We start from the raw sequence: 1,075,319 nt of genomic DNA on the forward strand, positions 1-1,075,319 counted from the left end.
ACAACATTTATACTTTTACACCTGTGCCTTTCATTACGAATGAAATAATTAGATGTTAAGCCACCTGTATGGATTTTTCCCAACTCAAATGACATCAGGGTTCAATTATACAGAGATCTGAATTCAACAAATTGGAAGAGAGTAAAAACAGCTTAAGCAGGTGGTTTAGGATACATGTTTTTGTAGTTAACAGCTTTTCTATGCAGCCTTACTTCCACTAAGCTTTTCACCTGCTCTCTCAGTGCAGTGCTTTCATGTTTTTTTAAATACTTGCATGCTGTGGTCTCTGTAGGATCAACGAACGATTTCTATAAAAATAAAAAACTTTTGTCAATATTGTTTTCTGAAATCTCTGTGGGTAGCTCTGTGTCGGAAGCAAAAGTATAAAACACATATTACTGTTTCTTGCACAACAGAAGTATAGTGGAAGTTTTATTAATTATTTTAGACAATCGTGGGTTTTTTAATTGCACGCCACACTGGTTGTGATTGATGCTAGTGCTCCTGATACACTGCCCTCTAGCGAAATAAATTCATCTGTTAAAGGAGTCACTGGTGTCTAGGGGCTAGACTTGTAGATTGGGAGACTGAACTTGAAGAGGCCTGGACTAATTAATCATTTTATGTTCATTGGGGTCCCAATTCAGGATACACCTAAGCACCTTCTTAAGTTCACCCTTAAAGTTAAGTCCTACTGAAGTCAATGGAAACTAAGCACATACTTAAATGTTTTCTTGAGCAAGGATGCATCTCTATATTAGGGCCTAAGATAAATCAGAAACAATGTTTAGAAGTATAAAAATGGGAGGGGAATCTAAAGAATAAGATGTTTACCCTAAGGATGAACCACTCAATAATCAGACATAGGGCAAACTGCAGTACGTACTGTCCTCTTCATTTCACCACATGCCAGTAAGATTAGCATGACTTTGTGTAAATAATGATATCATCATCTCAAATGTAAGAACATGTTACTGAACAAAGAATTTCTCTTTTAGGAAGGGATTTTATTACTGACCTATTTGAAACCTTTGTTTATGTGAGCAGAGGTTTGTCTGGTAAGTAAAAGATTATAACATTTCAAAAATAAATTCCAGCAGGAAACAAAAGGGAGAAAAAACATCAGAAAGATGTTTAGGAGAACGTTATTAAAATTATAATAACGTTTCATTTTATAACTTCTACTTAGTATATCTGTCATGAATAGGGGAGGCAGTCTGTATAGCTGTTAAACCACAAGACTGGGAATCAGGAATCCTGGGGTTTGAGTGTTGGCTCTGCAAATGATTCACTACAGTGAAATTCACCTCAGTGCTAAGAATTGAGATCTGAAGTAGGACTTAAATGACTCTTGGACCTTTGATGGCCCTCTGCACAGGGGAGAATTTCACCCTATGTGACTTCAGGACAATTACGTATGTCTGTTTAAATGAGGAATTAATGTCTGTAAAGTTCTTTTAATTTATATAGCATATTTTTTCAGCTCTCAAAGTTATTATTATAGGTTTCTTTGATGTTTCTTCATTATTTTGTCAGAATACTCTGTGAAAGATAATAGGTAAACAAAAGTAAACTAGGGTGGAAAACACACACACAATATCCCACTTCCCCTTCCCCCAAAGCGCTGCTTGTGTTTTTAATGCCCCCCCGGCCCCGCACCCTCCAAAAATCTTCATAATGGAAAAGATAAACACTAGGTATTAGTATCCTGAGATATGGAGCAAACAAAAACCCTGAATGAAAACAATGGTCCAAATTCATCACTGGCATAATTTGTAGATATCAGCTATGAACCCTCTTTGGAATTAGGCATTTAAGGAATTTTTTGTAAGAAGCCAGGATGGTGGAGAGGAAGGAGGAGGAGGACCTCCTGCATAACTTTTTGTCAGGGATCTGTCACATCCTACATAAAGAGTCACTGGGTGCAAAGAGAGAGGGAAAACACATTAGCATCTGAATAACTCTAAAGCCTAGTGGTAAGAGCATTGTCTCAGGATGTTGGAGATGCAGAAGTCCAATCCTTCTGCTCCAACGTGGAACAGCTTCAACAGGAGCGATTGAGGGTGCCCCACATCAGAGTAGCCAATGACCCAGGGGTTAGGGCTTTCACCTGAGAATTGACAGATCCCTCCCCCTCTTGTGGAGAGGTAATGTGACACACTGAATAACCTAACCACTGGGATAAATGTTATGAGGGAGGTTCTCTTCCCCACTCCCCAGGTGTTCTGTGTGAACCTCTGAGCATGTCTATTAGATATTATGCAGCCAAAGCTTATCTTCATGAGTTTGTGAATTGCTCTGGGGCTCAGGCAGTGGACAGGCCACTGGATACCTGGAGTGAGGCAGCACTGTGCATACCCTGAGTCAGGGTCGGTGCAAGGAAGTTTCGCGCCCTAGGTGAAACTTCCACCTTGCCCTCTCCCCCCTACCTGCCCTGCAGCAGCTCCCCACTCCCCTCTGCCCTAAGGTGCCCCCCCCCGGCAGCAGCTCCTCCCCCCAGGGAGCTGTGCGGCAGCTCCCCACCCCAGCTCACCTCTGCTCCGCCTCCTCCCCGAGCACGCCGCCCCTGCTCTAATTCTCTTCCCCTTCCAGGCTTGCCGCACCAAACAGTTGATTGGCGCGGCAAGCCTGGGAGGCGGGAGAAGTGGAGCAGCGACGGCGTGCTCGGGGAGGGGGCTGAGCAGAGGTGAACTGGGGTGGGGAGCTGCTGCACGGCTCCCCGGGCCGGGGGGGTGGGGAGCTGCCGCCGTGGGGGGGGGAGGCTGCCTGAGGGCAGTGTGGGGGGAGTTGCAGCAGGGTTCCCCACCCCAGCTCACCTCTGCTATGCACCCTCCCTGAGCACACCGCCCTGCCAGCAATGACAATAATTGCATGGAGCGGCCGCTGTGCTGGGAGAGGGAGTCTGAGCCGCATGTGTCAGCACACCGCCGGCAGCCCAGGCCAGGAACACTGTAAAAAAAAAATTGGGGGCACCGCTTTTGGGCGCCCCCAAATCTTGGCACCCTAGGCAACTGCCTAGTTTGCCTTAATGGTAGCACTGGCCCTGCCCTGAGGCAGAAACATAGGCACCCAGGGAAATTTTTACTGCAAAAAGGTAGGTGCCTAGTGAGTTCAGGTGCCTTCAGGGTTCAGCAGGATTTTCATGAATTGGAGCCTAAAACTGGGACTTAAATGCCTAAACCCAGATTTTGGTGCCTAAATACCTTTGTGAATCTATATCGCTGATATCATAATGATGAGTGCCCCTATAAAACAATAGCATCAAACAGATGCCAAAACCAGGGGATAACTTGGAAGAAGGACTATAGAAGAAAGTTACAAGAGTACGCATGGTAAAGTATGCAATCCCACTGCAAATCCACACACACACACACACACACACACACACACACACTTTACAATTGTGCTTTCCTCATAGTTACTAATTTTTAACACTGACCAAATGCCAAAACCACTGAGTTACTTTACCACTTACACCCATTTTCTGACCATACCGTCTGAACATCCAGGGTGGCTTTGATTTAAATCAAGTTGCCTTAAATCATGATTTAAATCACTATTCAGGAAGACTCGATTTAATCATGGTTTTCTACATAAAACTGCATTCTTGTTGGTTGTTATAACCTTAATACATATTCTTGACAACTCAGAGATAGATGTATGTTTCATTTTTAGAAAGTACACACTATATATTTTTAAACAGTGATTTATTTTGAAAACTTTTCAGATTTGTTTTACAGCTCTATCAGAAAATGAATGATTTTTTTAGTTATTTCATTTACCAAAGGTAATTGAAGCAGATATTTATGCAGGCATTGGAAGGTGAACTGTCTTCAATTCAACAGGTTAATCATTAATATTTGGAGGATTTTCTTGCCATGCTGTATTAGGAGGAGACCATCACCAGATAGACATTTAAATTGTTTTATTTAACTAAAACAATGTTAAGTATTCTGGATATTTTTCTTCAACAGCAAACATATAATATTTTAACGAAACAAGTATATTTCCCTCGCTTCTCACATTTATCTCCAGACTGCTTCTCCTTGGCCATATCTATTCCGCCCCCAACAATCTTCTAGTCATGGAACTTTTTGAAACTTTGCACTTTTAGAGAGTGGTAAGGGATTGACTCTGTGTACACAAATTTGCAGAGGGACAATACGGTTGAGGTCTGTTATTTCTCACCTCTATATATTATTTATTTATTTATTTAAAAACATTTTTGCTGTTAACAAACATGTTACCTCTGGAGACACAAATCCACAGTTTGAGAACTGCAAAACTAAGCATCTCTGACGGTATATTCTAGACTGAGCATTGCGTCCCATTGGGTAGATAGAAAGATTAACCTAAATAATCTATACAGAAGCCTGTGGAATCACATAAGATTGGGTCCCTAATCCATGAACTATTGGAACTCATTTACAAAACTTTTCTTAAACATTACATGAATATATTGTCTCATACTATAGAATTAGAATTTATAATCCCTATTCCATGGTGAGATATCTTTGAGCTATGAAGTATCTTAATTAAAACTATCCTTAGATAGGTTTTTTCCCCTTAAAAACATTTTATAGAAAAAAATCCAATTTAATAAAAAATCCAATTTGATGTTTTTAAAAAAGTCATTGATTTTTATCCACCCTGACTTATGCTACCATTAACACCACTGCTCAATTGAGCCCAATATGCATTGACTTTTGTACTCTCACCAAATTATCTTGACGGCTCAAATACCACTTATATTACAGTGCAACATAGTTCAATTATGTTAAATTCTTGACCAATGCTTATTGAGGCATTTCAGATACATGTCTCATTTTACAATGGTATCTTGCATGCTTTTGGTGCTAATAAAAATAAGATATACAATGAAATGCTACCAGCATGCTGCTGAAATTTTGCTGCTGCAGAAATGTATTTCCCTGGGTTCTGATTTAATCTATAACTGTAGTAACCTAGCTCACAATTGGCTCATTTCTCATTGTAACCACTGGATTATTCGTCATAGGCTGCTATGAATGACCTTATAACCAAGTGGGTGAAAACAGTTTAATTTATTACTTGGTAAAACATCGAGGTCCATGCCCTCCTATGTGGAAACCCCCTTACCATTTTCCATGTGAAACTGAAATCCAGTTCTAAGTGGTCTGAAGACGGCTAACTTAAGTGCACTTCCCCCTTCAGGAATTGGCTGCTGCTTCCTCTAAGTCAGAAGGATCCTCTTTCCTCACTTTGCAGCAAGTGGTTTCCTGCGACCCTGGCCTTAATCAGTGGGAACTGTATCTTCCTGATGCTTAAAGCTCTGCAAGGGGAAAGAGCGTTTCAAGCTCAGAGGTGAAATTTACCTCTAAAAGGCAGTGTCACACCACGCCAATTTCCTGTGCCTTGATATGGCCCCATTGGTCACTGAATTAAGCAAGCCCCAATGCAACAGACATTATTGGCAATAGCCCTTTGAGATGAAACTGAACTCATTTCAGTAACATTAAAGCAATATAGGGAAAAGGCTGCATTTCTATGTGAGTGCATGTCACAGGACATTAAAGCTGCCTTCACATTTAATAAAGTACTGCTTCCACACATCCTAGGAGAGGCAGTCACAGTGATTTGGGCTCAGAAGGCAAACAAAGCAAAACAGTGATTTGGAGGGGAAAGATTTCTCCTGCAACACTTCCAGGTATCCCAGACTCCTGAGCCCCTCTCACCTTTGTGAACTTCAACTCTAAGCCAGCCTGTAAGGCACTGGAAGGAAAGTGACTTGTCACAGCACTTGTGTGTGTTTGGAAGGATTAAAGAGTATCAATGGAGCCAATGGCAATTCACACCAGCTGAGGCTCTATTACTTGGATGCAGGAGTCTAGAGGTGCACGCAGTTTCTTTGGTTTAATGGCTGAGCTGCAAGCACCTGAAAAAGACACTGGGAGTTAAAGCTAGCCAGCAGAAGCTACTTTCACACATTACTCTCCAGATGAGGGGAGAGAGTGCTAGCAAGCACCTCCATCTCTCAGAAAGGAGTAGGGGGGTTTAGCCTTCTCCTACTCAGGCCTTCTTGAATGTTCTCTTCAAGTAGGGCGATGATTTCTGATCCCCCCATAGATGGGAAGTATATAGAATGCATTTTGTTTGTGGCAACAGGACTTACGTTTTTTTATATATATATAGAACAAACACAGGTAGTGAAAGCAAATGCATGTATTTGGGGAAAAAGATGATTCTCTCCTCCACATTGAGAGCACCCACAACTTAGGATTTATGGTTTCCAGGTCAATTGAATTGAGAGAAACGGAATAGAGAACGCCACCATTCATAGAGCCTCCTCACTCTTATTTAACCAACTCTGGACCTCTTCCTATGCAGAGCTTTAAGAAAAGGAGACATCTCAGTTTATATGCATATCATTGTTTCTGACAAGTGTACATCCATTTGGGACATCATGTTGTAGAGTTAACAAGCTATTAATGTGATTTAAGCTTGCTTTTATTTGGGTCTTCATTTAGACCACAGGTAGGGAGAAATTTATCAGTAAATGCCAGTCGTGGTGTTTTGTTTTTTTTAAAGTTATTTATTTCACTTCCACATGGACAATTCATAGACTTAGGAAGATATAAAACCAGTGTGTACAAGATGTGTCACAATAGCAGACTAGAGATCATGCAGCACCTTTAGAAAAATTAAAATTCTGGAATATGTACAGTTAAGTGCCACATTGAGTATTTACAACACAGTAATTTACTGCAATTAGTCACTGAAAGTTTCTTAAAGAAACAAGCCTCATACTCCAGCTTTAGGAAGGGGAAATAGAGTACTTAGTGTAACCTCCGAATCGGTACATCCTTAGAGATGAGCTGCCAAAACAAACAATGCACTGCCCAGAAACCCTCTCCAAAGTCCATCCTATGTAGTGAGGAGTGGTGTTCAATGTCTTTGGCAAGTATGCAGTCTGGAAGAGTTGGTAGTTGCATAATCTCTTTGTAGCCGACAGGACAGACCTTCTCCACAGTAGCATCGCTGAAAGATCTCCAGGCCATGAGAGCCTTTCCTTCGGTGTTTGGTGCATACTTGGCCTTCCTTAAGGACAGGTTTACAGATCTTGGACCAGAAGTGACGTGCACAACACAATCCAGCAGCACAGTCAGAAGAGCGGAGGCAGGTGGTACTTTCCTGACCTTTGAAAGAAGAAAGTGATTAAAAGCCTGTGGTAAATTGTCTGACTGCAGCAGAGTCAAACAGCAGAGACTTGAACAAGCAATTGCAGTATAAGAGGCAGACTTTGTCTAGGGCTTGTCAGAAAATAGTTGGGGGTCGGGAAGAGCCACAGACTAGCAGCTGGATGGCTGCATTTAGCCTCAGTGCTGTCTCCGGTGCTATTTCAGGCAGACACCTCAGGCTGTGCCTTAGTTAAAAGGCCTTTTACACATGGGTTTAGTACACTGCAGGAATAGGGGGAAGCCTAAGCAAGGTTTGAGGCTAACCCACCCCCCACTAGTTACACTTGCTACTGTAGGAGCCACCAGGCCCCCTTACCTTTCAGGTGGTGCGACTGGGAAGGGGATGTGGTCCTTTTGGGATGCAAGTCCGGGATTCCATGGTCAGGACTGAAGCTCTCAATGATGGTCTCCTCCATCTCCCCGGGGAGAAAGTGACCTTGCTCAGATGGCACACAGATCCCTGAGAGGGGGAAGGGGCAGGAGTCAGCACAGCCTGGGTAACAGCAGGGCCCGGCTTGAGGCTGCTACATAAGCAGGTGCGCAGCTATGGGGCAGGCGGGTGGTCCCCGCAGTGGCGCAGACACACGGCCCTTGGGACCCATGTGAGTCTAGCTATTGCACCTGCAGCCAGGCCGGGCCGGGGCAGCCACCCCAAACAGCGCGGCACGGCCCCGCACCCCGCCCCGCCGCTCACCGTTATTGCAGTAGTTGCCCGGGCAGCACATGGCGTGGCGCAGGCAGCGCTTCCGGCGTTTCCTGCAGGCGAGGCAGAGCGGGACTGCGGGGCCGGCTCCGCGCGGGGCGCTGGAGCAGAACTCGTCCGGGGCGCAGTCCTCGTCCTCCGAGCAGGTGTAAGGCTGCAAGGGAGACACAGCGCCAGTGAGGCGGGGGGTGGGCTCGCCGCGCGGGGGGCAGAGGAGCCCCGCTCACGGGGAGGTCACATACCTGGTGGGTCTCGACGGCCTGGTGCTTGTTGCCCCCCTCCAGCAGGAGGGAGTCTGCGGGCGCGGCACTGACGGAGGAGCCCCCCAGCCCGGCGCCCCCGCCTGGCAGCAGGTTCTTGATGGCGTTGGAGTTGAGGAGGCTGGGGCCGAACCCGGCACTCGACGCCGACACCGCCCAGGGGCAGCAGCACAGAGCGGCCGCCAGCGCCACGCAAAGACGGGCCGCGCCCAGCAGCATCTTCCAAGCGGCAGCGAGCTGAAGCCAAGGGGTCAGATCCGCCCCGCCCGAGGTGAGGGACCCGCGCAGTAGCTGTACTCCTGGTGGGCTGGGGACCACAAGCCCTAGGTGGCGCAGGGAGATGTTCCGCACAGCTACTCGCTACTGGTAACTACCTGCCTGGCTGTTGCTGCCTTTATACTCCCGGGGGCCGGTTCGTGGTCCCGCCCCTACGGGGTGGGGGGAGGGCGCCACAGGCAAAGATGGGATTTCAAAGAGAGCCGGGGGGTTGCGCTGCTGCCCCCCACAAAGCCTCCCTCATTGGCCGAGCCCCAAGAGCGGGGTTTCGCAATCGCCGCCGTGGCAATTATCGATGAATCCCCAGGCAGCTGCTGCCGCTTCCACAAGTCTCTTTGCGGCTGCGAGCTCCGAGCAGCGTCTCCCGCTGAGCTGCGGGCACCAGGGGCTGCCTGTTATGTGGGAATCGCGTACACTTCGTGACTTAATTAAATCCCTCCTTTTGAACCATGTTGTCACACAGCGCCGAGCCCCCCCCCCCCTCCGGGCCGCTGCGTGTCGCCTGTGCCCAGTGTCAGCTGCCCAATCAACGTTACTAGTCACCCCAATGTGGACTTTTGTGTATTCGGGGGGGAAGCCGAACATTACTCGGCTCTGTTAGGTGTCATTAGGGCATTTAACGAGGCACAATCGTTTCCCCGGAGGGTGCTGTTTGAGTTGCCGTTTTTCACTGTAAATAATCTTCTTTGAACAAAACAAAACACACCCAATCTCCACATCAAACGACGCGTAAGAATGGAGGGCACGCTTTCTAATTACCCTTTGATGGGATATTTAGAGGGAGCCTGGCATCTGTTAGTTGCAAATTAGCGCAAGGATGGGTTATCTTGTACAAATGTAGGAAGAGGAGGTAGAGTCCGAAGCTGTCTAGTCCCCCTATAAAGCGGCGTATTTTAACTTTATTCAACTGCTTTCCTCAACTGGCAGCATTTGCCCCCTCCGGGGAACGGGAGACGCTGGTTAAACATACAACGGAGATCAAAGGCCAGTGCAGCGCCAAGCTGCCGAAAACCGTTTGCCAAAGTAAGTATCTGGTCGAAGCCCCCTAAAGCAAATCTAGGTTGATTAGCACGTAGTGATAAGGCGCGGCTGCCGGTCCTTTTAACAGGCGTTTAGGCACTGGGTAGCACTAATAGTTCATCACTTGGTGACACATAAATTAAAGGGTTATTCTGACTCCAGAGTGCAAAGGGACGAAGTTACAAAATAAGCCTTTGCTGTAAAGAGGTGCCTTAGCATCCCTCATGGGGACGGAGCGACTTGACTATTAGCGCTCCCGTGCTCCCCCCGCTCTAGTTGGATGTTAGATAGCCGCAGCAGCAAGTGTTTGTATATTGTTACTACCATTTGGCCAGGATTTCATAACAATGGTTCTTGAGCGAGCCTGCCTCGCCCCCTCTGGTTTTGGGGGGCGTTGCGCATTTAAGAGGCCTGGACTGTGAGGTTTCCACCTGCCAGGCAGGCTCTGAGCTACCAAAGAAGCCCCGTTCCGCTCTTAATGGGCTAGTAGTGCTGTTTGGTGCTTTAAAAACACGTTGCATCATCCCACTGTGGCATATGCAAGCGATGGTCTGGATTTGTAGCCTTTACTCGCACATTGACTTCAAAGGAACTGTTCAGTGCTCTAGGGTTACTAGTGTAATTAGAGGCAGGATCGGGCCTTGTAGTGTGAGATTAAACTTTCCAGGCAAGCTTATCTCGGCTAATAGGAAATAAACAAAGGCTTGGCATAGCACATTAGGGCTTTGCTATGAGGAAGAAAATCTGTTTGAACAGGGGAGCATGTCTGACGCACACTTTTTTTGCAAGTGTTGTAGCTGTGTGGACCCCAGGCTATTAGCGAGACAAGGTGGGTGAGGTAGTATCTTTCATTGGACCAACAGGGTGTAAGAGACAAGTTTTGGCGCATACGCAGGGCGCTGCTTCAGCTCTGGGTTTTGGTGTCTAACTGCCTATGCTGCACGGTTAAGTATTCTTTTATAATGGCGCACCTAGGGAAACCAGGGTGCCGAGGTCTGAAAAGATGTCTCCCCTCTGTATGGTAAGGTGGGCTCCCACTACAGGACTCAGTTAATGTACACTATTGGCTGCTTTGTTACTCAGCATTGATAGCTGAGCCCCTTTGCTTTAGTAGGAACTTTTAAGGCCTCAAACAGTAGAATCAATTCCCAAGAACACACAGAGTTATCACTTTATTCTCAGAATCATTTATTCCCGGCCCTGGCTGCGCGCTCTCATCCCTTAAAAGGTGGGATTCCCGCCTCTCTGCTCTCATTTAGCGCAGCGCTTCCCTGGGGCCACCCTGCGGCACTTCCCATAAGACTCCCAGCCCTGTGCTTCTGCAGAGCTGTAACAGTTGGCTCCAAATCAAGCCAGTCCGCCCCTTGGTTACCTACAAGCAGAGCCAGCCGCTCGGGCTGCCCTGCCCAGGACGTGCACCAGAAGAGGCGCGCTGGCTACTTAGGAGCCCTGGAAGCGAGCGGGCTGCGCTGCACAGGCTCTGGCCATGGGCTTGGACTTCAGTAACTTGCCCGGCTAATCTCCCCACCCCCGCGCTTCATTAATACGGAACGGTGCCGGCCTGCACGTTGCGCAGCGCCGCAGGGTCGGTGCCGTACCAGCCTGCACGTTACACACAGACTAGAGCAGCCTCCTTCCCCCATGGCGCGGTGTCCGGTGCGATTGGGCACGTGGCAGTGCCCTCCCTCCCCCCACGTGTAGGGCTGGTTCGCAGCCCTCTGGGCCCCGCGGGCTGGGGCTGCAGGGCACCCGGCTTGCCTGGCTTCCCGCACAACGCGGCGTCCGGCGCACTGGCTCGGCAGCTGATAGGGCTCAGCGCTGTCTCTGGGGCCGGGACTGTGTTTGCTCAGCGTGCCAAGCGAGGCTTGCTGAGGGCTCGCTTTGATAAGCGGAGATCAAAGGCGCCGGGGACCCCAGGTCTTAATCAACTGAGCCTCGATGGCGAGGCCCCAAACAGTCCGTTTGCTCGGGCTTTGCGCAGCCACTCTGCTCAGCACAGCCTCGGGGCAGCATCTGCCTGGCCGCAAATCTATTCACACGGCAGTGCGTGCTGTTGGCTTGCAGTGTCAGTCTCCGGCCGGCCAAATAGACCCACAGCCCTCTGCCTGTATGAGACGGGATGGGGCGGATTGGCTTGAAGCGTTTCCTGGGGACTTGCAGGGCACTGTCTGGCAGGGGACAGTGAAAAGTAACGATCTCAGCGCCCTCCTGTGGTCGTTCAGCGTCAGCTTGCAAAACACCTGCAAAACACTTGGCAGGGTCGGATTAATCTTCTGTGGGCCCTGCGCCAAACATATTTGTGGGCTCCCATGTAGTGAGCATGATGGTGCCATGGTACTGCTGGGATGGGGATGAAAACATTTATTCAAAAACTAAGATATTTGAAGCCATGGTTGATTGAGACCTCTATTCAGCCCATAGAGAACAAAGTGGGCAATCATCAGTATACCCAGAATATTCTTGATTTTTGGTTTACTTGTGTGGGAGGAGTTGTTTGTCTTTTTTGTTTAAACACTCAGGGCCTGCTTGGGGACCCGAACACAAATGTTCATTTAGCACAGTTATGAGCCATATAAAACTCGGATGTAGCAGTCAGTGGAGTTGCACCTGCATCTCCACCTCACCCCTACCACCTAAAGTGATGTTTCACAAATACATTTTTTGAAAGCTGGATTTTCTACTTTGATATAGTAATGTTTAAATATTAAAAAGAAAAGTTTCTTTAGCCTATTTCTCCCTTTGCCTCACCATCCCTCATGACTTTAAGCGAAACAGTGAAGTTACTGGGCTGGAGTGTGGGAAGGAAAATTGCTGGTGCCTGTCTTTTGCAGGGAGAAAGGGCCAGACAGACAGACAGGTACACATGCACTTACAACAGGGCTCGGTAACGTTCGGCATGCGGCTTGCCAGGGTAAGCACCCTGGTGGGCTGGGCCAGTTTATTTACCTGCTGACGCGGCAGGTTCGGGCAATTGCGGCCCCCACTGGCCGCGGTTCGCTGTCCCAGGCCAATGGGGGCGGTGAGAAGCGGCGCGGGCGAGCAATGTGCTGGCCGCGGCTTCCTGCCGCCCCCATTGGCCCGGGACGGCGAACTGCGGCCAGTGGGGGCCGCGATCAGCTGAACCTGCCGCGTCAGCAGGTAAATAAACTGGCCCGGCCCACCAGGGTGCTTACCCTGGCAAGCCGCATGACAAAGGTTGCCGACCCCTGATTTACAATCTACCAACATAATCTAGCCTCAAGCCCCCACCCCAACCTTCACATCTGGCCCTCTCCCCTGCCTCCTACTGTCCTCTCACACACAATTAGCCCCCACCTTCACACAAAGGCTCTCCTCAATCACCCTGCTATTGCCCACCCCCCACACACTTTCAGCCCAGGGCTGTCACCCTCCCTTCTACTACCCCCCCCCCGAGCCAACCCCACCTTCAACTCAGACTCCCCTCCCTCTGCCCCTTCCACACCCAACCCCCACCTTCACACCTTACTTCTCCTACCCCCTCCCCAAGGAGTCACCGCTGGCTCTCCCTTCACACTTGCCCCACAACTGCCCCTTCCCCCCAAACTGCTCTCTACCACTCCCCGGAGTGCAGGGGAGAAGTTTCTGGGCATTCTCACTGGCAGGGGGTGGTGGCAGCCAACCCCACTGTCACTGCCCCCCTGGCCTTGAGAGCCACAGAGAACCAGCCTCTCCCACGCTGCCCCCAGTGGTGGCCAGGGACACACACACGGGCTGAAGCTGCAAGGTCAAGACGGTTCCCAGGAGCCCACGGCCGGGCATCAGGGTTGCTGGGAGGGGGGAGGGGGGCGCATGGTGAGAGTCACAGCACTGCTGCCACCCTAGGCAAGCGGGGGAGACTCGGAGGCGGGGGGGGGGGGCTGAGCCAGGAGCCCCTACCCCATGGGTAGGGTGGCGCAGCAGGATCAGTGCCCCAGCACTGGGAACCCTCTCCCTGCACCATTTCCCCCTTTTTTTTGGTCCATTCCCTGCCACTCGCTTCAACTGGGGCAGCTCACAGGATGGCGCTGGGCATTATGGGACTACTAGTGTAGCTGGCAGCGCGGGTCCAAGGGCCTCGGTGGAAGGCACGTGAACTACAACTCTGAGCACACCTTTCAGCACATTGCTTGGCTGTGGCCAGGGCTGAATTAACCCTTTGTGGGCCTCCAAGTAGTCATTATGGACCCCTTCCAAATGTGGGCCTGGCGCCACTGGCGCTATTGTAAACCCGGTACTGACACTAGAAGCATCTCCACTCTAAAATTTGAGTATTAGCTCACTAAACAACAATACACCTTGAAAGTATTTGAAACAACAGGAGGCAGGATCTTAAATTGTTAGGCATTTCCAATAGAGGGAGGAGTGAGGACAAAATAATGTAGCTAAATCTGATAATTTTGTAGGGGAAGCCTAGCAGACAGTTATAACAAGCTAGTCAGCTGAAACTATCATCAGCATGACAATGGTTTTGAAAGTAAACTGAGGCAAAAAAATACTGCGACTGGTTACCTGGGACCCTCTTTGTGTGGCTCTTGTCCAGTTGCTGGAGGTTAGGCATTCTCTAATGAGTTGGGATTGAGAGTTACTAAGTAACAAGGAGACTTTATTACCATAATTCATTCAAGTGGCAGAGAAAGAATCCACTATGGAACTTGAGAACCATAAGGGCTGGGGCTATTAGGGATTTATATACTTACTGTTTGATGCTATAATCCATAAACTCTGTCTTGAGGATAGCAGCAATAATGTTCTGGATCTAGTAATTGTGTGCGCCATTCCTCAGAACAGTACTGCACACGGTTTCTCCTGACACTAATGTACAGTGACTTGGGGATAGTACATAACTTTGCAGAGTATCTCCAGAGATGTGAAGGCTCAGGACCCTTGGTACACAGGAGGTTTTTCATAAGCTTCATATGATGATAACTTTCATGAGGGAAAAAGGAGGAGCTAGATAGTGAAAAACCACTTTCTATAATTATTCTTCATGGGATAGTTGTCTCCCCTATCCAGAGTGAATTTCTCTCTGAGATCCCTTTTCCCCCTTATCAGCAGGCAGATTGTAGAAGAGAGTGGAAAAGTGTTTGCATTTGGGTGATTAACTGATAGCATTTAATTTGTGTGAATATAAGAGAATAGATTTTCTTACTGAGAATTTATTTTGCTTCTGAAACTTGAACTTGAAAAACCATTCAATAACATTGCTCAAGAGTGGCATTGTTGCTATAATGTAAGTCTCTTAGGGCTTGACTCCACTCCTATTCAAGTCGACTGCAAAACTCCTTTTGTTTTCATCTGAAGCTGGATTGGGCTTTATTATGGGAATCACTCCAAGCTATAAATAGGAGTGACATCTTTAATGTGATGCAGGCAGACGTCTGTTAAAACAGAATGATATATCACAATGGTGGTGGCATAAAATGCATTAGTGGATGTGGGTGGGGGGCTCCAGCAGGTATTAATTTTCCTTCCACCTGGCCAATTTACTTAATTCGTTCTGATTCCTTTGAACAGACTTTCTGTATTAACAGGGAGTGCAGTTTATTCATTTCCTTTTCTAAGGTTAGATAAAAATATCATTAAACTATCATCAGCATGAAAATGGTATTAAAAGATGGTTTTGAAAGTAAAATTAGGTTAAAAAAATACTGCAACTATACCATCTTCATCAAAGCTTTGCAGATCATAAATGCTAATTCCCTTAAGGCTTGGGTGTTTACTTCAGAAGATACAACCCTTTAATTAGAACTATAGTATTGACCACCCACATACAGTGTTATTGATACTCTTGTTACCTTGTGCGGGTATTGTCAGATCTTGTAAGTAAAGCAGGATCAGGCCAGGTCAGTAATTGGATGGGCATCCTTCAAAGAACACATCAGGTGTTGCAGGAAGTGGTGTAGGCAAGACACTTCTCTTTGAGTCAGTGATGAAACATTGTTGGAGCATGGTGTTTTATGTATTGTGCCGCTGTTTTTCAGATGAGATGTGAAACCATGATCCTTACATTTGTATAGTCAATAGAGAACCCAGGATTTCATGTTATTTTTAGCATAGAATAGCTAACATCACCTCTGGCCAAAATCTGATTCCGGTAATTATGTGATGACACTAAATTATCTTTGTAATTTTCAGCTGAATTCATCTTTACTTCATGTCCTAAACTGTTGCTGTAAAGCAGCTGTTGCATTCTATGTCAGATGTGGCTGCATATCAGTAGTGCATGAAGTGATCCCTGTATGCAGTATCTCTTTTCTAGCTTATAGGACTGTTGGGGTACTTCATTAATTTTGTAAATCACTTGGAGCTACTTAGATAAAAATGTCCCTATTTGAAAGGCTCTGTCTAAAAACTGCAACATTTGTAGTAACCAGATCCTGAAAATCAGTCATGATATTTTCTCAGTATCTCCCCATATATCAAATTTCAAGGTGGGCGTACCTTACTGGGGGGCTCAAGGATAGCTTCTCTTATTTGGATTTTTATTTCACTTCTTCAGTATTTGCTGCAAAGCATTAAGAATATGCTTGACTTTTATTTCAGTGGGATTTACACAGATGCGTAAATGATTTGCTCAATAGGGAAGGGCAGCTATTGTACACATTGAGCTTTTAGCACATGGACCCTAATCTTGCTATTTTGCAAGAACCACATTTACTACTGAGATGATGAGATCAGGCAGTAACTCCTCATATTCTGAGCACAGTGGCATTGGAGCAATTTATATAGTAGGGGTACTGAAAGCCATTGAACAAAACATCCTGTATATGATGGGAACAACTGATGATGATGATGCACCCCCAAAACCTCTAGTTCCAGCACCCCTGCCTCAGCATTACAAAACTCATGTGGCATTCTAATTACAAAGCTGAGACCTACATTACAGCGTAGTCTGTGGGTAGGTTTGAAGTAATCCACATTTTCCTGGCATATTGTCCATGGCTGATGAGTCACTATCTCTAGACATGTATCTTAAGGGATAGCCATAACAGACTACTTTTTGTTTTATCGTCATCAATCTATTTTCATTTTCATAGAACATATACTATTTATGGCCAAACAGTATCCTTTGGGATTTAGTTTACTTCTTTTGGAAGTATATTTGTTTTCAGTATGTATGTAACATATATATTTATGTAGACAGAGAGACACATATATTAGAGGTTGTAAAAGAGGTATGCCATCTAACATACCTGTGATATTCAAATGAAACATCACACTTCAGTCACCATGGACATCTCACCTCTTCAGCATAGTCACCTTTTATCTATTTTAGATGAGGATATGGCTGCATTAATGCTTTAAGAGTAATCAATCTAGAAGTACTTTCTAACAATTGTTAGATCATGTGTCAGCACGTATCATCATACAATATAATAAAATATGATTAGATTCTGATTTGAACTACAACTTGTACAAAACTAGAAATCTGACATTGCAGAACACATCAAAACAATGTTCAAAAGTAATTATTTTTATTTCAACTCTATAAAGTATACAACAGGCACTCAGCAATTACAGCTGCAGGGAAAATACAGAGCAAAACAAAAGCAGTTAAGTTTATGAAAAAAAGTTCTTAAATCTACATCAAAAGAGTGCAACTGGTCAATGACCATTTGATGACAGACATCGTATTTTGACAAACAAAAAACTCTTTCATGTAGAATCCATTGTAAGAAGAAAACCAAAGAATTATAGCCATAAGAATACAAAAGAAACAACCAGTGTAAAAACAGCATACATTGGAATAAGTATGGTAGGCAACTCTGAATGAAATTTCCCTTTGCTAGTAAAGCCTGAAACATTTGAGAAATTGTCAAAGTCTCAGTGCTATGTCTGTTTATGTAGTAGACAGTTATGGAAGAAGAGAACTAATAACATACTTTCAATATTTAGCTTTCTAGGTGTGTTGAGAGCTTGCCTCAGAAATGATTTGCATATACAAGAGCTCATATAAAGCACTGATCCTGTTTTGTTGAGTGGTGCAACAAGATATTTCTTTTGTAGTCATTGGTTTCACGTGGAGATGTGATTTTTGTTTGGTGTAAATTACAGTTAATTGCTAATCATTTGTCTGTGTGGAACATTTGTAATGGAGTTTATAAAATATGATATGTTAGAACTTTACTGCACTATAGTTTTTTAAATCTGCACAGCTTAGCAAAACAGGAATACCTGTATACAGACTGATAGTATGTCATATATTAATTTGACCTGCACGTACATTTATACATTTCACAGAAATGACGCTGTATCTCATTAACAGATTCACAGCTCTGGTACATTTAACAGAAATAAGAGAACAACTTCATCATTTCTGTAATTCATCAATATTATATAATAAAGGCTTATAAATTGTTAGCAGAAAGAACTGTAAAACGCAGCAAGCTAAGAAAGGACAACATTTTGAGGTGTGTTTGTCTTTGTCATGCAGCATAACACCAAATTTGTATTTTTATAGGATGCCATGAATTTAAGGCACTTGCAACAATGCCAAATAGCTAGATCATGTTCTAAACTATGGAACAGATGAATAAGAGTACAGTTGACAAAGTTCAATAATACTGACAATTATGACATTAATTCAAGTCTACTTTGATCTAAAACATTACATTACAAATAAGAAAAATGAAGTAATAATGCCATGGAACTCCAAATAAAAAGTTATATGAGTACCACAAAATATCAACACGAAAATATCTATTTACATAAATATTTGCTTATGGTCCTATTGTTAAATAAGAGTTTAATGAATAATGCAGCAGTATAATGAGCTACAGATCATCTGTATCTTATGAACCCGATGCTAACACACTTGTTTTAAATATGGTAGCTGATTTCTCCTTATGTAAATACATCATCTTTCCATATATGATAAAGTAGGCATAAAGAAAAAATGAGAAGTGGAAATATTGAGGCAATCAATTTATGTGAATGTATATATGTAAATCAAATATATTAATTATAAATGAAGGGGTTATTCATATACATATGATAATTTAAGTTATTTAAAATATATGTGGTAAAGAAAATGAAAGTTGAATGAAGATTTATATCAAAATAAATTTGTATTAATACACTGCATGCCATAGGATTCGGATATTATTGTATGTGGCACAGGGACAAAACTGATAGGAACAAACAAAAGTAATTGATAACAAGCTCATTTTGAAACATTCTTCCTGTAATGTTTTCAGTTCACCCAAAAAATATTGTGATGCTCTTTTCTCTTGGCAATTCTTCAGTTTTTTGTAACTGATAGTTGAATCCCAAGTACTCATGCCATAATAACTATTTAGAATTGAGACAGATGATAAACTCTTGTTCTTCATGTTCTTATGTATAACAAGAAAGTCAGTTAACAAATTAAACAAGTTTCACTGTCCAATGTAGCCACATCACTCCATGTCAGACAATGGGGGTGGAGGGATCCAGCTTTAATGCAGAAATAAGGTGAATTCCTTTTTTTTTTTTTTTTTTTTTTTTTTTTTTTAACTAAGATGACTATGAGACTGTTTTAGCCCTAGTATCTAGTGTCTGCTTTCAGACAGTATTTTAAATCCCTAAGTTAAATGTTTAAAATTAAGTATATGGTATACTTGTTGTATACAAGTAGTTCCTGGTAGATGTAATTATTATTATTTTTATGATTGCTTCAAAGTGTACAAATCTTAATGCAATGCCACACATGATTAATGAAGAGCAGAAGTAATTTGCAGTTTTGTTGTGCTGCTGATATTGCCTCATCCTACTATATGTAACTGTGAAATAAATGAAATAGATTAGTTAAAGGGAACTGTGGTAAGTCAGGCTTTCTAGTCTGCTGGCAAATTGTGGACATGATGTTGGTATATTCATTATTCTACTTATTTGACAATGTTATCTTTAAAATGCTCTATTAAACCAATGTCCTTATGAATATGAAAAGCTGCTAAAATGTATTCATGGTAGGCATTCTATTATTGATAAATCCCCTACTATTTGCCTCTCCTGTATTTAAGGGTAAAGACAAAAATGCCACAAAATCTTAACTAGGGGCCTACTCCTGTTGAAGTCAGTAGTGAAACTTTTGTTGATTTCAATGGGATAAGCTCAGATCCTAGTTTCCCATGCTTTGAAAAATCATGTATGCCATTAATATGCTAATGTACAGTGGTCACCACAAAAAACTTAACATCTGCTAACTGTTACTGCACAGTTATTTAGGATTACCATAGTCTTCCCATAAATTTAGAACAGGAGATACCCATAATAACCGTGTGATACCAAATGTGGGAAATGTTGATCTTTTAATGGCTTTATATAAAAATGCGTTGGAGCACAACAAATTAAGTCACATATTTTGACTCTATATAACATGGTATAATCAGATGTGGCATCATATGCTGCTCGAATTAATATAATGGGGCCCTGGTAAAATCTACTGCAAGTTCTGAAAACTAGTGCCTCTTATAAGTGTGAGGGGGTAAACTTACATTCAATCTAACACATCTCTGATTAGTTGGCAAATAAGGTTTGATTTTTTTTTCTCACATCATTGTAAATCAGGAATGACTCCACTGATGTCCTGGAGTTACAGTGATGTAAAAGCAGTTGAAGTAAGTGAGAAAAGAATTCAGGCCTATAGTATCCTTTTCCCCTCTCTTTTTTATAGCAGTTTGTGCTGTAGTTGTTGCAGCGCCTCAGGATAGTAGCCGTTGCAGCACCTCAGGATAATCACTGAAGTGTCTGTGTACTGCAAATATATGTGCCAGCAGATCTCACACAAATACAGTAGACCTGTGTTGCTTTCACATTAGTTTTCCATTTATGTGGATCCCATCAGAATCCCATCCATTATTCCAGGCAGAGTATTAGGATTCATTGTTATAATACTGTGTTTTAACCGAAAACATTGGTTTATTTACATTTTGAAATATAGTGATAAAAAATACAGCCAGGTCATCTGCAAACTGCCTCGGTACTGATATATTTTTAAAGAAGCAGGAAAAGTAAGAATACTATGATGGCTCCCAAATACTGCAGAGTGAAAGCAGGGAAGATGCAAATATGGAGACTTAAAGGATTCTCTGTTTTTAGAGCATCACTAAAGATGATGTCTCTTGCTACATATCTCTGAACTGCTTATTGACTGCTGAACATTTATATTCACAGATGAAAGACGTACATAGCACCTATACAGTATGTTATGGGTCTGAGATTTTCCTCCTTGGGTTCTAAAAGCTAAGGGTTATTTTAAGATCAGTCTTTATTTCTAATAATTAATAAGACCAGTTGGTTGTTGTCATTCTATTTCTAGGACCGTTATTTAAGCACAGTTTTTTTAAATATGTAGAATGAATAATTATGATTTTTTCATGCAAATATTTATTGTACCAAAAGAAAAATAAAGATGTTAGTTACATCATGTTCTCAGTTGTATGCGAAAACCGACCCATACCTGCCTTAACAGTTCTCAACAGAATCTGTAGCAGTTGTGCTTTTGTTGTATCAGTTTAAAAAATCTGTCAGAAAGAAAAAGGAAAGGTAACATTCAGTCTTGTCATGAATACTGCTTGAAAAAAAGACAACTTTTAGCACTGCTTTGACATGAACTCATTGACCTATAGTTTTGTGGTCCTCCTTTGTATTCACACTGGCCTGTAGTAAAAGACCCTACAAACTCACTCTGAAGTGTGGGAGTACCCCACATTCTGTACCATAGATAACTATAGTACATAATAAGTTACTATTTGATCCTACTGATAATTCTAGCTGTAAAATACTGGCTTTAAGAGTATCTTACACTATTATCTTTCAAATTATAATTAGAGCATAGCAAGATAATTGCAGTGATAGAAAACATATTTCTTTACTGGTGAAAAGGCTTGCTTCAGGACCACCATGTCAACTGCTATTATAAGTTCAAACATAAAACATGTGAAGAGCACTATTGTCATCTAAGCAATAAGTCCTAATGCCACTGTAGTTACTGTAGCAGCATCAATCAAGGCATCATGGTGACCCCGAGCACTAATCCTCCCCAATTCCTTCAGTTTTGCTGGCAGCCATGTCTCAGGAAGCTGTCTTCAGCAAGGCAGAAGCAGGTAAGAGAAATACATTAAAAGTCTATATCCCATCCTGAGTTGTCATCAGGTGGCGGTTCATCATTGTCCTCAGGGAAACTGTCGAAATTGCTTGTGTCCGTCGGAGATGCAACCTATCAAATGAACAGTTAATGTGTTTGCATCAGTTGCTTTTGATTTTAAGAAAATCTCTATTTCGGACCTTTAGAAAGACCATTTTTCCTGTCTCAAAACAATGCTCTTTCAACATCATTCACAAACCTAAAACATTTTATCTGTGGAAAAGCTCACTAGTTAAATATGACTAGTAAAAGCTTTCAAAGAAAAGGGAGAGCAAATACATTTGTCCCTTGGCAATATTGTCAATGCTAGGGTATTTATTTAGGTTTTCTAAAAAAATGTATAACAAAAATTAAAAAATGACTATGCTGATCTTTGTGTGCATTTGATGTAATTAAAAAACTATGGTTGTGCAAAAAAATCCAGTGGTTTCCTCAGATCAAGAAAATAACCAAAGATGTAACATCAAATAAGATCCCCCAGAGTACTTCATCACACCCATAAAATCAAAGCATATCAACAGTGTCCAACCACGCCCACAAATACATTATTATCATTCTCTTCCCATACAAAAAATCTAGTGTAAAAAAGATGGACCTTGCAGCATGCCTTGTATGCCAACAGACAGGACAATTTTAAACCACAGAGGGGGTGAACTATAAAGCTCAGGGCCCACCAAAGAAGTTCACAATGACAGCTCCCCTTCTTTTATAGGAAAGGAGAGCCATTTTAAGTATCTCAACTGATGCAATTGAGGTGGTATGGCATGGGGAGAGGGGTTGTCTCTTAATAGGGGGCAGGTTCCAAGCTATTTCTAAAGCAAAGCCAATATTTGTACTCTGCCTGGAAAATAAGAGGTAGCCAATACAGATCCCAGGACACTGTGCTCCCAAAAGATGGATTGCTAAGCAGCCTGCTACATTTTGCACCAGCATCAATTTCCAGGTTGATTTAAAGTTAGGGTTGCCAACCTCCAGGATTAGCCTGGAGTTTCCAGGAATTAAAGATCAATCTTTAATTACAGATTATGTCATGCAAAGAAACCTCCAGGAATACATCCAACCAATACTGGCAACCCTATTTGAAGTGTAGCATCTGGAGGGTGCATTGACACAATCTAAGGACTACAACATAAGGCAGTGTTTCCCAAACTTGAGATGCCGCTTGTGTAGGGAAAGCACCTGGCGGGCGGGGCCGGTTTGTTTACTTGTTGCGTCCGCGGTTCGCTCCAGGCCAATGGGAGCTGCTGGCAGCGGCGGCCAGTATATCCCTCGGCCTGCGCTGCTTGCAGCAGCTCTCATTGGCCACACCACTTCAGCTGCTGGAAAGAACATTTCATTACAGGGCCTCCTGATGAAGACTCAGCCACAAGACAAAATTTATTTGACGTTAATAAAAGAAAATCTGTCGTAAGTGATCTATTTTTTTTTTACTGGTCTTTGGCAAGTATCTTCAGACAAGTTTTGCTGCATGCTACTATTACCTTTACTAAGGTGTAGGCATACTGGAACTTTACACAAATGACACAAAGCAAACTATTCCTGATTGACCGGCAAGGACAGAAGTAAGAAGTGTACTTACACTTGGTACTATAGGAGGTGTCAGTGTACCTTTTCTTAACCCTTCCCAGTTAAAGCCCTCAAACCATCTAGAAAGGGGATAATGTTAGGACAAATCAAGATATTAGATATACAGCTGAAATATCACTGTAACACACAAAACAGATTTTTAATTTCTGTAGGCACTTTCTTCTGATTTATAGTTGTCATTTTTCTGTTGACTTTATGAAATACATTTTTGAAGTTTTTCTTTATTCAGACTGAAATATGTGCAGAAATCTCATGGTTATATAAAGGGTGGTGTAAGTTACACATGATTTGAAAATTGCACTAAGAGACATCCTCCTGACTGCTAAGGATGTGACCTAGCCAGTCTTCACTACAGGTGTCCTGACAGCTTCTTCTTATCTCCTGCAAGGTCTTTGTGGGTCCCACACTCCCAAGGTTCTTTATTCAGATCCTCTGAGCCAGACTGTAGCTCAGGCTGCAGGCCTGCACAGATTATAAGGGAAAGTAGCACAGCACTGCCCCCATGCCTTTATGTGGCCTCCACAGACCTTGGGTCAGGTTGCATAGGAGTAAGGGGTTGCTCAAACAGTTAAGCAGAGAGTGGATAGAGTCTTGGCTCCACCACCAGAAATACTGGCCAGCACAGCTAAACCGATTGGGGATGAGGTGGGGGAGAACAGTCTATGGGGCTACCCTCCTGGAGCACGGAGGAAGCAGTGAAAGATTCACACCACGTCCACAGGGCAGAGTGGAAAAGCAAAATCTTTCCCTCCAATAGGTGCTGGGCACTCCATGCTCTGTTTTACCTGTTATTTATATGTCAGACTGCACCCATCACTGAACTACTGAAACCAAGAAGAGCAAGTGAAGTATCAATCAGAGGCTCTATACTATCAGTGCCAATGGAATAGGATCAACAGGAAGTACAGTCTTAACCCCGGGGCAGAGGCACAGTTAAAAAGCAAAAGATGACTGGAAACTGGTGGCATATACAAGGGGGTTAAAAATAAATTGATGGTGACTTAATTTTCCATATTGCAAAATGCCATTTGGATGCAAATTTAAGTAAAAAACGCTCTTTCACTCAACATACCACCCTATATGCCACGTAAGGAAGGATAAAATAGACTCCAAAATATGAAAAGACTGCTGACATATGGTAATGTAAAATAACCTAACATCCAAAGAACAAGTTAGAAGAGAACTGTTATGAAAAGTGTTTTGTGTCTGAAATGAAAAATTTTTCCATATGAAAGTAATTGATAGTTGTAAAACACACTTACTTGTGCTTTTGGATATCTTTTACTCCGTTTTTCAAGTTCCCTAATCTTTCTGATGGATTGTCCCTATAAAGAGAGTGACAGAGTTGTTTAATAATGTTTTTTCAGAAGGACTTATTTCTTTACTCATAAGATAAAGGTTATTGTATTTAAAGTATTTACCTGCATAGTTTTTTAATTAAATTAGCAGCATTTTTGGCAATCTTCTTTGGAAATTCAATCATGTCAATCCCCCTTAATATGATGTTATAGGTCTTCATGGGATCTGGGCCTGAGAAAGGTGGACTTTAGGAAGTGGGAGGAGGGGGGAAAGTGAAAGTTAAAGGTCTGTCTTTAAAAAATAAATCTCATACCATCCTATTATATAACAAATCAGAGGAGATAAATTACAGAAGTGATAATATTTCTCATCCTGTGCTCTCAGGAAAATTGAAAGTCTGGACTATTAACATTTTATTTTATATCCTTTAGGAAGTTCTCCAGGATGCTTCCTTCCATCTCCAAAATCCATGCCATGGTAATCCTTTCTACGGCCAAGGAGTTCTGGGCATGGTTTTGTCTGGACTTCATCAATGTTGCTCCAAGGGTTGGCCAGGAGAGGGCATTAACGAGCGATTTAAGGCAGGCCTTCTTCTGAATGGGCTAAACGTTTTGTTTCAGCCATGATCCCATGACCTGCCAACCTAAGAAGCAAGGGGCTGGACTCAGTCCTGATTTCAGGTCCCCTGTTTCCTGATTTACTTTTGTACTAGACTTATTATATAATCGCTTTTCAAACAGCCCTGGATAGAGGATGGAATAAACTCTCTCGTTTAAAAGCACAAATACATGTCAGAGTACAGAGATAGGTGAACAAAATGCCCTTAAATATGGATGGTACAGGTTGCTCACTTTGGGCTAGATTGTGACTTGGATGACAAACCCATACAAGAGAATGAGAAATCCCCTCTTACACCTTAATGCAGGTTACCCAGGTCTTGGGGTCAGGTGCATAGGAGTAAGTGGGGTTAACTCACTTGCTTCCTCCCTACCAGAAGCAAGTGGAGAAGGGGCGAGAAAAAGTTAGACCACTTGCTCAATAGCCAGAATAGCTGAGCCAGCACAGTGTGAGAAGTAATTTACTGCTGGCTTATTACCCCCAAGAACAAGAAAGAAGCTGTGACTCCCTGCTGTGTCTCGCTGAGTGACAATATTTCCCAAGGTTAGTGCAGTTTACGTACCACGTAGGGCTGTGCCTAAAGTCACAATCTAGCCCTGTCTCGTGGGGGAAATTCATCCAACACCAGTGGCAGATTCAGACCCATCTTGACAGTTAAATTTTCACTATCCTACAGAAAAAAAGCATTTTATAGAGCTAGCAAACGGAAGTGTTGTACAATCTATATTCTCAAAGAGTCTTTTCTAACTTATTTGCACATCTTTAGACTATTATGCATGATAAATTTGGACAAGTATCAATATAACAAACAATATCCATCCTATTTTGGAACTTTATGAAGAAAAGGGCATAATGAAGCTATTGTGTATTTTTGATAAATATAACAAAGCTATGGTGAGGACAGTCCAGGGCCCTATGATCCTTGGTGTCTTTCTGTGTAGCTGGGGAGCTGAGTGTATAGCCAGTGTGTTTGTCACTGTGTGGATCCTCTGGATAAAATCATTGCATAGAAGGTGAACATGGTCAGCAGATAGTTCTACAGCCCCTGATGATGATGATATGATTATGCGCCTTCCAACCCCCATGGATAGCCCAGGTGGAAAGTCCATTACTTGAGCTTTGTGCAGCAGACCAGGATTTGTCCCTTAAATATTATTTGATTGCAGTTTTGTGAAATAAACGAAGAGCTTCAATTCAATAATAAATACAAATAAATCAGTAAATTGGAAAAATGGTAACACTCCCCTAATGTCTAAAAAAGTTTCTAATAGATGTAGTTTTTAATTGGTAATTATGAGAGATAATTGCAGAGGCTAAGAGTTATGTGGAATGCAGAATTAATACACATTATTTAAGGGAAGATTAGGGTTTGATATGTTGAAAGAAATATTTTATCAGTATATTCAAACACAGGATGACATTTTCAGCACAAATTATGCATCACATAAAAATGAATGACTATAATTTATAATTGAACAACAGACCGCATATGGTTTGGAAAGGTAGAAGAAATTGCAGAATTTTGTTCAAAAGCTAGTACAAATCTGAAAGATTTTGTGTGTTTTGAAATTATTTAATACAGAGGTTTTTGTAAATTAATTTTGAAGTTACATTAAACAGCAATCAAAGAAATATATGGGAATAGTATTTTCAGTAGCAAGACCTTGAGTAATGAGACATTGTACACAAATTTCTGTACCTTCAGCAAGAGTAGTTTATAAGACTAAATGTATGTATTCCTCTGATGTACAGTCATCTAGGGATATTTAAAATACTTAATATTTAAAAATTGTAAACGTAATATTGTGAAATATGTAGTTCTGCTTAGATTTTTAAGTTATTGTATATTTAAGGTGTGAATATTTTTATAGGACATGTGTTATGTAAGAAAATATCAATGTATTTAAAAATGAATATGTTCTGTATAAAAGTTCAGTGACCAAAAGTAAGATTCAAATTTGTTATATTGCTTTGAATTTAAAGTTTTACATGAGGACTGAAAAAGAAACTTGGATAGGCTTAATTTGGAGTGAGCAAGAATAAGGGTAGACCTGATAGATATATTCCCTGTAACGAATGGTCTAGTTAAGATGAAACAATTGCTAGTTGCTTCTTGTCTATAATGCTATATCTAGAGCAGGGGTCGGCAACATTCGGCACGCGGCTCGCCAGGGTTTGCACCATGGCGGGCCGGGCCAGTTTTATTTACCTGCTGACGCGGCAGGTTCGGCCGATCGCGGCCCCCACTGGCCGCGGTTCGCCGTCCCGGGCCAATGAGGGTGGCGAGAAGTGGCGCGGGCGAGCGATGTGCTGGCCGCGGCTTCTTGCCGCCCCCATTTGCCCGGGACGGCGAACCACGGCCAGTGGGGGCCGCGATCGGCCGAACCTGCCGCGTCAGCAGGTAAATAAAACTGGGCCGGCCCGCCAGGGTGCTTACCCTGGCGAGCCGCGTGCCGAACGTTGCCGACCTCTGGTTTAGAGCATTGAAAAGTGACAGGTAACAAAATTTAGAACTGACATGGAAATATATGTTTACATAAAGTATGTGTGAAATTCAGTTTCAAAAATTGGTTCAAATAGCTTTGTGATATTTTAAAGGGACCTACATTGGTGGACAAATAAGTGCAACATAGATAACAATGTTAAAGGATACCCTTAATGTGAGTGCAAGAACACTATGTAGGCTAGTGGGGATTTAACACACAGACTGAGGGTGGTATGTGATTCTAAGATGCCATATTAGTTCAAAACTGGTGCCATGGGAAAGTGATCTTCATGCTTCCTGCATATTATGAGTATTTTCCAACCTCACTGGCCATGTATAAGGCTACAATTTTGTCACAGAATCTGTGACTTCCAAAGAACTCCATGACTTCAGCCTGGGGCAGGTTCCTGCCATGTATCTCAAACCCCTCCTGAACAACTAAGGAGCATCACTGAACTCTAAACATAGGTTGCGCTTGATGATTTGATGCCTCAGTGCGGACACACTCAGCTCCCTTGGCATTGCTGCCTTGTGTGCTGGAGAGCTGAGACAGCAGTGCCAGGGGCGCCCTTCAAGCACTGATGCCTTGAGAAATGCTTAATGAGTACAGGCAAGAGGTGACAACCTTCATGTGTCATTTTGTTGTGAACTGTTGCCTATAATAGGAAAAAACTGAAGATGCTGTACCACGTTGGGTTTGCCCACTCTTTCAGATGCTGCTAACTTCCACTGCCCTAGCACCTCACTGGCTGAATTGCAAACCTCTCTCCTCACCCCCAGCAAATTTAGCTCCACCTTTCTCATTAGGAATTCTGAGGAAAAATAAGGGTAGAGTATAGCCATGATGTCGGTATAGATTTGGGAGGGATAGCTCAGTGGTTTGAGCATTAGCCTGCTAAACCCGGGGTTGTGAGTTCAATTCTTGAGGGGGGGCACTTAAGGATCTGGGGAAAAATCAGTACATGGTCCTGCTAGTGAAGGCAGAGGCTGGACTTGATGACCTTTCAGGGTTCCTTCCAGCTCTATGAGATAGGTATATCTCCATATATAAAAATGCCAGTGGAGGACAAAGGCGAATACAGCAGGCTCTCCAATATTGCATCCTGCCAGCTCTGAAAAGATGCAGTTTTTTTTTAGCAACAAGTGTTGATGGGGTGTATTTTCAGTTCTGAGTGCCCATAGGGCTTAGAAATTGTACCGTTTAAAGTGGAGTCTGGGTACGCCTTTTTAATTATCTTATTTATAGATTTTAATGGAAACTTAATTTTGACCATTTGTCATAGTTCATGGACTTTACTCTCGAGAATCTCTGATGGTAATACTGACTTGGTACCTAGCTTGTTGAGTCTGTTCTGCATCTTCTATCCCAAACATGATTCATTGCTGTTGTTTTTAATAAGTTTTTTTAGATCCTTTAGGGAACTCTGTGTAAATGGGAACATTCTAATAAATTTCTGAATAATGGAAATATTAGTAACTTTTTATGTATAAAACAGATACTAAAGTAAACATTTTTAAACTTGTTCAAATGATTCTGCAGAATACACTAGATAACTATAACTGGGCTATACCTATATATCTGCAAATTCTCAAGCTATTACCTGCTTGAGACTCTCATTTGAAAAAGCTGCATTATTTCAGTGTTAATGGCTCAACTCTCCGTGTGTGTAACTCCTATTGACAGCGGTAGGCAAAGGAGGAGTAGTGTATGACCCACACAATATGAAATATTAAAGCTTGTGTATTATAACTTTTCTGGCGCTCGCTGTCCTTCATGCCACCAATGAGCTGTTCTCAGCGAGGAATGGAAGTAACATTAGCTGTTGACTCAGAGTAGCTAAGAAACACAAATTGCTGGGCATCCCTGTGTCCCGGCCCATAGGAGGAAGTTAGCTTTAAGGGACAGGGATCAGACAGGGCCAGAGCTGGGTATAATTTTACATGTGTTTCATGATAAAGTTGTAAACTGCCTAGTGACGAAATTCCTTGTCATTTGAGAGCTCTGCATGAAAGCAGGCTGTAATGAAACAGGAAAAGTAATAATGATTAGGTTTAACAGTAAAGTTTTCAGACTGTTGTAGGTCATCATCACAGATGCCAGCTCTGAGTCTTCCAGTGTTCTAATCAAAGTGACAAAGGCAGAAATATTCTGTAATTTGCTGATCTATTTTTATCAGCAGTTCCAGTTGCAATGCCCATACCTGCCAGTCAAGAGTTCATACATTAAGATTCCCAGTGACCAGTAGTCTGCTGAAATGTCATGACCTTTGTTCAGGATGATCTCTGGGGCTACATACTCTGGAGTTCCACAAAAAGTCCATGTTTTTTTTCCAAATCCTATTTTCTTTGCAAATCCAAAATCGACCTGTGAAAAGAAAGGAATTCCATCAATGCAGAAAAATAAAGGGCATTTCAGTGATGTGTTCTGTTCTTCTCAGAGTGAAGCAAAGCAGAAATAAAGGTTTCCTCATGGGAATATTATCATAAACGAGAGCATGCTAGGTTGTTACAAAATAAAACACAACCACAGTGTGACATTTTTCCTGAGTTAGCCTTCATAGTGTAAACTCAAGTGCTTTTCTTGAGGTAAGAAGAGAGAGTGACAAACATCTCTTGGTAGTTAGTGGTTACTAGATCTGTTCTAATAAATTCTTGCAGCAATTTCTGCCCTATTTAAGTGATGTTGGACATTTGCACATGGCTCACATTTTTTCCCTCTTTTAATACCAAACTCCTGTCTGAGTAATGAACTATTCATGTCAGTTTACTAAGGCCAGATCAAAGGATAAGCACCAGTTCAGAACAGCATGAACAGGTCCTGTCCTGCAGTCTGCTTGCTCTCCTTTTCCTTTGGTAACTCATGCTATCTGAACAATTCCCAAGAACTACAATGTAGGCAGAGCAAACAATGACAAAAATATTATCTCTCTTGGCCATATTTTTTCCCCTTGATTAACACATGGAACCACATCAATTGGGATTTGATCCGAGGCTGCCAATGGAGCATAGTTCTATGCTTTGAAAATGACAATATCCAGGGAGACCCTGAGGTTTCACTTTAACTCAATAGAAAGAGCGGTACAGTAAAAGAGTTTGTCACCCAGCTAGGAGATGGCAGTTATTTGGGCTTTTATAACAACCCACAGAGTGTCACTGCAGGAAAGCATAAATCTAGAGCAGCCCCAGCAAATGTTATATTTTAGACGAGGGACCAAAATGGCATACAGCCACCTGTTGCATCCCGAATTCTGCCAAGCTAAACTCAGAATTGGGCCTTTGTGCTTTTAACTGCTGCTCAGCACCTAGAGAATTTTGATAGGTACAGCTGGAGATAAATCTAAATAAATTAACAAATAAATATAAGCAGACTAGAATTCATCTTTTTGTATTACTGGGTTGAATGATGGGTGCTGAGCAGCAGCTGCCTATGGAGACTTCCTAAATTCCATTTATATCTATGAGGTTTTCTCTATAAATCTTGTGAGCATCTTTCTGTACACATCTATTCCACCCCCGACACAAGCCATTTAACTCCTAGCTACACCTCTGGCATGCTATTTGTGGCAGGGAGATACAGGGGTGGGAGAATGGCCCTGCACCACTTGGGAATATCCCTGATTTACGCTGGAATCCTCAGAAGAGAGTTTTCCAGCTTAATGCCAGAGCTGGTTTATGGAGGCCATGGTGAAACCCAGAATCAGGGCCACAAAATTTAACCCAAAACACACTAAAATGCAGTAAAAACAACCCCATACCATAGCTCTTAAATTTTCTGCTACACTCAGAACAAGCTTCACTTAATAAATCCCCTTCCCTGGAAAAAGCCCAGGAAAATAGGTGAGTCTTGCAGTGTGTTAAGAAGATTACCAAGTCCAGACACAGTTGGATGAAGGACATTAATTTCTAATGTAAGGACTCCTGTCAGAGAATGTTCTGCCATCTGTCCCCTCCTATTTACAGTAGGGAGTTCAAGCAACTCTGGTGATTGCTACTGCCACGGTATCAGATTGGGAGTCTAAGTGAATTGCCTATGTCCAGTTTTGCAAACATTTTGTGTTCCTGGATGCTATTTGCTTGGTTGACCTATAACCTGAACACACCCTTATTTTAGTAGGTTTAGAATATTTTAGTAATGCTACTATGCAGGTGTTTGCATATCATGTTCTCGGTTCAAATCAATAATTTCTGACTAAAATAAAAGATTTTTAAAGTACATATAAATATTCTCTGCAGCATTTTATGCTTACACTTTGCCTGGGTAGGGATTAAGGTTTGTGGGTGGGGTGGGGTGGGGTGGGGGAGCCTAACTGAGGAAGGAAAAGTTTTCTGGATCCTCATTCTTCTAGCAACTTGTCCATGAAGGGACATAATTCAGTCCTTAATATTTAGTATTCATGTGCACATGTCTAATGGCTGATACTTTTCAGAGAGCCAGTCAGATCTTTACAGCCGAGCTTCTGCTTTTGCAGGAGCAAATAATGGTATTTGACTATTTAATTTCCTGGTTTGCAGGTGAAATCAGGTAATTAAAATGCCTAAATGGCTATTATTTATGCCCACTAACTAAATTATGAGCACAAAAATGAAGGTCAACTTTACAAATCTGGGTTACCTTTCCCCTGCATGTTAGTTGCCCAACATTGTTAAGCAAATCTATATGAAACCTAATACACATTGCTACATTTTGATTATGTAGAATTTCTCTAATGACCATTGTAAAGATTTCAAAAAGGGAATAACAAGATCAGGTAACACAGATATCTAAGAATCTGGCACTAGTGCAATTGTTTTACTTGCCTCTCAGATCACTTAGGGCCTGATCCTGCAATCACTTTCAAACATGCTTAACATTAGGCATATGAGTGGCTATACTAAATTCAAAGCAACAGTCTAAGGGCATTACTTGAAATCAAGTGAATACTCCTGTACCAAAAGCACATGCGTAAGTGCTTGTAGGATTGAGGCCTTCATCTAGAAGTTTAGGCTTAAAAATATTAAAATATAACTAAATAGGAAAAGACTCTTATTACAGCAACATTCTGTATTAGCTACATTTTAGCAGGACAAGCCTGAGGATTAAAAACAATTAATGAGAGTAATCATTTCTTGAAATAACAAAATGTGATTAATATCTCCATAAAACAAATAATTTTTTTTAAACAAGCAAAGCAACTTGTTCACATCAGGCATTAGTAGCCTGCAAAAATTTGGCACCAGTAGGCTGTAAAAAATAAAAGCGATTAATGAGTGTCAGCCAAATAAAATATTGAAACATCTATTGTAAACGTCTATTTTTGCCCCTGTATGCATCAACATGGTTAGATGGATTTTTCCTAGTTCTCGTCTCTAAATAATTTGCTCTGGGACTGCAACTCTTAATGCTAAGTTTCAGACAGAAGTACTATTTTGTGGGTGAGTTATAAACTCCTTAGAGTAGGAGTTTCTGATGGAGACTTAACTCTAGTGTAGTAAACATGGCACTGTAGTATTTTTTTGCTGCACAGAAAAAAAAACATTGTAAGCACTCACCAGTTTGGCATAACCTCGGTGATCTAGAATGAGGTTTTCTGGCTTGAGGTCCCTATAAATTATTCCTTTGGAATGCAGATAGGCAAAAGCTTCCACTACACATGCTGTATAAAATCTGGTCGTAGAATCTTCAAATGAACCTCTATATAAAAGAAAATGGAAAAAGGTCTGGGGGCCATTTAAAATATTTGCATTTAATGTTGTATATTTGGTTGTACTATTATTGCACGTCACTATGATTACAGCAATGAAATAAAGTTTAATAAGAATTAACCTCTGCTATGTAGATCATATAGATTTACTACTCTAGATTTTAAGGCCTCAATCTTGCAAGATGCTAAGTACTCTGGCCCATTCCAGCAAAGTTCTTAAACATATGCATAGTCCCACTTACTTCACCTTGAAGGATCAAGCCCTAAAACATAATGATAGTTCAAAACAATTTCGCTATGAACCATATTTTTCAAAAAGTTTTGTCTGTAACTACCTCAAGGACTTGTGGCATCAAGACAGTAAGTTTCACATATTTTATGATCTTACTCTAGCCACTCCTTAGCTGCCAGAAGGAAACATACTGTGAAATAGCTGTATAGATATGATACAATCATGTTTCTCTCTTTGTCTGTTTAATTTGTTGAAAGTTTATAGCTTTGAGATAAATAAGGAAAGCTTCTTTGTTCAAGTTGTGCTTATGTTTTATTCAGGTGGGAAAAGAGAAGATCTCAATATCTCAAATTAATCACAGGAATACCAACTATCCAGTTGTAGGTTAGCTATTTACTCTTTAGCTGCCAAACTAGTCTTCTATATTAACAATTAGGGAGACTTGGATTGCCAACCCTCCAGGATTGGCCTGGAGTCTCCCAGAATCGGCATCAATTTCCCGGTAACTATTGAAAGCAATCCAGGAGATTTTAACAGGATATTTTAAGAAAATGACATTATGTCATGTTCGGTAAAAAAGATCCTGGAATAGCTTCAGTCAGAGTTAGCAACCCTTAGGGAGACCCACTTACCTTCTCCTACTAAAAGCCATTTCTTATCTACTCACTTTACTTGATCTAATCAATACAATACATACACAGTTTGGAAGCCCTCTGCTAATTGGAAAATAGCCATTAGCAAACTCATTTCTGTTTGGTTTCCATTCATGAGGATAGCATTTTACCCACTAGTTGAATTCACATGAAGCATTGTTTTAAACCAAAGTTCCAAACTTAACACAAATATTGTTAAATTATACACAATTATGAAATAAATATGAAGTCATAACAAAAAAGAATGATATTTAATTCAAAGAAAAATTTGTATAATACATCTTTCATATTTACGTAATATATAAGTTTTGAACTAAATCTATTAAAATGGATCAAAGACTAATGTTAGATACTGTTCAAGACTGAGACAAAAATAAAAAGCTATTATTTGGAATTTGAAGTGTTAATTTCAAATTTAAAGAAGTGAATCACTTCCCACTCTTTTGGAATGAATATATAGTTACTTGAAATCATAATTAGATTTTGACAACAGAATTGTTTGAGCTCTACTAACTGAAACTAAAATAAATATGCTTCTAAGCTAGATGGCAGTAGAAACCACAATTCAAAGAGCAAAAGAATGAAAGAATTGATCAGACTTCTGAAAAAAAAATTAAAAAGAATAAATCCAGACACCGGTTAGCTTTGGAATTGTAATGCTTTTTAAATATATTGAGAGCAGGCAGATTTTTAGAAGAAGCAGAATATAAAAAATAATGAAAGTAACTTCTTAGAGATAATTAAAATATCAGTTTGATATTTGTTTTAGGCTCCATTTTCCTTTCATGTTTAAATTGCCTGTTTACTCTGAGGACAACATTCAATTTACAAATTTAATCATATCTATTACATTTCTAATTGTGTGCTTATATTTATAGAGTGTTTGTGTACAGTTTATCACATGGTTATCTCCCCTCATATGTAATATATATATTACACCCAAAAAGCTAAGATAAAAAAACGTTATTAAAGTTACAAAGTCAAGGAACCAAAAGTTAGGAAATGCTAGAATTAAAGTTGCCTGAGCAGCTTGTGTTTTCCTCATTGTTCATTGGTCCATGCCTTACTGACTACCCACTTTTCAAATCCTGATCCGATGAGAGAATTATTAATTCCTGCATGGGCTTTTCTATGGCACTCATCACTACGTGTCTGAGATGCTTCAAAAACATTTAGGAATTTATCTTTTCACAACCCCTGTGGAGTAAGGGACTATTATCCCCATTTTACAAATGAGGAACTGAGACACAGACGGAGGGAACCAAAAAGGCTATGTCTACACTTCAGGTAAACACCTGCAGCTGGCCCTTGTAAGCTGACTTGGGCTTCGGGTGCTTTGGGCACGGAGCTGTAAAATTGTGGTGCAGATGTTCGCTTGGGCTGGAGTCTGGGCTCTCGGACCCTCTCGCGGGTCCCAGAGCTCAGGCTCCAGTCTGAGGCCAAACACCTACACCTCAGTTAAATAGCTCTTTAGCCTGAGCCCCATGAGCCCTAGTCAGTTGGCACAGGCCAGCCACGAGTTTTTAATTGCAGTGTACACATACCCCTAAAGGGAGGCAGCAACATACGTTATCAGAGGCTGAAATATAGGTGGCACATAGGGAACTTTTACTCTGAAAACTTAGGTGCTGAGTGAGTTTAGGTGACTATGGGGTTCAGCAGGAGTTTTGTGAATCACGGTGGAGCCAAAACTGAGACTTAGGCACCTAAACTTGATTAGGTCTCAGGTTTAGGTGCCTAAGTAGCTTTGTGGATTTGGGCCAGACACACTAAGGTTAAAAGTATCCAATAACTTAGATTAGGGCACTCCTCTGCTATGTGAGAGACCCACCTTCAAACTCCAGCTTCACATCAGGGAAGGGAAATTGAACCCAGGTCTCCCACATCCCCTAAGTGAGTGCGCTCACTGTCTAAAGGTTATAGGGGAGGCTACTGCCTCCTCTTGTTTGCTTCCTCCGTCTGTCTCCCTTACCCATTCCCCCTCCCAAAATGTTTTGGGTGAAAGTCCATTCTGAATACACTCCCTGCAATTTAGGACTCTATAAATCAGATCCTCTCCCCTGGCTCTGTTCCCTTTTTATGGATCCTAAGAGGCTCAGGTTAAGTGGAAGGGTCTGGAAGGGGGCATGGTAAGGTGGCAGAGGATAATCCTCAGCTGGTGGAGTGATCACTGTCCTAGTTAGTGTAATTTAGAGCAGCCTTTAGGTTACTCCAAGTTATGACAGAGGCCACTTTAGTCCCTGGTCATCTCCAGGATAGCGGGGGTGGGAGGGGAGGGAACAAGACTTTCTCCACCTTTTCTGTGTCCTGTGCCAAGCACAGCTTGGTGATACTCAGGGATCTCGCCTTTAATGTATGTTAGAGATTGTCTGCTAGGAATAAAGATATACAATATTACAGTTCACACTGACATATAATTTTCTCTTTCAGATATAAGGTTTCTAAAATTTCTTACCTGTCCCTGAGAATTGTCCAAAGCTCTCCACCTAGACAGGCTTCCATCAACATGTATAAATATTTGCTGTCCTTGAATGTCCTGTATAGTCTATTATTTGCAAACAAGAAAATGCAATAAAAGTTAAAGCATTCTTTTTGGTAAAAGGTATTCCTGTGATACTTCACACTCCTTATTAACCATGAATATCACTCACTGTCTTCATTCTGTTGTATCATACTTGAAATGTTTCAGCAGAACAGATGCAGTATTTTAGTGTTGAAGTATTATAAGAGGATGATGTTGCTACTTTGGGAACTAAATTTAGGGCATGACATTTCTAACTACTTAGCCTGACGTTGCTGCTTTCCAAGATCACTTGAAAGAGAGGCAAGACAATATGTACCCCATTTCTTGTAATGAGTAGATCATTTATCCTTCAAAGAGTCAATATATAGATCTGAAGCCTTCCTTTCATTTAATAATTTCAAAAGAATGCCCCTTAATTTTGGTTCATGTAAGAATTTAATACAATTTGCTGTTACATTTCATAGACCTTATAAAAATATCAAAAGATGCTTGTTTCCTCATCCAGGATGATTGAATATGTGGGAAAATCTGCCTAATGAAATAGATGGGGCAATGTAACATGTATTCAGCATGTACTGTATGTCAGGCTTGACCTAGATTCTATGGGAAAACATTCCTTTCTATACATTTCTGCAACATTCTTGTGAAGCAGACTGGAAATTGTGTACCAGCTTCAGATAAATTAAATAAATGGAGTTTATTTATTTAATTAAATATGGAAATAATACAAGGAATTCTAAATGGTTGCATATCTCATTTGTTATTAAACTAAATTAATTTTACTTTACCCATATATTTTTCATTTTAAAGGTGTGGAAGAGCTTTGTACTGACAACATGCAGCTGAATTGCAGACTCTTTCTGGGAGGAAGCTGTACATTTTGGCAGATGGATAGAGGACCGTTGGGGTTTTTGACTCCTGGGAAGTTAAAGTCTGGGAGACAGTTTGGGTTTGTTGGATAAGTACATTAGCTCCCAGTGTTGACATTTAAACCACCATCATTAGATTTCAGAGTTACCATAGCACTGAGGCGAACTATTCTCAGAGCTATTGTTATGTCTGTGAGAGTTATCATTTCAGGCTCTCTGCAGAAAGAAGCACACTTTGCTATGTCTGTTTACACTCAGATCTCACATTTGGAAGGTTTTCTTTGCAACCACATCATATAGAACATTATTTTAAAAAATCTCAAAAGGTTTGATTCTGGAACATAATTCTTCAGCAACGAGTGGATTCTGTAGTATATTCTGTGACTGTGCAATTACACTCATGCACAGGGCTCTGTATGTCTTAAGCATTATGGGCATTATTAATCTCAGGTGACTACAATGAAAACAGAAGGTGTTGCAGAATTGAGCAGTTCAAAGTAAATAACATACTTTGTTATACCTCTCAAGGAGCTGTTGTGTGACATATGCCATGAGACAGGGATAGACTAGCTGGATGCTTGATTGATCATGATGCAAGTTGTTTAGTGCATTAGTCTTTTATTTTTCGAGGCATTTGGTTAAATACTAGCTTAAGTAACATCGAAATGTGTTGGTCTCAACATAGTCCCTATCGGACATTACATCACGAAATTGGGCAGAGTTTGTCTTTGGTCGATGTTTGTACAGCGCACAGCACAATGTCACTTAGTTTTTTTTTATTACTATTGTTATCGTTATTACCCTATCACATATTTTGGAATAACTATTCATCTTTTCACCTCTACTGGAAAAGTCTGAGGCTTATGATCCAGGTCAGGGCTAAGGAGCACTTGCTGAGCTGTTTGAGGAAGCTTGCAAAGTCTGCCTGAGTCAATGTAACTTGTCTCTTGCTTCCGAGAGTGCCAATAGCCACAGAAAAAACAGTTAAAAACTGTAAATGCTCCTCTACTTGTGAAACATTAGTCTTGATTCACTATAGCTAAAACGTACCATGTGTGGTCACAAAAGATTAAAAGAAAGAAAAATGAACCCATCTTTTAGATCCTCACTTAAATACTGGTAAATTTTGCACCTTATTTTGACACTTATTAGGCTTCAGTACAAACTTGTATAGTCAGTCAAAATTAGAGTAATTTAGTTAACTACTTATTATGGTTAAGATCTGTGGAAAGGCTCCAGCAGTGGGATAATATATTGCTAAAAAAAGCAATGTAAATCGGAGGCATGACTTGGGCAAGTAGAAAGCCATGGAGGGCATGTACTTGGGCATGTCTTTACTTGCCTGAGTCATGCGTCACCAGCTACTCTGATATTTATACCCATGCTGGGGGGAGAGGTTGGAAGGGGGGCTACTGAGTATATACTCTACATGCCACCATAAGAAGTATGTAGCATAAACCTACCTAAACAGTTTCTGATCAATTTTAACATCTCTAGGTTTACCCATCCTTATAGCAGCCTTTCAAATGGTTCATTACATGAACAGCCTTATTTTAGTGCTTTCTTTTCCAGTATTCTGCATAGACCTGAAGATAAGATACTGGAAAGTATTTCTGTTTATCTTACATAAACATTAAATACACACAAAAAAGAAGGAAAAAAAGTTGATTAGTATATATTTAATTAGCTATTGAGGTTAATGGTACTAGTCATGTAAAAGTTTGCAGGATCAGGCTCCTAATCTTGAGAATATGTTCTCTTTCAATTATGTTAAAATGTCCTTTATGTTTTAGTGGTTATGTTCTGCTAACTCTGTTATATAATGGCACCTTCCATTACATTAGTATATTGATTCAGACAGTGGGTAGCACATTAAAAACTTTAGAAAATATTTTGTATCCTGTAATAGTCTACAAGGAGTACTTGCAATTTCAGTGCTATCTCAAATCTAGATAACTGAGGCATTTTTGTGGATCAAATATGAAAGAAAAGCGAAGTGTAAAGATAATTGAAGCATTACAAGGTGCCACCTTGTTTACTTCATACAGTAACTGTTGTGGCAAATTAATCAAGCATGAGGTTGAAATAAACATATTACAAAGGCAATAACAGATGGTCCTTCAATCCCCAATAAAAGGTATACATATACAATTTTCATTTCAAGCCTGTGTAATTTAATGCTCATGTAAGATAAGATACTAGAAAACATTTCTCTTTGTCTGACGTCTAACGTAGAGTACAGGAAACTAAATCACTACTCTTCAAAAATATACAGATAACTCCCTGGCAAAGTTATTGTTCCATTTCATCTCAATTCTAGAAGAGAGTATTTGCTATTCTTATAGGTTTAAATCCAGGCACAGAGAAATCTTTTGTGTGTAGGTCTCCTTCCTCCAGAGTGAAAGTAAGGCTCAGCAGCCCCCTGTTCCCTCTTCTTTTAAACCTCACAGAGGCCCCTCTGCCATCCAAGGTCTGCACAGAGGTAGGAAATGAGACTAGACAGCCAGGGAGAAGCGAGTATGTTAGGGACACATCATCTCTGCTCCAGCTCTGTGGAGTTCACCTGGGTAAATAATAAAGCTCCATGGTATATTTTCTGCTGAGCCCCCATCTCCAGTGGAATTGAGCTGCAAGGGAGTGGGAGTTCTGCCAAAGGCCAGAGCTGGTGCAAAGGCACAGAGCTTCCCCATGAATCAGAGTATCTGCCAGGTTTCTGATGGGTGTTACAGCATATTTTGCTGGGGAGGAGACACCCCCAGCTGAGTGATGTGTGTGTGGGGGAAATCTCTGTAAGGGTGTCCTCCTGGAGAGTTCATCCCCCACAGACCTGTGTATGGATTTTACCAGAGAGAGAATGATTTGGGCGATAGTTTACTTAATTTACCGAATTTGCTAAATAATATTGCCAATACCTTTGCAATATTTATTGAATGTCAGATTTTTCAACTATCCAAGACTCTTACAATAATCTTGAATATATAAGGAAGCATCTCACCATCCTGTTTTCCCTGCAAATATTCACAATTTTAAGGGATGCTCAGTGTCAGATAATGTAAGTGTGATTATGGTTAGAAAAGTGACTATAGCCTCTTGTTACACATCTGTTTATCTTTCTGATCAACATTTGGTGTTACCGCTTTTTACTCTTGGAGAGCCAATAAAGCTAAAGAATAATGAGCTAGATTCTGTTTTGGCATGCACATAATCAAAATATTTGCTGAATATTGTTGACTCTCTACTACTGTTGTTGTTGCATGATCCAGAAAGACTACAGCTTGACTTCCAGAATCTAGGTTGAGTTTTCAGGGCTGAGAGTTAAAAATATTGAGCAGATTTGTCAACTCATTGAGAGACAATAAACATGGAACACTATGGTGCCATATTTGCAGAGTCCCTTGACTGAGATGAACTGCGATTAAAAGGTGTTTTACCTATAGTGCTTGTGGGACAATTCATGATCAATTCCATAACACACTGCAATTTTATAAGAAACAATAACCAGACTGGAACGTTCTCAACTTGAAATGAGTTTATAAAGTGTAGTGACAGTACCTCACAATGAAGTCTGAGTGAGCCCCCTGCATTATCTGCTTCTCTGAGCGTATGTGCTCCTGCTGTCTTGTGTCCACTATGTGACGTTTCTTCAGTATCTTCATTGCAAATGTTTTGGATTCTTCACTTTTCAACTGGACCTTGAATAAAAGTGGCAAATATATTAGTTAGAAGCAGTGCCCGTAACTCCCTAACAATCTGGAATTTTGGATGAATTTAGCTCCTTCCAAAAATGTTAGATCTTTTGGAGAATAGAAAGTTTATTTCATAGGGGGATATAAACATAATTAAACAAACTGAAATAAAAATGAACCTAATTCTTAGAGCACTCAAGATGACTGTTCTTGTCTTCAGTATTCTGCAATCTCAAAGGGACTGACAAATTGACTTTTCTTCAGTTCCTCCACCTACCACAAATATGCTGTCCCCTTCTCTTACCTTCTTAACAATCTCCAGCCTCATCCCTTCCTCAGTGGAACAGCAGTCTCAAACTCCTGGAATGCTTACTCTCATCAACTGACCCAGCCTCCCTGCACAGAGAGCCACTCTGAATTTCATGATCAATTTTTCCTGTTCCTAGCATGACACCCCAGTGCAACCTATCTCCCACTCCTGATTTCTAAGCCAAGAGAAGCATTTGGCAGAATGGATAGATGGGTCACATTAAGAGGCCAGGTGAAGCCAGAGGAAGGACAGGAGGAGAGTTTGTAGCAGCAAAAATGTATTCAGGCATAAGTTATGACTCAAGAGCTCCCAAGAGCTAGGAACCCTCCCTTTTTTCCAGCACAGTGTTCCCTAGCTTCAATCTTAGGAAATTAACTGGCTCCCCCGGGGATAACCATTTGGAAATTAGCCAGTTTCTTATGCCTTAATAAAACACACGTTTTAACTCATTGGATCTGTTCACTGCAAACCAGATTTCTAAATGTAGCATATTGCTACACCATATCCACTGATACATTTGCTAGTACAATATGCCATTGAATTGAAAAGCCATTTACAATAACTTTCTGTGCTGAGGGGAAAAACAACCACAACAGCATTATATATTTCCCTCAGGTATACCCACAGCATAAAGATGCTGGTTCTAATAAGTGTACAACTTTAATAAAACCCTTTTTCTATAACTATAACATTTCCACTGACTCTGACAAGGGAATATAGTCCTTGAAAGGTTTAAATGCATGAGCAAAGCTAGCTTTTCAATGGTGCTGCTCTGGCATGCCTTTACTTTTAACCTTGACTCTCAACTAATCTATTTTTCTTGTTAAGAAAACAGATGTCTGTAAAGTTTAAGCTTTTTGTTGTTGTTGTTGTTGCTTAGCCTAAGCACAGGAATCACTTAAGATCCCTCAGAACTTCTCCCTGTATGCAGTGGGCCAAATTCTGCATTGACTTACATCCTGTGAATTGACATCAGTATCCATTAGCAGACAATGGAGTTGAATAGTGTTTAAGTCAATAGAGAATTTGGCCTGATATATTCATCTGCTTTCACAGATAAGAACTTACTGGTATGGCATCTGAGGGGCTTTCAAGAATGCAAAACTAACAGAAGGGACCAGGCACCAGGCACCCAAGCACATGCTTGGGGCGGCACCTGGTAAGGGGCGGCGGGGGGAGTGCGGCGCGGCATTCCGCGGGGGCGGGTGCTCCGGCAGCGCGGCGCGGCGCTGGGGGGGCGGGCTCCAGTTGCGCGGGGCTCGGCGAGGGGGCGGTGTGGGCGTGGCGCTGGAAAGGGGTTCTGGCGGCGCTCGGCGGGGGAGGGGGCGGGCTCCGGCGGTGGGGGACGTCGCGGGGCTCGGCACTCGGGGGGGTTCCGGTGGCGCTCGGCGCAGGACTCCGGCGCACGGCGCTTGGCGGGGGGGCAGCACGGCGCTTGGCTGGGGGGGGGAGCGGCGCGGCCTGGCGCTTGGTGGGTGGCCTGGGGGGGGCGGCACTTTTTTTTGCTGCTTGGGGCAGCAAAAAAGCTAGAGCAGGTCCTGATCCTGTCTCCTTCCTTCTTCACAAATTAGCAAGATTCCTTGGAGCTGTCTTGATATCTTAGTCTAGCCACTCAAGACAACAAACAAACAAAAACCTCCCATGTTGAACAAAGGAATATAATTACAAAATGCTAGACAAGCAGACATGTAACTAGGTGCTGTGACTGATCCACATGATCTTTTATGCAGTTGAAAAGAAAAATTGACCTCCAACCAGTTTCCTTGTAGCTATCACCAAATGACAGAATAAATTGATAATTCGCCCGTCTGGCCTACTACTTTGCTAAATTCCTCCTCTTGTTACAGTAAACCAGTCACATCACATCACGTTGTCACATTGTGAAGAGTGCACATAGTTAATTAAATTTTTTCCATATAGTACAGTGTATGGTACAAATGCTATTTGGCAATTTTTATGAAAACACAGAGATGAAGCCAGCTTTCATTTTCAGGTTTCATTTTACAACTTCTCTATCAATGTACCCAGGATTTTGAAATGCAGGCCAGATCAGAACTCTAGTTTGTCTCTGAGGGAGGGACATAATATGGATAGAACATAACCTAATTTTTTTTTAAAAATATTTTTTATTAAAAAAAGGACAGCCATATGTTCTTAAGAGAAAAGGAAAATAAAAAGATCTAAGAAAAGTCACCTTCAAAATTTTTCCTAGCCTGTCTTTGAAAACTATAATTTTTAAATCCTTCCACTTTCCCATCAATCCTTGCTGAGTGGCTATGAAGACACTTTAAATGGTTCAGTTCATGCCAACTGTGTAATAACAGAGTGGAAAAATCTGTAGATTAATTTGCTCAGAATCAGAGCTTTTACTGGAAATTAAACTGACATAACAGCTGTCCTCTCTAAAGCCAGGGTAACACATATGGATATACTAAATTTAAACCAAGGGCTAGATCCTCAGCTGGTATAAATGTACACCAAATAGCACTATTTAAAGAGCAACACTTGCCCATGTGATTCAGCAATAATGTTTAATAAATGACAATCCATTTTTATACATATACATTTTTTATCATAAACTCTAATCTATAATGACCCAATGTCCATTTTACTGGCATGGCTGTCTGTTTTAGGTAAACTATGAAGACCAAGGGTGTGCTCGGACTCTTATGTGGACTCTCAGCCAATCTGCTCAAGATTGTCCCATACTATGGTGTTATGTTTAGCACCTGTGAGTTCTGCAAGCAGGTCTGTCTCTACAGAAATGGTTATATTATAGTTCTTCACATTTGTCATAGACATGTCATATTTGCTTGCTGCCTCATGGAAAAAGGCTACAGAATCTCATGACAAGTAGTTTGTATGACACAGTGTAAGATTGATGAATTCTAATAAGATCAAGAAAATCTGAAGATGGATTGAACATCCTAGCATTACTTAGACCCTTCTGATAACACTTCTGAGGGTTTTACTTTTACATATGTTTCTGTCACTACGTGCATTGGAAGCACGTTGTTTCAGACTCTGATTTCCTGGCTTATGTTTCTTGCTCTTGGCATACGCTGATATGCTGATGTTCTATAAGTATTCCCATTGCCACTGATACAAGTGGTTGCCTGTCTTTGCTTTGCAATAAATGGGATATATATCCTTAGGTGGTTGTAAGTCTGTTTTTAAATTTTGAACCATTCTTTTCTTAAAAACCTCTTGTTGTGCCAGTATAATTTAAGTCCTGGTATTTGTGGTTTTTTATTTTCTCCATAGTTGCAAGCATTTTCAGTCCCACACGAAACTTTTGTTTTTCCAGAAGAACAGCTCTTGCTTCCCACACCAAGACTCTCAATTATTATTTTTAGATGAAGCTTATGTTTGCCATCTCATTTTATGAGAGACTGGGTATGGAGACCTATACAATCCACATCAAATTAAGAGAAATATTTCTTGTCACTCATCCATCAAGGTTTCCCAATTACTCCGTTATGTTTACACTGTACTGTGCTGCACTGCTATGCTTTATGCCTATACAACTTAAAAATAGGGAGGAGGGGAATAGTTCTGGATTTACTGCATGTAGAAAATGAGGGAGTTATGTGTATTATTTTGCATAAATATCATATATATCTCAACTCACCCATTTGGTATTATTCTAACTGATTACACAGAGTTAAATCAAAGAAGGCTCAAAGTGGGAGAACAAAGAAGAAACAAAACAATGGCAAAGATAAGGTATAGTCCAGTCCAGAGAATACCAATGGTCCTCGAGGAAACAATGGAGAAATTATTAATTGATGAATGCTCCTACCAGGCTCTAAAGTTTATTTTTTCCAGACCTGAGCTTAAGATCAAAGAGCTTAAGATCAAATAATAATAGTATCCCGAAAGAAGCAGATTGAGAGGGTTGTCAGCAGCTTCTGAGGGAAAGATACTGGCAGAGACACACTGACAGAAAGGGCAGCAAGGAGACTGTCTCTCTCAACCCAGAGATGGAAGTGACCAGGCTGAATGGAATGTACCAAAGCTTGCAAGGAAAGAGTAAGGTTTAGATAAGGGAAAATATGCACATGGGACTTTTTTGTTTTATTCCTTTTGTTGTGTACTATATACCTTTGGGCAAATAAATTATGCTTTGTTTTGAGGAAGCTATTTTTGAATCACTTTAATCAGTCACTGTCAAAGGTTCCCAGAGGATACTGGTGCCAAACACAATTGAGCCTGTTGGGTTAACACAGTTGGGAAACAGGGGGTCTGTAGCCCAGAGATACAAGCTAAGAGAGGTAGGATTGCAGGGTTCTACCTAGAAAGGGGTGAAGGTAGTAAAACCTGTCCCCCCAAGAGTGCACTGAAGAGAGACTAAACAGAAAATAAAGCATAGTTTTCTTTATAACAGTGACATTGCAAAATCTAGTTTGCTCTGTCAGGTAGCCAAATTGCTCAGTTTTCTATCAGAATTATGCATTCAATAAAGAGAAAACAGCTGCCAACATTAATAATTTCAAACAAAAGCCAGTGCACCATCCATGGTGGTACTGCAGGCATTACAAATAGGACTTGTTTTCTTTTGTCATTTATTTTTTATAGACAAATAGTTCAGAAAAAAACAACTAATATATAAACAATGGAGTCAACAGAAAATCATTAGAAGATTCAATACAAAAGCTAAAGTGTTCCATTTTTATATGTGAATTTTATTTGTAAGGCATTACTACTGCCTACCTTTATTTTTAACTTTGACGTATAATAAACATTTGTAATGATCTGAGTGATTTTCAGATCAATAACTTTTAAAATTTTATGATGACTGGTAATAACAATAAATCATACTTCTTCTTCCCTTTCTAGTAGGTCATTCTAATGGCATGGATTTTTGCTAAGGTTATGTCATTTATATCAAAGACCTTTTTTTTTTTAATGACTGGCTTTAGTGATGCAAGTAACTTATTGAAGGTTCCAAGGAAGCTTCAAAATAAATAAATAGTGCAAGAGTAGATACTTTTTGGACAGAAAAAAAGTCAGCAGTTTTCTTATTATCTAATAACAGTTATACCTTCACCTCCATACAGAACACACAAAAAGCAACAACTATCCAATGCAAGGCATTGACCTACAGCAACAAGAAAATTCAGTCAAATTTTCCACTCACATTCCGAACTTACTTTAAATCGCATAGGTATTGCAAGAGTTTGAGATCAGTGTGGGATTCATTTGTATTGTATCTTCTTGAGACACCAAAACAAAACCAGTGAGTTACAGACCCAGAGGCTTAAATTTGGATCTTCTTCCTTCCTATGGGTTTGCCAGACCTTTTGGAGGTGAATTTAATGCTGATTTTACAGCCTGGAAATGGAAATCCTGCAGTTATTTACAGGTAAAGTACAGGTATTGGCACTGTAAACTTCCCCACCCTCTTCAGGGAGCCTCAAACCTGATAAGTCTCCATGCCCAATCCATTTTTGGTGTTCCTGCTGAGATTGCCAAATAGTGCTAATTGTGCTGGTTGAGATTATGATGTAAACTCCTGGATTCAGACCACCAACTCATTTCTATTAATCCACCGAACAGTCATCATCTTGTTATGATTTTCGGTAACTATTGACCTTTCTTAAGCCCAGTGACTTAGATGGGAAAAGATTATTCTTTCGTTAACAACCCTCTGAATGATGTGGTCCCCTAATTAAGTCATACACTTAATAGGACTTTCATATATTTTTCAGATTTTATTTTTTTATTACAATTTTTAAAATGGGAGAAAAAAAAAAAGCTAAAAGTTGCCATATAAAGATCACTATTGACCAAATGAGACAAGGGCGGCCAAGAACATTTACCCCACAGTTTTGACAAGAAAATGCCACACAAGGATACAGAAGCCAAAAATGTTTGTGTATCCCAACTCATCAGCAGGCTGACATGTTCAGTAAAGTTCAGCCATCTGGGAAACCCACCACAAAAATTTGCCAAATATTTTTGCAGTGGAATAAGGGCTGGCTCCAGCTTTTTTGCTACCTCAAGTGGCGAAAAAAAAAAAAAAAAAGATAAAGCTCTGATCGGCGGCAGCTCAGCCGTGCCGCTTAATTCTTCGGCAGCAATTTGGCGGTAGGTCCTTCACTCCGAGAGGGACTGAGGAACCCGCTGCCGAATTGCCGCTGAAGACCCGGACGTGCCGCCCCTTTCCATTGGCCGCCCCAAGCACCTGCTTCCTTTGCTGGTGCCTGGAGCCGGCCCTGAGTGGAATGTATGAAGCAAAATTGTTGGGGAATTTTGCAAATGAGCCATCCTTTTGGAATTTTAAAAACCTGCCTTTAACAACACAGAAAATTTCAAAGGCCCTAGAGTAATTGTAGGTTCATAGGGAGTCCTGCTGGGCAGAACCACAAGTATCAATCACCTGCTCCTGAGGCCAGAACAGTAGCTGTGAGGGTCGACACAGTAGCTACTGGCTGACCTTTCTCCCTATCAGTTCTTTACAGGTTGGAAAGCATACTGGTTATTTATTCTTCCTTCCGCCCCTCTACAGTCTTCTTTTCAGTTTTCTCAGCTTTCAGAGCAGCATAGGTCTGAACAAAGGACTTGTCTCCAGAAGTGGATGCCAACTCTCACTACCCAGGTAAAGAACTTTTTAAATATTATGGTTTTTTAAATCGGTGAAGGGGACTGTGTAAGGAAAAAGTGTAGAGAAGTTGGAAAGAGCTAAGCAATGACAATATTCAGAACTTATATTCACTGAAGGGCCCAGGAATCCAGAGACATAGTGTGTGCGTGCAGGAGCGGCACCAGGGTTTTTGCCACCCTAGGCGGCAGCACTCCTCCTCTGAGCATTCAGGAGGGCTGGGGTCTTCGGCGCATTTCGGCGGCGGGTCCCGGAGAGAGTGAAGGACCTGCTGCTGAATTTCTGCCGAAGATCCGGAGTGGAAGGACCCTCCGCCGCCGAATTTCCGCCAAGGGTGGCAAAATGCCGCCCCCCCCAAATCCTGCTGCCCTAGGTGACTGCCTAGGGTTACCTAGTGGAAACGCTGGCCCTGTGTGTGTGTGTGTATCCAATCCAAGCAGCACTTCACACCTCCCACTGTGTTCAAAGATCTCCAGGTTTCTCTGATATTAGGTCCACTACTTCAGTGCTCACTCTAATCTGCACAAACTGAGTAGTGGAACGCTTCATCCGAGGGTGCTAAAGCAGTTGGCAGATGACATTGCAGAGCCATTGGCCATTATCTTTGAAAACTCATGGCGATCGGGGGAGGTCCCGGATGACTGGAAAAAGGCTAATGTAGTGCCCATCTTTAAAAAAGGGAAGGAGGATCCAGGGAACTACAGGCCAGTCAGCCTCTCCTCAGTCCCTGGAAAAATCATGGAGCAGGTCCTCAAGGAATCAATTCTGAAGCACTTAGAGGAGAGGAAAGTGATCAGGAACAGTCAGCATGGATTCACCAAGGGCAAGTCATGCCTGACTAACCTAATTGCCTTCTATGATGAGATAACAGGCTCTGTGGATGAGGGGAAAACAGTGGATGTGTTATTCCTTGACTTTAGCAAAGCTTTTTATACAGTCTCCCACAGTATTCTTGCCAGCAAGTTAAAGAAGTATGGGCTGGATGAATGGACTATAAGGTGGATAGAAAGCTGGCTAGATCATCGGGCTCAATGGGTAGTGATCAATGGCTCCGTGTCTAGTTGGCAGGCGGTTTCAAGCGGAGTGCCCCAAGGGTCGGTCCTGGGGCCAGTTTTGTTCAATATCTTCATTAATGATCTGGAGGATGGCGTGGACTGCACTCTCAGCAAGTCTGCAGATGACACTAAACTGGGAGGAGTGGTAGATACGCTGGAGGGCAGGGATAGGATACAGAGGGACCTAGACAAATTAGAGGATTGGGCCAAAAGAAACCTGATGAGGTTCAACAAGGACAAGTGCAGAGTCCTGCACTTAGGACGGAAGAATCCCATTCACTGTTACAGACTTGGAACCTAATGGCTAGGAAGCAGTTCTGCAGAAAAGGACCTAGGGGTTACAGTTGACGAGAAGCTGGATATGAGTCGACAATGTGCCCTTGTCACCAAGAAGGCTAACGGCATTTTGGGCTGTATAAGTAGGGGCATTGCCAGCAGATCGAGGGACGTGATCATTCCCCTCTATTCGACATTGGTGAGGCCTCATCTGGAGTACTGTGTCCAGTTTTGGGCCCCACACTACAAGAAGGATGTGGAAAAATTGGAAAGAGTCCAGTGGAGGGTAACAAAAATGATTAGGGGGGCTGGAGCACATGACTTATGAGGAGAGGCTGAGGGAACCTGAAGAAGAGAAGAATGAGGGGGGATTTGATAGCTGCCTTCAGCTACCTGAAAGGGGATTCCAAAGAGGATGGATCTAGACTGTTCTCATTGGTACCTGATGACAGAACAAGGAGTAATGGTCTCAAGTTGCAGTGGGGGAGGTTTAGGTTGGATATTAGGAAAAACTTTTTCACTATGAGGGTGGTCAAGCACTGGAATGGGTTACCTAGGGAGGTGGTGGAATCTCTTTCCTTAGAGGATTTTAAGGTCAGGCTTGACAAAGCCCTGGTTGGGATGATCTAGTTGGGAATTGGTCCTGCTTTGAGCAGGGGTTGGATTAGATGACCTCCTGAGGTCCCTTCCAACCCTGATATTCTATTCTTCTATGATCTACGATTCTATGAAATCAGACTGAACACTGGACCTGGTAGTAGAGCAGTCTAGAAAGCTCCCAGTATACTGAGGAGTGTATGTCCCTATTCTTTTGTCTTGGGCAAGGTCCCTTTTTCATTGAGCTTGTTAAAAACACAAAGCCTAAAAGGTATTGCTGAGCACTGCTCCTCTTTCTCTGATCTGTTTGTTGCAAATGAAATTATGAAGCAGAATTCCTGTTTCTCTTTCCACCACATTTTCAGTAAACACAGTTGCAAACTGAAGTAACACTGTTAATTCTCACTGAAATGTAAAGGAAAAGGAATAAGGCAGAGAGTGGAGACAGAACTCATGCTCAGATTCCATGCTGAAGGGTGATGTATAAAAATCTAGGTTGAGAGATAAAATTAGATTATATGGATTAGATTAGACAGCTCTGAAGGACTCTTCGTTTGCAATTGAACTGCATCCCAATGACACAGAGTGAAGTGAAACCTTGTTTAAACGTAAATCAGTCTGCAATGGTAACAACAGAAATGCTATGGGAAAAATTGTTTCCATTTATTTTCCATTGGCCTAGAGACTGCAGTGGATAGGACACCAAATATAGAGATTTGGTTAAAGTTGTGTCTGCAACTTTAATTAGCATAGTTTAAAGTAACAGAACTAGGGAGAACAGCCAGCCGTCTCCTCCCCACACAAGCTACCCATCAGATTAAGTTCAGAACAATTCCCAAACAAATAAAAGTAAATTCTTAACATGAGACTATTCCTCACCTGTTCATGCGAAATATAACTCATGATCAACACCAAGCAAGCCCCATATCCTCATATGTGGAATGTGGGTTTAAGTGAGGGAAGTCTCTTTCTGCACCAGACAGCATAGCCCTCACGTTTCCAGGCAATGTGCAGCAAGAATCCAGTTAGATGTCACCGTGATAGTGCCTTGGACTGCAGCAGCAAATCTGGCCCTCCTGCTACCTCAATTAGCTTACACTAGGCACCTGCTACAGATGCAATAAATAACTATCAATGTCCCTAGCCAAACCTCCTGTGTACTTCCAGGAAGGTAATTCCTCCCTCCCTCCCCCATTGCAATATGGGAAGAGCTTTAAAAGGGAGCCGGCTGAAATTCAGAGGAAAATGGAAAATCTAGCAGTAAAAAACAGGAAAGGTAAAAACAGAACAAAACAAGGGAAGGGGAGGTGGGGCAAAGCAAACAGGTGCAAATGGTTGTGTATGCCTGGGAGACACAATATAAGCTGCTCTTCCCTTGTGGGGTGCCCCTGGGCCAGGAAGGTGTCCTCAAAATCCACGAATGGATCAGTGGTATGGAAAATAAGAGCCCCTGCCCATACACAAAGCTGACACCACTACTGCTCCACATGGCAGTCCAGTCATACCATGTTTCATTGTGATGAACCAACTCACATTATCATTTGTTTATTACAATATTTTGAGTCATTCATATTAAAGTTCAACAGGTTTCTTTTAAGCAAACCTGAACAGATTCTGTAAGTCCATTAATGTGACAAGCTCCTTTGAAGAAGAACTGAAATGGGCATCACTTTGCTGCCAACAGTTATGAATTCACATGACAGCTTCTAACCTCTTTGCTTTGAGAAAATATTACTGATCAAAATGTCTTTAACAGCTCAAGGGTTTTCTGCTCTTTGGCTGTTGGAATGTTTAAAAATGACAGTTCAGAGCCTGAGGATTAGAGCCAGAGCCTTGTAAATAATTTTTTTTTAAAATCCATTCAGAAAGAGGTCAAGAGCTTTCAATAATTAGAGCAATATCCATACAAAATTAGCTAGGCCAAGTTGCTAACATCTGGGAGAACAGAAGAAAACAGATCTAGCCTCTCTCTCTCTTCTGAATTCTTATTTCATTAGACCTCAGTTGGCTTTTGCATGGCTCACTCAGCTTAAACGAAATGTTTCTCCCCTGGAACCACTCCAAAGTTGCTGCTCTGCTTATGATGTGTAAAATGCTTTAGCTTCCAACACACACAGTGCGTACAAAGACTGTTTTTTTAAGGCAGTTATAATTCACAGACAAATAAGTATTTTAACCCTGAAAACATTTTTCAGACTTCCAGCCAAATGAATGGTTAGCATGGAAAAAAAGAAGGCCTTTATGTGAAAATAGGATGATCCCTCCCTCTCACAGACCTTGGGAGACAGGCCAGTCCTTCCCTCAGACAGCCCCCCTCCCCTCCCAACCTGAAGCAAATACTCACCAGCAACTACACACAACACAACAAAAACACTAACCCAGGAAACCAACCCTGCAACAAACCCTGGTGCCAACTCTGTCCACATATTTATTCAAGGGACACCATCATAGGACCTAATCACATCAGCCACACCATCAGGGGCTCGTTCACCTGCACATCTACCAATGTGATATGCCATCATGTGCCAGCAATGGCCCTCTGCCATGTACATTCATCCTCTTGAATAGTTAACCCTTAACAAATATTTACTAGAATGTGAAATAATTTTCCAAAGGAAGGATTTTTTAGTGAATATTACTGAGGAGGTTGTGATTAGTCAAAGCAGGCCCTGGAGTCCTCATGATGTTCTTGAACTCTGTCATAATTTGGGTTTACAGTATGGTACTGGTCTTCTTGTGATGAATGGAAGTCAGATAACCATGCAATTTTTTTTTTTTTTTTTTTTACTATTATACCTTTGATATTATTGAAATGCTTGTAGACTGTGGCAGGGATGCACAAAGTTGTTCTTGAATAGCTCTGTTCTTTCTTTCTAATGGTTACTATAGATTATATTCTGCTGCTGCTGTTTCATGTTCAGATTATTAGTTGAAGTGATATGGTTCTATGCTGCCTTCAGTACACTGATAAGGCTCAGCTCTATTTCTATTTCATTACCCTGATGGTGAAGTTGCTCATCTCTTCCAGCATCAAGCTGAGATTCAGGTCTGGCTGAGACCTGGCAGCGCAAGCCCAAAAAGACAAGGCAAAGGGTAATGTTGCTTAGCTAGGTAAAACAATGAGAAACAATAGTGGAAGTTATATCAGCTTCCTTGAAAAAGAGAATTTGCTTGTCTTTTTATATTTCTGCTTCAAGTTTGAGGGTCTAGCTAGATACAGAATCAACTAAGGATATCTAGATAGCACCAGTGCTTTTTGCTTTTTCCAATCTGCATTGGCAAGATGGCTCTGACATTTCCTGTTGAATGTGGAGTTGGATCTCACTAAAATGATCTATGCCTCTGACACCTCCAGATTGGTGCAGGAGCATGTGCTGATGGCTGAACTGCCACTCCTAATAATTTGACAGCTTTATTAATAGTGATACTTTTAGTATTCATAGTCTTGTATTCTGATATGGAATTTGCAATTTCAGTGGCTTTAAAAATTAAAATTGGAAAAGCTCCAAGCTGTTTTTGATGTATGTAAAAGTATTTGCATATTAAATTTCTAACTGTTTTTGCTCATCTGCAACTTTTTAGATGCAACTCTCAATGAGAAACCATCCTAGCTTACTATCTGTACATCTCCTCCTAGTTTACTAGCTACAAATCCTGGAAGAAAGAAATTATGGATAATAGCTGACCTGGCTTCTAGGTAAGTGAAGATACACAGTAAATTGAATCTGTTTAAGTAAAAAGTACAGATTTCTCTAGGCCCTTTTTTAAGAACATTAGATCAGAGTGATTTTTTATGGATGTATAGAAACTTCAGTTATAGTGTTGCTTATATTAACTCTAAATGAGCTAGTTGGTACTATTTTAATGTATCCCTTTAAAGTTGTCTGTATTAGCACAGGTAATACCTCTCAACAAAAGAGGATCAGCTGGATCATCTGATACTTTTGAAATTGTCTGCAGTTACCCTGTAATACAGTTAATAGAGATATATCTTGATATAACAAAACTCAGAAAACTATGATTGCTATGGACAGGAACAGATAAAATCTACATGCTCATCCTACTATCTCTTTATCGTGATAGTAGTAACCCATTCAAAAACTGTATCCACCAATTAAAATACGAGTGCTTTTTCTCTCCTGCCATCTCTGGTCTCCAAAATATGTATGTTTGACCAACTAAAATAGAAGCAGCTGTCACTGAGCATAGCATTTAGAGTACAGACAGGCTAAAGAGAATGCAAGCTGAGTTATCTTAATCCTAACAGCTGAACTGCTGTATGAACAGGAGTATATATATTTTTCCAAGTAAAAGAGTACATATTTTTAATTCCAAAAGTATTCATATTGGGACAACATGAAATTGTTTTCTCTATAAATAGTACTCTTTTGCTTTGCAAATTGTGCTAGCAAAAAAAAAGGGGGAAGATATCTGCCTCAAAGTATTTTTCTGCATTCACTATTCCAGTTTTGTTGGTACAGTGAATGTTTTGAAGGCACTGTACCCGTTTATGTAAGGCCTGATTCTGCACCCTTACTAAAGTTGGCCTTGATCCAGGATGCATTTAAGCATGTTCTTAACTATAAGTACATAAGTAGTCCCACTGGAGTCAATGTGATTAAAGTTAAGCATGTGCTTAAATCTGCTGGATCAGGGTCACTGAGCAGCACATTATCTCATGAGTAGTGCACTTGAAGTGGGCTATTCACAGAGCAAGATATTCACAGAGCAAGATACTACTTAGTGTGAGTAAGGGGTGGCAGATTCTGGCCCTTAGAGATTCTGGCTTTGTTTTAATTGTAGGATGATTGAAAATTAAAAAAAAAAAGTTAGAATGAGTTTGTGGTGGATAGCAGTGTAAATCCAGAACTTGCAAATGGCTTTATTTCCTTGTTATTGAAAAAGATTAGATTCAATTAAATGACAAACCTCTGTTGTGGAGAGCACTAAATGTTGTATTGTTATGCAAGACAATTTAAATTTGAATGGTATGGAACATGGGAGGAAATCACCTGTAAAATTATACATTGTACGGACATGTGTTCGTAAAACGCATGCTAATGATCCTATTAAAATTAATTTGCCTATTTAATTATTCATACCCACTTAATATTGCACTTTGCTAACAATCTTTAACAATTTATTTTGGTTCCAGTACTAAGAATTTATATTCAAGCTTTTGACATGTGCAAATATGCTTTTACCAGAGGGTACTTATTTAACTTTTTGTCCCAGTATAAACCTTAGAGGCAAGTCGCTGGAGAGAACAGAAGAAAACATGTGAGTAATACATACCGTTCCATGCATAAAATCATCCCAATAAAAGTTAAGTACCAGAATAAATGTTATTTAAGTAATATATATTAAACAAAATAAAAATCATATTACTGTGTTTCTTGAAAATAATATTCACTTCTACAATCATTCACACACTCAATTTTATTTCCATTTTAATTAAGAAATCTAGATTTAAAACAAATCCTCTTTCTACACATTGTTGTCAGAGCAAGCTTTATTACACATTGGCTTCTTTGAGGTCAATTGGAGTTTTGCCATTGATGCCAATGGAGCCAGGATTTCACTCATTATTTATAATTATTGGACTTATTACTCCCAAATAGATTGTAAATTGCAAAGTTTTCAAATAATTTCATTCACTAATCTTAAACCATTTTTTTCAACCTACCAAGGCCAATTGGCAAAAACAAAAAACAAATACAATAGCAATCAAACTCTTTCTTCCTTATTCATTTTTTTTCCTTTTCATATCCACCTAGCCACTACAGTCGAGAAAATTAAGCATAAATGTTAGGTTTGATAGATGTGCCACAGACAATACCTCATCATTTTTGGAACTCCATGTCATTCCTTCTGGGTAAGAGTTTCCATATAAAAAGTAACACTCACAAAGTATTTTAATATGCCGCTTTCAATAAATATTAAAAACCAGAGAAAGACAAATAAAGAAAATTCACTTTCTGTAGTATTCAAGACTAGTATGATAGTGTCATTCAAAGCCTTCAAAAATAATTATCCAATCATCTTCCTTGCCAATTACAGCATTCAGAATACCCATTCTTTTTAAGGAAGGGATTCAGAACCTTCCAAGATAAGGCCCTTAGTTGTTTCCTTGTGTGCATATGTGCGCACATGCACGCGCGCGCACACACACACACACACACAAAGATTGCTTTTTTAAAATCTTGTATTCTTTGCAAACTAAAAAAGAGGGAGGAAGAAAAGGCTGCTTATACAAAAACAGAGAGAATGTCTATGCACTTGGAAATATACCCAAATAAGTGTCAGAATCTCACTTCTGTCATCCTGTTGGAGTAAAATTAGATTTTCCCAAGCCAGCTAATTAATCAAGTAGGGCTTCTGGAAAGCCATAAAAAGGAGTATTTACAAGAATGCCTAGAGGCAGCAACAAATTTAATAGCACTAGGAATAATTCCATGGCCAGCTATCTCTTAAAATGTAAATTAGCATGAAAAATGTCCATACTGTCTGTTTAAAACCTGTTTTGTATAGACCCAATGCAGCCAAATTCTTAAACGTATGCATAACTTTAATCATATGCCTAAGTCCATCCCATCTCAGCAAAGAAGTTAAGCATGTGCTTAAGTTCCATTGACAGTAATAGAACATTAGTACATGCACAGTGTTAAACACATAATTAAGTGCTTTGCTGAACTGAGACCTAAAAGACCAGACTAAATTACCCAGTTGTTTATAATTTGGTTTTCACAATCTATTTGTCTACATGGCACCAATAACTGTATGCTGCCTTTTGGCAGTGCTTTATACTTGAATATTAGGTATATCAACTGCTCACTACCAACTTATATATCCATGAAAACAGGAAGTGGGAAAGATAAGCTTTTCATAGTCAATAATTTTGATTGACACATAGAACCTAAAGAGTTGACTATAGTTTCAGATATGATGTCAAATTGGACAATGGCTTCACTCATGTCTATGATTAGGTATGGAGCAGTGGTACTAATTTTGCAATTTTATAAACACAGCTTTAGAAATTTAAAACCTTTTCTTTGCCATTCACCTGGCAAGGTCTCTGAGGGTACATCTACACTACAGAGGGGAGTCGATTTAAGATACGCAAATTCAGCTACGTGAATAGCGTAGCTGAATTCGACGTATCGCAGCCGACTTACCCCGCTGTGAGGACGGTGGCAAAATCGACTTCTGCGGCTTTCTGTCGACGGCGCTTACTCCCACCTCCCCTGGTGGAGTAAGAGCGTCGATTCGGGGATCGATTGTCGCGTCCCATCGGTACGCGATAAATCGATCCCCGAGAGGTTGATTTCTACCCACCGATTCAGGCGGGTAGTGGAGACCTAGCCTGAGTGATATTCAAGCACCTCTGAGGTGATAACTGCATAAGGAACTGATTTTTACTGTCATTGTGCTCAGTGCCCCTTCACTTGACTCAGTTTTCTTGCAGCTTTGAATTTAGATTTATATTTCTAGATAAACTGATATACTTATTCCAATGCTGACAAGATTAACCTGCGTTTAAGTCTAAAATATATAGAGTTTGGGGCAGATAGTTCTAAAAAAGGATTGAAATCAGGAGGAAACCAGAGAGCAATAATAACAGTAATAAATAAATTAGAAGATATGACCTGCTGTTGGGGGGCAGGAGAACATGTGGTGGACCTTAATGGAAAATGTCATTCTATGGGTAATAACATTCATTTAAATTTTAGGTCTCCCAAAAAGAATGAAAATGTGCAAGATATTTTTCAGAAAATAAGACAATTGCATTATTTTTCAGGGAAAAAAACCACAAAATGAAATTTTTATTTTACATAATGTTTCTTTATATTTCATATCAATTTAATGTTCAGTAACTCGACTTCATACACCATATGCGCAGATTGTCGCCTCAATGGAAGATGCTTAGATATAACCTTGATGCCATGTAAGTAAATGAGTCAACAGTAAGATAGAGAGATAGATAGCATTGAGGGACTTGCCTTTGTAGACTACAGCTAGGCTTGATCAAAAAGCTCCTTCTTTTCCCCCACAATGATGTCCTAGGAGAATCAGCATCATTGTGTGAATTTTTTTTTCCTGTTAGGTTATGTAATTAAAAACAGAATACCTAGATACCTTGTTTTACTTCCTTTTCTCACACCCTCGGACAACTGTCAAAGGGCCTGGATACCAAGTTGTGGAAAATATTTCCTGGAGAAGTTTCTACCTACTTGGCAGACATTAGCAATGTATGAGGGTAGCTCTGGGAATGCCTCAAGGTCTAATACATGTGCAGATTGTGGGCTGTCTGAACAGTCCTGTTTATCTTTGATATATTTTGGACTAGGAATACAAGACACAATTTCAACTCTTTGTAAATAAGAACCCTTAGCTTACTTTGTCTATTTTATGGTTGTTCTATAAACTTGCCTCCAAGGCTATACAGTCCGTACATTCCACCAGGTATCACATTTTTGTTGTGAATTCATGTTAGCGTGTAGTTATGTACCTCTTATGTCTCTATTTGCCATATGAAAAAACCCCGCTATTTTTTGCATGTTTACATGTTAGTATTGCTCTAGACATGCTTACTCCAGCTGAGTAAACACGAATGGAATTGAATGGCAATTAACTCTGTAAGCAGTGCATGCTGATACAAAATAAGTTTGAATGAATATATCTATTAAGTATTTGTCAGGGATAAATGCTCTCTTTATAGTTTCCATTGGTTATGTTGTCCCAGCTACATAGCATTAAATACTTCCAAGTTCACTTGCAGTTTGAAGTGAAGCCCCAGCTCTTTCTTTTCTACCTCAGTGACATCCTAGCGGTATCAACATCAGATGTCTATTAATTCAATAGCTGTTCTTTGTCTTAGGTAAAGTGAGCATTAGTTTGATCACAAGTGTATATTTTGGATGTACATAAGTGAATGGGTCAAACAACGTAGAAGCCAACAAACTGCCAGTAGAAGAAGAGTGAGAAAATTGGAATTCATTGACAGTCCCTTTTACCAGTAGCCAAGAGTTCTTCAATGGTTCTATGTGGAAGGAAAGAATTGGCATATGGTGTGTGCTTGATAGAAAAGCATAAGCTTAGTTTGGTTTTTGCTTAATTGAAATGTGCCATTCTTTTTATAACTAACAAGACTGCCAATGGCTGGAATAGCAGTGACAACAACTTTGGAGCCTCTTCTGGTATCTCCTTCCAATGAAAGACTTTGATAGATGCTTACTACAGAGGAAGTCTGGGGGCAAAAATAAAATGGCACCCATGATGAAAAGAGTAATATGGAACAGAGGTCAGATATCTAACAAAAACTGTGCAAACTCCATGTATAACAATACAAGCCTACTGGAAATGTCTATTAACTTATACAGACAACAAAATTACACAGGAAAGACCACATCACCACATTTGGCAGCTAAGATTTTTCATTACAGATTATTTTATATGACTACTACATTTCAACTTTTTGCTACAAAAAACACCAATCAATTCCACTCTAATCTCCATAGAATTGACAAATAAGTAACTGACTATCTCGCCAAGAGACATGTATCTGCATCTACATTGACTCAAGGGATGAGCTCTCAAAACAGTCTAGCATTCACAGAGGTGTCTGGAGTATCATCCTTATATTTATACAAACCATATCTGAAAGTTAACCTACAGTCCAATAGTAACATTCTTGCTCTTTAGCCAGGATTTGAATCCCAGACATTCCAATTTCTAACCTCCTCACCGGGTACACTATTGAAGGGGTTAAAGTCACACCTTGCGGATGGGAAAGCTATCACCGCAAAAGTTGAGATTAAACTATAAACGTTATGCTTTCCAATATAGTGCATTTTACTTGATCACAGTTTTTCTGGAGAAGCATAATAATTATAACATTTTTGAGCAACAAATTTCACCCCTGCTACATGATGACAAGCTTGTATAACATTTTTATTACACTTATGTAATAAAAGATGGAAATAGATTTCCTTGGTACATATAGCATCAGCACTTTATAGGTTCACATTGTAAAATGTCATATCACACTTTTTTTAGGCAAGATCGATTTCTCTCTGAAATAGGTGGCAATGCAAGATAATGTGATATGCTTGGTCTTTATGGGAAGGATAATTAGTCTTCCTTTTATAGCCAGCCCTCCTACCAGTATATGGAACAGTGATGACAACTTTCGAAAAGTGTTTAAAACTTCAAAAAACTAAATTAAGTCAAGAAAAATTCTATTACATATGTTCTAGTGTGATAAAAAATGATATTAAATCATAAGTTACTCTGGTACTTATTTTAAAAGCACTAATCATAATAATGTCTGTGACCATTATATAGTAATTTGATATGCAAAGTGCTAATCATCTATCAAAAACAATTATGGTCACTTGAATGGTAATATATCATAACTATTAAATTATGCAACACTTTCTTAGGCCAGAATTTTTCAGAATTGGATACCTAAAGTTAGGCACCTAGAGCTCTATTTACAAGCTTATATGAAGGTGTCCTGACTGCAGTTTTGAACCACTGTGGGTGCATTTTTGTTAGGACCAGATCTGTGGCTATGGCTAAAGTCTCTTAGTATATGAAATCTGAACACTTTTAAATGTTCACATACATTTTCTATATTTCCTGTCTAATTATTGTTGATTATCAAGATACTTTTGGGAAGAGAAAACATCTCTTTTCCAATCATCCTCCTTCTACTGGCTGGTTCATTAAGTACTAGTACAATAATGAATGTAACTGTAATTATACAGTGTTGATAATTTTGATATCACAAAGACATGTGTCATTAGTGACTGAATCAAGAACGAGGGGCAGGTTGACTAGAATATAGAAAGCTTGTATAATTCAGCAACACACCTGGAATTTATTCAGAAACAACATTATCTTAAATGTTTTGTTGGTTAAGGTTAAATTCCCCTCTGAAGAGGACCCCATAAAGCCATGTGAACAATGAATTTTCATTCAAGCCTTTAGCATGTGCTTAGTGGTGAACAGGGTTTTTGCCCTCTGTACTGGATAGTATTTCACCATCTGTGTATAAAGTCCTAATATCAAATTTGTGAATCTTTTTTGCAGTGCTAAATGTAATAGCTTTCCTATATTACATAGGTACTGAGGTTATAGCACCAATGTTCCTGTGTCTGCTCTTGTTTCTCAACCAAGTCCTGTTTTGCATACTATAATAGGGTATTGACTTAGGTCCTGCCCACATAATATGACTTCTGACTAATGTTATAACCAGTTGGAGGCACAGACATCGTAACTGGCTATGAATAACACAGTTCAAGTTATGTCCTAGTTCAGAAATCTTTACAGGATTAGAGTCCTAGAAACAACAACTCTAAAACTCCCATGAAGGATCATCTTTGGTTAAATTTTAATAAAAACAAAAGTCCAAAAACAAAATAAAAACAAACCAAATAAATCCTCTCAAAAATAAAACCAAACAAATGAAACATATGTCATTCAATATTACACAATGTTGAGACTAAGTTCAGATTGCTAAACTAACAGAAATCAGGAGAGTCAAAGTTCTCATTGACACTCTGTACTCTGATCTGACATAACATTTGAGCTATAATCACAAGGCACAGCTAAATGATGTAAATCAGAGGATCACAGGTTTAACATAGAACTTACTGGCTTTTAGCAACTTTCACAAACATTTCAGTGTTATTTTTATAATATTTCATAAGTAGTAATACAAATGCTGATTGATGGCTATATGTTTAACTGCTTTTTTCTGATTTTCAAGATCTAAGCACTAAGGGGTTAATGTAAAATAGTGCTTTATCCCTATACTTTTATGAAATGGGGGTTCCCGTTCTTTTTGTGATGGCATCAGTAACTCTGTTTACTGCACTGTACATAACTTATAGGAGTTCCTAACATACTGAACTAGTGTCGTATATCAGGGACTCCTTGGTCAGCACAGTAAATAAACTAACCTCCAGTTACTAATATAAGTTTCTTATTCACTTGATATTTCAAATGGGTCATTCAACTGATAACATCTCATGTTCTTCCCTGCTTAATCTTTGCTTTTAATAAAAAAACTATCCATACATACCAAAATGCAAGGGTAGATTTTGCATCATTTATATTTCTTCCTTACAAATTTTGCAAAGAACATTCTTCTATGAATTTCGGTTATTACAATTAAACGACATATTCCAAAATATCTACAGAATCCAGTTTTCTTGTTAATCGATGGCATTATTTGTCTCTGCTTCTTAATTTTTTTTCAATTATCGCTAATTAAGATTTTAAATTTCTGCTTACCTTTTATCTTTAACATTTGTATGTTCATCCATATAATTTTTTTAATAAAACATAAGCTATGTTCATAGGTAGTACTGTTTAAACATAAGACTACACTGGAGGATGAAGGCATAATGAATGCAGCCCTTAGTGACGGGATTTCCTTAAGGTTAATGCTTGAAGTTCATTCATTCCTATTCACTATAAAATTTAATACAGCTTTCCGCAGTTACTGGAAACTTTAGAATCCTGGAATGTAGTTGATTTACAATAAATCAAATCCTATAATGAGAAATGACTAAAAGATGGGAAAGCCGCATTTGTCCCAGAACAATACAATTATATAGCTGTCAAAGTTATTTAAAAAACAAAGAAAGGGTACCTACCAGTTCAACTCGTCCAAAACCTCCAACTCCAAGAGTGTCAATGATGTTGAAATCAGACAGTTTCAGGTTGGCGAAGAAGGCAGCTTCGGCTTCATATCTGGATTTTTTTATATGAAAAAATGGAAATTTCTTAGAGGTGCAAACCTGGGTATTGCATAAGATTGTACCTGAATGGCATGAGTGTGTAACAGGATTTACCTGTTTAACTTCCATCTTGTGTCAAAGTCTGTGTTTGTTCACACTCATAGTTTTGTTGGTCTCAATTGTAAAGTATAACATATATTTGCATTTTTCCCCCCAAAGTAGGAAAATCAAAGTTTCTACTGTGTGTCTATAAAACAAATTTTTTGTACTGTAATTCAATTCCAGTTATCAATTGAATGCTACATTTTGACACTTCCTATTAATCTTCTGCTGAGGACTGTTTTGCCTTTTAGTATTTCTGGAAGATAAAGTCTCTCATATGAGTTTCCCTTATCCACAGGCAGTAGTTTCTATAAATGTTTATTGAAAGCAGCAAGATCATTAAGGTCCCTGGAGAGCAATCACAGCCAAGTTATATGAAATCAGATCCAATAAGCTGAGGGCTGGCATGCAAATGTCTGAAATGAATGACTTCAGACACATATTAACATTCCTAAAAATGTATCTTCTCTTCTTTTATATTTATAAGCTTATTTAGAGCAGAAATTCCCACCTAGTATCCGACAGTCCTGAAGCTCTCTCCTTAGCCTGTGTACAAGAGGCTTGCAATAAAAGTTCACAAAGCACTAACTATGCAAGCATGCAAATCTGACACATGCAAGCCTGCCAAAATAAGCTTCCCACAAATATACTTGTGAATATGAATCCCTTAAAATATCTCCTTGTTGAGGGTTATGGTATTTTTAGAAGGCTCAGAAGGCAGATGGATGAACAGGATCCACCCGCTTAATAAACTTTGGACAAGGAGGCATTCAGTTGCCAAAAAAGTCCCCAGTGCATGTGCATAGTCAAATGCAACCTTTGACCTTCAGGAACACAGAATTGTATGTGAAAGTAATGCTGACAAGATTATGAACACAAGCATGCAGGGTAGGAATTGTTTAGTGAGTTTACCGATATACAATATTTAATGTTATGCCCATATTTTGCATTTAGAGGATCCAAATAGCCTACAAAGTACTATTTCATGATAACATAACAAGTAAGCATGGCTCGCTACAGATAAGATTTTAATATTTTCTGATAATACAGTCATGATAAAATGTCATAATGTTATTGATGATCATATACACCTATCCATCCACCTATCTTTTTAATGTAGCTAATCTATCTATCTAAACTGTCAGGGCTGTCACTGAATAATCTAATCTAATTCAATAATGGAATGTAACTGATTTACTCCCACCTTATTCCCCTCAAACCAGCATTCGTTATTCTTTTTAAAAGTGAAAGGACATTGTGAGGGCAGGGAAAGCAGCAGTTGACCTGTTCCAAGGTAACAGAGGAGCAGAAAAAGAGGGATGGGGGCAGGGAATGAGTTTGGAGTGGCCATATATAACAAAGACCAAATTAAAACATAATACAAGGCAATCCTATCTTGTGGTTTCTGATAACAAATTATTGAGTTCTGCTTTATTATTTATAATGTCGTCAGATTCTCTCAATAACCTTGAGCCTATGGCCATAGCAGTCTGACTGCATCTGATATTGGAAGCTAATCAGTGCTGAGTCTGTTTAGTACTTGGAATAACCTTGCATGACATGGCTGCTTATTGATCATTTTATACTAGCCATGATGTGCATATTAAACTGGCAACATAAAAACTAAGTGTTGTTGGTAAATAAAAGGTCTACTTATAAATCTCCTTATTTCTAAATAACAAAGAACAAATTATATTAGCAGTTGCAATCCAGTTAGGAAAGCTGTTACTTCAGTCTGGCTGCCTGGACCAATTTAAACTATAAATATATTACAGTTTGTGACTTCTAATGTTGTAGGCTCTTTTGGCTGATTTGCTACATTTAATAGTTTCTAGATGTAATGGTAGGGCTGAGATCCTGTCAAGGATTTGCACCCTAGTATTGAACCAACTGATGGAATGCTTCCCATTTCCAAGTCATAAAGCACCACATTAGCCATCCTGATTCTGTCCCGTACCTGTGGAAACTCATTTTGTAATGGTGCGGCGGGAAGGAGCAAGACAATGTGGTGACTGGGTTTATCAAATGAGGAGCTCTATATGCATTAAGCCAAGTCATTTATTCCACAACATAGGACATGTGATATGCACTTGGGGAGTGCCATGCTGACCAACCCATGATGTCAGGGAGGCTTAGGATCAGGTAGTCCAGCCCTCTTCCAATCCTGGGAAACTTGATTGGATTTCCCCAATGCTGAGGAAGCAGGGGATCTGACATGCTAAGTGCATTTTTTCTAGTGTTGTTAAGGCCTCCATGATCAGTTTTTGCATAGGAAAGACATGGAATAAATCGTTTTCATTTCTATAATGCCTTTTATGCTGAAAGACTGCAAAGTGCTGCATAAACTTTGTACAGTTCATTCAATTCCACTTGAGAGGAGAAAACCTGCCCCAACATCCCAAAATAGAGTACAGATGAACAGGTGCTCTTTCTGATTCTTGGGTATTCCATGAACCCCCTTTACAACCTCCAGTACAAAAGAGCATTTTGCAGCAAGCATATATCCTTCATCTTTCTGTGTAGAGAGTCACAAAAATTGATGCTCTAATGACAGCTTTTAAATTGAGCTTTCAGTCTTAATAAAAAAAAGTTAATTAAAAATATTTTTAAGCTTCTACGATGCATTATTTAATTTTTCTTCTTTTTGGCTAATTTTGTTTGGTAGATAGCCTGGTATTCTATGTTCAGTTCAAGGAAGACTGCAAAGCAAATTTTGTACAGTGTGCCAGATACTTTGTCAGGGGCATTATAGAAGAGAAAGAAATGAATTATATATATTCTGAAACAAAAATATATGTAAAAGAAAGCGTACAGACCAGACAACAATCCTATTTGGTCCAACAATGATAATTCCACCCTAATTCTGTTTCATTCCTAAAAGTAAAGGTCAAACTTTAATCCCATTCAAGCTCCAATAAAAGAAGGAGACTCTCATCCTATTCTATTTCTTAAGGAAAATTATTTAGGGCCAAATTCTGCCCTTATATATGTGCATGTAAATCCTTGAAAAAATTGAAGTCAGTCTGGAGTAACTTCACTGAAGTCAGTTACTTCAGATTTCCTGGATGTCACTTAAAAAAAGATTGGCTCACAGGCCATGGAATGCTTTCCCTACATATCTAAGGAGAAAATTTAGCCCCTACTTCTAACAGTAAAAGATTTGCATTGGGTTTTAGCTGTACAGCTAACTTTAACAGGAGTCATATAGCTCAACACTGGGAAAACCTAGCAGTAAATCTCTAACGTAATTTAAACAAAAATATCAGAGTGAAAACATGCCTGTTCATGCCATAAATTAGGAATCAACCCTTTATCCTAGTTGCCCTTAATACCAAGGATATGACTTCAATCTACTTTCTTCTTATCCATTAATTTGATTGTGTGCTGCTTTCTAAACCAAAAACTGAATGATACTGGAGTGTGCACTCTCTCAGAAACAGTTTCAGTCATACTACTAATGGCAGACAATGGGCAAATATAGTACGTTCAAACCATTCTGTCTACAACATTGAAATAAGATTTCTCAATTTCATGTAAAAGAGAAGCAGTATCTTATACTTTTACCAACTACATGTTACATGAGTTATTCTATAGTGAATTTGCTTAATTCCAAAAATATTCTCCAAAGTGCATTTAGTCATAAAGGATTAGGAGGGCAGTTCAATGAAATACAGATACATGTGAAAGTTAAATAATGTATGTACACAGACATGTCTTGTTTTGGGCAGCTCAAAGAACCAGCTGCTGACAGAGACATCCAAGTCCTTGGAAACCCAACCCAGCAGGGACAGGATGAAATGCTAGTAGGATGTGTATTACTCATGCTCTAGTGATAACTGGTGTGTTGTACCATCTGAAATAACTTGAATCTCCTTGGAAAAATATACACACAAGTTCTGGTCATATTTCTTAATGATTTCCATGACAGAGATTCTAAAACCTTTCTCCAGCTGGCATGGCAGAAGTGTTTGAGATAGGTTAGGGGAGAAGGTTATACACTAGATATCTGGCCTTGTAAATAAGGTCTCCAGGTTTGTTTGAATTAGCCATGATCCTTTTTGACCTCTGGAAGGGTTGGTGACAGCCATAAAAATAATATTTAGTTATATAATTTAATAAAGTAATTAATGTATAGAGGTACAATGAGCAGCCACAGAGAGGTTCTGAAGTTTGGTTCAGTATTCAAAGGTCTGAATACTTATCTGAACCATATTCAAATGATCAGAAATTCTTGGACCTGGATAGCAGCTCGGTGAATTTGAAAGAAATTGGCTATATTGAGATTTCTGGTACTTCTTTCCTTAGTTGGGCTAAGAAATATTTCAAGAACAACCTTTCTCAAGTTATTTATGCATTTCCACTTCTGGTCCTAGAACCACCAGGCAGAGGGCCGGGAAAATGCAAGTGACAATACAAAGGAAAAAACGTGGATTGAAATTTTTCAAACAAAAAAAAGTTGATGTGTCAAATGTGTAAGGGGGAGTTATTCTTAGCGAACATGGATTCTCACCAAAGTATTCAGCTGATAGGAGGAAAAAAACCAAACATGCCTTATAACCCAAGTTATCCATGCAAAGCACCCAAACTTCTTTTAAAGCATTTTCAAGAATTTAGGCAGCAATTTTCAAAGGAGATGAAGGGAGTTAGGCAATCAACACCTACTGAATTCCAATGGAAACTGTCTGCCTAACTCCCTCAAGATCTTTTTTTCCTTAGATAAAGATAATACCTCACTTTTTTAATAGGAGAGATTCCCCTTGTCTTTGCAAACATTTAGGCGTCTAATCTCCTTGCCTTGGATGTTTAATGTCCATTTATGTTAGAGATGGACAGAAAATAAAACATAAGCTATAGTTCAGATTTGACAGTGACAAGATCTCATGAGCTGTTCTACTAAGATTTTTTGCAAATCTGCCTAGAAGCAATTTTGCCATCTTATTTCTTCTGAACCCTCATGAAAATGGTTATCTTTTTGATATCTCAGAAAACAAAACAAATACTAGAAATCAGCCTTCTTCTGGTTCTTGTTTTGGCAGGTTTTGGTCTTGTATCCAAACCACCTCCTTCCCAAAATTCAAAGAGTTCCAATCAGTGTCCTGATTTTATACCACATTTAGTATTAACTGAAGTTATATGTTTAAAAAAAAAGATGTCAAGAGGCCCCAACCTGTTGCTGGTCTCTGGGCAGAAATCCCATTGCACAGAATTTCCCATTATTTTCAAACAGTAGTCACTGAATCAAGCTGTAAGTATTTGTATAACACATGTTATGCAGGGAGGCTGTGGTGAGGAAAGGTTTTGGCCATTTGCATAGTATGTTGGAATGTCCACATGCCAACTATTTAACTAACAAATTGCTGCATAAAAACACAAATAATTACTTTGAAATAAAATTTAAATAGGGCTTGAAATGTATCAAGAGTCACCACAATCTTAATCACTCAGGCACTCAAAAAAGAATGAGAAAATGACACAAGAACAGAAATTTGAAATTACCCTATTATTTAGTTTTCCTGAACTGGCTAATAAATGAATTTAATGTGTTGGGAAACATTAGACATCTGTTACTAAGCAGTCATCTCCAATACAAAACTTGGCTTTATTCCATGTACACTGCCAACTAGATGTAAATTGTAACCAATTGGGAGCCAACAATAAACTCACTGAAACTAATAAAATGACTTTAAAGAAAAAAAAAAAAAGAATTTCTGTGCCTTTTTCAATGATATCCATTTATTCAATGGGTAATTTCTTGGGTTTTACATTCCATTTTATTGGCCAGCTGAATTGTTTCCATACTCTAGCTATTTTGCCATACTCAGTGTAATTTTGCAAAAGAGATTTTTGGACTCTTTGCAGAATGTTAGATAAACTAGTTTTCTAGCATCTAGACGACTCTGTTCAAGTCTGGCCTACAGTAGGTCACATATGTAGTGTAATAATATGTAATAAGCTTTATGGTCTCACCTATTTAATTGGCACAGGACAATACCCCAAAAGCAAAACGTATTTCCAAACAATTAATATTGCTTGTTCAGTAAGAGTCTAGAACTGCAATAAATTGGATCCGGGGTGGGCACATTTGTAGGACTAGTGCAGAAGGCTGCACAGTTCTAACTAGTACTTGTTCTGGCTCCAGGAATCAACCTGTATTTTAATCAGAAAAACATTCAATAACACAACCTAAATAAAAAAAAATATTCATAGGCTAGCTCCCTCTTCCTAATAGTCAAAAAGAACATTTTAGCTCTCTATGAGTACTCTGTTTAAAGAATATAATTTAAATAATCTATGAGAAAGTGAAACAAAAGTTTCTTTATTCTATGTATTGTGACCTTAACTATCTCAATTTCAATATCATTGGACTGACCTTTATTTTGTTGTGGTTTATCATTTCCTACTGATTTTCATGTGCTTTTAACAAAAGCTTTGTAAAGTGGTATACTTGTCATCTTTAATATTAGTTTTCTGCCACTGGAATACTTATATATGTGTTGTGCAGAATTAGAGATACACTAGTGGGATGTATTTGGTCTAAAAGGGGACTGATGCAAAATGATTATGATTTGTTTCAGAAAGCAAGTTACACCTAATCTCCTCCCTGGGTGAAATCCTGGCCTCACTGAAATTAATGGCAAAACTTTTATTGACTTAATTGAGGTCAGGATTTCATCCCTATAGAATCTTGTGTTTGTGTTACACAGGGAGCAGAAGGAAAGCCATTGCAACTTAGGGTCGTCTCTAAGGCCCCCAAATACTTTAACAGATGTAGCTGTAAATATGTGAATGGATTCCATTGAATACATTAAGACTTATGTGCTTAAATTTACACATGTGCTTATGTAGCTGGGGATATTTTGTGATATGACAAGAACTTCTAAAACTGTTGGTTTTCATTATATTAAATAAAACAGTCCATCAACTCCTGCACCAGAACAGTTTTAGGAGGAACTGTTATCCTGAACTGTGTATTGAAAATTTGTTAGCAAGCAACAGATTCTTCAGGTAATGAACCTGCTTTTTAGGGTAAGTAAATTGAAGGTGATAAGCTGGTTTAAATTAGTGAAAGAATGAATTTCACCTAATGAAACTGCAACGTTGAACATTTAAGAACAAAGTTTATGAAAAAGAATTTATCATCATTTCGATGATAAAGTATTTTTCTCACTTCTTTTCTCTATGATCTGGTATACTTACACTGTACCTTGTAAAATATACAAACTGCTGCCCTCCCATGGCTTCTGATGGCTATACAGATAACTTGCTACGCCAGTTCTAGGTACGTTTTCTGGATTGGATTTGTGTACACCAGTTGGTAAATAGAAGTGCAATTGTAGGCACTGGGGGATTAAATTCAAGCAATGAGTATTCATATTTGTTAGTAATGTAAACAAGAAGTAAATTATATTATTGTTTCCATTCCCACTGTATTATTGACTGTCCAATTTTTTGTAATGTAGATTAGGATATTTATTTAAAGGTCAAATTTCAAATATTTTATTTCTACTATATGTGATTTACCCTTGGAGAATATGGAATTTATGAACGAACACATGGGCAAAAGCAAAAAATAAACTTCTCATGTTGGTTTTGCATGAGATCCTTACCTTCAACTATGCCCTGTTTGTGTGGGGCACAGACGATAAATCAACTTGCACACCTTAGCCACATTCAGGCAACAGAGAGAAGTGCGGAAGATCGACAGAATATATTACAAGCAGCATGATCCAGAACCTGGAAATGCCTGTAAGCAGATTCTTGAGAGGCATTTTGTGTTTCTTTATAAGGCTGAACAGCTGCAGAGATGGTGTCAGTCATCCTCTCAGAGCTCCCACCCTATGTGTGGGCACCAGTGATCTTCTATCGTATGCTCAGTGTGTTGGTCATCTTCAATATTACATACAGCTGGTGGAGATGTCCCTTAATGGACCATTGTAGTACAAAGAATTATGAAGATGATATTGCTCTTTCAGGATTCAATCCTGCCAGGTGCTGAGCATCCCCAGCTCCCACTGGCTTCACTGAGAGCTGAAGGACCTCAGCACCTCCCAGAATTGACCCCCAAGTTATCATTAGGTGCAGTGATGGCTGAGATGTCCAAGTCTGAGTACAAGAGGCAACAGCAGTAGACTGAATTTTCCTGAGTGGAAAAAAACACTTGTATAGGTAAATGCCTATGTTTTGTATCTCCTACCTCCAGGTACCCATTAACTGATTTTTAGATGCTCTTTCATGGCACAAAAATGCCGTTTCATACAGACCCTTTTTGAATGAATTCTGCCATTGGTAAGATAAAAATGTCAAGAAAGAGGCCTTTTCTTCAATTATTTTACTGACAAATACTGTATATAGTAGTTATATAGTAGTACAGAAAACTGTATTCATTTTTATGGCCCATCAAATCATACTAGTAATGTCCCATTACATCAGATTAGTTTATTAGTTCATTTATTAATACAGTATCACAAAATCATATTGGGACTTCTCCATTTATAGGAAAAGACAAAATGATTCTAACAAGACACTGCACTGTTAGATAAAAATAATGACACAACAAGACTTTGACATCCCCTTATTGAAGGATTGTCATTTTTGTCCACTACAGCTCCCAGTGCTGCTGACCAGAAGGGGCTGGCCTGTTACTGCTATGATTCTGAACAGGACCGTTTGCCCTTTCCACATGCATATGGAACAGGAGGCATTCTAGTATGTCCATACAGTCCATTTTCTGCACTTATTTGCTGTCCTCATGGTAAACCATATCTACAGGGGACAGACATGATCAACACTTGGAATAAAAACAGATCTTTACTTATTAAAACAGTAACAGACAGGAATTTGCTGCACTCCCAGTAAGAGCAAGAAAGACGAAATCATCACATTAATCTTTCACCCCAATCTTACTTTTTCATAAATATTAAAGGAAAGGGAGAAAGAAATATATATTCACAGGAAAAATATTCTAAAAGAAGAGGATAATAAAACCTTTCTTTAGTTCAGGTCTCCTTCTTCCAGACCAAGATCCTTCTGAGGTCAGCAGTGCAGTGGCTTTAATTCCTGGTTTAGCTGCTACCACTTCATTTTACCCTTTTTACTTTCTACTGAAAATCCAAATCAGAGAGTTTATATTTGGATTTTTAAAAGCATTGAATAGTGAGCTTGTTGTGCTTGTGGCAACTATGCAATTGAAAGTTACAACTTCACAGACAATTGCATTAAAAAGAAAGGTTTTCTTTCTTTTCAAGTTAATGTTGCTAAGGCTATGCATTTTGGTTTAACCTACCACCACTTTAAATTACAGCGTACTTGCCTTTAATGAATTCCAAATCAGGAGAAATAGCATACCTCCTAGTTTAGATTTTCTAACAGAAAGTGAACATTTGAGTTGCAGCTAAAAGAGACATTAAAGCTATGGCATCACTAACTTCCTCTGGAAGGGGAAGGAGATCTGAAATTAAAAACATAAAGTTAAAAACTAACAAAGAAATGATTTTTCACTAGAAAAAATATTTACTTATTTTCAAACTACATTACTTAGGAAGTAGAATTATTAAGTAATATGCATATAATATCTATGTTCACAATTTGTTCATAATAATTTTAACGTTTTTGAACTATTTTAATAGACAAATAAATAAGTCTGAATTCAAGGACACTGCAAATTAGGTATTGTAATGGGTCCAGTTTTACATAAAACTGCCATTGAATGCACTCAGATTTATCTTAGATACAAAGTCATATTTTATTTCCAAGCTGATACAGTTGTATTTCTAAATGAAAAAAAAAATAGCAGTTCTTTAGTAAAGGATTATACCTAACAGTACTTTACACATGTTATGACTAGAAGTTAGTAGGATTATATCTAGAGGACCTTCCTTCTCTGGATAAATAATGTGTGGAGCATACTTGATCAGCCTTAATTGAAAAATAAACCTGACAACCCTGCAAATGAAGTGAGAAAGATTGCCAGAAATGGCTCATCTCATCCTATTGTTTGCTAAGTCGATAACCTGCTCTCCTCTGAAGTGAAAAAATGCATTATTCTTTTCAAAAAGCATCACTGTTTTTGCTTTTGTCTGAGTCCAAATTCAACCTGTTGGCAGGAAAAAATGTGTAACTCCTCATTGTAACAAGATGTGTTTAGGTGGCTCACACACTGTTTACTGCAGTCTTACAAAATTCTATCTGCCCATTTAAATAAATACTTTATTAAAATAAATTTTTTTTGATGGGAGAATAAAATGTTTTTTTCATTATCATCCTAACTGTAAAGTTTGAGGAATAGATTTTATGTCTGACCAATTTTCATGACAATTTTGCAATTAGATTAAAAAACAACAGAGCAATTCACTGGGTCAGGCTTACTGTACAGACAGACAAAGCAAATCTTTGGTCACAGTATTAATGAGTTTACTTGCAGTCCTCAAATAAAATTGGTAACGTCCTTAAAATGTTAAACTGTACATTCAATATGTCTGAGAACAACATGAATTTTAATGTAATCAGTTCAGACACCAAATATATTTGACGTAAGAAAATCCTTACAGTACATGTGTTTAACATGAAACAGAATTAAAGCACTACTCTAGGATGAGATTTATTGTGCTAACTGAACAAGAGTTCACAAAAGATATTTCACACCAATTCCTCCTGCTATTATAAATTCTATAGCTATCATGTGGAATGCTATTGACAGAGGATGGGATTTTCAAAATGCCTTAAGGGAGTTAGGCACCCAATTTCTATTGAAAACCAATGGGAACTTGATGCCTAACTGCCTTAGGTGCTTTTGAAAATGCCACCCAGAATAGTTATATCATGTACTTACAGTATTCAATGCCAAATTCTGTCCTGCTACTCACATAGGCTGAAAAGCCCACCTTCTTTCTTGGGCATTTGGTGCTACTCACATAGTCTGAAAAGCCCACCTTCTTTCTTGGGCATTTGGTGAGGAGATGGATTGCTGGGATGGGGAGGTAGTGGGACTGCTGATAGGTGTTGATGTTAAGGGGGGTAGTTTTTTTTTTCCCCTTGGGCAGTTCATTAGACCTACTGAAATGACTTAGCATGGGGAATCATATCTGCACTGATGCTGACTCCAGTGAAGAGCTGAAGAGGAGGGCATCAGTCCCTGATCTTAGGACTGCCAGGGCCAGTTTAGTCCAAGACAGGTGTTAGGGCAGACTCGAGGGCTGTGTCCTGGCTATAATCAAACCTATGGGTACCACTGGAAATAGCCTGGGCTTAGAAAAAACTCAAGGGTCCTGTAGCATGTGGTGTAGAGCTGACTATGCTGATCTTTTGGGGAAACTCTTACACCAGAGATATTTTCCAAGGGGCAGTGAGCATACAGTGGCATTGTTGAGCTTTTACAGTGGTGAAGTCTGTATACAAGGGTTTCAGTGCCTACATTCCCCATAGTGTGTCATGAAATATTATTTGCAGTTTAATCGTGCTTAGTGTTTGGAATGGGTACTCAAATAATTCAAATAAATGAAATATGAAATTCCATTGGGTTCAATGGAACTTTATCTTTCTAACTGAAAGAATACACTCAGTAATGTTCCATATATATGTGACTGATTAAAGAGGCAGTATCTTTTATTTGGTACTTTTATTTTCTTTAGAACAATTAAACAGAACACTGCTGTTGACATTGCAACCAATTCATCCATCCAACAGTTGCTTTATCACTTTCGGTATAACCCCGATTCGGTATAACCCCTCGGTATATCAGCAATTTAAAACTCAGCCACAAATATGTGATGCCAGCTGGAGTTTGTCAGGCAGGGTTCGGCCCAGGAGCCAATTATTTTTTGCCATGTGCAAAATTTTTTAAAAACATCATATTGATTTTTAAGAGTGCCGAGGCCTGGTCTGAGACTTTTGCCATTGATTTCATTAGAAACTAGACTAGACCCATAGAATTTAAAACAAAACAAAACATGACAAAACATAACAGTTTCCAACAAATGTTTGCACTTCTCACACAGCATAATTTTAGCCCTTACTAGGAACAAGGGATTTTGATTATTTTAATTAAAATAGATGAGTTAAAATTTGAACATTGCTGGTAACAAGACATTTTTTAATTACTTAATTTTAATAAAGACATTTTTCTTAACACTGTATCTTTCCATAATATGAACCAAGGACCATAATGGCTACAGAGCATCTTATACACTCTACTGTGTCAATTTTATATACATACCTGAATATATGAACATATAAAAACTCAGTTTTTGGATTGTACGGGAGTAAGGATGCCTCTGATAAAGTTCCTCCCTCTGGTAGAGTTCATTTCCCTTACTTCTACTGCTAAAGCATCCCTGCAAAAAATATTTTTGACCCTGTCTCTGGCTAACTCATAAAGGGCCAGGTCCAAAGACCATTGAAGTCAATGGGAAGATTCCCACTGATTTTGGATCAGAGTCCATTCTGGATGAGTGCAGCTGTGGGTTCACAGAACAGGCTTTCACAGGGCTGCTGAGATTGGCGCTTTGAGTCTCAGGGTTAGGGCTGGCTGGAAGCCAGATTTTTTGTTTCTCAGGATTTCGAAAAAAATTCTGTTCAGAAATGGAACAAAACCAAATATTTTTGAAATTTCCTGTGAAACAAGATTCTGAAAAAATACTGTTTGGGATCAACTGAAATTTTTGTTTTGTCAAAATGGACACATTTCCATGAAACATTTTGCATTCAAGGAATCAGCAAAATTTCTCGCCTGCTTTACTCATGATACAAGAAATAAGTTGAGAGGAGCAGGGCCTGCAAACTGGCAAGCACAATGTGCCCAGCATACATCACCTGCAGCTGGCTGGGAGAGATACTGTTTTATTAGAAACCTCAGACACATTCTGTGCCAATGTCTGGTCCTCAAAGCTGCCCCTGCTATCACTTTCGCAATGCTGGTGTTAAGCACTCTCAAGTGAGCCATTAGTCTTGTTTGGCAGAAGTTAAAAAATGGCCACTATGCACATAATTTATTTTCACTGGATTACATTTAAGCCTCTAAATCTATTCCCTGGCCATACCTAGTCTCTACTCCCTGTAGAGATGTTTTCCTTTTCCTCAGCCATCCTTGTTTCAACAGGGTATAGTGTTAGACTAATATTGCAGAGAAATGTGTGCAGGGCTCAGTGATATGCTAAGCCTGTCTGCACAGAAGATGAGCATAAACTGAGAGTGCAGTGCTACCGCTTTGGCTTTCTGAACTTTTTTAGCACTGCACAGTGGCCTCCAGTATCCCTATTGATTGCAGCAGAGCTGACACAACTGTCAGTGGCAGTATCACTGTAGGTGACAGCTCTACCAGGACTTGTTGCAGAATATTGTTTGCAATTGCTGAATCCATTTCCATTCCTCTAACTATAGTTAATGGTACACAACAAATATTAAATTCTGACTTAAGGCCACAGGTTAAATTCCTTTTAAAAAATCTCTTCACTTCTCAATGCTGCAGCTTGGTAGCAACTTCCTTTGGGAAGAGAAGAATCCAGGCCCTTTAGGCAGATAGATATGAAGGAGGGCAAGATAGCAAGAGATTGACATAAACTGTATTAGCTAGGACTTGGCCACTGGGCATTTTCATTAGTATTCAGTGAGAGGCATGATTTTAGAGTCCAGGTATTACTGCAGAGTCTAGTATTCAAAATCTAATTTTTAAATTATCAGAATGAAGTAGTAAATTAAGTCTCACATTCTAAGTATTAGGCTCACCAGTTTTACCAGCTCCCACCTGTCCTCAAAAATCTCAGGACTGGGAGGTAATTCACTAAACTCCTTTTACTACTCACCGCCCATTCATCAATTTTGTCTTTTCTATAATTGAGTGTGCATATGAAAAACATGTTTGGAAGATAAGGCTTCAAGTTTTCCTCCCGCCCTCCCATTTGATTTCTATAGAAAAAAAATCCTTAGGGAACAGGACTGAAGGAAATTAATATCATTTAGATGAATAAAGAAATATCTGAAGACCACTATTTTTGCCATTGGAATGCACCAAATGGTATCTCCACTTAAAAGAAAGTTCCAGAGAAAGTACTAGAATCCCCTACACAGACAAATGCAAATGAAACGTATTTAACATTGTTACAAACACTGAGACACCTCCACCCATCCTGAACTGCTTTCTCATCAGTCCTTGTCTTGTGGTTAAATAATATATTTTACCAACCTGCAGGGATTGGGGAAAGGGGAAGAGGACCTACCTAAAAAGTGATCTATGAAGACACTGCTGTGTAGAACACCTATCCCCACATCTGACTCTTTTGGATGGCCATGCCACCTAAGCCAATAGAATTTTAACCAGTGTTTGTACAGATGAGTTTCTGTGGCTTTGAGGGAGAGGTGAGCCTGATGCAATCTCTCTCTCTCTCTCTCTCTCCCTCCCTCTGTCAGTTCTGGACCCACTGCAACAGAATTTCTGCTACTCTGATACCCTCCTTGCTGCACAACAGAAGAGACGATATAGCCTCTAATCTATAAAAAATGGGTATCTGCTATTTTCTCCCATAGCAAGTTTATCTCCCGAGGACATTTTATTCGAAATTGCTTGAACATTTTGTTAAACATTTAATCAAATTCACTTCGTATACATTTCTGTTTCTTTCTGGATGTGCTGAGTACCTGTTTGATGGTTGAAATTAATCCCTGAATACTAAATGCCATGTAAAATTCTGTCCTTGCCCCATATATTATTCTCAGTGGGAGATGGTTGGATACATAGGTGAGAGAATTGTGTACTTTGACTTTAGTCATGAGGTACTTACTTTGATTATGACAAGTACTGTGCTCTTTAATGGCAAATCTATCACCTCAAGAATAACTAAGATCAATAAATAGACTAAGGCAAGTGCCTGACACCATACTTGGAAGAAGAGCAAAATACTTATTCTAAGGTAATTTGCAGCAGTTGGCAAGGAAAAGGTGCATTGGTGTTAAAACATTAGCTAGCACCTCCTCAATAAGTAGCATGTAGTCTCAAGGAAAAAGCAGTATAATTACAGCTTCCAATTGGTCAAATCACAGTCGTTTTGTTCAGTTAATTCTGTTCTTTTTTGTACTGCTTTACAACATCTCAGGAGTTTATAAATGTATTGCATACTGCTAATTAGAGCCTGTGAACTTAAAACCTGCTCATCTAAGCATGTAAACACTTGATGACCCCCTTGTTTCTAGCCTGAATGTAAAAAGACTGCACTGCTTGCATAAGTAAATGTTCACCATGGCAACAGCAATGCTCTGATGAAGAACTTGATTGCTTTTTAAAGAAAAAAATAAAAAAAGGAAAGAGAAGAAAAGATCAGATGCCCTCAGCCTCGTTTTCATGACCTCTTGATATTATACATATATATATGTGCAACTTACCATGTTCTTCATTAATTACTTATCGATTGAAGTCACACAGGTATCAAGTAATACTGCATGCTTGGATTTCTGCGCTGGGAGTGTGATGTGAAACAGCCATATTAACCTGTTCATCATTTAAAGGTTTTCCTTCACAGGCAAAGACTTACTTGCTAAAGATTGATTCAACACTTAGTTGTCAACTGCCAACCCATGGTCTCACCTCCCAAGGGGTGCTGAGAGACATTTTCATGTAGCATGGGCTGCATAATCTAGTGTAAATTCCTAAGGAGACCTGGGTTTATCATAAGAGTGTTACAATTTTGCTTTAGCAGATACGAAAATACGGGTGGGAGTCTGTGGTTCCTGACAAGTTTCAGCAGCTCATAAGAATTTCCAAAAGGGCACCAGTGAGAATTATTTGTTGTATTAGGGTTCAAAAGATTCCAAAACTTTATTTAATACATTTAAGTCCTTCATTCATTCCACAGATTAAGCAGTATTTCAGTCATTCTGGCCTTGCTGCTGAAGGCTCCAATGGCTGAAACATCAGTAGATACCTGGAATGAATGACATGTGTTTTAAATTTTGGAAACATTTTAAAACCCTCAAGGACAAAGTCTCTCTAGTGAACTTCTGTGATATCTTCTGAGATGAGTAGGAAAGCATTGGTTTTCTAATAGAGCTGCTAGTAGTGTTCTTCTGTAGGGATATTAAAGATGGTACTAACAGTGATTCCCCCAAGTGACAGTGACCCCCTCATAATTTGTCCCCCACACTTTAAAATCCAACAATTTCACCAAGTACAAAAATCTCTTGGGTCTTCTGTTAACACTTGTAAGCTACTGTCTGTAGAAACCATTGATTGTATCGATCCTGTGAAAGATACTTTATTACTATGTAAAACTTACAAACAAGTTAATTTACTTTGTTCTTGAAGTAATTGATACAATATAAACAAACACTATAAGCCGTTAAGTGACTTTCACTTCATTGTAATAGCAACGGCTCCTAGGACAGACCCCCACCTTCTGTGATTAAAGAGCCGGGAGTCTCAAATGAATTAGCACACACCCCGAAAGTGGTGGAGACAGTAAATTAAAATATGGTTAAGATATGGAATGTATGCCGATGAATGCTTGATATACATGAATGGTTAGGGAGGTGCCAGTCTAGAAAGGGAAGTAGTCCACGAAAGCTTATGCTCTAATAAATTTGTTAGTCTCTAAGGTGCCACAAGTACTCCTGTTCTTCTAGAAAGGGAGTATCCATCGGCCGAAGAATGTGTCAAGTGGATGACCAGACAATCCCCGGAGGGTAAACTGGGATCCACCCCATCACCTGGATGGGATGAGAAACACAGACTTTGGACAGTTTGGAGCCACCAGGAATGTGCCCAGGAATGTGTCCAGGAATGTGCCATCTGCTGATTGAGTCAGCAACAGCAGAATGAAACAGCTTCTATAGACTAAGATAGGAATTAATTTCTATAAGAATGGACTCTCTGATGACTTTGAGTCTCTGGTTCTGCTGCCAACTTCCATGAGCATCAGGTGCACCTGACACAGACTCGGCTCCATCCTCATGACCAAGATACCTGGCCAGTAACTTGGCATGAGCAACTTCTAGGCTGGTAACTATAACACCTATACAGAACTTGAATGAATGATTGTGTGAATCTAATCTATCTATCTATCTATATATATGTGTGTGTGTATAAGGAATAAGTAGTGATAGGAATAAGTAGTCAAAACAACATTGTTTACTTTTATCTTTTGCTTTTTCATTATATTTACAATAAATGTGGCATCTTTGCCTTATCCCTCTTAATAAGATCCTGCTGGTTTTTATTCTATTGGTATAACACTTCCACTGCATCCTATATCAAACAGTGAAGCAGTTTTAAAAACTATTTGCTGAAGAACTGCAACTATTCAAAATATGACAAAAAGTTTGTATTATATAAATATTTTGCACAGGCTTGAAATATCGTTTCTGAAAGGCGAGGTAGGATATTTGCTGAAGGCATAATGTAATTCATGTGGTGGCACACAGAAATCACTAAACATTTTGCAAACAAAACACAACAAAGCTAAAACGTGTCATGATCCTTGTCTTTATCATTTCAATAGTTTCCATTTTTGTGTTCCTATTGGCAGCAACAAAATAACTGAGTAGTAAAGGGTATATTGTGCCTATGGGATTCAGCTCTGAATCTGAGGTCATGTGGCACTGCACTCCCTCCAGGGATGCTCATGGAGGGATTGTGCTTAAAAAACAAAAAAAATCATCTTTGAAAGTAAAATGGATAAATGTAAAGTAATGCACATTGGAAAAAATAACCCCAACTATACATACAATATGATGGGGGCTAATTTAGCTACAACTAATCAGGAAAGAGATCTTGGAGTCATCGTGGATAGTTCTCTGAAGACGTCCACACAGTGTGCAGCGGTAGTCAAAAAAGCAAACAGGATGTTAGGAATCATTAAAAAAGGGATAGAGAGTAAGACAGAGAATATCTTATCACCCTTATATAAATCCATGATACGCCCACCTCTTGAATACTGCGTACAGATGTGGTGGTCTCATCTCAAAAAAATATATACTGGCATTAGAACAGATTCAGAGAAGGGCAACTAAGATGATTAGGGGCTGGAATGGGTCCCATATGAGGAAAGATTAAAGGCTAGGACTTTTCAGCTTGGAAAAGAGGAGACTAAGGGGGGATATTATAGAGGTATATAAAATCATCAGTGGTGTGTAGAAAGTGAATAAGGAAAAGTTATTTACTTGTTCCCATAATATAAGAACTAGGGGCCACCAAATGAAATTAATGGGCAGCAGGTTTAAAACAAATAAAAAGAAGTTCACACAGCACACAGTTAACCCATGGAACTCCTTGCCTGAGGAGGTTGTGAAGGCTAGGAGTATAACAGGGTTTAAAAGAGAACTGGATAAATTCATGGAGGTTAAGTCCATTAATGGCTATTAGCCAGGATGAGTAAGGAATGGTGTCCCTAGCCTCTGTTTGTCAGAGGGTGGAGATGGATGGCAGGAGAGAGATCACTTGATCATTACCTGTTAGGTTCACTCCCTCTGGGGCACCTGGCATTGGCCACTGTCGGTAGACAGGATATTGGGCTGGATGGACCTTTGGTCTGACTCAGTAGGGCCATTTTTATGTTCTTATGTCCTTGGAAGGGGAATGTGCTCATGGCTTGCTCCCCATGATGTGCTCAGTCTGTTAGTAGGCAGATCCAGAGAGGATGGCAGGGGGGCATGACATCTATTCCTATACATGCTCTTCTCTTGGGAAAAGGGAGGTGGAAGATTTTTCTGAATTGCAGAGGACATGCCTGACCTCTCTTCCAGAGAAATTAAAAAACAAAAAAATTGCTTCATAGGGTGATGTGTGAGTTCTCCTAAATGTGCTTGGAAAAATATTTTTTCCCAGATCTTTCAGAAGTACATTCTGGAAGGGTGGGAGCTGAGAAGAAGTAGATTTATGTATATGGATGTACTAAAATATAAAATAGGTATAGACGGGAAGGGTTTTTTTTTTTAATTTATTTTTGATAGGGAGATAAAGTTGTGGGTTGCATTAAATATTATTAAGTTCATATATTTAGCCCTATTATTGCTGCTATTATGCTAAATACTCTCAAGATTATAGAATGTGTAAAGATTTGGATACTTGCTGTGTCACTATGTTTGTGAACCAGCAACATTTAGTTTAGAAAACTAATATTATTCATTGTGTCTATGGAGTAGAACATTAACATTTCTGTTTTAGTTTTCCTTAGAAGTGCTCACCACTAAATGAGATCACCAAAAGAGTTTTATTTCACTTTATCAGAGGCCTAGCCTGGTTGAGGATTAAAATGGAAGACAAACTCAGGCCTTCACTCTAGGCCATGTCTTCACTAGGAAAAAGTAGTTGTTTGTTTTTTTTAATCACATATTATCCGACACATGGTAACTAATATGTAGTAAAATGTTAGTGGGACAAGACAGTTGTAGTTTTTGTAAATGTTAGATGGTTGAGGTAAGCCTAGGGATCCCCCACACCAGTGTCCATTCTCCCCGTGTACTTACCTAGATCTGCTAACATGTGAAAACTGAATACTTCCCTGGTAACTATGATGTGATTACATTCTAGTGTAGACAAGACAGTCTGTAGTATTCACATCTAGGTAAGCACTATGGAGGAGCCCAGGGTTTAGTTCAGCTAGATGACACGTGAAAACTACAACTGCCTTGTGAACACTAGAATGTCACAAATGTTAGTTAACATGTAAAACTCTTCCCCTTTTCCCCTAGCATTGACACTTAGGCTGAGAAGGGATGTGAATGTTACAGAAACAAGTGTGTTCATCCTGGAAAGCAACAAGAGTGGATAACACAATGTCTTGTGTTATTTTAGAGACAACTGGCTGGTTTGGGAACTGCTTTGCTAATTTCCACAGTTCAATCTTCCTCAGGTGATGGTTGAGTGAAGCAAGGCTGTGAGGGTGTGTTTTTGAGAGTGGATGGGGTGAACTTAAAAAAAAGGTAAGGGGATCTTCTGAGAAGCACTAAGATGTACAGTAATCAATTTAATAATAGCTCATTATTGTTTTGTGATGCCTCTTTGCTGGTTCCCATTCATCAGTTTTCCAGAACCCAATAAAAGCTTCTGTCAGGTACTTTCTCATACCTCCACTGGAGGGCACAAGTGTATTAGGTTTTCACAAGCAAAATATAAGCTCATGTCTACATATTTGTTTGTTTAAAATACTTTAGTCTACTTCTTGCCTCTGGCAGATGTTCTTATATATGATGCAAACTTTATTTTTGTGTTCTACATTTGCTAACAATTCAATTTTTGTAAACTATAGTAGCATTGGCCTTCTAAAGGCATTTTCCCAACTCACTACTTGGACATTTTCAAGATTAACACAATACACTAAAACATTATTCTATCACAAAAAGAGATTATTCTTTTGAAAATACCTGCATCCATAGACATTGGTTAGGAAAATAATGAATTTCTTCTTCTTTAAAGAAATATTTTCCAAATTTAAGTACATGTGAATATAAATGATGATACACATAGTGTATTTTCAGAATGTATGTACAATTTCTTGAGAAAAATAAATTCCACTTCTTTTGTAGTTACAAGTTTTAAATCTTGAGTTTTTAAGACTATTTCTTTCACAGTGAAGCAGGTTTGGGGTTTTTTTTTTACACCACATTTTCAAAAATTCTATGTTTGCCATAATGAATCAGTTTATCAATACTTTTTGCAGGTAAAATTGATTTTTCACTCCCTGGTGTTAAATTGCTTAGAGGCAGCAGATAAGGTTCTATTTCTAATTGTGCCACAGACTTCCTGTGTGACCTTGGACACAATCTCTCCGTATTTCGGTTTTTTCATTTGTAAAATAAAGAAAACACTTACCATATATGGGGATTATAAGGCTTAATTCATTAATATCTGCAAACCATTTTGAGATAGTGCTATAGAAGGGAAAATTATTATTAAATTATAGACTATATTTAGGGGAACCTTACATCCTGCTGGGGTTCTGCCACCTTTCTGCTCCTGCCTGACTTCCCTGAAGATCACTGAGGGCTGGTGATAGTGAATGTGAAGCTGTTTGCTCGACTGAACCTCAAATTTTACAAGGTCAAGCTGTTCCACAGACCATGATGGTCCTGAGAAGTATAGTGCAGGAGAAGATGCCAATTGCAACTGACCAGGATAGTACAAAGGGCATAACTAGTCTTGGAAGGATTAGATTTTTATCAGTAAATGTTGGTAAATGTTGATTTCACCTGTGAGAAATATTTCCATCGCTACTAATTGAATTTACAGATAGGCAAACTAAGAAAAATGTTGCTTGAGAATTATAGTTTGTTTTAACAAGTATATTTTGTACATTTTGACATGTGATGTTGACAGTTTGTGTTCTAATGGTTGGAAACTTTAACTTTTTGAATCTCAACATCTACTGTCATTAAATAATTATTGTCTGAGTCTTGCCCCCTGCCCTAATTTCCCACAACTGTGAAAATGTAATTCAATAAAAATCAAAAGGAAAGCTTAAAAATAAACATCAATATTATTTGTCAAACTTACACAAAACTAAAAATTGAATTCTGCGAACCCTAATCATAACAGACAAGCTCAGCCAGTTACTGAGGTAGAACATGAGAAGCTAAAGGGGCCAGCCAAGAGAGACAAAACTCTACTGGATGCTTTTTGATACATTTTTAATGTAGACAGGCTGTATTGTAAAGCCTGAAATTCTAGTCTAGGAGAAGCAGGATACTTTTCAAAGAAATCTGTTTTGCTCGATATTCTTCCTCCCAGTTGGGCAATATTGTCAATTGGCCAAACTATACATAGCAGATGAAGCTAAGGAACTGGACTGTCAGCTGCAAATTACTGCTCTCTAATTTGCTGCCTCACCCTAGCTGGGGGTACAGGTTTGCACATCCCAAGGGATGCTCTAAACTATGCTAGCTGACCATGGTCCTCTGCCATATGGGAATTTCCAGAATGTTTCATGTTCTGGCCACTGTGCCTGCCCTCTCAACACACATTTCTTGCCCCATAAACACTATGCACTGGTGGTTGTAGATAGGAGGTATAGGAGCTCGATCCGTACTTGCTAGGGACTTCTCCCTACCAGAGGTATCCCCAGCAAGAGACTTGTGGTAAGTTTCCCCTCTGCTTGTAGCTCTTCAGTGCTGCAAATAGACCAGGGTGGAGAATCCACCCACCACATTTTAGATATTATGGTGGTTATTATTTCTTGATCGTTTTGTCTGAAGTCCTTCTAATATGTCTATATTTTTCTGGTAATGAAGTGCCCACGACTGGTTTTGCAAGAGTAGCCTGACCAGTCATAGATAAAGAGAGTATTACCTCCTTATTCCATGATGTGATATTTCAGTATATGAAGACTCAAATCACGTGTCTTTTTTTACTCCAATATTTCATTGTAAATTCCCATCTAACATACTGTCCAATATCATCTTTAAGTCATTTTCAGCATTATTGTAAACATACATTAAAAATATTTTAAAGTTGGCTCCACTGCTGCTTAAAAAGAAGAATAAACACACATACACACTGCACACATGAGCATACATGCACACACACACCATCACAGAGGACATAATGTGCATCCACTGATAAGTAAGGAACTTTTTTCTTAATATTGTCTTCAGTAAAACTACAAAAATATACTAGGTCATTTTTCTACAATTTCTTCCAAGGGCATGAAGAGACCTGATATACAGCAACATTTATTCTATAGTGGAACAAAAACACTTATCAGCCAAAAGGAAAAAACAAATGACTTTTGGGAAAGAACTATTTAGCCTTACACCTGCTTTTCTTCTGAAGATCATCTTTCTACATTTCCTCTCCATTAATGGGCACATTGTCACTTGAAACTCCCAGAAGAACGTTAATGGCTTCTACATTTCCTGGTATTAACAACAGTGGTTTCAAATTAGCTCCTATTGCTGCAAGGCAGAATTGAAAATGAATACGAGAAGGGCTGAACTCAGCTACATGTCGAACGAGTATAATTGTAGAATTTTACTGTAAAACATTTTACTGTAAAATACAGCTGACTCCTGATTAATAATAAGGAATTCAATCATGTTGTAAAAGGAGCTACAGGCAAGTTCAGATATAATTTTTAAGTTACACAAGGGAATTATAATGATACTGAATGTCTGCACTTATCAAGGCTAAAAAGCACTTACTTTCTAAATAGAAATTAATGTATTAGCCAACGTTAGTATAAAAAAATATATATTTTTCCTCATAGCACAGAATATATCCCTTGGAAGAGGACCCACATAAAACTCTGCTCCCAGGGTTCCTATAATAGCCCTGTGTAGGAAGGGTTTGCTGGCATAGTGACCAGGAAAGGGACCTCAACAATCTTTGAACTGAGCCACCAGATCCAGTGGCCAAGAATCTCTCCATAGTGTACACAGAGGGACCAGAAAATGCTATTGCACTCCAACCCAAAGGCTGGGATGCAGCTGCTGGCCTGCCCAAGGCCTTTTTCTCCCATACCTTTGGCTTAGTTCGCAGCACAAATCACATTTACTTATACTTCGTGTAGGTGGGAGTGGAGGTGAATTTCACCATAACGAATAACTAGAGTTAAGTGCTATTAAGCCGGCAGGGGTTCTCATTCATTTCTGCTGCACTACTCCTACTAAACACACTTCTTTTCTCTTTCCTTTTATTATGTTTCTCTTCTCTTGCATGCTGTTTGTCTCTGCTCAGCTGATATATTGTTCTGCATTATTTCTATTGCTTTCTCAATGTGTCTGGTTAGTATACAATTATTATTTGTTGTTCTTTCAAATTGGGGTGTAATGCTGTCACAAAGCATTTTTTCTTTGTTTTTTCTTGATACTGGCTGTCTAGAAAATGAACTTCTTAGACAGTGTAAATACATGTTCCTTCAAATAACAGACTATTAAGTATTGTCATTAGACATCCCCACTGATATACACACTCAGCACCGAATTTCGAACCACCTAGAAAGCAGTGAATGTTGGGGCCACAGATTCTCCTTTATGGTACTGAACATCTGGACCTGAGGTAATATACTGTAATTGTTGCAGCCCCAAGTCCCCCTCAGTTCCTTCCAATCACTGAAGCAATGCAATTGTAGCCTCTAATTGCAGCCCTCTACTTTTTTGTGTTACTGTTTTCTTGAATAACATACTCCCATATTCATTTGGTTCTTTACTACATTAGGTAAAATTTTTCTTGTTTCTTTTTCTTGTCAGTATTTGTTTCATTGTTTGTCTCGCACCATTGGGCTGTCGCAGTTTTGTACTATCAGTTCCATGCCATATTTTAATTTGTCTCTGGTGATTCCCTTTATTTTACAGCCATTTTGGTTTTGGTTGAATATGAAAGAGAGACAGGTTTCAAGTGGTTCCCATCATTGCAGGGATAAGATGTCAGTCAACAATCACCACTTGCTTTGACTGCATTTTCTGGGGTAGGATTAGTAGCTCTCTCTGTTTTATTTTTATCTCTGTACTTGAAGGGATCATGAGTCCTGACACTTGTGGAGGAGGCCTTGAGAACCTCTCTGGAAGATTTTAGTTTTGGTGCTTGATTGATATCGGTCCCATTACCAGGAAAAGTCAGACTCCAGATGTTAGTAGTGCCAGGAGGGACCAAGGAGACTAAACAGACTAAGAATCGTATAAGCACGGCTCTTTCTGCCTTTCCCTAGCTCTTAGGAGAAGAGGTAAATGCCCCTGTATCCTCATTCAAAGTCCAAGAAAATAACTGGAAGGCTAAGATTTGAGGGTGGATTCAGCACAGGTTGAGTCTTTGAAACCAAGCAAATTGAGTACTTCAGCAACTAGTTGTTGAGCCAGGAGGGAAGAAACATCTACCAATACTTTGCAGATGGCCAATCTGAATTCAAGTGCCAATAGGTTTCCAGATAATGATTATGGGTTTTTAAGACTGTCCAGTCTCCTTCTTCCAACTCTTCCTCTATATGCCTGAACAGAGATCCCTCACCTATTATTTTATTTGAGGTTACAGGTAAGGGTCTGCAGGCTCAATGGCATCTGAATCCAAGGTTCATTTCAGGAGTTCTTAGATCCATGTAGCTACCACAGCTTGGGCTGGTTCTTATGCTTGGCGACTCCAGATTTACAGAAAGCCCCTTCTTGGGATAGTGATATATATAGTTGGTGCTTTAAAAGGGGCTAATTTCACAAAGCTGAAAACAATTATGAGCCATATCAGCTGGGAGGAAGAATTTAATCAGAAAAAGGTGAATGATAATTGGGAATTATGTAAGAACACTTTACTAGATGTCCCCAAAGCCACAGTCCCAGAATCTAGGAAAAGGCCATATTAGTTGTTAAAATGACCTGATTGAGAGGGAAATGAAGGCAGCTATAAAATAATAAATGACAAATGGAAGAAGGGAGAAGTTGATTGTAATGAGTATAAATCAGATGCTAGGAATTACATAAAATTAATAAGGGAAACAAAGGGACATAAGGAAAAATCTAAGGCCAGCAGAATTATGGAGAATAAGAATTAGTTTTTTTTAAGTATGTTAGGAACAATGGAATTGGTCCATTACTAGATGTGAATGATGATATTGTCAAAAATAATACAAAAATGGCACAAATGTTCAGTACATTTTTCTGTTCTGTATTTGGGGAAAAACAAACAGATGATGTAGTCATGTCATATGATAACACTCTTTCCATTCCAAATAAAGCTACTTTAGTATCTTCTGTTTAAAATCCTTCTGAGATACTAGTGACTCTGAAAAAGATTTTGGGGTGGGAGTAGATAATCAGCTGAACATGATAACCCTGGGGGAATTCTGTGCCACTGTGCACATGCATAATTAATGAGCTGTGAATATTTTTAATTTTGTGCACAGAAAAATGCTTCTGCTGAAAATTTGTTGCAGTTCTGCCTTTTTCCCACCAGAGGGCAGCCTATCCCTGCCAGCTAGGGAAGAGGAAGAGCCTGCATAGCCTTCTTCACAATGCCTGTAGGGCCAGGTGACGGGGTAATGGGGAGACAGACAGCATGGGGCTGCTGGTGGGTCAGACAGGGGCTCATAAGGGCTATTGGGGGATGATAGACTGGGGAAGGGGTTCAATGGGAGTGGAGGCTTGAGGCCACAGGGAGGATGGAGGTGCAGGGCCACGTAGGGATGGGGGAATGGCTGAGTGGGGGGAACAGAGACACATGTGGACAGGGGGAGGAGGTGCAAGGACACATGGAGATGGGCGGAGTGGATGTCTGAGTGGGGGTGGAGGGACACATGTGTCTGACTCAGTGGAAGAGGCTAGGGGTCAGCCAGGTTCTGCATGGGGGAAGCTCCTTAACAGTCCCTCACCACCCGTCAAAAAAACCTGTTCCATACTTTTCCAACCATACCCCACAACCCTCCCAAGTTCACACCCAGGCTCCTTCCCAGCAATTATTTACCTCTCCCTCAGCTCCTCTGTTACTCCTGACTCCCCCCAACCTTTGCACTGCTGCTGGGGGGTGCAATAAATATGGTTCTGTATTGTAGTTAAAATAAATTATTACTCAGAGTTCTGTATTAATATGCCTAGTAAGGAATCTATTTGTCAAAAAAACATTTTCTGAATCTTTTTTGTTGTCTGTATTGTTACAGACATACTTGCTGACAGGTATTTTGAAACAAATGACCAAAATAATTGAAACTAGTGTGATTATATTTGTTATTTTGACAAATAAAATATGCAGATTTTTGCAGAATTTGCAAATATTGTGTGCAGAATTTTTAATTTTGTGGTGCAGAATTCCCCCGGGAGTAACATGAGCTTCCAGTATGATGATGAGCCAAAAGGGCTGTTGTGACTTTTCAATGCATAAACTGGGGAATCTCCAGTAGGAGAAGAGAAGTTATTTGACCTCTATATTTGGCACTGGTATAACTGCTACTGAACTATTGTGTTCAGTTCCCTTGTCCATAATTCAAGAAGGATGTTGACAAATTAGAGAAGGTTTAGAGAAGAGCCATGAGAATGATGAAAGGATAGGAAAACATCCCTTATGAGCTCAATCTATAGTTTAACAAAAAGAACATTAAGGGATCACTTGATCACAATGTATAAGTGGGGAACAAGGTTCTTTCCATTCCTAAGGCCCTCAGGCTGGCTTTGACTTCTTCCTCAAATATCACTAACTAAATTTCCTAGTAGTATCTACAGCTCAATGAGAAGGCTGGCCCAGACATAACCCACAAATCTGCTCAAACAAAGTAAGCCAGGAGATTAGATGTAATGGGAGGGAAGTCATACTCCTCTGTAACCTGGCAGACAGAAAATTATTAGCTCCATATGACTTTTTTTTGTGGCACAAGACATATGAATTTCTTCTAAACCCCTTAAATTCATGAGTCATCAGGAATACAGAACAGACCTGAAGTTTTACTGATAACCTCAAACTGATCTCATCTGGTATTTAGACCTCCTAAACCTGATAGAAAAGTTTCTTTCCTGCTCCCAGTTCTTCGAGATCTCTTCTCTAAAAGATGGTCAAATTCTCCTTTTAAATTGCAAATCCCTAGAACTGGCTGCCTAGATCATAAAACCCTGCAGACTGGAACTGTGAGTATTCTTTCAAGGTGCAAAAAATCATATCAGAAAGTCACAAACTATCTACTATGCAGCAAAATGGAATTGATTTTCTATCTGGGCACTTCAAAGATATCTTACTCCAGCCTTTCCTTCCATATCTGCTATTTTGGACTATTTGTTATCATTAAATAAATCTTTTTACTACAGTATATAGTCAAAGTTCATCTAGCAATCATATCAGCCTAACATGTTTATTTCAGGGATCTTCTGCATTCAGACATCCAGAGGTTACAAAATTTCTAAAATGACTGATTCACACTTAACATTTATTAGTATTATATCTGAGCATGAACCACCTTCTTGGAATCTACATTTACTTCTCAACAAGTTGATAGAATCTCCACTGGAAATTTTGTGATAGTGTTTACTGTATGACATGTACCTGAAGACTACATTCTTCATAACAATAACATCAGCAAGGAAAGCCATTGTGGTACAGGCCCTAATGAAAGAACCTCCATATAAAGAATTCTAGAAGAATGAGATGTTTCTACACCCAAGCCCCGAATCCTTATCTAAAGTAATCTTGAAGTAGCACCAAACAGACCAAACCAGTTTAACTGCTTCCCCTCCTAAACACAATACTCAACAAAATCTAAAAAATTCATACAACATTTCTGTCTTCTCCTGCATTCCACATGTGATATCCAGTTCAGGAAAGTAGTACTGCAATGTTTATCTAACTAGTTCTCCTTAGACTTGGAATTTAGGGCATTACTGCACAAGAATGACAATATTTGAAGAGAACACATTGCTTACCAGTAATCTTTTCCCTCTTCTTCCCCAAAACAAAATACATATAAAGCTTTTAGTCATGCCATATATATACACAGTGTGTGTGTGTGTGTGTGTGTGTGTATATATATACATATATATATATATATATATATATATATATATTCATAAAACACACGCTAGTAGAAATAGAACCAAATGTTGTTGCTCACCTGACTTCTTGCTCTTTTTAACTCACTAAAGTTAATGGGAATTTTACATAAGTAAGGTCAGGAGGATTTGATCTCTAACATGCACCATTCAGCAAAAGGCTGACTAGCTTGTTTTAGAATTGCACAAAACAGAGGGACAGAGGCTGGGAAGCACTTGTGGTTTTCTTAAATTTTACAGTTATCTGAGCATATATGAGGATAAGTACAAAAATGCATACTCAGGGTTTATCTACATGGCGTGGCAATGTGCACTACAGGGTTCTGAATTGTAAAGCACACCAATGTGTTGTGCACTAACTGGTTTGTTATGCAGACCCTGCTGCTGTGCATTAAAAGTTCCCTAATGTGCATTCACATAGTGCTGTTTGAAAGTTTGAAAATCCCAACCCACAACCCCACTCCAGCCAGCAGAGCTCTGTTTTCTTACTAGGCCCACTTGCTGCCTCTGCAGAATTTAGCTTTGAGGAATGTAAATCTAGCCATATAAAGCAAATTGATTCTTTTGTTTTAATTTCATTTTCTGTTTTAGTAGATCTTTTTATTATTGTTAGTGGATCAGTAATTCCATACAGATGTTCCCAAGAAGAAAGAGAACCCCACAGCCTAAAGGGTTTCTGGAACTGACCCATCCCTATTAGTCTTGGTCAAGGGGACATGGGCAGCTGTATTTATTATCAGAACGTGAAGAATGGAAGAAGCAGAAAGACCCAGGAGGAGATGAGAGTTGGGAATGGTGTTGGCCACAATCACAAATATGATTAAAAACCTATAAGAAATAGCAGTCAGAAAAAATCTGTTATTTTCTTATTTTCTGTTTAAGATAATAGGAAAAAGACAGAGCTGATGAGTTGTTAAAGTAGCAGCAGCTAATAGAGCTGTGCAGAGCAAGAAACCTCTACTTTAACATCTTAGCAAAGAGCAGCTCTGCTATACGCTGCATCAGTGGGACCATGACTAGAATGGTCACCCAGGACCAAATACAGGCTCAGAAGTTGAAGAGACTGGAGATACCTCAAGTCAGGGTAAACAGGAACAAACGGTGCCAAGAACCAGTCCAGACAGTAGAGGTTGAGGGAGGGTGAACTGGAGCAGGCTAACCATGAGAATTCAAGGCAGAGGAAGACTCATGAACTCAAAGGTTTTAAGTCAGAAGAGACCATCATGATCATCTAGTCTGACCTCCTGTACATTGCAAATGGGAGTGCAGAGGAAGACTGCATCATCTGCAAAGATGAAAGGTGTGTCTACCCTGATGGGAGAAACACTAGATCATCATCCAGGCTGAGTGCCCCGGATAAGTTCAGGTTATATTGGGAGAGACTGCAGCTGGGAGAAAGAAGTTCACGTAAGTGGGGAAGGGGATGCCAGTGTGAACTAGAATGATTGCAAATGGAGACAGAAACCACACATCTAATTGCACAGACAACAGGGATAATATATGAATATAAAGAGAGGGATAGTATAGATGTTTATTTAAAGGGGGTGCACATTTAACCATGTGACTGGCATTACTAAGATGTGGTTTCTAACTCCTTTGTTGAATGGTAAGGCACTCTCCACTCATTCACCCATGAGCATTGTTTGGAATATAATAAGTTTAAAATCACTTTGATACAGACATTTGAACTAACCCTTGAAGAATATAGAAAGAAATTTCAGTGAGCTCAGAAAAAGAATTTTGAGATTTATTCTGAATTTGCAACTCATTTGGGAGAGTATATAAAGGAATAGATGTATGGGCAAGGGGTTTCTATGCCAGAAGAGGCCGTTGAGGTGATGGGAATAAAGAAGTTCTATAAACTGTATTCTCATGAGTTGAGAGCAGGCCTTATTGAACGTAACCCCCAAACACTGTACATGGCAGGAAAACAAGCAGATGTATATATGGAGAGCTGGCCTGGAGTAGATAAAGAGTTATCAAAGGATTGGCACAAAACAGGTTCAAATGGTGCGGTTATGGAGGATCCTTCACGGAATGGGAAATCTGCTCTCTCTAAGCCAGCTAGGGCATGACCGCTCCAAATCAACTCCCTTAAGGATATCTGCCAAACACAGGGTCATCTCACATATAGTTGCCCCATGAATGCACTGAAGTTAGGAGAAGTCCAAGCAGGAAATAAGCTGTGCTATGCTTCCTCTGGGGAGGAGGAGCAAAGAAATCAGATGCCCAGCCAAAGAGAACAGACATTCCTATAACACTGGCATATATATATTGTGCTGCACCTTGACAAGCACAGAGGCACAACGTTTCCAGCAGGCACGAGAGGTACAAATGAATAGGAAACTGTTTGAGGGCTCTTGTGATACTCAGAAACATATTTTTTTAAAAGTATTAATGGAAGTTAGTACAGACAAGAGAAATCTTGTATGTCACATTGTAATCTAGAAGAACTTTGTATGATTTGAGTCATTACACTGTGCAAAATAGGCTTTCAAAATGGAAGTGCTGAAAGAGACTTGAATTTGTCAATAAAATAATGATAATAAGATCTAACATTCTGTAGCCTGTTTTATTTTCAAAGTGCTGTACACACCACAATTAATTCTCAGAGAAAGACCTAAAGATGTGACGAGAGACATTTCTAGCTATTTTAGGGACACAGATGAGAAACAGTGACCTTGATGCATGTGGACATTAAAAGCAAAACTAAATAGTACATTGAAATGTTTCAGGGGCAGCTTTATGAATCTTTCCAGTAACCGCCTCATCAGAGAATAGTCATCAGCATCATTACATCCTTCTGCATACATCCTTTTGAGAAGCACTCCAGAAGACATGCTGTTGTAAATCCAGACCTGCTGAGTGCTGTCATATTCCTCTTGTACGTCATAAGCTCCTAAGAGTACCACTTTATTTGAAATGTGGTATAGCTGATATACTCAAATGGTTAAATTAACACTTATCCCAAAGTCCCTTTGAAATTTAAGTGACCCAGGGATTTATTTATATAGCACAGAATGTAAGAAGCGCTTTTAGGAGGTCTTTCTAGTTATTTCATATTAATTAGTTCAGCTAGAAAAAGTATCTGCTTTACTCACTTTGATTCACATGGCAGATACTGTAGCAACAGACACTAAATAATATAATTGGATTTTTTCCTTACAAATTTAAAGTGTCCTTAACTGGATATAATGTATTTCCAAGTCATAAGATATTAATAGCTATATAAAATAGGGGGAGACATAATTATTTAAACCTATTTGGTGCACTGGAGTTCCTTCTAATGAAATAGCAATACAATCTGAAATTGATGATTGGTTTCTATGTTCCCCATATATTTCCACATCACACAACTATTCTAACATTTAGGTAAACATTATCAAAAGCTAGCCAATCACAAATTAAGCTTTACACTTTACACTCATTACATTTACACTTAAGTTGCATGTATTTTTCTTTTCACAACATATACAGCTCACATGCTCATACTTAGATTGTTTCTGGCTGCTATATAATTCTGGGAATTTTGCACTGAGATCATTTATATCTTTGAAGAACTGTCTTCATTTCTTATTCTCTATTGTCATACCAATTCGGGTTTCCATAGAAACTGGGACTAAAGAGTGAAATCATAAAATACAAATGAACAGGTCTAAACTGACAATGTTGTGTTTCATTAGATATATAAATGCAAACAGTAGGTACTTTGTATGCACTGCATTCTAATAAGTAAGCCAAATAACATTATATCTTATAAAATAAATTAAATACACATTCTCAAGTCTGCAATCAGTTAATGCTTACTATTAGCAAAGTGATACTATTTTTTATAGAATAAAAATGAGACATTTTTATTATTAAAACTTGCTTTCACAAGTGAGGGACAGATCCCGCATTTCTTGTGCACCCCAAATTCCCACTGACTGCAGTTTATTACAACTGGAGTTTCGGGTGTGCAGGATTGTAGCAATATATTATATTTTAAGATTTAATCTAGAGTCTTAGAGCCAGAATGTGATCTTACTTGTGCTAATGTAAAGGGTAACATCATTAATGCTACTGGAGTTGACTTCAGCAGAGTTACTCTGGTTTACCTCAGTCTAAATGAAATCAGAATTCTGGCCCTTAGAGAGAGATTCTACTCTGGAAAAAATGTGTATACATATATCATTGTTTGTTCCCTTTTTAATGTCTCTCAATGTCTTCTATGTCAAATATGCTCAGTTTACAATTAACTGCAAAATTATTCTAGGACCTGAAAGTCAAGCTGTTCTCTTTCTGGCTTGTTTATAATCATCAGTAATGAAGATTCTGCACCAGTTCAACCTCATTGTCCTTAAACTCAGCCTTTGGTATACCTGTGTAATCCCATTATCTACAACTGGGGTTGTACCAGCGTAACTGAAGGCCAAATTTGACATGAAACTAGAACCTACATTTTGATGCTGTATATTCTCACTACAAATCTGTAGAATTGGCCCTTAGTTCTGCTCATGATGCACAATCCAGAAGATAATCCACTTCACTCTTTCATAGCGGTCTTGGTTTGGCCATGCTAATAGAAGTGGAATAATGGAGCACACAGCAAGCAGCAATAACAATGGGAATATTGGTTGTGCTGAGGTCTAACCTAGTCAGCAAACAGCGCCAGTGAGCTTTTAAACGTCCAAAGGCACATTCTACCACCATTCTGCGCTTACTCAGCCTATAGTTGAACTGCTCCTTACTACTGTCCAGGCTGCCTGTGTACGGCTTCATGAGCCACAGGAGCAAGGGGTAGGCTGGGTCCCCAAGGATAACTATTGGCATTTCAACATCCCAAATGGTAATTTTCTGGTCTGGGAAGTAAGTGCCTTCTTGCAGCTGCTCGAACAGCCCAGAGTTCCTAAAGATGCGAGCGTCATGCACCTTTCCCGGCCATCCCAAGTTGATGTAGGTAAAACGTCTCTTGTGATCCACCAGTGCTTGCAGCAGCATTGAGAAGTACCCTTGTGGTTTACGTACTGGTTGGCAAGGTGGTCCGGTGCCAAGATAGGGATATGTGTTCCATTTATTGCCCCACCACAGTTAGGGAACCCCATTGCAGAAAAGCCATCCACTATGACCTGCACATTTCCCAGAGTCACTACCCTTGTTAGCAGAAGGTCAGTGATTGCATTGGCTACTTGGATCACAGCAGCCCCCACAGTAGATTTGCCTACTCCAAATTGATTCCTGACTGACCGGTAGCAGTCAGGCGTTGCAAGCTTCCACAGGGCTATCGCCACTCATTTCTCAACTGTCAGGGCAGCTCTCATCTTGGTATTCCTGTGCTTCAAGGTAGGGGAACGCAACTCACAAAGTTCCAGGAAAGTGGCCTTACACATGTGAAAGTTTTGCAGCCACTGGGAATCATCCCATACCTGCAACACTATGTGGTCCCACCAGTCTGTGATTGTTTGCCAGGCCCAGAATCAGCGTTCCACTGTATCAACCTGCCCCACTGCTGCCATGATGTCCCAATTGCCACATCCCATGCTTTCAGGAATGACTGTGTCCATGTCCTCCTCACAATCGTCCTCGTGCTGGTGGCTCCTACCTAGTCCCTGCACATACTGCAGGATAATGCATGAGGTGTTTACAATGCTCACAACAGCAGGGCTGAGCTGAATGGGCTTCATGCTTGCCATGCTATGGCGTCTGCATGGGTAACCCAGGAAAAAAGGCAAAACAATTGTCTGCCATTGCTTTCATGGAGGGAGAGGTGACTGACGACATGTACCCAAAACCACCCGCGACAATGTTTTTGCCCCATCAGGCATTGGGAGCTTAACCCAGAATTCCAATGGGCAGTGGAGACTGCGGGGACTGTGGGATAGCTACCCACAGTGCACTGCTCTGCGAGTCGATGCTAGCCACGGTATTGAGGACGCACTCTGCCGACTTAATGCACTTAGTGGAGACATACACAATAGACTGTATAAAATCACTTTCTAAAGATCAACTTCTATAAAATCGACCTAATTTCATAGTGTAGACATACCCTAAGTAAATTCCACTGCTGCATCTGCATCCTTGTCCACTTGATCACAGATCCTAGACAAGGCTTCACAGACTATTCTCTGGCTCATCCCGGAGTTGCTGCACCTATACAGCTTCAGTGTTGCAGACAACATGTCATGTGGTGGAAGAGTGCCTGCCTTTACATCTGGGGGTGGTTTACAATGTCTAGCCTTCCTTGATATAGAGGCCATCATCTAACTATGGAACCTGGACATAGAGCATATGAGGGAAGAAGAATAGAAGCAGTCATAGATTGGCTGACCCTTTAAGGGTGGCTGTGCTCAGACACAACTGTGTTAGATTAGCCACCCTCACACATACAGCTGGCCTTATCAGTTGGGTGATTTCTTTAAAAGGACTGAACATTCTGTTTGAGAGTGGAACCACACAGAGTGGGCAAGCTTCTGTGGAGGATCCTGAGTGAGGGTCTTCAGAAGTTAGTGAGGGAGCCCCAGGGAAGGAGTGAGGGAGGCAGAGAGACTGAGAGGTAACCCAGAAGGGAGTGGGAACTGAACCCAAAGAGTTGCTGAAGGGGAGCTCAAGAAGGACAAAACCTATGGGGAAAGCCTCCAGACCCCAGTTGGTGCTCATAAAGATTATTAAGAGTAAGGAGAGAGCCTAAAGGGAATCAAAAAGCAATTGATTAGTAAAAGTATATCTTGGAGGTTAGAAAATGTAGCAATAAAGTGAGAAATGCTAGAGGTCAAGCTGAATTAGATCTTGCCAAGGAAATTAAGATTTTAGCTATATAAATACAAAAATAATAAGGAAGGATGAGGCTGGACCACAAGGCAGTGTGGAAGGAGAGGAGATTGAAGATAATCTAGGTACAGACCCAAAACTAAATGAATATTTTGCCCCAGTTTTCAGTAAGAATGAAAATATGGAATTTAAGCTTGAAGGCAGGATGACTGATGGAAATGAGTGTATAGAAATGTGAATTACTACATCTGAAGTGGAAGCAAAACTCAGAGCTTAATGTTCTCAACTCTGGGGGACTGGATAATTTCCGTCCCTGTATACTAAAAGAACTGGCACATGAGATTGCTAGTCTGGTAGCATGGTTTTTTAATACATCTATCTCTTTGTGGGTAGCACCGTATGACCGGGGAATAGCTAACATAGTATCCATATTTAAAAAAGGGGGATAAAGTACTCTAGGCAATTACAGACTTGTTAGGGTAATGTCAGTAGTTTCCAAGACTTTGGAACATGTTGTGAAGGAAGGAATAATTACATTCTTAGAAGTAAATGGAAAAGGGGATATAATGCAACACAGGTTTAACAAAGATAGATTATGCCAGACTAACCTGATTTCCTTCTTTGAGAAAATAACTGAATTTTTAGATAAAAGAAATACAGTAAATCTAATATATTTGGACGTCGACTAAAGCATTTGACATACATGGGTAACACATGGGAAATTTTTAAATTAGAGAAGATTTATAAGAATTATAAAATGGATGAGGAACTGGCTAAAGGAGAGAAGGCAAGAGGTTATTCTAAAAGGTGAATTATCTGACTGGAGGGAGGTTACTAGGGGAGTTCTCGAAGGACCAGTCTTAGTCAATACTTTATTAATGACATTGGAACAAAAAGTAGGAGTGTTGTAATTAAATTTGCTGATGAGAGGCATTGTCAATACAGAGGAGAATCGGAATAGTATTCAGGAAGATCTGGATGGCACTGGAGTGAAAGAAATGGGATGAACTATGATCTGTGGGGGCAAACGACGTAATTAGTTTTGAGAAAGAAAGGGTCAAATTTACGAGTGGAATTTTAGAACAGGGTTACTTGTGATGGTAGGGGGCAGAGTTCAGCAGCCCTGGGGAGGTCCCTTCCAATTTATGTCTTATGTTCCTAAAGCTCCTGTTTTGTTACCCTGAATGGAGATTTATATCAGAGTGACCCAGCCAGAGAGCTGACACACCTAAATCCCAGAGGAGACAACATTGGGGAGGAGGATAGTGAGGCAAGGAGTGCCTACAGAGCCACACTCTGCCAACAGGGGGCACTACATGGCAGGCACATCCCTTGTTAGAAGCAATAACGAAGTAAAAGGAAATTAGCAAATTTACCTGTGATATTTATTTCTCACAATGGAGGGAATTCACTGGTCAGGAGACTATTCATAGATTAGAGTAGTAAAATGGGATAAAGTTTCTACTCTCTCCCCCATTCTTCTTTGAACTAATATGTCCCTCAGCTGAATTACAGGTGCACCACCCTCTGACTCTATGTAAGGACTTACAAAACTGAAAAAAAAAAAAAACAGTAGAATTACAACTATAGGCCATGATTATTTGGTGGATTAGAGCACATTTGTGCTTTTCCCTTGGCACAAAGCAGTACTAATCCCAGATCTGCTATTGGAGATTCTCCTCTGCGTCTGGGGATCTTTGGGTGGTGCAAGGCCACCAGAGGCACTGCCCTCCTTGTGGCCAGTGCAGAGTGGTGGCCACAGCAGCCAGAACCTGGGGCCACATTGGAAGCTATTGCAGATTGTATGATGATTGAAGGAGACCAAAGATGGCATAAAGTTCTCCTTGGGAACCATGAAAATCTCTTTTTTTAATAGCACAGGGCACGGTCATACTCTGAGGTAACTGAGGCATAATCCTATATGGAAGCCTTCCGTGAGAAATGGGAGGCTGTCTTTGAAGAAATTTAGAGTAGATTTAGGTTGCAGTTTTATAAACCATGTGAGCAAGTTAATCCCCTTATATATGCTGGTCCTGGAAAGATTCTTAGATTTTCATAGAAAGTTATTCAGTTCCTAGGAGCATCCTTTCTGGAAGGAGGGACATTCCTGTGGCTAAGCTGTGGGAGTGGAACTTGGGAGAATTAGGCACAATTCCTGCCTCTACTCCAAGTTCCTGTGTGAAACCAATAGTTAAGCTTCACGTTGATGAAGTGCACTGACGCTATCGGGGTCAAAATTGACAACCCCAACTAGAGTGTGGCACATGGTTGCTGCACAATTTCCCTTTACAGCCACTACTCCAGTTTATATACTAGAATAGCATTGCTCATCCATCCAACCTGGATGCATGGGGTGTTAGAGCCATTGAATATATGTATTTACAGATTCCATGCACAATTCTCTAGCCTCCAACCAACACACCTCTAATGTCACTCTTCCTGCCAGCCTATGTGGCAACACTTCTATAGCACGCAGAGTATGCAGAAATTCCATGCATGGCCATTTAGTCTCCTTGTATTGTCTTAGCACAGGGGTTATGTGGAATGGAGGAGTCTAGTGCAGGGCCTTCACCCTTCATTATTAACACTCAGAGTGTTTGATGTTCTTCTGTTAAAAACTAGTAGGAAATAAAATAGATATTTATGCAGGTCAAGTGAGTTTAGACTCAATCTTTTTGTTGAAGTCAAAACTTGATATCCAATAGCATCAAGGAAAGAATTAATTATTGGTAGCTTCTATTGCCTTCTTGACTGTTATTGTCCCTGGCATGCCCAAAACTATGCTTTTTAATGTTAGGTTTTCTGTTAAATGGTTCAGCAGTTGCTGCAGGTCAAACAAACATTTGAATACGTTTTTTCAAGTTCAAAACAATATTGCAAAATGCTGGAAGACATTCAAAAGGAGACAGTAACTTCCCCAGCTAACAGGTTGAAGACATTTTATGTTTTCTTAGAGAGAAAGTTCCCTTAACATTGCTTCTTTATTTAATAAATTGGAAGTCAGTTGTCCAGTTATGGTTAATTTTGGACCAGACTCTGTAAAATACTGAGCATGGTCAACTCCCATGGAATGTGAATCAAGTTCATGGAGTTCAGCACCTCACAAATAGTCCTTACCTTGCAGAATCTGGCCCTTCATGGTCTAATCAGAGACTTAGTAAAGACTGCACCAATCAAACAATTACAACTAGTTTTTTCAAATATCAAACTTAATTTGTAGTAAGGGAGCATTTGAAACAGCATGAATTCACATGCAAGGCTTTCTTTTTCCTGAGACATGAACTTCAGAGCTTTATTTTCTTGCTGATAACATATTATGGAAAATAATGAAGAGTGAGCCTACTAAACATTGTTTCAGTGTCTAATTGGTCACCTAAAACTAAACCCAAATATAATGCACTTCAATTTTTACATAAATATTAAAAATAATGTGTAGGTATGTTCTATTAGCACATCATCAAACATCTTTCAGTTTTCAAATTCTGAACTGATGAACTTGAGCCATTCATCTCCCATATGTGCATGCAATTAGAAGACAAGCTATGAAGATACTGAATTTTAAGCAGCTGACAGAGTCCCAAAAGTCAGGTGTTCCCCCCTCCCCAGCAATAGCATCTACAGGGACTGAGTGAAGACATTAAAACATGGACTGCTCCTCACTTTCTTAAATGTAAAAGTAGTCACAGTCAGCTTACCTGACATATTGCCAACATATTTCTACTTATTGATTCCTAAATGAATTCAAAATACTTGATAAAGCACATAAGCAACCATCAAAGCTCAATGATATTTCCTACACGCACACACATTTTCTAAATGAAATAAAGAAGAGCTATCCATTAAGATAGCAGCGTGCAAGAAATGCACCTTTATTAGAAATCATCTTAAAACAGAAAGGATTAGGAAATCTACCAAATCTTGTGATTTAATTTAAACTGAGATATTTAAACATTTTAAAATGCATCTGCGGTTTTGATTAATTTGGTTGATGGTGTATTAATTCACAACACAGTAATTAGTAGTAGGAAATCAAAATGCAGTGAATCAATTTCTTCCCTTGGGTAGACAAGTGAAATTGGTGTTGCACTTATAGATACAGTATGTGGTTTAACATTATTCTAATAGGCGAAATAGATAATTATTTTGGTAGCAATAAAATACATTACCTTTATATATTTATGAAAGCGAAGTTTTTTGGTATTGTATGTTGACCCCAGGAAATGTAATTTGAAAAAGAATTCATGGAATGGAAACACAAGTTAAAAATCAAAAGATTAGAGTGTGTATGTGTGTGGGTATGAGAGAGAGAGAGAGGGAGGGAGGGAGAACTGATTAACTGCCATTACTAAAGCAAAAATGTATTTGAAATACAACTGTGGACAAATTCTCTTGTCTTTTAATTTAGCTATGATTAATAAATCTATTAAACTTCCAGATAATTTTATGTTAACAGCCAAGCAGATAGGGCAGATTAGATGTTGATGGATTTACTATAAATTCTACATAAGTTTGGTTTTCTTACAAGCTCAAAATTAATTTTATCAAATTTTTGAAAAAGTTCTAATCTCAGTCTAATACAAAAATTAAAAGTGTGATTAATTAAATTGTGAGCTCAATTTATTATCCCTTCAACAGCAGATGATGAGGAATTGCCAGAAGGAAAGCGAGAAACAGATGAATATAGTACTCAGAGCTTCATGAATAATAATGAATATATTTTCACAACACCCTTGTGAGATGAGCAGGTATTATCTCCACTTTACAGAAAGGGAACTGAGACATGGAGAGATTAAAGTAAAAAAGTATCCACTAAGATAACTAGGACCTGATTTTTCAGAGCATTTAGCATTCTATAATACTTCATGTTGTCTTCAGATGCAGCTGAGTGTGCTCAGCACTTGATTTGTCCCCATGGTCTGAAGTTAGGTACCCAGAAAATGAGGAACACACCATTAGTGACCACCCGTGACTAGTGTGAAACCTTGATAATTTTCTTTTAGTGTAGTTTTTTGTTGTAATTTCCTAGGTTTTTAAAAAAGCAAACTGAAAAAAAGCATTATATTGACATGCATATAGGTCAGCAGCAGAGTTGGAAACTTTAGATCCACTGTACAAACCTTTGCCACTTGAATTAACTGATGACGAACAGCACTAGAGGGGCATGGGACATTTGCCAGTGGGTTTCACAGATAATTTGCTGACAGAAGAGGACTGGTGTTATCAGGAACATGGGTTCCATTCCACACTCTGGAGATGATGTGCTCTTCGAGGCACAGATTCTTCTGCCAATTCTCCCCAAGCATCACATCTCCTGCCCTGTCCCCTCCAACCTGTCCATGTCCCACATTTCGCTCCGTCTCCCAGTCCCATGCTATTCACCTAGCCAGTCCCAGTCCTTGCTCCTCAGGCTTCTCATCCCAGTCCCAATCTCCTCACCCAGCAAGTGCTAATCTCACCTGGGAAATAAAGTTACCCAGGTCCATTCTCCCCTCCCCCACAATCTCAGTCTCTTTGCCTAGCCATTACAAATTTGCTCTTACCCCTCAGCTTCTTGTCTTCAGTCTCATTGCCCAGCCAGTCCTAGTTTCCACACACTCATGCCATGGGCTCATCATATGATCTCAGTCTCCTCACACATATTGGTTCCCAAGCCTCACCAGCCTGTTTCCCTTCCTGACTCTGAGTCCCAGTTTCCCTCCCTCCCCTGCACCTCAACTCCCAGTCTCAGTTTTTTCTCTCTCTCCCTTCCTCTCAGCTTCTAGTCCCAGTTTCGGTCCCCCAATTCCTTGTCCCAGTCTACTTCACCACACACCCTCACTCTGCATTCAAATCAAGCAGCTTTGCTCCCTGGGCCCAGTAGGGGGGTATTGAAAGCACAGGAGAAACAGGCTTCCTGCAATCAGGTCAGATGCCTGGACCCATCATGGCTCGCAGCAGCAGGGAAGGCCTGCTCAGCCCTTGGATGAAACATGCGCAATTCAGAAGGAATATTCAAGGAATTTGATAAAATCTAAGAAGCTCTACTTCCTATGTGCAAAGGATAGAATTTTACAGAAGTGGCAAAAGTCACATCCTCGACACAAAGACCATCTCCCTGCCAAATTTCAAGTCCAAAGCATAGGGTGCTAGTGCTTTTCAAAGAAATGCTTGCAAGAAATTTTTAACATGGGCAAAACAACATACTTTCCTTATCCTCATCTTCGATGTGGCTGAACCATTTTGGCTGAAATTTTCAAAAATAATTGACTATCAGCCCGCAGCAGAGACACGTGGCATGGAAAATTCAGTCCAAATGATCAAATGGCAGAGTTATAAGCAACCGAAAGGCTTATAAGGCTGTTATAATGTAAGATGTCTGGAAAACTTAATAGGCAGAATTACCAGCCCACCTATATTGAGTTGAATGCTGATGTCAGCTTGCTTTTTAATGTTTTAAATAGACTGAAATTAGAACTACAGAAAAAAACTTTAATACAATACATTGAAAGTATATTTGAACTTTCAGGGGGAAATATGTAGAAAGAAAGGAAAGGATAAACTAATTTGACTTGGTGCCATAGCTGTTAGTATAATGGAGGTGTCAGCAGGACTCTGTAGTTACAGTTGGGTTGAGCTTTTCACTTACAGCAGGATTAAAATCCTTTTATTTCACACTTCGGTGACTGATGTTAGTCTCCAAATTCAATGCAATTACTATTGAGGGGTCAATTGAATTTGCTATGCACTATTTGGATAACACCCTAACTAACTTTTCCAGAGAAAACAATTAATATTCATTCACCTTTGAAATTTGGTCCTAACACACTCATTTCTTTCCCCTTTTCCTCCAGCTAAACAGCCACAAACATCACAAACTTAAACAATACACATACAGATATAACCATCACACCAGAGACACAGATCTTTCTGAACATTTTCCAGTTAAACAAAGTTATTTCTTTATGTGCTCTAACCTTTTTCACATGTATTTGGAAAAGCTAATGGATGTGTCAATATCTGCCATGTACTTCCCCCTCTGATGCTGCCCAATCTGCCTTTCCAGCTCTGCTCCGCACATACAACCCCAGCAACCCTGAATGGAGGATGCCAGGGCAACAAGGAGCCCTGTTCTGTGCCTATCTGAATTTTGGATTCCTGGCCCTGCTCACTAATTCTCCCCAGCTGAGAGCTCCATTTCTTTGGCTGACTATTCTGATTTCAGACTATTAACATAGAAAGACTGACAAGTAGCCCCAACTATAGATTTCTTTCTCTCCTCTCTCAGCATTCTCTTTAAATGTCCCCTTACGCAATTTTTGGTTGCAAATTTGGGGCCTGATCTACAGGGCCGGCTCCAGGCACCAGCTTCTCAAGCAGATGCTTGGGGCGGCCGCTCCGGAGAGGGGTGGCAGGTCCAGGTATTCGGGGACAATTCGGCGGACAGTCCCTCACTCCGCCTGGGAGTGAAGGACCTCCCGCCGAATTGCCGCCACAGATCGCGATCGCGGCTTTTTTTAGATCGCGATCGCGGATTTTTTTTTTTTTTGGTTTTGGCTGCTTGGGGCGGCCAAAACCCTGGAGCCGGCCCTGCTGATCTATCTCCCATTGGTTTCAATAACAGCTAGATTCTTTATAAGGGAAATGATCCTGGGGATATTTCTAGCACCCTAGCATATCTGAAATCAGCAACTCCTAAAATGTAACTTGGAAGCATCAGTGAAGAGTTTTAATGATAATGTATTGACAGTTATTAGTATTTGACATTTGCAGCATTATAGGTGTGCACGGGGTTGCCAACCCTCCATGATTGTTCTGGAGTCTGCAGGAATTAAAGATTAATCTTTAATTAAAAATTATGTCATGTGATAAAACCTTGAGGAAAATGTCCAACCAAAATTGGCAACCTTAGGTGTGCAGGGCATTCTATAGAGAAAATAAGTGCAACCGGCCATATTCTGGCCTCTAGAGAGGCTGCTTTGTGTCCCCTGTACTCCAAATTAAGTCCTAGTAATGAGAGGAAATAAAGTTAGAGTACCCAGCACCCCGGTGATCCCTGATAGTGTAAGACCCTGTGGGATAGGTGGAAGCATGGAATGTTTAGAAGCAAGCCTGGAATAGAAGGGGGGTTCCCACTAAAGGTTTGTCAGATGACCCTGTTTTGAGTTGTGCTTATTTTGTGTTCCAGATTTCCTTTGGACCTTAACATCCCTGAAGGGGCAGGAGGGAAATGTACCTTGGCTGGAGGGCTAAAGCAGTGCTATCTTGGACCTCACAGAGACAGTATCCTACCGACAGAGTGAGTTATACCTTGATGAGCCACAAGGGGTCGTAGCAAAGACAACCTGGTCACATCCTGTAAAAGAATGTGAGGATTTTCTTTATGCATTAAATTCCAAAAGGAGTATAGAGATGTATTATCAGAGCAATGAAACCTCGGGGTAAAGTGGGCCTCTACCAACCCCACTTTGTAAGCAAAAGCTCCGATTGTGTCCTTAAAACTTTAGCAAATATATGTGTAACTGGAAATATTTTTAAACTTTTGTTTATTTCTTAAATGTTGAAATGTCAAATACCTTTGTGAAATACGTACTTGCAAATATGTTAGTTCCTAATATAATTTCCTAACAACTTTGCTATGTAAATGATAAAATGCTTTATGTATTCACCTGAAATCTAATGACCTTGCTACTCTGATTAATAATACAAGAAGCTGTGTAAGTGTGGAACATGTATACTAATACAGAATTAAATGATCACTGGCAGTGTTCAAGTAACTACCTCATCCAGCTCAGGAAAACAAAAATTATCATCTCTCCAAAAGTTGTTATAGCGAATCAACAACTTGTTTACTAACAGTTTAAACTAAAGACTCAAAGAAATATTTAATTTTAAATGAGCATTGGCGAATTAAAACCCTTTATATAAAGAACAGGAGTGTTTGGACTTGTTAAAAACAATTTCAACTGAAGAAATGTGTCAGAAAATTGACTGAATAAAAGAGTTAAAACTCTAATTTAAAAAATTTATCTGAGAATCTCCCACCACAAGATATATTATGTCTTCTTCTCTCCTATCCGTTGTCTGGCTATACCAAAAGAAGGGAAGTAGAAATTTGAGATGGGTTTAATTAGGTTGCAACTTTATTATTAGATTTCTGGGACTACTCGGCAGATAAAAGTGTACAGTGCAGGTAACCCCATGTTTATTCCGTAATTACCAGGGGGGAAGGGAGGCTTTTACAAGCTCCCCCTCTTTTTCCATCCAAGTCCCTTCAGCAAATGTATTGCCGGGACCTTACCATACCTGGGGGCAGAGGGCTCCACCAGTTCTTCCTCTTGTTTCCATCCCGGTATTTATTGCTGGGACCTTACCATACCCGAGGGGGGGGGGGGGGGCTCCCACCAGCTCCCGCTCTTTTTCCATCCAGGTCCCTCCAGAAAATCCATTGCCGGGACATTACCATCCACCCCCCGTTGTAGGAGAGTTAAGGTAGGCTGTAAAAATGAGGGGTTGGCTCCCTGCCGTACCAATCATAGGAGTCCCCAACCGCCCCCTGTTCATTCCTTTCATGAACACCTCTTTTTAAGTCCTTTTACAAGTCATTTATCCAGTCATTGTATACCTTTCCTATGGAGTACCTGCATTGGATATCTGCCCTACACTTAAATAATGAGTTGTGACATATAACCTACCGCCTTTCATGCTATGCATGAACAGAGCCCTTCCTGAACCTGCTGTGGGGAAGGCAAGAAACCCCAACAGAACCCAAGCCAATATGGTAGTAAGGGAAAATTCCTTCCCAGCCCCCCCTAAAAAAGGGTGGCTAGCATAATGCCCACAGCAGGTCTTGACCAAACCTGGTATTTTACCACATAAACAGGAGGCAGGGTGGATCCTGCTTCAGACTGCTCCATGTAAAAGGTAGCTTCAGGCGCAGGGCTGCCCCTTTTGAACCCTGCATTCCTAGGGGATGAGTCAGCAACCATGCTGTCCCCTTTTGCAACAGTTTTCATCTCCCCGCCACCCCCAGCCATAAAGCACTGTTGCCTTCATTCAGCCAGTCAGCCAAGCTCCCCTTCTCCTGCGTTTAAAGGTGCAGGGCGGTCATTATGTCAGTAGCTCCGTCAAAGAAGAAATAAGGTTGGTTTGTCATTTCTTCTTGACAAATCCATGTTGGCTATTACTTATTAGCCTATTATCACTTAATAATTTGTTCCAGTATCTTTCTTGGTATGTAAGGTACAACAACTGGTCTACAATTCCCCAGGTCTGCTTTGTTCCCCATTTTAAAGGTACTATGTTTGCTTTTCCTCCAATCCTCTGGGACCTCACCTGTTCTCCATGAGTTCTGAAAAATAATCGCTAACGGTTCAAAGATTCCTTCTGCTAGTTCTTTAAATACCCTAGGATGAATTTCATTAGGACCTGCCGACTTGAATACATCTAACCTATCTTTAACCTGTTCTTTCCCTATTTTGGTTTGCATTCCTTCTCCTTTGTTGTTAACTTTAATTGCCTTAAGTATGTGGTCACAAATTACTTTTTTAATGAAGACTGAAGCATATTCGATATTAAAATACCTCAGCCTTCTTGAGCTCATTTGTTATTAGTTCTCCTTCTCCACTAATAGAGGGCCTACACTTACCTTCATCTTTTTCTTTCTCCTAATGTATTTATAGAACTTATCTTATCACCTTTTATATCCCTTGCAAGGTGTAATTCATTTTGTGCTTTAGCCTCCCTGATTTTGTCCCTACGTGCTTATGCTATTCTTTTGTACTCATTCTTCACAAGTTTTCCATATTTCCACTTTTTGTTAGGGTCCTTTTGATTTTCAGGTCATTAAAGAGCTCCTGATGGAGTCATGCTGGCTTCTTACTATTCTTCCTAACTTTTCTTTGCATCGGAATAGTTTGCTGTTGCGTCCTTATATGACACATGAGAATTTCAAACACAATATAAATGGTGTAAGACTTAACAGCCTTAAAATATGCAATGTCTTCGGATTTAAAAAGGAAACACTTTATTTTGCAACCCTCGCTACATACAGTCAAGAATGCAATATATTGTGATGTGGTCTTATCTTTTAAAATAATTTGACAATTCCATTCCTTTTTCTCTGTCTCCACATATATTCCTATTGATTACATCAATTTTAACAAGAAATCCTACTGATATACTAGGATAAAAACTACAGTTAACAGTGGGCTGCAACATAAAAGCCACAAATAATTGAGGTCCAGATGATCCTGTTACACTCTAAGCTCTCTAATGAAAAGAAAAAATCCCTCAGTTTGCCAAATACTTTAAAATCTATAATTTACAACACTGTATTCAATATGCATTTCAGAGTGTTAATATATTTAAAACTGTCATACAATTTTAGTTAATAAAATGTCTGCACTACATTTTTTTTAACTGCTGTGGCCAAACAAGATTTCTTCTCCACTACACTAACTGATTAGGAGAGTCACTTTCATTATTTGCATGACCTGAAAGAGGAAACTGAAAATCCTGCTTTGATAGCATTAATACTCTTTTTGTACTTGTAGGCTACACTTGTGTGTGTGTGTGTGTGTGTACATCCTGGCACTGCTTTCAGCCAAGTTGAAAAAATGGTTTCCACATGCTCAAACTGTCTAAATATTTGCACTGCCATGAGCCAGAAAATAATTTTTATAATAGAGAAACCCCTGATCTCATGAGTAAGTCTATTATTTCAGAAAATATTTGAGGCTTAGCAAAAACATAAGGTCCTAATTAAATTATTTTCTTTAATTGGCACATAGTTCCTATTTTTGAACTTGATTCTAAAAAGTTGATTTTCAGCCCTGGCTAAAAATGTTCCCAGGCTTATGTTTCTAAGAAACACATAAAAACAAAGCCCTTTCTACTACGTATACATACGGATAACATTGATAATGTTCTGTTAACATACTGTAGTTGATAACATTCTGCTAATAGTCACTACAAAATCCGTGGACTGCTATCACTTAATATTAAAGGGCCATATTTTCATATGATTTGCAAATATGCACTTGGAAATACAGTTTGCATATGCAGACCCTTCCCATTTGCACAAACAAATGAGGCACTTGAACAGACAATTGCCCATTTGGGGCTAGATTTTGCCCTACATGACCTCATATGAATTGGTGGTGAGCTGATGGGCCACACAGCAGCTGGAGTCCCCAGATAGAATCCTGGCTGACATAACTGGAATTATTCCTAGGGGCTACCAGTCGCTCACTCTGGCAGACCCATTGCACCCCAGTACCTTCATCTGAGCAAGAAGGTGGAGGCAGATTCCAACCTTTACCCATGTGTATAGTGAGTGACCAGAATGTGCACCTTTGAATTCACAAATTCATTTGTGTACACAAACAGATACACCAGATCATTTATGAGGGCCCTTTGATCAGATGTCCCTAAATGTCCCCAAGTACAATGCATCAAAGCCTAAATTTTCAAAAACAGTACCAAATTTTAAGTTTCCGGAGGATCCATGAGTGAAAACCAGACTGTGAGCCTTAACCTTGAAATACAACTATTATTTTTTGTTAATAGCTTGTCATTATTTAGGTTTAGTGTAAATTTGTTAGTCTCTAAGGTGCCACAAGTACTCCTGTTCTTCTTTTTTTAGTTATGTGTTTCACTTAATGCAGCCATTGCTCTCCCTTCCCCCGTGACTCCAGCAAGGCACTATAATGAAAATCTCATAAAATACCTTCTTTTTATCTTTCAAACACACAAAAACAAATGAGAAAGGTCTAATAAAAAACAAAAGGAAAGAAAAGATTGTAAAGGAAGGTAATAAATATAGATAATAAATAAATAATTAAAAACAGCAGTGATTCTAAAAGCAACACTGAAGAAAAAAAGCAACACTTCTATCTTTTTAAAACAAGAAAAATTAGATGGATTTCAGGAGCCAGGGAGTTCCATATTAGAAAACTCACACAACAAGAGTGACTTCAGACAATGTGTGGGTGGGGGGGAATCCTTAAAAAGCAGATGGCATCCAAAGACAAGATACCTGTCAGTACTAGGAATAAGTTTCAATTCAGCTAAGCACACTCTTAACTTTAAGCATATTAATGGATTAAGTAATTACATGCTTTGCTGAAGTAGGGCTTTAAAAACCCATGGTGCAAAATTAATGACAACCAGCTACTCTATAGGCAGCCAATGAAAAGAGTGCAGGACAGGCGTAGTAAAATCATGTTTGCTCAAGTCATAGAACTATATTTTAAATAGCAATGCCAGTATAAATATTATTATTAAAGCCTAAGGAAAAGAGAAAATATATAACACCAGGGAGATAATTGAATTCTGACTAGTAAAATGTAAATATATCAGAAAAAATAATAATAAAAAAATCTCACTGAAACATAAGTCTATAAGCTGGATGAAAAATGAGATTTTGCTAGGAGTGATGAAAGAGACGTGGTGAAATGACAGTTACTCCTTTGGCCAGTTAAAGAAAAACATTGATAGGTTTGGATGCAGCTCATTTAAGCCCCCCTAGAAAAAAGGACAGTGACTATAACTAAAGATCTTAAAGCACAGCTAATATAAAGATGAGGGGAGCTATTAGTCAGGGCTGGATTAAGACATAGGCCTTCCTGCCTTGGGCCACAGCTCCTAGTATCAGGTAATGAGGGCAGAATCTCAGTTTTAATTTAAAAAAAGTAAACCCCCAGGGTTGTAAAAACCAAAAACTTTAAAAAGGAATCTGAGCATAGCCAAAACAACATCTGCCTGATTCTACAGAAGGTCTGGAACAATAGCTCTGAGAGACAAGTGAACTGCTGCATGTATCTCAACGGGGTGTTAATTTCATGACACACTGCCTGGGGGCCCCCATCAATACCACCCCAGCAGAGGATTCTGTGTGGCAGGAGGAGAAGCATGCAGGGGACTTGGCTCACTAAGCATGTATGCCCTGGTTGCTGGGGAAAATACAGGTGGCATACACTTCTGCCAGCCTGCCTATGTATGGGGAGAGGGGACTGCTCCTGTTGCTGCTTCTGGTGACCCCTTGCTGCTGACCCATCTTTCTAGCCTGAAATGTGTCACCCCTTGCCATTGCCACCCAAGGGAGGGACAAGGCCAAACTGCAGAAGGACTCATATTGTGGTGTGCTTAGGGACCCAGATAGCCTTAATCTGGCCCTGATAGTGGTTAAAGTGGTGTTGAATGTGAAGAACCTCAGGAATCTATGGAACATGGAAAAAACCCAGTAGAAGTGATTGGGAGAATAGAAAGAAGAAGAAATAATGGAGATATACCTACCTCCTAGAACTGGAAGGGACCTTGAAAGGTCATCGAGTCCAGCCCCCTGCCTTCACTAGCAGAACCAAGTACTGATTTTGCCCCAGATCCCTAAGTGGCCCCCTCAAGGATTGAACTCACAACCCTGGGTTTAGCAGGCCAATGCTCAAACCACTGAGCTATCCCACCCCCCGAATGGGATACTCTGAATGTAAGAGTATGTAAAATTCATAGAGTTCTAAGAACTCTGTCAACCCATGTGATTTCAATAACTGCATTAGAAGCCACCTGTTTCCTATTGGATTTGTTAGAGCTTCATCAGTGGCTCTACCTGGAATTAATTTAGGCAAACAGGTGCTCTCTTTTTAGGAATTTTCTCTATATACAATGAATAATAATTCAGCTTATTATGTAACATTTGTTGAACCGGATCCTGCCACTGGTATGCACTGTGGTTCTTCTGCGATTACTGTTATTCTTGGGAACATGAATCATGTTAAATACATGCTTCCCTTTGTGACCCAGGGACCTCTTTGTGCCAACTGGCAGAGCTCACAGAAGGTTCATAGGATTTTACAGGAATCAGATATATATGTAATAGTTCACCAAAGGGTGACGTGAGATCTCCACTGAGAGCCAGTAGCGCACTGATCATCAGAATCATTCCTAAATGTAAGGATGGATAATATTTAAGAAGTTATTTGCCTTCACTGAAAATTAGGTTCTTAAGGTCTTGGAGTCAAGAAAGGTCACCAGGAGGTGATGTCTCTTGGACATGTTCCTTTCAGGCAGGAGGTAACAGACACCCACCTCCCTGTTTCATCATATGTGTGTTGTCTGCCACACCATGAAGACCTATTTGTATACCAAGCCAGGTGCCAGTCAAGAAAAAATTTCAGGAAGAAACAAAAACAGGAGGGGGGGGGGGTATCCTGTTTATAAATGAAAACAAAGGATAGAACTTGTATATCTTGGAAGGCAAAGGAACACTCTGGATCCTTCACCAGGGAAGCAAGCTGACAGCATACTTGTCTCATGAAAGGAGGATCACAGCCAAGTCTGGTTAAAAAGTGCTGAAAGGATTTTGGATGAGCCAAACTCTACAAGACATGAGAATATCTAGGTAATTAAGTCTAGGCTCTAGAATGTGTGTTATAATTTTGTTTTCTATGTAATCATTTGTTCCCAATACTTTCATTACTTGAATCTCCATGCTTTGCTAAATAAACTTATGAAACTTTATACACTAATTCACTATAAAGATATCTAAGTGCTGTGTATTAAGTGGAACAGTGATTGGAAGTAGAACTGGTAAACTGTACTGTTTCTTTGGAAGTAGTGAATCTGAATACTGTGAGTGTCCAGTGGACCAGGGGCTGGACACTCCAAGGAGACACTCAGAGGGCTTGAGGGTTGGAGTGTGCTTATGGTAAATGAAATGTGTTACTGTGTGACCAGCCTATCTCTAACACATCAGAAACAATATTTATAGTTTTCACATTTTCTATTCCTATTGGCTTAATAAATATGTGTTAATTACATGAGGCACAGTATGCATTTAAATAAAAAACACTGTGGTTAAAATATTAAAAACTGTTGGCTTTTTGAGCTGCTAAAACCCATCATAATTTTATAGCAAATCAATATGATATGATGTTCAGTTGAATTGAAGTCGAGGGTGGTCAACACCTATTAGAATGAGGTCCTTACTATTTATAGTTTACAATGATGATTGCTGAATTTCTGATCTTTTTAGTGAACCGTCTTTGATAGACCTGATGTAAGGTTATGTAGTAAACCTTATTCATTCAATGATATACCATAAACAGTGGAAAATATGATGCTTGCTACTACTAAGTGACAAAATACTATTATGCAATTTTCAGTTATTGCAAAGCACAGCAATTTGCTAAAGAACAATTGTGTCATGCTTTCTATGCCAAGCTCTTTCACTTCACAATCTTAAATTTTGAAAAGATAAACCCTTGAAGGGCAATTAGCTGAAGTTAATTAAGAGCTGTTTGAAAATTAATCCAGGTTAAAGTTTCTGCCAAGCAGATTTTCTCCAAGATGAATTTTATCTTGTCAGACATAGATATAACAACTGTTGAGTGACGAAGCAGGTTCCAAAATTTCTTCTTTTACTCATAGCTTTTCAGTCATTTCTACTGTTCTATTCATATCTTTTCCAGGCAATTGCTTTCAAGAAGTCAAGGAAATCCAAATGTGGTATTTATCTAATAAAGGCCATATCTTTTGAAAGAACATTTCCTTTATAACCTTTGTAAAGGTAGACAGCACTGATGACTTCTGTTTTTTTAAAGTCAAAATGTCACTATGTGGGGGGCAGTGGCATGATTATTGACTCTGGCACTTTGGGATTGTATGCAAGGGCTAACCCCTGACTTGTAAAGCTGCAGGTAAGGACCTAGAAGGTGCCATAACAGCTTGTCCGCTCTTCTTACTGTGAAACTGTCCACCTAATTAAGGTCTCTCTAACATTAGGAATCTTCTGCCTCACCTTTCTCATTGTATGAAATATTGGACACTAAAAAATAAACAAGGAAAAGCACAAGATAGAAGGATAGCAGAATTTAAAGCTATCTACTGACATTCTAGCTTCTAAAAAAATGGGTTGCTCTACAAGAGGTCCAATTCTGCAGTGCTTTCTCAAGCAAAATATCTACGAAAGTCAATGGGAGTTTTACTAGTATTAGGGCTAAATAAGCCAAGTGATAATAAGGTCAATGGACACTGAAAATACTTTCTTGCATGATATTTATGTTGATGTGCATATTGATGTAATTTAATCTGTTTAGATTTTAGACCACACCCACCCACCTACCTCACCTTGGTAGCTGAGGAGCACATACTGCATATCAAAAACATGGCTTAAAATGACATAAACCTGAGAGGATTTTCTCTGAAATGATGAAGAGAGTGCATTACCTTTTTTCAGCTTATACTAGCTGCTAATGAATTAGAAAGTGAAGGTCTTACAAAGGCTGTGTATGCAATAATGGAGTTATATTACTCGGCAAATCACCACTCCTACTACCAAGTTTTCTCTCCACATTATCTCCCTGGAAATCTAATTAGTAGCACTGACATGGCATATTTGTAACTCTCTCGCTCTCCAAAGCAATGTTTAGTTGCCTGTGGTTAGTTTACTGGACTACATGTAACTTCATACAATTGGTCTTTGTATAAGATGCAACTGACCATTAAAATAAAATTAGGAGGTCTGCCTAGTTATCTGCTGCAAAATCATCTCTTCATGTCTGATTCAGCATTTCTTCTATACCCCAGATTCCCATTGAAAACAATGAGGGTTTTATTTATTTAAGGAATCCAGATGAAGTCCTATATATTTTGTTAAGGGGCCATAATTCTGCACAATGAGGAGAAAAGTAACTTGCTAGAGAGGTGCAATAGGTTAAAAAAGGTGTTCGGAGTGATAAACAGAAAATGTCTCTTTATTCTATTGATACACTCCAGCATTACCAAAATTAATGCAAGACACTGAAAATGGGACACAGATTTCTTATATGATAGAAGAATTTTGAATTTAAATTCTTCTAAAACTAATAATATTTAGTTTCTTTCCATTTCTCTCTACAATAAAACCATACATTCCCTTCATACAGACTCCCTTAAGCCCCCAAAGACTAATGTGAAACCACTATGTATATTGTAGTAGTAACCTTTAATTTAGGCCAACAGAACTGAAAGGCTACGATAGTCACACTTTTCAACTGTTTGATTCTGAGAAGAAGCCTAATATCTAATCATTTCCCTTCCTTAATGTGGTAGTGGTAAAGAGATCTGCAAAAGAGAAAACATCAGATTTTTATACAATAGCTTCAGTTTCTCTTTAAATTATTCTTGACTTAGAGCCATTTGTGTTTGAAGACAATATTAACCTTTATCTGAGCAAATCTTGATTTTATTCATTTATTCTGAAGTGTTAAGAAGGATATTCCAGGCTTACCAGCTAAAGGTTTAGGGTGAAATCCAAAAAGCTAATTAGGTTCCTAAGTCCCCTACTGTAAGCCACACAACTCCTGCTGAGCCCTGTAGGTGCCTAAACTCATTTGGTGCCTAAGATTTTTCCTCTGGGCATACGCATTGCTGCCTAATTCTAGGCATCTGGACACCTATCTCCTGCTAAGCCCCAGAATGATTCATGAACCAGGGAAGACAGTCGTTTATTCGCCTAACTTGCTCCAGGGGCTGAATCTGGTTAGTAGGGCCGCCCAGAGGAGGGTGGGGGGTAAGTGGAACAATTTGTCCCAGGCCCCCACGAGAATATAGTTTTCTATAGTATTGCAACTTTTTTTTATGGAAGGGGCCCCTGAAATTGCTTTGCCCCAGGCCCCCTGAATCCTCTGGGTGGCCCTGCTGGTTAGCACCCTTTGGGGACACCAACTGGATTGGGCCCTATTCAAAGGCTGTCCAGAAAAGGAGTAGGAGGTGATGGTGGTGCTGCCACCCACCTTATAACCTTTAGACTAGCGGTTAGCGTGCTCACCTGGGATGTGTGAAACTTGGTGGGTGTCCTAACAACTGGACTACAAAGTCATTCCCACTCTATCTCCCCAATCACTTTTTATTGATTTAACCAGAGTGCTTCAAAAGGAGAGACTGAGGGAGCCCCAGATCAGAACATCCCATAGTTCAGTAGTCAAAACATTCTCCTGAGAAGTTGGACTTCCCTGTTCAAATCTTTTCTCCCCCTCTGCCAGGAAGGGGGGAATTGCATGTGAGTATCACACATCCCAGATGAGTGTTCTAACCACTGGGCCAAAAGTTATAAAGTTGGACACAACCACTGCCGCCTCCTCTATGCTGACACCTAAATTATTCTTGCAAGAAACTATGTAGGCACCTAAGTCAGGAAAGAGATTCCTGTTCATGGGTCTGTAGCAGAACTAGGTGCCTCACTGTAGCCTGGACTTAGAGGCCTATCTCCGAGAAAGGGCCACTCTTTAGCACATTGTCATCTTCCATTGGCTAGTGTAGGCAGGGAGCCACCTAACCACCTGGCTTTTGTGGATCACATTCAAAGGTGCCTTTCTCTCCTCATTAGGGAGAGCCTCACTAGGCTTTGTGAATCAGACCTGTTCCTGTGAATTTTCTAGGCACCCAAGGTGCTCAGCATTGCAACACCTAAGTCCCTTCACGGATTCCATCCCTCGAATCTAAACATATAGAAGTCTGTCTATTAAGCACAAGCTGTTGACCAAGTGGGAATTGTTGCAGCTCTTGTTTCTGTTTGTTAGCACCTTTATTATTTAAAACATTTTAAAGAGATTAAACACTAGTCTTAATTTCTAGAAGGAATACTTTAAGCCAGTGTTTTGGATTGAAATATTATTCCATAGCAAAGTAACTGTAACATTCAAAAGCTACTCTACTTTCTCCACTTCAACCTTCTTTTACAGAACATATTTTATTTCCTAAGGTTTGAAAAACTCAGGACTGTTTGAAAATAGCCCAAAATATATCAATAATTTCTATTGCAGTAATATCTTTGTTATCTTGAGTTTTTTATCAGTTTAGAATTTACATACATTATATCCTACCTTAAAATATATCATGACAACTATTTGCCAACTACTTTTAAAATTAAACTCTTTAGATTAACAAAGCATTATACTATATTTCTTTTATTTCCTAACAGACATTTCACTTCCTATGTTATAGTATTATGTGATAAAAAGTGTATGTTTTAAAAAATTTCTTGATTTGATTTCAATTAAAAACACGGGGTACAGGCAATACATTGAGATTAATTGGTGAAAGCCAAAAATCATTAGTTGTCACTTACTTTGCTTTTGCTTCTGCATCTTCATAGGCCTTATTTGAAACATCATCCAGACCTCCAATCAAATGTTTGAAAGAGCTGTAAGAATAAAGTGACATTTCTAAGATATATCACTTTTCTAATATGGAATTAAAACAACAAAAACATGTTTATTCAACAGCATGTCATCTTGATCTTGATCTATCAAGAAGGACAGATATGATCAACAGAAGCTGGGAAAGGACACAAAGAGAAAGGAGTAGAGAACTAATATTCTCACCTCACATTTCATTTTCAAAACACTTTCATAAATGTTTAAGAAGAAATAATAACACATAAATAAATTAAAAGTGAGGCCCAATCTTATTCCTCAAGCTATTTTAGGGACTGATCAAATTGAACTCAGTGGCAAAACTCCCACTGACTGCAATGGTGCAGGGACAGGCCTCAACAGCAGGAAGAATGAAACTGTCACCCTTGATGGTAAACCCCAGAATGGCATAGAGCATGGCTTTCTCAGCAACCGTTCCAAGGCTTTGAATGACCAAATTTCACAGCCTTCTAAGGGAAGTAGAAGACTCATTTCTTTGTCTTATCTTTCTCAGAACTGCCAGGAAAACAGCAATGAAGAATGAAGGTGGTGGAAAAAGAGGAAAAAGAGAAGACAGGAATGAAAGGACAGACAGAAGAGAAGGTAGGGTGACCAGATAGCAAATGAGAAAAATCGGGACAAGGGATGGGGGGGGGGTAATAGGAGCCCATATAAAAAAAAGCCCCAAATATTGGGACTGTCCCTATAAAATCGAGACATCTGGTCACCCTAATAGAAGGATAAGAAAGAGAGAATCAAAGAATCTCCCAATAGTCCCAATTGCCTTAGGGAAGTAGGGAGGAAAAATATACCTATTAAGGTGGCTTTACAAAACACTCAGGGTGAAATCCTGGCTCCACTGAAGTCAATGAAAAATTTTCCATTGACTTTAGTGGGGCCAGGATTTCTCTCTCAGATTCTGTGGTGATGGATGAGATATAAACACCTATACATGATAAGACAAGACAGATTTATCAAAGTGTCTGATAGTTTGAGTTCTGCTGTCTTCTGTAAATATTATGAGTGGCTTCAGCACACCTATACCATTTTATTCTCTGTTTCAAGAGAAACAGAGAGGGCACTGACATGTTTCAGAAAGGGACCAGAAACATCTATTCGTATTGTGAGATTTCATATTGATAGTGGCTCAAATAAATGGAACTGGTAAATTTCATTTTGAACTCTTTACTAACTAATAACAAAAATTAAGGACCATCACTACTGTATCTTTTCTTGAGCTGCATTAGATGGATTTCAGAGACCAACATGCAGAATATATTAAATATAATACATCTATGTGATAAGTATAATTGATGACACTCAACATGAGAAACTAAATAGTAGTCTTCCTTATTACACACTTGTATCACCCCTTTCCCAGACTTCAAAGAGAAATTGCTGAGCTTCAGTTCATCTGCAAATTTGACACCATTAGCTCAGGATTAAACAAAGACTGTGAATGGCTAGCCAACTACAAAAGCAGTTTCTCCTCCCTTGGAGTTCACACCTCAACTGCTAGAAGAGGGCCTCATCCTCCGTGATTGAACTAACTTCGTTATCTCTACCCATATCTCTACCACTCTTGCTTGCATATTTATATCCTGGGACTGATATGGCTACAACTATGCTGCATATATGTCACAGCTGCTCTGTTATACTAGTCACTTGGTACCAGATTTGTAAAGGTATTTAGGCACATAAAGATCAGGTAGGTGACTGGTGGGATTTTCAAAAGTGCCTTGGAGCCTAACTCCCACTGCTTTTGAAATTCCCATTAGGCACTTATCTGCATCTTTAGGCACCCAAATACCTTTAAAAATCTGGCCCTCAGTCAGTCAAATGATTAAGCCTGCCAGTCATTTGGTTAAAGGTCTGACAACAAGGATGAAGCATTTGACTAAATGCCTAATATTGCTCAATGAATTAACCAACAAAAGGAATAACGATATTATACTTTATTGCATGCTGTCAAATGCAAGGGAGCATCTATCATTCTGTAACTGCAAATGCCATGTAGCATTGTATCGTGAACAGGCTACTTTAGGAGTAGCTGTGGCTCACATTTTATTGGCTGTCATATTACAACTTTGAAGCATTTACACCTGTTGATTTTGCACTTCTTTTACCCTGAACATTTATATTTAGTTCATCTTGGGACACCAGAAAAAGATCATTACAAGTGTAAATACAAATGTCATAAAAATGGCAAATATAAATTAAAGATGGGCTTCATCAGAGCTTTCAAACACCCCTACATGCAGAAGAAACCTGAGACTCATGCCATCTCTATAAATATTTTTTGCTCAGCTTTTGGGAGCAAATGCCAAAATTTCCTCTCAGTATACCTGATGGGCAATATATGGCAGTTTCATGATGAATTATATTCAAAATCATACCAAGAATGATTTTTGAATTTCTCACCCTTCCCCTTCTTGCATTTTTTCTACATGCAGAATGGTCACAACTAAATTCTTTCTTTCTTTCTGTTTATAAAACACAGCTCTCCCATATTGAAAGTATATAAATTATCTACACAATTTTTATACAAAACTTACTCATCATCAAATTTCAAATTGGACCCTCCCAGTCTACTCATCCGCACTAGTAAGTCTTCCTTCTTAAGGCATCCTTATCCCACAAAAAGCCTATATAATCTTTTCAGGGAGCACTGAAAGTTAACAAACTCAGGCTGTGCCAGACCAGCGGTGCAAAGATTTCCAGAGCCAAATTCCTTGATACAAGCCTCTTTCCATTTAAACCAGATGAACAGAAGTATAACAAGAGGAAATATTTTAATAAAAACCATTTTTATTTGATTTAACATGGGGCTTCACAAAACACAGGCAAATATTCCCTTAGATATACACATGGTACAACCTTGCAATTGTGGGTAGAATTTAGCCACAAGGGAAAATAAGCAAAGATACCTGACAACTAAAAGAGTACCATAAATGTTTATGTTTACCTATGCCATACCTTTGATCACAAGAAAATTGAGTTCTTGCATATGTCTTTTGGTGCTGACAGGCTTTTCAACAGTTCTGATGGGTTTTGTAAGGTCAGCCAAGTGGTGATATAAACTTTGCCATGTAGTTCACAATCCCATGATCCTATGGATATCTCCCACATCTTTTGGCTCCTGAAGCTCTAATATAGGCTATGTATGTATATAATTTGGATACATTTCTTTCCCACAGAAACAATGAAGTGACCAACACATTTTATTTGTTCTGTTGTGAGCTGGCATTTATTATTCAATGTCAAACCTGCTTGCTGAAGGTTTCCAAGCTCAGCATGTAATTATGCCAGTTGGGCCTGTATTTCATTGATGATGGAAAGAACATCTCTCCTCCAGACGACATTCTTGTTTTGTTAGATCAGCATGGATCTTTATGTTACCATTACGTGGAAGCACTACGAACGCTTCAGCACCCAAGCAGTGGTTTCCTTTATGCAGGCTGTTATCCTCATTAGCTCTGTCATCTCAAGTTCTTATTTTACTTTCCCCATCAGGATAATGGCCTGGTGAGGGATGAGCTCTCAGTCCTATTAAAAATACTCAAAATGGCCAGCCTAACAAACAGCCTCTGACAACTGAAGTCCTACCACTTCTCTTCTCGTGGAGGTGGTCTTACAAATTAAAAGAGGGGGTGTGAAAAGTGAGTGTTTGATGCCTGCTCAGGACAGGTGGGTCCCTTTAGCAGTTGGCAGGCAACTCACCCAGGAGAAGGAAAACTGAATTAAGCCCTCTGAAGACAGAAGACATATTTGTAGGGTACGGGGCAGCAGTAGTACTCTTATGGAGAGACAAATAGAAATAGCATATACACTCCTGAGAACCAACTGGCTGGTGTAGTACCCTTGAAGGGAGAAGCAGCAGCCAGGCTGCGGGTATTGTCAGGCCTCACCAGCCAGAAACCCAGACTGTGGCAGTACGTGACATGCTGGATCTTTGTTCATTTTCACCTTGCACTTAAAGGATGGAAATAGTTATTGGCTTTAAGGGGTGGCTCATCCAGCCTACATATAACTCTACCAGGGACTCCCAAATGGTGGGAGGGCTATTTTGGCCTACACTGGGAGTTTGCTTGCCTCAAACCTGGCAGGCCTGGGCCAATAAGATCACAAAACAAATGATTAACAAAAGTTTGTGAGTTTTTACTTTCAGGGTGTCATCCTTAACAGGCAGGTTAAAATGTGAAGCTGGCCAAGATGATGGTCTGAAGAAACATTGATATATTCTGCATTCAGGAGACCAGATGGTCAGGAATTGCAACCTGAGAACTGGGTCTGAGTATAAGTTGTACTGCGCAGGTGGTAGTGACAGGAGAAATGGTATAGGAGTGGTGATTCACAATTAATTTTGTAAAATTTCCATCTTCCCTATTTGTCTTTGACAGAAATTAAAAAAATTGAGACTTCCCTTAACAGCAGGGGTACATTTTCAGAATTGCACATGTTTTCAGCTGCATGAACTCAAATAACTATAATGGGATCTGAATAGTTAACACTTTGCACTCTGTTCCCCTTCTCTGTGTTTCAGAATATTAATTTTCTAGTCTCTTGACTTATAGATCAATAGCTGTTGCTAGAAATATATTGTTCAAAGACAAACTTTACATAAACACGCAAGCTAATAATCACAGCTTGCTGACCAGGTTAGTTGTTTTGTTGCAGAGCATATGTTGCCAGTTATCTTTTGACACTGAGTCCTTTATTACTTTACAAGGAAACTAAAACAAAAGCTTCTTGATATTTGAAATAGGATTAAAGTAGTGAAAGTATGGTAAGTCAAGCACAATTACATGATACCATTTGGCCTACTTCAGTGTATGTTCAATCCCTAATTGCCTAGCACATAGACCTGTGTTTCACTGGGTGATTTCAGTTCACAGGGATTTCATGCAAATCTTCTTTCACACTTCGATTTCTTTAGTTTTGAAATAACGTTAAAATGAACTCATCCAAAACGTATTTGCTTTGGCCTGGGTTTGGACTTAAACCTTGCAAAACAAGACTTCTGAGTGATTTCCACCCAAACTCAAAAGTCTCACCAGCAGCTGAAACTTAACCCAATTTCACTCTAAACTTGGGACACATTCACAAACCTCACCAAAACATTATTTGGAACATGGCCAGTGTATAGGATTTGTAATGGAAACGGACACACTGCAAGTCTTCTCTAGTTTGGGGTCTATGAATCCAGCAGCGTTGGAAACTTCAAATGAACAGTAGACTTCTATTGTTTTAGCTCAGGGATGGGCAAACTTTTTGGGCTGAGGGCCACACCTGGGTGGGGAAATTGTATGCAGGGCCGGGGCAGGGGGTTGGGGTGCGGGAGGGAGTGCGGTGTGCAGGAAGGGGCTCAGGGCAAGGGATTCGTTCAGAGGAGGGGTGTGGGGTGAAGGGGGGGCTCAGGGAAGGAGTTGAGATGCAGGAGGGGTGCAGAGTGCAGGAGGGGGCTCAGGGCAGGGGTGCAGGAGAAGTGCAGACTGCGGGGGGAGCTCTGGGCAGGGGGCTGGGGTGCAGGAGGAGTGTGGGGTGAGACAGGGGGCTCAGGGAAGGGGGTTGGGGTGCAGAAAGGGTGTGGAGTGTATGAGGGGGATCAGGGAAGGGAGTTGGGGTGCAGGAGAGGTGCAAGGTGCAGGCAGGGGGCTTAGGGCAAGGAGTTGGGGGGTGGCATGCAAGCAGGGTTCAGACTCTGGCCTGGCACCGCTTACCTAAAGCAGCTCCGGGGTGGCAGTGGCGCGCACCGGGGTCAGAGCAGGCTCCCTGCCTGCCTGCCCTGTCCCAGGCCCTGCGCCGGTCCAGGAAGTGCTGCGGCCCCTGGGGGAGGGCGGGCGGAGGGCTCTGCATATGCTGCCCTTGCCGTACCTCCAGGCACCTCCCCTGAAGCTCCCATTGGCCAGGGTTCCCCGTTCCCGGCCAATGGGAGCTGCGGGGGGTGGTGCCTGGAGGCAAGGGCAATGCACGGAGCCCTCTGCCCCGCCATCGGGGGGCCGTAGTTTGCCCACCCCGTTTTAGCTAATGGAGTAACTGGTAGCAAGACTAGGTTGTTATCCTCAATCTTACCACTAGAGGGGGATAAGATACACATTTTGTCAATTAGTGTCACAGCTATTTGCTAGACAATAGAGAACTATTGACACTCAGGAATCTTGGGTTCTGTTACAGAGTCTGGCAGGGAATGTGTTCTAGTGGTTTTGGATCCTTCTACTACTACTATCACCCATAGCTCTGTGCCCCCGTGCACTCTCTGCCATTCTCTATTTGGCTCCAGGTGCCTCCTACTCCATGCTGCCTACGTTCCAGGAAGGGAGCATTCAGAGCAGGGCCGGTGCAAGGAATTTTTGCATCCTAGGCGAAACTTACACCTTGCGCCCCCCCTGCAGCCCTGCGGCAGCTCCCCAACCCCCCTCCACCCTGAAGCACCCCGCCCCGCAGCAGCTCCCTCCCTGCCCTGAGGTGCCCCCACCATGGTAGCTCCCCACCCGGCCCGGGAAGCCTTGCAGCAGCTCTCCCCCCCGCCCTGAGGCACCCCGCCGCGGCAGCTCCCCACCACCCGGCCTGGGGATCCGTGTGGCAGCTCTGACCCAGGGGAACCCCTGGGCTGCCGGTGGCGCGTTGACCCAGGGGAACCCCTGGGCTGCCTGCTGGCAGCTCAGACTCCCTCTGACTGACATTTTTCTGACTGCCCCCCCTGCCAAATTTCTAGTCCCTGCTCCAAAGCAAGGAAGTGTTAGAGCTTCTCAATAAATCTGATATAAGAATTCAACATTGGCAAAACAATATATTTTTCCATTACTTGTTTCTGGAGATGGCTAATCATTGTTGCTGGAACTTTCCATTACAATTCAGTTTGAGGCAGACACATGCATGAAAAATTTCAGCCCAAATGGTTAAAGTTTAGCAAAGTAATAAGCTACTGAAAAGAGGGTCTTCTAATGGAAATTGTCAGACAACTTAATTCTAGGCATCGCTGCCAGCTCTGTCCATAATAGAGGGCACAGTATCAGCCACTGTAGGTGAAGTGGAGTCCTAATTTCCATTGACACCTCCCTTCCTGTTGCTCACATTTTCAAATAAATTCCTTTCAGGCTTAATGTTTTAATGTTTACTTCAGCCCAAAGGCAAATATTCTTGGAAAGTCTGAACAAAACTGGTGCCTGAGTTCAGAGTTACTTGAATGTGAACTCAGTAATTGCACAGTATTTATCAACAATCATCAGACAGCAGCATCTGAAATAGCCAAATAATTTCCCATTCTATAGGTATAGACAAATGCAGGGTTACCATATATGCCACAGTATAGTAGTTAGTAAATGTTGACTTTTTAAACGGCAACCCCGGTATTTTCTAATCAGAAATTCTGCATGTGGATAACTCATAATGACTGAAATTAGAAAAATGCAAATTTAGAACAACACTGGTGACTTTGGAAGCAGAGGCAATAATATAGAGATAATAACAATATAATATAGACAACTATAATCCAGGGAAAAATGAAATATATGATGTGTCTTCTAAAATTAAAGTGCAGCTTGAATAATATATAAGATGAGACAAAATCCTCTAGGTATTAATGTAAACAGTTAACCAAGGCTTTAAATATGTACTTTATACACTTCAAAATAGATTTTTCACTGTACTAAAATAAGCTTCTCCACTGACCATTGCATATATAAAACAATCAATTAAAAGCTGATAACAGCTATACTGACAACAACATCAGACTCTCTAGGGCCACAGACCAGTTATGCTTGCCTTGAGCTATAAATACATTATGCAACTACTCTTCTCTTAATTGCAGAACATTGCTAGGAATCTCCGGTATACACTGTGGATTAACTACTGTCTTAGAAGTTTAAATTTAACTTTTTGATTTCTTACTAGTTCAGGAACATTTTTAATGGTGAAATGAAAACATATGAGACTGGAAAATGACCAACTGGTAATATAACCAATTAGGATTAATTTTTGAATGACTATATTTATTAATTGTACTTATGTTTAAACCAAGACAAACTATCTGTACAGAATTGTTCAGATAAAATGTGATAGTTGTTCCATAGTTTTCTTAATGAATATTTGCTAAAATGATTGAGCTAAGTAATTTCCCTTTATCCCCAGGGAATGATGATGCATACTGTCTATTTTACGTAACATATACCTTGCTTGTGAGTGTGTTAAGAAAGTACTTAGCTGACAGTCCTAATGTCCACCGTTTGTATATATTGGCTAGAACCCCGGTGTTTTCTTAATTGGTCATAAATTAAATTGGATACAGGAAGGTTTTTTAAAAGCATTATTCAGTTGCAGTTTAATAATATATAATATCTTATAAATGTATCACTCAAAGTCATTAATCAACTTTTTAAAATGAAAGTTAAACAATATCTCCCTGCAAAATGATCAAAGTCACTAGTTAAGAACTATAATGAGTATCAACTGAAGATATTCAGTATCGTATGATAAGAAAACAATATACTTACTCTCGGTCTATGACAAGACAAGTTACTGCTTCAGCAGCAATGACATTGGCTGTTCTGACATCTTCCCTGAAAGAAAAACGCATCTCTTAAGTAAGATATAACTTTCTGTTAACAATCTTTATACCTTAGAGTCATTATTAAAGTGTCTCATGAAAGAGATTTGTATGTTACACAGTTTTACGTTTAATCGATCACTGAAAAGTGTCCACAATTCACACAAGTTTTAAGCAAGTTTAAAAAAATATTTTTTACAAATGAAATAACAAATATCATCTCCCTTTCAGTCTCTTGGGTGTCTTGTACAAGGGCTAGGGACAATCACAGGCCAGGCACTTGAGTGAGTCCAGGGATTATTTCTTTAGTGCACCCTGGATGCACCCACTCCCATCCACACAATGCTGCTCCTTGGGATGGGTGCAAAATACAGCAGGCTACATCACATCCAAGGCATATTTCAGGATGAACTCTCTACTCTGTGCATTAGGGAGCTTGGGAAGGGACGGTGCCTTGTGGGATGCTCAATTAGTGGGGGCTTTTCAAAAGCCCTCAGCATTGGCCTGACTCTGGTCCCATTGGTATTAATGGGAGTTTTACTATAGATGTTAGTGGAGCAGTTAGGCCATTCCGGAGCATTTTTGAAAATCCCACTCTCATTTTTAAATCCTTCTTCAGAAACTAAAATGTGTCATTTCAAACCATACATTCACCTAGAAATACATTCAGTTTACTTTCTGAATCTTCATTACTGAACCCTTTCTATCTCCTGCTGTATATCATACTGCAATACATGGCTACAGATTATAACATTTGATTTCAGTCCTTAGCTGTTCATTAGTCCTGACTACGGCTTAGAATAAATGTCACCCTGGATGCAATGGTTTTCTTCATAAAAAGAGAGTTTAAATGTATTGAAATTTACAAATTATAAAGTGGTAAAAATAAAGATGGTTATGGTTTCAGTTTACAGTGATTAACTAAGTCATTATTTTTACAGATGAAAATTAATTGACAATTGAGTTGGATGCTCTCCATTGCTGTGCACCCTAGCTAGTCTTTCTAACCTGGGCAAAGTGGGTGTAAAAGTCTATGACTGGTACTCATCAGAGGTTGTTTTTTTTTTAAGCACACTCTTCACATATGCATAAATGATGACAAAACAGTGGTGAATCAGGCCAGAACATGATATTCATAAGTTTGGAAAAAACTCAGTGTATTGAGCAAGGAGATATGTTTCTTGTCAATTTAAAAAAACACACACACATGAAATACATTTACATGGTGAGTTCATATTGTAGCAGGAGCAATGAAATTTATGCTGGTCTCTTTGTAGTACTGTTATGATATACAATTAGGAAAGCAAAACAATATTAACATTAGTTTATGAGGACCTAATTATGAAGCTGATTTTATATTAAATTTAAAAACCAAACAATTAAAATTCATGTAATTGGAGACTCTTGTATCATTACCATACTATGAAGCTACAACATTAGATAACACTGGGGAAATTACTTTAGTGCAAGTCTCCAGGCTATGTAACAATGCCATAACATTTTCATTATATGGGACTTCATGATGAAATAACTATTACTCTGAATCTATTGAGACACTGTTCAGCCAAAGGGGATGCTGCAGAAGAAAAGCAGGTGCTCCCTTCCTGCAGACACTGAGAAAACTGCCTCCATAACACACAGCTTCTGATGATGAAAAGCCATTATTAGGTAAAAATGAAACAATACCCATTCCGTTGTTTATATGCTACTATGGCACAACACTTTAAAAAAAAAAAAGGAAATCATGCCATTACTATTATGTTAAAAACCTTCAGCTTCTGACCACCCCACAACAGGAAGGAAATTATTGTTGCTGTAGTATCACTAGCTGCATAATGTTATGTTTCCTTACTGTCGCACATACGCCCTTTTATCACTGACTCTGTTAGCTTATATGCCATACGGTATGTACTGCCTTGAGCGAACAGATTTATTGGAACTGAACAGAGACAGGAAAGCTCAGAATTTCCTTGCTTTTTCAACATTTTGTAAGAACCTTTGCATTACTATACTGTAAGTTGTGTGCTTAATCATTTTTAAAAGGATATCATATACTTGGCCAACTGCCACATTACAGAGTTTATTTAACTGGTGTTCAGCAATCCTGTTCTAGTTAAGATTAAATGCCTATTCAAACTTTCAAAAGCAGAAGAAAAAAACTGTATCTGTATTCTTAGCAGTACAGAAACATTAGTACAAGTACAGTATAATATGCATATTGACTTTAAAATACAGTACATATATTGTTCTACAACATATGTACACATTAATACCCATTCTCTTACTATTATACTAGTTAATGTTCAGGTTATAAAAATTGCATTCACATTGCACAAACATGCAACTGATTATTAATAAAACTTTAGACATGTTAAAATAAAACAAGTTTTCAGTCAAAGGTTTTTAAAAGTGTGCCATTTAAAGGTAGCCACTAGCTACAGTGTAGAACAAGCAAACAATCCAACATGAAATGATTTTTAAGTATTGTTTTGTGAACACTGACTCTGATATTTTCTCAACTTCATCATTGGACTCTTCCTCACTACTTCCCGAGAAACAGCACTCTTCATCGGAAGAGTCGCTTTTACTGTCTGAATAATCCATAGCTAGTGTTTGCATCCACCAACTGCCTTTATGAAAACTGCTGTTTCTTTCTGCCCAGCTCCTGCATCTTGTCCTCTGGACTAGCTCTGCAACTTAAAACTTCTAGGCTTGGAAAAGGTCACAGCTGCTGTGGGGATATCTACTGTGTATCACTGGGAACTGTAAGCAGAGTATATTGCTGAGCCACAAAGAAGCATATAGTTAATGTGAGAAGGCAGTATTCTCATCACTGGTACTCTCTCTTACAGCTCTGGTGCAATGTGCCTGCTGTCAACAGACACAGTAGCAAATCCTTTCTGCCAACACATACTTACGCAGACACCTGTTAACCTGCACATAGGGACAAACTAATCTGAATGCCAAATCCTTTTATTATTTTTTTGAATCGAGCTCAGCAGTTTCATATAATGCCACAAACGTATGTCTCTAGCCACAGGGTCAGCAGGATTCTTCTCCAGATTAAGATATTTGATAAAATGAACAGAAAATTCTAAAAGGAAATATAAGATCTAAGTTTACTAGAGCTTTTAAAAGTGTATTGTATCACTATAAATCAGGGTACTACTACTGAAATACATGTTAAGGGTCATTTTAGCGGTGAACACGTGTACATACAGGTAGAGCTGGGTGATTAATTTATAGTTCAGTGAATGTCATCATTTTTCTGCTGACAAATTGCCTACAAACAATTTTTAAACATAGTTGTGAATAGTTTCTGTGACTAATTCTTGGTCTTCCAATGAACTGCTCATTTCATATGTGAAATTTGCAGTTTTGATTGGAGACGTAGATTACGTGGTACATTTCTGTTCCCTGATTATGTTTACTTAGGGCTTGTCTACACTGCCCTGAAGTTTGGACTGGAGGGGTGTGAATAGTAGCATGCACCAAACTGCGGTGTGTAACTCCCCACTGCAGATGTTGAAGGTATGAACAAAAAGGTTCTTAGTCCTCATTAATATAATCCTGTTTGAATAGGATTACATTAGTGTGAATTAGGAACCTTTTAGCTTGTGCCAGCAGTATCCACACCAGGGAGTTACAGTGTAGTACTTTAGTGCACACTGCTATTCCCATCCCTGTACGCTGAACTGCAGGATAGTGCTGTGCCGCTGTAAGGTCTGCCATGTAGCCGCTCTTTGGTGGCAGGAGAGAGCTCTCCTGTTGGCAGAATTCAAACACCCACAACGAGCGGTGTTTGCTATGTTGGCAGGAGAGCCTCTCCTGCTGACATAGCATTGTCCACACCAGCACTTTGTCTATGAAACTTATGTTGGTGAGGGCTGTGTTTTTTTCACACCCCTGACTGACAAAAGTGCTAGTGTAGACAAAGCCTTAAATTGTAAATTTTTGGGGGCAGATACTGTCTCTTTGTCTGTGTTTGTATAGTGCCTAGCACAAAGGGGTCCTGGTCCATGACTAGGCTCTTAGGTGCTACCATAATACAAAATTATCAAATTAATGTAATCCTTAAAATAAATTGTACTGAAATAGACTATTTATTCAGTGAATAGTTGGCTTAAAATTTGCTGTTGTGTTACCAGTAAACTCAGTTCTAGAATATCTGTGGAAAGTGAACACAAAAAATGGTGCAAACACAATTAAGCAATTAATTTAAAAATGTGAATAGTTCTTAAAATGTTTTGCAGTATTTGCCAGTACTAATAACAATCAGAGGATTCAAAATGCTCTCTCATTACAGAGAACGTGAAAAGTGGTACGTGGAACATAAAAAGAGTGTGTCTCCAATAGATTGTCACACTAAGGGCTTATCTACCCTGGCAATTTACAGCACTGCAACTTTCTCGCTCTGGGGTGTGAAAAAACACTCCCCTGAGCAGGATAGCTCAGTGGTTTGAGCATTGGCCTGCTAAACCCAGAGTTGTGAGTTCAATCCTTGAGGGGGCCACTTAGGGATCTGGGGCAAAAATCAGTACTTGGTGCTGCTAGTGAAGGAAGGGGGCTGGACTTGATTACCTTTCAAGGTCCCTTCCAGTTCTAGGAGATAGGATATCTCCATTAAAAAAAAAAAAAATGTCTTCACTGCAGAGTTAACTTCTGTTATCCATACTCCTCTTGAGTTAGCCTAGCTTGAGTGAGAGAGCAGCCACACTGTGAAACAACACCAGAGCTACACAAAGTGATGTGATTAGCAGCACAGTGACTGGATTAGCAGCTGATGAATTGAGCTAACTCGAGGTGTAGCCTGCAGCTCTATCCTCACTGCATTACTATCTCAAATGTCAGAAACACTCAGGCTGCAACCCATACTCCATAACAGGCCAATAACTTGAGTTTAAAGCACTACTTAACTGGAGATAGAGATTTTTGTATGTGGATGAGAAGTGGGTTAAGGGCAACACTTGAGTTATACTGCCAGCTAATACTGCAGTGAAGACAAGTCCTGTAAAAAGTTACCTACTAATTTGAGCTGGGCAGGAAATGTTTTTTCCCCCATCCTGCAAGATCTTGAGATTCTTTTCTTGTCCTAAATTGGGACACATAGTAGAAATCTTGAACATTTTTGTTAATCCATAATTTTTTTTTCTAATTTCTATTTGCTTTGACTTATCTCAAATTACTCATTCTACAAACTCCAAATCAGGTATATTAAAAAGATTTTGACAAGAACTAGTGCACAGGGCCAGTGATGAAATAAAGAAAGGTATATTCAGGAAGTTATACTTTAGCATTTTAGGAACATCAGAATGTTGTTCTTCCTGCAAAAGACTAAGAAGTTTTCCTATGACTGATGAATACTGAAGCTTTATTTCCTTCTTTTTTATTTAAAAACTAAGGGTAAAATTTTCAAAATCACCTAGGTGACTTGGAGTCTAAGTTCCATTTTCAAAAGTGACATAGGTGCTTGAAATTTTTAACCTGGACCTTTTCTATGTAGCAAGAGCTTTCAAAAGGCAAACCAATCATGTCAGGTAGTATCTTCTTCCAGGAACAGTCCTGCTTTGGAAAGGGTGACTCTTAGATGGGTTGTCATTATAATTTTTCCAAAAATGAAAGTGGAAAAAAATCACAGCTCACAAGCTGGGCTCCTGCCATTAGCTACTGAAGTTCAAGAAATCAATTAACTGCTCTGGGCACCTTCTCTTTTTGCCACCCCAAACAAAGGGGGCAGGGATCAGTGGAATTTTCATTCTCTATATGCTCTCCAGTTTCCTTCAGTTTTTGCTCTTAGTTTCAGTGTCTGTGCTAGCAGTGCCATCAGAAGAAAGTGTCATTGACCCTTCCCCAGTACAAATACCAATGTAGATTGCCACATCTCTTTGTGGAAATGAAGTCCAACTATGAATGATATCTCCTGAAGCTATTACTGCCTGAAGGTTGCTGATGATCCTAAAAAGTGAGCCTTCACTCCCAGGCCTATCCATCATGCCACATTTGGGAAGTAGGGGGAGGAAATAGATTTAATTTACATTAAACCCCGTGAATATAATTTATGCCACATTTCCTAAAAAACTTTTTTTATTATTAGTTACTGAAATATGGTTAAGCATAGATCTCCAACTGAACTGTAATGAAGGTAATGTAACTATTCTTTTGGAAACCATCTGTGCATAACAAGCTACCATGTAATATTAGCAAAATTCAATTTGTATCCAACAAAGCAGAGCCGCATTAAATCTCGTACTGCAGGTAATTACTGGTCACTAGTGTGTAATTCATAGTCCCCCAGAGACCTGTAGTTTAGGTGCTTCTGAAATGCCTCTACTACTATTTAGAAATGTCTTCTCTTCTAATTCCAAAGAGGTCTTTGTTCCTCTTTTAAACTGCCGCAGGCTGCAAGACCACTTTCCAGATTATCCTGCAAATCAAGAGTACTTGAGTATCTCCAAGTCAAATTCTTCCCTCATTTTATGTGTTGCAAGGACTATGCTTCTTGTGATTGTTTACACTTTTAGAAAGATTTCCCCCTATATACTGGGGATATGTTTCTAAATATTATAGTTTTTTATAGCAGTGCAGATGCTGGTAAGAAAACCTTGGGAATACATTCTCACTTTGATGGCAATGTCTGAGCATAACTTTCAGTTAGCCTAAATAATAGTTATACACCTATCAGTGTGTAACCAAATATGGAAATAATTGTTCATCTAAAACCAGTGAAATGTGCAACCTGAAAAAGCTTCAGCTGTAATGAAGTATGATTTTTTTTTAATCTAAGATACAGAATTAATACAATTGCTGTAGAAGAAATGCATTCAGTGAAATTACAACTTTTTGGAAGAAGAAAGAAATGCAATCCCAGAGACACTTGGTTATGAAACACCATAAATTTGAAGGCACAGACTGAAATAACATTAGAGGCAGCACTATGTACACTGCTATATAATTAGCTCATACAACAATTCACACCTGCTTTGGAAAAGGAAAACATTTCCTACAGCCCACCATTTCACTTCAGTCCAACAACAAAGTTTTATAGGCATTATTTATAGCTTCCTTTCCTCTACTCATTAAAAATAAGTTTTATGATTTACTGTATAGGCTGGAAAAAATGTACCAACCACTTACAGTAATTCATACCTCTATTCCATCTGGTAGCATATAAACAGTACTTACTCTGGACTCCTCTATCAAATATTTAGCTGCATTCACAGTGGATTCCAACTGAAAAGATTTAGGCTTGGGGAGGATATTACAGGAAAGAGAGATAGCTGTGTGTGCTCCTTCTGACTGTTGTTATTTTAACGCTTTTAAAGTTAAAGATTTGGGGGTCACATTGAAACAGTTTTTTCCAGGAACCCTGTTGGGCCCAGCAAGATAACAGGTATTTCTATCCAAAATTTCTGCTCTTTCCCTTACTCTGCTGGAAGCTTCTAAAATCATGCTGAGACTCCAGACACTTACTGCTAATATCACAGTAAATTTTAATTAAAAAAATCGTACTACACATGATGCTCTGAAATCCTGCCAAGATTGTATGTAAGACCTGTGAATTACCTTTTGTTTAATGACAGTTATGGATATTATTTTATAAAGAATGGATCAAAGGAAAATGCCAGGGTGCTTTTCATTCTTTTGTATTTGGAATGATGCAAATTAATTCCAGTCTATTAGAAATGTCTTATTTTAAATATTTTATACAAAAGCGCTAAAAGAAAAATATTATGACTTTGTACTGATTATATTTATTTTTAACTATTCATATTTATTTGGAAGGCATTGTGGCCTTCTTGACAGAGCCCTGGATTGGGACTCAGGAGGCTTGGGTCTATTCCCAACTCTGCCACTGGTTTGACGAGCAATCTTGGGTAAGTCACTTCACTGCTTTTGCCTCAATTTCCCCATCTATGTAACAGGGATAATGTTACTTACCTCCTTGGTAAAGCCCTTTGACATCTATGGATGAAAAGCATTATATAAGAGCTAGGTATTGCTATTATTGATACAGTAGATCTGAAATGATAGAGGACTGAATTATGTAACCAAAGCTATGTTGTTATTTTTTTGCAATAGAGGGGGTTTATTTATTGTTATTGTCCCCATCATTACATATAAAGGGAATTAATACGAACAAGTGTTGGCAGTAATTGGTACAAATTAAACTGACCCTAACTTCTACTACCTGCACTCAGTAATGGGATGTATACTCTTCTGAAACTCAGGCTTAAATAAAAAAAAAAAATTAAAAAAAGTCAACGTGAACATGTGTTGCACTGATTCCCTAAAACTGTTAATCTTGGGCTGTGGTAAAGAGTAAGAGGGAGCAAATTTCAGTGCCAAGATCTTTCCACTGAAAATGCCCTGAAGCCAGGCCCCAGGAGTTCAGCCATGGGGGACAGACAGCAAGACGTGTACAAAATAATGTAACAGTCATAGCAGGGTGTGACGGGTTGGATCACAGAAACCCCCTTGGGAGCTGCCATCTGATGGGCCAAGACTACCCCTGCTCCTGTTTTCCCTGCCAGCTTAGGACTCCAGCACCCTGTCTTGCTGAGCCAGACACTCCTGTCTGCTCCAACACAGAGCCAGGGCCTGAATTACTTGCCCCAAAGCTGCAGGTTTACCTGAAAACAGCTCACAGAAGTGTGCTTGTCTATAGCACTCAGATGCCCAACTCCCAATGGGGTCTAAACCCAAATAAATCTGTTTTACCCTGTATAAAGGTTATACAGGGTAAACTCATAAATTGTTCACCCTCTATAACACTGATAGAGATATATGCACAGTTGTTTGCTCCCCCAGGAATTAACACATACTCTGAGTTAATTACTAAGTAAAAAGTGATTTTATTAAATACAGAAAGTAGGATTTAAGTGGTTCCAAGTAGTAACAGACAGAACAAAGCAAGTCACCAAACAAAATAAAAAATAAAATACGCAAATTTATAGAGGATGAGTCAGCAGCGAACCAGCTGAGCGGCGAACAGCAGAGGCTAACAGAGGGAGTTTGCCTGGGAGCTGTCCGAGAGGAGGTACGCTAAGTGCTGCATTAGGGGGGCTGTGTTGGTGAGTATCTGAGTGTCTGCTGCTGGGACAGTTGGTCAGTTTGACCGTGTGCTTGATTGCTTGCTTGTTTGTTTGAAAAGTGTGAATTGGGAGTGCTTTGTTCCAGGTGGGCCTTGAGTGGGCCTGACTGGTATATAAGGGCAGTCAGCAGCGAACCAGCTGAGCGGCGAACAGCAGAGGCTAACAGAGGGAGTTTGCCTGGGGAGAGCTAACTGAGGCTTTCATCTGCAGGTTTCTCTGAGTAGTTCCTGCAACAGTTGAGGAAGCTCTTAAGAGGACGGTGATATGGAAGGTGAGCGATCAGCTGTTGTAACCTGCACAGGTTGTGCCATGTTTGTCTTTCTTCCACAGGACAGAAGCGACTTTGTCTGTACAAAGTGCAAGCTGGTCTCCATATTGGAAGAGAAGGTTCGAGGGCTGGAGAAACGAGTATCGACTCTGCGTTGCATAAGGGAAAATGAAGATTTCCTGGACAGACGTCAGGAGATGCTTCTACGGCCACAATGTTCTGAAGATTCAGAGCAGGCGCAGCAGGGACAGAAGGATTGTGAAGAGGTTTGGCAGCATGTGACCTCCAGAAGGAGAAAGAGGAGCGTCCATGCACCAGCAATGGAGATACAGGTGAGTAATTGTTTCCATGTTCTCTCTACAGGTACTAATGTGGAGAGTGGACTAGATGACCCATCTGAGGGAAAGGAGCAGAAGGAGACTCCACCGATTGGAAGGCAGAAGATGCACTGTCCTAGGGATGGGGGTTCCACGACCACCACTCCCAAGAGGAGGAGGAGGGTGGTGGTGGTCGGGGACTCCCTCCTTAGGGGGACTGAGTCATCTATCTGCTGCCCAGATTGGGAAAACTGAGAGGTCTGCTGCTTGCCAGGAGCTAGGATACATGATGTGACGGAGAGACTGCCGAGACTCATCAAGCCTTCAGATTGCTACCCCTTCCTGCTTCTCCACGTGGGCAGCAATGATACTGCCAAGAATGACCTTGAGCGGATCACTGCAGACTACATGGCTCTGGGAAGAAGGATAAAGGAGTTTGAGGTGCAAGTGGTGTTCTCGTCCATCCTCCCTGTGCAAGGAAAAGACCTGGGTAGAGACCGTCGAATCGTGGAAGTCAACGAATGGCTACGCAGGTGGTGTCGGAGAGAAGGCTTTGGATTCTTCGACCATGGGGTGGTGTTCCAAGAAGGAGGAGTGCTAGGCAGAGACGGGCTCCACCTAACGAAGAGAGGGAAGAGCATCTTCGCCAGCACGCTGGCTAACCTAGTGAGGAGGGCTTTAAACTAGGTTCACCGGGGGAAGGAGACCAAAGCCCTGAGGTAAGTGGGGAAATGGGATCCTGGGAGGAAGCACAAGCAGGAGAGCACAAGAGGGGAGGACTCCTGTCTCATACTGAGAAAGAGGGATGATCGATGAGTTATCTTAAGTGCCTATACACAAATGCAAGAAGCCTGGGAAACAAGCAGGGAGAACTGGAAGTCCTGGCATAGTCAGGGAACTATGATGTGATTGGAATAACAGAGACTTGGTGGGATAACTCACATGACTGGAGTACTGTCATGGATGGATATAAACTGTTCAGGAAAGACAGGCAGGGCAGAAAAGGTGGGGGAGTTGCATTGTATGTAAGAGAGGAGTATGACTGCTCAGAGCTCCGGTATGAAACTGCAGAAAAACCTGAGAGTCTCTGGATAAAGTTGAGAAGTGTGAGCAACAAGGGTGATATTGTGGTTGGAGTCTGCTATAGACCACCAGACCAGGGGGATGAGGTGGACGAGGCTTTTTTCTGGCAACTAGCAGAAGTTGCTAGATTGCAGGCCCTGGTTCTCATGGGAGACTTTAATCACCCTGATATCTGCTGGGAGAGCAATACAGCGGTGCACAGACAATCCAGGAAATTTTTGGAAAGTGTAGGGGACAATTTCCTGGTGCAAGTGCTGGAGGAACCAACTAGGGGCAGAGCTTTTCTTGACCTGCTGCTCACAAACAGGGAAGAATTAGTAGGGGAAGCAAAAGTGGATGGGAACCTGGGAGGCAGTGACCATGAGATGGTCGAGTTCAGGATCCTGACACAAGGAAGAAAGGAGAGCAGCAGAATACAGACCCTGGACTTCAGAAAAGCAGACTTTGACTCCCTCAGGGAACAGATGGGCAGGATCCCCTGGGAGAATAACATGAAGGGCAAAGGGGTCCAGGAGAGCTGGCTGTATTTTAAAGAATCCTTATTGCGGTTGCAGGAACAAGCCATCCCGATGTGTAGAAAGAATAGTAAATATGGCAGGCGGCCAGCTTGGCTAAACAGTGAAATCCTTGCTGATCTTAAACGCAAAAAAGAAGCTTACAAGAAGTGGAAGATTGGACAAATGACCAGGGAGGAGTATAAAAATATTGCTCAGGCATGCAGGAGTGAAATCAGGAAGGCCAAATCACACTTGGAGTTGCAGCCAGCAAGAGATGTTAAGAGTAACAAGAAGGGTTTCTTCAGGTATGTTAGCAACAAGAAGAAAGTCAAGAAAAGTGTGGGCCCCCTGAATAAGGGAGGCAACCTAGTGACCGAGGATGTGGAAAAAGCTAATGTACTGAATGCTTTTTTTGCCTCGGTCTTCACGAACAAGGTCAGCTCCCAGACTGCTGCACTGGGCAGCACAATATGGGGAGAAGGTGACTAGCCCTCTGTGGAGAAAGAAGTGGTTCGGGACTATTTAGAAAAACTGGACGTGCACAAGTGCATGGGGCTGGATGCGCTGCATCCAAGGGTGCTAAAGGAGTTGGTGGATGAGATTGCAGAGCCATTAGCCATTATTTTTGAAAACTCATGGCGATCGGGGGAGGTCCTGGATGACTGGAAAAAGGCTAATGTAGTGCCCATCTTTAAAAAAGGGAAGAAGGAGGATCCGGGGAACTACAGGCCAGTCAGCCTCACCTCAGTCCCTGGAAAAATCATGGAGCAGGTCCTCAAGGAATCAATTATGAAACACTTAGAGGAGAGGAAAGTGATCAGAAATAGTCAGCATGGATTCACCAAGGGGAAGTCGTGCCTGACTAACCTAATTGCCTTCTATGATGAGATAACTGGCTCTGTGGATGAGGGGAAAGCAGTGGATGTGTTATTCCTTGACTTTAGCAAAGCTTTTGATACGGTCTCCCACAGTATTCTTGCCGCCAAGTTAAAGAAGTATGGGCTGGATGAATGGACTGTAAGGTGGATAGAAAGCTGGCTAGATCGTCGGGCTCAACGGGTAGCGATCAATGGCTCCATGTCTAGTTGGCAGCAGGTTTCAAGCGGAGTGCCCCAAGGATCGGTCCTGGGGCCGGTTTTGTTTAATATCTTTATTAATGATCTGGAGGATGGTGTGGACTGCACTCTCAGCAAGTTTGCAGATGACACTAAACTAGGAGGCATGGTAGATACACTAGAGGGTAGGGATCGGATACAGAGGGACCTAGACAAATTAGAGGATTGGGCCAAAAAAAACCTGATGAGGTTCAACAAGGACAAGTGCAGAGTCCTGCACTTAGGATGGAAGAATCCCATGCACTGCTACAGACTAGGGACCAAATGGCTAGGTAGCAGTTCTGCAGAAAAGGACCTAGGGGTCACAGTGGACAAGAAGCTGGATATGAGTCAACAGTGTGCTCTTGTTGCCAAGAAGGCTAACGGCATTGTGGGCTGTATAAGTAGGGGCATTGCCAGCAGATCGAGGAACGTGATCGTTCCCCTTTGTTCGACATTGGTGAGGCCTCATCTAGAATACTGTGTCCAGTTTTGGGCCCCACACTACACTTCTTGTAGTGTGGGGCCCAAAACTGGACACAGTATTCTAGATGAGGAAAAATTGGAAAGAGTCCAGCGGAGGGCAACAAAAATGATTAGGGGTCTGGAGCACATAACTTATGAGGAGAGGCTGAGGGAACTGGGATTGTTTAGTCTCCAGAAGAGAAGAATGAGGGGGGATTTAATAGCAGCCTTCAACTACCTGAAGGGGGTTCCAAAGAGGATGGAGCTCGGCTGTTCTCAGTAGTGGCAGATGACAAAACAAGGAGCAATGGTCTCAAGTTGCAGTGGGGGATGTCCAGGTTGGATATTAGGAAACACTATTTCACTAGGAGGGTGGTGAAGCACTGAGTAGTGGGTGGGCCTGGGTCCCCCCCTTTCCCCCTTGCCTTGCACCCGGCTGACGGAGCGGCCATCTAGAGTTGCACCAACCCCCTGCCAAGAGGGGAGTGACTTTGAGGGTGCAGTTGGCCACATCAGCCAGGACGCAGAGAGGCAGTTGATTGACCCCCCCCCCGCCCCTGGAAGGGGGCGAGGATGGACTAAGGGGCACTGCCGGAGGGCAGTGGCTCAAAGAGGACGCCGTGAGCTTGGGAGCTACGTGGGTCCGGACATGCCAACTGAGGGCGAGACGACGGACGGGACACCATCAAGAGAGGGCGCTCCACTGGACAGAGCTAATTCCTGAGATAACCAGCAGGAGGCGCCAGGTGGTGAGTCCCAACCCCGTCACACACACCAAACCAACCAAACAGAGATTTTGATTTTACCCCACTGGCTAACCAGAAGTCATATAAGCAATTCTCTCAGATACTTCAGTTTCCTTGTATCACTACCAGCACCACTCCTTATGGGGATGAATGGTTATGAAAACCAATACCCCAGTAAAAGAAAAAAGCTTCTCCCAATCCCAAAGGATCAAGCCCCAGACCCAGGTCAATATACAAGTCAGATCTTACTCACAAATCATGTTGTTGCCAATCCTTTAGAATCTAAAATCTAAAGGTTTATTCATAAAAAGAAAGAAATATAGATGAGAGCTAAAATTGGTCAAAGGAATCAATTACATACAGCAATGGCAAAGTTCTTGGTTCAGGCTTGTAGCAGCAATGGAACAAACAGCAGGTTCAAATCAAGTCTCTGGAGTACATCCATAGTTTGGATGCGTCATTCAGTCCTTTGTTCAGAGCTTCAGTGTAGCAAAGTTTCTCCAGAGGTAAGAGGTAGGATTGAAGACAAAATGGAGAAGATGCAGCTGCCTTTTATATCCTCTGCCATGTGGAAGGCCACCTCTTTGTTCTTACTGTGGAAAATCACAGCAGCAAGATGGAGTTTGGAGTCACATGTCCATGCATGACTCAGTTCTTTACAGGTAGAGTAGCCATTGCTCACATGTTACCTTGAACATTCCCAGGAAAGCTCCTCTTATGTGGATTGGAGTCTCCCAAGGTCCATTGTCAGTTAAGTGTTTCTTGATTGGGCACTTAATGTGAAGAATTATTTCTCAAGAAGCTGACCAATTGTTTCACTAATGCTTCTTAGGATCAAACACATTGAGATAGAAGTACATAGCCAATATTCATAACTTCAAATACAAAAATGATATACACATACAGACAGCATAATCATAACCAACAAATTACAACCTTTTCATAGGCCTGGTCCACACTAACCCCCCACTTCGGACTAAGGTACGCAAATTCAGCTACGTTAATAACGTAGCTGAATTCGAAGTACCTTAGTCCGAACTTACCGTGGGTCCAGACGCGGCAGGCAGGCTCCCCCGTCGATGCCGCGTACTCCTCTCGCTGAGCTGGAGTACCGGCGTCGACGGCAAGCACTTCTGGGATCGATCCCAGAAGCTTACATCCGGACCAGGAAGTAAGTATAGACGTACCCATAGACACTTTACTTGACCTCCTTTGTACAAGATTTGGTGCAACTATAGGACCTTCGTTGCAACAACCATCTATACGGTCACCGTTCATGTCAATAACATCACAGGCATTGATAGATACAGTTGTCTTGGCAGGTTACAAATGGGAAAAAAAACAGTTGCTGATGTAATCTGGTGCCAAACTGTTGAGGATCCTGAAGACTGGGTTTGGGCTTTGATTTGGACCTAGAAGCCAATGGTGTATAAGAGGGAAGGGGACCTCTCATGGATTGGTAACTGGTTACAAGATAAGAAACAAAGGATAGGAATAAATGGTCAGTTCTCAGAATGGAGAGAGGTAAATAGTGGTGTCCCCCAGGGGTCTGTACTGGGACCAGTCCTATTCAACATATTCATAAATGACCTGGAAAAAGGGGTAATCAGTGAAGTGGCAAAATTTGCAGCTGATACAAAACTGTTCAAGAAGTGCTACAAAAGGATCCTTCAAAACTGGGTGACTGGGCAACAAAATGGCAGATGAGATTCAATGCTGATAAATGAAAAGTAATGCACATTGGAAAACATAATCCCAACTATACATATAAAATGATGGGGTCTAAATTAGCTGTTACCACTCAAGAAAGAGATCTTGGAGTCATTGTGGATAGTTCTCTGAAAACATGCACTCAATGTGCAGCAGCAATCAAAAAAGCCAACAGAATGTTGGGAATCAGTACGAAAGGGATAGATAATAAGACAGAAAATATCATATTGCCTCTATATAAATCCATTGTACGCCCACATCTTCAATACTGTGTGCAGATGTGGTCTACCCATCTCTAAAAAAAAAAAAAAAAAAAAATTGGATTTAGAAAAGGTTCAGAAAAGGGCAACAAAAATGATTAGGGGTATGGAACAGCTTCTGTATGAGGAGAGATTAATAAGACTGCGACTTTTCAGCTTGGAAAAGAGACGACTAGGGGGGATATGATAGAGGTCTATAAAATCATGACTAGTGTGGAGAAAGTAAATAAGGAAGTGTTATTTACTTCTTCTCATAACACTAGAACTAGGGGTCACCAAATGAAATTAATAGACAGCAGGTTTAAAACAAACAAAAGGAAGTATTTTTTTCACACAATGCACAGTCAGTCTGTGGAACTCTTTGCCAGAGGATGTTGTGAAGGCCAAGACTATAACAAGGTTCAAAAAAGAACTAGATAAGTTCATGGAGGATAGGTCCATCAATTATTATTAGCCAGGATGTTCAGGGATGGTGTCCCTAGCCTCTGTTTACCAGAAGCTGGGAATGGGCGACAGGGTTTGGATCACTTGATGATTACCACTTCTGTTCATTCCCTCTGGGGCACTTGGCATTAGCCACTGTTGGAAGGCAGGATACTGGGCTAGATGGAGCTTTGGTCTGACCCACTATGACCGTTCTTATGTTTATGTTCTTATGTGTCCAAGATGATACAGCCAGAAATTAGCAGAGCCAGAAATAGAACGGAGGGCTGCCAGACCCTCTCTTTAACTATTATGTCCTGCTACCTCAACTGGGCCTAACTTATTCCCTACATAAAGCCACACATAGAGGGGGGAACATGCTATTCCTAATTGTGTCTTATTTATATTATTGTCACTATTTAGACACCAATGCTACAAGTCGTAACCCTTACACCCATACAGAAGATTCTTTAATGAAACTCCACCTGGGTAAGTGCCTGTACTTGTGTGTTTATCTGCAAGAGCAGAGCAACACTTAACTCTTTTTTCTTAAAATATTTATATGGCTGATCTGTTATAACTTGGCTTTTTTACATGTCAGATGTTTTGGATCACATATTCTTTATCTAAGTGTTAAGCAGTGGTTCTGTCTATTAAAATAAACACCTTCATATACCAAAGCTAGCTGTACTCATTAGAAATAATAAAATATTTTCCAATAAAGAACATTTTGGTAACATTTTTTTCTAAAATTAATTGATAGTTTTTTAAACTGATTATTTATTTAAAACAATATTTCTACTCAAATGCTAGTTAAGGTGAAATGGTTGCAATGGGATATTGAAGTGTTATTTACAACTTCTCCTTTATGGATGTCAATTACAAGAAAAAGTTGTGCAATTATTTTTTTCTGCTGGTGACATCTGTCTCCTTGGCTCACACCAATAACAACTCTAATAGAAGGTGGGATTTTTTTTGAGGGGGCAGGGCTTTGAGTCTCTTACTGAGATAGGCTGCTGATAACTTTCTATACTTCAAGATTTTTCTTCTGATAACTTTAAACAATCATTTATTTGATTATCCGTGGAGGTTTTAAAATCAATAAATAAATGAAGCCACTAGATCCTTGAATGATAATAAGTAGACTGAGCTTCTTGCACGTATTCTGGGCTCCTTGCATTCCTCCCTCCCCTCCCCCTCCTACTAAGAACCGTTGCACCACCCAGAGTGACCATGGGCATTGCACCAGGCATCATGGAGCACAGTTCCATTCCCTCCTCCTCTGCCCCACAAACTTCCTGTGTGCCACTCCTCATTTCAGGGGCTGCATGCAACTCCCCTCCTTTAGGCTAGGGGTTCTGTGTGTTCCTCATATCTCTCCCCTCATCCCATTGTTCCCCATTCTCTCTCCCTGGCAGAAGAGAGTGGATGACCCTGGCATTGGGAGGAGGAGAGGTATGGGGGAGCTTCAGGTACAGGAGATGGGGGCATGAGAAGAATGGGGGAACACTCAGAGCCCCTGCCATGGGGGGGGGGAGAGAATGAGTGGGGACCTTGGTAAGGGGGAGGCACACTCCCATGAAGGGGGAGATTGGGGAGGAGTTGCAGAGAGCCCCTGAAATAAAGGCGGATGGGAGAGTGGCACACAGGAAGTTTGTGGGGTGGAATGGAGAGGTGCAAGGAGCCCTGATATGTGCAATAAGCTCAGCTGACAGAAGTTACAAAGTGGGCGTGCCCTTTGTAGTTAAAGACTATTTAAAACCACAATCCTGGAGCCTGCCAATGCAGTTGCACAGCAAATAATAGTGCAGGAATATAGATAGGAAAGACTTGCTGCTGCCTTTCCTTCAGCAGTATTTTCCTTTCTCAGACTGCAGTTTTACTCAGTCACATTTCAAACAAGCTATGTAAGACCTGTGACTCCCCCCCCACACATCCCACATCCAATAAAGCACAAAATTCACTGGAGCCTTGAAACCTTCCTACTGACAGGGCTAGCACTAACAGAGTTTGTACTCTCTTAGCCTCCTGTGCAACTCAGGTTTTAACTTGGCAGCTCTTAAACCTCATCAGCATTGTCTAATTTAGATTTATTTTCCTAAAATGTCACACGCTAATTTCTTTATTTCAGTGCTTACTTTCTATTTTTCTATGGCAGAAGAGAGTGTTACCTATATTTTACCTTGAAGTGTGAATGCCATGGCAGGTAAGCTCACAGACAACAAGATGGGTATGGAGTTGCTTACCTTTTCCTTTATTAGTTAAAACATTCTTGGGGGGAGGTTATATTTTTATGAAACTATTCAAGTAAACCTTTGGACTGCCATAGTGATTCAAAGTCTAGATGTAACAATTATAAATCGATATATTTAAAAAATATTGTGAACGATCCCTTTCATGACTGAGAATATTATTTTCAGGGCTTCTTTGAACTACTAATGCTTCAATTCCTTTGAGATACAATTGAACTTCAAAACACACTGGCTGTCAATGCAACAGTATTCTGGGATTGGCCCAATTTCTATCTAGTCATTAATGGTACAACTTTCACTTTCATTTAACAAACAGAAAGTGGATTCTCCTACAAAGCCTTGGCAACATCTTAACAGATTTGTGAAATGTAAGAAATACATTTAAAAATAGTCAATCAGTTAATGAGTGCTGTTGAGTACTTAGTCTTCAAATCTTCATCAACTGATATCAGGATTTCATTAAACATTACTAGATGCCTAATTTATGTCTTTTTTTCTTCTAATTCAATAGAAAACATAATGGGGCAGATTTTATGGTCTGGCTAAGCAGGCTGTGCTGGTTTAATTGATGCTCAGCCATGGCCAAGCCCTTCATCCAGACATGCCCAGTACCCCAGAGATCTTACCGAGGGGGAATCCCCTATAAGATATTTAAGATGGTTTGAAGACTTCTTTGCAGTCTTCCCTGGCTTTGTTGGATGACCTCAGGGAGGTCTTAGGCATTTCTATTGTGAGTTCTGCCTCTAACTTGAAGAGGTGAAGGTGCTGAATCTTTAACAGAGGCTTCCTTTATCCAAAAGATTCAATCTAAATAGGCATTAATAACAACAAATTAAAAATAAAAGCATTTGTGACTAAATATCCCTTCCCCTTTCAATTGTTCAACTTTCATTCTCCTGACTCTTAAGATTTCACCATTTAACTAGTTCTCTAGTCATCCCAGAGTCTTCAAAACCAAGATGGGACCTGAATTTCTAATATAAACTACAAGCAGAAAAAGGCTTTAAAAATAACAAAAAGCAATCTTTCCAGCTATTATACATCATAAAGAAGCAAAAAGGGGGCAAAAGTTGTTTTTCCTTTGAGGGTCACCTCGAGAAAAATATTTTTGATTCACATTTTTTGTGAAAGTATTTGTATCTTTATATGCACAATTTTACTAGTTAGAAAAGTAATGACATGGGTCCATTTTACACTAGGTGTTGCTCTAAAATACATTATTATTATATATGTGCTCTGATGTTTACTGGGAAGAATGGTTATGTGCTATTTGGAGCGCAGTCTGGTTACACTCTTAGGAAGTACAGAAAAACCTGAAGGGAAAAAAAATCCATTTCCTGAAGATTGAAAAAGATACAAAATAAATTAGAAAAAATTGAAAGAACCAAAAGAGGTTTCTTATTTTATTTGCATCAAAGCTAGACAAGTAGAAGGAAGTAGTTTCTTGGCAGTACTTCCAGCCTTTAGCAACCACCAGCAAAATACATTAGAGAACACACACACACACAAAATATATATATATAACTAGAAACTGCTGACTTCCAAGTCATTCTCTTATAGATCATCACCATGGTCTCAAACCAGACCAAACATTCCAGAGCCCAATTTATGGATAAATGTAAAGCCAACCTGTACAGCAATTATTACACTCCTTCACATTCTCTTAATGAAAAAGCATATATACAGTAGATTGTAAAATCTCATGCAAATGAAAGATATATGTAGATCATACCACAGAGCTATATTTTAATAACCCACCTATTAACATTTGTACAATCTATAGCATTATAGGTGCACATGGCACTTTATATAACAAGTGAATGAATTTACAGTCTAAACTGATCACCACAGGACATGTGGGGGTGGGGGATATAATACAGAAGGGAAATAGAGGGAAGAAAAAGATTGAGGCTGCTCTCATGGTACAGCATACATGTTAATTACAAGTTTGAGTTTATAATTATTATTTTTATTTTAGATTACTATTTACAGAGAATTAAAAGGATTCTTGTTTTAGGGACTGGGGTGGGGAGTGTGTTTTGAGGAGGGATTTGGAGGAGTTGAAAGCTGCAAAGGATTGGGGGAGGTTAATTCAGGCTTAAAAATAAGGTAGAGGAGCACTTGTACAAGCAGACATGGAGTGAAGCAGAATTGTCAGTGTGCAGGGTCTTAAGCAGAGTGGTGCATATCAAATGATGTGATGTAGGCAGGAGCAGAGCTGGAAAGAGGACAAGGACAAGGAATTTGAAAGTGAGGAGAAAGGGGTGTATGAAAGGGGGTGATGTAACACGTGAAGATGACTGTTAGTGTCATTTTGGATAAACCAGAAGAGAATAAAAGTGTCAGAAATGCCCAAAAGAATGAATTTATAGCAGTCCAAATGGGAGATAATCTAGATGTAGACAGGATTTTGGAAGTGTGTCTGGAAAGATACTTTGGGTTTTGGATATGTTGCGAAAGAAAAGGGTAATAAGACCATCATGGGTTGTGTCTGCTGAGCATGGCACTGAAGGTGCTCCCTGCCTCAATTTCCTTCACATGGGTTTTCTGTCTTTTCTGGGGATTCACATGGCTGAGCCCTCCAAGGGGTTCAATCCCCTTTTGAGGTAACAAGAGTCCAAAAAAACCCAAAAGTTCCTTTGCTCCACTGGGGTTCCTTGTCAGTCCGCCCTTTCGGTTTATTTCCCAGTCTCTCTCTGCAGGGGCAACTCCAGGCACCAGCGCACCAAGCGTGTGCCTAGGGTGGCAAGCCACGGAGGGGCAGCCTGCCAGTTGCTGTGAGGGCTGCAGGCAGGCGGCTTTCAACGGCGTGCCTGTGGGAGATCCGCCGGTCCCGCGGCTTCGGCGGCAATTCGGCGGCAGGGACGCCGAAGCCGCGGGACTGGCAGACCTCCCGCAGGCATTCCGCAGAAAGCCACCTGCCTGCTGTGCTTGTGGCAGCAAAATATATAGAGCTGCCCCTGTCTCTCGGGCTCTGAAATAGAACCCTGACTCCCAGGCTCCTTCCCTGGAGTCTCCTCCCAGGGTCTTGCAGACCCTCATTCACAGTCTTCCACGGAAGTCTAAAGGCTCTCTGTGGCCCCACTCCCAAACTATCTTTCTCAGCTCTTTTATATGGCTTAGGTATTTCAGGCTGTCACCTGACTTCCATTAGTCCAGTTCCCTCAAGCTGAGAAGGAGCTAATTAATTATGCCACAGTTAGGGCTTATTGAACAGGGTTGGCTAGCCTCAGGATTCCTGGCTTTTAAGGGCCAAATCACACTGTTACACAGACTGAGACCAATCGGATTTATGCTTGGACAAGAGCACGTCAAGGAAAAATCTCAATGTTGCATGAAGTAGTTATGTTGATTCAACAAGAGGCACTCTTCGCTTTGAGTCACTCAGAATAAAATAGACGCCCCAGCAAGGTGTAAGGAGTGCAGAATTAGGCCAATGGTTACAGTTTGTAAGGAACTGAGTCTTGGTACAGAGAACATAGTTTCTCCTCTAACAGTGAGATAAAGATGATCAGATATCAGAAGAGTTTGCAAGATCTCCCCAGAATGACAGAGTATTAAGTCTTAAAAGAGAGAATTTTAAACTCAGGATATTATAGAAACCTCTTCATTTTGGTTAGCGAGAAAGGCAGAGCTTCTAACAAGAGAATGAATGGAAGCTCCATTTCACGAAGGAATTAGAGGCCCAGAAAACTAGGTTAGCTCTGGTGGCTTGACTTGGAATATCCTTGGGCATAAATTTTGCTGCTAGTTCCTAATTTACCTGTGTGACCAAGCATGTGGAGATGTGTGCCAGAGGCTATGACTTTACTGACAAAAAAGGTGTGTTTTTACCAAGGGATAATGTTAGTAGAGACAAGGCACTACAGCGAGGTCAACCACGGGCATGGGGTATAGACTGACCTTGCCTACCTAACTTAAAGTAAAATCTGTAGGTACCTTGTCTCCATTTAGGATTTTATAAAGAGAGAATTACTCTGCACTAGTTATCTAGCTATCCTGTTGTAAAAACATAGTATCGACAAGGCACTGTAGTGTTACTATAAGGTAAACGAGGCTAGGTCAATCATGGGACTGGGGTGTATTGCTTACTCACCTAGCTACCTTACAGTAAAAACTATAAATGCACTTTATCCATTTAGGATTTTACAGAAAAGTAATTATTGAACTGTTAAAAAAAAGCCTTTTTCTTCCCTTTTAGAAGGAGTTGAAGTGCAAACCCTTTTATCTCTCTTTTCTTCATTACTTTGAAGTGAATGAGATTGTGAACCACAGGGGTTGCATGCTATCTTACTGGCTATTTACCATAATAGAGAAGGAAGTCACAACAGTCAGAGGTTTGCTTCTAAACTGACTTCAACAGACCTTCCTTTGAAACTAAGGGACAGCTGCAGAATGAGCAGTAGCATACTAGGAATGGTGCCTGTCAGAAGCAGAAATTGAGGTGAAGATGTGGTAATGGAAGATTTGGAGTGATGGTGAAATATTCAAACAGAGAAAACATATGGGTGACTGAGCTGCCAGATACCTGGAAGACAGGTATCAAAGGTAGTTTACCGCAATTTAAAGCGCCCTTCAGGGGTAAATCCCAAACTAGCTTCATATTGGTTTTGTTCATAATTACGGATAATTATATTTTTCTTTATTATCACATGCCTATAAAATAAGCCACTCCTCCACCTAGATTTCATAAACACATGCTTGGGATTAGAGTGGGGCTGGGTCAATACACCTCTACCCTGATATAATGTGACCTGATATAACACGAATTCAGATATAACGCGGTAAAGCAGTGCTCGGGGGGTGGGGGTGGGGGACTGTGCACTCCGGCGGATCAAAGCAAGTTCGATATAACGCGGTTTCACCTATAACGCGGTAAGATTTTGGGGCTCCTGAGGACAGCGTTATATCGGGGTAGAGGTGTACTTTTCTAGCATGGCTGTTTAGGTCAATTCTTTTTATGGCTGATCTGGTCTTTCTCTAATGGCTTTTTTTCACAGTAGATGTTTTGGCTTAGATATTACCATTCTCTGCACGTTGTAGTCTTATAATGGAAAACTGCATTGCTGTCCAATAAAAAATCCTTCCGAAAATACACTCTTTGCATTTAATTTTGGAATCACTGTGTCTCTATTTATTAGAATAATTGATGGTGATGTGAAAAGTCTTTTTTCATTATAGTCAAGGATAGTGCATGTATCCATTTTCTGATTGACTCAATTAGTAAACAGTATAGCCAAGCCTAAAGCAGAACCTTAAACTCAGAACCCAACCCATTTACATTTCAGGCTACGTCGATTTAACTCTCTGATTCCAGAATTTCCCCAACAGTGTTGCTTTAACATCTAATTTGAAAGTGGATGTGGGCTATTTTCTGGTTCTGATTTGGCTGTATTTGAAATCCCACAAGAACTAATTATGATATTTTCTTCACTACTGGCTATACCCTCTAAGGCTGATTTGGTTTTAAGCTTGAACCCTAAGCCCCAGCCATAATCTAATCCAGATCTAAGCACAATGTTTAGTAAACAATGCTTACTGGGCCTGATCCAAAACCCACTGAAGTAAATGAAAATAATTCCAATGATTAAAATGGGATTTGGATAAGGCCTATAATGGTTAAAAATCCTGCTTTCAAAAAGCATTGCTAAATCCAGATGGATATGGAATCCTTACATTAAAACCCACAAGTTTTCAGTCAAACATAACATGTATTATTATTTATTATTTTAATTACCATAGTGCCTAGAAGTTCTAACCATGGACAGGACCTCATTGTGCTAGGCAACTGTACAAACACTTCTTGCCTTTTCTATTCTTATTTGGGTAGCGTTATCTATCTATTAAAATACTAGAAAGAAAGCACAATATAGGTAACTAAAAAGATGGAGGCTATTCAACTCTGTTGTCTCCAAATACTATTGTTATTGCAGATACAAGAAAAGCTCAGTTTTTGATGAACAACCTACTTTAAAGATGAACAACATACTTTATCTTCATGGTATTAACAACATGAGCCAAATCACAAAACATTTGAAACTTTGTGAGAAAGTACAACCCCAGCACCACTCCCCGCCTGATTCCCTGACTAGGTATTCAGATAAGCAGCACCTGTACTTTTGTAACCTTATCCAAAGTGAATGGAAACTGTGAACATTTAGTGGCTCTGGTTCACACATATTGACTTTGCTTTATTATAATGTGCACAGTACTAGCTCAGAAGGGCTGACCAGCCAACATTTAGTTATCCCGAAGTAATGAAAAGCATAAATTTGGAGGAAGAGGTGCACATATAAGCAATTCTGGATGTTACAGCAACAATCAGCTGTGGCCTCACAAACAGTAGGATAGCAGATAGCAGAATGTTTAGTTTCCAAATAAATACTGCTCTGAACACCCTTTTTAAAGAGTATGTGCAAGAAATGAGAGTGGCAGGTAAAGAACCAAATCCCAGTAACATTACCAATATGTGCAGAATGCACCCAACAGTCAAGCAAATAAAGGCATTTGATACACTATCAAAAATGTACTTTATTTTCTACAACATCCAGCCAGCAATGAAAGGCTCCTGCTCTGACGGGGTACCTCAGCACACACTGTTCTGTCATGTCACAACCACTAAGAAGTCTAACTTAATGTAGGATTATATAGACCTCATTTTTAAATGTATTGCAATTTTTTATTATATGCATAACAAAATTAATAATAATGAAGAATCATGGAATTAATATGCAATATGCAAAATATTTGACTCCCTATTTGCCTGTTGCATACTCCAGCTGTACTCTGTAGTAGTTGCAGAAGAAAAAATGACAATGTACTAGATTAAACACACACCGTTGAACGGACTTGCCCCTTATGAATCTAAAAATCTCAGTTGCAAGAATTATTTTATGCAGATATAAATGATATGATTTTTTTAAATAGCCTTAATACTTAATTAAATTTTACAACGAGTTCTTCTACAAGTATAATAAATACTGTATGTGAACAGCTTTGGTCTGTCATCTTAAAAATCCTATCCAGGGAACAGAACTGACTTGAAAAGAAATGAACTAGTTTTTGGCTCTAATGGGGATGCCATTCATTTGACCTACAGGAAATTATGTTGCTGGGAGTATGATACAAGTGTTAAGAGGGCAATTAGGGTTGTCACCTGCCATATTCCCAAGAGGAATATGATGGATTTTCATTCTTGGCCCCATGTCTTACACATAATGTCTTGTTGATGAATATTATATTACTTTAACACAAACTTAAAGCAGGAACTTAAAGGAGCTCTTCTCCATTCTTTCAATTCCAAGTTATAGGATTCCTTCAGTACCCCAATGTATGCAGATTTCCAACCACCGCTGACTTTTCTTCACCCCTTTACCTAATTTGTCCCATTTCCCAACTTCTTGTGTGTGGAAACCTTTCCCAAGCAATTGTTTTGTAAAATTCTATTAAACTAGTCAAACAGTGTACCATTATATTGTATCTTTTTAACATATCCGTTTTGGGCATGCTGATAAATAGTTATTTCCCTTCTGAATTCATAGGCGCTAGACTGAATTCTACCCCGATAAGCGGGATTTTATTGCTTCAGTCACTGGTTTTACAAGGCATGCACTGCTGAGCACCTACATACCAGGATGCAGGATTCAGTGACTAGCATCACAGAACACACAGTAAAAACTCAATTGTAAGTGGCTATCGTAGGTGCTACAGCTGTGTTTTAAACCACAATATCACTTCAGAAACTTAGTCTTTCTTTTTCACATCTGTATTTTAAATGAGCCAAATAGGTCTTTTTCGAAATGCATTTTAAAAAACTGTCTGATATATTTCAGCCTGCTGTGAATTTAAAGTGTTGAGTACTGAATCTTTGGAAATAGGGAATTTATATGGAAACACTCACATATCAATTATTATAAGAATGCTAAGTGTTGGTGCAGTGATAAGGAGGTCATCCTTCTTGTGGTCACTTCAGATGAGAAGATCTCGCTCACTCCTCTCCCTGGTTGTTCACCCATGGTTTCTCTTTCTTCTCTCTAATGCCCCCTGTAGGTTTCAGTCATGTTTGTAAACCAAATTTGAACTCTGTTTAAACCACAAATAAACCTAAAAAGAAACCCTGAATCCAAATACCTGTGTACTTTGAGGAGCAAGTGACTCACACTCAGATCCAAATGCTCTGATTACAATCACTCTCTTTGATGGGCTGAATCAGAACTTCAAATAGGAATTAAATCAGCTTTGAGAGATCTTGAAAATCCAGACCTTAGTTTGAAACTGGATCTGAAATGTGTGTGGCTCAAGCCCATCTTTAGTTTAAAAGAAATTCTAGCTGACAGATTTCAAAAATAGCTAGTTGATGAGTGTAGATAGGGACAAGCCAGGAATCCAGGCTTGAACAGTATTTCTACATCTACACTGGCCAGACCAAACATTTCTGAAAATGTTTTGTTGAAATAATGTTTCACCTCCATGCTGAGGATGTGTCAGCCAGAAGCACCATTATATTTTGGCTAAGGTTTAGAGTTTGGGTCTAAATCCCATTAAAAACATTATTTTCCTAAAATACAAAATTGAGGGGGTTTTGTCTGAGGATACCTCTTTAAGAGAGCCATCCTTGGGTGCTGGCTCCCTCTAGTCTGACTGAGCACAAGGAGGTGGAGAGACACAGAAACTCTTAGAGTGTGATCAGACTTTGCAGATGGTCTAGATCTTACTTGTAATGAAGAATGATCTCTCTCAGCTCTAAGTGAAGTCTCCTTCATAAGAATCCCATGAATATTTCATGGTAACAGGAATAGGGTGTGTTGTCAGACATCACTGGTGTGGTGCTCTGCTCTGTTCAATGTTGATTCCAGTCAGCTGCGTGCATGTGTTCTCTCTGTGTGCTTCCCTGGCTCTGTGCAGATGGCTGACACAACAGACCCTGAGAGAACCCCCCCCAATGACCACTGACTCTGATAAGGTACGAAGGCACCCGGCCAGGTTTATTGCTAACCGAAACAGTCTCTAGCTCCCCGGAGCAGATGTCTACAGTTCTACTCGTACATATGTGCCCCCCGACAATGGACTGGCTCAGTCAGTGGCGGGATTTACCACTGACCCTTAGGCCAGACAAAGACATAGGCCCAGGGATGCATTCTTATACACAGGTACAAACAAACAACATCACTTCTGACATATCAAGGTACAACCCCTCTGCATATTGTGGTGCTGCATCTCTCCTCGTACATGTTGGTTTGAATAAACAAGTCTATACTTTTGACCTTGTCTTTTAAGATGGGTCAGCCTGTTTCTTATTATTTCTGTGGAATGTGTTTGTACTGGATTGTTCTAGTGCCATCCTGGTCCATGTTTATCCTGTTAGTGCTTGATACCCTTTAGATATGTGTATACATCCAATAAGCAGCGTTCTTCTTGCCAACTTTTGTGAGCAGGGCCCGCCTCTGACTCACAGTCTAACTTTGTTTTATGTTAGCAAAGTCTTGGCCATTCATTTGGTTCAGGCCTCAGACCTCATACTAGGCCTCTGATACCCTGGGTTTATGTTTCAGGGCCTCATCTTACTACATTGTGAAGAGGACAAAGACAGCAAATGGAGCAGCTCAGAGCCCCAGCAGAGCTCAAACTCTTCACCAATGCAGCAGACAAACGGGGAAGTTTCAAGCAGCAGTTCATTCTCTACATGTTGGAAAGCGGAACAACTGAGAAAGCAGATAAACAAAAGGTAGCTGTTTCCCTTAATATAGCTGAGCCTGATGCATTAGGTGTATATAAATATTCTATAGTTAAGCCAGGAAGAGCAGGCTAGTTATGAGACAGTGCTGCAAAAATTAAAGGAATAATGCCTCCCCCCCCCGCCCCAAGAGACTTTTGAAAGATACAACTTTCCCATAAGAGCTCAAAAAGAGGGAGAAAACTTTTGAATAATTTGTGACTGTCCTCAGACTGCTGAGTCAATCATGTAATTATGGAGAGCTCACAGATTTCCTAATTAGAGACCAGATTGTTATGGGGATCAGAGACATATAGCTCAGAAAGAGCCTGATGGAAGATCCAGACTTGAATTTAGAAAAGGCAATCAGAATTTGCCAGGCATCCGAGGTTACAGAGGCCAGATGGAAGCTGTTGGAGGGAAATGGATACACTGAAACAGTAGACAGGATTACCACTCCACTAAGCTATAGAAAAGTAGCTACAGAGACCAAATAGATTTGAGAGATCTAAAGAGAAATCTGAAAAATAACCCAAAACAGTCAGAATGAATTTCCAAAAGGAAATACAAAGAGCTACACCCCTTGTGATGGCAGACATATGCCTCAACAATGTGGAAAATGCTGCAACTGCAAAAAACTTAGTCACTTTGCAAAAGTTTGCAGGCAGGAACAACGTGCTCAAACAGAAAGGAAGTGTACACACCCTGTACCACAAAGAGAATAGCACAAGCACCAGTGAAGAAGAATTCTTCAAAGGAACTGTACATGAAACAGCAGCGTCAAGTGACTGGACTATTACTTTAGAAACAAATGGAACTTTTGTGACTTTTTAAGTTGGACACTGGTGCACAAGTAAATGTGGTGCCAGAATCTATTACACAGGCTTAAAGAAGGGAGGTGAGGGTGAGGAGGAGGGGAAGGTGGAAATAAGGCACATTGGAAAAAAAAACAAGTAAAGCTCAGCATTTACAGTGGGGCGCTGATTCCATCTGTTGGCATATATGAGCTTGAAATAAAGGTAAAAGACAATGTGGAAAGGACAATGTTTGTAATTGTGCAAGGTAAAAGTGGACCAATACTAGGGCTGAAACCATGTCAGACCCTGGGCCCTATACCAAATGTATTCTTTATAGGAGGGTCACATACATTGAGGACCAATTCCAAAATGTCTTCAAGGGGATTGGAAAGCAGTCAACAGAATATGAGTTAGAAATGAGAGTCCCACATCTCTCTCCCCATCTTTCTTTACAAACACCAGTCTTATCAAACTTGACTAAGATATTGATTTAAAAAAATTCTTCTTACTTTCCATATGAAGATAATTTTTAGCAGGTTAATATTACTGTACCTGTAACATCTTATTAAAAATACTTGACTTGAATCAGTCAGAACAATTTTATCACGTTAATTAGGAACATATATCTTTACTAAATTCATAAAAAAGCTAATGAGGAACAATGGCTTGTTAACAGCACAGGACAAATATATTGAAAAGTAACTTGTTTTCATTTACTTTATGAAAGGTAACTTGTTTTTATTGTGAACATTCATTTGATCAAATTTCATCTGTCTTTGTAATCCCCCATATCTCCATTAATGATTTATATTTAAGTGAATCATGATGTAGAATTAAAGTCCAATTTTCAAAAGTAGATTCCACACTTTTCAAGCACCAGTACCTGTGTGCGCACATTTAGAGCACTTACATCTGTGCATCTGTATGTGTGTGTAAATTCCATCACCTGTGCACACTAGTGACAGAATCTATCATTCATTCATTCACATAAATGTTAATGCTCAAATAGTGCATGTACAGACCTTAGTAGGTACAAAGCTACATTTGAATAACACAAACACACACCAAATTGAGGCCTCTCTGAAAAATTATCCCTTTTCTTAATGCATATTAACTGTTTTCTGATGTATGTATGGAATCAGATGTGTTGAGAGTCGAGTGCTGGGCTTCGGGGAATTTTCTGAAGATGAAACTGCTCAAGACTCTTGTCTGAAGTGGTTCTGCTCTGCCCTGCTATGAGCAATATTCTTCAACCCAATAAGTGCTCCTCACGTGACCTCTGTCTACCTTCATTCATTCTTAGATGATTTATCAGGTCAAGAAGGAATGGCCCACAGAGGTAGATCAGCGAAGAGCACATATCTAAGGATCAGAGAATGAGTACTCTGGTCCTCAGTGCAAGTCACTCCTACACACAGTCTTTCAAGGGTGAAAAAGCATGCAGATAAACATCTTCTTTATTCTTTCCTATTAACTCATGCTTAGCAAGAAGTTATCTGTTGTAAAATGTTGTAATTGCGAAGATCTCGTCATGGTTCTAATCTCTTGCATCCCCCTGAAGATCCTTCAGTAGATGCCTCTGACAATCACTTTATTAATTCAGCATCAAGTGTAAATCAAATACAGTTCACAATAAGGTATTACTGGGTGAGGGTCTATTGTCTGTGTTATGCAAGAGATCATTATGATAATCGTGGAAGAGGTGGATGTCAAAACTTAATTTCATTTCTTTGTAGTGAATTTAGTTCCACTCAATAGCAGTTTTAGAATCCAATTAATTTACTCTTATTTTTAACAGAGATTTCCCAGAAGAAAAGAGTTCTTTAATAATAGCAGTTCCATGATGATCCCCTACATTCCCTTGTGCTCTCATGTGTTAGCCTTACGACTCCGTCCTCTCTCTCCCCCGTTACCAGGGCCGGCTCCAGACATCAGCAGAGGAAGCACGTACCTGGGGCGGCACATGCTAAGGGGCAGCATTCCGTCTATTCTTGGGGTGGCACAGTCCAAGCATTTTTTGTTGTTTTTGGGTTTTTTTGTGCTTCGTCAGTTCGTGGGTTTTTTTTGTTGCTTGGGGCGGCAAAAATGGTAGAGCCGGCCCTGCCTGTTATATTCCTTAGACTGAAGAGAGAGTTCCAGTGTTTGTTTCTTTTATAAGACCTTATAATATTCAACATTATTTGCCATTATCTCAAACCTATTTACTATCCTAAAATTCAATTAAATTGTTTGAACCTATGTACTCATTAGGAAATAATTAGTTTGAATTCAAGTTTGTGTATCAAACCCTATTCCATATTTTAATAGCCGGCATGTAGATTTCTTCCCCTTCCTCTTTCCCAGGACAATTAAAAACAAAATACTGAGTCTCAAGAAGATTTCACTAGCTGCATCATCATTCTACATCAAGTTTGTCAATGGAGGGATGGTAATTGCTTAAAATCATGGAATAAAAACTGTGTGAAGGGCCATAAATTAGGGTAATGGTAAATATATTGAGCTCTGGAGAGATGCCTCATGTGAGGGTCACATGGGTTGGTGTTAGGTCCAGCACTGCTTAACATCTTTATTAATGAACTGCACAAGGAAGATTAAGAATTAGTGAATTAAGGGCCAGATTGTCATCTCCATCCTTGTGGAAGGAGAGGATAAAACCGCCAGTTGATCCAGTTGCGGGGCTTGGAAAAGTGTGTGTGTGGGAGGGTAGAATGTAAGCTCAATGAAATTGTTTTCCCCTGTCCAGGACCCCTTTATGGGTTCTTTGGTAGACTTTCCACAGGGATAGGGCACTGCAGGATGTTGGGTGTGAGAAAAAGTGCAGCAGAGGATCATCTACACTTTGTAATATCATCTCTTGTTGACCCCATGAAGTTATAACTAGAAATCTTAAGAATGGATGGCATAAAGATTGCACCTTAAGCAAAAAGCCCCAATGGTTCTGCAGGGTATTATAGCTTTGTGCAGGCCTTTGCACAAATTCCTCAATTTAGACTTGTATGTGGTTTCAGCACATTTTCATAGGCATCATCAACTACAAGAGAGTTCACAGAAACCAAACTCATCAACACCAAGTTCAGTCTTTGAGACAGCCGTCTTGGCTCCACCTCAGTGTAGCAAAACAGGATTTTTTTTTAAATTAGTAAACTTTACAACTTAGCATAAAAGTTTAAAATGCAACAATAGTTCCATTCCAGCATTGTTTGTCTAAGCAAGCATATTTAATGTGTGCAGACTTTTATTTGGTTTAATCATATTTTATATTTAATACCAACTACCTTCCTAATTTAAATGGGCTATAATTAACTAAGTCCCTGATCCTGCAAGATATGTGGGAAATCAAAGGGGCTCCATATAGGCACAGGGTTCCACTTGCTTGGATAAGCTTGCAAGACTGAGCCAACTTCACACTGCTGTCTTTTTATCAATGTATATCAGTACTTTGAAGGACAGCTGGATAAAGAATGAGTCATACGGTTTGAGGATAAATTCATAATTTATAATTTAATTTCTGCACAAATTATCTGTCTCCTGGATATATTCAAAGGTTTCACAAACCAAAATTTATGTTTCGCCACCTCGAGAAGTTACAGAACAAAATCACACATTTACAATTTTCTCTCATTTGCTTTTCAGAAACACTGTTCTTTACAGTTTTAGAGAGATTTGAAACCTGATGCAGGTTTTTAAATGTTTTATTAGCAGTATCATTTGGTGCTTTTCTTCACTTTATTGGAACCATTGTTTCTGCCTCCTTCTGCATAATTTCATTGCTATCACAGCCAAACAGCCTGTGTCCTGTTTGTTGAAACTGATAATTGGTGAAAAATCCTTCATTTAAAGTAAATTCCTTCTGGAGTTCATGGCTTATTGATCATTTATGGGTCAAATTCTGAAAACTGTCAGAAAACTCTTATTTCCTTAGCCCTGTTTTTTCCCTTAGATAGCAGTCTCTACAGGGAGCAACATCCCACTCTGATTGTGCAGATGTGGAGAGCTGATAGTACAGCAGCTGGAATTACATTCTAGTGAGACAGCTTCTATAATTATGTGCAACAGACTTTAGAGTTACCACTTACAGCTGCCAAATGCTAAGTAGCTCTATGAGTAATGCTTCTGTGGATGTGTGCACATGAAGTGAATAGGTTATTGAATTAAGCATCATCCCTCTTTTTCTAATGATAATAAATTAATGATAAAAGACCATTCTTACCCTATTCATACCCACAATGTTTTTTTCCTTTCCTTTCCCTCCTTCCATCCAAATCTCTCTTCCATCTTATTTTCTCTTCACTATAGTCTCTTTCTCTCTTACTACCTGTTTCTTTCTCTTTCCCTTTTCCACTGGTTCACTTTCCACAATTGTTCAGATTTCTAACCAGTGCAAGACGGTACAGTTCTGGGGTGTAGGGCTGGAGCATCTCTATTAATGGTTCATGAATGACTGGGGGGCTCATTCATGTAACACAGCTGGGTCCCTGCCTGTGGATGTCCGTGTAAGTGCAGTGCCTGTCAGAGGTTTGTAGCTTGACATCAGCATCACAGTGTGAAAGGTAACCCAGATTGGTGGGACAGAGGGCTCAGTGGTCCCACAGTCCAAGTTGCACCCCAGGGACCACCTCACACATATTTATTCACCAATTCAATATCTCTCAGTCTTTTGCTGCTCATTGACTATGTAGTCACAATAGCGGATGGGAACCACATTATAAACACTAGATCTCCTGAGCAAAAGCCCCAGTCTAGATTTTTTAGGAGAGGATTGAAGTGTTGTATTATACAAACAGCAGCAGGTTCCCCAACAGCTGGACTGCCACTCACAGGTCTCATTAAGCAAGCAGAAGTTGTACTCAGAGATCCCTCTCGCACTGATAGGAAAATAGATCTCAAGGGGCCTAATCCTGTCAGAACAGGTCCAATGCCTATGAAGAAACCATTGAAAAATATCTACAGTACTTTGTATTAGAAAGGAAAACAGAAATGCAACTGAAACATTAAGGCAGTTGGCTATGAGCATTTACAGCTTGACATTTTTTCACTGGGAAAATGTGAATTAGGATTTTAAATGGATATAATAGAAGGACAAATGGAATTCAAATGGAGTAAAGCTAATACTATGTTGTTAATATCAAATTATCCATCAAATATACTAACTGTTTAAATTAATTACTTCTTTAGGTTACTCTCAGTATTACCACATTAAATTTGTGGTTCACGGGAAAGAAATTAATAATACTTCCTATCTGAAACAACCCATAGGTATAAAATAACATACTTTGCCCTCATGGAACCATTTTTTTAAAATGTAGAAGTATCATAACATATGTATCACACCAAAGATTTTCCAGCAGAAAGCAAGTGGATGACAGAATGATTTTGCTGTCTATAGGTCATCAATTATCGTTATTCAAGGACAAATGCACTGAAATTTGTGCCATTCTGCACAGTTCTACAAATTACAGCCTCAGGCATACTCTGCCTTCACAACCTATGCATCTGTAACTGGAATTAAAAAATTACATAGCTACATTATTTCCTTGATCAGCTCACACAAAATTAGCAAAAGATCCCAGGACACAGGCACTCCTATAGACGGGAATGTGCCCCAAAATATGTATATATTTCCTCAAAACAAATTTCCTATCAAATACTAGTGTGTCTTTTGAACAGTATAGATATTTTTTAACTGCAGTCCTACTTCCCATTGAAAAGGTGCAAATAAAACATGTAATGAACAAAGTTTATTTCAATAAAACATTGTACATGTAGATTCACAGAGGCATGCTGTCATTTTTTAAAGTGTATTACTGAATGAAATCATAGGGACATTTGTTGCTATTCCTTCTGTCCTCACTCACATTGTAAATCAAAATTTTATCAGACTAAGAGCCAACTGGTACTGGTGTCAGAACAGCTTTTGTAAAGGCAATCAAAAAAACAGCATGCTGCAAAAATATGCATATATTACCTACAGAGCTACAGAACAATAGTTATAAAAATTATTGCAATTGAAACTGGTATACTAAGCAATTTGAAATGGTGTTGCCATCCCCTCATGGAGAACAGTAGAGTTGCACTTAAACTTATACTTAACAATAAAAGTCATCAGAGATCTGGATGCACATTGTAAAGTATGAAAAGTAAATCTTTTCTATAATTGCTTAGCTTTGGAACGCATTGATAACTAACTCTTGTAAGAGATCAAAGACTAACTGGGAGGAAACTAAGTCCTATTATTGGAGAATCAATTAATTTGCAAAATATATTAATGAACTGAGTTTCATCTAATTAAATAGCCTGAGTAAAGTTTCAGACCAAAGACTGGCTTAAAAAAAAAAAAAAAAAGCTCTTCTGATTAACTTACAAAAAATTAAACAGTCACATTAAAAGTTTCTGCGTGGCTGGTTAGGTTTTTTTGCTTGGCATGACTTTAATTCTTTTTTAAACCTAGAAAGCTTGGGATACATTTAAACTGTATAAAATTACCACCTACAGGTCAGATCCTTCACTCCTTACTCAAGCAAAATTCTCATTGAAGAAAAAAGGAATATGCTTCAAATTGTCAAAAATATGACAAAAATTAGGAACTACATGAAGGTATTGCATGTACTTGTAAGAGCTAAATGCATGCAAAGACAAATACTTTTTAAGAGGAACTTTTTAAATATTTATTTTATACATTTACAAGGCACATATCACATAACTTATGAATGCTATAAAATTAAATATTTTAAAATAAAATCTATGGAGTAAAATCCTGGGGCATGTTTAATCAGATCAGAGGTGTTTATGCAAAGGTATCTGAAGTTTTATCTTTGCATTTCCCTCACAACCTCAAAGATCTTTGGCTGGAGCAGAAGGAACACAAAACGGTAGTGGCTCCTATAAGGAGGTTGGGAGAGGGTGTAGCTGGGAGGAGGGCACCACCTGAACTGGTGGGTTGGCTGGGGATGGGAGCCACTGAGGCAAGCCACTGACCTCTGTGGCTTGCAAGGGGAGAGTATGCAAACCCTGTCTATCCAGCCCGAGGCCCTTTCCATGCTTGGATTAGCAGACGTCAGTGCAGACATTCTTTCCATAAGGAGTCCAGTTTCCTGATAAATTGAACTTGGAAGTGAATGTAGAGGAAGGCGTCCTGTGACAATTAGAGTCCAGACACCCCAAGATGACAGGAAACGGTCTGAACCCCAAAGAATGAGCAATTGAATCAACTGGTGTTATACAATGTTATTTTGTATAAAATATGCCAAGTTAGATCTTTTATGAAAGCTTGTACTGTTCTGAACTTGATGGTCATTATGAGATATGTACACAGACTGTGGTTATTATATATATATATATTTATGTATATCTAATAGTAGGCTAATGACTGATACTGCAATTTCAAGTACCCTGTAGAGCAGGGAGAGGTTAGACCCAAACCTGTTGTTTACATGAAACTGACTTTACTTATCCATCCATTGTCCAGCCGGGAAGAGACAATTGTGGACCATTAGAGTTAATGGGAAAGCATTGAAACAACTTGAAACTGAAAATAAAACCCCAATAACGGAAAACCAGGAGTGGAAGGAATTTCCCCCACCATGAATCATAGTCAGAGAAAATTAAATAAACCCTGCAAACCCTTAAAAAGAAGGGGTTTGAAATGAAGGACATCCAGAAACTGGGGACCATCCATGAAACACTGGATCCCCTCTGTGATGAGGGTATACTGGGAAACTGTTCAGAGGCAATAGGAAATATATTAGAAAAGGGAATTTATCTAACATAGAAGTGTAAAGGCTGAAGTTGCATATTTATGTTTCTTTTCTGTGTAACTTGTGTTTTTTTGCCTTACTCTTTCATCTTTGAATCTGTGATTATTCTATTAAATAAACCTTTTGTTTATTTTTACCCCAAGTGGCTCTGTTGTGCAAACTGCGTGGAATGTATTTACCAAAGTGAACTTATAACTGGGGGCGGGTTTCACTTCTTTGGGAGTGACGAACCAGAGGGGAAAAGTCCAGGTGTCTGGTAGTTTAGAACTCAGGGTGGACGGACTTGGGGACATGTGGAACTGAAAGAGGCTGTTGGGATCATCCTGCAAGAAATAACTAGGCTGGTGGAAGCTGAGGTGAGACCTTTATGCATGTAGGCTGGCTATTGGTATCAGGGCTCTGAGCCATATCAGCATGAAGGCACTCGGGTTAGTCCATGACAGAACCACTTACTGGGTTTATGATCCCCAAAACTTCATACATCCCCTGTAAAAGCTGGGGCTCCTACTGTCTTTCCCCAGCACTTGAAAAACCTCATATGAGGGGAGGATGATGCAGTCCCAGTAATGGGCTGAGGACCATATCTGAAGGGATGGGGAGCAGCCCACCACCAGAAGGAAGGATGACCTGCACTACTACAGTTCCCAAGTGAGTTAATAAAATTGCATCTGAATGTTTATCCGGCACAATGACTTTAGGGTAATATTCCAATGGCAGTGCAACTTAAAGGCCACATCACTCTGAAGCGTTAAGTCAGAAAATTACATTTAAAAGTTGTGGACAGTCGTTAGTTGTTTTACAGGTTTCTGACTCCTAACAGAACTGAATGGTAGCGAAGCACTGTCAAGGCTACTAGGCCTAACATTGTAGGGGACAATTTCCGGGTGCAAGTGCTGGGGGAACCAACTAGGGGCAGAACTCTTCTTGACCTGCTGCTCATAGACTCATAGACTCATAGACATTAAGGTCAGAAGGGACCATTATGATCATCTGGTCTGACCCCCTGCATGCTGCAGGCCGCAAGACCCTTCCCTGGACTCTACCGTTGAAGTCCCCAATCCTGTGTCTTAGTGACTTCAATCGGCTGAGACCCTCCTGCTAGTGATCCCTGCCCCATGCTGCGGAGGAAGGCGAAAAACCTCCAGAGGCTCAGCCAATCTACCCTGGAGGAAAATTCCTTCCCGACCCCAAATATGGCGATCAGTAATACCCCGAGCATATAGGCAAGAGTCTCTAGCCTGACCCTTGTTGGCCATTATGCTGTTCATGTACCATTGCTTGGTTTTCCTTGGCTACTATGTTTTATCATTAAACCATTCCCTCCATAAACTTATCCAACTTAATCTTAAAACCAGACAGGTCCGTCGCCCCCACCGTTTCCCTCGGAAGGCCGTTCCAATATTTCACCCCTCTGATGGTCAGAAACCTTCGTCTAATTTCAAGCCTAAACTTCCCCCCGGCCAGTTTGTATCCATTCGTTCTCGTGTCCACATTAGTACTAAACTGGAATAATTCCTCTCCCTCCCTTGTATTAACCCCTCTGATATATTTAAAGATAGCAATCATATCCCCCCTCAGCCTTCGCTTTGTCAGACTAAACAACCCAAGCTCCTCTAATCTCTTTTCATACGACAGGTTTTCCATTCCTCTGATCATCTTAGTCGCCCTTCTCTGCACCCGTTCCAGTTTGAGTTCATCTTTTTTAAACATTGGAGACCAGAACTGCACACAGTACTCCAAATGAGGTCTCACCAGCGCCTTATACAACGGAAGCAGGACCTCCCTATCTCTACTAGATATACCTCGCCTAATACATCCCAAGACCGCATTGGCTTTTTTCACCGCCACGTCACATTGCCGACTCATAGTCATCCTGCGGTCCACAAGGACCCCTAGGTCCTTCTCCTCTTCCGTTACTTCTAACCAATGCGTCCCCATCTTGTAACTAAAATTGTTATTATTCGTCCCCAAGTGCATCACCTTACACTTTTTACTATTAAATTTCATCCTATTTCTGATACTCCAATTCACAAGCTCATTCAAGTCTCCCTGCAGAGTATCCCTATCCTCCTCCGAGTTTGCAACTCCTCCCACCTTCGTATCATCCGCAAACTTTATCAGTCCACTCTTGCAATCGGTCCCGAGGTCAGTTATAAATAGATTAAATAAGATGGGTCCCAAAACCGAACCTTGAGGCACTCCACTAGTAACCTCCCTCCAACCCGACAATTCACCCTTTAATACGACCCGCTGCAGTCTCCCCATTAACCAATTCCCTATCCACCTCTGGATTTTCATATCGATCCCCATGTTTTTCATTTTAACCAATAGTTCCTCATGGGGTACTGTATCAAACGCTTTACTGAAATCCAGGTATATTAGGTCCACTGCATTTCCCTTATCTAATAAGTCCGTTACTTTCTCAAAGAAGGAGATCAGATTCGTTTGGCACGATCTGCCCTTCGTAAAACCATGCTGTAATTTATCGCATTTGCCATTAACTTCAAGGTCCTCAACTAGTTTCTCTTTCAGAATCTTCTCCAGTACCTTGCACACTACTGATGTTAAACTAACAGGCCTATAGTTACCCGGGTCACTTTTTTTCCCTTTCTTGAAAATAGGAACCACATTGGCTATTCTCCAGTCTAACGGGACTACCCCCGAGTTTACAGATTCATTAAATATAGTCGCTAATGGGCCTGCTATTTCCCGCGCCAATTCCTTCAATATTCTCGGATGAAGATCGTCCGGTCCACCCGACTTAGTCCCATTCAGGCGTTCACAAACAGGGAAGAATTAGTAGGGGAAGCAAAAGTGGATGGGAACCTGGGAGGCAGGGACCATGAGATGGTTGAGTTCAGGATCCTGACACAAAGAAGAAAGGAGAGCAGCAGAATGCGAACCATGGACTTCAGAAAAGCAGACTTTGACTCCCTCAGGGAACTGATGGGCAGGATCTCTGGGGAGAATAACATGAGGGGGAAAGGAGTCTAGGAGAGCTGGCTGTATTTTAAAGAATCCTTATTGAGGTTGCAATGTGTAGAAAAAATAGTAAATATGGCAGGCGACCAGCTTTGCTTAACAGTGAAATCCTTGCTGATCTTAAACACAAAAAAGAAGCTTACAAGAAGTGGAAGATTGGACCATGGAGGAGTATAAAAATATTGCTCAGGCATGCAGGAGTGAAATCAGGAAGGCCAAATCACACTTGGAGTTGCAGCTAGCAAGAGATGTTAAGAGTAACAAGAAAGGTTTCTTCAGATATGTTAGCGACAAGAAGAAAGTCAAGGAAAGAGTGGGCTCCTGACTGAATGAGGGAGGCAATCTAGTGACAGAGGATGTGAAAAAAGCTAATGTATTCAATGCTTTTTTTGCCTGTCTTCACAAACAAGGTCAGCTCCCGGACTACTGCACTGGGAAGCACAGCATGGGGAGGAGGTGACCAGCCCTCTGTGGAGAAAGAAGTGGTTCGGGACTATTTAGAAAAGCTGGATGAGCACAAGTCCATGGGACCGGATGCGCTGCATCCGAAGGTGCTAAAGGAGTTGGCGGATGTGATTGCAGATCCATTGGTCATTATCTTTGAAAACTCATGGTGATCGGGGAGGTCCCGGATGACTGGAAAAAGGCTAATGTAGTGCCCATCTTTGAAAAAGGAGGATCCAGGGAACTACAGGCCAGTCAGCCTCACCTCAGTCCCTGGAAAAATCATGGAGCAGGTCCTCAAGGAATCAATTCTGAATGACTTAGAGGAGAGGAAAGTGATCAGGAACAGTCAGCATGGATTCACCAAGGGCAAGTCATGCCTGACTAACCTAATTGCCTTCTATGATGAGATAATAGGCTCTGTGGATGAGGGGAAAGCAGTGGACGTATTATTCCTTGGCTTTAGCAAAGGTTTTGATACGGTCTCCTACAGTATTCTTGCCAGCAAGTTAAAGCAGTATGGGCTGGATGAATGGACTATAAGGTGGATAGAAAGCTGGCGAGATCCTCGGGCTCAATGTGTAGTGATCAATGGTTCCATGTCTAGTTGGCAGCCGGTATCAAGCGGAGTTCCCTAAGGGTTGGTCCTGGGGCCGGTTTTGTTCAATATCTTCATTAATGATCTGGAGGATGGCGTGGACTACACTCTCAGCAATTTTGAAGATGATACTAAACTGGGAGGGTAGGGATAGGATACAGAGGGACCTAGACAAATTAGAAGATTGGGCCAAAAGAAATCTGATGAGGTTCAACAAGGACAAATGCAGAGTCCTGCACTTAGGATGGAAGAATCCCAGACCAGGGACAGAATGGCTAGGAAGCAGTTCTGCAGAAAAGGACCTAGTGGTTACAGTGGACGAGAAGCTGGATATGAGTCAACAGTGTGCCCTGGTTGCCAAGAAGGCTAATGGCATTTTGGGCTGTATAAGTAGGGGCATTTCCAGCAAATTGAGGGATGTGATCATTCCCATCTATTCGGCATTGGTGAGGCCTCAACTGGAGTACTGTGTCTAGTTTTGGGCCCCACACTACAAGAAGGATGTGGAAAAATTGGAAAGAGTCCAGTGGAGGGCAACAAAAATGATTAGGAGGCTGGAGCACATGATTTATGAGGAGTGGCTGAGGGAACTGGGATTGTTTAGTCTGCAGAAGAGAAGAATGAGATGGGATTTGATAACTGTTTTCAATTACCTGAAAGGGGGTTCCAAAGAGGATGGATCTAGACTGTTCTCAGTGGTAGCAGATGACAGAACAAGGAGTAATGGTTTCAAGTTGCAGTGGGGGAGGTTTAGGTTGGATATTAGGAAAAACTTTTTCATTAGGAGGGTGGTGAAGCACTAGAATAGGTTACCTAGGGAGTTGGTGGAATCTCCTTCTTTGGAGGTTTTTAAGGTCAGGCTTGACAAAGCCCTGGCTGGGATGATTTAATTGGGGATTGGTCATGCTTTGAGCAGGGGGTTGGACTATATGACCTCCTGAGGTCCCTTCCAACCCTGATATTCTATGAGTCTATGATTCTAAAGTAGTAAATTTGATAATCTGTAAATCTGATAATCTGTAAATCTGAAAATCCTGCATCCATAAAACAATAGAGCATTTGAGCATGGTTTGCGAAGTGAGACAACACATGTTAGTGTACTGAGTTTGTTGTAAGCTCATTTAGCAGTGCATCAAAGAAAGATACTTTTGTGGTGAAGAGATGCATTAAGTTATAGCCTTCTCTTCTATTTTGTCTTGAACACATGCAAATATGACAGACTAAAATAGTGTAAAAAGCAACAGAGGGTCCTGTGGCACCTTTAAGACTAACAGAAGTATTGGGAGCATAAGCTTTCGTGGGTAAGAACCTCACTTCTTCAGATGCAAGTAATGTAAATTTCCATTACTTGCATCTGAAGAAGTGAGGTTCTTACGCATGAAAGCTTATGCTCCCAATACTTCTGTTAATCTTAAAGGTGCCACAGGACACTCTGTTGCTTTTTACAGATTCAGACTAACACGGCTACCCCTCTGATACTTAAAATAGTGTAGAAGTTGGTCCAATAAAAGATACTACCTCAATCATCTTGTCAAACTAAAATACACCTCTACCCTGATATAACACTGTCCTCGGGAGCCAAAAAATCTTACCGCGTTATAGGTGAACCCGCATTATATCGAACTTGCTTTGATCCCCCGGAGTGCGCAGCTCCCCCTCCCCCCCCCCCCCCGAGCACTGCTTTACTGCATTATATCCAAATTCGTGTTATATCGGGTCACGTTATATCGGGGTAAAGGTGTAGACACAATGATCAAATTATCTCCTATAAACTATGTATATTTTCTTTATTATACCAATAAAATCCTACGTCACTTTATTGAATCTAATGTCTTAAACTTCCTCAGTTCTAATAGTTCTTCTCTGATGTTTACTGATATCAAAAAGTTCTAAGAAATGTGGGTTTTTTCTAACTAGACTTGAAATTTAAAATGATAAAGTATGCTATCCTAGTTATGCACCAAAAGGTCTGACTGAAGTCAATGGGAACTTCATGCATAAGATGAGAGCCCTTATAACTATAAAATAAAGTTGTTTCAAAAATAGAGATTATCGGAAAACAAAGCTCCTGAATTTTTGAGGTTGGAGAGGGTTGAAATCTGAATCCAAATTGTGTGGCTCAGACTCATCTCTGTTTTGTATTTATGTGCAAATAGGGCCAGCTAGAAAAAAAGTCAAACAATATAAACTCTGAAATGGCCTAGTCTACCACTGAAGCCTAGAGTCAGAGTGACAGTGTCCCCTTCTTAAGATTCAAGGTTTCAGATAATTGGGATAATTTCAGATAATTCTCTTTTCACTTTGATCTCCTTAAACCAGGATCTCCACAGGGGGAATCTATGTTCCACTTCCAAGAAAGGGAAAATGAAAGAAGAAGAATATTGTCAAAGGTTAAGTAAGATGTTTCATAAAAAACCTCCAACATGTACAGTGTTTTGTCAGCTAGAAAACACTTTTCTAAATTAATCTGTATTCCACTGTGACTTCTTGACTAGAAATAAGGTGCCTTTATCTGTAAAATGTCAAATCTCTCACAAAGACACACATTGGGATTAGTATAAAACCTAAACATTTTGCAATTGCTCTGTAGCAGCAGGGCAATAAACCAACAGTACAAAAGAGTCAGATTGTCTCAGTGCTCAAAGTGATTTTAAGTCTCTTAGTTTCAGAGTAACAGCCGTGTTAGTCTGTATCCGCAAAAAGAAGAACAGGAGTACTTGTGGCACCTTAGAGACTAACAAATTTATTAGAGCATAAGCTTTCGTGAACTACAGCCCACTTCCGAAGAAGTGGGCTGTAGTCCACGAAAGCTTATGCTCTAATAAATTTGTTAGTCTCTAAGGTGCCACAAGTACTCCTGTTCTTCTTTTTAAGTCTCTTAGGTTTTCTCCTGCAAAATGCCAAACGATTAATGTCTTTCTCAGAGACTCTTGGAACCTCAAGCTGTCCAAAAGAGGGAACTTGGTGTATCTTTTAGGCCATAATTCTGTATTGTGATTCAGGTGAATTAATCCCTATGTGCAGGGGTACACTGCTGCACATCACAGTGAAAGATTGGGCCCTAAATATTGTAGCACACCACTGCACATGCTGCTCCTCCCATGAAGAGGATGAGAGAACAAACAACACATGACAGACGTTATTCATGTTGCTTAACATGCTGCTGGAAGGTGCTCAGACACTATGGTGATAAGCATGGTGTAGGAACCTATATGGAATAGAATAGTAATTGAGATATGACATGATGAGAATTTTAGCTGGGCAGATGTCTAGAAAAGTCTGTATCTTAGGGATGTTATGCAGAAAGAATCAGCAAGGTTTTGATATAGTTGGATGCGAGGACCTAGAGAGTGGTCTGAGTTAAAGATGATGCATGGTGGTATTGTTCACAGTGACTGAGAAAGGGGGTAGGGTGAGAGTTTGGTGGGAAACATTACAAGCTTGTTTTAGCCATGTTGAGCTTGCACTAACAGCTAGACATCCACAAGGAGATGTCAGAAAGGCAGGATGAGATATTAGTCTGGACAGACGGCAACAGGTTTTGAGTAGAGAGAGGTAAATCTGTGAGTTGTCATCATAGAGATGGTGGTTAGTGTTTGCAGTGGAGAGCCAGATAGAAGGTTTAGAGGGAGATGAAAGTGGACCAAGACAGAGCCTTGTGGAACTGCCACAGAAAATTTGAGGGGGGGGTGGATGAGAAGGGTCCTCCAAAAGACATGCTGAAGGAGCAATGAGAGAGTAGAAGGAGAACCTGGAGAGGATAGAGTCATGGAAGGCAAGGGAGGACAAAGTTTCAAAAAGAAGATCATGATCAATTGCATCAAAGGTGGCTGACAGGTCAAAAAAGATGAGGATGGAATACTGGTTCTGAGCTTTAGCTGTGAAGAGATCATTAGGCGTTTCAGTTGAGTGCAAGGAGTGGAAGGCAGATTGGAAAGGATCTAGGATGGAATTTGAAGAGACAAACTCTAGACAGTGATCATAGACAGTGCATTCAGTGGGCTTAGAGATGAAAGGGAGATGGGTTGGTAGTTAGAGAGGCAAGTGCGGTCAAGGATTTTTTTTTTTTAAGATAGGAGAGATACTAGAGAATGTTTGCATTGTGAGGGGAAAGAGCTAGAGGAGAGTGAGAGACTAAGAAGAGTAAGGGAGAGGATGAGAGTTGGCACAAGGGAGATCAGGGGATGGGATGGGATGAGAATCACTGGAGGGGTTACAGGAGGAAAGCAGATGAGAAACGTACGTACCTGTGACAGGAGAGAAGGAGAGAGCTGAAGGAGAGGAAGGAGGAAGAGAAAGTCTGTTGTAATAATTGGGCCTAGAAATTTACCCTAATTGTAAGCACAATTTTGAAAAGTGAAAAAAAGTTAATAAAGTGTCACAATAACCTATAACAATAAATGTTGATGGGAAAAGATGCAAAAGAGAGACAGAAACAGTCCAAACAAAAAGGCCATCTGATATAACACAGGGATCACAGGTAAACAGGAAAAGTGTAATACCAGAAATAAATGGACCATAATTGGCTTGTTGGAAATCAAGCCTAATTGGTGGTTGAAATAATGAAGGGATAGGCTATTCCACACACCACTTTCCTTTCTAAGTCCTCAAAAAGAGACTTTGTGGGGGAAGCTGGCTACCACAAGGCTATCTGACTGGAAAACAAGAGAAGGGGAAGGAACAAGTGTCACCATGATGGCTGCCACCCTCACCATCTCCTGGAGCCATGACTTTCTTTGCCCTAATCCTGAGAGATGTTCTTACCAGATAGGGCCAGAGAGAGGAATACAGATGACGCTGCCACCTTCACCAGCTCTGGCTAAATCCTGAACTCTATCTGGGATGTGAAACTTTGTGTCTTCCTCCCCCATGTGTCCTTTTTCTTCCCTACCTATTTTCTTTCTTACCTCCCTACTTATTCCTTCTGTCTAATAAGAGTCTGGGCTTAGCCAGTCAAGACTGTCTTTTTTGCAACACTGCTGTAAACCTGTGACCAGAAGACAACTAAAAGCAATGTCTCAAACAGCCTGAGGCTAGTACAACTGGCTAATAAGACCATGTCTTATACTTATGTTTTTCCAGCAGCAAGGTTGCAAGTAAGAGTCAACACCAGAGATAGAATCTGTATTTTCAATCTTTGCTATTGTTATCTCTTCCTTTTTATGCGTGTTTGTCCAGTTTTGCCTTCTAGGAAATAGGATTGGATTTCAGCAATGACAGTTCCAGCCCTTCTCAACTAACTTATTCTCTTTCCCCCACAAGAATAGTTATATACCATCTTTAATATCATTTAAGAAACTGTCCGACAAGAGTTTTCTTTTCCTTCCAAAAAACTTTTTCCAGCTAAAGGGAAGGGAACAAGGGATGCTGTTAAAATCAAAATCTTCCTTAATACTTTACATTTCAAATACTTTAACAGTTTTCCCTTCTTTTCTGTATATTTAATAAAAGACAAAAAGGATTTTCAATAGTGTGTATGCCATGGCTCAAAGCAGCCTAAGATTTCTATATACCAAACCCTGAACCTTGTTTAAAACTGTTTAATTTTGGACAGTGGCAAGGTCATGTTAATACCTTTTACTTTTTGGCCCATAACTTCCTTCTACATTAATACAAAAGGTCACATCATATTTTGTCAAATTTCTCTTGGAATAAATCAGTGAGATTGTGTGCAAAGTAGTGGAGGCAGGAAGAGAGGAGAGTCTGAGGAGTGAGTCAGAGGTGGTGAAAAGGCAGGTCAGTTTGCAGGTGTGGGATTCAATGAAATTAGAGCAGTATTGTTGTTTAGATAAGAAGATGGCAGAATTGAAGGAGAAGAGAACAAATTTGTACTGGAGGAAGTAATGAGATTTTCACTAGAGATACTCAGCAGCTCAGATGAAGCAGATGTTGGGATTGAGCCAGGGCTGGGGCTTGGCAAGGCAGGTCTTGGGATGGGAGAGAGGAGCAAATGAGCTACGGATGGAGCAGAGTGAAGAATGGAGAAAATTAACCACCATGCAATGCAAAAAGGGAAGAAAGCATAGGGAGGAGAGAGGGCTGATGGACTGGAAATCATAAAAAAGCTGAGTGAAAGGTTGGAAAGGAGGGGGGCTGATGGGTGATGCTGAAAGAGACCAGGAGATAGTTGGAGGCAGGGGAACTCAGCAACAGAGATCAGAGAGAAGTGCTTGATGAAGACTAAGTCAAGTCTTTTGGAGAGTGGGAACCAGGGCTGCAGGTTGAATGAAGATGAGAGAGCAAGGAAAAGTGCAGCTAATGAGTTGGATGGGTCATCACTGAGGATGAGTGTGGGAGATTGTAAGAAGAGGAAGAGAGAACCAGGAGTTGAAATCAGAGAGAAAGATTGATGGGGAGAATTTGGCTGGATGGTAAATTACAGCAACACTGACAGGGAGAAGAGAGGAGAGTCAGATGCAGTGGTGTTCAAATGAATGGGAAGGGAGAAAAGGGAAGGTTTGGAACAACAGGAATGGAAGAGAAGAAGCCTAACTCCCATAGATGCTAGAACTAGATGCTTGAAGTAGTAACAACCACCCAAATACATGGCTTCTGCCTTTAGTACCCCCACTATAAAAATTGTTCCAGCACCACTGCCAACACCCCCCATCACAGTTTGATCATGGGTGGGGAGTGTGAGAGGCCTCTGTAAAAGAGGATATCTGCAGAGGCAGTGTCAGACAAAGGGATCCGGGTCTCTGTGAGAGCCAGGAGCTGGAGGGAGCAAGATATGAAGAGGTCATGGACGGTTATGATCTCTTGAGATCATAATGAATAGGAAAAAGGTGATGCAATGGTTTAGAGTTGTATGAAGAATGTAAAAATGTCACCAGAAATGAGGGGAATGTGGAATCTAGATTTATGTTGGCACAGAAAGGGGAGATTGGGGTGGAGATGGGAATAGATGTAGGTAGAAGTGGTGGGAACTGTAGAGGAGTGAGTATATCCAGGAAGGGGTGATGGAGTCAGTGATGAGGAAGGGAAAGGGAAGGGAGAGGAAGACAAATGATATGGTGCAGATGAGGGGTGTGGTGACAGCCATGGGTGAGTGGCACGGTTTTTTAGCTGCCAAATATAGATTTAGGTGCCTTTTTTTTCTTCACTCATTTGAAAATGTCGATTAACTTCTCTGTCTCTCAGCATCCACATTTGCAACCGCAGGTGGGTTGTGACAATTAAACAGTTAATGTTTATAAAATTCCCTATAAGTTCTACAACTCACCACAATGCACAAAACCCTCCCACCCAGGACATTTCTTTGTTTTTAAAAAATAAATTATTCCTAAATCTTTATTTCAACAAAAGCAACACAATTAGCATGCATATTGGACTAATTACTCTTCCTGTTACTTTTAAATGTCTTCTTTTTTGTTCGGGGGGAATCCTAAAACTGAAGAACCCTGAATAAATAACAAATTATTTCTTTTTACATTCATCTATAACTCAAAACCATTGCATCATATTTTTTCTATTCCTTAAAATAGTTATTAGACAAGTTTCAACTCAGAAGGTATTTTCCCAACAAGTTACAAATTTCTCATAACAAATAATTACATAGGAAAGCCTGAAAGACCCTGGTCGGCAGTGGCGCTACTGAGCAACACTATAATAAATATCTTTTTAGTTCATGTTACCAGATTCTCCCACAATTTAAACTATGAAGGTTATAGCTGAACTTGGCAGTACAGCTTCCATTCCACGGACTTTCTGATTTACAAAGTGTTCCGGACGATCTATGTAAATCTCACTCTAGTAAACAACAATAGGCCTTAAAAAAGCAAAGGTAAATTGGACTTTAAAATGGAAACCAAAAACACGATTTGTGTGAGTATTTCGAGTTATCATTGCCTTTCCATCAAATGTTAATTGATTGTTAAGCATATACGGACATGGAATATTCCTAAATATTTGCAAGGTTTAACTATTTAACTATTCGTGTTAATAAACTTTTGTGGGAGGATTTAAGTGATTATACCCAGGATATTTTTGTCTGAAAATCACTAAATAAAAATCAGTTGTAAACATTATTAATGACATTAATCAGAATAAAGGTGACATGGCCTGTGCACACTGAGTTCTGTTGCTGTAATAAGACCACTCGAGCACATTTGGAAGGGCATGCTCAGCTTTCTTGATTGCTTAAAATAAAGGCTGGGTTTGTCTATTGATAATGGAGTCTATTTATTTTTAAATACCAAAACACTAAAGAAGAAATTTCCAACCAGTCTCAAATTGGTTTCTAAAGTCTGAAGTGATTCCAATGAAGGCACTCCCCATCCATTCTTGTAGAGTCCCACTGAAGTTAATGGGGTGCCTGTTGTAGGAGTGGACACACATCTATTTACGTTCACTTATTGGACAGAAGGAGGCTTAGATACCTCATGTATATAAATATTTGATGTGACTTTTTCAAGTTTAGAGGATGTAACTGAAAATGTAGTCCTTTATTTTTTTATGGACAAATGCCTCCAACTATCACCGACACAAACAAGCATTATGCAAGGTTAAGGAGAGAAGAATAGACCAGTTTTAGAGTCCTAAAAAGGTTATGGTAATGACAAGAATTCATGGAAAACTACATTTTAATATGGTGTTAATTGTCAAGATAGAGGGTGATCCATATTCGATACAGGAAACCCATGAGGGGGTATGGAGATACCTTAAAACCCGCCTTAAAAAAAAAGGAGCATAGTACTCGTGAAAGTTGCTTGTGTGACAGTCCTTCAGCTCTTGCTCCACATCCCCCAACTATTATGCCTCAGTTCTGAGGAGGAAAGGCCACTTGTAGGGATCAGAGGCTCTAAATCTGTTCAGCCCTTGGCTTCTCTATTGACATGGCAAACAAAGGTACCACAACAGGTGATAGGTTTTATGACATGAACACACTTGCCCACTAGAAATTAGTCTGACATCACTAGCTTATTTCAGACAGGCCACCAAGGACACTTTAAATAGTTTATGCCAGTCATTTGCAATCTGGGCTGGAGCAAACCACTGATTTAGCCGTGAAAAGCTCCCTATCCTATTACCAATCATTTGTGTAATCACCTGCAAAATGGATATGAACCCATGACAATCTGAAAGTCATTTATATTAAAAAGATTAAGCATAGGTGTGAGGAAACATTTATTTATTCCATGTTAATTGCCTTAATTATACTGTTTCAAAATACTTTAGAAATGATATTTCCTATGCATTTGTTGTACTCTCTCAGTCACAGACATACTCCAGTCTCACAAGATAATTCTTTCTAAGACTAAAGGAAAATGACTTTGTTTCTTCAATTTATAGATCTCCTTTCTGGCATATGGATTCTGATGACACAAACAATGAATTACATGTTGGGTAATCAGTGTAGCCATTTTATCATACAAACATCATCTGGAGACACAAAGCACATCCATCCACCACCAAGATGATAAAGAAGGCGGTGCATAACCAGATGACACACTGTTTGTTCTTTAGCTCCACAGGGGCAGGACAGGAAGCTCAAGAAGCCCCAATGATAAAGATGTACGTTAAACTGCCTGTGATCACAACGTATCCTGTTGTAACGTAGAAGGAACTTTTGAGTCATATAGTTGTTCTGAAAAGTGTGTGAGAGCTAATCCAGAGAGACTAGGGGATGGACATATGAGTAGTCTATCACCCAAGCAATGTGCCATGATCAGTCCAAAATGTAGTCCTGCATCACCTTTTCATGCTGTTCGACAAGTGCAATAATTAGGGCATTGTTTATAAGTAAGATTGGTTCATATTGGCCAAATCCTTCTCTTTCTGTAGGACCTATAACCAACATAATCATCTACTGTGTTTTCCACAGGGCCATTTCAACTGTTTACATACCATTACTCTGCATAATTAATTATGGTAAGTTTGCCCAATCCTAGGAAAAATGTCATTAGAACATCAGATGAACAAAGAGCTGATGTCAAACATATTCTAGGTAAAATACCTACCTGTTTAATTAAATAAAAAAAGAGGATTTGTTGTCCTATTTTTTGATAAACATTTTTGTCCTTTAGCACAATGTAACGTGTAGCCTTTACATCCCACGTCAATAGATTTGCTTCCCCAGTTTTCTTAGAGAGTAATTTAATGTTTGTGTTCTCAGAGCTATAAAGCTTCCCTACTTGCTTGCAATGGCCCAATACACTCCAGGCAGCTTTGACTTCCTTTCATATTGCCAGTTGCAAAACCCTTTGGGGTGCAGGCACTGGATGAAAAATAAACAGGTTCAGGAGCTCTATGGATATTAGTGATGCCATTGGCAGGAATGGAGCAGAATATAAAACAGCTGAACAGTAGGAAACAAATATTTTATTTTGCTCCATTAAGTTTTGCTCTAAAAGTGCACGGGCAAATTCAAGTCAGGAGAGTAATTAACATCCCCTGTTCTGAGTGAAACCATGAAGACATTTCTGATGAAGGTTATATTGTCCAAAATGTGGCTGTGTTTTCTTAGCAGATTAAGGAAGGGAACTAGCAAAACAGACTCTAGGGGACAGACTCAGATTACTGACAATAAGTGGTACCTCACTCTATAAGTAGTTCTATTGGCTTCAGTGGCATTACTTGCTGTATAAGGTACAATTCACTGTAAGGATATCAGATTCTGATCCAAAATGTTTTGAGTACAGAATATACTGTTTATATAGCATATAGGACAAATCCTGACCCCACTGTATTCTGTGGCCCATATGGAGTACCTCTGACTTCAAGAGTAAGGCAAAACAACTTGCAGGACCAGAAGCTAAAGAAGGAATTGGTATTTATGCAACTAAGTTTTACATGTTTGCATTAAGGTTCATTTAGGCATCTATATTCCTATTTCACTGGATGTGATCCTGCGAGAGATTGCTGAAATGATCCTGCAAGAGATTGCTGACTCTGAAGCTCAACATCAAGAATGTCCTGAAATCTTTACCAACCCAATGCCAACCAAATCCTTTAAAAAATGACTCTGGGGGAAGTTCTATGGCCTGTGTTATAGAGCAGGTCAGAGGAGATGATCACAATCGTACTTTGAATCTATGACTCTGTTAAGTATTTCAGGCAGAAGCAAAATCTTAAATTAAGTGTTGTCAAAGGGGATTATTATTTATAGGAGGTTTCATTACCATTTAAAATAAGTGTTTCTTGAAAGGGGTGATCTTAAGAGATCATTTTTTATTTAGAGAGATCCTGGAATAAGCATTCAAGTAGGGATCAATTCTGCTCCTCTGTTTATATTAATGTTCCAATTAATGTTCCTACAAACACTTTCATGTTTAACATTAAACATGTGACTTTAGGCATGTCTCACTGAAGTCAACCATTAACCCTGCTATTTAGACAAAAACCATGGTTTCTGAGAGAGAGAGAGAGAGAGAGAGAGAGAGAGAGAGAGAGAGAATAAGCATGTCTGTGTCTGGACCTGATAAAATTCTAGAAAAAAAAATTATTTATATTAGGTAACATAACTTATTTAATTATTTTATTATCTGATAGAAAATAAAGCCAATACCCCCAACATATTGAGATCTGATCACATCCTTTTCCATTAAAACACACATAATATTTCTTAGTATTGCAGAATTATAAAATGAATACCAATTTTCTTTAGCATTATTTTATTTGGTTTTATGCTTTCTGAAATTATTTCTTTGTATACTAATAATCTGGTACACAAAATAAAGACATTTGGATTGCAGAATATTGTATTTAGAATGTAATCTGAAGCTAATGTCTGATGCTGCAAATTCCAGGGTTGCGATCTTGACCTAGATGATAGCAGTTTAAAAAGGGAACTAGGTTGTTCAGGGACAGCATGTACTCACTGTGGTGTTACAGAAACTTATACTTAAAAATATCAATTCTATAATAGTATTAACTCCTTTTCTCTGCAGAGTTACTTGGGCAAAATCTAAACTTCATTAAAATTACAAATGTTTCTTTTAAACCTGGATTTTTCTAAAAACCTGTAAAGTTTGTTTTCATGTTCAGTATCTTTTAGTAATAGTAATGAGCCTCATAGAAATATGGAGCAAGAAAAAAATTGATAACAAAGGCAGAAAATGCTCCAAGACTAAATTGCTTTGCATTCTTCCCACAGGAGACCAACTACACACAAGCCCAGAGAATCCAGAAGTCCATAATGGCAGCAGTACAATATGTTGCCGTCCTATCTCATAAATAGACACTCTTAAATAGTCCTAAAGAGCTTCTATTTAATTACTTTTGTAAATTACAAAGTTTTAGAAAGACAGCTCTCCAGTGCTGATTATTTAAATTATATTTATAGGAATGGAGGGTGAAGTCCTGGCCTCACTAAAGCCAGTGGGACTTCTGTGATTTTAATGGGACCAGGATTTCACCTGCAGGATTTGCAGAACATTCAGAATATGTGTGAATATTCAGAACAGCCCCCTGTTGTGCTTCCACTTTGACGTTGCTATGGGATTGTATAACAGAATAGAACAGAATATTGGGGATATTATTTTTCTTTTTGTAGTCAACCACCAGTATTTCTCCTTCCACATACTATACTTGCAATGGTGTCCTCATCTAAACATAATGGCTCAGATGATCAGGTGCTGTAAAGATGTAGCTTCACTGAGATCAAGGAACATAGCTGATTTACACCAGCTAAGGAATTTACACCAGCTAAGGAACTGTTAAGTAATCATACAGAATAACTATATATTCAGTAGCAAAAGTCAGTTCACCCACTTAACATCCAAGAATGGTTAGCCATTCAAGACCAATGGCTTGGTTATAATGGGACTTTTTAAAAAGAGCTTGTAGCGAGGCGGTGGGACACCCCACAGCCCCACTGAGGGCCGAACCTCCCCTAATCCCAACATGGGCGGAGCCACCGGGTCCGGCGCCCGCCCCTGCGAGGTCATGGCCCCGACCCGGAAGTATAAAAGCTCGCCTGCAGAGGTCAGTGGAGCCCAGGTCGGCGGAGAGGGTAGACGTCCGTGGCCGAGCTCCCGCTTGGGAAACAGCCGCAGGTCGCGACCGGCCTGCTGAGTCACCGGGCCGCTCGAGCCTGCCCCGTGCCAGGTACCCCGAGGAGGATTGGCCAAGCCTGCCCAGTGCCAGGTACCCCGAGGAGCCGAGCCTGCCCCGTGCCAGCTACCCCGAGGAGCCGAGCCTGCCCCATGCCAGCTACCCCAAGGAGGAGCCGAGCCTGCCCTTCGCCAGCTACCCAGAGGAGCCAATGCTGGTGGAGAGCACCGACGACAGCAAGACGGCCCAGGTACCATACGAGGGGGAGTGTGGAAGTAGCCCGGGGGCAGCCGATCCCAGTCTGGCTGCTGCACTGCCAGAGCCGATGTCAGTGTGTTGCGGCCAGGATCCCCACTGACAGCAGCGAGTTTCCATCACTGCTAGGGCCCTGGGCTGGGACGCAGTGGAGTGGGAGGGCCTGCGTCCCCCCTGCCACCCACTCCTTGGGTGGCAGACTCCCCCCCCTTTTTCCCTGGCCTAGAGAGGCTGGGGGCTGCTACAAACCCCGACCCAGCCCCTGCTTAAGGGCCTGGGCCTCTGACTGACTATTTGCTTGCTGTCTGCCCTGACCGAGGGCCTGGGCTGCTACAACTGACCCAGCCCCTGCTTAAGGGCCTGGCCCGCTGATTGACTATTTGATAACTGCCCCGCCCTGACTTAGGGCCTGGGCCCTTGCTTAAGGGCCTGACCTCTGGACTCAGCCCCTGCTTATGGGCCTGAGCCCCTAACTGTGTGCCTTTTGTACCGGACTACCGCCAGACCAGAGCAACGCGGTGGGATACCCCACAGCCACACTGAGGGCCGAACCTCGGCCCAAACGTACTACAGAGCTGCTATAGAACAATAAGTATATCACATGTTGTGTTCAAGTTTCACATGCTCTGGGGTTTTGTGAGGTATCATTCAGAGAGATAAGCTGGCTGACATTTTAAACCCCAACATTTTCCCAGGGAAACATGAGGTTTTGACGACAGACATTTTTCATGGGAAATTTTTTATTTCAACTAAAATTTCAAAAAAATTTCAGTTGGAAAATGAAACATTTGATTTCAAATTGGCATTTCAGCATTTTGAAATGCCTAAAAACTCAAAACTGCATACGTTCTTCATATATTTTGACTTTGTCCCATTTCAGGTTCAAAACAAATACCAAAATAGTGGAATTTGCTAGAGGATATAAAATCCATTTTCCAAACAGCTCTATTTCAGAATGCAAGAGATTTAAAATAGACATCCCCAAAAACCCAGTGGAAGGCCTCAGCTGGGCCCCTTCTGATGCCATTTGAAAGGCAGAGGGGAGCAGTTACGAGGCACTGGCAATAGACCAGCATGTGTGGTGACCTTACTGATCTCCTTAGCTCTGTGCTGCCAGGTTGTCAATTTCATATTCTGTACACTGTGAAAGGCAAACTGCACTCTGGGGTGTACGTTCTCAGAGCACATGAAATTTAAAATTGACTATGTGATCTAATGATTGCGCATTTAAATAACCGCACTATTTTGTTTATTTAAACACACGAAAGCAGCCAGATATGGTCCCCCTAACAACAGACTGTCCTCACCTTATAGAGTTTCACATCCCAGGAATGAACCTATGACTCATTCCCAGCTGCCAAACATTACAATATGTATATGTATTCCATACCCAGTACAACAGAAGTCACCATTTAAAACTTATCAGATGCCTCAGATAACTAAGCAACATTACCTCAATATCTGCAATATTTCCTGGGTATTGATTAGATTATGAATAGGATACATTGCAAATTCTGAAATAAAATTAACAAAGGCAAAATAACCCCCGCCCCACACACAAGAGTAAAGTTGGTAAGAGCAATCACCATACAGAATATATGCAAATATAACAATATATTCATAATAATAAAATATTAGTAATATCTGATGACCCAATTCTGCAGTCTTTACTCTGGTAAAATCTCAGTGCCCAATATTATGTGTTGTTACTCCGACTAAAGCCAGTATTAGTTTTCCTTGAGTAAAAACTGTAGGATTGTGCCTTTTGGGTATAACTATATATAATACCTTCTTAAGTATCGTAAACTTTTAGTTCATGGGGTTTGATTCTCTTCAATCATACATTCATTTAATATCCCGCCTTCTTATATTCTTGTAAGATTCAAAATGACATGATTATTTGTTTGTTTCACTTGATTTATACTGTTTTTGAACATTACTTTATTGTAGAAATTAAATGTGTTTTTGTATCAAGCTGAGAGGCAACTTTACTACTCTCCTTTTAACAAAAGTATATAAACAAACTATCCAGGCATTTTAGATAGGCCGATAATTGTCTTCTAATGGACTCCTATCAAAAGGAAGTTTTCTATTTGATGGAGTAAATTAAAAATCTGTGATTTTTGTTAAGGCATACAGAAAATATTTTATTCACAGATTTTTTTATTAACATGATTCTCTATTTTCCATCAGTATAAAATTATTTTCATTACTATGTATTTTATGTAAACATGTTTTTGAAATGCAAAATGGTTATTTGAAATTCAGCACAGAAGGCAGACGACTGATAAGACACAAAAGACTCCAGTTTCAGTGTTCACTGATCTTCTAGCTCCAGTATATATTCATTTGTTCCTAACTCTTAGTGCAGTATTTACTAATGTTGTTGGACTGGAACACTTTGTTTTTATTCACCTTGATTATAAAAGAAATCTACATCTAATTTCCTAGGCAATTTCACATCAATCCAAGTGTCTTGAGGCAAGACATTTGGGGAAGTTATATGAGGCAGCTGAGAAACAATCTCCTGCTTTATACTCACATTGCATAAATCTAATAGCTATTTGAGTCATTTTAGGTGCCCATCAAAACAGAGCCATTGAATGGGGCTCACTCAGATGATCATTTTCAACTTATAATTACAGTTTTTCCACTTGAAAGCATGGAGAAGGAAGCATGAAAAAAATCCATTGCAGCATCGTTAACTAGAGAAGTCATCCGCAAGAAAGTTTCAATCAGTGAGATGTGCCAAAAGGTGGTGTGACTGAAATCTAGGTGACTAAAGCTATCACCCTAAACAACTTATCCAACACACTAAAAGAAACATGAGAAGGCAAGAGCATTTTGTAACTGCTTTAAAGCTATCTCTGCCTGAGCAAACAGATCAGCTTAATATCCATGAGGTGAGTCACTTTTAAGGTGACCAGATGTCCCGATTTTATAGGGACAGTCCCGATATTTGGGCCTTTTTCTTATATAGGTGCCTATTAGCCCCCACCGCTGTCCCGATTTTTCACACTTGCTGTCTGGTTATCCTAGTCACTTTTACAAAGCAGGCTATATTAAAAAAGTGGTTCCTAAAGCCAAAAGGAAGAAACCAAAAAGATAAGAGAAGATGTGAACTAGGATAACAGATTGCATGTGTTATTCTGATACTCGTAACTCATCTACATCTCATTGTTTTTCAAGTGCTGTACTTGCCATATGCTTTTGTCCTTAGGAAACCTTTAGCATGTTTAGACCTGGAAGAGAAACTACTCTGTTCTTTGCCAGCTGGCTCAAATCTAAAAAGTTGTACAGCTTTCAGACAGAAATATGAAAGTCAACATCATCTGCAAACAGCAGATGGGTATTATCTTCCTATATCACCAACATATGGATTAGCAAAACACATATCATTGGTCAAACAATTATTTGTCCACAACAATCATACTGAAATCAATTGTTGCTATTTCCAGAACACCTTTATAGAAAGGGTACTCCAGTGACAATCAGATGTTCATGGAAAAGTGAGAGCCCAATTTAGCAAATTTCACTAAATCATTTAAGATGAGCTCCAAATGGGAAAAAAATGAACATATACTTTATATCTCTTACAAAAACAAACATTAAATAAGTTTGAACTTAAATAGATATTATCACATTTGTAGTATCACATGAGATGACTTCAGCTGCCTGCCTACTTAAGAGTAAATAATGTATTTGAGAGAGAATGTGTTGACCACATTCTTGAATTTCCATTATCCTTTTTAGATGTGACCTACACCCCAATAATAATGGTATGTTGATCACTAGAAGAATATTCTTAAAAATCAAGCAATACATTCTGTGACCTCTTACTTTTCATACTCTGTTCACTGTTTGTTACAGTAGTGGCAGCTTAAATAAGGGGAATACAAAGTGACTTATCCCCTTAGTTACAAAACTATATTTAAGTTTCTGCAATCATAAATAATACTGGGCCTGATCAAAAGTCCACTGAAGTCAGTGTGAGTCTTTCACTTGACTTTAATAGGCTTTGGATGAGGCCCTTCATTAAGAAACTATAGCCTGCTGGAGAATTTCATACAGAATGAAGAACGTCGGGCAATGAACGGAAGAAGTTAAGAGCAAAATCCAGTATGTGCCAAATGTAACATCAGATTGCATTATATGAACAACAGAAATAGTGAGGGATTATTATTTGCAAAGAGCAGAGTAATGTTATTTAAGTAACCAATATTCATTTTCAATGATGAAAAAATACAAAATTCAAAGGTTACAAGAAGATTCCCTAATTTACTTGGGAACAAGAATGAATCATTGGATAACACAAATAAAACTTTCTGATATACAGTATAACTACCCATCATCCTAGTATTGGTGGACAACATATATATATATGCTTCTTAGGTCATCCAGCTCGGAGTCCAGGAGTGGGACACACAAATGGGAGAACACAGTTACTCTGCAAAGACCAGTACTTGTAGAAACAGTTGATCATCGATTACATAAAAACATTCTGAAAATTTGATCTTAGTAAGTTTGTACGGTACGGTTTATCTTATTAAGTGGAGAACGTAATAGGAAAAAAAAGCCCATGATGGCTAAAAGATACTGTTGATGGTGTAAAGTTTAATATAAAAGTAAAGAGTAGTTGGCATGATAGACCAAATTACTTTTTACAGGTGTTTAAGGGTTGTGTGCCAGAGAGAATCATAGAATATCAAGGTTGGAAGGGACCTCAGGAGATCATCCAGTCCAACCCTCTGCTCAAAGCATGACCAATCCCCAGACAGATTTTTGCCCCAGATCCCTAAGTGGCCGCCTCAAGGATTGAACTCACAACCCTGGATTTAGCAGGCCAATGCTCAAACCACTGAGCTATCCCTCCCCCCTAGAGGAGAGATGTATCTATTGAGTTATTCTCACTACATAATAAGTGCTGCACATAGGAAAGAATGCTAAATCATTATGTACTGCAATTATGTGAAAAAAATCATTATTCAGTTTCTTTGGAGAAAAGGAGATTTAAAAAAAAAATTTCCCCAAGTTTTACACCCTGTAAAACAAAAGCTGAAAGTTCTTACATGTTTATCCCTCATTTTGTTTACTATTGCTTGGCCAGTCTTGCAGGCCTTATTTCACCGAGGGTTTTCTAAACAGGTACTGTAGCCTCAGGCCCTGTGTTTCATCTCTGGTAGATATTTTTGTACTATATTTTCCTCCTTTTAGAAGCCTGAGGTGGGAGTTCGAGGAGCCCTGTATTGATGGAAATGAGTCCCTTGGTCCAAGCTCCGCAACACAACCAGTTTCCTTGACAGCATGAATCCATTTGTGATGGATCAAGTGGGAGAGAGAAGTACAGGAAAGGTTCTGAAGATTTATTTGGAATAGGGGATGGAGATACAGTGCCTGTTTATTGAGGTATGTTGGCTGATATAGCTAAAAATGTTGCAAGGTTAATAAAAAGGTTAATATATTAAAAAATGTTTGCACAGCTCAAATGTGCTGTTTTGTGCAAAACCCAACCACCATCCAAAAACCTGCTACTCCTATAGATTTTTTTTTTGTTAAAACTGTAGTTTTAATATTCCACCTTCAGAGATTAAAGCACCTAGGTAAATGTTCCAGCTCTTCTTGGGCGTGAAGAAGGCAATGGGAGGATGGCTTTTTCTCCAACACAATCTATTTGTTGTAGGGGTGGTGTTCTCCAATATTTTCATAATTTGGATCAACTCTATATAGGTTAATTGTGCCATGGGCACCTCTCCCATTCAGGATTGCTCAGGTCACCTTCCTTCCCATTTTTAATCAAGAGGACCTCTTACAGTCTCACAGTATGGCCCACTTCCTTTCCCATTCATGATAATGACACCCTTGTGGCAACTGCAGCAATTGCTCACATAGAAAAGCAAAATTATGAAAGTTTAATGTATTTTTAGCTGTCTTTTAGTTCAATTTAGCAGCTGGGAAGAAAGAGAGCCAGTAAAAAGAGACCAGCCAGCTCTTCACAGGTCAGAGTCTGAGAACTACTACCATAGAGGGTAGGACTCTTGTGATTGCCAAACGTAGCTCAGGAAGAAAGGGAACCAGTCCCAGAAATGAACTCAACAATATGAGAGCAGCCCAATACAGCGAGTTCTTAGTGTTACAGCTATGTAATACAAGTTAATCCTGACAGTGATAGAGTCAATAATTCAGGAAACAGATGTATTCAGGAATATACTCTGTTCTGTTCAGAGGATTCAAATTCCCCCCGGCCCTGAGTAATATCTCCATGGGACAACAGGTCATTTTAAATCTCCCCTGTGATCAAATTTCTCACTCTTGGTCTGTCGAAAGCTTCCCACACCTTTCCAATAGTCTAAATTCATAACAGACATTGACAGAAAAAAAATGTCTTTGCAGAAAATAACAGAAGGTAAGGACAATATTAGCCCAGGCAAAGTGTAGCACAGAATGAGCCAGTGGAGAGAACCAGTATGCTATACAGCACACATTGTTCATAGATTCATAGATTCTAGGACTGGAAGGGACCTCGAGAGGTCATCGAGTCCAGTCCCCTGCCCGCATGGCAGGACCAAATACTGTCTAGACCATCCTTGATAGACATTTATCTAACCTACTCTTAAATATCTCCAGAGATGGAGATTCCACAACCTCCCTAGGCAATTTATTCCAGTGTTTAACCACCCTGACAGTTAGGAACTTTTTCCTAATGTCCAACCTAGACCTCCCTTACTGAAGTTTAAACCCATTGCTTCTGGTTCTATCCTTAGAGGCTAAGGTGAACAAGTTTTCTCCCTCCTCCTTATGACACCCTTTTATGACACCCTTATGACACCATTGTTGAAAAAACAGGGAGGCTATTTCTTTCCTTTACAGAACCAGAACCCAAGCTATATTGTTAAATAACCTGGTCTGAGCTCAGACTAGTGCTGGCCTCATAAACACACCTGAATGATTACTACTTCCTAGCTACTAGTACATGTCAGATTATAATAAAACGTTCCAGCAGCAACATCAAAAATACACAAAATCTAAAATAATCAGGTTAACAAGTCAACAGTTGCTAAGATTTTAATGGAAGGCACAGTGCTGTGCAATCAAAATGCCCAACTAACATGATACACCATACTGATATTCAATGATAAGTTTAGTCAAGGACATTCAAAAGGCTTTACAACACACAACTGTTCAGGCAAAACAGGGGATGACAGAAATGGCAATAAATTTAGTAAATTAAAACTTGTATTATATGTCCCTACAGGAGATTTGTAATAAGCTCCCAACTTCTGTGTGTTAAATGAAGGGGAAAATAAGAAATATTTGATAAATAAGTGAGAGAGAGAACAGTTGTTTTCTATTGTTAGATGGGAGATTGATATCAATAGGATATTTAATTTTTTTATTTTTTAAAAAGAGATCCATTCCCCTTCTGCATTTTGTCTTTTTCGGACATGTTCAGGTCACGTGGGAGGTGTTAAATTCACTAAGTGGGGAGTTTTGTAAATTAGAAGAGGGAAATGAACAATATAACATGCAACTCAGTTTCACTGTACAAATTACCTCTTTTCTAAGCATTAAGAAATCAAAAATAGTCAATCCCAGATTAGACAGTTAATTAAGCCAAATCAAATAACCCTTGAAGGGCTATATAGGATATCAGCACAGGCAGGTAGGTATGTAAGGGCTTTGGGAAAGGAAAGACTTGGGGAAAGGGATTCCAGGATGAGAGAAGTCCAGCTGAAGAGTGGGACAGGAAGGAAGCAAGATGAGAATCAGGTAGCTAGAATGGAAAAGGTTATCCTGGGAGAAGGATTTGGTTGGTTTTGAAGAGGGAAAATAGGTTTCAAAAGGTTCAAATACATTTAAGTTTTGGATGGACATCCAAATATTTTGGGTCTTATCTGAACCAAACTGCCTTGCTTTTTGAGGATTTCCCATCTATGTAAGGAACATGAAAGAGGCAAAAAATAAACAATATTAGAATTATAGTAGGACTAAACTCAGCTGGTTCTAGAAATATCCCAAGCAACATTCATGATGTGTGGGCAGATAAAACGAAAGTAACCGCTATTCTGGCAACTGACTCATAATACTGTCTACAGCAAGAGCAAACAAGAACATTACATTAAAAATGAGGATACAAAAAAATCAATAGTGCTGTCAATGTTCTAACGTCTTATTGATGTTTCACATATTGATTTTGGTCATAGGCCTTTCAGCTATTAGATGTTCAGAAAACTTTTTAGGGAATATATGTGGTTCCTATATTAATCCAAAAAAAAACACTTTAAAGTTTTGATACTCTATAGACTATGCCTTCGAGATCTAAAGAAGCATTAACATTTCAACATGCATTATTTTTAACTTCCCAAAGCAAATTATCACTCCAACACAGCTATATGATTTATTTCTTCCTCTTTTTAAACACAGGTTCCTATATCTATAAAGATGAATAGGGCTAAATTCTGATCATAGTGATTTGAGAAAATTAAATTGAGGGTAGAAATTTGGCCTAAAAAGTTTTTGGGCAATCACAGAGGAGATTTACCACTCCTAGATCCATATAAATACTCTTAACATTAATGTGAAATGCTTGTGTGTATCGATGCATAATACACTAAAAACATGTTTGAGGTTACAGAAGGTAAAAGTTATAGCACAAATAATAACAAATGTAAGAACATAAGAATGACCATACAGGGTAAGACCAAAGGTCCATCTAGCCCTGTATCCTGTTTTCTGATAGTAGCCAATGCCAGGTGCCCCAGAGGGAATGAACAGAACAAGTAATCATCAAGTGATCCATTCCCTGTTACTCATTCCCAGCTTCTGGCTAGGGACGAAGGCTAGGGACACCATTCCTTCCATCCTTGCTAATAGCCATTGATGGACCTATCCTCCATTAATTTATCTAGTTCTTTTTTGAACCCTGTTATAGTCTTGGCCTTCACAACATCTTCTGGAAAAGAGTTCCACAGGTTGATTGTGCATTGCGTGAAGAAATATTTCCATTTGTTTGTTTTATACCTGCTGCCTATTAATTTCATTTGGTGACCCCTAGTTCTTGTGTTATGAGAAGGAGTAAATAACACTTCCTTTCTCCACGCCAGTCATGATTTTATAGACCTCTATCATATCCCCCCCATTAGTCATCTCTTTTCCAAGCTGAAAAGTTCCAGTCATATTCATCTCTCCTCAGACGGAAGCCGATCCATACTCATAATCATTTTTGTTGCCCTTTTCTAAATCTTTTCCAATTCCAATATATCTTTTTTGTGATGGAGTGACCACATCTGCAAGCAGTATTCAAGATGTGGGTATACCATGGATTTATATAGCGTCAATATGATATTTTCTATCTTATTTGTACCTTGCTTAATTATTCCCAACATTCTGTTTGTTTTTTTGACTGCCACTGCACATTGAGTGGATGTTTTCAGAGAACTATACACGACTCCAAGTTCTCTTTCTTGAGTGGTAACAGCTAATATAGACCCCCATCGTTTTATATGTATAGTTTATATGTATGTTTTCCATTGTGCATTACTTTGCATTTATCAACATTGAATTTCATCTGCCATTTTGTTGCCCAGTCACCTAGTTTTGAGAGATACTTTTGTAGCTCTTCTCAGTCTGCCTGGGACTTAACTATCTTGAGTAGTTTTGTATCAGTTGCAAATTTTGCCACCTCACTATTTACTCCCTTTTCCAGATAATTTATAAATATGTTGAATAGGACTGGTCCCAGTACAGACCCCTGGGGGACACCACTATTTACCTCTCTCCATTCTGAAAACTGACCATTTATTCCTACCCTTTGTTTCTTATCTTTTAACCAGTTACCAATCCATGAGAGGACTTTCCCTCTTATCCCATGACTGCTTACTTTGCTTAAGAGCCTTTAGTGAGGGAACTTGTCAAAGGCTTTCTGAAAATCGAAGTACACTATATCTACTGGATCCCCCTTGTCCTCATGCTTGTTGACCGCCTCAAAGAATTCTAATAGATTGGTGAGATATGATTTCCCTTTACAAAAACCATGTTGGCTCTTCCCCAACAAATTATGTTCATCTATGTGTCTGACAGTTGTGTTCTTTACTGTAGTTTCAAACAGTTTGCCTGGTACTGAAGTCAGGCTTACCAGCCTGTAATTGCTGGGATCACCTCTGGAGCCCTTTTTAAAATTGGCATCACATTAGCTATCCTCCTGTCGTTTGGTACAGAAGCTGATTTAAATGATAGGTTACAGACAACAGTTAGTAGTTCTGCAATTTCACATTTGAGTTCCTTCAGAACTCATGGGAGAATACCATCTGGTCCTGGTGACTTATTACTGTTTATCAATTTGTTCCAAAACCTCCTGTAATGACACCTCTATCTGGGACATTTCCTCAGATTTGTCACCTAAAAAGAATGACCTAGATTTGGGAATCTCCCTCACATCCTCAGCTGTGAAGACCGATGCAAAGAATTCATTTAGTTTCTGCGCAATGGCCTTATCATCCTTGAGTGCTACTTTAGCATCTCAATCCTCCAGTGGCCCCACTGGTTATTTAGCAGGCTTCTTGCTTCTGATGTACTTAAATTTTTTTTGCTATTACTTTTTGAGTCTTTGTCTAGCTGTTCTTCAAATTCTTTTTTGGCCTTCCTAATTATATTTTTACACTTCATATGCTAGAGTTTATGCTCCTTTCTATTTTCCTCACTAGGGTTTAATTTTCACTTTTTAAAGGATGCCTTTTTGCCTCTCACTGCTTCTTTCACTTTGTTGTTTAACCACGGTGGCATTTTTTTTGCTTCTCGTAAATGTATACCCCAAATTAAAAAACGTAGTAAGTTGAGCCTCTATTATGGTGTCTTTAAAAAGTTTCCATGCAGCTTGCAGGGATTTCACTTTTTGCGCTGTACCTTTTAATTTCTGTTTCACTAACTTCCTCATTTTTGTGTAGTCCCCCTTTCTGAAATTAAATGCTACAGTGTTGGGCTGCTGTGGTGTTTTAATTATATTATGGTCACTGTTACCAAGCGGTCCAGCTATATTCACCTCTTGGACCATATCCTGTGCTCCACTTAGGACTAAATCAAGAATTGCCTCTCCTCTTGTTGGTTCCAGGACTAGCTGCTCCAAGAAGCAGTCATTTAAGGTGTGAAGAAACTTTATCTCTGCATCCCATCCTGAGGTGACATGTACCCAGACAATATGGGGATAGCTGAAATACCCCATTATTACTGAGTTTATTTTAAAAGCCTCTCTAATCTCCCTGAGTATTTCACAGTCACCCTCCTGGTCAGATGTTGATAATATATCCCTACTGCTATATTCTTATTATTAGAGCTTGGAATTATTATCCATAGAGATTCGGTGGTACAGTTTGGTTCATTTTTCGATTTTTACTTCATTTGATTCTATGCTTTCTTTCATATATAGTGCTACTCCCCCACCAGCACAATGTGTTCTGTCCTTCTGATATATTTTGTACCTTGGTATTATTGTGTCCCATTGATTATCCTCATTCCCCCAAGAACCTTAAGACTCTTAATCTTAAGATTAGTAGCAGAATAACTAAGCAGGAGGTTGGGAGATATACATGGAAATCAGTAAGAGTTCTCTTGAAAACGGAAGATACCCCTGTAAGATACGTCTTACAAAAGACAGAACAAACACATTCACTATTCAAATGATCTGTAAGATGACAGAGTAAGTCAACCTTATTCAATTAGCAAAAGAAAATATTCCTTCACAAAATGACCTTTTCCACCACACACATCAAAATGTCACACAGCGAACACAAGTTCCCTGGCCCAGCCCCCTCCTTCAAAAAGACAAAAGCAAATCCCGGGTACAAAAAAAGATACATCAAAACCCAGTTTAACTGATCTAGACAAATTAGAGGATTGGGCCAAAAGAAACCTGATGAGGTTCAACAAGGACAAGTGCAGAGTCCTGCACTTAGGACGGAAGAATCCCATTCACTGTTACAGACTAGGGACCGAATGGCTAGGAAGCAGTTCTGCAGAAAAGGACCTAGGAGTTACAGTGGATGAGAAGCTGGAGATGAGTCAACAGTGTGCCCTTGTTGCCAAGAAGGCTAATGGCATTTTGGGCTGTATAAGTAGGGGCATTGTCAGCAGATCAAGGGACATGATCATTCCCCTCTATTCGACATTGGTGAGGCCTCATCTGGAGTACTGTGTCCAGTTTTGGGCCCCACACTACCAGAAGGATGTAGAAAAATTGGAAAGAGTCCAACGGAGGGCAACAAAAATGATTAGGGGGCTGGAGCACATGATTTATGAGGAGAGGCTGAGGGAACTGGGATTGTATAGTCTGCAGAAGAGAAGAATGAGGGGGGATTTGATAGCTGTTTTCAACTATCTGAAAGGGGGTTCCAAAGAGGATGGATCTAGACTGTTCTCAGTGGTACCTGATGACAGAACAAGGAGTAATGGTCTCAAGTTGCAGCAGGGGAGGTTTAGGTTGGATATTAGGAAAAACTTTTTCACTAGGAGGGTGGTGAAGCACTGGAAAGGGTTACCTAGGGAGATGGTGGAATCTCCTTTCATAGAGGTTTTTAAGGTCAGGCTTGACAAAGCCCTGGCTGGGATGATTTAGTTGGGAATTGGTCCTGCTTTGAGCAGGGGGGTTGGACTAGATGACCTCCTGAAGTCTCTTCCAACCCTGATATTCTATGATTCTATGATCTGGAATGGTAGAAAAAGTATTAATTATTATTATTATTTATATTATGGTAATATCTACAAACATCAACCAAGATAGAAACATTAACCTCACTGTGCTAGGCTCCATACAAACACTTAATAAGAGATAGTCATTGCTCTGAAGAGTTTACAATCCAAATAGACAAGCCAGACAAGATGAAGGAAAAAGACAGACAACTGAGGGAAAGCTTAAGTACAAGAGCACACATGAAGCTTGTGGCAGAGCCAGGAACTGAACCCAGATCTCGTGAGTCCCAGTTCATTGCATTAACTACAAATCTAGCATGTGTGAGTACATATATCTCTCTGCGTGCGTGCATGCATGTTTTGTTTTCCTAAATCTGGATTTAGAAAATACATATTTTGCTCTTAGTGGAAGGGAAAACACATCAGAGAGGATACTATTTCCCACACTTCCCTGCCTTAACCTTGAGCTTCCAACTGGTGCAGTGACGAGCAGATATGGTTTATCACCCAACCCTTTACATATGAAAAAGACTTGTGCAAGGAGCCTTCCACATAGAATGTCTTAAAGGTTTGCCAAAACTAGTCTCCTCAAAGGGTCATCATTGTGCTATATTATGTTTGGAATCCATTAAATTTAAAAATATATTTCATTGTAATTTAACTAAACCACAAAAATTATTTGCAGAAAAATATGTATTTGAATGGATTTATAAACACCAACATAATTGAAAAAGATAAAGCTGTAATGGAAACACAGAAGTGAAAACCGGATACATTCATTTCAAAGAAAGATTAGATGGACAAATGAACAAACTATGTTTCTTCATGAGTAACATTTTGTTTTAGTAAACTTTTTTTTTTTAACAGCAGCAATATATGCCTCAGTCACATAGAACTCGTGGGGTAACAGCCTAAAATATACTCCATTCAAAGGAAAAAGAACGAGGAGTACTTGTGGCACCTTAGAAACTAACAAATTTATTTGGGCATAAGCTTTCGTGGGCTAAAACCCATGTCATCAGATGCATGCAGTGGAAAATACAGTAGGAAGATATATATATACAGAGAACATGCAATCCACTGAACATTATTGATGGAAACATCAGAACAAGCTGCAATTTTCATCTTACTATCTCAAAGATATAGTTGAAAACATTGCACCTGTTTTTAAAAGTTAAATCCACATAATCTATTTATTTATTTTGTTGCTCTAAGGTATATGTTGATCAGACCAATAACAATCAGTAATTTAATAAGTCTTTTAAAAAGCAAAGAATAGGAGCTGTAGTTTTATGGCTGCATTTTATTCCCAGTTTATACTAGCAGCTGCGGCCCTATGTCTCAAATAAAAATTCTTTTCTATTTTGGTGAGTAGTGGTTACGATTCCTGTTTTTGGTTTAGAGTACCAGCATTATTTTCCTATTCCTAGAAACATTTGCTTATTGTTGTGAATTTGAGAGTAAATGCAACTACTTTAGATTGGGGATAACAGTTAATACTGAAATAGCAACTGTAGTGAAAAATGTCATAATCTTTTTTTTTTAATAAGAAATAGCATCACAAATAAATAAAACACACAATCACACTAATGACTACCATAACATACATATTCTGTGTTTCTAGTATGAAGAAACACAAAGGACACTCTTTAATACAATGCTCAGATTATTGGATAGCAAAAATTAAAGATTTGTATGTATGGCCTGATTTTGAGAAATCTTGAGTACGCAAAACTCCTCATGAATCAATGGGATATGCAGGTGGCTCAGCACCTCTGAGTATCAGGTTTCTAATTCTTTATTTAACGGTGTTCCAATGTATTCTAGAACGTCTTCAGAAATGTTCAGAAAGTGAAGAAGTGCATCTGAAGAAGTGAGGTTTTTTACCCACGAAAGCTTATGCCCATATAAATCCATTAGTCGTTAAGGTGCCACCGGACTCCTTGTTGTTTTTGTGGATACAGACTAACATGGCTACCCCCTGATACTTCAGGAAGTGAGTTTTCCCCATCAGTGATAACCTGTATTTGCTAGAAAGCAGTAGTTTGAGATAATGTGTCTGCTCTTAAACCTCAGTAGGATTTTGCCATTGACTTTAGGATTTGGCCTGTTACTTTTCACACAAATACATAAAGAACATACTTAAAAAAATTTAGATCCAAAAAGGTATGGTTTCAACATAGGGTGACCAGACAGCAAGTGTGAAAAATCGGGACGGGGGTGAAGGATAATAGGCACCTATAGAAGAAAAAAAACCAAATATCGGGACTGTTCCTATAAAATAGGGACATCTGGTCACCCTATTTCAACATGAGCACATGAATTACTATAAGAACCTGCTTTGAGAGGCCTAAATGCAAGCCCTACATAATACAAACTTCACCAGTTTGCTGGGGCAGCCTCACTTTCACCTGTAAAGGTTTAAATAGATATAGCATCCAGCCTTCCAAGGGTAAACTGTGGCTTCAGTTCCATTGGCAGAAATGGGAATTGGTGGACATTTTGGAAAAGGGCAAAGCTTTGTGAGATTAAAGGCATAAATCAGCAATTAATGAGAATTAAAAACTTTGACTTTCACTAGGGCCTCTCCCGCTAGGTCCTGACATCCAGGCTAAATCTTGCCAATTCTTTCTGCATAAAATCTCTGAGATATTGCCTTTCTTATCCATCTATACTGCTAAAACTCTCATTTAAGCACTCATTAGCCTGTGTCTCAATTACTGCAACATCCTGCTCTCTGGCCTTGACAAATGCCATTTTCCCCCACTCATATCCACTTAGAATGCTGCTGCAAAGATCATTTTCCTACCCTGCTACTTTGACAATATCACACCCATGGACGTCAGGTATAATAGGCCAGCAAAGGCTGAGCCTTCCCTGGTGTAACTGCCACCGACCCGCTGCCGGACACCAGGGCTGTGGTGGCCCTGCCCCTGCTCCTTCCCCGAGGCCGCCACCTTCTGCTGCTACTGCTGTCTGCCTGCTTGCTGCTGCTTGCCCGGTCCCTCCTCCTCGGGGGCGGGGGAGTGAGGAGGGAAGACGGTGAGCCAACAGTGGGTGGAAGGGTCTGGTGGGGGAATGAGGTGGCTCCTTGTGCTGGGGCTGGCCAGGAGCAGCCCAGCCCACCGTGGCTGTGTCTGGCCCAGTGCTCGGGGTAGCGGGCGGCTTGGCCTGGCACTTGGTGTGGCTGGGGGCTTGGCCTGGCCAGCAGCTCGGTGAGGGGGGCGGTGTGGCTGGGACCGGCCCGGCAGCTCGGCCTGATGTGGCGGGGGAGGAGGGAGGCTGGCGGCTCAGCCCGGCACGGATGGGGGAGGAACATAAGAACGGCCGTACTGAGTCAGACCAAGGTCCAGCTAGCCCAGTATCCTGTCTACCGACAGTGGACAATGCCAGGTGCCCCAGAGGGAGTGAACCTAACAGGTAATGATCAAGTGATCTCTCTCCTGCCATCCATCTCCACCCTCTGACAAACAGAGGCTAGGGACACCATTCCTTACCCATCCTGGCTAATAGCCATTAGTGGACTTAATCTCCATGAATTTATCCAGTTCTCTTTTAAACTCTGTTATAGTCCTAGCCTTCACAACCTCCTCAGGCAAGGAGTTCCACAAGTTGACTCTGCGCTGTGTGAAGAAGAACTTCCTTTTATTTGTTTTAAACCTGCTGCCCATTAATTTCATTTGGTGGCCCCTAGTTCTTGTATTATGGGAATAAGTAAATAACTTTTCCTTATCTACTTTCTCCACATCACTCATGATTTTATATACCTCTATCATATCCCTCCTTAGTCTCCTCTTTTCCAAGCTGAAAAGTGCTAGCCTCTTTAATATCTCCTCATATGGGACCCGTTCCAAACCCATAATCATTTTACTTGCCCTTCTCTGAACCTTTTCTAGTGCCAGTCTATCTTTTTTGAGATGAGGAGACGACATCTGTACGCAGTATTCAAGATATGGGCGTACCATTGATTTATATAAGGGCAATAATATATTCTCTGTCTTATTCTCTATCCCCTTTTTAATGATTCCTAACATCCTGTTTGCTTTTTTGACCGCCTCTGCACACTGCGTGTACGTCTTCAGAGAACTATCCACGATGACTCCAAGATCTTTTTCCTGATTCATTGTAGCTAAATTAGCCCCCATCATATTGTATGTATAGTTGGGTTTTTTTTTTTCAATGTGCATTACTTTACATTTATCCACATTAAATTTCATTTTCTATTTTGTTGCCCAATCACTTAGTTTTGTGAGATCTTTTTGAAGTTCTTCACAGTCTGCTTTGGTCCTAACTATCTTGAGCACTTTAGTATCATCTGCAAACTTTGCCACCTCACTTTTTACCCCTTTCTCCAGATCGTTTATGAATAAGTTGAATAGGATTGGTCCTAGGACAGACCCTTGGGGAACTCCACTAGTTACCCCTCTCCATATTGAGAATTTACCATTTATTCCTATCCTTTGTTCCCTGTCTTTTAACCAGTTCTCAGTCCATGAAAGGACCTTCCCTTTTATCCCATGACAACTTTGTTTATGTAAGAGCCTTTGGTGAGGGACCTTGTCAAAGGCTTTCTGGAAATCTAAGTACACTATGCCCACTGGATCCCCTTGTCCACATGTTTGTTGACCCCTTCAAAGAACTCTAATAGATTAGTAAGACACAATTTCCCTTTAAGAAACCATGTTGACTTTTATCCAACAATTTATGTTCTTCTAGGTGTCTGACAATTTTATTCTTTACTATTGTTTCAACTAATTTGCCCGGTACTGACGTTAGACTTACCGGTCTGTAATTGCTGGGATCACCTCTAGAGCCCTTTCTAAATATTGGTGTTACATTAGCTATCTTCCAGTCATTGGGTACAGAAGCCGATTTAAAGGACAAGTTACAAACCCTAGTTAATAGTTCCGCAACTTCACATTTGAGTTCTTTCAGAACTCTTGGGTGAATGTCATCTGGTCCCGGTGACCTGTTAATTTTAAGTTTATTAATTAATTCCAAAATCTCCTCTAGTGACACTTCAATCTGTGACAGTTCCTCAGATTTGTCACCTACAAAAGCCAGCTCAGGTTTGGGAATCTCCCTAACATCCTCAACTGTGAAGACTGAAACAAAGAATTTGTTTAATTTCTCCGCAATGACTTTATTGTCTTTAAGCGCTCCTTTTGTATCTCGATCATCCAGGGGCCCCACTGGTTGTTTAGCAGACTTCCTGCTTCTGATGTACTTAAAAAACATTTTGTTATTACCTTTTGAGTTTTTGGTTAGCCATTCTTCAAACTCCTCTTTGGCTTGTCTTATTACGTTTTTACACTTAATTTGGCAGTGTTTATGCTCCTTTCTATTTGCCTCACTAGGATTTGACTTCCACTTTTTAAAATATGCCTTTTTAACTCTCACTGCTTCCTTTACATGGTTGTTAAGCCACGGTGGCTCTTTTTTAGTTCTTTTACAGTGTTTCTTAATTTGGGGTATACATTTAAGTTGGGCCTCTATTATGGTGTCTTTAAAAAGCGTCCATGCAGCTTGCAGAGATTTCACTTTAGTAACTGTACCTTTTCATTTCTGTTTAACTAACCCCCTCATTTTTGCATAGTTCCCCTTTTTTAAATTAAATACAACAGTTTTGGGCTGTTGAGATGTTCTTCCCACCACAGGGATGTTAAATGTTATTATATTATGGTCACTATTTCCAAGTGGTCCTGTTATAGTTACCTCTTGGACCAGTTCCTGCGCTCCACTCAGGACTAAATCGAGAATTGCTTCTCCCCTTGTGGGTTCCCGTACCAGCTGCTCCAAGAAGCAGTCATTTAAAGTATCAAGAAATTTTGTCTCTGCATTTTGTCCTGAGGTGACATGTTCCCAGTCAATATGGGGATAATTGAAATCCCCCACTATTATTGAGTTCTTAATTTTGATAGCCTCTCTAATTTCCCTTAGCATTTCATCATCACTATCATTATCCTGGTCAGGTGGTCGATAATAGATCCCTAATGTTATATTCTTATTAGAGCATGAAATTACTATCCATAGAGATTCTATGGAACATGTGGATTCACTTAAGATTTTTACTTCATTTGATTCTACATTTTCTTTCACATATAGTGCCACTCTGCCCCCTGCATGACCTGTTCTGTCCTTCCGATATATTTTGTATCCCGGAATGATTGTGGCATGGCTGGGGTAAGCAGGCTGGGGCTCTTCCAGTCGTGGGGCGGACCTCAGGGCTCCTTCTGTTATGGGGGGGTTTGGGGCTCCAGCGTGCGGGGGACAGGGCCTCAGACGAAAGGGGCATGGCTCCCCAAAGCAGGGGTTCACCCACCGTCTGTGATCACACCCCTGTTTGAATCCCTCCACTGGCTCACTCTTCTCTATTACATCAAACTTTAGATTCTTGTTTCACTTTCAAGGCCTTTCAGAATCAATCCCCACCCTATCTATCATCTCTAATTCACTATCAAAGTTTTTATGTCCACCTCCATTTAACCCATGATGCCAGTCTCCACTGCCTACTTGTTAAATTTTCAAACAAACAACGTTGTGCTTTCTCCCATGCTGCCCCACAAAATTGGGAGGCATTCCCCATAAACATCTGCCAAGTTATCTCATCAACTATCTTGAAATCCCTCCTTAACACTCTCCTTTACTGTGATGTCTACAAAAAAACTTAACAATGTTTAGTCTGGTTGGTGTGCAGAGACCACTGCCTATCATGTTGAGCAATATTGTTAGTGTTTACTTGTACACCTCCATCTGTTGTCTCTGGTCTTATAGTTGTTAGCTCCTTGAGGCAGATGCTGTCTTTTGGTTCTGACTTTTTTTCCTGTCTTTGTACAACACCTAGCAGAATAGGATCCTGGTCCATGACTAGGACTCCTTGGCACTACAGTAATACAAATAAATAGATAAATAATAGAAACATTCAAATATTGTGAGACTTACATTAAAAATAATGCAAGTTGGCAATACAGAAACTCATTGACTGCCAACCCCTTTAAAAAAAATACATAGAAAATTAAAGGATGAAGCTATATATTTTAAGGGGTATTATTTGGCAAGCTCCAAAGAAGAGCAGCATAAAAAATATGCTAATGATGTCAAAGGTGGTTAAAAATCCCTAATTTAGGAGTCTCAGTTAATCTACAGAAATGACAGAGCAGCAAAAAGAAAGTGTACAACTGGATATTTTGATTCACAGGTGTTAATTGTAATAGGCTGTTACGCTGTACTCACATAGCTTATGGAATAATGATACTTGTTCAATCTGCTGAGAATTACAAAAATGTACTGCCAAGGTTCTGTACCAATTATCAATGGTTATTAATGACTTGGCAGGCTGTTACATTGGCACATGGCATATGAGAGTCTGGAAGTGACTGTTGGGAACCTTAGTCAATAAGAGCTGAGAGCTTCTGTGAGATAACATTTTGAAGCTTTCAGGAGGAAGGGAAAGAGGGGGAACAAGGAAGATGGGTTTAATGAACACCATAATCTAGAAACATTGACACTGGATTTCTGAAAGGGGTACACTAGTGCAGAGGTTCTCAACCAGAGGGTTGGGTTCCAAAATTGGGTCACCAGACTGTTTCAAGGGTCACATGGCAGCTCTTGTGGCTCCTGTCCCAAAGGTCTGGCTGGGCTTGACTCCCTGCAACCTCTGGGGTCCCAGCGCCACTCAGGTCTGGAGTCTGGATAGGCCAAATTTGAGTGAGTGGCACTGCAACCTTATGAGTCAGGTCACAACTCCACTTATACAAATTTGGTCCAGTGATGGAGGCAGGGGTGAACCTGAGCGGTGCTGCAACCCTGGAGTTTGCAATGCCTGGAGTGGAGAGCCAAGCCCAGCCAGCCTCACAGCACAAAAGCATGGGTGGCTCAGGCAGGTGATGCCAGAAGTGGGGCTTGGTAAGGGAGCACCACCTCCACCGTCTGATGCACCTCAGCAGGCTACCCAGGCTGTCTGGGTTGAGGGGCACAACTAAAAAATTGGGCATACATGACCCATGTGCCCCTCCCCCCATGTCACCTCTGGTCGGGGGTGGGGCAAAATATGCTTCCTTGCCCCAGGAGTTAAAATGCCTACTCATAGTTCTGCCCCAGGGCCTCCACCCGAAGACTATTTACTGAGTAGTGACAGGCCATAAACATTTACAAATGGGTCCTGAGCCCCAAAAGGTTGAAAACCACTGTACTAGTGTATCTACACTACAGATTAGAATCCCTTGTATCTCACACTTTTGGAAAATGCTAGAATTCAGCTGCTGATGTTATTTCCCATTGGTATGGTACAGAAAGAGCACAACAGACTGTATAAGCTACTATAGAGCTGTTTAAGTGCAATAGATGTTGGCCACAAAATTGCATTACATTATTTTCATGCTCCCTGCTGGACTATGTAGATGAGTCCTGCCACCTGCCTGTTGCTAGAAATAATCAATATTAAAAAAATGTCAAAAATTAATTTACCTATGAAATACAGCAAAAATTAATTTACAGTGACTATTTCTAGTCCTACAGTATATATTGTCAACTCAGACTTAATTAGACAAGAAACTGAAAGGCAAATGTGTTGGGAAGTTTAACTAATTACTGTAAAAAATATGGCTATGGTAATTTTGTGACTTGTTTTGTTTCTGTTATTGTGAATGGGATAGTGTGAAATAAAGTGTATCATGTATTGGCTAGAAAAATAGGATAATGCATGTCATCACAGGACTTGTATGTCAGCATAAGTATTTCCAGTGTGTCATACAAAATACTTGTTATCCAAATTCCTTCTCTGCAGCAGTATGCGTAATGAAGACTGCAACTATTCAGTATTGCTGACACAGTAAAATGTTCCCTATTGCTATTAGTTGTAACTGGATAAAATGCGAATGAAATTACACATGAACCTTAGTTTTTATTTTTGACACATTATCAGTTTGGGGTAAATTTTCACAGCATTGGATGGAGTTATTGTTGAACAATTCCAATTGAAATCAATGGGTGGTCACATGACTAAAAATTCCAAAGAAAGCTTTGAAAAATTATCTTTAACTGCTAACGGTGCAAAGAAAATATGAAAAGAAAATATGTATTGCTTGTCTATATCTATCTTTATTAAACTCGTATTCACAAATACATTTCATAGAAATGTCAGTGATGTCTAAACATTTATCATATATATAAATATTTGTCAGTTATTTATCTAGCTGCAGATATACTTCCAAACTATCAAATTTAAGTCTAGCTACAGCATTATTGAATTTACTAGTAAACTGGGCCTGCAGTATCTCAGATATTTACACTTTCCTTCAAAAAGCATCTGGGTATTATCCTACCTCTATAAACTGAAAATACAATACCAATTATAGCAAGATTTCAAGTTAATTTCAGAAGATCAAAGCCATTTTATATTGAATATTTTAAAATATAAAAATTGTTTAAATACTGTAGGGGGCCAGGGTGGCTGCCCTCCGAACCTGAGGGTAAAGGGCCTTTCCCTCAGCCTGAGTGGGCGGGGCCAGCCCAAGCTTGCTCCACCCCCCGGAAGGGGAGGGGTGGAACAGGAAGTATAAAGGGCGGGGCCCTTAGCTCAGTTAGGGCAGCACCAGGGAGGGAGGCAGACACAGACTGTGGGCTGCTCCCTTCAGAGCCTGCTGCCACACCAGGGGAGGCCCTGGACCCATGGAAACCTCACCCGGAGGACGGACTGGGGCTGCCAGGACTGCCCGCTGCCGAGTACCCAGAGGAACTGGAGGAGTCGGAGGGGGAGCAGGAGCTGCCAGCAGCCGAGTACCCAGAAGAGCTGGAGGAGCCTGAGCCTGAGGGGGAGCCGGAGCTGCCAGCAGCGGACTACCCCGACGCACTCACGGGACCAGAGGGATTCGGGCGAGCAATCGGGTAGGAAGTAGCCCAGGGACAGAGCTGCACAGTGGTGAGTCTATGTAGCGGGACGACCCCGCTGACCCAGTGGTGGGACCCCCGTTCTGCCACTGTCAGGGCCCTGGGCTGGAGCGCAGTGGTGTAGGGTGGGCCTGCGCTCCCCTACCCGGCAGAGCCACGCCGGGACCTTAGCCGGCGCTCCCCTGCCTGAGGGGCGCGCTACTGACCTTAGCCGGCGCTCCCCTGCCTGAGGGGCGCGCTACTGACCTTAGCAGGCGCTCCCCTGCCTGAGGGGCGCGCTACTGACCTTTGCCGGCGCTCCCCTGCCTGAGGGGCGCGCTACTGACCTTAGCCGGCGCTCCCCTGCCTGAGGGGCGCGCTACTGACCTTAGCCGGCGCTCCCCTGCCTGAGGGGCGCGCTACTGACCTTAGCCGGCGCTCCCCTGCCTGAAGGGCGCGCTACTGACCTTAGCCGGCGCTCCCCTGCCTGAGGGGCGCGCTACTGACCTTAGCCGGCGCTCCCCTGCCTGAGGGGCGCGCTACTGACCTTAGCCGGCGCTCCCCTGCCTGAGGGGCGCGCTACTGACCTTAGCCGGCGCTCCCCTGCCTGAGGGGCGCGCTACTGACCTTAGCCGGCGCTCCCCTGCCTGAGGGGCGCGCTACTGACCTTAGCCGGCGCTCCCCTGCCTGAGGGGCGCGCTACTGACCTTTGCCGGCGCTCCCCTGCCTGAGGGGCGCGCTACTGACCTTTGCCGGCGCTCCCCTCCCTGAGGGGCGCGCTACAGACTCTGGCTGGCGGCCGCCCCGCCGCTAATTCCCCGCTGACGGAGGCGTGACCCAGGCCGGCCAGTGATCTCATAGCTCCCCACCGCCCCCTAGCGGGTAGGTGGGCCAACGCCGATCACAAGTGGTGGAGAATGCGGGCAGCGCCCCCTATCCCTGCCGGAAGGGATTAGAGCAAGGAGGCAGCGACAGCCCCTAAACAGAAGATGGAGATGGAAAGGCTCATCAAGGTACTGGCCGAGACTCAGCAGCAGCAGCAGCAACAACTCATACAGCAGCTGGGTACCCACCAGCAGCAGTTGCTTCAAACCTTGGGGGCCCAGCACCGCGAACAACAGACCCAATGTTTCCAGCAACTTGCCGCCCTGTGGCCAAGCCCCGGTGGAGCCCAGCCGGGTGGGGTGACCACCCCCAACCCGCCTGCTCCACCAATCCGTCTGGCCAAGATGGGGCCTGAGGATGACCCAGAGGCTTACCTGGTGACCTTCGAGCGGGTTGCTGCAGTAGCTGGTTGGGCGCCGGACCAATGGGCCACCCTGCTTGCCCCCTATCTAACGGGGCCGGCCCAGAAGGCTTACCGGAGGCTACCAGATGATGAAGCCCGTGTTTACGCCAGAGTAAAAGCGGCTATCCTGGATGCCTTCGACGTCACCCCGGAAACTTTTCGGCGACGGTTTCGGGGAAAGCTTCACCCCCCGGGTGCCCGGCCCCGGGCTGTGGCACAGGAATTAAAGGATGCAGCGTGCCGATGGCTACAACCTGAGCATCGAACTGTGGCTGAGGTGACAGAGCAGATCATCCTCGAGCAATTCGTGCACATCCTTCCGACTCCAGGGAGGGCATGGGTGTTGCGGCACCGACCTCAAACTCTAAGTGCAGCGGTCACACTTATGGAGAACTTTCTAGAGGCTGAGGCCCCGATAGCACCGACCACCCGACCCCCAAGCTCGGGACTCGGCGCTCAGAAGCCGGAAAGGGGGTCCACCCCCAAAGTCAATGTGCCCGCTCGAGCCAGACGACCAAACGGCAGCGGCACTACTTTTCCCCGACGGCCCGAGGCCCCACAACCCGCACCGTCCGGACGTCTGGCCCGTCCATCGGGCCCCGGCCAACCCCGCGGCCACCCGGGTGACCCTGCACGGCCGGGGCGCACAGAGGTAGGACCTTGCTTTCAGTGTGGTGAGTACGGCCACCTGCAACGAGACTGTACGGCGATGGAATGCGATTTTGGCCAGGTGTACACCGGGGAGCGCCGGGCCCGCCCACCATCCACGGCCAAACTGACGGCCCCCATGAGCATCGCCGGGACACCTGTTGTGGGTCTAGTTGATTCGGGCTGTGGACAGACTCTTGTCCGCCAGTCCCTCCTCCCGGACACCGAGCAGATCATCGGGGAGGTACGGATACAGTGCATACATGGAGATGTGAAACCGTACCCCACGGTGCAGGTCCCTCTCACGGTAGACGGGGCAACTCAGTTAATGAACGTGGCTGTGGCCCCATCCCTTGCCTACCCAATCATCCTGGGCCGGGACTGGCCAGAATTCGTTGAGGTGCTCCGGTCCCTATCTCCGGAAGAGGCTTTTGAGGGAGACCCCTCTGCGACGGACCCAGGCCCCGGCCGGAGCCCCGACCCCGGCGTTGACCCATCCCTTTCACCCAGGCAGGATGGCCAGGAAACAGGGGGGGGCCCCCCGGTGGACATTAGGGACTTTAGCCGAGACCAAAGGGAGGACCCTACACTCCGGTTTGCCTATGAACAGCTGGCACGGGTAGAGGGGAAGGTCGTGGAGGCCCAGCGGGCGACCCAATGGCCTAGATTTGAACTTGATCGGGATCGTCTCTACCGCGTAGAGCGGGACCCGCAAACTCAAGAGGTCCGGACCCAACTCGTGGTTCCCCGCATTCATCGACGGGCGGTCCTAAAACTAGCCCATGACATCCCAGCCGCAGGCCATTTAGGACCAGAGAAAACCGCGGCTAGGGTCCTGGCCAAGTTCTTCTGGCCCGGCATCCACCGCGAGGTGAAGGATTATTGTGGGTCATGCCCGGACTGCCAACGCGCCGCCCCGGCCGGGGTCCGGAAGGCCCCCCTGGTTCCGTTGCCAACAGTGGGCGTTCCGTTTGAACGAGTAGCGATGGACCTGGTCGGACCCTTCCCGAAAAGTCAGGCAGGCTACCAGTATATCCTTGTCTTGATGGACTACGCCACCCGCTTCCCTGAGGCTATCCCCTTAAGGAGTATCACTGCCCGCACTATCGCGGCAGAGCTCGTGAAGATCTTCGCCAGGGTAGGCCTCCCTCGAGAGTTACTTACTGACCAAGGGACCAACTTCACCTCTAAGTTGTTCCGTCAAGTATGTGCCCTGCTGGGGATTAAGAAACTGCAGGCCTCAGTTTACCATCCCCAGACAGATGGGTTAGTCGAACGTTTTAACCGAACCCTGAAGGGAATGTTGCGATGTTTCCCCACCCAGGACCTCCGTCAGTGGGATCAACTACTTCCCCCTTTACTACTGGCGGTCCGGGAAGTTCCACAGGCTTCCACGAAGTTCTCTCCATTTGAGCTCCTCTATGGGCGACGGCCCCGCGGAGTGATGGACCTCCTGAGAGAAACCTGGGAACATACACCATCCTCAACGCAGGGCCTTTTACAATACGTCCTGCAGCTGCAGGAGCGGCTGGCCCGGGCAGGTGAACTCGCAAGGGAAAACTTAAAAACGGCCCAAAGGGGCCAGGAGCAGCAATATAATCGGGACACCCAGGTCCGATTATTTGCCCCCGGGGACCGAGTTCTCCTCTTGCTCCCCTCGGAGGAATCAAAGCTGTTGGCCCGCTGGCAGGGTCCGTATGAAGTCCTTCGCCAAGTGGGGCCTGTCAATTACGAAATCCGGCAGCCGGATCACCGAAAGGGAAAGCAGATTTATCATGTAAATCTTTTAAAACCCTGGCGGGAACGGGAAGGACTACTAATTGCCCCGTACCCACCTGAACCAGACCTTGGGCCACAACCCCCCGAAGACTCTGATAATGGGGAACCCCAGCTGGCCGAGACGCTCACTGCTGAGCAGCGGGAACAGGCCCTCTGCTTAGTGAAGGCATTCCCCAGGACCTTCACCACGAAGCCCGGACAGACTACGCTCGCATACCATGCAATCCAGACCGACCCCGGGGTGGTGGTCCGAGAGACGACCCGGCCATTGCCTAGGCGAATGCGAGAGGCTGTGGAGGAGGAAGTCCAGGCCATGTTGGAACTGGGGGTTATAGAGCATTCCCAGAGCGAATGGCGGAGCCCCGTCGTCCTCGTTCCAAAGCCAGATGGGAGCCGGCGGTTTTGTATTGACTTTCGGAGAGTCAACGCCATTTCAAAGTTTGATGCGTATCCAATGCCCCGCGTCGATGAGCTCCTTGACCGGCTGGGAGAAGCCTGCTATATCACCACCTTAGATCTCACCAAGGGGTACTGGCAGATCCCCTTGGAACCCCGATCCAAGGAGAAGACCGCATTTGCCACCCCTTCAGGCCTGTACCAGTTTACTCGGATGCCTTTCGGCCTCCATGGGGCCCCAGCAACCTTCCAGCGCTTGATGGACCGGCTTTTGCAACCTCACACCAAGTACGCCGCCGCCTACCTGGATGATGTGGTCATCTATGGCGGTAACTGGGAGGAACATCTCAACCAAGTGGCAGCTGTCCTCAGGGACCTCCGCGCCGCCGGCCTCACAGCCAATCCCAAGAAATGCCGAATCGGGCGAGAAGAAACCACTTATCTGGGGTACACCCTGGGGCGGGGACAGGTACGCCCCCTCATCGGAAAGGTTCAAGCACTCCAGGAATATCAGGCGCCAACCACGAAGAGGCAGGTGCGTCAATTCTTGGGCCTAGCCGGCTATTACCGGCGGTTCGTACCCCACTTTGCGACCATTACGGCCCCTCTGACAGAACTCCTGACCAAAGATAGCCCCCGCAGAGTGTGCTGGTCTGCGGACTGCGAGAGGGCCTTTCAAACTGTCAAAGACCGCCTGTGTAGTGAGCCCGTACTCTTCAGCCCGGACTTCGATCGTGACTTCATTGTCCAGACCGATGCCTCCGGCGTGGGGCTTGGGGCTGTCCTCTCGCAGGAGGTGGACGGGGAGGAGCATCCTATTGTTTACATCAGTCGGAAACTGTTTCCCCGGGAGCGGAACTACTCCGTCCTGGAGAAGGAGGCCCTAGCTGTTAAGTGGGCGGTTGATGCTCTCCGCTACTACCTCCTCGGGGCCCCCTTTACACTGGTCACAGATCATGCACCCCTGAAGTGGCTCAACCGGATGAAGGACGCGAATGCCCGCCTGCAGCGGTGGTATCTCACGCTACAAACCTACGCCTTCACGATCCGCCATCGGGCGGGACGGGACAACGCCAATGCGGACTTTTTCTCCCGTCTGGGGGAGGCGGGGGACACCAGCTCCGAGGTTCGGGAGCTGGATTTGAGGGGTGGGGTATGTAGGGGGCCAGGGTGGCTGCCCTCCGAACCTGAGGGTAAAGGGCCTTTCCCTCAGCCTGAGTGGGCGGGGCCAGCCCAAGCTTGCTCCACCCCCCGGAAGGGGAGGGGTGGAACAGGAAGTATAAAGGGCGGGGCCCTTAGCTCAGTTAGGGCAGCACCAGGGAGGGAGGCAGACACAGACTGTGGGCTGCTCCCTTCAGAGCCTGCTGCCACACCAGGGGAGGCCCTGGACCCATGGAAACCTCACCCGGAGGACGGACTGGGGCTGCCAGGACTGCCCGCTGCCGAGTACCCAGAGGAACTGGAGGAGTCGGAGGGGGAGCAGGAGCTGCCAGCAGCCGAGTACCCAGAAGAGCTGGAGGAGCCTGAGCCTGAGGGGGAGCCGGAGCTGCCAGCAGCGGACTACCCCGACACACTCACGGGACCAGAGGGATTCGGGCGAGCAATCGGGTAGGAAGTAGCCCAGGGACAGAGCTGCACAGTGGTGAGTCTATGTAGCGGGACGACCCCGCTGACCCAGTGGTGGGACCCCCGTTCTGCCACTGTCAGGGCCCTGGGCTGGAGCGCAGTGGTGTAGGGTGGGCCTGCGCTCCCCTACCCGGCAGAGCCACGCCGGGACCTTAGCCGGCGCTCCCCTGCCTGAGGGGCGCGCTACTGACCTTAGCCGGCGCTCCCCTGCCTGAGGGGCGCGCTACTGACCTTAGCCGGCGCTCCCCTGCCTGAGGGGCGCGCTACTGACCTTAGCCGGCGCTCCCCTGCCTGAGGGGCGCGCTACTGACCTTAGCCGGCGCTCCCCTGCCTGAGGGGCGCGCTACTGACCTTAGCCGGCGCTCCCCTGCCTGAGGGGCGCGCTACTGACCTTAGCCGGCGCTCCCCTGCCTGAGGGGCGCGCTACTGACCTTTGCCGGCGCTCCCCTGCCTGAGGGGCGCGCTACTGACCTTTGCCGGCGCTCCCCTCCCTGAGGGGCGCGCTACAGACTCTGGCTGGCGGCCGCCCCGCCGCTAATTCCCCGCTGACGGAGGCGTGACCCAGGCCGGCCAGTGATCTCATAGCTCCCCACCGCCCCCTAGCGGGTAGGTGGGCCAACGCCGATCACAAATACCTATTGTGAATTAATTCATTTTAGTCTAAGGCAGCTAACAAACACAACTGTATTTGAATATATGTTTTTAAATGCATTATTGAAAAATAAAAACCTAAACTCTGGGGTAGTGATATTTTTAGAAGTTGTTTGAGGAGGTGCATAACGAGCCTCCTATTTCTCAGACCTGTTTGTTTCCAGACTTATTTGGCCCAATGTTGCCAACTCTCAAAATTTTATTGCAAGACTTATGATATTTGGTGTTTTTCTTGAAATCCAAGCTCGTGGAGTCATGTGATTTTCTGAGAATTTCAGTTTTTAGTAAAAAAAATGAATTCTAGCTCTCATGGCTACAGAGAAAAGCTTGGATATATTGCTCAAGTATACCATAAAGGTTAGAAACTCAGAAGGCAAATTAAAATAACTTCAAATTTATTATTTAAAAAAGCTCATAGTTTTTAAGCTGATCTTGTGATTTTGGTGGGCCTGCCTCTGACTCATGAGTTTTGTACACTTGAGATGGGTAATAATGTTGGCCAGTTCTCTCTAGATGTCAGAAGTGCCACAAAATTTGGCTCTTTTGAGGAAGACTGGTTTGTGAATGACTGAATGTGGAAATTACAGTATGAGAAAGGTTTCCATAGAGCTTATAGAATATCAGGGTTGGAAGGGACCTCAGGAGGTCATCTAGTCCAACCCCCTGCTCAAAGCAGAACCAATCCTCAACTAAATTGCCAAATGCCCCCTTCAGGGATTGAACTCACAACCCTGGATTTAGCAGGCCAATGCTCAAACCACTGAGCTATTCCTCCCCCATTTTAAGAATAGGAGATATAGCTGTATGGTGCCCTCTAGCATTAATAGGAGTCATGCAACTAAATCCCTGCATGTTATACTGTACATCTAAACCTAAACAAAGTCTCTACATTGCCTTTCCTATGTACCTTTAGAACACCATTGAAGAAACGGAGTATTACACTTTTATACTCTTATTTAATTTTAACATAGAATCATAGGACTGGAAGGGACCTCAAGAGGTCATCTAGTCCAGTCCCCTGCACTCATGGCTGGCCTAAGTATTATATGGTAGACGTATAACATGTATGGTGGACTGTTGTTTACATCTTTAAGTTTCCTCCAAGCATAGTTATAACCCCCAAACAAAACACTTCATTAAAAACAGTCTAGGTTGCTCAAGTGCGCACACCAGCACTTTATAGGAAACCACCTGTTATGTGCTCATCCAACACATGAAATATATCACAACGTGGGACATTTTAAAAATAAGAAAAGCTTATGAGACCCAAATTGAGGTCTATATTCAGACATTTAAGTACAAAACTGGGATTTTATTACCAATTTAAGGCCAAATTCCAATGCAACCAACGTTCACTACAGACTGGCTACTAGTGCCTCCAGGATAATGACTGAGCAAGATTGCTTAGATTTCAGCTCTATCTTCTAGCTGCAAGACCCCAATAATCTATTCCAGAATCCCTATCTGCAGTGAATCACAGTTAAACAGCTATATAATTTGTAGTACTTACCCCTGAAGTGCTTTTTCTCCAAACCAATCTCCTTTCCCTAAAGTGCGGAGAAAGATTGGCTCTTCGCTAGGTGAATCTTCACGAGTAACATTTACCTGTGGAAAAGAAAAAAAAAACAATGTTTTATTAATAAAGTCTACTAATTTGGGAATGTATGAGTCATCTTATGGCATTTTTAATTAATGCCCTGATTGGTTCCTATCTGGTTAACTTGATAATTCCTGTATCCTGAACTTCCTTAGAGCCTTGCCAATCACCATTTTAGCTCTGTGTAATCAAGCATACTACTATGGCCAGTTCCCCATACAAGCCTCTCAGGCCATTCATGGAAATGTATAATTACTTTTTATTGGGGTATGTATCATTCTTGAAAATACTAATATGAATCATGTCCTCTCATTTATTTCAGCGTTTGAGGCCCCAATCCTGCAACTGACTGTGTGAGCGCAGGGGTCTGTTTGTATGGAGTCAACTGTAGAACTGGAGGTCAAATCTCCTTACAAGATGGACTTACTATGCGGGCTTCTTTTTACAGAGTTTAGGTTATTTTGTTCTGCAACATTCATTAGCCAGGAAAAAAGTCTACAAGCTGAAATGAAGAGAGAATATTACAGAATGAAGACCCTCCTTCTTTCAATCACTGAATGCAATGAAAGGAGATGGTTATGGACCCCAAATGCTAGCTGGAGCAGAAATAAAGAACTTCCATGTATGTTTGATTAAAAAAATGAAAATAAAAAGCAATATAATAAAATTAAAAACTGCAAATGTGGCTTAACAGCCTTTAACCACCTTTGCCTATTGAATGAATGAAAAAAGGCAGTCTGCAGCTGTGCCTTGACATTTTTTTCTTTTTGCTGTGTAAAAAAGAAGGAGGTTTCGCAGATGAAAAGTTGATTTCCAGCCCATTCTGAAATATGATGCATGGTGTGAGCCTGCTGTAGGCACAGATTTAAAAAAAATATGGTCAATACACAATGGTTGGAAGTATTCACATCCATTGGAGATGGAGTTCCAGCACTAGAGGACCTAATTCTTTTAATTTTTTCTTCTAACATCTTCTAATTGCTCTTCTGAAGACCATTCTACTTTGCATTAAGGTAGTAAGAAACCCTGGTTTCCTTGTAGCTTGTTGTCTCTCCATGACAAATTGGTAAACTCCTAGCAACCACTGCAAGGCGAATTCTTCCTGGATATGCCACTAGTATTAAGGATGATACTGAGCACTCCATTAGTCCACCAAAAATTCAGAAGCCCCTTGAAAAGGTGATAGGTAGATCTGGGATGTATATGACCCTCATATGAGAGGCAATTCTTTTCTTTGAACCTAGACTTAACTAGGTTCAACTCTAAAATGGGCAGATTGAGAGGATGTTGGCCTAAGTGCAACATCCAGTGCAATAAATTTAGCGGGCAGAGGAAAATGGCAACATTTCACCCTTAGATCAAATTTGCAAATCCCACTTGCATTGTGTGAAAATCTCAGGTTTTACATATGCAAATTCACAAAGCATTTGGGGATTTCAAACAGTTTAATTTAGTTCTGACTTGTGGGATACGGAAAGCTTCTAGTTTAATTTTGTTGTGAAAACCTAAAAAAAAATATTTCCTCTACCTTCTACTGTCTCTTGTTATGGACGCTCAACATAGTGGTTTTGAGTCATTAATGAGCAGCCTACAATAAACTTTTGCAGTGAGTCATCAAAGATCAGATGAGGATAGGGAAAGTGTAACAGACTGGATAAAACTGTTTGTAGCGGATGGAAAAAAAACTGAGTAAGTAAAAAAGGTCTCAATACGTTTTAATCTGTTTCTCTGTGATCCTCTGTGTGGCCTAGAAAAGAAATGCCAAGGGATTACAGGGCTGCCACACAGTTTAAAGTGATGATACACATTAATCACCAGATAACATGGCACCAATAATGCATCTGTTAAATTTGTGACATTGATTTTTACAGGAAAAATGGCATGCTACAGCACAGCATGGCACACAATCTCACTCTACTGACTGAGCACTGAACAGTGCCAGACTATCAGCATGTGGTGAGCAGAAAAGTGCAAACTACTGATAGTAAACAATTTATTCACCTTGCAGGATCCTAGCGGCGGGGCTCCAGCCTGAGCCTGGACATCTACACTGAAATTAAACAGCCCCTTAGCCCAAGCCCTGCGAACCAGAGTCAGCTAGCAGGTTTCTAATTGCAGTGTAGATATACCCTGGGAGACCAAAGGAGTAATTTGTGAGAGGAGCTAGGCTGGCAGGAGTAAGGAATTTTTAGGACCTTTCTTGTTATGTTCTGCCAGGTTTTGCCCAAGATATCACTGCTGGACACACTGAGCTATATGAATACCAGAAACTGGAAACAGCTTTACAACTAATAGTTCTCTGATAATAGTCAAACCAATTAATTGCATGCAGCATGTACAAGCCCAGCCACGTGGGCTGCAGTCAGATCCTTGTTTGATTTATTTAACTGTCTGACCCAGGGTTCAGTTTGGGATGTTGCGTGGCCACGTTTGTGAAAGGCACGGCCATATACTACAATCCATCGTATTTAACTGGTTTAGTGCCAGGGTTCTGGCACCGAGTTCTGGGAACTCAGGCCCGTGCTGTTTTGTTGTCATGGCACTGTTCCCATGTACAGCAGAAATTTCATATACTTGCCAAAGGCATTTATTTGTTAGACTCATAGACTCATAGACTTTAAGGTCAGAAGGGACCATTATGATCATCTGGTCTGACCCCCTGCATGTTGCAGGCCGCAAGACCCTTCCCTGGACTCTACCGTTGAAGTCCCCAATCCTGTGTTTTAGTGACTTCAATCGGCTGAGACCCTCCTGCTAGTGATCCCTGCCCCATGCTGCGGAGGAAGGCGAAAAACCTCCAGAGGCTCAGCCAATCTACCCTGGAGGAAAATTCCTTCCCAACCCCAAATATGGCGATCAGTAATACCCCGAGCATATAGGCAAGAGTCTCTAGCCTGACCCTTGTTGGCCATTATGCTATTCATGTACCATTGCTTGGTTTTCCTTGGCTACTATGTTTTATCATTAAACCATTCCCTCCATAAACTTATCCAACTTAATCTTAAAACCAGACAGGTCCGTCGCCCCCACCGTTTCCTTCGGAAGGCCGTTCCAATATTTCACCCCTCTGACGGTCAGAAACCTTCGTCTAATTTCAAGCCTAAACTTCCCCCCGGCCAGTTTGTATCCATTCGTTCTCGTGTCCACATTAGTACTAAGCAGGAATAATTCCTCTCCCTCCCTTGTATTAACCCCTCTGATATATTTAAAGATAGCAATCATATCCCCCCTCAGCCTTCGCTTTGTCAGACTAAACAACCCAAGCTCCTCTAATCTCTTTTCATACGACAGGTTTTCCATTCCTCTGATCATCTTAGTCGCCCTTCTCTGCACCCGTTCCAGTTTGAGTTCATCTTTTTTAAAGATGGGAGACCAGAACTGCACACAGTACTCCAAATGAGGTCTCACCAGCGCCTTATACAACGGAAGCAGGACCTCCCTATCCCTACTAGATATACCTCGCCTAATACATCCCAAGACCGCATTGGCTTTTTTCACCGCCACGTCACATTGTCGACTCATAGTCATCCTGCGGTCCACAAGGACCCCTAGGTCCTTCTCCTCTTCCGTTACTTCTAACCAATGCGCCCCCATCTTGTAGCTAAAATTGTTATTATTCGTCCCCAAGTGCATCACCTTACACTTTTTACTATTAAATTTCATCCTATTTCTGATACTCCAATTCACAAGCTCATTCAAGTCTCCCTGCAGAATATCCCTATCCTCCTCCGAGTTTGCAACTCCTCCCACCTTCGTATCATCCGCAAACTTTATCAGCCCACTCTTGCAATCGGTCCCGAGGTCAGTTATAAATAGATTAAATAAGATGGGTCCCAAAACCGAACCTTGAGGCACTCCACTAGTAACCTCCCTCCAACCCGACAATTCACCCTTTAATACAACCCGCTGCATTCTCCCCATTAACCAATTCCCTATCCACCTCTGGATTTTCATATCGATCCCCATGTTTTTCATTTTAACCAATAGTTCCTCATGGGGTACTGTATCAAACGCTTTACTGAAATCCAGGTATATTAGGTCCACCGCATTTCCCTTATCTAATAAGTCCGTTACTTTCTCAAAGAAGGAGATCAGATTCGTTTGGCACGATCTGCCCTTCGTAAAACCATGCTGTAATTTATCGCATTTGCCATTAACTTCAAAGTCCTCAACTAGTTTCTCTTTCAGAATCTTCTCCAGCACCTTGCACACTACTGATGTTAAACTAACAGGCCTATAGTTACCCGGGTCACTTTTTTTCCCTTTCTTGAAAATAGGAACCACATTGGCTATTCTCCAGTCTAACGGGACCACCCCCGAGTTTACAGATTCATTAAATATAGTCGCTAATGGGCCTGCTATTTCCCGCGCCAATTCCTTCAATATTCTCGGATGAAGATCGTCCGGTCCACCCGACTTAGTCCCATTAAGGCGTTCTAGTTTTGTTTCTACCTCGGATGCGGTAATCCCCCATCCTGTATGCCCCTCTGTATCGGTGCTAGTATCCCTAATACCTTCATTGGCCTCATTAAACACCGATGCAAAATATTCATTGAGATATTGCGCCATGCCTAGATTATCTTTGATCTCCTCTCCGGCTATAGTCTTCAGCGGTCCCACTTCTTCTTTCTTTGCTTTCTTCCTATTTATATGGCTGTAAAACCTCTTACTATTGCTTTTAATTCCCCTCGCTAAGTCCAACTCTTCCCGGCCTTTGGCCTTTCTCACTCTATCTCTACATTCTCTGACTTCACTAAGGTAAGTTTCCTTACTGATCCCTCCCCTCTTCCACTCTTTGTACGCTTTCTGTTTTTTCCTAATCGCCCCTTTCAGCCGGTCGCTCATCCAGCTCGGTCTAAGTCTCTTGCTTAGTAATCTTTTTCCCTTTTTGGGGATACAGGCCTCTGACAGCTCTTGCATCTTTAACTTAAAGTAATCCCAGGCTTCTTCTGCCTTTAGGTCCCTTAATACGTTTGCCCAATCCACTTCCCTTACCAGTCCCCTTAATTTGTTAAAATTGGCCTTTTTAAAATTATAAACCCTAGTCTTTGACTTAATTCTGGTACTCTTTCCATTTAGTTTAAACCGAATTAGCTCATGATCACTGGAGCCACTGTTAAATTTACTGATCTCCAGTTTCTGCCATCCATCACCTTTCACCACAGTCCTCCCTGGAAATCTGTAGTAATGGGGTGGATGTGCACACTTCTAGCTTAAAAGGGCACAGTGGGAATTCCTGTAACAGCCTCCATCTCAAGTCTCTGGTCAAGGACCTGAGGCAAATTTCAACAAGCATTATTTTATTTCAACTGCCTTGACTGCCACACAGTCAACATGGGAATAAGCAATAAAGGGAAAAGGGAATCTGCCAAACAAACATTTAGACCCCATGTAGATATCACTGTACCACCATAACATTCTGGCGTTGCTGTTAGTGGCAGACCATGACAATTGGCTGCACAGAAATATCAGTCTGTTTTGCACGCTGACTGGTAAATCTGTCAATCAGGGACCTAAGAACTCTTCCGAGTACAGAGGATGGGGTGCAGCCTGTTTCGAGTACAGGATGATACAGATTAGGCCACTGTGTCTGGAGAGGAATGTTCATGTGGGGATCATTTGTGTCATGGTTTTCCTTCTTCACAGAGGTAAGGAAAAGATTATGATGGGATCAGTTACTCCTGATCAGAAGAAACTGGAAAAACTTGAGGGTATCATGAGAGATATGGTGGAGGGGGGTGAGTGGGCGTTGGGGAGGGGATAGGAGAAGGAGGTGGGGGATAACATGAAGGAACTTTCTGAGGCCTCATAATAAATGCATACCCCATAATATACTACATTTAGAAAACCTGCCAATGATTGACTTATTCACATAAAAAATACCCACAGCTTTTTTTCCTTCTAGGGAACATTTGACTTCAGCTGTTTGATAAATATTGGTTACAGAGACAGAGTGAGCAAGACAGAGTACTAGCTTCAGTACTTGTGAGCTGGCAATGTCACACGCTCTCTCAGAAGACATCCCTGCATGTGTGGCAGTCACGTCAGAACTAACTAAACAACTCTCTCTTTCCTTCCCCAATATCTGGGCTTTTTTGTTGCCTTTCATAATAAATTGCCTGTATTAACCTGTGGCTTTTCGCAAATAAAAGAACTGTAAATAGAAGGTTGGATTGACCCAACCAATTTATCTGTCCTCTATTGTTTACTTTTGTCTGTTTTTCAGTATGTAGTCTCTGCAGCGGGAAATTGCAGTGTATTCCCTTGAACATCTGCATCCTGCTGTGGTAAGGAGCAATGTGTTTGCCTAGCTTAACACCAAATAAAATGGAATTTTCAACTGGCAAAAAAGGACTGTCTAAAGCTATTAAGATTGTGAAGGAAAACAAAGAGGTTTAAGGTTTCAGAGTGGTAGCCATGTTAGTCTGTATCAGCAAAAAGTACAAGGAGTACTTGTGGCACCTTAGAGACTAACAAATTTATTTGAGCATAAGCTTTTGTGGGCTAAACCCCACTTCATCGGATGCATGCATCCGATAGAGGTTTAAAGCATTTTCCCCCCTTGTAGCTTGCTGAGTAGAGGCTAAGGCATCAAAGCAGGCACCACATTTAGTAAATGCTCAATAGAAATATGGCACAATATATTTTATTTTAGTTCAAAAAGACAGCTAGCAGTTCTGTGGGTCCCAAAGATTTAAATCTTAACAAAAAAATAAGTGTTCAGTCAGTTTTTATTGGTTCTGTCTATCTATGGTGTATAGATATAGGTGCTATAGCAATACAAATAATAATTATATTTAGAGCAAGGGATAAAATATGTATTTCTGGATCAAATGTAGCCCAACTTCACACTGACTAAATGTTGTAACCTTTGGGGCCCTGCAAGAAAAGGATTGATTTACACTGCATTCCCAGAGTTACACCATCATTGTACATGACATTTGCTTTGAAAGGGGTGACAACAACTTACCTTTCCTTTGCTGATTATAAAGAAAGTGTCCCCTCGAGCCCCTTGCCTGATAATGTACTCTCCATTTTCATAGTGTGTCTGTGGAAAAATTAACAAGAACAAAAGAAATCAGACTGTCACTCAGTTTGCAGTCCAGCAGTTTCACAAGATAACTCTTAGGGAGGCAGTAAGCCTGAATGAGTTTTATCCAAGCCTGACATCTGTCATGAGTTAAGAATTACCCTATGTCAAGAAATATAACAGTGAAAAAGGAATCATTTTGTCTTGCCCATTTTTCTTATTATTTTGTTAGTGCCAGCTTTTGTCTGGATGCCTTATCCTTAGGTCCTCGATCCATGTATCCTAATTGAACAAGTCACTGGACTTTTTCAGCAGAGCATCCAGTACAAACTGAAACTATGGTAATAAACTGCTTGTAACAGTGGTTCTTTTCCAAATATTTTTATTTGAGTTTGTGGTGCTCATCTTATTTTATACTCTTGTTATCAATAGCTTTATTTCGCAGTTATTTTTACTTAAAATCAGTTTTATTATTTATTAGTCTGGATTTGTTGACCCTGGTTTATAGAAAAAATCACTGCTAATATTCTGTCCTATCCAGTCGGAGTGAGTGTCAAAACATGGGCTAGATGAAATTCCTTGTATTATACCAATCAATGTAATAATACCAGGGGAGAATTTAGACCAATAAATAAAATCCAATATGTTCCAAGTTAAGTCCCTAAATCCATATTTAGACTTCTAAATAACTGGTATGATTTTCAGAGGTGTTGGGTGACAATAGCACAAATTGACTGCAGATCAATAACAGGCAAATGCAGAGGTTTGTCAAGTTACAGTATCCCACCTAAAATTTTGACCTAGATTTCCAACAGGTTAAATAAATGGTGGTGGCCTTATCAGGCTTTTGTGGTGAATGCAGTACTGACTGCTGTATTCAGACCCCTTGTACTCCCCCAGATTGCAATATGAACTTTTGAAACAAGTAAGGTCTAGTGAATGTGTTATTTGAAGACTGCAGCAAGTCCCAGCAAAGACTGCCAGATCTGCTGTGTTCTCAAAGTAGTATATCAGCAGAAGTTTAGGCGGAAAAGACCTTGACTCAAGATGAAGGAATTTATTTGAAGTAATCTCAACCTTCAGAACTGGCTGATGTTTGGAACTATCCTTATTTTTTCCAAATCAGTTTGTTGATCTATCATTTTCACCCTCAGTCTTTTGGTCTCCCTTGAACTCCGGTAACAACACTCTACCATGAAAAGGGATATTTTAGGATTCATGTAAAATACTGAATATAGCTGAGAAAAAAATCTTTGTTGTAGAAGCACTTGATTTAGGAGCTAGTAAATATAAAGTAAAATAGCTCTGTGGTAGTAGAGGCAAGTATTTGTGTCTAATTAAACAATAACTCAATTGATGAAAATATTTTATTCCTAAAAAGCAATTAATTTGAGTCTGCAGAGGTTTGTACAATGTTTGCATTGATTGATCATGACAAAAATGCTAGAGAAAACTGAAAATTTTAGTATCAGAAGGTAACTCCTGTTTCTAAATATCCGTTATAATCTAAAGAAAAAATATAATCAAAGGGACATTACTTTATGCTGAGTTACCAATGCTGAATAATTCTCATGACTCTTCAGGAAGGGAAAGTCCATGGAACCATGACTCTGGATGCTGTTCAGAAGGCCCTGGCTTCTGATGAGTCTCTTGTGAGCCTCTGGATTTGGGAGCTGAACTCCCTTCTTGCTCCCCCATATGGCAAAGTTGGAAGAGCAACAATGTTCTAGTGGAATCCATGAAACGCTGCAAGAACAAACTCAGGCACTCTCGGTCCCTGACACAGGAATGACTTGAAATGGAGATTTTGAGTTCATAAAGTTTTGCATGAACAACCTGAAACCCTTGAAGGGCCAATTTTAGTAAGTGCTGAGCACTATTCTCTGAAAATCTAACCCCTTCATGGTTCCTCAAGGCAGGCAACGAAAAATTGAGGAATATCACTAGTCACTGAAAATGTTGGGCAGAAAGTTTCCAGAACATCTGGTTGGGAAGCTAATCTTCACAATGCAACTGGTGCACTGGATCCCTGTTAAATCTATTAACAGAAAGACTTAAACAAAAGCACCAAGAGAGATGTGACCTTTCCTCAGCCTTTGAAAGGTGGTGGTGAAAGGTGATTGGGATGAACAATCACAGGACAGCTAAACATGTAAGCGGATTGATTTTTTCTAAAAAAGCGTTTTACTCAAAGAATTATCTCTCTGCTGAGCAATGCTCAGGTGACATTCTAGTAGCACAGAGGGTACTGAACAATTGCATTTAATCCTAATGTTTCCTATTTATTGTGATCCTCTATCTGCCTTTAATCCTTCAGCTGTCTATTGATCATATACCTTCAAACTCCTATGCTCCTTCTCTTATCTCCTTATTGTCAACAAATCTCACTGTTTTTTATGCTTTCTGTCATCTGTCCAATCTCTTCTTGCCATTCTGAGTGTATCATAGAAGTCTGACAAACACCTTAAACTCAATGTGACAAAAGCTAAACTTAAACTTTCCTCACAAGCTCTTTTGTTTCACTCCTTTTTAATAAACAAAATAAATAATAATATATTATTATTAATAATAATAATGATGCCTAGCTGTTACATAGTGTTTTCATCCATAGATTTCAAAATGCTCTACAAAAGAAGTCAGTATCATTACTCTCATTTTACAGATGGGCGAAACCAAGGCACAGAGCAGTGAAGTGAATTATCCAAGGTCACCCAGCAGGCCAGTGGCAGAGCTGGACATAGAACCCAGAACTTCTGAGTCCTAATCCTCTATTCCCTCTATTCACTAGGATACACTGCTCCTGCATCAACCTCCCCATTATCAAGCCTCACAAAGCTAGATGTCATATTTGACTCCCCCCTATTAATTACCCCCACATTCAGGCTTTCACCAAATCCTGTCTCTTCAGGCTCTCTAAAATCTCCCTTTCTTTCTCTCCCATCTGCTGAAACATAACTGTCTCTTGCCTTCTTTATTATATCATCTTTCTTTGCAACCTTCGAAGCATTTCAGTCTCTAGGCCACTGTAGCTCTTGCTCTCTGCATCCTGATCATTGACTCCTCACTGAATTCCATCATTCACTGGCCTCCTGTATCTTTCTACATCAGTTTCAATCTTGTTGTTTACAACCTTATGCTTCTACATAGCATTCATGCTGCTTAATCTCATCCCATGTTTCTATCTGCAAGCTCACTCCAGACCTATGCTCTCCCTATAATTTCTTTTGTCTTTTCTCACTCTTGACTCCATGTCTTTTTCACACTCTACTATACAAGAATCCGCTAACTCTTTCTCAGAATTTCCCACTTTCTATCAATAATCAACTCTGCTCATTCTCATGCTTCATCTTTTTAATTTTACTGTTTCCATTTATTTAGACTATATGCTCCTTGGTACAAGAATCTCTGTGAAGTGCCAGCTCCCTTATAATGCTATATAAAGAATAGAACAAATAATGATCTTTCTAGCCTTTTTTATTTGTGAGGCAAGTTAAAGATGGTAATATTTGCTCACATGTATATGGGAGTATTATTCAACATGAACTAACCAACAAAACACTTTTTATAGCTGGTTCATATGTATTATCATTACCATTTGCGTTTCAGTTTCGTCTGCAGTAAACCAACCCACAGACAGTATAGAAATAATATTTTGAATGAAAAAGTATGAAAATAAAGTTCTGAAAGTTTTAATGGTAACACATGTAGAAGCAATGAAGTCTGAATTAAAACTGAAATAAAAAAGAGGAAGGAGAACAAGCAGGTTTAAGGAGGTTTAATGTCATGTCCTAGTGATCAGCTAAGCAGGTAAGAGATGTAGCCAACTGACATTTCTGCTAGGATTGTTATTTGTCTACACTTACACTAAAGGACCTAATTTTTAAGGAGTTTTCTCTAGTAAAATTTTTAGAGACAGTCTATTTGGAAAGGGGGCCTTTAAAAATAAACAAACATTCAGCATTTATAGAATTCTTTCTTATCTTCAAAGCCCATTACACACATTAAGTAAACAATCTCCAAAACACCAATATGAGGTATGTAAATAAGTATTAATATCAACATTTTATGGTTTGAAAATTGAAGTATAATGGTTATCTGATTGTCCAAGACCACAAAGAGAATCGCCACCAGTCAGGATTAGAACTCCAAAGTTTTTGACTTCCAGACCCTGCCTTACTCCAGAAAAGAGTACTCTGCACGTAGACAAGAAAACTGGATCACACCGTATCAGTATATCAACAATTGTATTTTTCAGAGGGCACACCCAAGGTGGTGAAGAGAGCTAATTTCCCCTCTTGTGTATATTTTTATGAAATCTGAGTGTTACTAAGGAGATTAAGGTATATCTCCTAGGAGGGAGAAGACTCCCTGATCAAGACATTGATCAGAAAATGAATTTAAAAATGTTATTAAAGCAGGACATAGGAAGTAAATACATAAAAACTGTTTTTAACAACATGGGCCAATTTCTGCAAACCCTTAGTCATGCAAATAATCTTTAATCCTGAAGAAGTCCCAGTGACAAATGGAACTACTTGTGAGATCTTGTATGACTAAGAGTTTGGAGGATTTATGTATTTTCCCACATTATTTCTATGAGGCCAAACTATAGAGAGCATATGCATTCACTCAACACTTCTCCCACTCAATGTGTGAACACTCGCTCTCCACCTCCAGCTTTGTACGTGCCTGTCGATTCCTAACTTTAAGGAATCCAGTGTCACAGAGTGCTCTATAGAGAGTCTAGGGAAAGAGGCCATAGTGCTCTGGAGGCAGATGATATCCCTTCTTTCCACACAGAGAAAGTTAATTGGATTACACTTGATGCACTACTTCTGGGAGCTAGGTAGGAGGGAGTCAGCACTGGAGTCCAGTTTAGCCAGGGAGCAGGAGAAATTAGGAATGTAGGCTGTTAAGGTAGGATCTCTGGAGAACAGTACAGCAGCCAAGGCCATAGGTGCCGACTTCCACTGTTCCCGGTGGGTGCTCGACCCCACTCCCGCCCTTGGCCCCGGCCCTGCACCGCCCTCGCCCCGCCCCCATTCGACCCTCTTCCCCCAAGTCCCCGCCCCACCTCTTGTCCGCCTCCTCCCCTGAGCGCGCTGCATCCCTGCTCATTCCCCGTCCCTCCTGGAAAGTCCTAAGCACCACCAAACAGCTGTTTGGCGGCAGGAAGTGCTGGGAGGTAGGCCGAGGAGCAGGGATGCAGCGCGCTTGGGGGTGCGGGGGGAGGAGGTAAGGTGGGGTGAGGTGGAGGGGAGCTTGGCTGCCGGTGGGTGCAGAGCACTCAATATTTTTTCCCCGTGGGTGCTCCAGCTCCGGAACACCCATGGAGTCAGCACCTATGACCAAGGCCCAGATAGCTGGGGAGATGAGCCACTGAAGTTAGCTACAAGCTTCCCCTTCCCTAGCTGGGCAACCTAGACAATCATGAGGCCCATGGAGACAAGTCATCTGAATAAAACAGCAAAAAGTTGAAATTAGTCATTGCTGAAAATAATAATGGACTAATTTTACATACCAAGAACCACAAATGTGTGTTTTTGTAAGCATGGGGCAATGGAGATGAAGGTTATCTCATGGAGATAGAATAAATTAACACTGCTCCATAACTTAGTGTGTTTTGCCACAGAAATTGGTTTGATGGTTCAGTGGAATACCTGGGGCCGGCAGTACACAAGTGGTAGAATTTAGCCTAACACAGAAGAAGTTAAAGCAGAAGTGTGATTATCCCAGTGGACAGTAGAAGGGTTATATTAAAGTAATTGTGGCTCTTAAAGATGTTGTGCACATGTAGACCCTGCTCTTTGAGCTCCTGCATCCCAAGCACAGGAGATCAGAGTCTTTTAATCAGCAGTGTCCATTGAAGCCATTACATATTCTCACACTACCTCTCCCAAGGATATAAAGGGTAGAGCAACCTCAACTGCCAAGTTCCTTCAACACCAAGAATCCTTGTCTGAAGCCTCTGAAATAAGTGAAGTTTTGAAGAAGGAACTGGAGTTTCTTCCCTTAAGAAATGCTCCTCTCATGGGCTTTTCCATCAGGAACAGTTTTAAACGTGCCTTGCTGGCTTTCTCTGTGTTTTGAAAAATATTTACAAACTGTACACGGGGGGGGGGGGGGGGGGAGGAGAATATGACCCTCCCCTAGGCAAAAAAATACACCTGATGTGTCCTTCATTCAAGGGGATAGCCATGTCACATGATGTGCAAGTTTTAAAACTTGGACATTTTGATTCACTCCCTAGGGTTGATTGCTCCAGTACTGGGGCAGCTAGTTAACAAAAGCCTAACACTACCTTTATGTATTTGTGTGTGTGTGTGTGCACGCATGCTCAGGTAGCAACAGCGTAGAAAAAAAATAAGAAATAAAAGAAAGTAAGTACAGTAACTATACTAACAACTATATAATGAGAGTCTACAGTAGCTAAGAGGACACTGAGGCTGTTCAGTCTCACTGTCCCAGGTGGTAAAAAGGAACTGAATGATGACAGTTAGGGTTGCCCTTTATGCCATTGGAAGGGGTAGCGTAAGTCACGCAAAATGCAAACTTAATCCTAATGGACACTGCTTGTTAAAAAGTTCTGATCTCCTGAGCATGGGATGCATGCATACCAAGAATGAGATCCATGTGTACAAATACATAAAGAAGAAGAAACAGAAACATTAGACAATATGTTTCTTCCTAATAAAGTGACCAATAAGTTTGTTCATTGTTTGATTTTTTTCCCCTTTATGTACAATGAAAAAGGTCTTTAAAGTCTCCAAAGAGTGAAGTTTTCAGCTTCTTTGGATTCCTCCTATAATGTTAGTGGTTTTTATTTTAAGTAGTGTAGGGTCCATCGCTTGAATCCTGTTGTGACAGATATGAGTCCTGGAAAGTGTAAGAAGTTCAAGACATTATACTGAGATGTGTCATACAAGCTTGGACTTCTGGGACAATCGCTATTGAGTGGGAGAATCCCTGGGAAGTGGTTAATGTGAATTCCACAACTCCAGTTATGCAAAAAACCTGACTTTTGAAGCTATGCCCTGAAGAGAGGACCTTTAACTGGTGAATAGCTGTTCCTGAAGACTGGAGCTCAAGGGTCCAAGCTGTATAAAGAAACAAGTGAACTGGACAGTCAGGGTTCTTGTTCCTGTTCTGAAAACTGACACGGACTTGTAACCAAGTGGGAAGCCCAGTTGTGGGGTTTGAAAGACTCATCTACCAGAGCCCTGGGCTGGAATTGAGGTGAACTCTGGCAAGCTTTTAACATGTGTATAAGTTATTTCATTTTTTATAAATGTTTTCTCTGTAATGCTTTTATCTTAAGAATTAATGCAGTTTACTTTGTGAAGGCTGGTGGGGAACTGGTGTATGTTGTTATAGTCCCTGGAGAGAGGTTAATCACAGGTGCTGGACCCCTGTCAGACCAGCTGAGGAAACACAAGTGACGTGCAGCGGGACTGCAAGCCTAAACTCTTGATCTGGAGGATGAGAAACATAAATCTCTGCCCAAGAGAACTGACGGGTGGCAGCCAGAAATCTTAAGAGGGTATCCCAGAGGAAAACTGGGGGGGGGGGCTTGAGGGGGAGCGTCAAAGGTGCAGTTGACCCTGAAGCTGTGATATTTGTAAGCACATAACTAATATTTTTAATATTCACAAGAGGGAGAGAGAGAAGCTATGAACACTCAGCTTTGACTTTCAAGGTCCCTGAACATTTTTCAATGAGTCTCAGACCTAAAAGTGACTGAGTAAATTAGAGAATTACATTTACAAAAAGAAACAGATCAGAAAGAAAAAAAATACATTAATAACTTTTCTCAATGATTGAACGTTCTTTAGAAAAGTTCCATATTCAAAGCATATTTTTATGAGGCAAATGAACAAAAATATCATCTGAATATAATAAATATTATGAATATATTACAAAAACCTCATATTCCCATTCATTAGGGACCTTTCCAAAGCCCATTGAAGTCAATTGGAAGATTTTTCAGGTGATTTTAGTAGGCTTTGAATCAGGCCTCTTAGGAGGAAAAGTAAAATGAGCATGTTAATCCAATCCAGTCATTAGCTGTTTTAAAGTCTCTTGACCAGTTTCTCAACTGTAGTAAGTCATCATAGCTCCATCAATTTACACCATTTGAGAGTTGGACGTTCTATCTCCATCTTTCTCTTCCTTTCAAATTCCATATTAGGTAAATTAGTTAGTACTTTAATTCTTACTATTTGCTTCAGTCAACTATTATCCACATAAACCTTACGGCCCTGATCCTGCAAACACTATTAGATAACTGTAGCTACTGCTTTATATAAGTGTTTTCAAGATCAGTGTTCAAAAGCTCACTTTCATCATTTTTTATCAATTTATGGAAACTCTTGGAAACATTTTACATTGGCATGAGCACAAGACTTTTCTGCTTAAATCTTAATGGGTGATGACACAATACCTTCATTTTAAGTAAATGAACATTTTTGCAAATTTAATTGGCTTGTTAGAAATAACTACACAGCATGCTAGGAAATATCCCCAAAGACCAGTGAGCTCTATCTAATGTCAGATGTTTATTTAGCCTTTTTACCATTATCTTATTAAAAGAATGTAAAATGTCTTCCTCTGGTAAAAGAGATTCTTGGTTTCAGAGGATATTATAACAACTTAACAGTAGAATCATAGAATATCAGGGTGGGAAGGGACTTCAGGAGGTCATCTAGTCCAACCCCCTGCTCAAAGCAGGACCAATTCCCAACTAAATCATCCCAGCCAGAGCTCTGTCAAGCCTGACCTTAAAAACCTCTAAGGAAGGAGATTCCACCACCTCCCTAGGTAACTCATTCCAGTGCTTCACCACCCTCCTGGTGAAAAAGTTTTTCCTAATATCCAACCTAGACTTCCCGCACTGCAACTTGAGACCATTGCTCCTTGTTCTGTCATCTGATACCACTGAGAACAATCTAGATCCATCCTCTTTGGAACCCCCTTTCAGGTAGTTGAAAGCAGCTATCAAATCCCCCCCCCACGTTCTTCTCTTCTGCAGACTATACAATCCCAGTTCCCTCAGCCTCTCCTCATAAGTCATGTGCTCCAGCCCCCTAATAATTTTTGTTGCCCTCCGCTGGACTCTTTCCAATTTTTCCACATCCTTCTTGTAGTGTGAGGCCCAAAACTGGACACAGTACACCAGATGAGACCTCACCAATGTTGAATAGAGGGGAATAATCACATCCCTCGATCTGCTGGCAATGCCCCTACTTATACAGCCCAAAATGCTGTTAGCCTTCTTGGCAACAAGAGCACACTGTTGACTCATATCCAGCTTCTCATCCACTGTTACCCCTAGGTCCTTTTCTGCAGAACTGCTGCCGAGTCATTTGGTCCCTAGTCTGTAGCAGTGCATGGGATTCTTCCATCCTAAGTGCAGGTCTCTGCACTTGTCCTTGTTGAACCTCATCAGATTTCTTTTGGCCCAATCCTCAAATTTGTCTATGTCCCTCTGTATCCTATCCCTACCCTCCAGCGTATCTACCTCTCCTCCCAGTTTAGTGTCATCTGCAAACTTGCTGAGGGTGCAGTCCACGCCATCCTCCAGATCATTAATGAAGATATTGAACAAAACCAGCCCCAGGACCGACCCTTGGGGCACTCCGCTTGATACCGGCTGCCAACTAGACATGGAGCCACTGATCACTACCCATTGAGCCCGATGATTTAGCCAGGTTTCTATCCACCTTATAGTTCATTCATCCAGCCCATACTTCTTTAACTTGCCGGCAAGAATACTGTGGGAGACCATATCAAAAGCTTTGCTAAAGTCAAGGAATAACACGTCCACTGCTTTCCCCTCATCCACAAACCCGGTTATCTCCTCATAGAAGGCAAGTACTACACAGAATGAACAGAATTCAGTATGAGGGAACTATATCCAGTCTGAGCAACTTTTTGCTTTCAGCACCTTTGCCACAAGATGTCATCCTCTGCTACTATCTTTGAACACAGGTTTCAACTATGTGTTAGGCAGAATCAAGAAGGTGGCTTTACATATCATCCTCAATATAGTGGAATTCAGTCAGTATTGTTAGTATAGTTAAGAGTGTGTCTGAATTTCTGCTATGAAACTTATGGTTTAATTATAAAACACGGATATAAATAATTTAGTCCAGTCTGCAATTTGTTATGCAAGATCTTGGACTGGAAGCAAATATTTTAATTAAAAATAAAGCTCAAGATTTTTAGAGTAATAAAATGTTAGTGGGTGTTGTCTGTTTATAGAAAAAGATGTTAATCTAATGATATTTAGCAGTAACACTTTACTTGCAACATTTAAAAAGTGTCTTTTGCTTTCTAAGAAAAAGACAATGGATGAGAAATCACTTAAAGAAAATGACAGTTCTATATCTCGGAAAGTTGGTTTGTGCAGCTGCACTACATTTCTTAATGCTGTCAACAATGTATATGTCTCTGCAAAACTGAGGGCTAGGTTGTATCATGCAGCAATATGTTGGGGGTTGTGATGAGTCACATCGTACCAAAGGGAACACTGGGAGGCAATCTGCAAAATGCCTCCCAAAGCTCCTTGATGGAAAGAGCTTGCCCCAGATTGTCCGTGCAGCCAACCATCTCTCCTGGCTGAAACATGAGGTGTGTGTATCAGGAGAGGGGTGTCTTGAATCCCTAGAGACTATTCCACTGACCCACAATGGCCAGAGTTATGATGCTGTCCAGCTATGCCTGCTTCCACCTACAACACGTTTCCTATATTGGTATGAGAGGCAGGAACAGGTGTCCTAGAGCTAGAGAAACCACCAGCCAGCTAATTAATCCCATATTCTAACATCTTTTGCACTGCTGGAGTGGCACAAACAGGATGAAGTGGTGTTCAGGATCTGGCCCAAAAACTGGAAAACACGGCTGCACATAAATGCTATTTTGAGTGTTGCTATAATGAAGTCACTCTTACTAATGGGGCTAACCAAATCACTGCTTTAAAATTAATCCTCTCAGAAATTGAAACTACTTTTCTTTTTATATAAACTAACACATATATATATATAACCTGATTTTTAACCAGGCTCCAACCTGGATTCCAATTTCACAGGCACAATTTGACATCTGTAATAAAATGCAGACATATAATTATGTATCCACACAATCTTTTGAATCTGCAACTGCACCCATTAAGAAGGCTAATTATTTGTCTGTGAATAAATGGGTACAGTCTGGTAGTTATGTATCTAAATGGTCAGCTTCAGCAGTTGGCACAATTAATTGAGTCTGTAATTCTGTACCCACAGTTAATTCTGGGGATAAAATTGTCCACAACTATGGAGGCTCATCACAAAATGTAGCCCATTAGTCAGGAGTACATAATTCAGAAGATGTACCAAACCACTGATTTGAACACCCTGACTTTAAGAGAGAAGGATGGTTTCAAAATCTGAACTAGGATCCAGATCTGAATTTGAAATGCTCCTCTCATGGGCTCATGGGTATTCTTTACTTCTCAAAATTTTCATTAATATAATCTTTCTAAGTTGTTCAGCATTCAGGGTGAAATCCTAGATGCATTAAAGGCAGGGGAAAATGTGCCACTGATTTCAACAGACCCAGGATTTCAATCTTAGTTTTGTGCAGCTCACATGCACATATCTACCTCTCTAAACTTTACCACCAAGTTCTGAGAAGTAGCTTAGGGCTAGTCTACACCAGAATCGCTATAGCGGTACAGCTGTACCGATGTAGGAGCGCTGCTAGTGCAGACGCTCTCTGCCGATGGGAAAGAACTCTCCTGTCAGCAGAATTACTCCACCTTCCCGAATGGCAGTAGCTATGTTGGCGGGAGAAACATAGCACTTCCACACCGGTGCTTAAGTCAGTGTAATTTACATCACTCAGGGGGTGGCTTTTCCACATCCCAGTGACTTAAGTTATTTTGAATGTGATATAGCACGGCCAGAGGGAAGCAGGAGAGTGATAGATGGGAGATATGTAAGTCCCAGGATGAGGAGAGCCTTATTCCCTGTAGAGGGAAGAGAGGCTGCTACAGATTAATTAGAGCAGTTTGGAGAAGTGCTGTGGTGGGCCAGAAGACCAAGACCCTAGGTAAAGGGAAACCCGGCTTGTGCAGAGCAGAGGGACTCTACAGGCACAAGGGGTTGGGAGAAACTTGGCCCAAGCGGAGAGAGGGCAGGAAGCCCCACAAGCTGAAGGGACGGAAAGGGAAGTAGCCCAGGGGAAGGAATCACTAGTTCAAGTGGTTCGCTGCTATCCTTAGGGCCTCTGGGCAGGGACCCGGAATAGAGGGTGGGCCGGGGTCCCTCCCTCTCCACTCCCCTTTCCTGGGACACTAGTGGGAGAGTTGATACCCCAGTTCAGGGGTGAGAAACGGCACCCTGAACCCCCACAAGAGGAGAAAGCGCGGGACCCCTCATAATAGTGCCGGCAATTTGCCACACGAAGTAAGCGCTAGTGTAGACCTGCCCTTAGTCTTTTCTCTTGTTCCTGAGCCAGCATATCTATTATAAGCTGTTCTATTTACAATAAATAGTTGTGAAAGTTACAGTATTTTCAAACATCTGTTTGCATATAGTAATATAAAATACAATAAGTGGACTTGCACACCAAAATGCTTCCTTATTTAACTGAGTTCTGACCTAGCAGACATCAGAGGCCAAGAGTACAGCATAGTGCCAGGTACTTATGAGCACTGCCAAAGAAAACTCTTTTGGAGGGGTCCTGGATACTTATCCCAATGATTATGTTTGTGTTCTGAGGGAGGTTAGGTTTGATTAGCCATTCAAGCCATTGGATGGCTTGTCCTTAGAAAACCTCAATAATTGGTAACCCTGATTTAGATGAACCATATCTAAGATAATTTTCATTTTTTCCAAAGAACAGCATAAGGACATGAGAGGTCAGAACACTTGTAAACTCAAAACAAACAAAAAACAACACTAGCAAAACCAGCCCAACTGAAGGATCAAAATCTCTGTGCATTTTATATAACAGCTTGGTATATGGATTGTGCCAGCTCTTTTCCAGACCCAAATTCCAGAGTTTGGTTAAGAGACCAGAGGCCTAGCTAATAGTGATTAGCTAAGAGAAAAGCAGAATAAACAAGATAACATTGCCTTTGCTAAGATATGCTTGGTCAGTAGAAATGCTAGATGTTGAAGCAATAACTGAATAATTATGTTCCATCCAATGTTTCAAATTGAACAAAGGATCCCTGTTCCTATTGGGAAAACAGTCTTCCCACAGATCCAACCTTGAGTATATGAAATATTGGCACATGTCACTATAATGATATGGCATCCTTCCACCTCCCTTCCCAGGGACCAATGCCCTGCCTTAAGACATAAAGGAGACAATCTGTATTACCATATCCTTTCACTGTTTCTTTGCTTTAACCCCTAGACATGTACCTGTCGGACAATCAAAGGAGTTGCTCCATTCCTATGGACCCCAAATCAGAATTCAACATATATATTTTATACTAATAACATTTTATCAAAGTATTAATTAAATGTTAACTTGCTAACTTGAGACCATGGGTGGAGACATTGTGTAACCTTTTAACCATTGGCTATTGTGCTATGTTGTCTTGCTGCAAAACCTATCCCGGGGTGTGGAACTGCCTACCCCGTCACCTTCCCCCGCCCATGGAAAATCTATAGATTCTATTTTAATCAATTGATTGACAGTGTCTCTGAGCCTGATAAGCCAGGTAACACTCCGCCAGCGCTGTGTGTAATAAACCCCTATGCTTTGACCTCTACACGGTGTGGATTTATGTCCTTCACCAATGTTAATGCAGTGTTAACATTGCAGAATTAAAATAACAGTGTTAGAAAATGCAAAAGGTAAGTTCAAAATAGCAACTCTACTGCAATTCCATTGCACATCCTATCCTATGCTATATGCTACACATTTTCTTACATAAAAATCAATATATTAAGCTAATTTTTAACAGGAATAAACAGGAAAAGAAAATACGGTGTCTGAGGAATATAACCAAAGGTTTGTCTATATGATGGGGTAATGCGTTCTACCAGAGTATGACTACTAAAGCCCACTAACATCTTGTCTATTAAGTGGTCCATCTAGATCCTGCTGGGTACGTTTTAACATAGTACTGTTTCAAACAGCACTATATTAAAGTGCACCAGCAAGGTCTACAGGGATGAATTAATCAGTAACATATTAATACCACTGTAGAGTGCATTACCAAACCCATGTAGATAAACCCCAAGTTAAACTTGCTATTGGAAACAATTTTTTCTTGTCTTTTTGTGATTTTTAACTGTACAACCTTAATATTGCATAAGAACCATTTTTATCTGTTTTGTATTTAATTTTACAGGCAAAAAGAAAGAAAATTGCTTATACTTAATGTCATCATTTAAATGGATGCTTTCAATTTCAGACAACTTTACAGTGGCTGCTTGACTGGAAATATCCTTCTGCAATCATTTTGCTAACAGGGCCATTTCAGACTGCTTACACTGTGATGGCTGTGTCTTCACAACAGAAAAATATAGCAAGTTACATTGGTTTTAAATGAAAGCTCAGAATAATGCAGAATACAGCAGAAGTCCAGAGAGACCTTAAATGTAGAAGATGAACATTTTTTTTCTCCTCATCTGCAATTAGCTATCTCCTGCAGATATTTTTTGGATTTTTCTGAGTTTATTTTAATGACACAATTACAATCATCCTCATGCAAATTGTCCCAGCAGAAGTCCCTGTACCTGCTAGTTTAGACAGAGTGAATGTGCAGTGACTTCACAAAAGGAAAGTTGGGAGGAGATCGGGCTTTTTTGAACTCTGCTAAAATCTTGATATGTTCAAGGAGTATGATCAGAAGTGATTTTTCAGTTGCTTTTCCCCATATCTCAAATACATGCATTTCTTACATAAAATTATGTGTACTCAGTTTCAAATGTCAGCCATTTTTCATGCTAAAAAAGGTTCAAGTTTTTTGGGGTTTTTTTAAGTGTATATTGTACTCTTCCGAACACTCCAAAATCTGAAAGGATTAATTAAAATGAAATAAAATAAAATAGTAAATGAATTCATCTTTGTTCAAAGACAAAGCACAGTACTATCAATACAAAAGGTTTGTGACGTGATAGGCATAAGTATATGAAAATATAATTATAATGGAAAATGTTTTGAAGTCCCAACTATAAGTGGCCATTAGCAATCACTGTATTATATGAGTATATGTATAGATATTTACAGTATAAGACACAAAAATATATTAATCAAGACCTCAAACAATGAGATCTCCATAAAAGTGGTGATCATTGTGTTCATCTCAAGCCTATTATCTCCCCATCAAAAAGGTAAAACTAGAAGCTCATAACAAAACAATTTTATTCCTCTCAAGTAAGAAATAGATTCCTCCCCTCCCCCCCCCCCAAGTGTGTTAGTCAATAAATCTCCTAAAGAGCTGGGTATGTGCTTAGCTTAAACTTAGCAGATGCACATACAATTGCTTAAATCTTTCATCAAATAGCTTTGAAGATTAATATTAACCCTTTGCAACCTAGAAGAACCATCAGCATAATTTACACCTAGGTTATTACAAAATGATCCTTGGACCCAGCCTGTCTGTCCTAAGGTTTTCTATACTGCCCATCACTGTAATATTTAAGTACCTCTCTAAACACAAGACCCAGTTTACTTTAGGCCTGGATGTTGCACACATTTACATAGGAAATATTTTATACTCATTTGTCTGGATCTTGTGAGGTACAGACTAGCTCCTCTGAGATGCTCAACCCACTCCACAGGGGTGTATGGTGCTGAACTACTCATAGAAACAGCTTAGCATTTCACAGGATGGAGTCCATTTTTTGCACTAAAAATTTATTGTAGTATATTTTGGAAAAGTAATGACATTTTAGTCTGAGACTCCACTAAAGCACTCTGGGTGAAATGCACCCCTGTGCTGAGTGCCAGCGTATAGCCTATGATGCAAGGGTGAATTCCATCCTTGGGCCTGGTCCCCACTAAGCCCCCACTTTGGACTAAGGTACGCAAATTCAGCTACGTTAATAACGTAGCTGAATTCGAAGTACCTTAGTCCGAACTTACCGTGGGTCCAGACGCGGCAGGAAGGCTCCCCCGTCGATGCCGCGTACTCCTCTCGGCGAGCTGGAATACCGGCGTCGACGGCGAGCACTTCTGGGATCGATTTATCGCGTCTTAACCAGATGCGATAAATCGATCCCAGAACATCGATTGCCTGCCGCTGGACCCTCCGGTAAGTGAAGACGTACCCTTGGCGATTAAATCTTTTCTAAGAAGTAGTTGGATTTTTGCAAGCATTATCTAATTTGCAGACTGACACAGTCAGAAACGGTAAGATTCTACTGGGTTTTCTAGAGTATTAGTAGCAAGCTACACCAAAGTTTGACTATAACTATTTTATTGAGCCCTATATTAGCTTTTTGTTATCTCTGGGATGGAACCTGCAAGTCCTTTGTCAGGGAAAACTACAAATGAAACCTAATGAGGTGAAATAAAATGGGTTATAAAAAGTTGTATACAATACTTTGGCTTATTATGTCTAAGCACATCCGAGATCCTCAGCGAGCATGCATTACAGCACCCAAGAGGGAAGGTAAAAGTTGGCACAATTTATTCCCTACATTAAAAGAGAAATAAAATATGGCCTCACACTGAACTTCCTTCAGCCTTACTCTTTTTTCTCTTGGGCAGGCCGCAAAGGTAAGGTGGTGGCTGGGGACAGGGTACAGTGATCAACACACTTCTATTAAGACCAGAGTATGGGGTCCAGATTTCTACTCTTGATAAATATTATAGCAGCTACTCACTGTGACTCCAAGTTTCCAAAAGGCTTTCCATTATAATCCCCCTTTGCACACACTAATACCGTACAGTTAATGGGAGTTTTTCTGAGTAAGGACAGCAGCATGAGGCCAAGTGAAGGACAGTCCCATTTTCCTCTCATTAGGAAGACTTTAAGCCTGCTTTTTTTCTAGCTCTGAACACCCACTCTAGTGTTTATGGGAGGTGCAGGGAGCAGCCTTTTTTCCATTATGATTATCTGAGCCTATTTTGTCATTCAGCAGCCTCAATCAAAGTTTTTATTGCAGCACACTGCATCAAAAACTGAGAAGCTTTTAGTACTATGTCAATGCTCGGTCAAGCCTAAAGCAGAAGCCTTCACTCCTTAGACCGTCTGGATGGTTAAACTTAAAAAATACCTTGTTTTTCTCCAGCTGGATTCTTTTTACTTTTGCATTTATATTTTAAAAAGATGAAAAATAGGTTTTATGCTTAAAATTCAATGTAGCACAAGTCAGCTGCATAGAGGTTGGGCCAAAACATGTTGAAAGGTCAAATAAGGGGAACAAAACTACAAGGCTAGTTTTGAAGCTATGAGCTTCACACACTGCAGCCAACTTCTCTGCTAATAAGCCACAGGTTTGTACCACATGCACAGGTGATGGTAATGTGGTTCTGATGACAGTTCTGAATATATAATCCATTTATACCAAGATGTGTTTTTTTTATAGATATATTTAAATGTGTTATGTTACTGGCGGTTTAAGAAATATTTAAAGGCACACTGACAGGGCTCCAATGTAAGCAATTTTCAAAATACTTTGGTTTCTGTTACAGCTCATCTGAAACAATTTATTAACTCTTCAGAATGACAACTGCAGTACTGATAAAGCATCAAACTTTCTTTTCTTGAAGACTCCTCAAAAACAAGCTCAGATTACTGAGCGTCCTCACAGTTATATTCTTGAGGGATCACATTCCATACATTCACTGTCAGCTTTGACTGTGTTTCATTCTTGTGAGCCAAAATGGTAGCAAAATATACAGGAATCTTGCACTCAAGCATTTGAAGGGCAAAACTGTTATAATATTTCATTGCTCTGCTAGCTCACCCTATAAACCAAATTGCAGTTGGTGGGTCTAATTTTTGGCCTTACAGACTCGAATGTCCCTTTGAACGTCAACTAACTTTACCCCTTCCCTCCACCCAAAAAAAGAGTAGAATAGAAAAGTTAAACACAGGCAGGGGATAGATGGTATTTTGACAAATGTGGGCTGAATCATAGCCTTTAAAATACCACATAAGGGGGCAATACAAAGCCTGTGGCTGCAGAGAGAACTGTGGGTGGGAAAACTCTCTCCTTAGCACAAAGGAGGAGCATGCCGGCTATTATATTTCTTGAGGGGTTGGGAGGGGGAAGTGCAGCATACAACCTCCGCATACCTGAGCAGCTTAGTTGGCCATTCTGTAGGCTTCCTCAGCTGTGCCCCAAGGGATGTATGTAGATGGCAACCCCTGCATTCTCAGGAGTGCAGTGACCGCCTTAAAACTGCACAGGAGACAAAGTGGGTGGCTTCTTGAACCCCCTGCCCCATGCACCCAAGTAGCAGGCTGGCCCAGTCTGGCCCATGATAAGACTGGTCACTATGATTTGTATGAGGCATAAATATTAGACACAATCCTGCCACTTCAACCTCTCATTAACTTCAGTGGGAATTCCAGTGCATGGAACAGCAGCAACTTGGGGCCACAATCTCTCTCCCTCTCGCAGTTGGCACTTAGTATTCTTCAATAACTTTATTGTTCTCTTAAAGGATTATAAATCCACTGATCTTCCTTAAAAATAAGATTGGTAGCTCCACTAAGGAGAGCCTATGTGCACATTAAGATCAAAAACTATTTTATATTAAATTTTAGAGTACTCATTATTGTGCAACTTCCGAAGTAAATATTTTATTTTCATAGTGCTTATTTACTGTGGCTTTCTCATGCCCTACAGTAAAACAATGGAGCTAAAATTAATACACATATTCATCTTTCCCACATCATATCACATTAAAATCTCAACATTCACCACCTGTAGTACCTTGATTCAGGCCCCAATTCTTCATATATTTACTGATATTCAAGAGGAGTAAGCCACCTCTTGAATATCAGTAGTTCCACTATATTTAATAGGACTATCAAAAGATGGCATAAGAGCTTTAGAAAATATTGCAAATCAGAAGGCAATGCAAATCACTGCAGGGTGGGAAATGTTGAGGTTTTACTCCACTGCAGTTGTTTTAGCATCTTTCCAAAATGTGAGTCCGTAGTTTAGGAAAAGCTTATGTGATTCACAGAATAACAGTAAATGAGCACTGCAAAAATCACTAACTGTAGTTCAAACAGAAAGTGGTAAAATGTTACTCTAGCAAATACCTTTTTTTTATGGTAACAAAAGGAGTTGAATGCTCACATCCTTTCACTTGAGAAATAGCATGCTTCTTAAAATTTGATTATATCAGTTTCACCAATTGGACTAAGGGTACATCTACACTACAGGGGGGAGTCGATTTAAGATACGCAAATTCAGCTACGTGAATAGCGTAGCTGAATTCGACGTATCGCAGCCGACTTACACCGCTGTGAGGACGGCGGCAAAATCGACTTCTGCGGCTTTCTGTCGGCGGCGCTTACTCCCACCTCTGCTGGTGGAGTAAGAGCACCGATTCGGGGATCGATTGTCACGTCCCGATGGGACGCGATAAATCGATCCCCGAGAGGTCGATTTCTACCCGCCGATTCAGGCGGGTAGTGTAGACCTAGCCTAACAAATAGAATGACACAACTTCTTAATCTTTTTCTTTTCTTTAGGTTTTAATGTGCAGCCCAACAAATGTCTGATGAGAGAGGTATCTGTAAATATTACTAATTTAAAATGAATTATGTGCACAGTGCAAAATAAGTCCACTAGTTTCCAAACGAATAAACCCACAACAATCCCATCATCTCTAACATTTAAAATATGATAAATGTTCCCCGTTTTATGTTCTCAGCTTAAACACTGCTTTAATTGCATATTTATATCTTCTGGGGGTTGGCATGGTAGTTCTATAATTTAGGACTCTAACACTGCAAGAAGACCCAGCTGGGTGCCTGTCAGGGAGGGGAGTATGCTACGCAGTGCTTGTTGGTGCTCTTTATGAGTGGTGGAGCTGAGGTCGGTATGACCCTAACAGCATCCGAATGCCAGATGGCACACTGCAGTCATGATATTACCTAAAAGGCAGCATGCAATATCATCACTGGAACACTAAAAACTCACTGATCTTTAATATTCTTCTGTGGCATTTGTATGGTTAACTCACAAAGAACTTCACAGATGTGCTCGAAATATGTGACTAAAATGTGTTTAAACCAGGCATGTCAGGGGGGTTGATAAACAGCTTTTCACCAGACAAAGGAAAGAGGCCAACACCTCAAATCAGGTGTGGCCAAATTCATTGGGCTATTCATTTGTATCAGAGATTGCAAGAAGAGATAATTTACATTGTAAAAATTACCAGCTGGGGAAGAACTAGCATGGAGTCTATACCAGACAGCATGGCCTCTATACCCATAAATCATCTCAGTGCTTTGTGTGAAGTGGAGGATTTGTCAATCCCAGTTAAGTTAATAAGCTGCTGTATACTGTCTCTTTAAAGGAGCAGTGAATTTGATAAAGTTTTGTGAGTGCTACAGACAGAGGGGCTGAGCACTGCAGACAGACATCTCTGAGGAACTTAGGAATTGCGGTTAACTGATTGTTACCTGCTAGACAAAGTTTGGACAGGCAAAGTCCTGAAGAGTTTGTTGGCAAGGCAGACAGGCTGGTGTTTCAAGGAGCTGATACATAGTAACAGCTAAGCTCTCACTTGCTGAGGCTGAGAGGGGTAATAGCATGGCCCACAGTTCTAGGAACTCCAGCAGGTTGTCACAGTTGGCAATTTGATATTTCCCGTTGTCCTCTCCCTTCTTGACATTATTTCTGATGTCTCGCCTCTTCCTCTCCCCCCAACAGTTGTTTCTGATCTCTCAAATAAAAATCAACCAACTCTTCCCCCTCCCCCAATCAATAAAAATTATTCCCCAACATCTTCTCTGCAGCAATTCCGACCACTGCTCCCCAGCTCTTGAAAGAGAGCAAGTAGCCTTCCTGTTCCACTTCCTGTCTCCTCCCCACCTCTAGGTCTAGGACTCCCCGATGCTTCATTTTGCCCTTGCCAGATCACAGCCTCCCCTGTTCCTTCTTTTACACTCCGCCCTCTTGGGTCATAGGGACCTGTTCCCTGTCCACTAGTCACAGGTCCCTACTGGGTGCCTCTTTGAAATATGAGCAGGCTGGGCAGTTCCTCACTCCCTTTGATCCAGCTTTTCCTGGTATGGGTCCTTGTTACTGCTCTAGAGATGGGGATAGAGCTCTGCACTGAATCTGCTCAGACTTTTTGGAAAAATCTTATTTGGTTCCAAATAGGACTAAGAAAGGAGCCTCGGAGCATGTCCTGATCTCAGCCAGGCTTTCAGTAGAGGGAAGAACATTCTTAGAAGCTTGCAGACCCCTGTGCTTATCACTCCCTGACTGAAATCTGTGGTGCTGCTGAACTGAAGAGACTTCACAGTGTCAACATTTCCCTCCTTTGACTGTATTCTGTGGTACTGAACTGAAGAAGACTAGAATCTGCCAGACCCTTCCGCTTCCCACCTATCCCCTGATGCTCCCTCTATTGTGATGAAGGAGAGAAGAGAGGGAAAAAAAGGCATGAAGTTCATGCTCCAATGAATCTGGCTTTCACACATTCAATTCTTGTTGTAAACTAAAGGTAAGTTTTGCATCTGATAGGTTGCATGCATTTTCCTGGTTCACTGGAAGCAGAACTGAGGCTAGCAGTGGTATTAGAAAATATGAATGGCCTCATCTGGTCTATTCCAATTAATCTGAGCTGAACTCAAAATACAGCATGAATAACAACTTTGAAAAGACTGTAGATGTCCAAGAAGGGTAAAAAAAACATTAAACTAAAAGAGCTGTTGGACAGTAATGGACACAAGCAATGTTCCAGTGTCCTGCTGCTTCAAAAATATAGGTCAAATTTTCACCAAGGTTGATTTCAAGTCTAAAATTTTGCATGGTTCTAGTGTAATTATTATAATACATTTGTGGCAATCTAGGTGTTCCTTAATTGTCACTGATAAGACCATTTGGAATATCATGGTACCAGTAGGAACAGAACTCAAGTCTTCCCCTTCAAACACAGATGCCCCATCACTTGAGCAAAAAGAGAACATGTGTAAATCTGTTAGTATCAGGGACACCTGAGCAGTTCTGATTCCATCTATCTAGAAGTCATTGGTATACAAACAGAGCAGTCAAAACATTATACTATCTTTGTGTCTATATACCGTGTACACATAGGAGTATTTATCACTGTATGTTGTGTAAAACCTAATAGCAATAGGTTTTAGGGAAAAATATGCACATATTGAACAAGCACACTACGCCAAATAATATTGAGCAAAAGAATGATTGCATTAAGCATGTGTACATTTCAATCACACAACCTTCTCACTATCCTTAAAAACACCAAAGCTGTCTTTTGTTGATTTTTCCTAGTATTTCTTTCTAGATTCAATTTGGGTCTATTCATCACTCATAAAATGGGGTATATGTAAACTCCAGGAGACCATGTAAGATGGCATATTTGGTGTAGGTTGGCTCAGGGTCCATGGGGCAAAAGGTCAGAGGTTTGTCATGGGAAAAGTATGTAAATGGACTTCCCACTCCTGATTCTAAACTCACCTTCTCATCCCCCATCCCATCCCATGACCACTCAGGAAGTGGAAGTTATTACAACCCTGGTGAGGGAAAAGAGGGGTCTCTTGCCCCCTCATGCCTCTTTCAAATAAATTACATGCAGCTGGGATTCCCCCCCCCCCATCCTCTGACCTGCATGAGATCATTGGCGGGTCTCCTTCAATCAAGAGGGACCTCCCTTCCCCCAATCCCCTCGGACTAATTTGTGTCCTTTTTCTGTTATCTCTTTGGTTGACATTTCCAGTCCCACAATCAATTTTTCAGGCAGGAGACATGTCTTCAGATCACATGACCTCTAAGATTCTCTCCCAGATGACTTTCAGGCAGTCAGGGAAAAGTCTGGCCCCTATCAGGGCACTGAGGCTCAGAGCAACAATGAGCATGCTTAGGGAAATCCCAAAGCCATGGGGTTGGTTGAACTATAGACTGTCTTGGGCAAATGAGGATTTGTGTATAAATGCTACCTCCAAGAGGAAAGATCCTCAGAATGCCAAATAAATTATGGAACATCAGCAGACTTTGCAATATGGTGTTTTGGGCTGGATGGGTCCATTAAGACTTATCTTTATTGATGTAGCTGAATTTACAAATACCTTCATATCTTAATGCAGCTTGTATCCTTGGAGGAGGAGGAAAGACAATATCTATTTAAAAATTAGTGTACCTCCAGTAAACAGGTTCCATACCCAAATAAACAGAAAGCTTTAAAAACAATGCTTTTAACTTTCGTTACATCCATACTATAGCTATAAGTAGAATGAAAGATTATTTTAGAATGCAGTTTCTCTAAATTGTGAATAGCCTTAGTGACAGCTACTGCTACTCATTGTTGCTGAGGTATATATATTCTCTACTTCCAACTGGGATTTTGATCAAATCTTCAACATTTATTACAACTACCACGAGGACTGGTCCTTATCAGACTCTGTCCCGGGAGTCCAGATTGCTACCATGGTTTAATGATTAGCGCTGAGAGTTGAAACCACTGGGTCACAGACTATAGAGAAATGACAGAGGAGCCTGAACGTCTTTTGTACAGGAAATGTATACACATCTACAGAAGGGTAGTGATTGAGGCTAAGAAATTTTACTTATCAGCCATAGGCATAGGAAACAGCTGTCTAACTGAGCAAATTAGTAGTGAGCATGAAGTTTATAGATGGGGAAGAGAAAAGGAGGAAGAACCAGAAGACAGAATAGTAGATGGTGGAAGATTAGATGGAGGGTAGAAGACAGCAACATGGATGCAGAGAGAAGAAAAGAATTGGATGGAAAGATGTTCAAATCAGTATGAGTGAAAAGTGGAAGCAAGAAAAGGTGGGAAGCAGCAGGAACAGGAGAGCTCAACACCTCCACCACACGTTCGTTTTACGATGGCTAAAGAGAGACAACAATAAGAGATCAGCTGCAGTACAGTCACAGGGAGAGATCCAAGTTTTAGTGAATGCATTAAGACAGAGGGAAACAGATATAGAGAGGTCATGGATGGAGTGATGTTTTCTGAGATGCAACAGACATTCCAGGGGGAGCAGAGAGGAGGAGAGAGAATAGGGATGATCTGAGGTATGAAGGGAAGTATCTAAAGGCAGAGATGATGATGAAGATGGAGATAGGTGTAGGAAGAGAAAAACTGGAGAAGAAGGGAGGACATGGGTCAGGACAGATGTCAATAGAGACAAGGTGTGAGTCACGGGGGAGAGTATAGAGACTGTAAAGTCTATGAGAGCTGTAGATGGAATGGGCAAAAGGAAAAGGGAGGTGGAGATAGTGGTAGGAGAAAGGTGGAGGGTTATGAGGGAGATGGAGAAAGGAGATGATGACACCCCAGAAAGGTATGATATAAAGCAAGGGTGAGGTAATGTCTAGGATGGCTAGTGACAGCAATTTAATTGGGAATATGGTGACAGTGGAATTAGGAAATCAAGTAATCAATTAATTGGGATGGAATAATTAAATTATTGGCATTAGCAGACAGTAAGCGTTTGGGGTATAATCAACTAGATAGGTGGAGAGTCATCTGAGTGATTAAACTAATTAGGTGTAGAATACACAGGCAGAATACTGTAATTAATTAATCAGTTAACCTGATTTTAAAAATAGCTGAGGATTAAATCAGTAAGCAGGCAATCAATTAAGCAGGTGACAATTTATGAAATGAGACAGTTAACAGAGAGTGAATACATTTTTTGGTTGATACTTGTGATCAGTGTTGGAACAATGAGAAGTCAAGAAAGGCAATCAAGCTTCCAATTGGGATTCTGAACACTTACCAGAAGAAGAAAGTGCTTAACTTTATGCATGTGAGTAGGCATGTGCATAAACCTTTGTAGGATTGAGACCTATAACTGTGCATCCACTGTCCCATATCCTCATGTTAACCAATCAGTCTACCCATTTTTAGTCCATTTGCAACTCATACACATGACTCAGGACTATGATTGATTAAATTGCTTCTTTTTTATACTTATTTTTCCTATATGAGCTCCTTGCTTTGTTAAAGTGCTCTACAATTATACTTAACTGATGAGAAAGGAAATTTTGTATTACATTGTTTATACTGTCCAAAAATATTCCTAGTCTATATTACAATATATGGAGTCCAGTTTCCAGTTTGACTTGTGATAGAACATCTTTGTTTTGAAGACCTACAATCTGAACCCCGACTGCTCATATTTTGCTAATACCATAGCACTGTAAAATATCCATAGTGGATTTTACACACTTTTTAAGAAATGTATATCTTGCTTTATTTTTAACTGAAGTACAGTAAAAATGCAAGAAAGACACCAGGACTTTTCTTCAAGTGGTGTTTTCCTTCCCTGTTTCCTTAATTTCTCTCCTTTGTGTTTCCTTTTATAATGAAGAATGAGAATGGTGGAGCACTAATTTTCCCTCTAGAAATCCATAGATCAGCTCCACAAGAATTAAATTGGCAATCAGTTTCTTGCAAAGATGAAATTTGTAGTAAACCATGTAAATCAAAATATTTTATTGCATCTATTTTCCTTAATTTGTTACAAATTTCTTATGCTTATTCAGACAAATTAGCTGCATTGCCATGAGGAAGAAAAATAATTTTCTAGTTTATTACAGTGAATAAAAAAGCATCTTAATTGGAGATATTCAGAAACTTTTTCAATAACCTGCCAAGAAACATTTTCTTCTGAAGGTTGGAATAAAGGAATGTATTCTCCTCTCCATATGCAAATACTACTCCCTAAAACGTCAAAGGGAGTTGACTCTACGAATTGGCAGTTGCAGAGATACTGGAAGGTTTATCCATTCTGAATCAGGTTTTACCTCAACCACTTAATCCTCCCAACCTAAACAATAATCACATCCGTTTCTTTTAGTTTTGCAGTCTCTTTAGTTTATCTAGATGTAAAAACTGTTAGGATTTAATATCTGAAGAACAGGAAATCAGGTAAACTTAACACTAGTTATTACAACATATAGGTCTCTCTATGCGTCTATGGATTCTATCAACTGATATAAAATAATATTTTAATTACAAATATGTTCTCTCAAAAAGTGTACAGTGAATAAACTGTAATGTTTATCAGCATGCACACACTCTGTAGAGAGGTTCAAATTTTGCTTAAGTTAAACCAGTGTAAATCCAGAGTAGCTATTAATATAAATGGAGTTACATTGGTGTATCCAAGAGCAGACTTTGGCCCAGAGTGTATAAATTTAATCTATTACCATTGAGTTGTTTTGGAGCCTGATCTGGAAAAAACAAAATGATTTTCATTACATTTCTGATAGAAATTAAAAGCAGATCAGCAGCAACTTTTCTAAATGGAATAAGGTACCTGAAGTTGTGTTACAACACTCTTACCAATGACAAAACTTGCAAAATTAATGTAAAAATTACATTACCACAGATGTGTGAAAGTGCAAAATATTCTTGATTCTGCTCTCAAAAAAATTACAAAAGAAATGATAATTTTCAGTAGTCTCAAATTGTCATTTTGCCATGAGAATAAGTTGCTTTGAAAGTCTGCCTGGGATAAATGTATGATTGTGCCTCCCGGGGAGAACTTTTACTCTACAAAAAATAAAACACAAAAAACACCACCACATCCAAAAAGAGCCCAACCTATATTCACTGACAAATGAATGTCACTCTTGGATTAAGTTAATGAATACTGACAAGTTTCCAGTTTTCAAATACAAAATACCACATGAAACAACAAATAGAGGTTTTATACAGTTTTAGACATATTTTTCAGGAAGTTGCCATAATCTTACTTCAGAGAAAATTAAAATAAACCAATCCTCTTAAAAAAACCTGTTTCAGCCTTCTAGCCAACTGGCAATGCAACATGAAACTAAAATAAAACTGTAGTATGAATTAAGAACCCTATTCAGATTACTAAAATAGATTTATAAGTAGAAAACTCCAGCTATGCTGTCATCAATTGCCTCTAATTGTCTCTTTTCTGATCTGTTAAACCAGTTGCATCACTACATAATTAATTAGCCCAACCATAATGTTTAAAATGACTTGTTAAGTACATATACATATCAGACTTGAACAGAAAACAGAATAATAGCATGAGATATATTCTGGACCCAATCCTGGGCCAAAGTACAACTTCAGCGACACAAAGGTGCCATAAAGCTACTCTTAACAGGCCACTAAAGATTTTTGTGGCATGAAGAACTCCAGGACTGAGTTTAGCTGCCTCCTGGCCTTCTAGTCATAGAAACTAATATTCTTTGTCATGCCATACTTAAATATCTTTGAAATCTATACGTCATCACCTGGGTCTACAAACATATATACATACAGAGTAAAATCTTGGCATCATGACATCAATGGCAAAATTCCCATTGACTGCAATGGATCAAGGAATTCACCCACAATGTCACCTAGTAAGCATTGCTATAGGCAGGAAAGATCATAAACATCCTTAACATTAGTAAAAGGAGCTTACCGAACAATTAGGCACATTCAACAATGTTGTTTTATTTAGACTCTGCCATGTCCCCAATAGAAAGGTGGCTCATACAGGTCACAGAGGTAGAGGAAGGGGAAGGTAATAGCGTACCTTCCTGGAGAAGCTATCTACAGAGGTCTGAAATAGGACATTGCAGCATAGTCATGAGTTTTCCTAGCAATGAACATCTTCCCTCCCTCACTAACCCCATTGCCTAAACAGTTGGTTACTTTCAATTTGTATTATTTTGAGTTGCTTACTGCTCCTGTGTTTTTCAATACAAACTAAATCTAATGTAGATGATGGAGGAATGCAGCACAAGTTTAAAAGTCAACTTTTTCTCCATGATTTCTAAGTTTTAGGGAGATCATTTACAGTGGCATTTCACTAACCAAGGCTGTGCTAGTTTTCAAGATCCAGAAGGAATGGTAAGGTCTCTACCTGTGTCCAGTAGAGTAAATTTGTTCCTGCAGTGTCTCTCCCACAAATACTTCCTTTGCTATTGGTAGCCCTGTCAGTGGGTTGATTCAATTATGTTTTGAAAAATAATATCAAGCATTATTATGGGATCTTAAAGCATAAATGGGCAAATATATACATCCTAGGATAGCTTTCTGTTGCGGAACAGAATACTAGATAAAATGAATCTTGAGTTCTCCTCAAACTCACATCAAATCTAAATTGTTTTTGAGCTTCAATATCATTCATGTATTTTTTCTACATACTTCTGCAGTCAGGACCAAAGGCTGAAATACCAAATCATGGTCCTATTTCCCAACCCATGAAGTTAGATAAACATCCAGACATATGGATGTGAAGTCACACCAAACCTCTGAACATTTAGAAGGCTGCTCATAACTAATCTTTCTACCTAGCTGTGCTATCACAGGCTTTCTGGGACGTTTGGGCAGATATATCTATAGTTTTCAGTTGTTAATACAGAACCAAAAATGGTTACTATCTGAACCAAATCACAAGTTCTACTTATCTTAAGTACTTATACTCATTACTGCAGTAATGGGGGCCACACAAATTTTAATATATTTATCCTCCCAACACTCCTGTGAGGTCAGGAAATAGTATTATTCCCATTTTACAGATGGAGAAGTGAAGCACTGATAGACTAAGGCCCAAATTTTTAAAGGTATTTAGGCATTGGTGACCTCAGTGCTGTAATGCCTAAATGTTTTAGGAGACTAAGTCTAATTTTCAAAAATGATCTAGGCAGTTACTTTGGAGCCAAAATCACATTCCCAGTCAGTAGTCTGTGGCAGAGCATGGACTATAACCTCCAAAACTCAATTAGAGGTGACAGCTTTTATTTAACTTTACTGGAAAATGTTCTTTAATTTTATTCACTTTCTTTCTAAAGTAATGATCAGTAATACATCCTACAGTACCTTTACAGACTTCCCAAGTAGATCACTCTACAAGTGACCAAAATCATGTCAGCCAATTGCCTATTCAAGATATAAGAATTTTCTAGCTTCCCCCTTCCCATAGGTACAGATGCACTGTCAGCAGCATTGAGATCAAGAGCCTTCCTGATACTACAGCTGTGAATTCTGACCTAACTGTGAGAAATATGAATATGAAAAATGAAGCAGACGGTAGATGTTATAGCCCCCAAGCATACGGAGTCATCAAGGCAGCTAATATTTCATTTCTAATGCTAGACATCTGTTATCAAAGCTTCACACTGATGATGAAGATTCTAACAACTCAAGTCAGGGGATCAAAGTTTTCTTTACTGTGTACAATAAGAGGCCATAGAGAGGGCCTGAACATGATTCATTCTATTCTGACCTTTGCCCTTGCATCTGGTGTTTAACATGTAAGAATGACTAAGGTTTTTACACCGCACAGCTAGATTTTCTGTTGTTGTCGAATACTAACCTTTTAAGTTTGACTAAAATAAGGTACTAAGAAAATTATCTGTAGAAAAAAAATCCCTTCTCATTTTCTGTTTTGCTTTCCAAATGCTCTCCATTTTTATGAGAGCACTTTATATTAGTATTTCCTTCTCCCACCAACTTAGTGCCTAGAATTTTCATCTTAGTTTCCATTTGGTAGAGATTATTACAGGAATGACCTCAAGTCAGCTCACAGTTACAAATGCCATGGAGCATCCTGGTGACAATTTCAGATTGCAATTGGGTATCAGCACTTCTCATTTGAGGTCTGAACCTCTTTCTTTCTATACCAAAAATTTTCACTAGACTCTGTTGGTGGTTTAGGTGAGCAAGGCTGCAGAGTTGGCCATTTAGTTAGCTTCTCCCTCTCCAGATCCTCTGCCACCTAGCAACACAAAGCAGTTGAAAACAAAATGACAGCTGGGACTATTCTACATCACGCCCAGCCCTCAGTGCCCCATAGTCCTTGGCCTAAAGATCATGGCAGGGATGTGGCTGGAGCACTGCTGCAATTTTGCTGAGGCAGTACTAAATTGTATTGGAGGTCACACCAACCAAAAATCAGTTCCAGGACTGGAGGCAGGGAAGATAAAAATATTTGGCTGTTTAAAATGTCATGGTTTTTCAGTATTTAACTGAATATAAAACATCCCACTTTAATTATCACATGTATTTAGTTAGCAGGGTAACGTTTCATCAGGAAAGGTAAATTCCATTTATGCACCAGTGGTAAAAAGTAGGAAAGGAATTTTATAATCTCCTTATTCAAAAGTATAATGCCATTTCCTCAGGGTGATTGGTTCATAAAGCAAACTAACCTTGCTCACTTAGGGCAAACACTAGGTTGCTTTATTTTTTTTAAATTTTGGTTCACATTTTGTAGTACCCAGAAATTATTTATGCCTACAGCGGTCATAAAGGATAAAGTGTAATAAGAAATGCTATTACTGGGAACACCCCTTATGGAAACTTCCTGTACAATTTAATGAGAATTATAGCTTTTGAATAGAGGTTTTAAACCAATCGTAGGCAAGGGAAGGGATAGAAGGCTTCACACATGAGTTTTTTAAGGCTCTCTCCTATATTGTCCACAAAACAAAAAAACCCTAAATCAACTGGAAAACACTGGGCAACAATTTCCATAGGTTCCCCCTGCTTTAACCAACCAGGAGGGGAGAAGGCACACCCTACTCCTTTGTTCCCCTTTGACCCAGCTTCCTCTTCCTTTTATATCCTTTCCTAAGCAGCCACATGACAGACAGGGACCTGTTAATCTTTTACAGACCATAATGTCCTTATCTTGTCACATGAACCAACAACACAGAACCATATAGCAAGGCTATAAATCTCTATTAAATGAATAGGTTGGTTTAAAAGTTCTATAGAAAAGGTATAATTTTCTATTACATTTTGCATGTTTAAAAAGTAATTTTTATACAATCATATTCTAATTGTATATAATGTTTTCATACGAGACAGATCAGCTTCATCTGAGGCCAAAAACGAAGGCAAGCAATTGTTTCCAGTATTGACACACCAAGTGATGAAAGAAGATGTCTGACTAAAGTAAGCACATTAGAATTTGTATTTCATTCTGCATGCCTGTGAATATTATTAATGCAAAGCATCCACATAATGACTGGAATTTAAATAATAAAAATACAACTTGCTAAAGTTGCTAATGCCAAGTGCAACAGAATAAATGGAAAACCAGTAGGCAAAGACTTTGGGCTTTTTTCTTGACATATATATTGTCTGTATTTATGACAGTTTGTGAAAAATAATAGTTTTAGCTCCTGTTAATTAAAACTACAATCAACCGCTATACACACATAAGCTGGGCAAAATAATTATGTCTTTAAAAAAAAACAATAGTAAATGCAGTCAAATTACAGTAGAATGAAGAATGGCATGTATCTCAGCCATGGTGTGGGAAATAAGAGAAATTAGGAAAAGCCTGTGAAGAATTCCCACAAAAATCCTATCTGATTTTATTAGCATATCAATGCAACTTCTTGCAGATCTCAGGAGATTTCTCTTGTTTTTAATAAGACTTAATTTATATCAGGTCACAGGTTTCATGTCCAATAAAGTAACATTGGGTTTCATTAAAGCAATGGAACAAGTCAGATTTTCAATATTACTTTATAATTATGTACTTTAAATACATACAATAAAGCATTACTGGAAGCTTAGTTGAGGAATGCAAACAAGGCTACCGTAAATGGGTATTTCTACTGTACACCACTCCCTTGTTAGCAATGTTTACTATTCAGCAATGTATGAATAATCCAGTACATATGAACTGAAAATAAATAGCCTCTGAGATCGCAACAGGCTTTATTCCAATACATCCTGAACAGCTGTTCTAGAACAGGGGTGGCCAACCTATGGCTCTGGAGCCACGTGCGGCTCTTCAGAAGTTAATATGCAGCTCCTTGTATAGGCACTGAATCCGGGGCTGGAGCTACAGGCACCAACTTTCCAATGTGCCTGGGGGTGCTCACTGCTCAACCCCTGGCTCTGCCACAGGCCCTGTCCCCACTCCACCCCTTCCTGCCCCCTCCAGAACCTACAGTGCCCTCGCTCCTCCCCCCTCCCCCCAGAGCCTCCTGCATGCCATGAAACAGCTGATTGGGAGGTGCAGGGAGGGAGGCGGAGACGCTGATCAGCGGGGCGGGTGGATGGGAGGTGCTGGGAGCAGGGTGGGGGAGCTGATGGCGGGTTGTTGACATATTACTGTGGCTCTTTGGCAATGTACATTGGTAAATTCTCGCTCCTTCTCAGGCTCAGGTTGGCCAACCCGGTCTAGAAGCTAGAATAAATAGTGTACTTTGCAATATGTCTTTCTAATTCAGTTTTAACACAATTTAGGTAGAATTTAAATAAACAGTTATCTACAACACAAAGTACACGAACAAGAAACTGATCTGACAATCAGACATACAAACAGACCATATTGTGTGGACCCTGCAAAGGTTTTTTGCAATTTTTTTTTAATTTTCCATTAGTCTGACTCTTTTCTTTCCCTTAAAAAAGTTTTTATTTTGTAAAGTGGAAATAAAGATAAAAACTATTATATTTAATATATAAGATAATGTAAAGCCAACAATATACAGTTGCAAATATAAATGTATTGTAAAATTCATCCAAGCCTAACACACACATGTAATGAACTTGCAAACTTTTCGTTGCAGTAACTGATGCTGTAACATATGGTCAAATTTTGATTTTCCGTCAGTATTTATACTTTGTTCATGTTTTTGGTATATGAGTAGTAAATGCATGTGTATTCCAATCAGTGTGGATCTTTGGTTCTTTTCCCTGATCTTCCTTTTGATGGGAAGGATGTGTAATATATATAAATATTTTACGAAATTACACCCAAAAGATGAATCTTATATTTTGTCCCAGAGGTGATACATTTCATGGTCATTCTCATTTATTATGGATTAAAGCCATGCATCAAAACATCTCTGTCTACTACATTCACAAGCCTAAATTCATGAAGCTAAAACTTCCATTATCCCTGAGGATCATAACTGTCATAGAAGTTCATGATCTGGATGTGAACGGCACAACCTGATGCAGCCTGAGCTCAACCCACTGAAGACTTTGTAGATTAGTATCAGATTCCTTCATTGTGTAGATTTTTAAGGCCAGAAGGAACCATTATCATCATCTAGTCTGATCTCCTTGGTAACGCAGGCCACAGATTTCACATACTGTTTTCTGCATCTAACCCAGTAGTTGAGCTAGAGCTTACCGTTTTTAGAAAGATATCCATTCTTGTTCCAGTGGTTGATTAATCTCACTGTTAACCATTTGTGTGCCTTATTTTATAGTTTGAACCTTGCTTAATTTAACTTCTAGCCATGGTATCTTATTATGCATTTGTCTGCTTGATTAAAGAGCTAGCTGATTATTTAGATATCTTCTTCCTAAGATTCTAGACCTTCCCTCTTTAAACTAAATAGATTGAGCTCCTTTAGTCTCTGCCAGAAAGGAATGTTTTCAAGCTCATTCTTGTAGCTCTTGTCTGAACCTTCTCTGACTTGACATATCTCAGGACTGCTCTAAGTTGCACCTGGCTGCAAAAGAACCCCAGGAACCATTCTGGTAAATGGAGATTGCCAGAGAACTTCTGTGCTTCAGCTGTACTTCTCGTTTCCTCTCAATTGTGGCTCCAGCACTCCTTCTCTATGTGAAGGATGCAAGAAGGGATGGCATCCCAGGTATTTGATGAGAAAAGACAAGTAAACAGGCTTGCAGATAGGAAATACATAGGGGTTAGGAAAAAAAATCTTCCCCCAAGCTGGGACCATGACATGAAGAACCGATATAGTCAAGTGCTCTGTGGCAGCCACTACTACATATGCATTTTGGCCAGTGGACTCAAATCATTGCAGACCCACCCCAACACCTTTGCATGCTATCCCAGAATACGTTGTCATAGAGACCTGATCCACAATGCACAAAGAATGTGAAGTCCCCCTTTATGGCTTCTTCCCATCCTGGGCAACGGAACTATGGTGAATCTCATGTTTTCTGTATTTGTGTCCCTGTCACAAATTGGGGCTACAGGTCAGGATTTGGCCCATAGAGAAGTGGGAAAGTCATTTCAGATGGAGTTTCACTAAAGTCCCATACTAGCAAAAAAACAAAACAAAAAAACAACCAAAAAATAAACCCAAAACCACCTTGACAAATGAAATCTATCTCAAATACCCTTATGTTGCATGCTGTGAAATATGGAAATAGGAAGATTTCAATTTTTGCAACATCACTGACTCCATTTCTAATGCCTTTTCTCCTTCAGCTGTTTAGTCAGGTGGATATCTATTAAGATGTCCAATGCCGGTATTTCAAGGATTAAGGGTGAAAGTTATTTCTGCTATCATAAAAGCACTTTTTAGTCACCACTGTTATTAGAACTATGACATATCAAAACCACTGGATAATGCTAGGAAATAAGATTCTATCACTTATACATTCTTAAGAATTTAACTGAATGTTTAATATATATGCAGGCATTGGTGGTGAACAAATGGGAAGTTATTCAAATGAGAGCAAGTCAGGGTACTCATTTCCCAAGGCAAAAATAATCTCTAAGCAGTAACACCCACCTGCCAGCTGTTATATTTTACCTGCACCACCTAATTCTCTACAGCTGAATATCAAACCATTTTAAAAACTCATGCTTTTGCTTGGCACAGAGCTCAGGCTTAACTCATTGGACACATTGATCTTAAGAGCTTGTTTACTTGCCCCACAGAGCGTTAAAGACAGGCATCCTAGCATAGAGTGTATAACATTTTTCTGAGTTTTGGTGTGGCAGTTGACAGCCATTCCTTGGATGACTGCTTTTGTCTCCATGAAGAAAGGAAAATCAAGGGGACAGCAACTAATTGTCTCTGCATAAATGGTATATTATGGTTAAGTCGTGGCTTTCTTAAAAATACCAGTAGGTGTCACTGTGGGCAATGGTATTGGATAAACTCTGTAAGAGAAATAGAAGACTGGGATAGAACACAAAACATACATTAAAAATTCCATGTTTCTAATATAGTCACTAATTTTATTTTTCATATTAATGCTGTATTTTAAAGAAGGAAATGATTCACATTTTCTTCAACTTATAGAGCATCAGGATGGTAACTGCAGTAGGACAAATTTTCCACATAAATGTTACATTTTGTTTCTAACAGCTTTGCAAAAGAAAGAATCAGGCAAACTGATTACAAAAAATAGCCTCATTTTATTTTCCAAGACATGTTAACAATAGATATTTACAAACTGCTACTCAAACAAACCAGGTGGAAGAGCATTCTCTGAACAGAATAGGAACAGAGAAGGGTGCATTTCACATTTATTTTCATCTTTGGCATTCACAGATTGAAAATATGAATCAGCGCTCAAAGTAAAAATCTATTCTCACAGGGACAAGATGAAAAGACCTATAGGATGGAAACTACTTAGTAAACTTTACGCACAAAATAATCCAGAAAAAGTCTCTATGAAGAAATGAGGGTCAGATAATAAATCAGAATAAGTCCAAATGCCATTGCCTAATACTATATAAACTTTTCTAACATAAGATACAAACCAGAGATGGAGTGTTGTGCAGAGTTTAATACAGAGAACTGGACACCAAGATTCTTGGATTTGATCCTGGCTGTCTCTGGCATACTGTTATGCAAATTACATATGGATGGAACCTGTAAGATGCTGAGCAACGCCCTGTGAAGTGCCGAATGCCCTGAAACTCTCACTGACTGCAGCAAGAGGTGAGGGCACTCAGCACCTTGTAGGGCCAAGCTCTTAATCTCATTACACCTCATTTCACTTAATGTAAAATGAGTATAAATAGTTACCTGGGGTAAAATTCATGTATGTTAGGCACTTTGAGCTCATTGGATATAGAGATGTATATCACATAGTGTATATTACAAAAGATCTTGTAATTTTGAAAAAAAATCTGAAAACTGAAAAAATCGTACTGGCATAATTTAACCAGGGAGACTTACTTGCATTGTTAGGCTAAAGTTATCTTCCTCAAGAGCTCTCATACACCTCATTGAATCAAGTTTGAACTTTTCAAGCGCACCTTTGAGGCCTCATACTCTAGCTCACCTCGGCCCACAGACCCCTTTACTCATCCCACATGAAAAAAGAAATTCATTAAAAAAAAGTAAGACATTTGCTGGGTCTGAGGTACACAGAATGCTTTTTGGTCTGCTAGTCACGTAGAAGAAAGATTGCAACATTCTTCTTGAGTTTACTGTTAACATTACCAGAAAAACTTCTTTTAGGAGAATTTTTGCTGTCTTTTTTTGGAAATCAGATGTTCTCTGGTGCAAGTAAAAGTGTATAAAGCCTTCGGGCCAAATCCTTGGCTCCAGTACAAAAGCAGCTAGAATTCTGCCCTAACAAGGCAGCTGGGGACTCCCCTTGTGTAGGCATCTTACAATGTAAGGCATTTATGTCAGCTGCTTCTGTTTCAGCATAGTGGGAATTCTGGGGCCATGCCACTGGGAAGGGTAAATGGCTAGCTTGTGCTGTCCTCTTATGATCCTGGATGAATAGAATAGCCCATCATGGGTTGTTTATCTTGTGCTGGAAGCTCAAGTTGAGTCCAGGCTGCTCCTAGACTTAGAGTTGGGGAGAAAGATGGCAGAAAGCCAGCTGACCCTGATGTCTTTCCCTTTAAGTTGTGCATCCGAAGAAGTGGGCTGTAGTCCACGAAAGCTTATGCTCTAATAAATTTGTTAGTCTCTAAGGTGCCACAAGTACTCCTGTTCTTCTTTTATCTGGTAGCTGTGACTTCACCCTTTCCCAGTCAGAGACAGATACCCTCCCACCAGCAAATGCTTCTTTTCTTCTCTAATGACACTTATGTCAGGTCCTTTGAAGAGTCAGTGAAAGGAAAATTAGCAATTGGAGTAGGATGAGAAAGTGAGTGCATCCATCAATCACTGATGAAAGACCATATGGTAGCAATTAGGGCCATACAAAACTTTCAGGACAAAATCTGAAATCAAGTTAATTTCTTGAACTATAATTGATTTTCCTTTAATGTGGGGCACTTTGGGATGTCTTGGCTTGAGAATAAAGTAAAAGGCCAGTTAAGAGGTAGCAGTGGGACTGCAGTGCCTTTCATGGTACTCCATACTGATGCAGAAAGGGGAAGTAGGCAGCCTACCTTCCCTCCTGCTTGGAGAGGATTTAGAGGTCAGTGGGCCACCTGCCCATTCACTGAAGACACCTGAAGTCAGAGTGGGATGGAGTTGAATGTAAAGGGAGGGCAAACTTGATTCTCCACATAAAACTTAGGAGTTATGTATCCCTGCACTCCCAGTTTTTCTCTGCCAAAATGGAATGACCCAGTACCTGACATTTTTGCAAAGATTAAGAATAATAGCCCCAGATGACTGGTGTCTGGAAGCAGCAAGAAAACTAGACTCCTTTGGCAAGCAATTAAGAAACAATTCATTCAGCCTACGTGTTAGATGTTTGGTATTTTTGATACTTTAGGAAGTATCTGAAAACAATTTTTATTAAACTTAATCTGTTCCTGTTGCTATGTTTACCTTCAGCATCTAAAGCTTAAACCTTCATTTGTGACATTATACAGTCAACTATCCCAGTCAACTACGATAACACAATAGAGGATTATAATTTTAGTTTTGGAATAAGCTTTCAGAGAAAAACTCAAAGAACAAAGATCCTGGGCCCAATTCTTGGGCTCTTAAATCTGTGTTGTGCATGTAAAGATGGCCCCAGTGTGGAGGAATCCTACAGTGGTATATACATGCCATAGTAGCTCCTGTGCAAGCCCCACTCTCCTCAGTAGGTGTAAGGGCAGTCCGAGAGAAAGTGTGTGATGGTGCAACCCTGCATCTAGCTGATGTCCGGATGGTTGAATGGTGTCAGGGACTGTTGGCAATTCGAGTAAAACAAGGCAACTTTCTGCTGTATTTTACATCAAGGCCAAAAGGTACCTGTTAGCCCTTACTATCACTTAGGCCCACCCCCATTTGGTCTTGTACCAAACCCAGTCAAGCTGCACCATAAATACCAATACCAATGTCCAGTCTGTAAACAGCAACAAAGCTACAGAAATTTCGAAAATGCTATAAGCAGAATTGATTCTAGGCAGAATGTTTTTCACATTTCCCAGTGAGCCGTTCTTGAAGACCATCTTCCAGGACCTATTTTTCCTATGTTTGGAAGTCATCAGCTGCAGGTTACAGCCTAATGGTTTAAGACTGGGAAGGTTTTTCTACTCTACAATCTTGTAATCACATGGCTATCAGATGGGCTCTGCCGCTCTCAGTTCCCCACCTGAGGGAGTTGCAAGTGCTCAGCACTTCTCAGGATTAGGCCATGCAGGAGTTGGGGTTCTTTGCATATTGCAGAATCAGGCCCCTGTGCAGGTAAATCTGAAACCAAATTCGGACTAAATATGACTGGACTGTCTTTGAATAGTTTGGGTTTTTTTTTTTATTTTCCACTGTTTTCCCCTTCCTCACACTATTTGCTTTTCTGTTGCTTCTCTTCACTTGAAAAACGGATTTGCTTAATGCTTCATACCAGCTAATGGGATGTCTGCTTGGTCATTAACATTCATTAGCTGTTGGATTTTGTTTCAGCCTGCATAGAGTTGACACTATCAAAAGTAACACTTCTTTTCAGTGCCTAGGAGGAAAGTCTGCCTATGATGGGATTGTCAAAAAACAGGAACAAACAGGCAGGTCAACAGTACAAATAAAGGACAGTTCTAGCCAGACACATTTTGAACTGTCTGCAGAAAAATAAGGCAAATGTATTTACAACAAGGTATAATTCTTTATATGTTTTGCCTAAATAGAACAAAGAGCTGCAAAATTAACCACATTAAAGCAATTTTAAATCAAAATTACATTTCCATTTCCACCCAAAGCAGTTTTTGGAGTAGCATGCCCCAATTCGGTCAAAACATGTGGTCATGCTCTAAATATATGTTGTTTGTCATAGAGCTGCCAACTTTTGAATTAGCAGGAAGGTCTTAACCTATATAAAATAATTATTATGAATAGCTAATAAGAATCCTTTAATGTTCACTTCAAGGAGATAATTGGCTGATACACAGTGTACAATATTCTGTTCCCCCTCCCTCCACCACACACACCAGGGATTCTTGAATGCCAGACCTGTGGGAGATTAGAGAAATTTCAGATGATAAAACTGCAAATAATTAGCTAACCAAAGTATGGGGGAATAAAGTGCAAAGCCTTCTCACTAGGGACATATTTACTTAGATCATATAATCTATCACATGAGTATCATAGATTCATAGATTATAGGACTGGAAGGGACCTCGAGAGGTCATCGAGTCCAGTCCCCTGCCCGCATGGCAGGACCAAATACTGTCTAGACCATCCCTGATAGACATTTATCTAACCTACTCTTAAATATCTCCAGAGACGGAGATTCCACAACCTCCCTAGGCAATTTGTTCCAGTGTTTAACCACCCTGACAGTTAGGAACTTTTTCCTAATGTCCAACCTAGACCTCCCTTGCTGCAGTTTAAACCCATTGTTTCTGGTTCTATCCTTAGAGGCTAAGGTGAACAAGTTCTCTCCCTCCTCCTTATGACACCCTTTTAGATACCTGAAAACTGCTATCATGTCCCCTCTCAGTCTTCTCTTTTCCAAACTAAACAAACCCAGTTCTTTCTGCGTTCCTTCATAGGTCATGTTCTCAAGACCTTTAATCATTCTTGTTGCTCTTCTTTGGACCCTTTCCAATTTCTCCACATCTTTTTTAAAATGCGGCGCCCAGAACTGGACACAATACTCCAGCTGAGGCCTAACCAGAGCAGAGTAGAGCGGAAGAATGACTTCTCGTGTCTTGCTCACAACACACCTGTTAATGCATCCCAGAATCATGTTTGCTTTTTTTGCAACAGCATCACACTGTTGACTCATATTTAGCTTGTGGTCCACTATAACCCCTAGATCCCTTTCTGCCGTACTCCTTCCTAGACAGTCTTTTCCCATTCTGTATGTGTGAAATTGATTTTTCCTTCCTAAGTGGAGCACTTTGCATTTGTCTTTGTTAAACTTCATCCTGTTTAACTCAGACCATTTCTCCAATTTGTCCAGATCATTTTGAATTATGACCCTGTCCTCCAAAGTAGTTGCAATCCCTCCCAGTTTGGTATCATCCGCAAACTTAATAAGCGTACTTTCTATGCCAATATCTAAGTCGTTGATGAAGATATTGAACAGAGCCGGTCCCAAAACAGACTCCTGCGGTACCCCACTCGTTACGCCTTTCCAGCAGGATTGGGAACCATTAATAACAACTCTCTGAGTACGGTTATCCAGCCAGTTATGCACCCACCTTATAGTAGCCCCATCTAATTTGTATTTGCCTAGTTTATCGATAAGAATATCATGCGAGACCGTATCAAATGCCTTACTAAAGTCTAGGTATACCATATCCACCGCTTCACCCTTATTCACAAGGCTCGTTATCCTATCAAAGAAAGCTATCAGATTGGTTTGACATGATTTGTTCTTCACAAATCCATGCTGGCTGTTCCCTATCACCTTACCACCTTCCAAGTGTTTGCAGATGATTTCCTTAATTACTTGCTCCATTATCTTCCCTGGCACAGAAGTTAAACTAACTGGTCTGTAGTTACCTGGGCTGTTTTTATTTCCCTTTTTATAGATGGGCACTATATTTGCCCTTTTCCAGTCTTCTGGAATCTCTCCCGTCTCCCATGACTTTCCAAAGATAATAGCTAGAGGCTCAGATACCTCAGATCTGTGACCTTCCTGTTCTGTATTCACTGAAAAGTTCACATTCATCTTGCAAATTTGTGAAGAGATATCAGTCTGCAAGTGTAAACACTAAGGTACAGATTTACATAAATCCCTCCTTCATATTTGCGAATCCCTAGGAACACATCTTCTGAGAATGGTAATAAAAAATAGCAACTTTGAAGATTTTTTTTTTAATAGCTGGGATAGATGGCTGGGAAAGATGTTTAAGTGAAACAACCAGACCACATCATACAGTAATATATTCCACAGATAGCCACAGCTTACTGAAATCCATCTCATCAAATGGCAAACACGCATGCTTATAAAGTTGCTTAAACTGGACCCTGTGATATTAATGTGGGAATTTTACAAATTAGTATCTTATCACTGAAAAATAACAGAAGGGATTTAAAATCCATTGATTTAATTTTTAATTAGTGTATGTACACAATCCTATTGTAAATATATTAATGAAAACTGGAATACTGTAACTCCAACCAACACTGCATTCATCTTTTTTCATCCTGATGGAAACTATAGCTGTATCACTCCTGTAGTCTACTCACTGATGATCAGCAGAAAAAAAGACTAATGAGTGCCTCCTTCTACCAGCAGGAGGCATTGGTGTGGAGGTTATTAATAGGAGAAGGGTTATCTGTGTACATCTAATGTAGCCGGCTGCTAAAATAAATTGGAGAGGACAGTGTGCACAGAATGGAAAGTTTGAGGAATAGGATATGCTAAAATATGTACAGATGATGCAATAATTATTAAATACTGTATCTGCAAAGCATTTCATTTGGTATGGGAGTATCCCATTTTATGACACCTCTTTTAAGCACCTGATGTTTGTTGTTAAGAGATACCAAGGTTAGCACAATGCCTGCAATAATTCAATGTGGATTCAGAAAGGAATTTGGTATATTGATAGACTTTAAGGCAATTACTAAGGCTGAATTTGACAGAGTTTCACTAGCAGAATGGGGAGAAGGAGCAATAGGAGCCTTTTGAGATGTCATGTCTCTGGAAGCCAGAAACAGGCATAATGACTCCAGGGTTGCTGAGTGTATTTACCTGTGAATTTATTGTTACATGTGCTTCTCCAGTTCTGTTCTATATGCTTGGTCCCACACCTTAGCAATGCTGCCCAGCCTCCTATCTTGAGCTCTCTCATACTTTGCAATGGAACTATGGCTACCTCTTGCACAGGTATACTGTGGATAAGGGGCTCCTTGAGCCCTCATCTCCTCTACTATAGCCAACCAAAGCAGCTAATATTTGACACTAAATGACTGGATTCTATATTTGGTAAACATAATATTGTTGTACACATACCTTAAGCTAGTTGGCTATTCTAGCTCCATTTTATATACTGCAACTCCCTGCAAGAATGGTCAGGCTTTTGGTGTATATTCTGGAACAACACGTGAGCTATTGGGTTGCACCGACTGTGTTTGAGTAATCTCAGTTCAAAAATCCGCAGTGTGCCAGCCTTCTGGAAGAGCATCTGTATTTGGGTGGGGGATGAGGTGGAGGGCTTGGATTTAAGATATTTCTTGATAAACTTCAAATGACAATGGCATGTGGAATTCTCTTTCTGAGTTCCCCTGGAACTTTATGATCCTACTTAAATGGATTTTACAGTTTGTGTTTAATACTGGGGGGAATTCTACGCCACTGTGCATGTGCAGATATCATGTCCCCTCACAGATTTTTTTTTCTCCGCAGAATATAGATTCTGCTGGAGGGGCACTGAAGTTACACCTTTTGCCCACCAGGGCTGCTGTGGCACCAGAAGAGAGGGCAGCCAGCAGGCAGAGAGGGACAGGGAGAGACTGCATACTTCACAGCAGAGCCTGGTGAGGAGGCACAGGACAGATAGAGTGGAGAACATGGAGCTACTGGGGGGGTGTCACAGACAGGGGTCTGGAAGGGCTAGTGGGGGGACAAACTGGGGCATGGGCTCAGGAGCTAGTGGGGTGACAACATTGAGGGAGGGGCTGAATGGGAGGAGGGCTGCAGGGCCACAGGGGGTAGGAGGTGCAGGTACACAGGGGGATGGGGCAGATGTGCCTGACTGAATGGGAGAGGCTAGGGGTCAGCCAGGGTCTGCATGAGGAAGCTCCCCAACTCCCTAAAATTTCCCCCATTCAAAAAAAAAAAAAAACGCTTTTCCATACTTTCCCCACCCACACCCAATAACCCTTCAGGTTCACTCCCAGGCTCCTTCCCTATCCCTCAGCTTCTCTGTTACCCCTGACTCCCCCAAACCTTTGTATTGCTTCTGAGAAGTGCAGGAAATACATTTCGGTATTGTAGTTTAAATGAATTACTCAAAGTTCTGTATTACTATGCCTAGTAAGGAATCTTATCTAGTTCTTTCCTGAATCATTTTTTGTCTGTATTGTTACAGACATACTTGCTGTAATAAATAATTGAAAATGGCATGATTATATTATGTTATTTTGACAAATAAAATATGCAGAATTTTGCAGAATTTTAAAATATTGTGAGTAGATTTTTTTATTTTTCAGTGCAGAATTCCCCCAGGAATATATTGGACAAATGGAGCTCGCTTTTCATCAACTGAAATAATAAAAAATTCATTTGCTATGTAGCGGAATCTATCTGACCCCTGGAAAGCCTCCTGAAGAGACCTATCTGGAGCTGCTGGAGTTTTCAATCTAAGACAATCTGATTCCTGAGATATTTTAAAATTCACTCCATAAAAGTAAAGGATGTTATCTCTTTGTGGTAGCATTTTTTAAAATCAGCAGAGCCCTTTGATTTTAATGTATATTTGGAAGAAGTCTTTCATGACCATAGGTTTGCAGCTTGCTTAACATTCACATCCAGTGCAGACACTTATCTGAGGTTGACTTCATACAAGAAAGCATTTAATATTACAAGGAGTAATGAAGCTGTTGAAAAACATATAAGGGGAAAAGAAATGTCAGGTTTATATGTGATCAAGGTTATTTAGATTTGACATTTTAAATTGAGAAGTTACTTTCAATAAGTGGAGTGGTCACATTTATGATCGTTACAATAGCTGTAACAGAGAAAAAGAAGACTCATTAATATTTAACTATCTAAAAACAGAGAAGGGGAGAAGCAAATATATTGCAAACTTTGCAGAGAAGGAGCAAAAGAAAAGCCCAACTAACACACAGTCAGCAGATGAAGATGTACTAGCATTACTTAAGGAAGACAAACCCAGTCTTACTAAAATGGCAAAGGATAACTGTCAAGGTGCTAAAGAACTGCCAATGTACTGCATATATTTTGATGAAATTAAAATAATAGCTGTTATACATGGAAAACACATTGAGACAGGAACAGATACAGCAACATGTGTGACACTGGTCTAAGCCTGTCTTGAATGCAAGAGGTATCTTAAGCTACAATACAGCTCAAAATGTACACTGGGGAGATTCAAAATTTGGTCACACTGTGGCTCAAGTCCAGTCTGGGGATTTTAAAAGCTGACTTGTCTTTTTTGATTGCTGCAGAAAGGGAGCTTCCAGCATTATTCCTAAGAGATACGAACAGATCGTAAAGAACTTAACATAAAATTAACTCTAAATATAGATTACTTGAAAAAATTGACAACATTAAGAGACTTTTGAAGAAGGCATTGGTGTAAGAAATTAATTTTAAGCTAAACCAGAGTCTGTCCTTGACCTACTGTTCCAAGGTTTTATAAGTTATGTACTGATGCACATGATCTGCGTGAAAAAATGTACTGATGGAATGTCTGGAACAATCAGAGATAATTAAAAAGCAAACAATTGAGTGGTTAGCAGTAATAGTACCAATAATGGAGAAAGATAAATGTTTGGATTAGAAAAATCACAATAAACCCATTCTTAGATATGCACACATAGCTCCCTCTCATCAAGACTAAAGACCTCCTTTTAAATATGGGAGTATGTTTGTAAAATTTCTATCACAAGCACTTTTGCAAATGCTTTGAATATGGACTCAAGGAAATATACAACTCTTAATGCCCTAGAGGATTATGGGTCAAATTCAGTCACCTCGCTCAAATAAATAGTTGTAATGAATTAGAAAAATATAAAAATTAACAGAAATAGCAACAAAATAAACTGCTAGAGCAGTGCCCTAATACCAGGCAAAGTAAATCCATAAAGTATTAGATTCAGTATAGTCTGGAGATGAAAATTTAGGGCAACATAAGACCACTTGTGATGTATTAAGTTCAGTGGAACTGGAATCAGAGGGCTCACGTTCCCTGGAAGGACTGTTATTGATGGGAAACCAGTGGAACTGCAAATGCGGGGAGTTAGGCTGGACACTACTCAGCCACAAGGACAGAGCTGCGCTCAGGGTTTAATGAAGTTCTACTTGTTAAACTTAACCGGCATTCCGCTTTGCTCTTTGCTAGTGATACATGGTGGCAGTATCAGAGCTGTGAGTTTTCTGACGTGCAGCAGATGGCAGTGAGAGTCATGGAACTCTGTCTGAAGCCCCCCCAGAGCCCCGAATTTTGCAGACACAAACTTAGCCCAGCATTGGACCTGGTGGAAGGAGGAGTTCGAGCTGTACACTGAGCTGGCTATTCAGGAGGACAACAACAGTTGGGAAGCAATACTGTTATTTTACCCTGTTGGGGAACAAGGTAGAGAGGTTTGTACCACTTTGAAGTTCACCACTGCTGGAAGCCTCATAGCAGTCCTAGGAGCCCTGGGGAACTATTCAGGGCTGGCTCTAGGCACCAGCAAAACAAGCAGGTGCTTGGGGTGGCACATTTCTAGGGGCGGCATTCTAGCGCCGGCCATCATAGGCACCAACTCCGTGGCATGGAGAAAAAGTGCCCCCGCTGCCCCAGCTCGCCTCCGCTTGCTCCCTGAGTGTGCCGCTGCCGCTCTGCTTCTCCCCACTCCCCTCCCAGGCTTGCCGGGCACAAAACAGCTGTTTTGCGTAGCAAGGCTGGGAGGGAGGAGAAGCCGAGCGGCGGGGTGCTCAGGGGAGGCGGCGGTGGTGGAGTGGAGGTGAGCTGGAGCGGGGAGCAGTTCCTCTATCCCCCCCCCATTATTTCATGTGCCCACCCGGTTACTTCCTGCCCCCCCCCCAGCTCACCTCCGCCCCGTCTGCTCCCCTGAACGCGCTGCTGCTCCACTTCTCCCCCGTCCCTCACCTGAGAGGGATGGGGGAGAAGCAGAGCGGCAGGGCGCCCGGGGGAGCAGGCAGAGCGGAGGTGAGCTAGGGCAGGAGGTCATGGTGGGGGGCACAGGAAGCAATGGGGTGGAGAAATGCAGCACCCCCAGGGGAGGAGGCGGGGCCGGGGATTTGGGGAAGGGGTTCGGAAGGGGCGGAGTTGGGGTGGGGCTGGGGGCGGGGTGGGGCACGAAAAAAAGGGGGGTGGCCAAAAATGTTTTTGCTTGGGGCGGCAAAAATCCTAGAGCCGGCCCTGTAACTATTGCTCCCCAAAGCACAACAAAACTGTGGAGCAACACAGAGTTTTCATTAGAGACCAATCTGAAGCGGGAGGGGATAGATCCCCATGTTACTGCCTTAGATGCACTGGTGGCTATAGACAATTTTTGACAGACTCCCTGAGTCAGGACGGGGTTGTCTGTGACACTTGGGATCACTTCCTGTGGAAGCAGTCACTCCAGGAAGGGGAAGGTGATCTTACAGTAGACAGATGCTTAGACATGGGTTGTGCAGAGGATGCCTCTAGTCAAAGGATAAAAACTCTAGGAAGCATAACACCCCAGAAATACATGCAGTGTGAGACAACAGAAAAGAGCAGAGGTGATTAGGGTTCCATACATAAGAATGGCCATACTGGGTCAGACCAAAGGTCCATCTAGCCCAGTATCCAGTGGCCAATGGCAGGTGCCCCAGTGGGAATGAACAGAACAGGTAATCATCAAGTGATCCATTCCCAGCTTCTGGCAAACAGAGGCTAGTGACACCATCCCTGCCCATCCTGGCTAATAGCCATTGATGGACCTATCCTCCATGAACTTATCTAGTTATTTTTTGAACCTTGTTATAGTCTTGGACTTCACAACATCCTCTGGCAAAGAGTTTAACAGACTGTGCATTGTGTCAAAAATATTTCCGTTTGTTTTAAACCTGCTGTCTATTAATTTCATTTAGTGACCCCTAGTTCTTATGTTATGAGAAGAAGTAAATAACACTTCCTTATTTACTTTCTCCACACCAATCATGATTTTATAGATCTCAATCATATCGCTCCTTAGTCGTCTCCTTTCCAAGCTGTTAAGTCCCAGTTTTATTAATCTCTCCTCATACAGCAGCCGTTCCATACCCCTAATCATTTTTTTTGCCCTTTTCTGAACCTTTTCCAATTCCAATCTATCTGTTTTGAGATGGGACGACCACATCCACATGCAGTATTCAAGATGTGGGCATACAATGGATTTATATAGAGGCAATATGATATTTTCTGTCTTATTGTCTATCCCTTTTTTAATGATTCCCAACATTTTGTTTGTTTTTTTGACTGCCACTGCACATTGAGTGGATGTTTTCAGCGAACTATCCACAATGACTCCAAGATCTCTTTCTTGAGTGATAACAGCTAATTTAGATCCCATCATTTTATATGTATAGTTGGGATTATGTTTTCCAATGTGTATTACTATGCATTTATCAACGTTGAAGTTAATACATTGAATACATTTGGTAAATTGAATTTGATTAATTGAATACACATAATCACAGACATTTATGGTGGGAGACAGCATGAGTTGGTGAAGGAGAAGTGCCCTGCACTGGGACAGCATTGTAAAGAATGTGGCAAATTGAACCATTTTAGCAGTGTGTGCAAGAGCAGAAGGAGGTCATAGGAAGATTAAATTAGACTTGTGTAAGAGGGAGATGGCACATCAGATAGTGGGGATGACCTCATGAGTCTCTTCCTGAGTCTGAGAGTATATCAGGTTCAGGATGTCAGGAGATGAAAACAACAAGGGACAATGCCAACCTGCTGGCATGCAACAATGTTAATAGAGAAACACTCTCTGTGATTGCAGCTTGATAGCGAGGCCTCTTGCAATGTGATTCCTCAGGGTGAACGGGAAATGAACACACCCATTACAGAAAGCAGGCACAATCTAATATTGTACAATGAAAGTGTAATGTAGCCTGTAGGAAAATTTAAACACATAGTAACTAACCTGAAAAATAACAGATGGTACCAACTGAAGTTTGTGGCGGTGGATAGTAAGCACCACAGACCCCTCTTGAGGAATACAGCCATACAAGCAATGGATCTGATTTGGGTGCAGCATCAGAATTTATAGCTTCAGTGCAAGAAGGAAAAGTAGGCATCCCACAGACAACAGAGAATTTTAAAAGCACAAGGGGATGTTTTCAAAGGAGATGGGTGCCTTGAAGGCAAGCTGTGACTGGAAGTAGACTCCACAGTGGAACTTTCATGCTTATCATAAATTAAAATTGTAGTGGCACTATGTAGTCCACTAAGCAAGGAAATCAGAAGTCTGAGAGCAGGGGTATGATAGCACCTGTAGACCAGTACAGTCTGGATAGGCAGTATGGTGGTGATGGTAAAGAAGCCATCAGGCAAATTATGCATCTGTACGGACCCAAAGCCACTGAATTAGGCATTGAAAAGATGCCACCGCCCACAATTGTTTACATTCTGCCAGAACTCTCCAAAGCCAGAATCTTTACTGTCTGTGATGTGAGGAATGGGTTTTGGCACTTAAGCCTGGATAAAGAGTCCAGTTTGCTGACAACTTTGCAACAACATTTGGTCACTACAGAGGTTGCACATGATGATGGGCACAAGCCCAACACCTCAGGTGTTCCAGAAAAGCCTTCCAGGTACTGGAATGACTTTCTGGGGTGAAAATAAGTGCAGATTGTATCCTCATTGTGCTGAACTGAACAATGATACAAAAGAAGCTGAATGAGACCATGACATACAACTACAAGCTTGTCTATAGTGATGCAGGGACAAGAACATAAAGTTCCTGGGCATTTGACAGGTGCCTTAGACAGGCTTAGGAGCATGTTTACTGGTGGGGAATGAGTACACAGCTCTGCTCCTTGATAAAAGAGCTGTGTTTACTGCCAGTTGTACAGTAAACACCAGGAAAAAGAGACACTGTTACTTCATGAGCTGTCCATCCAATGATGGGAAAAGATGGGGTGCTCTTATTTACCTTTAAGGGACAGCAGTAATTGATTACAGTGGTCTAATATTCAAATTTTTGGGAGGTAGAGGACCTGCCTGATAGAATAAACAACAGCTAGGGTGTTTCTTCTGGTTCAGAACCCTTGTTAGCATTTTTGGCACACAAGAATATCCCATTTACAAGGGTGCCAGAACAGTACAGTGCAGGTACTGATGAGACAAAGGACCAAAATCCTGCTATCACTGAGTTGAGACCTGTTGCAGCCAGAAGAATGAAGATACCAAGAGGATATTGCCAACTATCAGATAAAGCAGACACTAGAATATGATAGGTCAGTCAAGAACCTACTTGATCTGAGGAGCCAGCCATTAAAGAGACACACAAGGAGTCGACTAAAAGAGTCAGAAGGGATACAGCAGTACTCAGGTCATACAAGGTGACTATGCAAGAGGAAAAAGTGATCCGAAGAACAGGAGGCACTTACGAGCCAGCAGACAACAGCAAGAGAGATCTTACAGAAATCATCATGGAATGGAGAAACAGAATCATTCAGAGGCCAACCCCAGAGGGAGTGAGGAAACTCCACAGAGAGATAATTTGTTAGACAAAGAGACAGGTGAAAGGAAGACAGAGATAGGTCACTTTTTGTATGGTCACCTATTGACAAGACCAAACTATCTCAAAGACCAGTTGAATCTATGGTAAAGATGAGACTCCAACTCAGCTATGTGCTAGCAACCTCTGATAAAGGGACATGGGCTGGCGGCCTGTGTGTCAATTATTACTATTGTTTTTATAGTTTATGTTAAAATCTTTGTAAAACAGGAAACATTTATCATGATCGGTAGAACTGGACTCAATGGGCCCATATTTCCTGGGAGGGGCTATTATTGACAAGGCACCAGCAGAACAGGGAATGTGAGTGGTTAGGTGGAAGCAACTCAGCCATGTGGACAGAGTGGTGCACATGGTTTAATAAAGTTGCACTTGTTCGACTTAGCCTGCATTCAGCTTCAGTGTTAGTGAACAAAATAGATGAGTGGCACTACAATAAATGATAACAAGACATTGTGCTTTCAATCAATCTCATAATATGTCCCTTAGAATTACCAGATGACAAGAAATAGTACATTTCATAGAATCATAGACTTTAAGGTCAGAAGGGACCATTATGATCATCTAGTCCGACCTTCTGCACAACATAGGCCACAGAATCTCACCCACTCATTCCTGTAACAAACCTCTAATCTGTATCTGAGCCACTGAAGTCCTCAAATCATGGTTTAAAGACTTCAAGGTGCAGAGAATCCTCCAGCAAGTGACCCATGCCCCATGCTACAGAGGATGGCAAAAAAAACCCAGGGCCTCTGCCAATCTGCCCTGGGGGGAAATTCCTTCCCGACCCCAAATATGGTGATCAGCTAAACCCTGAGCATGTGGGCAAGATTCACCAGCCAGACATCCAGGAAAGAATTCTCTGTAGTAACTCAGATCCCACCCCATCTAACATCCCATCACAAGCCATTGGGCATATTTACCGCTAATAGTCAAAGATCAATTAATTGTCAAAATTAGGCTATCCCATCATACCATCCCCTCCATAAACTTATCAAGCTTAGTCTTGAAGCCAGATATGTCTTTTGCTTCCACTACTCCCCTTGGCAGACATTTAAATGAGGTGACAGAATATCAAGGGGGAAAGAACTGTGGCAGGGTTGTTATTCCACGTGTTCAGTATTTGTGTCCAAGTCTCAAAGTTTTGCCAGTTTAATCTTACACAATCTCAGTTTCAATGCTGCAGTGCCCCATAGAAAACAAGTATGCTGAATAAAGAGAAGACAGTTTTACAGGGTACAAAACAGCTATTTTTTTTCTCATCAAAGCCCTGACAATGTATTATGACCTGGCTCCGTACACCACTCTGTCATCACCAATCTGTTGCAACTGGACCCAACTGGTGGGCCCAATGTGCTTCCAAGCCAACTGGGTCTGGATAGAGTCTAATCGCCAGTTTTAGCTCTGGGACTGTAGGGCTCCCAGATTTCTTGTCTGATCTCTTTTTTTAGCATATGGAGTGCCATTGACCAGCTGCCCAAAGTCAGGATCAGGCTTCCCAAGACCCCCAGTCACTTACTCCCCCAGAGCACCACAGAAACTATGGGCATTCCAGGTGTTTAACCTGTTCAGGACAACATGGCAGCCAATTAAGGAATAAAGGGTTAACCAAGGCACTTCCTCATCACAGAAACTTTACTCTGAGAACATTTGAGAGTTACAGATCTTTAAAAATAATAGAGGACACCCTCTCCTGGTCTGGTCTCACCCCTTCTTGTGAGTCTAAGGTTTGTCAGCATTTCAAGTTAGAATGAATCCTGCCCCCACTCTCCTGGAAGTCTACCTTACATGTGATGATGATGAACTCCCCGCTGTCAAGTAGTCTCTGTCTCTGCCATGTCCTCCACTGGGATGCTCCAGTCCCTCTCCCCTAGTCATGCATGCCTCACCTGAGGGCCCTTGTGTAGAATAAAAACTAGAGTCATTCAAAGTTGATGTCCCTAGACGGAAGTCTTGATAGCCCAAAAGCCAGGCATAGTCCTTCAACAAGGTACCTAGCTCCTTTCCTGGGCAGGGCACCATCTCGAAAGCAATGCAGTAAGCTGCCCTCAGGCAAGTTAAGACATGTGCTCAATATATAACACAAACTGGAGTTCATAATTCAGTACAGACTTATCCCACTCTATCGCATCATGAAGCTAGATTTTTTTAGTCTGCATGCTGGAGTTTAAATCTGTGAAAAAAGGACTATGACATTTTCTCTACTGGGATTATTTTATACTCCTCTGAAAATCCTACCCTTATTTCATAGATCAAAGATTTTGGAGTTATTGGTTCACCCATTTATAGTTCCCTCACTGCTGTTTCCCTACAGAAATCTATATGCTTTGCTGAGACAGATCATCCTCAATTTCTAGCTGCAGAATGTGATATTCACTCTTTCAAAAAAAGCAATAAGGTTGTCTCCCTTTTCTCCATCAGTAGTCAAGGAATAAGACATAGCTTGACTTTCTAGCACCTCTATTGTAAATGGCAGTACTCTCCCTTATTGTTCTTCACCATGCTATTGAATAAGTTAAAATAAACATTCACCCTTATTTGTCTTGGGTTTTCAGATCAGTTTCTGTGTGAGAGACATGCTGCTCCACTCTCTCAAACTCTCCGTCCAAATTATTCAGGCAAGACATTACCTGGTTGAATTCTGTTTCTAGAGCAGTTAGTGATGCTGGGGGAAATCAGACTTTTCACTCAGTTCTCACAGAACAAAACTAGTATATCTGGGTACAGTTTAGGTGACAGATCCCTGAATCAATAATTCAATTACTCACTCAGATTCTCTGTTTTTCATTTCCTCTGTGCTATGGCAAGCATAGTAATCCCAAAAATAATAAATTACTTTTTAAAAGGGAGCTAAGTTAAATTCCATATTCAACTTGTTAATGAATTTTCATTGCAGCAGTGTGTCTTCAATGTTGGTTTTAATTAACAGAATGTGATAAATTAAAATAAAAGGGGATTATGCTATAATTATGAGATAGTTCAGACTGAATAGTTGAACCATTTTTTCTGACAAAATTCTGTTTTAGTTTGCAAATTGTTTGTGAACAAACTTGGATTTTTCACCTTCCAAGCATATTATAGATCTCCAAATTTCTGTTACCATTCACCATGGTAACAAAGTAAAACAAAACAATAATTGTGGGGTAGACCTGCATGATCAGATCCCCTCAAGTGTCTGCATATCAGTGCTCTAGCTGTGGACCAAGGAATGTTTAAAGAAATCTGTCCCTCTGCTGTGCTAAGTAAGAATGGTTCTATTTCTTTAATAGTCATCGTTACTCTCAGTGGGAGAAGAGAACGGATGGGAGGAAAGGCTGTGCCAAATGATCCTTTTTAGTCCAATGCAGGCACCAGGGTAAGTTCTAAAATGGGCATCACCAGCACAGTTAAATCACCACACCGTGGCACTTCTGTTAGTGCTGCAGCAGCAGCGATCTGCTACAGAGAAAATATCTATTTTCCCTTTCTCCCCCAAATGTCTTTATTTTTTTGTATGCAGTGTAGCTGTAGCTTTGTTGGTGTCTCTCTCTGTTTTTTGTAACATATGAGTACATAAGAGTTGAAATCACCTGCATGTTCATATATACGTAAGAACAGAAAATGCCTGAGAAAAGTGGCCCTATTAAATTATCCCCTTTTTTCTTATATATTTAGCATGGGAAAATTGCAGTGAATTTGAATTTCATTAATATTTGCATTCTGCTGTGAAAAAGGAAGCATAATATGCCTAACTTCAAATCAGGTCAGATCAGAATACACAGGAACTGATGCTAACGAGGAGTAAACTGCCGAAGAAACAGGATGTTGTGAGATCTTCTACACAGTCAATTATTCTCAAGTTTTAAAACCAGAAGGTACCGATATGATCATCTAGTCTCACCTCCTGCATAATACAGATTGCAAAAATTCATCCAGTAATTTCCTGTATACCGCCCGGTAACCTGTGGTGAACTAGAGCATCTCTCTTTATATACTTCCATGTGCACCGAGGTGGGTGGCTGCCGCTCTGCTACATAGTGCTAACATTTAATTTAGAAGTCTTACCTTAGATGGCTAATAAACTATTTGTACTACCACTTACTACTATACTTTGATTAGTCATAAAAAAATTGGATTCGGACCAAAATGTGTTTTTCCTTGACCATTTGTACAAACAAAACTTAATTTGCAGGAATGTTCATGAAAAGCTGTTAACAAAGGAATGCAAACATGGAGAATTGAAATTTGTTTCAAAAATTTGACAAAACATTTAGGAATAATCTTTCCCACGAATAGCCCGGCTCTAACTATAATCCACAGCTTTTGGCAATAAGAATGCCCATATACTACAGTAACTTCTTTTGAACAAATGCCATATTTTATCTTTTAGAATTAAAATGGAGAAAGCATTTTTGCTGTTGCTGCTTCTAAAAAGACCCTCTCTCCTTATTTATTTGAAATTTCTCTCACATCCATTTTCTCCCTAAGGTTATTATTTAAATATGCTCAAGGCATCATCTTCTGTGCCATGTAGTGATATCAGCGGGTTCTAAATTTAGAAGGTAATTGTGACATGATGCATTGAAGAGCATAGAATTACAGACATCTGATTGCCTGATACCTGAGATTTGACCCCTAGCTTTCACTAAGAAAGAGGTTATAGGCAGAGAGAGCGCTAAATATTTGCAAAACCAGGAAATGCTAAGCACAAGTACTATGTATCTTTCTTGTTCTAATCCAGAGGTTCTCATAACACATTTTTTGGTGGCCTCAGAGTGTGGCCACCAACTCTTGCTGGTGGCTGCTTTGACCATTTTTCCTAAAATAGTTAATTAACTTTAGGAAAAACAAATAAATACGCACATACACATGTCCAAATCATAGTCATTTATTTATGTAGGGTGGTTTTTTTTTTGCAGACTCAATAATAATAATAATAATGTATACTTGTCTCTGTTCTTTACTGAACCTAAACAGAATAGAAACACAAAAATGTTCTTGTCTTTTGTTGTTGTTTCTTAGGCTTTTTTGGTTGCAGGTTTTTTTCTTAATATCGCTTTTCACTGCAGACTTATTAGCTAGCTGGGAGGCAGTGAAAAGTGACATTAACAAATATACAAATATCACTTTTCACAGCAGACTTTCTCAGCCCTGGCAAGCTGGGACACAAATTAAACCTTGGCTGTGGAGGTGGGTAGGGAGGCAGTGCTGGCCAGGGGCAATGGGGTGGATGGATAAGGGTCTGGGGCAGTAGTGGGACCAAGGGCAATAAGGGGAGGGGGGGTGAGCCCGAAGCCCAGTGGCCAGAGCCCAAAGTCCAGTGGCCAGAGCTTGCCACTATGCAGCCAAAGCCCAGAGCTCAAAGCCCACTGCCACATGGCCAGAGCTTACCACCCCAAGGCTGAAGCTGGAAGGTGAGCCCCACTGCCCCTGTGAAGGTGGGGAACTCACACTGGCCGTCTGCTCCTCCAGCATTTGTGACTCAAGAGGGGCGCAGGGCCCAACCTTCCTTGCAGCCCCAGGGGAGGAGCTGCTGCTTTGCCCCCATCCCCCCAACCAGCACCCAGGAGGCTGTGGCCACAAGAAAAGCCCCCAGTGGCTGCATGCGGCCACGGTGGTCGCATTTGAGAAAGGCTGTTCTAATCTGTGTTCATGTATAATTTTGCCTGGGGGGAGGAAAGGGGGGACTATATTTAAAAGTTTGTGTGTCAGTTAAACACTGTAATCATGAGAATTTGTGCTATGTATTAATGTTACATAGTACAAGGGCGGGGCGTGAGAAAGGCTTGATACAAAGTGTGTTGAAGTCAATGAAAAGTCTCATGTTTACTTGGATCAGGCTTCTAATTAGGAAACGCTAGGTGAGAACTTTAAGCATTTGACAGGAATATCATTAAACTGAGTGATGTAGTTTTTTTTTCTTAACATTACAGCAAACTATGTCAGTAATTTAGAAGCATAGTTCAGCTTTAATAAACACAACTCACCATGTTTGTTTGATCATTTTCAGATCTTTTCCTGTGTTACTCAGTTCTATCAGCTTTTTGTTTAAAAAGAAGTATTAATTGTTTTGGTGTTTGTTTTTTGGTTAACAAGATTTTAAATGAAGCAACTAAAGATAACTATTGTGATCCATGCCTTCAACACCTTGAGATTAGAGTAGTGTGATGCTGTGTACATGGTAAGAACATAAGAATGGCTATATTGGGTCAGACTAATGGTTTATCTAGCCAAGTATCCTGTTTTCCAACAGTGGCCAGGCCAGATTCTTCAGAGGGGATGAACAGAACAGGGCAATTTATCAGGTGATCCATCCTCTGTCATCCAGTCCCAGTTTACAGCAGTCAGAGGTTTAGGGACACACAGAGCATGGGGTTGTGTTCCTGACCATCTTGGTTAATAGTCATTGACAGACCTATCCTCCATGAACTTCTCTAAAACTTCTTTGAACCCAATTATACTTCTGGCGTTCACAACATCCCTGGGAAACTAGTTCCACAGTTTGATCTTGCATTCACTTTCTCCACACTAGTCATGATTTTATAGACCTCTCTCATATCCCAAAGTCTCTTTTCAAAACTGAACAGTCCCAGTCTGTTTAATCTCTCCTCCTAATCATTTTTGTTGCCCTCTGTGTCGAACTGGGCCTGTTCTCACTGTGGTCTGTGAATGCTGACAGGGGAGTGTGGCTGGGATAGTCTGCATTGGAGGATGGGAGACTGCCCGAGGGCGCATACCTGAGTGTGTAACATGAGAACCCAGGAAGGGGTTGAAGGCCAGGTGACTCCTTAGCCCGGGAAACTGAACAAAGGCTGTGGGAGGGGTCGCTGAAGGAGAGTGTGGGAAGCAGGCTGGAGAGATGGCTGGGAGGCAGAGATGGCTCTGACCTCCCAAGGGGGGCTGGGCTGGGATGCCCTGGGACCCCAAGATGGACCTAACTGAGGGGGTCCCTGTTGTCTGTGCCTGCAAGACCTGTCTTGAACTGTATTTCTGTCATTCAAATAAACCTTCTGCTTTACTGGCTGGCTGAGAGTCGCAGTGAATCGCAGGAAGCCGGGGGTGCAGGGCCCTGAGTCCCCCAACACTCCGTGACAACTGGTGGCAGCGGTGGGATCTACTGCACCCCGTGGACGGCGCTTCCTGCAGTAAGTGACTGGGGAGCAGTAAAACGAAGGGGGATTGACGGGAACCAGGCGTGCTGAAAAGTGAAAGAGAGACGGTTATTACCCCTGGGAGTGTGTGACCAGCGAGAAGGACTTTTGCAGTAACAGGGTCCCCCGGGGGGATCGCAGCAAGTGGTCCCAGGGGCGGAGGAGTCTGTAGCTCGACCCTGGCAGAGAGGTGGTGACCTCGAAAAGGGCTGGCACACTAGGGGGCCCCCTGGGAACTGTGGGGAGCTGTGAGCACACAGGCCGGTGAGTGGCCAGCAGGAAGATGTATGCCAAGCGGCTTAAGAGCGACCTGGTGGAGCTGTGCAAGCAGAGGGGGCTGTGCATTGGGAGGCTCACCAAAGAACAGCTCATTGCCCGGCTAAAGGCAGAAGATCGCGCGAATGAACTGATCCCTGTGTCTCAGGGAAGCAGCCTGGCAAATGCAGCGCAGGCACCAGTGTCTGTCCCAGCTGGGAGTGGTCAGCCGGCTGCTAAGGGCTTCCCAAGACCCCTCCTTCCTATGCCTAGGGAAAGGGTGGGGAGGAGCCCAGCAAATACCGAAGGCGCCGTGACCCTCCCGGCCAGCAGAGGATCCTCCCGGCGACGTTCGGCATCCGTGGAGCGGAATTGGCTGAAATGGAAAAAAGAGCTAAAACTGAGAGAGCTGAAGGATTGTAAACAACAGAAACAGCATGAAGAGAGACAGCGTCAGCATGAACGGGAGGAGAAAAAGAGACAGCATCAGCGTAAAGAGAAACAGCATCAGCATAAACGGGAGGAAAAAAAAAGACAGAGACAGCATGAAGAGAAACAAAAACAGCATAAACTGGAACTGGCGAGACTAAGGGGCAGCAAACCCCCGGCTGCGGTGAGTGAGGGGGGACCCAGGACTGCACGGAGCTTTGATAAGTGCATCCTGGCCCCATGCAAGGAGGGGGAGGACATGAATGACTTCCTGGAGGCTTTTGAGACGGCCTGCGAGCTGCACCGGGTTAATCCCGCGGACAGATTCCGGGTCCTTACCCCCTTACTGGACCCCAAAGCCGTGGCATTGTACCGCCAACTGAAAGAGGCAGAAAAAGGGAACTACAAACTATTCAAAAAGGCCCTGCTACGTAAGTTTGGGCTGACTCCTGAGATGTACCAGGAAAGGTTCCGGAGTCAGGATAAAACCCCTGAAATCTCATATCTGCAACTAGCCGTCCACATGGAAGGATACGCCAGCAAGTGGGCTGATGGGGCCCAGACGAAGGAGGACCTGGTCAAACTGCTGGTACTGGAGCAACTGTATGAGCGGTGCCCATCCGACCTGAGGCTGTGGTTGGTGAACAGAAAGCCAGAGAACCCGCGACAGGCAGGCCGGCTGGCCGATAAGTTTGTAAAGAGCCGGTCAGGAGATAAAAGGAAGGAGTCCCAAAGGAACAGTCCCACCACAACGCAGAGAAAGAGTCACCATGGGACCTCCCCGTGGGAAAATACAAAAAAAAACCATCAGAGGGGAGCATCCGGCATCAGGACCATCCGACCTACTCAAGGGGACCCATGGGACATGGGCTGCTACCACTGTGGCCAAAAGGGCCACATACGGGCCCAGTGCCCTAGGCTCAGGAACAGACTGAGCAGACCGAACCCACAGAGGGTTGACTGGGTAGAGACCCAGCCCGGCGAAAGGCAGCATTCCCAGGGAAGGGGGGCTGGCAAAGTACCACCTGCTAAGGAGGGAGGAGAGCTCCAGGCCAGCTCCTCTAGGGGGCTGGATGCTCCAGACTCAGGGTTTTTGGTTTATACGGTAGGCGCGGGGCTGTCCCTCCGGAGAGAGTACCTTGTTCCCCTGGAGGTGGATGGGAGGAAGGTCAATGGATACTGGGATACGGGCGCAGAGGTGACGCTGGCCCGGCCCGAGGTGGTGGCCCCAGATCAGGTGGTGCCCAACACCTACCTGACCCTGACGGGGGTGGGCGGAACACCAGTCAAAGTGCCCGTGGCAAGGGTACACCTGAAGTGGGGGGCCAAGGAGGGCCCCAAGGATGTGGGGGTACACCCATATTTGCCCACTGAGGTATTGATGGGGGGGGACCTGGAGAACTGGCCAAGCAACCCCCAAAAGGCACTGGTTGTGACCCGCAGTCAGAGCCGGCGAGGGGCACTGCGCCCTGGCCTTGGGGGGGGGTGCCTTGCCTGAGGCGCAGGACCCTAACCTGGTGGGGAGGGAACGCCCAGGGACACGGCTCAGGGAGGCTGCAGCTTCAGGCCCAGCGGGCGAGGAAGAGCAGGTGGCCATCCCTGTCCCAGCTGCTGAGTTCCAGGCAGAGTTACAGAGAGATCCCTCCTTGCGGAAGATAAGGGACCTGGCCGACCTCAATGCGGTACAGACCATGGAACAAGGTGGCCGGAAAAGGTTCCTGTGGGAGAAGGGGTTCCTGTACCGAAAATGGGCTCCCCCAGGAAAAATGGAGTCAGGGGGGATCAGGAAGCAGCTGGTGGTACCCCAGAAGTATCGCCGCCAGCTGCTGTGCCGGGCCCATGACATTCCCCTCTCAGGGCACCAGGGAACCTGGCGTACCCAGCAGAGGCTGCTACGGAGCTTTTACTGGCCTGGGGTCTTTGTTACTGTCCGACAGTACTGCGGATCCTGTGACCCCTGTCAGAGGGGGAGGAAGGCCTGGGACAAGGGGAAAACCGCTTTAGGACCCTTGCCCAGCATAGAGGAGCCTTTCCGGAGGGTGGCCAAGGTTAAAAGGGCGGCTCTAAACCAAGAGAGCCCAAAGCACAGACCTCCAGACTGGAGCGCTGGGAGAAGACCACAGCCCAGTTGGAGCCCCAGAGGTATGGGGGTGGGGAAAGGGCACAGGCCGCATAAACCTTCCCACATGCGAACTGCGAGTGCCATTAAGCACCCCCGAACTAAGGGGGAGCGTGAAACTAAAGGGGCCTGGTGTAATTCTCACCAAGGAATGGGAGGGATGCGGGGGCATCCATGGGAACGGGGGTAGGTTCGAACTTCCCCGGGTCACTGGCTAAAGTGACCCTGCTCAGTTCGGTCTCGAAGGGGGGAGATGTGACGAACTGGGCCTGTTCTCACTGTGGTCTGTGAATGCTGACAGGGGAGTGTGGCTGGGATAGTCTGCATTGGAGGATGGGAGACTGCCCGAGGGCGCATACCTGAGTGTGTAACATGAGAACCCAGGAAGGGGTTGAAGGCCAGGTGACTCCTTAGCCCGGGAAACTGAACAAAGGCTGTGGGAGGGGTCGCTGAAGGAGAGTGTGGGAAGCAGGCTGGAGAGATGGCTGGGAGGCAGAGATGGCTCTGACCTCCCAAGGGGGGCTGGGCTGGGATGCCCTGGGACCCCAAGATGGACCTAACTGAGGGGGTCCCTGTTGTCTGTGCCTGCAAGACCTGTCTTGAACTGTATTCCTGTCATCCAAATAAACCTTCTGCTTTACTGGCTGGCTGAGAGTCGCAGTGAATCGCAGGAAGCCGGGGGTGCAGGGCCCTGAGTCCCCCAAGACTCCGTGACACCCTCTCTGGACTTTTTACAATTTTAATATATCTTTGAGATGAGGCAACTAGAACTGCATGCAGTATGCAAGGTGTGGGCGTACCATGGATTTATATAGTGGCATTGTGATATTTTCTGTCTTCTTATCTATCCCTTTCTTAATGATTCCCAACATTCTGTTCACTTTTTCAACTGACGTTGCTCATTGAGTGGAGATTTTCAGGGAACTATCCCCAATGATTCCAAGATGTCTTTCTTGTGTGGTAGCAGCTAATTTAGACCCCATCCTTTTTAATGTACAGTTGGGATTATGTATTACTTTGCATTTATCAACACTGAATTTCATCTGCCATTTTCTTGCCCAGTCACACAATTTAATGAGATCTCTTTGTAACTCTTGGCAGTCAGTTTTGGACTTAACTATCTTGAGTAATTTAGTATCATCTGCAAATTTTGCCACATCATTGTTTACCCCCTTTTCCAGATCATTTATGAATATGTGGAACAGCACTGGTCCCAGTACACATTTTTTTGGGGGCGACTGCTATTTACCTCTCTGCACTGTGAAAACTGATCATGTGTTCCGACCCTTTCTTTCCTATCTCTTAAAGTAATTAATCCATGAGAGGACCTTCCCTCTTATCCCATGACTTCTTACTTTGCTTAAAGGACCTTGTTCACCTGTTATTTGACCCTCAAAAATTCTAATAGATTGGTGATGTGTGGTCTCCCTTTACAAAGGCTGTGTTCACTCTTCCCCAGTATATCATCTTCATATATGTGTCTGATAATTCTGTTCTTTACTATAGTTTTAACCAATTTGCCTGGTACTGAAGTTCAGCCTGTTATTGCCAGGATTGCTTCTGGAGCCTTTTTTAAAAGTCAGTATTTCAGTAGCTGTCCTCCACTCGTCAGGGATAGAGGCTGATTTAAATGATAGGTTACATACCACAGTTAGTAGGACTGCAATTTCATATTTTACTTCCTTCATAACCCTTGGGTGAATACCACCTGGTCCTGGGTGACTTATTACTGTTTAATTTATCAATTTATTCCAAAACCTTCTCTATTGACACCTCAAGTCTGGCTCAGTTACTTAGATTTGTCACAGGAGATGGGTCACTCAACAATTGCCCTGTTCCGTTTATTCCCTCTGAAGCTCAGGCGTGGGAATCTCCCTCACATCCTTTGCAAAGAAGACTGATGCAAACAATTAATTTAGCTTTTCTACAACAGCCTTGTCTTCTTTGAGTTCTCATTTATCACCTTGATTGTCTAGTGGCCCCACTGATTATTTGGCAGACTTCCTGCTTCTGATGTACTTAACAAATATGTGCTAATTTTTGTATTTTGCTAGCTGCTCTTCAAATTCTTTTTTTTTTTTTGCCTGCCTAATTATACGTTTACACTAGACTTGCCAGAGTTTATGTTCCCTTCTATTTTCCTCACTAGGATTTGACTTCCAAAATATAAAGGAAGCCTTTTTGTCTCCAATTGCCCTTTTTTTACTCTGTTGTTTAGCTATGGTGGCATCTAAAATTTTTTTTTTTGGTTGGGAGGGCGGGGTGAGTATACATTTGTATGAGCCTCTATTGTGGTGTTTATAAAAGCTTCCAAGCAGCTTACAGGCAGTTCCTTTTAATTTCCCCTCAACTAGCTTCCTCAGTTTTGTGTAATTCCCTTTTTGAAATTCAATGCTTCTGGGGTGGGTCTCTTTGGTATTTCCCCTACCCCACAAGGATGTTAAATTTAATTACATTATGTCCCATTGATTATCATTGTTCCACCAAGTTTCTGTGATGCCTATTATATCAATATCCTCATTTAGGCGCTCAAGTTCACTCATCTTAGTACTTAGACTTCTAGCATTTGTATACAGGCACTTTCAATATTAAGTTGTCTGTCTTCATGTAATGTAATTGAATAAGACTGCTTTTCATTTGACTGTTTCTCTTCAGTTCCTACCTGTACTTTATCAACTTCTATCTCTCCTCTTTACTAGGATATAGACAAACCCTTTTAGTAAATCCTCCTCTAAGGGTTGCCTCTGTCTGAACTGTGTGCTCCTCCATACCTGTCAGCTATCCCTCAGCCCTTAGTTTAAGATCTCCTCTATGACCTTTTTAATTTTACATGCCAGCAATCTGGTTCCATTTTGGTTTAGGCACAGCCCATCTTTTCTATATAAGCTCCTCCTTTTCCAAAAGGTTCCTCAGTTCCTAATAAACCTAAATCCCTCCTCCAAACACCATCATCTCACCCACACACTGAGACCCTGCAGTTCTGCCTATCTTATTGGCACTGTGTATGGAACTGGAAACATGTCAGAGAATGCTACCATAAACTCCTGGACTTAAATCTCTTAACTAGCAGCCTAAATGTGGCCTCCAGGACCTCCATCATGTTGAATCTTAAAACAGCATGAAAACAGGCTAGTGCAAACTGTGGTGACTCACTTCTTCAATGATATCCATATTCCCTGCTTTGCATGGGCTACCTGTTAAGTTGAAGGTGTTCATTTTGATCTATGAAGTTCTAAGTATCTTGGTGCCTGCCTATTTCATAGAACATAGATATTGCTGCAGTTGAGATCAGCGCAGGTATCTCAACCAGAACCTCTAACTTTAAGAGAAAGGGAGCTACTGAGACAGCATGCTCTTGGAGGACTCTCAGTTTTGGAACTTACTTTCTTCCTTGTACCAAAAGCCCATATTTGTTGATTACAGTTGATCAAAAACCCTGCAGGCAAGCTTGGGGGCATCAGGGACCTGGAACTAAAATTCCCATGAGGCACCATAATGGCTCTGGAAAACACAGAAATTAATGTCAAACTGACCAGAAACAGTGTTTCATTTAGATTTTCCTCATGGTATATGCCATCAAAATCAAATATTTTCTGGTGGAAAAATCTGATTTTAATGAAATCCCATTTTCCCCAGGAGAAAATGTTTCATTTGAACGTTGTTACCTGTTATACTGTTGACTTTAGGACACTGAGCAGTTGATCTCTTTTCTCACACTTTTGGGGAATGAGGAGTACATTGACGATTTGTGGGTCAAGTGTTTTTTCCCTCCGTTCCTGATTTTTGGGAATTAGCTTTATTTAATTTTCTGTTGTAGTATTACTGTGCTTGTGTATATAACAAAGGCATCTGGAGCCTTGGATAGGTGCTTTTTATTTATTTTATAAATCCAAATAATAAATACATTAATAAACTACTACTGAAGCCACAGACTTTCTTTTTCTCTTTATTTACTTGAATCTATTCTTTTTCTTAGAAGAGAGGCTTAATATCTACTTACCTTAGCTCTACAAGTGAATCTGGATGTGGTTACAAAATAAATAAAGGTTCAGGCTTTATTGCTCCTAGGTATTTGTACATTTCTCTCTCTCTCTAATATGAAAAACAAGTGCACTTCTGGTCTTCCTCTCTGCAGGATGCGGTTATAACTGCCAGTGCTTGAGCCCACAGCTATTTTTACTTCAGATACTAATATCACTCAACGCTTCTTGCCTTACCACACGTTTGGTTGATTACACTTCCTAGGCATTGTTCATCAAAATAAGGAAATATGGGCACTGTACCACCCCTTTAAAAGGTGTAGAGTGTGCTTTCTGCAGGACAGGTCACCCTCCTTCCTGTCCATTTCTGGTCTTGGTGGAATGATGTTGTCACCAGTGGTGCTTAATAATAATATATGGAGATATCCTATCTCCTAGAACCGGAAGTTACCCTGAAAGGTCATCGAGTCCGGCCCCATGCTTTCACTAGCAGGACCAAGCACTGATTTTGCCCCAGATGCCTAAGTGGCCCCCTCAAGGATTGAATTCACAACCCTGGGTTTAGCAGGCCAATGCTCAAACCACTGAGCTATCCCTCCCCTCTGGCATAGCCCTTGCATGCAGGGGAATTTAAGGACTGCAGTTATGCTTAGATGTTTATGATCATGCAAAGTGGCAAAGGGTCCTTTACATCCTTCTGTGCTCCCCAATGCATACTCACCTGGTGGCAGGGCACATCTAGCCCATTAATATTTCAACACAAGCTCCACTCGCCTGTGGACAAATACTCTACATAATCTATGTCTACATAATTTATCAAAAGAGCACCCAGTTCTTAAAAAAAAAAATGAAATATGACTTCCTCTAAAATTCCATTCATTGATTTATCTCAATCTGAAATTAACAAGAGTCATTCTATTGCCTTCAATATGCTTCATCCTTGTCTTCCCCAGCTGGCTACTACTAAGCATGCTTTCTTCTCCAGAACTCCCTGCCTGTTATCATATTGGCAGGGATCACTAGAAAGCTGTGCTATTTTTTGACAGAAGGCCTTAGCCTTACATTTCTCCTTCTTAAAGTAGATGGAGTGGACAGAAATACCACCTCTGCCCCTTGCTATTTCAGTTAAATGCACCACTTCTGTGGATTTGTTTTCACTCTTAGGTAAAAAAGTGATTTTTTTACAGCCCAATAACTAGTGTGTGATAGTTATCTTACTGTAAAATCCTGGAGGAGACAAGGCATCTGTAGTTTTTACTGCAAGATAGCAAGGAGACATGCTGACACTGTACTCCATGCCAATAGTTGACCATGCCCTTGCTTACCTCACGGTAAAACTATACTGCCTTGTGTTGATTGGGCATTTACCACCAAAAAGGTGTGTTTTTACCACTGGATATCCTGCCATAAAGACTTAACTACATTTCTCCCAGTTATTAGTCCCTTTATTATCGCTTCCCAGACAACACTAAGTGTTCCTCAGGAAGGGTCAGTTTCCTCCTGCATGTCTCAGGTGGGAAGGGATCCAATCAGTGCTCTTTTTCCCTCCCTGTAGCAGAGGTAGTGGCTCATTTTCTTCCTTCCCTGTGTGAATGCTCAGGTCCGTTACTACGCAGGGTCCATTTCTTTAGGGATCCCTACTCTATTTGATCGAGCAGGGATGATGTCTATGAATGACAGAAGCCTATGCAGAATGAAAATAATGCCAAATGAAGCACTCCCTCATCGGAGTCAAAGGTGTAAAAGGCCCCACACACCAGTGCAGGATACTGGACATTTGCCATCCTTGTAACTGTACATTGGATTGGTGGTTGCTCCTTTTACATTATGCCTTTGGTAACTATGCATTTATTTTTAAATAACTCAAGTAAGAGAGACCCCTAACAAATATGGTAAAATCCTTGTTTTTCCTGGTTACATGAAAAATGGAAGTGGAAGCTTCAGCCTACCAGATAGAGGATCTGAAGCTTGGAGAAAGTAAAGTAGTATTTCTACATAGCTCTGTGATTGTCTTTTCAATACCATAACTGACTGTGCAGCCATGGAGGCTGATCTCTGTTCTGGAGGGGTGTTTCTTTCTCAGTAGTAGCTGTAAAACTCCCAGGAGCAGTTACAGATTCTACCAGGTAAGTTGAAGCCAGCCAGACTCATGGAAATAACACTTAGTGATATCTGCTTGAAGGGTGCAGAAGTGGGAGTTTGATCTTTGTCTTATTGCCCCCAATTAGGCAAGGAAAGAATTTTTAAAAGTCTGTGTGACCCAAGGATTATGGGTCTCTGGGTTGCTCCACAGTTCAGCCAGGAAGTAAAGAAGTATTTGCTGAGTCAAAGTTTTCCCCTGCTCTTTCCACCAAAACAAATGGGTATATGAAGCTAAAGTTTTCACTGTCTTCAAGATTGAAGCCCTCCAGGAAATGGGCCTCTACTAAGAGGTTATACAGACCTTTATGATACTATGACTTCAGTTAACTTGGGTAGTCTCCAGCATGAGGTATATGGATGATTGTGGGAGAGAGAGGGTGGAAAGACGGAAAACAGAGATAAGATACTGAGTGGTGGTATGAAGTTGGCTTGCTCCACAACCCAAGAGACCAGAGATAACTTCTGGAAGATAGTTTTACAGGAAGAAAGTGAGATTCTGATGTACCAATCAGTTTTAAAAAACATTTCCCCAGTTTACCATAATATGAGGGATGTTTTAATACCATAAATATTTTGTGAATAGAATTCAAAATGTTGATAGTAGGCAACTCATTTGCAGTTCATCACAGAGTCATTATTTGTTTGCAAAGCACATCAATTGCAGTAAATTGCTATGCATATTATGACTCTTCAAAGTACTTTCTAACATTTTCAACAGAGCTGATTTAGAGCTCATCACAGATTCCTTTTCTGTTTCCAAATCGCATACATGGTAAAGAATTGCTAGAAGACAAGAACTGGTTATGCATATTATTAAAAGGGAACAGTTTAATACATTTTCTTTTAAAGTTTCCTAAATAGGAAAAATCATCTGTCTTCTTCATACATTAATTTAAGTGAGGTACTAACTGCATGATGAGGAAAAACTAAGTGATGCCAATTTGTAATATGCTAAGGGAAATAGAAACTATTAAAACAAAGACTTCCTCTAAAAACATAAATCCCTCAACAAAAGGGCGGGGGCGGGAGGAGGGAGTTCCAGTATATTTGCATGCGGTGTTTTAGTTTTATATATTGAAGGACTTTTAAATGTTTATCTTATCTATAGAACAATTGTGAACCATTTCATTTTTCACTGAATTTCCCTCTTTTTGTACATAATTGTTACGGTCAATGAATATTTATAGGTATTGAATATTTATAGTTACCTTTGGTAAAACAGAGTTTATTTGGAAAGTAGATTTTACATTGGTAGTAGGCAAACACAAGACTATATAGCCACTGTACACATGTAGGCAGACAACCATATTTACCTATTCTCCTTCCCCCTCCTGTCCAGGCTCAGGACAAATCCTGTCACCACTTTTTTTTTTTTTTTTTTTTTTAACATCTCTTTAATCTGCCTAGTCAGGTCTATTCCTACTGCTAAAATCTTGTTCAATTTGGAGAGTAGATGGGTAGGAAGAAGTCGTGGGCTGGCATGCCTGTGGAAGCAGAGTTTATATTGTGGTGTATTGTTTGCATAGCCATTCTGGTAGAGTTCTAAAGCCATTGGGTGCCATTTTGTAGGCATAGATCTTGCTGGACATAAGTAAAATTTGAGTGAAAGGTTAAACTGTAAACAAAGGTGGACAGGCCATATGATTTGAGTGAATCTGTAAACAAGGGTGTGACAGACTGTCCTGGAGACAGTATCTCCAGATCTAGTTGAGATAAGTGGGATAATTGATAAACTTGAAATGCAGATAAGGGAAGGACATAAACAACTGGTTCCTACATGATCCATACAATGTCCAAACCAATTAGATTCAAGAAATTCAGATGTTAGTAGTTAGGAAAAATGTATATAAACTGTGTGGTGTGTAACATAATTGGGATTGTGGTATCACCATGAAACTAAACCCCTTACATCTGGTCCTGGCCAGCATGAGCATGGATTTGTTACATGTCTAATAAAGTAACCTGAGTGATGAGCTGGAATTGAACTGAGTTTTTTGGGCTCCCAGAGAACTAGATGAAATGTTCTCCCAGAACTGGATGAGATGTTCTGGATAAGCCAAATGGAAAATCCCAACACATTTCAGACTCAGAATACACGTATGCATCCCATTTGGCATGTACTGGTCATGTTAAAAAGTCAGCCATATGCCTTTTTGATAATATGTACAGCATTTTTCAGATATAAAGTATCTATATATTTTATTATTACAGATAAATAACCACCAACTAGAAGATGATATGCACAGCCACGATTCACAAAAGAAAAAATAGGTGCAAGACTCTCATAAGCCACAGAAACATATTACTCATTGACAGAGTTAGCATGTTTGGCAAGCCCAAGGAAAAATAACCCAATAAAGTCAGAGACCCAAAAGATCTGGTTCAACACAGACAACTATGACTTAGTTTAAAACAACATAAATCAAGCCCTGAAAACATAAAGGTTCTCAGGTTTTGAAATAAATTAAAAAAAAAAATCAGCTGTGACCAAACACTTTGAAAAATGGTAATAAAAACTTCAGTCTCACACATTTTCAAAAAAATATATGAATATAATCATTTTAACAAGAAAAAACAACAACAACAACAAAACAGAGCAATTCCTTTGCTCTGTTCTAGCCTCTTTTCATCACTCTAGCATCAGAAAAGGGCGGAAAGTTGGTGTGAACCAGCAAGCTAAAATTCTAGTTCTGTGCCTCTTTAGGGAGATGCCAATGGTGTGTTTAGAATGCAGTGTTCTCTGGTGATCCCCAGTTGTTATAATGGCCCTTGGGGGCCACTACCAGTTGGTGCAGTTTGAAGCTTTGAGGCTGCTCTAAACGATATTGGCTTAGTAACAGAGCAGAATTGATTTCAGATATAAGGATTATGCCCAGCATTTGTAGTCAAATTCAATCTGTGCAGGTAAAGATAAAATTTACCTAGTTAATATGAATAAATTAGATGACAAAACTACAACAAAATTATTGGGGCTCAAATCTGCTCACATTCAAGTCAATGGGCCTGGTTCTGCTTTCACTCTGGTATAAATCATGAGCGACTGCAGTGATGTTACATTAGTGTGAAACCACTAGAAGACAGAGGAGAATTGCACTCATGTTTTGTTAATTCACATTAAATTTATCTCTGCTAAATAAGTCATTTTAATTTTTCTATCAACTTTAAAGGTGTGGTCATGTTATCATACACGGTCATTTTCTCACTGTCTTCCTAACATTTCCACAATTGCTTTGGATAATGGATAAAAAATGCAGCTCTTTAGTTTCTGGGTTTTAGCTAACGGCTCTTTTAGAAGCTGTTAGAAAAATGTAGTGCACCTGTGCTTCATTATTCACAGATTTTCTTAAGAAACAGTGTATTAAATTGTGACATTAAGAGTGAGATTATTCCCTGGCTCACTCGGTGCCAAGTCAGTCACTTTCATTCAATTCTTGTTAGAGTAAAAGCTAAGATAAAAATACAATTACTTTGTTAATTCATTTACATAGGTTTGATTTTGTAAAACATTAAGTATATAGCCTTGAAGTAAGTACTACAGGTGATTCTATGGTTTATGAAGAATTTGTTACATGAAAACAAAGAATAACACAGTGAAAAGCAAAAATGTTTTTTCACCACTTAGGAAACGTAAAAATGTCTGTTGGAAACTTCTCTAATGGATCATCTAGTACAGACTAGATGTGATTAACTTCCAGTTACCTTGATAGAGGAATGTACAGTCTAGCCTTAAATAATTGGCTCCATGCAGGTATTGGTTACACGGGGCAAACCACTTTAAAAAGAAAAAGATATATTTTCCTACCAAAGCACTAACATCATTTCCATTAATGTTATGCAACTTGTGTTTCTTTTATATTTTCCAATTAGGATTCAGCTTATTTCTATACTTCACTCTTTTTCTTGATAGCTATTTTCTTATAGCACAAGAGATCAACATAAAACTAAAGATCCAAATCTTGCTAGTTTTACTCATATACGCAAGATTAACAGAAGTAATCCTAGATAGACATTCCCAGGGATACTTACTTTTATATTTTTGTGTCTCATTTGTTCATCATGTTGTTTTTTCTGACAGCTAATGTGTAGCTAGAATCATTTCCATTTAAAATTGAAGTATAGAGTTTAATATTGTTAAAATGATACAAATAAATTAAACTATTTCCAATTAAGCATGTTTTTTGATATACACAGATTTAATTTGGCACAGGTTTATTTATAACGTTCTGAATTATTGTGGTTATTTTTCAAAATACTACAAACATTTCTCTGGCAGCAGCACAGGAAATAAAAAGGTCCCATGAGTACTTTATTGTGCTGCTTGACAAATCTATGCTTTGCTTAGATTTCTAATAAAAACAGAGGTTGCAGAATTTTCTCACATATTAAATAAAAGAAATCAAAGGAAAAGCAACAACATATTAATGGAGGTTGCAGAACTAAAAAGAAGTTAACAAAATTAGCTTTTTCATAAATATTTAAGTATTATGCCTTCATTCTTTTGCTACATGGCTATAAGTTTCACAACTTCACCAACAAAACCAAACACATTTAAAGCATACGGGTTAAATTTGTAATGAGCCTCATTAATTGTGCCTGTAATATTCAGAAGTGCATTCTGATGTGCAAAATGGGCAGTTAAGTAGGCAAATACAAACTGTGCGATATGCAATGCTATTATTTTAAATTAATTTTGTGAGAGCAAACAGGAACCCAAAAATGCTTTGCAAGTCCTGTTGAGGAGACTCATTAAAAGCATGTCACTAAATATATCAAACTTATTGCTAGATTTTATACAAAGACTAACTCAAAATATATTTTGTGTGGCACATGTACAAAGCAGAAGGAAAGTGCAAACAAATTCATAAGCCAAGAGAGTATTGAAATGGCCTGATTCCTAGAATGTACTAACTGCTTTGGGAGTTGAAAACATTCAACAACTTGCAGGCTAAGGCCCTAAATTAGCAAAGAAACTTCCCAGATCAGTTTCCTAAATGCTAAGTGATCTCCCTCGCAAACTAAATGAGTCAAATCTGTATGCTGAGCCTGACTTAGTCTACTGGCCCCTGGTGGTGGAAAGTCTGCCAGAGAATGGGAGCAGTGGAGCAGGCTGGCCACAATCCCCACTCCACTGGAGAGGGCCAGAGTCAGGCAGCACAGACCAGAAAGATGTGAAGGGGGTAGTGATAAAATCCTGGCTTCACTGAAGTTAGTAGCAAAAATCCTATAGGTTTCAGCAGAGTCAGGATTTCATCTAGGAAAAACATTAATTCGGTATAGCTCCTGGGCAGACCCTTCCAGCAGGGCATTTGTTATATCTGGACACGTCTGCCTACCCTGCTGTAATTTCAACAGGAGAGTAACAGATGTACTGTTACCACCCTCCTCCAAGGCTGATATTGTCCTCCAGTGAATGCAGAAAGATGCAAGTTTCACTATCTGCACCTTCAAGGTTTAATCAAGTTCACTATGTCTAAATAATGGAACAGATAACCATGATCTGGAACAAAACTGTGAAGCTGTGAGTTCTGAAGAGAGCCTAGAAGATTTTCTTACAAGAGGACCTACAGCCCATGGACCTCATACTATCCCCAAGAATTAAAATCACTTACCTCTTCTAGGACATCAGCAAGCTTACTGAGTATCTCTTCAGGAAGACTGTGGAATGTTGGAACACTGTAATATAAAATGGAAAAGAACTATTATTTAATTAATAAAGTTAGTTTATTTCATAAAGTCAGTTAATCAACAAGGTTGCACAAGTGCCAAACTACTCTATTATTTATAATCAATATGGACTCAATCTTGTCCTGTAGTTCCTAACATCAAGAACAGAATGTCAATTTTAGCTTGATAAGCATAACTCTTCAGGATTGATCATCATAAAAGCAGCATACACAGTGAATTCTTATTTCTCTTTGTCTCCTTGGTGTAATTTAGGCATTCAATGGTTACAGGACAGTAAGCTACATGGAATAAACATTTTGAAGCTAGGCCTTTCCTGTATAAGGTGAAATGTGAATATCTTCTGAAAAATTCATATTGGGAATCAGCTAAATGAAACTATGCTGCAAACTCTTCCGAGTGGCTTGTCTCCTTGACTGCCCCTGCTCTCACTTTCTTCTAAGTGCAGTTCCTATGCACACTTGAGCGAGCCACAACACCTGGGCCAAACTTTTCAAACACAAGAATTAAATGTAGGCTCCTAAATCTGAATTTTGGTTCCTAAATAATTAGGTTGATTTTCAAAATTGCTGATCACCCAGCAGCTCCCAATTCATGTCAATGAGAGCTACTACATGCTCCAAACTTTTGAAAATTAGCCCATTTATTTAGGAGCCAAAATCAGGATATAGGAGACTAATGTTAAGGTCTTATTTATGTAAATCTTGGCTCTGATTGCTGAGCAGGAGTAAACAAAAACATTAAAAAGGTGGCTCATTCCCACTACCATTTGTAATCCCTGGGTCCCTGGTTGTGACCTGTCTCTGCTCCCATCACACTATTTTTCCTTCATGTGAATCATATTCATTTCAGAGTGAGCACAGAGACGTGTCCACATTGGGATTATGTTTTAAATTATCTTTTAAACCACTTGAAATAAATTTCATATGATGTTTTTAAAGTGATACAATTTAAACCCTCCCCCACCCTGCTCTTCATTAACTTTGATTAACAGAATTTTCCAATGCTATTTTAGATTGAAACGTTAACACCATTGTAAAGCTTCACTGATAAATACATTATTCTTTGAATTAAATGCCAATTTAAAATATTTTTATAATCATACTAATTGACATATTAGTCTTCTATGTTCTCTTCATTTTAACAATATTTGTACTAGAGAGGGCTAGTAGATGTAGTAAATTATGGATAAAATTCATCCTGTGAAAAGGGCTTGCCCAAGGCCAATCATTTACATTCTACTTTAGCTGTCAGAACAGAATGTAGGTGGGAGATGAGCAGAGTATAGGCTTTGGGTGGGCCCTCTATACAGGGTAAATTGTACCCTAAATGAATTAGTCATTTTTGCCTTTGTAGATGTGGGTTCAGGCTTTTTTTAGATCACAGAAATAGAATTCTTTTATAGTGTAGAGAGCCAACAGAAGACCCTCTGCATCACAGAAACCCTCCACAAGGACTGTGCTGGGGGTTTGCTGGTAGGACAACCACACATGGGTGTCCGTCCACCGACATGAGGCACAGATTATTTCTTGGCAGCCCCATATAGTCCATTGTGGAAAGTCAAGGGGTAACCCAGAGACGGCCCAGGAAGGGACCAAAGATCCCAAAGTCCCAGTTCCCAATTATACTTGTTTTGAGTACCATAGCCACAGATTGTAGCCCACATTAGCAACCTAATGCTAGGGTAGGGGTGAAAGAGGCAGTTCTTGTTGCACATCAAAGTAGTTAAAGGTACTCAGCACCTCACAGAATTGGGCTCCTGTGAGTCCTCAGTCCTGCAAGGGAGTGAAGCATCCGTAATTCCCATGACTGTTTATGGGAGTTGTGGCTGCTAAATACTCCTAGGATACATCTCCAAATTAACAGAAGATTAACACTATTTATGGTAGTTTATAATATGCTCCATACCAAATAGTGACAGTATCATATATATTGGGGCCAAATCTCCTTCTCATGTGAAACTCCCAATGAACATTTTTGAGCACGTGTTTACCAGAATTTGTCCCTTTATGAGCTTAAAATTAATTTGTTCTATGACATGGTTTATAGTAAGTTCTTAAAGTAGACAGAAGCAGTCATTATTTATTAAATATTAGTAATAAGTATAAATTAACTGTGTATTATTAATTACTAATTGAGGCAAAACTGGCCACAGATTAAATCATGAGATAAATAACACGTACAACTGGTACTTGTTCCAAAGCCCACTGAAATCAATGAGAATTGTTCCATTGAATTCAATGGGCTTTGGATCACTTAGAAACTGAGAGCAATTTCCAAAGGCTTTAGCGAAAATCTAAATATATGAATCCCATCCAATCTATAAAAATAATGATGCAAAAGTGGTCAGAGTAATTAAGTTATTACTGTTCCAGTAATAAATACATTTTAAAAACTCTTAAATTTGCCAAGATGTAAGTCCAAGCTTCTGACATTCACAGTATTTTTTCTGCAAAACACTGTTTCTAATGGAGGTACGCTGCTGCTACTATACTGTGGACCAAAGTAAAGAGATGGGACAGAAATTATGTGTTGCCTTGATCTCCATGTATTACACACATTCATTATTCCAGCTTTACCATTCTCACAAGAAGAATCAGAAAGAATGAACTGATAGTGTAATATTTCCTACAAAAGATAGCTGTCCAAAATTTTGCACTGTAAAACTCCACCTAAATCAGAATTAGGGCAGAATTTAGCATGCCACATTTTTAATGAAAGTAATTTCCCTTTTAGGACACAGAACTATGCTACAGTGAAGGTAATAGATCCATTACAGTCTAAGTTGTAGAGAAAAGACCTTTATGAAGCCTGTTCCTTAAGCAAGTAAGAAAAATGGCTTTGTGTATGTTGTATCAGACAAACAATCTGAATAAACTAAATAGTCCTATTGTCAAAAGCTTAGGGCATGGCTACACTTGTAGATGTAGAGCGCTGTGAGTTAAACTCGCCTTCGGAGAGCGCAGTAAGGATAAGGAAAGCGCTGCAGTCTGTCCACACTGACAGCTTCAAGCACACTGGCGTGGCCACATTTGTGGCATTAGAAGTGGTGCATTATGGGCAGCTACCCCTGCATGCAAGTGACTACAATGTGCTTTTCAAATGGGGAGGTGGGGTGGAGTGTGACAGGAAGTGTGTTGTGTGTATGGGGGGAAAGAAAGAGTGGGTTTTTGGGGTGCTGAGAGTGTGTCAGCATGCTATCTTGTAAGTTCAGATCTCCCTCCCCCTCGCCTCTCTCTCACTCACTCAAAGCAAACAGTAAATGTTTGCTTTTTCTTGGAGCTGATAAGCAGCTGGCCTCTCTGAAATGGAGCTTTGAAAGGGCATTTCCACATTCCTGCAGCCGATTTCACAATAACAACAAGAGTGGTCACTTGACTTAAGGCGATTATGGGATGTTTCCAGAGGCTGATCACAGCACAGTAATGCAACACCTCATTCACACTGGCATTGTGACACTCCAGTGGGGGCGCAGCAAACGTTATTCCACTCGCCGAGGTGGAGTACCAGCAGCGTCGTAGCTGTGGAGTCAGAGCGCTCTACGTGCCTTGCCAGTGTGGACGGGGAGCGAGCTAGGGCACCCGGGGCTGCTTTATTGCGCTGTAACTCGCAAGTGTAGCCAAGGCCTTAGGGTACTTAAACAAATTAAGTTCACAACAGAAAAGGGTGAAGGAAGGACAAAAATGTTTAAAGCTTTTTCATTGCAATGGAGCAGATAATTAGACAATTAGAAATGTTGACAAAGCACAAGTCCCAAATTAATTATATCCCAGAATTACAAAATTAATATCTTAGTAAACAGAAAGCCTTTAGAAAGGATTTATGATAGCTCAGAAAGGACCAGGGCGCTTCTAAATGACTGTAGGGTGGCAATACAGTTAGCTTGTATTTACATTGTGGAAGATGCTCAGATACCACAATGATTGACAAGCTTATAAAAACTTAGAAAGAATATATTTATGAAACAGGATAGAAAAAACAATTATTGATCTGTGAGCCTGATTTTATGAGGATGGCAATGTGAGATGATGATACACTGATAAGGAACAAGATTATGAAGGTGAATAAGATTATGCAATGTGCAACATTATAAATGTATAACTCAGTATTGGATAATAAACTTGATACATAAGAAATCATGAATAACTCTTCCATTGATATTATCAAATTGATAGATAAGGAAAAACAATAGATATAGTTGGATTTCAGGAACATTTTTGATCCTCTTTTACCGGTATACTACAGATTTACTTACAAAGACCAATATTTTCAAGTATGAGCACCCTCAATTAGGCACCTGAACCCATATTTAGTCAACCATGTTTGAAAATTTTAGCTAAACTCTAAAAGAATAATATAGGCGAGGACTATGGCATTAGCAAAGAGATAAGAAAAAAGTGGTCATGAAGAGAAAGATATATAGTAGAAAGATAATAACTGGGTTTGATACAAGGCTTAATATTAATATTAATATTTTCTAACTTTTTACATATGTTTTTAGAAGGCTGCAAGTAGAAAAAAAAACTTATTTTTGTTGATTGCTTAAAATTGGAGAAGGCAAAGTCTGAAAATATGTAAAACAGAATAAACATTATTCTGGATGTAATGTTAATTTATAAAGAAAGATCTGTTATCTTCAGAAAAAAAAAGATTAGAATGCAAGCTCATAAAGTAAGATCTTAAATGGAAAGGCATCAGTTCATGCTAACTAGGGGAATGACACCTAGTTGAGGTCACGAAATTCAACACACTTGCAGAACCTAATCCCAACCTCTTTCACTTGCCTGTTTTCTGTAGATATTCTCCCCACAGAGCAGGAGAAATTTGATATCCCTCTCCTTTCCCCCTTCCCTCCAGTGTCTAAGAAGCTTTTGAAGGCCAGGGATCTTCTGGATCAGCTATCTAGAAACAAATGCTACTGATTCTCCTTGGACTCCAGAGATGGGTTTCTGAACCACAAGGTTCTTCTTGGCCATCCACGTAGAAGCAAATGGACTCTCACCTCCCACCTCATGGACTCCTCCAGCAGGCTGTCTCATCATTATAGCAGATTGGCAATGCTCATTCAGGTACATTCATGTTTTCCCCTGAACTATTTACCGTGAACACTATTTTTTCCAGTTGACTTAGGTTATATCACAGTTTATCAACATCTATATGGTGCTACATAAGGCAAAGCTGGAATGCTCTTAGAGGTACTCACTCTATCTGTCCCTAATGAATGCTAATACTTGATTAGGCTGATCCTTCATTACTTGCATACCCCAAAATCTAATGGAAATCATTGTTCAGAGAACGGAGATGGGACCCCTGCATAGTAACTAATTTTCAGACTAGTGGTTAAGAACTGGAGGAGTGAAGTTGTACATAACCAGTTCAGTGGCAATTTCAAAAAGTATGCAGCAAACTAATAAAGACAGCAAAAGAAGTGGTTATCAATTCAAACATATCCATAGCAAAGTTTGTATCAGAGCTACTAATTCCGTTTTTATGTTAAGATCATCAATTTTAATTTCCTGGATTTTTAATTAAAACTGTGCTGACTTGCATAGTTTTTACCTATTCCTCATTGTTTATATGCCAAGTCCTGTAGTCAAAGATATTTATAGAAAATCTTTTATACATCTTGTATAGGGTTTTTGGATAAGAGACTTTGTTCAATCCCAGATCCAGATTCTCAGATGCTGAGCACGCACAGCTTTCTTTGGCATCAGTTGTAGAAGTGAGAGCACAGCACTTTTGAAAATCCATCCCCTAGTGTCTGCTCTACATGACATCAGGTTACAATGCACATGACCATTTTAGGCATTAATAACTGGGGATAGATATTGTTGCAGAGCCGACACTAGCAGACCTGGTGGATTGTTGATGCTTGAATATAAAATTCTGCTTGGGTACTTCAGTTCTGAACCATGGTAGGAAACCATAGCATGCAACATAAATGACCTTCCTGAAAAACTTGACACCAATTCCAATTAATAGATGCCTTTAAGCTAAACATTTCAAGGCAGTGGTGGTGTGTGATTAAGAGTTACATTTACAAAATGCCAACTGAGTCTGGGAATCTAAGCAGGAGGAGCTGCAGCTTTTTATTCAGAAATGTCAGCATATGAAATGTTGGCACTGACAAGATGTTACACCTCTGTATGTATTTCTACCTGGTTAGTTTTTTCATCATTCAAGACAGGAATTTGAAGGAAGGAAATGGACTTTTAACAAAAAATGCCAATAAACCTTGGTCTTTTCCCAATGTGCAGATTATGCTAAACTTTGTCAAAATGATGACTGAATTAATAGAATAGACAGCAATTGTTGCCATTATTGAAGCTATGATGAACACCAGTATTTAAATTCCTTTAGTCTTCTTGACCAAATGATTTTAGGTTTTAAGTCTGGGTATGCACAGAGAACTGAATTGGTTGTGTTGGCTGATAATTTCCTCCTAGTGGTGAATGAAGTTCAAATGTCCATGAAGACATTTTGGTCCATCTGCTGTCTTCAGAACCATTAACCACAACGTGTTGTTTGATTGCCAATACACCCTGCAGGGTAGATGGCTTCTCCATTAGCTGATCTTTTCTTTTTGAAAGATCCCAGGAGTAGTACCGTGCTACTATTCATCAGCTCTGAGGATTTTTTAATATGGCATTCAAAGGGTTTCTTTGTCCCCACCCGTTCAACACATCTGTACAAAGAAATCTTGGATTAGTGCTGCGATGCAACAAAACAGGCTGAGGACATGCTTGTAGGTTGAGGAACAAACAAGAAGAAACAGAGAAGGCTGTTTTGGCTCCCTTGTTTGTGACCTGGGTTAGGATGACCAGATGTCCTGATTTTATAGGGACAGTCCCAATTTTGGGGTCTTTTTCTTAAATAGGCTCCTATTTCCCCCCCCCCCCAATCCCGATTTTTCACATTTGCTCTCTGGTCACGCTAACCTGGGTTCATGTGGCTATCAAACTCCTTCTGGATGTTCTGATATCAGATACCTAAGATTCCTATTTTTTTCTTTTGGGTTACTGTTATGTGCTCTGCATTGAAGTGTAGAATATAGAAGGCTGCTTGCTTTGTAGTGCCTATTACAGAAATCATACTACACCTTGCTCAGAGGCTGGCAATGGCTTCCACTTCATTCTGGGTGTAATTCAAAGTGCTGTTTTTGACCTATAAAGCATTTAAATTGTTTAGATTCCAAGAGACAACCTATCTCTGTGTGTGGTGTCAAAGCAGTTGAGATCAGCTCAAGCAGTCACTGCATGGTTTAAACTGGTGTAGGCTGGAAATAGGGTATTCTTTGTCAGATGCCCTTGACTAACTTCCCTTCTCAATTCAAGAAAGAAAAAGTCTATTGACTTTCAAGAGCATGCTGCAAAACCTGCAAATCTTTTTTTCCTAAGCTTTTGAAAGGAGGGTATGTATAGCATTAGTGTGTATTACAGACAGTCCTAGAGGGTTAATTACGAAAGGAAGACGTCATAATTTCCCATTGGTTTATATTGTAATAAATGCAATTGTTGTTACAATAGGTTCACCTAGGCCACATAGTTAGGTGCATTTTAAATCTCAAAATAAATCAATACAAGGAAATAAAATTGCAGTCTGTGCTCATTGCCTGAAACTAATTTTTGTATCAACACTCTGCATTGAGGATCAAAGTATCTTAAGGTGCTTATCCTTTCTTCACAGCATTGAAAATGCTTTCCCCACTATTGCCAAAAGGGCATTGCCTTTCTGAGCTCAAAGACTTCAAGATAAATATTGCCGAGTAGAATCTGACACTTGATTTAGGTTACTGGCAAAAAACTACATTCTAAAGAACTCGAGCTAGAAATGCCATCCAACTGGCAGCTGTCCAGTTGTCTGCAAGTAGTGTCAAGGAATAAATTGCTGGCACAGTCATCCTCATGATAAATCATGGCCTTAAAATGAGAAGGAAATAACTTGAGCTGAACCTTACCCACTGAAGTCTGAAAACATACATTTACTGTGATATCCTCGATCTAGTGTTCCTTCTGCCTTCTGGAACTAGTGTATCAAAGCAGCACACCACACGCAATCCAGCTGGTGTCTGCACAGACCTAAAACTACCTTCTCCATTTTTACCTCTGTTCTTTTTTTATTTACTTTTTACCTGCTTACCTGATCTGCTTGTACAAAATACTTTTGAAAAATAATCAAGGAAGTTATCTGTAGAATATTGGCACCTTTTTCAATGGAAAATAGTCTTGTAGAGACTTAGCTTCTACTTTTACCTTGCGGGCCAGATTCTGTCATTTTTACACATATTGTCTGGTATGTGTAACACAATCCAACAGAAATAAGTGGGACTGTTTGCGGAGTAAAGTATAACCCAATGCAAGAAAGGCTGATAGAATCAGGCCCTTATTTTCATAGCTGCCAAAATCTGTGCTGTTCCATGTGGGACATTCCATGTAAACATTTAAAGAGACAATGTACATATTTGTAAGAAATTTGCATATAACTATACACTTCAGATTATGATCAGTACATCCCAGTTTTGGGTAGGATATGGAAATCATTGTCGCTATGGTGGATGGGAGGCTGGGTGGGTGCATCTGTGCTGGAGGATGTTTGGAAGTTCTAGGTAGTTGAGTGCATGCTGAGAGGTGTCTAGGGGATGCTAGAATGTCTGGGTTGGGTGGGGGTTGGGTTGTCTGGAGGCTGAACCTAGCTGATGGGGAGCCAGCTGGGGATGGCTAGAGGGAGCCTGGTGGGGATGTCCAGGGAGGAGGAGCTGGGGTTTGACCAGGACTGGGTGGAAGTGTCTGGGAGGAGAATCTGGATCCAGGCCTAGTCCCCTTACCTTCTGTCACCACTCATGCTTGCTTTTGGATGCTCCTGCGGCCTCCAATTCTGGCTGCTCCTTCCCTGCTCTAACCTAGTAGGTGGAGCTGCAGCCCCTGGTAGCTGGCAGTAGCAATTACAGGCCATCCCTACTGCCCTGCTTATAGGTCAATATCTCAGCCTAGTTGTGGGAATGTGTGAAAGGGCTGCCAAGTATGTGAGTATCACATGAGATATTTGACTCATGGCAGCCCTGTGTTGTCAAATGTCATACTGAAATACAGCATGAACATAATGCAACATGACTCCTCCTTTCTATCAACGTCAGAGATATTCTAGGAAGGGTGGAAGAGAGGAGGTAGTAAATGGGCATGGAATGGCAAAAACAACCCCATAATAAGATGAATTAAGATTTGATCTCAGCTCTCCAAAGACTCCATATATACTCTATCACAATTATGACTGATAAGACAAGGCTAGTCTTCCTGCAGCAATTCACAGTATATTTTACTTTGCTTATAAAGAAGCATAGAAAAAAGACAAAGAAATGTGGGGCTTCTAAGCTCACACATTAATTACAGTGGCATCTGGTTTGGGGGATCTGCTCAATACCACCACTTTTAGGAAAGGAGAATTTATTTGCTCTGTGATTGTCGCAGATGACCTGCCTGCTGTGCTAAAGCTAAAATGGCACTAAAATCATTCACACTCATTCATCTTGAAGAGAATGAAAATGAAAAGGCTACAAAGCCTTTTAAGCTCTGCCAACCATAACATAGACATTACTCTGGTAAATAAACTACTTCCATTACTGAAAGTGGTTCATACTAACTTTTCTCTCCAAAAACAATTACCTATGTATCTACTAAAGACTGTAACATGTAGAAAAGTGTGAAGGATGAAATAATTAGATGAACTGCTGCACTCATTTTTATTTTAGTAGGAGACTAATGAAAGGAAATGAGAGTGAAAGCCTACATTCTTCTTCTTAGAACTCTTCTTCTACACCCTGCGGTGAAAAGATAATACCTAGATTGACAGATGGATTACAGTGGCCAATAGACAATGTGTTGAACAAATATTGATAATTTAAAGCACACATATTTTATTATGAAAGCAGTGTGCATTGACTATGGAACAAGCATTGTTCCCCTTTCCACAGGCAAAGAGGACCCTGACAGCAGTTGAACCAATGTGGTTCAATCGTATGCATGTCTTTATGGACCAGATATGAGGAGTTTATACAGAGTCATTGAAGCATTTAATTATTGTGGAAGAGAGTTCTATCGGAGGTTCAAACACACAGTATTATTTTGACTGCATTGAGGATGAGGCAGGCTAGGGGAAAGGTCAGTCGATTCACATTTATGTCAATCCGATGGTCATTGGCAGATGTTGTAATAATCACAGGGCAGATATTGTAATACTAGACTCTACTTTTCAAAACACGAGTTATTGTGATTAATCACCCTAATTTGGTCAATAGAGTTCTAACTTTTAATAGGCCGCTCAGGTATTCTCTTTTGTCAGAAGTTAATTTTGTTTTTCTTCCTGAGTCTGTCTTTCTCTCAACCCTGTCTCCGCCTGACAGTGGCTCATTATGAAAGGCAGCCCTCTCTCTACATCTCATTTTGAAATTCTAGGGCAGGTAATGCAATTTTTTTAAAAAACCACAGCTGCTATCATGTCCAAAGGGGGAATAATAGGCAGGTATATAAACCCATTAATCCGTTTTTCATGCATTTCATGTCTAATAATCGAGAAAGACTATTTCTGAGTAACAGTTAGAAATTCCCAGGAGTAGTCTCATTAGTGAAAGGACAGTAGTTTTCAAAAGTATCCAAAAATTTTGATCAATTTTTGGATGCCCAATTTAAGACACCTAGGGGTCTGATTGTACGTATGCCTTTCTTTTCCACGATCACCACATTTCAGAAGTCAGTCATAAACCATTTTTTTCTGTGGCCCAGTACAATTAGCTGCTATTGCATCAAATTGAGTTTATCTTTTAAATGCTCCATAAATAATCAAGGCTAAGTAAAATATGGCCCATGGGTAAAATGGTTTTAAAAGATCATAAAGGAATTTGGTGCTGAAATCTCACTGAGATCGAATATGTTGGGCATCTAACTCCCTTAGGCACCTTTGAAAATCCTGGCACAAAAAATGTTGAAATGAGGATGCAAAATTGTATTAGATTAACCAGAATTCCTTCTTATGACACTGAAGTGAACCAAAACAAAAAACAAAACCACTTCTTTGTAGCAATAGATTAGATAATGTTATGATGTGCTTTGATTTATCTCCTTAGTGTCAGTAGATGCTAAAACTATAAAGGAAAGGAATTTTTCTAGGATTATTTCTAAATTTTGTACTTAAAAAGTCATTAAAGAGTGGTTAGTATTTTGGAGGCACAGTGCATGTAAGTTTAAAGAAATGATAAGTTATATGTATTTGTGGACCATTTATGTTTCCCAAAATTAGATGCTCAATTTAAATTGGTTTAAGATATTGTCAACATCTAATCTCAGTCTAATGGATATATCTACTACACTTGACAGTAAATTGCCATAATAACATCTTTTTTGTGAAGACAGTGACAATATTATTTCCACAGTGCACAGAGAAGCTATTTGTCATGCTATTTTCATTGCTCTAATACTATCCCCGTGTTGTTGTTGATATTTTGCTTTTCCAATGTCACTGAAGGGATATTTTCCATGCATTTTTCCCAGAATTATATATATATATATATATAGGAGCAATGTCTTGAAAAATGTATATATATATTACAAATTCACAGTTGTGGACTCAGACTCAAAAGTACTGCAAAGCTGTTGAAACCAAAGTGAGTTCCAAAGGGAGCTGCAGTTTGATTCAACATTTCATAGGATCAGACTCTTCATTTGAAAAAAAATATATATTTCTCCAGGAAGTTCTGGTAAATCGACAGACTATATTATTGGTAAAGCAAATGTGAGAAAAAATGTGTCTCTATATTTTCAAAATGACTCCAAGAATGGTCAGAACAGCATGTTGTAACAATGAATGAGAAAATGATACTCGTAATATGCCTTGCACAGTTGTAACTATTCTTATTAGGGAACAACACAGAGCTTGTATGGGTTACCCTCAGTTTACCAATTGTACTACATGCTAAATTGCCAGAGAACTAGTTTCATGAATGAACTTGAGTTTCTTGCGCACTAAACCAGAACATTTTATGTTAATTAAATGCCGTGGGTAGGGTGACAATAACAACTCTCATACAAATACAAGCACTTTGATCTATGTAACATCACTGGTAATGGCCTTAGAGGAAGCTACTTAGTACACTCCTCACCAGACAATAGTTAGTTTTATATAGTTACAAAGAAAAGAGGTGTAAAAAACCAAGACGTTCCTTGTTCCTTTCCATTGCACTACAATAAAGCAACCAGATTTCTGTAGACTCATCCAAAAAAAGAGCAGATGTTAATATACACGTTTGTTCTGTATCTCTAGAAAGCCTAACAGATGTGTTCAGAGGCCCTTCTGCTTACACACGGTCTTTGTGAAAGCAATGAATATTTCAATAGGTGTTGCAAGATATCCAAAACGTCATTGCTAGAAATAATTACTATGCCACTAACCTATCAGCAGAAATCAAATGCATCCTCTTAAATTTCTAACTAGCACCACCACAAGGACATCTTAAACAGTGTGCTTTAATAATTGATCCTTGCTTTGAGATACAGAAGGAATGCTGACTTCAAGAGTTGCCCTAGGCAATAATATACTGGCAGCAAGTCCCTGACTATTTGAAAAATAGTGTCAGTGTCTTTGCTGTGTGCTCATTTGCTGGTTTTAGAGGTAGTAATGGAAAAGACATTACTGACCTTTAGGTTGTAATTCAGGACATTTACCTTGTGTGATGTTTTAAAACTAAAATGGTTTGTCTTCTTAATTCACTGTTTATAGCTGCTTTTATTAGTATTATTATTGAGACAGATCCTACAGACCCTAATCTTTACACAGACAAAACTCCATTTGAAGGTAAGTAGATTTTTGCCTGGATGAAGACTGAGTAAAGACTGCTGGATGTGGTCCATTTTTAAAGTCAATTTATGGTGTATAGCACCTTTTATAAGATTCACAGCACTTTACAGAATTATGAGCTCTCACACAAACCATTATCTCTTACAGAAGGAGGAAAATTATTGGGGAAACCAATTAATTCTGCCTGCAGAGAGAGGTTTGTAAGGTGGGCCGACAGTGTGTGGCCCTCCAATTACATCTTTTCTATGTTATTCCCCAGGAATTGTTTCAAAATAGATAATCAAGGAGCAGTGCTGCCATTGGCATGCTACCCATGTCTGAACTCTTCCACGTGTTGACAAACAGTTCAGGAGTTAATGATGAAATTGTAGACATTAAATCACACTGAACTATCGAATAGAAATTCTGTAGCTGATGCTGTTTAGGAAGGTTGATCCTCAGCTATACTCAACCTCTCTGGATGGACACCACCTCCCAAATGCCATGGAGCCTCAGTAATGCAGTGTTTTGGGGCACTTGAGGGATGGGAGGGAATTAGAGATAGGTGGGAAATGATTTGTGATTTTGAAAATTTTTCCGGTTCTGCATCAGGACAAAACTGAGATCTTTTGAAGTTTTTCATCAAAAATGAGAGAGACAAAAACCAGCCCCCACAATCCAAAATAGCCAGTGCTATGGTAGTTAGGACACTCAGCTGGGATGTGGGAGACCCAGGTTCAAATCACCGCTTTGTGTAAGTCAGACCAAGGACTTGAACTGGATCACCCTTATTCCAGCTGAGAACTCTAATACCAGGCTACTCAGTGGCAGGTGGTCAGCATGGACCTGAGAACCATTCAATGAAAGTTTTGTCAAATCTGGCACATTCCTGCAAAAAGTTTCGGTTTAATCAAAACAGCATTTTCTGACAAAAAACCTGTTTTGCTGAAAACATCCTGACCAGATCTAGTGTGAATACTGCTGCTTTGGCTGCACTCCCCCAGTCCTTTTGTGTACAAGGTCAACTTGGCCAGTATCTGTGCTACCCTAATCTCTTCTATGCCTTAAAGTTGTGGGTATATTATGGTCCTGTCAACACATCAAAGTCACTTCACTTCATTTCATTAAATCAGCACTGACTGAGGCACTCAGGAAGTCCACTGAAATGTGGGACACTGGCCAGGAAAGGAGCAGTTTAGATGCACCAGAGTCCTGCTGCTAAGAGAACCATGGATGGCTTGGGACTGTGAGGCAGTGCAGAGACGTGCTGCCTCCACGTAAGTAGCAGCTTTACACCTATTTCAGTGGATAACCCTAGTTTAGGGGAAACAGTAGGAAGTCTCTCCAACTCTCTTCTCCCTTTTTTTCTTTTCTATATAATTGGCCTGATCCCATATTGCAATGGTTCTCAAACTTTTGCAGAGGTGACCCCTTTCACACAACAAGCCTCTGAGTGTGACCCCCCCCCCCGTTATATTTTATATTTAACACCATTATAAATGCTGGAGATGAAGTGAAGTTTGGGGTGGAGGCTGACAGCTCACGACCCCCCAGGTAATAACCTCGCGATCCCCTGAGGAGTCACGACCTCCAGTTTGAGAACCCCTGCCATATGGTTTATATTCCTGTAGAATACATTTCATCCCTTCCACTGAGTTAAAGAAAGTAGAAGAACAATTTGCTTCTCTACTGCCTGTAATTACAATATTTTTTTATCCTGCCAGCATAATCCTTACTCCTCAGGTGTCTAACATTATCAGTGGACAGTATGCCTCCATTGTGTTACATTATATTTCCAGTATAAGGAGTTTAAAGCAACAACAACAAAGAAAAAGATGTCATAGTTTCTATTAAAGAAATAATTGGATAAGCTTAGGGTATTCAAAATAAAGTTTGTAAATTCAATTTCTTTGAAAACACAATTTAAATACAGCTACAAAACATTATAAATAAATAAAAAGCAAAGAAATTGTTAACTGGAAAAATATATGTAGGAATGCCTGAAATGCAATTTAAATTATGAAATGAAACTCTCCATTCATCTAGCATCAATCACTTTTCCAAATATTTACTTATTCATTGCTTTCAACATGGATAATTTATTTAAAGGACACGAAGAACATCAGATCTCACTTGGGTGCATTGCATCGATTTTGCCTAGACCAAGTCTGCCATCCCTCCCTTGAAAGGAAAAGATGTATAATTCTAAATTCTACCCAGTGCATGTTATTTTTTCCCATTACCTCACTGACGTCAACAACACAGATCTTACATTGTTTTTATTACACAGTTCTGATATTAACACATCAAAACCAAGCAATTGAGAACTAGATATAACTGTCTATGACAATTATTAGAGAAGCTTTTAAATCAAGCAATTCTATTTAGAGTTAATGGATTATTAGTCTACAGATTACAAAACACAAGTGTATTTCATAAATACCTCTCAGCATATGCAACTACTATTTCAATCAATTTCTTTCTGGCTGAGCAGACTAAGAGAAGACTCTTTGATGTCCATTTATATTGCTTTTCCTTGGCTGAACCTGTAAAGCTTTTCCCCTTTTTTTGTTTGTTTTTGTTTCCAATGAGTGGTACAACCTAATTTGAGAGTTCTGGAATTTTTAATAGGTATTTCTTCAGTATGAATCAAGAAGGCTGATATTTACATAGGGAGACAATAAACATAGTAGGTAGCAGTTTAAAAAAAAAAAAAAACCTCCTGTTGCAGATAGGATGTAAGCAGAATGCAAACCTGATTCTGAAATTAGCCTCCAAGTGCTTCAATGAAGCATACGTTACAGGGGCACTGATTTACAAAGTAAGTAATTACATTGACTTTCAACACTGAATTTCTGGCTTTGCATGGGTGCTTAGTGTTCTAATTTCTAAATATCCCTCCAGGGCTATACACCAGGCTCTTTTATATACTGGTATATAATTTGGGGGGAAGGGGGGAAGAGTCATATTATATACTATATACATGTACCATAGCAAGAAAAGTGTTATGGTGCCTAAAACCCAGACAGCCATTCTGTCAGATATGACTATTACTACAATTTATATACACGGCATGGGAAAATGTGCTAAGACCCTTTTCAGAATTAAACAAACAAACCAAAATCCCACAGTCCCTGCCCCAAAGAACATATTAGCTAATTGGGAAGATACAAGGTTTTTTTCTTATTCCGATTTACACAATAAAGTAATGCTTTTTTTGTTTCATCCCACTCTTCATCTTCCTGGACCTTGGGGTGAATTCTGAAATCCCTCTTTGGACAGCAGTTTAAGAACATATTATGATTATGAGCTACTCTCAGCTTGTACCATGGAATACTGATAAGTGTTGCATCTGCTTGTACCTGTTTATAGTGTAAGCTTTTTGGGGCAAGGATTCTATTAGTTGTTTGACACATTCTACTTACTGTAAAGGAGTGTGTACATTTATATTGCTATATATATATTAAACAGTAATATATAGAAGCGACTAATGTTAATGTCATGATAGATGGCATGTAATGCAAAATATTAACTTGTTTCATAACAAATTCTCATTATTATGGTAACAATATCTGAAAACGGCCATAGACTTAACACATTTCCTAATGATAGTTCTAAATAAATTGAGCTCACCTGTGCCTTTAAGCCACTGGCTTCTCGTATGGGCAGATTTCCAGGGGATATATTGCCTCAGGGAATCAAAATGTCTCCTGAAATTGCCAGACATGCAGGGAAAGCCCAGGTGAGGTTATATGCCTCAGGAGCCTTCTCTTTTCCTAATTCCTTTTGGAATGCTAGCACTACTAGACAGTAGCAGTTCTTACACACAGGGAGCAAAAAGACTGCAGTTATTGCTCTTACGGTCTTTCATTCTTGCACATACTGAGTGGGTGACAACAGCTAGGCTGTAGGTGGTGGAGGGTATGTCTGTTCCTTCCAAACCTCTGTGTGCACTCATCTTATGTTCTGAGAAAGGACTCTGATTTTTCAAGGGGTTTATTTACTCTATTATTTACAGAACTGCAAATGTTATGATCCTAAAAATTATGTTGGCAAATACTCAGACCTTTCAAATACCCTGCTAAATTATTTATCTCAGTAACCTATTCTGTCACTCCATTCCTGTGCCAGTGTTACAAAAAGTATGTGTTTCCATTTGTTAATTTTAAATGTACTATATAAATTTTGAGTATCTCAGTTTTTATATTAAAAAAGGGAGTATCTTATTGATTTGTTCTATACCTCAGCCAATAAGTTCTTAGCAGTCTCTTTACTAGGCAAAATAATTTCATTCTTTGCAGTCACTTGTAATATGCAAAACCACTTAACCTTTAGCCATTTTCATTTCCTTTCACTGGGTATTTTAATCTCACCTAGATTTTTCTTGATACAACCATAATTCAACAGCACTCCAGATAAGGCTGTGATGTAGCATTGTTTTTAATACAAAAAAAAGATAACATATAATTTTCTATACCTTCTTAAATGCAACCAAGCACCCTAATTGCTTTTTGAACTGCTGATACACATTGTGTAGGCACATTCATGAAGCTATGAGAACTTCTTGATCTTTTTACGGAGAGAATTCTGCTGGCTAGGAGCTCATCATCAGCAGCGAATATAAGGAGTTCAAATTATTTCCCTAAATTGCATTACCTTGTATTTTTCTAATCTAATACCTTGTATCACATGCTACCTGATCTCTCAGCTTCATTAAGTCCTTCTGAAGTTTTTTTACTATCCTCCTTAGTTTTTAGTAATTTATGTGATTTCTAGTTATTAGTAATATAAAGAAACTGATTTTCCAAATACAGTATTGTACTCAGTATGTAAGGCATACACAAAAGGCATGCACAGTGACGCAAAAGGGAGTGCGCAGTGATTGAACTTTTTGACTACCCTCCATCCCCTCCATGCTAGTGTTCCCCAGAGGAGGTAATTTTTGGACATCCTGCCTTGCTGGCTGAGGTTAAGAATATAAGAATGGCCATACTGGGTCAAACCAATGGTCCATCAATCCCAGTATCCTGTCTTCCAACGGTGGCCAGACCAGATGCTTCAGAGGGAGTGGACAAAATAGGGTAACTTATCGAGTGATCCACCCATGTCATCCAGTCCCACCTTCTGACACTCAGAGGTCTAGGTGTCCCTAAAGCACCTAAAGCAGTGATGGGCAACCTGCGGCCCATCAGAGTAATCCATTGGCGGGCTGCCAGACAGTTTGTTTACATTTGCATGGCTGCCCACAGCTCCCAGTGGCTGCGGTTCACCAGCGGATTACCCAAACAAACTGTCTGATGGCCCGCCAGCAGATTACCCTGTCGGGTCACGTGCGGCCCGCTGGCTGCCCACCACTTACCTAAAGCATGGGGTTGTGTCCCTGATTATCTTGGCTATTAGCCACTGATGGACCTATCCTCCATGAACTTATCAAATTCTTTTTTTAATGCAGTTATATTTCTGGGCTTCACAACATCCTCTGGCAACAAGTTCCACAGATTGACTGTGTGTTGTGTGATAAAATACTTCCCTATGTTTGTTTCAAACCTGCTCAGCATTAATTTCATTGGGTGACCCCTGGTTCTTTTCTTACGTGAAAGGGTAAATAACACTTCCCGATTAACTTTCTCCACACCATGATTTTATATACCTTTGCCATATCATCTCTCCTGCTATGGAAGGTGTTCCATTCCCCTAACCTTTTTTGTTGCCCTTCTCTGTTCTTTTTCCAATTCTAATATATATATTTTTGAGATGGGGTAAATAGACTGCATGTAGTATTCAAGGTGTGGGTATTCCATGGATTTTTATAGCGACATTATGATGATTATCTATCCCTTTCCTAATGGTTCATAACATTTTGTCAGTTATTTTTGACTGCTGCTGCACACTGAGCAGATATTTTCTGAGAATTATCCACTGTAACACCACAATCTCTTTCTTGAGTGATAACAGCTAATTTAGACCCCATCATTTTGTAGACATAGTTGGGATTATGTTTTCCAATGTTCATTACTTTGCATTTATCAAAGTTTCTGTGGTATGGTATCAGACATTTCATTTGGAGCTCTGTTTTTACACAGACTGCTTTCTGTTCTGTGTTATAGGTCTGTGCTTTATGTTTGTACTTAATGAGATAGTGAAGAATCCTGTGTTTACAAATGGCAGAATCTGCACTTTGAAGTGTGTTACATTTGGTGAGCTAGCCAGGAACGTTCATAATCCAAAATGGAAAATGAATAGATTCATATGACCCCAAGGGTGTAATAAAGTCTCTGAGGACTGACTCTCAATGCTCATGAATCCCTGATGGTAGGCCTTGCCCTAATCTAGAACTGAGAACCATGACTTCCCACTCAAACCATCTAACACATCCTATATATGAGGAAGATGTTGATGATCTGGCACTGTCTTTTGATTCAGCTCTCAGTAGTCAATACAGAACTATAAACTATTATCCTTCTTCTGCACACAACCACTGAGAAGCAGGCAGAGCTGGACCTAATGACCTGTCCATGGTTCATAGGTTTTGCAAATAATAGAGGGCAAGGGACTGCTAGAAAACCCCTCTGTCAAGGTTGGGAGTCATGGAGCTGTGTATTTTAAACTCTTAACCTGGCCTATGTCCTGACCATCCTTTGCTAAAGCCCATGACTCCAATTGTAGCATGCCTTCGGGATGGCCTTCTGCTGGTTCTTAGGATGATCAAGGTTAACCAATGGTATCCAGCCACAGCTATTAAAAGAGTGTGAATTCCCAGCTGGCTGATTTAACCTGGTGTCATCATAACTAGGAACAGTGTCACATCAAAAGCTCTAAACTTTGACTGGTCCTGGTTCAGGGCTAGGGTGGTACTGACAGTGGAATTACTGATTGGATCATGTGTAGCCATCCCACCACTGTATGCTGGTGGAGTGTAATATCATGTTGGGCTGAAATGCTGACTTTACATGATGATCCCTGTGAAATTCTGAGTAGGGTCTCTAAGTTCTAACCCTTCTGGCCACTGACCCTGAATTCCTGGTTCAAAAATGGTTGGTACACCAGCAGAAAGCCAATTTGTTAGTCTGACATTTCAAATGCATGATGTGATAATGACCTCACATTTCCCTAATCAGACCATACTGAGGTCCCCAGACTTTGTGGCCTTTAGAAACTTACCAACACACAGAGGCACCGACTTTGTGATTTGACGGGGGATGCTTGATCCCCGCTCTTCCCCAGGCCCTGCCTCCACTCCACCCCTTCCCCCAAACACTCATCCCAGCCCCATATCTTCCAACCCCGTTCTGTTCCCTTTCCAGAGCACGTCCTGTCCCCGCTCCTCCTCCTCCCAACCAACACCTCCTGTATGCCACTGAAAAGCTGATCGTGGCAGGCAGGAGGCACTTGGAGAGAGTAGGAGGAGCTGATCCGCAGGACTGCCAGTGGGTGCTGAGTACCCACTAATGTTTTTCCGTGGGTGCTTGTAGCGGGGCGGCCTGGCTTCCAGGCGCCCCAGGAAGGGATGAGCCAGAAAAGCCGCCAGAGTGGGCGGAGCCACCGCGGCCTGTCCCCGCCCCCCGGAAGTCAAGGGGCGGGACAGGAAGTATAAAGGCCAGGCCCCAGCGCTCAGTAGCTGGCCGGCAGCGGGAGAGGACAGACGCTGATGCCCGAGCTCCCGCGGACCTGAGCCTGCCGAGAGCCCGGTATCCTGAGGAGGACTGGCCGAGCCTGCCGAGAGCCCGGTATCCTGAGGAGGACTGGCCGAGCCGGCCGAGAGCCCGGTATCCTGAGGAGGACTGGCCGAGCCGGCCGAGAGCCCGGTATCCTGAGGAGGACTGGCCGAGCCTGCCGAGAGCCCGGTACCCTGAGGAGGACTGGCCGAGCCTGCCGAGAGCCCGGTATCCTGAGGAGCAGTCTGAGCTTCCCCCCGCCGAGGGCCAGAGGGAGTGACAGACCTACCTGGTGCTCGGGGCCCGGAGGAGCCCATGATCTGTGACCCAGCAGACGGAACTCAGGAGGAGCAGGTACCCATGGAGGAGGAGATGGGAAGTGGCCCGGGGATAGCAGACCCCGAACCCATGTCAGTGTGTTGCGGTCAGGATCCCCACTGACTGCGCGGCAGACGGACTGCTGCGGATAGGGCCCCGGGCTGGAACACAGTGGAGTGGGCGGGCCTGTGTTCCCCCCTGCCACCCTGCGCCGGGTGGCAGTCTCTCCTCCTCCTTGTCCAAGGGGCCTGGGCCCCTGACAGACTATCCGTTGGCTGCCCTGCCCTGACCTAGGGCCTGGGCTAACCCAAACTGACCCAGCCCCTGCACAAAGGGCCTGAGCTCAGAACTGTTAATTGTCTGCTCAGCCCCTGCACAAAGGGCCTGAGCTCAGAACTGTTAATTGTCTGCTCAGCCCCTGCACAAAGGGCCTGAGCTCAGAACTGTTAATTGTCTGCTCAGCCCCTGCACAAAGGGCCTGAGCTCAGAACTGTTAATTGTCTGCTCAGCCCCTGCACAAAGGGCCTGAGCTCAGAACTGTTAATTGTCTGCTCAGCCCCTGCCCAAAGGGCCTGAGCTCAGAACTGTTAATTGTCTGCTCAGCCCCTGCCCAAAGGGCCTGAGCTCAGAACTGTTAATTGTCTGCTCAGCCCCTGCATAAGGGCCTGAGCTCAGAACTGTTAATTGTCTGCTCAGCCCCTGCACAAGGGCCTGAGCTCAGAACTGTTAATTGTCTGCTCAGCCCCTGCACAAAGGGCCTGAGCTCAGGACTGTTAATTGTGTGCTCAGCCCCTGCACAAAGGGCCTGAGCTCAGAACTGTTAATTGTCTGCTCAGCCCCTGCATAAGGGCCTGAGCTCAGAACTGTTAATTGTGTGCTCAGCCCCTGCCCAAAGGGCCTGAGCTCAGAACTGTTATTCGCTTTGTAGCGGGGCGGCCTGGCTTCCAGGCGCCCCAGGAAGGGACGAGCCCCACCCTGGAACTACTACACGTGGCAAGCCAGGCAGGAGTTCCGCCCAGGATGTGGGCGCGAACCCTCGACTCCGGGGAGAGAGGGGCCGGGGGAGAAAGATCCCCCTCCCGAGACATGGATCTGTCCCAGCTCTTGGCCCTGGTGACAGAAACCCAGGAGCGGCAGCAGGCGGCCCAGCTGCAACAGCAAAGGGAGCAGCAGGCCGCACAGCTGCAACAGCAGCAGCAGCTCATGGAGCAGCTTGGAACTCAACGGAACCAGCTCGTGCAAGACCTGGTCACCCAGCAGCAGGAGTTCCAGCGGGAATGTCTCCAGCAACTCGCAGCGACGCTGGCCCAGCCTGGAGGCGCAGCCGGGACTACGCAGCCCAGCCCCCCGATCCGGCTGACGAAAATGGTGCCCGGCGATGACCCCGAAGCCTTTCTCGTCACCTTCGAGCGGGTGGCCGTTGTCGCCGGTTGGGCCCCGGAGCTATGGGCTTCCATATTAGCCCCATACCTGACTGGGACGGCGCAGATGGTCTACCGAGGCCTGTCGGTGGAAGCCGCCCAAGACTACAGCCAAGTAAAGGCTGCCATTCTTGATGCCCTGGATGTGAGCCCCGAGACTTTCCGGCAGCGGTTTAGGAGTCTGACCTACCCCACGGGGGCCCGACCTCGGCAGGTGGCTCAGGAACTCCGGGAAACCTGCAAGCGGTGGTTACAACCCGAGCACCGAACATCGGAGGAGGTAATGGAACAGGTGCTGCTGGAGCAGTTCACCCATGTTCTTCCACCACGGGGGCGGGCCTGGGTCCTCCGGCACCGACCAGCGACCCTGACCGCCGCCGTGTCCCTAATGGAGGACTTCCTCGCGGCTGACACGCCGATAGGCCCAGGACTCCGAGGGCCCCCACCCGGGGCGGAGCGCCCTACCCCCGAGAAGAAAGGAACACCCGCTCGAGCAGATTCACGGATTTCGTCCCGGGGAGCCGAGGGTGGTACTCGGGCCCCGGTGGCACCCGGGCGACCCGCTCGGACCCCGACCCCCATAGGGCAAAAAGACCACCGAAGTCCGCCGGGACCCCCCCCTGGCGTCCGGCCCCGGACGGGGCGGGCCACCCCGGGGCCCTGTTTCTCCTGCGGGGAGTACGGCCATCTCCAGCGGGATTGCCCAGGGCTGGAGTGTACCTTTGGCCAGGTCTGTGCAGGGGAGGCTCGGGCCCGTCCTTCCCAGGCGGCTAAGATCACCGTGCCGGTGGTCCTTGAAGGATACCCGACGGTGGCCCTCCTCGACTCGGGCTGCGGACAGACGCTAGTCCGCCAACGCTTCGGTCTCCCGGCTGACGCCCGATTGGGTGAAATTCGCCTGCAGTGCATCCATGGAGACGTACGGCCCTACCTGAGTACCCGGGCCCAGCTGACGATCGAGGGGGTCACCCGATCAATGGTGGTGGGACTGGCCCCACGACTGGCATACCCCGTGATCCTGGGCCGAGACTGGCCGGAGTTTCCAGCACTCCTCCGCCGGCACGCAGGAGACTACCCGCGGGCCATGCCCGCCCTAGAAGGGGAGACCCCCGAGAGTGAAGGAGAGGAAAGGGAAACCCCCGAGCCAACCAGCTCGGCCGGAGAACCAGAGGATGCTTCCCGAGGGGCGGCGACGGATTCCTCGGCCACCATGGACTTCTGCCGGGACCAACGGGCCGACCCCACTCTTCAGCGAGTATACGAACAATTGGCCATGGCGAATGGGACTATCCTCGACCCCGGTCGAGCGGCCCAGTGGCCACACTTTGAGTTGCGGCAAGACCGCCTGTATCGGGTCGAGCGGGACCCCCACACGGGGGAGGCCCGAACCCAACTCCTCGTTCCCCGGCCTCATCGACAGTCCGTCATGAAGTTGGCCCATGACGTCCCCGCGGCTGGGCACCTCAGTCACGAGAAAACCCTGGCCCGGATTTTGGGACGCTTCTTCTGGCCAGGGGTGTACCAGGAGGTGAAGAACTACTGTAATTCCTGCCCGCGCTGCCAGTTGGCTGCCCCGGCCCGGACTCCCAAGGCCCCGTTGATCCCGATGCCCCTGATTGAGACACCCTTCGAGCGCGTGGCCATGGACCTAGTGGGGCCCCTTCCCAAAAGCAGTGCAGGGTTTCAATACATCTTGGTGATGTTGGACTATGCTACCCGGTTCCCCGAGGCAATTCCCCTCCGGAACATTACAGCCCGCACCATCGCTGATGAGCTAGTGAAGATTTTTGCCCGTGTCGGCCTACCCCGCGAGATCCTCACGGATCAAGGGACAAACTTTACGTCGCGGTTGCTCCGCCAGGTGTGTGAGCTTCTGGGGGTCAAGCAACTGCGAACGTCAGTCTATCATCCCCAGACGGATGGGCTGGTCGAGAGGTTTAACCGGACCTTAAAAGACATGCTCCGTAAGTTCCCCCCGGAAGACCTTCGCCGATGGGACCAGCTACTCCCACCCTTGCTCCTAGCGGTCCGAGAGGTCCCCCAGTCGTCGACGAAATTCTCGCCGTTCGAGCTGCTCTACGGCCGTCGACCGCGAGGCCTATTGGACCTAGTGAGGGAAACTTGGGAGCAAACCCCGTCACCGGCCCAGGGACTCTTAAAGTACATGATCCAGCTCCAGGAGCGTCTTAAGCAAGCGGGAGACCGGGCCCAAGAGAATTTGAAAGCCGCCCAGGAAATGCAAGCCCAGGCCTACAACCGGGACGCCCAAGCACGGGACTTCTTACCCGGAGACCGGGTATTACTCCTTCTCCCCTCCAGTGAGTCGAAGGTTCTGGCTCGCTGGCAAGGACCATATGAGGTGGTCCGGAAAGTGGGCCCGGTTACATATGAGATCGACCAGCCCGACCGAAAGAAGCGGATACAGCAGTACCACATCAACCTGCTCAAGCCCTGGCGGGAACGAGAAGGGCTTTTGATTAACCCCTACCCACCAGAGCCCGAGCTAGGGCCCCAGGTAGCCCATACCCGGGACCCTGAGGAACCCCAACTTGGGGAGACCCTGACGGAGGAACAACTCAAGCAAACCCGGTGCCTCCTACGAGCATTCCGTCACACCTTCACTGCCCAACCAGGAGCCACCTCCCTGGTGTACCATAGGATCCAAACGGAGCCTGGGGTGGTGATTCGCGGCGCGACCAGACCCTTGCCTTATCACCGGAGAGGCGCCGTGGATGAGGAAGTACGGGCGATGCTGGACCTGGGCGTGATTGAACCCTCGCACAGCGAGTGGCGAAGCCCCATTGTATTGGTACCGAAGCCCGACGGCTCCCAACGGTTCTGCATCGACTTTAGACGTGTGAACGCCATCTCCAAGTTCGATGCCTACCCCATGCCCCAGATAGACGAGCTGTTGGCTCGGTTAGGAGGAGCTCGTTACATCACGACCCTGGACCTCAGCAAGGGGTATTGGCAAATCCCCCTGGATCCTACTTCAAGGGAGAAAACTGCATTCGCCACCCCTACGGGCCTATACCAGTTTACTCGAATGCCCTTCGGCCTCCACGGAGCCCCGGCCACGTTTCAGCGCCTGATGGACCGCCTCCTCCTCCCCCACCAAGACTACGCGGCGGCCTATTTGGACGACGTAGTCATTTACAGCCCGCGGTGGGAAAACCATCTGGAACAGGTCGCCGCCGTCCTGAGGTCCCTGCGGGCCGCCGGGTTAACGGCCAACCCGAAGAAGTGTTGCATCGGCCGACAAGAAGCTAAGTATCTGGGATACGCTATCGGGCACGGCCAGGTGAAACCACTGGTGGACAAGGTGCAGGCCATTGCGACCTGCCCCCCGCCCACCACGAAACGGCAAGTACGCCAGTTTCTGGGGCTAGCGGGGTATTATCGACGCTTCATTCCCCACTTTGCGGCGATCGCAGCCCCCTTGACGGGACTCTTAACGAAGGAAAGCCCCCGGCAAGTGGTCTGGACCCGTGAGTGTGACGAAGCCTTTCAAGCCCTCAAGACAAGCCTGTGTCAAGAGCCAGTCTTATATAGCCCCGATTTCAAGCAGGCCTTCATCCTGCAAACCGACGCTTCGGAGGTGGGTCTCGGGGCGGTCCTCTCCCAAGAGGTTGGCGGCGAAGAGCACCCGGTCCTTTACATCAGTCGGAAGCTCTTCCCCCGAGAAAAGAACTATGCCGTGGTGGAAAAGGAAGCCCTAGCCGCGAAGTGGGCTTGTGACGCCCTGCGGTACTATCTCCTGGGAGCCCCTTTCATCTTGGTCACCGACCACTCTGCTCTCCAGTGGTTGGCCCGCATGAAGGACCATAATATGCGGCTGCAGCGGTGGTACTTAGCGCTGCAACCTTATGCCTTCGCCGTTCGCCATCGGGCTGGGAGAGACCACGCAAACGCCGACTTCCTTTCCCGCCTAGGAGGTATGGAAGGGTCTGGCCCCGGTACCCGGGAGCCAGCCTTGAGGGGGGGGCCGTGTAGCGGGGCGGCCTGGCTTCCAGGCGCCCCAGGAAGGGATGAGCCAGAAAAGCCGCCAGAGTGGGCGGAGCCACCGCGGCCTGTCCCCGCCCCCCGGAAGTCAAGGGGCGGGACAGGAAGTATAAAGGCCAGGCCCCAGCGCTCAGTAGCTGGCCGGCAGCGGGAGAGGACAGACGCTGGTGCCCGAGCTCCCGCGGACCTGAGCCGGCCGAGAGCCCGGTATCCTGAGGAGGACTGGCCGAGCCGGCCGAGAGCCCGGTATCCTAAGGAGGACTGGCCGAGCCGGCCGAGAGCCCGGTATCCTGAGGAGGACTGGCCGAGCCTGCCGAGAGCCCGGTACCCTGAGGAGGACTGGCCGAGCCTGCCGAGAGCCCGGTATCCTGAGGAGCAGTCTGAGCTTCCCCCCGCCGAGGGCCCAGAGGGAGTGACAGACCTACCTGGTGCTCGGGGCCCGGAGGAGCCCATGATCTGTGACCCAGCAGACGGAACTCAGGAGGAGCAGGTACCCATGGAGGAGGAGATGGGAAGTGGCCCGGGGATAGCAGACCCCGAACCCATGTCAGTGTGTTGCGGTCAGGATCCCCACTGACTGCGCGGCAGACGGACTGCTGCGGATAGGGCCCCGGGCTGGAACACAGTGGAGTGGGCGGGCCTGTGTTCCCCCCTGCCACCCCGCGCCGGGTGGCAGTCTCTCCTCCTCCTTGTCCAAGGGGCCTGGGCCCCTGACAGACTATCCGTTGGCTGCCCTGCCCTGACCTAGGGCCTGGGCTAACCCAAACTGACCCAGCCCCTGCACAAAGGGCCTGAGCTCAGAACTGTTAATTGTCTGCTCAGCCCCTGCACAAAGGGCCTGAGCTCAGAACTGTTAATTGTCTGCTCAGCCCCTGCATAAGGGCCTGAGCTCAGAACTGTTAATTGTCTGCTCAGCCCCTGCACAAAGGGCCTGAGCTCAGAACTGTTAATTGTCTGCTCAGCCCCTGCCCAAGGGCCTGAGCTCAGAACTGTTAATTGTCTGCTCAGCCCCTGCATAAGGGCCTGAGCTCAGAACTGTTAATTGTGTGCTCAGCCCCTGCCCAAAGGGCCTGAGCTCAGAACTGTTATTCGCTTTGTAGCGGGGCGGCCTGGCTTCCAGGCGCCCCAGGAAGGGACGAGCCCCACCCCGGAACTACTACAGTGCTCCAGCCCCAGAGCACCCAAGGAGTCAGCACCTCAACACATTCATTTTTTCCCCTCCTGAATGTAGGGGAAAGCCCTTTGTTTATACTGAGTGAGATCATAAAGCATCCTGTGTTTTTGAAAGACAGGATCCATGTTTTGAAGCTTGCTGCAAATGCTTATAATAGGAATACAACTGTCACTTGCTGGCTGAACATTAGAAAAGCGTCTCTTGAAAGCAAAGGACAAACACAAAGTTATAATCTAGATTTACAAATCTACTAGAAACAGGAAGATAAGACAATAGTTTTTGACCAGATATTCACCTGTGCAAAAAAACCCAAAACATTTAGTAGGTTCTTTCTTCTCAAATTGAAGCTTTTGAAAAACTATTGACGCTTTTCAGAGTGCCCAAAGCACACTCTTGGTAGTAATTATATGTGAAGTCCAATTCTGCCCTCATTTTCATGGATGTAATTACCATTGACTTCAATGGGAGTTGTGCAGTGTATAAGAGAATCATGACATAAGGACTGATGAGATACAAAATGTCAAATCCCATGTACTTCTGTGTAGCCAGTCAAACATTGTTTGACTGTTTTCCTGATGAACATACAAAGTGTTACTGATTCAAGAAACCACAGGAGCATTTCCTTAAGTCCATCATTATTAGGACAAAACTTCAGCATGTGCTTTAACTTTAAGCAAGCATTGAAATCCCATGGGGCACAGACTTGAATTTTGCCCTTAACAATATAACTGATAGAGTTCACCTTTGTCCTCCCCTTATATGGAGTACATATGAAGAGATTTTGCACATTTTTAGCACCATTTACGTATTCTATATTTGTGGGGGGTTGTCTTTTCCTGCACGGATCATTTCCCTTTTCCTATAGATGTGTATGTCTTCATTTATAACACCACCACCTATCTCTTATGCAGCACTTTTCATCAATAGATGTTAGAGCAGTTTACAAAGTATGTTATTATCATTATCCCTATTTTACAGATGGGGAAACTGAGGCAGAGAGGATGAAGTGACTTATCCTATGTATCAGAGTGTTAGCCGTGTTAGTCTGAATCTGTAAAAAGCAACAGAGGGTCCTGTGGCACCTTTAAGACTAACAGAAGTATTGGGAGCATAAGCTTTCATGGGTAAGAACCTCACTTCTTCAGATGCACTTCTTCACTTGCATCTGAAGAAGTGAGGTTCTCACGAAAGCTTATGCTCCCAATACTTCTGTTAGTCTTAAAGGTGCCACAGGACCCTCTGTTGCTTTATCCTATGTAACCCAGCAGACGAGTCAGAGAGTCAGGAACAGAACCCAGAGGTCTCCTAAGGGCCAGATCTAGTGAGTTGTACACTTGGATACACTGCATTTAGTTTGAGCCTTTACATTTGACTTAATTTTACACTCACTGTAAGATGTGAACCTCAAAATGTACAAATGCAATGTGGTTAAGTGGTCAGGGAACTAGACTAGCTATCAGAAGAACAGGGTCTATTCCTGACTCCTCGCTTGAACTGCTGTGTGACTTCAAGAAAACCACTTCACCTCTCTGCCAAGCCCTAGTGAGAATGATTGATCAGTAAACATTGGGGAAAATACCATCTGATCAGATTTAATTCTCAATGTCCTCTAACTCAAGTTAAAAGCCTTCAGGAACTTTGAGATTGTTCAGGATTGGAAATGTATATGCTCCATTATTCCCTGGTGCGGATGGACCATTCTTACTAAGATACATTGCTAGAAGTTCATATTTAAGCACATTGTTAAAAAGAGATTTATTAGTTGAAATCTTTAAAAATAGCTAAATACTTTTAGTTACACATTCTGGTGTCAGGCAGGTTCTATGGGGAAATAATTTGCATGACACCACTTTGCTGCTTCATAATTTAAGTCTTAGCTAACTATTTTCTAAAGGTTCCCACACTGCTAAGGACTTTTTATATATTCCTAACATAAAAATATAATAGCATCAAGATGCAGCTGATATCTTAAAGAAAAAAATGTCTAGAGCAGGAGGCTTCTTTACCAATCCAGAAACTTTTGAGCATGTGCATCAAACAAAAGCCACAACTGTGAAAAACAAAATCAACTCAATATTTTGATTGGCAATGAGAGTAAAGACAGACAAAAAATATTTCACAGAACATGGGGACTATTTTCATACTTAGCATGACACAATCATAAATAAAGCCAATGAAAGCAAAACCATTATTTTATCAAGTCTACTGTGGGAAGCTAATAATGTAATGAAATAAGTTAGCTTATCAAGACTATATTTAATACATAGCTCAAAGCAAGGTCAGTCATTGTAAGTGCTCTCTACAACAGTTTATTTTCTGCTAATTATATTTTTCTATTTTTAAATTAATACTTTCTACAACTTTATACCTTAGCTTGTTAAACCCTTTTAGAGCAAGCTCTTTATGTGTACTCTATCAGGCAAATTGTCAGGTCCCAAGACAATTGTAAATCATAAGTGAAAATGCATCTAAACAACTCTATCTAATCACATAAAAGGCTCTATACTTAACCTTTCTTGTACTTTGCTAATATAAAACTCAGAAATTAACAGTTAAGTATGTTCACTTTCCTCAAAGACTTTAATGAAAAATGCTTTACAAAACAGTATAAAGAGCAGCTTCCTTAACTCTACAGTCTACAGTAAAAAAAAGCATGAACTTGTATTATTCAACATGTTTCATTCTGGAAAACGATGTTGCCCGTTTGAGTGCTATGTCATGTTACTAGTGCCATAGCATGCCAGTATAATGCTAATTACCCTAGTTCTCTGAATGAATGCAGCGTCTTCCTCATAGCTGTGAATGGCAGTATCAGTTTTTCCAGACAGCAGTACCTCAGAGCCAACTACCAGATCACAATAGATGGTGCTGGCTGCATTCCTTCACCTAAGTTATATTACTACTAGCTGTCCCCTCTCCTGCTGAGAAAGAGTCCAAAGGGAATTCCCAGGGTCTTCTATACTGAAGCACATTCCATTACTGTTTTATCTTTCTGACTTTTGAACTCTTTGATACTCCTTCTTCAATGGTCTTTGTATGAGTACATTAATGGATTCAGTCTACATCCAAGAATGTTTTATACTTTGTACAAAAAATAGAAGATCAACACGTTATTGCTGTACTAAAAATCAAACACATAGAACATTCTTTGGACTCAGAAAGAAACAATGCCAGAGGCAAGGGCATTAACTCAAGTTCACTTTGGGGTCAGCTTCTCCCTCAAATGCTACGGTTTCATGGAAAAAAACCATGCACTTCTTCCATAACATTGAAGATAAATGCATGCACTTTCTAAATATGTATTTGAGATGGGGAAATGGAATTCATCCTCTTCCTGATTTGAGGGATGATAAAAGGGCACAGATAATGATCACACACATTTTAAGATATCAGTTCATGATTTCATATTAGAAAATGTTCCAAAAAGCTATATGTACAGTAGGGCAAGTTATATCAACCACCAAGCAGATCTACTTTACATTATACAGGTAATTATCCTAAAAGTTTACTAACAACTACTGGTCACCTCAACATTTTGGGTAAGCCCAGAAAATCCACGTCCAGGAAAACACAGGACAATAATTAGATCTGCCATTCACAACCATACTGACATCTCCAAAGACAATATTATCTATGAGAACTTTAACAGCAATGCAGACATCAGATCATAGCACTCTGAAGTGAAATGTTTTGATTTATGAGATGGAAAGAAACATTTAAGCCAAAATGTTTAGATGCTAAATCAATCACATTCATGGCTGACCATTTTATGTACTTCATGTTGACTGTCAACTTCCTCTGAAATCTCACTGATAATTACCATATCTGAATGACATTCCCTGATAACATTATGGTGAATTTTAATCTTATGTACAAGAGAGCTAGCAGTATCAAGCAAAAACCCATGTAGGAGAAATCTGGACTATATCTTTCTCTTCTGGATAATCAGTATTTCTCAGTAATTCAGTAATTTGTAGAAAAAGTCCAGAACAAGGCTGCCGCTTGCCATCTTTATGGCTTAACTCTTCTGCAGATAATCAGGCTAAAGTGTACTTTCAATTGTATTAGATTCTGTTCTTTTGCCTACTATTACAGATCTAGCCAAGTGCCCAGTCTTGGCCTTTCAGACTGCTGTAAGGGGATCCAACCTCAGGATCCCATGTGCTTTAAGCCTCCAGAGTCTGAACAGAGTCCGTGCACTCTCCTTAGCTTGGAATGCCTAGGAAAACTCCCGGGGTGCACACTATCCATCTAGCACTCCTTCCTGAGACATGAAATCTCACAGCCCAAATGTCCAGCCTCTCAGATAAGTACTCTTCCTGTAGCTTAAACACACCCTCACCCAGAACTCAAGCTGTGTGCTTTTTCTGGGGTGTAATACAAAACACAGCAACTGCATAGGATTCTAAACCATGAGAAACACAGAGATCTATACAGAAATAAACCCTGAACCAGAGGTGAAAGTAAGCTGGTCTGGTCCAATCCGGTGTACTGGTAAGAGCTGGTACACAGCCAACTGTACCGTCAGGGCTGCTGCTGAGAGGGGCCAAAAGGGGCCTGGCAATTTTAAAGGGCTCAGGGCTCCTGGCAGCGGCTGGAGCCCCTGGTCCTATAAATTGTCGCCAGAGCCCTGGGGCTCCCGGACGCTGCTGCTGCTACCACTACCATGGGGCTCCAGCAGTGATTTAAAAGGCCCGGAGCTCCCGGCTGCCACTACTGTGCCAGTGGTTGGAGCGCTGTGCCTTTTAAATCGCTGCTAGAGCCCTGGGGTCGTGACGGCAGCCGGGACCCCCAGGGCCTCAGCAGTGATTTAAAGGGCCCGGAGCTTCCAGCCGCCACCGTTGCTACCACACAAGCAGCCGGAGCCCTTTTAAATCACCGCCAGAGGCTCGGGGTAGCAGTAGCGGTGGTGGTGGCTGGGAGCCCCAGGCCCTTTAAATCGCCACCCAACGCTGAAGGGCTGGCTGGGGGGAGTCTGGCCTCAGCCCTGCCCCTTCCGCCCGAGGCCTCAATCCTTCTGGTTGAACTGCCCCCGCCCCCCTTGCTCAGGACCCCGGCCGCCCTGCATACCACTAAGTCTTAAGTTACTTTCACCCCTGCCCTGAACACAATTCCTCTCCTCACTTTCCTTTACCACTCTAGAATATTCCTTGCTGGGATCCGAGTCATGTGGGGCCATCCAGCTTGTCTAGTCAATCATGGAACCTCTCTCTCTCCTAGTCAGCTTGCTTTGAGCTTGGTTGGTCCTGCAGCTAAACTGGGTCTCCCCTGCTATGAAAGCCTGCCTGTATTTTCCCCTCTCATGCTCAAAGCTTCCTTTATGACTCGGAATCCCACAACTTTATATGTCCTGCCACCAATATCTGGTTCCTTTGTCCTGGTAATTTTGCCACTCTCCAAACTACAGCTGTCAGGGCTGGGCTGTGGGTGGCTGGTATGCCCTGGTCAGTTGTGATCAGGAGATGAGTAGCAGGGTCGGGAGTGAGCTGGGTCAGAATGCCAGGAAGGCAGGGTTGGGCACCAAGTTGCTGGCAGATAGCATGGTCAGAATCAAGCCAGATGTCAAGGACCATGGGTCTTTAACCCTAGTCCGTAGGGCTTTTTGGAGCCAGTAAGTTACAATATGTCACCCACTGACCTGCAAACTGTTATCAGAATAGAAGCTGAACTCTGCCACCAGACCCCAGTCCTGGGTTCTCCCTGCTTAGGGCTGCTTCCTCTGCAACACCTGTTCTGGCTACTACCCTCTTGGTAACCTGCCCCTGCATGCTTCCTGACACGTGACTCTCAGTTTTGCCTTCTTGCCTGCCTCACCTGATATTTGACCCATCCTGACTCCCTACCCCTGCTCCGACTAGTAGGTCAGAGCAACCACGTTCCAGTTGTGACACTGGATCAGCGTACCAGGAAATTGGGGTCAGGCAACAAGTTGCAGGTAGCAGGTGAATTACAGCATTGGGGTCAAGCTGGCTCAGAATATTAGGAAGTTGGGTTTGGGCACCAGGTTATAGACAGCAATTGAATAGTAAAGTTGAGAACTAACTAAGGTCAGATGACAGAGTGTAGAATCTACTGCAAGCAGGGTCTGGAGCAGAAGCAGGAAGTCAGTCTCTGTTATTGCTCAGACAGTTCCTCAGGCTGGCTTCTTGGTTTAAATACTAGTATCAGCCAATCAGTAGGCTCTGAGAGGCTGCCACTCAGACCCTATTGAGCATGCTTCCTACCAAGCCTAGCTTCATGGGTCTTCCAGTAGAATCCCAATCTAAGCCTCCAGTGGCTATGTAGAAGCATCAGTGGCCCAGAATCCCCAGGGTCGCAGGTTCTTACGTAGCCCCCAACAGACCACTTGGAAGCTACTGCTGGGCTTCTCCCAGCTCCAACCAACCTCCTTAGTGCACAGTTGTTAAGGTTATTGATTCTCCATTGGCTTTCATCTTGGAGATGAGCGTTTACAGTCTTGTCAGCAGGGGTGGATAGATATAGACATTCCATGCCACAGCAATTTTCATAAGAACAGTGTCACAATATCAAGCAGAATTTTATAAGTTGTACAGACAGATTCCCCAAATAGTCACACCTACCAAATCACCCAACACATAAGGCCTACCAAACTGTAGGCGGAATCATTTTCCATCCACATCAGAAAAACGAACGAACAAACAAACAAAGATGAACACTGACAACAATGCTTACAGGACTTAATACTGGAACTTTATTGTACAACTATAGTACATTAAAATAGTCTTTGTTCTCAACCTATACACCTAAAAATGTGAAAAGTTTTTATTATTGTTATACAACATAATATTTGTGTGATCATGGCAATAAAACATTGCTGCAGTATTTCACTAAACCCAGGTAAATACACCAAACACTAACTGCTCTTTCTCCAAAGACTAAATCTCTAATGCAGAGTGCATTACATCTCTGACTGTAGCTCCAGCATCTTTATGTAATGTGGAGACCAGTATTACAAACAATATTCCTTGCTGAAATGTTTAAAAGAATTGTCTAATTGCCTACTTACTAACAGATAACCAAATATAGAGCTTAACTGTAATGAGAGCAACAGTTCTGCATTTGGCCCTTAAACTTTAATACAGTTCAGCATACAGTACATCTACAATAAATCTGGTGGCTTTTGCATTACTCCCAGGTGCCTTTCAAAGAATTTGTGCTTATCTTCAGTCTCAATGTGTTTTTATTTTTAACATTATTATTTCTTTGCAATCAGCAACTATCTCCTTTGATCTTCTATAAAGATTAAAAAATATCCTCTTGGAACAAAACTATCTAAATTGAATATGTTTGATTTCAATTTCCAGATGAAGTCACAATTAGTTACACTGTAGTCACAAGTTCTTAGTGGTTTTACTATTTTACATTTGTTTGAAAGAAAGTAGATTGAGACATGAACTCATCCTTATAGAGTCTCCATTACAGAAGCCAAATTTTTCTGTGGCATAACATCATCTTAAGTGTTTTCTGCTTATTAACAATTGTTAATAGTTAAAGTAATCAGATCCTTTAATACCTTACTTATTCTTTCATGTTTAACTGAATTTTAGCAGAGGTTTATTAAACGGACGGGAACAAGAATGGCCCCTGAGGGACAAAGAACTCATCAATTATCATTTTTGCATTAGTATGTTTCCTCTCCAGGTGGGCTATTAGGAATTAATTTCTTCAAGTCTATTAATGGGCAAACTGAGCTGTATGATGATTGTGAATAATCTATGATGAGTGATGAAAAAAGGATAAACACTTTTGTATGCAAGCTCACAAAGAATAGCAATAGTTTACTCCTCATCACCACAATTCCTCTCCCAAAAATGTTATACAGTTTCTCAGCAGAAAAGAGAAAAAGTGATCAAGTGGCTTCCATACAATCAATTTGAACACACTTAAATTATAGCTCTTTGTGTGCTTTCATTTGTGAATCCAGATATCCATTTACACACTGTAATTCATCATGCTCACACACAACTATATATATTACACTGTGGACACCAGCTGGGAAGTTACTCATTAATCCTCAGAAATGTAATTTAGATCACTATTTCCTTTGGTTTTCCTTTCCTATCTAAGTAAACTAGACTTTCATCTTGATTGCATTAACAACCTTTCATATTCACAGCTGGTGGCTAGTAGAGATTATAGATATCTTTAGTATCTCAATTATTTAGATATCAAATCACAAACTGACTCGAAAACTGCAAATTGTACAGTTACTGTAAGGAACCACTAAAAAATCAATTGTGACAAAAATACGTAACACTATTAATATTAAAAAGGGGGAAGGAAGGCAAGCAAAAATAGGGAAGGAACAAGTTACAGAATATTTAGAATAAATCTACTTTATCAAGTTAACAGGACCTGATAAAATTCACCTAGAGTAGTTAAGGAACTAGCTGAAGGAATCTCTGAACCGTTAGTGGTTATCTCTGAGAACTGGAGGACAGGTGAGGTCCAGATGACTGGGAAAAGGGCAAACATAATACCTATCTTTTAAAAGGGGAACAAAGAGGACTCAGGGAATTAGAGACCAGTCAGTCTAACTTTGATACCAGAAATTAGACTGGAACAAGTTATTATACAATCAGTTTGTAAGCACCTGGGGGTTTGAGCAGGGGGTTGGATTAGATGACCTCATGAGGTCTCTTCCAACCCTAATCTTCTATGATTCTATGATAATAAGGTTATCAGAAATAGCCAGCATGGATTTGTCAAGAACATTCATGAACCAAATTTCATTATTTGACAGGGTTATTGGCCTAGTGGGTAAGAGGGAAACTGTAGATGTGATATATCTGGACTTTGGTAAAGCTTTTGACAAAATCCCACATGACATTCTCATAAAGAAACTAGGGAAATGAGGTTGCAATGAAATGACCATAGTAAGGTGGGTGCAAAACTGGTTGGAAGACTGTACTCAAAGAGCAGTTATCAATGGTTTGCTGTCAAACTGGGAGGATGTATCTAGGGCAGACATGCCAAACCCGTGGGGGAAAAAATGCAGAAATTGGGCTTGTTTTTGAATTAATTGGCTTGTGAGTTGCTTGTTGGCTAATTTTTGGCTTGTAGCTTGATGCTTTTTTGTGTTTGTTTGTTTTTGATCGGCTCCCGGCAAGTAGGGCCCAGGGGCAAGTAGGGGCAAGAAGGGGAGAGAGTTGGGGTGCATAGCGGGCCCACCATAGTCCCAGACTGCACGCTGGAGGGGGAATCTAGTCACAAAGTGTTGGGGTTCTTAGGGATTGGCTTGTTTTGGTCTTGTTTTGAAATGGGATTAGCTTGATTTTTGGCTTATTGTGAAAGTCGGGGTGCTTGTTTACCACATGAAAGTTGGCAGCTGTGAGGTAGGGTGGTCCCACAGGGGTCTGTCCTGGGTTTGGTACTATTCAATATTTTCATTAATGACTTGGATAATGGAGAGGAAATTATGCTTACAAAATTTGCGAATGATGGCAAGTGGGATGGATTGCTGGCACTTTGGAGAACAGGATTAGAATTCAAATGAGCTTGACAAGTTGATGAATTGTTTGAAATCAACAAGTTGAAATTCAATAAAGGCAAGTGAAATACTACATTTAGGAAGGGAAAAAATGCATAATTACAAAATGGGGGCTAATTTACTAGGTGGCAGTACTGCTGAAAAGGATCTGGGGTTATAGTGGACCACAAACTGAATATGAAACAATACAGTAATGCACTTGTGAAAAGGCTAATATAATTCTGGGGTGTATTAACAGGAGTGTTGTATGTAAGACATGGAAGGAATTGTCCTTCTCTACATGGTACTGGTGAGGGCTCAACTGAAGTACTATGTCCAGCTCTGGGGGCCACACTTTAAGGAAGATGTAGACAAATTAGAGAAAAGTTTAGAAAATCTTTGAGAAAAGGTTGAAAAAACTGGACATATTTAGTCTTGAGAGTAGACAACTGAAAGGGGGACCTGATTAGTGTCTTCAAATACGTTAAGGAGGGGTTCTCAAACCTCATTGCACCACGCCCCCTGTTGACAACAAAAATTACCATACGACCCCAGGAGGAGGGACCAAAGCCTGAGCTCCTCCAAGCCCCACTTCCCCTCCTAATTCTCAACTCTTCTTTTTTTCCCAGACCTTTCTTGATGCTGAGGACCAGCTGCTGTATCAAATTCTATTAGAGGAGCAAACACCATACCATATCTCCCTAAAGCATCTTGCATCTATCCACTCAATGTATAACAGGTCAATTAAAAAATTAATACAGATTTCTCTCTTATAATCTATATGAAGTTTCACATTCTCTCTGCAGTTTCCTCAAAAACACTTTGGTAATTTTGAAAAAGAAGTGATTTCCCGTGGTAACTGTAAACAGCTCCAAATCTCTGACAGAGCTCTCACACAAAGATATACTACAGTTTTAAGAATCTTATTGCGTCCTTTCAGTTGTAGTTCTGCAAATACAGTAGAAGGATAAAAAGTCAACAAATTTTTTCTGTTCCTACTGTGACTATTCCGGGGAGTTCTCCTTCTATGGTCACCCTTCTAGGGTGTAATTTTGAAATGTGAGATGGTTTTATGCGTCTGAAGTAAGCACAGTATTATAGAAAATGAGTCAGATCCACAAATTAGTGAAGATACAGACTTTAAGCTTTCCCTAAGGCTATGACAATCTCACCACTGCTGACAGGAGAAAATCCCCCAGCCTCCAGACAAAAAGATCATTCAAACTCAATCATATCCTTTGGTGTAGTAAACTCTAAAAAGAGAATGAGAATTATGTCAAACTACAAAAGGGAATTAGAGAAGTGGGCTACTATTAATTACAATATTGATTCTTACCAGGTCTTCATAAAAATAATCTGCTTGATTTGAAACCTAATGTTGGATTGTACATCTAATGTAAAAAACCTTAGCACTTATGCATTAAGTCACCCACATCCCTCTTTCAACTGGATACTAAATAGTCACCATGGCAACAAAGCTGCTATGGCTTGACCTATTTTTGTTACTTGTGGTGGGCATCAAATGCAGTATTACTTCCCACTGTGGCATTTTGCTTGAATGGCTATGTAATCTTGAAAGGAAAGATCATGTTTTTAATTGCTCCAGTGTAAATAAATTCACTGTTTCAAATCAAAGCATCAGACTGAAAAATTGTGGCTACATTTAATAAAACAATTTTTAAAATTTTGTTTACATTTTAAAAACTCATTTAAATTTTGAATCACAATAACAAAAAACATAATACTTTGGCATCAATGGGAGTTGTGAATGCTCAAGACCTTGGAAAACCGAGCTTGCATACAGAACAACGATAATTTTTAGTGCAAGTATTAGCACAGACACTGTGTGTGACAAGCACGTAAAAAAAATAAAACAGACTCTATGCCTCATCTAAGTTAAAAGAGTTTACGATTTTTATTACATAGTTCCATGTAAGGAACCTTAACTAACTTTAATTCTTTAATTCCCAATCTATTTTTTAGGAATGAAGGAGAAGTCGATTAGTTGCTGTTAATGGTGGTGTGGAGACCAGAGAAGTTCCTCTCCTACTGTAGGATTTTGATATTCCACATAATTTTTATTAAGATCTTTAGTTTGTTTGGTTTCAGAGGCAAAGGGTTTGATTTGTAAATACTGGGATGAGGAAATCCCAGCACATGGGAAACTTTTCCAGATGTTCTCTAAAGATAGACATTTACTATTTCCAAGGAGGTGGCTTACTAGCAAGTTCTCCCTCTATTTCCAGTTATTATAACGATGAGATTCACATACTAGTGGAAAGGACTTAAAGAACTGATGATATCATAAAAGAGTGGAAACATTTAATTTATTTTTATCCCATTTATCTAGAGTATGTTTAGCAAGGGGAGTGCAATAACATTGTTGGTTTTTTTCTGCTTTAGACATGCAGATGGCATTGCCATTTGGAAAACGACAGATATAGCTTTGCTCAGGATCCACCTGTGATGGGGTACACAAACCCCACAGTGGAAAAGAAGGGAGCAACTCTGGGCCCAGACGGTTCCACCCTGCAGCACGTGCAAAGCCTGCACAAGCTGCAGGCGGAACTTAAAAAGGGAAGCAGAGCAGCTCAGGAGGGAGGCAGTCGGTGGAAGGGGGCAGACCTGTGACCTTGGGAAGAACTCTTGCTGCCTGATGCCTGGAGATACTGATTCAACCAAGATTGAAAAAGAGAGACTGGTGACACTTGAAGGTGAGAAACCTAAATTTTGTGTTCAGTTCTTTACTTTACCCTGGGAGAAGAGGGGACACTGGTAGGAGTACCTTCAGGGAGGCAGTTGCACAGCACCCCAAAATACAGGGCTAACTGCCTACCATTGGGCCACTGGTTCAGAGCCTGGTGAAGAGTGTGGGCCCAGGTGCAAGAGTCCAGACTCTAAGACCCCGATCCCGAAGAGAAGCCCTGAAGCCCTTGCTGATTTCTGAAGACTTACACATTTATGGAAAGGGGTGGACTTGAATGTGTGACCCAGCTGGAGGGCTGAGTTGCGAAAAGGACAGTGCTCCACACGGTGGAGCTATTGTGAAAAAGGATACACCTGAGACAACCTGGCATACCTCACCCTGACCAGTAGGAATCACTGCCACTGTGTACCTCCGACAGTATGTACCACCCTTCACACCACCCAAAGTTTATCCACTGGACTCCAAATATTATACCCTCTGTTCCTGAGCTGTGGGGTGCACAGCTGGGAGTGATTAACTGACTTTGCACATTTTATTTTGTTGGGTTATTTTAAGATTTTACAATTTAAAATAATGTTATTTGTTCAGAAATAACAGAGCTATCCTATAAAACTGAGAACATAGAAGAGATATTACAATATAACCATAGGAAAATAACATTCACACAGGTATATGGCAAAAAGAAGAAGAGAAGATCTCACAGACAAAAAGAGGTCCACATGTGTGAGAAGACCACACCTGTGTCACAATAATCCAGCTGCTCCAGTGCCTATTTTACTATCACTGCAAGACCAAAACAGAAGCAAATTATGCATTGATAATTGATATAGAATTTCTTGATTCAAAATTCATGACAAATAATTAATTTTTTAAAATCCAGAGTTAAATTAAAGCAGTTATCCATATCTATTGTTTCACTGGGTGAATGTCGGTTTACTATACTATTTGGTACTGTTTAAGCATCTGTTTAGTTGTCTGACATAAGTAGCTTTTTGACATCAGCAAACATGAACAAAATCTGTCATCTGTTGCACCGGAATATTATTTTTGTGAGATGTTTATCAGAATTAATCAGAACAATATTAAATAAAGTTTGTACCAGAAAAACCAATAAAACTACAAATCTGTAGAATAGGCTCCTGACGTGAAAAATATTCCTAGGCACAAGTCTTCTAACAAGCTACGGGCTTGAGTGTCATCAGAGTGGTTTGTACACATTCTGGCAAAGTTTAGTTATTTACTTCTTAAAATGGGGGAGGAAAAGAAAAATAGAGGAAAAATAAGCTAAATTCACCAGGATACACACTACACCTTTAAGCAGCCCCCAGGCTCCCATTTTACTTGGGAAAAAAGTCATTCTGTGACATAGAATCTCTGTCAATAATTGATAATTAACATAGAACAGAATACTGTGAAAACTGGCTTTTGAAAGTCTGTGAGCAACATCTCTAAGAATAGACAAAGGAATGTGGAATGGATATTACTTAGCAGGATCAAGAGCTATCTGGCCAGTAAATAAAGATTTTAAAAACAGATGATCCAGCATCTCTAATAGACCTTCCCCGGCCTTCCCCTCTGGATGATCTCCTCAATGAGGGAATGCAAATATTCTCAGACATTTATTGTGAATATCTACCTTCAAAGGATGACTTAGGCATAACAAGAGATACAATGTTGGGGCCTGTCGTGTGTGGTAATACACCACTGGATAAATAGCTGTTGCAATAAGAGATTGTCAGTGTTTTTGATGCCACCATCCTGGTCCCAGCATATGAGAGAGACAATGTAGGTGCGGTAATATCTTTTATTGGACCAACTTCTGGCCAGACTACCCCACTGAAATTTGAAGAACATTCTGATGTGAAGCTGCTTCTTTGTTTTAATAGGATTTTCTCCCTGTTTTTCATTTGGTTTTAACAAGACTGTATGATTCATGGATTAAAGCATGGATCATTTTATGCAGGCCACCCCAGAAGAGATCAAAGTCTTTGAACTCCACGGAGTAGCAATAAAGGGAGTGTCTGCAGAGTTAACACCATGCAGATGTCTTTGTAAAAGGCATGGTCTCAAAAGGTGCACCCTGGGTGGATCTGTAGAACCACCTGTGGGCCAAGAAAGGCAACACCTGTGGGCCAAGATATACAAGTTGGAGGTGGTGCCAGTGACACAACCCTTGTAAAATTTCAGCTCCCACTACTTTTCCATGGTTCTCCCTTCTCCCCCATGGCTCACTTCTGTATACCTCTTTCCCATGGCTCTGACTTCTGCCACACTTTCAGTCCATGCTCCTTCCGCTGTTCCTTTTCTGCCTGTTTGTATATAGCACAGGCTCCTCACCCATTTTCAGCACTCTGTTTCAGGTGAGAGGTGGCTGCAGCAAATGGGGCTGGCTGCTTGCAAGGTATAGATGGGAAAGGCATTTGGCAGAGGATGGGAAAGGGAGCCACTTGTCTGCCAGCACAGAAACTGCCATGCTCAGAACACAGCTGCACTACAACCACTTCCTTGCTACTTGTGTTGTGGGTCATTATTTTGGACTCACACCAGTGTAACTGAGCACAGAATTTGGCCTTGAGTGATTTCAAACAAGGATCAAAAAGAACTTGATAGAAAAAAAATCAGTTCTTACAATACCCTTCTGAAGAATGTTAGCAAATAGTATTAGTCACATTTTACACATAGAGAAGATGGCATTGCCAATGAGCACTGTCAATGCCAGAATGAAGTCTCCTCTATGCCAGTTTCTCTAACATTAATATTTATTGCCTACCTTAGGGGTGTGATGGGAGGATTAATTCACTGAGCTGATATTAGTTTACTGAAGTCAGTGAGATTTTATGACTAAAGACTGTACACGAAGGCCCAGCGAGCATAATTAAGTTTGCTGTGTGGCCTTAGCTAATGATAGGCAGAGCCAGGACTAGAACTCAGGAATTCCTAGCTATCTGTCCCAGAGCCTGTTCACTAGCTCATGCTACCTTTGCAGTCTCTCATTTTTTTGGTCATAATATACTCTTGTCAGTTAAGACTGCCTCATTGCAGTAGATTTACAGAATATTAAAATTCTCTTCAAACATAATCAATTTATATGTGAATTCATGGTTTCATCTTTCTAGTTAAATAAGCAAACCCCAAAACCTCTACTAAATTTTAGCTAACCATTGAAAAGACAATCTCCCTGCTATATCCAACAGACGTCCACATAACATTGTCAGAATGTCGCTACATTATTAGCTACATTATAGTACAATTACTAGAAATACAATCTAACCCTTTATCACATTTGCATGTGCCTGATGTTTTGTGGCAAGCTATGATTAGGTTTAATTTTTTTTATTTACTAGCATTGAAAGCAGTGTATGTCTGTAAGTACTCCATAAGCCTGGCTTCTTTTGCAGCTTAGACAGTGGACTGTTCACCGAAACATGACTGTAGCTAGTACTGAGAAATCCAAGACAGTATCTTTTTTTGACACAAAAATTCTTGACAGCAGTTTTCCTTCTTTCGACAGCCGAGGTGTCAGACATGTAACCATTAGTGATGGGCTTGAAGAGCCATTGAAATAGAGCCACGGGGCCAGACTCTGTTCTCATTTACATGAGCATGAGTCCAGAGTAATACCAGCAATGCCAAAGGTTGCTTACGCTACTGGAAATTAGATCAGAATTTATACACATTGAAAAGTGAAGATGTTGATATTCAGCAATGGAAGAAGCCATAACTAATGAGAAATATAAAGTTGGCATTGGATTGGAAAAAGACTGAACGTGAGTTGGGGAACAAAATAAAAAATCACTTCTTATAAAGGCTCATGGCCACACATCTAAAAGAAGCAAAAAGCCTGAGCTACTGCAGTCAGAGCCCTAGCCTCATCTTTCTTGGATACAGAATGAATCAGGTCATGTGATTGCTCACAGTCATTTTTGTGTTTTTACAGATACTCCAGAAATACCAATATTCAAAGTTTTAGCCTTAGTCTACAGCCTTAAAATCCTCTGTGCAAAAACACCATCATCAGTGCTAAGACCACAAGAAAGAATATACTGATATTTTACCATATGGAACTACTTTGATTTGGTGAAAGTTCTGTCTTAATTCTGACCTTACTTTAGCTGGTTGCTAGCCAGACATGTTCTTTTGTGCACCTCCATTGAACAGTCCAGCATGTTCTTTTCCTTATTTCTTCAAAGGCTGCTGGCTTCCATTTATCATCATGAAACAAAGGTATAGTTTTCCTTACATTTATTCCTATAAACATTTTATGGTGTATGTTAATATTTATTGAGGGACACTGTCTTACCTTTAGTCGTTGATAACTAATGAATGGAAAGATGGATCAAAACTAACACAATTCAAGACAAAGAAGGGAACAGTCTTACAGAAGAAAAGGACATCAACTGTAGGTGGACAAACTACTGCTCTGATCTATACAATCACCAGACAAATGGAGATCCTGGTGTCTTAGCTCTGATTCAACAGAGGAGGATGACTTTCCAATACTACGTGAAGAAGTGGAGACAGCTGTGAAATCACTCAAGAACAGAAAGGCTACAGGTATTGACAACATCCCAGATGAATTGATGAAATTCAGAGGAGAAATAGTAATAGATGTACTCACCAAGATCTGCAACAAGATCTGGCAGACTGATGATTGGCCCTACATGTGGACACAGTCATTAATCATCACTCTGCCAAAGAAAGGCAAGCTGCAATTGTGTCAAAATTACCGGACCATAAGCTTAATTAGCCATCCCAGCAAAGTGATGTTGAAAGTCATATGAACAGATTGAAGCCACAAGCAGACAATATCATTGATGAAGAACAGGCTGGCTTTCATGCTGGAAGAAATACCACAGAACAGATTTTCAACCTTTATCAATATTTATCAATTTGGGGGCAATCATCACTGATGAAGGATCCAAGGCAGAAATTCGGGCAAGAACTGCACAAACAACAGCAGCAGTGGCAAAGCTAAAGCCAATTTGGAGGAATAAGAACATCTCTGTGGAATCCAAACTGAAATTGCTGCATGCATTGGTCATCTCCATTTTTCTGTATGCGTGCAAGACATGGACCCTTATGGCAGAACTTGAATGGAAAATACAGGTAGTAGAGATGAGACGCTTCCATAAAATCCTGGGCATCTCCTACTTTGACCACGTCACTAATGAAGAGGTCCGCAACATCATCACCCAATTCGCTGGGTCATATGAAGACCTCCTGACAACCATGAAGAAGCGCAAGCTGAAGTGTCATGGCCATGTAACAAGATCATCTGGCCTATCCAAGATCATCCTCCAAGGGACAGTACAGGGGCAGAGAAGAAGAAGACATAGACAGAAGAAGAGATGGATTGACAACATCAAAGAGTGGACAGGAATGGACTTCATAGAGACTCAAGCACTGACACACAATCATCAGGGTGGAGACAATTGGTTGATTGCTCATCAATGATGGTGCCCCAATGACCAATGTAGTTATGGGAGTGATGATGATGATGAACTAATGAGTGGTTAGCATCGATGCGCAACATTTGTATTATTTATTGCAATGTGCTCATTTGAGGATTTATTGATGCTTCCTATACATCTTGATTACACTGAATAATGAAATCCATTTAATTCCCATAACATTCTTTTTAGAATATATTTTAAATTTATCATAAAAGATTGATATTCCAGGACACAGTTTCTATTTTCCACCATTATATGATGACCTCTCTTTACAATACAGTCCATCTTGCCTTCTTATGTATGAAATTTTACAGAGCTATATTCTGATTATATTTGAACATCTTATGCAGTAATGTCAATCTGACTAAGGATCAAACCTAGTATTTTCAAATTCCATACAAATTGGCCTATAAAATTTTCATAGTTGTACACGCATGTACCATTTTAAAATCCATTTTATGACATCTGTCTGCATTGACTTGTAACCTGTAAAATAAGACAATCTAAAATAGGATACAAGTGAGTTTATACAAAACAGAATATTGTGTCTAGCTGGACCATGTTCTTTGAGCTTTTTCATATCAGCTGTTACAATAACTTTGGTGGGGAAAAAGTACTTGCATGGTAAAAAGAAAAGGTTCTTGGTTTGTTTTCCTTTGAAATGTGAAGATGTTGTGTCTTATAATACAACAATCCCCCTAGCAAATTAGATCTTATCTCAGTGAGAAAACTCATGGCTGAATAGAGAAAGAACAGTAAAAATAAAGTCAAATACTTCAAAATCCTTAAGATCCACAGATGCCTTATTACCAGCTACCACCTGTGGCCTTTGTTGCACAGGCTGTAGTTTCCATTTATATACTCTGCAGTTCTGTATAACAAGGTGTTTCCTTCCAGACATATCTATTCATCATTTTAACAAAGCCCAAATTGCCCCACAGATGGACACTAGGGAGAAAATTAACTATCTACAACTTGCTTTTGTAAATTATGTACTGCTTAATTATTTACTGCTTAATTTCATATTAGAATTTTAAATGACATTGTCCAAGATGTGTGTAATGGAGCAGGTTCCCAATGGTTTACTGTAAACTTGTTAAGAGGCAATGAGTACATATGGAAATATAAAAAAAACCCTAAGTGTTGAATCCTTTTACTGACAGCAGACTAAATATATGCAGAGCAACATGAAAATAAGAACATCAATCCATGTTAATGGTATTCTTAGCAACAGATGTAGAATCTATAATTAGGCAACAGCAGTAAACACTCAGTTACATTGGTGTACAAACAATTTGATTTTGTCAACCAACAGCAGTGATAAAAGTGGAATCACAGGATACCTCATCTAGATTCTGAGATCTAAATATTCAGGGATTCATCAATAACTTTAAAGTTAGTGATGCACAGAAGTCTCTCCACATTAGGATGAGAATATAGATCCACCCAAGTCTGTTAAATACAATGCATACCTAATTCAAAGTCAGACTGCCACCTCTAGGTAGGCCTGTGATGTGTTATATAAATCCCTGAAGATTTAACAGATTTTTTTAAACTTTATTTTTTATATAAAGTATAAACACATAATGAAACAATACATACATAAATATATGCACAAGATAGATATACCATACGAAAACTAAATTCTATGTTCATTATTTGTAAAACCTGGAAGAAAAACAAAACAAAACAAACAAAAAACCCCTGAAGCCATAGAGGTCATGCAGGGCATCAATTATTAAAGTGACTAAATAGATAAATAAGTGAACATAACCTAGGTGTACTGGGGACTAAGTATATACTAAACTGCAAAAGTATGCAATAGTTTCATGAGTGACCAGATATCCTCATATTTTTTCCAAGCATCTATATTAGAGTCATTTTTTCATTAATGCAGTAGTAGAGAGCTCAGTAAGCCAGCCTGTATATGGGGAAGGAATTGCAGATTTCCATTTGCTCAAAATAACTGTTTTGGCCACTAAAATTGTTACTGCAATCAATTTTTTGATGTTAACTGGTATATATCAACTCCTCCAGCATTCCTAAAATACACAAGCTTGGAGAAGGAAAGATAGCAATGCCTAAAGTTTTTGAGAGAGCACTGAATATGGTGTTCCAGCACACATGCATTTTTGATAAGTTTAGAGATGTGTGTAAAAGGTTGGCATGTGGCTGTTTGCATCTCCAACCACTGTGTATTGCCTGTCCAGCCCTAAACAAATGTTCTGGAGCCCAGTCGTACATGTGTAATATCTTGTTCTGGAAGAATCACAAGGATAGAGAATAAGAAGTATCTTTCACTTTAAGTGATAGTAAAACTAAGTTCTTTTTCACATTTTTCTTTGAGACTGAGATTTAGAGCATAATGCAAAGCATTAAGCCACCTATAAGTAATTCCTACAAAGTGACTTTTGTGTCCATATTTCTTAAAATGTTCTTCTAGATGTGAGAGAGTTGAAACAGACTAATTGTCCCCTATCCTTCCATTAATCCCGGAGCATAGCCACTGAAAGGAAGGAGTGTGAGAGTGCGGTAGCTAATATTTGTTACACATCTAATTGAAGGAGTTACGTTACATGCCTGAATCCTTGAATATCAGAATCTAGATGAGGTGTCTTGTGATTCCACTTTTATCACTGCTGTTGGTTGACAAAATGAAACTGTTTGTTCATCAATATAACTGAGTGTTTACTGCTGTTGCCTGATTACAGATTCTACATCTGTTGCTATCATCCTGTATTATAGGTCTAATTTTTGTTAATCCTTTTTCTATCCAAATTGTCTTAAGCATGGAGTTGACCTTGATACTAAAGCACAGGTTATCCAATAGTGGTATAAGAAGAGAATTAGTAAGATTGGATGCTGTAACCACCTTAACGTATTGCAGAATGCCCCATGTGGATGTAAAGACTGGATTTTTTCCTTAAGCATATGGGTAGCCTTTTAAGGTACACTTCTACCTCGATATAACACTGTCCTCGGGAGCCAAAAAATCTTACCACGTTATAGGTGAAACCGCGTTATATCGAACTTGCTTTGATCCACCAGAGTGCGCTTTACCGCGTTATATTCGAATTCGTGTTACATCGGGTTGCGTTATATCAGGGTAGAGGTGTATATAAAAGAAGACAGGGAAGCAAAGGCTAATCTTTTTCTTATCTCAACCCAGGCTCATGTGTATTCTGTCCTATTGGAGGGGAATCACCTTACAACAGGATGCGTTTGGAATGCTGGTTAATATAAATACAAATCTGGCAAGCCCATACCTCCAGTTGCCCAGGATTTTTTAAGGGTCTTGTGTGACAAGTGAGGTTGTTTTTTATCCCATTATAGATTTCATGATAAGCTTTTTTATTCAAGCAAAGAGGAAGGGAGCAACCTTGAAAGGCACAGGCTAATGACATAAGTCATTCTTCTGCAGATATTCATTTTGGCTATTTCTATTCTTCCCAGCAGGGAAAGAGGGAAGACAGATTAAGACTTGTTAGGAAAATCTGTTAGCTCCCTTTATTCAAATTTCTGTGTATGAGAAATCAGGGATCCAACTTTTTTTATGCAATGGGAACATACAATCCTTTCCCTTCTCCTCATCTGCTCCCACTTCTGCTGGTAAGATACGGGCACCTCTAGAATCATCCATTAGATTAAATGTTGGAAGCATGCTCAGCCAGTATTAACCTTCCACACACACAAAAAAAAAGACACCAACCACTCTACATCCTCTTTAAATACTGATTTATGATTAAGATAATTGGATTATGGCTAGAAGAGTTGCTTACTATAAGCACAAGTAAGAAATTCTTTACCTGATCACCCCTCCTCCACAAGGGAAAAAGGAAACAGAAAAAATATTCTTTAAAAGGGCAGTATGAAATTGACAGTTTGATACTTTGGCACATCATTTCAGTTCCACTCCACTGGCTGGCTGTGCTCTGTGATGTAGTGAAAACCACCTTATTACATTCAGCTGCTTGCAAACATAAACTTCCTTCAAAATATCCTCATGTGTTCTGACTGCTAACTGAATTTAAAGTAACACAGTAAAAACAGCACAGAACAGTCAGGCAGGATTTTGTGTGCTCTCTATTTCAGAAATACTTCCCTTTCCACACTTAGGCTATGTCTACAGTACCGCGGTAAGTCGACCTACGGTACGTAACTCCAGTTATGTTATTCATGTAGCTGGAGTCGACATACCTTAGGTCAAGTTACTGTGGGGTCTACACTGTGGGGGTTCACTCTTCTCATCAGGTGTAGAGTACAGGGGTCGACTGGAGAGCAATCTGCAGTCGATTTGGCGGGTCTTTACTAGATCCGCTAAATTGACCGCTGGTGGATTGATCTCAGAGAATCGATCCCCGCTGTAGTGTAGACCTACCCTTAGGCCACTAGTTTACATACCACAAAACTCACATCACAATCTCTTCTCAAGCTAACCTATAAGGACCTGAACCAGCAATGTACTGAGCACCTCCTGAGAGATTTTGTGGGCTCCGGGGGCGTGGAGGACACTCAGCACCTTGCAGAATCAGGCCTTTAAATTAAACATAGGTATAGTCACAAACTTCCCCATCAGAGGTCTCCCTCACACAAATCCTACTCCCATATTCCAGCACAGCCTTTTCCCTCCCTCCCACCATTAGCCCAACTCTTGTACTCCTTTCTAACAGACATCTAATTAATTCTCAGTCCTCACTCCTTTCCCCCCCACATTATAACTCATTAACATCATCCCCTTCGAACATACACCTCAGTCAGTTTCCTACCTCACTCTCACTGCTACTCCCTTCTCTTACCTTTAAAGACTGAGACTCAGTAGATCAGTCATCCTCTTAGCTGAACCTCATCAGCACACTCATTGCTTATTTGCTGTTTGAATTTCAGGCCCAGATGCCGTCTGGCACATATACCTTGTACACAGTAGGATGTAGGGCTGCTACTAACAGGTCAGGTGTCTGTATCAGATATGGAATGGTTACGGAGCTTCCTTCCCAGCCAGATACACAGGATATATTCACTATGAGATCCTTTAAGACACTGCCAGGAATGGCTGTTGTGAGCTTAAGCTATGTTACACTTGGCACCAGCTAGTGGCTGAACAGTATAATACAGTTTAGCATTCTATTACATCTTCCACTTTAAGTTTTACATACCTACTATTTCCAAAATTTACTCTGTTATGCTCTCTTTAAAATTCAGTATAGATCAGTCTGTTAAGTGTCTCTGAATCATACTGATTTTCTAATTACCTGAGCATGTAACAACTGATCTGGCTGTCCATTAGTTGCAACAACTGGCTGTGGTTAGTTTGGAAATTTTGAGACCTTTTCCTGGTCTGCATCTGCCATCGTAGAGTTTCCTTGCTTGATTGTTCTGAGGAACAAACTGCAGATATTGACGGCTTCTGTTGAAATCTCTACTGTCAGCCTCTATCACGTGTGATCTGGGCATAACCTGGAGTTCTTCATCTAGTTTGACACAAACACTGTCACCAGATTCTAGACTTGGCAGCTCTCTGAGTGACATCTGTTATAAAAGTGTTTGTAAGGACTTTTTGCCTTTTTATCTGATTTTCCCACTCTGGAGACTAGAAAAGAACGTATGTCAGAACAGTAATTCTGAGTTGTCTTCCCCTTAGGAGTTGTGCTGGACTATATCTAGTAGCTGTTACAGGTATTGATCTGTAACTCAGAAGAGCAAGCGATGGATCGTCTTGCTCTAAGATTTTTTTGACTGTACAGCTTGTGGGTAATATGGATTGCTAGTAATATCATCAAAGTAATATTTCATTTGGAATAAAAAATTCTGATGCAGTAAATTGTGGTTCGTTGTCCATCACTAATTGTTCTGGTATACCATAGTAAGCAAAAGTACACTTCAGTTTCTCGATAACACTGAAACATGTTATGTGAAAAACAGTCCACGACAATCAGGTAATAATGTGGTCTGAACTTGCATAAATCTGCAGCTAATGTCTTCCAAGAACTGTCTGGTAGAAATGTTTGTATCCTGCATGGTTCAGCATTGTCTCTGAATTTTATTTGTAGTGGATCTCCTTTCAAAAGTCCCATATCATCAAATACTCTATTAAATTCTTCCAGCTTTCTCTCTCACACCTTCATGGCTACCACACCATAGCTGAGAAAGTTTTTGGTCTTTGATCTCATGGATGCTGAATGCAGAGCTTTTGTCTTTGTAAGCTGTTTCTATGAAGAACTGGCCTAGGCAGTTCAGAATACCTCCAGGGTTAATCAAGGCTGTGTCTGTTGATTTCAGCTCTGAGACGCGTTAAAGGTGATTATAAATCCCTTCTGAGGCGACAAACACATCTGCTCCTAAGTCAATTTTAAAGTTAATAGTCTTATCACGAATATTAAGTTTAACTCTCCAGGCAGGCTCTGTGTCACCACATGATAGACCCCAGAAGCAATGGCTCTTGATTGTCTGTAGTAATAGTCCATTTCCTGACAGCTTTGGTAAAGCAAACAGCTGCAGAATGTCCATATTTTGTAGATTTATTACATCTTGTGCGTTTGGCTAAACACACCTGTTGGGCTATGTATTTTTCCACATCTGGTACATTTATTTTAAAAGGCTTTGTAATTTGTCTGGAATTTCTTTATAGCCTCATGGCTATGATGGTAACTTTTAGCACTCATGCAATGTCAGTTTACAGATTCTAAACTAATTTCATGTTTTTCAAGTTGCTCCTGTCTTTTATTCTGCTGTTTCACAAGTTCAGACTACTTTGCTATTTGGATTGCTATGGGTAGAGATCTGTCTTTAACTGAGTTGTTGCAAAAGGTTCTTGTCTCTTAACCCAATAGCCAGCCTGTCTCTGACATTTTCAAATTTTGCTGTCCCAAAATCACAGTGTTCTGACAATGCATGCAAAGCTCTTACAACAGGTTTAGCATTTTCCTTTGTTTTCTGAATTTTCTGGTGAAAACATGCTCTTTCATAACCCACATTTCTCTGAGATATACAGTATACATCAAACATAGAACCCTTTCATAATCATCTTTGTAACTGTCTTCATTAAAGGTAAAGGATTTAAAGATATACTCTGCCTGCTTCCTCATCACATACATTAAAGATACCTGGACATTTCCAGTTTCCTGGTGGCATTTTGTAGCAATGCAAAATCTTGCAAAATACTGCTTTCATGCTGGCCATGCTAAAGGTCTATGGCACACTGAGGCATAGCATATTGATAAGATCCTGAAACTTTTGTTGCTTCCCCCCACCGTTCTGTCTGCAACTTTTGTTGCTGTTTTTCTTGTGTTTCTGTTCTCCTCTGGCATTTGTTTACTTCTGCCATCATATCATGTACAGCTTGTCATATACATTGTAGGACCACTACTAGCAATCAGCTTCTGTACTAGAGCTTCCTTCACAATGAGATACACCACACATTTCACTATAAGATCCTTTAACACAATGCTTATTTGTTGTGAGTTTAAGATACGTTACACACATAGTGGCAGAAGAGTATAATACAGTTTAGCATTCCATTACACAATCCCATGCAGACTTGTGGTACCAGTATAAGGCTAATTTGAGAAATACAAAACTAAAATGGGTGCCTCTTCTCCTGTAACATGCCTATTTTTGGTAACAGTAACTGAAATATATGAATTGTCTAAAAGAAAATAAAGGGCTAAGGTCTGCTAAGATGTATGCATATGCTTAACTTTACACCCCGTGAGGAACCCCAGTGAAGTTCCTGGGATTCCTCTCTATGTGAACAGTTTAGCACATGCTTAAGTCTTTCCAGCATCAGTGCCTACATCCTATTTTTACTTTACCTAAGTAAAATAACCTTTAGGTATGTTTGATATAGAAGAAACCATTAGTATGTTGAAATATTTGCTCACACACTTGAAACTGATACCTAGATTTCCTGTATATATGGAGATATACCTATCTCATAGAACTGGAAGGGTCCTTAAAAGGTCATCAAGTCCAGCCCCCTGCCTTCACTAGCAGGACCAAGTACTGATTTTGCCCCAGATCCTTAAGTGGCCCCCTCAAGGATTGAATTCACAACTCTAGGTTTAGCAGGCCAATGCTCAAACCACTGAGCTATCCCTCCCCCCTTATGAATCACTAACGTTTTGTTCTGAGGTTTGTTGAAGGATTTTATTGTGGGGCTACAAATTCAGGCTATGAATAATTCTAGTGGATTTCTCCCTTTATTTAATAGTCCCTCTGATCCAAATTTTCTCTCATTTAGGGTCACCATGTCCTTTTTATAGTTTAAGGGCACTTTAGTTGAGATTTTATGTTGATTGTATATGATTAGGCATTTTGTGTGTGCGTGTGTGTGTGTCCAGTTTTAATTAAAATAATTATACACAGAACACACCTCATAGTTTCACTGGCAATACTTGCTTTTAATTTATGGTGAAAATGAGCAAAATAGCACCAGCAGAAATTTGCTTTATTTTACTTTCCCAAAAGTCTGGTGAAAAGGCAATTTTTCTTCCAATTTATATGCAGAATTATTCATGCTACTATAGTCATTATTAATTTGGCTAAGATGCTTCTGATTGAAATTGGTTTAATTAGGTTGGTATCTATAGTAAGTAAATATACTTTAATTGCCGGTACCTCAATGACTATGTAGATTTCTGTGCCGTGTTGTTGTAGCCGTGTTGGTCCCAGGATATTAGAGACACAAGGTGGGTGAGGTAATATCTTGTATTGGACCAACATCTGTCGATGAAAAAGATAAGTTTTTGAGCTACACAGAGCTCTTCTGCAGGTCTGGGAAAGATACTCAGAGTGTCTCAGATAAATACAAGGTGGAACAGATTGTTTAGCATAAATAATTAACAAATAATATAAGAGACCATTCAAGGTGACGTGCCTCTCTAACACCTCTGCAGTCAAAGGACAAAAAAGGGAGGTTAATGGGTTTCAGATTGTTGTAATAAGCCATAAATCCAATGTCTTTATTAAGACCATGATTTTTTACATCTAGCAAAGTTATGAATTTAAGCTCCCAGCCTGACCTTTTGAAGGTGTAGTGCAGATTTCCTTTGAGGATGAGGACAGATGTCAGATACAGAGTGATCATTTTGTGAAAAAAGTATCCACCCTCCCAGAGGTGATTAAATGTTTTTGCCTTTTATTATTTTTCTGTGTGAGTTCATTTGAAAGTGTAATGATTGTATGGTTTCACCTATGTAGTTGTTATTGGGGCATTTAGTGTACAGGATGAGGTATACCACATGTTGTGATAGGTATATATAGGCCCCATGGATCAGCATCTTTCATTGACTAGCTTAGATGGCTCCTTGCCTAGCATGCAGGTTGTTGTGGATCACATTCTTATGCACCTTTCTTTCCCCCATTCATTGTATAGAGAGCGTAGGTGCCTAACTCATATTCTGTGGATTGTGTTGTCCCTGTGATTTTTCTAAAAGTTATTGTATTGCAATGTTCAGTGTCGCAATGCCCGAATCCCTTTGTAGATCTGGGCTTAAATGAATATTTCCTTGTTGCATTAAATAAGCTCAATCCTGCAAGTATCAGAGGGGTAGCCATGTTAGTCTGAATCTGTAAAGAGCAACAGAGGGTCCTGTGGCACCTTTAAGACTAACAGAAGTATTGGGAGCATAAGCTTTCGTGGGTAAGAACCTCACTTCTTCAGATGCAAGTAATGGAAATCCTGCAGTTATTTCTCAGCTCAAGCATCCAACTGAAGCCAGTTTGGCCTGAGAAAGGACTTCAGGATTGGGATAAATATCAAGAAAGAGTGCTATAACAGAGTATTAAATATCAAAAATACATTGCTTTCGTAACATTACAGTGGTGACATTAATTTTGCAAAGCCAGAACATGAAAACTTCTGAATGACACGACACTACTGATTTTCATTTTCTTTTTTATTGTCTGTTAGCATTATACCCTGGGGTTTATTTATAAGAAATCAAGGTTTTTGAGTATAACTTCCTTTAACCTTCCTATCCTAAAGTCAGATTCCTTCCTTTAAAGGTTACAGAGAACATGTATAGTTTATTCTTAGGATCTATTCCAGACTCTTGGATGACTCAGTGTTTACACAATGAACCGGAACATTTACGCATCTTTCATGGAACATTTAGACAGTTTTTATAAAAATACAATATTTACACTTCTGAAACATTCTAGTCTATTGGGAAGTAGATATTTGTGCTACTCCTTAAAACTTTTATAATTTGACTTCTAGCTAGTGTATATTTTTATAAAAGAAGCTGTGTATTCCTGCTATAGTTTAATTTCCATTGTAATCTTCTGTTTTTACAAAAAAATAATTTTCAGAAATATTTACTTTTTGAACAGATGTGTCCTCAACTTTTTTCCTGCCTAAAAATGAGGGTTTTTTTTGCAAGCTTGAAAAAAATCCCTACAGCAGTTTGTAAGCTTTGAGATAGTGGAGAAGTACATTTTTACTTCTTAAACACATCCGCAAAAAGATTAAGCTTTAAACTTGATTTTGGTATAGATGTAGTCCTCATTCAGGATCATTATGTTAACCTAGTTAATGCGGAATGATATAACTACAAATAAAATAAAATATACATCAAATAATTTACTAAAATATGCAAATTAATTATGTTAGAATAAAATCCTTAGCAGAAGAACTATGACATAAGTAATTGCTGCACATGCAGAACTGATAAAGTCAAAATGAACCATTTTTGGTATATACATTTTAAACATTAGTTAGATTTTTGTTATGAACTTTGGCCCTGACCCTATTATGAGATGCAGGCGGGCTGAGCTTAGAGTCCTGCAAGTCCTGCAAAATCAGGGCCAATGGGGAAGACCTTTAGCGGGTATATGGTCATAGCTCTACTGAAGTCAAACTGAGAACCTGCCCCTTAGTTTTGAAAATCCCTTCCTTGAGCGTATATTTATAGACATACCATGAACTGCTGGAAAGATATGTTTATAAATGAATAACTGATATAACTTTTACTCTTGCATACATACAAATATGTAAATATAGGCCTGAAAAGGTCTCAAGAGCAAGCGCTGCAGGATCAAGCCATCTTACTTCCATGAAATTAACTGCAAACCTCCCTCATTGATTTCAGAGGGATCAAAAGGAACAGATTCACAGTCTAGTTTCTCATAAATAGCAATCAATTATGAAAGACAGAATTTACTGATCCTTTACCAAATGTATTCTGTAGCTGATTTATACAAAATCAAATAAGCTATCCAAACTATTTTAAAAATGCACACACACTATGCCATACATACATGGTTTCACTGCAGTAACTCAAAAAAGGTACTATCACTAAAATTTCTGAGTCATTAGTGATTTTGTATTTCTTCTTTGTGAAAACCAGTAACAAACCAGAGAAGAAAGTAAAAGAAAAACTCTTCCCACCAACATTACCTCAAAAAGATAAGTAATGTTTATGTCCATGCTGATTTTTCCCTTTTTATTTGGCAAGCATTTACTTTCTACTTTCTTTCTGGTGCTATAGATACCAGCATGGGTTCATTTTATCTCCTTCTATGATGCACACAATTTAGGGAAACAGCATGTGTTAATTACTACAGATTAGAAGGATAAGACTCACAAATGGACACAAAAATCTTTCGCATGTCCTATAAAATATGTGCTATTTTAAAAAGTTAGCTGAATAAGATATTATTGTTATACTGGGAGGTGTTAAAGACCTGGTTATGGGTGTTACTATGTACCTTTCATTCAGGTTAAATGGAAGAAAAAATAAAACACACTTTTGTGTGGTGACAGTTGAAACTATAAAGGCCACCACCTAAGGCCTCAGCAGCATGACAAGGCCTGAGTAGAAGCTAAACCATGTGGGCTGAGGGGTTTCCCTGGGGACTGACTGCAAGTCTAATACAAGGGCTGGTGGGTTGATTGTTTGCAGCTATATGCACAAGAGGCAGAAAGCAACTAGAAAGCCAAGTGGAAGTGAGAAGAAAGCAAAAAAAAAAAAAAAAAAAAAAAACAATGGTAACTGTGGCCCTGTGAGAAAGCCAAGAGAAATGCCCAAAAGAAACCTAATACTTTCTGGAAAGGTAGGCTTGGATTTCTGAACAAGGAAACAGCCTCCTTTTGTTTGTTCCTATGATATTCAGGAAAGCAGGACAGTGTATTCATTCTTTGTAAATAAATAGAATTGCATGGGGGGGGGGGGGGGAACTGGCTCATATCATCAATTTCTTCTCCTAATGGAAACAACCAAGCCAGGCTCCAAATATTGACCAACCACTTGAGGCAATATGGTTTAAAGGGGGAAACATTATTTAAAGAAAATGTCTGGAACACAGTGGATTTCAGGTAGATCAAATTGTGAGTATAATTCTTTAATTTATTCACCAAAAACATAGTTTCTATTACACTTTTCTGCTAAGTAAAACTGTGTTAATTAAGATGAAAAGTGTCATATTTCATGGCTGTAATGTCACAGCAATGAACTGTAACTTTTTGATAACACTAAACCATAAAATAATACTTTATTATTACTGAGTTCATGTGAACAGGTTCCACTTGAAAATTTGAATCAGAAGAATTGCCATTGTGTTTTTTAACAAGAGCTTTTTACAATCCATTTAGTAACAAAAGCTATTACAAATGAAATCTGCTGAGGATGCCTTCATACCTTCATCTTGGGGATTTAAAGTAAAGTTTCCTTCATTAAAAAAAATGAGGATTGATATAGCTTAAAACACCATGTTCTACATATTTCATTAAAAATAAAAATACCTGAAAAACTAGAATTTTACTTGCGTTGAGCTTGAGATAAAAGTGGGAAATGAATTTGATGACATTTGTGCAAATATCTTGTCTCAGGCTATAAATGATGAACATGTAGAAACATCTGCAAGAATGCTAAATATCAACTTTTAAAGAAAAATATATTTGCCAGCTTTTAGTATCATCCTCAATAAGAACAAATACACAGTGCACCACAGTGTAATGGGCTGCAAGGAAGAAGCTGAGAAACAGTGTGAAAAAGCTCTTCTCAATTTCTCTCTCACACTGCTGGCCTTCAAATTAAAGCTGGGCAGGCTCTGTAAAACGTGCATCCAAATTAATCTTGACAATCTTCTTGAAAAGCTCTATTAAAGCACAAAGCTTAAGAGCTTAACATGTATATAGCTTCTGCTTTGAAAAAGAATCAAAAAGCCCTAACTTCAAAACTGATCTTACATCCATCTACTTTTGTAATCCAGTCGAGCAACATTTAACATCTGGGTTCATGATTTTAGAAAAATCTTCAATATGGTGACAATAAGTTAGAGATTTTGTGTTCTGTCTCAAGTAAACTTTTGTAACGATGGTAACATTCCAAGCATGGGGAAAACCTTATGAAGGAGATGAAGCCTCATGAGGCATAATGAAACAAAGAGATGAATGATACAGTGTTTGTAGAAAGAAAGGACAGAAATATGAGAACTGAAAAGGTTGAGAGACATTGTAAATGTTTATACAATAAAAAGATTTGAAAAGCAGAGAGTTAATTCCCAAAACAAGTGAATTATTGAGAATTTTGATGGTTGGTAGGTAGAGCTACACACCCACTAAATCAGAAAGAGAACCAAGAATATGGGGGAATGAAACAACCTACTGGCTAGGCTTGCAGGCAGTTTTTAGGAAACTGGCAACTCCCAGTGTACTCTCAATTCCCTACTGCTATATATTTTGTCCTACTTGGAAGTTGTTTAGGCCAGTTCATGGGTTTTTGATTCCCAGTCGAAGATATCTATGTGGGAGATTTTTCAAAGGCACAAATAGCAGTTTGGTACTTTACCACCACTGACTTTCAGAAGGAGTTAGGTGCCTAACTGCCATTTGTGGCTCTGAAAATATCCCCCCCCTCCCCGCTGCCATGAGTTTATTTACAATATTAATCTCTCAGTTATGTCACTCCCTGTCCTTTGTGGAACTGTCCCACCTCAAATGTATTGTGAAACTGAGGCATTCTGAACAAACTGTCAAATTTCTATACCTTCCCACTGTGACAACTTTCCCTGTTTGTCTAAAATCTGCTTCAGTTATCAGTTATGGATCTTTGTCATTGTCTGTGCCTCCTTAATTTGCCCCCTCTCCGCCTCAGGTTATAATACAGTCTTTAACTACATCATTACATAGTATTTTTTCCCACAGGATCCCTCCTTCTTCCAGAGTCCTCGTTTGAATTTTCCAGAATCAATTATATTTTTGAAAGAAAGGGTAAATGTATTTTGTATGGTTTTATAATTGTACACTTAAAAAAAAAAGAAAATATGTGAAACGTAGGTCAGAAACAAAGTAAATTAACCACATAAAACTGTATAATATAAAGCATTAGTGATCTCAATGTTAGCAAGTACTAAGAACATAAGAACATAAGAAAGGCCATACTGGGTCAGACCAAAGGTCCATCTAGCCCAGTATCCTGTCTACCGACAGTGGCCAATGTCAGGTGCCCCAGAGGGAGTGAACCTAACAGGCAATGATCAAGTGATCTCTCTCCTGCCATCCATCTCCATCCTCTGACAGACAGAGGCTAGGGACACCATTCCTTACCCATCCTGGCTAATAGCCATTAATGGACTTAACCACCATGAATTTATCCAGTTCTCTTTTAAACTCTGTTATAGTCCTAGCCTTCACAACCTTCTCAGGTAAGGAGTTCAGTATCATGAAGTATGTATCTTGGTAGATATATGTTTCATCTTAGAACAAAAGAAAACAAAAGTAGAGTAGAGAGGATAATTTGTTAATAAAAATATCTAATTCATCTGAGACAATGTTCAGTATTTATTGCAGTAATTTTTACTGTTTGGAACACTTCTGTACCATATAGTGCATTTAATCAAAAGGGTCTTTAAAGAACAGAGATATAATATAATTATGGTTTGGAAATACCTTGTAAATAAATTTAATCATAAAATTACTGAAATAGTCATGATTACTTCTGAAAGCAAACTGAAAAAAATCAAAAATAACAATGATATAAAATTCATTTATTTTTGAAAGAGGCCAAATCCGAGAGTCCCTACTCACCCAAAACTTTATGAGGAGGAGAGAAATGGTGATTCCACCATGTATTAACTCAGCACCTCAGTCATAGCATCCACTCTCTCACCAGCTCCTGGTATGTGACACACAGTGTCAGGGATCAGGATTGGAATGGAAATGATTCAGTAGCACTAAAGTCTATGGGAAAGGTTGTTGTCTGGGAAAAACATGTGATGAAGTAGTTAGTGATTAAATTGCTACCTGTAATTGCATACTGACCTCAAGTGGTAATTTTTCCAGAAAAAGAACTGCAGTGTTTGGCCTTTTAAAACTTATTTCATCAACATAAAACTGACTTTATTCTTTATTGCCATAATATATTTAGTTATTTGGGAATTATGCATTACTAAAGTAAGGCAGATTTATGATGCTTTGAGATGGCTCCAGGAACTGAATAAAATTTGTAAGATTAAATTCAGGTTTGAAGGAGAAGACATCACTTTATGACTCCTTTATGTTAGTCAACTGACCCATTCCCCATAGAAGCCTATACAACAAAACTTTGTTTCACTTGCTTTTGCATCTGTTCGACAGAGGAACAAAAATGCACTTTAAATTGAATGATTTCCTAAACAGCATATAAACTAGATATTTTTCTACTGGGAAGTTATAATTCATTTGTCTGACATGTATTTTCTTTAATGAGGTCGTTTTGAATGATTCTCATAAATGTTCAGTCTTTTAAAATGCAAACTGTGTTTTGGTGCAGTTCTGATGTGGTCCTCTTTGCAAATGATGATGCAAACTAATAACTTACAATTAGAAGAAATGAACAGTAATGAGACTACTATCTCCAGTGTTCCTCCTTTTTTTCTGTATAATATGGTGTATAGGTGGTTTAACAACACATTAGAAGAGAGGAGAAGAGGAGACAATCAATACACTGCACTCACCAAAAGCCATAAGTGAGGACAGGAGTTTTAATGTATTTTTCAAAAAGTAAACATGTGCCATACCTTTTTAAAAATTCCATATACTCAGTATGCTTGATGAGGCCTGTCCTCATCATTATTGTTTGAAAACATTGCCGATCAATAGCCCAAAGTTTCACATTTACGAGAGCTGGAAAAAACAAGACAAGGGGAAAATTTAATTAGCAAATCTCAAATGTGAAAAACCTTTTGTGAACTGCAGAGGAAATTAATTATTCATGAGAACATGGAAATTACTAGCTTTTACAAACTTAAACTATTAACATAAAAATAATCTACTGGGCAATGGACTGAACATGCATGATCCAAAAATAGATCTAATTTTACTCAAAGATCTCATCATGGTATGTGGGTTTTTGGGAAAATGCCTTAGGAAGAACTGTGCTATCAGAAAGTGTTGGAGTAAATGCACATAGGAAGTTTTTACCGTATATGGTGAATGAAAGGAACAAAAAGGACTCTATTAATCACTACAATAAGTTATGTCATATACACAATTACTGATACCACATGATTTGAGAATTGTTTTAGACATATCCATGATTTAGAGGGAACAAAGTTAAGTAGGATTTGATCCTACTGCCATCAAAGTAAATGGTAAAATTTCCACTGGCATAAAAGGGTTTTTCAAGAACCCTGTCCTACTACGTCTTGATGTAAGAACACCTTTAAAGGGGATGGGGAAACCTGCTTTAATGAGGATTTACCCCCAAAACTTTGGTTTCAGTGTCCATGACAAATTCCAGTATTTCTCAGTTATGGATTATTAAAACACATCATATACTTTATAGCAGAAGTCCCCAACTGGGAAAGAGGAACACTTGTGGTCCACAAAGCACTTTCATTCATCCACAGAGAGCTAGCTGGTCTCATGGTGCTGACTCTCTTTCCTATTCTCATCTATCAAATTGCATTATGAGACAGCTAAAACTGAATTAAATATTTTTCTTCAGAGGCAAATGCTGTAGTTGCCACAGGGATGTCTCACAATCAAAAAGGAGAGGGAAGAAGGTCTACACAACTTCAAATAGGAGCTGAGGTGTCTGTATAGCGGCCATGAGACAACCTCTGTATTAAGAAGCACCTATCGTATGATATTGTTAAAATCCCTCATGTAGACAGATTAAATGACCATCTGTAGAAATTATTTGTGAAAGATTAACAGTGACTTCAGAAAATGTTCACTACAATGAAAAGTATTACTGCTGTTGCATGTTCAGACAATTGTACTGTCTTATGAAATAGGAGTGCTCAATGTGAGAGAGGAAAAGAAGTTGTCATATTAAAGTTGTATTCTCACTTGAAGTGAAAGCACAGATGCAGGCTCCAAAATGGTCCTGTGAGAGTATCAACTCTGACTTGGTTTAGACAATATATTCGAATTTAATTTTACATACATTAACTTAGAAACTTGGCTATACAAAAATTTCTAATGGTGCTGCACTTAAATAAGAATACATAGGGAAGCAGATTTCCTTTTTAAAAAGAACCACTTCTACTTTTGCTTTTGGGAAGTAACTCAAGCAAACTTCATATCCAGTAGAGATAGACTATGGGAAATGGAATTAGGCATAAAAAATTCACAAATATTCTTGTGAATAAAAGCCATCAAATCACTTAGCTGATATTCACATCTCCTTTAATTCATAAACATTCATATTTGTAAGTTTTATCAACTATAACATTTGCAGAAAGCAAAAGCATCACAAATACCAGCTCAAATATTTATGAGAAAATACATACCTGCAGTGCTGTAGTGGCCATGTTGAATTTTTTTATTATTTTCACATTAGATTAGATTAGTATATAGGACAAAATTAGAAAATCCAACACACAAAATGAGATTAAACTAGCTAGAGTCATAAAGGGTAATAAGAAAACATTCTACAAATATATTAGAAACAAGAGGAAGACCAAAGACAGGGTAGGCCTGTTACTCAATGTGGGCGGGGGAGAGGGATGACAATATCAGAAAATGTGGAAATGGCAGAAGTGCTAACAGACTTTTTTGTTTCAGTTTTCACCAAAAAGGTTAGTAATGATTGAACGTCTAACATAGTGAATGCCAGTGAAAATGAGAGAGGATCAGAGGCTAAAATAGGGAAAGAATAAGTTAAAAATTACTTTGACAAGTTAGATGTCTTCAAGTCACCAATGGCTGATGAAATACATCCTAGAATACTCAAGGAGCTGACTGAGGAGATATCTGAACCATTAGTGATTATCTTCGAGAAGTCAGGAAGACAGGAGAGATTTCAGAGGACTGGAAAAGGGCAAATATAGTGCCAATCTATAAAAATGAAAATAAGGACAACCTGGGGAATTACAGGACAGTCATCTTAACTTCAGTACCCGGAAAGATAACACAGCAAATAATTAAGCAATCAATTTGCAAACACTTAGAAGATAATAAGGTGATAAGTAAGAGTCAGCATGGATTTGTCAAGAACAAATCATGTCAAATCAACCTAATAGCTTTCTTTGACAGGGTAACAAGCCTTTGGGGGGGTGGGGGGTCTAAGTGGTGGATATGGTATATATTGACTTTAGTAAGGCTTTTGATACTGTCTTCCATGACCTTCTCATAAACAAACTAGAGAAATACAATCTAGATGGAGCTACTATAAAATGGGTGCATAACTGGTTAGAAAACCATTCACAGAGAGTAATCATCAGTGGGATTTCCCAGTCAAGCTGGAAGGCCATATCGAGTGGGGTCCTGCAGGGATCAGTTCTGGCTCTGGTTCTGTTCAATATCTTCATCAATGATTTAGATAATGGCATAGAGAGTATAATTATAAAGTTTGCGGAAATACCAAGATGGGAGGGGATGAAAGTGCTTTGGAAGATAGGATTAAAATTCAGAATAATCTGGACAAACTGGAGAAATAGTCTGAAATAAATAGAATGAAATTCAATAAGGACAAATGCAAATTACTCCACTTAGGAAGGAACAATCAGTTGCACACATACAAAATGAGAAAAGACAGCCTAGAAAAGAATATTGCAGAAAGGATATGGGGGTCATAGTGGATCACAAGCTAAATATGAGTGAACAATGTAACACTGTTCATAAAAAAACGAGCATCATTCTGGGATGTATTGGAAGCAAGACACAAGAAGTTATTCTTCCACTCTACTCCGTGGTGATTAGGACTCAAATGGAGTATTATGTCTAGTTCTGGGTGCTAAATTTCAGGAAAGATGTGAACAAATTAAAGAAAGTCCAGAGAAGAGCAACAACAATGATTAAAGATTTAGAAAGCATGAGCTATGAGGGAAGATTGAAAAAATTGGGTTTGTTTAGCCTGGAGAAGAGAAGACTGAGGGGGGACATGATAATGGTTTTCAAGTACATAAAAGGTTGTTACAAGGAGGAGGAAGGTAAATTGTTCTTGTTAACCTCTGAGGATAGAACTAGAAGCAATGGGCTTAAATTGCGGCAAAGGCGGTTTAGGATGGATATTTAGGAAAAACTTCCTAATTGTCAGAGTGGTAAAGCACCGGAATAAATTGCCTAGGGAGGTTGTGGAATCTCTGTCATTGACTAACTTGCTCTTAAAAATCTCCAGACATCTGTTAGGGATGGTCTAGATGGTCCATGAGTTCAGGGGACTAGACTAGATGAGGTCCCTTCCAGTCCTACGATTCTATGATTCTAGATTAATTCAACAAGTATGGAGGTGTGCAGGTAATCTGTGATCAGTAAAAGGGGCTCAAGCCTTCATATAAAGGATAGGTTATCTAAACATCATGAGGGAGAAAATACTGAATGTGTCTTCAAAAATCAATTGAATCTCATCTGGCATCACACGCTACTTACCTTCATCATAATTATATAGTTATTGCATGATGTCATTACAGAGCAGAGTTAAGGTTGTTTGGGTGCCTTAATTGTGCACTTCCCTATCTTAACATTTTGGATTTCTTTTAAGTTTAAGCTTAACTCTGAATTTCCCTAGTTAATAATGCTTGGATTTTGAGATAATTATAATATCTCTAATATATTTTATGTACTCTCGACCATAATTCCATTTTTATTTATTTTTATCTGGGAGTTCTCAAAATAAGTTCCTATGTACTCCAAATTCCCAATTCTAGTCAAATTTAATTGAGAATGTGATTCGCCTTTCTGCTAGGCATCATTTCTTTTCCTAAACAAAACACATTGCTCTCATTCAAATGGAAAATTGTCAACATCAATAAGAATATAAAGAGACAGTAAAGAATTATAGTGAACTGAATATTGAGACATTCTGAAGGCAACAAATATTGCCAAAACCATATGAGTCAGAGTCCAAGAATGAAAATAAAATATTAATGTGAACAAGAAGAGAGTATGCTCACTCATGATTTTGTAAGTGCATAGTTCTGTGGATCTCATCTACAGAGGTGCAGAGCATCCACAATTCCTATGACTTCTGAAAATAAGGCCCTGCATGTTTAGGGTGACCAAATGTCCCTGAAAGCCAGTAATGCTCAAGGATTACACATTAAAACACTTTAGACACATGCAAAATAATACAATTAAAGTCTCATGTAGACAAGGAAGCAATTGTTTTATCTGTTAATAGTTATTAACAAATACAATAAAATTCTTGTGTAATTGTCATTTACACAGTCTGAATTAATCCAACTCAAATATAGGTCTTTACATCAGCCTGTATTTTATATGTGTGTACCCTACATCATGTCAATAGTAGTGGCTGACATCACATTGTGGTCAAAAGGGAAGAGAAAATGGAAACTGCTGGTAACAGATGAAATTGCTGCGACTTCGGGCTTGTCTATAAGAGCATATAGATTGTAGATTTGGGATTTGAATCAAAGCACACTAATGAACTGTTAGGGTGCATCAGCAAGTTCCACAGGGACAGTTAGTATGCAGCAGACTATTGCATGGTAGAGTCACATCCCAGCTTCATGTGATCTAAATGTTCATGTAGACCAGCCCTTAATTCTTGGCAGATATGAGCTTGTGTTACAATTTCCAGTACATTGTTGAAAATCAGCTATGTACAATTTTTAAAAAATATCATCACTCTTTTTGGATGAAAAGTACATGTGTGCATCATCTGATTATTTAGACCCTGAAATTCCCTTATAAGTTAATAAGCAATGAATATTTAAATCATCAATCTTTACATTTAATATCTTCAATATTTAAAACTTCAATCAATCTATAGTGATGAGAGCTCTTCAACATACAGATATAATTGAATATACTTCCATTTTTATTTTGTTAGAATGTCTGTTATGTTAGTACTGTGACCATTATTTATTTATTTATTTGTTTATTTATTATGATGTCCTAATCCAGGGGTCAGCAACCTTTCAGAAGTGGTGTGCCGAGTCTTCATTTATTCACTCTAATTTAAGGATTCGTTTTCCAGTAATACATTTTAACATTTTTAGAAGGTCTCTTTCTATAAGTCTATAATATAGAACTAAACTATTGTTGTATGTAAAGTAAATAAGGTTTTTAAAATGTTTAAGAAGCTTCATTTAAAATTAAATTAAAATACAGAGCCCCCCGGACCAGTGGGCAGGCCCCGGGCAGTGTGAGTGCCACTGAAAATCAGCTCGCATGCTGCCTTTGTCACCCATGCCATAGGTTGCCTACCCCTGTCCTAATCAATAGGAATGACATTCACTTGTTACAATGGTTAATTAAAAAATGTGTTATCTCTATAATGAAACCACTGTAAGAAGCGTTTACAAGGTTTTAGACTCTCCAAATTGTGTTGTGAAAGTAAATGCTTAGACTAGATCTGAAGTCTTTTTGACTTTAAAGACAGACATTCAAGGGCTACATTTGAATATTTAGCTTTTTGTTGTCAAATGTATATGAACAGTCTGCTGGGTGATGTTGGACAAGTAACTTCCCCTTTTTGTGCCTTAGTTTCTCCAGCTGTATTGATATTGATCTCTTGTGTAAAGTGCTTTCATATCTACTGATGACGAGCACAATATTAAAAAATCGGTATTACTTATTTATTATAGTTACCAATATATTTCTGTACAAATAGTGCCATACACACCAAGTAAAAAAAAGAAAGCTAATATGAAATTGGCATCTACTTTTTAGGTGTTTGAATCTCTCCGCTGAAAGATACAAGTGATATAACTAATTTTTATGGAGGTTATTTGCCTCCTCCAGAAGAAGGGGAGGGAATATTTGCATGTTGTTTAGCAAATCAATAGGAAAAGTCTGAAGAATGCCTCCCTGTTCTCCATTCTTTGCTGATGATGTTAGTCACTTTGTTTCATCCTCCATGTTCAGCAGAATCCTGCTGCGTTAAACTCATTAGAAGCAGGAAAAGCTGTCCTTCTAAAACAGTCACTTTCTTTTGGAAATGAAAAAGCAGAAACTCAAAAATTTAAGTGATCTCATCAGTCTGGCAATTTCAAAATTGTTTGTATTTGGCACATTTTATGGTTGTTATTTAGCTTTCATGCTGAGATTTCCACTGCATCTTGAATGTATGGATACTGTATGGTGCTGAATAGCAAAAATAGTGATGGAGTGAATATGGAATTAGTGGATAGACTGTGTTTTCATACGTTTTATGTTGGATTAAGAAGTGACTTCAAATTTTGCATTAAGCTTTCCATATTTTGTATTGTGGAGTTAAAAACATTCACCCACTTCCTGTTCCTTAGAAACAATGAAAATTCTTATAAGTATGTGAAGCTATTTTAAGGTGTAAATCTAATGCTATTTAAAGAAAATTAAAATGTTCTGCTATGATCAAGTAATTTGATGTCAAACTCTTCAATAATTTGTTTTTGTTTTTAAAGATATGCTCCAGGAATTATTTTGGGGAAGTTCTATCGCCTGTGTTACACTGGAGGTCAGACTAGATAATCACAATGGTCTCTTCAGGCCTTGGAATCTATAAAAAACTACTAGTCAGTTCTCAAAATTAGACCACAAATGAATTTTTATCTATATTTCTTTTATAAAACTTCCCTTCCAAATCTTAATTCTTGGTGCAACATGGTTGCTAAGTTAAAAATCAAGCCAAGAAAGTTTTGAAGATAGTAAGGAAAACATTTTAGCAAAATCATTTTTTATATTCATTTGTTAATGTTAAATTACAAGAGAAACTATTTTATAAACAATATTAAATTTCAATCTACTCAGCCACCCCCTTCTTTTTTCCCCTTTCAAAACTGTAGTTTCTGGCTCTATATTGTCCACTTAATTACTTGAACATCAAGATGATACCAACTGACAATGTCCTCCTTATGACAACCACAACAGTACTTTGATTATATTAGTTAAGAAACATTTTCTTCTTCCAGATTTTATTGTTGGGGATGAGAAAGAAACAACTATTGAACATAACCAAAAAAATTTAACAACTCCTCATCTTGCAGTATAACTAAATCCGATGTTTACTGGATGTGGTGCTTAACCTTCTGAAAGACATTCCATCCTTCTGATAAGTAACTGTCTCTTTTTTACAGATTTCTAGATTCAATCTGAGAACTTGATTTAGGTGTTCAGGCCTTGCTATTCTTCCCTGTACATCTGTGGACATTCAGGCACGAACCCTTCCTTGTGATTTTAAACAGAACAGTTGGAACCAATCAGAGCCTGTGGAACATGTTATAGACTTTCATATCACAAGCACGGCTGACAATATACTTTCATAGATACACAGATTTAAGTCCAGCAGGGACCATTGTGATCATCTAGTCTGATCTCCTGTATAACACAGCCCATGGAACATCCCCATAATAATTCCTTGAGTATATCTTTTAGAAAAACATCCAATCTTGTTTTAAAAATATTGTCAGTGATGGAAAATCCACCACAATTCTTGATAAATTGTTCCAATGGTTAACTACCCTCACTGTTAAAAATGTATACCTTACTTCCAGTCTGAATCTGTCTAGCTTCAACTTCCAGCCACTGGATTGTGTTATATCTTTGTCGGCTAGAATGAAGAGCTCGTTATTAAATATTTGTTCCCCATGTAGATACTTAGGGCAGGTCTTCACTACGGGGAGGGGGGGGCGTGGGAGTCGATTTAAGATACGCAAATTCAGCTACGTGACTAGCATAGCCGAATTCGACGTATCGCAGACAACTTACCCCACTGTAGGGACGGTGGCAAAATCGACCTCTGCGGCTTCCTGTCGACGGCGCTTACTCCTACCTCCGCTGGTGGAGTAAGAGCGTCAATTCGGGGATCGATTGTCACGTCCCGACGAGACGCGATAAATCGATCCCCGAGAGGTCGATTTCTACCCGCCGATTCAGGCGGGTAGTGTAGACTTAGCCTTAAAGACTATATTTAAGTCACCTCTTAATCTTCTCTTTGTTAAGCTTTGTCTCCTTTAATGAAGCCCCAGGCAAGGAGCATAACAAATCAAAGGCCCTTACCTCAGGACCCATGTCCCAAAATAAATGTTAAAACAAAGTCTCTGTGCCTGGTCAGGTTAACCTTCCAGGGCTGGAAAGAAATCACCATATTTAGTCTATCTGTGATTGAATTAGTGCACTAAGAATAGAACAAAGAACGAGAAGTACTTGTGGCACTTTAGAGACTAACAAATTTATTTGAACATAAGCTTTCATAGGCTAAAACCCACTTCATCGGATGTATGCAGTGGAAAATACACTAGGAAGATATATATGCACAGAGGACATGAAAAAATGAGGGTTGCCACACTAACTGTAACGAGAGTAATCAGTCAAGGTGGGCTATTATCAGCAAGAGAAAAAAAAACTTTTGTAGTGATAATCAGGATGGCCCATTTCCAGCAGTTTTTACTTTGTGTAATGACCCATCCACTCCCAATCTTTATTCAAGCCTAATTTAATGGTGTCCAGTTTGCAAATTAATTCCAATTCTGCAGTTTCTCGTCGGAGTCTGTTTTAGCAGTTTTTTTGTTGGAGTATTGCAACTTTGAGGTCTTTAATTGAGTGACCAGGGAGGTTGGAGTGTTCTCCAACTGGTTTTTGAATGTTATAATTCTTGACATCTGATTTGTGTCCATTTATTCTTTTGCATAGAGACTGTCCGGTTTGGCCAACGTACATGGCAGGGGGCCAAACCAGACAGTCTCTATGCAAAAGAAGTGGGTTTTAGCCCATGGAAGCTTATGCTCAAATACATTTGTTAGTCTCCAAGGTGCCACAAGTACTCCTCGTTCTTTTTGCTGATACAGACTAACACGGCTACTACTCTGAAACCTAAGAATAGAATGTAGCTGTAGGCTGTGGGATGGACTGGCCACCCCAGAATGTGCCTGTCAAAGACCCTAGGCACATACTCAGCGTCACTAGCCCATCCTGCTGCTTGAACTGTTGTGGTTATATCTATTTTAAGCATGCTAGTTTGATCAGAGATAGCTTCTATCTCCTTGAACTAGGAATCACACCCCCAGCTCAAAATGTAGACGTACCCCAAGTGTCACAAAGGTAAATGCAAAGAAAGAAGATAAAATGGTGGAGTTAACTGAAAAGATTAAGCGATAACGTGCTATGCTAGTGTCCGTCTAAATTAATTTATGTCCCGATAAACTTCCTTTATTCAAACACTGCATATGAAAAGAAATGTGATTTTTATATTTTCTGATGAAATTTTCTTAAAAAGTGTATTTTTCTCCCAATCAAAGTCAAATCTCAGAGGGCTCGCTGGATAGAGGATCACAAGATTTAGGACTTGGCGACATGGGGAAACGGCCCAGAATAGCTCTTGGGATGTTCTAAAACATAAAAAAAGATCGGTTAGAGAATGTCTACGCTGTAGCTGGAAGTGTGCTTCCCAGCTTGGATAGACAGATGTGAGCTAGCTCTGCTTGAGCTAGTGCACTAAAAATAGCAGTGTAGCCAGAGGTCGCACAGGCAGCTGCTCAGGCTAGCTGCTAAGTACATAGCCGGGGAGGTGGGGATGGGGAAATCAGGTTTGTACTCAGATGGCTAGCCCAAGCCACCACCTGTGCTACCCTTGGCTACACAGTTATTTTTAGCATGCTAGCTTGAGCAGAGCTAGTGCATATCTGTCCATCTGAGCTGGGAAGCACACTCCCAGCTGCAGCGTTGACATAGCCTTTTTGCAAAATAAGAGTGTCCATATGAGGAGCTAGAGCAGAATGGCTATTGTACTTTAAATTCACACCCTAGTTTATTTTGCAATAGCTTCACCATGCAGACAAACTCCTACTGATAAAACACTAAACAGTTGTAATATTTTAAAAGAAGCTAAATTCTTGAGGCTGCTCATACAGTACTTACAATCTCTTATCTATTCCGATTTTCATTTGCTTAGTGAAGCCTTTCAATTTTTTCCAAGGATCACTGAGTGACTCAATCACAAATAAATTACTACACTAGCTGAATATTTTATTGGCATTGAAATTTTCTCATTGCCTGGGATAGTATATTGGGTTCATGTTCTCAGTGTAGCTTTTAGCCTACTGTGACACACAGGGCCATTTGTGGATCACCATTCTGTCAGCAGCTCTGGTCATGCCTGACATACTTACTGCACCTAACACAATGTTGTCATAATCTGCATCTAAAAGATGACAGGTCATTGGAACACTAATAACTCACTGATCATTAATATTCCTCTGTAATGTATGCACTGGATATGAACAAAAAGTTATGAACATGTGCTAAAATTAAGTTTTTAAAATGTGTTTGGCAAGCAACGCATAAGCCAGTCTGCCCTTGCAAAGGAACATGTATTTGTTTGTTTGTCCAGCCTGCTCATCGGAAAGACACAATGAAGGTCTATTTATGTATAAGGTAAACAAAGTTATTCTGCGGGGGATTAGACAGCATGGCATCTACACCCCAGCAGGAGGGAGAAATTTTACCTGGGCTATAGAAACCGGGGGTCTGAACATCAAATAGTAACATCATCGAATCAACTGCTTGTGTACAATATTACTGTATTATAAAAGGGTACCAAGTAAGGTCTTTTCTGAAATCTAATGACACACTGGTGATGAATATGATTGTGAAAGATATGCATGTATTAATACTATATGAGGAAATATGGATACTTAATGATATTATGCTTTAAAATTGGTGACCAAAAACAATGGAAGCCCTATTTACATACAAATCAGCTGGAGGATGGGAAGCCCACAGGAAGGGAAAAACAGCGTGATGACATCCTGAGTCTGGGTATAAAACAGTAAGTTTGGGAAGATATAAAATGAGAGAGGAGAAGCCATTTTGGCATCTATCACTGGACATACACAAGGGGCCAGAGCTCTTGCAAGCTGAGAAAGATGGGTCCTTCAACCATGGAGGTTGAAGTCGCTACATAGAAGATTTGTAAGGACCTTGAACAAAGACTGTAGCTACTTAAGTTAGGTCTTAACCATTAGAAAGCATAATTTTACTTTTGTTTGCTTGTAACTCTTTCTAACTTTATTCCTTCTCCTTGGTATCATTTAAGCTATGTTCTTTTGTTAATAAACTTGTTTACAACTCAGATCTGTATGTGAAACAAAGAGTATATTTACTCTAGTTAAGTTAATAAGCTGTGATGTGCTTTTGTCTCTCTAAAAGTAGCAAACAAACCATATTATTATTTCTCTGAGTATTCTAGGAAAAGGCTGGAAACTTCAGGGCAGACAGTATAGGGAAAATTTGGAACTGGCAGCATGTTGGTGTATCCCCTGCATGTGGTAACTGGGTTACAGAGATTAAAGTGGGGACATTGCGATGTAGGCGGGCTGCTGGGGTCAGAGCACTGAACCAGGGCTGAAAAGTACACAGACACTCAGGATACTGCATGCTTGTATGCTGGGCTGGAAACATCCTGACAAAAGAACCACAGCAACAGAGCATTTTGAGGCACTAGGGATTACAGGACAGGTGCTGATACCACCCCTCACTGGTCTGGACTATGCCCTTGAATGTAACATCTTCCATATCCAAAGAGTTGTTTAAATGATCTGTGAGTAGCATGATGAAGCTTATATAGGTAAACAATAGGCACAATAAATATTAGCGTCTTCAGGGTTGTTTTGGAAGCAGCAAGTTGTAAAACTTTCCAACAGAAATTTAAGCAATTTCCCTTTTCTTTTTTTTTTAATCATAAGTTTCCAAGGAATTATTGTAAAATTACTTTGATCTAGGATACCTTGGTTTTCAGCTACTCATGGTATATAGTTTATATCTTATAAAATAATGATGAAAAGCATATGCACATCTAACTAAATAGAAGCACCACATTAAATTATTCTACCTTTCCAGATACCTCATGAATGAGCTACCAGCAGACTCAGGGGCTGCTAACAGGGAGTTTCGCAAGGGAGTTTGGAAGGGGAGCAGGAAGGGGGCGAGGGTCCCTTGCTGGTTCCATCTGTTTTCTCTTGATTCCCCTTAATACCTATAAAGTAACTACATTCTAACTGTTTGCTTAAACAACCCTTTCAGCTGACAGGGGGCTGCAGACGGGAGTTTGACAGAGGGAGGCTTACGATGGTTAGGAAGACCCGCAACACCTGTGCCAGCACTGCTACTGTCTCCTCCACCTGTGCCTGTAGCCAGACAGAGTGCCTAAGCATGGATGCCTCTACCCAGATCCTGGTGTGGTTTTGCAAAGACTGTAACTTGCAATTTCCACTTACTGATATCCAGGCTGGGGGGACCATCCAATGTGAAAGGTGCCTGCTGGTGGAATCTCTCAGGCAGCAGGTGGGAGAGCTACAGGAGGAGGTGGCTAGGTTGAGGAGCATCCGTATCCACAAGCAATTCCTCGACAGTGTCCATGTGGAGACAGCTGAGGTAGCTGTCCCAGTACACAGGACTGCTGATACACCACTGGTGGAGGAGGAGATGGCTCAGGGTGGACACTGGCAGCTGGTTACTTCTGGCAGCGGGCAGTGCTCCACCCTTGCTCCGAACCCTCCTGCCGTGGTTATAGGTAACCGTTATGCTCTTCTTGATACAGGAAAGAAGGAATCACTCCCTACAGTAAAGGAGGAGAAGCCTCGTACCCCTAAGGCTGCAGAGTCTGCTGCCACCACTGCGAATAGGAAACGTAGGGTAGTGGTGGTCGGAGACTCTCTGCTGAGGGGGACGGAGGCGCCCATCTGTCGCCCTGACATTTCATCTCGGGAGGTATGCTGCCTGCCGGGGGCCCGTATCCGAGACGTTACGGAGGCATTGTCGAGGATTATCCGGCCCTCTGACTACTACCCCATGCTACTCATCCATGTGGGCACAAATGATACTGCGCGGTGTGACACTGAGCAGATCAAGAGTGACTACAGGGCTCTGGGAGCACGGGTGAAGGAGTTTGGAGCGCAGGTGGTATTCTCTTCAATTCTTCCTGTCAAAGGTAGGGGCCCGGGCAGAGACAGATGCATCATGGAGGTGAATGCCTGGCTGCGAAGATGGTGTCGCCAGGAGGGCTTTGGCTTCCTAGACCACGGGATGCTATTCGAGGAAGGACTGCTAGGCAGAGATGGCGTTCACCTTTCGAGGAGAGGGAAGACCCTATTCGGACACAGACTGGCTAACCTAGTGAGGAGGGCTTTAAACTAGGTTCGACGGGGACAGGTGAGCAAAGCCCACAGGTAAGTGGGGAACATGGAGACCGGGGAAATGAGTCGGAAACAAGAGGGAGTGTGGGCTATATTGGCAGAGAGAAAGGAGAGTCAGGAAAAAACTGGGAGGAAAGATCAAACCAGTATCTTAGATGCCTATATACAAATGCGAGAAGTATGGGGAATAAGCAGGAAGAACTGGAAGTGCTAATAAATAAATACAACTATGACATTGTTGGCATCACTGAAACTTGGTGGGATAATACACATGATTGGAATGTTGGTGTGGATGGGTACAGCTTGCTCAGGAAGGATAGACAGGGGAAAAAGGGAGGAGGTGTTGCCTTATATATTAAAAATGTACACACTTGGACTGAGGTAGAGATGGACATAGGAGACGGAAGTGTTGAGAGTCTCTGGGTTAGGCTTAAAGGGGCAAAAAACAAGGGAGATGTCATGCTAGGTGTCTACTACAGGCCACCTAACCAGGTGGAAGAGGTGGATGAGGCTTTTTTCAAGCAACTAACAAAATCATCCAAAGCCCAAGATTTGGTGGTGATGGGGGACTTCAACTATCCGGATATATGTTGGGAAAATAACACAGCGGGGAACAGACTATCCAACAAATTCTTGGACTGCATTGGAGACAACTTTTTATTTCAGAAGGTTGAAAAAGCTACTAGGGGGGAAGCTGTTCTAGACTTGATTTTAACAAATAGGGAGGAACTCGTTGAGAATGTGAAAGTAGAAGGCAGCCTGGGTGAAAGTGATCATGAAATCATAGACTTTGCAATTCTAAGGAAGGGTAGAAGGGAGAACAGCAAAATAGAGACAATGGATTTCAGGAAGGCAGATTTTGGGAAGCTCAGAGAGCTGATAGGTATGGTCCCATGGGAATCAAGACTGAGGGGAAAAACAACTGAGGAGAGTTGGCAGTTTTTCAAAGGGACACTATTAAGGGCCCAAAAGCAAGCTATTCCGCTGGTTAGGAAAGATAGAAAATGTGGCTTAACCACGAGATCTTGCACGATCTAAAAAATAAAAAGGAGTCATATAAAAAATGGAAACTAGGACAGATTACAAAGGATGAATATAGGCAAACAACACAGGAATGCAGGGGCAAGATTAGAAAGGCAAAGGCACAAAATGAGCTTAAACTAGCTACGGGAATAAAAGGAAACAAGAAGACTTTTTATCAATACATTAGAAGCAAGAGGAAGACCAAAGACAGGGTAGGCCCACTGCTTAGTGAAGAGGGAGAAACAGTAACAGGAAACTTGGAAATGGCAGAGATGCTTAATGACTTCTTTGTTTCGGTCTTCACCGAGAAGTCTGAAGGAATGCCTAACATAGTGAATACTAATGGGAAGGGGGTAGGTTTAGCGGATAAAATAAAAAAAGAACAAGTTAAACATCACTTAGAAAAGTTAGATGCCTGCAAGTCACCCGGGCCTGATGAAATGCATCCTAGAATACTCAAGGAGCTAATAGAGGAGGTATCTGAGCCTCTAGCTATTATCTTTGGAAAGTCATGGGAGACGGGAGAGATTCCAGAAGACTGGAAAAGGGCAAATATAGTGCCCATCTATAAAAAGGGAAATAAAAACAACCCAGGTAACTACAGACCAGTTAGTTGAACTTCTGTGCCAGGGAAGATAATGGAGCAAGTAATTAAGGAAATCATCTGCCAACACTTGGAAGGTGGTAAGGTGATAGGGAATAGCCAGCATGGATTTGTGAAGAACAAATCATGTCAAACCAATCTGATAGCTTTCTTTGATAGGATAACGAGCCTTGTGGATAAGGGTGAAGCGGTGGATGTGGTATACCTAGACTTTAGTAAGGCATTTGATACGGTCTCGCATGATATTCTTATCGATAAACTAGGCAAATACAAATTAGATGGGGCTACTATAAGGTGGGTGCATAACTGGCTGGATAACCGTACTCAGAGAGTTGTTATTAATGGTTCCCAATCCTGCTGGAAAGGCGTAACGAGTGGGGTACCGCAGGGGTCTGTTTTGGGACCGGCTCTGTTCAATATCTTCATCAACGACTTAGATATTGGCATAGAAAGTACGCTTATTAAGTTTGCGGATGATACCAAACTGGGAGGGATTGCAACTACTTTGGAGGACAGGGTCATAATTCAAAATGATCTGGACAAATTGGAGAAATGGTCTGAGTTAAACAGGATGAAGTTTAACAAAGACAAATGCAAAGTACTCCACTTAGGAAGGAAAAATCAATTTCACACATACAGAATGGGAAAAGACTGTCTAGGAAGGAGTACGGCAGAAAGGGATCTAGGGGTTATAGTGGACCACAAGCTAAATATGAGTCAGCAGTGTGATGCTGTTGCAAAAAAAGCAAACATGATTCTGGGATGCATTAACAGGTGTGTTGTGAGCAAGACACGAGAAGTCATTCTTCCGCTCTACTCTGCTCTGGTTAGGCCTCAGCTGGAGTATTGTGTCCAGTTCTGGGCGCCGCATTTTAAAAAAGATGTGGAGAAATTGGAAAGGGTCCAAAGAAGAGCAACAAGAATGATTAAAGGTCTTGAGAACATGACCTATGAAGGAAGGCTGAAAGAATTGGGTTTGTTTAGTTTGGAAAAGAGAAGACTGAGAGGGGACATGATAGCAGTTTTCAGGTATATAAAAGGGTGTCATAAGGAGGAGGGAGAGAACTTGTTCACCTTAGCCTCTAAGGATAGAACCAGAAACAATGGGTTTAAACTGCAGCAAAGGAGGTCTAGGTTGGACATTAGGAAAAAGTTCCTAACTGTCAGGGTGGTTAAACACTGGAACAAATTGCCTAGGGAGGTTGTGGAATCTCCGTCTCTGGAGATATTTAAGAGTAGGTTAGATAAATGTCTATTAGGGATGGTCTAGACAGTATTGGTCCTGCCATGCGGGCAGGGGACTGGACTCGATGACCTCTCGAGGTCCCTTCCAGTCCTATAATCTATGAATCTATGACTCCAAGTCTGGATATTGCAAAGAGTGCTATGGAGGGAATGTACTTAGTTGGATTATAATAAAAAGATAAGTAACTGCACTCTGAAACTCTTCTGTTCCAATTTCTAATACTGGTGAGTAAGAATATGAGTTTATTCTAATACTAATGGCTTCTCAATGCTTAACCTAACTAAAATCTATAGTAGTAAATTATCATCCAATATTCTGCAAAAGGTGTAATAATTTTATATTTGAATGACTAAAGATAAAACTATGCTGCAGAGACCCAGGAAAACATTAATGCATTTTTTTCAGTCAGGCAGAGACTACAATTGATCTTCAACAAAATAAACCAAGAATCTGCTTTTTTCATTTTCTCTGCTATTGGGAAACATTGTCAGTAACCAAAACTGATAAAATTCACAGAAAGTTATGAAAACAGTTCACTTATTGCATTCCAGGGACTGCACCTCACCTTTTAGAGCACATCTACGCTGCAGCTGGGAATGTGCTTTTCAGCACGAATAGATAGACATGCTAGCTCTATTCAAGCTCGAGTGCTAAACATAGATGTGTAGTTGTCCAAGTACATATTCAGAAGGTCCAGTGGGGTTTGTACTCAGGTAACTAACCCAAGCTGTCACCTGTCCTGCTCCCAGATATGCTCCCAGTTGTAGATTAGATGTACCCTTACATGTCCAAACCTCTCTAAGCAAAGAGGGAATAAGAGGAAAGGAAAAGGGGAGAGAATCAGAACACCAAAGTTACAGTGAGTACAAAAGCCATTCTGCCAATGGAGGACAGGATGATCACTGAATGATGCACCTCCATAGCTCCTAAAAGGAGCTATTGTTCATGTCAGGCTAGCGTGTGTTGCAATACTTAGTATAGAATCATAGAACAGTAGGAGTGGAAGGGACCTCAAGAGGTCATTTAGCCCAGTCCCCTGCACTCATGGCAGGACTAAGTATTATCTAGACCATCCTTGACAGGTTTGTCTAACCTGCTCTTAAAAATTTCCAGTGATGGATATGTGTGTGCTGGGTATATGACTATGGTTTCTAAACAGCAGATACCCTGTTTAATTGTGGCCATGGAATCCCAGTGGGATTTTTAGCTCTAACTACTGCTGTGTTAGAATTCTATCCCACTTGTGCATGGGTGCACTGAGGGCAGGTGTCAACACCCATTACTACTGTGCAGGATTTGCCTTGTAATTACAGGGGAAGTCGCATCTTACGCGGGGGTTAGGTTCTGAAGTTGCGCGCAAGGCAAAAATCGTGTATAGTCAAACACTCATTGAGTGGAATGGCGAGTGGAATCACCCGCACTACAGGTACAGTATTTAAATTGTTATTTTTCTCTTTTTTGTTTTGTTTTGCCGAGCGCATATAGTTAAAATCACGTAGGTTAAATGCATCTATGATGCGACTCCACTGTATAAACACTTCACAATAATCATCCTCAAGAGAAGTAAGAAGTAAATTTTTACAAGCCTTCTGAAACTATTTAAGTTTAAGCAGATAATAAAGGCCTATGTTAGGTTGAGCTGGGTTAGCTTATGGGTTATTCCATTTACCCAAGCTTTCCATTTCCTACTTTGACATTTTAATCCTTTTTGTTTAGTTCTATGAGATAAATGTTATCTCCAGACAGTTGAGTTCAAATGTCAGAAATGTATACATATGTGCATCACAAAACCATGATACACTCTGAACGGGAGTATCAAAAGAGCAATGTTGCTCACTTGGAATAGTGATGGTAACTGCTGTTCAAAAGTAAGCCAAATGTTTGAATATCTGGAGTGTTACAGGCATATATGAGATATTATCCAATTTGATATGTACGCTTTTTCAATAAAAAATGAAAGCCTATCCTTTTCTGTAGGCACAGCACTGATAGATGCACTAAGAGCTGTGCAGAGAGGAATGCACTGTGTCTGCCACTGTTATGGCGTTGCTCTTGGTAGTGCTAATGGGCTTATTTTCTTAAGGTCTCACTGTATCACCCAATCCATTTATAAAGAGGAAAATAACATCAATTTTAAAAAGCAATTGTGTTTGTCTAATATCTTACGCATACAAGTTCATCATCATCACATGGACCCACGGAAAGGAGGCCCTTGAAGAATTCCACCTGGACTTCAACAATTTCCACCCCACCATCAACCTCAGCCGGGGCCAGTCCACACAAAAGATCCACTTCCTGGAGGCTACAGTGCAAATAAGTGATGGTCACATAAACACCACGCTATACTGGAAACCTACTGACCACTATACGTACCTACATGCCTCCAGCTTCCATCCAAGGCACCTCACACAATCCATTGTCTACAGCCAAGCCCTAAGATACAACCGAATTTGCTCCAACCCCTCAGACAGAGACAAACACCTACAAGATCTTTATCAAGCATTCTTAAAACTACAGTACCCACCTGGGGAAGTGAGGAAACAGATTGACAGAGCAAGACGGGTACCCAGAAATCACCTACTACAGGACAGGCCCAACAAGGACAATAACAGAACACCACTGGCCATCACATACAGCCCCCAGCTAAAACCTCTCCAGCGCATTATCCACGATCTACAACCTATCCCGGAAAATGATCCCTCACTCTCACAGACCTTCGGAGGCAGGCCAGTCCTCGCTTACAGACAGCCCCCCAACCTGAAGCAAATACTCACCAGCAACTACACACCACACCACAGAAACACCAACCCAGGAACCAATCCCTGTAGCAAACCTCGTTGCCTACTCTGTCCCCATATCTACTCTGGCGACACCATCAGAGGACCCAACCACATCAGCCACACCATCAAGGGCTCATTCACCTGCACATCTACTAATGTTATATATGCCCTCATGTGCCAGCAATGCTCCTCTACCATGACATTGGTCAAATCGGACAGTCCCTCCGCAGAAGAATAAATGGACACAAATCGGACATCAGGAATGGTAACATACAAAAGCCAGTAAGTGAACACTTCAATCTCCCTGGTCATTTTATTACAGATTTTAAAGTCAGTATCATTGAACAAAAAAACGTCAGAAACAGACTTCAAAGAGAAACAGCAGAACTAAAATTCATTTGCAAATTTAACACCATTAATCTGGGGTTGAATAGGGACTGGGAGTGGCTGACTCATTACAGAAGCAGCTTTGCCTCTCCTGGAATTGACACCTCCTCATCTATTATTGGGAGTGAATTATATCCACCTTGATTGAATTGGCCCTGTCTACACTGGTTCTCCACTTGCGAAGTAACTCCCTGCTCTCTATGTGTCAGTATATAATGGCTGCATCTGTAACTTTCACTCTATGCATCTGAAGAAGTGAGGTTTTTACCCACGAAAGTTTATGCCCAAATAAATCTGTTAGTCTTTAAAGTGCCACTAGACTCCTTGTTTTTTTACTCATACAAGAAGCTGCCACTTCCAAAACATTGAGAATAAAAAGGGGGGAAAATGAGAAGGGGAAAAGGTCCTAAGGCCTCAGCAGTAGCTTGGAAAACCCCACAGATGGGCAAAAAAGTGAGTTCCAACATTGGACTCTGATCCCTCTCTCACTTGTGGTAGCATATTACGCTTCATCTGAGCACATATTTTTACACATCTATGTTGTAAACTGCTTTAGGGTTTTTTAAGTGATGATAGGAGCATTAGCCTGTGCTATATATTAATGCATCATACTACCTTCTTAGGGTTCAGTTTTGCCCCTTTTTTTAAAAAACCCATGTACTTAAACCAGGTGCTATCCTGCACTCTATAGGAGGCTCACATTACTGTCCTTTGTGTCTTGGCAAATTTGTTTGTCTTAATATGGCTGTGAGCAGGATTTCCATATGTGTATTTTGTGTAACTGAGGTCATTATTTAACTCATATATTCACCCATCTAGGAGTAGTTATTTTCAGGGTGAGTTTAGTTGTATTTACTAAGTACATAGGGCACAGCCTCAGCTGGTATAAGTTGTCATAGCTCCACTGAAGTGAGAATTTATACATTTAGAGTCCGCCCTCTGTCTGCTGGCAATGTTGAGGAGAAGCAGGAATCAGCCATGCTGGGATACAGAGAGGTAAGCAACAGGGTGGGGTTGGGAAGGATATGGGGGAAAGCGGGTAGAATGAACTAGAGGATGGGGAGGGGAAGGAGCAGGAGCGAGGGGGAGGGATAGAAATAGAGAGGGAGAGGGAAATAGTAGTGGTTGGAGATGTTGGAGAGAAGGCCATTGGAGGACAGAAGCCAGTGGAAAGGGGGAGCAGAAGTTGGGAGGACAGGAGCTGAGGTTAGACAAGAGCAGAGGGTGAGAGGTGCAGGTCACGGAGGATGGGAGCAGATGGGGAGGGTGCCAGGAGTCAGGGCAGAGTGATTCAATATGAGCAGTGGGAGAGGGAGGGTGGGAGGCAGGAGCTGGGGGTCGGTGGTGGGGGGAATAGGAATTAGGAGACAGCATGTAAGTCCATGAGCTCAAGCTACTTTTTCCACTTCAGTAGAAAATATTAGGACGGCCTGATTTGGTCTTTCTCAATAAAATCTCCTATTAACTTCAATGGGCATTTCTCCTACATAAAAACAGCAGAATCAGGACCTGTAACAACATGGTTAACATTATCTTAGAAACAATGGGTGGAATATAAACTCCATTGATGTCAATAGCAAAACTCCCACCGACTTCAGTGGAGCCAGAGCATCACTCAATAAATTTGGAATGTCCTGACTTTTGTATGCTTGATCTCACAAATTTAATATTGTGATTATAATTTTTTTCCATAAAATGTCTAAGTTTTTAAATGTAAGTAAAGAAGAGCTAAGATAAAAATAAAAGAAAAACAACACTGAAGAAAATCACGTTTTTTTAAATTTAGAATGTCTCAACTGAAGGAGTCTTTTATAAATGTTTACTTAATTGATGCATTCTCGTATTTAAGTCTCCTTAATATGTGTTTCAATTAAAGTATTTTTATCATACCTGTCTTTAACACAGGTGGCCTTATGTGACTGGGTAGTCTGCCCCTTAAGGGTAATAGTGGCTAGTGGACAGTTACATTAATTTCTTAAGAAAGGTTTTTCATAACTATTTATGCTGGAATCACCATGCTTGCTAATAGTGCTGACACCACATTTAATTTAGATGGGATGGGAACAGATCAGACAGAACATGTGATAACAAACACTGTTTTAGATATTGTGTTATCTCTGAGATAAAATGCGGAGGTCAGAAGAGGTCCCAAGGTCTTGGATGCACAGCTACATAAACAAACTAAGAATGGATTAATCCAATCTGACTGCCAACATGATAAATTGATAAAAATAAATATTAATAAAAATCTAAAATAAAACATTTTATATAAGCAGGTTTAACACAAAACAGCTTTCTACTGGAACTTCTTTGGTCAAAGAGAAAGGATATGACTGAAGGAAATGTATGAAGTAAAAGATTTGTTACATAACAGGAAGAATACACAGAAGGCGCAAAATCCTCTTCATAAGGTTTTAGCAAACCCAGTCAAAGTATTTTTTTTTTTTTGGTACAGTGTAAAATGTACAATTGTGTATAAGCATTTTTTGTCTGATTACCTAACATTAACTCTAGCTCACATTTGCCTATATCCTTTTTCCACCACCCTTTTCCTAGGATAAAATTATTTATAGTTTAAAAAAAAAATCAATTTCAGTTCTGTGGTCTTATCATTAGCTAGAGAGACATCATATAGCTCAGGAAAGACACAGAGGTCTGTAATGAAGTATTGGAGAAATGACTCCGGGTCCAAATTAAAATCAGAATTTCAGTTTATCTTTAATAATAAATTAGTAAATAAATAGCATATTGCAATTGGTATTTAATTATAATTATGGTAATATAATTCATTATTAGACTTATTTTATTCCCTTCACTGAATCACACTGAAAAATTGGGCCAGCTCCTTCTCCCATTGAAATCAATAGGTCTGAGTGTACCATTAAGAAAAAAACCTCAAAAACAAAACCCAAAGATACAATCCATCTTCACTCTTCCTCTACTTATTTTTTAAAGGAAAAATCCTGGCCTCAATTATACCTATGGAACCCCGTTGAGTTTGGTTGCACAGATATAACTGAAGGAAGAATTTGGCCCTGTATCTACAACATATTCTCTGGTGCTATAGGGATATTTGTGACACAGAAGCCCATTAGTGCAAACTGGCAAAGGGCTCAATACTCTGTTTCAGCAACTCCTAGCAGGCCTAGCAAAGTCACTGTACCCAGCACACTGCTTTTGTTACCAATCAGTGAGTGAGGAAAAAGGACAGTGCTTTTTGCATTCATGAAAGGTGAATCCCAGCAACATTGGTTGGTGACACTGGGAGACTGCTTTAGGTGAGAAACCATTTTTGACAAGGATTTTAGCCTGTTAAAGTTAAGTTTAAACTCTAAGAGCATGTTATATTTTTGTTTATATGTAACCATTTCTGTTTTCATTATCCTTACTCAATATCTCTTTTATCTTTAATTTGATGATAAACTTATGATCGCTGTCATGTTATACTGTTCCCTTGGTGACAGCAAACCTGGTGATTTATGTGAGCATCCATTGGCAGGGGCTGGATGCTACAGGGAGATGATTTCAGAGGGAAACTGGAGCAGCGTTAATCTGTTGTTAAACTGCAAGTCAAGGGCTGGCAGAGCCCTGAGGAGACTGTGGTATCATGGAGCTGACAAGTATCAGGAGGTGTTAGTCTGTATCCACAAAAACAACAAGGAGTCCGGTGGCACCTTAAAGACTAACAGATTTATTTGGGCATAAGCTTTCGTGGGTAAAAAACCTCACTTTTTTGTTTTTATGAAGCTGACACTCCATCAAGCAGAAGCAAATCTTCCTCTCTCAGTCCTTATAGTGGGGCGGCTGCCCCACTCCCTGAGAGTATGGGCTGCGGCAGGCCAGTGGACCTGTGCAGATGCACAGCCAATGGGAGAAGGGCTTATTGGGAGCCAATCAGGGCCCAGATTGGAGGCAGCCAATCAGGGCCAGGCTCAGCCCTATAAAAAGGCTGCTCAGGGTGAGAGCAGGCAGTCTGTCCCAGGCCTTTGAGAGGGAAAGGTCTGTCTCCAGAGGTGGGAGACTAGCACCGCGGACAGCGCAGTGCTGGCCAGGCTCGGGGAGCAAAATGGGAGCTCTAGCCTGAGGCCTGCCAGGCCGCAGGCCCTGAAGGGAAGGGCATAGCGGGTGCACGGGGCCGTAGGGGAAGCGGCCCAGGGAAGTAGATAGACGGAGGGAAGAGGTCCAGCTAGTGAATCACAACTTTCTGCACCACCTATTCAGATCTGATCAGACTTGATTCCTCTTTGCTTCTGAAAACTCTTGATATCAGAACAAAAGGTGGAATACCTGCAGAGAGGATTAAGTCAAGTGCAATTGACTGATGGAAACACTGTAGCCCCAGTGAAGTCAAGGCAAAATTCCCGTTGACTTCAGCAAGGCTGGATTTCATCTGCAGTGTGGAGATCAGTATTTAAAAGATTTTAAATAATTTATGAGGACAATTTTGGATCAGTTAACTTCTATACTGTCAATATTAGGCATAGTTTATTGCTACATATTACATAGTATCATAGAATTTCCATTACCAGATCAAATCATTTATCCATGTAACTAGCATCCTACCACCACCAATAGTCAGTACCAAATGCTTCAAAGAACGGTTCAAGAAATTTCATAATGGGTGGTTATGGAATAATCTGGCCACAGGAAAATATCTGTCTTTAAATTGATTCTTTTTACATGCCATCAGCATGTCACCTCATGCATCTCCTCTGTAAAATATATAGTGTTAATCTTTTTTATTTACCTCAGATTAAAAGTCTTTCCATGTTTTTAATTAAACTTTCTTTAAACTGAAAAATATTTAAGAAAATGTACTTAATATAGTACTGTATGTGTTTGTAAAAGATAAACTGAAATAATGACAGTGTAATTAACTAATTAGTAAAGGATCTGCTAAACCTCTGTATACTACATTTTAACTAGTCAAAGTGGTTTAAAACCACAATGAGTATCATAAATATGCAATTTTAAGCTTATGGGAAACTGGTACGGATGGTACCAGAGATACATTAGTAAATGAGCCTCCAGCTTTCTCTAACAACAAACATTTTGTAATTCTACTGTGAATATATGCTGTGTGCATTGCTGTTTTTTCAAACTTCAGGCTGCACAAATCATCTGTGCTAGCGCTGCTGAAAGAGTAGATTTTTCCACACTTCATATTTGAAAATTATGCAAATCTTGTACTTCAGGAAATGATCTCTGGCGACAGTAGAGTAGGTTAGCTAGTAAAACAGTAAAAAAGACAAGTCTAGTACAATGGATGAACATGGTCTTTAGTCTCTTTGTTTCATAACCTAATGAGTCACTGCTGCCAAGGACTGAGAAAAATAAAAGTGGGTCGAATATATATTTGGTCCCATTAATTTTCACAGTATTTGGGGTATTACTCATTTAAAGTATAGGAAATACCCCAATGCTGTGGTATTTTTCAGTATGGTAAACAGCAAGGTTGAATTCCTGGCCCCATTGATGTAAATCACTAACTTCAATGGGCCAAGATTTCACCCAAAAACTTTAAAAGCACTCAGTATAGCTGAATAATTTTGAAAATTCTTTAAGTGGTGATGCTTTTGAGTGGGGATGGATATAACGTTAAACTGTTTCTTTTTTCTCTCCTCCCTGCTTCCCAGAAAGTCAAAAACATAGCTGCCGCACCCCCTGGCTTGAAGTGTTTTCCTTCATACAGGGTTTACAGTTTGGTTCAATGGCTCTCAGCACCCCCACTATACACATTGTTCCAGCACCCTTGCTCAAAAGAGTCTGGATCAACCAAGACAGTGCAAGTCATTTTAAAAAAGAAAAAATATTTTAAAATGCAAACAAAAGATGACTCAGTATCAGATGTGGCTTTTTAAATAAATAGCAAAACAGTAAATCATGGCATAGAACTTGGGATTAATTTTCAAGAGATCGTTGCATAGACTCAGAACTAGTTTGTTTCATAGTAGAGCGAAATTAAATTTTTAAAACATTGCAGAAAAGTATAGCTCTTTCTCTTAAAGTAACAGTTACCCTTGAAACACATAATAGCGTTGAATATTAAAAAGAATAACTAGAAAGTATGTGGGAGCACACTTTTGGAAGAAAGACCATTTTACTCTGTATTGGATCTAAGATAAGAGGAATCAGTCTACTAACCAGATCATGGCTGCTATTGTACTAATACATTTTACACAGAAGCCTTTCCTCTAAGGCTGTTAAAGTAATTTATAAACATTAATTATGCCTCACAATAAAAGTATTATACACATTTCATAGAAGGGGAAATAAGCACAGAAATTTTAAGTGTTGTGCCTATCATCATATGGGACACTATGAACAGAACTCAGGTTTCCTTCCTCTTAGTTCCCTGCTCCATCAACTAGACATGCTTCCTCTCTCATGTCAACAAGATGTTCCACCTAATTTAGTATATGCTGTTTTGTAACTCCCATATCATACAAAATAGCACGGCTACTTAGAAATGTGTTTGGTGGCAATTAGCCCTTCCCTTTCTTCCTCAGAATAATCACCAGAATTGAATATAGTCCTGCAGAATGGGTATGAAATAGCTTTTATAGTTAGTAATTAGGGGTTATTCTGGCTGCCCTTATGATAATCCTATTTCAGCATACTTAAGCATATGTATAGACTCTCTAACTTCAGTGGAAATTCTTGTGTGCTTAAAGTTAAGCATATGCTGAAGAACTGTGATGAACTGGGACCTTTGTGAAGTTCTGAATATCCTCAATACTAAGTCGCGAGTGCTGGGCAGCTCAGAAGATCCCTCCCTCAATCCTTACTCAGACAAATCTCTCATTGACTTCAATGACAGCTTTATGTCTCAGGCAGGACTGAATAGAGAATTCATCTCTGAATAAGTACTGAGATGCTTTGCTCTGGGATCTGGTTAGTGAAGGAGAACCAAGAACACACACGACTAGGAAATATATTTTCCATTTATAATCACCAAAAAATGGCTATAAAAAGATCTGGAACATAAAAATAATTATTCACAGTTTAACAAAATAGGAAAAGGGAAAATTAATTATATTAACATTCATCAAAACATCATTTTACTGCCCTTTTCTGTTCCAAAGGCACTATTTCTGGGATATTCGTCATTGGTTGGGCACTTATTACAATGAATGGCTAATAGACCCCACTTCCTAAAAAGCTTATTGAAGCAGCTAGACCAGCATGAAGCCATGCGGAAATCCATTTACACAGTTAGACACTTTCTCTTACAATTCTGCACTGCTGGATACTTTAATTCATGAATAATAACAACAACAAAAAAGCCCAAAACAAAGGTCTGGTATGACTTCAATACGTATGAGAAACTGACAACTGGCACATTCTGACAAGACAATCTCTATTGTTACAACAGCTCTTAAAAAAACCTCCATTCTAATTAGAGCTGCAAAGGTGTATGAAACCAGAAAAGAAAGAAAAACTCATTTATTATAAATGCTAACAATCAGCAAAACATTTCAGTACCTCTCTCAGTTATGGTAATTATGAAAACACTTGACTTTACCAGTATACAGAATTTGCTACAGAAACTAAAGGGTTCCCCAGAGTTCCCTTCATATTTCAAGTACTTTCCCCTCTAAAATTGTTGATCTTGATGTTACAACATTGTTAAGATCTGCTAGTGTAGTAGATGTAAAGTGATTAGCTTCATAGCCTTCTAGAAATTTGATAATGGCACCAGTCTGAGAAATCACTCTAACTGCAAAATTTAAGAAAGGCCTGAGTCCTATAGACTTGTTTTCTTACGCTATGGAATACTAGAGATTTAAAAAATTATATTTTTCTTATTAAATACTGTCTACTCTGAAGATCGAGTGTACACTAGGACATGCTTACATATTATGATAATCTTTATATACAAATACAAATATATCAGAGAAAACATTAACTTGATTGTCCACTTCATGGAGGAAGTTTTTCTAGCACTTCAACAAAATTAAATCAATTTGATGTTAAAGGTAAAGAAATCTTTTTCTGCAAAGGAAAATGACAAGCACATAAATTAAGGATGAAGTCTTGGCCTGGATCTTAAATGTTGAAGGATTCTATGATATTAGGCAATTTGATGGGATAATTCTCTCAAGATTATTTGTAATTTCTGTGTAGTTTAAAAACAACCATGATATTAAAAATACAGGCAATGTTTGACATTCTAACAAGAGATAATTTTTGATCTTGCTGCACCCTTAAGGTGTTTCCCAAGCCACGGAACAGCTGAAGTGAGACTTTGAGAAAAATAATGAAGGTCATTACAGACCTCTATTAAGACAAAACAGCTAAGATGGAAAGGATCCCTGCTGACACATACGGTATGTATTCACTAGGGGGTGGGGAGGGAGGATGTTCTTGAGTTAGCTAAGCTGTGTTAGCTAACTCAGGTTCAAATAGCAGTAAAGCCAGGATAACTTGGCTTTTAATTTGGGTTAGCAACTCGAGTTAAAATTTACAAGGTATTCTGGGGTTGAACTCAAAGCTGCTAACCTGAATGTCGTCGCTGCTGTTTTAGCTACCGTTAGCTAACCCAAGGGAAGAACTGTATTAATTTATTGCTGTGAAGACATACTTTTACAGGCTCTGGGCAATCTGCTGAGCATAAACGAGTGAAATCTTGCCATGCTCTTTGAACCTGGCTTTGCTATCATTCCTGTAATCAATAAATACCCTATAATATGGGTATATAATATGACATAAAATTAAAAGAATGTATAAACTGAAAGAAAATTTAAAAATTGGTATATAACAAACAAACATAGGAGGAACATTAAAATAATTGGATTTTCATGCAAAAATATTTAAAATAAATGCTTGCAATGATTGTTGTCTAGGCTCCATTGTTACCATAGACAGTCTGGAAGGAAGCGGAAGCATATGTAGGCAGGTTTTCCCCTGCACAAATGTATTTATAGTGTGAATAATTCAACACCTTCTGAAAACTCTCAAGATTTTGCCATCAGAGAAATATGGTTTTAAAATGCCCAAACAATCTATTAAATGTAGCAGCAAGGAATTTGAGTATGTTTCTGGCACTGACATCCTTTAGTCCAAGAGTACTTGAATTGTCATGTATAGGAGGAGACAATGTTACATTATTATTTTTTCTGAAACCATTCAATTAAATTAATATGAAAGAAGTGGAAATTCCATCTTACTCAATACCATTAATTTGTGGCTTATGTACCCTGTGACTAGTGTGAACAGCATTTTGTTTTAAGTATACTTTGATTGTAAGCGACAGATGACAAACCAGGTTTTAACTCACGAAAGCTTATGCCCAAATAAATCTGTTAGTCTTTAAGGTGCCACCAGACTCCTTGTTGTTCATGAAAAAAGCAAATGTACAGTACTGTTGTATGCTTGCTTTGAATTCCTAAAACTTTTCAATACCATGGAATAATGCTTAATAAAATGATGTATAGATAAACTGGAAATTATATGGCTTTTATTTATATATGATCATTTGAAGTATTTTACATAAATAAAAAAGGGATAAAAAGAAAACAAAATTCCTCAAAAATGAAACAAAATTTCTTAAAAATTAAAAATAATAAAAAGAAGACATTGTTTGGATGGTATGGCGTTTACATCAAAATTACTCAGACCCTTGTTCTATATACTAGTCAATTACCAGTTTAGGCAGTTTGCTTGAATAACACTGGAAATGTCATCTCTTTAGCAAGAAAACAGAAATAAAGTGTTAGAATGTCATACTACAAATAGCCAACTCATGCTGATACTTATTTGAAAACAAAAGATGTACAAGATTTTGTTTAAATTAGGGCTGTCAAGAGAGTAAAAAAATAATCACGATTAATCTCACTGATAAACAATAATAGAATACCATTTATTTAAATATTTTTGGATGTTTTCTACATTTTAAAATATATTGATTTCAATAACAACACAGAATACAAAGTCTACAGTGCTCACATTATATTTTTGAGTAAAAGTATTTGCACTGTAAATAAAATAAATAAAATTCACCAAATACAGGTACTGTAGTGCCATATCTTTCTCATGAAAGTTGAACTTACAAACGTAGAATTATGTACCAAAAAACCCTGCACTGAAAAATAAAACAATGTAAAACTTTAGAATCTGCAAGTCCACTCAGTCCTACTTCTTATTCAGCCAATCGCTCAGACAAAAAAGTTTATTTATATTTGCAGGAAATAATGCTGCCTGCTTCTTATTTACAATGTCACCTGAAAGTGAGAACAGGCATTCTCATGGCACAGTTATAGCCAGCATCACAGGATAGTTACATGCCAGATGCAGTAAAGATTCATATATTCCTTCATGCTTCAACCCCAGGGGACATGCATCCATGCTGATGAGGGGTTCTGCTCGATAACCATCCAAATCAGTGCAAACTGACACATATTCATATCCATTATCTCAGTTAGATGCCACCACCAGAAAAGGGGAGGGGATTGGGGACTGCTCTGATTGATATGGCAGGGAGCCAACTCCCTCACTCCCTCACCAGTTCTCATAGCCCTCCTTAACCCTCTTACGAGGGTGGTGGATAGTAAGGTCCAAGGCTGGGGGATCTGGATGGAAACAAAGGGGGGCCGGTGGAAGCCCCGGAGAATTGATTTGCATAAGCATGGATTTGCCTGCACTGTACACTTTATCTGCTGGGTAGTCCCAGACATCTATATAATAAAGTTGTGGCCTGATTAAACCCATAACGAGTCTCCTGTTCTTCTTGCAATGTACCCAGATAATGCCTGTACTACAACTAAGGTGGTGCAGAGTTTTTCTTTTTTGGTGGTTTGGTTTCTGTAGTTTCCACATCAGAGTGTTGCTCATTTAAGACTTCTGAAAGCAAGCTCTACACCTTATCCCTCTCAGATTTTGAAGGCATTTCAGATTCTTAAATCTTGGGTCGAGTGCTGTAGCTATCTTTAGAAATCTCACATTGGTACCTTCTTTGCGTTTTGTCAAATCTGCCATGAAAGTGTTGTCAGTGAAAAGTGGTATTTTAGTGTATGTAATTTACAGTATTTCCTTTTCTACTGGCCACTTTGGATTTTCTAATGTTTCTTTATCATTTCAAAAAAACATCTTGAATGGAGTAGTTCAATAATTTTGTTAGACCTATTTCCTGCAGTCTCAGATAATAGAGGTTAAAAGTTTTTGCTTCTTTGCTGCATCAAAATACATCAATTCTTTAAGTCTCACACAAACAACACTATATTAAGGCAGCAGATTTTTGTCTTGAGAATATTTACTGTTTGTAGTAAATACAGGTTGCATTAGAAATACCCCTAAAATACTAGGAACTCTTCCTTTAAAATATATAATAAACTGATTTCCTTTGCGATTTCTTTAAAATTGTGAGATTATTCATGGTCCCATGAAATCTCCCATCATGGGATTTGAAAAGTCCACTCCCCATGGCCATCACCTTCGGTTGCCTCAGAAAATGTAAACCAACAGGCCACTCTTGAAGATTTAATGGCTTTGAATCCCATTCTTCTCTTCATTTTCACAAGAGAAAAAAACTACATCTATGAATTGGGGTTAGGAGTGTCAGAAATGGAGTGCACTCACTCTGCAAGTTCCCTCCTCCCCATTCCTGAAAATCTAGCAGCCTTTCAGCTGGTAATCTGGTAAAAATCAAGTTCATGGGTGTCAAGGAGGTAATCCTTGCATCCGAAGAAGTGGGCTGTATCCCACGAAAGCTTATGCTCAAATAAATTTGTTAGTCTCTAAGGTGCCACAAGTACTCCAGTTCTTTTAAGGAGGTAATGCTTTTTGAAGAACAGTTCTGCCACCCAAACCCACAGGGGAAGTTTCTGCAGACAAAGTCTGGAAAAATATAATATTTTTATGGTGGTACAAACTTTTCCAGGCCAGTTGTACTGTAAATATAGATCTAGGAGGATTGTACAGCGTTAAGTAACTACTGTGCTGCTATACACCAAGCCTTATGCATATGAGACAATCTAATTCCACACACTATAATGGAATGTTTTGACTGCTCAGGGGAGATACAATCCTTCAAAGAACTCATAGATTATCTACATGACACTCTACCCAAAGACATTTAGGATGACTTCATGGAGAAGATACAAAGGAAGATCTATAGTGATATTGTTTAAAACATAGGTTCACCCATAAACTATGATGGGAATCGAGATATACATTGGTCATGCTGAAAAAGAGGCAAGGAATTTCACCACCAAGGCAAAACCACGTAATCTCCTCAACTGGAGAGGTTAAGACCAACCATTCATTCTTCTCATTTGCCCACTCCTTATCTCTACTTTCCTACTACCTCTGTTCTTCTTTCTTCTTCCCCTATCCTGATAAACCTAAGATTCAAGAACTTCAAGCGCTATACTATAGATAGAAGAATTGACATGGGTTTAATTCTTAACCAGAAAAAAAAAATCACAAAACCAGGAAGTACACCTTTACCCCAATATAACGCGACCCGATATAACACGAATTCGGATAGAACACAGCAAAGCAGCGCTCCGGGGTGGCAGGGCTGCACACTCCGGTGGATCAAAGCAAGTTCAATATAACACGGTTTCACCTATAATGCGGTAAGATTTTTTTGGCTCCCGAGGACAGCGTTATATCGGGGTAGAGGTGTACAAGAAAGCAAATCTATCATAATTGATCTCAATATTCATAGACCATTGAATACCTTATAAGACTGCATAGTAAGATACAACTGTGTACTGACTCTAATGCTTTCAAAGAAAGTGGATTACACTGTGGTGTATTGAAAACAGTGTAAAAATTACAAACTTGGCTACACTTGCGAGTTAGTGTGCAATAAAGGAGCCCCATGTGCACTAGCTCACTCCCCGTCCACACTGGCAAGGCACGTAGAGCGCTCTGACTCCGCAGCGCTCCTGGTACTCCACCTCGGCGAGAGGAATAACATTTTCTGCGCCTTGCCTAAAACTCACATCCCATAATCCCCTTAAGTCAAGTGGCCACTCTTGTCATTGTTTTGAACTCCTATAGGAATGCGGAAATGCCCTTTCAAAGCTCCGTTTCTGACAGCTGGCATGCAAGCCATTACTGTGGAATGCTGTGTGTGAGAGGGGAGGGGGAGGTCTGCTGCTGTCTGAACTTACAAGATAGCATGCTGACATGCTCTCAGACCCCCCAAAACCCACTCTCTCTCCCCCCACATACACACAACACACTCCCTGTCACACTCCACCCCACCCCCTCCATTTAAAAAGCATGTTTCAGCCACTTGCATGCTGGGATAGCTACCACAATGCACTGCTTGCTGTGGCAGTTGGAAGAGCTGCTAATGTGGCCATGCCAGTGTGCTGGCAGCTGTCAGTGTGGACAGACTACAGTGCTTTCCATAAAATACTTGAACTTCTCTGTGTGTATGCTGTGAACATAGCATACATTGAGAGAAACTTGTGCCAAGTTACTGGTTCTGCCATCACCTTGTTTTTTTGTTGGTTTGTTTGTTTTTTGTTTGTAACTTGTTTTCTGTTTCAAACACTGATTAATAAACAGAATATTTAAAATGGTGTCTCCCATCTCTTCACACTCATATACACATATTCTCAATCTCATATGCATACTAGCTGTGTAAGCATAAGGGAGAAAAAAAGTAGTGTTAGTTTTAAACCAGCTGGGCAAATACAAAGTAGCCAACACTGTGACAAACTAACCTGTCAATAAATAGAGGGGGAAAGTTTCAGCTACCTTTTTAAAAACATATTTCACATCACACACACACTTCACATCACATAGTTCTGTTTAGCTTTTTTAAAATTAATAATGAACAGATGCTGGTATTTGCAGCATGTGCTGAACCTAATGCTTATTAAAATGTGAAACACAAAAGGAACATCACTCAGCATATCTCTTCAGGAAAAGCACAGTGAGAGGTGGAACTTCTGGTGAGTACAATAATAGACAGTAGCCCTACAGAGTGGAACAGCTGGAGAGAGTACACTACACAATCTGTCCAGTAAAAAAGTCTAAACTAAAACATTATACATTTTTTGTTTCCAGATAGTGACAGCTGCTGCGAGATGTACTTTCCATTAGTACCCATGTTCATAACTTTCATTTATTTTAACTGTTTTTGTTATTCTTTTGTTTATTTTTCTAATACATGATTTGACAGCATTAACAAGAACTACATTCAGAGGTCTATACTAAAATATACTCAGTAAAATAAATTATTGTTTTGGGGGTATAAATATTAAATAGATAATTACTTCAGTGATGACTACATAATTCTATCCAAAAGTAGTTAAAGTGAAACAACTTTTTCATTGTTTTAAGAAACCATTTCAATACAACAACTGAGATTGTACTGTATTATTGTTTAAACATCTGCTTATTAATGGGAAGATTGCCTGATGCTACTATGTAGTGGAGTACGTGGGGGTGAGTTTCTTTCTTATTCCTTTACATGACCTATTTGATGAGTGGGTCCCAGCATGGAGGGAAGAGTATTATCCACAAAAGTATTATTCCTCTTCCCAAGCAGGGACAGGGTGAAGGGTAAGGAAAATGGACAAAAATTGACTCCACCTCCCCCAACAAAACATCAGTCATTGAAACTGAGGAAGTGAGGAGGAAGTGATCTACTACTGATAAAGACCAGTAGCAGATTAATTTCCCATTGGAGCAATGGAGGCAGTGAGGGAGAGCAATGTGATCTAGTCATTATTCCCTCCTTGGTCTATGCCCGAGGAAGCACAGCTACTTGCTGTCCCTTACATAATGGAGATATTAAATTTATAAATCCAGCCATATGACATAGGAGTTTCTGTATTTCCACTGCATTTAATAAACAAGTGCACCAAAGAAAGGGCAGTATGGTGGATCATCATGGAAAGCTAGCTTCTTGTGACTCATACATTATGACAGACTAGAGCTGCATGAAGCAGATTTAGAAAGCTAGGGCTAAAATATACATCTAGTATAGGTGGGTACAACAGTATTGAAGCCAAAGAGTTATACTCCCGAAACCAGGCTGAATTTGACACCCTGACTAATATTAAGATATTTCTCTCTTCATCACAGGTCAAATTCCAAGCAAGGACTGTTCCTGAAATAGCTGTGTTTAGGGGGGAAATATGTCTCTTCCAAGACATACAAGCAGAGACATGTTCCAGAGTCATCTGATAAATGATAACGGCAGGGGATAAGAATGATTTAGCAATTATTCCTGTGTGAAACTGAACCACCAGAAAAGCTGTAAACAGTGTTGATCTGTGAGTTTCTCTCATTCTGAACTGTTTTCTTAGCCAAGAATTCCATAGCAGTGCCGCTGACTTGAAGGTATAAATTGTCCCCAATCTGAAATGGTTGTGGGTGAGCCAGTAGGAGAACACTTCAATCTTCCTGGACATTCTATAACAGATTTATAAGTAGCCATACTTGAACAAAAAAACTTCAGAGAGCAACTTCAAAGAGAAACTGCAGAACTAAAATTCATTTGCAAATTTAACACCATTAATTTGGGCTTGAATAGGGACTGGGAGTGGCTGGCTCATTACAAAAGCAGCTTTGCCTCTCCTGGAATTGACACCTCCTCATCTATTATTGGGAGTGGACTACATCCACCGTGATCAAATTGGCCCTGTCAACACTGGTTCATCACTTGTGAGGTAACTCCCTTCTCTTCATATGCCTGCATCTGTAATTCTCACTCCATGCATCTGAAGAAGTGGGTTTTTTATCCACGGAAACTTATGCCCAAATAAATTTTGTTAGTCTTAAGGTGCCACCGGACTCCTTGTTGTTTTTGTGGATACAGACTAACATGGCTACCCCCTGATACATATAATAATAAAAAGTGCGGTATAGAACGGGCCTCAACAGTGCTGAGTAGAGTGGAAGAATTACAAAACTCATGCTAATACATCCCAGACTAATGTTTTTGCCTTTTTTGCAACTGTATTACATTGTTGACTTATACTTAGTTTGTGAACCACTACACCCCCAGATCCCTTTCCACAGTACTCATTTCCCATTTTGTATTTGTGCAATTGATTATTCTTTACTAAGTGGAGTACTTTTCCTTTGTCCTTACTGAATTTCATCCTATTTATTTCAGAACATTTCTCCAGTTTGTCCAGATCATTTTGAATTGTAATCCTGTCCTCCAAAGCATTTGCAACCCGTCCTGGCTTTGTATCATCTGCAAAATTTATAAGAACTGGACCCAGGACAGATCCCTGCAGGACCCCATTCTATATTCTGAGTACTGTTTTCCAACCAGTTGTGCACCTATCTTTTAGTAGTTTAATCTAGGCTATGTTTCCCTAGTTTGCTTATGAGGAGGTCATGTGAGGCCTTACCAAAGTCAAAATATATCACATCTGCTGACTCTCTCCCCCCACCCCATCCACAAGGTTTGTTACCCTGTCAAAGAAGTAATACACAGTATCCCCTTTAAATAAGTCCTGTAAACTCTCAAGAATTTTATCGTTACACAGTATTGCAATATTTTTTCTTAATGCCGAGGGATATTATTGTGAAGTGCCATGTAAAGGATGATTTAAATAAGCCTGGAATGATTATATAATCATGAATGGTGATAACAAATTTACCAAAATACTGGTTAGAGCATAATACTGGAGATAGTGAGACCAGGATTCTATTCTTTTACAAAATACCAGCAGGTGCAATGAGTTTTCCCTTCCTTCCAACTAGCATGTCTACCAGGCATAATCACAGCCATTGAGCTCAAGAAACCAGTTACCTCTGCATGCTAGTGACACTGGCAGCATCAGCCACTCCAAAGTGGGTGGGGATGACTCCCTTCGTGTCAGTCAGCACAACCCGGCCCCACAATGGAGAGTATGGGGGGAAGATAGGCTTTGCGCTGTTGAAAAGCTGGTGCAGCAGCCCAATCCTCTTTGTGCTCCAGGAGGCAAAAGGCCTGCCTGCAACACATCATCTTCTGGAGTGTAATAGGGCTCTGCACCAAGCCTTGATAGAAGCTGTGAATTGAGCCACAACCTCTCTGTGCTCTGTTTCTGTATCCATAACGTGGTACAACTATCTGAATTTGTAAAAAGTTTCAAGATCCTTGGATAAAAGATTCTATACAAGTGCAAATTAAAATTATTAATGCTTATTTTGAGCAATGAAATCTCTCTACTATACCATCGAATCTAGATGTTAAGAACATTTTATTTAAATACAAGTAGCTGTTTCTTTTCTTTTGGATGTCAACATGTGAAATATGATTTATGAAGAGTTATTTTCTAAGCTAAGTACATATATAAATCATAATACTGTACATTTCATAAAACTAACTTTTCATGACATGCTGCAGGAAGTCAGAAAAATGCAGCTCCTTCTGCTTCCTTTGGATTGTATGGGCTGCACGTACACATCAGCTGCTGATAAATGCACATGATGAATAGAAATCTGTTTCTGCTTTAAAAAAGCATTATCCCATCATTACAAATAATTTTTACTTTGATGAAAAAAGGTGCTTATTGAAAATTGGTGGTTGGAGCATGGAATCCTGCTGTACAGAAGCTAATGAAGCAATTTAATAACCGGTAAGCCCTTAAACAGCATTTTCTAGAAATCATTATTCTTTCTATCATAATATTTTATTTGTTATTTTCAAACCTTGCCAGCCCTATTCTATCCTCTGACAAACCTACACTAAGTTTAAATAATTCACATATCACTTGAAGCTAGATCCCAAATGGCATCCAGTAAATGAGGTTACCTGTGCACTGGTTACCCCATTTATGTTCATCTTGGTATCTTAATTATTCTCATCTTTATTATTTAGAATACGTTGACAGACAATTGTGTGCTTGCTACTGTATGAAATAGGCCAAGAGACAGCCAGCCAGAGTGAGCTAACAAGTACAGAAGCAAATAATATTAATCAGACTTGGTCTGATTGAACTGCACTTGGCATAGGACCTGAGGTAGGGAAAGGGGAACTGGTCAGAGGTGATGGAGGAGAGAAAACAAAGGCGGCTTCATGATTCTGGGGCCAGCTGGAGACTGGTTAAGTCCCAAGTTACAGCATACTCAGAGTCATTTTGGTAACCAGGAAGAGCTGGGGCGTGGCTATCCCATATGCTAGTGACTGAAAAGATGAGGAAGGTGTTGAGCTGGTATGCCACCCAGATATCACTCCTACATAGGAAATTGGCACCTGTCCAGATGCAGAAAGTTTTTGCACCAGTGGAGTAGTGCAAAGAGTGCTCAACACAGTGAACAATCAGGCTCAAGATGCTCTGGTTGGCCTGAGAGTGGATTTAGTAAAAGCAGGTTTTAAAAATAGATGAAAGAAGAGTGACACTTCTGAGTGTGCTGGATTAAAGCTGACAGTTTGGGAAGAATGGAGTTTTAAGGAGGCATTTGAAAGGAGAGAGGGAGGAAGCCTGGTGCTAAACGATCTGCTTTTATTTTGTACAGGGTGACTGTTTTAAATCCCACTTCCAACAGCTCAAATAGTTCAGACTGTGTGTCCAAGCAAGTCCTGGAGGAGTTCCGTGTCTATTTGTTCTATAATACATTTATTTGAGATTGAACTCTTTGTTCAAGATGAACAGGTATCATATGAAAGGTATCATACTTTTATTAACTGCCCCAGAAGCCAATCAAACTAAGACTGCTTAGGCTTCTGGAAACACCTAGGACTCCCTGCCCATGCTCAGAGATTTATTAGTACAGACACTTCTATGCTAATATTAAATGATACCTATCCGGATACTAACTGCAGATTTTGGAATCCCATTTAACTGGCTATGATTGCCTTGTCTCAGGTCCTTTCACAGTGGGTGACTTTTTGATACAGGGAGGGAGTTGCAATGTATTTGTTCCCTAAAGGATTAGTCCTCTAAAGTGCTGACACTGCAGAGTACTAGACCTGATCCAAAGAAGCACTTCAGCATGCGCTAACTTTAAGAGTGCAAGTAGTTCCATTCACTTCAATAGTACTACGTACATGCTTAAAGTAAAGCATGCGCTCATATGCTTCACTGGATTGAGAACTACCACTAAAGTCAATGGGAATTTTGCCAAAAGGATCAGGTTTTGCACAGGGAGGAAAGGGACTGTTCTTAATCTCTGGGTTTAAAAATGCAACCAGAGACTACAGTGAAGAGACATTAATAATTAACAATGTTTACTAACTATCCCAAACTTGTTCCTTAACATCTCATTTACTTATTACAATAAAAGGGCTAAATCCTAGCCTGTATTTCACTGCTGAGTCTTCATTATGTTGGTCAGAGAGAATTTAATCCTTAATGTTTATTTTTATTGATTTCTGATAAAGTAATTTTGGTTGCTGCTTACTAGCCCAGCTTGCAAGTGTATTTAGGATGATTTACTATATATATTAAAATTGGGAGTTGGAGTACAGGGTACGTGTGATGCGGTGCACTTGCCCCACACTGGTAACTGGCGGGACTAGTTATTGTGCCATCTGGGGTCATCGTGTTTTGGGAGGATTCCCCGCTGACCCAGTGGCGGGCATACTTGCCACTGATAGGACCCTGAGCTGGGACCCGGTGGAGCAGGGAAGGCCCGGATCCCCCCATCAGCCACCACAGCACCTCCCACCCCAGGTGGTGCTCCACTCTCCCAACCGGCTGCCGGGCCAAACAGCCCTATTGAAGAGGGCCATTATACTAACTCTGGACATTAGGCCACACAACCCCACTGAACAGGGCAGCCCTATTGGCTCCAGCCACTGGGCCACATAGTCCTGAGATACAGCAGGCATATTGACTTTTGCTCCTAGGCCAAGCTATCCCAAGACAAGGGATGGTGGTATATACTCAGCCATGAGGCCATCATTACCCCCACCCCATCCTAAGAAGGGATGGGGCGCACTTGACGCGCAACAGTATCTCTGCTTTTATCTTGCTAACACATTACATTTAAATGGTAGAAGGATCTACAGTTTATCCAAGGGCTAAGTGTCTTGAGTAGCTGCATTCAATTTATATCATACGTTTTTTTCCATTTCTCTTCTATTTTCCATGTAAATAAATCCTTCAAGCGCATTCTCTGATTGACAGCAAACAATGTAGGTTACTGAAATCCAATGGAAATATTTTGTGAATAAGCAAGAGCCCTGAGTAGTACCTACTGGGGAAAAAACATACAGCAAATATTATCTACACATTTCATTACTCTAGGCTCTCAGTTTTCTTGTTTTCTGCAATTACGCTATTGTAAAAAGCTAAAAATAAAAAACGGTTCTGGACACAACTTGCTTTTGTCTTGTTATTCCAGAGCTCTACTCTTATTTATCTATAAACTGTAGAGCATATTAGACATCAGTGACAGTGACCTTAGCAGTTTAATTTTTACCTATTCATTTTATAGTTGTCCAGATTCTACAATATTTATATTTCCTTGAAAAAGCAAACATAATTGAGATGTGGACTCCTGATATATTTTACTAGATTTCATATCTATGTATCACATGGAATTAAGAGACGATGCTATTTTCATTTCTGCCTGCAAACAATACATTATGATAGTCATCTCACTATCCAAAGCAACAGTCATTTTACAATAGGTCATGTTCAGCCTTCAGTCTACCAAACTTTCGGCCCAATCTTGCAGGCATTCCACACACACACCATGTACAGAATTGGGCCATGTCTCACTGATTAATGTCAAACTAGTTAATTCAAAGAGGCATAGTATCTATGCATATGTATATTTTCACAGGAAACATCCACAAATAGTAGTAATAAAAAAAATCGTAACATGGAGAGAAGCTTGCTTTTTGTTCAGAAAGGACAATGAATTTGACAGAAGAGAGAAGAATCTCTAAGACACTGAATGTAACAAAAATATTTCACTAAGCTACTCTCAAGAATAAATCATATGCAAATCAATAGGAATGACCGCAGTTTTATATTTTAAAGCCCAGACATTATTTGAACTCTGAAAAGATGGAGACTAACAGAAAGCATATCCTTCCTATTACACAGGTACAGTACAGCTAATGCCCCACCCAATATTTCAGTGGGGAAGATACAGCAGATTTTCAAAATCACTTTAACATAGTGTGAGCAGGTAGCATTATTTCTCTGCTGCAAATAAAGTCCGCACAATACTGTAAAATGTCAAACTTACACTCTCCTTGAGGTTTGACTTTACTGGTAACTTGAATCAGTTTCCCCAACCTGGCTTTTTCTAGCTCCCCCTCCTCCGCCCCCAATCTCTTTTCCTAGTTCCTGTGACAAAGGGAAGCCACACCACACTTTTTATATCCTGGAGAAATTAACAACTGAACCTGCAACAATGTGCCACACAGAAGTATGCAACAGCTTTACATAGGGGTCTCACTGCTGCTGACAGGGTAGGTCAACAGAAGAGTCTGGCAATCCCTTTGTGGGAAATTTTAAATCCTGTCACATTGTTACAAAATGTTTAAAGCTAAGAGATTCTCCTGCATTAGCTAGATGATGCGTTAGATAACATCTCTTTACCTTCTGATTCTGGTATATGCATAGTCATAATGGATGTATCATATAGATCGTTTAAGACCAGCATGGAAAGAACATTTTCAGCAGTTTTCACTTCTGCTTCCTTAAAATTGGCTACCTTCTCTCCTCCTGTGCTGTTGGCATCACTACACACATTTTAGGCAATGAGGTAAAAGGGATATATTCTGAATATTTGCCTGGCAAAAAGAGAAAATCTATTTCCTGCCAACAAAGACAGAATTAACAGTGTAAAAGTATCAACAATTTCCCATTTGTAAAGCCTAAAAAGACTTTCCAAAAACAAGACACATTTGGATCAAAGTCTTCTATTGCAGGATTCTCATGACGTTGCATGTGCCCTGGGGGACTCAGAGGAATACGGATTCAAATTGAGAGAACAATTTTCTTTACATTACTCAATGTTCTTATTTAATATTTATACTATGGCAACAGAGGGTCTGAGCAGCGTAGGGGCCACACTGTATGAGGTACAACTGCAATGAAGTCAGTGAAGTGCTCAGTGGTCGCAGAGGTCTACTTTCCCTGTGAAGTCTGTTAGAGATGTAGTGTCATACAAGCAGGTACTATGCTTGCCTTTGAAGAGCTTACAGTCTAAGAAAAAGTGTAATAAATATTTGATTATGAGCAAAACTAGTAGCAAATAAATATCCAAGACCAAATTCTGCTCTTACTGTAAACCAGTGGAAATCCAGAGTACCGCAATTGTTTTCAGTAGAGCTACTCCAGATTTATACTAATGTAACTAAGGGCAGAATTGGTCCACTGTATGATGTGACATTGATATACATATTCTAGGTATTCAATGTTTATTATTTCTTAAAACCTTGTTAGTGAGATCAGGCCTTATTGAGGTAAATGGCAAAACTCCCACTAGCTTCAATGGGACAAGATTAGAGCCTGTAATTATAATTGAAGTATTTATTTATTTATTTACTTCTCCATTATTTCCCCTTAACAATTTATTTATACAAAAGGGAATCTTGAACTTCAAACTAAGCTTTGTAGTTCCACACAGATTATGACTACAGAACTGTCTCTAATGGCAGCACTATTATTTGGTTCGGCATAATAGATGCTGTAGGATGTACAGCTGTGAGATTTGTTATTTTGTTTGGCTTATGCTGTACAAAATGTTCAAAATACATTTTGGCTAATTTACTGCAAATCAAAGATATTAGTGAAAGCCACTTTAGTTTAAATGTCCCCATGCAGTCCAACTTCTTATTTCTTATAAAACATGTATGGGTCCCTGCTGTCAGATAGCAGATAATTCTTTCTTCAAATGAAGTTAATATTGTACTCCTCCCGGGCAGAGTGTAAAACTGGTGTTCAATTGTGTATGCCAGAATTGTTTAAACTAGAGGATGCTGTCACTTCCATGCTGCTTTCCTTATTTCACTTCATGTTAGACTTGACCCATAAAGCTACTCCCTTATCTTCAGAATTGTTCATTCTTTCTTTACGCATCTGGAAAGCATGGGGCACTGTGCAGCAAGGGAACCAGCAGCCTCATTACTTTCAATGTCAGACACTCACTCTAGAAACCTGTATTCAAACTTGAATTGTGCCTATTAAATTACAACCAATTCAACTATATTTTAAAGTCAATTGCAATTCATAGATTCTTAGCATTAAATGCCAGTAGGGACCATTAGATCATCTAGTTTGACCTCCAACTAGTATATCACAGGCCATGCAATTTCACTCAGTTACCCCTGTATTGAGCCTATAATTTGTGTTTGACTGAACAATAACTTGTGTTTTGCTAAAGGATATTTTCCCGAAGGGCATCCAGTCGTGATCTGAAGACATCAAGACTGGGACACTACTATTTCTCTTGGTAGTTTGTTCCAACTGTTAATCATCCTCACAGTTAAAAAATGGTGCCCATCATTTTTAATTTGAATTTGTCTGGTTTCCAGCCATTGGTTCTTGTTATGCCTTTCCCTGTTAGATTAAAGAACTCTTTAGTACACAGTATTTTCTCCCCGTGAAGTTACTTACACATTGTAGTCAAGTCATATCTCAGTGTTGTTGTTGTTTTAAATAAACTAAATAGATTGAGCTCCTTAAATCTTTTATTGTAAGGCATTTTCTCCAGCCCCAGAGTCATTTTTGTGGCTCTCTTCTTTGTACTCTCCTATTGTTTAACATCCTTTTCAAAATGTGGATACCAGAACTAGAAACAGAAGTCTCACCACTGCCATATACAGGGCACCTCCCTACTGCTACTCACTACATCCCAGGATCACATTAGCCCTTTTTGCCACAGAGTTGCACTGGGAGAACTAAAATTCATTTGCAAATTTAACATCATTAATTTGGGCTTGAATAGGGACTGGGAGTGGCTGGCTCATTACAAAAGCAGCTTTGCCTCTCCTGGAATTGACACCTCCTCATTTATTATTGGGAGTGGACTACATCCACCCTGATCAAATTGGCCCTGTCAACACTGGTTCTCCGCTTGTGAGGTAACTCCCTTCTCTTCATGTGTCATTATATAATGCCTGCATCTGTAACTTTCACTCCATGTATCTGAAGAAGTGAGGTTTTTTATCCACGAAAACTTATGCCCAAATAAATCTGTTAGTCTTTAAGATGCCACTGGACTCCCTGTTTTTTTACTGGGAGCCTATATTCAGTTGCTTGTCTACTATGATCCCTAAATCCTTTTATGGGTTAATACATAGCTGACTCTGCCTTCCCATTGCCTTATGTACACCCAAGAGAAGACGTCTTGTGCTCAAGTTCTCATTTGGCATTGAATCACTTGAATGCTGTTGCAATATACTGTGTCCCATTGTCTGAGCAGTGTGTCAGTTATGCTATACCTTGCAAAATGCAACTTCGGTTATTAATCCACCTTCCTGAAATTGGAATAGTAATCTGCTGTGATCATATAGTTCCTTGTAGTGTTGTTGTAGCCACACTGGTCCCAGGATATGAGAGAGAGAGAGAATGTATTTATTGGACCAACTTCTGTTGATGGAAGGGACAAGCTTTCAAACTTCACAGAGCTCTTCAGGTCTGGGGAAGATAACCAACGTGTCTGAGCTAAATACAAGTTGGGACGATTATTCAGAATCAGGAGTTCACACATGCTGTAGGAGACCACTTAAATTGAAGTGGGCAATTAAGGGTTAGCAGACAGTGGGGTATGTTACAAATTGTTGTAATGAGCCATAAAACCAGGGTCTCTATTTAATCTATGATTTTTAGTGGCCAGCAGAGTTATGAACTTAAGTTTCCAGGTTCTTCTTTTGAAGGTGTTGTGCAGGTTTCCTTTGAGGACAAGGACTGAGAGGTCAGATATGGAGTGATCACTTTGAGAAAAGTGTTCACCCATGGGTGACAGGGTGTTTTTGTCTTTTATTATTTTTCTGTGAGAATTCATTTGAGAACATAGTGACTGTCTGGTTTCACTCACATAGTTGCTGTGGCATTTGATGCACTGGATGAGGTAAACCACATGTTGTGATAGGCATGTGTAGGACCCATGGGTCTTGAAAGGTGTGTTGTGGGGAGGTATTGATCATTATAGCAGTGGAGATACATCTGCAGGTTTTGCATCTGTTGTTCTGTCATAGTCTGATGCTGCTTTCAGCTGGTGTGTCCTAGACTGCAGGCCCAGCGCATCCCATTTGGCAACCTAGGGGGTTGCCTAGGGCGCTACAATTTGGGGGGCGGCGACAGTGGCGGTATTTTGGCAGTGGGACCTTCCGCCGCCTAGGGCAGCAGAAAAACTAGCGGCGCTCCTGCAGTGGACTATTGGGAGCTTGCTTCAGAAAATGGGGTGGGCGGGGTGTTAAGGCCAGAAGAGAGGATTCAGGAAAGATTTCTTTCAGTACAGTTGTCCCCATCAAGTATGGTTTGTAACTTTTTGATGAAATCCCATGTGGGTTTCAGTGTAGGGTAGTAGGGACAACTAGATGTATATGGTCCGTGTTGTGTTTTTTTGTTTTTGTTTTGTATTGAAGCAGATTGTCTCAGGGTATTTGGGTGGCCCGTTCCACAATAAAAACTAGTACTCCGGTGGAGTGTTCTTTTTTTAGCGTGTTTAGGTGTCTATCTAGGACTTTCTCTTTGGAGCAAATACTGTGGTATCTGATTGCCTTGCTGTAGATAACAGATTTCTTGGTGTGTCTGGGGTGATTACTGGATCTGTGGTGTAGTGATCCATTGGTTTCTTGTATATAGTCGTTTGTAGGGTTCAATTATTGAATCTGATCCTCGTATCTAAGAAGTTAATGCTAGTATGGGAGCATTCTAGAGAGAATTTGATGAATGTCTGGTGGTTGATGAAGTTATGATGGAAATCTGAGAGAATTTATATCATCTGTCCAGAGGATGAAAATATTATCGCTGTATCTCAGAAATTTTCAGAAATTCTTCCTCGAGGAAGCCCATGAAGAGGTTGGCATATTGGTGAACCTATATAGTACCCATGGCTGTTCCCATGGTTTGGACAAAGTGTTTGTTGTTAAATGTAATGTTGTTGTGGATGAGGATGAAATGGATGAATTTGGCAAAATGTTTGTATTTGAGGCAGGCAGCGATGCCATTATGGTGAGGTATGTTGGTGTATAGGGAGGTGACATCCCTGGTGGCAAGGATGGAGAGGTTCTGGGCGGGGCTGTTGATGTTGAAGAGTTTCTAATGGATATGTAAGGACCCCTGAGTCCCAGGCAGTTCTCAAACCCTGGCCACTATTGGGCAGCTCACTCAGAACTGCGGGAAGTGAGGGGATAACAGAATTTTCACTACTTCCAGAGACACCGCCCATCAGGATCCTGTTTGGGGGACAATGATCAGCCTCATCCATTGGCTGACACACACTCTTTGAGCCAGAAAGAGGCATAGGAATTTGTCTGACAACTGAGAGACTTCCTGACTGATGCACTGAACCTGATGCTTGTTTCTGATTCCAACTCTGACCCCGGCTTAGTTCCTGGAATCTGATTCCAACTCTGAGCCATGGCTTAGACTCTGGCTTTGATTGTTAAGCTTGACCACCCTGCTCTAATCACTAGGTCAGATGGCCCATGTCCTGGTCCTGACAGCAAATCAGTAGTGTCTTGCAATGTCTTACTGACCGATAACTCTTAATTGCCATTTCATTTTAAATGGTCCCTATAACACGTGTGAACCCCTCATGCTTAGCAATCTGTCCCAACTTGTATTTAGCTCAGACACTCGTTACCATCCACATATCTGAAGAAGAGCTCTGAGAAACTTGAACGCTTGTCCATGCCACCAACAGAACTTGGTTCAATAAAAGAGATTACCTCACCCACCTTGTCTCTCTCATGTAGTTCCTCTCTTTAGAAATGAACACGCTTGTTCCCACCTTTTCTGAGGTTAGGGCTGGGATTTCATGAGCCTGTAGTGGGGTCTCAATGTCGTGTTGTAGTTGCTTGGGTGCACTCAGAGTGGCTTCATGAACGGCTTGTGATCAGACTGCACAACCACTTGTGCCCAAAGTGAACCAATTAAATGTTCCATTCCAAAGAGCACAGTCAGTAGTTCCTTTTCTAGAAGGGCATATCCCCTTTCTGTGTCTGTCAAGGTTCTGCCAGCAAATGTTATGGGCTTCTGATTTTGTATCAGTGCTACTTCTATACTATAGGACCGATGCTTTGCTTATGATTTTATTTACACTTTTAAATGCTTGTTCTTGGGGCTCTGACCATTACCAGGATGCATCATTTTGCTTTAACTGTCTCAAGGGTTCACACTCTTGTGATAGGGGTATACACGATTTGGAAAGATAGTTGGCCATCATAAGAACATGGCCCTACTGGTAAGACCAAGGGTCCATCTAGCACAGTATCCTGTCTTCCGACAGTGGCCAGTGCCAGGTGCCCTAGAGGGAATAAACAAAACTGATAACCAAGCGATCATCAAGTGATCCATCCCCTGTTGCTCATTCCCAGCTTCTGGCAAACAGAGGCTAGGAACACCATTCCTGCCCATCCTGGCTAATAGCCATTGATGGACCTACCCTCCATTAATTTACCTAGTTCTTTTTGCCGTTCCATACCCCAATAATTTCTGTTGCCCTTTTCTGAACCTTTTCTAATTCCAATATATCTTTTTTGAGATGGGGCAACCACATCTGCACACAGTATTCATAAAAATATTCCTATAAATCACTGACAAGTATCAGGGGGTAGCTGTATTAGTCTATATCCATAAAAACAACAAGAAGTCCAGTGGCACCTTAAAAACTAACAGATTTATTTGGGCATAAGCTTTCATGGTAAAAAAAAACACTTCTTCAGATGCACTGAATCACTGGACTCCCTTCACATCCTTTGGTCTGGACATTTCCTTAATAGTTCAGTTTCTCTGGGTCCAGTTAGACTCCCACAGAAGTCAACACGTGTCCATTGTGAGGAACCTCAGTTCTCCTCAGCTTCAGCTTGTTTGCATTCAGCCTAATATTCTATTCCCAGCACCTTTTTAAGAGTTGTTGCAGCTTGGTACTCTGTTCTTGGATTGCATCTTCCTTTACATTTCCTTCTACTACATTAAGAATCTCATTTGCTACAATCTTGATCCTGGGAGTCTCTGGTTCAGTTTACATTGGAATACCTCTGGCTCTGGGCTGGTGTCCGTAGGCCTTTGTACCCAGCAATTCCTGCCAAATGGTATGACAAAAGTTGTTAGGTTGATGGATGGCTCATCTATTCCAATATGCCAGAATCTATTCTCGATATCACAGACAGTGAACACTTTTGACCTGGATAGACGAGGTAGTATGTCTTCAGTCACTAATAATGGGTAGTTACTTCTTTTCAGTTCTCTGTTCAGTGATTTTGAATCAATACTGATCTTCAGTTTACTCGACAGTTTTCTCCATTCTAATATGGCTGCTTTTCAGTATTGCTACGATTGTGGAGCCAGGTGCAATGTAATCCTAGTAACACTGATAAGCAACAATATTAGAATGGAGAAATGTGACCAAGTGCTGGTGACAGTCAATACAACTATTCTGTGGCCAAGTGCTGACTGAGGATGTAGAAACTTTGAATGAAGAGGAAGACGTTTGCAGAGGGATTTTAATAGATTCAAAGACAGAAAACTGCCAGCCAATTGGTCATTGATCTAATAGTAAAGATACAAATATGGCAGTTGAATGCATAGCAGCTTTCTTCTGCAGCTTATTTTGAGAGTCTTTGGCTCTATTAAAGTCACACTGTAGACATCTTTCTCTTGATTTGAAGCCTCTAACTCCTTAGTCATTTCATAGAATCATAGAATATCAGGGTTGGAAGCAACCTCAGGAGGTCATCTAGTCCAACCCCCTGCTTAAAGCAGGACCAATTCCCAACTAAATCATCCCAGCCAGGGCTTTGTCAAGCCTGACCTTAAAAACCTCTCAGGAAGGAGATTCCACCACCTCCCTAGGTAACCCATTCCAGTGCTTCACCACCCTCCTAGTGAAAAAGTGTTTCCTAATATCTAATCTAAACTCCCCCACTGCAATTTGAGACCATTACTTCTTGTTCTGTCATCTGGTACCAATGAGAACAGTCTAGATCCATCCTCTTTGGAACCCTCTTTCAGGTAGTTGAAAACAGCTATCAAATCCCCCCTCACTCTTCTCTTCTGCAGACTAACCAATCCAGGTCCCTCAGCCTCTCCTCGTAAGTCATGTACCCCAATCCCCTGATCATTTCTGTTGCTCTCCGCTGGACTCTCTCCAATTTTTCCACATCCTTCTTGTAGTGTGGGACTCAAAACTGGACACAGTACTCCAGATGAGGCCTCACCAATGTCGAATAGAGGGGAATGATCATGTCCCTCAATCTGCTAGCAATGCTCCTACTTATACAGTCCATATACTGCTACATTTTTCTTCGAAGGGTAGTTGCAACATAAAGAGTTCTGTTTCCCCTTGCACCATCAGTCTCAGGCTGGATTTTCCTTCTGCCTTTCATGCTGTTTCATTCTCAGTTGCTTTGTCTCTGTCCTGTCTTCTGGATTCCTGCAGTATGACCCAGTGTACGTGTTCTGCACTAGTGGCTGGCATTGTTTTGATCCTTTTCCTGGACAGTTCAGTTGACCATGCTATTTGGAGGCACTTTTCTAGGGTTAGATCTGTTTCTCTCAATAATCTGCCCTGTAAACTGGAATCAAATGCCCCACAAATGATCCTGTCTCTAATTAGTGAGTCTTTATGTCTCCAAAGTTGCATGTTAATACCAGAGTTCACAGCTCTGTGACATATCTATCCCTTCTTCTGTTTCTTGATTTCAGGTAAAAAATGCTCTCTAAACAGCCTCTTTCTTCCTGGGAACAGCTTTTTCATTTGTTCAAGTGTTTCTGCCATTATTCATGGCAACAGTGTCTCATTCATTTCTTGTCCTTTTTCATCAATGAGATAGTTTAAAAAGTTTTATCTTCATTTTTTCATGTTTGCCCCCCATGGTCCGTGCTGTATACAAAATCAATTTTTGCTTCCCTGCTTCTGCAAAATTCTTTGTCTTGAAATACAGCTTTCCCAGCAGTCCGAGTGCCTCCATGCTGCCTATTTGCTCTGTTTATAGGTGCTGCTTTGTTTGCCTGTTAATCACACTCTCCTCCTTGCTGTGGATCTCACTAGATTGATGGATGACTCCATGTTTCATAAAATCAAAGAACTTCATGCTTGTAAAGCTAAACTGGCTCTTTATTAAGAGAACTATTTACAGTGTTGCAACTGCAGCTAGCATTCAAGCCATGTGCATACAGACTAATTTCCTTGTGCCTGCTCCAAATACTTCCCTCCTGGAACCTGTCTTTCTCTCTCCAAGTTTCATTCAGGGTGCTACACAGATCGTTCTATATGACTGCCCTGTCCTCATCATTATTTATTGCTCTGTGAATCTTTGTGTCCACAAATTTTATCATTATATATTTATGATTATGCTCTTTTTGAATATAGACAAAACATCATCGCTCTTCCAGTCTTCTGGAATTTCACTGGTATTTCAAGATTCACTGGTATTTCAGTGATGGCCTCAGTCAACTCTCTTAGGACTCTTGGGTATAAGTTATCTGGGCCCATTGATTTAAAAATGTTTATCCTTGTAGATGTTGTTTAACACTCTCCTTAATTCCAAGTAATTATCCAGCTCCAAGTAAGGTAATCTCTGTGAAGAGATGTTTAACATGAATCAGTTGCTTGCTTTTACTGCAAATAGAAAATATTGATCTCCATAGCTGTGAAAATCAGCATGACAATTATCTTCCAATACATAGTTTTTCTCATTATATTTTCAATGTTTGTTGAAGGTAACAACATCAATATGCAGCACCAATCAAACAATTCAGGCGGACATCTCTGCAGAAATTTCAAACCAAAATTAAAATATTGGAATTTAAACTATTTTGAAAAGAGCACTATTTAATTAGAGGTGCCATGGTTCACACCATCACATTTGCAGTGACGACAAATTCAAAAATATCAGCACTTACTGTTAGCAGCTCCACCATTTCTCAAGCAATCATATCTGCTTTTGGCTGAGTTCAGTATTAATTTGTTTGCAGCAACTTACTCCAGTAATGTAAATATCTTCATTTAAGAAGACTTTTGTTGCAAATTCTTTATAAATCACTGCAGATGTTATCCTTTGGATTCTCAGACTCTTTTCAAGCCCAATTACTTTGTCCTTCTTCAGTGTAACTTATTCTATGATTATAATCATTATTTACTAGAAAAGTTCTATTTGTTCCTAAATGAAGTATAATCAAAAAAATTTGTTTCAAGAATATATATAAACTCATGCAAAATATGTAACAGGAAGAAACAGAACATTACAATTCTATTCATACTGTTCACAAGTATGAGAAATGTTCCTAAACGTATGGTGGGAAAAGCCTCATGTGCGTTGTTGTGCATACACAAGGTTCCTTTTCAGTGTGATAGAAATTATAATGATTGTATTAATAATCATACCTTCTATATCAACTTTCACCATTGCCCTCTTTCTCTATTTATTTAATAGATTCTCTCAACACATTACACCCATTCAAAATACAAATTTTAAACAACACGAGCATAGCAAAGCACATCTTACAAATCTTAGTCCCAAAGTAGATCCTTGGCTCCCACCAGAAAAGCTTGGGAAAACAGTTGACTCTTGCAGGTTGCCAAATCTGGTGTCTGATCAACCAAAGCAAACCAAAGAGATGAATTTTAAAGGAATATCCTGTCACAAGCCTTTCTAATTAAATCAGAGGGTTGTTAACTCAAGCACTTTGGACAATTGCAGCTGCTGCCATGTCACACAATTAAGGTTCAAACCATTAAAAACTTTATTGGTCAAAACCCACAGCACTGAATTTCCCCCCGGATTCATTTGATACCCAGTTTAGCTCAAGGAGCTAAAGGAGGATAGAGGTTTGATGGATAGAACCATACAAAGCTCTTTGTCCCAGACATGAGGGAAGAAAGACAGGATGCAAGTCATGTAGTTTAAGTAGACTGCAACTTTATTAATTAAGTCATCTGGCAATAACTGGCACAATGCAGGTCATCATTCCTTCCTTAATCCTTCATTCATTTCCACCTGGTGAAAGGTTGCCATCAGCCCCTCAACCCCTCCACAATTGTTCTCAGACCATTTCTGGGACCCCACCACTCTCCCCTCAAATGAGAGTTAAGGTAATGGGGAGAAAGGGTTGTCTCTTCACTATACCAAACATTAGGAGCCCCAGCCTTATTTCCCAGCTTTTTAGAGTATACCTTCCCCTTAAACTGGTATTGGAAGTGGACTTATCAGGGAACAGGTCCTCTATTGAATGAGAATCTGCACTGGATACCTGCCACCTCCTAACCCCACCACCATGTCCCTGAGCTCAAAACATCGGAAGGGGGCTCAGACTAGAGGGATAGGGTGTGTATACCCTCTCCCAGGTGTGCTGGGGCCAATGACTTTCCTGAACCCCACTGGCTCACTCACTCACTCAGGTGATTCCTCCCTTCCAAACTCCAAGGGAACCTTAAAGGAGCCACCATGCTTCCCCCCCACACACACACACGTTTGAGGCTGTATGCACATGACATGGTGAATCATTCTGATAACATAACCTGGAAATGACTGATGCAAGGGTAACCAGGTGAGGTCCACATCTGCAAGAAAAAGGATGCAGCCTCTTGCAAACTGCAGATGGTAAGAAATGTTCTTCACAACTAGCCAAGAAGACCCATGCTTTTAAATTTTAAAACAAGCAGTAGACAAAGTCCATTAATCAAAGGTAGTGTTACATTTATTTATGTTTAGATATAATACGTGCCATTTTTTAAAAATATAACTTCTTCCACCTGTGGGAAGAGGGGAATTATTGATAAAATGTTCGCCATTATAGTTGTAGCCATGTAAGTCCCAGGATACTAGAGAGACAAGGTGGGTGAGGTAATATCTTTAATTGGACCAGCTTCTGTTGGTGAAAGAGACAAGCTTTTGAGCCACACAGAACTCCCCTTCAGGTCTGGGAAAGCTACTCCAAGCATCGCAGCTAAGTGCAAGATGGAACAGATTGTTTAGCATCTTGCATTTAGCTGTGATACTAAGAGAACCTTTCCCAGACCTGAAGAGCAGCTCTGTGTGGCTCAAAACTTCTCTCTCACCAACAGAGTTTGGTCAAATAAAAGATATTACCTCACCCACTTGGTCTCTGGATTAACTAAGTAATTAACAGGTCTGCTTATTAGGATTTTGCAGGTGATATGATAGAGAAACTTTTCTCCACCTCCTGCATAGGCACATTATAAGTTTCAAAACCTTTTTCTGCCAAAATTGATCCAATTCAGAACAAGAATTCCACCACTGCTGTTCTAGCTGACTTTCCCCCCCAATTCAATTAACAACAGACCAGCTGAATATTATAGTCACATTTTAGGACAAAGCTGTTTGTGATACGATGTGACAATATAAAGGGAACAAATGATTATAATGTCCAACCAAAGATTGGTCATCTATTTTGATGATTGTATTTCCATTATAAGCCACCAGTTTTGTAGGAAGATCATTTCTGTTGAATGCACTATTTTCAATGGATCATCAGAGGGTTTTGGATGTGTATTTTTGTCAAAATGAGCTGTTAGAGCTCTTCTGAGATAATGCTCTGCAGCAAATCTTGCTACTGGTTGGGCTGCATTGTTTTTTTTTCCCCATCAGATTTCTCCTCCTATACTATTTTCTATGATACAGCCTGCTGTGTGTGATATTATTTTGGTTGTACATAGGTTACCTAAAGAAAGGGCTACAGAATGTAATTGTATCGATGATATTGTCAGATTTATTTTCAGAACTGTGGGCAGAGTTTTTAGTTTTGGTCAGTGATTAATTTAGATGAACAATTTAAAAAAAATGTTTTAACTTTATTTTTCCTTACTGCTGTTAGTTTTAAATTATTATCTTTGTTTTAACATTTTTAGTGTCTTAATGTATAGTACAGTAAATTCTGCATGCAAATTATTAGGAGTGATATAACCAGAGAACAAAATTTGACTATAAAGATTCATAGCATAGAAATTCATTCTATGAATAATTTAATTTCATTATTTGCATTGAAATTGTGCCATTGCAATATACAACGATATCATGGAAAAAACAATACACAGAAAACACCACACATACATTTTGTTTGTTTTTGTCCTGTAAAAAGGACATGCACCCTAGAAAAATTTCCCCTTGTCAAAACACATAAGTCTACAAAGCCAAACATGTATGAGTGATCATTTGAAGCTTTGTATCTGAGTAGATTAAAATGCAGAGGAGATCAAACCGTTGTTTTTTACATTTACAACCTCCACCAACACATGAGTACAAAGTTGAAACTTTTGGTCTAAGAATATCTGCTTCTTTCAAGAAGCAAAAAAAGATTGCATACCGAAACAGATAACATAAAATTGTATGCTTATACAATGAAATAAAACTTATTAGCCTCTAATGGTATGTCTACATCGCAATAAAACACCTGTGGCTGGCCCATGTCATCTGACTTGAGTTCACAGGTCTCATGCAGGAGGGCTATAAAATTGGAGTGTAGACATTCAGACTTGGGCTAGAGCCTGGGCTGTGGGACCCCAAGGACCAGCCATAGGTGCTTTAGTACAGTGTCCTGTACCTATACATTAGGTGTCCTGTACAGTAATAGACCATCCTACAGAAATGTCTCATTGTCTTTAAATGAAATATGAGAATGTTGATAAAAGACCTAATAATGCAGATTTGAACCTAAGCTCTTATTGGGAAAGAGTATGGTAGTGTTGCTCTTCTTTTTAAGACCTTTTAGTAGAAAGTTATGCATGTGCATAAGTACTAAAAAGATTTGAATTTTTCTATGCTTTTAATTAAGGAGACCGGATATGTTCATGTGCACAGTGTAGTGTACAATGTGAAGTGCACTATTCAATAGCACCAACTCTAACTACCAGGGTCGGCTCTAATGTTTTTGCCGCCCCAAGCAGCACGCCGAATTGCCATCGCTGATGGCGGGGGCAGTCTGTGTGCCGTTAGGGCAGCACGCGCATTTCCACGGCAGCGGCAATTTGGCGGCAGCTTCTGTTTTCAGCCGTAAGACAGATGCCGACGAATTGCCGCTGCGGGCAGCTGAACATAGAAGCTGCTGCCGAATTGCAGCCTCCGTGGAAAAGGCGCGTGCTGCCCTAATGGCACACGCACTGCCCCTGCCGTCCACGGAGGCAATTCGGTGCGCTGCTTGGGGCGGCAAAAACACACGGACTGCCGCCCCTTGCAGATTGCCGCCCCGAGCACCTGCTTGGAATGCTGGTGCCTGGAACCGGACCTGCTAACTACATTGTCATTTAACTGTAAATTCTGGCTATTTCATGGGAAATCATGTTATTGCCACCCTACAACTCTTCTTTTAAAACTGTGATACAGTTAAGTCGTCTCACTAATGCATGTAAGGATCAGTACATTTGGGGTGAAGAAACTATCAACAAAAAGGAGTCCTCAGCAAGCCAAAATGGCAGAGAGTGATTTTTAGTACATCTTAGAATTGTTATATCCACCTCCAAGGTTCAGTGAGGAAAAAAAAGTAAATGTATATTCAATATTTTTATTCTAAAACTATAGTATTATTTACTAATGGATTTTCTACTGGAATATACAACTTACCTGCAAACATTTTACCTTTGCTATATTAACATACCTACTGCCTTCCAATTTTCCATAGAACCAATTTTCATAGGAACCTACTAGGTGAAATCCTGACCCCGTTAGCGTTAATGACAAATCTCACACATTAAAAGTAACTTTCATTTTGTTTGCTACCTTTCTTTCCTCTCTGTAAAAGCAGCTATGGTGCAATCTATTTTCATATTTCACCTGCTTAGAAATATTTGGCATAAGCATGTGCCAAAATAGGGATTCCTATACTTTCTAACCACACTAGATTACTTAATATATTATTGCATTTCTGATTTTAAAATGTATCTACAGCTTGTATTTTTTTGTCAAAACTCCCCAAATTGCTAGCAGCATTTTTTAGCAATTCTATTTGGTAACAAATTAAGCTTTTGTAGGAATATTTCAGCATTTATTCATGCGGCCATGGATGCTGGAGTTTCTTGCTGTCAGTTATGTGCTGCTTCTCTTCCGAGAATTGTCAAGGAGCCAGGCAGAAATGTTAAGGAAATGCAGAAAAATACACTAGCCAGTTAAGTCATTCAACATTCTTGAAATAAAACATTTTCATTGCTGTAGCTGGAATAGACCTGATTCAGTGGTGTTTTTCATGTTTTCAAGGTCTAACTAAGAATGACAGTCATTCTGGGTGCAGTTCGGTATTGTCGAATGAAGAAAGAAGCTATGTAGCTGCACATTGTTCCAGATACTCCTTAAAGCAAAAGTTAAATCAGGGAAACGCAATTCTCCACATCATTATCAGACACAATTATAGAATGCTAATATCGGTGTTAGCAGGCTTAGGCACACTAGAGGAAGAAGCTGACTCCTTGAGCGTGTGATACAGGGATAACTTATCAACAGCAATTTAGGCACTGATGGCCGCTTCCCAAACCCAGAATATTTCAGGGTGAAACATTAATGTAGCATATAGTGGAGCACAACACTTCTGCTCAGAAAACACTAATGATGCATCGAAAATATCATTGTACTGGTTGGCTGATCTGCATATATGGGTATTGCCATGAGTGCAGAACCAGTATTTTTGCAGACTTTCTCCTCTATTGCTGGACATACAAGGGCAGCTAGTAGAAAGCTACAATGGTTGTCATTAAGATGTCAGAACTGGTAAGTAAGAAATCAGTTTTCCTCTATAAAACTCAGAATTTTGATCTCTTAGAGACTATAATATTGTGGTCTCTTAGATACTACAATATAGTATCCATTGTTTAATGTTTAACTTGTAAATACCTTTATTTTATTAAAGAAAAACTGAATTGTTAAAGGGTACTGTGATGGGGTGTGCATACTGTGCACTGGACAAGAGAAGGTTAACCCCACACTATGGACAATGGAAGTCCCGCCTCTCATACCGGGTTGGGCATGCTCCAACTGCTGCCTCGGTATAAAAGGGAGCAGCCCAGCTCATTCTAGGCTGACTGCTGGAGGGGAAGGACCTTTGGCGGTGGCGGCTCCTGCCGAGGAGCCATCACAGCCCTTGCATGTGGGAGCCAGAGATCCTGAGAATCGGATAGGAGACATGTGGCCAACGGAGCCCCAGAAAATCATCTGCGCTGAGGAGCCCAGAGACTCCAATGTGCTATGGACCACAGCTTTAGGAAGTGCGGTAGGTGACCCAGGGAAGGTGAGTGAGTGGTACCTTCAACCCAAGTGAGGTCAGTGTGTTTTGGAGGGATTCCCTGCTGACCCAGTGGCAGACCACTCTACCACTGTTAGGACCCCGGGTTGGGGCCCGGTGGAGTCAGGTGGGCCTGAGCTCTCCCTACGCGGATGCTGTACCCCTGCCCAGGTGCCCCCCCCCAGGTACTAGCTGCACTGCCCTGTGTCTGAGGGCTGTCATTGACTCTGGCTGCTAGGCCAGACTGCCCTGAATGCAAGGGCCACTGTATTGACTCTGGCCATTGGGCTGCACTACCCTGACCCCATAATGCCTCCAGTCTCAGGACCGTGCCGCTTTCAGCCTAAAGACTGTCAGGTAGACTGTAACCGTGGTGGTATCAAAACCCTGCCACGCCCCAAAGGAAGACAGGGTGTGCATACCACGCTACTGGTACAAATTATTTTCTTGCATAAGTATAAGAGACAGTGTCAGGTGTACAATATAAGAATATACAAGAGTGCCAAAGAAGTCGATGTCCTGGGTTACAGAGATGACACATGTTGGTGTTGCAGAAGTTATAAAAATGTTTATTTTTAGTTTGTCCTATTTTGGTCCATTATTAACCCAAAGCTGACAGCAAATCTTTCGATTTCTCTAAATTGTCTTATAAGTGAGGTTACCTAAGAGTACCTGTTGCTTTCCTCTGTGCAGTTCAGTCTGAGGTCATGTCTGTGATAAAGTCATCATGCATAAACAAGTAACTAACATATGATGTCTGAGATCCCAGAGTGCTTTGCTTTTCTAAACACATAAAATAACTGCAGTATACTGGATGCTGTGAAATAGTAACTGTGGATGCTAACACTTCACTAGGCTTTTCCATAAGCTATTTCTGACGGAAAGCCATTTCCCTGTACCTTGCTCTTTCGCTCTTCAACTGTTGTGGACAGCATGTTAGTGACTGCATAAAGATGTCTTTGAAATCGTCTTGACCCTCCAACAAGCAGGTTTGATGACAAAGTGTCCTACACACAGTGCCTATTGCTCCAGTACGTTAGTAAAGAGAGTCACTATTTACTTTACATATATTGCCCAGTTCATACCACACATTGACAACAAAGTATGGGGAGTAATGGAAAGGGAGCCAGACTTGCTCAGCCCACACTCTCTTCTCTACTTTGTAGCTGAAACTACTTTCTCCAGCCTGTGTACTCTATAAGGGTGTGAGTAGCAAGGAAATGACACTGGAATGTTTTTTTGTCGGCACAGAATTGCATGTTTCAAGCAGAAGAACTGTAGCCCTGCACTGGGGCACCTTCACTGTCCTTGCTGAATATCTCACTGTAATATTAAGCTCTGTATCATCATCATAGTGCTTAACACCCATATGTTTAAGTAGCAAGTTTTATTACTTTTAATGACTGTAGTCCAGTCAAACAAAATGATTGAACCTTCAGTAGTTTGTAGTTGTATTTTCACATTAAAAAACTGAAAAGTACTTAAAAAATACATTTCCAGCTCAGGTGCCTTCATGGCCCCAAGGCAACCTTGTGTTTGCTGAGTATAGTAAACAGAGTGAACCTACTTCAGTCAGTTGCCTGTCAAGTTGCTAAACAAAGTAACTGATAAAGGTGCTAAACATTCCCTTGGGGTTATGCCTCAGAGCATACCCCCATTGGTCTTCAGTCCAAACAAAAAACCTAAACTGTCTAAACCTAAAAACTTGTCAGAAAAGAGTAGAGTTCAGAAATCTTATTCCTTTTCCTGTAAGAGACATTGGGAAAGGCATGAAGAAATGTATTGAAGAAATTATTCTCTTTAATGGGCAGCAAGGTGACCCTGTCTTACAGCCATTTTATTATTCAACCACAAAACTGTAACCTTTTGTTAGACATGCAATGTGCCTCTGGATTATAGTTTCCTTGTAATGAATGAATCCATTTTGTGTTTCTCTGTTGTAGTGTGGCTGAGTTCATGCATAGAAAAAAACAGTATCTTGTAATCATGCCTGCCTTATAACAGTATTGTTAGGTCTGGGAAGGCTTATACTTTTTCCAAACTGATATGGTTCACCAATCATCTTAACCTATTCAGCAATTACTAAGAATATAAATCCTGAAGTGAAATGGAGCAAATGAGATCTCAAGTGCTATCCCGTGGTACTGTGTGTGTACATATATTTTCAATTTAATGTGCGGTACATATTTAATAATTAGGCAAACCTTAGCTATTCTACTATGCAAGCCAACTATGACTGCCAGTCTGGCCACTTATCTGAAATGAAATGGCAAAATGACATGGTATAGCAACTACCAACTGTTTCGTCAAAAGAAATTAACTTCTTACTTTAACAAGTGATGGAAAAATAGTTTACAAATATTTCATGAATTTTCACATTAAGACATTTTTTAAAAATCTGTAAATGATCTGGTATGTAAATTATGTAAAAGTAGAGTCCAATAAAAGTTGTTGGAGGTAATTTCTTACTTTAAAAAAAGTCCACTCATTTTAAACTAATGTTAGTGTTTGTGAAAAGTGGCCGTGCTGGACACTGAAGTTCTGTGTTTCTCCAATTTCTGCACATGCAGCAGGATTGCCCTGCTTCTCTTAGATTCAAACTTCAGGTATGTCTACAATGCAATAAAGCACCTGCGGCTGACCTGTGTCAGGTGACTCAGGCTCAGGGGGCTATGAAATTGCAGTACAGACATTAGGTCTCGGGCTAGAGCCTGGGCTTTGGGATCCTGCAATGGGGAAGCATCTCAGAGCCCGGGCTCCAGCACAAACCTGAAGAGTCTACATTGGAATTGTATAGCCCTGCAGTCTGAGCCCCATGAGCCCGAGTCTGTTGACATGGGCCAGCTGGAGGTGTTTTACTGTGGTGTAGACAAGCCCATAAAGGCCAGAAGGGTCATCTAGTCTGACGACCTGCACCCATATGCTCCTGCAATAGGCCCATAACCTCTGGCTGTATAACTGAAGTCTTCTCTTTTCTACAAAAGGTTATTACCATCTTTAATACCATCCAAAAGACTGTCAAACAAGGTGTTTTCTCCTTTTAAAAACTTTCTCCAGCTAAAGGGAAAGGGAACAAGGGATTTTGTTAAAATGAAATCCTTCTAATCTGGAGGGACCAGCTATATGGTTAAAAATATAGTTCTCTTTCAAAACACATTCACTCTTTTTTACTTCTCTGCTGAAAACTAACAAGGGTACAAATTAATGCCAAGTATGGTGGTATGCTGTGTGAAATAGAGATGTATCCAAAAGGAACATGGCTGAGATATAACAAGACCATTTAATTTCTTTGGATCTTTAAAGTAGCAACATAATGGAGTCCATGGAGCTGCTTCTGTATAAATGGTGTATCATCTATTAGTCTTCAAGCACTGATGCTTCCTGCTATGGGTCTTTTAGGGATCTCATTTTTTTTTTAACTAAGCTAAAAGTGCAAGCACAGCTTTGTTAGATAGTAATAACTGAAGATGGGTCAAGATGGGGTCTAAATTAGCTCGTACCACCCAAGAGAGAGATCTTGGAGTCATTGAGGATAGTTCTCTGAAAACATCCACTCAATGTGCAGCAGCAGACAAAAAAGCGAACAGAATGCTGGGAACAATTAAGAAAGGGATAGATAATAGGACATAAAATATCATGTTGCCTCTCTATAAATCCATGGTACACCCACATCTTGAATACTGTGTGCAGATGTGGTCACCCCATCTCAAAAAAGATATATTGGAATTGGAAAAGGTTCAGAAAAGGGCAACAAAAATGATTAGGGGTATAGAACAGCTTCCATATGAGGAGAGAATAATGAGACTGGGACTTTTCAGCTTGGAAAAGAGACAGCTAAGGGAAGATATGATTGAGATCAGGGCCAGCGCAACCCATTAGGTGACCTAGGCAGTCGCCTAGGGCGCTACAATTTGGGGGGTGGTGACCGCGGCGGTATTTCGGCGGCGAGACATTCCGCCACCTCTGTGGGGGGCGGCATTTCAGGGCGGGACCTTCTGCCACCTAAGGCGGCAGAAAAGCTGGCGGCGCTCCTGATTGAGATCTATAAAATCATGACTGGTGTAGAGAAAGTAGATATAAATGTTGTTTACTACTTCACATAACACAAGAACTAGGGGTCACCAAATGAAATTAATAGGCAGCAGGTTTAAAACAAATAAAAGGAAGTATTTCTTCACACAAACGCACAGTCAATCTGTGGAATTCCTTGCCAGAGGATGTTGTGAAGGCCAAGACCATAACAGCGTTCAAAAAAGAACTAAATACATTCATGGAGGATAGGTCCATCAATGGCCATTAGCCAGAATGGGCAGGAATGGTGTCCTTAGCCTCTGTTTGCCAGAAGCGGGGAATGAGCGACAGGGGATGGATCACTTGATGATTACCTGTTCTGTTCATTCCCTCTGGGGCACCTGGCACTGGCTACTGTCAGAAGACAGGATACTGGGCTAGATGGACCTTTGGTCTGACCCAGTAGGGTCATTCTTATGTTCTTATGTTAAGAAGCCTGTACTCAGATCTGGATTAGGTTTAGATTAAACTTCAGTTTTAAAGCTGAACCAGGGCTACAGTTTGGGTTAAAGTTTGAATTCAGTGGTGTTAAAATCTATGGAGGTTTTCTTATGCAATTTAGGCCCTAGATGACAGAATTCTTGCTTACACACATGTTATGTGAGATTTCTGCCAACTTGTGGTGAAATCTCATGAAAACAGCTGCATCTGAATCAGAACTAGAAACTAATCCATTTCACATCCCTAAAACCAGATTTGAATCCCAACTACTCTGAAATTCAAAGTGTTTTTGATTAGAGGTTTTGTAACTCAATCATAACGTATGGTCTTGACACAGGAATCACTAGATAAACTTATATGTCCTTGGTCATACAGGAAATCAGTTTAGATAATTTTAATGGTCATTCTGCCCCTAAAGATCTGTGAATATGTGGTCTTTCAAACACTACAACTAGGGTTGTCAATTCTGACTGAATCTATTCTGGGATATTTTTTCCCCCAACATGACAAAGTCTTTTTCTTAAAATATCCTATTAAAATCTCCTGGATTCCTTTCAATAGTCACCAAGGATAGATGCTGATTCTGGGAGACTCCAGACCAATCCTGTAGTGTTGGCAATCCTAACTACAACTTAACATGAAACTTCACAATGTACTTGTGGGATTTATAGGCTGTCTCAGTTTTCTGATTTGTAAACTTTTATTTATCCTAATGGAAAATATCAGACATTTTACAACAGGGATGCACAGATTAGACTTGAAAGGTCAGATCCTGAGATATATATCCGGCAGGACTGCACTGAAGCCAAAGGGGCTCTGAAGATTTGTAGAATGTCTATGTACAATATATGAATTCTGAGATAATGAATTTTCTCTCTAAAGCCAGAGGCAGTGCCTGGACTCTGCTCAGTTTCAAGAAGCTTAAAAGCTTAAATGCCCAGTGTGTGGGGCCCAAGCACAGAGACACCTGTGAGTGTCCAGCAGCGGGGAGCTTTACCAGGGCTGTGATAGTGGCTTTGGTGATTTACAGCAGCTCAGGATCTGGGCCTCAGTCTCAAAAGTTGTAAAAGAGTTTTCAGCCTTCTATTGAGAGGTAGCTGTGTTAGTCTGGATCTGTAAAAAGCGACAGAGAGTCCTATGGCACCTTATAGACTAACAGACATATTGGAGCATAAGCTTTCATGGCTGAATACTCACTTCATCAGATGCATGTAGTGGAAATTTCCAGCAAAAAAACTTCAGGACCAGACTTCAAAGAGAAACTGCTGAGCTTCAGTTCATTTGCAAATTTGACACCATCAGCTCAGGATTAAACAAAAACTGTGAATGGCTAGCCAACTATAGAAGCAGTTTCTCCTCCCTTGGTGTTCACACCTCAACTGCTAGAAGACAGCCTCATCCTCCCTGATTGAACTAACCTCATTATCTCTAGACTGATTCTTGCCTGCATATTTATACCTGCCTCTGGAAATTTCCACTACATGTATCTGATGAAGTGGGTATTCACCCACGAAAGCTTATGCTCCAATATGTCTGTTAGTCAATAAGGTGCCACAGGACACTCTGTTACTGAAAACTAGCATTTTTCATTATAAAGTAGGGAGTTGGCTGTTATATTGCCCCCAAGATAATCAGTGGTATTACCTTACTCATGGAAAAAAGAAAGAAAATTCAAAAACTAGTAATTGGATAATGTTATGAATACGATTGAGATCAAAACTACTAGAAGTTGAATCATTCAATGTATATATGTTTTGCAAAGCATTTTACCTTTCAATTGCAGTTTTATCATCTTTCATCATAGTTGTACAACCTGTTTTCTTCCATGCATTAGTGTTACTTACTGATTACATAAGACTCATAAACTCATAGATTTTAAGTTCAGAAGGGACCATTATGATCTTCTAGTCTGACCTCCTACACAACGCAGGCCACAGAATCTCACTCAACCACTCCTGTAACAAACTCCTAACTGAAGTCCTCAACTTGTGGTTTAAAGACTTCAAGGTGCAGCGAATCCTCCAGCAAGTGACCCATGCCCCATGTTGCAGAAGAAGGCGAAAAACCCCCAGTGCATCTGCCAGTCTGTCCTGGAGGAAAATTCCTTCCCGACCCTAAATATGGCGATCAGCTAAACCCTGAGCATGTGGGCAAGACTCACCAGCCAGACACCCAGGAAAGAATTTTCTGTAGTAACTCAGATCCCACCCTCTCTAGTGTCCCATCACAGGCCATTGGGCATATTTACTGCTAATAGTCAAAGCTCAATTAATTGCCAAAATGAGGATATCTCATCATACCATCCCATGGTATCCCATCATACCATCCCTTCCATAAACTTACCAAGCTTAGTCTTGAAGCCAGATATGTCTTTTGCCTCCACTGCTCCCCTTGGAAGGCTATTCCAGAACTTCACTCCTCTGATGGTTAGAAACGTTCATCTAATTTCAAGTCTAAACTTCCTGATTGTCAGTTTATATCCATTTGTTCTTGTGTCCACATTGGTACTGAGTTTAAATAATTCCTCTCCCTCCCTGGTATTTATCCCTTTGATATATTTATAGAGAGCAATCGTATCTCCCCTCAGCCTTCTTTTGGTTAGGTTAAACAAGCCAAGCTCTTTGAGTCTCCTTTCATAAGACAGGTTTTCCATTCCTTGGATCATCCTAGTAGCCCTTCTCTGTACCTGTTCCAGTTTGAATTCATCCTTCTTAAACATGGGAGACCAGAACTGCACACAATATTGCAGATGAGGTCTCACCAGTGCCTTGTATAATGGTACTAACACCTCCTTATCTTTACTGGAAATACCTCCCCTGATGCATCCCAAGACCGCATTAGCTTTTTTAATGGCCATATCAAATTGGCGGCTCATAGTCCTCCTGTGATCAACCAAAACTCCGAGGTCCTTCTCCTCCTCTGTTACTTCCAACTGATGTGTCCCCAGTTTATAACAAAAATTCTTGTTATTAATCTCTAAATGAATGACCTTGCACTTTTCACTATTAAATTTCATCCTATTACTATTACTCCAGTTCACAGGGTCATCCAGATCTTCCTATAGAATATCCCAGTCCTTCTCTGTATTGGCAATACCTCCTAGCTTTGTGTCATCTGCAAACTTTATTAGCACATTCCCACTTTTTGTGCCAAGGTCAGTAATAAAAAGATTAAATAGATTGGTCTCAAAACCGATCCCTGAGGATCTCCACTAGTAACCTCCTTCCAGCCTGACAGTTCACCTTTCAGTATGACTAGTTGTAGTCTCCCTTTTAACTAGTTCCTTATCCACCTTTCAATTTTCATATTGATCCCCATCTTTTCCAATTTAGCTAATAATTCCCCATGTGGAACCATATCAAATGCCTTACTGAAATCGAGGTAAATTAGATCCATTGCGTTTTCTTTGTCTAAAAAATCTGTTACCTTCTCAAAGAAGGAGATCAGGTTGGTTTGGCACGATCTATCTTTTGTAAAACCATGTTGTATTTTGTCCCAATTACCATTAACCTCAATGTCCTTAACTACTTTCTCCTTCAAAATTTTTTCCAAGACCTTGCATTCTACAGGCCTGTAGTTAGTTACCTGGATCACTTTTTTCCCTTTCTTAAAAATAGGAACTATGTTAGCAATTCCATCCTCTGTGTTTAGCGGTCCCACTTCTTCTTTCTTTGTTTTCTGCTTATTTATATGGCTATAGAACCTTTTACTATTGGTTTTAATTCCCTTTGCAAGGTCCAACTCTACATGGCTTTTGGCCTTTCTCACTTTATCCCTACATGTTCTGACCTCAATAAGGTAGCTTTCCTTGCTGATCCCTCCCATCTTCCACTCCTTGTAGGCTTTCTGCTTTTTCTTAATCACCTCTCTGAGATGCATCCAGCTTGGTCTACAACTCCTGCCTACGAGTTTTTTCCACTTTCTTGGGATACAGGCTTCTGATAGTTTCTGAAACCTTGACTTGAAGTAAATCCAGGCCTTCTCCACCTTTAGATCCACAAGACACTCCTTATCACTTTGGATATATCTATTGCAATGGTAATTCTTTTCTTTATATGCATGATAACTGTAATGAATATTTATACCAAAACTTAGCTTGATTACTTTGAAGTTAGTGTATCAATACCAAATTTTCACTACAGAATTCCAAGTTTAAAGAGTTAGATCTAATTAACCTTGAGAAATTTAGCCATAACTACCTCTGTACATTAGCATAAATTTAACAAATAACAGCTTGTTTAGAATACCAACTGTCTATCTAATAAATATTTTTATTTAATATACTGAATAGAACTTCTAATTGAGCTTTGCTTTAGTATATCTGTTTGAATGTTTAATGATCCATTATGCTTATTAATTATATAATTAGTGTGGTGAAACAAGGAGATATTCCTGATAAGGGGGAGAAAATAAGAAGATTCACCTGAATTTTAGGTGTTTCAATTTAGCGCTTTGTCAATCGTTTGGTCTCAAATACAGTAAGCACAATTTGCAGCTTCATAAGTAGAAGTGAAATTGGCTGAAACTTCAGTTCACTCTGTAGCTAGAGGGACCTGGGAGACGCATTGCCAGGGCCCACCTTTCTGCATTTATTTAATATTTGCATATTTAATATTTTCATCTTTTCTATTAAATATAAATTAGAAATATAAACACAAATCACACATTAATATATAATAAATTTTATAATTACATATACAAATATTTGCATATTTACATGTTTAATATTTGCATATTCAATATTCATCTTCTTTCCTGCTTTATTATTATTTAGCATAATTCTCCATTAATTTATAATATATTTAATTCTATGTTATTACTGACCATTTGAACGTGTCCTCATAATAACAACAGTTTTGACTTCAATCTGTAGTGCTATAAGATAAATAAAATGTCATTAATGCCAATATTTTTATATTACAAATTAATTGTGGTATACAGGAGATGTATATTTTTGTGAACAAATACTAGTAATAAAAATACTGCATAAAACGTTGGGTATTTTGGCAAGTATTAGGTTACAATGTTTTGACATCCTGAACTGTTTTATTTGATTGGGTGGGTGGGTATAACATACAGCAATGCCTAAGAAGTAAATCAGTCACAGAAAAAAAATCACTGGATAATTAATTCAGCGTCTAAAACAAATTTCATCATGAAGGACAATTAACTGCTGTATGTTGAAATCCTATACTGTTTGAATTGTCAAACAGGAATTTAGCCAGGACACATGGAATTGCACAACATTCTTGTGTAAAGTGTTATGAAAAAAAAGTATATTAGGCTTTAAACATATGAAAGTGTGTAAACACTTTGGTTATGGTCTTGATTTTTAAATACAAATATGAATATTTTAAGAATGGAAAATGAAAAAAGTCATTTTCCCAAACAAAAATTAATAGGTGGCGATTATTTCCATTTGATATCTTGATCCATCAAGATGTGTAGTACTCAAATAACTTTGCTGATGAGCTAGTTACTTAAGTACTGATCTTGATTACTTGAACAGCACAGAAAAGACTAGCTTTCTTCATGTAGCCAAAACAAAATTACTGTTGACAGATTATTAAAGTCTAAAAACAAACCTGTGCAATGCATGGAATTTTCTTTGATTGATTCTATGTAAGACAGTTTAAAGACTTCAGTGAAATCTCTTTAACCAGGAATGACTATTTAGATTAGTTCTAATAAAGGAGACAAGCACACAAAAATTGGCTTCTTAGAATTAGAATTTCACACAGGCAGATCACAGAAATCTTTCCTGATTGCCTGCCATGTGTGAAAACAGTGGCTAACAGTGCATTCCACATGCCAGATGCTGTATTTTCTCACTGCTTGGCAACAATTGTTTTCATTTAACAACAGTAAGGTGAAGAGCAATGCTCAAGGAACAGGAAGATGAGACAAGAAAAAAAAGATAAGGCAATGGATGAGAAAGGTAGGAGAGACTTGTTCCAAAACTCAAATCTCCTGAGTGACAACCCCCAACACTATTTATAAGCTACTGGGCCAGCTTGCAAATCAGATCTTAATTGAAAAAATTTAACAGTACAGCTCTGATAACAGCCCCCACACACACACTTCACAGAACATCAAAGGCCCTTAAGGAACTCTTAATAGTTATCCTGTTTAAACAAATAGACAAAAATGTAATATCTCGAACATGATAAACCAAATGATATGAAAAAGGACGTACTTTGTGCTAGCTCTTAAGTAGAGTTATTGAAAATGATATCTAGATAACACAGCTATTTGTTTCTTTGTATTCCATCTTCGAACGTGCTTATAAACAATATTGCAAATTAGTCAAATCAATATATTACTTTCCTATTAAAGTATTTTTTCCTACAAAATTTTTCAGCAATTGAATAGAAAAATCAAGAGACTTTCAACTGGTTTCATCAAGGTATTACTGTATTTACAACAGTAAATAACATATTGAAATACACACACTTGCCATTTGAACATGTGGTCTCTGCATCAGTCTTTTATGGTCCTCATTTAGGCTTTGGTATTTTTGTTTGGTTAGAAAAGAAAGTAAATTTGCATAATTGGAATCTTTTTTTATGGTTGGCTGTAGGTTGATTTGAGATCCTTTGAATTTTCAACATAAACAAAGATGTGTATCTCCCCCCCCCCCATGGTTTTACATCGAAATAAGCTCAGTTACATTTACCAAAGTCTCACATTATCAAGAGTCCAACACCACACCTCTGAAGAAAACAGGAGTTTTACCATTGGCTTAAAAAAGAGCAGGAGTAGGCCCAGGGGTGAAAGTAACATAAAAGACTTACGGGGGCCTGGCTCCCGGCCCCTGGAAGGGGTGGGGCCTTGGACGGAAGGAGCAGGACTGGGGTGAGCCTCCCCCAGTCAGCCCTTCCACGCTGCCTGGCCTGTGCTGCCTGGGGCTCCGGTGGTGATTTAAAGGGCCCAAGGCTCCGGCCGCTGCTGCGGTAGCGGCGGCGGCCAGGAACCCTGGGCCCTTTTAAATCGCCAGGCACTGTGGCAGCTTTCCCTTTTGCCCATCCCCCTCCCCCATCAGTGGCTCTGTGGGGGCAAAAGGGGCAATGATATTTAAGTGCTGTCACGGCAGCCACTTCTTACTGGTACGCCATACCAGCCCGTATCAGCCCACTTTCACCTCTGAGTAGGCCCCAAATAATGTAGGATTCTGGACCCACTTTTGCAGCCCCTATTCAGGCAAAACTAACTTTGAAATAAACATAACTGCCTGTACAGTAGCTGTTGAATCAGGTCCTTAGAGGAAGACATATCTGGGCTTTAGGGATTCAAAGACAATTCATTATCATACAGATTTCTTTAACCATTTTATAAACCAAGATACCTTGGATAAAGTTAAAACAAACAAAAAAATCTTGGCATGTTAAAACTGTTTTCTATATAGCCATCCAAAACCAAAAAGGCACATTATTCTGAGAAAACCAACAGGCAGTTGAGAATTTCTATTTTCTCTACTGTTTAAAGGACAGTTCAAAAGAATTATGCTTTGGGATGAGAAGGAGTAAGTTACTACATGGTACCATAACTAGGCCTTAATCTGGAAGTGGACTCCATAAAGGCAAAAACCTGCACCCACACAAAACCTAGGGTGAATCAGGGCTCCATATGGTCACAAGGGGCTGCCCACATGGTGTGTGGGGCAAGATGAGGTCCTGGTCTTTCAACTTCAATCTTATATAGGACACCATTGAAAATAAGCACAATAAACCCATGTAGGGCCGGATTTCCAATTAGGCATAGTAGGCATGTGCCTAGGGACACCTTACTTCTCTAAAACTGTGTGCAACACAAAGGTCAGCTGTGGGCGGCGGGGGCGCTGAAGATACTGTGCCTAGGGACATGTAAATCCAGCCCTGATCTCCTGTGGTTATTTCTCAACAAAAAGCATAAAATTCACCAGGTTTGGCAGTCTTTGCTCCAGAGAAGCTCTGGACTGCAAGACAAGGGGTACTGTAAAGTCAAGACTAACGTGGGTAGCAGCAGTTCAGTCTGAAGAAACCGTGTCAGCACCTGCCTCCACTAATTTTTTATTCTAGCCAGTGTTACTAGTCCCTCCCTTTGATGAGCACCAAAATTCAAAACAACTAAATAAATAAAAAGAGGTTTTGATTTGACAAACAAGCAGTTTAACAGTTTCTGAAAAGGTAGAATGAAATCTGAAAGGGATCTGCTTATGCACACTAATTTCCATCTATTTCTGTGGAATGGTATGAATTTCTCTTTTGGGGGTATATTTGGGTATATTTATATTTATTTTGTATTCAATTATCAAACATTGCCAAAATTCATTTAATTATTAAAGAGTAAATTAAAATAACCTAATTATTATATATGTTTAATTATATTCAGCTAGTGTCAGAGCTGGCAATGACATTGGCAAGTTTAGAAATGAATCAACGCCCGCTAACTGCACTCAGATTTTTAAGCTTCAATTCTTATACAGCAGGAAATGCATCCTTCCTTGAAATTGAATCATCCAAGATACTGTGACATTAACATCACTATTAAAAGAACTGAACTCATTACACTTTATTCACCACAGGACAGAGTAATGTCATATTTTCCTCTCTTTAAATAAAAGAAGTTGTTGTTTTCTTCTCAGAGACAATAGTTGCATTCAGATATTTATGTAAGTGCTATGTTGACTACACTGAAGCAACATGCCAATGTAGTAATAAAGTAATTCCCCAGTCTACTAGACTGAAAGTATTCATTTTCACAAGAAGGCATTTGGCCAATGTATCAGAAAAACAAATATCTAAGACATTGTGTCCTACTGAAGAAAGAAAGATAAAGTTTTTCATAGCAGAAAGAAAAAATGTTGAATACAAAAATCAAAAATCTCTTTTTTCAAGACCTAAATACTCATTGATTCTATATGGAACCATTGTGTGCACAAAACATGTATAATGAGTCTGTTCATTTGAAGAAGTGTACAAATTCAGAAGCATAATGGAAGGCTTAGAGTGCCTATTTGCATGTCAATTCTCAGTATGTACTTAGGTTTATATAATTTTATGCATATCTGCATTCTGGGAACAAACTATAAGATTAAGGTGCTCCTTGTTGAAACACTACATATTATTCTGTGTACTCTGCAAGTCAGAATTATAGAAAGATTTTTCTATCTTTGCCTTCTGGACATTATTTTGTTTCAGCAGCAACTCTGGGTCAAAACTTAGCTGTGGCATCATATACCACATCACAGACTCCCATACACTCATTATTTAAGATCACTTTCAAAAGTGTCTCCATTCCTCGGTGTGGGCTGCCTTCCATAGAGAAGTACAAGAAACACTCTGAAGTCCTACTATTGCTACTTTTCAGTTTTTGTTGTACAGTCTGGGATATTGGAACAGATGCCCTTGAATGAAGTTTCCATAATAACATTTTGAAATGCAGTATTGTTAAAGTAATATCTGTCCTCTGGTATCTTGATTGAACAATGGTCTTATCAGGTAATGAATATTCTATGTAATGTCCATAGACAAAGTTAATTAATAGCAGTACTATATTAAGTAAGCATTAAAGAAGAAATTATGTGTTTGGTACAGAGGAGAATTTTAAAAGTGAGTGGTGGAACTGCTATGACTTCTAGCTTTGCGAAACTAAGAGATTCAGTGAGGCAAGGAGGTCTTGTGTTCTGGAGAGTGGGCTTTGACAATTTAATCTGAAAGGGTTTTTGTTTGTTTGTTTTAGTTTAGAAGGTTTACTCCTTTTTGATAGAATATAAAGAGGTGGGTCTGAAATGCCATCTGGGTGTCAGTACAGTAAATCTGTTTTCACAGGTCAGGACAAAGAGAAGCTTCCCTTCCCCTCCCCTCCCCTCCCCCCCCCAAAAAACTCATTTCAATCGAAATAAGTACATTTTCATTATCGAAACCCATGGAGGAGAACTTTGAACAACAGTTTAAAGGCCCTTACCTCAGGACCTTGGTTCAGAGTTCCCCAACTTAAAATTCAAACCTATGTCTCTGTGTCTCTGTGACAGTAATGTGTCTCTGTGTGTAAGGCTAGCCATCCACAGCTGGCAAGAGATCACCACTCCTTACAGCTTCTAGACTCCTCTCCCCTGCTCAGCTTCCCGCTTAAATAGATCAGACCTAGGGCAGAGCAGGGAATTACTTGGATTATACCGAAGCTATTCTGATCGTGAGCGCATGGCTGACTCTGAAAGGGGCAGTACATTCATTCACATTCCTCCCTCCCTTGAGTGGACCAGTCGGTGCACTCATCAAATGTCTCAATGTCTCCATCTGTTCATGAGAAAAAGTCCACATTCTCATGGTCCTTTCCAGGATAGTGTTCCATCTGGAACCAAAAGGGTTTTAAGGCTAAGTATCAGGTGATACAGGCATTTGAGTCCTTCATCATCTGTGTCCACCAGGACAAATTGTGCATCAGGTAGTACTTCAGCACCTTCACTGCCAAGTGTATAGCTAAATATTCTTTTTCAAGGACCAAATGCCATCTCGTTCGGTTCAGGAACTTTCTACTCATATAGAGGATGGGGTGCTCATGGCCTTGGAATGTTGAGACAGGACTGCACCTACAGCTCAATGTGAGGTGTCTGTCTTCAAAATAAATTATCACAAGAAATCAGGGATGTGCAAAATGGGATTACTAGGTAGGTGCTTAATTTCTTCAAATGCCTCATCGTACTTGGGCGACCATGTGACCTGTTGAGAGGCTAACTCTTGACAAGGTCCATGAGAGGCACAGTCAGTGCAGCACAATCTAGCACAAACCCTCTGTAATATCCACCTAGGCCCAGGAAAGATCATGTGTTCATTGTGTGGCAAATTGCCGGCGCTACTATGATGGGTCTCTTGCTTTCTCTTCTTGGGGGAGGGGGGGTTCAGGGCACCGTTTCTTGCCCCTGAACTGGGATATTAACTGCCCCACTAGTGTCCTAGAGAAGGGGAGTGGAGAGGGAGGGACCCGGGCCCACCCTCTACTCCTGGTCCCAGCCCAGGGGCCCTAGGGACAGCGGTAAACTACTTGAACTAGAGGTTCTTTCCCCTGGGCTACTTCCCTCTCCTGCCCTTCAGCTTGTGGGGGCTTCCTGCCCTCCCTCTGCACAAGCCAGGTGTCCCTTTACCTAGGGTCTAGGTCTTCTTAGCCCATCGCAGCACTTCTCCAAACTTTCCTCTGCTTCCCTCCAAACTGCTCTCTGCTCCAACCCCAATCCACTCTGTTTCTACTCCTTCAAACTGTCCTCTGCTCCAACTCCTTCCCCTGTCTAATTGAAAAAGGGTTTTTTTAATCAGGTGACTGGCTTCAGGTGCTTTAATTGGCTTCTGGTGCTTTAATTAATCTATAGCAAACTTTTTTTCCCTCTACAAGGAATAAGGCTCCCTTCTAACCCTCTCCTGCTGTCCTCTGGCCATGCTGTATCACAGTTGGTTCTTGAGGTGTGGGTGTTAGTGCTTCAACCTTATTCACCCAAGAAGTCAGTCTCCTATTTTCTTGGGTTTGCTGTGAGATTGGCCTCTCAGAGCCTGATTCCAGAAATGGGTGGACTAGTCCCACCTGTAGACTACATTATCATCGAAATAGGCTGATGTGTAGCCTATGGGGAGGGTGTGACAGCTGGTTCAATCAATCTCTGCAAGGCAGCTGGGGCACTTTGTAACCCAAAGGGCACAGTGACAAAGTGGAATAGGAACACTGGGGTAGCAACCAGGAGTTAGGTGAAAGGGGAATTTGCCTATAGCCTTTGGACAAATTCAAGGTTGTAATATATTGAGCCTGGCCAAGATGGTCCAGCAGGTCCTCAGCCAGGGCATTGGGTACACATTGAAGCTGGAGATGGTGTTTACCTACCTGAAATAAATGCAGAACCCCTGCCTTCACTAGCAGGACCAAGTACTGATTTTTGCCCCAGATCCTTAAATGGCCCCCTCAAGGATTGAACTCACAACCAATGCTCAAATCACTGAGCTATCCCTCCCCCCTCCCATAAAGGTGCTTGAAGGGAAAGAAACCGGTGGAAGCCTGCGGCACCATCCACATCACAAACGAAAGATAGGGGAGCAGCTGGTCCAAGTCTGGAGCCTCCATCCCCACAAACTTCTTTAACATAGATTTAAGTCTTTCCTCAGGTTTGAGGGTGGTAGAGAGTGGTATGAAGAAGTTTAATCTTCAACAGTGTCCCCGACCTGTTGGACCACATTTGACACAAAATTCATCTGACTTCTGAAGGAAGGCCAAGCCAGGAAAATACTTGTTATAGTTCCTGTACAATCATGGAAGGTATGTTATTTCATAAGGGAACCACCACAAGACGCTGTGTGGTAAGTCCACGAGTATCAGAATGAACTTGTGATTTGGGCGCTCTTTTCTAGGGGGACCGTTATATCAATTCCAACCCTCTTTGAAGGTGTTGTAATGAGGTGTATGGAGATTAAAGGGGCTTGACACAGCCTTTTGGGGCTATGCTCTGATACTCAGGACATCAGAGGCAGAAATATGCTACCTCTTTATATATGCCTGGAGAAAGAAGAACCCAAAGAACTGGTTCAACAAAGTTTCCTGGTTTTAAGCCTATTTAGGTACCCAGCTGTGGTCATAGTGTGGGCCAGTTGTAGAAACTCCCACTGTGGAGGTTTAGGAACTAGAAGCTGGTATCAGAGCTCCTTGATATGAGGGGGTGTCTTCACCCAGTACAGTATCTTCCTCCATAACTCAAAGTGGGGAAACTGGGTAAATCAGTCCATCATGAACACTCCATTGAGAACTGCCACTTGAGTAAGACATTCCTGGTGTATCTGGTCATTGTGTCGGGCTACTACAGTGTCAAAATTGTCACTTAAGGCACTGTAGTCTAGGCTCTGCAGTCTCTTCCCTGGGTATTAGAAATCTGGTCTGTTGGGAAGTCCCCTTGTCAGGATCTACCCTCTGGGGACGGTCATATTCAGGCTCCCTGGAGTCACCTTCAGCACAGGTCCAGACTTGCCCAACCTTCCCAGTCTTCTGCTGCTTTCACAAGCTCCAAGACTAGAGAAACTTCAAAAAGGTCCCACTCGGTGATGGGGAACAAATTCTAGCCATCCTCTGAGTGGGATCCTTCCTGCTTCTGCAAGGGGGTTTCAGCAAAGGGGACAGATTCTCTTTCCAAGAGTGCTGGGAGATGTTTCCAGTCCATCCTAGGATTACTGGCCAATGTAGGCAATCTGCCTGTCCTACTTGGAGACAGCCTAGCTAGTTCATCAACTGCAAGATTATGTAGACAGTGAGGTACGTTCAACTCTCCCCATACGTGCACAAAATTTGGATCAGGTTGTTCTGGATCTAAGGACTTGGATGAAACCAGATCTCATTGAAGCAAGGTTAGCCCACAGCCCGAGTCATCAGCTCTTCCACCAATTTTTATTTGGATTACATAAAAATCCCGTGGCTGTAGAAGATGGCCATGTGCTTCTCCAGACTGAGTGAAGTAGCACCCTAGATAGTCAGATTCCATTGGTCACATTCATGTTGGATGTGTCCTGGCTGCCTGTAGCCAATAACATACCACCAGTCCTTCAAAGGCAGGAACTGGCAGTCCCCTGAAGGTTCAAGTCTTTGGGGGTGATAGTACCTCAAGATGGGGCTGTTGTCATGGGCAGGCCCTGGTCTAGAATTTTGGTTGCTTGGAGAGGACCAACCATGCAACATTTTCTGGGCTCTTGTGGTGTTGTCTCCCACCATCATTCCTGGTTGGGCTGGCCCATTGTGGGGCTTGGCTTTCCAGCTATAAGTGCTTCAGCCTCCAGGAATCTCATCTCCACTGCCTCTCCTGTAGATGCCAGCAAAAAGCACTGAACTCAGGCTTGTACCAAGACTGGGAAGATGTGCAAGTACTGTTCCAGGATGATATTGTCCATTAGTTTCTCCATGGTCTTGGTCTCTAGACACAGCCATCAGGTAATTGGATCCCAGGGTTATCTGCCCATGGCATGTGCACCTGCCCCAATGGTGAAGACTTCAGCCTGAAACAACTTCTGATATAGCTCTAGGAAAAGGCCAATCCAATCCATTATGGCCCTCTTCATAGCCATATACAACTGAGCTTCATCCACATTCATCACACAACAGACTGCTGGTACCTTCCTAGTAAGCTAGAGGACCAGTTGCACTGCCCAAGAACGTCTTTCCTACCTGACCATGGTAGCAACCCACTCAGAAGTTGTCAAATAGGCCTCTGGGTCATCATTAATGCTTGACCTAGTCAAGGCAAGGCTCAGGTGAACCCCAACACAGGTCTCTCCCTTTTCCTCCAGTCTGCTGCTGGTTCCCCTCATGCTGTGCTGCTGTGCTTCCTGCAGACATTGCAGGGCGGCCAGCAGTGTCTCCTGGAACTAACACTTCCTATCACACTTTGTCTGGTGCTTTTTCACCAGTAACCAGAGGACCTCCTCCATGACCCTTCTTGATGGAAGTGAGCTCCCAAAAGTCCATGTTCAGGAGCCATGTGTGAAGGTCTAGGCCACCCTACATGTCCTCCTGTGGAAAGATCTGGCACTGCGGGTGAGCCCTATGTTATTTTCCCCCAACTAGCCATCAATAAATATGCTTGCACAGAGCAGCACAAAGAGAAGCCAAAACAAACTGGTCAAAAGAATTGTGCCTCCTATGAAGTCTCTTGGAAGGAGAATGTGAAATGACACTTCAAAGGTCCTTAGCTGAGAACCCTGATTCAAAGCTACCAAATTTAAAATCCAAAAAAAAAAGGTCTCCGTGATTGGCCAGGCTAGCCTTCTAGAACTGGATAACTTCTAGTCTCTTTTCCCCTGCTGACTTTCCTATTTCTGTTTAAATAGGTCCATCCTAGGGCAAAGCCAGGAGTCTCTGATTATCCCCAGGCTGTTCTGATTGTGAACTCCATGCTGAGTTCACTCCTTCACATAGAGTACCCTTCTACTCCAGCCTAGTTAATTCATCTTGTCCTCTTTGCCAGTCTGAAAACTGTAGACCCTGCCAGGTTGCTAATCCAGATGCTAGTGCTAGTTTTCTGCAGTTCACAAAGCTCTCTGTATGATACTACTTGAGAACTACCAGTATCAGTTTCCTTTTAATTTCCCAGTAGATTACTGTGTACTGAAGCTAAGCCTCAGGATCACTGATAACAATAAAAACAAAGAAAACAGGCAAAACAATTCATAGCTGTGATTTTTAGTGGCACTACAGAACATTCTGAACCTGACATATTTTCTCCAGCAGTACCTGTTATACGTGAAATGGAGGATAAAACCTTTGGGGTAAAAAGTCCTTAAGATGTTTCTTGTCAAATGTATCTACCAGCAATCCTGCAGTTAATTTAATGTAGAAACCCAGCATTAAGAAACCCTTTGAAACATCAAATTTATTTGCTTTAAGAGCACTTGGATTCAATAACCTCTTGTTGTCTGGCTACTTGCTCATAACAATCTAAGCTCCTGGGTAATGTAATGCTGTTGAAGTAAATGGTGTTTAAACACTGACATAAAGTAGTTATAAAAATGTATGTTATGTTCCTGGTTCTTCCATTATTTTGATGTTTGTGGCTCTAATAAATGAGTAAATTAATCTAATGTAGTAATAAAAAAATGAGGGATGTGAAATAATATTGTTACGGCAAAGGTGGAAGTGAATGTGTGTTACAGAATTTTTTGAAAATGAACACTGGATATGAACTCCATAATTGGATAGTAACTCCATAAAAAGGGCTAAACCTAAGTGAGACTTGTCAAAATACCTGAAAGCATTTGACTGGGCAAAGCCAGGCTGACTACTGCTGTCAAAAAGTTGACCTGCATTGGAAAAAGCGCTCTCTGAAACTTTGCTATTATTTTGACTTCTTTACTCAATGTAAACAGGTCTTTTGAATAAAATAAATGAAAGGGAAATATCCTGAGTCTGTGTCATCAGTTTCTCTCCCAGCAAGAATATGATGCATTCTAAAGACCCAACACTGCTTATCTCCTGGCAGAAGGAATAAAATACAGTAACAGGACACAGACAACCACACACAAAAGTGAAAAGTTACCACTGTAACCAACCAGAAACAAAGTGGAGAGTTTGCAGACAAAACAATATTCTCTCAGAAGTGAGAAGGTTCCACATAAAATATCTGCTAATTTGTAATAGAAAGACATTTTGAACTGATACATTCTCTGTCCTGTGCCTGAATACTGAGACATGTCAGGCACAGAAGGAAAGTATGGAATTTTTCACTTCAGGTAGCTCCTACTTAGGTGTTGGAAATGTCATAATCATTGGTTAAGTATAGTGAAAGAATTTCAGTGGTACAGATAATATTAATATTAGGCTAGCAGGCTTCAACCTAGTCTTTGCTTGACATGATGTTGCTTTACTAAATTCTCCTTACATGAACTTGCTTAATAATGCCTATAGGTACAGGACAGTGTTGATGTTTTGTTTATGGAACATACTGTGTTGAAGGACACAGATAAGAGGAAGGTAATTAGTACAATAAATACATAGTGTTCTGCCAAAAAGTCCCTGTATTGGGGGGGGGGGGGCAGGAGAAACCCAAGAAAGTCCCTAAACTGAGTAAGGCGATATAAGTGTGTGGTCAATGGAAATAAGTAATTGGAAAACGGATATAATAACATGAAAATAGCAAAACTTATGTAAACTGAAGGTCACACATGTGTATTGTACAGATTATGTAAGACACAATGCTTAATGTTGATTGGATGGTCATATAATATGGAAAGATATAAAAATGCTAGAGTGTAAGGGAATAGGTGGAACCTCATGGGAGAAGTTCATTGTGACCTGCCTATGCTCCAGGAGAAAATAATTGATCAATAATTTTTTCTGAGTCTATGCCATTAATTGCTTTTACAGTAATTATAAGCATAAGGCCATGCTTTTGGATCAAATAAGGGTTTGAATTAATAAACCTGAATTTCTAGGCTCTGAGTGTGTGGTATTCCTCACCCAATAGGGGAAACAACTGCAGAGAGTGACAGAAGTAACAATAAAATTACTTTGACAAAAATCATTTCCAAGAAAAAAATTGGCCAAATGTATAAATGGTATGGCTCCATTGAAGTTAATGGAGCTATCCTAATTTACACCAGTGAACAAAAAAACTTCATAATTCTTCAATTAATCTTCCGTTTCTTGACACAAGTTAAAATCTACAAAGAGTTGACACAGCTTGAACTAAGGGATTTAGCTAATCAAAGTTCTTGTTACAGGCATGCTGGCACAAATAGCACTTCACAGGTTATTAAACACGTACCTACTGTAGTGGGATGGTCACCCACTCCTGCCTGGATGGGCTTAAAACAGCCCTGGAGAGGGCTGGGTCAGGGGGAAGAGCTGGGCTGATTGGGAAGCAGCCGCAGCTGGGGCCATGCCCCAAACAGCACTCAGCTGGCCCTTATAAGAGGGCAGTGGGCCAAGAGCACAGACACTCTCTCTAGCCTGTTGAGAGGGAGAGACCTGGATGCTGAGAGCGTACCAAGGTACCTGAGCTGAATCAGGGCTGGGGGAAGGCCCAGGGAGCTGGGGAGCTCCGGCCTGGAAACCCCCAGGCTGTAGTAGTAGAGGGCCGAATAGGTACAGCGGTTGCAGGGGGCAGCCCAAAGGGGTAGGCAGAAGCAGCAGGTCCAAACCCAACCTTGCCTGTGATGAGTGGCTTATACTGTAGTCTGCCCCAGTGAACGGGGGCTAGATGGAGACTGGGCAGTAGCCAAAGACTGAGGCAAGGTGGGGATAGTGGGTGGGGGTTCCCCAGCGAGGGGAGACCCAGAGACTGAGGCGTGTACTGCCAAGGGGCAGCACCCCAGCGTGCAAAGGACCGGGTCCGGGAGGAACACGGGGGCCAGGAAGAGTGGGACACTGGCCTGCAGAGGGCACTCTGACGGCTGGAGGGCTAATTCCCAGATGGTACCAGCAGGAAGCGCCGCAGGGGTGAGTCGTCGTGCGGTTACACCCACATAACCCATATCATCTTGGTGTTCTCTTCTCTTTATCTCTAAGGCCTGGTCTATATTTGGGGGAGCGGGAGAGGGGAGAGGATCGACCTAAGATATGCAACCTCAGCCTCGAGAATAGCATAGCTGAAGTCGACATATCTTAGGTCGATTTACCTTGCATCCTTACGGCGCGGGGTCAACTGCCGCCACTCCCCCGTCAACTCTGCTTCCGCCTCTCACAGCGGTGGAGTACAGGAGTTGACGGCAGAGCGATTGGGGATTGATTTATCATGTCTACACTAGACGCTATAAATCGATTCCCAATAGATCGATCACTACCTGCCAATGATACGTCTACACTACCCGATCTGGCGGGTAGTGTAAACATACCCTTGGAATATGGGCCTGATTCTCTGCTGCTTTGCATCTTGTGCAGTCATTTGCATCTGTCGCATTAAGTGGGGGAAAAGGCGCAAAATGCTACCACCATGATTGTGTAGCATTACACACTTACTTTGCACTCACTTGACACAGGAATAAATGACCATATAAGGTGTAAGACAGTAGACAATCAGGTCCAATGACTTTTTAGCATCACTTAAAGAAGGTCACAATTCAATGGCTTCTGTATTTTTCATTTCTAGAATTCAAGATATTGGCCTCAATTTAGCAAAACATTTAAGCATCTACTTAAGTCAAACCCTATTTAGCAAAATATTTAGAACTTGGTCTTACACCAGTAAATCAACTTTTGACAATGACCATTGACTCCAACGGGAGCTGGATCAGACCCTTACACACATGTTTTGTCCCAATGCTTTTCTGAACAGTGATTGATTTAAGCCAGTACTTACTTTTAAACATGTGCTTAAGAGCTTTACCTAATTTGGAGGTTATTGCCTTTATTTAAACACAACCATTGGGAATATGGCAAAAATGTGTTATTTAAAGCACACATACACTTATAAAATTATTATTATTATAGCATTACTAGTTTTGAACCGGACAGAACATTCCCTATTGTTGACATTCATAAAAATCAGAACCTAGAGACAGCAACTTCATTTCTTTTAGGAGTTGCCATAAATCAGAAGTAGGTTTGGTTTGGAATACCAGACATAGCTAAGTTTTAGTAGCTCTAATGTAAATTTGATAGTATTTGTAATAAGCATCAATGACATAAGTGCAGTTACAAAGTGGGAAATTAAATGGATATTGATGGGTACTGAAAAGTATAGGTGTATGTGGGAGGAAAATTTCATTTAAGAATAAGCGACTTAGTCCCTGAAAAAACTTCTTAATTAATATCCCCACACAAATATATTTGATGATAGATGAGTAATTTAACAGCAAATCTTTTAAAGTAAGGATTCTGGATTTTTTAAAAACATTGTTTTAATATATTTGTGTGAAAGCACAAATGTCATTCCAGCTTATGAAACTGTTGTGACCAATATGGCCATTTCCTGCAATATCCTTGAAAAAAATTAGTGAATTAAGTTTATTTGGAATCCATTGTATTAAATATAAAACTTATGTATTATTGTGGGTCTGGATGATCAAAGGACTATCTTGAACAATGTGGCAGACAAGAATGGTCTTTTGAGACAACACATGTGAAATGGATTTTCTGGAAAATATCTAGGGGGAGCTGAATGCAAATCTCCCACCCATGGTTATGCAAAAGTGCTACACCCTGAGGGAAGGGCCTTTGTCTGAAGATCACCTATTACAGGAGGCCAAGATCAAAGGCACAAGATGTATACAGAAAAGAATGAACTTTTCATGGTTGTTCTGGTTCTGAGCTAAGGCCATTATAAACTTGTAACCATAGAAAAACCTCTTTGTGAGATTGGAAGGACTGACTCCTACTAGAGCCCATGTGGAAGTTGTGGGGGTGATCTCTGTAAAGCTTATTAGCATTTGTGCAAATTCTTTTATTGTTTTTAATATATTTTCTCTGTAATGCTTTCACCTTAGAATAAATGTGCTTGCTTAGAAAGTGGTGTATGGTAAATTAACGGTGGGAAATTATGCTGTTAATAACCTCTGAAGAGAAAGCAAAGTGCAGATGCTGGCCTGATTAGGCATTATGGGGAATATCACAGTGTAGGCAGGGAACTGTGCAGCCTGGGAAAAATCATGGTCAGAGGGAAGAGAGATTCAGATTTCCACCCTAGAAAACTGATACTGAGGAGCTGGGTGCCTAGAATGGATGCCCTTGAGGGACCATGGAAGGGGAATAAGGCACAGTTTCTTAGAGCTGTGACAGCTGTCACTGAGATATAGCTTATTTAAATCCACCATAGAATTTTATTCTTCAGTCAGCAAGTGAAAAGGAATTGGTTAAACCAAATAAGGGAAAAGTCTGTTCCAGTGATAGTTGTTATCACTGGGGTGACACTGTCCATGCTTTGGTTTTGTTTACTGAGAAATTTCATATACGTTTTTGCATGTGCATTTATACATACAAATTAAAAATGAGGTCCACTTGGACAATTCCATACACTGTGTTTTGCTCCTCCATTCCAGCTTCAGGTTGCAGTGCCTGTGTCTTTTCTCCAAGAAGTATCCTTACCATATTTATTGCTGCTGTGATAGAGGTAATGGTGAAGGTCATAGGTATTACAGTTGTTGGTCATAGGTATTACAGACTGGGGCTAAGAATGAAAGTGTGAACAAGACCCTGATGCAGGGCCGCCCGGGGGGAGGGGGGGTGTAAGTGGGGCAATTTTCCCCAGGCCCCACAGGGGCCCCCACGAGAATATAGTATTCTATAGTATTACAACTTTTTTTTATGGAAGGGGCCCCCAAAATTGCTTTGCCCCAGGCCCCCTGAATCCTCTGGGTGGCCCTGCTCTGAGGATCCTCAACTGAACACGAAAACTGAAATCCTTGCTCCATTGAAGTCATAACAAAACTTCAATTGATTTCAGTGGGGTCAGGAATTCACCTAATGGCTTCATCTCCCTTGCACAGCTCCGTTGACAAAGGTTGATGAATAAAAGGAAGTACATCTCGAATCCCAGGGGCCCTATTGCCTCAAAATAAACTCCTAAATCTTACATTTTTAAAATTTACCTCTAGGAATGTATTGACTACAATCCAACAAAGAAGTGTTTACAAAAATTGGAGACTTGGGTTTTCTGAATTATTATTCTTGTAGCCAAGCAACATTAACATTTCTGTTACTAAATCATAGCAAAACCATATGCTGACAGATGTATAAAGAAAAATGTTTTGTTAGACAACATTGTCATGAAGTCACAGAAGCATAAACATAGCTTAAAACTGCTTGTGTTTCAGAATCCTTCAATCTGATTTCCTTTTATTTTATATTCCAAGGAAGCAAGATGAAACAAGTGGAAATCAGGTGTACAAACTTCTTTGTGACAGTATTGCTATATTACAATTTTCTTTCCACTAGAACTGGATTAGTATCTATAAAGATATTTTCATCTAAGTATCACCTGCAAGGACTCACTTGTCAGCAATCGTATCTAAATTCCAGTGGAATATATACTAGCCTTAACAAGCTGTACTGTTTATATAAAGCTAGTCTCAGTGCCACTGGATATGCAAAGCCTACTGAAAATAGATAGGATTTTGACTCTAAACCACCAAGTTTGGATTATAAAGTATCTAATTCAGGACCAATTCCAGGGAATCCACCAAAATCACTCAATAGCTGCAAGGTTTCTAATTTATTATTCCTTACCAAAATTAAGCCCCTTTTACGGATTTAAATCAGTTGAACCCTGCCAACTGTAATCTAGTCTGAAATTTGAAAAGCCTACAGTATTTAACCTCAACACATGAAAAAATATATTTTGTGACAGTTTTAGTAAAATGTATACCTCATTTGCATAGTTTCTATTGAAACCCTGAAGCTTGTAATATTCTGAATGGTCTTGAATACTAGGTATGAATATGAATCTTAGAACAAGACAAAGATTTAAAACATTTCAGAGTAGAAATATTTTGCTATGTATAAAATTCCATTTTATTATCCATTGATCAAAGTTAAGAATATTAATTCATGCTTTCATTAAAGCATGCAATATAAATAACATGTTAATCTTTGCAACATTCTCATTAAAATATAACATTAGCTCATGACAGAGGGAGCACTATCTGTGCATAAATGGAAATGGTTTTGGTTATAAATTATATATTTAAATTTTTCATACACTCTTGATTTTCTTATTAGGCCATAGACTCAGTTCAAAAGACACCTACTAGTAGGTAAAGTCAGTAAAAATGTAATGTGGAGTTTGAAAAACCTACTTATTTATTGTGAAAACCCTCCATCATCCCCTTTAAGAGGTTTCTTGTTAACTACCTACTTTGTTTTCAATTTCAAACCTACATTGTTTAACAATTATACATCACAATGTCTCAAATGCTGAATTTTCTTATGTTCTGTGGTTTTCCTTTTCTTTCTGAATATTTCATGGTAACCTACGGGTTTTATACATTGCCGGAAGATATGCTAAGAACTTCCAGCTAAGAACAACAACATTCATATAATAGCACCTTTCATTCCAAATGGGTCTGGAAGTATTTACATACTATGAATTGTATTCCATACAAAAACACATTACGTTTACAAACAGCTATATCGTCACTTGGACTACATGCCTATGAAGGTAAAGGGAAATGAGAGCACCCACCCCTCTTCATGTTCGTGTGGTCTACTGATTCCTTTGGGGGAAAGCATGCATGCCTGCCCACTCCCCCTCAGAGAAGAAGGGCAATGAGGGGCAGGGAGGGTGGCAAATACATCCCAGCATGGCAGTCCATCATGGAAATGTCATAATCTGCTGTTGCTACAGACCAGAAGAAAATCAACTCCTTCCTCTTCAGAACAAATGGGAAAAATAAGCCCCATAATCATTTTGCCATCCAGGACTGCTTGTGGGATAGCACAGTTAATACATTGGGCGCAGCCTTGAGCAAAAAATGCCAAAGGCAGAATGTAACTCAAAGAGAATCCTTCAAAACTGTGGAAATAAAATAGTCAAGGTTATCTGTGCAACTTGCATGTAAAGTTTGATACAGTTTTTAAATATATAATCCTGTAGCGTTTTTAACCCCACAAGAATAGTCATTCATTCACTGTTTAGGATGAATAATGCTCAGTGAATACAACAGCTATTCAATCATTATTTCACCCATATCTTTCAAACTCACCTAGTACTTTAATTCACAGCACACTATATAGCCCTGCTAAAAAGCCCATTGAAGCCAACAGTGGGCAAACCCTGAATGAGGCATTGGTCTGAGTAAAACAGGCCCATTCACTGCACAACTGTGATTCATTCACTGTCAAACAACTTCTCTGCTACTTTCAGTCTGTAAAAAAAAAAAAAAAAAAAAAAAAATTAATTTCCCCTGAAATAGAACTAGACTGAAAAGGAAATAACTTTTCAAGTATTCAAGTTAGTCTCCACAAAGGTAAAACTAATGGAAAATTATTATTAAACAACTATGCACATTTAACTATTCAATAAAAATTCATCTTTCAGCAGTCTAATGAAAACCGGATTATATTAGTTGAACACTGGAATATAATTACATACTGTCACTTTGTCCACAGATGAAGAAACTATGCAACGGTATAGGTAAAAAAAACCAAAAGAACTATTTTTCAAAAGTTCCACTAAATTGTATTTGAAAAGCGATAAAACATTTTTTTAAATATTTTGTATTGACATCATAAGATGCCTGGCTGAGAAAATAACTAAGCCAATTTCCCTTTGAAGACACATCTGCTTCTGGGATTTAATCCTGTGATATGCTTAGCATTCTTCAATGCATATTGAAGTCAACAGGAGTTCACGATGCTCATCACTACTCAGAAGGGGCTCAGTGGCTCACACATCATGAGACCTTTAATATATGTGTGCGTGCATGTGTGTGTGAATTAATATACAAACTATTGTCCTTAGAAGCATTGATTTAAGAAATATTTGACTTCTAGTTGAGATATGCATTCAGAGTAAATTATTCCAATGTAGTGAACTTCACAAAAAAATCCAGATGGACTATCCTTAAAGAATCTTCTTAGCAAGTTAACCATAGTGGAAAGAAAAAGGCCACATTTGTACATCAAATTCAATCAAATGAGTATTCACTCTCTGTAGGACCCTCAAATCACAAAAGAAAAGAATTATAATCCATAGACAATGTGACACCTTCTTCCCTCCTCTCCATCTGTTTCTATAAATAATCAAGTCTGCAACTTGGTCCCACTAATGATTTATATTATCTAGTGTTCAAGAGTATTTGATGAATTTCTTGCCATCAACTTTATCTTGGTTTCTGAATTTCTCTTTTAAATTTCCCCACTCCTAAAACAGCTAAGCAGATTCTTGGAGATCCTGGTCTTCATCAACATAGCCAATAACAGCTGTCCCTGGACTAGCCAGATCCATAGCCCATTCACTCTGTTGTCTCCCAGTTTTATATGAAAGAAATATTACTAGAGGCATAAGCCCAAACTTTCCTAAACCTTTCAAAAAGCCTTTCACATACTGTATCAAAGGACAGGAGTAGGCTTTATTAACATGGATTTTTGATGGATTATTCTAATGGCGGGTCCTTTGTTTATCTTTAGTGCAAATATACAGGTCACAATGTAAGCAGTAGAGTCCTATAAAATGATCCAAATTAGCTTTTCTATGCATATATATGTCATGATTTCACATTCCTATATCTCAAGTTCTTTTAGCGTTAGAAGATGGATGATGACTTGATCATGTTGATCCACTTCTTTGTGACCTCCAGAGTGGATTACTACTTCTCACTATAAAAATATATAGAACACACATACAGACAGACTGTATATGAAAAATTAAAAATATTTATCCTACATTCAAAATTTTTTTTGTCTCATATAAACAATGTATGTTTCACAAACAATGTTTGGGATGTCATAGTGATATGACTAAAAGCATACTGCAGAAGAAGGCCAAAATTATCTGTCTCCAATTATGCTCTGCTAAAACCAGATATCTCAATTTTGCTGTCCCTATGCCTGTGGTACATCATACCAACTTGACATTTCTTAAGCTGAGCCTGTCTTCCAGGTCAACAATTCAATTTCTTAAATCTTTAGTTTAGCATTCTCAGTTAGATTAGTGTCTTGTACATTGATCATTATTGGCATGTCTTCAATTTTCAATCAAAGTCTTCAAACTTACTGTATTATCTTCTGTAAAGATTGTACCCTAAATCACATTGAAACTTTCAGAGTTCTTAAGTAACACAATTTGACAAATCAAATCCCAATCTCTCACTGATGTGAAACAAAGAGCAATCAGATCTGTTTTCTGGCTAGTTGAAGAGGCAGAATAAAGGAACAAAATGTAGCAGACCATGGTCTATACAATATAAGTTCACCCTATATTCCTAATAGCAAATGTCATAAAAAAAAATTGTCAACGGCTACCTTTTCCCAACAATAAGAGCATGCAAGGAATTCATGTGCCCTGAATTCTACAGTTTCTTGAGTATATCAGCTCTGCTGCCTCCATTTCACCTCACCATCCTCCATAGTTGTAAATCTGTCTGCTGCATATCCCCAGGGATCTGAGACATTTGAAGACATATCCATTGATCATTCTTCCCCTCCAGCAGAACAATCTGGTGAAAACTTCATGAAAGATTTGTCATGGAGTCTTCCTACCCTTAACTATCTCGTTCTGAGAGTATTCCTGCAAGAAGGGACAATTGAACTGTAAGCACTTCAAAGCCTACCAGGTAGCACAAAGAATCTTGTGCAAAGTTCATTTGAAGTCTACAGGAGTCCTTCCTTTGGCTTCCATGGCCTATGGATAAGGCCCTATGCTACTATGAGGAGTTTACTGTGTTTCCCACCATTATCTTTTTCCACAACATTATTTGCACATAATGTTTCTGCTTTTTTCATGAGTGATGGTCTCTTTCCCTTTCCCTTTAAATGGGTTTTTTTTTCATAGATTCTAGGACTGGAAGGGACCTCGAGAGGTCATCGAGTCCAGTCCCCTGTCCGCATGGCAGGACCAAATACTGCCTAGACCATCCCTAATAGACATTTATCTAACCTACTCTTAAATATCTCCAGAGACGGAGATTCCACAACCTCCCTAGGCAATTTGTTCCAGTGTTTAACCACCCTGACAGTTAGGAACTTTTTCCTAATGTCCAATCTAGACCTCCCTTGCTGCAGTTTAAACCCATTGTTTCTGGTTCTATCCTTAGAGGCTAAGGTGAACAAGTTCTCTCCCTCCTCCTTATGACACCCTTTTATATACCTGAAAACTGCTATCATGTCCCCTCTCAGTCTTCTCTTTTCCAAACTAAACAAACCCAATTCTTTCAGCCTTCCTTCATAGGTCATGTTCTCAAGACCTTTAATCATTCTTGTTGCTCATTCTTTGGTCCTCTTAGATTTATGATAAACAGAGCTGACTGGAAAATGCCCTCCCCACTCCCACCGCCGCTCCACAAAAACATCAAATATTTCAATTCAGATATGCTTCCAAAGTGCCTCATGGGAGTTTTCACTTGCAGGCCTTATGTTCCAATTCTCTTCTACATACTGGGCTCTTTTCTTGGCGAGCCAAGTAGCGGATCATGGGAGTCCCAGGGCCACTGTGCATTATATCAGATAATGTGATTTAAGGAGTTCATAGAAGAGAATAGGGACACAAAGCACCTAAAACTGTAAACCTCATGAGGCACCATGGCAGCATTTCCAAAGTCAAATCTTCCATTTTTTAACAAAAAGTCAACATTTTCTATAGAAAGCAGACAGCCTTTTTTATGAAAAAATGTGGCTTAGTCAGAAACTCAATTTTCTGTCAAAAACAGTTTTGATGGAGAACTTTTGACCAGCCCTAATTATAAATTGTCTTAACAGAACAGAACAAAATTCAGAAAACACTGAAGTATTTGGGAATGTTATTTTTAATTTCTATGGGCTTACTCACAATGAACACCACATTACTCCACCTGGTCAGTGGGACTACTTATGGAGTAACTATACAAGATGAGTAATGGTATCAGAATCTGGCTCTATACATTTACAGTCTACCTATCTAACTCGGGATTCATGATCATTTTCTTTTACTACACACTTTACTAAATATTTAGTAATTAATTTAGTCCCACATTTTATTTAGTTTCTTACAAAAATCAGATTAAAGCTAATTACTATTGGAGAAACATATCATGTAAGTATAACCTCCTTTATGTTTTTTTATTTCTATTCCTCACAATGTTTTCTTTTTTTGAGAATTCTTCTTTTAAGACAAAGATTAGTTTAGCCTATGAACATTTTTGTTTTGTATCTTTTACTGAAACGTCTTATTACTCTGAAGTGATAAATACATTTTTAAAGAAACCCAGCATCTTTATAAGAACTGTACAAACAATGCACAACTAATACAAATACCATGGTTTTCCCCATTTTGCTGTGAGCTTAAAAATAGGCCTAATTTATAGCATAAATGACACAATTTTTGAGAGAAATCAGTTTTACATCAAAATCATGCAGATATTTTAACTTCATATATTTCGAAGTAAAGCAGATATTTAGCTGTCATTTCACATTAAGCAAAATTTGTGGAGAAACTACTTAAAATAAAAAGCCAAAATACTTCATGTGAAATTAGGATGATCCAGTTGTTACAGCCCTAGTTTGATCTGTGGTAGGTGCAGATTCAATTCCTGCTCTGCCACAGACATCCTTTATGATGCTAGTCAAGTCACAATCTTTCTATGCCTCAGTTCCCCAACTATAACAATTAATAGTAGCTTCTCATCTCAGAAGGATATTAGGAGGATAAATAAATTAAAGACTGTTTTCAGAGGAGTAGCCGTGTTAGTCTATATCAACAAAAACAACGAGGAGTCCTTGTGGCACCTTAGAGACTAACAAATTTATTTGGGCATAAGCTTTCGTGAGCTAAAACCCACTTCATCAGATGCATGGAGTGAAAAATACAGTAGGAAGGTATATAGATTACAGCACATTAAAAGATGGAAGTTGCCTTGCCAAGTGTGTGTGGGAGGGTCAGTGCTAACGATGCCAATTCAATCGAGGTGGAATTGGCCTATTCCCAACAGTTGACAAGACGGTGTAAAGTATCAGAGGGAAAATTATTTTTTGTAGTGACCCTGCCACTCCTAATCTTTATTCAGGCCTAATTTGATGGTGTGAAGTTTGGAAACATAGATCTTTTCCTGTGAATAACTAGAGAATATGGTTATAAGGAAATACATACTTGTCACATTATGTATGTATGTGAGAATCCGGCCTAAAAGGGGGTTGTATGTTCTTGCTGATAAAAGTCTCAGACAAGTTTTTTAAATAGGGGTTTAGATGAACTATCACAGGGAAATACTTACATAACCTACTGAGGGTTTCCCAACTCTTGAATGTCTGGTCTAAGTCTCTAAGGGCCCTACCAAAAGGTCTACAATTAAGATGGTGACCAAAGTCCTATGATCCCATTCCCAAAATGCTTGGAGTCAGGGTGGGGAAAGAATAAAGTAAAAACTCCTGCTGGAGCCAATTAGAGGGGCTTCTGCATGGACTGATTTGGATGACTGTCCACTGGGCCAATGACAAGCCAGGGATGAACAGCCCCCAGCAAGCTAACAAGGGAAGTGGCAGCCTGACAGGAAAAAAAAAGGGGGATGTGTGTGTTTGGAAGCTGGGAGAGAGGGATGTCCAGGCTAAACTGCCACTCCCCCTGAAGAGAGTTGCATTGCTCAGAGTCCAGCTGCAGGGATTAGACTCCAGAACTGCCATGACTAGCATCCAGAGAGAGGTTGATGTGAGACCCGGTACTGGCTACCATGAGCCACCTGAGACAACAGAAGGATTCCAGACTAGGAAAAGCAGTGAGCCCAACTAGAGTTGGGAGAGGTGTCTGACCTACCCAGAGGTAAACAAAAAGGTAACTTTTGTTTAAACTGGTCAACATCCCAGTGCTACAATACGTCACCTCAGGCCATGCAACCTCAGCTATGCCATCTGTCTCTGGAAAGTGCCAGGAAGAAATGTGAGGTTTGAGGAGTTTGGGAGTGTTAGAAGCTGAAGATTTGGTTTATTTATAACTGTTGGTTAATTATTAATTAACCTTAATCACTTCTTTCCCCAGATCCTATTTTCCCATTCCATTAAAGATCACAACACTTTTATACTGTTATTTTTTAATAGGTCATTTTTTTCCTGGCACTTATTTTATTTACTTGTCCCCTGGGTACTGGGCTTTACATTCCTTGCCAGCTACTATTATCATCATTGATTTCTCAAGGGATGACCCTACTGGATATATGTCACAGTGACGAGTCACTCTGAATGGAGGCACCACGCACCAAAAAAAAAAACAAAACCAAAAAACAAAACAGGACCCAACTTTCATAAGGAGAGGGGAGAAGCTTCTCCAAATACTGGTGATACCACCCCCTGGGAGAGAAAAAGAGGCTTAAGCTACACCTCTGGGGAATATCTACACCTAGATGTCATATTGTTCAGTATAATGGATGAACTTTTAACCCAAAAATAAGAGTGGATTCAATCTTTAGAGGTCTTAGTGTAAATTATTATTATTATTCCAGTCACCCAATAAATGTTTTATAGAATATAAATACTCTCTCATTGCAATTGCAGCTTGTAATGCCTCCAATAAATACAAAATTACACAAAACTGAATTGAAAGGCCATTGAATACAACTTTAACTTGTAATCAAATATACAGTAAACTGGTATCTCTCGTCTCCACAGTATTGCTCATCTCCATAGAGGACACACTATGCATCCAAAGCCTCAGGCCTATCAAAGGAGTAGTTGTAATTCATAATTCAATCCTGAAGACAAATGTAAAAGATTACATTTACCCTGATGTCTGAGCCAGAACCTAAGAGACAGTCCCTCATGTCTGTCCTCTCTTTTCCTATATCTTATGCCACTGCCCAACATCTAGGGGAAAGGAGTAAATCAAAACAACTTCATTCCAAAGAATCCTGCTGAGTCGCACCAAAGAAATAACACTAAAACACAAGCTGATTCCCCAACTGAAATAATCCTGACCCTAACACATGAGTTAACCAGTCTGATTTTTGATATCTGAGCAACTCCATAAGGGAATTCTAAAAGTCAAACTTGCTGTTTAACTTCTAAATCAGCACTCTTAGGTTGTATACAGATAGGTGTAATGTTATTAGCATTGGATTGGCTATGGAAGGTGGATTATATGATTTTAGAAAGGCAGAGAGTATGCTAATGCAAAAATCCAAATATGCTCAGTATTAACTAGATGCTTATCTGGGCAAGGCTGGCTATCTACTACCACAAGCTATAAAACTGGGCTTAACAGAGAGAAGGCAGAAGGGACTTTGCCTTTCCTGAAGGACAGACCAGACCTCAGATTCACAGAATACGTGAAATCAGACAGTCTCTCTCTGGACTATTATTTTGCACAGATCTCTAAACTCTCTAGTGCTTTATAGTCAAAGTGACTGTGTTTAAAAACTTCCTGGCTTGTTGTCCCTAAAAGAGTTGATTGAGAAACTCAGATGGCTCATAGCAAGGTGCAACACCGAGGAAGCATGTTTACGCTTGGGAGAATTGAGGCACTAGTTGGGGATTTAAGGTGAGAGGCAGAGCTCCACACACCAAAGGAGGATGGCAAACATGGGGTCTCTACCTGAGAGTGTGCCTTACAGACACAGTGACCTAGCTCTACCCAGAGCCTTAGAGCCAATGGGATCCAATGACTCTCCAGAGACAGGGACTGTGTCAGGTTGTGAGAGTTGTGTTGCTTGAAGTTTAATTGCGTTCAGTTTGTGGAAATTGTATGGAATGATACACATTTTTGTCCTTTATTTAATGTCCTTTTTTCATTCTTTCAGCCAGTTTTCAGTCAGTTTTCCTGTCCAGGCTAATTTTAACCAAGAGATTAATTAAGAATACAAGCAAAACAGGATCAACTTCTTTACTAAACACCAAATATACTGCATCTGCTTTGTTTCTTTCATCCACTAAATTAATAATTCTATTAATTAAGCTTCTGTCTTATTCTTGCTATAGCAATACAGCTTATTGCTCACAGAGCCATTAACTTCTAGATGTTTAGAGCTAAATTGAGGCTGGGACTTCATGGATGCAGTACAGTTAGCAGAGGGCACACAGATCCCCTTCCTCTAGCACACTTATACAAGGAAAAACACACGATTTGACTGGCAATGTTGGGAATCTAAAGGCTGAAGGACTAGCTAGCAACATTGGCAGGATTAGCCCAGATAGAAAATGTCTAGCCCAGGGGTAGGCAACCTATGGCACGTGTGCCGAAGGCGGCACACAAGCTGATTTTCAGTGGCACTCACACTGCCCGGGTCCTGGCCACCAGTCCGGGGAGGGGGGGGGGGGGCTCTGCATTTTAATTTAATTTTAAATGAAGCCTCTTAAACATTTTAAGAACCTTATTTACTTTACATACAACAATAGTTTAGTTATATATTATAGACTTGTAGAAAAAGACCTTCTAAAAACATTAAAATGTATTACTGGCATGCGAAACCTTAAATTAGAGTGAATAAACGAAGACTCGGCACACCACTTCTGAAAGGTTGCCGACCCCTGGTCTAGGCAATGTGAGTGGTCTGGCAATCCTCACCAGCAGGTGTGAGCAGGGGATCATAGGATCTCAACAGTGTATCCCTCTACCTCAGGTGTAACAAGTCTGTTGCTCAACATGCTACCTTGGTCCTGGAAAAATTATGGCCCTGGTTCTAGGGCAGGTTCAAAATTTTCCGTGGAAATTGTCGAAATGTTCCATGGAAAGAAGATTTTTCTTCTTTCTTTCTTTCATGAAAAACTCCCTAAACCAAAAACTTTGATGACTGAAAAGTGAAAATCTTTTGGTTTTTTACTCAAAATTTTTCAAAAAGGCTTAAGCACCTTGCTGAATTGGGGCTTATGGCTTCCACAGTAATAATGCTGCCTTTTATTACTGTTAGGGTGCATAAGGCCACTCCTACAGTATTCAAAGCAATAGTCTAGGTGCTAGTAATTTTCCTTCCAAAAATGCTGTTCCTTCTTTTAGTTGAGGAGAAGTTAACTTATGAAGAAATCATTCCTGTGGTCACTCTTCTTTGCTTTCTTGAAAATTGTTCCATAATTTTTCAAAGAAAATTATAGGTGATACAGTAAACCCATTAGCTAATTCCCTTTCATATCATAGCATGTGCATAATTTTGACTGCCTGATCTGTATAAATTCACAATTTCTAATGATTCCCTTACCTGACGGTTTTCAAAAGTTATTTTTATAACATCATTTTTCATAGTTGTCCAAACTTCTCTTCTTTGTATTTCATGTTAAATACAGATTTTAATCATCATCAGCTGGATTTGAGTCATCAATCTTTTTCATATTCCTTATACTTTAATAATGACCTACTCTATTCTCCCTCTAGTGCCTCTGTTTTCCCTCATAACATTACAAAATCCCTTATTTTCTTTAACTCCTTTGGATAGCATTAATTCATTCTGCTTTTTTTTGTTTTAAGCATTTCCCTTATCTTTCCTCTGCAAGCCTTTAGTGCCTCTGTATTATTGTTTAGAAGCTTCTCCCACTGATAAATATCCTCCCTTCGTACCCTGAGCTGTAGGATTTTGAACAGTTTAATAGTTACATTTCTAGCAGTTTTGTTTATGTAATTCTTTTTGTGGATCTCACTTTGCCAGAGGGATGAGTTTTCAGTGGGCCAGGAGAGATCAATGCCTGTGATTCCAATGGGGATTTACTACTTTGCTGTGATGTTGACTGTTGCTACACAGATTCATGCACATTGCAGGCACTGATTTTTTAATTGAAAAGTTTAAAGGACAGCGTTTAATACAATCAAATTTCAAAGCAGAAACACTTTTGCTAAGGGAATTAGAATAAATTATCAAACTATTTATGCTTTTCTGTAGTGGTCAATTTCATAATAATTTGTATTAATATTTTATTGGAATATAAATCACAAAATATTATATTAGCTACAAATATGCTCAGGGCTTTGAAGAATTTTCTCATGGGATTTGGGGAAATGCTGCTATTTGGAGAGAAGCAACAGGGCTTTAAAAAATGTGTTTAATGACCAATGCACAATATATTTCCCAATGTGCAGGATCCTTTTACTTGCTGGGCTTCATTTCAGATGTGCACAAACCTATCCAGTTGGTCTTACTCTTACACCACATTGCACCAATTTTATTCCAAAATCTTTGAAACCTGCTGTAAATTGGCCTTGCACTTACCATTTGAAACATGCAAGACTTGCTGTTACTCAAAGCAATGCCACTGAATTATTTAATTAACATACAAAAAAAAAAAAAAAAAAAAAAACAACCAAAAACATTGTGCCTTGATGCATATTGTCTACTTAATCTTAACTTCTTGGTTCCAAAGTGTCACTTCACTGACATAATGCAACCTCTCTTAGATTAAAAGATTTGCAGTGGTTTTGGAGCGTTGAAACATTTAGATGATGATGATACCAGGCCAGGGAGTAACTAATCAGTTGTCAGACTTTTCTCCCCCACCTGCCAACCTCTCTCCTTCTACTCCTGGCTTGCTCTGTTTCACCCCACACTGGTGGCACACTTCTACTACATTGCGTCTTTTCCTCATGCTGCTTTTTTCCTGTATTGCTCAGGAACACAACCTGTCTCACTGCCCACCGAATCTCCAAGCAATTGCCATCACAGACTATGATTCCACATCCCCATTCTCTCTCTCTCACCCACACACACACCTATGATTCCATATCCTCATTCATTCTTTCTCTCTCGTATTCCTGAATTTTCTGGGGGGGGAAGAGGGGAAGAAATACATGAAAGGAGGGAGTTAACGTCTGAAATGAACAGATGAAAAGGCACTGAGGAGATGAGAAAAATTTCAGTTTGAGACACAAGATGGGTGAGACCAACTTCTGCTGATGAGAAAGACAAGCTTTTGAGCATACACAGAGCTCTTCTTCAGGTCTGGGAAATGTACTCACAGCTAAATACAAGGTGGAACACATTGTTTCGTTAACACGTATTTCAGGGGACTATTCAAGGTGAAGTGGCCAGTTAATACCTCTCCAGTCATAGGGGAGAAATGAGGGGAAAATAACCTTGGGGGGGTGGGGAGGTTTATTTCAATTGACTGTCATCACCAACTGCTATTCTTATGAAATATGAATTCAACTGATTTTAAGGCCTTCATAGAAAAGAGGGACAATTTTTTGCACCAATACAAAAGGTATCGTCCTGCTTGAATATTTTATTGCATGTTTATGGCAACTTTAGAAGCTAAGAAATCTTTATATTGCTTTTTATGTTCCATGAACTTTCTTGTGGGCTGAATGTCATGGCAACATGCTCACCAGCAACAGCAAATAAAATGCTACTGGGGAAAGAAAACAAACCTATACTGACAGGAGATGTCATATTGTAGGTCACTCTGTTAATTGAAAACTGCTGCAACCTACATAATAATAAATATTATTAGGTAAACCTGACATTTTTAGGCACCGTAAACTCAGAAGAAAATATGGAAAATAAATAATATAATAAAAGATGTATGCAAATTCCTAATGATAAAAGAATTTATTGTACTGGGCAAATGTAAAGTGAGTGAGTAGCATTTTGCTGATTGCTCTATAATGTTGTACTTTCTGATTTTAACTTAGACATTCACTATATTGGAGATTAAATAATGCCAAACAGAATGAATTCAGCACTTAGCTTGGTGACTATTAATTTGAATCTTTTAAAGCATCCACAAAGAAACTCTCTAGAGCATAAATATGATTTTATACAAAGTCTAATTATTTATTATTAGTTGAAATACAATATTGCCAACCCAGAATCCCAAACTGTAAAAAGCATGTAAAACCTAAAGAAGCATGATATTAATTTAATAATCAAAACACTTTGAAAAATGATAAATCTAGAACTTTATTTTTGTTTGGAACACTAGAAGTATAATATGAAAAAATACATAATATCATTCACCTGTGTTAGAAACCTCTGTAACAACACACACTATTATGCACCATGGTCCAGACTCTGAGTTTATTCTTTTACTCCAGTTACACCAGCATAAATGAGAACAGAAACTGTCTCCTATATATTTCAGGTCCATTGAAAACACTGAATGTTACTAACTGTAAAGAGAAAATTTAAAGATGTCATGACATTTAAAAAAAAATCAATGAAAGCACCTCTTTTAAATCATTTATACGTCTCCCTGCAGTATTTGTAGCCTAAACTTTGTGCCATTGCTAATGCATAAGAACCAGAAAAATGAAACTGATTATGAACAATCAAAATGACCAGCTGAGAGTAAAGTACACAAAGAGCATAAATGATTAATGTACATTAGATGTATCAAATCATTTCATTTTGCCTAATCTAAGGTATTACTAATTAAGGGATATAGGTTAATTTTTAATACACAATTTTTAATTTGAAAACAAACAATTAATGTACCCTATCAACCCTCCAAAGGCGTTGTGATATTATGACTGTAAAGCTATGAACATAAATCCATAGCTTAATGTTTTGTCAGCTACATATCAATTATAATTATAATTACTGTAAATAACTCTCTCTCTCTCTCTCTCTCTAGAGATCTAAGGTATTTTATGACCTCCCTCCATCCCATATTATCTGCACACATCACTATCTTTAATATATTTACCTTCACAATATCTCAAAAGGCAGAACAGTACTATTATCCCCATTTTACAGATGAGGAACTGAAGCCCAGAGAGGTTAAGTGATTGCCCACGGTCACACAGGAAATCCATTGTGGGTCAGAGAATTAAAACACAAGTCTCTCAAGACCTAGATTAGTGTCATTTCCCTTACTTTGTGTTTGAGGTCTTGTTAAGAACATGTTGTTCTTTTGTGCCCATAATAAATACAATGCCCTCCCAGACCCAGCTTCAAAGGTTGGGAGACTTTGTCTCTTGAGAGTGGGGGAACAAAAAGCCTTGGTCCCTTTAAGGATTGCAACTCCCTTCCCGTCCTTGTGGGCACTCAACCTCCTTATGGCCTCTGAAGCTGATTGATTAGTTAGAAAGATGCAGAGTAAATGTATTGGCTCCTGCACACCCACAGGGAGGGCTTAGATAGCTCTTCCTCTTGCCTGGGACACCATTCTGTTCTGGGATTTAAAACTCTCTTCCTTCCTGCTCACTTTGGGATTAGAGTAGGATTCAGTTTTGGGCCTTTGCTGTATGCATCATGCTAGTTGCCTTTTTAGATCTGGGAAGAACTTTTTCACCACATTACCAGAAAGGCCTGTGAAGTGTTGGTTTTATTTTGCCTTCCATTCAGCAGCGTAGGGTCCCAGTGGGTAGATTAGTTGTAAAATTCATTTAGTCACAACTCGGCAGATGCCCAGAGCTGGTACACAATCAACAACAGTCAGTTCCCTGATGAACCAGAACTGGAAACAGATTAAGAGAAGGCATTTCCTAAAGAAGGTGAGGAATTGGGGTGGATTTCCTAACGTCTGGTTCAGTAAGGAGACAACCCCTCCTCCTCGCCTACTTAACAACTGTATGAGGAAAGATGTGGGATCAGAATTAGGCCTTTTAATAGCACTTGTAGCTCTAAACAGATCCTCCAAATAATCAGTATTACATGCTGCAATTAAACTCTTGTGCATGCCAATAAATGTACATGACTAGTCCCATTGAGATAAATGTTATTCATGCATGCAAGTGTTTATAGGATCAGGACCATATGCGTAATTCATCATACATTTATATTGATTATGTCTGCACCATTATTTTATCATCACATATTCTTCAACGTGCACATCTATTTTTTAAACATAATTTTCAGAAGAAAATATTTTGAATAGCTGGGATATTAACACAACAGAAGGAAAATACACTCCTGAAAACATATATGATAAATCCTCATGTGTACTTGATACATTTGGATGATCTTTCTTCTTGACCAACAGGCAGCACCTCTCCCACTTATTCTAATGTTTTGGAATATATGAAATAATGTTCTGCTTATTTGCTGCTGAAAGAAAATGGTGCTATTGTAAGCACTTCTGGAAGAGAACAGGATTAACATACTACAAGATTTGCAATCAAGCCAAGATGCTCCTTTATATTTTCAAATAAAATGCTTTAGAGAATCAACTTTTTTTTGTCAATAGCACTAAAATGTGCCTGAGAATTACTTCTACACCAAAGAAAGCATTCATTAATCAAAGCACTCAGCAGCAAGTCCTTAGCTAGTTGGACCAATTAGTTGTGTCTGCACCAGTCAATTGAATCCAGTTCTGTTTCACATTTGAAAATTGACAAGGGTAAGCTGTGTTTTGTTTTTTTTTTAAATTCGCATGAAATATAGAAAAGCAAGCTGCCAGCTACATTTAAAAATTGTACAGAATATTTGTTGAAATTTTGGTTACAAGTAAATCAGTAACTTTACTAATGGTATTAGATTTTATAATTTAAGAATATATGGAGATACACCTATATCCTAGAACTGGAAGGGACCCTGAAAGGTCATTGAGTTGAGTCCAGCCCCCAGTCTTCACTAGCAGGACCAAGTACTGATTTTTCCCCAGATCCCTAAGTGGCCCCCTCAAGGATTGAGCTCACAACCCTGGATTTAGCAGGCCACTGCTCAAACCACTGAGCTATCCCTCCCCTGGACTGCTTTATTAAAAAAGAGATTCATATGAAATAAGTTAGCAGACATTCTAAAGGGGCCACATAATAATTCTTGCATTTCTCATGTTTAATCTCTTCTTTAAAATGTCTGCACTCGAAAAGCTCTTTAACTATTCAGTGTGAATGTAACAGCTTATTTTACTTATATATAATACATTTTAGCCAGAACTGCATGGTTTTAGATATGCTATAACTGTTTCAGTCAAAGGTAACTGAAAAACAGTAGTTACCAGTAAAAAGTCCCAATTTACCCAGTTACCACATAATGAGATAAATGGTAATTGCTCATCTTTGCCTTCTAACACGGTAAGAGAGACACAGGAATTGCAGAGTCCCCACATGTTGGGACTCTATTACCTGGCCCCTCTAAGCAATGGAAACAGAGCACTTGACTTGCATTTGGGGTCCTGTGTCTCAGCTTCGGTATTTTGAATGAACCTAAATCAAATTAAGGCCACTTTAATTCTGAGAGTGTCCACACAGAGGCTTAATGAGTTTAACTAAACCACTTTAAATTCACACCTTTAGTTACTTTGGATAAATTTTCCTGAGTGTACAAGTGTAGATAAGCCCTTAGAGCAGTCTCAGAGCTACTCCAGTTTAGGGCCAGCTGTCAACAGTCCTAGATTATCATTCCAGAAACTGGAGGGTTGATTGCCTAGGTATAGGAACACCCTATTTCACAGAATCATGGCAGTGTGGGGCTGGATAGGACCTCGAGAAGTCCCTGGAATATGAAGGGCATGGCAAAGGAGGCACTAATGTTTGTGCCCTTCACAAGTGGAATCTATAGGGGACTGGATCTTATAGCTTTATGGCTGCCAAAACAGTCTCTCTTCTATTCTTAAAAACAAAAACAAAACAAAAAACCCCACATTTCAGTCAACTAACATAGAGTTAGAAACTTCGGCTACCAAGAAAAACATGGTTTTAAATATTCCTGGAATAACTATAGAAACTCTCATCAAAAGGATTTCATTCATTCACTTGAAGACACTACTGTATTGTAGCTGCTTGAAACAAAGAATTTCCTTTCCCGTGGAAATTCTGATACTTGAACACAGAAAAAAGTTCCTCGATCAGAACAAAGTCAATATTTTGAAATTTTATGCGAAATTTAAATTGTTACATTTAATTTAACACACAAAAATAATTTTGGGGTCAACCAAAACATTTTATTTTGATAAAAAATAAATGTTTTAATTCAATCTTGACTTAATTTATTTTTATTTGACAGTACTTTTTATTTAGTTTATTTATATTATTTCAAAAATAGGGTTTATTTTAAAATTATAACATACAATAAAACAATTTAAATAAATTATAATAATTAGTTATGGGTTTCATAATCGGTAATTAGTATATTAATTGAGAGAATATAAAAATACATATATTGTATGTTAAACATTTAAAACATTCCATTCCAGTAAGATCAAACTTTAAGATTGAATGAAACATTTTGACCTTGTCAAAACACTTTATTTCTATTTTTTGCCCCAAACAATATTTTGTTAAAATCAACATGTTTCCACAGAACATTTAGATTATAGGGAATTGTCATTTTTTTCAACAGAAAAATATTCCAGCCAACATTTTTGTCTAGCTCTAATCAGTATCAAACATCATACCAACATCTTATATAAAAACACCAAAGTAGATGCTTATCTCCCATTGAACTAACTTATTAAAACATTGTTTAACAGACTATTTTTCAAACAGTATAACCAACAGTCACCTTGGTGGTAAGGAATTATGGAATACTGTTATGGAAATTTTACTTTTAGAATTTATTTTAAATAGTTTAATACTAAAAATAAAATTTTAAGCTCAGATTTTATGATGTTTGCATTTATATATACACCGTTGTGAAAAAAAATAAGCATCTGCCACACAACTGCTAGTGGAAATTTTGGATATGTGACACCTATGCAAAATAATAAATCAAGTGGCTAATCCAACTAATGTGTGTAATAGCTTGTACAGGTAATTCACCTCCTCCCACCCCACACATACTTTTATGTTTAAATGTTTCTATAGTAGTTCCATTGAGTCAGATAATATTACCATGAAAGTCCAGAACTGATGTTTGATACACTGATCCTTATGGGTTCTTGGCCACCAATTTACAGGGAAAGTTGGGATGACTTTCTTGTCTGTGATGGAGTTCACCCCCTGCTAACCATCCCAGTAGCAGATGATTTATTTCTGGGACCCATAAGACTACTTCAGAAGACCAAAGTTATGCTTCTGACTGTACCAGATTGTACCAAATGGCAGGTACTAAAAAAAAAAAAAAAAATCCTGATGGAAGAAAGATATCCCCAGAAGTCTCAACCTTCAAAGAACACAGTTGAATAATGTGCTGTAATATTCCCCCGTTCTCACACTTCCTCTCTCTGCAGCACATTCACCCCGGGGAGACAGTTCAACACAGACTAAAGGGGAAGACTTTTGTGGAAGCTCAGTGTTAAAATATTTGTAGCGTATCCCAGGTTTAACACCATTAACAAGTTACTTCTCCTGGTGCATTAGCTCAGCTGTCCTGACCAGCATGTTGGGGGAGAGCTGTTTAGCCACAATTCTGCCAAGTCCTTGCCTTTACTCACCCTGACCCACTAATGGGAGAGAGGGAGCATCAGCCCTGTGGCAGTTGATCTCCCTGCTATGCTGCTACCCACAATGCACCTAGCTCAAGCATGGGCACAAAGCGGCCCCTTTACCCATCTGCCTCAGAACAGAGTCAAGGTTACAAAGTGGCCCTAATTCATCAGTTAACTTTAAAATAACATTATGCATAACTTTCTTAAAACTAGAAGCAACTTTTATTACATTGATTTTTTTAAAAATAAAATGATGCTAAAGTCAATACTAACAACATTTGACAGAACCAAATCTTAGATCTGGGAATCTGGGAGAATCAGATTAATCAGTTTGTTCATTTTGAGTCACATTTGCAAGTGGTTGGTTCGTTTCATATCAAAATAAATACACACACACACACACACACACACACACACCAAAACAAAAAAGAGATTTCCATGCGCCTGTGGAAAGTTGCAAAGTGGTACTTTTTAGAATGGCTCCCAGGCTGTTGTAATCTGTGCTGGGCCCGGGCATCATAGAATTTGAACCATTATATCTACATAAGATTTTAATCTACCGGATTTACTGTTATTGCTGTTTCTTATGTTCTGTATTAAACTGAGTGTAAAAAAAATCTCAGATATTTTAACATCTATTGCTACCAGTTGAGCTATAAGTAGACACTGAAAAACAAACAAACAAAAACACCCAAAGATTTCTACTAAAGGCAGTGGCCTCCTGAAGTTTCATTTCTGTAAACATTTCGATAAGAAAGTATGATTTAATGATAATGAGAACACAACTGTGAAATATCTTTTCCCACATTTTGGATGTGAACAATAGGACCATGCTTATATACATACTTATATAACTATAATGTGTTGTGCAAGCATTGAGCATTTTTTGCTTATTTTAACTTCCCAGTCTGGATCTACCACCTGTTTCTAAGAACGGTATTGTTTGGATTTTTCCACTAGGATGGAAACAATGTAATGCAGTACCATGTCAATTGTTTTCAGTTATGAGCTCTATAATATCTTAAAGTAGAAAAGACTTCCATGCCTCCAGAGACAAAAAGAAGGTTTTTGCTTGTCTTTGTATATTAATTTTAAAATAGTGGTACAGAATTAAAACTTAAACCCTACGCAACTGGAACTTTTAGGCAGTTGTAAAAATAATATTACCAGACCATCAGTAAGATAATTCAGTCACATTGTATCTTTACTTTAGATGACGGTAATGTAAAGTGGAAAGCTTTTCTAGGATCACTTAGTGAAAAAATATAGAACAGTGATTGACATCTCAGAACATTAGTGGAGTTATGATCCAGTGCTTCAGTCTAAATGTTTCATACATCTACAAAATGTTTCTTAACCTGTCACCCTACTGGGATATAGTTTCTTCTGATAAAATATCAAAATACAAACAAAGGAAACAGCATTTTCCATTTCCAGCTGTCAATGAAGGAAATAACATCAGGCCAGGATAGCAAAACATCATTACAGTTTAGAGACATTCTAAATGATCTTTACTCACTTGTGTTGTTACTTAGTGAAATTCTCTCATATGTTGTTTATCTATTGATTAGTTTTTATGTCAATGTACGTCATTTGTGCACAATATGAAACTCATATTAAATTTCTGTTAATATTTCATGGTCAACCACAGCAATCAGTGCTCTATTCGTATCAGATTTATAAATCCTCCACACATGGAAAAGGGGGAGATTTTTTCCTATAGTGTCTGATCTTGTCGAACATTAATAAAATGAACCAAACTAGAAAAATACTCAACTAGTAGGTGGAATTGAAAACATCCCAGAACAAAATGTGGCTACAGCTTTAAAATCTGTTATTACAATCTGGCACCATCTTCTCCCTTCCCTACACTCAATCCTCCTAAGGGCTTTTTAATATAGAGGCCATTACTATTCTGTTTACCGTAAATTTATCTCTTGCTATACACCATTTATTTTTGGATCTAAAATGTATGCATTCTGAAGTATAGAAAACCATTTTTTAAAATTATGTAAACATTACATTCTTCTTAGCATATGTGCAACATACATCAGGTGGCACGTGGCCAGTATTCATCACCAAATGTGTTCTTCTGATTGGATCATTAGCTTCCCCAACCCAGGCTGGGCACTGACAGGGAGTGCAACGTGAACACTCATCCATACCCCCTGACATTATATTGAACAACTTTTACTGAAGCTTGATTCCGTGTTTCTCTCAACAATGAGAAATAATGTAAATGTCAAAATGAAATGACTGACAGTGATTGCCCTTCTTCACTTATGCATTGTTGTTCATCTGGCTCATTGGGACATTCCTAAATTAGCTAAACCCATTAAGTGCTCAGATATTCTGGTGAGGTACTTGGATGCCACAGAAATGGGTGTGGCACAAGAGTCTAGATAAAATAGGACAGCATTACTCTGGAACTTGATTAGAGGGAATATGCAAAGTGATTTTCCTCCTCCATGCTCAGAGGTGACACATCTTGTCACATCTAGGACGTTAATGTAATCATTTAAAAAAAACACAAATTGCTTTAATACCTTCTTTGCTTAAGGTCTCCCAAGATGTTAGAGAGGCCAAATACATTAGCTTATGCTTGCCACACCATCCATCCCTGGGGAGCACAAGAATGGAGGTGACAGGGAGCCAAGCAAAGAACAGTGTGACACACATACTCTTTTACAATTGCAACAAATGCAATCCTGTGTCTTGTGTCTGCTGCTGGGTCACTCAGTTTATGAGTAGGGATATTAATGCTATTATTGGCCACAGTCTGGAAGTCCAGGTAGTTATTTTCCACTCTCAAATAAACATTTTTTAAAAATTCTGTGTTTTCAGGACTGGTCTATTTGGGGGCCCATGATTCATTAACATATACCTTTCAAATAAAAGTTAGACTGACATATATCTATGTCAAGGAATATGATTTCAAAGGAACTAATATTTCCATTTAGGGTTAAACTTGTCAGACACATATTAAGCTAATATGCCTACAAAGGCCAAAGTAAATCAGCAAAACATTTAGAAGACCATCAAGAAAATGACAGGGACAAACACAGGTTCATGATCAGTATGCAGAGCACCAGCACTGCCCTGCACATCAGAAGAATCAAATTACACTGAATGCATAAGGGGAAAGGGCAACAATGAGAGTCTACAGAATTGATAGTGAGGAACAAACTTTTCTAGACAACAGATATATTTGTGATCCAGCTGAGATACATGTAACTAGAATTTGATGTTTATATCCCTCCCATTTCGCTGACTGCATTAAAAGAAGCAGAAATATGTGCTGCCTAATAGTGAGCAAAAGTGTTCAGAATATATGGTAAAAACATTTCCATAAGTGAAAAAATTAGAACAATTAGATAGCATAAGCTCAAATGGTGTGAAATCCATAGTCTATACATTATAAGGAAAAGAAAGGTTAAAAAAACTGACCATGTTTATTCCTGAGAAAATAAGAAGGGATGTTATAAAAAGTACTGTGTACTATGAAATGTGAAGGAGATGCAGAGGGTTGAAGGCCTCTATGGATTCTACAGGAGATTTGTAAAAAAATTCACAGAGCAGGCAGCACCATTATACCAGCTAATTGAGAACAACTTGATCTGGACTGATGAACACCAAAAAACATTTGAGTCACTGAAGGAAGCACTTTTAAATCATCTTGTGCTTGAATTCCCAGATCCATCCCATCCATTCATGGTAACCTGTGATACCTCAAAAGTTCAGTGTTGGATTTGCATTGGAAAAATTGATGAGCTCAGTAGGCACAGACTGGTGGCTTTTTGGAGGTTACGAGTTAAAAGAGGAAAACCAAGTATTCAGTTAAAGCACTTGCATATCTGGCTCTTCTGGAGGCCCCCATATGTACAGAATTCACAGTGTACACAGACCACAGTCCAGTGGCTTCTTACAAAGCATAGCCCAGAAGGACACCTGTGGAGACTGATTCACAAACCATCCGAATATTCACTGAATATATTCACAGTTCATCATAAATCTGGAAAGCAAAATGTGGTGTCAGATGTACTTAGCCTCACAAAAGCAGGCTGGGTCCATTCTCATTGCCCTGACCTAGCTATCTGGCAAGAGTAGTCTAAGGACCACCAAGAGATCTACTGAAGGAGACCCAGAGTGGGGAGGTTCAGTGAAGTTCATGAGCTATTATTAATTGATCTGGCTATCACCTTGCTGATGTCTGAAGGTAATAGGATTGTTTTGGCAGTATGCTTACAGTGAATGGTATTGGAGCTTCTTAATGATTACAAAGCAGCAGGCTGTCTGGGGTTATTGTAAAATACAATAAGCCAGGTACCGGACTTTAGGGGAAATGCCACACCCTAATAAGGACTGGGAGTCCATACAGATTGACATGAAAGCTCCACTACCAGGAACACCAGCTGGAAATCATTATTTGCTGGTAGTTTGTGACACCTTTTAAAAATATGTGATGGTAGAACCCCTGAAGGATAAAAGGACTGAGACAGTTACAGATGCATTGATGAAATATGTAGTGTTGCAATTCGGCCCACTGCACTGCACCTGCAATGATCAGGGAAGGAATTTGAATCACAGTTGTGACATGAAGTTTTCTGATAACTCCAGATAACCAAGGTGAGGACCAGTGTTCCCCACTCTGTGAGTAATGTGGGAATGGAGAGAGTAAACTGCACCATTGGTTCTATATTTAAAGTCTTAGCCAGCGAAGACCAATGAGACTGGGATGTGAAGTCACTTTTTGTCATCTTTGCATGTAACAACATCTGGCACTCAACTATCCATTAGCCTCTTCATGAAGTTATTTTTGGACACTGTAAACCCATGCTTCCTTGTGACTCGATATTCAGGAAGCAAGAATTGGCAAGGCACCCTGCACTTTCTCAGGTGAATGACAGGGAAGAATGTTACATCAGTGACCAGAGGATAGCATTCCAGAAGGTGGAGGAACAGATCAGCCAGAAGTGAGCATGCCAGGCACAAGATTCCATGAAAATGAAAAGTTATGTACCCATCCAGGAAGGAGAGAAGGTGTGGCTGTACAACTGGAAAAAATAGCCTGGAAAACAAACAAACCCAAATTTACACAGTGATTGCAAAACTAAGCGACTTTTTTCTTGCTGATACAAAAAGAAAGAGCTTGCTCCATTAGTAGTGCACAGAGAACTGATGCACAACTTCACTGAAAGTAAGGGGAGGGCTCAACAACCATACCAGAGGAATGCAGGAAAGTATATGGCAGTATCCCAGCAGGTAATGGGAGACTGGCTGTGGAGGAGGAATTACTGGGATATTCTCAAGACCTCAGCACACTGTCTTCAACAATCAGTCTGTCCACAACAGATATGTGTGATTTAGAGGAGAAACCCTGCATTTCTGATAACTTAGATCCAACTATGAGTGACTCTGGCCTTGACAAATGCAGTCTTGTTCTGCTCATATCCATTCAGAGTGCTACTGGGAAAAAAATATTTTTTTGGTTCACCATTTTGATCATATCACCCCTTTCTTTGAATCCCTCCACTGGCTTCCCCTTCTCTTTCATATCAAACAAACTGCTTGTCTTCTCTTTCATGGCCCTACACACCTTATCATCTCTCATTCACTACTGAAATGTTAAGTCCCACCTCCCACTGGCTGGTTATAGAAGTCTCCATCACCCACTTGTTACATTTTCCCTCATGTTGTTCCTCATGCACTCTTTGTAAACATCTCATTATCCTCCTATAAGCCTTGTGGTTTCAAGTGCTAGAAAGTTAGGAGATCACTATTGCACCTGTTGGTGAATAGAGAATAATGGGCCAAAGCTGCTTGAGAACTCCAGATGGGCAGAGGCTCCATTAAGGAGGAAATTCTCTGCCATCATCTTTGGGTGAATGGGCCAGGCCTCAGGTACATTACAGTTGTATTGAAATTTGGAGAATTTGGTTAAAATACAGTTAAGTTTTGAATTTACTATTCACCTTATTGAGAAGTGAAGGGACAAGAGAGACACACCAAGTGTGCCAGGGGTCACCTTGCCCACGACCATAGTCAAGACACAGTTGGGTGAGGGAACCTAGACAGGGTTAAAAAAGGAGTGCCTTTCTGGTGGTCAGGACTCTGTTAAGAGTCCTAGTACCACTGTTTCTTCCTTAAAGAGCTGAACTGAGACAGCAACAAAACAATGGACAATGTAGAGCTGAGGCAAATTCTGGCAAAGGATGGTGCGGAGCTGAAGCAATTTGAGGTGACAGATGGTGCAGAGCCTGGGTTGAGGCTACAAAAAGTTCAACAGCTTACCTAAGGGACTCTGGTGCAGGCCTCCCTATCCAGTAATTAAAGCTGAAATCACTTCAGCTGGGTCAGGTGGTAGAGACCCTTGAGTAGCCCAGGCAGCACTGACTTCCCAGAATCCTTGGATTCCCAACCCAAGAAATCAAACTGAGTGGGCAAGCTGGGGAGAACGGAAGTGATGAGTATGTGTTAGCCACTCACATCTCTCAGAGGAGGACTGAGATTGTGACTATTGTTAAGATATCTGGGGAAGAAGGGAAGTATTACCTCATATACTTTGTTAATTTATTAATTGCTGAGATTTCCCAAGTTTATTCTCAGAGGGGTAGCCGTGTTAGTCTGAATCTGTAAAAAGCAACAGAGGGGCATGTGGCACGTTTGAGACTAACAGAAGTATTGGGAGCATAAGCTTCCGTGGCTTACGCTCCCAATACTTCTGTTAGTCTCAAAGGTGTCACAGGACTCTCTGTTGCTTTTTACAAGTTTATTCCGTTTCCCCCCTCCTCCCAGTAATAAAATTCTCTTTATTTTAAACCCCTGGACTCAGTGTTTGTGATTGGGGAAAGTGTTGCTCATTCCAGGGTGCCCAGGACTGTGTATATAAGTTTCCCAGGTTCCTGGGTGGGGGAATATTGCCAGTGTTACGGAAGTCTTTAGAAGTGTAACAGAGCAGGATCCTCAATTGCTCTGGGGTCCCTCACAAGCCAGACTTAGACACCTCTTGATTGTCAACACCTCTGAGTTTTTTAATTTGTTACCTACACCAAGATACCTCCTGCAGCACTTCCACCAACAGGGTCATTCGATCATCAGCCCTTTTTTCAGGAAGAGGAACCGATCTCACTAGATGGAGCACTGGCTTTCCCTGGGCTCTGCTAGCCCTCTCTCCTCTCTTGTGCATTTTTCCCTGTGCTTTTTAACTATCTTTTCAGATGATGGGACAATTAGCCCTTTAGCTCATCAACCCACAGTCTGATTAGAAATTAAGCCTTACAGCCCTCAATCAGGGTGTCTCTGGAGAAACTAGTTAATGCCTAAGTGACCAGAGTCCTGGGTCAACTAATAACTCTCAGCCATCTGTCACAAGGAGGAATCCCCTAGAAAATTGAATCATACAACAAATCCTGCATCTTGGCAGGGGTTTAGATTAGATGAGCCTCACTGTCCCTTCTAACCCTATGATTCTGTGATTGTATGAACCCAGGCCTTTATGCTGCCAACACCATCTGGAAGAAGGGTTACATGCCTTCAATTCCCTCCTTAAAATTCCTCTTTGCTATAATGCCTACAAAAACACCCACCCTTAACAATGGTTTCCCAAATTAAGCTGTTATGTTCATGTTAACTTTCAGATTTACATTATTTCCCCAACTGATTCTTGGAGGAGGCAAAATAAGCCTCCCTGCTGAATTCTTCGAGCAGGCTCTCCTATGAAAGACGTCTCTTCAAATTCTATTGCAAGCCTCTAGCACTAGGCCATTGGGACCTATGGAACATGCTTTCTTCCCATCACTTTGTACTTGTGATGAAAACCTGCTCCTCATTAACTAAAATGACCAGGTAATGAAAATTCTCCTCTTTCTGTCACACAGTAGTGATCTAAACAGTCACTTGAAGTCTTGAATCAAAAGCATCTGACCAGACCTAATAATCTAATTACATGCAACCCCCAGCTCTGGACCAAGAAAGTGTAGTATATTTTAAACACACATCATTCTCTAGATTAAAGTTTACCTGAATAGAATTTTTAGTCAGTGTGTTTTGATTTATGGGATGAGGTAGAAATTAACCTTTTGATTTTGTAAATATTATTTATGGATCTTATCTAGATCCGAACTGCATTTATACAACAACACTCTGTGGGCAAGACTGGACTTGACCTTTTTTCAGACATGGAATGGCAGGAAGGAACTTTAACCTCCCACTTACTAAGCCATTTAAGTGCCAGGCAAAACTATAATCCCCTTTACAGCAAGTGAGAAACACAGCATCCCAATAAAGTAGGCAGGAATGACAAGGGAGGAGCATAGCTATTTTCTGCCCTCTTTCTACACTGCCTCAGCAGAACAGTGCAGTGGAGGGAATAAGCTGCATTTTCTGAAGGAGGTATAAATAAACAAGCTGGTAAGTTCCAAGAAGAATTTCTGTTCTCTGAAGCAGAATTTCTCCCCATGGTACCATACGGATGATGTAAGGCTCACCACTCTTTATTAATGGCTACGCCAAAATGGCACAATTGGGTCCTATATTAATACAGGTACAGCAGAAATAAAATATTTTCATTTATTCTAGCTTTAAAAGAAGATCCCTTTTTATCATGAAAACTGTAAAAAAAAAAAAAACTCCCAACCTCTAGTGAGTTAAGTCAGTCATCTAGTCAGTGTTTACTTTCAAGTATCCGTTGTTTAAATTCACGAATCAGAATGACTCTGAAATTAGCTGAAATTCCAAAGCAAGCCCAAACAAACACCGAAACTATCCACACCTAAGAAAAAGTCTGAATGATCATTCTATGCCCCTTTCTATTTTCTAAAATAGAAATGATGGAAAATGACAGTTAGTAAAAAAAGAAAACAGAAACTTCCTTCATTGCACATGTGACAACAATCACACTGCATACTTTGATTTGGCATCTTGAAAATGAGAAATGGCAGACAGGGGAAGGAGTGACTGATGTGATAAGAAAACCTAGACAAGTCAATGATGTGGTTGCAACATCACATTGCACAGTTAAACCAAAACAACTTAAAAGAAGGATTTATCTTGTTTTATTTATTTACTGTATTTCTTTGGATAACCTTGAAACAGCTGTAAAAGCAATGTTACAGAGTAATACTACATGTAGTTAATCTGAAATGTTAGCAAATGATGTTTTCCATATTTACAGTGTATTGTTACTTTTTTCTGGATTTCAAATAATATGTATATGTCTCTAACTTTAAAAATAGAGAAAAATTATATAGGAAAATATAACTTTTAAAAAATGTAATATTTACTAATTTGAGATCCTACTACTGAAAAAATGTTCTACTGGCTGTTCCAGCTGTGATTGACTGCAATAATTCTTTAGAAACCTATATAACATAGATTTAGATCACTTCAAAATTTGAGTTCACAGAAAATATGAACCCTGACATTCTTAGAACCAATAGATAAAAAGAACAGCAATATCAAAATGATTTTGTCAATACAGAAACAGCTCTTGTAGTGTAATAAAATGTATAGTAATAAAAATAAGTTATGTAAAATAGTATTGCTTTTTAATATTATTGGTCTGAAACCAAATTGTTGACGCTGAAAAGAACTGAAGAAGGCATAAAGAAAATCTAATAAAAAAGATGAAGAACGTGTCATTGTACAATTATTTCTCTTTGAACTCAAAATGGCCCAAACTGAACATTTTCCACTTGCCATAGTTAAATATAATGCAATATTGTTAGTATTTCTGATTCCAACTAAGGAAATACACTGTGATAATGGTAAATACTGCAGTGTGTTACATTATCTAATTTTATGGCATCCACTCTATTGCCCTTCAGCCTTTAAATTCCACTTCACTGCAAAGTATTTCTGGTCCTACAGGTTGAAAACCATTGAGTATCTCTAAAAATTACTCATTATCTGAAAGAGAAGTGGTTTTAAGATTCCAGAAAGGTATATTTACTGTAACACTGTTCATTATTGTAAATAGCCATGTTAAAATTTTAAAGAAAAGCATACAGCTAAATGTATTCATTGCTATTTATTCCACTGGAGCATCTGAACATTAACTACATTGTACTGTGTGCTTCTAAGCTTGTGGGGTTTTGTGCTTTTTTAAAGAAACCCAGCTTGTTTCTGAAAGCCAACAATATCGGTTACCAAAAAAAAAAAAAAAAAAACATTCTGTTGTTATGACAACTTAACTTTTTAAAAACATTATGGGAAACTCATCAAGATCTGCATCTTGTTGTTATAGCAACTAGAATTTTCAAAGTAATTGCATTTAAAGATTTTTCTCTTTTCCCCTCAATTTTTGCAAAACACTTTAATACAATAACAGGCTCTTATTAAAATGATTGAATATTTTTTTGCTTCAGACTATTACAAGGGTACAAAATTAGGTCCCCACTGCATGACAGTTGGAGACATATCTAATATGTATTCCATGTGTACAATAGGTTAATGAAGCTATTATTTCAATATTTAAGTCTTGCACTATACAGTTGCACTATAACTATTCACTGATGGAGAAGTAAAAGCTTGATATGCCAGTAACCAGTTCTTAACTGGTGCTATAACAATCAGCAATGGGTAGCTAAGCACATTATTGGCATCCTGAGGTCAGGGACATTGGAATACAAAGGATTACATACATGGAACAAAATTTTAGTGTACACTAGGGCTGCAACAAGGGGATGGCCCAGATCCCCCTTTGACCAGAGATGCTACCACAAATTCACTGTCTTGCCTGGTCTCTCTGGTAGGAGGGCCAGGGAGGAGAAAAGAGGTCCCTGCCAGTCTCTCTCCAGGGGTGGTTGCAGGAGATCGGAAGAAGCTATGATTGAAGTTATCAGAGACTAGTTAGATTGGAGCTGCAGCTCCTCCAACCCCAAGGATCTCCCAGACCCAGTTCTCTGCTTCCCAGAACCCTGGGTTGCCATCTCTTCATGCTGCTTTCTTCACTTCTGCTTCCCGACCTACTCCAGAAGGAGAGATAGGAGCTTGGTGAGGATCTGTCAGGTAACACTGGCCCCTTCCTTAGGAAAATGCTGGTTGTGCCTTTGGTATAGACTCAATTTGCTATAATAATTACCTTGTTTTAATTATATATAGAATATATATATAGAAGTTATAGAATATAACTTCACTAAATTGCACTAAGTGCTGAGTCACAGATCAGGATTTGCTGGATTTTTCAAATTAGCAAATAAGTGAACAAACAATTAAAAAACAAGAATATGGACCACACAATGTACTTTGTCCTTTTAAGTTGTTTAATTTTAATTATTAACATTAACACACTACTTAAGAACTTAGTATATTTTGTAAAAATAACCAGATTCATAGAAATGTAAAGCCGGAAGGGACCTTGAGAGGGCATCTTGTCTGTCCCCCCACACTGATGCAGGATTAAATATATCTAGATCATCCCTGACAAGTGTTTGCCTAACCTGTTCTTTAAAACCTCTAATGGTGGAGATATCACAACCTCCGCAGGTAACCTGTTTCAGTGCTTAACATTTTCCTAACATCTAACCTGTATCTCTCCTGCTACAAACTAAACAGGTTACTTTTCCCCCCTAGCTTCAGTGGACATGGAGAACAATTGATCACTGTCCTCTTTATATCAACCTTTTACATAGTTAAAGACTTATGTCCCCTCTCCGTCTTCTCTTCTTTAGAATAAACAAACTTAATACTTCATCACAGGTCATGTTTTCTAAACCTTTTATCATTTTTGTTACTCACCCTCTGGACTCATTCCATTTTATTCACATCTTTCTTAAAGTATGGTGACCAAAACTGGACACAGTACTCCATCTGAGGCCTCACCAGTGCCAAGCAGAGAAGAACAATTGTCTCCCATGTCTTACATACAACACTCCTGTTAATACACCCCCAGAATGACATTTGCCTTTTTGCCACATCATCACGCTGTTTACTCATATTCAATTTGTGATCCACTATAGTCCCCAGATCCTTTTCTGCAGTACTGCTGCCTGGCCAGTTATTCCCCATTTTGTATTTGTGCATTTGATTTTTCCTTCCTAAGCACAATACTCTGTCTTTGTCTTCATTAAATTTCATCATGTTGATTTCAGACCAATTCATCAATTTATCAATATCATTCTGAATTCTGATCCTGTCCTCCAAAGTGCTTGCAACCCTTCCCAGCTTGTTATCCACAAATTTTATAAGATATTCTCCACTTCTCCACTCCATCATCCAAGTAATTAATAAAAAAATATTGACTAGTATCAATCCAAAAAGAGACCCCTGTGGAACCTCTCCCAGTCTCACAGGAAACTATTGATAAATGACTCTGATTACTGTCTTCCAACCAGTTGTGCACCCCCCTTAGAGTAGGGTGACCAGATTTAATCAGGACCGTCCTGATTTTTAGGTGTTTGTCCCAATATTTTGCTCTGCCATCTTTTTTTTTTTTCGCTCCGCCGGCGGCCACCCTCCCCCAATGTGTTTTCTTCCTCTCATCTGGTCACCCTACCTTAGCGTAATTTCATCTAGACCATATTTCCCTTGTTTGTCTATTAGAATGTCATGTGGGATAGTGTCAAAAGCCTTACTAAGGTCCAGACATACCATGTCTACCGTTTCTCCCCCTATTCACTAGGACAACTACTCTGCCAAAGAAGGAAGTCTTAGCAACAGAAAACTTTTCAGCAAAGATATAATAGCAAAGTGTTATAGCTAAGTGGGAAGACAGCACCATTATTTATGGCAATGATAAAAAATGTGCAGATTAGTGTGGTTCTAGGAGTTATATCTATATAGGCTATCGCACAAGGATAGTTATATTGTCCTTTGACCAGGAAAAAAAACAACAACTCAAAACAATCTCTCCAAAAATATTATACAAATCATTGACATTAAAAAGAATTATAATGCCTGAAGAATTCCACATATTCCAGTTAAAAACCAAACCAGAAATAACAGTATGCAAATACACTCACAAATGCGTATATGCAGCTGTACAATACCTTATATACGAACATCAGTATTAGTTATCAATTAATGCTTAATACAAGACAAAGTGGAAATGTCATAGATACAAATAGGTGATATCTATAGGTGATATGAAGAGGTAATAAAGCACAACTTGAGAGTTTTATCACTGGAACTGCATATTTCGTCTACCTAAAGATTTGATGTAGTATTATCAAATAGACTCCTAATGATTCTTGGCCATAAACCAACATCAAAACTTCTTGAATATCTTTAAGAAAATACTTTTCTACTTCCCTCAACTTGAGGTGTTGATGGTGCACATTCACTTCAACAAATGCAACAGGTTATTTTCGACAACTAAACTATCACAATTTCAGATCCCATCATGTTGCAAATGAGGGAAGAACTCCCAATTTTCCCTATTATGAAGTTAGTTTTTACCTTTTCTCTTAGAGCAAATGTAACTTTTCTTTATGGATGGATCATACAGTCACAGATTTGTTTATCATAAGGCAATATTCTGCTTCCAGACATGTTAGGCCTTGGAAGACATCTAAAAATTCTCCTGCTGTGCTGTCTGTTCTCTCTGTTTGTGATTGTGTGTCATTTCCAACAAACAGTTCTTTAAAACTAACTTGATGGCTTGGCAGAAGGGTTGTTGTTTTTTATTACATCCTTACACATCTGCATTTACTGTTTGGAAAGTTAAGTAACATTTTGTAACATTTATTTTTACTCTGATTCTGAACGAGATACATTATATTACAACGTAGCACAAATAAAACACCACAGTGGGCACACTGGGGCATTAAACAAAAAACCCAGAATGAAAAGTCAATTAAAAAGTTGAAGAAAAAAAAATCCTTTCTAGCTACCTTTTCAACCATATTTTTAGGTTTTTCATTACTAGTTCTCTTTGAGTAACTGATTAAGGGATGCCAAGTGCAAGTTGCAATACTTAATGATCATTGTATTTTAGTATCTTTTTCCTCACTATGAAACAGAGTTTGATTTAGATTTCTGTACAGTTCCTCTAGCTACTGTATTATGTATTTTCCTTGGAATAATGTAGGTTGTGCTCCAATTTAAAAGACATGACTCTGCCACTAATAAGGGGCCAAATTTGCCTGATGTAGTTTGCTATGGAGTCACTTTAACCACGGATCTATGCCAATACCTTGCCTCTACAGGCACATACACCACTTGGACTTTAACTGGTTGACCTATCTTTATTCAAAGATACTTTTTTCATTTCATTTAGGGCATATTTGGTCACATGCTGGACAAAGGGAAAGAAGGTGGTGCAAAGAGCCTGCCTCTCCTGGGGCTTCTTGGGTAGAGCTCATACTGCAATTGCAGTATGTGTGCTCCCTGCTAGCACCCCATGGAGAAAGGAAGAGGAAAGAGGCAAAGCCATTGTCCACTCACTCAGTGCTGGCTGGATTGCTGGCTGGCCATGGAATAGAGCGTATGCTGCTTGGCCCTACTTGTGGAACAATGTCATTCCTTGAACAGAAGGTATATTCTCTGCAGCCCAATGGCGAAAAGAAATATTTCAAGCACTTGCTTACGCTGGCTTTTTTCTTGGAAGGTTTTCTAGGCAAATCTAGTGGACTTGGAGGAAGTACTTTCTCAGTCTTTGGTTTGATATGATTTCTGACGTCATGGAGCATTTAGTAAATACTGAGGAGTCACATTTTTCAGTGAAAAGGCACAACATTTTTAATAACTGCCTAAACATTCAATTCAGTTTGCTTAGGCTTCCTGAAACATCAAGTTCATGGTGTGTATGTTCATGCTTACATGGGTATTAGCCTACTTATTCCAGTATTAACATTGCATCATCTCATTTGCATCACTCCCATCCTATAACTTGTAACCTACCTTTACAGCCACTACCCTTACTTTCCTGCAATACTCTGATGGCTGATACATTTATTGTTAAAAATTGCTATTAAAAAAACCCTCTTCTTTCTTCTCTATCACACTACATTAAAAAACTACTCCCTAACTTGTACATTTAACCTTCTCACGTTCTTACACTCTAATTTCATATGCTATAAACACTGGCAGAATGCACTGGCATTTAACTTTATAGTCCTGAGAGAAATAGACTTCACTGTCTAGAAAAGTAGCACAGCCCTTCTGATGATTTACTAATATTTTTAGTCTTTAAATTGATTTTCTATCTACTCAAAATGATCCTGGAAACAATTATTTCATTATTTTTCTTAATGTTAATATCTTGGGAAGTTTAAAGCAACAGAGGGTCCTGTGGCACCTTTAAGACTAACAGAAGTATTGGAGCATAAGCTTTCGTGGGTGAATGCCCACTTCATCAGACGCAAGTCTGATATTACTTGTGTCTGATGAAGTGGGCATTCACACACGAAAGCTTACGCTCCAATACTTCTGTTAGTCTTAAAGGTGCCACAGGACCCTCTGTTGCTTTTTACAGATTCAGACTAACACGGCTACCCCTCTGTTACTTGGGAATTTTAAGGACATTCAGCTTTAGCAGCCAAAAATTCTCGGCTTACTTACTTTTTTCTCCATAAAGGTGGAGAACAGTATCTTCTTGATTTCACGTGTTATTAGAAAGGAAACTACTTCTGTTTGTTTAAAAATATCAGTTTTGTAACATAATTAAGCAAAATGCCACAGATAAGCAAGGGTGTGTTATGTAGGGAAACAATGCTATTAACGATAGCGTTCTTTTTCTGGCACACAGTATCATTCAATACAAGCACTCAACAGCAATTTGGGCCAAATCCAGTGACGTTCTGAGTGCCTGTAATTCCTAGTGAAGTCAACGGGAATGCAGAGGCCTCAGGCATTCTGCCTTAGGTGCTTCTTGCACCCCTATGCTTTCTACTTGTATCTCGGGTAGGGTGGGACAGAGGAACAACTGCTGGACTGCTACTCCACTTCCTGCATGGGAGGCTAGGAGTGGGCAAGCAAGGGCAAGAAGTGGATGGAGCCTTGGCTCTGCTTTCCCATCCCCAACTAATGTGCCAGCCAGTGCAGGTAAGATAGCACATTGCAGGAAATCGACTGAGTCAGCAAAACACTGGAATAGGGTTCAAACGCTAAAGGGGTGATAAGGACTAAATTATGACTGAATCACAAATCAGTTCCTGGGGCAGTATAGCTATAGGATGCCTCATACGAAGGCTAGACTATAATATTAGAGTTTAGCCTGACATATTTGTGATACTATTCAAGTACCCTACTATTTGAAGATAGAGCATTTCATACTGGGCAAGCTTAGAGGACAACGTTGCAGAAATATTGTTCTACAATATTAAAGAGAGTATATCAAATGTCACTATTTCATCAATTAGGAAATTAAGGATAATTTCTAAATACCATGGTGACCTAGATAGATATCGGACATGGCTTTTCTTCTCTTTTTTACATTGTGTGACACATGGTCAGAAAGTGTTAAGTATCCTGCAAGATAAATGACCCAAATTCAACCTTTAGGGACATGGGTAGATAATATTTATGTTTTTGCGTTCTTACATACATATTGTTAGAGGGTAACAATGTATTCCAACAGTTCCCATCTATGCTGTATTCTGTTAATTCAGAGATCAAAAGGAGATCTTAATATTTAAATGAACTGTAAATATAGTGATATCACTGTATGGATTTCTCTTTGAAATATATAGCACATCACCTGCGAATGGTGGAAAACAGGCAATTGCCTTATATTAATCTGTGTAACTAATTACTGGTGATGCTTAGGAAATAGGTCTACTTCAAAGTCTCAATGATTGCCTATTGTTTGCCTAAGGACTCAGAGCTGGCAAGAGAAGGCCTGGAACTATATAAAAAACATCAGATCTGCTTGATGCTTTATGCAGGAGAAGCTTGAGTTGTAAGACAGAAATCTCCAGTCCCACCGGGATCACGCTGGATATGATGACTGGACTATACCCTAGGGCAGGGGTCAGCAACATTTGGCACGCGGCTCGTCAGGGTAAGCACGCTGGCGGGCCGGGTCAGTTTATTTACCAGCTGACGCGGCAGGTTCGGCCGATTGCGGCCCCCGCTGGCCGCGGTTCGCCATCCCGGGCCAATGGGGACGGCGGGAAGCCGCGGCCAGCACATCCCTTGCCCGTGCTGCTTCTCGCCAACCCCATTGGCCCGGGATGGTGAACTGCGGCGAGTGGGGGCCGCGATTGGCTGAACCTGCTGCGTCAGCAGGTAAATAAACTGGACCAGCCCGCCAGGGTGCTTACCCTGGCGAGCTGCGTGCCAAACGTTGCTGACCCCTGCCCTAGAGACTAAATCTGAAGGAAATCTTTACAACTACAAAGCTCACCATCTCTACTGTGGAACTGATCTCAAAAGTATACTTGTATCTGTATGTATACTGATCTTTTAACCAATACACACTCTTTTCTTTTTTATAAATTTCAGTTTACTTAATAAGAATTGGCTATAAGCATGTATTTGGGTAAGATCTGAAATATTAATTAACTTGGAAGGTAATGTGTCCAATCCTTTGGGATTTGTAGAACTTTCTTATATGATAAATAAGATTTTTAGTAATCTTCATCATATTTGACTTGAGTGTCTGGGTGGAAGCCCAAGGCTAGGTTGCTATAAGGGAACTGTGTTTCAGCTTCTGTGCAACCAGTAAGGTATTGTAGAAGCTGTTTTGTGCTGGTTTGGTAAATTTAAGTATTGGAATATCCATTAGCATTAGGGATTGGTGGCTCCATTATTTGCAGTTTGCCCTAATCGAGTAACCCCTAAAGGTCTGTTTGAGTCTTAAGCAAAGATTAAAATATATACCAGACAGGGTAAACAATACATAAGAAATTGTCTGGTAAAAGAAAAAAACAATAAACCCAATAAAAATGTTTGGTTTAAGGAGGACTCTGGGGGAAAAAAAAAAAAAAAAAAAGAAAAGAAAGAAACCACAGATACACAATCTCCCTGAGATCACATAAGTCAGCAACATATTAGCCAGCCTTTATAAAACATACTTTTCTTTTTCTAAAAGGCTCTATGAAGCCCAAGCTATGTAGTGTGTTGGACAATCATGGGGGATAAGGTGTGCTTGCAGACAAACACTTCATTCATTTCCACACATTGTTAATCATTCTTTAACAGAATTTAAATTCTTCTTCAGGCAGGATATTCCCCTTCTGTACTGGAAGCATTGCATAAAAGATATGCTCTAACTCAATGAAAATGTATGGGCTTGATGCAGAAATTACTGGATGAAATTCTATGGCCTTTGCTGTGCAGGAGGTCCAAGTAGTTAATCATAATGATCCCTTCAAGCCTTAATATCTATGAATCCATAACTGGTTATGAACATTACTGAGGGAAGGGGCTCTCCTTCCTACGAAATCTCAAATATTAGCCATTGCCTAGGGCAGGGCAGAAAAAAAATCATATACAAATACATCTAGATATTATAATAAGAATTCATTATTATTCATAGATTCATAGATTCATAGATTATAGGACTGGAAGGGACCTCGAGAGGTCATCGAGTCCAGTCCCCTGCCCGCATGGCAGGACCAAATACTGTCTAGACCATCCCTGATAGACATTTATCTAACCTACTCTTAAATATCTCCAGAGACGGAGATTCCACAACCTCCCTAGGCAATTTGTTCCAGTGTTTAACCACCCTGACAGTTAGGAACTTTTTCCTAATGTCCAACCTAGACCTCCCTTGCTGCAGTTTAAACCCATTGTTTCTGGTTCTATCCTTAGAGGCTAAGGTGAACAAGTTCTCTCCCTCCTCCTTATGACACCCTATTAGATACCTGAAAACTGCTATCATGTCCCCTCTCAGTCTTCTCTTTTCCAAACTAAACAAACCCAGTTCTTTCAGCCTTCCTTCATAGGTCATGTTCTCAAGACCTTTAATCATTCTTGTTGCTCTTCTTTGGACCCTTTCCAATTTCTCCACATCTTTTTTATGACCTATTGAAGCATGGAATATTCTATTAGTCCCTCCACTGGCCATATAGTTTTCAGGAAAGCAGGCAAAACAACAATAACATAAACATTTATGGTAAAAATGTCCTCATTTTAGGAGGACAGTAGATCTCCATTCTATTTTTGTTGTTGTACTTCATTTTATATATACACAGTATACTGTGTCTTTAAGTGTCATCCTGGCTAATCCCCAAAAGCACTCATTATGGACCTGATTACATATTCATGGACAGACTAGACATACAAAGAAATAGAGACTAGAAATTATAAAAAAAAATAACCCTATCTTAAATTGAAAGTGTAGATTAGTGGAGTCTTTTTTCTTATACTCCTTTTTCTCCTTTGACAAGACATCCCTTATTATCGTTATGGCTTTTAGGAGAGAAGGAATCACATATCCCAGTGGCTTGGGCCAAGTCTGATTTAACTGGGGTTATGTGGGTTGCAAGTAAGATCAGAATATGCCTCCTTGGGTCCCAACTCACTCTTTAGGGTTTTATTGAATCCACAGTTCTAACCACATAGGAAGTGCTGATGATCACAGGAACACTTTCCACACTAGGTTATACATGCAAAACTGAATGGAGAGCACTACAAAACTGGAATGAATTTGTCAGCATTTCCTCTGTATTTACCAGCAAACAGAAAGGGTGTGGTAAAAAGAGAAAATATGTCAATTGGAATAGCAGAGAGACACAAAATAATAGCAGTCCTGACACTGTTCTGAAATGTTTTCATTCTTGTTTTGAGTAATGATGACAATTTAATCAATGCAGTGTCAGAATGTTGGCCATGATTATTTTATGGTTTTCTGAAGCTCCATTCAGTGACTAACTGGCTGTTCAACCGTTCAAGGTTGAATCACACTGGCCTAAATGTCCAAGCAATTGCATATATTATAGGCAATATAATATGAGGGTTTTTTAAGTACATGCATATAGCACATGATGATCATTAACGTTAGGACATTTACACCACAAACTCTGTCTTGCAAGGAGTTCTTCCTACTCTTTTTCATCCAAACAATAGATTCTGAAAAGAAAATTTTAAAAATCAGTAGCAAGCAAAAGTCAAATTTTACTCATGACCAGACTAAACTGTTTAACTAAAAGATTGAAAAAAAAAATAAAGATGTAATTCTTTTCTGTGAATCCCCTTTTAACTGTTCAAAAAAGCTGGGTAAGATTTTCAGCCAGATTTGAACATTTTTTCTAAATGTTCATATTCAAATTTTGCACTTATGCTCATGCAACTGCACATCAAATAAACTAATTTGTGCACACACAAGGATGCTCCCACAATAACACAGAAGAACAGCAAGAGGACACTTAAAGCCAAATTGTGTCTGCCCTTGCATTGAGCTGATGGGAGAAGGGCAAAAGGGCCATGCCATCCCCCCAAGACACTCATCCATACAGATAAAGCTGGTCAGGAATTATCTGTCCAAATGATTTTTCAATGCAGTTTCTAATAAACAAAATGGCTTGATTTGGTACAACATAAAATGAAAAGTTTCAATTTGGGAATGTCAAGATGTTTTGTTTTAATAGAAATATTTTGACATTTCTGAATCAAAATTTTTCTCAGCTATTTTCCACAAAAAAAATCAACATCTTGACTTTTCCCTACTTTGAGATGAAAACAAATGGCAATATATCAAAATTTCCAAATGGGACAGGAAGTCTGATTTTCACTCAGGTCTGCATATAGGACACAGCCCAAACACTGCAGATTGTGCTCTCTGAACAAGAAAGAAGGGCTGAAGTGCATGTCCAGAAATATTGTACATGCCAAAGATAGTGTTAATAACTGAGTTGGTGCCATGGCTATTTTCTCATCCCCCAGTCCACATGGACCAGCTACCACCTAGAGGTTCTGCTAGTTGTGACAGATTGCCCACCCTCCGGAATGCCACTTGATGTACTGGGGTACCACTGAGCCTGCCTGTTCTATCAGCCTGGGCTCCCTTACACTGTCTTACTGAGCCAGGCCCTCAAGTCTCTTCCAGCATACACACAGTTAGGGACACACCCAGCTGCAGAAAGACACAGACACTGAAATCAGTACTGCATGGGAAGGCTTCAGCTATAGAGTTGTCCTCTGGAGTGTAAACCCAGAGAACTATACAGCGTAAGCTCATGAAGTCCACCTCTTCCTTCAGTGTGGAGGAAGATATGCACAGCTTTTTGCCCCCCAGTTATGAATTCCACAAACTGGTTTTAGAGAAAACAAAAACAAGTTTATTAACTACAACAGATAGATTTTAAGTGACTCTAAGTGATAGCAAACAGATCAAAGCAGATTACTTTAGTAAATAAACAAAAACTGCAAACTGAGCTTAACACACTAGATAGGTAGGATATAAATTAGCAAATTCTCACCCTGAATGATACGTAGGCTGGCAGATTCTTAAGGCACAAGTTGCCTTGGCTTTCCTAGGTTTTCATACACAGGCTAAATGGGACCATCACTTCCCTCAGTTCACTCCTTGCACTTCACGTGTTTCCAGGTGTGTTGTTGCAGGAAGAGTGAGGTCCCCTTATGATGTCATTGTCCCCCTTTTATATTTTCTTCCTACCTGCTGAAAAGCTCTTTTCCTGTGACCTGGGTCAAACAGTTCCTATTGTGTAGTGCAATCTCTGAGAGGTTTCAATTGTACACAGTTCCTGGGGTAATCCTTGTGCTTCTGTGCATTTCCTCAATAAGCTATTAACGTTGTTTGGCCTTTTTATTGCTGTACCTGAAAGACTGCTTGTGGGTGCTTTCAACCTCACAACATGTTTCAGTAACACATACATAGCCAAACTTCATAACTTCACATACAAGGATGACACATACAATCCAGTGAGATATCAATGTCTAGCAGATCAAGATGTTTAGAATGATATCTCACAAGACCTACTTTATACAAAACATATGCTAATTACATGACAGTGTTGAATATTGGGGTGTCAGTGTGTCACACTAGTGACAGTTCATACTGCACATTTAGAACATGCACAATATTCTACTTGTAAACACATTCCACTACGGTCTCACTGAGGCATTCTTGCTCTGAAATTTTCAGACCTAATGCCTCCACCAATCTCTGATAAATCACAACACTTATGTACCCATTACATACATACACACTGTGTACCTCAGACCGAAAAGACTAAAACTTAGCCATAAGTCTGATACAAGCTGAACCTATTAAAGACTGAAAAAGCTAATGGTTTTACTCCCTATTTTAATCTGCTCAGCTCAGCTAGTTTGTAAAATTTATATAACTGGATAAACTAATTTTCCTGAAATTTGGAGAAACAAAATGTCTCTTGTAGGAGATTTTATGAGACAAAATTTAGTCCTCGGTTAATTTTGATGGTCAAGTTTTAAGCCTCTAAAATATTAATGCCCAATTACATACCCAGCAAAATAGACACCGGAAAAATAAACGTTTAGATATTTGGTTTCTAATGTACAGGCAAAGTACATTGACCTGCAAAATAACCTAGCATACTTGTTGAGTGGTGTTGTTGATATTTTTATATATTTTAACATTTAATAGACATGCCATATTTGATAAATAGATGTAATGAGAAGGTTCTCTCCTCTCTTCTAACTTAATAAAATCATCAGAAACAGCATGTCTTGCATAGGGTAGAAAGGTTCACTGTGTAAAATGGTAACACCCTACTAAATAGGGAGATGTGATGATTCTATTACAGTACAATGTTTCTCTAAACAAAAGCTTACTGTTATAATGATTATAATTTTGTCTCTGATATTTATATGGCAATGATTTCCACATCTGTTAAACCTTCCTAAATAAAGAGATTAAAAAGAGTGCTGCTGAGATGTACAACTATAATAACAAGCCTGAATATCACCACAGTGATATTAACTTTGTTCAGACTTTCTACAACACAGAGTTCTTATAATGAGCAACCAGTACAGCTCAGGTTTAGCTCTGGAAAGTAAAAGGGCTCATTTTCCTTGGTGCCAAAACAATTTTCTCCCTTAAAGAGGAAATGTTTTTAGAAATCTATATTCATGGGGAAGATATAATGCAGAGAAGTTAACTTTTATGCATCCGATGAAGTAGGCTGTAGCCCACGAAAGCTTATGCTCAAATAAATTAGTCTAAGTGCCACAAATACTCCTGAACTTTTATGTAGTATCTTAACATAACTTATCTGCTTTCTTTTCCCCAAGCGGCATCACCTTTGTTATTTCTACACCAACGTTTTCAGAATTTTATTTTTAACAAATGGCTGGCAAGAATTCCATCTTTGCTGGCTAAACATTCAAAAAAGACAGAAAACACAACCCTATCATTCTAAGGGTACGTCTACACTACCCGCTGGATCGGCGGGTAGTGATCGATCCCCGATTGCTCTGCTGTCGACTCCGGAACTCCAGAAGCGGAGTCGACGGGGGAGCGGCGGCCGTCGATCCCGCGCCGCAAGGATGCAAAGCAAGTGATTCTAAGTCGATCTAAGATATGTCGACTTCAGCTACGCTATTCTCGTAGCTGAAGTTGCGTATCTCAGATCGATTCCCCCCCCCCAGTGTAGACCAGGCCTAAGTAATCCCAATTGTACTCCTGACATATCTCAGGCCTGGTCTACACTGGAAGGGGCGGGGGGGGGGGGGAGGGAAATCGATCTAAGCTACACAACTTCAGCTATGAGAATAGCGTAGCTGAAGTTAACATATCTTAGATCGACTTAGGATCACTTGCTTCGCGTCCTCGTGGTGCGGGATCGACGGCTGCCGCTCCTCCGTCGACTCCTCTTCCGCCGCTCGCCATGCTGGAGTTCTGGAGTCCACGGCAGAGCGATCGGGGATCGATTTATCATGTCTACACTGGACATGATAAATCGATCCCTGATAGATCAATCACTACCCGCCAATCCAGCGGGTAATGTAGACATACCCTCAGGCACTACACCTCTGCCAATTTCTGTATCCCAGAACTCTCAGCCTTTTGTGTGACCTTTAAAGCTTCTCTGCTAAATGGAGACTACGCAGCTAGCTACTATCCCTCAGCACAAAGTACATCCTTTCTGCATTATGCCTAGTTTCCACACCCAGAAAGCTAAAGTTTCATGGCAGCCCTCAAGCCCTGGTTTCTTACACAACTCCTCAAAATGCTATCCTTTGTGCCAGTGACCAAGCCAGGATTAATATTTTTGGATAACAAGGACACTTCATTGTGTAGTGATCTTATTTCTCTATAAACATACCAACAGACTAATAATATAAATATCTTTTTATTGGAGAATTTTGCATTAGATTCTTCACATGTAAGGAAGGTATAGAAAAAAATATGTATGAGTTATAAAGCAAAAAGGACTACATCCATGCCATGGGGCAAGCTTTAGATAAGACATGTAGAGTTTTATGCAGGCATGAGAAAGTATTTTCCAGCATTTATGATATTAGCACAATTTCTTCTGAGAAACTGCATGGTGATGTTTTTTTTTATAATACATCAAAGGAACTGCTACTTACCCATTCCACCAACACTATTCTGACATTCTGCTGCTATTTCTTTTCATGATGCATCTGAGGTGAGGAAGATATTTATTCAAATAGTTTTCTGAAGACAATTTTGGCATGATAGTTAACTAATGAATCATGGACTTGCACCTCTAGATCACTGGTTTAAAACCAACTCACATTAGTATGACAGTGCAGTCAAATGGTCTGAGCATGAAGCTGAGATCATGGAGCTCTTGAATGCTAATCATGGCTCTGCCACTGACATGTTGTGTGACCTTGGCAAGTCACTTAGCTTCTCTGTCACTCATTTTTCTCATGTGAAACAGGAATATCAATGTTTACCAACCTCACCTGTGAGCATTAATTAGGTACTGTTTGTAATGGACTACACCAAACATGAAAGCACAAATAAATGACAGATATGATTAAATCAATAGTAGGGAAGGGAAAATCTGTTAGAATAAATTAACCACCAACTCAAAGTTTAACTAAACTTTGGAGTTTGAAAAAAATGTATTAAAATCATTATATTATGATTATGACTATTGCATGTTATTGCTACACTCCCTATTCCATGTAAGCCCAGAACCGCATATGTGGCAATTCATTTAAATTATTCTCAAAGCATTTCTAGCCAGACAAGAACATGAGGGAAATCTTACAAGAAACCCTATCCTCATCAGATTTCCAGCCTAATTTTTCAGGGTAACGAATTTCAGATAAAGAATCTAGACTGAGTGTTTAGTAAAACTGAATCTATAAAGTTGTTGTGGTTTGCCACTTGTAATTATTGATACCGTCTGATGGCTGTTTGGTAACTCATGTGAAATAGGTGAGTTCTTTAATTCCAGTTCTTTGAGGGCAGGTAAATATATTATAAACAATTCCATCACAACTGACACTTAGTTTTATCATTGTTGGTGGTCTCAGAAGAGAGACCAGGATGTGCGTGGAGAATCATCTTTATGAAGAAAACACATCTCTGGTACTTTGGCATAACAATTTTGCATTTCCACTACTCAAAGTGTTTTTGTAGATAAATAGAGAACTCTCACATTAGGAGCTGTGGAAAATGGAAAGTAGCTGTTGTAGGTGGTTCATAACAGTCACTGGGCCATCATGCTAACCAGTCACTTAAGTGGTGATCGATCAATCACAGGTCTGTCCAAAGCTATTTTTTATGATTTCATCTGAACACTGAATTGAAAATTTGAAGAGCACTGACATTTTGTATAAATTTGAATGTAAATAACATTCTAATGCAAAAAACAAACAGTTATGATGATCTTTCAGAAGAATAATTTGTTTATAAATGTGCTGTCATTTAGATCAGGTTGATTGCATTCACACATTAAGCCAACTCACTTGACAGATAGTCTAATCTTTATGTTATTCCACAATGACAAACATTTCCTCTTGGTAATTTGTTTACACTGCAAAAGTTCATACAGAGAAAGGAAACAATGATGTAATAATTCAAACAACACTTGAATGTGATATACAACCAATGATTTTATGTAAAGTGAAAAATTATCAAAACCCAGAGAAGAGTTTTAACATAAATGAGACAAGTGGATCATCTATTTTCCGAAAAGTTTTGTAAGTATTCCACGGTGAAGTACAAAGAATATATTTTGGGTGCTGCTTTCTTATGTTATATTTATGGGATTCAAAGAAATAACTTAATATCAAAGTAAATAGGAGAATTTCTCCTGGATGTGTTATACATTTCTTGATATAAATAGTGGTTGTCTACATAAGGGATGCTGCTGAACTACTGTAACAATTTCTGGAATTTTTTTTTGTGCTATTAGAAACTGTGTTCAAACAATGGAAATACTACAATTTAATGCTAAACCAAGAAATATACCTTATCAAGTATCTGTAAAATAGTTAACAGAATTCCGCACATGGTTGTCTGGCTTATGAATAAGTGCTTGATCTTTCTTTTCCAATATTCAGAATCTGATTAGGGAGATTGGGAAGAGAAAACAACTCCATCCCTCGAATTCACACTACCCATAATTCTGAATGACAATCATAGAATCATAGAATATTAGGGTTGGAAGAGACCTCAGGAGGTCATCTAGTCCAACCCCCTGCTCAAAGCAGGACCAACACCAACTAAATCATCCCAGCCAGGGCTTTGTCAAGAAGGGCCTTAAAAACCCCTAAGGAGGGAGATTCCACCACCTCCCTAGGTAACCCATTCCAGTACTTCACCACCCTCCTAGTGAAATAGTTTTTCCTAATATCCAACCTAGACCTCCCCAACTGCAACTTGAGACCATTGCTTCTTGTTCTGCCAACTGCCACCACTGAGAACAGCCTAGCTCCATCCTCTTTGGAACCCCCCATCAGGTAGTTGAAGACTGCTATCAACTCCCCCCTCACTCTGCTCTTCTGCAGACTAAATAAGCCCAGTTCCCTCATCCTATCCTCATAAGCCATGTGTCCCAGCCCCCTAATCATTTTTGTTGCCTTCTGCTGGACTCTCTCCAATTTGTCCACATCCTTTCTGTAGTGGGGGGCCCAAAACTGGATGCAATACTCCAGGCATGGCCTCACTAGTGCCGAATAGAGAGGAATAATCCCTTCCCTCAATCTGCTGGCAAGGCTCCTACTAATGCAGCCCAATATGCCATTAGCCTTCTTGGCAACAAGGGCACACTGTTGACTCATATCCAGTTTCTCATCCACCGTAATCCCCAGGTTTTTTCCTGCAAAACTGCCGCTTAGCCAGTCGGTCTCCATCCTGTAGCAGTGCATGGAATTCTTCTGTCCTAAGTGCAGGACTCTGCACTTGTCCTTGTTGAACCTCATCAGATGTCTTTTGGCCCAATCCTCCAATTTGTCTAGGTCACTCTGGACCCTGACCCTACCCTCCAGCATATCTTCCTCTCCCCCCAGCTCAGTGTCATCCGCAATCTTGCTTAGGGTGCAATCCATCCCATCATCCAGATCATTAATGAAGATGTTGAACAAAACCAGCCACAGGACTGACCACTGGGGCACTCCGCTTGATACCGGCTGCCAACTAGATATCAAGCCATTGATCACTACCCATTGAGCCTGACGATCTAGCCAACTTTCTATCCACCTTATAGTCCATTCATCCAATCCATACTTTTTTAACTTGTTGGCAAGAACAGTATATGGGAGACAGTATAAAAGCTTTGCTAAAGTCAAGGTATATCACGTCCACCGCTTCCCCATATCCAAGGACCCAGTTATCTCATCATAGAAAGCAATTAGGTTGGTCAGGCATGACTTGCCCTCGGTGAATCCATGTTGACTGTTCCTGATAACCTTCCTCTCCTCCAAGTGCTTCAAAATGGATTCTTTGAGAACCTGCTCCATGATTTTTCCAGGGACTGAAGTAAGGCTGACTGGTCTGTAGTTCCCTGGATTCTCCTTCTTCCCTTTTTTAAAGATGAGCACTATATTTGCCTTTTTCCAATCGTCCGAGACCTTCCCCAATCACCATGAGCTTTCAAAGATAATGGTCAATGGCTCTGGAATCACATCAGCCAACTCCCTCAGCACCCTTGGATGCATTAGATCCAGACCCATGGACTTGTACACGTCCAGCTTTTCTAAATAGTCCTTAACCTCTTCTTTCACCACTGAGTGCTGACAATGGGACAGTTTGCTGTATAAGTTCTATCAGGCTGCTCTCCTGAAGACGTTCCTGTGCTTTCCCCGCCTTTTGGTGAATTTGATCTTGGCACCCACAGAAATGTTACGTTCTGAGAGCAGGAGTTCAGACCAAAGGAGAAAGGAGATTAGAAAACAGCCACATCAGAGGAGTATTCCTCACTACAAACACAGAAATGAAAAACAAATAAAAACAACTACTGCAATAATTGGGAGAGAAAGAGCTGCTGCCACATGTTCTCAGAGGATAAGAGTTGAAGAAGAGAAGATTACTGTGAGAAAAGATGCAGAGCGGGGTCCCTATTCCACCTATGGGACTACAGAGAAACGTCTGCTAGCCTTCTCAAATACGCTTAGATGGGCAAGGATTAGAGTTGAGTGAATAACTGTTGTTTTTTTTTCCCAATGGCCATTCTGAATAAATAAAATAATGATAGTCATAAAATGTTCTGGTCAACCCAAAACTAAAACTTTTCAAATTTTTTGGTGAACCAAAATGTCAAAAATATTTTGAGTAAAACAAAATCTTTTGTTCAACCCAAAAGTGTTTAATTTAGTTTGATTTTTTTCAATTTTTAATTTTTTTTAAAATGAAATTTACGTATATTTTGAAATGAAAAGTCACTTACGATTGAAAAAAAAATTAAAATGTTTAATTTAGAAAGTGTCAAAATGGAATCTTTCGACTTTTTTTATTTTTTCCCCTATCCAAAACAATTTGGTGAATTCAACATGAATTCACATAATTTTTCAGTCAACTTTAATCTACATATTTTTTTTGGAGGAAAAAAAGAATTAGGGAAAAAAAATTCACCAAGTTCTTGCATGGATCTCCTCAGAAAATAATCTCATTGCTCCATATGGTAGGGGTGAGAGGACAGAGAAGCCCATGAGTGGTCTGGTTGCTAGAATCAGAGAGAAGATGGGGAATGAGGCTCAGCAGTAAGGAGGTAGTTGTGACATGTGAAGAAAGTGGGGCATAAGGATATATTAGGGATAAAGATTTAATTTTAAGCCACCTCCACCACATCCCTCCTCCCCCACCCACCAACCAGGTCAGTTCCCCCACTGCAACTACTGCTTAGACCTCACTAGAATATTTTACTATACCATCATTTCAAGATGGCTGACATCAGCCTCTATCTGGGAACTAGGACTAGAGAAAGGAGAAAATGATTTGTAGGTGGAAAACAGTTTGATAAGGGCTTCAATTAATAAACTACACTGAGCTCACAGAAATAGTAAATTTTGCTAAATCCCATGAAGATCCTAAAACAGCAAATAAAACAGCTTATTTTTGTAATGCTACATGAAAAGTTTTCACTGGCACATGCAAGCTGCTTCCTCCACTTTGCTATAAATGCAATGTAATCTTTTGTATTTAAAAGCCAATATTGCTTTAGTCTTCTGTAATCGAAAACAATCATTTAATTTTCAGTTCATGCTACTTGTATTCAGAAAGCATTAATAATTTATCAAGTAATCTTCTGAAATTAAAAACCTTTCAAGACCTGCTAATTAGTTGTCTTGCTACAGCCTCTCAGAAAAAACTAATGGTAAAATATAAATATGTAGTTTCTGCTCTTCTAATCTGTACACAAACAAATATTGATGACTGACATCATAACAGTATGATGCCAGTGGATTAGTGCTTTTAAAAATGTTCATATTTGAATGAATTTATAGGCTTTTGTATTAATGTTATCAATTAGATAGGACACGAGGAACCTCAGCTGATCTTCATTAATTTCCTTTCAGAAAAAAAGATTAAACTTTAGAGTCCTGTAAACTGCTCTATTTGGGGTTGGTAGGAGTTAATTCTCTCATCAACATGCATATAATTTGCATTGCTATGCACAGCTATGAAGGGGAGAATAGAATCCCTCCCACTTGTTAGTTAGCAAGACTTTGTCTTCGAGAGAGAGGATCAACAGGGCAAACTTCCAACCCAATACTTTTGGGAACTTAAGCATGACCCAGAAGCTTTGAGGTGTAAGCTCCCACAGGTCTGAAGACAGAGATTCCATTTCTTTATGCAAAAAATGCAAGCTGTGCTGATGTATTCATTATGCAGATCACAAATTATAAAATATTTCTTTACAAAAAAGTTTGTTATAATGTTAGCAATCTGATATAAATTGACAAAAGTCATACATATATCCAACACTTAGAACTCTTGCCTTACTATGTAACCTCATACTTTGAAGCCATCAGATCTCACAAGTTAAATAGCATCAGGCAAAATTAATTTAGGGATGGCTTTAAATAATACTGAGATGATGCAGGAAGAATTTTTGGTGATTTAACAGGTAGCATTCTTTCTTCTGAGTAACTAGTCAAGCAATTCCCCAGTAGGTTATTAGGAGGAACAGTGCTGCTCTATTTCTAGTGAGACAGACAGCTGAAGTCCTGGCAACATATGGTCATTACAGTTTCAGTGGTACTCTTCGCAAGAGTACAAATTTAGCTGTGGTATTCTTGTAAAATTCCAATGGAGGTAGCTAAACTCTGCCTACAAAAATCTCCTAGTATTCCCAGCTGGATGCAATATTCACTTCCTATCTTAACATTCTTTTGTAGGATTGCTGTGCACTGTTAAACATGTTACATTTCACCTTAGATTTGACCGAATGGCAGTGGTGGATGAAGCAATGCCTGTGTATAATTTGAAGATGCTCTTTTAAAATATTTTGAGTTCTTTTGGTTTTAAAGTTCATATGTATTCAGTAAATGTAATATTAATATTACAAAATTCTAGATTTCACTGAATTAATGTGAAAGCTGAATGAAAGTTCTGCAGTCTCCACAGGGTTAGCCATCCCTTTGTGCCCAAGTTTCTCTTCTGAAACGTAAATGGGATTTTTTGTCTTCCCTGCAACAAAAAGGTGCCCAACCAATACCATGTTTTTGTTTTTCCCAAACTCAAATGAATTTAAAATAGATAAATTTCAGTTTGAAACAGAACTTTAAAACCAGCTACAAACCTCTGAAAATAGGACTTAATAATCAAAATGCTGACAGACATTTAATTATAGACCAGACTCCATCAGCACTATCTAGCATCCCCTCATTTTGATTACGCATTCAAAGAATTAACTTTTGTCACTGTTGTGTATACCTCTTTTCTCCTGATGAATACTAATAGAGACACAGGCAACATTTTACAATCAGCAGTGCAAGTAAGGAATACTTAACATCCAGTGAGCACACAGGGTTTTTCTGAAACAAAGAAGACTCCTGTTTAATTGACTTGCAAGAGAATTCAAAATTCTGAAATGTAGCATTAGACATTTATTTTATACAAAGAGCAAAAGGTTTGGTTCAGATAAGCATCTAAAATTTCAAATGACTATCAAAAGCTTATCTTCACCTCTTCAGTTTAGAAATTAGCCTACAAGTCTCATGAGAGTAGACTTTTTCAAGAGATTACAGATACTTTCTGGCCAGCTCAATTTTACTGTAAGAATATCCTTTCAATGAATTTTTGATGCTTCAGGCCCTGTCTAAATGCAAAAAGTGAACAGGCATATGAAAATGAGAATAAAAATAAATTAAAAACAACAGGAAAACATTAAAATCTTCTGCCTCATCTTAAGTTTTTGGGGAGGACTTGAGTCAGTTGTTTTATCAGAACCAGCTCACTCATCACTACTAAGAATAGAGTTTGGTTAATTTTTTCAGTAAAAAAACTGATAAGAATGTTTTTTTTTACTTTTCTTTTTAAATGAAATATTTTGACTTTTTGGTTCACAATCTCCTTTATTTTTTTTTTTTAAATCAAAACTTTTTTTTTCAAAATAAAACATTTAATTCAACCACAAAATGATTTTTTTTACTTTTCAATTCATTGACTATTTTGAAATTTTTCATTTTCATTCAACCTGAAACATTTTTCTTTAAGAATTACATGTTAATCAAAAAATCTGATCCAAATTCTTTTTTGTACCTGTACAGGAAATTTAGTATGGTACATTATTTAAATACAGCACAAGTCAGGAAATTTCTACATTAAATGCCATTCATGTTGTCATAACTATAAAGGGAAGGGTAATAGCTGTCCTGTGTACAGTACTATAAATCCCTCCTGGCCAGAGACTCCAAAATCCTTTTCCCTGTAAAGGGTTAAGAAGCTCAGGTAACCTGGCTGGTATCTGACCTAAAGGACCAATAAGGGGACAAGATACTTTCAAATCTTGGGGGGGGGAAGGCTTTTGTTTGTGTTCTTTGTTTGGGAGTGTGTTCGTTCTCCGGGACTGAGAGGGACCAGACATCAATCCAGGTTCTCCACATCTTTCTAAACAAGCCTCTCCTATTTCAAACTTGTAAGTAAATAGCCAGGCAAGGCGTGTTAGTTTTCCTTTGTTTTTATCAACTTGTAAATGTACCTTTTACTAGAGTGTTTATCTTTGTTTGCTGTACTTTGAACCTGAGACTAGAGGGGAGTCCTCTGAGCTCTTTAAGTTTGATTACCCTGTAAGGTTAATTTCCATACTGATTTTACAGAGATGATTTTTACCTTTTTCTTTAATTAAAAACCTTCTTTTTAAGAACCTGATTGATTTTTCCTTGCTTTAGATCCAAAGGGGTTTTGGATCTTGATTCACCAGGAGTTGGTGGGAGGAAGGAGGGGGGATGGTTAATTTCTCCCTGTTGTAGATCTCAGGGGGGGGTTGGAACTGATTCACCAGGAGTTGGTGGGAGGAAGGAGGGGAATGGTTAATTTCTCCTTGTTTTAAGATCCAAGGGGTTTTGGATTTGTTTTCACCAGGGATTTGGTGAGGGTTTTTCAAGGCTTCCCAGGGAGGGAATCCATTGATGGTGGCAGCCGAACCAGAGCTAAGCTGGTAGTTAAGCTTAGAAGTTTTTCATGCAGGCCCCTACATTTGTACCCTAAAGTTCAAAGTGGGGATCTCAGTCCTGACACATGTGTACTTTGATTGCAGTATTATTGTAGCCATATTGTCCTAGGATGTGAGAGATACAAGGTAGGTGAGAAAGTATTTTTATTGGACCAACTTCTATTTGTAAAAGGGACAAGCTTTCAAACTTCACAAAGCTCTTCTTCAGGTCCGGGGAAGCTAATTGGAGAATCTAAGCTAAACACAAGTTGGGACAGATTGTTAAGCATAAGGGATTCACATATGCTGTAGGAGACCACTTAAAATGAAGTGGGCAATTAAGGGTTAGCAGGCTGTAGTATGTATTACAAACTGTTGTAATGAGCCATAGCACCAGTGTCTGTTAAGTCCATGGTTTTTAGTGTCCAGTTATGAATTTAACTTCCCAGGCTCATTTTTTTGAAGGTGTTGTGCAGATTTCCTTTGAGGATGAGGTCTGAGAGGTCAGACATGGAGTGATCACTTTGTGAAAGTGTTTATCCTCAGGTGATAGGGTGTTTTTGCCTTTTATCACTTTTTCTGTGTCAGTTTATTCAAGAATATAGTGCTGGTCTGTAATTGTTGCTGGGACATTTGATGCACTGGATGAGGTACACCACATGTGCAGGACTTGTGAATCTTGAAGTGAGGAGAATTGATCATCATAGCAGTGGAGATATGTCTGCAAGTTTTGCATCTGTTCTTCTGGCAGGTCTAGTGCCTCTTTGAGTTGGCATGTCCTGGTCTGTGGGGAGATTGCTTCTGATGAGCTTGGCAATGTTGTGGAGATTGTTTGAAGGCTAGAAGTGGGGGGTTCAGGAAAGATTTTTCAGAATGTGGTCTCCATCAAGTCTGGTGCTAATTGTTTGAAGATACTCTTATGGGTTCTTGTTTGAGGTGGTAGGTGAAGACTAGGGATTGTGGGGTCAATGTTCCCTCTCCCCCATGTGTTGAAGCAGGTTCTCCCAGGGTATATTGGTGGCCCACTACATAATGTGATCTACTTTTCTACTGGAGTGTCCTTGTTTGGTGAAGGCAGTTTTAAGTGTGTTAAGGTGTCTATTTTGGACTTTCTCTTCAGAACAAATTCTGTGGCATGTCTGGGATGGTTGCTGGATCGGTGGTAGTAAATATGGTGATCAATGGGTTTCTTGGATATAGTCATTGATAGGGTTCCATTGTTGAAGCTGATCATGGTGTCCTGGAAGTTGATGCTGATGTGGGAATGTTCTAGAGAGAGTTTGAAGGATGGGTGGTGGTTGACACAGTGGTAGAGATCTATGAGGAAGTTTAGGTCTTCTGCCCAGAGGATGAAAATATCATCTGTTTATCTCAGCTATATCATTGGTTTCACAGTGCATAACTGTTCTCCTAGACCATGCTTAATAATTAGTTCAACTTGAATTTAGCTCAGACACTCTGGTAATCTTCCCCAGATCTGAAGAAGAGCTCTGTGAAGTTTATAAGCTTGTTCCTCCCACCAACATTAGTCATTCCAATAAAAGATTTAGCTCATGCTGCATGTCATTGTTCTTCAGTTATATATGTACTGTACATCTGAAGAACAATGACATGCAGCATGCAAACTATACACTTCCACTGGCAATAAAATCCTCTCCCTCCATTCACCCCCTCTCCTCCATACAGAAGAGATGCATGGCAGGCTGTGGTAACCTAGAAGATATAGTAGCTGCTGCAAAATACATACATAACTGCTCTGTACCCTGGTTACAGGTTGGGAGGGGTGTGCATGAAGTTTCCCCCACTCTCTGCAGAGGTCCTAACACAAAGCCTGTTTACTCAGAACTTTCATGAGGAGCCAAGGAGAAGACTCATTGAGCTTCATTCTGGCTTGAGTTATATGCAAGCAAGTATTTTGATGTAGCCTGGAAATCAAATCATAATAGTGCCTTTACAAGAATCAGTTAAACTTACATTCATAAATATTTTGAAAAAACTTAATGGATGTGTGTGATGGGGTGTACTCCCCATACCCCAAAGAGTTGAATTAGGCCAGATGGGCCCAATAAATCTATTAAACTGAAAATGGTGATTTAGGCTGTGTGGAGGGTGCTAATGAGAAGGAAGCTCACCTGTGAGGGAACAGGAAGGGCTTCTACAAAGCCAGGAGTTTGATTACTCTTGTTTTGTGGGCACAGGTGAAGGCCCAGATCCTAAGGCATCCCAGATCTCCCGATCCATGAGGACAGCCATGTAGCAACCATCACAGGTGAGAACAGCCTCAGGATTGCTCAAACTTCCATCAGTTTGCAACAGCTCTCTCAGAACCCCACATCAGCATATGTTCAGTATACTCCATCCCCCTAAAGTTCAGTATACCCCCTCCCCAACATATCCCTGTGTCAGGAGGGGGTAGCATAGTGCTATGAAATGGAAATTTGTGTCCTGTTTAGGCAGTTTATGGCCTCTTTATGCTGTGCAAGTTGTGCAAATGAGCAGAAGGAGGGACTGAAGATCTGGCCTGAGAAGATGATAGGTAATAGAGTATCGGACATTGAGGAGAAAGTTTGCATGAACCCCCCTTCACCTGCACTGCTCCAAAACTTGGGGCTTTACCTCCAGAGGTATAATTTTCCCAGGCCAACATTTTCCTCCAAATAGGTCAGTCTAATACAAAACCAGGATGTGAGAAGACTACAAGACATTTTTGGCTGAAGTAAACCCAAAATTTGAATATAGTGGATTGTTAAAATCTATACAAAAAGTCATCAGTAAAATAAAGGGCACTTAAGCAGATGTCTATATCGGGGTGGTCAAACTTACTGACCCTCTGAGCCACATACGACAATCTTCAGAAGTTCAAGAGCTGGGCATGCCTGCTGGGGCTCAGGGTTTCAGACCTGTGGGGAGGTGGGGCTCAGGTCTACAGTCCCATGGGATGTGCCTAACCAGGCTAGAAACCAGCCCCGCTTCTGCTGAAGCCCCAAACCCCGGCAGGCATGCTCCATGGGGCTGAAGCCCTGAGCCCCCTGTCCCTGCTGGGTAGAAGCCAGAAGCAACGTGTGAGGGGGCACAAGGGTTCACATGCCCCCCAGATATTTGCCAGGGTTTGCTGGCCCCACTTGGTCACATGATGCTGCCAGCCCCCATCCCTACATGGCAGCTACTAGATCCCTCAAGCTGGGAGCTGTGGCCGTGAGGAGAGGCAGTGGGGAGCTGCAGGGAGAGCTGTTGCTTTTGCTGCTGCCTCTTCCCAGGGAGCTAAAGCAGAGGCCCCTCCCTGCAGCTCCCAGCTGTTTGTCCCTGCCTCTCCATGGGAAGTTAACACTTGGAAGCTGCAGGGAGAGGCCACTGAGAGTAAGAGGGAGGGTCTGCCTGAAGCTGTTGCGGGGGATTGAACTTGTACATTGTGCCCCCCCAGTAGGCACCAGTTGTCTCTGACAAAAGTCCCCAGACCCATTACCCCACCGCAGAGCATCAGGAGCCCTGAACTCTCCTCTTCTCCCCTCCCCACAACAGGTTTTATAGGCCAAGAATTGGGAGAGGTATGGGGGCTCCATGAGCAGCATTTTAACTGTAAAAGAGCCACATGCAGCTCGTGAGCCATGGTTTGGCCACCCCAGTGTATATTTTTGAAGAGAGATTCTTTCACCTGCCTGTTGTGTTTTTGAGAGGAACTTTATGTCTGAATGAGGGCCCCATAAACACAAACATTCTTTCTCCCTCTGTTGCCAAATAAAGGAATGCATGATTTTATTTATTTATTAGAAATGCAAGAATGTGAGGAATTAGGAGGACTCTGTCAAGTATTTCACATCATTGTAAAGCCAAACTTCCAAGCTCACTAACTCAGTCAATGACCTTTTTAACTATAATGACTAGATGGCCTTTTTAAAAAATATATACATATATCCCAAACAAAAAAATTATTGTATTATATTATAGGGTAATTGCTTGCCAATTTTTAATTTCATTCAATGTTTTTTGGCAGGTCTGACTTTAAACAGAATAAATATTTTTCAAAACTAGTAAACAAATCCTCTATATCCTGAGATTTGATACGCTATAATTTCAGCCCAGAGATATTGTCTGTGGGAGGATTTATGGATTCTTAAAGCTTGATCTTTCACTGCAATAGGCAGATGCATATAATCATTTATCTAGATAATAAGATAAAGTAAGCAAGCGTAATAGATGCTTTTTTAAAAAAAATATTAACTGATGCATCCCCTACATATCTGGTGGTTGGATGAAGCTTACAAAATATATTTCTGATGGAAATTCTAATGGAATTAACTACATCATCATGAAAGTGACATTAAAATAAAGGACAAGTAATCATCTACTCCACTGAGAAACTTTTTGGCATTGTGAATTAAGGGAGTTACATTATAAAAGATGCTTATTGTATTGTTTGTTTTTTTTAAATTAACACCTACATTGTTTGCCACAGGCCTTTGAAATTCAGCAAGGAGAAAACCCTTAGCTTAAAGAAATGCCTTAATCTTGTCTCAGATTTCTCTGAGTTATAAACTGTTAAAAATTGCCATTACATTTGTCTTGCTTGCATTGTTGGCAAAATTTTGGCAGCCAGCCAAAATAACACCTGAATCCAGCTAAGATGCTTATATATTCCCCATCACTGTAATATGTGAGTCCCTCACTACCTGCAACATGTTCTCCTGTGAGGTAACAGGGCTACTTTTATAAATGGGCAACTGAAGTGCAGATATGCTAAGTGACTCGTCCAGCATCACACAGGAACCTTGTGAATTGAACCCACATAGTTCAAGTACTAAGCTAGTGCCCCGGCCACTAGATCATTGTGCCTCTTCTGAAAAAACAGGCTCATGCTGCTGCCAAAGAAGCAGTGCCCCATTGGGGCACCACATGGGACAGGAGCTCCCACAACTACCAGAGGGGAGGAAAGAGATAAGCTGGGCTCATCCAACCCTGGGCCCAGCACTTAGTGCCAACGGCCTACACTCTGCTGTGATAACAGCCTTCCCCTGCTGCCCACTAATGTAGTTAGTCCTGGAGCTCAAGTGGTAGCAGTCTGTACCACACTGCTGAAGGCTCAGGGCCCAAACCTTGCTGACAATACATGAGGGGTGCTGAGGAGGATTTATTACAGCTCTACATACTGGAATTTAATTTTATTTCTTTCATTTAAAAAAGTACAAACTTACACGCAAAAAAAGTTATTTAGGCGCAAAGACAAATTTTCAAAAGTAAGGCTATGTCAAATTCCACTGTTTATCCATATAATGTTAATTCTGCTCCCCTGTCTGTATACATTATGATACCGTCTTTAATTACATTGTCACATACTACATTTTCCACAGACACCTGCTTCATTCATTGCACAAACTGGATGCAGAAAATGGCAGAATTAAGATAGCACAGGCAACCATAAGTCTGGCACTGTCTGAGTGCATGATTTGACAACCTAAATTATTTTCTTTTAATATAGTATTTTGGGTAAATATTTTTAAAACGGGTAACATGAATTGCTCAGTGCAAGTTTACAGTGACCTATAAATAAGTGATGATAATCTAGAAATTTAAAGCTATAAAGCGATTGTAATCTCTCTTTTTTTTTTTTTTTTTTTTTTTAAGATCACCTGACATTTCCAGACATATTAATGTAACCCTTCTGCCCATCTAAGTTGGCAGCAACAAGGGCTGGGTTCTATATCTAGGGGTTCCGTTTCAATAATGCAATGCAAAAGCGGCTCGAGCCCCCACCCAGTGACCTGGGACAACTACATACCACCCGCTGGGTGCCTCTAAGAGGCAATACTTCCCCTCTCGCAAGCACGGAGTCTGAGTGTAGCAGAAAATGTTTAATAACATGAAGTAAACGACATCAGCATTAAATTGGAAAAAATACCACAAACAGGATTCATAACACAAACCATGAGCAAAAAACCAACCCCAGAAAATTGGGCTGTGTCCTTTCCCTTTGGTTCTTGAATCCAGCAACCCAAAAATCACCCAGAGTCCCCAAAGTCCAACACCCCCAAAGTCTCTTGGGTCCAGCAACCACCCAAAGTCCCAAAAGTCCAACAAACCCCAAAGTCTCTGTCCCTGGTCAGTGCAGCCCCAGAGTAAAAGGGGGGGCACGCAGGGTGTTAAGGGGCACCTTACGTGATCCAAGGCCAGTCGGCCGTCTCTCCATGGGGTCCCGCCGCAGCCTTCACCACGAGCCAGTCCACTTCCTGCCATCCCACAAACTGCTCCACTCTACAAGCTGCTCCGTTCCACTCACCGACCTGTGAGCCGCTCCAGCCGTCCCCGCAAATAGCTCCGCTCGCCATTCCTTGGGCTGCTCCAACCGGCCCTGCAAGGCTCCGCACCGCTCGCTGCTCCTCCAGTCGTCCCCACAAATTGCTCCACTAGCTGCTTAGCAATATAGCTTCAGCCTCCCCCATTAGTTAACACAGCACTCAGTGATCTCAGCTCTTAATAACTTTAGCTCTTTTGTGATTTCAGCTCTTAGCAATTTCAACTCATAGTAGGGGAGCCCCAGTGCTAGTACACCATTGGCTCAAAGTGAATTCAGCTCAGCAGCCTGTAACTATACTCCTAATGGAATCAAAGTTAGCTCTGACATTCAGCAGTGGAGAGAGGAGTTAGTGCAATTGGTGTTTCAAACCCTCAGAGGGGGGCCCATATCATCAGGTACAAATACCTGTCCCCATCCTCTCTCAATTCACTGGGTTTTGTAACCCATGCCCCTTGTCAAGCAAGTGCTACTTAGGTAATGGTGAAGGACTCACTCAGTCCTTCTGTCATACAACAGTTCCACTGGCCTTGATTCACAGAATCAGGGTAACAAAACTTTATTCTTCCTGCCCCAGAGGAAACTGGGGATCCCACACCAGCCAAAGTAACCACTTTGAGTTGTTGTTGTTTCATGCCAGGCGAGTGGGTGTGCCTATGCAAACAAGATCAGCCCCTGGAGTTCTTTTCCACACTCGCCATAATTCACCACCAGATGTCAGGGTAGACCTCATCCTGACTCTGCTTACATCAATACAATACAAAATTATTCCCACTGTATTTATATTTTGAGAATTAAAGAATCACCAGAAACGACTGAAAATGGATACTAACAGTAAATCCAAAACCACTGACTACTGTCAAAGGGCTATGAAAATAAACTTCTGATTTAAAGAATGCTAAAATACTAATAATGAGTCATGGATCATTTAACAAGTGGTTCATTTTCAGCAAGCACAATTATTTTGCTTTATGATTGACCAATGCTTCTCAAAACTAGCTTTAGGAAAAGGTTCCTTAAGTCCATTGAACAAGTATTTGTGAAACACCAATACCTCATCTGTTCGCAGAAGGAAATGCTATTATATTTATTTTATGAGAAATTTTTAATGCATAACTAAGTCAATCATGGAGATAATTTACATGCACTGCAAAGTTCAATAGCAGCAATCTACTCCCAGTTATTAAATACTGTACAATGTGTTTTAATTCTTATTTGTTCTATAGTCAGAATCCTAAAACATCATTTAATTTTCAGTGCAATCTTCATGGATGATTCTATGGGTATGTGAGTTCTTTATAGGTGAGAGTATTTGTTGGGGGGGGCATAAGGCTGTGAAAAGTTGGAAGCTTTCTGAAAAAAATCTCATCAATAAAGGTTTTACTTTAAAGAAGGAATTTCATATAATAAAAATCAAATAATAATACTAAATTATACTTCAAATTTATATAGGGCCTGAGCCAAAACCAAACAGGCCCAGACTATGGAGTCTTTCCATAGTATCTTCCCTACATGGATTTCAAAGCATTTACTGAAAAAGGCTCTGATCATGCAAAGACACACACTTTATGCCCTTATAAATTCTCATTGATTTATTGGGATTCTGTGTGCATCTCTCCATGGGATTAAGACTAGAGCAGACTTTTTCCATTACTATTACCCTCATTTTAAAACTAATTGATTGTGTTCTCAGACCTTTTCTCTTCACTGTCCATGAATATTTTAGTAAACAAGTTTACTGACAGGAATGTTTGCAAAAACAGTTAATTTTAAATGAAAAATTGTGAATGTTTGCGAAAATCAAGTTTCAAATTAATAATCATGAGTATTTGCAATTTATATCAGAGTCTAAGAATTACACTCCAAACAAGGACCCAAAAAACACCATGTAAGCCACTTGGTATCCTCAGTAAAGAACTCAAATTTTGAATAGTTAAGAGCTGCAACAAACTTCTTGTGAACAAGTGACAGCCCAGGAATCAGGTTCTCAGCTGGTGAACATCAGTTTAGCTCCACTGAAGTCTAAGGAGCTATGTCAAGTTATACCAGCTAAGGATCTGGCCTCAGAAATCATCCAGAGAAATTATTCTGAGTATAATTTGAAATAAATAAATTTGTAATCTGCAAACAGGCATCTTGTGAACAGAAAATGAAGCAAAAATTGTCATTTATTTGTTACAAATTATTCACTCAACTCCACTCAACATCCTTTTGAAGAAAGTAAACAATGACAGGTGAAATGATTCAGGGGGAAAAATCCTGTTTGTTACTCATGTCTCTTTTCATAGGGTATCCTTATCAGCAATGAACAGCAGTTAACACATTACAATAAAGTTTCCCATTCAGGGCTACTAATACAGACTTGGAACACTGGGTCCAGCCTTCTCTGAAGATTTTCTGCCTTTGGGCACTAATATATATCATATTTATGGTTTTATTACCCATACCATATATAATTTGCATGGATTAAGCATAAATAGCAGTTACATAGCCTAAATCAGCCTATGATTTTTATATAACCCAGCTCACATATGCTAAATATTCCATGATCCCTTGTATTCATGGAAATAAGTTTTGGCTTGAGCAAACAGCAAAGCTGTCAAGATCAGGAGAGATGAGTGCTTTACCATAGCAACAGAAAGGGAGTTACTCTCACAGGCCTGTACTGGAATATCCCAAAGGAAGAGGACAAGACATATGATTGATCTACCCTAGTACAAATCTAGGAGGTGACTTCACATCTTTTAGTGCCTGAAATACATGTTGTCAAAGCAAAAAGATGGTACCAGAAAAAAAAAAAAAAGGTAGAAAGATTAAATCTAGTTTTAGATCACATACACAGTATCTTTTACTTGTGAGCAGGTAGGGTATAAAAAGATGGCTTTAGGAGTATAACTTTGGGAGCACATCTACATAAAGGAGATGTAACATCACTGCATGAGATGGCTTCTCAGAGACTGATATCATATAGAACCCTTTTCCTATACTATATTATTATTGGGTTAGAGCAATAAACCTGATATTAGTTATTTAGCATCTTAAGTATACTTCACAGTGAACCCAAGTGTGGTCAAGCAATTGACTATACAATTTATCAATACCCTCCTGTTCCTGGAGGAGGTGCTTTTACAGACCCTCCTTGGAGCAGTTATATATGTATAAATTGTTGTTAGTCTTGGGTTTACAAGGACCGGGCAAAGTATGTGCACTGTAAGAAAAAATGGTAATGGTCTTCATTTTATGGAGACCAAGTAAGAGAGTTACATGCTCTGTTTGTCTGAAACAAAGCTTATTGTATTGTGGATACAGGAAAACTGAACTTAGCAAATTCTGTAGCTTTCTGTGGAAAAAAGAATGTGTAATTAAAGACTGCCTCATAATTAGAGATAGATGGGGAAAAAAAATTCAGATAAAGCCTTTTTTCCTACCAACACACACAGATTTGGATTCACAGAAACAGTTCACGAATTCATATCAAATTTGTGGAATTGTTTCAATAAATATATATTTCTCGAAAAGTCGAAACATTTCATTTGGACACTTTCTAAATAAAAAAACTTCAACTTATTGTTTCAAAGCAACTTAATTTAGAATTTGACTTCATTTTTATTAAAAATTGTTTTCCAAAAGGTAAAACTCAAAACCAAACCAAAATATTTTATTTTGGTCAACGAAGCATTTTGTTTAACATGACTCCCCCCAAGGTTTCTTTAAATATTTGTTAGTTTACCAAAAAATATTTGATTTGGGTTGGCATGAAATGATTCTGCTATTCAAATTGCTCTAATCATAATGCATACACACAAGGAACCCGAATGAAGGTTGCACCGACTACCTTTATTCTGGCATTTTCTAATTTTTGTGTGCTTGATTTTGCAACCTTAATAATGGTATTTTAACAAAGATTTGTGTATGTAATATATATTATCTTTACAACCTGCTATTCCCAGTTGTAACATATTTGTCTTAATACTGCAGTTAGACATTCATCATGCTTCTATTTCTCATCCAGCAAAAGGGAGAGGGGGAGATTCAGAGAAAGGACCAGGCTGGTTACAACATCCACCCTATTGCCTCAAGAGGAAGCAAGGTATTTTTAGGAATGCAAAATATATATTTCCCAAGGAAAACCTAAAAGGAAGACGTCAAGAAAAGGCCAGACTATAGGAAAGAAAACACAGTGAAAATGTAAGTGTTGTACTAACTGAAAGAGCTGTGTGTTTCTTTTTAGGGATTTCAATTACCAGTGGTTATTTTGCAGAATATCTTTTGCCCTTGAGGACTGTCATGCACAGTACATTTATCAAAGCGTTGAAATTAGATATTATACTTGTTGTTAATACAATGTTTTTGTGACCAAGTGAAAGTTACTTCAAACCAGGAAGAACAAAGAAGGGGGTGGGGGAAGGGATGAAAAAGAGAAAGTTTCTCTCCAAATACTACAAAGAGAATGGTATTAAAGGGAAAAAAGTAATTTCACATCTTGAAGTAACTGTTCACTATCAATTATCAAAACAAGCTGAAGTTACTCATAGCATTCTTATGAAAAAAAAGCAGAACTTGCAATTAAGTAATTCTTAATGTAAACTCATAGTTCTACTCAATTTAGGAAGTATGACAAAATCCTGTACAAATATTAAATAGCAAACTAATCTTTACTACACCCATAGAGTGTAGGCAAATGTTTACTCTGTTTTGCGAAAGCCAATACATAGAGAAATTAAATAGTTTGCCCTAGCCACATTGTGATCATGTAGCAGATACCCATGATTAGAATTTAGGAGTTCTTGAATTTAACTTCTGTATTCAGTGTAGTAGATTATACTGTGCCTCTAGTATTAAGTAACCCACACCCACACTTCGTATACTGTTAACAACTAGACTGAAAATCATAAAACTCGCCTATCTGGTTTCAGTTGTTGTTTTAAACTTGGAACTCACACCATATAAATGGAGAGACATTCTAAAGATTGCTAGGATTTTCAGACACAATCTGGACTGAATGTGACCGGATATGTGGTTTTGCATCATAATCATAAAACGGTCAAAACTATCACATTTCCCTTGCATTTCAGTCTGAGATTTAGAGTTTTTCAAACAAAACTTGTGGGGTATGAAGCCTAATGAACTAAAACTAAAGAAAGGATTCACACAAAGGAACACTTGAGTTTTACACAGCTCTGTAACTTGTATGCAAGGTAACTGCTTGGATATGAAGTCTGTATTACATTATTTTGTTTCTGATTTGGGTTATGGTAATATACATTTCAAATGTGACTTTTGTGGACACATCAAACCTCCATCAGGAACCTGAATACTGTATCTACAACTGTATTTCAGCAATGAACTGCTGGCACAAGGACTAAGTCAACGTTTTTTCTTCTTGATGGTTTCTGATATATACATGTCAGCCAGAGGTCACAGAACTGACAACGTATTAGGGCAATACGATTGTCTATATTAGAAGGAAGGGTGGTCATAATGCTGAACACCACTAACCTGAGGGATACCACTTCCAGATTAGTGTGTCTAGTCCACCAGAGTTCTCTTTCTGAAATCTATATTGCAGAAAAAAAAGTGGCAAGAAGCACCAAGAGAGAGATGGGGAGGATGCACGTTGAAAAGCAAAATATTCCACCATCAAAATTTGGATTTTGATTTTTTGAATGCCCTTCAAAGTTGACTTGAAGCAGACATCGAGCAGTCAAAAGGATTCATAATAGAAGAAAGCAGACAAAAAAGGATCAACAGTAAAAGCTAAAAGGTAGACTTTCAGAAAAAAAAAAAAAAAAAGATAGAACAAGTAACACCTCGGAAAAGCCAGAACACACCAGGATCTTCCTAGACATGGTAACAGTTGGGTCGGGTAAGAAGCTAATACATCTGATTGTGTAAGGTTGGGTGTTTCTCTTTTGGACAATGGCATACAGGTGGTTTAATTTAATCTCAATCTACAAATTTCATTTGTGTCAGAGAGATGCAGAGTATGGAAAGGTTAATGGTTCTATTGGTGGCATTGAGGCCGCACCAGCAGCAAAAGGTTGTGAAAAGTCCTATCTTTAAATTTTGGAGAAATCAGTTTAGTGCTAAGGAAATCGTCATTTTGGAGTATGGTTTGCAATCAAAGACAACTAACAACAATGTTGTGAAATGCTACAGATCCTAAACACTAGAAACTGGCATTGGATTCCAGCCATGACAATCAAGCTGAGAAAAAAAATTACAGTAATCAGAACTGAGTTTTGGGATTATAACATTGTAAGAAGATAAATACTCTCCCTGGTACTTATCCTCTTGTTTATCTCCTCCCTGTCTTCAACCAAAAGTCAGAAAAGTAGAGTAAGAAAAAAGTAAAAATAATATTATCAGGTCAGCATACACTTATAACAATGTACCATCTGCAAACCTCACTGGAGAATCACATTAAGGAAATCAGTGGAACTGAAGTTCTGAATCTATGCTACTGAAAGAATAAAATTCAGGTTTTTGCTCTCTAATAGCATATAAATTTGGATACCATTTCCACATCTCAGGTACATTATAAATAACCTTGCAGAATAGCTCCTCTTGAGAAGAATGAAAAATCCTGACATAATCAAAGCTTATTATGATTTTTGACATTTATAAACCTATAGCACTGAGCCATGACCACATTATGCCTTCGATAAAACTGCCAACTACTGAATATAACACTGCTTTAACAATGAACAAAATTTATTGAAGTGACAGCTCTTAACTATGAATCTCACTTGGCAAGCTAATGCAAAGATGACAAAATTTTCAATCCCAGTAATCAGGATTATATATCAAATACTGAGGGCACTAAGTGGATTTCCAGTTGAAGAGAGATGTTAAATTTTATACCTGAATCAGTATTTCAGTTGCTACTAATGGGCAACCCTTGATTCCTGCAAAAGTGGGCTTGTTTGCTTCCTCCACTCTACCTGCTGCTTGAAAATAAGCAATTGTCTTATTTCTATCCTACAGAGTATCATTTTTATTTCAGCAAGTATTCAAAAGCCTTAGCAGCTGCAATGCTATGGTTTAGGAAATTTGATATAGAAGCCAAGCAGTTAAAAATTTGACATGAAAATTGCTACAGCAGTTTCTCAACCTCTTGAATATATATTTTTCTTTTTAAACTTTAATTGTGTTACTTTGTTAATAATGCAGAACATATAGCTCCTCCGACTGATTTCTATTTCAATTTAATTTGATACATGAGATATAACTGGCCTGGTGTCATAATTTTCCAGGTTAGCTAATGTTATGGACTAAAAAATAAATATTTGGTCAAAAGCATAGTATCCTTTATAATGATTCAATGTTCAGTTAAAATAAAGAAGTCTTTTCCCTAGTTTTGCTGAAAAATTATTATATTGCTAGGTATTGGAACTGGTCAGAACATTATCAATAAATTATGCTGTTTGGTAGAAGCTGAAACGTTTTGCAGAAATACACTGGCTTCCCCAACACTTTCGTTGGAAAGGTTTTTTGGGTCCCTTGTTTCTCTGGTCAATTGTGAATGGTTACGGGAAGAAAGGTGAGAATGAATCTCACACTCTACAGCCCAATGGATTAGGGCACTGATCTTGGATATGGGAGACTCAGGTTCAAGTCCCTGTAATGCCTCATGTAGGTGGGCCTAATTACCCATTAATTAATGGGTAATTAAACAAATGGAGAGGAGGGGTCATTCTTTAGAAGACAGGATTAGGGAGGTAAATGAATCATCAGGATTAAAAGAGAATGTTTGTGCTAAATACAATAAGTAAATGGGTCAATAAGCTAAAACACAGAATGTCTGAGCCAGTTAAGATAATTTTGGAACTGATATGAAATCTGTAATGCACTCATAATGCCTTGTAGACATTGACCTATGTAGGCGATATCAATACACTAAGAACAAAACCAGTTCCAATGCAACCTGCTGAATGCATTTTTAACACCCTCTTGTGCATTAGCCATGAACATGTGGAGCTGGGGGGAGGGGTCAGGGGGCAGGAATCAAGGAAGTCTACTTGCCTCTGTTCTATGACATGACTTTATAATAATTACGAAATATTTCCTTTAATGAATAAATGTAAGTTCACCCTTTACAATTTGAGACCTGTATTTGATTGAACATTATTTATATCTTCATTAAGTCTCAAATATGAAGTTTAGAATGACAGGAGTTAAACTCAGCAATTTTTTCTGTCATAGACTTTAGTTATTTTATGGACAGTAACCTTTGGAATTTAAAACTTCAGTAAAGTTATTTTCACTGTTATTCCACATGAACAACTCTCAAGCTTTCACTGTTGTTACTGTGGGTTCCCTGCACAGAATGAGTGTGAAATGTGCAACAAAAAGCCATATTGTATGTAAAGATCCACGGTGCACTGGAATTTTGCCCATGTTTTTGACTTACATTGATCATCAAAATATAGTTGTAAAATCATGAAAATACTTGCAAAAATAGAACTAATAGGGCCCTAAAGTATGCGCTATGCAGCGTTCTTCCCTTTGCAGAGCACTGGAAACTCAGAGGACCCAACCACATCAGCCACACCATCAGGGACTCGTTCACTAATGTTATATATGCCATCATGTGCCAGCAATGCCCCTCTGCCATGTATATTGGCCAAACCAGACAGCTTCGACGTAAAAGAATAAATGGACACAAATCAGACATCAGGAATGGTAACATACAAAAGCCAGTAGGAGAACACTTCAATCTCCCTGGACATTCTACAACAGATTTAAGAGTAGCTATTCTTGAACCAAAAAAACTTCAAAAACAGACTTCAAAGAGAAAATGCAGAACTAAAATTCATTTGCAAATTTAACACCATTAATTTGGGCTTAAATAGGGACTGGGAGTGGCTGGCTCACTAGAAAAGCAACTTTCCCTCTCCTGGTATTGACACCTCCTCATCATTGGGAGTGGACTACATCCACCCTGATCGAATTGGCACTGTCAACACTGGTTCTCCACTTGTAAGGTAACTCCCTTCTCTTCATGTGTCAGTATAATAATGCCTGCATCTGTAATTTTCACTCGTGCATCTGAGGAAGTGGGTTTTTTACTCACGAAAGCTTATGCCAAATAAATCTGTTAGTCTTTAAGGTGCCACCGGACTCCTTATTGTTTTTACTGGAAACTCAGTTTGGATTTGAAGCTTTGGGCCCTCTGTTTATTGTAATGAGGCACAGGTAGTGGCTCAGGCTAGCTACCTGAGTACAATTCTTCCCAACCCCTGCATTCCACATCGCTATTTTTTGTGTGCCAGGTCAAGCTAAACTGGAACATCTGTCTACTGCGATGGCAAACACTCACCAAGTTGTTGTTTAGACACATACTTTAAAAATGTATAATACATAAAAACACCTACAAAGTTACACTCACCATGCAGGAAATAAGAAAACTTACCAGATCAATTCCTAAATTATTTCCTATAACAGTGTTGGCAACGCTCATAATTTGATCAGGAGTCTCGTGATATTTAGTGTTTTCCTTAGAGCCCCAATTCCTGCCGTTTTGTGATTGTATGAGAATCTCAGCTTTCATTTTGCAAAATAGTTAGTTTCTAGCCTTTGTGACTGTGGAGAAAATCTTGAAAACATTAATCAAAAAGGCTTAAAAAAAATGCTTCCTTTTATTTTCTATTTTTAATCCCACGATTTTGGGTGCCTGACTCATTTTTTAAAATGCTTAGGATTGGCAATACTGCCATATTGTACTTTTTACTCAGGCAAAACCATCTTTAAAGTCAATGAGAGTTTTCCCTGAGAAAGAAATCCTGAATAGGGCCATAAAAATAAAATGACTGTAGTTATTTCTGCTACTATTTAAAGAAAGAAAATACTACACAAAAAGTGAAAGCTAATTATTTAAAGGTAGCATATTACAGCGTCTAAATGTATTTTCTACCTGCAAAATGTTCTTGACACTGTCTTGGTATGGGAATATTCCCTGATATACCCTCCACATTTGGAATCTTAGAAATCACAAAGCATAAAATGAAACATGACAAAAACTCACCTGTTTCTATAGCAACTTAATACTCATGAGAGCACCCACAAAAAACTAAAAAGAACAATTTACTTCAAGGATTCTTCCTACCACCATTCACACTTTGAAAAAACTTCACAACATTACTACCGGTATCACATGCATTGCACATATGTAAATAGCTATTATGTGTAGAGATTGTTTTTCCAGAAATGTTGCCCTTAAACTTACAAAATTCCAATTAACAGTCTGAATTGAGGTGTTCTGAAATAAAATGGATCCAGAGAATATGGAAACTTAAACTAGATTATTTTCATATACATGTACATAAATGAAGCAATTAAGTTTACCTTAAAGGTTATGCTGCTGCATACTGTCACTTCAGTCAAAGGAATTAACATGGAAATTAAGTTACTCTTTATCTTCATTAAGTGTCACACAGTTTATATAATCCATTATTTCTTTTGCTCCTTATAAAGTCATACAAATAATGAATTAAACTCACAGTACATAATAAATGAGGTTCTTGCCAAAAGATTTTAGATGTCAGAATTTGGTGTCATGAAATGACCAACTTCAAACAAAGAACAGACAGCTGAATGCTAAATAATCTTTTCTGCATTACATGAAGAAAATATGCCTTTAATGAAAATGATCAGACTAAATAATAAAATTAAGACTTCAGTGACAGAATTTTTACTTTTATTGCTGTGTTATTCATTGTGGTTTTAATATGCACTCTTATTCCATGACTGCTTACTTTGCTTAAGAGCCTTTGATGAAAGATTTTGTCAAAGGCTTTCTGAACACCCAAGTACACTATATCCACTGGAGCACCCTTATCCACATGCTTGTTGACCCCCCCTCAAATAATTCTAATAGATTGATGAGGCATGGCATATTACAAAATATTACAAAAGCTGTGTTGACTGTTTCCCAACAAATTGTGTCCATCTATGTGTCTGATAATTAAGGCTCCATGTTTGTCACGGTGGTCATGGAAATCATGGATTCCGTGACTTTCTGTGACTTCTGCAGCAGCCCGTGTGGCTGGCCCAGGAGTCACACTGTCCCCCACTCTCCCCCAGCAGCAGGATTTTGGGTGTGGGGGGGGCTTAGGGCTGTGGGGCAGTGTTTACCTGGGGCGGGCATCCCCAAAAGGGCAACAGGAACTCCCCTCCCTCACTCCTAGCTCCATATGCTGCCTCCGCCTACAGGCGCCACCCCGCAGCTCTCATTGGCCATGGTTCCCAGCCAATGGGAGCTGCAGAACCAGGGGTTGGGGCGGAGCGGAGGCAGTATGTGGAGCTAGGAGCTGGAGGTCACGCTTCCCAGGAGTTGGGTAGGGAACCAAGCCCCGCCAGCCCCCATCCAAGACCCACAATGCCCCCCCAGGCACCCGCCGTACCTCCAGGGTGGTGCCCCCCACCTGATCACCCATGGCACTCCCACGGCCCACATCCTCCCGAGCATCCACAGTGACCCCCCCCCAGCACCTGTGGCACCCCGTGGGCCGCTCCCAAGCTTCTCTCCACCCCACGGTTTTGTCGGGGCTATATAGTAAAAGTGATGGACAGGTCACGGGCCGTGAATTTTTGTTTACAGCCCATGACCTGTCCATGACTTTTATTAAAAATACCCGTGACTAAAATATTGCCTTACTGATTATTAAAAATACCCGTGACTAAAATATTGCCTTACTGATCATTCTATTTGTTACTATTGGTTCCACTAATTTAACTAGTACTGAAGTTAGGCTTACCAGCCTGTTATTGCCAGGATTGCCTCTGGAGCAATTTTTAACAACTGGTGTTACATTAGCTACCTTCCAAACTCCAGGTACAGAGGCTTGTGTCAGTGAAAAGTTATGTACTACAGTTAGTAGTTCTGCAATTTCATATTTGAATTCTTTCAGAATTCTTGAGTGAATGTCATGTGGTCCTGGTGACTTATTACTATTTAATTTATCAATTTGTTACAAAACCTCCTCTATTGACACCTCAGTCTGGAACATCTCCTCAGATTTGTCACCTAAAAAGAATGGCTCAGGTATGGGAATCTCACTCATATCCTCTGCAGTAAAGACTAATGGAAATAATTTATTTAGCTTCTCTTCAATGACCTATTACTGAACAGTTCAGCCATATTTGCCTCTTGTACCAGTTCCTGAGTTCCATTTAGTATGAAATCAAGAATTGCCTCTTTCCTTGTGCATTACAGGACTAGCTACTCCAAGAAGCAGTTGTTTATGGTCTCTAGAAATTTTGTCTCTGAATCACATTCTCAGGTGACGTATACACAGTCTATATGAAATTATTCATTATTATTGCACTTTCTGATTTTGTAGCCTCTCTAACCTCCCTTAACATTTCACAAGCACTATCATCGTCATGGTCAAGTGGTTGATAGTATCGTCCTACTGCTATATTCCTTTTATTGAAGCATTGAATTTCTAGAGCGTCTATGGTTTTGTTTGTTCCACTGAATATTTTTACCTTATTTGACTGCTTTCTTTTACATATAATGACGCTTCCCCACCGGCTTGACTTACTCTGTGATTCCTATATATTTTATACCCTGTTATTACTGTTCCCCATTGATTATGCTTATTCCACCTAGTTTCCATGTTGCCTATTATACCAATATCCTCACTGAATGACAGGCACTCTAGTTCACCAATCTTGGTATTTAGATTTCTATCATTTGTATATAACCACTTGTACATTTTGTCACTATTCAGTTGCTTGTATTGAGGTGTTATTAATGAGATACACCTGAAATATGGAGAATAAGGCCCAAGGTAAATTAATCAAAGCCAAAATTAAACTCCACTAGTTTTACAGTGTAAAAATAAGTGATTGTTACTATATTCTACTAAACTAAGAATTTGCTATGGTTTACCTGATTATATTTAATTTTGAATTTCAAAAACACTGAAGACCAATATTTTAAGTTAAGATATTTTAGGAAAATATCCTACTTAGATAATCTGTGTCTAATTTTTCAGGTTAATTGACTATTTTCTTTTAAAACACTGCAGAGCTTTTGAAACATGATATTTACTGGCTTTTCCTTCCATCTTGTTTTTTTACTTCTAAAAATATTATTTCAAACCGTTATATTGATCTGTGGTTATGATTTAGGATAAAATATGCTTACCTATGTGTATTTCCTAATCTTTCTTTTCAGATACAGTGTCCACTAGTTCTACAGCTGTCACTGTCTAATGGGGAAAAAAAATCAGTGAAAGCAATCAACCACCATATGTAATAGAAATGGAATACAGTGAACAACCAAAAAATTTAACCCAACATAATCAAAAGAAAAGATATAAACAATCCAACACTGTAATACAATTGTATGAGAGAACACCTATGGAACAAGTATTTTATAAGAAAAGGAAAATAAATTTGAACAAAATGTAAGTAATAAATATTTAAAGAACTAGATTTTGCTTTTAGAAGCAGGTTTCAGAGTAGCAGCCGTGTTAGTCTGTATCCTCAAAAAGAACAGGAGTACTTGTGGCACCTTAGAGACTAACAAATTTATTTGAGCATAAGCTTTCATGGGCTACATATATATATATCTCCTCAATATATGTTCCGTTTTATCCATCCGAAGAAGTGGCCCACGAAAGCTTATGCTCAGATAAATTTGTTAGTCTCTAAGGTGCCACAAGTACTCCTTTTAGAAGCAGTCTCCTACATTACACACCCTTACGTGTAGCTCCAGCAGGCATTTTGCATCAGACGCCTCGATTCATAATATCTCCCCTGCTTCCTCCTTGTTTCAAGGGGGAAGAGGTATGCCAGCAACAAATTATGAATCATCCCGCCTTCCCATACTGGCTCATCTGTGCTGACCAGCATGTAATGGGGAGAAGCGCTAACCATTCCACAACCACTTCACCTTCAGGGGGATGCAGTACACAGCACCCATTTACTTATGTAGGTGTAACCCACACACCTCCAGGGAATGATGTTCTGTCCCCTCTAGTGGCAGTGGGGGTGGGGAGGGGGTGGAGAGAGAGAGAGAGATTAATGAGTTTGCTCTACAGCCTCAGCTAACAGCCAGTTAGCTTTTAGCTTATGTGGTAGATGGTCATACACTAAGCTCCAGAGGTCCCAGGTTTAAGCCCGCTGACTGGGGTCGGTCAGTGTTACGAGTGGGGGCTTGTCTGGGATTTCAACTGGGAAGTCTGAAGCTCAGGACATGCTTCAACAGCTAGGGTAAGTACGTAACCCACACACCTCCCGGGTGTGGTGTTCTGTCCCCTCTAGTGGCACCAAGACCACTTAGAGAGAGAGAGAGAGAAAGAGATTAATGAGTTTGCTCTACAGCTTTAGCCAACAACCAGTTGGCTTGTAGCTCATGTGGTAGAGGCTCATGCACTAATTTCCAGAAGTCCTGGGGTCTGTTGGTGTTACGTGTGCTTGGACCCATTTTCCAGGTAGCCCATGTAGCAGTTGAGTTTTTACTCTCCCTTACTCACCTGCCTGGGTTTAAAATTCGAGTCAGAATCTAGTCCTAAATGTTTTCTTTAAGAATACCAAGTAGTAAATCACACAAGCAGAAGGAACAAGACTCTTTAGAATGACAATATAGCAGAAAATGAAGTGTCATTCAAAAGGCTAACCAGAAAGTCATCTGCAAAGTAAAGATAATACAAAGATGGATTCTTGAGACAGTAGAGAAGCCAGACCAAGGAGGAAGAAGAATGGTTTTAGGAATGCATGGAGCAATTGGATGAAATTTTATATATATATAGGTATAGATTTGTAGACTGAAGAACAGGAAAAAAAAAATGTCCTCACAGTGAGATAGAAGTCTTTTTCTACAGTGTACTCAGAGAAGAGGTATAGAAATCCATTGCCAAAACTTTTATATCAAGACAACAACGATAAAAAACTCACAGTAGAGAAACATTCTGCCTTGCAGGCTGATGAACTACTGCAGATGATGTAACTGATTTTGCCCCCTGTTTTTAACATCTGGGTTCAGACTGTGGCTCAGAAAAGAATATAAGCTTTGTAGCTTAGCCAATGTTATTATGCAGATCTATAATTAAAAAGATCAAACGGAATGGAAGAGTATGATAATCATTTTAGTAGTAAACATTTGTGTGCATATTTTAGACCTACATATAACTCCAGTTGACCTTACTGTCAGTCTCACTGTAGATTAAGAAAATATACAGGATTCTATGTTCTTTAATGAACTCCTGAGAAAAATGAGCAAACACAACCAGTCCTTCTACTTGTTTTACATCCATCTAGATGTTTGGGATTAGTGAATAACCAAGACATTAACATAATTTATGTTTTAAAGAAACTTTGTTGGTTCTATACCAGGATAATTTGAACAAACAAAAACATTTGGGAAAATGAACATATGAGAAAGCACAAAAGGACAGAAGAGACTTACTAAATTTGTTCACACCTTCTTTTAAAATCTTAATAGTAGACACTAACACTCCTGAGAAAAATGAGCTATCAAATCATTTAGGATTTGCAAATGAAACTTCCTTCATAAAAATAGGCAAATAACTGGAATTCTGATTAGAAAGCACAAAAATGAAAAACAAAAGACTCTTGATATGACAAATGTACAGTGGATGCTGAGGTACAAATGGGATTAGAGTTACACATGCTTTAGGCTGATATTTCTCCTTCGTCAATCTTTTAATAAAGTTAGTGCTTTTAATAGATGTCAGATCAGCAACCCTGAAAAAGTCCTTTCTTCAGAACAGGAAGAACATGAGCAGCAGTGATACAATCTTACCCTGGCAGCTTACCTCAACCTTGAACTGAAGAGAGACTAGTTCAATCTCCATGATCCTTCAATTCTTGGCATTTCTGTTGAGTTACTATAAGGCCAGTTGGTAAAGTTGAGTCTAGTCTGTAGCCATACCACCTTACATTGCATGATCTTGTCAGGTCTCGCAAGCTAAAATGGATCAGACCAAGTCAGCATTTGGATTTGAGACTACTAAGGAAAAAGCTCAAGCTGGGAAGTGCTGCTGGTGAAATTAAAAGTTACAATCTTCCTTCTCATTTCTGAATCTATGCTACAAGCATGGTGTGAGGGGCACTGTGCTCTTGAGGCAATGACTTGCAGATGAGATGTAAACTCAAAATCCAGATCAGCTGGAATCATTAGTGGTCTCCAAGTATACTGGCCAATTTTCAGACTAAAGAGGTTTAGATAAGCGGTATATCTTCTATTGAAACACCTATTTTAAATCACATAGCAAATGTAAAATATACACTGAAGTCTGCAATAAAGTGGTTCAGTTCAGGCTGCATATATGCCAACATCTTTGGACAAAAAAAAAGTGTAGATTTAAGAATTTGCATAAAATTTGCTTGAGTAGGGTTGCTGATGGTGCAGTTTCCTTCAGCCTAGTGGAAAAGGAGAAGCTATGTACATCCCATACCCTTAGAACCGCCAATCCAAATCTAGGGAGAGGAGATGAAATTCCTAAGTAATCTAGTTCTGCTTTAGGTGGGGATGGGTGCTGCAGGAGCATATGAACTCCTCTCCCTTTGAGTGTGGATGGATGTTCTCCCCTTCTCTCTTCTTCTCTCTTCTAATCTTATACTTCACATTATAAAATGAGGTGAAAAAGTAAGAAAATGGGTTGAACAGAAAAAAGAGGGAAGAGTGTAAAGATTCATATGTCCCTTTATGTTTCAACCACCATTCCAGAGGTCATACATCCATGCTGATGATGGGTTATGCTCCATAATGATCCAAAGCAGAGCGGACCGACGCAGGTTCATTTTCATCATCATGAGTCAGATGCCACCATCAGAAGACTGATTTTCTTTTTTGGTGGTTCGGGTTCTGTAGTTCCCGCATCAGAGTGTTGCTCTTTTAATACTTCCAAAAGCATGCTCCACACCTGTCCCTCTCAGATTTTGGAAGGCACTTCAGATTCTTAAACCTTGGGTGGAGCGCTATAGCTATTTTTAGAAATCTCACATTGGTACCTTCTTTGTGTTTTGTCAAATCTACTGTGAAAGTATTCTTAAAACAAACATGTGCTTGGTCAGCACCCAAAGCTGCTATAACATGAAATATATGGCAGAATGCGGGTATAAAAGAGCAGGAGACAGACTCAGACTTATAGACTTTAAGGTCACAAGGAACCATTATGATCATCTAGTCTAACCTCCTGCACAATGCAGGGCACAAATTCTCACCCACCCACTCCTGTAACAAACCCCTAACCTATGTCTGAGTTATTGAAATCCTCAAATCATGGTTTAAAGACCTCTAGGTGCAGAGAATTCTCCAGCAAGTGACCCATGCCCCATGCTGCAGAGGAAGCGAAAAACCTCCAGGGCCTCTGCCAATCTGCCATGGAAGAAAATTCCTTCCTGACCCTAAATATGGTGACAAGCTAAACCCTGAGCATGTGGGCAAGACTCACGAGCCAGCACCCAGGAAAGAATTTTCTGTAGTAACTCAGATCCCATCCCATCTAACATCCCATCACAGGCCACTGGGCATATTTACCACTAATAATCAAAAATCAATTAATTGCCAAAAAATTTATCCCATCTATCCCATCATACCATCCCCTCCATGAACTTATCAAGCTTAGTCTTGAAGCCAGATATGTCTTTTGACCCCACTACTCCCCTAGGAAAGCTGTTCCAGAACTTCACTCCTCTAATGGTTAGAAACCTTTGTCTAATTTCAAGTCTAAATTTCCTAATGTCCAGTTTATATCCATTTGTTCTTGTGTCCACATTGGTACTGAGCTTAAATAATTCCTCTCCCTCCCTGATATTTATCCCTCTGATGTATTTACAGAGAGCAATCATATCTCCCCTCAGCCTTCTTTTGGTTAGGCTAAACATACCAAGCTCTTTGAGTCTCCTTTCATAGACAGGTTTTCCATTCCTTGGATCATCCTAGTAGCCCTTCTCTGTACCTGTTCCAGTTTGAATTCATCCTTCTTAAACATGGGAGACCAGAACTGCACACAATATTCCAGTGCCTTGCATAATGGTACTAACATCTCCTTATCTTTACTGGAAATACGTCCCCTGATGCATCCCAAGACCGCATTAGCTTTTTTAATGGCCATATCACATTGGCGGCTCATAGTCATCCTGTGATCAACCATTACTCCGAGGTCCTTCTCCTCCTCTGTTACTTCCAACTGATGCATCCCCAGTTTATAACAAAAAATCTTGTTATTAATCCCTAAATGCATGACCTTGCACTTTTCACTATTAAATTTCATCCTATTACTAGTACTCCAGTTTACAAGGTCATCCAGATCTTCCTTTATGATATTCCAGTCCTTTAAGCTGTTTGAGTTTGGCTTCTACCTCGGATGTGGTACTATCTACCTCCACATCCTCATTCCCATTTGTCATCCTACTGTTATCCCTAAGCTCCTCATTAAAGACTGAGACAAAGTATTTGTTTAGATATTGGGCCATGCCTAGATTATCCTTAACCTCCACTCCATCCTCAGTGTTTAATGGTCCCACTTCTTTCTTTGTTTTCTTCTTATTTATATGGCTATAGAACCTTTTACTATTAGTCATAATTCCCTTTGCAAGGTCCAACTCTACATGGCTTTTGGCCTTTCTCACTTTATCCCTACATGTTCTGACCTCAATAAGGCAGCTTTCCTTGTTAATCCCTCCCATTTCCACTCCTTGTAGGATTTCTGCTTTTTCTTAATCACCTCTCTGAGATGCTTGCTGATCCACCTTGGTTTACACCTCCTGCGTATGAATTTTTTCCCCTTTCTTGGGATGCAGGTTTCTAATAGTTTCTGCAACTTTGACTTGAAGTAATTCCACGCCTCCTCCGCCTTTAGATCTCCGAGTTCTTCAGTCCAATCCATTTCCCTAACTAATTTCCTTAATTCTTTAAAGTTAGCCCTTTTGAAATAAAAAACCCTAGTCCCAGATCTATTTTTGTTTATCCTTCCATCTAGTTTGAACTGAATTAGCTCATGATCACTCAAACCAAGGTTGTCCCCTACAACCATTTCTTCTGTGAGGTCCCCACTACTCACCAAAACTAAATCTAAAATGGCATCCCCTCTTGTTGGTTCTTCAACTACATACAATTTCTCCCCCAAGGAGTTTGGTCACAAATTAAATTAATGCATTTTTTTTTAACAAGCATCATAAGCATGTCCTCTGGAGTCGTGGCCGAAGCATGAAGGGGCATACAAATGTTTAGCATATCCAGCACGTAAATACCTTGTAACGCCGGCTACAAAATGCCATGCAAGTGCCTCTTCTCACTTTCCGGCCTTTAAGCTCCTACAGCTTGCTCTGGTGAGGGAAATAGATTTGTGTGCATTATTTTGTGAGTTTTTTGTTTGAACAATAAAATTGTGCCTTGAAGGAAGAACCTGAATAGACTTTGGGCATGATGTAAGGGACATATAAAACAGATATGCCTTGAATGATTAATAACTACTGATTCTTTCTGGCCTTCAAAAAAAATTAGAAAAGCTAAACATACCTCTGTTTATCCCAAAATAGGACCCACCTAGGAAGTAAAGACAATAAGAAAATGGTTCGTGCCAAATGAGACACTTTATCCAAGGACCTACAGATCAGCCAAGGCTGGGAGTTCCTATCCCCCAGAATGGAAACCAAAATGGCTAAAAATGAGAGTATTGTTAATCACCTTGCCAAGAATCTTCTATAATTTTCATATAGACAAAACCTCTTTTTTCTCCCTCACAAACTAGATAAAAAGAACTGCAAGTAACCAAGCAAGAGTGACCCCCTGCATTTTTATACCAAGCAGCCCACTTCTTATTGTGAGTGGATCAAGAGATGGATCTGTAGTTGTCTAAGTAGCAATTTAATAAACAATCAAGTTATCCTTCCACTGTAAGGAATACAAGACGCTGTCCTTTAGATATTTTTCTCATATATAACCTACATGCACCTTGATAGTGGGAAGTAATTGTTTTACTTTTAACCTTTTAATTCTTCATTAATTTAAATTCAAGAATTGCGGGGAGGGGCACAAGCAGTGATAACTGGGAGATATGAGTGAAGAGAGTGCCAGGGAGATGATGGCAGCTGTGCAGGGAGGAAGAATAGTAATAAGGTGGAAGAGACGAATCAGAAGGATGAGAGGCAGAAAGGTGGATAGTGAAAGAGAATCTGAGAATTATGGGAGACAGAGGGATTCAGTGGCTTCAGGGGGACATACCACATATAATTTTAGTTCAAATAAAGCGCATGAACCTGCAGTGTGCTTGCAATACTTATGACAGTGGGATTTTGAAAAAAAAAAAAAAAAACACGCAAAAATTAAGGGATACAGTTGACAGGATGAAGTTAAGAAAGTAGACCCCATGCTCCCTGTCACCCCACGTGACTCACTTCCACTCCACCATGTATTGCTAAAAATTCCCTAAAGGTGGCAAGTTGCACATTAGGATAACTACTCATGGTGCACTGTGCTGTGTACCGATACAAGCACTCCTAGTGAATACATATACCACCCACACATGTAACCAAGTATATATTGTGACAAAGTTCCTCCTCTACCTTGATGGGTCCTGCGCTTATTGGCAGATTTGCTCGCTTCACAGATTCACCCTGTGGGTCAGGAAACAGTCCAGAGACCTTCCCCTCTGGTAGAAGCTATAGTCCAGGTCAATTCCTCCTGTGTTGGATCAGGAGTTGGGAGGTATGGGGGGAACCCGGGCCCGCCCTCTACTCCAGGTTCCAGCCCAGGGCCCTGTGGACTGCAGCTATTTAGAGTGTCTGCTGGTACAGTTGCACGACACCTACAACTCCCTGGGCTACTTCCCCATGGCCTCCTCCCAACACCATTTTTGTCCTCACCACCGGACCTTCCTCCTGATGTCTGATAACACTTGTACTTCTCAGTCCTCCAGCAGTACGCCTACTCACTCTCAGCTTCTTGCGCCTCTTGCTCCCAGTTCCTCACACACTTCCTCTCCTCTGGCTCCCTGGCTTGACTGGAGTGAGCCCTTTTATAGCATCAGAGGGGCCTTAATTAGAGTCAGGTGCTTAACTGCCTCACTTGACTCTTAGCAGGTTAATTGGAATCAGGTGGTCTATTAGCCTGGAGCAGCCCCTGATCTGGTCACTCAGGGAACAGAAAACTACTTATCCAGTGGCCAGTATATCTCCCTTCTGCTACTCTCCTGTTCCCAACTGGTCTGGGTCTATCACAACATGCATACAAATGATGGAACAACTGCAGCGGCTTTACGCTGATGTAACTTGCATTAACTTAAGTTTGTAGTGTAGACATGGCCCTAGACTTTTGAAAACTGAGTTCCACTTCAGGAAAATAAAACCATTCAGACACACACACACACACTGCAACTTCACCATGTGCTGTTAAAAGCCTATCCGCTTTATTCTATGCATCTACCATACAGACCTATCAAACTTTTGTGCTCCTGGGGTGCATGCTCCACACTTTGAAAAACCCAGAGCTATAGTATCACTTTCTCTAAAGGGCATGTGCCCATCATCCCATCTTGTGACTGTAGTCTACAGAGTATATGCACTTCTAATACTAGACACTACATAACGTGAATATTACATGGATTAATACTAGAATACAGGAAATCCCTAGGCAATTCAAAGGCCACTTGGAAATAAATTAAGAATTTATCAGAATGGAATGTTTATTGTGAAAGCATCTGTAATACTAGCTGCACAGGCCTTCATTTTCCAGTAGCTCAGGTAATGTGAAGTTCATGAATTTACTAGTACCTCATTATAAAATGAAATTACTTATTTTTAACCAAGAAATGCAGAAAGGGAATATTAGGTTAATTATTAATTCCTGGCTTCTCATAGATGAAATAGCATTACAATTAATTTGAGAAGGATTGCCTGGATTTTTAAGCTTCTCAGCAGAATTATGGCAAGCTGCATCATGAGTTTGCAGTTGTTTTTTTTTTAATTGATTTAATAAAAACACAAAAGAAAGCACCCTACGAAATTAAGATGCATTGGCAGAAGTACCACAAGAGATTATTTTTACTTCCAAGAAAACAAACCAAAAAGATTAGGTTTTTTAGATAATTCTTTTTATTGTCAACATGAAAGGGAATTTTTTTTAGTAGATCTACCACCTATTTTTGTCCCACTATTGAAAAGAATATTAAATTGAATCTAATCAATTGTTACATTTCATGAAAATATACTGATTTAAGTATCATTTAAAGGTTCATTTTCCTAACTTGAAAACATTTGATTGTAAAATGGAATTATCTTTTTAATGAGCTTGATATGAAATCTTTGTGAATCATGGCACTTTCTTCTAATATACTATCCATTTCAATAAGTTTGTCTTTAGTTCCTGCTTCTTTTCTAGCTTAGTATGTTTCAAAAATCATATCAATGCTTCTTTACTCTTTTTAGTAAATGCTTTGCAATTTACTAAGTAAATTAATCTCCTTGCTTTCTCTATTGTCTTTCTAACTTTTTTTCTAATAAGTTATATCTCCTCTTTTTCAATGTTTCCAACATCATCATTAACAACTCTTGCAATTTTATCTCCCACTCCAGATATTTGGTGTTCTTGTTTGAGTTCCAGCTCCTGGAGGCATGTGATTGTGTGAGCATCTGGGCTTTTTTAGAAAAAATAAATAAAGTTTCAACTTCTGAAAGTTGCAGAAGAAGGTTTAAAAAATGTGACCCTTCCTGAAGACTTAGAAATCAGAAGCCAAAACAAAAAGAATCCAGAATTTATTTATTCATTAAATCTCATAATTATTAAGCCAAATGTATGATTTTAGGGCCTGACCCAGGATTTTTGAGTGCTTGGGGTTGGCAATACTGCAATATTATTATTTCATGTCTATTTTTGTCTCTTTTTTTTCCCAGGCTGTTTTTTGCAAAGCATCTATACATTTTTCTGTTTAAAAGGTCATCAGTCATAATTTATGGGTCTGATTTTGGCTCTCCCTTTGCATTTGCAGAAAAGTTAAAGACATGGTGCACATGTGCAGAGGGCAAGCAGAATCTTGCCATTTGTTCTCTGTGAATGCAAGGAAAGTGAATGTTAAAGTTCCTAGCAACACCCCAAATTCTACAGCATTTGTCACCTTGAGGCTATTTAAGATTACACTTTAAAACCCTCCAGAAACTGAAGATGGTGCAGAATGGGACAGTCTGTCTGCCTGGTAAGTAGTATACCTTACCAAGAACACATAAAATGGAATCTGTATTGGCTGCTTGGATTTCCAGGTGGTGTTTGAGGTATTGTTTTTTTTTTTCTCTATAAAGCCTTAAATGGCCTGGGATCTGCCTATTTGAAAAGATACTCTTTCTCTCTTAAAAAGAAGAACAGGAGTACTTGTGGCACCGTAGAGACTAACAAATTTATTAGAGCATAAGCAAGGTGCCACAAGTACTCCTGTTCTTCTTTTTGCAGATACAGACTAAAACGGCTGCTACTCTGAAATCTTTCTCTCTTCTTCCCTCCGCCCCCCACCCCCACAACCTCCCAACTTGGCAATTTTCAAGGTTTTAAAATTGGTTTTCATTCTACCTTGGAACAAAAACCTTCCCAATAAAAATGCCATGCAAATCCATATATCACCATTAAAGATTCAGGCTTCGATGACGCAGCATATTTTCATTATTGTGAAAATGTTCCAGCCAGCTCTCCTATTGCCACAGATGTGGTGGCAGAGGAGCACGAGCCAGATCCCCCAGGATTTAACAGAGGAGCTCAAGACAGAGCATTCTCTGAGAGGCCCTCAGCTGTGAAACAAGCTTTCTTTATGTGGTTAAGTTGGTGAGGGAGATTGTTTATAGGGAATGGATGCTTGTTGGGGGTAAGTCTGACCTACTGGGTTTTGCTGGCAGTGGAGTTTTCTTGGGGGTTGCTGCTGATTTTGTTTTTTTATTTTTGTATTGTTGTTTTAAAAAAATGTCAAAGGCACTTTGTGTAGTAAACAGGTGCCTTCGTATATGAGATCAATCACAATAAATAAATAAATAAATAGACCAGCTTTCCAGTGCAGGGAAAAGTGTAGCAGCTGTTGCTTCTGCGTATGTTTTGCAGGTATCCCTAGAGGTGTTCTGCATGGATGTTTTTTTGCACAAGCTGAATGCCTCTCGTAAGCCCACTACTTCTCAGAGGCTTTCACAGTCACAAAAGAATCCTATCATTGCAGTGTAATGGACTATTATTAAAGAGCCCTACTATTGCCTCCATATAGACAATGGTACATATCAAATACTTGTCACTGGAGTACAGATTTCTTGGGAGACACTGTATATGGCAGACAACCACACAAAAGGTCTTAAATGACAAATATATCAGTGATTGTGTAAGATTTGCATGTAGTAACTGGAAGGAGGTCTGTGTTATTGAGATATTTTGCATTTATTATCAAATCAATATCTGCATAGCTGACAAGTCCTCTGAAATGTCCTATGATTTCAAGAGTCGGATCCACTAGCTTTTTGTTCACTTCTTTGCTTGCAGTGGTCTGTAACAGATGTCCACTGCCATTTCTCCTCTGTATTTCATTGTGTAATCTTTCTCGATTAAATTTCACAGCCACACACCTCCACTGTCAAACTATACTCGCTAGCATTTGTGAATACATTTGGCCTAATGCTACTCTTCCCCCCTCCCTCCCCCGGCAAGCTCATGTTACTTTTCCTTAGGCAGATTGTGTCCACTTACAATATAATGGAAATCATGTTACAGGTCTTAAATTATTCCAAGTGGACCAGAGTCTCTGTCTTCAGTAATATTTCCAGTTCTTGCTTGTTTCCCATCTTCCTCACATTTGTGCATACACTATAGTACATAAACATTCTTCTTATTCTTCATCTTCTGTTTCTAAACAGGTCTATCTTCTGCCTTGTATTGTATATTGGAAGTGTAGGTGAGAAAATCTGAGGTAGGCAAAAGCTTCTCTGTCCTTCCCTCTTTACTTAGTTTACAGTCTGCCTAACAGGCTGCATCCAGTTGGAACCAAGGAGGTTGCTAACCTAGCCTTTCAAGTTATCATCTAATCCAAACAGGTTCTCATCACAGAAGGCATTCCAACCCTATATCAAGTCCGTGGGTATAGTTTGAGAGGGGCAAGGTCATTGCTCCACCAAACTGCAAGCCTCAGGCAGGCATGGCATTTGCCCTCCACCTTCACCCCCACCTCACCCCCATGCAGCCCCATTGACCTTATTGGAGCTGCTCCCCTGAAAAAATATAGAAGTCAAACTATGCACGTAGTCAAGTCCACATCCTTCTCACTACATCACCTGTACACCCATTAGCTACTCTCCAGACTGTGTGTTCTTTCACTGCTAAGAGAGCAAAGAAGTCTCTTATCACCTGTCTCAGACTTCTAGTTTGCCCTCTTTGTTCCTGACATAATTCTGGACTATACTCAGAACCCTATATATCCTCCAATTCTGTTGCAGAGGAATTTGCTGTGGAATTCACCCCTTCCAGAATTATGCTCCAAAATCTTTTTGTTTTCATTTTAAAAAAATGTTTCTAGCCCTCATGATTTCAGGATTACCTTCAAAATGTGAATTGAATATAAACCAATGCAGTGATGTCTGCCTGAAAACATGAACAAATAGCTGTAAATTGATTTCATTGACTCTAAAATGCTATGCAATTCAGAATTTTTGCTGTGGAGTTTGCATTTTGTCGTAACCAGACACCTAACATTTTGTTTTCGGTCTCTCTGCCTTGCTGAGACCTATCTACTGAGATCTTGTTGCAGCTATCTGTTGCTCTCCAGCTTTCCCCAGAAGGGGGAGTTAATTGAATTACAGAGAATGCCTCAGGTGCTGTTATCTGAAGCACGATAGCAAGGGGTTATCGTGTTGGGGTCCAGAATGCAGCCAGGTAACCCGGGGAACCAAAAATGTAGGCTGGTGACCTGAGCTGTCTGGAGCTTGGGGAGCCAGAGAAATGGTTCCCAGGAGCTGGCTAAATGCTTCCCCCTTCTCTATCACGCAGGCTTCCAGGACAACTTTGTGCGTGCTGATACCACAGGAGACATACTGCTTGGAAAACATGACAACCCCATTCCCCTCCTCCCCAATTAGCATTGACTAGTTTTATGTTCGATTGTGTGCTTTTGTAGAGTGAGAGGGCTGGGGATTTCATGGAGATAGAATAAATCAACATTGCCACAGGGATGCTTGCCACAGAATTCAAGGGTGCATTCCAAGGAATTTACGTTGTGTTGTAGACTACCCGGGGACCTGATTATAGCATTTCTTTCATTGATGTTATTGTGGACATGTGGACAATAATCAGTCAGAATTTCACAACATTCTTCATGATATCTGAAACTCTTATTGTGATATTTTTTTCTAGCACTCAGAAAATAAGACAGCATGCTGATTATTAGGGTCAAGATGTCCTTAGCTGCATTTCTTTACTATCAAGCATATTGTCTCATCTTAGTGCTAGCACTTCTCTTTTGGGCCTTGTATCTGGGTCACTGTTCAAGCTAGTGATCTCTTCTCACTCTGTCTTAACAAGAGATGAATACCTACTTAACAAGAGATGAATACCTACTGCAGGTATCAAGGTTAAAAGGATCCATACATCTTTCCCCTCTGCTCTTGTTACAGTTTATTACTCTGCCTTGATTACACATTCCTCCATCTGTCTTCACTTTCCATTCCAGTGTCATAACTAGGTATTGGAGGACTAATCTTGGTAATAGCAAAACTCCCACTGACTTTGATAGAACCAGGTTTTGGCCCTATGATTGCAGACATAAAACTGCATTGAGAGTGAACACAATAATACTACTTGGCATTTACATAGTGCCTTGCATTTCTTTCTACTTTTCCTGTGAGACATTAATGCCTCACAACAGTTTGACTGGGACTATAGCCAACAGTATTACATGAACCTCCCCAATTTTTTGATGCGGGTGAAAAAAGGAGCCAAATATCATTAACTGATCTCCCACTTCTAGCAATCATATACAGTTCTAAGTTATTTCATATTATTGTTTTGATTGCTGAACAGAATCATACTGAACATGATGAAACACACGCAAACACCGCAACTCTCAGCTACAGTCTACATTTTTCCTCGATCAAAAAAGCCTTTGTTTTAAAAAAAATCCCACAGCCCAGGAGCATTCTTGATTTGAACTTTCAGTGCCTTCCATAAGGAGCTATGATAGTAAACCATTGAAGTGTACATCTGCTGTGAAAGTGCAGAGTGAATCCATAGGAGCAGCATACTCATGAGCCAATCATTCCTGATTTAGAAATGTTTTGTGTGCTAAAAATAATGACATGTCAGACAGTTTAGATTTTGAGCTCACCGGCAGGAATGGGCCAGTAATAGTGATAGTTGATCTTAAGATACAGTTTGTCATTGTAAAAGTTGCTAAATAACAATTTAAGTTAGAAAAGTGTAATGATGTCAGACAGGTAGAGCTGATTTCCCTGACATCCATCATCTATCTTATGCTTTCAGAATCCGTTTGCCAGTTTAAAGCAAAATGACTTTTGCATTCACTTCACATTTGTGTTCACACTTGTCAAACACATGATGTATTAACACTCTCTTTTTTTATACAGCCAACCAATTAATTTCATTATCTGTGTTGAAACATTTGGAAATGGATCCAGAATGCATTTAATGTTCATAGAAGATAGTAAAAAAGATGGCTTCACCCCCCAAAATATTAACCTGTTCATGTGAATTTTAATAAACAAATGGCAACTTATGAAGTATTACCACCATTAAGGTGTAATTAAACTATCACTTAATGTGATAAATTAATCAAGGATAAGACAAAAACTGAGAGTCAAAAAATAAAACAAATTCAGTATTGAGAGCTATTTATGACTCAGTAATTTTGGGGAATGTCCAGTTAATTCATTCCCTCTAACTATCTCTTCCTGGTGGCCCACTACTATTGCTTCCACACTTCGGGTATTAAACAGTCCCTACACTCCAGAAAGCACAATACTCCTCTGAAGCATCAGATTCTACACCCATGAGGGCTGCTGCAGGAAGCACACACAGCTCTATTTCCCTCCCCATAGAAGCTGACATAATTCTCATAGGAAGAAAGAGTGTGAGGGAGCAGGAAGAAAGAGCCCAGAAGCTCAGGGTGGCTTGCATCTTCCCCTCCAGCCCAACCTGAGAGTAACAGGATGGCTCCTCTGCTCCTCCTCTCTCCCTCCCTGCAACACCCAGCTTGGGAAGGGGGAGAAAGAACAAAGGAAATGCAGTAGGTCTAATCTATAAGGATTCGAGTAAGGCATTCGATACACTTCCACATAGGAAATTATAAGTTACATTATGGGGAATAATATAAGAATTGAAAGGTGGATAAGGAACTGGTTAAAGGGGAGACTACATTCAGTCATGGTGAATGGTCAGGCTGGAGGGAGGTTGCTAATGGAGTTCCTCAGGGATTGGTCTTGGGGACCAATCTTATGTAACATTTTTATTAATGACCTTGGCACAAAAAGTGAGAGTTTGCTAATAAAATTTGGAGATAAGACAAATTTGGGAGGTATTGCCAATACAGAGGAGGACCAGAATATCATACAAGAAGATCTGGATAACCTTGAAAACTGAAGTAACAGAAATGTCATGAAATGTAATAGTGCAAAGGGCAAGGTCATGCACTTAGAAACAGCAACAAGAATTGTTGCAATAAGCTGGAGACTTACCAGTTGAACGTGACGGAGGAGGGGAAAGATGTGGGTGTACTGGTTGATCACAGGATGACTCTGAGTTGCCAATGTAATGTGGCTGTGAAAAGGCTAATGAAGTCCTAGAATGCATCAGGCGAGGTATTCCAGTAGCAATAGGGAAGTGTTAGTACCGTTATCGAAGGCACTGATGAGATCTCATCTGGAATGCAGTGTGCAGTTCTGGTGTCCCATGTTTAAGAAAGGTGAATTCAAACTGGAACAGGTGCAGAGAATGATCTGAGAAATGGAAAACCTACCTTGAGAGGTGACTCAAAGAGCTTGGCTTGTTTACCCTTATCAAAAGAAGGCTGAGGGGAGAGGGATAAATATCAGGGAGGAAGGGAGTTATTTAAATTGTCAAGGTAGGCACAAGAACAAATGGATATAAACTGGCTATCAACAAGTTTAGGCTTGAAATTAGATGAACCATCAGAGGAGTGAAGTTCTGGAACAGCCTTTCAAGGGGAGAAGTGGGGGGCAAAAAACCTAACTGGCTTCAAGAGCGAGCTTGAAAAGTTTATGGAGGGGATGGTATGATCAGACAGCCTAAAATGGCATGTAGCCAATCCACGACTGTTAGCAGTAAATATCTTCAATAGCTGGTGATGGGACTCTGGATGCGGAATGCTCTGAGTTATATAAAGAATTCTTTCCCAGGTGTCTGGCTGTCAGGTCTTGCCCACATGCTCAGGGTCTAACTGATCACCACATTTGGGGTAGAGAAGGAATTTTCCCCTGGGTCAGATTGGCAGAGAACCTGAAAGTTTTTCACCTTCCTTTTCAGCATGGGGTACGGGTCACTTGCAGTTTTAAACAAATGTAAATGGTGGATTCTCTGTAACTTGAAGTCTTTTAATTATGATTTGAGAACTTCAGTAACTCAGCCAGAGGTTATAGGTCTATTACAGGAGTGGGTGGGTGAGGTTCTATGGCCTGCGATATGCAGGAGGTCAAACTAAATGACCACGATGGTCCCTTCTGACCTTAAATCTATGAGTCTATGAAAAAGGGACTCTGCGGCAGTCCTGGGAGGCAGGAGAAGACTCCCTGGAGCTGCAGAGATGCGGGCTTTGGGAACAGAACTAATGGAGAGGCAGAATTGATGTGGGTGGGAAGAACTGATGTGGAGGCTGAGGGGCAGAATTAATTGCTGACAGTGGGTGGGCACATTTAGGAGTGAGAGTTCCTGTTTTGGAGGCAAAAATCACCTTACCCCAAAACATTAGTTATCATATACACATATGGGGAGTTCAACAAAATCAAGTGACAGTCCAAAAAACAAAATATAATCTAAAAAATAATCCAGTGATTTGCAATTTCATGTTTTTATAGTGACTGTCTCATGGTTTTTGAACCTTTGGGGTTTGCTATACTGCACACACAATATGGATGGTTCTAGGAGGAGAGCTGGAGGTGGGGGAGGGAGTGATTGCTAATCTAAAAAGATTGTTGAGTAAGGTCATAAATCTGCAAGAGGACTCCTGCAGGTGTGTAGAGTTCAGCTATAAATCAACATGGTATACAACATTCCTCGTTCATTCCCTTCGTAATATGTTCCTTTTCATTTGGAAAACTACACGTAACAAATTAGGATAGTAATTTTTATCATCATAAGTAGTAATTGAAGTAGATTGAAAAAGGAAAGGAGGCTTTTACTACACTAGCCAAAGTGGAAGTGTTGTTCCCTCCTACCAGGGAGAGGAGGAGTCTCTCATAGATTCTTTCTGCTTTTCAATAGAAGAGGGGAGGCCATACTTCTCCTCCCCTACCCAACTTTACTTATTTTATCCCCAATAACAAACATGACACACTGATTTTCCTTTCATGTTGGATCACACTCCAAGTAAGTTTGTCCTTTCAATACTTTAACCATCAAAAAAGGGACCCCATATACCCTCAGAAGACATGGGAGACCTGGATTCATGTTCCTGCTCTGCCACAGACTTCCTCTGTTACTTTGGGCAAGTCACTTAGCCTCTCTGTGCCTAATTGCTCATCTGTAAAATGGTCCTAGACTTGAGATGGATGGCATGCAAGGTATTTACCTAGGCCAAAAAAACATCAGAAGTCATTTCTACCCAACTTTGGCATTGGAAATAGGAGATAGTGATGATCATCTACACTGTTCGAGTTATATTGTTCTTAAACAATCAGCTTATTCATTTCAGCTCAAATCACCTATGCCATTGTTACAGAGAGAAATCCCAACGCATTTCCATGTATGAAGAGTGTCTTCCAAGAGATGCTGCTGCTCACTTACACATTGATCTCCTTCCTCCGCCCCATCTTGGTTTACAAGTACAATGTCCTCTGGGATGGATCAGGACATTTGTATTTGTAATCTTTTTAAAATGATCTCATATCTCCTGTCAGTATATGGTCACACTGGGACATAACTACAATACATGAATCAGTGTTCCACACAGATTTAACTCTCACTAATGTTTGTTAGAGAAAAAACTAGAGAGTTTAGCTGTCTTAAGTGGAATCAAGCGTGCTCTCGGAAAAGACTTCAGCCAAGCTTTACTGAACTGCAATAATTGACGCAGCAGATCAAAATTTTACAGACTACGTTACACCATACCCTTTGCTCCAGTTTACTAAGAAGCCTTCCCTACCAGAGTGTCATAAAAGGTACTTATTCACAGGGCCGCCTGGGGGGTGGGGGTGGGGGGGCGCGGCGGCAAGTGGGGCAATTTGCCCCAGACCCCGCAGGGGCCCCCACGAGACTATAGTATTCTATAGTATTGCAACTTTTTTTTTATGGAAGGGGCCCCCGAAATTGCTTTGCCCCAGGCCCCTGAATCCTCTAGGCAGCCCTGCTTATTCAAATACAGTAGGAAATATTACTGTTCTGTAAATTGATCCCAATAAGCCATTAGTTAAAATGCAATCCAGAATGAACTGCTCCACAAAGTAGTTTATTAGGTTAATCCTTGCCAAGTTAGACCATGGAAAATGAGGAGTGCAATTATAGGATCAACACCTGGGGAAAGGCAGTTTAAACAAGTTGCTAATAAACTGAAGAAAGAGAGACAGAGACAGAGACATGTCAGACTGTTTCATTACAACACAAACAAGAGACACTTGGATCTAGAAAAGAAAAGAAAATGTTTCAATCAGTACTAAATAGCCGCTGCCTTAATGATTTTAAGAATAAAATAAAATAGAATATTTCAACTATTGTCATTATGATATCAGTAGTAATACTAACAAGAAAATGTAAAAAATATTTTAAAAAATAATATTTGAAACAATTTCAGAATTCCCTGATGTAAAATTTTTCCCAATTTTTTTATTTCAAATATTTTTTCCTGTGGGAATATTTGTCAAAATATACACTTTTCTCCAAACATTTCCATTTTGACACACACAGCATTTTCCACTGAAAGAACATTTTGATGAAAAATTTACAACCAGTTCTACTAGTAACACCTAATATTAGTAAAACTGCTTATAAGAAAATAAAAGTTTTCCCACAACTTTTCCTATTTATTTACTTTGCACATTTGACACCACCTCATGTATAGTCAGCTTCATTGTTTGTTCATGCTATTTTAGTTGCTGTACATGCCTCTTTCAATATTTGTACATTTTCTATGTAGACTGTAACGTCTTTGGACAGGGCTCTTAGCTGAAATCCTGTCCCTCCTAAACACAATGAGAGTTTTGCCATTGAATATAATGAAACCAGGATTTATTCCCTTATCTTTATATTGGTCTGTAACATGCTTAGCACACAGTTTGTGCTATACAGATAAATAATCTCAGCTTTTAAACTGATTAGTTGGAGAAGTTTAATGCCAAAATTCAAATTACTTCATAAAATATGGTATTTCAGTTAAAATTTTGTATGAATGACAAGAAAATGTTTTTTTAAATTTGATCTTTCACTTTGAGGCACATCTAATCTTGATTCATTAGTCCTTCAGTTCAAAACAAATATTAGATCAATAGAACAGCAGCAAAACAAATGTATATTTAAGTAATTTGTGAGGCATATTTATATATAGCAATCATTTGTTTCTTTAAAACAAAGTCCAGCCATTTTGCCATTGAGAAAAATGCCATTTCTTTTGAAGATGGCGAAGGGAGTGTACTAATGGCAATATTTTTTCCTCCTTTATTTTAAAGAACCAGTAAGTCTTGGACAAAATGGGCTGACAACTGCTATAATACAGGGCATTTTAAATGAATGAATGACAGTAGCTATTTATCTAGCATTGAAACAATGTAAATGTATATTTTCCCATTGTGTTTCTTTTACAGGTGATTAATAGAGAACACATACAGTGTATTATGATATAAAGGTTTTATTGGCATGAGTTTGGGTTGGTTATATTGCCTGATGTTGGTGAAGCCATGAATGATACGCAGATCACACCAAATAAACGTCAGTAAAACCTTTATACAGCACTGCACCATTGAATGTGCTTTATGGGCCATATAGTTCAAACATCAAAAGCATTTATTTAAAAAGTTTTAAAATTTACGCCACTTTTTGTATCCCTCCATCAGTAAAGCCAAATTATTTTAGTGTTATGTATCCAATTGTTAAAGGAACAGAAAACCATAATTAATTTTAAAAACCTCTAAAAATTATCTAAGGTAGTCTTATTTATAAATAAGTGGCATAAGAAAATGTTGGGTTCCATGGGAAAGCTGGGAATTTCCCCTTTCCAAAAGCATAAATGTGACAAGATATTAGACGCTGAATCTGTCAATGAGGCAGCAGTGAATATTATCAGTAATAGGCCTCAATCCAGTATTATTTTAAATTTGGGGAAAAGTGGGAAACATTTTTGTAGTAGGCTTTTTGTGTGTTTGCATTTGCTTCAAGTTCTGTGATGTTAGAAATAGTCTTGAGGGAAATGGATCATTGGACAGGGTGGAGTTGTGGCCATCAAGGGTATGTGAATAAATCCATCACATGACTGTCATCACCATATATGTAGTTTGTGTTTGTTCCATACCAAAAAAAAAAAAAAAAAAAAAAAATCTAACAGTAAAACTGCAAAGCAAAGCCCTCAAAAGTTTGGAAATCCCAGAATTATGGTTGCCTTTACACCCATAATTCTGCCCGTTGTGCATATACATTATGGTACAATCTTTACGTGTACATGACCATATGCTCTTCTTTCCACAGGACCTCATTCAGATGCACACCATTAGGTCTAGTCTAGATTGGGGAAAAGGTGGTGTGTTTTAAAAGTTATGTTAGCTAAGGTTTTAGTAGTGACATCTGACTGATCTCCCTTTCTCTCTCCCCTGCCTGCTTTTAGTTTTGATATAAGGCAGAAAATACGTTTGTTGCATTGCTGTTGTCTTCTACTACATAAATACTTTAATATATTAACTACATTACCCTGTCCTGCATATTATTTGTTTTTGTTCACCAGAACAGAATAGAATATGCATCACTTCACTTTCTATTGTCTGAAACATTGGCATGATTATAAACTTTACAAGTGAAATTTTCAAAGCCACATAAGGGATTTCGATGTCCAATTCCCATTAAAATTTAATTTATTTGCAAACCTTTAGCTTAGGAGTGAGTTTAATATTTGTTCTTAGAAAGTTACACAACCAATCACAGTCTAATTTTTCCAAAGCATGAAAAAATAAGTTCTCTTTTAGCTTGCCCCTCATAGCAGGGAGACTGTCCATTTTCAGTGAGCAACAAATACACCAGCATCACACATATTCTTTGAACTCGTGGCTGGCATGGATATTGATTTACAAGAATCTTCCATTTATGATACATCTATAAAACATTAAGAAGTCAGTTGTATCATGATTATCAACTGTCTGCATTGGAAATAGCACAATTTGTAATTTATTTCCCCTATACTCTCCAGATTAAAGGTGAACTGTACCATTGATTTGTAAAATAGCAGGCAACAAGTTATTTGCTTGGTTCTACTCCTAATGGAAATATTTTTCTTTAATTTCTAACTTGTATGGCTGAATATTATATGATGTAATGTATTGTAGTGGCATTCAGCAGTGCTACTATCAGTGACAATCTTGTCTAGATCTAGATATAATTTTGGCATCAAGGCTCCCCCTGCACTTTTCCATATGAATGCTCGGCCCAAGAAAGATTAGTTCTGTAATTTAAAAAAAAAACATGTTTATTGATTAACATAAAATGTTATCATTTCAGAAACATTTTTGTACTTATAGCATTTTAAAAGTAATAATAACAATCAAATGTATTGAGGGGATTGGTGACGTTTGTGCATTAAAATCAGAAGAGGTTTTAAAACAACCTAAGTAAAGAATATACATCATTCTGTTTGGATACGTTTTTCTATTTCTGTTGGGTGATATATATATATACACGTCAAAGCCGTGGCCAGGCTTAACACATTTATGCAAGCAAAAACTACTAAGAATTTGTGGTTTTCTTTAGTCCACTTATAGACTCTGTTTTTCAGGAAATACTATATCCTTATGTGACTTATCACCATAATATCTTGTAGCCTCACAGATATTAATGAGAGGGATCCTCAAGTGCTAAAGAGCAAAGTTAATGGGGCTACACTGCTTTACACTACCTGAGGATCCCTTTAAATATAGGGAAGTATTATTATCCCCATTTTACAGATGGCTAACTGAGGTGCACCGAGATTAAGTGACCTGCAATGCTCATATAGGAATTTAGTGGCATAGTTGGACCATTTTCAGATCTGTCTTACATTTACATTATGAATAACTCTCTCTATGAAACAGGGATACATTGTGGAAGACTATCAATATAGTGTTCTGAATTGATCTAATTCATTGAAGTGTTTTTACTAAATGTCCTTTTATGCTTTATCCCTCCCCCCAAACTGCCAAAAAAAAACCAAACCCAAACAATGTTTTAAAAAGTAAGCACTTAATTGTAAGCATGCACATCCTTTGACTTTCAATTGGGAAATCTTATTCTGTAGAGCAATATTTTTAATCACAAGACTAATAATGGGATTTTCTAGTCTAACTATGAATCCTAGAAATACAATATAACCCTATTAGGATGCTAACAGAATTTATTCATCAACAGGTGGTTTGTGAACAGCTATTAAGTGAAATTGAGTCATCTTTCTTTTGTAGTATGGATTATTTGAGGGAATCAATAAACTTGATAAATTACTTGATAAACTGTATTAGGGACATGGAAAGGTTAAAAATGCAGCATCTGTCAAAAATTCAGGCGAAACAAGGATACCAGTGATCTACTAAATGGGAACATCAATACTCTATACACAGGTCCTATATTTATAGGCTGAAGTGAGGATGTGTGTGTGCTGGTAAAGCAAGCCATTGCTTTTTTGATAGGTGATAAGCCAGACCTATGGGTGGGTTAACCAGCTCAAAAAAAAAAACATATGCATCTCTGACATCCTGTGAACTTTGGGGGAGGACGGTCTAGGTTTACAAGATCCACAATCAGTTGACTTTGCTACTTCGACTTAAATGGATTTTGTCAGTGTATGAGTAGAATCCAGCCCAATGGCTCAGTCAAACCTCCAAAAACTCTCAAAGCCAGTTTCCAGGGAAGCACCAATTAACAGCATTTAAGAAAAACAAAAACAGTCACTTTTCTGGGGACCTTATAACGTAAGGGCTACATCTTCCCAATTCATCACCCAGATGCACTTCAGTAGGGTTCCATACAGGCCCAGGGATGCACACAGATGTATCCATCTGCAGGCTATAAATCTAAAAGACAAAGATTAGGCAAACATACATAGGGTGGCCCAGAGGACAGTGGCAGCAGAATGTTGTCAACATTTTAAAAACATTTATATTGGGGAGGGGACATCTGTGTTGGCCTTTATAATGGTAATGTTGACATGGGTTAGCCTTTGTGGGCCTCTCAGAAAACATGTTTTCCAGAAGGATTTAAATCTAAAGAAGAGGAGCTCAAAACATTGGGAGAGAGCTATTATTCCAGGCATAGGGCGCAAAGGAGAAGGAAATGATGGGAGTGGTGAAGCTGAAATCCTGGCACAGTGGATGAAGGGAACCTGATTTAGTAAATGAAGGGATGGATTTGTAGATAGGAGCCACATGGTTCAAGCGGGACATGAAGAGGATAATATCAGTTCAACACAAGCAGAAAATTCTGGTCTGAGATTTAACCGTGACAGTCACAAATGAAATGCACTAATGGAGTCTGCAGTAGTCACACAGGAAAAGGACTTATTGCAGCCAGTCATTTCATTGCAAGAATTCATTAGGGAATGTGTGCCCACTGGGAAATATAACAGTCACAATAATATTCACAATGTGAGATTGTCTACTGTGACCTGGTCTACCCAACAAAATTGACATAAATCACCTTGTGCCGACCTAGTTGTGCATGTGTTTACAATCAAATGTATCTTTCACCGATGTAATCTCCCCATTACAGTGAGGCAAAAACACCACTTCTCCAAATAGCTGAGTCATGTCTGATCTACTGTGGTCAATGCAGTGCGAGTGTAGACCCAGCATGACCATATTTCAACCCTAACACTCTTCCAACAGCTGTCCCACAATGCCAGACACTGTCCACTCTGGTCACAAATATGTACACTGCCCAGGAATCATGGAGACTGGAAGTCACCCCACCTTTAAAAACCCTGAATATTTGTGAAATGCCTTTTCCTGATTGCACATCCTGCAAGTACACGCTTGTTGTGTGCAACTCAACCAACCATGGCAACTGCACACTCCAGATGGGCTCCTGCTTGGAGCAGACAGGAGATATTAGATCTCTAGGACCTGCGGGAAGAACAGGCTCTGCAGACACAGCTATGGAGCAGTCATGGAAATGCAGACCGCACAAAGGATGCAGGTGAAGAGATATGTTAGGGATCAGAAGTAGCACTTCTTGAAAGCACAGGAACTGTGGCAAGCATACCAGAAGGCCAGGTAAGCTAACAGTCAATCTGGAGCCCAGCCACAGAACTGCCGCTCTTACAATAAGCTACACATCATACTTGGCAAAGACCCTACCCTGCACAGCACCACGGATACCTCCAAGGAGCCTGACATGAACAGCAAAGAGGAGGAAGATAGGAGACCAAGAGATCCGGCTATGCCGCAAGCCAGGCTCTGTTTGAGACTCCACCACTGTCTAGCCAGTTGAGCATGGGCAACCCCAATGCAGGGGAAGGAACCTCGGGTAAGTTTATGAATGCACTTCCCATTTCAATGTTTAAATGTTCAGATGGTTCCTGACCCCAACATAGCAGGACACAGATATTAACTTTTCATTAATTTACTTGTACTAGAAAAGGTAGTGGTACAACAGAGATAGAATTGTCATTTGCTTTTCATTCCCCTGTAGAACTACGGGGGAAGAGGCATGCAAAGTAGTTTACGTACACAGGGAAGTCCCTTGAATCCTGAGAGATCTCCATGAAACTGTCATGCAATCCTCTCTGAAGGTTTCTAGGGATGGCTGCATTATTCCTTCCTCTATGGGCACTTTCCCATGCCAGTCTGTGATGACTTTGGCAGGTACCATTGCAGTAAACAGGCTAGTAGCACAGCTAGTAGCTTTGAAATATCAGCACCTGCTGGGCTCTCTGTGCCATTTTTACCTTCAGGAGCAAGATATCAGCAAAAATCACCACTGCCTATGGAAAACAGTGCCAGTGCCCAGAGCCATTGCCCTACATGGAAATAGGGGCTGAAACAATGAAATTGCATTGTTTCACACAACTAAACAATTCCCTCCTTGTTCCCCCACCCCCGATTGGTGCCTCCACTGGGCCATACTCACCATGGTTGGGGGTAGAGACCAGTGCTGCACACAAGCTCTTCAAGGTTGAAGTGTCAATCAACATGCCTTGCTTAAAACTTTAGGAGAGCAAGAGAATGGAGTTCTGAAACTTACCTTTTGCCTGTGTTTTATTTGTCACTAGTGCCACTGTGACCTTGAGGAGTCCCCCCTCCACACCCATCAAATTCCTGACCCCAGTGAAGAGAAAGAAGAGGACATGGGAGAGTTCACAGAGATCCTGCAAGCCAGTGCAGCATTGGACTATGAACAGAGGGCCTGGAGGGTTAATATTGCAGACAGTATGGAGAGAGAAATAGCAGACAGGAGAAAGACCCAGGAGTCAGAGAGGAAGATGCACTAGGACATAATGTGGCTTTTCCGGCAGCAAACACAAATGACTGCAGAATCTTGTTGAACTACAGATTCAACAATCATCGGCTTGTCTCCCTTTGCAATCAATGGAGAACTCCATTTTAGCACCTGCCAAACCCCCAATATTCCACATGGCATTGGGGCTGCATTTCTACCCCTACCAATGAAAGAGACACTAATATTCTTGCCTTTTTAAGTTCCATTAATTTGTTTCAGAGGTTTTTATTGTATTTATTTTTTTAACTGCAGATTGGATTTTGCACTGATTTTATTATGCAATAAACATTTATTTTTTTGGTAAATAGTTTGTCTTTATTCCTACGCAACATATGCAGCAGAATGCCTAGCACTACTGAAAGCGCCCACTATTTGTTATTGTTCAGGGTGGCAGAACTCATAGGATCAGTGACAAACACAGCGTAAGTATAAACGTAGAGAAAGCATCACAGAAATAATTGGTGCATGAACAGACCATGTTATATTCATAAATGTTCTCCAAGCTCCAAGCAATTCCTAATATGTCCCCCAAACTTCGAGACCTGGTAGAGGTCATTATGCCATACCATATTACTATGGCTGACTATTAGAGTGCTCTTTCAAGGCTTCCCTCAGCCACATGGCTTCATGTAGAGCTCTTCTAATACCCCTTATGTCTGGCAGTTTGAACCCAGCAGACAGCCATTCCACCTCCACCCTGGCAGCAACTTTTCTGCCTTTGCTTCACAGATATTATACAGAACACAATAGGCAGCTATAACTAGGTGGATACTTTTCTCACCCAGATCCGATCTTGTGAGTAAACAATGCCAGCGTCCCTTTAATCTATCAAAAGGGCATTCAACAGTCATTCTGCATTGGCTGAGCTAGTAAATGAGTCTTTCCTTGGTGCTGCTGACATGGCCAGCGTACTGCTTCATGAGCTAGGGCAGCAATAGTTGGCTTGGTCCCCTAGGATCACTATTGGTATTTTGACATTGCCAGTTGTAACTGGCTGGTTGGGAAAGAAATGTCCCTGATTGCGGCTTCCTGAACAGACCTGCATTCTTAAAGACATGAGAATCATGCAGCTTCCCTGACCAGCCAAAAATGAAGTCAGCAAAGAATCCCTGGTGATCCACCAGTGGTTTCATAACCATAGAAAAATAGCCCGGTCTTTTGATGTACTCTGTGGAAAGGCAGTCTGGTGCCAAAACAGGGATATGTATACTGTCTATCACCCCACTGTAGTTCAGGATTGCAAATCCATCCAATATGTCCTGCACATTACCACGAGTCACAGTACTGTGTGTCAGGAGTCAACTAATGGCCCTGAACACTGGCATGACAATGACCCTCACAGTGGATTTTCCAATGCCAAAATGATTTCCCTCTGACTGGTAGCAATCCTGTGCTGCAAGCTTCCACAGAGTGATCACCACTTGTTTCTCCACTCTCAGTGAAGTTTTCATTTTGGTGTCCCTGCGTTGGAAGGTTAGGGTAAGTTTGCCACACAGATCTTAGGACTGTGGCCTTCTGCATCTAAAAGTTCTGCAGCCACTGCTCATGGTCCCACAGCTGCATTACAATGCGATCCCTCCAGTCAGTGCTGATTTCTCGGGCCCAGAAGTGGCTCTCCACTGTCTGCAGCTGCTCCATGAATGCCACCAACTTTGAATTGTTTTTTTACTATATCCCACAGCAAAGTGTCCTTCACAAAATCATCATGTCCCCCACTGCTGCAGTTCTTTCTGTCGCTCTATTTCTTCAGTTTGTGTTTGCAATGTTCATAATACTGCAGAGGTGTATGGGCTCCATGCTTCTGTCAGAAATCGCCAGCAGCAAGAAGTTTTGTGGTATTTTTTTAAAATGCACAAAAATTAAGGGATATGGATGGCATTACAGGATGGAGAAAATTACACTATGAGAACTTGGCCCACTAGTCACACCTGTGCCGCTCATTTCTGCTCCACACGCATTGCTAAAATTTCCCAAGCGCACTGATGATGGAAAATTGCACGCAGCACTGACATAAGGAGTATATGCATAAGTGATATACTAACTGCAATGGCTTTATGCCAACAACTTATGTCAACCAAAGTTTGTAATACAGATATAGCATATGCACTAAAAAGAGGTTATTCTCCACCTCTTTTGCATAACAACAGCTTCAGCTAAAAGCAGGATATTTAAAAATAATGATGGAGCTCAGGAAGATTTCAGTTTCCACAGATTGTCTGCACTGCACCTGAAGTGTGTGTGGGGGGAGGAGAGAACGTCGTCCGGGTTTGCCAGAGGAAGTGCTTTATTGGGGGAAGGAGATCAGAAACTGCTGTAAAATGGGTGGATGAGGGATCAGCTTGGGATGACAGTTCATCCCCTGGGAACACACGGCGGAAAGTTTAAAAGGCGCAAGCCTGAGCATTAGAAGGCCTTTATCCAGGCAGCATGCAAGGGAGCACTTGCCCTCTCTTCTGTCGAGGTGGTGAATATCATGTTTGGTTAGGACCTGCTGCAGGCATTGTGCTAATCACTACTTTTAGGGGTGCTGGGAAAGAATTTTTCCTTCACCCCCATATTGGCCTACGTAGGGTGGGGGGGTTTCACCTTCCCCACAGCAGGTGTCAGTGAAGACCTATTATGGTGAAGAGGAAAGGAGGTTAGGCCATATGTCACAACTCATTTTGTAAGTGTGGGGCAGATGTCCAGTGCAGGTACTCTATAAGGAACGAATTCAGTGATCAAATAAAAGAACTGGTAAAGAACTTAAAAAGGAGGTGTTGGATAAAGGAATGGAAGTGGGGGTGGAGGAGGTCGGGGCTTCTATGATTGGTACGGCAGGGAGCCAACCCCCGTTTCTTATAACCCACCCTAACCCTCCTACGAGGGGGGATGGATGGTAAGGTCCAACCCATGGGTTGGCTGGGAGACCTGGATGGAAAGGTGGGCTGGTGGAAGCCCTGGGTAATTATTTGAATGAACATGGAGTTGCCTGCACTGCCAGCTAGCCTCAGAAATCTAATAATAAAGTTGCAGCCTGATTAAATTCATACCAAGTGTCTCCTGTCCTTTCGGTATAGCTGGACAAGCAATTTTGTTTGTTTTTTAAATAAGCGGTTTTCATAGTTTTGAAATCTTAAAATCCTGGTTCATGGTTTGATCAAGCTATATCTTTTTTAATGAAAAAAGTACCCACTTCTGTTAAAACTGTATTTCCCCTAGAGTCAGGTCACTTTCAAAAGCACATACAGTCAAATCTGCTGATGCTGCTAACATACAAACAGTAGCTGCATATTAGGACTAACCAAAAGAGAGTTTGCAATAATAGACTAAAACAAGGTGGGAAGCATTTCTATCATATTGGTGACAGCCTGTCTCCTGGGCACCCCAGGCACATGAGCTAGAAACACATTTCTATCTAACTTAATGAACATTCCAATATGGAAAAAGCAACAAACAACCTTCAGATTCTGGAGGTTGTTAAACGATATGCTAAAATGGACGTAAAATTAAAAAAGAAAAAGAAAAAGGAGAAAGAGAAAGAGAAAAAGAAAAAGAAAAAGAAAAAAAGAGAAAGAGAGAAGAATATCTTGAACTGTGGTTACATTATGAAAAATGTCAGTTAAAATGACACCATCATCTCTCATTGATTCAATATAATGTTTTATCCATTTACAAGTAAAATATGGTTCTTTTGCAGCTCTGTAAAATCACCCTGGAATCTGAAAGTGAAGGTGAGCTCTTTCTCCATTGTGCACCATTGGTTGAAATGTGCTTACACTGTGGTGAGAAAATTGTTTTCTTAATAGAATATATTTGGTTTGGATTGTTTATCTTAAAAATTTAGACTGAAGAAATGTTTGATTTCAGCATTTTAATGAGCATTTAAATAAATCTAAACAAAATATACAGGTGTGCAATGATTTAATTAAAAACACCATTGATTAAAATGAAATGGGATTATTTTCCATAGAACTGACTGTTTCTATAGTGAATTGTTTGAATTAATATATGAATTTATATGATAAAACTTTTGTTTTCCAAATGCAAGAAAGCTTATTTCAAACAGCTATAGACAAAAAATACATTAAAAATTCCTTGGAATGAAGACTAGCCTTATGGATAAGACAGACATGCATTGCATATGCATTCATTGTGGGTATCTGGACAGCTCACATAAAAAATGTACATTAGAAAAAATGATAGGAACTGGGCTTTAAATATATCTTTGATGCCTTCTGGCTTGTCTGAGTTCAAAAGAACATAATTCCCCTTTAAAAAGAATCATGAGTATCTGGCTAACTCTTGAATGAGGTCAACAAAACCTCTTTCCCTCTGTCCCTTTTCCCTTTTAAAATTGTTAAACATATGGAGGGATTAACGTGCCTTGAGAATTTTTAAAGACTGAATATTTAGTCTAGAGAAAAATATTAGAAATCACTTGATTGAGTGTGTTAAAATCACAGACTATAGTAAAAACTGAACAAGCCTTCATTTGCCCTTTACTACACATATATGAACTAAGGGGCAGTTGATGAATTTAAAGTGCAAGAAAAGCAGATCTGGAAAAAGGGAAATTCTCAGCTTTTAGAGCCATCACCTGCAGGAGACAGGAAGCTTCCCCACACCTCACAAGAGTTTCTAATTTTTTTCATAGCGAGAACCACATCTTAATAAAAAAAGCCAGTCTGATGGACTTTTTCCCTTCTCCATTTGTGGTTGTAGAGATCACTTTCCTTCCCATTGGCAATAAAATGATTTACCTGTGTCAACTACAATGATTCACGGACTCATTACATGGAACATGTGGAGACTGAGGGAAACATCTGTCTTTTTTTAATATAAATATCATGTGCATCAGAGTTTACCTGTGTGACTGACTGCATAGCATTAAATCAAAGGAGGCTGTAAAGAAGAAACTATCACAAAGATACAGTACTATGATAGAGAATGCCAAGTGTCCTTGCAGAAACAATGGAGAAAGATATTAATTGGGAAATATCTGCGGCCTGTCTCCAACTAGGCTGGTGACATTTACTCTTCCCAGGCTATACCTGGATCCAAAGAGATACTAAAACCTTAAAGAGGCAGGTAGAAAGGAAGGGTTAGATGGTTTGGCAGTAGCTGCTGTATGTGGCTTTCTAACAGAGATGGAGAAAATGCTGCTGCAATACAGTCTGTTTCTCCCACCCCAGAGACGGTGATAACTGGACTGAATAGAACTTCTCAAAACTTGCAAAGAAAGATTATGGTTTAGACAAGAGGAAATAGGAGTATAAGGTTTTATTGTTTTAACAGTTTTCTCTGCATGCTATATGCCTTTGAGTGAATTAATAATACTTTATTTTGAGTCACTTTAATCAGCTACCGGTCACAGGTTCCCAGAGGTAAAGGATTTACAGGTCCCAAACATTATGGGCTTGTTGTGCTTGTTGGGAAACAGGGTGGCTGCAACCCAGAGATCCAGTCTAAGAGTTGTTGGACCGCACAGTTTTACCTTTGAGAAAGGTGGAGGAAGCTAGGCCTGTCACCTGAGAGTGCAGTCAAGAGGGTCTGAAAGAGGTCTAAATTGCAGCCCACCCTGTAACCATGATAGAAAGTAAATATTTTAGCTGTCTTTTATAGCAAGTAGGAAAAAAGGGATGACAAGTCAGTACCGTGTGATCAGCCACCTCACCATAGACCACCAGCAAGCGCCAGTTTGGGAGCTACTGGATTAGATGCATTATGGAAGTTTTTCACCATCCTCTAGAAACAAGACACTAAGTTAAATGGAAAAATGGTATGGTAAAAGTGTGGGATTTCTAATAAAACCTAGTTAAGTTAATATATACGCTAACTAGCAAGATCAACTTTTTCTTTTTTAAGCAATGAAAAATAAAAATACAACAAATTTTAAAATGTTTTTATTGCTGTAGAATGGAAATATGAGCAAAAGCACCAATATAATTAATACACAATCTATTTGTTATGAAGTAGTTAGTTATTATCCCTCTTTTGCCCTTCTGCCCTTCTGTACAAACTTTTATCAGGATATATTTTCCCTCAACAGTAGTAGCTGTGGATGTTTGGTATATTAACTGGTTGTGCTAAGAAAGGGGTTTTGTGCAGAAGGGTGGTTACACAGAGGGGATAAAAAGTTGGCATCCCTCAAGTTAAGGCTGGGGTGAGCAGTCTGTGCCGTATGTTAATTGTAGTGCTGGTGGTAAGACTTGTGTCTACGGGAGGAGGAGGAGAGTGCATGTACACTTAGGTGGCTGAACTTTTAATTTCCTTGCTTGTACATTTTTCTGTCAGATATGTTGTGTGTAGCGCAACCCTAATGGTTTCCAACCAAGGCTTTTTGTTTACTAATTTCCTTTGTTTTTAAGGCTTGGTGATAGCTGTGAAAGAAGATGGACTGAGCGAGAGGTGTAAAAAAGTGGCTGATGGAAAATAATTTATTCAAGAACAGCTGCACATCACCCTCATATGCGAGAAGCTGTGTAAAGGCTTCTGTTATAAAATAAAATCTGACAGAACAGTGTAGCACCTGACAGAGACAGTTGTGTGCACTCTGAGACCCATCAATCTGGCTTGCGTGCATTGGGCCTCTATTAACATCAATCAGACTTACATACATCTGATCCCTGTCCATCAGGCTAATGCACTCCTGGCTTCCACTGGGGGCGGGGTTTGTGTGCATTGTGCATAAACTTTCAGTTATAACATGAAGGACAACTAAAAATGACCCTAAATCCAACATTAACCTGTCCATTGCATAAGTTCTACTGAGGATCCACCTCTACCAATTGTTGTGTTGACAATGTTTGTCAAGAGGTATCAGTTGATAACAGAAAGTACGACTGCCAAAGAAAAGGTTCAGCCAAAGTCCAAATTCAAAGATTCTCTATTAAAAATTTTGGAGAGAAACAAAACAAAAAGATAAAGGGTATAAACATTAACTCTGTATGAAACTTCACACCAATTGGACACCTACCTGTAGAGAAAAAACAGGATTTTTAGAAAATAACTATATCTCTAGAGTTTCTATCAGGCATCTCCATAATTTCATTGCAAATATAAAAAGTTGGCTTCATGAATAAATCTAGTATAAAAAGAGAAAAAAAGAATTTTGTCCTTCTTAAAACAGTTAGGTACATTCAGTATACATTCACTGGCATGAAAATGCACAGGGTAAAACAAAAAAGTATTTGCTTAAATCCCAAAACTGTATATTGGAAAAAAATGCACAAAAGTTGTTGGTTTACTAAAAAAAATCCACAAAAACAATGAGGAGTCCAGTGGCACCTTAAAGATTAAGATTTATTTGGGCATAAGCTTTCGTGGGTAAAAAAACCTACTTCTTCAGATGCATGGAGCCCTGCATCTGAAGAAGTGGTTTTTTTACCCACGAAAACTTATGCTCAAATAAATCTGTTAGTCTTTAAGGTGCCACCAGACTCCTCATTGTTTTTGTGGATACAGACTAACACAGCCCCCTGCTACTTGATATAAAAAAATCCATTATTAGTGAATTCAGATGTGCTGTAGCTAAACTCTGTGTAAAGTAGACTAAAAGTCCTAAATGTTTCTATACATTACAAGGTGAAAACTACAATTCCACTTTTACAGCGGAATCTCCACTTTTACAGTGAAGTGCTTCTCTGAGAAAAATTACTTCACTATAAAAAAGTTTCCTTTAAAATGCTGTTTAAGAGGTCATGTTGACTAAAATTATAGGTGTGCTATTTTGTATGTGATAGAAAATTAGAGTATTGATATATTATCTTCTCTCATCAAGTGCTTTCACTACAATTCTTACTTAAGTAATGTTCTTCCTCATGCTTATCACAATCCAATATTCTTTGTTGTCCATATCAATTTCTCTCATTTTTTATCTCTGATCTTTCATGTTAAGTCTTAGGCTTGGTCTACACTAAACCCCCAAATCGAAGTAAGGTACGCAACTTCAGCTACGTGAATAACGTAGCTGAAGTCGACGTACCTTACTTCGAACTTACTGCGGTCCACACCCGGCAGGCAGGCTTCCCCGTCGACTCCGCGTACTCCTCGCGGCGAGCAGGATTACCGGAGTCGACGGGGAGCACTTCTGAGTTCGATTTATCGCGTCCAGACAAGATGCGATAAATCGAACCCAGAAGTTCGATTGCCTGCCGCCGAACCAGCGTGGTAAGTATAGACAAGCCCTTAGATTAGTTTGCACATGTAGCACATTAGTCCTTCTACCTTTATATGTTGGCAGTACAACTAACAACTCCTTAAGTTACACTTACACCTAATAAAATTATGATAATTGGGACTTAAGTATGTTCCCTTAATATGTTAGAATGTAATTACATACTACTAAGATACAAAATTAAGTTCTAATGATTATTTATTACACATCATGCCTGTGTAAATTGTGTAATACATACTAGAAAATCGTACATTTGGCACATTAAATGCTATAATTAAAAATTGGCATATTTCACAAAATTTGTAGATTAATGAGAATGTAGACTTTCAAAAATGACTCCTGTTTTACATTCTGGTGTTATTTTTGAATAACTATATTGCAAATATATTATGTAAACTAAGTAACAGTAAACATGCAAAATGTGATAAGGCATCATTCATTTGCTACCATAGAAAGTAAAAATCTTCCTTAACTACAAATCAAAAAATGAAAAACAGGCAGAGTATCAGTATTGTCCCACAGTATGGAAAAGGCAATTTTAAGACTCATGTATAGTGAAGTCTTTGTAATTCTATTTTTACATACATATTTTAAATTGAAGTCATTTTTTCAGTATTTAAATTTGTGTATTTAAATTACACTAACTTTTGATGGATGTATGCGCACAGTGGAAGTACAATCATAGAAAAGCAGAATAAAGAGATTGCACAAAGATCCAGAAAATTAGAAATTTGACTTTACAATGTTTAAATAATTATTGCAGTTGGCTTTTAATGAGCATTCCCTCCACACTCAGTCCTGACTACTTTTGTTAATGTTCTATGGAAAACTGAAATATTTACTCGGATAGCTGGGAGTTTGGAACAAAAATGTCTGAGATAAGGCGTTCTTGAGGCCACACACACATATTATATATTTACATAAGCATGCATACACATATAAATATAAAATTTTGGGAACATAAGAAAATAAATGCTTATCAGTAACAGGGGTATGAATTACTATTTCTTTTTTTTTAATTTGTTTTTCCTGAAGTCTTGCCAATAGTGATTGCATCACAAACCGAGGTGCTTTTCTAGTATACTCAAATTATGAAGGCCAAAGTCTAATCCGTGGATGTACATTTACCATTGTTCTCATGCATATATAAGGAGCTCTATATATGCATGTTTTGCCTCAAGTGGAAGGCCCAAAAGATCAAAGGAATACATGAAGGTACACTTGAAAATACACATGCCTCGCTCATTTTCCTTAAAAAACAAAACCTCACACATTTGCACATCAACACTTGTGCATGCAAATCATGTCATTATGTAGCTAACTAAATTACTTGATTTATAGACAAAAATGCTGGTCTGCATGAACAAATGCCTTTGAAACCCTAATCTGTATTGTGCCTAAGTAATTTATAAATTCATAGATTATAACATCAGAAGGCACCATTGTGATCATGTAGTCCAACCTCCTTTATAACACAGGCCTATACAAATCCCATATACAAACTACTAAATCCTTTCAGCATTTCTCAATATTCTGTTAGATTAGTTATCTGCCTTTTTTTTAAAGATAGATTTTAATGCTAATGAAAGTGAGACAAATAAGAGTGCTAGCAGACAATGCACAGCCTTTCCAGAACAGAACTTCATCTTGATCTACAGCACCCTTGCTTTTAAAGGCAGGCACATCACCTTTAAATAGATACTGCCAATCAAAATTAATTGCAGACTACTTTTGCAATGTGTATAAATGCCTACTATGAAACAGGATGATGCTATCCATCCTAAGTAATTTTTGCTTGCTAAACTAATCAGAATTAGTGCTCAGGTCCAAATATGGGAAAGGTTAGTGTGTCAAGCTGCAGGAATAGCTATGACCCTATATCTTTGTTTTTCTGCTCAATATTTCTTTACCCAAAAACTTAAAAAAAAAATTAAAATATGATTAGACATATGTAATCAAGCCATAACACTTTTGTTAAACTAGCTGTAACACCAGTAATTAATATTAATGTCCTTTCATGGCTTTTCGGTTTTGGAATGATAGCATTTATGATGTACTGGTTCACCAAAAAACAATTACACACACAACATTGGATCAAACTAATTCTTTCTGTAACTCTGGAGAAATTAAGTTTAGTGACAGAAGTTGGTGGAGTTACAACAAGAATGAATTTGGCCCAAAACATCTTATTGATTATTTTTGTAATTTTTACACAGTTATAATACCAGCAGTAGTAAATAAAGGTTAATATTTGTATTAGCAAAGAAATATTATATGTAAAGCTTAAATGGCAATTCTTTGGGGGAAGGGGGAAGAAACCAATAATCTTGGATAGTTTCTAAGTCTCTATAATAAAATGCAACTAATTAAAAGGTCTTCTAATCTGGATATTTTCCTCATGAGGGGTCTGAGAAGTTGCCTTTAACTTTTATTTGCTATCTATTAAATCCAAAATATTAAAGAATAATGAATGAGGAACGTTAAAATAATGTCACAGAGCATAGTGCAATTTTCTTCTGAGAAACGTTCATTTCAAAATCAGATAAAATCTATTCACAAAAGCTACAAGAACAAAACAAATTTTCAACAGCTGTAGAATATTTAAGTCGCAGGAAAAAGTTAGAGTCCCAAAATGGAATCAGAGAGTTAAAGTAACTTTTGAGGAGCATCCTGAATAATGTGGTATATATGTCCTTTAGCACTAAGCAGCAGAACCCTTCTGGGATACAGATATCCTGCCTCTCTTATTCACAGGAATAAGTACCCAATATACACAGACTACCAATGGTGATTTAGGAAGCCAATGGCTGTATCATGGCCAGGGGCAGCTCCAGGCACCAGCGCAGCAAGTGTGTGCCTGGGGCGGCAAGCCGTGGGGGGCGGCCTGCCAGTCGCTGTGAGGGCGGCAGTCAGGCTGCCTTCAGCGGCCTACCTGCGGGAGGTCCGCCGGTCCCACGGCTTCAGCGGTAATTCGGCAGTGGGGACGCTGAAGGCACAGCACTCGTGGACCTCCCGCTGGCATGCCGCCGAATCTGCATGACCAGCAGACTGCCCGCAGGCGCGCCGCCAAAAGCCGCCTGACTGCCATGCTTTGGGCAGCAAAAACCATAGAGCCACCCCCTGATCATGGCCTTATGTAGAGTGCTTCCTAATCCTCATGATCTAGGCTTGGTCTGACACATACAATTATAATATTTTTTACTTAGAGGGTGGAATTGGTTCTAGCTAAACACAGCAAAAAATCAAAACATATCAAGTCTTTTCTGCTATTTCTGTGAGACTAAAGCCGAACAGACAAGGAAATCTGTCCTACGCAATCTAACTACATAATGCTTTCCATTCAGAAATGGAATTACTACTTGTGGAATTTATTTTTGCAAAGAGAAGAAAAAACAAAATCACTTCCCTCCTTCTTTTCATTCCATCCACTATCTACACAAAGGGTAACTCTCTGTGAACACATGTACTGAATAAAATAAAATAAAAAGTTATGGAAGTAGAATTACAGAGTTCAGGTAAATGCAGCATTTCTGTAAATACCCAACCACAACTAGCATCAAAGAATCATAGAATATCAGGGTTGGAAGGGACCTCAGGAGGTCATCTAGTCCAACCCGCTGCTCAAAGCAGGACCAATCTCCAACTAAATAATCCCAGCCAGGGCTTTGTCAAGCCATAACTTAAAAACCTCTAAGGAAGGAGTCTCTTGACTGCCACTTCATCACAAGAGGTATGCTCATCTAATCAAGTCGTGGAAGATCTATTATGGAGAATGAGGAAATCACGTGCATTATTTTTTATAAATATAATTGTGCCTCAGTTTATCTGTTTAATATTATCCTGCTTGTCTGCATAGTTAAATCAAATGTGGCTGTGAGCATATAAACAAGAAGTGACACAGTGAAAGAGAGAAGGCTCCCTAAGGGAATTTTGAAAGAAGTATTAACTGGGGGAAATCCCATACCTGGCTCTATCCAGGCTTGAATGGTTACTCCTCCTAGGCCTGAGCTGAGGATCAAAGGGATATTAAAGCATTAAAATAGCCTGGGCCTAAAAAAGGAAAATGGGTTAAGTGGTTATCAACAGCAGTTGGGGAGGAGTCTGACCATAACTGCATCAAGCTGGGTATATGTCCCAATCCAGAGATGGAGCTAACTGGGCTGAATGTAACTTAGCAATGCTTGCAACGAAATATTCAGGTTTAGGTAAGGGGAAAATGGGTTTATAGGTTTGTATTGTTATCCTTGGCTCTGCGTGTTATATATCTTTGGATAAATAATTGTAAGCAGAGTCAGGATGAGCTCTACCCTGACATCTGGTGGTGAATTATGGTGAGTGTGGAAAAGAACTCCAGGGGCTGATCTTGTTTGCATAGGCACACCCACTCGCCTGGCAGGAAACAACAGCAACTCAAAGTGGTTACTTTGGCTGGTGTGGGATCCCCAGTTTCTCTGTTATTGGGGCAGGAAGAATAAAGTTTTGTTACCCTGATTCTGTGAATCAAGGCCAGTGGAACTGGTGTATGACAGAAGGACTGAGTGAGTCATTCACCATTACCTAAGTAGCATTTGCTTGTCAAGGGGCATGGGTTACAAAACCCAGTGAATGGAGAGAGGTTGGGGGCAGGTATTGGTACCTGGTGGTGTGGGTCCCTTTTGTGGGCCTGAAACACCAATTGCACCTCCTCCTCTCTCCACTGTTGAATGTCAGAGCTAACTTTGATTCCCTTAGGAGTCTAGTTACAGACTGCTGAACTGAATTTACTCTGGGCCATTAGTGCACCAGCACTGGGGCTCCCCTACTACGAGCTGAAATCACTAAGAGCTGAAATCACAAAAGAGCTAAAATCACAAAAGAGCTAAAGCTATTTAAGAGCTGAGATCACTGAGGCTGTGTTAACTAGTGGGGGAGCCTGAAGCTATATTGCTAAGCTAACTTAGCTTAGCAGGGGCGAGCGGAGCGGCTGGAGGAGCAGCTAGCAGAGCAGAGCCTTGTGGGAGCAGCCCAAGGGACGGCTGGAGCGGAGCGGAGCAGTGCGGCTCACAGGTCGGTGAGTGGAGCGGAGCGGCCTGGCTCACAGGTCGGTGAGCAGAGCGGAGCGGCGCGGCTCACAGGTCGGTGAGCGGAGCGGCTGGAGGAGCAGCTAGCAGAGCAGAGCCTTGTGGGAGCAGCCCAAGGGACGGCTGGAGCGGAGCGGAGCAGTGCGGCTCACAGGTCGGTGAGTGGAGCGGAGCGGCCTGGCTCACAGGTCGGTGAGCGGAGCGGAGCGGAGCGGCACGGCTCACAGGTCGGTGAGCGGAGTGGAGCGGAGCAGCTGCCAGAGCAGTTCGTGGGACGGCAGGAGTAGGACTGCGGGTGGAGTGGAGCAGTTCGTGGTAAGGCTGCGGTGGAACCCCACGGAGAAGCAGCCGGGTTGGCCTCGGATCACGTAAGGTGCCCCTTAACACCCTGCTCACCCCCCCCCTTTTGAACTCTGGGGCTGCACTGATCAGGGACAGAGACTTTGGGGGGTTGTCGGACTTTTGGGACTTTTGTGATTCTTGGGTTGCTGGACCCAAGAGACTTTGGGATCGGTGGACTTTTGGGACTTTGGTGATTCTTGGGTCGCGGGTTTCAAGAACCAACGGGAGAGGACACGGCCCAATTTGCTGGGGTGGGTCTTCGCTCATGGTTTGGTCTATGAACTCTAGTTGTGGTGTTTTCCCAATTTAATGCTATGTCGTTTACCTCATGTTATTAAACATTTTCTGCTACACCGAGGCTCTGTGCTTGCGAGAGGGGAAATATTGCCTCTTCGAGGCGCCTAGGGGTTTGTGTAAGATTTTCCCAGGTCACTGGGTGGGGGCTCGAGCTGGTTCTGTGTCACGCTGTTGGGAAGGGACCCCTATGTACTGAACCCGGCCCTTGCTGCTATCAACTTGGCCTGGCAGAAGGGTTACATAATAATGCTTTGCTTTGAAGAAGCTGTTTTTGAGTCAGTTCAGCCTGTTGGATCAACACAGAGGAACAGAGATCCAACCTAAGAGCATTTGGACTGTGGGGTTCCTCCCTTGGGAGAATTTGTTGAAGCCAGGCCTGTCTCCAGAGGGGAGCACTCAAGAGAATCTGAAGGAGGTCTAAAGTGCATCTCACCCTTTAACCATGATACCAACCTTGTTGCCTTCTGCAGCAAACCGGAAATATTGGTGAAAGTTGGTTTGTGGAAATTTGTGAAAGAACAAAATATTTAATTTTCAGTTTTGAAAGCTCTCAAATGACACATCTACTGGTGTAAATTTTGTATGCAGCCCTGAAACCAGGCAAGTTTGAAGTGAAATCCAAATCATTTTAAAAATTTGTGCAGGTCTAATATTTCATTATAATTGTAATAGTATTTATTTTACCATTATATAAACAGTATATTTAACATGTGGGCTTAGATCAAAAACCTGAGAAGCTGAGTGCCTTTGGGTTAATCTTCAATAGTTATCTGTCTACAGTCAAACTACAAGCTAGAAGTGTAATTCCCAGCTCATGTACACTTATTTCTCCTAGTCCTTATCTGAGATAGCACACTAAAAATAGTAGGGTAGCCACAGTAGCATAGGCAGCAGCAGCAGTAGTACAGGCTACCTGTCCCAAGTAGGTACCCACAGGTTTCAGGCAGTTCTGTACTCAGGGCAGCTAGCCTCATCCACCCCTGCCATTGCAGCCATGGCTACATTATTATTTTTAGTGCAGTAGCTCAGACGAGAGTTATCATATGAATACATGAGCTGGGAATCACAATCCTAGCTCATAGTGTAGACCCTTAGTAACCCTTAGTTAATGAGCTAAGAATATTGTATAAAAGTGCAAGAAACATGGGAGTGAAAATTTTCTTGAATGTCAAATCATATCAACCTGATTTTTTTTAAATATAGCCTTTTCATTTCGTTCTTGCTTAAGCCAAGAACAACAACAACTACACTGCTTGTTAATCAAAAATAAATGGGGACTAGCATTCAAAGTTGGCAGCACTTGTCCTCCCCCATCACTACAAATTGCTGGGTCTTTAAAAATCATTATTCCATAATATTTTTATTGTTCTACTATTCTCACAGAGCCAACGTGCCTATGGCATGGAGTACACCACAAGGATGGATGACCTCTTCCAGGATAAACATGGGAAAGGAGGACTGTGATGTTGCACCCCATAATGCTTTATAGAAATACGTTTGAGTGTACATATGACATAACTGGAATATATTTTATGCTAGATATGCCATGTAACAAATCTTTTCAAAGGTTATGTTCTTCTGTATGTATTCATCCTATTTATATGCATGTATCATTTTTATATCTGAAGTTATAAGTGTTGGCTCTATGCTTGCATTTAAAGTGTTTGCTGTAGAAAGCACCTAAGGCAGATTTAGTCAACATAGTTTGAATGGGTTATTCAAGTAATTGGGAGTACTTGGCTAACAATGAACCTTGATAGACTCCAGTCCACATCTGAGCTTTCCTAGGAACGTTATGTAGAAAACTGAGTCATGCATGGACATGTGACTTGCCCATGTGACTCCAAAACTCCATTTTGTAGCTAGATTCTACAAAGGGAGAGAGGGGTTTCACCCATGAGAGAGACCATATATGCACCTGGGAAAGCCCCTCCATTTTGGTCTTCAGCTGGCTCAAGAGATAGCCTCTCCACCCCAAAGGATACCTGAAAGAAACTGGAACAAAGGACAGTAACTACAAGGGTATGAGTGATTGCTGGACCCAGACTAGAAGGAGGCTAGTCTGTAAAAGAGGCTTATTGGAATATCTCTGAGGGTGAGATTTACCTGCATTTAGGTTTTTTTTTTTTTTTTTTTAAACTGTATTAGGCTTATATTTACGTGTTTTGTTTTATTTTGCTTGGTAATTCACATTGTTCTGCCTGTTATTACTTGGAACCACTTAAATTTTACTTTTTATATTTAATTAAATCACTTTTTACTTATTAGTTAAACCAGAGTATGTATTAATTCCTCGGGGGAGGGGATATCTCTTTATCAGTGTTATAGAGGGTAAACAATTTATGAGTTTACTCTGTTTAAGCTTTATACAGGGTAAAACGGATTTATTTGGGGTTGACCCCATTGAGAGCTGGGCATCTGAGTGCTAGAGACAGGAACACTTCTTAAGCTGTTTTCAGTTAAGCCTGCAGCTTGTGGGGAACGTGGGGCTCAGACTTGGATCTGTTTGCAGCAGGAAAGCATGTCTGGCTCAAACAAGACAAGGTACTGGAGTCCCAAACTGGCAGGGAAAACAGGCTCAGAGTTAGTCTAGGCACATCAGGTGGCAGTCCCAAGGGGATTTCTGTGATCCAACTCGTCACAAGGACCTCTGCTCTGCTTCCCCCACAAAATCACTGCACATCTGGAATCTAGTTCTGACCCTCTCTCTCCGCTCAGCAGTAACCTCCACTTTCCTAGTGCAGAAAGAGATGGGGACAGATACATGCAGAAATCAGGAAGTTCATGAAGTTCCCTGCATCTTTAACAACCTTGTGAATTCTGGCCATGAATAAAGTATGGAGCTCTTCCATGCCGTTTGTACTTTGGGCTCCACCAGTTTTCCAATCAATCAAGCCAGTGCTCAACTGGGTTACGTGAGGATAAGAGGCTATATATGACCCTTACTACTCTTTGTGCCAGAGCCACATTAAATAAAATATATTGCAAACAAATTTATTTAGGGTATTTTTCTAATGAAAAAAGCGATGCTATGCTGTAAAGAATAGATGGGATTCTTGCCAAGAGTAGGTTTGTAACAATTTTATGAAAGCCTTTTTCCATTTTTAAAATGTGACTGCTTTTAGAATATAGTCTTGAGAATAGAAGACTTTGAGTCCACACATTTCTATTGAGGTTTGGGGTTGAGCAGCAAATAAACATTGCTATCCAATGATCTTATTAAATCATTATATAGTTAAATGAGTGCCCCCCAAGAAACAGAAAAACAGCAATTGCATTCAGATTTTGGTATTAGAATAATTTAAATGAAATTACACCCACTCTGTTTTCAAGAGATGATTATTTTATACCAAACTGCTTATTATTATGAATGAAAAGGATTTGTTTCAGCTTTTGGAGTAGTCCACACAAAAAAACACAACTTGTCAAATACCCTTTTGTGAATATGACTTTAATCTCAAATTGGCATTATATTCTGAGCCAGGGCCAGCTCCAGGCACCAGCGGCCAAGGGAGAGGGGCGGCAGGGGTGGCAATTCGGGGGCGGCAGGTCCCTCACTCCCTCTAGGAGCGAAGGACCTGCTGCTGAACTGACGCCGCCGATTGCGGCTTTTTTGTTCCCCCCCCCAATTGCCACGGATCGCAATTGCGATCGCAGCTTTTTTTTTTTTTTTTTTTTTTTTTTTTTTTGCCTGGGGCGGCAGAAATGCTGGAGCCGGCCCTGTTCTGAGCAGAGAAAAAGTGTCAAGATGTGTTGAGAGTCTTGCCCAGCATTCATGATGCAACGGTTCCTCTGGTAACTCTCTGAGGTTAAGATTAATGTGCAGTAAAATCCCTTTTAAAATGGTCAGTGTTAGTAAGACTTGCCTATAGGAATCCTAGCTAGTGTATCTTTATTATAAATGTTTTCATTCATTTTTTGACTTATTGATTTATTATTTATTATCATTTTCTGCTGCCTCTGTTCCACTTTATTAACAAAAGAACTCAATCACTTTGTGGCGGAAATCTTATGAATTTGCTACACTACTTGGTTTAGGTGGGCTACAAATACAGCACAAATTCAAGAATGACTTTGTAGCTTGGGTCAGGACTACACTACCACTTACTTTGGTATAACTTATGTCGCTCAGGGGTTTGAATAAGCCATCCCACCCAACTAAGCGACGTAAGTTACACCAAACTAAGTGCTGGTGTGGACAGCACTAAGTTGGCAGGAGAGCTTCTCCTGCTGACATAGCTACCACCTCTTGCAGAGGTGGATTTATTACGGTGACAGGAGAGCTCTCTGTCAGCATAAAGTGTCTTCACCAGATACACTACAGTGGCGCAGCTGCATCGGTCAGCTGTGCCGATGTAGCGCTTCTAGTGTAGACTAGACCTTGGTAATTAAAGCACTCACCTGGAAGATAGGAGTTGTGGATTCACAGATGAGTGCCTTTTAATACCAGGCTATAGAGACATTCTCACTCTCTCTCTTTTTGTCGAATGAGTATTTAAGTAGTTATACAAAGTAGAACAGCTTCAATGGGAGCGATTGAGAGAGATTCTCCCTAGAGGATAGCCTGGTGGTTAGGATACTCACCTAGGATAGGGAGAGATCAGAGTTTAAGTCCCCACTCCAGAGCAGGGATTCAAACCTGGGCCTCTCACATCCCAGGCAAGTGCCCTAAACATTGGGCTTATGGTTATAAAAGGGACACACACTCACACTGTTTGCTGGTCTGAAATGGACTTTTAAAATTTGTTTACAAGTTCTGAACATTTTTGGAATCGAACTGAAGATTTTCCCTGATTTTTGGTGTTCTAGGCAAACAAAAAAAAATGCAATTACACATCCATCTGTAGTTCTGATACTAATCCATTAATAGACTGATGACTTGGTGTAACTGATCCTTGGATTTAACATGATGAAGAAAAACCGTTACAGTAATGTAGTTTAAAAAGTAATAAAGAAGGAAACATCCTCCTCTTCTGAGGGAACAGGTAAATAAGAATGACATTTTATAACTTCAATTTCAGTTTTATTTATATATTCTATGGGACCATAAACCCTGTGGCAACTACAAAAGAGTAATCAATTGTCATAGCCAAAATTGGAGCCAAGGAGACTTGTAGGACTCTAAATGGGCTCCCAGTACAAGGAAAGTGGATAGAATGTCAGTACTTGAAGATGCTTTCAAAGAGAAAAAAGTTGGCCAAATGATTGATCTTGAACTAGAGAGGTTGTTCTAATCCCTAGTTTTAGGAAGTTTGCACAATCCAGTTAGTATAGTCTTTATGTGTTCCAAGGTAGTTACTAGATTCAGGGAGTCCTTTACCTGCCTGATAAACATGCAGACCTACAACTGTCACCTTTTAACAACTATTGTGCTACTATACATTAACTCAGTTCTTATACCAACCTATAAGGAAATTTGTTTCTCTCCCTCACCACTCCTCTGATTACACAGGCACTTGTCAATTTACACTAATGTTACGATTCAAGAAACATTCTGTAGTGTTTCCTTAGGGAGTTGTTCTTTACTGAACGAAATTGTTAATACATATAGTATAGTATAAAACTTTCCTGTGAAGTTTCTACTCAACCCTCTGTTACTGGCACTTCACTCCTCTTTGCCAACTTGCCAGATTTAAAAAAAACTGACTACAGAAAAGAGATTCTGGTTATCTGAAGGGGATAAAGACAACTTTTCATTTGCTCGGGTTTACCTAATCCTTTAAATCCATGTCAGATAGGGAGAACTCACTTCCATTTATACTTTCTTAAGTCAATGGAAAACCAAGGCTAAGATTGATGCAGGTTATTTAGTGATAGTTGTGGATTTCCATATTCATATTCTGAAGTTAGACATAAGTGGTATAAATTAGACCACTTTACATTCAATAAGAATCCCTTACACATACTTAGCCCCATGCTACCCACATATAAGGGAATCGAAGGGCATGTCTGCACAGGGACACTTAGGAAAGTTAAGACAAGTTAACTAAATCTCTGGATTAAGCTACAGTGAACTAAGGCCCCTAATTAGCAAATGAGCACTTCCACATAAGGGTTTAATAGGCTTTTACCTATTTTTATTTCACACTTAAATTAACTCATCTTAACTTTCCACAAGGTCCCCATGTAGACATGTTTTGAACTGATGTAAGAGGGTATAAATAAAAGCTGCCTTCAAAACTACTTTAACCTTCGCTTTCTTCCTTGGCACATAAATTAGATCCAATTAGACTCCCATACATATGGTACAGCAAGTAGATCTAGAGGTGTCTGAGTGAGCAGAAAGTATAGTTAGTGTGAGGAGCATCAATCCTGAATGTGTATCACTATCTACTACTTTTTGGGGGGCACATGGGAAAAGCAATACATAATTAAAGGTTTAATTCCTAACAGGGAGCTTTTATTGCTTGGCTCTGATCTGACCTACAGAACAAAAACTTGTATTGCTAAGCACAAGAGTCATTAGGTCTTCCAAACTGAAAACCGCAAAATGACAGTTTCCATGGGTTGGAACTTTTTAGATTCCGTTATCACTTTCAGTTACAGATAAGGATTTCTAACACACCATGGTTTGGAATACCCAGATGTGGGTTTTTGAACTGGGACAACCGCTACTAAAAACTGTTAAAGAGTGACATACAGAATTCTTCCATATATAGTACACACACATACACACTTTCCCCATATAGAATATAAAGTGATTGCTAAAAATTGCCAGTTTCAAATTGTGCTAATATTTAAGAAGAACCTTCATTATTTGCAGAGCCTGTTTCAGAAAAAGCGTAAAGCATGAACTATGGTAATGAAATGAAGAAATATAAGTGTGGTCATAGTTTCCAATTATAAATAATTTTTCAATAGAAAATATATTTCTTAAATTCAACTCAGACTATAATTGCAAGTGTTTGAATGTGAAGTGAAACTGAACAACATCATTTAGCATCCAGTGGTTAGAAGTGATGGAGCAGATCTGCTGCTGCTGTAAATGATCCAACAATGGAGCTAAGCTGTTTTACAACAGCTGAGGCTCTGGCCCAGCATCTATTAAAGTACTAATAGTTATATTGTTGTCAGGGTGTCAAGAGACATGATGTACTAGAAGCATTAATCACTGTTGGATTTTATTACTGTAAAAGATAAGTGGACAAGGACTTTTAGTCCAATAAACTCCAACCATGGAACAAAACAAACGTCACTCTTCCCACAGAGCGTCTCACAGCAATAAGCATATTCTAGGATACAATGATGGGGGATGGGAGGAAAATAAATAAAAAAAAATAATAAAAAAATCACACACATCAGGTGGAAAGGATAAAAAAAAAAAACACAACAATTAAAATGCCTAGGCTAAAAAACCTCAGACACCAGATTTAAAGTAAAAGAAAATCTTCAAAAGCAACTAAAGAAATTTACCACATGAAGAATGAATTTAAATTTAACTGGAAGTTGTGGACACCTTTCCAAGGGCAGAATGTGTTTTACTGGACAGGGCATGATCCAGGAAGTTGGGAGATCAACATTCTATTGTTGGCCAGGAGTCTCAGCCCCTCTAATATAGGGATGATAATGCCTACTCATCTTTGTAAGACACTGACATCTGTGGATGACACATTTGATTAAGTTCTGGGTTACGCTAGTGGCCACACACACATGCCCCGAGACGTCCAATTTTTTGGCGACATTGGCAGGTTCTAGTCCACCAGCACAGCAGGGTTAGTGGGAGGTCTTTTCACTGGGGGGTGGGGGGATAACTGTACTGTGTGTGTGTAGTTGTGAGTAAGGTGTGCTGACTTAGCATGTACTCCAGGCAGCCTTTACTGGTGGAATTCCAGCCACAAGTTACCGGTAATTCTTTCTTTCTTTCCACAGTACTTTGTAAGGGTGAGTTAAACATGAACCATTCCGAATATTATTAGGCTCATTGTGTGGGCCGCTTATGTTGCATTATCATTTGGTTTTGGTTCACAGGATTTACTTTTTTGTTCGGGAGGAGTATGCAAGATAACCATGTATTAGTTAAGCTCAAATATAATTTGATAGAATAGAAACTATTACATGCGGTAGATACACCAAGCTGGTAGCAACATTTCAATAGAGAAAATGTTGTTCTCCTGAAAAATTTCTAAGGAACACTGATACAAAGCACTGCATTATTGGAGTAACTCACTGGTACTCAAATGATTTCAATAAGAGCACTTGTAACACTTTTAATGATTTGGTTTCATAAATGTAATTTTCATTCCACACATCAGGGAAATAATTTCTAGAGAGCTTCAACCAAAAGATCTCTCTTTAAGGAAATAAAAACCATCATTGAGTGTCTCAAAGCACTCTCTACTGCACTCTAAATACTCAAGCTTGATTCTCTGCCATGCCAGGAATCACTCAGCATCAATTTCTATAAATCCCCACATGCCAACTTGTTTAACACAGATATCAAGCCAAAGTGGTTACGTCCCCCTCCCTCTTCCATTTAAGAGAAATTAAATAACAAAAAATAGAGGATCTGAGTGGGTCTGTTATGGATTTTTCTTTGAACATGAACATAGATATGCTAGATAGAAGAACAGAACACTGGGAAACAAAATATAGAAACAAATTTATTACTCTCTCAATAGGAAACAATTTCTATCAGAAGTATGAACTACTAATTGAATTACTGGATTGACTTCAGACATTTTGAGTTTAACCCAAATTCCACGAAAAACAGCAGCAACTTGGAATACTTATTATGGATCATATAAAAGGTAGGAGATGCATCTTTACATTTCTAGTGCGCTCCCCACCACTGTGCCAATTGCACTTTATGTTATCAGATACACAGATTGCAAACAATATTGAGAAAACTAGATAATTATCAAAGCATGTGTTTGACACTCCCTCTGGACTCTATCTGCCTTTTCTTTTCATGATTATAATGACAATGTTTTATTATCTCATTCTACTTGAAATTGTGTAGCGGCTACAGAGATTAAAACTGCTAAACACATTTGAGATTATGATTACATTGCAACTCAAAAGCAAAGGTTTCTGCAAACACCACCATGAAGTAAATACAGTTGTCAAAGTCTATTGTCTGGGTGGTTTCTAGGGCTGTCCTAAGACAAATAAAATGTTTCCACTCTAATTACATTTAGAGAGAAGATGTAATTCATTAAATGTAAGTTTCACTCTTGTAATACTAAGAGCTCATATTTTATTAAAAAGTCTGTGATTAATTTATCCTTGTCACAGGCCCTGACACCATGTCATGCCTCAGTCTCCCCTTTTTGTCATATAAATCAGTCTCGACTCAGGCTTTGCCTCTATTACTACTTTATTTGGGGAAGATTTTATCTAGCAACATACACAAAACCAACAAAGAAACAGTCCACGGCTTCTGTTTCTTCCTTGCCATAGTCTTATTCTTCTCCTTGCCTCTTCTTATCAATAAATTGCCAGCAGTCCCTCTTGCCTTTCACACTGGGATTCAGTCTCTGGATCAGGTACTACTTGTTGAAGAACTAACTTCTCAGTTACTTGCCCCACTCAGGGGGTCTCTCTCACTTTACAGCATATTGTTCAGCTTTCCAACTCTCTTCGCTGGAGGCAGACTCAGACTGTAGGCCTCTCTGCTCTACAGCCAGATTTCAGCCCCTGCTTCCTGGAGCTTACTGACCTTCCCACAGGGACTCTGATGGCTCTCTAGGGGCCTCTGATTGTTGATCCTAACCTTCCTTCAGGACATGTTTCCCACAATTCCTGTGGGTTCCTGCAGCAACAGCAGAGCTTGCCTGCAGAGTTCACCTTTCCCTAGGGTACCTCCTCTTTATACTATTCTAGCAGCCTCCTAATTCAACTGCTCCAGTTCTAATTAGCTAAAGGGTCACCACCTGGAACACCTGATTTCTCCCAGATGTAGCCCACACAGTCCTCATGGGCCAATTAGGACCTAATTTTCCTGGAGAGCCATTGGCCCCATGACAATGCTGTATCCAACTATATTAGAAACCTATACATTTTTCTTTGATGACAAATCAATTGATGATTATGGGTTTATAGTTAGAATATTATTGTAAAGAAGATTTTAGCTCATTCTCATCCAATGTCTGGGTTCGTGTGTGTGTATGTATACATACACACACACACACAGAAAGTGAAATACATAGCAGAGGGGCATTGCTGGCACATGTACACATGTACATTGGCCAAATTGGACAGTCACTATGTAAAAGGATAAATGGACACAAGTCAGATATCAGGAATGGCAATATACAAAAACCTGTGGGAGAACACTTCAACCTCCCTGGCCATACAATAGCAGATGTAAAGGTAGCCATCTTACAGCAAAAAAAACTTCAGGACCAGACTCGAAAGAGAAACTGCTGAGTTCCAGTTCATTTGCAAATTTGACACCATCAGCTCAGGATTAAACAAAGACTGTGAATGGCTAGCCAACTACAGAAGCAGTTTCTCCTCCCTTGGTGTTCACACTTCAACTGCCAGCAGAGGACCTCACCCTCCCTGATTGAACTAACCTCGATATCTCCAGACTGATTCTCGCCAGCATATTTATACCTGCCCCTGGAAATTTCCATTACATGCATCCGACGAAGTGGGCATTCACCCACAAAAGTTTATGCTCCAATACAACTGTTAGTCTTAAAGGTGCCACAGGACTCTCTGTTGCTTTTTACAAATCCAGACTAACATGGCTACCCCTCTGATATTTGAGCATAAGCTTTCATGGGCCACAGCCCACTTCATCGGATGCATAGAATGGAACACACAGAAAGAAGATACTTATACATACAGAGAACATGAAAAGGTGGAAGTAGCCATACCAACTGTAAGAGGCCAGTCAATTTTTTTTTCTCCTGCTGATGGTAGCTCATCTCAATTGATTGGCCTCTTACAGTTGGTATGGCTACTTCCACCTTTTCATGTTCTCTGTATGTATAAGTATCTTTTTTCTGGTGTGTTCCAGTCTATGCATCCAATGAAGTGGGCTGTAGCCCATGAAAGCTTATGCTCAAATAAATTTGTTAGTCTCTAAGGTGCCACAAGTACTCCTGTTCTTATAACTATGTAAGTGTCTACTTAGAATGGTGCTCCCACCAATGTAAGTCACCCACTACATCGACCTAATAATTCCAACTCTGCAAGAGACATCGTGCTTAGGTCAATGTAGTTAAGGTGATGCAGTATCTGTGTAGACACTGTGTTACTTACATTGCCTGTTGGATGACAGCCCACAGCCTGGCCATCGGGGCTGCCAGACTGGAGCCTAGCCACTGCCTCCCATTCATGGACGCGAGGGAAGGAGAGCCAGCCCGGCTGCCACCCAGGCTCATGGTCTCCCCCTCACACTCAATCACTCACTGGGAGGAGGCAGGAGAACTCCAGGTTGTTAGCTCCAACAGTGGGACTCACTGCAGGAATCCTCCCACCCCAGCCCAGGGTGCACAGCCTGAGCTGTCTGGTGCGAAGCTCACAGCGGGAGCCCTCCTCTGCCCATGCAGGGCTGACAGCCCAAGCTGTGAGCCCTGCACTGGGCTCAATTTCACAGCAGGGAGACTAAAAGCAGTGAAATTGACATTCTTGTCAGTTTCATGTCTGCTATTGTTTCACATCTGGTCTCTGGCTCTAACATGATGCTAATAGCTCAGGCTGTCAACCCAGGTGTGGGGTTGAGGGGCTCCAGCTGTGAGCCTCATGAGGGCTGACAGCCAGCGCTGGAGAGAAAATATGAAATAGCAGCCATGAAACTGGAAAAAAATGTCAATTTCACCACTGGTAGGCTCCTTGTTATGAAATTGAGACCCACTCCTGGGTCACAACTGAGGCTTTCAGCCTCGGGGTGAGGGGAGGGGGAGGTCCAGCTGTGAGCCCCACATAGTTGTCACTGTCCCACACTTTGGCTTCTTGGTGCCCCACAATGCTCCACTTCAGTCGGTGCAAGTGTTTCTGGTGCGGACGACTGGCAGAAGGAGGTTAGCATGGACACCAACAGCTGATTTACTTACTACAGTGACTGTAGGTCAACCTAACTTAAGTCAACCTAATTTTGTAGTGTAGACAAGCCCTAACATCTAACATTGACCATCTAATGTCTTTTACTGATAACAACATGGTGAAACTGGTTTTTGTATTGACCATCTGGTGAGTTCTATATAACCTTGTGCACATTTTTGAGAGGAAAACCAGTACTTGTCAATAATCAGATTGTGCTTCTCACAGCAAACTCTTAATCTTTACTCATTATTGTTTTCTGTCTTGATGCAATGTTGTCCAACACTATTCATTTGCTTACTATGTCTGCTATCAACCTGTGCATTCATATCTCCGATTATCAAAATCATAACAGGAATCTCATCTGCAGTGTGAGCCAGCTGTTGCTAAAATCAGCTTCCTCTTCCATGGTTTCTGTTGGTGCATAACAACAGATCACTGTTATGCAACGTTTATTCTAGGCAGTAATAAACCTTGCTATGACAATCTGGTCAGACACTGATTTTCCCAGGTGTTGACTGAAGCAACCCCATCTGTAAAGTTTGCTTATGTATTTGAATGTCCATAGTAAAGGAAAATGTCATTTCTGATTGTCAACTTTACTATACCCAGCCAATGTGTCTTCAGTATGGGCAACAAGGGAAACTGTAACTTTCTTAATAACATGAATATCTTGATTTTTCATTATTGCACTGCTTAATTTGAATTTTGTACAATGGGTGCTTCTCTTGTAGGTAAACTGGAGTATCTGTTTAGACTGCACTGGATTACCCTTCCTGTCTCTTCTTCCCCCTTGTAAAGCATGATATAATGCAACAAACTATGGCAATCTGTCAATGAATGCGCTTTTGACATCTTGTGTGTGCTCTTTAAATGGTTTTATAGATCTAGTGATGCCCTTTAACCAGTACTGAGAAAAGAATACAAGTGTTCATGTGTTGCATACTAATTTTGCTTTAAAGAGAGATTACCACTTGAAGGAGAACATTCTACAAAAGGGGAAGAACCACCTCACCTCAAGATTTAAAATAATTACAGAATGAGTGAGTACAAAGAGCAAAGGGATTGAGGAAGGAAGACTTGCTGAAGAGGTTTTTTTGGATAAGCATGAAAGTAGGTTTCAAGCTAGTTTCAAGCTAATTGTTTATGGTGTCAAAGAGGTTCATTGAACCAAAGGAAGAAAGAATGGTTCATTTGCAGAACATAAGTTTACTATTATCTAAACAGCAATTCTGTAAATTAGACATTGCTTCTCCTTGCATTGGTCTTAGAGCTGCTGATGCACTGGACCAGGTTGTTTAAAATTTCTAAACATGATGAATTTTAAAAGTCAGCTCTACTTGCAATTTTCTTGATGATTTAAGACACACGTGTGCTTTAACAAGCGCCATTTCAACCATATTTCACACTGGCACTTCAATACTGCAGTAATTCCTTAAACTTTGAACACTAAATGTGTACTAAATGTTGAGACTGACATGGCTACAATTACACTGCATATACTAAATGTTAGTAATGTTGACTTCTTAATGGATATCATAGTTATAAAGACTCAGAGACCTTGCTTTTACATTTGCTCAATTCATATTTTATGTGGTCATGATCTTGTTCCTTCAAAGAAATTTGGAGCTTTGCCATTGACATCAATGGGAGTAGAATGAGGACATAAGTGAAGTAGAAGGAATAGTTTTAATAAAAAAAATTAACAAGTCAATGTACGTAACTGCAAATTATTGATTTTCTATTTGTTAAGTGATGACTGTTCTCTCAAGACAGAAAGAATGAAAAATCCTGCCAATTTGCTTTGTGTAATATTGTATAATTCAGAATTGTGATAGCACAGTCATGACATTTGTTAAGTATAACAAAAATGGATTGTTGCTAAAACACAGTTAAACACTAGTAAACTGACAGCAATATAAATTATAAAAAAGAAGGAACCATTACATTGTCACATCATACGAAATTCTGAGCCCAGTAAGGTTCAGAATAAAGTACTTACACTTTTTTGAGGTCAGTTTTGAGACTGTTATGTGGACAAGCAAAGAGTTTGTTAAATACAATTAACCCCGTCAAGTCATTGGTATGAGCTACAGCCCCAGATGTCCTTTACATTTAATAGAACTGGTTAAAGTTTTCAACAAGTAATTATATAAAAATATTAAATTTATGAAATCAGAGCAGATAAGCTAAGGGCTCAATTCTTCTTTTAGACATGTGGCTGCATTGACCTGTATATTACAAAAATCAATTACTTAGCATGTATGTGCAAGCACAGTTGCTGACGTTACTGTATACATGCTCTTCAGCCCCAGCATATCTGAGAGCAGGCTCAAGCCTTAAAAAGTGAAAACACTGCCAAACTTCCCAATACCTCTAATATCTAACAATTTATCATAGGGTCATATAGCAAAAGAATTATGGGATTGGACTCTTGCTCTTAAATAATTAAGGTGACTCTCTTTAAACATGTTTATACTTTTTGAAACTGACACATTATATACCTGGGCATAAAACTGCTCAAGTTGGAGGTACAGGTTGGGATGCCCGATAGACCTACAGTAATACAAGACCCTCACAAAAGTATACTTATTGTAATGCAAGAGTCTGGGCCTTCAAGTATTACTATGTTTAGACATTTGTTATTATTTGGTTGTCCAGGTGAGCAATGATACTTTCTTATGAGTAGCATAATCACGTGGAGATATACAGTACTGTGCTCTGGTATTGAAGGTGATATTTACTGCATGCATATTTCTTTTGACTAATGAAGTGCCCGATCTTATTCCAGTAAAGGCCATTGTTAGGTGCGTTTTCTTTGTTTGTTTAATGGGAGTTGCATTAATAGCTTTAATGGGAGTTGCATTAATAGGTAGTGTGACAGACCCAGACCAGTGGGGTACAGGAGTCTGGTAGAGGGCAAATATACGGTCATTGGATGAATAATTTTCTGTTCCCTGAGTGACCAGAGCAGGGACTGCACTACAGTAATCAGGAACCTGCTAGAACCAGTTAAGGCAGGCAGGCTAATTAGGACACCTGGAGCCAATTAAGAAGCAGCTTCTAGAATCAATTAAGGCAGGCTAATCAGGGCACCTGGGTTTTAAAAAGGAGCTCACTTCAGTTTGTGGTGGGAATGTGAGGAGCTGGGAGCAAGAGGCGCAAGGAGCTGAGAGTGAGAGGGTGTGCTGCGCTGCTGGAGGTCTGAGGAGCACAAGCGTTATCAGACACCAGGAGGAAGGTCCTGTGGTGAGAATAAGGAAGGTGTTTGGAGGAGGCCATGGGGAAGTAGCCCAGGGAGTTGTAGCTGTCATGAAGCTGTTACAGGAGGCACTATAGACAGCTGCAGTCCACAGGGCCCTGGGCTGGAACCCGGAGTAGAGGACGGGCCCAGGTTCCCCCCAAACCTCCCAATTGACCTGGACTGTAGGTTCTCCCAGAGGGGAAGGTCTCTGGGCTGTTCCCCAACCCACATGGTGAATCTCTGAGGCAAGAAAATCCGTTAATAAGCGCAGGACCCACCAAGATAGAGGAGGAACTGTGTCACAGTAGATATTTCAGGGAGAAAAGTGTAGTTCCCATAATGAAGAAATGTTGATTTAAAAATATGTCTGCTATCAGCCAAAGGAAACCTGATTTCAGATAATTTAGGATAAAAATACCATTAAAAATAATCTACTTTTCTATGGCCATTTGGTAATGCAGTGTGTACAAATTTCATTTGGTCAGAATCTTCTCAAGTGGCTCTGGATGGAGAAAAAGACTTGGAAAGGTTTTTCTTGTTCCAAAAATAGGTTGATCATTTCTATTGGCCTTTTTCTGCTATCTTAATGTTCCTTACTCCACAGTTAGCATCAATGATTTCAATAGGCACACTAGCAGTTTAAGATACTACTTAATGTTAGTATGACAGAATTGAGCCCATATATCATAAAATAATCTCATTTGTCTATATTTTAGTCTGGAAGAAAAACAATGTGTTGGTGAGAATGTAAGTGAACATGCAGTGAAAATCATATTATTGTGTTTCCTTGTGTGTCAAATCCTGCTCAAAGCAAAGGTTTTAGATCATTAGCAAAGTTCAATCATCTCATTTATCAAAACTATTCTTGCCTTATCATTTCATGCATCAATAATGTTTTAGAGGCATGAATAAAAAGATGAAAATGAAGCTCTTGAGGAGTAATTATTTTACAGCTGCTCTTAATATTCACCAGTTCTTCATGGGTTGAATGAGAGAGGTCATAATCTACTTCTAAATATGTTTAACTGTATAAATTTCCCAGATTATCTAAGACCACAATTAAAAATAATACATTCTCAGAAGTATTTAAATATCTATTGAAATGCTCAAATTCCCTTAAATGGCAATGATAACTTCCCGATATAATGAATTTTGTTCTAACTTGGAGATAGCTAAAGAGAGGATTCAGTATAGTTATTTAACCTGGATTTACATTGAAAGTTTCCAGTATTCTTCCTTTATTGAAGAGAAACATAAAAATTTCATACCTTTCAAATTACAGGGAGTAAAATTATTTTAAAAACATAATTGAAGAGAAAAAAGGTTTCTCCTCTGCCATAGGACATTGGACTATAGGTTACATGTTTACTACACAGGAGAGCATTTATAAAAATACACATGAACTCTAAATCTCTAGATACATACTCTATAGTAACTGTCTTTACAGGAAAAGTTTGGTTTATGCTCTTCAAGAATTTTAATGGTCTAAATTTTTTTGCAGTGCTATATTTTCCTAGCTGCTTTAAAATCATTACAAGATAAAATTAGTAAGGAAGCATGTTCAGTTCCTCAATGATCCATTTTAAAATGCTAACCACAACAAACATAGCTAGTATTAATTAGAACTATTGCTCCTTATTTAAACTCTCTGAGTTTTAAAAGTACTTTCATTATAGTACCTCTTCTAAGGCCTAAAGGTAGATACTGAAGGAAAGCTGTAGACAATGAATAATACAGAACCAAAAAAAACCCCAACCCTCTTCAAGAAATTTTACAACTAACAAGTAAACAATCTTAACCAACATATATTGAAAAGTAACATCGTAACTAAATCAAATAGGATGCCCAATCTATTGCTGGGCTATTACTCCATTTTTAAAATAATTTTGTAACTAGTATGAGTACCACATGATGTAAATGAAGTTATTCCTGATTATCACGAGCATAAGGGAAGGGAGAATTAGGCCTGACACATTCATGGATGGAAAGTAACTATAATGTGAAGAGCTATTTAAGCAGTCACAGAGCTATAATAAATACCACGCTGCAACAAAGCTGAGAAAGAGGGTCATGGAAACCATAACTAGCGCAGACTTGGAACTATGACTGAAACCTCTCACAGAAACGATTTTTACAGAGGGTTTCTTCTGCTGTTCTGTCTCACCTTTTCAGATTATTTTCCCATGGAGGATAAGTTATAAAGACAGACATTTTTATTCGGGTCCTCTTCAGTAAAAAAAACATATTTTTTTCAGCAAAGAATAGATGCCTCTTCAAATAACAGGAAATATTCTCTTAAGACTGCAGCCTGAAGCTAGACTGCATCACAATCCATTTAAACCTCTACTGCAGTGTACAGAGGACATTCAGCAGCCAGATCCCCCATCTCTTAAGGATTTCTCTTGGCACAGTGGTGTTCCCAAGGCACCATAGGACCAGCATAACAGGTCATGGAGTGTGTTAGAGGAGATATGTGGAGTGTTGGATGTGGCCAAATTGATCTGCCTTCCTGCTATACTAGGCTGCCTTACAGTCTCTGAGGACCACTGCAAACCAGATGATGCTGGTTTGGATTACAGTGGCAGCCAAATCCGACCCAAGCAGAATGTGCAAAGGTGGAATAAAGCCCCTCTTCCGATCCCCTGGGCTATCTCTCCAGGTACACACATCTCTTGAGAGATGCAGCTCAGAAATGAGATCAAAGAGGCACAAATGATGGTAAGTCAGGCTTTGCCACTTCACTGCAGAAACAATATCGGCAGTCGAGGCAAAAACCAGGAGAGAGCATGCATACTGAAAACAAACATGTCCATCTTTAATATAACAGACATAATTTTGATTAACTTATCTAGTCAAATATCTGCTGGGTGATGAGATGATCAAAAACGACTGCCAGGAACTATGGGCATGTGGTTACTGCTGTGCTTATTTTTACTTCCTCATGTAGTTTTACTAAGTCAATGGAACTACACAGCGACACATATTGTGAAATACTCTTGGTAGTAAAGGTTTGCAGGCCCCATTTTGTCAATAGGAAATGTACCAATTAATCTTGTTGATGTCCTTAGTTATAAACTTTCAAAAACTACTTAGCAACCTCTGGGGATTCTCAGGGATTTCTGCATTATGATCTACTATGAGAGACTGCTGCTGCTTTACCCTATGACTCTTTGCCCTGAACTTCATGATGTCAATTCATCCCACCAGATGATCTGTTGATAAAGCTAGAAAGGTATTGGGGTGGAGGGTAAGATACTTAGCTGAACTGACTCCTAAATTCTGTGGTGCAGTAAACAATACAGAAAACATAAGAGATATAATAAATATATACCAATACAAAAATTTCTGTGAATGTAAACTGCTAACTTATGGTGGTGGAACTTTTTAGCAAATGAGCCGAAAAAAAATTGAAGTACCAAAATATATTAGTAAATAAAATATTGTCAACTCAAAACAGTAATATTGCTTGGTAAAGGTGGAAGCAAACAATATATGTTTTAATATGGCTAAATATAAATGTACATATCTAGGAACAAAATATGTAGGCCACACTTACAGGATGGGGACACTATCCTGGGATGAAGGATTTTGATAAATTGGTGGGTTCAGAGAAGAGCAACAAGAATTAAAGGATTAGAAAACAAGGAGTCTATCTATTTAGCTTAATAAAGAGAAAGTGGAGGGATGAAGTGATAATATTCTATAGATATCTACATGGGGAACAAACATTTAATAATGGGCTCTTCATTCTATCAAAGAAATATATAAACATAATCCTATGGCTGGAAGGTTATGCTAGACAAAATCAGATTGGAAAGAAGGCATAAATGTTTATCAGTGGGAGTAATTAACCATTGGAACAATTTACCAAGGTCATGGTGGATTCTCCATCATTGACGTTTTTTTAAATCAAGATTAGATTTTTTTTCCCCTAAAAGATAAACTCTATGATTTTTTTATTTTTGGGGGGGTCGTGGGGAGTTCTATGGTCTGGTATACAAGAGCTCATACTATTGGGGGAGGGATAGCTCAGTGGTTTGAGCATTGGCCTGCTAAATCCAGGGTTGAGAGTTTAATCCTTGAGGGGGCCATTTAGGGATCGGGGGCAAAAATCTGTCTGGGGATTGGTCCTGCTTTGAGCAGGGGGTGGGACTAGATGACCTCTTGAGGTCCCTTCCAACCCTGATATTCTATGATCACGGTGGTCCCATCTGGCTTTGGAATCTATGATTTTTTAAAATACAGAACTCCAAGAATATTTAGAACAAACTGGAGTGAAACTGCAAAAGTTATCAGGCAAACAGCACACAACAAAATTCACCTAAGCCCCCAATTTACAAAGTATTTATGAATGTACCTAAGTTTAACTGTGAATTGTTCCATTGACTTCAACAGGACTCATATGTTTAAGTACGCTACTGAATCAGGACCTAATACTCCAATTCTCTGCTGCAGAAGGTTCTCTGAATTTTGCAAGCAACTTTAATTGCATCATAAATTCCCTATAAGCCAGACAAAAACACCCATAGGCATCTTCCTTGAAGTAAGATCTTAATATCCTCACTCAAACAACTCATCCAGCTCCAGAAACAATCACCACTTCCTCCTCCGATCTAATGAGCACTGCTAATAGAGAACACATGCATAATAGCTCCCACTCCGAAGTATACATAGTGATCTAATAAAGGTAATAACAGTATTAACACACATCATCAACTAGAAGGGCCAATGGGAAAACTTTGAGCAGAATGTGCAAAGCAGGTAATCAGTGTAAAAACATAATCCAGAAGAAGTTTAATGGCAGTGAGAGGAAGGCAAACAATTCAGACAAAAACAAACAATGAAGGTAAAATGAGCTGTGTAAAGGGAAATAATAAAATCAAACCATAAAACTCCCAGCACCAAGACAAAAGCTAGGAAAAAGCAGAGGGGGGAAAAGCCAGCTGCAGGGCAACATAACAAACGATAGCATTAAAAACTGAAGAATAACAAATAAATAAAAGTGTTAAAATAAATGTTAAATAATCAAAAGATCTAAGGACTTACGTTAAACAAAAGAAAATCAGAATTTTTCTGAGCAAAAAGATACTCAGAGATACCTTAGTTGCAAAATTGTTTAGGGAGAAAAATTATTTTTAGGGATTTTAAAAAAAATCAAACAACCAAAAAAATCTACAGTGAAAACTACTGGAGGCAATAACAGTGCTTCAACACAGCAATATTACATCATGAGTAGCCAACTCACCACATGCTTCCATTTAACTAAATCTACACAAGTTCATAAACTTGTGAATAAAGTGCCCTTTCTTTGTGCTGCTCTTGAGGTTACATGTCCAATGTCAATAGAAGTCAGAAAGGCCACACTATTGAAGAAAGTGCCAAATACAATGTCGCCAACTCTTGCATTTTTATTGTAAATCATGTGATAACTAGTTTTTTTTCTTAAAGCACTGCCTGTTGGATTCAAGTCAAAACATGAGTGTGGGCTTCCTTTTTAAAAAAAAGTAAGTTTCTAGCTCTTACATGACATGAAGGCAGTACAAAGAAATAAGAACTCCCTCAAAAATTATTTTTAATTTCATGAGTTTCAAGCCAATCTCTTGATTTTGGGGGCTCTGTCTCATAACTTGTGTGGATGGTAATACTGCAAAAAAAAAAAAAAAACTATCTCCCCTCCTCGTATTTCACCCTGTTCCTTTCCTCCCCCACCCATCACCCGCACTTCATCGCAAAATCGTGCATGCATACAAGCACAAAGACATGTTTTAATACAGAAATGTATTCAAGAGTGAACACAATAGGCAAGCAGAGGCTTTTGGGGGGAGTAATGAGTATTTTAGCAGCCTGAACCTCAAAAGGAGAAAATTAGTGGGTAATAAAAAGCAACTAATTCCTACTATGTTACTAATTTGCTATTAAAAGGGAACAGATGCTTTCTGCCAAATCTGACTATTTACCAGAAGCTAGTTGTATTTAGCATAATAAAAATACTGATAAGAGTCTTTAGAGCTGATGTCTCAGAGGTGAAAGGATGAGCAGCTCTTCCAATTTTCTTGAAGAGAAATGGATAATTTTCTACAAACTACAGTGAAGTGATAAAAATCCAACCCTTCTGTTCAGATAATCCTGAAGGAGTATACAAAAGGCAATATGCTAAATTACTGTATACAGTTAGAAAAGACATATGCTATATTTTAATGTAACTGCAGAGCCGCTACAGACTCCTACGAGTGCTAAGCGAGGAAATGGAGTATAGAAAACATAGCTCCCCAAATCCATGAGTTTATCATCCAGAGAAGCACAGTATTGTGGGTTTTTTTAAATCTCATCTAATAGTATCCTTTTATCTGTTCCTCCCCAGTCTCATCACTCAGTTATGGTGCCTCCTGCTCTTCAGCTTCTTCGATTGTTCAGCTATGCCAGAGAAAGGACAGGATACATTGGATGTGGTTTTAATTAGGCTACAACTTTATTCTTAAATGTTTGGGAGTACCTGGCAAATAAAATTATACAGAGCAGCTAATTGCATAATCTTTCCATATACTCAGGGGGCTGCCGTCAGCCCTCTCCTTTTCCCATCCTGGTCCCAGCCAACCTGCTGCTGGGACCTAGCAACCCCTCCTTACACGGGGGATAAAGGGACTATAAAGGAGTGAGGCGGTTGACTCCCCACCACACCAGTTATAGGATACCTGAACCCCATCTCCACTTCTTCAAAGGATACGTCCTTTAAATCCTTTACAAATCCTTTTATCTGACCATCGAATCCATTCCCCGTGGAGTACCTGCACTGGACATCTGCTATCAGGAGACACAAGCAGTTAGCGTGGCTGCCTCCTCCCCATACCTAGCTGGGTTTCCATTCATTCACTGACACCTTTTTTAATGTCGACCAAAAATGTATCAGCTCCCCAGTCAGGACCACTCTGGTGCCCCGTAAACTATGCCCACATGATAAATTACCAATACCTCCATGACTACAGCTCCTAGCCTCATCAACCCACAGGGACTTCACGGCTCTTTACTTCACCCTGCATTGCAACATCAGACCAATGAAGTTTTACTCCTGGAAAAAGTAGTAGGATACACCCCAAATCCCTCTTGGCTCTGGGAATCAATTCAACACCCTTAAACCTGCCCAAATCATTTCCCCCCAAGGTGATCCACCATCACATTCAGTGCCTACTCCTGAGTCACCACAGAGTATATAAGGGGCTTCAGCTGGTCCCTTAGCATGCCCCTCCTACCATGCCATCTCAGGATTGCTGTACCATTGAGGCCCAGCTGTGAACCTCCAAACAACCCAGAAGCCTGCCTATGTGGACAGTAGACAATACCCTGCCTGCAGATCCACACCACCATGTCCCTGGTCCATCTGCAATTGTCTGAAACAGAAATGCAAAAACAATTATCTCTGATTCCCAGCCTGAGATCTCAGATGTGTCCTGCATGAATTAGAATGCCAACTCCCAATTGCCTGAATTGCCCCAGCCCACAGCTGCAGTTGCACTGCTATTATCACTGCCCTGATCCAGAATGAGTGGGAAGCAAATGCACATGGTGGAAGTCCCAACCTCATCAGCCCCATCTGAAAACTGTAAAAAGCTGGCATGTTGTGGGAGGGGAGGGGCTCCTGTCACTGAATATAGAGAGGCCCACCCTAAACTGGTCTTATCACCATATATGCCCTCATGGCCCCCAAAGGGCAGATCCTCACCTCGTTGCCTGCCTGTAGCATAATTGAGTGACTCCGGTCTCTCTGATCTGTCCTTGAAATCCTCAAGGTTAAGATTACTGATAGACCCTCCCAATGTAAATTGCTCAGTTCCAAAGCATTCCTCCATGACCCAGGCACTAGTTTGTTGATCCTAAAATTCCCCCAAAATGTTACCAGAAATGCTGAACAGGGCTGCCTCATGTCCACAATGACATATGGGATTGAGCATTCACACCAAATCCCTAAACATACTAATAGTGATAGAATGACATGGATTGTTTCTGGAACCAGTGCTTTGCAACAACCCTATTTAAAACCATCAAACTAAAAACCTGCCAAAAAGATATAGTTAACCATTCAGCCTACAGAGAAACTCAACCAAGAGCTCTGAAGGAAGTTAAATATGAAGTTGCAGAATAACTAATGATTGTATGTAACCTATCACTTAAACTATACCAGAAGACTGGAGGATGGCTAACGTAACGCCGATTTTTTAAAAGGCTCGAGAGGTAATGCAAGCATATACAGGCTGGTAAGACTAACTTTTATGCCAAGCAAATTGGTTGAAACTATAGTGAAGAACAGAATTATCAGACATATGAACATGATTTGTTGGAGAAGAATCAATAAGGCTTTTGTAACGAGAAATCACGCCTCACCAATCTATTAGAATTTTTTGAGGGGGGGGTCAACAAATATGTGGGACAGGTTGATTCAGTGGATATAATGTACTTCAACTTTCAGAGAGCCTTCGACAAGGTCCCTCGCCAAAGGCTCTTAAGCAAAGTGAGCAGTCATGGGATAAGAGAGAAGGTCCTCTCGTGGATCAGTAACTGGTTAAAAGTCAGGAAACAAAAAGATAGGAATAAATTGTCAGTTTTCACAGTAGAGAGTTAAATAGTGGGATTCCCCCCAAGGATCTGTCCTGGAAGCAGTGCTTTTCAGCATATTCATAAATGATCTGAAAAAAGGGGTAAACAGTGAGGTGGCAGTTTGCAGACAATTCTAAATTATTCAAGATGGTTAAGTCCAAAGCACACTCTGAAGAGTTATACTCACAGAACTGTGGCAACAAAAATACCAGATGAAATTCAACATTGATAAGTGCAAAGTAATGCACATTGGGAAAAAAATGTTCCCACTATTCATACACAATGATGGGGTTTAAATTCCCTGTTACCGCTCAAGAAAGGGATCTTGGAGTCATTGTGGATAGTTCTCTGAAAACATCCTCTTAATGTATGGCAGCAGTCAAAAAACCTAACAATGTTAGGAACCATTAGGAAAGGGATAGATAAGAAGAAAATATACATCATAACACCACTATATAAATCCATGTTACACCCACACCTTAAATACTGAGTTCAGTTCTACTTACCCCATCTCAAAAAAGATATCTTAGAATTGGAAAAAAGTACAGTGAAGGGCAACAAAAATGATTAATAGCATGAAACAGCTTTCATATGAGGAGAGATTAAAAAGACTTGGGACAGTTCAGCCTGGAAAAGAGATGACTGAGACACTCACTGGCAGACCAGGTGCCAGCTCATGCCAAGACCCTTACGCCTCACTGAATACTGACAAATGAAGATCTTGAAACCAACCTGTCTTAGCTGGGTGTAGTACTGTGAAGACAGTTATTGGACTTATATCTATGTGTACAGTGTTTAGACTTGAATTACTTGTAAATTGCTGCATGCATTAATCTCACTTTATAACCTCTATATCCCATTCTATAAGGTAATACTTAAGTGTTTGTTCTAAAACTGTAAAATGTTTGTTCTAAAACTATAAATCATCAAACAGGGCAGCCGCCCGGGCTCTCGGCTCTCCTGGGAAGCTGCTGGGCTCCTAGAAGTGAGCTGGGAGGGAGGCAGGCACAGCCCGGCTCAGAGTGGGGAGCCCGGGCAGCAGCATGGCTGGGAGGCCGAGGAGCAACCTGCCTGCGAGCAGGGAGCCCGGGCACTGGGCAGCAGCCTGTCTGGGAGCAGAGAGCCCAGACCCCAGGGCAGCCTGGCTTCAAGCAGGGAGCCGAGCCTCAGCCCGGATGGAAGCAGGGAACCGGGGGGCGGGGCAGCCAGGCTCTAGCTGGACCATTCCCCACCCGCCCCATGGTGACAGCCCAAGCTATGAGCAGCTTTCATGTTAATTTCACAGTTCCAGCATGGATCAGCGAAATTGACAAGAATGACAGACAGCAGCCAATGTAAGTAACCTCCAATGTCTACACAATGACAATGCGTAGCCCTAACTACAGTGACATAAGCCCTATGCCTCTCGTAGAGGTGGCGTTATTATGTTGGTGTAGTAGGGCATTTTCATCAGCCTGAGAAAGGCCATAGAAGTGTGTACACGGACATAATTAGGTTGGCGTAAGCTAGCCTAAGCATATGCAAGGAGTCCCCAGCTGTTTTGCCTGGGTTACGCCTAACAAATATACAGAGTCTGCTTATGAAAAGTTGCTATTACCTTTTGAACCCAAGTCATTTATGTGTATACTTATCTGCTTTAACCTCATAGATTTATTTATTATTTCTTTTTCCTAGTTAATATATTTTTAGTTAGTTTATTACAGGATTGGCTACAAGCGCTGTCTTCTGTTTACGATCTGAGTCCAATAGACTTGGGCTAAGTGACTGGTCCTTTAGGACTGAGAGTAACCCAGAACATTGTTGTGATTTTTGGTGTAAACTGACCATCTCTCTCAAAGTCAAGCTTGTCTGGTGGCAAGATAGACTGGAATGCCCAAGGGGACTATCTGTGACTTCATGTAAGATTGTTATAGGGTTTTAGGAGTTCACACTTGTTACTGGGTTGGTGAAATCTAATTACAGAAGATACAACCAATTGGGAGGAGAGGAGGGGTTGCCCTGCTTCTTGACAGCCTGCCCTAAGATTGGCACTTCTGGTCATGAGCCACTCCAAACAGCATGACAACAACTAAAGTCTATAAGGTCTACGATAGAGGTCTATAAAATCATTGTGTGGAGAAAAAGTGTTATTTACCACTCACATAACACAAGAACCAGGGGGTCACCCAATGAAATTAATAGGCAGCTATGTTTAAAACAAACATAGGAATGTACTTTATCACACAACACACAGTCAACCTATAGAACTCATTGCCAAGGGATGCTGTGAAGGCCAAAAGCATAAATGGGTTAAAAAGAGAATTAGGTAAGTTCATGGAGGGTAAGTCCATCAATAGCTATTAGCTAAGATAGTCATGGATGCAACCCCATGTTCTGAATGTCCCTAAGCCTTTCACTACCAGATGCTGGGACTGGGCGACAGGGAATAAATCACCTTGCCTTGTTGTGTTCTTTCCCTCTGAAGCATCTGACACTGGCCACTATCGGAAGACAGAAAACTGAGCTAGAAGGGCCTTTGGTTCTGACTGAGTATGGCTATTCTTATATTCCCTATGTAAGACCCAATAGGTGAGTGGAAATGGTCAATGATGCCAGCCCAGTGGTTGCCAGTGACATGTACTGACGCACCTGTTCTTCCAGGATTAATCACATCATGGCCCTCTCCTGAAATTGCACAAAACCATTAAAACTTCTCTCATAGTTCCTAAATGTCCATGGGAGCCACTGACTGCTGCACTACACTGAAAGCCATCATTTGCAAACATTCCAGAGTTGCTGGCTCCTGGTGCCAGCTCCTGAAATCTGTCCATCTGAAAACAAGACAAAGCATCAGCTATGCCATTATCATGGGCACGTTTTTGCAAAATAAACATTTGTATTACAAATACCCGCACCAACTTCAAAACCCTGAGTAGTCTGGAGGACTGGCAACTAATAACATGTACCACTGCCATGTTGTCACACCAGAAACCAGGGTTTTGGAGCTGTGCTTGGGCTCTGCTCCAGCTCCAGGCAAAAACCTGCAGCTCCACTGCTCTGGAGCTGCTCCGGGCTCCAGCTCCGGGCTCTGCTCCAAAGCCCTGCCAGAAAACACATTCTTTTGTTAGAAAACTGCATTCCCCAAATCATCACTGACACCTAGAATGGGAAAATATTCCAGGAATGTTGTATTCTTCACTTTCCCTTTCTGTATGCCGGTGGAGGGCCATTTCTGAGCACGCCACCTGCCTTGGTAAAATACCCACAAACCCACTCTACTTGAAGCATCAAGGGAGATTCAAAGATCCACTTGAAGCACCCATTTCTCCCTTCACAATGACACTCCATTTAAATGGCCCAGAAACTATTTCCACATCCCAAATCCACCTTCATCTCTTTAGTAACTCTTATAAAATCATGGGGCCAAAATATTCCTGTGGTGGCCACTAAAAGCCAGGTGCAGAATGCAAGTCCCGGGGCCACCACCTGACAAGCAAAGTTAAGATGCCCTATTGTAGATTGCAGCTCGTGACGTTTAACTTTCTTGATCGTTCTTCACCTGTTAATCAAGCTCAGTAGCTCCCCAAAGCTTATCCTGAGGGAGTCAAAACAGACTCGCCGATGCATCCAGATCAATCCCCAGGTAGGTCAGCTTAGTGGAGGACCCCGTTATTTTAAACTTCACAAGAGATACCCCCAATTTATCAGACAGAGCCTGGAAGGTATCAGTCAGGTTAGCACACTTGTCTGAATAAACAAAAAGTCATCTATGTAGAGCACTTCCTGCTGCAAACCAGATTCCCGCACCGCTGCACAGTGGAGCATTGTTCTCAATTTTTCAAATGCCAGATACAATAGTGAACATCTCATGGGCTTAGATATTTTCCAAATACTACAATCCTTTGGAAAACATACTCATAAAGGTGAAACTCGGAAAGATCCGCCAGAAGCAATTGAAAAGCAAACTTGATATCACACTACACCATCAGTGCCCCTCAGCACAAGACCTAACCGTGCATACAGCCTCATCAGTGGAGGAATAGCAAATGGAACTATTCCATTGTTAACTGAGCTGCCCTGTGGGTATGTAGGTGATGCATCAAGCGATATTTGCCTAGGGTTTTCTTAGGGACCAAGCCTAGGGGAAAAGCCCACAATTTCTTATAGGTAAATGACAGAATTGCCTTCCCACTCCGTTAGCCTTTAATTCTTGTGCAATCTTTTTCATTACAATATGACCTAATCCCACTGAGAACTTATTTTTGGACATTACATGGCTTCTTTTCCCCCATTCAGGGGATCTTAAACCCTGAAGTAAATCGGGCCCATAAATATGCCCAGTCTATTTTATTAGGATAATCCTAAGGGAGAACCCTTAACACTTCCAGTTTAATCAGAGATAGAGCTTTTGTCTAGTGCCCCACTTTTGGCTCGCCCTCTCCTCAACCCTGTACTCAGGGACCTGTGGGGAGCACCCAACTTCCCCCCCCCAGTCTGTTACCATACTATGCCCCCCCTCGATTCCTATAGCAACGTCAAGCTGTATTGCCCCCAAGACACATTTGTCTAAATTTCTAAATTTGCAGATGCTCTGAAAACACGTGCCTTTGTCATATGCCCACCAAATGTCATTACGTGCCTCAGGCATCTGTTGGCTTCCTGTGGAATGAACAGGCCACTGCTAGTGTGACCTTCATGCCCTCATGGTGTCATTCACTCTAACCACAGTGTAGGATATGATATGTCCCACCAAATCCAGTTTGCATTGCAGCCCGCAACCTGAACTGTTCATCATAATTAAACCAAGCTATGCCCCTAAATGTATCATATCACTGCTTGATTATTGCTGGGCTTCTGTCTGAGTATGCCTCTGCACTAACACCTGCATAGATTAAAAAGGCAGTTTCCCAATTTTTTCAAGTGCTAGTCACCCTGGGCCGCTTGGGTAATTCATTACCTGGCTCACTCTCCATCAGTACCTCCCTGTGTAACAGTGATAAAAATCTTATCTTTAGTAGCATCATGAAGGTGAACTCCCATTGGGTCAGACACCTAAGCATAAAACTCCTTACAAACTACCACAGAGCTGTCTGTGCCTTGCTGCCTCAGTTACCCATGGGGCAGTAATTTTATTTCACAAATTCACATTCCCTATCAAGGTGTGATTTGTATGTTGCTCAGCCATCTTCTGCACCATAGGGACACCTACCCCATGGTGAGGGGTCTGCCCCACCTGACAATAGCCTGATCCCAAACTCTGGCCCATTCTGGTTGTCTCTGACTACCTCCTCCTGATTCCTTATCAATGGAGCTTCTTCAACAACTGGATGTTAGCCTGCAGCAGCTGTGTAATGCCAGTTGCCTCTGTAGAGGATGTTCCTACCCTAGTCATTACAGACCCACGTAGGACACCAGTTCCCTCCATTAGCCTAATGGCTGGGTCTGTTACCTGCTTGTTTCATTGTCCCCTGACCTGCAAGGAGGGGTTAAATGGCTATTATTCCCTCTCCCATTTAGAGCAGTGGGTAAGGGTCCTGAGCTCCACCCCAGTCCCCCATACCATCACAAGTTGCCACACTGGAGTTACCATAACTTTCACAATCACATGCCTCCCCTGCCCCATAATTATTCCTTGGATGCAGATCCATTCTTCCCCCCGCCATGCACAATCCACCTCTCCCGCTTGAACCCTGCTGTCCTGCAAGCACCCTCAGTTTGATCACAGGCACCCGTCAGCTGTGCCTCTCACAATGTTCCTCCCCTGTCCTGATGGTAGCTCATTCACCTCTGGACTCTGTGCAACGCACAAACCTTGTAATGCTGCTGATACAACCTCTGAAGCAACAGCAGACACAACTTGAATCAATTCTTGGATGCACTCCCCTCCATGCACCACAGTGTCTAATATAGTTAGTTCAGCAGTAGGACAGTTTTCCTCTTGAGTACCCAAGCTACTCCCCAAGAGAGTGGCATCTCTTGGTGGGGAGACAGATCGCGCTGTGACCTGCTATCACTGGTACCGACCCTGCCCCTTGTCCATGCAGAGAGGATTCCAGGGCTCTGCAGCCCTCAACCCTGGGGTTTCCAGAGCCCCACTTTGTCCATCTCATGCTGGGTTTGGGAATTCCTACCCCTTCCCATATCTTCTAACCCCTCAGCTGCAGCCATACCACAGCAGAGGGATTAGAAGAAGAGGGAAGGGGTAACAGACGTAGTGACTGGTCTGTTTTGAATTCCATATGGAACCATGTAGGTGAGATACTGCAGTTGCGGAGTTGCTCATAATTTGAGAACATCTCTTTACTCCCTTTTTATACACTGACATTTCTTTTCCCTCGCTGTTATTTATCTCTGTATTTGCAGCGGTTAATTCTGATTCAGTCCACTAGCTGGAGACAAGTTCCAGTTTAAAAGTTTGAAAACTATGGTGAAAATAAAGAAAACTTGAGATGAACAAGAACTGTACAGTGTGTTTAGGAATGCAGCCATCTGCAGTAAAAGTTTGGAAATGCTTGAGTTGTACTGAGATCATGTCATGATGCATTGCCCTGATACTCTATTCACTGATTTGAGTGCTGAAATCCAAGGCTACAAATTGACATCATGCTTATAAAATGTTCTAACCACATTGAAAGGATACAAGTTTAAACAAAGGGCAACATTTCTGAAAGGCTTAATCACAATCGGAACCAAATCCAACTATTTTCACAGTCACTCAGTTCTGTGTCTTTATCTCCATTTCCAAATAAATAATAATAAAATAATAATAATAATAATAATAATAAAAAGATTAGGCTAGTGCTTATATTCTTGATTGGTTTCAGCAACTTTAAGTTAATGTTGTATTAGCAGAGACATATTAAACTATTGTAGAACTTAAAATGTTGTCACATTTATGTAAGAGAGAAAAATGAAAACCGCTAGAACAGTTTTATGTATGTGTGTGCAACAGTCATGGCCTATCAGCCCTGGAGACTGAAGTTATTACTTGCCCCCACAACTGTTTCTGCACATCAACAGCACAAGGGCAAGTTTATTCACTCCAATATTCCAAAATGCTTCAACCTTGCTAATTAGTTCCACTTATTAAAGTGATTTTTTTTAATTTACCTATAAACTAAGTACTGTATTCTCACTTACCCATCATGAAGCATGTAGAGGGCCACTTGTCCTTTTATAATGCAAAATGTATTGAGGCCTGATCTTGCTTGCAGGCTTTGCAATGTTTTATTGTAATACTTAATAGGCTTTATCCAAGTATCTGAATACACCTCTACCCCGATATAACGTGACCCGATATAACACGAATTCAGCTAATGCAGTAAAGCAGTGCTCCGGGGGGGAGAGAGGGGACTGCGCACTCCAGTGGATCAAAGCAAGTTCGATATAACGTGGTTTCACCTATAACGCGGTAAGATTTTTTGGCTCCTGAGGACATATCGAGGTAGAGATGTACCTAGAATGCATTGCTATTTTTCTTACAGCAATTTGATTGTTTCAATGAGCTCTGAATAAACTTTCCACAGTAGGTTTATATAACAAACACAGTAAAAGACAACTTTCCATCACTAAGGCTTTCAAATGGTTCTTACCCTGAGTAGCTGTATTTGTTTTCATAGACAACTGGAAGTCTGTTATCTTAGTTTTCTCAGCAAATTATCACTGGTACCAAACTCTTTGTCAATGTAATGCCTTTCTCTGTAAATGTAACTGGCTATTATGCTGGAGATGGATATCCAGAGGGCTCAATGAACAGTAGTTCAAGAAAACTCCAACTTATCCAAGCTTACAGCAAAACAGGAAAATTGCTCCCCTTGCTCTTCAATGTAGAGGTGATTTTTGTACAATGAGTTTTGCTGATAGGCATAAAAAATGGAAAAACTATTATTCTTCTGTTTGTGGAGAGGCATTTTTAGTTCTAACAAAGAAACTTGCATAACTTATAATTTAATGTCTTTAGTTTGTGCTTCTCTATTTTATCCGTAACTTAAAGTTCTTAAACATATGGATCTCAGTTCAGGCTAAGCATAGCCCCACTGAATTCAGCATGTTTTTGGTTCATGTAGGGCCAAGGGAATTTTTTTTTTTTTTTTTTTAGAATTATGCCTACTGCTAAAAGTGTAATTTGGACACAAAGGACATCTCTTAAATACACACAACATCTTTCTTTTGCGCATTGATAATCTATTCCATTCTTAACACTATTTTGTTCTCAGAATTTACTTGAGTTTTAGCGCTATTGGGATTAGTCTTTAAGAGTCATAACAACCATTGCACATTGTTAATGTGAAACAAATTTTCATTTGCTAAACAAGTCTACTCCTTTATCAAATATTGATTTTTTAAAAAAGCTTAATTGTACATACAAGTTGACTTTTTCACTTTGACTCACTACCTACTGCCTCATTGTTAATGTGTCCTCATAAATACAGTCAATTTCAAATGTTCTATTATCGATCTCTGTCTATCTCTCGCTCTCTCTTCCTGCTTCCTTCTTTCTGATTCTTCCAGTGGCAAATAAGGCTCTGCTTTCAGAGGAATAAGCAGAACAAAGTTTTCCTTTACTTAGTTCCCTATCAGGATGCAGAGAAAGTTCCTAATTAGCAGGGTTTTATCTATTAACCTAATTTTTTCTCCAGGGTGGTGGAAGAAGTATGACAGTGCAGGATCACTCTTCCTCATTACACTTAGAGATAACTGCATTTATAATTAATTGTTTTCTCTGTCAGTCACCTGGAATGCATGCTGTTTCAGTTTCTTATTTAGAAGCATCTATATCATAAAATATTATGCTTGTGTAATCTGTGAATTAGTATGCTGAATTAGAAGTAAAATACCTACTCTGGCTTTTCCTTTTATCCCAAGCTAATAGTATTTTTCTAAGATTTTTAGGTTTCCTCACTTTTTGAACTGAGATCTCATTCAGCAAGTAGATTTTAATTTTTCACTGTCAAAAAATATTTGTTGCTGTTAAATTTTGCATTAGCAAAATGTCACATATTCCAGCATATGTGTTTGTAAGTTTTATAGGCCAGGATCCAAATAATTTAATAAAGTCTACTCTGTTGAATTGACAAAGAGAGAAGTCAGTGTCTTTCTTACATACAGTCCATCCCTCTCAAGGACACTACCTTCCAAGGTTCATGACTCTGTAATAGGGGAGTGGATTGTTCTTTGTTGTCCTTCCAACTGGTTTTCTGGGTGGCTTTGTATTATGTAGCTCAGCATGTGACTGAGTTTGGAGCGACTGGGCTGAATGTGCAGCCAAGATGTGTCTATACCAGGAGTCTTTCCACATGACTTTCCCAGAATCCTTTTCATTCAAACCACATTCTTCTGCTCAGGCCCAGATTAACCGATGTGCACTTGGTGTTCTTACACACTGTCCCTATCTCAGGAGGCCCTGGTGATTCGAGGGGGGCGAAGAGGGGTCAGAGGGAGGAGGAGCCAGGCCAAACCACTGTGTTGGTTTGCAACACTGCTCACTCAAGTTCAGGCCAGCCACTCCTCCACATGATGGGGGCAGTCATGCCAAACCTGAGTAGCTTAGGGACATGCGAGTGCAGGATTGGTGCTGGGAGCAAGTGGAGCCACCCTAGCCTGGGGCAGGAGTGGAGCTCTGAGCAAAGTAGGTGCGGATAAGTGGGGATGAGTTGGTGGGGGCTGAGAATGAGTTGTTCGTGGGCTATGGGGTGAATGGGGAGTGTTGGAGGGCTGTAGGGTGAGGGGATGGTGAGCAGGGTGTATGTCAGGGCAGATGGGATGTGCATGTAGGCCGTTAGGAGAAGCGGGTGCTGGTGCAGGGTTGGTGCCTGGGGAGGATCATTTCCATAATGCACTAGACCCCAAAATTCTTTAATCCAGGCCTGCTTCTGCTAATACCTGCATAAGTTACTGGTATTGGAAGAGCAATGGAATACCTCTTTAAACAACAACTGAATTTTGACTTCTGGCTTTGTTCCAAAACTCAGCTGATGAACAGCGTTCAGAGATGCTTAAATGTACAAGCACTTAGTAGCTCTTCGCCTCATACAACAACTTAGTTTATAAGGTTAGGCGCAAAGGGAAGCAGCTACCTACTGTTCAGGAGTAGGCAGAAATAGCTTGGAGGAAGTAGGGCTTTAAAAGGAGGTAAAGAAAACAGCATTCTAATAGTCTCTGGTTCAGTCAGAAATCCAAAGTCATGAAGCAAGTACAGCATGGATAGTGCAAGCTACTGCACCAATTTGCTTTCTCCTGATTTGGCAAGCTACTTTTGGAAATTAGTAGGATTATTCATACCTACCAATAATATACCCAGTCTTCATCCTCTGTTGGATCTGCCAGCAAGATTACTGATTAGTGTCAGTTGCAATGGTGTTTTTGTGGTGCAGACACCTGTCCACCAGTTCATTTTGAACAGTCTCTAGGGGACAAGACCTCTTAGTCACTATCTCCATCTATCAAATTTGAGCCAGCAATTCTGGAGTGAAAGATTAAGAATCCTATTGCTATCTTGCTCCTTAGAATACATTTATTTGGCATAAGTATTGTAGCTACAAATAAAACAAAAAAATCCACATTTGCTATTTAGAATACTAATAGAATACTAAAATGCTCTTTTTAGAACTATACCTGCAAACAACGTAGTCTCTCAGTGTCCTGAAACTACAGTTTTAACTGTTACCATTTTAAGAAGTTAAAGTAGTTTCCCGTGTAGATGATGCAGTAATAATTTGGGATGTATAGGTGATCAGATGTCTATCTGTAGAAAATGTTGCTCCATGCAGAGGATTAAAGTGAATACCAAATATAGAGCTGACAGTCATTTATCTGTAGAGCATATCTGCAGAAACTAAAGACCGGGGCTGCTTTCTCTTTATTCTGGCATACTACTAGGATCAGGTTGGTAAATTCAACATGAGTTCTCCTGATTTCAGGGAACAAGGGGAGAAGGTAAACACTGTTAAAGTTCAGTCCTTTCTTCTATGTTTCTACTTTCAGCTGTCTGCAGCTTCAAGTTTTGTATTTTGGCCTTCAAAGAACTTGGAGTGAAACACAATACAAGAACAGTAATCAGTTTTGCTTTAGAGGTATTTGTGGTGAAAGTGAAATCATGGGCTAGTGCAGTACTTGAGAAAAAACATGATAACGACACACTTAGAGACATATAAAGCAGACTCTCCACAACTTCTTTTTGCTCTAGTATTTGGAAACCAAAAGAAAAACTTCAAAGTTACGAGCCTAAAATTAGGCTTCCAAAATCATATTTAGGTATCTAAATAAATGGCCGGATTTTCAAAAATGCCAAGCACTCAGCAGTACCCACTGAGGTCAATAGGAGCTGTTGGGTATCAACACTTCAATCTGGCCACTAATTTAGGCACTTAAGTATGGATATAGGAGCTTAAGTTTACACTCCTATTTTAAATGTTTTGGCATCATCATTTCCTTCTCTTTAGGAAGAGTTTATGGTATCATTGCCTCCTCACCTAATTTCTAACTTAAATTTTGCACTGTAGGTTGTGAAAACAAATGATTTTTCCCCAATAAAATGGTCTAATTTGGCTAACATCTAATTTGGCAACAACAAAGAACAAACTTCTTATTACACAGATCCCAAACATTGTACCTATGTCTCATAGTTTTATGTTTCATAGACCATCAGGCTCGTGCTTCTAAGAAAGTGTTTAAAAATGTGTGCTAGTAGTGAGCTTTAATAAAGGTCATCCAATGAATTCTGGACTGTTTAAATTGCTCTGCAATGGCATGAGTTTCCTGCAGCTGCAACTCCTGTAATGCTAATGTGAGGTGGCACTTACTAGATGAAGTACTAGTTTGGCACTCTCAATTCAAGTACACATGCTGGTTTCTCTGAATGATCAGCTATCACCCCTTCTAAAACCTTCGATAATTTATCCTGGGTGGCATGCTTAGTTTACCTTGATGACATCTAACGAGCTGAGCTGTTCTCTCGGGGCAGAATATGAATGATTGGTTCATGCATGATGGGTTAGAAGCATTCATCAGACAGCTTGGAAATTGGTAATACTGAGCACAGCTTCATGACTTCAGACTTCATGATGGAACTGAATAACCAGTCAGGAATGATCAGGAAATCTCATCAGCATCCTGCTTAGGACTATTTTCCCAGTGAATCACACCTTCATTCAAGCTGATGTTTACTTAGCAACATTGATTAGGTGTTTCTAGTGGTGTCAAACAGGGACTGGTTCTTAGCTTTATGTTATTTAATATTTTTATTAATGAACTAGAAGAAAACAAAACCATTAATGATAAATTTTGCAGATGGCACAAAGATTGGGGGAATAGTAAATAATAAAGAGAACAGGTCTCGAACATAGGGCTTTCTAGGTTGCTCAGTAACCTGGATGCAAGCGAACAATTTTTGTTTTTATATGGTTAAATAAAGTCATACATCTCAGAACAAACTGTAGGTTTACAGGATAGTGAAATTCTGTCACAGAAAACAGTGGCTCTGAAAAGGACTTGGGGTTCATGGTGGATAATCAGTTGAACAAGAACTCCCAGTGTAAATCCATAGCCAAAAGAGCTAATGCAATCCTTGGATGTATAAATAGAAGAATCTTGAGAAGGAGGTTATATTACTTCTGTCACTGGCATGACGTCTAATGGAATACTGTGTCCAGTTCTGGTGCCAACAATTCAAGAAGAATGATGATAGATTGGAGAGGTTTCAAAGAAGAGCCACAAGAATGATTAAAGGAATAGAAAATATGCATTATTGTGATAAACAAGTTGAGCTGCTTGAGTCTATCTAAACAAAGAAAAGGTTAAGGGGTGGCTTGATCACAGACCTACATAAGGAACAAAAAATCTGAGCATAGAGGGCCCTTCATTCCACCACACTAAGGTATAGCAAGTTCCAGTGGCTGAAAATTGAAGCTAGACAAATTCAGACTAAAAGTAAAGAGTAAAATTTTAACAATGAGGATAGCTAGCCATTGGAACAGCTTATCAAGCATTGTGATAAACATTTCCACTAATGGAGAAAATAAGCTGTTTAGATACGCTATAATACATGCAGGAATTCATTCAAGGAAGTCCTATCGCCTGTGGTATACAGGAGGTCAGACTAGATGATCATAGTAGTCTCATCTGGCTTTATAATTTAAGTCTGGGCCAAGACAAGACAAAATGAAAGACCTCTTCTATGAGAGCACCCTCTATCTAGCTAGGAGATCAGCAGATTTTCGGTTGTTGCTGAAGGAATGCCCAGATTAAGTTGTCAGAGACTTGAACATTTTCATCACAATTTCTTTCTTGAATATCACAAGTCAAATTTCTTTTAAATGGAAGTGATGAAAAAAAAAAGAATTTCATTCACCAGCTGATCACAAGAGACTTAAATCTGTTTATTTCCCTATTTTAACCAGCTGTGGAACACCTTTCATCAGTAAGACAGCTCATTCATCACATTCATGTGTGAGTGTGTTCAAAGTGTTGTACCTCTTATTAAAATTTGCTTTTACAAACTTTGTAAGTAGTTATTTCTGGTATGGTTAGGATTGCCAAATTTAATCTGTTCATGGTTAAGTTTGAGGTCCTGGATAGGAGGACGAGGAGAGGCCTGGGGACAGTGGTTTACTACAGAATGTTTTTCTTTTAACTTTTTTTCATAGAAGACAAAATATGTCCCTTGGTATATTTTATAATCACCATCAGTAAAATCAGATGAATATTTACTTTTATCACAGTTATTCAGTCAACCTACTTCCTCAAATAAAGAATTAGCAGCTTACTCTCCAAGGTGCTTGTTTCAGCTGAATCATTCCCTTCAGACTTATCATTCTTACTAGTACTTGACTTTCTAGAGTTTTAACAAGTACGTTTACTAATTGTTTAGACACAGAAAAAATAAAAAACCCACAGATGTTTTAATAAGATTGTCAGCGTCTATAGTTATAATTTAAGTTTATTAGTCAATAATGTCTCCTCAAATGTTCTATGCACCTCAAAATCGTGTATATATACATGTAAGTCTAGCCAAAATGGCTCCAAAAAAGTCAAATGGTGACCTCACGTCACTAGACTTGAAAGGATATAGAGTTGATTATAGTCATGACTGCCACTCACTTACTAGTGCAATAATGAGAGAGAGAAATTGCATTAAAGTCACTTGTTAGCATTCTAAATGAGATTACATTCACAACAGCTGCCTACAGAAGAAGGTGCATAATTACTACCATTTTAATATGCCAGTGGGAAAGCAAGAGAATGCTTAATAATAATGCTTCCTACTTCTTTCTTAAGGAAAAGGTCTTTCAGGGTGGCAATAGTACCAACCTTACTAGTGCCCCTAATTTAATAAGCAAAGAAAGATGCAGTTACAACTAGGCACCAATCAACAGTTTAGAAGAAGGCTAATGAGAAAGGACAGAGTGAGAAATAATAAGTGTAATAAGACTAGCAATACAGTTACTGTTTTCTTGTCTGTTCATTTGCTGGTTGGAAATGAACAGCATGCAAAAGTCAACATTAATAATAATAAACAAACAACTATCTCCTTATTTTCTATTTTAGAAATGATTTGTCTTCTTCTCATTCCCATTCTCTTGCAATGACATATCACTGATTACTTTGGCCACATTGTCTGTGACTGTGAAGAGCTTTGGTTTTCCAGGACATTTAACTACCTTTACCTTTCTGTTATTTCTGCCATAATTCTGCTTTTTTTTTTTTTTTTTTTTTTAAAGGTTGGGCATTTTCAATTTTTTTTCTTCTGCACAGAGTCTGACATGTCTCATCGGTTTCTATCTTACCTTTTTCTTCCATATTCTTCCAATTACCTATCTATCACCACTGCCTTTAGACAGTCTTTACAACAAAAGTATTCTTTATTTGTTATCTCTTATAGAAACCTTGTGAGTCTATATTTCACAGGTCATCACCATCCTCTTATTTTCAAGATCAGAAAGGGCTGTCAGTGTATTTTACCATCCCTGGTTCTGAATGTGTGAACATAAGTCTGAATGACCTCCTGTAATCTCATTTTACATGACAGATTTTTTTAAAAAAATTCTCATGTATGAGGTAAAAATTTCCCTCACACCTCTCAACACATTTATGCACAGCATGTTCCTAGAACACATTGTTTTACAGAGGAACAATGGAATATGGCAACTGTATTTAACATGGGGATGAGCACCATCCAGCTGCTTGTCAGCTTGTGTTGCAAATAAAAGGACTTTTAGAATCAGGGGCATTCCAATATGCATTAACCAGCTATTTCATAGAGTTGAAATTGACCTGCCAAAAAAATATGTATCTCCAATTCTTATAGAGTTCTTTCTGAAGGCTAAACCTGTAAGCTACTGGACATTTTCTTTTTGTTGCAACCACATTTGAAGTTCTAGCATCCTCCTCATATAATACGTCACCATGGAGTGGGGAAAATAAAGACAGGGACTTACCATTCTGCACCCATCCCCATATCAAAGCTCCCTTTGGCTCCACACTGTGGTGTATTGGCTGAGAATGTGCACAGCAGGTTTGGAGTGCAATGGGAGACTACAGAGATACTAAATCCTATGGCAACCTTAGAAAGAAAACTGCCCACATTTTCAAGACCTGAGGTCATGTGGTATGATGATCTCAGTCTTTGCCATCTTCACTATCAAACGTCTGATCTTTGGGGCCCCCACTTAACCCTCAGAATGTAGCAAGAGAAGACACTGAATTAGCCACAAGCTGCTCTCTTGGATGAGCTAACATAAGTCACAACACAAATGTGGGATGTTTCTACTAGAACAAAGTCAGAGCTGAATGTCCTGCACAAGTGAGACATTTTCTTCCTGTCTTCTTCAAATCCATAAAAGACTTAAATTAACACATAAAACAAGCAGCTACATCAGGAGTTCAGCCCAAATAAATGACATCACTGTCAGTGAAGCTCCTTGTCTGAGTTTCCTAGCAGAAGTAGAAAGTGAAACAGTTTGGAATGATAAAGTGGATGATGCCAAAACAGTTTGCATCTATTAGCTGCCACCAGTCTTTCCAACATACAGAAGAGGGATTGTTCATTGCACTTCGGTGACAACTGGGTTACTGAAGTTCCTTTTGTTTAATATGGGAAAATATTCTCTTGTTTTCATGAGTTTAAAGAGTTTGAGTGAGGGAAAATTTATTGCAGACACAACACAACTTAAGTAGGTAAAAACTTGGCTTTTCTTTTTTATAAAATCCTTTTAGCAAAGAAAATGTCAACTCTGCTGGAATGAAACACATTCCAGAGTACAACATATCCATGCTACAATATCCAAAACCAACTTGGAAAAAGGCAACTGAATTAATAAATCTGAAATATTTTAATAATGTTTTACAATCAAGAACCCCCTATGAAACTGAGAACTGACCTAAGTGTAATCAAGCCAAGCATTAATAGCTGCGTAAATATTTTGAAGTTTTAAATTCTAAAATTGTCTTACTTTTGACGGTTGCTGTCCGGGTGCAATTGTAAAGGATGGCTAGCTCCCCAAATACTTTGCCAGGTCCCATGGTACACAGTTTCACACCTTCTTTTGTCACTTCAACCTTTCCATCTGTGGGGGAAAAAATACCATTTTAAGTTGCAAGCTTCTTTCTCAGCTATGTTCTGAAAATTTGTTCTAGATATAATGTAATTGAGAGTACCAGAACCCTTTAATTTTAAAACTAATTTAAAAGTATGTTCCAGAAAGGGAATTATATCATCATAATCCTTGGAAACAATTATTTTATAAATAATGCTTATAAAGAGGTATTGATTATTGAAGTTTCTTAATGGAGACAAAAGCTTAATGGCACACTAGAACAACATGTAGTTTATTTTACTTAAGACTTTCAAGTGAAATTCTCTCAGATGTTTTGTATTAAAAATCAGGAGATTCAGGTTTAACATCACACATGAAAAACGTGTTAACTAATTAACAGAAAAAGTAATCCTTGGAAACATTCATCTATGAATAAGGCAGCTATTATCAAAAGAAAAATTACTTTGACTCATGGCTATTATTTAATTCACATCTTAGAGTATCTTTTCTTTCTCAGGCAAGTCTGCTTTATCTGCTTACCAACAGTACACATATAGTAGGACTATACAGGGTATTTAAAAGCAAGGGCTGCAGAGATAGAAAGGAGGTCAGTGCCAATTTATATTCTTCAACCAACTTCAGACAAAAGACTGCCAGAGGAGGAAAATGGAAAGAAACAGCCACACCACCTACTATAAGCATACTGATTTAAAAATAGTGTTGAAGTATGATTCATAAGGGACAACATGAAAAGTAAGTATAGTAAAATGTGGGGGGAATGCATGGTTATTATGCCCAGTGTTGCCATTTAGAGTGAGACAAAAGATCACAAGAAAGGAAAACAAAACACCAGTGAATAAGGAAGAAAAAAAGACCCAACCAACAAAAAAAACCAACTTTCCCCCCTACCATCCCCCCCACACCTTAACTACTGATTTCTTTCTGGAATAGGGTTCTACAAATGTAGCTTTCTCTTTCCCCCCACCCCCACCCCTACCCCCCAATTCCATAGGCAAAAACCTTTCTACAGAATGCCTGCTGGCAAGAATTAGTGAAATTTCATACGCATAATGAAAATTCTGGTGCAACAGGCATGAGTGGCATCATGAACTATTATTTATATGAGAAGTACAGCCGATTCCCCCCACCTGGGGTGGGCGGCAAAACCAGCCATTAAAACACAGTTAAATTTGCACGTGAATTTTATGGGAATCCATATATAGTACCCTTGCAAAAATATTATACAGTTTACAAAATTTCTAAACCTTTAAAAAAATAATCAGGAAATGATTATTGCCCAGATTATGTGGTTAGTTCCCTTAATCATCTCCCTGCCTTTGCGGGGGCCTCAGATATTGGTGCATCTTGCTCCCTCCTATTCTCTGCCTGTGGCACAAAATAGTCTAGACTTCTATAGGTCATAATACTTTGGTCTAATTTTTGTTGTTGGGTTAAGAGCTCAGATGCTGGGTGGTATTGGTGGCCTGTGAGATAGATAGATAGATAGATAGATAGATAGATAGATAGATAGATAGATAGATAGATAGAAGGTCAGCCTAGATGATCTAGTGGTCCCTTCTGGCCCTAAACTCTATGAATGAATAGCCAATTCCTTATTGCAATACAACCCTTCATCACTCATGAATTACTGAATGAAATTCTCTCGCCTGTGTTTTGCAGAAGGTCAGACTAGATGGTCCCTTCTCACCTTAAAATCTATGAATCACTTCACAAAAATCTACACTGCCCATCTTTAATTTTGTCACCTAAAATTACGGGAAAAAATAGCAACTCAAAAATAAGTTAGCTGTAAGAGATTATAAAATTTCACTTCATAATCAAAAAATCCAAATATTACCTCACTACAAACACCTATGCTAATCACTACACAATATAATTAATGTTAAAAAATTACCTGCCTGTAACGGTTGTTCTTCAAGATGTGATGCAGACATGTATTCTACTTAGGTGTGTGCATGCCTAACACACTGGAGTCACAGAACTTTGCGGAGCAGTACCTGTAAGGGTACTGAGGGTGGGTTGTGGAATACACATCTACATCACATCTTGAAAAACAACAGTTACAGGTAAGTAACACTTTTCTTCTTCAAGTAGATGCAGCCATTGAGGACGCATAGCCTGAGTTACTTCATATACTGTCAAGAGAGGAAATTATCCATCTAGAGATAGTTTTCGTTTCATACGTAGACTGAATGAAGGGTCAATCAGTCTTTGCAGACTAACGAGATGAGAAGAGGAAAGGTTTGTTCCTATCCAGATAAAAAACACAACATTGCCTGACATCCAATGTGTGAAGATGTGTTCCTCTAGGGTTGAATGCTGCTTAGGGAAGAACACTGGTAAATATAGTTTGGTTCAAGTGAAACTGGGAAACCATCCAGGGTGTCACTGTGGGCTTACTTTGTCGATAGAAAATTGCATGCAAGAAGGCTCTGCCATCAAAGCCTGTGACTCAACCTCTCTCTTTGTAAACATTATCATAAGGAAGGTAGTTTTCTGACACAGAAGGTAGACAGAAGAAGTTGTCAGAGGCTCAAACAGAGGTCCTATAAGAGCCACTAAGACAATATTAAGGTCCCACAAAAGAACCATCTCTAACTGGTGGATGGAGACCAGTGACTCCTTTCAAAAACCTCACTGTAGTGCAGTTTGAAAAAACTGACTTCCCATGAAAGGGCAGAGGAAATATCAAAATGATCTCCAGGTAGACTTTCAATGAACTAAGAGCAAGACCAGAAGCCTACAGATGTAACAGGCAGTCCAAAATGTTCTGGATGCAAGCTAGCTTTGGTTGGACTCCCTGGGCTAACAACCATATTGAGAAGCACTTCCAGTTGGCTGAATAGGCTGCTGTGTTCGAGAGCACCCTATTATTAAGCAAGATTTGCCAGATTGAAATGATGTTCAGAAGCTCTTCCTCATCTAACCATGCAGCTTCTACACCATGAGATTACAGAGAGCTGAATGCAAAACCTGACTGTGATAGTGAGTCAGGAAGTCGGGATAAAAGTGGAAGGGATATAGGAGCTGAATCAATAACATGAGGAGCTGGAGAATCAACATTGCTCCATCATGGTTCAGGCAATGAAAAAGAGCTTGACATGGTCCAAGTTCAGCTTGAGAAATGCCAGTGGGATGATCAGACTGGGAGGGAAAACCAAACAGTAGTGCTGATTCTCAGCTCAAATAAAAAGCAACAACCAAAAAACTGTCATCTCTCATGGGAAACAAGTCAATCATCAGGATTCCCCAAACTGTGAAAATGGTCCACAGGACACAGGGCTTCAGAGACCACTATTGATTCAGGTAGAAATTTCTGCTGAGGTGAACCTCCAGGTGATTCCAAGTGATTAGCCAAGAGATAATGTTTTCCCTGAAGCAAGGAAGACAGTCCTGATTGCCTCTTGATGCAGCACATTGCAGTCTGCTCCCTCTAGTCTGTTCACATAATACACTACAGTGGTATTGTCGAAGAGCATGAAAACTAAATTCCTGCCGTGATCAAAGATCTGACAGATATTCTAGATGGCATGTAGCTCAAAGTCTGGTTCTGACCACAGGCCTTGAACGGTCAGAGATCCCAGATTCAGTCCCCCACCTAGTAAGGAGGCATCGGTGACTATAGTCCTGGTCAGTGGGAACTGACTGAAAGGAATGCCCTCGCATACATTGTCCTCAATTGTCTGTCACTGTAGGGAGTCCAGGACTGGCAGGGGGAGTTGGACCTACTGTCCAAGGGATGACGAATCAGACGATAGACTGTCTTCAGCCACATCTGAAGAGGATGCAGGCTCGCCTGGCATATTGGACTACTTGTGTGCACGCAGTCATATGGCCTACCAGCTTCAGGCATACCCAGCTGTGGTTTAGGGTTAAGACTGCAGCTCCAGACATAGGTGGCAAATCGCCTGGAATTGCTCTGTCAGTAGAAAGGCTCTTGAACTTAAGTTTAGCATGGTCACAATGAACTCAATTCTTTGAGTTGGAACCAATGCTGACTTCCCACTGTTTAGGCCTAGATGATCAAGTAGGCATAGTGTGAAGTGAACATGACAGAGGACTTATTCTCTGGACTTTTCTCTCATCCAGATGAGGGAAGATATGAATTCCCCGCTGTTATCATAATCATACACTTGATAAAAACCCAGGAGGTGCAAGACAGACTGAAAGGCAGCGAAGTGTCCTGCTAGTGCTGGCCAGCCATGATAAGCCTGAGTAACTGCCTGTAACTCAGAAGGATTGCTATGTAGAAATAAGCATCCTGAGGTCCAGGGCAGCAAACCAGTTGTTGTGATTTAAAGGTGGGGAGGATAGTTTCTATGGTGATGTATCTGATGCATTTGTTGAAATCACAGAGATCAAGGATAGTTTTCATCCCTCCCCTGGGCTTCGGGATCAAGAAATACCAGGAGTAGGCCCCCCATTCCCAATGCTGAAGGGGGACCTTCTGTACAGCCCCAATATCACTAGAGACTGAACCTGCTTGAGGAGCAGAATCTTGTGAGAGGGGTCCCCGAAGAGGGATGGAAAGGAATTGTATGGCATAACCCAATCTGGTGGTGCTTAGGATCCAGGTTGTTCTTGGTAATTGAGTCCCAAGCAGGGCTGGCTCTGGCTTTTTGGCCGCCCCAAGCAAAAAAAAAAAAAACCTGCGGCGCGGCCAGAGTACGGGTGCAGGGGAACCGGCTGAGGGGGAGGGGGAGAGGGGGAGATAGCGGGAGGGAGAGAGAGAGAGAAGGGGGCGGCCAGGGCTACAGCAGGGGCACTGCCATGCGGCCCCTCCCCCTGCACCGCCTCCTGCCGCCTGCCACGAGGGCTCCGCTCCGATTGGCTGGGAGGGAAGGAAGAGGACTGCCCTGCAGGACGCTCTGGTTCTCCACACCGCTGCCCCCTACAGGGCAGCCGGAGCGGAACAAGAACAAAAAAAAAAAAAGCGGCCGTGCCGCCCTAGGATTGGGCAGAATGGCACCTCGAACAGTCTGCCGCCCCAAGCACCAGCTTGCTCAGCTGGTGCCTGGAGCCAGCCCTGGTCCCAAGCACAGCAAAAATGAGCCAGCCAGTCCCCCAACAGGTCAGAGAAGGAGAGGTCACCCCTGGATAGCTGTCCAGGACACGAGTCAAAATGGGCCCTGGCTGAATGCCAGGGGATGGAGTGTGCATGTATGTGTGTGTGTGTGTATGTGGGGAAAGCCAGCTGGTTAAACCCAAAACCAGAGGAACTTCTCCTCTGGGAGCTGTGGCCCTTCCTGGAGTAGCCCCACTGCCTTACAGGAAGGGAGGACTGCCCAAAGAAATGCTGCAAGTGGTATTGCTGCTGTTGCTCCTATAGCGGTGTCTCTTCACAGCTGGAGTATATACTCCCAAAGAATGCAAAGGAGTCTTTAAAAGAGTGCAGTGTTTCATCTTTTTTCTGAAAACAATGCTCGTCCATCAAAAAGTAAATCTTCAGTTGTCTGCTGCACTTTGGGAGCAATGCCTGAATACTGCAACAATGAGGCCCTTCTCATGGTCACAGCCAATTTCTTAATTCTGGCTGAGGCATCTGCCAGATCCAGAACCCACTGCAATGAGGTCTTGGCCACCATACAAGCCATGTAAAATTAATTACCTAAACACTTTGATGAGGCTTCTGGCAACTTATCCACAAGTTTAGATATGGTCACCCAATTAACAAAGTCCTATTTAGAGAGCAATACCTGCTGGTTCACAAAACTCATCTGCAGGGAAGAGGAGGTATAAATCAAGTCCTTCCTCTTGGACTTTTTGTCATTAAGTGTGGATTTATACCTTCCCTGCCATGCTCTGTCATTTTCTGCAGTTACCACCAGAGATTTAGGGGATGGGTGGAAGTAGAAATCTTCAAAACTCTTCATGGGGACAAAGTACCACTTCTCTGAACACTTCAGTGTGATTGGCAATGAGGGTTGGAGCATTCCAGGGGGTCTTTCCAGGCTCCAAGAGACCCTCATTTATTTGGAGGCCTACTCCCTCCAGAGCTGATTATTGGAGACTATCCAGCAGCTTATGTGTATTCTCCAGCAGGAATTCCATCTGGATGCCTCAGAAGGTCATGATATCCCTTAAAAGTCATCAGACACCAGCAGAAAGACAGACACTGGCCCAGTAGAGTTGAAGAGGATGAAGATGCAGTTTGCTGTGCCAAAAACAGGTTCTTTTCTTGCACCACAGGATCCAGTCAGAATAGCCCTGGAGATCCAGAGGGAACAGGCTCAGCAGTCGCTTGCAGCTGAGGTGGTTTGGAAGTGGATGACAGTGTTGAGACCAATGATCTCACTCTAAAGCGAGTTGAAGAGTTGGACCTCAGGGACTGAGGAGCATCCCAAGGAGACCATTGGGCATAAAGGTAAGGCATTTGTGGCCAGTAGGCACTGAGCCAAGAGCTCCTGTCCCAACCAGGGCACAGATGCCAATATCAGTACTGATAGTGATCCAAGGGAGATATCTGGTGCCTATTGGGTGACAACAATGGGGAGGATGACCCCAACCTGGATCTTTAGGAGTCCTGGAGGTTCTCTGCTGACAATGGGGGAACCTGTCCTGATGGGACAAACAAATGGTCAGACTCATCTGAAGCCCAAAACAGGGATGGCATCAATGTTGAGGAGGAATGAAGGATCAATACTGGCAATACTAAATGAGACTCCCAGCTGGTACTGGAAGATGTGCCAGCGCCGAGGCTAAGGGCAGTACCAAACTTGGTGGAGGGGTCTGCCACCAAGATAATGATGATTCTCAAGGATGCACCACCATCGAGGGGGGCCTTTGGTGCCGGGCATGGTTTGGGCCTCAACTCTACACTTTGAGCCCCTGGCACCCTGAGCTTGGCAGCTCTTTGATGAGGCCAGAAGGTGCCAAGGGTATAAAAGCAGATGAGATGGTAGGAGCCATAGTATCAGAGAACTTCTGAACAAGTTAAGAGTCCAGGACTGAGAGGCAAAGTGTCATGGCCAGGTCATAGGTGGCCAGATTTAGTAGTCAAAGCCAGAGTCTGCAATCACAAGACAGGAGTAGGAGTCAGATGGCAGGAGGTCAGAGAGTCAGGAGACAAATTGAAGGGTCAGAACCACAAATCAGATGCCAGGAAATCACGACAGGAGAGCAGGAAGCACAGGGCACAGAGTCCAGAACAGAGTGGAGCCCAGTTATTCAGATAGTTACCTTTTCCTGCTGCTGGCTTAAGGAGGGCCAGCAGGCCAATCAACTGCTCTGAGACTGGCAAAAATGACTTCAGCTGCAGACCCTCAAACTGGGCTGAGCTTCACAGGTCCCAGGTAGGCAAGCATGGAGAGCTGAAGCATAGCAATGCAATGAAGTCTTGGCCACTCAGAACCCTGCAGACCCAGGTTCAAGGCAGGTCTGATGCCTCCTGTAAAATTGTCACGGTGGAAATAATTGGCGCTGGCATAATCGGTACCAGACTCAATGGACACCTTATGGCTGATAATGGAGTTGAGAGTATGGGCTCTCATTGATTTCTGCACAATACCAGGAAGTGGTTGGACAGATCTGCTTCATCCTATGTGCCAGAGGGTGTACTCTGCCAGTAAATGAGGAGGAGTCTTCCTGAGCCCTGAAATGGTCCTAATTTGTTTTATGGGACCTCTTTCTTGCCATCTTCTTTGGGGAAAACACCAGAGCCTAAATGTGGAGCAACAACATGTGCTGGATTTGAAGTCAACCGAAGATCAAAGGCCTTAGTGCCAAAGGAGGTCTCAGAGCCTGCTCAGGAATGTGCTGCTTCAGCCACAAGTATCTCACCATGAGTCCTCTTTGGGAATGACTTATCGATGGAGCACAGGGCTTTATTGCATTCTTCACTGAGACGAGAAGCACCTCATGTGGGGATCGCCCTTCCCCTCCCCCCAACGCACAATGCTTGAACCCTGGTGAAGGCATCACATAGGGAAGCCAACTATTCTAATACTATATTAAACACTAAATTTTACATAAGGTACTAAGTACTGTATACACGAGAAAAAAAAATTCTCAGAAAACAGACCGAAAGTGTGAGGTGAAAACACCACACAGACCGAGAACTCTAGCCATGGGTGGTGAGAAAGAAATGAGGGGGTCGGGGCGGTACCGCCCTTATAGGGCTAGGCAACTCCAGTGAGCTCTGTGCACTGGCACATAAATGGAATACATGGCTGCATCTACTTAAAGATTACAAAGTCTACATACATTTACATAAACCTAAGCCACACTATAATAAACACATTTCAGAACAAGCACAACAATCATTCCAATACTATCCATATTATTATTCTGTTCTATCAACATATCACTCTACAAGAAAACATATAGAACTCTGACATAACTTAATATACCATTTTCTTTCTAGATATTTAACAAATAATTCAACAGTGAACATCAACCAAATATTTCTATTATGGAATAAAATGTGTGCGTGCAGGGATTGATGTTAAATTGGGGTGCACAGTATAAATTGAATGAGGTTTATAGTGAGCAATGAAGGGGGAATCTGTTCTTTTTCAGAGTTTAATGTTTGCGTGATTTTTAAAGGTGTACAATTTTTGTACAAAAAAAATGTTATTTTGGATAATTGCTGTATTAGTTGGATTCCAATTAAATGTAATTTCCACCCTATGTTTTTAAAGCAAAATTTTGTTATGTGAGAAATAAATGCTTTTTTTATTTCTATTATTTCAAATTATTTCTGTATTACGTACAGTAGATGGACATTTTCCAAGGCAGTGATACAGTTAGCCCAGGCCTAACTTAAATCATGAGAGTAATCTCATTGACATCAATGGAACTACTCACATGTTTAAAGTTAGGCACTTGCTTAAGTACCCTACTGAATTGTTTTGTTTTTTGTTGCACTTAAGTTTAGTATTTAGAATTCACGTTTGACTGTACTCAAACAGTAACACTACACAAACAAACAAGATATAATCAGCTGAGCACCTCTGCCAATTTTGACTTTACATGAATGTAACACTTCGTTGCTTACATTAAATCATTGGTCTGCACTGGGTCACATATGAGTCAAATGGTTATCTCAAACAAGCATATTCATACTCATGTGTGCACAGATTTGTGCATTGATCACACGCACACACAACTTGAATATATCAACTTCTGGTCCACAGTTGAATACAATGGAGGCTGTGTTTAATGAAAAACCAGCATGCCCTTCACGATGCTTTGAAAAATTCAAGGAAAACTGTATAAAACACATCTATTCTTAAAGTGTTTGAGCATAAAGATAGGCACACGTAGTTCCTTTGTGTATATTTATGTAATAAATCCTTAAGCTACAAATCAGTCTTGCAGTTCCACTATTGTGCAATTGATAAAGTGGAACTTGTATTGAAATCTCAGAGCATATTTACTTCTGTGCTATTCAAATAAACTACAAGATGTAAAACTAAAACACATGTTACAAGAAACAGCTTATCTCCATGAACTGTTTGAAAATGGCAATATGTCAAAGAGAACTACAAAACTTCTAATGCATGGTAGCAGGGTACATGCAGGCAGTTACCGTGCAGCAAAAGGTAGAGTGTTGTACGTTTACTCCCTGGCTTCCCATGCACTAACAGACAGCGTAAACAAGCCCAAAGAAAAATTCAGCTTCATATTTGAGAAAAAGTATAGAAACGATCACCTTAAAAATCACAATTTGGGTCAGGTTATTCATTTAATCATGCATTTTACATGCTTTGTGCAGGTTGTATTAACAATCAGATACCAGCATTGAGTGTATATATTAAATAGGCGGCAAAAGATAAACTGTTACAGGTAGCTTTTGTTATTAGAGTCATTTGAATTAAGAAAAACAAAACAACTGTTGCATATCATTGTTTCTTGATAACAGACATTATGTAAAGGTGCAGCAGCCCTGAGGCTTGGCTTTGCTTTTAATGCACTACTGACAGACTCCTGAAAGCAGCTGTTCTCTATAGGGAAGCACAAAAAGGAGAAAAAAAACAGAGTAATGAATGATGGCATGGTGCCAGATTATGTATCTAGGATTATGTAGAATGAAGGAAATTAAAGATCCAAACCGAGGCCAAGACAGAAAAAGCTTACACATGCTGTTCACATTTACCACATATTTTATTTATAGGAAAGCAAGGAATTGACAAAAGCAGACTTTCCTTGTGATAACTCCTCCATGTATTGTACAGTAAATACCACAGAAAGCAGCATCAACACCTGATCCACATTTTATTTGTCTCAGTTTTTCAAATAAATTGCTATGTGTCTTCCCTTTAGATTATAAAAACAGTTACATCTAATTTCATTTAAATTTGCTATCGTGCACTGAAGCCAGCCTGCCGTTGCAGAGAAGAGCAGTTGCAGAGCAGAGCTTTAGAAGATTAAAAACAACCTGCCCAAAGGAGAAAAACAATTTTATATGTCCCTTTTGTAGAACAGCAGCTTAATGCTGGTAGAACTACTATGGATAGGCTCACACTTCCTTCAAAAAAAGCTGCCTCAATCCCACATGTGTAAGTAATCCTGGGTAGTAGAATAAACTTGCAATATTGAGACCAAATCTTTCACCATCACCACAAAAGAAACCCCAATCTATAATCAACAGCAGTCTCAAGCATCATCATCCATGTTATCAGCACACAACACAGTAGCAGCCACATAGGAGGGCTCTATGAAATTCTCTTGGGAAGCTATTTGCCAGTTACTTTGGATCAGTACAACATGGAGTGCACGATTTTTCAGTTCCTAACATAACAGCAGGAAATAAATTATATGTCAATGCTGTAAATGCGAAAGGGGAAATGAAAGTCTAAAGATACTGTGATACTCAAACCAGATATTAATACTTGCCACTGATTATGCCCTGTAAAGCATCCATTGCCAAATACCCAGTAAACAATGTGTTCATCAACATACATAATAACGAGGAATGAGTGGAAATGTTAGAATGGATAGTAGAATATATCAGAATGCATAGAAGACCAAGTGTGAAGTCTTAGGCTAACTGAAATGTGTGGGAGTCTTGCCACTGATTTCAAATGGGCCAGAATTTCACTCCTGGTATTCATTGTCTGTGCCCTGTGCCTTAGGCATACAGCTTTTGGAAATTTTTCATTTAATAACTGCATTAAAATCTTTATTCCAAGATGTATTTTATTCTAGTCTGTTGGAGTGGTTTGAGTCAATGTACAGTAAAAGCTTTGTTATCCGGCATGTTGAGAGAATGGGAGGGTGCTGGGTAGTCAAAAATACAGTTAACTAAGAGTAATACTTACCAATGAAGGGAGTGAGTTTGGATGCGGGATGGGGCTCTGGGAGGGAGTTGGGGTGCGGAAGGAGGCTCAGGTTAGGGGGTTGGGGCATGAGAGGGGTTTTTGGGTGCCAGATCTGGCCAGTACTCACCTTGGGCAGCTCCCTGCAACTGGAGATATGTCCTTGCTGCTCCTAGGTGGAGATGCGGCCAGGCGGCTTAGGGCAGGTGGAGGCAGCGTATGGAACCCCCATGGCTGTTCCACCACCTAGGAGCAGCAGGGACATGTCGCCACTTCTGGGGAGCCACATGGAGCCAGGTTAGGGAGCCTGCCAGCCCCACGCCAACCAGACTTTTAATGGATATATGAAATGCTGGTTTCTAGAACTTTCCAGGTGGTAAAGTGCCAGATAACACAGCTTTTACTGTACTGTTATCCCACCTGTTCAATTAATAGATGTCACAATTTCCAATGTTTCTCCAAAAAAATTCAGAATGTTGAAGCACATACTTGGTACAGCCTTGCAGAGTTTTGCAGGATTATTAGAGGATTTTGCAGGGTTTCTGCAGAGCTACAGCATGGATATTTCCGCAGAGTGCTCTGCAGAAAGGATGTTGACAAATATTTACAAAGTGAATGAGTTTGCCTGACTGTTTACAGCTCATAAATGGTTTTAGAGAAAATAAAGCCACCAATTTTTTTTTGTAGTAATGGTTAGAGAGATTACATTGTTTGAAAGCACTATAAATTCTGTCATACTGTCCAAGATGTCATCTCTTGCTTCACAAACCAGGTTATGTTTATAATCAACGTCAAATCCCATTTTTTATACTTAGAAATATACATCCAGATTCTGATCTTGGTAGCAGTGGTATATCAAGAGATTAGAACCTAGCCTTCTTCTTATTTTACATTTTAGAATTCTCTGTGTGTATTCCACTTCACTCTTCCCATTTGAAAACTATGAGTTTGATTCTAACTTATAAATATGTTTCTCCATATTATTAAAGGGGGAGTAGCAGAAGCTAGGGTTAGCTTGCCTAACAATTTCATCAAAAATAGTTTTTTTTGAAAAGCTTGAAGTCTCTATGACTTGCAAAGGCCCTTGAAGATTGGCAGGAAGATACTCCTAGGATCAAGACTTCATAAGTGCCAGTTCAGATTTGGACAAGTTACAAGCTATTGAAAACTGCTAACTCTGATTTGTTGTATCCATTGTACAGTTTGTTTGGGGCATATTCCCAACACCCTCCATCATTACAGAACATAGCATATGCATCACCATTGTTCCAACATTCTACACAGAGTTCAAGCTCTGAATGGGACTTTACTAGAGTCAGCATAACCCACTGAATCATCTGTCTGCACCTCAGTTTCCACTACAACTCTTGAAACAACTCCCACAGACCCAGGAGTTTTGATCAACATTCCTCTTCTTGTAGTAAGAGATTTGGTTCCACCACAAACAGCTCTGTTAGTCATTCAAGTCACAGATAGTCTTCACATATTCCTTTTAGCACACATTCCCATTCTGTTTTTATACATCAAGCTTAGCTGGACAAGGTTACAGGTTCCATCCCCATTCCCGCTGTCACTTGGCTCTTCTCTGAGCACAGTAAGCTCCCTTTAGCCCTCAGGCACTTCTTTTGGCCCAACCATGTATCATGGCTCCACCTGAGTGCTCACTGGTCCACTATGCTTCTCAGCTCTTTCTGCTCCCCGCAGCTCTCATTCCACCAGGATAGTTTGAGTCCTGGCAAGCCATCACTCTAGCCCTACCACAAGAAAACCATCCTCTTCCCTCCCAGTCTCATCTCTGTGTAAAACAGGCAGCCCATCTCATAGGAGGCTCCGCCTTCCAGATGCAGCCATATGACCCTGGGTCACCTAACTCAAACACAAGCTGGAGTTTGGGGACTTAACCCCTTTGTAACTTTAATATTTTTACAGTTTTCTCTTTTTGTATGTTGTGTATTCTCCAGGAAGGATATACTGTAATAATTATATAAGGTAAAAACATGACAGAGTTAGTCACAAGCCACAACACTATTCCGAGCTCTGCCACAGAGTTCCCTTGTGACCTTAACTTCTTTATAACTCAGTTTCCGCATCTATAAAGTAGAGGTATCGCTGTTCTACCTTAGGGTAATGTGAGGACTACTAGATAATTGTTGCAAAGTACTTTTGAACTCTTTAGTTGGAAGGCACTACTGGTTTAAAAACTAATGGTGCAATATGGCCCCAATTGATTTTTGGGAATCCCACAACCATCTTCACTATTCTGTTATTTAATTAGCCTTTTCTATCAATATGCAAGATGGAGAGTTGCCTTTTAGGGGCTGATTTTTTAAAAAAAAGGATAATGGAGGAGGTAATGAATGAGTAATTGCCTTATGCATTAGAATTCAGAAGCAGAGCCAAGAGAAATTGACCAATTTTGCTTCATGGGTGGTGGGAATGACAAAATTTAGCACTATTATTTTGTTTTGTATAGGTTTGTACCAACTACATTCCACTATGAGTTTCAAGTAGAAACTCTAGAGTTCAGCATAAAAATCAAAGCCTTCCTGAAATCTCTGGGAAGGCAGCAACTTGCTCAAAACAGGTTCAGGTTCATAACAAAATAAAAAGCCAGTGACTTAAGAAAATTTCACACAGCTCTATTCAAAAGTGAAAGAACAACAAATGAGAATTTTAACAATAGGAAATAGGCCTTGAGTTTGGCTATTCACTGAAAGACACACTGATTTTTTTTTATATAACCAGCAGATACATAGATAAATACAGAATTTAAAAAGTGCAGTGGCTGTAAAGATTGGCACATTTGAGGGACAAAATCCAGGTTTTTGTATGTGCCCATGGAAACCACTAATCAATTGCCAGTGTTTTGGATGTTCTCAGACTGGTTTTGTGGATCTCTAACAGGTTACAATTTTAATTTGTTAAAAAAAAACACCACCAACTCAACAACATTTAAATCATCAAGTTATCCATCCAGTATCGCCCATTCCCAGTTTCTGGCAAACAGAGGCTAGGGACACTTCAGAGCATGGTTTTGATTCCCTGCCCATTTATGATTATCTGTTCTGTTCATTCCCTCTGACGCACCTGGTATTGACCACTGTTGGAAGATAGCATAATGGGCTAGATGGACCCAGCATGGCTGTTCTTATGTTCTTAAATGCAAACTAAAGTTGTTGGTTTTATTAACAATGAAAAATGACCATAGGACATATTCCCCTAAGGAATGAATCCAAAATGCTGACTAGCAAGAAGTTGTGGAGGACTTCTTTTGATACAACCACCAGAAGGACATTTGCATCTCCCAAATTTACATGTGACAGTTATCTTTAAAGTGTTTGTTTTCTATAAATATATTAAAATTTATTATTTGAATGGTAACAAGTGAGAATCCCATCTGTTCATTAGTTCACACAAAGTTTTCTACCCATTATCATTTTGATGAAACTCGCCTTTGGGTTTCAGTGTTTTTATATTTAATTTACATTGATATTAACATACATAGTTTTTGTATGTCACCTATTATTACAAAAATGTCTCACGCTTTCCTTGGAAATATAGTGGAACCTCAAAGATACAAACACCAGAGTTACGGACTGACTGGTCAACCGGACACCACATGGAACCAGAAGTAAACAATCAGGTAGGAGTGGAGACAAACAACAACCCCCCATGCCCCCCCCCAAAAAATACTGTACTCTGCCTATATTGCATCTTAAAGGTAGGCACATCTGGGCTGCCTGTCCCCACCCCTTACTCACCACACGGGGGTCAGCCACTTACAGGTAGGAGGTGAAGACACAGAGTTTCACAGGCTGTGAGCCCCCCAGCAGGCAGAGCAGGAGTGATGCTGGGGTCTGAAGCTTTCCTGTAAGCCACAGGCGCAATTCCCTCCTTCCACTCCGGGAAAGAAATTTCCCGAGCCCCTGCTGGAACCTGGACCGGAGTGTTTGCTGGTGCCCAAACTCCTGCCTGTACACTGTGCTCTGGAGGAGCAGCTCAGTTTTAAAGGCCCACAGCCTGCACCACATGACCTCTGACACTGCAATGACCCAGGGCGCCTCACTCATCACCCTTGTAGCCAGGGGCTAGAACCAGCTGCCTGTGCACACCCTCACTCACCGGGCAGCCACTTGCAGGTAGGAGGTGAAGACGCTGAAGTTTGCAGGCACAGATGTGAGCCCCCAGGCCAAGCAGTCCTCCCTGAGGAGCATCCCATAATGTCTTGTTCAGAGTTACAAACATTTCTGAGATTTTCATCTCCATTCCTGAGGTGTCCGTAACTCTGAGGTTCTACTGTAAGCACAATTTTTTTGGCTCCCGACAAGCTCAATTCATAATCAATTAACACCAAAACCTTATTTTTCACTGCCACTAATATGAGCTTGATTTTAGAGGTGCTGAGCCACCTCATGAACATCTAACAAAATGGATGGAGTAGGAAGAATTTAGCAGGACTAGGCTCTTTAAAAGGAATAAGTTAGAAGGAATCTTGGCAGTACACTATCCATGTAATGACATGGGTTCAACTACTGAAACCAACAGCCAAATTTCCATTGACTTGAATAGAAGAACGGGCTCTATGTTAGGAAAGAAGACTTTGTACAATCCGCATCTACAGTATGGAATAATGAGAAAGAACAAACTAGCACATATATATTTTGCAGCTACTGTATTTAAGACATTTTACCGATTTTGCCTTTCTGAACTCAGCATTTTCATTTCAGATGCCTTCTTTTATTTCTGGGAACTACAATTTTACTATTGAATATTAGCACCTTTGTGAATGATTAATGATATAAGTAATACTTTGTGTTTTGATAGCACCTTTACCTGTGAGTCTTCAAGAGCTTTACAAACATTAGTCTTCACAGACCTATTGAGTAGGATGGTGCTATCCTCTCCATTTACAATAGGTGAGAAAATGGAGGCACACACATGTTAATGTAATGTCCAAAGTCATGCAAGCTACTAGCAGAGACAGCACTAGTTCTCCAGCCTCTTGTTGGGCAATTCTGTGCTCTAACCACTCAACACTCCTTCCCTCAATTATGACCTGGGTTCCCCCAAAATTCTTTTAGAGGACAGGACAGGACAGGACAGGAGAAAGGCCAGATTTTATCACAAGCCTTTGCCCAGGAAAACCTAGATCCCAGGCAATGATAGGAAAGAGGTCAGAAACAACATAAAGCTTAATAAATGTACTGATTCAGAAGGGATCCACAACTCCAACTAAAAAAAACCTTAAGTGTAAAGCAAATGTAGCAACATAATATAATCAAAAAATGACAAGATACAGTAAATCGTCTTCTTATACTTGGGTCATAACAAACATTATACACTCATACATTTCAAAATACTATATGGTATCAAAACTAACCAGGGGCATTCTGCCACTAAAATTCCAACATTACCACTTACTGAGGACCTAAATACTATCACTACAATGGGTTTTTGCTTTTTTAACCTAAAAATAAATCCTGTCCATGAGTCCAGTGTCAACAGTCACTTTAACCATTATCCTGTTCCAAACGTGTTCCAATTTGTGGACCTTGCACTGCACTGCTTCTGTTCTACCCCTTGTTTATATCCCTTGCACATAATATGAGAGAAATTCTGCTTTTGCTGCTCTGTTATAAGTGATCTGGTAATAGTGAATGGGCCACATCCTCAACATTGCTTGGTTGGATCTGACCCCATGCATGTCGTAGCTGTAAGATGAATTTCTTTTTCACATATATTCTCAACAAAAGAGAACGCTGGTAAGTCAAGTATCAACATTTTTGTCAGTTTGGCATTAAACAAAAAGAACAAAGTGGGAATGATTGAATTTAGGCAAAGCAAGAAGGGCACAGACATCAAGAGCATCACACTGCATCAAACACCACCAGCAGTAGGATCAAAAGAGCAGGCATAATTTAGATAAGAAGGTACTGTACGTACATGCATATGGAGCTTAGTTGCTGCGGTAACATCATGTGGAACACTATCATTGTCCCAAAGAGCAGAATTCCTCTAAGCAGCACTGAATCTGATCTATACACTACATTCAGTTACAGGACAACAGACTATCATGTTTCATCTTTCCATACTGCTCCCAATTAGCATGCCTACCTCAGTTTGAGTAATGTCTCTCACTTCAGTCCCAAAGTTACTGCACTCCACCCAGATCTGGTGTCTCCTCATTTATACTGTTGAAAATTTACATAAGAAATAAAGAATCATGAAATTAAGATTATAAAAAACAATCAGTAATGCTAATGAAAGGAATCCCCATGTCATTTTAAGCTTCCTGCATGAATAAAATATTTGTGTCCTTCATTCTGGGTCACACATTGCATTCCACATTTGGGTGTTGTCAGGTGGAGAGGTATGCCAACTAGCATCACAACACTTCTGAAAACAAAGCAAATGTACAAGTGAGAACAACACTTCAGTGCACATCTTGCTGCTGGAGCTGCTGCTCTGCTTCCTGAAAACTAGAGGTGCTGTCATAGGCAGTGCACTGGGATAAGGTGGATTGACCTCCATCTGTAGCCATCTCTTAGCAATTAATATTGGTTTTCCAATCCTCAGTTGCCTCCTGCTATTCCTCCTGATGGACTCCATGGCAGCATGTTCATCTATTTCCAGACACAAGAAGAATCCTCCTTTCCAAATTTAGCAGCAACAGCAGACACTGCCTCCCTCCACCTCATTTCCCCCCTGGGCAACCTGAACCCTGGTCTGTCTCTGGAAAGTGATTCCTTGACAAAAGGGACCTCCTTGTTGGGTTTGGAAAATTGGACCTAGATTTTTGGGTATCGACTCCCACAGATCTAGAGGCAAAATGGTCTGGTTTGAGAGAAGCCAGTGCTTAAGAAGCTATTTAACTAGCTTCCAAGCTTGGTCCTCAGCATCCCACTACAATTCTTTTCTAGTAGTATCTGTTTGGAGAAGAGGCTGATTTTGTGAATGTAGGACCCACTCTGCTGTGGCATCTCCTGAGCCTTTTCATTTTGTCAGGAATGCCTCTGGTTCAGAACATAATTCCAATTCTTTTCTGGGACATGCGTTCCCTTACAGAGCAATATACTAATAAACATGAGGCTTAATGCCAATAGTGCAAAGAATCTGTTCCCAGCAGGGCCGGCTCTGGCTTTATTGCCGCCCCAGGCAAAAAAGCCTCCAGCCGCCGCCCCCCCCCCCCCCCCAGCACGGCAGGGGAGGGCGCCGAGCCCGGCCGCGGACCGCTCTCCCCAACCGCCAGAGCATTGGGGGGAGGGCGGTGAGCCTGCCGCGGCTCTGCTGGCGGCTGGAGTGCCGGGGGGGAGGGCAGCGAGCACGCCATGGCTCCGCTGACAGCCGGAGCCCCGGGAGGAGGGCGGAGAGCCCGGCCGGGGCTCTGCTCTCCCCAGCGGCCAGAGTGCCGGGGGGAGGGCGGAGAGCCCGGCTGGGGCTCCACTCTCCCTGGCGGCCAGAGCGCCGGGGGAGGGCGGCGAGCCTGCCGCGGCCCCGCTCTCTCCGGCCGGCCAGAGCACCGGGGGAGGGCGGCGAGCCCACTGTGGCTCTGCTCTCCCCGGCAGCCAGAGCCAGAGCACCGCACCGCGCCTCCCCGCTCCAGGTGCCGCCCCAAGCACAAGCTTGGTGGGCTGGTGCCTGGAGCCGGCCCTGGTTCCCAGAGTGCGTAAGTGAAGGATCGACAGGACAATAGCCTACAGGAGAGCAGGAATCAATAAACAGACAAATATACTGGTGCTCTGATACCACAGCAAATAAAGAGATTTGCAGGGGTTGTTCCACTAATATGATATAATAAATGTGCAGTTTAATTAGAATTTTGTATACTGGAAAAGTAGTCAGTTCCCAAGCTGTATAGTTATTAAAGAATTTGAAATGTTAAATACTAGAGAAACAGAATATAGGCCAAATTCATCTCCTAAAAAGTAAATGGATTAGTACAGGTATAAATAAGAGAATTAATTTGATCCACTTGTGATTCTTTTTTTCTGGTTGGCACAATCTTCCACTGAGAAAAATATATTCTGAACATATGGAGTGGATCCAGCCAATCAGGAAACTGGAAGAAATACCATGAGATTCTGTGACCAAGTAATGAAGCCAATTAATCCAGCTTGAAATTTGAAAATCTGAAGTGTAATTTCCACTCACATCTGTGTAATGCAAAACAATGAACAAAGCAAGTGACATTTTAATTGAGACAAAAAAGGAACACTGCATTTTTGCAGACATATTGCTAACTTGAAAATGGGTTGAATTTCAAGCTGAGCTTATTTTACTTAGCTCTAGTTATTATCAAAACTGTGCCTTATCTATCAATCTTAGGGGTTTGTACTGCCACACAACACTGCAGTAATCTGAGCACTTTTCACATAAGATAGATGGGCAATAGCAAAGCCCTTTCATGGAGTCTCTGGCTCTTCTCTTTTTTCAGGTGATGGAAAGCTTTGCTTTAGTTGGGTTTTTGTGTTTTTTATTGAGTGGGAGGAGAGGGAGAAGAGAAGAGAGACAGCATTTGACATTGTGAATGTCATTCTGGTTATGGTGTAAAGCTTTATCAAATAGAAGGTTCTGCAACACTTCCTAAGGTAGTCAGATTCTGGATTCACCACAACTTCCCTGGAGTTTTGTTTCAAACGTGGATCCCCTTAACTGAGAAGGCTTTGGCTCTGGCTCTCAGACGCTTTGTTAACTGCATTGTCCCAAATAATCATAATTGTCTTGGAGGATCGTAGATGGTGACACAGTTTCTAATTAGCTGGAACCTAATATATTAATGGCTTCAAGAATAGTACGAGTGTCTTAAAAAGGCAGTGGAACCTGACTGGGAGTCAACGGAATGACCACATTTGCTTTATCATTGCCATGCTTTTCTTGGTGTCGTGATCAAACTCCACATTAGGCAATGTTAATTGAAATTATATGTTTCCATCTAAAGAGGAAAATATTCCTGAACGCTGTACAATCAGGCATTTTTTTTCCTTCTTTGAAAAGAAGAGACAATACTGAGCTAAGTACAGCACTGGTGATTTGTACGGTCATCCCAGACTGGCGAACAAATAGTGGTGACAATAAAACTTGCCAATAACTGATTTTCTGGTTTGCTGTGTGTACATATAATTTAAATTGTAAAACACCACCAAGATCCATTTAATTAATAAATTAGGTGAATCTAAAATATGAAAAAAATTGAAATTATGCTCAATTAGGCTCTGTAGTGTAGAAAATGGTCTTAGGGGCAGCTTCTCCACAGCTTTGCGATCAAAATAGAACAATTAATTTAAAAACATCCAGAAGAATGCAAATAGAAAAAGAATATAACCTACAACAGCTCTGCTTACCCTATTGATGCAGCACAGATGGTACGAGTTCATGCAACATCTCATTTAAATCGTTTATTTTTTAAAGATTTGTTTTCACCTAATTCACTAGAAATGTCATATGTGCATACAATATCCACTGTACCAACTATCCACTGTCACACACACCCTGATAAACCATGTACCTGTATTAGCTGAATTATGAAGAGTAGTTTCATCTATGCAGAATACTGAAGTGGGAATGCAAAATCTGTCTGTCTTCTCCTTATCAGATCTATTTGTATATTATCACAAGGAATACTTCATTAATCTGATTCACTAACTTAGAAACTGCTATCAGCTTAGTGTTCTTAGAGAAAAATAAAGATGGTGAATAACTTGGTGATATAGTACATGTGGAGAACTCTAGAAACAAAGACATTTCAATCACTCTCCACAGAAATAGCTGTGCAAGATTCAGTCTGAATCTGCTTAAACCAGCCTACACTAGTCAAATGGTTTCTGTCAGATGGTCAGAAGACTGTCCATTCCACAGGAGGTTCTCTGTCCGATTGTGTTATTTAAAATGAGCTCTACTTATGTCAAAATGATGTCAGCCTTTTCATGCAGTCTTCCCTTTCCTCTTTACCACAGTATGTTCATTTCTGTTTTGAATTCTGTGTATCTCCCCCACAAACTGATTTTGTAGAAGAAAATACAGTAAAAGAATGACAAAAATAAATGATCTAATTGTTGTAAGTGTTACAGTAAACACACAGACTAAATAAAAGATTACTGGATTATCTAGGCCATTTTTAAATGGGACTCTCGCTCTCTCTCTCATAGCTGCAGTGGGGTCTCTATTATATTAATGTAAATCTGTCATAACTAACAACCAGTTTACAAGGCATTTAACCAATGAACCAAATCTATACTACCGCTACTATAGCGGCACAGCTATGGTTTTGAACCTACGCCGCTGTAGTCTCACAGCGTAGATGCTTCCTACATCGATGGAAGGGTTTTTTTCATCAGTGGAGTTTAATCCACCTTTCTGAAAGGCAGTAGCTAGATTAATGGAAAAAGTTTTCCATTGACCTAGTGGCATCTATACCGAGGGTTAGGTAGAATAACTACATTACACCGGGTGCAAAATTCTTCACAGCCTAAGTGACATAGCTAGAAGGATCTATTTTTTAAGTGCAGACCAGGCCTAAGAAAAAGTAACTTTCTTAATAGAGTTTATTTATTGTATTAATCCTTTTTTTTTTTTTTTTTTGCCTGTACACTTACAGGCATGTTGCTAAGAGAGGATATTTTATATGCGATAATTATTGCATATGTAGATCCATAAATTTGCATGGTGCTGTAAAAACCACTAAACACAAATATGTTCAGATGTTTATCCAGAGTTTACTTGTGAGATCCAGCTCTCTAAGAAAATGTCCAGTGCTTCCTGGCCTTTTGTGGATCAGGTTTCTCTCAGTGTATTTTGGCATTTCCAGTTCTTGCCTTTGCCCAAACCAGGACATGCAAAATAGTAAAATGCTACTAAGACAGTTTATGTAGTGTTGGTGCAACCATGCTGGTCCCAGGTTTTTAGAGAGACAAGGTGGGAAAAGTAATATCTTTTTTGGACCAACTTCTGTTGGTGAGAGAGACAAGTTTTTGAATTTATACAGAGCGCTTCTTCAGGTCTGGGAAATATACTCGGCATGTCACAGCTAAATACAAGGTGGAACAGATTGTTTAACATAAGTAGTTAACACAAATTTCAAGGGACCATTCAAAGTAAAGTGGCCCATTAAGATCCCTTCAGTCATCCTGGGGAAAGGAAAAAGGAAAGGCATCTGGGGTTGGGGTAGGGGTGGGGTTGGGTGAAGAAGAGAGAAAGAATAGTAGATTATAAAATGTCGTAATAAGCCATAAATCCAGTATCTTTATTCAGGCCATAATTTGTTAGTGTCCAGCAAAGACACTAAGAGTTAAAGTTGTCTGACCAGAGTGAAAATATCATTGAAGTATCCCAGGTATATCATCCATTTGGTGGTGCATTTGTTCAGAAATTCTTCATAAAGGTGGCTCATGAAGAGGTTGGCCTACTGGAGAGCCATTCAAGTACTCCTGGCTGTTCCCACGGTTTTGACAACATGTTCGTTGTTGAATGTAAAATTGTTATGGGTGAGGATGAAATGGATGAGTTTGGTGATGTCTCAGGGATGGATATTGAGGGTTGCCCATTCTCTTATTAATATTTTAGCCTTCAACCAGTGCTTGGGCCTTACCCGTAGTTCTGGGTAAGAAAATGGATAGCTGCATCAGATTCTATGTAGACTATAGCTAACTAAATGAAGTCACTTTAAAGGACTTTTATCCATTACTGCAAATAGATGATACCCTGGGTGCTGTGGAAGGTTCAATATTGTTGTCCACACTGGATCTTATAAGTGGTTACTGGCAAGTGGAAATGAATCTGAAAGAGGGGGAAAAACTGCTTTCATAGGAGGGCTGGCCTGTAGCAATTTAAAGTAATGGATTTGGGCTTGTGTGATGTGCCAGACATATTTGAGAAGCTAACGGAAAGTATTACATGACATACCCCTCTTAGCCTGCTTATTATTATACCTAGATACTATCCTGGTGCATGGTAAAACATTTGACCATACATCAACAAATGGTCTGTAATAAACTGAAGGCTGCCAATCTGAAACTGAACACAAAGAAATGGGAGTTTTTCCAAAAGGAGTTAATTTACCTTGGGCACACAATTAGCGAGGAAGGAATTTCCACCAACAAAAAAAAAAATGGAGGCTCTGAAGAACTGCGAGTGTCTGGGGAGTTGACCAGATGTGCAGTTTTATAGGGTTGTGCACCTGTTACAGAAAGATCATTTTTAGGTTTGCCAATAATCCAAAACCACTGCATAGGTTGGATGAGAAAGGGAAACCAGCAGAGTGTGATGTACCATTTTCAGAGTTGAAAAAGGCTCTAGGCAAGTGCTCCTGTCTTGGCCTATCCATGTTTCAAACCCATTTTCATATTGAACACAGACGCTAGTTCTTCATGGTTTAGCAGTACTGACAGGAGAATACAAGTGACTTGAGAGGGTGGTAGCTTATTATAGCAAAAATCTAAGTTCAAGAGAAATTATTGCACCACCTGAAAGGAACTCCTAGCAGGGTTTAAATCTATAGAACATTTTCATCACTATTTGTAGAGGAAACATATGGTCAGGACAGACCATGCTTCCCTGCAATGGCTTTTCAGAGTCAGGAAACCTGAGGGACAGCATGCCAGGTGATTGAAGAGACTGCAGTGCTATGATTTCACAATTACCCATGGGCCTGGTAGCCATAAGCATGATAATACAGATGCTTTGTCCAGATGGCCTTGTTGGAAGGCTAATTGCAAACATTGCCCTAGGCAGGAGAGCAAGGAATTAGTTGCGCAAGGAAAGGGAGTGCCTCTCTTCCTCTAATTCACAGAAGTACCCATGTTCCTGGTTCATACAGTTGGGATATGGTTACAGGAACAGATCCCAGGGTAACTAAATTTCCTAAAGAAAGGATCCTGATATCAGGATAGAGTGTGATTGGAAAATCAACTGGCAAATGCAGTTACCCTGGAATATAGTGACCCCTCACAATATCACAGTAAAAGTTTTCTGGTCAGAGTGGGAAAGCTTGGAATTTAAAGATGAAATATTGTAGAGGAGATGGATACAGCTACTAGCTGGTTGTACCAGTTAAACTGAAAAAGGAGGTGCTGAGATTATGTCAATCTTAAAACTGTTGGACATTTTAGGGTTACAAAAACCTTAGCCATGCTAAGGGATAATTTCCATTAGGTTAAATGCAGAATGGATGTAGAAAACTGGTGCAGGAAATGTCATGCATTGCAAAGAAGGCTCCCCCTAAAACAGGGTGAGTTCCTCTGTAGTAATATCTCAGGGAGGCATCAATAGAGTGCTCTGCGGTCTATGTGCTTGGGCCCTGGCCTGAGACAGAGGCTGGTAGCTATGGACTATTTCATAAAACAGCCTGAGGCTTATCCAATAAGAAATCAAGAGACTGTGACAGTAGCACAAGTCCTAGTGAATGAATTCTTCACCATATTTGGGATCCTGGGTGAGTTGTATGCAGATCAAGGTAGAAACTTTGAATCCAAACTGTTAACAGCTTTGAGTGATTCTAGGCATCCACAAAACACACACAATCACAGCATATACACAATTGAAAGGGATGGTGAAAAGGTTCAATAGGACTTTGGGGGGTTTGGATGGCTAGGGACTGAGATCCGCACATCCCATTCTTTCTGATGGCTCATGGAACAGTAGTCAATGAGTACAAAGTGTGCCCCATCACTCCTTATTTTTCAGCATGAGCTAAGGACCCCAGAAAACCTCTGGTATTGAGTTCCTGAAGAGGAACAAAGGGATGTGACTGATTTGGACTATGCAGAAACCTTACAATCCAAGAAGTTGACCCCTTTGCTGAGCAAAAGTTGACAATAGCCTCTGATAAAATGGAGACTTTATTTAAGTTCATACGGGGGAACTTTTAAGAGAGGAGACCAGCTCAAGTTCCACAATCCTATGAGAAAGAATGACAGGAGCTGTAAGCTGGATAAACCTTGGGAGATACCCTATACTGTACTGACCCAGATAAATGAAGTATCTGGGTATAGAATATAGTTGGACTAAACCCAGAGTTACATATAGGAACCATCTAAAAAGTATCAGAGACAGGATTTCAGCATAGCTGCCACCTAGAACTGAGAACATAACTGTGGAAGCTGAGGCTGGGAAAGTCATGGGAAAGTCACAGTAATGACTCCAGCACTTGGACAGAATGTGCAGGGACTGTCACAGCCAGCAAGTTCCACAAAAACAACAGACACTTTAAGAGTATGATGAAAGGAAACTCAGAGAGGGAAAATTTCCAAAGAGATTTGAGATGAAATAAAATTCTTGTGTTGGTGATATGAAAATAGCTAGACAATGAACATATGTAAATTGTTAACCTCACACCATTTTAGGTTTGTTAAATTATTTCTTTTCTTTTCGTTTGGGGTGTATTACCTGAGGCAAGTCTACACTAAACAACTAAGTTGACCTACGTTAGATCAGCTAACAGCCACCACAGTAATTACGGCTGTTTTTCATGTCCATGTTACCTTCTTTCTGTCAGTGGTGCCCATCTTCAGCAGGAGCACTTGTATCAACTTAAGAGGAGCAGTGTGGGGGGCTGAGAGTCTGGGCTCTCAAGCTCCCCATGGAGCTCCCAGCTGGGAGCTCAGCTGCTGCTGGACTCTCAGTTCCTGGCTCCCAGCTGGAGCCTGGCTACTACCCAGGCTCTCAGCTCTCCACTCCCATGAAGCACCATTAAAATCTTAATATTTACTGCCTCACAATATGTTCCTATACTACTGCTTATAGACTATTCCCACACTGTGAATAGGGAATATGGTAAACACCAGGGTAAATTTAACCAAGTTGGCTGAAACCAGAAATCCCAAACTTATTTTGTTTCAGAAACATTGACACATGGTGTTTCTGAAACAAAATAGGCTCCCCAGGCCCCAAACAGCTGCTGAGTGAAATTGACATTCTTGCTATTAGCAACGGTGAAACTGACAAGAATGTCAATTTTACTCAGCAGCTGCTGGGGCTCCCAAGGTCTGTGGCTGTTTGGCAGTCCCACCATATGCACTGCCCTGTACTGTACTGGGATCCCAGAGCTTCTAGCAGGCAGGGAGCTCTGGAATGGCTCTCTCCTCATAACCACAGATCCTGAAAGAATAGGGTCCCCTGCCTTAGGGCAGTCCACATGGCATGGCTAACCCCAAGCTATCTGGTGAGCAGAAAGGTAACTAGGCAGGAGCACTGCCTTTGATTCACCACAAATTCATCTAACCGGAGATGCCTCCACAAAACGTTTCAGGTTCTTGGAACTAGCATTTTCCAATGAAACTGAGCTTTGTTGGAAAATTTCTGACAGGCTAAGGACTCCAAAAAATAAATGAAAATGTTTTTTGTAGCAGAGCCCATTCTACTATACTCCAGTTCCAAAACATAAGAAACTAAGTTACAGTTGAGATTGCCAAGTACAATTTGAAAGAAAACAGCATTGAAGAGAACAATTTAAACAAAAGGCTCTTAAAAATTATGGAAATCACAAACTGAAATTATGTGGACAACCTGGCACCATTATTCACAACCAATTCAGATCTGTCAGTGGCTGAAGGCAGGTCCATGAAAGCTTGTAGCCTCCTATTCTACAGCTATTAACTTTTTTAATGAAGTTTATTAGTTTATGATCGCTCCTAGGGACCCATCAAGAGTGGGGTCCCAATTTGCTAGATATGGTACAAAAGTAGAGTAGTAGACAGTGCCTGGCTTAAAGTGTTTATACACTTAATAAAAATTATTCTACTTCCTCCTCACACTGTTTCCCACTCTCCCCCCCCCCCACCCACACACCTTCCGTGCTGCACTGGAATTTCAGTGGTGTTTTAGAGACAGTCCAGTATGTCTATGTGACCAGCTACAAACTATGACACATATTGTTGAGGACTGCAAAGTGACAATTTCCTGCAGATCTTCATGCCTTGAACATTGTTGATAAGAACATTGTGGCTTAGCGTGACCGCCAAATAAATTTGCATAGGTCAAATAAATAACTCCCCTCCCCCACTGTGTTCTGAGACACCTAGTTTTGCTTCCCAAATCCTTGGTAATGCTGGACTGCAGTTAAGCATTTGTAACTTAAAACTGTAAGTGCAAATTGCTTTGTAACAAAAAATGTAATTGCTAGGCAATTAAAACTCTAATTGCATTATCGCTGGCCAAGATCAAGTCTAGTCTGATTAAGATTGTTAATATTTTTTGTTTCAAAAGCAAAATTAAATAGCCTATATTATGCACGGGAGTTTGCCAAAATCTATCTACAGTATCTCTTAATTGTGGTGTTTATAACGTATTGTACAGTTAGAAGAATTAAAGTAAAATCATAACTTTATATTCATTTCTCAAATGGGCTCATGTTTGAATACTTTCTACTGGAAACATTTTTATCCTACTCTTTTGAAGCCCTCTGTAGTCAAACGTAAAAGAGCAGTGCATACAGAGGAGGCCATGAGATGCATATTTCTGAGCCAGAACTCTTGACAATTATTGGGGTCTTCCTAAAAAGGAATAAAGTTTGGGAAACATCAAAGGGATAGCACTAAAAAAGGCTATTTTCTGGGTACATGTCAGAATAAATTTGTTCCAGTTTGTCCATAGTCATAAGTCCTCACATAGGGCACACATCACTATCAGTGATTCTTCCAGGTTTTCCGTGTGTGGACCTGAACCACCCAATTGTCTAGGATTGGGCATACATGGGGGTAATATTGATGCAAAGATGTTTATTTAAAATATGTATTCTTATATTTTTAGGTTATTACAATGTTCGCTTCACCTTTACTGAATCTTAGGAGATACGTAAACTTATTTTCACACAAATGATGATTGGAGAATATAATAGCTCCCATGCTTATGTCTGTGGTTACTTACTTAATTAGATGAACTGTTCACATCAACTGAGGAAGTTCTTAGGAATTCTCTGCTTTCTGTCAACCAAGTGTCAAGGAGAATGACACCTCCTTAGCCATAAAATCATATTTATTACCTCCATGTGTTCACACCGATTCTGTGATGCAGATTTATCACTTCCATTTTGCTTTAACGTTTTATCCTGTTCTCTTATATTAGGTTTTGAAGGATATATATAAATTATAGTTATTGTGAATTGTGCCTTGAAAAGAATATTTGATAGATGTGTCCAACTGCAAATTGTAAATGTACTACAAACAGTATACTGTAAAGCTAAGAATTATTTCGCTAAAAGTTAAACAAGAACATCTTCTCAAAGAACAGGAGATCTCCCCACTTATAGAAGACTCTATACTGTAGAAGACATACAGACATGATTTTGAGATTAAAAAACTTGGTAAGATATTCATGTTTAGAAAAAGGCCTGATTGTGTAAAAGATTGTGAGAGTGTTCTTTATTTACCATATGCCAAAAGAAGTGATGGATAGGACGTCTTATCATAGCTATAAACCAAGTCAGAAAAGTGGATTCTTTAGGCTACCACTTTGCAAAGAGAAAAGCCTTTTTTTAAAGCCAAAGAATTCTAGAAATATCTTCAATGTTTAATAAAATAGATCCACTTCAATAAAGTTTGCAATCTTCAGATGTTAAAGAAAACACTTGTGGTTGAGAAATGTATTAAAGATTATATTGGTTACGTCCAACTCATGTTTCCACCTAAAGGTGGATAACCTTTGCTGTGTCTCAACTGCTCAAGATGGTATAAGCTTCTTTTGACATGTATATTTTCAAATATTTTGTTTCTAAATATAAGCATTCTTCTCATAGTAAATGCCTGTGAATAGTTAGATGTTTTATGTACAAATATAGCAAGGTCATTTGATGCTATAACTAGTTACTAATGTAAGAAGCAATCTGAGTAAAAATTATTTATATTAATTGGGAAATTATTTATCTGGGAAATTAATTATCTGGCAATACTTATGCAACTCCTTACCAAACTCAGAAAAACAAAAACTTCTCCAAGGATGCTAAGAAAATACAATATCTTTTTTGATGACAAATTACATTTAAAGACTCTCTTTAGGAATCATTTAAGTTTTAAAAGAGCCATTTTAGAAGCTGGCAGATTTTTATATAGGAAATAGAGTGTTTGGATTAATTTGAAACAGAATTTCAATGTCTATTACACCTTGATGGAATTAAAGGGGTATTTCAAAACATTAACTGAATAAAAGAAAGAGTTAATACTCCAACCTTAAAGATCTTCTAAGAATTTCCCACCACAAAAAGGCAAAAACAATATAACCATAAAGTTGAAGAAATACAACCCTGTTGCATATGCATCACAGATAGCATATTCATGAGCTGAAGATGCTATCAACACCATCTAATGAAGGTGCAGAGCCAATGAAAGATGAAAGCAGCTATTATTTGAAGTCAGCTAAGTCCCTGAAAGAGGTGTGTCTTCCACCTTCAGAGAGACTATGGAAAGAGAAGAATATAAATTCCTCTGAATTAAGACACGTACTTTTATGATCTTGCTTATCCTTACCCTAATGCACTCCTACACATGCTTATTCTCTTATGCTCATAGCACTTGTATCTCACCGGAGCCTTTTTAACTCATCTCTATAAGCAAACAGCAGGAGCAATAAGACAGCTCAGAACAAAAAGCCACCAGGCAACATCAGGAGGCACCTTTCCAGCTTCTGCAACATGACCACCGTGATGCTGGCAAACCAAGTGCCAGCTTTTGCCAAGGCTTTAGGCCTCAGCCGAGCACTAACAAATTGATTGCTGGAAGCCAGTTCATTTCACCTGTGTGTTAGTATGGTTAAAATGGGTGTTGAGCGTAAGTTGCTCAGTGTTTATTCCTTATGAAATGCTTGGAAAACACTTTGCAATTCTATAAAATGAAAGATTATATACAAACCATCATCAAAATCACCATAAACAAGTAATTGATTCACAGGATTAGGGAGAAATATGGGAGGGATGTCCACAGTTGTGGACAAGTCTGGATACATTTTGAGTAAATATCCAAATGTTTGAGTCCTGATGAAACTGGACCCAGGGCCGGCTCCAGGCCAGCTCAGCAAGCAGGTGCTTGGGGCGGCCAAGGGGAAGGGGTGGCACGTCGAGCTCTTCAATGGCAATTTGGCGGCGGGTCCCTCGGTCCCTCTCTGAGGGAAGGACCTGCCGCCGAAGTGCCACTGAAGAAGAAAGCGGCATGGTGGAGCTGCCGCCAAATTGCCACCAATCACGATCGCAGCTTTTTTTCTTTCTTTTTTTTTTTGCCGCTTGGGGCGGCAAAAACCCTGCAGCCGGCCATGACTGGACCAAACCTGGATCTCATCAGATTGACCCATTAATAGTTATATATTGACACCCACCTGTGTATTCATACATAAAATACTACTTTGATACATACTTGCTGGGAAATTTTCCATCTCAGAAAATCCTGTTTTACTATGGAAAAGTACATTCTCTTGTCCTCTAGAATAAAATAATAATAATAATAAAAACAAGCTAAAGACCTTTTTTTGGATTATGATGGGAACATTTGGTACTTTAGCATACCAAGTCCATCCAATTAAAAATTAAACAGCATCCTTAGTAGCTGAATTGCATTCAAATTTCTGAAATAAATCGGATTATAAACTAAATAGGCCTAATGTGACTCTCTCAATTAGTAAGATAATTTTTTCTTCTGATAATTAAATGGTCATTTTCTCTTTCCTGTGCAGAAGAAAACAGATTAACTTGATGTCAAGAATTTGTCAGCCTGCATGTAATTCATATAATGACCAATAATCTAGTGGTATATTATTGGCTTTCACTTTCCTCCTTACAATTTAAAGAAGTGCATCAAAAACTACCTGAGGTTATTTTAATTCAAAGAACATCTTCAACAATTTACCAGCAGACAACAGACTCTCACCCTGACTCTTTTTGCTTTTAGACAGCCTCCAAGATATTCCTTTTGTTTCAGAAGTGTGCTTTTGTACCAGTATGATGTTTGTTGCTATACTGTGGTAATATCCTTCTATCTCACTGTAAAACCTTTAATGTCAGGAAAAATGATATTTTAAGTTTGTTTTTTCTCCTGCAGGATCAAAATATGAGGTGACTGAGGGGTTTGAATCTTTTTTTGATATTCAGTTTGTTATTTTGAGAAAGCATATAAGAGATCACAGCATTGTCAGTATTCAAATTATTATTCACCTTTTAGATCTTTCACCTTTTCAGACAATGATGAGTTCTTCCAAGAAGTGGGAGTGATCTGTGATTGCCTATTACACAATAAAAGCTTTATTTAGGCTGCAAAGGTTTCTTGTACAACTTCAATTTGGTCTCCTTGTGCATATGCATTATGAAACAGTCTTTAGTTACATGATCACATGCTATTTTTCCAACAGTCTCCCTGTCTCATTCTGTCCACAAGATGAACTGTGCTCATTGAGTAAGCATCTATTCAATTTGTTGTTTTCTCCTCTTTGTTCACTGGCTCATGCCTTATTTACTGAACACTATTCAAATCCTTCTGTTAAGACAGAATCATTAGTTTTTCACCCTGACACAAAGTATCCCCTGACAAAATTCAAATCCCTGCTCCAAAGCATGAGGGCATTAGAGCTTCTCAAATAAAAAAAAGGTTGCCAGAATTTTTAACATTAGCAAAACAATGCATTTTTCCTTGCCTCATTCATGGAAATGGTTGAACCATTTTGACTGTAATTCCTCCCTCCCCCACAAAAAGTCAGCCTGAGGAGGACACCTGGCATGGAAATTTCACCCCCAAAACAGTTAAAGTTTGGTAAAGTTACAAACAGTTGAAAACAAGGTCTTAGGGAAATATTGAACAACTTTAATAATAGGCATTGCTTCCAGACTTACCTATAATATTTGAAAGAAAATATTTTAAATAAAATTAAATCTGGTACCTGTTAGTAGGACCAAAAGATTGTAAAGCCCATTTCTTTAGCAGATTCTCTTGTGCAATATTACACAATTTGTCAGGTGGGTTGACTTATTTTATCATTTGATTTGTCACTGCTAGAGGCAGAATAGCAAATTTTACAGACCAGTGGTGAGATCCCATATGGTAAAATTCTATGTTCCAATGGAAATCTTAGGCACATTTTAAGAAAGGATACTCCACAAAGGAAGTTTAAAACATTTACAGGGATATCTATGCAAAGTTGCTGCATCACCTCTGTTTGTTGTTTAAAACTTTCTAGCAACATAGAGTTGCCTCCATTTAGGACTTGTCTACATAGAGTTAGTGCGCTGCAAGCCAAAGTGTGAATCTACAGTTCACACTAGCTTGTCACACAGTAAAATACACGTGAACACTGCTACAGTACACTAAAAATTTTGTAGTGCACTTTGTCATGCTACCGTTTCAAACAGCAGTATGTCAAACTGCACTACAGGACTTTTAGTGCAATGTAGCAGTGCCCACATGGGATCTTACTATGCTAGAATCTGGTGCGCTGTAGCTTCACAACATGACTTGCCATGCAGTAACATTCCACGTAAACAAGCCCTTACTATTTGCTTGAGTTTCAGTCTTTCAAGAGTGATAACTTATTTTTCCTCTCCCTCCCTTTTAAAAAAGTTATTTCAAAATAATTTAAATGAAAATATTCTCCATCTTTTTATACTGAATGAATATTTGGCAAGTTTCATGAGGTCTAAAGCACACAATTCAGTAGTACATAGCACATGAACATTTTCATGCACTGCTAAACTGTAGTGATCTTTTGGCATTGAATGAGTTGACTTTTGAAATAGACATGTAGAGTCTATTAACATGTAGAATCTCTGAGGCCTGAAACATTTTAAGAAAATAACAATTCTTAGATTTAAACCAAGAATTACTCTAAAGAAAAGGATTTCCTATGATTGGAATAGATCTGAACCTAAGTTTCTATGAGGTCTGGGAAAAATCTTTTTAAAATACAGAAAGGAAATAATGGAGCCGATCACCAAAATTTGTGAGTAACAGGCTAGAGGCAGAGAGCAACCTTGAAGGATTGAGAGTACCTGGGGGGGGGGGGGAAATAAAGAATCTTTCAGTGGGCCTTAATGGTAAGAATGTTGGTGCAAAAATCTCGATGAGAGGAATCCATTCACTTAGGGGGAAGGTGAAGGAAAGCCCAAGAGAACACAAAATGGGTTTGCAGTGCAATACTGTGCAAAATAAAAGTAAGACAGAGACAAATAAGATAAGTAAAGTTATTTCAGAAGAAATGGGTTAATCACATGGATCAAAACTTGAAGCCCTATATCTATATTGGCTATTGAATGTAAAAGTACCTTGGACAACATTACATTACAGAATGAGTTATAGAGTAGCACAAACAAGACTGTGGGACATAGGAATTGCGTGAGAGCCTGAATTACAAAAATGAAAAATCTACTTGAATTTATTCAGGGTCAGATTCAGATTTCATCTACACCATTCACTGTAAATCCAGAGAATGCTAACTCCATTGACTTCACTGGACTTTGGATAGATACTGGTTTAACTGTGATAGACTATGGTCCGCACCTTCTATAATCTCTTTCCTCCAATTAAGTTGCCTGTAAATGTTATCATTGAACCTACTATGACATTTCTACCCGAAACAAACTACTTATAAAGCACTTATGCTGTAGCCCCCAAATTTGACAATATTGCAGTCTGCCATTTTGTATGTTCAACCACTGCCAGCTGAAACCCAAACATCAAATAACTAGGGATAATCTTAGGACTTGAGAGGCAAAGCCATGCAGCTGCACTTTTGCAGCTCTGCTAATCAGAATGGGAGGTTGGGACAGGGAGTTAAGATTCCATAAAAATAGAAGGAATGTTTGGACAGACAACTTTGGTGTTAGGCACCTCTGTCATGTAAGTTGTATTATTATGAGTAGAAGTGCTTTGCTGATAAGGAGAATAATGAATTGTTATTTGCTGTTCCTAGGGAAATTGTTAACTTATAATAGCTCCTAATAAGCTATGTGATTTGTTTGGAGAAAATTTATAAAAAGTTTAATTAGAAAGCATGCTTTGGAGCAGTCCAAGGAAGTTTTCTTTGGGCAAGGATTTGGCATCTAAGCTCTCCATCAGTCAGATGGAAGGAAGGGCCACCTGAAGCCTAGCCACTGATTCCTTGAAACCATCTCTTAACTTTAAGTAAATATAAATGTTTTGAGATGCTCTAAAACTACTGTGACAGCACGTGTGTGTGTGTTTGCTTGAGATCTAATAAAAAAAGTAGTTTTAGGTGAAAGCACTCGTTTGTACCAATCATTTATTGGACGGATGAGCTGTGCCCCCATAAATTTATTCCTGACACCTCCTGGAGAGAAACAATAAAGTTACCAGTGCTTTGGGTTCTGAAAATCTTGGGTAACAATGCTATTTAGGGGGAGTAACTAGCATTCCCTTTTAAAAGGACAAGCAATTTAACTGTGATTATCATGGGTGAATACAGTTTGCTAATGAATTATTTCAGGAGAATAAACAGACTGAAGGAGTTCTCTATCTGTGTCAGTGTAGTGCATAAGAAATAATTAGCAACAGTCAAAAGTAGTCACAAGTAAATCCTGAACTAGAGTCTCTGGCTTAAATTATATTAAATCTAAATTATAATATTTTATGTTTCTAGACAGCCCTGGTACAGTCTGAAGGATCCAAAAATTATTATTCATAAATATTTAAACTTATAGTAGCACCCAGAAGTCCCAGTCAGGATTTGGGGCCATTATGCTGAGGTACTATACAAACACAGATAAAGAGACAGCACTTGCTCCAGAATCTAAAAGTCTTACAAACTGAACATACTATAATCTACTTCTGCTACAAAATTCAATTCCCTGTCTAGTCCATAGAAGGAGAACTCTTCACGTTTTGCAACATTGCCATCAACACCAATACTCATATGTTGAGTTAGTTTGTAATACAAGCATAGCACAAGGTTAAAATCAATAGGACAATGCTCTGAGAATAAAGCCACTAGAGGTGTGCATCTTGAAACAAAGTATTAATTGGGGAATAAGAGAACATAAAGAGCAAGCACAAAAATGAGATGTTCTTAACCTTCCTAATAAAACCATTTGAAATTCATCTATTAGGTTTATTGCTGCAGTCTTTTACACAATATTCCTGGACACCATCCAGCAGGTGTAAAAAAAAAAAAAAGACTTCTTTGAAGAACGGAGTAGCTAGAAACCATTTAGCACAGAAAAGAAATTCTAAGACACATTTGTGACAGTAATAAGTGAGAAATACTAATGAAGTGTGCACTAAAGTCATATAGGTGATTTGTGAGGATCTCAACCTCTTCACTTTTTTGACATAATTCATTAACAAATACTTTTCATCTGTGACAACACAGTTAACGCTCAGAATGAATTTCTTGCCTATGCTACCTGGATTCTAGTTACTCCTTTGGTTGCTTGGGGAACCTAAAGAAGAATAAAGGCAGGGGACCAATTCTTTCTATTCATAAACATGGATTCATAAAAAAAATCTTTAAAAAATTATGTGTGTTTACAAGACACTGTCAGCTTACTACTTACTTTTCCATCTTAAAATTTTGAACCTACTATTGTTTCAGGTTATCCCTGAAATTATTGTAACTGACATGAGATTTTACTTTGTGCATTTGACAGCACTTTGACAGCCAGTTCTGCTATTCTGTTGGTGGTGCACCTATAAGAAGTTGTTTATGGACAACAGCAAATGCAGAGCTGACAGTGAACCTGCCACCTGCCTCAGGCAGGTGTGGGCAAGGAGACAAGAGGGAGGGAGGGAAAGAGGAGAATTGGTGGGCCTGAGGTGTGTTTGGTGTCCTTCTCTTAGGCCTGCCCAATTTTCCTTTTAAAAGATAAAAAAAGAAACAAATCTACTTTTCTGGGAATGTTTTCCTAAATGTGCTAAAATAATTATACTAAATAAGGCAAACTCAGAAGTAACTAAAATCAAACATTAAAATTCTCATAGTTGATAATCCTTCAGCCTTTTATTATGGATGACTTAAAGTGTGCTAAGACAAATTTCAATTTAGATTTACATTTAGACAGTCTCAGAACGTATTGGTTAATATTTCTCAGTTTTGGGAATCTCAAACAGTTAAGATTAAATCCAAGAAAAGTAATTATTTTCCTAAAATCGGTGTGTGAGGTGAAGGATATAGACAGATTTATTGTCAGCTCATCCTCATACATCTATTATTTTGGTTCTGAGCCTTCTACGGGGAAATGAAGAAGACTGTATAATAGAAATGAAGAATACTACATACACTTTTTGTCGATAATGAATTCCTGTCTTGTCTGAATATTTGCAAAGGTTTTTTTTTTTCATTTTAATGTCTCTTATCTAGAGAAATACTAAGTTCCAATCTCAATGAAAAAAAATAACTGAATACAAAATCCTCTTCCCCGCAAAAAGCAGGTGAGTTTGCTGCAACAGAAATTCCTCCCTAGCTAGCTTCTGTATTCATTTAAAATTCAGGTTTTGGTTGATTGATCCTTAACCTGGAATCATTTACACTCTCTCTGCTGACTGGCACGAGATACCTTAAATCAGTGCCAGCAACTGCTCTTTCTAACAGGTGCAGTTTGCCCTTTTTTTTAATATTGAGTCATTGATCTCTTATGAGTCTGACACATCAGTACATACATACGTTGATTGATTGCTATGAATGGGAGTTCACTGTGATATTTAACGTGTTGGAATCAGACTGGACTGTTAAACACACACAGCAAAATGGCTAATTTACTGCTCTCACTTGCAATGTACTGGTGCAGTGCAGGAAAGAACTCTGAATATTTTTCAGATTTTTTTCTAGTGCTTTTACACCTGTACCATCAAAAGACAATGTCACATAAAATGATGCTTTAACAGCGGTCTACCTTGGATGTTTGTGATGTGTAACCTTGTTTCTCCAAAGTTAAACTGTGCATTGTCTAGTCTAGAGCCCAATTCAACCATCCACTCATGTGGAGTTCAGTACAGGAATTGAGGGAGGTGCCACTGTACTAAAAGAAAAAAAAATCAAATGCACAAATAAAAAATGGGGAATAACTGGGTAGCCTGCAGTATTGTAGAAAAGGATATGGGGTTTATAATGCATAAGTTGAATATGAATCAGCACGATGCTGTCGCAAACACAAATGTCATTCTGAGATAACAGGAGTTCTGTATGTAAGACATGGGAAGTAATTGTTCTGCTCTACTTGGCATGGGTGAGGCCTGAGCTGGAGTACTGTGTCCAGTATTGGGCACAACATATTAAGAAAGATGCAAACAAACTGGAGAGCAACAAAAATTATAAAAGATTTGGAAAACATGACTTACAAGGAAAGGTTGAAAGAAATGGGCATGGTTAGCCTAGAGAAGAGAAGGCTGAGGGGGTAAGTGGGAGGGATGTGATAACACTCTTCAAATATGTCAAAGATTGTCAAGAGGACAGTGATCAATTGCTCCTCTGAGGGTAGAACAAAAAGTAATCTACCTAGTTTGCAGCTAGGGAGACTGAGCTTAGATATTATAGTTAGCAAGTTTTTCCTAAAAATAGTTTAGCACTGGGACAGGCTATCTAGGGAGCTTGTGGAATCCCTGTCACTGGGGGGTTTTAAGAACAGGGTATACAAACAGCTGTCAGTGATGGTCTAGGTATACTTAATCCTGCCTCAGTGTCTAGGGGCTGGACTAGATGACTTCTTGGGGGCACTTCCAGCCCTACATTACTATGATTTTGTATCTCCACTATTCTGAGACAAATGGTCATAGGACAACAGTGAAAGGTGGGTCCTCCCCCCCCATTTTGATGTTTTATTAATAAAAAATAGATGTTAAAGGGACCATTAAAATGCAGAGGGTAGGGATTTTTTTTATTATTATAGAAGGGGGTAGGGACAGAACGAATTGTCAGGTATGGAACAAGACATTTGGACTCAGCATTGGGATCAGGTAATTAATTGTCTAGATGGGGCTGAACAGGATTGGACAGTGAAGGCCATGCGGTCAACTGTCATGTTCAAGGTCAAAGAATTCCCAGGTGCCTGTTTAAGGAAGCTTTATGGCCAAAAGAGAGGCAGTAGCACACAAGATTTAGATTATCGTGCCTAAAATTACACCAGTCTTAATTCTTCACAAAATAATGCAGTTGATATGTTGTCTTTACAGTTTCTGGGTTCCAATAAATAAAGTCTGCGTGTTACTAAAGGATCTTTAAACACTAACATATCCTAACTTCTTTCATAACCTTCCAGAACCTTTGTGTCACTTGGGTGATCTGATATATTTCACAACACTATGTTGTTTTCTTTGAAATTCACTAGGACACAAGATGCATTTTTGTTCATCTGCCTTAAACAGCTGTTGGACTATGCTATTCAAATTGATTTTTTAGCTATAATGCTCCTCCCCTATTCTTCAGCATTCAGTTTTTCATTTCCTGGCTTTTGAAAATATTTTAGAAGTATTTTAGGATCTTATCTAAAAATCAGACATTAAAAACTATAATGCTGTGAAATATTGGAACTGACCAGATAGGGGAATTTTAATTAATGTTTTTGTTAAAATGAAAAACATTTGGTGTGTACTATACTAAATAGTAAAGAGAAGCACACATTGCAATGTCTCATTATTGCATACATTGAAACATGACCAGAGATGGAGTGTTCTGTTTTTCAAAGGGCTAACCTCAGTCTCTCTTTCATTCATGATCCACCATTATCTATTAATTATGCGTAAGTGGGCCGATACCGTCCCACACAACAAAAAGCAAGCCTTGTTGTGGAATAATGCATGCTGGCTATAGTAGATACATATTTGTCCATCCAGCCTTTCGTAATATATTTTATATAAATAACCTCTTACTACAACAGAGAGGCCCAATATAAAATACTAATAGCTTCACAAAACTAAGAAACAAAAACCCAAAATGAATGTGAGAGAGAAAGTATCTATGTAGTATTAAAATTGTTTGTACATGTAGGCGTACACACACAATTTTATTACTATACATATGTCAAATTCATCCCATATATAACTCAATCGACTTCTTGTGAAATGCATCTGTTATCAGAGACCATGACTGCAGAAGAAGAGAGTTGTTATCTCAGATAGCTAGACGAAATAGGTAACATGTTATCTCAGATGGCAGAGAGGATGTTGAATATTAGGACAGATATTTTGAATTGGTCCCTGCTAAATGGAGGTCAGCTCAGAGATGACAAAGTAGCCATAAACCCAGGAGCTCTAGCCTCCTGAATCAGAGTTCAAGGCCAAAAGGGACCACCAGATCATCTAGTCTGCCTCCTGTAGTATGTCACATGCCACCAAAACCATCCACACCAAGCTCAACAACCAGAATTAGATCAAAGTATTACAACCCTCAGAAGACTAAATTATTGTGTACCACAGGCAGAGAAAAGGAAGGAACTCCTACCCAACGGAATCCATGGATAGAATACAGCCGTTCAGCGACTCTTACCAAACTCCTCCTTGTCTAGCACTGGCAACATAACTAAGGGATATCCAACATGGCTAGTGAATCTTTCCACTCTACTGTTTCTTGGCTTTTGGAATGACCCGTTTTGCTCAACAACAACTGGGCAAAAATCAGAGATCACTTATGCCAGACAGTATTCTGGCCTGAGAATTGGAAGTGCACAAGAAGTGGCTGAAACTCACCTTTGCCTCCATCTTTTGGTCTTTTGTCATAGAAGACATGGATCAATAAACTGTAATACTTAAACCTAGAGGTCATGAATCCATGGTAACCAGGTCTGGTGTCTTATAAAATAAGGTATCTTTTGGACAGCTGCAGATGGAAGTGGGAACTGAGTAGTCAAAAGGGATGCCAAAGCTGTGGACTGATTTAACAATCTGAAGGCAGATACCCTTGATGTTGGGGGATGACCTGAAGGAAGCAAGGTCTTCAAAGAACTTCTCTTTCCACATCACTCCAGCATTTTCTGGATTCAGTTTTATCCAGCTCAACTATATCCAGTCTCAGAGAGAAGGGACATGGTGCTGGTTATGTTTCCAAAAAGAATACGTAAAACTAGGTGCCTCCTGCATACTGCATACACTTCAACCCATGTTGCCTCACTAGCTCTCTCATTAGTTTTATATAGATGTGAAATAATACGGAGGATGGAGCCAGGGCCGGCTCTGGCTTTTTTGCCGCCCCAGGCAAAAAAGCCGCCCCCCCCCTTGCCGGGGGGGGGGTTGGGGGGGGGGAGGGCAGCCGGAGCCCCGGGGGGAGGGCGGCGAGCCCCACTCCGCTCTCCCCCCGGCCGCCGGGGGGAGGGTGGCCGGAGCCCTGGGAGGAGGGCGGCGAGCCCCGCTCTCCCCCCGGCGGCCAGAGCGCAGGGGGCAGGGCGGCGAGAGGGCGGCGAGCCCCGGCCAGGGCTCGCTGCTCTCCCCCCGGTGGCCGGGGGGGGAGGGTGGCCAGAGCGCCGGGGGGGAGGGCAGCGAGCCCTGCCATGGCCCTGCTCTCCCCGGGGGCCGGAGCGCCGCGCCGTCCCCCTCCAGGTGCCGCCCCAAGCACAAGCTTGGTGGGCTGGTGCCTGGAGCCGGCCCTGGATGGAGCCTTGGGACATAAAGTCTAAGGGTTTAGTACATGGAGGAACAGTTCCTTGTAACAACCCACACGGTTTGGTCAGAGAGAAAAGACTGGAGTCATTTCTTGGTGTTTCCATGTCTCACCTCTCCAACTTCTTGGAGGTGAAACAGGTTTGTTTCGTGATCATTAGTATCAAAGTACCCTACAGAAGTTCAGCTTGAGGAGTACAGATATATTCTCTTGTCTATGGAAAGGAGATGGTTATCCCACCAGAACAACAGATGTGGTCTCTGTGCCAGAAAATCCTCTATATATCTTTTAAGTAATTATTTTAGTTTGAAAATATATCACTGATAATCTTGGTGTTCTTGATATTTCCACTGTTATAATATTTGGAATGTGGTTTATGGCACATTACCGTACGCTACTGAAAAGCCAGGTAATAGAAACTAAACAAAACACCACAACATCAAGTGTTTAAAATGTAATTTTACTTTGTATAATTTGGAAACAACATAGTCCTCCTTAAAGACTAACAAGCAAGTTATATGTCCTTAGATTTCTGTGCTGAAGTCCTATCGGTATTTCTCCTTTAAAAGTTCTTCCTCTGATCTCCAATTTAAGTCAGTCAAACCTCTTGGATAAAAAAGTGTTTTACAGAACATTTAAACTGTTGGAGTAAAGGGCTAATGCTGTTCTCTCTTAAGATAAGGAGAAAAGGGGGAAATCATTGTCTACCTGGCTAGTTGCCAGTATCTACTGAGAGCATCAGATGGTTATCATCTCCACCTACATTTTTTTTTGTGGAAATAAAATAGGCTGACTTCAGTGAGAGTCATAAACGTGAAGGGATTTGGGTTCTTGATCTTTAGTTATTTGTAAAGTAAATCCTATCAAGTTCTTTTGCACTATTTCTCCTCACTTTTGCTTCAGTAACGTTATTAGCAGTGGCAAGCTCTTCAGAGAAAAGATTGTCTTCGGTTTTGTGTTTGGTGTTCCTGGCACATTTTCAGTGCTTTATTAATAAATAATTAATAAGTTAACAAGTTAAACTAAACCAATCAAGCTTACATAGATCTCTTGGGTCTCAGAATTAGGCTGGAAAATATGGGATCGATCCTGAACCCATTCAGGTCAATGGCAAAGCTTCCATTAATTTCAAATGGTGCGGAATAAGGCCTCATGTAAACTAGATTTTCTTTTAAGATTCAGAGTATGCCCAGCTTTCCAGTGAGTTACAGTGAGTAGTATTTATATATTTCCAATTCCAATTTCCATTCCAATTTCCATTTTGCAATTTAATGTTTAAAATAGAGCTCGTCAGAAAAATATTTCTTCTTCCCCTTGTTAAAAATTTCAATAACAAAAAATGTTTTTGTCAAAATATTTACTTTGAATTTTTTCACTTTAAATCACAACCCAAAAACATTTCAATGAAACTAGATGTTTTTCCATTTAATTGAAAAACAAAAATTTCAACTGAAAAAAAAATTGTGGAAAATTTCCAATCTGCTTTAATTTGTAACAAAAACACATAACTGAACTTTTCCATTTTTCCAAAAAGGTTTTGGTTGGCTCAGTTTGGTCATTATTATTTTAGCCAGTTTATGCCTTCCTAATAATCAGGTGTACATTCATGCAATATAAAAATGGGAAAACAGATCCTGCTTTGCAGTAATACTCTTAGTGGTTAGCGTAATAGACTATTAGACTTTGTTTTCATTTACCAAACTAGAAAACTAGACTGCTGTCATTGCAATGTACTCCTCTCAAGGCGAATATATCCTTCAAGGGAACCACAGAGGTTTTCCCCTTATTATGCCCCATTAGTACTAGCCTCCACTGGAAGTAAATACCATAGTCATTTTGCTCTCCTCAAACTGTTAACATGCGTAATCTGAGCTGGATTCTTCTCTACCATCTAAGTGGCCGAACACAGTAATGAATAAGAGTGTGTGGAACGGTTTTAAACCTTGACAGGTGAAAATATCATGATTGCACCTCAGGCTGGTTTCCATTGCTATACAGAAAGTGCAAAGTGATCTATAAACTCCCTATTGATCTCAGGCTAAAGACAAAGTAAATGTTGGGCACTAAATACAGCACAGGGGAGGTTGCAGCTAATCAGCATTGCTACGCCTACCCAACAGAACAGTTAGCATCATTAACACAATGCAGGGAAATCTGTAACAGCAGAAAAATCAGACAGAGAGACAACATAGAGAAGCTTCCCTGAAACATGAGCACATCATAGAACTATAAATAGGGGGGAAATTAACAGCAGGGCTAGAGAGATGCTACATTTATACAGTCTGTATTATTTATTTCCAAACTGAAAGAGGAAAACCAAAAATCAGGCTGTCTTTTCAGGATGCTATTACTCGACTGCTTTTATGTCGCATTGCAATGACTATTGAGCCTGGCTTAACACCTAAGAGCATTCTGGAGATGAAGGAAGGACAGTTTGCAACTCAGCTGGCCAGTGAGAGACTATGGAAAATAGCGTGTCTCTTTCGGTACAAATTTTTATACTGAATGTCAGGTATGTCAAAACCCATCCAGAAACAATCAAGATAATAACCAAGAATATACAACAGATGTCAACAGCAGCCAAATATGTGAATCCTCATAGTAGTCCACGTACCTGATACGAACCGGGCGCACAACTTATGACTCATTTGTTTAACCAAATTTGTTTATGTATCTTTCCAGCAATATTTTCCAAAAATTTACCCCCAGAAGTCATGTCAAATGGACTAACTCCCAAACCTCCAAACCAATGTGGATGAGACAAAGCTAGTAACCAGCTCTTTTGTCCACTACACAAGTATAATTCTAAAAAAATAAAGTTAACTGATTAATGAGAAAATGATACAAGTTGAATAGGTTAGATTTAATAGAGATTTTCTTACTGTGCTGAGTCTGAAAAAAGCAAACTAATGACAGGAAAGCAAGGAAATTTAGCTGTAATTTCTAAAACATGCAAGATTCTGCAATTGGCATCTCCTTCCCTCCTCCCAACAAAGCTTAAGCCCCTTTTCTGAAGGATGCCAGGTGGATAACAAATCTCCCAGGAAAGCTGCATAGAAAGGAGACATGGACAAAAAATGTGTGTTCCAGAATTCCAGAAAAATTAGTCAGTACACCAACTGCAGTGTCTTTCACCCTTTCCCATCCAGAACCAAGGTCCACCAACATTTTCATACTGTAAAATATCAAAATCTCACATTTTACTGGGGCTGCATAGTAGGATGTGATGAATATGGAGGTGTTATTTGCTAATTATTAACAACATACTTGACTCGGTGGCAACTCAGAGTTACATGACAAACCACATGCATGTCCTGCTCCAGGGAGTAGCTGGGTTCTTTGAGTCAGAGCTGAAGAGCAGGAGAGATGTGGCTCTTTTTTTTCTGCTTAAAGATCATTATCAAATACCTGGAGCCATCAGCTTTAATGGCTAGGAAAACAACAGAACAAAAACAGTTTTGTCCAGGTGGCAAGGCCCCTACGCAGGGAGAACAGGAGCATAGATAAGGTGAGTAAGGATATGAAATATGGCAATGAACTGCTGAGGCAAAGGCAAGGGCAGATACTTAATGCAGGATCTCATTTGTTTAGGGCATGTCTACTCAAGAAAGTTAAAGGCAAATCAACTAAAGGTGTGAACTTAGCATCCATAAGTTATAGCTCATTAACCCACCACCACCATCTCCTGTGGATGCTTTCATTCAAGAGTGAAGTGGCCTTTACTCACAGTAACTTAATCTTCCTTGGAGCTTGCCCACTTTCCATCAAACATCTTGATGGAATCAACACATTCCCACAGAACATTTTGATTCAGTCAAATCAGCATTTTTTATCGCTCTTGTTTTGGTCTGGAAGAGCTAGGTGGCCTGCACTGGAAAACCAAGAGCAAGAAATCAGCAATAGTCTTTTTATGCACAGTGGGAGATGTTGGTGGGGGATGTTGCTGCGGGAGGGGCCTTGCTGCCAGGAATGCTGGAATAGTGAGGGCTAGGGATGCAAGAAGTATGATATAGTAGTGGAAGGGGTTGCTTGTGCTGAGTGGGAGGGCTAGAAGTCTTCTGTTAGTCTTAAAGGTGCCACAGGACCCTCTGTTGCTTTTTTTCAACTAGTGAACAGCTGACCTCCCAGAGATCTGTGGAACACCATCTATCCATTTCCTTACTGGTCATCTCCTACTGTGATGACCTGCCAACCTTGAGAAAGTTATGAAAGGAATGGTATCTGCACATGATGTGAACAAAGTACATAAGTTTGTGTCTGAATGAATGGAGTGGTTGCTCAAAATCTTTACAGAGTTATTGTGATACTCTCTCTACGTGGTATAGGCAACACGTAAGGAACAGTGAGTGAAATTCATTCCTGGGAAGAGGGCCAACACACAGCTGTACAACACTTGAGTCCTATCCATTGTAAACACAGAAGTAACATTCTTTAGTTATAAAATCAACTTCAAGAGCGGTCTGGGTAAACACTGTAGGAGAAGATAGGCTGGATGGGAGAAGCCCTTGTTTAAAGCAGATTTAATAAATAGAAAGAGGCATTTCTTAAAAAATTAGAAATATATATTGTGTAAATGCATGTCACTTTTCAGTCAGATGTACCTGAAAAGTCTCTCCTGAAACCAAGAGCAAACTGAATTTTAATAATTTGTGTGCATCACATATACTCTGGGTAACTTTCAATAAGCAACCCATTATGTCAATAAAGCTACAATTTGCAATATTGCAAGATAAGCCAAGATCTTAAACCTTTAATATCAAAAATGTGTATTTTTATCAGATGTTACTTGATGTTTACCAATAAGAATGTTGACTCAGTTCAGTCACACATGATTACTCTTTGTGCACATCATACAAAGGCAAAAATCAGTGCACTGACCTTAAGCGATGGAGGTAATATAGATTGGTAAATCACATTTTGGTTCTGTATTATCAAGTCAGGCTCCTGACCACGGAGAAAAAAATCTGATAGCATACAGTAAAAAAGAACTTTCAGAAAATACAGGTGATGATCTGAATACAATCAATTGTTCCAGCACTCAGTCAATTGTTTTATGCTAAGTAATGCCATAAAACAGTATCTTCTTCAGAGAGCCAAAAGAAAGTTTAATTATTCATGTTTGAATTAGATAGTCTGCAATAAAACATATGGGGATTTTAAAACCAAACATTTTAAACATTGGCACACAGGTAAACATATGCATGTTGAAATTCAGAATAGCAAGTGGCAACTGGAAACCAAAAAAAGGAGGTTTGGTTATTTTCAGTTGTCCATACTGGTGAGGATTTGCCTTCAGGCAGTCTACATTCCAAACTGACATTTTACAATAGCTGATATGCATTTAAACAGAGAGAGATGTTAAAAGGGTTGCTATTAGTCAAGAATCCATTGGAATAAACTTCATAAGTTATACAGAAGTCCAAAAATAGGCAGCTGCTGCTGAACCATAGCAATTCACATTTCTCCCTTTAGCCAACATCCTGGCCATTGTGCATTCTGATCCTTTTCTTTTTCTCACCCACACTCCTCTCCTTCCACTCTTGAGTGCCCTGCCTGTCTCTGTATAAAGCAAAACTCTGAGCAACAAAGAGTTAATTTTGAATATTTTCCTTTGTCACTGCAAAAATACACATCTGAGATGTATCTTTTACTCTGCAGAAATGCCAGTGAATGCAGTGGTTATTACTACATATATTTCAAAGGCATAAATGGCAGAATTGATATAATCTTCATCTGGATGAATTTCAGGTTTGCAACCTCTGAGTCCCTGTTGGATTCTCAGATGGGTGACCAGATAATAGCAGTGACCAAGAGGGATTTTTATCATTTGCACTTAGCCAGAAGGTAGCAAACTTTTTCTTTCAGATGTGGATTTTGCTGCTGTGATCCAAGCTTCTATCCCTCAATTACTGTATTGAATCCTGCATGGAGCTAAACTTTAAGACTAGGGCTATTAAGCAATTAAAAAAATTAATTGGAATGAATCACGCTATTAAACAATAAAAGAATACCACTTATTTACATATTTATGTATATTTTCTACATTTTCAAATATATTGATTTCAATTACAACACAGAATACAAAGTGTACAGTGCTCACTTTATATTTATTTTTATTACAAATATTTGGACTGTAAAAAACAAAACAACTAGTATTTTTCAATTCACCTAATACAAGTATTATAGTGCAATCTATTTATCATGAAAGTTGAATTTACAAATGTATAAATATGTACAACCCCCCCCGCATTCAAAACTAAAACCATGTAAAACTTTAGAGCCTACAAGCCCAATCAGTCCTACTTTTTGTTTAGCCATTCGCTCAGACAAACAAGTTTTTTTACATTTGCAGAAGATAATGCTGCGTGCTTCTTGTTTACAATGTCACCTGAAAGTGAGAATAGGCATTTGCTTGGCACTGTTGTAGCCAGCATTGCAAGATATTTACATGCTAGATGTGCTAAAGATTCATGTCTCTTGATGCTTCAACCACCATTCCAGAGGACTATTTCTTTTATCATTTTTACAGTGCAAATATTTGTAATAAAAATAATATAAAGTGAGCACTGTACACTTTGTATTCTGTATTGTAATTGAAATTGATATATATTTGAAAATGTAGAAAAACATCCAAAAATATTTAATAAATTTCAATTAGTATTCCATTGTTTAATAGTGCAATTAATCCTGATTGTTTTAATTGCATGAGTTAACTGTTAATCGTGTGAGTTAACTGTGATTAATCAACAGCCCTATTTAAGACCATTTAGAAATTTTAACTGGATCTGAATGCGGTGGTCCATTTGTTAGAAGCAGTTTCTTTCAGAGAGCATATTCCATAATATAAATGAAACTGCCTATGTATCCATTTCCAGGTGCAATTTAAGGTGTTGGTTTTAATTTAGAAAGCTCTGAATGGGATGGTTTCTGGTTACCTCAAACAGCTTCTATCCTCATCCCTTGACAAAGTAGCTGAAGTGCCTGCGGCTGAGCATTTCCTCTTCCTCATGGGTTTGCCAAAGCCCATAATTGTTTACTAGCAGCTCAAGCTGTAAGGCCCTTTTGTTCTTCTAGGCTTTTGTCTGGGGGACTAGGGAAGAATGCATTAATGGATGGAGTAATAAGAGCTTTGGGCATGGAGATCTAGGAGACTTGGAAGAATCACGTTCTAATTACTATTTTATAGTCATTGTACATGTAACAAGAGCTCTGTGTGTGCAGATATTTATAAACTGAAATAAATCAGTGCAACGATGTTAGGTGTACAGACTAAAGTTTAGTCCCTAGAAGTGGATATTACCAAAAGAAAAACAAAAATAGAAGATAGATTGGTGATAGAGGTGAGAAGAGCTTAGAAGAAGCAAAGGAGAGTGGGTTACTATCTACAAAAGATTATTTTCTCAGACTTTATATTTTATTTATAGCCTTTGTTGGGAGGAGAGCAGCAGTCAATAATTGGATTTAAATAAGGATTCTCTTGTGATGGATGCTATATAAATACATTTGAAATAAAAATAAATTTCATTTACATGGCTTTCTTTCTATTTTTCAAGATGCTACATTCATTCCACTCAATTTCTCTGGGTGATTTGAATAAAGCATATTTCTACCACTTGTATGAATGGTTGCCTTTCCCCTCAGTTGCACAACTGACCTTTAGTGTTTCCCCATAGTTTACTCATTAGTAGAGAACACTGTAACCTCTACTACAGCACAGATATATTATATCCTGTGCTTCCTAGTAAGATCCCTTAAGAGCAATACCGCTGTCCCATAAAAAGAGTAGCTGATTGTATGTGGTGACCTAACGAACCAAAACTTCAGTCTCTTGTACTGAAATGATTTTCCCTCCTGAAACATAAGGCCCAAGACTGTGATCCTTAAATATTCATCCATCTTTGAGGGCAGTGATCATGAAATGCATTGTAAAGAATGCTGGTTGCCTTTAAGAGGCTGAAGCTGAGGAACCTTGTGTTTGATGAGATAGTGTAGATAAAGCTGTAATTAGATATTAAGGCCCTAGTCCCTTTTTGGGGCAAAGGGCGCATAGCTGTAAAGCAGATGCTCCTTGATTCTGGTGCATAAACCAGTTAATTAGGGGAGCAATCACTATTACGTATCCCACGCCAGTTGCATATTATTTGGCACACCAATAGGAAGCTCCTATGCGTATATTATCTATTACAGACTGCTTACACCCCAAATGGCTGTGTTAGGGGACAGAATAGAATCGGGCTAGTATATCAAGGCAGTAGAGAACTCTACATCTCTTCTCAGTACTAAAGGCTACAGGGGAGAAAGAGATCACTTCGTAAGAGGCAGTCAAACACTAGGACTAAAGCAGGTCCTTTCATACACACATGCCTCAAAGTAAGAGTTAACACAGAGGAAGATCATCTGAGCATAATACCAGATCAAGCCATTCCATATGGACGCATGGCTGTTCAGCGGCAATCTCAGCTCACCAGACACAGCACAGGGTACCAGGACATTTGTGTTCAACAATGGACCTGGCACACACATGCTGGCATCCAGAGACAGCAAGCGCTCACTATCAGAAAAGGATGGAACAAGTGTTCATTTACAATAGCCAGGCAATATTACAGACAGCTGACAAGGCAGCACCGTGTCAATACCTATAGACAGGGCATGCCTTGGAATAAGAAAAGCTGTGCCAAAACCAAATAACAGAACCAAAGCCAGAAAAGGTGTTCAAAGAAGACTTTAGGCCAGTCCAGAAACAGAGCGACTTGCCCAATCTCCCTCCTGCCCCCAAAACAAGAGGTCTGAAAAACTTAGCAGTGTATGCGTATGGAAAGAGAAAGCAAAAACAAAAACAGGAGCTGCACTCACCCTCAGGAAACTGCAAAGGGCAACAAGAGTGAGAGATATCCCAAGGGAAAGGTGCTATTCTCACACAGCTGTGCAGAAAACCTGACTTTCAAACACAGTGAACCGATGTCACTATGTTTGTGAGAACTAAATATACAACACTGCTTTCTGCACAGCAGGTTCTGTGTGGCTGAGGTCAAACATCACGTATGGGAAGCTGTGGCTGGCCTCCAGGTGTTTCTGCCACAGCCAGCTCCAAGGACTCAGACATGTCTGTGGAGGGGATGAGGTGAATAGGGTGCTTTTAATGTCTTGCACAATGTAAGCAGTACACAAGGGAGTAAGTCAATGACTCTGCATACAGTGGAGAATTTGAGCCCAAACGGGTATTAATCACACTTTCCGGCTGTAAATAAGAAAGAGACTGCTGCCAACTGAATTGCAGGGAAGTAGTTCATTGTGCTGCCAACTAAAACATGAGGTTGGGAACTGAATAAGAGATGTTACACGCAGTCATTAACAGAGAAAGAGAGCTGACTGTCTAAAGCAAAATTACTCTAATCAGCCCTTTGAAGACCCCAACCACTGTTAACAGCAGTGGGGCTAGGAATCTGAGCCACCACACAACATGGCTTTGGCTAGCCTGTTTCCTCTTTGGGCATGAATGCTTCATCGGATTAGGAAGGGTTTAAGATGGGAAACTTCCCATTTAGGTTGGTCTCAGGATGTTTATGAGATTGCTAGGATTAAGATTACCTGTTCAGTACAGGATGTAGTTTGACTTGTTTTCACAAATCCAACTAAAGAACTCAAATTAAATGTTGCTCAGAGAGACAACCAGAGTTACAGGTTAAAGGGATAAGAGCGTTTTATATACTAAGAACTTCATTTGCCCAACCATTTCCAACGTATCATCCAATGGTGCTGGAACAATTTTTATAGTGGAAGTACTGAGAGCCATTAAACCAAACTGTAAACCCTGGATAAAATGGAAACTACTTCAAGCCAGGGGGTGTGGCTGTGCACACACACACACCACACCCCTACTTCCAGCACCTATGATATTATCAATGTAAAAATAAAACAAAACATTTTCTTTTAATACTTCTGACTTTTGTCAAAGTGTTCTGTTGAAGCAGGTTAACAAAAAAGGAAATATTCTAACGAAAGCTTTTCTGACATAGTGTAAGGACAAGGATTCAGAAGGGAACAAGTATGCAAAGGAAAAATCAAGTACATAAATCTGTACAAATGACCCATGTAGTAGGTCTCAGAATGACACATGTTATTAAAAATATATTAAGGGAAATGTTAATCTATGCACCTTGTCACCATAAATGTCATCTACCAATTTCCTCATTCAGACACAATTTTATAGTAGTGCTTTATAACAAGGTTTGCTAGGTTGTTTCAGCCACACAAAAAAGAGTGGGTTGGCTCAGCCTTGTTTTGTATTGGAGTGGAGGGCTTATTTTCTTAATCCAAAGCAGCATTCAACATAGGCTATAGAAAATAAAGCTATGAAATAAACTTTTTTTTTTGCTAGGGAAACTTTTAGCAGTACAAATAACCCTTCTGAATTTCATCTCCAAGATCAAAGGGAGGATGTTCTTATAAATATTTCAGTATTAAAAACAAACAGTACATTCCATACCATTCGACAGACATTTCCTATTAGTGCTGGCACTGGTGATGGAACTAGGGGTACTGCCTCACCCCCCTTCTTGAAGTGGTTTCCGTCATATACAGAGTGTACAGTTTGGTTCAATGGCTCGCAGCACCCCCACTATACAAATTGTTCGAGCACCTAAGTGCTGCTCCTAGGACTAGCACTAGGTATTGTTACACAACATCCCTTGAACTTGCTGTGGACTGAATACAGGAAGGTAGATTAAGCCTGCAGCAGCATTACTAGCAACAACTCATCCCTGCAGCATGCATTGTTACCAGATTTCAGAGTGGTAGCTGTGTTACCTGCTTGAACACAAGGACTCTGAGCAGAAACCACCAAATATGATGGGCCCTTCAAACGTCAGATGGCTCCCTCTCCCGCACTGTAGGAAGGAGCAGAGGTCCTTGTTGCTTACTCCCTTCTTGCCACAGAAGGGAGGGAGCAGAGAACACACTCTTAATACACCCCCTTCCCCACTCACCTCTGCAAGTGAGAAACACTCCCATCTTGCCTTCCTTGCTCTTCACTAGGGCAGGAGAGGCTCCACCCATTTGTTCCCTTATCCCAAGAGAGGGGAGAGAAGCTACAGCTCTTCCACCTTCTTTCATCTTTCCAAGGAGGAAAGAGATGTTGAAGAATGAGGCACCTGGTGGCTCATTATCTCTACAGAAGAATGAGAGTGAAGTGGGAGTGAGCGACTGGCTTGAGACTAGGAGGAAACATGAGGAGCAGTAGCAGTAGTTTTTTTTGTGGGTGGCTTCTTAGAGATAGAGGGACTAAGGAAGGGATTAATTTCAGCTTGAACCTAGGTTCATGGGGACAGTGAAAACAGCAGTGAGGGCATTAATTTGGACCAAGAGAACAGGACATGGAAGAGGTCTGACTATACAAACTTAAGCACCATTTTATATTTAGAAAATGGTCAATTTATTCACACTGTTAAAAATTATATGGTCAGTTCTGTTGAAACAGTATGTGCTGAATTCTGCCCTCCATTCCACCCATGCAATCCCATTCACATAAGAGCAAAACTTAGCCTTTTGATTACAATTGATTGTGTACCACAGACTGAGTCATTAACTCTTGGCTTCTGATGAGTTGAAGGAGTTGAATGTCAAGGAGAGTTGAAATGACATCTTATATCCATGAATGAATGCCTAGATTCTAGACTGTAATGTCCAATGAACCTGGCTTATGGCCAACCACACTCTGGTTATATTGTCTAACAAGTAAGATATTGATACTGTTCAAATATCCAATAAAAGTAAATAAAATATGACCTGATCCTTATGGAACAGAATAAAAGGGGGGGGGGCTCAAAATTTTAGTATGAGCACAATCTACCCAATACTTGGATCAAGAATTCACTTTCACCATTTGCTCACTAAAGCCTGGATTTGGTGACCCATAAGTCACACTGTAAGATGCACTTGTTTTCCCTTACTTCCCTCAAGTATAGGAAGAGCTAACTGGTGGCCAGAAAGGGTTGATGGGAGAGAGTTCACTTTTAGTGCTTGAAACATCTTTTTTCTCAACAGATCTATTGTTCTACAGTTAATTTGTTATGTTCTACGTATTCCATTTTAAATATTGGTGATGTGCCTTGAGCATTAGACAGGTACAACAGGAAAAAAAACTGGAATAAACAAATAAGTAAATAAATATAGTCAATTGCAGGAAACAGTGAAATTGAAGTCTTTTATACAGTCAAATTATAAACCTGATAGCGTTATAAAAACAACTCTGAACAGCTGTGATTACTGCACACTAAAATTTAAAAACCATCAATTACTATCGGAAAACAATTTTTGTCAAGCTATATACTAAGATTGAGATTATATTCTCTAGTGGATTAAAGCATATTAATGAAAGGTGAAGCCACTTAACATTTGTTATGTAAGCTTGTCACTGCAACAAGTTCAATTCAGGAACTATGTAAAATGTGATGTATAACCAAAATTAGATACTATCTACTCTTGTCTACACATGGGCAACTCCCTTTGATCTTAATGAAAGACATGTTTATAAAAAGAAAGGAAAGCAGACCCTCCAGACTTCAACTACAAAACACGCACTGCAGATAATATAAATTATGAAAACAGAAGTTGTTTAAATAGCTGTTTTTTCAAACTATTGGCAAAATTCTGCCCTCTGATGTTCACAGGGCTCCCACTGAAGTGACACACTGAGGTTTACACACCCCTTATTCTGCTTGTCATGTTTGGAAAATAAGAGTCTGCAACAGAAATAAAGATTTTTAGTGTATGTTTAGTTTTACATGTCAGTTTTATAAAGATTTCTTGCACAGGACAGAAATGGAAATGTTTCCCAATACTGTATCCTTAATTATTTCAATAAAATGGTAATGGAATCATTATCGCCACAATAAATTGCTTTTTCTTCTCTCTGTGACCTGCATCTACTAATGCTGATGTAAACATTTCTATCAAATTCAACTGATTGGAGAAAAAAGTCAGGAAAGAAAAATTACTTTCTTACCTTTATCTAAAAGATTTAAAAAACTACATATTAAAATGTAGATACCGACATAAAACCCTGAAAGATTTTCATATTAACCCCTTTCCTTTTTGCTCTTATTCTGGATCATTTTTGTACTGAAAGGAAGTCATGGAAGATTTACGGCTCTTTCTTCATCAACTCTTATCTTCCCCCCACACACACATAGCAAAAGCACTGTGCTGCAATTCAGAAGATAATTAAAACTGAAGTACAAAACAGAGCTACAACTGCATGCATGGCTTCAAGACATGTACCCCATTGATCGTGAAACACTGCATCCATCCTCGTATTACTAAGTGAGTTTTCAATACAGTTTATTTCTCTTGGCTTTAAAACCTCTCTCTTATATTCACAGTACTTTCGTGGGAAATATTAGTAGAACAATCCTTGAATTTAAAACGAGAACATTGTATGTTGCAGTTGTACATCCCCATCTCACTAATTCTTTCTGGGCATATTCTGCCATCTTTACTCACAATGAACAGCACTCACTCGTCTAGGCCTTGCTGGAGCTTTAGGCATAACTAACAGTAAGAACCAAAGTCTGTGAACCAGAGTAGGGCTGTTCTTGGCAGAATAGCAACACACTAGGTATTAGTCAACTGAGTAAGCACATTCCTGACCTAAGAGGATGGTACAGAAACACCCAGAGTTTTCAAGTAACTGCATAAACACATTCCTAGCAGATGGTAGAGGGACTCTCAGAACCCTTGTAAGACAAGGAGGGAAGGACAGGATAATGGATAAGGATGTTCTGTTTGAACTAGCAGGTAGAATGTACAGAATAATAATGGAAAGCACATGGAACATAGTCATGTAATTGTTCATATCAATGTATAAAAGGAGAAGTCATAGGAGGGGCATTTTTGTATCAAACAAAGCAACAGCATCCCATTATGTTCACTGAGCCTTTACCTTGCCACGGGCATACATGTGTTAGTGTCCCTGTGACCCACTGGATAGGCCGCTAGTACTCTGCTTTGCTGACCTGGCCGAGCACCTTCACCACTGAACTGAGCCTGTGGTCTCTCTTTATGAGCAACATTGAGGTCTGCTGAATCAGCAAGCTGCACGCTCGGCTAGTGCAGCTAACACTGGAGCTCCAAAAACAACAGCAGTAGCAGCATTAACAACTCTGCAGCACCGGCAACTCTCCACAGCACTAACAACTCCCACTGATATTAGATCTGAGCCAATAATTCACTGTGAATAATTTACTCAATGAATGAGAGTCAATGATTCCTTCACATTTTTTGATGAATTTCTTTACTCAGACTGATTATGAATCGTTTGCTGGGATACTGGATACTTGGAACAGCAGCAGTGTTAGCTAGCTGGCAAACAAAACAAAAAAGATCTTAAGGCATAAGTCTATTTTAACTGAGCATTTCCAAGTAGTTAGGCTTTTAGATTTCCTCTCAAAAAGTGCTTAATGATGTACTTCAATTTAATAAAAGCAGTAGAATATACCTTGGCAACAATTTTCTCAACAAGAATATAACTAATTTTATACTTTATTTTCTTTCATCTTAAATTTAAAAAAAAATCTTACCACAGTGACATATAACTTGTATTTGTTTATATTAAAATATTTTATTTCTTTTTTGTTTTAAGACTTGCACTTTATTTCTAAGTATCTAGTATGGTCCTCTAGCCTGTGAAGCGACACAACTGACATGTTGTTGTTTCTTTTCTCTGCTTGGACTGTTCCTTTCCAGAGTTCCACTCATCAAACTAACAAGTCCACAAGAGTTTTACATTAACTTCCACAGGAGATGGATTGGAACTGTACTGGATAGGAGCATTTGAAGAATCCACTTGGGCTTTGAAATCAGGAAGAGACAGCAGATAACCAGGATTAGGTAATGTTAGGAAGTGTTCACAGTTCTACTTGCCTGCCCCAGCAACTCCTAGTAAGACTTGTCTACTGTAAGCCTATCTCATGGTTCAGATTTTCTCTCCTTACCATTACAAAGCAATTGTGTGATGTGCATGGTCATCACTGCAAAGAGTAGCTAGATTTTCTATAGCCTCCTTTCGCTTCTGCATCAGGTTCTCTCTGGTTAGGATTTTTGGGAAACCTTTCTCTCAGCATATTATACATTGAGCTGGTAACACTGCCTATTATTAAAGTTGCACAGGTCACCCTAATTCTGGTATTTCTTAATTTGAGCACTTGACTTTGCAACCCAAATAATATTCTTTCAGCAATTTGTGTGTGTAATTATATCAAATATGCCAATTCCAGTGAGGTTTGTGGATTTAATATTTGCTGTTCACAGACATTTATGAGAATAAAACTCAATCCTTTGATTGTTTAGAGAAAGTGAACTCAAAAGGTGTAGAAGCACGACCAGTGAATTCCAATTTAAACACAAGGAATACAAATGAGACATTTTTTACAATAACTGCATATAGTTTCTTAATCGAAAAACCACAGTGAGAGAGAAAACCTGATTATGTAGTGTTGTATAAGGATTTTACTGTCATGTGCTTGGCATGGCCACATCATTCACAAGTGGCGATACTATGACTGAATTAGTTAGGTCATCCCAAACTATTAAAGCGATTAAATGATCTTTTACTTAGTGATAATTGAAACAATAGAAACCAACACCCAAGGCACAGGATAGTATGGGAAGGCTGAGCCAGAAGCTGAGCCAGGTGGACTGAGGGGCTTCCTTGTAGACTGATTGCAGATAAAGGGGCTGGATCATTGATTTGGTGGCAGGTTATAAATGCATGCATGTGTGTGAGAGAGAGAAACCAGAAAGCCAGAGAGCAGTGTGAGTGTGGCCCGGAGAGAAAGTCAGAATACAGAGTACAGCTGGAAAGGAAGGCTTGGAAATTGTGATCAAGAAAACTGCCTCCTATTGTTGGTTTTTGCTGTACTCAGAAAAACGGGACCTAGTAAATAAACAGGATTTTACTAAATGGAAAACCCGACAATCAATTTCTTCTCCTAATGGAAACAACCAGGCAAAAGCAACAATAGTTTGCCTTGGGGTAGTGTTGACTAATAAGAGAGGCACACTGGAAATCAAACTGGTGATTCCTGGGTGGCAGGAGAAAGCAGTGGAAGAAGAGAAGTGGAATGGTAGAGAGAAGATTTTAAACACAGTAAACGTGTGATTGTTTTAATATGGCCCAGAACATTCAACCCCACTCATGGATGGAGTTAGCCCCAGTAAAAGAAGCACTGAGTCTGAAGTGCTGGGAGAGGGGAAGGCAATATATATATGCAGTACTACCCAAAGACCCCAATCAGCCTCGTTGCTCCATTGTGATAGGCTCTATACAACTATACAAGATGACATTGTCCCCACACAGGGATTTAACCGTGTATTTTTAAATGAGATGCAACAAGTGAGAAAAAACAATAAGGAAGGGAGAATGAAGGTAACCATTATAGGATCACATGGTTACATACCTACGTGTTCAATCAGATGGATGCAAACAGTTGAAAGCAATAATGTTAATACACTGCTCTTTACAAAGCTACCTCTGAGGTAGTTCCTTATTATCTGTATAATGTAATTATTAATACATCAGCTTCCCTAATCTGACATCACTTTACTGACATTGTTTGCAAAGCAATTTGTCCTGAATACACCATCACATCACAGGCTTTTAAAATGTATTGAAAGGAAACTGAAAACACTGTTTGCTGTTAGTAAAAAATTAACTGGGGAGGAAAAAGACACAAATGTGCTGCAGACTGCTTCCTGGCAATCTTGAGTTGTTGTCCAGAGTCCAGACACAGACCATAAATTCTTCAGAAGAGAATTTTAGCATTAAGCAGACCTATCTGTTTTAGCCTTCAAAATGTATTAAATATCTTCAAATATAAGCTGTGCCTTTAAGAAATGCATATCATCTTGGTGTTTTACACTGACAAAATTAGAAACCAAGATTCACTGCCAGAGAGAGGTGACGGAGCAGCAGCAGGGAAAAGCTCATTGTACCCACCCACCAACCCACTGAGGTATCTACAGGTAAGTTAATACATCTTAAGTCTATAAGAACTTTCCTGAGTTACTCCAGGCTGATTTCAGAGTAGCAGCCGTGTTAGTTTGTATCCGCAAAAAGAACAGGAGTACTTGTGGCACCTTAGAGACTAACAAATTTATTAGAGCATAAGCTTTCGTGGGCTAAAGCCCACTTCTTCGGAAGTGGGCTGTAGCCCACGAAAGCTTATGCTCTAATAAATTTGTTAGTCTCTAAGGTGCCACAAGTACTCCTGTTCTTTTTACTCCAGGCTGAGGAACTCCCGCATTGAAGGGGTAGTTAATTAGCTGTGGACTGAGGAGGTGCACCATCAGGGAGCTGAAGAGGAGCAAGCAGTGATGTAGCAACATAAGGCTCTGTGTCTCCAGAAGATCTAGAAGACATGCAGAGTTTGGGTCTGAACCTTTAGTTCTTCTTAAATAAAAAGTCCCTGGCTCCACTCCAACCATTACAAAAATTTGGAAGAGATTCTCTGAGAGGTCCTAGCAGATTTTTCCTGTGGACTTTTCAGCAGAAGGAGGTGATCTGGTCCCTTGTTCTGCCTACTAAACAAGAGTAAAGAGCATCCCTTACCCTTTCACACTATTAGAGCACTTATAGAAAGCAGGATTTTGCCCTACATGTTATAGGTATAAAAGCCTTTGGTTGTGCTTACACGAGACTGAGCTGTGAAATGTATGACATGAGATTGTGATCCAGAATAGTTACTTCTCCTTTCTCTCTTCTTTGAAGAACAGTAAAAATAAAAATGCTTAACTTTCAAAGAGAATTCACTTAGTGACTGTATTGATGTTTTGATCAAACAGAATATGTCCTTTTAGTGAAGCTTTTTTTAACCACTGTACCTCATTGATAATTCTTCATTTTATTATTAGTGTACGTATGAACAAACATCAAAAGGGGATTATAATTAGGATTGTTGATAGTGATATTGATTAATACATTTCTAAGGCACTCATCAATCATAGCTTCTAGACACCACAACTAGCTAATTCTTGCTCAGTTTGTTTTAATTGTAATATAATGGAAAAAGTATATCAGTAAGGATGACCAAACAAAGGCAAAATTTCAGCAACACAAAAATATACTAGGTCCAGCTGATCTGCTAATACCAAAAGAACAGTCATAGTTGCATGGTTTTATGTATCTGGAGCTCTCACTTGCCATAATAAAGTCAAGGTGAACTCAAACAGTTAAACATTTTTCAATAGAAAGTAAGTAACCTTATTGTGTATATTGCCCCTTCCTTGCATTTACATTGCTCAAATGACAAGCCATTGAAATTCAACCCAAACACTATTACCATCTCTGATAAGCCCTATTAATATAGATTCAGAACATTTTCCTTCATATCTGTAAATATCAGCCTGGCATGATTTATTCTGATTTAACTGATGTCTTATTAATTATGCAGTGCCCAGTGTGATAGACACAGTCAAGTGTGGTATGGATGCTTCTATATAATTGTCCAGTTCCCAGCCAGCCAGCTACAGAGTAATTCTCTTCTCTCTTAAAGGCCCCTTCATTACCTGGCAGCAAGTGCGGGTGTAGTGCGGTGGGGATGTGTAGACCCACATAAATGTGTTAATCTTTGCAGGCTCAGTGCGGGGTTGGTATACCCCATCACACCCTGTCAGACAGTCAACGATGCTCTAGACAAAGCTGTGCACACTAACCTCAAAGCTGCCATGATAGTGGGTAATAAAATCAGGGGGAAAGGAAATTAAAGAATTCTTCACATTATCTCGACATTTCTCATTTTCCATCTGATTAGAATGTTGCTTGACTGCTGCTTTTATTACTGGAAGTACAAACACTGACTCTGTTCAGGATTTCCATCATATGATAATACTCAAACCTGGAGTGCCTGAATAATCAAAAAATCTTTTAAAATTTTAAGCAACCTCCACACACACACACACGCACAGCCCCACCTCTATATTACTGAGTTGGAGCCAATTTTCCTATGCAAATTAAGGCTGATTAGATGCCAAGAAGTTTTCATTTTTTGCATTATTCAAATAAAACAAAAATGTTTTCAGTGCTTTTATTCAATGTTTATTATTTTTGAGATCTTTTCCACCGCAAGTGAATAAGCACTAGAAAGGCTGATTTACTGCAAAATTGTCTAGAGATCAAGGTCATGAACTAAAAGTCAGCTGTCTGGATTCAGAAAGGAAAGAAACAGAAGAAAATGAGTTTTGCTGCTATCCTCTGAACTAGTAAAATGAAGTCAGCAAATGAACTCACCACTTTAAAACAAAATTTCACTGTCACTGCTCCAGTAAAAGCTGCTATTACACCAGATACATTTCCATGTGACAGCTTTTCTGGGCAAAGACAACTGAACAAGGTAGCCTCTTTCCACTACCATCCCAAACAATTTGCAAAAGGGAAACTGATAGATAGTCCACCACGTAACAGAGTACAATGTTTGTGAAGGGCTTTGAAAATGTAAAGCACCCTGTAAATATTAAAACATAATGAATAAAATAAAATAATAAAAGACAGGCACAGACCTGAGACCCACCATATTGGGGTGTTCATCAAGTGATTCTGATTCAAGTCTATCTCTAATAATAAATAATTACAGTGTTACTTCTTTTGACCCGAGAGATTAGCCAATAGTTGGAATCTTGCTGGTTGCTTCTATTGGGGGAGAAATTGATGTTGAGTCAGGTATTTCTTTGATGCAATCCTGTTAAAAAACAGTAGACAATTCCTTTGTTTACAGTTCCAAGCTCAGTTCAAGCTAGAACTCTACCCAAAAAGCACTTATAGCTAGCATGATCCTGAGAAAAACCGGAGAGCACAAGTGCTTCTCTGACTCTCTCTGTCAGCTTCTCTTGTGCTTACTCTGTTGCTTCTTCTCACACACAATCAGCTTCAACCAAACAATATCCAGCCTCTTGAATTTGCATCTAGCCCCCAGGGACACATCTCTGCCCACATAGATCAGAATTGTGACCAGCTTTGTATGAGCCCCATGTTTTATATAGCGGGCTCTATTTTTTCAGCTATCTTATTCCCTGAAGGAGCTTAAATGCCTTCTTACATCTAGCCTGAATGAAGACTGGCTGTTATGCCCATCAGCTTCAGTGAGATTTCACCCAATCCCCAACATTAACACTAAATGTGAAGCCTGACACCCATTCCTCTAGTTTCTGCCCTAGGATTTGTTCATCTGCCGTTGAACCATTTGTGGACACCCAAGGAAGCTGCAGAACATATCTTTCATCTCAGTGTACAACTTTATTTTTATTATTATTAGGGCTCCTATCCTCCACTTCCTATTTAATATTTATTCAGGCAGACCTCACATTTAAATCAACAAGAGTTGATTAAGAATAAAGAGTGAGGACTTCAGGTAAATCTCTTACTGAGAGTGGATGGTTGGCATTGTACTGAGATACCTGTACCCTATTATCTATTTAAATTAGGTTCTTAATGAGTACTGACAGTGTACTTAGATCTGCACAAATGTGGAGGAAGCCATAGTTCATGCTCCAAGGAGTTTACAATCTAAATCAAAAGACTGACTTTACAGTACAGACAAAGAGATGGGAACTAATAGGAACATTCAAGCTATAACATCTTCTCTTCTATAATAGTTTTCATTCTGTATCTGAGGGCAAGATGGAAAGTTCTGTATAATTTTGAATAGGACTTACAAATCAGTACTAATAGTTCCCCAGTGTTATAGTTTTGCAATGCAACTCTTTTAGTGTTAAATATGCCATATCCAATATGTTTAAAGCTATTGCATCCAATATGTTTAAAGCTACTGCAAAGAAAGAAACTTGAAAGAAAAATAGGTGAATTTCCCCAGGGTATGCGGAATAAATCATCAAAGCATTCCTTGCTAAATGCATGTATGTAGCCTATATTCACAGGATTTAGTGTTATGTGCAACTCCTACTCATTGTTTTTAACCTGAAGTTGGGCCTGAACCAACCCCTTAAGTAAAAAACTTTTGATTTGTCAAGGTTGAGGGTGAGTGCGTTTAGATTCAAATCCCAAAGCCAAGTTTCCCCTGCAGTTTTGGTTTTGGATCACATCTAAAACCAAAAGGAGCCTATTTTCCAGATCTAGTTTTAAACACTACCTCCTCATCTTATCTCTATTTTAAAAATATAATCCAAAAATAGAAGCAGGAAAAAGGCACTTTAAGGTCCTATGAATATGTGGCATGTATAATTCTACTCCATTTAGCTTCCTACAACCACCTTTAAATGGGCATTCCTGAGAGAAGATAAAGATTGACAATCGAAAGGGTTGAAAATTCAAGAGTTTACTTTAGCTATTGCTAATTGACTTATGTACTGTGTTTGCTGTATGGCACTAAATAGAGCAGAGCTCATGTTCTGGGAGATCAAGCTTCATGCTCTTTCCTAATAGTGATTTGCATGAATTATTCATCCTTACAAATGATAATGTATCTAATTGTGCCACAAGCATTCTACAGTTTGTAATAATAGTAAATGAGGAGGTGAAAAATTGCCCACTGTTTCAAACTAACTATTTCTCACTCTTAAATTGGAAAGAATCCAGAGAACCTTGATGTTGCTTACAGCAGGAAACTCTTTTCAGTTGAGCTGTGACAGCTGGCATCTTACATGCTCTGATACACTATAGGATCCTTCACACCTATGCGTGCAGGCTTTAAAAGGAGGTACCACATGTTTCAAAGTGTTTGGAGTTCTGAAGAATCCTCTTCGGCAGCTGTTGTATGACAACAGGTGAGGAGGTAGGGCAAAAGAACAGAAGAAAGTGGGCAAGAAAGGAGTAGGAATTATTGACAGGGCAGGCAAACACAGTGCTTAAAAATTACATTTCCTTACAGATTTGAACTTTTGCTTATTATTACAGTGGAAGTCCCTATTCTTAATATAACAGAGGGAATACTGTGAGTTCTATTGTAAGGTTAATTACTTGCCAAATAGCCTTTGTAATAATTTTACTCACAATCCTATTATTTACCTAGAAATTGATGTTAGTGCTGTTCACCAAGCACCATGGTTCTTTATATTTATTTTAAAAAACCCACACAAAAGAGTACAATGCCAATCTTTCATCTTAAAGAACTAAATACCAATACTACTATTAAATCAAATCAAGTCTCTCTCAAAGACTTGATCAAACAAGGATAATATTGTGCTCTGAAGTGCGTTAAACTACGCTCTCGCAGAACACTGGCATGGCCCTTTCAATGAGAACCCCTTGCCACAAGCGGATACTTAAACCTAGCAATATTCAGTAACAGCCCAGCAAATTGTAACATCTATGACAGGGCAAAGGGAAGGTGACAAAATCTCAGAAGTGTGGATGCAAGACCCAAGAAACCTTTATAAAACAACCAACACCTTGAACTGAAATTGTACCTAAGCAAGTGGACAGTGAAGAGTGTAAAGAACTGGTATTATTTGCTCATAGCATTTCATCCCATTCAAGTGGACCCCTATATTAACTTTAGCTTTCAGTTAGACTTGGGCTTGTAAGTGCCTTAAGGTCCCGAGTCACTTAAGTGTTTTTGAAAATTTTGCCCCTAAACATTATGCATCTTCCACAGTGAACTTCATAAAAAAAAAAAGGCAGTTCATTTATAAATACACACTTAACAGGGAGGAGTGGCTGGCACAGCTTGCACTTTCTTACCCCCTTCTCTTTGCAAACAAAATCACAATCCTTGCCATTCAATCCTGCAGAGCTCCCCAAAAGAGTAAATAATATCACATGGTCAATGGAACTGAAGACTGCTGATAGATCTAACAAATCAGCAGAGACATTTACGTGAGTCCATCTCCAGAACCAGTTTGTATACCATAGATAACAGAACTATCTCCATGATATACACATGTCAGAAGCCAGCCTGATAAGAACTAAGGCCCCGCAGGAGATCACGATGTAAGTAAATATGCTCCAATACCACTTTCACATATCTTCCTTTTAATGGTAAGTCAGAGAGTGAAAAATAAATAATGTTTTAATGATGAGGTGACTACTTGAGCAGTTGCTTCAACACCTGTTTAAAGGTGACTGGCTCCACAAAGGGAAAGTATTAACAAGCCCCAAACCTCCTCAGTGGTCTTCATTAATGGTGAGGGTAAAGTCCCATCTTGTAAACATCCAGCTGCATCTGCCCCAATACAGCTTATGCCTCACTAAGCAAATCTGGATAAAACTCCACCAAAAAGGCAGTTCATTTATAACATCCTGCTGTTATACTCCTCACAGAAGACTGGCCAAACCACTCTGAATCTAATCAGTCTTTTCCTCAAAGCAAACAGAGTTCAGAATGAGAAAAACTGTGACTCTAACAGTGCTAAGGCAAGTTGGATATCATTAGACTGCCCATCATGCTGTGCTGTTCTACTGGCTGTAACATAACATGAGTAAACAACAACTTGTTTTCTCTGTCACACTCACAGCACTGGAATATAAAACTCTGTATGCTGCAATCAATCTGACTTGGAGTGCATTTTCCACGATCATCAGACTAGCCTTTCTCTTTGTCACTTCATTAGTTGCATGACTGCCTTTGAAAACTATGCAAGGATTGTGTAGGTTTCAGGCAGTCAACATCTATGTTGATAAATGATTGATATGATATTTCACTAACAGAGCAGTTCAGTGACATGGAGCAGCATGATGCAAACATGCTAAACCTTAAATGGATCCACCAGCCTCTTTAGACAGACCACCAAGAAATGCCTTTCACCTTGACAGAGAATGAACACACCCTGATTTTGACCTGGAGGATTTGACCTACCCAATGCAAAAAGTACTTCCAGCATCATATACCACCCTGAAAATAAGATCAAAAGTGCACACCCTGGTAAGAGTTGAGTCTGAACCCACTTGGAATTATTTCACAGTTTTTTAATGGAGGGAATGAGATAATGAATGAATGTTCTAAAGTCATTGCCACTGAACACTTAAATACCCCAGAATAGTAAGTCTTGAAAATTCAAGTACCAGCTCAAAAGAGAACTCTGTCTACATGGGGAGGAATATAGGGATAGAAGTATGCTGCAGGTTTCAGTTACACCTGAGAATCGTTGGGCATCTCATTTGAAATTGTGGATGGTAAAGTTATTTGCAATGCACTGAAGAACACAAGCTGTTGGCAAGGGCTTCTATTAACCATTGGGCAAGAACCATGACGTAGGCCCTCAGGTAAGACTCGATAAATGGCTACTGTCTGCTGTGCCCCTAACTATTAGGATTTACAAGACTTGGTTTTCTTTGCATTAAACAGGCATATTGCTATAACACTTAGAGAACATGGTGATAAACATCTTAGAAATTGTTAGTTAGATATACCCGTCATGACAAATCTGGAGTTTCCCATTTCGTTAACGAGTCTTCTAAATACCACCTATCCCCTGAACAAACGGATGTGTAAATGGATGTGTGACGGGTTTGATCATACAGACCCCGTTGGGACTGTCACCTGATGTGCTGAAACTACCTCTGAGCCCGTTTTCTTTCCCAGCTTGGGACTCCAGAACCCTATCTTGTTGAACCAGATACACTAGCCTGCCCCACACAGCCCCAGGGTCTGAACCACACCCCCAAAGCTACAAACTTAACTGAAAACAGCTCAGCAAGTACTCCTGTCTCCAGCACCCAGACCCCAATGGGATCCAATCCCCAAATAAATCCGTTTTACTCTGTATAAAGCTTATACAGAGTAAACTCATAAATTGTCCACTCTCTAGAACACTGATAGAGAGATATGCACAGCTGTTTGCTTCCCCCAGGTATTAATCACTTACTCTGGGTTTACTAATAAACAAAAGTGATTTTATTAAGAATAAAGTGTAGGATTTCAGTAGTTTCAAGTAATAACAGACAGAACAAAGTAAGTTTCCTAGCAAAATAAAACAAAACATGCAAGTCTAAGCCTAATACATTTAAGAAACTGAATACAGGGTAAATCTCACCCTCAGAGATGTTCCAATAAGCTTCTTTCATAGACTAGACTCCTTCCTAGTCTGGGCTCAATCCTTTCCCCGATAGAGAGCTTGTTAGCTCCAGCTCAGGTGGTAACTAGGGGATTTCTCATGACTGGCAGCCTCCTTTGTTCTGTTCCACCCCCTTTTCTTGCTTTGGCCCAAGGCGGGAATCTTTTGTCTCTCTGGGTCCCCACCCCTCCTTCTAAATGGAAAAGCACCAGGTTTAGGATGGATTCCAGTATCATGTGACATGGTCACATGTCACTGTAAGACCTCATTCTTCATTACCCACCTTACTTACACAAGAAGGCTTGCAGGTAAATAGACCCATTCGCAACCGATTGTCCTAGTCTATGGGAGCCATCAAGATTCCAAACCACCATTAATGGCCCACACTTTGCATAATTACAATAGGACTTCAAAGTAATACTTCATATTTTTAGCTCCAGATACAAGAATGATACATTCATACAAATATGTTGAACACACTGAGTAGATTATAAGCTTTATAATGATACTTTATAAGAGACCTTTTGCATAAAGCATATTCCAGTTACATTATATTTACACTTATAAGCATATTTCCATAAACACATGGAGTGCAATGTCATAGGATGTTAGTGGTAGGATATTCTTCTCCTCACTGGTGTATGAGTCATAGAACCACCATGAACCACTAAAGATAGCAATCCTACTTCCATCTGTTTTGTAAATTATTTGTATTATAATTTTCACATACTTTATAATATTTTTAGCATTTCAAGTAGGAAACAATGCAAGTATTTTAAATTCTTTCTATAGCTGTGTTGGTTACCTAGGAAACAACTGTAGGATGGAATTTGATTGGCTGTGTTCTCAAACGGTTTGCCAGAATTTTGAGAGGTCAATATACATGTTTATGTGTGAGAGAGAAATTCCCTCAAACATAGTCCAGACAACTAAAGGATTTTTATTTGGAAATGACAAAACTCAGAACATGTTTAACTTTTTGTGTCCCCATTCTTAATAAGAATTATGCTCACCCAATCAGGCAACAGAAACAATATTATTTCACCAATCACAAAATAGCCAGCATGGCTCGAATTTCAAATATTGAGCATTAGGTACTCTTTGAACTGAGCATAAACAATACATGAAATAAAATATGGCCAAAACATTAATGGAGTAAATTTGAATAATGAACTAATTGCAATGTGCTCAGAGACATTCTGCAAACAGAAAAAGACAGGCTAAATTCATGAAGTTAATTGCTTGCTTCTCATAAACAGTATAGTTACATGGGTCATCCTGAACTCTCAGGACTAGAAAGAGAGCAGCACTCCCATTACAGTCTCCAACAGGTGCAGGAATCATGCAATCACACTTTCTTCCTGTTGTCACCTTTCAGCCACTCTCATCTGGTCTCCCTCTTCCATGATCTCACTTCAAGTTCTGATGCAAAATGAGTTTAACTTCTTAATCCTCTTCTCCCCCAACTCCCATCTGGGACATCGGGACCCAGATGGATCCTTTTCATTCCCTCAACAAGTAGCCTTGGGAAAAACTGCAGACAGGAATCACCCAGAGATTCCAGTCACCAAAGCAGCTGCAGAACTTGAAGTAACCAAAGCAGAGACTGACTTCTGTAGTGGGGGAAGGAGATAAAAGGGGCCCATTCAGGGCCATCCCTCCCCCCTCAGTAATCTCTCTGTACACAAAACTGTGCACAGGAGACCCCCACCCCTCATACACACATCTGAGTCACCAGGACACAGGTGGTGCCTCCCCTCCCCATCGACACATGGACTTGGGAAAAAATGTTGGAGGGGAACCAGGAAGAGACTCCAGCCAGTAGGACCAGCTACAGAAGAAGCCAAAACAGGGATCTTCACACATTCAGAGACTTTCTGTATTGACTGATTGTTTGCTCCAAACCTCTCCCTCACCCTCTCTCAATCCTTTCACACCTGCCCATTACCCGGTCTTCCCTTTCCCCCCTCACTCTTTTTCCTTCAATGTCTCCTCTTTCTTTCCATTTAGCTTATCCCCTCCTAACACCCCTCCATCCCCCCCAAAAAATTGTGGAACTAACATGATGTTTGCTGCCATTACATTGTTCACTTTGCTTATGTGTTATACCCCTTCCCTCCTCATGTTTCTGTCTTGGCTATTTAGTTTGTAAGCTCTTCAGGGTCATGACTGTTTGTTACTGTGTGTTGGTAATGGGCCTAGCACAATGGGACCCCATTCTTGGTTGACCCTTAGGCATCATGTAATAAAGGAATAATAGCTCCTTCATCTTGTGAATCCCAATAAAAGAATAGAGCAGTCAGCCTTTCTGCCTTTTTAGGGAAGTCAGCCTAGCACCACCCAGCCCCAGGTAAGACAATTCCAAATCAAAAGTGACTCATGGTGAATGTTAAAATACAGGGACTAAGAAATGGATTGTAGCCAGAGTTGTGAGACTAGTTCATAAAGAGAAACAAGCTCAAGTAATATATAAATGCAAGACATATCCAGGGACTGTAAAATCTAATTTCATACAGTACCAAAACTAGTAATGAGTGAACTCTAGAAGGTGTGTTGGTTTGGTTCAGATAATCACCACATCTTTCCATGAACCATTTTACCAAAAAACAGCAGCTGCAGTTGTTGCACTACCTAAAAGCAAAAGACAACTTTTCTTGCAGGAAAATCTATCATACTCCCATGGACATGTGAGCTAAAGCACCATTTCAGTGATGCAGTAACATTTTACAGGGGTAGAGAAGGTCTTTATAGCTATCTGTATGCTTTGTAATGCAACAATTAATAGAGGCAACACAAAGAGCATTTATCAACAATTAACTGCTTGAAATAGTACCATTCACTAGCCCTAGAAAAGAGGCCTAGTTATTTGCCTATTGAAAAAGGAGACGAGAAAGGCAAAGAAAATGAAGTGAAGGAACACACGATCAAGCTGTAACCCAGTCACTGCAACAGAAAATGTCGAACTAAAGTGTCTTCTTGTGAAGTCCTCTTTCAGCAGTTTATCTCCTTCCAAGAACAAAACATTTAAAAAGAAAACATACAATAGTAGTTGAATTTTGAACACTAACTTCTTTCCAGTTGTCATGCAAAACATTTCTAAAATGTTTCCAAAACCAAAGCAATATTAGAATTCTCAACAGAACATATAAGAAAAAGGTACAAAGCACCAAAAATCCAAAACCCACATATTTGTGAAATTTAAAGTGTTAGAAAGTTAGATTTGGATTTGTTGTTTGATCCAAGCTGGTTAACTAGTAGCAGGGATTAAATGTAACATCTTTTTTTTTTCATGGAATTGGTAGCTCAAAATGACAGATGGCAATTACAATTTTAAGTACAATTAAATCATATGAAAAATGCCACTACTTCTAAGTGTTTGCTAAAACAGCACATCCCAGACAAATTACACTTTTTATTTTGCTACAGAAAATCTTCATGAGAAGGAAGAAATTCTAGAAGAAGGTAAGTGAAAAACAAAAACATTCCACTACCGAATGTGTTGAAAAGAACTACTACATAAAATGATTTCATTTCTCTTTTTAACATTAGAAATGTGGTTCCCCAGTTCCACAGTTCTGCCCAATACCAGAATAGAAAAGGCTACAACAGATTTGGCATAAGAGGTTCAAATGACAAAATATTCACATTTCTTTGTATACTGCTGTTTTTACAACGTTCGTTCACTTCTTAACATGGAGATTTATAGATGCATCTGAACTTAACAGAAGAGCACCATGAGCATGCACTGTTTGCTGACTGAATGCTACCAAGAGAATCTTTATACCTGTTAACTTTATAAAACCCCATATCATTCAGAAGTCTGTTACCCCTTTTGACCCAGCAGCTACCCCAAAATTTGTCATCTCTTTGGAGAAGGAACTGATGATGGAGTTAGATATCTTTCATGCTATCTTGTTCATTTACAAAGAATGCACAAAGTCATATTTCCATGATCACAGGAGAAAACAAACAGGAAATAGTTTCCTTGCTTACATTCATAAGCCTCTTTCCCCCCCAACTCTCTCTTTAGCATTCTCTCAGGGCCATATGCCTTGATTGTCCAGGTTGTATTTGGGGCTTCCTTTATCTCTTTCTTTTTGGGTTCTTCTTTGCTAGTCCCCACCCTATTCAAACAACACCCAGAAAAGCCCCACCCAACCCACATACTTCAAATGCTTTAATGGCCTTGGATGTGCATTTGTTTTAAGCAGAGATGGCTCCTATTTCATAAAGGAGCTTAATGTTCTACTATTTTAAACAGAGGGCAGCAAGTACACCCATCAGCTTCAAGGAGGCTTAACTCAATCTATCGCAATACTATTGCATCTCAGCCAAATGACTCAGAACCTAGCCTTGACTTTAGGCAGGCTACCCAATATTATTTAAGCTCCACTTGCTAACTGCTAGTCTTACTAAAATACTGGATCCAGAACCTAATTTATGGAAACCACACAATAATCCAGTACAGTCCATTAAGTTCAAGGTTACTTAAACACAAATTGTTTCCTTTGAAAAGAAAATCTAAAAACAAGGTATATTTTTGTGAGGTTATATTTATAGTTAGTTATATTTTCATACCAATACTGACAAATTTCTCAAACAAAATTCCAAATACAAACAGCTTTCATATGCAGCATGTACATTTGCTTATATACAGTATATACCAAAGGGAAAAAGACTGTACATGAAGTGTTTTCTGTATACTGAACTTTTACATGGCTAGGACTCTCCTGTGAAAAGTTCAGCAAGCATTTTTTCCTCAGTGATCAGTACACACAGCCAGGGGAAACAAACGCCTCATGCGCTCACATAGAGACCTTGCTTCAATTCTTCCTTGTTTAGTTTTTCTCTTGATCTCAAAGAAAGCTTATTATGATTGAAGGTATCAGTTTGCTCTTTTAGTTTGAAAAATAATGAACTACATTACCAGTTGTTTTGTTTGCAACTGTCAATCCAAAGCTTTAAAGTTTAATGCATTGCAGTAAGTATATTAGTTTGGATCAAGTGAGAGAGTACCTATTTTGATAGCAAAATTTCAACACCTAAAAAAAGGAATATAAAATCTTATGTTTTCTCAATAGCTTTCTCTCTAAGCATGTGCAAGACCACCAAGAACCAAATGTGCTCTGTGACAAATTCCTTTTCAGTACGGGTCTGAAAAATAAAATCTTGATTGTTTTGCTATGTCCAAGAAAAGCAAAATTGCAATGAAGACAGAGAGAAAGTAACAGGGAAAGAAAGTAGAATGATAGTATACATGACATCTCCCAGAGCACCTGTCCCAAAATTAATTCCTTTTTTTTTTATATTTCTCCTGATGTTACACAGCAGTGCTGGCTGATTGAAAGACAAAAAATGAATTAAAATAGATATGCTGAAGAGAGGAGGAAAAAGTTAGAGCAGGATGACAATATTTAGTCAAAAAGTTTATTATTAAAAGAGGCTATTTCAATACAACCAAAACTATTCAAATATTTTCAGATGAATAAAAAAATGAAACTGTTTCAAAATGAAAAGTCAAAATGTTTTGTTTCAAAATGTCAAATGAACCATTTTGAGTTTTTCTATTTTTTTTTTCAAAATGTATCTAGATTTGTTTAAAAACGTTTTTTTTTTAAACTAAGACATCTGCTAATGTAACAAAGTGAATAAAATAATTTCAGATCAAACAAAATATTTAGTTTTACCTGAAACAAAATTATTTTTTGGACTTGACTACCAAACAAAAACAAATCCATTATTTGCTCGGCTTTACTAAAGATATCTAAAAGACATATTTTTGAGGAAGAAAAGTACAGTCCCCACTCTCTTACTTTTATGGCAGATTTCAGATATGTTGGCATCCTGATTATGATAACAAGTGAACAAAAAACATTCAGCAAGAACTAGTGTTGGCAGCAGACAGCAGGTCTGCACAAATTTTCTGGGTCAAATAAAAGTGCTGCTGGAAAGACAGAAAATTAGAACAAAAAACAAAAAAAAAAAAACTATGGTAGTGTTTGCCAAGTAACACCAATATGCAGGAGCACTACAAGGCACACTGAAGATGGAAGTTTTGCCATAACATCAAATTATTTTGCTTTATTGAATTCATCGACTCATAGATTCTAAGGCCAGAAGGGAGTGTTGTGATCATCTAGGTTGACCTGCTGTATAGCACAGGCCATAAAACTTCCCCCAAAAATAATTCACTGAACAATTATTTTAGAAAAACATTTAATCTTGATTTAAAAATTGTCAATGATGGAGAATCCACCATGATCCTTGTGAATTGTTCCAATAGTTAATTACTGTCACTGTTAAAAATGTATGCCTTATTTCTAGTCTGAATTTGTCTAGCTTCAACTTCCAGCCACTGGATTGTGTATACATTTCTTTGCTAGGTAGAAGAGCCCATTATTAAATATTTGTTCCCCATGTAGGTACTTATAGAATGTGATCAAGTCACCGCTTAACTATCCCTTTGTTAGACTTAAAGAGCTTAATTTATGCAGGGCCGAATCTAGGTTTTTTGCTGCCCCAAGCAAAAAAATTTTTGGCTGCCCCCTCCAGCCCACCAGTGGCCCCCCCCACCCGCACCCCCTGCCGCCCCAGCACTGGGCTCTCTTCCCCCCCTGCACTCCCTGCCACCCCAGCACTGGGCTCCCCCCAAACGTGGGATCCACTACCAGCACACGGGTGGCCAAGCCCTGGCCTAGCCATGACTCTGTCCCCATGCGGGTGGAGCTGCTGGGCGGCGCGGAGTGGGAGTACTTCCAGACTTCCAGGTGGCAGTGCGGCTGCGGGGCGGCGCGGAGAACACGGCCCCTCCCTGGGTTTTGCGGCGCTGTTGGTGGCCAAGGTGGATCAGTTTGTGCTCACCGCCCTCACCCCTGACATGCTGGCAGCCGAGGACCTGGACAGCCCCCCGGACCTGCTGCTCTTCAGCCTCACCGCACCCTGGCCCAGCCCCGGCGGGCAGGAAGGCGAGGATCTCCGGCTGCGGGGCTACCTGCTCAGCACCGTATGAGCCCAGCCGGCCGCTCACCTCTTCACACACTCCGGGAGCCCCTCTCGCCGCCACCGCAGCCCGGGCTTGGCTCCAGGGGACCCCGCTTCCCTCCCTCCCCGGCTCCTCACACACTCTGGGCAGGGCTGCCCAGAGAATTCAGGGGGCCTGGGGCAAAGCAATTTCGGGGGCCCCTTCCATAAAAAAAAGTTGCAATACTATAGTAACATGTATTTGGAAATGTACAAAATAACTAGTGAAGTAGATTCAAAAATTAATTTGTAATAATTTGAAAATACACTAAATACATTATTTAAAAACATTAAATGCTTTAATGGTATGTCTACATTTGCAATTACATAATGGACTGTTGCTGGGTGATGGTTGGTGCCAATGGGCTGTCGCTGCATGGGGGTGGTGCTGCTGTTGCCCAGGGCTGGGTGGGGAGCTGGGCTCTGGGTTGGGGGGTACCCAGCTCACAGGGGCTGGGCTCAGGGCTGTGGGGAGATGGGGTCGGGGGGTGTCCGGCTCAGAGGGGCTGGGCTTGGCGCTGGGGGTCAGGGCTGTGGGGGGAATGGGGTCGGGGGGTGTCCGGCTCAGAGGGGCTGGGCTCGGAGCTGGGGGGTCAGGGTTGTGGGGGATGGGGTCGGGTGGTGCCCAGCTTAGAGGGGCTGGGCTCTGAGCTGGGGGTCTGGGCTGTGGGGGATGGGGTCAGGGGAGCCCCGGCCCCTTACCATGCCGCTTACCCCTCTCCCAAACATTGCTACAGCTGCCTGGTGTCTCCAGCAGGGCCTGAGTTCCCGCCGCTCGGCCGCAGCTTGCAGCCCCGCCCCCTTACCGGCTGAGATGCCGGGGGATGGGGGAAGACGGAGGCGGGGGGAGCCTTGGACATACCCGGGGCCTGGGGCAAATTGCCCCACTTGCCCCCCCGCCCGGGCGGCTCTGACTCTGGGAGCCCCTCTCGCCGCCACCGCAGCTCGGGCTTGGCTCCAGGGGGCGCCGCTTCTCTCCCTCCGTGCTCCTCACACACTCCGGGAGCCCCTCTCGCGGAGGGGCTGCTGCGGTGGCTAGAGGGGCTCCCGGAGTGTGTGAGGAGCGGCAGCGGGGGGGTGGTGGGGGCGGGAGGGAAGACTCGGCACGGCAGGGGCAGCAGGACCCCATCTCCCTCCCTGCATCCTGGGCGCTGCTTCCCTTCCCCTCCCCCCCCCGCTCCTCACACACTCCGGGACCCCTCTAGTCACAGCCGGAGCCCGGGCTGCAGCGGCCGCGAGAGGGCTCCCAGAGCGGGAGGGGAGGGGAAGGGAAGTGGCGCCCGGGATGCAGGGAGGGAGATGGGGTCCTGCTGCCCCTGCCGCGCCGAGTCTCCCCAGGGCAGCGCTGTACAGGGCAAGGGGCGCGGATCCCAGCTCCCGCTGGCAGGGCAAGTGGCTGGGCCAGGGTCGGCTCCCGGCAATGCTGCTCCAAGCAAAAAAATAAAAAATAAAAATAAAAAAGGGAGGCCGGAATGCCGCCTCTTAGAAAGTGCCGCCCCAAGCAGGTGCTTGGAGGGCTGGTGCCTAGAGCCGGCCCTGAATCTATGTATCTTGTCACTATAAGACATGTTTTCTATTCCTTTAATCATTTTCACAGTTCTTCTCTGAACCCTCTCCAATTTGTCAACAGTTAGTCCTCTGTATACTGGAAAAGAGAAGCAGAGGGCAGTGGGTGAGTGGGAAGGGTACCTTTTGGGGTAGGTGGGAAAGGGAAGAAAAGCTGATGAGACTACTTAGTGAAGAGGACACTCAGTGTTCTAAGGGATGATGCCTTTGTGATTTTTAAGACAGAGAAGAAACAGGCTTATCTAGTGATGAAAACAAGAGATTTAGTACTCTGTACCATTTCAAACAAGTTTTGTGGGATTTAACCACATGATTCCCATTGAAAGCCATGGGAATTAAGTAGCTTAATCCTATAAAATTCTTGGGGATACAGCTGGAACCTAAAAGTATAGTAATTAAAACTGAAGCATGGATCAAATGCTTACATATGCCCAAAGTAATCTTTGAAGACAGTACAAAAATCACATCATAATCTCAAAATTCAATCTACTGCTGTTCATTCTGATCTGTGAATTCTACCAACATATACTATAAACTCATAGATTCATTGACTATGCTCTCTAGCAACCTGATGGCAAACTTTTTCCAACTTCCATATATAGTCATCAAACAGAGCCACTTTATGCCTCCACACAAGCATATGTATGTGTGTGTGTGTGTGACGTATTTCTAAAACAAATAGTGAAATATCCAAAAACAGACGACCTGGTAGTAGTAATGGGGAACTTTAACTACCTAGACATCTGTTGGAAAAGTACCGTATATACTCGATCATAAGCCGGTTCATTTATAAGCTGACCCCTCCCCGCCCCCCCCAAGATGGATAAATAAAAATGGAAAATTTTTATTACCCGTTCATAAGCCGACCCTATAATTCAGGGGTCAGCAAACTTTGGCTCCTGGGCTATCAGGATAAGCCGCTGGTGGGCCGAGATGGTTTGTTTACCTTGCATCTGCAGGCATGGAGATAAACCTAAGTAAACAAAGTGTCCTGGCGCACCAGCTGCTTACCCTGATGGGCCACGACAGCAACTGGTGGGGAAATTTTGGCGGTGGGGGAGAATCTGAGGGTCAGGGGAGTAACCCCCCACATGACCCCACCTCTAGCCTGGAACCCCCACACTCTCCCCATCCCATCCCTTTCCACCTTATCTAGGGAGGGGTAGAGGAGGATGTCTCTGGCCTGGCTGGAGCTGCTCCTGCAGGTTGAGCAGCGCTGCCGCCGCCTGCTCTGGTGGACCAGACCGGGCGGCGCAGCCGAAGCATGTTCCAACAGGCTGGGCCGGGCAGCATGGCCGCAGCATGCTCCGGCAGGCCGGGAGGCGTGGCCACAGCCTGCTCTGGGGGGCGAGGCCGAGCAGCACGGCTGCAGCCTGCCAGCCCCGGAGCTACAGCTGCTTTGGAGGCTGGGGGGAGAGCAGCATGGCCAGAAGGGGAGAGACTCTGGTCCCGCCTCTTCCATCCTGGCTCTGCTGGCTGTGCTGGCTCTGTTGGGGGGAGGGGCTGTGTCCCACATCTCCCTCTCTATACCCGTTCATAAGCCGACCCCCTTCTCTGGTGCTCTGGTGCTTTACTAAAAAAATTCGGCTTATGAACGAGTATATACGGTAATATGGCAAAACACAACATTTCCAATAAGTTCTTGGAATGTATTGGGGACAACTCTCCCCCACCCCCCCCAGGAAGTAATCAGGGGGATAGTGATTTTTGACTTAATTCTAAGCAACAGGGAGGAATTGGTTGTGAATCTGAAGGTGAAAGGTAATTTAGATGAAGAAAGGAAGAAATGAGCACAGCAGAATAAGGACACTGGACTTCAGAAAAGCAGACTAAAATTCAGAGAGCTGATAGGTAAGGTCCCATGGGGAGAAAAATCTAAGGAAAAAAAGGAGTTTAGGAAAGCTGGCAGTTTCTCAAGGAGACAATATTAAAGGCACAACAGCAAACTATTCTGATGCAAAGTTAGTGCAAATATGACTGCATCAGGAGCTCTTGAATGACCTGAAAGTCAAAAAGGAATCCTAGAAAAATGGAAACATGGACAAATTGTTAAGGAGTACAAAAAAAAACCCCAGAAGCATGTAGGAACAAATCAGAAAATCTAAGGCACAAAATGAGTTATAACCAGCAAGGGACATAAAAAGCAACAAGAACAGGTTCTATAACTACATTCGGAGCAAGAGAAACATGAAGGAAAGTCCACTTAGTGGGGAAGAAGAGTATATAATCAAGAAAGCTGAGGGTTTATGGTGATGAGATACTTCACACAATTAATACTAACAGCAAGGCAGAAGGAATGCAAGCCAAAATAGGAAAAGATCACGTTAAAGAATATCTAGATAAGTTAGATGTATTCAAATTGGCAGGCCCTGATGAAATTCATCCTGCGGTACCTAAGCTAGCTGAATCAATCTTGGAACCATCAGCAATTATTTTTGAGAACTCCTGAGGATGGGTGAGGTCCTAAAGGCTAAAGAAGAGCAAACATAGTACCTATCTTTTTAAAAGGGGAACAAATAATCAAACAATCAATTTGTAAGTATCTGAAAGATTACAGGGTTATAAGGAATAGCCAGCATCGATTTGTCAAGAACACAACATGCCAAACCAACCTAATTTCCTTTTTTAACAGGGTTACTCTGGACTTGTGCATGGGAGGAAGTGGTAGACATGATATATCTTGATTTTAGTAAGTCTTTTGACACAGTCGCACACATGACATTCTCATAAGCAAACCAGGGAAATGTGATCTAGATGAAATTAATATAAGGTGAGTGCACAACTGGTTGAAAAACCATACTCAGAATAGTTATGAATGGTTTGCTGTCAAACTGGGAAGGCATATTTAGCAGGGTCCCGCAGGGGTCAGTCGTGGGTCATGTACTAGTCAATATTTTCATTTATGACTTGGATAATGGAGTGGAGAGTATGCTCACAAAATTTTCAGGTGACTCTGAGGTGGGAGGGGTTGCAAGTACTTTGGAGGACAGTGGAATTCAAAATGATCTTGACAAGTTGGTCTGAATTCAACAAAATGAAATTCAATAAAAACAAGTGCAAAGTACTACACTTAGGAAGGGAAAATCAAATGCACAACTACAAACTAGAGATTAAATGAAAAATATTGGGGGCTATAGTGGATCAAAAATTGAATGAATCAACAATATGATGTGGCTACAAAAAAGGCTAATATTCTGGGGCATTATTAAAAGGAGAGTTAAATGTAAGGCATGGGAGGAATTGTCCTGTTCTCCTGGGCATTAGTGAGGCCTCAGGTGGAGTACTGCGTCCAATTCTGGACACCACACCACCGTTTAGGAAAGTTGTGGAGACATTCAAGAGAGGCCAGAGGAGAGCACAGCAAATGTGATAAAAGGTTTAGAAAACCTGACCTATGAGTAAGGCTAAGATTTAGTCATGGGTGTTTTAAGTAACAGTTATGGATAGATCATGGTGTGGTCCTGGGGTCAGCCGCACTGGCCGCTGCAAAAGTCACAGGGATCCCGGAAAGTCACGGAATGCGTGACTTCCATGACCTCCACTGCAGACTTGCAACCTTACCTATGAGAAAAGGCTAAAAAAAAAAAAACACTAGGCATGTTTAGTCTTGAGAAAAGAGGACTGGGGGGGAGGAGGGAAGACCTACAAAAAGTCCTCAAATTTCTTAAGGGCCATTATAAAGGGGACAGTGGTCCATGTCCACAAATAGTAATGGGCTCAATTTGCAGCATGGGAGATTTAGGTAAAATATTGAAAACAAACTTTTTAATGATAAGGGTAGTTGAGCTCTAGAATAGGCTTATATGGGAGGTTGTGGAATCCCCATCATTGGAGATTTTTAAAAACAGGTTGGACAAGCACATGTCAGGAAGCCTTCATGCTATTAGCTATAGAACTAAAATGTTTAATGAAGAGTGTCCTTGCAGGTTTTTTTTTGTTTGTTTGTTTTTTAACTAATTGGCCATTGCTCTCACTACCAGAATAATTGTTTTACATTTTGTACATGCAGGACTGGCCCAACTCAGTGAAGTCAGCGTAAGTCTCTATTAAATTTAGTAGTCTTTGAGTAAGACACTTAGGAATCAATACATTTTAGAAATTTAAATAAATAGGAGAAAAATGATTCCTGAGTAAGGCCTCTTTTAACCAGGTGAAATAAACAATGGTTTCCTGAGTACTTTCTAACAGTGACTTAGCAATGTGTGAAGGACTATAAACAGAACACCTACTGTACTTAGGATGACCACACATTCCATTTTTAAAGGGACAGTCCCGTATTTAAGCCCTCCTGCAGGTATCCTGACTTTCTTAAAAACAGGCAAATTGTCCCATATTTTCTGTCTCCCACCCAAATCAGTACTTGCGGGTCCTGCTGCTGGCAGATCCATGCTCACCAGCCCCCAGCAGTAAGTGAGGGGGAGGGGGATCCAGTGGCTGATGATGGGGGTGGGTGTGCAAGGCTGATAGTGGGGCAAAGATTCAGAGTGCGGGAACGACTGCTCCCCATGCTGGTCCATCAGTGCAGCCCCTGCTGCATGCTGGCTCTCGGCCAGCAGGGCCCTGTCCCCTTTCCACCTGGCACAGGCTGCGCACTGCCATGGCTGCTGAGTGTGGGCAGGCACCAGACAGCGGCTGGTTATATGTCACCTCTGGTACCCATCCATTGGCCCTTTACATGCTCTCCCTCTCACTGTCCTCTCCCTGGTTTGCCTTTTCATCCCCCCAACCCCGCTGCTCCTCCACATTCCCCCCACCCTCCAGCAGGGCACATCCTGCTTCCACCACTGGGCAGAGAACCAGCCCCCAGTTGGAGGACTCAGCTCACAACAGCCTGGCTGGCTCCTTCCTTCCCCCATTACCTCTGGCTGGGCCAGCGTCCTGGGAAAGCCTAAGACCCTCCGGCCTGGCGCGTTGACCAGGAGGATCCAAGCCCTGTGTGCCCCACCCAGTGCTGGCACAGGGAAGCCTCTCCACTCCTCAGCTATGCTCTGGAGTGGCAGGGGGGAAGCAATTTCCATCCTGCTCGCACCCCAACCCTGCAGGCTCCACAGGGCAGGGACTTAGGCTAAGGGATTTAGCTAAGCATCCTCTTTGTGCCCCACCCTTGGTCCTGCCCTCAGGGAGCATGGGGCTGCTTCATCCCCAGGCACCTCCTCTGCTGAGCCACCTCTCTGGGAGGGTTCACTGAAGCCCCTTCAGTCAGGTTCCCTAGACCCTGATGCACAATGCATCCTTAGGGCTCCACCCCTTCCTGCCCACACTGTAGCCAAGGGACAGGAGGCGGCTGGGTTATGTCAGTGGCCAGCAGCAGTCTGGAGGTGTTAGCTGCCTTTCGACACTGTGCAGGTAGGAAGGTACAAGCTGCTTCCAACCACAGGGAAGCAGGGGATGAGGGAAGAGATGACTTCTGCAAAGACACGGGCCAGGTCATCCCTTCCCCCCGCTCCCCTGCAGCTGGAAGCAGCTCCCATCCCTTCCCTCCCACACAGTGCCAAAAGGCTGCTGCTGGCCACATTCTGGTATGAACCCTGGCAGAAATCTAGAGTGGGGTGGGGGCATGTGACTTTGCATGTTTCCAGGCATGGAGGACAAAGAGCACTGGGCAGGGAGGGTCGGGTTGATGAGTCACTCTGCGAGTGTAAGAGACTATCATCTCTCCCTGTGTGAAACCAAAAGCCTTAAAGATAAAAAGGTAAATAAAAATAAATACTGCATAGCTGGATTCTTTTTAACAGGGGCTCAGTCAACTTGATGTTAATTTGAATGTTTGTATGGCATAGTTCTGATTGATTGCCGCTGAACTCGCTTGAATAAGAGTAATTTTATCAGGTGTCCTGTATTCGGCATAGGGAAATACGGTCACCCTAACTGTACTGAATATAAGAAAACAGACTCTTAGAAAGTGCTTACATGCAGCTTGCACTGTATTTTTGCAAAAGAATACTCTTGGCTCTTCACTGTTTGATGTGGCACTATAAATTTATGCTTACTGGCCTAGTGCATGGGAGGATGTGATAATGGGAGTGACTGAGGAGCGCAGAATAATTCTAATACATAAAAATACCCACTATCTGCTAACTGAACACATTTTTTAAAACAATTATTTAAAACTTGCTTTCACTAACTATTCTATTTAGCAAAGCATTTCTTGGTGAAATCTGCATTTTTATAAGTGGTTTAGTGTTCTTTTCCTGTAGCGCTTTGTAGCAAATCTCATATAGACCTCTGGAGCTTTATACAGTATCTCAAGAAGAAAAAAACCCATGCAAGTAAGATTGTATTATTTAGACAAGATGTTCATGCTATATTGAAAATGGGGGGAAATATCCTAAGATTTAGCATTAACGCTGTATAAAGAAGTTCTAATATTAACAATACTATATCTTTTGAGCCTTCTCTATCATGCACTGCTCTTGTTCTTTCTGAAAATGCAAGAGGAAAATCCTATTTCCAATTACTGTGATCACTGCACCTGCTCATAAAGCAACTCCTATTATCATCATTGCCATGCAGTGAAAAGAATGGCCACTCACAAAAAGCATACTGTAGGTATCACCATATGAAATGCTTTATACTTTAGCTTATTCTGTTTCCCTAAGTCCAGGTTTTAAGTAATATTCTTTTTCCTGCCTAGGCTGAGACAGTAACACAATAAAGAAAACATTCCACCGGGTTTGTTAGTAATGGAATTGTACAAAAAGTCTGCTAACTATACACTGCCTTGAACTTTCTACTTTTAAATAAATCAGTAATACTTTTTCTTCTTGTTCTGGAGTCCCTACCCTACCCTATCATCTCTCATTTGCTATCAAGCTGTCAGTGCTCATCTCCAATCAGCCCATGATTCCAGACTCCACTACTTGCCCATTTTTCTCTCATGCTGCTCCACACACTCAGGAAGTGCTTCCCATAAACTTCTGCAAAGATACTTCTTATGCTTCTTCAAATAGCTCCTCAAAAAAACTCTCCTTCCTTGTGATGCCTACAAAAAAACTTAACATTGGTGTACAGCAGGGGTCGGCGACGTTTGGCTATCATGCTGATCAATACTGTCTTATTGTTTCTTTGTAGCCTCCCATCTGTCTGCATCCATTTGTTGTCTTTTGCCTCATACCTAGATTGTAAGTTCTTTGGGGCAGGGATTGTCTTTTTGTTCTGTGTTTGTACAACACCTAGCACAGTGAGGTCCTGGTCCATACTAGGGCTCCTAAGCACTATGATAATAGTGATGGATGTTCATTTTACAATGGAATGACTGACTTAAAATTAATATTAAGATTGGCACTGATTCCCTAGAAAGTCTTCCTCAGAAAAAGTAACAGGACTCTGCTCATTCAGCAACCTGGAACTTATTATATTCAGGAGTTACAGCCATTGTACTATTCTGCAACATAAAAACATAAGGACAGATCCTCAGCACTACTGCTTCCCTTTGTACCACAACAGGTTTCTAAGCTTCCCTGTGGCCTTGTCCAGCAAAACCCAGTAAACCCAAATGAAACTAAAATGTAATTTAAGCCATTTCTGTCTATCCCAGGCTTGAGCTTTATGCTCTCTTTCCTTTCCCACAGATCTACCTTTCAGGGCCGCCCAGGCTAGCTCTGCTCCAGTAGTTTTGACATGATACCCTTCCCAGAGAGAGGAAACTTTAGACTTCTTCTCTCCTAAGGCCTGGTCTACAACTACAGTGTTAGGTCAACATAAGGCAGCTTACATCAACCTAACGCTAAGTGTTTACACTAAAATGCAGCTCCCACTGATGTAACTCACTCACTACACTGAATTAATAACTCCACCTCTGTGAGAGGCATAGCACTTAGATTGATGTAGTTAGGTCGACGCAGTGTCAGTGTAGACACTGCCTTGCTTACATCAACTGTTGCTACTTTTCAGATATCGTTCCACAATGCCCCACACTGACAGTTAGGTCCCGTCTACACTGGCAAGTTTGTGTGCAGTAAAGGAGCTTTCTGCGCTGAAACTCCCAAGGTGTACACACTGCCAAGCCACTTAGTGCGCAGAAACTGCACAGATGCAGTGCTTTAAAAAAACCATCTCGATGAGAGGCGTAGAGCTTTCTGCACCGGGGCTACAGTGCTGTAGTGCCAGTGTAGACACCGTGGTGATTACAGTGCTGCGATTGGCCTCTGGAAGGTGTCCCACAATGCCTGTTCTCACTTCTCTGGCCATTGGTTTGATCTCTACTGCCCTGCCCTCAGGTGACCATCCGTCAGCCCCACCCCAGACATTCCTTTGCAAATTTGAAAGTCCCGTTCCTGTTTGCTTGGTGATGCGTGCAGTGGTCTCAGCGCATCTTTTCCGGTGGCCATGCCTGCTCCACACACCAGGCGATCCCCTGCTTGGAGCAATGCCAAGCTGCTGGACCTCATCAGTATTTGGGGAGAGGAGGCAGTGCAGTCACAGCTGCGCTCCAGCCGTCAGAATTTCGATACCTATGGACAGATTTCTAGATGCATGATAGAAAAGGGCCATGACCGGGACACACTGCAGTGCAGGGTCAAAGTGAAGGAGCTGTGAAACACCTACCACAAGGCGCGGGAGGCAAACCGCTGCTCCAGTGCTGCGCCCACAAGCTGACGGTTCTACGAAGAGTTGGACCCAATACTCGGTGGTGACCTGACCTCCACTGCGAAGTCCCCTGTGGATACTTCGTTGGCTTTGTTGCCAGTGGAGAGTTGACCGAGCCAGGAGGAGCCTATCTTGGATGAAGAGGGGGAGGGAGAACCAGAGGCAGAGGATGACTCGGAGGCCAGAGATGCATGCAGTCAGGAGTTCTTTTCTACCCCGGAAGAGCCTCGCCAGTAACAGCAGTCGGCTATTGGTGAAGTGCAAACAGGAGAGGAGGCCCCTGGTAAGTGGATCTGATTTTGGGAATTGCTGAAGCGAGTTGTTGGGGGCAGGAGGGTTGCAGAAAGAAGGTTTGTCTCCCACCTCATATCTAGTTTGAGCGGCAGAATACACTTCCTCACTTCACGGGAATCTCCCTCAGAGATCTCCAGGAAACTCTCATGGAGATACTGGGCAATCTGCTCCTGCAGGTTCCTCGGCAGAGCTGCTTTGTTTCTTGTCCCATTAACTTTAACTTTCCTGTGTTACTGTGCCATCACGGGGGGAGGGGTCGGACCATAGCTGCACACAGGCTAGCCACATAGGGACCAGGGCGGAAGACACAGGCTTGGAGAAGACCCTCCCTTGATTCCCTGCTCACCCTCAGCAGTGAGATATCTTCCATAATGAACACATCCTGTGGAAAGTGTGGGGACAGGAATGATTATAATTATATATTATCAGCCCCTCCCCCCCCCCCCCCCAGTGCTGGCTCTCCCCAAGAGTCACATGCCCAGTGTACAGCAGGGTCCAGGAACAGTGATTTACCTTGCCCCTGCGGCTACTCACCATTTTGGGGGTCTTGTGGCTTATGTGTGCTTGCCTGGGGTCAGCCAGTTAGTGTCAGGTATGAGAGTACTGGCTGGGTTTTAAATCACTGACATAGTGTTGTCTGCATTGCAAACAATACTGCTTCTGTAAAATGTTGCATTTAAACTTCACAGAGATGACCTTGGGAGGCCAGCCTCCCTTATCGGCAGCAGAACAGTTGAGAAGAATTCGAAAGCGGCCAAGAAGAACTAAGGAGGACTTTATGCGTGAGGTTATGATGCACTCCACCGCCGAGAAAAATGAATTGAAGGAGTGGCGGGACAGCAAGAAGAGAGAATAAAAGGAGAACGCGGCCACCAGAAAGAAGCCACGGAGCGGCTCTTACCAGTTATGCAGCGCCAAGCGGACATGCTCCAGGAGATACTAGCTCTTCAAACCGAGCAGCTCCGTACCCACCCTCCCCTGCAGCTGTTGTCGCAAAACTCTTTCCCAGGCACACCACACACACTCTTATCAACCTCCTGGCTCCAGTCCCTACCCGCAGCATTCCACTCCTCCCTCCTCACAGTCCAGCAGTCTGGACTCTCAATACCCATTGCACTCAACATCCATCCATCTGAAGTTTGGCCCTGCTGAAGTACAGCACCAACTGCATCATACTCCAAAGGAGAAGGTTGGGTATGATCCCTGGACATACACAAATCTGTAGCCATCCCAGGACCCCTCCTCCTGTTGAGACCTTCCATTCCCCCATTCCTTCCATTCCCCCATCCCTGCTGATTAATTTTTTCATTTGACTCTCTCCTCTGGTTGTTATCTTTCAATAAAAGAATTGTGTTTGTTTTAAAGCAATCTTTATTCTATTAAGTGAAAGCAAAAAAAAGCACTGCAAAGCAACATACATACAGCTATGTTAAGGCCCCTTCTTGCATCATGTGCACCAATCACCTCCTAGCGTTACAAGAACTACAATCTTGAGCATAGCAACAAACATTATTGGCTTTCAGCTTCAAATTGCTGCCTCAAAGCATCCCTTATCCTTTTGGCCCCGTGCTGTGCCCCTCTAATAACCCTGGTCTCCAGCTGTTCAAACAGCCTCCAGGTGCTGAGCCTCTGCGGTCCAGCCCTGAGTGAAGCTTTCACCCTTCCCTTCACAGATATTATGGAGCGCACAGCACGCTGCTATAATATAGGAATATTATCATCAGCCATGTCCAGCTTTCCATACAAGCATCGCCAGCAGGTTTTTAAATGGCTGAATGCACATTCCACAGTCATTCTGCACTTGCTCAGCCTGTTAAACTGCTCTTTGCTGCTGTCAAGTTGCCCCAACAGTCAACTTTCCTACTCCAAACTGGTTAGCGACCAATTGGTAGCAGTCTGGAGTAGCCAGCTTCCACAGTGCAATTGCCACGTGCTTCTCCAATGGCAGGCAGCTCTCATTCTCATGTCCTTGCATCGCAGGGTGGGGGTGAGCTCATCACACAGAAAGTTCTGCAGCCACCGCTCGTCATCCGAGATGTGCATCACGATGTGATCCCACCACTCAGTACTTGTTTCCCGAGCCCAATAGCGGTGTTACACTGTGGTCAGCACCGCCGTGAATACCACAAGAAATCTCGTGTCGCACGCCTCTTGCCTTTGTAGTTTAAGGACAGGGCCGGCTCTAGGTTTTTTGCTGCCCCAAGCAAAAAAATTTTTGGCTGCCCCCTCCAGCCCACCAGTGCCCCCCCACCCGCACCCCCTGTCGCCCCAGCACTGGGCTCTCTTCCCCACCCTGCACCCCCTGCCACCCCAGCACTGGGCTCCCCCCCAAACATGGGATCCGCTACCAGCACACGGGCGGCCAAGCCCTGGCCTAGCCACGACTCTGTCCCCATGTGGGTGGAGCTGCTGGGCGGTGCAGAATGGGAGTACTTCCAGGTGGTAGTGCGGCTGCGGGGCGGCGCGGAGAACACAGCCCCTCCCTGGGCTTTGCGGCACAGCTGGTGGCCAAGGTGGATCAGTTTGTGCTCACCGCCCTCACCCTGACATGCTGGCAGCCGAGGACCTGGACAGCCCCCCGGACCTGCTGCTCTTCAGCCTCACCGCACCCTGGCCCAGCCCCGGTGGGCGGGAAGGTGAGGATCTCCGGCTGCGGGGCTACCTGCTCAGCACCGTACAAGCCCAGCCGGCCGCTCACCTCTTCACACACTCCGGGAGCCCCTCTCGCCGCCGCCGCAGCCCGGGCTTGGCTCCAGGGGACCCCGCTTCCCTCCCTCCCCGGCTCCTCACACACTCTGGGCAGGGCTGCCCAGAGAATTCAGGGGGCCTGGGGCAAAGCAATTTCGGGGGCCCCTTCCATAAAAAAAAAGTTGCAATACTATAGTAACGTGTATTTGGAAATGTAAAAAATAACTAGTGAAGTAGAGTCAAAAATTAATTTGTAATAATTTGAAAATACACTAAATACATTATTTACAAACATTAAATGCTTTAATGGTATGTCTACATTTGCATTTACATAATGGGCTGTTGCTGGGTGATGGTTGGTGCCAATGGGCTGTCGCTGCATGGGGGTGGTGCTGCAGTTGCCCAGGGCTGGGTGGGGAGCTGGGCTCTGGGTTGGGGGGTACCCAGCTCACAGGGGCTGGGCTCAGGGCTGTGGGGAGATGGGGTTGGGGGTGTCCAGCTCAGAGGAGCTGGGCTCGGCGCTGGGGGTCAGGGTTGTGGGGGATGGGGTCGGGGGGTGCCCGGCTTAGAGGGGCTTACCCCTCTCCCAAACATCGCTGCAGCTGCCTGGTGTCTCCAGCGGGGCCTGAGTTCCCGCCGCTCGGCCGCAGCTTGCAGCCCCGCCCCCTTACCGGCTGAGATGCCGGGGGATGGGGGAAGACGGAGGCGGGGGGAGCCTTGGACATACTCAGGGCCTGGGGCAAATTGCCCCACTTGCCCCCCCCAGGCGGCCCTGACTCTGGGAGCCCCTCTCGCCGCCACCGCAGCTCAGGCTCGGCTCCAGGGGGCGCCGCTTCTCTCCCTCCGCGCTCCTCACGCATTCCGGGAGCCCCTCTCGCGGCCGCTGCAGCCCGGGCTGCGGCGGTGGCTAGAGGGGCTCCCGGAGTGTGTGAGAAGTGGCGGGGGTGGTGGGGGCGGGAGGGAAGACTCGGCGCGGCAGGGGCCGCAGGATGCCGCCTCTTAGAAAGTGCCGTCCCAAGCAGGTGCTTGGAGGGCTGGTGCCTAGAGCTGGCCCTGTTTAAGGAATAACTCCACTGCCACTTGTGATGTGTTGGTTAGTGCGAACAGCATTCTTGTCAACAGCTCGGGAGTCACTCCTGCATCCAGAAAGAGGCAGGGCAGGGTGCACAGTACACAAAACGGTTGAAAGATGGCGCCAAATGCAGACGGAATCACAGGGATTGCTGGGATGCGAAGCAATGCGTCATGGGGCATTGGGACAGGACTCAGGATGCCCTGCGACTCCTTTTGCCTCCCCACAAGTCTTAGCAGCAAAAGAGAAAGAGGTGCTTTGTGGGATAGCTGCCCAGAGTCCACCGCTCCGAATAGCGCCACAAGTGCCGCAAGTGTGAACATGCTATTGTGCAGGCAGCTGTCAGTGTGAACACACATCAGTAGTTTTCCTTCGGCGCTCTCTAAGTGGCCCTGTACCTGCCAGCACTGTAACTTTGCCAGTGTAGATGTGCCCTTAGATCGGTGCAAGGATGAGGTGAAGATGTGTAGTGTGGACATGCAAAAGCGATACAATTACTGTGGTGGATCTCTTCCTATGAGCAAATTTATTTATGAAGAAGGCCTAACTTGTGGATCTGATAACAAATTGAGTGTGTAACCAGGTGAACTAACTGAGCCAACAGGCTCACATTAACCCTTTGACTACCACTGTGGGACTCATATACCCCACCACATGCACATACTCAAACACCTGCAAAGTAGCAACTCTCTCTATTTACTCATTCAAGTCCACTCCAGACAGGTTTTTATCATAACACGAGAGGAACAACAGAATCCAAAGCTCTCCTTGATTTTTTCTGAATCCAGGTTTGATCTATATTAGTAGACTGTGACATTTATTTTGTTGCACCAGTGAAACTGTGTACACAGGTAGCCTTAGATCATTTTTAGATCTCATGTTCTCTAATGTCCTTGATGAGAAGTTTGACTAAAAAGAAAATGGGGTTCTTTAGTTTATTTTTTGGAGCTCAGTGACCAGAACAAATAAAGCATTTAAAATAATACTCCTTGTTTTCTTCAGCACACTTATTATAGGCAGCACTAGTACTGAGATTTGATTTTCAGCACCACTGGTTGAGTTAAGAACTATGAGCCTGATTTCACTGCCACCACCATAAATCAGAAGCAATTCTACTGAAGTCAAAGGACTAAAGAGTGGCATGAAACCAGCAAGAGATCACGCCCTATAAGTTAAAGTTTAGAGAATAATTTACAGTTTTTGCTCTGCCAATGAACTAACAACTATTATTTGCATCTATAAGAAGACAGGAGGCATTTAGAATCAGACTGGTCATGCAGCGTTCTGTGGGTATCATGCAGTCCTGGAAACAGTTGGTATGTATAGTATTACTACTTACAATATTGTAATACCTTCACTGAAAAAAATGTTCCATGAATATTGTTCAAAAAGAAAATATGAAGAGAAGCTGAGAAAAATATTAAATTTAAGTTAAAGTGTTTTTGAACAGCATTAGGACGAGTCTAGAAAAGATGTTTCTGAGCCTTTGTTTTGAAAGCAAAGAACCACAGTTTGGTATGATCTTATTAAAGTATTGCTTTCACAGAGGAAAGGAAAGGCCCTTACTTGGATACTACTGCAAACCAATAAGAGACTTTGAAAACCCATTTTATTCCTATTGACACATTCAGCAAGATCAGGCCTTTGTGTATTTATAAGTCTTGTGCTAATAATTTCCATATCTATCTACCGGTAATGAACACAAGTTAAAGAGAAGTATATGATTTCTGATAGAACAAATGTGTGTTTTGGCGGACAGTTACATTTTTGAGGTCAGAGACAGGAAAAAACAGCAGAGAGAAATTCACAGCATTCCTTAAAGGTTTCCATCTTGACAACAGCGTCAGACAGACATGAAATGAAATGTAAAATGTTTCATTGCATATAAAAACAAACAACAAGGCAGATCTGCCCCAATAGTCTCTTGCACACATCTAAAGTGGTTTAAGAAAACTAACCAAATGAAATATTTTAATTTGATATATTTTTTTCTGTCTTCATCAAAGTCCTTCTAGCTACTGAAAGTCTGCTGCTACAAGTGAAAAATGAACTTTGAAAAAAAAAGACATTGCTAGTCTAGGTTGTCCACACAAAATTATAAGAAGTTGCATTAAAAAAGCCAACTGTCATGAACCAAGGCAAATGACAGACCATTATCAATGGGAGACCGACAAGACATTTCCAGGCTGCTAACTGCTCTGCAGTATTTGCTGAACCTAGGGAAGGTAGCTGAGTAGGAAATAAAGGAATAGAATCATAAACAAGAACACAATCAGATTTTAGCTGCAATATACACAAAGGATTTTGATTTCCAATAAATTTCTAGAAGCCTCAGCTGAGGAAAAAAAAGAATAAAATAAAAGTTAGCAAAATTTGCTGCTTCTACCATATTAAAAAAGAGACAAAATATGTTTTTTGTTTGTGTTCATGTCAAGTATTGCACTAGAAAATAGACAATAATCCCACCATATTCCATTATAAATCAGAGTTCCCTTTAAACAAAATTAAGATAAAGAATAGTTTAGTCATCCAGGGAAATATGAAATAAGAATATTTTCCCCAACTATTTTGGCCAGGAATTCTTCATTAAGGAATGTTATTGTGATACTAATGAGCAGATTTGAAACTGAGATCTATTTGATCATGGTGTGCCATGGGGTCATTTAGGATTTGTTGCAGTGTTATTAAAAGGGACCATGCCAATTTCCTACAGAGATAACTGTTTAAAGCACATTTTTTATTACTTTGGATTACTTAAAAAGTATAAAGATTCACTGTAGTTTAAACTTCAGGCTACTGCACTGAAACACACAGTGGCCAGGTCTACACTACCCCCCTAATTCGAACTAAGGTACGCAACTTCAGCTACGTGAATAACGTAGCTGAAGTTCGAAGTACCTTAGTCCGAACTTACCTTGGTCCACACTCGGCAGGCAGGCTCCCCCGTCGACTCCGCGGTACTCCTCTCGCTGAGCTGGAGTACCGCAGTCGACGGCGAGCACTTCCGGGTTCGACTTATCGCATCCAGACTAGACGCGATAAGTCGAACCCAGAAGTTCGATCGCTCGCCGCCGAACTACCGGGTAAGTGTAGCCAAGGCCAGTGTCTAATTCAGATAAAACTACCAGTAGGACTCTGATGCCATTGATTTAAACAAAAATCCCATGAGAAGTCTTTATAATAAACAATGTTCTTAATTGATTCTGCAATTATTTTCAGAGATACCACTTAAGTCTGCTACTCATGATCCAAAACATCTCATCATAGGAGAATTGATAGTGTTTCCATTTTTAAAGGAAACAATTTTGCCTTATTTGATAAAAAAAATATTTCAAATAAGGCAAAATTATGCGCTTTAAAAAATTAGGAACTAACAAATCTTACAGTCAGACCTGATCTGGATATTATAATGATGCTCCCTGAGCAATATTTACATTAAAGGCTATAATATATAATAAATTTATCAAAGACAAATTTTGCACTGAACACTAGCTTCCAGGTTTTTAATTCATATGTTCCACAAACTTTTAACTTCAGGGATCATGTAATACAAGAATTTACATTGATGAATTAATATCACTAAACATGGTTACATTCACTAAACCATCTTATTTAAAATAGAAGATAAGCAAAAATTAACAATAAAAAAAGCAATTGATAAGACAAACAACTCATTTGGATCAGAGTAAGATGCAGAACTCAAATACTGTAACATTATTATTTAAGATTACATTAAATTTGCTAATTAATATCCCAGAGAGAGATCCTCAACACTTTCTCCATACTAAACGAGACCTGCAATTTTCCAGATTATGCTGAATTCCACAGAAATGTATACATTCTGTATCTTCATCTGTAGCTTATATAACATAGAAATACTATGCATTTCAGTGGCTAGTTTGTCACGGTATTCAGTTTCCCCATCCTTCTAAGATGTATTCATTGTCCCGCTATACTGGAAGGAGGCCAGGAGTCACTGGATATGGTTTAATTAGGCTGTAACTTTATCATCAACTGTCTGGGAGTACCCAGAAAATAAAAGTGTACAGTGTACGTAAATTCATGAGAATTTCAATGTCTATCCTGGGGGCACCCATCAGCCCCCAACCCTTTTCCATCCTGGTCCCCAACCAACCCATTGCTGGGACCTTACCATCCCCCTCCCCCAAATGAGGGTTAAGGTGATCTATAAAGAAGGGGATGGGTTGGCTCACTGTTTTGCCAGTCATCGGAGCCCCCGTTTCTGCTCCTTTAACAAACACCTCCTCCAAAGTCCACCTTAACCCTCATTAGATTTATCTGGTCACTTCTTATGGAGTACCTGCACTGGAATTCCATCCCATGCTTACATAATGAGTTGCAACATCATAACCTAACTCCTGTTCCATAATTGCCCTAACTATACCCCCGAACCTGCTCTAGGATGGTGCAACAAACTCCACTTCGCCTTGGCCAATCAGGCACTGAGGGAAAAATTATTTCAGCTTCCCCTCCCCCACCCAGAGAAAGGAGCAGCAAGCGCAGTGCCTATAGTGGATCCTGACCAAACTGCTATTTCACCACTTCCAAGGGTGGGACGGGAATTGACGCTCCACTTGGTCTGGGTGAGGGTTTTTCTCACCTGGCTTACTGCTATATAGTCTCCCCTCCCTTCCAGACAGGTCATCGGGGAAGTGGGTCAGGGGGAGATGAATCAGCATCCACATGCTGACCTGCTTTGTGGTTGCACCAGAGTCCATGCCTGTCTACTTCTTAAAGAGGTATATTCCTTCCCCCCAGCAAGTCAGACAATTCCCACCCCCCATCCACGCCACTTAAAGTATGGTGCAGTCACTCCATTTAGAAAGCTATTCTGTTGGCATCTAGTGCATTTTATTTCACCCATATAATAATGCACTAGTATCTTGCCCCCAAAATACACTGTTACTGCTGACAGGTAAACTTATCTATAAATTTACCACCACAGAAATGCTGATCTGACCCATTCAACAAAATTCATGACTTGTCTCACCTCTCACATACCAGAACCCTCTTGAAATCTCACTGACACACAAGTGTTAAAGAGCCATATAACCAAGGTCTCTGTTAAGGCCATGGTTTTTAATATTGAGGAGATTTTATGAATTTGAGTTCCAAGGCTTATCTTTTGAAGGTGTTATGCATGTTTCTATTGAGGATGAGGACTGAGATGTCAGATATAGAGTCATCACTTTGGGAAAAATGTTCACCCTCAAGCAATAGCGTGTTATTGTCTTTGTGAATCTTTTCCAAACCCCTTCTTCTGCCTTCAAACAACCCCCTAACACAGCCAAGCTCATCATCAGAAGGAAGCTCCCCACAGATCAGATCCCACCAACTCAAAGCAGCACCAGATGCTGCCAGAACAGATGCAAAACCTGAAGACACTTCTCCACTGCTACAATACCCCCACAACACACCTTTCAAAATCCAAGGATCTCACACATCCTTGTCACAATATATACCTCATCCACTGCATCAAATGTTTCAACAATGTGGGTGAAACCAGACAATCACTATGCTCTCAAATTAACTCACGCAGAAAAATAATACTGTCACCCATGGACAAACATTTTTTCACAAAGTGATGAGTCCATACAGGACTTATTAGTTCTCATCCTCAAAGGAAACCTGAACAACATCTTCAAAAGGCCTAAATAAGTATTTGGGCAGCTAGCCTGGGCCACCACCCATGCTGCAATAACTATCTATATTTAGCATGTTGGCTTGATCAAAGCAAGAGCATGTACATCTATCCAAGATGGAAATTACACCTTCAACTGCACTATAGACATACGCAAAAAGCAAGAGATTCAAAGTTAGCATTGCATGGGCAATGATTTCACAAAAGCATATGCATGACCTGCAGCATCTGGGCACTTTTACATCAAGAGTTAGAAAGTGCTTGCTCTAGCAACATTAAAGGGATACAGCCAATTAGTTGAGGCTCAACATCACTTGAGAGTCTCCTTTAATTAAAACCAACCAACCAAATGACCAATGAAAGCAGTCAGGAATGGTAAGGATTCTTGTGCTGGAACTTCAACCCAAGTCTATAAAACATTGTCATTGAATCATTATGGCACTCATACTAAGAGAATATGACATATACGACAAGATATTTAAAATTGCATTGATATACACTGATCCAAAGTGTACACCAATCCATTCTTAAATCATACTTTGAACACTGCTGAAAGGATCTAAAAGCTTTGGTTCAAAATTTCAATAATTTGGCTAATTATTTTCAGTTCACTGACAACAGACAGTAATGGTTCCAATATATTGGGAATGTCTGATTAACACAGTCACATTGTGAAGGAAAAATGCATACAGCCTTTCTAGGAAAAGGTGCAGATGCATTAAATTAGAAGTAAATGTTACACAGTCATGCTATTCACCTAGGAATATTAACTATAGTACTCCTAGCCGGTATCTCAGTAAACAATTATCTCTAACTCCATATTTATTCTTTTGCTCAGTACATATTGTTATATCATCTCACTTCCACTTCATGTTATTGTATTTTTCATATTTCTGTCTTTTTATTTGGAGTGTCATTGTGGAATGAATAGTTCCTCTTGTTTTTGTCACCGGAACCTATGTGATATCTTTATAACTAAAATGTTGCCATTTATTTAGTTTATGCTCAAGCACCAACTGAAGTCCTGTTACAAGTTAATTAACATTTTCTAAGAGGCTATTTCATTTAGGACCCAATCCTGCTAACACATACATATTTAACTGTACTGCCATGAGCAGTACATATACTCATGGCAGTATAGATAAACACATGTGTAAGGGTTTGCAGGATCAGGGTGTTAAAGCACAATGATTCCATATACCATTTTTACTAGAAAAACATTAATAGCACTTTTAGTTTATTTTAATTTTTATCAGAAAGTTAAAACTTGATACACTTTACTAGGACCATATACCCAATGGAATTTGTCAACCAACTTTTATATAAAATATTGAGACTCTACAGGATTCACCAAATTCTAATAATGCTCTGGAGAATTCATTAATATGTAGGGCTAAAACAGGTTGTTGGAATTAGTTCAATTCACTCCAGACTATCATTTTTTCATGATTTTATTCTCAATTATGTTTTGCTTATGACAGTTTATCTGCTTATTTAAAATTAAAAATAGATACACTATACAAGACACATGACAATTTTCCAGCTAAAGACATGGATGGCATCCTGGACAAGCCTTAGAGTTTTTACTTTTTGTCGTTACAATAGTCTATACCCTGAAGTTTTCATACTGCATTCTATTATTTGGATGATACTGCTACGAAGATCAAGTTTTTTCCTGATTCTGTCTGCAAGGAAAGCAGTCAAGCTGAGTTTTACACACTGTTACTCATCTGCAGACATGAACTGTTCATGACAAGATCATACTGTAGTTTAGCTTTCACCGGGTTTTAAGAGATAGCAGATGAAAAGTCAAGTTTTTCCACTAAAAAGCTAAAGATATCTATTCTGTGAAATGGAAGAAACATAGCTCACTGAATTCACTTGTCCAGATTACACACTGCCCATGGCAACTGCTCCTGCAGAAATAAGAGGATGATTCACTGATTTCAGTCAGTAGAGAATGCCATATATTTTCCTCTATGGATTGTTGGTTGAGGCATCCTTTCTTTTGCATGCACCAAAACTCCAAAATACTGCATAACAAAACATTATAATTCAGTGCTATAGTTAACTTGTAAAAATACACATGCTATTTTCATCTGAGTCACATATAATTAAATGGCAAAAAAACTTCATAAGCACTGAGTTAATGTTTCCCATTAACCTTAACTCTTCCCCCTTGGAGCTAGCAATGGCCATTGGCAATTATCTGCATGCACTCCAGCTGTATTCACGGTGTTAGCTGTAACTGTTTGGAATGGTGAAGGCAGTCAGTGGGCAAGTGGTAGAGGTGTGTATGTGACCTGAGGAGATGGGATTAGTTTGAGGAGCATCACAAAACTGTGATTGTGTAATGAAAAGATCAAGGTTTGCACCCACACCAGGTGTGCAAATGAAGGAAAGGGGATCATGCACACCTTGCGGAGCTATTGCAAAATTGTGTAGGTTGTCACCGTAGCAAGGGGCGGGGAGAGAAGGTCTTGCCAAGGGAATTGTCAATAATGAGGTGGAATATGATAGCCTTTGAGTTTAACAATAGGTAAGGGAAAGTACAGGTTTAGATGATATCCTGTAAGTGTGAAGTGGGTGTTAAATTTCACAAGTGTACTATTCTGGCAGGAAAGTAGGCTAAGGGCTTATCTACGCTTAAAAAGCTTCAGTGGTCCACCTATGCCCCCATAGTATTTCAGTGATGACACTACTTACACCAATGGGTGGGCCTCTCCCATTGGCATAAGTAATCCACTTCCTGAGAAGCGGTAACTAGGACAAGGAGAATTCTCCCGCCAAGCTAGAACTTTGCACATTGGGGCTTAGATCTGTTTAACTGCGTTAGTCAGGAGTGTGGCTCATGTGAAGGGGGTTGTCAGACCCTCCAGATTTTAGCAAACACACAGAGGCAATGAGCAGGGCACAGGCACACCTCAGTGTGCAGGGACCCTCAAATCCTAGCTCACATGACAGGGGCAGGGAGAGAGAGACGGCCCCCCCGCCCCAATCCTGACACACATGAAGGCAAAAAAGTGAGGCTCAAGCTCCCCCCAAGTAGGGAGCCACCCAGATGCCAGCTCATATGGGCGTAGGGATAAGGGCTCAGACCCCGCCTCCCCCCACCCCATCCTGGCATGCACACACAGGAGAGAATATGCAGCCGACAGGGGCCCCATCCCTTATTCTTCTCCATTTTCCCTTTCACTCACCCCCATAATCTCTTCTCAGTGTGCCTCCAACTCCTCTAACACCCAGCCCCTCTTATCAGCCTCCCCTTGATGCAGCCCCAAACTCCTCTCATCCCTATTTTCCCACCCACAAAACTGCCCGTCCATTTACATGTCTTGTTTTTGTTGAGGAAAAAAAAACCTCATTACATTCCCCGCAAATAAATTCAGCAAAACCTGCCAAAAGCAACCACTCCTGGGAGTTAGCAAAAGTGGTCTCTTGTAAGAGGTGGTCTCTCTTCAAAGGCTTGCACGCCAGAAAGTGGTGGTGTTCCTTTGTCTCTGCAAGTAGTCACTTGTGACAGGTGGTCTCTTTAGAAGTGGTCACTAAGGCAGGTTTTACTGTTAATAAAAGCCTTACAGAATCAGATGTCTGCAATATGCCTTTGAAACTTTGCCAAATTTCTGCCCAAGGAGGGACAAACTACCTGGATGAGTCTGATCCAAAGGTCTACAGTGTACCCCCTTCACAGATCCAGCTGGTATGGAACTTTGAAGATTAAAAACCCTGTTAACTCCTCTGTCTGCATGGGTTCAGTGTAATTCATTAGGCACCTGAATAGGTCCCTGAACCCTATCTTGCCTAACTGGCAAAGCAAACTCATTTTCAAACAACATTTAAATTTGATTTCCCTCAAAGGAATAATGGGTACCATGTATTCTGTGGGGCTAATCCCTGAGCTCTGATCTGGTGGGGCAGCAATCTGAGGCCTGTTCTGATCTGTATGCATCTGGGAGCAAAGCTGCATTGCCAGAATGTGTCAGCTTTAAGAAAACCTGATTTCTCCCCCGGAGGCTGTGTCTCAGGACCCCCTTGGTAAAATGACAGTATGTTTGGATCATTGACTGTACTTTGCACCCCCATGAAAAAAAATATTTTTAGGCAGAGACCAAGGCTACAAAATTTCAGCCTGACAGGTGCAAGTTTTAAAAAAATAGTTATGAACATTGAAAACAGGAGATTATAAACCAATATAATTCTTAGATTGTAGCAGGAATGGCAGCAACTATCATGTATACATATTCATGACTACAGTATGCAAAAAAAAATGTTGTTATACTAACTGTGTTACAGCAAAACTGCCTTAAGTAATCTTGAACCCATGTGTGGGTGTGCAAGTCCTGAAATGCAGTGGTTACCATGAATAAAATCCTGGTCCCACTGAAGTCAGTCTCAAAACTAGGTCTGATATTTCTCCTTTATCAGGAAGAAGGACAGAGCATAGAGAAAGAAATGCTACCTCCTGCACACTATAGAGGACTTCTAGGCCATTGCTTTGCCCATTATATCATTGAAGGACATATGGGGCTGCCAGTGTGCCAGTGGCTCCCTTGACCAAAAAACAGTGGAGAAAGGATTTTGGTGATATGACATGGGACAGAGGAATAAAGAGATGAATCTTCTAGGATAGTCTTACTGCAGCTATTCCCATCAGCAAATGAAAAGGGAGCCAATGCAGTCTTGCTTTACCTTGTCTCAGTGGAGAATGAAGGGGAACATGAACATACACATGCCTCTTCCAGCCTCTCCTGAAACTGCAAGGGATGAGGAGAGAGGTCTCATCACCGATGCAGAGGTGAAGGAAAGGCAACCTTTTGTCACAGGTCTTTTTCAGTTATAATGAAACTTTTTAGAGGACAAAAGATTTCACAAGAAGTGAAGTCCACTGAATTTATATTCAGGAAGTAGGGGTGACCTCTCCAGTCCCGAGTGGCATAATTATGAGTAGATAATGATGACATCCCATCAAGTGAAGATAAAGTCCAAATCCTCACCATAACTATTACATACCCAATTTATATAAATATGTAGTTTTATAACTATCCTTTGAATTTACATGCTTTCTCAGAGGTAGCTGTTGTGGCCAAAGATTTAAGCTGGGTCCACACTTAGCTGACTCTTCAAAAACAACGTAGCCTGACAATGGGTAGAAGAGAAGAATAAATAAAAATGGGAAATAGAAAAGGGAGGGGGTAGAATCTGACAAAACATTACAAGAACTTTTTCTTAGCCAACGTAAAAGGTACTAAGAAACCAAACTACCAAATAAGTGTGCCGTATTATCTATCTTGTGCTCTTGTTCTCAAGGACTAGTACAGCTGCAAACATTTTCTGCATACAAATTGAAAAGGGAACTCTCAAGTCTGATAGGACAAAATGCACATGGTGTGTTTTGTTTGTTTTACAGCAGGGAAGGAGTAAATTCCCCCTGCTTAGAACTTTAGAGGACAACTAACTGAGGCCTGATTGGGGACTGCAAGCCCAATCAGGAATTCAGAGGGTGTTCAGTAAATATGATAAAGACACTAATTTCATAGTGAAGACATTGGAGATAGAGTCACACCCAGTTGCCATAGGAAATGTCAGAGTGAAGTATTTTCTCTTCTCTCCTCTCAAGTTTCTTACGCTGCACCTGTACCACTGATTACCAACTTTTTCCTCATTGTATTTTCCCCTTTCTTCTAGCCTGGGCTATCTTTGGACAGAGGTGTTCACATGTATACATTTTAAATATAAATGACCTGTTGCAGCTGCCAGGTGGCATAAAAAAAACAACAGGGGAGAGACATAGATGGGAAATGTAGGAGACAATGGATATATAGAGGGGTAGGAACGTAGGAGGACAATGGACCAGAAGGGACACAGAGCAGCACAAGGGCTAGACAGGTGTAGGAGAGGTAGCATGAAGCCATGCTCTCTAGTCCTAAAAAGGGGCAACACGAGCCCCTCCCTTCAGCTTCAAACCAACAGTTTGCTAGAGACAAGAGCCAGAAACTTACTTCTCTCCTTCTTCATTGTAATCATGTGACCTCTCTCCATAGAAGAAAAAAGTGAACAACTTCTGGGACGCCTACATCTTTTCAGGGAGAATTGAGGAGAAAACTAAAATTCTTAAAGAGAATACTTCACAGTTGTGCTGGCTGGTCATTACACAGAATCCCTTTTAGCCACATTTGTGTACCCCCTCCCCCCCACACACACACAACATTAGGGCCAGGTTTTTTAAAGATATTTAGGTATTCAAAGATGCAATGGAATTTTAAAAAGCATCTAGGGCTCCAGTGAGAGTTAGGCACCTAGGTCCTTTTGAAACTTTCACTAGGAGCCTATTTGCATCTTTAAATACCTAAATACCTTTGAAAATCTGACCCTTAGTTTTCCTGAATGAAGTTTTGCTACATGGCAGCAGCTCAATGCAACAGCATATTGTTTTAGAACATCACTAGTAAATACTGTTTAAAACATCCAATTCTATTTATTTTCTAAGCAAATAAGATTTTTATATGGATAATTAGGTACGTTATATTTTAAATGGACCTATCTCAAACGAAGCTTTTTCAAAAGCACATGTTTATCATCATTTTATGATCAACTGCATAAATAATTCAAATGAACAGAGGGCGCATAATAATCAGGAATGGAAAATTTGCCCTCTGACATAGATTTGAAGGGAAAGCAAGGTCAGCTAATTACACATGAAAGATGGAGCTATTTTCTTGAGCTGCACAATAGATGAGAATTGAACAAAGGTACAAAGATATGGTTTAAAAAAAAGTCATGACTTTCAGCATGCAAAGCAACAAGACTGGATCATCAGTTCTTATTCAAACCGCATGTTCTTGCTCAGGATTTTGGCAAAGATGCTATTGTTTTTATTCAAACGTATAAGAAATACATAATAGCTGCTTTTTAAGTCCCTTGGCTTAAACTATTTTGTGCCAGAATAAGATCATAATTTTGAAGTCTTCTTTGGATTCCTTGGTTTATTCACTGTAACAGCCACTTCACCTAATTCATAGGAAGAGCTTAATTTTTTTTATCTGCCTCAAGCATGCATCACTGTGGGTATTGCCTGGCACAACTTAGGAAAACAAAATTGCTGAAGTAATATCCTTCTGTATTCACTGAACATTTGATTACAATATAAAGAGGAAATTTGATGATTTTCACATTGCGGTTGCTTTGTACATTTAGAAGCTGTTCAAAAATCATGATTTTTTTAATTCGCTCTTATATATTAAAGAAATAAACATCAAGAGAATGGACAAAAATAGTCTATAGCCAAGGAGTTATGTAACTACTAATGAAGCCCATGGAGGGGACTAGCCTTAGTGCAGCAAACAGGGATGTAAGAGGGAGTAAAGCCCCCTCCACACTCTTGCCAACTTTGTGCATGCCTGCATTAGGGCAACCCAGGTCCAGGGTAGGTCCTATGAAGAACACAGAGGGCATGTTCCAAATGTTTTCCCCAAGGAAAGAAAAGATGGAGAATGAGTTCCACCCACACCTCTCCTGCAAAGTTAGCTGGAGGCCAATGGGAGTCAGTCAACTGCACCCCCTTTCATAGAAATCTGAGGTATAGAGGCATTGTGGGAGCTACCTCACCAGAATTTTTCATTAACATTATACAAAAAGGGAAATTGCACTCAAAGTTTATAAGCACTTTCCCTCATTTTTCAAACAGAAGCTTAAGATGCTTAATATTTTTGGTGGTTCTTGTACCACTAGTAAAAATACTTATCTGATTCTTTATGATCCTACTGATAATGTATCAGTGCTTGTCTTATGTGCTCAATGGGAGTTGTATCTGGATAAGCACTGCAGGCTCTGTCTTAATGTGAGCAAATCAAATACATTTCCTATCCTCAAGTCATTGTTTTTCAAATCACAGATAGGGACTCTCCCCTCCCCCGCCCAGGATGTCATAATAGGTCTCCAGAAGGGGTGAGAAGGAATCTTAGCAAAAGTGAGAACTTATTGTAAAAATTCCTGAAGATAGATGTAGCCTATCTGAACTCCTGCAGTTTTAACTGATCGCAAACAGGCAAGTTTTGCAACCAAATGCAGTAGCTAGGAACCTACTAGCAATGATTTTCCTTTATGTCAGTGATGAATAGAACTGCAGGGAAAAAATCATTAATTCTGCCATTTCACATCACATACTTTCTTCTATTTAACCATAATTTTGAAGGTACAATTGCTGAGTTTAAATGTGCATTCCTTCCACATGCTGAGGACAGTACCATCTCATAACTGTACATTAACTGTGCATTGTAATTGTTTGAAAGCCATAATCAAGTGTGCATTGGTATGGCTATTTGATTTGCTAAGAACTATTGACATTTTCATAAGTATCATGAGTGCTAGTTAAATAAGCATATACGGATTCTCTAGCCTTTAAAAGTGGATGATAGTGCTGCTTGAGAAGCAATGTTATCAGCTGATCCTGTATCCAGAACTGTTTTAGTGATATCTGATGAATGCCCTCATAGTTTCATCATTTTGCTAAAATGTTTTTCAAATTATACCATAATAAGACCACTAATCAATTGTTTAAAAATTAATTACAAGTATACTAGATACATCTGGAGATGAAGCTTTGCAAATAAAGCAGAAATTTCAGCCAGCTAACAAGAAAAAAATTCTAAGTAGAAAAGAAAATTATGGGCTAAATTAATTTATTAATGCATAAACCAGGTGCATTTCGTTAATTAGTCATAGCCAAAGATGAATGCAAAAACAGAAGAAAGATTCTGAAATGTACAAAGAATGAAACAAGAAATACATAGTTTGGGGTATAGTGTAAAAGGGCACCCAGAATATTATGCCTAACAAGGCCACCTTTTCAGTTACATGTCAAAGAGGTGAAAGGTAAAGAGTTCCAGAATGACAATTATAGTCCATTTGCTTAATGCTTCGCTGGCACAAGTTAAAATGCGTTGCCTCTTACAACTATTTTTTAATACCTTGCACCAGACTGCTAATTTACTCCATTATAAAGCCATACACCTTTTTTTGTGTCTAAACAAAGGATTATGATCATTCTTCTGTGCCCAGTGTGGGTGGGGAGGACAGTCGGGGGAGTGAGGGGGTGCGGTGAGGGGCACAGGGAAGAGGATGCAATAGACCAATATAGAGGTAAGGACTGGCTAAAGGAATGAGCCAGATTCATGTCTCTTATGCAATTAGCCTCCAAAAGTAAAATGCAAACATGAATTTTACATAAAGAACATTTACCACATTATCCAGTTAATAAAATCTACTACCATAGAAGTTCATGAAATTAAAAAGAGTTCACAGACAAATTAAAAACATGTCTTCTGGCTAAACTGTTCCTTTTCCGAATTGCTGAGCATGAATCTTGCATAATGTGCAAAACCAGTTTCCTCCTCCTCAGTAAGGCAACAATAAAGAAGAATGATAGAATAGCCTGAGTGATGACAGATTAGATCAACTTCTTCATCTTGCCATAGAGGTTCCAATAAAATGCAGTGAAAAGTGTGTTAGAAAACTGTTAACAGATGGTGACTTAACAGTCAGAACAAGTGGTATCTAAATTAGACACCAGACCAGAATCAAAAACACGTCATGTTACCAATGATAGCAGCACAAGGAAAATAGTTCTGTTGAATGTCCATGAAGAAACATATCCCTGCCTGTGATAGAAGTCTACAATTGTCTACAAAAATAATGATAGATCTTTGAACAACAGTGTCAGTGTCTCCATAAGTGCTTGTCCATTTGACAGTCCAGCAGAGATATGCTAACACAGAAATCAAAATTGACAATAGGAGTTCAAACGAAATAGAAATTAATTTCTGCCAAGTTGAAGCCATGCATTTTACTGGTTCATAAAGGAGATTTACACACACACACACACACACACACACACACACACACACACACACACACACACACACACACACACGAGTTTCTGCAAATAAATGAGTGCTCCAGTTTTGAAAGCCTTTGTCTTCAAGAGAGGTACAGTGATTTGAAATTAATGAAGTGTTCTAAAAATGTTACTAGTCCCTAACTGTTCCTTGTCATTTAAACATTAGTCAAAGTGGTACATTACAATTCTTTTTCAGTCTTATTAAGGGAAGGAGGAATTAGGACCTGATCTTGCAAACACTCTCCATCCCTGGGGTGGGGAGGGTCCACAAGGGCAACTCCTCATCATCCAGATCCATTTCCTCTCAGGAAACTTCACGTAATCTCAGACTAGTGCACATAAATTGCAGAGTGAATTTTTTTCACTTGATAGATTAAAGTTATTTCTGCTTGAATGGGCTGGACAGCTGACATGCCCCAAAATGCATATCTGAATTGATAAGTAATGTAATTTAGTTCTTCCTGGTTTATTTTATCATATGAAAGAACAAGTATATTTTAGAAATATCCAGTACTTATGGCTCTAAGTAGTTTTACTGAAAAGAACTTTATGAACAGATAGAAAATGTGCAGTTTTTCAGTACCATTACTACTTCCCTTGAGCAAACTATTGTTACTAAGCAGTACTATCATCATCTAGCATCTTGTCACTTAATGTTTCCTTATTAGCATCCAAATCCACATAGGCACATTGAGATCTATAACCAGATCAATTTCTTTGGTCAAATCCCTGCACAATAAAAACAAAATGACATCTTTTCTCTATAAGGAATAATCTTGAACGAAAATAACTGATCAACAATTTTGCATTATGAAAAATTGGATAACAATAGGCCCACAGAGATGTGGAAAATTCGTTGCTTTACCAATGCATTGCAGTGTCCGAGAAAAGTGTCCTGTAAAAGTTTTCACTTTTGTAAAATGTAATAAAGGGCTTTCAGGTTCTCAGCACAACAAAGGCTTCTGTAACCAAAGATATTTGCATGTGAAATTTTAAGATGGTGGCACATGCAGCAATCCAGAGATTATAAATAGTTTCCACAATATAACTGGAAATAGGTTACAATTTAAATGAAATCAATCTAATAGCTCGTGTTAACAGAAATAGTTACAATTATCTATTGGTCCAGTGAGACATACTGGGGTGCAATCCACATGAGGGTTAGGGGAAGCCTATGTCATCTCTGTCCTGCAACCTAGGGTGCCTTACAATGCATTAAGGAAGTAACTCCCACCTGTGCCACTCACAAACAGCCTTCCAGCATGCAAGCCACACCCTGGGTGTCTGTGTGCAACCTGCCAGCCACACTTGGATTATACTCTGGCTCTCACTAGCCTTAGTTATATTGCAGGGTGACCCCAACACACTCCCAGTCCCGGATCTCTCCATCCACCCTTCCCCACTCCAGAATCTATGTCTTGTACTACTCAGTCCTCTCCTGGACAATCAAATATATTTAATTCTGTTATTCCTTTAAAGGGAATAATATACACTAGCTTGTTAAATAGAGTTACCCAGACACTAACTTAAATTATTGTATGTAGTGTCAGTCCCAAGATACGAGAGAGACAAAGTGGGTGAGGTAATATCTTTTAGTGGATCAACTTCTGTTGGTAGAGACAAGTTTTCGAGCCACACAGAACTTGACCTGAAGAAGAGCTCTGTTTTGGCTCAAAAGCTTGTCTCTCTCACCAACAGCAGTTAGTCGAATAAAATATATTACCATACCCACCTTGTCACTTTAATTTAAACACATTGGATTAGGTAAAACACCACTGCAAGTTCTTTAACTACTGTGACAGACTCAGACGCAACGGATATAAGAGAGTAGTAGAAGGCAGGTATATCAGCCTCAGAAAGAGCGGGTCCCTGTTCCCTGGATAGCCAGACAAAGGCTACTCCAGGCCAATCAAGACACCTGACACCAATTAAGCAGTTAAGGTCATTAGGCTAATGCCAGCACCTGACACCAATCAACTGGTAAAGGGTCAGTTAAGGCCATTAGGCTAATGGAGACAGCTGGAACCAGTCAAGGTCTCACTCATACTGCCTAAAAGCTCTCCTTTCCAGCCCAGGTGAAAGGAGCTGAAGGAGAGGAACCATTGCTGTATCCTGAGGTAAGGGTGAAGCTAGGAAAAGGGGATCACGGGGAAGTGGCCCAGGGAATCAAAGCAGCTTCAGTGGTGAAGGAAAATCCACCAACAGCTGCTACCATTAGGGTCCCTGGGCTGGAACCCGGAATAGAGGGTGGGCCTGGGTTTCCCCCTCTCCCCCATGCTCTACAAGAGGGGGAGGAGAGGGAAAGCAGGCCTCAGTCCAGTCTGGAGGCTGACCTGTGCCTACTGAGCCCTACGGCGCAACAAAGACTGGGGGGTATCTCCCCTTCCCATCTCCCATACTAGCCTGTGATGAAACTAACTCAAAAGGTTGTGACTCTTGCTGCTATACTGTGAAAGGAAGATCACACTGGGGGCTTAGTGAGTTTCTGGGGCCACTGAATCCACCAGGAAGCGCGGGACTCACCAATACAGGCTCAGAACTTTGTCACAACTAGTGTCAAAGATGGGATTTTTGACTTATCGTTCACTGTGTGACGGAAGAAGGGGAGAGATTTTTTTTTTTTAAATGCACTGGGTTTGGGGTGTTCTAACTACATTGGAAGACGTAATAAAAGCACTGTTGCAAGCCACTGCAGTCCAGCAGGAGGCCACCCGAACCCATGCAATGGCGCAACAAGTAACCATGAGGCTACAACAAGACACTAACCAATTATTGATAGGTCAGGCCTCCCAGGATCGAGACCCCTTATGGGAGGTGGTAGACCAACTGAAAGCCCTCACCGCCAAAAACCAAGGATCTAAAGGGTCGTGAGTTTAGAGGGCTGCTGGTTTTCTACCAAAGATGACAGGTGATGACATAGAGGCATATCTCCTCTTCTTTGAGAGGACTGCCTTGCAAGAGGCATGGCCCCAAGACCAGTGGGCTAGCATCCTTGCTCCCTTCTTACGTGGAGAAGCCCAGAAAGTTTATGATGACATGCCCACTGAAGCTGCCGTTGACTACCCCCAGCTGAAGGCGGAGATCCTGGCGCAATCAGGGGTAACAACCACAGTACAGGCCCAGAGATACCATGAGTGGAGATACCAGGAGGGCAAGCCCAATTGTTCAACCTCATTCACCTCACCCAGAAGTGGTTATGACCCGAAGCATGCAACCTGAAGGAAATTTTGGAAACTTTGGTCTTAGCCTGCTATATGAGGGGATTGCCACCGGATCTTCGTGCAGGGGTGGGCCAGAATGACCTCTCCACTTACGATGGTGTGATCACATTGGTAGAGAGACGTATAGCAGCCTGAGAGATGTTCTGACTACCCAGAGAAGCCCTCTTCCGAAACAAGTACCCGGCTCCGATCCTGACCCCAACAGGTCAGACAACCAAGCATCCGGGGAGCTCCCTGTGGAAGATGGTAGTAGCCACAGAACAGCCGGAAACCCACGGCGGGGGCGGAATAGCCTGAGTGGGGAGAACCATGAGACAAAGACCCCTAATCCGAGAGACAGAGGAGCACCTAGAGCACCTTACAGGTGTTATGCATATGGGGAATTGGGAGACCTAGCAGCGCAATATCCCAATATTGAGGAACCCATGCAGTGTAACGTGGGGGACTGGGCAGACCCACGCACCCTAATCAACTTTGTGGGGGTTGCAGTCACCCCACATCAATAGGTTGTGGATTCTGGTATTGCTGTCACCCAGATTTCAGGGAAACTAGGGAAACACAGCCAGTTAATACAGGCTAAACATACGGGAGTAACATGTGTACATGGGATGGTTAGCTATTATCCTGTCATCCCTGTGAGGATTGAAATCCAGTGGAATATCAATGGGGTAAAAGCAGGGGTGGTCTGATGCTCATTGGAAAGCATTTCCCAGAATTTGGAAATTTGCTCCCGCCAGAGGGGCGGGAGAGTGGAGAGGACCCTGAAGTTAAGGAGTTATCTCTAACAGAAAGTCACCTCCCTTTCTTTGCTGAAATATCACAAGAGTTGTTCCCTGCCCCCAGGAAGGCAGAAAAACCAAGAGGGAAAGGAGGGCAGTGAAGGCTTTGGGCACCCAGATTCTGCTTCCGGGCCAGAACATGGCCCTGGTAGGCTGACGGGCCTGGGAAACTAAGGGAGAGTCCCCCAAAGGGGAGGAGGAAGCAGAGGCTAGTCCCAACCCCAATGCCGCTGAACTGACCGAGGAGGTGGAGGCCAGTCCCTCAGAGTTCTGGTCAATAGGTCCCGAAAGAGAGATTTTCAGGCGAGACCAGGCAGAAGACCCCAAGTATGATAATGTCAGAAAAGAGATGGCTGAGATAGATGGGATACCTGTGGAGAGAAAAGCCCGAGAACCAGCACCCTATTTCATGATTAAAAAAAACCTCCTGTGGTTCAAATGCAGGAACAAGCGGTAAACCATCTCCTGGTACCCCAAAAATATCAGAGGGCAATATTAAGTCTCGCCCATAGTCACCTCTTTGGGGGACACTTGGAAGTAGAGAAGACTCGGGCATGGATCTTGTGCAGATTCTTTTGGCCAGGGGTACATGAGGATGTCCGGCAGTACTGCGCCTCCTGCCCCAAGTGTCAATTGCACAGTCCTCACCCACATCAAAGAGCCCCTTTGGTATCCCTACCGATCATTGAGATTCCCTTTGAGCGAGTAGCCCTGGACCTGGTTCTAGAGGACATGGGCCTCTAGAGAACACAACTCAAGGTCACCAATATGTGCTTGTCATCTTGGCCTATGCAACCAGCTGTCCAGAGGCCATTCCCCTATGAAATACGGCCTCCAAGCCTATGGCAGAGAGTAAACTCTTGGCTCAGTGGCAGGGGCCCTATGAAATAGTAGAACCTATCGAAGAGGTAAATTACAAGGTAAGACAACCGTAGAAACGTAAGACAACCGTAAGATGTAGAAAACAAGAACAAGTGTACCACGTCAACCTTCTAAAATCCTGCCGTACCCAAGAAGTGTGTCCAAAGGGACCCAACACAGGAGAACAAAACCCCTGAGCTGGTGAGAATATTTCCTGATTTAACACCAGCCCAAAGAGAGGAGGTGACCAAGATGATCAACCGGAACCAAGACATATTCTCGTCTCAGCCGGGTCGAACAATGGAGACATACCACCACATCATTACAAACCCCAGGGCCAAGGTAACAATGAGGCCCGACTGGCTGCCAGTGGCCAAACGAGAAGAAATCAGAGCAGAAGTAAAAAAAAAAAAAATGCTGGAGTTAGGGGTAATCGAAGAGTCCTACAGTCAGTGGTCTAGCCCAATCATGCTAGTACCCAAAACGGATGGCTCCATGAGGTTCTGCTATGACTTCCATCAGTTGAATGAGGTGTTCTAGTTTGACATGTACCCAATCCCCCACATAGACGAGTTAGTGGACCGATTAGGAAATGACCGGTTCCTGACCACTGTAGACTTAACTAAAGGGTATCGGCAGATTCCTGTTGCTGAAGACGCAAAAGAGAAGACCGCTTTCTCCATGCCGGAGGGTCTCTTTCAATATACAGTCCTCCTGTTCGGTCTGCATGGGGACCCAGCTTCCTTTCAGCGCCTCATGGATAAGCTATTGTGCCCCTATGCCAGTTATGCGGCCGCCTACCTAGACGATGTAGTTATTCATACTTCAGACTGGGATACCCACGTGGAGAAGGTGGAAGCTGTCCTAGATACTCTAAGGCACGCTAGCCTTACTGCAAACCCCACCAAATGCGTCATATGGTTAACAGAGGCTAAGTATCTGGGCTACATTGTGGGACAAGGTGTAGTAAAACCCCAACTCAATAAACTAGAGGCCATCCAAAACTGGGCCCGACCGGTTTGCAAGATACAAGTCCGGGCATTTTTGGGGGTAGTGGGGTACTATTGACGCTTTATCCCCCATTTCACCACCAAGGCAAGTGCCCTGATAGACCTAATAAAAGCTTGGGGACCTGAGATAGTACAATGGACTGACACAGCAGAGAGGGCATTTACAGATCTGCAGACAGCCCTCTGCAGTGACCCTGTACTCATAGCCCCAGACTTCACTAAAGGGTTCATCCTGCAGACAGATGCATCCGAAGTAGGACTGGGGGCTGTCCTATCCCAGATGGTTGGAAAAGAAAAACACCCAATCCTCTACCTCAGTAGGAAACTCCTCCCAAGGGAACAGAAATATATGGTGTTTGAGAGGGAATGCCTCGCTGTTAAATGGACCATGGAAACACTGTGATACTACCTGCTAGGGAGGCAGTTCGTTCTCGTGACCGACCATGCCCCTCTTCAGTGGATGCAGCGGAACAAGGAAAATAATGCGAGAGTGACCAGATGGTTCTTATCCCTCCAACCCTTCGAGTTCCACATACAGCACAGAGCCAGAAGTCGCCACGGCAACGCAGACGGCCTGTCACGGGTACATTGCATGATGACCCAAGTTTGCCCAATCCCTTGGTGTTGAGCAGGGGGGAGGGATATGTGACAGACTCAGACCCGACGGATATAAGAGAGTAGTAGAAGGCAGGTATATCAGCCTCAGAACGAGCAGGTCCCTGTTCCCAGACAAAGGCTACTCCAGGCCAATCAAGACACCTGATGCCAATTAAGCAATTAAGGTTGTTAAGCTAATGCCAGCACCTGACCCCAATTACCTGGTAAAGGGTCAGTTAAGGCCATTAGGCTAATGGAGACAGCTGGAACCAATCAAGGTCTCACTCATACTGCTTAAAAGCTCTCCTTTCCAGTTTCCTCAAAGGAGCCCAGGTGAAAGGAGCTGGAGGAGAGGAATCATTGCTGTATCCTGAGGTAAGGGTGAAGCTAGGAAAAGGGGAAATGGCCCAGAGAATCAAAGCAGCTTCAGTGGTGAAGGGAAATCCACCAACAGCTGCTATCATTAGCAGCTGGAACCCAGAATAGAGGGTGGGCCTGGATTCCCCTCCCCCCCCCCACCACCCCGATGCTCTACAAAGATCCCCTTGAGAGGGGAAGCAGGCCTCAGTCCAGTCAGGAGGCCGACCTGTGCCTACTGAGTGCTATGGAGCAACAAAGACTGTGGGGTATCTCCCCTTCCCATCTTCCATACTGGCCTGTGATGAAACTAACTCAAAAGGCTGTGACTCTTGTTGCTATACTGTGAAAGGAAGGTGACACTGGGGCCTTAGTTGAGTTTCTGAGGCCACTGAATCCACCCAGAAGTGCAGGACTCACCACTTTGTCAGGCTCGAACTTTGTCACACTACAAATAGATAGATAGATTTTTAAATGAGTACAAGAAATGAGGCACAGAGTCAGAAATGTAAGAAAAATAAAAAGCTTTCTAGTGCCTAACAAACTATATTAGATTCAAAGCAAAGTTTCTCACCACCTGCTTCCAGCAGCATTTCTAACCAAACCCTCAGATCAGGGCTCCTCCCGCAGAATCCAATGGCTGTTTCCTTTATCTTCCCAGGTGCAGAGAATGAGATGGGCAGGGGAAAGAGGTGTCTTAGCATGTTCGTTCCGACTTTTTGTGGTTTCATAATTTATAGTCCCTCTTTCAGCTGAGAACCAGGAGACCAGAGAGTCAGTGTGGAACGATGTTTCCAACTCACTTTATTCACCTGTGTGAACTTCCTCTATCTTTTTCTCTGTCCCCTTTCTGCTTGATGGCTCTGTTTACTACTTAAATGCAAATTAAGACAAGCACACACTCCTTTGCTCCTGGTCTATTTGACTAGTGTGGTGCTATGAGAATCTTAACAAGTATTTTTAACATTAGAGTGTGGAAATGTATAACCTTATGTATAAAGCTATTACACACATTTTACCATGATATTACTGATCCGCAAGTTATGAGTTTTCAAATAATACCTCACAAGACATGCCTTGTACAAACATTATCATAATGTATAGTGTGTGAATACAGGGTGCATTCTGTCAAATGCGCACGTGTAACTTGCCCTGTTTTCCATATAACACTGATAAATTAATTTGGGGCACATGCATTGGAGTAGAGTGGCAGCATACAGTACGGCAACTGATGGCAATTTCATAATGCAACTAGAGAAAGTGGACTTGGGGGGAAAAAAAAAAGAAAATGAAGGTAGCACTTTGAAAGTCTTGTTGTGTGGTTAGACAAGTCTCCTGGGTATGGCACAACCAGCTCAGCTCAATGTCCTGATAATCTTGTCAGACTGGTGCTAGAGTACAGAGTAACAGAAGAACACAAGCAGAAAAGCCAAAAGGAGAGAAAGAAAGTAAAGTGAAAAAAATGTTATATAAAAAAAATGAATTTTAGCAGCTCCAGAGGGGGAAAAGTAAGCAAAAGACAGAGAAGAGGTGCATTTGTAAGGAAGACAGAGAATGAGTGGAGAAGACAAAGTGATAGAGAAAAGGAATAATGATAGGGGATACAGAAAGAAGAGGATAAAAAATGTGGTGAGGAGATATCATTTAAAATGCTCTGTTTAACAAACAATGAAAGATTTTACAAGTAAGGAGCAAAGAATCACTGGGAGGAACTGCAGGGCCCTTGAGGGGATAGCCTCAGAAACTTGGTGACTGGTGATGAGGATTTTACTGGGAAAAATTACTTTTTTCTCATTGCTCAAAGAGAATGAGGAAAACACACCAGAAAGTGAGCCTGACTATGGGAGTGTAACATTTTAAAGAGCACCAAAAATGCAGCCGCAATAAATGTATTTGAGAGGGTAAGAGTTTCAAACACACAAGGGTATCAATTTGAAAAGGAATAGGGATCTTTGAAAAGCCTTACAGCAAAGGAAATTAATATGCTCTACGTATACACCAAGGCACCAATAAAAGCTGTAACCATTAATGCAAGAACTTAGGGTAAACATGGAAGGTGCAAATATTAGACAAAGCTCAAGGGGCCATGTGTCCTCATTTCAGCTTGAACGTTATTACTATTTCCTCTACTTGACTCTTCTCTCCTCTTCTGGGTATTTTAGTGTTGAATATTTTCCACTGTTCTACAGAAATACTAACAACATTAAAGACACTACTTTATCTCTTGTTTAAGTCTAACCCTAAAACATTTCACTTTGATGAATTTTAACTGACTTTTAACAAATTAATTTTAACCTAACTTTAATTTTAAAGCTGCTGCAAAGAACTTTGTGATACTTCAGCAACTTAAGATGATATAAAGGTTCATTGGCTGTTCCAAATGTTTCATTCTAAAACTGAAGACACATCTCCTAATCTGTTCTGTTTCTTAGCTCTCTCTATATGCCAATAGGCAGGTAGTTAGGAATAACTGACATTCTAAATATATATGGCATATTATCAAATGCACACAAAATATTTTATGATGGATTTTTTTCCTTCTACCTATTTGGAAGACTTTTTCATAGGATATCACTTTTCTTTTTTCAATAATGGGAAAGGCTGATGTTTATAAGTTTGTTTTTATAATTTCAAAATGATATAAATGTATTTCAGAAGAGTCTTACAAAGGCGGCTCTTCTGAAATAAAAAAAATGATACTATGCATGAGCAAAAAATATTTGAATGTCAGTCATTACCACACACAAGGAAACATAGGTGATTGCATACCCATAGTGAAATGCATAAATGTACCATGATCTTTCAACCTCAATCAACAGGCAAAATTACATGTACCCAATTTGCTCTGCATAATAGAATTGTTGACATCCAATCCACAACAATGAAAATATCCTGACACACAGACATTTTAATAGGGAAAGGGCCAAACTGAGTCCTTGAATCATCATTGGAGCTTAGACATTGATTCTTCCACCTCTTACTCATATCAGTAAAAGTAGCATCCTTTTTCTTCAAGTTCCAACCCTGTGTTTTACGCGGCACAGATCATTAGTGAGACAACGAGATACGGAAAACTGTCTTCTACAAAAAGAATTACTATTATTAGCTGTATTTCATCTCAATCTTATCTACTTGTATTGGAACAGAAAAGCTGTCAAGCTGCTCGCCTTGAACAGAACACAAATCATCATTTTCATTGTTTAAACAGACAATACCTCACTCTTCTTTTTAGTTTTAGAGTTTCCTACCAAGGAAAATCTTCTGGATCTGAGAGTTGTAATTTGCTGTTTAAAATCCTGAATAAAATTTTACATAAAATTAATTCAGCCACTCATTGAAATTAGACTTTTTTTAAACACAAATAGCTGGCTTTCAATTTATAGGCTTGTTAAAATTCTTTTTTATAGTATAATACAATTATGTATGGTAATTAACCTAACATTTTAGCTTTTTAAATTAGCTAAATGACAAAAAGCATATACATACTCTACAATATGTTCCTGATAGTTCTATCCTACACCTTATTTAAAATTTAGCATGATGTTCTAAAACTAATATGTACAGAGCTATTGTATAATACAATAGAAAAGGCACTTGTATTTATTAAGTAGTGCTGTGTTTTATAGATTAGAAACTACTGATCTGCATATTAGTAACTTAGAATAGCTTTATCTTTGTGCAAAAATCCAGAAACACTATCGTATAATCAGGCAAAGTGGATAGCGATAAATTACCATTGCCATTGGAAAATAATCTTTTGTGCAATGTTTGGGAGAGAAAAAAACAAACAAAAAACCCCTTTTTCTGTCTTGAAGTTTCTAAATGACACTTTGGCCCATGACTCTATAAACTTCCATAAATACTTCATTACCTGCGTATAGTAACATCTGAGTGAAAATTTAAACTTTCAGACTAAAATTTTGGCAACTATTTACAGCCTTCTACATTTTACTATTATTTTAAGAAGCTATTGTTCTCACTGGATATAATAATACAAGATTTCTCCAGCACCTCTTAATCCACTTACCAAAACACGCACAAAGCCCTGCTTGAATGATTTCTTTCACTATATTACAAAAAACATACTCCGATCAGTCTTGTACATGTACGCACAACATGTCACAGAGATGTTTCCAATTACCACCACCCAGAACAAGACGTCTGTAGTCACAGGATATCCATGAATTCCAATGCTTTATAGAAAGGAGTCTAAACCAACACCCAGAATATGGATACTCCTAAACATTAGGGTGTTTGAAATCCAGGGCTGAATGTTGTGTCTTTAGCCTATCTCTGAAGATTCGGCCTCTACATACAGTTACTCGTGTATCTGTTTTTGCAGGATGAGGATCGAAGAATTTCCCAGACTGAGATTTTGGAAAGATTTTGATAGTGTCTTTAATAGAGTTGCCAATTTTGGTTGGACATGTTCCTGGAGGTTTCATCACATGACAATCTTCAAGTAAAGATTAAAACTTCAATTCCTGGAGTCTCCAGGACAGTCCTAGAGGATTGGATGGCAACTCCAGTCTTTAAGGTTTTACTAAAATAAAGTTGCTAGCTGTCTGGTTGCAAAGATCTCTACAATTTAAAATACTAGTTTTTGAGTTTTTCCTCGAGGAGGGGACATGAGACACATGTGAGGATGGAGAGCTGCTTTAGTGGTGTTCATGGAAGAAAGAGGGTGGGAGTTTGAGTTTGCAGGCGAAACATGTTAAACAATAGCATTAAAAGACTTGTGCTCTCCTCAATCACTTTAATGAGGTGTTAACTTTGCAGTCTGCTTTAATTATGTCTGCTGACACAAATATCCAACTGCAATGTTTGTCCATGGGACACAACTCATAGGAATAAGGTTGCTAGTTTTGAATAACAAAGTCAAATGTTCTTTGGAGTATTCAGATAATTGCTAGGCTTGCTACTGTCCTTATAATTGGTGTTTACAATGCTAGACTCCTACAGTGCAGTGTGTTGAATTATAAAACTGGACGCAACCGCAGCAGTCAGAGTAATTTAATTTAATAAGCCAAGATATTTTAACTACTGCCCCACATTTGGGAACTGAAGTTTGGATTCTATTACTGGAGAGGACTAGGCTGTGAAACGTGCTCCTTCTAGCTATCCGCCTACTGACATGGGCTGATTGCTCACCAATTTATAAAGGATGATTCAGGGAGTTATAGGGCGGGGAGCTGTCCACTGTAGGCAGTTTCATTTAAATGTTATGCTGAATTTATGCAATGCACTGAGTGCATTGAGAGAATCAATACATAAAACTAATGATAAAACAACAAAACGTTTGCGAATTAGCCTTCTTTACAAATGATAGAGGGCAATAAAATATAGGAAATACAAAATACAGAAACCCATTGCAAAGCTTTATCTAATTGTGGAGACAATCTCCTTGTCAGCAAAAACAGGGCTATATAGGAAAGGAAGGAAGGAAGCCCTTAGTGCCAGAATGTTTAAAAAACATCTTAGGTATTCTGCATACATTTGAATGTTTGCTGATTTTGTGCTGTGGGTTAATTGATCATATTTAATTATGTCTGGCCACATTTGATATTTATTTACATTTAAGTGCCAGATATATGTGAGCAGTAAGAAAATAAAAACATGCAACATTGGCTCTTTGTAAACAAATTACTCTAATAAGTAATTGGTGTACTATTCCAATCTCAAAACAACATGGAAACAGAACTTGTGCAGATTTGTCACCTCGCATTTCTTGATAGTGATTCTTGCTATCGCAGATTCAGAACCTAGCAAGTTTGAGGAAATCTCACCTTTTTTCACTGCTGCCTACACCATCATAATCAAAAGTAATCCACCCTATTGATCACTCTTGTTGAAAATAAGAGTTTGAAAAGGTAAACTTCAAAAGGTAATAGACCAAATACAAAACAGGTGCAGTGCTGTCTGCATGTGTCTGCAACAGTTTCAGTGCCTCTACTGCTGCTCATAGCTCTACTAAGCAGAATGCAGAGTGAAATCGATAAGACTCTTGTCTGTTTCCTCTATTTTTCATATACTATATATCCTGTGGGCAGCACTTAAACTGTCACAAACCATGTTAATCAAACAACTATCTACTTCACTAGTCCTAATAATAATAAACACTAGCAAGTTCAGAATTAGAAAGGAACACTTAAGTGATGCAGGAATTTGGTTTGCACTCATCTCTACTTTAGTTTTCAAAGCACTTTACAATAAGTATTTAATTACACAGTGATCTGACTCTCGGAATACCGTACGACTATGCAGAAATGAGAGCACTGGATTCATACCACCACCACCAAACTGTATTATTGCTTGATCAGTAGACAAAATCCTGGAATGCATATAGAATGACTCCAACACCTTGTTTGCATTATTTCATAATAAGTGTGGATGAGCTTTCAAGTTGTCATATACGTTACTAACGATATCTCATCTCTAACCAACTGTTGACCTTGTTGGCAGAATAATTCTAGAAATCGCCAAAGAATAAAATAAATTCTCCATCTAGTCCATTTTACTGTGTCACCTTGTTAATTATGCTGCCATGCCTTGTACTCAGAATGGATAAAGAAATCACACTAAGAGTTTGTGTCAGTCCCCAGTGCTCTCCAGAACACCACCACTGACTTTCAAATCAAAGGATCTGGGCCCAAATCCAACAGAATTCCAGGTTTCCCCCATAGCTTTGCCATCCTCTCAGACACATACTTTCAGTCATATAAGAATCTTGAAGAACCAACATATTGTAGGCTGGGATTATAATAAAGGCTTATGAGAGTCAAGCACCCAGTTCCCTCTGAAAATTCAGTGGGATTTAGGCACTCATCTCCCTTAAGGCTCCTTTAAAAAAAAAAATCACATCCATAATCTAATAACCTAGAGGAAATAATCAAAGAAAAAAAATGGAAAACTACATTACCACCAAATGATCATGACCAAGCTATCAGAAGGTAGATCGCCATATTGAAAGGTGTGGGGGGGGATCTCCATTTGAAGGGGAAAAACAGGGAATATGAGGAACTCATGAAAGTGCCTCCAGTGAACATGTCAAAATCTCCCCAGTTCTCATGTTAGTACATTTGACCCAAACTCTCCTTCAGTTACATTCTCAAATATCATTGGCTTCAATGGGTTTGCAAGGCTGTAGTGATGGTCAGAATGTAACCCAATGAGTAAGATTTGTACATTTGTTTTCATAGTGTAGATTAATATTCAAGATCTAACAACAAAATTTCAAATTCCTACATCCCAAAGCTGTAAGGAATGGAAATGTTAAAAATAAAAGGTTGTACAGATGCAAAGAAAACATTTTCCCCAGCTGCATGCAAAAAAAATAAACAAATAAATAAATTATATATATAAAAAAGGCATGTGCTGCACCACACATTGGTTGAGCTTTGCTCAGCGAGATGAGATTTGGCAGGTCTGACAATAGATGTGTGCCTGGGGAGTTCACTTTGCTACGTAAATTGTCACTTGGTTTCAGCAGTTACATTCAATATTGTTCATAACTGACACCACATTTGTCTGTTCATTATTTCAAAATTTAAGTATGTTTGCAACTTTGATTCTAGCAGGAAAGGAACATACATGGTAAGGAAGAGGAGATTCGTATTTGCAATGCTGCTAAAATTTCACATCTAGGATTAAACTGGAATCCCTAGTTCTTGGGGGTAAAGAAATAAGAAATATTCTGCAGCATATTCTGGGTCTGTTTTGGTTTTAGAATTTTCTAAGACCTAGTACCACCAAAGCTTTTAAGAATTACTTTTGCATGCTCCATGCTTTTGGACGTGAGTGAAATCTGATGATCACTTATCTGAGTGTGGATCACAAGATTAAAATGACAAATTCAGAAGCAAATGGGGAAAATACACACTTGCTAGCAATCTCAAAATGCTTTGTATATTTGTTTATTAAAACCCTTATCTTGCAGTCCAAAAGAAAAATGCTTCATATATTCTCTTGAAAAAATTGTCAGCAATTTTCCAATCACTTGAAAACTGTTCTCAGAGGAACATTCACAACATCTTAAAGGTTTGCTTATATTCTGGTTACAATAAACTCATATTGTGAGCTTCATGTTGTAAAGAAGAATATAGTCCTTATCTCGTAACACAGAGGATAATAGGCGCTTGTCTCACACACAATAGCAGTTTTTAAAATCACTTCTCTTAATAGCCTTAGTCATAATGATAGGAAATTAACCTCATTATGGCTTCACCTTGCCTTAAAACTTCACAACACAACACAACACACACACAGAGAAAGACATTAAGAATCACCCACAATTGTTTACGGGGAAAAGGAGTATATTACATTGAAGCAGCCCTGGTAACTGGTGTTAATCTTCAATATACTTTTATTAAGTGCTAAATTAATCTCTAATGCTGTATACAGAGTAGAGACGATTAAAAAAGCAGAATTCCCTCCAGAGTTGGATTTGGCAGGGAATAGGGCAATCTGAATTTCAATACACTATATCCAACAGAGAGTGCGAGCAAGTGCACGATTAGGAAGAGAAAACAATACATTTCTGAACTATCATCACTGTGTAGCATATGCCTGTGCAGATGTGCGTATACATACAGATGTTAATGCAGAAGTGACTATATTTTGCAGATTATTCTGCACCACAACACAGGTTATACTCCACTACAGAGTTATGTTCTTCTAATAAACAGCAAAATTAGTTGACAAATTAAAATTGGCTGCTTAAGCAACAGGAGGGTTTTTTTATGAGCTTGGTTCACCTCATGCAAGCAAAATTACCAGAATACTGTATGTATGAATATTATTTTATTTTGGTTAAATTTCATGCAAGTAAAAAAAATACAACAACAATATTGATTGCCACGAAAAGTCCCACACCAAACTGCAAAGAACTGGACACCATAGTGCCATGAACTAGTTCTCTTAGTCGTGTGATTAGCTGATTCAGTCTGATCGTTGCAAATTAAGAGAATTTGATTTCTGCACCAATGTAAGCCAGAGAAAGTAATATTGTAGCTCTTTGTAGCTATTCCAAGAAGCTACCTTTTACAGTAAAAGTTTGGTGTCACCTGAAAAAAAAGTATTTGTCCTTATAATACGTTAAGATTACACTACCGTGACAACATTATACACCTCAAGGCTGTGTTAGTCTCACAGCCAGAGCAGCTACCGGGCTCCAAACACCTGAAAAGGCTACTGCTGCAATTCGCATTTTCTAGGGGCTTTCCAAGATGATCTGATGTACCTCTATCTTTATAAGACTAGTAATGTTGCAAGATATGGAAACAAAGCCCTCTGGTACAACATGTCTAGGTAAGGTCTCAAGCGATCATCAGAAAGTTGCCCGTGGAGTTGTGTGGGTGATGGCCTGAGACAAACTGAAGTGGAAAGCACTCCAGAGTTAGATAACAACTACTCTAACATAAAACATAATCACTAGCTACGAATAGAATTTGTGGTATCCCACTTTGTACATACCTGAGAGAAGCAGCATTTCCCCCACCCTAAAATTCCCAGCAGTAGCACCGACACCTCATAATTCTCTCTTGGCCAAACCATCTAATTTCTGCCTCTGCAAAGGAACATTGTGACCAGGAGTAGCACAGAGATAAAGACACATTACAAACATAACAAGAATGGGCAATGGAGGTGCACTGGGCCTACTATCTCTGCAGCTACCTGGCCTGCTTTGCCTAATAGACCAAGATGTGAATAAATTCTTTTGAAAATTACTCAAAGTTCTGAACCTCATGGCCAGAATAGCACAATTCAAGTAACTCAAGCAAAAAGACAGATCACAGCCTATGGAGAACCACAAGTATAAGCTTTCTAAGTGGAATTCGTGATATCCATGATACAAGACTGAGCAAAACCACAAGAAAAAAGCAGAACTGAAATATTTACTCATGGGACAATTTTTCCCATTGCAAGTTACATGAGCCAAAGAAAGAATAGATCCTTACAGTGTATAATATAGATTTGTTCTAAAAAATAGTGCACCTCCATTGCCCATTCTTCGTTATTCTATTTGTACTGTTTATGAATTTTTCACATGGTTGCTCATTTGGTAACTTTTCTATTTTTTTTGTTTTTGATCTACAGAAAAATAATCAATTGGCCCTTTTGCATCTATCTAAAAATGATTTTGCATACAAATCCCTCATCCAGGGATGCTCACATAGTGGTAACTGAACTGGATATAACTCCCCCTTTCCCCTAGGGAAAAAACCCACTGAATTAAATACTGATTTATAATCTCCTCACTCCTATATGCAGCTCTCATTTTTGTCCTGTTAAAGAGTAGAAATACCAGAAATAATCAAAAATAAGATTTATGGCTGGTCCTTCTGTCTACACCAAGAAGAGAGGCATTCTAGAGAGAAACCACAAGGAGTTACTGATCTACTCCCAGCGCAAATTACTTCTGCAAATGGCACCAGTAATTTGTATGACACTGAATGAAAGTTGCACTTAATTGCACAGTAGGCCAAAATATGAATAGTTACAAATGCTGCATTTGTAGCATCAATTTTCATTCATACTGAGAATGACAACAAAGCCTGAATCCGGACTCTTCTAGGGAGAGATTTTTGAAAATATCTAAAGGATTATAAGAGCACAAGTCCTACTTATTTCTGGGAATTGTGCTCCAAACTGCATTTTGTTGGAGTATTGTTAAGCACATACACGCATATCACATTTGAAAGAAGATACTACTTAAGAAAGCACATTTCAAATATTGTCCTAAAGATGTTTGCAATTTAATGAATACCTGAATATTTCAAATATTTCAAATATTTTCCTTCAAGTTTTTTAAAGTTTAAAAATAAGGGTTATTTTCATTTCCTTTGTTAGTTTCCCTCCTTTGTATATCAGCAGACCAGGACACGATACAGAAATGTGTTAACTTCAGTAGTTCAATATCTTCTCATGGCAATTAAAAAAATGAGAAGTCCTTCCTAATTCTGCAATATTTTCAGCATCTGCAACACCATGAAATAATAACTCAATAGTGAGACCCTGAAGAGATGGAATTAATGTCATAAGAATGGTTCTACTCATTGCTGTATGACAGATACCAGAGGGTTTGATGGGTGATTACTCCTCTTCCCTTGGGGCTTCCCTTGCTTAGGGCTCAAACATTTTACCTCTTCCAGGTATATACAAAGTCACAGGAGAAGTTTAGGGGGCAACCTGAGCTGAATAACTGATATCACTATTTATTTCGTTGAAGGTGCTCAGCTACTCTAGTGATGGCCTGTAGTGTAAAAACCCTAAAATGGATAAATATGCTGATGAAATTTGTTTTGGTCTCCTTTTTATTGGATTAGATGAACATAGAGAAAGAGAGCTGGATGAAAATCGACTGGTTTAAGTTCAGTCCAGAAAAGAGAGAGGATACCAACTGGTAGGGAGAATACAAACAATGTAGAACGTTTGCGTACTCATTGTCAGCATGTTATGCAGTCTCAGGGCCTTACTAAATGCACTTAGATTCACAAATTACAACAATGGCCAGAAATAAGTTTTTCCACCTTCATCAGGCCAGAAGATTTCATCCTTCTCACATCAGGGTAAAATTTCAAAAGGCTTCTGTGTCATTTAGGTACTAAGTCTCATTGAAAGTCAACGTCAAGCCTATGTCACTTTTAAAAGTTGGCCTTAGCCTCCAAATTCACATAGGTGCTTTGGAAATTTTTACCCCCCAATCTTCTCCTCCAACATACATAGTTTGTTACTTCCAGGCACAAATCTAAAATGCCAACTGGACTTCAGCTAATTAGGAAAGAGGCAAGCTAGCTAGAATATCTATTTACCTGTGTTCCACACTACATTGGCTACCAGTGAATTCTTGTAGGAAATTCAGGGTACTAATTACTATCTTTAAATTCCTTACTGGTTTAAGATTCACTCCCCTCAAGCATCACTTCCAACATCTGTAAGTAATAAAAGGGAAAGTGAGAGCATGTGTGTGTTTTTGTTTCTTTTGCAGCATTTCAGTCCTCTGTTCAGACACAACGTGCATGGCTGTAGAGCCTAGAGCCTGCCCAATCCTCCTCAGCTCTTCTATTTAATATTTGGATGAGCTCATTTCCTTGAGGGCAGCTGCATAACTTATTCTATGACTGCCATAGCTCTCTCCTCCCCATGTTGGAGACTGAAATTGAAGTTATGAAGAGATCTGAGCACCTTTACGAATGGAAGAATAAATGACTTTTTCTCCTGATGTTGGAAATTACTTTATATGTAGCTTCATAATTACACATGGCACATGATAAACCTCAAAATAAGGAAAGCTTCCATCTGCAAGAGGTTCACAATCTAATCAAAGATTTAAAGTACAATTAAATAGAGATTTTTTTTATGATGGATTCAAGGACCAAAGTTGACAAATCTGTAGGAACTGGTAATGCTTACCAGGGAGAGAAAAAAAATAATCAGAGGAGGCCCCCTAACAAGTAAAAGATGTGTTTCCCTCCATCAGCATAGAGCCCATTAGGTAGGGTAGGTGTAGCTCACATTTCTGAAGACACTATCGCTTATCAGTAATAATTGTGCTAGCTATTGAGGATGTTGACTTTTGGGACAGGCTTTTATATGGCCTACAGCTTGCTTATGAGTGTCATGCTGAAAAGAGAAAATGCTAATATGCTAAGAATCACCAGAAAGACGTAATCTTTACCAGTATTGTTAAGAAGGGATTTTTATTTTTTTTTACTGATATCCTAACAAACAAGTACAAACACTTAAGTCAGCAAAAATCTGAAGCATCAGACAGAAAAACAGACGTCTAAATATACTGGAAATGTATGGGTAAAAATAAGTTGTTTGTCAGAGGAAATAAATGAAGGTAAAACTATATGAACATAAGAACAGCCATACTGGGTCAGACCAAAGGTCCATCCAGCCCAGTATCCGGTCTACTGACAGTGGCCAATGCCAGGTTCACTCCTTCTGGGGCACCTAACAGGTAATGATCAAGTGATCTCTCTCCTGCCATCCATCTCCACCCTCTGACAAACAGAGGCTAAGGACACCATTACTTACCCATCCTGGCTAATAGCCATTAATGGACTTAACCTCCATGAATGTATCTAGTTTGCTTTTAAACCCTGTTATAGTCCTAGCCTTCACAACCTCCTCAGGCAAGGAGTTCCACAGGTTGACTGTGCGCTGTGTGAAAAAGAACTTCCTTTTATTTAGTACAGTATATTTACTTAGTATATGCAACCATATTGCTGTACCAAATTGCAAGCTAACTTCAGAATTGAACCAAACAACAGTGCAAGCTGCTCAGCATCTTGTTGCAACAGGGATTTTTGGACTGTGATATGTATATGCCTTTCTATTATGCATTAGTACCACCTAATAATAAATGAATCAAGCTGGCTCTGAGGTCTCTCTGATTACTAATAAAACTCTTGTTGGGAACAAAGGTAAAAAAACTTGAGTGTAAATTACTGGGACCTGCAATTACCATAGGTTCTTGTTGCCCTATGGAATATATGAAAATTATTTGTAGTGCCTCACAAATCAAAATGCATTAAACTATCTCTAACAGTTGATATCATCATATATTTACAATGACAAAAAAATGCAAAATGCTGAAGTGTTTACAATACAGGGAGCTTGCCTTTATTCTTGGAGAATAATAAGCACAAACAGTGGTTTTAAATGTTTCAAAGTTAATATGAACTATACAATTTTTCTCTCTTGCCCAGCTCTGCCTTCTTCTAGGCTTCAACAAACATTTTACAAATAACAATGAAAATATGCATGGAATTGCTTTATAGCAATTGTACGGGGGTAAAAAAAGACACACACAAAAAAGTAGGAATGTGTAGCTTGAAAACTCATACCCTCCACCAACAGAAATTGGTCCAATAAAAAGATATTACCTCACCTACTTCATCTCTGTTTTAGTGCAAATGTCATTTTTATGCCCAGGTTTTTAGTAGTAGAGCTTGTACATTTTCTGAAAAATAGAGAGACTTATAAGTTAACTATAGGGGGTTATTTTAGATACAATAAACATTTCCTGTGAACTAGTGTTTTGAAAAATCTCAAAAGGCTGAGAGGTTCATTTTTGTTCAGATAAGCATTGAAAAGTTCAAGTGCGTATCAAGACTCCTTTGATGTAGTAACCAGGCTAGAAATCTCAGGAGAACAGACTCTCTTGAAAGATTTCCTGTACTCCTCACTTTTTGCAAGAGTGGAAATTGCTTCAAAAAAGGGAATTTAGCTATTTAGTGCTTCTGCTTCCAGCCCAATGTCAAATAACCTGGAAACAAGAGACATAGGGTTATCAATTAAGTGACTAACCCTGCCAAAGAGATCTGCTTGTGCGTGCCTCATTGAAGTTGATGGGATCCTACACAAGAAAATCTTTTTGAAGGAGAGGTCCCTAAGTAACCTTCTTCAGTGTGTAAAACAGATTTGAGCTCAGTTCAAGTGTTGGGCTGAAGTCAAGTTTGTTTTTTATTTAACTTGAACAGGAACATCTAGCTCACCCATAAGCCTATTATAAAGTCAACAGAGAGCAGGCAAAAGTGACATCCCTCCCACTAATTATACAATAGTGTTAGTAATTTAAGGAGTATTGTTTCATTCCAAATATTATCCCCTTATTCTAATTATTACATGGGTGCATAAAGGAAGAAGGGTTTTGGAAACAGCAGTTTAGCAGCTTCAGTAGTGGTGGCTCCTGGCTTCCCACGTAGTGAATTGTTAAGGCTGATTTTGTGAGAATGATTGGGATGCACTGCATCCTTGTTCTCCCAGCTCCAGGATGTGGCAGACCTGGGCCACCATTTGGGAAGCAGCAGCACAAGCTACTTGGCACAGGAGCAGACTCAGCTGTGGAAAGCAAGCAGAGACTGACTAGGTGGACTTGTTGGGAGGAAGAAGAGATGGTTTCCAGTGATACTGATCCCAGAAGGGATATGTATTGGTTGGGTCTGTCCCTGGTAGGGACTTGTATCCTGATAGTTATCACTAGCTAATCAAAGCCAAAATGTCTGGCCATGTGGTTCTTTGGATATTGCTCTAGAATCTGCTGCCTGTATTTGCCCAAAGCAAGATTAGAATCTTTATAATCCCACATACTATTGGTGAACGGTGGGAGATGAGGAGGGGAAGCTGAAAAGGTACATACCATTTCCCCAATTTAAATTTTTACAGGTTCTTATACACCAGTTTCCACTCAGTTACTTTTGGGCAAAGGTCTTATGGAAAATATTATCTGATGAATTTTGTGATTCACCAGTAATACTATCAGATTCTTGCCTGAGCCCCAGTCTGAGTTTTCTGGTTGAGTGTTTGGATCCCAGTAATGAACAAGATCAGATAATAATTCAATAACATTCAATAACGTCTCTTTTATATTTACCGTGAGAATGCTTGCTCCCCCAGCTGTTCACATGGAAATAGTAATGCCCCACCTTAAGGCTTTATCAACCGAGCCAATACTTTGGGATTGCTGTTTGACTATACAGAAATTAATGGAAGTGATTTTTAAAGATATTTCAGGTACTCAGAGAAACCTTTTTTAACTTCAAGGCTATGTTGGAGAGATTGTGGCAGATCTGGCAAGAGTCCAAAAATCTTAAGAGTTATTACCCTGACGCCCGCCATTTGTAACTGCTACCCCAATAGGTTGTTTGGCATTCCCTTTGATTTGGAACAGCTGGACCATGTTAACCCCAGTTCCAGGCCTAGTAATACAGAGTTGAGTATGTGTCAGAAGGGTAATGCCCATACCCAAACAGTTTCTGAAATTCTCTCATACTTCTAACCGAGAGCCATACTATGGTCCTTCGTGAGGTATTCCAACTGCTCAACCTTGTTTAACTGAATGTATTTCAGATTTAAGACTAAGAAATCCTAGGTACAAGTGGCTGTGGCTTTGGTTTTTAATAATGTATCTAGGGGAAAAGGTAAGCCAGAGAGGCCTGAGTGCAGCACCATATATACAGAGTCTTAGAGAGAGTAGTGTTTTATTCTTTACCCAGAAATCAAATTCAAAAGATAGAAAGTGTTTCCAACACAGGATTACAAGAGTGGAGGCATAATTTAAAGACTGGGGGGGGCTGATAAGAAAATCTGTAGTATGAGAGCTCTCCTTAGCTACAGAGGCTATTCAATAGAAAAGGTTAAAGGGAAACAATTTTAAAGCATTCAGAGAGAATTTCTGCTCTACATAATAATAAAACAAATTACCAGTTATTTATGTAAATCCTGTCAGCCTATGGCCTATTTGGCTGAAACCAAATGGCCCAGATTTAGGCTTATTGCTCAAAAACCACAAGTCAATCATAGGGTTACAGATCATAATTCTGGGAGAAACAGACCTAAATGTAGAGCCAATGCAACAGATTACCAAGACAATTTCTCAGTAAAGGCCCCAGAGATGGAAGTGGAATGATTAGATGGGCCTGACTGAGATTGTATAAAATCTTGTATCAAGATTGTCTCACGGCATATTGCTGGCCTTGAAAGTAAACTTCAGAATTTGGATTGTAGGAATTATTTATCCCAGTCTAACTTAGTCTCCCTCCAAGGGTCTTTGAATCCTTTTTAGAAAGATTGTTAAGTAAGATAAGAGAGGTAGACCAGCATGTGGTCTGGCCTTCTTCATCACCACTAGATTAAATGTCATAACTATCAGTTAACATCAGGTAACCACTATTTTCAGGTCTTTAAGCTTTACCTTTTCAAGATAAATCTGTCTCTATTATCCCAGAATGTTTATTTTCTCCTTTTGGGCTCTCTTTTTTTAATACGTTTCTCTATGTGGAATTTGAAACTCTCAATGACTCGCTTAGGGAAAAGTATCCATTATCCAACTTTATTGTTTTGGGTGATTTTAATGTATGACTTAGTTGTGGGACAGGGAAATTCTTCATCTGTCTTCTCACTTAGTGAAAGGAGCTTTTCCTTTAATTGTCCCTAAATCTCTGGACTATAGATCTCTGGAAAAATACCCCAGGGTTGTAATTTTCAGTACTTTAAAATTATTTTTGGTTGGAGGTGCTGAATGGTGATGAGGTGGAGAGCCACTTTGCCTTCACTTCATCTAGAGGGACCACTATTACAGATTATATTGCAGTACCAATTTTAAATTGGACCTATTTTTCTAATGGCTTTTAAAACAGATAGTGGTCACCAACTTTTTTCAGGTAAATATTTGCTCATCTGCCACATTTTTATGGGGGGAGATGGGGAGGGTAATGGAGAATATGGGTTCAGGCACATTTTGCCCCATTCCTGACGGAATCCCTTAGGTAAACTCAAAATCAAAGAGAAACTTGCATCCAGTGATCTGTTAGTTTTGAAGAACCAACTATCAGACCTTAAGGATGTATTCCATATCTGTAGAGTATTCACTGCACTTATTAAGAAAAACCTTCAGGATGATTTTGCTATCAAGGAGGATGTTTTAATCTTTTACAGGATGAAACTATCCGGTATGATTTGGAAAACGCTTCAGTTATAGGAAACTGCCTCACACTGTTAGAAAGCAAAAGCTTTTAGAAATAATGGTTAACTGGATTCTATTAGAAAATTAGTTATTTTTAGATGGGAATATAAAATTTGTTAAATAAGAAAAATATAAAAGGGCCCTTTGGAAGGAATTTGAACTTGCTGCCAAGAAAAATTCATTTATTTTAATTTTGGAAGTTGTGGCTATATAGATTCAAAACATATTTGGAAATTTTAAATAAGATAAAAAGGGCCTTTATGGTTTTACAGATCTTAATTGATTTTACCCATGTGGGTCAGGCCAGGCTTGAGATTTGACACATTGCATACTGGAGACTTTTATTAGCCATTTGACAAATAAAATGGCTATCTCCAATCTTGGCTCAGAAGACTTTCCTAATTAGTTCAAAAACTGGAACATTTGTTATGCAGCAATGTTTCAGTTACATGGGCAGTTGCCCTTTTTGGTTGGTTGATGGCAAAAAGAAGGAAAGAATTGTTTGAAACTAATACTCTTTTCAAGTTGAAGTGAATCAATTTGTTCCTAATGTTTGTAATTTTATTTTGGTATATTATTCTAGGGGCAGTTTCAAAAATGTAAATGGACTCTAGTAGCATCTTTGCTTTTATTTTTGCCGTGTGAAGATATTAAAATTTGTGTATATTTTGTTGAGCATTATGACTAAGATAATTATGATTAAGATAGTGGGTTAATACATCTGATTTGAATAAAAGAAGAGAATGAAGAAACCGTAAGAAGAAAGTGTGCAGATCTATTAGTTTAGTGGCTTTATGTTGCAACTAGAACAGTGCACAACTTTTTAGTTTGCAGAGAATTCTGTGAACTTTATTCAGTTTTAATGTTGGGTTCATACCAACTCAAGTTTCCTTTGAGTTTCAGGCTCAAATGAATAAAAGAAAATTGAGTTGAAACCAATCTAGACAGTCATTTTCAGCATCAGAGCTCTGGCTGCAGAAGGGAAGCAAGTTAAACAGGAGCTGGGAACTCTGTAGGGGCAGCATGTTCAGCCACCTATGGAAAGGAGCATCTACTGTCACTCTCCCAGATCCTTCTAGCTGAAGAGCTGAACAACAGAGATAGTTCCAGAGAAAACACCACCCAGCTCTTTCACATGCACACACACGCACTCCATGATGAGGTCCTTTGCAAATGGAGAAGTAAAAGGAATAGATGTGAAAATCCTGATGATCCCCACTCTTAAACACAAAGGGCTTTGTTTCCACCTAAATAAGAGGTGTGCGCATTTTCAACCCCACTCTTAGCTTATGCAATTTCTTGTGCATAGTTATTCGCTTTATATTAATTCAGCAAAATATTATCAGCTGCTTGCTTTGTTTAACAAATAAGTTAGCTTTGTTTATCATGCAGTACAAGTGAAAGAAATCTCACTCTCCCAAGATGTAAGCCACTAAAAATAACCATGGCAACACATTAACTTCAGAACTGATCTCTGTATTTCTAGTTTATAGGATTCTGCTGGCCTTTATTAGATTATATTTAACTTGAAGCCATGTCTAATTTGTCCATTTTCAATGAAAATTACAGACTTTCTCCATTTTGGATTTAATTCAATAAAATTGTAATTATGATTTATAGTTGTTTACTAGTGTGAAAGCACTTGATCATTAGTGGATTAAATGTGACTCAGTATTAACATTCAACAATTAACACTGACATTTCTGATCAGTCCCTTGACCAATAATATTTCTTCACATTAAATGGGGAGCTTTGCTTTCAAGTTTTCATCTTTAAGATAGTTAAATTAAACATGATCTTTTCTATTGTGGTTACAATTTCTTATTACTTTTATCCTTAATCCATGAAAGCCAAAGGAGCTCTGCCTGAGATTTGGAGACACGTACAATGTGCATTTTTAGGGAAAACTGACATTCAATCTACTAAAGCCAACGGTTCACCTTTCTAATAGTTTTATTAGACTCTCTTCTGGCATCAAGTAGTTCATTTTTAATATTAAGTGAAGAAAATGGAAAAGTTCAATATATGGGAAAAATCCACTTCTTCATCTAGGATTGGATCAACCTTTCTCCGAACATACCGGTGGTCCGGGGCTCTGGCAAGGGAAATGAGGACTGTGGGAGATTACCAAATCCTACACCTGAATATGCATGCCTCAATTTCCCCCTATTATTGGTGCGATTTGGCAGAGAAGCTAACTAAACAAATGTCTAGCCCTTTCTGGGAAAGCAAGCAGCCAAACAAAAGCTCCCCCACCCACCCTCCAAAAACAAAATCCCTTGGCCCTAATCTACACTACCAACTTGTCAGTATGTCGCTCAGTTATACTGACCGGACTCCCGGTGTAGACAGCGCTCCCGTTGACATAGTTACTGCTTCTCTGGGAGGTGGAGTTCCTACACTGATAGGAGCTCGCTCGTCGGCATAGGTAGCATCTACACTAAGAACTACAGCTGTGCCACTACAGTGCTGTAAGTGTAGAGAAGCCTTGAGCCTTTTTCCACAGGCTCAAGCAGCCCTCAATCCTTCATCAGGCTCTAGTAAGACCTACTGCTTCTATTCTATTACACATCTCCCGCTCTACAGTCTTCCAGCAACTGAGTTCTTATGCAGTGTAAGGCTATTACCATCACCTAATGAATATCTTTGCACTCAGTGTAAACAGCTGCAACTCTGTCCAGCCCAGCCCAGGGATCGGGTTTGCACACTCTGTCACATACCATGCCCTACAAGAGTAGATGTCAGTAGATAAGGCAGAAGCCCAGCTCCCTGCCACCCCAGGGACAGGGTCTGTGCTCTCTGTGGCAGAATCCTTTCTGCACAATGTTTTGGGATCATCCTGGGAGTGGGATTTGAAGCACTTCTGTCCTTACACCCACAGATGCTCATAGACTTGAAGGAGACTGGGGCCATCTGCATAGCATGAGTTTGTGGCTGTCTAGCATCCTGCTTTACCCTCTTCCCTGTCCTATGGAGCTGCTCCATCAAGGAAGTCTCCATCATGGAAATGGCTAAAAGTTAATGCAGCCTAAGCTTCTCTAAGGGGGCTGGGGAGCAAGAGGGCAATATGAGTCACCCATGGCCAGTCTCCTTCCAAGCCACAGATCCTCAAACTTTCTAAGTATCAGGCGGTAACCATGTTAGTCTGTATCTACAAAAACAACAAGGAGTCTGGTGGCACCTTAAAGACTAACAGATTTATTTGGGCATAAGCTTTCGTGGGTAAAAACCTCACTTCTTCAGATGCATAGAGTGAAAGTTACAGATGCAGGCATTATATACTGACACATGGAGAGCAGGGAGTTACTTCGCAAGTGGAGAACCAGTGTTGACAGGGCCAATTCAATCAGGGTGGATGTAGTCCACTCCCAATAATAGATGAGGAGGTGTCAATTCCAGGAGAGGAAAAGCTGCTTCTGTAATGAGCCAGCCACTCCCAGTTCCTATTCAAGCCCAGATTAATGGTGTTAAATTTGCAAATTAATTTTAGTTCTGCTGTTTCTCTTTGAAGTCTGTTTCTGAAGTTTTTTCGTTCAATAATAGTGACTTTTAAATCTGTAATAGAATGACCAGGGAGATTGAAGTGTTCACTTACTGGCTTATGTATGTTACCATTCCTGATGTCCGATTTGTGTCCACAAAAAGAAGAACAGGAGTACTTGTGGCACCTTAGAGACTAGCAAATTTATTAGAGCATAAGCTTTCGTGGACTACAGCCCACTTCTTCGGATGCTTATGCTCTAATAAATTTGTTAGTCTCTAAGGTGCCACAAGTACTCCTGTTCTTCTTTTTGCGGATACAGACTAACACGGCTGTTACTCTGAGATTTGTGTCCATTTATTCTTTTGCGGAGGGACTGTCCGGTTTGGCCAATGTACATTGCAGAGGGGCAGTGGTGGCACATGATGGCATATATAACATTAGTGGATGTGTAGGTGAATGAGCCCTTGATGGTGTGGCTCATGTGGTTGGGTCCTCTGATGGTGTCACCAGAGTAGATATGGGGACAAAGTAGCAACGAGGTTTGCTACAGGGATTGGTTCCTGGGTTGGTGTTTCTGGGGCTTTCCTGGGTGAAGCTATGCCAGGCTGATATTGCTGCAGAAGTAGCTGACCTCTCCTTCTCTGTGCAGGACAGGGTGAAATAGTCCCTGCATAATCCTTCATTTGGGGACCCCCTATAAAATAATCTTGCTTATAATGCAATGCTAGTGTCTACAGATTTGGGTTTCAATTGTTGCAGAGGAAAGTCTAATAAAACCACCAGAAAGGTAAACGGTTAACTTTAAATACATTAAATGTATGACATTCTTGCCTAAAAAATGAAGATTAGATATGTCTCCAAGTCTCACGCTTTATTGGAGCAGTTATATTGCTTTTAAGTACTGCGCTATCAGTTGTGTTCTCAAAAAAGGGCTGATACTGCAGAAAAACAATGGGATAACAAAACTTCAATATTGATAAATAAGAAGTGTGTGTGATATCCCCTAATGAAGGTATCATTGCATTTCATACTTTACACTAACAGGAATTTACAACCCAGTAGAGTAAACCTACATGAAATGGCAAAAAAAAGAAGGTTTAATCTTCTGGCAGCTGATGAACACTGAATATGAAGTGCATCTACATATTTTCATTTCAAGACTAAACACAGTTGGAGCCTTTTAAAATGATTCTCACCACATTATTTTGCTGCTTAATTCTGTTCAGCTAAAAGATGATTTGTAGCTCTCATGTAATAGAAAGCATTCCGTGTTGCATACAAACATTCTGGACTAAATCCTGCTGTCATTTACACTGATGCAATCCCACTGAAATCAACACAGCACACACAGGGTCCCTTGCGATGGATCTGCTAAGCAGGGGCTACAATTCTCATCATCCCCTTCCCAATGCACTTCCTTTTCCCCTGGCCAGGTAAGATGAAAGGTCCTGAACCAGGAGGAGCCAGGCTCTTTGGGGAGGCAGCAGCCGCATGGTGAGCCAGGAGCTGTAGAATAGCCAGGTACAGCAAGAAATCCCCAGGAACCATATGCAGAAATGTATATGGAACATCTGGCAATCACAGCTGTTACATCTGTGTGCAGGTATCTGTGGGTCTTATAGGAGTCAGTGCAAAGGGGGTTCCAATGAGAACCACTAACTGAGCCTGGCCTAGAAACCCACAAGTTATTTGCTTGAATAGGGATTGAAATGGAGATGGAACCCTCTCAGTTAGACTGCCCCCATGGGCAGAACTGCTATTTCTCACTTTGAACTGTAACTCTTTAAGTCACTTTAACTAGGGTATTTGCAACCTTTCCCTTTCTTGCCAGCCCTAGTAAAATGCCCTTTCAGTTAGCCATGTGCCTGAGTGGTTATTAGGACCCATCAGAGCTAGCGCCTACAAGACCTAGCTGCTGAAGTACCTACAGTGCTTGCCTCTAAGTCACGGTATGCCTGACATGTTACTTGCACCCTGGGGGGTTGGCGTACTGGCCCTGATCAACTGCAATAATTACACCCTTCTAAGATGCTTAATATTTTAAAATGAAAGGGGAATTCCTAAGCAATTCTTAGAAGGGATATTAAGAAGAGCTGACACCTCGTGGAAATCTTAGAAAAACAGTCTACTATGCACTAAAGTATATCATCGTATTCTGTAGTTATCTTCCATTGTCTTCTATCATTCGAGATATTTGAATGTATGGAAGACCTTTGTTTCTGAAATGTTCAATTACTTGTGTGGCTTTTCTCCATGGTGCAGTCAAAGAAAACGATATATTAGGTTTCAGCCTAACTAAAAGATGCAACTTCATAAAACAACCAATAAATACCACTAGCAAATAAATAGTTCTTGCCATGTGAACTATAGAAACAATGAAACTTTTGTGCAGAGGGCCAAACATCATTAGCCTTCAAAGCCCCTCCTTAAACGTCTAATCTCACCACAAGGCTAAAACCTGAACATGGATGTGTGGTGTCTATGCACTCTCCCAATAATGAAGACCTGTTTTATACAGCACAAACAAATAAGTGCATTTCCCATGATTTCCCTGATCAAGCCTCGTCTTATGGAGTTGTTGTAGCGAGCCCAGGGTCTGAGAGATGAACAGCCTGCTTCAACTCTGCTGGCTGGGAGAATGAAAGAGAAAACATATATAGATGCATCTCCCAGGAGCTTATATGACCACCCAACCAAGGTATGAACACACCTTAATTAAGCTGCATGAAAAAATACAATATAAATAAAAACAACAAGGAGTCTGGTGGCACCTTAAAGACTAACAGATTTATTTGGGCATAAGCTTTCGTGAGTAAAAACCTCACTTCTTCGGATGCATAGCTATAGTTTTTACTCACGAAAGCTTATGCCCAAATAAATCTGTTAGTCTTTAAGGTGCCACCAGACTCCTTGTTGTTTTTGTAGATACAGACTAACACGGCTACCCCCTGATACTTAATATAAATAAAGTTCTCAAAAGGACACAAATATAAACAATCAGTTATCTGAAAGAACGACTCCAGATAATTCAGTTCTACCTCTGACTGACTCATGATATGGGGCATGGTTGGAATCCTGACAGTCCACCAAACAAAACCATGATGCTGTGCAGAGAGGAGGTGGTTCAGCTCGAAAAGACAAAGACCAAGACAATGAGGAAGAAGAAGAAAAAAGCCCCTGGCAAGCATGACATTTTATAGTTCCAATCAGAGAGAGATCACAAAAAGACTGCCAAGCAGAATTGAGTGTGGGGTTATCATAACAGTTCAAGCCTGGGGCTTACTATTAGGTGGGCTGTAGAAAGCAGTCACCTCCCACTTTGTTTTTCAGTCCACTGTCAGCAGCATGGACCAATCAGGGTCTGATCTCCCTGGACTAACATGCAGCGATCTGCAATCAGCCAGACAAGCAATACAGCTGGAAACGAGCTATCAGTGCACTGTACGACATAGAAAGCTGCATTTGAAGCCATCATTCACATTCATTGCCAAAGCAGTTTTAATGGTGATGTTAAAACAACAATGGAACTTGTCAAGAGTAGGCACAGTCTTAATAAAGACTCTTTTCATTCAAACATCATGCAGAAACTAAAATGTTACATGTGCAGAATATTCAATAAATAGGATTTAAAAAAACGAATAAAAAAAATTCTCCTTAATTCATTGTCAGAAAATATTCTGAAATGTGAAAACTACAGTAAATCATTTGCATCACAAAACCTCTGCTGAAAACCACATCACCTGTATTTCTCCAAACAACATTTAGAGTTCTGAACTTCACTTAGCTAATTTAAAGATAAAATTAAAATGAATCAGTATACGTGAACTTTGGCCATTTTTAAAGCAGAAAAACTGACCTATTATTTCTTCAACAATGTAGTTAATTGCTTCAAAAATACTGACCAGTGTTCACGAACAGCTCAATGTTTTTTTTTCAACTGCAATGAAAGCCATCTGTTCCACATGGCAGGTTTCATGAATTTTCTGGTCCATTTCTATATTGAAATGGATGTTTTAATGAAGAAAAATGTGGCAAAGTGCTGAAAGCATCATTAAAGCACATTATTTTTGCTTGCAGGCAGAAAAATAGATGTCTGACAGTGAAGTAAAGTCTGACCAGACTTACTGTGCTTTGTTTATCTGTATTGTTGTCTTTCTAGGTATTAGAAGATTCATGTAGTATAAGCAAACTCATATTATGTATATGCCAATCATAGACCTGGAAGGGATCTTGAGGGGTCATCTAGTCCAGTCCCCTGCACTCAAGGCAGGATTAAGGCCAAAAGCCATGTAGAGTTGGACCTTGCAAAGGGAATTAAAACCCATAGTAAAAGAAGAAAACAAAGAAAGAAGAAGTGGGACTGCTAAACACTAAGGACGGAGTGGAGGTTAAGGATAATCTAAGCATGGCCCAATATCTAAACAAATACTTTGCCTCAGTCTTTAATGAGGAGCTTCGGTATAATGGTAGGATGACAAATGGGAATGAGGATATGGAGGTAGATATTACCACATCCGAGGTAGAAGCCAAACTCGAACAGCTTAATGGGACTAAATCGGGGGGCCCAGATAATCTTCATCCAAGAATATTAAAGGAACTGGCACATGAAATTGCAAGCCCATTAGCAAGAATTTTTAATGAATCTGTAAATTCAGCAGTTGTACCGTATGACTGGAGAATTGCTAACATAGTTCCTATTTTTAAGAAAGGGAAAAAAGTGATCCGGGTAACTATAGGCCTGTTAGTTTGACATCTGTAGTATGCGAGGTCTTGGGAAAAAATTTGAAGGAGAAAGTAGTTAAGGACATTGAGGTTAATGGTAATTGGGACAAAATACAACATGGTTTTACAAAAGCTAGATCATGCCAAACCAACCTGATCTCCTTCTTTGAGAAGGTAACAGATTTTTTAGATAAAGGAAACGCAGTGAATCTAATTTACCTTGATTTCAGTAAGGCATTTGATACGGTTCCACATGGGGAATTATTAGCTAAATTGCAAAGATGGGGATCAATATGAAAATTGAAAGGTGGATAAGGAACTAGTTAAAGGGGAGACTACAACGGGTCATACTGAAAGGTGAACTGTCAGGCTGGAAGGAGGTTACTAGTGGAGCTCCGCAGGGATCGGTTTTGGGACCAATCTTGTTTAATCTTTTTATTACCGACCTTGGCACAAAAAGTGGGAATGCACAAAGCTGGGAGTTATTGCTAATAGAGAGAAGGACTGGGACATCATACAGGAAGATCTGGATGATGTTGTAAACTGGAGTACTAGTAATAGGATGAAATTTAATAGTGAAAAGTGCAAGGTCATGCATTTAGGGATTAATAACAAGAATTTTTGTTATAAATTGGGGATGCATCAGTTGGAAGTAACAGAGGAGGAGAAGGACCTCGGAGTATTGGTTGATCACAGGATGACTATGAGCCGCCAATATGATATGGTTGTTTAAAAAGCTAATGCAGTCTTGGGATGCATCAGGCGAGGTATTTCCAGTAAAGATAAGGAGGTGTTAGTACTGTTATACAAGGCACTGGTAAGAGCTCATCTGGAATATTGTGTGCAGTTCTGGTCTCCCATGTTTAAGAAGGATGAATTCAAACTGGAACAGGTACAGAGAAGGGCTACTAGGATGATCCAAGGAATGGAAAACCTGTCTATGAAAGGAGACTCAAAGAGCTTGGCTTGTTTAGCCTAACCAAAAGAAGGCTGAGGGAAGATATGATTGCTCTTTATAAATATATCAGAGGGATAAATATCAGGAAGGGAGAGGAATTATTTAAGCTCAGTACCAATGTGGACACAAGAACAAATGTATATAAACTGGACATTAGGAAATTTAGACTTGAAATTAGATGAAGGTTTCTAACCATTAGAGGAGTGAAGTTCTGGAACAGACTTCCAAGGGGAGTAGTGGGGTCAAAAGACATATCCGGCTTCAAGACTAAGCTTGATAAGTTTATGGAGGAAATGGTATGATGGGATAGCCTAAATTTTGGCAATTAATTGATCTTTGACTATTAGCGGTAAATATGCCCAATGGCCTGTGATGGGATGTTAGATGGGGTGGGATCTGAGTTACTACAGAGAATTCTTTCCTGGGTGCTGGCTGGTGAGTCTTGCCCACATGCTCAAGGTTTAGCTGATCACCATATTTGGGGTTGGGAAGAAATTTTCCTCCAGGGCAGATTGGCAGAGGTTTTTCACCTTCCTCTGCAGCGTGGGGCACGGGTCAACTTGCTGGAGGATTCTCTGCCCCGTGAGGTCTTTAAACCACGATTTGAGGACTTCAATATCTCAGACATAGGTTAGGGGTTTGTTACAGGAGTGGGTGGGTGAGATTCTGTGGCCTGCGTTGTGCAGGAGGTAAGACTAGATGATCATAATCATCCCTTCTGTTCTTAAAGTCTATGAATCTACAAATAATTATCATCTAGACCATCCCTGACAGTTGTTTGTCCAACCTGCTTTTAAAAATCCCCAGTGATGGAGATTCCAACACCTCCTTAGGCAATTTATTCCAGTGCTTAACCACTCTGACAGTTAGGAAGTTTTTCCGAATATCCAACCTAATCCGCCCTTGCTGCAATTTAAGCCCGTTGCTTCTTGTCCTATCCTCAGAGATTAAGAACAATTTTTCTCCCTCCTCCTTGTAACAAACTTTTATGTACTTGAAAACTGTTTTGTCCCCTCTCAGTCTTCTCTTCTTCAGACTAAAAAAACACCCAATTTTTTTCAATATTCCCTCATAAGTCATGTTTTCTAAACCTTTAGTAATTTTCTCCAATTTGTCCACATCTTTCCTGAAATGTGGTGCCCAGAACTGGACACAATACTCCAGTTGAAGACTAATCAGTGCAGAGTAGAGTGGAAGAATTACTTCTTGTGACTTGCTTACAATACTCCTGCTAATACATCCCAGAATGATGTTTGCTTTTTTTGCAACAGTGTTACACTGTTGCCTCGTATTTACCCTGTAATCCACTATGACCCTCAGATCCCTTTCCTCAGTACTCTTTCCTAGGCAGTAATTTCCCATTTTGTATGTGTGCAAGTGATTGTTCCTTCCTAAGTGGGGTACTTTGCATTTGTCCTTATTAGATTTCATCCTATTTACTTCAGATCATTTCTCCAGTTTGTCCAGATCATTTTGAATTTTAATCCCATCTTCCAAAGCACTTGCAACCCTCCCAGTTTGGGATCATCTGCAAACTTTATAAGTGTACTCTCTATGCCATTATCTAAATCATTGATGAAGATATTGAACAGAACCAGAACCAATCCCTGCCAGACCCAAATTCGTTATGCCTTTCCAGCAGGACTGTGAAACACTGATTACTATTCTCTGGGAATGATTTTCCAACCGATTATGCACTCACCTTATAGTAGCTCCATCTAGGTTGTATTTCCCCAGTTTGTTTATGAGAAGGTCATGTGAGACAGTATCAAAAGCCTTACTAAAGTCAAGATATACCACATCTACCGCTTCTCCCCATCCACGAGGCTTGTTACCTGTCAAAGAAAGCTATCAGGTTGGTTTGACACAATTTGTTCTTGACAAATCCATGCTGACTGTTATTTATCACCTTATTATCTTCTAGGTGTTTGCAAATTGATTGCTTAATTATTTGCTCCATTATCTTTCCGGATACAGAAGTTAAGCTGACTGGTCTGTAGTTCCCTGGGTTGTCCTTATTTCCCTTTTTATAGATGGGCGCTATATTTGCTCTTTTCCAGTCTTCTGGAATCTCTCCCGTCTTCCATGACTTTTCAAAGATAATTGCTAATAGCTCAAATATCTCCTCAGTCAGCTCCTTGAGTATTCTAGGATGCATTTCATCAGGCCCTAGTGATCTGAAGACATCTAACTTGTCTAAGTAAATTTTGACTAGTTCTTTCCCTATTTTAGGCTCTGATCCTACCTCATTTTCACTGGCATTCACTATTTTAGACGTCCCATCGCCATCGCCTTCTTGGTGAAAACCAAAACAAAGAAGTCATTAAGCACCTCTGCCATTTCCACATTTTTTCTGTTATTGTCTTTCCCCCCTCATTGAGTAATGGGGCTACTCTTTCCTTGGTCTTCCTCTTGCTTCTAATGTATTTGTAGAATGTTTTCTTGTTTCCTTTTATGTCCCTAGCTAGTTTGAGCTCGTTTGAGCCTTGGCTTTTCTAACTTTGTCCCTACATACTTGTGTTATTTGTTTATATTCATCCTTATATTCAATGATGTATTGAATCGGATTTATTTTTATTTGAATAAAAATAGTGTTTGCAAACTGATTAAATCACCCAAGTCTGACTGTAAAAAGGCACAGCAGTATTTTATATTTTAACTTTCAAAGCACAGTTACTACTAATGCCAAATGTACATTTGAAATAGGAATAAAATACACAGATTCTGGTTTATTCAGAAAAAAATTGTAGACCACACTGTATTTAAAAAAGTATAATTTCCTACCAACATATGGACCTGATGAGGAAGTAGCAGACTAGAAAAAAAAAATGCTCACTACTATCAATCTAATAAATGTTGAATGTTTTTCCATTTTCTATACTTGCCAATTACCCTTTTTTATTTTATTAAATCAAGTGTTTTCCTAGGCTTAGAAAAACCACAAGAAATATATAAGCATGGCTTGCTTTTGTGCTCATGCAATTTATTAAACCAAAATGACATTCCTGCACTGCATGAAATTGAAAGAAATGGGACTTAAGTCAAAAGAGAGAAATTGTATGAGAATTTGGAAGACAACAACAAGAGTCTCCAAATCCATCAAATATAATGAACTGAACTTGCCAGTTGTTGGGAGTTCTCATTTCCTACTGAATTGAGTTGAAGGTGCTTAGCAACTTACAGGAACGGGCCTTACTTATTGATCTTGAGTGGGTCAGTTTCTGGGTTTCCAACTTGAGACACTTTAGCCTGATTTTCAGAGGGTCGGTGCTCAACCCTTTCTAAAAATCAGGTGCCTTCAAGGTATCTAAAGACCGGCATGCAAAAATCATTAGACAGTGACTGTTCTGAAATCGTGGCTTCAGTTTATCTACTTTAAATCCTTAATAGGCATTATTTAATTGTAATTACCTTGACCAAGTGTAAACCAGATCTAGCATGTAACATCAGACCGGGCCAGCTCAAAGCTGATTACTTTTGGGCATAACTCTGCAAAGCAACTTGTAGAAGGTAATCAGCACATGCAGATCCTTTAACTAAAGAGTTCCAAAGGGCCAATTCATGACGATGTCTCCTCCACTTAAGCTACCTTAACTTCCAAATGGGGATAAAGGAGTCTAACATCTGATCATATGTACTCTCAAGTGTGACAGCAAGTCTTTCTTTGGTTATCCCTGACTGCTGAGACAAACCTTTAGAGCCCTGGGGCTTCTCTAATTTAGATTTAAGCACTGCATTATTTTCTGACTGGCCCCATAAAGGTAGCTTAAAGCTATCTTTACTTCCTTCCTTTGATCTTGTGCGTACACACTACAGCCAGACAAGAGGATCCAATGCATGGTCAAAACAAAAAATAGGATAAAACATTTTCTACTTAATATACAGAAGTTCAAATGTGTGACCCTCACTAGGATTAATAAGAACTGCTCATTTGTGCAGAAAGTTCAGAATATATAACAAGTCTAAATTCTGGTACATTTGGTGTAGTCATACTAGGGAAACTTTAAAAAAATGACAAAGCACATAGAAATGGCATGAAGCACCAATGCTGTTTAAATTACTTAACTAAGCAAGAGAAAAAATACTATTAAGTAGAACCTCAGAGTTACGAACACCAGAGTTATGAACTGACCAGTCAACCACGCACCTCATTTGGAACCAGAAGTACGCAATCAGGCAGCAGCGCACATGCAGCAAATACAGTACAGTATTAAACTTAAACTATTAAAAAAATAAAGAGAAAGTGTCATTTTTCTTCTCCATAGTAAAGTTTCAAAGCTTTATTAAGTTAATGTTCAGTTGTAAACTTTTGAAAGAACCATAATGTTTTGTTCAGCATTACAAACAATTCCCAAGGTGTTCATAACTCTGAGGTTCAACTGTATATGATAGTACGCAATGCAGAGAAAGTACACTAGCAGTAAAACTTGATTTAGTCTAAAAAAGAGGAGACCATTAATAAAAATGGAACTAAAAGGAATATTTCAATCTGAGTCTCTATACACTGTGTGAACAAAGGATTGAAGAGGTGGGGGAGGAAGTGATAGGTAGTAACTACGGCTGTCGATTAAGGAGTTAACTCACATGATTAACTCAAATTAATCACGATTAAATGCATGACTAATCACTCTGTTAAACAAGAGAATACCAGTTAAAATGTATTAAACATTTTTGGATGTTTTTCTACATTTTCAAATATATTGATTTCAATTACAACACAGAATACAGAGTTTACAGTACTCACTTTATATTACTTTTGATTACAAAAATTTGCACTGTAAAATGAAATAGTATTTTTCAATTCACCACATACAAGTACTATACCATGAAAGTGAAATTTACCAATTTAGATTTTTTTTCTTTTGGTACATAACTGCATTTCATAACAAAACAATGTAAAACTTCAGTTCCTACAAGTTCACTCAGTCCTACTTCTTGTTCAGCCAATCGCTAAGAGAAACAAGTTTGTTTACATTTACAGGAGATAATACTGCCCACTTCTAATTTACGTCACCCAAAAGTGAGAACAGACGTTCCTATGGCACTTTTGTAGGCGACATTGCAAAGTATTTATGTGCCAGATATGCCAAACATTCAAATGCCTCTTCATGCTTCCCCCACCATACCAGAAGACATGCTTCCATGCTGATGCTTCTTAAAAAAAAAAGTGTGTTAATTAAATTTGTGACAGAACTCCTTGGAGGAGAATTGTATGTCGTCTTCTTCCATAGTTTTACCTGCATTCTGCCATATATTTTGTTTTATGGTAGTCTCCGATGACAACCCAGCATATGTTGTTTGATTTAAGAATATTTTCACTACAGATCTGACACAACATAAAGGAGGTTCCAATATCAGATTTCTAAAGATAGCTACAGCACTCAACCCAAGGGTTAAGAATCTGAAGTGCCTTACAAAATCTAAGAGGGACAAGGTGTGGAGCCTGCTTTCAGAAGTCTTAAAAGAGCAACATTCCAATGCAGAAACTACAGAACCTGAACCACCAAAAAAGGAAAATCAACCTTCTGTTGGTGGCATCTGACTCAGATGATGAAAATGAACATGCATCAGTCTGCACTGTTTGGATGGTTATTGAACAGAATCCATCATCAGTATGGATACGTGTCCTCTGGAATGGTGGTTGAAGCATGAAGGGACATATGAATCTTTAGCACATCTAGCACGTAAATATCTTGCGATGCCGGCTACAACAATGCCATACAAATGCCATACAAATCTCACTTTCAGGTAACACTGTAAACAAGAAGCAGGCAGCATTATCTCCTGCAAATGTAAAAAAAAAAAACATATGTCTCTGAGTGATTGGCTGAACAAGAAGTAGGCCTTAAAGTTTTACATTGTTTTATTTTTGAATGCAGTTATTTTTATGTACAAAATTTTACCTTTGTAAGTTCTACTTTCTTTTCTTTTTTTACAGTGCAAATATTTGTAATCAAAAATATAAAGTGAGCACTGTACACTTTGCATTCTGTGTTGTAATTGAAATCAATATGTTTGACTATATTTTTAAATCGCGTGATTACTTTTTTAAAATCACCTGACAGCCCTATTAGTAAACAGAAAAGACTTTGTGACCAATGTAAAATTTAGTACATTTAAAATAGCGACGCTTTTCTCCCTCACAGCTTCTCTTTTCTTCATAACTGATTTACACTGAAATCACAGTATTGCATTAGAGGCATCAAAATCATCCCCATGGCAATTTTTTGAGACACATGTGTAGGACAAAATAGAAGTGGGGTGCCCCTTTCTAGCTCATTTTTCTCTTATCTCCTCCCATCCAGTTAATCCAGCTGTAAAACTTCTCATTAATTGTGTGTTGTTCTAACTGCCACTGTGAATTGTCTTGGATGGTGCCAAGCTTTCCTCAGCTGGCCATTGCTGTCGACAATTAGGGACACCTATAGACGGCTAATACAGCATACCTGGAGATGCACGGGGGTACAACTTTCAATGAATTTGAAATAAAAGGAAAAGAAAAGAGCCCAGTTTTAAAGGGACGTGTCAACTTAATCATATTTCAGTCTGAAAATGTTGTTCCTACTATAGTTACCAAAAGCATCCAAGAATACTAGAAATGAATGAACTTAGATGTGTGTGTGTGGGGGGGGGAAATCTCTATTATCATCAGTTTATTTACTTTGTGCATTTGACAGCACATTCTGGTAATCAAGTTTCACAATCCCCCACTTGCCAAGATGATGGGCCTCAAACATCAAGAGCAGATATATATTCAATTTTTTTTAAAAGACTTTTAAAAAAAACCTGGTATTTATTTAAAAGCAGAAATTGGGACATAAATTAAAAAAAAAAGGAAACTGACAGTGTCCCTTTGACAGCAGAAACTAAATCAATATTACTTTTAACAGAAGCCAATAGAGTTCTCAACACTTCCCCGATCTGGTTCAAGCTCTGGAAAGTCTGATGGTGTCATCTTTGCCACTAATAAGCCAAAAAACCACAAAAAGTATTTACTTTAAACATACTATTTACCATGACCACAAAGGGAAGATCATGAGTTGATATATCATGAGTATTGAAAATCCTTTCATCACTATGAAAAATATTATGGTAAGGGTATAGATTATTGCCAAAGGCAATGAACAATATGCCATCTTATTGTGAGCTGAGCAGTCTGGCGCCTTGGAGCTAGTTCTGGCACCAATATAAAACATATTTCTGTTGGTACAAGGAACCAGTGGCAAAAATGTAAATGTAAATTTTGAACAGAAAGAGAAGTACTTTTTGGAAAAGCATCTGTGTAGTAGTAATATTCCTCTGTGCCAGCTAACCAATAGATAGTTCTCCAGATGATCTTGGGAATATATACTTTCTGCATAAAGATAATAATGTAGTATATCAATCATTTATAAAATAGTCTGCATTTAGCTTGGATCAAGTCCTTAAAAATATTATTAGTTCTAAAATAGCTTAAAAGTAAGATTTGGAGCCAATCTCATTTTTAACATGCTCTATATATAGCACCCACTTCGACTGGAGACAGAGAAGAGTAGGGAAAGTTATTGTGTGTATATAAGATGAGAGAGAAGCTAGGACTCAGAAGCAGTTCTGCTACCCAATAGCTGGAAGAAAACAAGAGGAAATTCTAAAGAAATGAATGTGAAGGGGCAAGTACAAGAAATCTCACAGATCCCATAAAGCATTGAATTACATAAGAAGAATTAACGAATGGGTACGGGGGGAGGGATAGCTCAGTGGTTTGAGCATTGGCCTGCTAAACCCAGGGTTGAGAGTTCAATCCTTGAGGGGGCCACTTAGGGATCTGGGGCAATATCAGTACTTGGTCCTGCTAGTGAAGGCAGGGGGCTGGACTCGATGACCTTTCAAGGTCCCTTCCAGTTCTAGGAGATGGGATATCTCCATTAATTTATCTACACTACAGGGGGGAGTCAATTTAAGATACGCAAATTCAGCTATGTGAATAGCGTAGCTGAATTCGGCGTATCGCAGCCGACTTACCCCCTTGTGAGGACGGCGGCAAAATCGACTTCTGCGGCTTCCCGTCGGCGGCTCTTACTACCACCTCCACTGGTGGAGTAAGAGCGCCGATTCGGGGATCGATTGTCGCGTCCCGATGGGACGCGATAAATCGATCCCCGAGAGGTCGATTTCTACCCGCCAATTCAGGCGGGTAGTATAGACCTAGCCTTAGAAAGGAAGATACATGTCTGAACGTAACTTACAACAACTACCCATTTCCTAGCACAGAAATTTAATTTATTTATTTCAAGTTACTGAAGCATCTATGTGAACCTCTAAGCACCTTCATGTCTTTTAATAATATGAACATTTAACTCAATCAATGTCTTAAAAAAAAATCTCTCTCTCAAAAAAAAAAATCTTCCACCATTTTACAAATAAATTTCTCCCCCATTAAGGCCCCAAGTCAACCTACCCTCATAGGGCAAACCTGGGAAAATACTGTATGTAGGCCTTGTAGATTACCAGATGATAGAAGCGTATGCAAGTTCCAGAGTCATGGGCCCTTGTCTGAGTTAACACTGCTATTAGGCCTTTTTTATTTAAAACCTGAGGTCCATAAACTTGAGCAGCAGAGTTAGTCATAACTGCTGTGGGATCACATGGTGAAATAGGAAGCCTAACATAGCAAGGACTCATGTACAGCTTTATAAGTCAAACTTGACACTTTAAACAAAGACTTCTTGGACATCCAGTAGTAGCCAAGGGCCCAACATGACATCCAAGTTGAAAGAATATTCCCTCAAAAGAGGCAGTAAATTTGTTCTCAGCTGTACTGAGCTTTGATTTAGAGATCAGTTGTGAAAGGACTATCAAGCTCTTTGGGAAATCTGACACCCAAAAAGTCCCCTTGCTGAGTTTAGAAGTCAAAAGTGGTTCTGTGCTGAAGGATTTTTTTGTTAAGGCAGGAGGTAGTTGAACCAATGACAAATAATATGGGACCATCACCCCCAAAAAACGTGACACTCAAGATCACTGTTTTCCAAATAGCTGTGGTGGGCATCTCTCTACATGAAGGAAAGTGACGCATGAAATCATTTACAGGACTGCTAGCCATTTATAAATAAATCTTCTCCTTTTGATGGTCTGACTAGGCTAATCCAACCACAAGGATTCTTATTAAATGCAAAGATGTGGAGTTTTTCATATTTCTGAATCAGAATTCAGTCTGATTGGGAAGCTCTATTGTAACAAAGAATGATTATAACTTACTGATCTCTTACATCAACAATGTTTCTCTCCACCTTTACACTGTAACATAATAATTTGAGAACATAATGTTGGGCAGAATGACCACTGGGGAACAGAAGGAAAGCTGCAGACATCTGAACCAATTGCAGCAAAGTTCTAATCACCCCAGGACCAGATTTCTAAAGGTAATTAGGCACCTAAAATGCCCACCGGCATTTTCAAAAGCACCTAGAAGTTCAGCTCTCATTTATTTAAAAAACACCTCGGTGCCTAAAGTCCCACTAGGCTCCCGTCTGCATATTCAGGTGATTAAACATCTATAAAAATCCCACTGTTATAGCATTATGCTTGATTCACTGGTTAGGCTAGGAAACCTTCAGTCTGGAATAGTAAATGCAAATTCACAGAAACCCAACCTCAGTTTTCCCCTTGTTAATTCACAAGCACCATTATTTAAACAATCTAATCATAAAAACAATGAGGAGTCCAGTGACACCTTAAAGACTAACACATTTATTTGAGCATAAGCTTTCGTGGGTAAAAAAACACTTCTTCAGATGGAGTGAAAATTACAGATACAAGCATAAATATACTGGTACATGAAGATAAGGAAGTTACCTTACAAGTGGCGAACCAGTGATGACAAGGCCAGTTCAGTGAGGGCGGATGTGGTCCACTCCCAATAACTGATGAGGAGGTGTCAATAGCAAGAGAGGGAAAATTGCTTTTGTAGTGAGCCAGCCACCCCCAGTCCGTATTCAAGCCCAAATTAATGGTGTTAAGTTTGCAAATGAATTGTAGCTCTGCAGTTTCTCTTTGAAGTCTGTTTTTGAAGTTTTTTTGTTGCAGGATGGCTACCTTTAAATCTGTTATTGAATGTCCAGGGAAATTGAAGTGTTATCCTACTGGCTTTTGTATGATGCTATTCCTGATGTCCGATTTGTGTCCATTTATTCTTTTACATAGAGACTGTCCAGTTTGGCCACTGTACATGGCAGAAGGGCATTTACCCACGAAAGCTTATGCCCAAATAATCTGTTAGTCTTTAAGGTGCCAAAGGACTCCTCATTGTTTTTGTGGATATAGAATAACACGGCTACCCCTCTGATATTTGACACCATGCAAGGCACTGAATTTAGCCATATGAAGTGGAAATCCATCAACTTCATGGAAAAGCTCGCACAGATACAGACAGACATCATCTTCCTCTCCAAGTGCAAACAGATGGACATCATACCAAATGGACTGAAGGTAAAAAATCCATTGCAATCACCATACTACACTGACTATGGTGAGAGATTGTGTCACACACTCTCAAAGAAACTGAGGAACCACCTGATCAACACGCTGTACAGTAAACAGTAGAAGAATGATCTCTCAAAACTGGAGACTCTCATTCAAAACCAACCTTCCACACAAATTTCTACATGGCTGGACTTTACAAAAATGAGACAAGCCATTTACAACTCACACTTTACTTCTCTACAGAGGGAAAAGGAAACTAAACTCCTACATGCCACAGGGGGCTATAACACTGGTACCTTCAACTCACCTAACAATATTGTTAATCTATCCAACCACACACTTAGCCCGGCGGTAGAGTCTGTCCTATCTCGGGAACTCTCTTTCAGCCCCACCATCCCCATGAACATGATACAGTTCTGCAGTGATCTGGAAGCTTACTTTTGCCATCTTTGACTCAAGGAATAATTTCAACACACCTCTGAACAGTGCACTGACCCACAGGAGCCCTCCTACCAACACTACAAGAAGAAGAATTCAGCGTGGACTCCTCCTGACGGTCGAAATGACAGACTGGACTTCTACATGGAGTGCTTCCGCAAATGTGCACAGGCTGAAATTGTGAACAAACAGCATCACTTGCCCCATAACCTCAGCTGTACAGAACGCAATGCCATCCACAGTCTCAGAAACAATTCTGACATTATAATCAAAAGGACTGACAAAGGAGGTTCTGTGGTCATCATGAACAGGTCAGATTATGTACAGGAGGCTGCTTGGCAACTCTCCAACACCACATTCTACAGGCCACTATCCTCCAATCCCACTGAGGAGTACTGAAAGAAATTACACCATTTGCTCAACAAACTCCCTGCTACAGCACGGGACCAAATCTACACGGAAACACTCCTAGACCCCCAACGAGGAGTATTCTATCTGCTACCCAACATCCATAAACCTGGAAATCCTGGATGCAGGGCCGGCTCCAGCATTTCTGCCGCCCCAAGCAATTGGGGGGAAAAAAAATGCGATCGGCGGCGGCAGTTCAGCGGCAGGTCCTTTGCTCCTAGAGGGAGTGAGGGACCTTCCGCCCCCAAATTGCCGCAGGTGCCACCCCTCTCCCTTGGCCGCCCCAAGAACCTGCTTGTTAAGCTGGTGCCTGGAGCCGGCCTTGCCTGGATGCCCCATCGTCTCAGGCATTGATAAATATATCAGAGGAATAAATACCAGGGAGAGAGAGGAATTATTTATCTCAGTACCAATGTGGACACAAGAACAAATGGACATAAACTGGCCATCAGGAAGTTTAGACTTGAAATTAGACGAAGGTTTCTAACCATCAGAGGAGTGAAGTTCTGGAACAGCCTTCCAAGGGGAACAGTGGGGGCACAAGACATATCTGGCTTCAAGACTAAGCTTGATAAGTTTATGGAAGGGATGGTACGATGGGATAACCTAATTTTGGCAATTAATTGATCCTTGACTATTAGCGGTAAATATGCCCAATGGCCTATGATGGGATGTTAGATGGGGTGGGATCTGAGTTACTACAGAGAATTCATTCCTGGGTGTCTGGATGGTGAGTCTTGCCCACATGCTCAGGGTTTAGCTGTTCGCCATATTTGGGGTCAGGAAGGAATTTTCTTCCAGGGCAGATTGGCAGAGGCCCTGGGGGTTTTTCGCCTTCCTCTGCAGCGTGGGACATGGATCACGTGCTGCACTTTGAAGTCTTTAAACCATGATTTGAGGACTTCAATAGCTCAGACATAGGTTAGGGGTTTGATACAGGAGTGGGTGGGTGAGATTCTGTGGCCTGCGTTGTGCAGGAGGTCAGACTAGTCAATCATAATGGTCCCTTCTGACCTTAAAGTCTATGAGTCTATGATTCTCTTACAGCAGAATTATCTGGCTATTTGGACTCTCTCCTCAGACCCTATGCTACCAGCCTCCTAGCTATCTTTGAGACACCATCGACTTCCTGAGGAAACTACAATGCATTGGTGATCTTTCTGAAAACACCATCCTGGCCACCACGGATGTAGAAGCTCTTTACACCAATATTCCACACAAGGATGGACTACAAGCTGTCAGGAACAGTGTCCCTGATGAAGCCACAGCACACCTGGTGGCTAAGCTTTGTAATTTTGTCCTCACCTACAACCATTTCAGATTTGAGGACAACTTATACCTTCAAGTCAGCGGCACTGCTTTGGGTACCCGCATGGCCCCACAGTATGCCAACATTTTTATGGCTGACTTAGAACAATGCTTCCTTAGCTCTCATCCTCTAACACCTCTACTCTACTTGCGCTACATTGATGACATCTTCATCATATGGACCCACGGGAAGAGGCCCTTGAAGAATTCCACGTGGATTTCAACAATTTCCACCCCATTATCAACCTCACCCTGGATCAGTCCACACAAGTGATCAACTTCCTGAACACTACAGTGCAAATATGTGATGATCACATAAACATCACCCTATACCAGAAACATACTGACTGCTATTCTTACCTACATGCCTACATCTTACATCCAGGATACATCACACAATCCATTGTCTACAGCCAAGCCCTAAGATACAACCGCATTTGCTCCAATCCCTCAGACAGAGACAAACACCTACAAGATCTTTATCAAGCATTCTTAAAACTACAATACCCTCCTGCGGAAGTGAGGAAACAGATTGACAGAATGAGATGGGTACCCAGAAGTCACATACTACAGGACAGGCCCAACAAGGACAATAACAGAACACCACTGGCCATCACGTACAGCCCCCAGCTAAAACCTCTCCAGCATAGCATCAACGAGCTACAACCTATCCTGGAAAACAATCCTTCACTTTCACAGACCTTGTGAGGCAGGCTAGTCCTCACTTACAGACAGCCCCCCAACCTGAAGCAAATACTCCCCAGTAACTACAAACCACACCACAAACACTAACCCAGGAACCAACCCCTGTAACAAACCACATTGCCTACACTGTCCCCATATCTACTCTAGTGACATCATCAAAGGACCCAACCACATCAGCCACTCCATCAGGGGCTCATTCACCTGTACATCGACTAATGTGATATATGCCATCATGTGCCAGCAAAGCCCCTCTGCCATGTACATTGGCCAAACGGGACAGTCTCTACGTAAAAGACTGAATGGACGCAAATCAGACATCAGGATTGGTAACATACAAAAGCCAGAAGGAGAACACTTCAATCTCCCTGGACAGTCATTAACCAGATTTAAAGGTAGCAATTTTTCCTCTCTTGGTATTGACACCTCCTCATCAATTATTGGGACCACATCTGCCCTGACTGAACTGGCTTTGTCGTCACTGGTTCGCCACTTGTAAGGTAACTCCCTTCTCTTCACGTGCTGGTATATTTATGCTTGTATCTGTAATTTTCACTCCATGCATCTGAAGAAGTGTTTTTTACCCACGAAAGCTTATGCCCAAATAAATCTGTTAGTCTTTAAGGTGCCACCAGACTCCTCGTTGTTTTTGTGGCTACAGACTAACACAGCTACCCCTCTAATCTAACCATACTTATTGGAAATAATTATGATGGACTCTGATTATTCTAGATGTCACAGAGTTTACCCACCACTGGGGTGCCTCCTTGGGACTGTATCTGGGGATTAGCTCCACTGAGGCCTGAGGTCCCTTGCTCACCTTGGGGCCTCCCCGGCTCTTTTTCTGGGCCTCAGAGTGCTCCTTGTTCTTCATGACTTGGCCCTTCGGCGAAGTCATTATAGTCCTCCCCTTCTCAGGTATCCAAGTCTCACTGGATCAACTGTCCTCAGACTCTCCAGTCCATGGCAAGGTCCTGTGACACTTTCCCAGCAGCTTGTAGGGGAATCTGGGCCTGCCCACTAGTCCAGGTTCCAGTCCAGGGACCCTATATCCAGCAACTATGATCTCATTGCTCCCAGACCCTGTTGCTATTTCCCTGAACTCCTTCCTATTTCTCTGCTCCTGGGTTTACCAGCTCAAACTCCCTCATCACAGTGTCTACCTGCAGACTACTTAGCTCTACAGCCCCAAACATATCTTCCCTCTCCCAGAGAGTTACTTTTCCTGCAGTGCTCTGTTGTTCTCAGTTCGTTGGCTTTTTACAAGTTCAGTTTACCCCTGCCCAGCTGGGCTTCATCATCATTTAGCCTTTCAAGCCTTGTCTCTCCACCAGGTGCAGCCTATCAGGTGAATTAAACTAATGTAACCTGCTCTGCCTTGTGTGGGATGGACACAGCAACATAGCAGATAAAATTTTTTTTCAAATGCTTTGCATGAAACAGATTCTATAGAAGTTGTATAGTGGAAAAAAAAGTCATAGATCAGTATGTCACTTATCCTTTCAGCATGCGTGATTTTAGGTTTACATATAAAAGTGAAAGTTTCCACTAAAAAAATTTATTATAAAAATAAATAGTTCTACAGTGAATCTGAGCCTTTGAATTGTTTCCATCATGGGGGGAAAAAAAGATGGTGATGCACGTGGATGGGCAATGTCCCAGTACATGGGCTGCCAGTGGAAGCATTGTTTTATATTAACTCTGAGAATAGAAAAATATAACAATTGTTTTGTGTTTTGACTAGGAGGACTTCAACAAAAACATTTCTTGCATTCAGTGATGAAAATAGAAAGAACATATAAACTTTGCAACAAGGGATTGCTCTTCAGGCTATTGTCAAAATATTGCTACAGTTTTATATTAGCATGAATTTAATAGAAACTCATTGCTCCATTTCCTCATAAGTTGTGTGTAAAACAAGAACATATTTACTTAGAGTGACTTGATATATGTACATAATATTACTAAGCCATAAATAATATAAGGTGGTGTATAAAGTATTCAGGCACAGTGTATATAAATAATTTCTACTAAATACAATGCACACAGTCAGAGTCTGATACCATTGGCACTAGGTATGCGGAGTGGCACTTTACTCTGCAAGTAGCTTCATTGAACTCAGTGTGAGAATAAGGTTCTACACACCATGAATAATGCATCAAATTGGTCCACAGAACAGAAGGGCAATGCCACATCTTTTCACCTCTCCTAAGGAAAAAAAAATAAATTAAGATGTACACTTTTACCCACATCTATATATATACACACATTTAGAGATATATAACAGAGGAGGAAGTAGGTGTCCAAATAATTCTATGTAACTTCATTATCATCCATTGGTTTTGTAACCTATTTCTAGAGACATTCTCCCACAAATGGTACTTTTTTTAATTCTATATGTATGTCTGTTAATGATCTCCTTTGGGTGAATGGGGTTTGATTTTGTCTGAATAATTTCTATTACTATTTGCTATTCCACTGGATGATTGACTTTCTGAGTGACTTAGGCCTGCTGCATTTTTTCCTTTAAAATTCCCTTTATTTATTTTTAGTGTTGTCTTTGTAATGATTGATTAGTTTCATAACAAGCCTTTTTCTTTTTCTTTTTTTTTTTTTTTTTTTTTTTTGCAAAGGGGGTAGGGAAAAGTGGAGCTACTTTTCCATTTAGAGATTGTGTTCTAAGTGCAAATCTTTAGGATTTTTCTTCTGACCAGTTTGTATTTAAAATCTTCAGGTGACAATACTCATTCTAACACCTAGTAAAATATGTTTATTAAAATAAACACTCTTATGATTAAATCTTATTTTCAAAGGTTTGTGACAAAAAAATTTTAAACAATGATCTTGAGTGACTTCAGGCATGAAAACACTTGTTTGTATTCTTGCACACACACAATTTTAGCAACAAAACTCTTCACTGTGGGAGAGGAGTCACATACAGTCGGTAGGCTAATATAGTGAATACTCCTAATGAGAAACATTCTGTCTTGCCCTTCCCTTCCCCATTCCAATGGCATTTGGCATATTGTAGTTTTGTGCAGTTTTTGAGATCTGAATCTCCGAAAACCTCCAAGTGTAGAATGCTTTAGCTTGAAACACTGTGGTTTGGATATAATATTTGAAGGCTCTGAATTGAGGTTACCCAAAGCAGATGAGAAAGATGAAGAAAAGATTGCGATAATAAATTTGATGGTATTATGACTGAATGCCAATGAAATCGTATCAGTAACCTTAAAAAATAACTTGAGACTTAAAAAAATTAGATTGGTAAGGGTTCCTAGAAGCATGGAGTCAAGAAAAGAGGCACTTTTCTGTGAATGGATTAAAATGTACGGTCTTTTTCTTTCCTTTATACATTTTGCCAGATAAAGCAGTCAGGGGACACAATTCCAGTTGAATACTGAGTTCTTAGCATGAGAAATAATATCTGAAGTTAGCATACCAATCTCTAGTAAATTTCATTTTCAAGGTTTGAGCATATTCTTTTTCTACAAATAATGGCCTTCTTTTACTCTAGCAGTAAAAGTCTGTAGGGCTGTCAAGCCAGAAATAAAGGATGTAGGTTTGAACTGTGCTCTTCTTGAAATTTTTGTATGCAGTGTTTCATTTAATGGTCATATGTGTATATTTTTCCCTTCACTTCGGGAACTCAGTTGTTTTTAGAGGACAAAGAAATTGATAGTTTCTACATTTTGGAAAAAATACCTACAGAAGATAAAAAGGGAAAAGATTCCCTATGTATTTCCCATTTTACTTGTATCATTTTAAGATTTATTCTAAGGAACAACTTTTATTTTCTATATAGGGAATTATACATCTAAAAAAAAAACAGACTATATTTCAGAGTGGTAGCCGTGTTAGTCTGTATCAGCAAAAAGAACAGGAGTACTTGTGGCACCTTGGAGACTGACAAATTTATTTGAGCATAAGCTTTTGTGGGCTACAGCCCACTTCATTGGATGGGTTTTTAGCCCACAAAAGCTTATGCTCAAATAAATGTGTTAGTCTCTAAGGTGCCACAATTACTCCTCATTCTTTTAACCAGACTATAGAATGTCGATGCTTCCAACAAATCTAGCATCTTGCTAGATATGTCAAATAATTTTTTTTACTAATAATGCAAATCTGAATCTCAGGGCACTGATTTTGATGTTACTCCTTTCTAGAGCTGGCTAGGAAACTGTTTTCTATCCCATGAAATTTTTTGAAATGTTTTTAAAAATTGTTCATGGCACAATACGATGGATCCAGACCTTTAGAGGTTTTTCCAAAAAAATAAAGAGTAACTGCCATTCAATAGCCAATAGCCCAGTGCTTAGGGCACTGTGGAAGACCCAAGTTCAAGTCCCTGCACTTCCTGCTTCAGAGCAGAGCCCTAACTGTTAAGGCATCTTTTACAGAGGACAGTATCAGCAGCGAACCACCTGAACAAAAGGCAGTTTTTGACTCCTTTTCAGAAGACATTTGATGCCCTTCAGGAAAGAGTGAGGATTTGTGCAATGGACAAGTGGGTCCTGCTTGTGATTAAGAGAATACTGTAAATTGTTAGTGGTACTACACTATTGTTGGTCCCATTCACTATTCCATGGTTAACCAGATATTTACCTTGAGACAGCTTTTTGAGACGACAGCTAAATTTGATAAGTTGTGTAGAGCACTTTTTATAGACTTCTGTCAGGCCTTTGATTCAGCACATTAAGCAAGTTAGTGGGATCTGATGAGGCATCTCTGTGTCCTTGGGAAAATAATGTCATTGATAGAACAAAAAGAACAGAACAGGAGTACTTGTGGCACCTTAGAGACTAACGAATTTATCTGAGCATAAGCTTTTGTGGGCTACAGCCTATTTCATCGGATGCACAGAATGGAACACACAGAAAGAAGATGTTTATACATACAGAGAACGTGAAAAGGTGGGAGTAGCCATACCAACTGTAAGAGGCCAATCAATTGAGATAAGCTATCATCAGCAGGAGAAAGAAAAATACCTTTGATAGAACAGTTCTAACACGGAACAGAAAGCTGTATTCAAGTCAATGCAAATACAGAGCATGGTTTCCTATCTCCCCAAGAGTTTGGCAAGCCTGCATTCGGTTACCATCTTTGTACAACATTGGCACTGACTGCTTAATGGATAAGCTTAAGGAGGCGGCTGTTAAAGGCACTGAAATACAATTCTGCTTTGAGAGCTTGAATACACTGCTGACATTGTCTTGTTGGCTCACTTTGGTGAATTTCTGCAGCTGATGGTTGATTAAGCTGGGCATGAAACAGCATTCTTTGGTCAGATTATTAATCTGGATAAACCAAAATCCCTGGCCATTATCATCAAATGGCCTCTAGCTCCAGATTACTACCAGTTCAGTATTAATGAGTCCAGACAGGACATCAAGCAGGTACCATCCGTCAAATATGTGGGCAGCATTTTAGACCACGCTGGAGGATGCACAAAAGATGTGGATGCTTATATAGCAGCTGCTGCGATGTTTTGGCCCCTTCAGCAGCCTTTGTGGGGACAACATGACCATCATACTTGCTACCAGGCTTTCTTTCTATAGAATCAGTTATACCAGCTCTGGTGTACGTAAGTAAAATGACGGCACTGAAGGAGGTTGAAGAACACTGTATTGATGTTTTCAATTTTCATCTTCTCCGCTAGATGCTCCATATCAAGTGGCAGGACAATATCAGAAACAAGGATATTTGAAGCCAAATACCAGCAAGCATCTCCATCATCACTGGTTCAGTTTTGGCAGATTTCTTGGTGTGGACATCTAAGAACATCACTACACAGCTACTACTACACATGAGTGATGGTGGTTTGACTGTATTTAAGTCCATAAATAAGGTGCACCTTGTCAGAAATTGATCTGGGTGATGCTTGGATTGCAGTGAGGGCATGTCCCTTTGAGATTTTCCATGATGATGATGGTAAACTATTCACCATTCTCCCAGGAATCTTCCCCTCTGCCCTTTCCAATAATTCTGTGAAGAAAAGTATCTCTAAAATAATATTAGCATTATTGGTGAAAGCAAGGATTGAGTGAGGGCTGGCAGCCTGTAAATTAGGCAGAAATAAACCAGCTCAGTTCTCTGCTTCAAAGGGAGCTATGTAGTTGTTGTGTGGTCTTTTAATCTAAGGCAGAGAATATTTTGTTGTTCTGCAATATCCTGTTGACTTTTCCCCTTCAACCCCATCTTTTTTGAACTGTTAGTAACTTTTTTGAAAATATGAATAAGAACTACAAAAATAAAATTTATGTAGGGAAGGGACTTTGCAGATTGACACTTACAAGAGGGTCTATCTAGTTGCAAGAACTTCCAAAGCTTTTCAGGTCTGTCCTCCCCATGAGTGAGAGCTAGTGGAGGTGGTGATTGTGCTGTGGAGAGGAAAAAGAGTCTTCTCTCATTCAAGGTAACGGTGAGGCCTGGATTAAGAGGTCTAAGAGGCAGGGCCTGGAGGTGAATTGTGATATTTTGTAGAGCTTACAACCTTATGATAGCTAAGCACATAAGGAAAACCTAACTTATACCTCCTGATTTCTGAATACATATTGGGGTTGAGAGGAAAGAAGCTGGTGAGGTGCAGTTCTCCTCAATAACAGAGTTTGAGTTCCTTGTCCTCTCTTCTCATGCATAAAGTGGGTAGGCCATGGACAGATAGATAAGTTAAAAATCAGATAAAATCTTCAGACTGTTCTGCTGGCTTTTCACACCATAAAGATCAGTCCCACAGATGGCTTCAAGGGAAAGCCATAGATCTGGGCATTTGTTGCCCTTTCTGAGTCTGGACTCCATCACAGAGCTGCCATGATTGATGTCTGGTGAGGTCCAGGAAAAACAGCTGAGGAGACAAGTGTGCTGAGCTAAAATGAAAAGGAAGGAAAATCTCTGTCCACTGGCTGGCTGTTCTGATATGAGGAGCAACCTGCAAGATTTTAATAATTATCCAAAACTATTATTAAACTTTCTCTCATTTGTCCTTTGAAACTGCAGTACTTTTTCCAAGATAGGAATTGCTTGTACATTTATCCTTATGGATTGCCACTACCCCTATTCCAGTGCTAATAAATGTCATTATAAAATAGCAAAACATTGTAATATTCATCTCATTAACACACTTAACTATAGTCTACTGCATTCATGTGTCACTATTTCAGACAGCAGTATTACATACCTAGTAAACAACTGTTTTATAAGCAATTAGTTATCATTCTCTATTAGAAGAGAAGGCTGTTCATAACCAATTGCTCTGCTGTGCTATTTAATCTCTGAATTTGTTAATGTGACTCATTATGAGGCCGTATGATTTTGTATGTAAGGCCAGTTTAAAGGTTCAACTGAAGTGTGTTGTCACTAGTAAATCACAACATTTCACCTTCTGAGGATTGTTCATTTGGACACTGCCTCTACATTTTCCTCACAGACCTGGCTGATATGCACACCTGTCCTTGAAAATTGTTCCCTTGTATTCATGACTGTCAATTGCAACCCTGTTTCTGTATCATTCGGGTACCAAGCAAAAACTATTAAATCAAAATTACTTGTCAGCATTTGGCAGCTGGAAAGGCAGTTTGTGGAAGTATGTAGGAGTATAACTGGATTACAGCTATTCAGTTACTTTCCAGAACAGAAGAGCAAAAATAAGATTCATGCGGAGAGTAACCCAGTCAACCAGATATTCATTGCTGACTATGTAGTTACACTAATTAAGGAGACCAACCATTTAATTTTCTTAAAAGGATGATGATGACTTTCCTAAACTATGTGTATTCAATCAACCCTGCAAAAAGTTACCAGAAAAGAAACATTTTTAAAAATAAAACTGTAAGTATCCAATCAGGGATAGGTTTCAGCATGTTGAATGACCCATATTCACAGTCTGAACTAGGGCTAACTAAATAGACTAATATTACCAAAGTCTGAATAAAGTGCCCTACTGATGGTGGCTGCTTAATGGCTTTGTGGAAACTTCACCCTCATTATGAACACTTGTTTAAAATCACTGATGCTTGAGTTCACTGACCTATTTGCAAGTATTCCTGTATTTATGGTTTTGAAATGAAATTGTTTACATTAAAGGGTCCTGTGAACCATCCAAATAATCTGCGAGGAGGCTATTCAAACACTGCCCCCTCTTCCCTAGTTTCAAGTATACAAGATTATTTGGAACAAATACACTTAAATTACAGTTACCTAATCTTTGTACATATATGTTCGGAAAATGTCAGCAATTATCAGAATAACCTCAGGATTCAGGGGGGGAAAGTGAGACTAGAGAGCTGATGTTTTTCTGAAATAATTTAGCAGAAGATGATGACTTCTGTTTAAACCTTCTGAAGAAAAAGTAGTTTTCAAACAAAGACAATTTACCAGTTTAATTAAAATGCTATTGAGAGGATTATGAAATGTCTAAATCAAGGAAAGATTCCAGAGGAAGACACAATCTAGACTTCTATTTATCTAAGCAAAACCCAAGTTACAAAAGTAGATGTACAAACATATTAATTGTCCAGATCCTGCATTTCTTCTGCACCCAAAATACCACTTGAAGAAATTTGATTTTTGTGTGTGTAAACAAAGCATGAGGCCACCCTTAATGTTACATTTGTATGTTCTTTTTAAAATCTATTTACTGCTTCCTCACATTCATCTGGAGCGAATCCATGAAAGGATCATTTCATGCACCATTTAAATTCTATATTTTGTCCTAGTCCTACCATCCAAACCTACATTGTTTGCCTCTTCTTCTACTTTTATTTTAGAATTATAATAGAAATGACATTTTGAGCTTCCTATCTAGGGCCTGCTCCTGTAAAATGCAGAACATTCTCAACTCTCACTGAAATCAGCAGGGGTTAAGGACACGCAGCCCTCACCCTTATTTTGCAGGCCTATTCTTAAACCAAATATCAATATCTATTTATATTAATGTACTCAGCGTGTTTCACAGATCAAGTAAAACACAAATCCATTTAAAGTATTCCCAATATGCCATACATTTTAAGCTTATATTTACTGACTCCGGGATTCCAAAAGTCTATGGGAAGATGCAAAATGAGCAAAGGTCTAATCAGATGCTCAGAACTAGAACGATGGACTGTATAAGTCACTTATATCACAAAGGTAAGAACAAGCAAGTCAATGTAAGGATACGTACACAAGATAAACTTGGAACTAATTTACTGCTTGACTGTAAACCAGAGAAAATATTTCAATATAAATATATCAGGCAGTAATTTTCTGGACTAAAAATATTGCTTTTTCTATATTTCCACAGAAAGGGGGGCAGAAAATGATTTCTCATATTACTATTGCTGGCAGAAATGTACTACAGTCTGCCTTCTACCTGAGTAAAACATTTCCCAATGCATTAAGACAATATGTCTGCTATTTTTCTATGTGAGAACCACAACATCATACTTGTCCTTTAGTGACCTTTCCTGAAATGCAGATCATTCACTTCCCTAGTTATTAATAAATGAAGGATTGTTGAAGAAAAAAGATGAAAGTTTCAGAGTGGACCAAGCTAAGTGCACTGCTTCAGCTAGTAAATTGAGGCAGATTGGGGGGGGGGGGGAAAATCAACCAAGGAAAGAAAATATACAGTTGTAACTCCACATTTTTATTATAAATTTAAATCATTTCAGTGTATCAAAGTGATAATTGAGAACACATGCAAGAACCCTCAGAGCTTTCTTCTGCTGCTAACAAATGTTTAGGCTTTTTGTCAATCTAGCACACTATGTATGGAAAGTACAACCAAATCTTACAAAAACAAATGATCAGTGATAAATGAAGTTGGAAATAGAAATTTCCTGATTAAGATAGCACTGCAGTTCTCACCAATAACGATACAATGTAAACAAACGCTTGGTTCTAAATAAAAGTCAAACTGAAGTTTTGAGTCATACTTTTGCTTTGTCTCAATTAAATATTCCTTGAGTTCAGCATTAAAATTAAAAAAATACTGATGTTTTCTTCACAAGTCTCTATCATTTGCATATGTGATGTCATACTGGTACACTGACAGCATATTCAAATCAAGCACCTATGCCTTCCTCAAATTAAAGCATATGGATAATCTGAAGTGGTTTAGCATAGTTGCTGTATTAAATGGATACATGTTTTAAGTTAAATGCATTTGTTAAATTATTTTAAAATGGCAAATAGATGTTGAGTCATAATTATACACCTAATTAGACAATTGGGTCATTGAGGTCCACAATGCCTTTTTATTTTCCCCTTTTTTAGGGTAAATTCAAAGCATGACAAATACAGGACTGAGGGATTTACTTACAGTAAATGTTTTCGACTACAAAAACGTATTGGTTGCTATATATCACTAAAACTTAAAATGCATTAGAGCGGAAACAAAAATATTGATTTCTATCAAAAGCTGCCAATCCTAGTAAATCACATTCCTTTGAATGAAAATCTTTATATTTCCATGAATATATTTATTCTGAAAGTGTAAAAAAATATTCTAATTAATTTTTTGACAAAATATTAGATACAGTTAGATTATTCTCTTCACTTTGGGCTGGATCCTTACCTAGTGTAAATTGGAGTAGCTCAGTTGAAGTAAATGAAGCTAGGGTTTGGCCCTACATTCCAGTGTGTTTCAATGAAAACGCCTTAATTAAAAATCTTTAGGGAGACTCATTACATATTTTCACAAGTTCAGATAATGGTGTAATCAGACCATGGTATAGTCAAACACCATTCCAAATATATTTAGTTACCATAAACTTCTCACAAGTAGTTGAAAATGTATGGTAATGATGTCTTATAAAAGAATGGGGTTAAACTGGTTCTAAATTATATAAATTGTATTTTAAGTAAAAACGTTCATTTTTTTAAAATGTTAAAAATATTTACTTAGGATTTTAATCTTGTTATTTTCCCCCACATTCATCAGCATGACAAGGACATGAGCAAAATATTGAAAGACGTGGTTGTATGTTTTACTATAATTAGATTCTTTTTTCTTTGGAACACCTGGGATTGATATCACATATACAAACAAGAATTTTAGTCCTGAGTTCTACTTTGACTTCCTCATAAAACTTAGAACACTATTAACTACAGACTGGTTCATCTGTGGATACAATAAAGTAAGTAAATCTATTTGTTCATGTCTGGTGACTTCATAGCAGAATTTTCAGAAGCCTTCAGCATCCACCCAAACTGAGCACTCAGCAGCTGTCCCTCCTGTGATCTGCTGCACATCCATCCATTACCTCTCTGGTGATCCTCCCTCCTCCCCCCCCCCCACACACACACTATGATGCCCCTTGACCTTTCCTTCCATAATAACTTTCTCAAGGTTTATTTCCATCTCTGTGTCTAATGTGATACAAGTACATATGTTTGCCTCTGTTGGTTTCTGACATCAGGATCTGTTTCCCTCCAATATTTCGTATCGGTGGGTAGCAATCGATTTATCCGGGATCGATATATCGCGTCTTGTTAAGACACGATATATTGATCCCCGAACGCATTCTCCGTCGACTCCGGAACTCCACCAGAGCGAGCAGCGGTAGCGCAGTCGACGGGGGAGCCGCGGCCATCGATCCCGTGCCGTCTGGACCCCAGGTAATTCGATCCAAGATACTTCGACTTCAGCTACGCTATTCGCGTAGCTGAAGTTGCATATCTTGGCTCGATCCCTTCCCCTAGTGTAGACCAGCCCTAACAGTCATTCCTTTTTTATTCCCCATCCAGGAGATACTCAAGAGTCTTTACCAGTACCACATTTTAACAATTTGTTTATTTTTTCTTGTAAGCAGCATTAATTTCCCACGATTCACATTCATAAATCGCTATGGGAAAAATAAGACTTTTCACCAGTCGTGCTTTTGTACATCTTGAGACGCCACATTTTCTTAAGTTGAGCAAGCAATCCCTTATCTTTTGATTTCCTTGGAACAGCCTCCTTGGTTGGATAAATATGATCTCAGAAACTGCAATTCATCTACCGCCTCTACAGCTTGTCCATTAATCAAGATGTCCACTTACACCCTGTATTTATCACATTCAGAAATAGTTCATATTCCTCACTAACTGTTTTTATAGATGCCATCATTTGTTGCATTGTATAAGTGGTTATAGCAAAGAGCATCATATCATCACAATAATACAATACAATGCAATGATAGTCATCACATACATTTTGGAGCTTTTAATGCAGAGTAAAAGCTGTTCTCTCTCCTGGTAGCTCCCACTGTTTTCAGAATGTTTTGTCCTGTTCATTTATGTTCCATTTTGCTGGGAACTTCATTTTCTAGAATACACATCTGCAGAGAAAAACATTACAAATGTAGGGTTCTGGGGTAAATCCTTAATTTACCTGCTAGACATTGCACTATAGTGAGTTAAGCCTCCTTTGAAAATATCAATTGGCGAATTAATTTAAAATGTTTAGCAACTAATTATGATACTGTTTTTGACTAGGGGGTGCTATAAGCAATACTTTAACCAGATGCTTTACAGTTTAAAGTAGACATCTGCTTGGCATAAGGACTGCAAAATGTTAGAAGCGGATAAATTTCCTATTGGACTTGAGTGAATTTTTTTCATTGTTGAGCTTTCCAGAGCTTTCACATTTTATCAACTTCAAGCTTTAAATTTGATCCTTTGGTAAAAGAAAAGAGACTAGGATTATGAGATTTTTATCACTATATCTTCTGAACTGATCCTTCAGGGATCCAGGTATTTAAAAAACAAACAAACAAGAAAATTGAAAATATAACCTTCTACTATTTTTGGATAGAACTTTCATGAAAGATTTGGGCTGCATTTGAATTGGCCTAGGGAAGTGTATGTTGGAAATGAGGGGATGGAAAGATTAATGAATATGCAATATGGTCCCAATTATCCAAATAGCATGGGGGACACAGATTTTATGCAGATAATCAGGAGTTGGGATAATTGAGAAGGCAGGAGTGGCAGCGCAGGGACCTGTCTGCAGCATTGCTGTCATGGCCCGCTCACTCTCTCCCATGACACAGTGAGGCTACAAAAGGCACCCTGCACTGCAGCAGGGCTAGTGATACTTTGTGCCTAGAGGCACAAGATGCAGGGAAGGCTGTGGTCCTGGCAGGGCAGAGCAGAGTTCCCTCAGCCAGAATTCAGCTCTGCCTCACCAGTAGGGTGACCAGATAGGAGGTGTAAAAAATCAGGACGGGGTGGGGTGGTAATAGGTGCCTAAATAAGAAAAAGCCCCCAAAATCAGGATTGTCCCTATAAAATCGGGACAGCTGGTCACCCTACCCACCAGGACCGCAACCTTTCCTGCACCTTGTGCCTGCAGGGAAAGGGTATCACCAGTGCTGTAGCAGCACAGGGAGCCCTTTGCAGCTCCACCTCACATCCCCACTCACTCAGTGCTGTAACAGAGGGGCTGCAGAGGGTTCCCTGCACTGCTGTGGAGCTGTTCAGCTACAAGGGGACCTCTCCCACAGCTGGGGGTCTCTGCTCCATTATCCAAACTCTGCATTATCAGAATTCCTTCCTTGTCCTTCAGCGTCCAGAACTATATGTTGATACAGGAAAACATTATTTATTTGCACTACAGTAGCACTCAAAGACCCTAGCCATGATCAGGCCCTACTGTGCTGTATACCGTACAAACATAAGACATTTCCTGCACTAAAAAGCTTAAAATCTAAATAGGAACAAGACGCAACAGGGGGGTAAAAACAAAATAGAGGATGACAGTAAGAGAAACACAAGATAAACACATTAGTTAGGTAGTAAGAGATGGGAGCCTTTTTGTTTTTTAAATGAGATGAGTGAACAAGAGTTAATACTGAATCAATAAACAGGCTAGCTATCTGGATATTATCTGGACACTATCATTAGGTAGTTTACTGTGAAGGTCACAGTAGTAGTGGGTCTTAAGAAAGGATCTGAAGGAAAACAGAGTAGTGGCTGTGAAAACTGATTTGGGGCTGGGATTTCTGTGCATGGAGGAATATACCTGTGGGAAGCTGCTATTATTGTCAGAGCCAAGGGATGGGTCACAAAGCAGTGATGTAAGATCAGAAAAATAAGAATGAACTAAACTGTGGAGGGACTTGAAGGGAAGGTCCAGCGGTTTATGTTTATTGCAATGGAGAGAGGGTATGTGCAACATGATAAGAGGGATGGACTGGGAAGGTGATTTTATCAATGGTGTTTTTAAAGGACTTGAGTGGGGGAGATGGCAGTGCTACAGGCCAAGGAGGAAAAGATTACAGTCATCAATTTGCAAGAGAACTAGGACTTGAATGAAAAAGTGACTCGTGGTTACTTAAGAGGGCTGATCTTCTGTTCACAAATGGGCATTATATAGTTTTATATAAATAGAGTCAATGCAATCTTAACTATGTAGCCATAACCAGCAACTCCAGAATGATATTAATATCTCCCACCTGGTGACTGCTTTCCAAACAGCTAAAATATTATTCAAGGACCAAGTAGTCTGTTCCACACCACCTTGGTATCAGTAGGAGATTCTATGGGTGACTAATTCCCTTTGTGTGACCCTTGAGCCTTTTCTGAAATCTAGAGACCTCCAAACCCTAGAGTTTGCAAAGTAGGAGCCACCAATAAATTTGCCAACCTAAATCACCAAAATTAAGGAGCAAAATAAGAAATGTATTTTGTGGGTGGATGGGGGAGAAAACTAAGATCTTTATGTCTCCCAGGAATTTCATGCCATTTTGCCCTTATTTTCTACCTTGCATCTAATATTTTGTACAACCCCCACTCTCATCACATAGTAAGTATTTCAAGCTAAGTATCATTCAAGGCCAAAACGTGTCATAACTTATCAGGCAACAGCACAGTAATAGACATCTACATTCTCAAGCCAGGTTCGTCAGTGCAAGCACCCTGCTGTGTGCCCTCAAGAGAATTGGGAAATGTGGTGAATACATGCTGGCTCTTCTGTCCCTCACTTCCCTCATCTGTATGGTCACCAGAGCCATATGGATTTTGTTCATAGATAACATATGGTTTCATACAGTTGGGAAACCAAGATTTCAGATCAATGTGACGTATACACATGGTTTAAAATATTGAATTCAAGTAGATGTCATGGCCCTAAAATATGTTCCCACCAAAGCGTCCCACTATTTGATTTTGAAAATATGATGAACATAGTATACATGTAACAAAATTACTATTAGCTTGTGTGAGGTCCCTGGAACAGGTGTTTTAGAAAAAAGATTCATAGAATTTATAATTAGTAATAATTTTGAATATTTGTTTATCTATTGTATAGATGGTGTATAATATTTGTACATATCTTTGTTAATAGAGAGATAAATATAATGAGTGGGTGCTGTCCCTTTAAGAACAGCATGGAGACACACAGAATGAGCTACCATAGAGGCTAGAATGTTCAGCATATATGAATGAGGCTAGCTGGGCGTGAAGGAAGTCTCTATCTGCAAGAAGCTACTAAAGCAAAAGGTTTGAATTCCCAGAATAAACAATATTCTCTTTGAAAAGATGAGTCTTGTGATTAAGGGTGTAACAGATTTGGAGGCCCCGTTGAGATTATTTTTTCTGGGCCCATTTGAAGGAGTGCAATTGAATAGGCCACAAAATGGTGATGACTAACAACTTGTTGCTTGAGACTGAGAGGTGCCTGTGCCTCCTAGCAGAGCAGAATCCCCTGAGTGTGACTGCATGTTTGATCATCCTCTGCAATTTGCAGCCAAATATAAGGATTAAAAGCCACAGAGGTTTGACCAAGTATATTCTCCAGCATTTAGAGAGTGAATCTGTTAGCTCAATGGAGGAGGAAGGAATGTCCATCTTACTCCATCTGAATGATCACTTTCACGATCGGACTTGGAAAGGGAAAGACAAATCAGAGCCAGAAAAGGCTAAGCAGGAAAGCTCCACTCAGGAGTGGAAAGAAGCTTTGCTAGTTTGTCAGAACATGGAACAGGTAGTGATACAGCATCAAAAGACAATAGAGTAATTTAGAGCTAAGAGGATGAGAAATGAATCAGTGCAGCCTACTGAAAATGACAGTAATAAGGAAACAGCCTCAGATCCATCAAAATCTGCTATTAGTACTTAGAAAGATTTCAGAATTACAGGTCAGACTGGTTATTCCACACAAAAGGACAAGTTAAATTTAGTAGTCTGGAATGCCAAATTGAAAAGGGATTAAAGAAGGGTTTATCCAGAGCCAGAAATTATAGAAAGTGCAATTTGTGCAGTCAGCCCAGAATTAAAACTCTGAAGTTATCTGGAGGGCAAGACTGACCTCACATTGCCCAAACAAAGTCAGTTCCTACAACACATTATACTCAAGAAAATGCTTATTATTTTGAAGCAGTTAATTGAAGCTGTTCAAGAACCTAAAGAGACTCTACTGGATTTCCTGGTGTGTGCAATAGATCTTCATCAAAAAATTATCTTTGCATCAGAGAAGACAGAGTCTATACTGAAGTATCAGCCTTAGTCCAAAGTCAGTTTCTACAGTCTATTTTATCTAGGTTACATAATGAGAATATTACAGCTGACCTAAAACCATACTTATAGTATTTAAATGTATCTGATGAACTTTTGTTGGAAAAAAATGCATACTACCTGTAGCATTGAAATGGAGAACCCGCAAAAACTAAGCATCAGGACAATTGAAGCTATTACAAATAAATGCTATGTAATCTGTTTTGAAATAAGGAGAAACTAAAGATTTCTCTACTTTCAAAGAACAACTGTCAAAGCCAAATTCATTAGCTACTCAGATGGAACAGAACAATGAAGCAATCAAAAATGTCAGAGACCATGAGTTCAGGGAAGACCTATAGCAATTCCCTATATTATGCTAACCAGAAAGGACAAACGTGGAAGAGTTACCAGAGACACTGTCAAAATTGCCCATGAAGGAAGTCAATTGAAAGATGCAGTCATGACTACGAGTGTGGTAGCATTACACAATGGACAAGAGAACGTTGGGTACGAGGTTAATACTAGCAATTGGGAAATGAGAGAGAGTCACAATAATTTTGCCAATAAAAAGGAGACAAAGGACAATTTATGCAGTGTTCAAGGGGTCTTCAGGAAGGTATTGTTCAAGGAATTGTCAACTACAGCACTACAGAAAACAAAACTATCCACCAAACCCAGCAAAGCTCTAGAGAGAACAGTAATAAATTACCTAATCCTGTGGCTCATCAAAGTTTTAAATGAAATGCTTCTAAATAGCAAGAAGTTGCCAAGTGAGTTGGAATAAAGTGTTTAGTGTGGTACAATCTCAATGATAGGAAAGTAACAGCATCATGGGACATAGGCGTCCAAATATCAATTATTGACAAACAATGGAAAGATGACCATCTTCCAGAGCTGGAACTAAGACCCATTGAAGAATGGTTAGATATTGAAGAAAGACTAGATATAAAAGCAGTGAATGGCACTAAAGTTCCTTTTGAAGGTTGGGTTGAAATAGAATTCTGCTTATCACTGCCTACTGTCAATCATACTATTAAGATACGTGTCCCTATGACAGTGAATTGTGGGGAGATAAAGCAACCTGTAATAGGCTTCAACATCATTGAAGAAATTATTAGAATGATTCAAGGAACAGCTAATGCCCCTTTTTTAACCGCACATCTTCACGGTGGTAAATCGAGCAAACATAATTAATTTAATACAGCAGAAGAACAAAAGGACAAAGGATATTTGAACAGTCAAGATAGAAACAAGAGAGATCGCTATTCCAAGAGGAAAAACCATTAAAGTGATGTGTATAGCAAGAAACAATTCCACAGATGGAGACATCATACTGTTTATTCCAAATGAAACAGCATCATAGCCTGAAGGTCTGGATATTACAGAACACTTAAATAGTCTCCCAAAAGGAAAATCTCATCAGATTGGAGTAAATGTCAAGAATGTCACTGAACACAATGTCACCTTGTTTATAGCTGGTCGAGACTATCTATCCTTGTAATTACTACAGAAGCCAGAAAGTGGGATTGAAAGGAAATGAACATTACAATAACCAATCAATATTGCTGGTTGAACATAAAGGCACATCACAAACCTTTAATGAAATATGGGACCCTCCTGCAACACTTCAGAAAAAGAACAGGAAGTCAGAGGAATGCTGAGCAAAGAATGCAACACCTTTTCAAGAGATGATTCAGATGCAGCATATATTGAAAATAGATATTAAACTGGCTAAGACTCCTGTCCATGAAACATATAATGCCATCCCCTGACCATTGTATAAAGAAGTGAAGTGCTATATAAAACATCATCTTGTAAGAGGCTGGATAAAAAAATGTAAGTCAACATAATCTTCACCCATGGTTTGTGTCAGAAAGAAAGATGGCATTTTACGACTAAGTATGGATTATAGAGTTAAACAAAAACATCAATAAAAATTATTCCAGATAGAAATCCTATACTCAGAATTCAAGAGATTCAACTTAGGTGGAAATGCATGGTATTTGGTCACAGTAAAGCTTATCACGATTTATAAGTGAGGGAAGTACACATCTGACTGCCTTCATTACAGCCTGGGGATATCAATGGGTTCACATTCCTTTTGGACTCACTGATGCCTCTGCAGCATTCCAGTGCTGCATGGAAGCACGCCTGGAGTATTTGACAGGTGAAATTTCTACACTCTGCCTTCAGGAGTGCTCATCTGTATGGAGGATGTTAGGAAAGTTTTCAAAAGTCTGCATAAAAGTGGTGGCAAACTGCAACCAAATGAGATTTGTTCAAGGAGGAGATATGGTACTGTGGAAGGATATTGTCAGCTGAGGGATCCAAAAGACATAGCTGCTGCACAGGTTTTGAAAGAAAAGACTCCTTCCGTGGTGAGGGAAGGAAAAAAAATATGGTTGGGTTTCTTAACTATTACAGGGGATTTATAAAGGATTTTTCATGAGTGGCAAAACCACTGCACAATCTCCTTTCCAGTACCTAACATCCTGGCTTCCAAAAGAAAAAGACAAAAATGTGAAAGGAACCGGACAGCTATCTGCCAACCAACTGGTGGTATGGACAGAACCACATCAAGGAGTTTAGAACAACTGATTCATGCTCAGCCCACTCCTCCAATCATGGCCTACCCAGATTTCCAGAAACCAATCACCTTGCATACTAATGACTCAAATGACGACTTGGGGGCTGTTCTGTACCAGTTTAAGAAGGTAATTTTTGGGCCTATAGATCCAGAACTCTGACACCTACAAAGAAGAACTACACTTGCATTCTGGGAAACTGAATTTTCTAGTTCTAAAGTGGGTTAGAAGCAGAAGAGGTAATCTCTGAACCTTTCTAATCACCTTCATTTACAGTCTATAGTGATAATAACTATCTAACATATGTGATGACATTGCCTAAACTAAATGCTTCTAGTCATAGCTCTGGTTGGCTCCATTTGTCTCCTATCAAGTTGGTTGACCCAAAGCTACACTCAACCATGCGTATAAGTGGAATAATTCAACCCACACCAGTACTGTGGCTCCCCGAGTTAAGCAACATCACTCCTCCACACATTTGTTATGAGGATGATACACCCTAAATGGTTGAGAAGATCACGGCAAACTCAATCCTAGCACATCTTTGACCACCCAAGAGTGTGCTTGTCATCGAGGCACCCATTGTGGCCCCACTTGCCCTGCCTAGATTTCTCTGTGATATTGATGTTGTGTGAAGAATGATCTGCAGCTGACATCAGAAACCAGTCTCTTATAACTGACCTGACAATATGTGTATCCACCTTTGATTTACCACGCCACTCATAGAGCTTTCTGAGCCAATTTCAAACAGGCCAAAATCAACGTGCAGCCAACCTTCACATCTGGAGCCAAGAAAAGGATCCTACATGCAGCTGTGGCCAAAGAGAGACAGACAAGGTCACACATCATTGATGAGTGCCCTCTAATCAGATTTGATGATGGTCTGAGGCTCTACACTTCACTGATGAGGGTGCTGCAAATTGGCTTGGCAAGCTCCACATCCAATAAGGTAGAAATACATCCTGGTGATGGTGCATAATATCATAACATTTATTCATGCATACCCTACAAAAAATAAGTCTGGCAGAACTGCTGCTGAGAAAATAGTCAATGACTTTACAATGAAATTTATATTTCCTTCAAAAATATTCCATTACCAAGGAAAGGAATTTGAGAACCAGCTGCTTAAAAAACTCCAAGAATACATAGGTATTTAAAACAACTCCTTACCATTCTCAAGTAAATCCAGCTGAGCGTTTTAGCGGAACTTTACTCTCTATGCTCAGAACTCTTGAGAAAGACAAGAAATCAAACTGGAAGGAGTATCAGCACAAAGTGATGCATGCCTATAATTGCACAATTAGTAAAGTGACAGATTGATCAAGGGTGAAAAAGAGTCTTCCTTTTTGAATGAGAAACACCCAAAGCTACCTACTGTCTTGTTACTTGGACTGAGTCCAAATCAAGAAAGTGACACAGATGAGTGATATGCTGAACACTGGAAGAGGCAGATGAAAGAAGCTTACTATATTGCACAAAAAATATTTGGAAATCAGTTACTAAGGAAAAGAATACTATGACAGAAAAGTGCAAGAACCTGAGCTTCAGACTGGTGACTGCAAGTTGGTGAGGAATCTGTCAGCAAAGGGAGAATCAGGAAAATGTTGAGCATTTTGGGAGGATCAGGTTCATATAGTCACTGAAAGACAAAGAAAAGACAGCCTCGTATCTGAGGTTAAATCAGAAAGTGGAGCAGGGAGAAGTAGCATAATTAATCACAACCTGTTCATGCCCTTTGACTGCATTATTTCTGAACAGGAAAGTCAAGAGCCATCCAACAGGAAAGATGTTTCCAAATAAAGGGAGCTTCTTCACAGAAAAATACTGAAAGAATCACAGATTGTTCTAGAAGACTCAAAGCTCAGAAAGAGAAGATTTTTGAAACAGAACCAGTTTCATCAGTTGACCCAGCTTATATGGTCTTCCTGGTACAAGACAAAAAACATTCTGCACAGAGAAACAAGTAAATTCATTAACAGCTCCAGTGATATACAGCCATCTCCAGAGGGATTGGGACCTACTGATCTTAAACTGCATGCTGATGACTCCATTTTAGAACATTTGGAAGAAGACATAATCAGCAAGAGTCATCAGGATAGAAGACTATGTCAGTACAAGAGGAGGTACTACTATCTGTAGGAAAACCTCAAAGACAATCAGCTAGACTACAACAGCCAAAGGATATAATGACACATGATCATTTGGGATGATCAACTTTTAGAAGTCTAAAGTTTGGTCGACATGACCAGCAACCAAAACTAAGCTGAGACTTTTAGCAGGGGGGAAATAGAAATATATGTAATAGTAATTGCTGGATGCTGGGACACACTGAGAAAGTTACTGTAGGGGACAGAATGTCAGGGGGTGTGCTGCTGCCAAAGGATAGCCTGTAGCTGGGCACTAAGGAGGTCTCTATCTGCAAGAAGCCCCTAAAGCAAAATGGTTGAATTCCCAAAACAAACAGAATAATGTTCTCTTTGAAAAGCTGAGTCCTATGATTAGGTATGTAAAATATGCAGTTTAGAGCACCAAAAATTTCAATGCTATTTCAACACCCAGCCATCCTACAATACTACATCCTACAAGTGGTTAGAAAAACATATTTTTTCTGGAAAGACAATCTCTTTACTTTCAAGATAATGCAGAATGCTAATTTAGTAAACTCATAAGTGCCATTTGTAATTGCTTTCACTTTATGATAGACAGCAGACTGAGCCATGAACAAATAGAAAGCACTCTGTCACATAAGGAAAAGGAAACTTCTAGGGTGTATGGCTTGGGGCCGGATCCAATTTTTCTGAAATAGCATCCTAACAGTTTGTATTGTTTTATGGCCACTGATTAGCCTATTCAGAAGAATACAGTTTGGACCATGCAAAATATATTTTGTAAATATTCTAGAACAAAGTTCGAGTTATAAAAAATGCACAATTTTAGAGTCATATTTTTTCTAGATATGCCATGTAAACCGAAAACAAACAATATTTTGAACTACTAAGATGAATTACTTCTGGTAGTACAAGATAGTGCTCCTCAGGCAGGAAAAAAAATTGTACAAATACTGGGTCTGTTTTCACCTTCTATTTACCACTAATAAAATAGGAGCAAGACAGGGTAAATTGGCAGTCTGCATTTTCATGCCTTGTATTCTGTTCCCTGAAAAGGATTCTGCTCACATATTAAAGAATAATAGAACACTAAGTCACTATGAAGGAAATTCCAACGCAAAACACCACATATAAACCCCAGAACTCTTGTGCAATATTATCTTCATGGATGGACTACAAGGAAAATAAAATGGAAGTCTGCATTTACTGCAGTCTAGATACAATAAGGATCTGACTTGCCACAATTATTTAATATGCTTGAAATTCCTGTAATGTTTGTTTAGACAGTGAGCAAACTAAAACCTGTGGGTTTTTTTAATGAGAGAACTGGCTTAGTTTTCCGTCATTAGGCAGAAGTGCTGCACCTATTAATTTATTATCCATAGGGATTAAATCTTAGGTAATAAAAAAGAATCAGATTCTGGTAGATGAGAAATGTTGCAAATATTAAACTATATCAGGGTTCAGTTCTAAAGATTCTGATTGCTTGAAGAGGGTGTGAGCAACCTATAACATCAGATTCTCCTGTCATTTCTTTTTCTATATAAACCAATATATTTCTTGAAAAAGACGTGATTCTGAACTCCTTGTGGTATTTTGCCTGAATGAGGACTCCCGGATCTAGCCCAAAAGAAATATTTCTTGTGTGAACAAACAAATTGTTAGGCCCAGTATAGTACTTCCTCATGGAAGCAGGGAGTTTGACCTTCTAGTCCCATGGATCACGGGAATTCATGGGGAAGGAAACTCAAGTTTTATGAATTGCCCATCTGATCTGCACTGTTCCGGTGTCCCCTTTCCAGTGACTGCCCACCCCATGCAAAACACACCTTCCCAAGAGGGATGCAGATCAAAAGCCTCAACTGATGCTGTGTCTAGTACCATTAGTGTAAATGAGGATCAATGCTTAACTATCTGCCACCTCTGGAGGAAAGCATGTAATGGAGATCAGCATCTCCCCAGCTCTACTCTTTCCCAACTTTACTATCCAAAACCCCATAGATATCCAGTACAGGGACTCACTCCATAATGAGAGTCAGTTTTGCAATTTGATTGTTTTATGCCTTTTGTGATGTGTGACGTGTACACAGACGTGATTACCTTACGCTAGATGGAATACATCAGACCTGATACAGACCTGCCAAAATGCCAACGTCAAACAGGTCCATAATGTAGGTAACTCCTTTCTCCCATCCACAATGTCTCCTATCTACCACTATTTGCAGCATCTCCCCAGGACTTGTTCTCTAGTTGTCTCTCTTCCTAGCCTTCTCCCTTCTCCAACATAGCTTTTTTATTTTGTCGGCATCCCTACAGAAATATATTGTCTTGAACAAGTTTCACTTTTCTGGTAACACAGCATCACTCCCTGCCCCTTATCTGAGCACAATGGAACATCCCAAACTATCTACATTTCACTTTAAAGTCTACTAGGTACAAGCACAAATTAAAGGGCCTTGTGCTGTAGCGCAGAGAGGAAAGTCAATGGGTAGAGAGAGTGGGAAAAGCAGAATATGGAACAGAAAACAGGCAGGAGATGCTACTTCAAATAGTTAAAAACAAAACAAAGAAATGGGGAGAAGTAACGTGTCATAAAAGTAGGAGACAGAAAAATGACCACGTCAGCAGATGCCCCTGGTTCTGAGAGAGCACAGCACTCCACCAAGCTGTTCTTCTTACTCAGTCACTCCAGTAGGCAGTTCAGCATTGATAAATGCTCCTCTGCTCGGTGCTCAGCACCTTTCCTTGTTCCAATCGTTCAGACACGGTGGGGAAGCGGATTTTGAGGGGAGGAAGCAGATTTTGTGTTTTCAGTTGGCTAACAAATATGGGTCCTGTATAGTCAGCATATACTTATGGATTATCACAGTGCATAATTTGGATTTTGCTTATGACTTACTCATAGTGATGGCAGAGTCATGTCTGTGGAGCTGCCAGGTGATTGGAACCTTGCACATGCTATAAGGGAGCAGAACATCTCATTAGCCAGAAAACAGCTTCTTGGACACCAACATTGGCCAAAACATCATCTCTGTTTCCTGGAAATATGTAACTCAGAATGTATATAAACATATGAAACCTCTCAAGCAATGAGCAGACTAAATCAGTTGCTAAATGAAGTGGTCTTTTTGCAGAATTGTACTCGACACATTTGGCAGCACTTTTAAGTGGACTCTTAAGATTCTTAAGGTTGTCTAATACAGCAGCCTATTGTTTCACTGTATGCGTGTAACAGTGTCATAACAAGAAGCTCAATTTTCACTGCTGGAAGGAAGGATTTTTGATGTTTTCACAGGTAGTTTGCATATTTCCAACCCTGCTACACTATACTCACAATAGGGTGTATTTTCCTCAAAAGCCAACAGTCAGGAAGCACTGCGTGAGGGAGAGAGCAGTTTTTGTGGGCACAACAGGACAGCTGGACTAGCCCTGCCAAGATTTAATAGAAGAATGCAGATATATCTTTTAAACATCAGTTTTCTCTGTGCTTTGACATGACCAGATTGAGAGGATCAAATCAGATTAGAAAGGGAGCTATAGCTGACTATACACACAGACACACGCATGAAACAAAGACAAAACAGTTTTTTCTCCTAATTACAGTGTGATTTTTTTTTTGGAGGGGGGTGGAATGCCTGTGTGAAGGAAACAAGAATGCAAACAATTACATTGTATACAAGAATATAGAGGTTGCTGAAAATATGGCTTCAGGGCTATTCAATAGCACTTATCTTCTTTTGCTTTGATTTACTGGTTGCTTGAGTCAATTTGCTGCCAGAATGAGAGCTAAAAGCTGCTGGATGGTCATCATTGTGTTATTGCTAGTTTTAATTAATTGTTAGGGCACCTGGTGCAATATGTATGGGGAATTTTTGTGTGTTTTAAACCCAAAAAATATAAATAAATAAAAAGATTGCTCATGTTCTTGCTAAATTCTTCCTATTTGTACTCTCACTCTCCTCCCTGCTGACTCCATACTAGGAGATCGACGTTTCTCATTTTTTTTTTCAGTAAAAGAAATCAGGAACAGATTGATTTACAGGAGAAAGAATTTAAGCAGCTTCCTCATTCATGTAAGTTACCATGAAAATGAACCCTCCACTACTGAGCTCTACTGTAACAAACATTTCTCAAGTGGCTCAAATATGGGTAAATGGATTGTGTGTGCTTTTTCCTTGAACAGTGACCCCTACATTGTTGCCACTTTTCTGATGGGAAAATATGTTAGTAAGTAAACCTAAGATAATATACATGTATAATGACAGGGAATGGTGTATTATCATTTAATCCTGTTGTGTCAATATACTGTAAATACGTGGTTTGTCTGCCATGTTTGCAATCTAACAAAGCGATTCAACTAAATGATCATATATAGCTCTCTGCCAAATGTTAAAGCAATACTCACAGATTTTTGGCTTGGGATATTGCTACCAATTTATAAAAAGGCTTTCGAAGCAGGGAGGAAAAAAAAGCACCAAAGTGGAATGCAGCAAACAGAGGTCTATGAACTTTTCCCTACTGTTCCCCAGTCAGACACAAACATGAACTGTAGGAGATTGGAATGTTTCTGGTTTATACCCTGCAGGATGTCTGACAGTTGTATGCTATTCTTGTTCTGTTAGGATAAAAAGCATTAACTGAATCCACTGTCCTCTCTGTAAGGTTCTCTGTTATAATATTAAGTCCAATATACAACTACTGCTCTTTGGCTACCCGCCATACTGATGAGTAATATGAACATCTGTTTGGTTCAATTTCAGTATAATTGGGTGCATTTCATCGGTCCTTTCTACAGGCATGAAGAGGGAGATGTATACGGATAGTCAGAAACCACACATTTTCAAATACAGTGTTTAACTATTATAAAAAGAGCAATCTTGCCCTTTTTATGAGATCTACTTTTTGACCCTTCTGACTTAAAGTAAAAAGCACAACAGGTGAAAAAGAATGGATGAATATTTGTTTCTGTACTTTGTTTCTTTTTAAATTGGGAAATTTAAAACATGGTTATTAGTTTCTTTCTCAGATAGACTATTTTGAAGAATGTTTCATCAGTAATGAAGATATATGCAAAGTAACTTGATAAGGAGATTATTGGGCATTTGGGATAGGTCTACACTGCAGTTAAAAACCCAGAGCTAGCCCGTGTCAGCTGACTTGGGGACCCGGGCTGTTTAATTGTGGTGTAGATACTCGGGTTTGTGAGGTGGGGAGGGTCCCAGAGCCACCCCTCCCACCTCACAAACCTGAGTATCCAGCCCAAGCCCTAACATCTACACCACAATTAAACAGCCCTTAACCCGAGCCCCATAAACCTGAGATGTTTAATTACAGCATAGAGATACCATTTAGATCATAAACTATTTTACTGTTATTGTTATACTTGAAGAAATTCATGTTTTCATGAATGACTTCTGTTTCAGGTCCAAAAAGGAATTAATTATAGCTGATTGGGAAATGTTTTTTGTCCCAGTGGAATATTTAGATTAAAACTAAAAAGTTTTCATTTTATTTGACTTTTTTCTTCAGAAGTCCTAAGGTTTTAATCAAAAGTCTGAAAACTGAAAATTGTTTGACTATTAGTATTTTTTAGGTTTTTGTTGGAAAAACTTAAAATACTGTCAAAACCAGACATTTCCATCAGAAATCTGTTTAGACAAATACTAAGACATTTTTAATGAAAAAGATTTGGAATGAAAAGTTCTGATCTGTTGTATAATCAAAGGTGACCAATATATGGTTCAAGGTTTCCCCACATCAATGTTCATATCATCACAAATATTAATTTCCAAGTTAAATATGTTCAATAGTTTGTAATCTACATTTTAAAACTGGTATATAGGGTTTTAGTCAACCAATTTCTACTGATTTTAATTTATTGCTGGAATGCAAGCGGAGATATAATAGTTCACTCCTGAAAACCCAAGTAATTACGGAACTTGAATCCTGAGACAAGCTATAACAGAAAATTAAACTGTGTCCTTTATAAAACAAGAAAGATTTACGAATACAAGTACCATATTTATATTGTAATTACCTAGTTTTCAACTACCTGTGTTGCGGAAATTTGCAATGTTGTTGGTCTGAGAATATTAGAGAGATAAAGTGGTTGAGGTAATATCTTTTATTGGACCAACTTCTGTTGGTGAAAGAAACAAGGATTTGAGCTACAGAGTTTTCTTCAGACCTGAGAAAGGTACTGAGAAGGGAAAGTGCCACAGCTAAACACAAGGTGGAACAGATTGTTCAGCGTAAGTAGTTAACACATATTGTGAAGAGGAAGTGTTGTTATAACTGTGTCAGTCCCAGGATATTAGAGAGACAAGGTGAATGAGTAATCCCTTTTTTTTTTAAAAAAAAAACAACTTCTGTTGGTGAGAAAGACACGCTTTCGAGCTACACAGAGCTCTTCTGTGTAACTCAAAAGCTTGTCTCTCTCACCAACAGAAGTTGGTCTCCAAAAAAAAAAATAAAATAAAATAAAATTACCTCGCCCAACTTGTCTCTCACATACTGTAGAGACCATTCACACATGGGTGGCAGGTGAAGCTTCCTCTGGGGGAGGCTAGCACCCTGTCCCGCCTCTTCTGCCCACAGCCCCGCCCACACTCCACCTCTGCTGTGCCCTAGGCCCCACTCCCTCCCTGCTCGCCCCCCCACCGCCACCTCCCTCCCCTGCATTTACAGGGGGGGATGAGGAGGGGCATGGAAAGCAGCGGGCAGGAGAGTCTCGTGGGGGAGGGGGATGGAGGAGAGGAATGACGCAGCAGGCAGGGGGGTCTCAGGAGGAAGAGGGGTGAGGAGGGACTTGGTGAGCAGGAGATCTTGCAGGAGGGGGAATGAGGAGGGACGCAATGAGTGGCGAGCAGGTCTCACAGGGAGGAACGCACATGGTAAGTGGCAGGGACCGCCAGAGGCACGGGTGGAGTGGAGGAGAGGAGCAAGAAGGGACTCACCAGGCAGTGGGGGACTCGGCAAAGGTTTGGAGTAAGGATGAACGCAGGCGGAGCCATCATGGCCCAGGCTAGTGGCAGCGGGTCAGCTTAGTCTCCCCTAGCCTGTCCTACCCACTGCCCACGCATTCAAGGTCCATCCTGGTGTGGAAGTATTAGAGAGAGAGTTATCTACAACACTATTAACTTCCTGGACATCACAATCAGCTTCAACAATGGAACCCCACACACAACTCTATACAAGAAACCCACGGATCACCACACTTACCTTCACAGATCCAGTAACCAGCCCAAACACACCAAGAAATCTGTTATCTGCAGCCAGGGACTCCAATATCACAGAATATGCTCCAAGGAGAAAGTCAAAGATACAAACCTTAACACACTTAAACAGCCTTCACCAGACAATGACAGAGAAGTAGATTTCATCATGGAATGGGCCATCCAAATCCCCATGAGAATCTGCTTCAATATGAAAAAAATGCCTCCAACCACAGACCCCTAATTCTCACCTACCAGCCCAACTGGAACCCATATCAGCTGTCATTAAACAATTGAACCTGAAAGACATCTTTCCTCAATTCCCTCTTCAGGCCTTCAAACAAGCCCCCAACCTCATCATAAGAAGCAAGCTCCGCACCGGCCAGGACCCACCAACTTAAAGCGGCCCCAGACCCAGCTAGAACAGATGCAAAACCTGCAGACATATCTCCACCATACAATGATCAATACCCCCCACAACACACCTTTCAAGGTCCATGGGCCCTACACATGCCTATCACAATGGATGATGCACCTCATCCAGCACACTAAATGCCCCAATAACCATGTGGATGAATCTAGACAATCACTACACTCTCAAATGAACTTACACAGGAAAATGATAAAAGACAAAAACACCACATCATCTGTGGGTGAACACTTTTCACAAAACGATCAATCCACAGCTGACCTCTCAGTCAAGGAAATGACGAACCCAGGAGCTTAAATTCATAACTTCACTAGATGGTAAAAATCATGGTCTGAATAATGACACTGGGTTTATGATTTATTACAACAATCTGTAACCCACTAAATCCACCCCCCACTTTTTGTCCTATGACTGCAGAGGTATTGACCATTTCATCTTGAATGGTCCCTTGAAATGTGTTAATTACTTACACTCAAATAATCTGTTCCATCTTATGTTAACTGTGACACTCTGAGCAACTTTTCCATACCTGAAGAAAAGCTCTGTATGACTTAAGAGCTTGTGTCTTTCATCAATGGAAGTCGGTCCAATAAAAGATATTACCTCACCCATTTTTTCCTCTGTGTCGTGGAAACTCATTCTGACTCCCCAAAAGTTTTTAATAACCATGTTAGATGAATAGGCTGCATTTAATTCAAGTTTTGCATTGGTCTGTAGCTTTGAATCTCTGATTCACTTCGTGTGATTCCTTAAGAGGCCACACAACTTCTTGTAGCTCCTAACAACCAAAGCTATGCACATGCTTTATGATAGCTCTTATTGTACACAAGGACACATTTAATAATGTCTAGGATCTACAAGAAACTAGATTTTTGAAGACAGAAGTAATGTAGAGGAAATCCAGAGGCTAAGGCTACATCTTTACAAAATGTATAATAGCCACAGTCGGCATACACTGCAAATATATCTGACTGTGCTCATTCTTTCACTGACTTGTCTTACAACCAACCGAGTTGTGTACTGAAAGTGAATGAAGAGAAGAAGACGGCTCGTGATATCACCTCTGGTGTCACTTAATAATGAGCTGTGCTGTTCACTATGCACTGTTGTATTTTATTCTTTAATTAACAGGAATATAAATGAATTAGGAAATGTCACCTTGAAAGAATGAAGGGTTAGAAGAAGACATAACCCTGCATAACCTCTGAAATGATCAACTTAACAAGAATAAGCCTATGACAAATGCACATATAATTCTATTTTCTAGGAAAGAGGGATCTGAATAGGAAGTTATTTGATCAATACACATTTACTGAGAAAAAATAAGCAGCAAGTCATTTTGAATAATGGAAAATTAACACAACGTAATGAAAACATTTAGAAAAATGCATCAATAAAACTATATTCTCCTGCCCACGCTGTTTTGGGGGTTGGCCCATATCAGTAAGGGGCTTGTGACGCTGTCTGCGCTGTAACCCTGGGTGCTTCTGTGCTGTGCAGCTTTGGCTTAGAGCCCGGACACCGGAAGCACAGTGACCTCACCCTGGCTTTCTCAAGCCTGGTTACTCCTTGGCAGGGTGACACCAAAAACCTTCCTGAATCTCCCCAAAACCATCTCCGCTGTGCTCAGTTCCTCTCACTTACAAAACCTTACTAAGTGTGCTGCTCCTTTAAAGAGACAGAACACAGCATCCGATGCTAGTCTGGCTGAGGATTTTACTCTTCAGTTTGAAACGCTGCACTGAGATGGTCCTACAATAAACCAAGATTAAGTTTATTAACAAAATAGATACATAAGTGATACCAAGGAGAAAAAAATTGGGAAAGAAATGGTTACAAAGAAACAGCAAAAATGTGTTCTCAGACTAAAACTTAAGTTAACAAACTGGAGTCTTTTGTTCAGAATAGCTTTATCACTGCAGTCATTCTTCCACCATGGTTGGCCAGTCTTTAGCCATGATCCAAACCAGCCCAACGTGCTTGGTTTCTTTGTCTCCTCCGGTGAAGGATGCCAAAAATGGCTCACTCGCTCTGCTTAAATTTTCAAAGCTTATCTTTGGTTTCAAAGTCAGGAAGCCCTTCTGGGGGCTCAGCTTGTTGTGTCCACTAAGGGGCTGACACCATGTTAATTTTTCCAGTCTCCTCTGCCTGTCGGGATAGTTAAATAACTATTTCCCCCCACTAGTTTGTTGGCTTTGTTTACATTTTTATGTAAATATACTTCCATTGTCTCTTCTTGGACAATTTACATTGGAGCCACATTCAAACATGTGAAACTACATTCCTTTGTCTGGGTTGGGGTGCATTATGCTGTACCTGCCAGACACATCTTCAGAACATATTTCCAGTACATAGTTATAATTTTCCATATATTTTCCACATCACACAAGATATTAATGATCAGTGAGTTACTAGTTTTCCAATTATATATTTGTGATACACTGTACCCCACGTGACACCCTGTACCCAGTTTCACCACTTGTACAGAAAGTCCTCACTTAACGTTTAGTTATGTTCCTGAAAAATGCTACTTTAAGTGAAATGATGTTAAGCGAATCCAATTTCCCCATAAGAATTAATGTAAATGGGGTGGGGGGTTAGGTTCCAGGGAAATTTTTTTTTGCCAGACAAAATACTTTTTTTAAATTAATTAATATATATATATATATCACACACACACACACACACGTTAATACTGTACACAGCAATGATGATTGTGAAACTTGGTTCAGGTGGGGGAGTCAGAGGGTGCGATATTTCCCAAGGAATGCCTTACTGCTAAATGATGAACTAGCACTCGGCTGAGCCCTCAAGGGTTAAACATATTGTTAATGTAGCCTCACACTCTACAAGCCAGCATGAATGGAGGGAGGAAACACAATAGATGCATGGCAGTGGCTGCAAACATTCCCTGCGGAAACTGAATGTGATGATGAACCCACACTATCCCACTGGAGCGCAACATTCCCTCCACTTTTCAAAGTGCCAGGTGGTGCATGTGTGAGAGAGAGAGAGAGAGATGGATGTGCATTGCCCCTTTAAGTATGCTGACTCCACTCTAAGTACACTGGCTTTTTAAGTAGATCAGCAAGTTGAGACAGCAGCTGCTGCCAGCAAGCTCCCTCCATCCTGAGCCCTGTTGTGCCTCTATTCCCCGCTCTATAGAGATTGGGTGCAGGAGTGGGGCGGGAGGGGGACACCCTGACATCAGCACCCCTCTTCCCAACCCACCCCCTGCACAGCAAGAAGGAGGCTTCCAGGAGCAGCTCCAAGGCAGAGGGCAGGAGCAGCACACTGCAGTGGCGGGAGGGACAGCTGAACTGCCCAGCAGTTGATAGCCTGCTGGGCAGCTGCCACACAGGGAACTTAGGGAAGCTGATAGGGGGGCTACCGGTCCACCCTGGTTCCAAGCCCCCACCAGCTAGCTCCAACAGGCTGCTCTTTCTGCAAGTAGTGGACAAAGCAGGCGGCTGCCAAACAGCCTTATAAGGAAGCATTGTGCAACTTTAAACAAGCATGTTCTCTAATAGATCAGCGATGTAACAACAAAAAAATGTTACCCGGGACAACGTTAAGTGAGGCGTTACTGTGTATGGTTATGATATATTTTGTACAAAATATGCCTTGTGAGGTATCATTTGAAAACACAATCTATTAAACTTCAATGTCCTGTTAAAATGTGTGTATCAACATTGTATATGGAGCTATGAAGATCTTTGTTATGATTGCCACTGAAATACAGTGTAGTTCTGAGTAATGCCTTCAGACCATTTTCTCAAAGGCACACTGGCATGCCAGCTAGGCACCTTCATTGGCATTTCACTAGCAGGGGAATTATAAACAATTCACCTGAAGGACAGCTTGCAGAGCACATTCGCAATGGAACTGCTGATCCCACGACCCAGCAAATACTTTTCCAGTAAAAAGACTCAGAACATAAGACACGGGGGGAAAAGGCCTTAGGCACCTCTCCTCTCCACTGACACCAACAAATACCTACAGAATACTAAACTAAGGGGAGCGCTCCTAGTCTGGAAAGAGAAGCAGCCTGTGCAATGTATTGCAGCTAATGGTGAGACAACCTATTTTGCTTTATTAGCGTTAGTAAAGTTTAGAAATTAGATTGAGGCTTTATCTTTTTATTTCTTTTGTAACCAATTCTGACTTTTATGCCTTATCACTTGTAAATCACTTAAAATTGATCTCTCTCTAGTTAATAAACTTGTTTTATTGTTTTATCTAAACCAGCGTGTTTGGTTGAAGCATTTGGGAAGCCTCCGCTTGAGGCAACAAGGCTGGTACCCTTCGTTGGAATGATGGACTAATTTATGAGCTTGTACTGTCCAGTGTTCTACTGAATGGTACAAGATGCACATTTCTGGGGGAGGGGGCGCAAGGCTGGGACTGAGGGATATATGGGTGTTGTCCTATATTCATGGATGACTGGGCATAGCATTCACGTACTCAGCTGGGAGTGACTTTGCATCCTGGTGGCTGACAGTGAACAGAGCCCAGAGAGATTTGCTGTCCACTACAGCAAACAGTGTAAAAGGCATCCTAAGCTGTAGCACAAAGAGGACACAGCAGTTCAGGTTGCATCCTGTGGGATGTCACAATATTACAAGACACCTTTTAAATAAATATCATGATGACAGTATGTGGGACGCACTCAGCTGGTCAGGCCAGCTAAGTTTCATTGCTAAATACCGGGTACCCCCTGCCCTCTGGCACTGGGGTACTCTTATGGTCAGACTGTCTCCATAATGATGGTTATGCTGGTTGTTACAGAATGGATTACCATTACTGATTGGTGTATTGAATATTTACAGTCATGTGAAGCTACTTCTCTGTGAGCTCACTGACAGGACCACGAACACTGACAGTGCTTAACCAATAAAATAAGTAATAATGGGAACAGATATGCACCAGAATATGCTTTTCTTATTTTTAGCATTCAAATTGTAATATTAGGCACTATACATACATATTCAGGCGGAAAAATGGTCTTTGCCCACTAAAGAGCTTAAAGTCTAGCTAATGTCCCTCCTGCTCTCCTAATGACTAGCTTCTCAACTGCCTTCTACCTTCTGATTTGAGTATTAATGCCACAGAGCAAGTAAAAGTGCACTACCCTTTATGTGACTTCAGGGCTTACTAGAAGGGGACAAACAAGCAAACACTAAGAGAGCAAGCCTTGCTCCTGAACTTGTACGAAAGTGGCACTTGTAACTATAGGAACAGAGCCAGCAACATTTCATCTTCAATTTATTTGATTAATCTGAACTGCAAAAGAATTGTGAAATTGAAAATTAAAGTTTAGACAGACTCAGAAAAGCAATTCAAATGCAAATACCAGCAGCTTGCCTCAAGGGCAGTTGGAATCCAACTCACTGATACTTGGTTACAGTACAAAATGACTAAAATGTGTCAAAATTGGCAAATAACAGATTTATCACAATGTAGATTAAGATTAAGCAACACAGCTTTAGCAGTAATTTTAATAAACTCTTTTTAAATTGTCAGAAACTAAATATTTGGTATGAAATGTCATCACATACCAAATATGAAGATAAACCTTAAAAACACATTTTCTATCTTGGATCTTATTTGAATTAGAAAGTACCATCAAGAACTGTCCTTCCTTTGGTGGGATCTGTCAGGCATCTACACACATCTCCTATCAGTGGTGTTCTGGTCATCCATCAATGCAAATTACCCTATTCATATCTAAGAGAAGTCTGCATCAGTGAGAGTTACTACAGTATAGTACCTGTATGGATATATCCCCACTTCCAAAGTAACTAAATACATGTAAATCAGTCCTCTCCTAGCTGTCCCTCACTGCAGAAATGACCTATCTGGTTGATATGCTATACTGAATTGCTTTGTGGTTATCTTAGTAGTGGTGACATTTGTGAACTATTTTCAAAGTGAGCAAATTCAACTTTTTCAGTACCAACATTTTCTTTGTTCACAATGCCTCATTCATCTGCTGGAGCTGTGAGGAGGTCATTGTTCTCATTGCTCTGTGAGGTGAGAAACATCTAGAAGCAGCTAAGATTGCAGCACTGGAATGCTAATGTCTAGCAACATCTAATTGAATGAACTGGGCTATATCCAAAATAAAAATCAGTGCAAATAGCTTCCATCTCTCTTCTCCCCAGTCATCAGCAAATACCTCCTCTTTATGGCTTCACAAATGTTGTTAAAAATACAACAGTTTTATGTGGGACAGTTAATCCACAGCACAGTCAATGTAATCAGAAACATCCACCAGCTTACCAAAAGCATCCTACAGTAACTCTGGTTGACGTTAGTAGTTCCATACCCTGGTTAAGATTTCCAGTAAGCCAGTGAGATAGATGTACAGAGTTGGTACATTCACCCTATTAATATCTATGGTATAGGAAAAGAAGAGGGAGTTCCTTGTTTCATTCTTGTTAATAGAATTTAATTTCTGAAGATCTTGGCATCGGGGACTTTTCCCAACCAGCTAACATTAAAGTTGGTGAACTGGTGCTAATCATCCCAGGTCTCCAGAACTCTCTGATCTCATTGGCCTGACCCAAAAGCACAGTTCCACTGAGGGCAAGTCATCAGAAAGTAAATCAGAGAAATTCACCTGGGATTTGATCAGACTGAGAATTCAATTTCCACTATTTCCACTTGAATAAATGTAAAATCTCCCATTGCTTCATGATTGCTGCCACAAACACCACAATGCAGGCTCTCAAATACACCATAATTTGCTTTTCTGACTCAGTAATGGAAAGGATCACAGCATACCTCTGTGCCTCCTCCATGATGACTGATTAATTTGGGAATGCCACTGGCACCAGATGAGCTCTGGGATACACAGGGGAAATAATAGGAGTTATGCCCACACTCCCCATAGCCTCTAGGAAGTATCCCACAATCTGGTGTGAAAACTGACCAAAATGGAGTGGACCTGGGAATAGTCCCAAGAACCCCAGAATACTGACCAATGGTGACTAGGCACTGTAACTGCACGGTATAGACACATGGCTCAATTGCACAGTGTAACCGCAACAAAATAAACACAAAATCTGAGTATGACACAGTTTAACTATATTGATGTACGTAATAACAGTGAAAATGTTAAACTCAGACAAATGTAGTGTTCCCCATCACTGTAGCATGAGTGTCCTCCACATGAAAATGACCACCAATAGCAAAGTGCTTAGTAGACTCCATGCAATCTCTGTCTCTTCTCCCTAGAAATTGCTACTTGGGGTAGATTTGCCCCCCCCTTTTCCTCCCCATTTTCTTATGTATTAAGTAGTAAATTATTTACTGAAAACTATTGTTTAAAACTCTTGTCTATTTAATATCAATACACAGTACACCTATTCTAATAATTGCATTAGGTGTCATACATTAGCTCAGGTTTCAGTTTATTGCACTGTTACTAATTCACTGCAGTTCTCTAGTTTTCCAAAGAATTCCCCACCTAAAATAAGGAAGAGCTGATATTGCTGTAACATGCAAAAGAAGAAAAAACATATTTTTGGAAAAATCTGTATAAGACAGTCTTTATAAAGCAGCAATAAAGGGCACAAATAATGTTTCTATAATTTGTAGTTCACCTTTAGCATGAAAAAGTAAATCATACATTTCCTGCTTGATAATATTCAGTATACTTCATTTACAGCATATTTCAGAAATATGCACCAATAAATATAAGGTTTCAGTTTACTATGAGATTACACAAAATCCACTCTTTCTTGATGGGAGGGGGAAGAGAGGAATCACAATCCAAGCAATTCCACAGACATTGGAAAATATATCATGCATCTTAGTAGTGACACTATTATTTTGCTTGAGGAGACACAATCATTATTAGCCTCCATTATCAAGTATCTGGTACGGTGACCCACTGTTACATCATAGGTGAAGAAAAACTAGCTGTTTTTTTTTTTTTTAGTTATAAAAAAAGTGGGAAAAGATGTTTTTCCATACCTAATTACAAAAACACCCAAAAACTTTAAGTCACAAACTGCTTTGTTTTTAAATGAGAGAGACAAAGTGAGCGAGGTACCATCTTTTACTGGACTAACTGTTGGTAAAAGAGACAAGCTAAGAAGAAGAGCTCTGTGGAGCTCCAAAGCTCATCTCTTTCCCCAAGAGAAGTCAGTCCATTAAAAGCTAATACCTCACCTACCTTGTTTCACTCATATCCTGGGGCCAACATGGTACAACAATTCCTCAAACAATGGAAGATATTGTATTTTGTCTTTAAATATCAACCATGTAAATCCTCTATGAAAAATGCATGTTTTGTCCTATTTTGTAAATGTAGTTAGACAATAAGAAAACAATAATAATTCTGAACCTTATCTAGTGTTTCTTCAAAATGTTATGATAATGTTAACTAACTAATCCTCAGAACATCACTATAGAGGTAAGTATTATTTTCACCATTTTGCAAATACGTAACCCAAGACGATGAATTGTCTTGCTCAGTCACTCAGGAGTCAGTACTTTAGTGAAAATAAATCTCACAATCTTATCACAAATCTCAAAATAATTGTTTTGTTTAAAGTTCTGGCTTCTACAGTTGTGTGATTACTTAAGAATCTCAGTTCTCATTTTTTAAAAGTAAATTTCTAGCCCTAATGGTTGCAGAGAAAAGCGTGAAAATATACCCCCTAAAGGCTCAAATACCAGAAGGCAAAGAAAGAGAACCCCAAAATTTATTAAAAAAATTTAAAGTCTAATTTTAAGATAATTTCAAAATTTCTGGAGCTGATTCATGATTTTTTAGCATTGAGAGTGGGTAATATTGGATTCACTATAGTACATAACTTCTCTTAGCATAGGTACATAGAGCATATGTTGACAGCAATTTTAAAGCTATATCCCCCACTGACTGTAGGCATATCATAATTTTGGATATGATCTGACCCAATATTATTACAATATTATGACAGAAAATTTAAATGGACCAAATTCAGTAAATCCAAAGAGATGTTTCCTACAGCCACTGTATCTTATCCCCATTTTTCTTAAGGTAACAGTATATTCAGTAGTACAGTCTACTGTGCCATGTTAATGAGTTTCACTTGCTTTGAGAACTATAGCTTTATTTATTACATAACTGTATTTCTTGGCTTTGTACATTTAAATTTTCCAAACAAATCATTGCCTTAATATTATATTTTATATTAAGCATGAAGCTATTCGTGAACCAATGGCTATTCTGAATTACCCATGGAGAATTCTGAGAATTTTTATTTGAATAAAAGAAGTGTTTCCCATACTTCCCCATCATTGATACCATGAAAATGTCTTCCATTTTTCCCCCAGACCCTTTCAGTGGTGCTATTTTACATAATATTGCATGTGAACCAAAACACATTCTTGTTTGAATTAGGATTGCCTGTTGAGTAGGTCTATTTGGTTTTTTAAAAGTTTTCCTGAAGAAAAATCTGAGACTCAAAAAAAATAGCTGATCCTGGTGAAGACAAAGAAAAACAAAAAATTTAAAAATCTTAGCTAGTAGCAGGCATATCTCAAAAAATTCAGAATAGTTCAGATAAGCAAACAGTAGTGTGGAGGATTATGTGAACCTACCGAATTTGCAAGACTTGGTTGCAAATATCTTGAGAACAGCTTTTTTGGAAGAGGGAGAGAGAAAGGAAACTTGCGGCTTATTTACGCACAGCTCTTCATATTCCACCTGCAAAGCAGGTGTGGATTTATGCAATATCATACTCTGGCCTGGCATACAGTTGATTTACTTAGGCAGATAGGTTTATGCGTTCCTTACTGTAACATAAACCAGGCTCAAGACATAGCCTGTAATGCATAAAAGCTTATTAGGATAATGGACTAGAATTTTAAAATACAGGTGAAAAGTAAAAAGAGCTCTGAAAAATTAAAATAAAATATTCAACCTTTGAAGCCTTAGGTAGAACTCTGCAAATAATTCATTACAAGTAAATTGAACAATTTCACCTTTCTGTTATGTTTGTGAACTGTTGGTGAACAGATTATCAAATTGTCTACTATATTTGTTATTTGAAATTATTCACAATTTTCTCCACTGAGCAACTTTTGCCTGAAGATCATTCAGGAGCATTTTGTTTAGAACACTCATAATCCATAATGTATTTCATTCAACTACATGTGGTATCATTCCTGTTCCATAAATTTATGTCTTCTTTAAACATATCCACACAGTGCAAACTGTAATTTTTACAAACAAATATAAAGGTTTCTGATTATGTGAGAGGGCATTGTGCTCTCTGGGCACACGTTTTATTGCTGCTCATATACTGGATTGATGGCATACCTCCTCACTCACTTCAGCTTACTCATCACTCTGCTCTGTCACTTCTTAATCAGTCTTCTGAATGGTCAATAGGGTTTACTCAATTTGTCAACTCAGTGTAATTCACACCACTGTTAGTCATTCATCCAACTTATTGTTTACTCACTTCTTATTGATTTATTTGCTTGCGCGTTCGTTTATTTAGACTTCCTTACTCACTCAGGACCTGTTACTAAGAGGTGCTGTGCAGCAGCAGCTCCCCTTTAAGTCAATGCTGCAGGTGCTCGATGCCTCTCACCATCAGGCCATCATTTGGGGCCAATATTGCAGCTCTTCCTGGCATGTAATTCCCATTATAGTCAGTCAATATGAGAGATAGGTGTGCAGGAACAGGTCCTGATTAACTTTCTTCATTCACTTATTCCTTCATCACAGCGCTCAGTCATACCATTTTTTTTCCTTCTCTTATTTGCCATTTTCTCAATGGACTTCCTCTGTTTACTAACTCTTTTTTCCATTCACGTAGAGGACGTGAAATAGCAGAATTCTACTTTTCTCTATACATCCATAGATCAATAACATGTTTTGAAAGACGCTAGAGATGCTTTTTTGCTACAAGCTGTGTAGGAATTCATTATATTTTATTTCAAACCTTCAACACACTAGCTGCAAGTTAAAATCATTTCTCAGAGTTATTAAATTGTGATATGTGGCTGATGGAAAGATTTTGCAATCTTTGTCAAATGGATTCCTCTAGTTCACATAACTGTCTAAACTATTGCATATTGACATTATGAATAATTTTTCTGTGGTATATTGTTTTAGATGCATGCCAGTTTTAGGATATAGTATGCTATATACCAGGGGTTCTCAAACTGGGGGTCAGGACCCCTCAGGGGGTTGCAAGGTTATTACCTGGGAGGTCACGAGTTGCCAGACTCCACCCCAAACCCCATTTCGCCTTCAGCATTTATAATGGTGTTAAATATGTAAAGAAGTGTTTTTAATTTATAAGGGGGAGTTGCACTCAGAGGCTTGCTGTGTGAAAGGGGCCACCAGTACAAAAGTTTGAGAACCAGTGCCATATACTGATGCTGTTCTTTAATTTAAATAGTTTCAGAAATAGAAAACTGACCTAAATAGAAAGCTGCCTTAAGAATATGTAACAGCTATGTGATGAAGAAACTGAGAAGGGGATATATAAACAGGTGAATTATTTGTTAGACACTGACAATGTTATCATCTAGCAACTTTAATGTTTCAAGAAAGATGCTTTATCTTGGTAAGCACCATGGAAAAGGAGATATAGAAACCAGAATGGGTTTGATAATGAAATAGGCCTTTTTAATCTTTAACTTTATGATCCTATACACACCTTTTTTGGGTCTTCCTTACGAAGAAATGTAAGTGTGCCTGATTAAGTGGCAACTTTATCCAAGGACACAGTCATATATAGAGGTCTTCTGTAATGATGCTAAAGACAATGGACAATCGTGCATTAGTGCCAAAACACACAAAACTCAAGAAGTTACCTAGTGACAGCTACAATTTGCACAAACAACTTTTAAGTATTCTTTTAAATGGAACCTTTTTTCTGCCCAATTCCTCCAATTTTTCCTCTCTTTTGTTATATAGAATCATAGAAATGTAAGGCAGGAAGGGACCTTGAGAAGTCATCAAGTACAGACCCTTGCGCTGTGGTAGGACCAAGCAGGGCCGGTGCTACCATTTAGGCAAATTAGGCAGTTGCCTAGGGCGCCAAGAAGTACAGACCCTTGCGCTGTGGTAGGACCAAGCAGGGCCGGTGCTACCATTTAGGCAAATTAGGCAGTTGCCTAGGGCGCCAAGATTTGAGGGCACCAAAAAGCGGTGCCCCCAATTTTTTTTTTTAACAGCATTCCTATGCTCCCTCCCCAAGCACGTGGTCGCCGCTGTTTGGCGCCGCAAGCCTGGGAGGGGAGGACAATTAGAGCAGGGGCAGCATGGTCTGGGAGGAGGCGGAGCAGAGGTGAGCTGGGGTGGGGAGCTGCCGCACGGCTCCCCGGGGGAAGGGTGGGGGAAGCTACCGTGGGGAGGAGGGGCGCCTCAGGGCAGCGGGGGGGGAGCTGCCGCAGGGCTGGGGTGGGGGGCGCAAGGTGGAAGTTTCGCCTAGGGCGTGAAACTTCCTCGCACCAGCCCTGGGACCAAGTAAACCTAAACCATCCCTGACAGGTGTTTCTCCAACATGTTTTTAAAAACGTTCCATAACCTCACTTGGAAGCCTAATCCAAAGCTTAACTACCCTTATTGTTAGAAAGGGTTTTTCTAATATATAACCTAAATATCCCTTGCTGCAGTTTAAACACATTACTTCTTGTCCTACCTTCAGTGGTCATGCAAAACAATTGACCATCCTCTTTCTAAACAGCCCTTAATATATTTGAAGATGGCTATCAGGTCTCCCTCTCAGTCTTCTTTCTCAAGTCCATACATGACCCAATTTTTTTAACCCTGTCCTCATAGGTCAGGTTTTCAAAACCTTTCATCATTTTTGTTGCTATCCTCTCCAATTTCTCCATAACTTTCCAAAAGTGTGGTGCCTAGGAATTGGACACAATACTCCAGCTGAAGCCTCACAAATGCCAACTAGAGCAGGACAATTATCTCCCATGTCTTACATATGACTTTTGTTAATACACCCCAGAAGGATATTAGTTTTTATGGCAGCTGCATCACATGTACAGTTTGTGATCCACTATAACCCTCAGATCCTTTTCAGCAGTAATACAATCGAGCCAGTTATTCCCCATTTTGTGGTTGTGAATTTGATGTTTCCTCCTAACTGAAGTACTTTGTTTAATTTAATTAATTTTTTAAACAATTTTTTTAAATAAATTAATGTATTTAATTTCATCTTGTTCAGTTCAGACCAATTCTCCGATTCATCAAGGTGCTTTTGAATTCTAATCCTGTCCTCCAACGTGCTTGGTGTCATCTGCAAATTTTATAAGCATATTCGTCATTCCATTATCCAAGTCGTTAATGAAAATAATGACTAGTACTGGACCTAGGACTCACCTCTGTGAGACCTCACTAGATATGCCCTCCCAGTTTCACAGAGAACCAATGATAACTACTCTGAGTACAGTCATTCAACCAGCTGCTTATCCATCTTATCGTAATTCCATCTAAACCACATTTTCCTAGTTTGCTTATGTGGAACGGTGTCAAAAGCTGTACTAAAAATCAAGATATATCACATCTGGCTATCCAGTAGGCCAGTAATCCTGTCAAGAAGCAAATTAGGTTAGATGGCATGATTTGTTCAGGACAAATCCATGCTGGCTATTCTTTATAACCTTATCATCCTCCACGTATTTAAACTGATTGTTTCATAATTTGTTCCAGTATGTTTCCACGTAAAAGTTAGGTTGATTAGTTTAGTATTCCCCAGATCCTCTTTGTTCCCCTTTTTAAAGGCAGGTGCTATGTTTCACCTTCTCCAGTCTCCTGGGAACTCACACGTCCTACAGGAGTTCTCAGAAGTAATATCTAATTATTCTGAGATGGCTTCAGCTAGTTCCTTAAGTACCCTAGGATGAATGTTATCAGGCCCTGCAGACATGAACACATCTAACTTATCTAAATATTCTTTAACCTGATGCTTCCCTATTTTGGCTTGCGTTCCTTCATCCTTGTTGCTAACATTTATTATGTTGAATATCTGGTCACCATTACACATTTTAATGAAGAATGAAGCAAAATAGGCATTACACACCTCAGCTTTCTTGATGTCATCAGTTATATATTAGTACATCAGACCAGGCAGTCAAAAATCAATTATTAGTTATTTGCACTGTGATACCAACCAAAGGCCACTATCAGGATCAGTAAAAGAAGCAAAGAGTCCTGTGGCACCTTATAGACTAACAGATGTATTGGAGCATGAGCTTTCGTGGGTGAATACCCACTTCTTCGGATGCATGTAGTGGAAATTTCCAGAGGCAGGTATAAATATGCAAGCAAGAGTGAGTCAGGTTAGGGATAACGAGGTTAGTTCAATCAGGGGGGGATGAGGCCCTCTTCTAGTAGTTGAGGTGTGAACACCAAGGGAGGAGAAACTGCTTTTGTAGTTGGCTAGCCATTCACAGTCTTTGTTTAATCCTGAGCTGATGGTGTCAAATTTGCAGATGAACTGAAGCTCAGCAGTTTCTCTTTGAAGTCTGGTCCTGAAGTTTTTTTGCTGCAGGATGGTTACCTTTAAATCTGCTATTGTGTGTCCAGCGAGATTGAAGTGTTCTCCTACAGGTTTTTGTATATTGCCATTCCTAATATCTGATTTGTGTCCATTTATCCTTTTACGGAGGGACTGTCCAGTTTGGCCGATGTACATAGCAGAGGGGCATTGTTGGCATATGATGGCGTATATTACATTGGTCGACGTGCAGGTGAATGAACCGGTGATGGTGTGGCTGATCTGGTTAGGTCCTGTGATGGTGTCGCTGGTGTAGATATGTGGGCAGAGTTGGCATCGAGGTTTGTTGCATAGATTGGTTCCTGAGTTAGAGTTACTATGGTACGGTGTGTAGCTACTGGTGAGAATATGCTTCAGTTTGGCGGGTTGTCTGTGGGCGAGGACTGGCCTGCCACCCAAGGCCTGTGAAAGTGAGGGATCATTGTCCAGGATGGGTTGTAGATCATTGATGATACATTGGAGAGGTTTTAGCTGGAGACTGTATGTGATGGCCAGTGGAGTTCTGTTGGAACTACCTGCCTCTGGAAATTTCCACTACATGCATCCAACGAAGTGGATATTCACCCACGAAAGCTCATGCTCCAATATGTCTGTTAGTCTATAAGGTGCCACAGGACTCTTTGCTGCTTTTACAGATCCAGACTAACACGATATTATATATATATATATATAGATAGATAGATAGATAGATAGATAGATAATATATATAACACACTGTGTTTCACTAATACACAGGTAGAAATGATCTCTGCCATACAATGAGTTTACAATTTAAGAGTGTTTATAGACTCAGGCCAAAATTTTCAAACCTCTTAAATCCATACCAAGTCAGATCTTAAATCCATACCAAGGCATTTAAGTAGGAATGGCCTGGTTTCCATAAGTACTGAGTGCTTGTAGTTCCCAATAAAATCTAAGAGTTAGCACAGATGTGAAGTCAGTAAAAGCTGCAGGTGCTGATCACCAGCAAAAAAATCAGACCAGAGGCTCAGTCCTACCAGTTCCCATTTTTAGAATTTCTGTTAATATTTTCCTGTAAAATAGATTTATTCTTACCAGTTTCTTAGGGTCCAAATCCATTCATATGCCACAAAGACCAAGTAAATGGGCTTTGAATAATAATGCAGCAGCTCCACATTTACCATTATAGCCAATAGGCTATAGTAATGTCCACTATACTGCATACACAGTGAGTTTTACCCTTGATGACGCATTGGTCTTTCAACATAAATGTCCGCTCAGAGGCACAGTGTGAACTCCCACAAAAAAGTGTTCCACAGTACCCTGGGATGTTAGCTCTTAAGTTCTGTTCTTCCTAGTCTAACCCCATTTTATGGTAGAGTGGCACTGATTTTGTTGCCTTTGTGACCCTATTAGTGAAATCTAGGCCCCATTTAAGTCAATGGCAAAATTACTATAGTCTTCAATGGGGCCAGGATTTCATGCTATGAGCCCAATTGTGTGAGCAAGAGTTTGTCCTGCTGCAAAAAAAAGAAGGTAACAAAAATATTTCACATTTATTTTATATATAAAGTTAAGTTTATATACACAGAGGATACCAAGATAAACAGCACATTAGGCAGTGAGTTCCTGGTTACACTCTGAAAAGTGATACACACTCCCAGATTTAGTCTTTCAGTGACTTATATATCGTAAATTTGCTCAGTTTACACATAGAAAAATAATCTTAACTGCCAACACTACCTACAAATTCAACCTGTGATCTGAAAAAAAATCAAGCTCTCGGGCTTTCACGTCATCACCAGTAATAAAGGTTCTGCAATGAGAATTTAGCTGACAGCTTAGTTAATGCCACAAAAGGTGAAATAGGAGCCAGTTCATTCTCTGCTTATATTAGCCCAGCTGTTCTAACCGGGAAATCTTACTTTTGTCAGGGAAGTCAGCAAATGACCCAAAGACACACAGGGAACAGATATTAAGTAAAAGCTGCCATTTTTACTTTGAAACCTACATCATTCATCTGTTATTATACAGATCTTACAATAAAACATTGACTTGCTTCTCTCCCCAGTTATGAGTCCTATATATTTGTGAATCCTAAAGATAAGGAACAAGTTAGCTGCAGCTATGCCTGTTTAAACCTAATCTAGTTTAAATAATTATTTATTTTCTAATACAGTCATTTTTAATCACCAACACAGCTTTAAATAGTAGAAATGTTCTTTTAACTTGGTTACTTATAAATGTGATATGTTTTTGATTAGATTATGTAACTCCTGCAAATACATTCATTAGTAGATGGGGAACTGAAGTGCACAAATTATTTTCACTATTTGAGCAACAACAAAAGCAGAAGCATGAGGATTCTGGCCACTAGAACTTCAGTGTGTGCCCAAGCTGAATGGTATTCACCTGGGATGACACTGTTAAGATGAAAGGAATTATAGCTGTTGGCATAGCACAGGCGTGGGAGTGACATCTATGTAATTCAGATGGCAGAACACCACCTCTTTCCTCTTTCATATCTCTGGCTAATACATGCTGTAAATGTTGTTACTTAAAGATAATTAGCAAACTACTATTCTTATGTTAATCTGAGTAACACTATGGGTGAATTTCCATATATACAGTTGTGCACCTTTAAAATAATATTTGAAAGACAAGGTATGGGTCTCTCACAGCAAGGCTACAAATATTCAACATTTTACTAGAAGCAACTTCCTGTGAAAGACATAAAGCAAGTATTTAATATTTACTTTTTACAACCCTCTGTATTACAGTGGTGCGCACCATGGATTTATGGTAATATTCTCACATTTTCCTGCATGCTAGATAACTTGTCTTGTCTTTAATCTTTATATCGCCTTTTCAAGTGGTCAATTTCAATTAAACTTTCTGCTCTCTGATGTATGCACATATTACTATTTATCTTGACCATTTCAACTTTTGTAAAATGCACTAATTTGTCAACGTATTAAGTGATGCTTCCCATGAATCAGAGGTCAGAAATTAGATTAGTTTTGCATTTCCTGATATATTTTTCAGTGTGGTGAATGTGGGCTTCTTAACAGTTATGGAAGTGATGGGAATGTTTGCAGGAAAGCTTCTGAATTAAAGTAGTTTTATTCTCAGGGAAACAAAGTTTGCAAAGCATGCAGCAATCAATCAAGACAAAGACGAGAATATATCAAGCCAGTGCTTCAAAGTCTACCTATACAGTTCTGAGCCCAATTAAAAGTCTTTGTTAAAAAATAGGAGGTACTTCAGGGACTGCTTCTCCCTCCGTGCCCAAAGCACCAGAAGTCAGCTTGGGCAGTGTAGTACATTTTTCAGGAACCAAGAATCAAGCTGTCTTGCTTGAGGATCTGTTGATGTGGTACAAGCTCCTGCTGGAACTTAGGCAGAGCCCAAATTTTATCACCTTCAAGGAACAGTGCAATTTTCACATCTTTGTGCAGTCATTTTGTTAATTAACTGGGGGTCCATCATCATACTAAGCTATTCTGTAGTGGGGGGGGGGTAAAGAAAACCCTTCTTTGTACAAGACAAACGAATGTAGGCTGTAGGCCCACCTGGATATTTCATTGATAGGCACTTTAGAAAAAAAAAAAACACTCATATTATTAATGGCCAGAATTGCAAAACAAAAACTAAATTATTGTTTAAGAATACATTTTTACTTGAAACTATACACCTTTACCTTGATATAACGCTGTCCTTGGGAGCCAAAAAAATCTTACCGCGTTATAGGTGAAACCGCGTTATATCGAACTTGCTTTGATCCACTGGAGTGCGCAGCCCCGCCCCCTAAGCACTGCTTTACCAGGTTATATCCAAATTCGTGTTATATTGGGTCACGTTATATCGGGGTAGAGGTGTATTTGGTGATTCCATCTAGTTATTTTGGAATTTTAAATAAACACACACTTTTCTTTTCTTCAACACAAAAGACCATCTGACACCTGACTGGTTTCTATCCTCAAACCAACATGTTTCTAAAAAAGCCTCACAGTTCCCATGTCACAGCCATAGTTTGACAGACAATTAGCATATTATATAACATTGTCATAACAAATGAAAAGTCAGAAATAACTTATCTGTAGCAGAGCTCATATTCACAAATATTTATGGGATAGGCACAGTAGAAGCCAGTACTGAATTAAAAGGTGTGGAAAAATTTGAACAATACTTGAAAGAATAACACTGGCATTTCCTGGGGGCTAATGATGGACTGGGAGAGTTTCTAGCCATTAATCCCATCCAGTCATTAATTACAGACGAAATGCCATGGGCCTCAAGTGTTATTGCTTAATTTAATATCTTGTTTCTGCTTCATAGTAATTGTGTCAGATTTTATATTGAAAAATTGCATCTAATTGTCCCCACATAAGTATCTCAATTCCCATTTCTCCCCAACACTATCTATGCCCAGTGACTATCCTCTGCTTGTTTGGGTGGATTTTTTTTCTTTTTTAGTTTTTCTCCCCATTGACAGTGTACAATGTAAATAGGTTTAATGTAACCATCTTCTTGCTATGATAAATAATGCAGTTTTAAGAGCAAATGTAAAATACAGAGTGCCAGGCCCTCAGCCAACATAAATTAGTGTAGCTACCTTTATTTCATTGGGACTGTGCCGATTTACACTACCTGAGGATGTCGCTTATCATATTTATCCCCAACAAGGATTTGGCCACTGAGAAGACTAATTAAAAGTCAATAGTAAAAAAATGTGGGACAATTGATCGGATTTCCATGTGACATTGTTATGGTTAGTCTTAGGAATATTGGAAAGGCCAGCAAGATGGTGGTTTGGTCCCAACCCCCAAAATGTACTCACTGTAGGGTTTGGAGATTATTCATGAATATAAGAATGTTTGAAAAATTATTGTCGGACTCTGTCCAGAGATGAGTTTATATTTTGAAGGTTTGGTGCAAAAATCTTCCTGTGATACATCAGTATACATCAACATTTGTTGGGGAGGACGGAAGGGGACACCTCTTTTCTCCTCATTCCCAAAGAGGAAACTGAATTATCTCGCCATGCTGTGAGTTAGGGATCAATAAGGCTTAGGGGCAGAAAGATTGTCTACCCCACAGGAAAAATCTGCACAAGATCTCATGCTTCGGGTATTTTTCCAGGAGAGGCTCTGCATAAACTGCTGTAGAATAATCAAGTCCATTGTTGACTCTGTGTCTTGCATATCTGGCTTCAACCAGGGATTGGCCCACTCAGATAATTTTGTGCAAAATCCTAAGGACATACCCCACCATTCCATCTGGCTACTCTAAATTTTTGATAATATTTCTCAACTGACAGGCCCACCCTCTCCAGAATAGTAGTCTTCAGCGTATCATAGTCTTTAGCCTGGTGCTCACTTAGAGCCATATAAGCTTCCTGAACCTCATTGGTCAGGTAATGGGCTAGCTGTAGCACTCACTTGCCCTGGTCCCATCCAGCACTGGTAGCCATCCACTCAAAAGTCAGCAAAAAGGCATCAGGGTCATCTCACATAATCCCAGATCCAACACCCGATTTCTATTTCCCATTCTGGAATTCACCAGCCTCTGCAGGAGCGGCTGCTGTACCTGAGACTGGTCCTTGATGAACCGCACGCTGCTGCTCCACCTGCCAACTCAGAAGTGCTTGTCTCTTTACCTGCTGTGTCTTCCATATTTTTCTATTGCTCAAGTAACCAGTGCACCATCTCATCCATTGCATCCAGATTCCCCGCCCTAGCATCAGTTATCCCTCAAGGCTCCTTCTCTCGACCAAGATGATTAGGATCCCAGACAAGCCTCCACGTGTTACAGAGTGCCTCATCAACTACCCAGTGACCAGCTCTGCCTAGCCTGTTTTTGTGGTCTCTCAGTCACACCCAGGCTGTGTCCCTTTCACCATATGATATTTATTCTTCAGTCCCAAGAAAATAGAACATATCAAATATACCACAGAACACTTATACATAGCCTGTTCACATCCCACAGCTCAGCCTTTGAGCTCCCTGCTTCCTGTTTCTCCCAGTTATATATCCTCCCAGTTAATGAGACAATTACCGCATTAGCCCAGCAATTACCATCCAGGTGTCAGTAGTCCCGTCCCTCCACCCCCAACACCCAACAGAAACTGGTTAATTATGCACTGTATGAATGGGTTATGCATCACTGTGGGTTGGTGATTGCATGCAACTCGGGGCAGGTGGAGTATGGTTACCACAACTCCAAGAAACAAAAAACAGGGGGGAGGGCAAGAGTTAAGGTTGGTCGCTTTGGGAGTGTATCCAGCCTGAGATGTACCAGCACCATATGCTCATTTAAACTGGTTTGCCAGAGACCAACAGACAAAGAGCGAGTTTTTAGCAGAAAAAGACAATTTGAACTGACTCAAGGCCCTCTTCCTGATCCAGCAAGTGGACAGGACCTTCTGTTCAGGGGCCCAAACCCTTGCAGAAGGGGTAGGGAAATTTTGGCCTATGAGGGTCCCATAAGACTGGTGGATAATCTTTGGTAAGCTTTTAGCATGTGTATAGCAACTTTTATTGTTTTTAAGTTTTCTCTCTGTAATGCTTTTACCTTAACTATAAAAATGCTTGCTTAGAAAGAGCTGTATGATAATTTGCACTGTTCATAGCCCTCTAAGAAAAAGCAACGCACAGATACTGGGGGATAGCGGCAGATTTGCTTTTAAGGCAGTGCAGCCTTAAAACACCAATCAGAAGGAAGTGGTATAAGGGTCCCTACCCATGGACATGTGATGGCTGGAGACCTGACTGGAATTCCTGCAGGTGGAGCCCTAGGGCGGAGGGGGAGATACAGGTGTAGTCACTCTGAAACTGTGCTAATAGAGCTGAGAGCTTGCCTACTCAAAGTGTATGACCCAAGATTTCCCTAGGGTTTGAGAAAGGATGTACTGGTATGAAGTAATCCAGGGCCCTGTTAGTGCCAATTAGCACAGGGCACACCAAAATTCTTATCACCAAATAAGAATTTTGTTTAATCTGAGGTATGTTTTTTCAATTCATTTGTTAAATTAACCGTCTTTATAGTTTCCTGCCTATCTGAATTAAACAATAGGTCTGAGATAATGACTTTAAGAGCTGAGAAATCACATCAGAAACATGACCTAAAAGAAACTATGGTGGGATAGATTACACATATACAATGTGTCATGCATAAGAAGCAGCACAGAGATGCTCCACTTCAGCAGTAGCATGGGGAAGGAGGACAATTCCTTCCCTCTTCCCCCCTTGATCCAGTGGGGCAGTAATCTCCTACAGGTCTTCACCAATAGAAAATTACTAGAGCTCTCCCCTGGCAGATCAGCTGTTTTGTCTTGTGCAGTGTGACATATTGGGACACTTCCCCTCTGTGAGCAATTGGCTGGGTATTGGGTGAAGTCGTGATCTCATGGCACTGGCTTCATCTTCCCCTGTGCATGCAGGCTTGAGTCTGCAGACATCACAAATAGACAAAGGAGGAAGTCTTAAATCCACCTGACGCCCATGTGCAGGCACAAAAGCCAGAAGGTCCTTTTACCATTAGAGAGAATATACACATTATTAGCATCAAAAGCCCCTAGATAATGTGGTTTTAACACTGTGTGACACACTATTAAGAATTACAAACACAAAAATAACCTTTCTTTGCTTACAAAACTGGAAAAATGTACCCTCTGAAATCTAGCAATGTATTCATTCTGTATGTGTCTTGTCATTTCATCAGATTCATGTGGTTTTGTGCTATTGAAATCAATAGAGCTTTGCCACTGACTTCTCTTTATTTCCCCATTATAGAGAATATGCACCAAATTATCAGTCTTATAGTAAGTCTTTTGTGTGCCATATTTTCAGATGGTTATAAAAGACCTTCCAAATAAAGACCATACAGAAAAGTAGAGTAATATTTTGGTTTTAAATACCTTGAGCATGACCCTTCAGTTAAAACAAAACAACATCATCATCATCCACAAACAAAATAAAAAAAACGCAGAACTCAAATGCTCAGAAAGAATCTATTCATATAAAGTCTGTACTGAGTTTTGGGGAGAAGTTTCTAAGTTATTTTACCTAATCCTAAGAAAACTTCCTTTTTAGGTTACTGGAAATCTCCACTGTCCCTAGAGAATAATGATGGAATTATAAAAGGATTCAATATAGTTGTTGTGTTGCAAGATATAGCATAAAATGTGGCTAATCTGAAAGCTTCTTCTTCTTTAGGCTCTCAATGTGTTCTTTTTAATTAAAGACCAGATAGATGTGAGAAACATGTTAATTTATTACAAAGCGTTTCATCATTTTAAAAAGTGGTTTTCCTATTTCCTCCCTCTTCTCCAAGAGTTTATTTCATTTAGGCAGTGATAAAAGGAGTCCCTTATGGATCAGGATTGGAAGGATGTGGTTGATAACTATAACAGGCTTACATACTGCCTTTTCAAAATCTGCATCATCTAGCACAACTAGTGCTGCCTTATTTTTAATATTAGAATATATTCCCAATGTTATTTCATGAAATTGCTCTTCTAAACCAGAGCCAGAAAGGTATTTTCCTTAATAAGAATCTTTAGCAACAGGATTACAAACTTCTTAATATGTCTTTAGTTTCTAAATCATAATTCCCACAAGTTTAGTTTCAAATATTTTACACCAGAAGACTTAGATATAATATGGATGATATTCCAAAAGGTATTGCCAGTCATTAAAAAGTTCAACTGGTAGATAACTTTCAGATTTTTTATGTACAGAATTAAGTAGGCACCTAATCATTATCTACAACTGAATTTTAAACAGCTGTACTGATTTTGTACTTATCTATATTTGCACCACATTTTCCCAATAAATAATGAAAACACATTTTGATATTTATGAAGTATTTGTTTCCTGGGACCATCATTCAAATTCCTCCCAAAGGCTCACTCATGCAGTGAAGCCTGCAAGAATTGAATATACCAAACGAAAACCAAAAGGAAAGTGGGGGTGGAGGGGGGAAATGCTCACTAAGCAATGTATAGAAATAATGAGTTTATGTATGATTGTATTCACATCCCTGTCCAACCCACTGTATTGTCTCTTGTTTATGCTCACTCTCCATTTATGCCACGCCTAAATTCTAGAGCATAAGGACTTGATCCTTCCCCATTTGGGTCAATGAGTGTTGATTTGAATGGGAGATGGATCTACCCCTAAATTCCTTGGGCAAGGGAGCTGTTAACTTTATTCTGTGGTGCACCTAGCTCACCTCTGGGTGTGTTACAAATAAAAAACAGCAACAAAATGAAAGGTTTGAGGGAGTATGTACAAGCACTAAGTTCTTGCCACTGTGCCCTTTCCCCATTTTTAGCCTAAGTAGTGAAGGTCATAAGTTATTACTAAAACTAAACCCAGACCAACTAGCAATCACCAAAGATCCAAGAGTAAGGTATGCGCGCATATACTGTTAAACTCTGATAAAAAAAAGTGGCGTTAGATCTTTGGAGATCACTAGCACATCTAGTTCTCAGTTTTATACTTCTTACTTATGAGTACACCACTGTCCCAGAATCAGAGGAACACAGAGATGGCTTAAAGTCCCAACTCACTGCCCATTCCTATTGACTTGGGTTGTGCACTTCACAGCCACTGCCAAAGCCTGGAGTCCACAGAGTTTTAAGCAACATGACTAAAAATCCCTTGCCTTCTCAGTTGCTCAGTTTTAGTCTCTCATCCTTTCACTAACTCTCCAGTCATAAGAGAATCTTCCAAGATACACTGGACCTGAGCTTTCATGGTCACCCAGAGGATTCAGGGGGCGTGGGGCAAAGCAATTTTGGGGGCCCCTTCCATAAAAAAAGTTGCAATACTATAGAATACTATATTCTCGTGGGGGCCCCTGTGGGGCCTGAGGCCTGGGGCAAATTGCCCCACTTCCCCCCCCCCCTCTGGGCAGCCCTGCTTTCATTGTGTAGAACAAGCAGAAAAAGAACAAAATCACAAACAAAACAAAAACATTTAAAGTCTTCTTTATGAATTATAAAGCAGCAAAAAATGGGCAAAGGCCCAATTATTTTTGTAGGTCACCTTTAAGACTCAAAACCCACAAAAAAACTACACAACAAATATAAAAATCATCAAAGGAAAAGATTTACATTTAACATTCCTTGAATAATGGCTTTGGATTCTAACATTGTATTCTTTCCATTGATATACACAGAATAAATTGTACATTCATATGCTTTAATAGGAAGAATTAAAGGTCAAGACTTCAAGCATGTTTATGTATAGTATTACAATAAAAATTCTTTTTATTTTAATTTTCAATTGTGGGAGTTTTAAATTAAATAGGAGTCATGCAATTCTGGGGTGGGGGATGACAGTAAGCAAAGGAGAAAGACATTGTTTTCCCCTTTTCTATCTACCACTAAAATAAATGAGATCTTTATTAAATAATTCATTTTGTAAAAGAAACCATTCAAGACCAAAAGAGTATTTTGCATAACTGCTGAAAAACAAAATTAAATGGCACAAAACATCAGTCATGCCCTTATATAAAAGGGAGAAGCAAAAAAAAACACATTTACTCGGTTTCCCATAGTTACTTATGGCTGAAATTAACATTTGTGAGGATCATAACTCCTTTAGGGGGAAGCCATAGCTATGCATGCTCTTCACTAGAAAGGTAGAATATTGGGGGAAATGCGTACTTGGCTACTGGGAAACCAAGTGCACGAATACCTCTACAAAAGGATATATTCTACTTGATACATTCAAAGTATTCATCCCTATCAATCCAAGCTTTTGATTTGGTTGAATTTAGTTCTGCCTTGCTGTCTTCATATCACATCTAAGTGTTACCTCTCTCAGAGGAAAGAAACAAGTAACAGATTTCCAAGAACCCTGAGACATGGTTGGCAAAATGTTAAGAATAATCAAATAAAATGTGAATATGAGTGAGCCCTAGAGGAAACCACACATCATTTGTAAATTATTTATACCTTCCCAGAATTTTCCGGTCATAGAATCATAGAAGCGTAGGGCTGGAAAGGAACTACAAGACCTTTGCTGATAGGTACTTGTCCAACCTGTTTTCAAAAACCCTCTAATGATGGGGATTACACAACCTCCCTTGGAAAATATAGAGACTAGTCTAGGGATTAACTGCCCTTATAGTTAGTAAGATTTTCCCCAATATCTAACCTAAATCTCCCCTGCTGCAGATTAAGCTCATTTCTTATCCTACTTCCAGCAAATGTGAGAACAATTGATCACTGTTCTCTTTATAACAGCCCTTAACATATTTGAAGACTTATCAGTCTTTTCTCAAAACAAGACTCATGCCCCGATTTTTTTTAAAGCCTTCCATCATAGGTCAGGTTTTCTAAATCTTTTATCAATTTAGTTGCTTTCCTCTGGACTCACTCCAATTTCTCCAGGTCTTTCCTAAAGTGTGGCACCCAGAATTGGATCATGACTCCAGCTGAGGCCTCACCGGTGCCAAGTTGAATAGGAGAATCATCTCCCATGTATTGCATACAACACTCCTTTTAATAACCCCCAGAAAGATATTAACCTTTTCTCAGTCATATCAGCACATCGCTCGCCCGCACCACTGCCCCCATTGGCCCAGGACGGCGAACCGTGGCCAGTGGGGGCCGCGATCGGCCGAACCTGCCGCGTCAGCAGGTAAATAAAACTGGCCCGGCCTGCCAGGGTGCTTACCGTGGCAAGCCGCGTGCCGAACATTGCCAACCCCTGGTCTGGAGAATACTTATCCAGTCCCCTGCACTCATGGCAGGACTTAGATGACCTCTCGAGGTCCCTTTCAGTCCTATGATTCTATGATCAAACTGTTAATCCAAAGTCAATGTGTGATTCCCTATATACCGCAGATCCTTTTCAGCAGTACTACCACCTATCCACTTATTCCCCATTTTGCAGTTGTGCCTTTGATTTTTCCTTTTAAGTGAAGTACTTTGCCCTTATCTTTATTGAATTTCATCTTGTTGAATTCAGACCCAATCTCCAATTTGTCAAGGTCCTTTTGAATTCTAATCTTGTCATCCAAAATGGTTAGTGTCATCCACAAATTTTATAACCATATTATCCATTCCATTATCAAAGTCATTAATGTAAATATTGAGTAGTACCAGACCCCTTTGGGACCCCATTTCCCAGTTTGACAGCAAAGCATTGATAACTACTCTGAGTATGGTCATTCAGTCAGTCGTGCATCCACCTTATAGTAATTTCTTCTAGACCCTATTTCTCTAGTTTGCTTATGAGCAAGTCATATTGGATTGTGTCAAAGGCCTTACTAAAAATCAAGGTATCACATCTATTGCTTACCCACTATAAACAAGGCCAGTAATTGGATCAAAGAAGGAAGCTAGGTTAATTCGGCATGATTTGTTCTGGACAAAGCCATGCTGTTTATAATCTTATTTTTACATGCTTATAAATTAATTGTTTAAATTATTTGTTTCAGTATTCCAACTTTCTAAATTAGGCTGGCTGGATCCGCTTTTTTTTTTTTCCTTTCTGTAAAGATAGGTTTTAATGTTTGTTTTTCTCCAGTCTTCTGGGACTTCATCTGTCCTCCCTGAGTTCTCAAAAATAATTGCTAATGGTTCTGAGATTGCTTAATCTAGTTCCTTATGAATTTCATCAAGCCCTGCCAACTTGAATATATCTAACTTTTAAATGTTCTTTAACCTGTTCTTTCCCTATTTTGGCTTGTGTTCCTTTCCCCTTTGTTGTTAATATTTCTTTTGTTGAGTATCTGGCCACCATTAAACCTTTTTAGTGAACACTGAAGCAAAACAGGCATTAAACACCTCAGATTTCTTGATGTCGTTATTAGAACTCCTTCTCTGCTAAATAGAGAACCTACACTTTCCTTCTTTCTCTCGCTCCTAATTATTTAAAGAGCTTCTTATGCCTTCTATTCTAACCTGTTGTTATCCCTTGCTAGGTGTAACTCACACTGTCCCTTTGCCTTTCTGATTTTGCTCCTACATGCTTGTGCTATTCTCTTGTACTCCTCCTTGGCAATTCATTCATATTTCCACTTTTTGTAGGATTCCTTTTTGATTTTCTGGTCATTAAAGAGCTTCTGATGGAGCTGTATTGGCCTCTAACTATTCTTCCCATCTTTCCCTCACATCAGGATAATTTGAAGTTGTGCCTTTAACATTGTCTCCTCGAAAAACTGCCAGCTCTCCTGAATGCCTTTATCCCTTAGCATGGTGACAGGTTTCAGTGGTAGCCGTGAAGGACTCCTCTTTTTTTTTTATCCCTTAGATTTTCTTCCCACAGGACATTACCCACCAGTTCTCAGTTTGTTCAATGCTTCTGCTTTTTTGAAGTCTATTGTCCTCATTCTGCTGCTCTCACTCTTTCCTTTCCTTAGAATTATGAAAATCTGCCATTTCATAACTTTCACCCAAATTGCCTTCCACCTTCAGTTTTAGAACAAATTCTTCATCGTAGTACAAGAATAAAAAAAGATTTTATGAAAAACTGACCATTTATATTTTCATGCCAACCCAGTGAGTAAGCTCTATATTTCACAATTCAACCCTGTGAACAGATGCGATACTTCACTACTCAATACCCAATAGATCCATAAAAGCACTCTATCAATATTTCATTCTTCTATTGTTTATAAATTTGTGAGTTGTCTTGATGTTTACTTAATGTAGAAAATGTTTTATTAATAATTAAATGTGGTTACACGGAAGTACTTTGTAATATCAAATTCATTAGCTTATGTTTAGATTATTTTTTCCAGTATTGAACTGTTGAGCTTTACATTGACCACAGTATGTTCACTGAAACATATACACATCTGATCAGACTGGATTAGCTAGCCAACAGAGGTGGTCCTCAGGGTTTAAAACCTATCCTTCTTGCCATTACTTAAAATGTAAAGTCTAAGGCCTGAATTTAAATAGATGTTAAAGCACAATATCATCATAAATGGATACAGAAGAAGTTTATTTGCTCATTTTTTCCTGAAGTGTTTAAATTACTATATTCCCCGATTGCTCTGCCAGAAGACAGTGGATCCCAATTGTGCTCCAAAGACCTCCATGCATAGATCTACTATTTTAGTGAGGAAAAGTGACTCACCCACCACCATGGCACCACTTTTCTTTTGCTTGAACCTCACATATAGCAAGGGACACATAGTGGAGGGACACATTTCCACACTGGCCCTGAGGGCAGGCACAGAGCTTTTGCTAAGATGGCTCTGGCTTTCCACTGATCCTTCAGGATTTGTGGGGGCGGGGGAAAAGGGGGGGGAGAGAGTTGGCTGGCTCAGCAGCCTGTTCCAAAGAGGAAACACCATCCATCCTGCCTAAACAATTTAGGAGAAAACTCAAGGAAAATCTCATCAAATTTTCCACTCCCTCTATCCCTCCCACTGGAAGGTGCAAAGGGCGCATAATTTAATTTAAATATTGCTGGGGTTAAAAGAATTATTAAACACAAGACCAAATGAGAAAGTAACTAATACTCTGCCCACATTAACTTTATAACATTAAAATTCTAATGAACATTTTTAAATGCCAACGTTCTTTTTATTCTCCTGATTATTAAACTGGTAAAGAGGAACACAGGATACCACTCTGGACAGCCAATAACTCATCTTGCCCAGTATCATGTCCTAACACTGGCTAATACTAGATACATAGATGAAGATTTAAAAAAAAAAAATCCACCACACCCCCTACAATGAGGATTATGAAATAACCTGCCCATTATGGAAGTTTCTTCTTACTCCCCTCCCACTAGTTAGTAATTAGTTAATGTCCTGAAGCATATGGGTTTTGTAATTTTTGTTTTTAATCCTGTTTTCATTATCTATATAAAACGTCTAACCATTTTTTTAAATTCTGCTAAGTCTGATTAAATGCTCTCTTATGGCAACACAGTTACACCGTTTAATGATGTGTTATGAAAAAGTATTTCCATTTATCTGTTTTAAATATGCTGTTTTACAGATTCATTGGATTTCTTCTTATCTATTATGAGAAAGGGTAAATTGAAACACCCAATGTAACATCTCTGCACAGTATTCTTCATTATTTTGTACATCGCTATCACATCCTCTCTTATCTGATATTTAAAGTGCTAAGCATTATTGTGAGAGTTTTACAAAACTACTGAGGGGAAGAAAAAAAAAAACAAAAACCTTTTTTGCTATACAGAACAAATAAAACAAATGTATTTCACCTGTAAGTCAGGCTGGCCAGGAAACAAAATTCCAGTTCACAAAAATATTTTGAGGTTTTGGAATTTTAGTTCCACTTAACTCTGCCTCAATTAATATTTATTTATACAAAGTGGAACAGCTCCAACAAAAGAGACTGAAAGAGAGACAGATAAGATGGTGTTCAGTTCACTTACATGGGATTAGCAGGCTCAAGTCCCTGTTCTGAATCAGGCATCTCCTACCCTATCCACTGGGCTACTGGATATTTTTGGATGTGGGATGTCTCTCTGACAAGTAATTCTTTCCTGGGCCTGAGAAACTTTTCCAGCAATAGTTTAGTCAAAATAGATATGTTTCTGCAAAAAGTCTGATTAATTGATATTTTCCACACAAAAACATTTCATTGATGAGTTCCAGTCCAGTTCTACCTGTAATTACTATCATTCTGTATATACTGATATACTCATTACATAAGGCACCAATCACCACCACCAAACAAATAAAATTTTTCCATTAGTCACGTTATTAAAATGTGACTATGTAATTTACAAATTAATATCCACAGGAAGTAGAACAATATAACTAGCATTAGGGAATAAATTATTTTCAAGAAGCTTAATTGTTAAGATCATGTAACGTTTCTTTCAAAATTCAAACTAAGTAGATATGCAGTTATGGAGGACTTAGATTTTTACTGTGCTAAATATAAAAATGACAGTACATGAACGCAACAGAAAAAACAGTTTTTCCTAAGAGTTTGGCCATCTTCAACAGATGTTCTCTAATATTACTTTGATATGGAAAAAGTAAGCAGAGTAATTGAACATTCAATAACACTCTTGTTAAATCCTTGAAGATAGCTAGAAGCAGGCTGACAATTATTGGTTCAAAAGCATTTGTTCCCATATCTTTCTAATGGTATTCACATATACCTGGTTTTTAATACTCTGAAACAAATACATTTTAATATAGGCTTATACAGTAAATGCAGGAAGAAGACTGCACATAGATTATTAATGTAAATGTATTTAGTAATAACTTCTTGTTATTTTGAAAAAAGCATCCAAGTGTCATGACTTCCAATTGTAGTAATGTGAAATTTAAACTATTGTAACAATTCCAGATTTTTTTCTAATGATATTTAAGAAGTCTTCCCCTACAAAACCCAGCAACAGGTTCCATCTCTAGCAGTACATTGATCGATTGTGCATTTTTAAAATTTACAAAAAACTATTTAGATGCATAAGGTCTTCAATTAAATGACAAATTAGGTTGCTCAAGCTAAATCTCAGAGACTGCTGCAGGAATTGTATAGCTTTTTTGAATCAGTGTTTAATTTATGGTGATTTCTGTATGTTGCAAGCTTTTTCACACTGCATTAATAAAAAGGCCTACAGTTTCTAGTTTGTGGAAGAAGTCTTTTTTTTTTAATTGTGCTTGTGTTGTCAATTTAAGCACATTTTCAGATTAATTTAATTTAAGAAATACTAATCAAATTATGTTCTGTTTCTCCATGTATACAAATACAGTCATATACATTTTAATGTATACAAATCTATGCACAATGCAGCCTGCTCTCTCCAGGTGCTCATACAGGGTCATTGATATCTAGTCAATATATCAAACAACACTGAGGGTGTAGAATTATGGGTAAACAACACAAAAGTACCATTACTAAACAGTTACAGAAATAGCAGAACTGTTGACCTGAAATGATCATTCTTTGAGAAAGGTATTCTTTGTAACTTAAATCTGAGAACAAAATAGAACACATCTGATGCCACAGTTAAGACTAGTGATGGATCTGATATTAGATTTCAATCTGAATTGCTTCAAAGTTTGAGGTGGGGATGGAGACTGAGTATTCAGAACCTCTATTCTGTGTCAGATATGAAAAGCATTAACTATGCAGAGTAATATACAGTATCCATCACTACTGTAATAGAAAATTCAAAATGAAAATATGGTAAAAATTCAGATATTAATATCTTCAGGTATGGGAATAAGTAACATATTTTCTTTCCCCGTTAAATACACTTTTTCTTCCATACTTTAAGAATCAGCAGCATGACCAAATTTCTTTTTAGACATATGAAAAAACTGCATTAAAATGCCAGAACATTTGTTTAGAATGGCATATTTGAGGTTCATATGAGAGCCTATAAGATAAACATTATCAGCTGGTTTATCTAGTATACTTGTTGACTGTGACAGCCTACACTATTATGGTTATCACTTTTACAAGACTCTGATATTCTGTACAAAATGTATGCCTTGTGAGGTATCATTTGAAAACTCATTATTGTCTTGGTAAAATATGTGTACCAACATTATATGTAAAGTTATACGTTTCTATTGCATAACATTGCCGTACCATGTTCCAGAGTTAGAAAGACACACTCAAACAAGTTCTTCAGAGACAAAGATACCCTGCTGCCCCCAGCCAATTATCAGCATAATCAATTGGACCTAGTTAAACAGCTACTCCTTGGCAGGAAGGAAGGTATGAATAAGAAATTCACATTGTATCACAGGAACGTTTCAAGCCTCATGTCCGTAATAGAATACTTGTGACCTGAACCCCACTTGGGGGTAATCCTCAAAGAGGGGAGGATGGTCTCAGAGAGAGAGAGAGAGAGAGAGAGACGCCTCCATTTTACCTCTCCTCCTTCCATCTCAACAACATCAACGATTCTCAAAGAGTTAAACTAATGGGGAGTGGTCCCAAGCTAGAAGGAGGCCTACCCTGTGAAATTTACAACATCATATGACGAGACAAAATCTTTGCTTTTAAGTTCACTTAGCATGTTAAATTAGAGTAATATGCACACTAATGCCTTTTTTTAAGCAATCCTGACTTTTATGCATCAATACTTGTAATCACTTACAATCTTTCTGTAGTTAAAAAGCTTACTTTATTGTTTAATCTTAACCAGTGTTTTTGGATTAAATTGTGTGGAGAACTCCATTTGGGATAAACTAGTTTGGTGGACATATTTTCCTTTGATGAAATGATGAACTTTCTACGGAGCTTGCATTGTTCAACAGTGAGCTGGATAGTACAATATGCACCTTCCGGGGGAACAAGGCTGGGACTAGAGAGTGTGCGGGTACTGCCCTTTGTGTAATTCACGTGTGACTGGTCGGAGTGCTCATGTGTTCAGCTGGTAGTGAATTTACATGGTGAAGACTGTGTGAGCAGGCTAGGGATGGCTGTTCTGACAGTAAAGCAGTGTAAAAGGCATCCCAGGAGAGAGAGTTAAGGGGACACCTCTATTCAACAGTCGGATTGTACATGGGTAATGTCACACTGACTACCTTTTCTTTTGTAATCCAACCATCAGATACAACACACTGATATAGATAAGTTCCAGAGAAGGCGCACAAGAGGAAATATTTGGTTTTAGACATGTCATATATCACACCACCTCATTAGTGAGAAGTAACTTACACACGCACAAGTCAAAACTGTCAACACAAAGCAGAGCTGAAAGTATGAAAATGCTGCACATTCTTTACACACAGACCTTTTCAAATTTTTACATGTTTAAAATTGCTAAATTCCAGCAATATTTTGCCTAAAGAGGGGATACAAAACAAATAACTTCACTGGGCCTCCCCCCATATCTGAGCCTGAACTGTTAATTTTGTTTTTATCTTAGACCTTGTCTACACTGCTACTTTACAGTACTGCAACTTTGTCACTCAGGGGTGTGAACACACACGCCCACACCCTGAACACTGCAAGTTCAGTGCCGTAAAGTGGCAGTGTAGACAGTGTTACAGGTCTGGGAGCCCTGCTCCCAGGTCTGGTAGCTACACCCCTCATGGAAGTGGGTTTTTTTACAGCGCTGGGAGAGAGCTCTCCCAGCACTGGTGCAGTGACTACACAGCCATGTTAAAGTGCTGCCATCACTTTAACATTGCTATTGAAGACATGCCCTTAGACCAAGTTAAAGGTGGTGGGGAGCCTTAGGGAAATATCATGGCAGAAAGTGACTGTCTGATTGAGACAACCACTTCTTAGGTTTGGAGGGAAACCATGGCTCTCAAGCAGGAAAAAGAACCAATTCAATTGCACTTAGAAGTAAAACATAGACCCCATATGATTTTAAAAACCAAAATACTAATGTAAAATTTCTGCTAAACTTATTTAAATCTCAAATTATTCTCTGCTGGGGCAGACTAGGTTGATTCCAGGCAAAGATGCTATGTTACATGTACAGATAACAGCAGATTTTCATTGTCTCTTGCACTTTCAAGTCTCCACCTGGCCACTGAAAATGTCATCATTCTAGTGGAACATGGCTGTTGTAGGTGATCTAGAGAATGGATATTTGTTTACATCATAAAAATCAATTTATTCACCACGACATGGTTTCTAAGGAACCTCCAAAGTGCTGGTAGGGATTGTGGGATGTCTCTGCAGCTAATTCAGATTATACACAATGGGAGAGACAATGGGTTTTTTTCTGCTCCCCCATGGAAATAAGAGAGAGGGTGGAGTTAGGTGCAACCCTTTACACTCCCAGATCATTTTAGGATTAGAAGAGGTAGCAGTCCACACCTTGCAACCTCTTGGGGGAAATCTTTCTTATGTAATTTATTAGGGCAGCCAGAGGAAAGGTGGATGTGTCACTCATCCCAGGAACCCACCATGGCCCCTCTCCCAAAGGTGTTTGAGGGGAGGGCCTAGGGCAAAGGATGATGCTCTTACTGGTAAATGAAGCAGCCTATCTGCTTAGGAACACAGTTCACTGTGAACACATCACCCCAGTACTCCACTCTCTCTGCTTGCTTTATAGTGCAGATTATTCTAGTCCAAGGTCTGTCTTGATATGCTGAACCCTCCAAGGGACTGGCTCAAACTGCATAAGACCTCACTTCTCCCTCCAGGGCCACAATCTCTCATGACAACTACATTACGCTAGAACAAACTGTCATCAAGGAAGCAGAGGTTCATGAGTGTCAGAGACGGAACTTTCATGGGCACTAGACCTAGACTGTAGAGCACACTCCCACAAAAGAGAAGGATAATGACTTTCTAATCAAAATGCAAAATTAATTTTTTCAACTTAGCTTTTCCAGAAAAGGTTCTTCTCTCTTTCTCCCCCCCCCCCCCCCACACACACGATGGGAAACAGGGAGAGTTACTATTATTTCTGTTTTTTAATTACTTAGATAAGTGATGAGGACTACGTAACTAAAACACAGGCAGAGAAATACTGAAAATGGTGAGGAGGACTGTGCAAGTAGCATGAGCCCATACTTAAGAATCTTTCCCAAGCCTGGACTAAGGTTTAAAAATGTCATAGAATCTCATTTCCATTGGGCTCTGGTTTCAGTGTGAACTTTCCACACAGCCTTAGCACTATCCACTACTTCCTTGATTTATGCAAACCAGTCTGGCCTCCTTGCCTTGTCTCCAAACCTTAAACCTCTAAATGTATGACACAAGGCATGTGACAAAGTGGCCAGATAGTGGAACACCTGTATTTTGTTGAGCATCATGCCACAGTTGCCAGATTATATTGGTTTCAACTATAAAACTTGTTTTAAAAGGATATGTTTTCACTGTGTGAATTAAACAGTTTTAAAGAAAGAAAACTGGAGAAATTCCATCCCCACCAGCCATAAGGACTACTCCCCGCCAGGAATTGAACCCGGACTTTCAGCTCTCTAGAACAGACCTTTATCACTTCAGCTAAAGCAGTAGCTTCATATGGGCCCCTGTGGTATGGGGCCCCAGGCAGTTACCCTGCTTACTACCCCCTAATGCCGGCCCTGGCTCTTATATGCAGAAAACCAGTTATTGTGGCACAGGTGGGCCGTTGAGTTTTTATAGCATGTTGAGGGGCCTCAGAAAGAAAAAGGTTGAGAACCTTTTAGCTAAAGGAATAACTTATCCTCTCTGTGGACCAGTCCCTAGATGGGGAAAATGACATAAGCTCTCTCAGAAGGTCATAACCATTTGCAAGACAATAGCAGAAAGTTATGTTCTATTCCTGACAGGAGAGTGTAGTCAAATGGTTACAGACAGGACAGCCAAACACACATTAGAACATTCACTCTGAAAGGCTGAGCAGATGTGACTTGAGAATGCCATATTAGGGACCAGGATTCTATTTCCTCTCTGACAGTCTAATTTATGCAAAACTTATGATTTCTGGTTGATGTTATGAAATTGCTGCATCATTCAGTGCCTCAGGGTATATTAAATAAGCCATTTGCTAATGAGCTGTGTCACCTGGGCTAGGGAGGTCTGACAGGAACAATTAAGAGTCATTAATCTAAATAACTTTCCATTCAAATGGAAGCACCCTTGAACAATGAGATGGCTGCAGCCTAGGGAAACAGGTTCTTCCCCACATTGTCTTCAGAGGGTGGGGTTGGAGCAGCAGAAAATCCCCAACAGACATGAAGAAACAAAGATGAAAAAAAGGGTTAGGAGTTATTGTTTAAAAAAAAAACAAAGAGAGAGAGAATCTTGTTCGCTAAGTGGGGAAAACTTATAATTGTCTGACATGAACAATCTAAGGAAGGCTGCTGCAGGAGTCTGAGAAGTCTTCATGACCATGAAGACAAACCTGAGATGGAGAAGTCCAGAATAGGGGTCTTGGGACCCCTGAAGGTAGTGAACAAAATCCAAAGAACACTCAAGAGTGGCAAGGAATACAAGGAATTGAATTGCATTCACATGGTTATTACATTGTCTAGAGATCCATGCACAGGAGTGGCGGATGCACCCTAAAACTGGAGGGGCCCACAGGTGCCTAAACTGTGGATCTACTCCCCCATGCATCTCCTTCCCCCGAGATCCAGCCCTCACAGTGCCCATTCTTCCCAAGACCCCGCCCCCACCCCTTCCCCTGAGGCCCAGCTCCTGTGCTGTCCCTTTCCCCCACCCTCAAGACGTAGCCCCCTCCTTTCCACCATCCCCTCTCTCCACTGCTCACCATGACCCTGTCACCCCTTATTCTGGCACCCCAGCCATGCACCTTTTTTGATTTGTCTATGAGTAAAGTGTGATTGGCTTAGAAATTCCTCTGTAAAGTCTGTGCATTACTTGCTTCAACTACCACATGTCCCTAAAGGGACAAACTATAAATCAAAGTACCCATGAAGGCAAAGTTAAGGGAAGGGTGTGCTTGAATAATTATGGGGTCTTGGGGGGGGGGATCAACATTGATTCAGGGGCCCAGGGCAGCTGGATTTGGGGTACCATTCCCTAGAGGTAGTACCAGACAGTCTGCACCAAGCAGTGTTCTCATGTACTTAAGTATTTCAAGTGTTCTCATGTATTTTGCACACTCATACTTAGTACTTTAAATATTCTGTACTTATATTTAGGTACATTTTTAAAAGGTACTTAAAAAGCATAAGTAACTTTTTGAAATCTTTTTGAAAGTACTTTTAAAAACAGATTTTTTTAAACAATCACAGCTATTCTGCGTTCTTGCTGGCCCCCATAACCCACTGTCCTGGCTTTGGTGTTCAAGCCCTGAGTTCCAGTTGACAGGTTTGTTTTTTTTTTCCCTTTGGCCCTGCTGCTACACCACCAGGGTGATAGCCCCACCCCCTTCACTTCTGTAATGCTGGACAAATAGGGTTGCCAATTTTGGTTGGATGTATTCCTGGAGGTTTCACCACATGACAATCTAATTAAAACTTAATCTTTAATTCCTGGAGACTCTGGAACAATCCTGGAGGATTGTCTACCCTTTGAACGAATCCTTTTGCCAAAAAGAAACTGTCTTCAGGATGATATGTTTGAAGTTATGCTAGTATTGAAGAAAAATGCCTACATACGCACAAACAAAATAAAAAGGAATTGTATAAATTTTTACATTTGAGAAATTTTTTCATGTTATTCAATGCTTACTTGTACATATGAATAAATCCTGTTTTTTGTTCTTTTTCTTTTTCTTCCATGATGTGTTTATATTATTTAGGTTGTTGTCCATATATTGGCCAGAAAATTGCAGGGAATACAAGCGTTGAAAGTACTTGTACTTATAAACACAGCATACTTGTACTTACAAGTACTTCTGTAATGGGGTACTTGGCATTTATACACAAGTCATTTTTATCAGTACTTACAGCAACACTAGCAACCAGGAAGTATGTCCAAGAAGCCAGAGACTTTGGCTGGTGCCTGCCCAGGCGAGTTTTGAAGCACACAGATCCAGATCATGGATCCAAATTCCGCTGCCTGGTGATCATCAAAGAAAGGGAGCTCAACCAAGACTGTAAATACCCTCCATGCCCTGAAGTGACTTTGTGCAACCTCTCAATAAACTTATTTGTAAAATGGGAATGATACTTGAGTACCTTCTAGGGGAAATGGATGAGGCTTTGTTTAGTAATAAATGCATAGAAATATAAACAGCAATCAGTAGAGGTCACGCATGGACTCCCAGATGAGTGAACCTTTCCCTAGGCTAAAAGTATTTAGATGGGGATCTCTCTCATTCTGTGGGATATTGCCTGACTTTGTGGGGCCGTTGAACAGAATGTCTAATTAAATCAAAATGTTGAATGCCCACAAAATATGGCATACTTAAAAGTCCTGCTTCCCACTTCTCAAATCTTTTTTCTTTCTATCCGAAGTGTTGTAGCTAAAATTTTCCTCACATTATTATCTTTAAGTTTGATTACCCTGTAAAGTTATTTCCCATCCTGATTTTACAGAGATGATTTTTACCTTTTTCTTTAATTAAAAGCCTTCTTTTTAAGAACCTGATTGATTTTTCCTTGTTTTTAGAGCCAAAGGGGTTGGATCTTGATCCACCAGGAGTTGGTGGGAGGTAGGAGGGGGGATGGTTAATTTCTCCTTGTTTTAAGATCCAAGGGGTTTGGATCTGTATTCACCAGGGAATTGGTGAAGAGTCTCTCAAGGCTACCCAGGGAAGGGAATTAGCACATTTGGGAGTGGTGGCAGCAGACCAGATCTAAGCTGGTAGTTAAGCTTAGAAGTTTCATGCAGGCCCCCACATCTGTACCCTAAAGTTCAGAGTGGGGAAGCAGCCTTGATGGCCATACCATCAGGGGCTCGTTCACCTGCACATCTACCAATGTGATATATGCCATCATGTGCCAGCAATACCCCTCTACCATGTACATTGGCCAAACCGGACAGTCTCTACGCAAAAGAATTAATGGACACAAATCTGACATCAGGAATCATAATACTCAAAAACCAGTGGGAGAACACTTTAACCTGTCTGGTCACTCAATGACAGACCTGCGGGTGGCTATCTTGCAACAGAAAAACTTCAAAAAACAGACTCCAACGAGAGACTGCTGAGCTGGAATGGATATGCAAACTAGATACAATCAACTCAGGATTGAATAAGGACTGGGAATGGCTGAGCCATTACAAACATTGAATCTATCTCCCCTTGTAAGTATTCTCACACTTCTTATCAAACTGTCTGTACTGGACTATCTTGATTATCACTTCAAAAGTTTTTTTCTCTTACTTAATTGGCCTCTCAGAGTTGGTAAGACAACTTCCACCTGTTCATGCTCTCTGTATGTGTGTATATATATCTCCTCAATATATGTTCCACTCTATATGCATCCAAAGAAGTGGGCTGTAGCCCACGAAAGCTTATGCTCTAATAAATTTGTTAGTCTCTAAGGTGCCACAAGTACTCCTGTTCTTTTTGCGGATACAGACTAACACGGCTGCTACTCTGAAACCTCACATTATTGTGAATGTCACCCACTTCTCATTTCCCTTCTGCAGCTTCTATACTTTTTCCACATTAAGACCAAACTACTTGCCATCACATTCAAACCTCTGTCCGTTTCTGAACCTGCCTAAACCTCTTCTTGTTCTTATTCTCTTGCATCCTATGCTTCGCCTCCTTTTCTCCCATTACTGCTGCTCTTGTTTCTTTCCCCCATTACAGTTCTATGCCTTTTATCATACCATCCGACACATGTAGAAAAAGACTTCTTGCGTTCCAAGTAACCTCACTCTTTCCTCAAATCTCACTTCATCTATCTCAGAGGTCGGCAACCTTTCAGACTTGGTGTGTTGAGCCTTCATTTATTCACTCTAATTTAAGGTTTCATGTGCCAGTAATACATTTTAATGTTTTTAGAAGATCTCTTTCTAAAGTCTAGAATATATAACTAAACTATTGTTGTAAATAAGGTTTTTAAAATGTTTAAGAAACTTCATTTAAAATTAAATTAAAATGCAGAGCCCCCCAGACCAGTGGCCAGGACCCAAGCAGTGTGAGTGCCACTGAAAATCAGCTCGCGTGCCATAGGTTGCCTACTCCTGATCTATCTTCTCATCATTGGTCTCCATTCTGGCCCTACCCACTGCAGTTCTAGTTCTTGACAATGAAAGAAAAACAGAAAGGAAGAGAAGAACAATGAGAGTGAGAAAAAAAGTGAAATAATGAGATAAAGAACAAAAAGCTTTACACAATCCTGAGCAAACAGCCCTTTCCACTGGCACCATTCCCTTTTCGTTGCTTGCTGTTCTCTCCTACCCCTTTACTACTGTCTGGCCATCATGCCATATTGTCATTACTTGTTCTGATATCTTTTTTAGATTATAAGATCAAAGAAGGGATTTTGTCGTCTTATAGGTCTATAAAACACCATGAAAACCAGTTATAAATACCTCCACCACCTAGCCCCTTTGCCTTGAAGGCTGATTATATTAAGTTCAGTTAGCTTTTACACTGTGCTAATAATGCTGAAATAACTTATGGTGCATAGACTGAATACATATTTAATTTCTTTTCTGAAGAAAATTAAGTCAAGTAAATGACAAATAAATATGTGCTTGGATGTTAAAAACTAGAGACAGTGGGGCTGATTCTTCTGTCACTTTACATCAGTGTAATTCCATTGGCTTCAGCAGAGTTAGCTTACCAGTAGAGTAAGCTTACCATGTGGACTTTACATGACAAGGGTCCCAGAGAGACACTTGCTTACATAAGACCAAAGTCCTTCTGAGTATTAATATACAATGTTCTCATGTTAAATTTACTCAAGACCTAATTCACATGAAAATTGGTGCAATACCCATATGCTCTTAGGAAGTGTTGAACATTAATGAATATGGGCAAGAATATCATTGATGCACAAATAGAACATGAAATCCCCCATTTCATTATCTAGTTTTATTTTATTATACACCTCTACCTTGATATAACGCTGTCCTCGGCAGCCAAAAAATCTTACCGCGTTATAAGTGAAACCGTGTTATATCGAACTTGCTTTGATCCACCAGAATGCACAGGCCCCCCCGGAGCACTGCTTTACCACGTTATATCCAAATTCATGTTATATCAGGTCGCATTATATTGGGGTAGAGGTGTATTTCATCAATTTGCATGAGGGAATCATTGTTAAATGACAAAACCATTAAGTTATAAACGGTGCTGTACCTATCCTTCTAAGGTAGCCACATGGCCCTCATTATCATAGTATCTGACCACCTCTCAAGTTTGAATTTGTTTTTCCTTATAACACCCTTGGAAGTATAAGGAAGCCCAGTTAACCCATTTTACAGCTAGGGATCTGAGGCACAGACACTCTAAGTGACTTCCCCAAGATTACCCAGGAAGTCTTTAGAAGAGCAAGGACCCAAAGCTATGTCTCCCAAGTCCTAGGCTAAAGCCATAGTCAATGGACCATTCTTTGGGAAAGGAATAAAAATTACAACTTGCATAACAGAAAGATAGGTGGATGAGTGAGTAATGAGTGAAACAAAAGAACTGTAAGAGCTATAGATTTGGGATTAAGTAAAGTAGAACTCACTTTAAATTGAAAAAAAAAATCTCATAATAGGAGCTGTTTAATTCTGGATCAAGTGAACAAAGATACATGGTACCTCTTAAAAAAATGTTATTTATAAATATATATAAAAAGATGGGGGAAGGGAGCAAAGGAATAAAAACAAGAAAATAACCTCTTTGAAACGAAATACCACTAATTTCAGAGGTAATTCAATCACAACCTGAAGTCAGAGAAAGATCCATGTCCTTGTGCAAGGCCTTCGTTCGCCACTTCAGCTGAAACCAAGAAGAAAGATTGGCAAAAAGAAGGCGTACAGAGAGACAATGTCATAATCCTATGTTTCGAATTTATAGACAATTTATCCCAGTTAAAAGTGTAAATAATTATACATTAGTTAGTAAAAAATTATCAAAAAACATTTTAAAAGGATGTAAACAGTCAAGGATCCTGATTGAGCATAGTGTTACTGTATTTTTGTACTGGTGATGAGGGGGTTACTACATTGCAGTAACAGTATGGTAGAGAGCAATGTGGAAGTAGTAACATTATTTTAGGAGCCTTAAGTGTGATTTTTTGCTTTAAATATTTAAGTTTTGATAACGTTCTAATGATGTGTCCTCAATGTAGAATTATTTACAACTTGAATTGTCTTAATCAAAGCTGCTCCAGAAGAATTTCCTCAATTTTTATATAGACATTTAAAAATTATTTCTTGAATGGTACTACAAGATGTAGTTCTATAGAGGTCACTCAGTAGCCTAAGCCAAGGCTGTCTATTGCTCTATGCATCTGTGCAAAGGAGAAGGGAGGTATAGAATGCCCCCATATTCCCCGGCATAGGCTACCCACATCAATGGTCTGGGCTTGAGTGGTGGGGAGTGTATCAGTCAGTGGAACTGGAGTCAGAGGACCCATATTTGTAGCTGAGGACTGGCCTGACATGAGTAATTAACACTTGGTGGGAGACCTAAATTCTTAGGTGATAGAATTAGGGATGTATATAGAACATTAGACTTAAAAAAAAACCACAACATTTGTGCTAAATAAGGTCAATAAATAGGTCAGTAGACTAAAAAGACAAAATGTCTGAGCCAACTAAGATAAGAGGGAGAACACCCAGGGAACCATTTACTAACAATGGACAAGATAAATTAGGAATGAAGACATGAGGTAAAGAGTAGATTGAGTGTGAACAATGCATGGACAGAGCATGCTGCACAGGGATTGGTTCCTGCAAAGAAATCAAGCCAATCCAAAAACATGTGATGCAACGTTTATAAAGGAAGAGGTTTTCTGTGTAAGTTTGGATGTGTAGTAAGCCCTATACCTACCCTCTATCATTCAGTCTCATCAACTCAGCGTAGCTGTGTGCCAAAAATAGGAACCTGAGTGATGAAATCTGAAGTCAAACTGAGTTTTTTGGATCCCAAAGAACTGGATGATGTGTTCTTCCAGAACTGGACAAGGAATTCTGGATAAGCCAAGTGGAAAAGGACTCGGAGGGAACCCCAACAGAGTTCCCAAGAGGGACTGTTATTCATGGGACACCAGGAAAATCAGGAATGTGAGAAGTTGGGCTAGAAGCAATGCAACCACACTAACAAAGCAGTGCACAGGATTTAATAAAGTTCCACTTGTTCAACTTAATCTGCATTCAGCTTCACTCTTTGAAAATGAAACTCAGTAGCAGTGACTGAGCTGTGACTTCTCTGAAATGAAGCAGCTGGCAGCATGAGCCATAGAACTTGGTCTGAAGCGCTGCACCTCCACCCTTGGAGTCCTGGATTTTGCTGACACAAACCTAACCCAGCAACAGACCCAGTAGAACAGGGTGTTCCAGATTTGTACACAGTTGGCCATTCAGGATGATGACAACAGCAGGAAAGTAAAAGTGTTATTTTACCTTATTAAGGAACAAGGCAGTGAGGTCTGCAGCACTCGGAAGCTCACCCTGCCTGAAACCTCACAGCAGTCCTAGCAACCCCACAGACCTACTGCTCCCCAAAGCAGAATGAAACTGTGGAGCATCACAGGTTTTTCCACTAGAGACCAGTTCAAAGGGGAGGGGACAGATTCCTATACAACTGCTTTATACACATTGGTGGCTGCATGCAATTTTGGGGACTTGACAAAACTTCCTAATTCAAGACAGCAAAGTCTGCGGCACTTGGGATCACTACCTGCAGGAGTAGCTGCTCTGGAAAGGCGATTTCATTTTAGACCGATGCTTAGAGCGGGCAACGCAGAAGAAGCCTCAAGACAAAGGATGAAAGCTCTATGAGGCACAGCACCCCCAGAAGCACGTGCAGTGAGATAACAGGAAAGGAGAACAGGGGGTCAGAGTTCTATACCCATAATGAGATGCATTTACAGTAAGAGACAGAATGAGTGAATAAAGGAAAAAGCGTTCCCCACTAGGACAGCATTGCAAGGAATGTGACAAGTTCAACCATTTTAGCAGTTTGTGCTAGAGCAGAGGAAGGTCTCAGGAACATTTAGTCAGACTTGTATGAGCTGGGGGTGGCATGGCAGAGAGCAGGGATGACAACATCATGACTCTCCCTGAATCCAAGAGCATAACAGGTTCAGGCCATCAGCACAGGAAAACAACAAAGGACTGTACCGACCTCTATGCATACAACAACATTAATAGGGAAATGCTCCATGCAATTTCAGCTTGAAAGCAAGGCCTCCTGCAACATGATTCCTTGGGGTGAATTAGACCCAAACACCCATTACAAAAGAGCAAGTGCACTCTAATAATGTATAATGAGAGCATAATGCAGCTCATAGAAAAATACGAACTCACAGTAACTAACCTGAAAAACAGATGGTGCCATCTGAAGTTTGTGTTGATGGATGGTAAAACACCACAGACTCCTCTTGAGAAATACAGCCATACAAGCCATGGAACAGGGTACAGCATCAGAATTTTGTAGCTGCAGTGAAAGAAGCAAAAAGGAGGTGTCCCACGGACAACAGAGACAATTTAAAAAGCATATGGGGTTATTTACAAAAGCAATGAGTGCTTCAAGGGAAAGCTGTGACTGGAAGTAGACCCCACAGTAGAACCTATATGGTTATCATGAAGGAAAATTCCAGTGGCATTATGTAACCCAGTAAGCAAGAAGCTCAAAAGTCTGCAGAGCAAGGCGTATAATAGCACCCCTAGAGACCTAAGCCCATGTAGACAGCACCATGATGGTAAAAAAGCCAAAAAGGCAAATTCCATATCTGCATAGACCCAAAGTCACTGAACCGGGCATTGAAAAGATGCCACTATCCACACTAGATAGCCTCTTGCTAGAGCTCTCAAAAGCCAGAATCTCTGTCTGTGATGTGAGGAATGGGTTGTGGCATAAGTCTGATTAAAGGGGCCAGCTTGCTGAAAACCTTTGCAATGCCATTTGGTCACTACAGAAGCTTGAACATGCCAGTGGGCATAAGCACTGCATCAGAAATTCACCTGAGTGCTGGAAGGACTGCCTGGGGTGAAAATAATTGCAGATGATATCCTCATTGTGGGTGAAGAAAGCAGAAATAAACAAGTTGAACAAAACCTTAACAGAGGACCATAAGTTTTTCTACAGCAATTCAGGGACAAGAATGTAAAACTTAACCCAGAAAAATGCAACTCAAACAGGGTGAAGTGAGGCTCATTGGACATCTGCTCACAGCAGGGGGACTGAAAGCAGATGCCAACAAGATCAAGACAGCCAGACACATGTCATATCCAGTCCAGCAGATGTGAAAGGGATATGGTGCTTGATGGGAATGATAGATTTTCTGTGCAGTAGCAGAACCCATACATCAGCTCACAAGGCAAGATGTTCAGTGGGACTGGGCAGGTCCGCAAGAGCAAGCCTGTGACATGTGTAAACAAAAGAATTATAGATGACACTGTCCTGCAGTACTACAAGCCAAGAAAGTCACTGACATGCCAGCATGATTCCTTGGAGAAAGGACTGGGTATGGCTCTTTTGCAATAGCAGCTAGTTGCTTGTATCAGCAGAGTGCTGTCAGAGACTGAACAAGGGCATGCCCAAATAGAAAAACTTCTAGCTGTGGTATTTGGAGTAGAGTGATTCCATCAGTACACCTATGGCCATACAGTAGTAGTGGAATCAGACCACAAGACCCTACAAACAATCAAAGCAAGTCCCCTTTTAGTTCCCAAAGAGACTGCAGCACATGTTGATGAGACTCCAGCACTATCAGGTGGAGATCAGGTATTCTCCAGGATGATTACTGGCGTTAGCAGACATTTTGAATGGGACATAGAAACCCAGCATTAGTGAGATGGGAGAAGGGGCTCAAGACAGAGCTGCATGTTAATGGATTCAATCTCCCAGTTTCTACAGCTGAAGCTGATGGAAATCAAAGAGGCTACCAAAAAAGGACATCCAGCTACAGGCAGTCAAGACAACAAAATTAGCAGGCTGGCCAGAAGACAACAGTCTAGTACCAGTAGGAGCAGAACCATATTTTCAAATTAAAGACGAGCTGAGTGTTCAGGATGGAATGATATTTCAAGGCCAGAGCTATTGTCCCTGCCTCATTATGTAAGGATGTCATGCAAAAAATGCATGTCTCAAGCCTGGGCATTGACAGCTGTCTTAGACAGCTTAAGGATGTGTTTACTGTCTGGGAATGAATGCCCTTTCATCAAGGAGCGGTCCTCTGTATGACACATTCTGGTCATGTGATAACTACCAACAGAAAGACTTACCAACCCAACCATGGGAACAGGTGGGAGCAGACTTATTTAACTTCAACAGAAAGCAGTACTTGATTACAGTGGACTAATATTCAAACTTCTGGGAGGTTCATGCCTTGCCTGATACAAGAAGAAAGTTGGCAATTGGCTAACTGAATGCCCTCTTTGAGAGATGTGGCATTCCGGACATGATATTCACTGACAATGGACCCCAATTTGCCTCAGAAGAATTCAAGGAATTGGCACACAAATGCAAGTTTGACCACCACACTTCCTCCTCAGTATACCCACAGAATAGTAGTAAAGGTGGAATCAACCGTGAAAGCATCTAAGAGACTCTTACACAAGGCTGTTTCTTCTGGTTCAGAGCCCTTGTTAACATTTTTGGCACACAGGAATACCTCATTAAGAGGTGCCAAAACAGTCCAGCACAGGCACTGATGGGGCAAAGGACCAAAACTCTTTGGCCAAGGGAGAGAGACCTGTTGCAGCCATAAGGATGAAGATAATGTCAAGAGATGGCCAACAATCAGAGGAAGAAGGCGCTAGAGTATGACAGGTCATCCAAAGACCTACCAGCCTGGGAGACAGGAACTCCTGTGAGGTTGCAGCCATTGGAGACATACCAGAAGGAGTGGACTAAAAGAGTGCAAGAGGTGCAGAGGCACCAAAGTCATACTAGGTGACTATGCAAAAAGGACAAGTGATCCGAAGGAACAGGAGGTACTTACAAGCCAGCAGATGACATGCAGAGAGAGCCTACAGAAATCGTCAAAGAGCCATCCAGAGGCCAACCCCACAGGGAGGAAAGATTCCCCAGAGATTGTTTGCTAGACTGGGATACAGAGTTAGGTCACCCCTGGTATGGTCATCTGTTGAGAACAAGCTATTTCAGACAATGTAATCAGCTGAGTCAGTGGTAAAAATAAAAGACTCTAATTTGGCTATGTGCTAGCAACCTCTGGACAAAGGGACCTGGGGTGGGGGTCTGGGCATCATATTAAAATGTTTGTAAAATAGGGAAGATGTACCATGATCAGTGGGACTAGAGTCAAAAGGTCCATGTTTCCTGGAGGGACTGTTATTGACAAAACACCAGGAAAACAGGGAATATGAGCAGTTGTTCTGGAAACAATGCAGACACATGAACAAAGCCGTGCCCAGGGTTTAATAAAGATTCAGTTAGTGAAGCTGAATGCAGGTTGTTTGCTAATCAAACAGGGAGAACCGTTTCTGCAGAATCATTAGTCCTGCCATCCATATAGTTAGGTGGAGGGTGGCATGCCAGGGTGGGGAATGGACAGACTGACTCCCAGTGCACCAGCTAGCACAGATGGAAAAGTAATCTGATATTGATATACGGCAATAGCAGATTACTTCCCTGCTGGAGCTAGTGGAGAACCAAGGAGGGAATTGTGACTCAGTCATAATCCCTTTTCTGGGCTGTTCTTGGCAGGTAAAACCACACAATCTAGGCTAAGGAATTTATCAGATCTGGAATTACCTTCACAAAGTGTAGAAAACCCATAGTGGTCAAGCCAGAGTTTAGGAGCTTTATACTCTATCAAGATTCTCTTTATACTCTATCAAGATACAGTGTTCACTCTGGAATTCTGCAAACATAGATTTTTTAAAAATGTTAATGGAAAGGGAACTGAAGAAAAATTAGGAACTCAAACTATGGATCACAGGGACTTAACTGTCAAAACTCCATTAGATTCAGTGGAGCTAGCATGTTTTATAAACCTCACATGGATAAATACAAATTGTTTTCAGTCTTAATCATGGAATCACTATTGTTTTTTCATGATAATCAGATATCAATGCAACATGTGGGCAACGTAAGGTTATCACAACGTCCAAGAAATGGATAGTATAATGTGTGCAGAAGAAAGTGACAAAAGTTATGTGTTTTTCACTACACAGTGTTTAGACTGATAGAAAATTAAGATATCTAAGGAAACAGCACAGATGTCTAATACAGGCATTTAAAAAAGTCTGCATCTGAATGTTGAACTAAAAGCTAGAAATAAACACTGCGTTAGCTGTTACCGAGTACTGTACATGAATAACTTCCATTAACATGCATGGGAGTTACAGGCACAAGAGAATTCTAGGGGAATTCTGCTGCACTGCGTGCATGGAATTCATGTTCCCTGCAGATTTCTTTGCCTCCCTGCAGAAAAAAATGGGAAAGCAGCAACAGCAGTCATGTACCCCTCCCCAGCAGCGTGGACACATCCTTTCCAGAGCCCAGAGTAGCCGTGGAGAGGTAAATCACCACGGGGTTGGGGATGCCTATGGGCAGAGTTTGGAGGGTATTCCCCCCAGAGGTAAAATGTGGGGGGCATGCAGGGTCACATGCCACTGCCCCCCCTTTCTGCTAGTGCAGAGCTGTCCAGGTGAGAGGGAGTGCCCTTCCAGTTTGCTGACTCTGCAGCTGGAGGTCACCTCCTGTGTCCTTGTGCCAGTTGCCCTCCCCTTCTGTGTGTGCTGGGTACCCTACATGGTCACCATCCTGTTTTCCGTACAACAGTGAGTGCCAGCAGTGGGGCAGGGATAGTGGGGAAAGGAAGAGGGATGGGGTGGGGGAAAGAAGGGAATAGAGGAGTGGGGGTAAATCAGAAACCAGCATGTGGTGTCCCTTCAGTTGTGGCGGCGGCAGCAGCTGGGGCTCCCCCATTAAGCAGGCCCATCAAACCCGCACCCCGACAAGCCCCACCCCTGTGCACCTGGATCACCCACAAGCCCCCCCGCACTGAGCCCCACTCCTGCAGCACCCAGATCCCCCCTGCTGAGCCCCATCCCCGTACAGCCAGATGACCCCCCTGAACTCCAACCATCTTCACCTAGAACCCCCCTGCAGAGTCCCATTGCCCCTGCACCTGGACCCACCCCCCACAAGCTCCTGTACATCCAAATCCCCCACTGAGTTGCCTGCACCCAGATTGCCCCACACCTGGATCCCCCACACTAAGCCCCTCCACACTTGGATCCTGCTGGGCTGAGCCTGCCTGCCCACACCTGGTGTGCCTGGCACAGAGGGGCAGACCCTAGGGTGTGTCTGGGACAGGCCTGGTCTTGCACTGTGTCAGGGAAGGGTGCAGTCTCACCACCAAGTCCTTGTCCCGGGCACAGGATCTCCCTCCTCCGTGCAGCCAGTGTTCTGGACTCCCCACTACCATGCGGAAGCCTCCACAGTTATTTGACAAATAAAATTTGCAGTTTTAAAATATTTTGTGCAGAGTTTTTATATTTTGATGCAGAATTCCCTCAGGAGTAAAGAATAGAATCCATAAAAAGAACGTTTTCAACATGATTTGAGAAAATCGTGTTGATAGTAAACTAATGAAAGATTTCTCCAGTGAAACTTGCACATTAAAACTAACGTCTATAAACAGCAAACAAAAACTTTAAAAAGATTAACTATTAAGATCAGGGCTTTGGAACTGTGCTCCGGCTCTGCTCCAGCTCCAGGCAAAAACCTGCAGCTCCACTGCTCCGTGCTCCGCTCCAAAGCCCTGATTAAGATGCATATATACCTGGCCAAAGCAAGCAAATGAGCTTGTGCTCATAACCCTGTTTTGACCCACAGGATAAATCATCTTCCCTCTCCACTGTTTTTGTTGTCACTCACTGCAGTATGTCTAAGCATAGACTGTACACGTTTTGTCATTTTTTGTTTAGAAAATGCTATGGAGCTATATAAATAAATATTAAATTAAGTTACAAGATCTGCCAAAGACAAACAGACTTGTTGAGAGCCAAAAAGGTCATGTCCTCATACATAAAAGCTGCAGCAGAGACAAAGTTGACCTGAAAACCCCACAACATGGAGGCTTCAGTGTCCTTAGCACTTCTGGTAGGTAAATGCAGCATTTATCGTGGGCAGCCGTAATTAGAGAAATTTTATAACTCTCGTGGAGTAACGTAAGCCCAGGTCTTCCAATGAAGAGTCAACTCCTCTTTAGTATTCCACAACCAGATTCTGGTGGCAAAATGGCAGCCTGAGGAACCTTTTCTTCGCATTCGTGCCTGTACCTTGGCCCCAAAATTTCTCTCCAAGGCACACAACTGGGACCAACAGAGTCAACATTGGTTCTGCAGTTATTTCCTCTCAGATTTGCCAAGGGACAATGCCTGATAGAATGGTTGTCACCAGCCGTACCCCTTGCACATATTAGCAGTGTTGTGTTAGCACAGGTTTGGATTTTGAGCATTCTGGAAATCTTTTGTATTGAGAGATGGCATTGAACAATGCATGCAAAAGCCTACGAACCTTAACTTACCACACTGCTAAATTTAAAACAAAAAACAAAACAAAAAAAACCCACACCCCACACATTTGAAACACGTGTTCTGTTTCAACGTGGTATGTTTTAAAGTTAAGTAAAAATGATTATTTTTGACATCTCATACAATCAAACTATTTATTTTTAAATTACTTGCCTTTTTATATAAAATGGGAAAAACATGTCCAGCGAGCTGGTTTTTTACTCTCCCGTTTACTAATTCACAGTGCAGAATATTGTTCTAATGCATAAAATATATAAATATCAAAAGCTGAAGAAATCAAATCTGTGCCTTGAGAAAGGAGTTAGCCTTAAAAGGATGGAAAAATGAAAGCTGTTTTAGGAAACTGCTGAAGAATTTTGCAACTGGAGAGCATTATTAAGAGTTTGGCAAGTAATTCTGTTTAAACAGCATGGCTTACAGCCTTGAGCATCCTTTTGTTTAAATGAACAATCTAAGTATAGGAAATGAATTCATAGATACATGTTTTCCAGTACATGGTTCAGAGACTTGAACCAGTATGGTATGTACAGTTCAAACTACATTCTTCTTCCATGTTTACCTGGTCTCACAAACTAACATAAGAGATGTTTCTGACAAGGAATAGAAAAATTATTGTATGCACGTATATTTATTTTGATATACTATAGTCCAGCTAGTATAGCAGCTTGTTTCTGACAGTGGCCAATGCCAGGGGCACCTGTCTTTGAAGCCTCTGGTACTAGCCACTCTCAGAAACAGGATACTCTATTAGATCAGGGGCAGGGGCAGTTCTATGTTTTTTGCTGCCCCAAGCACAGCAGTCAGGCAGTCTTCGGCGGCACGCCTGCGGGTGGTCCACGGTCACGTGAATTCGGCGGTGTTTCTGCGGGTGATCTGCCAGTCCCGCAGCTTCAGCGGACCCGCCGCCAAATTGCCGCCAAAACTGTGGGACTGGCGGACCTCCCACAGGCACGCCGCCGAAGGCCTCCTGACTGCCGCCCTCAGAGTGACCGGCAGGCCGTTCCCCGTGGCTTGCCGCCCCAGGCGGGCACTTGCTGCGCTGGTGCCTGGAGCCGCCCCTGATCAGGGGTTCTCAACCTTTTTCTTTCTGAGCCCCTCCTCCCCCCACCCAACGTGCTATAAAAATTCCAGTCCACCTGTGCCACACCTGTTTTTCTGCATATTCAGTAGATTAAAAGCCAGAGCTGGCATTAGGAGGTACCAAGCAGGGCAATTGCCTGGGGCCCCACCCCACAGGGGGCCCTCCAAAGTTAAGTTGCTCAGGCTTCGGCTTTCAGCCCTGGGGCCCCTGTGAGTCTAACGCTGGCACTGCTGTCTGGTTTATTTTGGCAGACCCCCTGAAACCTGCTCGCAGCCTTCTAGGGTGCCCCAGACATCTGGTTGAGAACTGCTGCATTAGATGAACTCCTGGTATGATCCAATATGGCAATTCCTGTGTTCCCATATAGACACACTTTTTTTTTTTTTTTTTTTTTTTTCAAAAAGTAATATCTTGAAACTGTCACACACTGTGTATGGAAAGTCTTAGAGCAACTCAGGAGTCCCAGGATATGCATCCTTAGCCTGCTTTTCAGAGGGGCTGAGCACTGACAGCAAAGGGAGCTCGCAGGGCTGAGCACCTATAAAAATCAGACCACGAGATTCTCAGAAATATTGTGGCTTCCCAAGAGAAGAATATAGACTACCCCCCATACACACTAATTTGTTCCAAAGAGAAAATACAGTCTTCTTGTTACTTTATTTGTATTATCAGACATTGTGATGAATCTATAGTTATTCTCCATCATTACTCCTAAATAAGAATACTTTTCACTTGCATGGTGCTTTTCACATATGAGGCTCATAGTGTGCATTACAAACATTAGTTAACTTAGCTTCACAGCACTCTAGGAGGTGGAGAAGTAATAGATTATCCCCATTTTACTGTCAGTTCTTCTGATCTCCAGTCTTGGGCCTTAACCACAAGACCACCCTTCTTTCATTATTCTCTGAACTTACATCAAGATCTACCGGCATAAACTCAAACTCAAAGAACTTTACGCAGGTTCAGGTCACTGCTAGTGGATCTCAATGTAGGGTCAGGGACTTCGCTCACAATGAATTCTAGTACTAACATTCCCAAAATGAATAGTCCATACAATGAGGCAGTAATCATATTTAAGTAGTATTTCACCTCTTTTTCAAACACTTCCCCTACAGATAAAAATAGATCTGTGCCAGGAAATACATTTTCAGCCTGAGTGCAGGTTGATAAGATGAAAAGGAATTATTTAAATGGTCAAAGCGTCAGGGTTACAAACCATACCTTCCATGACATACACCAGTGAACCCACATCTCCTTCTTTGATGATGCAACTGTCTTTGCCATATTCCACTGGATACATACAATCCACAATCTCCTGGATCTGAGATAGTTCTAGATTCTTCATGAAGTCATTGTCAAGGATTGCCTCCTTTATTAGATCCTTGGACCTATGGCAAGAAAGGCAAGATTTATCCACTTGTCTGACAATTTAGTTCATTAACAGTATGTGAAGTTTAGCACATTCACACAGTGCCCTGTGCGCTGATGGATGTATTTGCTTGTAAAGATTCCAATACTTTCCCAAAATATCTGAAAGCAAAGTCCATCTGTGAAGAAATGAAAAATACAAAGGGGTATGTGTGCATGTGTTTGTTAACTTGTGAATGCTTATAAATCGAACATTAGATATGCCAAGTTTTGAAGAGAAGTGGAGTTAAATGCTTATAATTGTCATCTCTAAACTACAGGTTTCAAGTTTATATTGATGTCATGAGAATAATGTAACTACTCTAGTATTTATTCTCAATGTATACAAAACAAAAGAGAAATTTAAGATTTTGTGACTTGTAGTTTATTATGTTTGTATAATGACAAAAAAAATGGAGAATACAAAAAGTTGCAATAATTTACATGTTGGGCATTCCTTCTGTAGTATTAAGGATATTCCAAAAGTTCATTAAATACAACATAGAAAACATTATTACAGAAATAAGAATTAATTTCTTTGATTATACATTAGCGGTGTCTTCAAGGAATTATTTTATTAGCATGTGCAAAAAAATATACAATTGTTTGGGTTTTTTGCATGCAATTTCTTTAGAAGTAAAGTCAGAGGTCCTCAGGTTAAGTAGCAACTTTTGATAGTGTTAGCAGGAAAGCAGTTTATTGTCAACATAGATAATATAAAAAGATATAAATTGTTAACCAGATATTTTAACATCCTTATTCTTATAATATTCTGGAATGTATAGCAGAATGTACAGTTTAATCTGTTTTTTTCAGAAGTACTTCAGTATATCTGCCACCGCAGAAGATATATTTTCTATGACCAACAGAATTGTTTCTAAATATTTTACAAAGTTTTTACTGAGGTATCATCAACTCCCACTACATGAAGGATCATCTCCTATATTGTGTCCTCAGGTGTAACTGTTAAATAGTACACTATTATTCATGCTCAACATATTTCCCCCCAGATTGTCTATCAAGTACATCTTAAGCCATCTGTTAGTACAGAGTGTAATAAGATCACTACGTTTTTTTTTAAAAAAAGCTTCTTAAAGGATTTTGTACAAATGAATAGCTGAGGATGGTATGTGTGTACAAACTAGGGCTTATTTAAAAGGAAAATTTAAATAAGGATCATTTGGAAGCAATATCTAAGTCATTAACCCATCTCTGTTTGATACCTTTGTCTTTAGCATTTGTGGGATCACAGACATATACACTTTTACTCCACATGTTGGCTTTATATAAACATTTGATGAGAGAGTGCAAATGATTTTCTTTTTAGAGAGTAGACACTAACAAAACAAAACTGCTACTACATTTACAAGCAGTTGGGATTTTAAAAGAGGGAGTATTAATGTTCAATAAGTCAATCACCGTCTGGTTATTTTCCCCAAAACCAGTTCCTTATACTATATTACAAAATATGCCAGGTCCATGAGGTGAGGAGTGTTCTTCCATGGACCCATATGTGGCAGAATAGTGGACCAAATGGTCTATTGGCCTGTTCCAGAATGACAAAGCCTGTAGGCATTTGAATTTTAAAAATTCACTTCAAAGCCTATCTACAGTAAAGAAGATGTAAAAGGTATCTTATTGTATTGAAGAACTTTGACTTGATTAGTGACTCCCTGGGTCTACTTCTGATTTCATTTACACCAGATGATTACTTGATTTAAATGAAGTCTCATGATTTCCTCCAGTGTAACGGACATCAAAATCAGGCCCCTCATCTAAAAGGCTCAGATGGTTCATGCTCTGGGTAGTCGGTTTACTTACATGATACACCACCAGATAGTCTGTCACTACTATATTCGACATTCAGACAGAAGAGCATATTTTAATCCCACTCATTACTAGGCAGATTTTCTGTCAGTGTAAATTGTCATTGTTCTACTGAAGTCAATATACAATATGTATATTGTATACGTCAATATACGTCAATGACAATTGAAGCCAGCCAAATGATCTGCCCTTCTCAGTTAAATTCATTCTAGTGCTGAGGATCCTCACAAAACTGTATGCATCACTTAAGCTCCACATAAAGTGGAAGCAAGATATGTGGGGAACATGCAAGAATCTCACACCCTTGGCATGATGCCAATCTTAGCTTCTCAGCAGCTGTTTGCACACCAATGTGCTGGTGGTAGCTACAGGTGGATGATTCACTGCCACCCAGCTCCTCCCATCCTCCCTATTCATGAGGTGGATGCTTGGTCCTAACGCAGCAGTGTTGCTTCCACCTTTATCTCCTGCACATTTCCTCAGTGCTGAGTCCAACTATTAAGAGTAGGTGTTGTGGGCTGGATCTAGGAGAAGGAGTTTAAGTGGTAGGTAGGACCATGTGTAGAGTCTGTGCACTGGGGTGAAGTTTACTATATGAAAATATAATCTAGCAATATAAAACAAATAATATATTTCAAGACAACCACATTTTCTTGAACAAGAGCCCAGGTTGTGGCTCTAGAAGCTTAAAACAAAAATGAAATATAGAAAATATGTAGTTAGAAGTACACTGGTTTTGTTGCATTATAGAAATTCTTTCAAAATAAGTCTTGTGGATATTACTCCATATAGCATGTGTGTTGCAAGTGTATTGGGAAAACACAGCTCAACCTTTTGTTACGCACAGAATTTATTCTTTAATATCAAATATGGCTTTCAGTCATCTATTTCATTGAAATACGCAAAACAAAATGCTTTACATCAAACACAAACAGCACTGACCTAATTGATATGTGTAAAGCACACTAGCATTTTCAGTTAGAAAAACAGCTAGACTAACTTTGTTGAAAACTTTTTACTTTCATGATATCTAATTAAAGTTAAAAATTCATCATTATGATTACTAGGGCAAGCAAATAAAAACAACCCAAACCACACCTATTCTTTTATTGCTCTTGTTAATGGTAATGAAAGACTATGGAAATTAACAAGGATGAAGAAATGATGGATATTCAGCTTCCTCCCTCATTGGCTCCTCTAGGCTACTGCAAGACTGAGCTTTTATCATGCTCTCAGAAGTGCAGTTTTAGTACTGTGATTTGTCTAAGTAGTGCTTTCTTGGTGTTTCCTACCCCGTAAAAAAGAGCATTTGTTATTAGCATTCAGAGTGCTAACAAGTAGAACAGAAGCTTCCATGTTAATCATATCAACTAACATTACATTTATAGACATTTATTTCAGTTTTAATTGTCAAAACAAGACTCTCCGTAATGATAAAATAAGGTCCAATTATTTCAAATAGAGTGATCATAATAAATAAGAATAAGAATATCCATCAAGTGCCTGTAGGGAATTCAGACACAGAGTTGGAGCCAAATCTGATCAGTTAGGGAGACAACAGAAAAATTATATAAATTATTGCAGAGACTATGAAAAGTAGGGGAAAAAAAACTCAGGGGCTCCAGAAGGGGCTCAGAAAGTCTGAATGATAAAGCAGGAGTGGCAAAAGGAGCAGAAAAACCATTAGGAATTATCTTTTGGGGAACAGAAGCCGCAGAGCAAGTATGACATAAGCAAACTACAGGAATTGGTGACATTTTCACACAGACTTCCTATCACCATGTGAGAAAACCTCCTAGACCTTTTTACAGCATATACAAGGTCCTACTAAGACAGCACATGAAGAAGATCACAGAAATTAAGGATGAAGATGACCCACTAAATCACTGAGACATTTCCCTGCCAGTACAGAACACTCTCACGAGACAAAAGATATGCCAGATATTATATTGATAATACTTCATCTTAGCCAAAAGTGAAAAATCATAAAAATCAATGCCTCCACAGATTATCGTGGATAATATTGATTTTAATCAGATTTACCCATCAACATATCATTAAAATGGTCACTTTTAGAAGTAGTTAGCCTGAGACAGATATTTTTAGTAGAAGCCAGCAACCACAGTGATGAGCACCATTTCAATGTCTGTAAACCGTCTTCCTCTTCATAAAGGCAATCCACATATGAATTAATTAATCCCCCAGTGCTTATACTGGTAAGCTTATGCCAGTGTTCACATCCTATCACCAACTTAAAAAAATAGCTTGAGCAATGTGAATTCCTTTAATCAATGATTTTTTACATCCACCATATAAAATAATGCTCAGCTTGAGCTAATCCAAAATTAAGTGCAAATATATGGTCATGACTACAGTAAGATTTATTCTGTTGTTCCAAGGGGTGGATATTTGTCAGACTGGTAATATAAAGAATTACTCATGCAAGTACAGTACATTCCTACATACTTAACTTTCCTAGCTTGTCTAATAAATACAGTTTTTATACATTAAAATTATTTTTGGAAGCATTTCAAATAAAAAGGTATTTTATATAGGACATTTATCTAAGCATGAAATTAATTCATACACAGCATAATAAACTCATATTTCCATCACCCATTATTCCTTAATTTTTAGTTTTATAAAATTGCATCAGTCCTTGAACTAACAAAAGAATGAGTCTAAACTTTTTGATAGAGAAGGATAAACAGCCCCAAAAGTATGTTCTTTTCAATCAAGAGTAAGTGGTTTAATAATGGACAGTTACTGCATTCTCTTTTTTATGTTTGAAGGAGACTCACTATTTCATTTGTATTTTCTGATTCGCTATCCCAATGGAGGCCATCTGTAAGTAAAATAAACCTACAATATTTTTAATGGAGCAGACTATCTCCAGATGACCCCATTTGAAGAAGAGTGCCCTTTCATGAATATTTATTTAGTACGGAGTTTAATGGTTCCGAATACTGACGGACACTCAGAGTAGAAAGAGGCACTTATTAATTTTCTTATTACTCTCTAAAGAAAGATACATGAATAGATAGGAACCCTGGCAATAAGCAGTTATTGTGTTCCAGGGAAGTTCATGATATAATGGAGAAACTATCAGGAATAAAGAGGGAAAATAATGGCACTCAACAACTCCATGGGTTTCATCTTTTCCAAGTCAATTTGAATAACCATCAAGATAATCAATAAGGCAGTAGGACAGCTAATTATATTGGGATTCATAGAGTTTGAGAAAGAGTATCTTAAGAAACATTTAAATAATTGTACTATATAAAGGCCCAGATCTTTAGCTGTGGCCTCCTCTCGAGAGAATATTCAACAGTGACTTTAAACCACCTCTGGAGTTATCAATCCTGAGCTGCTGTGTGACAGGCCTGTACTCCAGGGTATGTTAGAGTATCTCTAACCTGTGTTGCTGCCAAAAGCTCAAAGGAGCCAATATGGCAGTTGAAGACTGCCAGAACACACAGAAAATGCAGCTATACCCATTACATCAGCAAGTGGGAGACTTGGCTCAGAAGCCACTATACTAGGTATATGCCAACAGAGGCTCTCTACACTGGGGTGATCCACCTATGCCAGGTGTAGAGCTGCTTTTTGGAAGTGGCCACCCTTCAGTGCAGAATTTGGCCCAATGAGCTAACAAGCTGTTGATTACACCTGCATAAATGTGAGACGCTTCACTAAAAGAGAAAGATTTACTACAGTGGGCAATTCAAAATAGCATGAAGCACTATACAACCTTAGATTACAAGAGAAGTTAATGCTACAGTAATTAGTAATGTACAGAGTAATGCACCAAAACCTCATGTGACAGACTGGGGGTTAATCTGTCAATAATTCACATTTTAGAGAAACCAGAATTAATGTTAAGAATATGATCCCCGTCTCTTGAAACACTGGGCCAAAAGCAGGCAATTAGCCATCTGCTAGAACAACAATTTCAGTCCCATACAATAAATAAGAGAACAAAGTTTAATTAACATCCCAAAAGGACTTCTTTCAATGTCAGACCATCACTCAAAGAGGGAGGAAAGAGCAAATGCAAATGTGGATGGAAAGACTCAGCTCCTGCATAACACCAGGAAAATTTGTACTGGTATAGCTGCACCCATCCAGAGCCCTAATGCAGATGTGCTGCATTGGCAAAAACTGGAACATGCTTAATGGAATTTACTCTGTACTTTCTTGTAAGGATTGCATCAGTGTAGTTTACACTGGTGCCAATTTCCCTAATTTAGAAAGGCTGTCATTTGTGTGGTTTGTACCTTGAAAAGGGACATTTAGAGAAACAAAGGTGGACCAAGCATATGGGAAGTGAAACAGCACTGAATGCAACCCAGAACAAATTTAGGAACAGAGATCAGGAACATAACTTGGGGCATCCAGTATAAACACACCACCTACACCAGAGACACCTGAAGGGAGGCAGCTAGGGGCAAAACTAGAAGAAAATATATCAGGCAGACTGGCTGGTTAAGAAGACTAGAGAAAAGAAAGTGCCTTTCAGACGGTAACGTACACCTCTACCCCGATATAATGCGACCCGATGTAAGACGAATTCGGATATAACACGGTAAAGCAGCGCTCCAGGGGGTCAGGGCTGCGCGCTCCAGCGGATCAAAGCAAGTTCGATATAACATGGTTTCAACCTATAACGCGGTAAGATTTTTTGGCTCCTGAGAACAGCGTTCTATTGGGGTAGAGGTGTAATTTGTATTCAGTTCCCCGTAGGTGTAATTGAAGTATCTGACAGAGCTTTTCCAGAGAACCAGAATAGTTATGTTGTAAAAGCATTGTTTTAAACTGAACCTCTCTATATACTTAATAAATCTTATTTTTAACTAACTGCTTGACTCTTCAATATGGAAATTCCATGCAGTTCATCACAGAGAGGAAACAAGCTTGCCTGGAGCCTACAAAAAATTCTCAGTTAGTGGCTCACAGACTAAGTACCACATATAAAAGGGAAGGGCTTGCAGGGCTTTGGGTTACGAGATACACAATAAATGCTTACTGAGGAGAATGGAGTTCAAGAAGGTAAAAATAAAATCTTAAGGTTGGTGAGGTCTCTTCATCTCTTGCAAACACCCCCCTTAGAACCATCAATAGTATCGGTCTTTCTTGTGTTATTACATCACTGTGATGGGGAGGGGGAAAAAGCCTCACATGAGCCAAATACATTTCATTACATGCAAAATAATTCCATTCAGTTTGTTTAAATTTGTGGTCAAGTTTTGCCTTTTTGGAATGGTCTCTGAATACCTCCAGATCAGGAGCTAGGACTGCCGTCCTTTTCCACTTGGAGTCCAACAGACTACCGTAAAAGGGTCGTGCTGTAGGATCAGACTCTTTTAGAGTGTATGTACTGCAGGACTCCAGGCTACCGCCACAGCATTCTTCTAGTTAAATCCATCAAACATGATGTTTAAAAATGAGGACACATTTTGCTACAAAATAAAATATGGCAACAAAGATACACATTTTCAATTTACAGTCAGGGAGCAAGTACCAGCAAATGTTGTCTAATCTAGCTTTCCATTAGCTATTCAATGGGACCCAAACTGTCTGTAAAAGTCTCAAATGCAATTTATAAGTAGAGAAATTTTATTCAAATGGTACCTTGAGTTACTTCCTTTTTTATAAGGTATTATCCATACCACAGGTTAACAAAACGCCAAGAGAAAAGGCTGGAAAGTGTAATAATTCAGGATGTGATTATTACCAACATTTACAGAGTATTTTCAAGTTACTGTTATAACAGCTTGCCTACCTGTGACCCTTTGATTTAAGTCACTCATGACATCTCCAAAGCTTTCATCTATCAGCCCTTCCCTCATTAAAGCCCTGATTCAGGAAAGCACTTAACACACATACTTAAGTCCTTCTCTGTTCAGTACAATAAATTAAGTTAAGTTTATACATGCTGTCAGGGCCGGCTCTAGGATTTTTGCCGCCCAAAGCAAAAACAATTTTGGCTGCCCCCCCCCTTCTTTAATTACCCCACCCCCTGCCCCACCTCAACTCTGCCCCTTCCCCAAATCCCCAGCCCTGCCTCCTCCCTCCAGGCTCTCAAGCCTGGGACGGAGGGGGAGCAGCGGCGCGCGAAACGGCCGCTCGGGATCTCCCCCTCCCTCCCAGGTTTGAGAGCCTGGGAGGGAGGGGGAGACCCCAAGCCGCCGTGGCAAGCGAAACAGCTGATTCGCACGCCACTGCTCCCCCTCCCTTCCAGGCTTGAGAGCCTGGGAGGGAGGGCGAGTAGTGGTACGCGAATCAGCTGTTTCGCACGCCGTGGCAGCAGCAGCAGAGGTGAGCTAGGGCGGCCGGGGCACATTTTTAGGGGCGGCATTCTGGCGCCGGCCATGCTGCCCCTAAAAATGTGCCGCCCCAAGCACCAGCTTGTTTTGCTGGTGCCTAGAGCCGGCCCTGCATGCTGTCCTGAAACAGGGCATACCTACAGAAGATGAGGATTTCTGGTGATGATTGGCCTAATAGTTACAGATTATGGATTATTTTTCTCTTCAAAAAACAAAACAAAAAGAACCTAAGAAATATCCCTTATGTTAAAAGAATGCAAAGTTAATCTACCAAAAGAAAAAAAAATCAGAAAATGTTAAGGTTTTACATGTACAGTATATCAAGAATGAGAAATGTTTAGAAGGTTCTGGATGCAGAAGTAGACCTTTAGAACATAAAAGAGACTTGTTCTTTCAGGGGAAGAGTACCTAAGAATCAGATTATCAAATTGATATTATTCAATCCAGAGAGGGTTGTTGTATACCAGATAGAATGCATATTGATTCACATTTGGTATCTTCTTTTTTGGTTTGTAAATTATATGTTTGATTATGCAACTAAATGGTGAGAGCTGTAAACTGCTACTCACCCTGAGCAATCAAAGATGCAGAAGTTATGGAGTGATCTACTGTGAAAATGCCTCAATCCGGTAACCATATCAAAGTGACCACCACAGAACAGCAAAAAGTTTCTGCCCTCTTTCCCCCCCACACCCCTCCAACTCTTCTAGTGGTTGTACCTAGATATCTCATGTGTGGTTTGGCTCTTCCTGTATAGAAGATGCAGGCAGAAGCTTGGATTCCATATGCTTGAGAAGATAGTTTGATCTCTGATTTTAGGCCTATTCCCTTTTTCAGATGTAGTATTGTAAATGAGGAAATTTTGTTACAGGAAATATTGTTTGTGGAAGGTTAAATAAAAATGTGTTTTTACTATGGGAATTTTGCATTAAGGAGTGGTGAGAGTGGATTAAGGTACGTGTGTAGCATATGAGTATTATGTTTTTTTCCCCTTGTACAGGAGCGAAGTGGTTAAAGATTTTAAATCTTTTGGCTAGGGAATTCTAGGAAACGTCCTTCTATAAAGAAATCTTAGCGGTAATATGGGAGCAGGCAGACATTTAGGTCTAGCAATAATCTTTAAGTTTTGTTTGTGCTGTACCTCCTTACACTACATGGTTGTATTTTAGTTGTGTATTTTGGCAATATTTTTCTTGTTTGTTTTTTCAAAAAGAATTTTAAATATAATCATTCCTAGGTTTCTGACAGATTTTCTAACCTCAGGGATTGGAAACAGAATAAAAGTCAAGTCCAAAGTTGAAGGAAAAATAGAGCCCCTTTTCCTTTAACATGCATGCATAACACCTGTGAAAGCTAGTTTTCCATCAAGTGCAGTACAAAACCTGTTTTGTGTTCTCCCCAGCATCTCAACTAAAAAAGAAGAAAATAGAAGCATTGCTCAACAGTAGAACTTGTAAGCCTCAATTGTGAGATTAGAGTGTATATTTTAAAAAGTGTTCATTTACGCAAAGTACAACAGTTCACTGGCAAGAATAGAATCTGATAACATGATGGGACCACCATTTTTAGACTAGTACACAACTTTTGAAATGGAGTGTTTGGAATGGAATAAACCTAAACCCTAGAGAAATTAAATGTGTTTTAGACCTACATTTTTGAAAAATGAAACATATGGTCTTAAAAAAAAAAAAAAGTATTTTCACACTTGTTTCTAAAGTTTTATTGTTTACTTCCTTATGGGAAAGAATTTCCAAATTATAAGCTGTATTGACCATGCACCCCCCATGTGAATATCTAAATAGGCTATTAATGTATTTTACTGCTATTGGCTAAAATTATCTTCTTTATTCAATGTTTATTAAAATATGTAATTCCCCTGCAGTTTTGCTCAATATATTGTTTTCACTTTCCTCATTAAAGCGCAAACAGAAATTACAAGGAAGAATGTCAAAACAAGGCCCCAATCACCCAAGCTAAAGTGTACCTTTAGCCTAAAAATTTAATAATGTCTTTCAAAGCCTATCTGGATAGGCAATGGAAAGCCATATTCTTTGTAATTATTTCACTGTAACTATAGGGACATCACACTCACTTACACAAGACAGGCTAGAACATGCCTAGTTCTCAAAGATTTGGGGATCTCTGAGGCACTGAGTTTCATTTTGAGGAGCAACTTCCAGTGCCTCTGTAACCCCACGAACGTGGCATTCCAGTAAAGCCTTGTTTAGCTGAAGCAAATAGCTCCACAAAGTAACAGATGCCCAAAGAATATTTATCATAGGAAAAGACTATTAAAAAAATCAGTTATGACAATAACTTGGTTCAGATGCTTAAGTAGGAAACTTGCAAAGTGATTCTGACAGAGGAATGGGTAGCTATCCATAACTTATATTTCTTTTGGAGGAGGAGGACAAACATTGCTAATAGAGATTTACAGTAAAATGCACACACGCACCCCTTCATCCCATTAAGAAACAGTGAGTGACACCTGTGAGAGACAGTTAACACCTGTGTTTACACACAATTAAATATTTGAAAAATAGATTAGCATCCCTAAAGATCTTCCTGAGTGAGGGGGAAATTCATTTTTAAAAAGACACTTATTGTGTATGCACATCTGCCTTCAAAAAGGCTATTTCAGGATAAAATGGACTAGGTAGTCTAGGAATTAATACAGTCCTGAATGGATTTGGGGACCACCATTTTGGGGAGGTTGTCCAGTATGATAATCAGCCAAAACAGCTGAGTAAATACCTATTGTGAAAGATGCCAGATATGATGGTGAATTCTGTAAACAATTTACCTCCTCAGTCAGGTTATGCCCAGGACACCCACTTGGAGACTAAAGAAAAAAAAAAAAAAGGCAGAAAGGTTCCCCCTACCTCCAGGATTTACAAATAATGAACATTAAATATTATTTTATGTTATTTCCCTCTTGTGCATGTATTTATATATGTTTTGTTTTGTGTTCATATAAAGACAAAGGCAGAAATCCTAGGGTATCAGATAGATCTTCCAATTTCCTACTCCTCTGAGTGTGTTTTCTGAAGACTGACTATCTGAAAGGGAGCTAGAAAATAGAACCATTTCCAGATTCAGCTCTGACCAAAACTCAGAGGTGGGGATGTTTAGATCCACCACTGATAGTCTGAATAGCCTCTCTGACCAAAACCAGAAGATATTCTGGATAGAGAGGTTCTGGAAGGACTCTTTCCAAATATGATCTAACTATCGTGGAGCTTCTGTTGTATAAATTACTCATAGTTCCTGCTGCTTTTTTTAGTAAAAGAAAGCACTCTTATTAAACAGGAATTTAGGTTTGTTATATTGGCTGAAGACTTTGTAAAATAATCAATGCTCATTAGCTCACAGCTTGACAGTTAAAAATTCAATATTAATTTAACTGTTCCGTGTGTGTTTGTGTTAGGCTTTTTAAAGACTTGCAGTTTGCCATTTAATAAGCTATAAAATCTAACTTCCAATCACCAAGTTCTTAATAGCAATTACTCAGTAGGAATAATATAATTTCTATTATAAAAAAAATTAGGACTTTTCAAAAACCTAGTAATCCACCTTGAAAACCAGATGCATTAAATTAAGGTCTGTATAACCTACTGTAAGTACAGATTGAACCAACTCTTCTGGCCAGCATCCCATTAATCAGAGATGGCACACTGGATGCCCCATGCTTACTGTCTTTTTTCTAATTTGACAAATTAGATGTTAAAATGTAACAACAACATTAGCCTGTCATAGGAAAGGAATAATGAGGCAGATACAATAATTTAATACTGAACTTTGGTCACCTGTAAATTATAAGAAATATTTTATTCAGTCATTATAGAACACTTTTCTTCCAATGTGCAGATTAAAACAAGTCTTTTTTTTTTTAAATGACCCCCTACTCCTACACCTGTTTTGGCAGAAGTTTAAACATCCTTCCTTCCTAAAAGGAGAAAATGCAACAGTATTTTGCACTTGTAATTGGAAGGAGCTAAAACAGATAACACCTAGTGCCAGCACTACTGTAACAAAAATAAATTGGTGAAAGAACAAATTCATGAGTTTTTGTTCATGAACAAAGATTTTTTTGGGAGAAAAAAGCCACACACAGCAAAAGGCTAATTATTGCCATCATTTTAGGACTTTCTGTGGCATCACAGAAAGAAAACTTGTAGACTTGGCTTCTCAATACAGCCTAGAAACTCAGTTAAAAGTTTTTCTATGCCATACACCATTTTGACTAAGATTTTAGGTTCCGTGGATGCATTATAACAATTTTCTTGTGTCCTTACTAAATATGATTTTTTCAGAGCCAATACTTACCTTAAATGGCTATGAAAGCTATTTTGAGCTTTACTGTACTCATCCAGATTTCAGCTAGAGTGCTAGTAATAACATATGCTCTTAGTCTTAACCTTATATGAGGACGCTCTGAACAGACTGCTGCTTTGTCATGCTTGGATGTGAATTGAGCCTCTAAGAATAAAACTAAATGCACTAAATTCTCTAACACTACAGTCAAATCTAGATATTCATTTCATATTTTGACCCAAGGGGAATTATTCTAGACAGATGACAGTAAAAGATAGTTTTAGAATGATAGCATTCAGAACACATATGTTGTCTTCTATAGAAGTCTCTTCAGTTAGCAAGCAAGACGAACTGGGTCAGCATCTTGAAATCCTTGAAAAAAAAGCACTATGTAGCTGCAACGTATTTTTTGCTTCATTATATGTGACAAATCAATGGACATTTGTGGGGGCAGGGAGTGTGTCCCAGAGACCTTTTGGTGCCAACTAGCGGAGGGGTGCATAAAGGCTACAAGACCCAGTGTATCTACATAGTAATTCACCAAAGAGAGTCATGCGAGATCTCTGCTGATAGCTTGTGCCACAGTGGTCTTCATAATTATTGTGAAATGTATGCACGGATAATATGTGAGGAGTTACATACATATACACTGAACATTATGTTCTTAAGATCTGGACTTGGAACTGGTCACCCAATGGTGAGAAAAAAGGTTTCTTGTATGCAGAAGATATTTGTTTAAATCGCTCTGTCTACATGTAAATTGTATAGCATACTTCACAATGTACACCTATTTCCAGTCTGAGCAAAATCCTAATCAAGTAATTGCAAAGGCTCTGGGGAGATCCTAGCAAGGAAAACACAAGCAGCAAGGGTTATCCTATTTGCAAGTAAAGACAATGGGTTTGTGGACTATACCCATAGAGAAACAGGGTAGATGAGGTAATATCTTTTATTGGATCAAAACTTCTGTTTATGGAGCTAACACAGCATTCTCCTTCATGTCCAGAGAAGGAAGCAGAGACAGAGCTGAAGAAAAGTTCTGTGTAGCTTGAGAACTTGTACCTTTCGTTGACGGAGCTGGGCCAATAAAAGATATTGCGTCACCCTCCTTCTCTCTTTCATATCCTGGGACCAACACAGCTACAACAACACTGTATATAAACTATAGAGATAGACACATTCTGGATCCTTCCATCGAGGAGTCAAGACGACAGCATGCTTGTCTCATGAATGGAAGATTACAGCCAAGCCTAACTGCAATATGGTGGAAGGATTTTGGATGAGTTTTTTCTCTACACGATGTGAATATGTTGTCAATTAAGTTTAGACTCTAGTATGCACATTATGATTTTACTTTGTACGTAACCCTTTGTTTCCAATATTTCAGCTTGTTATCGTTTGAATCTCTGTTTTGTTAAATGAATACTTTATTTTGTTGTAAACAAATCTAAATGCTGTGCATTCACAGAGCTGTATTCTACTATGTAACTGGTAAACTGTGGTGTACTGTTCCTTTGAGAATAGAGGATCTGGAAATTCTGTGAGTGTCCAGTGAATTAGGGACTGGGCACTCCACTCCTCCACTTAGAGGACTTGGGTTTAAACTGTGCCTATCTTTAACATATAAAGAGAGAGCAGAGCCTGCAGAGGCCTGGAAGGCAATGCTTGTGCTACCAGACGGTGGTGGTGTTGCTGAACGGACTCACAGCAAGCACAGACATGCTTCCTCATGGTAAGGGGAGGTGGTTGTGAGGCACTTCACAATCCAAGCGACCCCTGGGCAGCATCACAGACAGGGACCCTCTTCCCCTGCCCCACATAGACCCCTGTTTTCTCCATTCAGAAATATTTCTAATATTTTTTACACATGAGAAAGGGAATGTTATATATGCAGCTTGGTAAACGGAAACAATGAATCTCATGATTTTTTTCACTAATCTCCTAAATTAAAGATTAATCCTCAAACTGTAGAAGTTTCACAATCCAGATGTGAAGCTTCATCTCCCTCAGGGTATGCTTTATCTTTTGAGAAAAAGTTCAGGAAGTAGTTATGCAACCAGACAACTGATTTAACTTCCAGGAATTGCTTTGGAGAAGCTCCACATTGGCTTCTCCAATGATACCTACTGACAAAACACAAACACCCTTTTAGGATCTTGCAATCTTATCAAGCCTACAAAGCGAGAGACAAGATACTTAAGGCACAGTAGATTCAATTATATAAAACAAAAAAAGGGCATACAAGAGACCAAAACAAAGTGCCTTTTTGCTAATCACCCCACCCCTTTAAAAATATGAAATGTTGCCAATATTTTTATATTGATTTGTTGAGGTAGCAACTCTTATTCTCTACATGAGCACTGCTTAAAAGTGCCAATGTTTCTAGAAAGTGATCCTCAAAAAATAAAAAAGTGTCAAGGAGCTCAATATTTATTGTCTCTCAGTGACTTCTGTATTACCTTTACCAATAAAGAGCTATATGGGCAGATTCTCTGGTCTCCTAAAGACTTAAGCGGTGCAGAGTGGCCTTAAAACACCCAGAGATTCCCAGCAGATAATTCTACCTGTGTAAGGGGAACCCCCAATGGCACCGAAGCAATGGAGATAAGCCAGAGGTTGGGAGGTTAAAGGGGATGAGGGGAGTCACAGTAAGGATTTGGCAAAGTTGAGCAATGCTACGTTGGATCCTTTCCTAGCATACGGGACATTACACCAGCTTTCTCAGAAGTGGAAGACCCCCTTCTGGAACAAGGTGTCCCTGAATTAGGGAGCCACATCCAGATCCCTGTGATCAGTATTGTCAACTATGTCTAACTGGAGAATTAGGACAACACGTTTCTAACTTGCTGCACAGTGACCAACCTGGGAACTTGAAACCAAGTTAGTTTCTGGCTTGCATAGTACCACCAGTTTCTATGATACTTCAACTAGAACTTATTAACTGACTCTACTGAAAAAATGCAGTTCTGAAAAGAATGCAGCACACACTACAGTAGCTGTATGAACTCCACTGTGCTAACAAGGAGATGAAAAATAATGTCACTAAAGTAAGCTCAGTTAACTCAGATTCAGAATACATACAGGGAACAAGATTACAAAACTGCCATATTTAGTAAATTTGACCATATGCATAATCAAAGCATTAAAACTTAGATCTACAAGACTGGTTCTAGACCAATTTAAACCAAAATCTTTGAAGATTCTTTCCTTCCTTGGGTATTACTGCCCCTGCAAGTCCTACCTGGTTCTCTCAGTCATTTCTGGAGACCTGTGTACTGCTGCAATTCACAAATCAGCCAGTTCTCCATCTACTGTACATGTGCTACCAGTTTCCACACACTCCAAATGCCATAGGCTAGTAGATTTATGAAAATATTCAATTTGTAAAGCTTTTCCTCAAACAAAAATGGTTTATCCATTTGCACCATTTTGTGACAATGTTACCACTACAAACTTTTCTTGAAATGTCATGTGCAGCAAGTACTATTAATTACTACTAAATGCAATTATACAATCATCTTCTTCAGACCATTTTGTCTTGTGGTAAAACAAATTCTCACTACTTTCAGATTCTTTGCCATAGCACAGAATTTTTTTCAAAAGGTGTTACAATCAATTAATCTAGTTCTTAATTACTATTGTCCATTACTGTGATGCTCTGTATTCCTGTATTCACCCTTTGCACACTATTTATCATAATCTTTGTACAAGTACAGCTTGTGAGGTATCATTTGAAACTCAACTTGCTGGTTGATACTGTCCTAATAAAATATGTGTGGCAACATTGTATGTGAAGTTATAAGATTCCACTGTATGGTGTTACTAAAACACACTCCAAGTCTGGGGAGCAGCCAAATCAGTTACTCAGAGACAAAAGACAAGCTGAGACCTCAGCCAGGTGTAAACAAGTCAAATGGGTCATCACCTGCTTAAGTGGCTATTAATTGGCAGGAAAAGGGACACAGATGAAAAATTTACATCTTAAAAAGAAACAGCATGGGATTTTGTCTCCTGAACCTAAACTGGGGATGCTTCTCAAAGAAGGGAAAGAACTGTAAGAAAGTAGGGCAGACCCCAAATCCTTCCTCCCTTTCTCTCTCCCCACAGCACTTGACGAACAAAGGAGCAGTATTGGAGTGGGGAAGGGATTTGGACTTAAAGAAATTCAGCCAGCAAGACTGCTGAAATGTGGTGAAAAATCTTTGCTTTTTGAATTCACTCTAGTTTAAGTTAGGCATTAGTTGCATTTTACTTTATTTTTCTTGTAACCAATTCTGACTTTCATGCCTCATTACTTTTATTCACTAAAAATCTAGCCTTTTGGAGTTGATAAACTTGTTTTATTGTTTAATCTAAACCAGTGTGTTTGAATTGAAGTGTTTGGGAAATTCCATTTGGGAAAACAGAGTTTGTGCATATAATTTTCTATTAATAAAATGATGCACTTCATATGAACTTATACTGTCCAGGAGAGAGCTGGACAGTATAAGTTCAAAACATATACTTTTGGGGAAAGTCTGTGACTGGGAATTTGCTGGTGTCACTCTGCAATGAAATCAAGAGTGGCTGGCTATAGCATTCAGACAATATAATAGAGTAATTTACAAGCTGGAGGATGTGTGTGAGCAGACCAGGAGGGGTGGTAGCTCTCACAGTGAAGCAGTTTAAAAGGGAACTCAGGTTAGAGAGCTGAGGGGACAACTTTTCACCAGCCCAGATTGTACCCTGGATATGCCATTATTACCCTGAGATAATGGCTGATGGATTAGAGATAATTACACAAGTATAATTTAAATTCATGATAGGCATTTTAGACTTGCTTTACCTTTGCCACTTCTGTGGTTGTTGATCTGAGGAATCACAATCACACACTAGAGTGACTGAATCTTTGAGAAAAGATTGCAGAATGGTTTTGGATTTGATGACTGCATGCTAATTTGTTCCTGGTCTTAGACAACAGATGTTTGTGAAGTACCTGCCAGGATGGTTGATGGGAAGATAATGATACTTGTAAAAGCAGAAGGTGTAACAGATGTTCTTGCAGAATAGGAGCAAAGGTCTGGCACTATGAAGAATCAAAGCTAGTTCCCCCCCCTCCCCGTGCCTGGTATCAAAAACAATGGTGCATAAACCTGGTTTGTGATTATTGGCTATAATATGATGGTATTCAGACCTGCCATATTTCCAAAGATGCTTCCATACTCCATATCCCAACCCTTCCTGCAAGAAGATTAATAAATCTACAAAACATATGGAGAAAAGTGACAGATGTAGCATTCCCCAGTGACTACTCTAAAGAAAGATTGCTTTGCTGTAGGAAAATAGAAACCATGCGAGGGAGTATTATGCGGTCTCCAAAGAAGACACATGATCTGACCCTGCCAATACAATCTGCTAGTATGAATGCCATGTCAGAGCAGTTAACAAGTAACAAAAGGTTGCACCACCTGCACTCCCCAAAATATGGAAGTCCATAAAAGAGTAATTATATTCCCATGGTAACAAGCCTATCTCCATGCGCCAAGCACAGTCTGTGCTTTTCATTCTTGAAAGGCAAGCAATGGCTGATCCCAGGCAAGATCAAATAAAATAGAATCTTCTCTATTTAAATTCTTACATCACCCATGTCATTATGATTTACGAGTGCCTTATCCAGAGGCATCTCCATAAATAAGAGCAACTTGACACACCTGTTTTAGATATTCTATTTGTAGAAAAAGTGATTGCATATCTGCTCTGCATTTGTTCCTATCATTTGTCTAGATTTCCATTATGGAAAGTGAATCAAATATCTGATTAATATGGGGTCTGTTCTTCCCTCAATGCATGCCACTCCACTCGTATTAATGGGATTTCAGAGTGCACAGGACCATGGGGGGGAAAGAGGCAACAGGCTTTAATTCAGCAAGTTTTTAATAAGTGCATAACTTAAAGCACCATTGGACCATTCATCTGCTAAAAGTTGGACACAGGCTTACGTACCTTGAGGTATGTGTGAAGTTAGACAGTGCCTACTTCTCTATGTTTGTATAGTGTCTAGCAAAATGGGGCCCCCTGTCTTGGTGGTTCTTAGATACCACTGTAATAAACAAGATTCATAATACTGAAGCTGTGGTTTGCATCCTTAAGAGCTTTTATTATCAAATGGAGTCACAGAGAAACATCAAATAATCATAGCATGACATTGTCATCGGATTGTTTGAATCATGATGCTTTGTCAATATAAATCAATGTCATCATGAATTAATGCAATGTTGCAAGGCAAACTGTCCTGTCTCGTTCTGTGTCCATTACATTGTAAGTTTGTTAGGGCTGAGTATGTGTATGATCTGCTTTTTTGGCCAAGCAAAGTAAGATCTAACGGTTTGATGGCATTTCTCTTTCTGTACTGTGAAAACTTTGGAATGCATAGCCAATCAATTCCAAGCCTATTGATTTGGTGCAAAACAAATATCAAGAAAACCATTTCCCAAGACTGCCTGGTGCTGCAGGCAGAGGGAGGGTGCACAGAGACCCTAGCATGAGGGGAGAAAATGCAGGACCTTGGTATTGCAGGGCAGAGGGGGAGTGAAATGGAGACACAAAGCCTCTGCCAGGGAAGTCGGGAGCCATGGGGGGACAATGGTATGAGGGAGGAACATGGGGAACACACCCATGGAATGTGGCAGAGGGGGAAATGGGGAACTTGCAAGAAGTCCCTGAAATAGAGGAGGGTGAGAGGATAGCACACAAGGAGCTTGTGAGGAGGAAGGGAGGAATGCAAGGAGCCCTTGGTGGGTGCAATGCACTCAACCTTCAGCAGCTGTGAAGTGTGTGATCACTTAGGCTTTGCATTGTCAGAAGGGACAAAAATTGTCAGCCTGTGGTGCGGTGACTATTTTGTGGATCTCTGCATAGAATGAATCTCATTACATCCTCCCCACCCCTTCATCTCCTTGTTCCCAGCTACTGGAAGGGTTTGTTAGATTCCACTCTTCCTCCTTACTTGCTGTTGGCATAGAGAAGAAAATGTTATTTTTCTTTTCTCCCCCATCCCCTTACCACCAACTCCTTGTTGCTGTGAAGGACAGCTCACCTGCTCAGCACTCCTCTGTGGACTTAAGTGTACTGAGCTTCAATGCCACAATTTGGGTATTACTGGTTTAAATAATTTTTTACACCACTGCAAAACATGAAAAAGGACCCTCTCAGAGCAATTTTTTTTTAAATAAAAATGCTATTCAACTCTTGAATTTCTAGTTGAGTATCAACTACGCACCAGAAAATTCAGATTAATACAGATTCCCTTACAAAATTGTGCACGTGCTATCACGGATCTAAACAATACTGAAAATTAAGAGAAACCACCACAAATGTAAATGCACTTTACAGTACAAAGAAATATAATAAAAAAAGAGGGAGGTGAAAATATTTGATAGAAACTTAAGAATATTTCTATTTAGTGAAGGGATTTTTCATTATGTTAAAAGTTCAGCATTTTCAAAACATCTCCACAGCTATTCGGATTGTCAGTGTTGTGAACCCACTTAACAGCTTAACTGCATTCTTTCATGTGTGACACATCATAATTAAACAAAGCAATCACCAATTCAATTGAGAATATAGGTTTAAATCATACTATTACTGGCTGATCTTGAACCTCTGCTGTCTGAGCCACAGAATTCATCAGAAAGGGTGTCCATCTCATGAAACTCATTTTCCCGTTTATATTTGGGCCACAAGGACACTAACTAATCCTTCCCCCCTTGTGAATTTGGTGCAAAAATCCACATCAGACAGACGGTTTAAAATAGGAATAAGCCTTGGCCGGTCCTAGGGACTGTGTTATGGGGGTGGGGCAAGGGGAAGGAATAGGATGGGATGAAAGTCTAAAGCCAGTGTTCCATGTCTGAAATTATTTTTAAGTTATTGAATCAGAATTAGACTGTGGCTGCCAAGCTGCAGAAACCAATGGAGATTCTGTACTCGCAAAGCTTAATTTCTTTTGGACAGAATCCTATATATACACACACTCTATTTAATATTGGAATCTACTGATTATGTATGTTAAAAATCAACATCTGTGCCATTTTAAAATCAGTATAAATATTAGTGTGCCTGTGTAAAATTATTTGCATATTTTTCTTGTACCTAAAAATAGCATATTTTAGCTATAAAAATATTTATATTTGTTGTCCAAGATCAAGGTTTCAGGTTTGAGTAACAGACAGATGTTAGTTCTCTCTGCTATTTGTTCAGATTTTCATTCAGCTCACAGAAAATTAAATATTCGTACAAAATGAACTGCCCTGACAGTGTAATCTTCAAATCTATTTCTTGTAATGCACCCTGATCTGGTCTGAGACTCATATGTCACAACAGTTTTGTGGATTCTAAAGAGAGGCATCTTTAAGAGATATGCTTATAAACCTAATCAAAGACAGATTTTGGGGGCAGGGGGGGCAAAATGCAGCCACAGATAGGAAAAAAAAACAATTACTACAATCTGGCTCCGCCACTCCTCTAGTGAGCAATATTTTATTTTGAAATTTTTCCTAACAAACAAGGCTTACACAGATTCTAATAATTTGAATCCTAATTTCTCTGTTTTAAAATCTATGAGATTATTTTCTACTGATATACTTTAAAACCAACCACCAAGATAAAGTTTTACCATGTGTGTTCAGGTACTAGTTTCCTAGGAAACCAGTGACTGTGTGAATACTATAAAATGTTGTTTCTTGTGCTTGCTGTTGTACCACAAGTATGCTGTTATTTCCATGATACAAACCCTACTGTGGAGAAGTTAGATATGCAGTCTACCATTGTAGCTAATAGACTTTAATGCAATTGCAGAGACTTTGGTAAACACCCTACAGAGTATACATGCACCTATCTTTTACACTCATTTTATAACCAATCCATCTGATTTGCCGCTATAAAGGACAGTGAACCATCACTGCTGTTAAAGGAAGAAAGAAAGAAAAAATAGTAATAAGCTTCATTGTACCAAAGGTCTTCCTCTTCTTTATTCCACCAATTTTTCACAAAATATAAAAAACAAGGTAGTGGTATGGATTTCTCTGCATACATATATATCCTAGGTTGATTTCTTCCAAACGAGAAGTCTATTCAGACATTTGCAGCCAACGTTTCTCTTTTAAACAGCAAAAGTTTTAGTAATTTTAATAGGTCTTATGCATAACGAAAGCCAGTGGACTGAAAGTAGCAATGACACAGGGCATTGAGGGTGTCCAATGACATTAAATAGAGTGGTAACAATGGGTCTAGCATCTGAACTACCAACAGCCACAATTTAAAGAAAGAAGATTTCAGTATTTCCATTACCCTTAACATAGTTGGATAGGGCATGGTATGTGACTGTGCTTCTGGACTACTAGAATCATACAATATCTGTACCAAAGAGGACAAGCAGTCAAAGAAGCAGCGACATATCAAGTCAGTGTGTCCTTTGCGATATTCTCTAAAAATTACATAAAATTCTTCGTTAATATATGATTCAGACCAAATTTTTCCTTTGACTCATGAAATCACCTCAAAGGCAGAGAACATTATGTTTTGTGCAGTGGGCATGTATGTGTTTTGCCTTCCTCGTAAGCATCTAGATAACTGCTAGGAGTTAGATGTGCCATTGCTCTGTTCTGGTATAGTAATTCCTCTGTAATATTAGCACATTAGCTCATTTTTCTGAGTAATTACCCAACCTGTAAGGTGCACAACGCTTTCAGGAATACAAGCTGCTAGAACTTAATTGTACTTTCACAATGAGTCTGTAGAGCTGGTCACAACAAAATACTCACTTTGGGGAACAAACTGAAGACTGTTCAATTTAACTTACTTAAAAATCATAGAAAAAGCTTCTTCCCATAAAATCTTAAAACAGCCCAGGCACGATCTTGAGGTTTGGCAGGTCAGAGTATATGTGAAAAGGTGGCTTTAAATCTCACCATTGCACTCCATGCACAGGGTCCTGCAGAGAGCTCAAAGTACAAGCATCCTAAGGATTGCTCTAATTTATGCCTAATACAAACAGCCTCAAGGAGTTAAAAGCAGTTGGGGATCATTGTGGCATAGGCTCAACCTGGCCATGCCTGTACTATCCTAGGCCATCCCATCAGCAGACAGACTGAGGGGCACAAAAGCCTGTTTGTCACCACTATGCCACTGAGGGATCACGCCTACAAAGCGGTGATCCTCTCTTGTCCAATTACACCAACTTTAGAGTTATTTTGTGGCTACACAACACCAGAGAATGTGGTGCCTTTATTCCTAAGCATCACAGAAACGTAGGGCATGGGCAGCAAGTATTGTAAGCACGGGTAGGCTGTGCTTTCCCAAACAGCCTAGCATGGCCCTGCCCACACTCTGCCCCCAGGTCAGGCCCCCTCCTGCAGTTCCCAGATTGCTCTGCCTTGGCTGGCCAAGGCTGGCTGGCCTGCCTCCCACAGGGAGTCAAGGCAGCTGGTACTGGGACCATGCCGCCTGAGCGCCTGGAACACCACAGCCAGGAGTGCTGCTGTCTGGCACACTGCAGGGGGCTGCACCACCCAGAGCACCAGGGCTAGGGCCTCACCCATGGTCACCCAGAACTGGGGCCATGGTGGGGGTGCTCTGGGCTCCTGCGCGGGGGGGGGGGGGGGGGGGCAGATAGAAAGGGACAGGGCCTTGGACACAAGGGGAGGGCTGGGGGCTAGCCTCCCCCAATGGCCGGGTCCCAGGCCATCCATGATGTAGGGCTAGAAAGGACCTTGAGAAGCCATCAGGTCCAGCCCCCTGAGCTGTAAACCTAAACCATCCCCGACTGGTGTTTGCCCAACCTGTTTTTAAACAGCCTCCAATGATTGGTATTCCACAACCTCCCTGGAAGCCTACTCCAGAGCTTAACTACCCCCTATAGTTAGAAAGCTTTTCCTGGTATCTAACCTAAATCTCCCTTGCTGAAGATTAACTCCATTACTTTTAGTTTTATCTTTAGTGGACATGGAGAATAATCGATCACCATCCTCTAACAGTCCTTAACATATTTGAAGACTGATATCAGGCCCCCACTCTGTCTTGTTTTTCTCAAAACTAAACATGACCATTTTTTAAAAAAAAAAAAAACACACTTCTGTATGGGTCAGATTTTCAAAACCTTTTATCATGTTTTGTTGCTCTCCTCTGGACTCTCTCCAATTTTTCCACATCTTTCTTAAAAGATGGCACCCAGAAATGGACATAGTACCCCAGCTGAGGCCCTACCAGTGCTGAATGGAGAAGGACAATTACCTCCCTTGTCTTACATTCACATTCCCATTAATACACCCAGAATACTAGCCTTTTTCTCAGCAGCATCACAATGTTGACTCAATAACTCCCAGATCCTTTTCAGCAGTGCTACCACCTCTCCAGTTACTCCCCATTTTGTAGTTGTGCCTTTGATTTTTTTCCTTCCTAAGTGAAATACTTTACACTTGTCTTTGGTCTGAATTCAACAATTTGCCATGGTCATTATAGATTTCTCATTCTGTCCTACAAAGTGCTAGCAACTCCTCTGAGCTTGGGGTCATCTGCAAATTATATAAATTATTAATCACAATATTAACTAGTACCAGACCCAGGACAGACCCCTTAGGGAACCTCACTAGATATACCCTTCCAGTTTGACAGCAAACCACTGATAACTACTCTGAGTACAGTTTTTCAACCAGTTGTGCACCCACCTTATAATAATTTCAGCGAAATCCCATTTCCCTAGTTTGCTTATAAGAAAGTCATATGAAACGCTCTCAAAAGCCTTACTGAAGTTAAGATATCACATCTACTACTTCTCCCCCATCCACAAAGCCAGTAAACGTGTCAAGAAGGAAGTTAGATTGGTTTGAAATTATTTGGTTATTGACAAATCCATGCTGGCTATTTCTTATAACCCTATTATCCTCCAGGTACTTACAGATTGTTTTATTATTTGCTCCAGGATCTTTAAAAGTATTTAAGTTAAGCCGACTGGTCTGTAATTCCCCTGGTCCTCTTTGCTCCCACTTCTTAAAGATAAGTACTATGTTTGCTCTTCTCCAGTCTTCTGGAACCTCACCATCCTCCAGGAGTTCTCAAAGATAATTGCTAATGGTTGCAGTATTATTTTGGCTAGTTCCTTAAGTACCCTATGATGAATTTCATCAGGTCTGTTAACTTGAATAGATATAACTTACCTAAATATTCTTTAGCCTGATCTTTCCCATTGTTGGCTTGCATTCCTTCCCCCTTGTTGTTCATATAAATTGTTTTGAGTATCTGGCCATCTTTAAACCTTTTTAAATGAAGTCTGAACCAAAATAAGCATTGAACATTTCAGTTTTCTTAATGCCATCAGCTATTAGCTCTTCTTCTGCACTACTACACTAGCTTTTTTTTCTTTATTCCTAATGTATTTAAAGAACCTCTTATTGCCTTTCATGTCCCTTGCTAATTTTAAGTCATTCTGTGCCTTCGCCTTTCCGATTTTGTTCCTATACGCTTGTGCTATTCTTTTATACTTGTTGGCAATTTGTCCACATTTCCACTTCTTGTAGGCTTCCTTTTTGATTTTCAGATCATTAATCAGCTCCTGGTGAAGCCACATTGGGATCTTATTCTTCCTATCATTCCTTCGCATCAGGACAGTGGAGGGACATTCTCAGCTAGCACCAGATACCCACCATTTTAGACAGCATGAGTGGTACAGAGTGACCACAACATCAGGGAGAATCTGGCCTGGGATCTTTAACTTCCCACTGGACAGCCACAAAGACAGGCAGAAAGGACTTCTGTTCAGCATCACATCTGAAAGCTGACATTTCTAATAGTGCATCATTGCACTGGTATTACATCACAGCGTCAGCATTTCATTAAAATCCAAGCGATTGGAACCCACAACCTTTTACTACCAGCAGAAGCTTACTGACATTAGTGAATTTCACTGAGAATTAACAGATTTCCCTGTGTACATAAATTGTATTTTTTTTTAACCAAGATAAGCAGCATTCAGTCAGTTTAACATTGTATCACTTTCTCACTGTGGTTACTTTTAGATGCTAATGATTGTCAAAAGAATGATAAATGCATTTTTCATGTGATCCTATTTATCTTTTATTACTTGGATATATGCCAAATTAAATTAGTTTATAACTTCAGTTCTCATTATTACCCCATCAGGTGATATGATGCCTTTAGCCTACTATGATGCCTTTCCCCTACTATGTGCTAAAATGACTGACCACCATTTTCAATTACAACATTGCTCTTGATGTGTCATTTTCTGCAGTGAAACACTGAAGCCATAATGTAACGTAACTAAAGAATAGATTGGGGCGGGCAAAATTTTTGGCCTGAGGGCCGCATTGGGTTTTGGCCCTCCATACAATTTCCATTTAGGGGAGGCTTGCCCCGGCTCCTGCCCCCTATCCCCCTCCCACCCGCTTCTCGCCACCTGACAGCACAGAGCACCGGGTCAGACTGGGCTTTGCAGCTGTGCTGCTCGGCCACCCAGAGCATTGCACCAGCGGCGCGGTGCACTGAGGCTGCGGGGTAGAGGGAACAGTGGGGGAGGGGCTAGGGGTGAGCCTCCTGGGGCGGGAGCTCAGGGGCTGGGCAAAAGGGTCCTGTGGGCCAGATGTGGCCTGTGGGCCGTAGTTTGCCCACCTCTGGTATAGATGCTAGTATTACTTGTAATCTTTGACAGCTTTTTTCTCCCTCCATTTTAGATAATAATTTAAGCTGTATTTTGGGGAGTTGTTCTCAAATTAGAACTCCCTAATGAAATTTTATTTCTAATGGTTTAATCATGGCTTTTACTGACCTCATTTTAAAAATAGAATATATGTGTTTCAAGCACCTATAATTTTGTGAATTTAATTAATGTAAAGCTCCCAGTTACTGCAGCATGGACTGTTGTGATAATTGGGCCTATAAACTTAACTCACTTGTGAGCCTAGCTATGGGAAAGTTGATGAAAGTTCATAAAATAATCACAATAATAAGTGTTGATGGAAAAAAGGTATAAAAAGTAGACAGGCTGAATTAGTCTAAACAAAAAGTCCTACTTTAACAACTCATGGACTTTGTTAAGATCATGCCTGGTAAACAAGAAAAGTATGTCAGGAACTGAGCGGGCTCTGGGTGAGGTCGCCTGGCAACCCAACAAGCTTGACTAGGCCCAATGAGCTCTCACTAAGGCATGGTCTACACTGGGGGGGTGCAGGGAAATCGATCTAAGAGACGCAACTTCAGCTACGAGAATAGCGTAGCTGAAGTCGACATAGCTTAGATCGACCTACCTCCCATCCTCACGGCGCGGGATCGACGGCCGTGGCTCCCCCATTAGGCCACTAGGCCTAACTCCTGCTTTGACCACTTGGTTGCACCACCTACACCATAGCGTGTGACAAAGTTTGGGACCAATGAACCAAAATTGGTTTGTTGGAAATCAGACCTAATTGTTTACTAAAGTAATGAGGAGATAGGCTATTCCACCCCTCACTCCCTTTTGGTGTCCTTGAAAGGAAAGGCTTCAGGGGAGGTGAGTGAATGCAATGATTAGTCACTGAAAGAAAAGGAAGGAGTGAGCTTTACCATCATGACTGCTACGGACCCCAGGAATCTACTGTGTTTCCAAACAGTCAGCTTCAAGTGAGAGTCAATGGCAGAGACAGAAGCTGCATTTTCTCTTTCCTTTTGTGCACGTGTCTTTAGAAAAGAACAACCATTCCAGACCATCTCATCTAACTTCTTCTCTTTTCTCCAGTTATTTCCATCTTTAAATACCATTTTAGAAATTGTCAAGTATGGGAAGTTTCCTTCTAAAAACTCTACAGCTAAAAGGAAAGGGAAGAAAATATGTTGTTAAAATGAGAGTCTTATGTAATACTTCATATTTCAAATGCTTTAACTGTTTTTCCTTCTTTTTCAGTACCTTTAATAAAATATTTTAAAAGGATTTTTAATAGTGGTTGCCATGATACTAAGCAGACTAAGATCTCTGTATACCAAACCTTGTTTCAAGTTAGACAGTTACAGGGTCATATTGACACCTTTGACTCTTTGGGCCCTTATGTTCCATCTAAACTAATACAAATGTACCATTTATAGATTAGTATATTACTTTATGCAAACACTCTGAACAAGAAAGAGCACCTCAGTCTAAATATTTCTGGTTTACTTTATTGCTATTATAATCACTTAAAAATATGCCTCTGATCTACAAAAGATGTATGCATTTGTCTTCAAAGAACCAATTTAGCTTTCTAAGGGATTCAACTAAATCTCTTGTGTGTGTGTATATATATATTGTACTTTCCCCAGGGCTATACAACCAATTTTTTTTTTAAAGCATAACTCTTGTAGATATAAATGACTTGTAGAATTTCCTCTTCATAGAAAATGAATTTGTGGGATTTTGGCAGATTTCCCAATTTTATATTCATAGCATTTTTCAAAGTTCGGTAACTGAAAAGTCACTTTTCTTCTTACCAGACTGTATGGAAGAATGCTGTGTAATTTACAGAAAATACTTACATAAGAAAAATGTTTTTATTAGGCCTGTCAAGTGATTAAAAAAAATTAATCGCGAATAATTGCACGGTTAAACAATGAAAAACTTTAGAGCCTATAAGTCCACTCAGTCCAACTTGTTATTTAGCCAATCATGCAGACAAACAAGTTTGTTTACATTTGCAGGAGATAATGCTGCCTGCTTATTATTTATGTCAGGCCACCTAAAGTAAGAACAGGTGTTCCCATAGCACTGTTGTAGCCAGCATTGAAAGATATTTATGTGACAGATGCACTAAAGATTCATATATCCATTCAGGCTTCAGCCACCATTCCAGAGGACATGCATCCATGCCGATGATGGGTTCGGCTTGATAATAATCCAAAGCGGTGAGGACCGATGCATATTCATTTTCATTATCTGGGTCAGATGCCACTAGTAGAAGGTTGATTTTCTTTGTTGGTGGTTCAGGTTCTGAAGTTTCCGCATCGGAGTGTTGCTCTTTTAACTCTTCTGAAAGCATGCTCCACACCTCCTCCCTCTGAGATTTTGGAAGGCACTTCGGATTCTTAAACCTTGGGTCGAGTGCTGTAGCTATCTTTAGAAATATCACATTGGTACCTTCTTTGTGTTTTGTCAAATCTGCAGGAAAAGTGGTCTTAAAATGAACAACATGCGCTGAGTCGTCATCTGAGTGCTATAACATGAAATATAAGGCAAAATGTGGGTAAAACAGAGCAGGAGACACTCAATTCTCCCCTCAAGGAGTTCAAATTTAATTAATGCTTTTTTAATATATTTATTACTAAAACAAGCATCATCAGCATGGAAGTATGTCTTCTGGAATGGTGGCTGAAGAACAAAGGGAGCACAAATGTTTAGCATATCTGGCATGTAAATGCCTTACAATGCCGGCTACAAAAAGTACAATGTGAAAGCCTGTTCTCACTTTCAGGTGACATTGTAAATAATAAGCAGGCAGCACTTGTGACATTGCACCCCATAATGCTTTATGGAAATATGCTTATGAATGTAAATATGACATAACTGGAATAGATTTTATGCTACATATGCCATGTAACATATCTCGGCAAAGTTTATGATCTACTGAATATATTCATCCTATTTGTGTGCATGTATCATTTTTGTATTTGAAGTTATGACTATCGGTGTGTACTTGTTTGATTTTAAGTAGCCTTAGTAAGGCATTTGGTCAACTTCTTAAGAAAGGATTTTGCAAGTTAAATGCCCAATCAAGAAACACTTAACAGACAAGGGAACCTTGGAAGACTCCAATCCACATAAGAAGTCTACCTGGAGACGTTCAAGGTAGCATGTAAGCAATGGCTGCCACTTGTAAGGAACTGAGTCATGCATGGACATGTGACTTGCCCATGTGACTTCAAAACTCCATCTTGGAGCTGGATTCTGCATAGAAGGGAGGCAGGGGTATCCACCCACAAGAGAAAGTCTATTTAAGCCCCTGGAAGACCCCTCCATTTTGTCTTCAGCTATTTTTGAGTGCAGTTATGCAACAACAACAACAAAATCTACATTTTTAAGTATCCATTGGGGGTGGAGAGGCTACCTGAAAGAAACTGGAACAAAGGACAGTAACCACTGGGGTGAGAGTAATTGCTGGACCCAAACTAGAAGGAGGCTAGTCTGTGAAAGAAGCTTACTGGAACATCTCTGAGGGTTAGATTTTATCAGGAATCACTTTCTTACTGTATTAGGTTTAGACTTGAATGCTTTATTTTATTTTGCTTGGTAATTCACTTTGTTCTGTCTGGTTTCAGAGTAGCAGCCGTGTTAGTCTGTATCCGTAAAAAGAACAGGAGTACTTGTGGCACCTTAGAGACTAACAAATTTATTAGAGCATATTCTGAAGAAGTGGGCTATAGTCCACGAAAGCTTATGCTCTAATAAATTTGTTAGTCTCTAAGGTGCCACAAATACTCCTGTTCTTTGTTCTGTGTTATTACTTGGAACCACTTAAATCCTACTTTTTGTATTTAAAACAATCACTTTTTACTTATTAATTAACCCAGAGTAAGTATTAATACCTGTGGGGGGGAGGGGGCAAACAGCTGCGCATTTCTCTCTATCAGTGTTATAGAGGGAGAACAATTTATGAGTTTACCCCGTAGAAGCTTTATACAGGTTAAAACGGATTTATTTGGGGTTTGGACCCCATTGGGAGCTGGGTATCTGAGTGTTGGAGACAGGAACACTTCTAAAGCTGTTTTCAGTTAAGCCTGCAGCTTTTGGGGGGATGTTGTTCAGACCTGGGTCTGTGTTTGTAGCAGGCTAGCGTGTCTGTCACAAACCAGGCAGGATTCTGAAGTCCCAAGCTGCTAGGGAAAGTGGGCTTAGAAGCAGTCCCAGCACATCAGTTGGCAGTTCCCAAGGGGTTTCTGTGACCCAACCCATCACAGCATTATCTCATGTAAATGTAAACAAACTTGTTTGTCTGAGTGATTGGCTGAACAAGAAGTCAGACTGAGTGGATTTATGCTCTTAAGTTTTACATTGTTTTATTTTTGAGTGCAGTTATGCAACAACAACAACAAAATCTACATTTGTAAGTTGCCCTTTCATGATAAAGGGATTGCACTACAGTACTTGTATGAAGTGACTTGAAAAAATACCATTTCTTTTGTTTATCATTTTTACAGGGAAAATATTGGTAATCAAAAATAATATAAAGTGAGCCCTGTACACTCTGTATTCTGTGTTGAAATCCAGTATATTTTAAAAATGTAGAAAAACCATCCAAAAATATCTAATTTAAATTGGTATTCTATTGTTTTACAGTGCAATTAATCGTGATTAATATTTTTAATTACAATTAATTTTTATGAGTTAATTGCGTGAGTGAACAGTGATTAATCAACCACCCTAGTTTTTATGGTCCCAACCCTATTCTCACCAAAGACAATGGCAAACTTCCCATTACACTGGTCTACAATTTTTGAGAAGTCGTCTGCTTCAGAGATAGCACATTTTATTTATTATGTATTTTGATGTGCTGAATTCAAATATGACAATTAAAACAAATGATTGGCTACTGTTTCTAAGATATTTAAGTTTTTACATTTCATGTCTATGTATATTGTGTAGATAGTAGAGTTTTAATCATAAATTGTAAATCTAGGTCTTTTCATGTGTTTATGGTTGCTTTACATGATAATATTTCACCTGTCCTGTTTACGTAACACTTTAAAAATCAGCAAAAGGGTTATATCAATAAAATTTATTATGAAACAAAAGGCAAAAAACTATTATGTACATAGTTTAGTCCTATTCAGTGTCTACTCAGCGCTTCTTGGCTTGGCTCTTGTATTCATTAAATGGAGCATCTCTTGAAACTATCCAGCAATAGTCTGCAAGCATTGATGGGCTCCATTTGCCCTGATTGCAACAATAGAGAAACGCTATGTCCTGGTGAAATCTCTCACTGTGCTTGTCTCTCACTGCTCCGCAGTTTGGTGGGAAAAAAATCTAGATGAGAGTGCAAAAAATGTATATCTTTAGTGACATGTTGCAACCAAAGCTTTTGTATGCCTTGAGGAGGTTTTCAACCAACAACCTGTAGTTGTCTGCCTTGTTGTTTCTGAGAAAATTTATTGCCACTGGAAGGCTTTCCATGCCGTCTTTTCCTTGCCACGCAGTGCATGGTCAAATGCATCATCTCGTAGAAGTTCACGAATCTGAGGACCAACAAAGACACCTTCCTTTATCTTAGCTTCACTTAACCTTGGAAATTTTCCACAGAGGTACTTGAAAGCTGCTTGTGTTTTGTCAATGGCCTTGACAAAGTTCTTCATCAGACCCAGCTTGATGTGTAAGGGTGGTAACAAAATCTTCCTTGATTCAACAAGTGGTGGATGCTGAACACTTTTCCTCCCAGGCTCCAATGACTGTCGGAGTGGCCAATCTTTCTTGATGTAGTGGGAATCTCATGCACGACTATCCCATTCGCAGAGAAAACAGCAGTACTTTGTGTATCCAGTCTGCAGACCAAGCAAGAGAGCAACAACCTTCAAATCGCCACAAAGCTGCCACTGATGTTGGTCATAGTTTATGCACCTCAAAAGTTGTTTCATGTTGTCATAGGTTTCCTTCATATGGTCTGCATGACCAACTGGAATTGATGGCAAAACATTGCCATTATGCAGTAAAACAGCTTTAAGATTCGTCTTCGATGAATCAATGAACAGTCTCCACTCATCTGGATTGTGAACGATGTTGAGGGTTGCCATCACACCATCGATGTTGTTGCAGGCTACAAGATCACCTTTCATTAAGAAGAATGGGACAAGATCCTTTTGACGGTCACGGAACATGGCAACCCTAACATCACCTGCCAGGAGATTCCTCTGCTGTAGTCTGGAGCCCAACAGCTCTGCCTTACTCTTGGGTAGTTCCAAATCCCGGACAAGGTCATTCAGTTCACCTTGTGTTATGAGGTGTGGATCAGAGGAGGAGGATGGGAGAAAATGTGGGTCCTGTGACATTGATGGTTCAGGACCAGAAGTTTCATCTTCTTCCTCGTCTGACTCAAGTGAGAATGATTCTGGTGCATCAGGAACCGGCAGTCCTTCTCTGTGGGGTACTGGGCGTATAGCTGATGAAATGTTTGGATAATGCACAGTCCACTTTTTCTTCTTTGACACATCTTTCCCTACTGGAGGCACCATGCAGAAGCAACAATTGCTGGTATGATCTGTTGGCTCTCTCCAAATCATTGGCACTGCAAAAGGCATAGATTTCCTTTTCCTGTTCAACCACTGGCGAAGATTTGTTGCACAAGTGTTGCAGCAGATGTGTGGGGCCCACCTCTTGTCCTGATCTCCAATTTTGCAGCCAAAATAAAGATGATGGGCTTTCTTAACCATAGTGGTTATACTGCGCTTTTGTGATGCAAAAGTCACTTCACCACAAACATAGCAGAAGTTATCTGCACTGTTCACACAAGTACGAGGCATCTCTGCTCATTTTGGCTAAACAGAAATGTGTCCCTTTGCAAAATCAAACACTGACAAATAAGAGAGCACGACACTGTATGATTTCTAGAGCTGATATAGGGCAATTTGTTCAGCAGAGTGATGTAAGCTCCATTATGATTGCATCATCCATGACTTCTAGGAATAACATGATGCAATTCATATCGTGTATGATGCAATACCAGCTTCAGATTGCATCATTCATTGTTTTACCTAAAAAGCAAGTACTGTCCAAACCCAGTCAGATTTATTCATAGATCCAGTCAAAGATGTATTTTAGTCATTTCTGGTTTAAATTGAGATCCCTTCCCTTTATAACTCACTTATCCTCCACCATTCCCAAGTCAAGGGTCGTATATACTGACCCAATAGCATATCTTGAAAACTAGAGCCAATCAACAATTTTAAGCATCATTTTCATTCTCAGTGACCCAGAATTAGTAAAGTTTGACTACATTTATTTCAGAAGCATTTTGGCTGTAGAGCAGTGTTATCTTTGATGGGAATAGGATTGGGCGCAATATACACTCAATATACACTGTACATCCATTAGCTGTTTACTTTGGTTTACAGAAAGTTTGTACAGTCTTCAGAAAGCATAAATCTGCTTTGTTTCTGACAATATTTTTTTTAAATAATGTTTGTTTTTACTATGGGAAAATAGCCAGTTTAAAGTTTAACAGTTGTTAAAAGAGCACTCAATCATATTCCCTGATTTGATTGGAATCAAATCATATCAGAGATGTTAATAACACCTTTAAGAATAAAATCTGAGTGAATTGTTTGGCCAAAGCGGAGTGAAGTAAGGTCCAGCGCTCAACTCAATGGCACTTCTCTGTAACCCAATAACTTTGGAGTGCCATATCTGATCAATTGAAACATTTCAGGGCATGTTCTATGCATCAAGGAGCATAAGCCTGTTGATTTTGGTGCAAATTGGAACAGCATGAAAGCCTGATTCATAGGAAAAATTAAGACTCCCAGACTCCCTAGTTGTCGGAAACGCTATTGGTCTTAGGTTTCAATATTAAAAAAAAAAAAAAAAAAAAAAAACACCACACACCTCAATTTTGGTCCAAATTCAGTCTAACACAATCCTTTTAATACCTGAAGCTATTTTATATATCAGTATACAGCCTGTAGGAGATCAAATAGGAGGCAATGAAAATCAGAGACAACTTTCACAGATAGGAAAATAAGACTTGTTATAGGATTGCCTGACCAGTTTTCCACAGCAGAAAGCTAGTCAGCTATCCCAAAATCTTTGCCAGCTATTCAAACTTCTTTTGAGATATTCAGTTATAAGAACATTTTAGGCTGGCATTACTTTTAAATTATAAATCTTTTGTTATAGCAAATCTATGGCCATATTCTGCTCACTGTTCTCATGCAAGTAGTCCCATTGAAATTAAAGTCACTATTTGTCTGACTAAAGTAATCAAAATTTGGCTCTAGATCCGTTACCTAGCCCTTGTGATCCAGCTATGGGACAAATAGCCAAGAACAACTGGGTTTTAATCCCAGCTCTGACAGACTTGTTGTGTGACCTTGGGCCAGCTATTTAACTTCTCTGAGACTCAACTTCATCTGCAGAAAATCCTCAGAGGGTTGCTGCAGTGCGTTATTGTACACAGCTTTTCATATGCAACACTTTGTATGTGCTCAGTATTACTACTAGCCCCCAAAATCTGGACTTCATGAGTTTAGAATTATAATAGGACCAAATCCTGCCAATCTTACTCAGATGAGTGGTATCATTCATGTGAGTAAAGTGAACAATATTAGACCGAGGGTCAACTCATACACAAGAAGTCTACTATATGGCTTCATTCCAGTACTAGTCATCCATGCAACTAACAGCATAGTGCCTTCTAAAATGTCTAGGATCACATTTCCTAGTCTCTATGATGCACTTTCAGGACCCAAATTTATTAACGGCTATTGATTTCATTAGTCCTTACTCATGTTAGCAGGGCCAGATCCTGTAAAGGTGTATTAACCTGTCATCTGGAGATGTCTGCACTTTGAAGTCACAGTACACCAGATGTATAGCTGGGGAAAGTGGACATAGCCAAGTACTGCTGCATTCCAATATCTTCAAAGCTCCTCTAAATTGCAGGTTTGATCCCATTGTGTCAATGGAATTACTTGCAGTAAGACCCTGATCTTGCCTTACCCATGTGAATGTTACTGCTTGTGATACATATTTCGAGTTATTTTCTGTTCTGTATCTAGCTTCCTCCCCCCTCTCCCCGTTTCCCCCACCATAATTGTTTCACAGAACATCACAGGCTATTCCAAGGTTTTTCTGTCTGCTAGTTTGACTTTAATTATATAAGCAAAAAGACATATTTTCCTGCCAAACCCACGTAAGCCCAATATAAGATATTTTCTTTGCATGTAAATATGTATATGAAACTTGTAATTCAGTCAATGATTTCAATAAACTAAGTCTAAAAATGACAAGAGTATCAGTTGTGCTTCCTCATAGAGTGCCTTATCTAGGCACATGCACAACTGGCAGAGTGTGACTAATCCATGTTATATTCTATCATAAACAATAACTCCAGAGGGGCAAAACTCACTGTTCTCATTTTTCTTCTTTGGCATGACAGTACTCTCTCTCTCATAGTTCTGAGGCTCAAGTTAGAAATGCTATCAAAGCCATAATTTACAGATTTGACTGGACAGTTAGAATGATGAACAGTATATCTCCAGAAGACTTCACATTATTTCAAAAGGTATTATCCTTAGGCACAAGGCTTCATGCCTCTGTGGCATGACTGTTCAAGAAAATATCAAGTATTTTTCTTGAGCAAGGCATATTTATCACCTGCAAAACTGTGGACAATTAAAATGGAAATCACCCTCTCTCACTGTAATAGTTACATTGTAAAATAATATTAATTTAGAATAAAAGCATTATTTAAGATAACTGTATAGAACTTTATTAAGTGCAGCCCAATGCACTATGTTATGCAATTATCAGTAATGTGTACAGAAAAAAAAAGTGATCCATGGGATGAGAAAGTAAGCTTGAATTATTAGCAACACTAGATATATTAAAACTTTGCCAGGCTCTCTATATTTTACAATACCCTGCATAAATTCAGAATTTGTTTTGCTTCAAATCACATCACTTCCGCAAGCTTTACAGTCAATTTATTGACCAGACAGTTTAATGTGAGAAGTCCTAAATCTGGTAATATTACCACTGAAAATCATGAGGCAGGGTCCTGTGGATTTTCAAGTGCTTTGGACAATCATTCAGATTCCTTCACTCCAAATTGCTGGAGAATAAAATGTTAACATATTATGTGATTTTATCCATGACACTTAAGTACAACAAATGTGTGACATGAACATTTATTCCTAATAAAAGTTTTTTTCCTTAGGATTAGCTTCCCTCTGTAATTAACACCTCTGGTCCTCCAGACATCCTTATTACATCTACTGTGCTTTCTGTGCTAGATATCTGCTGAATACATTTTCATATGTTAAGACAGAGGAAAATAATACTTTGCTATTGACATTGATTAGATGAAGCTTATTTTCATCAGAGGTATTTGCAATTATATTAAATATTCATCTCCCATATAAAGCCTTTCCGTTTGCCATTCTTAGCCCTAGGAAATGATTAAATTACACATTTAAATGGGCCCTATAAGAAACAATTAGAAGTGTCTAGCCATTTATCAAAGAGTTTACAGTAAGGGGGAAGAGATAAGCTACTAGTACCCTCCATCAGCCTGAATCCAGACAGGAGATGAGCCGGTGAGGTGGTGGCTACTGGGCCAGAGCTTCAATGAAAGTTCAGAGATATGCAGTCTGGGTGTTGAGAGGAGGGAGTAAAATCCAGGAGTATACACATGGATTATGCCAGTTTTTGGCCTCACTTTCCCAAATTCTACGGGATAGAATCATAGAATATCAGGGTTGGAAGGGACCTCAAGAGGTCATCTAGCCCAACCCCCTGCACAAAGCAGGACCAATTCCCAACTAAATCATCCCAGCCAGGGCTTTGTCAAGCCAGGCCTTAAAAACCTCCAAGGAAGGAGACTCCACCACCTCCCTAGGTAACGCATTCCAGTGCTTCACCACCCTCCTAGTGAAATAGTGTTTCCTAATATCCAACCTGGACCTCCCCCACTGCAACTTGAGACCATTGCTCCTTGTTCTGTCATCTGGTACCACTGAGAACAGCCGAGCTCCATCCTCTTTGGAACCTCCGTTCAGGTAGTTGAAGGCTGCTATCAAATCCCCCCTCATTCTTCTCTTCTGGAGACTAAACAATCCCAGTTCCCTCAGCCTCCCCTCATAAGTCATGTGCTCCAGACCCCTAATCATTTTTGTTGCCCTCCGTTGGACTCTTTCCAATTTTTCCACAAACAAGAGTCACTCCCACTCTCCCAGAAAAATACAGACCTTGGTGCGTTGGGGGGGGGGGGGGGAGAGGGGCACAAGACTGCAACGAAAACTCCTATCCAGAACCTGGATATGAGCAACTTCTTTTTACCCTAACCTCCAAACTAATCAAGCTACATAGTAAACAAGTGTGCTGCTCTTACTTCACTGTGGAATTGGGAGCCGCAGCCAGCTTTTAGCCGGTGTGCCGCGGTCAAAGACATGTTTTACATGCAGTAGGAATGGTTACACAGGTTTTCTAGACAAACTGGAATTTGGAGCAAACGTTTGTGTGGCTCCAGCTTGGATTAGGTTCTGGACCCATTTTGGGGGGGGGGAGGGAGAGGTGGGAAGGGGGCTGTATTGAGCAGGGCTGTGGCAAGGTCCAGAGGTTTTTTTTTTTCTTTTCTGTGCAGTGGGGCTGGAGCAACAAGATTTGTTCCCTGTATTTTTATTGTACAATATTTGCGGGGGGAGGGAGGAGAAAGAAAATTGACACTACAATATCGGACTAGACCCAGTTAGTTCTGTCTCTTCTCAGGGATCGCCACCTCCCCTAGTCACTGCTGCTCGTCCCTTGCAGTAGCGCCTCGCAGAGCAGTGAGATAGACAAGCATGAACCCGGATGTTTCTAATTAACCAGACAAGGGGGGGACAGGGCTTGAGGGGGGGTGTCTCTCTCTCTCGCTGCTTCTCTCACTACTCGTGCAGTCTGTTTCAATTCGAGATCCAGTGTTGAGCTCCGGCTATTTGCCTTAAAAGGAAAAATAGCTATGGAAAAACTTCAGCTGGCTAGGAAAAGGGGGGGGAGGGAGGGAAGAGAGAGAAGGCTGCTATAGTCTGCGAGGGATGGACGTCTTTCTATGATGCAACCTAGTAGTCACCATCGCAAATAGCCAGGAGCTGCTTCGTAGGGGAAACGCTGCCCCCCAGCAAAGAGGGGAATTAGCCGCTGCAGGATACTGATTACTTGTAAATACAGCACAAGCGGGGTCAGGTCTGAAGGGAGCTTTGAATGTGTGCAAGTGCAACCTTCTCCACAAAACAGGCCAGGTCTCCTGTACTTCCCCACCCACGGTCATACCTTTAGGTAACCCAGGTGTCCAAGCTGAGGTGGGAGTGGAATTACTAGTATCCGCTCTAGTTCTGCTCCCCATCGTCAGCTTCTCCCTCTTCCCATTCTACACACAGAGTTCAGGTCGACTCAGCAGGAGAGTCGGGGATCTGCCACCCCTCCCAACACTTCCACAAATGCTAGTTCTGTCTTAAAGAGAGAGCTGCTGTTCTAATGCAGGGAGACAAAGGGGCCTTCCTGGGACTGTCTCACCTGCTACCCCGTCACACGTTAGCTAGGGGAGGTGTTAAATCTACAGAGAAAATTCCCATGCACTTTCCATAAGACTGAATAGTTGAAATATCTTGCAAGCAGCCGAGCCCCCAGCATAACGGATACTAACAGGAGAGAGCAGGGGGAGGCAGGGAGGGAAGCAGCAGCAGCAGCTAAACAATTCAGACAGGAATTTTAAACGTCAAGGCTAGGATTGCATAATTGGCTCTCCCTCGAAACCTCTGATGCCGCTTTAGCTACGGGCTTGTTGCCTAGTAAGCTGTAAAGCGGCGTTCAGGTGCCAATGAGCGCGGCTGGGCTGACGGGCGAACATAGCCACTTCATTGGCATGGGCAGGCACCTAGAGGAGAGATGGCGAAAAGACCAGCAGTCTAGCGTTAGACACTGGTTGCTAGGATACTGTGGAGATCCTCCATTGCTAAGCAGACAAGGAAAAAATGTGCCCAGGCCTTAGCAGCCAACAGCAACAATAGAAACAGAGTCTGCTTCCCTCTGCCCACCCCCATCAGGAAACCAAATCCTAATCTTCAGCGACACAAGGAACACAAGCCTGGAAATGGGGCCCAACAGCCAGAGAAAACTGCCATTTGTATTCGAGTGGCAGCAGCTAGTGCCCTTGTATTAAAGGATCTGTTAGTGTTTCCATTATAACCCCCCCCCTTTTCTGGGGTACAAAATTTGGCTGCCCCTCAAACTATCCCGCTACCTCCTTTCAAAACAGCCTATTGAGGTCTTCATTGTTCTAGTGTCCATGGAAGAACTGAAAGGATTTCGATGATTTTCTCCTAAATGGCTATTAATTAATAAGTAAATTAAACACATAACTACACTTCTACCTAGAACTGCAGGGAAATGCAATAACTCCTGCAAACCTTGAGCCAAACCGTATGAATTAGAGAGGGCATGCTGCCCTTCACCTCATGTTAACGATTCCTGCCTTTTATTAAAGCAGTGTGATCTCTACTAATTGTAAGAGGGCTATGCGCCTGCTACAAGGGTTATACAGCACTGAAACAATTAATAGGATGAGATGTGCAAGGTTTCACAATGGAATTAGTACTCTGTGGAATGATGTATTTTAAAATACAATTCCTTTTCCACCTGAAGAGATGTAACAATCTTCTCAGTCAAATGTTACAGTCACTCAAAACTACACATTAGAGTTACATTCCTAAACTATTGAAACAATGCAACCAAACGGCTACAGTAGGGAAATCACTCCCTTATCTAAAAAGGCCCGAGAGAATTAGAAGTGCACTCTTGCGAATTTGTTCCCTAAATAAGAGGATGCCAGCAAAGTACTTTATTTTGATGTGATTTCGTGACACACACACACACACTCTCCCCCCCCCCCGTCAATATTTGGAGAAGACAGTGAATTAAATTTCTTATTTCCGACTCTCACAACTGGATCTGAATTGCCTGTAACCTTGCACAGAAAGTGGTTCTTATGCAAGATATTAATTCTGTAAACTCTGAATAGCGCTTTCTATATCTCCATACCTTTTTCTTAAGAAAAAAATCATAGCCACAATTACTAAACTTGACCTGATTGTACACAGGGCCTGCAGACTTGGCATTAACGTTTTAAAAGTGGTATGACTGGTGTGTTGGTTTATTAGATTTAGACAAAAGCTTTACTACGCAGATATTTTAAAATATCTCCAAATAAGATGTGCTCACATTCATTTGCTTAGAAGGTGGTCATTTAAACCCATGAATATAAAACAATTGGGATATTAACAATCAATAACCCAAATATTTAAGCTTCTTGTATTATCTATCAGAGATGTATTGCATTATGTCACTTTCTAAGAAGAACCACTTCAGTGAATTTATAGCTCACTTTCAAACTTCCAGATCTGTTAGCCACTTTGCGCGGTCCCTCAATCTGGCTGAAGTGAAAAACAGACCTATATTATTCCTTGCTTATTCTGCTTCACTGACACAAATACAGAGAGTCTTCAAAGGCTTTTCTATGGGAAAACCCATACAAACTGGAATGAATACAATGACCACGTGTCAAACTGCTGGAGTTTCTGCTTCATACTTCCCACATGGGAAAAAGAGTAGTACAAGAATGGTCTTAACAACCCATAAGCCATGTTGTGAGAAATCCCGCCTCGCTTCCTTTCACTAGCCGCTCATACCGTAAGGAAAATGTCAGCTATAAACATTAGACAGATTTGACTTAATGAGGTCCCTCTCGCCTTCCAGCCTTTGACTAGCTTTAGTGAAAGCAGGCAGGGGGAAAAAGACTTCCCAAAAGCTGGGATTCTGAGTTTTAACTCTTAATGAGACAAATTTGATGGTTACAAACGAGACAAATACATTTGGACACGTCAAATATTTAAACAAAACATTAGGCAAGCAGTGAACTGAATCTAATAGAAAGAGGCTAGACTATTGTAACGTGTACAAGAGAATCAATGCTAGCTTTAGTATTGGGTATATATTTTACTTAGCAGATTTAGGAGATATTTCCTCTAGCAGATTTGCTCCACCCACATAAATTCCTACTCACCTTATGGTCTAGGAGAATATTCTAAGTTAGTATATTGAACTGCAAACCTTTTTATATCAAAAATGAAAAACATTTATTTCCAAAATGACTCTTAATCGTGCGGCTAACACATGAAACTGTGTGTGGTGTTTTGATATAAGCCATGAATTTAAAAGTACACAAGCTTTTTCGTGATTATGGGACCAAACACATCAACATTTTATTGGGGAGTGAAGAAGATATTAAGCACTGCATGGAGGATGTAGTCTCTCTTCCATACGTGCTCAGTTTTCTCACTTAAACCAATTTGCATAGTCTGTGACGGCAAGTGTGAAACAAGGATAGATGATCTCCCAATTTTATTTAAAGCTTGAAAGAGATTTATTGCAACTTTCCCTTCAAATACTGTGTTGACAACCAAAACAGCACAGTGGCGAAAGTCACTGGAGTAGCTTCCCCCCCACCCACCCCTGAAAAAGCTCACAAGCGCAGGGAGGAGTAATATCAAGAAAGGCAGGGCATTACTTAGAACCTGAGTCTGATGGAAACCTGCGTATTGTTTTTAACCTTAGGATCTTCCCGGTTTTTCCTGTAGTTGGACAGAATGGCAGATAAGGAACTCCCCACACGTGTCACTCACCCACCATCTTCTCCTCACCTTTCACTCCACATTACACAGTCGGCAAAGCTTTGATCAGCTTTATTTTTCGTTGACAAGAGGTCTCTTGTATCAGAGGGGTAGCCCTGTTAGTCTGAATCTGTAAAAAGCAACAGAGGGTCCTGTGGCACCTTTAAGACTAACAGAAGTATTGGGAGCATAAGCTTTCGTGGGTAAGAACCTCACTTCTTCAGATGCAAGGTCTCTTGTTGGTGTTGATCGCTGTTCACCCCAAACTAGTTCTCCCTCATTTTATCTTAATAAATTTAATTGCTTGATATTTATTACTCCAGAGCCCTCCATAAAATCCAATAAAATGCCACTATAAACTATCCAGGAAACTGTCAGTTTATCACCTCCTCATTATCCAAATATGTCTAGGTAGACAAGGCCACATACCTCATTAGATACACAGGTATGTCTGCCATTAAATTAATTTACAAGACTAGAAAGAAGTGGGGTGAGAACTTGTGTCGCCAAATAAGCGTTCTGTTAGGTGAGCCACAAAAACTGATTTTGCGCTCCAAAAGCAGCAGACACTCCATTCTAAACCACATCCGCAATTACCTACATTCCCTGCCCCATCGAACTATGAACACCTTCTCTCACTCCAGACAGAAGGGGAGATGCTTCATGACGAGCACCAGTGAAAACACTTCTTACACACCTGAACCAAGGACGACTGCCAAGTTTTCAGCAGTCAGGTTACAGTTAGAGCAGTCTAGTTACAAAGAGATGTAGACAAAGACTATAGAGGATGGAAAACAAAACAAAAAAAGCAAGGAAACACTCTTCCCCTCAGCCCTTCACTCCTGTTGCGCATAGACAGTGTAGGAGTTTCTCAGTAGCGCATGACAACATGTGCTCTAATACTTAGCCATAATTGGCTCAGTATATACATGCAATGCAACTTTTAACCTCGGAATTTCCTTGGTTTTGTCAGTTGTATCACAACCTCAGTGATTATTGAAATGCAGTTTAACGGGTATGGTGTGTCGGATTTATATTTTAAATCTCCTCTCGGAGTTCGGTAGGCTTGGCTGCTAAGGTATAGCCAAGAGCCAATTTTTATATCCAAGTTATGCGTCCCGAAGGATGATGTTTAAAACCTAAAAATGTGCGAACTTAGCTACCTGAGAACAGCGCTAGCAGCCACAGCTCAGATGCAGCCTGGACCCCTGGAAACGTGCAAAGCAGTTGAGCAGAGCGCTATGAAAGCAGTAACACGATGGATCTGCGTCAGGTAAGACCTTTTAAAAACCCACACTTGTCAGATGTAATACCGAATAAAACAAGAAATCAGGAGACTGGATTTGCCTTTCTCGATGCTAGCTATCAGCAGCTCAGGAATTAGCAACCTTTGATTATTCCCCCCCCCCCCCCCTAAGAATCAGCGTACACCTTAATCAGGATAGTAAATTCTATTTTGCTTCTTATAGTTCAAACGTCAACCATTCAGCAATGCGGACAAATTCAGGGCAGAAACCATGAGCACAAACACAGACATAAAAACGTACCACATTGGAAAAGACAGTCTGATGAAGCAGCCGTTAGCGGGGTTATTTTTTGGATGGGCAATTTTACCCCATTAATAGGGAGAATGCGCTTTCCCCCTTCACGGTCTAGGAACTCTGCTCCCAGTGGGCTCGGGAATACCTGGACAGCTGACAAAGACACCACGGAATAGGAATGCGTGCAGTTCCCGTGGCTGAAGAAATGTGGGCAGCCCAAGAGAAGCGTTAGGAGGAATATTTCTGAGAATGAGAACAGAAATGGAAAGCAGAAGGTGCAGGACTCGTCTAAACAAGTGGATGGACAGACAATACAGAGACCATTCAACTACCAAAGACAGGATGTACACAACGCTTTAAACCCTGCTTACTGTGGGCTCTTGGGGTAGAAGGGAAGGGTGACATGGCTGAGATCCTGGATGTCAAATGCGGTGGGCTCGGCTGAAATTGCCTGCCTCTTGGTCCTGTGTTCCCCCTGCAGGGTGCTGGAGGTTTGCTGCTGCGCCTGCTGGGTGGCGGGCCGGATCACCGAGCGGTACTTGTCGAGCTCGTTTTGTAGTTTCTGGATCAGTTCGTCCTTCTGATCCAACTCCAGCTCCAGCTCGTCTATGAGAGCATCCCGCTGCCTCAGCTCCTCGATTTTCTCCTGCAGCGCGTATTGTAAATCCCGCAAAGTGCCCATACTCCTCCTCGGGCCCGGGGCGCCTTCCTCCGCAGCCGGTCTCTCCCCCGCTCCCAGCAACTTTCCCCGAAGTAGCCGCAGCTTCCCACTTCAGCCAACTTTGCCAATCGCTCCCGATCGACCTGCCGCCGGCAGATTCCGCTCGCCCTTTAAACACGCCTCCAGCCTGCGCCGTGTGGCTGGGCGATTTGGCAGCGAGCCGCGCTGAGCTACGGAAGGAGGATTAGAGACATAATCTTAAACGGAACCCCACCGGCACCACTCCACCGGAGGCTGGGTTGTTAAGGGTGATTTCGATCTGCCTGCGTCAGGCTAGACTGGAGAGAGGGAGAGAGACAGAGCAAGAGTGGGGGGGGGGGGAAGAAAGGGGCGTCTGCAGGATGCCGCTGCACTGCCTCTATGACTGTCTCACTGGTAGGGTTACTTAAAGGCTAACGAGTCTTCCGAGCCTCTGCCCCGACTCTGTTTTGGAAGTGGGGGTATAAAGTGGTGATTTTGCGTTCCAGACGCTTACTTTTAAATGCCACGTTTTAGGGGTATGTCCAGCATCCGCCAGGGTTGCAGTTCGCTACACTCTTGCAGTTACACCCATTACACACCCCCAAATGAATAAAATCAATCACACTGCTACCGCATCTACTCCAACTGCAGAAAAATCTTCGTGAGTTTAATCTGTTTCCACCCCGTGCAGTTCCAGTGAATCCCAGGCATTCAGATTTTACAGTCAGTTTGTTCATTAATTCACTGTCATTACAACTATTAGAAATAAGCAACTTCGGTTAATGTTTCACACGCCAGTAAGTCAGTTTTAAATTTAGAAGAAACTTAAACTCTCATTTAGCCTGAAACAGACTGCTAAGCACAAGCTCCGTTCACAATGGTGCTGAGGGTTCCTATTGGGTCTTGCCAGGGTTTGGCCCACATCCCAAATTGCACACTGTGAATAGAGAACAGGTATACTCCTACTGCATCCCCCTTCCCCAAAAGGGTGTACCATGGTGCAGGGATGCTTCAAGAACAAAAACAAACCCCCCAAAAATGTAGATACCACTTGAGTTGTAGTGGAGCCTGTAGTGTTGGGCAGCAATCCCCAAAATTCCATTACATGAATAGAGAACAAGCCCCTAGGTACATCAAAGTTTCTAGATTCTGATGCATTCCAATAGAATAAGGGCATAACTATGGTTCCAGTAGCTGGAGCCAGACAATTTTTATCCCTCATCTCCCATATTCCACAACAGCAGTAGAGAATAAGCTTTATTCTACTGCACTAAAACAAGGCCAGACCCAACCAAATTCCCACAGAACAGTGCAAAGAACCTGGCATCTTGATCCTGCCAATTTTTGACTGCAATCACTCAATTTCCACTGTCCAGTAGTCACAGAATGCTTTGGCCATAAATCCCCATACTGTAAGTGAAAAAAACTTGGCTATACCCTGCTGGATCTAGGTGCCTAGTTGGAATTTTCACATGTTCATGTGCCAGGATGTAGCCAATGATATTTTTATAATGGAATAAGAGCAGACACACTTGGCTTCTACACATCCAATAGAACATTTTCCAGATGGAGCAAAACCCAGGCACAGAATGTGTGTTTTAGCTTTGTCTTGCAAATGATGTGCTGGAGCATAGAGTTTCTTGTCTCGTAGGAGCAGTGATATAGGTTTGGACAGTACAACTTGGGGGGTTTGTGCCAAAAATGGAAGGGCCCCATGCACAGGCAGTATTTGTGTTCTATCACGCTTATAGAATTTAGGGACAGAAGTTGCCAAGACCCAGCTGCTGGATCTGGGTTTTTGCAGCCCTCATGTACCAGGATGCATGATGGTTCAGTTTTTTGTCAGTGCAGTAGAAGGGGCTACACCAGTTTTCCTTTTAGGCATTAGAATTTGGGGGCAAGGCCCCAAAATGGGCAGAATGTATCAGGTGTAGGGTGCCACAAATGGGTGTTTTATTTATTTATAAATGGAGATATCCTATCTCCTAGAACTGGAAGGGACCTTGAAAGGTCATTGAGTCCAGGCCCCTGCCCTCACTAGCAGGACCAAGTACTGATTTTGCCCCACATCCCTCAGGGGCCCCCTCAAGGATTGAGCTCACAACCCTGGATTTAGCAGGCCAATGCTCAAACCACTGAGCTAGATGGATCCATTTTTTATCTTTTTCTGTTGTTGATTACTGTCATTTGACTGACTCCACAGTCCCAGTTTTGCACCTGCTGATACTCTGTATAATATCAAGAAGAATGAAGAGTTGAAAAATATACTTCAGAAATTCCTTATGCAAAATATTGTTTTAGGGGGCTGGACACTTACCATAAATATTTTGCGAGCCTCTGTGCTGCTTGAATATATTTGGTCCCTAATATATTTTTCAAGGAACAACTTTGTTTTACACGTAATGTTCAAATACCATTTAAAATAAATATACAGCAGTTTAAATCTTTTGGCTGCATTTGTTAAACCCAAGAGTGATGCAATTTCATTTGTCTTTTCAAAATAGGGACATTTTCTAAAATGCTTTAACTTCAGAACTCATTGTACTGCATATTTTCCCCCACTTAAATAAAACCTACACAATTTACTAAGATTCACAACACCCAATACTATCACAATATTTCAATTTTAAAGTTAAGCAGATATACTACATCCATTTTAACATGGTGTTTACAAACTAGAAACCAATGTTTATTTTTTCATTTTCTTCTCTATCAGATTGGATATAGACACCTAGATAAGGAGATTAAGGCTGTTCACTCAAGCTAAGACTTCAAAACAATTGTTACACAAAATGGAAATTGTTCCATATAACTTTTGAGTAACAAATAACAAAGCTACGTAATTCTTTTATTTAGATTTCATTAACAGTGCATAACCTACAATCTAGATATCTGTATGTTACTTGTAAGAGAAAAGACATCCATGAAATTACACTAGATCAATAATGCTGGCGGAGGTGTAGAAGGTCAGGACTGATGTGTTTTATGAAGCATCATACACACAATGCTCTGAAATAGGATGACAGCAATGGTTCTAAAAGTGCACACATCTTCTGCTTACGGTTGCTTAAGCCATTGCTATTGGCTTCTCATTTTTATGAGCAATAAAATTGGTTACCTTAAATTATTTCTAAAATAAAATACATGATTATGCATAAAGGACATGCTCTTGTGGTAGCCAGGGAAACCATGAGATCCAGAGACAGTCTGAGTGACACATTGCAGCAAACAAATAATGTAACAAATAAACATAAGGATATTCTTATCCCAAAGAATCCCAATGCACTTTACCAACTATCAGCCAAATCTTCCCAAGTGATCAACTCTGAAGACTGTTGACACTAGCTTAATAGCATTTGTTTTGTAATGTCCTAAAGACACAGAAGGACAATTGTGAAATCAGTGTGGATCTCCTTTTTTAAAATCTTCTGAGCAGCTCCTGGGTTAGTGTTCTCATTAGTGTTCTCAGTGACAGTTCTGTCCTTGGGGGACCTGGAGGGCTGTCCCTTTCAAAAATAATTTTTAAAAAAAATTCTACAAATAAAGGTGCTTGTCATGAGGCAGGCCCACTTAGAGCACCCTCCATGGCAGGCTACACCATGACTGATACACTTATATCAGTTTCCCTGCATCACAGTCCCCACAAATAGTCTAAAGTGTTTTTCTGAGTACAAAGAGCCCTTGTGGAGTTAATTGATCAGAAGAGAAAGCCCTGTGCATATGAAGTCCCAGCACCATAGTCTAGGCAACACATCTAATACAACCCCAATGTCCCTGATCACACCCTGGCTCTCCGATGCAACCCTAGCAGCACTCACCATGCCCTAGCTCTTCATTGTAGCCTTCTCTCATTCTTGTACCATGGCAGCCACTCCAGCCCTTCCAATTGGAGTACAAGCCTGCTCCTTCCCAGTAGGAACCCCCCCCAGTCTCTTAGCTGGGAGCATCCCTCATTCACTCTGGCTTTCTGGTGGTTCCTCTGGGTCCAGCTCTCCAGCCCTGGAAATGTACATGGACAAGTTCCTTCGCTGTTCCCCAGCTTCAGCGCTCAAAGGCTCTTGGCTCCAGCTTAAAGCCAACAGGCATCATACTTTGTTTGTTTTTAGACTCCAGGCATTTTCAGCCTTTGCTCTCTCTGACTCAGGAGGGACAGCAGGCTGCCCCTTCACTGGTTTCTTAGCCCCCAGCCCTTTTCAGCCTTCAACCCCTGGCTTTGGCCCTTGAAAGTCAGCAAGCTAGCCCCTCCACTGGCATCCAGATAAGTCCCCCCCCCCCCCCTTTTTTTTTTTTTCTAGAGAGCTTTTCTGCTCTCTGCAGTTTTCCACACAGACTTTCTTGATTCTCCTGATTTTTCTTGACTGACTCACCAGAATTCTCACTCACTGGGTCACTCCCTAATTTTGTATAGCCTCCAGGTGCTGCCCCACCTTCTTAATTGGCTAGACAGAGAGCACCTGTTCCAGTACAGGGATGCCAGACCTGCTTCATTTACAGGGGCCAACCACTTTATCACAGTGCTTTCATCCCAATTCTCTGTGCATTTCATACGTATTAATTGAATAATTTAATGCTTCTATCTTCCAGCTGAGGAATCCTTGTGAGGCACCTACCTTAGAGCTCCATAGTGTACAGCAAACCACAGTGGAAGAATGAGGCACACAAACAGAAGGGCCTACAGTTAATTAGTTCATGTGCAGCTAAGTACCCCAAGGTAAAATTCTGATTTTAGAGTGGCCACTTAGTTTTCCTTAAGTATGTGCTCTAGATGCTGCCCACATTAAATGCTGCCATACTCTCATTGGTAAGGCAATGATCACATGAATGAAAACAAAAAGGCAATTTATACACGAGAAGGGTAAATCTTTGTAATAGTAAGTGTTCTTGTGGACCCCCCCCCGCAAGTGTATTTCAGATCACATAGCTGTAATTTGACACCCTGACACATACACATCATCTAACAAGACCTCCAATCTTTGGCCCGAAAGAATGAGCCCACCACAGAGGACACACACACCTCTGTTCCGGACAGTAGGGATTATATGCTGTCCCTTTAAAGTTGGATGGTCCTTATTTTCCTGAACCTGCACTAGGATTCAGAATATATATTCCTAGCGCCTCTGTTTTAAATTGCTACTAATCCTTTCTGCAAGGGTCATCTGTCAACAGATGCAGCTCGCACTTCCACTTAACTGCAGACAGATATTTCAAAGGCCTTCAATCAAAATGAAAATTTGCACCTCTCAATGATCAGATTTGACATCATCAGGCTGGAACAAGCCAGAGTAGCTGAGTGGTTCCCCCCAGAATCCAGAGCTGCCTGGTTGTATGCATGCCTAAATATCCTCCTCCAGCTGGGGATATTTTTTCTGGTTTAATCCACTGCAGTCCTGTTACTGGCTTCTCTCCAAACTATCTGTAGGAGGAGATCAGACTACAGTTTTAAGTAGGAAGCAGGGTTTATGAGATCTGAACTGCTGGGAATTTATAGGACATTTTCCCACAAGCCGTAGAAATACAGATACACAATGCCAAGGTTCTGTAAATAAATATCACATGTATCTCTAACTACCAATAAAACAGAGCCACTTATGAAATGGAATACATTACTATTTAAGAGTGTACAGCAAGACTACATTACAGTTTAAGTCAAGAAGTGAAGAGCAAACCCTATTAAAACTACAGGTGGAAATTGTAAGTAAACTTGAATTTGATTAACACTGGAATTCTAGCAAAAAAGTGCTATATTGTCTTTGGTGACAAATTGTTCTTAGTTTTACATTTCATCAGGAAAGGTGCATTCTGTCCCATCTGAGAGATGATACTTTTAGCTGCACAGTTCTCCCTTATATAATTATTTTGGGGGTACTGACTCAGAGCAAAGAGTGTCGTGTACTGAAACACCAACACCATTTCCCTGCATATGAGTTTTTCCTGAAGTTTCCAAGTAGGGACTAACCAAACCTGACCTGGTTTGGTTTAGGTGATCTGAAAAGATCACAGTCCAAGATGTTGTGTCTGCAAATTATCATTACATCCTTAAATTAATAAAGTCTACAAATGTTAGATTCTGGATGCCCTGCACTAATAAACAAGTAGGAGAGAGAAAACATATAACCTGTCCCTCAGTCTCTTCCGCTGTGCACCTACACAGAGGGTATCCAGAATGTCTATTTTTTCTCCAGCACAAATGGGGTGTGTGGGGGGGGAGGGGTCAGCAAGGTAATGGGCACTCCACGCCCTAGAGAAGGCATGGTCAGGTAGGTTTAGCTCTGGCTCTGTTTCCTGTGCACATTTTCTTGTAAATGGAGAATAGTACTGGGGGGGGGGGGGGAGGGAGAAGCACACATTATACCTTATAAAACGGTATAGCATTGTCATTTCTGAGCATATTTCCCAGTGCTCTCAGAAGCATTCTGCCTGCTTGTGTCCTTCACAGAATGCCTCCAGCAATTCCCATTCAGGCTCTACATCTCCTCCCCCTGCTACAGCACATCACAGCCTCTCAAAAGTATAAGAGAGCCCTACAGTATGAATCAGATTAATGAACTAGGAAGCAATTCAACTCTAGGAGTTAATATTGGGGCTTCTGTAGTTACTGGTTCACAGAAATCTACTTTACCAAGACTAAGTTACAATAACTCTCATTCTTTTTAATGATGGCGGGCAATGTATTTTTCCTTTTTCTCTCCTAAATAAACATCACTAGTTCATGATGTTTATGATTCAACATTGAGGAAGTTTTTGGACTTTCTTCCTTTTCCCAATAAGCACTATTAAATGAATATATGGCCAATACAAAAACATAACTAAAGTCCACTCCTCCTCCCCTGGGAGGAACAAGAGAGAGAGAACACAGATGTCCAGAAGAGCTAGAATCTTTTGCACTGAACAGTGCACCTTAAACACCAATGATTCTTACGTGTAGGAAATCAGTGTCTCGTGATTGAATGTTATTATCTTATGGGTATAGGGGGATTCAAGGTCCTTTTTTAGTATGTGGATTCTTTCAGTTACCAAAAAGGAAAAATTAGAGGCAACACTTGTAAAGAACATGAAACTGTTCCAGTCTGCCAGTCCAGGAAAGTCACCCTGGTGCAAGGATCATTTTGAACAGATAAAGCCAGACAATACATGAGAAAAAAACAAACAAACCTCAAGATCTATTAAATTAAAAAAGAAAACCTGAACAAAAACTTGCTGCAAAGAAAGACTCTGGGTGTGGGTCCCTTCCTGGGACCTGGAGGTAGGCCTGGTAGAACAGGAGCACAGTTGAGTGAGTTCCTTGATACTGAGCAAATGTATTCCTGCACCCCTGCACTGAAGTTTTCTTTAATTCCCCCCATGGGTGGTGGGTGGGTATCATAGGCTGGGGGAGGCTGAGCTCTCCAAACAGCCGGGTGTAGCTTTGCCCACACTCCGCCCTCAGTTCCCCTTCTGCTTCCCACTCTGAGGGTGGCTCTTCCCCTGTACCATGGCCCCAGCTGGGGCCATGCTGCTCAGCCTCCCAGTGCTCTGGGGCTGGGGCGTTAGCCTGGGGCAGAGACCAGTGGCCACAGTGGGGGGACTCTGGGCTCTAGCGGGAGGAGTGTGGAAGGGCCTTGGGCAGAAGGGGCAGGGCTGGGGGCTAGCCTCCCTGAGCCAGCTGTTCACCCAACGTCCATGCTTCCCCCCCTTCCTCAAGCACATAAATTTAACTATGTGAATAAGTCAGTCCAGTGTACAGCAGAGGTACATGGTGGTGTAAGATGGATCCGGTCACAGGCATCTTCCAAATGAGTGGGGAATCACAAATCTTAAATAATCCTTTGGCGGGCATGTTAAACATTCTGAACACTGTCAAAACAAGTTCTTACTGCTGTTTTCCACTTACTGCAGTCAGACATTGACTATATCCCTGCACAGATAAGCTCTTCTCAGTAGTCCCAGGGCACAAACTGCTTACAGCAAAAGCACCACTTAAATAAGGAAAACCCTGTAACTGCCCCTTCCTTTTCCTTCCAGCTAAAGCTACTGACATATGAACTTAGGGACTGATGAAGTGAAATGTAAGCCAAGTATGTGTCACACTCTGATCCTCATGTACTGTCCTTTACAAGGGGTGAGGAGGGTATAGGGGAGGTTGCAAAATGCCAAGGGCACTTGAAAGTGCAGGATCTGTGAAAGGGTAGGGAAGCCAGACCTGCTCCTTGAAATTGCTTGTCCTGCCTCATTCAGGCCTCAATCAGATTCTCACATTCCCTTTACTTTAATTCAGCCATCAGTGTGCGGGATGGATGGTGCTCAGAGAATTTTGTATCTTGAGTATTCAGTGTATGATCCTCTTCCTCATTCACTGTAATCATGCAGCCCACCTCTCCAAAGGAACTAGATAGGGGTTCCCCATAACTCAGTCCTTACAATACTGCCATTCTGTACACAATAGGACAGAGTTCTTGAGAAAAAATATTTTGTGATCATAATGGCCTACAGAGCTCTGTGTCATTTAATGTGCATGTTAATAGACCATAAGAATGAGGCATGGCTCTTCAGTAGAGCACAGATTCCCTTGGAGCACTGCCTCATTCCATGTTCACCCTTACAGTGTATAGAATGACATCTCTGACTGCGGGTCAGTGTTCAAAGGGTAGCACCCTGGGTAGACCTCTGCCCATATACTCTTCAGAGCATGGAGTACTCCTGGTCACGCACTTAGTGAAGACAAACACTGCCATTCTAGCAGCTCCTATCTAACCCAGGATGAGGGAGGCTCCCTGTACCTTCTCCCCCTCTTTGCATTTCCAAACTGGAGCAACTCGATTCTTAATCCTTTGTATTTTTTTCATCAAGATGAAAACTGAAAGATTAGTAACTCTACAGTTTGCATTTTAAATGAGAAATGTGAAAGATAAAAATCAGCACACAGTAGATGGGGCAAGTTTAAGTGAAAGCTTCGTGCAGATCGCAAATTTTCCTTTGCAGAGATGAAAGAAGCCTTACAGACAGGTAATGGCTTTGGCACAGGAGATAATTAAGTTAAACGATGAAGCTTATACAGCCCGTCATCTTTTCACATGCTAAAACGGCGTGTTTCAAAATATTTTTATTCGGGGGTTCAGTGACAAGGTTCTGGCAATATACACTTCTGAGATTGTTGTACATGGACCGTATGAGGGGACACCAGACTAGGAATTAGGACATAGATGTTCTCTTCTCGGCCACTGTCCTATATCTATGCCTCTGTTTCCCCTCCCACCCTTTGTCTGGCTTGTCTATTTAGATTGTAAGGTCTTCAGGACAGGGATTGTTTCTTAGTCTTTGTTTACACTACAGACCTGACAGTGGCACCGCTGTACTGCTGAAGCTGCGGTGCTGTAAGGTCTCCTGTGTAGCCGCTTTATGCCGGCAAGAAAGCGCTCTCCTGCCAGCATAATTAAACCACCCCGAACGAGTGGTGATAGCTATGCTGGCAGGAGAGCATCTCCCACTGACATAGTGTTGTTCACACTGGCGCTTTTGTCAATGAAACTTTTGTCAATCAGGGGGTGTTTTTTTCACATCCCTGACTGACAGTTTTACTGACAAAAGTGCTCGTGTAGAAAAAGCATTACTCTGTATATAGCCTAACAAATGTGGGAGCTCTAGACACTTCTGTAATACAACTAAATACATTTTTGATACAACTCTGAATGGTGATTTGTTGCACCACTATTCCATGTTATATTGACAAAAATCAGTATATAGAATATACTATGGTTTGAGTGAAAATATCAACTTTAGTACATTTTAGATTAACTTGTAAAATAAACAAAAGTTGCATACCACTTTTAAAACATTATTTGGTATCTCAACTAAACTCGCAAAACATCTATGCTCAATTCCACTCAAATTTCAATGTTCTAGTGGTGCCATCCTTCATTTACCCAAGCCTCCATCAACCTTCCCAATAGGCTTTTTTATTGTAGTTCTCAGACAGCAAAACAGTTGATAGCAACAGAATGTTTTCAGAAAAGCACATCAGAAAAGAGTAAGAGGCTCATTGTTTTTATCCAAGTCATTTTTCTCCATAACTTTTTTTTTGTATTTTACTGCTTTTTTTAAAAAAAAGCTTGTTGGTGGTATTTTACAACTTCTAGTACTAACTGTCAGTTCCTGGTGTCTAGTTCTGGACTTTTCCTCTGATGGCCCTTTGTCTTACCTCCTTTTGCTAGTAAAGTACCACTTAACTATCATGCCTAGGTCTGTTGTATTGATCTAGCCAATCTTCAAAATATCTCAATAACACTTGAAATTGGATGAGTAATACAGGTCTATTACTCTACCAATATTAAAATACTCTGTACTTTTTTTAAAGTTGTGTTTATGAATGGGTGCATCATAAGCAAATATATAGCCTAACTGATCAAATTTACTCTGATACTTATTAAATTTATTCCATATACACTGAGTATACAGACAATAGAAATAAATATTTTATAAGTATGTATTTGCACTATCTGTAACAAGATACATGTTTTTCTTGCAGATCAGTTTTGGTGCAATTTACATTTTTCTTCCTTTTTAGAGACTGATTAATAACATGAAAGAATTTATTTTAGCTTTTTTTATAATATCTGTGTGACCAATGCAACTATAAAAATTTCACTTAGGTAGGGGATCAAAATAGGCTCTAGAAATCCATAAAGTTTTCCATGAAGATTTTATATCCGGAATTATAACAGGTTTCCATTGAAATGTGTCTTTCAGAAGACAACTCCAAAGTGGGGGTAACTTTAAAAAGCTGGTTTCCATCATCATATGCTGCTTTCTCACACTGAAGTCACAACTGTTTCATCCCTTAATGTTTTTTATGCTAAAAATACTGATGTAGTCTCCAGGGATTATCCAAGCAAACTCTAAAGGTCAAGGGCCAAATTCTGATCTCACAGATTTTACATTGCTGTTACTCCACTGATTTAAATAGTTATTTCTGATTTACACTGGGTAATACAGATCAGCATCAACCGCTGGAGTGTGCAAAAATGTTTAAGTTTATAAAGAATTTTTGTATTAAGATAAAAAGCACCCTTCTCTTTGTTAATATTTTTAGTAAGTGACTGCTGCATTCATCAAAACATCATAGATCAACTTTTGTCAGATTTTGCACTAAGCATCCCTGGATATATATATTTTTTTTAATCTTGACTGTCCTGGAATTGTAATCATAGAATACCAGGGTTGGAAGGGACCTCAGGAGATCATCTAGTCCAACCCCTGCTCAAAGCAGGATCAACCCCAGACAGATTTTTACCCCAGATCCCTAAGTGGCCCCCTCAAGGATTGAACTCACAACCCTGGGTTTAGGAGGCCAATGCTCAAACCACTGAGCTATCCTCCCCGTCAAAGGTAATCAAGTCCAGCCCCCTGCCTTCACTAGCAGGACCAAGTACTGATTTTGCCCCAGATCCCTAAGTGGCCCCCTCAAGGATTAGAACTCACAACCCTGGGTTTAGCAGGTCAATGCTCAAACCACTGAGCTATCCCTCCTGTAATTCAGGAGATGAACAGTGCTCTTGCTCGCACCTTCACAAAACACCAACACCAAATTTGTGAAACAAAGGTTCTTCTATATGCATACATGAAGGATGACCCATCCTGGGTTTGGGGACTGGGGTTGAATTTCATCGCCATCAACAGGCTATCATATCATTACTTATTGTATGGCCACTACTCTATCCTAGGAACTGAAATTATGACCAGTCTGCTTATACAGGAATTTGTAGCAAGCAGATCTACACAATCACTGGTCCAGTGGCCACCCCTACTAGCCAACCTCCGCAATCCCTGCTACCTCCAAATTTCCTGATCCAACATAGAATCCTCTTTATAGTGTGCAGACAGGGTACACATCCTGCTGCATGACAGCTTCATCTATGGCCCTTTGCCTTCATGTGTGTTCTGTGGTGTGGGATGAGATGAATGTAATCCCAAGAGAACAATGATATTAACTCATATGAACTTTCTCAATGCACAATAAAAATACCTTTGCAAATGGTTATTCTAAAGGGGAAAACATGAGACCCTTGGTTCTGCTGGTCTGTGCTTTTCTAACAAATATTTTCAGTCTCAAATATATGATGGTTACAACCTTTCATGGTTAATCTGTCTCTGCAAGAACTGATTTAGGCTAAGACTAGTGCTTTATCTTCCGTGTTCTTATTTAAACTTTGCCCCAAACAATCATGATAACTTTTCATACAGAATCCATCCATGTGAAGTCCAACCTCAGTCTCAAATTGAAAGCATTAGACACCTTGTTAATGGATGTACTGCTGGTATAATAGAAATGATTAATATTATCCATCATTGCCAATATGCAGGTGTTCAATAATGGAAAATAGAAAGTAAATTTATTGTGTGTCCTCTATTGAGAGCCAAGATTATTAAATTCAAGACAATTTTGTAAATTGTCACTGTTCTTTTATTGTTTACATAAAGGATAGGTATCTAGTAATTGGATTGTTTTCAACTCTTTCATTTGGCATAACGTAATTTCAACCTTCATTTTACCTCTCACCTTTCTATGGGTATTCAGCCTTCAATATGTTCCCTTAATCAGTCTATATAGCTTTATAGGCATTACATTCTTCAGATTTTTTCCCTGTTATTTAATGTTAATTTTTGTAAAGATAAGACAAAACTTAAGGTACAATTGCACCCTCTAGTGTCCAGCTTCTTTAATTCAATGACAACCAGAACCACTCTCTAGCCCAGGGGTAGGCAACCTATGGCACATGTGCCAAAGGCGGCATGTGAGCTGATTTTCAGTGGCACTCACACTGCCCGGGTCCTGGCCACTGGTCTGGGGGGCTCTGCATTTTAATTTAATTTTAAATGAAGCCTCTTAAACATTTTTAAAATGTTATTTACTTTACATACAATAGTTTAGTTATATTTATAGACTTATAGAAAAAGACCTTCTAAAAACGTTAAAATGTATTACTGGCACGCAAAACCTTAAATTAGGGTAAATAAATGAAGACTCGGCTCACCACTTTGAAAGGTTGCAGACCCCTGCTCTAGACCCTTAACAAATATCAATATGAAAACAAAAATTTGAAAGTGAAAATCCAAATGCATGCAGTTACATTAAGAAACACAATCCAAACTCAAGCTATAGTAAAGCTATCCGTATGATGTTAATATTCAGCAACATTATTACTTTTGTAACTAAAAGGATATTTTTATTATTGGTTCTTTGGCTTATTGTTAGAATTCAGAACAAGTTAACATAACATTTTTAAAGAGTCATATTTTCATTTAGAATAATATGCTTTATTTAAGCAAACAGGGTAACATATCCTCCAATGACAGCTCTTTTTCTTAGCAAACATTTGGACCTGAACTACAGCATTTTTGACTATATCTGGCAGGGCTGTAACAATATTCAGAAAAGACCCCAACACAAATTTAAAATGCTCCTACACAAATATTTGTTGTGCCCCATCCTTTCCATACCCTGAATCTGTTGTTTGGGGTGTGTGGGCCGGATGCTTTACCTTTGCTGTGGTCTGGACTCCAAGATATGTAGGATGGTAAGAAATCAGTGTGAATGTGCCTATTCATGCACAAGCACTTGCAGACTGTATGCATTTATTTCTCCCCTACAAACCCATCCACCACACATAATCTTTGTGCTCTAGTTGGACTTTAGGATAATTCTTAAATGTTTCAAAATGCTGTACAAATATTAACTAATTAATTCTCCCAACAACTTTCTCTGTCAGAAGAATATCTCCATTTTACAGAAGGGGAATTGATCCCATTATGGAGGGATCTATGTAATTTAATATAGAAAAGTTACAATTCTCTAGGTTCTTTTAAGATTTCTATAGAATCTTATAGCAGGGATATAATTCTGTGCAATATCCTACAGAAATTCCCATGGGGGTAGGCAAAGAGATGAAGTGTTTTGTTTAAATCACTAACAGAACCAAGACTAGTGAGTCACTGGTAGAAGCCCTCTTAGAACTAAGGAATTCCTGGCTCCCAGCCCTAAAAATAATTTACTAGACCCCTATTGCCTTTATTTTAATGGACAGCCAATTCAGAAGGCTTTCACACAAATTCAGGGGCACATAAACCTAATACTGTTGTTTCTATTTAAGAACATTAATAGACAAATTAATTCCTAAACATGACGAATCTGAACAAAAATATTGAAAAATTGAATATATTTTTACTGAACAGCAATCCTTCAATCTTCACTGTTGTGGGGAGTTTTTAAATAAAAAAATAGAAATATTTTGATTATCTTACTAAAATAACTTTATATTCATTTTTTCCCAGTGCTTGTCAGCAAACTCAATTAGTTTAAAGCATATTTCATCTTTTTTAGACAATTAAAATGGCAATTTTATGCATCATCTCAGAATTCCATAGCTCTTTAAATATAAAGATGTTAAATTTTACAAAGTACATTAAAAATTTAATTTTCAGAATAAATTTTATATTGATTAAGAGAGAGACTAACAGAGGTCTGTGGTAGTTGGCCATAATCCTGGGGAAAGGTGGGGGGGGGGGGGGGGAAATCAATCATGATCATTGCAAAAAAGTATTTTATATGTGCAGGTATGCTGTTATTTAAAATCTTAGGTATTTCAATTTGAGAAATTTATGAGGCGGCAGAAGGACTAAAAAAAGCCAAATACTAAGAACAATTTAGAATAAATTAAGACATTAACAGGGACAAATTCATCCCAAGTTTAATGTCATTGAATGCAAAGCCATTACACCTATTGAAGTCAACAGGAGTTTTGCCATAGATGTCAACCAGACCAAGTCTTCAGCTACCCATTTCTTATTCACAAACAAAAACCTTTGTTTAATGTTAGTTGGGATTGCTTTCACCAATCAACTAAAGCAGAAGAAAAATAGGAATACAAAGTTAATTAAAATATTTCAAAGTCAAGCATTCAAGTTAGGAAATGCCAGAATGAACACTGCCCAATCTTAATTCAGCACTGTAACAGGGCATAGTTCCACTCCTATCTTCTTCCCTGCAGAAACTGCACTGACTCCACCACCACCAGGTATGCACCCAATGACCTTTTATTTCAAGTTACCTCCACCAATATCACTACAGACCCCATGCAACAGCCTATTCACTATATTTATAGTGCTTTTTCAGGATCTGAGGGGGAACAGAGGTCTCCTTTCTCGGAGACCTCTGCATAACTGGGCTCAGCTAACCCTAGTCCCCTCCCCTCTCAATCTGTGTCCCCTCCTCCTGTGGGAACTTCCTTCCTGTGTCTCTATCAGACTTGGGCTGATAGACTAATTGAATCTTTACCCCACCCAGCCCCACCAACCTGATTAGATAATTACCACAACTAGCTTCCTCTGGGGAACTAATTAGCATAAGTGATCAAAATGCAGGCTCACCTGTTCACTCCCTGCACACTGTCACAAGCCCTCTTGTGCATATACATTATGAGACTATTATTAATTACATGATCCCATATTTTCTGTAGGATTTCTGCCTTATTTGTTGCAGAAGTCAGGAGGTTTATAATGAATGAGACAGGGGGTTGCAGGAAGAAAAAGAGGGATGGTCTAATGGTTAGGGCAGTTGAATGCCACCCTGGAGACTTGGATTCCATTCCTGCCTCTACCTTTGATTTCTTATGTGATGATAGGCAAGCCACACCAAAGTTTTCACATGAAGTCACTTCTGCATGTAATTGAAGGTTGTATCACACATACCTACACACAAGGGGAAAGAAAATATGAGTGCATGAATAATATTCATTCTGGCATTTCCTAACTTGACACTGCTTGACTTTGCAATTTCATAATCCTTTTTAATCCTTAATTTGTTTTTTTCTTAATTTTTCGTAGTTTATTTGATTGATCACCTTAATTCCTATTTAAAGGAAGTTTAAAGGAAGCAAATTTCCTTTGCTTTTTTCCTTTTTTTAATAAAAAAAAAAGCACTTACACATTTGTTGTCTCAATGTATAGTTTATTGCCATTGTTATTTTTGTGAAGGTCCATATTTCACCACTCAGCATCATGCTAACCAATATATTGTAAGCAATTAACTTGAACTTTATACAAACAAAACATTTTTAAATGCAACTTCAGCTTTATTGCAACTTAAGTGACTTTTTAATTGACAGAAAACTGAGTAGGGACTCAGCTATAATTTCCCCCTATTTTTTAAAAAGGTAAATATTCAGAAAGTCATAGCTCTCAAGCCAGAAAATTCTGATGCTGCTGTGAGACCATAATTACACACAAAAACTATGTAAAAAGATGGTTATTAGGGTTGCATAGTTAAGCACTAAGGTTGCCTGCACAACCTTAATTCAGTACTCTTGTTCACATGTATTATATCACATGTATCACATGGAGGTGAATGCCTGGCTGCGAAGATGGTGTCGCCAGGAGGGCTTTGGCTTCCTAGACCACGGGATGCTATTCGAGGAAGGACTGCTAGGCAGAGATGGCGTTCACCTTTCGAGGAGAGGAAAGACCCTATTCGGACACAGACTGGCTAACCTAGTGAGGAGGGCTTTAAACTAGGTTCGACGGGGACAGGTGAGCAAAGCCCACAGGTAAGTGGGGAACATGGAGACCGGGGAGATGGGTCGGAAACAAGAGGGAGTGTGGGCTATATTGGCAGAGAGAAAGGAGAGTCAGGACAAAACTGGGAGGAAAGATCAAACCAGTATCTTAGATGCCTATATACAAATGCGAGAAGTATGGGGAATAAGCAGGAAGAACTGGAAGTGCTAATAAATAAATACAACTATGACATTGTTGGCATCACTGAAACTTGGTGGGATAATACACATGATTGGAATGTTGGTGTGGATGGGTATAGCTTGCTCAGGAAGGATAGACAGGGGAAAAAGGGAGGAGGTGTTGCCTTATATATTAAAAATGTACACACTTGGACTGAGGTAGAGATGGAAGTGTTGAGAGTCTCTGGGTTAGGCTTAAAGGGGCAAAAAACAAGGGAGATGTCATGCTAGGAGTCTACTACAGGCCACCTAACCAGGTGGATGAGGCTTTTTTCAAGCAACTAACAAAATCATCCAAAGCCCAAGATTTGGTGGTGATGGGGGACTTCAACTATCCGGATATATGTTGGGAAAATAACACAGCGGGGCACAGACTATCCAACAAATTCTTGGACTGCATTGGAGACAACTTTTTATTTCAGAAGGTTGAAAAAGCTACTAGGGGGGAAGCTGTTCTAGACTTGATTTTAACAAATAGGGAGGAACTCGTTGAGAATGTGAAAGTAGAAGGCAGCCTGGGTGAAAGTGATCATGAAATCATAGAGTTTGCAATTCTAAGGAAGGGTAGAAGGGAGAACAGCAAAATAGAGACAATGGATTTCAGGAAGGCAGATTTTGGGAAGCTCAGAGAGCTGATAGGTAAGGTCCCATGGGAATCAAGACTGAGGGGAAAAACAACTGAGGAGAGTTGGCAGTTTTTCAAAGGGACACTATTAAGGGCCCAAAAGCAAGCTATTCCGCTGGTTAGGAAAGATAGAAAATGGGGCAAAAGACCACCTTGGCTTAACCACGAGATCTTGCACGATCTAAAAAATAAAAAGGAGTCATATAAAAAATGGAAACTAGGACAGATTACAAAGGATGAATATAGGCAAACAACACAGGAATGCAGGGGCAAGATTAGAAAGGCAAAGGCACAAAATGAGCTCAAACTAGTTACGGGAATAAAAGGAAACAAGAAGACTTTTTATCAATACATTAGAAGCAAGAGGAAGACCAATGACAGGGTAGGCCCACTGCTTAGTGAAGAGGGAGAAACAGTAACAGGAAACTTGGAAATGGCAGAGATGCTTAATGACTTCTTTGTTTTGGTCTTCACCGAGAAGTCTGAAGGAATGCCTAACATAGTGAATACTAATGGGAAGGGGGTAGGTTTAGCGGATAAAATAAAAAAAGAACAAGTTAAAAATCACTTAGAAAAGTTAGATGCCTGCAAGTCATCCGGGCCTGATGAAATGCATCCTAGAATACTCAAGGAGCTAATAGAGGAGGTATCTGAGCCTCTAGCTATTATCTTTGGAAGTCATGGGAGACGGGAGAGATTCCAGAAGACTGGAAAAGGGCAAATATAGTGCCCATCTATAAAAAGGGAAATAAAAACAACCCAGGTAACTACAGACCAGTTAGTTTAACTTCTGTGCCAGGGAAGATAATGGAGCAAGTAATTAAGGAAATCATCTGCAAACACTTGGAAGGTGGTAAGGTGATAGGGAACAGCCAGCATGGATTTGTGAAGAACAAATCATGTCAAACCAATCTGATAGCTTTCTTTGATAGGATAACGAGCCTTGTGGATAAGGGTGAAGCGGTGGATGTGGTATACCTAGACTTTAGTAAGGCATTTGATACGGTCTCGCATGATATTCTTATCGATAAACTAGGCAAATACAAATTAGATGGGGCTACTATAAGGTGGGTGCATAACTGGCTGGATAACCGTACTCAGAGAGTTGTTATTAATGGTTCCCAATCCTGCTGGAAAGGCGTAACGAGTGGGGTACCGCAGGGGTCTGTTTTGGGACCGGCTCTGTTCAATATCTTCATCAACGACTTAGATATTGGCATAGAAAGTACGCTTATTAAGTTTGCGGATGATACCAAACTGGGAGGGATTGCAACTACTTTGGAGGACAGGGTCATAATTCAAAATGATCTGGACAAATTGGAGAAATGGTCTGAGTTAAACAGGATGAAGTTTAACAAAGACAAATGCAAAGTGCTCCACTTAGGAAGGAAAAATCAATTTCACACATACAGAATGGGAAAAGACTGTCTAGGAAGGAGTACGGCAGAAAGGGATCTAGGGGTTATAGTGGACCACAAGCTAAATATGAGTCAACAGTGTGATGCTGTTGCAAAAAAAGCAAACATGATTCTGGGATGCATTAACAGGTGTGTTGTGAGCAAGACACAAGAAGTCATTCTTCCGCTCTACTCTGCTCTGGTTAGGCCTCAGCTGGAGTATTGTGTCCAGTTCTGGGCGCCGCATTTTAAAAAAGATGTGGAGAAATTGGAAAGGGTCCAAAGAAGAGCAACAAGAATGATTAAAGGTCTTGAGAACATGACCTATGAAGGAAGGCTGAAAGAACTGGGTTTGTTTAGTTTGGAAAAGAGAAGACTGAGAGGGGACATGATAGCAGTTTTCAGGTATCTAAAAGGGTGTCATAAGGAGGAGGGAGAGAACTTGTTCACCTTAGCTTCTAAGGATAGAACCAGAAACAATGGGTTTAAACTGCAGCAAGGGAGGTCTAGGTTGGACATTAGGAAAAAGTTCCTAACTGTCAGGGTGGTTAAACACTGGAACAAATTGCTTAGGGAGGTTGTGGAATCTCCGTCTCTGGAGATATTTAAGAGTAGGTTAGATAAATGTCTATCAGGGATGGTCTAGACAGTATTTGGTCCTGCCATGCGGGCAGGGGACTGGACTCGATGACCTCTCGAGGTCCCTTCCAGTCCTATAATCTATGAATCTATGAATACAGTCTTTAACTACACAATCACATTATTTTTCCACAGAACCACCGCCTCATTCAGTGCACAGCATGGACCATCTCTAAGGATTAACTGGGGTGATGTAGAAAGAAGGCTATTGTCTGTAGGACCCTGCCTGGTTTGTTGCTGAAGTTGGAAGGTGTGCAGTTAAAACTGCTTTTCCAGACTGAGTGAACTTGTAGGCTCTAAAGTTTTACATTGTTTTTGAGTACAGTAATGTGAAAAAAATTGCTTGGAACTGCAGAAGGAAAAAGGATGGTCTCATGATTAAGGCAGTTGAATGCTGTGCAGGAAAATTGTTTTCCATCCCTGTCTGAGCCACAAAGTTCCTAATCAAGACACTTAAGCCAAACTTTTCACAGGTGGTGATTAATTGTGTGTTTTTCATTTTCTACATGACCAGCTTGAGACCATGGGGCCTGATTTGCAGAAGTGCTGAGAATTCACAGCCACACCTGAAGTCAATGGAAGCTGGGCTTGAATGTGTAAAGTTCTGTATATTGCTAAGTACTCTGAAAAATAAGGTTCTAGTCATCTCAAATTGGACACCCTAAATTAGTGGATATATTTATTAGGGCTGTCCAATATTTAAAAAATAATTGCAATTAATCATGAGATTAATTGAGAGTTGCCATTAATCACAGTTTTAATCACACTGTTAAGCAGTAATAGAATACCAATTTAAATTCAATATGGAAGCACGTCCTCTGGAATCGTGGTCAAAGCATGAAGGGACATATGAATATTTTGCATATCTGGCATGTAAATACCCCAACGCCGGCTACAACAGTGCTATGTGAACGCCTGTTCTCACTTTCAGGTGGACTTTAAATAAGAAGCAGGCAGCATTATCTACCATAAATGTAAATAAACGTGTTTTCCTTAGTAATTGGCTGAACAAGAAGTAGGATTGAGTGGACTTGTAGGCTCTAAAGTTTTACATTACTGTATCAAAAACAAAACAATGTAAAAAAAAAAATTCTACATTTTTGTAAGTTGCATTTTCACGATAAAGAGATTGCACTACAGTATTTGTATGAGGTGAATTGAAAAATACTATTTATTATGTTTCATCTTTTTTACAGTGAAAATATTTGTCAAATATAATACAATAAAGTGAGCACTGTACACTTTGTATTGTGTTATAATTGAAATCAATATATTTGAAAATGTAGAACATCCAAAAATATAATAAATTAAATTGGTATTCTATTATTGTTTAACAGTGCAATTAAAACTGCAATTAATCACAGCTATTTTTTAAACCTTCTTAATTTGTTTTGCATTAATTGCTTGAGTTAACTGCGATTGATAGCCCTAATAATTTCCATTTATTTCTATGTCTCAGCACCCTATCTGCAAAATGGAGAGAATACCACTCACCTCACAGAAGCTTTGAAGATTAAAAAATCATTAATGTTTGTGAAGCATACAAATACTATAATGATGAGCATCACTAAAATGCCCATACGGAAACAAATAATTCTGTCTTCATGGCAGGATTTGAAAAGTGTGCAATAAATAATTCATTAATATTATTGTGTGGTGTATGTATGGAGAACAAATCCAAAATTACAAACGTATTAGGGATAATCAAAGTATATCTGCCAGGCAGGGCTAAAGTTACCCCATCCTAGACAAAGGAATGTGGTTCAGCCACCTTGAAGGTACTTCCAAGTTACACTAAGACAATGGGAGTGCAATTTACAAATGAAGGTAAACAGGACCATCAAGCCAGCAAGGGGAGATCTCCCTCTGCTCTGATGCTGAGTGGTTGAGATTGCAGGAAACAGATTAATTTTCATGAAACTTCCTTTACCAGAAGAGTCCACGTCACCTTTCTCACAGCATGAATAAACTTTACTTTGGATAGTAACCTTCAGAAGAATCTATTTTACTGAACTACACAAGAGGACAAAGACCCCACGTTATCTTTCACCTAAGATGACAACTAAACGGAGCATGTGGGCTGTGAAGCTACCTTGCTTGAAGGTATATTTGTAAGGAAACTATCTTGAAAAAAGGCCATAGCTTGTTCTGTTAAGACAGCCTCTTGAAAGCATTTTTCAGCTTTATTTGCTTATAACTAGAGATGAAAGTAGGCCGGTACGGCATACTGGTAAGAAGTGGCCGCTGGAACCGGCCCTTACACAGCTGACGTTAAAGCTCTGCTGCAGCAGCGCTTTCAGGACCCTCCTGAAAGCGCTGCCATGGCAGCACTTTAACGTCGCTGCCCCTTTTCCCCCCCACCGGCCCTGCTGGTAGGGACCCAACTGGCGGGGCCACCGGGGGGGAGAGAGGGGGAAGCCTACCAAAGAGCCAGAGAGACAAATGGCCGCTCCGGGTCAGAGCCCCAGACATGCCGCGTCTATGATGAGCTACATGCCATTCTAGGGGGTGCCCCTACAACTACCCCAGCCCTGTGCGTGGACTCCATCAATGGATTTGCATGCAACAGGGATGCGGATTTTGGGGACGAGGAAGAGGTTGAAGATAGCGCACAGCAAGCAAGCAGAGAAACTGTTTTCCCCGACAGCCAGGAACTGTTTTTCACCCTGGATCTAGTACCCTCCCAACCCACCGAAGGCGGGTTCCCAGACCTAGAAGGTGGAGAAAGGACCTCTGGTGAGTGTACCTTTGTAAATATAATACATGGTTTAAAAGCGTGTTTAATGATTAATTTGTCCTGAAGACTTGGGATGCATTCGCGGCCAGTACAGCTACTGGAAAAGTCTGTTAATGTGTATGGGGATGGAGCGGAAATCCTCCAGGGACATCTCAGTGAAGCTCTCCTTGATGTACTCCCAAAGCCTGTTAGCCACACAGTGGGGGGGAGGGGTGAAGCAATCATCCCAGAGAATTGGGTGTGTGGGAGGGGTTTAGTTGAGTTTGTGCTGCATGTTAACCTGAAAACCGCAGCCCCTCCTTTTTAAATGGCCAACTCAATGGGTGCTTGGTATGTGAAATGAGGGCGTTGCTGTTTGAAACCACTGAAGGTTAAAGAAGCCAAAAGACTGTGGCTTACCATGGCTGCCTGCAAGCCAAATTCTGTTGCCCGCCGGGTGGGTGATGTCTCACACCAAACTGGCAGGCCCTCAATATAAGAGGCAAAATGGTACCTTGTAAAGAAAGCACACGTGCTATGTAATGTTAATAGCTTGGTTCACCGTGAAAGAAAGTCTACCCATTGTTCTCTAAAATGTGTCTTTTTAAAGACTACTCTCCCTTTTATTTCCTCCTGCAGCTGCAAATGTTTCAATGCTCCCCGTATCATCTCCGTCCCAGAGGCTAGTGAAGATTAGAAGATGAAAAAAAAAAAACCCTCACGATGAAATGTTCTGAGGTCATGCAGTCCTCCCTCACTGAAAGAGCCCAGCAGAATGCCTGGAGGCATACACTGTCAGAGTGCAGGAAAGCACAAAATGAATGCAAGAACATGTGGCGAGATAAAGATGATAGGTGGCGTCAGCGTGATGAAAGGAGGAAGGATGCAATGCTGAGGCTACTGGAAGATCAAACTGATATTCTCCGGCGTACTGTTCAGGTGCAGGAAAGGCAGCAGGAGCACAGACTGCCGCTGCAGCCCCTGTGTAACCAACCGCCCTCCTCCCCAAGATCCATAGCCTCCTCACCCAGACGTCCAAGAACGCGGTGGGGGGGGACCTCCGGGCACTCAACCACTCCACCCCAGAGGACTGCCCAAGGAACAGAAAGCTGGCATTTAATAAATAAGTTTTGAAGTGCAGTGTGGCTTTGTCCTTCCCTCCTCCACCACACCACTCGGCGCTTCCCTCCTCCCCCATCCCTCCCGGGCTACCTTTGCAGTTATCCCCCCATTTGTGTGACAAAATTAATAAAGAATTCATGAATTTGAAACAATGACTTTATTGTCTCTGCAAGCAGTGATCAAAGAGGGGAGGGGAGGGCGGCTGGCTTACAGGGAAGCAGTGTGAACCAAGAGGGCGGGTTTTCATCAAAGAGAAACAAACAGAACTTTCACACTGTAGCCTGGCCAGTCATGAAACTGGTTTTCAAAGCTTCTCTGATGCACAGTGCGCCCTGCTGTGCTCTTCTAACTGCCCTGATGTCTGGCTGCGCATAATCAGCAGCCAGTCGATTTGCCTTAACCTCCCACCCCGCCATAAACGTTTCCCCCTCACTCTCAAATATTGTGGCGCACACAGCAAGCAGTAATAATGATGGGAATATTGGTTTCGCTGAGATCTAACCGAGTCAGTAAACTGCGCCAGCGCACTTTTAAACATTCATTCTACCACCATTCTGCACTTGCTCAGCCTATAGTTGAACTGCTCCTTACTACTGTCCAGGCTTCATGAGCCATGAGAGCAAGGGGTAGGTGCAACCGCGCGATGCTGCCAGTTGGGAGAGCAGCCTGAGACAAAAGCCTCCAGCTCGCATGATATTCCAGGCAGGATTGAATCTCCATTAGATGAAACTTAAAGAAGAGAATGACCTGGAGTCACTCCCATTTATGTCCAGGCGCCCCGACCGACCTCACCGAGGCCAGCCAGAAACACCCATGTCTGCCCAGGCATCCCCGACCGACCTCACTTAGGCTGGCCAGGAGCACCCATTTATGTCCAGGCGCCCCCGACTGACCTCACCGTGGTTGCCCAGGAGCAACCAGGAAACAGCAGCAGACGGTGCAATATGGCTGCTAACCATCTTTGCTAACTTGCAAAGGCAAGGAGCTGATGCTATGTAGCAATGCAGTACCGTGTCTGCCAGCAGCACCCAGGAGACGTACGGTGACAGTGAACTGAGCAGGCTCCATGCTTGCCGTGGTATGTCGTCTGCACGGGTAACCCAGGAAAAAAGGCGAGAAACTATTTTTTGCCATTGCTTTCACGGGGCGGGGGGGAGGGAGAGCCTGACGGCATGTACCCAGAACCACCCGCAACAATGTTTTTGCCCCATCAGGCATTGGGAGCTCAACCCAGAATTCCAATGGGCGGCGGAAACTGTGGGATAGCTACCACAGTGCAACGCTCCGAAAGTCGATGCTAGCCTCGGTACTGTGGGCGCACACCACCGACTTAATGTGCTTAGTGGGGGACACACACAATCGACTGTATCGAATTGATTTATAAAAATCGACTTCTATTAAATTGACCTAATTTCATAGTGTAGACATACCCTCAGGAATCTTGGGTTCCATTCATCCCAATCTCCTTGTCCTACCAGTCCCAGTCTTGCTCTCCCTCCTAGCTCTTTGTGCAACTTCAGTATTCCCCCTCAGCCAACTAAGTCCTCTCTCCCCCATGGACCTCAGTCCCAGTCACCTTGCCCAGCCCACTCTCAGTCTCTCCATCCAAATCCCAATCAGTTTATGCCCCTCGCCATCCAGTTCCACCAGACTCCTTGTTCCAGTCTACTCCTTTGTCTTCCTCTTTGTCATGCTGTTACCCCCATCTAGATTTGAATCAGGCTGTTTCCTCTTCCATGCTGCATGGGCATCAGCGGGGAGGTACATCACTGAAGAGTGAGGGAGAGATAGTCTCCCTGCTGTCAGCTCCAGTGGCTGGCCCCATTCTGGCCTGGAGCAGCATTTAGAAGGAAAGTTTGGCTTTTGTCCTGTTGCCCAGGGCAGGAGAATGCTCAGTCACTATATGGGGATGGCACATGCACAGCCTGGTCACTACTAGGAGCTATGAAGCTCGATCATGCTTAGCGAGGATGGAATCTTGGAATCTTCTTCAATTTTAGCAGCTAAAATTGAAGAAGTTTCTACTGAGCATATATGAACTGCAATTTTTCAAAGGCTTATAAGCTGGCCAAATTTAGGCAGATTTTACAAGGATGGCAAAAAACATCCCCTTGACAAATTTCAAGTTCCTGCTCCAAAGTATCTAGGCACTATATTTTTTCAAAGAGAAGGTCACCAGAATTTTTTTTTAAACGTGAGCAGAACATATTTTCCCCTAGCCCTTTTCTCAGAAATGGCTAAAGTATTTTGTCTGCAATTTTCCAAAAATATGCAACCTCAGGCATATCGGTTATGGAAAATGTCAGCCCAAACAGTTAACGTCTGGCAAAGTTATAAGCAATTAAAAACAGTATCTTATCATGCAAAATGACAGGCAACCTTAACAGGCGATGCTACCAGCCCCACCTATAATTAAATATTGGTTTATTCATGAAGCAAAGAGACCTGAGTATTGAATATGTTTTACTACTATAATTTGGTGTAACTGAGCTTTCCTCACACAGGTTTTGTTCACTTTTTTCTAACCAGCTCTTTTTTAAGCTGGATACCTGCAAGTTAAATTTTTAATATTTAACTAAACATTAAACTAGTGAGGGTTTAGGTTTGAGTAGTACAATGTTCCCTCTGACCACACATAGGACACCTTTTAAATATCCTTCTCATCCACTGGCAAATCATACTTTGACATGACTGAGAATTATTTTTTATGAAAGGCTGTGTTTCTGGTAATAACAGCATTAGCTAGTAAGTACAAACTAAAAAAACAGGAATGTAATGTAATTCACAGACGTGCCATTTTTGAAGACAGTGAGACAGAACCACAGCTGATGAAAACTGTCATAGCTCCACTGATGTCAATAGAGCTGTGGCAATTTACACCATCTGAGGACCTGTCTCTGCATTTCTAAGGGCTTGTCTACACTTGAAACGCTACTGCGGCTGCGCCACAGTAGTACTTCAGTGTAAACACTACCAACGCTCATGGGAAGGGTTCTTCCATTGATGTAGATAATCCACCTCCCCAAGAGGCAGTAGTTAGGTCAACGTAACAATTATTCCATTGACTAGCACTGTCTACACTGGGGGTTAGGTCAGCTTAACTATGTCATTCCAGGGTGTGGATTTTTCACACCCTGAGCAACACGCTGAGTTGACCTAACTTTTCAGTGTAGACCAGGCCTAAAGATAATGTCATTAAAGGTGGTCATGGCCACCTTTTATATTGGATATTCAAGTTGCCCAAAACATTTATAAGCTTCCAAAATTTGCTAGACCATAGGATGGCCATCTGTTTTAAGTAACAAAAATCTACATGTTGAACTAGTAGCATAAGTCTTGACACTGTGCATGCCCAAATCAGCACATACGATGTCAAAGAAGTGGCATACAAATGAGCAGTTCTGCAATTTGTGTCCCTGTGAAAGGGGAGTAAATTCGGGTCATGGACATCTGTGTCCTAACAATATTGTTCTAAAATAGCCCTATACTTCAAGACTAGATGTGAAATATCTGGAAGTATTGTAACAGTTTCATGAACTTGCACACATACATGAAAATGTCCTCTGTGCTAATCATCCCTAGTGAATTAGTGTCTTGTGATTTTTTTTTTTAAATTATACTGTGCTAATTTGGAACTGTTGACTTTTCTTAGCCCCTCACATTTATTGATAAATGATGTTATTATTTGGTATTAACCAAAAAACAAATTACATCTGTATATTGATACTTGTCATCAAGATTCCAGAAGACTGGAAAGTGGCAAATATCGTGCCAATCTATAAAAGGGGAAATAAGGACAGCCCAGGAATTGCAAACCAGTCAGCTTAATTTATGTACCTGGAAAGATAATGGAGCAAATAATTAAGCAATCAATTTGCAAACATCTAGATGATCATAAGGTGATAAATAACTGTCAGCATGTATTTGTCAACAACAAATCCTGTCAAACCATCCTGATAGCTTTCTTTGACAGGGTAATAATCCTTGTGGATAGGGGGGAAGCAGTAGATGTGGTATATCTTGACTTTAGTAAAGCTTTTGATACTGTCTTGCATGACCTTCTCAAACAAACTAGGGAAATGCAACCTAGATGGAGCTACTATAAGGTGGGTGAAAAATTGGTTGGAAAACCATTCCCCGAGAGTAGTTATCAGTGGTTCACAGTCATGCTGGAAGGGCATCAAGTGGGGTCTCACAGGTATCAATTCTGGTTCCAGTTCTGTTCTGTTCAATATCTTCACCAATCATTTAGATGACATAGAGAGTATATTAATAAAGTTTGTGGACAATACCAAGCTGGGAGGGATTGCAAGTGCTGTGGAAGATAGGATTAAAATTCAAAATGATCTGGACAAACTGGAGAAATGTTCTGAAGTAAATAGGATTAAATTCAACAAGGACAAATGCAAAGAACTCCACTTAGGAAGGAACAATCAGTTGCACACATACAAAATGGGAAATGACTGCCTAGGAAAGAGTATTGAGGAAAGGGATCTGGTGGTCATAGTGGATTACAAGCTAAATATGAGTCAACAGTGTCACGTTGTTGCAAAAAAAGCGAACATCATTCTGGGATGTATTAGCAGGAGTGTTGTAAGTACGGTAACTCCTCATTTAACATTGTCCCACTTAATGTTGTTTCAATGTTATGTCCCTGCTAAATTAGGGAATATGCTCATTTAAAGTTGTGCAATGCTCCCTTATAACGTCATTTGGCTGCCTGCTTGTAAGATTCTGTGGAAGAGCAGCGACTTTACAAGGGAGCATTGCACAAGTTCTGCTTCTCTGTCTCCTGCCCCTCCCTCCCAGCTGTTTGGCAGTGCTTAGGACTTTCTGGGAGGGAGGGGGAGGATCAGAGACAGTGCTTCCCCGTTCCTGCCCCTCCCTCCCAGGAAGTCCTAAGCATGAAGTGCTGGGAGGGAGCGCTTTTTGGTGGCGCTTAGGACTTTGGGGGGGAGGGATGTGGCATGCTCCAGAGAGGAGGTGGAGTGGGGATGGGAAGAGGCGGGCCTGGAGTGGAGCGGGGACAGGAAGAGGCGGGCCTGGAGCATTCCCGGCAAAATCCGAGCCTGTTCTCTGGGGAAGCTGCTGCTGCTGCTACAAAGGTGCTTCCTAGCATCCTTGCCTGCAGCGGGCTGTGCCTGTGTGGGGTAAGCCAGGGGCACTTCCCAACTACAGTGCAGTACTGTACAGTATACAGCAGTGTTTCTCAAACTGGGGCTGCTGCTTGTGTAGGGAAAGCCCCTGGTGGGCTGGGCCGGTTTGTTTACCTGCCCTGTCTGCAGGTCCGGCTGATTGCAGCTCCCACTGGCTGCGGTTCGCTGCGGTTCGCTGCTGCAGGCCAATGGGGCTGCTGGAAGTGGCGGCCAGTATGCCTGCTGGAAGTGGCGGCCCTGGGCCTGCGCCGCTTCCAGCAGCTCCCATTGGCCTGGAGCAGTGAACTGCGGCCACTGGGAGCCACGATCAGCCGAACCTGCGGACAGGGCAGGTAAACAAACCGTCTCAGCCCGCCAGGGGCTTTCCCTACACGAGCAGCAGCCCCTGTTTGAGAAACACTGCTGTATACAGTATAATGCCTTTTGTCTGCCCCCAAAACATTTCCTTGGAACCTAACCCCCTGCATTTACATTAAATCTTATGGAACAATTGGATTCGTTTAACATTGTTTCATTTAAAGTTGCATTTTTCAGGAACATAACTACAACGTGAAGTGAGGAGTTACTGTATGAGAAGTAATTCTTCTGCTCTACTCCGCGCTGATTAGGCCTCAACTGGAGTATTGTGTCCAGTTCTGGGTGCCACATTTCAGGAAAGATGTGGACAAATTGGAGAAAGGCCACAGAAGAGCAACAAAAATGATTAAAGGTCTAGAAAACATGACCTATGAGGGAAGATTGAAAAAAATGGGTTTGTTTACTCTGGAAAAGAGAAGACAGAGGGGACATGCTAATGGTTTTCAAGTACCTGAAAGGTTGTTATAAGGAGAAGGGAGAAGAATTGTTCTTCTTAATCGGAGGATAGGACAAGAAGCAATGGTCTTAAATTGCAGCAAGGGAGGTTTAGGTTGGATATTAGGAAAAACTTCCTGTCAGGGTGGTTTAGCACTGGAATAAATTGCCTAGGGAGGCTGTGGAATCTCCATTTTTGGAGATTTTTAAGAGCAGGTTAGACAAACACCTATCAGGAATGGTCTAGATAATACTTAGTCCTGTCATGAGTGCAGGGGACTGGACTAGATGACCTCTTGAGGTCCGTTCCAGTCCTATGATTCCATGAGAATCTGTCACCAAAAATACTCAAGCCTCAGTCTTGAGATTCTAAGATAAGAACTCCCTTCTCTTTACACCACCAGAAACCTCGAAAATGTAAAACAACCCTTTGCAATAAAGCCTTTCAGCAGTGCTTTAAACAATCATCCTGCAAAAGCCAGCAATATAATACTGAGTCTCTCAGCCCTACCGATTCTTCAATGAACACATCTACCTGTCAGATAAAACTTGTGGAGGTACATAGAGGAAGGGAAAACTATCCCATAGATCAGGGGTCGGCAACGTTCGGCACGCGGCTCGCCAGGGAAAGCACCCTAGCGGGCCGGGCCAGTTTATTTACCTGCTGACGCAGCAGGTTTGGCCAATCGTGGCCCCCACTGGCCACGGTTCGCTGTCCCGGGCCAATGGGGGTGGCGGGAAGCCGCGGCCAGCACATCCCTCGGCCCACGATTGGCCGAACCTGCTGCGTCAGCAGGTAAATAAACTGGCCCGGCCCACTAGGGTGCTTACCCTGGCGAGCCGCGTGCCAAACGTTGCCGACCCCTGCCATTGATTTTCCACTTCACCACAGAAAACTAAAAAAGTAGCGGTATATCAGCTAAAACTCAAGAACAAATGAAAATTACCTTTATAAGAAAAATCAACATATATTAATATTTTAACTGAGCAGGAGCAGAGAATAAACTTAGAATTAAAGTGATATATTTTCAAAATCCAATACAAACTTCTTGAGATATCTAAGTCTAAGGCTCTGTAGTATGTACACAACTTTATTTACAGGAGTAGTGCCATTAAAATCAATGGTGTCTACTCATGTAAGAGGGTCTACATATGTTTAAATTTGCAGGATGAGGTCCTTAGTCCGTGGAGACAGAAAATGCCAAAGTGGGAGAGGAGAAATAATAATAAAAAAAAAATCTATGTGCATCTGTTTATATATTTAAATAGGGAGAGTCATCATGGGCATTTTTCCACAGGAAACACTATATACAATTCTATAAAAATCAATCATTCACCCATTAATACACACCAATTCATATTGTTTGAAAAAAATTCTCTGCTTTCATGAAAAACTCAGATTATTTGTCTGCAGTGGGGTATGATGTAGATAAAGTACTGAAGATTTGGTCACAGACCATTAGTAAATTCTAAAACCTCAATTAATATTAATCCATTGAGTTCTAAGATGACAAATTAATTTGATGGTTTTGCTTTTTATTAAGCTATGTTATGCATTCTACTGGAGAAGCCTTGTACAGTGCTTCTACAGTGCTTAATTAAATTCACAACTCCGAAAAAATAACTTGGGCCTCATTCTTCAAACACTTACCTACATGAGCAAATTTATACAGCTAGTTCTACTGGACTCAATGGGACTACTCCATAGTTTAAAATTACTCACTTACATAAGTGTTTGAGGAACTAGGCTTTGTTTTGTATATTATTTATTTCTATTGTGGAACTGGGGCTCTACTTACAAAAGTAAGTATCTTTAAGTTCATTTTAGATTTCCTGTCCCACTAGGATACATTACATTAGGGTGGACTCATGGAGAACACTTTTCAATTATTTTAGTTAGTGTTTGTGGACTTTGTGGAAGGAGTGAGTTTTTAGGAGGGATTTGAAGTAGTAGGAAGAAAAAGGGACACTAAAGCACAGTTATTCAAAAGATAGCTTTCCCTTTCTTCTTCCATCACAATGCTAGAATTATTTTGAAACAGTGTCAAGTTTTTAAAGCTACCAGCAACTATGACTTTTAAAAAAACATTACAAAGAAAATAAATTTCAAAACGGAAAAAAAATCTGTTAGGTATTTCATTTTGGATACAATCATATCGGAATAAAGTTTGCTTTTTTATAATTTTACCTTAAAGTTCAACCCATATTTTTAAATCTAGTTTTTGTTTTCTACAGTATGTGGCTTATCTCAGTTCCTATGAATGCAAATCATAAAATTGAGCTTACTGAAGATCCCACTAATTGATTCATTATCTTTGTTAACCCATAAAACACACTCCTATCAAGTTCAGTTTGCTAAATCCATGTATCGTATTTCATCTTGAATTATTTAACAAGTATTAATTATTTATATTTTAGATTCTTTTAAAAGTTATTAGGAGCCAACTCCAATTATTAGACTTGGCAGATGGAGCAAAGTGCTGCCCCGGGGGGGCAAATTCCACACTCAGTATTACCTTATATACTGAAACTACCATAGAGATTGAAGGAGGGAAGTGGGAGGCAATGCTTTTAGCTATCAAATGCCATCAACGCATTATTTTTTCTACCCTCTAGTGGTTGATTTATGGAGATAAGTTCAAAGGAAATGGAAGAACAGATTTCTCTGTTATACAGCAAGTGGTTTGGCTAGTCTTTCTATTATACACTCAGGTGACACACTTCAGTGCAGTTACTGCCTTTATTGAGCTGTCTGCCCAGTCATCCCATAATCCCCAGCATATGAAACAGGAAACTAACAGAGTTCCTAGCAATCATGCACTGTGGAATATGGAGTACCTTAGCTAGCATTCTTGGGATTATGAGCAATCTCTGCTGCTAGCTGAGTAGAACGGATATTTACTTGACTGTAACTTATTCCCTATCATTTCCCCCTGGAGTGAGATGGCTCAGCAAGAGCAAAACCTGGCCCAGTCAGAGGAGGGCGGCATAAGATAGGTCCCAATTCTTTACATATACCAAGAAATTATGTAATATTTATACTGATCAATAAATTATATTGCTAGTAGGGAATAAATATCAGAAACAGGGACCTTTCTATATAGTTCCTTTCATCTAAGTGTAAGGGGACTGTTGCCCCCTTACTAACATTCAGTGGGGGTGTTTTGGTTGGCTAGCTCCAGCACTAAAAGGGGAAGGGTCGATGGCAAATCAGGAGCCTGAGACTGACAGTCCCCAGGAACAATGCTCCAGATCAGCCTGATTGACAGGGCGGGCAGGCTAATCAGGGAGTCAGGAGGCCAGAGGGGGTCCCGTCCTCCGTGTGAACTGGAATGGCCTGAGTCAGACAGAGTGGGGCTGAGCTAAGGAGAGAGCAGGGGCCCGAGCTAAGCTGCTGGAAGCAGAGCTGCAGCCCCAAAGCCAGAGCACAGCCCAGAGAGAGCAGAGCTGCCCTGGGAGGAGAGCTGCAGCAACCAGAGCCAGAGGGGCCAGACAAGCAGCCAGGGAGCAGGTCAGAGCTGGGAGCAGAGTCACAGAAGCAGCCTGCAGAGCAGACCTGTGCTGGGGGAAGAGCTGCAGCAACCAGAGCCAGAGAGGCCAGAGAAGCAGCCCAGGGAGCTGAAGGCAGAGCAGCAGCAGCAGCCGCCGCTGTGCTGAGGCCGAGTGGAGCTGGAGCCGGAGCTGGAGCTGTCCGGAGCCGGGTGCGGTGAGCAGCTGGGGAGAGTGAGGGGGACCCTGGGCAGTGGGCCCAGCACAAGGAGATGCCTCAGCCAAGAGGCTCTGCAGGCCAGACTTGGAGGGGAGATCATAACCCCGACCGGGCAGGGGCGACGCTGGGAAAAAGGGTCCTGCCACCTAGAGCCTGAGAGCGTGTGGCCACCGCCAGAGCAAGTGTCCAACCCGCAGCATCTCTGCAGCACAGCCACGGCCTGAGAAGGAGCCTGGGACCTACAAGGAACAGCCTGTGACCTGCCCTGACATTCCAGAGACACTGTTTGTAATGTTCCCTGCCACAGAGCAGGGTGATGTGTTTTCCTTTAACCTTTCCCATTTTTCCTTATTCTTTTTTTAAATTAATTGTTAAACAACTTGTATTTGCTTTAAATTGTATGAAATGATCAGTGGGTCAGGGAGGTGCCCAGTGCAGAGAGAGTACCCCGGAGTGGGGACACCCTAGCCCGTCCTAGGTGACCACAGCAGGGTTGGGGGTCGAGCCCCCCAGGAATCCTGGGCCCAGCCTTGTCGGGGTTTACGAGGACTCTGCCAGACAGGAGAGCGGAAGGGGAGTCCTCAAGGGCAGGGAGGCCTCTGGGTAAAGGAAGTGGGAGCAAGGACTCGGATCCTTTCGCTAGCCCACTTCACCGGGGTAGTGCAGAAGCCAGGAAAGTTCCCCACAATAGCGGGACCATTCCCCCGCTTACATAAGGATCATATAATTATTTCCTGGACATACTTTTAAGTGTAGATTCTGCAGTGAGACAACCATTAGGATTACGAGAGGAAGAAACAATCATACTTGCTATGTTTATCTACAGTATATTAAATAACCAAATGGCTAGGAATATTGAATGGTCAGAAGAAAGCACATAATACTGTACTGTAAATAGACACCAATATATAAGCATAAATATGGGTTAGACACCAACCATATTTGTCAGAAGCATGGCTCTGGAAACCCTGCTCATAGCGAGGTCTACATATAAAAAGATTTGCTGGGGAAAAAAGGATGTAAAAGTTCCGTTGCCATTTAGGTACTGGTCTGGCTAATATAAGAAGTCCAAGATGCATGAAGAACCAAAACATCTTTAATGCATTTATTTTATGAAATTTACCTCCAGTTGCTCCAAATCATCGCTTTGTAAGCCTGCCCTTGTCACTCAGACAACAATAGTCAAAGATTCAAAATACACAGCTTAAAGGTTGATACCATCCAAATCTCTGCCCTCTTACTTCTGACAGTCATCCCCATGTAACCTTCAGCTATAGGCTACAGAACTCCTCCCCTTCCTCTGCAAAGAAAACTCAAGATAGCAGCCCATAAACTGCAAACTCACACATTAATTAGAGAGCAAATGTTAGACACCGCCCTTTCCGCATGATACATCCCACAAGCAACAGTATCCCATATATTAGCTGCACACATAGTTCTCACAGGACTCTACCTCCTTCTACCATATCACCATCACTGGATACACCAGTCTACACCATTCATCCTCTTATGAAGTAATTGTCAGTGGGGAAATCAGCACTTAATGGGAGTGTGTTAGTGGGCATCAATAGGGATAGGTACTATGCATGAGGCTATTCAACATTTTCAATTATACAGAAGTAAATATAAAATCACTACTGATAAAATTTGTAGGTGACCCAAAAATCAGCAGAGTAGTAAATACTGCTGAGGACAAGGCAGTCATAGAAAATGATCTGGATCATTTTGTAACCTGGTCCCTGTCAAACAAACTGTGTTTTAATAATTCATTTCAGTACAATCAAATGCAAAGTTATATATTTAGGAACAAGGAATTCTGACTATACCTACAGAATGAGGGACTGTATCCTGGAAAACGGTGACTCTGAAAACTATTTAGAAGTCTTAGTGGGCAAACAACTTAACATGAACTCCCAGAGGGATGCTGGGCCAAAGAGCTTTAATGTGAGGTATAAACCGGAGTAGTAAGTAGCAGTAGGGAGGTGATTTTATCTCTTCACAAACATTGGTGAAACCAAAACTGGAATACTGGCTACTATTCTGGTGTTCAGTTTTTCAACATCCTTTTAAAAATGTGGAGATGGTACAGAAAAGCCCCACAAGTTATTCAAGGGCTGGAGAAAATGTCTTACAGTGAGAGATGTGATGAACTCCATCTGTCTAGCTTATCAAAAAGAAGATTGAGAGGCACTTGACTGCAGCATATAAGTACCTTCCCTGGGAAAAAATACTAGATAATAAAAGGGCTCTTTAATCTGGCAAAAAAAAAATCGTATCAACACAAACCAATAGCTGGAAGCTGAAATCAGACAAATTCAGATTGAAAATAGCGCACACATTTTTAACATTTTTCAGAGTGGTAGCCATGTTAGTCTGTATCAGTAAAAAGAACAAGGAGTACCCGCGGTACCTTAGAGACTAACAAATTTATTTGAGCATAAGCTTTCGTGGGCTAAAACCCACTTCATCAGATGCATGGAGTGAAAAATACAGTAAGTGGCAGCATGTATTGGTGTTTTCAAATGAAGACTGGATGCCTTTCTGGAAGACATACTTTAGCCAACCACAAGTTATGCTTCAGTCAAACACAAGTTGTTGGGTGCAATACAGGGGGTCACTGGGTGAAATGTCACAGAATAATATCAATGTAGGCCTGGAAGGGACCACAAGAGGTCATCTAGTTCGTACACACAAATAAGTATACCTAGACCATCCTTAACAGCTGTTTGTCTAACCTGTTCTTAAAAGCCTCTAGTGATGGGGATTCCACAACTTCCCTAGGTAACTTGTTTCAGATCTTAACCATCCTTATCATTAAAAAGCTCTTCCAAATAGCTAACCTAAATCTTCCTTGTTCCAAAGTAAGCCTATTACTTCTTGTCTTACACTCAGTGAATATGGAGAACTGATCACCATTCTCTTTATAATGACTGTTTTGAAGACTTATGTCACCCCTCAACTTTCTCTTCTTTAGACTAAACATGCCCCAATTCTTTCAACTTTTCCTCGTGTCACATTTTCTAAGCTTCTTATTTTTGTTTCTATCTTCTGGACTCTCTGCAATTTGTTCACACCTTTCATAAAGTGTGGTGCCTAGAACAGAACATACTATTCCAGCTGAGGCCTCACTAGTGCCAAGTAGAGCAGAACAATTACCTCCCATGTTTTATGTACGACATTTTTGTTAATACATCCCAGAACATCATTAGCCTTTTTTGCAACAGCACCACACTGACTCATACTCAGTTTGTGATTCACTATTACCACCAGATCTTTCTCACCTCTCTAGTTCAGGGATCGGCAACCTTTGGCATGCGGCCCGCCAGGCCAAGCCCCCTGGCAGGCCAGGCCAAGCCCCTGGCAGGCCAGGCCAGTTTGTTTACCTGCAGTGTCTGCAGGTTTGGCCGATAGCAGCACCCACTGGGCGCGGTTCGCCGTCCCAGGCCAATGAGAGCTGCAGGAAGCGGCACGGGCCGAAGGATGTGCTGGCTGCCGCTTCCCGACGCCCCCATTGGCCTGGAGTGGCAAACTGCGGCCAGTGGGAGCTGCGATCGGCCAAACCTGCAGACGCGGCAGGTAAACAAACCGGCCCGCCAGGTGCTTACCCTGGCGAGCCGCCTGCCAAAGGTTGCCGATCCTTGCTCTAGTTACTTATTCCCCATTTTGTAGTTGTGCATTTGATTTTTTCTTCTTAAGTGTGGTACTTTACACTTGTCTTTACTTAATTCATCTGGTTGATTTCAGGCCAATTCTCCAATCTGTCCAGGTCATTTAGAATTCTAATCCTGTTCTCCAAAGTGCTAGCAACCCTCCCAGCTTGGTGTCCTCTGCAAATTTTACAAGCACACTCTCCATTCCACCACCCAAGTCGTTAATCAAAATATTGAATAGCACTAGACCAGGAGTAGGCAACCTATGGCACATGTACCGAAGGCGGCACGCGAGCTGATTTGCAGTGGCACTCACACTCCCTGGGTCCTGGCCACCGATCTGGGGGGCTCTGCATTTTAATTTAATTTTAAATGAAGCTTCTTAAACATTTTAAAACCCTTATTTACTTTACATGCAACAATAGTTTAGTTATATATTATAGACTTATAAAAAGAGACCTTCTAAAAATGTATTACTGGCACGCGAAACCTTAAATCAGAGTGAATAAATGAAGACTCTGCACACCACTTCTGAAAGGTTGCCGACCCCTGCACTAGACCCAATACAAACCCTGCAGGACACCACTTGATACCTTCTCCCAGTTTGACAGCATATCATTAATAATTACTCTGAGTTTGGTTTTTCAACCAGTTTTGCATCCACCTCACAGGAATTTCATCTGGACCATATTTTCCTAGTTTGCCCATGAGAAAGCCATGTGGTATTGTGTCAAAAGTCTTACTAAAATCAAAATAGATCACACCTACTGCTCCTCTCAACCCCCCACTAGGCCAGAAACCCTGTCAAAAAAATTGGTTTGGCATGATTTTTATTGACAAATCCCTGTTGGCTATTACTTATCACATTACTATCCTCCAAATTTGAACAAATTGATTGTTTAATAATTTGTTCCAGTATCTTTCTGGGTATTGAAGTTAGACCCATTGGTCTATAATCCCCAGGGTCTTTTCACATAGTACCTTTCTCCAGTTCTCTAGGACCTCTCCTGTCCTCAGTGAGTTTTCAAAGTTAATTGCCGAAGGAACAGCGATTACTTTGTCTAGTTTCAGTCCTCTAAGATGAATTTCATCAGGCCCTGCTGACTTGAATACGTCTATCTTAGATAAGTATTCTTTAACCTGTTTTCCCTATTCTGGCCTAAGATCCTTTTGCTTTGTTAATATTAATTGTGTTAATCATCTGATCACAATCAGCATTTTTACTGATGACAAATAAAAAACCCTTTAAATACTTCAGTCTTTTTGTCTGGTATTTGCTTTCCTTTCCAGTGAAGAAAGTGTAGGTCCATTACTTTTGTCATTCTCTTACTTCTAATGTATTTTTAGAACCTCTTCTTATTGTATTTTATGTCCCTTGATAGTTGTATCTTATTTTGTGCTTTAGCATTTCTGATTTTGTTCCTACATCATTGTGCTATTCTATTAATATTTATTCTTAGAAATATTTCCTCTTTTTGTAGGCTTTTTTGATTTTCTTGTAATTAAAGAGCTCTTGATGGAGCCATATTGGCCTCTTACTATTCTTCCTATCTTTCCTCTGCATCAAGGTAGTTTGCTGTTGTGCCTTCAATACCTCTGAGAAACTGCCAGCTCTTCATTTTCATTAGATAACCCTTCACCTAAGACCATACCAATTCCATGAGTTTGCTGAAATCTGCTTTTTTGAAGTCTTTACTTTGCTGCTCAGACTCCTTCCTTTCTTTAGGATCATGACTTACTTTTATTTCATAGTCACTTTCATCCGAGTTGCTTTCCACTTTCAGATTTTCAGCCAATTCCCTCTGACTTGTCAGAACAGATTCTAAAATAGCGACCCCCCAGTAACATCCTTCACCTTCTGAAACAAAACCTTATCTCCAATACATAGTAAGAACTTGTTCATTGGTCTGTATCCTGCCATATTGTTTTTCCCACAGACATCAGGATAATTAAAGTCCGCCATTATAACCACATCCTGTGATTTGGGTACCTCTAATTTGTTGTAGCAATGCCTCATCAGTTTCCTCTTCTTGATTTGGTGGCCAATAGGAGAACCCTACCATGCACATCACCCTTATTTTCCACCCCAGTTCTCCTTTATATCTTCACCCAGAGACCTAACGTGATACACAGGAGGTCAAACTAGATGATCAGATAATCCCTTCTGGCTTTAAACTCCATGAATCTATAATCTGTCAAAAACACACTCTTGAGATATAAGTCAGAGATCAGCATTTTCTATATTTGCCTTTAATTTGCCACACATCCTAGCAAGAGGGGACCAAGATAACATCTGTGCCTGGGTGGAAGCAGGGGTTAATATAATGAAGGTATGGTGACTGCAGCTTCCCTGCTAACAACAGAAAGAGAACTCCCCTTCCTCCTTGGCTGGTGGTTCTACTGAGAGCTCCTCTTCCTGTTTTAGTCTACTTTTACCATTGCTTGGAAAGGAAGTCGTAACTTACAATCACTACATTGCAAAAGATCACAAGATTGTCAAACACACCATATACACAAAAGGACAGACAAATTGCTTTCAATAACCATTAGTAGCATTCTTTTCAATATTAGGTGGGGTTTTTTTTCCTGTAGAGCTCATTATTGTGGTAGCTATGTGCTGCATTCTCCCACCAGTGGAACCTGTATGGTAAGTAAAGGTAAGGAGAGCAGAGCTGGCATCAGAACCTTCATTATTTCCTGACTTTAATACTTAGCTGTTTAACTATCCTTACAGCTACTGAGTTTCAAACACTGGGGTTATTATAAAAAAATAAACCACTAGTAGATAATTTACAAACTTCGCTCTAGGTTAAGATTTTTTTGCTTGTGAACATTCCAGTCACCTAAATGGATCCTCCATTTATAGCTGCTGCTAAGAGCTATGCTCTTCCTGACAGCAGTGAAAATATTTAATATGGCCAAATTTTGTGTGCTGGCAAACCACACAGGCTTCACCCTACCTACCATTTGTTTGTTTTGTTTTTTTTTTTCAGATAAAAATACCAGTGACTGAACACTGAAGCTTTTCAATTTTTCTTGGTCTCCCTGGGCCAAATTCTGCCCTCAGATCTGTGTAAACCTACTGAAGCCAATGAGGTTTCATGGAAGTAACTGAGGGCAGAGTTTGGCCCACTGTTTATGTACTCAAACCATCTATTTAAAGAATTCTGTCTTTCAGGAAATTCTAAGACTCCTTTCTTTCAAAGCACAAGGCAAGGACCTAAATTTAAAGATATTTTTCATGCACTAGAAAGATTTGGCTCTTTGCAACCCTTCAACAAATATAACGCTTTCCCTCCTGACACTGCCTTCTCTTTCATTCACTGGCAAATAAGATTTTTTTATATAACTTTTTTCAACAAAGCATCCTAATATCATGCCAATTGCCATCTTCTAGATTTCACTTCCCTCACCAGGTTTTGTATCTGCTCTCTCAAGAGATGTGTTACTTGAACTCCAAGCACCTTCTTCCATAAACCATTTTATTTCTCTGAAAAATATCAAAGAAGTAGTCACTTCATTTTACTCTTTGAAAGTAAACACTAATTTTGAAGAAAAATAGTCTTACATTATTATTACACATTCTCAAATTATTTTGCAGTAGGTGTAGAAAAGATCTCAAAATATTTTGAATCTATCATTTTTCTTTCTCTCCTCCTCCCCAAGTCTTCCTCCCCTAATACATAAACAGTTTGAGAAATCATGAAGTCTCAACACTGACTTCAATATCTTTTTCATTCATATGGCCTTATTTTCCCTCCTCCTACTCTGCTGTCAATAGGTGTAACTGCAATTAAATTAATGTTAAACTAATATAAGTGAGAAGAGAATCAGGACACAGTATTTTAGTAAAATGATTAAATGTTAGTATTTGCTTACCAGATTTATGATTATGATGATGAGATATTATTTAATTTATGACTTGGTGTGATGGGAGGACACTCACTTCTCGTGAGTGCCTCCTGTCAACTCAGTGTGGTGCTGCAATTTTTTTTTAATCCTGGCACCCCCAGCAGGTTGTCAACCTCACTAGCCAATATTTAGTGGCTCAGCCCTCTGGCCAAGCCACACAGTCAAATGTATGAACCCCTTCTGGTTAGCAAAGGGTTCAACACACTGTTGGCCCTCACCATGGTCTTTTGCCCCCATCTTTGAGCCTTTTAACACTCTGGCTTCTCGACGAGCTTTGTCCCCTTCACAGGGCTTAGGCCACTTTCTCAGTGGGTGGTTGGGGGAACTTGGACCCTGCCCATTACTCTGGTCACAACCCAGGAACCCTGTAAACAGCAGCCATGTACTGCTGCCCCCAGTTCACTGCTGCTGTTCCATGGCCTTTTCCCATGTAACCATTTTTCTGTCACCCGTTATCTTAAGGTTACAGTAATCTGATCCTCTTGTTCCCAGGGCCAGTAAATCAGGCTGTTGAGCTCCTCTGGTTAACACACTATTTTAATCAAGGTACTGAACTGGATTATAGTAAAAGTAAAACAATTAGTAAAGAAAAGGTTATTGGTTTAAGTGATACCAGCATACAGCATAAAGATAGAGAGGGTTACAAGCAAGCAAAGTAAAACTATGCTTCTAGACTAAAACTTAATTACAATCTTTGCCTAACCAGGTTTCTCACCTATATTTAGTTCCCTTGTTTGAAGGATCCAACACTTGGAGATTTCAAGAGCTCTGACCCTCAAGGAATGGATGCCAAAATGGCTCTCTCGTTCTTATATCTTCGCAGAGTTCACGGACCCTGCTTTAAGAGGCAGCAAGGCTTCCTGGAAGTGCAGTCTCCGTTCCCAGTCAAGACAGTTCAGTAGTCATCTTTACCCACTTGTTCTCCTGATGGCTGTGTTTCCCGGGCATGTAAATGTGCTTTTCTTTGTCTTTGGTCACACCAGGTTTAGTTTACATTGGGGACACATTCAAACAGGTGGAACCACATTCCTTTGTCTGAAACAGTAATTGTTTAGGCAATACTTGCCAAATATGTTTTAAGAACATATTTGCAGCACATATCTATAGAGTCCTTTATGGGTTTACTGGACATACATCATACAAGAATATTAATGAACCATGAACAGTTAGTTTTCTAATGATATATTACATGCCTCCTTTTAGGTATATAACATGACAACAGTGTGTCAACTGTGCTTTTAGGGTCACAGGAATATATCCCAACATATCACAACTCTGTACACCCTCTGAACACATGGAAAAGATTAACTACATTACTTAATTTCTTGTTCTCTCTCCCCTCTAACCCATATCCAAGCTCATCTCTGTTCTCAGTCTGTCATCTGATCTTAATTATTGTCATGTGTGAAGCATATTTCAGTTTCGTCATTCAGTTGCGAAACAGCCAAATCATTACACTAGACCAGATTTCAGAAAGTATCCAATTAGTGAAGTCCCCCTTATACAATGTTTTGAGATCACACATTTTGCTTGCAAAAACAGAAAGGCATTTTTAAAGCCCTTAAATGAACTCTAACGTATCATGCATTTTCACTCCTGTCCAAAAGGCTGCCTACATTATATTTAGTTTCTTTTTGCCTTCTAAACTCTCTCTACAATTGGTAGTTCCTATGCCATAGCCTGGCAGAGGTATTTTAATTTGCTTCATACTGAAGAATAGTAGTTTAAAATCCATGGGCAAATGAGTGATGTTTACAGCTATAAAAGTCATTTAATTACCAATTTAAAAAAATTTACTTTATACAACTTCCATTAGCTGCCAATAAACTGTTTTAATATGGGTAATTCTGACTGATGCATTTTGGAGAAGATATGGGGCCACAGGCCATTTAAACCAGAAAGTATGTGACAGTTTTGCCATATTATCAAGCTTTTCTGGAATCAATGCTCTTATTGCTACTTGGGAAAGGGTCTTTCCACTAGTCTTGCATGACTAGCTTTTGGTGAACAAATTGAGCAAAGTTACTCAAGCTTTTCTCCAGCTACTGTAACTAGCCACTAAGATGATCAGAGCAGCAGAATGGAAGATTCAACATGGTCTACTAACTGTTAATTGGTTTCTGAACTTGCAGGATTCCTTAGGAATGAAAAATCTTTGCTCCCTTTGAACCACCTCAGCAGTGCAAGGTGAATGGGATGGGCCAGAGAATCTAGCTCTTAACTTTTTGTTAATCTGTTTTCATTTATATCTCATTTAACTTGGTTTCATTGTTATGACAGTGGTGTAACTCACAAAAGAATCTGATTCAATAAGTTTTGTTTAATTTTTTTACCTTGATTTGGTTCTGTTTTATTTGAAGGAAAGTTCTAAAATCTGCTTTTAATCCTTTATATGATGAAATAATGGTTTCACCTTTAAAATAATGTTACAAGTGCTATTTATTTTCATTCTGTGCCAGGAATCTCTTTGGGCACATTGCTTTACTAATGAACAGGGCTGATCTCATTATTTTATTTCATCTTAATGTATAAGTCTTTAATGGATATTTGAGTACATGGCTTTTTAAACAAAAAATGGGGGGGAGGAGATAAGGATTTTAAATAGAAACCAGTATTAAAAATACTTTTCAGAACCTATCTATAATGGGAACAATTTCTAAAATCATATAATGGAGTTATAATGATTCTATCATTATATGGGACTGAAGACTATGAAAACCAAAGATCAAAAAGTGAAATAGATAAAAGGATCTAAAATTGGAGGTCTGAGAGGATCTAAAACTTGGGGGGAGGGAAGACAAAAAGAACCATTATCCTACTGTTCCAAATACCATTTCCATCACCCGTTTTGTGCATCAGACACAGATATCCAAAACTGTTAGCCCCCATTTCAGCTGTGATTCACCAGTGGATTGCTCCAGTTTTACACTGATCTATCTCCACTAATTGTGACCAACAATAGATGTGTCATGTTCTCTTTCCTGCTGGAAGCCAGAAGGGATTTCTATAGGAAGTACAAGCTGGTGACTATAAATAAATTAATGGAGATATCCTATCTCGTAGAACTGGAAGGGACCTTGAAAGGTCATCAAGTCCAGCCCCCTGCCTTCACTAGCAGAACCAAGTACTGATTTTGCCCCAGATCCCTAGGTGGCCCCCTCAAGGATTGAACTTACAACCCTGGGTTTAGCAGACCAATGCTCAAACAACTGAGCTATTGTGAAAAGTACAGGCACTAAGGGAGCATCAGAGAGCATGAGGAGTTCTTAGACAAGCAAATTCGGGACACCTTACTCTCACAGATTCAAGAAAGAAGGAAGCAGACAATGGAGACCAGAGAGGAAGCCTGTCAGTACATAACCACTACAGACAAGAGGACCAGGCAGCATTCCACCCAGCTGGTGGAGGTACAAAAGGATAGGCAGATTGTGACCACCAGAGAGATGAAGGCCACATAGCTAGAGGTACACAGTCATTATGTTCTCAGCTTGGAAACTGCAGGAAATATCTGATAACTGAGCTCATCAAATAGAATGGAGAGCTGTACATGACAATGTGTGGATAGCTGCTCAGACAAACCTGAAAAACACTAAAACATGCCCACAAGGAGATCTCCCGTTATCCAAGGAAGAAAGATGATCCTTGTCAAAGTTTCCACGCTAAAAAAGATGGAAAGAACATTCTGCCTGGAGAAAAGACACATGATATGACTAAGGCCTGGGCTACACTGGGGCGGGGGGGAGGGGTTGGGATAGGCTTCTGAAGTCAGTGGGCCAAGATCCATTAGTGATGGTGCATACTGGCACTAATGGCATTGCTTCATGGAATACCTCCTAGATTACAGAGGACTTCAAGGAATTTAAAAAGGTGCTGTAGGAGAACAATATTCAAGTGATCTTTCCTGCCCTGCAAGTGAAGGAAGACAAAAGATAGACGATTCTGGAACTGGTTAGGTAAGTGGCACAAGGCAAATGGTTTTGGTTTTGTGGAATATTAGTCCACCTTCTGTGAGGAAAGGGGATGGTCCAGTTTGGATGGCCTCCAAGCTAGAAATATCCAATCATCACGTTCTCCAGGTAGTCAAATTCTCACTTACACTAAGGCCACTATGCAGTCACATTTGCACCTTCTTTAAAGCCCCTTTACACTGCCAGAGGGATGAAAAGTAGCCTTAGTGTAAACAAAAGTTAGTCACCAGTTTCCAAAAAAGCTGTAGATCCAATGTACTAGAAATAATAGTGAGCTCTTCCTCCATCCATCGACAGGAATGTCTGTAGAACGGTTACTAAAAAAAAATCAATGAGAGTTATGCCAGTGAGTGTAAAAATGAACTTTTAGTGGGAGTAGGGATGTCAAACTATTAAAAAAAAATAATCACAATAAATTGTGAGATTAAAACAATAGTCATGATTAATAGCAGTTTAATCACTCTGTTAAACAATAATAGAATACCAATTTACATTTATTATGAGTATTTTTGGATGTTTTTCTACATTTTCAAATATAATGATTTCATTTATAACACAGAATGCAAAGTGTACAGTGCTCACTTTATTATTTTTATTAGAAATATTTGCACTGTAAAAAAGATAAACAAAATAGTATTTTTCAATTCACCTCATAGGCCTTGGCTACACTCACGGATTCACAGCGCTGCCGCGGCAGCGCTGTGAAGTGCGAGTGTAGTCGCACCGCCAGAGCTCTCTCGCAGCGCTGTATGTACTCCACCTCTCCGAGGGGAGTAGCTTGCAGTGCTGCGAGCGAGCGTGCAGTGCTGCAGGCGCTGATTACACTGGCAATTCACAGCGCTGCACTCGCTGCTCTCGGGGGGGGGGGGGCGTTTTCACACCCCTGAGCACAGCAAGTTGCAGCGCTGTGAATTGCCAGTGTAGCCAAGGCCATACAAGTACTGTAGTGCAATCTCTTTAATGTGAAAATGCAACTTACAAATGTAGAATGTATTTTTCATAACCAAACTCAAAAACAATGTAAAACTGTAGAGCCTACAAGTCGAAGCCTGTAGGTGCATACCAATGTTTATCATATCTCGCTCATAAAAACCTTGCAACACTAGCTACAACATGTTTGTTCTCACTTTCAGATAATATTATAAATAAAAAGCTGGCAGCATTATTTTCCTTAAATGTAAACAAACTTGTTTGTCTTAGCAACTGGCTGAGCAAGAAGCAGGACTGAGTGGACTTGTATGAGGTAAACAAAAATACTATTTCTTTTAATCACAACTATTTTTTAATCTAATTCATTCATTTTGCGTTAATTCCATGCATTAACTGCAATCAATTGACAGCCCTAATTGTGAGTGAATTCTGAAATCTACACTGATGTTGCTTAGAAGTCCAAAAGGAGTCGCAGAACCATCATGGTGTCAGTGGAGTATAATTGGGGGAGTATAAAACTGACATTTCAAACACTTGTTTTTGATATAACTACTTCAAAGTTACTGAGAATTCCAGAAATGCTGGATGGGAAGATTGGATTTTTTAATTTTATATCATTTATTTCCATTGACACTATTAAGGTTATAGGATTTCAAACAAGTTTAATCTAAAATTTCAAAAGGAGTTAAATGAATTTTAAGAATTGAAACAAAAATCAAATGATTTTAAAAGGTAAACAAATGTACACCTCTACCCTGATAGAACGCTGTCATCGGGAGCCAAAAAAATCTTACCGCGTTATAGGTGAAACCATGTTATATCGAACTTGCTTTGATCCACCGGAGTGTGCAGCCCCGTCCCCCTGGAATGCTGCTTTACTGCGTTATATCCGAATTCGCGTTATACCGGGCTATAGGTGTATATATTTATGACTATCACTATAACGCATGTTTTCTAATCCTTTATGGATGTCATGGCTCTTCTCCAAACTCTCTCCAATTTATCAACATCCTTCTTGAACTGTAGACACAAGAACTGCAGACGGCATTCTTGAATCACACCAGTGCCAATTACACAGGTAAAATAAGCTCTATACTTCTACTTGAAATTGCCATCTATGTGTCCAAGGATTGCATTAGCCCTTGTGCTCACATCACCACACTGCAGCTCATGTTCAACTGATCAGCCACTTGCCTCCCCTCAACCCCCCATGAAAATCTTTTCCAAGGCCAGTGCTTCACAGGATAGAGTCCCCCATTCTCTAAGTATGTCTTACATTCTTTGTTTCTAGATGTATACATTTAGCAGTATTATAAAGCATATTTTTGCTTGCACCTAATTTACCAAATGATCCAGATTGCTGTTAATTACCTGTTCTGTTGCTTATTTACAAGTCCCCCAGTTTGTGTGTCACCTGCAAACTTTATCAGTGATTATTTTACGTTTTCTTCCAGGTCATTGATTAACTTTCACTGTGGAATCCCACTGCAAACTGATCCACTCAATGACAATTCCCCAATTACATTTTAAGACCAATCAATTAACCAGTTTTTAATCCATTTAATGTTTCACACATTTTATATCATTCTAGATTTTTTAATCAAAATGTACCAAGTCAAATGCCTTACCGAAGTCTAAAAACGTTATATCAACTATTACTTTCATCGGACAAATTTATAATCTCATCCAAAAATGAGTTTGACAAGATCTATTTTCCATAAACCCATGTTTATTGGCATTACTTACATTACCCTTTAATTCTTTATTAATCGAGTTTCCTATCAGCTGCTCCATTATCTTGCCAGGATTGATGTCAGGCTGACAGGCCTATAATTATGTGGGTCATCCTGTTTACTGGAAATTCCACAGTGCTCCAAAACTTCTTGAAAAATCAATATTAATGGTCCAGCAAGCTCCTCAGCCAGGTCTTTTATAACTCTCGGATGCAAGTTATCTGGACCTGCCAACTTAAAATTGTCTAACTTTAATAGTTTCTGTTTAGCATCCTCCAGAGATTCTAGTGGAATGGAAAGAGTGTTAACCTCATCCTCTGATGAAACTATATCATCTGTTTTTTCCCAAATGCAGAACCTATTTGTTGAACACTTTTGCCTTTTTCGGATTATTATTGATAATTGTACTATTTCCATCTAGTACTGGATCAATGCCATTGTCAGGATTCTTTCTGTTCCTAACTTTTAAAAAAACTCCTCCTTGTTGTCCTTAAAACTGCTGGTGAGAGATTTCTCCTTGTGTCCCTTTGCTTCCTTTACTAATCTTCTACAATTCCTAACTTCTGATTTATATTCATTACTATCAACTTCCCCTTTCTTCCATTTGTTTGTGTGTGTGCGCGCGCGTGTGCATATATATATTATCTCTCTCTCTCTCTCTATCGCTATCTATATTTTCATAGCTGCTTTCACTTCCCCTCTAATTCAGGTAATTTCTTTCTCAATTATGTGATTCTGGCTTTTTTGGACATCTAGTAAGGTGTCCTTAAAATAATTCACAATTATCATTCATTTTTCTGGTTAAATTCTTCCTCCCAGTTGATTTGGCTCAATTGTTTTCACCTTTGTGAACTGGCCCTATTAAATCACCAAGTATATATATATATATATATATATATATTATTTATTAGACTTTATCTTGCTGGTACCTTATAAATATGCTCAAGTAATGATAACTTGTCCATTAATTTTTAGTCCTGTGATAAGTTATATTCTTTATTGGTTAGGACAAGGTCTAAAAATTCCCCCATGTTTTCTTCAGCACTTTCTGAGTGAGCAAATTGTCATCTTATAATGTTTAAAAATTCCAAGGATGTTTGGACCTCCAACATATGTCACTCAAATTGAAGTCCCTCATGATTAAGGTTAAAAATTTGCCGCCTCAGTCCCTGGGGTGATGGGGGGAAACCTGGAGCTCCCTGCCCACACAGTAGGGCTTGGGCTCTCATTTCCCCCTTCCCCTCCCCATTAATTAAAAATAAAGAAACAGCAGGTCATGGGCTTCCGTGAATGCTTGTTTACTGTCCACGACCCATCTGTGAATTTTAGTAAAAATAACCGTGACAAAATCTTAACTTTAGCCATGATCATGCAGCTTTTTCTCCCCTCTACGTATTATAGATGGTGTGTAAGGAGACAGTCATCGTTTTTCCTAGTATGATTTGGTGTTCCATAGCAGACACTAACTACTATCCTACCTTGTGCTTTACCCATTGAAACATTGAGCCATAAGTATTCAAGAGCATTTTTTTCTGAGTTACCAGCAACTCGGAAACAGGTCATGTCATTTTTTGACAGTGTCATTCCCCCTTCCTCCTGCCCACTTGGCCTTTCCTAAATAGGTTATAACCATTAATTTTAACATCCCACCAAGGTTCAGTAATATCAACTAGATTGAACTTATGCTCATAAATGAGCAATTTTAATTCTTCATTTGCTACCCAGGCTCCTAGCATTGGTGTATAAGCAATTGAATTTTATCTCTTTGTGTCCTTTATTTCCTTGATTAATTTTGTTCTCAGCATCTTGATTTTCTGTTAACTGAGGGCTCATATTTTCGCTCTTTTTACCCTCCTTTTTTGCTATGAGTTTAATGCTTTCCTGGCAACTCTACAGCAGTCCGTCCCTATAGAAGATGGACCAATGCACCAGAAAACAAACTCGCCACCCTATAGCACTTACTTAGCCAGCAGTTCACTTCCATAATCTACTTCCTTCTTTCTTCACTAGGGTGACCAGATGTCCCAATTTTATAGGGACATCCTGATTTTTGGGTCTTTTTCTTATATAGACTCCTATTACTCCCCACCCCCATCCTGATTTTTCACATTTGCTGTCTGGTCACCCTATTCTTCACCCATGAGACACAAATGGTCTCAAAGGAGTTTGGTATCAATTTGAAATTTCTAGCAGTGTGGAATTCCTCCTGCTTCTCTTCTCTCTGGTGGACATAGCCTAAGAATCCTCATCTGTCTCCAGCCATGTAGAATTAGGGTTACCATACGTCCGGATTTTCCCGGACATGTCCGGCTTTTGGGGGCTCAAATCCCCGTCCGGGGGGAAATCCCCAAAAGCCGGGCATGTCCGGGAAAATCGGGAGGGCTCGGCCGGGGCCTCTTTGGCCGGGGCCGGTGCGGGGCCGGGGGCATGGTGCCGGGCCGGGAGCCGGCCGGGCTGGGCGCGGGGCCAGGCGGGGAGCAGGGGGCGCTGGGCCGCGGAGCCGGTGTCGCGCCCGGCCGGGCCGCTGGGGGGTGCGCCGGGCCGGGCCGCGGGGGTGCGCCGGGCCGCGGAGCCGCTGGGGGGTGCGCCGGTCCGGGGGGCCGGTCCGGGGTCGCGAGGCCTGGGGGTGCGCCGGGCCGCGGGGGTGCGCCGAGCCGGGGGGCCAGTCCGGGAGCCGGGGGGGTGCGCCTGGCCACGGGGGTGCGCCGGGCCGCAGAGCTGCGGGGTGCGCTGAGCCGGGGGGCCGGTCCGGGAGCCGGTCCGGGGTCGCGGGGCCGCGGGGTGCGCCGAGCCGGGAGCCGCGGGGTGCGCTGAGCCGGGGGGCCGGTCCGGGAGCCGGTCTGGGGTCGCGGGGCCGGGGGTGCGCCGGGCCGCCGGGGACCGGCCGGCAGTGCTGGGCGGGCCGGGGGTGGTCGGCCGGGGCCGGCACCCCAGGGCCCGAGCCGACCCAGCCTGGGCCGCACCTCCTCCACCCCCCCCCTTTACCTGCTTCAGGCTTCCCGCGCGGGAAGCAGGGGAGGGGGCGGAGACTTTGGGGAGGGGGCGGAGTTGGGGCGGGGGTGTGGGCGGGGCCGGGGTCCCGTGGAGTGTCCTCCATTTGGAGGCACAAAATATGGTAACCCTATGTAGAATGTCACAGTGATCTCTTGCCTCTGGTGGTTACAAACATCTGATCGCCTCTGACTCCCTTCCCCCCCCCCACACACACACCCCGATTTCTTGATGGGTAGCTCCATTCTTGCTTGAAGCTGAGGTACTTATGTTTCCTGAACATAGATTAGACTGTCAAGAAGGATGCCAATTAACGTGATAGGGTTAGTTTGTTTTCTGAAGAGCTTTTCTGAGTGGACACATGGTAACTGATATGAGATCACCAATTCACTTGTATAGGCCAATGAAGGAGCTGTGGCCTTTTGACACAGTCAACTCATAAGAGGTTTAATAAAAGCTACACATGGAGATTAAATGCTCTCTAGACCAGGTCCTATCCAATCTCCTCATCTGAACACTACTTTTGCCCTGGTATTTTCATATTGGTATAATTATATAGGGCCACCAGTTTGCATATCACTTTGCAGATGTATTCTTAAGGGACATTTATTTTTGCCACCTAAATCCTATGAAACAGACACTTAGCACACCATCTACATCGGACAAAAAAACAAAATAGACAAAAGTTTTACAGAAATGGGACTGAGGGAGCTGCTCTCAACAGCGACTATGAATTTATTCATTGTAAATAAATAGAGTTAGTTGAAGACAGTCTTCAAATCTTGAGTATTTTGGAACTCATTGTTGTGGCACCTTTACAATTTCAAAATATTAGTAAATCAAGAAAGAATCAAATTATAAACATTGTTTCTTATTATTATTCAAGTAAATTAATCTCAAGGGCCTCTGATTTCTTCTGAACATTTGCAGACATATAATTATGGCAGAGAACCGGTATAATAAAACAGATAACAGCATTAACTGTTTTTGATTCTCCCCCATAATTATAGTCGCTGACTTGAAATCAGCACAAACTGAGTGTATTCCATTCTCTAAAACAACGCTAAGCTAATATACTGTTTCAGACACTGTTTTATTGTGCCTAATCAGAAGAGATTAAACAGACAGCAAAATTACTATGAAATCATACTTCATTGATCCTTGATATGGTTTCTTTTCCCATCTCCAAAATGGTTATTTTCTCCTACATCAGCTCCAAGCACATAAAAAACAATATTCTCTCATCTGAATAACAGCCCTCATTCAACCAGAAAAAATAAATCTCTTAAATTATTATTTTACTGTGAAAGACAGCCAGGCATCCTTCACTAAGGGAAGGATCAAAACTTGGCCTCATAAAAAAGTCTCAGTCATCCTGGCTGAAAAGTGCTGTGAGACGAACTTCTCATTTGTTAGTTGTGAGACAACAAACAAGAGTTAATCTTGTTAATTGAGTTTAGGCTCTAGAATGCATGTTATAATTTTGTTCTATAGGTAAACCAGTGTTTCCAGTATTTCAGCTTGCTATCATTTGAAGCTCTGCTCTTTGTTAAATAAACATACTTCCTTTCTCTATAAACAAATCTAAGCGTTGTGTGTTAAGTGGAGCTGTGATCTGAGGTGTAACTAGTAAGCTGCAGTATACTCTTCCTTTGGAAAGAGCAGGTCTGGTAATTCTGTAAATGTTCAGTGGAGAAGGTACTGGATACAACAGAGGGATGCTCAAAGGACTGGGTGGGGAGGGGGAAGTGTGCCTATCACTAGCCTGCATGGGCTGAGAGGGAAGTGCTCATGTAGCCTGTGGCTGGGAGAGTTAAAGGGGCTGACCCCTGGCAGTCACAGTCTGACAAGGCTCCCTCACACTAAGGGCTGGTGGTAACAAGGTATCTCACAGCCTTGGGTACCCTTGGGAAGTGTGTAGCTACGCATGTAGCTAACTCAGTTTAGTACACACACTTAAGCCATGCTTATACCAATTTAGCTTCATCCAGTACATTTATTAACTAAAGCAGTTTAAGCATGGTTTACACCAGCAGTTCTCAACCAGGGGTACACACATCCCTGGGGGTATGCAGAGGTCTTCCAGGACTTACATCAACTCATTTTGATATTTGCCTAGTTTTACAACTGGCTACGTAAAAAACACCAGCAAAGTCAGTACAAACAAAAATTTCATACAGACAATGACTTGTTTATACTGCTCTATATACTATACACTGAAATGCATGTACAATATTTATATTCCAATTGATTTTATATTATATGGTAAAATGAGAAAGTAAGCAATTTTTCAGTAATAGTGTGCTCTGACACTTTTGTATTTTTAGGTCTGATTTTGTAGGCAATTAGTTAAGTGATGCGTAACTTGGTGGTATTTAAGACAAATCAGATTCCTGGAAGGGGGTACAGTAGTCTGGAAAGGTCAAGAACCACAGGTTTAAACTGAATTAAGTGCCTCTACCACAGGTTTGTATCACTGTAATTAAACTGATTCTGAATCCATCTAGGTCCACTTGTGCAAGTTTTCTAAAAATATAGACAGGCCCTAAGAAATACCCCATTAGGTATCTTTACCTGCAAACAAAATAACCACTTATAATTCTCCAAAGAAAAAAAAATCACCCCTTTTGAAATTACACCTTATAGCCTACTAGTATATTGTGAGTGAAATTCTAGTTCTATTGACACGTATGTCAAAATTCCTACTGACTTATCTGGAGCCAGGATTTCTGATTCTGACCACTGATCTAACCACAGGCCAATCCTCTCCCCCATACAATCTCCCCCTGTGGAATCCCAGAAGGCCCTCCTGAAAGTCCGAGAGGGGAAAAAAAAAAAAAAGCTGTTATGGAGGAGGCAGATTTTCCATTCCAGATGCTTAGAGTGGAAGGTCCCAACCATATCTGGATCAGGGTCCCAGTAATGAGGCATTCAGGCCTAACAAACATTTGATAGTCTCAGGGCTTTATTATTAAAGCATTAGGTTAATGCACCAGCCAAATACGATTTGAAAGCTTATGCAATAAAAGGAAATATATAGATTTCATCCGTTAGCCTAAGACAGACATATTTGTTTTCTTAATGCATCATGAAAATCAATAGAAAAACCTTTTATGCTACTTTGGTATTCTTTTTTAGAATATTCATTAGTCTCTCCTGAGCTATAAAGCCAGCCAAGTTCAGAGAAAAGATAGCTAAGAACTTTGATCATAAATGGCATGTGATCCATCCTTTTTTTAAAAAAAAACCCCTCCATGTTTAATTTAATTTTGTATGTCATCTGCTGATTCTTTGAAGAGATGACTTCTTGCCTGCTAGCTGCACAGCAGTGGTAGTGATCACCCAGCTAGCTTTGGAGTTCCTTCTCTCGGAGAGACCGAGGCAAGAATTAAAAACACACATATGTTTTGCACTGTGGATATACATGTCACTTCCTGGAACTTAAATATTGGATCAGAAACTGTCATTTGTACAGTGTGTGTCAGCAGATATTTAAAATGCATCTAATGCAACAGATTTTAACCAGACACTCTAGAACAAAAAAGTAAGATAGCACAGCATTAGTAATTACTTGGATATATTTAAAACAGATGGTGATTGTAAGGTTATTTAAAGTTCATAGATATATTTCCACTTGCCCTGGTGCAAAATAGTAATTCATGGTCATAAAGACGGCTGTGTTGTCTTATAATCATAATGTAGAGACGACATTCTGGGGGGGGGGGAGAATAGACCATTTGGGAATGAAAGTTGAAAGTCCAGACTTTTCCCCCCATAAATTTCTCACTGGTGCTATCATCAATGCAACTTTGCTAGTAGTGACAGTGGGAGCACTTGCATAGACATGCCGCCGTCAACATTTTAGCTCAGTCTTGTAATGCTGCTCAGAGCAAGGTTAGATGACACAGGGATTTAAACACTGGTAGTCACTCAACATTAGCACTCATAATTGTCACCATTAGTGGAGCAGTACCAATGATAGCAGCAGGGGGAAATCTCTTGGGGGGAAAAGTCTAATGCAGACAAACTTAAGGAATTTTGTGCAATCCCTGACTTTTGGCAAGGTTAGAAACAGTACAGAAATAGTGCATTTCACCCTATGACAAAGATTCTGTAAACATTCCATTAAATTCTACTTTGATTTCAGTTCAATCACATGCCGTGAACATTTGTGCTAGGTAGGTTTTGTTCACATCAAGGGGAAGCTCATACTCACATAAATGCATGCATCTGCAAGTGCATTCATAATGGAAGCACACACAGGACCATCTGAGATTGTTTGTTCATTTGGTGTGAGGTAAGATTTCTGCCTATGAAGTAGCTAGGGCACTGGATGGGGACTGAGAAGAGTTGGGTTCAATTCTCAGCTCTGCTCTTAGCTTGCTCATGACCTTGGGCAAGTCACTTCCTTTTTTTTAAACCTCAGTTTTTCCATCTGGGGATCCATCCATCTAGGGATAATGATACTGACCTTCTTTGTAAAGCGTTTTGCGATCTACTGATGAAAAACACTGTACAAGTGCTGGGTATTTATTATTGTAAGAGCAACTGACCTTGCTGGTTTTCCACTGTACAAGCAGATCTTAGGAAAACTTAATAATTCTGGGCTGAAATCTCATGAGAACCATTTGCAAGGTTTGTTGATACTATGAAGTCTAAACCATAGCCCTGACTCTGCATTAGACCCAAACCCCCAGTCTAACCCCAATCCAGAACTGAATATCATTTCCTCAGTCATCTCTAGTATTTGCAAGTAAAAACAGATCGCATCTGAAACTTGTTTTATTTCACTTTGATGCATCAGAGGTCCTTCATTGTCCTTATATACCAATTTTCTATATTTTATTCTAGTTTCTGCTGTGAAGTTGACATTAATGTATTATTCTTTAGATAGTAATAATTTAATGCCTCAAATGTAATTAACAAAACAGTGATCAACCAACCACTGACAGTTTTTAAATAATAAACTTTGTCTTAATTAAATCAATCATAATAAATATATGTATTCATTACCTTGTTAAAAGTTAATTCATGGCTCTGCTGTGATTCATAGCTATTGATGTTAAAGCATGAACAGCATATTTCCACCTTTGCATATATCAAATATTGCCAGATCCTTGCTACCGAATTAAGAAATTACCCTGAGTTTGTACTCATTTGGTCCATCAATTAAGCTTTGATTCACTATTTGGATTGATTTTGAAACACATCCTATATCTCTATGGATATATCTTGCTGGATTGCTTCACCTTGACTGTTATCTGTGGTCAGTGATGCAAGCCATACAGCATGTGTGATTGGCACAACTTCTGCAAACCGTCTGGCCACACCTGACATCCTTGGTTTGAAATCAGTGTTGTCTTTCTCCTAGGTAGACTGCCTGCCCTGGCTGATAAGTCCCACCTGCTCAGAGGCCCAGAGAGGTTAAATGTCTTGCCCATGGTCATCCTCTCCACCATATCAGGCTGTCTCCCATCCCTGGGCTCGTCTACATGAGGAAGTTGACTAGCATAGCTATAGCAGAATAATTATATTGTGACTGTATTCTGAAATAAAAGTCTCTTTATTCCAGCATAATTACTCTGCTTCCAAAGTGGATGCACCTGTGTGAGTGTAAAAGCGAGTATACTATTTAATTTTATTTGATGATTTAAGTCACAAGAACAGCCCCAATCTATGCATTAAACTGCATCACATTGCAAACTAAAGTCTCAAGAATTTCAGGTAAACACTAGTAGTCATAGTATTCACCCTTTATGAGAGCACCAGGAAGATCTTTCTTTCAACCTGCAATACCCCACTGGACTTTATTTAAAAGACTAGCTATGACTAGTATCTTAATATGGCTGTTCACAAGTCCAACGCAAGGTTACAAAATCTGATACAGCAAAATGAGCAAAGAAGAACACAGAACCATGACACTGCTATCTCAGAGCTCTCTAAGATGATCATTTTGAGTTCCGTTCCTTGTTATGATGGAGCGGTGGAGATGTTTACAGCAGTGTTCATGTAAATGGCATATGGCTAAGTAAACATAATTTATCTCAAACCGATAAAGCACTTATTGCTTCTAGTTCTATTTTCTCTAGATCTATAGTACTCACTGCTTCTTCCATTCTAAATAAAACCTTACTTAGGTTAACCAGTTGCAGTGTGTTGTAGTCTGCTAATTTAGACCTACTTCTTCGCATGCTTTCCGTATCCTGGCTGTTTTAACACCTCAGCTAGACTGCTAAAACAGCACTGAAGTTCATTTCCAAGATTCCAAAGTTTCAGTAGCTGATTGTGGAATACACAAGATTCTGTGCATTATTATTCTAGTGAAGAAGATACCAAATGACCCCTTTTCTGTTACCTCAATGACTACTCAAAGATCATGTTTAGGGCAGCTCCTACTTGAGGTGCTCTCCTATGGCAGAACAAGGCATGCTTGCCTCGGGTTTCCTCCTTCAGAGCCCCCAGTAACCCTACACAAGCCTTCTTGGGGCTGGTTTGAAACAAAAACTTGGTGCAAACAGTCCATAATAAAAGTTCCCAAACACTCTATCACCCCAGAGCATGAAATCCTTAAAATCCCACATTACCTAGTCTGTCAATCTAGCACACATCACACTCTGGCATCTTCCACCACATCCAGGCTCTTCTCTGGTCCTTGTCTTTTTGCCAGGACAGCCACCCCAGCCCTTCCAGCAGGAGAGCATCCCTGCTCTTTCCAGCAGGAGCACCCACTGCATCTCTACTAGGAGATCATCCTCACCAGGGGAACATCCCTCACTTCCCCTAGCCCTCAGCCTTCTCTCACCTTTTTGGCTCCAGCTTGCCATCCTGGACGTAATAGTGGGTAAGACCCTCCACTGTTCTCCACTCTACCTTCAACCCTCCAGCTTTGAAGTCAGCAAGCAGCTCCCTCTACTATTCTCTGGCCTTCTGCTCTTTCCTGGCCCTGGCTCTCCAGCTTGGGACAGTCATCTGGCAAACCACTGTTGCTGATCTTTGGCCTTCAACTTTCTCCTAGGAACCAGTTACAGCTTCCCTTGGGGATCTTCCACAGTCTGCTGGTCTCTGGTCACCTTCACCTGATGCTTTCTCACTCCCAGGTAGTTCTCACCTCCTCGTTTTTCCTGGTTAACTCTCCACTGTCTCAGTCTCTTCTCATTTATATGGCCCAAGTGCCTTCTTTTATGCCTACCTGAGAAGCAGCTGATGAATCACAGGCGAACTAGCCTCTTCCTTCTTAATGGGCCGGTGCCACCATGTGACGTCACTTAGTTCACCCAATCTTTGAGAAAATGGGCAACAATAGCAAGTGTAACCAAAGGCATAATCCTCAGACACAAGAACAATAAAATCCACACTCCTGTGCAATGATTGAATTCTACAATGGAAACTGCACAAAAAGAGACACTCCAATAAAGGCTACAAGTCCAGAGTGAGATATGTCGTACAGACCCAAGTCTGACTGAGATGGTGGCAGTTCATGGTGGCACTGCCCAGAAGGGAGCTCCAGAAGCATTCCTGTGTCAAAAAGACATGGTGGCTACCAGCTGATCCATTTATTTGCTGTTTGTTTCTCTTCTTCCTGTCCTCCCCTTCTCTCTTAGCATGTAAGCCCTTTAGGACAAGGGACTGTGCTTTTGTATTTGTACAACACCTAGCATAAGGAGGACACAGGATTTGTTTGGAAATAAATAATAAAAGAGTAACAGTATCAACTGTGCATCATGAATTCACAATGCTTCCTGAGCTTCCTAGTGGCAGCAACTGTGCCTGTCCCACCGCTCCTTCAGAGGGGACAACATTCACGTCCTCTGTGACTATCCTGCTCTGCTGAATGGCCATGGAAGGTAACCGGTCCCATGGCTATGCCTTCTCCCCACCCTTCTCTATCCTTTTTGGGGTGGCTAGTGCCCTAGGGAGCTATTCCTGCAGTCAGGAAAGCACAGGGACTACAAAAGTACGTGACCCTTGCACAAAGAAAATACACACCTAAACTTGCTTATTTAATTATTGAAATTCAATATAGCACCAGGCCACGCCCTAGGTGCTGCACACAACTCAGATAAGACTGTACAGAGGCAGCAGTCAGGCCCCAGTGCAACAGCCTCTATAAAATATAGTCTACCATGGAGACTAAGACCCCAGAACTAATCATCCCACATCAGCTCTATCTGCAAAAGCCTGGAAATTAAAAGTTAACAGAGAAAAAGGGAACTAGGATCCTATCCTCCTGAAGGAAGTAGTTGATAAAGCCCATCACAGTACTTCCCTGCTGCCCTTCACCAGTCATAAAGTACATGGGACCACCTCACAGTTCATAACAAAGCTTTCCCAGCACTGCCAGGACCTCAGCAAGTGACACCACCCACAACTTGAGCAAAGAACACGTAGCATTTGTCCCCTGCAGCTGTTGCTTTGTCATGACAGCAGCAGACAGCCTAGTTTGGCACCTTTTGCCAGCCCTCTATTTGTAATATTTAACGTGCAATCATTAAAACATAGACAAATAAATGTCATGTTCTGTTCAGGAACCTATAGAAAATACTGGCAGTATGTATAGACTTGTGAATTCATATGTACCAAAGAATTTCATCAAAACAACTTATATTTTAAAATGTATAAAAGCTCAAAGAAAAAATAAAATAAACATTTTAATGTTGTAGATTACTGTAGATCATTGATTAGCAAGGTTGCAACCTGCAGATTCCAAGGTAACAATTTCTAGTCCACACTAGAAGATAATTTTTTCCTGAGTCAGTGATTTTTGCAACAAAATTTACTCCTAAACTTTTTTATAGCACACTTGAGTGATGTGTTTGCTATCTAAAGCACAGCTACATTCTACGGCAGCTTAGGTTTTGGAATGGCCTTAATAAGGTAATGCATCAGTGCACAAAGAAAGTGCTCTTTTTACAGCTGCTGACTGAGCAGCTATGAGCAGCCCAACAATCTAATAAGGCTGCTAAAGGGTAAATCTGTGTTCAGAGTGTGAATATATTTGCCACTTCTTCTGTTGCTTCCCCCATTACCTCAGTCTTGTGCGAGCTCAGCCTCAGCCAGCTAGCTGTTGTGCAAGCTCCAAACTTGTTCAGTTACAAGGTTACGTGTGTCACTGTACCAGCTGGGTGCAAGAGATGTAGATGTAGAGAGGATTCAAAGAACTAAAGATGCCTGAGCTCATGGCTTCTTACTAATCCCTACCAACCTTCCTACATAGATGCTGAAAAGGAAAGGTGAAGAGCTAGAACTTTCTGTACTTAGCATACACCAAAGAGCACTTCCTTAAAATTACCCGCTGGGATCTCCTACAAAGAAAAGAACACGGTGACTCAAGAAGGATTCTATTAGCTCTTGCTAAGAATCACAGATGTCCCAACACCTCATGGCCAATGGTTTCAAAGTAAGGCACTAAAAGTCAGATGGGTACTTCATTCCCATCTATAGCTGCTAGGAGGAGATCATTGAACGTACCCATACATCCCATACCAAGTCCTGCACCCTAAGTTGCCAAGTTCAAGGATTTCTCAGGCCTCAGCTGCTGCTAGAATTATTCCCTCACCCCTTTCTCAATTGCCTTTCCAAGAAAAGCAATACTAGATACAATTGTTAGCAGGATGTTCAAAGTCAAGATCAGTTAACATTATATAGTTAACAAAACAAAAGGCTTTTTCCCAAGATTTTCACCAAATATAAAGTAAATACAAAAGTCTATAAAAAGAGAATCCCTACTGTTGGAATTCAGTATAATTTTATTTTATGAAAGACTAAGAATTGTACAGATAACACTGGGCCAAGTCCATAGGAAATCCACACCTCACAAGTGAGCCCTGATGAGAGCTGGCTATTCCTTACTCTCAATTTAGGCACTCTGGAATGAAATTCCTTAATTGGACAAGCTCACCTACTGATCTTGACAACTATTTATTCTTCCAAATATCACACTTCTAAAGAGTGTTCCCTTTTTATAATTATAACATACATTTTGTGTTAGTAGATAAATGCCTTTTCTTTGCCTTGGCATTTATCTAAGATAAACATTGAGGCCAAGCTGAGACACTTATTTTTAAAGTGGGAGATATTTATCTTGTGCAGCAGCTATGCCAAATTACTTTATTTCTACTAGGCCTAATGATTAAAGTATAACAGACTGTTATGCACTTTGTTGTAGCAAAGATATTGTTCCACTATTAGAAAACTGTATTCTGGTCAATGCAAAGAATGGGCCCTTCAAAAAAACAGAAACAAGCTTGTCTGTAAAACGGCTAAGTTTTTAAGCATAAGATGCGCTTTTTTGTATTATTTTAAAAGTAAATAGAAATAAAATTTCCAGACCTGTCAAAATTTTCAAAATTAACTTGCATTTAAAGGTTTTTTTTAATTCAAATAATCAGTTTTAAAAATACAAAACTTATCAACTGAAACTGCCATTTTCCTGCTAGCAAACAGCAAGTAACAGAAATTAGAGTGGGATGTAACTTATACTGCATTCACATCAATAGGAAAGCACTGCATTTTGAATGCCTGTTTTATGTGACTATGCATATATTTAAATGTTTTTAGTTAGGTGTAATTTGGTTTATTTTATTGCCAGACAGTGTCCATGGATAAAAATAAACTACAACCCTCCCAAGAAAAATAGTGTACCCTCCATCTCTGTCCTTTCTCTCCATCTCAAACAGACAGACTAGTCCATTCACCCACACAGTCCTTTCTCCTAGAATGTACTGACTTCACATGTATGTATGGGTGAGCGGGTGTGTGTGCGCGTGTGTATGTATGCACGCGCACACACACACACACAGTTTTGCCTTTGATGGGTGGCCCACAACAAATACAAATATTGCCATCTAAGGACAATCTCTTTCAGAGAGTGTTGTAGAGTCCTATCTGCCTAATTTTGGAGTTGATGTTTGAGTCCCTGCTCCACAGTGGGTTGTGTGATTTATCTAGTAACTTCGGATTTGCTGCCTACCCTGCAGTACAATCTAAGACACAGATAGGAAGCGGTTAATTCAAACAAAGAATACAAGTACAATATTTCCAACTCTGTCGCTGACCTTTTATATGAGTTTCCCTGCTCACCCTTCTTCTGACTTGTCTATTTAGATTGTAAGCTCTTTGAGGCAGAAGTTGTCACTGTGTGTTTGTACAGAGCCTGGCACAATGGGGACCCAATCTTGGTTGGGCAGTACTACTGTAATATAAATAAGAGATAACCCTAAATATATAGAAGAGAATTTTCAAACTTATTTGCCCAAAGTGAGGCACACAAATCCATTAAAGATTTTAGCCATGACGTATTGAGATATCCTTTGATTTGCTTAATGTACAATTGAATGTTGCACAATAACCTGCAAAACAAAATAGATCTGTAGGATAGCTGTTGAATATAGTGCAGAAAATCTCCAGGTGCCAAAAGCAAACACTTACTGAGGAAGCTGACATTCTAGTTAGATGGATTTTTTTTTCCTGTATAAAGAAATTGCTGCAAAATTATATAGCTTTCTTTTTCAGCTCTACAGAAATATCAAGGGTGAAGGTGTTTATCTCACCCATTCCCTGGAGATTTATACAAGACTCGTGCCACCTTGTAACCACTAAAGCAGCAATTGTTGATGCTAGTGGTGTCAGTTACCTAATCCTTTCAATCCATCTGTTTACTGATGACTCTCCTGAAGGTGAAACAGATTTTTAAAGCCACAGTAGCCTATGAAGTTGATGCGCTAGTCTTCTCAATGCCTGCTTTCTTGTTCTAAACTAATTGCAATTAAGGCTGCTACAGTGGAATGTAGATAATAGATCTTATTCACCTTGTCATCTTTCTTGCTATTTTGCAACTTTGGCAAAGCAGCATTTATTTACAGACAAGACATTGTGATCTAGTAACGCTTCAAAGGTTAAGTATATTTGAATAGTCTTGGAACAAAACAGGAAAGCAACAAGACATAGATAAGAAGGGGAAATTTTCCTGCAAAACAGCAGTAACTTGTCACAGAATTTAGCAACACCAAAGCTTTCCACACTTTTTTCCCAGCTCCCCCACCCCTTCCTCCAGAACAGATTCTAGAAGTAAAAAGGAGACATTTGTAGTTCAAGTTCCTGAGCTATATACTTGTGGTTAGTTCAAGGTATTTCAATTGCACTGAAAGACTTGGGGGAAAATACCAAGATTTCCTGTAATTGGAAATGTCCTGGTAAAGGAAAGTTACTCTACTGTCTGTATTAAATGAGTTGTGGCTAGGTAATCCTTAATTGCTCAATCTCCAAAGTAAAAAATATCCAAGTACATATTTACTAGATGAAAGAAGTTTCTGTACATATGGATTGTGCTGAATGGTTGGGACAGTATAATGCAAAGTAGCATTTTCTTACTGTATTAAAATGAATTAATTCATATTCACAATGTAAAGATCTGTTTCTTAGGTGGAAAATGATTCTGGAAATCCTTGGCCTTGGCTTCCTCCTCCTCTGTGTTGGTCTTTTCTAGCCACACAAGGGAATGAAGAAGGTACTGTCTGCCTGCAGTGAGACAGCAACCAATTCTGACTTTTATGGCTTATTACTTGTAATCATTTACAATCTATCCTTCTGTAGTTAATAAGCTTGTTTATTGTTTTATCTAAACCAGTGTGCTTGAATTGAAGTGTTTGGGAAACTATTTGAGGTAACAGGATTTGTGCATATCATTTTCTAATAAAATGACAGACTTTATGTGAGCTTGTGGAGCTTCTGCTGTCCAGGAGAGGGCTGGGCAGTACAAGACGCACATTTCTGGGGGGAAATCTGGGACTGGGAATTGCTGGTGTTGGGCTGCAGTGTAATTTAAAAGTGGTTGGCCATAGCACTCATATAATAGAGCTTAGAGTCATATACATGCTGAAGGCTGTGTTAGCTGACAAGGAGTGGTTATGCTCACAGCAAAGCAGTGTAAAAGGAATCCCAGGCTGGAGAATTGAGGGGACACAGCTGTTCAACTGTCCAGACCGTACCCTGGGTAATGTCATACTCCCTTTCTGCAGATTAAGCCCATTACTACTTGTCTTACTTTTAGTGGACATGGAAAACAACTGGTCACAGCCCATAAAATATTTAAGGACTATTATAAGTCCCCTTCAGTCTTTTGTTCTCAGGATTAAACATACCCAGTTTTAACCTTTCCTCATAGATCAAATTTTCTAACTCTTAACATTCTTGTTGCTCTCCACTGGACTCTAATTTGTCCACATATTTCCTAAAGTATAGTGCCCAGAATTGGACACAGTACTCCAGCTAAGGCCTCCCAAGTGCCAAGGACAATTACCTCCCATATGACATTCCTGTTAATACACCCCAGAATATTATTAGCCTTTCTTCTCAACTGCACCACTCTACCCCCCAGATCCTTTTCAGCAATACTACCACTTGCCAATTATTCCCCATTTTGTAGTTGTGCCTTTGATTTTTCCTTCATAAGTGTAGTACTTTGCACTTGTCTTGATTGAATTTCATCTTGCTGAAACCAAACCAATTCTCCAGTTCATCAAGGTCCTTCTGAATTCTTCTCCTGTTCTCCAAAGTGCTAGCAACTGCTCCAAGCTCAATGTCATCTGCAAATTTTATAAGCGTACTCTTCACTCCATTATCTAAGTCATTAATGAACTTATTGAATAGTAGTGGACCCAGGACTGACATTTGTAGGACCCCACTGGATATTCCCTCCCAGTAGGACAATGAACCATTGACAACTACTCTTAGTATAGTCTTTCAACAAGTTGTCCATCCACCCTTATAGTAATTTAATCTAGACCACATTTCCCTAGTTTGCTTATGAGAATATCACGAGGGACTAGATCAAAAGCCTTACTAAAAATCATACAAAAATTATCATAAGTTATGGACTTGTGTACAGGAGGACTCCCCAAGGAGGACAGAGGCAAGAAATGTGTTCAAACATGCCTCAGGAACATGGACTGGAAATAATACGGCAAGAGTTTGACTATATAAAAGACTAGTTTGGCTATCTAGAGGCATTTCTTCCTGAAAGAGGGGGAGAAAACAGATTATTTGGAAGCTAAGAAAAAAAAGCTCATCAGCTGGCCATAAAGTGTGCGGGGTTGGGGGGAGGAAGAGAGAGAGAGAGAGGATGGGAAGGGAAAGGTACAGACCTGAGAGCAAATTCTCTGCTGGCATAACTCAATTGAAGTCAGAATTATGCTAGCAGAGAATTTATTCAATAGATTTAAACATGTAAATTACCTTCCTTTAACCTCTTTAATAAGAATGTCTACTTGATCCACTGAGGTTCTGTGCAGTCCTTGCACAAGAAAGAACAGAACAATGTTTTTCTTTATGTCTGAGGCTTTTTTCTGCTTCCTTTCTTACTTAAATAAATAGTAACTATAATTTGTATTTGGCTGTTCATACTGAGGGACCAAGTGCTGATTGTCATTTCTGGAAGATAAGAAAAGTTCTCCTCTTGGATGATGTAAAACAAACAGGTAGACTCCACTGACCCAGCACTGCCAAAGTCACAAAAAAAAGAAGCTCAAGAGTGATTATAATCTGAGCCCTGAGAAATGAGAAAGTTGGTGTTCATGCTAGCATAGAGGGAGCCTTGGGACCTCAAGGTTACAGAGGTGCAATGAAAAACTGTTTACATATTTTATGGAAACACTGTCTTTTGCTTCAGTTGATTCTTTCTTGTTGTTCTTACAATAATAGTCATCCTTATCCCCAGATCAGAATCCAGACTTCACATATTCCACAAAAAATGTATGGTCTTACATTGTTTAACTGTACCAACTAATACAATAACCAGCACCACACCTAGGTTTGCAGAAATAGATAGACATACTCCTATGGAGGTTAAACAAATCCATCTTCTAATTACAATACAACAGTTTTATATTATAAAATAAATTGAAAGTATATTCAGAATTTAGAAGCATCCATTTTTTCAAAGCATGCCAATAAGATTCACTTTTTGAGTGTACTTAAAATCTTGTTTCTTTGTGCTAAAGATTATCAGTAAGTATTGTGACAAAGTTCCTCCTCTACCTTGGTGGGTCCTCCGCTTATTGGCGGATTTGCTCGCTTCACAGATTCACCCTGTGGGTCAGGAAACAGTCCAGAGACCTTCCCCTCTGGTAGAAGCTATAGTCCAGGTCAATTCCCCCTGTGTTTGATCAGGAGTTGGGAGGTATGGGGGGAACCCAGGCCCGCCCTCTACTCCAGGTTCCAGCCCAGGGCCCTGTGGACTGCAGCTGTTTAGAGTGTCTGCTGGTACAGTTGAACGACACCTACAACTCCCTGGGCTACTTCCCCATGGCATCCTCCCAACACCTTCTTTGTCCTCACCACCAGACCTTCCTCCTGATGTCTGATAACGCTTGTACTTCTCAGTCCTCCAGCAGTAAGCCTACTCACTCTCAGCTTCTTGCACACCTCTTGCTCCCATTTCCTCTCACGCACTTCCTCTCCTCTGGCTCCCCCTGGCTTGACTGGAATGAGCCCTTTTATAGCATCAGAGGGGCCTTAATTAGAGTCAGGTGCTTAACTGCCTCACATTAGCGGGTTAATTGGAGTCAGGTGGTCTATTAGCCTGGAGCAGCCCCTGCTCTGGTCACTCAGGGATCAGAAAACTACTTATCCAGTGGCCAGTATATCTCCCTTCTGCTACTCTGCTGTTCCCAACTGGTCTGGGTCTATCACAGTATGCTATATTCTTCCCTGCACACACTTAAAAAAAAAAAAAACTTTGAAAAATATTTTTACAGCAACCAGTATGTTTAGAAATCAACATTACATAATTTTTGCGTCTCCCTGAACTATTTCACAAAGCCAATACTTCTAACACCACCTGTTACTTCTGGTTTAAATTCTGAAGATGAAAAATGTCCGCATATTTCTAGACTTTGTAGCAGAATTCTAAACTAATGCCCCAATCCATCAATTCTCACACAGGCCAAACTCCAGGATCTGGCTCCATAGTTGTTAAAAATGTCCCCATTTCTGTTATCTAATTCTGTACTATTTTCACTTTAGGGGATTCTTCGAAGCAATACAAAAATATCCAAACTGGAAACCTTCCTTTAGGACACATTTAATAAGTGTCATTTCTTATGGGGCCTGTCATTCTCACAGCCACTGATTGATTCCAATTACCATAATTGCACTTCTGCATTATAATTAGTCCTGTTCAATGGCATATGCTCTATATGTCAAACTTCTGCATGAATTCCAGGTCATTCAGAAAGCTTTGGAGAATCCATCTGGGATCTTTGAATATTACCCACTCAATTTTTGTTCCTTCAAGTAATCAAGACAATGGATACATCATAGGATAAACAATGCATGGTAGGAAGAGAACTAAATATTCATATTGTACCAATACTATGCAAAGCACACCAAAAAAAGTTTAAAAAAATCAGTTGTGGACATGGCACACGTAAGCATATAGATGATAAAATAAGATGAGACTGGATGACAGGGGATGGATCACTTGATAATTGCCCTGTTCTGTTCATTCCCTCTGAAGTATCTGACACTGCCCACTGTCAAGACAGGATACTGGGCTAGATGGGCCAGTCAGACCCAGTATGGTCATTCTTACATTCTTAAAACAAGAATTTAGTTGAGTCATAATTCTATTAAAGAAAAAAACATTTTAAGTAGAAATGTATTGATTTCCCAATTAAAATGAAATGATCCTTGCAATAATATTTGATTATTGATTGATACAGAAGCTTCAGAATGGCAGCAAAAATAATAAAACTCTCACAGCACCTTCCAATACAATTTGTAACTATTCTCAATTTTCTTTATGTGCAAAATCTAAGGGTGTTTTATTTTTACTGCATACTGTAAATTTAAAAAAATGCTATTTTTAAATTGTCACATTGGAGTTATTTTCTCTCAACATAGAAATTTTTAGCTTTGAGGTTAAACATTTCAACGTTTGGGGAATTCTGTTTTCTATAAATTTGCCTGGAGAGAGAATCAAAATCAAATTCCGCAATTTTACCTTCACAGTTCTACATATCTACAGCCCTGCCACTCTCTTACTGCTAAAGCCCTACGTTTTGCCACTTCTCCTTCCTTTCACACACACTTTGTATCCTTCTTCCATAACCACTTCTGTGCCTTCTCATATAGATTTCCCAAATACAGCTGGAATGATCTCCTGGGTATCATACGCCATACTACCTCCATCCTTGGCTCCAAATACTTCCTCAAACTCCACCTCTTTCAAATGCCTTGTCAATGGAAACCCATACTCCCATGCCAAACTAACAACAATAAATAAATCTTTATTAAAAAAAACATATGGAAATCAAGAAACCTGATGGCCTTATACAGTATACATCTTAAAGCTGAATGAACTATTCATAATTTGTCTGAAGATTTTATTTTAAAAAATATCAGAGTATATCATGGTATGTAACATTGTAATTCATTAATTTAATTTATTAAACAATTTAAAGCAATCTATTTTCATTTTAAAGATTGTGACTAGTTCATTCAGAGCATTCAATACTCTGTAGATTCAACATCTTACCTGAGCTGAGTTGTAACTGGTCAGCTAAGTCACAAAGTATTGATTCTCTTGCAAGAACGCTGGTACTAATACTTCCATGTGCACATTCTGTGAAAATGTGCATTAGTATATATTGTTAACCCAAGAAAGCAAATGCAAAAGTGGTGCAAGTATATACCAAGCCAATTCATTTAAAAATTGGAGCAAGTAGTCATACTTTTTTTGTAGTACTAGCCCACCTTTAGTAAGGTGTTCTCTCTCCCATTTTGTGTCTTATCTATTCCAAATAATAATTTCCTTAGAGTAGGGACAATGTCTTTTCATTATGAAGTGCAATGAACATCTGGTGCTGTATTAGTAAATACTGTTGATAATGCAGTTCTTTTAGCAAGTTAAAGAAGAAAGGCTCCAGTTTGTATGTTAAAGTGATATGTTTTTGAACTTGCATTCTTTAATTACTTTGCTTTTCTAATTTTAAATGTTTAAATATATATAATATACTATATTTGTATTGGACAATTGGCATGACATCTCACTGAAGTCTTTCAGGCATCCAGTCTTATGGAATACCTCAGCAGATAGAACAGATATGCTACATCAACAATGATTTTAAAAAAAAAAATCTGTCCTCCTTATATGTCCCTCAAAACTCCTTCTTAAAAAATGGTATTAAGGGACTTATATATATATATATATTTCCTATTCGCGTTCAAATTTAGATTAAGAGAAACTACGTTAGTCAATTCATTTATAAGTGAATGAATCAGATTGCACTGTGAAATCTAAAGGTAACTAATAAGCCCATTTACTATAAAGCCAGGCCTAATAAAAAGGAAATTATTTATTCAATTCAAACACTATTCATTTGGCCTGGTACTATTTGATGAGCTAATTTTAGTTACAAGAAAACTCATTACACCAGCCACAAGTCTGATTTGCTTTATTCAAAGCCTTGTTTAGAAAACTATCCTCAGAATAGGACAATAGCTGAGCTGCCTGAAATGGACATCAAAATCTGCATTGACTTGCATCCCATTCAAAATCAGTTACTTCAGCAGAATAGAAGAGTGAAAAAAATCAGTGCACAATTTTGCTCTATGGATGTAGACACATGCAAAAATGAACTTTTTTTCCTTCTAAAGAACCAGTTTCTTAAACTACATAGTTCATGTTCCAAGATGTACATTCTAAAAGCACAGTTGCCTTTAATAACAAAAAAACGGTTACTAACCTGCTCTGTAATTGTTCTTTGAGATGTGGGTGTAGATGAATATTCCACTCAAGTTTGTTCATGCCAAGTGCACTGCTGTCGGAGGATTTTCCCTCCATAGCAGTACTAGTCAGGGCAATGCACACACCCTACCCCTCTCACGGTTCCTCAAGAGGCTATATAAGGGCAGTGGCACCCTGACCCCACCCTCAGTTGCTTCACCCCAGAGCAGGTGGTTTAAAATTCCAATGGAGAAGGAATGGAGGGAAGACCGTGGAACACAAGTCTTTTTGTCAGCACCAAGGCTATTGATTGTAGCAACCCTAGCCCTGAATCTGTAGACGTTGAGGAGCCTGAACAGCAAGCAGTACCAATACTATGTTCTCCTCTTGAATTAGTGGGGAGGCAGAAGAAGTCCATCACTGCCACGTAGGCTTGCAGGGTCATTGGTATGGAAAGAAGTAGCACCACACTATGTATAGGTACTGGAAATGACAGCTGTCTCCCAAACAGTACCAGAGTCAACAGTACAGCATTGGAATTTTCTTGCCTTGATACCAGGGAGATGCAAGTTAACGGCACAGCTCTACCCGGGCTGCCTGACTCTTGTGAACATTGTGTGACTGTTTTTGATGAAGAGGACAAATCTCTTGTTGTCTTTGAGCATCCCTGATTCATTTTATGGGTCCTATTCCGAGATACTCGAGATGATGTGGATCAACCCGCTTCCCTTTTTCAAGGAAGAATCAGAGCCCAGGAGTCCATCCACTGTCAGCAACAAAGTGGAAGATGGTTGAGGGCAGCCAGTCCCACTGGCTGAAGAAGGTTCCTGTGCTGATGAACGCCTCATAGCCTGTTCCAACAGGTGCTGCATCAGGCAAAGGTCTCTTGAAATCTTCATTCTCTTTTTGAAGGTACAGCAGATATTACACTTTCCCTCAAGGCAGTGTTTCCCAAACTTGGGATGCCGCTTGTGTAGGGAAAGCCCCTGGTGGGCCGGGCTGGTTTGTTTACCTACCGCGTCCGCCGGTTCGGCCGATCGCAGCTCCCACTGGCCGTGGTTTGCTGCTCCAGGCCAATGGGAGCTGCTGGAAGCGGCACGGGCCGAGGGACATACTGGCTGCCGCTTCCAACAGTTCCCATTGGCCTGTAGCAGCGAACCGTGGCCAGTGGGAGCTGCGATCGGCCGAACCTGCGGATGCGGCAGGTAAACAAACCAGCCCGGCCCACCAGGGGCTTTCCCTACTCAAGCGGCATCCCAAGTTTGGGAAACACTGCCTTAAGGTGATCTTTGTCGACACATAGCAAGCAGCGAGCGTAGGAGTCACTGTTGGGGATCAAGACCCCACGCACAGGCAACATTTGAAACCTGGAGAATGGTGCAAACCATCCAGTGCTGTGCACCACAAATTAGTATAAAAAATAACTAAGAACTACAGTAAACTACAGATACTAACTATTTATAGGGTAAGACTCAATGGCACTAGTGTGTTGCAAAGAAAAACTGTAGAAGGCTCACACATGGGGAGTTCTGACTAAGCCCACTGGCAATAAGATGAACAAAGGGGGGTTGGGGTGGTGCCAACCTCATAAAGCCTCAGGAGGGGCCACAAGGGGGTTTGAGGCATGTCATACCAACAGGTATTGCTGCAGGAAAGAAGTCTCCAACTCCAGCATACATGGCACAAATACACTGAGTAGAATACACATAGAAGAACCATGGAGTTTGCTAGGACCTCTAAAGCTTTTCTTCATCATCCTTTTTAAAAGGTATTGGCCAGTTCATCAGATTAGAGAAAAAAGTGTGTCCTTGAAATAACATACAAGCAACATTATTCCAAGGTTATAGGTAAACAAATTACAGGTTTCAGGGACCAGTGCTGTACATTGTTTCATACGTTTAATTTTGCTCTCAAATACACAATCACAACTCTTAATGATGCCAATGCACATTGTGCCTGTGTATCTGGGGGCAGAACTGAGCCCACTGAATAACAACAAAGGAAACCACTAAAGAACAGCATCTAATTATATATAATTGGAATCAGGCAAATTTCCTCTCCCTGCACCAGAAAGGGCCATTGCACCCTAACGGGAATTCATTGGAGTAGACAGCTTTAATCGGTCAGGAGCTCTATAGTAATCTCGCCAGGGGTCTATAATAGTCCCCTCACTGAAAACTCTACTGAATCAACACACCCTACTGCTGCCATGCCCAGGCCCATTCCAAAATTACCACTGTCCAATTTTGCATTGGTCAAGTGTGATCACTCCTGGTAGCAGGGAGGTTGTGGGGGGTCAGCCAACAAAATCACCCTCCTAACCGGTTTTTCCACCATCAGGGATCCCCCCCTAGGCACTGCACCAGCAGAACTAAGATAATAGGTGGCTTGGAAATATAGATTAGATAGATGTTGGCACAGAAAGTATCAGAGGCACAAACAAATCTCAGGATTTCAAATTCTCTATTCTAGTACACAGACAACTACACCATGTCTCTCTCTGTCAATTGGATTTGAATTCAAGAGTCCCAGTGAGCAGTGAATAGTGGAAACAGCAAACTCAGTGGAAGACAGTCTTAGAATACATCATAACTGTCATACCTACATATTATGTAAGAGTGGTCGTGGCCTGCCTATGGCTTGAAGCAGTGAATTCCACACTTCCCTCCACAACCCTGGTGTAGTATCCTTCACAAAGCCTATTTGTTCAGGTTATACAGGGGGGCGGGGAGGGGGGTGAATTTTACCCCAAAATACAAAGCCAAAATTGTGCTAATGAATCCTGCTGTTTACAAGCAATGATAACTGGTATGAAAATATATTAGCTTCTTCTGCTAAAATGGACACTTTCAGATTTGATTAAGAATTTTCTTTTCACTTTGTTTCCTTATTGCTTTCACTAGTTATTCCTTTTCTACTGTCCACCTATTTTAATTACACTCATCTACAAATTGTTTAACACAAAGGGAACAAATATGTTTAAAGAACTTCTATGAATGGAATATTAAAAAGCTAAATAATAAAATGTTGAAACAATCCTTTTTTTTTTGCAGCAACAAGGTCAACATGCATTACAACATTCTCACAGAACCTGAGCTGTGCAAGGTATTTTCCAGGAGCAGCATCTAACTCCAGGTGTGACTGAATGGGTATCTTGGGAGAGATTTTTTCCCTAGGTCTGTAGGTTAGGCTGCAAAGAGGGCTTGTTTTGTTATTTTATCCCTTTGTATGTAATTTTCCTTTTCTACATTTTATCACCCTGAGGAATTTATTTGTATTCATATATTATACATATTTTATACCATCTTTCCGATAATGTAGCCTAAGGCCTAAAGAAAACTACATTCTGTGTGACTTAAAAAAAAAAAAAAAAGTCCCACTGTAGCGGAGTAGCTTACAATGCCATATATGTCTAAATCTATGCACTGCTCTTAAAAATATAACAGTAAGTGAGAGATTAACTTTTTTCCTTTCCAAACACCACACTGAATTTCTGTTATATCCAAATGTTATTTTGAAAGGTAATATTCCCCACTTAAAGAACTTTCCTTTTTTTTAATTTTTAAAATGAGATCAAAGATTTGAGAGACAAAAACAGTTTAAAATTATAGAGGTGGTTCCAGGCAATGCTATGATAAAGTTATATATAACACTTTTAGGTATTCATAACAAAACCAGGAAAATTTTCTCCAGGCTAAAGTTGCATTATACTGTAATCTCTTAACTTCAGTGAAGTCTGTTTGACTGAGGGTTAGTCTCCCCAGGGAAGCAGTGAAAGTCCTATCACTTATCTAATTTAAAAGTTCTAATTCTGAACAAAGCATTCAGAATACACTATTGGGGACAACTCTGTATTGGCAGGGGGACAGATAGGATGATCTTTTTTGTTTCTGAGCCCAATCCTGCAAGTGTTACTTATCTGAGTAGTCCCACTGAAGTGTTGTGTTGATAAGCGGGTCTCTTGGGCCACACCAGGGATAAGATGTTAATAAAACCCTTGTTCACTGTTATAACATTAAACAGTTAAGTGTGGTCCAGAGTTGTGTGTCAAGCTATCGCTGGCTTATTCCCATTGGAACAAGCCTGATTAAATATCTTTTTAGCCTTTTACTAAAGTCACAGAAAATAGAAAACAGTTAAAGCATTAAGTAAGACTTTCATTTTAATTATATCCGTTATTCCTTTTTTCTTTAGCTGTATAGTCTTGCACAGGAAAAACCTCTCTTTGATAACCTTTTAGATGGAGCTAAAATAGTATTAACTGTTTTTTGTTGTTGAAAGGAGAAAAGATTAATTTAGATAGTCGAACTATTGTTCAAGGTCAATTCTGTTTCCTTCAATGGGAAAAAAAAAGACACAAACAAAAGGGGAGAGAAAAGAATAGCAAAGATAGAAAATGCTGTGACGTTGTGCAGTCTATATGGTTTTATAAAAACATGATAATAAGTGAATATAATGTAACTGGGATAGTTTTAGAAAAATATGGTAAAAAGTGAATATAACGTAACTGGGATATGCTTCATGCAAAAGGCCTCTTGTAAGGTATCATTACAAAGCTTATAATCTACTGAGTGTGATCATCCGATTTGTATAAATGTACCACTCTTGTATCTAAAACTAGAAATATAAAATAGAACTCTGAGGGCCTATTGTAATTCTGTAAAGTGTGGGCCATTAATGATGGTTTGGAATCTTGATGACTCCCATTGTCTGCAGAGTCTTCCTATATATGTGTGTGTGATGACAAGTGAGTAATGAAGTCTTGCAGTGACATGTGATCATGTCACCTGAACTGGAATCCATCTTTAACCTGGTGCTTTTCCAGTGAGGGGGGGGTGGAAACCCAGAGGGACAAAGGGTTCCCGCCTTATGCAAAAGATATATAAAGGGGTGGAAGAGAAAAAAGGGGAGAGAGAAGCCATCATGAGGAATCCCCTAGCTATCACCTGAGCTGGAACAAGAGCTGTACCAAGGAAAATAATTGTGCCCAGGCCAGGAAGGTGTCCAGTCTGAGAAAAAACTTACTGAAGCATCTCTGAGGGTGAGATTATATGTATTCAGTTTGATTAGGCATAGATTTGCGCATTTTATTTTATTTTGCTTGGTGACTTACTTTGTTCTGTCTGTTACTACTTGGAACCACTTAAATCCTATTTTCTGTATTTAATAAAACCACTTTTTATTTAGTAATTTATTCAGAGTATGTATTAATACCTGGGGGAGCAAACAGCTGTGCATATCTCTCTATCAGTGTTATAGAGGGCAAACAATTTATGAGTTTGCCCTGCATAAGCTTTATGCAGGGTAAAACGGATTTATTTGGGTTAAGACCCCATTGGGAGTTGGGCATCTGAGTGCTAAAGACAAGCACACTTCTGTGAGCTGTTTTCAGGTAAACTTGCAGCTTTGGGGCAAGTGATTCAGCCCCTGGGTCCATGTTGGAGCAGACAGGAGTGTCTGGCTCAGCAAGACAGGGTGCTGGAGTCCTGAGCTGGCAGGGAAAACAGGAGCAGAGGTAGTCTTGGCACATCAGGTGGCAGCTCCCAAGAGAGTTTCTGTGATCCAACCCATCACAAATGTAATTTCTATCTCTACTGCTGACTCTCACTTGCCATCTCACTTCTGGAGAAACAGACCAGTACAGTCTGATCAGCCACTCCAAGACTTAATAAAAGGCTGACAGGCGCTGGCAGAAGTAAAGGCTTTGCTTACTTGCCTTTCTGGACTGGTCACAGAGCCACAGCAGCACTGCAAAGGTGGGGTTGTCTCTGCTGGCTATGCCAGACTCTTAGTAGACAGAGGCAGAAAGAGCAAGGTAGGAAGGAAGATGGGGAAGAGCACAGTGACACATGAGGGAGAGGCTGACAGCAAGAACTTCAGGCTCACATCTCAGGTTTTGTTCAGTATTTAGCTGAAGCTGCTGATGTCATCCGATTTCCTCTTGATGGCCTGGTCCGATTAACTGACTTTCAGCCTCAAGAAAACAAAACAGTTCATGGTGGCTCTTAGGAGAAGGTGGGGTTAGCAGACATGATAGTGAAGCTCACTCCTTGCAGTCCACCCATCCCACTATTCTTGTCAGTGCTCCGCACATAAAGGAATATCCAACCTCATCCCATTAAAATCAACCACACCACATTTCAGTGATTTTAAACAATAAGCTTTCCCTCTCTTTTCTGGGATCTTTCAGCTTGTGGTTATGCCAACCTCTGATTGTACCTGGAGTTCTTTTTACATAAGTGATCCAGTTAGTAACTGAATACTTGTCTGCAACTCTTGCTTACTTTTCTAAACACTTGTGAAACAAGCTGAGCTGGACTTTTGTTACCTTGGACAACTTAAAGCCCAGACCTCTGCACAACAGAATTCAACAGTACAACTTGAATAAGAAAGGATTAGTCAAGAAATATAGATTTTTCAGGATCAGGCTTAGATTCAGCCATTCTTTCCAGAATATTCATATATATTTTTAAGTTACAGTAGAATTCCTGTAACAGATTATCATCTCTCAAGACCTGCAAAATGCTAGGGCCTCTAATGAAATAATAAAAGTAGTTGCTTCACATACATGTCAGCTGCTTTTCAAAGGTGAGGACACTCATCACCTAGCAAGACCATGCTCTCTGCATTAGCAAAAGGGACTCTTTTTGCAGGAAGGGAGTCAAAAGTAGTTATGCTTCTGTATTTATTATTGAAATAAAACTGCAAATGAGTGATTTAACATTTAGATGTAGCAGCTGCATGCACACACCAGTTAGTTTGCATCAAAAATTTCATAAGGGCTTTTTAGCATGCTGTGCTACTTTCTATGAAATGATCTATGGAATAAAGGCTCCTTAAAATATATTGACATAATAAAGCCTAATGATTCTAATGTAGCCATTGTGATCTTTTGTATTAATCAGCCATGGACTAAGTATTTAGGTATGCCCTGTCACAACACACTGAAGCCAGACGGTATCATATCAGTAATCCGTGGGATGACTAACATGGAGATTTTCTTTTTAATCTATACCTTTAAAACAATTATACTCTTCCTGTATATGTTGTGGTGGCTAATCTAGACAGACAAAGAAGATATTCTTTGGTTATCTATCTTGTTGGCTATTAACCACCTGTAACTGTTTCCTGCATATTGTAGTTACCTTGGAGCATAATGAGGGTTGGCCTATTGTGACACACCCCAAAGCACCTTGGACAGAGTCTCAGATGTAAAGATCATAAAATATTTAACAAAGCCTTTACAACCTCAAAAGATGCTGCAGGAATTACATTGAAAATGGAGTTCCATATACATTTATAGTAATCTTTACACAATTCTGATTTTAATAAAGATTTAAAGCCAAATGGAAATAGCAAACACACCAACAAATCATTCAAGACAGTTTAATAACTTTAACATGACAAAAAAAAATAATCAAGAAAATACTGTTTTAGGGCAGCCACTCCACCTCTATCAGCAAGTGATCCAGAGTCCAAGAAATATTATGCATAACACAATGAAAGCCTTAGATCTGAATTCCCTTCCTTTCATTAAAGATTTAAGCTTAGCATAATTCAAGTTTTGCTTTATATATGTATTAATACACTGTACTAAGTCTCCATCAAGGGTATAAAACACACAAGCCATGGCACCAGAATTATTACTTTATTTCCAGTCTCTTGGCTGTTCTCATGAGTAGATATACAGGTAGAGCTGAATTACATAGGTTTCATACAAGAAGGCTGAATGCTATTTTCCAATGGTGCAGTGAATTAGACATGATCTCATATTAACTCATCCTCTATGTACCTCAGCTATGGGGAATGGGTTCTTTCTACCTTAACAGAAGATGCAAAAAAAGTCATTGGACTAGATGCTGATGTAAATGCATAAGGAAGTAAAAAATGTCCTTAAGAAGGCTTCTGAGGCCTTAGATCCAGGCACATAGGAATAAGCGATGTTATTCACCGGCTTACTCCTTATCAGAGCAAGTGGGATGGAGGGGAGCAGGGAATGGACAAAATCTTGGCTACATCCCCACTATCTGCCTATAGTATCCAAGCCAGCATGAGCAGTCGTAATTTATGGCTAGTAATAAAGGCCAGTGGGTAACTAGCTTCTGGGAGCAAGAGGAATTTGACTCAGTGGTGTGTTTCTCTGAGTCACAATATTTCCTGGGACTACCCCTAGAGTGGTGCAATTTATGCACCACTACTGCATGCTCAGGGCTGTACCTAAAGTCAGATTCTAGACCTTAAATTATATTTATTTGATTAAATATTGCAAGAAAAATTATTAGACATTTGTTTATTCCAAATGTTATTGATATGGAGTTATGGGGAATTCATCAACAATGATCCCTGAGATCATGTTTGAAGAGCCAAATCCTAGCATTATACTGCATGCATCACACGGGTGTATGTTGAAATCTAGCAGTATTGAAAAGAGATAAGTTGTACATTGTTCTCTTTACACATTCTTTTCCTATAGTTTGACATATTAGACAATATAAAAATTAAGACTTGGTATGGTTTATTGATTCTGGAAATCTGAACTTTGTCTGCTTGTCAGAAGAACAAGTAGTTGCACAAAGAATAAAAATGGAATTTTGACTAAAACCAAAATACACCCCAAAATGATGTGTTAAACATTAAGTCCCACTGCCATCTTGTGGCAAACACTATAACTCTTCTTTCTGAACTTAAAAGCAAAAACACCTTTGAATGGTTTGGTATAAACTCCTTGCACCAAAATTACAATGGACAGATCATTTCTATTTTGCTACTTTGTTGTGGTAACAGTAAAATAAGGTTTATGAAAATCACAATAAGCACCTATCTGCATCTTTAGGCACCAAAACACGTTTAAAATTTGGCAGTGCTTTGTATATGAGAAGTGCTCAGTGCCCAAGAGTTTTGGTTAACAACCAGGAATACTATCCTATCTCTCTCAGACATTACTGACATGCCCATAGTACCTAGTTACTAGATATATAGCTGTTACTAAGCTACAGAAGAAATAATGTAGGGGATTTTTTTTTTCCATTTTAGGTTCAGATAAACAGCAAATAGACAACAGATCTTTTAGACTTCATCCAATAGTTTGTATCTATATATGTAAGTATTTAAACACACCCATGGTATGTGAATATTAAAATAAATCACAAATATAGAAGATTACATGCTATTACCGTTGGAGTGGTGTTAATGATTTTTTCCTACCACACCAGTTTTTTCCCCCAGTCGACAAAATGCTAGGTATATTTCAAACTCAAAAGGCAGCATGACCCCTTCCTCAAAAGTTTTCTGTGAGATTTATAAACAAGCACATTTATTTCTTCAACATAATTACTTACACACACAACCCTTCCAAAATTAGAAAGAATTGCTGTTTTTAGAAGACCACACACACACGCACAGAAATCTACCTGCCATCATGGATAGGATGACTATCTGTAAAGTTTGTAAGGTTTTTGTTTATACCAGAATATTCACAAATCTATAGAAGTGTACACAAGAATGCTTTTCTTTTCTCATTATAACTAAATTATATTATTCAATAAATATATTAGTTTGGAGTGATATAGTTTAAGAGTCTTTTCAGGATGTTTGCATATAACACTAATTCTGTTATGTGAAGACAAATTACTCCTTAATAGTGACCTTAAAAAAAAAAAAAAAACAGTCATTGTCTTATAGGTGCAAATCTTTAATGCACAATATGATTAAGGCAAAAAAGAAAAGTACTTGCATATAAAAAAGGGAAAATATTCATGTATTTCTACTTTAATACAAATTTCTTCAGATCATAGTGAATCTTTAAAATGTTGACCCATTAAATTGTGAATGAAATAGAACAAAATATTAAAATAATATTAATGTTCTGCCAAATACATTTTATATCTACAATCTACTCTGTTTTATGCTCTCAGTAAGATAATTGTTTTTCAAAATTTCTATCATATTTATTTAATTTTGTTTAGTAGGAGGATTTCAGATTCATTTGTATATATTACAATAATATGTGCTATAAAATATACAGTAATTAATTATCAATGTTCTTTTGGCAAGCAAAGGGATATAAAGCCCACTGGCATCTATAGGAAGGCTCCCATTGACATCAGTGGATCAGGCCCTAATGGGTTAAATTAAGAACAACTCAAAACTTAAGGATAGACTGATGTCAATATTGGTCTAAATTAGGGTTGTCAAGCGATTAAAAAAAATAATCAGGATTAAACACATGATTAATCGCACTGTTAAACAATAATAGAATACCATTTATTTGAATATTTTGGGATGTTTTCTACATTTTCAAATATATTTATTTCAATTACAACACAGAATACAAAGTGTACAGTGCTCAGTTTATATTTATTTTTGATTACAAGTATTTGCACTGTAGAAAAACAAAAGAATAGTATTTTTCAATTCACCTAATACAAGTACTGTAGTGCAATCTGTTTATCATGAAAGCGGAATTTACAAATGTACTGTTGTAATTGAAATCAATATATTTGAAAATTTAGAAAAACATCCAAAATATTTAATACATTTCAATTGGTATTCTATTGTTTAACAGTGCAGTTAAAACTGCGATTAATGGCAAATAATTTTTTTAAGTTAATCCCGTGAGTTAACTGCGATTAATCAACAGCCCCAGTCTAAATATTTTATTGGCTTCTATTATACGGAAGTTGTCTCCAGATTTAGAAATGAGCCTCATCCTGTACTCACCAAATCAATTTCAGCTCTGTATGTATGTATGTATGTATGTATGTATGTATGTATCATATCCTGGAGTCCCAAGGTGATTAATGGAGATACTGAACTATTGGCGATTTTAGGTGAGAAGTCAGAGAATCATGGAGATACCTAGTGAAAAATGGTACCACATCTACTGGGCAATTACTATCTAGAAACTCTAACTTTTAACCCTAGTAAAATATTGGAACAAAAATGCATGCAATTATTAAACATGTAGGAACATAATTACTAAGTATTGTGTTTATAAGCATAATTCCACACAAACAAGATCTCATTTTTGGTAAACTGCAGGGTTTAGGCTTAATGGACAAATAAAACACGGTAGTCAGAGACTTGCAATGTACCTAGACTTCAACAAAACATTTTAACATTTTGATACACTGTATATTTGAAAGATTGGATTTGAAAACCCATGAACAAAAATATTGTTAGGAATGATACACTAATGTTCAATGTATTAATTTGGGGGGAAATGGAGGAGAAGGTTGGTCAGTGAATGCTGCAAGGATCATTATTGAGCCCAGTTTTGTTTAACTTAATTAATTATATTAATTAAACTCTCAGATACTAAATTGAAAAGTGTTGCAACCACCAGTAGGACACACTAAGGGCATAGGAATCATACAATTATTAAACAATGGAAAAATTCTGCAGAATATATTACAAAGTTAGAAATATGTTCAAGAAATAGGTGTCTGATCCTGTGAGATATTGAGCACCTGCAACTCCTACAGGAGACAGAAGCATCTCCCAGGAACAAAACCAAAATGAGATTCACTTTGGAAACATATAAACAAATACATGTGATAAAAACAGTCTGAAACAAATAATTAATGTGAGGAAGATATTTGGAAAGTAGAAATGCTAAAAGAGACTGGGGTGATAAAGGATGTGAACTTGGAGTATGATGCAACAATATAAAAAGTAATTGCGATTTTTGGAATGCACATATAGAGGCATCATTGAACAAGAAAAGCATCTCTCCCCTATGGCCTGGAAGAATGCACCTAGAACCTGTATCCCTTTTTGAGCACCTCAGTGGCAGAAAGATGTCAACAAACTGAAGAGAATTGTAAGAGGAGAAACAAAAATTATTAAGGATGTGAAAGTATTAACTCATTAACTGGCATTTTGCTGGCGGAAGAGAAAGAAGTTTCCCCACTGCAGTACTGCCTAAAGGCCTCAATCAGATTGGGCCCAATTGTGCTAGGCACTGTGTAAACACAACAACAAATGACAATCCCTGTCCCAAATTGCTCACAGTCTAAAAGACAAAAAAAGTAAAAGATGGATGGAACAAAAATCGGGGACAAAGCAACAAATATAATAGGATGTGTGACCCCTAGCCAGTCCCTAGTAGTGATCACAGCTTGTCACCTCTCTGGCTGTTATCAGGTTGTAGTTTTCATATGTATTACAAGACCAGAGAGAAGGTTACAGTAGTTAAGGCATGAGATGATCGGAGCTTGGACAAGAGTTTTGGCAACATGGGGAGACAGTGGAAGTTGAATCTTGGAATTACTTGGAGTATTACACAGGAAGAAGTGACAAGATTTCAATATGGTCTGGATGCATGGGTCAAAGGAGAAGGCCAAGCCAAAGATGACAGGTCTGAGGCACAGGGAGAATGGTGTTGTTCACCATTACAGGGAAAAGCACAGGGGAGCAGAGGGATGTAGGGGGAAAGATCAGGAGCTTGGTTTTGGCCATGTTAAGTTATATTTTATAACAGTGTGTCCAATGCAGAGCAGTTTTCTGAAGTGACAACCAAAATAACCTACGATCCAAGCTGATTTCTTTACGGATAATTTGCCCAAAATAAAAAAATGTCAGGTCTCCGATTTTTGCAGCTCACATATTGCAGATGCCTGGCTATAGCTTCTATTGAAGAAAACATATTTAGTTTCAGAAACAGCACTTGTGAAAGAGAGAAGATGAGTTTGTTTTCATTTGAAGAAAATGGTTCATTTCCAATGCCGATCTTAGCTTTTATTTTTAATTGTTTTAATGGACAGCTGTCTCATCCACGGACTATCAGGTCGGGGGCAATTCATAGTATAGATTCAGATAATGCTGGACATTTCAGTAGTCTGTTTGATCGATACTACGAATTTTGAAGTGTCCACAGTCCTCAATAGGATTTTTATATTTTCTCAGAGTTATTATTTGCTTGACATATGCTAAGAGCCCAGATCTCTTTTTCTCCCTGTTCTCACTGATGACATATGCATTTTGCAAAGATTATTTATGGAGGTCTTAATTTTATACACTCCACTAATGCAAGTAAATCTGAATAATGTATCACAAGGCATTTGAGTAGTGATTATAGTTTGTAGTTAGAGAAGTTTGTTTGAATTTTGTAGCAATAATATTTCAAAATCTATGTTTCTATAATTGTGTTAAAATATTATGAACACAATTTCAGTAATGATAATATTCACATACATCGTTTTTATTGTGTAATGTTCAGGTTCTAAAGAGGAACAAAACATTCATAGTACATTTATTCTGCTGTTGATGAGAAATCTCCAAGTGGTCCAGCAATTAAAAAGAAGACCTTAAAGAGGATACTATAACTTTAACAGCTGTCACTGGGCACATTGCTTGAGGCTATGTTATTGTAGGCTCAGTCATTCTATAAAACTCTCTTTCAGCTCCAATAAACCTATCAAGATTACTTCAACTTTTAGCAAGGGAACCCAGAACAGACCCAACATTTAAAAAGTAAAGCAGTTAAAGTGGAATGTCAGAAATTTGAAGGGCACACCCTTATTTCTGAATTAAATATTGGATCTGAATGAGCCAATCAGCCATACTTTTCTGACAAAGAAAAAAGGTATTGTTTGATATTCCTATTAACCACATACTGCTCCTTTAAATGTTCTGGTGCACCCCCCCCCACCCCAAATTCCAACCACTGCTATGTTCATATAGTATACTTGTCATAACTCTTTACAGTGAGTCAGCCTGCTGAAAATAAACTTTATGGGTTCCATTCTAAAGCATGGGCCCAAATACCGAGTGGAAAAAAGTTTACCCTCTGTCCTAGTGTAAACCAGAAAGAGGAGGAAGTGGGGACATACTTGCAAAGTATATTGCAAGAAAAATATGTGCTTTGACACATCTAATAGAATGAATAATCTGTCTGTAGCTAGAGGATCCCTCCACATAGGAGCTTTTCTCGACTTTGGACACAGCAGGAGGGGAGTGGTGGCTGCCACTTCCATACCAGATCTCTTTTTAAAGGCTTTTCCAGTGGGAATGTCACACACTTGACAATTATCACTTGGAATGCCATACTGCAAGCCCAAATGAATTTTAATTGGAGACCCACAGTGCCCTCTTTCAAGCCCTGGTGGAACCCCCTCCAGCCTGAAAAGCAGGACTGTCAGACTGAGAGGAATTTAAAAATAAACCCAGTCGTCAAGTAGCAATTAAAAAGCCGTGGTGAAATGTAGCAAAGGAACCATTGAAGGGGAAAAAAAATCAGGCTTACACCCAAATCAATCTTTGGGGAACTGAGTTTCTTAAAGAGGCAGACAGGCAGAAGTCTGGATCTGCTAGAAAGGAGGGGAGTAAGTCACCCAAACCAGCTGGGAAATAGTCAAGGGAATCACATCAAACAAACACACACAGAGGCAGCAGTTGACGCTGTGACGAAGCCAACTTTTAATCACACCCTTCTGGCTCTTTCAAATGGGCTGTGTCTGTAGCCCAGGCTCACAGACGTTTCTCACACAGGCCCGCTGGGGAACTGGGCTGATCTCACACTAACAATTCTCCACTGTTCCCAGGCCACCTCCGCGCGAGCGGCGCTCCGGACTCAGCGCCGCGCTTCTCCCGGGGAGGCGGGGAGCGCGGCGCGCAGACAGGGGACTCGTGGGGGACGGGGAAGGAGAACCGACCCTCTAGGGCAGCCGGGGGCCCTATAACGCCTCTGCCCCTGCGGCTGTAGGAGCGGAAGGCTCAAAGTTTCCAGCCCCGGACGGAGGAGAGGAGCGGACATTTCTGCCAGCTTGGCCGCTGCCCTCTCCCCTCAGCTTCCATCGCCATGGAGACCACAGGGCAGGGCCCCACTTCTATAGCCCTCCGGGGCCCAATGCAGAGGCGGGCCCCGGGCAGGCTCTGGGGGGGGGGGGTGACCCTTGATGCAGCCGAGGCGCACCGCCAAGCAACTTGTCACGAGCCTATTGAACCCTCCCCCGCCGGTTCCCGGCAGCGTGACTGCACCGCTGCTCCCCCGGGACAGAGCTCGGGTTAATGGGATATTCAATATCCTGCCGTGTGCATTGCGCGCTCTGCACTTCCCGCGCCTAAAAGCCCCTAATGCGCTCTGGACTTCCGCTGGCTGCTGCCACAGGGGCTTTCATGCTGGAGCCGATCGATGGGGCTTCTCCGGTGTCCGGGAGTCTTGCAGCAGCAGCCGCCAGGCAGGAGGGGGCCGGTGTAGAGGGCCGGGTTTTGCCTCTCAGCTGCTCCCTCCCCCTCCACTTTCGGCTATCACTGTCTCCAGTCCTGACCCCCTCCCCCGCCTCCGCGCACACCCGACCCCCCTGCCGACCCCCATGTGGTTGAGGGAACAAGTTGTGGGGTCCGTCCAGCCCAGCTCGGGCAGCGGGGCCAAGGGTGGTTACTGAGCATGCGCACAGCGCTCAGGCCGGCTCAACAACAGCTGGGAGCACACGCTGATGGGGAGCGGGCTGTGACCCTGCCCGTCCCGGGACGAGCTGACCTGGGGCGGCCCGCAGCAGGAAGGCTGGAGAGGGGGGAGAGGGCGCAGAGAAGGCTGCTCGCCCGAGCCTGGGAGCTGGGGAGGGTTGGAGTCAGCCCATGATTTATGCAAGAGCCCAAAGAGAAACTTTGTGAGGCTTCCCTGCTCCGGCTGCCCCGCTCTGGGGTGTGACCCTTCCTCGGCCTGACAGCAGCACGGGACGGGCAGAAACAGCTACCATTTACCACCTGGTCCCCTTAACCGGAGGTGCGCGGAGCTCCGAGGAGACAGGATCTGTGCCCCCCTGCCTCCCGCAACCATCCCCCGGGGGCTGCAGGCGTCTAACGCAAGGCTGGCGACGACCTGGGGTAGAGGGGGTGTGCCCATGTCCCCAGCGGCTGATCCTACCTTTCCGATTTGGTGAATTTCCTAAATGCCTGTCTGAGGTCGTGGAAAGACCTGTAGGTTTGGGGTTCCGCGGAGATGCCCTGTGCCCGGGTGGTGCGGGGTCCAATATGGGTGGTAGGTACTGGCAGCACTGATTGGCATTTGTGCAGTTTTCTTTTCAGTTCCTGGATCTCCTCTTCCTTCTCTGACAATCGCTTCTCCAACTCTTTAATTCTCTCTTCCTTCAGCTGCAAAATCTTGGCAAAGTCCCCTTCCAGCTCGCTCATTTTCCAACCTTTGCTAACTTTGTTAGCCTGCAGCAACAGCAGCAGCAGAGAAGGCGAGCGCTGAGTGAATGAAGCTTCTAAATAAGTGAGCAGGGAGATCTGCTGCCACTAATGGGTGGTGAACAGCTTTCTTCGATCCACTTACTGCTGAATGGGCTGTAAACGGAGGCAGAGAAATCTGAAATCAGTGGAGAGGAGATGCTGAGTGCTAATCTGAACCCTCTGCTGGGAATAGGTGATTATCTTTCATTGAGAAACCAATTAGAGCTGTTCTTCCTCCCTTGATATCCGCCAGATTCACTCTAGGAGAGAGAGGGAGAAAGCACAAACAGTACACTGAGCTCCTAAACTGCGTTTGATCAGAACCGCAGCTCTCCCTCCATCATACAATAATCACTGTCCGACACTAAGTGGTACAAAAGAAGTGGGTGGGGGGCTTTGTGCCACTCTGCAAGACTTGATCCTTGAAATAGCAACAATTACCATGTGATCTAGAGGGTGACGCAGCTCCCTGTAACTGGATCCTAAGACTTTGGATTAAAAAAAAAGAGCACTTCATAAATATTAAAGCGTCTTCAGCTAATAACCTACATGAATCCATTCTCTCTCTCTCTCTCCCAACCCCTCACCCTCTCATCTCTTGCCACTGCTCATCTGGGTTGCATGACAAGGCGTCTGTGGTCCAGTTTGTTGTATAAGAGTGTGGATAAGATAACTTGTAATTAGATTTCGACACAAGAATCAGGACTTTTCGAACAATAAAGCTTCAATATTATTTTTACTAAATCGTTAAGTGGGGCTACGTCAATACTGTTTTATGTTCGTGAACTGAAAGGTGACTGAAACTCTGAGTAGCTGTTGATGGCAAAGGACACCTAACAATCTATGGGCTTGGTTGTGTTGTCTGTCGTTTGAGTCTTGAAGTACATAGAAGCTTAGAGTGCAGAATTATTCTTCTGTTTTAAATCTGATGACCCTCTAGACCCTCCACCACTCATACTCTACCAATTTATATGAGGAGCATTGATATGGCACCATTTCCACTGTACTTTAAAAAACGCATTTGTTTGATAGTAGATACTAGTTATCTCCTGGAAAAGAGGACATATGGGGCATCAGAATTACTATTCTGAATCTTCAAAAAACACCTTACAAAATCCAATTGCTGGTTGCTTAAAGCAGCTTAGTTTTACATTATCATAACCCCACTAATGTAACTATATGGAAGGAATGTAGTTTTAAAACCAAGCACCTTATGCACCCATGACACTAAATAAATTGTAGCAACTTTTATTCTAAAAAATGCCTCTGTTGATACTACAGTTTACTATTAGCACAGCCTCTTATCAAATTACACTTTTGCATCCTATCTGAAGTGCATGTTCAGTATTTCTTTATTATAGTACTAAATGTTCAACAATTCACACTCTCACTTATAAATTATAAGGCTCTAACACCAGAGTACACTTCCAAGTACTTGCTTGTTACTCTTGTTGTAACAATGCCTCTTTATAATATTAAAAAATAATTCATATTCACCAAATGGTGGTAGAAAGAGCTTTCACTGCCTCTGAAAGTTAGAATTTTCATCCAATAAAAATCTAAAATTTGTAGCAAGTTGATTGAAAAACAAAATAAAAAGTGTCATACAAGTTAATAAGCCTCTACATGGTGCAGTTTTCCGGATGTGGGCCCTGGTGATTCACAGCACATGGAAATGCATTCCTAGTTCTTCCCTACTCTTCTTATTACTCCTTCGTATGCCCTAGGCCAGATCTGGTTCTGACATTATTAGGGGCCAATGGGATTTCCTAGGATTTACACTAGGGTAAATGAGATCAGAATCTGATCTATTACCGGTACAATAGGTGAGGTCAATGGAACATTTCTATATGATACCAAATAGTGATGCCTGGTATCAGGGTGAAATCCTGGCCCCACTGAAGTCAAATGAGACTTTTGCCCTGGACCTAAACTGGGCCAGGATATCACCCTTATGATACTTATAAGGAATAGACTACCACACATGATTTTTATAGAAGCTTAAAAAAAAAAAGACACCATTCAACTTGACTATCACATTTCTATCTGAAAATTGTGTTACAGTAAGCCCCTCAGACTCACTATCCCCATGGCTTAAAGCGATAAAAGGAAAAATATATTTCTCTCTTTTTAGTTTCTTATCTTTGTGCATTTGACAGCAGTATGGGCATTGTCAGGTTCACAGTTTCCTGAAGGGTGCTTCAAGCTGGAAGGTCCTTTCCTAGTAACAATAAGTATGAAACTCAAAGTCAAAAGACTGCAAGCTTCGGGCATCTGTGTGCATGAAAAGAAAGGAGAAAGAGTGGGTCTGAGCATGTCTGGTGTCATGCTCTCAGGTCCCTGCAAAAGATCCTTCTAAATGTGAACACAGGAGGGGGGAAAGGGGGGAGGAAGTATTTCCTTTTCTTGAAAGAACACTTTCAAAAAGGAAGCTATATCATTTTTTAAGTCAAGTTGCAACCTCCATTTAACTATCCTAAGTGATTTTTAAAAAAAATTCTCTTGGGAAATTACTTTCTGCTGTCTTGCCCCCATGAAGTCTCTCTAATGAAATAAAAGTATTTAAACGGTTTGAAAAATCCTCAGCTCCAGAATTTGTGGACACCACCTTTATTTATTTAAAAAGCAGTCATATGGAGGAAATACGTTTAATAAAGGAGTTCTTCAAAGAGTCTTATTTCAACATGTGTGAATTAGAAATGTGAAAAAAAAAACGTAAATCAGTGGCAGATAGCTGAAACTTCGTTTGTTGCACACTTCTCATTAAAAGGAAAACATTGCCATCTTGTGTGCAAAAATGACATTGTAGCATAAAGGGAACACATTTTTTTAAGTCTATAAATCACATCATTCAAGACTGAAACAACAAAGCAGATGCAAAGTTCCGCTATGCTCTGATCTCAAATAGCTCATTTACCAATTTGTTTTATGCTACATGGTCCTGACTACTGCTTCCAGGGTCAGTGCCAGAACACTTTCACGGAATGATGGAAAGACACTTACAGATCTCAAGTGATATGATTGCTATCCATACACTCGTTGAAAAGCCTAAAATAAAGAAAAACAACATTTTAAATGCTTTAAAAGCAGTCCAGTTCTGTAGTACTTACATGGAATTTAGGATCAGGTGTATAGAAATGGAGAATTCAATACAATTTAGTATTGCAAGAAGCCTTATTTTCCCACTTCTGAATTTTTATTAAACATTTCCCCCCTTAAACTCTTGTTTTTTGTGAAAAAATGATAAAAGCATGTATTTTTAAATGGAAATCTGTGCCACTCAGATCTTGTTTGATTCTTCTCCAACTTGTGGGGCTTCCAGGAAAATAAAACAGAAATACAAAAGCAGTAAGTAATCTAAGAATTCAGATTTTGCCAAAATCAAATGAAGTATGAGTCTTAGCTGTTTAGTTCTTTTCAAAATCTGTTATTAATATTGCAGTAGCACCTGAAGGTCCCAATCTTCCAATGTTCTAGACACTTCACATACGGAGAAGCCAGTCCCTGCCCTGAAGATCTTACAAAATAAGAGGTAAGACCAACAGATGCACACAAGCAATTTACATTTGGCAAAACAAGTTCTCCAGTCCCTAGCTTACAGTTTTCTAGAGTCATATTATGGGGCTTAACACAGTGGTATTAATTTCAAGTTTAGGGAGAAATATTATTGTAGACAAATTGCTAGTGGTTAAGTCTAATATTTACCAAGCTAACTACATGCAGCTTTCCCATGCAATTTGTAAAAGAAGAACATCTGGTAGTTTGGGGTTTCCAATTTGAATCTCTGGTTTGAGAAGAAACAGTCTTCTCAAAAAAAGAGCCAACAACATAATTTTTCCAGGATTTCCAGAACATTGAAGTTCAAAGTTTCTGTTCAGCATTGCCATTCAAAAGAATTATGAGCTAAGTTTAGGAACACAATACTACTGTGTCCGATAATCTATATTATATTAATTTACAGCATGCACCTGCTAGAGAACTCATTTGTCCATCAATTATTTGATTCTATTCTACTCCCACTGTAGTGAATGGGAGTTTTGCCAGTGACTTCAGTAGGAACAGAATCAAGCCCATTGTTATTTTGGGGTGCTCACGGCATAATATATCATTATAAATTGCCTCTGGAGCTCCACAGAGACTGGTGCTGTACAGTCTGCTAAATAATGCATGCTCACTTTAAATTTTATTTTTGAGGCTGGATAGTGTGTGTATAATTCCAATCTTATTAGGTCACATTAACCCCTGTGCCAAGATTGACCCAGCTTTCTTAATTTAAAATGTATTACACTCCACTCAGACTGGAAATTGAAAATAGATATGGAGTGGTCTGTTGTTCTCATTTAAATTATGTAAAGCATGAAGTCAAGAAAGGAAGGAAGGTTTCCCGATCCTAGAAGCCCTTATTTACATGAGTGGTCCCAGCGAAGTAGATGAAACTTCTCACATGAGTAAAGACCCACATAAGTACGGACTCATCTTGCAACTCCATTGTGTGTGGGACACCCACTGACTACATTGGACTATGAAAACGTCAAGACACATGTATGCTTAAATTGAATAAAGCGTGACTATTACTGTAATCCTTGGCCTTTTTTACTCTTTCTCTCTCCTACTGTTAATTACTCTCCTTGTGCCCACAAAACACATCTACAATTATATTGTAATCTTTTGGGGACAGACCCAAGTCCTATCTTATCTGTTTTGTAAAGCACCTAATACACATTTGGCATTGCAAGAGACCAACAACAGAAGATGCTCTATGTATGGACCACGATTGGCCTCTTATAATTTAAACTTCATCAATACTTTGAATTTAAAGTATTATAAAAACAATTGATAGGTCATACTTTCTTTTAACAAGGTACTTGCACTTTAATGATTAATATCTGCACATTTCTATATAAACCAATACAATTAACTACAACAGGAGTTTTCAGATTAAGGCTCGCAACCCTTAGAAGGGGAAAGTCAGAAGTCACAGCAAACCATATAATATGTGGAGGCTGCTAGGAAGCAATGGCGTGAACTGAAGGCCCTGAGCTGCTGGCTTTTACCTCTACCTTATTCCTCCTGCCCCATTCTCCACTACAAGTTCTACTTAAGTGTGGTGAGGAGCCAGTTGCTTTAGCCCCTGCCCACAGTGCTGAGCCAGCTCTTTCCCACATCTATGCAGCACTTCATAGCCCCGGAGAACAATGTGTCGAGAGGAAGATAGAAGCTAAAACACCACCTTCTTGTAATCCCCTGGTCTTTCAGCACCTTCACACAAGACCGCATATTCTCCACTTCAATACAGAATTACTTGTGCACCTAAAACGCCAGCTGGACTATTATTAATACCTCCAAAATAACAAAGGTCAGCTGAGGAATAGAGGAAAATACAGTCATTGGACTACCTGGGACCTACAATAAGGGTTACATTTATTTATTTATTTATTTACACACACACACACACACACACACACACACACTTTGAACCAATTTTGTTAGCTTACTGACTGCTACTATAAATCATAGAAGGTGATTGGTCATAATTTTGCAACTGCTACAGCTTCAAAGTCAATTTCAAGAGAAGCCCAAATAAGAGCCCAAATTACCGCAATTAATAAAGGTCCACTAATTACTTTTCTACGATTTTCCATGTCTTATCAGCAACTCAGCCACAGCTATTTGATAATCATCCCACAATTCAAGTAGGGCCTTAATTATAATTATACACTATATCTGCAAAAAAGAATCTTGCATCAGACTTTAAGAACAGTATTTTTAGGAAATTGCCAATCCACACTAGATTCTCCACAGGTGCTGTTTTGAATAAGCATGTTTCATGGTTTGAATCACTAAATCCAAGTTACAGAGGAACAATCACAGTGACAGGGAGAGGTTATTCATCTTGTGCAGTAACTGGCGTTCAAGACACATATTGCCTTGTTTGGCAAGTGTACATGTTCTAGTCCTCCTTTCACCCGTACCAAAAATATATAGAGCTGCACAGGCAAACCATTCTCAGTTTCTTCTCCATGGCAAAGCCCCAAGACAGAGGTCTCTGAAGCAGAAGAAAAGGGGACGGGGCGAAGGTAGTGGAGTACCCTTAGGGGGACATATCTCACAAAATTCCAGCTACTGCATGAAGTAGCTAACCTCTCCTTCAAGTAGGTTTCCCATGGGCACTCCACTTCAGGTGACTCCAAGTATGGTCTTTGAGATCACCCTTAGGGTAGAAGAAAGCACTGAATTCTGGAAGTGATCCTGACAGACTGTAAAACTAAAGAAACCTCTTGTGAGAGAGGGATAAACTACAACATGAAAATGCGTGTCCTGAAAGTCAAGGGCCATGAACAAATCTGAGTCTAATGATTAGCCATCCTGAACTTCTGTGATTTTACAAATGCATTTAGAAGTCTAAGTAACAGTCTCCATCCCCCGTTCTTTTTTGGAATAAGAAAATAGTTTGAATAGAAGCCCTTGCCCTGCACAGGGACTTCAGTTTCTATGGCATCTATACATGGAAGATATAGCTGTCTCAGCAAATGTTCATGAGATGGATCCCTGTAAAGGGACAGAGAAGAGGGATGGAATGGAATTGAAATAAATTGAGAAACCCGATATTATATAGTCTCCAAAATACATCTGTTGGACATAAGCTGTCCCCATGCAGGCCAGAAATGGGAGGGATGGTGTCCTAAAGGGAGGGATGTGGGTAGGATGGTGCATCTGCAGACTCTTGAGAAGGGGTTATTCCAAGCCCTCAACCAAGCCATCCAAACTCTTGCTGAGAGAAGGACAATTGCTGGGCAGTGGTAGCTGTCGCAATTGCTGTTTTTTTCTTGTGATATCTAGGCCTCTTTTTAAGTGGTTCAGCAGATACAGGATAACTCTAGAATGGAGTCAAGCAAGATCTCTGCTGTTGGGGACCTGCTAAATTTTCTCTTGTTCACAGGAATGTGTATATACTGAGGCACCCGCGTGTGGGTGTGGAATCTTTCAGAGTGTGAAGACATTTATCTGTGGACTCAGAAGATCTTAAGTACATCAAAAGGAAGTTATTCTGAGCCTCCATAGAGAAATTTGACAACAATTGCAACCAAGACGCTTGACTCATTAGACAGCAGTAGAGATGGAATGAGCCACAGCATCGGCTGCATCTAGGCAGCCTTGAATTGCGGTCCTTGCCAAAAGGTGACCCTCATCTACAATGAACTTAAATGACTTAGGGTATGTCTACACTACGAAATTAGTTCGAATTTATAGAAGCCGGTTTTATAGAAATCGGTTGTATACAGCCGATTGTGTGTGTCCCCACATAAAATGCTCTAAGTGCTCTAGTCGGCAGACCGCGTCCACAGTACCAAGGCTAGCGTCGTCTTCCGGAGCATTGCACTATGGGTAGCTATCCCACAGCTATCCCACAGTTCCCGCAGTCTCCGCCGCCCATTGGAATTCTGGGTTGAGATCCCAATGCCCGGATGATGCAAAACAGTGTCGCGGGAGGTTCTGGGTACATGTTGTCAGGCCCCTCCCCCTCCGTCACAGCAACGGCAGACAATAGATTCGTGCCTTTTTACCTGGGTTACCTGTGCAGACAACATACCATGGCAAGCATGGAGCCCGCTCAGCTCACCGTCACCATATGTCATCTGGGTGCCGGCAGACGTGGGACTGAATTGCTACACAGCAGCAGCAGCTAACTGCCTTTTGGCGGTAGACGGTGCAGTAGACTGGTAGCCTTCATCGACGATCTGGGTGCTGGCAGCTGTGGGGCTGGCAGCTGTGGGGCTGGCAGCCATAGGGCTGCATTGCACCAGCCCCTTGCCTTTTGGCAGTAGATGGTGTATTATGACTGGTAACCGTCCTATTACAAGTTGGATCATCGCACATTAGCAGAATCTTCCCTGAGCAGCAGATTGTGCAATAGGCCTGAAGGCCATCGTAGTACACTAACTGCCAAGAGCCCAGTATTTGCTGCCAAGCACCCAGAAGATGCCGAGGGCTATCAGTCACGCTGCACCGTCGTCTTAAGATGTAAAAAATAGATTTGTTCTGTATTCATTTGCTTCCCCCTCCCTCCGTCAAATCAACGGCCTGCTAAACCCAGGGTTTTCAGTTTAATCTTTGGGGGGACCATTCTGTGTGACAGTTGTTTGTGTTTCTCTCTGATGCACAGCCACCTTTCTTGATTTTAATTCCCTGTACCTGTACGCCATGTCGACACTCGGCCCGCCCTCCGTCCCGCCCTCCCTCCTTCCTCTGGTCCATCAGATACTAGTTTCGCGCCTTTTTTCAGACCAGACGCCATAGCTAGCACTGGGATCATGGAGCCCGCTCAGATCACCGCAGCAATTATGAGCACTATGAACACCACGCGCATTGTCCTGGAGTATATGCAGAGCCAGGACATGCCAAGGCGAAACCCAGACCAGCTGAGGAGGTGATTGCAGCGTGGCGAAGAGAGTGATGAGGAAATTGACATGGACATAGACCTCTCACAAGGCACAGGCCCCAGCAATGTGGAAATCATGGTGTCACTGGGGCAGGTTCATGGCGTGGAACGCCGATTCTGGGCCCGGGAAACAAGCACAGACTGGTGGGACCGCATCGTGCTGCAGGTGTGGGACGATTCCCAGTGGCTGCGAAACTTTCGCATGCGTAAGGGCACTTTCATGGAACTTTGTGACTTGCTTTCCCCTGCCCTGAAACGCCAGAATACCAGGATGAGAGCAGCCCTCACAGTTGAGAAGCGAGTGGCGATAGCCCTGTGGAAGCTTGCAACGCCAGACAGCTACCGGTCAGTCGGGAATCAATTTGGAGTGGGCAAATCTACGGTGGGTGCTGCTGTGATCCAAGTTGCCAGGGCAATGAAAGACCTGGTGATATCAAGGGTAGTGACTCTGGGCAACGTGCAGTCAATAGTGGATGGTTTTGCTGAAATGGGATTCCCAAACTGTGGTGGGGCCATAGACGGAACCCATATCTCTATCTTGTCACCGGAGCACCAAGCCACCGAGTACATAAACCGCAAGGGGTACTTTTCAATGCTGCTGCAAGCCCTGGTGGATCACAAGGGACGTTTCACCAACATCAACGTGGGATGGCCGGGAAAGGTACATGATGCTCGCGTCTTCAGGCACTCTGGTCTGTTTCGAAAGCTGGAGGAAGGGACTTTCTTCCCGGACCAGAAAGTAACCGTTGGGGATGTTGAAATGCCTATCGTAATCCTTGGGGACCCAGCCTACCCCTTAATGCCATGGCTCATAAAGCTGTACACAGGCATCCTGGACAGTAGTCAGGACCTGTTCAACTATAGGCTGAGCAAGTGCCGAATGGTGGTGGAATGTGCATTTGGACGTTTAAAAGCGCGCTGGCGCAGCTTACTGACTCGCTCAGACCTCAGCGAAAAGAATATCCCCATTGTTATTGCTGCTTGCTGTGCGCTCCACAATATCTGTGAGAGTAAGGGGGAGACATTTATGGTGGGGTGGGAGGTTGAGGCAACTCGCCTGGCCGCTGATTACGCGCAGCCAGACACCAGGGCGGTTAGAGGAGCACAGCAGGGCGCGGTGCGCATCAGAGAAGCTTTGAAGACGAGTTTTGTGACTGGCCAGGCTACTGTGTGAAACTTCTGTTTGTTTCTCCTTGATGAACCCTCCAACCCCCCCCCGACCCGGTTCACTCTACTTCCCTGTAAACCAACCACCCCACCCTCCCCTCCCCACTTCGAGCACTGCTTGCAGAGGCAATAAAGTCATTGTTTTTTCACATTCATGTATTCTTTATTAATTCCTCACACAAGTAGGGGGATAATTGCCAAGGTAGCCTGGGATGGGTGGGGGAGGAGGGATGGAAGAGGACACACTGCATTTTAAAACTTTAACTCTTATTGAAGGCCAGCCTTCTGATGCTTGGGCGATCATCTGGGGTGGAGTGACTGGGTGGCCGGAGGCCCCCCACCGTGTTCTTGGGCATCTGGGTGAGGAGGCTATGGAACTTAGGGAGGAGGGTTGTTGGTTACACAGGGGCTGTAGCGGCGGTCTCTGCTCCTGCTGCATTTCCTGCAGCTCAACCATACGCTGGAGCATATCAGTTTGATGCTCCAGCAGACGGAGCATTGACTCTTGCCGTCTGTCTGCAAGCTGACGCCACCTATCATCTTCAGCCCGCCACTTGCTCTTTTCATCCCGCCATTCAGCCCGCCACCTCTCCTCTCGTTCATACTGTGCTTTTCTCATGTCTGACATTGACTGCCTCCACGCATTCTGCTGTGCTCTATCAGCGTGGGAGGACATCTGGAGCTCCGTGAACATATCGTCCCGTGTCCTCCGTTTTCTCTTTCTAATGTTCACTAGCCTCTGCGAAGGAGAAACATTTGCAGCTGGTGGAGAAGGGAGAGGTGGTTAAAAAAGACACATTTTAGAGAACAATGGGTACACTCTTTCGTTACAAGGTCGCATTTTTCCTCTGCCTGCCGGTTTGGTATGAGAGATCACTCACGCAGTGCCCCAGGCAACATATTTCGGCTTGCAGGCAGCCATGGTAAGCCACAGTCTTTTGGCTTTTTTAACCTTCTTAACATGTGGGAAAGGTTTCAAACAGCAGCGCATTTCCCATATCAAGGATGAATTGGGTTGTCCATTTAAAATGGGTTTTCAATGTAAAAGGAGGGGCTGCAGTTTCCGGGTTAACATGCGGCACAAACCCAAGTAAACCACCCCCACACACACACACCCGATTCTCTGGGATGATCACTTCACCCCTCCCCCCACCGCGTGGTTAACAGCGGGGAACATTTCTGTTCAGAAGAGCAGGAACGGGCACCTCTGAGTGTCCCCTTAATAAAATCACCCCATTTCAACCAGGTGACCAATCACTCTCCTGAGGATAACAAAGAGAGATAAGGAATGGATATTGTCTGCATGCCAGCAAACACCGAGACCATACACTGCCATGCTTTGTTATGCAATGATTCCAGACTACGTGCTACTGGCCTGGCGTGGTAAAGTGTCCTACCATGGCGGACGGGATAAGGCAGCCCTCCCCAGAAACCTTTTGCAAAGGCTTTGGGAGTACATGAAGGAGAGCTTTCTGGAGATGTCCCTGGAGGATTTCCGCTCCATCCCCATACACGTTAACAGACTTTTCCAGTAGATGTACTGGCCGCGATTGCCAGGGCAAATTAATCATTAATCATTAAACACGCTTGCTTTTAAACCATGTGTAATATTTACAAAGGTACACTCACCAGAGGTCTCCTGTGTGCCCTGAGGGTCTTGGGTGAATTCGGGGGTTACTGGTTCCAGGTCCAGGGTGACAAACATATCCTGGCTGTTGGGGAAACCGGTTTCTCCGCTTCCTTGCTGCTGTGAGCTACCTACAGTACCTCCATCCTCATCTTCCTCATTCCCCAAACCGTCTTCCCTGTGTGTTTCTCCATTGACGGAGTCATAGCACACGGTTGGGGTGGTGGTGGCTGCACCCCCTAGAATGGCATGCAGCTCCGCGTAGAAGCGGCAAGTTTGCGGTTCTGCCCCGGACCTTCCATTTGCTTCTCTGGCTTTGTGGTAGGCTTGCCGTAGCTCCTTAACTTTCACGTGGCACTGCTGTGTGTCCCTGTTATGGCCCCGGTCCTTCATGGCCTTGGAGACCTTTTCTAATACTTTGCCATTTCTTTTACTGCTACGGAGTTCAGCTAGCACTGATTCATCTCCCCATATGGCGAGCAGATCCCGTACCTCCCGTTCGGTCCATGCTGGAGCTCTTTTGCGATCCTGGGACTCCATCACGGTTACCTGTGCTGATGAGCTCTGCGTGGTCACCTGTGCTCTCCACGCTGGGCAAACAGGAAATGAAATTCAAACGTTCGCGGGTCTTTTCCTGTCTACCTGGTCAGTGCATCTGAGTTGAGAGTGCTGTTCAGAGCGGTCACAATGAAGCACTGTGGGATAGCTCCCGGAGGCCAATAACGTCGAATTCCGTCCACACTACCCCAATTCCGACCCGCAAAGGCCGATTTTATCGCTAATCCCCTCGTCGAAGGTGGTGTAAAGAAACCGGTTTAAAGGGCCCTTTAAGGGTACATCTACACTACAGAGGGGAGTCGATTTAAGATACGCAAATTCAGCTACCTGAATAGCGTAGCTGAATTCGACGTATCGCAGCCGACTTACCCCGCTGTGAGGACGGCGGCAAAATCGACTTCTGCGGCTTTCTGTGGACGGCGTTTACTCCCACCTCCCCTGGTGGAGTAAGAGCGTCGATTCGGGGATCGATCCCCGAGAGGTCGATTTCTACCCGCCGATTCAGGCGGGTAGTGTAGACCTACCTAAGTCGAAAGAAAGGGCTTCGTTGTGTGGACGTGTCCAGGCTTAATTCGATTTAACGCTGCTAAAGTTGACCTAAACCCATAGTGTAGACCAGGCCTTATGGTGTTTCTCTGGACGGCGTTCAACGAAGGCGATTAAGTTTATTGTAATGGACGTAGTTATACTTTGACATCAGAGCTTGGTAGTTTGTGATCCTAAACTGAATTGCTAAAGAGTAGCTCTTGAGACTGGAGTGATCAAGTCATTTTTGGTCTTTATGATAATGTGTAGATTTTGTATGGTGTTGTCTACCGTGCTCATTAATTGCCTATACCAAAGAATTTGATGGAGGACAGGAACATTTTGATGGAACATTATACTTTTCATGGGCTCATTTACAATTAAGTGGTGCCATAGCTAGAGTCTGCCAAATGGCTTTTGCAGGTTCCAGTAGAGTATCATTCACAGGTAAAGCCACACATCCAGAGCAGATTGGGTGTAGGATGTCCAGAGGTTTATGTGACTCTTAGACCTGCACTAATGGAATTTGGAGTGAGTCAGCAATGTGTTTCATAAGCTCCTAAAACTGCTTGAATCATCAGCCAAAGAAGATGGTGACACATTACAGCCACATCTGGTGACAAACAAATATTTATTGGAGGTGTCACCTCCTTGTCTGTTCTTGCATCTTGCTTCTCAAAAGTCCCCTTCATACATTTGGGCTGTTGAGGGGGAAGAACTGGATCAGAGAAATGTCTCTCTATATGTTCCCCACAGGAGAAACTAGAGCTCTTGAGCTGTTGGTGATACAGAGTCCACGGATTCAAATAAGGCCACCAAGGGGACCCAGAGGATAGGGAAGGAGGCATCCACTGTTAGTCATATCAATGAGGGGGGACTTGAGATCATACTTTCCTTCAGAGTTTCTCTTTCAGTATAGGTCAGAGGAGAGTAGCGCCTTGTATGGTAGATAGAAGATCCCTAGACAGAAATCTGAGAATCAGATGAGTCCTTCTCAACGTACTCCAAAGGTAGCACAGATAATGAAAATAGGGACTGTTGTCTCCTGGAGTGCTTATCAGGAAAAAACAATCTCAGTGACCCAGAAGATCTCAGTACTGACAAACATTAGGTACCAGCTAGCCATGGGGATTCTGATGACACAGAAATAGATCCCTGAAATAACTGAATTCCTGCAGTACTGGACATAGGTGAGCTGAAACTCGATAGGATTCACAGATGACCGATGTTTGTACCTGAGGACATCAGTGCCTGTCAAGATGGCATTGGTTCTGAGGATGTTGAATGCTTTGGTGATGCATTTTTGCTGGACAAAGATGGTACTGTAGAAGCTGTCATCTTCTGGTGCCCTGGTATAAGGGCCTGGGGCACCAGTTTGGTACCAGAGTTAGTACATAGAACATTTCTAAATATGGAATGGCCATGTCTGGTCAATACCAGGGGAAGTTCCAATACAGACACATGCTTGGTATCGTGGTTCCTGGAGAAGTTGAAGTCTTCAACAAATTCCCTGTACTGAAACCACTTGGAGCCTCAACAGTACTCACCTTGCAACCTGAAGCTTCTGAAAACGATCCTTTTGTGTGGTGACAGATTTCTTTGAAGAAGGTTCTCTGATGGGAGATCTAGAGCTTGTATTTGTAGACATCTTATTGGTACTGCCATTCTTATACCACAAAGGCCTTGGTGACAGGAACGTATTGGTTGGTGTGGGGCTAAGTGTGCTCTAAGGTTGTTGCACAGCAGGATTCTCTGAGCCTGGACTGGAGGCTGGTCTGAGGGCCTGCTCCATCATGAGCAACCTGAAATTTCTTGGTTTTTTCTAGATCTGCTTTTGAAAGAGGCACAGATCTTACACTTGGCTAGTGTACAGATGTCTCCCAAACAATGGAGGCACCAAGTATGCCCATTGCTAACTGGGAATTCCTGGTAAAAAAGGCAGTGCTGAAACCCTGGGAATCCTGGGGATCACAGTGAGAATGACTCTCAAAGATGAAGATAGCCCCTCAACAAGGGGAAAGCGGGGAGTGGCTGGAGGGAGTGAAAGAAAAGCCCCAAGCAAAAGAATGATCAAATAATAAAATAATTAACTACGTAAACTCAAGTAAACTAAGGCCACAAACTAAGTAGAAGGGCTGAACTGCAAACTACTGTAAAGTGGGCAAACTAGATGTTCTGTTTCAGGCTGAAGGGCATTTGAGAAGGAACTAAGGGCAGTTCACCCATACAGCTTTATATATCCTCAGTATGGGGCATGAGGAGGACTAGAGAGTGCATATTTGGGCAGAATAGGCACTGTTACTGAAAATCTCTGATCAAAAGTACATGGAGTATACGTGCACCTGAAGTGGTGCACCAATAGGGACTCTACTCATAGAAGAAGAAAATATGTTATTTATAAAAGAGGCAAATTTAATTTCCTGAAAGTAACTATTGAGCTAGCATTTCCAAAGCATAATTCTGGTCCTAGACTGCATCACTGTTACTCAGCACTATAGAAAACAAACAGACACACAGAACATGCCAGGTATCGAACCAGGAAGAGCCAGTGCCTCCATTTTTCATTCACAACTCTCTTTAATAATAGGAGCTCACTTTACAAAAGAAAAGCATGCAGACATTACTCAGACTGTGGCTGTAATTATCCAGTTAAAAACTATGCCAGTAAACCTTTAGTGTATAACAGATCAAAAGGTGTCAGGTCCCTACTATTTTTCTTTTAAATCCTCATGCACAAATTATGAGGCTGTATAATAGAATTAAGGCCCCAGATTTGATCTATGATGTTTAAGAAAAGTTTGGCGCTAGGTGGACTCAATAAGTGCTTTGAGTCTGTCCAGGCATCTCATTATCTATGACATAATTTGAGTGACAAAACTGTAGCCTTATTTTTTTTTTACTGTGCAGCTAAATTATTCTTTTATCCAAATGACATGTGGTCAATTAGCAGTAAAGAAGAGGCCTAGCAGCAAGAAAGAGCTTCTCCATTTTTATATTTACTTTAGCTGGAATTATAAATCTATATTCCTTTGTGTTTGTGTGTTAAGCAAATACAGTGCCCAAGGCTGCAGGATTGACACTTAGCAGTGGAAACTGAACTATTTTCTCCTCTGTACAGGCACAGCATGGCCTCAAACTGCTTCCTTAAAGTTCCTCTACCCCCTTTTGGATGGGCTCCTGTTTCTATGATTATTCATCCCTTAGCTTTCAGTGATTGCCAGTTGTGAAAGTGATTTTTGAGGTACAGCCAACTGATCAAGAGGAACTTGACTGAGGTCACCAACTCACTTTATGTAAGCCAATGAGCAGTATTCACATGGCAATGACTTGCGGGCAGTGTCTACCTGGGCTATATTCAAACTGGTGAACTAGAGGTAAATGACTCTAGTGATGTACCCCATCACTAGTTGCCTAAGCCACCCAGTGTCCTGATTTAATCTACATCTATCAAATACACTTTTTTTCTTCTTGGGAGAATCTCAAATACAGAGTTAATTCTTTCATTAGAACAGTTAATGTCTCTATTTCAATTACATAATTTCTTATTTTAGGTTTTTGCTTTATTTGGATGATGTGGTAATGGACATCTTGACAGCAGGTTTAATTATAATAAAGTACATTCAAAATTGTATGACATGACCAAAAATGCAGACGTGTGTCTTCTTTATAACGTCTACTACTGGCATTTTATTGATAAGCGCATTCTTTATTAATGTTCTCACTCTGACGTTTCATGTATTAGCATCCGCATGTGGAATAATGCAGATGTCATAATCTAACCCAAACAGTGATTAATTAGGACTGCAAACTGTGACACTAGCTATTGTTTGACTATGATGTCACTAGCTGAAATATCATAATAGAAAGAAGACATTGCCTAGTATTTAGTGGGTAGGTAAGCTATGCAGTTTTAATAATATGATCTCTTAGTTTCATTTTTATTTTTTATTTTTTTAAGTTTCACATTGCTTCCCCATTATCTTATAGCATTCAGGATCATTTACAATGAGACTGCAGTTAGAATGAATTAATTTTGTGGCATGTCTATCCTAATTATTATCATTGTCAACAGAATCAGGACTGAATATGTAATGTATTTCACATTTTATTATGGTGCTATATTGTAGAACCTTTTCAATATATAGTTTAAAATAGTTAACTAGACTTTCTTTCTCCCACAGGTTAGTTTGTAAATATGTGAACAGAAAAGCAGTCATCTTGGAAAGGCATAAGAAGATTTTTTTAAATTAAACTACAATGTGTATGTATTTTGCAAAGTATCTGAACAAAATCTTCCTTGAATGTTTCAATTTTTTTATTATATAGAAAAGCATTAACACCCATTATAATTAAGGTTGCATAAGTCTATTTTAAGCCCCATTTTTGGTCAACTCATACATTTCTGAAACTTAATGTATTGGCTGAAACTTTCCATATATGGTACCTGCTTGAAAGTAAATTCTGTTAAGTTTGATCAAACATAGTTGAGTAATTTTGGGACTGAAAGTGAGCATAATTTCCCTACTACCAAAAATATATTGCAATTTTGTTTTAAAAGCTCTACTACTAAAATTGCCCTAGGCAAAAAGTTTAAATTTGTGTGGCTAACACAACGGGAGAGTGCATTGGAAGCATGTAGTGCTCCAAAGTGGTGTTTCCAAGGTGTTCCAGAGGAGCTGTTTCTTAATTCACTCATATGGCACACACGACCATTTACACCAGCTAGCAAAGGCTTCACTATTATATAACAGCAACTCCTATAAGACCTGACAAACTCACTACACATAGCGCACTGCTTTCATACTGATCTATGAAGAAGGTCATGTGAGATCTTAAATGAAAGCCAGGATCATACTGGTCATTAGTGTCCTGAAATGTATATACTGACAATATGTAAGAAGCTGTGTACACACACACACACAAGTTTTAAAGACTGAATCAAAACCGGGTTGCAAACTGGTTTCTGTGAGACAAAGGATGTATATTCACCTGTTTGCCTCAGTTCACATGTAAATCAAACACTGTAAGCCAAACACAGCAGAAGCCCAATTTCCGTATGAACTCAGCACACTCTAGAATAGACTTGGTGGACGGTGATGCATCTGACCCCGGGTACATAATGGATTTTGGGGCGATAAGAGAAGACAAAAGGACACCTTTTTGTCCTTCACTGAGGAAGCAAAAAGGACAGCGCTTTTTGCCTCATTAAAGAGAGATCCCACTGAGGTTGGTTGGAGACACTGAAATTGCTTTAAGAACAGGAGTACTTGTGGCACCTTAGAGACTAACAAATTTATTAGAGCATAAGCTTTCGTTGGCACCTTAGAGACTAACAAATTTATTATAAGCTCATGCTCTAATAAATTTGTTAGTCTCTAAGGTGCCACAAGTACTCCTGTTCTTTTTGCGGATACAGATTAACACGACTGCTACTCTGAAACCTGAAATTGCTTTAGGTGAGAAACTACTTTAGACAAGGGTTTAGCAAGTTAAAGTTTAGACTCTAGGAAGCATGTTATAATTTGGGTTTATATGTAACCATTTTTTCCATTACCCTCTCACTCACCCTCAGATCTAAGCTTCTGATAGTAAACTTGTGATTGTTTTTACTATATCTCAGTGCTGTGATGTTACATAGGAGCTGACCCTCAGTTGAATCACAGAAACTAGTGCGTACACAGTCCCTTTGTAGCAAATATGGTATTTCTGTGAATAGCCAGTGACAGGGGCTGGATAACACAGGAGAATGCTTCAAAGGGGCTCAGGGATTGGGGTGCACCTATTAACCTGCTAAGGATAGTGAGGGCTAGCATTGCATCAAAGACACTGTTTGGGTGCCTAACAGATTGGTGGTGCCAAGGAGCTAATGCCCAGCTAAGCCCAAGCACTCTGGGGGCAAAATCCTGGCTCCAATGAAGTCAATGGACAAATTCCCTTCAACTTCAATCAGGTCAGGATTTCACCCTCAGTTTTATTCACTGAAATCTGCAAGTTCTGGTGTATGCTTTGCCAATATACATGATTAGAGAGACAGACCAACTGACCTATTAGGACAATATATAAATTGGTAATCTGCTGTACCACTTTACACAGGTATTAAATGAGGAGGAAAAAGAGACAGATAGCTCTAGATCAGTGGTTACACAGATAATTACACTTAAAACACCAATTACCCAAATGAGTGTATGTGTAATTATCTGTGTAACCACTCTTTTTCCTCCTCATTTAATACATGTGTAATGTGGTACAGCAGATTACCAATTTATATGCTCCCATAAAAGGACAATTCTATATTTATCACTAGGCAACTGTATGGAGTCAAAGGACTGAACCCATGTAAGTGGTAGTTGTAGTTTGGTAAATCTAGTATCCAAATACTGAATGACAGCATCAAGCACATAGATTGGAATTTCTACAGCTCTGACTCTAAAAACCCATACATATTTACCACTTTGAATTTGCCATTCCTAAGGAGAAGTTTAAGATATAAGGGCTATAATCATCTTCCAGGGCTATGACCTCCAGCATAACATTTTCTAGCTCTTCCAAAGCCTCAAACATGAAGAGATCCTCTCCTCAGAAAGTAACCTAGTACAGGACTAGATCTCCTTGACTTTCAATAAAACTTGTGCTTCTAAGCCACTTTGAAAATTTCACCTTCTGTATGTGGGATGGATATCTCTGAAATAGCTCACAATTGTCTCAAAGGCTGAACCAGTAGCTTAGATCAAACTATTGCAATAATCATGGAATGAAAGACATTAGATAAGCAATTACAGAGTCTCTTCAGAAAGTATTTCGGCAATGCATATAGAAAAGTAGGTTTTATTACAGTGCTTGCTGGTGGAGCCATTGACAGTTTCTAGTAAAGCAAGAGTCAGTTTATATCAAAGAATGTTTAGTATACTCTTTGCTGACACAGTACATTTGCAATCAGAGCTCATGGAATTAAGATAGCTTTAGAACTTATATAGAATCAAGGGAGAATACAATCAAACTGCTTGATCTGAAGCTAGATGGTTCAGAAGTGACTAAAGGCTATTCAAATGGGGATGCAGAACAGGCTTAGAGAATATTTTCTTCAGAAATTATGAACTGCATCAGCCACAACTTTGAGATTACTATTCTGGACTACAAAGTCATCCCCATCTTTGAAAAAATTCAAGTATGTTGAAAGACATTTTAAAATACTTAGGTTTCAAAAGTCAAACGCAATTTCAAGGTTTCTTCTCCACATTTTAAATAGAAAACAAAAATTAGTTACCATCTGACAAAGGGTTTCTATTTCTATCCTTACTATTGTCTAGTTGACAATGGGTGGAAGTCAGATCATATTAAAATACTTTAGCAGTTATACTCTTCTTAAAATGTCTATACTGGAACACAAAATTTGCACCAATGGCAACTATTCAGTATAAATTGGACTGAAAACCACTCCCAGAAAAATCAGGGCAAATTTAATTTCAACTGTTCTCTGTTATTTCTTCATTTTTTTCTGCAAGATCTTTGGGTAAAAGACCAAGATTCAACAGGTATTTCACAACATGTCTAACTTTGAACACTTCAGTGGTAAGATTTCTCAGGTGTTTAAAGTTAGGCTTGAGCTTAAGCACCTTGCTGGAAAAGGACTTAAACAAGCCAAGAAAATTGGAGATGTTATCAGAATTCTGACAGGGAAGGTAACCACCACATTTCAGAGTTCTGTTGTCAGGCTTACAATATAGACTGCTAATGGCATTTTAACCATGAAATAAGATTACTGCACATAAATATTTGATCCAAAACATTAGTAACTATGGATCTCAATCATTAAAAGATGAGGTATTAGAATCTTGACACAAAGCTGAATGAGAAAGACTAACAAAGCTTAAATGCTTCATAAGGCAAATATTCTAATAGCCTAATGCAAAATGACAAACTGATAAAACCCTTTTCTTTCCCTTTGAACCAATCATGTATCTATCAGATGGGGACTTTTTGCTGTTTTCCATAGATTCATTTGGTGGGGAAGGTGGGGAAAGTTTGCTTTTAAGCTTTTTCTTTTCTGTTAACCATTTCACAAAGGAGATAACATCTCGAAATCTAATGAGACTGTTCAAAAAGATTGCATAGCCCATGTCTGAATTCATAGTAATTTAAAAGGTGGTTCCATAAGAAATTATGGCCAACAAAACATGCAGTTCTTACAGAAAAAGTAACAGGGTTAATAGACAATTAATTTAAAATTGTAGTTAGGGTTAACAGCTCTTACGTATCAGTGATTAACAACTCAATATAACATGTTACATATTTCTTTGATATAAAATGTCAATGGCATTCACAAAAAAAAAAAAAAAAAAAAAAAAACTGTGTGCAGCATGACATACAGGATTTATTAATAGGTTTCATTTCCCAACAATTACCATAGAAGAAATCACTCAATTCCTTTTCCCCCTTTTTCTGAGGTCTTATTGATATGGACTATAAACAGACTCGTTAAATTCACCTAGGTCCTTAGATTCCTCAGACAAAACCTCATAATGCAAACAAAAAAATTTATATCCATTGCCTAGATAAATTCATTTATTATTTCTTGTTTCCAGGTGCTGATGAGCAAAATATTACCTGTTGATCCTTTTATCTTTCCTATATTGTGTCATCATTTTCAATTATCTCATCTTGTGGATAATGACTGAAGAAAACACTTCTGCATGAATTAGAGGCTTAAGGTTCTTTTCCGGGAGGCTGGCACAGACAAAGTTGAATACATAATTTCTCTTTAAAGGCCATCCCTTCTAAAGGGAAGAGCTAGCAGACAGCTCAGAAGTGATATCCCTCTACATTGCCAAAACTATAATTCTCCAGTAAAGAGTGATGCTGAATATGTTAACCAAAAGCCTAAGGGAATCTTGGCCATCATCATGGAGTCTAGTGACCATCAAATAGACCCATGATAGGAAAGAACAGAAAACCCTTTTTTTGTTGTTACTCAGAATTAACCTGAGCACAAACATCAGACCCTAAACTCAGTTCTCCTGAACAGATATTTGGAGGGGGAGGGGGATTTTCCAAAGCGCCAAAAAGTGAATTTGGAACACAAGTCCGTTTGACTTTCGGTGGAACTTCTGCTCCCAAGTCATTTGGGAACTTTTGAAGATTCCACACCATGGCACCTAAATAAATGGTCTGATTTTCAAAAAGTTCTGAGCCACCCAACAGCTCCCATTGCAGGCAGTAGATCTCAATAGGGATCAACGCTGACATATCTACATCTTAAAGGAGGGATTTAAGCCATAACTGGGGGTTTTCTTGCTTAAACTGGTGTGTGCAAAATAATATAGATTTTACATGTACCTTCCTCCTTATGTTTTGTTATGCTGAATAATGTATGTGTTAGATTGCAGTTTCCAGCAGCATCACACAGCTGCTAACCACCACAAATACATTAAGCCAGAGAAGCTCTATTTGGAGAATGAAATGTTTCTCTAAAAGGCTCACCATCTCATCTGTGACAAATCCAAAAGGCTTCTATTCCTTATAATTAAGTTCAAGAACCAAAATAAAACCAACATACTTAGTATGACAACTGAAGATTATCTTGGGAAAATGACACCAGGCATGGCTGAAATAGACTGTGAACACCAGTCAGTGTTTATATTTGATCAGTTTTGAAAGCAGACTGCATTATTAGCAACAGTATTTGTGGAAGTCTACTTAAAGGTATAATCCATCTTTTCCTAACTGAGATCAGTTAATCCACTGGATTTGAACACAGTACTAAATATACTGACCCAAAATATACCAAGGAATAGGCAACTCTCACTTTAAGTATCAAATATAGCTCTTTAAAATTAGGCAGGTGACAGAACTGATGGAAAATAACCACAAACTCATTTGCCAAATAAGGAATGTTCAGCAGAGTCTGTATCAAAAGCAACTTGATATGATGCCAAAAAAATGGGCTTGTGGAACTGTGTAAGTTTTAAAGAAATAACTACCTTAAAATGTAGTTTTGAATTTCCATATTTATTTTCCACCATGTCTTTGTATTGAGCCACTTTAATTTACAAAACAAAAACAAAGGCTCTCTTGTTATTAAGTGGTAACACTTAGCTCAGTCTGGTATATCAAGTAGTCACAAAAATAACTACAAAGTTTCTGGAATCCTAATTTAGCTAATAATTTTGCTTTTACTACTTCCAGGAGGCAAAATAGATTATTGCCGAATAAGAACTGTAGAGGAAGCTGTATAGTGGTAAATTTGTTTCCAGTCACTATAGTTAGCAGATGCGACATGCTGCATCAGTTATACACAGTATTTATCAAATCACTAATAATTATATGTTAATACATAGCGACAAATTTAAATGTTACCTGAAACAGACTTGAGAATGAAACACTAGAAGATATAAATACTTCATTTTGAAAAAAGGATTTGGCATTTATCTTTGTTTAAACACCTGCTGAAATTAATGTACCAGGTAGTCTGTTGCAAGCCATAAAACCTTCCTTTTACAGCCATCACAATTTAGTTGATGTGACTTTTGCTATCAACTTAATTCGGGAAGAGTTTTTGGTCTCTTGAAAGAGCAAAATTCTGAACAATGAAAAGAATGATCATTTAAGTGACAGATACTCTTGAATTACTGTTTTTAGTCATTCTAAATATGGTCAGTTATCCATTTAATTTACAAGGAAAAACAATCCTGTATAGCCAAAAGGTGACGGCTGACACTTAGTAAGAGATTAAACTATTTCCACTCTGAAATCACTTGGCTTCTGATGAAGTAAAGCTCATTCACTAAATTGAAATGGATGATTCACTGAGTTCATTAATATTAATTTTGACTGCTAATTGATTCATTAATGATAGACCACTCAAACCCCTTAAATACCATGTATTTTCATATTATAAAGTGTTTGAGGGAAAGAAATAATTGGGCATGGTTTTAATATAAAATGCCAATGCTCATTCTAGCAAAGTAGGTCTTCCCTAGTGGACCCTTAATTTATGTGCAATATGTAAATGTTTCAAAGAAATTTTTCAGTTCTGGAAACAACACTATTCCTATTTCAGCATCATGGATTAAATCCTGAAAAAGTTAAGTTGTATGGACAGAATTCTCTTGGACTTCAACACGATCAAGATTTGGCCTGTAATCTCAAGTAAGGGCATTCCTTAAAACCAAAAGTCTAAGAAGTGCCTTCAGGCCCATAATACTTTGGATTTAGCTTAATACTAATTAAGAGTTGTTCATCCAGAGAGCAAGAAAGTGGAAAGAAAGACTTCTACAAGAAAAACTTTTAGCTCTTTCTCCAAAAGAAATCTTCAAAATATAACACACATAAGGGAATGTAAGAGTTAAATGGACAGTCCACAGGTAAATTAAGGATTTGGAGCACTGCTGAAGAGGTAAAAGGGAACAAAATGTGGAAGCAAGGCATGGTGCGGTGTGGTGTGGGTGTGTTCTAGTCAGAATGAACTGATGTAAGGTTTATGCAGGCTGCCTCAAATATATTAAAGTTTCTAAAACTTCAGTTTTAAACTCACTCCTGGAAGGTAACAAAAACAGGATCCTCCACCAAACTTCTTTTTCAGATCTCAACTTAATCTGGCTAATACGTCAGAATTTTGCTGTGGGACCCATAGTGCTCAAATTGTCCCGATCATAGGAACTAGTATAAAAAAGTTTAATCAGTTCATTGGACTGGCTGGTCATCCCTAGCTCATCTGCCTTATAATCTGTACATATAGCCTTTGTAAAACCATTCAGATAATTAACACATTTTCAAACCCAGCATAGTTTCAGCATGTTTTCCCATGAACAGCATAGACAGAGATTCCCCGTAAGACCCATTACACCCAGTCAAGCAGTCTATAACTTACTTTTATTACAGATTCTCAGAAAAAACAAAACAAATCAATCTAGGTTTTGGGAAACCATGCTAGAACCATTCATAGGTTTCAACTAAATTTGTGTGCACTGCCACAAACCTCTCTCATATTGTGGAACTGACTGCTCTTGGGTTGTTCTATTGTAACTATTGTCTGTTTTATTTTACAAAGGCTAGAAAGCCTTCTTCCTTTTAATAGAAAAACTTTGTTTTATTTTGGTGCTTCACATTAAATGTATGAGTCTCAGAGGATACCCTGGAGTGGCATTTTAGGGTTTAGTATTCTCTGTCTGGGTTTCAACTGTAGTTTTCTTGCACAGTCCTTTAAGTGAATTAATATAGCATCATATGGAACTAACAAATGCAACACTGATTAAAATCAATGTATATTTTCATTGTTGCAAAATCTAGTTGTGTTTTGAAATGTACAGAATGTATTTTTCCTTTAAGCACACTGTACTTAAAACATTCTATTTTGATATTCTCAGGCACCCAATCCTCTGCTGTCCATTACAATTCAGTAAACTGCTGACCCGACAACTGTTTGGAGAATGAGGGCAATTATTTAGCTACCTACAAATACTTGCAACAATAGCTTGCATGTATAATCAAAAGCTGCCAATTACAAAACTCTTCTGAATAAGTACCTCTCTGACAAAGGAATAACAATAACCATAGTACAGCACAGATGTTCACTGTTTTGGGGAGTTTTGCCTCAAAGGGAGTGTGCAGAAAATCTAATTTTCTGTCACAAACTAATACACAAAGCCTATGGGCCCAATCCTGCTCCCACTGATGTTAATTTTAAAAAGTCCCAGTGCTTCAGTGGGAATACATTGGACTCAAAGGTTTCAAAAAAAGTGGCTGTGTGATTAGGTTCAAATATATCAATATTGAAAGCTAAGGTTTCGGAAGTGATGTATATGGTATTTGGTACTTATTACTGCCAGAGCACAGGGCTGTCCCTCTAAGTGGGCAACTGCCCAGGGCGCTGTGATCAAGAGGCTTCAGAAGGTCTGTGCCTACCTGGGAGGCAGGGTGAGGGGAGAAAGGGACTATGGGGCAGGATCAAGTGTTCACACAAGTCCTCTCTCCACCATCCCAGCAGCATGACACCTGCAGAGCCGCTGCACCTGCTGCTCTGTCTGCTGAGCTGCCACCCACTGCTCAGGGATCAGTACTTAAAGAGGTGCCTAAGAAAGTTCACCCAGGGCGCCACTTTCCCTAAGGCCGGCCCTGCCAGCGCGTGCCTAATAAGCGATAGCTCTGCTGTAGTGCAAGGAAGTAGAAACATATTTAACTGAGTTTTATCCCACTTCTAGTAATAGAAAATCAACTGTGCAGAGCACAGTCTATCTACGTGTCACATTTTTATGCTTTTCATTTAGGAAATATATTTACAACTCACAAAAGAATGTTATTGTTAGACTCTGCAGAAACAATTTCCATAATTTAGAGAATTTGACAAGCTGTCTGTTTATTCATTTTTCACTTAAAAGTCCAAGTCACTATTTATCACCTCAACTTTACACCTTTTGTTGAAGATGCATAAACAAAAAATAGGGCCACGCTAGGTTCTGAACCATTTCTATATGGAGACCAGTTCAATGAAGTGAACACAGAGCATGCAGATGCCTTTTATAAACTAGCATCCCTCCTGTGGTAGTGCTTTTTTTTCTCCTTCTTCAGAGATTTTGTGTATCAGATAATTCCTAAATTAAAGGCTGAAAGTTGATAGACATAAAACTATTTTACTCAAAAACAGTTACTCATTTTTCAAATTGAAATGACAGAAAAGATTAAGGATGGACTATTTGTGTCCTATTCAGTGTTCACACATTTAGATCCATTTGTTTCCATCTATCAGTGTTTTGATTCTTCTGAATCTCTTTAGAAGTACAACACATTAGAAGGTTTTCATCGTTTTAGCAATCGTTCTCTCTCAGCCAGGAAAAGTTCATGATATAATCTCATGTCATCTTTTATCCTCTCATTACAGCTGACAGACTGTTTAAAATGTAACTGTGGTATTTTACATTTATTCTACAGAAATGTATAATGTAATCAGTGCCTTGTTTAATAACAGTCATAGTAAACAAATGAGAATTAAATTAAATGATTTGGGACTTACTTTTTGTCATTGAGATGATATATGTAAATTTGCTAATTATGCAGCTGGAGGGTGTTATATCTGCCCCTCTGACAGAGGTTTTGAGACCAGCTTTTGTTAACTGAGTTTTCAATTTGGCAGTCAAACTCCCAAATTCTGTTAGATGATCGGACAGCAGCAGTACCAGGATGGCTTTTTTTCTATCTGTGTCTGATCAGGAGGTTGAGAGGTTTTCAACTGGATATAGACCTTGCTACCATCATCCATGCCCACGTAACCTCAAGATTAAGTTATTACAATGTGCTCTGTATAACTCTATCCCTTAAATCAATATGAAAACTGCTGCCAGGAAGTCTCATGTGCCAGCTTTAATATTAGCATCTTTACATGACATCTTGAAGAGGGTCTTTAAAATGGAGATATTAGCTCCCATGCAGTTGAGTATCCTCTTGTAGCTGATTGTAGAAGACTGAGGGCTGTGGGTGTCGAGGATCTTGCCAATGTTTTTTCTTACCACGGGATGTTTCAAAATGAGCAGTTCTCTTGAATTTTGATAGGTCACATCATAATCTAGGGGTTATTCAATATTTGTATTAGACTAGATTATATCAATATACTTTTTTGAAAATATTAATATTTGTAATTCTTTAGTCTACAAAGGCTTAAAAGTAGCACCTTACCACACAGAAGTGATCTCCTTTGAAATCTGTGCTGGAATTTGTCAGCTACTGTGTGAAATTCAGGATCAAAAAAGGGTAAAGAAAGTACACACACTTTTTAATCTGTGTATCACATTGTAATTTGAGAGAAAAAAATATTCCGGGAATCATTGCTCACCTCTCAAGAAAAGTTATAATCTCTGGCTTCAGCTACAAATCTATTAATGCCTGCTTTACTGTACATGGCACAATCATCCAAAAGTAACAAGTGAAATTCTCTCATTGACATCAGATCCCTTCAATGATCAAAGTGATTCAGTGTATATTTTTGAATCATGGAATAGCCAAGACAAAAAACTTTTGAGAAAAAAAAATTCACCACATTTTCATTAAACTTCACGTCAAACTGAGGGATATTTTTAGTACAGTAGCGCATTAGCAGGATCAAATGATGTTATGGAAAAAGATTTCTTTAGGTAGTACAGACATGAATGACTTAGCAGAATAAAACTTTTGGTTTCTTTTGACCATACTTGGTATGTACTATCTGTATTAGCAGGTGAGGGACTGACCAAACTACAGCTAGTGCATATTAGAGGAAAATAATGTGTATAGACATTTAGTCTTTATGCTTTGAATGGTAATGGTGTCAAACAAAGCATTAGAGAAGAAAAAAATTGTTTTAGTCATACTTGTCATTGTTGTAATTAAAACTATATAGAGGTGAACAATGAAAAAAATCTGGAATAGGTGTTCCCTTAGCATAGGGAAGATACGCTTTAAGTGTATCTACTTAGATTGAACATATTGAAAACATATTATAAAAATGGGACATCCATAAAACCATTCTGCATTAAAATTTGGTTAAAATTCATTTTATCAGAATAATTTTCATGTTGACAACATGAAACCTGGCACATATTTTATGAGACACTCTTTAGTCTTGATTCAACTACATTGCAATAAGCAACTCTTGATACCAATTTTGGAATAGCATTTTGGTGTAGTAACTCATAAGCTGAAAATAGTGTCCTAAACATTACCAGCAGTTTGAGACACAGCTGATCAAAGTAGTAGTTATGTAGCAGCACCCCTATTCTCCCTTCAGCCTCACTCCTTCTCCTGCAGCGCCCCATGCTGGGGTGGAGTGGGAGCAGGTCTCCGGGTCTCCCACAATTCATGGATGGCCCAGTGCCCCCTCTGAGGCAGATACAGGGTCTCAGCATGTCTATTGGCTATGCAACAATAGTTTTTAATATGAAAAATCAAGAACAGTTAATCCAAACTCAGGACTGCTTGCGTTCAACTAGAGAGTTGGGGAAGAAATATAATATGGGTATTTTCATCATTATCTTAGGGATATATATACATACATCCTTTACATCTTTCATCCTGAAGAATCTCAAGCCATTCACAAATTACATAATTTATAAAAATTACTGGAATGCATCTCCCCTGGGGTGAAAGGTGAACTACAACAAGCCAAGTACTCTGCACAGTGGATCTTTGAGGGATTGTTTCCATGACTACATATTCCTCACAACAAAAGCAGAGCGGTCAAAACACTTTCTGCAAAAAATTGAAGGGAATTTTTTTTAAGTTTCTATTAAATTTCTATTAAAATTTCTATATTTTGGGGATAATCCATATGTTCTAGACCACATACACAAATGTTAAACAACACACACACAGCTGGAGAACTGAGACAAGAATCTTAGTCTCCAATCAACAAAAAAATGATCTCTAATACCACTTGTGCTGAAAAAGATTTCCCTTAGTTGGTAGTAAAAGTAGCAAGTCCCTTATCCCATCTGTGGAATAGCCACTAGAGGGCATTACTCACACCCACCCACCCACACCGCCTTTACAAAGATATCATGGAGCCTATTAAAAGATGCAAACTTTCCCTTAATATCTGGTCAAGTAATTAGCCTCTCCTCAGATGGTTTTGAAGTCATCTTTCAGTCTTGACTCTTCCTTACTGGCCAGAAGTTTACCATCTGGCTTCCTGTTTGGTATGCTGTTTGCTGTTTTCAGATGTCCTTAATCTTATCTCCATATCCAATTGTTTGAAAAGAATCTTATTATTCATGCAAATTAAGTGAAAGTTTTAAAATTCAAATAATTGCCAATGTTATTGGCTTCTCAGAGAAGTCAGGGTACTGGTTTATGTTTCCTCAGTTGCACAGCAGATTAAGCCCTAGTTTATGCTACAAATTTATGTTGGATAACTACATCGCTCAGGGGTATGGAAAATCCGCACCCCTGAGCGAGGCAGTTTTACCGACTGAACTCCCGGTATAGACAGCATTATGTTGATGGGTGGCTTCTCCCATCAACATAGCCACCACCTCTCGGAGAGATGGAGTACATACGCCGCCCATGTAGGCAGCGTCTTCACTAAGCACCACAGCTGTGCTGCCATAGCGCATTAAGTGTAGACAAGCCCTAAAAGTTCTTGTACTCTTTGAAAAGGAGCGAATAGGTTTTGCCTCTGCAGCACACCGTCATGGTCCTTCAGGGCACAACTTATCCAATCATGTCTTTCTGCTAGTAGATTGCTCTCTCTGCAAAATCCAAGGTAACGGTGCTTTAGCCCTCCAGCCAAAGCATGCTTTAGTATTAGACCTTTCGGGGTGGTCAGGTCCAAAAGAAAAATAAAAAACTCAAGTCATAACAGGGTCATCCAATGAACTCTTTAATGAGACCCTGCCCTTCTATTTTTTTTTATTGTTAACTTCCCTCTCCATGCCTGACGACTGCTGCGGGTACAGTAGGGCAGAGCCAATTGGGTCCAGAGGCTCTCATTAACCTTGTCATTGCCAGTGTGAAGTCAGTCTGCCACATCGCAAATGAACAAGAAAGGAAAACAGCTGAAAGGAGCTGAGCTAAAACTATAACAAAAAATGACTCAGACTACCAAGTATTAATTAGGTTCCTGTGTAATTGGAAATTACTTTACTGAAGCTCAAACTTGCACCCCTGTCCAATGGAAAACAAATTCCTCAGAACATCTCAAAATGTGGGAGAAACCTTGATGAAGTATTCTTCAGCACATGTACATGTAGGTGCCATATCGGGGACGGGAGGGAAGGGCGGGGGGGTGCAGAGAGGAATCTACAAATGCTATCATGATTAGACAAAGAGGTATTAGCTTCTAACTGATTAGATTGATTGCTTTGATGCAAGTAAACCCAAGTAGACAGGTTTAATTCATGCTACATTTTATTACTCTTATCAAGTAAAAATCAGCATGTTATTTTACCTAGGGTGAAATCCTAGCCCCATTGAAGTCAGCCCCATTGACAGTTTTGCCATTGACTTCAACAGAGCCAGGGTTTCACCCTACACATCTGAAAAAGCAACAAAATCATAATGAGTAAGTCATACATTGGATATTATTTAGCACTCACAGCTGGATTCAGGCTGTTTTTACATTGCATTTAAAAGTACTTACAAAGAGATGAGCCACTGCTAAATAAGAGTGAAATGTTCTTTGAAAACTTTTGCTACATAAATTCAAGTTTAAAAATACAATTCCTTAAAATATTCCCTTTTCTCACAGTAAAAAAAAAAAAAAAAAAAAAAATCCCTTTCATCTTTGAAAAAATAAATTTTAAATGACAATTCTATAGAAATATGAAAAAGTAAGATGCTAATGTGAGTTTTGCCTGGGTAAGGAACTGAGAATTTGGTTCTGATTTATCTATCTTATTAGGTGATGAAAAGGGCAAAAAATTCAGTCATGGGATCTGAAGATGTCAAAAAGATTAAATTTATCTGAATAAAGGAACTAATCCTGCCAATACTTATATACAAGTAGTACTATTGAACACAAAGTTACATACACATAAATAATGAGAAGTCTTATGGCACCATAGAGACTAACAAATTTATTTGGGCATAAGCTTTTGTGGGCTAGAACCCACTAATTTCTCCTTTCTGTTACTCACACCTTCTTGTCAACTGTCCCGTAATTGGCCACTCTCTTACCACTTCAAAAGAGATTTTTCCTCTCTTGGTGTCCTGCTGTTAATTGATTTATCTTGTTAGACTGACCTCACACTTGGTAAAGCAACCCCCATCCTTTCATGTATTTATATCTGCTCCTGTATTTTTCACTTCATGCATCCAATGAAGTGGGTTCTAGCCCACAAAAGCTTATGCCCAAATAATTTTGTTAGTCGTTAAGGTGCCACAAGGACTCCTCATTGTTGTTTTTGCTGATACAGACTAACATGGCTACCACTCTGAAACCTATACACATAAATGTTTGCAGGATTAAGGCCAGAGTTTATGCAGCAAATGATAAAAGACAGGCATGGTTCTCCTTGTCAGTTTGTTTAGTTCATTAAGTGTGAAATTCATCCTCATATACAGAACAAACAGGCCCAAGCCTCAATGTAAGCTTTCATTGGGTCTTGTGTAGCCTTTTTGCACAGGGAAGAATTTCATCTTAACCAGTTTGTCATGATGGAAAGAAGCCAACTCTCTGTCTCTAAAGTTCAGAATCAGGGTGCACTTACCACTATATCACTCACAAAGAGACACAGAGCTGTTTGCCGTAAAGATGGAAAGTAAACTCTGAAAGTCTACTGTATCAGAAAACCACCAAATACCTTATTCATTGTTCACCAATGTTAAACTATGGCAGTTTGTTTTTTCATAATCTGTCATAGCATTATCTAAGTCCCTCGCCAACTTACTAAATTCATTTTATCTGAAGTGGTTTGCTAGAAAGAATTGTTGGTAATTAAATGGACTTCAGTGCACTGAAGATTTGAATTTTAAACTCAAAGCTTTGCAATAGTCTGTGTATAAAAATATTTATTTAATAATCTAAATCTGGTAAAGAATGCAGTGTTTTAAATATTTTTTTTCAGGAATATTTTAAATTCAACTGATATCTGTTAGCAATCCAAATGAATTCTGGAGTTTTAATTATAATTCAGGTGCATTTTCATAGCCCCTAATGCTTAATATGATCAAAGACTCTTAAAGCCACTCCTCAAAGTGATTTAATTAGTTATAACCCCTTATTCATATCACCTGAGGCTGTTATGAAATATGAGCAGTTAGGTCTCCCACAGTGCTTTGGGTGCACCTTGCTGCACTTCAGTGGAACAATATGCAGTGAAAGTCTGCAGTCTTAAAAGTCTTTAAAGAACTCCTATAGTATCTAACTGATAAAATTGATGATCCTGAAGATAATACAGCAATTTATATTTTTACTTTATACGACTTTATAACCTGGTGGCAACAATAGGAAAAAACAGTCAGTATTCCCATCAAATAGTCAAATTATTTTTCCCTCTCTTTGTTATTCCATCCTCAAATAAAACCCAATTATCATATTTAACTTCTCTTACTAGGTGAAGAAAAGTCTAATAAAAAGCTTCCCTCACAAGAAAGAACAAATGTAAGTAGATGACTGTTCATAAGAAATATGTCACACAAAAAAGAACACTGTGCTGTTATACTGGGGGGGTTGGGTGAAACTTCATTGAAGCTGGGGTGTGTGTTAGGCTCATACAAAGCACATGGGATCTTTATAGAGGAAGGCAAATACGCAGCATTTATTGAATACAAAAGTTAGCATATGCTTTTCAGTCACACACACACACACACAGTGCTGCAGTGATGTTTATAGTTACCAGTCTGTTGTAGTTCGAGTCAATCTAATGGCCGGTTAGATTGAGCATGAGTGAGGAGCTGGGCTCTTGTCGGTCGCGAGCCGATGCTCTGAGGCTTTGCAGGACTGAACCCAGAGTTCAATGGCAAAACACCCCAGCTTTATAGTCCATGCATTTTGTAATGTCATCCTGTAATCATTAGTCCTTAAGTGGTGTTATCATTTGATGGTTATTGTCGGGCTTCCCATCGTTATCTCCTATTTGTTGTCTTGCCTTCGGGGGTGCCTGCCTCACCTCTGAGGTCGTCAATGCTGCTAACATGTTTAGCATCGGATACAATAGAGGTTTTCTGATTGTCTCCTGGAATTTCCAAGTCTCTCACTTTTTCTTGACCATCTGGACATTTCTGATGGTTTTCACACCTTATCTTTTCCTGATGCATGCACTCCTCATTCACACAAACAATCTCTTACAGAAACCTTCAAAGGTATACAGACAGCAGTATTGTATATTTAGCAGAATACATTGTAAATCAAGCCTTGCTAAATATTGTAACTAAAACAATTCACATTGGGGCTTCAGGCCCTCAACATTCCTCTAATCTCCTTCACATAGATACAATACAAGATCCAGTCTCTTACTTACTAAAACCTTAAAACAAAGAAATGTATATTTAATTAGAGTGCCTAATTTGTAATACATATAGGAAACCATAGTAGACATTATAACTTATCCTAAAACAAAAAGATGACCATAGTCAGTCATAAGGATTGTTCTGGTCTGTCATTCCTTTCTGCTATTCAAAAAGGGTGGCTGACAGGATGAAATCAAATCATACATTAATTCTCATAGTATATTATAAAATCCAGCTCCTACAGGTATAGCAGCCATCATTCATTCAGGCTCGAAGTAAAGCAATTGAGCTCTTGTGAAATAGATAGCTGAAACAGTCAGAGTCTCCACCCAAAACAGAGGCCACATGCAAGGCTGGAGTAGGAGTTGAGCCTTTCGGCCTAAAGGGTTTCCCACAGGTCTGATAAAGGCAGGGGCAGACGACTGGATAGGTTTGCACAAGTGTGCAAGTGGGAAGAGTGGGGGGAGAAATAAAAACCCTAGAAAACAGAGAAGGCAGCAGAAACCAAGTATAGCCAGAGAAGGCCTTTTAACATGACCCCTCAGAAAAGCTAAAAAAAGAGCGGTCTGGAAAGGGGCTTCAAACTGTGAGGAAAGAAACTGTCTCCGACTGTTTTATTCCTACTGTGCTCAGGGAAATAGGAGTTTATGTAAATAAAACAGGATGCAGAGAAATACTTAACTCCATCATTAATTTCTCCTCCTAATGTAAACAACTCACAAGACCTCAATATTTTGGCTAATTAATCTGATCAAAAGGGGGTAACAGAATAGTATGAGGGACCAGTTGGGACATAATTCAAATGCTAACAGTTATAGTACTGTATAGCAAGTGATAGACAACTTACAGTATTTTGGTAGATTAGGACACTATCAGTACTTTAATTAGTATTGTTTCTTTTACACACATACACACACAAAATTAGGAAATACTTGTGCAGCACCAGTGCAGTTACAGGGCAACTGAGTACTACAGAAAACAAGGAAATAACAAATTCCCAAAGATCTTAATATGAAGACAGCAAAATGCAAGTCTCTTCAGCCAATACACTACAACCTTGTTGCCCAGAGGTAGTACCTCTAGAAAAGAGAGGTTCGGGTTCAGTGTTCATTCAGGTCTTGCTTCATTAAATAAATTTTAAAAAATTGGGGGGAGGAAAGGAAGAAAAAACAAGGTCCTGATCCAAAGCTTACTAGAAAGTCAATATGTATCTTCCCATTGACTCCAATTAGCTTTGGCACAGGCCCCAATTAGTGCCAATTCTAGTGGACTTGTGGTAAAATGACAACTAGATTTTGAGGTGAAATGACCAGAAGAAGCACAAAGTTCAGACCATCATCCCTTAGGGGAGGATTTATTAGAGGGGATACTCTCGACCAGGGGTGGGCAAACTTTTTGGCCTGAGGGCCGCATCGTGTTTTGGAAATTGTATGGAGGGCCAGTTAGGGGAGGGGGTCGTGGCCCGGCCCCCACCTCCTATCTGCCCCCCCCCCCAGGACTCCTGCCCCATCCAACCCCCCCTGTTTCCTGATGGTCCCATCCCCCCTCCCCCCCCGGGACCCCTGCCCCATCCACATTCCTCTGCTCCCTGTCCCCTCTCCGTCCCCAGACTCCCGCTGCCCCATCCAACCCCTCCTCTCATTCCTGACGGCCCCCCCAGGACCTCTACCCCATCCAACCACCCCTTCTCCCTGTCCCCTACCTGCCCCAGAACCCCTCCAATTTGTCTAGGTCACTCTGGACCCTATCCCTACCCTCCAGCATATCTACCTCTCCCCCCAGTTTAGTGTCATCCACAAACCTGCTGAGGGTGCAATCCATCCCATCATCCAGATCATTAATGAAGATGTTGAACAAAACCGGCCCCAGAACCAATGCCTGGGGCACTCCACTTGATACCAGCTGCCAACTAGACATCGAGCCATTGATCACTACCCATTGAGCCCAAAGATCTAGCAAGCTTTCTATCCAGCTTATAGTCCATTCATCCAATCCATACTTTTTTAACTTGCTGGCAAGAATACTGTGGGAGACCGTATCAAAAGCTTTGCTAAAGCCAAGATATATCATGTCCACCACTTTCCCCATATCCACAGAGCCAGTTATCTCATCATAGAAGGAAATCAGGTTGTACAGGCATGACTTGCCCTTGGTGAATCCATGTTGACTGTTCCTGATCACATAGTCTGGTATGTCACACTATCTCAGGGGCTGGAGTTACAAAGCAGAAATCCCAAGGGTCAACCTGGATTAGCCCTAAAACACATAAGGAGCTGACAGATTACAACTCTGTGACCTTTTAAAGTCATAGGCTGTAACTCATGTGTGTGTATATAGGTTTGCATGCATTAACTTTGTAATAATGCATTTCTTTTCCTAGTTAATAAATCCTAAGATAGTTTACTATAGAATTAGCTACAAGCATTTTTTTTAATGAGAGATCTAAGGTACAAATTGACCTTGGGTAAGTGACTGGTCTCTTGGGACTGGAAGCAACCTGAATCTTGTGTGATCTTTGGCATATAGCAGTGTTTCACAACCTTTTTGATACCAGGAACCAGCTTGCTGCCTTCCTAACTGTGTCAGGAAGATCTCAGGGAACAACACTGGTCCACAGACCAGTCATTGAGAAACACTGGTGTATAGCAATCAACTATCACTAAATTTAGTTTGCCGGGTTGGCAAGGTAGACTGGAATGCCCAGGGGACTGTCTGTGATTCCATAGTAAGACTCTTATAGTGCTTTAGGAGTTCACATTTGCTACAAAGTTAGTGAAATCTAATTACAGAGCATACAACCAATTTGGAATCTTTGCCCTGCTTTTTGACAGTCTGCCCTGAGGTTGGCACTCACTGTTGTGAACCACTTTGGACAGCATGACAGACACTTTTAAAAAACAGTTATTTTCCAAGGTTATTTCTCTTTTAAAGTACATGTAAAGAATTTTGCTGGGGCTTGAAAGTCATACTGTGGGTAAATTAGTTTTGTCATTTCTTAGAATGCTGTCTATTTGTGCCTGCCAAAAGTCATTTTCTAAAAGGCATGTCAAATGAATATTAGTATGGTTCAGTGCAGAATGGATGACATGCACATAGTTATATGTTTTATTAGTAAACTTCAGAGTTCCTCTACCCCTAAATAGCAAAACGCAGTAACATTCTGGGTGACATTTGTCTGTGAATAATGCACAGCTACATACTATATCTGTATATAAAAGTTTCTTCACGTAGACATAGCTCTAGTTTTCTCAAGATGCTCTTCTTTAATCATGCAAATACATACTAGTATTTTACAATTTACCAGCCAAATAGCAAGTAACCATAAGACACCTGAAACAGTGACATGAACCAGAATTCTTATGTGAATGAGAACCTGATGTTAGAAACAGCTCTTCCGAAGAGGATTGCTACAGAGCTCCTACTTAGCTAAAACAACCTAACGCCTCATATCAAATAAAAAAAAAAGCTGATATTGAGTAATTGTAGTCATCCTACTTTCATATGGTGAGAACATTACTGTTAATATTGCGGTCTAAAATGAATCCCCAGCTGAATAGAGCAGTATTCAATCCTCTCCCCTTCCCGCCCCCCAGGGAAGACATGTAAAGCACCATTGAGCCCTGGCTATAGCACCTTCCACTGAAAAAATAAAGTTAGGGCTTCGGCAACTGCAGGACCTGCAATTTCACTCTGCTGAAACATGATTCTGGATGCTGCTAGCATCCATGGGTTGGAAAACCCACCAAGTCACAGGAAATCCACCCAGCATACGGAGGATTTACTGGTGCCATAGACCATATGCTGCCCCATTTATATCTCCCCAGACTACAAGAAAGTGAAGCAGAAAAGAATGTGGCTGGGGTGAGGTGAGTATTCTGGGCTCCAGGAGTGGGTTTTACTTATGTTGGAGGCTGGACCAATCCCCAGCTAGTCCCAGAATCAGGAAGTTGCAACATGGTGTGTTGTCTCTTTACTCAACAAAATAACATGTAGAAGCCACACAGGCACGGCAGGGTTCCAGAGAACTGCATTTACCAACATATCCTATATGACTAGGCCTAGTCATATAGGATATATGTATAGTGTATGTATAGGATATGCCTACACTGCACACTAAGTCCAGGCTCTGACTCAGGTTTGATCCCAAGTCCCCCTTCTGTCCACACACACAAATCAGATTGACTCGGGTCAGAAAGCACTCAGGACCCAGGTCCTAGAATCCTGCTAGGGGATGGGTCAGAGCTTGAGTCCTTCTGTGACTTGGGTCCAAGCCCTGTAATTCTGCAGTGTGGATGCAGAGAAAGCTGCAAACCTGAGTCAGAAGGCTTGTGCAGTGCAGTATGGACTTATTAGCATGGCAGTGAGACCCTGGTCCAGCAGTTGTAAGCCCAGGTTTACAATTCCATGTGGACACTCAAGCGTAGGCTTGGAAATACCAAATCCACAATCCTGAGTCCCACAAACCTTGGTATACACTGTAGTGTAGGGACACACTACTGCTCTGGCTAGTTTCTGAAACTGGACAAGGTGAGCACCACTATACAGCTCACAAACTTTTTAACATGCTACTACCCAATTACTATACTCTCCATGGTGTCAATCCCCTCCAAACTGAGTGGCATCGCAACAGAGAATTAGAGCCCCGGACTTCAAGGAGGATTTGCTGAAGCCCATACAATGCATTCCAAGGGAGTGGCAATAGCACACCTACTGGAGAGTTACTTCAAACAATTCTTTCATATTCTTGAAGCGCAACAGAACAAAATAGTAAATATATAACCTGGCATTATTGTTCTAAATGTGACATTTTGAAAAAGAATGCCTAATTTACACAGCTTACAGAATGGGCTCATGTTTGAACTACAGTCTCCATGAGAATCTGAAATGTAAGAGGCGATTGCCCAGAGAAACTCCTCAGCTGCATTACTGCCATCATCTCCCTCCCTCATCCCACCCATCCCAATTTAGAATTGCAGCATACATGGCTGCTGTTTAGCCTCCTTTCCTATTCACTAGCTTGTAGTTCTGTACATAGGAATTTGTTGGACGAAAATGAGAAAACCAAAAATAGTGCACTTACAGGATTTCAAAACCTACAGGAAAGACTGCTCAGATTAAAATATAACATTGGTCCCTATTTGGGGAAGGTTGTGCTTAACAAGGAGTAACACTAGTACTTTGTTGTTGTGAGGTAAGGCTGCCCAAATCTCAACAGTTATGACATCTGTGATATTTTGACTGGCTTCATGCATATCTGAATAAATCAACATCTAAACTTAACACTGATCTGTTTTCCATCATTAATAGTAAACAGAGTAAAATTAAAGACTCCAGGAAAAAAGTATTTGTACATGTTTCAAAATTTCCATGTTTTGCTCAATCATTGAGTAGCCAAGCATAATGTCAATGAACCACAACAAGTAATTTGAATATATGGCTTTAGAGGTCATTGAGAGATATTTCCATTTGTAAAGCTGAAATCAACAGCATTACTTGCTAAGCATTGTGTAAAATAAAATTAAACAGTTACTAGCTGTGAAAAAAAAAAATGGTCTGTAAGAAACAGTCAAGTTTGGTTCTGTGCCATTTTCCACAAAGGGGCAGAAAAGTGACATGGTTTGTAAATCTTGCTACAATCAAAATAAAGCAGTTTACCCAGTAAATATTGCCTTTTACTAACAGAAATTGGAGGTTGAAGATGGGGGAGAATGCATGCCACACAGCAGAAAGGCCAGAGCAAGGCAAGAGGGTAAATTCTGTTTTTTGTACCACTGATTACTGAGTTTCCTCATGATCTACAGTGCTCACACTTGCAATGGGCAGAGCAGTTAGGAGAAAAGAGGAAGGCAAAAATAAAAGATGTTGTATTTTTTTTAAAAGGAGTCATGACATTGGGAAATATGACCTAAAATAAGGGGTTCTGAACATTCCTTCAACTACATCAGAAGGAGACAGTTTCTTAGCATAACGGCAGTCCCACAATTATGTTTGTCTGATTATCTCTTAATGGCAATGATTTTTTTATGAGATGTCTACACAGATTAGACTAGATTGACTTTTTATAAATCTAAAACATGATCTAAACACAAAAGGAGCGAGGAGTAGGGAACTAATTTTCACTGAATATTCCTTTGAATTTGAAAGTGAATTTAAGTTCTGCACTTTTCGTGAGACTTTCATGGTCATTTTCTGCAAATTAATGCAACCACTCAGGAAAAGCCAAGTTTTAGCTTCAAAGTTGGCTACATTTGCAGATTCAGTTGTAATATTTGCAATTTGAGCTGTTCTGGTTAGCTCCATACGTCATTCCATCAAGGCATAGAAACAGTATTTATTCTGGCTGTAATGACCTGCTAACGAGCTGTTCACCAGTTGAAAGTGGCCAGAGAGCATAGTAGTGCTCCAGCTCCACCCTATCCCTCCTCTCATATGTCCCTACATAGGGGGTCCCGTGAGGCGGACAAAGCCATTCCAACAGCTCTGGAGTTTTCCCTGAGGGTCATTTCCACCCAGTTTACAGACCCCTTATGCTACTGGAATGGCATAAATGGGCCCCCAAGGGCAACCTATAATTGGGGCCCTGGTTAGTAACCATGGCTGGATATGTAGTTCCATGAGTGCTCTTTGTCCTCTTAGCAAATACCTGTCACAAGAGCTAAGTCTACAGCTCTGTGATATTATGGAACTATGGTAAGTGTTACAATGTCACCAAAAGGAGAATGCAAGACTGAACTTCAGTAGCTATAGGAAAGCTCCCTCCTTCAATCACAGGGGAAAATATTCTTTACAATCCCGCCTCTCTCCCCCCCAAGCTGCTTCCCCCAGTATCACTTAGCCAGTATCTTATCAAGACTAGAAGTTCAGTCTTGTCCAGAAATTGGAAAAGCCAGATACACATTTGTCAACACCACACATATCTTGGTAAAATTTGACATGATTGGTATTCTCTGCTCAGCAGAGGCATAAGACTACATTAAGTAGGGTTACCATTCGTCCGGATTTACCCGGACATGTCCTCCTTTTTGTACTAAAAATAGCGTCCAGGGGGAATTTGTAAAGCACTCACAATGTCCGGGATTTTCCCCCTCCCCCGGCAGAGCAGACCGAGCGGCTGGGAGGGCTGCAGGAAAGTCCCGGGCTGGACTCCGGAGCAGCTGTAGAGGAGCCGGATCCGCCCTGCATTCTGAGCAAGTGTATCAGCACAAAGTGCAGCCCTCCCCCTTTTGCAACTGGGAGCGGTTTCTGCCATGCAGCGTAGCAAAACGGGAGTGAGAGCACTTTGTGCTGATACAAGGGCAGCTCTCCCCTGCAGCCCGGTCCGGGCCAGGGACCGGGTTTTGTTGTGCAGGGCCAGGGACCGGGTTTTGTTGTGCTGGGGAGCTCAGCCACGTGTCCGGCTCGCACAGAGCCCAACACCCGGTTCTGAGCAGCAGGGTAAGGGGGCCAGGGGGCAGGAAGGTTCTGGAGGTGGCAGTCAAGAAACGGGGGGGGGCTTTTTGGGGGGAGTGGAGAAAGTTTTGGGCAGTCAGGGTACAGGTAGGGGGTAGGGTCCTGGGGGGCAGTTGGGGGGGTCTTAGGAGGGGGCAGTTAGGGGACAAGGAACAGGGAGTCTTAGATAGGGGGTGGGGTTCTGGAGGGCAGTTAGGAGCAGGGGTCCCAGGAGGGGGCAGTCAGGGGACAAGGAGCGGGGTGGGGGGCTGAGAGTTCTGGGGGGGGGAGCTGTCAGGGGGTGGGGAGTGGTTGGATGGGGCGTGGGAGTCCCAGGGGTCTGTCTGGGGGTGGGGGTGTGGATAAGGGTTGGGGCAGTCAGGGGACAAGAGGAAGGGAGGCTTAGATAGGGAGTGGAATCCTGGGGGGCAGTTAGGGGCAGGGGTCCCAGGAGGGGGCAGTCAGGGGACAAGGAACGGGGGGAGGGTTGGGGGTTCTGGGGGGGCGGGAAGTGGGAGGGGCTAGGGCGGGGCTCCTCCTGTCCTCTTTTTTGCTTGCTGAAATATGGTAACCCTACATTAAGAAGAGCATTTGGGGGTTAGGATTCAGGTATGTTGTTTTTAGAGCCACTTAGAGAAATTTGCACTGCTCTTGCCTCAATCTCTCTGATCACCTCAGTTTCACTAACATAAGAAACCTATGTATAAAGTGTCATTAATCTCAACATTCCTACACACACACACACTCCCACACACACTCACCCACAGTAACTTGTGACAAACATTTCATTTTAAGTGAACTTGACACCAAAATGACATGCATGACTGTTCCTCTGTCACAGTTCGGAAGGAAGAGTGGAAAACGATTCCCCAGGAAATGGGTTTTATTATTATTTAAACTAGCACCATTTTTCTAATCAGGAAAACTTTTAAAGTCTAAACTTGGCTCATTAGAAAATAAATGGTTTGTTAAACCATTGCTTCAAAATGGCTACATTTCCCACATATTATGCCAGGGCAACTTCACTGAGGGTGTTGGCAGAATACCAGTTACTGGAATTCAGAAGAGAAAAACCTTGATTACCTAAGGCTAATAGGTTTTCATATTTATTCAAAAAAGAAACATTAAAAAAAGAAAAACTTAAAGTTTCCTTTTAGAGCAGCAAATGACAGGTCAGCCCAGACTAGTCAGATCATTCTTTTTTTCCAACTTAATATATTAAATACTTACTGATTTAGCAGTTTATACACACACACACCTCTAAAAATATTTGCCACTACCCTTGCATCACAAACAATTTTTTTGTTAGAGTTGGCTCTAATCCAGAACACCAACCCAACTCAGCCACCCGGACTCTGGGAAAGTTTAGATTCTGATCTGAATAGTAACTTTGTGACTTGGGTTTCTCTCAATAAAAACCAAATCCCCGGGGAAGTTCACTCTTGGATGAGGCTCTGGATTCAAATTTAATATTTTTGGCCCATCATTACTTTTCATATCTCCTTCTTGCTGAGGTCAAACAGGATTTCATACATCAGAACAAATATTCAGTTAATCCGTGGGCCACTGTAGCTCGTAACTCTCAGGCCCAGACGTCTAGAGACCAACAACACATCATAAGCTCAATGGAAAAAACAAAAGAGGCTCAGGAGGAATAAGACTTCTTAGTAACCCTTGTGGCTGCCCACACCAATTTTTTAAGAGACCTCAGCTATTTCACATTGTGAGCTAGCCTATGTGCTTGCACAGAGAGATAAAAGGTGTTAAGGTGCCCCCATATTCTCCCACATGGGGTACCTGCATTTCAGGTCACATCAAGGTGGGGGGAGAGCAGTTGGTATCGGGCTGCAACTACACGGACTGCAGAAGTAGCTGGGAAAGTGGACAGGCAGAAGCAGGCAGTGGATGGAGCCTTGGTTCTGCCCTTTTCCCACATGCCAAGCAGCTGATTGTGGGAGTAAGTTGCACCAGGAAAAGGGATGAACAGCTTAATTCCCTTAGAGCAGGGAACAATTTAAGTCTGAGGAGTCTGCCTCTGGGTCAGTGCAGTCTCATACTGCCCCTTACCTGGGGCAGATCATATGGTTCCAGTCTAGCCCTATAAAGATCCAAGTAGCTAGTAAGCTAAGCCCAGTAAAGTAAAGGGGGCATCTGCTTGGCCTTGAAGTTAGCATAAGGGTGACCACACAAACCTGAGATAAAGAAAACATAAAGGTTCCCTCTTTATCTCCTTTTTCTCTCACTACATCTCAAATCTGTTTATACATTTTATACTTACTAAAAAGTGCACTTGCATAAGGCAGGACCTGGCAGAGTATGGAGCCGTGTTCACACTAGAGAGAGTCTCATTAAGAGAACTTCAAGGACTTACATTATTTGTTACAAAACATTCTATTTGGACAGAGAAGTTGGCATCCATCCATGCAGTGCCTGTAAGAGAGACTAATTTTTGCAGGCATGTGACATTTTTAAAGCTTAATATTTTAATCTTCTCTTATACTGTTTTGTTGCATTGAAAAAAATACCTAGCAATGTATTCATGCCAATGGTTCTTCCAGCTCACATGTCACTTCTCATATCTGTAGGGTAACAGAAATATTCCACTTCACTTTGCAGTACTTTCCCGCCTAAAGCCACGCAAGGTGAACAGAATAAGAGCCAGTTCTTCACTTATTCTGGTGGCAGTTCAGCCTGAGTAATAACTACAGAATTTACACGTAACCTCCCTGATATATTTTGCTCTGTATCTGTGAAATCAGTTGTGGGGAAAGATGGCAGCATGTAAAGCCCACCACTCAGACAAGGGATCAAATGAAGAGAAAGAGTTACAGCTGCATAGATTCCGACTGCTGGTCATCCCAGATCTGCAGCATTACCCTGTCCCACATAGTTGGTCAAGCCTAAAAGTAGAGCTTCACCAAATGAAGCTGTTCTAGAAGTATCTACTTTATTTTAGACTCCTCCTCAACAGGGGCCTTTATTGCCTTGGGTCTAAAGTCATTGCACAACTTTAGCTATGTTAGCAGAAGCCTGTTCGTATTCATCACAACAATCACTAATGTTTCCTCCAAGCTGCCTGTCAATAACTTTGGAAATGGGGCTGGCTGCCTTGCAAATCTCAGGTATGTGATGGGATGAAACAAGAAGAATCATGGGAATTACTAAATTTGATGCCAAGACCCAGAATTCTATTGCCTTCTGATGCACAGCCTGAAAAATCCCAGAATGCGTACAGCACTGTGGTGGAGCAATGCACTGTCTGACCAAATGAGTGTGTTCATTTTGAAAAATCGCTGTGTTGAGTAGTTGCAATGATATGAGGCAAAGTACCTTAATTGCAGGATAACAATGTGGTGTGTACACACCGCTTGTGCAACCGTTGTTGGGGGATTACTTAACATGGAAACACAAAATCCACAGCAAGTCTAGACATGCTCTTTGTCTCCGATCAGAGAGGATTGCTCACAGACACTTGGTCCCACCAGGCGTAGCTGGCCCCAACCACATGGCAGGTCACTACCAGAACCAGACTTCTAAGGGCAGAGCTTTAAAGATTCCAGCAGCAAAAGAGGCACATAGCCTGTGGACACTTATCCTGACATCAGATCCCATTCTGCTCCAATTCATTGTACCTTTTACTTCTTCAATTGCAGTAAATTGAATGACAACATTTCCTCTTATCCACTTGTTCCAACTTACTACTTCCTCCTCTCACCCTTCTGTCCTGTACCTTTAATCCTTCCCTACACCTCCCAATTCATTTTTCTTTACCATTACCCTCTCCCACCATGTCTTCATCCTCATATCCCCGTCACCCCAATTTTCACTGGGTCCACCACACTACCAAAACAAAACCCCTAACCCCAACCACCACCAGAAATCGGCAGAGGTTTCCACACAACATACAGAGACAGTGCTGTTTGAAAAACAAATAGTGGCTATTAAAAACACCAGGTGAGATGTTCAGCTAATGTAATTCCCCTGGAGTCTAGCGAGCCACACTGATTTACACCAGCTGAAGATCCAGCCATATATTTTTTAAATAATTTAAAATTATTGTGTAGTGCACATTGGTTCACATTGTATCAGTTTAATCTTATTGCTGATTTCCTAATCTTACCATACCTGTATGAATTCTCCTATTGTTTCTTACTCACTTGATGTATCTTGTCTTTCAGCTATACAGGGCAAGGACTATGTAACAGGCTGGAAACATTTGCTGGATATGTCCCATCATGTCAGCAGATATTGAACCCTACATTCATTACAGCTGTGATACTTTGTGGCTTCCTTGAATTTGAACTATTTGCTTGTGAATCATGAGACCTAACTGCTCACATGCTTTGTCCTATGCTTTGCAAACCCACTCTGAAATATGGCCACCAAGTTTTCTACCCAACTTTAAACTCTAGTTTACATGCAACAATTAATTCATTACAGGAAATGAGGGTGAGTAAATGTGTATTGTGAAATGGCTTCTCAGATACATGAGATTCTTGCTGATGGATCCAAAATTCTACATCTGGAAATCATTCCAGCTGAAGCAATAAAGACTGAATTCCTGAAGAATAAATACTTACAGAAGCTGAATCACTGGTGTTTATAAAAATGGTCAGTACATAAGAAACATGATTTCTCTGGTGCCACTTTTCCTGCTGGCTAGATAGTGGAAGGCCTACCAAGATGAAGCCATTTAGTATTGTGACAAAGCTCTGTCCTTGTGTCCATGGGTCCCATATTTCCTGGTGGATTTCACTAGCCTCAGAGGCTCACTGTGACCCTCCACGTAGCTCTTCTCTCTCTAGAGGCAAGGGTCACAGCTTACTGAGCCATTTTCATCATAAGCCAACAAGGGAGGTGAGGAGAAGCAACCCTCCCTCCCACAGTCTCTGTTGTCTCAGTGATTAATTGGGGAGGGGAGGGAGGGAGCCCGGGCCCGCCCTCTACTCCAGGCTCCAGCCCAGGGATCCTAAGCATAGCAGCTATGGTAGCTGACTTTTTGGAAATAGGACTATACAATTCCATGGGCCACTTCCCCACAGCAGCCCCCACTCAATATCTCCTTCACCGTTACCTCAGGGCCTCCTTCCTTGCACCTGATATGGATTTGTACTGCTTAGTTCCTCCAACAGCACAGCTTCCTCCTACAGCTCCTGACACCCACACCTCACTGAGGTGACTGGGAGGCTTTTAACTAGTTCCAGCCAGCTCTTGATTGGCTTCAGGTGTCCCAATCAACCTAGCGACCTCCACTGCTTTCTAGAAGGATCTTAATTGGCCCTAGGTGTCTTGATTAACCAAGAGCAACTGCCATTTGGTTACCATGGTACCAGGGATTTATTTAGCCTGGGACTAACATACCTGTTCCTCACTACTTTACTATAGCCATCTGGCCTTACCCCGCCACACTATATAGTGTATTTAAAAGAGAGCAGGTGAAATCTGAGGACAAAGACAAATGGCCATGTTATTCAACTGTAAATGGATGAGTCTTCATCTTATTACCCTAAACGAATCACTGCTTTGATGTGTTTTAGAAGCAATCTTTAATCCCCTGAAAGTAAAAATGTAATAGGTCCTTATTAATAACAGCAACGATTGACATAAGCAAATTATAAACTGAATGATGCTTTTTACACATCTGCGATAGTTAGATATCACTAGTACAATAGTAAAAATATCTTGTTTAAGGAAAGACAGGAAAAAGAGGGAGAGATTTTATGTACCCAAAACACAGACAGAGCATTAGTTAAGAGTCAGATACTGGTCATGCTAAGCCAGTTCAAGCTACAATATCCTTATGCTCCTATTCAGGTCCTATCCTAGTTGCAGCCCGCAACATGGAACTTGCACAGAAGGGACAAAAATCATCCTCCTCCTCAATCATCATCATCCCTGGGCTGGTATACCCTCCAAGTCCACCTTCTTCTTAGCTGCCTTGGTGCCTCTAACAGCCTCACAAAACACAGGTGCACTACCTGGATCTGGGAATAGGCTCGCAGCAGCTGCTGCCTCCATCCCCATCTTCTTGGCCAGCTGCCTATCCTTTTGCAGGGACATTGGGAAGTGTAAGATTTATCTGCTGCCCGCATGGCCCCAGGATTGGCCCCAGCAGCTGCTCCCACATGGTCTCCCTACACCAGCATACAGATCTCAGAGGAACGATCAGGCATAATGTGATTTTGGAGAATGAAGCCTAAAGAACTATGCTTTGTTTTATGGCATCAAGCAAGAATTCCCAGGGAATGAAAGTAAAGTTACAGGAATGGAAAGGGGGCAAATTGTCTATCTATAAAAGTAAGCCAGCTTCAGTCCTCTGCCTTTTCAAGATTTTTATAACAAACCATATACCTGAGCGATGACTTGGGTGGAAGAAAAAAAGTCTGAATGAAAAAGCATGTTGTCTTGTAACTTGATGATTTTTTTGGCTTATGTGCATGTTGATAAAATAAGGCCACTTGGCCTCCCCACTAAGCTATACCCTACTCGACTCCATTGGCAATAGCATATAAATAAGGATGTACATAGGAAATGGAAGTGCTTTAGGAGAACAGATGTAGAAATAAGCAAATTGTAAACTGTATGATGATCTTTGCACATCTGAGATGATTAGATAGTCACTAATACAATAATAAAAATATCTTGTTTAAAGAAAGATGGGAAGATGTAGCCATACATATTTAGATCTAGGTCTTTGGTTTGGGCCAATCCCTAATTAGGTGAAAATTGTCTCAGGTGTAGCCAAGTGAATCGTGTTCTCCAGCTTAACTAGTCCACACCTACAGGCTATAAAGATACACCTCTACCCCGATATAATGCTGTCCTCGGGAGCCAAAAAATCTTACCGTGTTATAGGTGAAACTGCGTTATATTGAACTTGCTTTGATCCACCGGAGCGCGCAGCCTCGCCCCCCCGAACGCTGCATTATCGCGTTATATCTGAATTCGTGTTATATCGGGTCGCATTATATTGGGGTAGAGGTGTATGTAATTAAGTTCAGAAGTTCTATCATTGCTCTGTTTTCAATAATTCTGCTACAATGTGCGTTTATTTCTCTGTGAACTTACTAAAGCAATGACATGCATTCCTTATGACACTGAGGGGTAAGAAAACACTAAATTGTGAATTCATTGTAACACTTTTGATAACAATTCTACATTGATTCCATAACATTTTAGTGATTTTAGAACCTTTTAAAAACATATTTCACAGGAAATTCTGAATTCATTGCTTATGTTTTTTAAATCACATTTTAAGTTTTATTCATTTCGCTGTGCTAAGAACAGGTGTGTTACAGTTATACACAGTATATCAGTAAGATCATATGTGAGTGTGTGCAATATAGTTTAATACTAAAATACACAGGTACATTTTTCATGCACCTGAGAAATCTTTTTGTTTTATTAAAGTATAATAATTCTTTAAATTCTCTAGCACGTAGCATAAGAGGGCCACTTACTCAGCCACTGGCAAAGCTTGGAACAAAACCCAGGAATTCTGATTAATATGCATGCCTTGGAATGTGTAATGGTTGTAACCAAACAAAAGTCATGAATGTTGGTTTTGGGGGGTTTTTTTGGAGGGGGGTAGGAATTGGGATTTCTGTGTTTGCTTTAATTTTTGTTCTCATTGAGGGAAATTAGATTGCTGGACTTCTTTGCTGCACACCCCACCTAATCCAGTGCTGGTTCACTCTACAGTATGTGTTAAGACTTTAATATGAACTAGAATTAGGGCTTGTCTTCACTACTGGGGTAAGTCAACTTAAGTTAAACTACTCCAGCTGCATGAATAATGTAGCTGGAGTCGATGTAGCTTAGGTCGACTTAGCACAGTGAAGACACTGTGCTTTGTTGGCGGGAGACGCTCTCCTGTCGACTTCCCTTATTCTCCTTTAAGAGCTGGAGTACCGTGGTCGACCAGAGAGTTCTCTGCCATCAATTTAACAGGTCTTCACTAGACCCACTAAATCGATCTCTGCTTCATCGATTGCAAAAGCAGCGATCTCCCCATAGTGGACACCAGTCCAAAGGGATATCAAAGGGGCAGGTTGTCTCCCAGTAAGAGAAACAACTATGAAAATTCAGCAACTTTGCATTCAGAATTTCCTCAAAACTGACTCATCACAGTGGATAGGCTGGATTTCCTTCCTCTCTTCTAAGGGGAATTCATCAGGAGTCCTAAATCCACAGATCTCTGAAAACACAAGGAGGCCCAGGAGCATCCTGTTTGATTTCATGCACACCATGTGGCCTGGTCTTGCCTTCAAACCCTCATGGCTGCATAGGCCCCCCACCTGGACACTGCCTCTGAACTGTTCCTCACTCCCAGTGTCTTGTGCAGTGGCCCACATCTATCAGTGTAATGCTAACTTGGTTAATGTTATCTTGTGCTGCATGCCCTGGGAAACTGGAGGGAAGAACAGTACATACTGTATCACTGTCCTTGTCCCCAGCCAACCATTCCCCCTTCTCCACATACAACCCTGATTCACATGCCCACATAGGGGCTTGCATGGGATTGGAGGAAGGTGCTGTTGAGCCCTAGATCCCATCCTTCCATTCCCCATAGGATAATGTGCTGATATCCTATAACATGTCCATTCATAACCACTGTATAAATAACCCAAGAACCCCATCACCACGGATGTACATCTATTGCAAGAGCCATCAAGTGTGGAGTAGGTACAGAGCTCAAGCTGGAGCTCTGCAGATAAAGAGGATTAGTTCTGTACTTTTATTGAATTCCAGAAGACCGTACAGTTATCCTCTGCTTCTGGAAGCCCAGGTAAGGGCAAGGTGTGGTCAGGTTGACCCAGCTGGAGTTTATGAGCAGTAAAAGATTTAAGATATTATCTCTTTGGAATATCCAGTTACGATGCCCATTGCAGACCTTACACAATTCTCAGCTCATGCCAGACAACTGGCAAAACTCAGCACAAATGTACTTCTCATCAGGAAAACTTGATAAGTGAATCAGAAATCCAACAGTTTCAAAGGTCTTGTACAATGCCATTTGTCTTACCCAATGGAAGCATTAAGTATTCCTCCAATAAAGTGGAAGTTAGATTATACTAACAAACATGATAAAATGAATGTTTGGAGATGTAGGAAATTTAGGAAAACTGCTATGAATTAGTTTTATTCTGCTCCAGCACCAGTGGGCTAATCAGCCCAATGATCAGCATGAATCTCAATAAAGTACCACTACATCATTCCAGAACATATCAATGACTATTAGTGAAAAATAGTTTATTTGCAAAAATAAATTTGTCACCCATTCATGGCCTCAATCTCTAGCTAAGCTCCTGCCAAGATAAGGAAAAACAGAAGCTTATTCGAAATGGCTTCTGATACAAGAACAGAATCAAAACATCTGATCTATACCTACTAAGTCTCTCACATCTGCTAAATGTTATCATTAAGAGATTGGGCCAAACATGAAAAATTCCACTATTTCAACATGCATTGTTTCTCTCTTGCCAGTTTTCTGAAACAAGTTTGATTTTGTTGTCTAATTTCATACTATTACAAAAGGATGCCACATATTTAAATATTAGCAATGAGATTGAAAATGAATTCACTGGCCACCATATTTTTAAAATATGAGTAGGTCAAAAGTCACTGTCTACACAGCATATACAGAATAGACTGTTTGCAATGAAAAAAGGAATAAAAAACAAATAAAGCAGTTCTTAAGTCTCTGCATTTTGTTCTTTACTGCTTCATTTTTATTCTACACATTTTATAAGACTAACATCTAGAACTGGTCAAACTGTTTGTTACAAACAAACAATGTATTCCTTCTATTCTATTTAATTTTTTATGGCAATGAGGCCATTATATTCAAGTGCATTAAGTGATGCTACATGTTTGGGAAGATCAAGTGCATCTTGCACATGAAATGGAAAATGGGAATGTTTGAGTTGGTTCTTCGAGCCTGAAGGATTTTGTTCCACAGTCAATTTATGGGATTTAGTCTTTGTTTGTAAATTGTCTACAAAGAGATCATGGTTTTTATGATTTTTTTTAATTATTGGCAATTGTTGGAATACCTTTTACAAACATCTGCACCTATGTGCTAGGGTCTCCTCCCCTCCGCCCCCAACTGAAATGCTCTCTCAAGTATTCAACACCTGGAGTTTGCCATTTGAAGCTGTCACGTGACATGGTTTTTGTTTCCTGATTGAATGACCTAACCTTACCAACAGGAGGCGTGCCTGAAGAAATTATTGGGGCACTCTCAGGTAGGGTGACCAGATGTCCCGATTTTGTAGGGACAGTCCTGATATTTGGGGCTTTTTCTTATATAGGCTCCTATTACCCCCCACCCCATCCTGATTTTTCACACTTGCTGTCTGGTCACCCTACTCTCAGGCTACACTATTGGCTAAATCGGCACAGCTGCAATCAATGCAGCAGTGTCGATTTGGCAGATCTGGTGAAGACACATTAAGTCAATGGGAGAGTGCTCTCCTGTCAATGTCTGTACTCCACCTCCCCGAGAGGCGGAAGCTATGTCAACGGGAGAGCGTCTCCTGTTGACATACAGCAGTGTCCACCCTGAGCTAAGAAGCAACAGAGGGTCCTGTGGCACCTTTAAGACTAACAGAAGTATTGGGAGCATAAGCTTTAGTGGGTAAGAACCTCACTTCTTCAGATGCAAGTAATGGAAATCTCCAGAGGCAGGTATAAATCAGTATGGAGATAACGAGGTTAGTTCAATCAGGGAGGGTGAGGTGCTCTGCTAGCAGTTGAGGTGTGAACACCAAGGGAGGAGAAACTGCTTCTGTAGTTGGATAGCCATTCACAGTGTTTGTTTAATCCTTATCTGATGGTGTCAAATTTGCAAAACTGAGCAAAACAAGGACTCTCTATTGAGTTTAATCAGCTCGGTCTTTCAACAGTGGAGAAAAGAGGAGCAAATTGTGCCTAAGACTTAGGCAGAGCACAAGCCACCAGGTAGCAACACCTGTCCCCACTCTCTCTCTCCTTCACTGGGATTTGATATCTTCCCCCCTCCTTAGCAACTGAGATTCAGTTTAGGGTGACCCCCTCAGTCAACGCAGGCTAAGTACAGTTCTGCTGCCCTTTACTCATATAGTCAGGGTAACATTTCATTACCCTTGCACTCAATACTAAATTGGTTTGTAACCCAGCACCAGCCAAAATTGATCACTTTGGCAAAGCAGCTCCGCCTGTTGAATACCTAGGCAGAATAGGTGTGTTTATGCAATTACAGTCTGTTCCTGAAGTCTTTTCCCCCCCAGCTCATCACTAGATGGCACGGGAGAGCTCATTCAGATCCTGCTTATACTCATGTGTGGCAGAGCTCCTTCTCTGCCTCGGTGGGTTCCGCACTTCCCCGTAGCAGTGGGCTGGGGGATTCCATTCTCCCTAGGAATTTCCCCACACCCCTGGGTTTATTGCCCCCACATTGTCTGGGAAGGGGAGGGGGAGGGGAGCCTCTTAGTCTCTGGTAACTCCTCCGGGTATAGTGGCAGCAGGCCAGGCACCCAGTTCAATCTCTATCCTCTGGCGGGGTCTCTTCTCCCCAAACCTCTGGGGCATGGAAGGGCTGTAGACCCCGTTGGGCAGGATTTCCCCTGCTCTTCACCTCCGTACCTGTGAGGTCTGTCTCCGGCGTTTGTCAGTGTCTGCACTGTCCAGTTCTCCAGTAGCATGCCTGCTCCCCACAGTTCCTATTGCATGCACCTATCTGACTGGAGGGGAGGCTTTTAACAGGTTCTGGCAGGCCCTTGATTGGCCCTAGGTATCCTAATTAACCTGGAGTAACCTGCTTATCCTGGGGCTAATATACCTGCCTGGGTGCACGTGCAGCCCAGCGAGTAATTTTTGTTTTTACTGTTGCCTTGTGCCAGACCGCGTTACCATGAGCTTGCCCCTGAACCCCAACCCCTTCCTGAATGGGCTGACAGGGAAGCCGGTGATGGTGAAGCTGAACTGGGGAATGGAGTACAAGGGCTACCTGGTATCTGTCAACAGCTACATGAACATGCAGCTTGAAAACACAGAAGAATACATAGATGGTGTATTGTCAGGACACCCTTGGTGAAGTTTTGATGAGATGTAACCACGTCCTGTACATCAGAGGAGTAGAAAAAGAAGAAAAAGATGGAGAAATGAGAGAATAATTTTGTATATTTCTGGAAAATAAAGATCAGTTTTTCACAAAAAAGAAAAATCACTCTCCTATAGCTGTCTGGCCTCACCCCGTCACACATGAAACAATGCAATTCGGTATACTTCAAGGTCACATGGCCTTCCTTTCCTGTCAGAAAGGTACTTCAGGAAATAAAAAGCATAGAGTCTAAATATCATAAACCTCTACTACAGTATGTTGAATTAATGCAATATTATACATCAAATTCCAGACCCAGAAGAATCAGACGACTCCTTCCCCATGTCCTTGTTCTCACATTTATTATTTAATAATGAAAGACCTCTCTCAGTCAAATTCCTTATTAGCATAATTATGTGGCCTTCAATTTCAGCCATCAGAAAATTTTGCCCAATATTGAAACATCTCTTATCACTACATAAGAATGGCCATAGTGGGTCAGACCAATGGTCCATTTATCACAGTATCCTGTCTTCTGACTGTGGATAATGCCAGATGCTTCAGAGGGAACGAGAACAGGCTATCATTAAGTGGTCCATTCCCAACTTCTGGCAATCAGGGGCTAGGGACACCCAGAGCACGGGGTTGCATCCCTGACCATCTTGGCTAATAGCCATTGATGAACCTATCCTCCATGAACCTATCTAGTTCTTTTTGAGCCCCATTATAGTTTTGGCCTTCACAACATCCCCTGGCAATGAGTTCCACAGGTGTACTGTGCCTTGTGTAAATAGTACTTCCTTTTGTTTGTTTTGACCATACTGCCTATTAATTTCATTGGGTGACCCTTGGTTTTTGTCTTATGCGGAGTAAAGAACACTTCCTTATTCACTTTCTCTGCCTCATTCATGATTTCATAGACCTCTATCATATCCCCTCTTAGATATCTCTTTTCTGAGCAGAAAAGTCCCAGTCTTTTTAAACCTCCTCATTCGGAAGCTGTTCCAAGCCCTTACTCAATTTTGTCAACCTTCTCTGTACCTTTTCCAATTCTAATACTTTTTTTTTGAGATGGGGTGACCAGAATTGCATGCAGTTTTCAAGATGCGAGCATACCATGGATTCATACAGTGAAATTATTATCTTTTCTGTATTATCTATCCCTTTTCTAATTGTTCCTAACATTGTTAGCTTTATTGAATCCAAGACCTTTTTCTTGAGTGGTAACAGCTAATTTTGTATGTATACTTGGGATTATGTTTTCCAGTGTGCATTACTTTGCATTTATCAAAAATTGAATTTCATCTGCCATTTTGTCGTCCAGTCACCCAGTTTAGTAAAAAATCTTGGGCTGTCAATTGATCGCAGTTAACTCACACGATTCATTTTTTTGAGTTAATCGTGATTAATTGCAGTTTTAATTGCACCATTAAACAATAGAATACCAATTGAAATTTATTAAATATTTTGGATGTTTTTCTAAATTTTCAAATATATTGATTTCAACTACAACACAGAATACAAAGTTGACAGTGCTCACTTTATATTGTTATTTTTATTACAAACATTTGCACTGTAAAAATGGCAAACAAAAAAAATAGTATTTTTCAATTCACCCCGTATAAGTAATGTAGTGCAATCTCTTTATGGTCAAAGTGAAACTTACAAATGTAGATTTTTGTTGTTGTTACATAACTGCACTCAAAAACAAAACAATGTAAAATTTTTGGACTTGTAGGCTCTCTCAGTACTACTTCTTGTTCAGCCAATCGCTATAAGACAAACACGTTTGTTTACATTTACGGGAGATAATGCTGCCCGCTTCTTATTTACAATGTCACCTGAAAGTGAGAACAGGTGTTGCAAGCCACTTTTGTAGCCAGCATTGCAAGGTATTTACGTGCCATATGTACTAAAGATTCATATGCCCCTTCATGCTTCGGCCACCATTCCAGAGGACATGCTTCCATGCTGATGTTGCTCATTAAAAAATTAATGCATTAATTACATTTGTTGCTGAACTCCTTGGGGGAGAATGGTATGTCTCCTACTCTGTTTTACTCACATTCTGCCATATATTTCATATAGCACTCTCAGATGATGACCCAGCACATGTTCATTTTAAGAACACTTTCACTGCAGATTTGACAAAACGCAGAGAAGGCACCAATGTGAGATTTCTAAAGATAGCTACAGCACTCGACCCAAGGTTTAAGAATCTGAAGTGCCGTCCAAAATCCGAGAGAAATGAGGTGTGAAGCATGCTTTCAGAAGTCTAAAAAGAGCAACATTCTGATGAGGAAACTACAGAACCCAAACCACCAAAAAAGAAAATCAACCATCTGCTGGTGGCATCTGACTCAGATGATGAAAATGAACATGCGTTGGTCTGCACTGCTTTGGGTTGTTATCGAGCAGAACCCATTATCAGCATGGACACATATCCTCTGAAATGGTAGTTGAAGCATGAAGGGACATATGAATCTTTAGCGCATCTGGCACATAAATATCTTACGATGCCGGCTACAACAGTGCCATGCGAATGCCTATTCTCACTTTCAGGTGATATTTTAAACAAGAAGTGGGCAGCATTATCTTCTGCAAATGTAAACAAACTTGTTTGTCTGAGCAATTGGCTGAACAAGAAGTAGGACTGAGCGGACTTATATGCTCTAAAGTTTTACATTGTTTTACTTTTGGATGCAGTTATTTTTGTACATAATTCTACATTTGTAAGTTCAACTTTCATGATAAAGAGATTGCACTACAATACTTGTATTAGGTTAATTGAAAAATACTATTTCTTTTGTTTTTTACAGTGCAAATATTTGTAATCAAAATATAAAGTGAGCACTGAACACTTTGTATTCTGTGTTGTAAGTGAAATAAATATATTTGAAAATGTAGCAAATATCCCAAACTATTTAAATAAATGTTATTCTATTATTGTTTAACAGTGCGATTGATCGTGCGATTAATAGCGATTACTTTTTTTAAACCCTTGACAGCCTTAGTAAAATCCTTTTGTAGCTCTTTCCAGTCTGCTTTTGACTTAACTATTTTGCATTATTTAGTATTGTCTGCACGTTTTGCCCTTCACTGTTTACCTCTTTTTCCAAGATCATTTATGAATATGTTGCACAGCACTGGTCCCAGTACGATTACTGGGGGACACCACTACCTACTTGTCTCCCCATTCTTAAAACTGAGCATTTATTCTTACCCTGTCTCCTGTCTTTTCCTGTCAGTTACTGATCCATGAGAGGATCTTCCCTCTTATCCCATGATTACTTATTTTGCTTATGACTTTCTAAAAGTCCAAGTACGCTATATTGACTGGATCACCTTTATCCACATGTTTGTTGACCCTCCCACCTCAAAGAATTCTAATAGATTGGTGAGGCATGATTTCCCTTTCCAAAAGCCATATTGACTCTTCCCCAACAAATTGTATTCGTCTATGTGTCTGAGAATTCTGTTCTTTAATATAGTTTCAATCAGTTTGCCTGATACTGAAGTTAGACTTACAGGCCTTTAATTGCTAGAGTCTCCTCATGATCCTTCTTTAAAAATCACCATCATATTAGCTATCCTCCAGTCATCTGGTACAGAAGCAGACTTAAAATGATAGATTACACACCACAGTTAGTTCTGCAGTTTCATATTTGAGTTCCTTCACAACTCTTGGTTGCATACCATCTAGTCCTGGTGACTTATTACTGTTTAATTTTGCTGTTTTGGTAATATTACCGTTTCTTTCCCGAGAACTGTGATCAAAGGAAGTGATGAGCCATCCAACTTAATTTTGTATATTTAGTCAGAATTAAAGAACTGACATTATACAATATTTTGCTCTGCTACAGAAGGAGTATTTTTAGAAGTTTGTGTCAATAAAAAATTCTAAAATCTATAAAAACATCGTTTTTTCACATAAAGAGTTTTTGGGTTTTTCCTTCATATTTTCATAAGATATTCTTATATAAACATATTGCTTTTAACTCATTGCTTAGTCATGTATTGAAGTTTTAATGCTATTTGTAATAGGATATATAATTATTCTTTTCTAAACCAGAATTTAGTGATATTAGAAATAAAAGCATCCAGACATACAGGATTGAGGAAAGGATGGTCAGGAGGTAAATTGGGAAATTATCTGAGTAACTAGAAATAATTAGCATATAATTAGTTTCTCGGAAACTTGGTTCTATTGTCATACTCTGGAACATCAGTTAGAAATTCACTCCCATCAGATACAGAAGAACTCATTTTTAAAATTTAATTATGGAGGCATGGTGGCCTCTCTATAGTAAAGGTTGCAGCCGGCTTCCATCATTAAGCCATATCTTCTTTTTTCACAATTCAGATTTGACATGGATTTTAGAAGCGAATATTTCATGAGACATCCAAAGTTACAAATTAATGCTTTATACTGCTTAGCAGATGGCATTACCCTGTTTCAGGTGGCAGAAAACATTACCTCCTACTTCAGACTATTTTCATGACAGTGACCATTAAAATAGTACAAGAATGTAAGTGGGAGAGGGAGGAAGTAAAATGGTAATCCAAATGACATCTTTAAAATCTGTTGTCTCATGATCCATCAGTGTCACTAACAAATGTCACATAGCTCGGGGGAGCTGAAAAATCATAAGTGTCTGATCATATCCAATATTAGGTCTTAGGTATGAAGGCTCATGAAAGATAACAGACTTTAAAAAACAACACATCCCTCAGCACTGAACTAAGAACTGAATATAGCAAGTCTTAGTTATTGGAAAAGTAATTGCAATGCTTGAACATTGCTTACTATATTAACCACTCATTGCACAAAATATTATATGCTGAATATTTCTTATTAACATAGCCTTATCTTGTGTGTTTATTCAAATCTTATTTATTCTATTCCCTTTGCCAACAAACAACAACTCTGTGTTTTTCAAGGTAGTATACAGAGCTCTGCTGACAATTACTAATATCTGTTACTCAAACTACAGCTGGCCAAAAAAAAATCAATTTAACTACTTCCCTTTATCCAAAAAGGTTATTTTGTCTAAACCAAAACATTTCACAGAAACATAAAATGAGAACAGGAATGCCAAGTGATTGGGCCCTCACCAGAGAAATAGAAAACCCAACTTCTAGTCCTGGCCCTGCCTGATTTGGAGCAGGGATTTAGTGCCCTGGAGTCAGTCTCTCACCCCAGCCTTATGAATAAGTTATACAAAGCGGAACAGTGGCATCAAGAGACTGAAAGAGAGACACTGTGAACCAGGCAGAGCAGAGACTTGAACATAGGTCTCTCAAATCCCAGGCAAGTGTTATTCTGGAGTGAGAGTCACTGATGATTCCCTCCCCCATAAAGCTTCTAAAGATCTCATATTGTTCTGCATTGAAATGAAACATTTCAAAATCCCCACACACACACCAAAAAAAAATTTGTTAATCAGAATTTTTGTTTTCTGGTCAGCCCTACTCACCATTACTCTTCTTGTGTCCAAATTATATGTGCCACTAATCTCGGCATCCACTTCCAATGTAAATGCCTTTTTAGGTCAGAAATAATCCTCTGCTCTGGCCACTTCTTGGACTTTGAAATGTGAGAACTGCTTCTGAAACCCATTGGACATTTCAGTTTTATCTTTTGTGGTTGTACAATGGAATAATATGCCTGTTTTGTGTCTTGGCATCTTTTGAGTGTGCAAATGTATAATTCATGGGAAAGACAGTAAATAAATTAATAATATATAATTCTTGCTCCTTAAAACCAGGCTGCTTATCAACACAGGTTACCAGGAACATGAAGATATTTCCCTACCTAGTCTGTACTGGCTTTCCTTTAAATATAAAGTTCAGTTCAAGGCTTCTCTGTTGATGTTCAAAGCCCTTTGGGGATTGGCCACCTCTTCCTTCATGCTACAGCAAGACTGTTGAATAGTAGAGAGAGGATTGCGAGTGCAGGGACAGGTTTCACATGAACTGGAGCTAGATTATGGTAATATCACTTTCAGAAATATAGAATTAATTTCCAATATTGCTAACCCCTGAAGGCTCAAAAGTCATGAGTGAGGCCCCCAAAAAGTTATGAGCTGGTTTTAAAATCATGGGATAGTTTATTTCTATTGCCCTTTTTATTATTATTATTTTATTTTCTATTTTTTTATTTCTCTCTGGATTTTGAGCCTAGAGGATGCACTTGGGTTGTATCAGTGTTTTCTTCTCAGACACTCAGCTGCACCGGCAGCTCCCTGAGCCTTAGGCCAGTTCTAAGATGGTGAGAATTACACTCAGAGCTGCTCTATCCTACCCTGGCTGTCCACTGACACCCTCAAAGGTCCTGCTACCATACTGCACACACTGGCCATGCTACCTCCTATCCCCCAACAGATGCTCAGCATGGACAGATATGGGGGTGGTAGCACAGGCATTGACTATGCTGGCTCTATGCCCATTGAGAACTCCCCCATGCCAGAGGAATCCCAAACAGGGGAGATCTAGCTGCTGTCTTCTCCCTTTATGCTGCAAGAGCCTTGAGTAGAGAGCAGAGTGAGGCTCAGGAAAGAGCCCATTGTGTCCACCTGAGGCATAAGGCTTCCGGAAACTACTGTCAGGGCATCACCCCTCCATCCTTCTGGCCCCCTCCCCCAGTCTGAACAGCAGCTTAAAGTCACAGTCTACCCCTTAGCCAATAAAATAAGGCTCTGATGAAAAAAAGTACAATCTTGTCTACAATTAATATTCTCTAGTGGCTACGAGACAAAAATCTCAAATGTTCACATTGCTATTCTGAGATTTTTCTTCATTAGTTAAATAGAATATATAATACACAAGCCTTGACAGACATACAAGGGTTTTCTAGGCGTTTCCCACTATTGCTCAAAATGACACCACATACCATTGGTGATTCATTTGCTAGATAAAAAAGCATTAAAGGAATGTCTTTGTCTGTAAGTCTCACTTACATTTCCCAGCCTCATTACTCCCAAACAGGAAGTGGTATTTCTCTTAGTGGAATATGTACTCTTGACATATTCAAGGCTTAAATTCCCAGAGCAGACACTAATAGTGTGTGCCAAACTTGAAATGCAATGGATCAGATTTTCAGAAGTGTTGAGCACTTACCGTTCCAGCTCACTCAGTGAGAGCTATGAATGGCTCAGCACTGCTGAGCAATCAGATCTAATGTTTTAAGACAGACCTCCAAAAATCACTGCCTGCTTTTGGAAGTGTAGGCCTGCACTCCCATGCTCCTTTAATTCACTCCCCAATATTAATAATTGTAATATGCCTTTTTCTACCCAGTTTGCATGGTTGCGGTCATTTTCAAAGTGTGTGTGTGGGGGGGGGGGGGTGACTCAGGTGTGCAATAAGGTATTTTGAGTGCTTAGTTTTTGATGCTTTGGATATCTGGGGCATTTCCAGAAAGGAGATGGACAGTACTAAAGTTGTGAAGTTTTCAGCTCTGTCTGGGTGTCTGAGCTGCCAGAGTGCTTTGACACTAGCTGTGTCTGTAGTCTATGAGATTTTCAGTGAGGCAGCTGTCATTAACTTCTGGTACCCAGCAACTGCTGTGAACATCAAGTATCAAATATTAAGAACTGTTCCTTTACTTTTCTTGGACCCTACCACCCAGAAGTTAGCCTTACAGAATGCAAGCAGTGACTACCAGATAATCTGAAAAACCAGCAACCCCAAAAAACTTACAAAATCTTGCAGGGACAAGATACTGCAACAGCCCATCTTTCTCCTTCCCCTCATCCTGCGTAGACACAAGCACAGACTGATGAAGCGTCCTTCTCCCTGCAACATCACTGGGCTGTAGGAACAGCTAGTTTTCCATTCCCCATCCTCTTTATGAACACACTCTCATCTCACAGGACGATTAAAACTTTTTGCTTTGCCCACAGGCACCACAATATTCTGAAAAAAATATTAGTCACATTTTCATGGTCAACATGAATAATTTCACAACTGTTCATTCCGCCTGCTGTCACTGCAACATTGTTTAGTGATCAGCCTGCCCTAGTAGTCCCGGGAGTCAGCCCAGCTGGATGCTACTTGTAGGCCCAGCTCCCCAAGCAGTTCATGGATCTTGAGCCCCCTTCAGCCCAAACCTCAGCTTGCCTAGGTGGTTCCATTAATTCATCTGTATCTATCGCCTCAGACGTATTATCTTAATCATGTGCACATTGTAATGTGCCACCAGTCTGTTGCAGACACCTGAATCTTATTTTAGAAAAGTTAGTTAGCTTTTCTATTACCATTCTGGTGGAACTGTGGGCAGCTATACCTATGCTCTGGCCTTGTGAGGGCTCACCAAGAGGTACCCTCTGCCAGAAGGAAGGAGACAGTATTAAACAATGAATTTTCTAATCAGTGACAAGTACTACTGTTTCTCCTGCAACTCTGTATGGTATATATAGTATTTGCCATTCCCTATGCTAGCGCTGGTAAAAGGTGGCTCACATAAAATCCATGTATTATCTCCAGCAGTTTATTTTATCAGTGGGTGAGATTGCATATTGTGTTGTTTCACCATGGCCTTAAGGAAATCTTCCACATACTGGGATGCAGCTGATGCCAGCGGTGTCCACAGTGATCCTCTGGAATTATGCCAAAAACCACATTGGTCATGACAGATCCTACATGTGGCCCTCTTCAACTCATGCCTCTGCTCATCATTTAGATGTTTGATGGTCTCTAGGGTTAGTTTCTTCCGGTGGGCTCTCAGTACCTTGGTGAGGTCAAGGGAGAGCCTCCTTTGAGGAGAGCATTGGCACATCCCCCGTCTGCAAGCCAGAGCAAGATTTGCTCTTCTCTCTCAAGATGAACCACCCTTGCACAGTCATGTATTGTTCTGCAGCCGGTGGCTAGTGTAGCCCCAACTCAGAATCACAAAACCTAAGATATACCATCCCGCATGCTCATCCTTCTTCCCTCATACTGTCCCCTTGCTGGACTCCTGCCTTTTCCTTCCCTTGCTATGGCTGAGCCCTAGTAGCTAAGCCCCTTATCAATTGCTAGCTCTCTAAGTATTAAAATAGTTTCTCCCCTTCTCACCCCCTCTTTAAGTTATTTAGGAGTGGGGTTCCTGGTGTGCAGAGCAAACAGTGAGTGGCTGGTGCTCAAATGGTTTAATCTGAATGTCCTGGCTCAGTTGTGTCAATGACATGCCTAAGGTAGGAGTGCCTAGTTGAACAAAAATGGAGCATCTAAAATTTTGAAAATCAATTAAAATTACTAACCCCTTCACCATCCCCTGGCCCTGATGCTTGAACTACTCAGCCTCTAGACCACACAGGGGACTTGAACACAGCAAGCTGATGTGAAAATTCCCTGAGCATCCAAACATGCTAAATCCCACAAGGAGCACAGAGCAGGCCATTTGTACCAGAACAAGCTTTTGAAACTTCTGGCAATACCATTTAGAACACAGAATGTAGTTAGTTAACAAGGGCCGTGTAAACATCTATTGCTAAACATGTATTTTAATAGAAAAAGGTGTCTAGTGCTAGCAGTTAGAAATCCCAGAAAATGCAAGTAACTGGAAATGGACCTGAACTGGAATTATCTATAGCCTAACATTTTTACACTCTTGTGGTTCTCATGCTAGTTTGAAGAGTGAAATCCTATTCTCCTTTTGAAAGGTTGAAGAAGGAGGTAGAGGTAAGATGCAAGATACCAGCACAGCCAGGACATGAGAGTTACTACTGCCTAGGCACAATCATAACCACAGCCTACTGTGTACTTGGTTTTTGTTTCAGACTCATTAGCCATATCTTCCTGTTCACCTTCCTCTCTTCATTCCTACAGAGGGTGGTCACCAAGAAGCACAGCTGTGTTGCATGCAAGGAGATGCTGAGTCGTCCCCCGTCCCGTACCCCCCTCCCCCCGCCAACCCCCATAGCCTTTTTGATTTTCCTCTCATCCTGATGGTTTCACTGTAGAAAGAACATGAGTTCTTTGCCTCAAGTATTGGAAATTCTATTTTTTATAGGTCAGTAGAAGTGGTGCCGCATGTATACTACATAAACAAATTGGAAAGGACTGCCTAGGAAATGGTACCGTGGAAAGGGATCTGGGGGTTATAGTGGATCATAAGCTAAATGAGTCAACAATATAATACTGCTGCAAAAAAAGCAAACATCATTCTGGGATTTATTTGCAGGAGTGTTGTAAGCAAGACACAAGAAGTAATTCTTTCATTCTACTCTGCGCTGATATAACCTCAGCTGGAGTATTGTGTCCAGTTCTGGGTACCACATTTCAGGAAAGAAGTGGAAGAAGGAGAAAGTCCAGAGAAGAGCAACAAAAATGATTAAAGGTCTAGAAAACATGACCTATGAGGGAAAATTGAAAAAAAATGGGTTTGTTTAGTCTGGAAAAGAAAAGACAGAGGGGACATGATAAGTCCTCAAGTACATAAAAGGCTGTTATAAGGAAGAGGGTGAAAAATTGTTATCCTTAACCTTGAAGATCAAACAAGAAGCAATAAGCTTAAATTGAAGCAAAGGCAACTCCTGATGTTTTCCCCTCCATATTGTGAAATCCTCCCTATAAGGGACTTGTAGGGCTTGCCGTGGTAGCATGGACTAATGGCAGCACAAAAGCATAAGGCATCTGTGTACCTATCCCCTATTCATCCCAGCTTAAACATATGGAATTCCAGCGTTCTTTTGTCACACAATGAGAAGGAAACTCCTTGAGTGGAAACCTGCAGTTGCCTTTACCCTGTGTGTTTGATTCCCACTTAAATAGCAGTAAAAATTTCAAAGGAATGAAAATTCTAACATTTCTGCCAGAGAAGGATGTGTAGGGATAGCATAGGCTGCCATTGTCATTAGTAGGCTAGATTCTCAACTGGTATATGTTAGTTCCATTGACTTCTTTAAAGCCAATTTAAACAGACTTCACTGGAGCTACACCACCTGAACAACTGGTCCTATGTCTGTAATACTTTGCTTTACAAATATCCATTTAAATTTTAAGATATATGCTCTCAGTTTACATAATGAGCATATTTTCCTCTAGCAATGAAGTCCCAGCTGTGCACTCATGGACAATACTCACCTCCAGAGAGGCCCAATTGACTCCTCAGGTCATGACTTTAAACAATCTGGTCTCCAGTGAAGTGATGTTAGAGAAAAATGCTTCCAACTTGAAGATTCTAAGACTAAGGGGGCTATTTTCAATGGGCAATCACTTCTATTAATGAGCGTAACTCATCTGTAATTTGTTAGCATCAATGACAACTAATGTTTACTAAGTTAACATTTCTAGCAACTTCTATTTTACAGAATGTAATTTTATCCTTCCCCTCCAAGTTTTGGGCAACTTAAATTTATTAATAGAAATACCTGAAGATGAATGGAGCTGAAGGCTCTGTGACAGACTCTAGCTTTGTTTTCCCACCACTGCTGTGGTGATGTTACTGTTCCCTCTCAAGAGGGCAGCCTTCATTTGAACCCATGTTTATTTAGAAAGCCATTTAGCTTTATGACTGAATTGCATTGCAGTGCTCCAAAATAAAACAGCCTGGATTCAGGACTCTCCAGTATAAACTCTGTGTAGAATTTCAAGAGTTAAAAATAGGAATAACTTTTAGGGATATCATGGTGCACTGCTTTTGTAGTCAGAAAATGTGTTTTATCTTATATACAAGTTCTCCCTTCCAATGCACATGCAATCACCTCCCATAAACTTTAATATGCTCCCACAGGAGTGGTTAGAGGTTGCAAAAAGCATAAAAACAGCATAAAGCATATTACAAGACTGTATGCTACAAACATATGCTGTTCTGCTAAAGGTGAGGTAGTGTCTACTGATAAGTAAGCACCAGAAGATTCAATGGTCATTAAACGAATACTACAACCACCACCTGTACTGTTCTGGTTTCTTGGTCTGTGTGCCAAGGATTTTGTCCCTACATTTTACTCTGAACTCTGAATTTCCTGGCTTTTTTCCAGTTATGCTTTTTTTAAAATAATTTTTGTATTGCCAACTTGTGCCATTGCAACACTATCAAATTGATAAATATAATGCAGTGTCAGTGAGATTTGTTTGGCTTATTAACATGACTCAGTTCCACTGTTTAGAAAATAGATTCTGCTCACTTTGGGTAAACCCCTCTGTTATCTAACCACATTGCAGAGATTGGCTAGTTCCTTTAAAAACTAGCCAAACAGTGGTATGGTACTTTTCCAATTCTAAAGTATCAGTAAACTGTCTAAATATTTGAAATTCCTGAAAACAAACCCTAGAAATTTTAGTTTATTACTAAAAAGCAAAAAAGAGTCCTGTAGCACCTTATAGACTAACAAATGTATTGGAGCATAAGCTTTCGTGAGTGAATACCCACTTTGTCAGACGCATTTATTACTAGCTCAGTTCAATGGCATGATAGAAAACTTCCCAAAGTCCAGAACCCTTATTACGGCCCAAACCTGCTACTATTTGTACCAATTGGAATGCTACTACCCTGAACAGTCTAACTGATGCAAGACAGAATAGTAACTGCAGTAAACATGTGCAGGATTAGATCTTTAGTGTTATATATTTAAACTTTAATGAACATGGTGACTCACATTAGAGCACACTCTGTCAAGTCATTCAAGTATATTGAATTCCACTATTAAATTGTGCTAAAGAGATTTGAAACTGAAATAAAATATTTTCCGTTATACAGTAACTTCATTCATAATTTCAGGGAATCTAAGGGAAATTTTCCTTTACTTACTAATTCTTATTTTGAGATCTTTTATGCCAGTCCAAATGCCTGCCATCAGATGAAACAGTACCTGGAAACTTTTCTGTTAGACTTCATGACCACGTCTCTTTGCACTTGCCTCCAACTGTGGCAAATTCATTCAAAAGCAGTGATTTTCCACTCTCCCAGAAATATTTACAACCTGCTCAAGTGATCCAATGTACTGCCTGTTCCAGCTATCTGAAGAACAGATAGGGATGGTTAGGTTTTGTCTATACCAGTGATTTTCAACCTTTTTTCATTTGTGAATTTTGAATGGATGTGCAGACCCCTTTGGAAATCTTAGACATTGTCTGCTGACCCCCGGGGTCCATGGACCACAGGTTAAAAAACTCTGGTCTATACCAGCAATTTGCTATCCTTGGCTATATTATTGCTGTCACCAGATGGCACTGTTATACATAGTCTTACAGGTTTTTTTAAGCAGGAGAGCAAATTTTTAGAAAATTGTAGATTGTTGCTTTTCTTATTGAGTTTCTTGGGGAAGCGTAGGTGCCGAGCAGCAAAGGAAGTTGTTCTCTTCCTTAATCTAACTAGAGTTAACTTTTAGGGTAGAGTTGCTCTTTTGGACCCAGGTGTTTGGATTTGAGCTGAGACCCCCTGAAAGAGGGAATTTCCTGCATGCTGTTTGCAACCACCTCTGGTCCAGGACCTTGTAAAGGACAAGTTGCATGAAGAATATACCCAGCCTCTGCATTACTAATTTCTCCTCCATTGGGAAGTCATCATGCAAGTCTCCAAAATATGCTATTTCTCAAAGGGGCAATGTTTTTTCTTGTTGGTTTATATATGTGATGGTGTTTGCATTGTCTAACTATTCTCACTGATGCATGTAAGCCTTGGGATATAGTGCAAAAGAATAAGTGACCACTTTAATCAAGAAGTGGTATCAACCACTTCCTGTTTTGTCTATGACTCAGTATTCCTCCCATGGGGAGGATTTCATGGGGGCACGTTGGGGGTGAGGCAAGAAGGGGGGCACTCATGGGAATTTCTAACTAGTTTTTATCTTTCTACATTTATCAGAGGAAGTGTGGCAGACTGGGATAGAGCTACTCATTTCTGGAAATCCTTGGAGAATGGCTTCCTACAAGAGGAAATCTTAAAAACAACTATTTTAAAATGCAGGCAATAAAACATTTCAAAACGATAATCCCCGAAGAGCCTGCATTCACTGTTCTCTCATCAGTAGGTATTTAGTCATTGTTCCCCTGGTCCTGCTCATCACTGTGGATTCCACGGCGAGTCCTTATTACCTAAATATTTCCCATTGTGACAAGAGTAATGCAAGATCTTTTGGGATAGGATAGGCACTCATATGATGTTATAAGAAGAAGAGGAAGGATTTGCTCCTGGAAGCAAAATTTTCTGATGGCATAGCAAATTATAGTTTGGGACTGAAGTGCACCAGAGCTCAGAAGCAGCTGTGGCCAGTTTTTCCTTACATTAAAGGAGCATGCAACTGAAAAATTGTTTTAGCAGTTTACGATTTGTGCAGGATTTGGGGGTCTTTTTTAAAACCATCAGAACACAATGCATTTCTCACCCCTAACAGCCCCCTTATTTCTTGCTGGAACTATAGTTTTAAAAGGTTTAACTGTTGCATTTTAAAGGTATTGTGTATTTTGGTTCATTTGCAACTGAGATTTATTCTTAGAGGAATGGGGGTGAACAGAAATCATCTTTCAGCACCTACCAATGAAAGTTTTGTATGCAAACTGAACTGTTAGAGAGCACTACTTGGGATCTTTAAAATTTATTTCCATACATATTGGCTGTATGTTCATAAGTGTTATTCTGTGAAAGGCATAATTAGCCTTGAGATTTCTTTGCAATGGGCAATGTGTTTTTGTCCTACTTCCCACTGTAGTTATTATTCTGTTTATTTGGAGAACAAATAAGGTTGTGACACTCATCAATTTTCTAAGTTGTAAGACCCTATTCAGTTTATGAACTGAAAGCTTGTGTTATGTAATATGGACAAAGTTCTTATTCAGATATATACTAGACTTAAATATTGTATTTATTGCTAAATACCTGAACAAAAGTAGTATGTAAGACTGGGTAGGTATCATTCAGATTAGATACGACACCCCTATGTTCAAGAGCTACATCAGAACCCTGTTAAGAGAACAAAGTTAAAGAATCTGATCTTTAAAGTGAGGATGAGTTAACCAGTAAAATAAGATAAAAAAAACTAAACAGTAATCAATTTCAAAATGGTATTACATTCCCAGCTTATATACTTCTATTCAAGTAAAATTCTGACCTAGAATTTGAATTTTGTAAACAAATGTAGTTTATGTAGATATTGTCTGAGCTGCAGTGACCCAATTATCTGGTCAAAGGGCTGCATGGAACTGAGAGATAGGGTGAGTTAAAGTTTAACCTGCAGGGACTGTAAACCAAGCTGAGGCTGCTGAACCTTTGGAGTTTGATATGATGATTAGAGAATAACCAGAGTGACACGTCGCAAATTCCCCATAATCAAGGAGAACTTTTCCGGGTGGTGATCTCTGAAATTGCTCAGGTACAGTCCATGTTGTTTGGTTTTTCATCTTAAGTTTCTAAAAAGAGGGAATATTGTTATCTAGCTAAAAGCAGCTTTCATCGCTATCTGCTTTACTCAGATTTGTAAGGAGTGTTTTAATTACAGCTTGCTTGCTTTCTACAAAGGAGCCATTGGGAAATTTTAATGCACATGTTAGAGAATATAGGAAGCACCCACATTCACAATTTTCACATGTTCTGCTTATTTCTTGAGTTAATTTCCCTAACTCAGAAACAATGAGGGCATGAGCACTCTGGGAAGCTTACCACCACTGAACATCACAGGCTGTGCTAGATTGCTCATTGTTGTGTCAGACAGAAAAGTGCTGAAGCAGACATAGTAGTGACAACAGCTAGAGTCTGCACTTCTTGCTCTTGATCAGATTTCACATCAACTTATAGTCTTTATACTCCAGGCTCTTCAGCTGGTGACCCCCAAAGCTTTTGCAAGCCCCAGAAAGCAAGATGGGGCAGTCAAAGAACTCCACCTGCCCAACGTTGTCATCATTTCTGTACGGATAGTGAAAAGGTGATCCCTTTTCTGAACAGGAGCAAAATGTGGTTGGTCGCTTTCATCTATTAAGAAATTAGACTGACAGGGTGAGAAGGGAGATTTTATCCAAGACAATTCACTTTTGAGTTGTTAAATCACAGCTTTCCATTGCTAATCATTAGGGACATTGGATCTTTTCACCAAGAAGCTAGGTATATCTCCCAAGTTCTATTTTTACAATATTTCTTCATCCTTTTATAAAATGTTACTCTCCATTTTATAGGCAATCACTGCTCCAAAATACCTGAGTTCATATACACAACTTTATCAAAACAGGGGGGAAAAGTATAATGTTTAATATATTAAGCTTCTCAAATTGTTTCTCCTTCCTCCCTCCCCCAAGATATATACAAGGCTTCAAAGATCACACATGTGGGTGTGAGGTTGACTTCTTTATTAAATTAATCAAAAGTCTTAGATTTTTTTGATGTTTAAAATAAAAAGGGGAGTAGATTCAGTAATAGACTTTACCTTTAGAAGGAGTTTTTTGGCATGTTTATGGTTTTTTCTGTAATAGCGTTATGTTGATTGTTTCTGTCATATTCAAAAGCCACAAACAATTGGTAATGAACAAATATTTAATTATGTGGTCTAAGATCTTTTTAAACTATATGCATAAGCTATTTTTCAAGAGTAAATAAGATATGTAAATGGAGTGTGCACAAACTTTTAGTTTATATTAATATTCATCTTGTAAAGAATCTGTGGACTGTAATCACTACCCACCATATTTGTGGCTTTTTTGAATAGCCTAAATGTAGTTTAGCTCTCTCCCCATTTTACTACCCCTATTGATACTGAGTAGTAATCATTTTCATTATGACCATGTGAAGACAGATACTATATGTAAGGGTGTCAGAATTAAGCTTTGTGGTTGTACTGCTAATACAGGACCCAATTCTGCAAACACAACCAACCAAAGTGCTTAGAACCCTAAGTGTTTTCAGGACAGGTATCACAGAGCCTGGGGGAAAACGAAACATTTCTGCTCTCTGGATTAATTGGAAAAAAATAGTTTAAGAAAGAATACTTTGTTAATGAAGAATCATAGCTGAGGCCTTAAAAGGGGGTGAAGGGTATCCTTAAAATTCCAATTATGAACTGAATGGTTTCTCAAGTAAATATGCATTCTTAGTTAGTGAATTCAGTAGCTGTTTTCAAAGAATGCTATTCTTCACAAGCAGTGGTAGTGCTGTGAGTATGACAGCAAAATGGCCTTCATTAGATGTGTCTTTGAATGACTCAATATGTTCAAACAAGACACTATATTGATCTACACAGGATAAACACCATTTTGTTATCTTATTCATGGAAACAGTAACTAGGTTTCTCTAAAGAGCATTGCTAACATTCAAGACCTGAATGCAAAGAGTAGTATATTGGAAATGGAAATTTCCATCTGAGTAAGAAATTATTTCAAGGTATCAGCTGCTTTGTGGTAGACTGATCTTTGTACAATGCATATTGAAGTGTCATAAGTACATAATCTGAGCATTGAGAACTTCTCTATCCAAAGCACATTAAATATTGTGAATTTATCCTTCCTCCCTGTTCAGTGCCACAGAGAACAGTCACATGACAAACTAATTGATTGATGCTGAGCAGTTGCACAGTAGTGGAGCCAGGTTTTGTAACTAAGAGGAGTTGGGGGAGGGGAGGAGGTAGGTTGAATAATTGAAAAATGTGTTTGAAAAAGGACCATGCATACACCTAAAGGGCTTGGGGTGGGGGAAGGGAGACCATCCCCTTTGCCCCTCTGTTGGTTCTGCCACTGCAGCAGCTACTCCCACTGACTTGCATATGTTCAGCTCCTCTCAGGACTTGGCTCAATATAATTTGATTTTTGAAATAGCAACATTTATATAGTGCCTTTCATCCTGAAAGATCACAAAGTACTTTACAAACTCTGCCTTTCTCACTCTCAAGACTCATCACTTCACCTACCAAACTGCACTTATTTCTAAAAACACAAGAAGAGCTACACACTGTTTTAGGAAATGAAGTCTAGAGTACTGAACCATTTGAAGTTGCAAGGGGATTTCAGTAGGCAGAACACAACTATTCACATTGGAATTTGGGGTTTAACAATCCCAGTCTAACAAGAAGATACCTCTGAAGACCATGAGTGATCAGAACCTCATTGTCACACTTAATCTGAAAAATAGCTCTAATGTTTTATATTACCACACCTATTCCCTCCTTTAAAATGAAGCATAATGTTCAGCAGAGCTTCCCCAAACCATCACCACTCAAAAAAATTATACTCAAGGAGCAAGTGTTCCCTGAATGCTTATCGCCTCAGGAAAACATAGTAGATGAAAGATTCATAGTTTGTACACAGATACTATAGACGACTAGAGTAAAATGACATAAACAAAATAGTACTACAATAAACTTGGATTTTTCTTATTTTGGGGATTTATTATGCCTATGTTTACATTTTCTTTTCAAAGTATTTTAACATAGTAAGCTGAAAGAAAATCATTTAGAAAAGAAAAAATATTAGAGCACTTGCCAAATGGGTGTAGGGGGTGGAATCAATCCAGTATTCCTGGCTCTGAGTCAGTGATAACTAGGAAATATATTTTCAACAGTGTGATGTCACAAATTTAACTTAACTACTTGAGTGATCACTGTTCATTAAGATGTATTTATAAACATACGCATTGATTTAAATGCAGTCATTAACAGCTTTTTAATGATGAGTACTGAAATTGGTTTTCCCCTCTTGCAATGTCCATTTCTTAACTGATTATTGGCTTCAGCAAGAAACAAGAGGGAAAGTAATAATTATCCCCTCAACTTCTGTGGCAGCAATTCTCCTTGATGCTGTCATGTTACCCAAGGTATACTCAGTAAGAGTAGGCCAGCAGGCAGGCTACAGTGGTAAGGCTGTATTCCTAATAGTGTAGAATATGGTAATATTGCACTGTTGTAGCATCAGATATTAATCCTGGGTCATTGTAGGTCCAACTGCTTGTGGGAACATGTTTTTATTTAATTTATAAATGCATTTTGTGGGAGTCATGGGAGTTCTGGGTTGGAAGATGTCCCCAATATACATGAAACAGCAAGAGCTAGAGTAAGGTTTAGGGGAGGATGATTCGTCCCTCACATGGCAGCTTGTCGAAGCACAAAGCAGAATAGAGGTTGGAAGGGACGAATTGGGGTTGCCAACCCTCCAAGGATTGTCCTGCAGGCTTCAGGAATAAAAGATTAATCTGTAGTTAATTATTATATCATTTGTTCAGCAGTCAAGTAATGTTTTCTGGTAGATTACAAAACTGAATTACAAATCAATTTTCAAAAAATTATGTGTGAATTTAATTGGTTAAAAGTTAATCCACTATCGGTATATGGCACGGATAGTTTCTACCTATTGAAAGACACTATTTTTTTTTAATCTTAGCAGCAGCAACAAACCAAGTGTCTAGAACAATCAGAGTTTAAGAGGGCAATAGCATAACTCAGAGGTACCTACTTCCTATTTTGTTTGCCATCCATTTTGAAGGATTTTTATAGCAGTCGGTGAAAATGTTATGCTGTGTATTAAGTTCAGAGATCATTATTTCTGCTTACCTCTCAGAAAGAATTTTAGGAAATGTTTTTGGAACTTGATAGGCAAGGATTTCCTCACAGGCTCCTTTAGAAAATCAATTAAAAATAGTCAACACCAGATTCCACAGTGATTAATACCTTGTGTTACCCTGAAAGTACCTCACCTGTTAGTTCGAACAGCTTGCTGAAAGTAGGTTTTTCACTGGAGTTCATGAACAGCTACTGACATACTGTGGTCTAAACAAATTGATCCAATCCAAGGATTTAAAAAAATAATGTCAATAAAAATAAGGGTAATCGTGATTTCACATATAATGAAAGCCATTTATTTTTTGCTAGTATAGCACAGTGCAAAAGCTGCTGCCAGCATTGTACATGCCTCTCAAATCTGAAGCAGGATTGAGTGTTTTGGATGGTGGTTATATGTTACAGTATATACCTATTATAAATTTACAGTAGTCTTCAACATATCAGATCAGTATAAATACATATCCATTACATTTTAAGAGCAGTCTGAAATTCACTGCTGTGCAGACTGTCAGCATAATGCCCTTACATTGCATAAATTACCAAAACACACAGTAATCTCTAAAGGAATGTGACAATACCAAACAGTCATAAATCCATACTATGTGCATTTTTTTACAAGATAATATACAGACAGAGTAAAGTCTTCCCACCAGACAAATGTTTCCAAAGAGAGGCTAAAATGACTGGACTTTAGTAAATCATTTACTTTCAGCTGCTATAGTCACCAAAAAGCAAGTTACAACACAAGCTGGTTTGCTTCTGCTACCTTAGGAGAAATAGTAAATTTCAGTATTGGGTATCTTTGAGATCAGTTAATTTACCATTTTAATTGTAAATATAATTTTTAAATTGATAAGGTATAAATTAATGTTCTCAGAGTACAGCACAAAAGATCACAACCAAGAAGCAAATGTCATAAAAAATGTATCATCTTTTATAGGTAATAAACAAACTACTTCCAGCTGAGAGATTCCTGGAAGTTTTGAAAACTGATCATGTCACATGTATCATGTCTTACAACAATAAATATAGTAACATATAGAATATTTAGCAGAGTGCAAAGAAGGAAAGCATGTTTATCAGATAATAAATGGTTAAACAAAAGTGAGAATTGCAAAGCGCTATACATTATAAGGGATTATTATGATGATTACTCGGACCTTCTTTCTAACACAGCCCAAAGAATTTCACCCAGAAATTTCTGCCATATTTTGTGCTTGAGCGATAGCACATTTTTGTACACATCACATCTAATCTTTAAAGACTTCAAGTGATGAGTAATCAACTGTATCCCTTGGTAAGTTGTTCCAATGGTTAATTGCCCTCAGTGTTAAAAATTTAACACCTTAAATTAAGGCTAGAAATATTTTCACCTTCCAGACACTCGATCCTGTTATGCCTTTGCTACCTAACAGAGTTCTCTACCATCAGAACCCTCCTCATATTTGTGCATCTAGACCACGAAGACATCATCTCTTCATTCTTTCTTTGAAAAGCCAAATAGATAGAATTTCTTAAGTCCTTTACTGTAAGACAAATTTTCCAGACCTCAAATCATTCTCATAGCTCTTTTCTGAAACCATTTTGCAGTTATGAGAAAATGGTGAAGAGAGTTCATACAGTAAAGTACTTATAGCATTCTGGATACTTGGATTCAATGTATTATTAAATTCATGCCTGAGCAGAAGGCTAATACAGACCTGTGCAGCATTCAAATGGGCAAATGTGAATTCATTCAGGGGAACCTACATGGGATTTCGGAAATGTACAGATCAGGAGCTGGGGCTACTTCATACCACATTAACTGAAAAAAAGGCTGTTACAGTAGTTCTCTATCTAGGTCACTGCAGAGGACAGAGACAGCACTAAAGTAACAACCTGAAAAATTCAGCTGCTATGGAAACACACTTGTGTAAGTGAGTCATTAGAATGCAACAATTCAGCTTGCCTCACTCACAGATTCCAGTAGGCCTACCAATACAAGTAAGGCAAGTGGGGTTTGACCTGTGATCTTTACATCTAGATAAATATATTTCCTAATGTAGTCTATGATACACAGCATAAAAAATATGACTCACCCATAGCAGAGGAGTACACAGTGCAGTTTGTGCACCATGGTAGCCTTCGTTGTCCCTAATATTCATTCTGCTACATTCCATGTCAGTTCCCTGGCATACGTTACACTGGCTGCTTGCTAATGGTCTCGAAAGGACCAATGTCAGATTGGAATCAGCTGGGCATAAGAAATCCCTAGCCATATCCTTTAGCCTGTCAGCAGGGAGTGAGGGTAGGAAAGAATCCATTATATAACCTTTTTGCCACTTGCTGATTGCCCTACACAAATTAAAAAAAAATCCTTCATTAGATAGCACTTGATTTATGTGATAAACTTCACAATCGTTTAGGGCAAAAATACAGAGCTATTTACCGCAGTGGACAGTAGAGGCCTGATACAGGGAGGTGTCTGAATAACATTTGATATTACTGCTAAAGGGGTTTTGCTGTGTGATCACAGTTGGGTATGGACGGGAATATTGCTCAACTGATTTTGGTCATACCCCATAGTCTTCCACTGTGGAATTCTTCTTGGACCATTTGGTTTCATCTCTGTTCCTCTTCAGTTTTTATATATTCCTTAATGAAAAATTTGGGTGTAGGGCATCGCTGTTATACTAATCATAGAATCATAGAACTGTAAGGGACCTCAAGAGGTCATCTAGTCCAGTCCCCTGCCCTCATGGCAGGACTAAGTGTTATCTAATGGTATCTGCCTCCGGATCTTGAGCGGGACATTAGCTGTTATGGCAACTGTATCATAGAAATCCATGATTTGATGGCTCAATTGGTTGTGTATGAGCACCAGCAAGATCAAAATTAGCTTGGTTGGACTGGGCAAGAACTGTGATGTGAATATTATTTCCCTAGCCTGCATTGTCTTTGAGAAATTATTTGGGTAGCCTGGAACCTGGGCATAACTTCTGACCAGTGGTTGATGCAAGGCCATCTGATGTCAGGCATGACTAGGGCTCAGGTAAATTTTTTATACTTTGAAAATCAAACATTGTCGCTAGCTAGTGGAATCTGACTTAAAGTCTTTTAGCTAACATTAGATTTTGTTTTGCAGCTTTCTTTTCTGTGCTATGCTAGTAAAATCTGCTTATTTAACATAAATGGAAATCAACCCAGACGAAGTTGAAACCAGTCACTTATGAGGCACCTCAGACAGGAGCGGAAGTCAGACAAAGCTTATCAGAAGTGATTAAGAGTTTAAGATCTGGTTGAGAGAAAAAGGGAGTTATGATTCCCATCACCAAACCGCACCTGAAATGTGGTTATGGGAAGATCCCTGACTTGGGTAGGAGGTGGGCCAGAGATTGTTATGGCAATGCCTAGATAAGTTTTACTATTTCCCTGAACAGTTAGCAACTATACAATAACTTTCAATGTACACAATATATATAGGATATCCCAGTCCTGTAAGGTGGTGCATATTTTCAACAGGAGTTGAGGGTCCTCAGAGTTTCAGAAGATGAAGCCTTTAGCAGCCCAGAGGTGTGTGGGTGTTTTCTAACAATACCACTTGTTGCCTTGTGAAAAGAAAATGGAATAGTAAAACCACAAGAAGTGCCAGGAGTACTCAAGAGCTGTATCTGATTTTTTTTAATTGTATTCCTTTAAGTGGTCATTGATTAGCTGTTGACTTTTGAAGCTAGAGAATATTGCACACAAAAATTAGGTTCTTCATTTTTAGAATAAAATCACCAGCACCGTCTCATTTATTTCTCCTTTTCAACTTTATAAATCAAAAAACTTCTATTCTTGTTACAGGTCTGACCCACATATTGGTAAGTAAGGACAGGAATTTAAAGACACTTTTAAAGCTGGACTTCTTGCATTACAAATTATATTTCATATCTGTTATGGAGATGTCCATAGAAGTAACATTTCTGATGCGTTCTAAGACGGTTTTGCCATTGACTTCAGTAGAAACAGGATCAGGGCTTAAAGCAGTATAACAAAGTTGTGAAGTCAGGTCATGCATGGGTCATATTGGCAACTAATGAGTAGCCTTTGGGCCTCAGCTTTGAAATATATTACACATTTCCCTGTAGTTTTCACAAAAATATTTCATAGCAAGTTAATTGCAATTCAGATAACTATTTTTAAAAAAATCAAAGCAATAAATATATACCAGCTTCTGTAACAATAATATGTGCCTATAAAACAAGCAATAATTAGGCTTTAGTTGATTTAAAAGAAGACATTCTCTCTGTAATTAGAGGTGGAAAAGATCTATTATATTGTCTAGTCCATCACCCACCCAGTGCACATTAGTGGTAATTAAGACATTACAAGGAATGAAAGACAAAAATGCAGGGAACCAGAATAGATATCCCAAGTGGCCCAACCCTATCTGATAAATAGTTCAAGTGTACAGCATTACAGGGACTATCATCATTAAGTTTTATGGTAGATAATGAAAACTGTAAATAAATCTAACAACAGACCAAGAGCTACAAAACAATAAGATCTGAAAACAAAACTAACTGTACTGAATGTCAGTGAAGATTTTAGAGCCAGGTAGGTTTTATGCTTTTTATCAACACCTTAAAGAAGAGGAGTCCATTTACTTATACAATGAACACATAACAAAAACTGATAATGAGTTCTTTAGACCTCAGTTCAGTACAATTATGTGACCCAATTTCTACTCAAAAATCCTCCAGGCGAAAATCTGCCTTTCATTCAATTATTCCAATAGGAATGTTACGCATGCATTTGATAGCACAATTTGGCCGCTAAACTTAAGAGACACCTCAGAGTGATACAGTCTTCTGTACATTATATAATTTCCTTTAGCTTCACAGTTAGAGAGTTAAGTAAAACTGAACACAGCTCATTAATGTAACAATGTTCTGAAGTATCTATCACTGGTTCCACTTTAAATCACAAGTGCAATTTTAAACACATTATAATTAAAGCCCACCCTCTAAAATCTTTACAGATCAACTCAACATGGCAGGAAAAAGGGGGAGCAGAAATTATAAATACAAAATGGTCAAACTAAAGAGTGAGTGAAGAGAAATGCCACTTTTGGAATAAAAAAAGATTGTTTTTAGTCAAATAGCTATATACACATATATGTAGCTATAGTGACTACATTTTGCATGACATTAAGTTTCTCACTGAAGGAAACACCCTAGCAAAGATCGAGTTACTGGACTGAGGCCCAAATTAGTATGTAAGGTCACATCATGCATTTGACTTAATGCACTAAGAGATATCCCCTTGATTTCAGATCAAGCACATTCACTTGTCTTTGCATCTCCAGGCTCTCATTCTGTAATGGTGGGACCCTTAGATAGCAGGTTGTGTCCAAGTACAGATATTTATCAAGCAGCAGCTCAAGGAAGAGATGTCAGCTATAACCATTCATATCTCAAGTGCCTTTAAAAAAAAATTGAGAACTAGCTTAGAAGAAATACAATACTTCATAGTCCTTCGCTGTAAAGTGTGACACGTAAGGCTCGTATTATTAAAGTAACAAACTAGAGAGAACACATGCCACTGCACAGTGACTGGGACAACTGCAAAGCACCAAGGCACTAATTCAGTCCTAGCATTACTGAATTTTTAATTCTCCCCTGCTGCTCTCTCTGAGGTCTGCTTTAGCCCCAGTCATCAGCAAGTGGCCTAGCAGCATGCTAGCCACTTCCTAGTTCAAAAATGTGGTCTTTCTCAATGAACCCCAAAACAATACACACTATAGCAAGTGCAAATCAAATAACTTTGGCCTTAGAGAGAAAATTAATGGATAAAGGTTTATTTTTATGTATATAGCACAATTTCTTCTGGGTTATTTGTTTTTAGCCCTACAAAAAGCCCTCCTTTTTCTCTATCCCACTCCCTCTGGGGTAGTTTGGTGCATAAGACGTGTGTAATAGAATGCTTCATACACAAACAATTCTGGTGTGCTGAGGAGAAGTACAGTAGAATTTTATGGGGCACTCCAAAAATGGCATATTTGTAGCTTTCATACAATTGTGCCTTTGACAATGTTTTGAGATTACATATTCTTAATTAAAATTAATTTACAAGGTGGTTTTTGCTTTTTGTTTTCTTCCTTCTTTCTATTGCAGGCAATATTCTTTTCTTCTCCCTTTTTAATGCCTGTCTTTCCCCAGCCTGATTTCTCCTTTTCATTTCCTTCCTCCATATTCTTTCATTCTGTCCCTCCCTATCCCCTATGCTCATAGCTCACATGGCCACTCAGGTGTAGTCACTGCACTCAGTCACTCTCACAGGTGCCCCAATTTCTCATTCTAACACACTTAAACAGGTTACCCAGTTTCACTCATTCTTGTGCTTCCTATCAGACAAATTTACTCACTTTAAAGCAGCAGCAGGTTGGTTGGTCTCTGCTGCTCTTTCTGGTGTTTCTATTATACGTTACATTGATGACAGCAGCAACTTGAAGCAGAATACGGGACTTCTAAGAAAGAGCAAGGGTTAGAGCAATGTGGCCCCCAAAATACCATACACAGTTTTTTTAAGACTAAAATTTGTCATTTATTCACTCTACCCCTTGCTTTCCTGAAAAGTGGGGTTAAAGCAATGATTTCAGCCCTGCCTTAAAAAAATATTAAGGAGTAAACAGATGAAGTGCTATATAAAAGGTAGCCACTGTGTGACATTTTAATGTTTATCTGATAGATTGAAAGTAATACTGGAAATTATTTTAAGTGTGCAGGGTTGGGATATTTTACACTCCATGTGCTGTATTAGCTTTGCACTAAACAATCCTGTTTAGTTGTCTTTTTGGACTTTGGTTCTGCATATATGTACTTAGATACTTTGTTTTCCAAAGCTGTCACAAGGACCCTGATCCTACAAACACGTCAACAAATGCTCAACTTTAAGTATGTGATTTAGTGTCATTTAGTTGAATGGGATTATTCACATACATAAATCTAAGTGATTGCAGGATCAACACCTACGTTTGTCAGAATGCACCATGCACTATTCAGTATTGGACAACTACATTTTTGCAAGTCCGAACACTCAGCATTTCCAGACCCTCTTTGCATGTTCAAATACTATCAATATATACAAATCCAAACTTTTGGGCACATTTAAGCTTTGTCATTAAAAATTGTTCAGCCTGGAATTGTTACCTGAAATTTGGGATGCACAAATTTATAGATCAGTGAAGCCACTTTTAAAAGTTGGCCCTTTACCAGTATGTGACCCAATTCAAAGTGGTTAAAAACTAAGCTTTACAGATATTTCAACCAAAATAACCCTTGCTAAATTGTAAAATCGTTCTTAAAATTTGAGATGGCCCAGAGCTAAAATGCTGAACCCAAACATCCCTGCACTCTAAGCTTGTTCAAAATCTTAACTGGGGTACAGATCTGAAGTCCTCAGATGGTCCAGATCCCATAAACTGCTCTGCATGAGCTCTGTGCGGAGGCTCATTGGCTTTGATACGGCTTAATGTTGATGTGACAGTCCACCGATCCAAAGCAACTTAGCGTGTTGGGGCCCAAAATACCTCTCAGTGATGGGTTGTTCAAAAGCTAGAGCTGGATCTAAAGTCTTGTCCCTTCTCTGCATAAATGTAAAGGGGGAGGTCACTTTCCTTTTTATCCTGTTGTTTTTCTGACAAAGTTATCTCAACTTACTTATTTAGGGAGAATGAGTCATGTAAATATCCTCAGTAAAATGGACTTTCTCCTCCTAGAAAAATTAATTCACTTAATTTATCTTAAATTTGATTGCAGCGAGCACCCCTAATTAACCTGATTTTTTGCTGATAATCACTCACAATGGAATCAAATCAAAAATCGGGGGATGGATTGACCGGCACACAGAAAGAAGCTGCTCTCCGTGCATTAATTCAGCGCACAGGATATAGTTTGATACAGGTAAGAATGTGTGATCATGTGCTTGAGTGCTATTTTTTGCATAGTATCTAATTTTAGCTTTAATTAAGTAGTTGTGTCAAGGGCTTGAGTGGTAAATATTTAACAAGGAAACTTTCCTTCTTTGTTGGTTCTCTTCCCTTCTCTCTGTTGTGTATCTGAAAGATGCTTTATTTTAATAAGTAGGACTGAATTCTTCCATTGATTTTTTTGTTACCCTGTAGCCAGTCATGATAAGCCAACCAAAAACCTACAGCTGAGTGTCTCTGAATCTCAGGGAAGTTTTGGATTGCAATCTGAACTTCACAGCTGCACTTTACCTTATAAGATATCTTAAAATAAAGTGCAGCTGTGAAGTTCAGATTGCAATCCAAAACTTCCCTGAGATTCAGAGACATTCAGAGACATTATCGCAATGTCCACGCTGTGGGGACTATAGTGTCATAGCCAAGGTGTTGTAGCTATACTGGCTTAACCCTGTGGCCCACAGCAATTGAAGAGGTTTTTCCATCATCATAGCAACACCCTTTCCGAAGCAATGATAGTGAGGTCAACAGAAGCAGGCTTCCATCAGCCTAGTTACATTTACACCAGGGGTTAGCTACAGCACTCAGAAGTGTAGCTTTTTCACAACCAAGCGCCCTGTAGCTATGTCAACCTGACTCAGAAACCCTTTGTACTTTAAAAGTGTTTAGATCCAGGTCTGAATTTGATATGATGGGACCATTTTTAGTCTCTAAATATTAAGTATTTCATTTCTCTGACATAGGAGAGAGATTATTTATTAGCCTTAATAATCAGATGTTTGTTTAAAGTCTGTTTGAGAAGGTCTCAAAATTGGAGACATCTTTGTTTATTTTTACAAAAATTGTAGCAGGCAGGGGAGCCCTTCAAAAGGCAAATTATCCATCTGTATATTGAATTTTGGACTCTTCCTCAAAACAAATGTGACCTCAACATATTTCATTTTTAAATGCAATAGAAAATTAGCAATACTATGAAATAATCTGGTAAATTCTAAGGGAATATAATTGCAAATGGTAATGAGAGTGAATTTTATGGAGTTTACTAAGGCTCAGATCCTGTCAGTTGTTAGGGCCAGAAGTATGGTGGGCAGCACAGCTGCCCAAAGAGGCAGTTTTGGTCTAAAAGGAACCTGGAGCTACCAAAACTACAGGGCAGACAATTAAAATAACAAAAATAGTGTGTTTATGTAGCATATAAAGCTGTGTTCACACACTATAGATAAGCATTTGGGTTTGCTGCATTTTAACATTGTTATCTACTATACTTTACACAGAGTGAGATAAAAATAACATACATCTGCTGTATTTATATTCTGCATTAGTTTCTTTATCCCAGTCTTCTTTTCTCTTTCTTACCTTCATCTGTATTTTTCAATATTTGATTTACCTCCATTTTCAGTTACTTCATCTCTTCTTCCTCTGACACTTTTCTCTTTGCTTCCCAGGTTCTTTGTCCCTTTGTCCCACCCTGCCATTTTCAGAGTTTATCCTATTTCTCCTTTCACCTGTTTCTTTCCTTACATTCTCTGGGGTTTTATTTCAAACTCATCACCACAGTATCCAGGTAGCTGCTCTCTTAGCTTGCCTCTTATCCCACCCTCACTCTCCCCACTGCTCACTCACTCAACTGCAAAAAGGGAAGGGGACTTAGGAAAACAGTTCTTCCTCCTTCCACCTACTCTGTGGAGAGCTGAGAATTGGGTTGGAGTACTTTTTCCTTCTTTCAACCCATGAGATGAAGACTTTGCTGACCTTTCTCCCCTCTGCTGAGTCATCCCATTGACTTACAAATACATTAACACAATGACCTAATTAAAAGAAAAGGTTTTGTTTTTCCAGTACTTTGTTTTGCAATGGCATGGTAAATCTTCTCAAGCCTTTCTCATCTGAATCTACTTTGGGTCAGGGTTTTTTTCAAATTCCTTTTACTTAGCCTCTCTTGAATAGATCCTGCAGGATCCATAGGCATACACTACATAATAATCACAATTAAGAAGGTAATAAAACTGAACAGATTTATCGCACCTTGGCTACACAAAATGAATCAATAGAAGTTCATACATCACTCAGCAGAATTGCATCTTCAGGGACAGAAATGGTGTTTAACGTTGCCAGCTTCGATGTTTTAAAATGTGATAGTGCAGGAATTCACTCCTGAATGAAAGTACTGTTATGACTTTCCCATTATGCTGAAAATGTTTACAGTAAGATTGATAATGGATAATTTACTACTACATCTGTCCAAGTGATAATCCATAGACAGTAGGCTGGAAGAGACTTCTTGGTCCCTTGTCACTTATATTCCTAATTAGTTTCCCTTCAGGATCCTAATCAGTTTCACTTTGCTGTGCTCTCTCACTATGTAAGGAGCTTGAAACAGTTTCTGTCTTTATCAAATAGTTTAGGGTTAGAATGACTTCAGAGGGCAAATGACTAGAGAATTAGGGCTGTCTACACAGCAAGCCAGGGTGTGAATCTACTGTGCACCAGCTTGTCATGCAGTAACTCATTGTGTGGACACTGCTGTAGCTTAGTAAAAGTCCCACCCTCTCCTCTTCCAAATACCTCCTAGAAACATAATTCTTCCAAGAGCAGATATGTAAGCTTGCTTCTTTGTTCTGTACAGTAAGAAGCTCACCAACTACCAAAATCCAGTATAAATGTAATAATTAATAAATGTTTCTGAGCAGGAGGCAGATTGTTGAAAACATGTACTTTTGTTGAATGTGTTACTAGGTTAGAACCAAAACTAACATATGTTCTGCTGGGTGCACCTGTCATATCAGATTTAGAAAAGCTGTTGGACATTGACTTTTTAAGCCAACTCAAACATTTGAAAAAATGTTGCCCCAAATTACTGAAGTCAAAACACTCATCTCTCCGGTACTCTAACGTATGTTGTTTGTGACCCTCAGAGAAACTCTCTACAAACTGGTCAGCTCTCAAATACATCAGGAAACTGCCATTACCACTGTAGAAGGCACACGGGAGCTGATCTTGTTCTTATTGAAGTTGATGGGAGATTTTTTTATTAACTTCACTAGAGCTGGATTATGACACCTGGTTGCTTTCTGAAGCTCATAAAACACTAGTAAATTATAAACTTTGACTCTGTACAGGGAGATTGATGCTAGGCAGGCAATGTTTTAGCCTATGGTAGTCTGGCATCCTTGTACAAAACATCATGTTATATTAAACACTATAGCATCAGAAAGGTAGTATTTGACTAGGATCTATCCACATAGTTCAACTTTAAGTAAACAAAGATAGGTAACATTATGGCAAATATTGAGTGACTTCATTGGGCATTGGATCACGTCTTAATGAGGGAGAGTTGCACAAAGACATTGTTTCAGATGGCAAGAGCTGAAAAGAAGGATGTTACTGAATCAGGATTTTATGAAGGGACAGAGAGGATGCCAGTGTTAGATGAGCAGAGAGGCCAAGTGGCAGGGGGGGGGAGGGGAATAGAAAGAAAGGCACTGTTATGCAGATAAGTCCATGGAGAGTTATAGAAACAAATAAGGCAATTTTGAGAGATTTCTGTTGATTCCATATATTTTAAAATACATTTCCTTTCTTTGATGTAGGAAAATGGACAAAGAAAGTACGGAGGTCCACCGCCTGGCTGGGATGCCCCGCCACCAGAGAGGGGCTGTGAGATTTTCATTGGGAAATTACCCCGAGACCTTTTTGAAGATGAACTTATCCCATTATGTGAAAAAGTAATGTTTTACATTGAAGAGAATTTCCTCCTCTTGTACCATACACATGTTCCTGATAAAACTGTGTTCAGAAAGAAGGCTGCATTTTCAAAGGCCTGGAACATGAAATAACAAATGGAAAATTGAAATGCATATAATTCTAATACACAAACATTAGCAACTATTATTGTGTGTGTGTATACATTGCTAAGTGTATAACCCATCGTACTTCTGTGTTTGGTGAGGCTACTTGTATAGTTTGCTCCTGTTACCTAAATCTGTTCTGAGTCTCACTTTCTATTACAGGGCTAAGCTGTATGCTTATACATGTCTGGAGCTACGGAAATGTGGGGGTATAGAGCAGACGCGCTGAGCAGAGGTGCTCTGACGCATGCTATCTGCACAGGGCTGATACAAGCAAATGCCTCCGGGAGCACTGGGCAGAGACAGCGTGCTATAGCATTCCTTCCACCTGATTTTGGGAGGAGCAGCATGCTCCTTCAATGACTCCTTCCAGATCCTAGCAGGTGTGTAGGGCCCTTAATGTGCCCCATCCTGTCTAACGACCCCAACTGGACCATGAAACACTACAGGTTATACCCAGCCTTCACTGATATCTACATGCAGCCACTGTAATTGTATGTGTGATAGTCACTCACAAATTTTTTTCATGCAGAAGAAGGGAGCAGTTTAAAAGCATGAAAGTAGTACCAGCCACACAATCATTTGATTAACCTAAGTCACCACATAATTACAACACTTCTGCTTCCCCCCGCCATTTTTTTTATCTCTACTCTTTGTTGCATGAGTTCCAAAATCAGATTGTATGCTCCCTGAAGCAGGGACAACATCGGTGAAATCCTGGCTCCAGTGAAGTCAGTGGTAAAACTTGCATTGACTTCAGTGGGGTCAGGATTTCACTCCATGTTTTATTTTTTGTAAAGTGCTTAGCACACCTTAGGTACTTGATAGTAATGGTTATATCAGGGCATGCACATACCGTGCCCTCCCTATCACTAATGGTAATCACATTCCCAAATATGGAAGCTCCCAAAAGTTTGTCCTCATTCTCCTGCTGCACTGCTGTCTTCACTGGAAAGAGAAAAATCCCACCAACGGTGGCACAGAAGAAAGTTTGGTCAAGTGAGGTGCACATATTGACTTTGAGAACAGGCTGATGCTGTGTGACTTTGGAGCCTCCAGTCCTTTTCTTTCATAGCACAAACTGAAATTAAATATTTAAAAACAAAGAGCAAATCAGTGCAAGAAATCATTACAGTGACAACTGCACAGTAAGGTTCCTGAGGCACACATTGGAACTCTGGTACTGTGTTATCAGATGGTGTGAATGGAGGTCATTTACCTTGCTAAAGAGAGCTGAAGTGCTAACTCAGCCCTAACTGTCACTTAAACATATGTTGCCTTTATTTACTCTGACTTCATTCATGGGTCAGAAAACAGTTCTCAAGTAAAATAGGTTCTGGCTGATGGTCACATTGATGGAGATGTTCAAACAATTCTGAGGTGATATGCACACAAGACACAGTCAGGGAAATAACCAGCTTTGTGTAAATAGCTTTTGTGCTGTTGGTGAAAGTTTCCTTTCAGAATGGGTTATTGATTTTTCTTTTCATTTACAGATTGGTAAAATCTATGAAATGAGAATGATGATGGACTTCAATGGAAACAATAGGGGATATGCCTTTGTAACATTCTCTAATAAACAGGAGGCTAAGAATGCAATCAAGCAACTTAATAACTATGAAATTAGGTAAGCATGAATGGTATGTTTCAGAGTAGCAGCCGTGTTAGTCTGTATCCGCAAAAAGAACAGGAGTACTTGTGGCACCTTAGAGACTAACAAATTTATTAGAGCATAAGCTTAAGCTTATGCAAAAGCTTATGCTCTAATAAATTTGTTAGTCTCTAAGGTGCCACAAGTACTCCTGTTCTTTTTTCATGAATGGTATGTTCATATAAAGTTGAAATCAAATGATGCATTACTCTGTTTTATTATACACTGTGTATTTTTCCTGAGACTTGCAAAAGGATTATGTAGTTATCTAAACCTTAAAAATCACACCATCCATTGTTCCCTTGTACAATCAGTCAGTTTCCCATTGATGAAAATACACTTATAATTAGTTAGTTGGAAATTTCCTGCTGAAGTGTTGAAAAATGGTTCAGACCTATAGAAATGTCTTTAGATCATTTCAAAACATTTTTTATTTTGTTTTTAAAAATTATAGATATCATAGTCAGAAGGAACCTCAGGAGGTCATCTAGTCCAACCCCCTGCTCAAAGCAGGACCAAGCCACAGATCCCTAAATAGCCCCGTCAAGAATTGAACTCACAACCTTAGGTTCAGCGGGTCAATACTCAAACCGCTGAGCTATCCCTAAGTAGTTTAAAATTTAAAATTGCCATTTCAAACTAAAAAAATCAAACTTTTCATTGATAAAGTGTGAAAATGAAATGTTTTAAGAATTTCAAAACTTTTTTCAACATTTTTAGTTGAAACAATCTGTCCAAACCAACCCTCTCCTGTGAAGTTTCCATTTTGATAAATCTGCATTTTCTAACAAAAATGTGTTTTGTTAAAAAATTCTGGATCAGCTTTACTGACAACCCTCTTTTGGCTCATGGGGAGGCAGGAGGAGCTGCTGACTAGCCCATCCTGAGCTTTGTGGGGAGTTGTGGACTGGGCAGGGAGCCTTCTTAAATTCACAGAGTATGAGTGGGGCATCATGCTAATGCCCATGAGGGATTGGACTTTCTGATGTATTATTTAAGGCTGGCTGGGGATGGAATTTGGAGGCTGTCTAGGAAAAGAAGAGCCTTTTAAGGCTTATGGGGAAGGAAGCTGTAACTCTCCAAAAGCGCTCCAGAGGGGCTGGGGACAAGAGGAGGTAAAATGGGAATTTATGAAGGAGTCTTCATTCCCTGGGGCACTGCATGGAGCACAGAGAGAAGCAGGAAGCACCCAGGGAGAACAGGGATTAGCACTCCCTATGGCCTGAATCATGCAGGCTGGAGAACAGTGAGAGGTAAAGAGAGGTGTTTCCTCAGGCCCCCAGTTGTGCTGACCCACAGGCTGACTATGATTTCCCAGTTAGCTGACACATTGGTGAACATGATTTGTCCTGGTCTACAGTGACTGTAAATCACAGTCAGCATCATATTAGCTAAACACAATTCTTCACTGTTGTGCTCATTAGTGGTACAGTTCTGAGGTAAAAACAACCCTCAATGGCTGGCTGTGGAAATAAACACCTAGGAAGTTAAAGATTAAAATTTATTTCTCCCAAAGTCTCAAATTATTTCCAAGCAATATATTCTCAAAACACTGATACCTGCCTGCAGCTCCAATTTCACCTTCAAATTTGGTGAACATTGTGGTGTGTGAACATTCAAAATCAATTCTGAATATATTCCTTTCTGTCTGGCAAAATTGCTGACTGAGTGTTGGATGGAGTACACTGTTCAAATGGATAGGTCTGATATGTTTTAAACTGTGTTTTTTGGGAAGATGAGGCTTGTGATTTCTCAAAGAACTGAGCCTATTTCATTACAAACTGGAACTGTTGTTTGTATGCAGGAATGGACGACTCCTAGGGGTTTGTGCCAGTGTAGACAACTGCCGTTTGTTTGTAGGAGGAATCCCAAAAAACAAGAAGAGAGAAGAAATTTTAGCAGAGATGAGGAAAGTCACAGACGGGGTCATTGATGTCATTGTGTATCCCAGTGCAGCAGACAAAACAAAAAACCGTGGCTTTGCTTTTGTGGAATACGAAAGTCATCGAGCAGCAGCAATGGCAAGAAGAAAACTGCTACCAGGTTTGTTTGCAGTGTTGGTCATGCAGCTTCCTTCACCAGGGCGCTTCAGGAGGTCATTTAGTATTAAAGAAACCAACAGCAAACACTGACATTTTTCAGCTTTGCTATTGCCTGCCTGCCCAGCTGCTGGAGAGGCATAAAGCCTAGCCACTGAGCTTCTTCACTTCTCCCCAGCTCCAGGGGCAGCCTGGCAGAGAGACAGGATACTTAGCCTCTACAGCCCTGGAGTGGCAAGGAGGGGCTGAGTCTCCCCGCCAGCTGATTGTCCAGTCCTGGAACTTGGGGGGAACACTGGGAGGCAGAGTCAGGGAGCTCAGTCTTGGTAGCGGCTGGGGAGCCATCATTTTGATCATGAGATTTTGGGGCAAAATTTAAATTTTCCCATGGAAAGTTTTGATTTTGAGAGAAGGGCATTTTCAATCAGCAAAATCATTCCAACAAAAATTTCCCAGCCAGTTCTACTGTAATGGAAAGCATAATGTGATCTTTGCCACCATCACATTGTTAACACTGCTTGTGTTTTACACCCTTTTCCCCTTCCTACGTGTATCCTATTATATTGAAAGCTCTTAGCGGCAGGGGCTGTCTACTACTCTGTGTTTTGTACATTGCCTAGCACAAGGGGACCACATTCTTGGATGATCCCTAGGCACTACCATAATAAACAATCATCATTACAGCAAGCACTTATGCAGCTGTTATCGCTTCAGGAGTTCCACTGATTGGGATTGACCTTTCCCCAGCCACTGCCACTCTCTTTTGGGGCAGCGCTGGCAGCTTACAGGCCTCCTGAAAGAGGAGAAGGTGTGTCTGCTGGACTTACAACTGCCAAGGCCCCAACTCAGTGTCTACGCCATCTTCCATTTGCAGAGTTTCCTGGACTGAATTTGTCCCGGTAAATTATTATTACACCTGAGTACTACTACTTTGCACCATTATAGTCCCTTTTATTTGTGCATTAAGTGACTTGCCCAAGACCAGATAAGTTATTTACTGAGCCAGAAATTTAACCCTCTATTCCTGTCTTAATTCCCATCTAATTTCAGATGCATCAATTTTATGAAATTACCTTTATATAATACAAAGACACCCAACACATACACATGCATGTACTTTATTATATACATCAAAATCCGCTGCAAAAGACAATGCTTTTGCAGTTAATACAGGCCAAATTAACCTCCATTATACAGCAGATTATTTAGTGGAATTCAGTGGAATTGGCCCTGGTAGGCCATTTTCTTGGTTCAAAGAGATTTTCTAGGCTCCTTTCAGGAAAAAACATTGCTCAATCTCTGCTGAAATTAGAAATAAATCTCTGATAAATCCATTTATCATTATTTGTACTGGTGCAATCTAATATATTTGAAATAGTATAGCTGCTACAGATTTTGCAAGGATTTAAAGTTGCATTAAAGAAGAAAAATATTTTCTTCCCAAGATGGTGGGGGAGATGGCAAGATTGCTGAATGTGGGAATATTTATGGGCCCTAATCAGGGAGGATGGGGACTCCCATTAACTACAGTTGGACTCAATGGTACTCAGAACCTTGCAGGATTTGGAGAATACAATCTGAGGCCCTTATTCAGGAAAGTAGTTATGAACATAATTAGCTTTAGAAATGTGCTTAAGCATTTTCCTGAACAGGGATGCTTTCCTAACTGGAGCCTAACGAAGAAATCTCTCATGAGGAATTGCATTTATGCCTAGACTTATATTACACAAGGAATATCTTTGAATAAGAATGTACTAGCTGCTACATTTGAAGACATGAGCAAAATTTACTAGTATTTAGCCATGAGATATGATTAATTTTTAAGTAGGCATGTACATGTTTTACTAAGAGGGTAATCTGAATACAGTAAAGTTACATAGGTAGTTTATAATTGGCCTACAGAACCTCTAGTACTTGTGATAATGATCAAGGTGAAAAGAAGCCAACTTGACTGTCTGTCCCCAAGATAAGTTTACAGAACTGGCCTTTAGGAGAACAGCTTCCATAACACACAAATCATGTGAAAGTTACCATGCATTATTAAAATCAATATTAGATCTTCAAATTGTGTGCAATGAAAGTCAGAAAAGATAACTAGATCTTGGTACCATCACTCTTACAACATAACTAGTGCTACAAAGGTTCCATGTTTATATTGAACTTTACATATGGGCAGAAGTGTGGAATAGTGACAAAAGCATGGAGATGGGGTTAAGAGTTCAAGATTCTCTAAGCAGCTCTGACTCTCACTGTGCGACTTTGGCCAAATCCTACTCCTTCAGTTTTCCCATTTGCCAGATAGAAATAATACTTCACAGAGGTTCTGTGAGACTCAAATAATTGTAAAAATGCTCTCGGATCTTCCTCCAAAGTATGGTGCTAGATAGCCATTTTTGTTTATTCTATATTCATCTTCGCATGTGAGCATAATTTAAGATCATATGCAGCTGGCCAAATTAATATCACTCATTGCTTTTTAAATAAATTATACTGTGACATCACCACATGATGCAGTGGGCAAAGTCTTAAGATATGTTTTGCTTTAAGGTATATTTAAGGTCTCATTAAAAAGTAAAGCTTCCACTGTTCTGTGGATATACAGAACTCAGGGAGTTTATCAAGTTCTAGTATGAGGGAAGTTCGGTGTCCAAGCTTATTTATGCCTTGAAGAGACTACTAGCAAAACCATCCTGTTATTTCTACTGATGATTTGAATATGATCACTGAGAACTGGACCAAAGCCACACATATTACATAGCTAATTAATAGCTTATCAAATGACTACTTTTAGTCATTACCAGTTTGCTGAACTCATTAAAATTGCCAATGAAAAAGCACTGAGTCTATCACAACATCTATGATATTATTGGGTGAATCCAGGACAAGACTGGGCAGGAAATAAGGTCCTGAGATTTTTATGGCTGAGCTAAGCTTCAATTACTGTTGGAAGAGGAGTAATTCCCTACAAAATGTGCAGGAATGGAAGGAAAGCTGGTCAAAGCAGTTCCTGTTGCCATCTGTAGGAGACAAGAGGTGCCTCTGCAAAAGGCTGTTTGCCAGTGCTCATTAGCATGATTTGCATGACCTCAAGACCAGCTCTGTGGCTATATGCAAAGCTATGCCAACACTCTTGATGAATTTAAAGCAGTGGATTAATTAACCAAATGTAAATTATTACTATGGACATGAGATTCATGATGCTGTCATAGCACTGATTTTTAGCCATCTAATTTTTTCCCTTTAGAGCTCCCCAAATCAGTTACAATTTCTCTTTGAGGGACTCATCCAATACACATTAAGTCAGTGAGATTTCTTTCCCCCACATAAGGCCCTTCTTGTAATCATTTATTACCTTTCATTCCCCGATCTTCGCTATTTCCATTGAAGCACTATTCTATAGGGACCAAACTACTGCACACAAATCAAATTTCTGAGAACATAAGTCTTACTTAAACTTATTAGAATCACAGTGTTTGTCATACTGTAGTCTGTGGAGTCCCTTTCAATCAGCTGCAGAAAGAAACATTTTTGAAACCAAACAGTGGAGGGAAGGGATTTTTGGAAGAGAAGCGCGTTCATTAAGAGATCTCTCTGAGTGGTTCATAGAATGAAAATATTTGAGGACTGTACCATATTTTCTCTCCATCCTTGTTGGATGCTGCATATCTGCAGTGTTAGAAGAATAAAATCTGGACATCTGACTATCTGTTTCTGGATACACATGGTATATGTGCCACTGTTTGAGCATTAAATTTTAGACCTTCTGTATAATCAGTCCATTCTACTACCACAGCATAATTTTATACAAAAGATCAATGTGCCTAGAAACCAACTGAACAATGGTACTTTCAATTATTTATTATTTTTTGCAGGAAGAATACAATTATGGGGACATCCTATTGCTGTAGACTGGGCAGAACCAGAAGTTGAAGTTGATGAAGATACAATGTCATCAGTTAAAATCCTCTATGTGCGAAACCTTATGCTATCAACCACTGAAGAGACGATTGAAAAAGAATTCAACAATATTAAACCAGGTAGGAAATGACATAAAGTAGGTTTTTAGCTGTTGAGGGTTTAAGTCCATTAAATTGGTAGATATTGTTCAGTTATAGTAAACTAACAGTAGTTGGTCTGTTTCTCTGAAATATTAAATTGATGGAACACCAACGTAAAGGATAACATAGCTGTTCTTTACCCTGTAAAACATTCAAGTGCTGAAACAATTTTCACCCATTTTAAGTTCCTAAAACAGCCACTGCTGGCATTAGATCATACAGTAAGCTGCTTGTTTTCTAATTGACAGCACAGCTGACATTTTCAGGGCGGTTTGGCAAGTCAAATAGCTCTGCGGCAGTCCAAAATGGTGTATGAAAAGTCCTAAGGATTCTACTCTATATAACAAAGTGCATTTTGGCACTTCAAGAAATACAATAATCTCTGCACTACTTTCTTGTGCTCAGAATCAGGAAATCATTCATGATTTAACTCACTTCTATTAACTTTCTCCTCAAAGTTGAAAGATGTATTGCAGAGCATCTTAACTCTTCTGCTTTGTCTCTGGCTCCATAAATTTCTCTTTTTCACATTAGGCTGCAGCTGAAAGATCTATTAGAAATTCCTATATGAGTTATTCCTGTCTTTTTAATCCCTCAGTATAATACTTTTAGCAAACATGAAGTTGTTAGATAAATCATTTTACTTGCAGCTTCTTCCCCCATTATTAATCCCAATTTGCTCCAGCACGTTTAACCTATTAGCACTCCCTAAAAAACATGTTTATAGTCACCTAAAGTATATATAAAACTCCATCATTTTTCACTTCAACCAAATTTGCTCAAAGGAAATGGATTCCAAAACAGTTTATGGAAGCTTTTAAATTGCATTTGCTTTAATGATATATTTCTACAGTTTTATCATTTTCCTCTCCACAGATTTATTTATTTTTATTATTTTAGACAGATTAAAAATCTGGGACAACTCATTTTTGAGGATGTTGCATGTTTTAAAAAACTGTGTCTATAGTAACTAAATATGACCTTTGGGGAAATAAGCACAGCTCTGGGGTTAGAATGAAATTATAATCAGAAATGTCAGGAACAGTCTGAAATTATTTTTCCCTTCCCCTGATCCTCTTGCACTGGACATAATGCTGTATTGCAACACCTTGTTACTGAAATGTACATTTTACCCAGTGAGCCTGTACCTGGAAAGCATTGTGACAGTAATACAACATCCCGTAACAAATCGTTCAGTTTAGAGGAGTTAAAATCTAGAGCTGCCACTATGGATCAGATTCCAAAGAGTTTCTTAAACCCACATTTCCCATTAACTTTGGTGGTAATGTTGTGAATGCTCCAAGGGCAAAATAAAGCATGAAGACTATTATATTTTATAAAGCTGCAGTGCCAAATTCAATGCTTGCTTTTGGGTTGTTTTGTGCCATTCGAATGTCACGAAGAGTCTAGAGCACTCTGTACAATTAGGGCCACAGCACCTAGAATGAGAGGCCCATTACTGAATTTAACTTTTCAAATTTGTGCACACAGTCCTAAGCCTGGATAAAAGATTTTTGTTTCCCAGAGTTTTGTTTCCCACTAATATCTGACATGGAAGCCAAAGAACAGTTTCTCTGTAAATGTGGGCACAAAAGACAGGAATACATATTATGATGTAGTCTTTTCTGCCTGTCTGCTCCATTCTCGTGAAGGAATTAATGGTAATAAACCAAAATTCTGCTCAAGAAATCCCAGGCAAGGGGTTAAATTTATGATTATGGGGAGCAAGAAGTCAATTGGCTCCCATTTCTGGCTGGCTGGCCAATGGGCAGCAAAGTGCTTGGATATATTTCCCCTTTCATTCGAAAGCTGTACATCACCTTGCAGATCCCATCAAGTTTCAAGTGATGTTAGAAAAGCTCCAGCTACATACCCAAAAGCAAGCCACTCTGCCTCCCTAACCCTTACTCCCCATGCTGGTATCATTTTAGAAAAGTCAACCTGAGTGTCATTTTGAAGTAGTGCACCCAGCTTCCAGTACTAGCTATGATACCTTCTTGTTTCACAGCCAATAATACCTTACTTTTAATGCCCACCCCACCCCAAAAAATGTTGCTGCAACTTTCAGTAAGTACTACTTACTGCAGTAACACAATTCCCTGTGTTCCAATTCAGCATTCGAAGAAGGAAAAACCATAAGATTAAGATCTGGTCTACTCTAGGAAATTAGGTCGGCTTAACTGCATCGGGCTGGGTTTAAAAAATCCACACCTCTGAGCCATATAGCTAAGCCGAGCTAAGTCACTGTGTGGACACTGCGAGGCTGCCGGAAGAATATTTCCCATCAGCATAGGCAGTGTCTACACTGAAGTGGTGCAGCAGTACAGTGCAGTGGTGCAGCTGTGCTACTGTAGCATTTCAAGTGTAGACAAGCCCTAACTTAGCATTCACGTGCCACCTTTTTTTCCAGGATCTGTATCTATGATAGTAGATGTCTCAGTAGCTGTAGAGGATAGAAATGCACTTCCAGCAAGTGGGAATGGAGAAGACAGAGTCATTAAAAAGAATAAGGAAGATAAATTTTTAAAGCTTTGATTGCAGGAAACAGAAACAGATGCATCTATTTTTGGTATGAAAATCAATTACTCAGGTTGGTGCTGAATGTCACAGTTCCAAAAAAATTGGTACTGGCAGCACAGTAAATAAAGGTGAAAAACTACAGCAGAAGTAGATTCAAAAAAGTACAGAAAACTTTGAATTGGATTCTAGATGAGCAATGCTGCAAAGAATGGCCCTTTTGTTTTCTCAGATTGCCTCACACCCTTCTGTCATAGAGTCGTCTCCATTGTAATAATTGTGGAATTCAATTAACCACTAAACCAGTGATCACCTGGGTCTCTGTACAAACAAACTAAACAAAGAATGCTGAAATTAGAACAATATAAAATTAACATGGCACACATTAAGTGAATTAAAAGCTGGCTAAATGATATCTCTCAAAATGTAATTGTAAATGGGGAATCATTGCTGAGCGGGTGTGTTTCCAGTGGAGTCCCACAGGGATCAGTTCTTGGCCCTACACTGTTTTACCAATGACCTGAAAGAAAACATAAAACCATCACTGATAAAGTTTGCAGATGACATAAAAATTGTGGGAGTGGTAAATAATGAAGAGGACTGGTCACTGATTCAGAGTGACCTGAATCGGTTGGTAAACTGGGCACAAACAATATGTGTTTTGATACATCTAATTGTAAATTTATATATCTAGGAACAAAGAATTTAGGCCACACTTATCCAGTGCAGGATTCTATCCTGGGAAGCAATGACTGAAAAAGATTTGGGGGTCATGGGCAATATCAGCTGAATGTGAGCTCCCAATATGATGCTGTAGCCAAAAGAGCTAATGTGATCCTGGGATGCATAAACACAGGAATATTGAATAGAAGCAAAGAGATTATTTTACCTCTGTATTTTGCTGTAGGAATTATTATGAGGAAGTTCTATGGTCATGGAATCTATGAATTTACAACAGCTGAGAATTTGGCCCAATTTTGACTACAGCACAATGCAGTCCATTCTTTATCTGCCTGACCATATCAGACAGAAAAAGAAAAGTTTATTTTAGAGAGACTTGGGCAGCTTGAGTTAGATATTTTGGATGCAAAGCTTTCAAAGAGTATGAGGAAATTGGCTTATAGTCCAGGTCTGTCCCATGACCATCTTTCCTTTGGCATACCCATTTTTTGTTCCCATGCCAGCAGGTGCTTATTGTGCATGTTTACTGCCAGCTCTGCTCTTCATGCTGAGTCAGAATCACAGTGCAGGTTCTCTCATGGAAGTTCTAACTCTCATTAAAGTTTTCCTCAGAGGCAGTCCAAATTGCACTTGTTTGCATAAATGTACCTTACAACAGACCCAGTAAGACCTGTTGTATTGATCAAAAAATCCTACATTTTCACTGAAAATCTTTAAACTGATGCATAATCAATACACCATCGATTATAAACTAATTGGATTTAGAGTAACGCTTCTCTCTCTGACCCTTGTTCCCCCCACTCCTGCTGTCTGGCTGATGTGTCTGTATATTCATGTGCTTTTCAAAATTGCTTGGCAATCAGAAGGTAGAACAAATATTCAGAAATCAGGACTGCCTGAAATTCAGAAATTCTTCAGCACAGATGACAAACCTGTTCGTTGAGTTTATAATGTGTGCTGACACACACATCACCTCCAATGTAGCCAGTGGGGAAACAGGAAAAGGCTCTGATACAAAGTGAGAAAGAGACAAATTATTGTAAAAGGAAACCAGTGCTTCTAAACTTGCTGGCTGTGCTGAGGCTACATGGATGTAAAAGTCAGAACAAGCTGCAAGAAATAAACAAAACCAAAGGGAATTTGTTTCACACTTACCTAGAAGAAATCTGAATCCATCATGCAAGCATATGACTCCAAATGACATTTTAAGCAAACAGAATGTGAATGTTCTATGGAATCTGACATAATTCAAGAATATATTACATAACCAGCTGACTGTTGCATTCAGCCATTGTAGTGGAGACTACCAGACATAAAAATTCCACTGAGTTGAAATGCACTTGAATACACTTTCTCACTGTAATTTTTTTTTTAATTTTTCATATATCTGGTTCTAGAATACTCAAGAGCTTCACTTAAAAGCTAAGATCATAATTCTATTGCACTCTGTAAAGGTTGTTGCTCTATTTCCATTTACTGCCCATGGTTTCCTTCTCAGCCCTGATTTTTACCAAGTCTGATCTAGCTGATCATATATCTGAAAATAGGCCTGCAAAGGAGCCTTGACTTGTTAGTTAAAAAGGGTTATTCTTACTTTAGTGTGTTAATATCACATATATTTAGGTTTACTTTTTCTGTTAAATTAACTGTACTTTTCAGTAACCATAAATGAAAAAGTATCAGAGGAGTAGCCGTGTTAGTCTGGATGTGTAAAAAGCGACAGAGTCCTGTGGCACCTTATAGACTAACAGACGTTTTAGTGGAAATAAATATGCATGTAGTGGAAATACATATGCAGGCATATTTATACCTGCCTCTGGAAATTTCCACTACATGCATCTGACAAAGTGAGTATTCACCCACGAAAGCTTATGCTCCAAACAGGGCCGGCTCCAGGGTTTTGGCCACCTCAAGCAGCCAAAAAAAAAAAAAAAAAAAGCCGCGATCATGATCTGTGGCGGCAATTTGGCAGGAGGTCCTTTGCTCTGAGCGGGAGTGAGGGACCGTCTGCCGAATTGCCGCCGAATACCTGGACATGCTGCCCCTCTCCGGAGCGGCCGCCCCAAGCACCTGCTTGCCAGGCTGGTGCCTGGAGCCGGTCCTGGCTCCAAAACATTTGTTAGTCTATAAAGTGCCACAGGACTCTTTGTCGCTTTTTATAAATGAAAAACTAAACCAATGTAGTTTTAAAAAGTATTTGACAATACCAGGTCTGTAGAATACTTAGCTAACTTAGTTCATTCAAACTTTTAAACTCTGAGAAGTGTAACATTCTGAGTTGGGTAATCAGATCAAATTAAAACTATAGCATGACAGGTTCAGTAATTACTCATTTTGATCATGACGCTACAATCATTTATGCACAAGCTTAGCTTTACACACAAGTAATCTTACTAAGTTCAGTGAGATACTCACATGCATAAGTGTCTGCAGATCAGAACTTTGGTTTATAAAACTGAGTGCTAAAAACACAACCCAGAATGTTAATTCAAATCTGTATTCCTTTGAAAAGACAGTTGCAGAACTAATATCCCAACATTTTTGTAGGTGCAGTTGAAAGAATAAAGAAAATCAGAGACTATGCATTTGTACACTTTAATAACAGAGACGATGCAGTTGAAGCTATGAAAGCCTTAAATGGGAAGGTAATGCTGGACTAGTAGCATTCATAGTATATTGGTGTCATACAACTGTATTTGCTTTTTTGTAATTGTTTGCAATTTATGTAATCAAGTTTCAGCCTTTTGGGTGTTCACAAACTATTCATTTTGACTATTTACTATTTATCTGCATAATGGGAAACTGTCACCTAAATCATATAGTAGTGTTCTGTTCTGACTCGATGCAAGAAACAGAATAGTGAACAAATGACTAATACTGAATAACAGGTCACAAAATCTCATGCTAGCACTTTGAATACCCTTTCCTTATGTGTCAACAAAAAAGAAGGCAATGTGCAATGGTCAAACTAAAACAGCTGTTCAGAATTCAAACAAAGATCTGTAAAAGCTGTTTTTTCCCAGACTTTAGCCAATTTTAATGCCATATACAATTTTGAAATTATAATGCAATAACCAGGTCTTAAGAGTTATTAACTATTTTATTATTTTCATATGTTGCAAATATTGTGTATAATATTATATAATAGTATTACATATTTATCATGGGGTGTTATTCATCCTTCTTTTATTCCTGCTTCTACTGAGGAATCACTTCAAATGTGCCAAATCCTTTCCAAACAAATAGGAATAACCCCTGCTCTGATGAGTGTAGTTTAAAAAAGTGTATTAACATAACCCCAAATTACATTAATAGGAGCTACACACATATTAAAAATATATTCCTGTGCTGAGAACATGACAGCAAGAGAGGAAATTCAGGATCCATGCATTCAAAGATATGGGATATTTAATTCACACCCTCTATAGACTCTGCATTGCAACTGAATACATGCTTGCTAAGAAAATAAATCCATTTGCCTCTGGTAAAACAAACAGTCATTGATCAGGTATAATACAGCTCAAAAACTCCCTTCAGAGAGACTATTTTTCTTGTAATTGCAGTGCTTTTCAATCTAGAAGCTGAATAAAGCTATATAAAGCCACCTTGTGCATGTACAAATATACTCCACATGTTCTGAGGTGTGCACTCACTATCTTGAACATCTGTCTTGGGAAAATAGGTAATGCAGTCACTTTTCCATTGAAGGATGCTGCACTACACTACCTCACTGAAAAATTGCATGAAGCCCATTGATACATATTTTGCATCACCTGTTGGAATCAACACTGAAGATGGGGTACTTACCATTAACATCACAGGGAAAACTGCCTTCCATTTTCATGTGCTCATTATTGTTTTCAGGTTAATATAAATGGTAATGTTTGGGTCAGGGAAGGGGCAAACAGACCTCACCTAATTTTGAACCTTCTCAGAAAGTGCACTTTTAAAATGAGCAGTTGATTGAATTTACACATTACTGTGGGCAGAAGAGGAGGGTCTCTAAGGCTATGTCTACACTTGGAGCTGGGGTTCTGATTCAAATAAGAATACTTGTGCTAGCTCTCAGAGAGCTAAAAACAGTGGTGTAGCCATGGTAGCACAGGCAGCAGTGGCACAGGCCAGCATCTTGAGTACCCACCCACGAGGTCCAGGAAAGTTTGTGCCTGGGGCAGGTAGCCCACACTGCCACTCACCACTGCCTGAGCTGCAGTGCACTATTTTTAGTGCAGTAGCTCCTTGGGAACTAGCATGAGTATGTCACTGGGAGCTGGGAATCACACACTCTAGCTCCAAGCGCAGACATAGCCCAAATTCCTCTAACCTCACAGCAGCTGCAGGCAGAAGACGAGCAGGCTGACATGGTTCACATATTTTGCAACAGCAGCCAGGGGCCATCTTGCCTTTCTGCCCCTGGGAACATGGCCTCCCTGCAGAAGATTCTCAAACTCTTTCAGCCACCCCACCTAAGTAGCTGTGGTTAGCAAAATGCAGAACTTGGCTGGGCTTCTACAAAACAGTCATTATGATGTTGGACATTGTACTGCATTTGTGCTTCCCTTGCATTTTTCCATGCATTTCTCCTTGTTTTAAAGGTGCTGGATGGTTCCCCTATCGAAGTGACATTAGCAAAACCAGTAGACAAAGACAGTTACGTTAGACACACCAGAGGCACAGGGGGACGAGGTACCGTGCTACAAGGAGAATACACTTACACATTTGGACATGTGTATGATCCCGCCACAACCTACCTTGGAGCTCCAGTCTTCTATGCACCTCAGGCCTACGCAGCTATTCCTAACCTTCATTTCCCTGCCACCAAGGGTGACCTCAGCAGTAGGGGCATTATCCGACCTCCATCTATTAGAGGTAACTCCAGCGGCTATGTCTATGGCAATCCAGAAATCTATCTTTGAAATAGCTTCATAGCTAGAGTAGGAGGTAAATTTATGAAATCAAATATCTATGCACCACATTAAAGCTGTGCATCCATGCATCACATTAAAGCTGGTTCCGCTAAAAAGTTTTTAAAAACTTGAGGCATACACCAGTTTTAACTAAATGGAGAAATTAGCATAAACCATCTCGGATTATATGAGTTGAAGCATACCCCCATCACTCAGGCACTTCAGAGAGGACCGTAAGTTGGGGCTGCTCCTGAGTCTTTAATGATCTGAAGAGTGTCCCAAGGTCATTGTCCAATGGTTCCTCACTATGAAGAAACTCCAGCCCACCGTTCTTAGGAGTTCCAATTGCTAGCACTGAAACATTCAATAATCTTTCTGGCATACACAATAGTCTCTCAAATTTCCTGCTTTTCTCAGCTACTTCCTCTTTTTTACACCTACCACAATCTCCATTCACTGGGACAGACCTACGCATATAGCCCAGAGTTCTATAATTCTGCATAGCCTCAGGTCACGCATCCTTTTAAGAAAGCGACTGAAAGCCTTCATACACTGGAAAATAGCCACAGTCTTTGGAACCTCTCCTTTAAAAGGGGATGAGAACCCTCAGGCCGGCTAAGCAAACATATATATATATATATATATACTCCCTCATCAGCCCAGGAGAAAGCCGAAAGTCTTTTAACAGTCTCTGAATTACTCTTGCTCCAAAATAAACAAACCAAAATTCCTCCATTTTGTCCCAGGAGGGGAAAAACAAACAAAACAAGAGTTTTCCACTCAAAACAGAACTCCTTGCCCACAGCTGGCTGTTGATTCAGTCCCAGAAGCCTAGCAGTTGATTTTCTCCTCCTTTTAATGGCTCAAGGCTGAGATTCAGGAAAACTAACCAGTCCCAGGAGATCCAGTGCTCTGTGTATTGACTCTTATCTTCCCACAACCAGGACATTTTCTAGCCAGGCCATTACCCTAGTCATTCTGGGGCTCTAAGCAGCAGTACAGCATCATTACAGGGAATGAAAAATGAACCTCCAAAACAGAGATGAAAACAAGGAAGTGCTTCACACTGTGCTCCAAGAAGTGGCCAAAAGCACCAGTAGGTTATACTGTCGACATTAAGTATCTTTTCAAGTATGTTGACTACAGAGATCAAAACTGGGGGTGGTTTTGTTGCACTATCTTGTTGGTTGGGTTTTAATTTTGCAACAATCAAATGGTTGGTAGTTCAGTCTGGTGTCCTATTATGTCTCACCACCACAGATTTGGATATATGGTTCCAATTTTGATCTATCACAGTGTAGACAAAACATCAGGGCCGGCTCCAGGCATCAGCCGAGCAAGCTGGTGCTTGGGGCGGCAGCTTGTAGAAGGCGGCATTCCGCCCAATCCTAGGGCGGCACGGCCGTTTATTTTTTTTTTTGTCGTTGTTGTTCCGCTCCGGCCACCCTGTAGGGGGCAGCGGCGTGGAGGACGGGAGCACCCTGCAGCAAACCCGGCAGGGCAGCCCGCGTCCTTCCCTCCCAGCCGACCGGAGCGGCGCAGAGCCCTCCCCGCGGGGGCACGGCGGAAGGGGCCGTGTGGTAGCGCCCCGCTGAAGCCCTGGCCGTCCCCTTCTCTCTCTCCCTCCACTTCCTCCCCCCGCTAGCCGGGGCACATCTGCAGGGCATGGAGTCCCCCTGCACCCTGGCTCTGGCCACTCCGCAGGTTTTTTCTTTTTTTTTTTTTGCTTTGCTGTTCTGTTTTGTTTTGTTTTTTGCTTGGGGTGGCCAGAAAGCCAGAGCCGGCCCTGCAAAACATTAACTATTTAACATGATAAAAGGTCATGCTTCTTAGCAGAGTTTTTGTTTTGTTTTGTGTTTTGTTTCCTGTCAGAATGGATAGTATAAGGGATTGGTAAACTTAATTTTGAAATTACTGGTGCAAATTTGCAGTGACTAGAGAGGAGCCTGAATGAAACCTTAGGTCCAAAACATTTCCAAAACTAAGGTGTGAATGTTACATATGCCCACTTACTTTATAATGGGCTTAATTAAATTTTGGGGTGTTCAAAATCCAGATCTTCTCACTCATTTCTAGTAGTGACTGAGATCATTAACAACTGACAGCAGATTGATGTCCTAAGTGAAATCAGATGGTGTTCTCAACCCATTTCCAGATAGAAAGATGTCCTAAAGAACACAGTTCTCAGTCTGAAGTCCTCAGTAGAGTTGATTAAGACTGAATTAACTAACCTAATCTCTAACCCCCTATAAATGATCCCTTCAGAGAAAAATCAAGACACATTAGCTCAATGGTATGGTTTGGGAAATTTGCACTGCTGCTGCCCATGCTTTAGCTTTACTGTGCATATATAAATCTAAAATTACATTAGGAAAATGTGTCAAAACTCCCAAATCACTCAGTTCACTTTTCCTTAGTATGCTCTCACTTGTTAATCTCCTAAATTCCCAAACAATCCTTCTGAAAGGAACCAGTTGTAATGTGAGAAAATGGTCATTAGTTCAAAGAAGGGGGGGAAATCTATGTATTCCAAGTTCATGAAAAATCTTAAATTATATCAATGGGCAGTAATCAATCTAATTTTTCACTGTCCCTTTACTCTTCAACTGTAAATCAGGTTAGAAACATGGCAAAAAATCAAAAGTAATCTGTGCATGAATTCAATGGAAAGTTAAGCCTCATGTTGACTGAACAGAGCAGAGAAGATGGGAAAGTCAGTCAGAAACAACTATGACATTCCTTCTAACTAAAGCATCTCAAGGCACATTAGGAAAACAATTTAAAAGATGATGGGGTAGAGATCTGGTTTATATTGATTAAATTATTAATAATCCAATAGAGAAGTGATACCATAGGAATAATTAGTTATATACTGTAATCGATTAGAGTTTCCTGGTTCACCATATCTTCTAATCTGCAATGAATTTTCTAAGGAAACTATGCTGCTCATAGCTTGCAGCCTGAAATTACAGGCACTAAACATAAATAAACCCCCAAGAAGTATTATAAAAGCCAGAATGATACAGTTGTGTAGATACTAGCTCTATATTCATGGTATTATTGTATTTTCCTCCAAAGGTAATAAAGAACCTTCCCCTTGTGAGTTCTACTTCATGGTGAATAGTATGGTATGAATCTGCAGCAGTTCTCAGTCAGTCAGTGTTCCTACCCATCTTCTTATCAGAAATCAGTGAATGGGGCTAACTTTTCCATTACAGTAAGAATCAGGGTGATTTTCCGGTGATTTGATTCAGTTTAATGCTTCTTACATTCCTAGAAATTTACATGAATGTACCTGTAGGGGCTGCGGGAGTTAGAGGACTAGGAGGACGTGGATACTTGGCTTACACTGGCCTGGGTCGTGGATACCAGGTTAAAGGAGAAAAGAGGGGTGAAGACAAACTCTACGATCTTTTGCCTGGAATGGAGCTTACCCCAATGAACCATATCGCTTTAAAACCACATGGAATTAAACTTGCTCCTCAGGTAGGTACAATAAATTAGGAAAAATTGCTCTGGTCAGACCCATATTAGTCTTTTTTTAATGCTTTCTGAACAATGCAATAGATTTAGACCCAGTTTGAATGGTTACTTGTTTTGAAAATGCTGATAGTTGATCATAAGTATGTTCACACACTGATCTGCTTTATCTTTGAAAGAGACATTACAGAAAATAACTACAAGTTACTATTGTTATGCCTAAAGAAGGGTTCTGCTGTTTTAGGTCCTGTTCCAACTATTCTTGAAGACTACACAAGTTGGATTGAAGTTACTTTTACTATCACTTCAGCCCCAGAATATCCTTGGGAGGTGCACTAATAAAGAGATATCTGCTTAGAAATTATTACTAATACGTTTTATTTTTAAAAACCACATTTATTTTAGGAAGCAATTAAAAAGACTCATTAAAACAGAAAAACATAAAGAATGGGGTCATATTAAAAAAAAGTTTCTGCTTTCCACAGCATAATATATCACAATATTAACACTACATAGCTAAAGGCCTCAAATTATAATAATCATTCCAATATGGTAACAGAATAAAAAATTGTGAACTTAAACATGCCCTCAATTCTCAGCATGTCAGCTCCCATTGACTTTCATAATTTCCATGAGCATTACATGCCAGATCCGAGGGCAGAACTTTATGCATACCGTATAATCGAACATGAAAGACTACTGCTGAGACTACTGCAGTGAAACCTCCTTTTAAAGTTAATGTACTGATCCAATCATTTAGTCCTTGACAAAAGCAGAACTCTTACGGAAGTCACAACGTTATTTATAGGTAAGACATGCAAGACTGGGCTCAACACAGATAACAAACTTGTTGAAATTAGAGAGAGGCTCAAAACAGAATCCCAGATCAGAACAAAATTCCCTGGAATTTTGAGGGTCTGGCCTTCTTGGTGAACACTCTCTCTCTTTAATTGGGCAACGCAAAATTCTCAATTCAGACCATCGTGAATTTTGGGGAAATTCTGGATTGGATATAAACTTATTGTTATTAATACTTACCATCACAGTAGTACCTACAGGCTAAGGCTGGTCACAAATTTTCTGTCAAAACTATTTTTCAGTGGAGAATTGGATTTTTGACTAAATGTTTTTTTGCCAAACAATTCTGTTCTCCGTAGAAAACTCTGATATTTCATCAAAATATGGAATACCTGAAAACCTAAACATTTCAATTTAAAAATAGCACCGCAGTGCCCGATAGGAGGTGTAGTTTGGGTACCTCATGCTCTCATTCTCCTTTATAGACTGGGCTCCCTGGTTGGAGGATATCTTCCATGATGCACCACTTAATCTCACATGGTGGTATTTATGCTTCTAAATCACTTAGATGTTTTTGAAAATGTTGCCCTTGATATTTAAAAGCGACACTGCTCATTATAAAAGAGGTCTGTTAATTAGCCCAGGAAACATGTAGTAGAATGCATATTGCCTCTAAAATACGGTTGAAAACTTCTCTCTCTCTCTCTCCAATCACAAGTATGACTATGTGAGTCTCCTGAGAATCCTGTGTCCCTGTGCCCAGAAGCTTATCTTAGTTATCAATGAATTATCTCTAAAGGTTTTAAGGATATACAAGAGACAACCTGAAATATAACTGATACCGACATTTATTTAATATGAAAATCTTCCTGATAAAGCTGTTTCCTTAGGAACATACAAAATGTTATTACAGGGACAAATTCAGAGGTGGGTTTAAGTGAATCTAAGCCTGGGACCCTACTCTGGTGTAATTCATACTTTCTTCAGTATGTAAATTATACCAGTTGAGCAGCGGACTCACTGAGAGCACACCCATGTCCAAATATAGAACTTACACTCCCTTTCACATCACTTCTGCATTTGGCCTACTGAATCTAAAAGAGTCTAGGGTATTGTAGCTGACAGGCTAAGGAGTAAAAAAAAAATTGTTTAGAAGGAAAAACAACTAATACGCAGATATAAATTAAACTCCCCCCCCCACACACACACACACACACATGGTGGTAGGATAGAAGGTATAAATTACAGTAGCTTAGATTCCCCTTTGAATCTGGTCAATATTATTCATTAATCTAGGTCCATTTCAGAGAGGCCCTTCCAAATTCTGTTTCCTCTCCCCAGCTAAGTTTTTATATATATGTACATGTCTCACATGGGATTTCAAGACTGATAGGACATCTTAAAATGGGCCTAACCAGCTATTCATAAACTAGCTTTGGACTGTGGTGGCCAGGGCCGGCTCCAGGGTTTTGGCCACACCAAGCAGCCAAACAAAAAAAAAAAAAGCCGCGATCGCAGTCTGCGGCGGCAATTCGGCGGGAGGTCCTTTGCTCCGAGCAGGAGTGAGGGACAGTCCGCCGAATTGCCGCCGAACAGCTGGATGTGCCGCCCTCTCCAAAGTGGCCGCCCCAAGCACCTGCTGAGTAAGCTGGTGCCTGGAGCCGGCCCTGGTGGTGGCTAAATATTTTAAAAGCAGCTTCTAAAATTTTGCCAGTAATTTTTTATATTTAAGATTCTGCATGTGCAATTTTTCATATGTAAGTTCTTGCATACACAAACATTTGCCCTTTTGCACACAAGCTGCATTTATACATGAGAATCAGGTAGCTGCCTAACTACCCAATTTATGAACAACTGCCATTTGCAAACTCAAATCTGAGTTTTTTATGGAAATAAGAATTTTAAAACGAAATTGAACATATGTAAAATTTTAAATGTGAAAAATCACTAATGCAGTTTTGATGGATGGATTGTGATGCCTTGAAAAACATAAGCTTGTGCGTCCAGAGCAGTACTATAAGAATGAATAGCCTGCACACATTTATAAAACAAAGATAAGGTCTATCACATTAGAAGAGGGATGTTCTTGTGGATAGATCAGATAATAGAATCAGGAGACCTTCCTCTATGACTTTTTGAAGTCTATTTACTGCCCTGTGCCTCAATTTCCCCATTTATAAAGAAGTGGAATTAATACTTTCCCAGCTAAGAAGAGAGCAGGGAGGTAAATTTACTAGTGTTTGTAAAGCTCTTTGAGCAAATTTAAGTGCAAATCATTACAACACTAAACAGTTTAGAGGAGGCAGCCTTGATGAAAATTTAACTGGAAAACTCCTGATAGTCTTTTGTGCAGTGGTGTGTTTCCATTTTAAGGTCACTGAATGTGGTAGATGGTAGAGCTACTTGATCAGGCTACACAAGTGAATGAGGACAGACACAGCAATTGTTTTTAGGCAGCAGGTTGCAACTTTGTTAGTGCTCTTCTCCAATGTTAATCTTTCACCAACCTTGTCACACATCTCCCAATAATGGGCATATATGTGGGTTCAGTGAGGGGTTTACATAGCTCCTATTATATAACCCATAACTCAGAGCAGACTCTCCACTGTCTACCCCAAGAATTCAGCTGGCTTTGCTGAACCTTCTCATCTTCCCCCACTTTCCAACAAAGGGGACAGAGGGTACTAAAGAGGGTCTGCACAGACTTATGTACCACTGCCATTTGCAAACTCAAATCTAGTCTCCCTCTTGCCCATAGACCTGGGGTCCACCAGCAAAAGGCTTTTAGCTCTTCTGGTCGCTGGCCCTTTGGCCTTCTGTCCACACCAGACACCGGCTTCAAGTTGCGATGAACTAACATTCACAACTTTCCTCAAATGAAATTCCTAAATCCTATACCTATTTAACCTGAATGTGCCTTCCCGTTACTATGAGGAAGGCAAAAAACTCCACTAGGCCATAGCCAATTTGGACCCAATGGGAAAAATTCCTTCCTGAACTTTTAAACAGGCAATTAGTCAGATGCAAAGCAACATAAAAACACAGTTCCTATATTATATAACTATCAGGAGGGAGGGTGGGTGAGTTTAGCTAAACATGGGGCAAGAGGCCTGTACTGGGGTTTAAGTAAATGATTGTGGGAAGCAAGAACCAGTCACCTTACATCTCCCTCGTTGGCCGATGAGCAGCGGAGCACCCAAGGGGATATGGGCCTTCCTCTGTATGCACCCCCCCCCTTTAATTCTAAAGTCAACTGGCACCTATAGGAGCCAATCAAGATTCATATCCATAAAATTGGTGGATGACATTGTCTGAACAAACAACTGGCTTGGGCATCATTAATAGAAAGCTATTTAGAATAGTGAGCCCCTTATAGAGCTCTTAATTATCAGTATTCAGACTGATTTGGGACACTCTATATATTCAGTGATTTGGAAGAAGGAATATAAAGTAGGGTGATAACATTTGAGTACAATCATTTATTTTGTGGAATAATATATTGTGGAAGAAACAAACTCCACTCTCAGTTAAACCCTCTCTTTCTTCCCCTGCTTCCACACAATGTAAAGGAAGAGGGCAATACCAGAATTTCTATTACAGAGCAGGAGCATCAGCAAGCAAGTAGCCTCTGCAATAAACTGGGCAGAAATGTAACATAACTAGGTTTTAGGCAAATAATTTGGAGAGCGATACACCCCCACTATTCATTCACTGCACACCACTAAGCAGGAGAAGAAGCAGAGAAAAAGTGAAGGATAATACAGTCACAATTCTTTAACAGACATTAAAAATGCAGAATTCTGGAGCGCATAAATGGGGTAATGAATAGAAGTCAAAGGAAATTATTCCAATGCTGCATCAAAGTAAAACAGTTAATGGACTAAACTGAAAATACATCAGATTCAGTGGTGTGACAATTATCTTCATGAATTAATTGATTGTTGAACATTTAAGTTGCTTACATTATTCTTAGATTTTATGACCCTTTCAACCTCCAAAACTTGGTGTGTGTGTGTGTGTATATATATATATATATATATATATATATAAACTAAGAATTTGGTGCATATAATCTACAGATGAAAACTCATGGAAAGCAATATATTTTTGCAGCAGGTAGGGCCGGAGATGGGCCAGAACATTAAAATGTGGTTGTAACTGGTATACATATTTCTCTCATAGGTCTTAGAAGAAATCTGCCAGAAAAATAACTGGGGACAACCTGTTTATCAGCTTCATTCTGCAATTGGCCAGGACCAAAGACAACTATTCCTATATAAAATCACTATTCCTGCCCTTGCCAGCCAGAATCCTACTATGTATGTAACTATTCCATTTCATATGGTTTTTAATCAGCTCTTTAAATTTTCAATTTATTTAGCATCATTGCTAGAATCAACTACATAGGCCACTGTTTATTATAATTTTAGATTTGGAGAGGAAGGATAAAGTTCTACATTGAACAAGGAGGATAAAACAAAACATTAGATAGCTACTCATTCAGTATGCACTATCCATCCTGTCTACTAAATGAGGCAAGAGTCCTGTAAAAAAAATAGTATATGATCAGGTAATTAAAGGCTGTATCAAAGCATATGTATAAAGGAGACAAATTAAAGTTGCACAGGCAACCTTAATTCTGGAATTTCCTAACTTTTAAGTAATTGACTTTGCAACCTTAATAATGTTTTTTTAAATAGTTTTTGCTGGGTAATTTCTTAGGATTTTTAAAAAGCAAACTGAATAAACAGAAATTCCATCAAGTGGCATCACATTGATACCCACATGGTTCATCAGCAGGTTTGGAATCTTTAGACCCACCTCAGACTTCTGTCACGTGAGCTAATAGCAGTAGTGGGCTGTTATCCTCTACATGAACCAGCACTAGAGCAGGATTCATCACACACTCTGCTAGTGGGTTTCACAGGTATTTGCTGACAGCAGAGGAATGGTGAGAGTCAGGAATCTTGGATTCTATTCCCTGGTCTGTAGAGGCTCAAACTCTTCTGCCCATTTTCCTCAAGCTTGACTCTTTCTGCCTTGTCCCCTCCAACTTATTCCTGTCCAAGGCTCAACTCTTCCCCACCCTACTACTCATCCCAGTCTCCTTACCTACCCAGTCCCAGTCTCCACTCCTCAGGCTTCTCATACCAGTCCCAGTCCCCTTGCCCAGCTAGCTGTAGTCTTCCTCCTTTCAGGCTCAATCTCCCCCCCAGATCCTTCTCCCCAGACATTTGTCCAGCCAGTCCCAGTTCCTGCCCTCCTAGCCCCATAGTTAATCTGCCCCCCCCCATACTCAGCCCCTGGTTTCCAGTCACCACACTACCCTTATATATCTTGCTTATCCTCGCTGTCTCACAGACCCTGAGTTCCTCGTCCAAATTCAGTGTCCACCCACCACTGGCTGCTTATCCCAGTCTGTTTGTCTAGTCAATGCCAGTTCTCCCCCTATACCCCAGCTCCTTGTCAGATCTGACCCTCCCTCCCCACAACTCCCAGTATCCTTCTCCCCCTGTTGCCAGCTTCCAGTCCCAGTTTCCATCCCCCCACTTCCTTGTTCCAATCTACTCCCTCTGACCCCCTTGGCCCAGCCCTTGTGCCCCCTACATTCAAAACCAGAAGTCTCTTCCTCCATGTTGCCTGAGCCCAATGGGGGAGGTGGTGGCACTGAGAACACAGAAGAGACAGGCTCCATGCTCTCAGTTCTGGTACTCAAATACAGCCTGGCCCTGCCCCGTCCAGCCCTTATAAGAGCAGAGCTGCAAGCGCAGGGATAGTCATGCTCATCTTCTGACTGGAGCATTCCCAATGTGCACGGAATCTTTGGTGAACTTAGCTGCAAACCTCTGACAAGACTCTACTGAGCATGTGTGAACTGCAGTTTTTCAAAGGCTTTTAACTCAGCCAAATTTTGTCAGATTTTTCACAGGGATGGCAAAAATCAGATCCCTGATGCAAAGGCCACCGTGACCCTCTACCAAATTTCAAGCCCCTGCTCCAAAGCATTGGGGCATTACAGCTTTTCAAAGAAAAGATCTCCAGGATTTTTTAACAGTCAGTAAAACAATATATTTTCCCATAAACTCAACTTTTGGAAATGGCTGAACCATTTTTTAATTTTCCAAATTAAAAAATTAAAATCAGTCTGAGGCAGACAACTAGCTTGGAAAATTTCAGTCCAAACAGTTAAAATTTAACAAAGTATAAACAAAGTATAAGGGTCTGACAATGGGAAGTGTTGGGCAATCTTAATGATAGGCCGTGCCACTAACCCCGTCTATAATTATACCAACTAGGAATCAAATAGGGTATATTTCCACTGCTAACCTATAACAATATTTTGGATACATTTCACCAGATCACACCACATCATGTAATCAAAACGAATTGTTGATGAGTCATATTTAGCAAATATCCACTCCATATTTAAAAGTTACACCTCCAGTTTGAGGGAGTTTGCAAAAATAAGCAGAAATATGCAAGTTTTCAAGGTACATGGCTTTTTTTCCTGCATGAACCGTGAACTTCAGGCTGCTAACATTTTGTACTAGTGCATACATTAATAGTAAGTGTGTGTTTTTCTTTTATAGTAGTGTTTTTCTCAAATACATATTCTCTCAGAATATCAATAATGCACCATTTTTCTATTTGAGCAAAATACTTGACAGGGGGTATGAATTGTCACACTGTCATCCTTAGATTAGGATGCAGTTTTGTTGTAACCCCATTGGTCCCAGGATATCCAAGAGTCAAGGTGGTTGAGGTAATATCTTATATTGGACTAGCTTCTGTTGGTGAGATAGACAAGCTTTTAAGCTTACTCAGAGCTGTTCTGTAGGGCTGGAAATTGTACTCTGAGAGTGTGTCTACATTGCAATTAAAAACCTGGAGCTGGCCCGTGCCAGCTGACCCAGGCTCACCGGGCTCAGGCTAAGGGCTGTTTAATGCAATATAGACGTTCGGGCTCAGGCAGGAGCCTGGGCATTAAGGCCCCTGCAAGGTGGGAGGGGCCCAGTGCTCAGACTCCGGCCTAAGCCCAAATGTTTACATCAAAACTAAACAGCCCCACGAGCCTGTGTCAGCTGGCACAGGTAAGCCCAGGTGTCTAATTGCGGTATAGACATACCCAGATCGCCACAGCTAAATACATGGTAGAACAGACTAGCATTAGTAACCCTTAACACTGCTCCGGTCATAGGGGGGAAAGAGAGGGAAAACAAAGACATCTGCGGGGGGAGGGGTGATGAGAGTAAGTGGGTTATAGCTGGTTGTAATAAGCTGTAAATCCAGTGTCTCTGTTCAGTCCATGATTTTTAGTCTTCTAAAGTTATGAATTTAGACTCCCAGACTCACCTTTTGGAGGTGTTGTGCAGGTTTCCTTTGAGGATAAAGACTGAGAGGTCAGATATGTAGTCATTATTTTGTGAAAAGTGTTCACCCATGGGTGATACAGTGTTTTTGTCTTTTATCATTTGAATTTATTTGAGAGCATAGTGCCTGTTTGGTTTCATCCACATAGTTGTTTTGGGGGCATTTAGTGCATTGGATGAGATACATCACATGTTGTGGTCGGCAGGTGTAAGGCCCATGGAGCTTGAAAGGTGCATTGTGGGAGGTTTTGATCATTGTAGCAGAGGAGGTATGTCTGCAGGTTTTGCATCTCTTCTGGCAGGGGCTGGTGCCACTCTGAGTTGGTGTGTCCTGGTCTGTGAGGAGTTTGTGTCTGATCCTTTGAATAGTAAAAACAGCTAATGTTTTATTTCTGATTCATAGACATCCCTTCACACCTCCTAAGCTTAGTGCTTATGTTGAGGAAGCCAAGACATATGCTGCAGAATATACTCTTCAGACCTTGGGCGTTCCCACAGAGGGAGCAGAGACTCCTGCCACAGCTCCTGCTTTTCCAGGTACGTGAAGGTCTGTACTGAGATGCTCTTCTGAGGATATATTTTTGTTTGCTACTTAATTACATATAGCAGGATTGCAGCTATGTTCAGATTCAAAACTACTGAATGGAAATGCACATATTGTCTATCTGTTTACATATCTATGTATCCATTCCTGTCCCCTATTTGTGGGGAACATAATATAATACTCTGGGTTATGATAGTTTGCTGACATAAGAATGCATGTTTTCAAATGATGTACTATGACTTCACTGTAGGATCAAGTGAGAGAGGATGGGAGGAGAAAACTTGTTTAAATAAGTTTTGGAGATGGGCTTGAGCTTAAAATGTTTGGATCTGGATCTGCATCAGAACTTCCTCAAAGTTGGGAGTGTTTGGAGCTACAGTTTTGATTTGACCTACTAGAGAAATGAGGGGAGTCACTAAATTTAGGTCCTGATCCAAACTTTCCCAAAATTCAAAAGCATTAGGACTCATTGTTCCAGTCTGGTGGCCCATCTCTGATAAATAGCTTTAATAACTAGCCAAAATGACTAGAAATATTATGGAAAATATCAGGCAGAAACACAAATCCAATTTATAGACACTGCATTTACACTGTTCTCCACTGTGAATGTGCTTCTGAGATCCTGGGAACGCCTTGAGCCAAACTGCACACGAAGCATGCATTAATCATACTACTGAATTGTTTGCAGTATCTTGAGGATGGATTCAATATTATTATATATATATCCAGCTTCCTGCCACAGAAGTCCGCAAAAGCCACAGAAAAATCAATTTGTCTGGGTTTGTGAAGGCTTCCGCAGCATGTAAGCCAAATGGACTTCTTATTGAATTCAGTCCCCACTTACTGCTTCATTATAATATCTCCCTTTCTTTCACCCACCCTTTTTATTTGTCTTGGAAGCTTGACAAATACACATACATTAACTTTTCAGCCTGTAACACATTTGACTTTCTGTTATATTTCCATAATTTTCTGAATACTAAGTTAGTCATGTGGGGATAAATCTTGCCTTTAAATGTGTGTGCCTTCAGAGGAACTCATGCTCCTATGGGACTGGCTGGGCTCAGCTCTCTGCTCCAGGCTTTTCAACCTGGCCGCTGGTGCATGGGGTTGCAACACTGCTCACATTTGGCCCAGCCCGCCTAACAGTCTTGCTGCTCTTGAACTCCGCTCCAGGAGCCACATGCAAGTCCTCTCCACAGCCTCCCACCCAACTCTGGGATCAGTACCTGAATCCCTCCCTGGAACCTCCCCTTCCTGGGACCACCCACTTTAGCCCATCCCACTTGAGCCACTTGAAATGTTGGGGAGGTGTGCTCTATAGCCATATAAAGCGTAATTTCCACATTTTCCCAAGATTACGTATTGGAAATATCTCTCTTCTCTACATGATGTTACTTATACACACACACACATTCTGTGAGGAGACTGTGGTAGTGATTAAGCGTGACTGAATGGTGGAATGCAATTCCATCATTTATACAGATTTCTCGTCATGAAACCTGGCCGGGAACATCCTTGTATTACAGATATGTCTTGTCCTCCATATCCCAAGTGTGAAGTAGAGAATATAGGCCTATAGTAACATCTTTAGGGTACGTCTATATTTACCCGCTGGTTCGGCGGTAAGCAATCTATCTTCTGGGATCGATTTATCGCGTCTCGTCTAGACGCGATAAATCGATCCCGGAAGTGCTCGCTGTCGACGCCGGTAATCCTGCTCTGCGAGAAGAGTAGGCAGAGTCGACAGGGAAGCCTGCCTGCCGTGTGTGGACCCACGGTAACTACCTTTAAGTTCGAACTAATATACTTCGACTTCAGCTACGTGAATAACGTAGCTGAAATTGCCTATCTTAGTTCGAACTGGAGGCTTGGTGTGGACCAGCCCTTAGTTTAGAGCTAACCAAATACTAGGGGGAAATCATTCAGTGAATAGCGGGGCGGGGGAGGGAGTTGGGAAATGATGTGTTCTACAGATTATATATGAAAACTCTGCTAATTAGCTATACCAAAACTGTCACTGTCCAATATGACTGCAAAGTAGAGGAAAATTATCATTTATAACAGCTGATAAACCCAGATGTCAGAACAAGTAAGTATATTTAATCTAACAAATATACTGTTACCATCGACAATGAAATCGCCACCTGTTTACGTAATCGTATAGACAAAAGGATGGTTATCAGCTGTATCAGGTATATTTGCACGAAAATGCATTTTTGTGTTTGTTTTTCACTGCAGGATACACCATTGCTAATCCAGCTGCTACTGTACCAGCTACACAACTAAAACAAGCAGTGACGCTGGGACAAGATTTAGCACCTTACGCAACGTATGAAGCCTACCCTGCCTTTGCAGTGGCTACTCGTAGTGATGGTTATGGAACGTTTTGAGAGACTATTTTGTTTTTTTTTTTTTAAATCAATGTTTTCTTTTAATCAAGTGCAGCAAGAGGCTAGTTCAGTGTGATAATTATTGTGACCTCACGATTTTAAACTAATCTATTGTCCAAAATTAGATTTAGTGATAGTTTTATACTTCTAGATTGATAGTTTTACAATGGAACATATACCAAAACAAATTTTAAAAATCAGTTAAAAATCAATTTTTCACACTGGAAAAAAAACAACAAATTACTTTGGCCCAGGAAAAAGTTCTTCAAGGTTCTCAGGTATATATTACTGTGTGTGTTTACAAACAATAATCCATGCCAAATACAGAAATATTCCCAATTATGTAGCGACTTTAGAGCTTGAAAAGCAGTTCGCCGTCTCAGACTAGCTAGCTATGTTAGCGTACCCATATTCATGGTGCATAGCAAGACTTAAAAGCAGAAAGAGGGGCAGTTAGGCACCCAACTCCCACAATTTTTTTAAGTCTCCCCCTAATTCCTCAGGGGCACAAGTGCAGGCCAGCTTCAGGCACCAGCGCAGCAAGCAGGTGCTTGGGGTGGCCAATGGAGAGGGGTGGCATGTCCGGCTCTTCGGCAGCAATTCGGTGGCAGGTCCCTTAGTCCGTCTTGGAGGGAAGGACCAGCCGCCGAATTGCCGCCGAAAAATGAAGCGGCGGCGGTAGAGCTGCCACCGATGGAGCTTCCCCCCCCCCCCCCGCCACGTGGGGCAGCAAAAATGCTGGAGCTGGCCCTGCACAAGTGGGCTATACACGGGGGCAAAAGGGAGTTAGAAAGAACAGAATCCTCTTTCCAGGCTGCTGAGTGGTAGTGTTGCTCCACCTCAACCACTACTGCATGACATGAATGGTCGGTGGGATCACTATCCTTCCCCTTGAGAAACACAACAAATCTCTCATTCCCTTCTACAAAACAATTCACTTCCTCTGCATAGCAAAGCTCCCATGCTATCCCCAAACCGAGCCTGTGTGTGCTGGCTACCACCCCAGTCCAATACCACTGCCTGGCTCTCGCTAAATTAGCTACATTATGTCTCAGTCTCCGTTTTCCTTTCTTCCTCTCAGCTGTGTGTATGGATAGGAGGGGCTTTTTGTGTCCTTGGATGCCTCTTTTGTACTTGTACCTCATTCACATAATAAGCCAATGGGGAGTTGATTCTCTGCCTGCTCATCTGTAATAAGCGTAATGAGTTAGATGTGCCCTGACCATGCCAAACTATGTTGGCCCATGTGCACCTCCACCCACCTAGAAAATCCTACTATACCGCAGGTCAAGCAAACAATGTGTGAAATGTAAGGCAACCCTGGGTGCACAGAGGTCCTGCACGCAGCTTTGGTTCCTTTGAAAATCATATATGAGCCTATCTTCCATATAAACACTAGATTAGAGGCATTAAACACTCATTTAGGTATCTAAAGTGTTTTGAAAACTCTGGCCAATATAGCAAACGCTGGTTTTCACACATTTAGCAGTAAAATCTGATGTGCTTGTTTATGTGCATTTGATGTTTAATGTAGAGGATAGGTTTCAGTCACTGGAGTTTTCTCTATTCCCTTGTAGTGCTTAAGTCTGTATAGAAGAAGGCAAAATCTCAACAAAATAATGTATTTTCAACTAGAGAGTAAATAATTTAGAAAAGCAGCCCGTAACTACTAATGGTGCAATCCGAAAAAGGGCTTGTTTATCATGGCTGATTTTCAGTTAAACCGGCCATGAGAATTCAGAAGTGAGATTTAATCATCATGCTTGCTAAACCTCTCTGAAGATCAGTGTGCTTCTAGCACAAGTCATCTCAATGGGACAAATTCACTGTGGGTGTAAGCAAGTTCTTGGAATTACATCCTCTTACACTAGCAGTTAATTGCCTATTGTCCCTGAGAGCATTCGCCTCTACTATAAAAATTATACTAAGAGAAATTTAAAGCCATATAAAATGTAAGAAAACGGAACTTTGGAGAAATCTGCCTGTGTTCATCAACAGTTTAGCACGACACTGAAGCCATGTCAAAGTTGCATTATAATTTAAACCAATAGAATCTTTTAATGGCCTTTTGGCCAAAATCCAGTGAAGTATCAATTTAAGAACTGAAATATCATCTGTTGCAGTCTATAGCCGGCCCTTGCAATTGACTAATTAATTGCACAATATGTTTTCCCATTGTATTCATTAGTCTTGTGACAAGTATGGTAAGGGTTTGTGCAATGCCTGGTCTTATTACCATTTCTGAGGGTTGCAAGTTGATAGTGATCTTTTGAACCTCCCAAAAGCCATTGTACATGTGCCTTTCAACTTTCTTTAAAAAAAAAATCAGCTGTTGAAATGACCTGATATCTCCATTAGCCTGAGGAGCCAGAACCTGTAGGCTGTAAAATGACATTATATCATACAGGCAAGCTCTGGTGATTTTAAAATTCCCCTTTGATTTACAGCATGGGAGAAACATCCTTTCACTGCAATATCAGTCACCTCACACCTACCCAGGAAAACCATCTCCTCTCCAACGAGTGAAAAGACTGAGATATAGCACACATCTTTTAATCACACCAAAATGTGGAGCGCTTCCAACTGTAAGATACTGCATTCCAATTCCTGAGGGGATGATAAGGTAGACTGGTCTGTCTGAGCATCTCAGAAAGCTTGCATTCTCCTTTCACATGATATTTCTGCGGGATGTAGAACCTATAGTTCATACTGTAGCCACACAGACCCTCCTAGTGTGTATCCCACTGTACCCATATGGTACTCACGTCACTTTAAGCCTAGTGAGTCAACACTAGTTATGAAATTGTGTAGTCAGAAAGCTGTGACATTTTTGAGAAGATAAGCCCAAAGAAGTTTGCTGAATGTGACACTTGATTTTTTTACTACTGTAAATCCGCAAACATTATAGAAAATGTAGGGCTCTTTGGTTCCAGACATATCACACAGAAATGTACTTGAGGCACCAGATTTGGACCCAACTTTCCCAAAATTCGAGAGTGTTCATATATGAGGTTTTGGTTTGGGCCCATTTTTAATTAATAAAACTTGAGCTAAGACTAAACTATACTAAATTACAGAAGTTGCACCTAATTAACATCAATAATTTGCAATGTTTGAAATGAAATGAAATTAAACAATCAGCAAGAAAACACACTGTAGATTGTTCATAGGGTGAGGAAGCAAGAACCAGACACAATACAGTTGTGTACAGAATCCAGACAATAGCAATCACACCGTGTAACACAAACTTACTTTTATAGACACAAAGTACTGCCTTGTAAGGTGCTCTGATGACAACTGACATCACTCTAACAGGATCCTCCTGAGACAATGCTACAGTTTGCACGTATACGAGCAGAATAAGAAAGCTTAACCTATGGTCCTGGATTTCTAGTTTTTCCTTATTAGGTGAACTGTAAATGTTACTCTATGCATATGAAATCAAGAAAAATAAGTCCTGACCCAAATCTCTCTTCCTTTAAAAAATCATATATTTTATTGCACAATTTGGAGTATGAAGTAATTATAAGTTCAAAACTAGTAGAGTCCAAAATACAGAGGCAAAGCGCAATAAGTTATTATTCACAATAATCCAGTACTAGTCTCTTTTTAGTGACAAAATGTCGTGCATGTTAATAAATGGTTATTAAGGTCCTCAGAGATAATAGTTTTAGTACAAAGAGAAAGGAAGCTTATAATAGCTCAGTCTATATCTCAACGTTATTCACAAATATCAGATTTTCATATTGTAGTCACTGGTCATTTTTTTAATGCCACTATTTCAGCTATGCACCTTCTCCATCAAAAAGCAAAACAAGTACTTTCACCACCTTTCACCCATTGACACACCGGTTACATGAGAGGCACTCAATGCTAAAAAATTACCTGATCCTGCCTGACCCAGTGTAGTTAAGACTGTTGCCTTGATTTCAGTGAGAAATGGATCAGGCCCCAAATTTGTAAACCAGTATATGTGAAATAACGACACTGTGAAAATTATTTTGCTTTCTAAGTAGAGTTTTATATATATATAAAACTCTTCAAAGCACATTGGTATATGAAATAGTGTTTACTAGACTAGTAACAGTTAAGTGTTTGTATTTACCTTTTTCTCGTATTTTTGTGACTTACTTGTAGTAGTAATGGAACAAATGTATAAGCTGTATAGTCTCTAATGCTATTAGTCTACCTATTCCTACAGTGTTTGCAACTTTGTTATAGAGAGACAGGGATTACTCTTCTAAAACCCTAATCACTCTTTTAAATGTATGTGCTCTATAGAATTTATATAGGAAACTTAAAGGGACACTGTCAAGATATTTGTAATCATTTTTAAAACTCTTGGTTTTTCTTTTTAGTTCATTATTCTCTGTAACCCACTGGAGGCTTGAGAGTAAACTATGTTTTTAACATTGGGCCTGCTACAGTGCCATTGAAATCCATTGTCCTTGACTACAATGGGAACAGAATCAGACCTATTTTCTCTCCACCCATCACACCCATCCCCTGGTTTGGCATCATAAGATTGCTTATCCATGCTATTTCCAGCTTCCAGGTTGTTTGTTCATTTTAAGTTTTAAAGCATTAGCTTCGGTAAGAAAAAACAACAGTTTATATGGTCTGATTCTGATTGCGTTTGATACACACGCATGTAGTTCCACTAAGTTCAATGGCATTATTCTTGATTTAGGCCAGCATGAAAGGAGAATCAAGCACATTGGTTTTGCAAAGTTGCATGAAGAAGGATGGTTTTATCACTTAGAATGAGGAACCCTGCTTTTGGCAAGTCTCTTAATGCCTTTGTGCTCACTCTCTTTATCTGTAAAACTTGCCTAATAAAACTGTCCTTTCCCCTTCTTCCTAGATTAAATTCATTAATGTCTGTAAAGCACATTAGTATCTTCAGCTGGAGAGTGGTATCTAAGTGCAAAGTACTCAGATATAAAAGGGGACTCAAGTATCAGGGGGTAGCCATGTTAGTCTGTATCTACAAAAACAACAAGGAGTCTGGTGGCACCTTAAAGACTAACAGATTTATTTGGGCATAAGCTTTCGTGAGTAAAAACCTGTAATCATTTGGGATTTACCCACCTTGGCAGTATCCCTTTAAGGGTTTTTGGAAAACAAAAGGGAAATTACATTGTTTGTCAATTCTTTGGTGCCCCCTAGTCTCTAGAGTGTCATATTAATTTAGTTCATTGTTGTATTGTCAAAAGCTTATTCATACATCAGAGCCACTTGAAATGAAATGGGCCCCAGTCCTGCTCTTCTTAGGTGAGGTAAAACTCTCATTAACTTCGATGGATGTTTTGCCTGAATAAAAAGTGCAAGATCTGGCCACATTTGTGAAAGTTCAGCTCTTCTGTAACTGCTGGAGCTAATGGAGCTTATTTCTATTTATACACTTTAGACACTGTCTCATTAAGGTGATTAAAAAAAAAACATGGCATTCTCCTCTACAATTGATACAGAACTGTTTGCTTGCTGAGAATGACAGCACTGCAGGGAAACCATTTAAGCCCAGCCATTGTACTCAGAAGTTTAAATAATTAATACTATTGTTGGTGTTTTAGCTCAATTTTCCCTTATACATATCCATTTTAAATCATTTTTAGCAATGATACACTAGTGAAAATTGCCAAGAACTAATGTATCCATACATCTACTATTAACGAAAAAGACTTCTGTCAGTAAAAAATGTTTCTCACTTTCATTTGTTAAATAACTATATACTTCTTTTTTTCCAGCTATTTATATAAGGTAAGTTATAACAGGTGCCAAAGCAAAGAAACAGGAACAGTATTAAAAAGTGTGTGCATAAAGCACTTATTTTTGTACTTTTAGTACAATATTTGTATAGCGTTCTAACACTGTGAAATGTAATAAAAATCATACCATCCATTTACTGGAAAAGCAATCATCTGTTTTGAAAAAATAAAATAAAATTTCCATCTAAGAATCAGGAATTCAAGGGATATTGTAAATTGGATTAAAGCAATTTTGTAATTATTGGCTCATCAAAGGGCATTAACTGGACTTTGAAATATCATTAAACTTTCTAAACTAACATGAAAGTTTCTCTGTTTTTGTTTGTTTGTTTGTTTGTTTGTTTTTGGTCAGTTGGCCATAGCTTCATCTAAGAGTCATTCTGCGTATTGTACGTAAGAAAACAGTTCAGGTTCTGTTGAGCTTAGTATGGAGTGATGCCACATATAATAAGTATGCAAATAAAAATGTATCATTATTAAGCTGACTCTTCAAATCAAAGATTAAGGGTGTTTTCGGATTTATGTCCCATTTATAATAAATAAGTGATCACTAAAATTAAACTTCAACTGTGCCACCTAGTGGAAAAAATAAATAGTTACATTTGCTTTTTAAATTGGTTACAATAGGAATAGAGTTATATACGCGATTTAACAATTCTGTGTCCCAGCAGATCAGTCACACCAGACGCACAAAGAAGTACTGGTGATCTCTATGGGAGTGGCTCTGCAACAGTAAGCACTGAGCCCTTTGCTGACTCTCACTCAGGACTAGATATATAATAGCTTCAATTTAAAAGAGCCCCTAGGATTTCAGAAGGACATTCCATAAGGATATAATGTATCTGAAAAGGATATATAATGAAATCAAGATCCAGAGGCCCTGTTATTTTCCTGGAATAGGAACTAAATGGCTTATTTTATTTTAAGGAAAATATGCATCTTCTAAACTGAAAACTAAATAGTTGGAAGTCTAAGAGGTTTGGAATCCAAGGTGGGGTTCATGTGTATGAAACAAACAGAAGAGCCTAGATATTATTCTAAAAACAAGCCAAAATATAGCCTGTAACTTGCAAAAACCTCAATATTAGTTTGAGCAACGAGTCATCCTTGTGGTACCATAGAGACTAACACATTTATTTGGGCATAAGCTTATTTTAGCCCACGAAAGCTTATGCCCAAATAAATGTGTTAGTCTTTAAGGTTCCACAAGGACGACTCGTTGTTTTTGCTGATACAGACTAACACGGCTACCACCCTGAAACCTGTATTAGTTTGGTTCCTCTCTCCCACTTTAGGCTGAGCTAGAGCACACACAGCATAAGCAGTTCAGAGTTTACAGAGCTAACGTGTTTTCAAAGCAATCTGTGCCTTCTGTACAACTGCAGTCCGTCAGGGTAGACAGTACTAAATTGTTTTGTACAGTCAAGGTCATTCCAATACTTCAGATAACAGCATTTGTTTGAAAGCTGGCCAGCCCTGAACTATTAGAAAAACAACATTTTTTCAAAAGCTCACTGCTTTTTTTCTGGATGGAATGTCTCACAAATCCAAATTCCCAAGCTTCATATAAAAAAAAAATCTGGTTTGGCGCATTCATGTAAGCCTTTGGTGAATGTAAAATCATATATAAAATACAAGAAAAATATTATAAATTCCATTACATCTAAGAATTTGTGAATGGTATATATAAGATCTGAATCGGAGCTACGGGAAGGATGGGTTTGGGACTTTGGTTATATAAGCATTTAAAATTCTGGATTGTTATCTGAATCTTTTCCAAACTACCTGTGCTTCTTAGGTCTGTAAAACCAGACAAGGAATCTTGCAAGAAGAAAATTTCTCATGATACTTCTAGTACTTTCAGGATACCAGAATTTTACTCTTGTTCTCAATTAGATTACTGGACCTAGATTTAATAAAATTCCATGGAATGGATTAAGATAACTCAATATATTACATAAATATATTTAAAGGAACATATAGAAACACCACTAAGACATTACTCATAATGAAAGTAACCCCATAATTTATTAGCAGTCTCTTGCCCTCCCTTTCACCCTACTTTAGCCAGGATTGAATCACTTCTATAATTAGATTATAAACTCCTCAGTGCAAGGATCATGTATTTAATTTGTTTAGCAAAGAGCCCAGCACTCTTTGGGCATTGTCTAAAGAAAGAAGGGGGAGAGAGAAGGAATGCACAGAGACTGAGAACAGACAGAAGAGAGAGAGGCAAAGGAAAAAAGCAAGAAAGACAAGTTGTAGCCAGTGTGCAGAGTGACACCCTGGAAAAAAAGCTAGAGAGAGAGCAATGAGGTCTGTTGGCTAAAATGGCTTGTACCTGTAAGCTAAGAAACTGCTCCTTTTGTTCATGGTTCCTCCTGCTTTCAGAGAAGCAGGACTTTGTACACTTCTTGTAAATAAACAAGATTGCATCAAAGAAAATACCAGACTCCAACAATTTCTTCTCCCACCCAGAACATCCCAGCTTGACTAGCCACTCAAGTAAAAAAAAAAGGGGGGGAGAGGGCATCAAGACAAACCTTCTCTGGGACTGCTACTACAGATGTCAATTGAAATTGGATTTGTGGCAATAGTTATCAGACCAAATTCCTCATGGTGTAAATGGATGAGTCCTCATTAAAGTCAGTGGAGCTGCATTCATTTTTATCAGCACACAATTAGGCCCATAGAACACAAATGTGTTCACTAACGTCTGAAAAGCTGCTGTTTATTGAAAATATATGTTTACAAAAGTTCAGGTTTTGTTTAATTTTCATTTCTCCTGCTAATGCGGTGACTATCTTGAGTAAAATGATCCCAAATGTCAGTTACTGTGCTTACAAATGGAAACAGTATCACTATCTAAAGATACCACCATGCTATAAATGCATTTTGATGCAGCATGCTTAATCTTGGCACAGGCAGTGATTTCTGTTGGGTATAAGAACCAACTCTCAAAGTGTCTGGCTTGTGAAGTGAATTTCCCCTCAGACTCCCAAGGGAACAGGGTATTTGCTGGGTTGTCTAGTTCCCCCATGATAGACATAAGCATGACTGGTCTCAGCCCATTCACTATTAGCTTAGACCTGGCTCTTTCAGGGAATAAGGCACAAATGAGATGTGCTAGCAGAGAAGTAAATGGAATTATCAGACATTGACAAGAGGCAGCCTTTTGCTAGATAAGAGACTTCTGTCGGTTATAGTTGTTGAAGGAGACAAAGAAATATATTGGAATGGTGCATTACATGGATATTTTTTCCTTCTTGTTCAGTGAAGTGCAATCAGACAGCATTGGTATCAGTACAACAAGGACAAGAAGAAAGCAAAATGTCAGAAAAATGCCACTATATCGGACAACTGCACAGCAGCATTTTCCCATGCACTAACCTTCTATTGAAGAAACACCCTAATTGATGTGTTATGTTCAGGTATCGTGTAATATGAAGGTATGTACAACAATGAGAGGCCAGTCAGGACTCCTGAACAACAAGGAAGTGTAGCTCACGGCAGATAAGGATATAAGATTCTGATTTGTGTCCAAGACATGACCACAGTTTAAATCCCCATTCAACTGCAGAGCCCACAGGCTGACAAAAGGTCAGTTGAGTGTTTAATAGGGAAAATGGATTTGTCCCTGACATACATTCAAACACGAGTCCCTGAAAGGTGCAGGGCTGCATAGAGCACACGTGAGGTGAGGTAAGAGTATTCAAAGTAACAAAGGGGCAGTCAGCCAGAAGGTGGTGGTACAGGACCTCAGGCAGATGGTGAGGTGTCAGGAGTAAAAGGCCCCATCACCAGTTAGTTTAGATGATGGGGTATTTGTTGGGCATCAACTCCTCTTCGGAAGCTGCAATTCCTTTCAAGAGGAAAAGACAGGGTGAAATGAGCAGTTTGGAGGAGACCATTTCATAGTTGCGTGGGAGGATATGGCCTATCTTCCTGGGCAAAATTTGAATTGGTTGACAGGGTGAGTGGGTAGCCAGTTAACTCTTGCAGTAGATAAATTCAGTTCAAGTTTTCAAAACAAAATTTTGGCCAAAACCTTTGGCCATCATATCATGTCAGTGAGTTCATTCTGGGGCAGTGGAGAAGGGTACACAGAGGAGGTGACGGTCAGCAATGATGCTATTATTGGTAACCTGCTAGAATTGCAAGCTCTGGGACTTGTGTGAGCAGAAGTTATAATGTAGTTTCCATTGAGCTTGTCTCAGAACAGAGACATGTGGAAATTATTCCTTAAATACCTGAATGTGTATATTTACATTTTTTTCTGTTTACATTAATTCTGAATTCTACCTGTTCCACTGAACTGGGCAGTAGTGTCCAGAACTCCCAGTGCTAGAATAGGTAGCATTACAATTTGCTTTGTTCCTGCATTCTTCAGTATCATTATTTATGGAAGTACTGAATCCTAATGATTAGAGAGATTTCAACATTCTGCTGCTAACTATTTATATTACATAATGTTCACTAGGAAGGTTCCCAAAGCTGGGCAGATACTTAATCAGAAAAAAAAACAACAGCCTAGGAAGAACTGAAGAATAACCTTAAATACCCAGAAGCAATTTTTGAAGAATTTTAAGGAGGTCAGCTGTATTCTGAGCTTTACTCCATCAAGAAGAATTTGTTCTGCCAGTTCTATTATTCTACCTCATTTACTTTACTAATTTTCTGCTCTACCTCATTTAACTCCACTTATTTCCTGCTTTCATTTTGTTTTAAGATCATGGCAAACACAGAACTTAGGTTTATTTCTTCCTTCAAAAGGTGCCTTAGAGCTCTCAGAAACTGCCGTTCACTTTGTTGTCTCATCTGACTAGATGATACATCAAGCAACCGTCAGATTTTCTTTGATGAATACCAGTGACTAAAATTCAAAAACCCAAAGAAGGCCAGAGAAATAATACTTCCCTAAATTAAAGCAATATGTTTGTGTTGGACAGTAAGATTCAGCTGAAAAATCATATTAGTGCTCTGAAATAGGACAAACATGGAGAATTGAAACCTTCAGAGAGAAGATTGAAGACCTGGAAAACCTGAAGATGGCCACACATACATCAGTTCATTGGACAGATTGGGACTATGTTGGCACTGTCCTCACCCTCTGGTGCTGTCAGGAGGTCCCAGCAATATAAATTCTGTTCCCCTAACTTCACATTACCAGTATTGTCAGCAAGGAAACCCAGTCAACTTGGTGGTAATTCACGAAACAGCGAAGATATTGCTCAAGGACCTGGTTAATCCCCTCTGTTTTCCCATTACTGCATGGGTGATAAACAGACAAGAGTTGGTATTATGTGCCCAGAAGGCTTAGAAACTCCTGCCAAAAATGGGAGATGAAGTGATAGCCTCTGTCTCACATGATGGCAGTTGGCAATCAGTGGTAATGAAAATTGTTCCCCAGGAAAAGACAGGCAGTCTTTGGAGTGCTAGGATTGTGGGGCATAGGATAAAGTGTACCATTTTGGTAAAAAGGTCCACCATCAATAAAATCATTGTATGCCCCTGAGAGAGTGGCAGCTCCACAATAAAGTCCATGAATATGGTAGGCCATGGCTGAGGTGGAGTGGACAGGGGCTGGAGAAGACCAAGAGGCCTTGAGCATTGGCATTTGGTGCAGAGGTCACAGATTTTATACATTGCTTGACAGAAATATGCAGGCCTGGCCACAAGAAAGTCCTTGAAACCAAGTTCCAAGTCTTGAAATAACTGAAGTGTCCAGCAAGAGGGGTATCATGGCAGAGCTTGAGGACCTGAAGCCAGGACTGTCCATCTGGGACGTAGATACAGTCCTTGTAATAGAATGCCATCTTGTAGCCTGAACTCAGCAACAGTACCAACGTCACCCGTGGTCTGGCAGGTTTGAGTGGCAAAGGAGATGGGGTAACAGGGAATAGCTGGAAGACATCAGGTTGTTCCCTACCATCTCAGAAACAAAGTTGGACACCTTGTTGATCATGGAGGGAGTTTTCCTACCAGGCTCATGGTATTCATCTTTTCAGGGCAGGGCATTGGCCTGTCCATTTCTGGCCCCCAGGCAATAGGTGACCACAAAAACCAAACCAGGCAAAGAAGAGGGACCAGTGGATCTGATGTTGATTAAGATGTCTCTCTGTCCAGAGGTATTCCAGGTTTTTGTGATCTATCAGACTCTGGAAGGAGTACCTGTCAGTAAACGATGCCATTCTTCAAATGCTGCTTTGATGGCTAACAGTTTTTTGACCCATATTTCATAGTTTTTCTCTTCCTGAGTTAGTTTACAGGAGTAGAAAGCTCATAGGTACAGCTGATCACAAGGGCCCACTGGTTGGGACAAGACCAGCCTTAGCACGAAGTTGGACATGTCAGCCTCTACTGTAAATGGTTTTGTGGCATCTAGATGGATCAGGACAGGTACCATTGTGAAAGTTTCTTTTAGTTGACTGAAGGCAGCTTGTGCCCCTGGGGACCAGATGAACTGAGTTCTATTGCACAGAAGGGCAATCATAGGGGTAATTAAGTTAGAAAACTCCTTAATAAATTGCCTGTCAAAAATTGGTGAACCCTAGAAATTGCTTTACCCCATGTACATCCTTGGGTGCAACCCAATCAGTTATGGCAGCAACCTTGTACATGTCTATGGTCAGTTATCTGGGGGGAGACAACATACCCAAGGAATTAAATAGCATCCTGGTCAAACTTGCACTTTTCTGGCTTTGCATAAAGATGGTGTTGATGGAGCCTCTCTAGGATACTGTGGACATGATGTTCATGAAGGGTCTGATTTTCAGAAAAAATGAAAATCCACTCCAATTGCTTTTTTGTACTCACACTGACTTGCATACATATATGTATTTTTTTTCATCCCTACAGTGTGAGACAACAAGCTTCAGATCCACAGCAGAGATTTCTTCCATTTCAGCTAGAGGAGTAACGGGTTCTTTCAGTGGAGGGAGGAGCTCTTAGGGGGGAAATGTGAATGTTGTCCAGATGGATGAAAATCACCACTCCCTTTATTACTGGACTTCACCTCATGGTGCTACAAGTGCATTCAGCTCTCTAGACATTTCCTCCCTTTGTACACTGCACTCCAAGAGCTAAGCCAGCCCCCATTGTACCAGCCCCTTCAGCCACTCCCTCTCCACCACTTCTGCCCCTGGCAGGGACTGCCCTGAGAGAGAAGGCATCGAGCAGAAAGTTGTGGTGGGGGTAGTGGGGCAGTTTAAGAAAACAAAAGAGGGAATGTGTTTGGTGGGGCTTCACACCATTAGCCCCTCATGACTGCAGTAAATGCTTATCTCCACAAACAGGCATGAATACATTTAACTTGCATTAACTCAGATGTCAATTATGCATGTAAACGGCCAGACATGAAATAATAATGCATAAATGAATGAGAAGCAGTCACTTGCACAGAGGATCAGAGCACATTGCAGTGGATCACAGACATGTCCTTAATTAGGCAGAGCAACAATATAGGAATTGGTCAATTAATCACAGTTAACTCATGTGATTAACACAAAAAATGTAATAGCGATTAAAAAAATTAATCACAATTAATCACACTGTTAAACAATAGAATACCAATGGAAATGTATTAAATATTTTTGGATGTTTTTCTACACTTTCTAATATATTGATTTCTATTACAACACACAATACAAAGTGTACAGTGCTCACTTTATATTATTATTTTTGATTACAAATGTTTGCACTGTAAAAATGATAAAAGAAATAGCATTTTTCAATTCACCTCATACAAGTACTGTAGTGCAATCTCTTTATCGTGAAAGTGCAACTTAGAAATGTAGATTTTTTTTTGTTACATAACTGCACTCAGAACCAAAACAATGTAAAACTTTAGAGACTAACAAGTCCACGTAGTCCTACTTCTTGTTCATCCAATCGCTAAGACAAACAAATTTGTTTACATTTACGGGAGATAATGCTGCCTGCTTCTTATTTACAACGTCATCTAACAGTGAGAACAGGCAGTCACATGGCTCTTTTGTAGCTGGCATTGCAAGATATTTACGTGCCAGATATGCTAAACATTCGTATGCATCTTCATGGTTCGGCCACCATTCCAGAGGACATGCTTCCATGCAGATGATGCTTGTTAAAAAAATAATGCATTAATTAAATTTGTGACTGAACTCCTTGGGAGAGAATTATATGTCTCCTGTTCGGTTTTTCCCGCATTTTTCCATATATTTCATGTTATAGAAGTCTTGGATGATGACCCAGAACATGTTCATTTTAAGAACACTTTCACTACAGATTTGACAAAATGCAAAGAAGGTACCAATGTGAGATTTCTAAAAATAGCTACAGCACTCGATGGAAGGTTTAAGAATCTGAAGTGCCTTCCAAAATCTGAGAGGGATGAGGTGTGGAGCATGCTTTCAGAAGTCTTAAAAGAACAACACTCAGATATGAAAACTAAAGAACCTGAACCAACAAAGAAGAAAAATCAACCTTCTGCTGGTGGCATCTGACTCAGATGATGAAAAAATGGACATGTGTTGGTCCGGTCTGCTTTGGATCGTTATCGAGCAGAACCCATCATCAGCATGGACACATGTCCTCTGGAGTGGTGTTTGAAGCATGAAGGGACATATGATTCGTTAGTGCATCTGGCACGTAAATACCTTGCGACACCAGCTACAACAGTGCCACATGAACGCCTGTTCTCACTTTCAGATGACATTGTAAACAAGAAGCAGACAGCACTATCTCCTGCAAATTGTAACCAAACTTGACTGGCTGAAGTAGGACTGAATGGACTTATAGGCTCTAAAGTTGTATATTGTTTTACTTTTGAATGCAGTTATTTTTTGTACATAATTCTACATTTGTAAGTTCAACTTTCATGATAAAGAGATTACACTACAGTATTTGTATGAGGTGAACTGAAAAATACTATTTTTTTTTGTTTTTTTATAGTACAAATATTTGTAATAAAAAATCAGTATAAAGTGAGCACTGTACACTTTGTATTCTGTGTTACAATTGAAATCAATATATTTGAAAATGTAGAAAACATCCAAAAATATTTAAATAAATGGTATTTTATTATTGTTTAACAGTGTGATTAATCCCATGATTAATCACAATTAATTTTTTTAATTGCTTGACAGCCCTAATTAGTTCATGTCCTATAACGAAAAGTAGAACTCTAGATTGCTAACACAAATGTGTGTGTTTTTAAAGGACAGAAATTTTAGATGCAGTGTCGTAGCCGTATTGGTCCCAGGATATCAGAAAGATAAGATGAGTGAGGGAATATCTTTTTCTGGCCCAATTTCTGTTGGTGAGGTAGACAAGTTTTCAAGCTTACACAGAGTTCTTCTTCAGGTCAACTTTAGGGAAAGATAGAAGCATCTATAAACTAGTAGTTCTAAATCTGAAGATCTGAAACATTAGCTGACCATTCTCATTGAATTTTACATACATCAATTTATTTAGTGACAGCCTTGTTTTTGTGTAGAACAACACTGTCACCCACTGACTGGTGAAATTAATGATAGTTCAGTGTTTTGAATAGTTCCCATGATATATCTCAGAGTCAATATTCTATTGAAGTTACTGTGCTAAACTGGATTTTAGAACCAAGTAAGGTTAAGGCTACACGACAATTTTTTGTTGGCATAGTTATGTCAGTCAGGGGTATAATGAGGTAAGATTTGTAACCAAAAAACCCATGCTCTCAAAAGCTCCTATCCAGATGCAGGTATACCAGTGAAACTGTTGTTTTGCTGGTATAGTTTATTTAGCTCAAGGAGGGCTGGAATAAGCTATACTACCAAAATCACTGGGAGCACTTACATGGTATAGTTATACCAGAAACACATTTCTGGCATAGGCCAGGCCTGACAACCCATGCTCTCTTCTCTATTAAAAATCTTCATTCATTATTGAGACTTAGTAGGGGTTATAATTGATTCGCTAAATGCTATTCACAGAGACATAACTTTTCATGCATAATCTATCATCCGCAATGCAGTTCTTTTGCCACATGAGAACTGAGATCATAGAATCATAGAAGATTAGGGTTGGAAGAGACCTCAGGAGGTCATATAGTCCAACTCCCTGCTCAAACCAGGAGCAACCTCAACTAAATCATCCCAGCCAGGGCTTTGTCAAGCTGGGCCTTAAATCCTCTAAGGATGGAGGTTACACCACCTTCTCAGGTAACCCATTCCAGTGCTTCACCACCCTCCTAGTATCCAACCTAGACAAACCCCGCTGCAACTTAAGACCATTGCTCCTTGTTCTGTCATCTGCCACCACTAAGAACAGCCTAGCTCCATTCCCTTTGGAACCCCTCTTCAGGTAGTTGAAGGCTGCTATCAAATTCCCCCTCAATCTTCTCTTCTGCAGACTACATAAGCCCAGTTCCCTCAGCCTCTCCTCATAAGTCATGTGCCCCAGCCCCTAATCATTTTCGTTGCCCTCCACTGGACTCTTTCCAATTTATTCACATCCTTTCTGTAGTGCGGGGCCCAAAACTGGACGCAATATTCCATGTGGCCTCGCCAGTGCCGAATAGAGGAGAATAATCACTTCCCTCGATCTGCTGGCAGTGCTCCTACTAAAGCAGTCCAATATGCCATTAGCCTTCTTGGCCAGGTCACACTGTTGACTCATATCCAGCTTCTTGTCCACTGTAATCCCCAGGTCCT

At 40.3% G+C, this 1,075,319-nt stretch overlaps 3 protein-coding genes, 1 long non-coding RNA gene and 1 pseudogene across 12 annotated transcripts; 3 read left to right on the forward strand and 2 right to left on the reverse strand.

Annotated features, from left to right (window-relative positions):
* Window positions 1-6,561: 6,561 nt before the first annotated feature.
* DKK1 (dickkopf WNT signaling pathway inhibitor 1) lies at window positions 6,562-8,805 on the reverse strand. Its single transcript, XM_054034326.1, has 4 exons — window positions 8,163-8,805; window positions 7,912-8,074; window positions 7,534-7,677; window positions 6,562-7,175 (listed from the first exon to the last, which is right to left on the reverse strand). The coding sequence occupies exons 1-4, from the start codon at window positions 8,397-8,399 to the stop codon at window positions 6,925-6,927; spliced, it is 795 nt and encodes a 264-aa protein (XP_053890301.1). The 5' UTR covers window positions 8,400-8,805; the 3' UTR covers window positions 6,562-6,924.
* A 10,976-nt stretch (window positions 8,806-19,781) lies between these two features.
* On the reverse strand, window positions 19,782-944,939 carry PRKG1 (protein kinase cGMP-dependent 1). Of its 4 annotated transcripts, none has more exons than XM_054034323.1 (18): window positions 944,146-944,939; window positions 815,175-815,341; window positions 584,192-584,305; window positions 350,464-350,569; window positions 289,353-289,416; window positions 218,040-218,117; window positions 210,983-211,077; window positions 126,745-126,810; window positions 118,186-118,260; window positions 62,745-62,841; window positions 41,104-41,243; window positions 36,614-36,703; window positions 33,122-33,263; window positions 29,794-29,957; window positions 24,612-24,734; window positions 24,453-24,515; window positions 23,183-23,249; window positions 19,782-21,675 (listed from the first exon to the last, which is right to left on the reverse strand). In XM_054034323.1, the coding sequence occupies exons 1-18, from the start codon at window positions 944,409-944,411 to the stop codon at window positions 21,577-21,579; spliced, it is 2,016 nt and encodes a 671-aa protein (XP_053890298.1). In that variant the 5' UTR covers window positions 944,412-944,939; the 3' UTR covers window positions 19,782-21,576. The 4 variants fall into 4 exon arrangements, with proteins under 4 accessions (XP_053890298.1, XP_053890297.1, XP_053890300.1 ...); XM_054034322.1 differs by lacking the exon at window positions 944,146-944,939 and adding an exon at window positions 859,140-859,728; XM_054034325.1 differs by lacking the exons at window positions 118,186-118,260; window positions 126,745-126,810; window positions 210,983-211,077; ... (4 more) ...; window positions 815,175-815,341; window positions 944,146-944,939 and adding an exon at window positions 63,442-63,464.
* On the forward strand, window positions 875,820-882,730 carry LOC128840408 (uncharacterized). Of its 3 annotated transcripts, none has more exons than XR_008445645.1 (4): window positions 875,820-876,024; window positions 879,010-879,124; window positions 880,334-881,610; window positions 882,230-882,730. It is a non-coding gene; the product is annotated as an uncharacterized LOC128840408 (long non-coding RNA). The 3 variants fall into 3 exon arrangements; XR_008445646.1 differs by having other exon boundaries at window positions 875,820-876,007; XR_008445644.1 differs by lacking the exons at window positions 875,820-876,024; window positions 879,010-879,124 and having other exon boundaries at window positions 879,149-881,610.
* Window positions 944,940-996,986: 52,047 nt separating the features above from the next.
* Window positions 996,987-997,280, forward strand: LOC128840666 (small nuclear ribonucleoprotein F-like; annotated as a pseudogene).
* A 15,131-nt stretch (window positions 997,281-1,012,411) lies between these two features.
* Window positions 1,012,412-1,064,948, forward strand: A1CF (APOBEC1 complementation factor). 4 transcript variants are annotated; one of them, XM_054034943.1, is made up of 12 exons: window positions 1,012,412-1,012,483; window positions 1,024,429-1,024,572; window positions 1,028,186-1,028,320; window positions 1,029,940-1,030,070; window positions 1,031,899-1,032,137; window positions 1,036,006-1,036,170; window positions 1,041,937-1,042,034; window positions 1,043,985-1,044,258; window positions 1,047,574-1,047,782; window positions 1,052,757-1,052,893; window positions 1,056,348-1,056,481; window positions 1,058,730-1,064,948. In XM_054034943.1, exons 2-12 carry the CDS (start codon window positions 1,024,474-1,024,476, stop codon window positions 1,058,879-1,058,881), a joined length of 1,773 nt encoding a protein of 590 aa, XP_053890918.1. In that variant the 5' UTR covers window positions 1,012,412-1,012,483; window positions 1,024,429-1,024,473; the 3' UTR covers window positions 1,058,882-1,064,948. The 4 variants fall into 4 exon arrangements, with proteins under 4 accessions (XP_053890918.1, XP_053890919.1, XP_053890920.1 ...); XM_054034944.1 differs by having other exon boundaries at window positions 1,047,598-1,047,782; XM_054034945.1 differs by having other exon boundaries at window positions 1,056,348-1,056,491; window positions 1,058,730-1,058,815.
* The last annotated feature ends 10,371 nt before the right edge of the window (window positions 1,064,949-1,075,319 follow it).

Source organism: Malaclemys terrapin, chromosome 7, assembly GCF_027887155.1.
Source record: "Malaclemys terrapin pileata isolate rMalTer1 chromosome 7, rMalTer1.hap1, whole genome shotgun sequence".
In the NCBI taxonomy this organism is placed as follows: domain Eukaryota; kingdom Metazoa; phylum Chordata; order Testudines; family Emydidae; genus Malaclemys; species Malaclemys terrapin.

Excerpts from the sequence above, each read along its gene's own strand:
- DKK1 (XM_054034326.1), bottom strand. The coding sequence starts at position 8,399 with ATGCTGCTGGGCGCGGCCCGTCTTTGCGTGGCGCTGGCGGCCGCTCTG. Across the intron at positions 7,678-7,911 it reads GGGCAACTACTGCAATAACG|GGATCTGTGTGCCATCTGAG; the intron begins GTGAGCGGCGGG and ends TCCCCCTCTCAG. Across the intron at positions 7,176-7,533 it reads CCAGTCGCACCACCTGAAAG|GTCAGGAAAGTACCACCTGC; the intron begins GTAAGGGGGCCT and ends CTTCTTTCAAAG.
- PRKG1 (XM_054034322.1), bottom strand. The coding sequence starts at position 859,450 with ATGGGCACTTTGCGGGATTTACAATACGCGCTGCAGGAGAAAATCGAG. Across the intron at positions 815,342-859,139 it reads TTCTACCCCAAGAGCCCACA|GTCCAAGGATCTAATAAAGG; the intron begins GTAAGCAGGGTT and ends TTCTTGCCATAG. Across the intron at positions 24,735-29,793 it reads TATGAACTCTTGACTGGCAG|TCCACCTTTCTCAGGCCCAG; the intron begins GTATGGGCATTG and ends CACTTCCTAAAG.
- A1CF (XM_054034943.1), top strand. The coding sequence starts at position 1,024,474 with ATGGAATCAAATCAAAAATCGGGGGATGGATTGACCGGCACACAGAAA. Across the intron at positions 1,028,321-1,029,939 it reads TTATCCCATTATGTGAAAAA|ATTGGTAAAATCTATGAAAT; the intron begins GTAATGTTTTAC and ends TTTCATTTACAG. Across the intron at positions 1,036,171-1,041,936 it reads ATTCAACAATATTAAACCAG|GTGCAGTTGAAAGAATAAAG; the intron begins GTAGGAAATGAC and ends ACATTTTTGTAG.